This window comes from Rhodnius prolixus, unplaced genomic scaffold (genome assembly GCF_049639745.1).
Source record: "Rhodnius prolixus isolate KJV_2025 unplaced genomic scaffold, Rpr scaffold_3, whole genome shotgun sequence".
Classification (NCBI taxonomy): Eukaryota; Metazoa; Arthropoda; class Insecta; order Hemiptera; family Reduviidae; genus Rhodnius; species Rhodnius prolixus.
In genome coordinates, this window is record NW_027411603.1 from 45,604,781 (window position 1) to 46,649,456 (window position 1,044,676).

Consider the following 1,044,676-nt stretch of genomic DNA (forward strand, 5'->3'; position numbering starts at 1 on the left):
GGAAATTTCTCTAATCAGTTTACTGAAAATGTTTGCACATTCAGTAAATGTATGCAGAGGTTTAAATTGTATTTTTAACTTTTTCTCTGAACAAATCATCTCAGGACAATTTGTGGGAGTTAACGTTTCACATAATTACAGTTACATTACAGCGAATGTATGTGCATAATTCGGAATGAACTGATATTTAGTAAAATTTCCAAGTAAAAATTTTAGTAATAATCTTAAGAATGTCAATAGCAGGAAGACGTTCGAGTGTTACACACCAGATAACCCTTCTGAAAAGGAATTCGTACTTTAGACGATTGAAATTCGTTTTTAGATGACTAGTATTTAGAAAAATGGAGTAGCTAGATACGATTATATTATATTTTAATTTAAATCTCCAATTAAGAATTTAATACTCTAAAATTATATGGCTTGGTAAGCAGGGACGCGGAAAGGAATCGATTTCCTTCGTGGCCTTGGATTTCCTGAAGTCTAACAGTATTAATTTGAGTAATAATGTAATCATGTCTGCTATCTGTCTATGATTGGGCGAAGTTAGTATGGAAGCGAGAATAAATAGCTTCTATTTTACAGTAACAATGGTATACAGTGGAAACAGTAGAAAGATTTCATTGAATTTGTTTATTATTTAACTTATTATAAGCCTTACAGAGATAAAGCAGTTACTGTGTTGGATTTCTTAAATTCCAATTTAATTGAAATTTTAAGTACTCTTAAAAAATAAAAATATTTTTAGAGATTGGTGGTACTTCTTTCTCCCAAACTCTCTAACAATTAAAATTCCCCTTGTATGAAGAAAAAAATTCAGCAACTCGCTTTTTATTCTTGTTTTGGGAAATTAGAAAAAAAAAAAAACTTATTAATTGCTTCAGTTTTTTATTATTATAAATTATTTCTTGTATCCTGTACAAAACTATATACATATTACAAAGTGTTGATTGTTTACAGTATTATACGCAATTTGGCTCTTAACGTTACACCCGCTGGGAACGTGAAGTGCTGCTAGCCATTATTGGGACGCTCCAAGAATTGGGAACATTCACAAGAAAAGATCTCGGGAGCCATCGTCACTTCAAGAAATGGTGATTGTCGAGGTGTGAAGTGGAAGAAAGAACTTAAGCTACAGGATTAGAATAACTGGATAGACTTGTGTTGAAGGTAAGAAAGTGTAAGCGGATTAGTTCTTATATCAACAGTACATGTTTAAGAAAAACGTAGAAAGGTCCATTAAAGGGAATGGTGTGACTTCTGTATTGGAAGGAATATTTTTTCTGAATGTTAGAGGGTTTGACATCCTCACATTTCCACTCCGTACATCCTTGGCGTAAAAGTGATTTGTATGTTTGTTCACTGTAGAAGCTGGTCCAAGTAGTCGCCCCAGAAGTCTGTATCTCCTGTTCTTTGATTCAGTAAATAAACTCTTTGGTTGACGGATTTCTGGCCAAAATCTTCATCAATTTTGTCGGTAATAAGGTCCGAAATGATGGTTTATCATGTTTAATCTTTCTAAGATTTTTCTTTTTGATATTCTGTACAACTCATACACACAGGGAAGGGTACACATATGAACATGTGTGATGATTGAAAACGTCTGTTTTCAATGAAAACTGAACCCCAAATATTTGCCAAGATTGCAATACTTTCGAGATAAATAGAGATTACTAATTAGTTGTAAGCTGCTTTAAGAGAAAGCGTATAAGTGGGTGCCCCACCACAATATTATCTCACCGCGTAAAACAACACGCTGGATTTTTTAAAATGGGAAGAAAAGTTAAGCTTTATTGAATGTATTTTACTTTAAACAAAAATGTTATTTCAGAAATGTACCCAGCCTTTAAAAATAATTTTAAGCCAGTCGCCTAATCGACTCAGTTGTATTTCTGACAAATATTTATGGTGTTGTTCACCATCTATGTTACATTTACAGATATAGACTCGTTAAACAATTTATTAGTCTTAATACCAAGGAAATAAGGGAAACATTAAGCTATTTTACTAAATAAAACTAAAATAAACAATCTAACAGTCGTAGTTGGTAATATCAGGGTTATTTATTTCTTTTTGTTTGTGTAATACCATGTAAGAATAAAAAATCATTTAGTGTGACTAATGCCATTCCTGAGTAAAGTCCCTCAGAAAGAGTAAAGAAACGTCCTTCAATGTTTGGCCTACACTATACCACTCTTTGGGAAAGTCGACCTCGCCATTGACCACTATCCTTGTTCTAGCTTTTCCCTTTGAAGACAATGTAAACAAATAAGTGACCAAAACGAATATATCTACCACTTTCCACAAAAACAATTTTTTTTTTCTAAGTTTTTTTGATCAGTATAATCAAGAAACAAGTTATAACTTCTTTAATTTTTGGTCACTTCATTGAAAATTCAGATTTTTATTATCTAAATAGCAGTGAGAGAAGCATTAGCATATTCTCATTAAGACAATATTAAATAACTTATTAGATGATGAAGTTATTATAATCTGCAGTTTCACCTCATAAGATGGTACTACAGTTCAAGTTATACTCATGTTATGCAAAAGCTTATCGTGATTTCCTGCAGCAAAAAAAAAACTAGTGCAATCACTTACACGACATTCTTTTTTAAAAATTTACTTATTTACCATTTCTTTGAAACTTAGAATTTAAAGTAAAATGATAGTTGTCTTCAAGATACGTATGTTCAGCGCTATAAAATGAGTAAACGATGAAGGAATCGTGACGTTGTATCCCTAAAGCCCCTTAAAAATCAAGGCAATACCTTGTGAAATATAACGTCATTCAAGTTCAAATAAATCTTTTGGAGTTTGCCCAGAAAATTCGAAAATGCCATTCTGTATTTATTTTCTGTAATAATTTCCGGCGGATTTGTATCGTTCTTTCAAGTCGGAATTTTTATTATTTATTTCATTGTCAAAATATTACTTCAGTTGTTAATACCGAACAGTTTTTAGAACGGTACATTAAAGAAGAGTACAATTTCACACCTCTTAAAAAAGCGTCCCTCCAACAAAATTTTCTGTAAGTGTTCCAAATTAATGTAGTAGGATTGTGTACATAAAATCTAATTTAAAAAATCTGCTCGTTAAAATTAAAAATGTGTTTATTAAAGTTACATTTCTAGTCATTGAATAAAACTTAAACTTTAACGATAATGAAGCCATATATTAAACCCTACATATGCAACTGTCCTACCGAAGTTTTAATACTGAAATTGCACTTTAGAGAAAAATTTAATGTGTCATTCTAAAATAAGTCAATCATTTTGCTTCATTTTTTCAATAAATATCTTTTATTTTTTATGGAACCACACTTTTATTGCATTATTTTTTATTTAATGTCATATTTTCATTTCCTTCATTTAAAATTTATTGAAACTTTCTTAAAAGAAGTAAAAGAACTTAAAGTAATTATTCTTGTTTACATTTACTATTTGAAATTTTCTTTGCAACCAAAGGAAGGTTACAGTAGCGAAGTCCTCTGTGGGTCAAACAGGCTCGCCCTATTATGTGAAGAGTGAGTGGTGGGTTGTGTCAGTCAAATATTGCTAATCATTAATCTTCTACGTCAGAAGTTCATTGAAGTACAACTAAAAGGAGTTTCGGTAATTAATTGTTCTATACCTTTATCCTAAAGTGAAAGATTAATTGTTCTCTATCGTTATTCTAAAATAAGAGATTAATTGCTAGACGTATTTATTAATGTTTATTGCGATTGATAGGTTATCTAAAAGGAAAAAATCTGTTGAGGAACATGATAACGTATTTATACTTAACCCTATTTGATAAATTTGGATTAAAATTAACGTAGTAGTGTTAAACCGAATAAACATATTTCTACAGCTTCCGAAATCAATGGATGCAATTAATAGAGGTACATTAAGTTTAAAAAATGAATGAAAATAGACTGCCAAAATTATCATAGATGAACTAATTTCATTAGATGGTAAAATAGGTAATATAAGTGGTTTATCTCAGGTTTATCTTGATGGATGTAATTTATTACTTGGTGGAAGAAATCTCCTATCAATTAGAAAAAGAGAAAAAACACTCTATATGTCTATTGAGATTAAAACCTAATAACATTTCTTATTGTTGATTGAAGGTAAGATTTCATTGCTTAATAACTGTACTTGTAATATTAGCGCGCTAGATTCTACTTACTCTCCTCGTTAGTGTTATTACAATCAAGTACTTCTTTTTTCTATTTTGAGATTCTACCTGAACTGTTCTATTTGAGGTCCTGAGTATGCGAAAAAGTGTTTTACTAATTGATTGTGTGCGTTGTGTTCACCGAATTGACAAGTAATTAGCAGTTTCGTGTATAGATACAACTTAATATTTCGCTTAGGAGCCACTAAAAATCGTGTTAATTTAGGTTCGCTTAGCCGAAAGTATTTCTGAACTTAAGGGATTTTTCAGTTTCCTTTGATTTTTTAGAAGTGGCTCCTATGAGTACTTTAAACGTATCCGTCGTAGCACGCAGGTTTGTTTTAAATTCCTTTTTCCCACACTACTGGTTGGGTGTTTGTTTATTGCATTTTTTTATTAAATTGTTCCAGTGAACTCTGTTAGTAGTACAAAATTTAATTTTCAAGTAAATTTATTACACTGAAAAACGGTTTAACAGAAAGTCGTTTGATACTCACGAACTTACTTTTTTTTCAAACTTAAAAGCTTTTATAAATTCTACCGTCTTGTATGTTCCATTTTGGGCGGATACAAGTTTTAGAACAATAAGCCCTGGGTACAGATTTTTACTGTTTTTTCGAGCTGAAATTCGAAATTGATTTCTTTAATATTTGTGTTGAGATAGTAGGTTTTATTTGAGAAAGGAGTTTTGCGAATACATTTTTTTTTAAACAAATGGTCTTCATGTATGTCCAGGTTTTTGTTAACAAAATATCTCCAAACTAAAAATTATAGATTAACCAAACTTAATGTTAAACCACCTTTCGGTTAACTATTTATTCTTCAAATCTTGAATTCCAGTACTGCTATCATTGCTACTTGATATCATTGAGATAGTGTAAATAATACTAAAAGGTCATTTTTAGGAAGAAGTACTTGTATTTCAGGTAGTTGCGTGATTTCCTTCTAATAAATTATTGTTCCTGGAAATATTATAAATGAAAGTGGTATGATTATACGATTTTGTGATATGTATTTACAACATTTTCAATGAAAATAGGTCTTTATTTATTTTTTAAATAAAATAATTGAAGCCTTAAAAAATGGCAAAAAACCTGAAAAATTATATTATTAATACAGCCGCATTTTTGTTGGCGGCTTTCTACCAAGACCCTTAATACCAAAAGCGATTATAGTACCACAACGAAATCGCAAATTTAGTTTGATATTTCGAAAATTGAACACGATTGCAAAACTTTTTCCTTTTTAAGAGAAATGGAAAGTAAATAATTTATTAACATATAGTTCTGGTAGTGCATTTAATGCTTAAATGCTATTTATATTTCATGTCGACAGGCTCCCTCCTTACAAAAATAATAAGTAATACTATTTTATACCATTTCTAATGCGAATTGAAAACAAGTTGTCAGAGCCATGACAAGGTTTGGCCTATAGTGTTTCACACTAGATCTAGCGGTCAATGAATGCTCTTCGTGAGAGAGTTACTACCTGTAGACTACCTGTCGTTGAACTTATGCCTTTACAATGGTCTAAACTCTAAAGTGTTATTCCTTTTTTATTTTGCCACACAATCTTTCATATCCTGAGGCAGGATTCCTGTTCATTCCAAAAAAATTAAATAAAATAATCTAGCCACAATACTGGAATTGATTTTTCTATTGCTATGTATCATTATTGGAAGTTTTCAATTGCCCAGCGTGTAGCTTACATTTTGAATGGTACTTTTTTTTTGCAAAATTGGATGCTATTTACTACACAAAAAATAAAAATAAAAAATGTAAAAATTGTTTTCTATTACCAATTTTTGTGATAAGTGTAGAAAAAAGGGAGTAATGTTTTGGTCTTTTTCTGACAACAAAAACGAATTAGATTAGTCACATATACTTCATATCCTCATCCATACTTTAAAGAATTTAATACATTTATTTAAATTATTCGCTAGAATTGTTGCATTCATTGCAGTAATGTTAAATGATTGTGTTTGATTAGCTTTTATACAACTTGGTTAAGGATGAAACGATTGAGATAGACTTGGTTGAAGATTATTTGAACTTTTTTTTACTCTTAGTGACATTTTCTTGTGTCAGATTTTCGTAATTAGAATTGTCACTGAAAATGCATGTTTTGGGGTCCCTTGAATTTGAAAAATCTGGTTTTGGCACTTGGTACTTTATGTAATGTGTGTGTGAGATTTACCACAATATCTCAAGATCGAAAAGTTGTAGAAAGCGGAAATTGGAATACCGTTTTGGTCCTCTTACTGTTGCTTTTCAAAGTGACCCTATGCTTGAGCAGAAATCAGATTACTCTGATTACAGGCCTTTTCACAGGGCACGGCAGGTTCAGTAAGCACCTGCACAAGATAGGGCTTATTAGCTCGGAACCGTTGTACAGACTGTGCCAGGAAGAGGAGGAAACGGCCTCTCAGCTGCTATTCGATTGCGTTGTAAGCGAGAGTCTGCGCTACGATATCTTTGGAACTTTGAGGCCAAGGGAGATTGTAGCGCAGAAGGAACTGGAAGGGAAAGTCCTCAACCTTTTTAGAAGGGGAGGTTTCATCTACTAGACTTGAAAGGGCAGGCACAATAAGCCTCTTGTGGCTGCGGTGCCGTTGGGCATGGGTCCCGTCCCGTCTTTTCAAAATCTAATATCTAAATCTACTGTTGCTTTTGATAACAAGGTTATGACCAAAATACGCCAACCGCAAATGTGTATTCTTTGATGAGATTTGCTCGAAAATGGTTTCAACATTTTTCTATGACCCTATCAGTTTAATTTTTACAGAATTTATGTTTAACTATTGATGCACTAGACAGCAACTTGCTTAAGGCAGTGTAACATACTATCCATAAATAACTTGTCTTTAAAGGTTGCTTTAAAAAATAAAAAGCTCAAATAAAAAATGAGTTGAAATAACATCCGGTTACGAGTATTTATGGGTAGACTTTTTTGTTTTTAGAATTTTGTTTTTTTGTTTACGTGGAGTTTAAAGTCAAAAGTCATAATGGTGACTAATTTTTTAAGGAATTTTTTTTGTAGTATTATCAAAATTTGACAACCTTGATACCTACTGTTTACTGTGGAATTACGACTAAAAAAAACCTAAAGCGCATTTCACAGTTGTTATTTAGGAGATCTTTAAAATTAATTGGCTATCGGCCGGTTTTTATTAAGGGGAGGGGTAGTCACTAATATTTTTATATTTTTTCTGTTGTTTCCCTATTTTTAACTGTCATCTTAGAGGTAGACAGTTTATAAAAAAATGCTCTTGAGTAAAAAAAATGAAAAATCCTTGGGTAAAATGAAAATGGTATCCTGGAGTATATTTGATACCCCATTTTTATCTGTACTGCTTGGAGTAGTACATTCTTGGTCTTTAAAAACAGTTCCTGGGAGGTAAGAAGAGAGATCGCGAAATTTAATAATTGGACCCTGTCATAAACTTTAAACATTTTGTAATTACAATATCTACCTTCTTATGTCTTTATTTACGTTTAGTTATAGAACAATCAGTAAATTTGAATTGTATTAATAAGAAATAGTGGGGTGAGTTTTAAGAACGTGATTACTTTTCTCGCCCATATGTTCAGAAAACTTGATATCCTGTGATATATTCATAAATCTGGTAAGTTACTGAAACTAGCTCCTTAGTTACAAAATATTCAAACTGGTAGAGAACTTTCGCTGAACGAGACCTCGTATAATATATATACACCTATAAAGGACGAAGTATATTTAAACATTTATTGAAGGAAATTGTACTTTTTATGATGGGGATAGCGTTAAATATTATGAAGGTCGGAACCGGATGCATAGTTGATGTATGTAGAAGGTGAAATTACGCAAAAGCTGGCACTACACACAAGTATGCGAATGTGGCGACAGACAGGCAGTCTGTTTGGGATACAGTGTTGCGTCATATTTATGAAACCCCTTTAGCGCTAGAATTTTTTTATTCATCACTATTAATATTCAGTTTTTACGGAATTCGTGCATTTGGGGCAGAGGCAGATTTCTGACAAAAACCACTCTAAACTCAATATGTTTTAGCGTTTAATGCGTTGAATATATGCACACTTGATAAGTTTCCTCACGAAGCTTTCACCACTCGATCATACACCTGAAGGAAACGAGCAAGGATCGTAGATTGCACCTGTAGTTATAGAAGAGATTTGGATGCATGGTTGAGATGAGAATGAGGATCCAATATCCCTAGAACACTCCCAGTTTCTGAGATTTCTCCAATATCTTAATTTGAAAGAAGTGCTGTATAATGATGGCTTATCCTGGTATAAATAAGGGACCGATTGGTATTGCAAGGACTTTTTAGCAATACATCGATATTTGCTGAATTTGGGAAAATTTATAAACGCTGGTTTTAAATACAAAAAATTCATTTGTTATTAGAATATTACTTGTCTCGCTTTAAGGAATCGACAAGTTTATATGTTGAAGTCTGCTTCTTAAAAAGAACAGAACTTGAAGTGATTATTAAAACATTACCCTACATTTAAATTAAAATTGAAATTAACATTAAAAGTAATAGAAAATAATCTAATACCCCAGTGATAAAATATTTTAACAAACTCTTCAAATAATATAACTTTAATGTTAATTAAATAGAAGAAACTACCAAGAGGTAAAAGTTTCATCAGATTATGAAATGAATTAACCAGGAATTTAGAGTAAAGTACGCACATAACAGGTATCAGACTCATCCTTCGTCCGTGTACGATGCAAGGTTACTTTCACCAGTGCGCTGGCAAAGTCCTATCTTCACGGTTCTAGTTTAATTTACATAATCGTTTGAATTGTCAACAGTAGTTACAAACTGTATCTGCAATTTATTCTTTTTATCAAGAATCTACTTATGTTTACTCACCCTGGTAGAGAATTACCTGTTTAAAAAATTAGAACTGCAAAACAGTATGTTGAGGTGAGGGAAGGTCGACGATTTCGGTTAATGTGATTGGAATTTAACGAATTTCCAATATGCAATATTGTGTGCTAATATAAAAATACTGATAACTTGATCTAAAACTAACCGCAATTATTGCTTTTCAGGTCATGTTGCTGGAGTATTTAGAACGGACGTAGTTACCAGAAATTTCTTAGTATTCTTGGCAAATCTGATCAAAGAATTTGATATAAGGTAACGTTTTTAAAACATCATTTTTTTTTTTTTTGGTACAGATTTGAAACAGATTATGCTCGTCTCCAAAATAGGTCAGAAGAAATTATTACCCATTTCTCAAATTCATGCGCCATCTCAAATTGAGAAAAAAATCGATTTAAGTAGAACTGTGAAACTATGAGGGAAAAATTTATCAAGAATTCTTAATCAAGAATTACGTAAGAATGAATTCAGATCATTTCTGCCCACAGTTGAGATACAAGGTACTATAAATGGCCCAGCATTATCAACTTTGGTTAATCCAATCTAGTTTACACTCGGTCAAGAATCATCCGAATAGGCTAAAGGCAAATTGGAACACTTATTGGCATAGAACTTCTGCTAACTCACTCATATTCTGATTGTATTCTATTGCTTTTCCTTACTAAGGAAGAAAACTGTTGCTTTCATCTCAAATTTGAGATTTACGGCGTCTATAACTTCTATCTGAACAAATATTCCAAATCAATTCGTTTCGAGGCAGTGCAGACTTGCCTATAAAGTTCATTTTAATGTAATTTACGGTTCTACATCTGGTATGATGTTATAAATGTGGTTAGGCCCGCAGAACTTGATAACATCGCTGATTAAAACCATCGTAACGCATGATGTTTTAATATTCCTGACAGGTTTGGGTTTTCATCCATCTCGGATGATGAATGTGCTGCGACTGATAAAATCAGTGACGTGAATAAGTGATCGTAACAATTAAATATGTTTTCAAATCCAAAGCTAACAAAAAAATAATTAAAAAGAGGCATTTTTCCGGTACCCTCTTACTTATGATCTCAGTAAAGGAAGTCTGCATTCTGGAGCAACTTACTGCCTTTCAATCTACGAAATCGATTTAAAAGAGTAAGAGTATAATTTGATATTTGCATCAAGTACTGGAAAAAAATAAAAAATAAGTTTTGCAATTAAACTACTTTAAATTCAGTTGTGTAGATGAACGGAATAACTTCCAAGGAGATATAAGTCAGCTGCAGTTATTTATGAAATAAAATAACTAAAGAAATTAAATACATATGACCTTGATATGCTGACATAATAGCCTGTAAATAAAGAATGAAAGAAAGTTGAGAAGACGTTTATATTATGAGACAAGTGAAAGCGGAAGTTACTCCACTTACAGCAAAACGGAACACTAGGTTTATCTTTGTGTGGAATCTATCCAAGAATTACCACTCTACGTAACAAGTCCATAGACTTAGCTTAGTCAACGTATGATAGCTGTAAAAGAATGCATACCAAGTACATATAACGTCATAAGTTGGCCCAGAAGTATTATTTTCACTCGCGTGCTCTAAGTGTATCCGTGTCGCAGAAATTATTACATAATTATGAATTAGAGAAAGAGCAAGCGAACGAGATAACAAAAATATAGGTCAATGCGCGTGTAATGAAAGTTTGGTATCTGTCTTATGTTTACAAGGTCGTAGCCTATGAGTTAACGTGAATGAAAGGTATTTCGACTACTTTTTTATGAAAAGATAAAAATTTAGACTAGATATAAATTGTTATATTTGTAGATTCGACTTTTCTAAAATTTGATTTTGTAATCTTGGAATCCAGATTTGCTTTGACAATATTAAATATTTTTTTAACCTGTTAAATATTTGAAGAAATTAAAATTTTACTTAATAAATACCAATAAAGGTTTTGAATATGGTTTCGAAACGTTTTTAATTTTATATAATAGTTTAATTGATTAGCTATTCATTCAGTTTTGAATGTTCCAAGGTTGCTTTACATTCGGACTTCTTCCAGCCAGGGAAATTGACTGTTAGTACTGTTAACTTAAATTAACTGTTGTCTAACGTAAGACAAAGATATGCAATTTCGAATTAGCAGCTTACAGATCTCAATATTCTTTTCGTTCTCCTTAGCCTAAACCGCAGATTTCTTAGTAAGCTCCTAACTTGCTGAAAATTTTAGCCCAAGCTTTCGTCCTCTTAAGTATATCTCTGAATAGTTAACTTTCTTGTACTTACGTCAAGCCAGAGTATTCTCACTAGCTGGCATACTCGTATTTATGTATCATAAACATGTTTATAGTTGTTAATTTCAAATTGAAAAACCAAAATTTCTTTAGAAATACACGTTTTAAAAACAAAACACACAGTGCAAAATTAGGTTAAACCAAGAGACTCGGCAATGAACATTTTGACATCATGGTCAATTTTCCTATCCCCTGAAAATGGTCCTAACAATATTATATTGTATAAAAAAGAATGTACTCATTACAAACAAGTAATTCTGAAGATCTACTTCATTACAATGCCCGTATAGTAGAATTACAATTAATGGTTTTTACAGCAGGAAGAATACAATATGTTTACTGGAAAATCCTTCGGACATTGAGGCATTCGAGGAGAGATTGTAATGGCTCGGACAAACTGGACAATGGAGATCATGATCCTTCAAGAGCTATAGGGCCATGAAGACAATAAGGTCTAAAAAACTTACTTAAAATTTTCTCGAGCAGGGACGAATCACAAGATCTTAATTGACTGTAGCCCCGTGATTCCGTTCAATCAATAGGCTTCCTGAATATTCTGTAGCTTCAGGTAGGAAATGAAACTTTTATTCGAAACATTTTTTAAATATTTATTTAGTTATGTTGTTTGTTATAGCTTCTTAATTTGTGAGAATTAGCAAAGTGTTTCTTAAAGCTGTTTCAGTCGACTCGAACAAATGATGTTTCATTATTTCAAATTAAATAAGCATATTATACATTTGATTGAACAAATTAACGTAAAAAAAAGTAATTGAGGGATAAGATGTAGAACTTACTTAATGAAGTGTGAAAAATGGAGTATCTGATTCGCTAACAAGACGGAATGCAGGTAACAATGCCTCAATTGATTTTACCAACGTATTTAGTAGTTACGCGATAATAATTATAAATAAAAATAACTTTTTTAATTATCTAAGATGGTAAAGTCATTTAAATATTTTAATTTAACCGCGTGCTTTATTGTGAAGCACACTGAAAATTGTTAAAACTATGTAGTATGATTATTTACCATTAAAGCCTAGGCCGACTAAAGGATTATTGCCATTAAACAACTTTTAAATCCTTTCTTATCCGCGCTTTCTTTCTATGAAGATCTTAATTCCTCTTAAGTCTTCTGCCCTCCCAAGAAAAGCGGGTTTTTCAAGAGGCATCGTGAGTGGGCCAAATTTTCAACACTGCCTAAATGAAAAACATGAATAATTAGAATTTAACAAGATTTATAATTGATGTTAACAACAGGAGCAACTAAACCTGCCTTAAGTGATAATAGACAATTAAAATTATTATTGATATAACATTTAATTTTTTGTTCATTGCAGATTTTCATGGAAGAGCCAAGCCCACTATGATGTAAGCCTTTTTTCCGTAAGAAATTTTCATTTAATTTTTGTTTTGATCACCATAAGATTAACTTATTTGTGCATTTTTAGGTTACCTTTTTAAAGGTAACAGCCTAGCTCATACACTACATCAAACATTAATTAGTTTCCTAAACAAAAATCATAATAAATCAGCATGTATCAAAATGTACTTAAAGAACAATGAAACTTGAAAATTAATGTAGAAACTTTTTCAACCACAAAGATTTATTCCAAGTGTAATTCAAGGACATTCTTCAACTACCATTCACCTATTATAACTTTTTATTTATTTTTTCTTTCCTGAAGAAATATAAACTATTTTTCTTCCTTTCAAAATACTAAGAGAGTGAGTGAGTGAGAGAGAGAGAAATAGTAATATTCAGAAACACTTGGTTCTCACGTTTAATTCTTTAAAAACCGGATGTATTTGTGGTTTTGAAGTAAATTACGTGTATTGAAATGCTCTTAGTGATAAATGATAATGACTATAGTATTTCGAAATGACATCTACCTACCTTTCTCCTAACTGTAGTTTCGATTGCATACAATTAAAAATCTTTTCCTCAGGCGATGTGATTAAAAATTGATTTAATATATTTTGAGTGCGATTCGAGCTTTACCTGACTAGAGCTACCCTGTAATATGAAGAACATAAGATCTAGAAATCTTAGTTGAAACAATAACAGTGAATATTATAGATTAGATTTTGTAAAAGCTGCTTTAAATTGCAGTAATTTATGAAGATCCCTATCCCTATTAAACTATGTTCAGGGTGTCCCAAGTGTATATGGATAACGACTTTTCCTCGGAAACTAAGATAGCTAGAAAAAATACGTGTTCCCTTAGTATTTTGTTTGAAATCCATATTTAATTTGTAAATTTTTTTTCCGGTGCTTCCTGAAGCGAGATACAGGCACCAACTTCATCAGCTACAGCCCGCCTACTTCACATATCCCGTTCGCCAATGAGATTAGCGAATCGTTTTTGGTAATTATTTCTAGGAAAAATACTATTTAAATATTTTTTTACTAATTTTTCCCCCGCAGGTATTTGATAAATTATCGAATAATGCTATAAAAATTGATATTGTAAAAATATCCAAAATAAACATGTTTTGAACATTATATTTCCGGTTTCATACTTCTAATTTGTTGCAAAATCAAAAAAGTTAATGAAATATTTTCCAGAAGTAAAAGAAAGTAAAATATAGATGATTGAATGAAAGTGAGAGAGCACCATTTTATGTACTGGATAACTGTGCTTTTATTGGTGAGGGAGTGGCTTACGGTGTCATACGTCATCAGCTACAGCCCGCCTACTTCACACATCCCGTTCGCCAATGAGATTAGCGAATCGTTTTTGGTAATTATTTCCAGGAAAAATACTATTTAAATTTTTTTTACTAATTTTTCCCCCATAGGTATTTGATAAATTATCGAATAATGCAATAAAAATTGATATCGTAAAAATATCCAAAATAAACATGTTTTGAACATTATATTTCCGGTTTCATACTTCTAATGTATTGCAAAATCAAAAAAGTTAATGAAATATTTTCCAGAAGTAAAAGAAAGTAAAATATAGATGATTGAATGAAAGTGAGAGAGCACCATTTTATGAACTGGATAACTGTGCTTTTATTGGTGAGGGAGTGGCTTACGGTGTCATACGTCATCAGCTACAGCCCGCCTACTTCACATATCCCGTTCGCCAATGAGATTAGCGAATCGTTTTTGGTAATTATTTCCAGGAAAAATACTATTTAAATTTTTTTTACTAATTTTTCCCCCATAGGTATTTGATAAATTATCGAATAATGCTATAAAAATTGATATTGTAAAAATATCCAAAATAAACATGTTTTGAACATTATATTTCCGGTTTCATACTTCTAATTTGTTGCAAAATCAAAAAAGTTAATGAAATATTTTCCAGAAGTAAAAGAAAGTAAAATATAGATGATTGAATGAAAGTGAGAGAGCACCATTTTATGTACTGGATAACTGTGCTTTTATTGGTGAGGGAGTGGCTTACGGTGTCATACGTCATCAGCTACAGCCCGCCTACTTCACATATCCCGTTCGCCAATGAGATTAGCGAATCGTTTTTGGTAATTATTTCCAGGAAAAATACTATTTAAATTTTTTTTACTAATTTTTCCCCCATAGGTATTTGATAAATTATCGAATAATGCTATAAAAATTGATATTGTAAAAATATCCAAAATAAACATGTTTTGAACATTATATTTCCGGTTTCATACTTCTAATTTGTTACAAAATCAAAAAAGTTAATGAAATATTTTCCAGAAGTAAAAGAAAGTAAAATATAGATGATTGAATGAAAGTGAGAGAGCACCATTTTATGTACTGGATAACTGTGCTTTTATTGGTGAGGGAGTGGCTTACGGTGTCATACGTCATCAGCTACAGCCCGCCTACTTCACACATCCCGTTCGCCAATGAGATTAGCGAATCGTTTTTGGTAATTATTTCCAGGAAAAATACTATTTAAATTTTTTTTACTAATTTTTCCCCCATAGGTATTTGATAAATTATCGAATAATGCTATAAAAATTGATATTGTAAAAATATCCAAAATAAACATGTTTTGAACATTATATTTCCGGTTTCATACTTCTAATTTGTTGCAAAATCAAAAAAGTTAATGAAATATTTTCCAGAAGTAAAAGAAAGTAAAATATAGATGATTGAATGAAAGTGAGAGAGCACCATTTTATGAACTGGATAACTGTGGATTATATGGCATGTTTATTTATTTTATTTTAAACATTTTTTTCAGAAAAAATGATAGTATTGGTTCTCTGTTGCTGGAAAATCTACCGACTGATTTCAAGTTTAATAGGAGCGTTGCTGACACTGAAATGCAGTTTGTGTGCACTGTCTAGGCGAAGCAACTGTACCCACTTCCTCCAAATTTATTTAAAAGCAGTATTTATTTAAAGGTTGGTTTTTGAATTTGAAAAAATTTATTTACAATTTAAAATAGAAATACAAATACAAATTATAGTCTAATGGCTTAACTATTTGGTTTTATCCAATTTTTTCTCAAAACCAAACTCAGTGGGTATTGAACAACTATTTTACTGTTAAGGATGATTTTTATCGACAAGAAATTCCTGAGTGTATATTGTATAAGACGCGACGAGATCTTATACAATTAGCTCAACATCTTGCACACAACAATTTCCTGTTTACAGACAGAAGGAAAATATTTTAAGATCATTTGTTTTTTAATTTATTGTTAAGAAAATTAGTTCATTATTAACGGATATTATAATGTGCAATAGTTAGCCGTTGGAAAATCCATTATTTCTGTTTTCTTCTTTAAATTATATTATATATTGAGGCAATGTGTTGAAGTAAGAGGTTCAGCTTTTGAGAATTTTTCTTTGATTAATTTGTCTGTGAACGTATGTAAATTGTGCCACTTATTACTTTAACCTACTCTTCGTGTTGCATTCACGAAGTGTTCGATTTTGTGGTCCACTTAGAACGAAAATATAGTGATTTTCTTCGAAGATTGTCTTCTCTTTCTTTGTTTAACGGGGTGGTTCAATGCTTTAAACTTAAGTTTATTGCGCCCCATTCAGGTGCCAGATAAGACTATTCACCCTGCAGCGCCCTCTACGCTTTAAGATATTTGAGAAATCTCAGAATTTGGGAGTGTTTTAGTGAGAGCCAGGAGTTAACAGTCATGGTTATTCACTCTTAGGTGCCAATACACTCTCCTTCCCTATCATACCGTTGGCTCTCTTGGGCCACCATTCAGCCGGAAGATGAGATGAAAATTTGAGATTTATCTCAAACCTGGCTACTAAAAAAGTCAATTTTTTTTTCCTAAGCCGTATCCTACAAAAGGTCAACTTTTGCTTCTTGTGTGTACCTACCCTTAAAATCAGTCAACCGTAATGTTTCTGTTTAAGGTAATTCGTGTATAACAATTTGGTGACAGCAGCCAACTTAAAATGGCTTCCTATCGTAAACTCACTTTGATTTGTGGAAATTTCAAACCTGTTGCTTTATTTCTTAACTTAATATTTGTTAGTTTACAAAATGTTATTTACAATTAGTTTGCACATTGTTTATTTTTGTACACTTTAAAATTAACTCACATTTATTTACTCTTGCCATACCTGGACGTTGAATAGTGATGGGTTTGTCTGCTGCACCCATTCAATGGTGCATTAATCAATTTGTTTTTGTTTTAATAGTTGACTTAACTGAAATTTCTAGGAAATTGTGCGTTGTCATACGAATCTCGCTTCTTCCCTTCGAAGATATGAGAGTGTGTTAAATGGAGCAAAGTCTTCGTTTAGTCTTGGTTGGACGCTGTTGTAACATCGCTTGTCATCATATACTATGTTATATTGAGGCCTAGAACAGTATTATGCAAGTGTTGAGTTGGTTTTTTTTATGAAGTCTTGAACATAATAATTTTGTTTATTTATTTTTTTAAAGTAAATGTCTCAATCATCAATTTAAGCTAAGTCTTACCTAATATCTAAGTTCTACCCCGTAGAAGAACCATAACTTTGCCAAAATCTTGTACAGAATCTTTTTTTGCATTAGAAAGAACTCGAAGTAATAATTGAATGAAATTTCCTATTTCTAGTTGACTGTTGTACATAACAAAGCACTAAAATATTTCCTTATGCAAGTGTTGATAGTTTGATAACAGATAGGAATCGGTTAACGCATAATTTTCATTTTACTACAATAGCATAGGTGAATCGCATGATACATCATCTGCGGCTTTTGTTCTAACAGTAATATGAAAATGTTTTGGGAAGTAAATCAAAATGTACTAGAGCGGCACGCAGCTTCCTGCATGAGTAAAAGGTCTTCGTTTTTGGGGGAGATGGCTGGCAATCATTTTTTGTGATAGTACAATAGTTTTACTTTCTTTTTTCTTTCTTTTTTTTTAATATAATGCTTGGGTTTCAAATGTTTACCGTGTCAGATGTAGTTTTATGAACAGTAACAGGGGACTGACCAGTAGTGAACAGATAGATCGTCGAGATTAGCCTTCGTAACTGTCTTAGATTAATTTGATTCAGGAGTAAATTCCATTGCAAATTAACAATACTATTTTGACTATTTTCATAGAATGTAGGCATATGTGAAATGTGCAGTGTTCAAGTGTAATAATGGAGTCTCAAGATACGCTAAACCAAATTAGTTGCCCACATTAACTGCTACTGTCTGCAGACACCTGAGAGTCAATCTCTCAGTCTGTATGTGTGTGTGTGTGTGTGTGTGTGTGTGTGTGTGTTTTAGGCCACTTGTAGTTCCATAGTATCTACTTGAGAAAAAGTAGTTACGTAGGAGCTGTAAACTGAAGGTGAAGCTTTGAGTGCAGAAGTCAATTAGGAGAATTAATACTCTTGATTAAATAGATTTCAATTTTATTATCTACTTGTCACCATTTCAAAGCACATGCCTAAAAATCTTATTGACAGCTTAGCTTTCTTTACTATAAGTAACTTTATCTACTTTAGGCAGTATAACTCTCTATAATACTTAAACTGTATCTTCTATCCTTAGCAAATCTATCCCTTATTAAAACTGTCCGATAGGACTGTTGTATAAGGGTTGATCGTCAAAAACTGCACGAATATATCATAAGGAATAATGGTCCCTAATTTGAGGCCTAAAATTCTGAACCTCACCATTTAATGGTTCAATTATTCTGTCCAACCTTCAGAAATTCCTATCAATTTAATGGCAATTTTAAACTATTTTGTTTTATTATAATTTATACTTGTAAAATGAATGATTAATTTTAAATGAATTATTAAGTCCAAATAGTTCATATGTTCTCATTACATTTATTTGAAGCTTTAAGTTGAATTGGTTTTGTAATAGTGAATAGTACATTTTGGTTATAGATAATATTGTAATGATTGTTTCAGATGCATAAATAAGGAAGAACTTCTATTAAGTAGGCTGAACATATAGTACTTGATGGAGTTGTTAATGGACAGAGGCTTGCAGATAACAGATGTTTAGTATTGAAATTAAATCCCACACCCCGGGACACTCCTACTGAACAAGTTAGAGGTCCTTCCAGTGTGTCCATCGCCACCTCTTCATAAACAACTTAAAAGGTGAACATACTGCAGATCTTATTCTTTACATGTCCCTGAACTTTGGTTGGTTTCTAGAATAAACAACGTAAAGAATAGTAACTGCATTTAATAGTTCATTTAAAATATATTGTAGTCTTACTTTCTCTTTTTTTTAAGTAACATTACAAAACTTGAAGTTTGTGAATTACAGTTAACATAGCTATAAAGAACATTGTAACGTAGACATTTTATACAATTATTAAATCATAATTAGTTTTAAATTGGTTCGGTAAGGTCATTAACAGATTAAAAAGAAATCTGTAATTATCTCTTTAGCATGGTATATAATTTATGAAGGTCATATAGTAAATTTTGAGGTGAAAGACCAAGTACGTTAATTGAACTTTGTTCGAGTGTATAGTAACTATTTCATTCAAGGTATTAATCGTCCTAAAAGGTCAGTAAGTTTTTGGTAAATGAGTTAGTACCGAAAAATGTTTCGAAATTCTCTCAAAATACCCCCCTCCCCCCAAAAAATAAACTTGCATTGAGTAGGTGCATGTGACCAGTAATATTTAAAAAAAATAAATAAACCTCAAAGAAAGAATAAGTTTGTTGTTCCGTTTCCTCGATTTTCTTGAAAATTGCTTCTAATTATTTATTTTGAACTTTTATAACACACACTGTAACCTCCATCATTCGGTCAGCAAGTGTAGTGAAAGACGAAAACATAGGTTAAATCAAATTCTCTATACCAAACCAATTACTCAGTTTTTGATGAATAGTATCTTAGTCCAAAACATGTCTAGGATATACGAAGAAAAAAAAAACAGTGTGCTGAGACAAATAAAATAAAACATATTATCCAGCTATGCGGACCTAACCAAATTTTCAACGTGTAAATGATTGAGTTGTTAGCATTCCTGATCTCTAAATACGTGTTTCCGAGAGTATTAAATATCGAAAATTTGACGAGATTGCAATATTTCTATTATACCAGGTGTAAAAGGAAGTAAAAGTTTGTTACTCGTTTAAAAAAAAAAAAAAAAAATTGGTAATTATATGTTGGTTGAATAAGACTATTTGATTACAGGAGATAGATCTCTAGTGTATTAAACAATCTCCACCTGTCTTGTATTAGCAGGTATGTCAAGTTCATGGCATGACCTTTCTGGTAATCAACTTTTTAACTTGTTCATCTTATTTCTGTTATTTATTCGTGCGATAAATTACTACAATCAAAAAAACATTATAATGCTTTCAGTAATAATGCCAAATTAATTTCGTAATTATTAGAAATTAACGTTTATCTTACTTATAATTTAATTGAACTGTTAGGTCCCGATTATGGCAATTCTTGGCTATTGCATTTAACAAGGTATTTAAGTATGAATTTACGTTTTAACAAATGAAAGAATTAATGATGAGGAAAAGAATGAATGAAGGAGGAAAGATCCTACCTCTAAATCTTTCCTGTCTCAGGGCATTTTTTTCTCTCACTCGTGACTTAAGCTAAGCTTTTTTGATAATTTCAGTCTGGGGAACACATACTCGGTCGTTTGATGACCTGAAACCATGTATTTTGTTTTGTGATAATTGACGGTGAAACCCATTCTTCTAAAGGGTGTCGGCCAATGCCATAAATGCCTTCTCCAACGTTTAAAATGATTTTCCGAGGTTTGCAACCCAAATCATTCATCTAGCCTTATAGACATTGACCAAAAACGATTACAGAAGACATCGAGAATTCAGAAGTAACTTCAGAGGTTCTTAATAAGTAAGTGCATCTTTTTTAAATGTGCCTGGTTCTTGACGGTTGTTCTTGATCTGCTACTGATGGTACTTACATTGAGTTGAGTCATTAATAGGCAAATGAGGACCAAGGCACTTTCAGAAGCGACATTACGAATTTATATTTGGCTGCCGATAAGACCTATACTGCTAACCGACAATAAAGGGGGTTGTAAAAAAAAAAGAAAAAAGTTTTTGATTTCACCAAAAAGCGAAAGTAGATGTGGCACTTTTGGTTTCTGAGTGTCTGGAACACGCCTCCAATGAATTTCTTTTTCTTTAAACTGTTTATATTTATGGCAGTTTAGTGATTTTACACTTTATTTTTTTTTTTTTTAACCTTTCAAAATATGAGGAAACATTCTTGGAGATGCTGTGTCATAAGTTAACTCTCCACAGTGCCTTGAAGCCTAACTTGTCTTATGTCTTATATTAAGTTGCTACAAAAATTTACAGTTATAAACAAGGATTTGCCCGATATTTTAAAGAAAAGTTGGGAATTTTATCTTTTATAGAAAAAGAGAAAAGAATTCTCAAAGTTGGATGTTTTTTTAACGTTACTCTTTTTCGTGCAGTTTTTGATTATCAACTCCTACCGGACTGATAATATGTTTTAATATGATTTCTATATAATTTAATATTATTCCAAATTTAATAAATATAGTTGGTGTCATTTTTTAAAAAAATATTAAAATTCAAAAAGTTACTCCATACAAACTGTATTTGTTGTAGTATTTGTATGTGATAAAAACTTTTTATAGTATTCGTATGGCCTCGAAACATGTACTTCTGGTGAATCCTGGATTTCAAAAATTAGTCACGATCGCGATATTTCCTTTTATTGGGAGTATGAATTAAAAATAAAGTTGAAAATTTCAGTAAACCGATGAAATGATCATGCAGGATTGGCGCGAAAAGTTCTTATTTTAATAGTCAATACAATATTTTTTTTTTTTTAGAAATTGCAGTGGCAGCGATGACGACATATTTTGAAAGTTAATTCCTTTATCAGTCCTGCAATGAATCATATGCAAATTATTTGGATCACCAGCTACTACCTGAATTGCAATCATCTGAAAGTATTGAAACTGTTTTCGAAGAAGGTATTTCATAATATTTGCTAATTTAATTTCAACATGTTGTAGTATTTCCTTATACGTTATTTAGGTCTAAATATGGATTAGTCATAGACTATAAAATTATATGGACCAATTTAGTTTAGTAAAAGAATCATAAGGGGTACGTAACTGTGTAAAGTTTATTACAATTTTATGAGTTACTCGGATATATCGTCAATATTATTACTATAGTTTAAACTATTGGGCGTGGTATTTCCTATAGGAAAGGTCGATTGACGGCCTTGTTTTGGCTGGGAATTAGAGAGAGGTTATGATTCCTGTACGTCGGTTTTAAAGACAGTGCTTTATCCAAGGTCAATATTGCCAAATGCAGCGGTTCTTCTGCGTAATAACTGTTCACATAAAATGTAGAAGCTTAACATTTATTCAAGTAAAAATATTGTTACATTTGCCAACTGGTAGGACAATTGTATTAGGGTTTTTATTATTAATTGTTGTAGTATTTAAAAGAAGGAAACAGTAAGGAAAATATAGTCAGTTCATATTTCATTAGATTAGAAAATGGATTTCGTGTTTTCTTCATTTACTAATTTTAATGTTAGATCTATTCTGAAAGAAAATAAAATTGTAACGAAACTCTCACACGATTTCGATTTTTAACGGTTATTAAAGTGTGAAAACGATTGAAATAAGAGGCAGTGCTTTGAGATTACAAGAAATTTTGGCAAAATTTTTACATATTCCACAAAAAAAAAATGATGTAATTAAAGGGGTTGATGTGTGTCTACTTAACTTTCTCGTTAATGATATAAAAAGTATGTTAATTCTTATTAGTATTATTTATTTTCGTAGTATATTTTATTTAGTTACCTTTTGCTTTCAAAAGTCGTCTTCATTCTAGTAAATTTCGGTGTCGTCATTGTGGTTAAGGGGCTTACAAAAATCAGGTTATTGTCGGACAAAAAGTTTAATGGAAGTCAACGTCTCTACGGTCCTAGGTAGACCAGACTCAGTCAAAGAGGGAAAATTCCCCAGATCGGTGACAAATTAAGGAAAAGATTGGATATTATTTCAAACTTTTTAAGATTTATTTTCAATCTAGATGACTGGATAATTGATTCCTTCCTCTCCGCAAATGAAGGTTGGAGATAGTATTAATACTTACAGAAAATATTCAATGTCATACAAAATAAAAATAAAGGTATATCCCATTTTAATAAGGAAGTTCATATATTTTTGAATTTTTAGCTAGAACACCTTAGCGAATGTATTAACTGTAAAAACTGCTAGCAAATTATCAAATATAATTCGAGCATACAAGGTTAACGGGCAGAAATAATTACTCGTAAAAAGCTTTTAAATAAAAATTTATGTAACACATACACAATGAAATGTCCCCTAATTAAACGGTAATAAACGATTTCAAATTATTGTATAATTCATTTTTTAAAAAAAGGAATAAATGATGTAATTATTCTATATTTAGTTGCTCACAGAAAAAATTATTGCTCATTTTAAATTAATATAGTGAATTTACTAACAGAACTTCTTCGTTCTCACTTTTAAATCGTTTGAAATTATTTCGTTTATACTTCGTCGTATCCTCCATGCTAAAATAATTTTGATTTTTATCATCATAGTATGGTTGTTTTCTTTTTTTGGAGTTTCTTTAATAGAAATCCAGTTTTCAACAATCTTCGGTTAGTCATTAAGTGAAAGTAAATCTGTTTTTTTTTCGCCATTCGTGTCCTTGCAGTTCAATGGGAACTGCGTCATGATGACCAAGCGGTTAGAGGCGGTGACCGCAAAGCAAAAATGTATTTTGCTTCTGGGGTGGATTCACTGTCTTGACCTTGGATTTTATTTAATTTATTAAATGACAAATTTTAATATTTTAGCTAACCCGCTCCGAACACGTCACCTAAATAGATAGGAAATCCAAAATTCTTAAATAGTTTTTAATTGATAGAATACCTATTGGACCATATTAATCTTCAACTTCCCGTATCTCAACCATACAAATCATTAGGCAATATTTTAACATTTATTTTAAACTAAATTCTCTTTTAGATCCAATTCCTCATTCACTATTGATTTCAGGGATGAGTCCGGAGAATTCTTTACCATCGCTGTTAAAAACCAGGTACGTTATTTTTAAAGAATTCGTATAGATTCTAAAATAGTCTAATTTTGGTTTGTACGTCTCTGGAACTCTCAAAATCCCTCCCTCGCTGTTTGAAAATCGCTTGCTGAATAATAATCATAAATTTAATTACAATAAACTTAAAATCGTAATTTTAAAGTGGTGTTCTGATCCATAGGGGGGGCCCCATGCGGCGCTTACCATTGGGATAAATTATCAATGTTGGTTAAAGAAAAATACAGATGTTTATCAGGGTTGCATAAATAGATCGGAAAAGGCCAATGAACTGATACTATTGAACATGTTATTGCAATTGGAAGCCTAAATGGGCTCTGTTCCAAATTTGTTACATAAGGAGAAGCAACAAACTTAAAATGATTCAAAGAGTTCAATCTAAAAATTACTTTTACGTATTGTTAAATAGTATTTGGTCATTCAATCCATCCAAGATAGATGCACAATAGTGTCGGACAAAAATATATTCGATCGAAAAATTTTCTGTACTGATCCACTTCTTGATCTTATCTCCTCACAGTCCAGTCTTTTATCGTACAATAGATACTTACAGATTCGATTTTAAATGGCCACGCCAATATTTAGAAATCACTGACAATGTAAAGCAGTTTTTTTAGGAGGGTATCCTGCTTAGCTGGGTACTTATTCTACCAAGGGGTTATGTTGTTCTTGATATTTGTTTTTAATAATTGGGATCTGATAGAACTTATTATTTAGAATAGCTTTATTAAGTCATATTGCCTCTCAAGGAATCCAAATAGATGTGTGGATGAACAGTGGATAGTACAGCATAACTAATCAGAATTTTTAGTTGCTAACAAACCCACTGAAGCCATTCATAGGAATGTGAAAGCTGAGAATTTTTTTGTTAATTGGTACAAAAATTACTAACTACACTCGGTTCAAATAAAAAAATATATTTCTTGTTGACAGATCAGGAAATATTGAAACATATATATTACTGTTCGGCAATAGTTAAAAATTATCTGTTGAGAGGTTAGTGTTATAATTTTTAATTTCAAGGTTGTTTTTAAGAGCAGGGATTTCTTTTAGATTAATACATTTCTAATATTACTTGACTAATATTACTTTTTTTAGTAACTATATGGTGTATAGGTAAATAATGATTGTTCCAATTTAATATGACATAGTAATTGGGCTTGGCTACTTAATATAATGTAGTATGCTCTTAGCTGAATTCTTTAAGTATGGCTGAATATAAAAGAATCGTTTAAAAAGCAGAACGTTCACCAGAATATTAGTTTGAGCTTCTTGGACAATGAAAAATAATTGCTTTTAGAAAAATCATTTTTCCTTTGCATTGACGAATCGTGAATAGGATATCTTATCTTATCAAAAATTTTCATGATCTAAAAAAAAAAAGTTTAAAAATGCTTTATACCCATACGTAATTTTTATAATCTACTCGTTTAATGTTGACAAGTAGATTTAGATGGTATGTTTCACCCTGACTGGGTCTTACGGTATAAAGTATAACACTGGATAGAGAGGAAACAGAACTGCAAAAATTAAACGTGCTATATGTTAGTCAAAGGGGAAAGTAACCTTGATAAACGTGCGGCACGAGTTTTGGTGTTAAATTAGTTGGTGTTAAAACCGTTCATTGCACTGAACCGGCGTATTAGTTGGAGAATAGGGATTTCCCGAGAACCTTATTGAGACTTTACATTGAGACCTTACACTGAGAAACTAAAGGGTATCGCATAAGCGGCAGTTTCAGTATAATTTTTGATTTTGCTTACGCAATTATTGAAAATTCAACATTAAAATGGAACAAAAATTAAAAATAGTTAAGATTAACTATTTTTTATTAGTGAAACTCAAATTCTTTTCTTTTTTTTTTTTGCGTCTAACTTGCCAAGGTTGATATTGTGACAGCGTAATGTTGACATCGTGTCGATTATTCGAGAGAGCTGAACGGAAGTCATAATTAAACTGTGAAACATTAGATGAAATTTCTGTACAGTTTACTAATAAATAGTTTTGGGTTGCACATTGTTTGAAAGGGACTTTCAACGTTAACGTTATAATTAAATTTCTATTAAGGGAATGAATAGTTTTGTTTTAGATTTCAGCATATTGCAAACAAGCAAATATAATTTTTTTTGTTATTAAATGATTTTCTTTTCTTTTTTTTTTAATTTTTATTTTCTGTTAGTTTTAGAAAGAAACAGTAATTAGTTAATTCACCATTCCCAAATGTTGTAACGACATTGTTTGGTTCTTGGAAATAAAATTTCTTCACTTTAATCTACACTGTTTAAATAGATGTCAATCAGTTTTGGAGGATTACTGTCAACAATAGTGATTGAGGTTAGTTTGTAGATTCTGCACATCTTTTTTTGAGATGATTAATGTCTTTCATGTTTAAAGAGATGAACTTTTTTCTCTTTGTTTGATTTACATCTACATACGAGTACTTCGCATGTTAATGCTCTCTCTTTATTGCTCGTTAGTTGGGCATTTTTGTAAGCTCGTGTTGAATTTACAAAATTGAGAGTGGTCAATGGGAATTCACATTTTGAGTCTTGATACCTTTTTTTTAGCCAATAATCTCATAGATATATACGAGAGTCTGTGCATGTGTGTGAATGAGTTAGAGAAAGAGTACATAAAAACCTAAAATTTTCGAACCTAAACGTCCTGTGATCTATTGTGATGTTTTGCCATTAACATTGTTTGTATGTTTCCTGATGTTCACACCATCATTATAAACCATAGAAGGTTTTTTTTATTTTGCAGCTTTCACTGCAGTTATCTGACTGTGTATACTCTCCAGTATGTAATACTTGTTCAATAATAGTTTCTTCCGATTAGTTTAAAATAAGGAAAGTTATATCATTGGCATCTAACTTAAATAACTAGTTGTATACATATACTTACATGGTTTTTACTATGACCGTTCCGTACCGCTACTTATCTTTTACAAATAAAAGAGTTAATGATGTTCGTACGCAGTTTAAACTGAAGATAACTCTACAGAGTGATTTTTCGATAAGCTGCGGGAATTTAGAGGTTCGTTACCAGTTGTAGGCTAACTCGTACATTGTTCGGGGGGATGATTGCGATTGCGTTTAAAGCTCCTAGCCCAATCACTCCCTGAATATCTTACGAGAACTAATCCCTTGTAAAGAGGGACAAGCAGCTTAAGAATGTGTTGATTGAAAAATACTCCACTTTACATTGAATTTAATTTGTAACGAAATGGGTATTTTAGGACAAACCGCTTCATTAGATCAAAGTAGTTTTAGCTTATTTCATCATTTTAATGATGTAAACTCATGCTAGAATATTCTGTTTTAGATGTATGAAAGAACTACTACAATCTAGTCTAACTACCAAGAAACTAAAACGAAGAGAACTAGAATTAAGAAAGTGAGTACCTTGCCTAAATTAGATTCAATTTTATTACTCCCGCTCTTGCTTTCGTCATGTTTTGGATGGTATTTTATCATCCATATGGATGAGCTTAGTAGATTAAAGTTTGTCTGAATGATGGAGTGGTCAGGGATTGCTGGGTCTTTACAGACTTCAGTCACACTTTTCAGCTGGATCCTTTGTTGGGCCATGGTTTAAAGGAGACATTTCCTCTTTGTAGGGCTTATTCCAAACACCTTTTAGGGGAGATGAAGTTGGAAACACTCAAATGTCACGAATGATAGTTTGGACCTTCACTAAAAACAAGAAAATGTCTTAGTATTCCTTCTATTAAAATAACCTCAAGAGTTATTTACAGATTTGTTAAGACTGCTTATGAACTTTAGTTCGCAAGTCTAATTGGATTTTAATCCTTAATTCGGCCTATGATTATCTCTTTTATGATAGCTGTTGAATGCAGAGGGAGGATTTTCTTCGGAGTGCCTAAGGTTATGCCTAACTCAAGTCGAATAATAATAAATTATCCAAAAGAGCACAAAACAAAGATTTCCAATGAAAACTGAATCTCTATAGTTAGGTATGCTTATGATATGAGCCGTCTTATATACATAAGATAAATTCTTATCTTACATACGAAAATACTTACGGTTAGGTACGTTGAAATAATTGTGGCTGTCAGAATACTTGAAGGAAACGTTGCTTTTTTTTCTGATTGTAATATATTGTTAAGTTGTTTTTTTAAATATTTCTACTATTATTGTATGGTTTGAAGTCCGTATCAAAATAAGTGAGGATCCAAAGGAGAATAGGATGAGCATTTATTCGCTTTATATTATAAATTGATTTATAGATCGAACTTATTGAATCGATAACATTGACAATAATCAGATTTTCATAGGTAGTTTTTATCATACTGTTGTCCTATTACAATACTTCGAACTACTTTTTAGTTAGATTAGTTCAATAATATTGATGCTAGGGTCCACTGGACCCCTATCTTAGAGATTTCGTGCCCATCTCAACCGGAAGGCCCTCTGTTTAGAAGACGGCCTTCATATATTTCAGATGCTGATTGTTGGTTTTATTTCTTAGTTTAGATAGACACCTTTCTCCGCTTATAACGGCAAAGTTTTCGTATTGATAAGTGTTACCGTGCCACTGAGGATACCGATTTTGTATCTTTCCGTACAGCGGTTTATTTGCTCTAGCCGTTTGGGTGAACAAAGACCTTCCACGTTAGACGTTAGCTATATAGCAGTAATTTTATATTTCATAATTGTCTATAAATAAAGAGAAACATTCTGTTAACCTAATTTTCTGACCATATGGCAAATAGTTGTGGTTAAATAATATATTTTTAAAACGTAACAGTTTGCTTTTAAAATTGTTAGTTCCATACTCTGTTCGTAATCTGGTTGGTTAATAAAATAATATATCCTTGAATTAAATTTGGAGATAAAGATAACCATAGTTGTAGTCGGTCTATTACCAATGAAGCTTATTTCAATATTCCATCTCATAATGTTAAGATAACACTTTTCTTGAATACTCCTTGTTCCAGAAACTACTTGTATTTTAAGTTAGATTAGTTGTACTAAGTTGCATATGTTGGTCTTGTTTAGGGTTTACTATGGTCTGTTATTTCTGTTTAGCAGTTCCAAAATGTTTCCTTAATTTAAAGTCGCAAACATAATCATAACACCATTTTTATGAGGATTTATTAATTAAGATTCGATTAATTAATTTTTATTTTATTATTACTAATTATTTTATTTATTTTATTGAGAAAGCATGTATTTTATGAAAAATGTGCTTCTCAGTCAATAAATGAAAGGATTTTTAAATAAATAGACTACATAAAATTTAGTAAATAAATTAACTGTTGAAGTAATACTGCTTTAAAATAAAAAGTGAAAAATAAATAAAAAACATTATTCTTAAAGATTATGTTACTTAGATTTCTCAGATTTGTTTAGGGAAACAGTCAAGGACGTTCTAAAACAAGGTCCAACATTGCCGCCCTTCTAATCTATAGAGAACGGAATCGGACACAACTGAGCGTAACAAAATTAGACAGTTTTATGTATAAAGACACGTGTTAGGTCACAAACTGGTTTTTGAATTAGTAAACCTACTTTAAGTTGTGATTTATTATATTTATTTTATAATTTTAAACCAAAATATGGTTATAATTTCTTCTCTGGGCAGGTTAAGTACAAATCAAGAAGTAGTGATCTGTAAATGAAAGAAATCTACTACGATTAGAATATTATAATTCTGTTTCCAAAGCACTGTAGCCAACAGAGGCTTACTGACCGCTTGTACCCTTGGTGGGTTTTTTTGATTTTTTTGAAGAATATCATCTAGATTCCAATTCCAAAGGACTCATATTATAATCAGACGGAAATTTCCTATTCTCTTGAACGCAGTATTCACAGGCGTTCTGTGAGATCACCAAAATCCCGGCAGTAAAAAAGGAAATGAGATTGCTGAATATATCCATAGGGAAAATCGATTTTCGATTATATTAGCGACCCTTAAATGTATAACTCACTGATGCTCTTTTAGTTTTACATCACTTCATTATTGAAAGCTAGTTACTGTATTTGGTTGTTATTTGTATAACATATTATCGATGGAAATTGAGGGGATGAGAAGCTTGGCATTGTTTGTTTAAAATACAAATTATAATTACTTTTTTATGTAATCTCCATTCCTCTCTCAGCGTTTGTCCGTTGTAGCATTTAGGTCCACGTGACGTCACAGAACGGAAAGAACTATTTCAAATATTAATTTGTCAGAAAAAGCTTTAATATTATACACAAAATTAAGTTTTTAAAAAAGTTGTTTATTTATTTTAATTGTTTTGAACACAGAAACACAAAAAGTATTTCTTAAAAACTCATTGTTTGACTAAGATTATTTCCTCTTACAAAATTAAGAAAAATAAATCGTATTTCAGTCTGTTTGCTATTTTTTCTTAGCTTGAAACAAAGTTATAATGAAAGTAACCTTGTTTTTATCATAGTAACATGAAAAATAAAATTAAAAAAAAAAAATAGTGCTAAATTGTATTTGAAATTGAAGTGTTGTTAATTTTTTATTTTTTTTAGACTTTTTGCAACATTAAAGACAAGTATAGATCCTATAAGCACCATCGTTAAGCAACAGTGACATTGGGTTGTTATGTACACAAGGACTGTAGAAAATTACCAATTTTTTTTTCTTTCAAGTGTAAAATTGGTGAAAGGATTTTAGATACATCAACACTAGGTAAGTGAGTTGCTGAATACAGTAATAATGTATATGTAGTCTACTTATATTTAAAAGAAAAAATATAGTCCATTATTTATTGTTATAGTTAATTTAGACAAGCGTTTTTCTAAGAGTATTCGTACTATTTCCCTTACTTTTCAACGATCATTGGGTATTTTATAGCCTAATGAGGCAGCTACGTTATATTTTATCATTTTGTGTCTTGTTTGTACTTATTTCAGTGCCTCCCCTAAAGAGGCGCACCTACTGGTACAGTTTGAAAAGCATTGTCGAACGGTCATGCTTTAAAACTGACACTGTTTGGTAATCCCACCAGGATAAAGAATTACATTTATTTATACAAATTAATCTTAGTCGTAACATCAGCGGCCATTTTGATTCCTTCATTAAGTAGAGGAATTCCATGATTAAATGAGTGTTGCTGTATTTAACTGTTCAGCTTACATCGCCTGATGCTATAAGGAAATTATCTTCGGGGGCTGTTGGGATCCTCTAAAAGGAAAAAACAGTTGTAGTAGTGAAGAAATGGCCTTAATGGTTGGAAAGACCCGTTCAAAGGTGAAAAACCTAATGTTGTCCCTTTTTCTTATTCATACAACCTTCAGTTGAATACTTACGAGAATAGGAAATGTCAAATGTAAGAAATGCCTACAGATACGCACTGTCCCAAACATTGCCATGTTAGATAAAATGAATCAGTAATCTTAAGACTTTACATAATATACTTGTAACGTTTATCAAGTTACACATAAAATATTAGTTACGTGCAACGTGAATCATAAGTGAGAACTGACCGACCACACCTCTTTCATCTGCCTCTTTTACTTCAGTACACATGATTCCATAGTAGATATTCAAGGACAGTATTATAAAATTAAAGGTCATGCAGTAATATTAACTCATTTTTTTACTTCTGTTAATGGTATATGTTATTCAATACTAACATTATTAAACATTTACAGCAGATTAATGAGTAATATTATTTACTAATTGATCCTTTTTTGTTTACGATAACTGGAATATTCGTTGTCGATATTTTGAATTAAGTTTCCATGAAAATACATTTTACTCGAGAAAATTTTGAAAAATTCAGAAACTAATCTGTAAAGTTACCAATTTGTTCAACATATTTTCATCAGATTTATGTTACGCGCATATTTTATTTTAAAATTACACAGGGATGGTATCTGTTTATCCCATCAATGGGAATTTTTGTAGTAGAATATGTACCTACATCTGAAACTTTATTTTAAAACAATTTTGAAATATCACGTGACATTCCGTGAGGAACTATTTTTATTGTAGATACGTATTGTGGCCTCTACTTGGGCGGATTTTCTGATGTTCCTCATCACTGCATGTTGCTATTGATTTATGATCTATATGTCTGTAGTCCATCTCTAAATGAAAAACGAATTAATATTTTCATTTTTGTTTCAGTGCCATAAGTAAAAAGTAACAATAAATATAGGGCAATAATTAGTAAATAGAAAGGTTTTATTGTAGTCTCCAGTCTCCTGAGGTGTAGGACGAATAATGAGCCTGCATAGATTGGAAGTTCGGTATAAAAATGGTTGTTGTAATTTGATAATAATTGACTCGAGAGAAGCATTAGGACCCTTAACAGCTGTAGAAATGATGAATGTAAAAGGTAATTATTTTCTGAATATTTAATATTGATTGATTATATCTAGACTAAAGCATCTAAAAATTGTGATGTACGTAGTAATCGTAGATTACAGTTTATAGTTTACAACACGTATCCATAGTCAGGATACTTATAGTTTAATTTTCAAAAGTGAAAGAAACTCCCGAGAATCGAGTATATTTCAATACGATAGTTGTGTAATTATGCAGAAGAATATTATTATAGTTGAAATTTTAAGGAAATTATACTCTAATACTTATTAGAGCTCCGCAATTATATTGATGAATTAATTGCAGCTATAATGGTCAAGCGCTGTAATTTTTTTCACTTCCCACATCTAGTATAATAAAGGGGTATTAATGCATCTCACTTGACATGGAATAATTGCTATGAAGTAAATAAAAACAACTGCGTTTATTTATAGTTTATATTACGAGTATTATACCTTTTTTGAAATCCTGTACAACAATTATTTATTCTTAATGTTGTAAGTTTATTGTATTAGGAGTACGACTGGTTAGAAGATGTTCTACAACCGGATTTTGCCTTTTTCATTCTTGTTACATTTTTTTTATTTTATTTTAATTTTTTTTTAATCGATGTAACCGTCCCCAAGGTTATTAAGAAACATGTTAAGCGTGGTCCGTTAAGATACTAAGCAAAAACTTATATGGTAAGGACTTGATACACCACCCACACTTTTTAAGATTGTGGGGTGGTTGACCAGATATTCACGCGTGGGACTGCCCTCAGGCAAATAATAAGGTGGCCACACATTGTGACAATCTATCTGCTACATATAGCAAATCATTGCAATAGTCATATCTAGTTATTACTATTGTTACTATGAAGGTTCCTAGCACAGAGTTGGATGTGCATTAAATGTAATAGTTAATCATCTTCATCTTCATGTTGATCACATACGTACAAAAAGAATTAACTAAAAAGAAGTTGGCGCCTTCTTTCTATTCTTTTTCTTATATAGTTTTTTTTCTATTACTTTACAGGATTACCCCGTGCGGGCGGACTGACCTCCCACATGGAGGAGTCCATGTGCAATGCTGGAGTGGGCATTGCATTACTTCTCTCATGTCACGTTCTACATAGAATTACCGAATACAATATAGAACCAGTGCTTAGGGTAATTAATTTTCTTATTAAAAAGAAAAAATAAAAATACCTAAAATCTAAACACGCTTCTGAATGGATGAATCAATTACAATGTGAAGTTTCTTTACGAAAAAAAGAAGATTGGAGTTGCTCATTTTTATCTTTTAATTTGTCGTTCTTGTTAGTAAAGGCTTAATAGATCTACTTCTAATGCAGGTCAGCTAAAAATTTGATATTCACGACTAGTTTCGATCCTCTACCAAATCAGAGTTTTTTTTTTATTTTTTTATTCCATGGTGTGATGAATATGTCAGACAGAATCGCCGAGTAGTGACCTGCTTTGGTTCCTTCATTGTTTTATATTCATTTTTCTAGGCGCCGGACGGTTAATGGCGGACCCACAAAACTAAATGTTTGATGGGTCTTCTTATTTTTTTAGAATTTAAGTGCGAGTAATTAAATAATTCTTTTTCAAGACATTATAGAATTTAATAGCTCGACAGGATGGAACTGACCTCCCTACGATGTCTATGATGAAATAAAAGAGGCCAGTATGTCGGTGATACGGTACAATTCTTTTATGGATTCGTGTAGTTATGCACTTCTTGATGCTTACAAGCTGAGAAATCACCTTTTCCTAATAGAGCTAATGTAATAAATTTACGTTCTGTCATCAAACTAAAATGCCCAGAACTATCTATATAAGTTTATAACATTCACTACTGCTAAAAGGAAGCACTATCGTGTACAAACTTCGCAGTATTTCGAAAAGTGATTGAAACATCGTGAGAGATGCATGTACTCGTATTACGAAAAGGAAGATGTGTCTCAACACTTTAATCGTACATTCAATACCAAAAACGCTAGGATTATGAACGAAAGAAATAGCGAAATCCAGAGATGATGATGAACACGAATATCCCATTTTAATTATCTACAGAACAGACGGAAATAACTTGAAGTAAATTTATTTCCATAACCCATATAATCAAAACTCAATAAAGAAGGCAGCGCCATTAGGTCGGCCCGATGGTAACCAAAAAGAGGATAACCTCCACACTCTTAGTCACTGATGAGAGCTCACATCCGTGGCCAAACTTAGAAGAACAGAGAAGTATGAGTTTTAAGACCTAAACCCAAAAAAACCTCAGCATTAAAACATAAAAGAAGAAAAATATGAAGAAGTAAGTTCACTTTAAAATTTTTTTAAAGACTTCTCATCATTGATCAATGTTAATATCATATTTAATATTAGATTATGTTTATCCACAACTGCTGCCCAGTTGTGAAATACCTACTTCAAACTTTTCCTTCCGCAGCATGCGTCAGCTCAGCTATCACAAAATGATCTCTTTCTAATGTTGGATAATGTAATTAATTCTATTCATACATTTACCCTCTTTAGATTTTTAAGTTTAATGCCAAATACACCAATCGAATTTTAAAAGATGGTATTAAATATAAGAATACAAATTATTATTATTATTATTATTAAGTACAAATTATTCGAATTGAAAAAACTGAATACAGTAAATGTAGGGTAATCGCACACGAGTTTTTGTTTCATAACAGAATAAACGTAGGTGCCGTCGTTGCCAAGAAATCTTTTATTCAATTACTTCGGCTTCTTTATTTAATTTTATTTCTTTGTTTATTTAATGATCTGGCGATTCACTGTAGAGTTTTGTCAGAAACTAATTAAATATTAAGGCAAAGAGAAACGTAAGTTTATACGTATTTGTAATAGTAGTTCATCATGTTAATTTAACGCATGCTTTTTTAAGTGTACTTGAAAAAGTATAATTAAGAATTTCCTCCTTCATCATAACAAAACAAAGTAATATCATGGTATTGTCGAAATTTCCTTTTGTACTTATGAAAATTGCACTGTTGATTGATGTCCGACCAAACAACTTACGTTGGACTTTTTCTGTTTAGTACACATTCACTCTTGTTTCTGTTTCTAATTATAAAATAAATAGGCAGTCAAGTTTTTAATATATTTGAATGCATATTGATTATATCCATGATTCATTTTTCATCGCATTAATGCTTCTAACTAAGCAAGTTTATACATTGTCTCTGTCAAGTCTTGTCTGTGGGTTCCAAGTGAAATGTTTGTCTACTTTTCTTTTCTTTTTTTAAATCTGTGTCTAAGAAGTTTCATAAAGTTCATTCTAATTTATTTCTAGCTTATGAAATAGTAAAGTTCTGCACTGAACAATAAATGTTATGTTAGAAAATCCTAAAGAGTCGCAGAATCATGATTAGGTGAGAGAACAACGGTTTACCTGGAACTACTATTTATTAGATAATTAAACATTATATTCAATTCAAATATCAGAGCTTACAAAAAATTAAAAGTATAAGTCCCAGCGATGTAATTTATTATCATGTCAGCTTGTTTTAATGCAGATAAAAAGCGATAGGGATAAAGTTTAATTTAAAAATAACATTTATTGTATCTAATATGTGCCGGAGTCCACGAATCCGTTCATATCTCACCCCTATTTGATCTTCATTAAAAACATCTCTCACACCCTGCTCGGGTAAACGTTTAAACATTTATTGTAAAGTTGAAGTGATGCTTTCGGTGTACAGAGTGTATAAGTGTATATGAGAGAGCGTGTGTAGTTGGACGATGAGCTAGAGAGTTTGTCTAGTCTCAATTAATTGCAAACGTTAACTACTTCTGCAATTGGGTAAGTGTGTAGAGTATTAGTGCAAGTGTTGATTGTTTTGTTGAATTGGGATACTCATAGGAAGATTAAAAATTATTGGTTTGACGACATTTTACTAAGGTCAATGAATTTATATGCAATTTGATGATATCATTTTAGTTTTAAAAATATAATTTTTAACGGTGAATAATCCGGTTACTCTTTTTTTTTTAAAAAAAAAAGAATTTAAATAAAGTTTTGGCTAGTTTCCCAGTAGAATAAAATTACTGGTTGTCCAGCTAGGGTTTTTGCACTGCAGAAACTTTATCCTGGTTCAAAGTCCTGAGCAGTCCCACACATACATCGTTATTCATGGAACGTAAATGCTTAAAATTTTAACTGTAGTAAATGATTTTTGTATTAAAATATACAATTCAAAAAACTCTTCCTTATTAAATAATATGTTTTAAATTTAACTTAAATAAAAAAAATGATCTTATAATAACCCTTAAGGATTAACTTTTTATGCACTAAAGGTCAGTGCAAAGTAGATTAGTGAAAGGTTTCTCAGTGCAGTTAATTATAAAGAGTAGTTTATACGATATAATTTTAATTAAAAAAAATGAAATGACGTCAAATCAAATTTAAACTTTCCGCTTAACATTAGACTGTGATGAATGCGTTTTAATTGCATCATAGGAAATTGTATAAGCTATTCTATCTAATACGTCAAAATTTATAACGATTCTTTGCTAAACTTCCTCTTTGAGAGAAATGAATTAACTAATTCTTCAGGAATCTTGTTTTTCTTAGTAGCTTTTTCAGCCTAATTTCATTTAGAAGATAGTTTGTGTATGCAACTAAGGCAAATCGCCGATTCGACTTTTTCGGCTCAATATGGTTGAACTAAGGAAGGAGACGGGGCACTAATTGAAATAAAGTTGCAGTCCTTTAGAAAGAGAATGGAGCAGCTAGTTCAGAATCTGTTCTGGACATAACTGAGAGGCACGGTGCGAACGTTTTATAATCGTGGCTTTGCAGCAGACAAAGAAAGAACATGTGTGAAGGGTTTCTGGTTGTCTTAGAACTGTGTACAACCTTTACTGAGGAGTATCTTAAGCTAGTTGACTAGAAAAACAGCTAGCCTTTTTATTGATGAGGTTTCACTTCTAGACTTAGTAAGGATTCACCCAATAAGCCTTAACTGGCTGCAGTACCTAGGAACATGATTCATCTGGCTCCAGTGTAATCTATTCTAATGATAGACTATGGGGATCCATTGCTACAAAAGGCTATGTGGCTATTGGCTGCAAAGGATTTGTTTTGTAGCCACTCCCTCGAACAACTATTCCCTGCAGAATATCTTCGGTGACAGAATACAATACTTTTCGTTTCTTGAATGCTCTGTTTTGCTTCCAAGCAAGTTTTCCATTTAGTAATTAATTACAACACTTTAAGTGGTCCATAAAAGTAATTCAGTAGGTAAGCATATGATGTAAAAGTAATTTCGAATTTACTAGTACTATTAAGCTTAGAAATTTGACTAAATGTTAACTTGCATTAGTTAATTATTTATTTATATGAGAGAACCTGTTTAATAATAATGCATCATCATGAAGAAAGTATCCCCAATTATGCCTTCTTACTTGCAGAGAAGAGATAAATAAAATTCGGAAATAAAATAACAATTTTCTGATGACAGATTGGAAACATTCGCTGTGGCATAGAAATTACCCACTAGCCTTGTAGTAGGTCGCTGATCTTCACTTATAGATCTGGATTACTAATTTCCACTGGTAACCAGTCTAATAACCTGATGGTAGAAAAAATTCGATTTTTAAAATCTTGTATCTTCTTTCTTTTAATTCTTGTTTCGTTTTAAAGACATAGTTGTATAGGTCTCCTATCAGAAGTGAAGGTTACACGGCTAGTGACGAGGTAAATCATACATTGATTAATTGATAAGTTGCATGACAACAATCTAGATTATTTATTTATTAAAGTTAAAAACAAATATTTAAGAAAAATTTGTACTAATTGTAAAGCAAAATCTTTCTACAGCTTTATATGTCCTCACTTTTACAAGCTTTTCTCTTTATAAGTTGAGGCAAGACTAAAATTAAAGATCGCTTATATTGTCAGCAGCAGCGTAGTGTGGTCATATTATTTATGAATAGGGTAAGCGTGGTTACACTCCATTTGTCATACAATAAATAGCTTTTCCGAGGGGAAGCTGTGGACGGCAGGCATATCAAAGTAACATTTTTCATTGTCATGGCAATGGGAAACTGATTTTGAAAATGACTTGTAAATTTTCCCCGAAGCTACCTTAAAGAAATATCATCGCTATACCGTGTGGTTAGAATGTTCACCTTTTCCTCAAACTTATATGAAATAATGAAACACGGTGAGATTCCCTTAAGGTTTCATTTTGAATTATAGCTCTAATCTCTGTCCTATATAAATAATAAAATTCATTTAGAGTACATTTAATTTCATACTTGACTGTAACTTTTACATTACAACGCACAAGTGAAAAATTTACGTATTATACTACAGAATTATCTTAAAAAGGAAAATTAATAGAAAACTTGAAGGTATTATTCATTCAAAATAACCGTATAATATTTACAAGGAGCATCTTTTCAAAGACTTAAAAGAAAGCTATCTTCTGGTAATCAGAAAAAACTCTTATTTTGTGAGCTGAAAAAAATAATTGTAAAAACTGATAAAAGCTATGTTAAGAATATATTGGGTCGGCTAATACCTGAAGCCTAGGGTAAAGCCATGTATTAGTTTTAAGACGGAGCATTCCTGTCCATTCATTTGGAGCAGCAAGTTGCTTGTGTCACTTGGGTAGCTGGTAAAGCAAGTTGAACCCCAATCTTAGTAGATACAAGTTTATTTTAAGAGTACACTTTACCTGAAAATATATTCAAGTATGGGTCCTTGATATTATCAATAGCCGATGTAGCTTTCTTTTTACAAAATTTTAAATTTAATTGAAATTAACTGTTCTATTTTATTTTTCAGGTGGCAGCTGATAGTTCTACCCAGAGTAAGAGCATTCCAAGTTTAGACTATGCAGAAGAAACCTAGCACTCCAAATTATAGTTGCATGGAATTCCCATTAAGAAATAGATAAGACGAAAAAACTGAAAGATCAAACATGTAAGTTCAGAAAAATTTCATTCACAATAATGTAGCCGATGCGAAAAATTCGACGGAATTAACGGAACTCCTTGACTAGATGCAATATAAAGGATAAAGCTGTACAAGGCTGTCTGATTGCAAGTTAATGATGTTCTAAGTATAAAATGTGCACTTTTTAAAATAGTAACATTTACTTAAAAGAACATAATGTAAAATACAAACTATATCATAAGATCATAATCTTGGCGTTGTTATTTGACTGATTGGCCCTGGTACTAACTTCTGTGGAAGAAAAAAAAAGTAAAAGGTGAGACGACGACGCCCTTCACCTGACCCCTACGCCTTTTTTACCTTTCAATATTATTTGTTCGTATTACAACATCTGGTTTAATTCTAGCTTTTTCTAGTTTGTTTGTTATTTCATGGTTGTTTCAATTTTTATGTGTAATAATAAATATTTTAATAGTTTTAAGTTTTAAAAATGTTTTCATATTATTATTTTCATTCGACTATTGTTGAGGTTTAGGGCAATATTAGGTGGAGCTTTTAGTTTAAAATGTGGTTCTATTAATATTCTGCAAGACTGACTTATCAGTTGAAGAATAAAAGTCAACTCCACAAAGCAAAAATATCACCTTCCACCCTTCCTCCATGCGACTGTTTACAATGTAACTTATTACTTTATCTCGATAAAAGGACAAAGACAGATGACACACATAGTCTTCTTGATAGATGCTCGAAACACTTTCTGGAGAGACTTCTCTGCACCATTGCATTATATTTCGATTTGCTTTAAAACCTAGTATACAATTTTAACTTTTTATCAAATGTGTGTCGTTTTACCGTCTTGTCACTAAAGGTATTTCTACCACTACATTGCACACCACTGTCGACTGGCTGTTATTGTAAGCTTGTGAATACGTGGTAAAGCGGAATATTTATAGAGTTATGAGTTTAGTAAAAAAAAGTTCCACATCCCTACAGTGATAAATAATCCAAATAAAATCGATATCTCAAATGGACACTTCTCTTTTTTGCCCTAGAGTGTAGGAGAGAACTTTGTAAAAACACGCTATGGATCTCTATAAGAAAACAATGAAATTCCTACCAAACTGTTGAATACTACCCGCACTACACCACTGAATGACTGACTGAACTTTCGTTAGCCAGTAAGGGATTAATCGTTGGTCAGTATTTTTAGAAACTATCTTATTTTCAATTCAAATTTTTCTGAATTTCTTTAATCAATTCATAACTTAAATAAATGCAACAAGCAAATTGTGATGTCATTAAAAGGACATGAAAAATATGTGAATGAAATTTCAATCTGGGCTTTGTAATTATATTTCAAATTATCTTGAGCTGCCTAGTGGCAATTGTTCTGAGTGAATGAGGTGTCAGAGTAAGATCTGGCTAATAAGCTGATGAACCGAAAGAATTGTGGAATCTTCATTAGTTTAATTTTATCAGGCTGGGGTTCAATTGGAAAGGAATGGGAATGTAGTGGGTTTTGTAGGTATTTAATAGGAAGAAATAATAGATTTCCTAGATTCCTGAACTCATAAGTGTTATCCTTAGATTTTATTTAAGGTGATAATTGCTTCTTCTCCAAGACACTTGATAGGTTGTTGGATGTAAAACCCGTTTGCTAAACTAGGTGTTACAGAGGTTGTTTGACTAGAAATGTTTTCTGCATTTCTTGTTAAGGGAGTTTTGAACAACTAAAGATTCCTTTTTGAAAATGGTTTTTACAAAGTACACTGCTGCACACTATGGCAAAAAAAGATAAGTATTAATTTGAGATGTTGATATAATTTTGTTTATTATTTATGACTTTTGGTATGTGGAACTTTTACAAACTCTAAACTCAATAAATATTTCGCTGTAACTTATATTCAAGCTTACGATTTAACGTTCAAGCTGAGTAGAATAAAGTTTACTTGGAAGCGTTAGGTGTGAATCACTTTAAACAAATGAGGCTATCCTGTATCCACCATTAGCTCAGCAACACTTGTTCCTCCATCCATTTTATTCGATCTGATTTGACGTAAAAACAGGTTTTCCCATTTTATTAAATTCCAATTTAATTTAAAAATCTGATGTTTTCAAAAGAAAGCAGAAACCTCAGTAAGGGAGTGTTCCTTCAGTGAGAGTTATTTCACAGCATCATTTGAAACTTCCCCAGAATTATAAGTCTGATTTTTAATCCTGTACTCATAAAGAGATTCTGAAACTTTTTTGAGAGTTTTGCTTTCAATAAAATTGTTATCAATAATAAAACATATCTAGTCAAGTTTTTTAATATTGTATTAACTCTGCAAACCATAACAATGATTTAACCATCTATTTCGCCATTAAAAGTTATTAGCCGTCAAACGCTGTGGATATGGTTTGGTATACAAGACCAGCTCTCGCTACCTGGTTACTACCCAACGAGTAAAAGCTCATTGAAGTGGAGCCATTTTCTACAGTTAAATCACACGCACATACGTGACCGTGAACAAAGTTGCTCCCCTGGTATTTACCAAAGTAACCCTTTGATTTAGAGTAAGATTAACATTACAGGTTGTATTCTTATTATTAATTTTTTGATTATTTATTTGCATGAAATCAGTTTGAATTTATAATGTATTGATTAAATTACCTAACAAAATATCTCTATTAATAAATTTCCTTCGTTAGATAATTCATGCAACTACGAATTTAATACATTTATTGAATACTAAACATAGTTCTGGTTCTGTGCAAAATTGTTCGTTGTTCGTTAAATAAATTGGCTTACATCCTTGCAACAAAAGTTAACAGATACGAATTACTTATATATGTATAATTTATCCACCCAAATAATCTGTAATTAAAAGATAACCACATGTAGAAAAAGTTGAATAACCGTTGGGTTAAACACGTCAGGAATAACTTTAACTTTGAAATGTGAAAATACTTTCTTTCTTTTTTTTTATAAATATTTTTGCCAATTTCGACTTGAGGTGGTTCCTAAATTCTTCGTTTTATGTCCAGGTCCTCTTTTATGATTGCAGGAATAGCAGAAACGTTTTAAGAATTATTTTTAATTTAATTTTGTAGACGTAACTATTGGTAGAAATTCTTTTTTGTTCTTCTTCTTCTTCTTTGTTAAATACTTTTTCATCGAAAACCACAATAATGTTCATACAGATGTCTCATGAGTGGGTTATTTCTTTTTTCCCCCCTCTTTAAATGAAGACAACAATTCTGTGCCGTGTCATCTTTATTTAAAAATAAAAATAGTTTAAAAAGAACTTGGACAATAATTTTTCTAATATCTTATGACTCGTTTAATCTTTTGATACGCTTTAAAAGAAGATGATACAGGACAAAACACATTTTTGATGACGATGATAGGTGCCTAACGTTTTTAGTATAATAATAGAACGAAAGACTATTGTTAACATGAGCAACTATGATTGCTTACAGAAATGTTAGCGAGAGCACATGGGCATTACGGATTAGTCAGACATTTAGCCAGTACAACAATATTTTGCACAGACCATTGCTCCTGTTTCCCACAGAATCATTTGCTTTGTGTTGTGCACGGTCGTTCTACTGATTATATCGAGTGTGCAAAAAAAGTAAGAATCTACTGGTGTATGTGCACTAATACAGTTATAAAACCCTTGACGAATAAACTCTTAATGAAATCGAATATTGAATAATAATTACTTTTTTTAATCCTCGTATGAAGAAAGTGCTGAATTAATGCACATTGTCAAAGTTATCAGCGGCAATATCCGTTTTGAGACCTCCTGAATATGAAAAAGTGGTTTTTAAAAAATGGAGTGTACATATATACATTTTAATTTTTGAGACGAATAGTAGCAGAAAATTAAAATTTTATTTTTCTCTTCGGATTAATCGGAGGTCGCGACGAATTTCGATTAAGAACTGGGTAATTTTTGAAATTGACCCTCTTAAGTTTCTATCACTATTACTAGTTCCAAATTGCCATTAATTATTTAGTTAATGAAGTAAACTGCGGTAAAATGCAGTTTTTTGTAGCGTTCTGTCACAAACCTTTTGATCCATCTTGGTTAATAAGCATAGCTCTAGCCACTGTTACCACTTAGTAATATTTCTAATACGTTAATTATTACTTGAACTGACTGAAATTTGATAGTCCTAATGCGAAGCAGGCGTAAATTTTAATGTACATACTCCAAACATTTAAAATATTTAAACAGAGAAACATTTAATTTAGTTGAAGAGTTAGTATATCTCATTTTTCAAACGATTTCCGTTAAATTCAATAATATAATTTTTAAAATTAGTCAATTTTTGAAACTAAAGAAACTAAGTCAATTTTGTTTTGTTAATTTATTACAAAAGTGTAAAAATAACAATATATAACAATGTATGTAAAAAAAACTATAGAAAACTAGTTAAAAACAACAACAACAACACATTTTACATATATTTGGCATGCGAATGAGCAGTGGTGATGACCAATTCACAAAGACTATCGACATTGTTGGGACTAGATATTGAAGTGCTTCTGCAGAGTGCTTTATTCCTTCTTGTAGGGTTTATCTTATTTATATATAAGAGCAATTTATACTAATAGAAATCTAAGTATCATAGATCTGAACAATATATGGAATTGAGGTTCAGTGAATTTACAAGTATTTTTGTTTTACAACTAATAATTGCACAATATTTTAGTTAAATAGTAACTTGACGCTTGATCTTACACTTTACATTTTTATAACTAATACAATATAAGCAAACAATAATTTGCGAAATCAATTACTTTACACACATTTTCTACAAGTTTTCTTTGTTGAATTGAAATTTACAAATTTATTTATTTTATTTTTTTTATATTAATAAGTTCATTTTGTTTTTTCTAGGGTGAAATGGTGATTTAAAAGGAGAAAACAGTACTTCTATATTTTTATAGATAATCTATTGAGCCCAAATTTGCTAAACCATGATGAGTATGTACAACTGCGTTGAAACCATTTTTGCTATCGGCTGTATACTTGACTGTTCGGACGCTGCCGTCTGGTTCTACCAAACTGTATTCACCTGGATAAAATGAAATATAATTACTTGATTTCGAACACATGTAAACATATAATTAAGGTATTTAAGGTCTTTTTGAAACAAAAAGCAAAAAATGTTTTCCGTATAATAGATATTGATCACATTTAATACATCCAAACTTATAGAAATCATTTCTAATGATTGATAAAGTGGAATGTAATGCTTAGTTAGATTGCTTTCTGAGTGGCATTTACCGATGGTCTTAAATTTTCATTCGTCGACTAAGGCAGTTGATCCGTTAGGTGAGAACAGGTGGGACTACCGTAGGAGATTCTCTGGTACTTTAATCAGGGACTCTTTTCCTAGACCTTTTAGAGAGTAGAGTCCTTTTTTTTATTTGTTATTCGTGTTTTCTCGTCATACAATTTGTCTTCCTCAAGTTCATTATAACTAATACAATATAAGCAAACAATAATTTGCGAAATCAATTACTTAACACACATTTTCTACAAGTTTTCTTTGTTGAATTGAAATTTACAAATTCATTTATTTTATTTTTTTTATATTAATAAGTTCATTTTGTTTTTTCTAGGGTGAAATGGTGATTTTAAAGGAGAAAACAGTACTTCTATATTTTTATAGATAATCTATTGAGCCCAAATATACTTGGTACTTAGTATCGTAAGTTTCTAAGAATTATTTTGTACATCTTCTTTGTATTTAAAACTTCTTTTACGTTAATCTGATTTTAGCATTTGATAAATAAATGTTGTGATTCCTGAATTGTGTTTGCTTTTGTGTTTATGGGTGTCTGAGCAAGAGAGAGATTATTTCTCTGTCCTCCATGGTTTACCAGATCTATCTTTTACGCTTCATTTTCGTAATTTTAAATACATTATTCTAATTCATGTATTTCAATTTGAAGCAAGTCAATTAACACGTTACTCTTTTCCTATGAAGCTTTAAGTTGTTTCAAACTGTGACGACTTCCATAATATCCGAGAAAATTACACGTAGTACACCGGAAAATTAAGGAATTTTTTTTTTCCTATGTCATTTTATAGTGTTACTTTTATTGTAAGACATCCTCTACACGCTTCGCGCTTCAGCAGCTTCCTTCGTTTTTAAAAAAGTATATACAACTACCTCAAGAGAACTTGTAGTGTGCGTGTCCTCTTTTTGCGTAGGCCTAAAGTGAGTACCATGGAAGTATTTTATCTAGATGATATCTGATTTCTAAAAATAAACTTCTTTTTTTTTAACTTACCAACAACTCTATCACCATCTCTTTCTTCACGTGCCGACTTCACGTCACCAGTGTTAGGATCTTCTACGCCATATTTAAAAGAATATTTTGGATGAGCCTGTAAAGAAAAAAAAGAAGAATAATAACAAAAGAGTGACTTTTAAAATAACCTTCTTTGAAATTCTGTGGGAAAAAGCAAATCTATTCATTTGTCAGCAAGAATTAGCAAGAAATATCTCTGTCTTGTTAATAAGATTGATAATTGTGCGATCTCATCAACCACTATTTATTATAATTGTTTTTTCTTTAATTTCTGCTGAATGTATTTACATAACTATTTAGTTTATTTCTCAAAATATAAGACCGTCATTTTCTAAAATTTGAAACCATCTGTGAGCTAATTCAAGTATTTGATATGCTATCTTTAGAGGTAGAAATCGACGATGAATTCGTTCGCAACTTGTCTAAAAGTTTTTCACGGAAAAAGTGGAGCGGAAGAGTGATAATCAGAGAATATGAGCTCTGGGCTCTGATAAGTTTTTCACTAATAAGGGCTTTTATAAGTAAACTTAATCACTTTATTTGCTGAACTCGAAGTTATTCCACTCTAGTGGAACTTAAGTATTATACGGCTTTAAATCGTTTCCTAATATCGTAGTTTTACTGAAGAAGAACTGTACTCGTATTGTACTGCTGTACTGTAGGACTGAGTTCTATTATTATTATTATTATTATTATTATTATTATTATTATTATTATTATTATTATTATTATATATTTATTTATTTATTTATTTTGAAATGATTAATGTGACAACAGTTTACAATAGGCCCAAGAGTATTTATGAAGAGAATCATTTGTAAACAGATGTCAGTTTGAAAATGTAGTTGCATTAATCAATCTTTCGCTGATTGATTTTTCTACACAATTATTTCAAATGTATTTGTAAAAAGCCAGTTTGACCGACCCTTGTAATTTCATTAATTTAATTTAGAATTGAAATTGTTTAAAATCAAATTACTAACATGATAATCAATGTCATAATCATGATCATTTGGATATCTGATAACCTCCTCTAGTCCATGTTGATTAGTGCTCTCAATGTATGAGGTAATTTCATCAGGTTCTTTGTTTTCGAAGAAACTGTCTGGTAAATCAGGTAGGCCAGCCAGTTCGTGCGAAGATAGTGTTGCCAGTGCTTCTTTTTCTTCATCGGTCAGATCACTATCGTCTCCATAGTAATGGTGAGGTCCTCGTCGGTGTCGTTTTTGTTGGGGCTGTTTTGATGATGTTGAATGCGCCAGACTACATCCCATTGCTAATGCGAGAGTTAATGCGAAAATCTAAAAATACGAAATACCAAAGTTTTTATATGTAAATAACATGATAATTAACTATTTAAATCTGAAAATTAACCAAACATTAGTTAAATTTTGAGTATTTATTTAGTCTGATGTATACATTTGTTTCAGAAGGGTATCTTTTTCATACAAGGCAAAAGAATCCAAGACTGCATACTAAGAATATTAACATTAAAGTTGGAGGAACTTAGATACTAAAAAAAGTAAAAATTTCGCATTTTAAGAAAATTCCTCAATCAAAAGTAGGCCTTTTTTTATGTAGATTTTCACGACACTGGATTCGGGCGATTGTCCGTGAACTTCGTAAAACGTGAGTTCAATCCTTTTCAGTCAATGAGATTATAAAATAATTGTAATTTCAATACTTACGATCGGATATTGTAAATTGTTTTACAGCACTATGTTCATTCAATTCAATCGTAATGTTAGTGATGACGAAGTTCCGGTTATTTGCTTGCTATTTAAAATATTAATTTTTAAATTACAGAATTATGAGTTTCTTCAGTGACATCGTGTAGTTATTGATAAGAAAATTATATCAAGATCTCGAAAGTGCATTACTCTTGCTAAAAATAAAGAAGTCAGGAGAATAACTAATGGCCTAACTAGTTGGTCGTTGTAATCTTTAAACTGCAATACTTTTTTTTCATAGGAGAAAATAAAATGTTTTACTGAACGCTCACAATCCATTTTTTCCTTCTTTTTTTTTGTCTTCAATGGGAGCTGTGAAAGCAATTTGAAAACGTGTCAATCCGAAGTCTAAACACAAAATGCACAGAAGATGAGGCGAGGTACATTTTGGTATTTCTGTGTATTCCTTGTCACTAAGGAGTTTCTTTTTTGCCATTGAGAAGATTGATTTGATTATTTTGCCAAAAGAGGTACCGTGATGGAGTAAGAAGACTACTTCCGCCCGTGGATGCAGAAAAAAAAGAAAAGAATTCCAGGTAAATGGCACTCCAGTTCCTTCTCCTCTATTATTGAGCATTAACAAGTAAACTTCCAAATTTATTTAAATAAATATAAAAATTTATTTAATTATCCACGTTTTCTTCCTACAAAGTACATTTTGTATTGAAGTGTAAAGAATTACTGTTGTTTTGAACAGGAAGTGAATTACGTAAGCCTTATAAGAGCAGTTACGGTTGATTCTAGAACATTGATATCTTGTTCCTGGCCTATTTTCTTCTTCTTTATTCCTCAAAGATTATCTACTGCCAGTGTGTGGCCAATGTTTAATTTGTGTTACTTCTTTCCTTGCCCTGAAACGGCTTTCCTGAAAATAGTATAGGATATTGAATGAATTCCATTCGAAATCTACTTTTTCAGTATTCTTTTTAACTGAAGAAGCTCTTAACATAAATGAAAATCTGTACTTCCAATAGGTTTTTTTTTTAGATTAAATGCAATTTTCTTAGAATTTATAGTCTGAAGGTCATAAATTAGATGCAAGACCAAACAATCTTAAGCTGAACTGATTTTACAGAACTTTTAAAAGTAATTATTTAAACGTTTAGGGTTTTGGAACTTTTCAGTTATCAATTAACCGAAATTGGTAAAGAAAAAAGCAATCGCAGTTATAATGTAAGTTTCGCTCCTCTTGTAATAGAAAAGATCTAATGAAATGCTATTTTGGAATTTTACGGTAATAATTAATTAATACAATTAAGTAAAAATAACAGTGCACCAATTATACGCTGCTTACTGTGGGCTACTGGAAACATAATGAACCAAGCAGGACAATACTATACTGTGACTAATAGTTAAACTAATAGATGATTCTGCAAAAGAAAATCTGGCGTGAATTTACTCAAGCAGTAATCATTCAATTGTAATTGCCTAATCTCCTTAATATTGGCAATTTTACTCCTGTTTAGTTGCTAATTTAGCGTGGTAGAAGGTGGTAGCAGATTTTACTAAAATGGAACTTACGAGAATGAAAATTTATTTTAATACAAGTGACAGGACTTTTCCTGTATGATCAATTTTCGAATAGGTTTTTATACTTGGTTCTTCGTCTAAAGCACAGTTACTGATAACATAGATTATTATACCGGTATATCATACTAGGTATTGGTAATTCCGATTCAGAAAGTAACAAAAAGCTAAGTGACATTAAGGTTATATATTTATATTACAAGGTCTCAATGTACAACAAAAAGCCTTCAAATAACAATAGTTTGATCAAGTAAAGAACAACGTAACAGAAGCATTACTTACAGAAAATTAAAGAAATGGTAAAAGATTACGTAGTTCCCCAGAAACTAACAATACCAGAGGTCTAATTTCCATTTTAAAAATGATGGTTAAATAAATGAGCATGATTCAAACAAGTAGCACTTCATAGCAGGAGCTCCATCTTAAATATCTCCATTCCAAGCCGAACATAACAGTCTAGTATCTACGATGTGCATAAAAATTCTCTTTGAACCAGTTAAAAAATCGTTTAGAAACAGCAACATTACATTCGCGGCCAATAGTGCATAAAGAAGGACGATAGACACGAGAATTAAAGCCACAAATTGCAGTCTAACTTATATAAAATTATCTAGATTACATAAACATGTATACTGGACCGAATTCGCACTAAACCCCAATGTGCTGAACCATATAATGAACAGAATCCAGAATTATGAATGGAAAAAGTAACAAAACCATGAGAGATTTATTAGAGATTAAAAAAATGGATTAGGTAAGTGGTTTGCGCCCTGGATTCCCACGCCAGGTTCGAATCCAGCTGCCGGCTTTAAGATTTTCTTTGCCTAGGAGCCTTTTTCAACTCACTGTATTGTGATAAACAGTGGGGATCCCTAAGGAGAGAACTCTGTCCGGAAGCCGGCCGTAGTTGAGCACTTTAAATAAACAAAATAATAATAATTAAGATTTTATACATAGTCAAAGATAGTATCTCAATTATTTGAAGTATAGACACATATGACTTGCACCACCTATTCAAATTCAATCAAGAAGAGAGCGGGAAAATACCGCTCACCTGATAGATTATAGTCACCTGATTGAGATAACAGTGTATCACCTCCCCTCGATCGCAATCACAATTCACGAGGAACGTTGGTGGCGTATATCGGCGCCCTGGATCTTATTGCCCAAACAAACGAGATTTTATGATATTTATAGAAAGTGGTACATTGCACTAAAGCATATTTTTGAGAAAAGCATAACGTTTGTTGTTCTCACATTAATTTTGTTTCTGGAAAAATAGTCGAAATTTTTAAGCATTTGAACGTAATTGTTATTCAATTTGAAGAATCAAAAAATTAAGAAACGCCATTCTGCTTGTAAGTGTAATTTTATCGAAGCTTAGTACTAGGTGTGCTGTGAGATACTAGTGTAAGAAAATAAACTAGAGCTTCCTATTTATCTTAGAGATAAATCCACCCAAAGTGATTCAAAAACCTTTGGTCTAATGTCAAGAATAGCGCCCGGAGATATGGCCTGTTTATTGTTAGTGCATGCGCAGCACAGCACAGTTACCGTTGACTTATTAAACTGCTTCCCGCCAATGTTCAGTATATTCTTTTTAAATTTCTCAATTTCCCGCTAATGTGCCGTATATCCTTTTTTGAATGTTTTACCTATTAATGTTTAGCGCGCATGCGCATTACACTTACTGCACAGTGTTTCCTTTTCAATGTATTATCTGTTCCCGCCAGTGTCCAGTGTGTTACTTTAGGTGCCTTTTTTTTGAAACTTCATAAAAGATGAGCGTTTTGAATTTACAATTTTTCTACTATTTAAAGCATGAATGTAGTCTAAGTGAGGATAGAGAAATGAAAGTTTTACAGTTTTGTATGGATGTTGGCTTAATTAATAGTAGATATGTATGTCCGAAGTGTGGATGTGATATGAAATTAATAAAACAAAATCGTGCTATTGATAAGTATGAATGGAGGTGCCGAGTGTATTCGACCCCTTCTCATGATCTGAGAAGAAGTGTGCGTAAGGGTTCCTGGTTTGAAAGAAGCAAAATTGGTTTGATTGATATTTTACTTATGACTGAGTTTTTTGTACAAAAGAGGACGCAGAATGATGTGTGTTTTGAATTGGGATTGAGTAGAGTGTCTGTGTGTGACTGGCGAAGTTTTTATAGAGAGGTATGTATGGATATTGTGATTAATGAAAGTAGTATGCTTGGTGGCGTCGGAAAGATTGTTGACATTGATGAATGCAAGTTTGGAAAACGAAAGTATAACAGAGGAAAGCATGTGAATGGTAGATGGGTATTTGGTGGTGTGGAGAGGGGGTCCAATAAATGCTTTTTTAGGGTCGTTGAAACTAGGGATAAAGATACCTTACTGGATATCATTAAGACTTTCATACTGCCGGGATCTACAATTTACTCGGACTGTTGGAAGTCATATGACTGTCTAGAAGACGAAGGCTTCAAACGTATGAAAGTAAATCACTCCCTACATTTTAAAGACCCCAAAAGTGGAGTGCACGCGAATGCTATTGAGGGAACGTGGGGTTCCATGAAAAGACACCTTCCAAGAAGGACCGTCACTGGCCAGTTTGACTCCTACTTAGCGGAGTATATGTGGCATAGGAGTCATTCTTCCAGTGGCGACCTAATGAGAGATTTTCTGGAGGGAGTTGGCAAAATTTACAAGCCTCGTGAAAGGGATTCCCCACAGTAAGGTAAACTTTTTTGTTTCTATTAATTATTGTAATTTTTGTGAATCGTGTATCTGAACTGCTTTAGAAATAAGGGATCTTATCTAAATAATGAGAAGGGGGTGTGGAAATTTTTTTTTAAATAAAATTATCAATCTTTAACATATAAAAACTTGGACATATAATAAGTTGATCATGGAGAGTTCAAAGGAAATGTGTAAGAAAGCAAAAAACGAACTCTGAACCGTACGATGTTAATAAGTAAATAAATGTTCTCTGCAATTACGGTAAGGTGATGCCAGATAAAGAATAATGAAGTTGAGATTGTGAGAAGAGGTTGCTTTTGTGTTGACGGAAACAAGAGATAACACTTTTCACTGACCTAACAAAACGCTTAAATTCTTATTTATGATGTTTACTGTACCATTACTTTAAATGTACTGTTAACTTTCTCAAATTGCTGGAATGTCCAAAGATTTTGCCATATCATTCTTTTCTGAAATGAAATGAAATTGGATAATCATCTCCATTAATGATTATCCTTTTTTAAATTTTTATTTTAGATTTTTTTTTCTTTAAAATTAGCTAAGACGGGATTAAATATCTATGACGAACAACACTCGCTTGTTTTCTCCACAAACTTTCTATTTTAAATGCAATTTCATAATTTCAATCAGTGTAAAATCAATTAAATCATGCCTTTCGGCTTGAATACATCACTTCCATTTTTATATACAAATATTGCAAACTTATTTTATTGTATTTCTCTGTATTTTTAAAAATTATGCTTCAAAAGACAAATTAAATCAAATAATTTAGTTCAGACTTCTTTTCTAGGTTTCGTTTAAGGAAGAAAAAGGAATTCCCGAAATTTTTTCTCTGCTACAGATTCTTACGTACTTTCCTAATTACAATTCAAGATCTCGAAAGTGGCGTTAACATGTTAATAGTTCATTTTAACTGTACCATAATTACGAAAAGTAAGTTATAAGTTTTGATCTGCTTTTATTTTCTTTGTCAAGTTAATAAATTAAAAGATAAAATGAGCGTGGAATTTGTGTGATATTCTGCAGTTGCATTGTAGTTTATTTTAATATGCGAAACAATAGTTCTACCTTACTTGCGACTAGGTAGTAAAAAGATATGTGTTCTTATAATGCACCGCAGTGGCCAAATTAGTTTTACTCGTTCACCTCAACACTTGCTGACTCTAAATTTGTTTATTGCTGTGGCCAAACAAATAGGTTTAGCTGTAAATATTAGCAGAATAATATCTATAACCACGAGACAAACACATTTTCAATAATTGAGAGTATTTTAGATCTTGAATCATTTCTCACATTGTTTGGAACAAACTTAACTCTAATCATTTGATGTCAATAATGCATTTCAACAGAAGAAAGAATTAGAGAATTAACCTTTTTTTTTTGGCTGAAAGATAATATGTGCGGATATATGAAAAGTATTGTGACATCTATTTACAAAAGCGATTTCTGATACATGTATACAATTATTTATGACAGCCAAAAAATTTCGTTTATTTCTTTGTAAATATGTGACGAAGCAATATTTCTTTTAAATGTGCATGTTAGTGTATTTTTTTTTCTCGATCACTTTTCTACTTTAACATTTTTTGGTATGTTCTTACTCGTGAAAGGTTTATAAATTGACCTATATCATAATATGACAAATACTTTCAAAGATAAAGCAATTTTGCCTCAATATTGCGACCCATGTTTAGGTGTAGTAAAGTTTAAACTAAATTTAAAAACAAAATCTGATATTTTCAACAAATAACATAAAATCACTGAGTGCATAAAGTGGATGTTTGATTTGATAAAGCTAAGTCGATTTGATTTTTCGGTTTTACGCGATATTTTTCAAATGGTTCTCAAACTGATCAATAACCCACGTTTTAATCATTTGCCTATGAATTTTTTCCTTAAATAAATTTCAGAATATTCAAGAAAATGGGCTACTTACAAATGTGGAAACTGTGAGTAGAGAAAGTCGTATTTGTTTAAATTATGTCAGTTTTTATTTTTGTAATTCTAATTGTTAAATTTTCTTCAAATATACTTCTTCTAATCGTGAATAAACTAATTTCTATTCTTATTAGCATGCTTGTTTTTAGTATTTTTGTCCAGTTTTAGATTTTCAAAAACCATCAGAGTATTTTCAGAGTAGAGTATTTGACTCATTCAGCAAGTGTTGTTTGACAGAAACATTAGTGAAAGACAAATTCTCAGAAATATAAAATACAAGCGTGTTCCATCGGATTAAACCAATGACATTATCCAGTATTGCTGTTGATCCAACGTAATATTATCCGTCATACATACGTTGTTCTTTAATTCCTTATTGTGAGTCAGCGTCAGTGTGTCAGAAAATATTTAGTAGAAATCAAACGCCTAAAACTGTTGAAATAATCTCTGGAAATGGATGTAAATCGCGATGTTATTGCCAGAGGGCGAGCAGGGAAACTTGGTAACTTAGACGTTTACTTTTTAATAATTATCTGCAGGCCACATTGGAGCATGTTCCTTACAAAGGTACTCGTCTATTTCCATAAAAAAGAAAATGGACGATATAAAAAAAACCAATCATAATCTTTCTGTTGCAATCGTTTAATTTAATGGCCAAACTTTCTCGAATTATTGAAAGCTACTGATTGATTAGGTGATCTACGTAACTGATGGTGCATTAGGTCTGCTATAGTTTACACTTCAGATAGAATTTGACCAGTGTGGTTTTCTGTATTTCCACGGCAAGTATCATTAGCTTTATTACGGTTTATTTATTCTGGAAGCTATCTAGGTTTTTAAATTTCTGATCTATAACTCGCATCGTGCGCTAAACATTATTTTATTCATGAGTTCTCAAAACAAGTGTTACCAGGCAGAATTCGAAAACTTTATACAAATGTAATTTTTAATCTTCTTTAGAGGTAGAAGAAATTAATTAGGAAAGTGATTATTTGTTGGTTAGTTTTGAATTTTTAAAATTTTAATTTACATGAACTTCGGATTTACTTGGACTATGAGAGGTTCAAACATTTCCTTAGTTTTATTTATTTATTTTTTTCCATTTCGCCGTACTAAGCCCTGCTTTGGAAATTTCATCAAAAACGATTGTTTAATTTATTTCGTTTCGTAGCATATAATTTTGAAATGATAAGAATACACAATTGATTAATAGAATCGTTGGACTTCAATTTTTTAGTGAAGTATTTTCTTATTGCTTAAGTTAAAAGTTCCCATTTTCACTTGTATTCTTCAATTGTTTGCTGTGTAAATAATGGAAACTCAAACCATCATTGTAACGTCGTATATGTTTAGAATAAAATATGAGAACAGGAATAAACAATAGATTTTTGTTCTTTACGCTACAGTTTAATCACTAGATTTCTTTTGATTATAAGCTCAGTTTAAAAAAAGACTAAAAAGGAACATACAAGCGCATGAATCCTCAGATAAAACCTTTTCAACGATCGAGTAGTTGCCCTTAATACAATTTAGAAGGGGATTAAATTACCCTAACTTTAAAAAGAGTTATGTTACCTCAAAATTTCAAGTTTGAGTCATTTTGTAATTAGTACTGACTCTAAGAACATTTGCTAATGTTAATTTTGCTTTATTTAAAGCTTTTGCTCGTATTTTAGTTGAACAAAAAAATGTACGTTGCCTACATTCTAGCAATATGGCTGAGTATCATTATTCTTTTATAAGTTCTGAAGTTTTCTTTTAGTATGAATACTCTCGTTTTGGAATAAAAAGATTAACAGTAGCGAACCAAAAGTTGCTCCCATACTTTGATTACGGTCTCTTAAAGAAAAGTTAAAAAAAAAAAATTAATTATATTTTACATTTCTAAATATTCTTTAACAAATACAGAGATCAATGTTTACCTCTAGGCTTGTCTAAGACAACATTTCCTGAAAGTGTCATACGTCTTTTAAAGGAAGGGAGAAAAAAAAAAATAGTGTGTTCTTTAAAAATAGCAGATATGTTTTTGACAGTACGTTTGACATAATCTAAGTGATCGTTGAAAAAAAACTTCCGTTTGACATTTTTACATAAGAACATATTTCACACATTATGTGAACACATTCATTTTCTTTTATTTTGTAGTGTTTATTGTGTATTTTTTTTCCTATAATGATTTACTGTTAAATCATAAACCTCAGTTAATGTAAGGAACTATAGTAGTACAATTTTTTTTTTTTTTTTTTTTTAATTTGTTAACCACAAAAAAATTAATAGTGCGAAACCACAAAAATAAAGTGTCTCCGGCCAGCGTTCCTTTTTGATTTCAAAAAGTGTGTATATTTAACTGGATTTATAATTTTTATTTGTATTTTAGAAATTAATAGAATTAATGATCTGCCATTCTGCCTATCGGAAATTTTTTGTATATAAGGTACTCAACTACCTATTAGAGTCGGATTTGGTGTAGTTGATTACGAAGAGCATGGAATTGTGATTGAAAGGTCCCTAGTTCCACATGGATGCATTGCCGAATTAAATTAAACATTCGAAATTTCGTCTCACACCAGTAGCATATACTTCCGCCTCAGGCATTGGCCCTCCCACCCAGGTTAGGACCACTGGAACTAAATGGAAAAAAATCCTGAACTTGTCCTCCTTAATTGTACGAATTCCACAATTTTTCTACTTACATTCTCAGCCATTCTTCTTCTTGGCATCTTTCTTCAGTAGTGATCAACACAAAAACTGTTCTGTAGCTAAACGATCTACAATGTGTGACGCATAAATACTAACATCTCCAAAATCTCACCTGAGCATAGATTCTGCTGTTAGATGAGAAAAGTCCGAGACTTGGGATTGGCTTAGAATAAATGCTACCATATTAGCAACTTTTCTACCATGACCTTAGCCGAATAAATTGAATAAATCTTATTGTGGATATGTTCACAAAAAAAATTTAAAAACAGTGCTTCTACTTTATACACGCAAGGTTAGTGTTGCTTTGATACTTCAATATAATCTCATTCGTAGTCTGCCTCTGAGTGAAGATGCCTGACGTATAAAGCATTAATGTTTTTGTTTACTTTAATATTAAACGATTAATTTTACAATTTCTAAGATAATTATTAATATCTTTTACTCTTTTTATTGTTTCTTTAAAACAAAAACAGAATCCTTGTTAAGTTCTTCTGGAAGTATCAGCCAATAGAATAAAAACTTGTCTATCCATTGAGATGCACTTAAAGAGTCTACATTTTTCCCCCCGTCACTTTTAAAAGAAAGTTATCTTTGCTATATCAGTGTAAGTGACGATTTGATTAAAAAAATGTAGTTCTACTTTGAGGAGTCAGATTTTAATAAATTTTCATCCCCACTTTAGGAGGTCATGCAAGATCATTTATTGCTAATTACAGAGATTTTATGTTTCTGCTAATGCAGTACTGTAATAATATTTAATTTCATTATCTATTTTAGTGTCAGTAAAACCATGATTATTTGATTACCTCGATTATAGTATTTCTTTGATTACTTGCCAGCTTATAAATCAGTTAAGCACGAGAGGATAGTTATCCAGTTAAACTGAAGTAAGTATCCCCTTCTGATAGTAGGTCACGTCAACTTCTTTTGTTTTTTTTTCTGTTCTTCTGTTTACCATATTATACTTTAGGTGATGGAGATAGATAAGCCATATTAATGTTTTTTTTATAGCTATTGGCAAATCGTATCATTTAAAATGGAGCATTGATTGAAAAGTTAAGAGCGTCAATTGAATTTTTGTTTATATTTGTATAGTTTCTGACCTTTTTTTTTTGAAATACCATTAAACCTAAGGAAAATTATTGACCTGTGGTCCTATACATAACAGAAATAGAGTAGCTGGTGTGCTGATTACCTTGCCAACCGAAACCCCATTTGGACCCCCTCTGAGAGAAGACTTCTTCAGATTTATCAGGCCTCTGGTGGAATTATATGCGTATATATATTTAAATTCTGAGCACCCCCACACAAGGATTCAGTATCGAACAAGTTTTTCACTAAAACTGTTGTTTGGTTTTTTCTTTTGCCTGGTGATAGAGCCACTAAAACTTTAACATTCATAAAACACAATTAGATTTATGACCTTGAAGAAGTATTGTATTTAAATTTGTTCGGAATGTCATTTTTTTTTTTTTCTGCCTTTCAGCTAAGTTTCTGTCGTTCAGAGCAGTTCGATTTTCCAACCATCTTCTGAGGAGATTATGCAGCTGATTTATATGGAGAATTCTTTGATTAGAAGACTTCCACTTCAAAGTTTATGCCGTTAACAGTACTTCTGAATATTCTTATAGTGGTGAGTCACTTTTTGTTTTAGCATACCGACATCTTTATTATATACATAGTTTAAGTAGAACTTATGAAACTCGAATAAAATGGCTTTAGAATTATTGTACAAGAGTACAGATCACTTAGCAAAATCAATAAAAGCTCTCCTACGTTTTAGTTATACAAAAAGAAAATAATTAATTTGAAGATTATATTAAATTAGTAATTATTACCTTGTAATACATGTTCGATATGTGCAGAAAATTTATAATTTATTACGTAAGATCACTCTCGTTAGATGGACAAACTACCACTGCAGAGGTTAAGGGTGCAGCCATGCCTATATAGTCTTGTAACGATAGTGAGTTGGGGTGAAAGCGGACAGTTTAACACTCACCTTGTAGAGGGGAGTTCTCGTGCCTTTATCTTCTCTATTCCATATTATCAACTAGAAGTGCTATTTGATTTAATAGAGATAAATATCTTACTTTTATAATCATTGACCTAATCGAAATAATTCCTCTTAATGAGTGTTGAAAATAAAAACTATAATATTTCATGCAGAAGAGGTAATTTTTTGGTAGGAGCAACGTCGCTACGATCTTTCATATCTTAGTGCACTCAGAATTTTTCTCACTATTGTGGTCTCAAGAAAAACCGATCTTTGAGCCCCTCTTAAGATGTAACTTCTAAGCTCTCTATAAATCTACTGTGATATTAGTCCATTGAATGATACCACCGTAGAAAACCACAAACTCAAGCTGCAGATCGTCGAAATTAGAGGTATAGTTATCTGTAAAGATTAAGTAAAATGAAGTGTTGGATTGATAAACTGAAGCCAAAAACTCAACAGTTGCCTTTAATTAGTTCTGCTGTCTTAGGTTTTTGTTTGAATTTTTAGGATTGCACGTAAATATTTGTTTAAGTTGTCGTGAAAGGGAAATTATTTAGGATTTAAATAATTACAAAGACATCTGCCATGGTCAATGACCGTCGGCGGAGTGGTTAATACAATTTTTTTTTTTTCTTCTTCTTCTTTTTATTATTATTAATTATTATTATTATTATTAAAGAAACCAGAGAGTTAAAAAAAAAATTTGGTATATAAAAGTTTTCAAAAAATCCTTTGCGAATAATTAATAATAACCTTTTCCAGAAAGTAATGGATTACCCTATAAATCTAACATTTATTTCTATTATGTAATTTAACCAATACTAGAACCGTATATACTTATTGCTTTACAATATTGTGCTAACCGAGGCCAATCAGAACCATTTAATATTTCTAATATTTCTACATTTGTTATAGAAATATTCCTAAAATATTTTAGTCTGACCTCACTCAGTCTAGAACAAACTACCAATATATGGTACATTCGATCAAGCATTAGGTCATTACATAAGAGACAAACTTCTTCGGTATTATCATGGTGGTATGGCGGCGAACTACCTAAATACAATAAACCAGCACGAGCCTTAATTATCCACCTGACTTGCTCCAATGATAAACTACAATTGAAGTAATGTTTGTTACCTAAGCTAAAATTAAGCTCTTTATAAATGTTATAGGAATCGAGTTCCAAAACTTTCTGCATAAATTCCTCTTTAAATTGTAGTTGGACACATTTTACTAATTTATTAAAAATATTGTTCCATGAGGCTATATTGTTAGTATTACATTCAAAGTTTATATGATATTTTTTTAAATGGTTGATGATTTCTAGAAACCAAAAAAGCTTCTTAGAGACAATTTGGGTCGCAACTACTTTTGGTAACCTGTTGTCACTCATAGCAAGAACTTTAACAATGTATTTTAATTGTAATTTGAGGGTGTGAATATAAATTGGAAGGTAACCAGTTTCACAATAGATAAAGGCAGATGGGACAAATAATGGCAGTTTAAACACTTTTTTAATAAAGAAACGGTATAGCTTTTCTAGATCTTCATATTGGTCTCCTCCCCAAACCTGGGCCCCATAACAAGCCATAGAGCGACTTACACTGTTAAATAATTTTAGTTTCGAATAATACTTTATGCTATTATTTTCTATAAGTCGACTCCATAACGTGTTCAGCCCTTGTTTGGCTTTAGACACATTACTTTTAATATGCTTTACAAATGACAATCTAGAAGTCAATGTCACGCCCAAGTACTTGTACTCATTTACCGTTTCTACAACTTCATTATGGCAGAACCATTTCTCTCGTTTTGCAGGCCTTCCTCCATTCCTAAAAACAATAATCTTAGATAATCATTGACCTAATCATTGACCTAATCGAAATAATTCCTCTTAATGAGTGTTGAAAATAAAAACTATAATATTTCATGCAGAAGAGGTAATTTTTTGGTAGGAGCAACGTCGCTACGATCTTTCATATCTTAGTGCACTCAGAATTTTTCTCACTATTGTGGTCTCAAGAAAAACCGATCTTTGAGCCCCTCTTAAGATGTAACTTCTAAGCTCTCTATAAATCTACTGTGATATTAGTCCATTGAATGATACCACCGTAGAAAACCACAAACTCAAGCTGCAGATCGTCGAAATTAGAGGTATAGTTATCTGTAAAGATTAAGTAAAATGAAGTGTTGGATTGATAAACTGAAGCCAAAAACTCAACAGTTGCCTTTAATTAGTTCTGCTGTCTTAGGTTTTTGTTTGAATTTTTAGGATTGCACGTAAATATTTGTTTAAGTTGTCGTGAAAGGGAAATTATTTAGGATAGAATCATAAAACAAATGCTTGTCCCTTTCCTCCAATGAAAAAAAAATGGCTGTGGCTTCAAAATAAAATCCAATTATTTCTTTAGCGCTGATTGCTGTTAGCATAAGATGAGGTTATCTATGAGGCTATCAGCATGTTTTCTCATATCCAAACAAAACAGACTTTCATCAGCAGGATAGAGGGTGTTTTATTGAATCTGAAACTTATCCTTCCTGACGAGATATCAATAACTAAAAAAAAAATACTCCATTTACTCTGGCAATTATTTTCCTTTAGGTTCCCTTGGGTTATAGTAGTTGGCAACTTCTTTTTATACTGCACTCTTTCTTGGTGTCTTTTTTTCTTGATTGCTCTTCGATTTTCTAAGCTAATGTTGAACCTACAAGAACATTCTTCTTTACGTAGTAAAACTCTCTGTTCTTTTCTCTTAGAATGTGTACTTTGGTTCTCCTTTCCTTTTGTCTTAACCACGGCCAAATTACTCACATGATTGCTATAGCATTGATCATTTAGTGACCTCTATTTGAACTTTGGTGCTTTTGTAAACTGTTGGTAAAAATAAAATTTTAAATTTTACTTCGAAAGTAATTTTCCGGTTAACAAAAAAAAAACGAGGAAAACTCAAGGTCTTTATTGCGCATAACAATCTATTACTTTTACTTCATATAAATCCAGATTGTTCTTTGGAATTTCCATAACCAAACCAATCTGACGGCCGTGCATAATTGAGGTCGCTGAGTTCTCTTAAGCAACTAAACTAAAGGGTTGAATCTGTCGTCCTTCAAATTTTGTGTTTAGAAATAATGATAATATTCTATAAAAATATTGTTTCTATTTTTCCCTTTTAGTATTGTTAACAAAATAAAAAGATTTTTGTTGGCATCTAAGCAAAATATCCAATTTCAAGTGTCTGAAGAATTGGGTTTTTAGTTACAATGGTAAACTTTAAAAACTACTTTTTCGCACTCAGGTGTCTTCAAATCGGATATTTACGATAAAAACTGAAATCGGTAGATTACTATACTTTCTAGTATAGTAAGAGAAGACATAATTATCGTGGTTTAATTCGCACAGTTTTTTTCTATGTTTTACGTTTATAAACTTCATTTAACCAAAGAATTATAAAAATTGTAACTTTCGCTTAAAAAGCTCTATAAAAAATTCTATTAAATCTTTTGTAATCTTTTGTAAATACCTAATAATGTGCTGCCAAATCATTTCTTTTATTGTAGTTGTATTATATCATACAATAGTAAACTGTTCAGTCTAATTACAGTCAGCTTCTACCACTATGTTACAAGTATTCTCTGCACTGATCACGTTTTTTAGATTTCTTCAAAGCCATCGCAATACTCATTCAAATACTCTACTCTAGTAGTCACATACCACATTACCCTCATTTTCCACACACAGATATAGGTTTAAGACATACATCGATGGTTAAATAGGCGTAAATAAATTGTATCTATATTTTTTTTAACGCGTTAGGCACTGGATATTGCTTAGTTTAGAATAAATTTTTAAATTTGGCCGCTTAAGAGAAGAATTTAATTTTAGGTATTGTTGATTACATTTGGGAAAACTGACGACTATCTGATGTGTGATTAATAATGATGGTATATATAATTTCTCATTTAAAACTGGATTTGTCTTAATAGAATTTTGTGTAACTGCTCTTTTAGTGACAAAAAAAAATACATTTCCGTTAAAATTGATTTTATTGTGGACTGAATCTGTTAGAGTACAGGTTACAGCCATTTTATTAATATCAAATGAAACAAAAGTATCACCAATTAGAGGCCAATAGCCAATTTGTTTCACAATGAGAACTACATGAAGAGCAAGAGATATTTCACATTGTTGTTAGTCATTCATTGCATATAAACATTGCCCACAGAGCCAGATGAATGAATGGGTTTGCTCTCGTCAGTCTATTATTGGCTAAATAATTTGTTCACATATTGGTATCAAGACCATGAATATATTCATCAATGTCAGTGACAAGTCTTAAGATAAATAATAAACAAAATGTAAACTATAGTGAACTATATATTATAGGTTTTTATTTTTCAAGTTAGGGCTACAGCTTTATTGAAGAATTTCTTTTTGGATGAAGTAGTTTGCGGTGAGCTGTTTATTATTTTTGGTTTTAAAGTGATAAATTCTTCCAGTTATTAATGATAACCTAATGTAATGTTCTAAGTTGATGGAATAACCATTTAACATCTAATCCATATAAGGTTTTAAATTGTTCCCAATATTCTGAGTTTAATTTCCGAAGAATTTTGTTGGATTATTAGTACCATAATTTGTATTGTCTTTTATCTAGTTTTTGTACAAAGACTTATTTAGTTTGTCTTAAATTTTTCATTGGTTCTATTCAATAAGCAGTTGGTAATTAGTTTCCAGTGAGTTTAGACTTAGCACCTTCAGATTCATGCGCGATTCCTGCTAAATTTCTAACGTCTTAATTAAATAATGCTTACCCATGTTTCAAGAATGGTTCTGTGAAGAAACTGTTGATTTTGTTGTGCCCTAATTTGTGTTTCGAAGATGGTGTTAACCTGGTTAGGAGATCTATTATTATTTTCAATTTCTGGATAATAAAAGGATGGGAGGAGGGGATTAGCTGAATGGTTAGCGTACTGGATTCTAACGCGGAGATCGTGGGTTCAAATCCAGCTTTTCTGGCCTTTAGATTGTCTCTTCCTAGGAACTTCTTACAACTCACTGTCAGGTGATGGACTTGTTGGCTATCACGTGAGAACACTCCCGAGACTGGCAATACAATAATAATAATAAATAAAATTAAAAAAAACTCGGACGCCAATAACTTCAGATATTGCGTCTTAAATTTAAAAAATAAAACAAAAATAAGATCATTTCGAACCCCCTAAGTTAATCAGCTGAAAATTTTCAAATAATGAAGTTTAATATTAAATTTGGGAAAATATGTTATGTATAGTAATATTTGTTCTTGATGAAATTAAAATTACCCTAAAAAGTTTTATGTTAGATTTCATTTGTTGCAGGCAGGAAAGGATTTTAATAATTAAGGTAGTCTCCAAAGAGGACTATTTATTTACTTTTAAGAATATTGCAGCACAATATTGAACTATCCTGCTACAGAAAGAAACGGCAAATTATTGTTTTGGCCAATGTAAACATCTAAAGAGTTGATAACTACTAATTTCTATGAAATGACTGGTTAGTAATAATAGAAATAATTTTTATTACTTTGAAAGTCTATTTTTATAACAGTGAAAAAAAAGAGATAGTAACATCACTTTCTGATCTACGATTAAATGAATTATTTTCTGCTTGTTAAATAAAATAATACCAAAATAACAGAAGTAGTGTTAGATACGGTATATTCTCTTGCTTTTAGAGGGCTTTATTTATAGCAAGCGATCTTCACAGATTGTTGTTCGTTTTTTTACTCCAATCGTACAGATATGGCTTTTAGTGATATAGCATGATTTTTCACAATGTTTTCCTTTTTTATGTAGGATAACAGATGGATACAAAATAGGAGTTAACCTCTTTAGTGTGACGGAAGGAAATTTGATGACTGTTTTGTAGCGGTTGACTACTGTTCCGAAAATGTATAAAATAATTATTATTAGAAAGGTAATCTTATAATCTTTTATTAACTCATGAACTTTTTTTTTTGTTGGTATCATCAAATAATTTGTACTCCTAAGTAAAGAAATCCTCGTGAGAAGTGAATTGTTCACGATTCTTCACTAAATTCAGTCGATATGTAAATTCAGTAGTCATCAGTGTTCTTTGCACCAAGTGACTTAGTAGCTAATGGTTTCTGTACATCGCGGTGGCATGGCTTTAGATACTTACGCTATCCAGGTATCTCGAGATCTTCGTCTTAACTTCTCCCTTTCTTGAAACTCGTTGCTGCATTTATTCGCAGGACATTAAACCGCATAATTAAACCGGATTGGAAATAAGCGTGAGGAAGGTAATACAAAATCTAGTTAGGTTGCAAACAATGTTATCAAAGTAGACGATTGGTTATTTGTGTTTGGGTTTTGTCTGTAGAGTATTTAAGGGGTACCCAATTCAGATTTGGGCCAGCTCGACAATCACTTGGAGCTCCGCAGTTTCTAAGAGTTTGTGTTTGTTAATGGTTATTAATTGCAAAAATATTATTAACTATTTAGACCTATTTTCTGCCTATAATTTAAAAGTATAAAACTAAAAGATGAATTGTAAAACGTAGTATGGATTTAGATCTTCCACTGATTTAGGCAACAAAGAACTTGAACGGATTTAAAGTGTTGAAGCGATGAAAAACATTATGTACTGTATGTATCCAGATTCGCTAAGGCTACTCCATCAAATACTCTCTTATTCTTGCTATACAATGTCTCAATATAATTGCGAACTACACTATATTTTGAAAATTCTCAGCGGGAATATACTATTGCAACTCTAATTGCTTTTTTGAATTAACCTACTAAAGATCAACGAGGTCTTTACCAAAAAGAGTAATTTAAAATGATTACTGATTGTTAACAAAACTTAACAAAATACTTAATTATTTAGCTCAGAAACTAATGATAAATGTAATGTTTTTTTAACATAAGAATCTTGACCCAATATAATTCTTTTCTTTTGTTCAAGCTCAGGTCATTATTTATTGTTTTATTCGATTTAATTTTAAACTTATTTTAGCAAACTAAAATTTAAAGTAATTTAAATTAGCATAATTTTGTAGATTGTAGCTTAGTAGCTTAATAAACAAACGCTAAATTTTCTAAGGCCTAAAAGAAATCTTAGTAGTTACTAAACGTTTCTTTGGCCATTATTTTTCTAAATGGAAACAAGTGTTGCGTTTAATCAGGCTTCTTTAGCTCCAACGTCAGTCTTTAGAATCTGTTCTCTGTACGTGATCGAAATATTCGTGTATTTTCCTAGAGTAGCATTTCATTCACCAACTTAGGTACATAATTTTTTGTATATATAACGTAACTCTGAACTTTTGTCCCAGACCAAATTGAATAAAAATTGTAGTTCGATACGTAGTTGAAGAATTAAAAATAGCATCCGTAAGATGCTATTACGAAACAGGGAGAATTTGCTGGAAATAAAATAGTATATAATCAAAAAGGATCTTTTTTTTTTTGTTTACGAAAAGAATTCGACTGTCCATTTGTATCAGTATGTGAAGTGTTTCATTCAGTTCATGTTAGAATTCAATAACCGCGTCTGATCCGTAAAAATGAATTCCCTATTGTTCTCAGTATAGATGAAGCCAATATGTAGCAATATGGGCCGCCAGACAATAATATCAAGTTGCGTTAACTTCTTGATCCATCCGTGCAGCTGTGTTTTCTACATTTTTCTCCTTTTTATGAAGAAATAAGCTGCAAGCCTTTAGTATTCTTATAATTGAGTAGACTGCTGTTATTCAGTAAAATATATGGGAGGCCTTTGTTGTTAAATGTTATTACGATTTAGCAATTTTTTTTTGTTACAATTGCGTTCTTAAATATGTGAACTAATTTGGTAATTTGAGCGAAGATCATTAATGTCTGCAAACCTAACTTTGAACGAAAGAAGTCTAAAGTACTTTTTTATATTCAACTTATTTAAGAATGGTAAAATTTTTAAGTAATATAATCGTAAAATGCTGCTTTATTAATTTCATATTTTAATTTAAAAATCAAAAATTATAATTTAGTGCCAAAATGAAAAATTTAAATGAAATAGTTTGGTAGAGCAAGACACTTAGAAGTTAAATTTACGTGATGTTTTCGTACATCAAACTTTCTGAGAATCTATCGTTTTTGAATTATCAGCATAGTACCGCAGAAGTGCAACAGGTTTATTTTTTCTCATCTTTATTTTATTTTATTTTTTTCTTATTGCTTTAAAAAAGATAAATGTTTAAAATCGAGTAAATTGGTTTTGCAATTTAAAAAGGAGTGTTCATAATTAAAATCTAAATTTTAGAAAAAAGTAAATATAAATTAAAAAAATGAAAGTAAAATCTTAATGTGTTGTGGTGCCAAGAAGTGCCAGGCGTTGAATCATTGTGCCCTTCTCAATGTATTGACTTCAGTAGGTGCTAGGGCGCTAGAACTTCAACGTATGCCCTAAATGTTGATTTTTTAAACAGTCAAAATTTATTTACAATAATATTTCTAGGAGATTAGTTATAATTTAATTATAGTGATGTTGTGACATTAGTAGAAAAGCACTCATCTCTTCGCTTTGATTGACTAACTCTTTTAAGTAAATGACAAGCCGAGATGGGTAATGCAGAGAGTAATGTAACCAGTGGTGTTAAAAAACAGGCGGACACTTCTTCAATTAAGATCTACAAACTGGTAGATCTTAAAGGTTGGCCAAACTATAAATTATTCGTAACTTGTAGTTAATTAACGTTAATTTTTCTGAAGTTCCATTTATTGTAAACATCAGTATTTCATCATTGTAGTGTTTTTGCCAGCGCAATTTTATTGAAATGAACATACGTCGTTATTTATTTACATTGGGAAGTACTGATTTCAGTTTTAATGTTAAATTATTCCTTTATCAACGCATGAAATAGATTATCCCCGAAAATTTCTAAAACCTATTATTTTTTATCAGTATTTTTAGTGTCTCCTTCATCTTATAAATTTGAAAGAAATGTAGGTGTTGTAATGAATGGCTTGGCACTTTAGACCGGTGGTTTCTTGCATTTATTCAAAAAAAGAAACCCTCTCTCTCTCAAAATCTAGTTTTCTTTGAACCAAAATTTCATATAAAACTAAAAAAACCTATATGTCTGTACGTACTACAGCAAACTGAAGAACGAAACTACAAGAAACTGTTTTCGATAAAAAAACAGAATGTACTGAAATGTATCTGAAAGAAAGAACGTAGTATTAGTTGCCGAAGATCGTGAACGTAATGTTAAGTTTAGAGTTTTGAAATAACGTGTAAATTAAATAATTCCAGTAAAAATTGAGTTTCAAAAATATAAAGTGAACTCAAAAATTAATCTCACTAGTGGTGAATTGAAAAGAAAAATTTACAAACACTAATATTGTAAAAAAAAATTTAAAAAATGTTGAATTCATTCGTTTAAGCGTTAAAAATTTACTGTAAACTTTAACATGATGCTGCATTTTATTTTGTGAAAAAAATAAGAGTTTGTGGTAAACATAATATTGATAAAGTGAATGTTTAAACAGACGCATTCAATACAACTAGTGTCCTTGTTAGAGAGCAGGTCGTGAACTTGGTGCCCTAGTTTTAATATTGTTTTTCACCTTCCTCCAAATCCAAAGTTGTAACCAAAGTTACGAATCTAAACAAATCGTCCTAAGTATGTTTTAATTTTTAAATTTAATTTAACTTTATTAAACAGTTTTTGTAATTTTTTTTCTTGTAAAGAGATAAAAAAAAAGCAACAACAATGTTATTTGCATATTTGCTCAGTTCACCTTAGAGATTCAATTCACAGAACCTAACTAACGACCCAAGAACAAAAAAGGAGGACTGATACACTTCAGAATGAGATGGCTAGTTTATTACTTAGATAAAGTGATAACACTAATGAGTAGGAAGTGTAGTTCTTTTAATTTGGTATAATCAGTGCTCTAACATCTTTTCGGTTATGGACATTTAATCAAGAAAGTTGCTTTTACTTCCTCTTAGCAACCGGAAATATTAAGACCACATCAAATTTGTGAAATTTCATTTTTAGAAAACAATCTACTTTTAGGTTTCCTGAAAAAAAAGGCTTAAAGAATGGTAAGAATGTGTTACTTTATTCGAATGAATTATATTTTTATTTCTCACTCCTTTGTTCTAGTATTGAAATCAGTAAGTCTGTGTTTAACCGAAGGTTCAGCATAAAATAATGTTTGTTCATATTAGGCAGATACAATTCAATTTAGATATAAATTCGCCTATCAGTGAATCAGAATTAATGTGAAACTGATTAACTCATTGAAGACTTATTTATTTATAATAGAAATTCTGAAAACAGGCGAACACACAACTGATCAATGACCAAATAAGGACTATGATCTCCATTTTAAATATTTGGGATCAAGAATGTCTACTGCCAATACTGGAACTAGAAATGTCCGTTAGTGTGGGGCGAAACTGCTGAGATTGCGGGCTATCTGGGATACTGTAAACAGTCGATATAATTGCGATATCCTTTGATTATGACAATTTTTTTTTTTTAAATAAAGTATTGATGGTTCGACGAGTAATGAGAGGGAACCTAATTATTATCATTGTTATTTAAGCAATTGTACCAACAACTAGATTGATATAATTTATGATATAAAATGCTTTGTATTCTTGTTTTACTCTTATAAAATTTAAAAAAAAATCTCAGGGGAAAGCAGGCTGCAACCCTAAAACTCTGTTCCAATCTTGCTTTTCTTTGGTTGTTAGTTGACTTTTTTTTTGTTTGTAGGTGGAGGACTGCTAGTGGAAATGATGAAACGAGCCGCTCAAAGTAAACAATACGCGGAACTGGATCATGCAATCAAAACAAAAGTTGAACCCTTTTTATACAATAAAGGACAAGGAAAATTGATGCCAATCAGTCAGTTAGTACTTATGAGAAATAAAGAAAGGCCACGACATAAAATGGTATTTAATTTTATTTTTTTATTAAAGCATGTAAACATCTAATTACTGTTACATTAAAAATGCCAATTAAACAATAAAATATTATCTACGAATATATTTGTAATGCTTTTTTTTTTTACTTAGATGACAAGAAATATATTAATCACTTTTTTTCAGCTTCCGCCATTGAAAAATTTGGAAAATCCTGATGATTACGACATTGAATCCTATCCAGCTCCAGAAAGCAAAATAGGCGATAAACTAGGTAAGTAAATACATAAAATAAATAAAGTATAATCAAATTAAGCAAGAGAGAAATTTCATTCATTATTGTGGAATTCAATGTCAGACCACAACTATGACTTAATTTGCTACGAAGCCTTTTTTTTGGTTATTAAAAAGAACGTTTCGAGTTTTTGTAATTTTAATAAGGACTTAATGTTTTAATACATGTTCTTCAATAATTTTTTCAGATAAGAGTAGATGCCGCCATGTTTGTTGGGATCTTAAAGAAAGAGGTGCCGTTGGTGAAACCATATTACATCTTTGTCTATTGAATGCAACCTCCATCCATGCCGATTTGGCCAAACGTTTGCTCAGGTTCTACCCTATGCTTATCAACGACATATACATGTCTGATGAATATTATGGTATGTTTTGAAAGGAATTTTTCAAGTTTCTTAAAAAAATATTACTTTTAAACAAATTGATACATTTTATTTCATTATAATGTTTTTATTTATTATTATTCACTTATATTTCCGGATTATGTCATGAAAGCCTTATTTTTATTTATAATGTAGGTGAAAACGTTTTACACATTGCTATTGTTAATGAAGATCCTGCTATGGTTAAGTTCCTTTTGGACAGTGGTGCAAACTTCCACGAAAGGTGCGTAGGAAACTTTATGTGCCCTGAGGATCAGAAAGCTTCTAGAACGGATTCATTAGAACATGAATGGGTCAATTTGTGCCCATTTACAACATATGAAGGGTGAGCCCTATGCTTTTCTTTATCTTGACCATTAATATTAACATTATGTGTAATGTTTTTTTCTTTTCTTAAAAATAGTTACGTCTACTGGGGAGAATATCCATTATCTTTTGCTGCATGTCTTGGACAAGAGGAATGCTATCGGTTAATGTTAGCACGGGGTGCGAATCCAAATAATCAAGATACAAATGGAAATACCGTTCTGCATATGTTGGTCATTTATTCAAAATTGGTAAAGTTATTAATTTTGTTTAATGCATTGGAAAAATTGTATTTCTATTTCTATTTCTTTTAAATTAATTTATCAATTAATCTATTAAGATCACAGTTTAATTAATCCTAAACGTAAGTAACCTTAAAGGTAGGTTTATTTAGATTTCTCCAGCTCTTGAAGATAAGTATTATTATAAATTAAGCGCTAGTTACAAATGTTATTATGAAAATAGGCTACTCGTTGGCTTATCTCGTGAAACAAATTCTCTTGCTACTGATTAGTACCTCTAGTCGTGAAAAATCTTAGGATGCCCCAGTTATGAACAAATTAAGTAAGTAAAAGCCTTTTTAATCAACGTAAAGTTGGTTCATTTTTCTAGAATCTAGACATTTCCTGAGTTCCATAAAGTGGTTTTCCTAATAAGTCGGACTGCGGTCAGTTTTAATCCAAAAGCCGTAAATCGTCGCCTCTGAGTTGAGTGAAAGGTTATAGCCTGCAGCTGCTATTGAAGTAAATTGAATTGCACAGAACAGAGTATCCTATGTATAAGTCTCCACTATGTACTATGTATTATACTATGTATAAGAAAACCACTCTGGTCTCTCTCTTACCTGCCTTGTCAAAGGAGTATCATTGTCATGCCTTCACTATGCCATGTCAACCATTGGGAGGGATATTTCTTGAGAGAAGTCACTTTTTTTTGACTGGTTAAATGAGCGATGATGTCAGTAAGAAGGTTCCAGTATGAAAGACAATTAGTGGCAATTTTGTGGTTAATGTTCGATGTCATTCTGGAATTATTAAAATTTAGCTATGGTGATAATAAAAATCCTCTTTTTTGCAGACGACTTTTGATATGGCGTACGAAGTAGGTGGTGATTTATCGATAAGAAATGTACAAAATTTAACGCCTCTTACACTGGCTGCTAAATTGGCTAGAATAGACTTGTTTTTTCATATACTGAATATAGAACGAGAAATCTACTGGCAAATTGGTAAAATTTTAAATATTTCAATTTATTCTCTTTCATGTTTTTTTAAAATTCTATTTATTTGAAATAAATAAAAATGCCGTAAAAGTATATTGTATATTTTAAAAATACATATTATAGAACGAGGGAAAGACATTGTTTAACGATAGGAAGTGACGCAATATTAGCGAAAATATTTTTTACTATAGAGGCAAATCTGACTCGTTTGGCCAGAATAATTGCAGTTAGTGTTAGAGTTAAATATAATATTGTCCGCTTGTACAAGACATCCAATTCTTTGAACTTTTCAATTGGTTTTGATTTCATTGAAGATGGTGTTTTTACATACAGCATAACATAACGAACACGTATAAATTTGTGTGATGGTAAAAAGTAAAAGATTCCGTTATTCACTGCTTCTTCCAAAGAATTTTGTTCCTTGCAGAGTGCTTTATTTTCCTCATACGTTATTACACAGGAATGATTAATGAATTCAACTAATAATATTAACTGAGTTTCAATACCCAGTATACTCTTACCCCAGACCCATTGTGCCGCACTGCACTCCAGGCAACAGTTGATGTCCGTCGTAAGATAAATTCCTAGACCATGTTTACCTTCGGTGTAAATTTGTGGATGTACACCTAAATGTACAATTGAATGTGCGTATTCTATACTTAATGGAAGAAAAGCAAATTTTGAGCCCACATTACTTTTCTCTGTTAGCCATAAACCTTCGCTTATTCTTTTATATTTGAGCACAAATATATGATTTGGCAGTTTCATGTTGGTTAAGTGTTCTACTTTAGACAGTATTTTTTGAAAGTTTTGATTGTCAGTTTTGGTAAAACTTGGTTCTGAGAATGTAATGAGTAGCCAGTGTAAAACATTGATAACGTGTTCATTTGGAGTGAATTTGTTTGTGCCCTTCAGATAGTGCTTTAATAAGCCCACAGGTGGTATAAAATCGTTGATCAAAACTAGACTTTCCATGCCTATTGCACTTTCCTCAATTATATAAGATGGATATGGACTGAGACAATGTTTATTACAAGCTGTTACGTACAAGTTAATTTTCAAATCTGCTGCTTCTAAATTTTTTCCAATAAATTTATTGAGTTCTTTTATTTTATTTTCATAATCTTGACATGGTTTAATTCTCTTTAACAACTCTTCATCACTCAATGTCACTCGGCTAGCATGTTTATTTAATATTTCGATATCTCCACAACTGAAATACTGCCGCACGTTAGGCCTATTTGGTGCAATCATTCTCACTTGATCATCACCCACTATGAACCAGCTATCACTTTTTGAACTTATCTTTTTGCAACATTCATTAGTTGTATTTATTTTGCCTGTGTTAAAACTCTTCGATAAGCCAATCTCTTCTTGCTTGGGCCTAGAGAAATCAGAGTAATATTTTAAATAAAAGAGCTTCTTAGAAAAATTTTAATCTTATAATATAGAAATTTCTCTTTTCTAAAACTTAAAACTTCTCATAAAAAGATCATTAAGTATATAATAAATAATATATAAGGGAATCAAATATAAATAAATTTCTGAGATTATTTTTAGTGAAGAAGAAAATTCTTTATAACCAAAATACTATACAATATTCTCATTATAAAAAAAAGAAAACAAAACATAATCTTTTTTTCTTTCTATCTTTCGAAATTTATAAATTCATTGAAATTTACATGTATTGTATATCCACGAAAAGACCAGTATAACTTAATATGTACGAAATAAAGACAGTAACACTTGGTCCAAGTCCGTCAGTCTGGAGTCTGAGTAAGATTCTAATTAATATTTAAAAAATAAAAATAATAAAATAAAAAGTATACACATCTAGATTAGATTATTTCTTACAATACATAGAATTTATACAATTTATAACGATTGAAAAATTAAAACAATTATTGATATCCATGTTTGAATTAAGTGTGCATTAAGAGATTGGTGAAAGTTCTTATCATTATTATTACTATTATCAAGAAAGGGAAGAGAGGATAGAAGGAATGGCATACCGGGCCTTAGGATGAGCCTAAGAGCTCATCAGTTTTAATCTGAGGGTAAAGGCTGAGTTAATGAAGTTCGCCAAGACTAGCCAATTTTTACCGTTCAGGAACTCTAAAGCAACTATACCAGAAAGAGAAGGACTGCGAGTCACTTAGTATGTAAACTACTGAATACCGGACAGACCACTAAGAAATGGTACAAGTCCTCCAACTTCCTCTCGGTTACACAACATACATTTTGTATCGGTAGTCTTTTATTGATTACAGTGCATCGTTTTTTAGTCACTATCTCAGGAGAACAATGGTAATGGTAGAAGTGCGTGAAAGAAAATTAGAGTTCCAACCCAAATTTTATTATCAGGATGATTGGAGCGTAAACACCAGACTAAATTGGATAAAAATCTGGTGCAAACGCCCCTATTTCTCTTGCTACAATTCTCAAGGTTATAGATATTTTATTCAAACAACGAATTTCATATATAAATAATACTTATAAACATTAGCATTACACCGAGCGCTAACTTTTAAAAGAAGTCTTTCATCGTTGAATTGCTTAAGAAAAAGAGTTTTCTTAAAGAAATATTGAAATAATAATGGCTGTACATTCTCAAATTTAAACAGTATACTTACTGAATGGATGGTTTCTTACAGAAAGCTCATTTCTGTACTTTACATTAAATTTTGAACAATTATAGAAAGGATTTTTTTCCCCGTCACCAATCAAATAATATACCAAACATTTGTGAGTATGAAGTACAAAAAAAAAAAATAATAATAACAATAATAAAATACGCCAACCTTTTAGTAGGATCTTCTTCCTTCTTGGAAATGCCTTCGCCGTTCGTCAAGTGTATGTTTTCTTTCACATTTTTCTTCTTGATAACTTCCATAACCAACCCCAATCCTAAAAATTTTACTTCATAACGAATTCTAAATGTTATTAATTTGTTTACCGCATATTTATTTCACCAAAAAAAATGAACTTAAAGCTACTACAGTAATACACAATAGTAAAATGTTACTCTTTTTTTTTCTTTTTGTAGTGTTAAATTTATTGCGGTGGATCATTTAATTTTACTGAAAATTTTGTTCGGGTTTCCATTACTTTAATTAATATAACATGTGCTTACTTTTTATTTTATGGTAATCATATGATTACCATAATTTATTTTCTATTTTACATGAAAAAAAATTTCGCTTAACTCACTCATAGGGCTAGTCTTTCCTCTGAAGTACTTTCTTATTTAAAAAAAAACTTATTTACAACTTTTATTTTATTTAATTAATGTTAATCATGTACGATGTTCGGAGTTTAAAGAACATTTGGAATAGTTGTAAGAAAAAGTCATGTGAGTTTCACAACAGATTTTTTTTATTTTGGGATGTATTTTTCACGTATTTATTGATTAACTATAATTAAGTACTTGCATTATAGTATATTACTACTTTGAAGATTTATTGTGCTCACTATGGTTACCTAAATAATTGCCTAATCCCAAGGCTTCTGGTTCTTGTTCCTACAGCTATTAATTACTTTCCAAGACCTGCGAAGCTAATATGTATTGTGGTACTGGGTTCGATTCCCGGTCTTTAGGCCTTGGATTTTATTTAATGGCAAATAAAAAGTTTATAGTAAAGTATGTTTGCTAGTCGCCTCCGTCCACGACACCTAATTGGTAGTTGGACGTTAAGCCCCGCCTGAAAAAATAGGCGATTACTTTACTTTAATTACTTTCTGAAATTTCGATAACTAGATGTGTTTTCTAGTTCCCACATAATCGTCCAGTCACAATAGATTCCAGGTCCAGCTTCTTCAAATGCCCTTCTATTAGCCATTACATTCTCTACGTTTTTTTTGTACATTACTCACCTTCTAAGCACATTTTACTTTCCCTTTCTTAAAGTATTAAGATTGTGTTAATTGTTCACTCTGGAAATGCATGTTTGATGGTGTGAATGTGTTGAAAAATGAATGGTCGCAGAAATACAAACTTGGTTTTTCTGCTTCCGACATTCGACAGAGCTACTTATACTTCTTACTCATCTGAATACCTATTAGTTTTGTTTAAAACGTTTTACAGGTTACAATTCTAATGTTAGGAATAACAGGAATTTTGAGGGGTTGGCATAGTGGTTACGAAACGTGGATTTGTGTTATTAGGAGATCCACAGTTCGAATTCCGCGTTTTAGCCACTTTTAGAAAAAATGTTAATAGTAAAATAGGTGCTTCCACCTCCGTCTACTTGATTTAGCAGTTGGATGTTAAGCCCAACTGAAAAAAATAGTCGATAACTTTAGTTTTTACTTTTATATATCTTTTATTTTTTAATTAATTCAAGCCCTTTAGACATTAAAGTTCTTAAATTTGACTTGTTTCTTACTATCCATCATTCATTGCAGCTAATAAGAATTCGGAACATGAATCTCTGATTTTCTTTTATAGGAAGCATAACTTGTGCAGCTTACCCTTTATCTCAGATCGATACAATAGACATCGATACTGGAAATATCAGCAAAAATTCAGCCTTAAATTTAGTGGTTTTTGGAGTAAGTGTACCATTATGATTGTCTCTTTAAATTAGAATTAAAAATCAAGTGTTATCCAGATCATATCAGCACTTTTTGTCAAAGAGAAACTGATAAAAAGTAATAATATTTAATAATAATATTTATTTATTTACAAAACTTTACACAAAGTACACAAATTTGAAATGAAATAGAGGTTTCAAGCTTATCGCCTATATACACCCATCAAATTATATTTAATACAGTTTAAAGGAACATATTTACTTATTAAGGAAAAATTTAAAAAAAACCTTAGCTTGATATACAGGTGGGTGTTACAAAAGATGCTTTAAACGTTTATATTTATATTTTTTATAACTGAGAGAGTTTATATTGTAATTTACAATGGCTACTATGTGAGGGTACGGACTATTGTAACAAGTGGAGACGAATTTTTCTAAAAGACAGTAAACAGTAGTGGAGATGCTAGGAACGTCAATTACTGCGTGCATGTAGTCTATGGGCGTCCATCTGGGAAACGAACCAATCAATCTCAGGCATTTATTTTGCACTCTCTGTATTTTATTATGATTGGTTATGCAAGTTTGAGACCAGACTGGGGCTGCATACAGGAGTATAGGTCGAATGTAGAGATAGTATATTAATTTTTTATTTTGGAAGTCCAAGGATGAGTGTCTATTAAGCAAGGAGAACAGACTGCACATAACGCCTAGCGCCTTATTACATACATTATTTACATGCTTTGTGTACGTTAGTTTTGAGTCTAAAGTTAATCCTAAGTATTTAACTTCTTTTTGCCATGGTAGAGAGACTCCATTTACTGTAACAGTATGGTTGATTGTGGGTCTTCTTCGAGAGAATAGCATCAGCTCCGTTTTAGTGTGGTTAGGTTTGATTCTCCACTTTTTAAAGTACTTGAAACTTTTAGCAAGAGCTATTGACAAATGATTGGCTATAGTGTCAATTCTGAAGGAGGATATGAAAAAGGAAGTGTCATCGGCAAACAACGCACTACTGGCTTTAAGTTTAATTTTGGTTAAATCGTTAATAAAAATGTTAAAGAGAGTTGGTCCAAGGACCGAACCTTGCGGCACACCGGCTAAAATTGGCCTGAGGTTAGAAGTAGCATCATCAACTGCTACGCAAAATTTCCTGCTAGTCAAATAGCTTTTGACAAAGTAAATTAAGTATTTAGGGAAGCCATTCTGGATCATTTTATAGATTAGACCATCATGCCAAACACAATCGAAAGCCTTCTCAACATCGATCAATGCCATTCCTGTGTGCTTGTTCACATTAAATCCGTCCGCAATGATGTCCGTGACTCTTGCTAGCTGCGCAGTAGTGGAGTGAAAAGATCTAAATCCGTATTGCACTTGAGATAGTAAATTATTACTTTCAATAAATGCATTTAGTCTCTTTAGTACAACACGTTCAACGACTTTACTAAGGCAGGGTAATAAAGAGATTGGTCGATAACTACTGGGTAGAGAGTGATCTTTTCCAGGCTTGGGGAGGACAATCACTTTTGCAGTTTTCCAAATTTCTGGAAAATATCCAAACATTAAAATATAGTTAATTAGCTTAGTCAAGTGAATTAAACACTTGCGAGATATATTTTTAATCATTCGTGACTGAATACCGTCTACACCAGGAGCCTTGTTATTTTTTAATTTGGAAATAATATTTCTGATTTCTTTCGGAGAAGTTAATTTGCAGGTGTCGTGCTTTACATTTGGAATAAGAAACTGTTTGTTCGTAGATATTACACTACGGGTGAACGAAGGAACGCCTAGATCTGCGTTCCTGATGTGAACATTCTGAAAGAAGTCGGCCAACGTCGAAGCTTTATGGTGAGAACTAAAGGCATAGCTGTTTAGAGAGGTGGTCTGAGGATTGTTATTTAAAGAGAGTGGCGGTATGTTAGGCGTTCCTTTGCGGACTCCTTTAACAATTCTGTAAAGTTTGTTATCATGGGTAGATAGCTGCGAAAGAAAGTTGTTCCAGCTAGCGTTTCTGTGCAGTTGCAAAAGTCTTGATATCAAGGATATAAGTTTATTTAGCGTTCTCTTAATCCAGGAGTGACGGTACTTAGAAAACGCCTTTTTGATAATATTTTTAATTTTTATACAAAGCAGGATTAGAGGCGGCAATTCTTCAGATTTACTCCTTGATTTTTTAAGCGGAATTGAATCCAATGCAGCCGTTAATAGTATGGTTTGGAGGTTGGTCGCTAATGTGTCAATGTCGTGATAGTTAGTTATGATTGGATTAATATCTAATTTTTCGTCCACCAAGGACCTAAAATTTTTCCAATCAGCAGCTTTGAAGTTGAAAGCTTTCTTCGATTGAAATTCATTTACTTTGTTCGTTAAATTAAAAATGACAGGGTTATGGTCAGAAGAGAGAGCACTATGAGAGGTTGTTGTAATACTAAAATTACAGTTTTTTATTAGAGCGAAGTCAAGCACACTAGGACGGGCATTTGATCGATCAGGAAAGTAGGTAGGCTTGTCAGGTGCTAAAATTCCAATACCGAATTTAAAGGAGAATTCAAGCAGAGATTTACCACTTCTGTTATTAGTGAAGCAATTCCAAGCAGCATGTTTACAATTTAAATCACCCACCAATATTACATGCTTGTGCAAATCAAAAAGCGCGCGCAAATCTCTACAGTCAAGTCTGAGAGATGGTGACAGATATGCCGACAGTATTAGGAGCTCTATATTTTCAAACTCTACCATGACACCTACAGCTATTAATGATTTCAATGGAGGAAGTAATATAGGAAAATGTTTAATATTTTTTTTAATTAATAAAGCCACTCCCCTACCTGTGTCATTTCTATAAGTTGAGTAGCCATTAGATTTCAGTTTATGTTTACCTTTTAATAGGGTTTCACAAAGTGCAATAATGTCGATATTGTACTTTTGAATATAATGAGATAATTCTAGGAACTTGTTAATAACGGATCTAGCGTTCCAGCTCATTATTTTAACTAAGGGCATCATATTTTTTTTTTTTTTTTTTTTTTTTTTTTTTGGCGCATCAACAGCTGAGGTCATTAGCGCCCGGAGCTTTTTCCAGTGCACTGCCGGCCTCCGGACAGTGTTCTCTCGTTACAGACAACACTGTCCATCACCGGACAGTGAGCTGTAAGAAGCTCCTAGGAAGAGAAAATCTAAGGGTCAGCTGCTGGATTCGAACCCGGGACCTCCGCGTGGGAGTCCAGTATGCTAACCTCATAGCTAATCCCTTCCCTTAGCATCATATTAAATTAAATATAAAATCTGCTAGAATGCTGACTTTACTTAAGGTATCGGGTGCTTGTTTTAGCCTTTCTAAACAATTTTTAAGACCTGAGAGGATATTTAGAAGATTGAAAGAAGAGAAGAAAGATTTAATTTCATGCAATAATTGTATGATTGAAAAATCAGAAGCATTGTTATCTGAGGCTAGGCTTTTCCAAGCAGTAGCAGAAGTATGGGAGAGATTGTTGGACCTCCCAGAAGGACCCCATGCTGAGTTAGTTGGTGCAGTAATATTAGAGAAACTTGATTTTGGTAGAGAAGGAAAGTCAGAAGCATTTAAAAGAAATGGAGGCTTAGAAGGTAACTTCCTTTCAGCAGTCATTGAAGGGCGAGCTTTAAGATGTTTCTGTAGTACAGGGCAACCCTGGTGATTAGCAGCGTGGCCGCCGTTACAGTTCACACAAACTGGAGGACTATCAGGAGTTGGACAATTTACCGTAAGATGAGTTCCGGCACATGTCAAACACTTGGGATTGCGATAGCAATTTTTGGCAATGTGATTAAAAGACTGACACTTGTAACACTGAGTAATTCCAGAAAAGTTTTTATATCGTTCCCAGTTGATGATACAACCGCATACCTTTTTGTAATTAATTATTTCATTAATATTCACTGAATTATCAAAGGTGACAATGAACAGTGGATACTTTGATAAAAAGTAAATCTATTGGGAAAAGAACGTTTGTGAAGGATTAAAATTTGATCTTGTAATTTGTGCTCTAGCTATGGTACAGCCCTGAGAGATAAAGAAGCCAAAGTATTAATAAGCATCATATTTTAATGATATTTGAGAAATATATCGTTATTTGGTTTTTATATTAAAAATCAATGAATAAGCATGAAAGCAAATTTGCCCAAATTAAAGATGTAGATTTCTTTGTTTTGTTTAAAGGAACGTTCGTTCTTTTGAAGTTTTTCATCAGCAATACACATCTTTAATCTTATCAACAATAGTTAAATATGCTGACTTCTTTAGAAGATCAGTGAGAAACAATTTAGTATCAATTTTGTTGAAATAATTGTAGAATTCTGCTTCAAATAAATAATTAATTTAATGTATTTATTATGCAGGAAAAAGATGAACATCTGGAACTAATGGATGGTGTATTGATAGATTTGTTGAACGCAAAATGGAATGCATTTGTTAAAAACAGGTATGTAGTTCTTATTTACGACAATTTCAAAATTAAACTATGACTATTCTTTTTAGAAGAAAACTAACGGGATATTAACGATTATGCTAGTTGCGGCCTTCGTAAAGAAATGTGTGAAATCTTTCCAGTGAACCAGAACGATATTGCAAATCTATTTACTTTTTCTAAGCATCACTTTGTTACTTACCTTTAAAGTTATGTAGACGCCATCAGCTTCATTTTTTATTTAATCGCTCTTTTATATCTTCTTAAAACTGCTATTATACAAACGTAATGAATTTTTTTTCAATAGTTATCTAATTAAACTTTTAGAGGGATATTCAAATATGGTGTAATAGATTTCTTTTTATTTTTATTATAAAATGAGAATAAAACAATTTGCTCTCATTTTTCTCTTTCTACTGCAACAAGCAATCAAAAGTGGGATTTAACCACATTAATTAGGTCAATAATTGATCAAGAATTGTAAAGCTTAATCTCATTCATTTCACACACTCTCTTTGGAAAAATTTGGAAGTACTGATAGCCATTGTAAGAGGCAAAAACCTTTACAAGAAACAGAATCTTAGGATTACCTAAAGGATTTTAGAAATCGGAATCACAACGTTACTGACTGCTTTTCTTGCTTTCTCTGAATCGTAAAACATTTTATTTTTAGAAGAAAATACAAAGAATAATTACACTCGTTCAAAAACGACAAAACATGTTCTACTTAGCGCAAATAACGCTTTTACCATTAGTTAAAATATTATGTACGCATTTGTTAAAAGATTAGCATCACATATTTGTCAATTTAATGTTTAGCAATAATTATTTTCGAGTACAAATGAATTAAAATATAATTCTGTGTTTTGTACTTAAATTAGGTGCGCCCCCCCATGTAAAATACAATTCTAATTTTCAAATATAAAATATTACTCATATAATAAATGTACAGAACTCTTAAATAAGTACTAGATTTCATTAATTCTATTTCATTATTTTTACAAAATGTTTTACGATTACATTTTTTGTAACATCCATACACACAGTAACCTCCCTTCTCATTCAGTCAGCACGTTTAGTACTAGCCGAAAGTTGTTGGCCAAACTGATAAATCTATTTCTGATATTGGATGAAAGTCTGAAATCAGTCAGAGATACAATTAAATGAAATTGCACGTTTTAAGAAAAGAGATTTATTGAAAGTACGAATTATATGATTGTTTCGACTCTCCGTGATTGTTTTATAACTTACAATAGCTGATCTCTTAAAATTTGCTTTAATTAGCCTTCAAAAGTTTATGAAGCCTGTAAATTTCATTTTGAATTGTTTCTATAAAAATTTATTTTTGAAATTATTCGAAAGTAGTTAATTTTTTTCAACAGTGTCATTTCTTTGGATTATATGTTTTTACCACCAATGAGTACCATATTTAATATTGATTAAAATTAAATGATTTGCCAAAATTCGAGGATGGAAGGAAATTAACTGACCGGCAATTAGTTCGAATGAAACTAATACCAAACCTGTCCCCAAACACCAATTTTAGTTCATTTTGACTGTAAGGATAAATAAAGTAGCTCATAAAAACAGTAGATATAGTAATTAACTAGCATTTCTCCTAATACTGTAAATCAGTGTCAGAAAGTTAATTCATTCTAAGACACACAAAGATATGACACAAGATTATCTGTGGTTTATCCTTTATTTATTCATAATTATTATAATCATAGTTTCTTTTCAGTAACTGATTACAATATCTTTCATGGTCTAGATTCTATCGCCAGTTCTTCCTCTTTTCATTCTACTTTTTGATTTCGCTGGTTTGTTTCACCATAAGACCTGGACCACCTCCTCCCAAACCGCCGACCACCACTGCTCCTCGTGCTACTAATGTCACAGATCAAGCTGGACTAAATACAACAGATACTACATCATTCTATCCGTACAACGTAAGCACCGTGCCACCATTGACATCAACGGACGCTAATAGCACAGAGATAAATGAAAGCAGGAAGACATATCTGCTTAAAAAAAAAGTAAATCTTTTAATTACAAACCATAAGTTATTTTGGAATAAAATGTATAATTTGTTTTGCGTTAAAATGAACAATAACTTTCAGGAAGTTAATTCATTAGTTGATAGAAAAGAAAATGAACAGATTCCGATTTTATGCCTTGAAGGATTAGTTACGCAAAAATGTGAAGAAAATTCAGGCGTAGTTAAGGGTAAAGGAGCCAAAGCTGGAACATTCAATTCGTCTTTCTTCAAGAAAGGTCACGTATGTACTCAAACCGTAGTAATTGTGTTTTCATTTCTAAAAAAAAAAAATCATCATCTTAACAAAAACTAACGTTTAAAAAGTAAAAGTAAGTATAAGAGTTGATTAAAGGGCATTAGTTACACAAATCAGCAAGTACCCAATTATTCATTCCAGACGTCAGCTCGTCATTTCAGAAAGAAACGTTCAAAAAAGCTGTGTTTTATTCAAATTTGTTTCTAATTTTTTCCTCACTATTCTGAACTTATACTGATACTGTTTTATTTGTTTTTAATATCTTGTGTAGGACTCATGCTAACATTGTTTAAAAGTGAAGTTTATGTACTTAGAAAGTCACAATATTATTAGTATCAGTGCAGAACAACAGGGAAAAATTAGTTACATATTTAAATAAAACAAGATTTTTCGAATATTTCTTGGCTGAAATTGGCTTAATTTCCTTCAGAAGCTTTAGGGAATTTGGAGCAGACAATAACCCCTTTTCTCTTCGATAACAGAAAGAAATAGATGCAATATTTAAAATAATTTTACTAATAAACAAAAATAAAACTTAGTTGTATTCCAGAAAACACTAACTTGGAGTTAGATACAAGTTTCTAAAACAAAATATCATTGTGCAGGGTAGGGTAGAACAGTGGTTTGAAGATTGGCAAAAATGTAGATTACTTCAGGTATCAGATATTGAGGATGTTATTAGACTAACTACGGAAGTAATGTTGGAAATCGGCGCTATACTCTATATTGTAGCAGCCCTCCGAGAAGCGAGATTTCTTGGATGGAGTATGTTTGTCGAGAATCTCGTTAGTATCACTATTTTTTATTGTATAAGATTTGAAACAGTTTAATTTCTTTATTATTTAGTCAGAAATATTGTTTGAAGAATTTTCAATTTACAATTGAAGTAAAAATAACTTGTACGTAAATTTCATTTTTACCAAACATTTCAGATGACTGCTCCATCGAGGGTTATGTTTCTCTTCTCCTGTTTGCTGATGATGTTCATGCCGTTCTTAAGATTTTCTTGCAATGAACGAATAGAAGACATAATGGCTGTTGTTATAATGCTCACTACTGCTCCATATTTTCTTTTCTTTTGCCGGTATTTTGCAATCGTTTACTAAGATGAATGAATTTAGGGTTTAAGTCCTGCTATTTTTATCTGATTGGTTTCTTCATATGTTTTTAGAGGTTTTAAGACTGTGGGACCATTTGTTGTGATGATTTACAGAATGATAATGGGAGATTTACTTCGTTTCGCTACAATTTATTTGGTTTTTGTAATGGGCTTTGCTCAAGGTAAGTTGTTTAGATAGAAAAATAATTTAGCTGCGGTATAGAAAACATATTGGTCTATCCAACTACTTTACCATAAAAAAGATAAATTTGTAAAAAGGGATCATCAGTATGGATCCCTTCAAAAAAATCCCCTCAGATCCCATCTATTTGCCATTGTTGGTTGCTACCTTGGAAGTCCTCTCACAATGAAGTCTACAGAAAAGATGAAGTTACTTTTTAAATTTTATATCACGTTTCCCAAATACGTCCGTTCAAGTACACTGCTATTAATTCCTATACGAGTATAGTTTTCATATACGAGTATATGAATTCGTATTCATACCACTAATATTGAATTTAATTGAAATCTGTTTTCAGCATACTATATAATATTCTTATCATTTGACAATCCGAATACGCCTGAAGGTGTAGATGATTCTGTGAGTAATCCAATACCTAATCCAGTTGAAGCAGTTATGGCAATGTTTTTCATGTCTATGACCAGTTTTGGAGATTATTATCCAGCAATGGAGAAAACAGATCATGAATTTGGAGCCAAGGTGAATTGGGCATATTTTATTGCAAGAAATGCTAAAATTTATAAAGAAACAAACATATATATACAATTTAATATTTTTGTTTCCAGTTGTGCTTTGTAATCTATATGGCTATAGTTGCTATTCTACTAGTTAACATGTTGATCGCCATGATGGGCAACACTTACCAAAAGATTGCTGAAACAAGAAACGAATGGCAAAGGCAGGTAAATAAAATGTTCTGAAATGGCGAGAAATAGAAAAGGTAAATATTTAACGAAATCTCAACGCCTCAACGAAATGCACTTAGGGTTGAAGAAGTGTAACTACTTCACACACCGATTGAGGAAGGATTTTAGTGCACACCGCCAGCAAATTCTTCCTTACACCATTTTTCAATATGTCCTTTACAGAAGCTTACATTCTATGACTAAACTCTAACCCAAGGAAGGCTTTGTGAATTTGGCTTTTGTTAACCTACTCACTAATCAATCTTTATTTACTTCTACTCATAATTCAAAGCTTAAAATTAAATATGTACTCTAAAATATTTTCAGAACTTACTAAAAGCTCTCTAAAGCTTCTCTAAAGAAAAGCTTTTTAATGATTTATAAATTTAAATGAAATAAATTCCTTAATTACATCTATATTTCAGTGGGCCAGAATAGTGTTGGTGGTTGAACGAGGAGTAAGTCCTTCGGAACGTTTAACCAAGCTGATGTGGTATTCTCAGCCCATGTCAGATGGACGTCGGGCGCTTGTCCTTAGACTCAATCAGTCGGTAAGATAGTTTTTTTTTTTTTATAAATTTATCTTAGCTTTATAACAAGATGTTAAATTGAACAAAAAATGTAGGGCAATTTGTGATATATTGTGTATAAGCTATCAAAATATAGTTAATAATTTTTTTTTTTAACGTTTTTAGGAAGAGGATAAAGAAGAAATGAAAGAGATCCTGGAGATGAAGAGGATCCATAACAGAATGGTGGCCAAAAGGAAGCAGAGAGAAGAAGAACTACGAGCTAGGGAAGCAAACGGACCTGAACATCCACAGTTTAGTACTAACTCAAATATGGACAAACTAATTGATATGAAAAGTCCTCTTGGACGAAAAAGTAATCTTTCAACCACCGCCCAATTCAATGATATGGAAAAGAGAAAAAATCTTATCAACTTATCTTGAATTGGTTATTGTATTTAATTTATTTTATTTTGTACAGAAAGTTACGATTTCCGTCAACTAATTGAATAATTTTATTACGAGTTGTTAATGAATTTCGATGCAGCATTACTCCTAATTGAGGCATTTATTTCAATGTCACGGAAATATTACTATTCGAAAACTACTATTGTTTATATTGAGATATTAAGGTTAAAAGAGTTTAGGGAGCTTTGCATAAATAATAACTGATAAGGCTGCGGCGGGTGCCAGACTTCACATTTTGATGCGTCTTTAAAAAAAAACTACTTCAGTAAGAAAAGAAAAAACAAATTCGTTGTGATGCTAAATATTCTTTAGAGGCTTTTCTCTCTCTCTCTCTTTCTTTACTCTTGTAATTAATCCTTCGAATGAATTGGTCGAGTGATGCGTGTTTGTACAAGATTAGTTCGACTGCTACTGATTAATTTGTAATGGAACTTTACAAAGTTGAAGTAGCCGCCGAAAAGAGACCAGGTAGACTGTGAAGTTTATTATAAAAATTTTACTAGTATAGATTATATTATACATTGACATTTCGTTTTTGTATGATTCTTCTTGCTATTCACCATTCAGGATAGACATTAATGTCTAAATTAAAAAGGGAATTGGTGATAAAAAGCCTTTTATAAAAACAGAAACGATTTTATTTTTATATGAAACGCTCTTCGCCCTAATTAGATGTGAGATGCACTTGGAACATGTGTATTAAACAAGAGATATAATTGCAGAGATTATTATGCGACTTCTTTAAAGTATTCTGTTAATTTAATTAATTTTATACATTATTTACAAAATACGGATCATTTATCCTGTTACAAAAATACAAAATCCATCTTTACAATGATGTGAAGGCCAGTTTGAGATTATTGATAAGCCAAGAATAAAAATGGGAGCGTATATTATAATTCCTGCGATTAGATGAACAGAAAACACAAAAATTTATTTTTTACCGGCTTTTCCATACTGTTCAAATCAATTCTTTTAATTTCTGGTGTAATCGTCCAGAAAGGTTCAATTTAGAAAAATTGGTAGCGATGATTCCTGGGTGATAAGTGATAACATTCCACTATTGTCAGATTTATTGTGAAACTGCCAGTTTTTATTAAAAAAAAAAACTCGTAAGATTTCTTATATATTCACTATACGTGAAGTTTGGCAACAATTATTCAGATAGATTAGAATAAGGATTAACTAGTGAAAGTTTGTACTAATTACAACTAATAAATTACAAATTTTGTGATAAATTTGCGATTGTATAATTTTGTAAATATTTTCTTCACTTGTTCTTTTAATTAGCACTTATATGAAATTAAAATAAAAAATAAACATTATCAAGCTTTTTTTTTATACTACAAACAAATTAGTAGATCACGGGATACAATTTCAATTAGCTGCATATGCCTATCATTTTTTGACTCTTCGGTGCAGGCTGTTTTTATACTATGTTCTTTGGAGAAGAGCTCCAATCTGCGTTATAACTTAATGGGCAAAATAGAATTTCGAATTATTTGATAACAGTAGGAATAATTAATATAAAAATATTAATGTTCAACATGTTAAAATAGGATTATTTTAAGAACATAATTTTTTTAATTCCCCTTCTTCCTTAAAATTCTAGAATTATAGTTTTTAAACTTAGTATTCTTTCTACACCTTCAGCCACAATCAAATAATTTCCTCAGTTACAACAAAAGCCTCAAACAGGAAGAAACTGCAAAAAATAAATGAAATAAAATAATACAAACAAGGTTTGGTTACACAAAATAAAGGTTATTCTTAAACCTTAAAATTATTCTTAAATTTCAAGTTGAAATCAATTTAAGAGCATTCTAAATGCAAAATCCGTAAAACCTTTCGGCCGCAAAGTGCAACCTAAAACTGAAACCAACGACGCCCGCTGTTTTGCAGTTCGCACGGCATTGCATGTCAGATGTCAGGGATTTGAAGGTACTCTAAGGTTTGCTTATCGTCAAGGATATAGGTAAAAACAGGACTTTTTATTCAAATGGTCACCGAGTTTAGGTATAAGTTAAAATATGCATTCAAATAAAATACAAAATTAGTTGAAAGTCAATTTTAACATCAAAGTTAAATTCATCCCATTTATCGATTTATATATGAATCGAATAGTCGCATATGCACGACATTGAGGTCATTTCATTTCCGTGAACTGCTCTTGTGTGAGAGGTGGGAAGGTTACATATTTAATTTAGAATCTAGTGTTGCCACAGAAAATTGGTGGTGGAGCATTCTGTGTTTCTTAAAATTTAGAGTGCATTAATGTATTTATATGTTTACGGATGAATTCATAGATATTTATATTAGTGAAAATGGCTCAATCACGTCCAGAATTAAAAGTAGAAATGAAAACTCTTACCATTTCCGATAAATCTAAGGATCTGATCTTAGAAACTCTTAATTACTTACATGGAGAGGTAATATATTAATGATATTAAAAAACATTTTTTGCATTGTTATTAAATAGTTTGGCCTAGAATAGGGGAACTTATGTTGACGCATATGTGTCGGTTACTATTGTTTGATAAAGATTTTAAGCATTGGTTAAAGATTGTTTTCGTTATTATTCGGTTTCTGCTTTCTGTTAATAACAATCGTCCTTGCGTGAACCTTCTGCCTCTTACATCAATCTGCATTTTCCGATTTTTGTCAAAATATCTGTTGACATTTATTTAATCTATGTCTCTTAGGCAGCTCTTATAGAGAAGTAAATAGTTTTCCTATATCCTATTCAAATTTCTATCCATCGGGTCACTCTATTCTGTAGAGTTACGGGCATATTAAGGTTGTGGAAAAAAGATATTTGGCGAAGTTTTTAATTTTTAAGCAAGGTAATTCTTTTCTAGAATAGGATTGGACCCCACGCATGGATTATGTAGACAAGTTCATCTATTAATTAAGATTTGCTCTTGTTTTTCGTCGACTTGAGAAACATCTGGAGACATACTCCTTTTTTCAAGGCGTTTTCCACGCTACATACTATGCTCAGTTAGAGTTGAAGTGGGAGATATGTACTTGCAAGCAGAAATCTGTAAAAACCCACGATCCATGTATAAAAAAAATATTTAAAGCCGATAGCCTGCAGTATTATAAAAAACATGCCTGAGCTAAGGTGGCTAAAGTCTCTTCTGATTATACTTATTTCCTTAAAGTCACTTCGCCGAAATAAGGACAAACTTTCATAACTTTCTCATTGAAATTTGTCTTCCAGTACTCTTAGAGCATAAATTCGAGGAATTATTCTTCGCTTCGATCTTTTTACATAACAATTTTATTTTTTTTCAGAAATTTATGCATAAAGAAAAATCATCATATAAAGACAAACGTATGAGACTGGATCGTCAGTATTGGGTTGACCGAGGTAACTTAGTTATCCAAGGAGGGATAAATTTCTCCAAGAAAGATGGTAATGATGATACATCAAATTATGGGAACAAATTTGCCCTCTTAAAACTTAAAAGGTGAGTAATCTATTTATTTTTTTTACTTATTTTGTGTTGTTAATTTGTTCCAAGTCAAAGAAAAATTGTAAATTGATGCACAGCTATTAATAAAGTGCCCCAAATTTATCAACGCTTCATTAGCATTTTAAGATGTAGCTTTTTAAAATCAAAGAAACATGCTGTGCACTTCCTTCATTTACCATCATTGAAATTTATTTCAAAATCTTAAAATATTGATTAACTTTCAGATACGGATTCCACATTAATCATTGTGAAGATGCATTAAAAATAGTTAAAGGAGACGTAGGAGCTGCGTATGAGCTTTTAATGTGTCGTTATTTTAACTGTGATTTTCCAAAGAAAGGAGACACACCTGCAAATTTAATTGAAGAAAGGTGATATTCAAATTATCTTTTTATTTACTCTATGCATAACCACGCTTTATTGATGATTGTCTTTAAGGGACTACATTAAGAATCTGAATACAGTACTAATGACATCAGAATTAGTTATGACTCCATGAGATTCCTTTATCCTAAGTATCTTCGATTATAAATTTAAATTTAATTAAGCACACCTACCGTTAAATTTTTCGGGCCTGATATTATCAAACAAATTAAGGAAATCATTATTCAACTAAGAGGTACTGTAAAATATAATTCCTTTATTTCTATATTCATTGAACGATCAAGAATTCTTGTATTTCTTAGTTCCTGGAATGTATATTTTTTCCTTCACACATAAAAACGCATTGCGCATATAAAATCTGCACTAATCATTAAGTTCTTTAAATTGTATGGTTGTCTAACCTATGATTGATAATAAATTGCCGTGTTTTCCAATAGCATCTTACCCTTGCTGCTCCTGTTGATGAGGTTGGATTTTTTGCTGGGCGTTGTGGTTTCACACATCTCTACGTAATGTAGTGGCTTTTTTTTGTAAAGCTTCTGTGGAGGAAAAGGCTTCTCCAATAGATCTATGACTGATTGGAATGTGAGAAGATTAGATTCTAGTCTCAGATCAGTTAGTTGTGTTGAAGTATTTAGGATGTTTCCCCATATGGTTACTTTTCGGATCGCTTATTATTGCTTGGATTGAATATTAACTTGCATCAAACAACAAATACCCTCTTCAGTTATGTGTTTATTCAATAGTATACATGGCATAACAATTTCACCAGACCCACTTTTAAGCCGCTGCTGCTCATTCTCTCTCCTCCCTAAATCATACAAATGTACCTAATTTTCTTTTTCTTTTGTTTCTTTGAGCATAAATTAAAGCGATAAATATAATTAGATTTGAATATATGTATACATATATTCTTATAGAATTTTTATTGCATTATCTAAAACTTGTATCAAATATTTACGGAGGAAATTAGTAAAAGAAAATTAGAACTATATTTTTCAGTAGAATAATTATTTTTTTAAAAAAATTATTTATAACGCAGTGGTAGAGTGGTTAAATATGGTAATCAATCAGGTGTCTAAACTTTGATGGCAATGGCGATCCAACCTCTATAAAGGATTGCAATGGCTAGTGGCAGAGAAGTTTTGTAGCTGATAACTTAGAACTGTAAAAACTCCTATGCATATTTTAAAAGTATTTTAAATATTTTTTTTTTTTTGAATGTAATTATTTCCAAGTTTACACTTAGAACTATGGAGACATAACAGAATCCACCAGAATCCAGTTACTTCATTTTTTAAGGAGATAAATTGATAACGTTTTGCTGCAAGCCAGCTCTCTTCAGAGCTTTTTAAATTTTACGATACAATCTTTATTTTTGTATATTTTTTCCAATGTATGTACTTTCCATTATTAGAAAATGGTTTCGTCTTAAAAGTGGTAAAGTTATTTATTCTATCCACGTCTGTAAAAGAAGTGTTGATTTTTATCTATGGTAGTGACAAGCTTGATTTTGAACATGGAGGTGGATGGTAAAAGAGTCACAGTAAGTACATTTTTACTGAAAATCTGATAACCAGCGTTGATAAATTAATACAGAATCTTGATAGCCTACTGAACATTTTAAGTTAATATTCGATCTGGTTTTGAGGTTCGGTCAAGTTAAAAATGAAACGAATTCGCTAACGTTTCGAAGTATTATAATCTTTATCAATACTCAAACAAATGAGTCTATTGTGTACTATGTAAATGTGTTTGGTATAGCTGTGTTTTGTCGACTGGTGACACTTTGTTTATCGTTGATTTCAGACACCAAGCAATTACGTTACAAAATTCTCATATTTCGACTTTTTTTTTCATGATACTTCATGAAGGTAATGTACATTGTTAACTTGAAAAAGTCTAAGGGTTATATATAGAATTGGTACTTTCACACCGGTTTCATTAATTCGCCGAAACTCACAGAACCTGTTAAATATTAATTTCGGTCGGCACAATCACTTTCATATTTCTTGCAAGATAATTTGTGTAACAGGTAGTAGGCAAAAAGCGAAGGGTTAGTATAATGTTTAGCTTCCAACTTGTCAAATTAAGTCACAGAATCCTAAATTCGATTATCCTTAAATCGGAAAATCAATTTTGTTTTTAGAAAATCGAGAAAAGATTCAACTTCTAAGTTTATTCATAATTAGAAAATATATTTTATCTTAAATAAACATTGTAAAAACATTCAACATTGGTTCTGAACTTTTTTTTTGCTCATCCAAACAGATCTCAAGAACTTGATTCATTAAAAGAAATATATGGAGACTGTTGCGAGGAAAAGATTGTTAATCAATTATGGGTTTTCCATTTAGACTTGAAATATCTGGCTGACTTTGGAAGTAGAGATATACCAAAATTTTCCAGGGGAATGCCAAATTGGAAAAAAACTAAAATAAATAAGGATGTTTGTAGGTAAATACGTAAATGTTGTTTCTTAATCTAACGAAATAAAAGTAATTCAAAAGTAAGAAATTTTCGAACTGCCCTCAGGTTTTATTTAAAAGGTTACTGTAGATTTGGAAGTAGATGTAAATTTTCACACATGCCCGCTTCAAGCTCAAAGCCAGAAATGACGCAACTTGAAGATCCCACTAGAAATAAATTTGATCTTGAAGTCAGATTTCCTATAGGTAAATTTTAAATGTGTTTACTTATAGACGTCTATTTGTAAAACTTCTTTGTTAATGAATCTTTCCCCTTATTTTCTGAATTCTTCAGGAAGTACATATCCTTTAGAGCCTCCCCTAGTGTCATTGGTTGCACAATCGTCAAATTATCCGTCCGAGATCTGTCTGCGAGTGACCGATCACCTTCAAAGTGAGGTAAAACAAGGAGCTGCTATGCAACAACCCACCATCTACACTATTATAGATCTACTTTGTAATCGTCAAGAAGAGGTTAGTAATATTTCGAACGGAATCCGTCCCTCATTCAAAACATTTAAAAAGTATGGTATTAAATGGCAAATTTATTTATTTTTTATTACAGATATTAAGAGTATTGGAAGGCCCTTCGCCAACTTTTTATGATCCATCAATGTCGCTTCTACCAGATGAATTAGGGACGAAACTTCAAAATGGTTTAGATGATGATGAGGATGCAGATCATTTATGGGCTAGTGGTGGTAGTAAATCTTCAAAATTAGATTGTCTCACTGATGAGATTTGCAGGTGCATAAAAATATGATATGTTCAAAATAATTATAGGATCATTTTTGTGATTTCCTTTGCAGTCACTAGTTTGGCTTGCCTAGAGAAGGCACTTTAAAGTTTTCATTTTACGGATTCAACTTCTTCGTGAGATTAGGTGGGGGTCTATACTATCATTGTTCACTTTGACTGCGCTTTCTTAGTTTTTTGTCTATAAGATTTTAGGGATTGAAAGGAGACTCATAAGCTTTAAGTGATTATTTATCCTCTAGAATTGATTCCAGGTAGAACAATGTTTTATGTAAAATGCCATTTTCTCCTGTCAAACATAACTAACATATCTTCTCTAGGTATTGTCTTGTCCTAGAAGAATTTTGGACTTATTGTACCCAGTAGTTTTACAGTGGTTAACTGTTCTAATAATAATTTAATATCTATTATCAAAAGAGTTCAACTCGCCTGCAGAGCTCTCTTTAAAAATCCTTAGGACAACGCTTTCCATCATCTGTTTCATTTATGCCTAAATATTTTATTGTGCTCCCTCACTTCAACAATCTGTAAGAGATTTGGTCGGACTGTGCTGATATTTAAACATCCTCTGAATTAATAAGATATCGAGCTAATGATAAATTAATGTCTAAATTTATTTTTCAAAATTTCGAGTAGGAATAGTACATCACATGTGCGACAGGGCAAAACAACTTTTATTTAGGGTAATTAAAAGAGTTTCATTTGGCATAATAATACATAATACTTTGAAACCTTTCATTTTAGGATATGGTTATTAGGACAGCTTTTACTTCAAAATTACTATTTTATTGCAGAGATGAAGTGAGCTTGTATAATAGTGAAGTTATCTATTTTTTTGTATTAAGAAATCGTAAGTTTAAAAAACATTCTGCGATTTCGGATAGCTTTAAAGCGATGCTTGCAGGAATTTATTTTAGATAAATTTAAGTTTAGATAAGTGCAGATAGAGTTGAAGTTAATTTAATGTATTATTTTGGTAAAGAAATGAAAAATCCAATAATTATTACTTCAGCTGGTTCTTGGTTATTCTTTCCCACACAAATTGTTCAATAAAAATTTAATGTGCGTGATGTACAAAAAGAAACAGAGAAGTAAATTTCAAATCGCTTTGAATTTACTAGCTATCATCTCCCAAAATTTTTAGCTGGCTCCTTGGTTGTTGCAAATTTGAGATATTCATATATACGAGTAAATATAACTTTTTTAATTGTAATAACTATATTGAGGCATTTTAGTAACTTTGACATGATTGATCATTTTTTTTAATTATTTAAATTAAATTTCTTTACCATTGATTTACCTTAGAATAGATGATGACCTGTGCAAAAAATTTGCAACAAAGTTGAGGGACCAGAGATACAAAACGATGTTAGAAAAAAGAACTGAACTGCCCGCTTGGACGAAAAAAGAAGAAATAGTGGACATCGTGAAAAGATATCAAGTTGTAATTTTGAGTGGGGAAACTGGCTGTGGGAAGTCCACGCAGGTTAGAGAATTTAAAAATAAATTTTCCCTTTTCTTCCTCTGTCTCTCCTTCTAAATGAAGGTACCCCACCATATTTAGTTTATCAAAGTTCCCTTTCTTTAGTACACACCCCTCTCCAGGGATCATCTTGGTCGTATTCTCCTTCTTCTGTAATAAATATATTATATTTTGCCTACAAACATCATAAATAGCTGGTTCCAAACTGTCACATCACTCATATTTCCTATAAATTACAATTTTACATTATCCGTAGTTGTAAACTTTGAAACATTTTCATCTTTAACGTCCAAATCATTTGTCACTTTTTATTGCAGATTCCTCAGTTTCTGTTGGATGACTGGATGTTAAATAGAAAAGGCAGTGAACATGTAGAAATAATATGTACCCAACCAAGGAGGATTTCAGCGATTGGAGTTGCAGAAAGAGTTGCTGCTGAGCGAATTGAAAGGATCGCTGAGAGTGTTGGATATCAAGTAAATTTGCTTGTTTTTTATTAATTATGATTAAAAATAATAATAAGGGTCGGTCATATTTACAGGTGACTGGAAATTTATTTTCTTCATTGAATTAGAATAGAACAATAATTTGCTCTTAAAAGCGGGTAATGGAGGTAATTCAAAACGTGTTATGCTTTCGTTTTGCACTTCAGAAAACAGGTCCATAATGGAAATTTCCTGAATCGATATAAAGCTCTTGCGATACATTTAGTTCCATTTCTTCCGTGGGGAACACAAGTCGCTTTCCTTTCATAGTTGACTTAAGTTTGCTAAGTAGGAAGAACTCTGTAAGATTCTGTGTACGAGATTATGGTGGAAGGATAATTTTTTCCCCAAAACTCATGAAGTTTATTTTATTATTATTATTATTATTATTTGTTGAAACTCAAACGGACGCAAAACCAGTTAGCCAATGAATGAAAAGCCAATGTTAGAATAGATTTTATAATTTTCTTGTCTTGATTTTATTAAACATAACTTCAAGCCAATCTTATTTGTAAATTAGATACGTTTAGAAACAAAGACTAGCGTGCTTACAAGATTGCTGTTTTGTACAACTGGCATATTGCTTAGGAGATTAGAAAAAGATCCATTTCTGAGTAATGTTTCACATGTCATTGTAGACGAAGTACATGAAAGAAGTGAAGAAAGGTATTGTAATTTTTTTTTTAATTATTTTAATTTATAATGTACTTGAAATTTGATTTATTTTTTGTTTTACTTAAAGCGATTTCTTACTTTTAATTTTGAGAGATTTATTGAAAAAACGTTCTGACTTAAAAATATTACTTATGAGTGCAACGCTAAATTCTGAACAATTCTCGGCATATTTCTCACAGGCACCTGTAATTAATATACCAGGTTAGTGTCTCTTACATTTTATCGTATTATTTAAAAAAAGAACTTCAAGATTTGTTATACATTTTTTTAAAAGAAAATTTCGAATACCCTAAACATATATATACGTTTATTAGATATAGTTTTTGTTTTCATCATGTTTAAGGTCGCACATTTCCAGTCGAACAATTTTTCTTGGAGGATGTAGTTACAAGTATTGGATATGTACTCGAAGAATATTCCCAATACTCCAGAAAAGTTGGTAAACAACAAAGCAGGGATATTGAAAATTTGGAAGTAGCTGTGGAGATAGATACCGTAAATAGAGGATTACTTATACCTCATCCAAAATCACCAGATGAATATCTTACGCCAAAACAGTTTTTCTATAGGTATAAAGGTAAGAATTAAACGGGTAATTTCATGATAACTATTTGAGTGCATGGTGATGTTTATCTCAAATGCATGACTTTCTTCAAAATCTGTTGTTTTATTACCAAAAAAACATTGAAGCCATTATTCTTCTAGTACATAGACATCAATTCTTTTATAAGTGTTTACTTTATAATGGTTCAATACAACTGCTATTTTCTGCCAGAACTTTACCTTTAGTTTCCAATACCCTGTAAGAAACAAAGAATTGATTAAATTACTGAACATAGTTGCAAAAAGTAATTAAACTTTTAAACTATGAACTGTTTAAAAAAATTGTTAACTATTGTTTCCTTTCCTTTGTTTAGAATATTCAAGAGAAACTTGTAAAACACTGTATTTAATGGACACTGAAAGAATTAACTACGAATTAGTTGAAGATCTTCTGACATGGATAGTTGAGGGAACCCATTCTTATCCAAGAGAAGGCTCTATTTTGGTAATACAATTGTTGATTTTTTTTTCTTTGAGATTTGTTTTTTCTAAGCGTAGTAGTAGATTTCTCTGAACCGCTATCTCATACACTGCCTTTGGGATTCTGTCTCCACCCATCCTTAACAAATGCCCCATTCTGTAGGTCTGTCCTAAGATGTGGTTCCTTCGTCTCCTTCTCCACCGTACTGTTCTTCATATATCCCACGAGGACCAAGGGCTTTATTGTTTTTACAAATCCTTAACTCTGCTTTTATTTGTTCCGCGGTTATTCTCCACTCTGTATCAGTCTCTTCCCACTCACTGTCCCTAAATCCCTCCGTTTGGTCTGTCAATAGATTCTCAAAGAACACCTTCCAATCAGTCAACTTTATCATGTTCAACTGCGCGTTATTTGAGTTCTTCCTTAGTTTCCTCAACACTCCCCAGGCCTCTTGCGATCTAGTAAACTCTATCCTACTATTAATATTGGCACAGATTCTCTCCCATGATTCGTTTTTTGATTTCCTAATTTCATACATTACCTCCTTCTTTATTTTTACATAATTGTCCTTACTTTCTGTATCCTGTTTACTGAGCCATATGTTGTATACCTTTTTCTCATATTCTATCTTGTCCAAAATATCCTCGTTCAACTAACCATTCTTTCCTTCTTCCAGTTTGGCATTTCCTTCAGTTTCTAATACTTCGTGGGCCACTTTTTAATTTTATTCGTTTTATGTTCAAATATTTGCTCTGTTATGTCCTCTTAATTTACATCCTATTCTCATTCAAGTCATTGATGATAGTGCCAACGTATTCTTACTTCTTGAATGTTAAATCTTTCATTCTCTATCACTTTTCCAGGTCCTGACTCTGAAATTCTATTCATTTTCCGCGTCTTAGGGTTATTGATCCATGGCCATACAATTTTAGCTTTGACGAGGAAGTGGTCAGAACCAAACTCGGCCCTTCTATAAACTAGAACATCTGACAACTTCATAGTAATCCTCTATCTTAGAACAATATAATCAATGATTGACCGTAGATTTCTCTTATTTTGTGTCCAAGTATAACTATGTATATTTTTATGTTGGAACCAGGGGTTACTTATCTTCAATACTATCTCTTCACATATGTCAATAAGTCTTTCTCCATTATCATTTCTACAGTCTTCACCGAAAGCATCGATCACTATCACTGTCACTGCCCAATCTCACATTGAAATCGCCCATTACAAATCCTTCCCTTCTTCTGGTCACCTTCTCTAGTATTTCGTCACAAATTTTTGTCAACATGGTCACAATCATCTGTAGGTGCTCCAAAAATCATTATGTCTCGACCGTATATTACTATTTCAACTCATATAATCCTGTCGTTAATAATACCATTGTTTCGGAATTGAATGTTAAATTCTCTTATTTAAAAAGATAAAAAAGTAAATCGTAACTGCATTCTGATACCCATATTTTACTTAGGTATTTCTACCTGGTTTTGCTGAAATAATGACAATGCATGATCAACTGAAGGCGAATTCCATTTTTAATTCAAGAAATTATGATTGCCATTTTACGTTAATTCCACTTCATTCATCACTAACAAATGAAGAACAAGCATTAGTATTTAGGTAAAAAATTGTTATTTCAGTTTCAAGTTCCTTTTTTAAGTAAAAGAAAAAAAAAATCGATTTTGAATCGACTGTTGTCTTTCTTCATTGTAGGAAGCCAAAACCTGGTGAAAGACGTATAGTACTTTCAACTAATATCGCTGAAACATCTATCACCATTGATGATTGCGTTTTCGTTATTGATTGTGGTAAAATGAAAGAAAAAGGGTAAATATAATTCAGTAATATTTTTAAAGAGAATTAATGCGTTAACTGTGGCATTGAGTACTCTCGTCATTCCCTGAGTTAGTCAAGTTAATAATAAATACAGCCAGGGAAGAGATGCTTACTAATTGGTTACCAGCTTCGGAACCTAAGATTTCCTCTTCCTTTGAGCTTTTATTGCTAATAGTCCATCACCAGACAGTGTTGTCTGCGACTAGAGATTAGTGTCCAGTGCACTGAAAAAAAGCTCCAAGCGCCAATGACCTCAGGTGTTCCCTCGCTTAATATATTTAGAACAATAATACATTGTATTTTTTATTTTAATTTATATAGTTTTGATTCAAACAAGAACATGGAATCATTGGAAACTGTGTGGGTATCCAAAGCAAACGCTCTTCAAAGAAAAGGAAGAGCTGGTCGTGTTATGCCAGGAGTATGTTTTCATCTATTTACAAGTCACAGATACCAAACAGTATTAGAACCGCAGCCAATACCAGAAATTTGTCGTGTACCTTTAGAACAATTGATACTCAGAATTAAGATGTTACCTAATCTGTCTGACAAGGATCTACTAGATGTTATTCGTAAGTTTTTAGAGCTATTTGTCTTGTCTTTATTTTTTGCTAATTGTTTTATACTTAGCAGTTTTGATGCCTTTTTTTTTTTATTAATTTTTGAATATTTATTTTAACTATTTCTAGAGGGACTGATAGAACCACCGAAAGAAGAAAACCTGACCGGTGCTATAGTACGGCTACAAAATATCGGAGCACTGGACGAGTTGAAATGTCTGACACCATTAGGAAAACACCTTGCTTCACTCCCCGTTGACGTTAGAATTGGCAAGCTTATATTGTCGGGGGCAATGTTTTGCGCCTTGGATTCCACTTTAACCATGGCAGCATGTTTATCGTACAAAAGTCCTTTTGTTGCTCCATTAAACAAGAAAGATGAAGCGGCCTCGAGAAAGAAGGAGTTCGTGACGGGAAATAGTGATCATCTCACAACACTTAATGCTTATAAGGTTAGTAATTTGTTTCTCTTACTCAGTTAAATGTACCTTCAATTCTCAAGCTTCAAGCTTTTCTTCAAAGTTTGAATTTTTAATTGACGTTAGTTAATTTAATTTAAATTTACGTTTTTGTTTGTTTGTTCTTTCTTTCTTTCTTTAATTTTAAGAGTAAATTGTGGCGCAGACGGCATTCGCCATTACCTACAGTATTTCACATTTTAAATTTTTATCTTAACTCTCAAATAAAATATCACTTTCATTAACTAATAATTCTTCATTAAATTATTTTACAGTGTTGGAAAAGAGCTACACAAAAAGGCCGACAAGCTGGTTACAATTTTGCAAATGAAAATTTTCTTTCCAGTAAGACATTAGCCACTCTAGCGGATATAAAAGTGCAATTTTTAGAATTACTTATGGATATTGGCTTTGTTCCTGGTGATATTCAAGTCAATAGAAGGAGAACCAATGGTGTTGATAGAATATATGAAATTACTGGTAGAGAGGTAAATTTTTTTTATTTAAATCAGTTATTTATTTATATTATTGTTTTATAACTAGCGTTATTTTATTATTAATATTGTTTTTAGCTAAACATTAATGGAGATAATCAAAAACTATTAGCCGCACTACTTTGTTCGGCTCTTTATCCAAACATTGTGAAGGTAATGACTCCAGACAAGCATTACGTTCTAAGTCTGGCTGGTGCTTTGCCTACTCCTTTAAAACCTGTGGACATACAGTTCAAAACAAAAAATGATGGTTTTGTAAGTAGTCTCACTTTTGCGATCAATATGTAATTTATAATAATTTAACTGGATAGACATTTTTATTTGAGACGAGAATTTCATTGAAAGGATTTCAACGAAAATTTCAAACAACGTCATCAGAGATACCAATAGTCTTACAATTTCCATTTCCTTCTTCGATTTCCTCTCCTTTTTTTGACAATCCAAGATATTTGTCCATCATGCGTGTTTAGTCATTCCACTTTTTTTATGCTTTTGTTACCATTTCCATTTTGCCACCGAATTCCACCTCCTTTAGAAATAATTTTGCTACTTTTCTGACTATAAATCCAAATTGTATGTATGTTCCAGGTTCATCTACATCCGTCGAGCGTGAACGCTGATCGTACTTACTTCCCAAGTCCATATTTAGTTTATCAGGAAAAAATAAAAACAACTAAAGTTTTCGTTAGAGACTGTACAATGGTACCTTGCTTATCGTTGGTTCTATTCTCTGCTGGGAAATTAAAAGTTGAATTGAATTATGGAGAATTTATCATTTCCTTAGACGATGGATGGATTCTATTTTCAGTCCCATCAAATGAGGTAAATTGAATAAGTTATTTTACATACCGAAATACTGTACTGAATTAGGAAAAAAAGGTACTTGACTTCTAGAGTGGTAGTCTTAAATTCTATTTCAGTGAACAAACTGATTTGATGATTTGACATTACATTCAAAATGTAATATCCCTGACTTAACTTTTTAACTTATAAACTCTCCGATTTGGGCACATTCAAAGTTTAGCGTTTCAAAGTTAATGAATGTGCCCATTTCATTTTTAATAAAAGATCAGTATTATTTAAAGAAAATGACAAATAGTCAATTAGTCGTTGCTGCTCAGTTCACCTCTGCATGCAGACCGAACTAAAGAGAGTCGTATTCGTTATTTAGAACTCTTAATTTGACTATAATCGACCTTTCTACATGATTGACTGACTATATGTATGAAACGGCAAAAGGCGAACATTGTTAATTCAAACATTATGGTGGTCCTACGATAAGACCAATGCTGATTTCAAAATGATTTCAAGTATGATTCAATCAATCAAATAAAGCAGGAAACTTTAGAAAATCCTAACATATATGTATGTATATGTAATGTAATGGTAACATTTCAATTAACTTAAAATTAAGAATCGGAAATATAAATTAAAATTTATGTAATTACAAGCACATATTTTATTATGAAAACGATTAAATTTAAATAATTTCCAAACATTTTAAATTTTATATTATATACAACAAAATTCATGGTTGTAAAATAATTATATTGTTGAAATATATAAAAAAAATTGTAGTTTATTTTAAGAAAATTATTTTACTAAAAATCGTTATATATTTGTAAATTTTTACGTATTATAACTCTTTAACTAATAATGGCAAAATAAGGTATCCAGAATCCTCACATGTTTTTAATTTGGGTTCAGCTGGAACATCTGCAATAAAATTGAGTGAAGGTTACATAGCCAGCGAGAGCTATCCCTTTCAGCTCTTCTCTCTATTCCTGGGGTTTCCTTGTAGAGTAGGGTTAATTACTAGAAGTTCAAAGGAAATTCTTTCTTGTAGAGTAGGGTTAGTTACTAGAGGTTCAAAGGGAATTCTTTCTTCGTAGGGAATAACCTTCCTAGTTTCTTTTAATTTGGGTGATGCTTTTTCAGAATGTCTGTGGAAGAATGGGATAGTTCAGATCTCCTAGAATATTCCTTGAGAACATGGGTAATTGTTTCATGTACTTTTTTTTTAGATTGCAGAACTTTTAGAATCCATAAAGAGTGAATTGCAAAAACTATTGGAGGAAAAAATTCGAGAACCACGTCTCAATCTACAAACATATCCTAGAGGCAAGAAGATTATTTCTACAATTGTACATCTAGTTACGAATGGATAACTATTCGTGTAATTACAGTAATTCCTTATGTTGTAAATTCTTAAATATTTTTAATTTTTACTAATAAAAATTAAAAAAAGAATCTGAAGCGAAGTGCCTTGTTAATATATAATCGTATTCAAAGGACAATTGTAACTAAAGTGTTTTACTAATGTTACTTTACCACAATAGTAATGGAATAAACTCTGCAGAGATAGATTTATCTTTTTGTGTATTATACTTCTATATTTATTTGAACCAAGAGATTAAATGTATATATTGAATGGTACTCTTTTGTGTAAACTTAAAATTAGAGAAACAAAAACGAACTCCAATTTTATGTTATAAGCTTAAATTTAGGTATAATGTAGAGAAATGATTTTTCCGAAGTTAAATGTTTCAATTATTATTCTAAAACATTTCTTGAATGTGATGTGATCGATTGTGATTAATTTCTATTTTTCCTTTTCTTATATATACACATATACTTTTATTTACGTATTTATTCATAGTATACATAAATACAATATATACTATGTAAAATATTGGTATATCTTCTCATTTTTTTTTTCTTCTGGTATAAATATATGTTTGTATTTTATTTTTTCATAATGCGAATGTAAATTCTATTTTATTATTATGAGAGGTTGTTCAAACAGTTCGTATAATGTTTTCATTGCTCCAATCCTGGGATCGTTTTCATTTTTCTCTGCGATTGTTTTTTTTTAAAGGCATTTCATTACAACAGAAACATATTTAAAAAAAAAAGTTTCATTAATTGTAATAATTGCACTGCATTATTTATTACAATCTATTTCATAGCGTGGGTTGGATAATATGTCGGTAAGATAAAAAAAAAGGAAAAATCATCCTTAGATTTATTAGAAATTCCTTATTTTCTATTTCCACAATTCGACTCTTATGCGAGAGGTTGATTTCACACATTAGGTTGGTTTGTTATGGAAGTAGTTCAGAAATAGAGGGGGAAAAATGGAAAATCTCTGCTAGTTTTTATTGACACAAAACTAAGAGCAAATTAAGTATCTGTAAGAAGTAGTTGTACAATATAATGGGGTCCGCGGATTTAATATTGTTGATTATTTTTCCTTAAAGACAGCATCTTTGTTTTTGTGTAGTTTTCATCATCCATCTTTAGGGATTGGGCGGACTGTCAACATTTTTTTACTTTCTTTTTACTTACACTATTAAGAAAGAGTTGTTTTTTTTTTAGATTTCAACGGAAATATTCGTTTTAAGCCCTTTGGAAAAGGTTTTTACAAATTGGTATACATACATATAAATTGGTACATCAAAGTACGATATGTATCCACCGTAATTCTAATTATAAAAATTTTAAAAGTTTAAATTTAATATTTAGCTTAGGCGTCAGCATACAATAGCAGAATACGTTTTGGTCAGCTGGAAGTACAGAATTTTCAAGTTAGAACATTGTGTTTAATAGAAGAAGTCATTTGAGTGATTTTTTTTTTTTGTGGTGTTTGTGTTAAAAAATATTCAAATTAATATTTTTTTTCCAGTAAAAGAGAATTTGGCAATTCGTTTCTGTTTAAATTTACGCGCTCCTTGTTAAAATTAAACTCCCAACTTTACAATTTTAAAACATTAACTTTGCGCAAAACTTTTAGAACCCTTAAATATATAATAATTACATTAATTTTATTTTACTATTTTTACAAAAAATAATTCATTTTTGATTAACATTTTGAATAACACACATGTTCTTCATCCCATCTTTGTAACACATGTGATCTTCACTTAGCAAGGTAGGGCTTAAAGAAGCGTGGTTAGATATTTAAAATACTCCTTAGGTATATAAAATACGAATCTATTATTAATATAGTGTCCTATTTACGGTTGTTTATTTGACGCATTAATAGACTTAACAGTGAATAGATGTTTAGTGTTCTAAAATCATCGTATCTTTCAGTTGAATTATTGAAATAAATGTGTTTATAAAGATAAATGGTTTCATTGTAGGTGTGCCTGTTGTGGCATAGTGTACTGTGGTATCCAATGTCTGTACCTAGTAGAATAGATGGCTGTACAGGGTAAGTGATTAAAATACGAATCTATTATTAATATAGTGTCCTATTTACGGTTGTTTATTTGACGCATTAATAGACTTATCAGTGAATAGATGTTTAGTGTTCTAAAATCATCGTATCATTCAGTTGAATTATTGAAATAAATGTGTTTATAAAGATAAATGGTTTCATTGTAGGTGTGCCTGTTGTGGCATAGTGTACTGTGGTATCCAATGTCTGTACCTAGTAGAATAGATGGCTGTACAGGGTAAGTGATTAAAAAAAATCACCAGATTATTATTATGGAATTATAACATCATTTATTTAAGCTGGTTACATAAGCAGACAATTCCATTTCTGTTTCATTTTTATGCTATAGCACTGGTACAAATTAAATTATTAAACCCTTCTGAGGTTTTAATGTAGTGCTACCTCCATTTTCCAGTGTTTGTTTTCAAACATGGGTCCTTTCATCTCACCGTAAAGTTGGTCCAGCAGTTATATAGCGTGGATTTGTACGTGAAAGATTCTTAGTTCAAATCCCGCGTACACATACTTTGTTAAAAAAAAAAAAAATGACAATAGCAAAGTATGCCCCCTTCCAAAACACCTAATTGGTAGCCCCGCTTGAAAAAATGGGCACTACTTACTACTACTATATCATTATATTCATATTTATAATATATATCCATTATACTCCCAAATAAACTTGGGAAACCAATAAAAGTAGAAAGGGCATTAATACTCGTAGTATCCTAAATTTAGAGTAGTAAACAGCTCAGGTAATATCTTTGATTTTGTCCGTTGTAGCTCCCATGTATATTGTATTTCTGACCGGAACAACACCGATGTCATATGGCATCATCGAGCTGGGAAGGGTTAAAAATGGAATTTTTTTTAGAGGTAAACTTATTTTTTAAATACTGACGATATAAAATGTTTATCAACGTGGGTGAAGAACATTTAATAAATAAAACAAATTATTACTGTTGCTACATGATAAACAGTATAATTTGTGCAAAACTGAATGACCGTTTTACCCCACTCCCTTCCAGACAGTTGTTTTGCAAGGAGGTTATTCAATGTTTATTTTAATAGTGTCAAAGTGCATGTTCATGCTACCTAGCGGTAATCACTGGAACTAGTTCCTATGCAATTACATATTTCTAGTTCAAGCTACTGCCGCTAGATAGCATTGGCATGACAATACGTCTATTTTTTTTCATTCCTAATTTTAAATTAAGAACAGAATGTATAAAATTTCTAATAAGGTTGCCCATTTTCTTTAATTCAAATATAAGGACTTCAATTTCTGATTTATTCTTTGATTTAAACAGAGCAAATACCTAAATAATATATTTATAAATTTCACTCTCTTCACCAGCTATGTATAATAGAACCAACCAATCTTATGAAACTTTTTGAATAATTATGAGACAATAATATTGGTATAACAAGCGAGGAAAATTCTTAATCAATCTCCATAAGATTTATTGTGGTTTCACTATTTACGAACTAAAATTTCTATAAGTAAATCAATAAAAACTAACGATTCTTATAAGAAGTTGAAGATTTAGACTAAAAGGTTGACAACAAATCAAACGTTGTTCCTCAGCCTTTGATTCGGACTTTCATCCATTATAAATAAAACAAATTATTACTATTGCAACATGATAAACAGTATATGTCTGCAAAACTGAATGACCTTTTTACCCCACTCCCTTCGGAGTTTAGATTAGTTTGGTGCAGAGATTTCGACTTACAACCTGGTGCACCGACCAATTGTAAGCGAATACTCAACAATATTATCATTTTGATGGGAGCCGAGCTACGTATGTGCACGTTTTTTAAGGGCCTTATCCTTGTCCAGTCCTAAGTTTAACAACTTAAAATACAGAGCGTAACGATCAACCCGATCAAATGTAGCAGCCAAGTTAACGAAGAAAGCTAAGACCTTCTGCTTTTTCAAACTTAAATTAATCTTAATGATGCTCAGTAGGTTATATTGTTCACCATTGAGTTGGATTTACGGAAACACGCCTGAAATTCTATAAGGTTTTGTTCGTTAACACATAATGAAATCCTTTCTGAAAGAAGACCAGTAAACAATTGCCTATAGTATTAGACAAAAATCCTTTTTTTAAAGCCATTCTGTACTAAACTAAACAGACCGCTAAATAAATTTACAGAAGCACAATAATAAAATTTAAAACAATATTTTAGTATGTTGCTTGTTCTTTATTAAAGGTTTTCCACATTTTAATATTGAAGTATTATATATTAATTAATAACATACATATGTTTTGTAAATAGTTATACAAATCTCTTTTAATTTTACAATATTCGCTAATACAAGTGGACTTGGTATACTTCAGTGTTTACTGCTTACATAAAGTGCGCCCCCTCCTAGAAAATACAATTCTAAAAAATTATCTATGTGTCAAAAAAAAAAACAAGACTAAAATTTATACCACGTCTTATTAATTATTAATTATTTTATTTATTTTATTTCACTATTTTTCAAAAAAAAATTTACAGCTGATTAACATTTTTCATTATCACACACCATATGTTTTGTAACAATGTTTGTAACCTCCCTCAGTTGGCAAGTGTTAGTGAGACGTAAGGATGGACGCAGTAGAGTTCACCAACCAATATTTATTTAAACTGATAAATCATCGTCTGGAAATGGATGAAAGCCTAAAACAACTAATCTGCAGAGTAGATACCCGAGGCATGGCCTAATTTTGAAGGGATTATTTATTTGTTACCTTGTAAACAGTTGAGGAGTCTTTGAATCATTCGTCCTGTGGTGGCCTTATGGAGGAAGTTACGAAAGTGTGCGAATCGTGGATCCCTATGGATAAGGTAAGTTAATTTTCTTTTGCTTTGGTGTGAAAGATGTGTTTTAACTAAAATTTCGCGTTATACGTAGCGGAATGCAATAGAATTTAGGATCGTTAGTTTATCTAAGGTGTGTGGGGGCGGAGTCCCTCAATTGTAATAAAATTATAACCTTTATTGTGAATTTTTGTAGCTGTTCTAATGAACCGCGAGTTTGACATATGAATGTTAAACAGTGCCTGTAAAAATGTTTTACATTTGTAAAATTGCGTGTTGCGTTAGAGATGGTAACAGCGAAATAAAATCACTTCAAAAATAGTCCACGCCCCGGGTATCTATTCTGCAGATTTACCTACAAAATCTGTTAGGGATTTAACAGTGTTCTATGATGGACGAAATCAATGATTAATTTCACATTCAGGTGATAACAAATATTAATGCTTGGTGTTATTTTAAAATTAGCGTGTTTTGAGATATTATTTTTAAAACCATATTTTCTTTTATTACAAACATCTCAAAACGAAAGTGGAGTTTTAGTGAAGTTCTTTGAACCATTTATTCTTATTAGCTATATTAATAGCAACAATTGCTAAATTTCACGCTGAATAAATTCAGGACGAACAGTATAGATCAAATAGTTTCGTTTTAATTTGTTGTATCATTGAATAGAATGCTTTTTATTCCAAGATTAACTCTATTTTTATTTCATTGTATAATGATTTTCAGATTGAAAACAGCCAATAAGTGAAAAACTGTCCAACAACCAAAGTGGAAATGAAAAGACGTTGAGTAAACATCGATCAAATGAGTAAGTACAAACAACTTTCGTTATTAATCAATTACTTTAAAAAAGGATTATTTAGGTATAGGTATTATTTGCATGTTTGTATCACCATCTTATTTATTATTAAATGATTTACTGATTATTAAAAAAAAATCTGAATCTTCGGTTCGCATTGATCTTATCATTCGTAATGACCTCAAAATCTTTTATCTTCCATCTAGTGAAATCCTTTTTTGCCCAATTTTATTTTATTGTTTTGTGGAAGCTCTTACACTTCTTCTCTTACATCTCATTGTACTTAACATGTATAATATTGAATAATTACTACATTATTATGTTTAAGGAAAAGTTTTATATTTAAAGAAAATTTCAATACATAAGTTGTGACGAGAGAAATTCGTGAATGCTCTCAACAGAATTCGGTAGTGTAGCTCATTAGTGCATCGACTAAACTAAGTTATGAATGTTATTTTTAAGTTTTTAGATTTTGTAGGCTTTTAATGGATCTTGTAGGTTACACTGAGTAAATGGTTTTTAGTTTTTCGCTTTAAGTTCATTAAACATTTTTTAAATAATGTGTGTTATTATATTTTTCCAATCAAATTAATTTTATTCCTAAGAAATAAGTGTGTTTTTTAGAAATATATTTCATTAACACTGAATAAAAAGGTTAAGGTTAAAAAAAAATCTATAAATTTAATAGATAAGTCTCTTTATTTAATTTTTATAATAAACAAAAATCATTTGGTTGAAACATAAAGTAAAAAAGTTTAAGTTTTTTTAAACATATGTACATATGTAGGATCTAAGATCTCTAATATGTTATGGTATTGCTTAAATCCTTGGACTCTTATAGCCCTTAGCCAACTTACAAATGCCCTCTAGGGTCGTCCATTTGTGCTTTCTACGGACTTTACCTTTAGGATGAGTGTAAACTTATCTCGCTTTTTCCATCTACTTTTTTTCATGTCATTCCACTTCATATTTTCAAATAATGATGTAAATATCTTGATTAGTTATAGATTTAACGTTTTTAGAACTTAGGTGTTTAAGTAACGTCTTCAGTTGATCTAACATACTCTCTTCTTTTTTCAACATTACCATGTTCTTGGTAAAAATTTTCACTTACATAACAGTAGTTTTGGTTACTTTAATATAATAGTTGAACAAATGATTGCACATTCAGATTCAATTAACTTCATTATAACATTAATTACCACATTGTAATCTACAATCTATTACTTCAGCTTTTTTTTTCCTTCTATTTCATTCGAAAGAAGAAAAATATATCTTTAAATTTTCCTGAAGCTTCTTTGCTCTCTCTGATTAAGTTCTTTTTTGATAGTTCACTTATGCACTCTCACTTCTATCGTGTATGCTTAATATAATTTTATAAAGTTATTATTTTTACGTTAATCATAAAAACAAAAGAATGTAATATTTTAAATTTAATATTATTTTAGATTCAGTATTATAAATATACTGAATATAAATATAAATTAACAATAATTTGTAAATATTATTTAGGCAACAGTGAAATGAAACCCAAGTATAACCTTCTTACATTTACGTACTGGTCTGCTAGGATGACCAATTATGACATGCTCCTAAAAGTAAATAATTTGCAGAAAACTTTGATAACTGACTAGAATAACATTAGCAACTAATCAAAATCAAGATTATCTACCACTTTCTGTTATGGAAATAACTGTAAGTACTAAACAGGTTAATTAATATTAATTAATGAATTTTAAAGAAAGAAACATAAAGCTCAAGTTAAACCAAATTTCTAAATTTAGTAAAGTAGTGGGTAGCCTTTTCGTTTAATTTTAGAGTTTATCTTCTGAATTATTGATAAATTGCCCATAAAAAAAATTCGCAATCGAGGAAAGTTTTTTGATTCCCTCGTCCAGTTACTGTCACGTTTCGCTGGTGTGAAAGCTCATCTTCCTAAACTAGTGCAGTAAATAATTATACTTTACTCCCTTTTTTAGCGTACGTCCTCTTATTCCATTAGTATTATTTTTGTCTGATCGTCAATTTTGGTTTTGTGTAATCTTTTTTGTAGGTATTCCTTAATTTCTTGCATCACCAATCTCATTCCGTTGAGCTAGCTTACGTGTTTAGATTTCTTGAAGTTTGCCTAAAGGCATGACCCTGATTTATTCGTAAGCATGTGATGATAATAAGTAGTACATCTCCTTCTTAAGCTGGTTTTGTTAGTTTTTTTCGATTTACTTGTACGTATGATTTTATGGTATTATATGCAATAATGGTTCTTTTTTTGTTCGTAATTCCCTTCCAAGTTTTAATTTCTTCCTTTTTAAATAACATCGTTTTTATAATTCTGTTAGAGAACCATTTCACTTTTCTTCAATATTTTTCTCTTAGACATGTTTAGGATTATGACGTCTGTCATTTTGCATTGTTCCAATGATGTTAGAATCGTGTAGGTGAACCAATTTGAAGTTTTTTCTGCATTATTTATTGAATTCTTCAAATAAAAGTTTAAATGGCGAAAAGCTATTCATTTTTGTTGCTCCCTATAGTAGAGCTAGTTTAAACCAGAGTTTAAGGCAATATCTATTTGGAAGGTCGCGAGAAAGTTGTGTGAATTTCAACTAAAAGTTTTTAAACCACGTCTAATTTACATTAAATTCAATTTGAGAAATATTATTATAGATGTTTTTATCGTGGTTTTTTAATGCTAGGTGAAACTCGTACAATATTACAATTATTTTAATTACAACAAGTAATGATTCTTTGAGGACAACTCAGTAAACATTTTAATTATTTAAATAACAATAATGTTGATTTTCAGAATTAATATTGTTGATACCACAGTACTGCCTGCAAAACTGTTCATCAATGGAAGCGTAAGTGCCAAACTTGCAGGCCTTATCTTAGCAGCTTATCTATTACCTGAGATGAATTTTTAAGTGTCCTTCTGTACTTACCGCAGCACGACCATCAATATGAAGTGATTCTCATCCAGGTAAGTCCTATTATTTATTATGTTCAGCGTGTTATAACATGAACTAAAACTTTTTTTCATATAAATTATTCGTTTTTTTTTGTATCTGAAAGAAGTTTTAATTTTTGTAATTTAATTGAAAACTTCAATTAAATAAATAAACTTTAATTAATTTCCAAAAAAATAATTTAATAATAAAAATGCTAGTAAATTATTTTCTAATATATTATATTATATTTTTCCAATCAAATTAATTTTATTCCTAAGAAATAAGTGTGTTTTTTAGAAATATATTTCATTAACATTGAATAAAAAGGTTAAGGTTAAAAAAAAATCTATAAATTTAATAGATAAGTCTCTTTATTTAATATTTATAATAAACATAAATTGTTACATAAGTTTTTCTTAAAACTAGGTGAAACACAGTAAACATTTTAATTATTTAAATTACAAGAAATAATGATTTTCAGTATCAATACTGGTGATATCCATAGTACTTGCCTGCAATGCTGTTCATCAACGGATGCCCAAGTGAAAAGATGTCAAAGATCAACCCGATGGGAATATAACAGCAAACATTGGTTAGGAATCTATAAAAAAAGTAAGTAGTTATTATACGTATTATGCATGTGTTAATCAAAAATAAAAATTGCATGTTTAAAAAAACAAATAAAAAAGTAATTAGGTAGGTTACATTGAGTAAATTGTTTTTAGTTTTATTTCCGCTTAAAGTTCATTAAACATTTTTTAAATATGTGATATATAATGAGTTAATGGGGCAACTTATTCGGTGTAGCGTATCCTTAGTGTCAAATTCCTACGTATTTTCACCATTTCATTTTTATACTCATTCATCCTATCTATTTTCAGACAGCTTTTTAATATTTTCAGCTGTTATTTGCAAATTTTATTCCTATAATAACTTTTTGTCAGTATTATAGTCAAGTTCAGAGTTTGGTAAAACGTAGTCGCGATTTACACGTAGATAAACGTCTAAAGGAAAGATTTAGGTTTTTAAAAAACGATCAAATCTTTAGCTTAATCATAGTCTTCTTTATTTAATTTTTATAATACATAAATTGTTATAGATGATTTTCTCGGACTTCTTATAATCTTATAAGTAGGTGAAACTCTCCTTACAACATTTAAATTATTTTAATAACGATAAATAATGTTGATTTTCAGAATTAATATTGTTGATACCAAAGTACTGCCTGCAAAACTGTTCTTTAATGGAAGCCCAAGTGAAAAAGACGTGAAACATCAATCCAATGTGAATATATCAGCAAACATTGGTTAGGATCTATAAAAAAAAAAGGTACGTAATTATTATACGTAATATGTATGATTTCACCAAAATTAAAAATTGCATGTTAAAAAAAATATAATTTTTTTGCTGAATAAAAGTCTTAAAAAAAGTTATTTTATTTATTTTTCCTTTTTATGTGTTAATTAATATGAAAAAGTTAAAATAAAACGAAAAAAATTAATAATATTTTATTAATATTCTAAAGTGCTGATGAAAAAGCGAAAAAATAAAAAAGATAACCTAAAAGGAAGGTTACAAAGTCTAGAGAGTGGTAGAAGTAAAAAAGGAAACCTAGAGGGAAGGTTAAACATGGTCGACAGTGTCGTGAGAGTGTGCAAGAGCAACAGTCAGCTGGGCGATCTAGGAGCCAGTGGATCAGGTGAGTTAAATGCCGCCATCTTGCTCCAGGAGGCTATATAACTAAGTTCGCTGGAAGGGCGGGGCAGGGTGGGGAGAACCGTCGAAGCGACAACATCTCCCCACTACGTCACTATCACTCAACATCATGATTCTTTGAAGAGAGAGGTGATGAATAGTTAGACTAGACTAGATAAGATATGTTTGGAGCGACGAGCGATATACCCCCCTTCATCACTCAAGTCGTACTGAATGAAAATGGCTCTTGCACCTGTATTTATAGTGTTACCTGGCGGCCATTTTTAAAACAGCTGTTCTATAGAAAGTCCAGTAAGTGCTGCTACCTGGTGGCTACTTCTGGAACTATTTTCTCACCTGTCTGATAAGTGGCGCCCTCTGACGGATTTTTTTAGAACTAATTTTTTACCTTTATTATTTTAGGTTTCTCTGTTAGTTTTAAACGTTTTTTAGGAATTATTTTTGTATTTTATTGACTTGTATGTAGATTTTTCTTATAATAGAATGTAAAGTATGAAGTATATGCAAATAAATATTTATTTATTTTATATTAAAGGTTATTATTTATTCTCCTAATAATAATACTAAAATACAATATTACTTTTTTATTTTTTTAAAGAAAGTTTTTTAAAATAAATTTTTATAAACTTTACAAATTATTTTTAATATCAAAACTTAGTTTAAAATTATAATTTTACACAGAAGACATGCATATTTAAATGATCACAGCAACTCACTTGACCTAGATAGGACCACCTTACGTTTAGATCTTTTACGTCTTTTTCAACTGGGCTTCTATTGATAAATAGTGCATCAGGCAGCACTCCCAGTATCAGCAGTTAATCTGAAAATCAACATGATTTAATATAATTAAAATAAAATGTTTGAGTTATGTCTTCAATTAAGAATCTAGAGAAAAAAATCTATTATAGATAAATAAAATAGATATTATATGTATTTCAGGAAAGTTTTTGAATGCAAAAACTTTAAAGGTGAAACAATTTTTGGTTGATAATTTAGACAATTTGATAACAAGAGAATTTAATTTCAATTTAATTTGTACATAATGTGTTGTTCACTTCTGTAAGCAGTTTATTATTATAATAATATTTCTCAAATTGAATTTACCTGATAAACCATTTAATATAACTCCAAAAGAATTTAATGTAAATTAGACGTGGTTTAAAAACTTTTAGTTGAAATTCACACGACTTTCTCTCGACCTTCCAAATAGATATTGCCTTAAACTCTGGTTTAAACTAGCTCTACTATAGGGAGCAACAAAAATGAATAGCTTTTCGCCATTTAAACTTTTATTTGAAGAATTCAATAAATAATGCAGAAAAAACTTCAAATTGGTTCACCTACACGATTCTAACATCATTGGAACAATGCAAAATGACAGACGTCATAATCCTAAACATGTCTAAGAGAAAAATATTGAAGAAAAGTGAAATGGTTCTCTAACAGAATTATAAAAACGTTTAAAAAGGAAGAAATTAAAACTTGGAAGGGAATTACGAAAAAACAGAACCATTATTACATATGATACCATAAAATCATACGTAGATGTAAATCGCACATAACCGCAAACTAACAAAACCAGCTTTAGAAGCAAGATGTACTACTTATTATCATCACATGCTCACCAATAAATCAGGGTCATGCCTGTAGGCAAACTTCAAGAAATCTAAACACGTAAGCTCACTCAACGGAATGAGATTGTTGATGAAAGAAATTAAGGAATACCTACAAAAAAGATTCCACATAACACCAAAATTGACGATCAGAGAAAAAAAATAATACCAATGGAATAAGAAGACGTACGCTAAAAAAGTGAACGTAGTTATCATGAAAGGAGCGAAACGTATAAAGTATAATTATTTACTGCACTAGTTTAAGAAGATGAGCTTTCACGCCAGCGAAACGTGACAGTAACTGGACGAGGGAACCAAAAAACTTTCCTCGATTGCGAATTTCTTTTATAGGCAATTTATCAATAATTCAGAAGATAAACTCTAAAATTATAAGAAAAGGCTACCCACTACTTTATTGAATGTAGAAATTCGGGTAAATCTGCAGAATAGCCCACGGAGGTGTGGCCTAATATCGAAGTGATTTTGATTCGCTGTTACCATGTAACCCGCCTATTTCAAATATAAATATATTTATTTATTTTATATTTACATTTAAATCTGGCGGGTTACATTTTAACAGCGAATCAAAATCACTTCGAATTACTACTTCAAGATTGATAATTTTATTTAAATTTTATTCGTGGGGGCTGTGCCCCCACACCCCTGATCTATTTTTTATTTTTATGGAGGACTTCGCCCTCACACCCCCTCCTAAACTACCAAACCACCCTTAATTTTACAGTTGAGTCACATCATTCATTACAATAAATACAAAGAACAACATAAAAAGAAACTTACCTTATTCAGTGGAATCTCTATCCTGGCGGTGTGTAAACGTTCCTCACTCCTTCCAAAAATGCTCTCATCCGATCGTCCTAGGAAGAATTACTCCTTTGCCACATATACTCTGCTAAATAGGAGTCAAACTGGCCAGTGGCAATTCTTCGTGGAAGGTGCCTTTTTATTGAGCTCCATGTGCCCACAATAGCATTAGTGTGCACTCCAGTTTCAGGGTCTTTGAAATTTAGGGAATGGTTCACTTTCAAATGTTGAAACCCTTCGTCTTCCAGACAGTCATATGACTTCCAACAGTCCGAGTAAATTGTGGATCCTGGCAGTATGAAAGTCTTAATGACATATAGCAACGTATCTTTATCCCTAGTGTCAGCAATACTGAATTTAATCATTTAAATTCTAATCCTCTCTACACCACCCAACACCCATCTACCATTCACATGCTTTCCTCTGTTATACTTTCTTTCGCCAAACTTGCTTTCGTCAATTTCAACAATCTTTCCTAATCCACCAAGCATACAGCTCTCATTTAAAACAATATCCATACACACTTCTCTGTAAAAACTTCGCCAATCACACACAGTATGTTCAGTCGATCAGTACGTAAATGTAAGAAGGTTATACTTGGGTTACATTTCACGGCTGTCTAAATGATATTTACAAATTATTGTTAATTTATAACTTCATTTAAAAATACTGAATCTAAAATAATATTAAATTTAAAACATTACATTTTGTTTTTATGATTAACGTAAAAATAATAACTTTATAAAATTAAATTAAGCACACACGATAGTAGTGAGAGGGCATAAGTGAATTATCAAAAAAGAACTTAACCAGAGTTCTGGTAAATTTACTGGAGCGAGCAAAGAAGCTTCAGGAAAATTTAAAGATATATCCTTTCAAAGTTCGAAGGAAATAGAAGGAAAAAAAAGAGCTGAAGTAATAGATTGTAGTTTACTATGAGGTAATTAATGTTATAATAAAGTTAATTGAATCTGAGAGTTTCATCATTTGTTTAACTATTATATTAAAGTAATCAAATCTAAATATTGTCATGTAAGTAAAAATGTATACTAAGAACATGGTAATGTCGACAAAAACAAGAGAGTGTAAGTTAGATCAACTGAAGAAGTTACTTAAACAGCTAAGTTCTAAAAACGTTAAATCTATAACAACTAATCAAGACATTTACATCATTATTTGAAAATATGAAGTGAAATGACCTGAAAAAAAGTTGATGGAAAAAGCGAGATCAGTACGCTCATCTTAGTGTAACTACCCAGAGTTATGTTTTCCAAAATATAAACAGTGCGTGGTCTTTTATGACAAATTAAGATAAAGAAAGTATGAAAAATGGAGTGTAGAATCTTGATTTTTAATAATAATAGAGTCAGCACTCAGCGGAAACATCGAAATCGTCACATTATACGATTTTCGCTTGGCGCTTTTATTTTCTTGAAAAGTTCTGTTAACGGCTCATTTTCTAAAGAACAATAATTTTTTTTTACAGAACAAGAACCTTTTCATTCAATGAAAATAAAATATATTTCCAAAAAACATACTTATTTTATCCACTTATTGAAAAATACAACACACATAATTTACTTATTACCAAAAACAAAAAAACTCAGGACACTAAATTAATTTAAAACAAAAACACGGAAAAAAATATGAGAACTTTTACCATGTTAAAAATAACTAACTTTTATGAATAATGTTTTTTAAATGTAGTAAGAATAATAATTTTGAAAAAGAAACTATTTACTAACCTTCAGTTCCTCAAATGCATAGTGGTGATCCACATAGGGTGATAACACACAGAAACAAATAACTATTTATAAATAACAGTTCCCAGACAGTTTTATTATTTTAAACGATAAATTATCGCCTAGCATCGGCAACGACGCACCACATCGCCTACATCAACCCAGAACCAGAAAAACCTCTTCACTTCTACTGCATCCCAGTGTTGCCTTGTCTAATTCCAATCAATTCACTGCTTACAATATTGACTTCGAAGAGCAAAAAAATCCAGACAAATTAATCTTTGTACTATTTTTTTATGGTCTACGACTAAGATGGTTGTCTTAAGCTCCTGTTTATAATTAGTTAAAAATAACGTCACGTATTTTATGTAAATTATTTTAAATGAATGTATGTTTGTACATTGAAAAAGAATTTAATAAAGACTTTACTATTATTATTATTTATCTTTTTATTAGACCAATTCTGTGTGACATCCATTTCGAATAATTTAATATTTTTAATTACCCATTTAATAAATTAGCTTTAATTAACTCAAGTTTTTTGTTATAAGGAATATCAATTTTTCCTTAATCACTTTTGAGCAATTACTTTTAATTTGAAACAAATCTCTCGTATAATTTTCTTCTACAAATCTTAGATTTCCCATTTAAGTACCTCGTTATTAGAATGGTTAATTGCAATTACTCGTAGGATATTGAATTTATAAGCCTGTTCTTAAAAATTACTCTTCTTATACTTTGGGGCACAAACATCAATTGAAAAGTGCCATATCTTTACAGAAAAGAAGAACTATAGTATGAAAGATTGAGTGCTCCGAAAATTCTATTCGAACTGTAAAATTTTCTGGATGTTGATATCTGTACCCAAACAGAACCAAAAGCAATGAAGGATTTGGTTTAATAAATAGAAGTAGGATAGACAAAAATACTTTGTATTAACAACTGAATAGTAAAGAAATGATTGCACTTTGTTTAAAAATGTGCACACATGTTTAAACCATAGCAGGCTTGTAAAAGAAAATATTATATGTGAAACTTAATTTAAAAAAAAACAAAAAACGGGAACAAATCAACTTCTGTTAATAAGTAATTTTGCAATAGCAATGGGGGACATAATTTATAAGGATAAAATTTTGTTCTGATGCAACTTACGAGAATAGACAGAGAATATAACACTGCCAGAAGTAACTGAGACATAAGAGTGATTTAACGTCATAATGTAAATAAGTTTCTCTCCAGCTTAACTGTCTAAATAGTCCAGTTACTTTTTGTTTTTCTTGTTTTTTAATATCCAAATGTTGAGCTTCGCATACGTCAAGAGCATCAGTATTAAATGTTTCTGCCTTATTAGTTGACGGTGTAATACAGCGTTCGCCATACCTACGTCATGCTTCAAGATTTTATTGTTATCATGGAAGCAATCATTCAAATTCACTACATTTTTTTTTACATAAAATCCTAATGAGTATACAATTTTATACGAATAGCGCATAACTGCAAGAGAGAACTACATATTTGCTCGGTTGAAATTGAGTGAGACGAAATTATGACAGTGTTCAATTTTCAACCAACCATTGACACGGTACATTATCCATAAACTCTACTTACTCCTCCAACTCTCTCCAATTTTGAAACATGAAATTGGAAAAAAAAAAACAGCAATTGAAAAGCCAAATTAATTTTCTAGAGTTATAAATGAAAAGTGGAAAGATAAGCTGCCCGACGATTGTTGTAATAGAGGTTTTTTACAAAACATATATTGTGAGCATTCTCCAATCCTGGGAATAGTGTTGCAATCTCAGGCAGAAATATGCATACATTTAAATATATAAAATTATTAAAAAAAAAAAAAATTTAATTACGAAACTAATAATCAGCTTCCAAACTCTTTGAACGAATGTTCGTTTACTGATTGAATTTTATATATTTTTTTTTTTTATAATTATTATCTTTTACTAGCGCTAAGGATTCAGGTCATATTTTCAATTGTTATTTTTGCTCTTCGAGAAACTGAACTTGGTTTCATCACAACTAACTTGACTGAACGCACTATACAAACTACAATGATACCATCTCCTCAGAAGTGGCAGAAAACAGTCAAGATGTTGACTAATACATCGCTCACATGTAAAATGGCCTCAACAATGAGAATGTAATTTTTGAAAATGCCAACGTCTGATTTGGCCACTTGTACAATAACGAGAAAACAATTTACTGTTTCTCTTATCCACACTTAACTAATTTTGAACGAAATTAAATTCTACTTAACCACTTATTCACTGGGATGATAGAATAATAATAGTTTTATACTTTCGACGGAATACTTTATTCTATTGAAAAGATTTAAAAACATTGGTAAACTACAAACTAGTCACAAAGCTGTTAAAATATTCTCCTGGAAACAGAATATTGGAATAAATAAATTAATACCATTTTTAGAAGGCCATAAATAGAAGATCATTTAATTTATAGCAATGCAACGATTTGGAATTCTATTCTTTATTATTTTTTAACGATCTTCTTTTTTTCTTGCTTTTATTTTGCTCTTTGATAACGTCCATCGCCACCATTTGGATTATCTTCTGAGAAATGTACGATTCCTTGTCACTACGGTCGACGCTAATTCTACTGATGCTGCTCGGATGATTCATGAGATAATTTTTTGCTTGAACGATAGCTCTATCACATTGTTCCTTCAAATTGAAGCATTTCTTATTTAGTACCTAAAAACAAAAAATAGAACAATATACCCTGATGCATTAAAGTTTATATTTACAATAAAATGTCATGTAATTTACAGAAGTTATTTCACTAAGATTTACACTGATTGAGAAAAGAAAAATGGTAAACATTTGCAATGGTAAAACATTAATTCTATTGTGAAATACCTTCGACTTATTATTCTTTGCTTGTACTTGGTTTATTTCTTCCGATTTTTTAGGTATTGAGCTCATTTTATTTCCTTTTTTTGAAATATCTAATTAATTAGTTATTTTAAAATAATAATTTATCAATATTAAGCGAAATATTTTTGCAACTATTGATTTTTTTAAATTTTAATGGGCCATATATATCTAAAAAATAATTATATGTATTCATAAAAGTTCATTTCATAATTGCAGATGTTTGTTTTTTGTTGCTGTTTTAAACAGACAGCGAAATTCAAATTAGGAAAATATCTTGGATAAAGGGATACGACTTTTCTTACTAAACTTTAACATAATGAAAATTTGTCGACGAAAAATAGCTAAAAACCAAAAACTATGATTTTAAAAAAATGGCACTTCTGTTCTAAAAATTCTTCTACAAATTTGGATTTTTACATGCGACATATTGAATTTTGTTAATATGATTATAAATTAATGAGGCCATTTATTATACTTAAATGGGACTTTAAAAAAAGTTCAACCAATCTATCCTAAAGAGACCACTTTCCTGTTATGGTTTCGTTTGTATGTTGCATCATGAGCTTTTATAAAAATTATTTATTGGAAAATTTACAACTGCATAAACTTGGATCTAGTAAACATGATACTTATCACTAATTATATGATACTTACTTGCACTTGCAAGAGTGCACCAGTTTCCACTGACAACCCTCCGAGACAATTACGAGTACATATTATGTAAAATATGCAGGCGATAGATAGTGAATCAGATGAAAGTATTTACAAGGGACTGAGAAATGCAGACTGAGAGATGCGAATGAGATGAAGGTCTTCATAAGTAAAGTTGAGGGAGATGAGAGTAATTAGTAGAACAGTAGCGTTTAGAATTTAAAGAGAAGTCGGATATTTTACATATCTACAACGAACTATAGATCACTTGATTAGAGTGTTCGTGGTCGCTGGTAGGCGCTTGGTAAAGCCCCACCCAAGCCCATAAGGGGCAGTATATTGCAGTTAAGGACTGTATAATCATTTATACAAAAATCAGTCCGATCAGCCAGGTGAGTTTCTGAAATTTAGGCAATGTAAATTTATCGGTCAAGCAACAGCAATGAGAGTTCGTCGTAGTGTACCCCAGGCAATTGGCGTTCCATGGGAGAATTTAAAGAGAACTGCGAGAAGGAGGGTTCATGGTGATCTTTATTTTTTTTGGTTAGCAGATCTAGCGTGTCCAGGATCAAAGGTTTTAACAAAGTTAATTGACATGTTCACAAGTTTTATTTACCTTACTGCTAGAAATATGTTCGACATCCTTATTTTACTGATTCAACATTTAAATAAATAAAAAACAGAAAAAGAGTTTTCGCAGTTAAATCTAAAAATAATGTTCAGCTATTTACAAAAGAAAATGTTTTCTATCTTACATAATAATGACGTACATTTATTCTAGATTAGCGCCCCATGTCCTTGTTGAAATGTTAACCAGCAGAGGAAAGCAGTCGTCTAGTTTTGACTAATCGTTGTCTGATGAAAACTATATATATTTCTGCAGCTCATCTTCCCAGCCGTATCGCCACTGTTGATGATAATATCATCTGTAAAATTACTAAACTGTGCCATACCATCATACATCATCTTTTAGTCATCTGCAAGGTCACACAGTCTATTCATACACCACGCCATAATGTTTTTCATCAACAGTAAAAACTGGGGGTGGAAAATAAATAGAAGAAAAAGTGTGTGTGTGAGAGAGAGAGAGAGAATGATGAGCTTTTCTTTTTATATTCTATTCTATTTTAACGCAATAAAGAATTACTTAGCTTTGTTTCCTTTTCTAACAAATTAGGTACTAAATCATTCCAAAAAAACTTTTTCTAATCATTTGTTTTAAAGTTATTGTGCACTAATTAATGCGCAAGATATTACCAGAAGTAATTAACTGTTACAATAATAATGAAGGTTGGTTTCTGAAAGGTCTAGTTACTGGCCCTACTCTTTTACCCAACCTGGAGGGCCAAGATTTTCAAAGAGCTCCCTTAGCTTTTACAACTTTTTTTCTTAAGCACGTCAACATCTGAAGTCACTGGCGTTCCGGAACAATGCACTGCCGGCTTCCTTTGGGTGTTTTCTAGTTACCTCTATTCACTACCGGACAGAAAGTTGTAAGAACTTCTTAGGAATAGAAAATCTAGTAGGAACCCGGGATCTCCGCTTGAGAATCCAGAGCAGATCCACTCCCGCACTCGTTTCGGCGGTACTTATCACTAAAAATGTAACTTTACAACTATCTAAGCCAAAACGCAAAGAGGAGTGTTAAAAAACTTCTTAACTTAACAATTATTATCTATAAAAAGAAGACCATATTTAGGGAACAGCATGTTCTTTTTTTTTATACTCGATAGGAAATAGATTCCATAAATCTGTAGAAATCATCCATTTTTCTCCAGAATAAGATAAGTGTAGCTCAGTACTGGAATAAATGCCAAATTACTCGTACTTTCAGAAAAATTACCTTGAACACAAATTCAAAATATTTGTCACAGAGCGAGATTGCAGAGGACTTTTTTGGATTCACCAGTGATACGTCCGACCAACCATTCGAAAAAAATTTACGTACAAGTGACTGTTCCGGTTAAAAAAAACTTGCAGAGGCTTGTATTAAACAAACTATAAACTATTTTAACTTTAAATAAATGATTTTATCAAAAAGAAAGAAGAAAAAATTGATTAATATCACAGATTTCCGACTAAGTAAAAAGATATGAGCAATGTTGAAAATGTGATTAAGACTGAATGGAGCATGGTCATTCCGTGGTAATTTACCTTGTAGGCCAAGATTCTGGACAGCAGCCATAGTATCCTTTGTCCACCATATCCAATTACCTATGATTACCCTAGGGAACCGACGTAATTCCCAACATTCTATCATAAGTTAGAATAGTCTGGCACAATCCTTGCAGTTGTTGTATTCAGAACAATGGCTTAACAAATCCTTAGACAGCTCATTATTTTTATTTCTCCTCTATTTCTAGGATGATATTATTGGAAAATTTCTTGAATATAATACGGCGAATTTCATGAAAGATTGGAAATGGAATATCCGTATAGCAAAGAATGAAAAGCCATTACATTGATCAGATTGCAGTTGGTTGGAGGTTACCTTTAGAACTTCAAAGCTTATTACTAACAGATCGGCATAACCTGTAATAATTATGTAACTTGATTGTTAAGAAAAAGTAGTCCAAGCTTGGTTTGTCATTTTGCCAATGCGCAGAACTTCTGTTTAATTGAATTACCCTTAAATTTACTGGAAAATGGAAAATAAAGACAATTCTTCAAAAAATGCCAGAACATTACTTTCACGCTTAGGCCTGCTATTTGCAGTTTAGATAAATCTCACATTATCCTTCCTTGAGCTGACAAATTCAAATTCCTACGGACCCTACAAAAGCAAAGTTTAACTTACGCAACGAATGGAGCCTCCATAGTAGAAACTAACTCACAACCACTTAAGAATTTAAACTTGCAGTTTGGTATCACTTTAAGTTGAAGTATCATTTGTGGCGGGTGTAGTAATGAGGTTAACGATTTTACGGTTTGGACACATAATCTATATAGAGGTTCCACAGCTGGTCCTAACCATGAGAGGTGCAATGCTACTGTGATCAGGGCTGTAATGTTGCTCAGTTCGACTCTCGTTTTGCCAAGGTGATTAGTTGATTAAGTCATTATCAGCACGATCTTGGAGTGACTCTTCTTCGCAATATTTCTCGCACTTTTGAATGACCCCGTAAATATTGACAAAAAGTATCGGAAATAGAGTATCAGTGAATACCCTCCATTGAAAGTCATTGGACTCTTCGTTAGGTGAAAGATGATTGGAGGAAACGATTTCTTTAACTTCTGAAATCGTGTTAAAATTGCTACTCTGCGATATGAGGCCTAAGGCACCTTCTATATTTTTGTGCTCCAGTGTCCGGCTTAGTCTTAAGCTATTTAAGCTTGGCCAATTCTTTAGCTTTCGTCACTGATTCCACAGATTTGAACTTGCAGGTATGGAGTCGAGCATTCTAACATCTACCCTTCTCTAATCTTTTCAATCTAAAATTCTTGGAGGAATAATCAAAACTCTATAATATGTTTTCAAAACAGCAAAGAATGACAATCTATAATCCATCATTAAAAAAAAAAAATTCTTCTGCTTATCCGTTAGTTTATCAGCACTTATTTCTTACAATTCCCAAAATCTGAGGCGTCGCAGGTAGTGCGCGATTTCTCCGCAAGGTAACTTTTTTCTATGCCACTTTAATCGGCGTAATTACTTTTGGAAGATCTTTATTGTTCTGCTTTTGTGAATTTCAAATAAAATGAAGAGAATGTAAAGTAAAAAATGAGGAAGCGAGGTAGTATAGTAATAATTGCCATGTGTGGAAGTCTTGCGAAGTTCAATCAGGTTTTTATTTTACAAGAGAAGTAATGCAGCCTCGGTATTAACACTGGAAATGCGAACAGACAGTATCGGGTATGGCTTTTCTAGTGGCGAAACAACAATAACATGGGGCCTGTTGATGACAGTGAGAGCGCAAGGTAGACAAGGGTCCAACTTCTATTCGGAACCTTTTTCTGTGGAACGACCTCTGCTTGAAGAAGGAAGGTTAAATAAAGAGTTTTTACTTGCACTCTTTCAATTTATCCCAGGGTCTTGTTTTTACTCTTTTTATTTTTATTTTTTTAGGACGGTATTGTTGTCCTTGGCGACCTCTTCTCTGTCTAGTATTTTTTTCCTCTCTAGATGGAGATGGATACATGGCCAGCTGGGGAATGAGTGTTCAGTGGTAATTGTGTTTGCTGAGACTAACAGATCCCAGGCTTTAGAGTGGCCTAGCCAAGGGATGTACAAACTGTTTGACACAAGCTTGCCCACTCCTAATACCAAGTGGGTTTCTAAATCCCTCCTCTGGTACGTAGAATAGAGTTAAGCATCTAATACTCTGTCTGCCCGCAAGGGCAAAGTCTGTTACAAGAAACCTTTTATTATATTTCTTTGCTCTCTTCAAAAAACAGATAATTTGTTTATAAATTATTAGTTTCGTTTAAAAAAAACACACATATTTCTAACCTCAAAACACGTAAAACTAAAATAAAATTCTTTGTTACCTCGACAGGGGGAATTCCCATTAGAAAAGGGCAATAGAAAGTAAACAATATTTATCAGCAATTAAAAGTCACTGCCTTGAGGTTAATCTAACAGTAAGTGTTGTGTAATAGGATGGAAACTTCCTTTAAATTAAAGTTAAGACCCGTTTGCACAATGTGCTGTCCAATGTACCATATCCTGTTTGCTTTTAGTTAAGATAAACTTGGAGAACAGCAATAGGCTCAGATCTAGTACTCAACTAAGGAAATATTTATCTCTAACAATACTTTATGTCGTTTAAATTTTCTAATAAAAACTAATCCAACATTAAAGATGGACAAAACTCTCCTATTAAATCAAGTACACGTATATTTCTATAAGGTTATAAACAGATTTTTTTTTTTTAATTTACGTACAAGGACAAATTATTTTAATTTAAATCTGAAAGATTACTTAATGTTACGGTTTCCTTCACTCCAATTAACGAAAGAAGAGTCAAGTAAAGTTTCTAAAGGGCAGCCTGCATGATCAAACTGACTTACAGATTGTTGAATTATTAATATTGAACAGTGATGAATGACACTGATGCCATTCAAGATATTTTGAAACAGTAATGGATCCAATACTGGACGATACTCAAAGAAGACTGTCTACAACGGTGTAGTGACCTTACATCAGTCTTGGTCATCAGCGAAATAACCGTGGCAGGCATTGAAACGTTTTGTTTAAGTAGACGAGTCACATACGGATTGTTGCAATCTAATTTTGTGATACTGTAATAAATTTAATAAAACAGATGCTATGGCGCAACTAGCGGTTCACATCCGTTTTTCAATACGCGAAGAGAAATAATTATAACTTTTTGAACTGAACTTGATTTTGAATCTAAAAAAACAGATTTCAAATAGAGTATGTGTTAAAGTTTCTTATTTGTGATCTTTCTTTAATTTAATTTTGAAAGTGACAAAACGAGAATTTTTTTTATACTACAAAAACCGTACGAATCGGATGGCACTCCGCTGCAACATCTCCTAAGCAACTACAACTTAGGGAAATATAACCCACCTAATGGTTCGGAAATATTGGAAAAGTAATGCTGAAGAAGAAGAAGTGGGCGTAAAGGACCAGTCTGAGTGCGAGAGTTAAAAATAAGTGGGAGAAAGGAAAGGAAATTGCAGGCTAATATAACCAAGATTATTGGGAGACGGAAGTGTTCACTCAATCGTGTAAAAATATTACTTCTATGGAAACTTAACTAGGTCATGGAGGGGGAGGGAGCGGGCCAACTAATTCTCGATTCAATTCTTCTTAATCCAGGCAATCCACTTTAATTAAACTGCAAGATTAGGAAAATCACTATACCTGAAGCGTAAAACCCTTGTTCAATTTCTTTCAATCAAAAGAAATCGTACCGACCCCCTGTATTCAATGTTATTCTTTTAAACAAGAATTTTTGATAACACTACTACAACTTCAATACTTGATCTTTCCTTCCAAATTCGAATTTTAGCTCAGAGAGTTTTAGCTGACTCTAAACCCTAAGTTCACAGTAATAAAAAAAAAAAAAAAAAAAAAAAAAAAAAAAAATGACAACATCTCCAATTTAAAAAGGGATAATCGAAGCTTAGATACGGAAAGATCTAACCGCCAGAGACACAACTGTGATACACTTGCCTACAGCTGCCTAAGCATGATTCTCGGTCTGTGACTGTAGTTACCACCACAAACTCTTTATTTGTTCTAAATGCCATTATTGTAACAGGAAAGAAAAAGAACGGGTACGACTCTAACTCACAAGACATCTGGAGGCGATTACAGGCATATTCCTACAGCAAACCATTTAAGTACAGGGGGGGTACTTAAAACCTAAAATATAAAGCCTGCGCTTTAACGAGGAGAATTTCTAAAATATTAAAACCTAATTTTATTTTCCTATTCTTTAAAATAAGATTTAAGAAAAAAAAAAAAAAATCAACTTTTAATACATAGTCTTTTCTCAAACAGTAAACTGAATGAAGAGAATTTTCTTGACAGTGAAAAGTCGGCTGGAAAACTTGGAAATTATGCATAACAAAGGGATTAATGAGGGAGTTAGCGCGCCATGCTGCTAGAACTTTAAATTTGAAATATTTGTAAAGAATAATCCGGACGTGGCTTAGCTTATATTTGATATATTAATACCACTTCTTTTAATTTAATAAAGAAATGTATATAATTTTTAATTCTAGTTTCATTCATCTATTTTAATTACTGATCCTTTATCATTCATCTTTGGTTAGTAGAAAAGTTTTGGCGGTTTCATAAGGTATATTTTAATAACGCATAATTCAACTTAATTCTCGCCCAATTAATTCGAAATAAACAAAATTAGTAAAAGTAAATTAAACAGCATAAATGAAAGAATGAAAGAATTGCCAATTTCAGTATCAATTTTGATTATTTTTTGTCAAGCTTACAACCTAGAGACTAGGTAACCTCAAAGACTGTGGAACATATTTTACAGAAAATAGATTAAATGTATCTTGGTTATAAATATTTTTACCTCATGCTTATAACTTGTTTTCCATTGTTAACATCAAAGTTTGGTGTGCCTACTGTCCTGGCTGTTGAGGTACTGAGTGTAGAATCTTGATTTATAAATGAACATTCTTTTTTCACTCCACTTCCTTCTACTGTCTCCCTGATTCCTGAATAACAGAGGTTAAAAAAACTTACAGTTGTATATTTTGATTAAATAAAATGAATAAAAATTGGCTAACGATTGCAGATTAGAGATTCAAGTGAGTAAACATTACAGGTTTTTTGTTTAGAAATTTAAAAAATTGTTATTCTCTGTATACAAAACAAACAAGAATAACACCATTAAAACGTACGTATTTTATTATTAGTAAAATAAACAACGTTTTAACAAAACACATGAAAAAAAAACAATGAATTTTTCCCTTCTCGAAGTGTGTTTTTTCCCCACTTTGAATACCAAAATAAGTAGAAGACATGTACGTAATTATTTAATAACATTCTGGTTTTTTGAGGTGGAAGCGAGAGACAGAGGAGATAAAGACAAAGTGGAGAGGTCACTAGACCATATGTACGTAAAAAACACAATTCTGTTTCTACCGTCATTATTAAATAAAAATGCACAAAAATTTTTGTAAATAGCTACAAATTTTTTCAGATTAAGGGGCAAAAACAACAACAAAAGTACAAATATTAGAAGAAAAGAAATGTTTTAAATTTTTCTGTTCGCAAATGTTTCCACTTTAGCAAATAAAAAGATGGAAAATATAGCTTCTTTATTTTGCGAGAAAGTATTAGAATGTAAAAGAAGCTATGAGAAAAAGGGCATTCTCAGAAAGAGATTAAGGAGAGAAAGAGAGAGAAGTTTGCAACAAACACTTTGTGAAAATTGTAGAGGACAGGTGTAAATCAAATTGTTACTTACCTAGCTAAATCTCTTTACACTTTACAACCTTACGAGCAAAATACTAAGCAGTGGCGAACCTTATCTATAACATACTTGGGAAGTCTACTGAAAATTAAACATTCTAGAGCAGCGTTTCTCAACCTGTGGTACGCGAGTTGCTGGTTGGTGGTACGCGAAAAATAATCAATAATGGCGGACATAAAAAAATTAAATCATAAAAATATTATAGATACGTTTTTACCTATTTCATAAAAAATATTTCAATTAAATATTATACAGTAAAGTTGTTAATATGTACAGGAATAAAGTAAATCTGTCTTAAGATATACGAGAAAATATAATAGCACGTTTAACAGGATTAAAATTGTCTTTCATGGAGTACTATTTTCCCAAAACCCGAAAACACAAATGATAATTAGATTTCAAACCTCCTTCTATAAAGAAAATTTAGGAAAAACTACATCATTATCGATAAAAGATAAAGAAAATTTACTAGAATTATCATGTGACAGAACTTAAATGATAACTCTATAAAGATCTTCTAAAAGAGACTGATTGTAATGAGTAAGCTCTATCCAAGCAACATTACATTTAACAGGTAGTTGAATGCTTAAAAGAATTTAGAAGATTTGGGCACAAATATAATAATCTTTAAAGAAGTACTTTGTAAATTAATTAATAATTTTGAAGAGAAAAACATGTACGCAATTTTTAATTGTTTAAAAACTTTACAAGGTTTATGAAGTGAACATGTTACTCCTTTGTAACAAGATACATTGTATCTCTACACAAATAAAGGTAATAATAGTAAAATAACCCCCTCGGAATAACAAATTTCACGAAATGCAACCTTTTTTAGGAAGTGGTACAATTCAGCATGATTTATCGTACTATCAAGTGGTCTGCGAGCCAAAAAAAGGTTGGGAAACGCTGTTCTAGAGCATCAAAACACAATCAAATATAAGCTAGAAATAATAGAGAATAGTAGTAATTTAGAACAAATCATGCCAATGATCAAAACTGATTAGTTAATATGGTCAATAGTTCCATAAGAATAAACTGGCTTGGACGTGTAGAAAGACTACCAGATGAGATGATAGATTACTAACCTTTATTATAAATATGTAAGTAAATTCATGAAGTACCAATGAACAATAGACAATACAATAACAATAGATGGGGAAAGCTTAATATGTGAAGAATACAGAATGCAGGGAAAAATGGAGGAAAAACCTACAGCTAACCAGGTGAGATGATCAAGAGAAAAAACAGTAGAGGTATTCCTCCAGAAAGAGAAAAATATACGCCCGAGGAAATGCTGCAGTAAAGACTTATGATCTGTTTAAAATAGGAGTGGCGAATGGAGACGAATAGCTCAAGACAGAGATACTTGGAGAGGAACTGTCAGGGAGGCCAAAGCCTAACCTTGGATTATAGTCCTAGGTCGACAGTTTGGCCTATAAAGAAACCCTTATACAATAATAACAATAATGACCGAAATTGGCAATAATCTTTCTCTCGGTTAGTTTAATGAATTAGAATTCAATAATTTGGGATTGAAGTTACGAATTAAATTCCAATCAATGTTGTACAAGTAATTGGCTGGATATTACACTTAAATGAGCATTAGAGGGATACAATTTCAAATAAAAGTTGTGGAGCTTTCTTAAGCTTTAGTACATCAAGTTCAAAGGAAATCATAGTAGCCGTTTTTATGAAAATGTTTATATACTCACAAATACTGCACGTATTCTGTTAAATGGTACTTCTAGATAACAGAAATTGTTCAAAACTTTAGACTTGGTGTCTCACACACAACACGAACACAATTCTACTCAAATTTATAACATATTGTATTCCTAATATAATATACAGGTCACGGACATCGTAAAACACACTGCAATGCCACAAAAATTGCATTTATTGAAGTTAAAAAAATACTCTATCTCACAAACCTACTTTCTCATTTAATACCACTTTGTAAGTATCACTTTTACTAACTTAGGTAATCTTAAGACGGTTATTTTCAATCTACAATGCTGTAATTTAAACTTTGTTCAAATTTACTTTAGGAAAAACTATTGAATTTTCCCGGTGTACAGAATATTATTTTCCAGTTAAGAGATTTTAAATTTTCTTGTATTCATTAAGTTTAATGAAAGGTTGGCGGATGAAACTGAGACGGCAGAGAAAATGGGAGAGGATACTACCTTACTAGTCGGCAGATAATTGAGCTATACAGATGAGTTATTCCACATCTTTCATCTACTATTAAATTTAGTTGCAACATTTGTTTTAAATCGAGTTTATCATTAACTAATAACTTTCTACAATCTACGGCAACTAGCAAACAATCAACTACCTAATTATTATATTTGCATGATGTAATGTAATAAGAGAAGGCCGAAGAACTATTCACAGATAAGAAGAAATGGCGGCCGAATAACTCTAGAAAATCAATCCAGAAATCCCCAAATTTTGACTTAATAGAAAAACAAAAATCGATTTAAAAGGCACTATCTGTTGACCAAGGTAACAAAGCTTATAACTTATGGTGGTTGAAATAGAAATAGAACGTGCAAACAAAAGTTTTACTAACCTTTCGCAAGTTAATGATCATATTTTTGAGAGAAAGTGCAGTTATTGCAGTACTAAGTGCAGTTAACGTATAACGAGATTACACTATGCATCCCCAATTTACCTATTGTCCTCAATGAAGAAATTCGATTATGGGTTGGGCGCCAGGAACCAGCCAGATTCTAATTGCTGAAGTTCAGGAATTTCTCTCAGCCAACACAAGAGTTGGGCCGGGCCCATTAGATATATATTCAGATATGATTCACAGTTTATTCGTAAATAAGGTAAATATAAAGAAAAGATTACGGAACACTCCTAACTAAGTAAAGCACGACATGTGACCTCACGGCCAAGCTAGAAGTAACCTAACCTATATACTGCAACCTTACTTCACAGAACTCAGTGTTGCCAAACTTACAACTGCATTAAATCCAGCATGCACTGAAAATTCAGATAAATCATGGGCACTGATTAAAAAAACAATTAAATAATAAATTTAATTAATTAAATTTTTCATTGATTTAATTTTAATCAGCATTAATCGATTGAAATTTATCGTACTTTTAATCGTGACAATTAATTAGTGAACTAAATTTCAAATTTAATCGTTAATCAAACTAAAAAATTTATGATAAAAATCTGAGAATTTAATCGAACTTTAAAACCTCTAAATTCTACAATCTCCACTATCCCAGTTCAATCAAATTCTATGATTCATAAAAAAATGTTAATTATACCCAAAATATTTAACATTTAAATTTGAAGAAGGAAAGTTGTTTAATAAGGCAAACAAGAAATTTCTGTCTTCTTCTTGATTAAATTCCAAATGAGTTCCATCAAACGAAACATTGGAGACAAAATATCAGAGAATAGAAACTAATTCAATCTTCCCACGTTCGCCCTCTTTCTTACTTTGTCTTCACTTAGTGTCTTTAATTTCATCAACTTCTTGATCAAACATTATCCAACTCAACTCCGCCAATTTACCTTCATTTCGCACAAAAAAAAAAAATTCTCATAACATTCATTTGTTCCAAAACTATTCGAACTAGGTTGTCCGTGTAGGAAACAATATTCGCCCATTAAATGTACACCTCTCAGGACTTCGTATTTAGGGAGATCCTGAGATGAGAAGTAGAGTAGCGTGGTTAGGCTGTGATTCTAGGGCAGCTTTTTCTCCATTTTATATTAGAAAAACTTCTCGTAAAGAACTCCCTCAATATCTGAATTATCTATACCATCATCACGAAATACGAATTATGAGGCATGGAGGGGCTCCCAGTAAAATTGTAATTTAGCCGAAATTTATTATTTATGAATAATATTTTTCAATTTCCTGACAGAAATGGCATTTAAATTTCCCATCAAGGCCTCTTAAAGAGAGATAAGGCTTATATTGACTTTATCCGTCATAACACGAATGTTTATTGTATCTCTGAAAGGTTTCAGACCTTCATCCAGCATCAGAGGTGGAGTCATTAGTTTGGTGTAAAGATTTTGACTTCACTTACGCCTTCGTACACATATATCGTACATACGTGCTAAGAGAGGATCAAATCTGGCACACCGTACATAAAAACCACCCTAGAACCACATTTTCCAAATTAATTTGTTTTACAAAACGGAATTTTTAGTTTACTGAAAGCAATTTGGGATAAGCTCAGCGTTGCCATAGAAATGTCCATTTTTTCAGGCGGCAGGCTTTACATTCAACTAACAAATTAGGTATCGTGGACAGAGGCGATGAACTAACCAACAAACTTTACTATAAATTTCTCATAATAACCATTAAATAAAAATCCAAGGCCTAGATCAGGGGAATCGAACCTACTAAACCAACAATACATCTTAGCTTTGCGGGCTTCGTCTTTAACCACTCGGCTATGGTGGCACCGTCGAGAAGGATCATTCATACCAAGTCACTAGTACTGTATTATTGCACTCCAATTTTATAACAATATAATGCAAAATGCATATTACAATATTTTGTTTTTTGTTTACACTAGGTTAAAGCAGATTTATGTCATGTTTATTTGATAAGGTAAAATTCATATCGATGAAATTACAGTTTGAAGGTAGATTGAAGAAGTAACTGTGGTAGACAAGCTGAAAGAATATAAAGGTACGAACTTTAAATTAGGTTAGGGAAAGAAAAAACCTAAGTTTTCGTACGACTTAGTTTAAGTTTAATTTCACAAGAGCAAATTTCCTTCTTTTTTATTTTTTTTAGTTTCAAATTTTCCTCAAGAGTTTTTCTTTATTTTGTTTAAATATCTGTCCCAAGACTTCAACTTTTTCTTTCTTTTTCTTTTACGGGGGCAAAAAAGACGCTGATTTTAGTTTATGTAAATTAAATTCCTTATTGAACTGTTTACGCTAAAACTTTTACAATAACAAAACAATAACATTTTAATCCCGTTTTATAACTAGGTTTACAATTTAATGGGATCCCAGATTAAAATTAAAAATCTGGAGCGCAAACTCGCATGACTTCCTGCTACAACTATTTTTAAAGTTCTAACTCATTCTAACACCCATAACATCTGTCCCATAATGTACCCTTAATTCCATAGAAGTACCAATAAATAATTTCGATTATGAAACTAAAATTGTTTAATCTAAAAAAAATTACGTAAAATTACGTTCAGTAAGAACAGCTGGGGAGAAAAAATTAATGGAATGTTTTATCCTGCAGTGACTAAAAGTAATAGTTGAACTTGCATAAAATAGACTTTAAATCTGTAAGTAAAACACAAAAAGAAAGTAAGTAGACTCAGGCGGAACTTTGTTAAAATAAATCTTAACTAAAGAAGATTAATAAAGATAATGGTATTTACAATTTTAGAGAAGGAAGATGTAAATTATAACAGAAGGAAGAAGAGATGTAGAAGATGGAAGTTATGTAAATCTAGTGCTGATTAGGGAAGGGCAATGAAATTTGTGCCTCGCCGTCTCTTGGAGGCAGCAGTAGCGATGGGCAGGAATTAAACGAGAGAGAACACACCTGGGAACAGTTCTCAGCTGCTTGTGTTTGGATATTAAGAGCAGGGTTAATTGTACGAGTTGTTTCCAGCATTCTGTCAGCGAGTTTGTGGCCCGTATTTAGTAATATACGCCCAGAGGATTATCCATTTCGTAGGGTTTTGGGCAAAGGTTTTATTTTAGGTCAAGAAACAGCCATAGAAATGGACGGGAAAAGAAGCCGCACAAAAGTCAGTGGCCCAAGTTAGAATTCAGCTGGCTCTATGGAAAACTATTGAAAGAAAACCAAGTAGTAGTCTATGAAGCAGTAGGATCTACAAAGACGGAATGACACACCACCAAAGATCGAAGATGAAGAAGGAAGAATCGGCTGCAGGAGTCTGGGAAATAAATATTAAGCCAATTCTTTGCTGATGAGTAGTCTGTGTTCTGACCATGAGCTTAAAGGATCATCGTATGATGATGGTAACATCTGGTGGGGATACAGGAAACAAGAAGTTTTAAGAAGCTATTGGCGAGTCAATTTGGCGTTCTTAACTGTGACTGGAGCTCCGAACGCTGTTTAATTTATTTAATGTAAGTCATAATTAAAATAAAAGATGGTTTAAGCAGGAATCATTGCGAACTATTTAATTTAATCCAAAAATTATTAAAAATAAATTTTAAACTGTAAAAGAAGATTAAGAGCCTTTAAATAAAGGATTATTCTGTTAGTATTTAGCTCAGAAGTTTTACTTTAGAGAAGAATTTTACTTTCAAGCAACAAGAAGCATACAATAGAAACAGTCAAAGGGTGAAACTCCCTTAAGATCAGAACTCTATCTACCACTTTGAGAGATATTTTAAAAGACTCCTTGCAGTTGTGGTCTCCAAAGAACCTCCCCCTTAAAAAAACCAAATATTCTTGGAAAAACCACGTCTCATTCATGAAAATTAGTTCACGGTTTTAGGTACAACGTTGTTTCCAAAGAAAATTGTAACAAGAAGAAGAAGAAAATTAAGAACAATTTTTGAAACTACCATCTTTGCTCAACGTTTTCTCGAAACCTATTAGATCTGAGTTATTGCTAAAAAATTACAGTTATAAAGGAGGATTAGCCCTATATTATAAAGAAAATTTGGGAATTTTATCTTTTATAGAAAAAGAGAAAAAAATTGTCAAAGTTGGGTGTTTTTCAATGTTATGCTTTTTCGTGCACTTTTTGATGATCAACCCTTATACAACTGTTTCAATATAGAAACAAAATTTTTCCTAATGTTGCTTTTCTCCCCTCTTTTTTTAATTTCCCTAATGAAAAGCTGTAATTACTGGAGAAATCCATGTGTCCTGATTACAGATTAGGTTATTAGGTTTTTAATGCTTTTTTTCTTTGTTTAATCAATTTAAAAAATTATAATCTAATTTTGTTTAATTTTATACATATCTTATATACATAAATATATATGTGTATATGTATTATAATGCATAAGTATATAAGAATAATTAATAATTGAAAAATGTGGTTAGTTTAATTATTATTATAATTATCCAGCGATATTTCGTTGATTTTATCTGTTGCATGTGGTTATTGTTACAGACACTGAGTGCCAATGAGGTCTGGCCTAGTTATGCCAGAAAATTGTAGAACCAATAAAAATATGCGTGCTGCGATTGATAAAAATCATCGATAAGTAATAATTGTTTGATTGATAATTGTAGTTTGTTGAAACTACAAAAAAAAAAAAAAAAAAAAAAAAAAACACAATAAATAAACCCACCACAAGCACGATCTGTTTGGAATTGAGCTGGGAATAGACTATAAAGATGGCCCCACTTAAGGGGTCAATAAGGAATTATGTTAATTTGGTTATTATGTGAATATCTTGAGGAGGGAGTATATGATTCTTAAGTAATAAGAAATGGAAGTTTGAAGGAGGAGAAAGAAGTCATAGGAGATGAGAATATGTTTAGGTTGGCAGCACCGGATAATATCTTTGATAATATCCGTCTTAGAGCTCATGTTTTTTGTATCTCTGACTGGTTTCAGACTTACATAAATGAAGGCGAATTCTCTACGGAAAAAACCTCATTAATATACGTACATCTAATGAGCGCGTGCTACCGAGGTTAAGATCAAGGAATTCATGGAGCTGAGTTCACCACTCTTATTTTTTAAAAGGATATCTTGGTAAAGCCTGAACGGCAGCAGTGCCTGAGGAAAACCACCCGCCCCATGCCCCAATAACAATAATACCCAAGGTGGGACAATTTCTAATTATTAGACCCATGTAATTCCTTTCACAAATTAGGGTATTCCAAATATTAGGAAAAGGTATTTAATTACTAGACGTATGTTAATTAGCCAATTCCACGGATAGTTAAATCCTATTTCTTTGGCTGTGGATTCCCAGAGTCCAGAGTTACTGTGAGAGAGAGGAATTTCTCTCTCTCTGATGTGGTTAGTTATGCCAGGAAATTATAGGAGATGATTTTGACCACATTTCAACAGTGATTCTACCCTGTTCTGGTGGTTTACCAAACTATTGGTTATGGAAAGTAGCTCTTTCATTGACGGCCTCAAACCATTTTGCGGTTTTTTCTTGATTAAATATGGCCAAACTTTCACAAAACGTTGTAAACAGACTATATTGTTAAACGTTATTTTTTTTTATTAAAGAAATATAAAATATTAGAATCTTTTTGTTTTTAATAAATAATAATACTCCTCTTCCTACAACAGATTGTGTGAACAGACATAGGACTCTTCATGGACAAACGCCTAACCTGGAATCCACATACTAGGCTCTAACAGAAAGAACTAAACAAACGATTCAAACTCTTATCTTTAATTCTCAGCAAAAGATCTAAACTCTCACTACAGAATAAATGACTTATCTTATACACTATGATACTGAAACCTGCCTGAACTTGCGGAATGGAACTTTGGGGCTCAGCCAAAGCTTCCAATATCTACAAGAATCTAATCCTTTCAGTCAAAAACACTCCGTCGAATTGCTAATGCTACCCTTACTTTGTTTCTAATCATACCTTGCACCGAGATTTCCTTGTTCCTCATGTTACAGAAGCTATAAGATCCCATTACGGTAAATTCCACAAATCAATCACCTCACACCCTAATCCACTAGTATCCCAAACTTACTACTCTACCAGGAAATCCTCCCAGGCGGTTGAAGCGCAGCTGGCCATGCGCGATCTTCTAAATGAAGTGAATAGCCAGTGTGCAATAGTGAACTCCTCTTTGGGAGTTTTCTTTGGGAATGGGTGAATTCTCCCCTCATGCTATTCTATTATCATGTATCAGCTTCACTTATTGCACAAATATATTGCAGTTGTGAAAATAAATAAAGTAAAAAATATAAATAAAAGGAAAGTAAATTAATAATAAAAAAAATGTTGCAAGTTTTTTAGCAATCAATTCCAAGGAAGTAAATTTTATCAGATTCCAAATATTGTTAGATTTGAGGTGCTCAATGTACATATTTGTGAAAATTCAGTTGAAAGAGTAGAATTTCCTCAATTTCTTTAAGGTAAACCACTAGATCATCATTTTGGTCCAATCAGATGATCAGTCAATCAGACAATTACAAGTGAGGAATGAGAAGTAAGCAGGCGATAGATAGTGAATGAGATGAAGGTATTTACTAGCACAGTTGAGGAGAGATGAGTGTAATTAGTGGAGGTAGAGCTCTTAGCCACCAGCGTAGCAGGTCTTCTACAGGGATTTCCAGGATTGATGTGGAAAAAGAGAAAAGAGAAAGGCTTTTCTCTGCCCTAAATTTTTTTCCCTTCGTTTACTCCCAAACTGCTGGAACTCTTAAAAAGAAAAACTATTGCATTACGGTTATAAGGGAGGATTTGCCAAAGAAAATTTGGGCATTTTATCTTTTATAGAAAAAGAGAAAAAAATTATCAAAGTTGGGTGTTTTTCAACGTTACAGCTTTTTCTGTGCACTTTTTTTGACGATCAACCCAGTCAAATCAATTTTGTCTGTCATTACGCAAATATACTGCCGAACTTTTAAATTTAAATTGTCCTTTTTTTCTTGCATATCCCGGTTGTTATTTTAATGACATCCTCCAGATAGCAGTTAGCCCAATCAGGGATAGAGAGCAAGGATTATTTTTCGATTCTACGACTATAACAAGTTCTCTTGGTTGGGATATATCTCTTGTAGCCATCCAATGATGCTAATGAAAGTCTGGGAGAGAGCATATGGCCATGCCAGAGGGATAACCCATCCGCATCGATGAGAAGGACAAATAAAGGAGTCAATAAAACATTTCCCTACAAGATTCTTCCAGAATAAAAAAATCATGCATCAAGAATAATGAAATTTTATTCTAATTAAAACTGCACAAGGTAGTCGAAATCGTTGATATACCCAGAATTGGCATTTTAGAACGAGAAAAACCAAAGAAAAAAGATCAATCAATTTACACGTAAAAAAAAAAAAAAAAAATAGCTAAACTTCAGTTCAGTGGATTTGAACCTCTAGTCATTTCGTTTTTCTTTAATTTTTGGAATTGTAGTCAAACGTTGATTACGCGTTAACATTATACAGACAGCTGATTGGGACACTTTACTAAACTGGTTCTTTAGAGTGAATCTTAATCCCACTCTTCTCCTAGAAGACCTAGGAATTTTTGTAGAAAAAAATGTTTAAAATGAACATGTACACTTAAGGAATACGTAAAGAATGGAGAAAATTTTACTGTTTTGACCAAAATTGTAGAAAATGTAACTTTTTGCAAGTATTGTTCCATTGATTTTGGTGACTGATTCCAATGAATTTGGCATTCATGACTGAAATTGGCATTGTTCTTTACTTTTTTACTTTTTCCAGTGACCCTCACTAAACCTCACTAACCGGAGAATGTAAACTAATGGCTATTGGTTCATAATCTTTTTCAACTGATGGCACTCCTTAAGTTTGGAAATTGGTTCCCACATTTCCCATGGTTATATTTGGGATTCAGTGAATTATCTAGGATGCTACAGAGACAAACGCTTCGCCTGGAACCCACACTAAAACATTGACATTAAACGAAATGAAAAAGCGTTATTATCCAGTCAAACGCTCGAAACTAAGAGTAAATATCAAAGTCCCGCAGTAAAATAATACCTTAAAACGAATTTGAGCCTAAGGATTTCAGTTTTGGGAGCCCATATAAGCGTTTCAACAGCCATCACTTCAAATCCATTCAAAGCTAAACCACTCCCTTATAATAACCTGTTCCTGCTCCAGATACCATCAGCAATGATCTAATTTTCCTCATCATCCATCAGAGATAATCCCTCTCGACGACTGTAGGCTTACTCTAAGTGTCTACAGTTAATTGGAACAGTGTTCGGCGATTGTTCTCTGAAATAGTGTAGAGTGGACGATTTCACCTTCGCCGAACATTAAAATAATTGTTAAAAAAAGCAGTAAGAATAATTATTATATAATGGAATAAGCCTATATAATAATAAGCCTTGTTTAATGTTCATAATATAGCTAGCTATAATTAAATTTAATTTCTTCAACACTATTACCCTGCTATTCCCCTAATGAAATTATATGTAAGTCTGTTCAATGTTCAAGACACGTAGCAGTTTAATTTTTAAACTGGGTCTTCTAGTTTAATAAGACATGGCATTTTTACTATTTGTAATAATATAATTATAAATGTTAGAATTATACAAAGAAAATAATGGCTGCCATTAAAATGGTTAATAAAAAATTATATACATAGTAATGTTTTACTTGAATTTGGCATTTCAATTGCTTCGTCAGTTGTTTCATTTTAAAGGGCAGACAGCTGAGTAAAGTTTATGCCCTTAATGAAAGGGTTGGTTAGATAATGACCAACTGGGTTCCCCCAATAGAACGCACTAGGGCGTTTAATGACTCCTTCCACAGGCTCTTTGCCGAATAAATGTGACGTTCGCTAATAAAATTCTTGTCATGAATCTTGGGATTTATGGGACGCTTGGTTATTTCCCCCCCACCTTCTTTTATATCTTTGAGGAGCCGTCAAGTCCAGCATCCTCTAAGGTATGGCGAAGAACGTGCGCTTGATTCCTACCGCGAGTGAAATGGGCTGCTTTATGATTTCATTAGATCTGCATGAAGTAGCAGATCAGCGCTATTTCAGCGATTAACTACTATTTGAAACATTTAACATTTGAGAATTCTTCTTACACCAGAATATGGTAGTGGTTGAGTTTTGCTTATCTCTAATGTGTCATTTAAGGGTAATGTACAGCCATAATAAGGCGCCACGGTAGCCGAACATAGTATAGGCTAGACCCGCAAAGCTAAGATGTATTGCTGGTTTAGAAGGTTCGATTCCCCCAGTCTAGGTCTTGTATTTTATTTAATGGTTAATATGAGAAATTTATAGTAAAGTATGTTAGGCGGTTATAGGCTATACCCGCAATGCTAAGATGTATTGTTGGTTTAGTGGGTTCGATTCCCCCGGTCTAGGTCTTGGATTTTATTTAATGGTTAATATGAGAAATTTATAGTAAAGTATGTTAGGTGGGTTATAGGCTAGACCCGCAAAGCTAAGATGTATTGCTGGTTTAGAAGGTTCGATTCCCCCAGTCTAGGTCTTGTATTTTATTTAATGGTTAATATGAGAAATTTATAGTAAAGTATGTTAGGCGGTTATAGGCTATACCCGCAATGCTAAGATGTATTGTTGGTTTAGTGGGTTCGATTCCCCCGGTCTAGGTCTTGGATTTTATTTAATGGTTAATATGAGAAAATAGTAAAGTATGTTTACTAATAGCCTCCCCGTCCTCGACACCTAATTTGGTAGTTGGACGTAAAGCCTACCCAATAGAACAGTAACACGTTTACTTTACTCCTTTTTTTAACCATTACAAGAAACAAATTACAAAATATATCTTTTAACGCTGAAATCCCAAACACAGTCAATGATTTTATTACTTCCTCTATGCCAAACAAAATCTCGCAAACTGATTCAGTGGACTGGCACAGATGAAAGTATTCACACAGCTAACGGGCAAAGCAAATTTAACTTGCTTTTAAAAGGCTTCAAATGAGAATGACTTTTACATAGCTCTAAATAACCGGTCGGCGCCAATTTTTCAGCTGCCTCCATTATCAAGTCCTTCTGCGCTACGTTTAGTATCGTCTTTCGCTTTGATCTTCATTCTCTGTGTATTTCATTTCCTATCTTATATTGATTTTTACACTTCCGTCCAGTATTGTTAGTTTCTCACTTTTGATGAAATACTGTGAAAAGTTACAATTTTTCATTTGTTCAAAATTTCTTGTTAAACAAAAAAAAAACCCTCAATTTTAAACGCGAAATTTGTTAAACGTTTCCGGTTCACGATATTATATAAATTAAAACAGGATTAAAAATGTCTGATATCGTGAAATAATGAACTCATTATTACATTAAGTTAGCAAAGGAAGTTTAAATTTTCGACGAAGAAGTAATTTAAATTCAAAATATGAATTGAATACATAACCAAAATACAAAATACATTAATTTTTTTTTTTTGCGTTTATAGCGCTACAATCAGCGCGTTAGCGCTATAAGTAACAATGATAACAGTGAACAGTAGAAGTAAATTAGTGGAGAAGTAACCTCAGTGGTAACACTCCAAAACATTAGACTATTAGTCCACTATCTTCACTGGAGAGGAGATCACTAGGCCACTGTCTCTTTTAAGACGACTTGTCTGTGTTATCAGGAAGAGTTCTAGAAGAAAGATTTTGAGCTAGAGGATTTATATGAGATTGCAGGCTGAAGTGGAGTTTTCTGTATCGTGTTTTAGCAAACTTGGGTGACAAAAGGAATGTTAAGGTCCAGTGTGTTTAGTCCAGGTTGGGAGACATAAAATGAAGGGTTTACGATAGATTGCAGCGATTGAATCCTTTGGAGATTGGAGCGTTTTGGTTGAACCCCACAGCTCTATTTCCATACGCCCAGATGGGTTTTAAAATAGAAGTATAAATTAGTCTTTTGTTGTCCAGACAACAGTTGTTGTAAATTTAAAGTTAAAATTAGACGCTGTTCTCAAAACTATTACGAAGCGTCCAATGAAAATTGTAATATTTCTAATTTTTAAATAAACTTCCGAAATCTGAATATTAACTTGAATTAACCTGCTTCTAATAAAACGTAATAATTAAGGAGTGTTGCAGCACGACCGTAAGTATAAAATGAAGCAATACCCTTTTTAGCATATCTTCACGTATAAGAGGCTCCCAAACTTTAGCCCCTTGTTGCATAGAGACTACAGCAGATTTAAAAAAATAAATTTATTGTAGTGTGGGCCTCAATTCGAGAACAATTTTTTTTTTTTATTTAAATTGAATTAATCATGCTCTTGATTTCTTTGTCAAGATCCAGTTGGTTAACTGTGTTTGGCTCTCGGCGGGCTGGGTGAGAGCGCTTTGTTCTTCAGTGGACTGGGAAAAGCTTCTTTGGATTGATGATTTCTCTTTTGTGGGCAAGGAAAGTGATTAATTTTCGTTTTTTGTTCCAGATGAGAAGAGGATCATCACTCTCCTTCGGGATGTGTTCCTATTATCCTTTGGGTTCGATTGTTTAAAAAAAAACTTGCATGGACACTTTTACAACCATTCTTCGGCAAAACTCTTTGGTTTTAAAAAACTTATTGAATTCTGGCTAACATTATCCTGAAACTGGAAATTACATGTAAATGACGCGCTTGAGAGTAGCCTAGTTTCAACCCCTTTTATTGGATCTCAGTAGTAGCCACCATCCTCTAAGAAGCGGCAGGTGTTCTAGGGTAGGCTATCATAGAAGATATAGTCAGACACCCGCCGACGCTATCCTCACCCCCTAGGTCAGACTAGGATTATCGTTTGACCACCCTCATCTAGGTGAAACAAGAACCAAAGATTAGTGTTAGTCCTCTGAAGCCCGCCGATCATCTTTAGCTTCAGCGTCCAGGATACCGCTTTAGAGCCGACACGGCGAACTTGCGAGAAAGACAGCTTGCCTCCCCTCTCTTGAGGTCCCTAGCATGGAGTCTGAAATGTGTGCAGATAAAAGTGGGCCCTGCGGGGGCAACAATCTCCTAAGAAGCAGCCTATCTACTTCCCCTTGCGGAGGCAGTGCATAAGAAACTGTACCGTACATCAAACTGACCTGGTTCTAAAGAGGAAACACTAACCACATACTATTCCCCTCCAGAAGCTCCCTAAATTCTGGGGAAAGAACTGGAAAAACAAATTCGGTGCAATGGATCCTCCGATTGTGAGATTTTGCACGTTAAGTTGCAGTTGGGTCCACTTAGGGATGGATTCAAAAAACTTGTAAAGTTTTAACTTCCAGCAATTTTTCATCTTTGAGACTTTTTGTAAACGGAAACCCAATTTATAAAAACCCTTTTTTTCCGCCTCACGGAACCTCGAACGAATATTTCAGGGTAAACTTCCAAAATAGAAGATTTCGCATTTTCAATAGAATTTCTTTATCTCTAAAAACAAAGAAGGAAGAATGGAAAAATTTGCTTGCTTTATATCAAAAACAGCTACAATACTTAGGTATTCATATGAACTTGTGTTTTTTTATATGTGCGTGATAAGCTGGCTCAACTGATAAGAATACTGCCTCGGGTCTAAGCAACCTCCCTAAAGTTTACCTTTAACTTGTGAAAACTTGAATTGAGATAAAACTTCTGAACATATACCAAAGTTTAATAGCAGCCCAAGCAATATAAACTAAACCATTTCTAAAATGGAAGCTCTATGTTGTTTGTAAAATATGTCCAAGAATTTTTATAAATCTACAGCCAAAGTATTGAGATTGGTATCACTGGTGAGAAATGATAACAATACTTCCCTTCAAAACATTGACAACATTAACCCAACTTAAAAAACTCCGAGCTAGACTAATAATTCAGTGTAGATTAATAGCGTAGATGGTAACGAGATTAGATGGAGATTTCAACGTTACATACTGCAATTGTCTACTTCTAGTTCTTTACACAACATTTTTGGAAGTTTACATTACGGATTCTGTTGCCCAGCGTTCTTTTAAATTCTAGATTATTTGACTGCATTAAACAAATTACTGTCCTCTAAGCCAAAGCTATATTAAAAAATTGTACACCATATTTAATGTAGATGATATCGGTGCGTCATTATGTATGTGATAATAACTAACTCCCAAAACGTAATAAGACCTTACTATCATCATGGGACCGAGAGGGGAAATGTTATCTGTGAACTACAAATGCCAGTAGTATCTGAAACGGGATATGTTAGTGAGCATTGCAACAAAGAAGAACGTTGAAGATGTGGCCCATTTTGTGGGAAGTTGTCCTGTCTTGAGAGAGAGTACCGTATCAGCTGGCTAGGTCTTTGGGTAGGCTAGACGGAGGCAGGTTTTTAATTGCCTGAATGATCATAAACATGCTATCTCGATTAAATGAGGACTTGAAATATTTTAGAATTTAGCTCTCAAAAGAATGGGGTATCACAAATAATGATATGGATGAAAATTAATGAAAATGATGAAATATGATTCGGAATGTTAAATTCCCAACAATAGAACAAAGAAGTTGGTCTCCAAATTAAAGAAAAGATGAAAATTTTGGATCAAAAAAAGCCACCAAAATTGGTAGCGATGAAGAATGGATTTCTGGAAGAAAAATAGCAGATGCTGTCAGCAGCAGACTGCAAAAAGTAGAAAATTCAAAATTTACTGTCGACTTCAGATGACCTCTTGAAAATGGATTTTTTTTGGATGCCCCCCAAAAAAAAGTTCAAGGAATTGAGGAAGATTCAAAACAGTGTTGGGAATTTTTGGAGCAGGAACAGAGATTTTAGGAAATGGCACATAATTTTTTGTATTGTTCGAGATATTATTGACTGATTGACTAATTGTTGTTCATTCTTTTTGGTGACTGATTCATAGTTTCAATAGAATGAAAAAATAATTGCCATTTCAGTCGTGATACATTTATTTTGCCGAGCTTTCGACCTGTCTTCAGTCCATGAACAGACAAAGACAGAAGACACACCAACCCTGTAAGATAAAAATATCACTTTGTAAACTAGCCCTGAAGATGACCTAGTCCCTAGGTCGAAAGCTCGGCAGAATACTGTCCATAAACAGACAAGACAGAAGACACACCAACCCTGTAATGTAAAAATATTACTTTGTAAACTAGCCCTGAAGATGACCTAGTCCCTAGGTCGAAAACTCGGCAGAATAAATGTATCACGACTGAAATGGCTATTTTCATCCTACTGATTGACTAATATACTTTATCTGTTTACCATACCAGTAAATGTATGAAATATATTTTAGATTTGAACACCAAATAATAATCTATATGATCCGAAACATTCCAAATACATGAATATAGAGAAATAAAAAAAGGTTGTAACTGAAAAGACAGTTTTAGTACAACCTATTATGCACCACAAACTTTATGGCTGCCATAAATTTTCAGTTAATAGCACATAACCAATAAGGCTATAACTTTTGTTTTTTAACTTTTAACCAAGGTTATTCATTTTAGAACTGTTCTAAGGCAGTGTTGTGAGTAGGATTTACTCTGAAAAGCCTTGGTGATTAGTAAATTTCGTTAAATAACCTACATAATAATAATTATACATTTAAATATTCATTATTTGAAAAACTGAAAATAACAAAACATTTCTATGCTTATTTATAATCTAGTTTGTCAAATTTATTATTTAAATTGAGAATATTCGTCAGCACTAGCGCGAGTACAATGTCCAAGTTTGTTCAGTTTAATTTAGTAGATAGTCTACGCTGAACTGTCTAACTACTTTTTATTACTACAGTTACTAACTACTCAAAAAGAAGTAAGTAATATTGTATTTCTTTTGTTATTGTGTACCCTTAAATTGATCTTATAGTTGGTATAGTTTGAACATTAACCAAGTGTCTACTCCCTTAACTGGTTACTTAAAGTAGTTCTTTAGTTTTGATTACTCCAGCTCCGAATTACAATACTTATTCTTGGGAATCGTTTTTGGGGGGTAGTCGTAGTTGTGGGGCGATTGAATGAAACCTATAAAAGTAATAATATTATCTGATTTGTTCCTTGATTTATTATTTTGATACAAAAACAAAAAATTAAATACATGTCATTTAAAAACCGGCTGGTTTTGCAGCTTTCCCCCCCCCCAGTGTATGGCCGGCCTCAGGACAGTGTTCTGTCGTTACAGACAGCGCCACCGAGACCTTCAGCCGGGATATCCGCGTTCAGAATCACTCAGCTAATTCCCTTCCCTTTTACTTCATAATTAAAACTAACAGTATAAAATAACCAACCACATGCTATCTTTATGACGTAATCAGGATATTCTGTGTGTATAGGATTTCCCATATATGAAAATAAAACTGATATATTTATTCATGGCGTCACGCAAGCCTTCCCACAAACAAATATAATTTCAATCAGATTACTGTAACTCTTGTAAATGATCATTGAATGATTTATTATTAATTAAGCAAATATTAACATAATTGCATTAAAGAGAAAGATAATGATAATATTGTACGTAATATGTAAATGAGATTAAGCAAAAAAATAATAATTATAAACTTGGACACAAAAAAACATTGATGACGATCCAAATGTTTACATTCTGAAGTAATTAGTTCGCAAGGTAAATGTTTATTGAGAGTACTTTCCAAACAAATAATTACTGATTACAAATTTTTTTGTTCTACTACGATCGATTTAACACCGGAAATAACCATGTTCACGTGGACTGATTGGTTTTAAGAAAATGGACGGTATGAATGTACGATATGTTTGCTTGTGAACACTGTTTCAAATAAAAAAAAGAGCAAAAAACTGTGACTGTGTCATGGACACGGCCGTGTGTTGTACGTGAATACGTTTACGTAACGGGTTACATTTTTTATATAAAATATTTTTATTTATGTATTTAGGATGAAATCAAGGAAACAAATCGACGATCGAACACAATCTATGCCTATACAGTCCGTTGTCGATGTAGAAGCGATTTCATCATCCACTTGCATAATTTCAACCGGCCCCAGCTGCAGTTGTTCTGACACCGTCGTTGATCCGCTCGGCCGCATTTATTCTTTTACGTTCCCGGCACAGCTTGACTCGGTCATATGGTGTTTTATTATTACCATTCGATTGTTCTTGAGAAGCCCTTTCCAACCGTATATGATCTCTGTATTTGGTTTTGGCTTTTCGACGCGTATAGGCCGACATTATATATTTTTTTATTCTAACACCTTATTATATTCACTGTCACTATTTTACACTAATGTTTTTTATGTAATCGATAGATTGTGACGACAGCTGACGATTAAAACTTATACGAACATCGTAGCTTCTCCGAGTCAAAAGTTATAATAATTGCAAATCTCGATACGCAGCAAAATGATCTCAAAATGGCGGCGCTTCCCTCTTCACCGCGTGCGATGCGTCATAGTCCTCGCTAATCGTAATGAATTCTTTGATTCTTTGATCAGTGGTCCAATTTACTTTTGGATGTAGACGATAGATTCGAAACTATAATGCCAAACTGTATCCTCCGATTTTGTTATCATTAGGTTTTTTGGATTGCCTCCATAGGATAGCAAATTTAAAGACGTATTCACGTCAAAAAAAGTAAGAAGTCAGTTTGAAATGTTGGCTATTGATAACATCATTGCATTTCAATTTCCAGAATCAGATACTTAAACATCGCTGGGAAGAAAGCGAAAAGAAACTAAGAACGAATCAAGCACAAAGAATCGAATCTAAAATAAAATGTTCTCCACATTGTTATGTCTAGTGTCAGCGGTGACCTTAATCCATGGATTTGCGGTTGTCTTCCAGGAATGTGTTCGCAGGAATAAAGAGCCATTGATTATTGGCTCCAGAGTTCCAGGTGACAGGTATAGTGTGGGGTTTCTATCAGTCAGTATTATGAGAGAGAGAGAGAGAGAGAGAGAATGAGTGAGTCGCAGAACCCTAAATCTCTTCCTTCTTGTCCTTTCTTCCTCAAGATCATTAAGTAAAATTTGGACTGTGAGGTCTCCTCCACCATTCACTGTGATTTGTGTATGACTCAGTTCTGGAGTCTACAAGTTCAATGTATTTAAAAAAACTATAGAGAAGAGAACTTTTTTAAAGCGAAAAAGTTTTGCAGGAAAAACCCAGTCCTTGCCAAAAATAAAGAAAATTGGGAAAATTCCCTCCATTCCTTTCACCAAGTTATCTTTAAGCTGGGCAGGAAAATGTTTCTTAAAGTTGATTTAGAATGAAATTCTGAATCGAATGACATCTCGTTCACTATCTACAACGTAGATCTATGAAGTCTACGTTGTTGCAAAAAATTACACTTATAAAAGAGGATATGCCCTACATTAAAAAAAAAAAAAAAATTAGAATTAATATCTTTTATAAGATAAAAAATCAAAAAAACAATTGTTAATGTTGGATATTTTTTAACATTACGCTTTTTCGTGCAGTTTTTTGGGCGATCAACTCTTATACAACTGTCCTTCAGTGGGGTTTAGCACGTTCTTTAATGTTTAAGCGAAAAATATGGCCACATTAGCTGTTTAATGCTATTGGAAAAATTCGTACGTGAAATTATACATTTTAAGGAGAAATCGGTTCGGGCGGTTTACCACTTTGATAAACAAAAATTCAAATTTACCACTTTGATAAATTTTTGAAAAATAATAATGGGCTTTAAAATTACAGTATGGTGATGAACAGCGTAATTGGATTAACAACCAATAATGGTATCAATGAACGTGAAGTGAAATGGTCCAACGCACCTTACAAAATTACACGTATTCAGGTACCAATTTTATCTTCACCAGCTAATTATTATCTTATTGTATTTATCAATAATAATTGGACAACTTTGTTTTTTTATTTGATTTGTGTTTTTTTTTAGATAACCGACACAAAAACAGATGAAAAAGGCGGATGTGCGCATATTACATCCGGCGGTTATGGCATGAATTTTGTTTCCATTCATCTGCAATCACCCATCAATGGATCGTCTCTGTTTGAAATCAATGTCTATGGCATAAAGGATCAAATCTATCTCAGCAGTGCATCATCATCATCATCGTTTGCTAACTACCAATGGCCGATCCTAAGCTCCGTTTTTATTCAATCATTCCTCACTTTGGTTTTTATTCATGATGGAGAATAATTTTGTCTTCAATGAATTTTGATTTCGCTAATTTGTATTATATATTTTATGGAATAAATTAATGCAAAAAATTAAAACGGTGTTTTTTTTTTTTTAAATTTATGAATACCGGAAACAGTGTTTCATTCACCCAGTTAGGTGTTCTTACCTAACCTTTTACCTGAATATATTGACCTAAAACGTACTTTTCTCGAAAAAAAAAATAATTTAAACAAAAAGTTATAAATATGTAAAGTATACCGGAAGTTTACAGAACTCCATGAAACCATTTTCAAAATCTCAAAAACGGTAAACTCATTGAGTAGCACTGTACTTCCGGCAAGATATTCCCTTCCTAATCGATCTTAACAACACTTTTAACCCCGTTTGAAACATTTATCCAAGTAGTATTGTTCAGTTGAGGTCCACCTTTACAGCCTTTACAGCTTGAGCCTTCAAAACTCGAGCCTTATAGCCATCGAAGCTGGAACCGTGAAACTCAAGTTGGAGGCTCATAAACCTGGAGGTTTAGAGGGTTATAAAGTGCAAGCTTTTTAAAATTCTTAAGGAATGACGAGTAATCAATTTCAATGAGCAACGAAATTATTGTATTCATTTATACAAAAATGTGTTTGAAAAATTCATTAGCTGCTATAAGTTGATTTTATTTTAAGAAATGAATTTATCAATTAGTATAAATAAAATGCTTCATATAAAAAAAAAGCTCGAGCCTTTTTGAGCTGAGCCTTGGAGGCTCACCGAGCTCTCTGTGAGGCTTCAGCTCGAGCTCTAACTCGAACCACCCACTGAACCCTGAAAGCTCGAGCGCTTAAGGCTCGAACCTTATAACCTTATAGCTCAGCTGTTGAACAACACTATATCCAAGTGATAGCACCATACATTATACAAAAAAAAGTGGCAATTTAAAGCCATTCCACCACCTCCACCTCAAATAATTTGTAAAAAAGTACTTTTTAAATTTACAAGATTAAAATGTATAAAAACTATTCAACCGTCTTAACAAAGTGAAGTAAGAGAAAAGTTAGGTGAGGAGGATTGGAATGCAAAGAAAAAGGAGGAAAACCTGCAGCTAGTGTAGAAAGTTAGAGTAGGATATGTTTTAGTCTTCTGTGTCTGTAACATATGTTGTAGAAGGATCTGTAGGAGGCTACGTCGCGGCATAGTGGATTGGGATGGCAGCCTAGGATGGAAAGGAGTTTGAGCAGACGATTTTGGATAAAGGAGTGTACGGGGAGTAATGGATGCAGTCTCGTGGAGTGATTCAATTCTAGTACTCAATTCGTAGGGAGTCTGAGAAATTTTTTCTGGGTTATCTGAAGTTTCTTGATGTTGCTACAAGTCCAGGCTCCAGGCAGAGCAGGCGTAGAGCAACATAGGCCTAATGATATCGCTTCGGCGGTACATATATCGTACTAAAAAATTGGAAACTGCACTTTTTTTGAGAACAACTAAGTCCTAAAAACTGATTTAAGAAATCTCACCAGAAGATTATGAAGCACGTCGCCTTGGATGAAAGTAAACTTTTAATATTATAACATGTGTTTAGCTACAGTTATTCACGATTTAGATAGCATTTGTAGAAAATTGTATGCAATAAATAAATCAAGTTGGTAGTACCGTCAATCCGAATGATTTATATAACAGCGCGAAAAGGTTAAAGTAACAACTTTCATTGCAAGTTGTGTTATAAATTTTACCTTCCCCAGTTTTATCTGTACAGCTGTTAGTTTTTTATTTTATGTCTGGATTATTAACATCTAGGCAGCAGTGAGGCAAGAACTGACTGCTGTATTTAATTTTTGGGAGGAGGGAGGGGCTCTATAAACTTGCATATTGGATTTTTATCAAATTTAACAAAATTGTTATTTAATGAATGGAATGCGATTTAATCGCTTTTCGATTTTGTTTTCTCTGCCGGAAATACTCTCTTTTTTTTTAAGTCCCTTGAATTCAATACTAGGACTTATACCAGTCAGCTTTTGCATCATGTAATTGTAATTTACTCTCTATCTACATTTTGCCTGATATATGTATGTATTACACAGGGTGAACCAGTAAGTAATGTTCATAGGCCCACTGTGTGAAGTACATCTAAAGTGGAGTTCAATGACGTATTGGCCAACTTCATATTTTCCACTGTTCTCGAGTGACATCACTTTAATTTTCTTTTCTAAAATCATTACTTTTTTTCCAATAAAAAGGTTATTATTCAGAAAGTTTTAGTCCGAATTCGATTCTGATGACACGGTTAGAAAGACAGATAAATTTTCTAAAAATTGATACCATTTCGAAGCATAAATTATTCTCCAAACAGCCTCAATCTTCCCTCCGAATACTGGAAAAATAAAAGTAATCGAAATTTTTAAGTAAAAACTCATTAGGCCCTTACGTGATCATTATCAAACCTAGATGCTGGCACTTTTTAGTAAAAGTTTCCTTGTTTAATGGGCTTTCTAACGGTATATCATTTTCCAGGATTCCTTTTATCTTTCGTATGAGAAATTTCATTTGTTTTACAAGAAAACATGTTCACGAGCACTCAACAGTGTTAGTTTATCAAGTTGTTTAATTCATTGAAAACTCTTTTAGATGGACCAGTAGTCAATTTTTAAAGTAGACTGTCTTAAAATAAGGAAGTCAAAGGTTACAAATTGCACTTGAATTCTGATCTCTCTGAAATATTTGAGAAAATGTTAGGCAACCTTTTAAACAAGTACTATTTTTATAAACAAAAATTCATATGTACTTACTCCAAATTACAATTTCACACACAACTACCTGTTGAAAAAGAAAAGAATGTGAATAAACCTTAAACTTTTTTTTAAGTGCTATTTGTGACCTTGGACTTCCTTATTTTAAGACAATCTACTTTAAAAATTGACTACTGGTTCATCTAGAAGAGTTTTCAATGAATTAAACAACTTGATAAACTAACCCTCTTGAGAGCTCGTGAACACGTTTTCTTGCTAAAACAAACGTAATATCTCATACGAAGATGAAAGAAATCCTGGAAAATGATATACCATTAGAAAGCCCATTGGAAAAGGAAACTTTTACTAAAAAGTGCCAGCACGTAAGTCTCATAATGATCACGTAAGGGCCTAATGAGTTTTTACTTAAAAATTTCGATTACTTTTATTTTTCCAGCATTCGGAGGGAAGATTGAGGCTGTTTGGAGAAAAAATTATGCTTCAAAATGGTGTCAATTTTTAGAAAATTTATCTGTCTTTCTAACCGTGTCATCAGAATCGAATTCGAACTAAAACGTTTTGAGTAATAACATTTTTATTGGAAAAAGTAATGATTTAAAAAAAAAAAATTAAAGTGATGTCACTCAATAACAATGGAAAATATGAAGTTGGCCAATACGTCATTGAACTCCACTTTAGATGTACTACACACAGTAGGCCTATGGACATTACTTACTGGTTCACCCTGTACAGGAGCAATAAGAAAACTAGGTAGTTTTCTTTGCAGTAGGGCGCTTAATCAAGTTATTTCTAAAATAAGGTTTCCAATAATAATTTTGATCTTTATGAGTGTATAAAGTTTAATAAAATCGCTATTTTCAAGCTGAAAAGTGCTCCTTCCGGTAAGAGGATTTCGTACGCTAACATCCTGACTGTCAGGACCATTGCATCCGCCGAAACGAAATGTACCACTAGTAATTTCTGTGATTTTTTGTTCACTTTTAAATTATAAATTTTCACACAAAAAACATAAGCACACAGCATTTCGTGAAAAATCATTTGGGTTCAGCGAATTTTCAAACCCAAAAAGTACTTCCGTTCAAAATTTAATACAAGAGAAAAAAAGACGTTAAAAGTGTAGACACTTTCTTTTTCTTGGAGAAAAACTAAATTTCTTGGAAAATGAAAATAAATTGTATTTACAAATATCCCCAGTTATTGTTCAGATAAATTCTATGTTAGACAATATTACACTAGATAAAGTTTGGCTGGTCGTCTTATTTACAAGGCTGTCTAAGTTGCCCTAAAGGGTAACTACACCCTTACCATATTAGTTGGTCATCCTATCTTTACACCAGGATTTATTGGCCTAAACGGCTACCTAATATACACTTCATCGTCTTTACATTTTATCTAACAAATATAATGAAACTTTTAACAAAAATCTTCTTTTGTTTTTTGTAATAAAACAAATATTTATTCTTTTGTTCAGATTTGAAAGTTTTTTGATGGTTTTTAAATGCTTTTTACTTTCGCTTCCCCAATTTGAGGTCTCTTGATCAGAAAATAAAGGTTTTTTGCAAAAAGTTGGCTTAGATTTGGAAAGAGAATGACTCAAAGGGTGGGCGGAAATACGCAGAAAGCTTAAATTTGGTAAATTTGGATTATAAATCTCTATCGCATCAAATAACTAAGTTCTTGTCAAAAGTCTAGTTGAACGTGACTTTAATGCAAGCTCAAGTATTCTTCATCAACCACCCCACTTTGAAATACTTTTCACATTTTTAGATTCTAGAGTTGGGAGTTCACAGGGAACAGCTTTGTGAGCTCTCCTCGCAGGTATGTTCTCAAGAACAACAACAACAACAACAACAAAACTACAACCAAATCAAAACAGCGGGCTGCCCAGTGCAGAACTCCATGCATCAAACCTGCAGCTATCAACAGAGTCCCCCCGATTAACTCTAGGTCGCGCATGCTCAGTTTAGATGTTTACAGGGAAACTAACTTTCTATTTTATTTTTAGCCTAGTCCGGCCAGAAAAGGTAAACAGCAAAAAAAAAAAAAAAAAAAAAAAAAATGGCCCGTCTTAAGAAATGGAAGTTATGAAGCCTTATCTGATAACTCCTCAAGTATAGAAGGAAAATGCAATGCAGCAGCGATGGAAATTCTACCAATCAAGTCATAGAACTCACAATTTAAAAAAAAATAATGACCCAAAGTTTTCAATCTTAACCAGTTAAGCGGTGGAATTTAGTTTTTTTAAAAAATAAACCCCTCCACAGTGTGTAAAATTAAAATCAGACAATGACTACGGTGACCATTATTTTTGTATCAAAAAACAGGACAAGGAGCAAAAAAACATATAAAAAATATTAATACGTTTATTAACATGAGATCGGTTATTACAAAACAATAGCGATATAATATGGCCCATATTCAGCCGAAACTGAGCGACTACTTGAACTATACACTTGTTAGTTAGTAACAAAATGTAAATAGTAACTCTTGTAAATAGAAAAAATATTCAGCCTTTTAAAATTACAACAAATTTGGTTTTAATGACACTTTCTTTAAAACTATACTAACGACAAGTAAAATACAAATATATCTAATTTTCACAATATGAAGGTCAGATCTTAACAAAATCGTATATAAATCTTCGCAAAAATATTCATATTTTCATTAATTTCATTGAGTATAATTTAAATTTCATTGAAAAACAGTACAAAACAGTACAAATAAATAAAAAACAGGACATTTATGCTTAAAAAAAAAAAAAGAAGGACAGCGTCTTAAAAAACAGTACTGTCCTGCCAAAAACAGTACGAATGGTCACCGTAACAATGACGTGTATACACGTCGAACGCAGGGCAAAAACAACCAAAAGTTTTTACAACGTCTTAATAGTCACTGCAAGTGACTTTTTCTGCAATCTCTGGGGGCTTGAGATTACAGAGCATTCTCTGTGCTCATTCAAAAATCTTGCACCGCTTCAAGTATGCATTGCTCTACTTAACTAGAGACGCAAGAGCTTTTACAAGGAATAGAAAAGAGCTTTGAATTCTGTGCAAAATGAAATCATGCTCGAACTGAGGTCCTGAATCTCAGAGGTAAAAAGGGCATTACACAAGGGTTGAGAGCTTCTATTTGTGTGCCTAATTCCCCAATCTCTAATGCGGAGACCAAACATGTACCAACCACTTATCATTTGGCTGACTCCGTCCACCCCACTTCCTTGGCAGTTCTATTGGGTAAGATAAAGGAAACATCCCACCATTGTATTTTATTAAAATTTCGAGTTTTTATAGTTAATGGCAATTTTATATTTTTCACAACCAGTATACACGTCGAACGGTTTGACGTGTATACCGGTTAAGACGAAGTGAAAATAAAAAGAAACCCTACATTAAATTGGTGCAGATATATTATTTTCTTGAAAACATAGAAGTTAATTTTATGGAAGCAAAGCTAAGAGAAAAACAATATGAAAATAATGAGCTCCTTAATTTTATCTTTGGTTAACTCTAGATGGTGCATTGCAATAATAACCAGAATGAAGGGCACGGGATTCCCTAGAAGCTGCTAGAAACTGAATATTTAATGGCCAGCATTTGGATTCGAACCTAGAATCAACCAATATACGCTAGCCACTAAGCTAATCCCATCTCTGGACACCCACTCACTATCATTTCAACGTTTAAACTTAAGCATTTTCTTTAAACAAAGAATTGTAGATGCAAAACAATTTAATACAAACGTGTACAGTTTGTTGAAACTGTACCAAATAATGAAATAATGAAACAACAACAACAAGAAGATGATTATCATTGTTGCGTGATTTGATTGAATGAAACCAACAATCAGTTATAAAAAAAAGAATTCTATTCAATGGCGAGTATAAATAGTTACTCACGCAACATTTATTGAAATGAAAATGAAGAAAAGCTAGTGGCCCCAAACTTTAGTTATTATAAGACTTAAATACAACCACCAGTTGCTTTCTTCAACTTGGTTTCACTGTTGCAGAGGAAAGCGATCATTTAAAGTGAGATGCAGAATCCCCTTTCTTCTAACTCAAGAACATTTACAGTCAATGGTTTGCAACGTTCTTTAGGTTTATTTGGTAAAGGCGTGCCTAGAAATTATGGTTTTGGGTGGTGAAGATCATGAATGTGCAGACAATGAGGATGTCCCACCTCATGCTCTGTGATTTGTGCATGATTTGATGCTGTGAATCTACGTGTTCAATGTATTGTAAAGTTTTTCCCAAAAAAACTTTACTTACACAACTAATGCCTGCCACTAGTTATTAAATAATATGGGTTTGATTAAATAATAAAACTCGCTAAAGTTGTAAGTAATAACCTGATTTATTCACACATTAACATTAACTAACATTAACATTTACTAGCAACTAACGCTATTCATTACAGTCACCATTTACAGCAGTCACAACAGTTTACTGTTACTTATTCACTACGTAACGCCACAAAACTGTTCCACGACTGACCCCTGGTCCACAGTGCACCGAATTGCGCTAGACTCAACCGCACTAGCAAAGCTCTACTCACGAACTGACTACCTGCCCAACTGGCTAACACTGAAGCACTCCGTAACACTGACTCTCTCAAAACTATCACTTCCAAAGTGTCTCCCAAAACTGTCTCTCGAAGACTCACTCAAAACTAACTGATTAAAACTGATTAACACTCGTTAAGAACTCCTTAAAAACTGCTTAAAAAACTCTTCAAACTGACTTCTCCAGCTGTGTCGGCCTCCTTTTAACTCGTGCCTCCCTCCAACTGGGACTGCCCTCCTCCAACTCTCTGAGCATAAGTTTCCACGCCCTCCTGACGTTCATTGGTTGGAAAACACATACCGCCACCACCTCAGCTGGGAGCCGCCTCCTCCCATTCTCCGTCTCTCTCCAACTCCGTCCGTCTCTCTCTCACCTGTCAATCACTGGCTGGGAAACACATATGCCACCACCCCAACTGAGGCCTTTCTCTTAGCTGGCTTTTACACAGGTCACTAACTCCTTGAACAATCTAGCCCTTTCCTTTCTAGTTCAGGTATAGACCGGCCCTTTTGTCTACACAGTGGTGGCCTGTTACCGGCTTTAGTCGCTTAACCCCTAGAACAATCTAGGCCTTTCTTTTCTGCCACAAGTAGATACCGCCCCTTTTGTTTATGCAGTGGCGGCCTGTTACTGACTTTGGTCGTTCAACCTCTAGAATAATCTAGGCCTTTCTTCTCCGCCCAGGTCAACTTCGTTACAGTATTTTAAAACTATATTGCATGCTTTGTGTGAAAATTCAGAAAAACGCCAGTCCAAGCCAAAAATAAAGAAAATTGGGAAAATTAACTCAGTTCACTAGATCAAAGCTCATTTTAAACTGGACGGGAGTTCTATAAAAAGCAGAAAATTTTAAATATAAATCGCAGAAATAGAGAAAGGAATATTAATATAAAACAAATTACAATTTATTATCTCTTTAAAAGTGTATTTCAATTTAAAATAAATTTAAATTTTAAGGATACAAAGGATAATTAATTTTGAAACAATTAGATAACCAGCAATAAATGCATTTAAAGAAGACATAAATAATAAAAGGACACATTTAAATGTATCCTTTTGTTATGTAGCATGTAATAAACACTAAACACGGTTTAGATAAGGGGAGGGAGAGAGACAGAGGAAATTTAAATAAATAATTAAATGTGGACATGCGAGCCACATCTGATAATGCCTAGAGTCTAGAAGGGAAATGCGATGCAGCAGCGATGGAAATTCTACCAACAAACTTATAGAATTCCCAATTTAAATATATTAGATTTTTATAAAAAAGAAAACCTGGTTTTCCAGGTTAAGGTGGGCACTCATGCCCAAACTTGAATATGAAAATTGCAGTTCAATTTTAGGGCATTGTTAACTAGGGCTGAACCATTTTTCCTTTAATACGAGGTGTGGCTATTAAATAACGAGACTATTGCTGCAAAAACATATTATTTTAAATTTATACATATTTAGTTATTATCACCTTCAATATACACCCCTCCCCTATCCCTACAACGCTCTATGCGAATTTACCATTGTTCCAAACAGTGCTGGAAGTCTTTTTCTGTGAGCTCCTGAATGACGCACAGCTTTCACAGCTTCAACGGGCTGAAATCGTGTTCCTTTTAATGCAGATTTGACTTTGGGGAACAGACAAAAGTCACGTGGGGCCAGGTCAGGCGAATAAGGTGGATGGCCTAAAACTGGGATGCTGTACTTAGCTAGAAACGTCTTGACAGACAATGCAGTGTGAGACGGCGGGCTGTCTTGATGGAGAACCCGTGACTTGTTCTTCCACAAATCGGGTCGCTTTTACCATACTCTTTCACAGAGTTGAGCAAGTACCTCACGGTAGTGATGTTGATTATTTATAATCGATATTTTCATCCGTTTTGGACGTGGAAGGGCGATCCCGGGCGGTCATCATCTCCGACGTCTTCTCGGCCATCTTGGAAACGCATGAACCACTCAAAAACTTGCGCACGTGATTCAACATTCATCACCATAAATTTCTTTTAATTAAAAGATAAGTTTCATTAACGGTTTCACCAAGTTTCCTGAGAAATTTCACGACAATTCGTGGCTGAACTACATGCGTAGTATCATGTTTTCGGCAAAACGAAACTAACAGATCTTACCACAAACGACGGTTCCGGTCAGACAGATTTCTCTACAAACACGTGAAGCGCTGCGCAATCGAAAGAGAAGGCTTTACGCTGCACAGCTGTATAGGTCGTTACGGATTTGGCGCATGCATAGTTCTTCTGCAGCAGCATCAGTCTCGCTATTTAATGGCCACACCTCCTATGTAATCTTAGTGTAATTTACGAATTCATATTATTTTGGTATTATTAACAAAGAAGAAACTAAAAAATTGACTAAAAATTTCGATTGCATTGAAAAATATGGATTTTTAGATGGATAAAATCTAAGACCTCCAAATTGAAATAAAATTCACTTAAATATATATGCATGAACTCATCAAAAAAACATCAAACGATGTCTTTACACCAGATGGGACCAAAATGGAGGCAGTTAGAGAATTTAGCAAACACTGGATAAAAAATTAAACGCCAAAAATCAATAACAATAGCAAAGGTTCATTTAGGAAATTACGAGAGTAATTCGTACTTAACCAATAATTATTGAGAGCTTTACCAAGTGAGATCCAGGTACCTAATTATAGATTAAACGACAAAAATTGCAAGCAATAATATGCACTTATTTTTCCCGCCATTGTTAAATCTTCCTATCATTGTTAAATCTTGTGCAAACAGTTATTTTGAGAAGATAGCTTCTTTTTTCGAGCAAATAGCATTTTGCTGAAGCTAGTAGCATTTTAATGCTCATTTATATTTAAAGGCTACTTCACAGGCAAACAGTATTTGAAGGAAATGTTGTTTGGCCGGAAATAGTTATATTGTCTGCTTTTGAATTCTATCTTGTGAGATTAAATGTGTGTTTAGATGTTTTTTCTTTGAGATGAGAATATAATTTCCAGATTTTGCATAAATTGTTAATAATAATAGATATTTTTAGTTTTTATCGTTACTAATTGTATTATTTTTGTTTTTTATTTTGTTTAATTTAAGGCAAGTAAACATCTAAGATCGTGGACGCCCGAAGGTTGTTTTCAATGGACTGCCGGCTTCCTGTTGTTTAGTTACAGACCAGAGTGTCCATCACCGGACAGCGAGCTGTAAGAAGCTCCTAGGAAGAGACCTTCTTAGAGCTAGCAGCTGGATACGAACCCAGGATCCCCTCGTAGAAATCCACTTCTCTAACCACAGAGTTAATTCGTTCCCTCTAAATATACGTATTGTTAGTAAGATTAAGAAAGATATTTTACGATTAGAGCAACATAAGACCGTTTTACTGAACATGTAAATGATAACTGAAGTAGGGGCTTGACCATTCCTCCCCTTAAATGCAGTATATTACCACAGAAGTGGCTTTTTCCTGTCTATCGCCACCAGTATTTTTTGGCTTCTTTCCTTTTTCAAGTCATCCAGTCTCAAAGGCCTTCCTATATTTTTCAACTCCTTAAGTTTAAATCCTCCATCCATTCCCGTAATACCAGATCTCGCTCATCTGATCTCTATATTCCCTCTCACCGTACTTCATCCTTTGACAAATCCTTCCTAATAGAGCTACCTCTCTCTGGAACTCCCCGCCATCATCTGTCCGCCATGCTCCTACCCTATCCATCTTTAAATCCCTCCTATTCAGTTATCTCCTTTCTATTCAGCTTCCTCCGAAATTCTAATTGTTTTAATTTATTTCCTTAATTTCTGCTGTTATTTTGATTTTCACTTTTTGTAAATACTTATTTATTTATTTAATTTCTGTGTAATCACAGGCCAAACTGTTAAGGCCTCTATTTGTACCTGTGTTTATTCTTAGGGGACAATTCTCCCAGAATAATAAATTTCTTTTCTATTCTATTCTATATTGAATATAAACGCATAGCTTGCGAAGCTTAAAGCGTTTCTGCTTAAAGTAACAGTATTGACCCAAAGTTTTACGCTTCGTACTCTTCATCCCAGTTCCAGCGATCTTAAGTAAGAACAACTCCAAAACTAAAAAAAGCTCCCTACGGTTGGTGTAATGATTCCGAACTGCGCAGTCACGTATGTGATTAAATATAGATAGAAGTATAGTGACTGGAAGGTTTGGTTCAAAATTTTGGTTATTTATAATTTGTAACCAGAAACTTCTGGGGGCGTCCCCCAAATGCTACGTCATTGTTTAAATAAAAATTATAAACACAATAGAACAATTATTATAGAAAATCTTGCCGAATTTCGCACACAGTTAGGAAAATTAAACTTAATTAAAAATAGATTTTAAGTTTTCATTTTTACAAAACTCTGTTACTATCAACTACATTTTGAAAGTTAGGCACGATCTCAATTAGTCCTATAAATAGGGGTCAGGGAAAGTGAAAACAACCGGATGTGGCTAGTTTTTCTCATTTCTGATATAAAATTTCTGTTTTAAAGTTGAAATTTTGAGTCCGAGATCCACGGCTTACTAGATTTTTAGTTTTAAATGGTACGATCGTAATTTGGAACTTATCACTTCAGATGTAAATTTACATTTTTTATTTTTACGATTTAAATATCTTTTTAAGTATTTTAATACATTTACAATTTTAATGTTAGATAAAAGCTTAACTTTAGAAAAAAAAAAGAGAGGGTAGAAGTGGATGGGAGAAGATGAGTGGAGACGGTCGTCAGAATTTCCCACATCAGTAGGTTGGTAAATTCAAAGTATACGAGGATGATGGAGAAGTGAGTGTGTATGCGTTCTTTGAGGGAGTAAGAGTGACAGAGAGAACGCGTACAGGATATCTCTCTGTTGGAGCGGCGGCTGATGCTGGAGTATGAGGAACAAGCGAGAGATGGAAAGAGATGGAGGAAGATGAAGAAGATTGGAGGGGAAGATCCATGGTAGGACGAGAGGCGTGGGGATGGTGAAGCATGCGCGGCCATCAAGGAGGCATACCACCCCCGGAGCCAGCAAGGGAAGTTGGCAGTAGTGGTATACCAAGCCAGTAGGTATTCGAGCCGCATCCGGGTTAATTCCGTGCGCGAAAGAAATCCATTTTTTTGGTTTTTTGGTTTTGAAAATAAAGAAAAGCGGCTCTTCTTATTTATTTTTATTTTTTTTTGGTAATTTTCATTTTATTTTTTTGTATGGGGGGAATTTTCTTATTTTCAAATTTAAAAAATAATACACAAAAATAATATAAATAAATATATACGAGTAAATCATAAAATAGATGGTAAAATACATATAGAAGTAAGTAAACCAACCAAAAAGGAGAGCTTTTTAAAGCTGTCCTAAGTAAGGAGGGAAGTAAAGACCGGAAACAAGAATAAAAAAATAAAAAATAAAAAAGACAGAGTAAAAATAATATGGTGCGGAAATGACGATTGGAGCGGTTAAGTGAAGAGATGAACCTTAGCAGCGGAGATCTAATAGAACCGCTAGAGAACTGGTCCATAGCGGTCAACTGGACAACCAGCAATATAACCGGCTGGCTAGACGAGCCAAACCCACCAGAGAAGAACTATTGGGCATTGGTGCTAGTATTGTTTCCATTTCTCACCTTATTCGGCAATGTGTTGGTCATATTGGCCGTATACAGGGAGCGAAGTCTACAGTCAGCCACTAACTACTTTATTGTCAGTCTTGCTTTGGCAGATCTCCTGGTCGCTGTGTTGGTCATGCCGTTCGCTGTATATGTCCTGGTCAGTACAGTTAATATATTCATAGTTTTAAAAATCTAACTAAAAAATTTATTCACAGTGCCACTGAGATCAACTAAATATCGGATGCCATTAAATTCTATTTAAATTCAAATTTTACACTTAAAAATTTATTAATTTATTTAAAACTAGAGGATGTCTTCAGACTATTTAAATGGTACCTCATCTCACTCAGAATCTGTCAAAGAGTATCTAGAAAGCTGAAAGAAGCTTTCTAAGTGGAGCTCAAATTTCTCTGCACAAATCTGATAATTTCATCTCTAATGATCAGCATTACTAAAAACAAACATGCTGCGCGTTACAAAATCACTTATTATCCCCGTGATTATAATAATATTATATTATTACTTAATATTAATTATTATTACAGTGATAATAGTAACCTGGTACTGTACCTGCATTCAGGATTCAACTATATATTCAACATTTCATATTTTTTTCTTTATTTTGAGATTACTTTCAGGATTCAGGATTCAACATGATCGAAAAAACGAGTTTTTACGCTAATAATTTTTACTACTTTTAGTACAATTACAACTTCCTCTTTCTCCTCTTAAAAGGAAGTTTGGGAAATCGTGAAAATATTAGATTTTCGGTTTTCTCCGTAAATGCATATTTTGAAGGTGTTCTGGACTTTAAACGATAAAAATTCTTTTTATAAAATTGGTCTGTCAGTCTGATTGAATTTTTTGAGTTGTATATAGTACATATATATTTTTTATTTTGGGGAAAATTGGTTGAAATACAATTTATGATCTAATTCATCCATAGGGAGTCTGCAAAGAAGATTAACGAAAATCTCGATACAGCCGTTTTTGGAAAAATTGTAAAAACTAAAAGATTTAACGGAGTGATGCTACAAAATAAAAGTAAATCATTTGCAAAGTCCAAAGTTACATACAACTTTTCTTTTTCTCGATTATTTGTGGTAAAATCAGCGCAGTGACGAGATAAGTAATAATGTTAACAATGAAGATGCAAACTAGTGGAGAGGTTACCCAGTTTTGGATACTCCAAAACGCTGAACTATTAGTCCATTAGCGAGGAGATTACGAGGCCTCTGTCTTTTAAGACGTCTCGTTCGGTTGTCAGGAATAGTTCTAGCGGAAAAGATTTTTGAGCTACAGGAGTTGCGTAAGATTGCAGCTTGAAGTGGAAGTTTCCTGTATCGTGTTTTATCGTGATTTGGGCGATAAAAGGAATGTTAAGAAATGTATAGTCCGGTTAGAGACATTTAGGAGCGTTAACTATGGATCGAGGTATTTCTGATTATAGAGATTGAATTCTTTGGCGATTGGTGCGTTCGGTTCAACCCTACAGCTCTATTCTGTACACCCAAATCGGTTCTAAAATAGAAGTATTAAAATAGAAGTCTTTTGTTCTGGAGACAGTTTAGTTCCGTCCTTTAAGTTGTAGTTGGGACTGTTCAGTTCTTCTAAGACTTGTTTGGTGGCAACCAATTTATTATTTTTTAATTTGAGGCACGTCCACATTTGAGGTATTTGGCACCCGTAGATTTTTTCCAGTGCACTGTCGGCCTCCGGAATCATGAGCTATAAGAAGCTCCTAGGAAAAGAAAATCTAAGAGCTAGCAGCTAGGATTCGAATCTAGGATCTTCACTTGGGAATCTAGTACGCTAATCACAGAGCTATCCCCTTACCGGCATCCAAATTAAATTTAGAATTTGAACGTTTTGCATTTTCCATCTTTAATTGAAGCTGAATACGGAGAGAGACACAAAACAGGATATACTATAAAATAAACGTAAAAACCACATTGTACAAGTTCAGGAAATTGGAGGTACTTACAAAAAGACTCGAGACAGAATAAACAAATACAGTATTCAACTGAAAAACAAATCTGGAATAATCTGACCACACGGCCTTCTCTAATTGCAATTTAGAAAGTTATATTGGAAAAACTTTTTTAAAACCTAGTATGTTTACTAAATACTAGTCTTCAACAAACCTTCAATAGTTGGGGAAACCTAAAAACTTCAATAAAACAACTCTATTGGTGGAGACTGGGAGTTGCTTTACCCGAGTAGCTCTCACTAAATTAAATTCCACGTGAATAGTTTTCAAAACAAGAGTGATAAGTTCTGTATCAGTTAAGTGGGTTGCACGCAAGTTCAAAGAAACTTATTTGCTCCTTAATCAAGCGAAATCACAACAGGAAATGGATTGTTGATTTCCTTTCAAAATAGGTACTGCGGTTATGGATTTAATTATTGATGCTTTGCAGGAGGTTTTAGAATCAATGATATCAAGAGGAAAAGGTTAAAACATCAAGCTAACTCCAATAAAAGGAATTTTCCACGAAGAAAATGCATTATTTGTTAGTGGGAAATGGAATCTGTAAGTGGTAGAAGCCCACAAAGTATGGTGCTTCTGCTCCTGCTGTCCACGACATATGATTTGGTAAGTTGGAACGTTAAATCAAAGCCAGAAAATAGATAACTGAAAAAAAAAATCTGGTTCTGTCAAAGAGACTTCAATGAATGATCTCTTGACGAATTGCGGAGACATTATCCAAACAAGTTATCAGCTGTTGGAATAGAATATAATCGACCAGATTTTGAGATCACGATCTGGTGCCTTAATTTGGAAGGAGTACTGTAAGATGAGTGGATCATTGATCTGCATAGAACTCAATCAATAACTAAACAAAAGATCGTGTAAATGTTTTGGCCTCCCACAAAAAAAAAAACAAAAAACAATCATTTCAAAGTTTAATGAACTTTTGCAGCTGTAAAGAAACATTTTGTTTTGAAATCATTCTAGGACAATAAAATCCTAACAATCACTTCTAACTGACCCAGTTTCATTTTGTTCTGCCTTCTATCTTTACCAACGCATTTATCACACACTTTCCCGTACGAGTTTTATCGTGTTTAAAACTCTGAATACATGGACATTCAGTAGAACTGATTGGAAAAAGAAAGTATGACATTTGGGTGGCGCGGGGAAATAAGGAAGGAAAGCGTTTGATTTAATACATCTATCTTTCTCTAAAATTCTAAAGAAAGGGGAGAAATATAATAGCTTACAGTGAATGGCTAAGCCTCTGGTGAAAGGTATTGGAAATGGAAGTTATATTAAGTGGCTGGCATTGAGTAAGGATAAAATGTCCCTTATGGAAAGAGGGACTTAGCATTAGAAGAACTTAGTCTGGGTTTAAGGCAAAACCATGTTGCCCTCTCTTTCTCCAGCTTGAAAAGAAAAGATAAAAATCTTGAGCGAACCGCTTTCAAGATTTATCTAACAGAAATTATTACCAATATTGTGATAAAACTTGCAGCTTCCCGTAGATAAATTTGACTGGCTTCCAGAAGTCAGTCCCGAAGAAGTACGATCATATACCAGAATCCAGAAACCACTTAAATTCTCCTTTTTTTTACTACTTCCAGAATACAAAAAAATCTCATCCAATTTCCCTAAAAATTAGAATAACAGTAATGTCTTCCTTAATACTTTGCAATAATACAGGATTGCGGCAGGAAATTGGTGCCCTTTGCTCAGTTAAAAATAAAAATAAAACACTCTGTGCTACTCACGGAAGTGTCCAGAATAAGTAATTAGTGGTCTATAGAACTGTAATCAGACTCTACTGTCTGATTCTTGCCAAGAAAACTGGGAGCTAACTAAGTAGATTAGTTGCACTAGGATATACCGTCGCACACCTTCCAGGTCCTCGTACAACTGGGATAGAACTTTTTAATACTTAAAAGTAGATATTTATCTGTTATTAAGTGAGTGTGATTTTTGGTCTTGTATTTTTCTGTTAGATGAATCTAAGACGGAAATTTCGTTTGAAGTACGTGATTTAATTTACTGCCTCATTTATAGAGTAATACTAATTTTTCTATTTTTCTACTTTATAGTACGAGTGAGTGTGATGATTATTCAGAATAAAGATTATCAGAAGAATAATTTGGAATCGAGTTAAAATAGAAAGCCCTATTTATGAAGTATTAATGCACATTATAGCATTATTATTATTATTATTTAATGATTTAAGGCGCGTCAACATCTAAGGTTATTGGCGCCCGGAGCTTTTTTTCAGTGCACCGTCGGCCTCTGGACAGTGTTCTCTCGTTACAGACAACACTGTCCATCACCGGACAGTGAGCTGTAAGCAGCTCCTAGGAAGAGAAAGTCTAAGCAGCTGGTTTCAAACCCGGGACCTCCGCGTGGGAGTCCAGTACACTAACCGCATAGCTAATCCCTTCCCTATTATAGCATTATTATTTCCATTTGCGCCAATTGGGCCGTTAGGATTGGCCTAAAATGGCCTACAAACAACTAAACTATACCCATGTATTTTGCATTGAAACCCTTAATTTTAATTTGTGTCTATTGATTTCCCACTTCCCATAAAATCAGACCTTTCATTGGCTAGAATGATCCCTAGTCATAGCTATAAAATGGAAGTTCTACCTGTGACTGCACATTATTATGCAATTGCATTCTAAGATTCAAAATAGTATAACGAAATCTTGAGCGACGTGGCATAAAACTTTAACAATAGTTTATTATTATTAGAATTACTTATTATTCTTCTTCTTTCTTAGCAGTACAGCCCATGAAGGGCGCTAGCCTCCTCAATTTTCTGATTTGAGGTTTCGAGACGTATTGAGGTTTTGCTGGATAGGGTTGTGGGCCCTACGTTCCATCCCTGGCACAATGGAGGACCTTGGATTTAAAAGGTTTACACCCTTTGCCCAATGTATCTCCAAGGGAAGGTAGCCCTTGGGTGTATACTGTATTTGCCTTGGTGTGCTTGTTTGACGTGAATGTAGTGTATTGTGTGTCCCTATTGTACAAGTGAAAGTGCATGGAGTACAGTGCTGGGAACCCGTGGGATTGCAACACCCAGAAAGGTGCGACCCCCTGCGAGAACTTATTATTCTTAGTCATTAAAAATTAAAATTGTCTGATTGTATTTTGTAAAATATGTCTGTTTATAAAATCTGACTGATAGACATATTTTATAAATTGGATACCACGCACAGTTTCTGTTGATTGACGTCTTATAAATTATGATTTAAATTTCCAATCATTTTATCTTTTTCATATTTCATTTGCATGTATGTTAATTTGGATTCGTGTGTTCAAATAAAACAAAATTTAGCAGCCAAAATTTAAATCCGAGATTGTTGATAATAGCTGCAAGTAAAAAGGAAACTAGTATGCAAACAACCTAATTGCAAATCTTGTAAAAAATATGTGTATACTGATAAAATAGATTGCATAAAAAAGTTTTCTCTGATAAAAAAGAAATTCTTGCATAATGCACTGAATGCATTTTCACCCATCTATAACAGAAATGTGGCGAACTTTCAACGAAACTAATTTAAAAAAAGAAAAAAAAGATAAAGTCGTTGAATATACAATACAAAGATTTTTATAACTTTGTGCCAAAGTAAACAATATTCTAGAGCTTTGCAGTATATCCATGTTAGGAGAAGCTAAATAAAGCTAAGGCCCATTATAAGCATGGGAAAGGTAGACGACAAAGGCGCTGAGTTAGACCCAACTAACCAGAAGACTGGGGACTTTCAGTTCTGTTTTTCCTCATTCTTTTCCTCATTTGATTTTCTTCGGCTCGCTTTCCTTCACTTAATGTTTCTAATGTCTCCTAACTATCATCGTCCACAGATTTGCACAGGTTAAGCGCACTGGCAGAAGTTAGTTTTGTGAGATAAAATAAGATACTTCATTATTTTTAGGAGGTATTTTTCTGCTTTGGTGAGAGGCCCTAAATCTCCTTACCAAAACATCAATCAAGATCCTGTAATAGCTCACAAGAAATCTACAATCACTCCTAACCTCCTTAGAACAGCGTTTCTAAGCTATGGGGTATTAGGCTTACTGAAACTAAGTCTCAAAACTTCGCCTTCACAGTTCGTCGAATTACTCTTGCGGAGGCCAGCACTCCGCCGTTGCCAAGACAGCAGTTTCCATGCTACAAGAAAAAAAAAAAGCGTATCCAAGAAAATTATACCCACATCACCAAAAATAAAGAAAAAAAAAGAAAACTTTGTATTTGTGACCAGCACGTAAATATGCAAATACCTGTATAATACTTTCTTCAGACTTATGTTAACTATAACCAAACTTCTGTACCTCAACGTCGCCGGCACTTAAGGGCTTTTATTAGACTTCTTTAGGAATCCCCACGCTAGGCTTAAAAGGACAGAGCTAAACAGACATTTTCGGAGAACTTAAAATACTCTTAGATAGATCTAAGCTGTCTCTAGAGAACAAAACACTAATTTAATACTTCTATTTTAGAACCCATTTTAGTGTACAGAATAGAGCTCTAGGGTTCAACCAAACGCACCAATCGCCAAACAATTTAATCTCTAAAATATAAAATACTTCTATTCACAGTGAAGGCTCCTTTTCACAACTCTAACCAGACAATACAAACAGATTTTAATAAATTCCGTCACAGGAAACTCTATTTCAACCTGCAATCATATGCAAATCCTCTAGGTCAAAATCTTTTCTTCTAGTACTCTGCCTGGCAACCCAACAAGACGCCTTAAAAGACAGTGGCCTTCTTGATCACCTCTCTTAGTGAAGAGAGTGGACTAATAGTTCTGGCGTTTTGGAGTGTTACCACTGGTTTAACTTCTCCATTTGTTTGTATCTACTGCGGTCTGAAAGTTACTTACAGCGCACCCCTTTGATTTTGTAGCACAAATAAACGCGAAAAGAAATAAGAAGTTTTACAGGCCTTGAATAAGACGTCATAATTTTCGAAACGTCGTTAATTACAAAGTAGTTTTTTTTATTGTTATTATTAATGAAAGTTGATATTTTGAAAAATCCTCATTAAGCTGAATCATTAATAAATTTGTTCCAAGTTTGCTACAATATTAACGTAAAATTTGCTTCCAAGAACCGCGGCAAACAAATTAATTTATATTAAATTTCCATTAATTAAGTTTCCTACTGAACTTAATATGTATAAATTAAAGAAAATGAGATTTTCAAATTTAATGAAAATTGTTGGTGGCTCAAATTTAACATCATTACTTAATATTGTTTCAATTTCATCTTAATTTATATTTATTAGATAATTAACTTCTATAAAATTATCCAATATTAATTATTTTGAAATTAGATAGTTATTATGCGATAATATTATAGTAATATAACTCGCTACCATTAAAAGAACCGCATACTGAATTTTATTAATTATAAAAAGATAGTGCTTCATGAAACTTTGATGTTTATTAGTTAGGATGCTGCGTTGCCTGAAAGTGAGAGATCTGGAGGAGGATTTTTAGATTAATGTTTTTTTTTTTACGAAGGAATTCTGATATTAGCGGCCGCGGAAATCGAGCGGTTCTGCGGTTCAGCTGGGGTCCAACGAATCAATTGTTTACAGGAGTGACCTAAGGATCTTTATAGTTCTAAGCTGGACCCACAGGAATTTTTTTTTTTGGTTTGACAACTCTTTCTTTTTTCCAAGATTCTAAGAGAAAATTTTGATGATAAATTTTTCTTCTCTTTCTCATTAGAATGTACAATTTTCTAGATCTTTCAGTATATCCAGAATATATGCAAGCCGTCTAGATACTTTGTGACAAATTAATCAATCTTGAATAGACGACAACTTTGCGATATAAAAAATGCTTCTTTTGTTTTAGATATTAGGATCCCAATAATCTTTTTAAATTATTTTCATAAAGAAAAAAATGGCCTAAGAAATGTAGAAAGATAAAAAAAAAAAGAAACTGTCAGGTTATTTTAAAGAAAAACCTTCCTTAATTAGGTTTGAGTGACGTCACTAATCCAGTTAGTTCAAAACAAGTTCAAAAGCTCTTTTATTTGAAGTTTGCAGTTTCTATGGATCTATTACTTGGATTTTTATATCCTATTTCTTTTTTTTTTTTTACAAAAAAAATGTCAAAGTAAAGCAGAGCCACCTAAAACTTGGTTATTTTAAAAATGAATTTTAAATAAATGATAATACTTTTGATATTTGGCACAGTTTAAGGGACAGAAACGAAGGATTCACGTTTATATTTTGGAAAAAACTGAATACCCACACTACTTACTATAACTGCTCTCCTAACTCTCAAATTATCTTTAAACTCCGAGAGTTTTGAGTAATATTCAATTCTTAATATCAAAAAATTTGGGTGAACTCCAACATTAAGCTTTTTAGTGCAATTTTCTTGACGATCAAAGCTTATATAACTGTCTTACAACTTTAAATTACGCAGTTTTTAATCGTACTTTACCCCTAAATGTAAATAATAACAAGTAGGGAAGTCTAGCCCTTTGGGGTATACCGAGGAATCGCCTTAAAACTAATTTGTTTTTACAAAAATGATTAAAAATAAAGGCGCCACGGTAGCCGAGCGGGTTAAGAGGCGAGACCTGCAAAGCTAATATACATTGTGGTACTGGGTTCGATTCCTGGTCTTGGCCTTGCATTTAATGGTTAAATGACAAATAGTAAAGTACGTTTGCTAGTCGCCTCCGTCCAAGACACCTAGTAAATGGTAGTTGGACGTTAAGCCCCGCCTGAAAAAATAGGCGATTACTTTACTTTAAAAATAAAGTTATCAATTAATTAATGAAAGTAATCAATTAACTGCAGTTTTTCAGGAAACCCTAGGAGATATTTTCAAGAAACTAAACAATCTTTTACGTAAGTAGAGCTATTTCCGGCAGAGGAATATTTCTCAGAGAACTAGTCGATTGTCTCATTAAAGCCTTTCTTAGGCTGCATTGCCTGGGGTACAAGTCTCATGCTGTAACACTAATCTTACACAATCTAGGACCAACATTAATATCACACAGTCCAAAGACAATATGTGGCTAATGAATCACTTCACGATATTGACAGATCCAAAACCATATCGTAGACCAAAGTCTTCTACACAACAACTCAAGTTCCACATCGTACCCGTAATAAGACGAAGCCCTTCTAACTAGACAGCTGTAAAGAGTTTCTTAAATAAAGTGTAAATAAAGAATAATTTCCTTGCAAACAGAAAGTAATCATTTATTCAGTGTTAAAATTACTCTAAACACTAATTAGAAGTTGTAATTTCTTTAATGAATGTCACAAACAACTAATTTCAAGTTTGTCAAACCAACTTTGAAATGTTCTTTTTTAACATCAACAACAGACGGTGCTTTTACCTAATTATGCATTTTTTGTTTATTCAATTTGCTAAAAGTTAATTCACTATTTGGTTTTTTGTTTCTGTAAAGCACAAACTTCATTTCAACAGACAGCATCAACGATTTAATTCAATCTTCTTCTCATCGCGTTTCGGTGGTAACCTGCGCTCATACTCCTTGAAACAAGTCTTAGCTACACTTAAAGCTCTTTCATATTGTTTATCAACAAGGGCGGACATCAGCCTCTTTGAAACCCTGAACCCACTCTCAAATCATTTATTGCCCGTGTCTCCAGTCAGTAGGCTAGGTGAAGCTTTCTTCGCTCAATCATCCTTATTAATTTATAGACATGTCAATAAGTATTGCAACACAATACGGCCATCTTATTCAATGTTAACTAATGAAGAGAGCCCGAATAGTTTGAAGAACAATAGTTTAGAAACGACAAACCAAAGTACCATGTACTTTAAATGAATAGAATAGTGAAAACAAGAGGTGAAATACATTATATATATTTGAGCTTCAGTTTTGCTTAGAGATGAAGACCGTCTCACTATCCTTTTTATGATATATCAGTGCCAGAGGATACAGATATACAAGAAATTGGAACGATACAGAGAAGATTATCGTGCAATGCAAAAGGAAATGGAAAAGTTAGCGAAGGTCAATTATTTGATTGGAAAATAAAGAAAAGAAAACTAGGCATATTGTTCACTTACCAAGTTCGCCATTGGCTATGTTCATTTGCAAATGGATGTCACTTAATAAAGTAGAAATAGGCGCCATGGTAGCCGAGCGGTTAGAGGCGAGATCCGTTCAGCCAAATTGTATTGAGATACTAGGTTCGAATCTTGGTTTGGATCTTATTTGATATTTGATAAGTAAATTTAAGAGGTTTGCGACCTGTCTCCGTCCGCATCTCCCATCGGCAGTTGGACAGAAAACTCTTCTAAATAAATAATAATTAATTACTATCCTTAAGGAGCAGAGTGTTTTCTTGGTAGACCTATCAACTTTGATACCAACTTCACGCACTTGAAACGCACTTCAGGGATAGAATTTATTATTCGCAAAAGTTAGGCAAAGTGCTTTGAAGTACAAAAAAAGGAGTAGGTAGAAAAATATATGTATTTTTCAAGAAGGAATAAAGTAGTTTTTACTGCCAGGGCCTTCTACTTTGCCCTTCTATAAAGTCCAAATGGAAGTAGTCCTGTAGAAGAGGACTAGAAGAGAAAACAGCCACCCCTAAGAATGACCCATATCCTGCAGTCGAGTGTCCTCAAACTGAACCACCCATAGGATCGTAAAAAAAAAAACGGACTGGATAGTCCTTTTGCAACAGGGCTAATATAATTATGAATCTAATCCACAAGGGCTGTTAAGCAGGCAGAAAGAAAAGACTTATTTAGGCTTAGCTGAAGGCAGACTTTGATAGCGTGACTGTTCCCACGATAACTATCTCCACAAATTGTGTCCACGCTGGACTAAGTCCATTTCACGTCTACAAGCAGCAATGTAAAATGATTTGTGGCAAGTAATAGCCCCTTAAACCGGATGAATATCCAGGTATCGGTCAAACGACGTGGGTTTCTTCAGTGTAGCACTGTGCTTAGAATAGAAAAAAGAGAAGATATTTAACATTAAATGGCAATTTAAATGAATTATTGCTTTTAGCGGAAACCAGAAGCATGAAGCTTAGCTAAACCCAATTGTGAGAGTTGTCAGTTTAAACTCACAGATATAAATGGCAAGAATCGAGTGACTAAGTTAGTCTGTTTTTAAAGAAAGATACGTAGATTAAATGCAGACTGCTTTTTAAACTTATCGCTTTTTTTTTTTTTTGAACACTTTAATATGGCCGCCAATTGAGACTCTGAAGATACATGAAGACAAGAGTAGGTAATAACTTCGGGAGAAAAGAAAAGTAGAATTACTACCACCGTTCCATATTCTGCAGGTGGTGAAATTGCGCTACTAACTTCGAATAGCTTTTCTTTGTTTTAGAAGGGTGGAAAATTGTAGCCTTATCATTACGAACTCACTACCATATAGTAAAGGAAACGGGAAAGTACGAGTGCATTGCAGTTGATTTATATGATGACATAATATGATGATGAAATTGAATTCTATCTAGGAATATGCACCCAATTTTTAAGTTTGACTAATTTACACATTTTTATAATTTATATTAGTAAATAGAAACGAGGGAACGGATTAGCTGAGTGGTAAGCGAATGCTGTATTCTAAAGCGGAGATCACGGGTTCGAATCCAGCGCGCTGGTCCTTTGATTTTTCTCTTCCCAGCAGCTTCTTAAAGGCTCACTGTCCGGTGATGCTCGATTTTTCTGCTCCATTGCCAGGGGCAATCCAATATTAAAACTGTCCGGTAGGACAGTTGTATAAGGGTTGATCGTCAAAAACTGCACGAAAAAGCGTAATGTTGAAAAACACCCAACTTTGACATTTTTTTCCTCTTTTTCTATAAAAGATAAAATTCCCAAATTTTCTTTAAAATAAAGGGCAAACCCTCCTTTATAACTGTAATTTTTTGCAACAACCCAGATTAAGTAGATTTTGAGAAAAAAGTTGCCGAAAATGACCAAAAACGGCATTTTCAGAAAATGTTCTTGTTCTTGTTCTTCTTGTTCTTCTTCTTGTTGTTGTTACCTTTTTTGTAAACAACGTAGCGCCTAAACGCGCGAACCGATTTTCATGAATGAGGTGTCATTCGATTCGGAATTTTATGTAGATGTGCCTTTTGGGGGTCTCCACGCTGTACATCGAATGGGGGAGGAGTTAGCCCCATATATGTGAGGCCCCTTCTCAAAATTATTATTACTAATAACTCTGTAAATGTTAACCCGATTTTAATAAAATTTGGCAGGATGAAAGGTTTAGGGCACTCCTACGTAACATTTAAACGACGTACTGCTCTTACCCTTATTAGGGGGAAGTATGGTAATCGTTTCAAATTATCGAAACGTGAACCGATTTTCATGAATGAAGTGTCATTCGAATCGAAATTTTGTACAGATTTGCACTTTAAAAGTCTCGTCGCTATGTCCTCATAAGGAGGGGAGTTTGCCCCACCCAAATAAGGCCTTTTCTAATACTATTATTACCAATATTTCTATTACGCTTAGTTCGATTTGGATAAAATTTACCACGAAGAAGTGGTTAAAGCTCCTCTACGTGGCTGTGAAGTGCCATCATGCTCTTACACCTACTAAGAGGAAGTACTGCAATCGTTAAAATTATCAATGAGTGAACCTATTTACATCAATGAATTCGATTCAAAATATTTGTCTTTTAGGGAGAAGTACTGTAATCGCAGTTTATTTTTCTTACTCCTCTTAAAAGGAAGTACTGAAATCGCTTTTTAATTTTGCTATTTACGTACAAATACCTTCCTATTTTATTCAAAACGCTTTCTCTAAAAAATTGTTATTGAGGATGGTTTGGGGGACCGCAACTATAATCATTCTTTAAAAAGATCTCTCCAGTGGTAGTTACGGTTCCGACTTAACACCTTTTTAGGTTATAATGACAGAATTTATTATTCCAAATTTTAATAAAATCTGTAAAGCAGATATGTAACTTTGCAAAACAGATAAAAAGGAAAATCTATCCAAAAAGTACAAAAATCTCCTTAACAAAAACTTACAGTTTAAAAAGTTAAGTATAAGGGTTGATTAAACGCCAAAAGGTACACAAATCAGCAAGTACCCAACATTTCATTAATACTTCATTAATATTTAAGTAATTTTACTGCATTAAATTTCATTAATATTTTTTTGAATTTATTAGAGGTCACAGACCCTTATGCTGGCCAGTTCATTCATAATTTTTTTTTTTATTGATTTAAATCGCGTCAACATCTGAGGTTATTGGCGCCCGGAGCTTTTTTCAGTGCACTGCCGGCCTCTGGACAGTGTTCTCTCGTTACAGACAACACTGTCCATCACCGGCCAGTGAGCTGTAAGAAGCTCTTAGGAAGAGAAAATCTAAGGGTCAGCAGCTGGATTCGAACCCGGAACCTCCACGTGGGAATCCAATACGCTAACCGCATAGCTAATCCCTTCCCTTAGATCATTCATAATATTTTATTTTTTGTTATAATTATGATAAAATGTATATTATATCTTCGTAATTAAATAGGTACTTTATTATAGCTTTATTCCAAATTATTCTTCTGATTTATCTTTATTAGGCCCTTTATTCTGAATAGTCACATATACATGCATGTTAAAATAGAAAAAGACAAAGTTAGAGTCGGCTACTGTTTAAATTTGAATCACGGATTTAAAACAATATTTCAGTCTAGAATTCTTCTTACCGAAGTATTTGTGAGTACAAATAACGCATAGGTAATATCCAGTAAATTATTCAACAATAATTATTCATTTCTCAATTGTAATTTAATGTAGTCCCTCTAATTTTACTTATAGTAGGTAAAATACTGGAATAATTAGCTGTCCTAAAAATATGCATATCTTATATTCCAAATATATAACACTGTGGTAAGAATACCTAGATTGAGAATTGAAGAAAACTATTATTTACTATAAAGCCAGATTAATTATTACCTATTATTAAAAACGCTTGACTACTAAATAAAGTAACAATTACTTTAATCGAAGAATGAACTTAAACCGAAGATTTTTATTTAAAAATAAAAATAAATAAATAAAATAAACAAAATCATTGATGAATGTTGGTGTAAGCATTTTTGAAAAAAGTTTTTGAATTTTTTAGCCTCATTTTTTTTTTTTATAAAGTTTTTTTTTTTTAACCTGTGATTAATAGTTTGTTGATTAGATATTACAGTCAATCTAAGTTAAATGGTGTTCTATTTGAACAAATATTTTGTAGATTAAAATGGCCAGCATAAGGGTCTGTGACCTCTAATAAATTCAAAAAAATATTAATGAAATTTAATGCAGTAAAATTACTTAAATATTAATGAAGTATTAATGAAATGTTGGGTACTTGCTGATTTGTGTACCTTTTGGCGTTTAATCAACCCTTATACTTAACTTTTTAAACTGTAAGTTTTTGTTAAGGAGATAATATTATATAATTACACGGTCAAAAAGTGGGGTAAAAACAGTTAAAAAAAAAAAAAAGTTATATAATTAATACAGTGAAATTTGGGCAGGAGATAAAAGGGCCCAGATGCCCTATTTTAAAAATATATGACCCTTCAATGGCAGTTCTGAGGAATATAAGTTTGCAGAGTGATTAGTTTTATTCTCGTATTGACATCAAATTTCGTTCGTTTTTTTTTTGCCCAAAGGGCGAGATAGAATAGAAAGAACTTAGCCCTTCATTTGAACAAATGTGTAGGGACTTTGAACACCTCAGGCTATTCATTACTTCTTTTTTCCAACAACAACTCTATTTTTAAAACCATTATAGACTGACTGGTGGATTCATTTGGCAAAAATACAAAGAATTTGAAAGTAAGTCCATAGAAACAGAATTCTACTGGAGGGTTTTCAAGTATTTTAACTAACTTTCCGAGTACTTTCAAGTTCAATCGATTTAATACAATAAGAAAAATAATCGATTTATTGTATTTAAGGACAATCATAAAATCTCTAATTATGGAAACCAGCTTTGAAGTCACTAATTGTTTATTGTGTGACGCAATATTCGGAAGATTCTAACGCAAAGAAATGAAACTTGCAGTTAGTCTAAATTCGATAACACCTGAGGCTACTAATTTTTTATTGAGGCAGGCTTTACGTCCAACTACCAAATTAGGTGTCGTGGATGGAAGCGACTAACAAACGTACTTCACTATAAACTCATATCAACCATTAAATAAAATCCAAGACCTAGACCAGGGGCATCGAACCCACTAAACCAACAGTACATCTTAGTTTTGCGGGTCTAGCCTACAACCGCCTAACTTACTTTACTATAAATTTCTCATATCAACTATTAAATAAAATCCAAGCCCTAGACCAGGGGCATCGAACCACTCTAAACCAGCAATACATCTTAGCTTTGCGGGTCTAGCCTACAACCGCCTAACTTACTTTACTATAATTTTTTTCATATCAACCATTAAATAAAATCCAAGCCCTAGACCAGGGGCATCGAACCCACTAAACCAACAATACATCTTAGCTTTGCGGGTCTATCCTACAACCGCCTAACTTACTTTACTATAAATTTCTCATATTAACCATTAAATAAAATCCAAGCCCTAGACCAGGGGAATCGAACCCACTAAACCAACAATACATCTTAGCATTGCGGGTCTAGCCTATACTACGTTCGGCTACCGTGGCGCCTAACTATAATAAAGTAATGGCTACTTTATTAAATAGATTTTTATTCATTTTTTTGCGAACACGTTTCGAATTTAGTTTAAAAAATAGCTTTAAAAAATATTTAAGTTAGAACATCGACAATTCTACAATGTACAAGTTCACTTCAGTTAGTTTTGCTAAATGAATCTTCAAATTTATTACAATATTTTTAATGTGTCATAAATAAATTATTCCTTCTATTTATTTAATTGCTCCATTAATTTTTTTTTAATTAATTTTTCTTTTTAATTACTTTATTTATCTTACAATTTTTTTTTCTCCCTAAAAGATTAAAATTTAATAACATTGACCTTTTACTCATTCCTGCCAACAAACTTTTACTTCATAACTTGGAATAAATATTTTTAATGAGTATTTACTTAATTAAATTATCTTTATTCCTTTTATTTGTATAATTTTTTTTATTAATAATAAATCTTCATAATTACTTTAAATATCTCTTCTCTCCTTGCGCATCAATCAAACGTAAAAGCGCTGAATTCAATTATAGCGATATTTCTACTAATTAAAAAAAAAGTATTTTACACTTTTATAGAATAACTTTTTAATGTGTCTTAATTTATTAAAGTAATTCTTTGCCACTTTATAAATATAATATTGTGGTCCAGCCAATTAGAATTAAAAAAGAAAATTACTGTAAAATATTTTTTAAATTGCTTTTTAGCAACATTTTAAACCCCTATCTTACAGTAATATGAGATTCTGTTCCGTTCAAAATACTAAAATAGCACTTTAGAGATGAAATTTGACTTAAACGCAATATCTTCTTTATCATTAGTGCTTTTATTCTATGAATCTTTACAGCATCACGGAAAATAACTTAATGAACAGGACCAAAAGAATAAATAACGTATCGCAAAGTTCAGGTACTTTAAAATCATGATACTTCTTCTTTAATCACATCATTAATAAGCAAAAAGAAAAGAAGAATTTCCCAGTTAATCATTAATCATTTCCTAAAAAATTTCCCAGAGAAACTGTCAGCCCTAATTTATATGAAAATGCAAGAAAAAAAAAAAAAAAAAATAACTTATAATAAATGAAGGTATTACAGATGTTTTCCTATCACAGTGTCGTGCACAAGTTGAGCTTTTCCCAAAGTCTTAATATTAACAAGACAGCTTTACATTAATATTAATAATGTTTTAACTTGTATTAAATTAGGCACTTATATCAAGCTTATTTGAATTTCATTTTCTTTGAAAAGCTCATTAGCCGATTAAAGTATCTGTTTCGCTGTAATTCAGGTACTTTTTTTTCCAGAATTTTCTTGTTTTCTGTCCTTTGACAGTGGCTGTAAACTTAATGAACTCAATGATTCAATAAAAGAGAAAAATATGGATGAGCTAATAGGGTGAAAAAAATAATTGCCATTTCAGTGGTGATACATTTATTCTGCCGAGCTTTCGACCTAGGGACTAGGTCATCTTCAGGACTGTGGAACATGTTTACAGATTGTTAACAATGATTCTATTAAAATGAATATGTATAATGTAACGAAATTTACCAAAATTATTTACCTAGTTTACAATATACTGTTTTTACATTACAGGGTTGGTGTGTCTTCTGTCTTGTCAGTTCATGGACTGAGTGTGATTGGTCTGTGTGTGATTGTGTTAGGTTGTGTGGAAGTCAGTGTTGCCAATGGTCACAAGTATTTTGTAGTAAGTTTGCGTATATGTTGTTTAAATTGTTTGTGTCTGTTTTGAAATTTAAACTGTTTTCTGTCTTAGATATGTATATCATTTCTAGCAGTTTTCCTTTTTATACATTAATTATTGTTTACAATCTGTAAATATGTTCCACAGCCCTGAAGATGACCTAGTCCCTAGGTTGAAAGCTCGGCATAATAAAGTTTATAATGACTGAGACTGGCCTTAATTTTTCATCCTATTGAAACTATGATTCAGTCACCAAAAATAATGAACAGCTGGATGAGCTTAAGTCAGAAGAGAGCTTCTTCTAAGCTCCATATTAAGAAAGAAAACAAATCCATCCAAACTAATAGAAAGCTTTATGTAAAGGACGGAAGCTAATTTTACTCGTATATAAATGCAAATGGATTTTTTTTTTTCCTTACGAGCTTAAGTTTTTGTGCATCCGCCATTACACGTGCGAATTGCTTCAGCGCGCAAACTCAGCAATTGAGGCTGGACTAACATGGTTATTATATCATTATTATGTGAAAGAAAACTTGGGTCGAATAGTGGGGGGCGAACGATTTAAGAAAGACAAGGGTGAAACGTTCTTAATGGGAGCAGTAATCCACATTGCAGTAAGCTTCTATCTCTTCAAGATGGGCTAAGAAAGAAGAAGGAAGCGGCAGGCGAGGATCTTGAGACACAAAATGGTGAGAAAATGTGAGATAAATGAGAAAGAATGTAAGAAAAAGCACCTTTTTCCTGATTAATTCTATAATGTGTAGTAAAATTGAAATATTTGATATTTGGCAACCCTGTAGAGGGTGTAAGAGAAGGGCTGACCGTTAGGGGTAGCTAGAGGGTAGCAGGTAGTTGGAGACATTCCTTAGTTGAGTTGAGTTGAGTTTTGTCACTTTTTATGGAAGTTATGCTTCATGCTTCATGTGTGTTATGCCTTATGAATTAAGAAAATAAACTATACTTAGGTTAATTTGTGTTTATTCAAACCCTTAAGAATTAAGTAAATTATTATTATTGTTTTATGTGTTTTAGTTTTTTGTGTTTTCTCCCATTTTTATTACATCAATTTTATATTTTACAAATGAAATATTGTTCCATTATCCACAAGATTGAACATTCTTAATTATTTTTGGTCAATCAAAATGTAAATATAGATTGGTAGTGGTGTCGTCTACTTAATATTGTAAGTTAGTAGATATGGTAAGCATTTTTTTTACGCAAGACAGTGACTCGAGAGTGTATTTGTAGACGAAGCAGAATTGTGAGCTGAAGGCGACTTGCTGGGGTAACTCCGTTGAGTTACAAGTAAACAGAGATGCTAGCAACTCCTCTATTATTGTGAAGAGACTGGAGTGAAAGAATTGCATTTTTTTTTTGTTTGCACTATTGCAATCTTCTTAAGTTTCAATGCACTTTTATAGATTAACATAATGCAGCTTAAAGAGCATTGTTGAACCTTACTGGAGAGAAGTTGAGAGTTAAATCGTATCTTCACAGGGCTCATGAGACATTTGGAGCCGTTTATAACGTGATGGAGCCAATAGATTCGTTGCAGGAAACTCCAATTATAGTAAAATAGTAAAGTATAGTAATTGCCTATTTTTTAAGGCAGGCTTTACGTCCAACTACCAAATTAGGTGACGTGGATGGAGGCGACTAGCAAACATACTTTACTATAAATTCCTCATTTTAAACATTAAATAAAAACCAAGGCCTAGACCGGGAATCGAACCCAGTACCCACAATACATATTAGCTTCGCAGGACTCTTCGCAAGTTCTTGATGGTTTGTGAACAATTGAAAAGCCCCTGGTACATACCAGTTAAGTAATGGTTCATCCAAAACTTCCAAAGAAAAGAAAAATAGAGAAAGAGTCCTTAACAGAGTACCGTTAGCTGAGAAACAGACGTCTGTCCTTTACGAGACAGAAATATTTGTTAAGATCCACCAAAAAAATGGATAACTAGACCATCAAATCCAATCAAGCTGATGGAGATCCAAAATCCAAGATTATATTAATTGGCACATTACCCTGTTTTTTTTCGCTTCAGGTGCACATTAGTCTCAAGACTCAAAAATCGATTTAGGGTGACTCACCTGAAAAAAAAAAGATGGACAAAAATTAAAAATTAATGAAAATTGAATTTTAATTCACACAAATTTAAATACATAGAATTGTTAATAACATAAATTACAGTCTCGAAAAGTTTAATCAGTAGCTAATACTGGATATTGTTATTAAACGATGTGCAGTAGCGGTTAATAAAATTATAAAGGCTGTTAACTGTATGTCTGTTATCAGACGGAACTAAATCGACTAAAATACAACTCTGAATTCAAAACTAAACATCCCAAAAATTTGGTTGTGTCCAATTTTCCACACCAAATTTTTTATTTAATTTGATAGGCTTAAACAGCTGGAAGCTGTCAGATATCCCTGAAACGCATTATAATCCCAGAAGTAGCGAGAAGCTAAAAGCATAATCTTCACTTCAATCCTACAAATTTTATTGTTGATAAGACCAAACAAGCATTTAAAACTCTTGTCAATGAATAGAAGATTTTCTATAATCGGACAGAGTAGCAATATAAACCCATGGATATAATCAAAGATAAATAAATAATAAGTTATACTTTAGAGTAAGCGATATGAATTACCCAGTTAAGAGTTAAGCCGAGAGCCATATGTGGGCTAAAAGAGGCTGAGCAAAAGTTAAGATTTAAGAGGATTTATGGAAAAGCGTGGGGTATGGAAAGGGGAAACAGATAATCGGCTCTTTTCACATCCTAATTCCAGCTGGAACTTTCTTTTCCATTCAATTCTAATTTTTAGTGAAACTGAATTAAACTGGAGCTGAAAAACTCCATTCTTTTAGCCAGCAGTTTCCAATTAGAGATATCAATGAACTTTGTAATTTTTGAATTAGCTAATCTATTTTATTTCTCTACTTAAAGCTACCCAATTAGTTGTAGTTTTCAATGCTCTAGCTAAAGAAGGAGTCGTTGTTGTTACTTAGGACGTTATATAGGTCACGGAAGTGCACTCTGAAAGGGCTCTTTTAAACGGAAGCTTAAATCTATATTTCTGGCAAAGCGTTACAAATATAAAAGTGATAGACCTTTTTATTAATATATCTGTAGTACAGGAAACGTTATGGTTACTTAGCAAGTGAAGGGATTTAGACGCGGAAGGTTAGGGTTCAAAACCCAGCAGCTAGCCCTTAGAGAGTTTCTCTTTCAGCTTCTTACAACTTACAGTGATGAACAGTGTTGGCTGAGATGAGAGAATACTGTCCAAGGAAGTAATTTTTATCAGATTCCAAATATTGTTAAGATTTGTGGTGTTCAATGTACATATTTGTGAAAATTCAGCAGAAAAAGAGCAGAATTTCCTCAACTTTTCTTTTAGTGGGAAACTATTAGATCATCATTTTGGACCAATCAGATAATCAGTGAACGGAGAAACCAATCATATTTTCTACCAAATTAAATCAAGTCATTACCGGAAATTGAATCACAAAAAATTGCAGTACGGTAGAAAAGTTACCCCTTACTATTTCCTTTCACCATGTTTTTAGTTCCCTTGAGTTAAAACAAGAAAAAATGTTTTTTTGAAATGGAAACTGGTCTGTCGGTCTGTCTGTTGGAACGCAAATCTTAGAAAATCTTAGATAATTCAGATTTGTTTATCTAATTTAGATTCTACAAGCCAAATTGGTAATAAGACTTTAATCTAAATAGATCAACCGGATGTACAATTTACTAATTCAGTTTGGACTTCCTTTTAAATTTGAATTTATTAGTTTTTCTCATTTATGCTTTCGTACAGCGAAGATTTCTTTTTAAAATCAGTCTGTTGACTTCTGAATTACGAACCCATCTCATTTATTTGGAATTATTCACTGCAAATTGAATTAAAGTAAGCGCTCTTAGACGTCACCGCTTTGCCTCACAAGTATTGTAATTTGTACTTGGGAACTGTAAACTTTATAGTATAAAATTTATAGTATTTACTCTCAGAAGGAAAATCCTACCTCCTATCATCTTGAACTGAACTCCTATACCAACTGTGGACAAAGTACGCTACCTTGGACTGCACCTAGACAAACGGTGACATGGAATCCCCTTTACTGGACTGAAAAGACAAGAAACTAACCAACGCTACAAAACTTCTCGCCAGACTACTTGAAAAACGTTCAAAACTTAACCTACATAACAAAAGACTCTTATATCTACTGTAACTGCGACCTATTTGGTCATACGGCATCGAAGTATGGGGATCGACTAAACCGTTCCAACTCACTACGCCTCCAGACATTACAGTCCAAAAATACTTCGAAAATTTCTTAACGCTCCCGTTCTATGTATCTAACCTCACACTATCCATAATGATCTCAAAATCCCTTTCATTATATATCTTGCTAACACTCGTTTTCTCAAATTCATCATTCCACTCTACAGCAGCTCATCCAAACCCTCTCATAGAACACCTATCTTCTTCCACATTACGCCAGGTAATCCTCTAAGGAGATTGAAGAGAAGATGGCCTCGTGATCTCCTCTTATCGTGAGAGCAAAGCTCGTTACTGGAGTGACACCACTGGGTGCCTTCTCCACTCATGATTTTCTTTTATTTCTTTTTTTTTCTTTACCATATTTGCTTGTTGCAACAACTGTTGCAGTGGTAAATTACAATAAAAGATTTTAAAAAAAAAATACTTGGGAACTCGTTCGAAGTAATCATTTCATTAAAAGAGTTATTTTAGCTTTTGAATTATTATATAAGAAAATATTTTAGTCAAATACTGTTATTTCCGAAGGTTGAGAAGAATGATAATGGTAAGCTGGTCCTCAAATTCTTTGCCTCCTTTAGGAGTTCCATTGTTCTGGAGAAAATATAAGGACAAGACTTTTTAAAGTCTAGGGAAATCAAAAAGTTAAAATTTGCAGAGGTGTAATGTTAGTCGAGCAAAGTCAAAGGCTAATTATGATATCGGGAGCTGCCATATTTTAGTACCGTGAAATGGTGATGCTTCTAAGTGAGCTGTTAGTGCTTTGTGGACTGTTTTACTCTTCAGACTGACCAAAAGCCCAACTTTCAGATTCAAGTTAATGCCAACGTTAGATGAAATAAATCCACCAGATAATTATAATTAAAATTACTGTTTGGCAAAAATTGATTAGATTGTGCATTAATTATTATTCTAAGCTTATTCGTTATTAAATATGCTTTTTTAATCATTTCAACCACTCTCCAATGAAGTGTAACGCAAAACTTACGAGACCGCTTTTGGAGAAGTATCCAGTAATACGAATAACTAATTATAGAAAATTAATTATTTTAATGTTGTAAGGAACTATCTCCCAAAATATTACATCACAGAATCCCCAGGAAAAGATGATCCTGGGTTGTTTACGTCAGAATACTATTATTAGGAAGATTGATTTTTTAAGATAAAATATAAGAACTGTAAGTTTGACCTATAACCCTAAAGTAAAATTTAAATATAAACTATGGTACACACATTTTCAGCCTTTTACGGCTGTTTTTAAAATTACATTTAAAAAAACTACATAATATTTTAAAATTTAAATCAGGAGCAGACATGTTTTTTCCTGATCTAATATTCACATAAAAAGTTCACACACAAAAAAACCCACATTTTATTGTGTCACGAGAACACATTATTTTAATATTAAAAAAAAGCAGAATCATGTGCTTAGATGATTTTGACGGCAGTGAACAAGAAAACTTTTTTACTCTTCCACAAAGGAGCTCAAAAGAATTTAACCAAAAAAGAAAAAATGGGTTACTTATACTCGGAGGCAAAATTATGGGACATTTCTGTTTGAAAACCCTGGTCCCAAAAATACTCGACGACTTGTTGTTATGGCAATTCTCAAATTAATTTCTCAAGATTGTACATATAATTAGGTGTTATGATGAAAATCTTTGGCATGCTAGACCCCTAGATCGCGGAGCCTTGGACTTTCCTTGGTGAATATTAGGACCCCATATCACAAGGCATTGTTAAAGAGCAAAGTCACCAAATCCCCTTGCTCTGCCATAAAAACTGCCAAAAAAAAACAAAAAAAAAACCCAAGTTTTTAGATCAATGTGCGAGTAAATTAGAGTCAAAAAACTACTACGACAGAGAGTTGGTACTCCGTTCTACGTGACAAACCTTATTTTTTCATAACTACCTCAATATTGCCTTTCGTAAATTAACTTGCAAATAAGACAAAATATCACAAGTTCCTCAAAATCCTCTCTACCTACAGTCTCTCGCCTCTACCATTCATGACCATTCACAACGCCGACTGAATCGCCTTCCTTGTGAACTAAAGATCATCGTCATCATCGATTTCCACTATAGAGAGAGTTACCACTGGGTAGTTCCTCTCCATCCTGCTCTTCACTATTTACACCATCATATTTAATAGGATGAAAAAATAATTGCCATTTCAGTCGTGATACATTTATTCTGCCGAGCTTTCGATCTAGGGACTAGGTCATCTTCAGGGCTAGTTTACAAAGTAATATTTTACATTACAGGGTTGGTGTGTCTTCTGTCTTGTCTGTTCATGGACACACCAACCCTGTAATGTAAAAATATTACTTTGTAAACTAGCCCTGAAGATGACCTAGTCCCTAGATCGAAAGCTCGGCAGAATAAATGTATCACGACTGAAATGGCAATTATTTTCTCATCCTATTGAAACTATGAATCAGTCACCAAAAATAATGAACAACAATTATTTACTTATTACACATATTTACATACAGATTGTAAATTACTAAATAAAATTTTTAAAAAAATCTTAGAGTCTGGCGGATATTAAAATTATAGCTTCGCTCCACACCAAGAAATATTATATTAATAGGGATCAGTTATTGTACAAAACACGGAGAAATAAATTTAATTATACAAGTAACATTATGTAAGCCAAACAGACCGTGATGGGAGCAGAAAACTTGGTTGTTTTTAATGTCAGAATGACGTACCAACTGTCAGAATACTGAAATTTAATTACTATCATTTAAATGACAAAGTAGATTATATCTGTTTTTTATGGGCTTCATGTTACTCTCACAACTTCTTGCTACAAACAATTATACTTAATCATTGTCAAGTTTTCAAGAATATACAAACATTTTATTGTATTATAATTTTACTAAAGTTAAAAATAAGTTACTAAGTCTTATGATGATGCTACTATGCCTTTGTTTTTACACTAATATTTATAAACTTACATACAAAATATTGCAAATAAAAGTGCTTTATGCTTTCTTTTGTGATAACACATGCAATCGCATGGGCCTGGCAGATGATAGCCTTTGTAGGTTCTGTCAGCAAGAGGAGGAAACGCACTGCACGTGTTGTGTCACTGTGAGGGACTTGTATGGCTTGTAAGGATGTTACTTCTCGGGGAGGAAAAAACCAAGGCCTGTGAGCTTTTCCCAAGAGTCGTTCTCCAGAATTCAGAGTCTGATTAAAAGGACGGGTCTGGAGGGCGATCTCTAGAGAAGGGGAGCCACAATAGATCCAAAAGGGTCGCAGTGGCGTAGGCCTTAAAGGCCGCCCTATTAGAATCTTAATCTTAATCTTTCTTTTGCGATCAAGTCAATGTCGAGTTCTCTATCGAGTTTTAATCAGGAAATATTCGACTTGAGGTCCTCTGAATTTGAAAAATACTGTAACGAAGTCGAACTGAGCCAGAGAAGAAAGGCCTAGATTGTTCTGGGAGTTGGGTGACCGAAGTCTATAACGGTCCACCACTGTGTAAAAGCCAAGGGAGCGGCCCCAGTTGGGGTGGGGACAGTGCGTATTTTCCCAGTCAGTGAGTCGCAGATGGGAGTGAGACAGTTGGAATTGGAGTGAGGCAGTCACAGTTAGGGATAGACAGTTTGAGAGAGTCAGAGTTGCGAGTGCTTCAGAGTTAGCCAGTTGGGCAGTCAGCCAGTGAGTGGAGTTAGTCAGTTAGTGAGTAGAGTTTTGTTAGTGCAGCTGAGACTAGTGCAATTCAGTGCAGTGCGGACCAGTAGTCAGTCGTGAAACAGTTTTTGGTAGTGTATTTACTTAGTAAGTTAAGTAGCAGTAAACTGTTGTGACTGTTGTAAATGGTGATTGTAATGAATAGCGATAGTTGCTAGTAAATGTTAATGTTAGTAATGTTAATGCGTTAATAAATCAGACTACTTATAAGTTTAGCGAGTTTTATTATTTATCGAGCCCACATATTTAATAACTAGTGGCAGCCACTAGTTGTAGTTAAAGTTTTTAGATAAAGGAAAAACTTTACAATACTTTTACGAAAATTATTCAAAAATCTAAAAATTTTGCCTTGAATGCGCAAAATTTGTATAAATATGGTATACAAACATTTATCAAAGTTAGGGCCATTAAGGCAAGTCCAAACCAAACTAGCCTATGCTGGGATGCTCCATTATTAGGGAGCCTCATCTTTTTATTTGGCTTAATAGACACTAAAAATCATTTCCGCAATCCAGGGATTGAGCAGCCTGAAACTGGGTGGCATGGAGAAGGTTGTTTGTAATTCTGTTTGTTTCCGGTACTGGACCTCTGGCACTTAAGAGAACGGAAGAGACAAACGCAAAAACCAGTGGAGCGGAAACCTTGAACCCATGAAGAAAAGGGAAGCTTCCATGCGAAGAATAAAAAGAGGAACTACTAGGAGTCGGTACAAGAAGCCACTGTTGACAGTAGAGCCAGGAAACGCTTTATAATCTAATCTAAATCTATACGATTATACGTACAAACAATTTATATTACTCTTATTTAGAGTGATTTAGTGTCGCAATACCATTTTCAGTAATAAATAATAAATAAAAGATAACAGTATTTTTATATTATCCAGAAGCCTGTTGACATGTTGAACTAACGCTGTGTTTGGCCGAGATAAAAAGTTACTATAGCAGAACTCTCTTGCAAAAATATGTGTGATTTAATACCACATCCATGTTGGATGTATAGGGGACTTTTATATCCGGAATACGGTAAGGGCTATTTAATATATATTTTGTAAGTGTAAGTTTATTTCCTGTAGTATCCCGGTTTACTGTTTGGTGGAGGGGGAGGATCAACAAATGTTTCTGGAGAATGATGGAGATGTTTTTCTTCTGTTAATTCTATGACGTTGACGTGAATCACCGGATATAGAAATTATGATGGAGCAACTTTATGTTTTTCGTAGTGATCAAAGTTGTAATGGTGGGCGGGAGTATAATGGTATTGAAGTAACTACATCAATATATAAGAAGGGCAGTAAATAAATATCAGGAGAGGAGAGGGGCGATTTTACCACGTCAAGAGTTATGACGTGGCCTGCTTAGCCCGGTATTGACGGCCTTCTTAGTCCTTCGCTGACACCTGTGAGATCATCATGTAGCTACAGAATTTCCAATTCAATTACTTAAAACAAAAAATCATTAAATCAATTATTTCAGGGCAAGAGCTCCAAACAGAAATATAAGTTTGTACCATTGTTGGTTAGTAAGCCAAGAATTAGAGGAATGCGATGCTGCTGTTGAAAATTAAGTTGACAGGAATTCAACAATTTGCTATGCAGTGCAGTTCCAATTGAGTGTTCCTGTTGGAAAGTTAGCAACAAATTTTGATGCAGAACTGCACGCCATCGCCATAGCGTTTGAATAGGTAGCTAAAAGGGACTTTTGTAAAGACTGCTTTACTTGTGGATTCCCAAGCAGCTATTTCAGCAGTAACCGGCTATGATGATAAAGACGACATCATTATAAAGAAATGCTGGGCTCTCATAGATAGGTTACTTTCGCAAGGGAAGCAAGTTGTACTGCACTGGATCCCGAGTCATGTTGGACTCCAGGGCAACGAAGAAGCTGACAGATTGGCAAAAGAGGGGGCAAATCAAGTTCAGTTCAAGGCCCCGCTATCGCTTAGAATTGCTAAGAGAGAGAGAGAGATCCGGCTCCGATTTCGATCGGAGATGGCCGAAGAACAAAGGGGAAAAGCACAAGGGAAGCAGTGGGAGGTGCTTGGAAATAACAAAGGAAGACTCCCCACCGATCTGCCTAGATCAACAGCTGTGGCATGCTTTAGATTATTGACGGGGCATGATTACCTTCAGAAGCATCTCCACCGAATTGGCATTAAGGACAGTAGTATCTGTGTGCTTTGTAGAGGAGATGTTATGAATGGACCGCACCTGCTAGCATGCTCCCAACTGCAGACCCACACAAAAAAAATAATATTTTATATTGGGCTGCCAGAAGTCGCATGGCCGAAGTAGCCATTGACCGTGAAGGCGTAGGGTAAAAAAAAATTGCTATGAAGATTTTTTTGGTACCATTTTATTATTTTTTAAAAAAGGGTTGAATTATTAATATGGCTTGCAATCATGGAAATGAATATGTTGGTCTAGTGGTTATGAATGAATGAATAGATGAAACTAAATCTATTATCCTGGGACTTATTGTCCCCTAAGAATAGAAACATGTACAATTGGAGGCCATATTGGTTTGGCCTAACTTCTAAATATTTATAAACCAAAAATAGGCAAGAATTTACAAAAAGTAAGTATAAAAATTGAAAGAAAAAAATGCATTCAATTATTATTTCGAAGGAAGCTGGGTAGAAAGGAGATAATTGAACAAAAATTGGATTTAAAGATGGAAAGGGTAGGAGCATGGTGGGCAGCTGATGTTAAGGAGTTCCAGAGAGAAATGCCGCAAATTAAGGAAGATTTGTCAAAGGATGAAGAAACGTCGCTTCAATAAGTGGGAGATCCTGACTGATAATAGTCTGAAGATAACTTTCTGTCATTTTCTTGTTCATCGGCGACTCAAATTGACGTATTGGACAGTCTGGAAAGGAGATGAAGACGAAGAACCAGGAGGGTTTGTGCAGACAAGAAGAGGATCGGAGAATTTCAATGTTTCACTTACAAAATGAAAGATTTTAAGAAATGTTTCGAATGGTTGAGAAACCAAATTTAAACTAAGAACAAACATTCAAATCCTGAAAACACCTCCTAAACCTACTTCTTGCTCCAGAAACTCCTTTTCGGTAAACTCCCAAGTGTTGCCCACCTTTCCCATATTTCAAATTAAAAGATGAAAACAGCGTATAAAACCACTCTGCTATTCCTTATCTCTTTAACAAAAACTTACAGTTTAAAATGTTAAGTATAAGGGTTGATTAAACGCCAAAAGGTACACAAATCAGCTAGTACCCAACATTTCATTCATGCTTAGCTGATATAATTTAAGTAATTTTGCTGCATTAACTTTTTCTTCACATTTTTTTTAGAAATTATTAGATGTCACAGACCCTTATGCTGGCCATTTTCATCTACAAAATATTTGTTCAAGTAGCACTGTAGATTGACTGTAATATCTAGTTATTTATAATAATCAAACTATTAATTACAGGTGAAAAAGAAAAACGTTATAAAAAATAAAAAAAAATTATGAGGCTAAAAAATTCAAAACCTTTTTTTAAAAAATGCTTATATCAACATACATCAATGATTTTGTTTATTTTATTTATTTTTATTTTTAAATAAAAATTGTTGGTTTAAGTTCATTCTTCGATTAAAGTAATTGTTATTTTATGTAGTAGTCAAACGTTTATAATAATAGGTAATAATTACCTGGCTTTATCGCAAATAATATAGTTTTCTTCAATTACACTCTCAATGTAGCTGTTCTTCTCACAATGTTATATATATGTTATGTAATATAAAATAAATAAGATATGCATATTTTTAGGGCAGCTAATTATTCCAGTATTTTACTATAAGTAAAATTAGGGAGACTAAATTAAATTACAATTTATTGAGAAATGAATAATTGTTGAATAATCTACTTGTTATTAACTGTGTGTTATTTGTCCTCACGAATATTTCGGTAAGACGAATTCAAGACTGAAATATTCTGTTAAATCCGTGATTCAAATTTAAACAGTAGCCGACTCTAACTTTGTTTTTCTCTACTTTAACATGAATGTATATGTGACTACTAAAAATAAAGGGCATATTAAAGATAAATCCAAAGAATAATTTGAAATGGAGTTAAAATAAAGTACCTATTTAAAAACGAAGATATAATATACATTTTATCATAATTATAACAAAATAATATTATGAATGATCTAGCCAGCATAAGGGTCTGTGACATCTAATAATTTCTAAAAAAAATGTGAAGAAAAAGTTAATGCAGCAAAATTACTTAAATTATATCAGCTAAGCATGAATGAAATGTTGGGTACTAGCTGATTTGTGTACCTTTTGGCGTTTAATCAACCCTTATACTTAACATTTTAAACTGTAAGTTTTTGTTAAAGAGATTTTTGTACCTTTTGGATAGATTTTCATTTTTGTCTATTTTACAAAGTTACTTATCTGTTTCACAGATTTTTTTTAAAATTTAGAATAAGCAATTCTATCATTATAACCTGATAAGGTGTTAAGTCGGAACTGTAACTACCATTGGAGAGATCTTTTTAAAGAATGATTATAGTTGCCATCCTCAATAACAATTTTTTTGAGAAAGCGTTTTGAATAAAATAGGAAGGTATTTGTACGTAAAAAGCAAAATTAAACTGCGATTTCAGTACTTCCTCTTAAGAGGAGTAAGAAAAATAAACTGCGATTACAGTACTTCTCCCTAAAAGGCAAAGATTTATAATTCATTAATGTAAATAGGTTCACCCATTGATAATTTTAACGATTGCAGTACTTCCTCTTAGTAGGTGCAAGAGCTTGATGGCCCTTCACAGCCAAGTAGAGAAGCTTTAACAACTTATTCGAGCTGAATTTTATCAAAATCGGACTAAGCGTTATAGAAATATTGGTAATAATAGTTTTAGAAAGGGCCTTACTTGGGTGGGGCAAACTCCCCTCCTTATGAGGCACAGCGTTCAGACTTTTAAAGTGCAAATCTGTACAAAATTTCGATTTGAATGACACTTCATTCATGACAATCGGTTCACGTGTCGATAATTTGAATCGATTGCTATACTTTCCCTTAACAAGTGTAAGAGCTGATCGCCGCTTTAATGTTACGTAGAGGAGCCCTAACTCTATCATCCTACCAAATTATTTCAAAATCGGGCTAAGATTTACAGAGTAATTAGTAATAATAATTTTGGAGGGGGCCTTACATAAAGGGGGCTAACTCCTCTCCTATTCGATGTACAGCGTCGAGACCCCCAAAAGGCACATCTACATAAAATTGTGAATCGAATGACACCTCATTCATGAAAATCGGTTCACGCGTTTAGGCGCTACGCTGTTTACAAAAAAGGTAACAACAACAACAACAACAACAACAACAACAACAACAAGAAGAAGAAGAAGAAGAACAACAACAATTTCTGAAATTGCAGTTTTTGCTCATTTTCGGCAACTTTTTTCTCAAAACCTATTAGATCTGGGTTGTTGCAAAAAAATTACAGCTATAAAGGAGGGTTTGCCCTATATTTTAAAGAAAATTTGGGAATTTTATCTTTTATAGAAAAAGAGAAAAAAATTGTCAAAGTTGGGTGTTTTTCAACGTTACGCTTTTTCCTGCAGTTTTTGACGATCAACCCTTATACAACTGTCCTACCGGACAGTTTTAATTAAGGTTTTTAATTCAATATAACAATGATATATTTATTAGGATGTATGTATTTATTAGGATGAATGAATTTATTAGGATGAACGTATTTATGTAAAAAATTTTATGTAAGTAAGAGATTTTGAAATTTAGGTTAGATCTCTATGGGGTGCGAGGGATATCGAGTACTCCACCCCAACATTAGTTAGTTAGGTTAAAAGGAAAGAGTTAGGGCAACCAATAGGTTAGTTTCGACTAGATTAGATGTTAAAGTAAATCAAGTAATTCGAGGGTCGTTTGAAAAGTCCGTGCAAAGTCAGAGAGATAGCACTACTGGCGCGTATCGAGGTTATGTTTAGTTAGTAGCATCTCTTGGAAGAACACACACCAAGTTTCAGCCAGATCGGTCTATTTCTTTGTGTTTGGCATTCGTTTGAATCGAGGAAGTCGAGTGATTTTCAAAAAATGGACGAAAAAGAATTTCGTGTGTTGATTAAACACTACTTTATGAAAGGCAAAACGCCTCAGGAGACTAAAGAGAAGCTTGATAAACATTATGGTGACTCTGCACCTTCGATTAGAACAGTTTATAAGTGGTTTCAAAATTTTCGGAGTGGCCATATGGGCCCAAGTGACGCTGAACGTTCTGGACGCCCTGTTGAGGTTACTACTCCAGAAATCATTGATAAAATCCATGATATGGTGATGGATGACAGAAGGTGCGTGAGATTGCTAGTGCTGTGGGCATCTCGAATGAACGGGTACATAATATTTTGCATCAACATTTGGACATGACAAAGCTATCCGCAAGATGGGTGCCGCGATTGCTCACGCTTGACCAAAAACGAAATCGTGTGAAGTGTTGCAAGGACGGTTTGCAGCTGTTCCAGAAGAATCCGCAGGACTTTAAGCGTCGTTTCGTCACTGTGGATGAAACATGGATAAATGACTGCACTCCTGAGACCAACGAACAATCTAAACAATGGGTTACCAAGGGGGAATCTGCGCCAAAAAAGGCGAAGACCGTTCCTTCGGCCGGAAAGATTATGGCGACTGTCTTTTGGGATTCGCAAGGAATAATCCTCATCGACTATCTGGAAAAGGGTAAAACTATTACAGGTGCATATTATTCATCGTTATTAGACCGTTTGAAAACCGAGCTGCAAGAAAAACGCCCACGATTGGCCCACAAAAAAGTCCTTTTCCATCAGACCACGCACCAGCTCACACCTCAGCAGTTGTGGTCGCAAAATTAATGGAAATAGGGTTCTAACTCGTTTCACATCCCCCCTATTCTCCAGACTTGGCTCCCTCGGACTACTATTTGTTCCCCAATATGAAGAAATGGCTGGCGGGAAAAAGATTTTATTCAAACGAGGAGGTGATTGCAGAAACGAATGGCTATTTTTCAGACTTGGACAAATCCTATTATTCGGAAGGGATCAACAAACTAGAGCAGCGTTGGACGAAGTGTATAAGCCTAAAAGGAGACTATGTTGAAAAATAAAAAAGGTTTACCCCAAAAAATTAAGAAGTTTTTATTTTTGCACGGACTTTTCAAACGACCCTCGTATAGTAAAGTGTCTATTTTCCGGTATAGTTCAGGTGCAAAGGACCTTCAACGTTGTGCACCTTTCAAAATAAAAAAATTAAAAGACTAAAACTGGACGACCCAATTCATAATTTTCCATTGAGATCACAAAAATAATTGTAATGCATTTAGCTGTATGATAGTATAATTATGCAGCGAATAGTGCACATTAGCACTAAGGATGATGGGGCCACATTAAAGAAGAGAGGAGAATTACAAAATGCAAATTGTGTTTATGGGCGCCCAGTAATGACATTATCGGGCCGCGTTGGCAAGCATATTATGTATTAAGAGGATAAGCATAGCACTGTATAAACCTAGCAGAAGACAAGCAATAACAAAAATGTGTATGCAAACTATATACAAGAAAGTGTGTATGCAAGTGTATACAAGAAAGTGTGTATGCAAGTGTATACAAGAAAGTGTGTATGCAAGTGTATACAAGAAAATTACTGTTCCTTTTTTTTTAGGTTAGACTAACGATTCGTTTCTTTTAAATATGCTGTTTGCTTTTTTAGAACATTAAGCTGAAAATATTATAGTCTCTTCATTCATAAATACTATAATTAGCCAATTGCATTCATACTGCGACATTTTCTTCTCACTCATTTTTTTGGTTTTTTAAATTTAAGGCGCGCCAAAATCTGAGGTCATTGGTGCCCAGAGTTTTTTTTGGGGAGCGGGGGAACTTCCATCCCGCGCAAAAATAACCTATGAAGGATACACGTCATTCAACAGCCATTACGGTAAACAACGATAGACTAACATTAACCACAGTCTAACATCAGTCTACTGTAGGTAACAAAATCTGGTTAACCATAATGTAGTCCAAATTGTGGTTCTTGCTTTTGTAACAAATTACTCATTTCCGGGGAAAGCAAAACTGAAATTTCTAAAATTCATACCATAACTAGTTTTCCTTTCTCGTTTTTGTTTGACTTTACCTTGTAAAACAGCCGATATCGCCATTTGGAAGAGAGTATGTGGGTAATATTTAATCAATGGTGATCATATTTCATGGTATTGCACAATTATAGAGAGCTAACAAAAGGCACGAAGTGAAACTCATCAAATAAAGGGAGCAAATAACGAAGCTGGGTTGGATGTTTTACTGAACACAACAATTATGTTAAAATATTATTCAAATTTTAAATTATTTATTAAAAAATTTAAATGCGAAATGGTGGGAAATTCTCTTAACACAGCTTACTAAATAAAATTATTTCGCGCGAAAAAAAAGCATTGATAATAACCACAAAAGTTATTCCTGTAAAGTGGTATTTCCGCTAAATTTGGTATTTCACTTAAATATTTTATTATATAATATATATTGGGACATTGAAGCCGTTCATTACACCTAATTGGCCATTTAGGGGAAGCCTGATGCAGATTTCACAGGTGTTAGTACCTGTACAAAATACAGGAGATGTATTTTAGGCAAAGCCTTAAATTCAACCCTTCTCTAAGAATCTCGACAAAATATTTCATAAGTGAACCGTTCTCCTACACAAATCAATTAATAATTCCCACTTTTTGTTTTAATTTGTTTATTTATTTTGCAACTGTAATAGATTACAACAAGCAAAAGAGACGAGGGTAAGGAAATGGTGCAAATACACGTGTACGCATATATTATGCACTTACATACACGTGCGCGCACATGCATGTTCGCCAAGAGGCGTGAGTGGAGTGAATGAAGACCCATCCAGTGATGGAAGCCGTTAGTTCGCCCAGGTTGGCAAGCTTACACAGCAACCATCCTAGGAGATCAGCATTATGTGTTGAGATGGTCGCGTGGCTACCGCCTCTTTAGTCTACGCTGTGGATGCTTGTAGACATGTTGTGGGATCAGAAGGTTGTATTGATTGTGTAGAATTGAGTGGAGTTTTGTGTAGCGAGATTGGGGCTATTTCAGAGACGAGAGGAATATTTAGATCAGAGTGTATAGTATGATTGGAGACGTCGAAGGGAGCGTTAACTATTGTTCTTAGAATTTTAGGACTGTAAGGTTTGAAGTCGGTTGATGTTCGATTTTTTTGGCGCTTCCGTAGAGCTGTATTCCTTACGTCCATATTGGGGCAAGTAGAGTGGTATATATTTTTCTTTTGTTCGTCAGGATCAGTTTTAAAACGTTTGTCGAGTGGTACTTTTCAACATTTTATACCTTAGATTGAGGTCAATTCGTTTGAGTCTCGTGTGGGGCTTCCAAGTTAGTCGTTTGTCAAGATGTAGTCAAGATATCGTACTTAACTCAAAATTTATTTGCCAAAATACCAAGTTCAGCCATAACTTTTTATATTTATAATAAATTTCCCAAATTATAAAGATTAACAACATTAAACAACAAAATGTTTTTTGGCTATTGAATAATTAAATAATTTATTTCAGAAGCCATTTTGATTAACTCCGTGCAAAGTAAATCGTAGCAACAATTCAACTCAAATTCAGTAGCAGCCGCTAAATGTTGACGGTTTTATTTGAATTTATTTTGGAGGGTCCGAAAGTGACCGTGTGTTATGTTTTAGTGAATGGTCACCTAAACATTCTGAATACCCGCCCCAAAAAAAATTGTCAATGAGTTTTAAAATAATAATGATATTATAAACGGGCTTATAAAAAAACCAATGTACATTATTTCATCGCATTTCTTTGGTTTCTCCAGAGTTGTGCAGTAAACGGCTTATATGAGGGTCGTTTGAAAAGTCCGTGCAAAGTCAGAGAGATAGCACCACTGGCGCGTATCGAGGTTATGTTTAGTTAGTAGCATCTCTTGGAAGAACACACCCCAAGTTTCAGCCAGATCGGTCTATTTCTTTGTGTTTGGCATTCGTTTGAATCGAGGAAGTCGAGTGATTTTCAAAAAATGGACGAAAAAGAATTTCATGTGTTGATTAAACACTACTTTATGAAAGGCAAAACGCCTCAGGAGACTAAAGACAAGCTTGATAAACATTATGGTGACTCTGCACCTTCGATTAGAACAGTTTATAAGTGGTTTCAAAATTTTCGGAGTGGCCATATGGGCACAAGTGTGACGCTGAACGTTCTGGACGCCCTGTTGAGGTTACTACTCCAGAAATCATTGATAAAATACATGATAAGGTGATGGATGACAGAAGAGTGAAGGTGCGTGAGATTGCTAGTGCTGTGGGCATCTCGAATGAACGGGTACATAATATTTTGCATCAACATTTGGACATGACAAAGCTATCCGCAAGATGGGTGCCGCGATTGCTCACGCTTGGCCAAAAACGAAATCGTGTGAAGTGTTGCAAGGACGGTTTGCAGCTGTTCCAGAAGAATCCGCAGGACTTTAAGCGTCGTTTCGTCACTGTGGATGAAACATGGATACATCACTACACTCCTGAGACCAAAAAACAATCTAAACAATGGGTTACCAAGGGGGAATCTGCGCCAAAAAAAGGCGAAGACCGTTCCTTCGGCCGGAAAGATTATGGCGACTGTCTTTTGGGTTTCGCAAGGAATAATCCTCATCGACTATCTGGAAAAGGGTAAAACTATTACAAGTGCATATTATTCATCGTTATTGGACCATTTGAAAACCGAGCTGCAAGAAAAACGCCCACGATTGGCCCACAAAAAAGTCCTTTTCCATCACGACAACGCACCAGCTCACACCTCAGCAGTTGTGGTCGCAAAATTAATGGAAATAGGGTTCCAACTCGTTTCACATCCCCCCTATTCTCCAGACTTGGCTCCCTCGGACTACTATTTGTTCCCCAATATGAAGAAATGGCTGGCGGGAAAAAGATTTTATTCAAACGAGGAGGTGATTGCAGAAACGAATGGCTATTTTTCAGACTTGGACAAATCCTATTATTCGGAAGGGATCAACAAACTAGAGCAGCGTTGGACGAAGTGTATAAGCCTAAAAGGAGACTATGTTGAAAAATAAAAAAGGTTTACCCCAAAAAATTAAGAAGTTTTTATTTTTGCACGGACTTTTCAAACGACCCTCGTATAATTAATAGTAAAGTAATCGCCAAAATCAGTGTGGTTTACAGCTGGAGGGCGGAAGCTTATACTTAGAACATTTTACCAATAAAATAAAAATTTAGTGAAGTTAGAATCGAATTGGGGTTCTCCTTATTATTCACCAGTTCGAAATCGAAACCAATTCACGAAACCTGCCCCTAATAATAATAATAGGCTTATTAAAACTGTGAATATATGAAGTGTTAACAAAATCTAGAAACATTTAGTAAAAAGGCAATTTTTTATTAATTTATTAGTTAAGTTACACCAGCGCCTGGATTGGCCATAAGTAACAATGACAATAACTGACCACTAGAAACTCACTAATTGAGGGGAGAAGTTACCCAGCGGTAACACTCCCCTAAGTCGTCTCCCAGGATTAGCTTCTCTCTTCAGAAGAGAGAAAATCGCGAGGCCACTGGCTGATTTTAATCGTCTGGGAGGATGATCTGGATGGTGATGAGATGATAAATGGCGGACAAGAGGATTGGAATGAGAGGGCAAGTTCTGATGAACGTTTTTATAACGAGTTCGTGCAACCTGGGCCTACAAACGGAATTTCCAGGTCTGTGTGGATAGTTTAGATTTAAAACGTAAAATGGGGCCGTTTAACGATAGTGCGGAGAATTTTAAACTGAAGAGATTGAATTCTTTGAAGATTGGAGCGTTTCGTTGAACCCCATAGTTCAATTCCCAACAATCCAGGTGGGTTTTAGTATAGAATTGTTAATCAGTTGTTTGTTGTTAAGTGAAAGTTTTGAACGTTGGTCTAGTAGTCTTTTAAGCAGTCGATAACGTCTGTTATCTTCAGTTTAAGTCGTGTATGAGGGTAAAAAGGCAAATTAGGTAATTATAAAGATAATTATTTATTTATTTTATACAACATATCGGTGTCTGAATGTTTCGCAACTCTAGAAACAATTTCTAGAAGATTTCAACCCGAAACACAGTACTAAGTTTAATCTTTGTAAATATGGTTAGTGTTAGATCATTAGATCATCAGTATGTCTTGTGATGCTGGATGAAAGTCTAAAACCGGTCAGAATAAAAAAAGAAAAATCGTTTTATCGACGATAAAATCAGCGACAATTTATGTAATTTTTAAATCTATCTTAACCCTCAAGAAAAATGAAGAACGATTTGAAATGAGTGAATAAGGAAGAAAAGTATACCTATAGAATACATAAAGAGATAGAAAGAGAGACTGAGAGCAACCATTTCCATGTCAGACAAATGGCCTACAATAACAAAACTAACCTCCACAAACACTGTATATAAATCTAGAAATACATTACAGCCAGTCACATTCACTCCAACCGCTGGCGCAAAATGACAATAGAATAATTTGGTAATGTACACTGTTTTAGGCATATGAAGTCTTTCTTGACATGCTGAATAATTACTAAATGATTCATTGTCACCACAGACTGATGTAATCAGTCTGTCACATACGTATGAGAGTATAAAACATAACAATGCTAACTACAGTCACATTTTCTACTTGTAAATCTATCTTTAGTCATAAGGTTATTTTGTCTTCTTTACTAAGAGGTAATAGATATTGTTATCTTATACTAGTTTCTGGAATTACGTTTTCTACCCTGGAATAGGAAGTTTTAAAGTCTCCTGAATCCGGAAATAAGATTTTTAACTTCAGGATGACTATATCTGAATAGAATATCACAAAAAAATCAAAAGTCTAAAAGTTGACATTTCTTTTATTAACTATTATTGTATAGCCTTATTGGAGCGTTTGAAGGCCGAAATTGCAAAGAAACGACCGCATATGGCAAAGAAAAAATTTTTGTCTCATCTAGACAACGCAACGTGTCACAGATCAAACAAAACAATGGCAAAACTACATGAATTGAACTTCGAATTGCTCCCACATCCACCGTATTCGCCAGATTTGGCTCCCAGCGACTAGTAGCTGTACGCAGACCTAAAAAAAATGCTCGCCGGTAAGAAATTTCGCTCGAATGAAGAGGTTATCGCTGAAACTGAGGCCTATTTTGAGGCAAAAGATAAATCGTTCTACAAAAGTGGTATGGAAATGTTAGTGCGGCGCTGGAATGATTGCGTTGTTCTTGATGGAAATTACGTTGATGAATAAAGCTAATTTTGAACAAAAAAAAAAGTGTTTTCTTTGTTAGGCCCGGGACTTTTCAGCCCGGTTTTTTGGCTTTTTGTTATTTCCGCTTTCGGGTACTCAAAGTTTCAGCACGGATTTTCTTGTTTAAATCAGCTGAAAATCCATAAATCCAGTTTGACCAACTTTCCTTTGTTCCATAAAATAGTTTTCAGTAATTAAAAAATATATATATTTGTTTTTCTTGTTAAACTGTTCAGTGAATGTTTGATATAGATCGCAAATAGATGGACAACTGACGAAGTATACGCGAATTGGGCTACCTTCCTAACTAACAGTTTGCATTAATGCAAGAGATGGGTCTCTAGACGCTTCAACCCGTCGCCTAGGGTTCTTAGGAAAAGTGGTAGAGGATGACGAGTAGAAGATAAGCGTGGGAGAGAAGTATGGAAAAGACTTTTTCTTTTCTAGATATAATCAAATCGGAAACGAATGGAGGTATTGAATTCATTATGGATATGGTAAAGTTGAAGATATTAAAAATGGAGCGCCTGTGATTTAGCGGAGGATTTTCAGTTGGGATGCGACGGGAATTGGAAGGTTCGGTTGAACCCCCATACAGTTCAGCTCTGAAACTCCAGACAGATTGAATAATTGTCGCGTAAAGTTCCGTCTTCTCATGCCTTGTCTTTCAAGTCTTGTGTGGGGATTCCACGTGAGTCGGCGGTCTAAATAGATCGTATTTTGTTCGCCTAAGGGATTGGGATTCGGTTGAAGTAGTTGGGGCTAACTATACCTGATCTAAAAAATTATTCAAAGAAATAAGTAGTAATGTTACTGAATGATTGTAGGTATTTTGTCTCCCTCTACGTAAAAAGTTGTCAAAATTGTTGGCGGAGGTTTAAACTAGTGTTATAAGTGATTAGGTTACGAGTTCTTTTTGTTTTTTCTCATTTTAAGAAATAGAAATAAGGAAATGGGATGGATGCCCTTGATAGTTTTAATGCAGAAGTTAACCAAAGTAGGACCTGGAATTGAGGCATGTCGAGGAGGAAGAGCGATAAAGTTGAATCTATTGAAAATTCCCTAACTGAGAGCTGTGTTCTCAGGAAACCCACGGCTTTCCATTTGAGGCGAAAAGAGCCCTCAACGGTTCGACTGTCCGCCTCCGCCTGCCCATCAGACACTTGTACCAGGGACTGTTTGCCTTGCCTTCCCCCTCCCCCAGACAACTGCTACAACTTTCTCTGTGACTGGGTTCGATCTGTGCTCTCTCCTCACTTGCTCTCTCTTCCTTAGAGCAGAGAGAAAGAGGAGCTTTAAGAGAGAGAGAGGCGGCAGCAGCCTGGAGTCTGGAGGCGGCACTGCCTCCAGAGAGGAGAGAGAGAGAGGGAGATACTGGGTCTAAAGTGTCCTTACAGTGGAAAGTGATTGATCTGCCAGAGTGCGGTCCATGTAGTTACCAGACCCCACTACAGCTGCCGCAGTTGTGCACTTGACGTATTGTTCTTCTACTTCTTTTTTAAGTCCTTCCCAATACTTATACAATGTGCCCTCACAACTTACAAATAAAAATTTATTTTCTTTTTTTTAAAAAAATTAACACTTTACACATAAGCACGTAACGAGAATAGGATCCGAGATATTAAGTCCTTGTCTAGAAGGAGTGTTGCTCATATCTACTTCCTCTAGCAATAATAACAGGAAATACTGCGCTCGTGACAAATTTTCTAAATCAATATTTTTGAATTCTTCTCAACAGTTTTCACAAGAATTACATTTTTCAGGTCCCCTTAATCGGAAAATGTAAATTTCCGAAAATGTACTGAAAATGGTGAACACTTTAGCTAGAAATCAAATAGGTTACGAGCCGACAATAACTTGTCTAAGAAAAACACTGAAACGGAAGTAACACTTTGCAGAAGTTATGAGTTTCTTGCGATTTCCTGAAAAAAGGTACTATTGATTTTCATAAGCGCAAGTAAATCTACAACTTTATTTGAAATATTGCCCCACAAAATGCAGTTTAGTGCACTTTTAAAAAAAGAGCTAGTTCAAGATACTATTTCCCGGATGTTCTTAGTATTAATAACAATTATTACGATCAAGTGATGTACATGGGTGGCAGTGACTTAATTAAAACGCGCCATATTGATTTTTGTAATTGTTTAAATTTATTGAGTATATATTTAAAACAAATAAAATAGGAAAAATAAGAAAATTCAAAGATTTAGGCCATGAATTAGAAATTAGCAATTAATCCACACTATATCCAGGTGTGTGCGTCATTTCCGTTGAACTGTGTTGCTCATAAGAGCGTTAATAGTAGATCTGTTTGATTAATTAAGTGAGCTGATTTACGTACAGCTGAATTGCAGAAGACTTGATCATTACGATGGAATGAATTTAGCCAGGGCTAATCCAACAGAATCTGGAGGATATTCCGTGATTTACTGTGATTAGGAAACCTGTGATGAAGTTTTATTAAATAAAATGAGATTCTGTTGCACTTTAAAAGTAAGTTGTTGTGAATAATCTGAGGATCCTAAAGTTTCGGATGAAAGCAAAAGCATGTAATGTGTAATGGAGACTATTTTCTTTTCAGCAACTTTAAAAAGAAAGATCATATTTACAAGATTTATTGTAAGAAATGTGATTGGATCCCCAATGTAAGGAATTAACCCACTCTTTTTTTTTTGTCTAGCCGAACTCAGCGACAATCAGTACCAAAACCTCCTAAGCAATTGGTACTCCAAGTCTTGAGGAAAACCTTGCCAATAAAAAAGTGGATTTGTGCTTTTATAAGATTTGAAAAAGTTATTTTATTAATTTTGAATTCCACACTGCTTTCTCTATTTGCTCAAATCCTCTTATACAGTCTCTCGCCTCCTTTGACATTCCTGACAATGGCCCGAAACCTCCTTGAGGTCTGAAGAAGACACGATCATAGTCGGTTTCCGGTCGAGAATGCTACCACTGGGTAGTTTCTCTCCTCCTGCTCATCACACACCCATATATCTCATCCTCCTAATTTACTTATTGTATATGTATATACAGATTGTAAATAATTAAATAAATAAAAATAAAAAAGTTGAAAGTGACTAAGTCCATTTATAGAAATGCAAAATATATTATTTTTTAAATAATGTTAACTAAGCTAACGTGAGCTTAATTAACTAAGCTTAATTTAACATAATTAGGTTGATAAATTGCACACCGTTAGAAACCCAAAAGCACTGTTATAACACTGTTAACAGTCGCCAATACTTTCAAATTTATTAAAACGCAAATCTCTTAAATATCTCGATTTTATCAAAAATCTATTTGGGTCACTCTCAAGATAGATATAAATCATATATAAAAATTGACTCATATATAAATCGAAATTTAACTTTATTAGTATTTTTTACTATACTTAAGCCTCTCGTGCCAGGGTTACCAATCTAGTGAAGTTTGCATTTTGAGTTTCCTTCTGGTTTTGTGGTCCCATGAGTTTGAAAAAAAGGGGTTTGTCTGTGTGGGGGGTAGCCGATAAATGGAAAAATCGTAAACAGTTAGTATTTAAAAATTAGACCAGGCTCTACCAGAATAGGCGACAATAACATTTTTTGGTCGAAATTGGGTTTACTAAAGGGCTGTTTTACTGAAAGAATTTTTCTAGTTATTTTCCTTTACTATGAAAATTTATGAGGTACATACAGGTATCTATAGAAATTTATTATTAAACATTCCCTGGAGCAAATGACGTGTCATTTTGTGGCATGTCTAGGTAGGTTTAAAGCTGAACTGATCAGCTGCTCCAAGAAGCATTTCTAGGAACTCAGAGGAAGTCAAACAGATATTTCCGTCAGAATAAATTCTCCAACTAGTGGAGTAAAGTAATAAATAAATGAAGACTTTCATAAGATGTAATTTGATTTAGATTTTGATTAACTTAAGTGCTTTCCTCTTAGATAATACATCAGATTGATCAATCAATATTTAGATTATTAACTATGGCCTCATTTGGTAAACCTAATGGGGGCCCTAATTTTTTTCATAAAATGGACATTACGTTAGAAACAAAAAATTATTGATAAACCAAAACCCGCAAAACCGAAGTAGCGGTATTAACCGCGCATTTTTTGTTTAAATTGTTTAACTGCACAAATTTGCATCTGGTAAATGTGAACAGGGGAATACGTAGATTAGTGCAAGAGTGGAACAACTGTCCACTGACTACCCTTCGAGATATTATTACAAGTAGTGAGGTATGAGAAATATGCAGTGAATGAGATGAAGGTATTTTACAAGTACAGTTGAGAGTAAAATTAGTAGGGGTAGCGTCCTCAGGTTTTCTACTGGGATTTCCAGGAGTGATGAGGGAAGAGAAAGTTCTTGGACCGAAGGATTGTAGAGAGAGATAATAGACAGGGTGTGATAAAAGTCGCGTACAAAAAGAATATTGAGTTCGTTGTGGGCTGGTATGGTTGGAAACGTAAAATGGTTCATTGGTGGTACTGCAAAGTATTTTGGATTGAATCGGAGTGCTTGGTGGAACCCAAGACTTCTACTCCGTAAATCCAAAAAAAAAATTAGAGACACAGTATTGTAGATAAGAACTTTATCGTCTAGAGTAAGATTGAAACGTTCGTCGAGTAAGCATGAGTGGAGCAGTTTATATCGTCGGTTTAGTTCCTGCTACTTGTGTGGATTCCAGGTGCGCCTTTTGTCCAGATATAGAGTCCCAGGAGCCCAAATAGCGAACTTTACCTACCGCAAGCAAGGAATCTACAATTTAGAAGCTCCGGAGGACACAAGTGGCTTTCTGAACCAAGCTGAACTCCAAATTTAGTATACTATCTATAAATCTATAGCAGACTTTAATTATAATAATCATCCTCAGCCTTATTTATAGTAACGTCCTTAACATGAATAAGTTGAGGGTTGTTGGATAGTCGAGGCTGACCGGCAATAACGTATTAAACTCTTTTTTTAACTGTTCCGTCATCACTTCAATGTCAGACCCGCAAGATTCTCAGCTTAGTCAAAACCTAATTGTTAATCCCCATATATCCATTTGCTTTTAGATTGCTCTAAACTTTTAGAAATGATAATAGTATTGCATTGATTAAAGCCCAACCATTATTGCCTTAGTTTACACTGCATTTGATTGCTATGCTATATCCGAGCATACTGAAATATGGGAATAAGCTATCGATTTGAATACAAATAGATTTACATAAAATTAACTGTTCATTTTGATTGATTATTTATCTAACAAAGTTATGCAGCATCATACTTTTGTATTGTCGGCTTAGAAGTAAAGTGTTTCACTTAAATTGTAAAGTTATAAATTTTGAAATATACGAGGTGTGGCTATTAAATAACGAGACTATTGCTGTAAAACATTTTATTTTAAATTTAAATATATTTAGTTATTATCACCTTCAATATACACCCCTCCCCTATCCCTACAACGCTCCATGCGAATTTACCATTGTTCGAAACAGTGCTGGAAGTCTTTTTCTGTGAGCCCCTGCATGACGCGTGCCGCTTTTCCTTTCACACAGCTTCAACGGACTGAAATCGTGTTCCTTTTAATGCAGATTTGACTTTGGGGAACAGATAAGTCACATGGGGCCAGGTCAGGCGAATAATGCGGTTTGGCTAAAACTGGGATGTTATACTTGGCTAGAAACGTCTTGACAGACAATGTAGTGTGAGCCGGCGCGTTGTCTTGATGGAGAACCCCGTGACTTGTTCTTTCAGAAAGCGGGCCGTTTTTCCTTACTATTTCACGAAGTTGAGCAAGCACCTCACGGTAGTAATGTTAATTAATTATAATCGATATTTTCATCCGTTTTGGACGTGGATGGGCGACCCGGGCGGTCATCATCTCCGACGACTTTTCGGCCATCTTGGAAACGCTTGAACCACTCAATAACTTGTGCACGTGATTAACATTCATCGCCATAAACTTCTTTTAATAAAAGATAAGTTTCAGTAGCGGTTTTACCAAGTATCATGTGAAATTTCACGACAATTCGTTGCTCTACTACATGTGTAGTATCTTGTTTTCGGCAAAACGAAACTAACACCTCTTACACAAACGACGGTTCCGGTCCGACAGATTTCTCCACAAACACATGAGACGCTGCAATCGAAAAGCTTTACGCTGCACAGCTGTCGGTCGTTAGGATTTGGCGCGTGCATAGTTTTTCTGTAGCAGCGTCAGACTCGTTATTTAATAGCCACACCTCGTATATCCGTTTCCGTCAATTCCAAACTGAATCCGTGATTCCAAACTATTCTCCCAATCAAATCCACTTATCCAAGACCTCTCAACCCCTAATTCTTCCCAAAAACTCTCCCATTTCATTTATATATACACTTTTCAAAAGCTACAGAATCCATTTGTTTCCCCCCAATCAAAACCGTTCCCCTTGAATCGTAATGCTCCTTAAATTCTACCTTGCACCAAGATCTTCATGTTTCTAAAAAGCTACAAATTCTACGCCTCAATTTCGCTCACATCGTGTCTAGTTTCCCCATTTACTTACTGCATTGCCAGTAAATCCTCTAAGACGGTTCAGGCGCCGATCTCCTTAAATAAAATAAATAACAGGGCAAAATAGTGTAATGCTCTTATTTGGGAGTTACACCATTGAAATCGCATACTACTCATGTACATTATATGCTTTAATTGTTACAAAAATTTACTGCAGTTGCGAAAATTAATAAAGTTTAACAAAAATAAGAATGAAATAAAGGGAAAACACTTTTTGAAATGAGTACATAATTATTAAATACATAATTTAGATATACACAGAGCTCGACCCAGCTAGCAAGTTAAATTCACCATAACCTAAAATATGCAGGCTCCCTCAGGTGACAGACAGTATCCTGTTAATAGAATGAAGGCGTCTCTAAAGGGGTGAGCCGCTTTAGTTTGTCTGTAGGCATGTTACACTACCCTAATTCACTGACAGCTAAGCTGACAACCTAATTAGGCTGAGATATCTATAGGGTTGCCAAAAAGTACAGGGGAGAACCGTTTCCCTTTTTAACAGGATATAAATATTCAGTAGATTAAATTATTACAAATTGTATTTTATATACTAAACACTTCAGCTTGACTTATACTAAACCCGCATAACATGGCTGTATAGAAATCTAGTCTATGCGAATATAAATGCATCCCAAAATTTAGTTACTTTAAGGTTGATCTGTATCAATTTGGAGAACATTTAGGTGAAGGAAGATAGACGATATATTTCAAAATCTAATTCTAAAAACTCTTACAACTGTAACCAATACTGGCAATATGGAGTCCTAAATAAAGTTTTAATCCCTTTTTGTATTCAACTAATAACCTATCCATTACAACAAGAGCTCTATATAGTATTAGGTTAACATAACAATTATTATCAAAACATTTGAGATAAGGAGCTAGATAATCTTGATTTTTTTTTTTGTAAATATATAAATGGGTGAGTTTTTTCCTTTTTGAAAGATTTAACAACGTGAAATGGGTTTAGAGATTGTTTTTTATAGCAGCAAAAAATACTGAACTACAGACAATTTTAAGCATCTGTTTCACATAGCCAAGGATTTAGGAGCTTAGTATGAGACTTACCAACCGGACTTAGTAAACTTTATATATAAAAAAAAATTCCCTTCTTAGTTTTATTTTATTATAAAGAATTTTATTTTTTTAAATAAAATTTACTGCTAGTCCGGCGGAAGTATTGACTTCGTACTTCTAAAATTAAAAAAAAAAGTAGTTGATTTCCGGTTATTGATAATATCTTTACTTTTATCCGTCAGCAGGCATGTTTATTGTATCTCTGACAGGTTTCAGATCTTCATCCAGCATCAGAGGTGGAGTAATTAGTTTGGTGTGAAGATTTTTACTTTACTTATGTTTTCGGCTCCCTTGGAAACATAAGGGAGCAAGCATAGTGCGAGTCGGAAGTCCAAATCTCCACACCAATCTGATTAATCTACTTTCTAATGATGGATTAAAATCCGAAATAGGTTTGGGAAGCAATAAACATTTACTTTAGTTGGTAGATGTTTACATATCGGGAGTTTTATCCAAGATATCGTAAAGATACCCATGAAGGGGGAGCATAAGTTAGGAATGGTAAGAAGCTCCTGCAGTAGAAGTTGCTCTTTCTACAGCATCTCCAGGTGGTATCACCAACTGGAGATGCTGTAGTAAGAGTGGTTTATGGAGTATAGGGGTCAACATATCATTTTTTTTTTTAGCCTTAGCGCTTGTATTCCTCGTTCATAAAGAATGAAGCAAAAGTCGCTGATGGTGGTAACTCTGACGTAAGGATACAGCCAAAGCTCTGCTTTAATAAAAGATAGTATAGCAGTATGCAGGGCATCCAAAAATTACGCATTAGTGAGTATGTCGCTAAATTTTTGAAAATATGTATAATAAAATGAAAACCTCTTGGCATGTCAGACAAAATGAAATATGGAAATACAGAATTCGGTGTGCTGCAGGTAGAAAAAAGTTACGGTATACTGCCTGCCGAGGAAAACTAGAAGAGTGAGACAGAGCTCTGGGTGATAGAAGGGCGGAAAAGAGAAAGAGAAATGCAATTTTAAACTGCAGAGAAGAGAGACGCTAGGTTCATTATATTGTCAGTATGCGCCTATCGGCTCCAAAATAAACTATGTATTCGCAAACAGCATTCTCTAGATCTCCTCTTGCAACAAACATAACTTCCGGCCTGCACTGAGCGCCCCATCCGCGTATTTTCCTATCTACTTCCTTTGAAAGGGAACAACCAAACAAGTTTCAACAAAACAGGAAAATGGAAAAAAAAAATCCTGAAATGAAAAGAATTTCTTTCTGATCACTGTCCTTAATTAAATATTATTTAAACATAGAAATTTCCACAACTCGTGGGAAAACTGATACTTCTCCAAACTGCACGTTTTCCTCCACATTTCATTCAACAAATAAATATTGAAAATCTGCACCATAGATAGAACTATTGATATGAAATATGTTATGATTTACTATCTCAACATATTTAAACAAATCACAGTTAGTCCAATTAAAGAGATCGTAGTTTGAGTATCGTCAAATTAAAATTATTTCAATTTCGCGAAACATAGCAATATTTTACTTGGTTTAATTCATACTGGAGAATAATTTTCCGCAACTGGACAATAGTTATTTATTTAACAAGTGTGGAAAGTAGAACTTTTCCTCACGCGAGGCAGGGTTTGCACGCACGAGCGAGCGAAGCGATGCGAGTGCAAGTGCAAATTGCCGAGTGTGAGGAAAATACTTTACACTAGAGTTAAATATTATATTTTTTCTGCAACCATTTATTAACTAATAAAATTGAAAATTTCATTTTTACAGTCTACAAAAAGTAATTTATTTATTATAAACATTTATTGTTATATTACAATTATTTACATTACTTACGTATTTACATTACTTATTACATTTTCTGCTGTTTCTTTTATTGATGGAGGAGTGTTTTCTAAACAGGCATCACTAGAATCCATTTTAAATTTCTATAAGGTAACACTATAACCTTTTTAACTGTTATAATTAAAAATATCTAATTATTTATTAAAGTATTATTTTTATTTCTATATTCCTTTCAATTTTTATTTTATTTTTTAATATTCGTTTTTTAATTATTTAAATAAAATAAATTTAAATAAGCTTATTAGAGTTTTACAGAAAATATTTATGTTAATAACAAAACTTCTTATATCAAGGAAGCACAATAAAGTTTTTCCACTCACTTGTGCGGAAAGTGACACTAATGGGAATTTCCCCCCACTAGTGTGGGAAGTTGGGCATTACACAGCTGATTTTAATTGAGTAATGAGAACTTCCCTACATGGTTGCAGAAAAAGGAGTATTTATGTAATTTAGTTTGCATTAATTCGTACGCTGCAGATATGGGCCATCCTATCCCATACTTTTGGCCCCCGTAATTGCCACCCAATCAATCCAGTTATCTTTATATCCTCGTATGCTGTTTTCGCAAATGGATGCTAAAGATCAACCCAACCTAAATCACACTACATTAACCTTCGCCCTCAATCGTTAAATATTCTCTCCAATCTATCTGAACGAACCATAATTCTATCTCTCCGGCAGATAGAGTACAATATCTTGGACGCCTCACGTGGAACCTCCAAACTCGACTCAAGCGATAGGCTATTAAGTCAGCGATTGATGAGAAGATTATTCGACTAATAATCCAAATTGAGAAAATCCTTCCATCTTTAACGCTCCTTTCTACGTTAGCAATCAAACTATTCACAGTGACCTAAACATCTTTCTATTTTTTGCTCTGGGCCTAGCCAAATTCTGTTAAACCAAATTTCATTTCAAACTCTCCCAACACTTCAATCCGCACATATACTATCTCGTATCTCAAAACCACTCTTCTTTCGAATCCTCCTTCTGATCGCTTGATAGAAAAGGGCTTCCTTGGAATTCACTTCATCGGTATACCCACGAATATGTTAGCCGACACAAGATGGTCATCGTTGGATGGCCTTCATTCAATTCTTTCAATTTATTTTGTTTATATATTTACGAAATCATATTTTCTTGTTGCCAATAAGGGATCGTAAATTAATTAGATAAAACAAAACGTTTAGAGTTATCATTTTTCTTTCTTAAAAAAAAATGATGCTCTTTCCAAGACTGTTTAGCATTATAGTTTTCTGTTCACCCCTCCCCCCTCTATTAACCATTAATATAGAAAAAGCTTCGTAAAAAGTATATTATATAGTGAAACAACTATATCGTTCCAACTGTATTATATAACAAAATACAAAGAGAAAGCTATCAAAAAAAGAGAACAATTTCAGTTCAGGTGTTACATGATACTGATTGTAGTTATGGCTGCTGGTATGTATAGCAAAATGCTTTATTGGTGCCATCTGATATGTGTGCTTAATGGGGTTTGTCACGTGTTTGGTACTGCGGCTACAGCTGATAAGTAACAAGGCCAGTTTTTGTAGTAATTTATTATATTTACAATAATTGGAATACTCTGGCGAGGGGGGGAAGATGGTTTTCACACATTAGAGTGAATGTAAGTTTGTCTGTCAGTTAGTGTAATTAAAAAAAAAACACCGAATAGTGAGATTTGATATTACGTTATATTCACAAGATGATCTTTTACCGCTATTTACACGCAAAAATTTATCTTCTAACCTAAAATGTGTACGAAATGAAATACAGAATTTAATCAGATAACTGTGTCACAGACACTCCAAAATCAAAATCTTCTCCGACAGATAGTTGATACTCCTTTCTACGTGACTAACCATAATCTTTACAACGGCCTCAACCATACCCATTCGTACAATATCTTACCAAGACAAAAGTATCACAAGTTCCCATATTGCTCTCTATATTTGCTCTAATTCATTTGTTCAGTCCTTAGCTTTCACTGTGATTCCTGTGACATTCCCAGCGATTGTCCTCCAGTAGTTCTACTCATTGTTTTAGCTCATCAATATTTTTTTAACACTAGTTAATTGACTGTCCTCCAGTTGTGGGCGACTCAATGTGGTACACGGACGGCTCCAGAACAGAAGAAGGGGTAGGGGCGGGAGGGTACAGGGTGAAGCCGAAATGTAGATTTCGGTTAGGAAAACTAGCTACGGTTTTTCAGGCTGAGCTAGTTGCAATTAGGTTCTGTGCTGCCTCAGAGATTGTTGGACGAGGAATTATTAATTCTAAGGTCGTGATTTTCTCGGACAGCCAGGCGGCTCTGCGAGCTATTAGTTCCTACCAGGTCAATTCAAGGCTGGTTGGGGACTGTCTGGGTGCCCTGAAGGAAATTAGTGACCAAAATGAGGTCTTTCTGGATTGGGTACCTGGTCAATCAGGACATAAAGGAAACGAAGTGGCAGATTTATTGGCCCGGGAAGGCTCTACGGGACACTTCGTTGGCCCGGAGCTATATTTTGGGGTCTCCAAGTGTCTTAAGACTGCGGCCAATTAACTATGGGTGCAGAGACAGGTCTCAGGAGTGGTGGTTTGCCAACACAGGGCAGAGACAGGCAAAGGAGTTCATTAAGGGCTATTCGCCAAAGATGACTGCAGATTTAATCCGTCAAGGCCGTGGGGCTATAAGGATAATTGTAGGCCTATTAACCGGCCACTGCAGGCTCAGAAAACACATGCATCGCACGGGCCTGGCAGATGATAGCCTTCGTACGTTCTGTCAGGAGGAGGAGGAAACGGCACTGTGTTGTGTCAGTGTGAGGGGCTAGTATAGCTAAGGATGTTACTTCTCGGGGAAGAAAAACCAAGGCCTGAGAGCTTTACCCAGGAGTCGCTCTCCAGCATCAAGAGTCTGATTAAACGGACGGGACTGGAGGGCGAGCTCTAAAGTCAGGGAGCCACAATAGATCCATAGGGCTCGCAGTGGCGTAGGCCTTAAGGCCGCCCTAATTTAATGTTATCTTAATTGACAGTAAATGTCCATAATCGCTTTTTTTTCTCTCTCATAGCCAAAGGTTTCAGCACCGAGTATGCTGCTGTGATATGGAAGTTTAATGCACGATCCCCGTAGAGTTTCATACTCTGCTGTGATGGTGGTTTTATACCTCAACATCCTTATAAGGACATAGGGGATAGAATAGTACCAAGGAATGCTCTGCCCTATACCACTATACTGGAGGATTGTTTTTAAGGAAAACTAATCTTCAGAGTGATACTACAAGATTGTGAATTGCCTAGGAGAGATTCTGCTTCTCAGGTTCATGATGAGAGGAAATATTTCTTGTTGAGTGCAATGATGAGAGTATTTACTTCCATTCTGATTTCAGATCGAGATGACCCTGGGTCGAATGTTTGGCAATAAAATAATGAAATTGATGACTAAAACTGGCCAATAAACTTTCTTACATTTGAATACATTTCACGTTATTTCAAATTCTATGAAATGAGTAGCTGAAATTCTAAATTTAATCCGAAGAAAAATTTGGTCACTTATGTGTCTATGAGAATTGTCAAGAGTCTAGGAGTGTTTAACGCTAGAATTGTTATTTACTTTATTTGTTTCTAAATAGATAAAGGACGATCTTGGAGGGTGTACCTTTCTTCGACGATATCGGCGATTTTTTAAAGTAAAAATTTGTATATATTTATGTATTCCTGTAGTACATAACAGAAGAAACTGATAGGTAACGCTAAAAAAAAGAATGTATGTATTGTTTATGTTTGTGAAGAGAACGCAGAATGGGTAACGTAGTAAGAGGAACGTAATAGCTGAAGAGAGAGAAAGCAAGGTACATCACTTGGAGTCTCTGCACATGGGAGGAGAGTAGCAGTCCGAAGCACACAGGGTGACAAAGTATTGGGTTGAAAATTCTCAAAGGGTGTCCGTCCGGTCCTGGCTTTGGGTAGGGTGTCGTTGAAGGCCTTGGACATGGCGACTGAGGGTGTAGAAGCCATATATTCCAGAATCACTTTGAAGTTCTTCATCCTCTCGGATGGCCGTGACTCACACACACACACATACACCCACCCTGACTTACACTACCACCTTTGGAGTCCGTCCTGTCCACCAACTTGCCACCTTAACGGTCCGTCGGACTTTTCCCCAAGCAGACATACACCTCTTCACCGCCACCGGAAGTTCACCCTATAACAACTCTGACCTCCCTTTCGACCCCCAATCCAGAACGTGCACTCTATACAAACTCTACTGAACACACACTTGTTGTAAAAAAAAAGAAGCCCAAAATAGTTCCTTCATCTCTTCAGGCCAAACATGCTGAACAATTTTACCACACATATATCATTAGGAAGAATTAGCATCTTAATTATGTTCAGCTCATTTTCTGGTGGTGTCTTCGTTAAGCTGAACTGAGCAAAACTGAACTGAGAAGAATCTACTATCAGTCATATTTCTACTTAAGGTATTCACTGTCTAGTTAACTTAAGCAAGAAGATTACTTACTGAAGGTTAGACTAGATCAAACGCTCCAACCGGAGAGCCACAAGCCCGCTCCAAAGAATCCCTCCAGCAAAATGAGGAGTAGAAACCACTCCAAGGGACCATGAACTATTTAGTTATAAACAAAATGGAAATTCCTGAATGGTCCAAACAGTGTTCTCACTCTCTCGGCTGTCCATCATCCAGTAAAAAGCTCTTAGAAAGAAACAAATCTAAAGATTCGAAGCAGGATTCAAGCCCGAGATCTCCACGTGGTAATCCAGTGCGCCAACCACTTAGTTAATCTTTTCCCTCTTAGCTTATTACTGATATTGTTGCGCTGAACATGATTGAATATACGATCAAAATGTCGGCAAAACAAAAAAGCAATAAATTTTTTATTCTCTATTAACTAATCGCCGATAATTTAAGAAAATAAGATCTATTACTTTTCAAAGTTATGGAATTAAGCTGCATTCGAATTACAGATGGATGAATGTACTCGTATTCATCAGGATGAATATATTTATTAGGATGAACGTATTTATTAGGGCGAATGTACGAGTGGGTATATCAATTTCATGTAAGTAGGTGATTTTAAAATTTAAGCTCTATGGGGTGCGAGGAATATCGAGTACTCCACCCCCAACATTAGTTAGTTAGGTTAAAAGGGCAGACGAGTTAGGGCAACTACGAGTAATAGGTTAGTTTCGACAAGATTAGATGTTAAAGTAAATCAAGTAAAATAGTAAAGTGTCTATTTTCCGGTACAGTTCAGGTGCGAAGAATCCTTCGATGTTGTGCACCTTTCAAAACAAAAACCAGAAAAATTACAGCTGCATATTTATTTCACTTAAGACTCAATTTTTCGTCCTCTAGGATTACGGCGAAAATAAATTTTGACAATTTGAGTTTATAAAACATCAGGAGACCAAAGGCATTTCATCCAGAATTACTTTATTAAGACCCTCCAATAAGAACGACATTAGAACAGTATTCTACTGGCCAGATCGGTGTCTTCTAGCTCTGCTATTCCGATCAAGATATCTTAAAGTCAATTTACAGGGAAGAAGACAAAAGCCCAATAGAAATCGCTTTTCTTAACCTTTACTATAAAGACAATAATGTTGCATTCATTCTCTTAATAAACCAGCCAATAGTAACAATGGATAAATTAATTTTCAAATAACTATTGTGTTCTAGTTTCTACATTGTTTCTGACTGGCTAGATCTCTTTAATGAAGTGTAATTAACCAATCACAGTTATTGGTACACTGTATAGAATAATAATTCAATGAAGTTTGACTATTAAATCGAATTATTGAACTAAGTAAATAGTGAAGCTGCTTCCGCCATTCTGGTATTAATTATTAGTCAGAAAATTCATTGGGAATTCTTTTCTTCTTTTTGTATGATCCGAATTCCCACTTCGCGATGAAGACAGAGGTAAACTTAACGTTCACTATAACTTTCAGCTTCTAGGAGTCGACGTCTCTAATTGATTCGATTGTCATTCATAGTAACCCTCGTACGTTCTAGTCATTGTAAATCTAAATATTATTTCAGTATGTTCCTTCCTTTTATTGTATCAGTAGGTTGATAAAGAGTTGTAATTAAATTCACCACCCTAAGATTACCCACAGATACATTCACACTTCACATACACTGAACGCAAATTGCTCACCGATTTGTCTGGAAAATAAAATTTAGTTTTAAAAATGAAATTATATGGTTATTTACCTGATTTTGTTGGGTGACAGCTCGCTCGATTACCGCTACTGGACACTGGAACAAAGAATAGTAAACGTAAGTTAAATAAAGTAATGCCTCTTTTATTTTCAGGCGGTCTTTATGTCCAACTACCAAATCAGGAGTCGTGGACGGTAAATATATATATATATATATGTATATAATGTAATGGCAATGAATAATCATCATTGGAAGTTAAGATGGAATTATTTTGAAGTGGTATGGGTATCTGAAGAGTTTTAATAGATGTGGTAGAACGTGGCAGATGGAAAGGCACAGTCGTCGCTAAGCGGGCGTGCAAAGAAAAGAGAAATTCCTTACTTCCCTAATTGGAGTTGTGGATCTTCAGCGCCCAAGCAAAGGGGCTTTAATTAAATTGGATCCTCTTTTGTCTTCTTAATAGAAACTGACTATGACGTAATAATTATTACATCACTCTTTTTTTTTCTTTTTTTTAAAAAAAATTATTAATAATAATCATTTTATTTAAACTCTGTAATAATGATTACAAATATATAAATCTGTAGATCTAAAAATGTATTTTAATAATAAAAAAAAAATACTTCTAAGAGAAGAGTTGGTTAGATTCCTACTAAAGTGGTATGCTCAAATGATCAAAGTTGAAGAAGGAGAACTTGAAAAAGTCGTGTGAGTGTCCACAACAGATTTTTGTACATTTCCTTTAAAAGTGGCTTCTGTCAGTGGTAATGAATATTTTTGTAGGCAGGCTTTACGTTTTTATGTTTGCGAATAGCCAACATACTGAATATTTCTAAATTTCTTATCGTATTAACCATTAAATAAAATCCAAGACCTAGACCAGGGGAATCGAACCCACTAACCAACAATACATCTTAGCATTGCGGGTCTAGTCTATAACCGCCTAACATACTTTACCATAAATTTCTCATATTAACCATTAAATAAAATCCAAGGCCTAGACCGGGGGAATCGAATCCACTAACCAACAATACATCTTAGCATTGCGGGTCTAGTCTATAACCGCCTAACATACTTTACCATAAATTTCTCATATTAACCATTAAATAAAATCCAAGGCCTAGACCGGGGGAATCGAATCCACTAACCAACAATACATCTCAGCATTGCGGGTCTAGCCTACAACCGCCTAACATACTTTACTATAAAGTTCTCATATTAACCATTAAATAAAATCCAAGACCTAGACCAGGGGAATCGAACCCACTAACCAACAATACATCTTAGCATTGTGGGTCTAGTCTATAACCGCCTAACATACTTTACCATAAATTTCTCATATTAACCATTAAATAAAATCCAAGACCTAGACCGGGGGAATCGAATCCACTAACCAACAATACATCTTAGCATTGCGGGTCTAGTCTATAACCGCCTAACATACTTTACCATAAATTTCTCATATTAACCATTAAATAAAATCCAAGGCCTAGACACTGGGAATCGGATCTACTAAACCAACAATACACCTTAGCTTTGCGGGTCTAGCCTACAACCGCCTAACATACTTTACTATAAAGTTCTCATATTAACCATTAAATAAAATCCAAGGCCCTAGACACCGGGAATCGAACCCACTAAACCAACAATACATCTTAGCTTTGCGGGTCTAGCCTACAACCGCCTAACATACTTTACTATAAAGTTCTCATATTAACCATTAAATAAAATCCAAGGCCCTAGACACCGGGAATCGAACCCACTAAACCAACAATACATCTTAGCTTTGCGGGTCTAGTATCATAACCACCTAACATACTTTACTATAAATTTTTCATATTAACCATTAAATAAAATCCAAGACCTAGACCGGGGGAATCGAACCCACTAAACCAACAATACATCTTAGCTTTGCGGGTCTAGCCTATAACCGCTCGGCTATCGTGGTGTCTTTTGGCTAAAAATGGATATAACTGTGTTCTCTAAACTTACGATTTAGATAGTATTTAGATTTCATGATGTAAATCTACTTTTATTTTAATTATTTATTTATATATATTTTTTTTTTAATAAATAAAATTTAATACAGGTATGGAAGTTAACTGCTAGCATTACATTGGACCACAAAGTAGAGGTCAGGAATATGGTAGTTACAGACAACATCGTCATCATGTTGACGTATTCATGTCAGTGGTTAAATTTTAAAATACTTTTTTTTTGGTTAAAAAAAATATAAAGTTGGGGCACATAAAAAATGTCCGCTTGGGGGCACATTCTGGAAATATTTTATTCCTTACGCTGCTATTTCTCTAAATACTTGCTTTGTAAAAGGAATTTATGAAGCGACAGTTCATTTTAAAAACGTAAAGGCACTTTGAAAGTGTGGAATGGAGTAGCAAAAAAGTGCTTTTAATGTAACTAGTAACACAGGGCGTTACAGAGGGGGGGGGTGCCACTTAACTCCCCCTAACTTTATTTTAAACTTCTATTTTTATTTTATTTTTTGGTTCTTTTGTCAATTACAAGTGATTTTAATGTTGAGAATATTTTTTAATAAACAAAAGGGTACATCTTGAGTATCAAACTAAGTTTTTAAAATAAAAGTGCAAAATATTGGGAAACTTTCGGGTTGGGGGGAAAATAGTTGTCTGTATTCTTTACAAAGTAGGACTAGCGAGTGGGAGATCCCTGGTTCGAATCCAGAAGATCGTTCTTCTAATTCTTTTATTTATTTTTTTTAATTGCTTAACAGCAAATAGTAAAGTGTGAGCTTCTGCACCTCCCCATCCCGTGTACAGAATTTTGAGCATAAATCCTAATTTTAAAGAGTTGTTAACATTAGAGTTTACTATTTAAATTTTCAATTTTCTGTGGCTGTACAGAATAAACTGACTCTATACAAGACACTACTAAGACCCATCTGGACCTGCGGAGCTGAGCTGTGGGGCTCTGAGAAACCATTCAACATCCAAAGAATCCAATCCTTTCAATCTAAAGTCCTTCGGCAAATCGTCAAACGCTCCTTATTATGTATCCAATTTAACCCTCCATACAAGACCTCAGTATTCCCTTTTGTCAATAACCTAATAACCTTTTTCCACCCATGTGCAGCTTCAGGGAGGTAAAGAGATAGTAATTGAAGGTGTTAGGTCAGGGGAATGCGCGGAATGGTTCAGGACATCCCATTTAAACGAGGCGAGCAGTTCCTTCGTGGCATTGGCCGTGTGTGGTCTGGCATTGTCGTGCAGCAAAGCAGACTCCCTTTGTCAGCATGCCACTTCTCTTGTTCTGAATCGCCCGCCGCAATTTTTTCAGGGTCTCACCAGTATCTTGCAGAGTTAATGGTCTCCCCTTGAGGCATATACTCAATTAAAATTATGCCTTTCTTAAAAACCCGGATGCCATGATTTTCTTGGCTGGAAAATGTGGTTTTGAACTTTTTGGCGGAGGGTGAAGAGGTGTGACGCCACTGTTCGAGACTTCCTTTTGGTTTCAGGTGTGTAGTGTGCAACCCAAATTTTATCTCCAGTAACAATGGAGCGGAGAAATTCATCTCCATGGAGTTTGTAGCGTCTCAAAAACTCTTGCTCTTCGCACATGGCGGGAGACTGGATTGACATTTTTCACGAAACCTATTGTCGCGTCGACAGTTCTCAACGTACTGACCTCGAACCGGTCTCGTTGCGGAGGGGAGGAATCAGGCTACACGGCAGTCTAGCCAACATGTCGACAAAAAAAATCCCTCCGGCCGTGAGAGCCTCAGTACACTTACTTTCTGGACATGCCTCGTACATTCTCTGCTTCCTTAATTGCCATAATAGCCTAACCTAACATCCTAATCCCACAGCACAAGCCTTATCCACAACAGCCCATTCTGATAGTCCTCCACGATGTTGGCCCCGCGACCTTTTATCAATTTTCTAAACTTCCTTACAACTTTTAGAGAGTTCCAGCATTGGCCAACAAGGTCCTCTCAACATGTCTTCCCGATTGTAGCGCTGAATCCACCAGGATTCAGCAACCAATCTGTGCTCAACTTGATATTGACCACATTTACATAATGTACATATGTACAGGTTATAAATAAATAAATAAATTTAAGAAAGTACATACAGATATAATAAAATTTGCATTATTTTATAGCCTGTTATAAAACTTAACAAATATAAAATTTATTTGGTTATAGAAGGAGAATAAAAAGGAATCGCCTATTTTCCACAGTATGGTTAGCAGGATAAGGTAGGCATTATCCTGTATTTACTCTTGATAAGGGCAATGGGCGACTATGGTCCTTTACAAAAGGCAGAATCCTGAACACTGTTTAGTACCAACTCGACTGTGATAAGGCCTAATAAAATGATTCTTAGGGGAAGAATATAAATTCTTTTACGAGATCAAAACGCTAGTAAAAGAAAAAAGAAAGCCCTTCTATTATTTTTTCCCCTTTGGATTCGAATAAAGATAAGATACAGAAATTTTATTCCAAATTCAAGAGATATATTCCATATCTTGTAGATATTTGAAGTACTAGCAAGAGCTTTTTAGAAAACAAATGTTATTCATGGACTTTATATATTTTTATTTGGTTAATATAAAAAAAATATATTGATATCATTCCATTCTTGTACGGAAACATCTCTTATCATTTTGACCTAATATTTCTTAGAGAAAGTAACTAGCGGTTCAAATTTCTGATGATGAGCTTTCCACTAAAATACACGTCTTGAGATGCCCTAAATTTCAAAAATAGTTTTCAGAAAACGGGCTTAGTAGGCGTTAAACAATGGACTTTCCGGCGATTTGGCAGAATAATGGAACTGTTAGGTAAAGGAGATCAAAATCTTTGCCTCTCTGTTTGGTAGAGTTCCATTGTCCAGGAGGATATATGAGGACAAGATATTTCTAATGGAGAGAACAGAAATTAAGGTGTCCGAAGATGGCCTGAAGTTTATAGATATGGTAGAGTGTTAGGCTGTCCGAGGGTAGCCATAGTTAGCTGCCATAGAAATGGTGACGCCTCTAAGTGAGCTTTAGTGTGCTTTGGGAAATGTTTTACTCTTCAGATTGACCAAAAGACCAACTTTCAGATTCAAATTTATGCCAACGTTAGTTGAAATAAATCCACCAATAACTATAATTAAAATTACTGATTGGCAAAAATGATTAGATTGTGTATTAATTATTATTTTAAATTTCTTTTGTTAATTATTTCAACCTCTCTCCAGTGATGAGGAACCGCAGACTTCACGAGACCGCTTTGGAAAAGTATCCAGTAATGTGAATAATTAATTATTCAAAATTAATTATTTTAATATTTTATGCAATTAATTATGGACCAAAAATATTAAATTACATTCTTATGGTTTGTATTTATTGATATATAATAGTCATTAATAATTATACAAAAATGGTAAACGGGAATCTGTTGTCATTGTGATAAAACAGCTCTTGAAATCATGTTGAACATTCTCGTAAAATTTTAGATTAATGGACAAATCTAAGTAACATTATTCAGCTCCTTAACGTAAATACATAGAAAAATTGTATTGGGAAATAAGATGTAAATTTGCATTTAGAAAGATTTCTGAAATAAAGATTTTGGTTTTAATGTACAATTACTCTTTCCAATTTAAATGAGTGATGAAAGACAGAAGTTTTATCGAAGTATATGTTAAGTTTCCAATTTCAATTTAAGCAAGAAAGCAACGCTTGTCCGGGAATTGAAAAAAAACTTGAAAAAAAGCATAGTTTTCGAAAAACCAAAGATTATCTCATTATGGTGGCGTCTTGCGCGTGGTCAGGAGGCTGAGAAAGTCGGCAGCCTTTTGGTGTAATTGGTAAACGTGTGCTTATATCATGCTGGCAGTGTTCTATCACTATCGAACTTCCGCCCTTCCAGCTTTTTCACACTTTAACTTAGTCCACTTCCAATTGTTTTTCACTAACAATAACTATTTGTTTGCATACTTGAAGTGGCAAGTTAGTCACAATTAATTAATATTTAAATTTTCTCACAGAGAAATAACCCACAGAAACCTATAAATCGAAAATAGACATTATTACATGTCTAACAATATTGCCTGTTAACAATTCTTGAATTACTGTGAAACCTTCAAATAAAGTTTGAACATCAGCTGTTGAAAGCTTTAATAATAATAATTTCCTACATAAAATATCGTTTGAACTTACAAGTTACTGAAGCCATATTGAAACATAATGTTCGTCGCGAACTTTCTATAGTAATGTTATTCAATTGGTAAACACGAACTCAAACCGGAACTAAAACAAATTTCAGACAATACAGTTGGATACAGGAAGTTTTGATACAATTTTATTAAAATGTGGGAATAAATGCTTTTAGATTAGAATTTTGTTCGTACTGGTTGTTTAGAATGTTATATTCAAGTATTTTGGAATTTAATGTCTTCATTTAATTTAATTTCCCAACTGTCGAGAGGAAATACCACTTTCTAAATTTTCTTGGAATTTAATTAACCTGCTTGGTTGCAAAAAAAAGGGAGATATCGAGAATTTTTTGTTGTATAGAAACGAAGAAATAAGGAAGAAAAAGATTGTTTAAAAAACAAAACTGAGGCTGTGCCATGGACCCGGCCGTGTGCTGTACGTGAATACGTTTACCTAACGGGTTATATTTTTTATTTATGTATTTAGGATGAAATCAGCGGTAAGTGTTTTTCTTTTGTTAGCTTCAATGAGCGCAGAAACCATAGACGATCACACACATCACACTTATGTCCGAATGGATTGTTGACAAACGTCGTAGTGAAACGTGCACTAGCTGCTGCCCAATGTGTCTTCATAATCGACGATCGAACACAATCTATGCCTATACAGTCCGTTGTCGATGTAGAAGCGATTTCATCATCCACTTGCATAATTTCAACAGCCCCAGCTGCAGATGTACTGACACCGTCGTTGATCCGCTCGGCCGCATTTATTCTTTTACGTTCCCGGCACAGCTTGACTCGGTCATATGGTGTTTTATTATTACCATTCGATGGTTCTTGAGAAGCCTTTTCCAACCGTATACGATCTCTGTATTTGGTTTTGGCTTTTCGACGCGCATAGGCCGACAATTATATATTTTTGATAATATTTTTTTTATTCTAGCACCTTATTATATTCACTGTCACTATTTTACACTAATGTTTTATATACAATCGATAGATTGTGACGACAGCTGACGATTAAAACTTAAACGAACATCGTAGTTTTTCCGAGTCAAAAGTTATACTAATTGTAAATCTCGCAGCAAAATGATCTCAAAATGGCGGCGCTTCCCCCTCCACCGCGCGCGATGCGTCACAGTCCTCGCTTATCGTAATGAATTCTTTGATCCTTTAGCTATCCAGTGGTCTAATTTAATTGTGGATGTAGACGATAGATTCGAAACTATAATGCCAAACTGTATCCCCCAATTTTGTTATCATTAGGTTTTTTGGATTGCCTCCATAGGATAGCAAATTTAAAGACGTATTCACGTCAAAAATGTGCTTCAGGAAGTGGAGGAAAAGAAATTTAGATAGAACGGCCATGTAAAAAGAATGGAAGATGGAAGAATGGCTGAAGAGATCCTAGACTGGGAAGCCGAAGGAAGAAGAAGAAGGAGCAAACCCCACGAAAAGTGGAGAGATGGCGCGTCCGAGAAAGCCTCCACGGTTACGGACAGAGAGAATAGGATATCCAGGATAGATCCTGTTGAAAGCAGAAATAAAAAGAATAACACATAATTGAGGTAAACCTCAATATTGAGGAACTCCTAAAGTTTTTGACGATCAACCCTCATCTAACTGCCTCATCCGAAAATTTTTCATATTAAGGGTGCGCTACCTTGGGCTCTACATAAACAAACGACTCACGTGGAATCCACATACTAGACTTAAAAGACAAGCAATGATAATAACGTGCTAAACTGCTTTACAGACTTCTTGGAAGAAGCTCCAAATTACCCATTGATCTCAAATGCTTAATATACCTACAGTACTATCCACAAACCTATGGTGGACTTACGGACTAGAGCTGTGGGGTTCAGCCAAACCTACAAACATACGGACAATACAAACATTTCAGTCAAAACTCCTCCGACAGATAGCTGACGCACCTTTCTACAGTGACTAACCTTACTCTTCACAACGACCTCAACATTCCCTTTATTGACCAACTCTCGCCAAGACTAAATATCAAAAATTCCATACTGCTCTCTCTACTTGCTCAAATCCTCTTGTACTGTCCCTCGCCGACTGAATCGCCAGTGGCCCCGCGATTCCTTGAGGTCTGAAGACCAAAAGATCATTACATCCCGTAGAGAGTGCTACCACTGGGTAGTTTCTCTCCTCCTGCTCTTCACGTACCAATTAATCTTAGTACTTCCAGATTTACTTATTGTATATATGTAATACAGATTGTAGATAACTTAATAAATTGGAAAAAAAATAAATAAATTAAATTTTGTATATTTGCTATTTTGAAGTTTTCAACTTACGGTTGGTACATCTGTAATCACAGACTGATCTCACGCTAACAGACGCACAAAACCCAGAATAATTTGGTGAAAACCATTGATTCTGAGTCTAGGGGACCACAAAATGGAAATTGCCAAGGCTAAATAGTGTTCACATCTTAGTAGAGTAAGAGAAAGTATTTGGAAAAATAATTAGAAAGGAACAAAAAATAAAATAAAATAAAATAAATGCCGGAAGTAGAGCTTCAAATATTAATGGCGGAGTCTAATTAATAATTGATTAAAGTCTGTAAAATGTGGCTTAGTCAGGAAATATTAATCAGCAAAATGATTGAGTAAATGATTAATCAAACACTTTCGGCTAAAGATGAAGAGGCCATCCTCCACAGATTTCTTCAGGGAGAATCTCTCGACGGCAAAGATACGAGCCACTTCTTTGCGCCATCATTATTCATTCATTACGTACCAGCTCCTCCTACATAAGAAGCTTGGGTCAAAACAGATTTCTCATTAACCTAGCCCGGCATTGACTTTGATCTAATTAGTTCCTCTACTGGAGATAACATTTATTAATAAGCATATCTAAGTGTGATCACTCTCTTCTTGTAGGCTCAATTCTTTCCAGCTTTTAACTAATAGATTTTCTTTTAACTGAGAAATTTAAGATACATTATTTTTTTAGTATTTTATTTTTTCCGGTTCTACGAGTATTTTCGGTCAGACTTGTGATAATTTAGCCTCAGCAGGGGATCGGCCTGTGTAGCACAGTTTGGTTAGGGGTTTGCCCCCTTTCAGGGTGGCCGAAAAAACCCCTAACTAAAGCGGGGAAAAAGGTGGATCAGTTCACGAAGTTTAAGTACCTAGGAGCGCATCTAAGCGAGCATTGATGTGCAACTGAGGAGTTGTTTAAGGAAAGAAAGGGTGCCACTGGTAGGATGTTTAGTGCCTCTCAGGAAGGGCCTTCTTAGTAAGTGGGAAGCTTGCGTCAAAGAGTTCGAAGCAGTGGATATTTCTCCCCGTTCTCTCATATTCCTATGAGTCCTGGACATTGACCAAGAAATAGGAAAGTAAAATACAGGTTACTGAGATAAGGTTTCTGAGGGAGACAGAGGGGAAGACTAGAACAGACAGAATTCGTAATGCCACATCAAAAACGAGTTTGAATGTAGAGTCAGCAGAAGTAATAGAAGAGAGTAGGCTCCGCTGAGTTTCGACAGAATGACGTATGAAGCACCATTGGAGAGAATGGTGACGAAGAGGTAGACCGCGATGCAGGTGGGAAGAGGCGGAAATGGAATTGTGCGGAACTGCAGAAGAACTTTGGCAGAGGACTGAGAGGGACGCAGGAAGAAGTACAAGAAGATGGGAGCCTTAAAACGCTGAGGCGGTAGAAGAGACGGACGAATATGATCATGATTATTTTATTCATTAATTTTAGGCGCGTCAACATCTAAAGTTATTGGCGCCCGGAGTTATTTTCCGGTCTAATGTTGTTTCCGGTTTTTAAGCTAGACCATTCACACGCGAACACTTTTTTTTTTTTTTTTTTTTAAAAACATCAAAACCAATATTTCCGATAATATAATCGATGCAAAAACAAAAATCTCACTTGATCATTATAATTTCCGCTTACAGTAAGAGAATGAAACAGAACTCTGCTGAGAAAACTCACAAAGATTTCTCTTCTGCAAACTTACAATTTAATTGGCCAACTTTCAATGCCAAAAAAAAAAAATGTTTGAGTTAAACCTTTTATTGGTGCCAGTAGAGTTGCCACAAATTGCAGCAGTTATGAAATACTTATTTGACTTTTGTGGAAACTATGGATTATGTCGCTACTTGGCACCGTTACCAAACGCTGGTGGAGTTTTCAATTTTAGAGTTAAATCCAAGTCAAAGTGGTGAACAGGCAGCCCAGCAAGTTGAATGCAAATATTTTTATAAGAAGTAAAAATGAGGTGAAAATTATGCAACTCATTGCAAGAAACTAGTTTGCATTAGTTACTAGCTGATAGCAACATGCATTCATTAGCTATGCATGACCAACAGTAAAGGATAGTCTAAATATTCAAATTAATATCGCTTCCAAGTTACGTTATTCTTAATTAGAAACTTTATTACAGGATGTTCCGGAGAAAATAAATTAATTATGGCTATTAAGCTAGGGGAAAAAAAGGCCCTAATTGTTGAATATTTTACATTATTCATGGAGGCATAAGAAGTTAAAATGATTAACAACTGCAGTTTATTTAAATTTATCTAAATTGCATGTTACAACCACGGTAATCAAAGCAATCAAAGTGAATGTAAACTAGCGTGATCTCGTACAAAGAGAGGAAAATCAAAGTAGGTGGGGGCAAAGAAAAGCGTATTTTCAAATCATTTTTACAAGTTATGTGTGCAAGGTAAAGGGAAAAATCATTATAGCTGATTTCCATCTGGTCTTATTTATAGTTTTTATTGTCTCCGATTTTCCGGCCCTTCCTCAGTAGTTTTTCCAAGGAAATTAGTATGAATGTATAGTCTTATGGATAGATTATTTTCCTATGCATTATTTCATGTTCTTGGATAGTCTTTTTATTATAAATAATTATTTATTGTTAGAATAGTTTTTGTTTACAGTTACATATTGTTTAACCTCATTCGCACAATTTATTAATTTCCGTTTCGTGGCCATATTGAGCAAGTCACGATCTAATTAGGAGGAAAAGTGCTTCAACATTGTGCCCCAATTCGCAAATTGATGATAGGACGATAATAGTATGGAGAATCAATGTGATGGCATAGATTGCTCCCTTCCGGAAGCAGGAGGATACTCTAAACTTAGTAAAATTTTTCAAGCTACCACATTGACTGAGGAAATCTTGTTAAACCCAGAAGAAGTTACCCAAATTGGAACTTTAGATCTACTTACTATATACTTCATGACACTGCAAACGAAGAAAATTTTTGCCCAAATCACAAAAACAAAAAATTATAACGTTACGTAATTAAAAACGGGACACTTCGTTGGCCAGGAGCCCTGTTTTGGGGTACCGAAGTGTGTTAAGACTGCGACCATTTACTTATGGGTGCAGAGTAGGTCTCAGGAGTGGTGGTTTGCCAACACTGGGCAGAGAGACAGGCGAAGGAGTTAATTAAAGGCTATTCGCCGAGGCTGACTGCAGAATTAATCCGTCAAGGCCGTGGGGCTGTAAGGATGATTGTAGGCCAATTAACCCGGCCACTGCAGGCTCAGGAAACACATGCATTGCATGGGCTCCTGGCAGATGATAGCCTTTGTAGGTTCTGTCAGGAGGAGGAGGAGTAATACGGTACTGCACGTGTTGTGTCAGTGTGAGGGGCTTGTAAGGATGTTACTTCTCGGGGAGGAAAAACCAAGGCCTGAGGAGCTTTACCCAAGAGTCGCTCTCCAGCATTAAGAGTCTGATTAAAAGGACAGGTCTGGAGGGTGAGCTTTAGAGTGAGGGGAGCCACAATAGATCCAAAGAGGTCGTAGTGGCGTAGGCCTTGAGGCCGCCCTAGTCTAATCTACCTATCTACGTATTTAAAAAAGAAAAAAAAAAACAACCTAATATAATAGTTATTTATTTTTGTTATAAACACAAAAATATAAAATATTGTTGAATAAATAAAAAAAAAAAAAAACAAAGAAGATGCTGTACAGATGGCACGTCAATAAAATTGTGTGCAAAAATTTGCTGAGTCTATCCCGAATAAGAAAATAGCAAAAAGCTCTCTGGGGGATGTGCAAACATAAACAATACGAAGCCAGTGCAAACGGATATTATTGACACAGTTAGTATAGAATGGTGTGTGTGTGTGTGTGTGTGTGTGTGTATGTGTGCTTTGTGGATGATTTCCGCAGAGCTCAGAGAGAGAGAGAGAGGGAAGATGGAGAGAGGGATGATCAATGTAATAAAATAATAGCCCAACAAATAACAATATGATGGAAAAAAAGTGACTTGTTTTATTTGATCAAGATTGACTGTACTATATTTTGTTTTTCCTCTCTCATTACTGCATGATTTTTCTAGATTATTGTGCAAAGAAAATTATAATGTAACTTGTCAATCGGTATGAAATATCGCAATGACATATTTATTCCCCATCAAGTATGAAAAATAATCTATCCGTAAACTCGCAAACGATTTGTTATTATATTACTGACAAAGATTGTCGACTTTATTATCCTATACGATCGGTATCAGAAAAATTATACTGTAGAAGGAAGCGTAACGCTGAACAACCCCCAGAACTACATCAATATTAAGGTAGCTGTTCTGAAGGCCCTCACTTCCTTCAGAACTACCTCTTTCTTGGTTTGGGAGTGTACAAATGGCCCTGGAACAACTGGCTTAGACATACAATAAAGTTCGACAGGAATGGGTGCTGGGTCATGTGGGGGATCAAGGGGGGGATGAAACAGCCAATCAACTGGCCCAGGAACGGAGCTAACACTCCTTTCATTGGCCCGGAACCTGTCCTGGGGATCACCAAGGTTGCAGTTCAGCGATTGGATCAGGAGAGAGAGCACGAAAAGAACTGGGTGATGTGTCCTAGGGAGGTCAAACACAGCAAGAGTTGGCTGGGTGAGTTACACATAAAGCCTTTTTCTGCACAGGAAGTAAATATTAAATTAGAGCAACGACAAGCGAACCGGAAGTTGTTCCTCCATCTCCCCCTTCTTATAATTCTTGATTTGACCTTATCTACCATTTCCCTTCTTCTCTTTTTTTGGCTTTAGAGCTTTAGAGCTAAGTTCCTCCAGTCTCGAGCCACCTCTGTCTCTAGCTCTGCTTCTTGCTTCACCCGATTGAAGAACCTCTTCAGTATCCTTTATTGCTCCATTCTTACCAGGAGACCCTGCCACCTGAACTACCAACCTATCAGAGATATGCTGTTCACCAGATAATTTCTTTTAATTCTTAATTTGACCATACCCATCATTTCCCTTCTATCCTATCTTATTATGAAGTCGCTCATTCAACGTCCAGGCTTCGCTATCTTTAGATCTCAACCATTCTTAATATTGTTTTAAACAACAATAACTGGTCCTCCTTGGATATCTGATTAAAGCGTAGAGCTTTCTGTTACGACCATTCGACCTTTTATTGACTACACTGTCTTTATTCCTATCTGTGATAACAGCCCTAAGGTTACTCATGGGTTTAACAAATACTGAAACATAGTAATTGAAGCTAGCTATCTTTTTAACAGATTCTTCTTTTCAGATTTTAAGTTAATAATGTAAATTACATGTTCAGAATCATCATTCCTGTCTGTGACATCACCTAAATCTATGAAAATTACATTTTCTAATTATTATTTTTATGCTGTACCAGGTTTACATTACGCTTCATTAATACCTGTACAATTACTACATAAATTTTAACCATTTCCCATCATAGTTATGTAAATAATTTCTAGTAGTTTACTTTTTTGTGTGTTTATCTCTGATTTTAGTATCTCTGTGTTTAGGAAGTCGAACTTGTGATGATTTGCTATGACGTGCTATGTAAAAAAAAATGCTGGGCTTTTCTGTTTCAGTTTTTTTTGTCGCAAAGAGTGATGGTAGAATCAAAATTAAAATGATTTTAATTACCAGGATGTAGGACTAATAACGTTTTAAATTTCAAAACAGGTACGAACAATCTAAACAGCTGTACACATGTAAAAAATAACTTTTTAAAAATAACTTAGACACCTGTACACAAATCATGAACATTTTAAAATCGACCATTACCTGAACCACACCGGTAGACACCCCTAACCTTTAAGGTAAAACACACATGTTGTATAAAACACATTAAAACTGATGATTGATGAACATAATAAGCTATTTGAATTTTTGTTGACATCACAATGTTCATCGTGATTCTGTAAAATATGTTTTCAAAGCCCTGAAGATGAGCTAAGATAAGATGAGTCTCAATGTTGGTAGGAGGGAGCGAAGGCGGAAATAGTGAAATGGGCAGAATGAACTTAATTAGAAATGTCACTAACATTGTTTAATTTCATGATGAATTATTCGTGATTGTGACAACAAAACATTTTGGGAATACGATTTGGAATAGGGGAATTGTTCGACAGTTTCTACCAAAAGAGAGGGTGCCACAGACAAAGAGTGGGATTTCGGTAAAAACTACTGTTGGACTAGTGGTCAAGAATGTGGCTTTGTAAGTGGGAGATCCCCAGATCGAATCTTGAGTATGACTACTTTTTAGTTGTTAGGAACAATTGTTTATAGAGCTTCCGCCGCCTCCGTCCACGGCATCTAATTGGTAGCTGGACGTTAAGCTCCGCCAAAGAAAGTAGGCAATTACTTTACTTTAACAGGAATCTTTAAAAAGCGAGCTTCCAGTGAACAAAATATATATATATATATATATAATCTACAGCATTGCCATATCTAAATCCTCTTACAAAGTCAGTAAAAGTTTTGTTTTTTGTTTTTATATCAGAAAGAAACCAAAACCTTAAGATGAAAAACAAACCATAAAGAAATTGGAACCATATTAAAGAGAGCCAAAAAAGAAAATACTGGTACTCTGGATATACAATAAAAGAGAAACGCTACATTTAAGAGGGGCGAGGAAAAACTCAAGCAGAACTGTCAACAGCAGGCGTTGATATAAACAATAGCGTCAAGATACTACCTTGACGTCATAATTTACGGTTGCTTGTTATTTTTATGTTTTTGTTCTTCTACCTTTGAGGAGGTAGAGCCATATGCGTACATATTATATATGTACATTATATTGTATATATCCTGCAGGGCAAAGTTTGGTTTTATCTTAACTTGTTACTCGCTAAATCTAGAATATTTCTCTTCTTGTTTTTTTTTTTTTTGCTTAATTCAGCAAAAATGGTATAATGTGCTTGCTTGTGCTTACTTCTGTGAGTTGCAAAAATTTTTAATATTGTCACAGTCAAGAATGCTGATTTTGAACATGTAATTTACATTATTAACTTAAAATCTGAAACTAAGAATCTGTTAAAAAGATTGCTAGCTTCAATTAATATGTTTCAGTATTTGTTAAACCGTTGAGTAACCTTAGGGCTATCATGGGTAGGAATAAAGACAGTGTAGTCAATAAAAGGTCGAATGGTCGTAACAGAAAGCTCGACGCTTTAATCAGATATCCAAGGAGGAAAAGTTATTGTTGTTTAAAACCATATTAAGAATGGTTGAGATCTAGGTTACCTGGACGTTGAATGAGCGACTTCATAGTAAGATAGAAGAGAAGGGAAATGATGGTTATGGTCAAATCAAGAATTAAAAGAAATTATATGGTGAACAGTATCTCTGGTAGGTTGGAAGTTCAGGTGGTTAGGTCTCCTGGAAAGATTGGAGCAATAAAGGATAATCTGAAGAGGTTCTTCTCTGTTCTTCTCGGGTGGAGCAAGAAGCAGAGCTAGAGGCAGAGGTGGCTCGAGACTGCAGGAACATAGCTCTTAAGCTCTAAAGCCAAAAAGAAAGAAGCGAATAAAACTTACTGTTGAAGGTCACTATTCATCTTTTTTTGACGAAAGATAAATTTCTTCCAAGATGGAAGTGAAATTATTGCAATTTTCATGTCTTCTTTATTTCTATGGCCACGATTTCCGCTCTGGGACTAGATCATCTTCAAAGCCCTAAGTTCACCCATTTTTTTTTTTTTTAATTTATTTTGTAATTTACAATCTGTATACATTTTATACAATCAGTAAATATGGAGAGAATGATGATCTGGTGCGGGAGGAGAGAAACTACCCAGCGGTAGCACGCTCTATAGAAGATAGGAGAATAATGATGTTTAGGCATTCAGACTGCAAGGAAGTCGCGGGGCTATTGGCGATTCAGTCGGCGAGGTGTATTAGGGATGTCAGAGGAAGCGAGAGACAGTACAAGAGGATTAGAGCTAGTCGAGAGAGTAGTATGGAATTTCACCCAATTAATGCAGCAGGTTTTGATTATGCATTACTTTTACTGCATGTTGAACCGGAAAGGCTAAGCTTGATTGAAGACTGTTGAACTAACCAAGATGTAACACCTTCCTCCAGAATAGAATAAAAACAAATCCAATGACTATACAATGAGTATAAAATTTTTCTATCCTCTACAATATGATCTAATCGAATTATAAAGTACTCTGTGATTTCTCGACATTATTGTTCAGACACTCGTCAGACCATTTCCAAACCAAGAGGACCTGAAAAAATGGAAAATTCAGATGGGAACTCGATACTGAAAACTAAAGACGATCGCAACACACCCCTTACCAATAGAAAGAGCAATTAATTGACGTATAATGAAGAGCGTAATGTAAGCGAATCACCCACCACTAATTTTTTAACTTCACGAAGTTCTACGAACCCTAGCTCCATCTTTAAAGTTTTCCTCCAGAAGTAATTACATAAATGAGGACGCCCCCTAAAAAAAAAAAAAAAAAAAAAAAAAAAAAAAAAAAAAAAAAAAAAAAAAAAAAAAAAAAAAAAAAAAAAAAAAAAAATGGTTTACTAGGAAAAATCGGGAAAGCTTTTTTTAAAGATGTTCGGAAAGGGGAAGGGTGGAAAAATCTCTTAATAAAATAAACAGAACTTTCCCTGAAAATAAATATATTTCTCTTAATAAAATTCTGCTTTTCCCTTATAATTTAATGATTCCTGCCATACTTTTCTTAATTTTACTTTTTAGTTCGAAGTTGATTTTTCTTATTTTTCATTGCTTACCCACTTTAAATTGTTTAAAAATGTTAATACACTGATAAATATCGTTTTATCTGTCATAACACTTATGTTTATTGTATCCGTGACCGGCTTCAAACATTCATTCATCATTAGAGGTAGAATAATCAATTTGGTGAAGAGATTTCAACTTCACTACACTCGCTGACATGGAAGGAAGTTACGTGGTTCACATGTATGAGTCATTGCTAAGCCAGCAAATGTAGTATGAGACAAAAACGTAAGTGAAGTCGAAATCTCTGCCCCAAACTGTTTAATGTATCTCTCATGATGGATGGAAGTCCAAAGCCGATCAGGGATACAGTAAACGCGTGCTGCGATCCGACGGATAAAATCAAGGATGCCACTAAGTCGACTACCATAAATATCAACAACATATCAAAAGAAGAAATTGATGAAGACACAGTATTTTTTTGCCAGTTATAAACAAGAAAAGATATTTTTCCGGAAAACAAGCAGAGTCATACAGAATAATTTATCAAAGCAAGAGAGGAGGAAGTAACGTCAAATCTGGTGCTCCGGAAGTGAAGTGATGTTCTGGGTAAAATAAAAAATAAATAAAAAGAAACCAAAAGTGAAGTGGGGCCAGGTAGTAAATCTACTCTGCAAAAGATTTTATACGATTTGCTCATCGCATATTCATTGAGGCAAACTAGAGCTAGGAGTTCGTGTGAATACATTCACTAGCTCAGTTAACCTCTCCAAGGGCAGGAAGAAAAAGCGGGAGGCAAAGTAAGGCACAGATGGTACGCAAGACGTGCGGCGGTACCTTGGTCTTGCTAAGGGTCTGTCTGACCTTTACATTTCGTGCGGCTAGTTTATTTCTTTAATATTTTCTGACAGTTCGACTGTTCCTCTCCTGAGAGCCTTCCCAACTACTTCGGCTACCAAAAGTTTCCACCAACTTTAGTTACCGGTATGCTCCTTCTAGAATATATTATTCACACTATTTTAACACTTTCCTTCATTACGCTGAAATTTATTTCTTAACCTATTTCTAGGTTAACGCCAAAATTTACTTCTATTTTTTATAAATACTGCAATCATTTTAGCAGATTATTTTGTAAAAATTCACCCAAAAATTCCTAGGTCATCTATTTCCTTCAAGTTGGAAATTCAAGGGGACTTTTAAACTTCATTAACATGATCTAGCTGCACAAATGCACTTTAATTATTTGTTTAAATGGAACTCTTTTAGGAAGAGTTTTTATACAGTCAAGTATTTCAAGTAATCAAGTGCAAATCCCTGTTCCTGCTCTTAGGATTTTTATCCGGAGACATTGTCAAGTCCTGTGGTAGACGAGAGAATAAGGGAATCCCTATGATAACTTTTCCGGTGCCACGATGTTTTGTGCCCAAGATGGTACTCAAGGAAACGATTTTTCCGATTAAAACTAGCAAGAAATAGAGTATTCTTAATCATTCATTGGTCTAAAACCTGGGAATCTTGTTATTCCATTGAATTGCTAAGAAGGAAGTACGACAAATACAGGAAGACCGTTCCAGTAAACTAAAACAGTAAGAGGATTATGTCCCATGTATTAAATACTTAGAATGGGCAGTTACAGGGAGCTGTATGCACTATTAGAAGAGCTCCCGATAGTAAATTGGATCAAGTTGAGCAGATTGAGATGGGCTGGCCATATAGCGAGAATGGATGCTGACTAAATTCTCTCCAAACTTCTACGCGAGACACCAGTCAGGAAACGAAGAATTGGAAGGCCCAGGTTACGATGGCAGGACGGTGTGGCTCAAGATGCTAAGAGCATCCTTCGAGTTCTTAACTGGATGGCGGTTGCTAAAGATAGGGACGACTGGCGGAAGCGCCAGGTTGTAGCGCCATGAAAGAAGAAGAAGAAGAATGGGCAGTTAGAAATACGGCGAAGGATGTGAAAGGATTAGAATTTACCGCCCCCACTGATTGCAGTAAAGTGCTTTAAAGGCTGCATTCCTTGGCTGGTACAAAAAAGAGTTTAGAGCATGTAGAGGATGTAGAAAAGTCTGGAATTCGCTTTTTGAGATTATGTCAGTTAAAGTTAGAGGGTCCATAAACAAAGGATGTAAGTTGAGTTTCAAGTACAACTTAGTAAAAATATTATTTAGAGTCGTCTTTTTATCTGAAATACCGGAAACAGTTTGAAAAAAAAAAACATCTGCCCAGTAGAGAACCTGCAGCAGATTCAATATCTTCAATTAAGACAGCCAATCAGTTTGGGATATTTAGATTAGTTTCCTGTACGTTTGATTAATCAGGACACTCCTGAAAATTGAAGAAGTCGCATTAGGATTTCAAGCAGGATCGTTCAGGAAGTGGCCCTTGTATGGTCGTGGCGCCAAGGGATAAATTGGGCAGGATATAACTTTTTCTTTTTGTTTAATTATTTAAGGCGCATCAACATATTGGCGCCAGGAGCATTTTTCAGTGCACTGGCGTTCTCCGGATAGTTTTCACTCGTTACAGACCACTCTGTGTACATCACCGAAGAGGAAATCTAAGAGTCAGCAGCTAGATTCGAATCTGGGTTCTCCGCATAGGAATCCAGGACAAAACAAACAAATAGTATTAGGGATAAACATCTGTAATGGGGAGATGAAAACCCCTGAGAATTCGCGGCCAACTATAAAGCCTTAAAATGAGCTTTTGAAAGCAGCACAGTCTGGAATTACAGCTTTTTAAGTGATTTCTGTGATAGTTTAATGTAAAATATTTTATAATAAATTTAATATGATTAAGAAATGGCAATTTATGGACTCAAAATTGTCACTGAAATCTGTCACTTATCCTAATCATGGCTTCCTATCTCTCACAGACAGTAACTATATTGTGTGCCACGATGATATCTCCAGGCTATTGACTGCGCCTAGTCGGACACCTGTATTAAGCCCATGCTGGTGATGAATCGTCGCCAAAAGCAAGGTAATTGATGAGTGACGGGTATCGATTAGTTAAGCTGTCAGGGGATTTATGTCCCGGGATTGTGTCCCTACGCCTGATGCTGTTCTCCCCATCACACATACACCCCATTTTATCGTCATTTCACAATGGCGGAACAACTTGACTAACTGAAAGGAGCTTTTTTAGGCTAAATGGAAAGCTCTTTATATTGCTTATAGAATTGTATCCTATTAAAAAGATAAAATTAACTCATCTAGGCTGTGTTACTGTCTCTGGTTATATAAAAAGAAAGTGTATTTGTGATTGGCTAAATCTGTGAAGTAATACCAAAAAGTGTACCCAATAAAAGTCGGGTCCTTTCCCAGATGGACATCGATTGACAATTTGCACTTTGTGCTAGATGTTGCCAGTATATCTACCACTGTTTATAACCCAACAGAAAGGTTTATTTAGTCTTGTTCGACCAGTCATATTGCCAAAATCGAGAAATATAATAAAGACAAAATGCTGTTCAAAAGACATAAAACATAAAAGACGGACATATATCTTGCTATAAAGTAAAATTCACGCTAAGGTATTTTTTCTTTAAATTACTTTTTTTCCTTGGTTCAATTCCAACACTTTGATATAAAGTTTTATTGAACGGAAATAAAATTTTTGAAGCATCCGGTATTTGAAAAATAACAAGGACAGAACAACAATCTTAACGGAATGGGAATCTAATTGAGAATTGAGGCAGGAAACCGAAAAAGCTGACGTCAAAGATCAGATCAGAGGCGTGCTTACTATTTTTTTCAATTTTTAAATTTTAATTGAAATTTACCCGGGCAGTAATTCGCCAAAAATAAAATACAATATCAGTAAGAGTTGTAAAAATGTCAGCAGTAATAAAAATAAATAACGTTGAGAAATTAACCCAGTAGTAGCACTAATAATTATATAGTCACTTAGTTACATTGTCAGTAGCACTGGAGAGGTAGTCACGAGGCCGATGGTGTTTGAGCTTTCTGAAAGGGTTTCCAGGAACCGTACGGGATTAGAGACTGTGGACAGGAGGCTTTGGTTGAAAGGTGAAATTTCTGGTATCTGAGAGTAATGGGACTATCAGGTCATCATGAATGGAGTGTTGATGATTTTATTGTTGATACATTTTTTTTGGAATTGATTGTTGATATGATGGAAGATGACCCCTTTGAGGAGAACCTCACAGTTCAAGGACCTAAGTTCTAAATCGGTTTGAGAACTGGGTATACGAGACGTTACTAATTTAGTTACAATTCGTATTTTCCGTCCGATAGTCTTTTTATTTATGAAGTCAAGTAAAGCCTACTTTTCAAGCCAGCTTCACGTCCAACTACCAAATTAGGTGTCGCAACTAGTAAACATACTTTACTGTTAAATTTCTCATATTAACTATTAAATAAAATCCAAGGCCTAAACCGGGGGAATCGAACCCACTAAACCAACAGTATTAGCTTTGCGGGTATAGCCTACAACCGCTCGGCTATCGTGGCGCCTCTTTTTATTTCTAAGTAGCGTACGTTCATTTCTTGTCTTGCCTAAAATTTCTAATTCAGAAAATACACCAAAGGAAATCTGATAAGTAACCACACATCACTTACTTTTACTATTCCCAGGGTGATCTAACTTAAATATTTTGCAAAAATACATAAATACGAGTATGTACCATGGAAATGGAATAAATGATATGTGAAGCCACATTTATTTTAATATAATTTTTAATAAGGGATGTAAACATATCAAATGGGTTATAAGAATTTGTCAATTGATTGAAAAACCACTTAGACATAGGTCGGTTTAAGAACATTACTATTATTTATTGTAACCGAAATATCCGCTAGATGGCATAGGCTGTACTAGTTGGTTATATTTTTATTAAAACTTTAAACTAGTCGAGTCTCTATAGACTGCATTACTCCACAGAAATGTTTACCGTCAATATAGTCAAATCTCTAACTGACCGATGGACTGCATTATTCCACTGAAATGTTTTAGCGTCAATAATAAAGCCTTCAGGCAGGTCAATGCAGCTTGTAACAGTCCTTGTTAGTGACGAAATTTACCTTGCACAGTTGCTTGTCAAATATTACTTAAGCGGGATAATACATCAAGTAGTTGTAACTCATCTAAGTACTTCAGAGTTAAGACTTATTTCCATTTTCTTTTCAAAATAGTATTGTTTTCATTTCCAATTTTATTTTCTGGTAAATAAAAGTTGTTTCTAAGAGGGAGATATTAGTTTAGCTTCACTTGGTTCTTCGTTTTCCCTTTACAGGACCCCACCGTTTGCATCGTACACTGATCCCATCTGGTAGCTTAAGGCTAGCTTAAGAGGAGTTGGCTAGGACTACAGGGTACCCGGAGATACAGGTTTCGTTCCTTGAGAACGGAGCAAAAATGTTTCCGTATATCCTAGCTGGTGATATTATTACAAAAAATAAAGTCAATAAATAAACTATAAAATCCAGGATCAAATTTTCATAATACCTAATATTCTAAAACCTTGAAAAGTTTAATTTTGCAATCTGTAAACATTTAAAAGCCAGCTATATAAAAAAGAAAACACCACTATTAACATCCTAGATTTAACCTAAATTTTATTACTACGTATTTCCACTATCACCGTTATTATTTTTTAGATTTCACTTGTAATAACCCTTCGATTAAATCACTTTTTTTATTATTAAATTTTCTTAGATAATAAGAAATATTTTCTGAAGTAATAAAGTTCTAAGTTTTAAGTTAAGTTTAATTTAGTTTCAATCTTCTTTTTAAACAAAATCAATCATTATTGTGAAATTTTTATGGATCTTGGAATAACTAAAATTTATTTAAAAGTGTTTTTAAAGATACATTTCACAGATTAGATGGGGTAGAAAACTGTGCTCAAACTTTCTTTAATATTTTTTAAAAGAAAAATCAATTTAATTATTTGTATTAAAAGTAAAGTAAAGTAATCGCATATTTTTTCAGGCGGGGCTTAACGTCCAACTACCAATTGGGTGTGGTGGACGGAGCCGACTAGCAAACATACTTTACTATAAATTTCTTTTATTAACCATTAAATAAAATCCGAGGCTTAGACCAGAGGGAATCGAACCCACTAAACCAACAATACATCTTAGCTTTGCGGGTCTAGCCTATAACCGCCTAACTTACTTCACAATAAATTTCTCATATTAACCATTAAATAAAATACAATGCCTAGACCGGGGGAATCGAACCCACTAAACCAACAATACATCTTAGCTTTGCGGGTCTAGCCTATAACCGCCTAACTTACTTTACAATAAATTTCTCATATTAACCATTAAATAAAATACAATGCCTAGACCGGGGGAATCGAACCCACTAAACCAACAATACATCTTAGCTTTGCGGGTCTAGCCTATAACCGCCTAACTTACTTTACAATAAATTTCTCATATTAACCATTAAATAAAATACAATGCCTAGACCGAGGGAATCGAACCCACTAAACCAACAATACATCTTAGCTTTGCGAGTCTAGCCTATAACCGCCTAACTTACTTTACAATAAATTTCTCATATTAACCATTAAATAAAATACAATGCCTAGACCGGGGGAATCGAACCCACTAAACCAACAATACATCTTAGCTTTGCGAGTCTAGCCTATAACCGCCTAACTTACTTTACAATAAATTTCTCATATTAACCATTAAATAAAATACAATGCCTAGACCGGGGGAATCGAACCCACTAAACCAACAATACATCTTAGCTTTGCGGGTCTAGCCTATAACCGCCTAACTTACTTTACAATAAATTTCTCATATTAAACATTAAATAAAATACAATGCCTAGACCGAGGGAATCGAACCCACTAAACCAACAATACATCTTAGCTTTGCGAGTCTAGCCTATAACCGCCTAACTTACTTTACAATAAATTTCTCATATTAAACATTAAATAAAATACAATGCCTAGACCGGGGGAATCGAACCCACTAAACCAACAATACATCTTAGCTTTGCGGGTCTAGCCTATAACCGCCTAACTTACTTTACTGTAAATTTCTCATATTAACCATTAAATAAAATACAATGCCTAGACCGAGGGAATCGAACCCACTAAACCAACAATACATCTTAGCTTTGCGGGTCTAGCCTCTAACCGCTCGGCTACCGTGGCGCCTAATTATTTGTATTATTATTATTTAATATGAGGAAAAATCAAGATAAACTTCAGATATTGAGCTTTCGTTGGTATTACAGGACTTATTTGGTCCTTTAAAGGAAGCAATAATAATTTTAGGGATAACAAAGAAGACAAATCATGATGGTAAAATAAATATCGAAAGCTCAAAAAGCAAAAAAATTACATAAAGTTAAAAATCCACCATTTCTTTATTGTGTGTGGAGATCTAAAAGAAAAAATGAAACAAAATCTCTAAATTGTAACACCATTGTACTGTGAGGGGCAGAGGGTTCCTCAAAAATGGTTGTAACGATTTTTGTTCTAAATTTTGTACCCTCATCTTTTTTTATGAATAACCCAAACTGGGCACAAAATTTGGGGTTGCAGTTAAGAATAAATGATGCTTTAAAATATTTCCTTATTTTTGAGTTTATTTCTCGAGTTGGACGGAAATGAATTATTGTCATAAAAGGAAAAGCATTTATTTTATTTTTTTTTTTAATTTTCCATTATTTCTACTGTCATAATAATAATTATTTTTGACTTTTAAATAGAACTTCTTTGTTCGGGGAGAACCTCCCGCCAAAAATAAAGTTTGTTCTGATTCTTATATTAGAAGTAGATGTCATTTAAGTGTAGAACATGACTTTGTTAAGCTTAAACTTGTTTTCGGAAAAGCTATTTTGGGACAAAAAGATGCCAGTTAAGAAAAAGAAAATGAAGGAGGTGGTACTTCTGGAAAGAGTAAAGTACTTGGGTGGATGGGGAGGAATTCTTTTTACGTCGTCAAGTATTTATTCATTCATAAACTGTCAGCATCTTTACCAAACAGTGTGACGACTGGAGCACATATGAAACTTTCATTTTTGTGGTACTCTGACGTCTATATATATATATATATATATGTATATATATAGAGGCTTAGTGTACAGGAGCATGTGTTAAGGGGCAGCAATTTCCGTCTTTTAGCGCGGAAGAAGAGAGAACATGGTTTTACACGTAGTCGTTGCAAGATAACGCCTTGCTACAACAGGCGAAACGCTCTCTTTCTGTCCCAGCTTGTTCAGCGCGCCCCTTGTCAGAAGAACACCATTTCCCGTACTACAATACATACAAATTGCACGAAAAAGGCTGTTCACTCTTTTTATTCATCCCGTTCGCTCGCTCTTCTTTTAATATTAGTGTCTGCCCAGTGTTTGCCTTGTTTTGGATCAAGTTCCTGTTCCTACTTCTTTTTTTTTTTAATTTTAGGCAACATATTAAAATAATAGGGCGAAGTAAAGTAAAAGTAATCGCCCTGTTTTTTTTTTTAAGGCGGGGCTTAACGTTCAACTACCAAACAGCAGTTGTGTAGTGGACGGGGGCGGAAGCACTTACTTTTAAGATTAGGATTAGAAAGCAGGACGGGACCCACGCCTCACAACACCGCAACCACAAGAGGCTTTTTGTGCCTTCCCCTTTTGAGTGTAATAGCTGAAACCTGCCCTACTAAAAAGGCTGAAAACTTTCCCTACCAGTTGACCAACTGGCCAGGAACGGAGAGCTAGTACTCCTTTCATTGGTCCGGAACCTGTCCTGGGGATCACCAAGGGTGCAGTTCGTGAGGCTCTCAGAGATTGGATCTGGAGAGAAGATGAAAAGAACAGGGGTGATGCTTACTGGGGTCAAAAACGGCAAGAGGGTTATGCCCTCGCTGTGTAAACGAACCAGAGACTCTGGGCAGAAATCAGATTACTCTGGTTAAAGGCCTATTCACAGGGCACGGTAGGTTCAGGAAGCATCTGTACACAAGGCGGGGCTTATCAGCTCGGACCGTTGGGCAGATTGTGTCAGAAAGAAAGAGGAAACGGCCTCTCACCAATCGAGCGGCTGCGCTACGATATCTTTGGCACTTTGAGGCCAAAGGTGATTGTAGCACAGAAAGAACTTGTAGGGAAAGTGTTCAACCTTTTTAGAAGGGGAGGTTTCTTCTAATAGACTTAAAGGGGAAGGCCAATGGGTGTCGTGGACGGATGCGGAAGCTATACCTTACAGTGAACAATTTTTTCTAACAAATAAAAAGTAGCCATACGCGGGATTCGAACTTACAAAGCCTTGCAAAACTTATGAACCACTTGGGACTGTGGTGGTGTAGGGCATAGGTCCCGTCCCGCTTCTAATCTTATCTTCCCTACCAGTTCCTTCTGCGCTACAATCACCTTTGGCCTCAAAGTGCCAAAGATATCATACTGCAACCGCTCGATTGCGACGCAATCGAATAACAGGTGAGAGGCCGTTTCCTCCTCTTCCTCACTTTTAATTTTAATATTTTTTAACAAATAAAAAGTAGCTACTCGCCGGATTCGATCCGATGATCTCTCACTTACAAATCCACGCTTCGTAAACACTACACCAACATCCGCCATACCTCAGTATAAAGTATAATCTTTTATTTATTTGTAGCCAAGCTATCGACCTAGGGACTAGGACATCTACGCTAAATAAAAATTATATCATTTTTTTACATTGGTAACACTAAAGATTAGTTTGTCTTCTGTGCTGACTGTTCAGGTACCAACCTTTGACATTAACAGTGTACAAAAATATTATAATTGTTATTAAGGCTAAGCTATGTAGATGTTCTAGTCCCTAGGTCGAAAGCTTGGCAAAATAGAAATACAAAAATTAAGACTGAAACTGGCAATAATAAATCAGTCCCCAAAAAAAGATGAACATTATTCTAAAACAAAAACAACCACTTACAACAAACAACAACTTAAATCATCACAACCTATCTCTTCTCTTTATTTCTAGCGTAACAATCAACTTTGCCAACAGACTACCGGAGACTTCCGGTAAATTTTTCAAAAAATTGACAAAATGTTGCAAGATTTCAGTAGTTTATTTCTAACAGGAGAATACAAAGGGGGGGGGGGAAGTAATACGCCAACTTTAATTTATCGAACAATTTTTCAATAATTTAAAATCTAAAACAAGGCTTTCTCTATTATTTAATTTTGTACTTAGTATTTTGTAACTAAGGTTTCGCTAATTTTCCTCAATTTTCTAATTAAGCCCTTTTGCATACGTATATGTAAATCTAATTAAGTGTAGAGTAGGAGAAGTACCTTTATCAGAGAACCCAGATCAATAGGGGGCGTGTTTTTACGCACTCGCATATATCCCTAATAATAGCGTGTTACGAATATAATTATTCAACTCACGTATTGATTGTGGATAGAATAAATTTATCTTAATTTAAAGTAAATTTACACTGATGTGATTTACATTTGAATTATCTTCAAAATTTGTTTGTGAAATATTATATTCTCAGAATATAACTGAAATTCTCGAAAGTTTTCTTAAAAAAAAAATGGGATCTTTACTGAATATTAGCTTAGCAATGGACCATATAAAAGAACAATGGGACAAGTGATGAGTGTAGTGGTCAAAAGCTTGGCTTTGTAAGTTCGAATCCCGAGTATGGCTACTTTTTATTTGTTAGAAAAAAATTGTTCACAGTAAAGCATGAGCTTCACGACACCTGATTGGTAGTTGGACGTTAAGCCCCGCCTCAACAAATAGGCGAACCGAGAACCTCTAATTGGGTATACCCAGTGAAAACGCGATATCAAAATTGTGAAATATTTTGAAAATTTCTGAAAAAAAAAAACAATAAATGAATATAGGGCAAACATCTTCATAGATTTATTGACTTAAACGCCCAAAATACGATGCTCCTCGGATGCGGTTTTTACAAAGATTGCAAAACAAGAACTAGCATCAAGAGAAATATAATAAAAGTCAATTGATTCGTAAATTGGATTTTTCCTCTAACTAGCTTTTCCAATTTCCCCAAACTATGCCACATAGTTTTTCTCCAACTAAATAAATAACTCGTTTGTTATTTATGTGCTCTACATTAATAATGGCCACTTTTAACCAATAGATAAATCCTAGAAACATTTTGTAAATCCAGAAATGTCACTGCAATCCCGAGGTAATAATATCAATCCGACCAGGTCTTGGGCCCATCATAATTAAACTAAACTAAACCCAGCGTCCACAGGTATTTAATATTCCTGGGTCTGAGAGACCAATTTTAAGCCGCTACTAATTCATTCATACCTCAAAAACAATTAATTATTGATGAAATACTAATCTTATAATTGTTCTACTTATTGGAAAGAATGTTTTGGGTCTTGATTAATTTGAGTATATGAATTTTTATTGATTTAAGAACAATAATCTTTCTATATTCTACGACATGGACCATCTTGTTTTTGTAATAATAATGATTCCAAAAAAAAACCCCTCTGATTGACGACTTATACAGGTATTTAGATGCACCATTTCGCTACGAAGACATAATATTCTCCACCACATATATGTGCTTAAGTCAATAGCAGAGCTAGCAATGAAATATGAATGTATTTAAAAGTTATAGAATGAATGGAAGAAAATGATTACAGAAGGATTACGTGATTTTAATTTCGGTTAGGCTATAAGGTTGGCAGGAATATAGAGTACTGATTCATACATTAGTTGTAAGTTTGTATGTAAATAGTTGTATATAATAGAGGGATGAATGTGTGAAGCGAATGTATTTATAAGTAAGAATGGAGAGTGAGTGATGTCCTAGTGAGAAGCACCAAGACGATGATGGCTGTATGGCGGAAGCCAATGCCAAAAAAAAAAAAAAAAAAAAAAAAAAAAAAAAAAAAAAAAAAAAAAAAAAAAAAAAAAAAAAAAAAAAACACTAATTAGAAGAAAAGAAATTTTTCTTATCGAAGGTCAACGTGAAAAGCGAACGTAAGATGGCACTTAAAAGAAGATGTTGCGAAAAAGCTCGAAGATACATGGCTGCCTTAACAGTTTAACTTTATATAACAAGAACAAGATAGATAGTTCGAATGCAATTGCTTCCCTTACTTTTCACTACCCAGAAACTACTGACGTCTGCAACGAGAGAATACTGTCTGGAGGCTGACAACAATTCGGACAGGTTCTAGGTCTTAAACAACTCAGATGTTGCACGCATTAAAAAGATAAAGTAGAAGTAAAAAGTAAAGTAATCGCCTATTTTTTCAGGCGGGGCTTATCGTCCAACTATCAATTAGGTGTCGTGGACGGAGGCGACTAGCAAACATACTGTACTGTAAAGTTCTTTTATTAAACATTAAATAAAATCCAAGGCCTAAGACAGAGAGTCAAACCCAGTACCACAATATATATTAGCTTCGCAGGTCTCGCCTCTAACCGCTCGGCTATCGTGGCGCCTAAAAGATGAAGTAAATAAGTGAGCCAATTTTGGCGACTCCAATATGACAAAATGATGTTGAAGGTAGCCCAGGCAAGAAACAGACGTTCCAGATACTTGGAACTCTCGAGAAGAAGATAGTAAAGTAACTTCCGGGCGTTTAAACCACGACAGAAAATATCGGAAGCAGAATATTGGCTATTCTTTTTCCGCTGATCAGACATTCCTTTAAAGTGCTGAGCTTCCAAAAAAATCAGCTGGAAACAGATTTGGGGCAGATCTAGCCAAATCTGTATTTGTACAGAGAAAATATGGTACTTTATTCTGGATGCTGGAACATGTTGGCAAGGAAGAAAACATGAGATGGGCCAAACCCTAGCAAGGCAAGGTTTTCTCTCTCTCTCTCTCTAAAAAACAAGAAGAAAACGATCCTCTTAACATAGCTTTTGTGGAAACCAAAGAAGCAAGAAGAAAGAGCAACCCGGTCCTCTAAGGACAGGATTCCAGGCAGGCGATTACAGTATCAATTTATCGCACATAGTAAGAGACAATATAAGAGACGTAGTTAAATAAATATTGAATAGAGATACAACTAAACACAGCAGGCCCAGGAAGTTAGACAAGGGGCGAATTCTACTTCCGTAAGCACACGAGGACAAGACCAGCACTGAACTGAATAAATGTTTCGCCCCTGTTTGTTGATTTGAAATTTAAATTTTGTTTCTTGTACCCCCCTCCACCTAGTTTTACATGCAATAACCAGTGGGAGAGGCGTTTGTTGGCTCTACAGGGATCGTCTGTTCGTATCCCAGTATTAACTTATTTGCAGAGTGTTAAATAAAGTGTTTTTCCTCTTCTCTCAGCAACTTCCGTCCGTTCGCCCATCTTACAGGAAATAAATAAATAATATTGTAATCAATTTGAAATGTATTCCAAATTCATTTTAAATTGATAGCAAAATTTATTTCCTTATGGATTACAAAATTTAATATTTAGTTACATTTATGTGATTGATTTATTTTATTCAATATTATTGAAGGTGGTACAGCCCAGGTAAGGAAGATACGATCCAGAAACCTTTGAACACTGAGGAAGAAGATAAAGTATAACCCGGGCGTTTAAGCACGATAGAAAATATCGGAATCAGGGTATTTCCCCCTCGTCTGAGCGTAATATTACGTTGTGCAGAACTTCTATTTCATATTTTCATAACACTTTCACTTAATAACAAACGACTGATTTACAATTCCATACTAAAACCCGCCTGGACGTACGGTATTGAACTGTGGGGTTCAACAAAACGTTCCAATCTTCACAGTATTCAATCTCTTCAGTCTAAAATTCTCCGCACTATTGTTAACGGCTCCATTTTACGTTTCAAAACTTAACTATCCACACAGACTTGGAAATTCCGTTTGTAGGTCCAGGTTGCAACGAACTCGCTACAAAAGGTTTTCATCAGAACTTGCCCTCTCATTCCAATCCTCTTGTCTGCCATTTATCATCTCATCACCATCCAGATCATCCTCCCAGACGATTAAAATCAGCCAGTGGCCTCGCGATTTTCTCCTCTTGTGAAGAGAGTAGCTAATCCTGGAGACGACTTAGGGAGTGTTATCGCTGGGTAGCATCTCCCCTCAATTAGTTAGTTCGATGTCAGTTATTGTCATTGTTACTTATGGCGTGTCTAGCGCTGGTGTAACTTTACAAATAAATTTAAAAATACTTTCATAACAAAGAAAGAAAACCCATTTCAAAAGTGGAAAAATCACAAGTTTCAAATTTCGACCTGTTGCCACAAAATGGCCCCAACTTTGTTTTTTTTTGATACCAGATAGATTTGACTAGTTATTCATCAAGTAAGCGTGTTTTCAGTAATGATAGTCTAGATTTGTAGCCCATTATAGTTGTCTTGAAGTTCTTTAGATCTATAAGCTTTTCTTTGTATAATTTTTTTTAGTTTAGATAATATTTTAGACTAGTTCCCAGATGAGGAGAGATGAAATGCATAATTCTAAGGTGTCATTTCAGAATAATTTACCATTTTACCAATATTGGCAAAAATTAAATATGATCCCAAAATTTGGAAAAAGAAAATTTTGAAGCTCTCTGAGGAATATCTTGGGATAGTGCAAAACTTAATTTAATTAAATTTTTATTTTTTGGTTCTTAAATGAATTATTTGGAAGTAGAATGAAATGGAAAATACATACTCATTGAAAATGAAATGGAAAATACATACTCATTGAAAATGAAATGGAAAATACATACTCATTGAAAATGAAATGGAAAATACATACTCATTGAAAATGAAATGGAAAATACATACTCATTGAAAATGAAATGGAAAATACATACTCATTGAAAATGAAATGGAAAATACATACTCATTGAAAATGAAATGGAAAATACATACTCATTGAAAATGAAATGGAAAATACATACTCATTGAAAATGAAATGGAAAATACATACTCATTGAAAATGAAATGGAAAATACATACTCATTGAAAATGAAATGGAAAATACATACTCATTGAAAATGAAATGGAAAATACATACTCATTGAAAATGAAATGGAAAATACATACTCATTGAAAATGAAATGGAAAATACATACTAATTAATAAATGGAAATTGAATTTGGTAAACTTCTTTGAACTAGCTTTCAAATTTTGCTTTTTTTTGAAGTGGCATTGGTATCAATTTTGGCACCATTGCATAGTTTCTTTCCAGGAAATCAACAACTGCATCAAGGGCACATAACACTTTACCCACCCCCCTTGACCACTCATTGTTTGTCTGTCTGTCTCCTCCAAGGAATCCATCATTATCTCTTTCCTTCAAAACCAAGTGGCCGGCTCAGGATGATATTCTGGAAATGCCCTAAATTATTTGGGATGGATATTCAATAATGTTAGGCAACGAATTGAATGAATCCTAATGAATCTATTAATTCCAATCGCCTTCCTCCCTCTATCTAATTTGCACTTCCTGTTTATTGCACAAGCATTGTATGTTTGTAGGTATTGTCCATTCGTTAGTATGCCCCGAGTATTGTCAATAATCCTTCCAAAGGCACATACCCCCTCTACAGCTTCAATATTTCAGGAGCAAATAAAAACGAGAGAATGGCATAGTTACAAAAAAAAAAAAAAATTATTTTTACTGAAATACGTTCCGTCCAAGCCCATCCCCAGACTCTATACGCCATATCCGGTTCACATCCGCAACATCTGGCCACTTCTGTATACATAAAGTTCCCCTCCCACCCATCAAATGGGTCCAAGAAGTCTGTTATGCACAGCCTGGTTGATGCAAAAAAGAAAAATATCGCGCCCCGCCAAAAAAAAGAGTTTGTATTGATGATTTTCCATAAATAAGGGCATAATAGGGCGGGGAAAGAAAAGCGGATTGGAAAAGTGAGAAAGAAGGAAAAAATTACAGATTTCCATCTGATAGTGGAGACAGAGAGAGAGAGAGAGCAATGCAACAGTGCCGTGAGAAATGAGCCCTTAGTACAGACAAGGGGCGGAAGTTAGTGTTAGAGTCAACATTGTGAGGCCCTTTTTCTGGGTACATAGAACTGGCCACCCTATCTATCTCCTCCAGTTGTCCCTTCATTCCCTTCTCTACGGCTATATTCTTTATTCATGACTGTTCCTAGTATATCCCTTCTTGTCAGCTGGAAAAATTATTATTGCCGATTCATTTTTCAACGAATCTTACCTCTGGGCTTATTCTTTTTACTTAGTTCACTTCAAGGATTTAAGTTAAGTTGCCTTACTTAAATTATCTTGATTAATTACTTTTACTTATAAGGTAAGGGAAGCGTATGACAATCGCCTTAGATTTCTTAGCCTACAAGATCTATTTGCATGGGAAAACCTTTATTTTCTGTGAACCCCCAGTGTGGAAAATGTTCTATATTGGATTACCATGAAATTCACAGGTCTCTAGAGGCGAAAAAGAATTTTCGTGGATGGCCTGAATTTGGATGCATTAGAGGGTGCATAAGATAAGAAAATCTTTTAAAAAATCCTACGTTATGGTTATTAATAGTTGTTCTAATTCGTCTAAATTGCAACAGAAGAAATAAAGCTACCAACAACAGCAATGTGGATATTTCTACAAATAATTGTTACTTCTAGGGCCACTCAAAACGCTAGAGACATTAAGCGTCCTAAGACTTTTTGCTTGGAAGTCAATTTATTGTTGCTAAATATTGTTGGGCTCACCATATTCATATTTATTGCATCTAGTAAATATGATAAATGCAAAAGATGAGTGCAAGAGTGGAGCAGTTTTCCAGTGACAATCCTCCGAGACAATTACAAGCAGTGAGAAAGAAGAAATATGCAGGCGATATGCAGTGAATGATATGAAGGTATTTACTAGCAGAGTTGAGGGGAGGCAGTGGCGTAGCTACAGGGAAGCAACTGGAAGCAACGCTTTCGGGCCCCGGCTTTGGGGGACCCTTTAAAAATTTATTTATTTACTATTTACGAGATTGGGTTCGATTCCCGGTCTTGGCCTTTGGATTTTATTTAATGGTTAAATGAGAAATAGTATAAAGCACGTTTGCTAGTCGCCTCCGTCCACGACACCTAGTAAATGGTAGTTGGACGTTAAGCCCCGCCTGAAAAAATAGGCGAATGTTAAGTCGAAAACAGTAAAATTGGTTTTGTAAGATATTGACGTAAGAGAAAGTCCTGTGAGTCGTTCACAGCTGATTTCTACTTCCTCTTTAATACTTTAGCTGATATTCGGCGACTCTAGGAACGTAAAATTTATTTTTTAAAGCATTAAAAAATGTTTAAAATTATTAATCCAGCACCAGAAGCTAACCTCCTGGTGTTAAAAAGAAAAAACCAGCACCATTTTAATGAATTTTCCTAATAGATCGTTTATGTAATCGTGCTAGAGCATGATATCGCTTTCAATAAAGTTACAGAGGCGATGAAACGCTAACTCAAGTGTTGATTTCACCCTTTTTTTTATGTATAAAACCATCCAATCTATCCCTTGTTACTAAAAAGGGAATCCGATTATAAAGCAAACATTGTCATGCTACCGCTTCTATACCATAGATGTGCCCTTAGTAGCCTGTAAGTAAAGCTAATCGAGCAGTTAAAGTCAGTAAGACTACAAGCCAGTAATAAGTCATTAAGTTTCAGTAAGACATCTGTTTAGTCTTTACTAAATTCTTTATCTACACACATGCATCCATTAAAATAATTTTCATAAAATACTTGGACAGCAAAACTTCTCTAAAATAATTATAAACAGGAGCTTAAGGAAACCATCTTGTGCGTCAGAGCATTTGGTTCTTATTTAAAGTTTTACCTAGCATAGAATGATTATCTAAAATTAACAGAAAGCGATTAAGTATAATTTTTGTGTAATTATTTTGTCTAATAAACAGGAATATTTTTTTAATAGTGATATTAGAGGAGCTGTGCTTGTCTTAAACTTTAAATTCCTAATAATGAGCTTAAACTGTAGTTATCTGCTTAGCGCTGTCAGTTAGCAAGGTCAGAACTAGTCATTACGTCACAATAGTAATTGCAACCCGTTTTTACTATCTCATTCTTGTAAGAGATAGTGTGTTGTTGAGGGGGACAGTCTATTTTGAACTTACACCAAAATTATACGTTGTGCTATCCGTTGAATTCAAAAGAAAATAAAGATGGTATTGTTTATTCATAAATTGGTGTGTGTGTGTGTTCGTTAAGCGTAACCGTACAAAAATGAAAAAGCCAGAAGTTCTCATATCTGTTACTAAGAAGGTATAACAAATAAGAAGATTTTGTTAAAAAGTATGGGTTCGTGCTTTCAAGATTATGTTTGTACTCAACGTACACTTTAGAGAACTTTGAGATCTACGAAAGAGCACTTCTTGACTAACCTGGGATGGATGTTCTTGCTGTTAAGAACGTTCTCGAGTAATGTACTCCGTTATTAGCTAAAAATATTAATAATAATTTTGTCACCAAAATTTTTAAAGGAATGAAAATCGGGCAATGGCAAGTGCTACTTAACGCAACAGATTTGCAATGTAAAGTATACTTGAGTACTTGGCCGGCTTTATAATTTATTTAAAGCTCCTAATTGTTTAATTTTAAAAATTAAAATATAAAAAAAGATGAATTAGTTTAAATTACGTGTACAGTAAAAGCTCCTTATTCGCGCTTCCTTCATTCGCGTTTTCGGATTAAAAAAATGCGACCCAATTCCTATATTCGCGGATATTCGCGGAAGTACACTATGATAATAAAAGGATTCCAATAGGTATCCAACCCAATATCCTTTGTAAATGCCGTCAAATGGACTAATAAAAAAAGTAAAATAGATCTTATTACAACTTTGCCTAAAGTATGTTGTTAAATGATATCGCCGAGGACTTTGACATAAGCCGTCCTTCGCCGCGATCGGTGTTTTTGAGAATGTAAATGCACAGAATGAAAGCAATTGTTCGTGATCCAGCAATAGAAAAAATGGAAGTGGCGTTGTCATTATGGATCGAAGACCGCATCCAAAAAAAGGGTGCCCCTGAGTGGTCCAATGGTCCGGGAGAAGGCAAAGTATCTTTACGCTCATTTTAAAGAACCTGATGGTAGTTGTAGTGGCAAGTTCAAACTTTGACTGCAAACAAAAGATTTTAAAAACTGCCAAGCAAGAGAAAATTACAAAATTCTTCAAACCATTGCCTAAGCCTTAAGATAATTAATCAAAATGTTCAAAAACTTCAATTGATTGATTTTTTTATATATATATTTTTTTTTTTTATTTTGTCAGCTAGGAACGTATCCCCTATAATCCCATATAAATAACCATTCCGTATTCACGGTTTCTGTTATTTATGGAACATGTACCTCGCGAATAAAGAGCTTTTACTGTATAAGATATATGGTTACGAAAAATGATCGGAATTTCTTGTAAGTCGTGGCAGAATAATGAAACCGTCACAGAGAGTAACCAAATTCTCTGGCCTTCCGTTAAGGAGAAACCAATAGTTTAACAATACACAAAAGTAAGTCGTAACATTTTTATTTCGAACATTCCTTTCTTGAAAGTAGTTTTTTAATCATGGGAAAGGATGAATTTAAGTTTACCTCTAAAAATTCTGGACCAGTATATTCCTCAGTCCAGTCATATCTTTTTTTTTTGCCGAAATTCTGAACTGGAAGAATATTAGTTCACTTAAAGTGTAGTAACAAAATAACTTAATTTTTCTTCTCAAAGAATACTTATTTTAGTGGTCAGATCTGGAGGAGTGCTGAAGGCATTTTCTTTGAACAGTATCTTTTAAGTATAGTGATTCTGTTCTCTACTGAAATTGACTAAATTTTTGGTATGAATTCCTAGTTTAATGAATTTAATGACTTAAATTGAGTAAGGAAAAGTCGAGTTAAGTGTTTCGAATTCTCACATTGAGCGCCTTTCAAGCTCGTACAAAGGTCTGCTTGGCAGTCTAATATTGATAGATTTCCTTACTCGATATTTTGTATAGAATAATTGACAAATAATAAAAGTTTTAATCCGGGAGGAAAAAATATAAAATAAAATGAAATGTGAAACTTCATCTTGCAAACAAAAGAAAATGCATTAATTCAGGTTTGGCTTCAGGAGGCGAGGAAGTAAAGCCCACAAGCAGGAGAGAGCCTGGAGTCTGAGAGAAGAGCGAGTAAAAGGCACACTCTTGGGTGATGGGTGCTGGCAGGAACACCATCATAATCCCCTTTTCTCACTCTCTTCTACTTTAAATAAAAAAGGTTAAGAAGAAGTGGATGGTGTAGGATATTCGCCAGGAACACCCTGACTGATGTTATTCAAGAGGGTAGGTCAAGACGAGCCAGTAAGAAAGGATTGAGTTTCAAAAAAATTTGTTAGGAAAGAGCAGCCCTTTATTGTTGAACACACTCTCCTTGTAACTTACTCTCTCATCCTTCTCCCGTCAATTCAAAAGGAAAGATTAATTAAATAATTAATTGCCATTTTCTTCTTAAAGGAACATTAATTAATATTAAATTAATAACAAAAAACAGTTCGTACAGATTGCCTACTGTTGCTTGTATATTGTAAACCCTTTTATTAACAAAGATGGTGAATAAAATGGCCTATAAAAGATTTATTCCAATTTCTTGCCTTTAAATAAAGTTTAAACCTTTGCAAACTTCCAATATATGACATTAATAAACAAAGTTTTGCCTCGATTAATATTAATGAGTAAAAAGTAAAGTAATCAAGTACTAATACATAATGAGTCAAGTAATTGCTCATTGATTCCTGTTACCACCACTACACATGGACTTTGAAGGTGTATAAAAGTAAGTAATTTGAGTTAAGCTTTTGCTGATGGAAGCTTTAACAAAATACTTATTACACATAGGCATTCGACTAACTACAAATCACACAAAAGCATCCCCAAATAAATTACTTACTGAGCTAACTCATTCAAGAGATTTCGAAAGAACTTGATTTAAGTTATAATTACTTTATGCTGCTGCTGCTTTTTCAAAAAGGTTTTGAATTGAATTGCTACTTCTTTAAGTGAACTGTATTTTGTGTTTTTTTTCAAAGACTAATTTTTAGAAGCATGTTACAACGGTTACTGTTTACGTATTACAACGGTTACTGTTTACGTATTGTTATTAAATAATTCTACTTAATTAAAAATGTTCGCAGATCAATGTAGTAACGAATCCAAACCTAATTTAAAAAAAGAAAGTTTTCAAAAACACCCTATTTTTCATAAAATAGGGTGTTTTTGACAGAAGCGACTAGCAAACGAACTTAACACTGAACATTTCCTGAATTAACCATAGATCGAAGACCTAGACCAGGAATCGAACCCAGGACCATTATACATCTTATAGCAACAACTGTTACAGCTCATCTACCAAATCTGATGTTCTAGCAATGGTAACAACCGCCAAAAGAGAAGAAGATATTTTACATTTTCTTGGAAAAAGAAAAGGAACCATCAAAAAGAATTTGAAGATGATCTTACCAGAAAGGTGAAATAAAGATAAACTTTAGCTAATCAGTAAGATGATGGAAGAGGATACGACAGATTTGGACATTGAAGAAATGTTGAAGAGGAAGGAAGAGAAACGTTCCAGTAAATACATCATAGAATGTATGTTTCGTATAAATTGGGGCAAAAATAAAAATAATGCACATACCTTTTTCTTGCGATTGAAAATTCTCCCCAGTTCCTCCAAAAATTATTAATTATTCTATTACTGAATATACAGACCAAAGGAAATAAAATGGTTATTATTAAAACGATCAGAAACAGAGATGAAAAGAGATTTAATCCTTAATATTGTCAGATGTAAAATAAAAGAGGCCGACAATATGAATAGATAGAGATATAAATAGGCTAGAAATTGAGCAAATTATCGATCTCCCTGTTAGGTAAACAGGTTGATGATAGGCATGAGCTACAATAAAGATCTATAGAAGTTATAGCGTCAACCAAAATAGAATATTGAAGTAGAGGCTCTCATCTGTTTCTATTTATTTTATTTAATTCACATGCAGCCAATGCAAGTGGGTAATGTGAATACTATTAGTGATATAACTTGTGTAATAATTTAACACATAAACGCACTAAACCAAGTAGAAAAGTAGGCTAAGTAGGATAAAATATTTAAATAGAAAAGTAATAATTAAGAAACTTAATTAAAATACTAATCATCTTAATAAAATACAATCATTGTGTCTGTAGGTTTGGCAGATTACAAACAGAACTCAACAAAGTAAACATCACGCTGTAGCTGTGGTATTTCAATAATATCAGTGGATCTCATTTTTATAAAACAATCTTAACTGGCAGATAATTTCAAATTAGAAATGTATATTAAAGAAGAATAAAAGAAGGAGCGAATCTTGAAATAAGTTTTTAGTCTGAAGCAGAAGAAGAAAATAAAAAAAGTGAAGAAGCTGACCTATAATTTGGTGGAAATTGCGAAGAAGTAATGGTAAGTTTTCTAAGCATGGGAAAGGAATGTGGGTAGAAGATGCCCTGAAGTGGGACAGTTGGAAAAGGGCTAAAACTGATTTCTCTACAGCTACTACTCAGAAATGAGAAATAACTTAAGTAAAAAAAAAGAAATTCTCAGAAGGGTTTAATTATTTTAAGATAAGATTAATGCCAAAACCACACAAAGTTTTCTTGTAATTGAAATCTATTGGTCATTCAGTTAACGGTTATGTTCACAAATCAATCATCAACAGTCACAATCAATAGTTTATTGACAAGTTCATTAAAAGAGTTAAGAATTTTAAAACTAGCTCCCCAGAAATTACCTACGATTTATGTAATCCATATACATGGAAATAACGTTTAGAGTGGTGTGTCTTGAGAATTAGGTAAAATAAGGAGAATAAAGTATATCCTTGAGCTTAAACAGCCGGTTTGGGTGACAAGCTAGAGAAATGTCCAAAAATATTCCAGGACAGTAATGAGAATAAGTAAAAAAATGGAAAATTAAGTTCTATATCAAGCGTACTAAACTTTGCTACTCCCACTTGGAAACTTAAAAAGGGAACACAAAGTACTTTAAGTGCTAAATATTGCCACTTAATGGATAATTTAAGTACAAATATATGTTTCAGGGCTTTTGGAAGAGCTTAAGTTTCGGAATATTAACTTGTTTTCATTATCTCACTGGAGAGAGCTAATTGTAACTTCACAAAAAAAGAAACTTAAACTCAGAAAGGATGCAGATTTTAAGAGGATGATTAATTTTGTATTAAATTAAAAAAACAATTTTTTAACCTCTTTTTTTAATTGTAATTATATTTGTCTTATGATGAGAATAGCTTAGTTTATGAATTTAATAATTTAGAATAACTACTTCAGTTTTAAAAAAGTTTTACTTAAGTGAGTTGTCACTAGAGGACTCGCTAACATTAGTAGATTTTGATTATTAATTGTTTTCTTATCGATTGTGAAGAAGTTGTAATAATTTCGATCAACTTCTTGTAAAGGTTAAGGTTACAAAGAAATTCTAAATTAAGGCTTGCTTATTTACGGAACAAATTGGACGAGTTCAAACGTCTTTAGGTAATTTTCTGTTTTCAATTGAAATTCAAGATACGAGTACATAATAAACTTCACTTAGATCAAGAAATGAGGTGAAATGAATTTGTACGAACAAAAGAACATCCACAATCCCAGCCAAGGTACTGAAAGTCTTCCTAATTATATCTCGTGAGTAGTTTTATGCTTTAATTGCATCTTGTCAATATAAAAAATAAGTACCTGTTTGGCTTAATTAATAAAAAGAAATCAACTGCTTTTTATCACAACTTTACATTTACATCGAAGTAAATACTTTCACACTTATCCAACTTTGAGGTTAAGAGACAGAGATCAGCATGCTTTACAAAATGTATTATTAAAATTTTCTTACCTTACTGTTCCTTGAAAGGTTGCCGGCACATACAGCATGTTTCGATGATATTCTGGCACAACAACACTCCCGGATAGGCACATTCAACTGTAAAACGTAAGAAGCAACATTATTATTCGAAGATCTATTCAATAATTTAGTGACTATAAATAGAAAAAGCTTGTAAAGTTCCAAGTATGTGTAAAGCAGTGTTCAGTTTTTATTCTTTTAGGCCCTATTTTAAGATTTAAATGAGTCTTCCTTTTAAAATCATGATCTTTGAGAAGCATAATTTATTGCATCTTAAATTAGGGCGAATTTTTAACCTGGTGCAAAGTTGTTAACCGATTTTCCCTTAGAAGTTATTTCCTTTAAATATAAGTACAAATTAGATAGGACGATATGTACAACAAATTGAAAGGCCCTTAACTTAATACATTTAAGTTTAAAAAATTATGTATTCTTTTTAAATTGTATGCCCTTTTTTTTTTAGATATGCTGAATTTATTAATATCTCTCCTCTTAAAAAGGCTTTTATTAGAATAGTTTAATACGCTGAGTGAACCATCTTTTCAGCTTTAAAATGAGGTAAGTCTTTTAGATAATATTCTTAATTGTTACTTACTGTGTTTTGTTTGATTAAAAATGTACATATCTATATTCAGAAACAAGCTAAAGTCCAGTTTTAAATAAGCTCAGATCTCTATTGTAATCGAATAGTATTTGATTCAAAATTCATGAATATCAAAATATCATTTTGATATAGCAGCGAAAAGAAATTTGTTTTACATTTTTAGTTAATAATGACGATATAAATAACATTTAAAGTAATCTAGGTACTTGATTATTATATTTAAAGTAAAATTTCAAACGCCATATTGGGTTACAAGTTGTGGGTCCCAAGTTTTATATCTTTTATTTAGTAGTAAGTCCATTATAAAAGATTCTATAGACTTCTAAAAAATGTAATCCACTTTCTAATGTAAATTTAGTTAAGTTAACTTTGATTTTTTACTTAAAATAATTATCTAAATGAACTTACATAACGGAATTTTCTGTAGGCTGGAATCACGTCACGGCGACTGACTGCCCAGGAAGCAACTCTCAAGAAGTCCCAAATTTCATTAATCAGTAGATTTAATTAATTTAATGAAAACAGTTTGTTTAAAATTATATATTATTTTTTTTCAACAATAACAATTATTCTTTCTAAAATATAAAAAAAATTTAATGATTTTGGCAAAAAGTATGTTATCGTTGTCAATAATTATAATTTAAAATTGAAGAATAATTATGTTTTTTAAATTATTTGTAGATTATGAACATTTTTTTTTTAACAAACAAACAAAAAATATATGTATATATATAATTAAATATCTGTACCAGGCAGTAACTTTGTTAAAAAAGAGACGCCATCTTTAACTTCCATTAAGTGGCCCAATTAAGTTGTGTGTAATTTTCGGTAATTAAATAATGTTTAGTGGAAATTGTAAGAATTTGTTTAAAATTTCTTTAATAAAATAGTTACAAAAACATAATTAGTGAAACTTATTAATTTTGTGCAATCGTTTAATGTAAAACTGAACGAAACGCCTAAGGTATGTACCTAGTTTTCTGTTAATCAGAAAGAAAATCTTTTTTGATGTAATATGGCAAAAAATGATTTAAATTAATACATTAAACAAAAAAAAAATGTATAAGTATAAGTTGTTTCTAAAAGTTAATTATGTTTTAATGCAATAACTTTAGTATTTTTAGTTAATCATATAGTACCTACTAAAAAATGATACTGAAATTATCAATATCTGACCTTAATTTAACAGATAACTAAAACTATCATGATTTGATAGCGAAAAATGATTAGTTGATTAAAATATATTACTTTGAATGATTAAAACTTTGTCTAGTATAATATCTTATTCCCGAGCCTTCGATTTCAAAGGGGGCATATTTAAGAGTGTATCTTTTCCAAATTTTACTCTTTTTAATCTTAAGGATTTTCAAATTTATTTCAATATGGTTCTTTTTTATGTTATTTTAGTACTTTTATGTTACACCTGAGGGCAATTATCAGGATTTGAATTTGATGAAGATGTAATTGAAGAATAAATTTTGTATAAGGTAACTTTCTATGACTTTATATAATATATTAATTTGGTTGAATATCAGCATCCATAAATTAAGAAATTATTAGAATGGTTAGGTATAGCTGATTACTTACGTATGTAATATAGTTGATTAATGATAACTACAAGGACATTTACTTCTCTATTAGAGAGCCTATTTTTCTAGAGAAATGTATGCCATATTCTTTTATGAAATTAGAAGATGTTTTAAGCTTTTTTTTCATGCTACAATGTTCGCTTAAAAATTTATATTTTTGTAGAAGTTCTAAGATAGAACTTAGATAGTAGTTCAATTAAACCCTTTTCTTTCTCCAGACTAAAATTATCTTTACACAAGTTTTGATTGATTAACACAACTATTTTCTGATAATTTTATTTTACATTGTGCACTCTTTTTTCGCTTATCATTCTGGACATTAGCCATTCGTTAGGTATCCTGCCCAGCGCGTCTTCGGAGTTGCATTATTTTATTTATTGGATTTTTGGTCTTTTTTGCATAGTAACCACGTATTGTTTTCGAGGGTTGCAAAAAAAGTCCAACATATTTGGTATTCACAGCTACTGTCACAGCTAATCTCCCAAATTACCAATATATTGGTGAAAAAATCAGCTTTAACTTTTCTTACGTTCATTTATTTCAAAACATTAGTTGCTCTGTTATCTCTTTATTTCTCTGCAACTTCTTTCTTATCCATGACTTCAACAAGATAAGAATGGCTCTGTTATACTCTTCTTAGTGGTTTCAGATATATTGAGCATTGCGTGCATGTTTATTTCTTTGAAGAAATAATGTATTGGTAACTGAATATGTATTGGCAATGTAATGTTTAGCTTTAGGAAGAAATGTATAACCTCAACATTACCCCCGGCTTCCATATTACGAACTCCCTTACCTGGACTGTGTACATGCTTGAGACTCTTCCATTCGGAGCATTGTATAGCCTTTACATCTCCTTTAGAGCCGTACAGGTTTTATCAGCTTTTCATAAAAAAAGAATTCCTGGTGTTCCATGATACAAGTTGGTTTTTATGAACTTTTTGATCAATAAGTATCATTCAGTTTTTTATTTCTGCGAATACTTAATTATCTCTGGCTATAATATTGCCCCAGCTAAGGCTACACTGTATCCCTCTACGAACATGATTCCACGTGCTCTAAGTTCTTTCTGCATGCCAGATACTTAGTATTGCTCTTATTCATTTCCAGATACATCCACTTCTCTGGCGGCAAGGCTAATGAAATGCACTCTCCGTGCAGGAAATGATTTTAATCAACGATATCTACTCGTCTGCGTTGACCTAAAATCTGCACAGATATGTTTTAATACAGTTTCCTTCTGCTGGTTATTGTTCAAATATATCCATTCTCGCTAAACCACTGCTAATGGTGAAATTTGCTTAAAACCGAGGACATTGGAGAAACTGTGTGGGCATATTTCAGTAGAGTTATCTCCCTGTCTAATTTCTCATTATTTTGTGTAAAAGGACTAGCCCTGGCAAACTGTTCTTCTATCCAAACAGATTTGACAATGTTGCAGATAGTTGTGTGTAGTTCATTGCTTCCATTCTTAAGTAGTTTCTTGTCAAAATTAAGAAATATAAACTCTTACTTACCTACATTGTAAATATAAAATGAAATAATTTCTGAATACTAGTGACCAGATTTACCACCAAACTGGTTAGTTGTAGTGGACAAATTTACTGCTAGTGACACTATTCCATAGATTGTTGTAACTGATTTCAAAGTACAGGTAGTTTCGCTACAAATCAGCGGCAACAATTTGGCAAAAAAACTTTTCTTTCTGTAAGTTTTTGTGCAAACAAGAAAGATAGAATTGATTTACATGTACTTACGTATATATAAAGAAATTGCTGTGAAGTTGAAAGATTTGACTGTGGAAAAACTTACCCGTTTGTTGTGATGTAGTGACTTACAGGAATGAACTAACACACACATATATGCCCTTCATATATTATGCAAGCCGTTCACTCGTGACAGGAATCTTATCTAAGATTGATATTCTCTTCCATCAATCCTGGATTTTTCTTCACGATTTTTTTGTTATATTTATTTTTTTCTATTCCCAATTTGTATGCAAGTTTTCAGGGTTGTTTATTTATTGTTATTACTACTATTTGTATAATACATCCATCCATTTGTGAGCAAATTAAAAAGCGCTTATAGAATTGGTTACAGATTCCTCTAAAATATTTGAATTGATTTTTAAAACCAATTTGATTTCTAGTGTAGTATATAAAAACATAGGGAAAATACAAATTTGATAGCGGTCTCTTTTATGATTGTTTGAATCTTTATTCTGAGTTAAATGAATCCATTTCTAAAGTAAATAAACAGAGAAATATGGGTTTTTAAAAAATAAAATTTAATAAAAAAAAGAAATATTGAATAAATAAATCTTTTACTGACATGTTTTAATCATATATTTTTTCAGTATTTATTTAGATAAAAGGGTAATGATATTTTTATGAATGATTTTTCCCCATTTTATTTCGTTTTTTCTTAATCATGTAGGAAAAATTAATAAACAGTCATATTTGTTTTTCTGTTTGTCTGTAGTCAGCTTAACTTAGAAACTTAGTATAAATTTGAAATTTTGTTCAAGAGCCATCAACAGCCTTAATTATGTTTTGGGAATGTATCTTTGTTTTTGATGTAAATGGCTTCAACGATTTTTATCACTTTATGTATTACTGCATAATTAAGTAGACCTATTAATAGTACTAGGACATTTTGCAGTTCAGGCCTTCCTCTTTAGTATTATTTGAGAGTGACGAATGTCCCTGTTACTTAATACACAATCAACGACAATTACATGAGTTGTGTTCCCATTCAGAGGTTGTAAAAAATGCTACGAATCGCATGATTCATGTGTATTTCATTCAGCTGATTTCTGAACATTTAGTATATCTAAATTAGGCCTGAAGCAGCAGCAGCGCCTTTCGTGAGACATCCCGAATGTTCGGGCCCCCCACTTTTTGAAAAGACTCTTATTTTAGCCACAAAATGCTTGTAAACTTAAGCCAACTTCTAGGGTATGGTAGCTTCTAAGTACGCCTTGAAATGCCTCTGGAATTAATTGCTCCCAACTCTCCCGACTTAACAGAAATTGCGAGCCTAGTTCCGCCCAGAAAAGATGTGGGCTAGAGCCTGCCTAGTCTTACCGAAATGTTGAAACCTTCCATTCATCTTCTACTCTTCTTTCCTTTCATCTGTCTTGGAGCCGTTAGTGAGATACTAATCACACTAATACAGCCTGGCAATGGCTTGCCGATGCTTCTAAACCTCTATGTCCTTGTACAGGAAGTTTTTGAAGGTCTTGCTGAAGCTGTATTTAGGTAGCTAACCTTTAGGAGAGAAGACCCCTTCAAGGGAATACTTTATTAGTTTCTATTTATAAAGGAAATTCCTTTTTCTTAACACAAACAAAAAAAAAAAGTCTTTAAAATTAGTTTAACTTCATTTTACTTATTTTTTACTTCTAAAGACAATATGGCGTTTTGTGTGCTTTACTTTCTATTTAATAAAGTTTGCTGGCCTTGTGTTTTGAGTTGAACTTAAAGTGAAATAATTGCTTGGCCTTGTTTAAGCTTGAAAAGATGAAATTAAACTTATAAAATTATATTTTTTAATAAACTTCTTTTTCTTGAAAATAGGTCATAGGATTTAAGGTTGTAAATTTTATAATTTCTTTTTCTTAGCCTAAAAACCTTCGTTACGTCAGCTGGTTAAGAGTTGCGAATGGTTTGTGATTAATTATACGGTTGGATACTTCTTCGAGTCATCCAGATGCAGACTCTTCCGACATTAAATACATATACTCTTCTGTTGCCCTAGAGCTAGCCGATACAATTCACAAGTCAACCGGTATAGGTGTTCCTCGAGCCCATTATCATTTTTTTTTTCTGGGGTTGATCCTGAATATCGAGACAATGCATGCTGAGAAAAGGAGATTTATCGTTTGTACGTTGATTAACAGCTGAATGCCGCTGCATAATTCTGGAAGATATCTGCTGGTTTTATTCTGGATTGAGACGTGAAATAATAGCTAGTGAAGTTGGACTTGTGGCCTCCCTTAGTCCAGCTCATTTGCAATGTCTTCCTCTTGCAGAGCCTTGTGTCTATTTTTACAATCTTCGCTTAAAATATGACAAGATCAATTAGGGAAGAAGTTCCCAATTTATTCAATAAAGAGAACCATCATGGTATCCTCGATGGTTCTGAGGTTGTGTGGATTCCTTGTCAACCTTTGGCCAAACATTTCTAGTTAGTTATTGAACCTCTTTGGCTAAAGAGATAGTGTCGCCACCAATGGCTGTGTTCCTAGACCACCTAGATCTCTCGTTAAAGGTCATGTTCCTTAGTTTTGTTTCGCCGGCCTTCCCCGAAAGCCATTTACTGCCTTAGTATGAGATATTTCATTTCTGCATTAGACGTACAATTATTTTATACCGTATTTTAGGCTGCTACTGATTTTTGGCACCAGCCACCTCTGGAGGGTAAATCTTAACCTAATTTAGGAAAAATACTTTCCTTACCTATAATAGCAGGAAGTAGTAGAATTAAAATATTATTCAGGACTTCCTTTGGAGGTGATTGGCCGTCCGTTGTTTACAGATTTATGAGATTTAGTGAACTATTGTCGTTCTAGAGTCGAGAGCCGAGTGAACACTGATCCTACCTCGGGAGAGCTTAGTCATTTATTCATACACCGGTGATTTCAATACATACAGGAAATACAGCCCACACACATCCAATCATTTCTACTTCCTACAGTACTGTCCTTTGGATGATTTATTTTCCAGACAATAAACAAACCCAACGATTTTGATATCTTGGTTATATAAAACGTATATAGCGCGTAGAAGAGGATTATGTTACCCATATTATACATTTAAATCTCCTTTTATCAGGTGGTCTGAGTGGATATTATGTTTGTAAATTAGATAATACAATGTTTAATCGTGCGTGAACCGGATTGGTGCTGTACTATAAACAAAGCATTCATTCTGCAATGCAGTGCAAATACACATATATAGGGATACAAATAAACTTCATACAGTATTGTTGCTATTTGGAACAATAATACTTGAAAGTATTGTTTTATAATTGCCAAATTCCTGATTACTACCGCAACATACGTAATCACATTTTCAATCCCTTTAAGTTAAAATTATTACTGATTGTTTAGTTGCTTTCATTAAGTTGAATTAGTTTAGGTCAGGAACTACCTTCTGAATTCTGAGTGCCAGGATTTTGGGTACAAGTCTTTGTTTAGAATCGCATTACTCTAATGTCCTACATGAACCTTATTCTCATTATACCATTTATTATTTTAATAAAATTATTGATGCGATTATGGCTTGATAAAGGCAACATATTGAACCGATTAATAAACTCCTTTGTGATCGATTAACTCTCATGGATGAAAAGGCACTAATAGAATTTATTGAACTTTATAAACCAGCTGTTATCTGAATTGAAATTGTTGCTGTTTTTGTTTGTTTGTTTGTTTATTTTCAAAAAGCAATGTTTTTATTTTTTTTGGATTGGAGAATCAGGAAAAGCCGGTTTTTTTTAAAAAAAAAATAAAGATTCTTTAATGCTAACTTTCCTTAAGATCTTATTTAGTTGGAAATGGTTAATAATTGAAAGAATAGAGATTTTTTGAAACCCTCAGTCTGTCGAGCAAAGTAGCTTCTATCTCCATGTCCAAGAGCCCTCTTCATTAACATGATTTGGAGAAGCTTGAGCAGCTTGAGACTAAAACAAAGGGACTAGTTATGAGCATGAGGTTTCTAGTCTGGAATATCTTCTACTAAAATTTGGGCCCCTTCGGGTGACAGGGTCTCTTGGGATATTTTTTTTTTTTTGGCAGCAAGCAGTGTGCAATCTGATTCAATTTAACCCAGAGGCGAAGACGTGGGTAATGTTTCGAAGAACATACTTCGTGTACACAATTCTTAGAGTCAGCATTCGACATAAATGCACATCCTACTGCAGTAGTGTCCAAATCAATTGGCGATTCAATCTTATGCCACTGAATCAAGCTCATTTTATACTTCCATTACGTGACCTAACATATTTCAATTTGAGTTAGACTAATAATTATTAAAGTATAGTAAGGGTGACAGTAAAATGTAGTATTTTACTTTTAGTGTCTGAGTAAGTCCATCTAAAAGGCTTGAACCATTTTAATTACTGCATTATATAGGTATCTATCTGTGTAGACATGTCTAAACATGTTTAGAAAACTGGGTAGTCCCATATGGCATTTCGTACTAGGAAATAATATGAAAGTAATGAAACTTTAGGACATATATGTGTGGACATGTGCAACTTAGCGCTATTGTTACCCTTTTAGTATAGCGCGGTAGTAACATCATATACCATTACAGAGCTCTCTTCATATTAACTTACTTTCAACATAATGGTATCTGAGTGTGCGCGCATGTGTATAAGGGAGGAGCAGTGAAGGAGCGATTCCCTACAGCCCTTTTGTTAGTTACAATGAACAAGGGCTGCTCCTACTCGTCTAATACTAGGTTACAAACCTGGTACTTTTGTCACCCTTTCATAAGTGATACATTAAATGTTTATCTTTAATGAGAAAATGGCTAATAATACGTCCTATATAACAAAGCATTGACCTAAATTATTAAAGTGTTTTGTAAATAAATCTCTGATTACAGTGAGTTTACCATCCATTAAACTAACAGTTAATATTGTTTGTTGCTAAAGATTTCTGTAACAATAATGATATTGTAGCCGGTGAAACTGACATAATCAATATGGGAGATATTGTTACTTAATATAATATTCGGCTTGTGGTTGGCGACTCAGATCTTGGTGAGATTTTTTTAAAAAATATTTCTGGGAAAGAAAATTATTGGGATTGTGAATAAATTTTTCCCCGAATTTTTTTAACCTCAGAGGGGGTCCCGCTGAGTTCAGAAAAAAGGGTATGAAACCTGAGATTTAGCTTCTGGATAAAATCAACCAACTGAAAGTGCCACTTGAATTGATTTTTCACTTATTTTTGTATTTGTTTTTACCGGAAACGGCTCCTAAGGGTCTCTATTTACTTAGATTAGTAATTGTAGATCTATATGTGTATTTAAAACAATTTCTACTTTCCAAAATCATTTAATGACAGTTTAGGGTGAGTGGTAAGAATGATTCTCTATAAATTGCCAGTTCCATGTATTTTACGGTTCTAAACACCTGTATAATATTTGATTATGGAATGCTTAACCATAATTTCGTCTAGATAGAATTTAACTGCACCGATTCTTTAAAAACATGCATTTGCAGTAGTTCTCTATGTAATTTCCAAAGAAATTCACTGGAATTTAGACTAATATTGTGTTTAGGCCTAGCAGTTTGCTGTGACTTTTTTGGTACAGAATATATAGTGGTGTGGTTCTGGAGGAATATTGAGGTCACCCTTCCTTCACTAGTAATAATATGTTACAGCAGATGTACGAGGGTCGTTTGAAAAGTCCGTGCAAAAATAAAAACTACTTAATTTTTTGGGGTAAACCTTTTTTATTTTTCAACATAGTCTCCTTTTAGGCTTATACACTTCGTCCAACGCTGCTCTAGTTTGTTGATCCCTTCCGAATAATAGGTTTTGTCCAAGTCTGAAAAATAGCCATTCGTTTCTGCAATCACCTCCTCGTTTGAATAAAATCTTTTTCCCGCCAGCCATTTCTTCATATTGGGGAACAAATAGTAGTCCGAGGGAGCCAATCTGGAGAATAGGGGGGATGTGAAACGAGTTGGAACCCTATTTCCATTAATTTTGCGACCACAACTGCTGAGGTGTGAGCTGGTGCGTTGTCGTGATGGAAAAGGACTTTTTTGTGGGCCAATCGTGGGCGTTTTTCTTGCAGCTCGGTTTTCAAACGGTCCAATAACGATGAATAATATGCACCTGTAATAGTTTTACCCTTTTCCAGATAGTCGATGAGGATTATTCCTTGCGAATCCCAAAAGACAGTCGCCATAATCTTTCCGGCCGAAGGAACGGTCTTCGCCTTTTTTGGCGCAGATTCCCCCTTGGTAACCCATTGTTTAGATTGTTCTTTGGTCTCAGGAGTGTAGTGATGTATCCATGTTTCATCCACAGTGACGAAACGACGCTTAAAGTCCTGCGGATTCTTCTGGAACAGCTGCAAACCGTCCTTGCAACACTTCACACGATTTCGTTTTTGGTCAAGCGTGAGCAATCGCGGCACCCATCTTGCGGATAGCTTTGTCATGTCCAAATGTTGATGCAAAATATTATGTACCCGTTCATTCGAGATGCCCACAGCACTAGCAATCTCACGCACCTTCACTCTTCTGTCATCCATCACCATATCATGGATTTTATCAATGATTTCTGGAGTAGTAACCTCAACAGGGCGTCCAGAACGTTCAGCGTCACTTGTGCCCATATGGCCTCTCCGAAAATTTTGAAACCACTTATAAACTGTTCTAATCGAAGGTGCAGAGTCACCATAATGTTTATCAAGCTTCTCTTTAGTCTCCTGAGACGTTTTGCCTTTCATAAAGAAGTGTTTAATCAACACACGAAATTCTTTTTCGTCCATTTTTTGAAAATCACTCGACTTCCTCGATTCAAACGAATGCCAAACACAAAGAAATAGACCGATCTGGCTGAAACTTGGTGTGTGTTCTTCCAAGAGATGCTACTAACTAAACATAACCTCGATACGCGCCAGTAGTGCTATCTCTCTGACTTTGCACGGACTTTTCAAACGACCCTCGTATGTGCTCCATTTGACAATCAGCATTTGAAAAAAAAAATTAATTAATTGTATTAGTTTTATTTTTGCTGAAATTAATTTCACTCCTAAACAATGTTTTTTGGTATCATCTCTTAAGATATATTAGAGAGGCTGGTGTGCTGAGAATTATAAATCGTCTAAACGACCTTTATTTACTCTAGCCAATGGATTTCTCCATTAATCCACTTGTTTTCTCTAATCACGATGAAAATGCTTAATTTGTAATTCGATTCACGCTACCACAAAATTACACTTTCAGATCATTTAATGGGAATTCAGGGTTAGAAAACTGATGGCTTTTATTTCTCCAGGCAATGCTCTAATGAAATTGATTGCACCCAACACATTTATATCCATACACATCGTTCTATACTAAATTACATTTATTGAAAGGGAAGTTACGATTTAATGATCTCCAGTTAACAGAATATTTAGTGCAATGGTTGATTTAGGCGTAGACATTGAGAATGAAATGTGCAACTTGCATTTGTAGCTTGATTGTATTCCTTGAATGCCATTTTGTGCCTTTATTGCATTCATCAGTGCTGCTGCAAAAGCACCATCATGACTTTAAATAGCCTACTTTAAAATATTTATCAAGTTAAAGATCAATAAGTTAAGTAAATAAATATTTACTAATATTTTATGATGTTAAACTATACTTTTTCTCTTCGTTCTTTTGTTAATTTTGAAACGAACTAGAGTCTAAATAAATAGCATTACTGTATTATTCGCTCGTTTGGTGAAACTGCATTCCTTTAGTTGTTATTAGAACAGACTGAAGTGCATGATTTTTTTTAAGAACCTCATGCCCGTTTTTACTCCAATAGAACATTTCTCTGTTCAGCCTAGTCTCCTCATTCTCTCCATAACATAACTTCGTTAACTGTTCGCTTAGTTAAATTTAAAAAAGACAGCCATGTTGCGAAAAGCATGCTCTTAAACAGTACGTAACCAGACCGGACAGAAGAAACAGCAAACACCAATATGTTGTAATTGTCAATTGTATAAGTCCTGAAAATGACCAAGGTCGAAAGCTTGGCATAAAATAAATTAAAAATTACAACTGAAATCGGAAATAATCTTTCTACCTTTTGAATCAGTCACCAAAAAAGAATTTTTAAGGATTATGTGAATATTACTTCAAGGGTGTCTGGGGACCATTCCGAGACTAAATTCTAATGAATGACCTGGAAACCCTCCGACACGTTATTCCTGAATGATGTGGCTACCATTTTAGGTGAAGATAGTTCGAGAACTCTTATTTGGAACCTTTTCTCCATAAAAAAGATCGATTAAAGGTAATTTTGGGGAGTGAAAGGAGTTCTTGGGCTCTAGTTTAAAGTGAGGAATACCCTTTATCACTAATTAATGTGACCAAAATTCTAAATTTTAAGAAAGTCGGCTGTCTGGAAAGGCCAAGTCATTAAAAAGTTTAAGTTTATTGTTTGCAATCTTATTGAGAAGGTTTTGTTTTAAAGTGAATATTATTAATATTGAAGTTCTTAGTACTAGTAATTGTTAAAATTATTTTTAAGATACTTCATGTTTAATCCAGACTTTTTCATTTATTTATGTAATACTATTTATTATTGTTATTTATAAAAACGCATCTCATAAGAAATGCAAAATTTCAATAAATATTTAAAGCATTATTATTTTAACTAGAGGCATGTAATTGTAAATACCCACCACTCCAGAAGATTATAAAAAAGTACTTTGAAGAGTTGTGCTTGTATTAGTCATATAAAAGTATGTACATTCTCACATTATAATTCATTAGATAATAAAAGTTAAGTTGGCCCCACTGCCTAGATATAGTTTCCTTAGGCAGCTGATCTGGGGCCAGTTACAGGTATCGTGGCAGCCATCTTTTGTTCTTACTATTAATCACTTTTTATATAATATAATGTTTAGTGAAGTTTAATCAGTTTTAAAGTGAAATTTTGTCATATAAGTTGAACTTGTATTGTTTTTTGTGTGAGTGACATTCAGTTTTGGTGGAAATAATGTTTAAATATTGTTAAATTAGTGTAAGAAATTTAGTACTCCCAACTTGGTCTGGATATCTGAACTTTTATATTCTTTTAACAAGGTAAGACTCCATTAAAAAAACAATTTAATTGTAAATTTCAACTTTATTACTCTTGAAAAAAGATGCTCATTTATCATTTAAATGAAACTAACTTAAATTTTAACTAACAAATTAATGTTGATACTACATTCTTGGTTCAGTCGTTTGGAATAGTTTAATTGAATTAATTTTCCAACTTTTAAATATAACTTTAATTGATTTATGAACTTTCCATTTTTGTTTTTGGCTGTTGATTATAATTTCTTTCATTAGTATTCTTTTGGTTCTTAAATTGTTTAAATTCTAATTAATTTAAAAGTTTCATTTAAGTTTCTTATGACTACCGATAGGAGCGCTTCATATCTTTTTTTACTGTAATGGCTGCCTTTGTACTTACTGTTTTATGATGGAGGATAACCTGACAAATTATGAAGCAAATAATTGACTTATTTTGTTTGATTAAATAGTTCTTTAAAGAAATTATTCGTTATATATTTATTTATTTTTATTGTAAGAGCTGTAATTCGTGTTTCATGACTTTAAGATAAAAAGCCTGATTTTGAAGTTCTGCTTTCCACTATTCTACTTGCCAAAGAAATGGTTAAATTATTGGAATTTTAAATGCATTTTCTGACATGCGTTATCTCTTATGGCATTATTTGGAACAAGGCTGAATCCCTAATTACTCTTAGCCATGTTTAGTTAAAAAGAGTGAAGTTAGCGATTAAGAGGTTAAGGCAAAAATTAATTTTTTTTAAAGGACATGACATGAATGGAGTAGCTGGGATTGCCAGGTTCATTCCGGCGTCTTTATCCCTATTATTCCTTCATCTATGATCTGCAATGGACTATCAAATTAGGACCTGTCTAATCTCAAAATTATTTTTCTTATTGTCCGCAGAGTTTTCAGCCTTCTCTTTGTGGTTTTTCTTTTGTAACAAAGTTTTCTGAAACTGTTTTCTGTATTTTCACATTCTGGAGTTAGAAATAGGAAATTAAACATGGATCTCATTCAATTCTTCAATTTATTTTGTTTATAAATTACACGAAATCATATTAACTTGTAGCCAATAGGCTTTAATTTTTTCTAAAATATGTTCATCAATTTTTTTTTTTTTAACTTGACTAATTAAGCGATTTTAAACGAATCATCTTTTCTTGTATGAATATTCTTTTTTTATCTTTCCTAAAGTTAGAGCTTCCTACAGATCTTGTACGCCGATGTAAAGTAGATGTCTATATAGATCTGTGCTGTCCATGTAAAAGGGATAAATGATATTTCGATTAATTCGCCTAAGGGAAATTTTAGGTAAACGATGTCCAAGCAAGGCCAAAAGGGTCATCCATCACTTTACCATTCTTGTTGGGTGTGGTGCCCCTATATATATTCCAGGTCCTGATATATGCGTTGGGGGTGTTACAAGGTAATGTCAAAACCGATTAAAAAAAGAAAAAAGACATGAGCTCGCCTAATGATGTCCACGTATAGGCCCCAAGCCACACCCTCACGCTATACAAAGCATGATTCTTGGGTATGGGGCTCCCTTCCTCCATACCACCCTACCCTATCCTGACTGACCACCCGAGCTGTTCCTGCCGGGTTCTTTGCCTATTACCTTATCATCGAGAATTCTTTTCTGGTTCTATCTTTTCTTCCAGCTGACTGCACTTCCAGTTCTGGCCCTTATTGTTTGTAGCATTCCACAGTCTGTTTCATCTAGTTTTCCCTTGAGCTATCTCTAATATCTTATCTCAGTTGCCTTTAATTGATTTTTTTTTTAATGTTTCTTCTTTAGTGTCCAGGGTTGTGTTAAGTAAGTGAGAGAGAGTAGAAAGGTAGATTCTCACAGAGAATTTCGTTTTTCTTGGACACTATTCTATTCATGAAATAGTTGGTTTTCACCCCCCATTGAACATCTTACCTGCAGCACATTTCTTTTGCCCTAACCTCCAGCCTGAGAACATACCTCAGGGGATAGTCCAAGTATTTAAAATTCAGGACCTGTTCCACTTCTTCCCTTTAAACATAGCCACTCTCATAGTAATCCTTGTTGGCATTTTACCAATCCTCGTTTATTTCGTTTAATCCCTGTTGATTACCATATTGATATTATTCTGTTCCTTGTCTAGAATGTTTAAATTTTAAATAAGATTTCCGTTGTTACTCGCCAGATATCGACAAATCGTCAGCGTTAGTTGGGAAAACTTGATTTGGTCCAGATTCTATGTAATCCATGTGCGTATCTAACTGCGTCATCAATTTATATTTTCCAACTCCTTAAGTTTAAATCCTCCATCCATTCCCGTAACACTAGATCTCGCTCATCTGATCTCTATATTCCCTCTCACCGTAACTCATCCTTAGACAAATCCTTCCTTATATGTGCTACCTCTCTCTGGAACTCCTTGCCATCATCTGTCCGCCATGCTCCTACCCTATCTATCTTTAAATCCCGTCTATTCAGTTATCTCCTTTCTATTCAGCTTCCTCCGAAATGCTAATTGTTTTAACTTATTTCCTTAATTTCTGCTGTTATTTTTATTTTCACTTTTTTGTAAATACTTATTTATTTATTTATTTTCTTTTAATCATAGGCCAAACTATTAAGGCCTCTATTTGTACCTGTGTTTATTCCTAGGGGACAATTGCCCCAGAATAATAAATTTCTTTTCTGTTTCTTTCTTTGGTTTAGCATCTTCCTCTTTCTGTATTACAAGTAGAAGTGGGGCTTAGACTACCGTTATTTGTTTTTTTTTAAGTCATTCGACACATGTTGTGTGCCACATGTTAACTGCTTCATCAATTAAGTAATGACTATTTATTGCTGTTTAGTCATTGTTTATCCAAATAAGTGGTAGAGGAGTGGGTTTTTGGAAAAGGAGGAGGAGAGGTTTGACTGGTTGAATAGAGCTAAATGGAATAGAGGTCTGCTTTAAAAGTTTCAATGGTGTTAAGTCGTGTGTAATTATCTTGAGATGGCTGTCGGCGATATCAGAGTGCCTAAGAATCGTTCTTCAACTTCTCCAGGTACTTCCCCTTGGTATTGTGCGACCAACTAGGGGTAATATACATGATAGCACAAAGTTACTGTAACTGTTAGTTGTTATTCAAAATAACTTAGTAAAGCAAACATTACTAGGATCTACTATCTTCACACATCTACTAGAATCTGTATTCATTACGCTATTATCACCACTACAAGGGAACAATCCCACCCATTTCTACCCCCCCCCCCCCCCTAGACTGATGCGATCACTCACCGATCTCAAGGACCAAACTTCCGGCAAAGGAATTTCTGTGATGCGAAATTTGATTAGGTAATGTGGCACTTCGTTCAGTCAAGTATTCTCCAAATTTAGAAATATAATCCCAAATTTTATTCTTATTAATATAATACCAAGTGGTAAAACAGTAAAATGTAAAGAATTGTCACGTTAGAGAGGGAAGCGTTACCACTTTGTGATTCAGAATTTTTTTTGAAAAGAGTTTTTTTTTTAATCGAAGAAGTGATTTTTAAGAAATCCTACCACTGATGAATGAAATTCTAAAACCAGTCGAAGTTCCAATGAATGCACATGCTTCGAAGGATAAAATCAGCTGTGTATATATATTCCCCCCGTCATAATCTTTGTGTACATGTTACTAGTAGGACTTGTGAAAGTAGTAGGGTCGATTTAAAGGCAGTAGAACCTAAAAGGACGTGCCGGCCATTACAAGGCCGTGAAAAAAGAACTTCCTTTTTTTCAATACGATCTTCGTTGTTATTTTAGCCATGTTTCTAATGGGTTTCTCGCGATCCATTCCTGTGATAAGCAACAAAGCATTATCAAGTAAAATAATTTCGATTCAGCGAATTCTCTTTTATTTCCTGTTTTACTCTACAAACGAGAGAATACCATATATGGTAATCATGTAGATTTTCCGTTTGTAGCGGAAGTACAGTCGAACCTCCTAATAACGGACACTGGCGGAGGAAGTAAAGTGGCCGCTATTTGAAGGTGGTCGTTAGAAGGAGTTAGGCAAGTTTCATAATGAAAAAATATGGGTTTTTTTTTCCAAACATCTATTTAAAAATTGTTTATTATTAATAGATTTAAATACGTACATAATTGCATAATTATTTAGCTATATGATATGCATCAAATTTTTCTTAATTATCCAAAAAATTTATCAAAACACTACATATTATTGACTTAATTAATAATTTCTATAACAATTTTTATAATAATCATCACATTTATTCATAACAATAATAATTTATGGTAAAATTATCATCATACTATCATCTATTGTTAGAAAAATGGAACAAACCTTTCGGCAAGTTGACGATGGCTCGATTTGGTTTTTGCAAAATATTCCAACACATTTATTTTCTCTTCTAGAGTTAACCACTTTCGTTTGAGAGACATATCGGAAAAAGTAGTATTGTTCGTCCAAAGTTATATTGAAAAATGATTAAAATGGTACAAGATGTATGGAGCTTATATAGGAAACTTTAGGAAAAACCAGAAAAAAAAGCAAAAACTTGAGAGGGGATAATTATTTTGATCACCGCGTCAAACGAACTTTTAAGAATAAGGTGGTCGTTGGTGGGAGGTGAAACATTTAATCCGTTCCCCAAAATCAATGTCCGCGGTCGCTATGTAGAGTGTCCGTTAGACGGCAGAGGTCTTTTATATAGAAAGTGTATAGGGGTAAAACGGGGAAATCCAAAAACTGTTCGTAAATGGAGGTGGCCGCTAGTGAGAGTGTCCTTTATGGGAGACTCGACTGTACACTTGCTAAAAAAAAAAATGTACGAGGGTCGTTTAAAAAGTCCGTGCAAAGTCAGAGAGATAGCACCACTGGCGCGTATCGAGGTTATGTTTAGTTAGTAGCATCTCTTGGAAGAACACACACCAAGTTTCAGCCAGATCGGTCTATTTCTTTGTGTTTGGCATTCGTTTGAATCGAGGAAGTCGAGTGATTTTCAAACAATGGACGAAAAAGAATTACGTGTGTTGATTAAACACTACTTTATGAAAGGCAAAACGCCTCAGGAGACTAAAGAGAAGCTTGATCAACATTATGGTGACTCTGCACCTTCGATTAGAACAGTTTATAAGTGGTTTCAAAATTTTCGGAATGGCCATATGGGCACAAGTGACGCTGAACGTTCTGGACGCCCTGGAGGTTACTACTCCAGAAATCGTCGATAAAATCCATGATATGGTGATGGATGACAGAAGAGTGAAGGTGCGTGAGATTGCTAGTGGTGTGGGCATCTCGAATGAACGGGCACATAATATTTTGCATCAACATTTGGACATGACAAAGCTATCCGCAAGTTGGGTGCTGCGATTGCTCACGCTTGACCAAAAACGAAATCGTGTGAAGTGTTGCAAGGACGGTTTGCAGCTGTTCCAGAAGAATCCGCAGGACTTTAAGCGTCGTTTCGTCACTGTGGATGAAACATGGATAAATGACTACACTCCTGAGACCAAAGAACAATCTAAACAATGGGTTACCAAGGGGGAATCTGCGCCAAAAAAGGCGAAGACCGTTCCTTCGGCCGGAAAGATTATGGCGACTGTCTTTTGGGATTCGCAAGGAATAATCCTCATCGACTATCTGGAAAAGTGTAAAACTATTACAGGTGCATATTATTCATCGTTATTGGACCGTTTGAAAACCGAGCTGCAAGAAAAACGCCCACGATTGGCCCACAAAAAAGTCCTTTTCCATCACGACCACGCACCAGCTCACACCTCAGCAGTTGTGGTCGTAAAATTAATGGAAATAGGGTTCCAACTCGTTTCACCTTCCCCCTTTTCTCCAGACTTGGCTCCCTCGGACTACTATTTGTTCCCCAATATGAAGAAATGGCTGGCGGGAAAAAGATTTTATTCAAACGAGGAGGTGATTGCAGAAACGAATGGCTATTTTTCAGACTTGGACAAATCCTATTATTCGGAAGGGATCAACAAACTAGAGCAGCGTTGGACGAAGTGTATAAGCCTAAAAGGAGACTATGTTGAAAAATAAAAAAGGTTTACCCCAAAAAATTAAGTAGTTTTTATTTTTGCACGGACTTTTCAAACGTTTAGATTGTTCTTTGGTCTCAGGAGTGTAGTGATGTATCCATGTTTCATCCACAGTGACGAAACGACGCTTAAAGTCCTGCGGATTCTTCTGGAATAGCTGCAAACCGTCCTTGCAACACTTCACACGATTTCGTTTTTGGCCAAGCGTGAGCAATCGCGGCACCCATCTTGCGGATAGCTTTGTCATGTCCAAATGTTGATGCAAAATATTATGTACCCGTTCATTCGAGATGCCCACAGCACTAGCAATCTCACGCACCTTCACTCTTCTGTCATCCATCACCATATCATGGATTTCTGGAGTAGTAACCTCAACAGGGCGTCCAGAACGTTCAGCGTCACTTGTGCCCATATGGCCACTCCGAAAATTTTGAAACCACTTATAAACTGTTCTAATCGAAGGTGCAGAGTCACCATAATGTTTATCAAGCTTCTCTTTAGTCTCCTGAGGCGTTTTGCCTTTCATAAAGTAGTGTTTAATCAACACACGAAATTCTTTTTCGTCCATTTTTTTGAAAATCACTCGACTTCCTCGATTCAAACGAATGTCAAACACAAAGAAATAGACCGATCTGGCTGAAACTTGGTGTGTGTTCTTCCAAGAGATGCTACTAACTAAACATAACCTCGATACTAGTGGTGCTATCTCTCTGTCTTTGCACGGACTTTTTAAACGACCCTCGTATTTTCGGCTCTTGAACGAGGAAAAAAAAAACGGAAAAGACCCTGATTCTCGACTTGTTCAGATTTTATATTTTTACGAAAATACTTAAAAAAAGTTAGTATTTTTGGGCCGAAATTGTATTTACAAAAAACTCCCACGATTTCCGGTCATTAATATTCTCCAAGTTCTAAATGATTTTTTTGTGTTTTTTAATTTATGTATTTAGCGATATGATATGCCTACTTTATCCCTAATCACAGAGTTAGGAATACACTGCCGTCTAGATAAACTACAACTTCTCCTCCAGAAGTCCATCTCGAGCGCTAGTAGTCGTATTTTTCAAACTTTTGGTTATTGATTGTCGAGGATTGCGATGCTGATGGCATTGCATTTCCTATAAAAGCGCGGTAGATACTTTCTTCTTGGTCGGCATTCGTATTTCTTTACTCTTGTGGGTAGATTTCAAGATATCTATTTTTTTTTTCCAATATTAACTTTATGCAAAATGTCTGCCAACATATTTTTTTGAAATAAAATGCTTACGTTAAAGTAATGCTTGACTGCCACATCTCCGCCTAAAACTGCTCCCCCCTGCCTAAAACGAATTTTCTTCAGATAAATGATTAAAATAACTGTGTTTTTAGATCTATTTAAAACAGTTGCAAACTTTACACCTGAAATGTGGCGCATTTATGCGAATAAAATTAAATATAGATTCAGAGAGAGGGGGCTCGACGGAAAAACGGAAAACTGAATAAGGAAACATTGAAAATATAATCAGCTAAGTGAAGGGAAAATTAAATCACACCTTTGAAGTCTCTCTCTTTCTCTTTGTTACTTTGGATGGAGATAAGAAAAGGAACAGCAATTAGAGAAAGAAGAGGCTGTGTCAAATTGGTTGGTGGCGGGGCGTACGTCACGGAATGTGTCAAAGAGATGAAAGATGCTGGGCAATTATAAGTACAGTCCTGGGTTAATTGAAGTCTTTCTGCGGGAATGGTCTTCTTCCGTCACTCCTCTGGAATCGTTTTCCTCTTCTCCTTACACCGCCCGATCCAGGCCCATCTTACCTGAGTGTCTCCCATATAAGGTATGATTTCAATCCTGGTGGATCTCCTTCGTTTAGTTCAACGCTCATCATGAAAAGTTTTGGAAATACACGGTTTGATTACGGGAAAATGACTTTTTAAGGCTGAGATCTGAAAATTTCGTTCGAGTAAAGGACCTCTAAGAGTAACTTGGTGAAGAAAATCCCCCTCCAACAATCAGCATCAGTTTTCTGAATGAGTTTTTTTTTTTGGGGGGGGGGTGCTTGAGTCCCATTTTTTAGAGCAAAAACTTCGACTCAGAAGTGAGGGAAAGATCATTTTGAGAAGCGGTTGCCCAAAGAAATGTAACATTCTACGTTCGATCTAAAAGAAAATGTAAACAGCTCCCCATTATATTTACCTTTTCTAAGATTTTTTGTTTTTGTTCACACAAACACAATTAATCCTCTAAAAAGTTTTTCCCCCCCCAGTACTACGTGAAAAATCAAAAATTGAATTTCCCAGTCTTTCATGAATTTTAAAAAATAACGATATATTCTCAACATAAGAAGTAAGAAAAATAACAATAATTTTACCACACCTTAAAAAAAAAAAGGTTATGTTCTTTCCTTCTTTAAAATCATCCAATAATGATGTGGAACAATCATTGCAGATAATGATGGCCTCCGGAGTAGAAAAATCCCTGAAATATAAAATATTTCCAGAAGGCCCTGAACTAATTTATAAATGTCACAAGTAAGAAAAAGCATCTTATGACAGATGATTATATCAGACTAACAGAGAAACGGAAAAACAGTACTCCTGTCAATAAAATTGGAAAAATCTTTTCCTTTTGACCAGTAAGTTTTTCACAAGGAGTGAAAAACTCCTTCGCTCCCTCTCTCAGCCATACATTCCAACTATTACCCATCTTCTCCTCAGATAATCATCTTTTAAATTTTGAAACAATTTGACGTGAAAAATGATTGCTTCCATATAAAGATGAGAAAAACCATTTCAATTTTTAAAAAAATAACATAAAAATCGTTACGCCACCAAAAATTAAAAACTTATCTCAGTAATGTGACTTCCGGTTAGGTTACTTGTCGAAAAGTTCATTGTTGTATCCCGTAATGGTGGTACACCTGAACTAAAACCCAAATTCGAACTTGCGTAATTATTTTTTTGTTTTTGTTTTGAATTATGTCGGTGACTGACAGGAACCTGTAGCATTTTCTTTAAAAAACGTGTTTTCCAACTCAGGGATTCGCAAATCCTATATCTTTGGAGATAACTGAATTTCGAAAATTTATCACCTTCGTAATTCTTGTTTTGGCGGGGAGTTATTAGTTGTAAGAGGAGGTCAAAATGATGGTGTGAAAAACAAATTTAAGGAAATAAATATTCTCTGACCATCACAGCCCGTGAAGGGCCCGAGCTTCAGCCTTTACAGTCTTTCAGCCTTCACTTGCCGACGTTCACAATCCATGTAGGCCGATATCCAAAGACGTCCTGCGCCTCTCTCAGCCTTGGAGGCCTTCTCCCACCAAGTTGTGTCCATATAAAACTTTCTTTGGACCTTTTATATGCTCCATCCGGTGAATGTGCCTCCAACCATCGCACTCCAGACTTACTCGTATATATCAATACAGTTTAGCCATTTCTTGGTTCGACCATGATCCCCTCTCAGTTCTGCCTCACAGGTCCATATATTCTCCTTAAGATTTTTTTTTTTTTTCTTTCCCACCTGTGTAACCTTTTGCTCGTCAAAACCCACGTTTCTTGAGCTATAAAGGTGACTACCGGCCTCAGCGCATACTATCTTAAAAAAAAACCTTCATTTTCGCTCCCCTCGACCTACTTTTACTTCTAATCACCCACAAGAAGTGTGATCCATAAAGCATCTTATTTCTAGGCAGCCATTCTTTCACAAAATATCTGCAGTTGCAGATATCTTATATTGCTTTTGGGGGAGTTAACACTTTTTTTTTTCCTTTATTTTTTATTAGAATTTTACAACTGCACAAATATATATGCAACAAGTAAATGTGCCAAATAAGTATAGACATGGCGTGATTGTCGTGAATGACAGTCACCCAGTGGTGACCATCGTTAGCTCCTCAGGTGATCTCGGGGCCAGCGACGCCTGAGCCGTCGTACGGGGTTTCCGGGAAGTGATTGGGATGAAAGGAGTTGTGCGAGTGGGTTGGGATGGGATCTGAGGAGTTTATGGAATTTAGTGTAGCGGGATTTAGCGAGGTTGGTTACAAATGGAATATTGAGGTCGGTATGAAGGGTGAGGTTTGACACATAGAAAGGAGCGTTCGTAATACGGCGGAGGATTTTAGACTGAAGGATTTGTATGCGGTTAAGGTTGGATTTTTTGGCAGCGCCATAGAGTTCCAGTCCGTAAGTCCATATTGGCATGAGGAGAGAGATGTATAGTCTTCTTTTGTTTCGTAAAGTAATTTTCGATCGTTTGTCAAGTAGTCTGGCGAGAAGTCGATATCTGGTGTTGAGGTCTTTTCTTTTTAGTCGAGTATGAGGATTCCAAGTAAGTCTTTTGTCGAGGAATAGTCCGAGGTATCTCACGTGATCTGCAGGTGGTATAGGGGTGTTATACATATAAACAGGAGGAGGGATTTTGCGGTTAAGTGTGAAGACTATGTTTTTGGATTTAGAGGGATTTATTTTAATTCTCCAGTCGGTTAACCATGTTTCTATGGAATTGAGATGGGTTTGAAGTGTACGGGTAGTGAAGACAGGATCAGTACCAGAGGATAGAATTGCCGTATCATCGGCAAAGGTGTACAAGGAAGTAGAAGGATGAGTTGGTAGGTCAGCCGTGTAAATGGTGTAGAGGAATGGGGCGAGGATGCTTCCTTGTGGAACACCAGCAAGGATAGGATAAATAGAGGAATTGTGGGTTCCATAGGATACTTGGAAGTGTCTATCAGTTAGGTAGGATTTAAGGACTAGGAAGTATGTTGAAGGTAGGATGTTCTTTAGTTTCCAGAGGACGCCCTCGTGCCAGACTCTATCGAATGCCTGAGCTATGTCTAAGAAGACACCCACACAATATTCTTTCTTTTCGAGGGAAACAGCGATGGCGTCTACAACGCGATGAGCTTGTTGTATAGTGGAATGGAACTGTCGGAATCCAAATTGATGATCAGGAATATGTTGAAGGGGTATAACTATAGCTTGAAGGCGGGGTAAGAGGAGTTTTTCGAGGATTTTACCCAGGATAGGAAGGAGGCTTATTGGCCGATAGGAAGAAGGACATTGAGGATTCTTATTAGGCTTGGGGATCATTTTAATGGTGGAAAACTTCCATAGGAAGGGGAAATACGTTGTGCGGAGGACGGCGTTATAGATTGTCGTGAGGAGGATAACTGCTTTTTTGGGGAGTTGCAGAAGGATATTGGAGGTAATAAGGTCGTAACCAGGACTCTTCTTTCTCGGGAGTTAACACTAAGACCAAATATTTGAAATCTTATTTACTGAAAATAAAGAGAATTATAAAATTGTATTTTAAGAATGCTTTAATAAAAAGGGACGTAACGTTCTCCAGGCAATAAACTGACAGACAAATCTTCTACTGGAGAGTATGACTGTCTTCTACTTCTTATTCACTATTCTTTTATTTAACCCTTTTACTTCTTCAAACGACCTACTTAGAAATACACCTGCAGAACTTATACTTCTCTTATTAACCCAGCATCTTTCTGCATTTAATTTATTGATACTTTTATTAAAGTAATAACCTTTGGGTTTTCCTCTCATGGAACCCACCTATAGAGTATCTCAAGTGAAGTCAAGTGAAATTAGTTTATCAGAAAATTTACAACATAGCTACAAACCCATCTGGTTATTATACTTTCAATGGGTAATAGGCTAGTTAACTTTTAGTAGGAGGTCTCTGGGTATTTATGTTGGTGTAAACAAAAAAATAACCTACCCTATTCATGCTTTATAACCTTACAGTAGATTTTACTATTGTAAACCATTAAATTACCTTCTTGCAGTCGTTGCACGCTCTAGTGAATAACCATAAAAGATGTTTTCAAGTCTCTGGTGTATACCTGACCGTATGATTGCAACAGTTCTACCTCTTGTAACCATTCAACCTTACCTGTTTAAAGAAATACCATTGCTTTTGACTAGTTGTACTATCATCATCATTACTAGCACAGGGAGCTAGTGTCCCTCCTTTTTTGTAAGGATCCCGAGGGATGTGGGGCAATTGGCTGCCTGTGGACAACGTATCTTCCATCCTTTACTCCTGCTGAATGTACGCAAAGATATTTTTATGATTGTCGATCCGTGAACAGTATATTCCATATGGTGAAGAATATATTGTGAATCTTTAGAATGAGAAGGCATATTGTAGGCTTGTTGGTTATTATTCCTGAATTGGACTTTTTTATAACCCGAGCGGTGAATATAAGGAAATGACTTAAGAACTTCCGAAAAACCTGTCTCTGCTTCTAGTACCAGTGACTTACGGTTAGAACAATTGGGTTACAGTAAGCATAACTTTCTTTCATTCACTATTATACCACTAAGGCGCCACGGTGGCCGAGCGGTTAGAGGCGAGACCTGTAAAGCTAATATGTATTGTGGTACTGGGTTCGATTCTCCGGTCTTAGGCCTTGGATTTTATTTAATGGTTAAATAAAAGAAATTTATAGTAAAGTGCGTTTGCTAGTCGCCTCCGTCCACGACACCTAATTTGGTAGGCACGCCTAAAAAAATAGGCAATTACTTTACTTTTATTATACCACTAGCGGAAGTTACCCCATACGTTAGTACTAGTTGCTTCAGTTTAAAATAAGGCGGAAGTAATTAAATTTTCAGTTATTATTCATGTCGTCTCGTTCATTAATATTGAGATTTTTTTTTTATTTCTCATTTCTTTTGTTTTCATGCTGTTCTATTTTTCTCCAAAAATATTGAAATTTATTTGGTTATTAAAATGGTTTATTAAAAAAAAGAACCCATCCACCCTCACACCGAAATTGGCTTCAAAAACAATACACTGGAACTGGTTTCAAAGAAAGCTATAATTTATAAAATAAAAGAAAAATTTAAAGGCCATACGTGCGTGGGTTTTCATTTAATCATGCAGGGAGAAAATTTTACACCTTTTATTAAGAAAAACTCCGTCTTTAAAGTGACTTACATTCATATTAAACCTGTTGCAATTTTATTAAGGAAAAGAGTTTCCCAACTCGTTCATTATTAGCCACACCCTTCTCCCCCAGAACTGCCCTTAATGGAATTTGGAAAAATGATCCAAATAAACGTGAAAATATCCATGGGATAGAGGTATTTCCGGTTTAGGAATTCGCATTGTTAAGTTACAGTCAGATGTTCTGGTGGACATACATGGACGTTCACATCTGCCATGATAAATAGTCTCAATGTTTTTGAACGAAAGATCTTAAGATCTTATGGACCTGTTTTCGACACTACTTTTCGCACATGGAGATCCAGAAAGAACTGTGAGCTTTATACTCTGTATGGGGGATGAGAATGTGGTCCTCCGTTTCGTCAAGACTCGACGATTGGAATGGTTAGGGGCCACATTGCATGAATGCCAGAAGACAGGATGCCGTGCAGACTGCTGCGTGGTACCGTCATAGACATGAAGAAGAGAAGTTGGCCGACCGCGAAGACGTTGGCTTGATGAAGTTGAGGAGGAATTGAGAGTCTTTGGTGTGTCGGGATTGAAAACAAAAACATCATTAGATTTTTTGGATTGCCACCATATGATTCAAATTTAAAGACGTATTCACGTCAAAAAAAAAAAACTACTTTGATTTAACGAACCATTTTTGATGTCCAGCTACAAGTATTTGTCTGTGTAATTATTGAATGACCCTCGTAAAATATGATTACTTTTTTCCCCCAACTGAAGCAAAAAATAAAGCACCAACTTGTAAAGCACATTTCTCGCTTAAAGTAATTCCAACTTTTTGATATTATTAAAAGTGATTCGTTTTGCTTTCCTTTTAACGAAGTGCCCTCTTACCATCCCACCCAAATTCACATTGCAAAACAATTTAATTCCCGAAAACTTAACTGAATTAACTGCTAATCAAGGGGTTTTTAAGTCCTACAGAAGAATTCTAACAGAATTAGAAGTCGAACATATCCCTGTTCCATCAGTGTGTTTCAAAGTGGTAGCAGTATGTATTTCAATGAAAGTGTACAGTATCTCTCTTCAGTTCAGTAATCTACTGAAGCTAGAGAGTAAAGCCTGTGTTTTATGCATTCAAAAGAATTCATTGGCCAATCTTCCCTACCAATTACACCTTCGATATACAAAAAAAATATCTCAAAAGATTAATTAAAATGAATTTCATAAAGCAGTCCACCCCCTTGGGCTTAACTTTAGCAGTCCAGAAATTTCATCTTCTTTTTCAATTTTTTTTTTTGATACCTTATTTATAAAGTCCTTTACAATCTCAGGGATAATTTTGTAAAAGCAGTTTTTTATCTCTTTCTCTCATCAAAAAGAAACTGTAAACTTTATCTTTGTTTGTAATACTGACAATTACGTCTTTCTTTTAATATATATAAGCCTATGCAAGTAATTTTGCTAAGGTTAATTCAATTATTATTTAATTGAATTTTTTCGTTTCGTTTTTTGTAGCGAAATGTTGACTGGCCTTCTGTTTTTCTCATGTTTCAATTTAATAATCTAATTAATTTAATTAGATTAATTTATGAATGGAACGTTTCGGCTACACTGGCCATCTAAAAAATTAAAAAAGTTAATATTAAATTAATGCTATCTATGATGTACGAGGGTCGTTTGAAAAGTCCGTGCAAAAATAAAAACTACTTAATTTTTTGGGGTAAACCTTTTTTATTTTTCAACATAGTCTCCTTTTAGGCTTATACACTTCGTCCAACGCTGCTCTAGTTTGTTGATCCCTTCCGAATAATAGGATTTGTCCAAGTCTGAAAAATAGCCATTCGTTTCTGCAATCACCTCCTCGTTTGAATAAAATCTTTATCCCGCCAGCCATTTCTTCATATTGGGGAACAAATATTAGTCCGAGGGAGCCAAGTCTGGAGAAAAGGGGGGATGTGAAACGAGTTGAAACCCTATTTCCATTAATTTTGCGACCACAACTGCTGAGGTGCGAGCTGGTGCGTTGTCGTGATGGAAAAGGACTTTTTTTGTGGGCCAATCGTGGGCGTTTTTCTTGCAGCTCGGTTTTCAAACGGTCCAATAACGATGAATAATATGCACCTGTAATAGTTTTACCCTTTTCCAGATAGTCGATGAGGATTATTCCTTGCGAATCCCAAGAGACAGTCGCCATAATCTTTCCGGCCGAAGGAACGGTCTTCGCCTTTTTTGGTGCAGATTCTCCCTTGGTAACCCATTGTTTAGATTGTTCTTTGGTCTCAGGAGTGTAGTGATGTATCCATCTTTCATCCACAGTGACGAAACGACGCTTAAAGTCCTGCGGATTCTTTTGGAACATCTGCAAACCGTCCTTGCAACACTTCACACGATTTCGTTTTTGGTCAAGCGTGAGCAATCGCGGCACCCATCTTGCGGATAGCTTTGTAATGTCCAAATGTTGATGCAAAATATTATGTATCCGTTCATTCGAGATGCCCACAGCACTAGCAATCTTACGCACCTTCACTCTTCTGTCATCCATCACCATATCATGGATTTTATCAATGATTTCTGGAGTAGTAACCTCAACAGGGCGTCCAGAACGTTCAGCGTCACTTGTGCCCCCCATATGGCCACTCCGAAAATTTTGAAACCACTTATAAACTGTTCTAATCGAAGGTGCAGAGTCACCATAATGTTTATCAAGCTTCTCTTTAGTCTCCTGAGGCGTTTTGCCTTTCATAAAGTCGTGTTTAATCAACACATGAAATTCTTTTTCGTCCATTTTTTGAAAATCACTCGACTTCCTCGATTCAAACGATTGCTAAACACAAAGAATTAGACCGATCTGGCTGAAACTTGGTGTGTGTTCTTCCAAGAGATGCTACTAACTAAACATAACCTCGATACGCGCCAGTAGTGCTATCTCTCTGACTTTGCACGGACTTTTCAAACGACCCTCGTAGATCTATTTACATTCTGCAACTCGACATTCTCCCTAAATTCGTCATTTCTGTTCTCGCAACTTACGCAGATATCACTTTTCTTCTTTGGTTTTATTTGGTTTTCTTGTTTCACAATTATTTATTGATTTATCTTATGCCTTGCCCCGGACTTCGCCCACAATATACTATCGATTTAGCTTGTTATTAATCATCCTCCAACATATTTCAAGGAACTCTTGAAATTTGAAGTGATGGCAGTTGCTACATCGGTCACATGTCGGGGATGCATTTGTCTCTGATATAATGGCGAAGCTTTTGAATTTGTCTGGACCAGTAAAAGTAACCTGCTAGAAGCCACTGCCTTGGGTATGCGATTGCCTTGGTCCTTAAAAAAAAAAATCTTTTATCGCTTCCCATCAACAAGCACTAACTTACTTAGTGTGCCAACAGTACATTTATTGGTTTGGAAAATAGCAAAAAGAGTTTGAATCCCAAACTGAGTCGTTATTAGCATAACGACGAAGATATATTAAGATCTTCATATAAATTGGATTTTGAATCCCCCTTTAGATTCAAGGCGTTCTGTGCGTGAAAATCATGTGTTCACATGGCATTTCCAATTGTCCAACTCTGCTGCTTCTAATTCAGCTTCTTGGGCCATTTCATAGCACACTTTTTAACTTCTGCAGATTTATCGAAAGAGAATTTCTCGCGGCTGCTAATTATTTCTGAGGTAACTGATCGTTTTTGTCTCCAATAAGGTTTCATGAATGGGATAGTGGGTCTAAATTGAGTCCTGAAAGGCACTAGAAGCTCAATTCACTAAAACCTAAAGTACCTCAGGGTGCTTCCAGCATAGGGCAGGGCTGGAATGGCATCAAAAAAATAATTGTCTTAATTTGAGACACCCTGTGGAGGAGTTATCTCTTGAGTCAGTAGAGAGCCTTTTTTAGAAAGTCGTAAGGTCAAATTAACTTCTCCAGGAACTACTTTCGACCAGCAGAAAGCTTGTAGGATGGTCTTATATTTCACTTTCCAAAAGCTCCAAATTGAAAGTGTAACATCCTTTGGGAATCTGAGTTAGAAGGTCCCTAAACTACCTCCCAAGAGACCCCCATCAGTAACAACACTGCCCAGACTTGGAAACTAGTAACGTAATTCAAAACTAGCCCCTTCTACTTCTTCATGAGGCTTCCAGAAAATAAAAGTAAAGGAAGAAATTTGAGTTTGGTTAAGGAAGTTACTGTGGACGCCCTTCTTCATTCACTACGATGCGAACCCTCTTTCGGATCTTAAAATGTGGATTGGGTGGGGAGTTATACAAATATTCGAAGCCCTTGCTATTAATTAAAGAGAAATAAGCTCCTCCTCGAATTTCCATTATCCTGGAAACTGCCCTTTCCCTTCCCCCCTACCATTAAAATAGACCATTTTAATTGCAATATTTTCCGGATTAATTGGTTTAAGAAAGATTGTGAAAGAGGAGAGATTCAGGTCTAAAATTGAAGCCGTAATTCTTCAGATAATGGGAGAATATCGATTTATTTTTGATGATTTATGAAAACCAATAGGGTTCACTTGCCCTGGACGTATTTAATAGAAAACGGTGCTTAATTTAAAGGCGGTAAAGTTCACTAAACTTAAGTTAAAATTCCACGTTAGTGTAGAAAATGTAACAATTAAAATTTCGCCCCGTTCAGTTGGCATCTACGTATGGTACCGAGTGAAAATCAAATATATTTTCACATAGCTTTAAGCTACCAATAAAATGATGGCTTTCTTTACGGTCACACCGATAAGGAACCTTAATATATTAGCCATTGGGAAACGTTTCAACCAATAACGAGATCTCTCTTTATCATTTGTAGTTATGGGAGATTTAACCAAATTTTAGTACCTTCGTCTATTCTCGGTTTTTTTAACCTTCGTCTAATTTTAAATTCAAATTTATTTTGATAGTCTCTTTCGATTGGCCCAAATCTATTTTATTGCATTTATTCTATTATTCTTTCTATTTTTTTTATTTATTTTGTAGCGAAATAATTCTAAATTCGCATCAGAGGGGTTTCTACAAAAAAAATAGTCGCGTCTATTCAACCATCGCATTAAATTTTTATTTCTTTAAGAAAGAGAGAGCAGTTAACATCTACTTCACTTTTTGGGGGACCATTTTAAACTGGAGAATTATTTAATTTTTATGAAGTAAGGTTTGGTTTAGTGTTTATGAGGCGGAATAGTCAGTGGATATTCTCCGTCCAAATACCGCGTATATTTAAATTGATTGGGGAAGATAAGAAAAGATAATAGATGGGACGGGACCTAGCCCCACGGCACCGCAGCCACAAAAGACTTATTGTGCCAGCCCCTTCTTAATTCTAGTAAGCGAACCCTCCCCTCCTAAAGAGGTTGTGGACTTTCCCTGCTAGTTCTTTTTGCGCTACAATCTCCTTCGGCCTAAACGTTCCAAAGGTTTCATAGCGCAAACGCTCGATTGCAAAACAATCGAACAGCAGGTGAGAGGCCGTTTCCTCCTCTTCCTGGCATAATCTGCACAATGGTTCCGAGCTAATAAGCCCCACCTTGCGCAGATGCTTCTTGAACCTACCGTGCCCCGTGAATAGGCCTGTAATCAGAGTAATCTGATTTCTACCCAAACACAGGGTGGGTCTCTTTGGTTCTTTGCTTACACAGCCAAGGCATCATGGTCTTGCTGTGTTTAAGCCCAGGACACATCACCCAGTTCTTTTCGTGCTCCCTCCAGATCCAATCTCTGAGAGCCGCACGAACCGAACCCCTGGTGATCCCCAGGACAGGCTCCGGGCCGATGTAAGAGTGATTGGGGAAACATTAATAGTAAAGCTTCTATTCCCCATTTGAGATGTCTATTTTGTGGGACGTTAAAAACCCCCCTGGAAAAGTAGTTATTACTTTTTACCATTTTGTTTTTTATTATTAACTATTCAGACTAGAACAATGACCTAGTCTTAATAAGATACGTCTGATATACAATTGTGCATTAAAACCCACCTGGACTTGCGGAATTAAACTATGGGGTTCAACGAAACGCTTCAATCTTTAAAGAATTCAGTCTCTTCAGTCGAACATTCTTCTCAGTATCGTTTACGTTTCATTTTATGTGCTTCAAATCTAACTATATACACAGACTTGGAAATTCCGCTTTTAAATTCAAGTTGCTCGAACTCCTCATAAAAAGTTTCATCAGAACTTACACACTCATTGCAATCCTCAAAAACCTCATCACATTCCAGATCATCCGCCTAGGCCAGAGGTTGGCAACCTATTTTCAGTAGAGAGCCATTTCTTCTTAAATAATTTTAATAAATCTTATCAAGAGCCACAAGGATGATAGTGTAAACAACTCTGTAGATCATTTGTATTCACAAATTATTATCTTATGATATACAATAACATTTAAATGTTTTATATATTTATTTTCACATATTGCAAAGTAAATAAACAAATAAATAATAACGAATGAAAAGGCGGCAGTCTTACAATATAAATCAAGTACTTTATTTTGACATTGTATAATTCCATTCAATTTCAAAAGTATCACATTTAAAATTATTTTTGAAAAAATACCTTTAATAAATGGAATTTTCATTTGTTTCAATAAAATTAAAATATACAATTTATTTTGGACAGGCTGAAGAGCCACAAAATTGGGATAAAGAGCCGCGGGTTGCCGATTCCTGTAGGCGATTAAAACCCCAGAAGGCTCGCGATTTTCTCTCTTCTTCTGAAGAGAGTAAGTAGTTAATCTCAGAGATGACGTAGGGAAGAGTTAGGACTGGGTAACTTCATCACTAGGTTAATGAGTTTGTAGTAGGGACAATATTATTGTCATTGTGCTCTAATAGTGCAGCTAGAGCTAAAAGTACATGAAAACATTTCGTGCTAGAGTTAGATAAAATAGTTGAAATACTCTAGGGTAGTTCTAGACAGAGTCTTGTGCTAACCATAAACCGTTGGGCCTGCCTTCGGATTCTATGACTCCCAAATATAACTTCGACAAGCCGTTCAAAGTCTGTATTGGAGACCGGGAGGCTTGGAGACGTGGACCCCCAGTGGTGGGAGATTCAATGTGGTACACTGATGGCTCCAAGATGGAGGAGGGAGTGGGAGCGGGAGTGTACGGGGTGAAGCCGAAATGTAGCTTTTCGGTTAGCCTAGGGAAGCTAGCTACAGTTTTTCAGGCTGAGCTGGCTGCAATTAGGTTCTGTGCTACCGAGATTGAAGGGCGAGGAATTATTAATTCTAAAGTCGTAATTTTCTCGGATAGTCAGGCTGCTCTACGGGCAATTAGTTCCTATCAGGTTAACTCAAAACTGGTTTGGGACTGTCTGGGTGCCCTGAAGGAAATTAGTGACCAAAATAAGGTCTTTCTGGTCTGGGTACCTGGTCATTCAGGACATAAGGGTAACGAAGCGGCAGATTTATTGGCCCGGGAAGGCTCTGCGAGATACTTCGTTGGCCCGGAGCCCTGTTTTGGGGTTCCGAAGTGTATTAAGACTGCGACCATTAACTTATGGGTGCAGAGTAGGTCTCAGGAGTGGTGGTCTGCCACCACTGGACAGAGACAGGCGAAGGAATTTATTAAAGGCTATTCGCCGAGGCTGACTGCAGAATTAATCCGCCAAGGCCGTGGGGCTATCAGGATGATTGTAGGTCTATTAACTGGCCACTGCAGACTCAGAAAACACATGCATCGCATGGGCCTGGCAGATGATAGCCTTTGTAGGTTCTGTCAGGAAGAGGAGGAAACAGCACTGCACGTGTTGTGCCAGTGTGAGGGGCTTGTTTGGCTAAGGATGTTACTTCTCGGGGAGGAAAAACCAAGGCCTGTGAGCTTTACCCAAGAGTCGCTCTCCAGCATTAAGAGTCTAATTAAAAGGACAGGTCTGGAGGGTGAGCTTTAAAGTTAGGGGAGCCACAATAGACCCAAAGGGGTCGCAGTGGCGTAGGCCCTGAGGCCACCCAAATTTAATCTAATCTAATCTAATCTAACCATAAACCGTTACCTGGCTATCCTAAAGAATAGTTGGGATTTCGATAATTAGAGATAACCATCCTGCCTGCTAACGATCCTCAGTGAGGATAACATTGTGTGACTTCTTCTACAGATTCTATAGGGAAGTTATCGCCACCTAAATAGATAGTTCTAATGATTTACTCCGTTTGACCCAACCTTTAAAGAAGGGCGCGAGAACGAGGTGTAAGATGACGAATTGCCGCCCTCAGAGAACAGTTGCCCTTTAGGAGGGGCCTAAGAGGGAGGTAGAGATCATATTTTGCTGCCAGCCTTTGCCCTTACGTATTTTCGAAGAATTACGTTCACCATTGAACAAGAGATTCTCTCAAGACTTGATGTTGCTCCTTATAATTAAATCAATTAAAATAAATCTCCCCTTCAAATTAGATTTTTGTCAAAAAATAAATCGTTGAATAAAGTAACTAGGAAGTTGAGATGTTTTTGTTAAAATAAAAAAAATAAAAAATCAAAACCAACATGGTGGGAGTAAAATAAAATAAAAAAATACAAAATACTCGTACATGATTGGCGTTCTAGTTTAATTAGGTTACTCTGGAAATGTATTTAAATTAATTAAAACAGTAGAGCATTCTCCGAAAATTGACAGAGCATTGTTTTTAGTCGAGAATACTATTGTAAATGTTGCAGACATGGAGAGAGAGAGAGAGAAAAAAACTAGTTGAAAAATAATTATTGCTTTAAAAACAAGCAGAATCTAATTAAAGGGTTAATGCTTTATTTCACTAGTTGAAAAAACAAACATTATTTAATTAATTAAAATTTCTCTAACCAATCAAATATTTCATGAATTTTAATTGGTTTGTTGTTTATTGTATAGACCAATTGTTGTCCTGGAAAAACCAACAAACAAAAAAAAAAGCAAGCACTTTTAACAGCAATAATTGTTTGTTGCCTTTCTATTTGTCGTTGAAAGGTTAAGAAAGGAGCTACGTCTGTTGTAATCATTTAAGCCGTGCAGAGTATTTAGAAATTCTTCTCATTTAAGTTAGGTGCCATTAAATGCTATTTACTTATCTTTTGATATTATAAACTTCTATTTACGTTTGTAGTCTGATAACGATCCTCAGAGTGGGATAATGTGGTGACTTCTTCTACAGATTCTATTGGGACGTTATAGCCACCAAAATAGATACGAGGTTTGTAAATTAAGTAATGAGACTGATTTTTTTATTCAAAAATAATTACAATTCTATATTGTCATCTTCAAAATAACTTCCTTCTGAAGCCACACAGTGCTGGAGACGTTTCTTCCACTCCTCATAGCAGTGCTCGTACTCCGATACTGGAATAGCCGGTTACAGCCGTTTGAATTTTTTTCGACTGTCCCAAAATGAGTTCCCTTCAGGTGATTTTTCAACTTCGGGAAGAGAAAAAAAAGTCACAAGGACTCAAAATTCAGGCGAATAATGAGGCTGAGGAGCCTCAGGAATGTTTTTACTGGCCAAAAAAACTCGTTTATTGAAATTGCTGTGTGACAAGGAGCATTAAACGTGATGCAAAACACCCACTTGTTCTTGATGTTTGGTCTCGGTAAAAGTGTTGATTCACCGTTTGACCTTGAGGTAGAAACTGTTTGTGGACGATTCCGTGGATATCGAAAAAACAAATCAGCAAGTGCAAGAGTATTTCTAATGATGGCTCCGTTTGGCCCAACCTTTAAAGAAGGGCAAGAACGAGGTGTAAGATGACAAATTACCATAGTAGGGCAAGCCCTCAGTGAACAGTTGCCCTTTAGGTGAGACCTGCGAGGGAATAGAGATCATATTTTGCTCTCAGACTTTGCCCTTACATCGTATTTTCGAAGACTTTCGTTCACCATTAAACAAGACATTTTCTCAAGACTTAATGTTGCTCCTTATACTTATTAAATCAATTAAAATAAAGTTAAAGTTTCAAAAAGCTTCAAAAATGTACGGACTTAAGTGAGATGTCCCGGAAACAATGCCAAAGGTGTGCACAGAACCAAACGATATATTATTTTCATCTAAAATTTCTTCACCTGGGAGATTTGGGGATACTACCCTATAATGTCCTCTTTTTTCTAGACCAATAGGAGTGGTCCTCCCCAGGGGAATGCTCTACCAAGGATAGTAAAAATAGGCACGCAGTCAGGATGAAAGGATAATCTTAAACAACCAATCTGCAATCTTGAATCAATGTTCCAAAAAATGAATCAATCTATCAATCTTGTTCTTGTTCTTTGCGAGTTATTTCAGTATACTTGAATAAGTTTTCACATCTGCCATGTCAGTAAAATTAATTTAGCCGTTTAGTATAATTAATTGTCTCTAATTAATTCAGAATTCATTAACTTTCTCCCCTTATCCTGGTCTCTCTTTACCATTGTAACACACACAGAGAAAATACATTTACGTACACATATTTACCAACTCTCTAAAAGTGACTTCCTAGTTAATATAGCTAAAAATAACTTAACTACATCACTTATATGTATATTATTAATACATAATGAATACAAAAACATCTTTGCTATTAAAGAGAAAGCTGGAAAATATTCGCGTGACAGCGGAAGTTGACTGAGGCCACTTATCAGAACACAAAGATTTAACAAGGGCGCCCACCTCTTTAAGTTACCTTCTTCTCCTGCATCTTTTAACTTTCTTTCACCTTAACGGTTGAGCGATTTTTCAAAGGGCTTTTCTTGAATACAGATGGAGAGAGACAGAGATGGGAGTTAAGTCACTCGTACTATCAGAGCCAGTTTAGCTGATGCCTACTTTACGGTTTTGCTTGAAGTAGGTAAGGGGGCTAAGGGAGGCGCAGGAAGTTGGAGTAAAGCGCAGAAATATTTCTTCATTGGAATTCGCGAGTCCTATAGCATACTTCCGTTTTTCGAATAATTAATTCACTGAAACCTCCTTAGTCCTTCCGTCCGCACCCCTCGCTTGCTCGTAAATTATACCTACTTTAAGCTACGATAAATTTATTAACCAGTAACTGTTTCGACCTTGTTGGAAAAATCTGTCACCTACGTGCGTCGTACAAAAATAAGCGATGACGAATATATTCGTCAAACCCAGAGTATGTTTGATATGAAATTGGGTTGCTGCAATTATCCCGAGTAGGTCGCGACATTACAGACTGGTATTTATGCAAATGAATCCCTCTGACCAGATGATAAAATACAACAATTATGCAGGGAAATATCTTGGCAGGTTAGTAGCCCACGATGTTGATTTGGATGATCGCTAAATCTTGAACCCCGCTGTTGAATACAGGTAAATAGGGAACAAAAGGATCCTCATCCCGTTTTTTTAATACCAGACGCGCGACTTACTGCATAGTCTAGCCTAACACAATCTATGAATTCGTTATTTGATTCCGTGATGACTAATAAAAGGCAAGGATACACATTTACAAAGACTAATTCATACTATATCTATTCTATTAGTTCTCTTTATTTCGACATGGCCTCAAAATATTCCAAACTTCTTGCAGTTTACGAATATATTTTAGTTTTAACTAAAAATTGCAAAATTAACTGCCGATGGGCACTACTGAAAAAACGCATCGACGAATATACTCGTCATAACACAAAATTTTACACTTTTTTCATGACGAATATCTTCGTCATAGACGCACATAGGGTTAACTTAAATTTAAAGTGAAGAAATAGAATGTTAATGTCGTCGTTTTGGTTTCCTTCTGTCAAAGATATCGAATTATCGGGTGGAAAAAAAATCCTCCAACGTAGCCGCTACGATGGCCGAGTGGTTTAGGAGGCGAGACTCGCAACACTCAGATAAATTGTTGGTTTGGTGGGTTCGATCCCCGTATGTTTGCTAGTTTGCCTCCGACCAGGGCACCTAATTGGGTAGTTGGACGTAAAATTCGCCTGAAACAAAATACTTGTAACCTTTTTTTTAGTCTCGGAGAATGTTTTTTTAGTTTCTAAGTTTCGGGCGGGGAGAGGAAATTACGTTTTTTAGGGGTTCCGGAAACTTTACTTTTAGCTATAAGAAATTGTGTGTTGGTGCAACTGCTGCAACGGTGGGGAGATAAGTGAGTGTGCTACCTGCAGGCAATGTGAATCCAGCAAAATATCTTAGCAGAAATGAGTAACCCAAAATCCCTAAACGCCTGAGTTACTTGTTTATTTCAGATTATTATAAAATCCGTAGAATATTACAATAATTGCAATGAGAGGAAAGAGATATTGTGGACGTTCAACGCCAACTAGATATTTAAAGTTATTAACAAAAAAAAAAAAAAAAATGGTTGAAATTTGAAAGATATTCCTCGATTTTGTAGGGAAATTGGAATGTTGGGACTGTGAGTGGCCACTGGTTGAGGGTATCTGAGAAGGGATGACCGCTAGGGGTGGCAATAAAGTTGCAGGTAGCAAGGGACATTCCTTTTTTTCATTCCATTACTGTGTGTGATGGTGTTGGGCCTTGTGTTGGCGTTAGAATCTTATGTCTTATGTGAATAAATTATACTTATGATAGATTGGTGCTTATTTCAACCCTTAGATATTTAAAGTATTAATTTGTGTTTTGTTTTCTTTAGTTTTCCTTTAATTCATTTTATATTCTACAATTTGAATATTGCTATACTATTGGTTACTATAATATTTAGTTATTGCTAAGAGCAAACTGAACTCTACAGCTAGTACATATATTCATTTACGAAATATGTTAGGATTTCCACGGAGATAAATGTACGTAGCATCATGGATGGTTTACATCAGCTAATCAATACTCTGTTTACTAATGTCGAGTGCAAAATCAACAATGACGTTTAAACATTATTATTATTCTGACGATATCTCGCAAAATGTAATCGATAATCGCTAGCAATGACAGCCACACAATTCCCTCTCCTCCCAAATTGCAATATGTCATTTTGTAACCATCATTTCTGTTTAATATTTATTACTATTTATAGATTTAATTTGTTTAAATAACGACCTGAATTCCTACCTTTTTTTCCCAAATAAGAAAGTTTGAATCGTAAGAACTTTGAATTGAAAATTTAGTTCTTTCATTTAGTTGTAAGACGAATATCATATTTTGTTTTTTTCCTTTGTTTTAAAAGTTACTAAAATTAAGCTGGAGCAAAAGATTTTAAGTTGTGGTTAGACTTACTTAAGACAGTACTTAAAATTGTTTTTAATCTTCTTTAAGTGGTTTGGAGCTTTAAAAAAAAACATGGCGTTGTTATTTGATTAACACAGTCTAGTTAAACTTTAATGCTTTATTTAGTACGATTAACTTTTCTCTGAACTACTTACTTTATTATTAATCTTGGTAACAGTTTTGGTCTGATGGTATTTTTTAAAGTTTTTATTTGCCAGATGTTTCGTGAATTTTATTACGTAATTAAGAATCGGAAATGCAAAAGACAAAAAAAAAAGCGGAATTCTACGAGGAACACGATTCGTCCAATTCTTTTTTACACTTTCACTCGGAGAAATCACTTTTCTATTGTTATGGGAGAAGACCAAGCTTTTAGAAAATGAGAAACATGAAAGAGTATTATAAAAGAGAAAATAGGGAGGACTTTTCTCTTTCTCTGCCGCGACAATTTAAGGAGGAGCATATCCTGGAAATAGTCAGAATGAAATATCTCTCTCTATCAGACGTCATTAGTCTTCTTTTGTATCCTACTTCCGTAACTGAGTGATTGCCATTTCATGGTAAAAATTGTGCATTTCTGATTGGTGCTACTTTTTAGAAAATTAACCCCAGTACCTGTTTGTACATAAAATTGTATCCCAAAATGTAGAAACAATAACAATAATCATGTAAGTGAGTGAATGTCTTAGCTGAATGGTTAGCGAATGTTGGGATTCCCAGACAGGAGATCTCGGTTTCGTATCCAGTTTTTTCCTTTTCCTCCAAGGAGCTTCTTAAAGGTCACTGTCCGAACAGTGCCATCTATATCGAGAAAACACCAGTTCGGTGGCCACTGAACAAAAAAAACCTTCCGGCGCCAATGACCTTAGATGTTGTTGACACACCATAAATTTAAAATAACATAATAATTGGTCTAATAACAAAAAGAGGCTGTGCCCCAAATCCTCTCAGCTGTTTTCCAAACATAATTTAATAATATTGAATTTTTGTTCACAGGTAAGTGGCTAAACTGTTATACTAATTCCGCTACTTCTATTGGTGGTAAGTCACTAATTTTTCTCTTAATTTATTGCAGCTCATTCCAATAGTAATGTTTTTATACCTAAAAACTCGCATTTGATTGGCGTTCCATTTTATTCTAAACGGCTTCCATTTTTATATTTTGATGCTGCCATGTTTAATTTTTTTAAACTCATACAATTAGAACTGGTAATAGGCGTATTTTGTGTTTCAAATTTTTGATTTCTTTGTTCTTAAAATTGGTTCGGTTAATAACGTTTTAGTTAAAAAAAAGAAAAAGGCTTCTATCTTGTTTTGATGGCATAAAACTGCATTTACTAACTGAATAGCGAACATTGTGCACCAAGCTACATTTCAGACGGATCTGATGGGTAATCTTATTTAAAAATAACGAACAGTTCTTGCAAAAAAAAAGATCCAATTTGTATGAAGTAAGCGAGGAAATCACGTAAATACAACCTCTTGAGGGCGCCACGGTAGCCGAGCGGTTATAGGCTAGACCCGTAAAGCTAATATGTATTGTCGTACTGGGTTCGATTCCCCAGTCTTAGGCCTTGGATATTATTTAATGGTTAATAAAAGAAATTTACAGTAAAGTATGTTGGCTAGTCGCCTCCATCCACGACACCTAATTGGGTAGTTGGACGTTAAGCCCCGCCTGAAAAAATAGGCGATTACTTTACTTCTTTTTTTTTTTACAGCCTCTTGAGATAGTAATTAGAAATCTATACCTGATTAAAAAACTGAAGTTTCAAATTTAGACGTGAAGGAGTCTGGCTAGTAAACGAAATATATATTCGGAATTCCAAGATTAAGTGAACCGTTGATTGGGATTTATGTAAGCTAGGTTTCCGATTAGATGGGGGTCATTTTTGACGATTTTGATGCTATGGTGATACTCTTTGATGGTGCAACATCGCAACAACTGTTCTCTGTGGTACTTACTTCTTTTTTAAGCGATTTTTTCTGTTTACGCACTGTCCAAAATTCTCTCATGACCTGTCACCGCATACTATTTGCTGTGGTTGTAAACCAGACACATTCAAACTCAAAACCTAGATACACCCTCATATGTAAGCCTATTTGAACAGACAGTTCGTGCAAAATACCAACTGAATTCCATGATAGGGTGGTGGTATTTAATTAAATTAATTTACTAAATTTCCATTGGTTAACAATTTTTCATTTTCTATTTATTATTCGGACATGATTTATAGCTTGCTCAAAAAAAAATGACTTAAAAATAAAGGTTTCAGAAAAACATTTGAATAAAAATGCTCCATTCTATATTCAGTTTGGTAAACAAGTCGTTTATTCAATCATTAACGGTTTTCAGTGAATAAACCATATTTTTGTTTTAACTCATCCTCAAAGGGTTACGTTTAATGTATTCATTCAATTATCTTTATCTTCGTCCGATCGCTTTTCTTGAAAATCTATTACCTATTTCGGCTTCAACATGTAACACATATAAGTGTGTTACATGTTAAGTGAGTACTCCGTAATTTACATAAATTAATGAGTTGGAAATGAGAGGGGAAAGATTTGATTAGAGAGATACAAAATTATTTTGATTTTGTGAGGCCTAAGTAAAAAAAAGAGCCTACATATACAACATTAGCGGATTAACGGTCTAAATTTGAGATAAAATGTTATTCAATGAGTGGTAATAGTCTCTCTGAACAACTTCTACCTCCCCTAGGACAACAGAGTTCTAGATGGGAGACATTTTCATTAAATTTTAGGGACTACAACTGCTGAGATCATTGTGTCTCCTCTGTGATAGGCTCCGGATAGTTCCCCCCCCCCCCACATGGGAATAACGATATTTTGTGATCATTACGGTGCATTGGGCCTCCCGAAATAGTTAGCTGTACAGATCTCCTGGTAAATTTAAAAAAAAAAAAATGAATAGAATGAATGAGTTGCCAGTTAGTTTATTTGAATTTAAATCGATTCTAGTAATAATGATGGTGGGGAAGAATGCAGGAGCTGAATCGAGAAACGATTATATTCAAGACTAAATTTTGGAAGTCCCTAAATTCAGTGGAGAGTACAAGTAGATTCGATCTTTACAAGTGGGGCTCTAACTGTGACGTCTCGCTTCCACCATCTTGAATCATTTTATTATTGTTTATTTCTATAATATTTAGGCGTATACATTTTCAGCTCAAATTAATAAATTTAATTAAGGTAGCAGTGGTAACAATAAGTCGGTGGGTTTACATCAGTTTAATTAGGGCGTTTCCTGCCATCGCTGTTTACTTCCTGCCAAAAAAAGCGAAATAGAAGTTAATATTAACTTTAGTATAAAATAAAAGAAACATTTTTATCTTTTGAAGGTATTTAAAAGCTCAAAACGTTGAAAAAGGAAACTTATGAATGCCTCAAAACTCGTAACTTATTTCTTACAATTTCTTTTAGTTACACCAACTTCTTGCAGCATCTGCCCTGCGTGATCTAAAACAAATTACTTTTTCCTTTTTCATTTTAAATAAATGGTTTCCATCTAGTCTTCAGAAATCTAATTAGAATCACCTAAATCTTGACCTAAGATTGAGGCTAGAATCACTGTTAATCTCTAATTATGTCAGTATTCCCACTCCAAAGTCAACTTTGAGCTTAGAAGATTAAAAGATGTTTAATCCCTCTGCTGTAACCCATGCAATTGGTAAAGCGACATAAAAATATCCTTAAAATTATCTGAACATAAGTTATCGTGTTCGGTCTAGTTATAGGACAGTTCGCGTGAAGTACTATGAGAGTCGTAAGACAAGGCAGTCCGTAAATATGTTTAACGGAGAGCAGGACACAGCAAGATTTGAGCAAGTTGATTGGGTGAGTTCTCGTGCGAATAAATGTCGGTGTGTCAGTCTTGTATGTCCCCAATTCGGAGGCGGCTCAGTATCACTTCTTCACGATATTTAGATCGGAAAGAGCAGCTCTATCTATTGACATCGCCTTTGATTTCCATTAACTTATTATCAGCGATGACATGCCATCTCTTGGCTGCAACTCTCCTTCACTTATCTTTTAATAAGAGCGAGATAATCCGATACTGGAACCTCCCGATACCTCCAGTAACAACTGTTCAGGAAAGTTCCCCTGCTAGTCGTTGTGAGAGAAAGACAAAATTTACAAAATACCTCTAATTGTAATGGGTTAAAAACAACTACATTCCTGACATATTTATATCAATAAAACTTTGAATCGATACTTGATCTTTCAGACTGCTGGTAAGAACCATTCAATTGAATAAAGTAGAAACGTCTGCCACACATTGTAGCAAAGAACTTATTTATCTATTTGGTAAAAAATATGACTTAGAATTCGGTATCTTTAGGTTGAAACCTGTTGATACACGTATCAAAAGTGTGTTCACTATCTACTTCCGATCGGAATTCTAAAGCCGGATTAATGTCATTTCATTGCCTTTAGTGCTAGACATGATATCTATATATTTATATATGTTTTCCCATAAAATGGAGGTATACAGTTCGATTAAATCTTTAAAAAACACTGAGAATACTCTCATGACTGTTTTGTACCCCTATTTACTTAATGAAATTGGGTAATAAAACTGTACATTACACCTAAGTGACACGTAAGAGTTACGCTTAACCTTCCTTTAGTTCTAGAATGAATCCTATAAGTACGTATCCTAGAATGAATGTTACAATAAACTTGGTGTTTCTCATATGTACAATATGCAAGCGAAGTTTTTGAACAAAAATATCTTTATAACCGTTTTCGATTAAATAAAAATCGATTCAGTAAAAGGGCACTTTTGGTCGTTTGATTTTATCAAAATGGTTGTTTGGGCCCCGCAACTGTTCAATTTATGAGTTATGCGTAGCGAAAAATTTCGAATTTGATGTAAGAACATTAATCCTACGGAAGTGCCATTGTCGACTGTTTTCTATAATTTTCGAAGGTGGTAAACATGCTTTAATTTCATTTCACATCCTGTATCACTTTTGATATTTTTTTCCTCAGTAACCTTGATTTCATGTTTTTTTTTGTTTTTTTTTTAAATTAAACGAATGCTGCAACAATACAAATCTAAATGCCACATTTAATAACTAATTGCGATAATATACCTAAAAATTTAAATACATAATAAAGAATTTGTAATATATTTATATATAATTAAATGAGGAAGTTTAGAAACAATTTATCGAGAAAAAAATTGGAGAATTAAAAAATCTGTTTCGAACAACTTTCTCCAAATTCTTAAGCTTCAAACTTGCACCACAATGTACGGTATACAGCGCGGAACTGTACGCTATAAAAGAGGCATTGAGGTATATCAACACACTTAACCGCAAAAAAACCGTAATTTACACAGACAGCAATAGTTCATTACAGAAATTGCAAAATTTTAAATTTTCTATAAATAATTCTCATTTACTGGTGGAAATTCTAGAGTTGAACAGAGAAATAGTAGCCGCAGATAGGATGGTGAAGTTCGTCTGGATCAGAAGTCATGTTGGAATAGTGCTTAATGAGAAGGTGGACGATCTGGCTAGGGAAGCCACAGTGGATGGACAGACTACAGACTACAGACTTACTAACGAGGACGTTAACACATTGAGCCGACAAAGAGCGGTGGCGAGTTGGAGTCAATTATACGCAAACGAAAAAGGTGCTTTTTACAAAAAATATAATCCGGTCGCAGGCCAGAGAAAACTCTGGTTTAGAAATTTAGAGAACTCTAATAAAAGATTTATAAGCAGTATGTGCCGGTTGCGTTCGAACCACGCTATTTGCGGTGAATATTTATATAAAATTGGGAAGGTGAATAATGACTTGTGCGATAGATGCCATGAGGTGGATAGCGCTGAGCACATCATCATGGAGTGTGCGAAGCATGACATACAAAGAAAAGAGCTTTTCAACCGCCTTGAAAAGGAGCTAACTTCCCCTTATAATATATGTGCATTTTGAGCAGTAATAATGTAAAGATATATGAAATATTATATGGTATTATGGTAGAGGCAGGCATTAAAGTTTAACAGATTTTAGGCACTAATGAATTATAAAAACATAAAGGTTTAAAACTAAATTTCTGTTATTTATGTACAAATAAATGATATGCTGGCTGTATGGTGCTACCGATGCCAAGAAAGAAAGGAAAAAAAAAAAAAAAAAAAAAAAGATCTTCAAAATATTTTCAACTTCCCCAACAATAAATTTTTCTAAAAATAAATAAATTCAAATACATAATTTAATGGTTAATATGAGAACTTTATAGTAAAGTATGTTAGGCGGTAATAGGCTAGACCCGCAAAGCTAAGATGTATTGTTGGTTTAGTGGGTTCGATTCCCTTGGTCTAGGGCGTAGATATTATTTAATGGTTAATATGAGAAATTTATAGTAAAGTATGTTAGGCGGCTATAGGCTAGACCCGCAAAGCTGAGATGTATTGTTGGTTTAGTGGGTTCGATTCCGGGTGTCTAGGCCTTGGATTTAATTTAATGATTAATATGAGAAATTTATAGTAAAGTATGTTTGGCGGCTATAGGCTAGACCCGCAATGCTAAGATGTATTGTTGGTTTAGTGGGTTCGATTCCCAGTGTCTAGGCCTTGGATTTTATTTAATGGTTAATATGAGAAATTTATAGTAAAGTATGTTTGGCGGCTATAGGCTAGACCCGCAAAGCTAAGATGTATTGTTGGTTTAGTGGGTTCGATTCCCAGTGTCTAGGCCTTGGATTTAATTTAATGATTAATATGAGAAATTTATAGTAAAGTATTGTTTGCTAGTCGCCTCCTTCAGATAATTAGGCAGTTGGACCTAAAATCCGACTGAAAAAGCAGACTGATCTCTTGTAATTATTGAGGGAATAGCCCTCATTTCCATTCGAGCTAATTTGTTCTACATTCTTTTAAAAATATGCATACTGTTGCATTAGTTGATTATCTGTTTGCCCATCATTTTCAACTCCTTCTGCAGTGGGGTCTAGCAGGAGAATAGCCCGCGACTATCCTACGGAAACGCACCTGCATACTCTTTGATTCTTTGTCAATCAGCTCCACCGTATATTTCTGGCTCTTACCAGAATACTCTTTAAAGCCCATAAACTTTGAAAATGAACACACCACTCACCAAGGTACTGAATAGTAATCAATCTTTCTCTGAAACTAGACCCCCCCTCTAACCGGGGGGATAGGTTTTTTCCTCCAAAACGCCATACTTTCATTTTGGACGGAAAATTTTGTTTAGAATGGATCCTCAAAATGTACATCTCATATTTCATTGTACGAAACGAAATGTAGTTATAAAACGTTGTTCTCTCTCTCTCTCTTGGGTTCATATCAGAGAGTTGAAAAAAGGATCATTGGCGATAGATCAGTATTATGAGGCACATGTTTCAAAAGCAACAGTAGTCCATAACAGATGTGTTTCTATTGACTCAATTTATTGTTCGGCAACATCCGCTTGACATAAATGCTCCATTTTGAAAAGAAAACAGATGACACATTATGCTATTGTTATTGTCATTGTTATTCTATTTTAGTACTTGTTAAACAAAAAACCTATAATGTACACTTCGTTATTGTCGGGGAACAACTCGCAATTAATTCGGTAAATGCATTTTGACAAACAATAGTTTTTTTAAAAAAAATCTCTAATTAACTTGACGTTTAATCATCCATAATTTGCTAAAAAACTTGGATTAAATTTAAATACTTCATTGCTTACCATTATTCTGTGTTTAAATGCAGGAATTGCCTGAATCGTTAATTGTACTATTATTTCCTTTACCGCCCTTTCAGTAGATTACCTTAACAGTATTGAAAGTGCAAACTGTTACTGTAAGCTGAGCTTTAATTAATGCTCGTTTGAATTTCGTTTAAGCTCTAACCAAGTTGTGAAATTGCTTTTTAATTGGTTTTAATCTTTTTATTAAATTTAACTGAAGTGGGCCTAAATTATTGGTTTGTACTTACGGTTATAAGTTATGACGTCACGTTATCATTCAATATTTTTGTTCTTTATGTTTGTTTCAATAATCTCCATTCGATTCTGTTCAAAAGTTCGCTCTTCGGGCAGTTCATTTCCAAAGCCAAACCTTCTTGTACTCCCATATCCCTTTAATGTCTTCTCAGCCTCCTGTTTTACTCCCCATTCCAAAATCTTCTTTTTTTTCCGCAATCATCTATTCTCCTGACTCTGCAAATTCTATTGCGGCGAAAAGATATCTGAACTGCTTTATAAGATTTATTTTCAGCATTTCCAGAGACTCTCGCATTTCGCACTGCTACGATGAGTTGAAGTGACTTTTTCCTGTCTATCGCCGCCAATATTTTTTGGCTTCTTTTCTTTTTCAAGTTATCCAGTCTGAAAGGATAACTCCTTAAGTTTAAATCCTCGATACATTCCCGTAATACCAGATCTTTATATTCCCTCTCACCGTACCTCATCCTTTGACAAATCCTTCCTAATACGTGCTACCACTCTCTGGAACTCCTTACCATCATCTGTCCGCCATGCTCCTACCCTGTCCATCTTTAAATCCCGTTATCACCTTTCTATTCAGCTTCCTCCGAAATTCTAATTGTTTTAATTTATTTCCTTAATTTCTGCTGTTATTTTGATTTTCACTTTTTGCAAATACTTATTTATTTATTTATTTTCTTTCAATCACAGGCCAAACTATTAAGGCCTCTATTTGTACCTGTGTTTATTCTTAGGGGACAATTGTCCCAGAATAATAGATTTCTTTTCTATTCTATTCTATCTAAAACAACACTCGAACTCTGTCCATTTCTCGAAGACGGCAGTAGACAACATTGGGCTCGTGTCCATCATCGCGTTTAATGATGATCTCACCACTGGAATGTTGGGTTAACATTCCACGCTTTTCACGTCAATCCGGGACCAAAAAAATCAAATTCTAAGAGAGTAAAATTAAAAGACTGAACATCCTATGATTTCTCATTGCAATCACAAACTCATGGTTTTCTAAAAACTAGTTTAAAATAATTTATAAATATTATCATAAATAGTTTTTTAGGTTTTGTTTGGAAGTTATTTTCTTATCAGTTTACTGTTATATTATAATATAGGGGATGGAATTATTATTTCTTGGTATAATAATAGAGGAGTTACCCCATGGGGTCATTGATTACAAATAATTTTATCAGAGAGTCCAAAAATTAAATGTATTCTGAGCACGAAACTCATTTGATGTTCACTAATTTACATTGAAAACTCTATTCCAACTTTTCCTAGCTTCTTATCTTTTATTTCCTTCTATTTTCTTTATTCACTTTCGTGGCATCTTATTATAGAATTTTCAAGAGACCTAACCTCTCTTATCGGTTACAAGGGAAACTGTAGCGTTAGTATTGAAAATTTCCTTTTGGGGTAATTTTCTTTTCCTTGAAAAACTGTTAGGGGGAAAAAAAGGTGCTTGCATGACGCAAAAGTTTCGAAACTGAATGAGGAGGAAGTTTATGGGCTAAATAGAATAGGGCAGTGTATTTCACTGACGTCACAAGCATATATGATAAATGTACAAGTGCAGCGTAAAAATCAAAATAATTAAGAAATAAATAATCCAACGATGACTAACATAAGTCGGTTATTGCAAATGATCGAATGAATTGAATTCGAAGGATGCTCAGTTTATTGGTTCGTCCAATTGGTCGCAAGACCAGCGGTCGCCTCCAGACTATGAGGAGTAGGATTTAACGGGAGTGTATCCTCGGCTTTCTTTAAAAAAAAAGTGGAAATGGTTTTAAGAGGTGCCAAAATTAGGCCAATTTTGTGGGCTCAACTAAACGCTGAGTTAAGGCGTTTAAATGCCATTCTCAGAGCTAGTTGCTTCAGGCGGGTATACATCACTAACGGTTCACTACCTTACGGAACATACTTTTATTTGAAACTGATATTGTAAATTTCGAAACATTATTGAACGTTTTAATTAAATCGTTATTTATAACTGAAATTTATTGAAACAATTATGGCTGCTAATTAGATCAAAATCATTCCTTTTTTTTAAGTTTCAGCAAAATTTGAGTCAACAAAATTTAAGTTTCATAAATTTTAAGTCATGAGAGTGTGTACTAGAGAGAGATCTTTTATGATACATAATACTCTTAAATTTTCATATTATTGCCCTTGTTAAATAAAAGATAAAAATTTTTGATAATTTATATCATCATAAAAAAGGGGAAATAATAATATTTCACATTTCCGTTGTTATAATATATCTTTGGTAGTGTTGCAAAAAAATACGCGGAGGTATGCATCATATCTTAACTCCATATTTATGGGCCTAAAACAGATTATCATATTTTTCATGTTACGTTCTTCGTCCCAAATATTTAGAATTAGGAAATATTTATTGTGTGTATAACAACATTCTAGTCCCCAAAAAAACAAAAATGCCCTCCTGGGACTTGCGATTTAATAATGTAATGGAAATAAAATGAATTAAATACAAAAAATACGGTGCGGAATACACTCTTACTGCAGTATCTTGAAATTATTTAGAATCTGCAATGAGCGCCAAGGAAAGGATTGATGTTGTAGTTGATAAATGGATGGATGCTGTGATACATGAAATGTGAACGCTGGAATATATAATCGCTTATATGCTAACGACACTCCAACTAACATACCTAAACCCAGCTACAGATGTATGATTACCCATGGAATTAGTGAAGAGTAAAGCCAGAGGCTGGCGTGGCGTGATGGAGATTATTCGTGCAGAAGATGAATCCAAGAAGCGATGGTTGAGTTAGTGAGCTCGGGGCTCTAGCTCCAGTAATGGTGATTAGTAATGAATTGTTCTGGCTTCTTTCTCAGTCCATTCTTCTTGACGGTTGCGATGACAAAGATGGGTCGTCTCCTTTCTGTTTCTCCCATCCTGATTTGGTGTACCATATTCTTGAAACAGCAACTATATCTAACAGCTGTTTTTTTTAACTTTCTAAACTCCATTTCCTTGAAAATCGGGGAAGAGGGAAATAGTGTCCTATCTCTAGGTTCTTCCATTGCAGACTATTCACATGTTCCTTACAGCGGTAAAAACTGCTTTACCTTCCAATTTAATGTGGTTGTAGGCTAGATCCGCAAAGCTAAGATGTATTGTTGGTTTAGTAGGTTCGATTCCCTGATCTAGGCCTTTAGATTTTATTTAATGGTTAATAAAAGAAATTTATAGTAAAGTATGTTTGCTAGTCGCCTCCGTCCATGACACCTAATTTGGCAGTTGGACATAAAGCCTGCCTGAAAAAATAGGCAATTACTTTACTAATACTACTTTTTCTTACAAAAAAAAAGTTTTCTGTAAATTTTACAAATTACGAGTTACAAGTGGTTAATTTGATTGGCTAAACTTTCTTTACTGGGTAAAACTTACTTTCATCAAAAAAAAAAAAAGTCGCAAGCTACTATCGATATCTATCGCTTTAGGAAAAATTTCCTCAAACAATATTTCAATTAAAAGCCACTTCCTTCTAGTTTGGTGATGAAATGAGGAAGTGGCCTGGTGGTTGTAAGGGTTGTTTGTACAAAGTTAAACCGGAAGTATTGGCCATCTTCTTTTAATTTAATTTACGCTTTTAATAATTACATCAATGCCAACCTCTGAGAGTTTTCTTTATTTTTCTTTTCTTGCTGGAAAAACTTTTCTATTTCATTTGTTTGCTTGTTGAAAATTTAAAATGGTTTAATAATTTTCGTGACGTAGATTTATTAATTATTAGTCGCAAAATTCATCAATTTGAAAATTTCTTTTATTTTCAACTTGAAAATACTAGCCCTCATTATAAATTAAATGAAGTCAACTTAATTAAAGTGGTTAACATTAGTTTTATTGTCTAAAGTTTTCTGAATTAGAATTGGTCTATCTGCTACGTAAAAGGAAGTTGTCTACTTCGTCTGACATAAAACAATTTTAATAGTTTCTTACTACTACTAATTAGTTAACTCCCCTCAAAAATCAATTTTTGGTAGCCAGAGAGAGGGGAATAGTTCTAAAGTAGGTACTTCTAAACTCTCACAGGACTTGAACAATCAGAGAAGACTCACTAACCTTTGATGTTGAAAATATATTTGTTAATAAGGATAAGCCTTGAAGACGACCTTAGTAACAAGGTCGAAAGCTTGGCCAAAAGATAATTATTACGGAAAATTACCATAGCCACTTGAAATTTCGTTCAACAATAATGCTAAAGTCGTTTTCACGACAAAATAAGGTGTTATCTAATCCATAACTATCCAATCAAATTCGCCTAATGAACAATTTATATTTAATTAAAGTCTAAAACAATATAATTATGAATAAATTCGTTTCCGGTTCCGTTCGATACGAGAGAGAGAGACAATTAATGTAACAGCGCTGGGATCTAATTCTGCTGAAGCCGTTTGTAATTAATTGGAGTTGCTAACTTGATAAAGGCCATTCAATTATTAGCACTTCAAAATTGGCAGTGATTAGAATTACTTTATATTTTATACTCTCTAGCGAGATTTAGATGTGATCCGGTTCTCCTTTGTCCCTTCTCGTTTCCTGTTTTTACTCTTGGTTTTTGGGTGACTCTAGCTCCATAATTGCAGGAAGCTCTTAGATTTTGACTTCAACACCTTGAAGCCCGTTTTTTCAGGCCACTTCCTGCGATCTAACAAGCACAAAGGGCTTCCTTCTTTGTTCCATTTTTTCCAGTAGAAGAGTAATTACAGTTTTTTACAATTTTACAGGATTAGTTGTTTAATGCACCGGACTTCCATGCGGAGATCCCAGTTTATAGTACTGTCTGTCCTAGCAATTTTATTCTTCCTTGTAGCCTCTTACAACTGTCCACCACCAGATAGTTGTTGTCTGCAATAAGGGAACACTGTCCCAGAGGTAATTAGTTTACTGAAAAAAGGTCCCAGGCAGTGACCTCAGATATAGGCGCGCCTTGCAAATCGCATAGTTACAATTCTGTCCTTCTTTTGATCCCGAAAAAGAAGGGATTAACCCACAGTTTACACAGTGGACTCGTGCACAGATCTAAGATCCTGATTTCCAGTTCAACTGGCTGGACCTAGGATTTTTCCCTTTCTTAGAGCGTACGGCAGAAGTGGGTCTTGTTCAGGAGTCCTTTTTATTTGTCATTATTTGCATATTTTGGCTTAGAATGGTCCTTAGCAATCCATTAGTGACTTCTGTTTGCAATTAGTATTCGTCGTCCTATTTAAAGAAATGTCTTCCACTAATTCAACTTGTTTCCTTAAGAATACTTATTCAGCTATAACTGAACATCTGTTTTGTAAAGTTGCACACTGTGGCAGTTAACATTATTAATAAATATAACTTTACTGAGTGTATAAAACGGTTTAGTTTGGGTGGAATTGCAATATTATGGTTGCATCATTTTATTACTACTTTAATAGCTGTTGCAGTTTCATGCCCGAGATTATGCACGATTTATTGTTACGTTAGTTTAACACTGGGCATAAAATATGCCATTTCTGACTGAGGCATAAATGGGACCTAGAATTTATAGCTTAAAATAATTATTATATCAACTCTTCTAGAAAGGTCATTCACTAATTAATCAGACAGCTGTTCTTAAGAAAACTGTTAGTTAAAGCATTATTATTTCCGCTATCTTCTTAAGAGACATCTTATACCCTCTCGAAGAATTCTTTAACTTGATCTCGAAGCCAGTTTTGTCCTTTTTCTTTAATCATGATGCCCAGGCAAAGCTTCTTTTTTTGGTCTGTACAGATAAAAATCTGTAAGGGCAAGATCATGGGTTGTAAATAGAATGTGTTAGGAACTTCCAAACCATTTTGTCAATAAGTTCCCTGGTGTAAGTTGTCCCATTTAAAGTCGGAACGATTGGGGCATCTTGGTGGGGTTTTTTATGTGTCATCAAATGTCCGTGTGTCTAATCTTCTATGTCCTAAATCGGAGACAGTTTAGTGTTACCTCTCCTTGAAATTTAAAGCCAGCAAGAGGAACTCCCAACTGTTGAGACATCGCCTTTAATTTCTTTTATTTTCTTCGGAGATGACATGCCAATACCACACCAGTCACAAGCTCTTCTAGGGGCGCTTTCAGCCTCTTTATAGCCGGATGATTCTTTTTAACTGTCTGTAGCTAAACATCAGGATACATTCCTTAACATCTCGGACAGGAACACAATATTAGCCCTCCACCATGTAGATAAACTTAAGGGGAAGAAAAAATTCAATAATTTACTGGATATCCAACCTAGAAGGTTAGAAAAACGTGAAGTTAATTCAATTTAAATGAACCTAAAAAATAAAAGGAAGTTAAGAAGGTACTACCAACTTACAAATATACCTACTCAAGAAAAAAGTAATTACACAAACACCGACGTGAAAAGAAATAAAGTAAAAATAAACTTAAGCAGAATAAAATACGTCATGAGATATGAATAAAGTTGAACAATTGAATTCTTAATTAAATTCCGCCTTAATTTAGTAGCAGTTTTTATGGTAATTTACTAGTGAGCTCCATTCATTATCTCCATTTAAATATTTTTTATTAAATTATAAGTTTGAGCTTCTTGATTAAAATATTTTTTTCATTTAAATATATTCAAACTTAAAGCAGATTTGTTAAGTTCTAAGTAATGAAAAACAATTTCCATTTCTAGCCAGCTTTAGTTTAGGGGCAAAAAAAAAAAACCAGAATTTTCATTTTCAGTTATTATTCATGTACCTGTGAAGGTAACTTGATGACGTCATAGCTCCCTAGTAAAAACGGTTAATCCATTTTGGAAAGTTTAAATTTCCAAAATTTAATTCAATTATTTAAAATATTAAAAGTATGGTTAAAAAAATTGGTAAAATATTTTAACAGGATGAAAGTTAAGTCTTCTAAAGTAAACATTAGTTAACTCCAGTATATGTATAATAATTATTAAACTCTTTGCTAACATAAATATAATTTTGTTAAATATTAACCTAACCTCTTCTATTTAACCTTAGAGAGTTTGTAAAGTTTGGTCTTTCTTGTACGTAAAAGAAAAGAAAAAAAGATTTTGCGAGATTTCTCTCCTTTAAGTTCGGCTTCTTCTTTGGGTTTTTCAGGCGTTTATCTTTACAACTTTTACAGAATCCACCTAACATTCATATCTTTGTTCTAAAATTTAATCTTTTTTTTTTATAATTGAAACTTGTAAGAAACTTAATATCTTAGGATTTAAAGGAAATAGTTGAAGGTGTTTAACATGGAACGGTTTTACTTGAAAATTAAAAAAAACAGTTAAAATTCTTATTTCTATTTGGATTTAGTTAATTTTCCGATAAGGAAAAACGATCTACTAAACTGATAAATAATGCGTGAAAGTTCGAAACAGGGTTACATCATAAACATGCTTGCTACGACGGACCAAAGATATGTATTGCCTAACCACGTTTTCTCATCTCTGTAACCTGTAACACTCTGTAACCCTCAAAAAAAAAAAAAACATTCAGACGTGGATGTGATGCCGTACAATTGAGTGAAATAGCACTTTAGAGGAGTCTCCTTCACATTCTTTCCCATTGTTGGCCAAAAATGAATGTTCCCTTGCAAAATGGCAATGAATTCGAGAGTAACTTTTACGCATCGTAGCAAATCTGCCTGCATCGTCTAGGTGCTTATCACTAGAATATCACTCACTCTCCATTCTTACTTATAAATACATTCACTTCACACATTCATCGCTCTACTATATACAACTATTTACATAAACTACAACTTATGGATGGATCAGTACTCTATATTCCTGCCAACCTTATAGCCTAACCGAAATTAAAATCACCGTAATCCTTCTCTAATCATTTTCTTCCATTCATTCTATAACTTTTAAATACATTCATATTTCATTGCTAGCTCTGCTACAGATTTAAGCACATACAGTTGGTGGAGAATATTATATCTTCGTAGCGAAATGGTGCATCTAAATACCTGTATATGTCGTCAAACATTCGTTTCCTTTCTACTCGTAGTACATAAGCGATCTACTTATTTATGGATCTTGACAAGTAACTGCCTAAACATACGACCGTAATTTTCATATTATTATTACTTTATTTTTTCAAGTTTTTGCAAAAATTCATTAGAGCTATGCATTTCCGGTTGCACTACCTCTCTCGTTTCAACAATACTGGCCATCACCGGAAATTGAACTGTAAAAAAAAGTTCCTAGATCTAAATAATTTTCCTGCAAGGCTCGCTGAAATAGAAGTATTTACTTAAACTCTATAAATTTGTTACAATATTCTAAATAAAATTAAATCATAAAATTTGCGTCAAAAGAACGTGTTTTATTAACAGAACGTTTGGTAGAAGAAAAATGAAAATTGCTTTAGGAAAAGTCTTTATATACTCGTATATATATGAACAGTTTTCTTGTATAAGTAGTTACTCGCGCTGGAGGCTTTTTTATTACTTTGATTTCTTTTTTTTTGAAAAAAAACTTATTTAGCTTTGCTCAAGGGAACTATAATGTTAGATTTCCCTAAGTGCTGTTTCACATATTTTACATTTCCACCACGTGTGGAAAACGTTAAGAACTATTAAAATTTTACTAAAAATTCCTAGTTTCAACATAGTTTACCAATTAGAGCGTGACAAATACTGTTAGTGATTTTTTTTTTAACTAGAATTTTTCTTTGAATTTTTTATTTTTCCATATAATTTTTAATATTAAACTTAAAAGAGAAAATAGAAAATCTGTCAATATAGATCGCTCCGCTCTCAGGAAAATTGCAACACCCCAAATAAAGCTCGTGCGAATACTCTTTAACTATTGGCTGCAACAATCCCAATTTTGATTTAATCAAATTTCATCAATCATTGATGCTTTTGAAAATATGGTTTGATCTGATATCTTTGATTTTATCGCCATTTTTTTTTTTTGGATCCACATCCGGTTATGGAGTCTTTCATCCATCTTCAGAGGTTGTTGATTAATCAGTTTGGAGTTCTGTCTTGTTTCCGTCTCGCTCTACACTTGCTGACTTGATGGTGTTTAATTTATTGTTCATCAATAATCATTCATCAATAATCTCATATTTCATTAAAAACGCTTGTGACCTTAAATTTGCTCCTCTGCCACCCAAAAATTGGGAAAGACCATGTGTAAAAAGTTTAATCGGCTACAATAATAGTCCTAAGATAAGACCGCTGTGCCCCTCCCCTCACTTTTACCGGATGGGAGACCATTTATCTAAGAACTAGCTCCTTAGAGGTTATTCGCGGCCAATACCTGGGGTTATATATAGCTTTATAGATTGGACAGGGGGTTGTGGCTAAAAGCCCAATCTATTGTGACCTAAAAGAAACTAATGTGCCTCTCCATTTTAAGTGGTACCATAGTTTTTCGGTAAGTTGTTGGTGGCTAGTTTGTCTGTTGGTTCGTTAAACCACAAATAGTTGCACGCCTCTAAACTGTAGATACGAATTGTTGGTCGATTAATTACCTAGTTTTTCTAGGGATGTTTTTATTAAGCAGAACGGGAGACAGCTGTGGCAGTCAGGGATAACAATATAACTTTTCCCCTTCCAAGCTATTCTCAGTTGTTGAGAGGATGGCTTTTCCAAATTTAAAGGATGTGTCCAAAATTCTATAGCGATAGTACAAAAAGTAAAGTAGTAAAGTAAATTGCCTATTTTTTCAGGCGAGCTTTACACCAATTAGGTGTCGTGGACGGAGGCGATTAGCAAACATACTTTACTATCAAATTCTCATATTAACCATTAAATACGTAATATCTGACTGGGAATCGAAACCACTAAACCAACAATACATCTTAGCTTTGCGGGTCTAGCGTATAACCGCTCAGCTAATGGAGCGCCTTACAAGAATAAAACCATTAAATAAAATCCAAGGCCCTAAGACCAGGAATCGAACCTAGTACCACAATACATATTAGCTTCGCAGGTCTCGCTTCTTAACCGCTCGGCTACCGTGGCGCCCTTTCTATGAGGATAGTAAAATTTCCTTTTCCCAAGACTGGAGGAATTTAGCAGGCTTTCTGTGGAAATTTTATGGGAAAGCGAGAAGCTGAACTTTAAAATTAGTGAGCTTTGGGTAGCGGACATAACAAGAGTCAATTTCAATTACTCCTTTTATTTATCTGAGTAACAAATTTTTGAAAGGAATTTGTGGAAAAACAAAAGAAAAACAACGAAAAAAACTTGAAATAACGTTTTGCAACCTAACAAAGAGAGGTTTCCATATTTCTGGTAGGAAGATTAACCCTAACCAAACATGTCATCTCGCCGCGATTGATGAAGGTAGTTGGGGCTCTAACTGTTATTATTGTTTGGAAATAGAGGGATGGAGAAATAAATAAAAGAAAAAAATTACCTGCAGGAGAATTCGTCCATATTAAAAGAGAATTCAATTTAATATTGGGTCTATATGTAAAGGTTTGTGTTAGTGTTGATGTGTGTAAATAGTGAGGTGGTTGAATGCGTCCAGGAGAGAGAGAGAGAGACTGGATGTAGTGGTCAGTCCATTTTATATGTGAACTTGTTTTACCATTCAGCACTGTCTGGCGGTGAGTTACCTCGCTTCTTCGTCATCATACTAAACTGGACAATGCACTCTCTGTCTCTCTCCTATATTTCATTCATTCTCTCTTCTCCATTCTTTCACCATCTCCTTCTCTTTCTCTACAAACTTTCATGACGTGAGTTCTACCAGTCCTGAAAACAACTAAATATTACTGTATAACAGAATATTACTTATTTAGAAGGCAATTAAATATACTTTTTATTAAAGAATAGTAATTTAAATAAATATGAATACAGAACTCGCAAGTTATGCTTTGCAATTCTACTGTAACTTTAATTGATAATTTTATATTTAAAATTTGAATTATTTTACTTTATTTTAAAATAAATTCTCTTCAACTAGAAATTATTACGATCAGCTGTAAACAACATTGCTCCTCAATTAAGGGAAGTCTCAGAGCATTCAAATCGATTCCATCATCGATAGCTGGAGGTTTTATAGAATAGAATAGAATGGATTAAATTAGGGCGGCCTCAATGCCTACACCACCGCGACCCAATCAGTCTCTTAATTCTGGAGAGTAGCTCCTGTAGGGTAAAGCTCTCACCAGGCCTTGGTTTTTTCCTCCCCCGAGAAGTAACATCCTTAAAAGCCATACAAGCCCTTTCACACTGACACAACACGTGCAGACTGCCGTTTCCTCCTCTTCTTTCTGACAGAACCTACAAAGGCTATCATCTGCCAGGCCCACATGCGATGCATGTCATTTTCTGAGCCTGCAGTGGCCAGGTTAATAGGCCTACAATTATCCTTGTAGATAGCTCCACGGCATTGACGGATTGGAGGTTTTATAGTTTTAAATAGATTTTTTTTTTTTTAATTTTTCCTGAAACAGCATCCAGGATTTTCATCGGAAAATGCTTATTAAGGCAGTTCTGGGTGGGGAGCGGGGTGTTAATTTTCCTTTTAAAGCGTCATTAATAAATATGCGTCTTTATATGCGTACGATATTATTAGTAGGATTTAGGAATATGGAGAAATTCGGTTCAGCAGGAAATCAGGGTCACTTTATTGTTGAAATTCTGTATTTTTTGGCATTTCCTTTCTCAAAAAATTTTATTACGTAGTGTCCAGTGGGAGAAAGTTATGTGAGTTGTTCTCACCATGACATCTAATTTTTTTGATCTGTTGATTGTTGATAGTTGTCAAATAGCTCATCTATTCCTAGTTTAATGAGGATCTTTCTCATACTTAGATTAGTTTTGAGTCAGGATGGATTTTTTTTGTATTTCAGACTCAAGAAATCAAGAGAGACTCATTGTACTGACCCCTTATTGCCTAAACCTAAGACAGCTAGGCATCCTAGTCTGGAAACCTATAACCTCTGTAAATTGATTTTGTAGAGAAAAAAGTACTTTTTGGTACACCCTTAGGGAATGTGTTTGACTTCAATTGAACAAATGCTGTAAGGAAGACCTAAGCTAAAGAGTTCGATGATTGGTTAGAAGTAGCTTACTAAGATGATAATAGAGTCTCTATTTTATTCCGAGCTGCCGAGCTTCAAACATTGGGTCTCGAGGATCACCATGTCTAAAACGGCCTAAAGTTAAGACACCTAGGCATCCTAGTCTGGAAACCTATAATCTGCAACCTTAGTTCTGTGTTCATTCTTTTTGGTGACTGTTCTTAGTTCTAATAGGATGAAAAAAATCATTGCCATTTCAGTCGTGATACATTTATTCTGCCGAGCTTTCGACTTAGGGACTAGGTCTTGGAGTCCATGAACAGACAAGACAGAAGACACACCGACCCTGTAATGTAAAAATATTACTTTCTAAACTAGCCCTGAAGATGACCTAGTCCGTAGGTTGAAAGCTCGGGCAGAATAAATGTATCACGACTGAAATGGCAATTATTTTTTCATCCTACTTAGATCTGTGGTTGAGCTCTCCTTTTGAACTATAGAAGGGAGCTACTGAGATCGGTTCCTGAGGGCTAAAACATTTGTAACGGCAGAATTTCAATTGGCGGATGTGTGTTGCTCATCTTAGCAATACATGCGATTTCAAACGTCGTTTCCTGTGTGCTAGCGGTTCAGAGCTATCGTATTACCACAATTTTGGTTAATTTATTCTTAAATTGTTAATATTATTATTTATTCTTATTGAACATCCAATACTGAGTTTTAAAGGCAGTATGACCTCCTGACAGAATCTTTACAACAAGATTTAAGTACCTATAAAAGTAACCAATAAATACTATACTAACTGGAGATGTTCTTCCTTCCGACTGTCTCTAACTCTCTTTTCCAGTTGACAAGTTTTAATGATCAAGAAAACGGCTGACTATCCCCACGTAAAGTTAGTGGAACAGTCATGATTCAGTTTACGACGACATTATTTCGATGACCTTAGGAGATATTTAGTTCTATGATTATACTGCTGACTCGCTAGGTCTGTTTACAATAATCTATTGGAAGATCTGACTCTGGAGTACAAGATGTGCAGTCACCTTGAGTCCAGTAGATGTACCACTGATTATTATTTCAAATTTTATTTTAGGATAGATTAATATTTAATTTTTAAACGAAGTCATTTATTATTTTAGTCTAAGTTAACATTCTTTTGCCGGAAGGAAATGCCCATTAGAGTCCGGGTATTTTTTTTTGGAACCTTAAGTTAAGAGAAGCTTGCCTTCAGCTGCTAAACCACATCTCTGGTCGCACTTTTTCTCCATTCTCATTATGTCTTCTGTACACTTCAATCTAGTCGCCTCAACTCTTGAAACATCTGATCCAAACAGCTTCTCATCTGAAGAAATACCTCATTGCCTGATAGCAGGGACACTGCAGGGTCCATAACGAAAGAACTCTTCACTCCCCCTCAAACTTTCTTAGACCAAATCTTCTTCGAGGCCCCAGATTAGGGCATAGATTATGGTTTTTGTACAGAGAAAAGTTTGGCCCTCTCCTGGAGTTAAAAGCGGGGTTATAATTCAAGGAATAGTAAGATCTGCTTGTGGACTGTAGTCTCGTTCTCTCATTTTCTGCTCAAATTTGATTCTTCTCGGTTGTTACTACTTCTATGATTATTTTTTAAAGGAAATCTCGTCTCTTAAGATTTCCAGGCTAAGATATCACTGGAAATTAGTTTTCCACTCATTTATTTGAAGCTTAATTTGATTTTTGTTGCGTATTTAAACACTCTCACGGCTTCTTCCTGTTGCTTAGTTACATGAGGAACTATTAGAAGAACTTCCCCCGTAAAGGGCAAGATCTGGTAAAGCTGCATATCTTGTGCTCACTAAATCTCCGATCACTAGATTGAACAAAGTAGGCAACAGCGAGGTTCTCAAAGTCCATCAGTTACTTGCAAATCTTTGGCACTGAAGTCCACGACTAACAAATTTTGAATTTTCTTAGGTTTTCCTAGATAAGATTAATTATTTTTCGTGGAGATTCCTAATTTTTTTTTCTCCTTGTACTCTGTCATAATCTTGGTTTACTTGTTAATGATGAGATTATTCAGATGGCAGACTTGCGTAACTTTTCTAAATTCAGTAAAAGGGTAAATATCATGGCAGAGGTGGACTTACCAATTCTTTAACTTAATTAAAAATGATGTTTTTTTAGAATGATAATTTTGTTGTTGACTTAGCTCAACATAATAATAATAATAATAATAATAGCCTTTATTGTTCCCAGAAAAAATACAAATAATATATACAAGAAGTACAAAGAAAAGGTTTGATTGAAAATTACGTAATAAAATAAAATAAAATGTGACTTCTATACAAATATATACCTTTCTATACTCATACACTTTTCTATACACATATACTTTTCTATACAAATTGAAATCTGGTAACTAGGCCCATCTGAGGGCAAAGGCCTCTCCTAGATTTTGCCATCCCTTCTTGTTTTGGGCACTTCTTTGCCACAATGTTCCACAGAGTCCCGTTACAGCATCCTTCCATCTCGAGAGCGGTCTACCTTTTCTCCGAATGCTATCCAAAGGAATCCATTCAGTTACTCTCTTCGCCCATCTATCTTCCTTCATCCTTGCCACATGCCCAGCCCATTTCCACTTTATCTTCAACGCCGCTTCCACCACATCAGACACTCGAGTTTTTTCCCTTATAAGTTCATTTTTAATTCTGTCTTTTCTCGTAATATTAAGCATACTTCTTTCCATTGAGCGCTGAGTCACCTTAAGCCTGTTTTGAATTTTTCCCGACGTGGCCCACACCTGTGCACCATACAACAAGCATGGAAGAATACAGGAATCAAAAACTCGGGACTTCAATTCTGTTCTCATAGCACTTTTAAAAACAAATTTGAGAGACCAGTATTTCTTCCAAGCTATACTAATGCGACGGTTTACTTCTTTTAAGGTGCCATTGTGAAATGAGAGGAGCTGCCCAAGATACACAGTCTTTCGACCCACCTCAGTCTCTTGCCTTCCAGGAGAATGGTACCAGCGTTATTACTATTTGTCATTAGCACAGTTTTTCCTTCATTGATCGTAAGACCAGCCTCTTTACCTGCCTCATTCAATGATGTTATCATCTCTGAAAGTTCCTGCACCGATTCTGAAAAGAGGACAACGTCATCTGCAAAACATAGATTTGACAAAAATACCCCATTTATTTTCACTCCTATATTACCCCAGTCCAAAGTACGAAAAACCACTTCCAGCGCGCAGTTAAACAATATGGGCGATAAAGGATCGCCTTGTTTGACTCCTCTCCTAACAGCGAAATCTGGTCCAATTTTGTCCATTACAATTCTCGCCTGGCTTCCCTCGTACCAATCTTTTATAAGTTCAACAATATTATTATCAATGCCCTGGTTAATCAAACTTCGAAAAAGAAACTCATGCTTTACCAGGTCAAAAGCTTTTTTATAATCAATGAAGGCCATGTAAATGATCTTCTCATACTCTTTTGCTTTTTCGAGGATTTGATTTATTGTATGAAGATGATCAATCGTGGAATAGCCACTTCTGAAACCGGCTTGTTCTGCTGGTTGCTGTCCTTCTAGACTTCCTTTAGCTCAACATACAACAAAATAACTCTACGTTTCTCTTATTAAAATTTTGCAATTGATAAAACTAACAAATAATATCACTTTTGGGTGGGGGAATACATTTTTTTATTAGATTCTAATTTATTTTTAATAATATTTGATAAACAAATTGAAACATTTTTAGATTTGTAAATAATAATTTTAGAACTCGTATTTATTTAAGAAATGATGCCAAAAACAGAGATAGGAAAATTACTACGCATTATGATGCTGTCAGAGCCATGATGGATAACTTAGCGGCATGCTACTATTTGTGCCAATTTTAGAATTTATCATAAAATTATGTAAATTACATCAAATATTGATATGGATTTGGGATGGAGGAGAGAGGAACCACCGTTCCATTACATGTGTTATGTTTTTGTAAACGAAAAATTGAATTTGTTCCTTCGAATTCGGAGTCTAGTGAGCGACAAAGGGAGGAGCTTTAATTTCGCAATGGCGTCGAAAACAAGCGCTTTTTTTGTTTTAGTGCAATGTTGAAAGCGGCCTTTCAGATGGTGTACCCAAAAGTTGTTGCTTGTGAGTTTCACAGGTTATCTGTGTAGCTTTTACTTCAATCTTTCTGCCTAAAATGGTCTAATCAATCAATTTGCGTGTGTTCTTGAGGAGGTTATAAGAATCCTAGGCTATCTCTTTTTGTTTTTTGTTGTTTTTTTTGGCGTTTATTTTTGATACAATTGGCGCGTTAGCGCTATAAGTAACAGTGATAACAGAGTAACAAATGATAAGGTAACGAGCGGAGAAGTTACCCAGTGGTAACACTTCCAAATATTAGATAGTTAGTTACTCTCTTCACTGCAGAGGAGATCACGTGGCCACTGCCTTTTGAGACGTCTTGTCCGGGTTGTCAGGAAGAGTTCTGGAAGAAAGATTTTGAGCAAGAGGATTTTGTATGAGATGGCAGGCTGAAGTGGAGTTTTCTATATCGTGTTTCAGTGATAAAAGGAATGTTAAGGGCAGAGTGTATAGTCAGTTTGGAGACGTAAAATGGAGGGTGTGCAATAGTTCGAAGTATTTTAGATTGAAGATAATGAATCCTTTGGAGATTGGGGCGTTTGGTTGAACCCCACAGCTCTACTCCACACGTCCAAATGGGTTTCAAAATAGTAGTATAAATCAGTCTTTTGTTGGCCACAGAGAGTTTTGATCTATCGTCTAAGAGTCTTTTAAGTAGTCGATAGCGTCTGTTTAATTCTGTTCTTTTAAGTCTCCAAGAAAGTTCTCGGTCTAATAAAGCCCAAGGTAGCGGGCAACGTTCACTACTGGTAGAGGTGTTAGGTTATAGAATACTGGAGGAAGAGAGTAATGCGCCGAAGAGTGAAGGTGATGTTTTGATACTTAAATTCATTACGCTCAAATAGCCCATCTCTTGAACCATTGTCTTCTAATGAGGAAAGATGTGACAGCAGATTTCTGTGTGCTAGAACAGGATCATGATTAGAGGACAGTAAGGCGATGTCATCTGCGTATGTGAGAAGTGTAGTGTTAGGATCAGTTGGGATGTCTGAAGTGTAAATGGAGTAGAGAATAGGACCCAGAATGCTGCCTTGTGGAACTCCAGCGTCGATAGGTTTAAGTGGGGAGAAAGAAGATCCTATTTGCATTCGGAAGTATCTGTCGGTCAAGTAAGATTTTACGATTAAATAAAACGTGGCAGGTAAAATATTTTTAAGCTTCCTGCGGGCTAACTCAAAAAAAAAAGAAGAAGATTTCCTTCTGCAGCCACCTAGATTCATAAAAATCTATTTTCTGGTGATGAAGCTCAACTTGAAGCTACCTGTGCTCATCTTCCCTCAATATTAGATTTTTGGAACTAATCTCATACCGTAAGAGATGAACGGGTGTTTTTTTATTTCTCCCATCAATGTCTGCAAAGAGGGTCTTGGAAGTAGCTTCTTCCATCTGTGGAAGCATATCTTCTAAACCACAATAAGAGATCCCATCGAGGAATCTGGTGAAAGACCCAGAATTGTTTGGCTATCCATAGTTGTGTATCAGTTGTCCTCATTCAATTATTGCTTTTATTCAACATTTTTGCTAAGCACAATTCCTCAATTAAAACGCGTAATGCCACATTTGTCGCCTAAAAGCTCTTATAGCTTAGAAACCCCAAATATAAAAGCGAACAGACGCTATTTAATGAGGCCAATGGTATGTTAATGTTACGCATTCTAAATCCCAATGTTAACAAAATAACCCATTTATACATTTGAGTTTCCTAACTCTTAGAAATCTCTATAATTAAAGTAATTAAGTTAGTTCTTGGCGTCGTTTAATTACAGCGCCTGTTATGTATTCTCTTCCTATTGGTGAGAGCAGGGGGATGAGCTGCCTAATCTAGCCAAACACTAAACAGATTGGATAGGGTTACTTTACAATCCCACTTACAAATTGGGATTTTGTCTGCTAATTAATGATTTTCTTTTGCTTTTTTTAATTACTACTGTTTGTCACTTTGTTCTGTTTGTATTGTACGCTTCCGGTAATTACGTAGTGCAAAGAGTGATTTGTCATTTTACAGTCACTTACATCCGGTCTAATTTATATTTTCATCATTAAAGGGCATTTTTCCATTACAAAAAAAAAAGTTATCCCTAACTTGCCTTATCCACTAACAACTTACTGATCTCTAATACCTTACTACTTATAAGGAAAAGCGTGGAAAAACTCCTCCTTAAACGAATCTATTTCCTATTATTTACTCGTACAGCACCACATCCTGCATTAAAAGCGTCAGAAGTTAGCGTTTCATTAACTTTGCAGTTCCTATAGCATTTTTTCTGTGTTTTGGGACCAAGCAGGCCTCATTTTCTCGCTGTGAAAATCTTAAGGAGGTACTTGTTTTACGTATTCAGAAACAAATATCCCTCTCTGGAGACTATCCTGTTCTGGCCAGTTATTCCTTGGTAAACCTGTACTCGTCGTATTATGTTAAGGATGTCCGCTGCCATACTGGGCAACAGCTAGATTCGAACCCGGCATCTCAGCGTGGGAGCTAATCCTTTTTCTTTACAGTAACTTCATGGGTCCAGAGGAGTAATAATATTTCCTTTAAACAAGCAATATCACTTAAACTAATGATATTTTCATCGAAGTTTAACTTAAACTCTGTTAAAGTTGCTCTCCATTGGCTGATGAGTAGATTCTTCCGAGGGTTAACCAAGAAAGCCTTCGCCGCCGGCTACCCAGCTGGACCAGAGTCCAGCACTACTCGCCAGCAACTTACTTTTAAATCATCTTAAGACTTTTCTTGACTTGGTGTACTACTTATCTGGGTTAACCTTGATAATTTGGTCAACTAAATCCTTGCCAACAAAACTTTGGAGTAGGTCTAAGGCGAGTCGTGAGTCTTAGGGGTGGTGGACATTCTCTCCCTTATTGGAGTTGTGGTTGTGGTTTGTTATCCTCCCAGTAATTACTTGGATATCTCCATGCATTGGTGAAATTAGTTATGCATTTAGTGGGGATGACGAAAGTGCCCAGCATGGACCCATATGCTCGTGACATTTGATGTGTTACCACCGCAATATCCATTAGCGGCTAGATACATCAAACCGGTCCATATAATACCGGGCATATTAATGTACTAATACAAGATTATAAATTCAATCTTGACGCCTTTCTTTTGACGACTCGAAAGAAAAATTAATAAATCCAAAAATAGAAATATTTGGATGCAGCATCTCCGAAATATAAGCTCTTTTACAAATTTTTCACTGAATGATGGGTATAGTTTTCGATAGTTGTTAATAGATTATCCTTGAGAATCTCGAGGTGCGTTCAATAAAATTTTGTAGACGAATTTCTTTATTTTTTGGTTGCTGATGTTTTGACTAAAGTCAAGGAAGTGTGGTTTCTAAATTTTATCTTGTAATACGTATTATTCCAGTCATAGCATCTTTTCAAATTTATTACACTTTTATAACAATTTACTAACTTTAATTAATGATATGGGTTTCAATGTTCTAAAATTTTACTAGGTACTTCATACTTTAATTTTGTGACTATGGTGGTAAATTGAACTTTTAGGTAATTTTGAAAGTTTCCCTTGTGGTACTTAACGCATATTGTGTTGTTGAAGATGAATAGGCATGCAGAATATGGTACTGCATCAGCTGCTTTTAGTCTCTTGTTAACAATAGAAGTCAAAAATACTTTAGTCCTTCCAGAGTAGCTTGTTCAAAATTAAGTTTTGTTTGCTACGTTCAAACTTTTATGAACTGTTTACAGACTTAGCAGGTGATATTGTAGGCGATGTATCTTAAATACTTTATACATTGTTGGCTTCTCTTAACTCCAGCGAGAAGAATTGCTTCAGAGTTGGTTGTTGACTCCATAGAGTTAGTAACTTCTTACTGTAAGCTGTGAATGCTTCTTTGACAGATGGAAGCTTCTTTACGCTTTCACGTTTTGGATTCTTATTCAGGCAATAATTTCTATTCAAGATTTGGGACGGTTGCTTCGGGTAACAGTCTGCTTCTTTGTCTCTCTCTATCTCTCTATTCAAATACAGGTTGTTCATTTTATGACGGCTCAAATGCATTTCATGCTTAAACGGTTAATCTGAGCAAAAAATGGTAGCGGAAAAATTTGTTACCCGTCACCTCTAGTTTCAGAATATGTGACTTGATTTTAGATTCCTGCCTGCATACGCGGCTGACGCGCGACCAAAAGTGAGGGTTCGCTGTTGACCCCCATTTTCATATACACCGTTTTAAAGAGTATAAAAAGTTATGAAATAAACCGGAAACCGCAATTCGATATCTTCAAAATTAAAGGTGCTAGGCCATTTCAAAATCTGGTATTTATTAATCATATTTCAATTTTTATAACTTGGTATCAAAGAGAAAGAAGAGCACGCGATAGGTCATTTATACGTATTTTTTCATCCACTTTCTACTAAAAATATTGCCAAGGCAGTAAAGCTAGTATTTTTTTTAATATCGGGAAATTTTGTCGTTTTCCGAGTGATTTTATCAAGAAAAATCATAACTTAAGAGCTTTAGATGTTCTCAAGCATACACAAAATGACTAAAAATTAATTTTACATCTGTTACAAACAAAAAAAGGTTTAATAATTATTTGGTAATTTTGGGAGAGTTGCGTTTAATTACAAAAAAAATTGGAAACCTCCTGTCACATATTTAAGTGTTCAAGATCTTTCATGTAAAGGATCAAACTTAATTCCTTAATATATCAAATAATGCACTTTACTCAACTTCTGAAACATGTACTGTGCCTTCAAAGGTGCCTCCCCTGGCTCGCAAGCCCAGGTTAGCCAGGAGGTTATCAACTGCTCTCTGCATCTAAGGATACACCTTTAGATTATCTCGTACTGCCCCACTCAAAAGGACGCGAACCTTTACATCTCTTTAAACAATGTTTCTGTCAAAAATGTCCCTATGACGGAAACTCGACTTTGTTTGCAAACGTTTCCGTTTATCTAATAACAGAAAGAAAAAACTGAGAACTTATTAAAATTTATGAACTTCCGGTCTCTTATCGTTCACTACGACTTCCTGTTCTGCCCAATAATTTTGAATTCGTCCAATTGAATAGTGTTCAATTAGACTGTAAATTAAGTTATCAATTTGTGGAGTTGCGATCGACCCTAGGAATAATGCTAGTCTGCCATATTGACCACAATTCGTTTTCAACGATGTATTGTTGTATTTCATATAGTCTTTTTTGACTCTCTAAAGGTTTCAATATCTCTCGGCAAACAGACAGTAAGTACGATGGACATTGCTGGAAAACTTTATGTAGTCGTTGATATAGGATGTGTCTATCAGTGTCTGTGTGAGGAGAGAGAGAGGGCGTTCTTTATCTTCTCAAATCTTCTCTCTTCAACAATATCACCTCGGAAAATATCACTTCCTTTTCTTATTCTTATATTTGTCTTTATATTCCGATCGTACGATATTTTATTGCATTTCACTTTTGTTTTACTTTTATGTAAATAACTTTTATTTCAACTAGCTTGCTGTTAAAAATAACAGAAATAAAAGTCTGATTGAAAACTTTATAAATAAGAAACGTTTTTATTTGGAATAAAATAGAATAACTAATAATATTATATTTTGGACGATTTATCAGCTTTTTCATTCAGTTACAATGATGGAAACAATTTAAAAGGAAAGCTCCCTTCGAACTTAATCAATCGCCGAGAAAAAAAGCTTTGATATCGTAGCTTACATTTACATATTAAAAATAAATAAAATAGAAAAACAATATGAATAATAAATGTCTTTATTTTATTACAATTTATAAGATTCTAAATTTAAACATTTTTTATTTAATCCATAATTAAAATGAAATTTTAATTGAAAATCGGCTACCCACTTTTCTTAATACAAATTTTCTAGAAAAATATTTTTGAAATCAAATGGAGGATTTCCCGGGAATGAATAATTAGAAAAATAACTTGATATTAATATAATAATGGGTAAAACTTTAATTCCTACAGATGGCCTAATTAATATTATAGCAACAGATGCAATATGAAATTTAGATTTACTGGATGGGAAACTAGAGTACAATTAAGCCCCAAAATTAAAGAGTATTTAATTAGTAATGGAGGTATTACGCTATTGGTCATTTATATTACCTTTATGCAAATAAGGTACCGTTTCGCTTAATTAATCAACTATGGATTAAATTAGAAATTAATTTGATCATAAAATCTTTTGGTTAAAGTGTAATATTTTTATCAAATAAGGTGGTAGAAGAGGTGTAATGTAAGCTATTTCCCAACTAAGTCCAATTCCCCTAAGTAATCCCAGGCTTTGGCAAAGTCCTGGACAAGAATATTCTCCTCTTGTATAACTCAAGATTTTAAATGATCTCAGGAAACTGGATAGTGTATTTTAGAATCACCCAAATTATGGCCGTTCTATATCTCCCACTGTGAACCACGTATTGATATGGAATTTTTTTTCTCTTATACACTTTGTTTTTCTCAATTATAAACTATAGTTATTTTGTGCACAGATCTAAAAAGGTAGAAGATATAAAGGGTTGAAAATTTTTTGGGTCATGAAATTCTGTAAAATTATGGCCGTTCTATATCTCCCACTGTGAACCACGTATTGATATGGAATTTTGCTCTGTTGTACACTTTGTTTTTCTCAATTATAAACTATAGTTATTTTGTGCACAGATCTAAAAAGGTAGAAGATATAAAGGGTTGAAAATTTTTTGGGTCATGAAATTCTGTAAAATTATGGCCGTTCTATATCTCCCACTGTGAACCACGTATTGATATGGAATTTTGCTCTGTTGTACACTTTGTTTTTCTCAATTATAAAGTATAGTTATTTTGTGCACAGATCTATAATTTTAGAAGATATAAAGCAGTGGTTCTTAACCGGTGTTCCGCGAATATGGTCCAAGTGTTCCGCGAAATTTCAATTTTAAAAGTATTGAAATTTAGAAACTTAGGAAAGATACGAAAACAAAAAATTGTTCCTTTTTTTTTAATTTGAATTTAATTTTAAGTTCTTGCTAAATACCGAATTTCAAATTATTTAATGTTAGTGTTCCGCGAGAAAAATATATACATATAATTGTGTTCCGCGGCTATGAAAAGGTTAAGAACCACTGCTCTATAGTATCATAGAAGCTTGCACGTTCTAGGCCACTTCTTTAGTTATGTCGATTTTGATGATGAACTGGAGGAACTAACTTACTAACTAAACAGTTCTACAGCCCAAAGTGGGCCTTGGCTTCCCTTAACAATGCTCCAACCAGTCCTCTCTACACATGGCCCTTCTCTTCCAGGTCTCCAAATTCAGCACTTTAAGGTCCCTTTCAACATCCTGGAGCCAACGTCTTCTCGGTCACTTTCTTCTTCTCGCACCCAACACGTCTGCAAATAACATTTACCGAGGCATTCTGTCCTCCGCCATGATCTGGAGGAAACCATTTAAATCTTCTCTAGGTGATCGAGAAATAAGTTTACGGCTATTTCAGTTCATCCTGTAGGAATAGGCAATGTCTTCTGTCTGGCCTTTTTAAAGTTTTATTACCTCTTACTCGGGTTAAAATTAAGTTCTGCCGTTGAGGTAAGAATTCTATTTTTTCCCCACCAAAACACTGATTCCCAGAACTTCCCGAGTTCTAAAGAAGGTTTAAGAAAATGGTGTTGCTCATGTAGGACAATAATTCAATTGTCTAACCCAAAAAAAGAGTTAGATAATTTTTTTCTTTTTCAATCCCTCAGCGTTGAATTCATTCCCAACATTCTCAGTCTCCTCCTACTCAAAGCGAAGGCATTTCCCTCAAAATAGTCTACCTCAGGCACTCTGTACACTACTTTAATCTTACACTGACGGCTGTGGCTACTGTGAATTACCTTCTTGATGAACAACGGCGAGCCACTGGACTGGAGAATGTCTAGTAATTAGCTCCACCAGGTTCCTTAATTAAGGCTTAACTTTCTCTATAAATCTTTTCAATTGGGCATAAGAATTATGTTTTGCGCTATCTCATGCTCATTTCTTCTAATTTAAATCATTTTTTTTTTTTTTTTTAATCTAAGTTTTATAAAGCTGCCTACGTCAGATTTCGAACATCACTGATACGAGAAGGGCAGATTTAAACGTAACCAAAGTTAACTTGCATCAGAGATGGGCAAAAATTTGATCAATTAAATTCCTGATGGAATTAAACCAAAACTTAATTCTAATCATGATTAATATTAAAAAATGCATTCGGCCGAAATTAGTTGATTGGATTAAATTCACTTATATTCAATTCTCACTCTCAAATTAACTAAGCAATATAGTCTTACGTGGGTTCTTCTAGTCCAGGAACATCCTATAAAACGAGGTTCCACCCGAGGAGTAGTTAAGGTGAAAAAGAAGTAGCTCAAATTACTTACTCTCATATAAGTCTAGTGAATTACCTACAAGATTAAATATGAGTATAAGATACTCCTATATAAGTCTAGTGAATTACCTACATGATTAAATATGAGTGTTAGATAGTCCTGTATATGTCTAGTGAATTACCTACATGATTAAATATGAGTGTTAGATAGTCCTGTATATGTCTAGTGAATTACCTACATGATTAAATATGAATGTAAAGTGGTCCTATATAAGTCTAGTGAATTACCTACATGATTAAATATGAATGTAAACTGGTCCTATATAAGTCTAGTGGAATACCTACAAGATTAAATATGAGTATAAGATACTCCTATATAAGTCTAGTGAATTACCTACATGATTAAATATGAGTGTAAGATACTCCTATATAAGTCTAGTGAATTACCTACATGATTAAATATGAGTGTTAGATAGTCCTGTATAAGTCTAGTGAATTACCTACATGATAAAATATGAGTGTTAGATAGTCCTGTATAAGTCTAGTGAATTACCTACATGGTTAAATATGAGTGAAAGATACTGCTATATAAGTCTAGTGAGCTACATGGTTAAATGTGAGTGTAAGATGGTCCTATATAAGTCTAGTGAGTTACCTACATGGTTAAATGTGAGTGTAAGATGGTTCTATATAAGTCTAGTGAGTTACCTACATGGTTAAATATGAGAGTAAGATACTCCTACCTAAGTCTAGTGAGTTACCTACATGGTTAAATATGAGGGTAAGATACTCCTACCTAAGTCTAGTGAGTTACCTACATGGTTAAATGTGAGTGTAAGATGGTTCTATATAAGTCTAGTGAGTTACCTACATGGTTAAATATGAGAGTAAGATACTCCTACCTGTCTAGTGAGTTACCTACATGGTTAAATATGAGTGTAAGATTCTCCTACCTAAGTCTAGTGAGTTACCTACATGGTTAAATATGAGTGAAAGATACTGCTATATAAGTCTAGTGAGTTACCTACATGGTTAAATGTGAGTGTAAGATGGTCCTATATAAGTCTAGTGAGTTACCTACATGGTTAAATGTGAGTGTAAGATGGTCCTATATAAGTCTAGTGAGTCACCTACATGTTTAAATATGAGTGTAAGATACTCCTACCTAAGTTTAGTAAGTTACCTATATGGTTAAATATGAGTGTAAAATAGTTCCACATAAGTCTAGTGAGTCGACCACGTGGTTAATTGTGAGTGTAAGGTGGACCTATATAAGTCCTGCGAGTTTCCAACTTGGTTAAATGTGAGTGTAAGATTGTCCCATATAAGTCAAGTGAATCGACAACGTGGTTAAGTTGGAATTGCATTCAAGTTTACAGAAATTGCCGCTAGAGTTCTCCACCGGATGGAGCGTTAAAGTAAGCTTACAGCCTATTTAATGGCGGCTAACTAGCCTATTTCTCTTTTATCTATTTCACGATTAAACAAAACAAATTCTCAACTTTTTTGTGTCTGTTAACGATAATTGAGTAAAACATGAGGTATTATTCTAAAAGAAATATTATTTATCGTATTATTGAGGAGAAATTTTTTTATTGTTTTATTCGAAAGTTTATCAAATACCTATGGGAGAAATGTTGGAAAAAAATTTTTAAATTAATTATTCATTGAAATTATCGAGTTGAAAGTATTGGCCAATCACAGAGGAGTAGGTTGCAGACTGTGGGCGGGTCACGCCTACCTCTAGTGTAATCACGCCCACTTCTAGTATAGTCACGCCCCGTCCATTGAAAGCTGGTATGCTACAATACATTTACCTTATTTTTCTAATTCTTTCATTATTATACCATTTTTTATTAACTTTATGTTGTTATTTTAGAAATAATATTAATCTTATGTAGTTATTGAGAAATAGTGCTGACAAGTTATTCGAAAAAAAAATCATTCTCAATTTTCTAGAAATTTTGTATTAAGTTAAGGTAGTTTTCGAATGGTTTTTGCCAATATTCGACAGTCTCACTTTACTTTATCATGAAAATAATCTCCTGTGAACACTCACATGACTTTTTGTTACCGCTATTTATGGATATAATTGAATTTTCTTGTATCTTAGAATTGCATGAAAAATAGAAAAAAAGATCAAATTAATAATAATGTTACATTCCCTCTGAACCAAATTAAGAAAAAATTATAAACCAAACTGGCATTTAAGCTTAAGTAAGCCATTAGATCAGCTTCAAATGAATCTATTAGGAAAATTCATAGTAAATTACAGAAAAATTAAAGCCTTTCTTTAAACTTGCACTTTCGGTGTATTGATTTTCTTTCTTCTTGGAGATTTGGTTAGAAATTTAATTATCAAATACTTGGAGGTAGTGAAACCTTAAAATACCTAAAATGGAAGTTTAGAAAACCTTATCTAACCCCCTCCTAAATAAATAAAGTTGCTTGGGAAAAACGATTGCTGTAATTGTAACATTCCTACATGTGTGCAGTGTGCAAGCAAAGTTTACGGATTTTCGAAATAATGGCTAGCTTTCTGTAAGCTGATTCCATAATGTGAAAGGCTGATTCTCCTCAAATTTTAAACATCACTTAACTTTTAAATATTTTATAGATGGTATAGCCGTACATTTGACTGGAATGGCACTTAGACGGAAGTCCCTCTCACTCTAAAGAGTCCTTTTATAAACTAAATTTTATATATCTACTTGTTTGCGATTAGTAGACTAATGTTCAGGGAAGGTGAAAGAGTTGTTTCCGGGAAAAATTCCATAAAATGGAAAAATCGATTAGTGAAATTTTAAATTAGATAATGCATTATTCGTTTTGGGTTATTTTTACCATGAGGTCACCTCACAAATTCAACCCCATTTGTACCTCACAAATTTAACCCCATTTGTATTTGTTTGTGAAAACCACTTCTTGTTGAAGATACTGAGAAAGGTGGCCTCGCCAAAACGTGCTCCGAACCATTAATTGAAAAGTCATTATGGGGAGTGGTTAAATCGATTTGATTAACGATTGAAAGTAAATTAATTCGGTTAATTCGGTAAATGAATAAAATTCTCAGGTTTAATCATAATTTTTACTTTCCGCGCGGGGCTCCTGTCCACCTGTCCTCTTCAACAGCAATCCTCTTCCTTGTACAGATCTACATAGACGAAAGATTCACGTGGAACCCACACACAAGACTTAAAAGTCAAGCAATGACGAAACGTGCGAAACTGCTTTACAGACTACTTGGACGACGCTCTAAATTGCCCATTGAACACAAACGTTTAATATACAGTACTATTCTCAAACCTGACTAGAGCTGTGGGGTTCAGCCAAACCTACAAACATACGGACAGTACAGGACATTTCAGTCAAAACTCTTCCGACAGATAGCTGACGCACCTTTCTACGGTGACTAACCTCACTCTTCAAAACGACCTCAACATTCCCTTCATAGACCAACTCGCCAAGATTAAATACCAAAAATTCCATACTACTGTCTCTACTTGCTCAAATCCTCTTGTACTGTCTCTCGCTTCCTCTGACATCCCTGATACTCCTCGCCTACTGAATCGCCAATGGCCCCGCGACTTCCTTACAGACTGAAGAACTAAATCTCTCCTCTCTCCTGCTCATATTCTCCTTTTCACATTCCCCTATCTCATATAGAGAGTGCTACCGCTGGGTAGCTTCTCTCCTCCCGCACCAGTTCATCTCTTTCACCTCCTAATTACAATCTGTATTTGTTTGTACAGATTGTAAATTAAAAAATAAATAAATCATAATTTTTTTTAGTTCGATTAACGATTACATTTGAAATTTAGTTTACTAATAAATTGTCATATGAGTAAAAACACGATTAATTTTGCCGACTAAATTCTGATTAAAATCAGAGCAAAATTAATCAATTAAATTTATGATAAAATTGCATTTTTAATCAGTGCCAATCTCTGGCCTGCTTTGGTTATTTATTGTTTCACAATTAGATTAATTTAATTTTATAAAATCTGTGACAAAGTAGCAAAATATAAACTGGGATAAAAAAAAAAATATGTCTGCTTATAAAGTTCAGAATCAAGTACTGCTGTTAGAGTGAAGTCCAAAACTTAATACTTTATGCAAATTGCGATTTGGTTGGTCTGGTGGCATTTTGTCGTATAATGAGGGAAATTTAATAACTTTTTTCCCCAAAAAAACAAAGAGGGAAAACTACTTTAAGAAAAATAAAAGTACTTCCGTATTATAGAACTATTTTTAAAGTCTTTTTTAAGCATTAGTTGGTGAACTTTTAAGGCAATCTCTTTCCAACGGGGTAGAAATCTTAGAGTGGAGTTAGAAGGTAATTTTGGAAGAGTTGTCTAGCTGGAAAAGAAAGAAAAAGAAAAGATTGGTCTAAATTGCTTCGCATTTCTCTTCTGAAAATTAATTTTTCTTGAAAATCAGTTGGAAAGTGTGGGAGCTTCAATGTATTTAGAATAAAGAAAAGCCAGTTTTCGGGTGAGGCTCAAGGCAAAGTACCAAATTAGGGTCTTGAAAGGTGGCGGGTAAAAAATATAATACTTTAATATTTTTTCTAAAAAAAAAAGTGTTAAGCGGGATTCGAACTAGGGATCTCCCCGTTTCAAATCTATGCTTTATAAGCACTGAACTTAAAGCTTTAAACTAAGCTTCTCTAAACTCCATTCAGTATACTTTGAGAAAGTGCTGCGAACCACAGAATTATGCACTATAAGTGCGTATCTGTTAGCTGTATCTGTGCGCTAATCATGGCAGGATACCATGATAAATACAGGGTTGGAACAGGAAACTATGGATATGTAGGAGGTGGATTCAGGTTCAAATTGGACCCATTATACTGCCGAGTATTGGGATTATTGAATGAATGAATGAATAAATGCTTTTATTTACAAATTATATAAACACAATTGAATTTATACAAAAAAAGCGTACAAGACAATGGCTTTTGCCGTCTGTCGAGTTGCCTACTTTAAGTTATTTAATTTAATTCATACTTAGCTTCACAAATACAGTATTTATTATATTTATTCATAAAGCAATTAATTTAATTGTTATGTTGGAATTGCTCAACCAGGAACTTGCGATATTTTATTACTGGGTTTAGGTATTTAGCGAGTATTGTCCAGTTGATACCATTTAATAAGTTGACCACCTCCTCTTGATTTAATTTTATTTTCCCAAAATATGCCTTTCTAAATTCCCCTAGAATTGGGCATATTCCTAGGAAGTGAACAGTATCTTCAGGGACATTTAAGATTTAAGATTGCACAAGGAGCAGGTAAACACTCTATTCTTACTCCATGGTTGGTAGTTCAAGTCTAACAGTTCGCCTCTAGCTTTTAATATGAGAGATTTACTATATAAATTTATTGCATTATTGTGGATATAAAATTCTGCTTGGTGTGGATTTAATTTTGAATATAATTTGTGAAACTCACTTTTATCAACTCTGTTTAGCATTTCCATTTTATTAATTAATTCCAGTTTATTTACTAGGTTTTCAGGATGGAATGTTTTGAGAATTTCTTTGTTAATTTCTATTTGAAACTGATCACCTAAATCTTTAATGTGCAAGGTACCAGGATATTTCCTTTTCTATTATTACATTGGCTAAAAAATTAGTGAGTCTATTTGAGGGTTGATTTAGTACTTTACGGATATAGTCTATGTGCATTTTAAGAGTGTAGCCATACAATGGTGGGATGGAAGTTTCCAGGTGTAGGATATAATCGGGTGTGTTTGGAGGCAGATAAAATAACCTCTATGCTATTGGGATTATTATTATCTATTATTATTTGTGATTTTTAAGGCACGTTAACAGCTGAGGTTATTGGCACCCGGAGCTTTATTCAGTGCACTGCTGGCCTCCAGGCAGTGTTCTCTCGTTATAGACAACACTGTCTTATTACCGGACAGTGAGCTGTATGAATCTAAGTGGCTAATAGAACCCGGGATCTTCACATGGGAATCCAATAAGCTAACCGCTAATCACTTCCCATCATTGGGATTATATCTTGGGTTCTGCACAAGGGTATCGAGTTAGCAATTTTTAAATACATCTAGTATTTATAAAATGTGCCTTAATCCTCAGAGCTGAATAATTTTATCCTATTGTAGCATGCATGTTTATTGTACGTATTCCTAACTGTTCTCGGTCTTTCACACATCATCAGAGGTATATTAATTACTCGTAGTTAAGTGTACAGAATACTACACATCACTTACGTTCCCGTCTCTTACAACGCTAGCAAAAAAACATCAGAATGATGGATTTTTAGGCGACTAAATAAAAAATATTTGAGGTAATAAGTCAGAGCTTCAGTTCCAAGTTTTTGTCCAGTCATACATTATTTATTGTCAACTTAACTAACTTGATTAGGGATTTGTATACCCAAGTCCAATTATTCTTCTCCTGTATAAAAACTTTAAAACAAATTACTGTGGTTTTAAACAAAACATATTTAAGTGACAATAATTTAAAGTTTGTGATTACTACAACAGTTTTTTTTACTAATGCAATTTGTTCTTATGTTAGTTTTATGTGGACAATGATGAATCTAGTTGGGTGCAGTTGGATAATTTATTCAAGACCCTAATATTTAAAGTTATATGATGTATTTCGTGTAATATATTATATAATAATGAAATAATGAGTTCTAATTAAGTCCCTAAGGTCTTTAACCATATAAATTTTACAGAAAGGTGTTTTTCTAAAGGTACTTGATTGTAATGTAGCTAATTTTTAACAAGTTTATGTTCATTAATAAAAATTGGTCAAAAAATTTTAAGAACGCAGTTAATTAAGAAGGTTAATTTTTTGTTGTTGTAGGTGTGGGGGGGAGGGACTTTATTACGTTGTGAAAAAAGCAAAGGGTAAAGATGACGTTATTGTTTCCTTGGAGATTTTTTTCCTTTCTCTCAACTTAGATGAGAAAAATAAACATAATTTTCAAAATTAAATATTTTGAACATCGATATACTTGGGGAAAAAAAATGTGAAGAATTAAATAAGAGGTTAGGAATTGAGGAGGAGGTGGCACAAAAGTCTGCATCCACTACATTTCTTGAAAAGATGGAACGGTGTTTTGCTTGTAACAATCTGTCCTAACTAAAATGAAACCTTTTATCCTGACATGAGCGAGAATAAGGAGCTCGATGGAGAATGCCAGTGCAAGACAGTGGTAATGGGTCCAATTTAAACCTGAATCCACCTCCTACATATCCTTAGTTTCCTGTTCCAACCCTGTATTTATCATGGTATCCTGCAGACTGTTGGACAGATATATCTTACAGATAGATACGCTCTTATAGTGTATAATTCTGGTTCGCACCACTTTCTCAAAGTATACTGAATGGAGTTTAGAGAAGCTTAGTTTAAAGTTCAAAAAAGTTTTAATACAGTAAATATGTATAAATATTAGGGCTAGAATGTTGTGGTGGTTTCTAAGCGTAAGTAGGAGATCCCAGGTTCGAATCCCGCCTCTAGATCCAAGAAAAAATATTAGCAGCAAATTACTTGCTTCCGCCTCCGACCGCTAAGACCTGATTGGCAGATGGGAACGCTAAGCCATGCCCAGCAATATAAACCGAAATTATATATATACTTTTTGCGATTAAAACTGTAGGCTATATTATTTATTTGGTTTTAATTATTTATTCTCAAGAATATAAGCATCCTCCGATGAATACGAGATTTTCCTGTATTTGTGTTGGTAGACTGTTTATGCTTTCCTGAAAAATTGGTTTATTAAGAATTCAGGGGGAAAAATGGAAAAGATTATAATAATGAGGTTATTAATTTTTAAGTATTAATTTCATATCTTGGGGAAAGCCGAACGTTTGGATGGTGGGGAGGAAACGGCACCAAACTAAGAACTTGATAATTATTCTACAAAGAAGAAGAGGCGATGATCAAACAGTTATATTCATTCTCTTTAATACAAAGGAAATGTTTTGGAAATAAAAATAATTAAGCAGAATAAAAAGAATAAGCTCCTTTTCCTTGGGGATCAGCAGGGAAGATTAGCGAACTAGTGGCTGCTATGTGAATGCATTAATTTGTGCATAGAGGGAGGAAATGAAACATAAAAAGGAAGTTACAATGAACGTGCTTCTACTGGCGTATTAAGGATTTTGTTTGTGCGTTTAACTACATGCTCTTCCGTTAATCTAAAGATATGTTCGTCCAAAAAAAAGAACTTTGTCTTCCCGGTGTCTGAAAAAGAAAAAGAAAAATATTGTGAGCATTGAAAGGTTTCAGACAAGACGAATCACAGTCTTCACAGAAAGTTAGCCATCGAAATAACCCCAAAAAACGGAAGTATTCCTTTTATAATATACAGGGTGAACCAGTAAGTATTGTCCATAGGCCTACTGCGTGTAGTACATCTAAAGTGGAGTTCAATGACGTATTGGCCAACTTCATATTTTCCATTGTTATTGAGTGGCGTCACTTTAAATTTTTTCTCTAAAATCATTACTTTTTTCCAATAAAAATGTTATTACTCAGAAAGTTTTAGTCCGAATTCGATTCTTGTTGACACGGTTAGAAAGACAGATAAATTTTCTAAAAATTGATACCATTTCGAAGCATAAATTATTCTCCAAACAGCCTCAATCTTCTCTCCGAATACTGGTAAAATAAAAGTAAACGAAATTTTTAAGAAAAAACTCATTAGGCCCTTACGTGATCATTATCAGACCTAGGTGCTGGCACTTTTTTAGTAGAAGTTTCCTTTTCTAATGGGCTTTCTAACGGTATATCATTTTCCAGGATTCCTTTGATCTTCGTACGAGAAATTACGTTTGTTTTACAAGAAAACGTGTTCATGAGCACACAAGAGTGTTGGTTTATCAAATTGTTTAATTCATTGAAAACTCTTTTCTCCAGTAGTCTGCCTTTAAAATAAGGAAGTCAAAGGTTACAAATTGTACTTTAAACATTTACTTCTGATGCTTAAGTAATTAGTTAATAAAATACATTTCGTTTTGAAATTGATGCTTTTTATTTTGTAAGATAAATCTAAAAATTTACAGGATTTATAAGTTCTCTATACATTATATTGTATAATCCTATTTACCACAATTAGGAAATTTTCTTTAATAACAGAAAACTTATTTCATTGGCTTACAAGGTAATATGTGTACGGTGTACGTACGATTTGTAGTTAAGGTATATTGCTAGGTTGGTACGTTAGTGTGTATAAGTAGAAAAGCTACTTGAATTACGCGTGTAACGTGTTCCTAGTAACGTGATCATAAGAGCACATTAGAGCCCCCGCTGCACCTTAGCCCCTCTACGCCCTTCAAATAGCCCATATTTTGGGGGAGATTTTCATTTAGTAATGCCCTTATTACCTCTTACCAGCTTCCTTATTCCTTATTCTGGGTCTTCGCCCAGCTTTCTGGGTTCATTAATTTATTCTCTTTCATTACCCTTAGCGCCGGAAGTTTAAGGCTTTTCCTAATTTTCTTCTCTTTCTCTCGTACAATTTTCTACTTGCAGTTAGTTTTCACCGCACACCAGCTAATGTTATTTCTCACATTTAGAGTCCTATTTTCCAAAATACTGCTTGAAGTTTTCTTTAGTTAATGTGTTTATATTCATTAAGGGAGCTGTTCATAAAAATTTACTTCCGTTTTTTTTTGGGGGGGGGGTCTAGTTACAGGAAATCTGTAGGTCTTTAAACTATTCAGTCACTAATGGTCTGTGATTATGATGATAAGGTGAACTCTACAGAAAGAAGATTTTTAACTTGAATACCGGAAATCTTATTTGTGGTTTAATTATTAGATCTGAAGTAAAATATTCCCAAAGTCCTCTAGATTAAACTCAATAGTTTTCATTGGTTCATTCGTATTACCCGGGACGCCAGTTTTCCTTGTAAATTTCCATCTTGAATTGGACTTCGGGCTACTGCCACTTTTGCTCGCTCTCCTAGTGTGAACTTTCTTGTTAAAAAGCAATTTCTTCTTTCGGAACTAGAGAACAATCAATAATTAAGAACCTGCGTTTTTTTTGCAGTTTTGAATTATTTCCCGTATCAACTTAAATGTGGCTACATTCTGCGAACAAATACACTTTAAGGAACTACAAAGGTTATTTAAATTGTCGCTGCCATTTAAGTCTACAAAGTTTTGTGTCGTTCTAAATGATTTCTTTGATTGTAGAACACTAGCTGATTTTCATATCGTTCTTACGTACAGTATGTTTTTCAGAACATTTTTTTGTTTTTTTGCAAAGAAGTTACTTTCGATTGAGGAATTGTCTTTAAATCCAGGAATATGTACACCAGGAGTGTCAAACTCAATTGAAGCACGGGCCAATTGTTGCTACAGGCAGCATTCACGCGGGCCACAACACATTTACAAATCTTGTTAAATTTATATTCTAAATTTAGGATTCAAAGAATATGGAAGGGATAATTAAAAAAACTATATAATTGTATTTATAAAACGATTTTCTTTTTTGGCACCCGAAACTTGGCCGACGATTTCCTCGTACAAGTTTTGCTATATCTGGATTCAAAGACTGAGAACGTAAGAATATATTTTGGGAATTCCTACTTCTTTTTTGTCTTTTAAAACCGAATAATTCTGGGATTCCACTTAGAGTGGCAGACATATCGCTTCGAAACGTCGCCGGAATTGAGTCACCGCGTTTATACATGCCCACAGGCCTTAAGGTAAGGCACTGGGCCACGTGTATACTCGTCTTCAGTAGCTAAAGGGTTAACTATGGAGGGAATTGTGTACGGTATTGCTTTGATGTCCCCTAAGCGACATTTTCTTCATAACAATTTTTTTTCTATTTTCATTATATTTAAAACATATTGGGTCACAAAAAAAAATCCTCGGAGGTCGCATGCGGCCAGTTTGACACCCCTGAAGTACGAGTACTGGCGGAGAAGACCCAAAATCGCGAGCCTGCAAGGTGTTCGAACAGATTAGAAGGGTCCAGTGAAAATAAAAATAGCTTATTAAATACTGAAAATAGAAAAAAAGAGATAAGTTGAGCCATATTTGGATGGGAAAAGGCAGGAAAAGTTATGTTAGGATGGACAGGAAAAAGTAAACGAGAAAATTTTGAGTCCAAGTAGGTGAATGAACGCGGTGGGTTTCATTGAAGTGAAGCAGGGCGGTGAGGAAAAGCGGGTAGAATGAAGTGAGTAAGAGAGATCGAAAGAGGGACGACTGGGCGGTGTAAGATCGAGGAGGCCAGGACTAACTGGGTTGTAGTGCCATTAAGAGAGAGAGTGAATGTTGTAGGCAGTTGGAGAGAGAAGAGCTGGAGTAGTTTTGGGGGTGGATGTTAGAGATGGAGGCGGCATAGAGATATTGGCTAGGTGAACATAAGGGTGTTACGGGTTACCTCTATCGCACGTCGTCAGGCCTGGCCATAAGATCTACCACTTCCATTACCATCCAGACTCCTTTCTATTGTCGAGAGCTCTCGGCTAGTACACACCCCCGCACACAAACTAACTGCCTGGCTCTGCCATATCTTTTTGCCCAACCAGTCCACCAACTATTCTTCTCCTTGTGTACCCTTTTACACAAAGGTGTACTGGCCATCTTCTGTCCATTCTGAGAACGCTTCTCGTTTATCTATCTATCTATATAAAAGAGTTAAGAGAAGGAGCCAACAACATCAAATGAAATCAACTACATCAATTTTTGTCTATTGTCACGTTGGCTCACATAGAAATCTGGGTCTCATTCTACCAATTTCTCTTTTATTGTACGATGATCTTCAAAGGATAATTATCAGCTTGAGTAGGGTATCAAAAGAAACCTCTAAGAGTGCCTTGAAGGTTTTGTTTGATTGTTCAAAATAATTCGCAACTGCCCATTATTTGAATATTTTATTATTCTTTAGTAAAAAGTACACAGTGATTCAAAACAGTTACTAGGCTAGACCCGCAAAACTAAGATGTACGAGGTGTGTTCAAAAAGTAACGGGAATTTTCGTTTTTTGAAAAAAATATTTATTTATTCATCTACATTAATATTGTCGCCTTCAAAGTAGTCCCCTTCGCATACAATACACTTGTGCCAGCGCTTTTTCCAATCCTCGAAACACTTCTGAAACTCGATTTTTGTGATAGCTTTCAGCTCTTTCAGCGATTCGCTTTTAATGTCATCTATGCTTGTAAAACAACGGCCTTTTAATGTTCTCTTTATGTTTGGAAATAGAAAAAAGTCACATGGAGCCATGTCTGGCGAATATGGAGGCTGGGGCATCGTTAAAGTTTTGTTTTTGGCCAAAAATTCAAGAACAAGCAATGAAGTGTGAGCAGGTGCATTATCGTGGTGCAAAATCCATGAATTGTTTTGCCACAAATCCGGGCGTTTTTTTCGGATTGCTTCACGCAAACGGCGTTGAACTTGTAGGTAGTACTCCTTATTGATTGTTTGACCTTGTGGCAAGAATTCATGATGCACTATGCCATTAAAATCGAAGAACACAGTGAGCATAACCTTCACATTCGACCGCACTTGTCGAGCCTTTTTCGGTCTTGGCGATCCAGAATGCCTCCACTGGGACGATTGAGCTTTAGTTTCGACATCATATCCGTAAACCCATGTTTCGTCACCTGTTATAACATGTTTCAGTAGATCCGCATCGTTGTCGACTTCATTGAGTGACTCTTGAGCAACTTCCATTCTCCGCTGTTTTTGTTCGAAATTCAACAATTTTGGAACAAATTTTGCTGCCACACGTTTCATACCCAAAACATCCGAAAAAATTTCATGGCATGAGCCAATTGATATGGCAACATCATCAGCGACTTCTCTGATTGTGATTTGGCGATCGTTCATAACCATTTCTTTCACTTTTTTCACGTTATCATCGGTTGTTGATGTGCTTGGACGTCCAGGTCGTTCGTCATCTTCAACGTTTTCGCGGCCATCTTGGAAACGCTTATACCACTCGTAAATCATTGTTTTACTCATAGCAGACTCACCATATGCCTTTATTAACATTTCACACACTTTATTACACTTTATTTCATTTTTTACGCAAAATTTAATACAAATTCTTTGATCCATTTTTTTTAACAAACAAAAATCGCCAAGCTCGAAAAACACGTCTAACCTTAACGGCTGCCACTTAAGAAGTAAACAATGAATATTACTGAAAATTTTATCGTACTTCAGGGGCATGTGTACCAACATAATAAAAAAAAAAATTTACAATCAGACTCTCCAAACCCGCGAAATTTAAAAATTCCCGTTACTTTTTGAACACACCTCGTATTGTTGGTTTAGTGGATTCGATCCCTTTTCTAGGCCTTGGATTTTATTTAATAGTTAATGTACCAAAAATTCCGTACTGCTCTCCTCTACTAGCTCTAAACCTCTTGTACTGTCTCTTGCTTCCTCTGACATTCTTAACAATCCACCTCGTCGACTGTGTCGCCAATGGCCCCGCGACTTCCTTGCATTCTGAAGACCTAAACGTCATTCTTCTCCTATAGAGAGTGCTAGCGCTGGGTAGTTTCTCTCCTCCTGCACCAGTTCATCATATCATATTTACTCAATCTGTACACAAGTATACAGATTGTAAATCGCTAAATAAATTAAAAATTAATATGAGAATTTAATAGTAAAGTAAGTTAGGAGGTTATAGTCTAGACCCGCAAAGCTAAGATGTATTGTTGGTTTAGTTACTCCCCCGGTCTAGGCCTTGGATTTTATTTAATTGTTAATATGAGAAATTTGTAGTTAAGTATGTTAGGCGGTTATAGGCTAGACCCGCAAAGCTAAGATGTATTGTTGGTTTAGTGGGTTCGATTCCCCTGGTCTAGGGCCTTGGATTTTATTTAATGGTTAATATGAGAACTTTATAGTAAAGTATGTTAGGCGGTTATAGGCTAGACCCGCAAAGCTAAGATGTATTGTTGGTTTAGTGGGTCCTGTTGGATTTTATTTAATGGTTAATATGAGAACTTTAAAGTCATGTATGTTTGTTAGTAGCCTCCGTCCATGACTTCTAATTAGGTAACTGGATGTGAAGAACGCCTGCAAAGAAATAGGAATTACTTTATTAATTGCGATTTCCCCCTTTAGTTTTTATGTAGGTGGAGGGTTTATTATACCAACACCAATACCACTAAAAACCAATTTTCCCGAAACTTCGTATGCAGATATTTGATCTTTGACTGCCCTGTATCGAAAAATTTAACAAGACGCCATTGCTGCTTACTTGTTCCCTATACTAGTTAAAGGGAGCAATAATAAATTTATTAACTTCCGATATAATTTATTCCTTTAACCCACTTCACGTGGAGAACTTCCGTTACAACAACAATAATATAAGCTGAGGTTTATATAGTGTGGCTTTAATTTTGTTCGGAGAGTGGAAGGGGATGGTGAGTACCACCTGACATACATCCCTCCTCTTAGCCTGCATGAAACTTTAACTAAGTACTGTTGAAAAGTTAATTAGTGGAATTCACAAAGTTAGCTGGCTGTAGTCACTCACGCGACTAAATTTTACTGACAAGCCGCGCTGCTTTCCAACTTGACTCCTTTAATTATCATATTAATAACCAGCTGCAAAAAAATAAGGTTTATTTACGAAAAATATTTTATAAGCTATGCACACATATTTTTATTTTTTTAAATTAATTCGTCAAAGTTTTAAAGATTGGAATTTTTTATAACATATTACGTTTTATGGATCATTTTTTGTTCATGTTGCTTACGCAATCAATCTTTTTCATGCCAGCCAACCAATCAAGCCCTCTGAAGTATGGCACAATTATTTATACTTAATTAATAAAGGACAATTAAATTATACTGTTGCTCACACATTTAATTTAAATATTCATCAATATGCAGTACTTTAAATATAGCATTGAATCAATACTATATGATTGAATTTACTCGTATATATGTTGGATAAATATGCAAAGAATAATTAGGAGCAGCTGCCGGTCTAGTGGTCAAGAGTGTTGCTTTGTGAGTCGGAGATCCTCAGTTCGAATCCCGTTTATGACTACCTTTTATTTGTTAGAAAAAAATTGTTTGTAATAATAATAATAATAATAATAATAATATTTATTGCTTTTTAAGTTTACACTTTACAAGCAAGGAGTTGTATGTATTTGTGATTACAATAATGCTGAACTCAAAGTATTGAAAATGGATAATGGAATGCAAACAGCGCATCTACAATATAATAATAAAACTTACAAAATTAAAGTAACTGCTTAAAAAATACAGAAAATACAAACAAAAGTAGAACACTTGATATCTAATAAAATCGAAATTAAGTAGATTTGATTAATTTGGAAATAAACAAACTAACAAAATAATAATAATAAAAAAAAAGAAATTGCACAAAAATTAAAACATAATAATATTCATGAACTTAGAAAATAGATATGAAACGGAGAGGAAAAGATGAAGAATCAAAGCCACAAAAAAAATACATAAACCGCCTAAAAAAGGAAAAAGTAAATTTATGCATATACACAAGTATATGTTAAATGACATTATATACAGGCACAAAAAACATATTAACACTTAAGTTTGAGAGCATTCACTGTAAACAAGAAGAGGTTATTCATTTTACTTAAGGCCAAAGTGTTCAATAAATTTTCAATTTTTTCAGTTGCAGTCATAGAATCATTTATGAAACAGGAAATGTATTTAGTTCTGAGGTGATTAAGTTCTGGGCAATCTAAAAAGAAATGAGACAATGTATCGAACTGTTGTGAATCACAAAGCAGACAGTAACTCTCTGGAGAAAATTTGTAGCGCATATCACCACATGATACCTTAGAGCACTTTTTACAAGCCAGTCTTATCTGAGCCATCAACCTTAATTTGTTGATATGGCACTTCAAATTGAGATAACTTTCTCCAGATCCAAAGGAGCTAATATTTCTATAATATAAATTATATCGACTATTTAAAACAAGGTCAAAATCAATTGAAGATAAGTGGTTTTTCAGCTTGGCAAGTACATCACATCTGCTTTTTCGCAGAAAAGAAACATCCTGCTTAAGCCACACATCCTCAGCTCCAATGAGATAAAAAAACGATTTAAATTCCGATACCCAATTGAAAGGTATTGAAGAGAAATTAGCTAGTTGATGCAATCTCAGATAGCAAATTCTAGGAATGCAGCTATCCGGCATGAGTAGCAATTTTTCCCACCATTTCAACATTCTCTTGAAAACATTGTATTTTACATGCACCCTTCCTGTTTCAAGTCTTATGTACGAGTTTGGAGTACTGGGGGAAAGCTGTAGAAGGGATTTAAAGAACAAGATTTGGCTCCTTTCGAGGATATCCAAACACTGAGAGCCCCAAATTTCGGCACTATATAGCAAAACACTCTCAGAGAGAGATTTATACAGATAGCATTTGGTGCTCCAAACATCTGATTTACTAGTACTTAATAATCTGTAGACCACAGAGTTGGCTGCAATACTTTTCTGTAAAAACCACCTACCAGCCTGAGAGAATTTGCCAGAAGCATAGAGTGGGACACCCAAGTATACAAAAGAGCTCTCTACAGATATACTCTCCCGACCATAATAAAACTTGGGAAATTTCGGAAGTCTTCCACCTTTATGGAAGGGAACCAGCACAGTTTTCTTGGTATTTACAGAAAGAGAATTCTCATTACAGTAACTTTCTAAGATTCTGAGATTAGTCTGCATTTCTAGCCAAGAAGAAGACAATATACACAGGTCATCTGCATAAAGAACCATTATAAGATCTCTGTGTGAGCTGATATTTACACCTCGAGCACCATGATCAACGAAATAATCTACAATGTCGGCTGAAAAGAGCGAAAACAGTAGTGGACTCAATATCTCGCCCTGTAGCACCCCCTGAGTAACACCCATCTCATTAGAGAGAGAGGCACCATCCGAAATTACAAAAGAGGCTCTATCATACATACTCCTAAGAAATCCAACCAGCTTAGCGCTAACACCAATTTGAGATAATTTAAACCACAATTTGGCGTGGTTCACAGAGTCAAACGCTCTTTTGAAGTCCACAAAAAGGCCGAATACTCTCCTTCTTTTGAGCCTAAGTTGAATGTTAATAGCAGTATTAACAGAAAACACCGCATCCGCGCAACCCCTTCCGCTGCGAAAGCCCATCTGTTCTTCAGGTAGAATATTGTAGTTATCGCACCACTTGCTCAACCTATTGTATAGAATAGATGTAAATAATTTAGTAACGGAATTAAAAATGGCTATGCCACGGTAATTATTCGGATCAGAATGGTCACCCTTTTTGTATATAAGTCTCAATTTTATTTTACACCACGAGGCCGGAATATCGTCCGAGTTCCATATTTTATTAAACAAATTTAACAGATAATGAATCCAATTGGAAGGTAACGCTTTATAGCACTCATTAGGAATTAAATCCAGCCCTGAAGCCTTCTTCAACTTACTATTATCAATAGAGTGTAACAATTCTTCCAATGTTATATCACCATCAATATCCGGATTAAAAGTGCTTAAATATGTAAACTCAATGTGCAATCTTGGCGGTAGAGTCAGGTTATAGAACTTTTCCCAGTCTGAAAGAGAAAGAGGAGATTTAGCTGCCCTTTTGCTCTGGAGCCGGCGAATACATTCCCAAAATTCTGCTGGACATTTTAAGGAGGCTATTGTATCTTTTATATTATTGTAATAAGTCTGTTTATTAGATTTGATAAGTGTTTTATATTCTCTTCTCAAATTAATGTATTCATTTAAAAAATTTTCCTCGAAGTTATTCCTTTTACATGATTTAAAGCATCTACGGATTAATTTCTTGGCGGAAATACATTCTTTGGAGAACCAGGGTTTATTTTTATGTTTATGGAAGGAAGGCATAAGTTTAAGTGCGCCGGAAGAAGAAAGTGAATTTTGAACAGTCCATACAAAGTTCTGATAGAGGTCTTCCGTGGAGGTACCAGATACATAAATATTTGCAGAGGAATCCATGGATGAAGTAAATTGAGACAAATTAAAAGTATTCTTATCAAAACGCCAGATCAAATTCTCGCCTTGATAATTAGCTTTGAGAGCAGGAAGTTGGATATTGATTAAGGAAACACTAATAACACACGCCTGATGGCTAGATAAATCAGAGATATTGACAATTTGAAAGCCAAGAAAATCAAATGTAAAACTAAATGGAAGCCAAACCAGATCAATTGTACTACAACCTCTCTCTCCAATGAACGTATAATTACCGGGAAAGTCAAGACTGGACCTACCATTACAAACATACATACCCAGCGATTCCATTAAGTCCACCAACCGTTGACCTCTCTTATTTATTACTGAATCTAAAGAAGATCTGACATTATAGAAATAATCATCAAGAGGTATGACTTCATCTAATTGATTCAGGTTGCCAATTCTTGCATTAAAATCACCCCCCAAAATGATATTAACATCGCTATAATTACTTATAATATCACAAAGATCATTAAAAAGCCAATCACAGATCACATCATTCTCACTTCCCGGTTTACAATACACTACACCAATAATCACGAAAAAATCTTGAATCCTCAACTGTAGACATAAAAACCAGCTGTTGGAGATCAGAACATCCACTTGAGAGACAAGGCCCCTCCTGATGAAAACAAGAATACCACCACTAGCTCTTCCCTGTCGGAAAATTTTTGTTGCCTTCTTAAAGTAAAATCATAAAATCATAAGAAAAAAATTGTTTGTAGTAAAGTCTGAGGTTCCCCGTCCAAGACACCTAATTGAAGAGCTTGGTGCAAATAGGAGTTATCTACAGTTTTTTTAAAAAATTTTAGTAGGGACAAAAAACTAAAAATATGCTTTAAGATGTATTCCTTATGTTGTGTTTGCAGTAAGGATTAGTTAATATTGTGATGGGGTCATTTGGGGCTTAATTTGAACTTTCTAGGGCATTTTTTAAGCTTGCTGTAAGCAAAAGTTATTTTGCAGCTAACTCTTTTTTTGCACCAAAATCATAATTTTTCAGTAAAACTTGAGTACAAATTAAATACTTCTTAGTCAACAAGATTTCTTGTTTTTGAGCTTTTAAGTGGCATTTTGTGTCTTGTCGAAGCGAATGTTAGATATATGTATGATTATGCCTGACAAAAAGAAAATTAATAATATCTACCTGATATAAACATTAAATAAACCTAATAAAAAAAATTTTTTTCCCAAGGAATGTAAAAGAAAGTTGTCTGCAGAAGCAAACTCATTTTTGCCCCAAATCTAACCTAGGTTAGAGAATAAGTAATAATAAACGAGTCTGCATAAAGATGTAGAATTGAACATACGAGGGTCGTTTGAAAATTCCGTGCAAAGTCAGAGAGATAGCACTACTGGCGCGTATCGAAGTTATGTTTAGTTAGTAGCATCTATTGGAAGAACACACACCAAGTTTCAGCCAGATCGGTCTATTTCTTTGTGTTTGGCATTTGTTTGAATCGAGGAAGTCGAGTGATTTTCAAAAAATGGACGAAAAAGAATTTCGTGTGTTGATTAAACACTACTTTATGAAAGGCAAAACGCCTGAGGAGACTAAAGAGAAGCTTTATAAACATTATGGTGACTCTGCACCTTCGATTAGAACAGTTTATAAGTGGTTTCAAAATTTTCGGAGTGGCCATATGGGCACAAGTGACGCTGAACGTTCTGGACGCCCTGATGAGGTTACTACTCCAGAAATCATTGATAAAATCCATGATATGGTGATGGATGACAGAAGAGTGAAGGTGCGTGAGATTGCTAGTGCTGTGGGCATCTCGAATGAACGGGTACATAATATTTTGCATCAACATTTGGACATGACAAAGCTATTCGCAAGATGGGTGCCGCGATTGCTCACGCTTGACCAAAAACGAAATCGTGTGAAGTGTTGCAAGGACGGTTTGCAGCTGTTCCAGAAGAATCCGCAGGACTCTAAGCGTCGTTTCATCACTGTGGATGAAACATGGATACATCACTACACTCCTGAGACCAAAGAACAATCTAAACAATGGGTTACCAAGGGGGAATCTGCGCCAAAAAAGGCGAAGACCGTTCCTTCGGCCGGAAAGATTATGGCGACTGTCTTTTGGGATTTGCAAGGAATAATCCTCATCGACTATCTAGAAAAGGGTAAAACTATTACAGCTGCATATTATTCATCGTTATTGGACCGTTTGAAAACCGAGCTGCAAGAAAAACGCCCACGATTGGCCCACAAAAAAGTCCTTTTCCATCACGACAACGCACCAACTCACACCTCAGCAGTTGTAGTCGCAAAATTAATGGAAATAGGGTTCCAACTCGTTTCACATCCCCCCTATTCTCCAGACTTGGCTCCCTCGGACTACTATTTGTTCCCCAATATGAAGAAATGGCTGGCGGGAAAAAGATTTTATTCAAACGAGGAGGTGATTGCAGAAACGAATGGCTATTTTTCAGACTTGGACAAATCCTATTATTCGGAAGGGATCAACAAACTAGAGCAGCGTTGGACGAAGTGTATAAGCCTAAAAGGAGACTATGTTGAAAAATAAAAAAGGTTTACCCCAAAAAATTAAGTAGTTTTTATTTTTGCACGGACTTTTCAAACGACCCTCGTACAATAGGGGGCGCCACTAAACACATTTTCTGCAAAAAAAATTAGGTAATTCCTGTTTGCACCAAGCTCTTCAATTGATAGTTGGATATTAAGCCCCGTCTGAAGAAATAGGCGATTACTTTATAAAGAATAATTAATAAATTAATAATTTAACGACAATAAGCTTGAATACTAATTTATATTTATAAAAACTAAACTTAAGATTTTTTCCATTTTATTTGTCTTTATTTTTATTTTTTAAACCAAACCAAATCAACAGGAATCCCACAATCCGTGGGCCATAAAAAATTTAAAAAAAAGTAGGATATTGGGAATGGAGTTAACGTTGTCCGTTCAACGTCCAATGACAATGAATAAAGTGAAATCGATTGCTTCACACGGGTCACCAGTCGCCATATCCCCCCCACTCGTCACTCTCTCAGCTGCCATTTCAAAAAAAAAAAAAAATACAGGAAGTTCTCCTTTGGGGAAACTAACGGAAATAAATTTACTGTTTTTTTTTTTTTTTTTTTAATTTTATTATTTAATATCCATTTCAGGGAAAACTTTACAATTTTAATTATGTGTAATGGAGTGAAATTGTACATAAAAATGACTGGGAATGAAGCTGTACATAATACAATAGATGGAACTCATGAATTTAAAGCTAAAAACTTAGCTGCCATGTAAATACGGTGGAAGTAGTAGTTAGGGGCTATTTCGCAGGTGGTCTGTTACCTGGCTCAGGTGTAATTGGCCAGCAAAGTTTTACTGAACGGAAATTGCCACAAACTGTTCAGTTATCTAGATCGTTTGGATTTCGTTTAGTTTTTATTTTTCAATCTTTATTTTCGATTTGTTTAAAGACGAGGTGTGGCTATTCAATAACGAAACTGATGCTGCTACAGATAGAACTATGCATGCGCCAAATTTTAACGACCGACAGCTGTACAGCGTAAAGCCTTCTCTGTCTGACCGGAACCGTCGTTTGTGTGAGAAGTGTTAGTTTCGTTTTGCCGAAAACATGATACTACACATGTAGTAGAGCAACAAATTGTCGTGAAATTTCACATCAAAACTTGATAAAACCGCTACTGATCAACTTTATCTTTTATTAAAAGAAGTTTATGGCGATGAATGTTGAATCACGTGCGCGAGTTTTTGAGTGTTTCAAGCGTTTACAAGATGGCCGAGAAGATGTCGGAGTTGATGACCGCACCGGGTTGCCTTTCCACGTCCAAAACGGATGAAAATATCGATTATAATTAATCAACATTACTACCATGAGGTGCTTGCTCAACTCTGTGAAAGAGTAAGGAAAAAAACGACCCGATTTGTGGAAGAACAAGTCACGGAGTTCTCCATCAAGACAACGCGCCGGCTCGCACTGCATTGTCTGGTCAAGACGACGTTTCTAGCCAAGTACAACATCCCAGTTTTAGGCCTTATCCGCCTTATTCGCCTGACCTAGCCCCATGTAACTTTTATCTGTTTCCCCAAGTCAAATCTGCATTAAAAGGAACACGATTTCAGTCCGTTGAAGCTGTGAAAGAAAAAGCGGGTACGCGTCATGCAGGAGCTCACAGAGAAAGACTTACAGCACTGTTTCGAACGATGGTAAATTCGCATGGAGCGTTGTAGGGATAGGGGAGGGGTGTATATTGAAGGTGATAATAACTAAATATGTATAAATTTAAAATAAAATGTTTTACAGCATCAGTCTCGTTATCTAATAGCCACACCTCGTACATCATTTTTAGCATTCATCAGCAATTCGCTTTAGTCACCTCGGAAGGTGAACTTTATAATTTTAGCAGGTAGATTGTTAATTGAATTGAAAGTATGGATGTAAAAACTACGAAACTAGCTGCAATTTGTCCTCCACTGCTCCTGGATGATCTGACCATTCAGTCAGATTTTCAGAGTAGTTCTAGATAGACTGAAAGAACCAGAAATCAGTAATAAACTAGCCTTCAACATTAGGCAATCCCTAGTAAGAGCGGTAGTTTGGCTGGAAAAGGGATTATCATGCCTTAGTTGTCAATACAACTCCCTTGCTTCCCTGGGTTTCAGAGAATGGCTTCACCCAAATTAAGAGAATACTCTGGGAGTTCAAGGGAGGATATAGTTCCCACCAATAGCTAACTTGGCTGTTTAGAGGTGCTCCTTTTTAGGGAGCCGACTAAGTTAGAGGTAACCGCTTCTTTGCGCCGATTCATCTCTCCTCAGGATTTTATGATATTGACTCATCTCAACTAGTTTTAGATAGTTTCTGCGGGGGTTGGCCAGAAAGCATGTGCTTTCTAGATCTAGCTTTGAATGAAAAGGGCTTTCAGTTTGGTTTCTGTTTCTAGTTTTTGTGTTAACTTTATTGAAATCAGTTTTGACGCTTTCTAGTTTTTGTTAAATAAAAACCAATATGAATGATGTTACTAAACTACAAAGAAAATTTCAGAAAACTCCCATCTTTATCATAGACCATATCATTTAATCTTCACAATGAAAATTGTTCTACATAAATTTCCCTAAGCAAGACTTTTTTTATTGTAAAAGATATTAAAATAAATAATAGAAAAGCTTATTTCCCAAGTAGAAGTTCGCTTAACAGTAGAATCTGCAGACGGCCCAAAGTACACAGTCACTACAATGGACGGTTCATCTAATTTCCTGACTCTTAACATCTCTGCAGGGGACTTCCTCCGTCTGTCTCGCTCTAGCTTTTTCCTTTTTCCTTTTTTTTTCTGTAAAAGGACATTCCCACTTTATTCTCCCCTCTCTTTTCTTGTCTGTGGCTGACATGACGACAATATTTGATTTTCAATTTACTGAAGGAAATTCATTTCAAGATGTCAAACCTATTATTATCTATGCCCCATTCTATCTTTATTAACTTAATAAAATTATCTTCTTCTTTTTATAGTTTTGTCATATTTAGTTGCTTGTCATATTTTATTGTTTAATAATAATTCACATTGATCTAATATAATTAATAAATGAAGACTACTTGGCAGACTACTTAAAAGATTCCTTTGGTTTATAGCCAGAGAGGCTTGTGCAAAAGAAAACCAGTCTGCGCTGGAACTTTCTGTATAGAACTCGGGAGCTAGGTGTTCTAAAAACCGTGAAGGATTGTCGGGATTGTTTGATAGGGCTTGTGCAACGGGATAGGAATGAACTCCACGATTATTGTAGAAATTCAAGAAGTGAGAATGGATTAGTTTGGGTAATGATTCTGAGATCTTTGTAAAAGAGTTGAATGTAGGGAACGTTGACAATATGTTATATAGCGCAGGATTAGATTGGGCTAGATTAGATTAGCATTGGATTAGATTGGGTTCTGTAATATATTGGATGGTTTAGTGGAGCACTACAGTTCGGCTACGTAAAGTCCCCAGTATGGTAGTCACAAAAATTTAAGTTTCTTCTTTAAATTGCTATTTATCAAAAAAAAGAGGAAGTTCACTGCTGTGATTTGGTACAGTTAAAATCGCTGTTGCATGGGCTGACAAAAAACGTGATTTTAAAATAAGCTAGATCAGTGATTCTTGGTGAGTGTTGAGTGCAAAGATTGTTCTGAACTGTGTTAAAATTTCAGAAAAAGTTATCGAGAGGTTCGTTAAATATCAATAAATTAAGTATTTATTCGTCTATTTAAAGTGTATGCAGTAGTGGGTGTATTGAGTTAGCGATATTCCAAGTAAGACCCCCACTTATCTCAGATAGTTGGTTTTCTATTTCTATTGAGACAGAACTTTGACTGTTTACACCTAGCCCTTTATATAAAATTGTGTCTTAGATCTCGATGAAATGAAAAGGAAATCAAGTTATTTACTGTTTATTTTATTGAATATTTTGTATCTTTTAATATATATTTAAGCAGTGCTCTCAAGCAGACGGGTTTGCCATTGCTTTATTTATTTTGTACACTTATTTTGGCTATGTTTATATAATATTTCTAAATAAAATAATAATATTAATAATCTTAGGATGGAAGGTTGGCGAGGAATCGGTCAAATAAAAAAACAACTCGTCTTTTTCCAACGTTTCGACAAATATATTGTCCTCTTCAGGGCGTGGCTATGCGGGTTGGTTGAGTTACAGAAACTAAGAGCTCTTACTAACTCAACCAACCCGCATAGCCACGCCCTGAAGAGACAATATATTTGTCGAAACGTTGGCAAGAAGTCGAGTTTGTTTTTTATTTGACCGATTTTTCGCCAATCTTGAATCCTAAGTTTAACAATTTACGGTCACGAAACCTATATATTTAATATTAATAATAAAGAAATTGTTATTCCTTGAAAAACACAATTTTAATCAGTATTTTATTTGATCAAACCTCTACGATACCAGAAAAGGAAAATTATAAAGACTTCGCCATAATTAGAGAATCGGGAAGCGTTTTATGGACGGATTCACTTTTACATCCTTAGCACATTATTAGGACTCGGAAGAGCTGGGAGTCGACTATCAGGGTTACCATTCCCTGGTGCCAAATCATCCTTCCTTCATAGCCTTTCCTCTCAGAGAGGGTATATCCTGCTTCCCTTGCTAACTGCCCAACTTCACTATTATTATTATTATTATTTTTTTTTTTTTGGCATTGGCTTTCGCCATACAGCCAGCATCGTCTAGGTGCTTATCACTAGAATATCACTCACTCTCCATTCTTACTTATAAATACATTCGCTTCACACATTCAACCCTCTACTAGGTAAAACTATTTACATACAAACTTACAACTAATGGATGGATCAGTACTCTATATTCCTGCCATCCTTATAGCTTAACCGAAATTAAAATCACGTAATCCTTCTGTAATCATTTTCTTCCATTCATTCTAATCGGCTATAACTTTTAAATACATTCATATTTCATTGCTAGCTCTGCTATAGATTTAAGCACATAGATGTTAGTGGAGAATATTATATCTTCGTAGCGAAATGGTGCATCTAAATACCTGTATATATCGTCAAACATTCGTTTCCTTTCTACCACATAACGTGGACATATCATTATTATATGTTTGAAATCCTCCTCCTCATTGCAATCTATGCAAAGAGGAGAGGACCTTTTGAAGATCATGTTATTATTATTATTATTATTATTATTATTATTATTATTATTATTTTATTATTATTGAGGTAGATTAATGAGGGAGTGGCTTAACAAAAATAAATCCAGGGTGACCTGGCTTATTAGAAAGTAGGGTCTAATAGTGAATGTGATTGGGAGTACTTGGTGATAGAGCCTAGAGCTTGCCTGTGGGTTCGGTGAAACCCAAACAGAAGCACTCATCAACTCTCTCTTCAATGGAGTTGATTCTTCTGCCCAAGTAGTCAAAGGTAAAAATTCAGTAGATTAGTAATAGCCTTTCTTTTATGATAATTTGCTAAATTTATATTGGATAAACCTTATTATAATTATCATGTTCTAATTTAAAATAATACCAAAGGGAAAGGACTTTTTTTTTACCTTCTTCATTCAGTTAATGAGAGATGAATGCCCTTAAAAGGGCGGCTACTATTATTTCATAATAATAAATGCCCTAATGGCTGAATAAACATGAGCCAACGATTTCATATCTTTAGCGATGTCACTTTGCCAACCACTTGTTGCCAAAAGCTTGCGACACATTGTTCGCTAGTTATGATTTATCTTTACCTAACTTAAATTCCACACAGTAGAGTCAGCTTTGTGGTTTTTGTCCAGGGTTCAAATGTCGCGCAAATCATTGCTACTCTAATCTTCCCGGTAGACTAAATTCAATTTTTGTGAATTTTGATTGTTGCTCATTTTATTGGTAATATAGATGTCTATTTGTGTGTAGCAAAGAATTATTAATCGTATTTTGTTCCACTAACCCTTTTTGACAGTTAGGTAGACTTTTGGACTCCTCTAAAATTAATTTTAGTGAATCTATTTTATCGAGATTATTTTTTGATCAGAATACTACTCGATCTTTAGATGCATTTTGACTATTGGCAGGCTTTTTCAGTTTTGTAAACATTCATTATTACATTCCCCCAAGAGGGTGCCACGGTAGCCGAGCAGTTAGAGGCTAGACCTGCGAAGCTAATATGTATTGTGGTACTGGGTTCGATTCCCGGTGTCTTAGGTCTTTGTATTTTATTTAATGGTTAATAAAAGAAATTTACAGTAAAGTATGTTTGGCTAGTCGCCTCCGTCCACGACACCTAATTGGTAGTTGGACGTTAAGCCCCGCCTGAAAAAATAGGCGATTACTTTACTTTACTACATTCCCCCAAGAACTTTACTTTGCACTTTGTGATTAAAGCATTGCATCTCGTTAATTAATGCAAGTGAAATGCTCAAATTCAAAGAGAAGTTGCTATTGAAATGAAGGTTGCTTAATACTTTAGAGGCAGCGGTTGTCTCTTTCAATATTGAAGTAGATATTTAATTTCTAGCGTTACCGGATGCTGTTCCAAAAGGGTCTAGAAAAGGCCTGTTTCACCCTTATAATTGGAGAGAGGTGAAATAATTAAAAGGAGAATATTTATAAAATAAATAAGATTAATATAATTTAAAATAATAATTGTTACAAAATATTTTTGCCAATGAATAGATTTCATAGAGCCCGCGCACAACTTGTGCAGAGTAATGATGAACACTTAAAATGTAGTTTAGTAAATAGATAATGTCACCCTAAACTTGGGGGGGTCTAATGTGAGCTAAACATCTGACGGAGATTTTCAACTTATATTATGTGGTTGCCAAGTAGAGGACACTGTCTCCATAGCCTCCAGTCCTTCTAGTTTCCTGACGATATCCATTTTTATTGTTTTCATTCGTTTTTCTTTTATATGACTTTCTTTTATAAGGGTCTAAACTTAGCTTGTTCAACAAGTCGTAATATTGAATCCTTAGAAAACCGAAAATGTTCTAAATTGGGTAAAACATATTTATTTATATGCGGGAAATCTAGAAATTTCAGGGAAACAGAAATTTGAAAATTTATTGAGGAGATTTTAAAAAAAGAAAATAATTTAATTTCCTTTGAATATTTTCCTTCCGTTTTCTTTAAATGCTATTTATGACATCATAAAAATTTATCACTATCTTTTTTGTTCTGTAAAAATTATTTGTTCTGTGATTTGTTCACATTATTTGGCATATTTCTTTAATTAACTAAAGAATAACACACAGATCTAAACTCGTTAATCGAAAATCCTTTCTTTCGAAATTGGTACCTAACACTCATTTAACATCATATTCATTTTTCTTCTTTTTATTTTATTTTATTATTTATAATGTAAATTTTATATTTTTGAATATAGTTCTTAAATAAATTAATTATTAAATTACACGTTTGCAAAAAATCATACTGGATTTGATGATTCTGATCAGTTATATTCTTATGGTAGGTGAATTCCTTTCATAATGCCGACGTTGTTTTGAGGCCTACTTTTTTGCAATTAATCACAGATTTCTGCATCAATTTTTAACATAACCCCAATTATTGTATACCGTTCGAAAGGTGATCGTATGTAGATGTTTTTCCTGAATAGTGCACGGTTTTTTCATATGAAATGTTTTTGGGAAAAATGAAGTCAAAGTTTTTGGAAAAAATTAGAAACTTGCTATTTCTTATGTTTGGGCTACAAAGTAAAATACTTAGTATTATTATTTTGGAATGCAAATTAGCTTATTTAAAAGGAAATTTAACCTTCTTTCTAATGAGCTGAATGAACTTGCTTTAGCTATAATAATTTGAGAAATATAGACAACTTTTTGCTAAAAAGTAGTAACACCTTGAAAAAACATAAAATTAAAAATATCTACAAAACGGAGCCGAATCGAGCCATACTGTATATGGAATTTTTTGTTGCAAATGATGCCCAGAATCGCCTCCCGAAGTTACCGTAGTCTTATGCTGAACACCCTGTATAGAAACAAAATACAGATTGATTCTGTTATCTAAATTACGAGTAGATTTAATGTAACTTCCGTTGAGTTTGTGTTAAATTATTACGCACAAAATTTAATTTTTTTTTATAATTTAATCAATTCAGCAAAAAAAGTATTTCTATAATTTCAAATTTTCTTAAATATATCTCCGAATATTTCCCATAATTTTCGCTAACTTGAGCCTCTACGTAACAATATATCCTACAGTTATATTAAATAACTCACAAAGATTGCCTAGTTTTATCGGCCGTAAAGCTCCCCCTTAAAAATCTTCCACTCTAATGCTCTCACGTTCATCTTTACTGTCGGTGAAGGGAGGGGGCGAACAAGTTCCTTTGTTGAAGACCTTTTATTAACGCTATATTAACATATTTTGGTGTTTGGGACGTTTCTTTGCTTTGATTTTATAAGCGTACACACGGAAAATTCTGGTAGCCGATGATGGCAGGCAGTTACGACTTTCGTTTGGGATGTCCATGGTCGTCAGATATATTGGAGTGTTAGAGGCATTTTATAAAATAAAAACTCGTGAATGTCACGCAAATCATTGGTTCTAAATCTTCTCGGAAGAATAATAATTCAATTTTGTGAATTTTTGATTGTTGCTCAATTTTATTGGTGATATGAGAGTATTTTGTTCCACTGACGCTTTTTGACAGTTAGGTAGGGTTTTTGGACCACCTCTCAAAAATCACGGAATCGTTGGCTTATGTTTATTCAGCCATTAGGGCATTTATTATAATGAAATAATAGTAGCCGCCCTTTTAAGGGCATTCGTCTCTCATTAACTGAATGAAGAAGGAAAAAAAGCCCTTTCCCTTTGGTATTGAATATTTTAAATTAGAACATGATAATTATATACGTATGTCTGAAATATAGATCCTAAACGAGCAACATCCTCCAACAGGTCTCTGTGCTTTCTTTTAGTTAAGAGCTGATTTTTCTATTTCTAAGAGTTTACAGCTCACTATCTGGTGATCTGGTTGTCTGTAAGATAAGATAAAATAGTAGATGGGACGAGACCTACGCCCCATGGCACCACAACCACAAGAGGCTTATTGTGCCAGCCTCTTCTTAGATCTAGTAAGCGAACCCTCACCTCCTAAAGAGGTTGAGGACTTTCCCTACTAGTTCATTTTTGCGCTACTATCTCCTTCGGCCTCAGCGTTCCAAAGGTTTCATAGCGCAAACGTTTCCTCCTCTTCTGGTTGTGTGTAACGAGAGTGCACTGTCCGGAAACAGGCATTGCCTTTGTGTAATAAATACAACAAGTCCTGCATTTTGGTTAACTATCCGTATTAAGTTACAAATCATCTATTAATCTTTCTTAATATCATTTTTGTATTGTAATTATAGGCCAAGGCATTACACTCAAATTGCAGAGGAAAGTGTAACTATTTTATTCACCCGGATGTGCCCTAAAAATTACTTTATTCGAGAAAATTTCAATTCAAAATCGAATAGAGTTCTAAAATAAAATGGTTGAAGCGATTTTCACGAAAAAATGAAAAGCTCTAACATCTACTTTTTCTTGTAAAAAGTTTTACTTCAGGTTGACTTTCTTTGATTAATTTTTTTTTTTATCGCATCTCTTGGTTTCCTCTGAACGGAAATCCCAAATTTGAATTCTCATCAATGCTTAAGCTCTTGATTTACGGTGGACCCACACATTGACGTAAACATTATTTAATAATGAACAAAATCTCCAAAAATTAAGGGGATGCGATTTCAGGGGACCTAGAACTATAACCTATATAAACGGTGAAAACTATAAATAAAAAAAATCTGCCGAAAGGTAATCTCATTTCCGTTGCAAGGGGTTTGAGAAGGTAAACTAGTTTAAAAAAAGAAAAGCAAACACAATAAATTTTTTTCAAACTATAATCCTCCACCTTCGTTCGGTAAACATTAAATGTTCGTTCGTTCTTTAAAGAGAACACTTTAATGTTCTTAAATGTTTACTTTAGAAAAATATCATTGTTTACACTTTTCTTTTCTTTTTTCTTTTTTAAAAAATACATAAAATAATTTCTGATACATTTTCTTTCTTCACAAGAGATTATCATCGCCATGTTCCTAAAACTGATGTAAATTTTTGGAGTGTTTAAATAGTAACTTCTTATCTGTTATACGAGGGTCGTTTGAAAAGTCCGTGCAAAGTCAGAGAGATAGCACCACTGGCGCGTATCGAGGTTATGTTTAGTTAGTAGCATCTCTTGGAAGAACACACACCAAGTTTCAGCCAGATCGGTCTATTTCTTTGTGTTTGGCATTCGTTTGAATCGAGGAAGTCGAGTGTTTTTAAAAAAATGGACGAAAAAGAATTTCGTGTGTTGATTAAACACTACTTTATGAAAGGCAAAACGCCTCAGGAGACTAAAGAGAAGCTTGATAAACATTATGGTGACTCTGCACCTTCGATTAGAACAGTTTATAAGTGGTTTCAAAATTTTCGGAGTGGCCATATGGGCACAAGTGTCGCTGAACGTTCTGGACGCCCTGTTGAAGTTACTACTCCAAAAATCATTGATAAAATCCATGATATGGTGATGGATGACAGAAGAGTGAAGGTGCGTGAGATTGCTAGTGCTGTGGGCATCTCGAATGAACGGGTACATAATATTTTGCATAAACATTTGGACATGACAAAGCTATCCGCAAGATGGGTGCCGCGATTGCTCACGCTTGACCAAAAAACGAAATCGTGTGAAGTGTTGCAAGGACGGTTTGCAGCTGTTCCAGAAGAATCCGCAGGACTTTAAGCGTCGTTTCGTCACTGTGGATGAATCATGGATACATCACTACACTCCTGAGACCAAAGAACAATCTAAACAATGGGTTACCAAGGGGGAATCTGCGCCAAAAAAAGGCGAAGATTGTTCCTTCGGCCGGAAAGATTATGGCGACTGTCTTTTGGGATTCGCAAGGAATAATCCTCATCGACTATCTGGAAAAGGGTAAAACTATTACAGGTGCATATTATTCATCGTTATTGGACCGTTTGAAAACCGAGCTGCAAGAAAAACGCCCACGATTGGCCTACAAAAAAGTCCTTTTCCATCACGACAACGCACCAGCTCACACTCTCAGCAGTTGTGGTCGCAAAATTAATGGAAATAGGGTTCCAACTCGTTTCACATCCCCCCTATTCTCCAGACTTGGCTCCCTCGGACTACTATTTGTTCCCCAATATGAAGAAATGGCTGGCGGGAAAAAGATTTTATTCAAACGAGGAGGTGATTGCAGAAACGAATGGCTATTTTTCAGACTTGGACAAATCCTATTATTCGGAAGGGATCAACAAACTAGAGCAGCGTTGGACAAAGTGTATAAGCCTAAAAGGAGACTATGTTGAAAAATAAAAAAGGTTTACCCCAAAAAATTAAGTAGTTTTTATTTTTGCACGGACTTTTCAAACGACCCTCGTACCTATGAACACCACATAATTTCAAAGTTACTACAGAACTAATAGAAAAAGGGGGGTTTACTTAACAAAAAAAATTAAGTACTGCAATAAAAAAAGCAAAACTTCGTCCTAATAGTGTTTACTTGAAAGAAATAAAACTTGAAAATAATAATAAATTTTTAATCTAAGTCATAAATTTGTCAAGCCTTAACCCTCAAACCACAAGATGAATTTTCGTGACACAAACACTAAGATAGGGTCGGATCCGACCCGATACTATATTTTCTTGCTTACAATGAAAAAATCAAATATAATTCAAAATAACACATTTATTTATATATAAAATGTATAATTTTTTTAATAAATTGTTTAATTTTATGGCACAGTTTTCTTAGAATAGACTAAGACATGAAGAAGTGGACTCGAAAAAGGAACTTTGTCTCAATAAAAATAAAACAGTTTACAAAATGCTAGAATGAAAATTACAGTAAAGTAGTGGTGTGGTAACAAAATTATTTGATTGTTCGTCATTATCAGTGGGAACAAGTAGGACATACTATAACAATTTTATGTTCTCCACATAACATGCGTTTACACATTGAGGCATAAAGCATTCCCTTTCTCGTGAGGAGTCACAAAAATCACACCTCCACCTTTCTTATAGTGCCTCCCTCTTAGGATCCTCTGAGGTTGTACCTTTTTCCAAATCTTCTTCTTTTCCCAACATCTTTCCAATCGTAAGGAGTAATTCCTTTGGAAAACGCTCGTTTTTCAGTCTTTTTTCTACAAGAAGATGCGTCAAGGCAAACGCAAGGTTCTTGAGAAACGTCTAACGTGCATTTCCTGAGTAACTTTCTTCATTTTTATTCCACTTGTACAGGCGAAACGTATAACGTTAATACCAAGGTCGGGTCGGATCCGACCTAGAATCTGACTTACTGAAACAAATACAAACCTAGAGCGCGGAGTGTCACTTACCGAATCGGCGGAAACAGTGTGGTCTCTGAAAACAGAAAGGGTATACCGAGTCTAATCGCTAAAAGTTAATTGTGAGGGAAACAATGGAAATATGTTTTCGCCTCGGGTCGGATCCGACCCGCTTCTTGTGGTTTGAGGGTTAAAAATACTAAGCGGAAGGGATTTCCGGCAGTGTGGCCATAGAATTTCATTAGCAAAACTTCTTTTTATTGGTACTCCGCGTTTGGAGTGCCAATGGGAGTTTAAAAGTTCTGTACTTGGTTTATTTTTTTATTTATGGCGCGTCAACTTCTGAGGTTATTAGCTCCTGAAGCTTTTTTTGGCAATGCATGGTCGGCCAAGGTTCTCTCGTTACAGACAATACAGAAAATCTAATGGTCTGCTGTTGAATTCGAACCCACTTAACTAATCCTTTCTCCTGACTTGTTATATGTTAAAGGAAAATCAACGCTTAAGTTGGAAAATGATTTAGAACTTGGTAATGATAAAAAAAGAAAGCCTTTTGTTGAGGAAAAAAAATTATAAATAGAAAAAGGAAGGAAATCATTCAATTTTCACCCGAAGAGAAAGTTTTTCGTTTTTCCTCAATTTCTGTCCCCCAAGCATATGTGTGAACGGTGAACGTAGTCTCTTTCTGGAACGTCTAGAAGATCCCCAGGCTAGCCACACCACCTTTATAAGGGGCTGTAAACGTGATGGCATTTTCTCCTAGTACAGGAAGGGAGGGAGCGAGCCTTGTTAGCTCCGGAGGCTGGGCCCTAGCCACCGGGACACACAGACCTGGTCAATCCTCCAGCTAAGTGGCCACCACCTCTCTCTCCTATCATCTTGTAACGCAATTTCGTATACCAGGCTAGGAAACCATACGCACGCGCACATATATGCGGGGTGCGCGTGTGCACGTTGAACGCAATGTATTGAGAAGTTTACAGCATCTCCTGTCGCCCCTCTTCCCCTTTGCACACTGCAATATTGGTCACTCTACGGCCAACTAACTGGAGGTGATGTCACTCGCTTCATCATTCCCTTATTGGCTGCAAGTTGGATTCTCTCTGCTTTTCTGCCAAATTAAACAAACTTTTCATCCCAAAAAAGATACAACTAACTTTATTAGTGTTGTTCGAAAATATATATGCATTTTATTAAATGAATTTTTACGCTTAATTTTATTTAAATATCCCATTTATGTTTTCATATATTAATTAGAATCAAAGTGAATGAATTGCAATCTAAATACATAGTATTCACTCTAAATTAGAAAACTCTCCCTCCTCTCTCCTTTCACAGCATTTCTATACCAATTTCTAACCAAGTACGATATCTCGGACTACATCTTGACAAACGACTAACTTGGAACCCCCACACGAGACTCAAACGAATTGACCTCAATCTAAGGTACAAAATGTAGAAAAGACTACTCGACAAACGTTCAAAACTGACCCTGTCGAACAAACGAACCTATATACCGCTCTACTTGCCCCAATATGGACGTACGGAATACAGATCTATGGAAGTGCCAAAAAATCGAACATCAACCGACTTCAAACCTTGCAGTCTAAAACTCTGAGAACAATAGTTAACGCTCCCTTCTACGTCTCCAATCACACAATACCCTCTGTTCTAAATATTCCTCTCGTCTCTGGAAATAGCCATATCTCGGTACATAGAGCTCCACTCAAATCTACACAGTCATTACAACCCTCTGATCCACAACATGTCCAGAACAATACTTCCTTCAAATCCACAGCGCAGACTAAAGCGACGGTGGCCACGCGACACATAACGCGGATCTCCTAAGATGGTTGCTGTGTAAGGTTGCCAACCTAGGCGAACTAACGGCTTCCATCACTGGATGGTCGTCGTTCACTCCACTCACGCCTTTTGGCGCACGTGTATGTAAGTGCATATACATGCGTGCACGTGTATTTGCGCCATTTCCTTACCCTCATCTCTTTTCCTTGTTGCAAAATAAACCATTAATATATATATATATATATATATATATAAATTAAAAACAACAGTGATTAGGCCGTTGCATACACGAATTAAGAAAATGATGTTAGAACTGTTCACAGGGTAACCCGCTAATTTCGTCAGTCTCGCAAGCAATAATCCGACGAATCCCCATAGGTATTTATCTATCTCCTGTAGAGGGCATACTTCGCGTATGCGGACGACCAACAAAATTTCCGGTGATGCAGCTTCCCTTAAAGAGTTCTACAATCAATAAAAAAAAGAGTATGATATCCACTTTTTCAGTTAGACGTTTACGCATAAACTAGCTTTATTAGGTGTCATGGTCGGAGGCGACTGACAAACCTACTTTATTATGAAATTCTCATTTAAGAATTCTATAGTTAGGTGAAGCATGATTCGGTGATTTATTGTCCGGCAGATGGTAAAGAAAATATAAAGTACGCGGTACAACCTCGAGCAGAAGAAGGAGGAAGATTCGAGAATTTAAATGTTGAAGGCGATTACTTTGATAGTGTTTCCGGAGTTCAAACATTTAAGTACCTCTCACCTGTTCAAACTAGCTAAAATCTTATTTAACAAATCTATGATTAGACCAGTATTAATGTAGTACGGTGCCGGTATCTGGCCTCAGAAGTTCATATCATTTATATCGGGCATGATTTCAGATTATTATTTATTTGTAAACATGGTAAATAATTACAAAATTTTGATTACACTTCAGTGAATTAATCTATTTTTCTTGTTTATTGTTACAGGTAAGTGAACAGTCTTGTGTTGAAACCTCTCATCAGCTGTTTGGTGAGTCAATTTTTGTTGTTGCAAATTTATTGTCAAACTCAGGGTCACAGAAGTGTCCTGCGAATCACTGGTCCACATATTTGATGGATCATTGATTTCTATCCTGCAGGACATCTCCGCCTCCATTCTAATCAGATCTCCTTCTCAGACAGCACTCTTTTATCATTCCGGCTAAAATTTCTGCTTCGAGTTGTAGCCCACAACTATTTTTTTTTTGTCCATTGGAGGTTACCTAAGACCAATTATCCTACCAAAATATACAACCCAACTCGTGACATCACATATATCTACTGCAATCATAGTTATGAAAATAGAGAGTCCACATTCGTCCTCCAGTGCAGTCTAACCAGTGTGTCTTGCTCTAACATCCAAATCTGTTCCTAGGTCCTGCCTCTTCCACGTGTAACTGGCGGCGTCCACTGCATTACACTCTAAAGTGTTCTTTTTTCTTTTCTATTTCTTCCCAGCTCTGTGCTCTGTTCCTCCACGATGCTTCTTACTATATCCCCGCATTCCTGTTACTCTCTCTGCGAATCTATTCTTGCGGAACTTCTCCAGAAAATCCATTTCATTTCCTATCCAATTATATCATAACATTTCTTCAATATACCCTCTCACTGGCTGGCTACTAGTCTAAACTTAGAGCGTTGACTCTCCATATACTATCTTGTAACACGTACTGACCTGAACAGTGATTTTGGAGTGGTATTTTGCAGCGAAAACCCCCCACCTCACATTGAAAAGATCAAGAGAATTTATTGATCTCTCTTTTAAATCTTGAATGTTTCTTTTCTTTTAAGTTCTACATATCTCTTTCAACTTCGCTTTCTTCTGCCATTTAGATTATTTAAGCACACTGAACATCGCCAAGTTACACTGAAACCCGGTCGATCGTAAAGTTCTCTGGACGGTTGGTAGAACTGGGACCACAAACAAAATGTAGTCGTTATAATTTCATTAGTAATAATAATCTTTAAATTTGTTTTTAATGGAACTCGTTAACTGTATTCAGTTTTTTAATTGAAATACATAACTGAAGGGTTCATCGTTTTTGGAGACATTCAGATCTGAATCTGGCCTTCATCTTCATTGTTTTATTAATTAATTCTTATTTTTATGTATAGTTACGAACTATATATACTATGTTTTTTTGCAAGTTATATTTACTTATCCTAGTTGACATGCGTGCCATTGGCTAGCATGTGAAACATTTGCTGTCTTTTTCTAGTTTGGGGAGTTTCAGTGATGGGCCCCTAAGCCCCAGTGGTCATTTTTATGCTCGCTCTACATGTAAAACGAGTTGTAAAGCTGCTATACTGTTGTCTAGTTGATGAGTTTTTAATGTTTGTCCCATTGTTACTCGCATGCAACAATGTGGTTCTTCTAGTCCACTTTGTTTTTTATGTTTTGATAGAATACATTTTTGTTAACAACGCTTACAATTGGTAGTTCAAATGATTGTACGAGAACATGTACATTACAAGTCTAATATAATGGTAATTGTAATTGCGCTTTGACACAGCTTATTACTCTATTTTAGTTTTTTAATTGTGCATAGTTTCTGGTTTTCGCAGAGCATGTTTAGTTTAGCAACGTTTGCAAAATTCTAAATTCATTATTCTATAAATAGAATATCCATTTATTTCATGTATTCGATGGAATCATGTTAGAACATGCCCCATATACGAGTATACCCAGTTTCATTCAGATTGTAACATTGTTTTACATAAATGAACAATACTGGAAATGGCCGGTCATCGTTTGTTTAATGATGTAATAACATGCGAGTTAATTAGGTTTGTTAATGGAATATTGCCCGGAAACCAGTATTATCTAGTGTGCGTGAATGATGTTGTATGTGTTTTAAGGAGAGGAATTGTAAGGGAATAATTTATTATTGATGAAAATGTAGAAATTTGATTTTTCTGATTGAATAACTGCACAAGATATTGAAATACCTTCGTTCATTCAGTTAGAAACTCGCCTGAATAACAGCTTGCATCATTAGCTCTCAGCTTTCTAACTTTACATCTTCTCGAACACCAAATTTTTGATACATCTCCGAATGATCATTAAAAGAAATGATTAATTGTTAAGGAGAGAGGAAAAACAAAAAAAAAAAACAGAACAAGCGGAAATGAAGAGATTAAAAAAAAATAGAACCTTTACAAAGAAGATGAAGCTTTTAGAATAAAAGGAAAGAGGATAAAGGAAGAGATAATCCACTAAAGAAGACAAAGATAATGCTGCGAAATTTAATCAGCATAAAGAATCAGCTGACAGCATAAACACACTGAAGATGGTGTTTTGTAGTAAAAGAAGAAGAAGAAGAAAAGAGAAACTGAGTTCAACGTCAGTGTTTTCTAAATTTAGGAAAACAAATTTTCTACAAAGAATTACGGCCATCATGGATGATTTTAAAGGAAAATTAATCCATATACTGGAAGAACACAGTTCTGGAGCAGCTGGATAAAAATTTAAATACAAAGGATCACTTGTAAAAAAAATAATATATATTTCAATTTTCTGAATTCACATATAAGCCAAATATTTTATAGTCTAAATTAGGGACAAAATCGAAGATTGGAACAGAATAGTGGAACCGTTTTGTGGGGGTCAAATTCTTTTGCCACCTTTTTTGGGGGGGGGGGGAGAGAATTCTTCACGTGTTCTAGAGGAGCAAGGCTTTTTAATAACGAAGAGAGCAAAATTACGCTGTCCGGCAATAGCCATAGTTAGCTTAGCCGCCATATAAATGGTGAAGCTTCTAAGTGAGCTTTAGTGTGCGTTGGGAAATGATTTACTCTTCAGACTGACCAAAAGTTCAACTTTCAGATTCAAATTTATGTCCATTTTAGATTAAATAAATCCACCAATAGTAGTTATTAAAATTATTGATTGGCAAAATGATGATATTCGGTATTAATTGTTATTCTAAGTAATATGCTAAGGAGATTGAAGAGAAGATGGCCTCGTGATCTTCTCTTATCGTGAGAGCAGTATAGCAAGACCACGTTACTGGAGTGCCACCACTGGGTGCCTTCTGCACTCGTGATTTTCACGTATTTTTTGTTATCAGGTACCATATTTGCTTGTTGCAACAGTCGTTGCAGCTGTAAATTCCAATAAAAGATTTAAAAAAAAAATAATAATAATGAATATATAGGTTTCGTGACCGTAAATTGTTAAACTTAGGATTCAAGATTGGCGAGGAATCGGTCAAATAAAAAACAACTCGTCTTTTTGCCAACTTTTCGACAAAAGGAACTGTTTCTGTAACTCAACCAACCCGCATAGCCAAGCCCTGAAGAGGACAATATATTTGTCGAAACGTTGGCAAGAAGACGAGTTTGTCTTTTTATTTGACCGATTCCTCGCCAATCTTGAATCTTAAGTTTAATAATAATAATAACATACTTATTTTTAGACCTATCGATTTCCAAACAAGTTCCTTATCTAGGCAGCCGTCTAACCTGGAATCCCCCATACAAGATTTAAAAGACAAGAACTGAACAGACTTTACGGCCTACCAAGGAGACTCCTTAGACCCAAAATTCTCCATGAACGAACAAAACAAACTTACCCCTTTACAGAACACTATTTTACGGACCAATACGGACAATGGAGCAAAATTGTGGGGGCTCCGCCAAACCAGCCCAACCAGTCCAACCTGTCCAATCTTTTCAGTCCAAAGTTACTCCGCCGAATCCCATTCTGTGTCCACCAACCACACCCTCCATCACGATCTCAATATTCCCTACGTAATTGAATTCATCCACATCAGATTCCTGAATTTCCACAGCAAAACTCTCCGATCACCTAAAGCTCTGTGAAGCACGATTCAAATGTTCATTTGTAAATACATTTGCTAAATGTATTTTTAAGTACAGTCGCAAATAAAATATGCTTTTTTTAATCATTTCAACCTCTGTCCAACGAAGTGTAACACAGACCTCACCGAGAGACCGCTTTAATACTGTAAGGAAACTACACGCCCTAAACAGTCTATATTATAGAAGGATGTGAAGTTAGTGTGGATTTCCTGCGGATATTGTAGTTGGAGAAGTTTGTTGGCGTGGTATCCAAGCTTTGACCACAAAGTGTTGTGTGCATTTCTAATGAGTTACTAATTAGAAAGTTGAATTGTGTACCGGAAGTGGGTTTATGTATTAATTATTAATTTTTTTTTTTTTTTAATCTTTTATTGGAATTTACAACTGCAACGGTTGTTACAACAAGCAAATATGGTACCTGATAACAAAAAATACGTGAAAATCACGAGTGGAGAAGGCACCCAGTGGTGGTGTCACTCCAGTAACGTGCTCTTGCTGTACTACTCTCACGATAAGAGAAGATTACCTGGTAATGTGGAGAAAGATAGGTGCTCTTTGAGAGGGTTAGGATGAGCTGCTGTAGAGTGGAATGAAATTTTAAGAAAACGAGTGTTAGCAAGATCTGAAGTGAAAGGGATTTTGAGATCATTATGGATATGAAGTTAGATACATAGAACGGAGCGTTAAGAAGTTTTCGAAGTATTTTTGACTGTAAAGTCTGGATGCTTAAAGAATTGGAACGCTTAGTCGATCCCCATACTTCAATGGCCGTATGACCAAATAGGTCGCAGTAACAGTAGATATAAGAGTCTTTTGTTATGTATGTTTGTCAAGTAGTCTGGCGAGAAGTTTTGTAGCAATGGGTTAGTTTCTTGTGTTTTCAGTCCAGTATGGGGATTCCATGTCAACCGTTTGGTCTAGGTTCAGTCCAAGATAGCGTACTTTGTCCACAATTGGTATAGGAGTTTGGTTCAAGATGATAGAAGGTAGGATTTTCTGTCTTGAGAGTAAATACTATAAACTTTGACTTCGTAACGTTGGTTTTGATTCTCCATTTGAAAAGCCAGTCCTGTAAGTGGTTGATGTGTGTTTGTAGAGTTCGTGTAGCGATAAGAGGATCGGAATGAGGAGATAAGATTGCAATATCGTCAGCAAAGGTGGAGAGGATGTATTAATTTTTAAAATAAAAGTTAAGTGAACATGGTGGATATTGTATTTATTGGTTATAGGTAGTGGAGGGAGGCCACGTAAGCGTAAATCACTTACGTAGCAAGTGTGGGTACTGTGGGTCTACTTTTAATTGGATTTACTTATTTTTGGAAACAGACCGATGGAAAACTATTCTGAGTTTGTTAAAAAAACCGATGGAACCAAAACACAACCTGTGAGTGTTTTTCGTGTGTTACATAAAAGTGTGTATTTGTCAGCAAAACGTTTAGATCGATTCTCCACCTCTCCACCGCTCTCCTTTCAGTTGTTCAGTTTCAAACTCTGGTAACTTTTTTTTCCTTTTCATTGGATATAAATTTATTTGTTTTTCCGGTTTGCACGTGTGTGTGTTCATTGTTATTGAGGTTTTCCCCATTCTCCTCCCACCAAAAAAAGGTTTCATTGGTATTCTCTGTCTCTCTCTTTCCTTGTAAAAGGGGGGAAATTATTTGTTGGCAATTAACCAGGGTTTGGATTTGGAACTGTCACAGGAAATGCTGGTTTTCAGATTACGTCGTGAGTAGATTTCAAAGATTTATAAAGCTTTGACTGTTGGTAAAACTGTCACTGGGTATGGTCAGGAAAAATCGCTGAAACTTTAAAGTGGAGCTTTCGATTAGTGGCTCCTGGAGGTTTTCGTTTAATAAGGTTTTGGTCCTAGGAAAAAAGTACCTGGAAGTAAAACTTTATTATTTATTTATTTTTGTTCTCCTTCCTTTATTTTTTTGTCATTTTCGCGAAACTAATTTATTTTTTCTAATTTAGTCATTTCTTCAGTGTCTTTTATTATTCCGGAAAAACTTCTTTTGGGTGATTATGGGGGTGAACTAGTGACATTATTTCAGATATATCCTTATCAAAATGGGATGTTTTAATTTATTAATGCCTATTTCTTCAGGCGGGCTTTACGTTCAACTACCAAATTAGGTGTCGTGGACGGAGGCGACTAGCAAACATACTTTACTATAAATTTCTCATACTAACCATTAATTAAAATCCAAGGCCTGAGACCGGGAATCGAACCCAGTACCACAATACATATTTTCTTTACAGGTCTCGCCTCTAACCGCTCGGCTACCTTAGCGCCTCATACTCTTGAAACAGCAACTGTTCCTTACAGATGTAAGAACTGTTTTTTAACTCCATTTCCTTGAAGCTCGGGGAAAAGGGAAATGGTGTCGTATTTCTAGGTTCTGCCACTATAGACTATTGACATGTTCCTTACAGCGGTAAGAACTGCTTTTCCTTCCAATTCATGGTTGTTGAAGGTGAAGGTAACTGCAAACGTGCTTTCTCTACTTCTCCCGTTTCTATATTGTGTACATGTCTCTTATTTCCTTAATTATTTCTTACCATGGTAAAATCTCTCTCTAGTTAGTGCTCCTAGATCAAGAGTGAATTTCTTCTTGCATTACTGTTTGATCTTTCAGCTACCAAACAATATATGCAGTATATTAACGTTGGAGAACCCTCAAACGACTGAAGGAAAGAACAATTTCGATTACCCAATCAGTACCTGAGGCCAAACCACACACTTTCGGAGGTGTCTTCCTGCGAAATGCAAAGTTCCACAAGGAAAATTTAAAAAAACGAAGTTTTCTTCTCCTTCACGCGCTTTTCAAAAAAGGGAATCCACGAGAACAGATTTAATTTTGAAACTTATGTAACTCTTGCGATAGTTTGGTCAGATGTCTTGTTCATTTCTTAGGAATGCTGCGTCCATTGGATACAAAACTTCACCCATCTTTTGTCCTAAGCTTGCAACAGAAAGATTCTTCACATTTAAAGTATAGATGGGAGCTAAGTATGCCCGATTGTGGTCTCTAATTCTTCGCCAATATGTTAGCTTTCAAAACTGTTCACTACCCTTGGTTAACCTGTTGCTATATTAAAAACCAAGCTACTAAACCATCAACACATGTTAGCTTTACAGGTCTTGCCTCTAACCGCTCGACTATCGTGGCGCCTATGATTTAATTTTTAATGAAGTGGTAAAATTACCAAGATTAGCGGATTTCCATACTATTTCCTCTTCTAGAAATTATAAAACAATTTAAAATTCTTTTACCTCTGGAAGTCGCCCTTAGTTCCTTTCTAGGATTCGAAAAAATATACGTACCCACTCAGACAGCATTAAAGTACTGCAGCAAATTTGTTGACATTGTCGCATTGTCGGGGTTGCTAATTAGGTTAGAATGTCATGCATTTTTAAAATGGTACCTCTAACAAAAGCCTGACTTCAAAAAGAATCTTTGTCCCATTAACGAATTAATTATTTAAAACTAGACTGTGGCAGTCCCTTTAGGGCTTCTATATTCATTTAATTTGTATATAACATCTCATCCTGATGTAGTTGGTGATTTAACCTTTCTGAACAGAATATGTTATTATTTCTATTTTATTATGGTACATATATTATGTGTATTATAAATAGTATTGATGAAATTTAAACTATCTTCAATCAGCTAAAACATTCTAGAACGTTCTTCCTGGACTTTAGGTACGTAAGCAGACCATACAATGATAGCTTCCTACTGCAAAGTCCAATTAAGCAATGTATTACTGACTTACAAACAGCTGCAGCCGTAGTAGTATTGGCACTGGTTCCAAAGATAGATGCTGCAACTAAATCCTTCTAAAAAACAGAACTAAAAGTTTTCTCCCTCCTCAACAACCAGGCATTTCCCTGGAAACAAAAGGATCAGGGAGTTTGCTAACTTGGCCGTAATCCTTGATAACAACAACTCAGCTGGAGCATTGTACATTGAACCCAAAACTTCAAAAAGAATACTCTCGATTAAAACAGTTATTCCCAGTAAGTAATAGGAACAAACACTGTTGGCACTGTACTGCTCTAGAAGACACTCCTTAGACCTATTTTTAGAAAATGGCCTGCACAGACTGGAGTACAGCTAGCAACACTCTGACGAAAAGACTACAGACTATGGCATTGAACGTCCTGAATGGTTTACTAAGAACTTGACAATTCAAGGCCATTCACACTCACATGACCAAACTAACAGACATACTTCTTCCTCACCTTCATCACCATCTTGGCGTTTCTACAGCCCCAAGAAGACTGAAACCTTAGACTATATTAAGACCTTTGAAGAGCTGCATTTGAAATGCATAAAAATTCTCAGAGCATTTCGTACTACTACGATGAGTTGGAGTGGCTTTTTCCTGTTTAAAGCCGCCAGCATTTTTTTGACTTCAATCCTTTTCCAAGTTATCCAATCTCAAAAAGACCATCTTATATTTTCCTACTCTTCAAGTTCAAATCCTCGATCCATTCTCGTTCCTCTGATCTCTATATTCCCTCACACCGTACTTCATCCTTTGACAAATCCTTCCTAATAGGCGCTACCTCTCTCTGGAACTCCTTACCATCATCTGTCCGCCATGCTCCTACCCTTTACATCTTTAAATCCCTTCTGTTCAATTATCTCATTTCTACACAGCTTCCACTGAAATAATAATTGAATGCATTGATTTCCTTAATTTTAATTCTTATTTTTGTAAATACTTGCTTATTTTTTGAGTATAAATGACTAAAATACAGGCCAAACCAATAGAGCCTCCAATTGTACATGATTTTATTCTTAGGGGACAATAAGTCCCAGGATAATAGATTTATTTTCTTATTCTTTCTTTCCACAATAATGTGTAAAGCTCCTAGTGAGCTGGCCCATAATTAGTCTGTAAATTAGGTAAATTTGTTTGTTACTTTTTAATGGTTCAAAATATTCAAGTTAGAAATCTCTAAATATCCCAAAAACGGAAAATCGTGGAAACATTAGAAAAGTAGAACAAAAGTTTTTCTCTCTTATTTTTGGACATTTTCTTTTATTTATTATTTTTGGCTGGTTACTACTCACACGGGAACTTATTTCATTTACTTTTTGTACTTTTTTACAAAAATTTTCCCTTACAAAATTAAGTTTAGAGATCCAGTTAAGCCATCCATGGTCGCTTTCATTTAAAACATATTTACGAAGAAAAGTTAACTTTTAGTGGAAGAAGGAGGGGAGCTACTACGTCACTTTTTATTACACTTTTATTTCAGCGTAACTTTATTAAATTTTTGTGCTAAGTTCTCAATTTTCCGACTTTGAAGGCCATTTTTCTTTTTGTAAATTATAACTTTGAGAATTGTAATAAGAAAATTTTGGGTATTATTTGGGTATTTTTAGTTTATTTTTCACGTAAATCCTTAGATGAAAATTTGAGAAAATCTAATTGCAATTTCTTTAAGTAAGCAACCATTTTAATTTTCCTAGCGGCAACATAAAGGGTTCCTTTCTTCATCCTCTTGTACAAAGATAAAAATTGAATTACGACCTTAAAGTGGATTTGAGAGGTATAGTTAGTTCTTCGTCCCATTACTAAATGGCAGAATGTTCTCGAATTTACAATGACTTTAAGTTATTATGTTTACAGTAGTCTCTGCAAAATTGTCCCTTTATTCTTTGTACTCATGTTTGATAAAAGGCGGTGAATGAAATAGCAAGATTTTTTTTCTCCAGCATTAATTATTGCAATTGCTATTTATCTACCCATCGAATGACAATTCATTCATGTAAATTGGTTCACTCGTCAATAATTTGAACGATTGTAGTACTTCCATTAGTAGGTGTAAGAGCACAGTTCCACTTTTATACAACATAGGGGAGCCTTAATCCCTTCATCCTGCCAAATTTACTCAAATTTGGGACAAAATTTTACAGAATTATTAGCAATAATATTTTAAGTGGGAGGCCTTAAGTGAATGGGTCTAACTCCTCTTCCATTTAATGTACAGCGTCGAGACCCCCAAAAGGCACATCTATATGAAATTCTGAATCGAATGACACCTCATTCATGTAAATCGGTTCGCGCGTTTAGGCGCTACGTTGTTTACAAAAAAGGTAACAAGAAGAAGAAGAACAACAATATTTGAAAATGTCGTTTTTGCCTATTTAGTTTTTCTCGAAAACTAATCAATCAATGTTATTGCACAAAAAATTACAGTTATAAAGGAGGATTTGCCCTGCATTATAAAGAAAATTTGGGAATTTTCTCTTTTATAGGAAAAGAGAAAAAAATTGTCAATGTTGGGTGTTTTTCAACGTTACGCTTTTTCGTGCAGTTTTTGACGTTTACAACTGCCCTACCGGACAGTTTTAATTATCTAAAGTTTTTCATTGGAATAAAGAAAATAATTTTTCCTGGCGAAAAACTTAAATTAAAAGAAAGATTTATTTATATAAAAATAATAAGTTACTATTTATCAAACTTCCACGATCTTAAAACCCAGTTTTGGAGGCATTCGATTCACATACATTGAAAATGCGTACAGGAAATTAATAATTATATTTAGAAGAGCTTGAGACATGTAGGTATTTCCTGTAAAATAATAATAAAAAAAATCAATTTCGCAAATCTGATACAATCAATCATTGGATCGCGAAATCGATTTTACATGTTCGTTCATAAAAAAAAAAAATTATGGTACTTATGATCTAAAGCTTTTTAGTGAACGGTACTTAGATGAAGTATTTACAGAAAATATGGAGCTTTTATTAAAGCTCTGTCAGCGGTGAAAGATGAGAGATATATTCTTCCATTTTTAAAATATATGAGTTACTTTCAAACGATCCTGTGCAATGTTTTTTTATATAGTATATATATCCTGAGCCATAATTCCATTTTCATATTCTACTAAAACGGCTCAATCTGGATTAAAGACGTCTCCCATCATCTAGCTATCATGAAGTAGAATGGCTTTATTTGTCACAGAGCGAAAAGAAAGAAAAATGTGGTACTTTAAAAGCTGTGATTCTGAAGAATCGATTTTGGATATCTTTATTCTGGACTCAGATTTACTTTAAAATAATTCTTCCATAAATTATTATCTTCTTTTTTCTATCATACTTTCATCTCGTAAAGTCTTATATGAGAATGGCGAATCGGTGAAGTGATTGACGAAGCGCAAGAAAAAAGGCGTGCATTAAAGTTTATGGGTCCTTTTTAGACGCTCATTTCTGGTGGAAATTTAGTTCAGAGTTTGAAACTCTAAAACGGAAGTACTTTTTCTGGTCGCAGCAATCTACTTTGTAAAGTATTATTTTTTTTCTTTCTTTCTTTGGGCGGAGAAGTTACCCAGTAGCCATAATCCAAAACCCTGAATTATTAGTCCACTCAATTCATGAGAGAGGAGATCAAGAAGGCCACTCACTGTCTTTTAAGAAGTCTTGTTGGGTTTTCAGGAAGAGCTCTAGAACAAGGATTTAGGGCTAGAGGATTTGCGTGTGATTGCAGGTTGGAGTGGAAGTTTCCTGTTTCGTATTTTGGACGACTTGGGTGATAAAAGGAATGTTAAGATCTGTATGTATAGTCCGGACCGTTTTTTTTTGCCTTTTTTCTTTTGCCATTAACTTTCGCCATACAGCCAGCATCGTCTAGGTGCTTATCACTAGAATATCACTCACTCTCCATTCTTACTTATAACTACATTCGCTTCACACATTCATCCCTCTACTATATACAACTATTTACCTAAACTACAGCTAATGGATGGAGCAGTACTCTGTGCTCCTGCCATCCTTATAGGCCAGAGTGTTGAGTATGGATCGAATTATTTCTGATTATAGAGATTGAGTTCTTTAGAGATTGGAGCGTTTGGGCAAATTCCAAACGCCTAGGCGATTTTAAAATAGAAGTATACTTAAGTCTTCTGTTTTTCAAGATTAGATCTATTTTTTTTTCTTTTTATTCTTTTAAGTTGTCGATAGCGTCTGGTTTTGTTCTGTTCTTTTAAGTCAAATGTGGATATTTCAATAAAGTCTTCGGTCTTAGATTATAGAACACTGGAGTAATGCGACGAAGAGTGAAGGTGATGTTTTGCGTCTTAGTTTCATTACGCTCAAATAGCCCATCTCTTGAACCACTGTCTTCTAATGAAGAGAGTTTGTGATTGCATATTTCTTGTGAGCTAGCCCTAGGATTAGTAGATATAGTAAGGCGATGTCATCTGCTTAAGTAAAAGAGTGGTATTAGGATCAGTTGGTATGTCTGGAAGTGTAAATGGAATAAAGAATTGGACACAGAATGCTGTCCTGTGGAATTCCAGCTTCGATATAACGAACGAAATAACCTTACATATCATAAACATATCGTAATAATCAGCAAATACCACAATGGTGGATCCACACCAGCGTCGATATGTTAAAGTGGGGAGAAAGAAGATCCTCGGAAGATCACAGCAAAAGATCATGTAAATTGCGTCTTTTAAAGAAGAGTCTTTAGAATAATTGTCATGCTTAATTTTTTTTTCTTTATTTTAATATTAAAATAATGGTGAAAACTTAAGAGGAATTTAAGATTTTTTCTAAAAAAAATTTAGCGGCAATAAAAAAGCCGTTGAGATTCTAGAATTTTTTTATCCGATCGATTGAACCAACTGAATTTAGGCGAGAGTAAGGTACATGGAAATCCCATATTCTGGTTAGTTAACAAATTCAGCCATATTTCATACCACCACCACCGCCGCCAGTGATTGGCTAATTATTCTGCATTAATTATGGACCATGGTTTTTCCGGTTAGTTTTTCACTTTTTTTGCTCGCATAGTGTTTTCCTGTAAATAAAATCTTGATTTTAAAATACTCGTTAAACTGTAATATAGTGTAATGTACGCGGTCCTATCTCTCATATAATATTAGAATGTGATTGTGACGTAACGAAGGAATCCCTCAGCGGAAGTGGCACTTTCGTAAATGGATTTTTGTTTGAACTTTTTTGGAGTTTTTCTCAAATTTTTTTACTGAAAAATTTAATTAAGGAGCCAAAACGGAAGGGTTACGCTTCGTATTCAAATATTATTTTATTATAATACGAGGGTCGTTTGAAAAGTCCGTGCAAAAATAAAAACTACTTTTTTTGGGGGGTAAACCTTTTTTATTTTTCAACATAGTCTCCTTTTAGGCTTATACACTTCGTCCAACGCTGCTCTAGTTTGTTGATCCCTTCCGAATAATAGGATTTGTCCAAGTCTGAAAAATAGCCATTCGTTTCTGCAATCACCTCCTCGTTTGAATAAAATCTTTATCCCGCCAGCCATTTCTTCATATTGGGGAACAAATAGTAGTCCGAGGGCGCCAAGTCTGGAGAATAGGGGGGGATGTGAAACGAGTTGGAACCCTATTTCCATTAATTTTGCGACCACAACTGCTGAGGTGTGAGCTGGTGCGTTGTCGTGATGGAAAAGGACTTTTTTGTGGGCCAATTGTGGGCGTTTTTCTTGCAGCTCGGTATTCAAACGGTCCACCTGTAATAGTTTTACCCTTTTCCAGATAGTCGATGAGGATTATTCCTTGCGAATCCCAAAAGACAGTCGCCATAATCTTTCCGGCCGAAGGAACGGTCTTCGCCTTTTTTAGCGCAGATTCCCCCTTGGTAACCCATTGTTTAGATTGTTCTTTGGTCTCAGGAGTGTAGTGATGTATCCATGTTTCATCCACAGTGACGAAACGACGCTTAAAGTCCTGCGGATTCGTCTGGAACAGCTGCAAACCGTCCTTGCAACACTTCACACGATTTCGTTTTTGGTCAAGCGTGAGCAATCGCGGCACCCATCTTGCGGATAGCTTTGTCATGTCCAAATGTTGATGCAAAATATTATGTACCCGTTCATTCGAGATGCCCACAGCACTAGCAATCTCACGCACCTTCACTCTTCTGTCATCCATCACCATATCATGGATTTCCGGAGTAGTAACCTCAACAGGGCGTCCAGAACGTTCAGCGTCACACTTGTGCCCATATGGCCACTCCGAAAATTTTGAAACCACTTATAAACTGTTCTAATCGAAGGTGCAGAGTCACCATAATGTTTATCAAGCTTCTCTTTAGTCTCCTCAGGCGTTTTGCCTTTCATAAAGTAGTGTTTAATCAACACACGAAATTCTTTTTCGTCCATTTTTTGAAAATCACTCGACTTCCTCGATTCAAACGAATGCCATACACAAAGAAATAGACCGATCTGGCTGAAACTTGGTGTTTGTTCTTCCAAGAGATGCTACTAACTAAACATAACCTCGATACGCGCCAGTGGTGCTATCTCTCTGACTTTGCACGGACTTTTCAAACGACCCTCGTATAGGTTATTGTATCTTTCGTACTATAAAGAAGTGCTTGATATGACGCTAAACATTTCACCACCGGAAATGCTACTGGGAATGCACATTTTATCGATTCAATTTCCTCATATTATCGAAAAGAGACCACAATAGTCTAATTTTTGTTGTTTTTTTTAGCCCGGAAATGATAAAATTTTACAATTCTACTCACAAAAAATAAGACACAAAGCTGTGATGTTAAAGATTAAACCAGCTGTAAAATTTCCTTTAAATCTGCAGAAACCAACAGGTGCGCCACAACCTAAATTACAATATAATTATCATCTTAATTTGCTTTCATTCTTTGCTTTGAAGAGAATGAGAGAGGAGTGAGCGACGCAATATAAGGACACAAAGTAGTTTAAATGTGCTGCTAATTAAATTCGTTCAGTTTAATTTTCTGAGAGAAAATTTAATTGCGAGTGCTAATTGTTAATAGAGTGATACAATTTTTGATATCTTTACAAAGGATTTATTTAATTTATTTTTTTTAATACTTTTATTAAATATTTATCTTTCTTTTCGATGGTAGAAGCTTTCAAAAGGTTTGTTATCCCATTTCTTTAAACATTTATTTTAAAATTAAAGGTTTTTTTTGTTTAATCTGCATCTCATCTGAGGTCATTACCGCTCGGAGCTTTTTCCAGTGCACTTCCGGCCTCCGGAAGTGGACAATTAACTGTAAAGAAGTAAAGAAAAGCTATTTTCAAATTTTATTTGAACACAAGATATTTCATCAGTTGCGGTCCCTTGTACAAATCACCAGTCGCATCCCACTGGTAGGACTTCAAGCCGCGAGATGAGGTGCTCTGTTTCCTCTTTCGTCCACTGCCGGATGGAAATTGATGCAGGTGGTGTCATTTTTGTTTGAATAATTTCAAACTAGTCTAGGGAAAAGTTTCATCTGAGTGAAACTACGAGACACTAATCTCAAGACACTTACTGGTCACTGTCTACACGTGTGTACTCTAGAGAAAAGCCTGCACTGGTGGTGGGGATGCAACTCCTAGAGGAGGTTGCTCTAGGAACCGTCCACATTGCGATACCTGCTCTAGCTCTCTAAGGGTCTCCGTGTAGACCTACCTTTAGTTTCCATCATCTTTAGTTACAACTAATTGCTACAGAAAAGACTTAATTTTCGAATAAATCGACTAGATTTTTCAACTTATTTATAGTATGTACGAGAGTTATTCAATAAACTAACTGACAAACATATTTAGTGAAGACGAGGCTTAATGCAGGGATTTTAAACTTTTATAAGTGTTAGTTGGCACCCATGCGAAGAGGAGTATCAGTCAGCTGATTGATTAATCTTTTCGTAAACATAAGTCTTAGTTACGATGGCGTATCCACTCCGAAGGTAGTACTTTTAGTGAACAGCGTTCTGTGATTCGGAAAGTGTAGAAAACTGTCAGAAATATTCTCTCGGTTAAACAAACAATACGGTCACTGGATAAGTATAAAAGTGTAGGCCCGGTTAATGCTCATGGTCCCCATTTTCTGTGGATTTTTTTTTTTTGGCGGAGCAGCGCACCATCAACAGCCTATAATAGTACTCAAGAGACATGATTGAGTAGAAAGTCTAAAGCCTTGGCTGATGAGGAAATATCCGGTATGGCAGAGGAAATGCCGTGCTTCTTCTTCAAGAAAACACACGACCTCATACTTCGAATTTTTAATCTGTTTGGTGCGATGTAAGAAGCTTTGCGTGGCATTAAGCTCACTGAAGAAGGGCAAGGACTTGGATCCAGGTGAAGAATTCTTCCCAGGGAAGATAAGAAGATGGGACAAGTGCATAGAAATTACTTAGGATTATGTGAGAGGAGAGTTTTATTTATTTAAAAACCCATTTTTTTTTTTTATGTACAGCCATTTTGTCTGCTTAATTTTTGAATGACTTTTCTTAGTAAGAACAAATTTTATCGCTTGTAATCGCCGCTCGGTAGCGTTAATACCAATTCTTTTCTCAGAATATACCTACTTTACTCACGCAAAGCTACTACGGGTAATCCTAAACTAACAGAGAACTAGGTACTTGGTCTGCCGCTTCATTGAGTTTTCCGTTTGCCCTAACTATTGCAGCAAAACCCGAAGATCGAAGAGGGTTTAGTTTTGGTGGCCTAGTTCACCTTTTTCTTCTCTTCAATCTTTTTTACAGTACTCCCCCCCCCCCTACTTTAGGATAAGAATTGAAAACATCTTCTTGTTTCCTGTTTTCTAGTTGACAAAAATACATTTAATCGAATTGAAGCTTGATGTTTCTATGAATGATATTAATTTCAAAATCAAATAATGTTATTGTTTCAATTTTAAAACAAGCGAGCGATCTAAAATCACAGGATTGTACCCTTAAGATTAGTTATGTACCCATCTCTGTAGATATTTCATTTTATAGCTTCATGTTTTGTCCTGCTCTGCCCTTTATTTCAATTTCCTTTCTTCCTTTGATTATTTATAGAAATTGGATTTTAATCTCAAAACTCCAGGAGAAATCATCTCTTATCTCTCTCTCTCTCTCTCTCTCTCTCTCTCTCTCTCTCACTCTCTTATCTCTTATCTCTTTTTTTTTTGTTTTAATAAATAAAGTTTAGAACAGAATACATTTATTTATTTGCTTTTTCAATCTTCGAACTTGTTCCCAGTTTATTTTATTTGTTTGATTCATATTTATTCATTACGATGAGAAAATAACTGCCAGTTTCAGTCATGATATATTTTTTATTATGCCGAGCTTTCGACCTAGGGACTAGATCATCTTCAGGGCTAATTGACAATGTAATGTCTATTCATGGACAAGACAGAAGACACGCTAACCCTTTTTAATGATGTAAAATATTAGCCCTGAAGATGACCTAGTCCCTAGGTCGAAAGCTCGAAAAAATATATCATGACTGAAACTGGCAGTTATTTTCTCATCCTATTGAACCAGTCATCGAAAATAATGAACAGTCATTTATTCATTACTTTCTGATAGTTGAAAAAACAATGAAATGGTATGATTTCAATTCTGATTTGATTGAAAATTTTATGTACATAATTACAATGATGCTTTAGACTTCTCCATTTTAATGTTAACATGATAATTGTTTAAAATATCTGGTGGAATAGACACCACAATTTTAATTTTTTACAAATTTAATTTTCAAAAATATTTTCACCTCCACTTCCGACCGATTTTACCTTGTTCTCTGCTCTTTTACAATTACAACGTAATGAATCCTATTTTCATATCTTCCAGTCCTAACTTCAATCTTGCTTCAATCCAGTCCTTATGAACTCAACTACGCAACTCAAGAAACCTCGTAGGACAAAACTGATTCTATAAACTGCATCTCTTCTATTGCTCCAGCTGTATAGGAGAATACAGAATAATACCTACGAAAGTAACTTACACAGCTAAGCTTAACATTGTAAACCAATGCCACGCCATCCTTTTTTGACAATTCCTTAAACCTCCGGAACTTCTGCGTTCTATCAGATTATTCTAACCACTTGGAACGTTTTCCAGCTGAGTCTGTCTCACGTCCATCTCTACAGTAACATCTTCCATCAAAAAAAAAAAGGTGATGACAACGATATTCTTCAAACTTTGTTGACACACTTTGTTCTTGTAGGAATGTGGTTACGTATTAAAACATTATCTTGCGAATCTGGGAAATGAAACTAGATATTTCTAACCAATTAAACAGAATGGCCTTTTCCAGATCATCCGTAACTCTGTATTGATTTGGGTTTGATTTTCAACTTGACCATTGCGTTATGTTTGGTCTATCTCTTCCGCTTTCTCAGAGAACATTGACGTAAGTTTGGGTTCTGGAGCAGTTACGTCGTCACGTTTCCTGTAACCTTCCTGTATTGTAGGTTTTAATTAAGTCGCTTCTTATTACCAAAAGAGCTTTAGAGCAAACGAATTTTGCGTCCAAATAAATTTTGAATAGAGCTTAAACGCTTTTCCCTACTGACGTATACACTCTTGTACAGCCAGAACAGAAGCTTTCGCAAACTTGAGCGGAAGTTTAAATTAAGATCGACACATTCCGCCACACACACACACACACACATAGACGCGCACGCTCACTAACGTAGAATGGATAAAGTGAGTGAGCGAGCCAAAGATAACCAAAGTAATATGCGAACACGAACACAAGGGTGATGTTTTGTTGTGTTCCGTGCTTGCGGTAATAAAATTGATTTGATTACCAGTAAACAGTAAAGTTTGAGACATTAGTCAAGTTTAGCGCGGTTTCCATAACGGATTTCAACTAAATTTGACATGTTTGTCTCGCCTATTTGTGTAGCACACATGTAACTACACACGGTAATATTAAAACAAGCTCCCGTCACTGAACTTCAAGTTACCAAGTTTTCAAATTAATTTGTCGCCTGATGGTTAAAGCAGAGTTATCATCATTTAAATTGAAATTTTATTATATTTTTTTTCTTTTAGACCACCATTTTACATAATTAATTTACTATTAAAAGATGATACGTAATCTGGGTTTTCACCTAAAATATCTATTTAGATGGCTCTGGAGTTTAAAAAAAGGGGTTTCCACCAATTTTCACTTTCCTTGTTTACGTATTTATTCGCCATTACTCGAAAATGAAAAATGAGAAAGTTCTTTTAAAAAAATTTATTTGCTATTCACAATCTACAAAAAGAATAAAATGTTATCAGTGAATATGATAAATGAAGCCTTCTTGACTGGGTCAACTTGAGGAGAGAATTGTTTGTTCTTCATTGTTTTTGGTGACTGATTTACGAGGGTCGTTTGAAAAGTCCGTGCAAAGTCAGAGAGGTAGCACCACTGGCGCGTATCGAGGTTATGTTTAGTTAGTAGCATCTCTTGGAAGAACACACACCAAGTTTCAGCCAGATCGGTCTATTTCTTTGTGTTTGGCATTCGTTTGAATCGAGGAAGTCGAGTGATTTTCAAAAAATGGACGAAAAAGAATTTCTTGTGTTGATTAAACACTACTTTATGAAAGGCAAAACGCCTGAGGAGACTAAAGAGAAGCTTGATAAACATTATGGTGACTCTGCACCTTCAATTAGAACAGTTTATAAGTGGTTTCAAAATTTTCGGAGTGGCCATATGGGCACAAGTGTGACGCTGAACGTTCTGGACGCCCTGTTGAGGTTACTACTCCAGAAATCATTGATAAAATCCATGATATGGTGATGGATGACAGAAGAGTGAAGGTGCGTGAGATTGCTAGTGCTGTGGGCATCTCGAATGAACGGGTACATAATATTTTGCATCAACATTTGGACATGACAAAGCTATCCGCAAGATGGGTGCCGCGATTGCTCACGCTTGACCAAAAACGAAATCGTGTGAAGTGTTGCAAGGACGGTTTGCAGCTGTTCCAGACGAATCCGCAGGACTTTAAGCGTCGTTTCGTCACTGTGGATGAAACATGGATACATCACTACACTCCTGAGACCAAAGAACAATCTAAACAATGGGTTACCAAGGGGGAATCTGCGCTAAAAAAGGCGAAGACCGTTCCTTCGGCCGGAAAGATTATGGCGACTGTCTTTTGGGATTCGCAAGGAATAATCCTCATCGACTATCTGGAAAAGGGTAAAACTATTACAGGTGGACCGTTTGAATACCGAGCTGCAAGAAAAACGCCCACAATTGGCCCACAAAAAAGTCCTTTTCCATCACGACAACGCACCAGCTCACACCTCAGCAGTTGTGGTCGCAAAATTAATGGAAATAGGGTTCCAACTCGTTTCACATCCCCCCCTATTCTCCAGACTTGGCGCCCTCGGACTACTATTTGTTCCCCAATATGAAGAAATGGCTGGCGGGATAAAGATTTTATTCAAACGAGGAGGTGATTGCAGAAACGAATGGCTATTTTTCAGACTTGGACAAATCCTATTATTCGGAAGGGATCAACAAACTAGAGCAGCGTTGGACGAAGTGTATAAGCCTAAAAGGAGACTATGTTGAAAAATAAAAAAGGTTTACCCCAAAAAATTAAGTAGTTTTTATTTTTGCACGGACTTTTCAAACGACCCTCGTATAGTTTGAATAGGATGAAAAAATAAATGCCATTTCAGTCAGTAAAATTTATTTTGCCGAGCTTTCGACCTAGGGACTAGGTCATCTTCAGGGCTGTGGAACATATTTTAACAATATTATTATTAATATACAATATGTATTATTATACATATTCATTTCAATAGAAACCATTGTTAACAAACTGTAAATATGTTCCACAGCCCTGAAGATGACCTAGTCCCTAGGTCGAAAGCTCGGCAAAATAAATTTTACTCGACTGAAATGGCATTTGTTTTTTCATCCTATTGAAGAGAGAAGCTTCCCACCGGCAACACTCTCGCTGGAGTTTCTTACATTACTGGAGATGGTCACGAGGCCAACAGCGTTTCAATCGTCGTGGAAGTCGATCTGGAAGAGAGTCAAAGAATTTTCTATATTTAGATTTAGATTTTCGTCAGTTACTTATGAGATTTTGAGATCGTTATGTGGAGGGTGTAGTTAGAGACATAAAATGGAGAATTCGTTGTCTGACGGAGTATTTTGGATTGGAAGGACCTGGATCTTTTGTGAATTAGAAAGTTTGGCTGAACCCCACAGTTCGAGTTCGTAAGTCTAGATCGGTTTAAGTACGCTTGTTATATATTAGTCGTTTATGTTCCAGTGGTAGCTTAGATTGTCTTACAGTAATTTGTTTTAAAATGATAAAGTTCAAATTTAAATATTGTTAACAATTTCTCTCTCTTACATATTTGATGAATCATCAGAATAAGCAATTTAAAAATACACCAAAAATCGAAATGAAAAATATTTTCTTACGTCTAATTTCCAATCATGTTACTAATGTAGGCGAAAATGAAAGAAAACTTAAAAAATATTCAGTATTTTATAAAACTGTGCATATTGTTTCCAAATAAGCCCACCATTGTCTTAGTTTACTTACTTATGGCTGCCATTTAGCAAAACAGAACTAGTTGAGACTCACTACTTGATACACACTTCTTAAAACTATACATTCCACTAGAAATATAACCTTAGTTGGGGAAACCTCCCCTAATTCTTTCCCCTGAAATTCGGTCTAGTTTTTTTCTTTCTTTTTTTTCTCTCAAGTATAAGTTATATTCGCAAGATAGATGACTTCCATCAAGTTCTGTAGGTAATGGCAGGTGACAGAGGAGGGTAGAGCGCCGGAAATGATGATGATGACGAGAGGTGAGAAGTTGGCGGTGACACACACTCTCTGGTAGGTAGGACTTGCGCGCGGCCTTCCACATCAAATAAAGAGAAAGGAAAGTACTCCTGGGCGTCTGAAGAACCATGTGGTATTGGTAGGGGGTCGTCCTTCCTAGAGCAAAATGGCTATTATTCTCTCTCTCCAATTTACTCAGTTAGCTCCCAACTTAGAGCGGAGAGTTCTATTTTTTTTATCTTACATGGAAGTATCCTTCCAGAGCAACAATGTAAATATATATATATATACAGATGTCATCGCCTCATCATCACAACAGAGTATGCATGTTGATGACGTGAATGTGAACACGCAGAAGCGATTCACTCAGAGTAATGTACAAGAATGCAAGTATACCAAACATGGAGAGTATAGCGTGATCTACAGAATACATATTTCCCAAAAACTTCACGCATACGCACATGCTTCTAGCGGGCGGCAATGTGGGGGCCGCTTAAACGCATACAAAGTGAACGACTAACTCTGCCGCCTTCACATATCATCCAATATGTACTTCTACCCTTCCGCTGGCAGTAGCCCACTTCCGTTCCAAAAATAAATAAAAAAAAACGGTTTTGTGCTGTACATACATACATACATACGGTTCATACCTTGTTCACAATTGTCACGTCTCATACTCCTGGCTGCATATTATTGTCGGCCTACAAACACCGTTCACTAGAATCTCCTCTCCTTGCACTGAAAGCTCTGACACTCAACCCAGACTTACACACATTATATGGCTTTCCGTTGAATAAAACACCTTCAGACAGACGACGTACACACCGAACGGCTCTGTCGACGCTCAATACCCTTACAGACGAAATGATACTAAATATATTGTGGTTCACTTGTATTCCGCCTCCAGTTACAACTTTGGGTTCTTATATATCATCACAACTATTTTTTATAATATTTTTTTTTGCTTTAACAGCATTGCAAATGCATTCTGCACACATCGTGCCTAAAGCTTTCTCATATTTGACTGATGAAAATGGAGTATGTTCCCTTCTTAGAATGCACTCTTCATGAACTTCCCTTTTCCTCGAATATACCGTCAGGACGTCAGAGAGAAAATTTCCACTTCTGTTGATCGGTTTTGGTCAGAATCTTGGCTTCAAGCAATCGTCAGACAGGATTCGAACTGGGGATCTCCCACTTGCAAAGCCAGGCTTCATAGCCACTAAACCAACACCCGCCCCCCTAGATTAAGAAAGTGCTTTGTGCTTTGAAACCTCTTTCTGTGCTCAATTTTGAATTGATACAATTTAGGCTGCTTTGTCCGAACAAACTCAAGTATAATAAACGATTAAAAATAAGTGTGCTCCCATAATTTCCCTCTACAATTTTCTGGTTTGCTATTGGACTTCCTGTTGAAACTTTCAAAGCGGAAAGTAGCTATATGGGAAATGGGGAGTTGAGAATGTTAAAGCGGAAGTAAAACGAAGGCTGTTAGTTGATAAGGATTACATATTAGTTAAATATTATAATAGGCTAGTGTGGGATAGTTAAATTTACCACCAGATAATGCGCCACCGTCTCTCGTCCGGGCGAACTTCTCGCTTGGAAATCTACTTACTTTGGCCGAACTGGGGATTATTGTAACTAACTGGCTGCTTTTACTACTTAATTCCCATGTAAAGTATAAAACCAGCTTTGTCGAACATTTCAGCGTTAGTTGTTTTTAATTCTGGATATGAATATTTTTGGAGAAAATTTTAAATGAAATCATAAAGGAGAAGGAAGAGAAGCTGGTTAGAGCGTAGTCGTAGATTCCCAGTTGGTTCGAATCCAGCTGCTGGTCTTTAGATAATCTTTGCCTAGGAGCTTCTTACAGACAATACTGTCCATTACCGGACGGAACTGAGTTCGTAGGCCAGCATTGCACTGCAAAAAAAGGCTAATGCCGCCCATGACTTGAGATGTTGAGGTAGTGTTGTTCAGTTAAGGTTATAGCCCTTCGAAGCTCGAGCCGTGAAGCTCAAGTTGAAGGCTCACAAAGTTCAAGCCTTTTTAAATTCTTAAGGAATGACGAGTAATCAATGAGCAACGAACATTTTAGAAATTATTGTATTCATTTATACAAAAATATGTTTGAAAAATTCATTAACTGCTATAAGTTCATTTTATTTTAAGAAATGAATTTATTAATAGTACAAATAAAATGCTTCATATAAAAAACCAAAAAAAAAGCTCGAGCTTTTTGAGCCGAGCCTTGGAGGCTGACCGAGCTCTCTGAGAGGCTTCAGCTCTAGCCACCCGTTGAGCCCTGAGAACTCAAGCGCTCAAGGCTCGAACCTTATAGCTCAGCTCTTGAACAACACTATGTTGAGGTGCTTTTAATTTGAACAAAAAATGAATGGCCCAACCAGCTCTAACCAATATCTTAGTTGCAAATGCTCAAGCCCAATATCCAAACAGGCTATAAAGTTGCCTGAAAGGCTTTCTGTGTATCTCGTCACTGTTTATAAGCCTAATTAAGTTTGTGTAAGTCTCACACTGTTATACGAGTACTTATAGATAACAGGGTGCCAATTATTTACATAATAATAAGCCCACTTCGTCCTAATTAAATGTGGCTCCCGAAAAATTTACTAATTTTAGAAGAAGATAAGCGCTACATCCAGAAGCCGTGCTACTCCTGGACAGTACCATTATATCTTAAACTCCTTCTTTGATTGTCATCAATCCTCCAATTAGAATGATTTACTTCTCTGGGCAATAAACTGTAGAATAGTCCATGTAATCTTAATTCTTCTAGGCAGTTTTTTGGAGGCAGTACTTTGTTAATGATGAAGGTCTTAGTGGTTTTGAATGGAGTTAGCTGGAGTTTGTTTGCAGTCAAATTTTATATGGTAAATTTTGGTAGCCTAAGTAATTCTGTTCGGAATGATAAACTATAAGATATGAATTCAGTAAAATTGTTCATATCCGTAATTTGAAGAACGAAAACAGATTTAGCGTAGAAGTTGTATTTGATATAATTATCAAATAGGTGGAAAATATTGAGAAGTTTAAATCTAACCCCAGAGGAAATACCAGCAAGGTTTGGAGAGCGGAAGTGTGATCAGACATCGGAGGAGAACGGAAAAGAGATACCACGTTCTTCTTCATCTTCTTCTTTTCTAAAGAGAGTTCATGATTTACACCCATACTTAACCTCGTTCCGCTGTTCGAGATTGATCTATTAGGGCGCTTCTTCTTAACCAGCCGCAGCCAGGAAGTGGAGGATGAGGAACAGTACATTGAATCGAGTACGCCCGGGGGGCGGGGGCAGTGGATCTCAGCCCGCCTTGAGCTGAGATTGGGCAAAAAAAAAAAAAAAAAAAAAAAAAAAGAGTAAAGGAGAACCTGCAGGGAAGGCAAGGATACACAGGACCTCCGGTGGCTGATTTCTCCTGTCTTCTCTCCAGGTTTAGGGAATCACGTTTTTTCTTTGGTTACTCTCCTTACAGACATCCTGGATTCTCCAAATTACAAGTCAAGCTCTAACACTATCATCTTCTTCTCTGTATTATGAAAAAAAAAAAAAAAATACAGGATCACAATTTCAATATTGAATAATGGGGAGGAAAATAAAGAAGAAGATGAAAAATATGGGTTTTTCCTTTATTTTCCATATTGCCATTTTTCTTGATGAGCCTATATTATTCTACAGATGATAGTTTTGATGTCCTTTGCACCAAAGAAGAGACCATAAAGAATATTTACTGTAGCTAAAGTGAATAAGTAAAGTGGGTCTTCGTTCATCCGTCTCAGAATCCGAAAAGCCAATCTTAAGCTTCTATAAAACTTCTCAATGTCATATCCTTAATTTTGATAAATCATTTATCAGATACTGGACCAAAAATGGTTTGGGACGAAGTAGGAAGAGCTCTATGAGTAAACGTGTTGTTGGATAAAGGAAAGCTAGTAAGTTAAGAACTCGTTGAAATAGCTAATTATCTAGGACTAGGGTCGGCAACCCGTGGCTCGCGAGCCGCACGCGGCTCTTTCATCCAAATTGAGTGGCTCTTCAGCCTGCCCAAAATATATTGTATATTTTAATTTTATTGAATCGAATGAAAATTCCATTTATTAAAGATATTTTATCAAAAAGAATGTTAAATGTGATACTTTTGAAATTGAATAGAATTCATTATAATACATGTAATAGAATACATTATAATAAAATAAAGTACGTAATTATATAATACTTTCATCCAAATACATGTTTAGTTATTATTTATTTGTTTATTTACTTTGTAATATGTAAAAATAAATGTATTAAAACTGCCCGGTTGGACAGTTTCGTCAAAAACTGCAAGAAAAAGTGTTAACTTTGAAAAACACCCAACTTTAAACATTTTTTTTTCTCTATTTCTATAAAAGATAAAATTCCCAAATTTTCTTTATATAGTAGGGCAAATCCTTCTTTATAACTGTATAAAATATTTAAATGTTATTGAATATCGTAAAATAATAATTTGCGAATACAAATGATCTACAGAATTTTGTACATTATCATCCTTGCGGCTTTTGGTAAGATTAATTTAAATTATTTAAGAAGAAATGGCTCTCTCCTTAAAATAGGTTGCCGACCCCTGGCTCTAGGATAATGCGAAGGATTTTCCAAAAAATGAAATATAGAAAACTAGATTTTGACTTCATCCATCTCGCAATACAATTAGCTGACTCTCAGTAATCTTCTCACCAAAACTGTGGAGGGTGTAACTGAGATGATGGGGCTGTAAATCCATAACCGGTCAGGTGTTACTGGCGGATAAAGTCAAGAATATTATCCAGTACTTTGGTAACTTAATCACATTTTTTGTGCGTTCTCCTTCGTAAACAATTCTTTCATCTATCTTAAAACATTTATAAACAAAGACCAGACATCTTAATGTGATCGTGATTCTAATATAGTGATAAAAGAGAAACACGAAGGATAGCGAAGAATCGTAACAAAGGAACCTGGTGGTAAATGCTAGAGCAGTTTACGATTTATGTACATTCTGTATTATTTGTTTACTAAGTTGAGGAAAGGCACATTTATTACCTCAATTTGTCCGTAAGATTTGTAACAATGTGTGCTGTTCTATTACTGTTTAGATAACTTTCTACGGCACAAAACACCAACACACACTCGGCCAAACGCCATTTAATGTTCGTAATAAATTGGCAATGTACACCCGAAGTCCTAAATGTCCTTTATTTAACCTAACTCTATTATATAAGAATTTATGTCTAGAATTTTATCACATGTCTTTTTAAAACAACTTTATTACGCTACTTTCCTGAACATTGATTTTTCTCTCTTAATCTAGAAAGTCTTTTAATTAATTTTTATTACCATCTAAAGCAAATTAATTCAATTTCTTAGTTGTAACAATTGTGAAATGGTTTTCAAGAGTTTAACAGTGAATTAACTTTCTTTTACTGTTTTAATAAAAAGTAGATATTGCGATCGAGTGGCTACTCAAAAAATTGGCCTCTCTCTGCCTGTCCGCATCACTCAAAAAAAAATAGAAAATCGTGGAAAACTTAAATTTGGAATCACCAATGTTTTGGGTTAGATTTATTTTTATTTTTCCGGGAAAGAAACCACTGCCTTAGACGAGGGAATAGTTTTTAGTTGATTAACAGAAAAGAAAAGGCATTACATTGAGCCATATTACATAAACTATATACCATTGGTAATAAATCGTCTGCCGGAAGTTGACTGTTATCAAATAAAACGTCTTCTATAAGTTACACAACTAAATTAAAAGAAAAGTGATCATCATAATGGAAGAAAATATATAGTTACAATATTAAAAATAAATGAACACGCAGATATTATAAGCACTTATGTAAAATAGTCACCTACAATGTAATTAGTAATAAAAAAATCTATTTACTAACTATAATCCTTTCATTAACGACCTTACTAAAACTCGTTTCTTAAAATTTCATTCCTTTACAAGCAGCTCATCCTAATCCTTTAATTGAACACCTATCTTCTTCCACATTACCAGGCAATCCTCCAAGAAGATTGAAGAGAAGATGGCCCAGCGATCTACTCTCCTCATGAGAGCAGTATAGTGCATCTATTCACGTTAATGGAGTGCCGCCATTGGGTGCCTTCTCCAATCTTCAATCAAGACCACTATATTACATCGCATTTGCTTGTCGCAACAACCGTTGCAGTCGCAAATTTCAATAAAAGATTAAAGAAAAAAAAGTAACTATGATAATTATTGTGGGGGCCCTTAGCAGTACCCCCTACTGCCTGGGAATCACCAAGAGTGCAGTTCGTGTGGCTCTCAGAGATTGGATCTGAAGAGAGAGCATGAAAAGAACTGGGTGATGTGTCCTAGGGGGGGTCAAATGCAGTAAGACTATTGCTTGACTTGGCTGTGTAAACAAAGAACCGAAGAGGCTCTGTGCTTGGGGGCAGAAATCAGATTATTCTAAACACAGGTCTGTTCACGGGGTATCTTCAGGAAGCATCTGTACTAGGTGGGTCTTATTAGCTTGGAACCGTTCTGCAGACTGTGTCAGAAAGTGGAGGAAACGGCCTCTCACTGGCTGTCAATCGAGTGGTTGCGCTATGAAACCTTTGGCTCTTTGAGACCAAAGAAGATAGTAGCCTAATAAAAACTAGTAGGGAAAGTTCTCAACCTCTTTAGTTGGGGAGGTTTTGTCTACTAGATCCTCTACAATAAGCCTCTAAATCAAGAATTCACATGATTACCTAGTACTTCCATTTGGGAGAAGTTAGAAGAAATAATAAATCTGATAAAATCTCTGCATGATTTGAGAGCTTATAATAAAGTTACCATTAAAACTTTAAAGTTACCCTAATGGTAACTCTAAAAGGTTTCCCCCACAGGGTACTATATATAGTTGTCCCTAGAACTTTTTTGACGTGCACAATTGTCAAAAGTTTTGCTAATAATTATAGGTATTACTTTTGAAGTTAGCGAAGCTCCTAATTAAGGATCAGTGTGACTGATAAATTAAAAGATAAATATTTATGAACAAATATCTCTGTTAGAGATTTCTCTACTAATTAGTTACTAACTACATAGTTTGAAGTTTACTGTGTAACTACCGCTAACTCCAGTATAAATCTAAAACTAGAGAGAGCTGAACATTTGTGATAATACTTAGTGAGTTTTTAGAGTTCCATCGATTTGTACCCAGTATATTATAATGTTCTGTTCATTCTAAAACAAAACAAAATTGAGTATAAAACGTTGTAATACTTCCCGTGTCAGATTTTACCCCTGTGAAAGACAGCTTGTACCGGAAGGTACTGTAAAAACGGAAAGCCAGGTTTAAGCTTGCGGTAACTTTGAGATATGCCCTAAATCTTGTAAGAGTTAAGTAATGCGATTGTGCGTGTTTGTGCGTGAAAAAGTGGTTTTTTGACAACTTTTTCATCTCTCTCTGTTTCTTTATACCTCTCTCTCTTCTCTTTCTTTGTGAGTGAGGTCCATTTCCGTTTTGCTTTTTGCTTTCAAGATAGAAATAACGCCCGAGAGTTTTGTTAATAAATTTTCAATACTTTATATTATTACATGTACACCTTAAACTCTATTCCAATTTATAATCAATCTAATTACAACTATTTTTGTTCTAATTGGAAATTAAAACTAACGCTAATAAAACATAAACCACTATAACTAAATTTAACAAATAACATCGGAACAAAACATTAAATTAGCTTAAGGCATAACATTAACTGAACATAATATAACAAAACTTTGAAATCTTAAAACAACTTGGTTAGCGATGGAGAACTTGAATGTCAGAAAGTTGTGCGCATACTAATTGGCTGAAACTTCTTAACATGTCCAAACCTGAATGTTAGTGCAATTCTGATTGGCTGGAAAGTTCGGACGTTGTTACAACCATTGTAAAATGTACCATGAAGACTTCATTATATTATAACTTAAAGAGTGTTGTGTTTTTTAGCATCATTAAAACTTTCAAACAAAATCTAAATTAAATACTAAAATTAACGAACCAAAAACTATGAAATTTGATAAATTGAAATGAATTTAGAGCTAGGGAAAAGAATATTAAAATTATTTTAATTTAATTTCCTCAAGAATTTTATTAACTTTTCTCAAAAAGGTTTCTCGCAGCCTGACAGAAACTCTACACAGATCGCAGAACTGTATCAGTTGATCTTACTGGTGCTTAAATATATAAAAGAAGGATATCAGGCTAAGTTAGAGCCGATTGTTGGGCATAGTGCCACATGTCCGTATTGTTCTTGCATTCTTCCGTATTGACCACTTAGCGCCTAAGTTACGAGTATGTGGTCAAGTTCCAGCCTAGATAGTCCGCTCTACTCTCTGGACTAACCTGTACTGAGGAAAACTCCGTTTGCAGTGCCTTTTACATTTCCAACCTCACTTGTATCTATAAGTCTTTAATTTCCACATTCTTTCTAACGATTGTAAATCGCTGCGTATATCCAGACAAGCCATCCCCACATTGACCTGAATATTCCCTTCTTAACTGAAGTAAACAAACAGGGATCTCTAATTTTTTCTGCCATTTTCCATTTCTCCACGCCTTCGCCGCTTAACCTGAACTCTTCTTGACCATCTATTCGAGGCCATTTAAATGTTGGAGTTCACTTGAGGCATCACCTCTAGTGAAAAGAGTGAATTCTATATTAGGAATAGCCTATCACAGGGTACTTTCTCATTTGATCATTTGATTTGTGTGTATTTCTGTGCATATTTAGTTGTGAAATCCGTAGTACGTGATACTCTTGTCACTCCAGAAAAATGCTGAAAAGTATTATTACGGAGTAAAAAACAAAATCTAGTTTTTCTTGGAAAATCTTTTAAAGAAAAGTCAATATTTGTCTTTTGTATGTACACAGTGTAACAAGTAGGAAGAACATCGTGGGAGAAAATTGGGAAAATTGTGTATAGTTGAGGGAAAGTAATGTTAGTTAAGAAAAGGAAAATGAAAATGAAAACTTATTGGAAAAACTATTGTAATATTTATTTTCTATTTTCTTTTGTTTCACTGGAAGTAATAAAACGGATGAAGTAGATGTGAAATAAAATGGCGTACAGTTATTTTCTTGTTGTTTTTAAAAGCTTTTGATGATCTACCTCTCCATGGCCTCTTTTTTCTCAGGTGAAATTTTCCACTTTTTCCGTTTTCCATTTTCACCAATGGGATGAGCGTTTTATTTATTTTTTTTTTTTACAGAACTCCAGAGACTCATCCTGTTGATACCGATGCCCATCATGGTCTGGATTCAATTCCCAATGGATCAATATGTTCTTTTTTTCATCTCACTTTTGTTTTTCTGTTCTTTTTTGTTCTTTTTATTTTTTTTTTAAGCATTCAGTGTTTTGGGATTCTATTTGATCATTCAGGGCAGGCATTAATTATCGTAAGGGATATCCTGTGTGAATAGATGCTAATTGTTAATGACCTGGAATAAGTAACGCCTTAAACTAGAAGAGCTTTGTTTTGGCAGTTAGCCACGTTTTGGTGTTGATTTGTTTAGTTACTCGTATTATGGTTTTGGCCACCACATTCTTTGTGCAGCTGTTGAATGAAATCTCCTTCACAGATTCGAGTATACCTGCTGGATTTATATTCAATAATAGAAAGAGAGGGTTATGGGTTACCTTCGTTTAGTTAATTAGTTACCTCGAGGTTAATATCTGATGATTAGCCACAGTGTTAACATTGTTAGCCAATTTAATACCAATTTGAATGTTTTTTTTGGAAGTTTACCTCGAAAAATATTAACTCGTTCTAGGGCGCCACGGTAGCCGAGCGGTTAGAGGCGAGACCTGCGAAGCTAATATGTATTGTGGTACTGGGTTCGATTCCCCCGTCTAGGCCTTGGATTTTATTTAATGGTTAATATGAAAAATTTACAGTAAAGTATGTTTGCTAGTCGCCTCCGACCACGACACCTAGTAAATGGTAGTTGGACGTTAAGCCCCGCCTGAAAAAATAGGCGATTACTTTACTTTATTAACTCGCTCTCATAAGGCAGATAAATTGAAGTTTAAAGCAGAAGTACCTTAAGGTGCATAGATAGTCTTTTTTTTCAAATTCATTAATTCCAAAATTCTAAAATATAATTCAAATATAATATCTAAGTTCAAAGTATTAGATTATTAATAGTGAAATTTATGAAATTGAATAAATGAATGATATGAATAGTGAAATTTAGTGAATTTATGTAAAAATTAGGTAATTCGAAGGGGGCGCTACGGTAGCCGAGCGGTGCGAGACCTGCGAAGCTAATATGTATTGTGGAACTGGGTTCGATTCCCGGTCTTAGGCCTTGGATTTTATTTAATGGTTAATATGAGAAATTTACAGTAAAGTATGTTTGCTAGTCGCCTCCGTCCGCGACACCTAATTGGTAGTTGGACGTAAAGCCCCGCCTGAAAAAATAGGCGATTACTTTACTTTGCTTACTTTACTTATGTAATTCAAGTCAAATAGATGTAGTAATATTGAACATATATAATAAAATCGTATCTTTTAATAATTAATTCAATATCCGTAATTATTATTTATTAATAAAGAACACAATTTTATAATTTTGTAGCTAAAAATTAATATTTGAAAAACCGAGACGAGACCGAGATTTCTCGACGAGATATATATCATGTCTCGATCTCGGTTGCTCAAGTCTCGTCTCGGTCTCGGTCTCGGAACCGAGACCGAGACAGAGATTTGTCTCGCTTCTCGTGCAGCACTACATAAGTAAAGTAAAGTAATTGCCTATTTTTTCAGGCGGGCTTTACGTCCAACTACCAATTAGGTGTCGCGGACGGAGGCGACTAGCAAACATACTTTACTGAATCGAACCCAGTACCACAATACATATTAGCTTCGCAGGTCTCGCCTCTAACCGATCTTCTATTGGTCATTATCAACGCAGCTTGCGAAAATAATCTTTAAGATGGCACTGAAGTTGCACAGATAATAAAAATATCTCACGCCATTTTAGACAAATTTTTGAAGAAATTCTCAAGTGTTTTCCGCCATTCTAAAATGTCAACGTCTACTGGTGCTTGGTCTAATTTGGTATAGTATTAATTATTTCTGTCTTCCATGCTTCGGTGATAGTTGCTGATTTTTGAGCAAATGGTGCAAAAATATTGATGCAGCCATAACTAATGGAGCGGGAAGTTTGTTGGGAGGTGCGTTTTTTATTTCACGAATCGACTTGATATAGGAGGCAGATATGTTATTTGGGTGTTTCATTTGGCGCGTTTTTAACATCTTTTTGCAATTATATAAAGATATATTACAAAAAATAGTAATATTTGATGCATTGAAGTGTAAGTAGTCGTCTTCTAGTACACACATTTTCATTACCAATATATAAATTAAAATAATTATTAGAAAATAATAACATTTTTTGAAAAGATTATTAATAGCAAACCATTTATAATACTTAAACAAAAATTCATAAAACCGAGACCGAGATATCTCGACGAGACCGAGACGAGACTTGTGCAACTGAGACCGAGACCGAGATCGAGACTGCATAAAGTCTCGTCTCGTCTCGGTCTCGTGCAGCACTAAGAAATTTTACTAAGTTTTCTTATCTTGCTTACTCGATAGAGGAAAATATTATAATCAGGGGCAGATCTTAAGTTTTCATTGGAAATAAGTTCAATGGCTTTTCTCTTTCTAGATCCAAATTTGATTCCCACCGATCTTTAGACAAAATATAAATATTTAATGTAACTTCCAGAGTTTTAATGAAATTCCTGGCTATATTAGGGAATTTGAATCGTGGAAAAAGTAATTTTCCCTTTAGTGAGATCTTTAATTTAAATTTTGTATTAATTGTACTCAAAAAATTTGACCAGAATTTAGGCTCAATAATCTTTTGAGTTTCGTTGTAAACAAAGCTGACAAGTTAGGGTTTAAATTAATGAGTTTTTGTTCATTAAATAGAACAAAAGTTTTCTAGAATTACTGGAAGTTAATTACTTTGCTTTTAAATTACTTTTCCTGTGCAATACATAGTTCAACTGTGTTTCAGTAGTTTAGTTGTGTTTCATCCACTAGAAAACTAATATCGTGTGTAAACCTCAAGTTAGGACCAAATTGAGAATTTTTTTTTTTTAAATTTCTCAAAATAATTTTTATGGACTGTAAAGTGTGCCAAGGTGTTGTAATTGTAGTATGAGTTTGGAATATGTTGAACTTAGGCCCAAATACAGTCGTTGCACTCATCAGCTGCACATGCAAGTCTCATGTGTGTTATGCTAGCTTTTTTTTTGGAGGGTTTCATTGTGGAGTGTTTTTAAGGTTGGGATACGTAGAAGATCTGTGAAAATGTTAATATAAGTCAGAAGAATACAAAGCTCTACATTGGAAAATTCAAGGTGAGACGATTATGTTCATTCAATTGATGATTCCCCCAGAAGCACTTGAAGAAAAAAAGGGGACCTACTCACCCTAAAGACACTACTAAAACACTTTTAATGAAGTGATCACATTACGCCATAATTATTAAGCATTAAGGTAGAAAATCTGACATACCTAAGAATAAAGCGTTCGATAGGCGAAAATAAAATAGTTGATTTTATGGTAGATCAACATACAATAATCACAAGTTTAAAATGGAACCTGTAAAAGTAAAGAGAAGTCCTTCGTGTAGAGTTGTCCAATTAACATATCCAAGAATGGCCATCAGCGCTAAAGCTATGACTGGGCAAAGAGGCTTCTGTTCTTTCATTGCGAAAAACGAAGAAAAATTAAGAACTGTGAGCTAGTTTAACCAGAAAACTGGTTTTAGCAATAAGGAAAACGGCTTATAGGTATAGGACAGCACTTGTTGGAAAAACTGGGATAGGTACTAGAACCCCCTAAGTTTGACGCTAATTTCCGAACGAATGAGCCCCCAATTCTTCCACCCAGCTGTTCCAAAATATGTATACTTTCAATGTGAAATTAATTGAATCCCCCCCTAATAATGGAAGGTGCACTGTTGTTTTCATTGGCTAGTATTTACAGGTCCTTTCTGGGAGTATTCCTTTAAAGGATATTACTTGGCATAATTTTTCCTGGAGATCCAGGATCTGTGTGTACAACAAAAGGATCTTCTACTTGTGGCAAACATACTGCAAGCAGGTCTTCCATCTACTAACTTCCAAACGAAACCATCTTATTAATTCTGTCGTCATTACATATTTAGTGATAGCTTTGGCGCTGATGGCCATTCTTGGATATCGTCATCAATATGTTAATTGGACAACCCTACACGAAGGACTTCTGTTTACTTTTACAGATTCCATTTTAGACTTATCATTACTGTATCAGTAATCTACCATAAAATCAACTACTTTATTTTTGCCTTGATTACCATGCTACTACAGAACGCATTATTCTTAGATATGACCGATTTTCTACCTTATGGCTTAGTTATGGCGTAATCAACTTCATATGCACCACAAACGTTTGAAAAGCACAGTGATAGACAAAATTACCATTTTTATGAATTTAAGCTGGATATTATTTATTATTCCGATAGTAACCATGACAACAATCAATATTGGATTTTTTACACAAAAATTATATAGTTTTTCTCTTGAAAGAAAACTCCTTCTACTCTCCATAAAATGTTGATGTTATAAATTTATATAGAAGTGTAATAAATGTGGTGGAATGTATAAAAACATACCGTAAATATAACACTGGCCTCATTTAGTGCTTTGCGTATAATCACATGACGTCATAACATGTGAATTCTGTATAACTCGTTAATGTACGAAAAAAATAAGATAATTACTCGGTTACTATGTTCACATTCCAGAAGAGATAATGTCCTAAACTTTAGACATGAAGAATAACTAAAGAAGAATGGTCTGTTTTACAGGTTTTCTTTTTAGAAACTTTTCGTGCGATTAATAAAATTCTGAGTCCAGAATTATGCAAACACTTAGGCGCCACGGTAGCCGAGCGGTTAGAGGCGAGACCTGCGAAGCTAATATATATTGTGGTACTGGGTTCGATTCCCGGTCTTAAGCCTTGGATTTTATTTAATGGTTAATAAAAGAAATATATACTAAAGTATGTTTGCTAGTCGCCTCCATCCACGACACCTAATTTGGTAGTTGGACGTTAAGCCCCGCCTGAAAAAATAGGCGATTACTTTACAAACGATTACTTACTTATACAAACACTCTGTGCCCTCCTAGCGAAGTGTAGGTTACATAAAATGATTTCGAGGCTTCGCTTTAGGCAAGGCCATAGGTTTTCAGCGAAAGAATGAGGATATCAGGCAATTAGCATGGGTGTAAAGGCTGGATTGAAATTTCCCATTACGAAGGGGGAATCAAAAGGTAATTGTGGGTGAAGCCCCGACGATTTGCCGGAGAATTTATGGATTGGATACGATGGAAATTAGAAGGCTTCATTGAATCCAAGCCAGTCCAAGCCTAGGTAGATATCAACGATTGCTATAAATCTGTCTTTTGTTTTGTATTCACAGTTTTTTTGGAGAATTGCCCTAAAAAAACGTGAGTAGTTTGTAGGTTTTGTCAGGACTCATCATTGAGTGTTGTGAGGATTCTGCGTCAGTCTCAAGTATAATCCTAGATATCGTACTTAATCCGCAAACTGGTTGGAGATGTGTTGATGTAGAATGGAGCCATCTAAATCTCTTCTTCATGTAGAGCAGATAAAAGTTCCGTTTGGGTTTCATTCGCTTCAATATTCCAATTATTAAATTGTTTTTCAAGAACAGGTAGATGTCATTTAGCTTGAGCACTCGGTTACAGAATTTGAAAAAAAAAATCGTAAGTTAATATTTGCCTAAATACAAAGACTATTGCGTGAAACTATAAGAACTCCTTTTTTAAATATAATTTAATATCTGTTCCGGATACTTACATTTCATATTTAAACTCATCGAAAGCTCTCCCCTCATGAAGGGAGATGAAAATTTTTTTGAAAATCTTGTAGAACATCCTCATTCTACCCTCTCCCCCTCCCAAAAAAAGAGAGAATATTAAATCCTGCCTACCATGTCAGCCAATCAATAAAAATCAATCCAGGAAGATAACGTATTTGATGGGAAACTTGTCAGAGTACTCTTTACCATCATTTCTAGTAAATAATTTTCCACAAATGTACATTTTCCTTTTTTTTGCACATATGCGTTCCAATTCAATCTTCTGACATGCGTCAATCTTCTCTCTTCTCGCTCTCTCCCTGTCTGGGAAATCAAATATGAATATGCGATGTCTCCATAGATTATTCATTTGAATACGGTTTTATGTATTCCACATGATATGATGTGTATGTTAAATTCATATGATTTGCATTATGCAAAATTTATTTAGTTCAAATACGTATATGGTTAAAGCGATCTACAATAAGTAAATTATGTTTAGGATATTTGTCAATTAGATGGAATTATTTTAAGTTTGGCATTCGATATTTGCATAAAGATTTTAATATGCATTTGATCTTGAGATCGGTGAGCCTGAATGGTGATCATCTTGAGAGCCAATAAGCAAGAAGAATGAAAAGTAATTTGGATAGATTAGACATGGATTTATTTTAGAAGTACAGAAACACATCATTGAACAAAGTACAATAAATGGGGCTACTTTATTGCATAGAGATAACTTAAGCACAGCTTTTTCAATGATCTCACTCCTCCAAAACACGTAGGGTAAAGTAGGGTGAAACGGCCACCATTTTTGGTAAGGGCTAGGCTTACTTTATTATTATTTTTGGAAACCTCATACGCTCGCAAACATAAGATAAGGAAAAAATTTCAGAAAAAATGCTAAGGGAAACATTTTTTTATTCTTACAAAGAAAAAATAGCAGTTGGCCATCTATCCCCACTGGGTTGGGTGAGTTGGCCAATGTAACTTGGGAGAGATGGCCACATATTGTAAATGAAATTGCGCTAGTAAAACGTAAAAATAACAGAAAAAAATGAATGGTTACTTAATATTTACTTATTCTTCTTCTTTTTAAATGCGCTTTTACTGCAATTTTGGCAAGCGTATGCACAAGAAGAGCAATTTTCGTGGAACCACTTCCGGCATATTATGCATTCCAACCAATCTTTTTTTTCTGGTCTTGTTGTAGCTTTCCCCATATCCTGTACATTCAGTTTCATCGATTTCTAAAATGGCATCACTTTCCTCTTCAAATTCGATTCCTGTTTCGTCCTCTTCATCGGAACTTGGGGAAGGTGAGCGTTTTCTTTTTCGGACAACCCTTTCTTTCAGAATTGTCTCTTTGGGGATGGTATTTCTTGTTGGTTTGAATTCCTTTGCAACTCTGTGTTTCACAACAGCAATGTGCTCGAGAGAAGTTAATAAAGTGACAACAGACTTGGCTCGTTTTCTTGCAGAGACGACAGTTTTTGGGTGTGGGGTTAATACGATCTCAAATTTTCTTCAGTATAATTTCCGCGGTTAGTGTTCTTGCCTTTTATGCTGAGTTGGCATTTTTCTGCAGTGAATTGGAAACTGAGCCAAACTATAACAGAAAAAAAGTAAAAATAATTGGCCATCTATCCCTACTGTTTGATGGCCACCTGTCCCGAATGCTAGAGAGAGATGGCCAACATGATAAACATATCTCAACGCGTACTTTTTGACAGTTTTGGAAGTTAGGATTCATTAATGTATACTGTACTTTCCTAATATGTAAAAAACAACACTAAAATTTCGACAAATGCATTCGCTGCAGCACGCAATATGCAACTATCATAAAAATTTTTGTTGAGGCGATAATGTTTTTATTCTCTGAGTTAATTAATAACGCTTTGACGCAGACCAAAATAAGCTCACTGTAGTCAGATATGAACGTTCATCACTTGAGAGGTCACGCAGCGCCGTCGGACGACATTTCGGTTAAATTTCGGCTGTTGGCCATCTCTCCCGACTTTACCCTATTACGAGCAATTACTCGTATTACTCAACCTCAATGTCTTATCAGAACCACAGATGAAGAAGGCCCACATTTTGTATAGAAAAGTTTAGCAGATAAACGATACACGGATTTTTTGAAGACTTATTTAAAAAAAATAACCACAGTTCAAAAGACAGACCAATAAGTAAGCATTTAGTAAAACAATATCTGATATTGATACACTACTTTCTCTGGCTGTAATAATTAAAGTTTTTTACCTTTAAGTTACATTAAAACTTGGTATTTCAAAACATTTCCATCCTTTACTCCCATTACTTAGTTGGTAAAACGGTACATAACACAAAAGTGGCACTTTAGAGAGAATCGTATTGTAAAAGCTGCAGATGAGATTGATGAATTGATGACTACAGCTACGATAAGAAGATTTCATCTATAGGAATAAATCAATTTTCTTAGTAATTAAAAGATCCAGTAATGGTTTTCTTACCTTTAAAAGAAAACCAACAGTTACAATGTAAGTTGTTTTAAAAGAAAATTTAGCGTAATGTTGTTAGAAACATTTTTAAGAAAAAAGAAAAACCAAAGACAGTAAATGATTTTATTCTTAGTCAAGATTGCTACAAAATCTTGCTTGTCATCGTAAAAAGGGAATATTATTGCTTATTTTATATAAATATAGGGAAAAGTAAATTGAAGTTTAGAAAATGTTAAAAGAAATACTGATGATGTCCAAGTAAATTCACCCAGACAATACATGACTGGGAAGGATTGGCTCCAGCTAGCTAGATTGGAAATTCCAGAAGTAATCACGGAGAAAGAGAGGTGAAATTTAATTCCAGACGTGACGTCACCAAATCCCTGATACCGTATATATATCCTGCAGTGGGGGGAACTCTCTTAGATATAGGTTTGCGCTGACTGGTTTATTTAAATTTTCAATTATTATAACTAGGGAAATATTTAAAAGTTTTTAACCATTATTATTGCAGAGATGCTGGAATGGCGCGTGGTCTGGGCCCAATATTTTCTCCTCTAGCCCACTTCCTGTTCCTCTAAAAATAAATAAATAAACCCATAATGGTAACCTTATTCTCTGCTTACAATATTTCGGCTACAAGCTTACATTTGGTGTCCATATTGATTCCATATGTTTTAAATTAAGCTAAAATACTAATGTTTTTTCTTTTTCTTTTGTTACAGGTAAGTGAGAAACAAACTTTGATATTTGGTGAGTCATTTTCTAACTTATGATTTCTTGTTTTTATCAATAATGTTGTGTTTTACGTTTATTATTCAACGTACAATAATTAGTCGTAAATATTGTTTTTATGATGATGCGTATACTCTTCTCCATCATTGCTTTGATTTCGATCAAATTTAGCATTTATATTCTTTAGGGTGGTGGGAAATTAATAAATAAAAATGAAAACACAGTAGGGTTGGCAACACTGAGTCTTTCCTCTCCTATAAAAGGATCAGAATGGTAAAATTATTATGTTTAAGATATACTAATCACGCATTACATGAATGTAATGAAGGTAACTCTATTCATTTTCCTTTTTGAACGCTTTCACGGTTCCTGTCGCTTCAATTCGAGCCGTTCTAGACAATAAATTTTCGTTTTGAAATTGGAAATTTAAATACAAAAATACGAGTATTAATTAACCCTTAACGGTCCGGAAGTATTTCAAGTTTACTTCCCACCAGGTCCAAGCTATTTTCTATACGAAGAGAAACTGCGGGCTTAACATTTTTAAATCATGTATGGAAAAAAAAATATTTATATTTTAGTGAAAATTTCGTTTACTTGCAAAATCAAAACAAGACTGAATTTAAATGCAAAAAGACAAAAGTGCATGTACAAAAAAACAACAAAAGATAACGGAACATCGATAACAAGTGGAAGTAAATTCATAGAAGGGAAATTAGAAGCTAATTGTAAATATGACGACAATAGCAGAAATAAAAATAATAAAGAGATTTTTAGGGGAGGGATTAGCTATGTGGGTAGCGTACTCGATTCCCACGCGGAGGTCCTGGGTTCGAATCCAGCTGCTAACCCTTAGATTTTCTCTTTCTAGGAGCTTCTTACAGCTCACTGTCCAGTGATGGACAGTGTTGTCTGTAACGATAGAACACTGTCCGGAGGCCGGCAGTGCACTGAAAAAAGCTCCAAGCGCTAATAAGGGGACGTCCATAGATGACGTAACGCTAAAAATCTCCTTTTTTGACCCCCTGCCACCCTTTGTCACACTGAGTCACAATTTTTTCCTCCCCCCTCTAAAAATTATGTCACATCTTGGTTTCCCCCCCAAAAAAAGAATTCTAGTTTCTTCTTACTTCCTGCTGCAATTGCAGACAATTTTTGAATCTCTTTTTCCGTAATTTCCTTCAAATCTACAGAATTTTCTGACTTCTTTTTTAATTCATACCATTTTTCATTTACTTTGTTCGGCAGATATTTTCCTTGTATTGAAGGATATGCTACTCTTACAGCTTTGTAAAAACATTGATAAAGATTTTCTGACATTTTATAATATAAATTTCCGATCTTATTGTCAACAAACGGGTAGAATCAATCGCGATAATTTTAGTTCAACGAATTCACTACGGGCAGCCATAAAAAACAATGCAAAACAACAGTCTTTGAGTAGCGCTCTTGTAAATACCGACATATCGATAACCCAGTCGATGAAAACGAAAATCATATGGTACACAAAACGCGCGCTATTCAAAAAAAGGAAATGAAAAAGTGATTTAAAAAAGCGTGACATCTATCCCCCTAACCCCCTCTTGACACAAGGTGTCACAATTTTTCTATCCTCCCGGCCACGTAATTTATGGATGCCCCCTAACCTCAGCTGTTGATGCGCTAAAAAAAAAAAAAAAAAAAAAAAAAAAAAAAAAAAAAAAAAAAAAAAAAAAAAAAGAGGTTTTTGCCGCCATATACGCGGCATTGGTCCCAGTAAGTAAAACTGCTATGCCGCTTATATGACGGCATTGGACCGTTAAGGGTTAAATTATAAGAATATACATTACGCCGTAATGACTCGATTATATATCCTCAAAATTATTGGTTTTGTATTAGTAGACTTGTATCTAGGAGATATTCTATTTCGATTCGGCTTAATTACTTCCGTAAAAAAATAGTAATATTACTTCTAAAGATTTTTATAAACAAATTTTAAGCTCCACTTAAAAAGAAAGCCAAAAAAAAATTGAATTTTATGAAAGAAGAAGAAAACTTATTGGAAAGTGATTAGGTATTGCCAAGTTTTACAGCCATTAAAAAAGAAAAACTTTCCGTTAATACCGTAAAAACTTGTAATCCACGTGACATCTCCCAGAAAGTTGGCCTGACTTACCCATGTATCTCACATTTCTTTACTCTTCATCAAGGAAATTGTTTTTCAAGTGTAAGTATTGAACATTTTAAATAGAAAATTTTGGTTAGATGTACCACTCATGATGGATGAAAACCCTAAACCGGAAAGAGGCCCCTGAAAACTTGCGTGCCTTCACGGTCGTCCAACATCATCCGTGGGGGAAAAAAAAGACACCCGTCGTCTTAACGTAAAATACTAAAAGCCACGTTTGAGAATCTTTTCAATAATGGATGAAGAAGCGTAGAAAATAAGAGAAACTCGGTAAACACTGGAAGAACAGGACCTCCCAGATGTCATGTGTTACCATCTTGATGGGCTACACCAGCCTTCCGAAGGGAAGCTCCTGTAGAACGTGAACTCTTGCTAAGAGCTAGGAGCTTGTCACGTGGAATTGAGCACTAACTATCTATGTCGGAGTAGTTTTGAATTGAAATGTCTGAACAGTCCCACCTTATGTTTTGTACGTTGTGGCAGAATCCAACACAGCTCTGGCCCGTATTGCCAAAAACTCTTGCCGTAAAATTTGATTACATCTCAGTGATTCCATGGACATGAGGAAGAAACTTTAATCTCGATTTATTGAATCAGAAGCCATAGCTTCTTTTTGGAATCCAGAAAGTCAGAGCCCACACCAAATGGTTTACGTAAAAAATAAATATGGATATTTTTTAGCACTAAATGATGCACTCTTCAGAATACGATATATACCTAAACATACCTGAATAAATAGCAGCCCGAAAAATGCCATTTCAATTTTAATTAGAAATAATTAGAATATCTATGAATTGTATATTATAAATTATGCCATCTAAATTTTGTGATCATATCATGCCAGTAATTATATAATTGAGGTTTTTGGAAATCATGATCAGTGAGATTGTGATTATGCTCTCAGCCTTGAATTGTTCATCAACTTATCAATAAACCTGTCGTGAATAATAATTGAATCATTAAATTGCAATAAGTAAACTGCATTATGTATGACAATTGACCGGGTTTGTCTGGCAAGTGTGTGGTGCGCACGTGCAGGTATCTTAGTTGCTGAACCCTCAGAATTATTGTTACAACATCAGCTGGTCAGGTTTTCCTCAAAATCTAACCTAACTGCTATTTCTTTAAATTTTATAAAAAAAAATTATAAATATATATTATTAAAATTTAGGTTTTCTATTCAATAAATGTTTAACGCGCTACCTATAAATCTATCAAATACACTCTATAGAGACTAAGCAGAGAGATGACAGAAAATGTAAATTGGTCATTCTTAAGGAGCTATAATAAGTTGAAGAAAGAAGACGGAGATTCAAGTGACAGAATGAGCTGAAATTAGAAAGATGGGAAATAAGAATAATGGTTAAGGGTTAAAGGTTTGGGGGGCCAGATCCAGCAGGACCCTTGAGAGCTAAGGAAGTACAAGGACTATTAGTTTGGTAATATGAGGAAAAAATATAACCTTATCCCCTTAATGCTTTCTACCAGGAGGTACTCCATTATAATTTTAAGGAAAGCGGAGAAGTCCAAGTTGCCTCTGGAAACTAGGAAACAGGTCTGGATTGTTGAGGAAGCTATTTGTTTGAAACGCCAGATGGATTTGATAGCTAACTTCCTTCTAAATAGCACAAACTGTAGCCGTTATTTACTTTTACAAATAACTCAAACTGACGCCATTACAACTCATACGTGATTTACTCAGGACAATTCTTATATTTTATAGAATAAAAGGAAACTGCACCGAAAAAGAAATGCACCCAACTTTGATAATTTTTTTCTGTTTTTTTTTTCCTACAAAAAGATAAAATTTCCAACTTTTCTTTAAAATAAAAACATATCCTGTTTAACGAGTGTAATTTTTGGGCAATATCACAGATCAAATAGATTTTGAGAAAACCATCGTCAAAAAACGGAAATAATGTAACCTCTAAACGCTGTAATCGATTTTAATGAATGGACATATCATGTGATTCAGAATTTCATGCAAATATACTTTTTGAGGGTCTCGTTGATGTACATTTTATGGGAGAAGAGTTAGCCCTGTGTGTGTATACGTGAGGCCAACCTAAGAACCCAATGGTTTCAAAGAAAATTGAACATCCTGGGTCCATGGAAAGGAATCAATATTTGTAAGGAAATAAACATCTCGTAATGAATGGTGTAAGATGCGTACATTTACTCGTTACTAAAGAGAATTTCTTCCGTTACCTATTGTACGAAGTTTGGACAGTATAATCAGCATGTGACGTAAAAAGGCAATAAGTTTTTTTAAGCTCCTAAATAATAATAGAAGCTCCTGGTATTTTTTTTTTTAATTATATTCAGCGGGATTTTAATAAAATGACTATTCTGACATCCCAGTATTTAATAAGGTTTAATATTTTGTTTGAAATACAGAATGGGATTCAGAATATTTATGATTGAATCAGTTTTTTGTCTCTTTTCTTCCTTTTTTTTTTTTTTTAAATATGGCCGTCATTATTTCCAAAATGGCTTAAAAGGCTATCTCTCTAAAGCAACCAATGGTGCCATGGAGATTATTAAAGTGGAAAAGGACAATAATATGTCAATTAGCCTCGTGCAGATGTGGATTTAACGAATTGGCAGCTTTACGATAATAAATAAATTAAAAAAAGAAAAGTACTGTAAATAAAAGAGGTACAAAAAAAACGGGAACAATTGTTATTCAAAGGATTAAAAAACCTCAATGCTGGCGTTCATTTTAAAATATTCAAAATTCTAATCCTTAAAATCCATTCTTGATTAAATTTTAATGGCCATTTGACCGAGAATTCGAAGACTTCCAGTTTCGGTCACTAAGTTTTCTTCTTCTGTTTTTACCAAATCCCGTACTTCTCATTGGCATTTCACTATTAGACGCGCTCTCACAGCCCAAAATAGATTTCTGGGCTCGTAGCGGCTCCCATTAGTAAATGTCGTAGCTACTGAAATGGCAGAGGACCAAAAAGAGTTGATCCCCGTAAAATCCGAATAAGAAAATACACGATTTGATACGATCAACCCAAATTCTAAAAAGAATAAACGAGCTTGAACGTAATTATGTCCGGTAATCAAATTGAAAAACCGGCCATTACCATGGAAGAGAGTATTTGACTGAAAATTTCTCAGTTATCGCCACCTGATGAAGGCACACACTATTCAGCAAGCAATCTTCTTTCAGCTGCCAAATTTTCTTAACTGTCCTTAAATCCTCTAAGTGACATGATTATTGATGAACTTTATAGCAATAATAAAATTTATTACTGTATTGGTCTAAGAATGTTCTAAGCTAGTCCAGTATTAATATTGGATGTTCTATTGATGATAAAATATTGGAAAATTGATAATGTATTGCACTAATTAATTTTTGTTACTTATAACTTAGTGTTAGCAACTGATAACGGATGTAGCTGCGAGGTTCTCTAGCCTCTAGTAATTTATTGGGGTGATTTGTTGTCGAACAATAAAACTAATCACTTTCACTACTTCCTTCCGCTTATAGCCAATATCCCATAATTCCCATGTACTTCTAGTTCTTCTTAATTCCATTCTCCCAGCGGAGGTATTTAAGAGAAGTCCAAGACATTGCTCTTCCTCCAGTCAGGAATTCAATACAGTCTGAATAAGCATAATCTTGAGAATTATTAAATTTAGAATTTAAAATTGCATAGTTCTAAAACGGATTGATCTACTTGTTGGTAAATAATAAGATTTTCAGGTGTGCAACGACATTTTAACGGCCCAGTATATACTCGTATGATCTGGACCTTCAGTGAAGCAAGGAGACTGTTGTTAGATGCGCTATAAAAGATAGAGTCCGTTTTGCTTTTGAGAGAATTATGGCGATGTTATCATAAAGGCAATGGCTTCCACTCCGGCTCGAGCACGCACGGTCAATCAATATGGTGTCTCAAGTTCTCCTTCACACTTCCTGCCAATCGGATAGTAATGTTCTCACACACATGATTCGTTCCTTCCTATCTCTTTTCTTCATTCCATTTTTCTACAGTACATAAATTGTAATAAATACTTTTCGGTTCATATAATTCTAAAAATAAGATTATAGATTTCAAATAAATTTTTCACTATTGACGCTAATTGAACAAAATGTTGCGGAGGAGGGCCCAAAATATCAACCCAAATGGGTTGGCTAGCAACTCGACCGTTTTCCAAATTCTAAAACCCACAGATTATAAAGCCCCTGTTGAGAGAGAGTTGATGCGTGCAACTATTTGGGTCTAGCAAACCCAGACGCAAACTCTAAGTTCATTATCACACAATCACTCGCATTCACCACTTTACTTTGGGGGACAGTCAACATTTACTTAAAGCTTCTGATAGTTCAGAGAGTCACAATAGATCTTTCAAGTTTTAGTAGATTTGGTTGATTACCATTTTCTCTGTAATCTACAATTTCTATCCATTGCGTGAGAGAAAATTAAAAGAAGCAGTCGTAAAAAGTTTTAAGCTAAATGTACTGGAAGGGACTTAAAAGTTTGTTAATTGTTTGAAAAAAAACAAATGGTTAATTGTGAAGTATGTGCTTTTGCCTCCGTTAAGCCCCGCCTAGCGGGAGGCAAAAAATGGCGATTACTTCTAAAAGGGAATATTCTTTTTGCTTGAAAGTTCATTTCACAATTTGAAAATATCCTCCATATTCTTATATTAAAGCAATTATTTGATCTCCTTCAGTAAATAGCCGTACAATCGTTCAGCGCCATTTAAGGGCATCAAGGGTTACGTCAATTGGTCACAAATTCTGTCAAATGAACGAAAGATAAGGAGGCGATAGACTAGGATTAATGCATCCAATTTGGAAACAATGCTGTAGGCTACAACTTCCCTGTAAACTAAACAGTTAAGGTCAATTTGAGACACATCCGTCCGCCCTTAATCCGTTAATCCCTTAATTTTGCGGTATCTCCAATCAATGAGCAATTTAAAATTGAAGAGTCTTGATGCAAACATATTTGGGAAGGAAGTTTCACTTCATGTGGGTATTATTTGCTAGAATTTATTCTCAAAATTTACTTATATTTGACCCATATTTGATCGAAATATATGCTTAAAATTAGAAGAATAAGATTGCTCTTCGAGCAATACTTAACCCATTAAGTACTGAGACCCAGGCCGTACCATAGTTTAAAGAACGCCGGCACTTTACAGGTTTAATTTAAGTCACTAGAAGACTAGGGTTTTCAAATGAATCGATGCTTCTTCATATTAGAAGCATTAAAAAACTAGAAGGCAATACATCTTCGGTAAAATGTTTTGTAAAGTAAAATAAAAAATAAGGATAATGATCTTATATGAGAAGAAGCCGGAAGCGATGTCGCATTGCAGTGTCATCACAACTCGAGTAGGGCACGGGAGGGACGTGTGGAGGGATAACTGCAGGACTCTACACGGCGATGAAATTCCCTTCCAGTAGCTGGCTGCGGCATGGTAATTGCACCAGCATCAGGGGCAGTCCACCTAAGTCTCCCATAATTACAGCTCATGGGGGGTAATCGTAATTTGACTTGCAGTCAATATAGAATCTTGAGTAATGAAAGATAAAATAATAGTAATTCTTCTTCTTCTTGTGCAGTAATTCTTCAGGGATTCGGCAGCATGTCTGTTCCGTCTACAGTATCTTTTTTTTCATCTCCATCTTTACAATGGTCGTCCTAGGTTGTCCTCCAGGACTGTACTTATTGACCATTACAAATATTCTTGTGGTTGGCCTACGTTTAAGGTACTCCTTGCATCTCTCTCTTCCTTCATCTATACAGGAAGGAAGTCATTACTCTATACAGGAAGTACACGGAGGAGTGGTCGAAACTTCGGGAGGTGATTCTGGGCATCATTTGCAACAAAAAATACTATATAAACTATAGCTCGATTCTGCTCCGTTTTATAGATATTTTTAATTTTATGTTTTTTCAAGGTATTACTACTTTTTAGCAAATAGTTGTCTATATTTCTCAAACTACTAAAGCTACAGCAATTTTAATATGCTCGTTAGAAAGAAGGTTATATTTTCTTTTAAATAAGCTAATTTATATTTCAAAATTTTGTCACCTCCCGAAGTTTCGACCACTTTTCCGTGTACTACACCCTGTATATTCAATTCCTCTCGTATGTCAACATTCCTTTTTGTGCAACCCTTAGCTCTTCTTAGAAATCGCATCTCTGCACTTTGTACATTGCTTTTTATCTTTAGCTCTGGTAACCCAAGATTCGCTGTAAAATTTTAATTTTGTTTCCGGTCTAACAGGAATTATGGACGTTGAATACTGAAGACGGAAGTCTATCTGTTTTGCACAAAAAAAAACCAGCTATTGCTTGGGATGGCCATTTCCACGGGGCAATCATACCTTTTATGTTTTTTTGGAGTTTAATGAGGTGTTGTTGTCAAACTTAGCTGCTTAGTAAATCTCGCGAATAACACGGCTACTCGTACCTAAGGAAAAGTATCAAATTTCAAAACTAGCCAATAATTGGTTTTAATAATAGAGAGAATCGTGCGATTGCTTCATATCAGATTCTTAGTACAGATCAATAAAGCCTTAACCACCACGGCTGGTCTGTGCTCCTACTGGGTTATATTGTGTTAGTACTTTTATTGGAAAGAAGAAATAAAAGGGGTGTCGAACGAAGTTGGGGAGGAAGTGCGCTGAGGGAGGAAACAGGTGGAAATAAAGGAAATACGTGAGGAAAATGGGACAAGAATGGCCAGAATCCTTTCTTTTTGTTGTGAAAATTCTTTCAAATGATCAAGTTGCATGTAGTTAGGCTCACTACTTCCGCCATATCTTGAAGCCAATAGGAGAAAACTGTCAAGACGCTATTTCCTTTCAATTACTACAATTTAATAAAATGAATATATCAAACGGAACAAAAAAAGAGTGGTTATTGACTTCTAACTTGAAACTATATCCTTCCTTCTTTTAACTGCCACCCCCAATGGGGGCAGAGTTCTTTCTGCTTGGAAACGGCGGCCGGCCAATCATTGATAAAATTGGAGAAAATTAAGAAAGTGAAAAGATTCAAGTTGATATCTGAGAGTTGGAAAAGTCATTTTGAGAATTGATTGAAGTAGGATCCACAGTGTTCATTGGCTCAAACTCTTCTTTTCCTTTATCTCCTACTTCCGCCATCCATCTTCTCCTGAACTTTCTTCCTTATTTCCACCCTCTCACTGCCCTCCTACCGTCATCCCGCTTCTTCTTCTTTTTGGTTCAACGTGATTGAAAGTTCAATTTATTTGTATTTTTAGTTCTAATTCTAGAAGTTAATGCAATCGATTATTTTATATCATTTCTTTTCCTTTTACGCCAGCAAAAGGTGAAGAAATAATAATTTAGTTGAAAAACATCTTGTAAATGATCTCCTGACTAAATCAAATGAACATTTTTGCCGGGCACCATTACCGATAATTGCTTTTAGCTCCTAATGATTCCCGATATTTAGGGACTGTATCAGGGGGTTGTATCAGGTGTTCCTCCATCTTATACTAACAGCGTCTGATTTAATTAATTATCTTTAAACAAAAAAAATTCATATTGTTGAGGGGGTTACCGTGGAGTCAGTTTTGTGCGAGTTATTGTTATCGTTAATTGACGGAAGAAACTTAATCTCATTGATTCCCAAATATGGCGTCACTTGACACCGGGACTGTGCTAAGTCGCAAAAAGAAAATACTACAGGGGAGACGTTTTTTTGTTAATTTCAATTTCTATTAGAAGTATTTCTACATGGAATAAACATTTAACCTCCTTTTCACTATCTTCTTCTTCTTCTTAAACGGCGCTACAACTCATGAAGAGTCTTGGCCTCCTCAAGACGTGCCCTCCAGTTACGGAATCCTAGCATTGTCCAAGAATCTCTTGCCACACAGTCCTGCCATCGCGTTCTTGGTCTGCCTACCCTCCTGGGACCTTGTTCGCTACCATCCATAATTTTTTTGGGTATTTCTTCATCCCCCATCCTTAACACGTCCATCCTGCCCATCGCAGTCTTCCGAGTTTTATAATTTTGGCGATATCCGGTTCCTTGAACAAAGCATATATCATACCTCCCGGTTTTTCCTGATTCTCCAACTCTGTCCATCACGTACAAGGCCATAAATTCTACGGAGAACCTTCCGCTCGAATACCACCAAGGGCCGCTCATCAACTTTTGACATCGTCCATGCTTCGTAGCCGTATATAAGCACTGGCCGGATCAACGTCTTGTACATTTGAATTTTGAGGCCAGAATAGCACCTATTTGCGGCCATAATTCTTCTTTTAATTTCCAGGCTCTCTTGATTTTCACTACTAACTAGGGACCCTAGATAGCCAAACTGGTTAACCGTCTCGAATTTGTAGTGCGCAATCGTCAGCTGCTGTTCCTGGATGGTAGAGATACGTATATCCCGTGCGCATATATTTTGTCTTTGCTTCATTAACAACCAAGCCTAATCTTCTGCCATTTCCAGCGCCAGGAAGGCTTCCTTCATGGCATTCATCGATCTTGCGATAATATCGATATCGTCAGCGTATGCAAGCAGCTGAACAGTCTTATTTAGCAGCGTACCACTAGCTTGAATACCAGAGCCCTCCTCAGCCTTCTCCAACGCCAGATTTAATAAAAGGCAGGCTAGGGCATCCCCTTGTTTCAGTCCCTTATTTGGCAACAAGTTTTCCGACAGATCTGCCTGCACGCGCACAAAACACTCTGCACCCGACATTTGTCATCCTTTGATATTTACTAATTGACCATTGATATTTACATAGCATACAAAAAATAGTAATGAATTTTTCGGACAAAGAATAGTTCTGCTCTCAAGGGACGATGTAATTAATATATTCTTTTCTTGTAGCTTAAGATTAGAACGAGTCCGAAAATGCTCATTTTAAGCAAAAAAAAAAGCGTGAATTGTCATTGTATTGTTACGCCCGATTACAATACTTCCTGTTCAGATGGGAAGAAGATAAAGTAAGATATTTATTCTTCTTTGTGTTTGTGGTTTTTTTCTTCTTTTTTTTCTATTTTACGGCAGAAATTCAACAGACCGAACGATGTGCTGCTATTGTAAACTAACAATAGTGTGGGAGACGGCGGTAATCCCAGATCTCAAACCTGCCGGATGTTTTCACTATCCAGGGATATTTTACTTCCTATTTTATTCTTGTTAGCTTTTTCAATCCTCTAGATCGCCACGCCCAAACAGCTCAATGTCGGGTCTGTATAAATAATTCTTGAGTCAATATTAGCTATACATTTTTAATATATATATATATATATATATATATATTTCGTTCCATCCACAGTAGATGTTAGACCATCGGCTTTGCTGTTAAACTTTTCTTCATTTCCTTGATTTTTCTTTTGTTTTTAATTTTTTTTTTTTGCGTCTGATTGGTTAATTTGTTTAAACTAGACTTTTCTTTATATTTATTGGAATAATATTGTAAGTACTAAATCAATATTTATTTAAACATTTTTTTGGTACACAAAATATGGTTATTGCTTAAAATATTTGGTATTTTATTGTTGTAAAGCTCGCTTACCAAAGACTTGATAAAATTCTTGAGTAGACGCTTGTTATCAGTAGTACTTAGGTGGACATTTGGCGGTTTTCCTCGTTTTTTAATTAATATTAATTATTTTATTATTGCTATTTATTTGCTTGAGACCGTGGTCTATACAAAGAGGTTTGTACACTATTATTTTTAAAAACTTAAATCAGACAGAGTTACAAAAAAGAACACATAAAAATTAAGTACAAAATAAATAAAGCACTTACCTAATAGCAAATAATTAAGAAAGAAATTATAATGAGCCTAGTAATTAGAACTGGAAAAAGATTCTTAACGGAAATAGATATTCTAGTTTCTAAATATAACTAAACAAACATTATTATTTTTCTTTTATACATACTTATATTAATAAATGTGTGTGAATATTAATAGATGTGCTCCTTGTTAATCTAAAACTAAATTTCTCACTTTAAATGCCCCCATCCACGAAAAAATAAATATCGTTTAATTGCTTTAAACTTGATACTTGTGGCAAATCCACAAGAGGTTCGCTACAATTTTGGATATAATCCCGCAGAAATCTTTCTCCCAGGTTTGCCAACAAGGGACAACCTATAAAGGAAGTGATTTAAGTCATCACTTTCACCGGAATTACATATCGGACAACTTTTAGAGCTGTCCAGCACATACACAACTATTCCCGTTGTTAAATAATCTTATTAATTTAATACAAGAAATTCGCAACTGACTAGTAATTCTTGTTTTGATAATGCGAGCATTTAAAGTTGCTATAGGGCTTAACAAAAGTCCAGAGAAGATATTTTCCTGTAAAAAGGGTTATAGTTGGAATTCAATATTCGGACAACATCCTGTGGTTAATTTAGAAATCAAATCAGTTTTCAGTTTTCTTGAATTCATAGTTATTTTGGTTTTCCCATATGTTCTGTTCTCCTATCACTATAAAAAACTGTTTTACCTGAGAGGCCCAATTGAGTTGTAAGGAATTATGAGTTGAACAATCTAATTTCAGCAATTTTTCATAGCAAATTTTGGGAAGACGATCTGGAGTCATTTTCTGTATCTTGTCTAACCAATTAATTATTCTGGAAAATATTATAATTTTTTTTAATTAATAAAACAGTAAAATAATGAAGAGGCTTTAATAACTCCTTTTTTTTTAGCGTTTTTGAACAGGTCCATTATTTTCTTTTTCTGTCTAAAGTAGAGTAATCTACATACTAGTACCTACCTACCCTCAAAAGACGGAATTATCTGTTGAAGGAGTCTCTGGGTTGTATTGACGCCAAAAAGAGGGCGTCTGCTCGGCTGGCCCAAGAATGGAGAGACTGCTGGGCGAATGACGATCGTGGGCGATGGACTGCAAGGTTGATTGTTGATCGGGTGACCTGGGCAGATAGGAAACATGGAGAGGTGGATTATTACCTACACAACTCCTTACTGGCCACGGATATTTCGCAGGTTTACTTTATAAAATCGGGAAAAGGCCATCTGGGGCGTGCATTTACGGAGCCTCGGACTCAGATGACGCCCTGCACACTTTTTTTTTGAATGTACACATTGGGTATAGGGAAGAAGAAGATTGCAGGAGGTTACCGGTCCGATAACTCCGGACAGCATCGTCGGACGGATGCTGGAAGATGAGGAAGCCTGGGCGAGGGTTTCTTCCATGGTAAGGAGGATCCTAATAAGAAAAAAGAAAGGATTGAAGATAAATAAAGCAATAAAAATGAATAAATAAATAAATGAAGCAATAAAAAGAAGGAAAGCCAAGTTTACGAGGCGCCATCCCGAAGTAATGCTGTTCGGCGGTTTCGGGATGGACATTTTACGCCTGAAGGGGAGGGGTTTTTTTAGTGGGTCGAGCCCCCACACTCCCGACAGATCATCGGAAGGTGCCTTTGGCATTTTTCCCCCTAGTAGCAGTTTTCGTGGAGTACCTAGTCATTATCAATGAAATCATTATCCAATAAAAGATAAAGAAAATTTAATAGTATTATCATGTGACAGAACTTAAATGATAACTATGTAAAGATCTGCTTAAAGAGACTGGATTGTAATGAGTAAGCTCTATCCCAAGCAACATTAATTGGTGCTTAACAGGTTATTCTTATTGGTTATTGTGGTTAAGTGACGTGCAAGGAACATTCAGTGTTATGAGGGATTCTGCGATCTTAGAAAGTGAAGTTTCAGATCTGCCACGTCATGTAGAACAGCAGACTTCTCATCCCAAGGGAGAGTCCTTATATTTTCTTATTCTTTATTTTTCACGATTAGACAGAGTAATATCAAATAAATCGTTTGTTTAACTCTTAACACTGCAGACACCAGTTTTTTTGGGGGGAAAAAACAATTATATAAATAAGTTGAGGCTGATAGTGACAAACCAATCATAAAGGGTTAAAGCTAGTTTTAGGTATTGTTGGCAGAGCCATTGTCCACGTGGAACAATGACCAAGTTTTTCCATCCACCCCGCCACCGCACTTTTCTCTTTTGTTAACAAAAAAAGAAAAAACTGGGACCAATTTCTATAGCAGGAAGTAAGAAGACGGGACTTGGCTCCTTCTTGAATTATAGCACTCGAATAGCTTTGGCTCTCCCCATAGATAGCTCTGCTATAAATGTATACAGTTAGAGGAAGAATATAAAAGAAAGAATTGCTGCCATTGTTCGGGAGCGAAAAAACTTTTCCCTAACGTATTCCCAAAGTAAACATATTATTAGTTGTAGAAACTTCTATTGTCTAACTTAATTTTATTGATTCTGTTCAATTATATTGTTCTATTCAACTGTAGGGCACCTTTTTACCATCTTCTGCATTAGGGTTTATTTCCAAACCCTTATTTTACATCAACATATTGTTGTTGTTTCTTCTCTTTAAATTACTGTAATACTCCTGTTATAAAGATGTAAGGTTATAGAAATGACCCAGTCACCATATTGAAAAACTTATAATTAATTAATTAAAACAAACGAATTATGACTGAATTTGGCGACATAATCTTTCTTATCTTTGGAGAAATGAGTCAGCCACAAAGAAAAGAAGATGTATACTCTAAACCAGCGTTCCCCAACCTTTTTTAGCTCGCTTACCATCATGCTAAATTGTACCACTTCGTAAAAATGATTGTATTTCGTGAAATTTGTTATTCCGAGTGTGTTATATTATTATCTTTATTTGTATAGAGATACAATGTTTCTCTTTTGCACAGGAGTTCAATTCATGTTCACTTTATAAACTTAGTAAAGTGCATGATCTTAGTTTTAAAACTTTTTTTAAATAATTAAAAATTGCGTACATATTTTTCTCTTCAAAATTATTAATTAATTTACAAAATTCTTCTTTAGGATTATTATATTTGTGCCCCCAAATCTTCTAAATTAATTTCAATAGGATGAAAAAATTAATGACAGTTTCAGTCATTATAAACTTTATTCTGTCGAGCTTAGAAATGATATACATATCTAAGACAGAAAACGCTCAAAATTTCAAAACTGACACCAACAATTTAAACAACATGTACGCCAACTTACTGCAAAATACTTGGACTATTGGCAACACTGACTTCCTTACAAACCAAACACAATCACACACAGACCGACCACACTCAGTCCATGAACAGGCAAGACAGAAGACAACTCTCTAATGATGTAAAACAGTATATTATAAATTAGGTAAATATTTTTGTAAATTTTCGTTACATTATACATATTCATTGTAATATAATTATTGTTAACACACTGTAATATGTTCCACAGCCCTGAAGATGACCTAGTCCCTAGGTCGAAAGCTCGGCATAATAAAGTTTATAATGACTGAGACTGGCCTTAATTTTTCATCCTATTGAAACTATGATTCAGTCACCAAAAATAACGAACAGTAAATTAATTTCTTATAAGCATTCAACTACCTGTAAGTACCAATTAAATTTAATGTTGCTTGGATAGAGCTTACTCATTGCAATCAGTCTCTTTAAGAAGATCTTTACATACGAGGGTCGTTTGAAAAGTCCGTGCAAAGTCAGAGAGATAGCACTACTGGCGCGTATCGTGGTTATGTTTAGTTAGTAGCATCTCTTGGAAGAACACACACCAAGTTTCAGCCAGATCGGTCTATTTCTTTGTGTTTGGCATTCGTTTGAATCGAGGAAGTCGAGTGATTTTCAAAAAATGGACGAAAAAGAATTTCGTGTGTTGATTAAACACTACTTTATGAAAGGCAAAACGCCTGAGGAGACTAAAGAGAAGCTTGATAAACATTATGGTGACTCTGCACCTTCGATTAGAACAGTTTATAAGTGGTTTCAAAATTTTCGGAGTGGCCATATGGGCACAAGTGACGCTGAACGTTCTGGACGCCCTGTTGAGGTTACTACTTCAGAAATCATTGATAAAATCCATGATATGGTGATGGATGACAGAAGAGTGAAGGTGCGTGAGACTGCTAGTGCTGTGGGCATCTCGAATGAACGGGTACATAATATTTTGCATCAACATTTGGACATGACAAAGCTATCCGCAAGATGGGTGCCGCGATTGCTCACGCTTGACCAAAAACGAAATCGTGTGAAGTGTTGCAAGGACGGTTTGCAGATGTTCCAGAAGAATCCGCAGGACTTTAAGCGTGGTTTCGTCACTGTGGATGAAACATGGATACATCACTACACTTCTGAGACCAAAGAACAATCTAAACAATGGGTTACCAAGGGGGAATCTGCGCCAAAAAAGGCGAAGACCGTTCCTTCGGCCGGAAAGATTATGGCGACTGTCTTTTGGGATTCGCAAGGAATAATCCTCATCGACTATCTGGAAAAGGGTAAAACTATTACAGGTGCATATTATTCATCGTTATTGGACCGTTTGAAAACCGAGCTGCAAGAAAAACGCCCACAAAAAAGTCCTTTTCCATCACGACAACGCACCAGCTCACACTCTCAGCAGTTGTGGTCGCAAAATTAATGGAAATAGGGTTCCAACTCGTTTCACATCCCCCCTATTCTCCAGAGTTGGCTCCCTCGGACTACTATCTGTTCCCCAATATGAAGAAATGGCTGGCGGGAAAAAGATTTTATTCAAACGAGGAGGTGATTGCAGAATCGAATGGCTATTTTTCTGACTTGGACAAATCCTATTATTCGGAAGGGATCAACAAACTAGAGCTGCGTTGGACGAAGTGTATAAGCCTAAAAGGAGACTATGTTGAAAAATAAAAAAGGTTTACCCCAAAAAATTAAGTAGTTTTTATTTTTGCACGGACTTTTCAAACGACCCTCGTAGTCCCTAGGTCGAAAGCTCGGCATAATAAAGTTTATAATGACTGAAACTGGCATTAATTTTTCATCCAATTGAAACTATGATTCAGTCAACAAAAATAACGAACAGTAAATTAATTTCTTATAAGCATTCAACTACCTGTAAGTACCAATTAAATTTAATGTTGCTTGGATAGAGCCTACTCATTGCAATCAGTCTCTAAGAAGATCTTTACATAGTTATCATTTAAGTTCTGTCACGTGATAATTCTATTAAATTTTCTTTACCTTTTATGATGTAGCTTTTCCTAAATTTTCTTTATAGAAGGGGTTTTGAAATCCAATTATCATTTGCGTTTTCGGGTTTTGGGAAAATACTCCATGAAAGACAATTTTCATCCTGTTAAATGTGCTATTATATTTTCTGCTATATCTTTAGACAGACCAACCTTATTATTACTGTACATATTAACAACTTTACTGTATAATATTATTAATTAAAATATAGTAATTTTTATGAATTATAGTAAAAAACGTTTCTATGCTATTTTTAAGCTATAATTTTTTATATTCGCCATTATTGATTATTTTTCGCGTACCACAGGTTGGGAAACGCTTCTTCTCTACAATGTAAATTTTTAATTAAATTACTGCTTTATTGCATTGGAAATTCCTTAAAAGTTGATGTTCACCGTTACTGGATATATTTTTGATTTTCTGATTACTTCATACAGGAAGCCATGAAGCAATGTCGGAAGCTAATTTAATCGGCCATAGCTTATTTTTTAATTTTGAGATCTCACCGGAAATAACTGTTTTCAGGTCCTTTTAGTCCCGTAAAATGTTTCTTTTTTTTACGAATTGGTCTGTGAGTGTGTTAATATAAGAATTTCAAATTTGAGAGTCCAACTGATGAAGCCACCTGTAAGATTTTGGTGAAAAACCTGTCAGCCCAGCAAAAAAAAACGGTTTTATCGAATCATATTTTTAGTTTTCATTTTAAATAAAGATTTTCCCCATAAAACGGTTCCTACGATTAAATGAAGTACGAGACTCTGGTTTGGCAAAACCTGAGATTCACTGCTCCAGAAAACTGTGAGGGGGTTTCTGAAGCTTTTCTATAGATTGCTTTGTCTGCGAAGAAATGCCACCACCCACTCTCCATCACCAGGTTCATTTAATTAATGAGTCTTTAATTAATAGGAGAATTAGGGGGGTAAATTAAAAATGTTACACAATGTGGATTTTTATAGTTGGTCCGTTACCAATGTGAGTTAGCGTTGTGTGGATTTTAATAATCAAAAAAAAAAAAAGACCGCATGTAAAAGATTGTGGTAACTGCGGGCTAGCGTTCAACACCCTACATCCACTTCCGCTCCAGGCGCAGCCATAATGCTGTGCTCACTTCACTTATCCCCTCCCTCTCTCTAACTAATCTACCACAGGGAGAGGCTCTCATGTTTTTAGCTCGCTGTCTAACATGATAACAAGTCGACAGTGGAAGAAGATACGGAGGCCCGTTCTGTGCTAAAAGCTTACCTCTTGCCCATTTGAATAAATGATACAGTACTGTGTATTACTAAACCGAGATACTCGCATATGGAATAGAGCCTACCAAATAGCCTACCGCCAGTTTAAGGGAAGAAGGATATGGGGAGAAGTATAAAACATGGGTTTTATACTTGTCAATTATGAATAATAACAAAAGAACGCTCTACAACCAGCGGTCTCACACAGTTGGACTTACGAGATAAACCGCAATAATATAATCATAACAGTGAATATACCAGCTTGCTGGAAAATTACAGCTGCCTTAATTTACCCGCCTGTTTGTAACATTACGTAGGGAAATTTTATATGAACAAGAATAGAATACGTAGGCCGTAAATAGAACATGTTCGTTACTTGTTACAACTTTTGTAATAAAATTAACGCTAAAAAACATGCATTCTCATGAGTTGTCTGGCCAACAAAGTTGCAGTGAATTGCTAGTGCTGCATAGAGTCCTGCAATGACCATATGCAGGAGCTAATGTTATGCTCAAAAGGATATGGTCAGAAAAATTGAGAGAAGGATACTTTCGGCGCCAGTAGGAGGAAATTTGGCCAAAGGTAAAAGGGCGAGCGCGTTCATTACGGGCTAATTCGCTAAGGCTGACTGTAGAATTAATCCCTCCGTATGGGACCGGGCGAGAATAGTCCCACGGTATCCCCTGCCTGTCGTAAGAGGCAACTAATAGGGGACGTGTACGGAAGACCGTCTCACCTGGAATGGTGTAGTAAGCCCAAGCTGACACCAGGAGGGTGTAGAGAAACTGTAAGTCATGAGCTGGGCATGGCTGGGCCAGTGACCATTTTTGGCCTTAAAAAGTAGGAGACATAGTCTCCATGAAATGGTACCACGGGATCCGTGAATCAGCCCGTTGGAGTTCTGTCTCCAGGTGGGCACGAGTTTCTGGAAAGGTTTCGTGGTGGTCGCGGTAATGCAGGGACGATGTTAGAGTGCCCTTGGTCTATTGTGTGTGGGAGGAGGATGGTCGTTTAGCGTTCGGGAATAGTTGCGCCACCTTTGCCATTCGCCGCGAGAACATGTAGAATTAATCCGTCAAGGCCGTGAGGTTATAAGGATAATTATAGGCCAATTAACCTGGCCACTGCAAGCTCAGAAGCAGATGGTAGCCTTTGTACGGTCTGTCAGGAATAGGAGGAAACGGCACTGCCGGTTGTGTCAGTTGTACGAAGTTCTTGTTTGGCTATGGATATGGCTACTTCTCGGGGCCTGCGAGCTTTACCCAGTAGCCACTCTCCAGAATTCAGAGTCTAATCAAACGGACGGGTCTGCAGGGCCAGCTCTAGAGTGAGGGGAGCCACAATAGATCCAAAGGGGTCGCAATGGCGTAGGCCTTGGGCCGCCCTACTAGAATCTTATCTTATCTGAAAGGGCAAAACGAAGACCTGGCGGGCATTATCAAAATGCCAAATTTTTCTAAATCCAATTTTTCAACGGAAATTGATTATGACTAAGCAATCAAAATCTTTCAACAGGCAGTAGCACTGTAATCAATGCATTTTTCACTTTTTCTTATTTTTGGATTTTTCCCGGAAATGGCTGCAATAATTAAGTGCAAATAGTGGAGTATATGGTGGCAGACCCACTCGTGCGAATGACTGAAAACTCATTTAAAAAAAAAAAAAACAATAAGAAAATAAAATTTAGAATTGAGAAAGTTTTTTGAAATTAAAAAAAAAAAAAATTTTTTACCAATTAGATTTGTCTAAAGTACGCATGCACGTACCTGCAAACAAATATATATATATATACGATATATCTACACATGCCTCTCATCACAGTTAAGTAAAATCGATCGTAAACTTGTTTAATTATTGATACAGCACCATTAATTGTCCCTAGAATCTCCTCACCCACCTCCGGGTCAATAATGTGCAGCAAGTCCTGCAAGCAATATACGTTCATTTGCGTCTAACTGCAACTGCAATAGATAGAATTGCGAAAACAAAAAGTTGCAAATTTTAATTAATTTTTAGTCGGTGTAGACGCGCGTGTAAATAATTAGTTTTTAAAAAATTACTTTGTTGCTTTTTTTTTTTTAGAGAGAGAGTTGCCGAGAGTTCATTTATTTTGGAACGTTTTGCTTCCGGTTTGTAGAGTTATGGGGGCGGATGGGGGGTAAAATAACCGCCTGTAATAAATGAAGTTAACGATTGAGTTTGAAAATTTTACTGTGAAATTGAAAAAAAAAACTGGGTTAACGTCACTTGTGGAGGTGTAGGTATTAGACTACTTCCGGTTTATATGCAAGGCCGATTCATCAATGCCGACTAGATCTTAAGTCAAGTACACAAGGGTGACCCAGTGAAAATGACCACATTTCTTTTTTGAATAACTGTGGTGGTAAGTAACCACTGCTACAGGGACGAACGCGCGCTCTATGGTTAGTAGAGACCTGGGAGATTCCTGTTATCAACATTTTAGTAATCATGGAACGTTACACTGCAAAAGAACGAGCATTTTGTGTAGAAGCATATTTTCGAGATAAATCGGTTGTGAAAGTTCATAGAGCGTTTCGTAAACAGTTCAAAGTTAAAAGTAATGAATCTGTTCCTACGCGAAAATCGATCCTCAGGTGGGTTGAAAACTTCCGTGAAAGTGGCAAGACGACTGATAAGATTCATCCAGGTGCCAAAAGAACAGTTCGTACACCGGAAAACATCGGAAAAGTTTGCCAAGCAATAAAAATTAGTCCAACTCGTTCCGCTCGCCGTCACGCAGCTTCTTTAAAGTTATCAAGGGAATCTGTGCGTCGAATTCTAACCTCAGACTTGAACCACCATCCATATAAGTTGATGATCACTCAAGAGTTGAAAGAAACTGATTACCGACAGAGATTCGCCGAAAACATGTTAAAGAAATCGGACGATGGTGAGATTGATTTATATAATCTTTTAATGAACGATGAAGCTCATTTCGAACTCTCTGGATCGGTAAATAAACAAAACTTTCGGTACTGGGCAAGTGGTAATCCCCAATTCATTCCAGAAAAACCGTTACATAGCCAACGAGTTACAGTATGGGCCGGTGTAGCGTCGTGGGGAATTATCAGACCGTATTTTTTCGACGGAACCGTCAATGGAGAGAGGTACAGGGAGATGTTAAACTTGTTCCTCATCCCCCAACTCCGCCGCAAACGTCGTTTGAATCGAACCTGGTTCCAGCAAGACGGGGCTACTTGTCACACCGCCGCTCTTACACCTGCGTTGTTGAAAGAAACGTTTGGAATTCGTTTATTGTCACGTTCTTCAGATTTCGCTTGGCCGCCTCGCTCGCCAGATTTGACGGTTCCAGATTTTTTTCTGTGGGGGTATTTGAAAAGTCGTGTTTATGAAACCAAGCCCCGTGATCTAGAGGATTTAAAATCGAGGATTAGAGCCGAATTCGCAAAAATTTCGGCTTCCATGCTGAAGAAAGTATTCAAAAACTTCGTTAAACGATTGGAAGAATGTAAAGCCCAGAACGGTCACCATTTGAAGGATGTAATATCCCACAAATAATCTCCCATGTTTCTACTTTTCAAAGATTTTTTTGTTACTTTTATATCTGTAATACTTTTGCTGTTATTAAAGAAATAAATGTGGTCATTTTCACTGGGTCACCCTTTATAATTCCTTATTCATGTGATTAGTGTAAGGGAAGTTCTAGACTTTCGAGTATGTTGTAGGTTCCGCAAAATAATTTATTAAAAATAAAATGAAAAAGAATGATAGTCGAGCGAAGAGATGGTAGCAAGCATCGTGATATCAAGGTTAGATTTACTTAGCCTTTGGAAATACTAAAAAGATGGAGGAATAGCTCGCAAACCACATGAAGGGGAATAAACTAGGAGATAGTATTACCGTCTCCTGTGTAAATACTTGGCAAAAGTTACAAGAATTTGTCTCATTTAATAACAGTTAGTAGTTTAATGAAGGACGAGAAATAGGTATATATATTTTCCAGAGTTGGAAAACTATGAAGTTTAATGAGAGGGATTGAGAGGGAGGGGAGCCCCTTGGTAAAGTCTGCAAGGATGAGATAGTTGCTAACAAGTGCAAAACTAGGAGAACTCTTCACGAAGAGAGTAGGAGCTCATGTTATCCTGTAACATATATATATATATACACGTGGAACCCCAGCGAGCTCCTGTATGCTCTTCTTAACACGGCAAGTTTTCCACAGTAAACGAACTCTTACCAAGAGGTTGCCCTTACTTTGCCTCTCTTCAAATTCTCTTACTGAAAAGTAAGTAATGAATGCTTTTCTCCGTAAAAGTCGTACCAATCCCCTCCACACTATCTCCCTACTACCATATATCCTGGGTGGGCTATGTATTAAACATACATATTAACTGGAACACTTCAAATATTAATCATGATTGCCATGCTGTATTTAACTTTTAGTTTCAAGATGGCGGTAGTGTGTTGGTATCTAGTGCTATGTGTGAGTAAAGAGAAGGTGGATAGGGTACAGACCTGAGTTACCCTTTAAGACAGTCATATAAATACACAGTAGAGTAACTTTAGGCTCACTGTCTTCGAAACTATAAGTTCCCCTTCCTCCTTGTCCTCGCTGTACAATACACACAGAATGTATATTTGCTTCCAGCTCACCTAATAATTCCCCTTAACTTAATAAAACAGTGCGAGCTCTTGTTTACTTTGTGTTAAAAACAAATATTTTACTAACGTCTCTTATTAACGCTTTTGTTATTAACCAATTCTGGAACTGTTCGGTTTTTTGTTTGTTTCGTTCGTATGAAGTAGCTAATTGAACTTCGACGATGTGACGAAACAGTTTAGAGCACAAAGATCGGTCTGGGAAACAGCATTCCACTTCCCAAAGGGTATCATCAAGTGATCTCCAGTGTCAAAAAAGCAGAGCTCCGTCTCAGTCCATTCTGAGATCATCTCAAATGATTTCCTCTACAAACTGACTTATTGTTAGCACTGTAAGACCAAGAATATAAGTTTCATCTTTCTGTCAAAGAGGGATGACCACACATTGCCCAGCTAGCCAAAGATACCTGGATAATGAAATCCTTTTTACCAGGCTTTCATAGCCATTTAGTGGCAAGACAATCAGTTTAATTAAGAAGGACCACTGCACTGAGGAGGGGATTTTCTTGAAAATGGTAGCATCTATCTTGTTTAAACTTCGCTTGATCATGATTTGGATCCCGCACTCTTAACTTGAAGCGAACCGAAATTAACTAGTACCATCGACTTCTTAAAAAGACTATATTACACCATAGATCTAATCTTTTACAATTCTGTACTTTAAAAAATGACCTGAACGTTACTGGTATTAAACTGTGCGGTTCAACAAAACCGTTCTTCATCGGATTCAGAATTTATTTCTTGCTTTTATTAAACGAAATTTTTCAAAACTATCTAATTTGATCCAAAATTTTTCAGAATTCTAATATAAATAGTTTTAATTATATCCATTTCTCTTATCTCGAAAGTTTCGCAATAGAAATTACTTTATGTACTTTACTTTATTAGTAGATAGTTCTGTTAATGATCTATTTCCTGTGGCTTTTCTTTCTCTGATTACTTTGAAAAGTAGGAAAATTTAATAAAGCATTATTAATAAAGTGCTTTATTTAAATAAATCCAACCAAATAAAGATGTTCTGCTCGACAGTGCTATTGCGAATTTATTAATTAAGTTCTTATAATTAATTAGAATGCTTTATTAGATTTGCTGCTATCTCAACAAACTTAATTTTAAGCTACTTCTAATAAATAAATTAGTACTGATATTATAGGAGTATAACTGGAAATTGAGTATACCAAATTTTTTAACTTTGGCTTTAATAATAATACATCTGTTGTATTGTTAATAACTTAGGAGAATTTTAAGAGATCATAAAATTACGTTTATGTAATTTTAAATTACACTTATTATTTTTCATCTTCTATTGCCGTTCTATCTATGAGTCTTTACTGGGCTCCTGCCTAGTTCATGTAGGAGGGTGTTCCTTTACTGTTATACTCTCCATCTTGTTCTTGGCCGAAATTCAGTTGTCTTCAACTGACAACAATTTTATCGTGATTGACCTTAAATTAGCAGGTCCTTAAATCCTTTTAATCTCGCCTTCACATTACCTATTCTGGGATTTTTAGTACCATCCAACCGATCCCATAACTTCCTGTTTTATGAATTTAGTAAAAGCTCTTCAGGGAAGTAATTCGAAAAGAGAATGGGCGGAAAAATCTCATTGATTTTCTTATAACACTAACGGCAATGCCCTCTCCAAATATTCCCAAGAGGTTACCCTTAAAATTGGGATGTTAGGAGGGTGTACAAGTGGAATCCCAAGAATGGGGGGAGTCTTGCTCATAACAATTCGGTTACTATGCATTAAAAAATATATCTTTAGTGATAAAATGTAATATTTTCCGTATTTCGGTAAATTAAAGTCTGGGTTATTGTTGTTGTCGCCAGGTAAAATGTTAAATTTAAGTCACAACGATCTCCAGATAGTTTTACTGGTCTATATAGGTAAACACCATCTTGGCCGTGTTCCAGACAGGTTATCCTCTTAGATTGAACGCACTTCTTATTGCCTACTATGTTATAGTAAACTACCAAACCTCCAGTATCGAGACTGTAATCCAGAATCTCGCATTTGGGCAGGAATTTATTGATATCAAAAAGATAATTTCACAGTCTCCAATCTTATAAGAGTCCTCTAAGGGCTAAAACGAACCAAGATTTATTAAGGGCATGTGGAAATTAAAATCTCTGTTCTCTCTTTCGCTGTATTTTGGCATTTACAAATTGAAGGCCGTTACTACACCATTTCTCGATTTAGGCAGCCGGACAATTGGCTAACGGTCATACAAGAGGCTTGTAAGTTAATTAATTGAGGGAATTAACGCTAACTCACTTAGTTTACCCAGAACGGAGATTCAACTCCAGCTTAGTAATAAAAACCAGGACAATCTAATATTCCCTTTTAAAGTCAAGCTGCCCATTTTATTTAAGTTATTAATTAATAATGGTCCAAAATTATGGTAACTATCACATTCGAAATGATATTTTTTTGGATGAAAAAATAATTGCCATTTCAGTCGTGATACATTTATTCTGCAGAGCTTTCGACCTAGGGACTAGGTCATCTTTAGGGCTAGTTTACAAAGTAATATTTTTACAATACAGGGTGGTGTGTCTTCAGTCTTGGCTGTTCATGGACTGAGTGTGTCCATGATAACCCTGTAATGTAAAATATTACTTTGTAAACTAGCCCTAAAGATGACCTAGTCCCTAGGTCGAAAGCTCTGCAAAATAAATGTATCACGACTGGAATGGCAATTATTTTTTCATCCTATTGAAACTATGAATCAGTCACCAAAAATAATGAACCACCATATTTTTTTAGCTTAAAAAGATTGTATTACTGTCTTATAAGACCAACTTTATTGTACTAAACGTTGAATCATAGTTGGACAGACATAAGCGAATCAGAGCTATGGATTCCAGGATACTGTGGGGTGTATTGGGTAATGAGAAAGGCTGGCCAAAGAAGGTTTGGGGTATGGGGAAAATAACCATAATAAATATTCGGCAATAAACATAGCCGGATATCCTGTTCTTCTGATGAGTTTACAAACTATGCTTGAAATTAAACTACCAGTGCTACCATAATAATCACGAACTAATACCTTTTTTTTTCGGTACCAACTTCTGAATCTAAAATACCAGACGGTAGGACTTGGCAGATTATTCTATTCCTCTTGGCACTCTTGTTCACTTCTTTTTTTTTGATGAATGATGGAAAAACACTCTGTCCCAGATTTGACTGATGGATGTTTCCCCTCACAAGCTTTCCCAAGCAGCCAAAGCTTTTAAAATATCTTGAAGTTATTCCATGACGGAGCACCCATTGTTGGTGGATTATATTTCCAATATATTTATCTTTCTTCTACTCCAAACTTTAAGTCCCATTTAGGATTTAGCAAACTAAATTTCCTCAAGCAGAAATTTCCCACTTTTACTGAATGGATTTTTCCACTTGTTTTAGATTTTCTCTTAAATAGCGCAATCATTTTTCTTTTAACCATCTACTCATCATGATGGCTACAATATTACATTAAAACCTTTTCGCTTGGACAAAATTCTGTCATGTTTTTCTGTTCAAGTTGGATTTAAGGAAAAATAAGAAACTAAATCTATAATCTACAAAAAGTGTTTCTGATCTATACATTAGAATCTGGTTAGGTGTAGTACTGTCGTATGAGTCATGATATAGTTCATATGCACGACAAAAAGGTGGACAAGTAACCCGGAGTGCACCTCATTTTATTATAAAGCAAAATCAAAGACCGGCAAATTAGGCCGAAGATAATAACATCTATTTGGGAAGTTATGAATAAGTGATGTTCTGCACAAAAACTTTCATGTTATGAGATCATTAACATGTAAATGTTATTGTTTAACCTGATTTAGCTAGCTAGCTATCTAGCTGGCGAGCGATGTTATTCTTCTTAACATGTATGCTATTCAATTAGCCAACAATATTTACTTAAAAATTTCCCCCAGCAGGATGAAAAACTTTCATTTTCCTCAGTTAATTTTCATTTATAACATGATTTCTTTAACATGTTTGTCGGATAGAGAGGATGTGTTTTATTCCTCATTTATCAGGTGTTTTCCGTGAGCTGGGTAACACTTTGCAAGTTATAAGTATTACTTGTAACTCCTCCAATAAACTATCTAATATGGCTATCTGTTTTACAGATTCCAATAACAAAAATCCTATTGATCACAGTTCTCCAGCAAACAATAGCTCTAGCTACACGTCAATAGAGACGTCGTCAGAACGTATTCCAAAGACTGAATCGCGTTAATCTCCAACCACTCTTCTCTTCAAGAGTAGACGAAGGTAGTCAACCACTCCTCTCGTTTTTGATAACACGGTCCATCTCCGACATAGGATTCGTGTAAAGTAAAAAAATCCTCAACCACCTTTCAGGCTTATCCTTCTAGGAGATACAATCACCAATTGCCTTCCTGCCTCCTGTGGTCAGGAAATAAAATTGATTTTTCTTCTATCAGTTTTGTTTTTCTTTTATATTAGCCGATTTATGATAATCGCTGTTCAGTTTTCCTAATTCAAGCCCTACAATTTTTTGTCCTTAAACATTTCTTTCGATAGACCTTTTTCAAACGTCTGCCTAGGACATCTTTCACCCGTAATGCATTCACGTAAGGATTCTCCATGACTCCAGATCATAACTCTATTCTATTCCTGTCTCTTTGTCTTTTTCATTCCAGTTTCCTGTTAAAAATCTTCCTAGATCAGTTTTCAAGGGTCCATAACTTTCTAGTTTATTATTTTTTTATTTTTTCAGTAATATTTGGAAAAACTTTATTAGCATTTGTTCTACGACTTCCAGATTTTTTTTCTTTAGATGTCGGTCAGCTTTCCTCCATTACTGAATGTCTGTGGACTTAGTTTCCTTTTCAGATCTTGATTTAACACTGTACGGAGCACTATGTTTTAGAAAACAGACTTTTCAATCAGTTACTTTTGTTTACAATCCTTCCGAATGCTGCAGCTTAGGACTGTTAGGTAATTGAATTCTTCAAGCTAGGATGCGGGCCCTTATTTTTGTAAATTATCCTCTGTATATAATTGCTTTTTTGCTTTACACAGTTAAGTAAATTAAGTTTAATTACGTTAAGTTAAATAAATTATGTCGTCCACAACCTTAAACTTCCAGAAAGTTGGAATCAAAAATTGAGAAAAAAAGATCTTTTATTGATAAATCAAGATCAGCAGCCATATTTAATCTTTGCATCCAGGTGTCCTTCTCAAGGATTACCCTCGCTTCGTGAACAAAAAAAGCCGGTATTGTATCTGTGCAAAGGAATTGTGGTTGGTGTCGTCCAATCAGGTACACCTCCTCTTCAGCACCACTGCAGGCCGAATTTGTTTGCTGCTTCCAACAAAGGGATAGAAAAGACGTTGTGATTTGTGTCGGCTCTTATCGGTTCCTGTATTCCTATTGGAATTGCCTTACACCTCCTGCTCCTGCTAACCAATGGCTAGAGAACCATTCATTACGACCTGTATCCGCCTTCCAAACAATAATTTCCCGCAACCAAAAACTATCCACCAATCTTAATGCTAACAATAGCTTCGAGTTTTTTTTTCTCTCTACCCCCTTGTTGTATTCTAGCTGGCTTCCTGTACTGTGGTATGCCATAATTTGCGCCATTGTCTGTAAAAAGTTTTTTTTAGACGTCTCTATTTATACCAAGCTGATAATAAACATTGGCATTACATAATACTAAACTGGCTTTTATCTTGTTTAGCTACGTTAGCTTAAAGCCTTTGCTAAACTTCTTACCCTCATCGAAATGGAAACAGCATCTTTGATTCCCACAAAAACGTTTTAGAATATCGCGTATAGCTACTTCTTTTTTAATTAGAAAAAGTTAGAAATAGTCTTAGGTCCCACTTAGGTGCTTCCATCGCAGTCCACGACGACACCTAATCTGTAATTAGGCGTTAAGACCCGCCTGTAAATAGGCGTTAAGACCCGCCTGTAATTAGACGTTAAGACCCGCCTGTAAATAGGCGTTAAGACCCGCCTGTAATTAGACGTTAAGACCCGCCTGTAAATAGGCGTTAAGACCCGCCTGTAATTAGACGTTAAGACCCGCCTGTAAATAGGCGTTAAGACCCGCCTGTAATTAGACGTTAAGACCCGCCTGTAAATAGGCGTTAAGACCCGCCTGTAATTAGACGTTAAGACCCGCCTGTAAATAGGCGTTAAGACCCGCCTGTAATTAGACGTTAAGACCCGCCTGTAAATAGGCGTTAAGACCCGCCTGTAATTAGACGTTAAGACCCGCCTGTAAATAGGCGTTAAGACCCGCCTGTAAATAGGCGTTAAGACCCGCCTGTAATTAGACGTTAAGACCCGCCTGTAAATAGGCGTTAAGACCCGCCTGTAAATAGGCGTTAAGACCCGCCTGTAATTAGACGTTAAGACCCGCCTGTAAATAGGCGTTAAGACCCGCCTGTAATTAGACGTTAAGACCCGCCTGTAAATAGGCGTTAAGACCCGCCTGTAATTAGACGTTAAGACCCGCCTGTAAATAGGCGTTAAGACCCGCCTGTAATTAGACGTTAAGACCCGCCTGTAAATAGGCGAAACTTTACTTTTTTTAAATCAATTACTAATAATATCTTGTTTTTGTTTACAGGTGAGTGATATCCGTTCATTTGAGATCTAAATGTAAGTGAATTTTTTAATGTCAATAATTGATTCCAATCGATTGTAAGAAAACAATCCAGTTATTTTTTAGCAATATTGAAAATTGATCCTGTGAAAGAATTTAATTTGATCAGTGATACCACTACCTCCAAGGGTTTTGCGTCTTTCAGTATTATCGGGCAACATTTTGGAAATTTCCTAATAAGATGATATCTTCTTCTTCCGTTAAAACTTTTCGTTGGTACTCCATCCGAGATTGTTTGCTGTATCAAACACAGCAAAACTTTTACTCTATATAATATCTAATAGTTCAGCCAGAAACTGGTTTTGTTCAGAGAAATTACATTAATCTTTTAATCACACTTGTTGCTTTTTCCACAACTTGGGGGTATTCCCTGTGTTCTGACAATTATTTTCTTCTTGATTGTACATTTTATTGGGATTTCTATCAAATTTGTTTCAATTTTAATGCAGCTCAGGAACACACTTTCGACTTTCAGTAAATCCTCCTTTTTTTTAGGGAGGTTATTAATTGTAGGATAACTTTTAACTTAGTTGGAATTATCGGTCCCTTCTTTGGGACATTCATGATCTCTAATCGTAAGTTTCTGGTCCCCCAAATACTCCTTTACAGGAGACCATTATTAATAGTATTCTAAATTTGAAAGAGAATTTAATATAATTCACTCCTTTAATATGTAGTTTTTGCTAAAAATTTTTAATTGTTTCCTTTAAATTCATCATTTTAGGGAACAAAAATTGCTGGACCTCAGAACTTGTATTTTTAACTTTTGTGTAAAGGTAATCCCAAAATTTATACCCGCTAGTAAAGAAAAGTAAAAACAAAATCCTGGTTTAATGAAATTCAAAAGCACTTCCTGCTCCTGGGAGATCTGAACTATGTTAGGAAACCCTGGGATATCATTAACCGTTTTCCACGGGGATGTAGAGATTACCAGCCGGCACTAGTGGACTACCTTGCGTAATTATCACCCGGACGGAAGGCTGATGTGAAACCAGCTGGAAAATTATTCACCTTCCTGCACAATCAGCAGAACATGCTGCGGTCGTACGCGCGCACAACGTCGCACATACGCACATACATGTGTACTGCCCTCTTTTACGAAGAAAACCAGCTCCTAAGGGTCATGTTTGTTGAGTAAATTTTTTTTTCTCTCTCTCTCTTTGCTGTGACCTCTTCTCAGTGTTTGTTTTCCTGCTCCTAAAAAGGGGGGCCATTCAAAACAATTAGCAGCATCCCTTCCTTCTCTTTACTTGTGATAAAGGGGGTTGTTGCGGGCAATTGAACCAATGTAGGGGTTTGTTCTATTTAAAGTTGCGGAAGTTCGTAAACTGAAGGAAAGACGTTCACGCTATATTGGCTCCTGGATATGACCAATTCATCCTGGTTCTGCTTTAAAATCGTATCAAATTCCTTTTAGGACTATAACTTTCACCCTTGACTCTAATCATTTTGAACTTCACTAAATTCCTTCGCACCAACCAATTTAAATTTACTAGACTTCTTCAAAGCTAATGATACATTGGCCAGTAGTTGATTGCTACTATTCAAACATTGTCGGATTTAGATATTTACCAAATATTAAAGCCCTTCCGGACGTTTCTTTCTTGTCCTTGTCCCTTAATATTGATTTCTTTCCCATTCACTGTCCTTCAGTTCGGTTAATAAGATCAGAGACATTAATTTCCTTGGACAGGTATGACTTTGACTTTTAGAGTATCCAGTCAGAATCAGGTGATAGGTGAAATAGATAACGCTTTTGGAATACTAAGTAATTATTTTGTCTCTTAGGATTAGATCTGATAGTCGTGCTTTCAAAATTCTAAATTGAGGATTACTAATCTTTTTTTTCGTTTCAGTTGTCTTTCCTTCCTTATTTTATAGGATTCGTACTGTTCCTAAACTGCCGCGAGTCATTTGAGGTTCCATTTGAAGTAGCGTCTATAATTTGAAGTTTTGGTCCACCAGTTCAATTCTGTTCACTGGTAAATTCTGGTTACATCTCTCCAGGTCACATATTCTACATTCCTTTAACAAATCCATTGTAATAGGATTCTTGGATACGGGAAAATGGTGCTAGTGGTTTCATTTTCAGTACAGTATCCGTTACTATAGATACACTGATTACATAAACTTACCAATCCATACCTTGTGGATTCTTTTCTGATTGGATATTTGTTAATCTTGTTACGTTTTCTACGGTAACTTATCCCCCTAGCAAACGATGTAGTTTCTGTTGTTTCTCTTTTTTTTTTTTTTGTAATCGTGATAATTTGGTTCAGATATTTACTGAAACTTGGCCGCCATACTGTTTGTTTCAGTTTCCGGTTTATCATGTGTTGTTAACACTCAGTTTTGTTGTTGTTTGAGTAATTGTGCGATTTTTACAATAGTACTTCTTTTTCCTCGTTCATTCTCGTACTTGTATTTTGTAGTTTTCTACTCTTGTTTCTCGTCTGCAATATCTTCGTATGCATATTGTTGCACTGTCTTCTAATTTCATATCTCTTTCGATGTTAATACTGTTTTGGCCGATCATACGGTAGTATTTGATGTTCTTCTTTGGTCCTCCATTTCTTTTGTTGTTGGTTTATTCCGTTCCTGCTGTGATGTGATAACAGAAGAAAAATATATAATTTTTAATTATAAAAATTATAACTAGTGGTGCCAGTCAGACGCTAGTATTTAGACCAAGTGCCGCGGTCAGTGCACGGGCAAAAAGGGACCGCCCGCCAAAGACACACCGCTTTCAAAAGGGCCATTATACGGTCAGTATACAGTGACCACCTGGCTACAAACACTCAAAAGACCGAATACCTGGCTACAGCCCTTTGATAACTTCCAACGCCTGTCACCCGGCCTATTCAAGACTAGGGTCAACACACGGCAAGAGATGTTTGAGTGTGACCCGTAATTACAAGACTTGTCAATGTGTGGTGATGGCTATATATGGTCTCTCTACAGGAAGTGGGGCATCAGTCAATGGTTATTCTTCAGTATTTTACCAGCGTAACATCAAGATTCTACCAGCGAGTTACACCGCGAGCGCGTCCCTATCTAAGTATTTAAACATATATCTATTTAACGTCATTATAGTTGTGCATTCTAGTTACAATTTAAATCATTTTAAATTATTGTAGTATATCTTTACAAACGTCTAAATTATTGTTAAAATATACATATTTATTTATTTTCGTAAACTCGTAATTCATGTTCCGAATATCAACTCATTAAAATCTCTAACTAATTCCCGCATCATAAAATTCCTCTTCAAGTCATCTGAACCCATTACACTGCTCTTATGCATTAATGTCTAAAACTTCCTTGCTATTCCTTCATGGTTTTGTCCTGTACGAGTATTATAACATACTATATTATTTTATACTCTAGCTGTGTGCGTAATCATTTATTTGATAATGGCTAAGTACTTTTTATCTTCTTATTGTGGCAGATCTAATAAATAAAATAGAAATATAAAAAATTAAATATGAAATTTGTGTTGGTCCTGTATTCCTTTATGACGTCATAAGGCAAGTTTTAATCCTGTTAATAGAAGGCCATAATTACCCCTATTTAAAATTTAGATTTCTAGTCTACTGCTTAATTTTCCAGAATACACAGTCTGCTGTTGTTTTCCTCAGGCTTCAGATTATGTAGGAAGACGGCATTAGTGTGGAGGCTCCTCTACCCGCCTACTAGGGAGAGAGAAAGATATATATATATATAATGCTGGAGACACAGCCCGGGTTATGTCACAGATATAAATCATCTCCGCTAAGAAATATGACGTAAACGTATTACTCTCAATCCAACCAGAAAAATGTTTTATTCTCCTTTCTCATGCTGCCTCAAAAATTGGCCAAATAAAGGGAATGTTTCCCCTTTTCGTTAGGCTACTTAAGATCTTATTTTTAACGATTCCCTTTCTTTATTTATCAGGTACTTTTTCCAGTTATTATTATTTAGTACCTTTGCCTCTACAACATAGGCCATCTTTTTCTATTTCTCGGAATTTTCTTTGATACCTTTTCGGTATCAAAATAAAATTTCAATGGAAAAGATGACGTGATAAGAGCGCGTCATAGGTGCGTCTGTAAAGTAGATGAGCGAAAAACTGGAAATTCCAAATTCAAAAAGGAAATTTCTCCCTTTGGAAGAGGCTGGCTATAGTGGCATTCGATTGCAAGCGAAACTCCTTCCGGTAACAGGTCAAAATAATTCAGCCCTTAAATTTCCTACCTTCTTCCGCAAAAGTACCAGTTTTACCACGAATTTTTCGGTTCTTTTGTTGGATTGGCAGATATTTTTTGACTTTACTTAATCTTTTCGAATCTAATTAAATAGAATTGTCGTACTAATTAATAAATCTTTTAAGACATTCAGAAAAGTTAACCATCTTTTTAGAACGTGTATTGATATTGTTTGATTTTTGATCTGGAGAAATTTGTTTTAAAGAATTCTGAACTCTGAATGTTGGTTTCAATTTTATAAACAGGAGTTTAAAGAGAATCGTTCAATTAAATCGCAAAAATCTTTTTAAAAAATCGATTCAGTAGAGGGGTTCTTCACATACTCAACTTTTAGAACTCGATTTCTCTATAATCACGTGACAAAAAAACGAATGAGCTGACCATTCATTATCGTAAATCAGCACGATTACTGCACTAGACTAAGGGAAGGTAAAAAAAATTAAAAGATAAGATGGCAGGATCTCAGCTGTTTAGTAATGTATCGATAATTTCCGATTCGATTTTTCGATTTATTTTTATTAGGACTTTTTTTTTTTAATTTAAGGCGCGACAACATTTGAGGTCACTGGCGCCCATAGCTTTTTTTCAGCGCACTAACAGCTTCTCTTTAGTAAGAAGCACCTAGAAATATTGAGACATTATTAACACTGTTGCAAGTCTAATTATGGAGTGCCTAAATCTGAGGTCGTTGGCTGCCCTTCTTCAGCGTCCTGACTTCCTCTGGCCAGTTTACTGCCGTAACTCATATCTTGAATATAACCTGTACCACACACAGACTATAACCATTTTTTCCGTTTAGGAAAACTGAAAACGGTGAAAATTCAATTTTACAAGATTTTAATACTCCCTCCTACCAAGAGTAAGAATATAAATTATTCAGTATTAACTCTGGTCTTTAATGAAGATAAATATTCTATGTGATAAGATCAGAGTGCGCGGAGAAAACAGATTAATAACACTAAATGATGCTAAAAGTCTTAAATAACTGTAAATTAGTATAAATGGGAGGTATTTACAAGATTAGCAGCCGAGCCCAGCTTGGCGGCGAGGTAGTTAAGGAGCCGTCGGAGGCGGTGCACTCTGCCTCCCTAGACACTCGTAAGATATCCTCAAGACCATTCCGCTGACTTAGTCTACCCCCAAGAGGTAGACTGACTCTCCTCTCTGTTCTGCTTATTCACCACAACCCCCAAGCAACTCCCTCAATAATCTAGCATAGCTTTACTGCGAGCCTTGAAATTAACGTTAACTGATCTCACATTATTTTTTCTATTGTTCACATCTTCTGGAATATGACCAGTTTAGAATCATGGAGCTATTGTGGAGTTAGCGACACCACACCACGGCTAGTAAAAATATGGCGTTTAAAGCGCTATAACGACCGCCTCTCACGATCTACAGATTTATCATCAGCACCCCTATTCTCCTAAATTGCCCACGTCTTGATGGGGGGAGGAACTCTTCTTGTTGATGGGACTTTTAGGGCTAAAGCATTGTCCTCAGCTTTTGTTTAAGGAACAGCCGCTTCTCCTCCAGAGAACTGCCGATAAACAACGTTCATAGATGCCGGAAGGATTATATATTTTAATCCTTAAAGAGAATAAGATGCCCATTTTTTGTGCTTAGTGGCGCACAAGGCATAGGAAAATTTTAACGCCTAGTAGAAGGAATCGTCCAGAATTTGAGAGGATCTATTTCTCGACCAAGCAGAGTTGGTTTGCTCTAATTTATACCTTCTTACCCACTAGTGTATTCAATCGGACAGTTCCTTTATTAGTCTCCGAGCATCTTTCTAAGCTGGTAATGTCCTAACTTTTGATTTCGGGAAACGGTAGATGTCCAATTCCCGTTTGGCTTCAAGGAATTAGCCGCTACATATGCATTCATCACTGTGGATTACCTTAAAGCTGCATTGTAGTATGATTCTGGTCTTTCACGCATGATCTTTTTGGCTAAACTTTGGTTCTATCGTTAAGGTAACATCCTAAATTATTTACGGCTAAGAGAAGATTAGTTGGTCGGAACAGGTTGTCGAAGAAAAAGCTGAGATGGTTTCTCTTTAAGTTTTGTTGCTTTATTTGTTCTGGCAGCTTTAGGGGGCTCAAATCTAGGACGGATTTCAATCCTAGAATCGCTGAGGTTATTCTGGGGGGAGGGATACCTGTATTGGATTGACCAGGAAGGCTGTAGATGCCAGAAGACTTGGTCCTTCTACAAGCACTAACTAGTCACTTTTGTGCTCGCTCCAAAAATCACAATTTATTGTTTTCTTCATTAGTATACAATTTAATGGACAGAAAGGAAAATGGAGAAAAACAGCGTAAGAAAAAGTGAATTATAGCAAAGAAAAAAGGCAGAGAAATTTCTTAATCATCGCTTTTCTTTTTTAAAATGAAATTCTAGTCATTAACAAAACAAAATTTGTTTTCTTCCCTCCTTTTCCTTAGGTGAATGTTTCAAGACTTCTGTTAATTAAACTATATTAAAGGATGAAAGTGTTTAGTTCTGGGCGCGCAGTTTTTTCATTTTATTTTAAAAATAATAATTAAAAGGAATTGGATGAATGGAGGCAAAAAAGGAGTGAAAGAAAGTTGGAATTAATACAATGAAGTTCATTAAAATGTTCAAAATATGTTCATTATTTATTAGTGTGCACTTTCAAACAAAATTCGATTTTGTTTGCGACCATGCAGAGCTCTTGTTGTCTTAAGCATCAACCGCTTTTAGGGGGAGGGGCATTGATCAAGTTCAGGAACTTTGATCCAAGAAATGTCCTGCTCCTTTGGAAAGACTTGTCGTCATCATTATAGGAAAATAATATACCTCTGTTCTAGACTATCATTTACTGTTCTGTCATTCGAGTAATCAGGTACTTATCAGGTTGAGTCCAACAAACCCATTGTTAGCCAATCTACCTGCCAGAATGAACATAGCGTACAGCTGTAATGGACCTGGAAATCATCTCGCGATAAATGCTGAAAGAGTGTCCATATAACTGTACTTGCCGGAAACCTGCTTACTAGATTCTTTTAATTTATCCGAATTTCGCACCTCCACATGGTGTGATGGAATGCCAAGGATCCTGCCTGATACCAAGCGTTTTGAATATAATCAGGCAGCTGTCTCTAGCTACCAACCAAATATTAGCATCATACAACATTGTGGGTTTTTTTGTAGGTATTTCTTAAAATCACTTTTGGGGAAATTCATCAAGTTTTACCTCCATCTTTGAACAACATGGCGGTTAAAAGACAATGATTGATCGATTACCTTTCTAATGTGCTGTCTTAACATGTTCTGACAGTTTAATGTACAATCATGTACTATTACAACATGTCCTGTATAACTATTACTATTCCAATTAAATGACGAAGGCACCTCGATAGCCGAGCGGTTCGAGGCAAGGCCTACAAAGCTAAGAATTACTGTGTGGTACTCAGTTCGATTCCCTGTCTAGTTCTTGGATTTTATTTGTTGGCTTATATGGGGAATTTAACAGTAAAGTTTGCTAGTCGCCATGATACTTAATTAGGTAGTTGGATGTAAATCTCCATGAAACTTTACTTTACGTTTCTTTTTTACTTTATCTAGAAGTTTTTAAAGTTGCTCCTTTTCGTCAGATGTTTAAATAAAACTTTGTCTTGCTAATAGAAAGTCTCTATTTAGACTGCTTTCCCTCACGATCCCCTGGTCATCCTACTGGAGAACTTGCAGTCGCTCATACGATTCTCTGGCTGTAAAGTGTTCTATATTGCATTCAAAGTTCGTGAAAAACCGAAAAACATAAAAGTGTTCCTGTTGTGATAACACCTCATTTGAATAGCTGAGGGTAGCATTGTTTTGGGCAGAAATTTTACTCCAGATTTATATCCGGTCTCAATGGACGTTCAAAAATCTTAGGCCATTTTAGGGCGAACGATACACTATTAGTTTCCAGATCAGAAAGCAGACTCAGTTACATTAATAATGAAGAAATTATTAGGAAGGAGGTCCATCATTCCTCATATCTGTAGCTAGTCCTGGAAGAGGAACTCTTCTTTCTATAAATACTCGTACATTGTATTCAATTAAATTTGGATTTTCCTTTTATTCGCAATAAATCATTTTATTTTACAAAATTAAAGTAGGTGAACACCATTCTTAGGGGGACATACTTCGAGTTTGGATATAGACCATCTGTTTGGAGATAGATGGTCTCTGGTTCAATGAAGAGGCCAAGACACTATCTTTAAGGCGAGAAGGGGGAGGATCCTTCTTGATGTAACAAAACCCATCCGGCCAAGATTAATGTATTTCTTGCGGTAGTGTTACCCTCTTACTTGCAGAGTAGAAGATACTAGACTAAGTTCACACTGTATTTATTATATAACTAACCTCATCCTTACCTTCTTCTTATAAAGGAAGAAAAGGAAGGATTCGATCCTGTTAAATACAACAAACTGAATTTTACCTAGATACTCAATATTTTGAGTGGTCCCATGAAAACTGAAAAAATGTTATTGTGTTAACAAAATATACTTTAAAAACTTGAAAAAATGCAGATTGCTGAAACTAAACATTGCGTTTTGATTCCAACTTTTTTGTGCTTCCGATACACCGGAAGTGTATCATTACTTGTATGATACTATCCGACTTTCTAGAAAGCAGCTTCATTGATCTCCTTTGAAATTGGTATGTTCAAGAACTTTCATATTAATCGGCCTATTATATTGCCTTTTCCGGAACGTGCGTGCTACCACGGTGGACTTGCAAGTGCTTAGCGAACACTCATTTCCTTTTAATAGAGATCTGTTCCAGCTAGGAGAATGCAGAAATGTAGTTACGTGTTTTTAGATGTTCATCGTTGGCTACAGCTTCTGCGCACCAACTTCTGTTAGTCCGAGAGTATGATGACGTAATGTAATCACAGGTAGTAGTAGAGGGTATGAGAAGTGCGAACTCAAAGTAATATACGGGGAACTTTGACCATTAGCCTCTCCACGACTAGACCGGGGAGCGTTGGGCCCATTATGTTCCCTAATTTACGGCACGCTGAGCTCTGGGTAGTTAGGAGGTGCTTTGCGTTGAGAGAGTGCTGCTGTCAGGTTTGTGTACATCGTGCTTACCTTCCCGGCGAACTTATACTTCATCCTATTATCTATATATCTATAACTTTCAGCGCCTGACCGCTAGACTATCATTCCAGTGCTTGTTTTACACAGAAATAGCAACATTTTCGCCCAAAGATATGTACTCTTGCCACAACACAAATCTTTATCAGTAAGACTGTTGCACAATTATTTTTTTTTACAAATAAAAAGAAACAAACATAAACTAATAGATTTTTAAATTAGATCAGCCTTCAACCTAAAGACACTCTTACAGCTCCACTATCTGTACTGTTGTCGGTCTGTACACTCTGGGCGCCAATGACCTTAGTTGTTTAACTAAAAATTTCTTTTTAATATATAGTTCTATGTCTTTAAACGTGTGATTTCAATTTCGTATTTTATGAAAACTAGAAATGCTAATTTACTAAATTGATTTGCGATTAGAGTCGTGGCCCGTGAAAAGTTATTGTTTATTGTGGGTTCGATTCCAGGTCTAGGCCTTGAATTTTATTCAATGCTTAATATGAGAAATTTATAGTAAAGTATGTTCGGCGGTTATAGGCTAGACCCGCAAAGCTAAGATGTATTGTTGGTTTAGTGGGTTCGATTCCCCGGTGTCTAGGCCTTGGATTTTATTTAATGGTTAATATGAGAAATTGATAGTAAAGTATGTTAGGAGGTTATAGGCTAGACCCGCAAAGCTAAGATGTATTGTTGGTTTAGTGGGTTCGATTCCCCTGGTCTAGGCCTTGGAATTTAATGGTTAATATGAGAAATTTAGGAGGTTATAGGCTAGACCCGCAAAGCTGAGATGTATTGTTGGTTTAGTAGGTTCGATTCCCCCGGTCTAGATCTTGGATTTTATTTAATGGTTAATATGAGAAATTGATAGTAAAGTATGTTAGGAGGTTATAGGCTAGACCCGCAAAGCTAAGATGTATTGTTGGTTTAGTGGGTTCGATTCCCCTAATCTAGGCCTTGGAATTTAATGGTTAATATGAGAAATTTAGGAGGTTATAGGCTAGACCCGCAAAGCTGAGATGTATTGTTGGTTTAGTAGGTTCGATTCCCCCGGTCTAGATCTTGGATTTTATTTAATGGTTAATATGAGAAATTGATAGTAAAGTATGTTAGGAGGTTATAGGCTAGACCCGCAAAGCTAAGATGTATTGTTGGTTTAGCGGGTTCGATTCCCCTAATCTAGGCCTTGGAATGTAATGGTTAATATGAGTAATTTAGGAGGTTATAGGCTAGACCCGCAAAGCTGAGATGTATTGTTGGTTTAGTAGGTTCGATTCCCCCGGTCTAGATCTTGGATTTTATTTAATGGTTAATATGAGAAATTGATAGTAAAGTATGTTAGGCGGTTATATCTAGACCTGCAAAGCTAAGATGTATTGTTGGTTTAGTGGGTTCGATTCCCCTGGTCTAGGCTTTGGATTTTATTTAATGATTAATATGAGAAATTTACAGTAAATTAAGTTGGGCGGTTGTAGGCTAGACCCGTAAAGCTAACATAAGATGTATTGTTGATTTAGTAGGTTCGATTCCCCTGGTCTAGGCTTTGAATTTTATTTAATGGGTAATATGAGAAATTTATAGTAAAGTATGTCTGCTAATCGCCTCAGTCCACGTAAAGCCCGCCTGTAACTATAGGTTGTACTTTACTTACTTTACTTGAAATCAAAAGCTTTTATTTTGGACAATTCTTTATAAAGACAATTTTAAGGTTTAACTTAGCATCGTAAGGGCAAAAAGAGAGAGTCGTAGGCACTTTTTTTTTTTACAATTGTAAAGCAAACTTAAATCTATTAATGTAAGTTCAGATATTAGACTTCACGTCCAACTTTAAAATATTAAAATTATTGCAAAAAACGTGTTGAACAATTGGGGAAGTTTTCATTTCATTCCTCTTATAAGATCTTCTATTTACATTCTTCTTCACATTTACTGTAAATAACTGTTCTTCAACTCCAGGAATTCGAATCGAACAAAAAACTTAAGTACTCAGTGGAAATACTGTGTAGATGATAATTTTATATCTGCATTCCTCGCATTATGCTCAATAGCATCACACAATATCAATAATAATAAAAAAAAATACTTTGATTTTTGAAAGTTCATTGAAAACAATTTTTATTTTAACAAGAATTATCCTGCTATAAACTTAATGGAATCAATTTCGATACAATTCCCAGCGTTCAGCTGAGAACAAACTTGAATAGAACCAATCAAGCAGATCATTGGTAATTCTGCCAATCCGGATCGCAGATCCGTGCTCACGCTTTTGCGTAAACTTCATTTTTTCCCTCCCTCTCTTTATTAAAATTTCAATTGTTAATAAAAGTGATCTTTTTTTCTTTAAAGAAGAAGAAAAATATTAGCCGCTTTGAGTAGGGAATGAAAATTGAATTTTGTTCTTTTATTAGGAAAAACGATGGGGATGAACGATTAGGTAGGTTTTTCTCGCTATGAAATGATCTGACTGTATTTTAAGATTTGTTATTAAAAAGTAAATTATGTATCAGGGAGGGCTGTACGCGAGGGCAACGATTGGGATATCGTGGTCAGGGGGCGGATCACTTTTTTTCCTGTTATAGAATGGATCCTTCAATTGAAATTGCGGTCCTAAATTAAAAGCTTTCCGGTAGGACGGTTGTATTAAAGGTTGATCGTCAAAAAAAATGCACGAATAAGTGTTAAGTTGAAAAACACCCAACTGATTTGACAATTACCAACTTAGGGTACGTTTACAACGGAGCTGTGAGTATAGATGATAGCAGAGATGATAACTGATAGAGTAAAATATAAACCGCTGATTAGTGTGCACAACGGAGCTGTGATACATGCAACATGTCGAGTAGTGAAGAAGAGTTTTTATGTTCACCAGCAACGAAATGGTATATTTAAAAAAAAAAAGATGTAGAAAATATCATGTACATCCCATAAATAAAAAAACGAAGTACTTTGGGCGAATTTCACTATTTATATAAGGAACTTAGAAATTATCCGGATCGTTTTTTTGAATATGTGAGGATGGGTCCACCCACATTCGACTAAATTTTAGAAAAAATAAGGTCAAAATTAAGAAAACGTAGGAAAAATTGTCATGGAAATCCTATAACTATAGAAGAAAAACTAGTGATAACTCTGAGGTAAGGTTATATTGAGGAAAAACAAATAAATACACATAAAAATAAATGTAAGCACGATTTAAAAAACAAAATATTGTTTAAAAGTAAATAATAAAATAATAACCAAAAATAATGAGTAAAGACAGCACTAATTAATTTTTCTACCTCCATTTTGAAGCTCCGATACTGGAGTTCAGCTAGCAGAAAAATGAAAAATTCAATTCTATCATCTATGCTCGTTTATAGCAGCGCGTATGTGTCACTAGTCGAAGCTTCGTTGTGCACGCTCACATAAGAATGTACTAGGTTATTCTATAAGCGCTGATGCATCACTGCTATCATCTCCGCTATCATCTATGCTCACAGCTCCGTTGTGAACGTACCCTTAGATAAAGCCTTGAAACCCCATCTTTGACGACAATTCTTTTTGTTTTCTCTTTTCCAATAAAGTATCGCAATTCCCAAATTTTGTCTTTTATGTTGTTAACACTCCTGGAATATGGAATTCAAAATTCTACTGCTCCTGTTACTATAAACATTTCAATTAAAAGTTTCCCACCAACCAGGAAAAGATGAAAACAGAACAAAGTTGAATTTCCTTTTGGGTATGCGCCGGAAGGCGGACAAACAGGTGTACTCTATTGAAGGTAATACAAGCGTACCAATGTTTGAAACCTACCACCTGTGTTACGAAATCCAATTAATTAACCATTAAGCAGGGAGAACATCTGTGAAGGCTCTCGTAATCGCTTTTAGTTTGTTAGAGGCAAGAAAATATAATTGGGGAGTTTTAAGTAGCCCTTAGGATAATTTCCGTCATCTGTTAATAATATTCTCTCGGTCGTGCATTTAAGTTCTTGGTACTCCTTGCAGTATCCGTCATCTTGTATCTGGAGTATACTGTTCGCTACGATAATACAACGAACCGCAGTACGTGATTAAGGTACTTACGGTTGTAAAGCCTACCTTTCCACCAAGTACCTAACTAGTGCTAATCTATGTTCCGAAGTATTATATCTAGCTGGTGAAAACAAGAAGTTGAAGCTTTTAATTATTGAAGTTGTTAATTACTTCTTTACGTAAAATGGAATGTTCATTAAAGCTTCTATTAAACAGGGTAATAGAAAATGGCTACTTTGATAGGGTCCATTTAACCAATATACGTTTAGCAAGTCTCCACGGTAGCCGAGCGGTTAGAGGAGTGGCCTACAAAGCTAAGATGTTCCCGGTCTAGGTCTTGGATTTTATTTAATGGTTAATACGAGCAATTTTTAGTAAAGTACGGGCCAGCGGTTCCGTTCTATTCCAGGATCTTTGAAAGAATCCAGTACGTTAATCATTGGAGAAAGCAGATCTAAAGGCTGCTTCTAAAAAAAACTCTCCTTCGAAGGATATTCTGACAGAGTTTTGGCTGAAGGATCTGACTTTGAGTATAAAGGCCTCCCTAATTATTTAAGATGTAATTCGGTCAGCACTAGTAGATATAAACGCCCCAAATAATTTCAATTAGAGTTCCATTTTCACAAAATAAATAGTACGGGTGCCCGTAGAAAAGTGCTCATTAGGTTCGCCCAGAAATTACAAATAAACACGCCGAATATCAGGAAGGTAATGCGTATGTTCGTAGTTTATCTAGCACCGAGCAAGGCATAACGATCGTTCTCAGATTGTGCAATTAGGCACGTAGCTAACAGGTAGTGTCAGTAATTCTGGATTTTAGTCGACACAGCATCCCGTTCCTCTGCAACAATCTCCTCTTCCATCCTTGAACTAATTTACCCTCCTTATATTATAACATTAACTTGGTTTTGAAGCTAGCTAAAATTTCTATCCACTTTACGTGCTAATAATCATTAGTAAAACTGTTGACTTGGAATTTTCCGGACGAGAAAAGATTACACTTCTTTAAATCTATTTTCTTTGTGAATGTTGGTTGTTGAAGTGATAACTCTAGACAGTCTTTAACTTCTTTCGGTATTCGTATTCACTATAAGTTAGTGACATTAATCAGGGTCATGCGCAAGGTAGTTGAGTTTTGTTATTTTACTGGTAATGATTGGGAAATCATGTTTTTCAAGTGTCCACGTAGATTTTTCTCTTTCTACTGCTCAATTTCCCGGGGTCTCCTCATTTTGAGAGCACTGAAGAACCAAACAAACAAAAATTGAAAATGTGGATAGGTCCCTGATGCTGGACAAAGTCCTTGATTTTACCCGAGATAAAATTTAGATTTAAGCATAAATTGGATGCCACTGCTGTTAACCCTAAGATTCTTACAACGGCTCAGTTTGTAAGTGCGTATTTGCATGTGCGTGATGTTTCTGTGTTTGAGGACAGCTTCCGGGGGACACACTGGATGGAATAGATATTTCCTTATTTCAGTTGGATTCCCCAGCTCCTTTCTCACTTCCCCGTCTGCCCACTGACGACAGGATGCTGGGTAAAACGCTCACTCGATACATTATTATCACAAATCTGTTTCAGTCTATCTGCTCCGATGATTAAACTGCCCTCCAGCAACTGCTTGCAGCTTCTTATTCCTCTATCTTTACTGGCACAAAATGAAATTTCTTATTACTTTACTTTCCCCCCCACTCTTTGCCCGCTATTTCCGACCATTTTTTATTTTTTATTTCTCTTTTTTATCAACAGTTTTAAATTATATTTCTCTTTTCAAAATGATTTTATTATAAAACAAATCTTTTTCAATAAATTAATTTTTTTATGTGTTCCAATTTTAAAAGATATCATTTGAAATAAACTTCGTTAATTTTTTAAATAAAGATTTCGTGGTTGCATCGCTGAGCATTTAACTATAGTTCAGAGACTGCCTTATAGACCTGAGGTGATCTAAGCCGACCATTGTGCTACTAGGAGGCAATTTCAATTGAAAAATCAAATTAATAAAATTCTATTTCTGATTAAGGACGAATTATCTTTGAACTAGGAAATTCAGCAACACTTTCTACCATCCTCAGTGATATTATCGTACATAACACTACAGTGGCACTTTAGAGACAAGTCTATCTCCCTCAGAAATGCCCTAAATACGAGGGTCGTTTGAAAAGTCCGTGCAAAAATAAAAACTACTTAATTTTTGGGGATAAACCTTTTTTATTTTTCAACATAGTCTCCTTTTAGGCTAAGACACTTCGTCCAACGCTGCTCTAGTTTGTTGATCCCTTCCGAATAATAGGATTTGTCCAAGTCAGAAAAATAGCCATTCGTTTCTGCAATCACCTCCTCGTTTGAATAAAATCTTTTTCCCGCCAACCATTTCTTCATATTGGGGAACAAATAGTAGTCCGAGGGAGCCAAGTCTGGAGAATAGGGGGGGATGTGAAACGAGTTGGAACCCTATTTCCATTAATTTTGCGACCACAACTGCTGAGGTGTGAGCTGGTGCGTTGTCGTGATGGAAAAGGACTTTTTTGTGGGCCAATCGTGGGCGTTTTTCTTGCAGCTCGGTTTTCAAACGGTCCAATAACGAAGAATAATATGCAACTGTAATAGTTTTAACCTTTTCCAGATAGTCGATGTGGATTATTCCTTGCGAATCCCAAAAGACAGTCGCCATAATCTTTCCGGCCGAAGGAACGGTCTTCGCCTTTTTTGGCGCAGATTCCCCCTTGGTAACCCATTGTTTAGATTGTTCTTTGGTCTCAGGAGTGTAGTGATGTATCCATGTTTCATCCACAGTGACGAAAAGACGCTTAAAGTCATGCGGATTCTTCTGGAACACCTGCAAACCGTCCTTGCAACACTTTCGAAAAAACGATTCAAAAACGATTTCGTTTTTGGTCAAGCGTGAGCAATCGCGGCACCCATCTTGCGGATAGCTTTGTCATGTCCAAATGTTGATGCAAAATATTATGTACCCGTTCATTCGAGATGCCCACAGCACTAGCAATCTCACGCACCTTCACTCTTCTGTCATCCATCACCATATCATGGATTTTATCAATGATTTCTGGAGTAGTAACCTCAACAGGGCGTCCAGAACGTTCAGCGTCACTTGTGCCCATATGGCCACTCCGAAAATTTTGAAACCACTTATAAACTGTTCTAATCGAAGGTGCAGAGTCACCATAATGTTTATCAAGCTTCTCTTTAGTCTCCTGAGGCGTTTTGCCTTTCATAAAGTAGTGTTTAATCAACACACGAAATTCTTTTTCGTCCATTTTTTGAAAATCACTCGACTTCCTCGATTCAAACGAATGCCAAACACAAAGAAATAGACCAATCTGGCTGAAACTTGGTGTGTGTTCTTCCAAGAGATTCTACTAACTAAACATAACCTCGATACGCGCCAGTAGTGCTATCTCTCTGACTTTGCACGGACTTTTCAAACGGCCCTCGTAGATTTCATTTGTCTGGGTTCCCTATATAAACATAATTTATAAATGGTTCCAATATATGTAGATCTACTATGTGTTTTTGAAAGTGTACAAATTTTTTGAGAAAATCTTTAACAATACAAAAAAAAGTGAACCTTTACTTCCGATTAGGTTCAGGAAGCATTAGCTCGGAACCGTTGTGCATACTGTGTCAGAAAGAGGAGGAAACAGCCTCTCACTTGCTGTTCGGTTGCGCTATGAAACCTTTAGATCTCTGAGGTAGTAGCGCAAAAAGAACTAGAATGGAAAGTCCTCCAACCTCTTTAGTAGGGGAGGTTTCCTCTACTAGATCCAAAGAGAGCTGGCACAATAAACCTCTTTTAGCTGCGGTGCCGTGGCGGGATTTCGATTGCTAACTTCCTGTCTGATTAGATTTTTCGTTCATTTTTTGCGGTTTTAAGAAACCTTAAATTTTTGACAAGACCACAATACTGCTGATTGGACTTTAGCTGAACAATGAACATTTTTTTGTGTTTAATAGAAGAAAGAAACAAAATATTTCTAAATCAGCTGTAAAACATTGACTGAAGTACAAGTTCTCTCAGCTACGGTTACCTAGTGTTTTTCCGTCAGCCATTACGAAAGGTCTTGGTGGGGAATAGAAAGGATTATGGCAAGACCAGAAATGGATACTTTTCTAAGCGACTAGAAGTAGAAAAGATAAAAATAACAGTAGCAGTAGTGCTCAGTTTGTATCAGGTAAACAGCGAGGTTAATTCAATGTAGCGTTCCTATAAGGACTATTCATGCAGCCTAGGAGCTCCTGCTAGAATACTTTTTTATTCCATTTGGTGCATAAATAGAGGTCGTGGTAGTTATAATGGTTTTTTTGTATGCACACAAACATAGACCTCCTTCATGAACATATATATACTTATACATACTTTAGTTTTAGTATGGATATTTGGGTCTCCACAAGGACAAAACTATAGTCACAATAAATGGTACAATCTTGAGCTACATTTACATACAAAAGTTTTATCCTGGAAAAAACATAAATCTGGAAAGCACCATTACCTTCTATCATGATTTTCAAGGTACTGCTGACTCATAAAATTTGGTTATTTATCCCAATTCCAAATTTCAAAATTATATATATAATTCTTTGAGGACCGTCCTAGTAGTTGACAGGCCAATTTGAGGCGTTGCATCAGTTTGTTAAGTTTTACGTCAATGTTAAATTGTCGTAGAGTCAATAGATTTCAAGTCAAGTTATTCCAATTTAGGTTTCACCATCGATAGACACTGCTACTGCTATTGAATTAATTTAAGTCTTAGAATAAGTATTCCAGACTTTATCCAGAGCAGTTAAGGTAGAGATTGTTACTAAAAAAAATTTATTATCCCATTGATATTTATAAAGTAATTGTCTTTATCTTTGCAATAAATGATCAGTAGATAATTAATGGATTTATTGAGTAAAGTTGCTATTGCTACTTCTTTAGAGGACTTCAGAGCTTTAGAAGATGTCCATAAAAATAGAAAATAGTTATGGTAGCTGAGTAATTCTCTCTTAGAATTGAAATACTAGAAGACTTGTTAACGAGATGGTTTCAATGCTACCATCCAATTCTCTTTTCTGTGTGTGTTTTGTGTGCGTATTCTATGCTTATACGTCTCTGTATGTAGGTATACGAGAAACAAAATGTCTATGTCTTTGTTGAATGTAAGTGAAATGCCCCATTTTATGTAGCGCAACTTTATTGCTCTTCTGCGCCTTCATTTCTATGCCCTATTCTCTTGCTGGTTATTTTAGCATGTTCCCCTTCACAGCCACTTCTTCTTCTTCCTCCAGGGCAATACATTATTTAAGGGAATTCCAAGTGTAAACAAAGCTACTTATAAACTTCATTTTAAAGGTTAGAGTGTTACACATTATGCTAAACAAATCCTTTATGATTTTGTAGGGTGTACTTTTGCGAACTGGCTGCTTTAAAGAAAATGAGAGCGCCTTCTGTTGTTTTATTACTGTTCTACTGTAGTCAAGGGAATATCATTTCAGTCAAACTGATCTATTTCGGGCTGCTGATCTGCTTTCGGACATTTTTGTATCAGCAGAGGAATCAATCAGTTGATGTAGGGAATTCCTTTCTTTCTACCATTTCTAGTCAGAGGAGATGGATTGTCCTTTCTGCCAAATTCCAGCGATAATACATTTTTCGAGGACTCCTAATATCTCCATATTGATTGCTCTTGGCACCCGTCGTGAAAACACAAAATAGCTTCACACAATGAAGAACATAGAGCTTGCTTCTGAGCATCTTCTGATGGTTGATGTTATGCATGTATTTGGGTTTATGAACCTGTAGATTAACTCTATTGCCTATTCTAAGTAGTGTAGTTCAAGCTGAGCTATTTGGCTATAAGGTTCGAGCCTTGAGTGCTCGAGCTCTCAGGGCTCAGTGGGTGGCTCGAGTCAGAGAGCTCAAGCTTTTTTTATATATATGAAGCATTTTATTTGTACTAATTAATAAATTCATTTCTTAAAGTAAAATCAAGTTACAGCAGCTAATGAATTTTTCAAACATATTTTTGTATAAATGAATACGATAATTTTTAAAACGTTCGTTGCTCATTGGTTACTAGTCATTCCTTAAGAATTTAAAAAGGCTTGCACTTTGTGAGCCTTCAACTTGACCTTCACGGCTCGAGCTTCGAGGGCTGTAAGGCTCGAGCTCTGAAGGCTCGAGTCGAGGCTCTACTCGGTTGAGACTTCAGCTCGAACCTCAACTGAACAACACTAATTCTAAGGGGGGTGTTCGTGCGACTCGTGTTGAAGATTGAAGCATCACCAAGCGCTCCCTCGGGATAGTAGCCTACTTTGGTCCACTCAGTGGCTTTCCGATAAAACCTCCGCAATCACCACCCTCTTGCTTCCCCCTCTCTTGAGGGACGAAAGGGTGTTTACTGGCATTAAGGAAAGAGTTATCCCAATAACGTCACCTTCTCTCACTAGTACTCTTACAACTTTTTATAATTTGTGGTCCTACCAATGGAATATCCAGGAAGAGCGTTGCAGGTTATCACTGACTACAATCTTCCTTCTCTTGCGAGCCTATTGCCCTTAATTTGGGGAAAGCCATTCTCTGAACATCTGCGGAGCGTTGGGAGATTTGCGGCCAACAAGAAGTAATAGTCCCTAATCTCCTGATTATCCGCTCTACTAAGAGCTTCCTTTATCCTAGGTAGAGTTTCCTGTCGTTAGCCTTCCCCATGGTCGATTAATAATAATAATTGAGACACCTGCTGCCTCATAAAGGCAAATCAAAATAAGTAAAAGCATCTCAACTTAGCAATGTTTAATCCCAGACTTCTTAAATTCATTTTAATTCCTGTTTCAATATTTTGTCCAAGCGGAATACTTCTAGCGATATCGCGTCTTCATTTATTTTATTTCATCGCCTACAGTAATTTAATAGTTTACAAAAATGATTAAATTTAACGTATTATTTTGATAAAACACGTTCGTAATTAAGGCATTGAAATTTCTTAGTAGAACAAATATACACCAGTAAAATTGATGATAATAATATCTTGAACACTGGAAATCAAATTACTTGATTTACAGTTTAGCCCGGATGTTACAATTTTGCTAGTTGGTTACACAGATTGCAGTTAGATACAGGAATGCTGTTGTCATGCCATAGTAACCATGAATAATTGTGAACTCGCTAACTTACATCCCGCGTGCGGTTTAACTAACAAGAAGATGTTACAAATTAAACTCTCAGCTGGGCCGTTGTTCTGCTAGAACTTACACTGAATTGGCATCCCACAACGTTTGGTATGCAATAATAATTTTGAAGTAAAATGCACTTTATTAAAGGAGAAATTCTATTATATTGAATAAAACTAAATATACATTGGACCATGCTTAAAACTGTCCGGTAGGACAGTTGTATAAGGGTTGATCGTCAAAAACTGCGTAACGTGAAAAACATCCAACTTTGACAATTTTTTTCTCTTTTTCTATAAAAGATAAAATTCTCAAATTTTCTTTATAATATAGGGCAAATCCTCCTTTATAACTGTAATTTTTTTGCAACCCAGATCTAATAGATTTCGAGATAAAAGTTTCGGAAAATGAGCAAAAACGGCTTTTTCAAAAATTGTTCTTGTTCTTCTTCTTCTTGTTCTTCTTCTTGTTACCTTTTTTGTAAACAGCGTAGCGCCTAAACGCGTGAACCGATTTTAATGAATGAGGTGTCATTCGATTCAGAATTTCATATAGATGTGCCTTTTGGGGGTCTCGACGCTGTACATCGAATGGGAGAGGAGTTAGCCCTTTTTATGTAAGGCCCCCTCCAAAATTATTATTATTACTAATTACTCTGTAAATCTTGGCCCGATTTTAATAAAATCTTTTGCGGAAAATACGCTGCGAATTATTTATCAATTTTGAAAACACACGAGTCGTGATTTGCAGTCGTGCATGGTTTATTGGCTCCTAAAATGCCGCTTTTAACGACTACAAACCTAAGAACCTGATCTTCAGCTCTTCTACGCTCAATTTTATTCCCGTTTCAAAACTAAAATGCACCCCCAAAATCAGTTTTGTAGAAAATCGATTTGTAAAGAAAACCGGATTTGATCGATTCCATGGGATAACGGTACCTAAAACTAAAATATTCTTGTTTTTCTCGTCTCTCAAGGAGTTTTCCTTACCAGGGTACTTAGCGTCAAGTATCCTTGATCAAGTTCACTTCAACTAAGATGTTCATCATTCCTGATATGCATTTAATTCCTGTAAAATCTAGTTATCTCTAGATTATCCACTTCTTAAAGAACTATAGATTTCCCTCTAAAGTACTGTATCAGTTAAATGTACGAGTTTTTTGTTTATATATATTATAATGGAGGTTTAAATGGTTTTCTGAAATTCGGAGTTTAAATAACAGTTCTTAGCTCAATTAAAATCACAAATAATTTTAAAAATAGGAAATACTAATAGAAAAAAGTATTTACTTTTGCTTAAATATGTAAAGAAATTAGCGTACTACAGTCCCTAATCGTAGTTTTAGTTGAACCATTTTGTGCAAATAAAGGCCTTCGAGTTTCTTGAATCTAAGCCAGGCTCGTTAGCTGATTTCTCTGGAGGGTGAACGTTTGATTAGCAAAACTCTTGAGTACAGGGAAGACTTTTCTTGCTTTGGTTTAATCCTCTACTAAGTATAGAACACAGGAAGGTAGATATCCACTCTGTTCTTGGCAAATCTACCCCCCAAATACCTAGCTAAATTATTCACCTCTACCTGCAAAAACAAAGATGGTTGAGCTTTTAGAAGTATTACAAGAGAAAGCTTGAATGTTTAAATTTTGTTAAAACTAAGCTTTTTCAATCAATACATTATACTTTAACATTAGATTAAATATTTGATAAGCTTACCGCAAAAGAAAGAAGATAATTTTTATCTTAAAATTAGCACGACGGCACATGTGGTAGAGGACAAATTGCATTTATAGTTTAAATTTTCCCTTAAAATTAGGCGCCACGGTATAGCCGAGCGGTTAGAGACGAGTTCTGCAAAGCTAAGATGTATTGTGGGTACCAGGTTCGATTTCCGGTCTCTAAAATTTGGATAATATCCGGTGATAGAAGGGCCCACAAATATTTAAATAAATTATAAATATAATTATAATAATAATTATAACGTTAATTATAATTAGGTATATAGTTTATAAAAATAATTTCAACCAACTATTATAAAATCATTTCGCCAAAACGCTGTCAAAAAAGCAGTGGCTTTCTTGCAATCACCTGATTATAACCACTACTGAGTATAACCTTCTAATCATATGACGTACATTCGAATCATATCTCAGCCATTGGTTAGGTTACACTTCTCAACTGCGAAGGCTGCTGGCAATGAGAAAACTACTACTTTTCTAGTTTCCACACCCTACAAAACATGAAAAAAACCTAGAAATGGTTTATCTATCTATCTATATAAAACAAGTAAGCCACATATTTTATCAGGTAAATTGTTATTTACCTATTTTTGCATGTCTAGACTTGTTTTAAATTAAATAGAATTCAATCAGCAATTTGTTATTTGTTTAATCAATAACTTACCGACTAACCTTAAATTGAAGTGCAATTAACTCGTATAATCCTTGGATTTAAGTATTATAAAGGTAAACTTTAATTTAATAAATTCTTTTAACCAACTTTCTTGTATTAAATGAACCCCATTTTGTTTGTTAAAAAGGGTATTTTTAGCTTTAAATAAATATAATTTAAAGTAAATTTAAACTAAAAATCGTTTTGAAAGTATGGGAATAACCAAAGCGTTCAATTTGGTTCTTCTTTTTCTGCTTAATTTTGTGAATAAGTTAAATATTAAGTATTTCCTTCTCTTAATCGCGAAAATTACGCTCATCCTTATAAATACATTCACACTAATAAATACGTACATTTTAGCAAATTCTTTCACACCATCTTGTTTAAAATATATAATATATTCACACATTTAATGCATATCTATATACGTACAGACTTATTGGCGAAATACTCTACATTCTTCGTATACCACTACTCTTAAACCTAAATATCAACGTTGATACTATTAGAACAACTTAATTGTGTGGTCTGTTTTATATTAATCATCACTGCCTCAAACAATTTTGACATCAAATCTAGTTAAAATGAAATCAATAAATGTTTAAAGTCCCAAATATCTGCAATTGATGACTACCTTTACTTTCTTGGTGAGAAGGGTTTTAAGATTTTACTTTAGAAATATGGTTTGGGTCCGTAGTGCGCATGTTCTGATGGAATTTTGGACTTAAATCTGTCATCAGAAGTAGATCAGTCGATTTGGTTGTAGAAAGCTAGACTTCAATTTATCAGCAAATGTAGTGTTAGACGGAAATCTACACCAAACTTGATTGGGGCTCAAAGAGAAATGCGTGCTGGGGCAACAAAATTCAGCCATTTTGTTTAATTTTATTCTGTACTATTTGATTGAACAGCGGGGGGTCACTTTAATGCAAAGTTGCTGAGAAAAAAAAGTTATGTCACTTTAAGTTCGTGTTATATAACTATAAAAAATACGAAGTTAGATTTATAAAAGCCTAAATAAAAAAAAAGGGTTACAAATACAAAATATTATATAAAAATAAATCTCTTCTTGAGATCTTGGAAATATGAGAAGTGAAGCTAAAAAGAACCCGGGCGAAGGAAAGAATTTACGTAAGATTGAAGAGGGGTCCACCTATCAGTTCGTGAAAATTGATTTTATCAGATCCAAATGGAATACCAGAGAGTCCCAGAGTCTTTGTCATGTAAATCCACAGGGCTCTGCCTGAGGCCTGCCTATGCTTTGATCTCAAGCTATCCAAGGGAAAGGTTACTGACCACGAAGTAGGCTACAATTTTTAAACCATTCATATCATGGACATCAGCGGTGATACCTCTCTCTCTTTCCTTAAATTGGTTGGACACCAAATCTCCTAAAAATTTACGTACAAAACATCTGAAAGCAAAATATCTCTAGAAATAAAAATAACATTTCTAGCGAAACTCCTCTTGTGAACTAACATTCTTTCTTTTCTTGTCTAAAGATTTGCGCGTAACTTGGAATTGTTACTAAAAGTTTGGAAGCGTCAAGGATTGGTTCAAATCTTGAAACCTTCCTGTATCTTTCAGATAATTGTATTTTTATTGAAAAATACTCGAAATGTAGAATGATTATTGTATCTTTGACCGGTATTGGATTTTCTTTCATCTTTAGAGATAATAAGCTTGGTGTAAAGGTTTCGAAATCACTTACATTTCCGTCTCCACTAGCACAACACTTACTGGCTGTATAATTGAACCTGGAAACCACAACACTAAACTGATAAATAATGCGTAAAAGTTCGAAACAGGGTTACATCATAAACATGCTTGCAACGACGGACCAAAGATATGTATTAATTACCTAACCACGTTTTCTCATCTCTGTAACCTGTAACACTCTGTAACCCTCATAAAAACATTCTGACGTGGATGTGATGCCGTACAATTGATTGAAATAGCACTTTAGAGGAGTCTCCTTCACCTTCTTTCCCATTGCTGGCCAAAACTGAATGTTCCCTTGCAAAATGGTAATGAATTCGAGAGAAACTTTTACGCATAGTAGCAAATTTGCTTTTTTTTGGCATTGGCTTTCGCCATACATCCAGCATCGTCTAGGTGCTTATCACTAGAATATCACTCACTCTCCATTCTTACTTATAAATACCTTTGCTTCACACATTCATCCCTCTACTATGTACAACTATTTATATACAAACTTACAACTAATGGATGGATTAGTACTCTGATCCTGCCATCCTAAATTAAAATCACGTAATCCTTCTCTAATCATTTTCTTCCATTCATTCTAATCAGCTATAACTTTTAAATACATTCATATTTCATTGCTAGCTCTGCTACAGATTTAAGCCCATAAATGTTGGTGGAGAATATTATGTCTTCGTAGCGAAATGGTGCATCTAAATACCTGTATATATCGTCAAACATTCGTTTCCTTTCTACCACATAACGTGGACATATCATTATTATATGTTTGAAATCCTCCTCCTCATCGCAATCTACGCAAAGAGGAGAGGACCTTTATCTAAATCTTCAGAGTATGTATCGTCAGATTTATGTCGAGAAATTTAAATTCCTAATCAATTTTATTTTCTATTCGATTTATCGATAATAATTTTAGAATTGTGTAAAAGAGAAATTTCCAAATCCAGATAATTACTAACCTCTTTCAACGGAGAATTTAAATTTCGTAGCCAAAAGCTCAGCTTTTACCGATTATCAATAGCAGACATTCATGTGCGGCTCATTAAAGCTCAACAACATGAGTGGCCCGCTAAATTTCAAGTGGTTGTAATTAGAGCTTGTAAATCAGAGATTTTTTTTTCCATTCATTATTTAGATTATTTAATCAATAGACAGTGAATTGAATATCGTTCATGCCTAATAACACTGATAAGAGCTGATGTTTTTGCATGATTTTTAATTATAACCACCTGAATTGTTTTATATGATGAAATGTCTGTAGCAGATAAATATAAATAAATGGTAAAAATAGATAAATAAAGGGAGAATCATTTTAACAGAATAACGTTTAAATTAAACGCCTTTTGTCAGGGTTGTTATAACAATAAGTTCATTTATTTTCTCTCTTTTCCAAAAGGAAGTTTAACAATAAAAGAAAAAGTTACGATAATCCAACCATTAACAGTAATTTATTCAAAAGACTTCTTTTAAAAGCAAACATTTAGACAAAGAAAAATAAAGAACAAAATTAACTGGATAGCCAATAAAAAAAAGTTCTATAAAATACAAATAAAACTATTTATTGATTTCTTGAATTGAATAAAAAGAAATTGTGATCATAAAATATTTTACATTGGAAACAATTTACATAAGATAAAGGAAAGAGAATTAAAATACAGCAACGGGATCGAATTAAGGCGATGAACAAAGTAGAACAAACAGACAGACAGACAAAAAAAAAGGAAATTTAGTGGATTTAGGAGAGAGAGAGAAGGAGAGAACGCAAAAATGAGAGAAGAGATTAACCGGAAGTAAATAGTGCGGCGCGAACAATCCACAATTTGAGGCCGAGCGATTTTTAATTAAGAAAATGGCGGGCGGAGGAATTATTAATTAAAAGCCCGGGAGCTTTATCTATTTGTGCTATGGGAATGGGTCTGTTTGTGCGGGATTAAAAATGAATTTAGCCCCCAAAAAGTGCCCCCATTCTCCCATTGGGTGGGGGCCAAATTATTTTGACGTTTTTATAACTTCCAATATTAAGCTCTAATTTGGTTATAGCTCGCAGTTTGGGTTTCAACGCTTTCATTTTGCCCAGTTTCTCCCATTTTTATCTTACTACTTATATAATTGATCGTAATACTGAAGGCACCGGTGGAATTCTATAGTCTGCCGGGGGTACACTGGGCAGAGGAAGTGACGTTTCTTTCTAAATTTGTGGTTTTCTTTGGGGGAATAAATGGTATTGTGAAAAATGTTGGATTTGGTCTGATCAATAAAGGGTCTTTCAGCAGTTACGGTCTTTCAGCAGTTTGAATCTTTCATCAGTTAGGGTCTTTCAGCTGTTAGGGTTTTTAATCAGTTAGGATCTTTCAGCAGTTAGGTCTTTCAGCAGTTAGGGTCTTTCATTAGTTAGGGTTTTTAATCAGTTAGGATCTTTCATCAGTTAGGGGCTTTCAGCAGTTAGGTCTTTCAGCAGTTAGAGACTTTCAGCAGTTAGGGTCTTTCAGCTGATGGGATCTTTCAGTAGTTAGAGTCTTTTAGCAATTAGGGTCTTTCAGTAGTTACCCGTAGGTAGAAGGTTGACCTTCGGTGATGGAATGGTAGATGCTTGTTAGGTCGGTGATGTATGAGGTAGCCGAACTCATCAGCTGATCTTTCTTCGTCAGCATCATAAGAACCAGAGCCTTAAACTTGTCTCGTTCTTTGTTTCCGATCAATTAAAGACTTTAGACCGAAATCTGTGGATACTACTTTACATCATGCTTAATTTATAGAATGATTATAATGAAGTTCAAGGTTATAAAAAAAGGATACTACTCTTATCGGGATTATGAAACGTTCACAAGCTTCAAAATTTCCTCATTAGTCTACTTCGCTTCAAAATTCAGGAAGTGATGACTAAATATAATTAGTCCTACTGCAACTGGTGCGTTTCAGGTGGTAGGTGTAACTCCAGCTGACAAGTCTGCTTAGTAAGCAAGGCGACTCCATTCTGCTGCATTGACGTCGTCAGCTAATATCCTTTATTCACCAATCTCCTTCTCTCATCTTAAGACTTGACTTCAACTTTATTTGTGGATTCCACTTCCTTACCATCTTCCTTGGATATCAATTCTAGGGTCTCCATTCCTCTTTGCTGTCTTCTCCTCTCCTTAGCCGACTCCCCGCTGGAGGTCTGTACAGCCCCCTAATGTTTATTTAAATGTGTCGACAATATGTCGCACTTATCTCTCTCTCTCTCAATATAATCTAGAAGAGTCCCTCATCTTTAATTTCACAGCATCTCAGCGTAATTACACAATCTGAAGAGTCACAATGATGGAGGTGTTTGTCATTCTCCACTTTATTCTTAGGTGTTCAACAAAACATTCTGATGAAACAAATAATGTTGCAGGATTCAACTTTTACAAAATTTTCTAAACGATCATTGGGTATCTTTTTAAAAAAAAGTATATAGAAATAGAAATCAATTTTGAGGACATATATTCTAAGTAGTGAATAAAATGATATATGTATTTCATTTAACAGTTTAGAAGCAGTTGGTTGGGTAATAGTGTGTGGTTTTGGCGCGGTTGTGTTTAGGCGGCTAGAGTTTCATGCGTGTTGCCGTCTGTTGCTTGCACGTATAACAGTCGAATGTGTTTCCACACAAGTTAATAGATTCAACCCGTCAGATGGGTTTCTCGTGTCAACCCCCTTCCTCATCCTCCTCAGCTAACTCTATCCAGGTGCAACTCTCAACACCCATTTCCTCCACTCTAACTTCAGCTATGCACAAACAAACTAACTTATATAGGAAATTATTTGTATAACTAAAGCCCCTTTCACTTCTACGTATATCTATATATTAAATTATGCTAATTATTTAATTGTTCATCGCAGGTTTTATTTTCCATTTGATCTTTTTTGTGTTTTTTAATGGGTATCACAGTTGGCTTTAATTTTCTCGTCAAGTGTAGGCAAAGAGTTTTGTGAAATGGCAATTTTTTCATGGACATTGAGGTTACAAACTGGTAGTAAAAATATATCGCCGGAAGTTGGGTTCTATCGGAAAAATTGTTAGATTGGAATAAGCCATCGGAAATTACGTATTTAATATTTTACGCTGCTGAACTCTCAGCTCGTCTTCGACCGATGAAATTAAATATTACGCAGTTATAACTGAAATCTAATTTTTATTATTATTATTATTAATTCATTCATGTATTACCATCATACAGTCAAAATTACTCCTGTGACGTCAGACTGATAGAACTGACCGGCTCAGACATAACCAAATTTATTATTTAATATTATGTATTGTTCTAGAAACTATAATTTTTGGTAGTAAATATATTTTTTAAAATTCAGTTTGAATGAATCCAGAATAAATGAATGAATAAAAGCCAGAACCATTTTAAATACATAATAACGTTGATCGTCCTAGGTTGGTAGACATGTATCCAGTAACAACAGCTGAGCTTAATGGCTGCCGCCAACGCTGGGTGGTTGCTGTTGTAACGTTAATGCTTGTGTTATATTCTCACTTATTGAGCATTTCTTGTCAGTTGCATCATTGTATGCAGTTGCGAAAATCTTAAATAAATTTTTAAAAAACCAATTGAAGAATAATTGTGAACTTTTCGTATAAATTGTTATAAAATCACAATCAATAAGTCAGTAAACGTAATGGCGGGGCGATAACAATGGAGTTGTACAAGATTGTACGATTGAATATAAAGTTCTATTATTTTTTGTATGTTTGTGGAAACTTGAGTCTAAAATTAGAAAAGTATAAATAAGTCTAATTCTCTCGGATGAATTCCAGACATAAATAAATGAAAATAATAAGTAGACAATAAAAGTGCATGTTGACTTGTGACAGTTACCATATAAAATTGTTTTTAGAGGAGCCCTCTCTCCCCTCCAACTTGTTGATTCGGCCAGCATTGCGTCATTGTAACTCTTTTATCTTCATAAATAAAAATAAAGTCCAACCTACGCGATTTTTTTTTTATAATCCAGCGTTGATATATTGTTTGCCTGTGTCTATAACAAGTTTTATTTTGTATTTTATACTCCTAACAAGGTTAAAAGTGTTATTCACTTCGTGTTTAACAACTAACTGCAACATAATTGAACGTGGCCCGATGTATTTTGTCAATATTTTTTGCGACAAGGTCCTAACCTGACACAGTATCTTCGTGTGATTTTTTTTTTTTTTTTTTGTAACTCTTTTTCAACAATTTAAAACGATTAGAATATGGTAGATTTGTTTATTTTATTTCCTATAAAGGAAGTTTTACAGTAATAGATTAGCACTTGTTATAGATAATTCTGGGCATCACACTGGATTTCAAACTTGCCTGGAAAAATTTTATACACCCTTTACTAAGCAGTTGTGGCACTAGATTTACTTGTTGTAAAAGCTGCGTGCTTGTTGATCCAGCTAAAATAAGACTCCATATTATTATTTCAAAGTTCCATGTGGTATATGATGTTGATTTAAGGAAGATTCCTCCAATGTTTCAGAACTCCAAATAGAGCTATTAGAATTTTAATGAAGATTAAAGTCTCGAGGGTAGCTGTCACTGATTACCTGCAGGGTGCAATTGCAAGCTTTGATAGTACTGAGCTACATGCAGGGATGCCATGATCCCTCTATTACCTACTTCTTCATTTTAACTCTAAAAAAGATGTAACCAAGTTAATTCAAACAATTAAGCCCCATATATGTCTAGTGAGTCGCCAACATGGTTAAATGTAAGTGTAAGGTAGTCCTATATAGATCTAGAGAGTCACCAACGTGGTTAAAAGTGAGTGTAAGGTGGTGCTATATAGGTCTAGGGAGTCACCAACATGGTTAAAAGTGAGTGTAAGGTGGTCCCATATAGGTCTAGGGAGTCACCAACATGGTTAAAAGTGATTGTAAGGTGGTCCCATATAGGTCTAGAGAGTCACCAACTTGGTTAAAAGTGAGTGTAAGGTAATCCTATATAGGTTTAGAGAGTCACCAACAGGGTTAAATGTGAGCCTAAGCTAAGTCTGGTGAGTCGCTATGGTGATTAAAAGTTGCATTTTTTTTCTTTGTAAAATTATAATTTTAAATTAAATTATCAAAATAATTTGTTAAAAATGTTTGTGAAGATTTTATAAAAATTTATAAAAAAGTGTATAAATAATTTATTAAAAATAAAAATTAAGTTTATTATTAATGTATGTATTATTCGTGGCGAATATTTGAACTAATTGATTAAATTTGTGTCTGTTTTTATTGAATCGCTTTTGTAGGATGACTGACTTGACTATAATATAATAAGATTTTGGAGAAATGCTAGTATAAACAGTGATTGTACCGCTTTCTGGGAGTGAGAGTATGAACTAAAGTTCATTAGTTATTAGTATTCTTTGTTTCCTTTAATTACTAACACACTGGAGCTTTTTTCAATTATGTGTTTTGGTAATTAGATGGCATTAGGTTAATGTTAATTAATGATACCGGAAGTGAGCTAAAATAATTAGTTTTATCTTGAGAAAAATGGAAAAAATGAATCTTCCTTGTCGAGTGTACAAAAGTACATACTGGCTATATAGGTAAGTTAATTTCGCAGGGCGGGCGGGCGGGACGAATATTTTTTATAGAATATTTTTTTTTCTATGCGGAATTTTGACTATTATTTATTAGACAAGTCGTACTGAAGAAAATATTATTTTATGTGTGGTATTTTCTATGATTTATTAACAACCATACATTTAATGAGTTCTTGAAGGGAGAAAGGTGATTGTTAGACTTGTTAAGAGTGACGAGCAACAGAGCGATATATCCCCCTGCATCACTCACGTCGTACTGAAGAAAATTTGTTTATGTTCATGTATATATATATAAAGGTGGTTACAACAGTGCTCTCTGGTGGCGAATTTTGGAACTAATTTTTTTACTTGCCTGATAAGTGGCACCCTCTGACGGATTTATTTGAAACTAATTTTTAAAACAATGTTTTTATCGCTCTCTGACAGATTTTTTTTGAAACTAATTGTATTTTTTAGTGTTTTTACCTCTCTCTGACGGATTTTTTTGGAACTGATTTTATTTTATTTGTTTTTTTTGCTATTTTACTTAATTTTTTTAATTTATATGTCCAGAAGGTGCTGTTCTCTAGTATTAATTTTTGGAACTAATTATTTTATTTTATTTTTGTTTACATAGAGATCCAGTAGATGCTGCTATCTTATGGCAATTTTTGGAATGATTTTAAAAAAGGAAGACAGAGGTAGAGGTGCTGCTTTTCGTTTATAATATTTTTGAGTATTCATTGTACATCTGTATAAAAAAAAGAAGAAATAAATGGATACGTTTTTAAAATTATAAATTGTATTTTATTCTGTTTCCAACTATACATTTTTTTTTTTTTGAAATATTCAACTTTTAAGTAAAAATTCTTACAATTTAATTAACTGCTATAGATGATAAAAAATTACAAAATATTTCTTAACTCTAAAATACAGCGTAGATATTGATTAACTATTGATTCACAATATAAGTTGTTGCTTATTTGCATTGGATGGATGTTTTCAACGTTTTCATTAGGCTGATTTTGCGGGACAGTTTGGCGGGCCCATTTTCCTGTTTCGGCTGGTTTTAATCTGAAAATCAAGAATAATTAATTTTAATAAAGTGTTAAATGAGTATAAATAAACTTACTCTAGGACTGCTGTCAATAACACTACTACTAGAGTAAATTGTAAGAGAATTAAATGTATATATTTTTAAAAGAAGCTGTATAAATAATTAAATGAAATAGATTTAAATAATTGAACAAGGAAATATATAGTCAAACTTTATGTTGCTAAAAATAAATATATAGGAGAAAGAGCGCGGAATTGACCTTGTTGCTGGTGAAGGACTTCTCTGCGGAACTTGATGGGTGAATAACGTCATACTCAGGTGTGAATCCGACTCATTCATATCTAGTGATGGTCCACAAACATTCTGTCAATGGGCAATTTACCATATCAACTCAGCCGCCATTCTGCAGCCAATCAACACATTGATCTTGTTTCCTCCCCACTCTTGCACACACCAGTTAGGTACATATTCACTTACGGTGGCTAAATTTAGCCAGTTACAAATGTTTTTCCCATCACTTATTAAAGCTAGATAGGATTAGAATTGATTTGATTTTCACATTCATGCCTTAGATTAGTGGATTCATATGGGAATCAGGAAAACAAAACAAAATATCTTGGTAGGTATACCACTTTTTCGTAATTTGAATAGTAAATTTTCGTAATAGAAACTATGCGAAAAATAATTAAAATTAATTGAAATCAATTAAATCTCAAGTGAAATGCTACTTTTGTGCGTTTAATATTCAATTTAGCCACAAAGATCAATACATGCATCAGAAGTAAATTTCCTTTACCGATAACCCACCCATTTTGCTGTCTAGCATCAATGGGAATAGTTACAATATCTCCTAAATTAGTGGGTGACAAAAGATTTCAAAGAAAATGTTACTAAACATGCAACTATTTACTTACTTTTAATCTCTGATCCATCAAAGCCCATGAAGAGCCTGAAGCCTCAGCGTTTACAGTTTACCCATTCTTCAAGGTTCCTTGGCGCCGTGGTTCTCCAAACCACGCAGACCGGTGGCCACCAAGTCGCCCTCAGCTATCATCTCTGCCTCTGAGGATTCCCCTAAACAGTTCAGCCACTTCTAGGTTTCTCCTGATCCTGAATGCCCTGCTGCTGCTCCTGCTGAATGCTGCAACTGTTGAGGACAATAAAATTAATTTTTCAAATTAGGTATAAGTTAAATAAAGATCTGTTATGAAGTGAAAACCCTCCATAAAATATAGTCATATAGTAATAAAGTAGTGGCAGAATATGCTTTTGTAATCATGATCTCAAAAAATATTTTAGAAGATGTACAGCATCACTACGAAATTTACAATTTATTGCCTTCAACATTTCTAAGAGAAAGATAAAGGAGTTCTACTTGCAGAATAAACAAAAACAAAATAAAATAAATGTATATACATAAACATCGTCACAATAAATAAATAATAGACAAAATATAAATGTAAACAGATGTCAAGAACAAATATAAAACCAAAGAATAATACTGAATAATCAGAAAGCATACACACAACAGACAAACAACGATTTACATGGCGATGTGCAAAGTCCAGGAAGCTAAAAGGTAAAGAAGAAAATTAAATAAATGAAACCTTAAATTAGTTTAAAACAAAGAAAATATGAGGTAGAATAATGGTGGTTTATGTTTATTAAAATTGAAAAAAAATAAATAAATAAATAAAATTGAATTGAAGAGAAAATTGAAAAACAAAGTGAGAAACAGCTGGGAGCTTAAATTTGATAATTTTTTTTCTAAAAGCATTGTCTTTTCTGAAAACGATGTAACCGGAAAAGAGGTTATACTATACTTTGTTTTTGTTCATTTCTAAGCGATTTCCCAAATATGGAGCTTACGATCCTCTTTTAGTTACTACTAATTTCCGCCTAATCAATGTTTTACAAGAAAATAATACACAGATTGTGATGATTGCAGTAGAGTGAATAGAATTGTAAGTTGATTAACTTCGATCAATTGTTTTAGTAGTTTGCGTTAAAACAAAACAATAAACAAAAATTAGATGAATAAGGACTGGTTATTGTAAAAAGAAGAAAAGGTAATAGAAGTAGATAACCGGAAATAGTATTGCTGGTAAGTTTTCCGGCTTAGAAAATGAAATTTCCTGTGGTAACATTTCTTTTTTTATAAATAGCATTTACTAGAATTTTTCTTCTTCTCTAATTCATTACTAAATTATATTCTATTGAAGTCAAATTGTACGTACAAATTGACGTCAAGAAAAATTAAATAACGGAAATAGCAAAAAGATAAAACTAATGAGTGTTACCACCAGCTGTATTCTCTTATTTAGAGCTATAATTTGTTTTCCTTCCCTTTTTACACCCAAAACTATTTATAGCTGTGAAGGTTTTCGACTGTGGTAGAACAGTCAGCAACAATCTTGGGGACAAGGAAAACGCTTAGGTCGGCTGGACTGTCCCAGGGAGTGGAATCAAGCCGAGGGACACTCCTAGCCCATTAGAGCAATGACCGTAAAAGTAGAGATAGTAACCAACAGATAGGCGGTAGAAAACAAATTGCCCATTCTTTCCCTTCTACAGGGGCTATTCTTCACCATTAGTGGCTACAAAGCAAATTGTAATTGTTAGATTTTGTAGACTTAGAAAAACTATTTATCTTTAAAGAGGAATTGATCTGAAAAGCAACATGGAGAACATCTTTTCAAATCATTTTCATTAATAAATAGATAAATTTGATTTACTAAATTGAATCTGTAGTCTGTTCGTGAAATCTCCAAGCAAACTTATTATTACTGGTTGTCCTTTTTAGGAAGATTTCAGACTCTTAGAAAGATGTTTGGGATTGGCAGTGAGGAGAGTCTGTAAGTGAGCAGGTTAGGATGGTTGAAATTGGAGTAATGGAATTTCTTTTAAAATGTTTTCAATAAAAAAAATTATACAAAAAGTAATTTTGAGATCAGTTTGAAGGGTTTAAGATTGATAGATAGAAAGGTAATAATTTGTCTGAATACTATTACTTGACAAGAAAGATTTCATAGGAGTTGAAACCCAAACCACGGACTTTATAACCTCTTAAAAGTTTGAGAAGTTGTTTTTAAAGAGATATGTTTCGAGCATCAAAAAGTATAGAAAGAATTCTGAACCGCCTGTTTAAATTACATTCAATTTAACCTTCTGTCTTTTGTCAAGGTAAAGCCCTTAATAGTTTACTTGACAGTCCATTGAGCTCATTTGAAAATTAGACATAAGATGTGTCCATTCATTTGAACTTAGATGTCACAATGATAATGACGCATTTCCAAACAGAAGAGTAATGAATGATTCCAAAGGAATTTAAACTTAAAATGAAAACCTGAAGTGAATACTTACCAATATTTGTACTAAACAGTAGAAACTTCAATATTACACTATTCATTGAACTAAAATGGTATACTATTGATGGAAACACGATGTCACAGGTAACTTTGAACTCTGGTAAAAACAGTATTACCCTAAGGACAAATTTCAGACCAATATCATAACAAAAGATATGTCCAATTGCAAAAGAAATCACTTTAGATACTGTCTAAATTCTAAAAATCTATTTCAGTAGACCAATATTCACTCAAACATTTATAATTAAACCAATCGTAGAAAAATAATAAGCAACCTACTTAAAACTTATTAACACTAGCAACAAGTGAATAGCAAGATAACCTACAACTGCCTAGTTATAGGAACAGCTGTTAAAGAGTTTACCTTCTAAATTATTTGAAACAATTGTAAAAAAAAAAAACGTAATTTTCGTTAGAATTACAATTATTGTGGAAAACACTTCCTTCGAACACAGTTTCAAAACACTCGAAAAGGCAAAAGCTAAACTCAGTTATGAAAACTTAACTCTGACAACACTTTTACTAAAAATTACTTTTGTGATGATGCAGAACGAAGAAAGAATATTGTCAATTTCAGTCATTAGTTTCTATTTTTTTTATGAAGCTTTCGACAAAAGGGACTAGATCATCTTCTGTACTTGGAACTTATTTTACAGTTCAACGAATCACCATCCACATTAATTTGATACAAAAAATACAATAGATGACAAAAATTATTTACCTTATAACCTATTAACAATTCAAATCCTTTTTACATATTGTTGACAACAAAGTTTGGTGCGTCTTCTTCCCTGACTGTTTAAACAATGAGTGTGGTAGGTTATAAAATGTTCATGGGTCTGTGAACAAGGTCAGTGTTGCCAATTGTCAACACACAAAAAAATTAAAATGTTTTCTATGTATTTTGAATTAAGTTAGCGTCCATGTTGTTTAGATTGTTCGTATCTGCTTTTAAATTTAAACTATTTTCTGACTTTGATGTGTAAATCATCTTTAAGTAAGTTGGATGTATTTTTGTATGACTTTTTTGTGACCAGTTTTTGCATTCTATATCGTAAATTAGATTTGATTGTTTTGTCTTTTGCAGTTCGCTCCTTCAGATTCGAGAAAAATTATCTCTTTGTGTTGTTGTTTTTATTTGTAGCACAATCTTTGTGTTTTTTCAGTTTTGTAGCAATACTTTTTAAACTTTTTGTGGCTGGTTGTACATGTAGTAAAAATGTATAGTTTTTTTTGGTTCTTTTGAGAGTTTATTATCATTGTGCAATTGTTTCTGATGGTTTGATGTTCTTGTAGAGTTCATTGGATTGACTTTTTCTGAGTGTAATTTGATGAAACAGTGTTTAAGAGGGTAGCTGTTGGGTTGATGCATTGTTTTGAAAGTTTCTATTGTGACCTGATTGTATTGGGTGGATGTAAGTTTTAGATTACGTGAGAGGAAATTGTTGGTACAGTTGGTTTTCTGTATTAGAGGTTGGTTATTGACCAGAGTATGTAGGTTTTTGTGTTAATTTGTCCAGTGTCTGTTCTTATGAGAAGGAGTTCAAGCTAGGGGTATTTTGTTGTTTGTTTGTTGTTCTATTGTGAATTGTTTGGAGGGATTATGGTGGCTGAAAAGTATTATCATTTCTTTGGCATTGTTGCATAATATTGTGCCATCTACATAGTTTGTGGCGAAGGAAATGTGTGATCATCTAAGACAATGTCGGCAATGGCCCAACGCTAGTTCTTTTTTTCTATTCATAACATTGGTTACTAGTAAGAACTGTATGATATGTTAAAGGAAAATTTTAGGATGCCCCATTAAAATGGGTTAGTCCAATTCTGTGGTTTCTTTGTTGTGAAAGAGTCCCCCATTTATTGAGGATAAATATTGCTTTAAAAGTTGGTATGTTCGGAAACAAAGGAGATCAGTTTCTAGTTTGTTCTATGAAATCCTGTAAAGTCAAATGAGTTTCTGATGTTATATTGATGGTTACGTATTGGTGTTGTTCAGTTTTTGTGCAAGGAATTTATGGATAGATTTGTGGTGGGAAAATTTATGGAGGATAAGATGAGGGCCCGTAGTGGGAAATCAATTCCTTTATGAATTTTCATGTTATTCATAGATTTTAAGAGACTGTTTTGTTTGTAATTGTATGCTGCAGTCAGTGTTATTGTTAAATCAAATTGTAAGCCATGTAGTTGTGTTTTTGTTAAGTGTCCATGTTGTTTAAGTAGTTGTCCATTTTTTTGTTCGTAGTCTGTTTTTGTCTTTACTACAGTTTTTTGTGGTAATTATAATATTAGGGCTGTCCGTAAGGAATTGTTTTTATCAAAACAAACTATGAACAATAATTTACTGTATGATTTATAAAAGTTTTTTGTTACCCAGTGGTAACACTCCAAAACATTATATGGTTAGTCACTCTCTTCACTTGAGAGGAGATCACGAGGCCACACTGTCTTTTAAGACGTCTTGTGCGGGTTGTCAGGAAGTGTTCTAGAAGAAAGATTTTGACCTAGAGGATTTATATGAGATTGCAGGCTGAAGTGGAGTTTTCTGTATCGTGTTTTAGCAACTTGGGTGACAAAAGGAATGTTAAGGTCAGTGTGTATTGTCCCAGGTTGGAGACATAAAATGGAGCGTTTACTATAGTTCGAAGTATTTTAGATTGTAGCGATTGAATCCTTTGGAGATTGGAGCGTTTGGTTGAACTCCACAGTTCTATTCCATACGCCCAGATGGGTTTCAAAATAGAAGTATAAATCAGTCTTTTGTTGTCCAGAGAGAGTTTTGATCTATCGTCTAAGAGTCTTTTAAGTAGTCGATAGCGTCTGTTTAGTTCTGTTCTTTTAAGTCTAGTGTGGGGGTTTCCAAGAAAGCCCAAGGTAGCGGGCACCGTTTACTACTGGTAGAGGAGTTAGGTTATAGATGACTGGAGAAAGAGTAATGCGACGAAGAGTGAAGGTGATGTTTTGAGACTTAGTTTCATTGAGTTTAATAGCCCAACTCTTGAACCACTGTTGTTTTATAAAAGTAAATCAATTTTGCAATACAATTAGGCTAGGTACTGATTTGAGTTTATTAAATGGAGTTAAGGTTTTAGATTTAGGTCCTGGATGATTTGTCTTCTAAACCGATAACATGCTCTTAAATTAGATCCTACGAGGTTTGACCAGAAAAAGTATCCAACCGCGTTCCAGAGGGTCTGTCTTGGAGCCTGCTAACAACTTTATCCATTTACAAAGGCTTTAAGCTTAGAAAAAGAATCAATCTTTTGTTGCAGTCGATTAATAAAGAAATTAAGTTAGTTGTAATGAATTAAACAATCTGGGAATGTATTATTCTATAGAATATGGTCTACTCTCGCCCCTTTGGTTATTATTTCATTTTTGAAGCCAAAGAACTGAGTATATATCTGAGAGAAATAATGTAAGTCACGTACTTTGGTGTGGAGCTACATGTCCAGCACAACTCAGCGCGTGTTCGGGTGTCCAGAAATATAGAACTCACGCCACGCTCTCAAGACATTCGTCATATTTAATAAATGACTTCACCATCTGAGCTGACGTCATAAAGCTGGCCTAATCGCACGGTTGCTGGTTTGTTTGCTTTACCTTCATTGTGCCTCTACATTGCGTTCCGATTTCCAAGAATATCTTTCATCATCATCCTCTCCCCAAACTTTTTTCTGTTAAGAGAAATCTCCTACAGAAAATAAATCTGGCAATGCGGGATTTGCGGGACATAAATTATTTCTTCCATTATGGTCTTTAATGGTGGCCGTTTCATCTATATGGCCATCATCGGTTTTTTTTGGGTATTTAGAATCCTTGTTGCACAATGAGTATTGGCAATTTCCGGAGTTGTACTTATTTACTTAAGGCACGTCCACTTCTATGACAGGGGTCCCCGAACTTTTTACACAGGGGGCCAGTACACTGCCCCTCAGACCGTTGGAGGGCCTTACTATAAAAAAAACTATGAACTATTCCCTATGCACTCTGCACATATCTCATCTTAAAGTAAAATAACAAAACGGGAACAAATACAATATTTAAAATTAAAAACCAGCAAAAAGTCAACAAATTGCCCAGTATTTCAATGGAAACTATGGGCCTGCTTTTGGCTAATGAGATGGTCCAATGTCCGGGTTTAGTTATAGTGCTTTGCCTTTCTTCCTGCTTCTGCTTCCGGGGCCGTGACGCGTGCGTACCGTGTCACCGGAAGTAGTACTGTACGTGAGCGACGCCGCCATATACCACCAATGAAAGAGGTACCCTTCCGGAAGTGTGGCGGGGCCCGGATAAGTGGCCTCAAGGGGCCGCATGTGGCCCGCGGGCCATAGTTTGGGGACCCCCCCCTGTTCTAAGGTCATTGGAGCGCATGGAGCATTTGGTGGCTTCACTGTTTAAAAAGCCGGAAACTGAATTATTAGAAACTCCCAGGAAGAGAAAAGAAACTAAGATCAGGCAGCTAGATTTCGAGCCCGAGATCTCTAAAATTAACCAATGCCTTACTTATGAAACTATTATACGTATCCCTAGGGAACTATCTTGTTCTTGACATGTCACTTGTAATATTGCATTCAACAATCTAAAAAAGATTATAATTGTTTATAGCATAAGCCCTGAAGGTGACCAAGTCTCCAGGTCGAAGGTTTGGCTAAAAATAAATAATAAAATGAACTGAAAACGATGTAACATATCCACTATTTCTTTTATAATCAAATACTAGTCTTAAATGTAGCAAACCAATTATGTGCGACTGGATTTGGCATCCCAATTAACATTCTAAATCGTTAATTATTTTGTTAATTAATAAATTTGTTACAAAACTCCCAAAAATTCGTAGCCAGCAAGAATTTACTGAAGTCGCTTTATCGTAACAGTATTTATTGTTAATCAGTTAACCCGCCGATTTAACAATGTTGGAGTATTGTTAGGGAGGTAAAAGAATCCAATTAAAAGTTTCAGGCCCCAGGTAGAGAAAATAACTTTAAATTAATGTCTAAATAAGTAGTCAAATCTAATGGCTTTCGATTAGAAAAATAAATAGATAAAAAGTGGAATGAGTTGATGAGAAATTTGGTATTTTTGTTAAAAAAAGAAGAAAAAAGTCGTTGGGTGAAGTTTTGATGTGGTCAGATGTAAAGTTTTGGACAAGTTTAATTGGAAATAGCTGGTTGTTGGCAATGGTTGGCATTATGTAGTAATGAACAAAGTTGGTGACGTCACTCTGGGGGCGGCTGAAGACCTCCACACGCACTTCCCAATCAAATTTGCGCCCAGATATTCATCACATTTCGCTCTACTTGACTTCTTTTCGCATTCGCGTTTCTTCTACTATTCACGTTATGTTTTTACTCAGTATTCTCCCATCTTTTAAATTGTCCAATTTCTATTGACTCTCTTCATCAGAGAGGAGATCGCAAGACCACACTGTCTTTTATGACGTCTTGAAAAGTGTTGTCTGGAAATGAAAGAAATGTTCCAAGTCTTGTGTGAATAGTTTGATTTGGTGACATAGAAAAGGAGGCGTCCAACTATGGAGCGAATAATTTGAGTACTGCAATGCCCCGGGATCTTCACCTTTGCTGGTTGCAGCGTTTTGGTTGGAGCTCCAGATGATGGAAGCATTCTTTCCCCCAGGTTCTTGAGGAAGTAGTAGCAAGAGTGGCGAATATTCAGTAATCCCCCACCAGTTATGCCAACAAATCCTTTCTTATAAGATATTCTGAAGCAGAGACTCTTCAAATTGAAAGGATACATTCCTTACTGCACTTCCTTTTCTCTTGCCAGGTTTTTTAAGCCTTTCCGGTCACATAAATTAAACAACTATATTGTAACAGCTTTGCCTGACTCAGGTGAATCTATTTACTATTAACTCTGTACATCAAATCAATGCTATAAAGACTTTTTCTCGGAAACTAAGATAGCTAGAAAAAAACTAAAAAATACGTGTTCCCTTAGTTTTTTGTTAGGAATCCAAATTTAATTTGTAAATTTTTTTCAGTGCTTCCAGAAGCGAGATACAGGCACCAACTTCATTTTTCCAAATGGGGAGGTGTGGTTTTTATTTCAGCAATAGATTCCTCTATTTTTTTTAAGCAAAATTTACTCGAACGGTTTTTTTCTGTGAGCGATATTTTAGAAGTTATGAATGAAAACATGATTCTTATAAGAAATTTCAAAATGATAATATTGTAACGGTTTTTTAATTGAATAAGAAGAAAAGCACTATTTTATTTTAAATTTTACTCCTCATTAACATTACAGATCATGCTCGAAATGGCCTCCACCATTAGAAATGCATAGACATGCTCTTTCCAGCCAATTGTCCCTTACTGCCAAAGAAATAGATTCGGCTTTAACCGAGTTACAGGCATCTATTATTCTCTGCTTTAGTTCATCTACAGATGCAATTCCGGCTTGATTCTGATACACCTAGATTTAGAAATGCTTTTAGGTAAGCAGAAATCAGAAAAGAAAGAAAAAAGTTATGAATAATCACCTTGTTTTTCAGGCATCCCCAAAGGAAATAGTCCATAGGTGTCAAATCCGGTAAACGAGGTGGCCACTGAATCGCCCCCCATATCCATATAACACGCCCATCAAATTTCCTATCGAGATATTGATGACTCAATGAGTGGTAATTTTTTTTTAAAAAAAAGCTAAGAAAGCTAATGAAAGCTAAGATATGACGTAAGACAGATATGAAAAAGAAAAGCTCTTAGGAAGTGGATATAATTTGGTTTTCTTGAATTTAAATTTATTACTTCGCCTATCTTTATATCTGGCATTTATGTATTATATTCTATGTCAAACTCCATGCTAAGGGTATAAACCCCAAAAGCATTATGTAGTAAATATATAAAAACTAAATAAATTGAAAGGTTGCTCTTCAGTACTCCTTAACCTTGATAATAAACCCATGCTCTGAAATTGTCAGATAGTTTGAACTGCTCAGGAAAACACCGAAAAATGTATATTAAGTTGATAATAAAAATGGATTAGATCCATGAGGCGGAAGATGTTGTTTACTTCTTATTTATTCCGCTAAGAATCAAGCTGCATGAATCAACATCCGGCAAATTTTTATTCTAATTTTCGTCTAAAATATGCAACTTCACCAAAAGTCGGAAGGAAATCTCACCACTACTTCCTCCCAGTCAAAATCTTACTTCCTCTTGAAGTAGAACAAAAAAACAAAAATATACAGAAGCAGTTTTTATTTCCGCTCGAAGATTATATTACTTTAGCATTAAATTATTTCCCTTCTTATGTGTTACTCATTTCAAATTTATGGATACCGCTTGGGCATGGCTGAGGAATAAGTAAAATAGAAAAGAAGAAGAAGAAAGGTTGAAACTGTTCCATAAATTATTCAGAATGAGGTCGGAGGAGTGAGAGAATAGGCTGGCTGCCTCCAGTCTAACATATTTTACCTTTTGACGACCGGCCCGGGGGCGGCAGGTATTATGCGGTTATCCAAACAAACTGGGCTTTTCTCACAGACCGCCGACCAACGTAGCAGCTTTATTCTTCTTTCAGAGTAATGTGGTTATTTTAGTTTTTTTTAAAAAAAAATATGTAAAGTACTGAAATGGCAGGGCAGAGACCAGTTTTAGGAAGTGGATATTTCTTAAAATAAAATATGGCTGGCAAATAAAAGCTGAAATAGAATAATAATTATAATAATAAAAATACGACTGTATTTGTGTTATTAAATCATGGCACTTCTTGTACCTAATAATTTGTATTTCTATTTCTTTCTTTTCTGAATTCAGAAATTCAGAAAACTGCCAGATGCTTTCTCTATTGCAGCTACACTAGAGCAGGGGTCCCCAAACTACGGCCCGCGCCGCACTTCCGGAAGGGGCATCTCTTTCCATTGGTGGTCAGTGAGAGGAGCCACTATATGTGGCGGTGCAGCAAAGCGCTGCGTCGCTCATGTACAGTACTACTTCCGGTGACGCGGGATGCACGCGTCACGGCTCCGAAAACAGTGTAACATAACAGCCAGAAGTAGGAAGAAAGGCTAAGCACTATAACTAAACCGGACATTGGACCATCTCATTAGCCAAAAGCAGGCCCACAGTTCCCACAGAAATACTGGGCAGTTTGGTGATTTAAATTTACTTGTTCTTTATTTGAAATATTCTATTTGTTCCCGTTTTTTTTTGTTTTTACTTTAAAATAGTTTGTTTTATAGTCCGGCCCTCCAACGGTCTGAGGGAGCCAGTGAACTGGCCCCCCTGTGTAAAAAGTTTGGGGAGACCCCTCCACCTAGAGTGTATCGAACGGTGAGGTAGAGTTCACTATATCCAAGTACTTGCACCAATCAACTATCTTTGCGGGCTCTAAGAGTGCGTCTGTCAGTTTGGGGTGGGTAGTCCAATGTAAGCGATGTTTGTTGGGTGGGAGTACACTCAGGGATGCTATGATACCTGAAGACGAGACTAAAGCACTTCTTAGAGATTTGCTTATTGTTAATAAGCTTCCTCTGCTGAATTAATCGGAATTGGCTCTTACGACGTAGTTTTGATAGTTTCGAAAAATTTGGATAATAACATTGATTTGATCCATAGTATACACATTTATCCTATCTTCGACCAGTTTCGAACTTTCCTCCACCAGTTTGATGTAGAGATTTCGATCTCATTTATATTTCCTGTCTCGCACAACATTTGCTAACTCTAAGCGAGACGGGAAATATAAGTGAAGAATCGTCGAAATCTCTCTAATTGTTCTTGATAATTTCATTTGTGGCTAAAATTTTGAATTTGAAGGGAAAATGAACAACAGGAAGTGTACGTGTTTCAGAATAAGTGACTTCCTTTTTAGAATTTGAAGGAAACTTTCGATAATTGTTGGTGAAATATTGTTTTGATTGTTTAACTTCAGAAGTGAACATTTCTTGATACTCCATTTATATTTCCAGAATGGGTAAGCAATCATTTTGGAATTACAGCATCAACTCTACGATGAATATTAACATAGTTTGGGCGATCAATACAAAAAGGAGAGAACACAATGGGAATAAGGCCATATCAGCATAAAAATGGTGCATAATACAGGATATACACCGGGGGGGGGGGCAAGTTGTCAGGTGTTCTGTTGTAGTATGTTCTACCGACAGAGATAGTAGATGAATTATAAAAGGGGAACATCTCCAGTAGAATGAATACTAGTATACTAGGTTTGAGTTGGTAGGGTTTAGTACTAGTACCATGTTAATATATTCAATGCACGTATTCATGTAAGCAAGGCAATGCGAACGCACTTATGGGAGAAGGAATGCATTGTAGTTTCTATTTTGTAAAATACCATTCAAACCGCATCATTGGACCGCAATGCGGGAAATTCTATCATGGGATTCCAGTCAAATTACACTAGACGTGTGAAAAAAAAAGAAAACAACTAAAGAATGCGGAAAAACATTTCCACCTAGCCTTAATAGTGTACCGGAAATGATAACTGCAATTTCCTAGCGGCCTTTTTCCTCCCCTCCCACTCCTTCCTTGCACTTTTTTTTCCCCGCATGAAAAAAAAAGTTAAAAGCATTATATTATAACGAACTTGGAACAACTTGACCAATCCCGAGTGGATTTCCAGTCGAGTGCAATCAAAATGGTATATACGTATATTCCCTGGTCCCAGTGCACTAGAACAATGCAAACAATCGGCTAGTCTTCTAGCTGGTTCTGTGCGCTCAAACAATCCCACTTCTCTCCAGGGAAACTAATTTTTAGAAAAAAAAATAAATAAATAACCATTCATTAATTTTTATTATTTAAAAATAAATAAAGTAAAAAAGACTTGTAACTCCATTCTACCCGCACACCCGACTTAAACGAACTGAAGTTAACAGGCGTTATCGACTACTTAAAAGACTAATAGACCAAAGTTCAGATCTTTCACTTAATAATAAACGACTACGTATAGTAAAACCCGCCTGGACGTACTGGTATTGAACTGTGGGGTTCAACGAAACGTTCCAATCTTCAACGAATTCAATCTCTTCAGTTTAAAATTCTCCACACTATCGTTAAACGGCTCCATTTTACGATTCAAATCTAACCATCTACACAGACCTGGAAATTCCGTTTGTAAGTCAGGTTGCACGAACTCGCTATAAATGTTTTCATCCAGAACTTACACTCTCATTCCAATCCACTGGTCCATCACTTATCATCTCATCACCATCCTGATCATCTTCCCAGACGATTTAAAACGACCAGAGGCCTCGCGATTTTCTCTCTCTTCTAAAGAGATTAGCTAATCCTGGAGACGACTTAGGGTACGTTTACAACGGAACTGTGAGTATAGATGATAACTGATAGAGTAAAATATAAACCGCTGATTAGTGTGCACAACAGAGCTGTGATACATGCAACATGTCCGAATAGTGAAGAAGAGTTTTTATGTTCAGCAGCCACGAAATGGTATATTTTAAAGAAAAAAACGCTTTAGAAAATATCATGTACATCCCATAAATAAAAAACGAAGTACTTTGGGTGAATTTCACTATTTATATAAGGAACTTAGAAATTATCCGGATCGTTTTTTTGAATATGTGAGGATGGGTCCACCCACATTCGACTATATTTTAGAAAAAATAAGGTCAAAATTAAGAAAACATTGGAAAAATTGTCATGGAAATCCTATAACCATAGAAGAAAAACTAGTGATTACTCTGGTAAGTAATGGTTTTATTGAGAAAAAACAAATAAATACACATGAAAATAAATGTAAGCACGATTTAAAAAACAAAATATTGTTTAAAAGTAAATAATAAAGTAATAACCAAAAATAATGAGTAAAGAGAGCACTAAATAATTTTTCTACGTCCATTTTGAAGCTCCGATCCTGGAGTTCAGCTAGCAGAAAAATGAAAAATTTAATTCTATCATCTATGCTCGTTTATAGCAGCGCGTATGAGTCACTAGTCGCAGCTTCGTTGTGCAAGCTCACATTCGAATGTACTATGTTTTTCTTTAAGCGCTGATGCATCACTCCTATCATCTCCGCTATCATCTATGCTCACAGCTCCGTTGTAAACGTACCCTTAGGGAGTGTTACCGCTGGGTAACTTCTCCCCTCAATTAGTGAGTTTGTAGTGGTGTAAGTTATTGTCATTGTTACTAATGGCGTATCTAGGCGCTGGCGTAACTTATCAAATAAATTAAAAAAAAAACTTCATTCTAATTTATAAAGAATTTAATATATTCTGAAAGTATGACTATTAAATCGTACTCGTTTCATGCTACCACTCGTAGTAATCCCAATTTGTATCAATTATTTTATGATATTTGGGATGAAATTTAATGGTTGTTTCTGGGGTTAAAATTTTAATTTCGCTCATTAAATTTTGATTGAATAATTGCCTCTTTTCTTTACAGTTTGATGCGAAATAAAAAGTAAAGTAAAGTAAGGTCTCTTTTTTCAGGCAGAACTACCGAAAAAGCAGTAAAGTTTTAGATGGAGGCAACTACCAAGCATGCTTTACTAGATTATAAAATTCTCACATTAATGCCCGATTATAAGACATAAAAGAGGATAAAAGTAAGTAAAAAAAAAAAAAATCTTCAAAGCAAAGAGAGATGCTGTTTTGCAAGATTAACGAGGTAGACGAAGGAGGTTACTTTGTCAAGCCAGCCGCAGATATGTTTAAAAAATTTAAAGCTACGGGATGAACCTCTGTGGAAAGCAAACCTCTTCCCCCCGTGGAGCGTACTGGAATTATGATCAAGGCTACAGTAAAGGTTTACTTGTACTATAGGAGCTCATAAAACTTTCAAGTGAAGGTGGTAAACCCCTGTAAGTACTGTGTGTAACGCCCCCATATGGGGCGGCGATAGGCGGCCATGATTACCTTTAAAATAAAAATGATAAAACCCCAGACGTTTATTTTACTTTTCTTTTTCATCCACCATCTTTCTACAAGAATTTGGTCCATTTTTTTTCCGTTTTTGTTATTAAGATCAATAATACCCGGTGCTTTATTTAGCCCAGTCCTAGTCTTTGGACAGTGTCATCTCGTTGCAGACTGAGTGTTATTCTTTTCATTATTTGATAACAAAATTTATCAATTAGTTGCTATTTATTGCGAAAGAATGGGAAGTTAGTATTTACTCACCGAGTCTAGATTTCGTCTACACGAGCTTGGCGAGGGGGGCTATCGTACGAGGAAGCGGAAACACCATCTCAAAAGTGCAGTTTTAAATTTTTTCTGCAATCGTTTCAATAATTTATAGTACAGCGTTTCCCAACCTGTGGTACACGAGTTGCTGGTTGTTGGTACACGAAAAATAATCAATAATGGCGGACATAAAAGATTAAAGCATAAAATTTCATAGAAACGTTTTTCCCTATAATACATAAAAATTATTTTAATTATTAATAATATACAGTAAAATAAAGTTATTAATATGTACAGTAATAAGGTTAGTCTGTCTCAAGATATACGAGAAAATTGAGAAAATAAATGCACATTTAACAAGGATTTTTTTTTGCGTTTATTTATGCTGCAATAAGTAACAGTAATAAACGAGTAACAAAAATGATAAGTAACGAGTGGAGCAGTTACCCAGTGGTAACACTCCCAAGTATTAGATGGTTAGTCACTCTCTTCACTTGAGAGGAGATCACGTGGCCACACTGTCTTTTAAGACGTCTTGTGCGGGTTGTCAGGAAGTGTTCTAGAAGAAAGATTTTGAGCTAGAGGATTTATATAGATTGCAGGCTGAAGTGAAGTTTTCTGTATCGTGTTTTAGCAACTTGGGTGACAAAAGGAATGTTAAGGTCAGTGTAGTCAGGTTGGAGACATAAAATGGAGCAATAGTTCGAAGTATTTTAAGATTGTAGCGATTGAATCCTTTGGAGATTGGAGCGTTTGGTTGAACCCCACAGTTCTATTCCATACGCCCAGATGGGTTTCAAAATAGAAGTATAAATCAGTCTTTTGTTGTCCAGAGAGAGTTTTGATCTATCGTCTAAGAGTCTTTTAAGTAGTCGATAACGTCTGTTTAGTCCTGTTCTTTTTAGTCTTGGGGGTTCCAAGAAAGTCTTCGGTCTAAATAAAGCCTAAGGTAGCGGGCAACGTTCACCAAAGTCATCGACCATCGGGGGGAGTCGGTCATAATTGTACCTTTATACAAATAAAGATAATAATAATAAAATAACACACTCGGAGTAACAAATTTCACGAAATACAATCAATTTTACGAAGTGGTACGCGAGCCAAAAAAGGTTGGAAAACGCTGATCTAGTAGATGAGGTTCTTAATAAAAAAGGCAACAGCTGAAGGCTAGGTAGGTTATTGACTTTAGATAATAAAATTTTTGTTTTCTAATTTTCTCTTCTGGTGAAGCAGTAGGTGATGAACTTCGTCAGTCTAAGTTGTGAGGTAATTTAAAGCAAGTTTTACGCCCGAGAAGAACTACAATTTAGTCAACTGAAAACAACTTACAAAACAAAATGAAAAAACACGAAGTTTTATTGTTGTTTAGGTGGTTTTATCGTTGCAAGAAGTTGAACATGGGAAATTTATAACTGCTGTACCTGACAAGACACTTGGGCTGATAGTTCATTAGTTTCACAAAGCGCTAGGAAGTAGCACACTAGAGCGGCTTTCTGCGGTTATCTACCGCCGGTGGTCTCGCCCAAACCCTTGGGAACACACGTGTGGTAGATTAACCACTTCACAGTCTAGGCTCAGAGCTCTGGGTTTCCCGGACAGTTTTCCTGCCCGTTCAGAGAAGGTGGTCCTATGCAGGAAGAATGTGTTGTTGGTCAATTTTCTGTTTGGTTCTCTGCTGTAGATTTAAAAAAAGAATTATCTATCTCTATAAGATAGATAGTCTACATCGTAGATTTTTGGTCGCCAGAGACCGCTAGCCAACCAGGAGTAGCTATCTTGGATCTAGAACATAGCAGCAGATTGTGTGGGTCCTGGAAGGTGTTCCTGAAAACTTCCTTTGATCCTTAGATCAAATTTTTGATGTTCCTGTTTCTCCTCTTCTTCTTCCCTTTAAGTCTTCCTGCCTGCATCCTGTTCACTCATCCTGCACTGTCCATGTTTCTTTCAGCCTTCACCCACCTTCAGCAGGTTCTACTAACCTGGTTATCCTCTTGATCTTAAGTCTATCTGGATGATCTTTCATATACCTCTATCCTTCATTCTAAGTAGGTGACTTAACCATCGGTTTTTTTAATATTTGCTTCCATTCCTTCCAGTCATGGGTTAATTTCTTCGTCCTCATCAAATTCAGGACCTCCACTTTTTCTCTGAGTCTCCCAAAGTCTTCATTTTTCGCCCATTCTGTGATTATTTGGCCTTCCCATTACCACGGATAGTGATAAAAGCATAGAAGCCGAATGTTACCTCATAGTTTTCATACCTGAGTGACCTTTAAATAAGTATTTCCGGTGTAGCACAATAATGATATTTCACCACGATCCGAATACTTCATTTTCCGAATGGAATGAAGTGAAAATAAAATAAAAAGTCCCTACATCCCAACCACTGTTCTAAGCAAGAGAATTTTATAATATTCCAGTGAATGGGTGTTATTAAAAGATATAGGATACGCAACCCTGTTTAAGGTACATCAGGCCTTGGAGGGGAATGAATATGTCGTGAGTTGGCGGTAATAGCAGGAGAGGCGGCAACAAGATTAAAACTTGTTACTATAATTTACAACTGAACAACACCGCCTCCATAGCGTACTCGGGGCTTCAGTCTTGACAAATCGAATTTTCACCTTGCCATACACCATGTCTACCTCCATTATATGACACTCAGTCGCCCTCAGCCTCTCCATCTGTTTCATACTGATCACGCTGTGTACGAAAATACATTGTTGTATAAACAATATATTATCAAGTTTCCAATAGATCTTGACTTGGGCTTATCTAGTCACAAAAATATACTTCGAACGCTTGTCTACTTTTTCTTGAAACCACAGCATTATTTTACCTAAATATTATTTTTTTTATTATTTAATTAGAATATTTTATACTTAATAGCAATTTAATTAAAATGCAGTCGTGAAATCTTCGTGCAAATACGCAGCATTGTCTCAGCTTATACTATAGGCGCAAATGATTTGGGCATCTTCAGTTTAATATTGGTACTTCGACATCCGTTTTGATAGCTCTCCTAATTTCAGCTTACTCTAGGCGTATCCAGGGATCATTCCTTGCCTGCTTTCTATTACCGCTTGGAAGTGCTTTCAAACCTTGTCTTTCACAAAATAGAAAAATCGAGCAGTTACTATTCCAGTAAAGAAGTTAAAAGTTAACGAAAAGATAATCGAGCTATCTCCTCCAGTCGACTAAGTCCAGAAGTGCCAACCTCTGGTCTTTACAAAACAGCAACAAGTAGGCAGTAAGTCAAGATTCAACAGTCCTACCAAGATAATTATCATCAAGATATCGCTAACTATATCTCCAGCCCAATTTGTGTTTCCTTTTCCGTCGTACTGCGGAAGGAAATCAGTCATATCCTTCTCATTCCTTTTTTTTTTTTTTTTTTTTTGTTAAATTCATTTTATCTGGGAATTTTTCTAACCTAAATTTATGTTTGAATTGTTGTGTTAACACAACATCCACATTTTTACGGACTCAGATATTTGAAAATAATATTTTATATTTAAAAAATTTAGCATTATCGCAATAATTAGCTTATCTAGTAAAAATAAATTCAAAAATATTTACATATTAATGGAATAAAATTTAAATATTACACGAATATTTGTTATTCTATTTTGTTAAAGATAGAATATGCATAATGTATTTTATGTTTAATATAAAAGTTTAATATAAATATTAATAATCCAGGTGTTTGTACAGTAAATATTAAATATATATTATAAATGTTAATCTAACATACTCTTCCGTATATTCGAGACGAAGGGATTAGGGTGGCTCAAATTTACATTATATTTACGTTACATTGAGGAAAAAATGTACCTGTCGGATTTAAAATATTATTTATTTATTGCGACCAATACAAATACGGCAAATACATAACAGCCAGTTGTAATATTTGATTTTAATTTCAAAATTTAAGCGCTAGTATTCGACTCGAAACTTTAAAAAAATTACAGAAATGCAACTACAGAAAACTCGAAACTACAGAAATCCTACAATCGGAAATGCACTTAATTGTGAGGAGATGATATTGCAGAGGTTGCATTGAAATTTGATGTAAGAATCTCTTTTTCCGTTTTACTAATATTATTTTGCTTACAAAACACTGTAGCTAGGCTTGCTTACGACAATTACAATCCTATTATTTGGATAATTACATAGGATTAGCTCTGTGGATAGCGGACTGGATTCCTAACGTGGGGTTCCTGGGTTCAAAACCATCTGCCGGCCCCTAGATTTTTACCTTAAGCTCCTTACTTCCGTAATTGGGTCTATTCAATAAGCAATTTTCAGTAAAGATGGGAAATAGTAGGAATTATGGTTAAAAATTCTCAACTGTAAAATAATTTTTTGCTAACACTCTTTGGCAAGACGTTTTCTTTATCATCAAAAGAAGACTCAAGGATTCCATTTTTCTCAGCAATTTCCTCAAAAGAGTAGCAAAGATTACCTTCAAGATTAGCTCCTAGGAGTTTCTTACAGCGCTCACGTCCGATTATGGTAACGAGAGAACACTGTTCGAAGGCCAGCAGTGCACTGAGGAAAGCTTGTACCAATCTTTAGTAAATAGGAGCCAATCTTTCGACTCCTCGTCTGCTGGAATAAACTAAGTTCTTGTCACTACCAATCTAATTGAAGGTGTGGGAAATTATAAGAAAAATCTTTGCTACTCTTTTGAGGAAATAGCTGAGAAAAATGGAATCCTTAAGTCTTCTTTTGATGATAAAGAAAACCTCTTGCCAAAGATTGTTAGCAATTGAGAATTTTTAACCATAATTCCTACTATTTCCCAACTTTATTGAAAATTGCTTATTGAGTATATCCTATTCCGGAAGTAATAAGATATACGATGATTGGAAGATAAATAGTTGTTGTTCAGCCAACCAAAATATTGTGTATTACCTATAAGAATGGGATGCTGGCGTAATAGGAAAATAAAAATAGTCGATTATATTGAAAATAGGTTAGATCTCTTTTGAATAACAACAGGGGTAAATAGTTGCCTCCAGGGCCTTACTGCAATATTATGCACTCAATCTCAGGTAAACTATGAATCTGTTATTCAACTTTATTTATCTATTCACATGGAAATTTAAAGTAGATTGTCTATTTTGCTTTTTTCATTACATTTAAATATTCTGTAAGTTAAGGGGGTGGGTGTTATAGGTGCTGCAGTTATGAAGCGTGGCTTTGTAAGTGGGAGGTCCTTAGTTCGAATCCCGTGTGTACCTATTTTTTTATTTGTTAGGAAAAATTGTTAATTGTAAAATATGTGCTTCCGCCCCACGATACCTAATCGTATTCATGAATAAACTTCATGAATAAGTATTCATTATGAGCATAATATTCTGTAAGTGGAGTTAATTACAATAATTTCTGCCCTAGATGTTCTGTGATTGAGAAATTTAAAATAGGAAAATTACCGCTGCCTGTATGATTCGGTATTTTATTGCGAGATAAACTGCTTTACGTCCATTTTGTAAGCAAATTTCAGAAACTTGCTGAAAGATCATACCTGGCTTTTCCTTCCGATTTTCTCGAAATATGCACTCACAATGATCAATAAACTCGATTGCAAATTTAAGGACTTTCAATCACATACTGCAGAACTTCTGGATATTTCTTTGGCACACGTTGAATTGTTAATACAAGTTTCGGTTATACGTAGATGCAAATTGAATATAAAGTGACTGAACGAAACCAAATCTACCTATAAAAGACGAAAGTGACTTAAAATACAAATTAAGGCTTCCTTAAATTTTTTTAATCTTTGACAGGCGTGGGTAAAGTGTGAATGTGTTAGTTAAAGTGTGTGGGTGATGAGCTCGAGTTTACCTGTGGGTTCGCTGAACCCAAATAGTTGCACACATCAACTACCTCTGCAGGTGAGTGTTGGAATTGTTTGTGGTTTTGTGAAGTTAGGGCTGGATTACCTCAGGGATTGGAAAACTATGCTCAAGAACAATGTAATTGGTACCATATTTCTGGTGAAAATTCCAAATTTGATATGAATCAGTTGACTAGAAGTGCGACTTAGTAATGGACAATGTTTTAAGAGGAAGGTTTATTTTCCTTAATTTTCTCAGGAATCACGATACACTCGTTGAGGTGATTTATGGATTATGTGGGGTAGGGCACATTGATAAAATTGCGGCCAAGCTTTCTTTCATTGGGTACAGCGCATGTCCAAGATTATATCAAGGATTACTGCTCGGTTAAGAAAGGCTCAAAACACCCTGCAGGACCAGGACATCCTTCGAAACCAGCTGAAGGAGAAAGTCCCTAAGAGACCACCAGACTTGGGTGTAGGTAGCCTAGCATGATCACCCTTGAAGAAAAAATCGGTGACATGTTTCAAAACGTCTAAAGGCTATGAACTCCTGCAAGCTCCTACATCAAGCCCAATCTATCCTCTCGTGGGTTCTTGCTCCTCGAATATTTGGTACCTTAATGAGTGAGGACAATGAGACAACTTCTCGGGGCCAATCTAGTTCTTATTCTTTAATCTTAACATTTTATTGTCTACTCGCGTTTACTGGCTGAAAACACAGAAGTTGACTAAAAATAAGATATATATTAACAATTCTTTGACACCCAATATAGGCCTATCATTCAGCAAAATTAATTATTACGGATTCTTGAGAACTTATCTTGATTCTATCAATTCTATCTTGAATCGATACAATATTGATTCCAACCCAGAAAGAAAGCTGTGTTTATTGTAGTATAGACTGCTGGGATATGCGAAGTATTATTTAATAAAATTAGGATTGTCTGGTTGAATAAAGGTACTGTTTCTATTCAGTTTGATCAGTACTGAGACTACCCTGCTCTTACCCCAGAGCGGCGTGCTATACATACTTAATAGGGTGGCATAATAAAGATGGATGATATTAATTTGTGAACGGGTTTAGAATGCCCTACATCTTTGTGTCCCACATTCCATAATTAAATACTTCTGTATTAATTTAATAATTGAACAGGAATCAAGTTGAATGCAGTAATATATCTTACTTAAGGCGAACAACTAAAATCTCTTACTTGATTTAGACATTACAGATTAATTTCGGCTTCTAGTGCACCTAATTAGACATCATTACAGATTTCTTTAATTACCCAGAGTTTTGGAGGAAGAAGATCTCTCTCCAAGGCAATTTAATGGTTTTCTTTATTATGTAAAGATATTCTTCCAACTTTACTGGCCAAAGAAAGAGGAAGAAATGTGTAACATCTCGAAATATCTGAATACAGGACCCACAAATTGTATGAAACGAAATTTGCTTCAAACAGTTTTCTGCATTTTCACCTTCTTATTCTTAGAATAAATAGAGTGCTAAGTTTTTCGTCTGTTCTAATCAGTTTCCAATGAATAAATCATAAGCTGACTGGTAAGAATTTATTCCCACGTATTTTTTATTTATTATTTATTTATTTATTTTATATCCTTGTAGAAACTGATTTATTGGAGTACATACATCACCTGGACCCCAAGTGTGCGTCAGGGAATAAAATTAATATTGATTGTCCCTTGTAAGATTTATACGCCGAGATATATATTAGCTTTAGGATTACACCTTACACCTTATAACTTTTATTTATCTAAATTTCTTGTAACAACTATTTCAATTATTTAATAACGATTTCATTTATCTTTCTGTCTAAACAAATCGATATCGATAATTCTCAGTATTTCTGAATCTAAAGCGTTTTATCCAAGACTAGGCTTACGGGAATGTTGCGAAAAGATTCTTGGACTTTTATGATACAGTTCTGGATGATAAGATTTCTGGATAATGTTTTAATTTTGCTCCTAATGGGCATACTGCAAATTAAAACTGTCCGGTAGGGTTGATATACTCGTATATAGTACAATGAGCTGCATTTTGACCAGTTTATGCACCATGAGTGCATTAAGACAATTTTTTGTTCACGCTAAATGGGAAAAGAAAAATGCTTACAGAATTTTTGGTTCTATCGCCAGAATATCGTCTAATTATTTTATTGTTATAGAATTAATTCCAGACTCTGAAATTTTTCTGCACCAAAGACCACAATCCTTTCCAGTTACAATCATCTCCAAATCCTCTTTCCCAAACCTCCTCATGTCAAACTTGCCTTGTACGCTGATGACGTGGCCTTTTACACGGCCACGGTGGAGACTGGGCACCATCACCAACAGACTTACTCTTGCAATAGACAGACTAACAAAATTCTGCAATAAGTGGAAAATTAAAATAAAACACGATAAGACTAACGCTATACTCTTTACCAAACGTAGACCTTCTTTTAATCGACAAATCAGACATAATAACACTCTCATTCCGTGGTCTACCCACTTAGTACCTAGGCCTAACTGTGGACAACAAACTGACTTTCACTACGCACGTTCAGGACGAAGTAAACGCAGGCCAAACTGGACTACAAGACTATTATTTCCTCTACCCTCACGTGACTCCAAAATGACTGTGGACCAACAAACTCCTCCTCTACAAAGTACTCATTAGGCCCCCGATGCTGCTCTACGCCTGCTCCGCCTGGAGCCTGGACTTGTAGTAGACAACATCAAGAAACTCCAGGACAACACAGAACAAATTTCTGAGACTCGCAACAGACTCTCCACAACGCACTAGAATTGACTTACTCCACGAGACTGCATCCATTATCCCCCGGTACACTCCTATATCCAAAATCGTCTGCTCAAACTCTTTTCCATCCTAGACTGTCATCCCAATTCACTCTGCTGTACATAGCCTTCTACAGACTCAAAAGAATAAAACAGATACTCCTCTAATTCTCTACACCAGCTGCAGGTTTTTCCTCTCCTTTTTTCCCTGCATTCCAATCCTACTTACTTAACCTTTCTCGTTTCTCACTTGTTATGATAGTTAAAATGTATAATACATATACTTCTGTATTTATTTTATGTATATATTTATAGTAATAAATATTTATTCATTCATTCCACAATCATCTCCATAAATCTCTTATCATCCTACAAAAATCTGCTTATCCTACACAGCTAAAATCTCCGTTCATATCCCAGGAAATCCTAGACGTCCGACATAAACGCCAGTAGTTCTGAGAACTTTTCGATTGATAGTTGTCAAATAATATTTTATGTGGAGAGGTCATCATTGGATGATCACCCTCTTTGCACCTGATAATGATTCAATATCATCGTATTTACTAAACTGTACATAACTTACAGGTGAAAATTTTAAAAAATAAAAAAAAGAAAATTAATAGGAACAACCAATCAAATTACTCAGGCAAAGAGGGCAGAACAAACTAGAAACAAAACAGAATACTTAGTAAGCACAGAAGGAGAAGCACTTAGTAAGATTAGAGAAAGTAAGCTAAGTAATGGTTGAAACAATTTATGTATGCTTACAAATTTTAACAATTTCCTGGTGTTGGTAATCTTTAACGATATTGGCAAGCTAAGTGCTAAAGTAGGGCTGGGTTTTCAGCTAACTGCTGCTGAATTATTACCACCACAGACTAAAACTGTTATCCACTATTAGCCTAATACATATGCTTTAATAAATAACTAAGCACAAACTCAGTAACAATGGTAATGAGCGAACAACTACTCAATCATAATTTATTAGAGATGCTGCGCCATGTAGCAGCTTCTTGTAAGCGTTTTCTTGAATAGTTAATTTACACTCTGTGAGTTATCTCTCGGAGCGGACTTGTTAGCTTCATAATGAAGACCAAATAGTCGGTAAGTGTGTGCATAGCCAGCTCGCTTAGCTTAACTGCCTTGATGTTCTATCTACAAGAGATGGCAGTGTTCCCATCTTATAACAGGATTTCCCAAAATTCCTGGTTTATCTCTCATGATTTCCATCGAGCGTTTGTTAAGTAAAGTAGTAAAGTAATTGCCTATTTTTTCAGGCGGGCTTTACTTCCAACTACCAATTAGGTGTAGTGGACGGAGGCGACTAGCAAACATACTTTACTGTAAATTTCCTTTAATAATCATTAAATAAAATCCAAGGCCTAAGACTGGGAATCGAACCCAGTACCACAATACATATTATTGTAGCTTTACAGGTCTCGCCTCTAACCGCTCGGCTACCGTGGTGCCACGATCGCTTGTATACCCTTATTTTTTCTTGAGAGGAAATGGACAGGTCTACTCAGAACCATATGATCGCATCAAACATATTCACTTATTATTATTTATTTTTTCTGATTCTAAATATAAAAATTAAAAAGCATTTTTTAGATTTAGAGCGCCTCTTAAACAGTCTTGAAAGACGTTAGCAGCCGGAGCCCTCTCGGTCACAAAAAAAAAGGAGTCAAAAAACAAATCTAAGTAGGTGTAGTAACTGAAACTGTATCTCTATGTGTACCTTACGAGACAAGTTCGAGTCATCGGGCTCAAGCCTTGCAAGAAGTTCTGTATCAACAATCGCCTAAGTTTATTAGAAAACATCTTTTCAGATTGCATTGGATTGGTTTTACTCGCTAACAAATCTAACTCTAAGCGAAGCGTAACAAATATTTCTGGTCGCAGTGAAGTCGACTTTACAACTCAGTTCGCAGCTCTTTTTATGGTTATTCTTTAGCATGAAATTCGTAAATTATCTAAAGAACACTGAAACTACAGAAAAAATATATTTCAAAAATAAGTAGCTGATATTTCTTGCATAAACTACATACATCGAGGATTGATAGATTTTTTTTTTCTTTTTCCTGTGGAAATGGAAAGCCTCTAGTTCAAAGAAAACCTTTACCATTTTCCTCAAAAAGAGATTTCCCTGAACATCCTTCAGGCGACCGCATAACAATCTTTCATTTCCTTTTCCGCAGGACACTCAAAGAAAGTCTCTAGCCGTGCCTATCATGTCGAAGATATCAGTATAGATAGAGACACTAGCGTTCGTATGAGTACCCTCTTGGCCCTTATACACTTTTCTCCCATCTCGATGGTCTTCTTTTATGTGACGAACTATGTGTGAAAAAAGGGATTCTTATTCAGATATAATAAAAAAAAAATAACCCTAACAGGCAGCGAGAGCATTTCCCTCTGACCCTTGTGACCTAAGGGTTCTGTTCATCGGCCACACTTCCGGGAAGTTTCTCTTTGTAAAAAGGATATATTCAAGGGATATATATATATATATTTTAGGAGTCGGTAAGTGTCGCGTTGTAAGGCTACAAATTTCTCCAAATAACGTAATATTTTTTGCACGTTCAAATAAATTTTCTCGTAACCAATTGGTAAGAAATCAGTAATTTTCCACTATCCGAAAGGGCTGACTAAATGGCCATGACTAAAGAATTGGAAGCTCACTCAAGAGCCATCCGCTATTTACCAAAGAGTCTCTTGAGTCCTGTGACTAAACTTCCGGCAACCAAACTGAAAATCTGGTAAGAAGCATTTCACGTCCGGTGATTATTGTGGTAGTGTCATGAAATGAATTAGCAAATAAAACAATTGAAAGACATAAGTCCTAATGACAGGGACTCAAAAAGATCTAGTATTATCAAAGCTCTGACTCACGATTCTCTCAGAATCTGAATCTTATTCAATTCTTATCACTTTAAAGGAGTCTAACCAAAGCCCTCTTCCAGGAAGAATACTCAAATTTTTAGGTAGAAATATTTCAAGAAAAATGTTGTAGATTCATGTATTTTGTAATCAAAATACAAATTTTAGAAAAAAATAAAATAAAATCTCAAAATACGATGAAAATCTATTCGGTAAAGTAGCAACTTCGGGGAATCTAAATTTTTTAAAAAGAATTCAGTCCCACATTTGACCCCAAATTAAAAAAAAAAAAACCTAATTATTTCCATGAGTCTTTCCCGGACTACGTGAATCCTCTTATCGTACTGCTAAACTCCCATCATATCCCAGGCAATCTTGGACGTCAGCTGAAGCGCCAAGAGCCTCCAGAACATCAGTCAAATTATAGAGTAAAGCCATTACCGGATGGGTACACCTTTACTTTCTTGTAGCAATGTGATGAAGTTTTATCAAATACACTAATTACCTACCGAACAGCTGTGAATAAAATGAAATTGAACAGCTGGTAAGAGAAACAATTCGTTGCAAGAACAACAAACGGTGCTGCCTAACTCCGTGAGGTTGCTAAAACACAGCTTACATATCAATCCACCAGATAATCTTGCATCTCGTTTTGCGGGTAACTTTTATTATTATGCAATAATGTTTTATCAGCGCTGCTATTTTTTCATTTATTTAAATTAAATAATAAAAGCTGTCTATATAATGAAGTGATAATTAAAAGACTCTTTCCAATTAATTAAAGATGGAAACGTTAACTAGGAGTTTATCTCGGTGGCAGTGGCAGTGTTTGTATTTCCTGGTTAAATTAAACATTTCCACAACACTGGAGCGGAGTGAGCTTAGCTTGTTTTGTAACAACCGCAATCCATTCACTGGATTCAGTTTAAATTTGTTCAAACTGTCCGGTTGGACAGTTGTACTTGGGGGTTGATCGTCGAAAAAATTTGTTCGGAAAAAAGGTTGATTTTTCTTTAAAATAAAGAGCATATTTTCATTAAAAATGATATTATATCCGTGTATAATAAGAGGGTCGTTTGAAAAGTCCGTGCAAAGACAGAGAGATAGCACCACTCGCGCGTATCGAGGTTATGTTTAGTTAGTAGCATCTCTTGGAAGAACACACACCAAGTTTCAGCCAGATCGGTCTATTTCTTTGTGTTTGGCATTCGTTTGAATCGAGGAAGTCGAGTGATTTTCAAAAAATGGACGAAAAAGAATTTCGTGTGTTGATTAAACACTAGTTTATGAAAGGCAAAACGCCTCAGGAGACTAAAGAGAAGCTTGATAAACATTATGGTGACTCTGCACCTTCGATTAGAACAGTTTATAAGTGGTTTCAGAATTTTCGGAGTGGCCATATGGGCACAAGTGACGCTGAACGTCCTGGTCGCCCTGTTGAGGTTACTACTCCAGAAATCATTGATAAAATCCATGATATGGTGATGGATGACAGAAGAGTGAAGGTGCGTGAGATTGCTAGTGCTGTGGGCATCTCGAATGAACGGGTACATAATATTTTGCATCAACATTTGGACATGACAAAGCTATCCGCAAGATGGGTGCCGCGATTGCTCACGCTTGACCAAAAACGAAATCGTGTGAAGTGTTGCAAGGACGGTTTGCAGTTGTTCCAGAAGAATCCGCATGACTTTAAGCGTCGTTTCGTCACTGTGGATGAAACATGGATACATCACTACACTCCTGAGACCAAAGAACAATCTAAACAATGGGTTACCAAGGGGGAATCTGCGCCAAAAAAGGCGAAGACCGTTCCTTCGGCCGGAAAGATTATGGCGACGTCTTTTGGGATTCGCAAGGAATAATCCACATCGACTATCTGGAAAAGGGTAAAACTATTACAGGTGCATATTATTCATCGTTATTGGACCGTTTGAAAACCGAGCTGCAAGAAAAACGCCCACGATTGGCCCACAAAAAAGTCCTTTTCCATCACGACAACGCACCAGCTCACACCTCAGCAGTTGTGGTCGCAAAATTAATGGAAATAGGGTTCCAACTCGTTTCACATCCCCCCTATTCTCCAGAGTTGGCTCCCTCGGACTACTATTTGTTCCCCAATATGAGGAAATGGCTGGCGGGAAAAAGATTTTATTCAAACGAGGAGGTGATTGCAGAAACGAATGGCTATTTTTCAGACTTGGACAAATCCTATTATTCGGAAGGGATCAACAAACTAGAGCAGCGTTGGACGAAGTGTATAAGCCTAAAAGGAGACTATGTTGAAAAATAAAAAAGGTTTACCCCAAAAAATTAAGTAGTTTTTATTTTTGCACGGACTTTTCAAACGACCCTCGTATAGTGTAGAAGTGGTTAAGATTTAGTAACGATCTGATGAATATGGAGCGAGAAATTGAGACTTCAATTTGGGGCGTGTTTTATAGCATGAAAAGTTTAGGTGCTATTATCTCCTAAACTAACGCATCATTAGAATTTATATTACACCCGTGTATAGAGAGTAATATAATGTAGAAGTGAATAAAATTTCATAATAATCGGTAGCATGTGGAGCCGAGATATTGAGTCTTAAATTTAGGGCGTTCCACCGCAGATAAGACTGAATAAGTTATGAGAGTTTAAATAATTCTAGAATTTTATAGAAATCTAATGTTTGTCATAGTTTTCTGCAACATCCAAATACCATCCTCTCCACCTTTGCTGACGATATTGCAATCTTATCTCCTCATTCCGATCCTCTTATCGCTACACGAACTCTACAAACACACATCAACCACTTACAGGACTGGCTTTTCAAATGGTGAATCAAAACTAACGTTATGAAATCAAAATATATAGTATTTACTCTCAGACGGAAAATCCTACCTCCTATAATCTTGAACCCTTGGACTGCACCTAGACAAACGGTTGACATGGAATCCCCCTTACTACACTAAAAAGACAAGAATCTAACCAATGCTACAAAACTTCTCGCCAGACTACTTGAGAAACGATCTAAACTTAACCTACATAACAAAAGACTCTTATATCTACTGTTACTGCGACCTATTTGGTCATACGGCATCGAAGTATGGGGATCGACTAAGCGTTTCAACTCACTACGCTTCCAGGCATTACAGTCAAAAATACTTCTGGCAGACGGCGTTAGCCATGCCTTTTGTACATTGTTAAAAAATATTATGTACTATATCTTCTAAAATAAATGTATATTATTATTATTATTATTATTATTATTAAAATACTTAGAAAACTTCTTAACGCTCCGTTCTATGTATCTAACCTCACACTATCCATAATGACCTCAAAATACCTTTCATTACAGGTTCTTGCTAAAACTAGTTTTCTTAAAATTTCATTCCATTCTACAGCAGCTCATCCTAACCCTCTCATAGAACACCTATCTTCCCCCCACATTACCAGGTAATCCTCTAAGGAGATTGAAGAGAAGATGGCCTCGTGATCTTCTCTTATCGTGAGAGCAAAGCACGTTACTGGAGTGACACCACTGGGTGCCTTCTCCACTCATGATCTTCTTTTATTTCTTTTTTCTTTTACCATATTTGCTTGTTGCAACAACTGTTGCAGTGGTTAATTCCTATAAAAGATTTAAAAAAATATAAAAAAAGTTTTCTGCACTGATTATGAAATAGTTTTTTGGTGTAAACTACGTAAGGAAATAAAAGAGTTCTCTTGAATGAACTTTTCTTTAGTGAAAAATGCTGACAGAATGTAACCATTTTGGCGAACTAATGAACGAACGATTTAGCAAAAAACTTTACTAAGTTCTCATTTTCTAAACGTAAACTTCTTGTATCTAGTAAAATTCAACAAACAAACGTCTCCGGACTTGAAAAAGACAAACTTTTACTGTTTGAAAAATAAACTTAGCGATAGAAAACCAAAATCTAAGTTAGATCAAGCTTTTACACTGCTCACAAATATTTAAATTGAGCCAGAAGAAAATATACAGAACAATGGAACAGCCACAGATGTTTCTGTCAGTTAGATTCTTGATAGATGGCCAGGTTTCTCACTTGGGCGCCATCAATGGCTTCATGGAGGATCATCATTTCAAAAGCATCATAGTCTCTTCACAGCATACAAAACGACGATCATTTCATAGACAAACCTCTTCACCACACAAAACCCAGCAAACAGATAGATGGGCAGACCGCGACTAGGACCGGGGGTTTCAGGATGATGAGATAGAGTGGGCAATAGCAGTGATGTATACTATACTGCCTAGAAAATTTCCTATTTGGGCCAGAGAAATACCTCCGAGATTTAGCCTAATATTCCAGCTCTGATGTAGAGTGGTCCCAGTAAGCTGGTGCTGTCAGCAGTAATGTACACCGTTCCAGATTTGTAGGTGTAATTAACAGTTCCTGAATTGTTCTTATACACAGTCTTCCACACTGTTGGAAGTAAATAATATAAAGCTTAGGCCATTTTATGATTAAGTCCACTTTGTGGAGGAATTATTAATTTACTTTTACTACCCTAACCATATGGTTCGAACTTTTTTCCCCCTAAGCGCAATCTATAGAAAATATAATCAAGGAATCTGATGTAAGTAGTTTTCTGGTCTGAATCAACTGGAGAAGAAAATTCTAATCACTGGCAACATTCCGCTGAAGTTTTCTCTTTACTGTTGGACACGAGGCCAACGGGCAACTCAATCGACGTTTTGGATTATCTGGAAAGAAGATGGAGGTCAGATTTTTGAATCAGAAGTTTTTTGAAGAAAAGAAGTGGATCCAGGAATCTGTGCTATTTGGATTTTGATGCTTCAGTTATAAATGCGATTTTAAGATCTTTGTGAAGTGTAGGGTTAGAGGCGTAAAATGGAGCATCCATCTGGTTTTTTTATTATTATTTTATTTAAGGTGCGTCAACAATTGAGGTTATTGGCGCTTGGACCTTTTTTTCAAGGCCATTGCGGCTTCCGGTATGTTTATACGGTCAGGTTATTGTTGCCAAGATGTAAGTGCGTACGTCTTTTTTAATGTTATTTAGCGGATTCGTTCGTACTTTGTTATTACTTCCTTTCAGTTTTTTTTGTAACTCCGATAGAAATCAAGAATATCCTGTTACAATGGTGTTCTATCGGATCTGCGCACATCAAACATGCTGACATAAGGTGCAGGTTATTAAGGAATCTGTAATTATAGAAATGAGCAGCGAGGGGTGTGTTAATCAGAAGTCATTAAGAGAATAGATGGTTCGCTTAATTGCACCAAGTCAGCCAATAAGAAGAAGCCCTCTATCTCTCCCACCTAACAAGTTTATCATGTAGTGGGAGGAGCCTAAAACTAGGCCATCTTAAGTTCAAAACTGAAAACCGAATTAAGGAACCTTTTTTCTGCCCGCTTTGTGACTAGAAAATGAATTTATATTTATTGCTAGCTTAACATCATGATGAACTTCTTTTCAAAAATTTTGATGAACTCAACTTGTTCTATAGTTTCAACATGGTTAATTAGAAAAGAATTTCCACCTAATAAGGAAATTAAATTACTCATGTTCCTATTGGGCAGCTTAATTAATAATTTTACCAATGATTCTTCTTTCACACAAACTGGAAGATTGGAAAGAATAATCTAACGTTCTTAAGATAGTAGCCGTACTTGGCCAAACGTTCGTAAGATATTATTTTTAAGGAATCTTCGAGTTTTGGTAATTTTAATCTTTACGCCAACATTCCGAACTACAATTCAGGGCAACTGAACAACAAAAAAAGTGGAAGATTTTTAACTGAAATTGGGAAAAATGTGTTATTAATTTCCCTAAAATATTGTGGTAAATACCCAGAGAAAATCTTAAAATACGGAAAATGCTATTCGATGAAGGGACACTCCCAGTTTGCCGATTTCTTATCACATTTGGAAATTCACTTTCACATTCGGTTGTTTATAATGTTGAACTGGTGGTAAGGCAGTACCAAAAAACAGTAATGACACTTTAGAGGAAAGCCTAACCACCCTTCTTCTCTTCGAGGAAAACCCCCTAATTGAATTTTTGCTCGGCGAGGAAAGAGGCCGTTCGTGAGAAAAACCGGAAAAACTATTTCCTGTAAAGAGGTATTTCTGGTTGTCAACCTAATTGTAGCTTCCTCTGTGGTTTACTGTTTGGTTCCTAACAATTTTTTTTTTTTTAAACACTACTAATTCTTGATACTTTGGGGGTACTTAGGGCTTTTAGAAAGGTTTTGTCCTCTAGCCAAAGTAAGGTCAAAGAAACATAGGGACGGAAACCCTAAGGTGTGATGCCTTTAAATTGATAGCACCGTAAATGTAGTGTTTTTATGTGTTGCACCCAATGTGATTGCGTGCGACAATCACGCCTTGCGGGAAATCCGCTGTTATATCTAGGCTAAACTTAAAATTTGAACTTTCCACCATTTTTTTGTTTTCACAGTCTCCACACACACAGACAAATATGTAAAAATCACTTCTTCGAACTCGAGAGCACCTCAAAATTAATAGAAACTCAATAATCTGCTCGATTGATTACAAAACCTTCTCTCGTTCTTATAGAGTAAGAAATAAAAAACGTTCAGTTACAAAATCGCTAATAATTGATTAATTTTGCTTACTAGTCTCGAATTTCTATCGGGAAGTGCCTCTCTAGAGGTTTTTGAAATATATATTTAGCCATCTATCCGGTCTGTCTAGGAGGGTACACTGATCTACGTTGTGGCTGAGCCGTGTATCCAATTTAATCTAGCATCAGAACTAGGTAACGGCTCCTTGGGGAATCACCTCTAAGTGTATTCACAAGTGTTCTTGTAGAGGATGCTGGAAACCACTTCCCATCTATTACCATTTCTGCTTATTAGTCATATCCGGCTCCAAATTTTACCATTTTTTTTTTTTTATAAACATTTAGAAATAAATGATTTTTGGGGGAATATTGGGGTGCGGCCAATATAAATTCACAAAAAAGAATTTTCTTTCTTCATTACCAACGTTTCGGTAAATATATTACCTTCTTCAGGGTATTGTAAAATTTTGTAGAATTTAAATGTTGAAGCTACATCGTCATAACTATTTATAATTCCCTGAAGAAGGTAATAAATTTACCGAAAGTTGGTAATGAAGAAATGTTGAATGTTGTTTGCGAATTTATTGACCTTACCTCAATATTCCCCAAAAATCTTCAATTTTTTGGGGCATTGGCTTTCGCCATACAGCCAGACGATCTTTAGGATAATTTAAAACGTTTGCTATTTATGAAATATTCGATAGTTAAAAAGTCCAGTGAGAAGTGAAAGACAATTTCTGCCAGTGTTCTATAGATCAATGCTGGTCTATCTCTTGTACAGTATCCCACATCAACAGGATCGTAACAGGTCCCGCTCTCGATACACAGGCCGAGCTAGAGAGACATCCTGATTGCCTACATACACTCTGAACTTATAATTAGTTTAAGATAAAGCAAACGTTGGGATCGTAACACGGTATCTTGTTACTAAGTTAGAAGACAATGCTTCTAACAGACCATCCTTAAGTTAGACTATTTCAAGCAAGAGACAGATTATTGTTTATTTCAGCCATAATTTTTGTTATTTACTTTTGATGCCAAGCTTTTGATCTCGCGCGTAGGTCTTCATCAAAGACTTCAATATAAGGTTGAAGAGAATCTTACTCCAAAACCCAGAACCAGTAAACAACTTAAAGTCTAGAATTAAAAAGCTAAAATTATTTATAAAACTCTAAAGCTCCACATTGAATAATGGAAATAATGGAAACGTACTTTGTGGAAAGAAAAGTGGAAAGCTACAATAAATTAATTTGAAATAAAGAAAAGAATAATTTTCCGAACAAAGAAGTTTATTGTTTTTGCAAATTTGAAAATACAATTGTTTAGTAAACAATGCAACTATTGTTCCGGTTTAGTGTTTGTGAGCAAACTTGGCGCTCTTAACCCTCCAAATGAAAATGGGAGAATGTTGTAGAACAATAAGTTCATTCATTTTAAGAAATCAAATTGTTTTGTTATTCAAGAAATTGAAGCCCATTGGATGATCTATCTCAAGATGAGTACACTTAAAGGTTAATTCAATTCAAAATGAATTACCAAAAAGGAGTAGAATTGCGAAGAGTTTGAGAATGAAGAAAAGAATTCAAGTGAAGGATTTAGGAACAGAAATAGAAAGTATACAAACCCTGCAGTGTTAAGAAGAAAGAAAGAATAATGCCAATTTCAGTCATTGTTTCTTTATTTTTGCTAAGCTTTCGACCTTAGGTCATCTTCAGGGCTTATGCATGCTCAGGGTTCATAAACAGACAGGACAGAAGACACTCCAATCTTAGAAATGTAAGGAATTTTGCAATTGTTAATAAGCATAAGCCCTGAGGATGACCTAGTCCCAAGATCGAAAGCTCGCCAAAAATATAAAAAAAATAATGGGTGAAATAGTCATTATTCTTTCTTTCTTCCAGATTCTTGAATCAGTCGCCAAAAACATTGAATGTACCTACTCTACACAGCATCATGCTCTTAAAATAAGAACTAAGAGCGGTAGAAGTTGTTGAAGAATAGAATTGCTGTCTTCCTTGAAGTAACTTTTGGAAAAAATAGAAACGGAAAATGGGTGGGATTTTCTGATAGGCGCAAGAAGACACGGTTTCAGAGTATGGTGGGTTAGACACGATTTGGATACAGCCAGGGTATTCGACTCAAATTCAATAGGTGAAGTTTTAGAATGCGCATCCATTTCTGCAGCAGTGGCTTCTGCAGTTCAAGTACTTTAAAAAAACAAAAAAAAAAACATTGAACCGTTCTCCCATTAAATGTATTTTTTTATGGGATTCAGTTTTGAATATCCCAGTTTTTTCTTTCTGGTATATCTTGTTAAGAATCCATAGATATGTATATATACCTAAACTAATTATAACTAAGAAATGGAACATAAAATTGAAGACATGTTAGAATATAAAGTACTTAGGTCATGTTCTTTGTTCCCTTTGTGTCTAACATGATATAATGAAAAGGGAAGAAGAGGTCTATGACCCAAAATACTGGATGCCCTTGCTGATTTCATGGCCGCTCTAAAGTGTTGCTTTAATTGACTTGTCACTTACAGAAATGTTCATTACAAAACCAGTGAACTTAGGTCGGCCCATCACCAACCAAACTTAACTTCTGCATCTACACAACCTTTGCACTCTACAAAACTAACTGCGTAAAAGAATTAAAGGAAGTCTCAGGGTTTAAGACGAAAACATAAGTGAATTCAATATGTCACGACGAGATATGATCCAGCGACATGAATTCCTCGAGTTCCAAAGATCTCATACCGCAACCTTGCGACTCAACTAGGGCTACAACAGGACGGATCTGTCACCGACTGCACTAGGGCTATAAGTGAACCAACCTCCCATTCTGTAGAAAACAAAGGCCCTATTTGACCGATCCCTTTTACAGTTCCAGTGGGATAAAACTCGTCTTTTTTTTATAAACCCTAAGGTATTCCTACCAGACTTCATTGCGCATGATCTTCTCAGTGTTCTATTAGCAACGCAAACGATAAGTTTTAATAGACGTTTTGTCTACCATGAACCTACGACTTCGTCCTAGGGAAGCTAGGATGCGAGATACATTCTACGTGGGTAGAGATGTGTAGGTGGAGGCAGAGCAGCCTCCAGGTAGATAGGAAAATTTCCATGAATGGAATTAAGTCTTAATTAGAGTTAAATTATCGTAAGCATACAAAGCATGAATCACAATGAAGAACATAACGATCATCAGACTACAATACAGAGTCAATATAATGAGGAAATTCAATCTCACCAGGAAAGCTGGAACATTAGGAGAGGATTCCTTGTTCAAAGCATCTTTCCAGTTCATGGAATTTCCGCAAGGAAAGCGTACCTTAGATGTGTCACCCTATCATGTTTAGAACCTCCCCTGTACAACGGTGTTTGTCAGGAAAGGATAGTACTAAGAGTGTGAATGCAGTCTGCGATTGGAGGAAAGTAGAATATATCAATTTTATTCCAGCCTAAGAATCGATAACAAAATTCGATTATTGCATTATTCTTATCCAAACAATCCTAAATTTATTGCAATAAACCAAGTGTCGTCACAAAATTGCAGAAGTTTCTTTTACTTTGTTGTCAAACATTGTTTTTAATAGCTGACAGTTTTTATATGTAGATGATTTGTCTGACGAGATAAGCAGATTTAGACTGGCAAGATGAAATAGAAGAGGTCCAGCTGGGCGGAAAATTGTTATCACTAACTTGGAAGAAAAGTAATTCTCTCCCTCCGTCCCCAAAGAAAATAAGAGAAAAGTCATGGATAAAAGGAAAAAGGAAAATCTGACAAGAGGAAAAACTTGTTTGTTTGTTTGTTTTTTATGAAGATTGTTGTCAGTTTTTTCCAGTGGACCAAAATCTAAATTACAGATTGTTTCTAAATTTTCTCTCGACTCAGATAAGAGTGGAAGTGAAGCGATGTGAAGAGCGTAGGATGCTTACAGGGCAATCCTTATTTTTCCGAGGGGAAAAAGAAACTTAACAGACACTAGGAAGTGTCAAAAGTCAGTAATATAATTTTCAACTTAAGTTCAAAAATTAAAAGCCAAAACTAGTTTGATACCATGGTCTTTTTTAACCTGTTGCTACACCGACAGTACGGTGCCGTTTCTTTAGGGCAGCGGTTCCCAACCTGGGGTTGAAAAGTTATTATGGCGGAAGATATAAAAATTATACAGAATATTATTAATGAGAAAAAAATTATATAATATGTAAATGATTCCTACAACTTAATTACAAAATTATTATAATAAACCTGAAAAACATATAAATTGACAAGAATTAAGTACTCATTCGATACTGCAGTATTTTTTTTTAAAGTAAATATATTTGTATATTAAAACTGCCCGGTAGAAAGTTGTATAAGGGTTGACCATCAAAAACTGCACGAAAAAGCGTAACGTTGAAAAACACCCAACTTTGACAATTTTTTTCTATTTTTCTATAAAAGATAAAATTCCCAAATTTTCTTTAAATCTTACTCCAAATCCTCCTTTATAACTGTAATTTTTTGCAACCACCCAGATCTAATAGGTTTCGAGAAAAAAGTTGCCGAAAATGAGCAAAAACGGCTTTTTCAAAAAATGTTCTTGTTCTTGTTCTTCTTCTTCTTCTTGTTGTTCTTGTTGTTACCTTTTTTGTAAACAACGTAGCGCCTAAACGCGTGAACCGATTTTCATGAATGAGGTGTCATTCGATTCGGAACTTTATGTAGATGTGCCTTTTGGGGGTCTCGGCCCTGTACATCGAATGGGAGAGGAGTTAGCCCCCTTTATGTAAGGCCCCCTCCAAAATTATTATTACTAATTACTCTGTAAATCTTGGCCCTATTTTGATAAAATTTGGTAGGATGATAGGGTTAGGGCTCCCCTACCTAACAATAAAGCAACGATCTGCTCTTACACTTGTTAAGGGGAAGTATAGCAATCGTTTCAAATTATCAACACGTGAACCGATTTTCATGAATGGAGTGTCAATCGAATCGAAATTTTGTACAGATTTGTACTTTAAAAGTCTCGACGCTATGCCTCACAAGGAGGGGAGTTTGCCCCACCCAACTAAGGCCCTTTCTAAAACTATTATTACCAATATTTCTACAAAGCTTAACCCGATTTTGATAAAATTTAGCACGAAGAAGTGATTAAAGCTCCTCTACGTGGCTGTGAAGTGCCATCATGCTCTTACACCTACTAAGAGGAAGTACTGCAATCGTTAAAATTATCAATGAGTGAACCGATTTACATCAATGAATTGTCGTTCGATTCAAAATCTTTGCCTTTTAGAAAGAAGTACTGTAATCGCAGTTTATTTTTCTTGCTCCTCTTAAAAGGAAGTACTGAAATCGCAGTTTAATTTTGCTATTTACGTACAAATACCTTCCTATTTTATATAAAAAGGCTTTCTCAAAAAAATGGTTATTGAGGATGGTTTGGGGACCGCAACTATAACCATTCTTTAAAAAGATCTCTCCAGTGGTAGTTACGGTTCCGATTTAACACCTTATCAGGTTATAATGATAGAATAGCTTATTCCAAATTTTAAAAAAATCCAATCTGTAAAGCAGATATGTAACTTTGCTAATAGACAAAAAGGAAAATCTGTCCAAAAGGTACAAAAATCTCCTTAACAAAAACTTACAGTTTAAAAAGTTAAGTATAAGGGTTGATTAAACGCCAAAAGGTACACAAATCAGCAAGTACCCAACATTTCATTAATACTTCATTGATATTATTTAAGTAATTTTACCGCATTAATTTTCATTAATATTTTTTAAGAATTTATTAGATGTCACATACCCTTATGCTGGCCAGTTCATTCATAATAGTTATAATTGTGATAAAATGTATATTATATCTTCGTATAAATAGGTACTTTATTTTAACTCTATTCCAAATTATTCTTCTGATTCTGAAGTTGTCACATATACATGCATGTTAAATTAGAAAAAGACAAATTTAGAGTCGGCTACTGTTTAAATTTGAATCACGGAGGATTTAAAGCAATATTTCAGTCTTGAATTCGTCTTACCGAAATATTCGTGAGGACAAATAACACACAGTTAATAACAAGTAGATTATTCAACATTATTTATTCATTTCTCAATTGTAATTTAATTTAGTTCCCCTAATTTTACTTATAGTAAAATACTGGAATAATTAGCTGTCCTAAAAATATGCATATCTTATTTATTTTATATTACATATACACAACATTGTGGGAAGAACACCTAGATGGAGAATGTAATTGAAGAAAACTATATTATTTACGATAAAGCCAGATTGACTACTACATAAAATAACAATTACTTTATCGAAGAATGAACTTAAACCGACGATTTTTATTTAAAAATAAAAATAAATAAAATCATTGATGTATGTTGGTGTGAGCAATTTTTAAAAAAGTTTATGAATTTTTTAGCCTCATATTTTTTTATTTTTTATAACGTTTTCTTTTTCACCTGTGATTAATAGTTTGATTATTATAGATAAATAGATATTACAGTCAATCTAAGTTAAATGGTGTGCTACTTGAACAAATATTTTGTAGATGAAAATGGCCAGCATAAGGGTATGTGACATCTAATAAATTCTTAAAAAATATTAATGAAAATTAATGCGGTAAAATTACTTAAATAATATCAATGAAGTATTAATGAAATGTTGGGTACTTGCTGATTTGTGTACCTTTTGGCGTTTAATCAACCCTTATACTTAACATTTTAAACTGTAAGTTTTTGTTAAGGAGTCAAAAATTATTAAATGATTTCTTGAAAATGTAAAAATTCGAAAAAAATGTCGCTTTAGTTTTGACTAATATTACACACGGCCAGCATATAATTTACTTCTCCTTTATTAACGCTTTGCTGTTTCAATTTACCACCCCCGCAATAGTTATTGGTTTGAAATGTTCACCTATTCATAGATGATTTTTTTAATAGGAACATATCATATGTATATGTTCTTTACAAGACACATTATATTCAGATTGTTTTGGTGTTAATTTGAAGTTACAATACGTAAAATCAAAAATACGATTATTATATATACGAGGGTCGTTTGAAAAGTCGGTGCAAAGTCAGAGAGATAGCACTACTGGCGCGTATCGAGGTTATATTTAGTTAGTAGCATCTCTTGGAAGAACACACATCAAGTTTCAGCCAGATCGGTCTATTTCTTTGTGTTTGGCATTCGTTTGAATCGAGGAAGTCGAGTGATTTTCTCACGCTTGACCAAAAACGAAATCGTGTGAAGTGTTGCAAGGACGGTTTGCAGCTGTTACAGAAGAATCCGCATGACTTTAAGCGTCATTTCGTCACTGTGGATGAAACATGGATACATCACTACACTCCTGAGACCAAAGAACAATCTAAACAATGGGTTACCAAGGGGGAATCTGCGCCAAAAAAGGCGGAGACCGTTCCTTCGGCCGGAAAGATTATGGCGACTGTATTTTGGGATTCGCGATGAATAATCCTCATCAACTATCTGTAAAAGGGTAAAACTATTACAGGTGCATATTATTCATCGTTATTGGACCGTTTGAAAACCGAGCTGCAAGAAAAACGCCCACGATTGGCCCACAAAAAAGTCCTTTTCAATCACGACAACACCAGCTCACACCTCAGCAGTTGTGGTCGCAAAATTAATGGAAATAGGGTTCCAACTCGTTTCACATCCCCCCTATTCTCCAGACTTGGCTCCGTCGGACTACTATTTGTTCCCCAATATGAAGAAATGGCTGGCGGGAAAAAGATTTTATTCAAACGAGGAGGTGATTGCAGAAACGAATGGCTATTTTTCAGACTTGGACAAATCCTATTATTCGGAAGGGATCAACAAACTAGAGCAGCGTTGGACGAAGTGTATAAGCCTAAAAGGAGACTATGTTGAAAAATAAAAAAGATTTACCCCAAAAAATTAAGTAGTTTTTATTTTTGCACGGACTTTTCAAACGACCCTCGTATATGTTAGGGGTACACACTAAGGAAACAATCAGGTAAAGGGGTACACTTATGAAAAAAGATTGGGAACCGCTGCTTTAGGGTATAAAAACCGGAAATCAAAACTACTTTTGGAGGACAAACTACGACAAAATCTCGACTGAACTTCTTTTTTCCTTTAAGGATGAAAAAATAAATGCCAATTTCAGTCTTATTAAGCCGAGCTTTTGACTGAAAGGTTCCTTTTAGGGAACTAGGTCATCTTCAGGGCTAATTGACAGTGTAATATTTTACATCATTAAAGGGTTGGTGAGACCTTCTGTCTTCTCTGCTAATGAACAGTTCAAGATCACCTACTCCCTAGGTCGAAAGCTCGGCACAATACAAAAAATCATAATATGACTGAAATTGGCATTTATTTTTTTCATCCTATTTTTTGGTACCTCAAAAGCGGAACCATTGCAATCGTTCAAATTTTCGTTTTGGTTTGATAGAAAATTGGCTTGCAAAAATCCAACTCAACCAGTTCGATTTATTGTCTTTCTGGCGGGAGGTTTGTTCAGTTGTTCCCTCTAAAATGCTGTTTTAATTAAACGAATGATTGTAAGAAGGTAACATGATCATGAATGATTGAATTAAATAAATTGCTTATTATAATTCCGAGCTTATAAAAATCGTTTGACTTTTTTTCGAAAGCTGTCAGTTCAAAAGAATTAAGCCATCCAATAATATTGCTTAAGTACAAAGAGCCAATAAAGTAACATCACGTTTGCTACAAACAACTGTTGGTAACGTGATTCAAAATGCACCCGCTCTAGGCGAAAGATTTTAAGTTGGATTAAAAGGGTTTGTAGATTAGATTCCAGTAGGGAGGCCTTCAAAGCCTAGGCCATCGCGACCCATAGGAACTATTGTGGCTCCCATTACTCTAGAGCTCCTCCCTTCCCAGGCCCATCAGTTTAATCAGACTCCTTACTCCTGGGTGTAGCTAGCTCACCACAGGCTTTGGTGGTAAAAGTGTGCCAAAAGTAGATGCTTTCTGTGCACGCCAAAGGCAGGGTGGTTTTGCTTTAGGTAGGTGGTATGAAAAGCTTACAGCGTAAATGTAGAAGTTAACCGCTTCAAAGTATGTTCACTTTTTCATGTGTTCATGAAGACAAATAGTTACCAATTGTTCATTCATGAAAAAGTTATCTTCAGTAAAACACTCTTTGCTACTTGGTTATCAAGTTTAGTAATAGCCTAGTGCTTTTAGTATAAAGTAATAATGTGATACAAAGTGTCGTTCAGTTGTTTAATTTAGAGAGCAACTCAACTGTTAAAAACACTGTTAAAAAGAAGTACGTACCTAAAGGAACAACCTTCTGTTAGTACAGTTGTTAAAACAGTAAAAAGTGCGCTTAAAGATTACAAAAGAGAAAAAAAACAAAACAAAACAAACGCAGACTTTTGTTACTGTGGTAACTTTGTTCTAGATAAGAGAGCTAGTTTGTGGAAATGGTGTCCTGATATGCTTGCAACAACTCTGGAGGAACAAAAAAAAATCTACATTTCTACATAACTCCTATCCCAGTAACTATAAACTTCAGTTAGCCGAGGACTAACTGGGAAAAAAATACGACTTGCCTGCTCTCGTGTAATATAAGAGGTTAGGGAGAGAAAGAAGGGTAACCTACAATCCTTGGGTCTTATACCAACTAATCCCATGTATGGGGGGGGGGAAGTCCCTAGGGACAAATAAAGAGTAAATACCCCGAGCTAGATAACCAGTCGCATGTGAAATTACTCTTAGAAACAATCACCGGTCCTGGAGTTTCGTCTATTATCACTCTAGTTCCGTCTGGTGTAAGTTCAGTGCCTCAGTTCAGTCATTAAACATTAATCCAAATGCCATTAGTATAATTAAAACTATAATCCACAATATAAAAGGCCTTTTCTGCCTCTTGTTTTTTGACTCAACTAAGTATTAAATGGCCCATTTTTTTGTCAACCATTGTCGTGAATTTCTCAACTTTGAATCCTTTTTTTGTTTATTCGCTTTGTCCCATTGATGGTAAACCCTCTTAATCATTATTAATTACTTCGCTTTCATATTTGCTGAAAAAAACAAGTTATATATGGATCATTTTATTAGAACAGAGTAATAAAACTGGATTGAAAATAATAATAACTGGACAGTTATTTTTTTCACTTTTATTTATTTATTATTATTCTTTTTTGAGGTACTTTAATTACTTTAGCTCATCCTTTACGGACCGGAAACCTGGGCTTAGTTATTCGCAGAAGAAATGATGCTGAACTGTTCGGAGTGAAAAATTTTTAATAACCATTTTCAGATCAGGACAAAAATCAGGTTTATTTGGAGTACTGGATCTTGTGTCCTCCATAAAATTGGGGAGATTTTGCTGGCTGGGCCCCTTTAGTGAAAGGTGGCTACGAGGAAGACCCTAGGAAGCGGTAGAAGATGTCTTGCAGCTGATTGGGAAGTCTGTCTATCACTGATTAAATTAAAGATCCAATAAGGTGTCGTAGACGAAGGCGACTAGCAAACTTACTTTAAATTATACATGTTAACCATCGAAGTGGGAGTATCGAACCTACTGAACCAACAATATATTTTAGCTTTGCGGGTCTAGCCAATGACCCGCCTAACATACTTTACTATAAATTTCTCATATTAACCATTAAATAAAATACAAGGGCTGGACCGGGAATCGAACCCACTAAACCAACAATATATCTTAGCTTTGCGGGTCTAGCCAATGACCCGCCTAACATACTTTACTATAAATTTCTCATATTAACCATTAAATAAAATCCAAGGCCTAGACCGGAGGAATCGAACCCACTAAACCAACAATACATCTTAGCTTTGCGGGTCTAGCCTATAACTACCTAACATACTTTACTATAAATTTCTCATATTAACCATTAAATAAGATCCAAGGCCTAGACCAGGGGAATCGAACCTACTAAACCAACAATACATCTCAGCTTTGCGGGTCTAGCCTATAACTACCTAACATACTTTACTATAAATTTCTCATATTAACCATTAAATAAAATCCAAGGCCTAGACCGGAGGAATCGAACCCACTAAACCAACAATACATCTTAGCTTTGCGGGTCTAGCCTATAACTACCTAACATACTTTACTATAAATTTCTCATATTAACCATTAAATAAGATCCAAGGCCTAGACCAGGGGAATCGAACCTACTAAACCAACAATACATCTCAGCTTTGCGGGTCTAGCCTACACTATGTTCGGCTCCCGTAGCGCCACAGACACTGATTAAAAACTTCATTGCGAACAAAGGAAACACTCAAAATTTCCGCAGAAAATCTCAAATTGATCGATAAGTTGCATAACCGCTCTGCAGTCCCTTACGCAGTTCAATATAAATTAGAAGCTAAGTTAAAATTGAATAAAATTTATTAAACCGCACGAATTTAATTATAATTTTGAATGTGCTTTAATAAAGGATGTGCTTGGGATTCCAGAGGGTTAGTAGGGCGGTTCCAAGCAATAAGAGGGAGAGTATATTAAAGCAAGGTCTCTGAAGAAACCATTTGTAGTATTCAAATATCTATGTAATTGGTACATAAATATTTATTTGGTAATGTAATAATTTCTTTACTCTATGTTCTATTCACAACACTTCTGAGCGTTTTCATCTGTTCTTTTGCGACTCCATCAATCTTGAATACTTCAATTCATCAATCAATCTTCTCCCTTCACTCGCACTGCCTAGGAACTGATAACGAATGAGGTTTATTGCTTTTATTTCGGCTTTAGCCTCGCATAGGATCACACTCCCGTTGGAAAACGGGTTTTAAGAGGGGGGAAGTTTGGCTACTGAACTGGAGCACCTGGGATGATCATTTGGGAAAAAGCTCCTCACCATTAGCATCAGTTGGACATGGAACTGTCTTAGCTACTACTGTGCTGCCTAGAACCAGATCTAGAATCAACTATCCGCTCGTAAGATCTGTACGCATCTGTATAATGTGAACTTTGTACACACTCTACAGTTCCAATACTTTTATTTTTCTTTGTATTTAAGAAGGGCAATGGAGAAAGTGGATGATTTCGCTCCAGAAATTGGTTATCCCTCAAACTATAAACTCTCATTTCTTATCCTAGAACTACTTAAAGTATTTGGTTAAGTAGTTTCATTACCTAGGATTCTTGCCTGACCGTGGATATAGTAAATATAACCTTTGATTTCCTTATTTTAAGACAATCTACTTTAAAAATTGACTATTGGTCCATCTAAAAGAGTTTTTAATGAATTAAACAACTTGATAACTAACACTCTTGAGTGCTCGTGAACACGTTTTCTTGCAAAACAAACGTAATTTCTCATACGAAGATAAAAGGAATCCTGGAAAATGATATACCGTTTGAAAGCCCATTAAACAAGGAAACTTTTATAAAAAGTGCCAACACCTAGGTCGGATAATGATCACGTAAGGGCCTAATGAGTTTTCTTAAAAATTTCGATAACTTTTATTTTTCCAGCATCCAGGAGCAAGATTGAGGCTGTTTAAAGAATGACTTATACATCGAAATGGTATCAATTTTTAGAAAATTTATCTGTCTTTCTAACCGTGTCATCAGAATCGAATTCGGACTAAAACTTTCTGAGTAATAACATTTTTATTGGAAAAAAGTAATGATTTTAGAGAAAAAATTTAAAGTGACGTCACTCAAGATCAGTGGAAAATATGAAGTTGGCCAATACGTCATTGAACTCCACTTTAGATGTTCTACCCACAGTAGGCCTATGGACAATACTTACTGGTTCACCCTGTACAACTATTCTTATATGCAAAAATAAATAAATAAATAGATAGGTATGTAGTTATTTTGATAATACTGAAACAGTCCATAAATGTCAAATTTGTTCTGAGATTTATAAGGACGTGGCGGTCGGGGCGTCGTTCCTTCCGTTGGGCGCCAACTAGACCCCCATTTATCAAATTACTCTCCAACAGCTTTGACAGATTCCGGTAACGTCACCATTATACTAATCCCTTTTTTATGTCGGCGGATAGATTTCCTATCTCACTCGTTCTGATTATTTTTTGTGTAACTTCAGCCGTGAATTGTTTTTTACTAAAGCTGTAATGTTTACATTATTACATAACTATAGAGGTTACATAATAAAGGGCGGTAAAAATAATTCAATAATTATGATGATCCTAATTGAAGAACTAAATTAGAAATAATTCAAAAAAAATTGATTGTAGTGATGGACTTTAATGAAGAATTGCAATTCAATCAACAAAGTGATGCTGTAGAGAGCTATATCGAGTTAATTAAATGATATTTCAACTATTGGTCGATAGAGTAAAACAAAAAATAATCCACTGTCTGTTCTGATGAGAGCCTCAATGGGAAATAGCAATTTGGGTTTTTCCAACATTGATCGTAAATATACCCAGTAAGGCTAACAAATATTTATTTTGTTTTTCAAACCTTAAGAAAATTTATTTTCAGCAAAATTAACTGTTTGCGCACAGAAAAGTGGAACCAAGTCAATCTACTTGAGACACCTACTGCATCTTTCAATATCTGTTTCTAAATCTGGAGTGAGCCCACGCAACTTTCTATTACATCCTCTCTCTAAAAGTTTAAACTTACAAATTGCTTTCGAACTTTAAAACGTTTGAATCTCACATTTAATTCTTATGAACTTTTTTTAAAAAAAGGGAATCTACCCACACCTCCTCTTAGAGAAGAATCATTAATCGATTTTTGGGGGGAAATGTTTTCAGTATAAGTTGTAGATCGATGGTTTTTTGTCTTAGATAAAATTGTAGGTTCCGTTGGCGAGAAAATTGCATAAAACGGAAACCTCTTGCGACCAAGTTTGGAAATTCAATCACCCATTTGATCTATTTTTGATATTATTAAGGCGGAAATACAGTACAATAAATAGTAATGGTATTTGAGAGAAAAGACAATATCAATTCCTTTTCGAGAGGTGCCCTTAATCGAATTATGCTGGACGAAATGTTGAATGAAAAAAATTAAAGATCTACATATAAAGCAACTAATGATTAGGGCGAGTGTTGGCCTGGAGGTTATGAAACGTCGTTTAGTAAAATTCGAAGATCACCAGTTCAAAACCTACGTGTAGCTACTTTTTTTTTCTTTTTTTTTAAATATTAAAGTGTGACGTTAAAAAAAGGTGATCTAAGTATTTTTTTGTTGAGAAAATTCTAAAAAAAACTGGGAAATTAATTCAGTAAAATTGTATTTCCCGCTTAAACTATTTTGATCAAAACTTAATTGAAACATCCTCTGATTTTGAACTCAGGAGACCACCAAATTAATGGTTATTTCCGTCAAAATTGGAAAATAGAAAAACTGAACGATTACTCAATACCTTTCTTAGTAGAGTAAGAGAACAATAGTGTCCAACAATCCTCTTAAGAAGCGCCCAGGAACTCAGTAGTTTAAGCGTACTCAGGAGTTTAGTATATAGAAATCTTTGAAGTATTCTAATTTATCGTTGATTTTATACGTCGAAACTCGCATGTTTTAGTGTCTCCCTGACCGGTTCTCGACTTACATCCATTATCAGAGCTAGATAAATCGGTTTTGTGGTAGAGATATCGACTTCACATATGTTTCCATCTCACAACTACACTTGCTGACTACTCAATTTATTTTGGGCTGATTTAGGCAACAATTTTATTGAATCCAAAAGCGTAGGTTTCAAGTCAATAAAAACAGAATGGTAGAGATTTGGCGTCCATTTTTTTTGTTTTTACCGATTACATTTTATATTACAGGATATTACAGATTAAAGATACTATCAGTGAATATCTCTCCTCTTTCCTGGGCCGCCTAAATACCTAGCTAGCTACATACTGCACATATCCTACACAGGAATAATAAAATATTCGGCCAGAATCAAAATGAATATAGTCAGTCAGTATGCGGCAGAGTTCAACCTTATAGGCCTATAATAAATTCTTGGTCACGTTTTACGTTCCCGTCCCGTGTAAAACAAAATTATAGTAGCTTTATCCCAGAATGTAGTAACAACCATGTCCCAGAAACGTGCAGTAACCATTAAACATGTAATGGGATGCCATTGCAGGTTGTTAAAAATTTATTCACTCCATTTTGGTTACATACTAATATCTTTTTTTTTGTGTGTGTGTTTTTTTTCAGTTTTAACTTTAGTAATGGAAGTAGACGAAAAGGCTATCCGATGAAGGTTAAGCAGATTAATTAATTTAAAATATTGGGATTAATTTGCGATTTAGAAGTGTAAAAATATAAGGAAACAAAATCGATATGTAATATTTTAATTTCACTTTTAATAAATAACCCAAAAGAAAATGTTCTGCCGTTGGATTGGAGGGCTTATCTGCGCACTCAAGCCTTATTGCTATGGAAACGGGAATGGGAAACACTTCCATTAATGAATTAGCTGAGAAATATTAAATCCACACCATTGAAATGGATGACTTCAAGTAGACAGTCCCGCCACGAAGAAGTCATACTTGCAAGACTAAGAATAGGCCATACGATGTTAATCCATGGCTATATCTTTAGAGGTGAGCAACAACCCATATGTTGAACCTGCAATATAGTACTATCCGTCCATCATATTTTAGTAGAATGTACCCAGATATACTAGGGCTAGGCGGAGGTTAAACATGGGTAATTGCATGAAAGAGATACTGGACGATAATGAAGACAATGCAAGGAAAGCCTTGCAATACCTTAAAGCTATAGATTTATATAGTCTCATATGACACTATGCTAGTCTCTAATTATGTTTTTACGAGGGTCGTTTGAAAAGTCCGTGCAAAGTCAGAAAGATAGCACTACTGGCGCGTATCGAGGTTATGTTTAGTTTAGTAGCATCTCTTGGAAGAACACACACACCAAGTTTCAGCCAGATCGGTCTATTTCTTTGTGTTTGGCATTCGTTTGAATCGAGGAAGTCGAGTGATTTTCAAAAAATGGACGAAAAAGAATTTCGTGTGTTGATTAAACACTACTTTATGAAAGGTAAAACGCCTCAGGAGACTAAAGAGAAGCTTGATAAACATTATGGTGACTCTGCACCTTCGATTAGAACAGTTTATAAGTGGTTTCAAAATTTTCGGAGTGGCCATATGGGGGGCACAAGTGACGCTGAACGTTCTGGACGCCTTGTTGAGGTTACTACTCCAGAAATCATTGATAAAATCCATGATATGGTGATGGATGACAGAAGAGTGAAGGTGCGTGAGATTGCTAGTGCTGTGGGCATCTCGAATGAACGGGTACATAATATTTTGCATCAACATTTGGACATGACAAAACTATCCGCAAGATGGGTGCCGCGATTGCTCACGCTTGACCAAAAACGAAATCGTGTGAAGTGTTGCTAGGACGGTTTGCAGCTGTTCCAGAAGAATCCGCAGGACTTTAAGCGTCGTTTCGTCACTGTGGATGAAACATGGATACATCACTACACTCCTGAAGACCAAAGAACAATCTAAACAATGGGTTACCAAGGGGGAATCTGCGCCAAAAAAGGCGAAGACCGTTCCTTCGGCCGGAAAGATTATGGCGACTGTCTTTTGGGATTCGCAAGGAATAATCCTCATCGACTATCTGGAAAAGGGTAAAACTATTACAGGTGCATATTATTCATCGTTATTGGACCGTTTGAAAACCGAGCTGCAAGAAAAACGCCTATTTTTAAGGCTATTTTTCAGACTTGGACAAGTCCTATTATTCGGAAGGGATCAACAAACTAGAGCAGCGTTGGACGAAGTGTATAAGCCTAAAAGGAGACTATGTTGAAAAATAAAAAATGTTTACCACTAAAAATTAAGTAGTTTTTATTTTTGCACGAACTTTTCAAACGACCCTCGTATCTTAGATTAGGTTATTAATGTGATGCGAGGAATATCAAGTACTCCATCACAAATCGCGATTAGATTTAGTGTGTGTGATTGTATTTATTTGGATGAATGTATTTATATGCACGAGTGTTTTTTTAGTAGAATGATTGTTTTAGTTTAGAATGAACTAGTATAGAGTCATTCAGCAACATTATCAGGTACGAAGGACCTTAGATGTTGAGCACCTTTAAAAAGAACGCAATAGTAAATAATAATTTCACTTCTTATTGGTAAATGATTATTTTTTATTGATATTAATCGTACTTTATTGTTAGTCGCTACTATTCAATTAATAGTTAACTGTCGATTAGTTTTCAGTAAATGATTTAATTTTAGAAGCTGTATTTTCAAAAAAAAATATCATATTGAGAAGATCTTAAAATTAAAATTTCAGGTCAAAATCTGCATTTTGCGAGTTATGTTAATTGTTTATTTGCCTTTATCAGTTTTAATCTGCAGATAAACTTTATAGAACTCTCAGTTAAGTTTTCAAATATCAGTTAATAAATAGAATGAATTTTATGACGTCAGAAAAAATGGAATAGGGTGACTCTATAAGAATAGTATTACACTGAAGATGGCTATAGACCAGAAAGAAGTGCACTAGAACTGCAAATAAAATGTGTAGCTATATTCTACAGAAGAACATTTACTCCATTCAACTACCGCCTTCTATTGTACATCACAATGACAATAAATGGCTTCTGTCGAATATCCAAAGAAGTCGTTCAAGAAGCCGATCACGTCTGTATTATTGGATCTTAAGGGGGTCGTTGGAGGCGGTGGGGAGGTATTATCTGCACTTATTGAAATCTCCGTTGTTTCACACTTATAAAATAATAGTCTGTAAGACCCGCCTACTTCCTCCATGTTCTTCCCAATGGCTTCTTTGAACTAGATAAAAGAGAGCACTGAGAATTCTGTATTAAATGGTCCATTGACTTTTGCCAATAATTCTTCCAAGACTTTTCAAACTTTTTTAAGAGATGTTTGCTCTGAAATATGCACTTTTCGGCTTACTGTTCGACTCTTATTTTATAACGTTTTACCGAAATCATGCAATTTATCGAAATACATCAACATTTTTAAATTTCAAGGTTAGTTTTGGTTGAAATCCGTAATTTTGGCCAGTAATAATAACTATGTCAAAGAAAATCAAATTTTCTACACCAACCTGTCAGATCAATCTCTGAAGGAAAAGAGCACCCCAAATTGGAAAAATTCAAAAGAACAAGAAGCTTTGTATATGATGGATAACTTCAGCAATATTAAGATAATTTTTGCTAGCTGTTTTTATCTTTGATGGATTATCTTGATGGATTGTTTGGTCACTATTTATCCCCTTTTTCCTGATTTACTACTCCATTCTTCTTAATATCTCTCTTCGCCATGATAGTTTTCATTTTTCATAATTTAGTACCCGCCTACGTATCGCTTTCCTCCATTGACCTAAGAACATGGACGTCTGGCGAGGTTTAATGTTATGCTGATGGAACCATAGATTGTATTAATGTTAACTATATAATATGTGTTAATACATTAATATAATTAAATGAATATTAATATTATTTGTAGATGGGCATTTAATAATAGAGGTGTTTTTTATTAGTAACTTCACAAATCACTGCTTTATTTAACTTTAAAAAATACGGCTCAATGAAACTGATAAATACGATACAAAAAGCATCTTATTTTAAAAACAACCAAAATCACACTGAACTAACAAACAGTAATGTTCTCTTATAACCTCTGTTCAATTAGTAAAACCAAAAACAAACATCCGTAACCTAGCAACCTTAAAAAAACAAACACCCGTAACCTAGCAACCTTAAAAAAACAAACACCCGTAACCTAGCAACCTTAAAAAAACAAACACCCGTAACCTAGCAACTTTAAAAAAACAAACATTTAACCTAGCAACCATAGTAAAATGAACACCTGAAAACAACTGTGTACTACTTAAAACAATAGAACGTCTTCAACTGGTGTAACTTGATAACAACTGCCTAACTCAAACGGATTTGTAACTTGTGTTTTCTGTCTTTGTTGTGTAAATCATTTCTAGTATCTTCCTTTTTTGGGTGTTTGTCTCTGATTTTAGAACCTTTGTGTTTGGGAAATCGAAAATGAGACTGTACTATGCAAGAAAAGTACTGTGGAGTTCTTCAGTTTTGTGTGATACGAGTGTTGTTTCAGTTAATAAAATTTTCTATAATTATTAGGTCAGGAGTAGTCAATCTCAGTTTATTGAATGGAGGCCAATCTGATGATGAAAGTAAAATTTATTTTCCATCAGCTAGATGTCATTTAATTAGGAAGAAATACAGCTTTTACAATCAAGTCTATCCATTTGTCTATAGTCCAATGCAAACTTTTCTAAGATGTACTTGTACTGGCCGGGACGACGGTAGTCGGACTGAATCCAAGTTTATCCTTGGAATTAGATTGACATACTCTACAAGTAATCTTGCCTTTCACCATCCGACGGAGGAGTCTAGTTAGGTTATTGTTTTCTAATCTCCCCCAGATTTTCGTATCTGCTTTTAGTAACTTTTGGTTTTAGTCTTTATTTTTAATTTCGTAAAGAGCGCATATTAAATGAATCAGAAAACAGAATGCTGTTAATCAAATCAGTGCTCTTTGGAGCAACGAAACTTTAATTAAGTAATTTGTTACTTGAACTTTTCGTTTATTTATTGATGTTATCCTGTTGCAAAGTAAATTTTTGTTGTAAATGTAATTTCCCAGTTTTCTAATAGCTGCCAAAATTTAGAAAAATCTATCCTCTATGTTTGTAGATTTACTCTTGTAATCCTGCGTTTACAATTTGTCACTATGAAACCGGGAAGTTAGAAATTATGATTTTAATTATTTATACAATATAGTATTGTAGCGCTTCCTAAAATTGTGAATACTAAACATTCATTTTAAGTAATAATTGTAAAGTACTGTTAATCTTTTGACTGATTCATTAATTTTGTATTCAGGGGGCCTTCAACAACGGTATTCAATATTGCTGGTGAGATCACGATTACAATCACTTCTCTTACTTGGATAAGAGAAATTGAAAATAATTTCTATTAGTTTAAGCTTTATCTATTGGCTCTCTCTATGTAGTGAAGAGAAATTAAAAATATTGGTCTAGAGAGAGAAGAGAGATAAGTTGATTCAACTGGAATTGATTCTATTTACAATGAGATCAGTTATTCAGTTATAGCTGTGGGGGGGGGGGGGAATCTGAAAGTGACATTTCAAGTGGCAGCACTGTGCACTGCCACCGACAGGCTGGCCAACATGTTGAGGTCACCTAATTTTAACTACATTCACCTAATACGGTGAATTAAATTTAGAATTCCCATTCATTTATATATATGAATTTAACTTAAATTTTATTTATTTATTTAAAGCTCAGAACTTCTGGTGAGGTAGCTAAGGCACCATTACTACACGAAATAAGATGTAAAACAATTATAATTTATTTTTGGGCGCTTGTTATCGCAAAAAAAACAAGGGAAAATCGTTAACCCTCAAACTCAGATAGTGCCCTTTCTAGCTTCTAGCAGATTGACTAGGGTGACTTCACGCACACAACCTGCTGTAGAAGTGTAGACTTGGCTGTAGCGCCTCTACGTAGTATTCCCAGTACAACATACTAAATTGTTTCACACAATATTGGGTAAAAGGTTTCCTGCTAAAATCTATCTTCGGTCCCTTTTCAACACACACCTTGCCATCATGTCCTTTATCTATCTCTTTCTTTTTCCTTCTTCTTGACAAAATAAGTTACACTTGTTCTCTCTTCATCGGGGACTCAATTTTCGTGCTAGAATTTGAGAGCCAACTACCTAGGCTAGATTATTTGTTTGTTTACCATCTTGTTTTTAGGAAAAACAAAAAAAAATCACTTTAATGAAGCTGAAAGAACATATGTGACTTTTCTATTACTAGTTTTTCACGCTGAAAATAGAGATCCGACCTGAAAAATAGTTACATTGAAGGCCACCAGGCAACGTCACCATCAATCATCGACAAAAAAGTGTGACAAAGTTAAATCTAACATTATAGAATAGCAAAGCCAAAAAACAAGTCCCGGGTGACACAAGAATGTGAGAATGTGCTGAGGATTTGGGAGCGAAAAGTGTTGCGAAAAATCTACGGCTCGGTGTACATTGACGGTGAATGGAGGCTTCGAAAGAACGAAGAACTCAAGAAACTGCTACGGAGAACCCGGACATAGTTTCTTGTATCACAAAAAAGGCAGACTGAGGTGGCTCGGCCATGTTGAACGGATGCCTCATCACCGAGTTCCTAAATAAGTACTATATGGTCACCCGGGGGAGCCGCAAGACGTAGAGGTCGTCCCAGGATAAGATGGTTAGATGACGTAGAAAGAGATCTGCGAAAGGTGGGTGTTAGAAGATGGCGCCTAAAAGCCGAGGATAGGGAAGAGAGGCACTCTCTCTTAAATGAGGTCCAGGTCCTATTATAGGACTGTAGCACCAAGGGAAGAAGAAGAAAGCCAAAAACAGAAGTTACTAGCTGAATGGTTATAGCCAACTGGATTTTCAAGAAGAGATTCCTGGTTCGAATCCAGCTGCTGGTCTTAAAATTTTTTCTCATCAATAAGGAACGGTGAAATGTGACGTACGCCTTTCATGGAGGAGAGTCACTCATGTAGAAATTGCCCTTCAGAAATGAAACTACTTCGGGCTCTTCTCGAAGCAAGAACATCTTTCCCACATCATCCAGCACAAACTTGTCAATCAGCCTCTGCTACCGAGGATTACTTGTCCAAGAATTCTTCTTCACATTCCATTGTTAGCCTACTTGCAGACAAGAACATAAACACACCAATCTCTTCATCTCCCCTTATTCGAACATAAGTTTGGGCGGCCAATAATCGGTAATCAACCGGTGCTTTAATCAATGAGGATTTTGGGAAGCCCTATGCTATTCAGTGCCCCTAACAGAATCATGTAGCTTCCGCTAGTGGTGAAGATTTGTTGTAGGGTCCAGTAATTGCAACATTACAGCTATCTGTAGTGTTGTAACTGTCAGTTGTGTTTGTTGTTATAGACTGGTTACGCCAAGAAGAATTGGCTAATCCACATCTCCCTCCACTGTAAAATGGAAACAGTAGATCTTTTAGGGCTGCAATAGATTTGCATTCATAGTCACTCTCTCTCTTTTTAGGTCTTCTAACACTTCTACTCTATGATTGATGTCGCTTTAAAGCTGGCCCTTTTATTACGGCTCTGTAAAAAATTGTATTCGATGAATTAGTAAGGTTTCCCTTCGACCATTACCTGGCCCACGCATTCAATTAATCACTCGACCACTAATCAACTCGCCACAAGTATAAATAGCGTTCTTTTCACTCTGGACTTTAACTCCTCTTTAATTGGAACTAATCAATCTTCAGCTTTAGATTTCGCATCCTCTTTGCAGCATCTCTAGCTTAAATTTGCTACTTTTTCTATTTACTCTTTATTCTATTATCTTCTTTTATTGATATCTTTTTGTTAATTATTATTTTTCATTAACTTCTTCTTCTTCATCCCTCAATATTACGTGATTACAGTACTTTCCAGAGCAGGACTCAAAAATTACACTTTAGAGGATATTTAAAAGCTATATCCCTCGTTTCCCTGAAGTATACCGTTAATCGGGAAAAACCAATTCCAATCTAACTTATAAATCTAAATATGCAGATCAAATTTAAAGAAAATCGGCACTTTCAGTCTACTGATTTTGTTCAGATCAGCTGATTTAGTTTCACAAGACAGTACAATATAGGCGCCACGATAGGCTAGACCCGCAAAGCTTAGATGTGTTGTTGGTTTAGTGGATTCGATCCCCTGGTCTAGGTCTTGGATTTTATTTTATGGCTAATAAAAGAAATTTACAGTAAAGTATGTTAGGCGGATAGGCTAGACCCGCAATGCTAAGATATATTGTTGGTTTAGTGGGTTCGATTGCCCTGGTCTAGGCTTTGGATTTTATTTAATGGTTAATATGAGAAATTTATAGTAAAGTATGTTAGGCGGGTCATAGGCTAGACCCGCAAAGCTAAGATGTATTGTTGGTTTAGTGGATTCGATCCCCTGGTCTAGGTCTTGGATTTTATTTGATGGTTAATAAAAGAAATTTACAGTAAAGTATGTTTGCTAGTCGCCTCCGTCCACGAAACCTAATTCGGTTTGTCTAAAAGCCGCCACGAGCGCCTTGTCTATATTTTTCCCTGAAGTTAATCGGATTTCCTTGGAAAGATGTTTCAAATAAGTTACTGGTCTACATCTACTCAATTGGTAGTACATATTTCAAAAGAATCATTAAAATGGTATTCGAGAAAATCTTAAAAAACTGAAATAACGATACAGCATTATTAATTATGGTGAATCTATGTATGTTAAAGGTCCAAAAACCTTTGTGTCGCGTCCTCTGATATAAGCGAAATATCCAATTTGTGTTTGAGTTGAGGTGGATACGTACACGACAGCCATTTCGTGAAAACTACTTTTCCGGGACCTAGAAAACCTCAAAAAGATATTTCTAGTGAAAAACCAACAAAATAATTCTTAAACTATTTCTCCCAGATCTAAGTGAAAAAAGATAAAGATTACAGAACAATATGAATGTATTAAAAAACAATGAATTAGTCTGCGATATTGAAAAGTAACGTTAACTACAAAGATATAATGGTTTACAGGCGATATTATTCAATGTGTGCACATGTCTGTGAAAATACCTAACGATGATTGCCGTAACTCTGATTATGGTATAATCATCATCGCCGCTTTAGATCTCTATTGGGAATAACCCAATCACACAATATCTTGCAGTTTAAACAACACTCCTATCTACACACATAGACACACACACATAAACCAAAAATAGTAGTTGAAATTGGCGTGTGAGATAATCGCTTTTGCCCACAATAGACCCTATTGAAAAGCTCTCTCTTTCTCTGTCTACAACGAGGAGACATTATCGTTATATTGGTTATAGGAGAATTTCTCTATTGAAACTTGAGTAGTTCCATGTTAGTGCGCTAGGCAGTGCACCGATCGACCGCTTGCTCAGACTCCTCTCGTAATCTTTCTTTTCTTTACACAATTCCCTCACCCTCACCACAATTCTTAAATAAATAGTCGTCATTATTGGAAAAAAAGAAATTCTTAAGCTCTTTCTATTTGCTGTTATCCCCCCTTTTAGAACTTCTAGCGATTTTAAGAGCTATATTAATCGCACGAGTACGCCCACGAATACGTACAAAAATCCACGATATCCCCGTATTCAACGAGTACTTCCGTCAGGAAGTCTAAATAGAAAATTCTCTCCACCTCCTCTTGTGAAGATAAGAAACAAACAAACAAACAAAATCTTGGATAAGATAGCACCTGATAATTAAGAAGTAATCCACCACAAATTAGAATGGAGTTAATTGAAGATTGTTAATTAAGTTAGCCACAAGGCGGGAAAAAGTATTCCCGCTTTATTACACTTAAATTTGCGGTATTCTATCATAAAAAGTTTTGCCCATAAATTTTAAAATTAAGCTAAGACCAAATATTACAGAATTACCGCTGTACTTTTTTTTTTTTAATATTCCCTCATTTAATGCAATAACTTTAAAGGTTTTGCTGAAGCTTGCAATAAAATTAGAATTAACTACATCAAACGGGCTCATTTTTTTATTATTATTTTTGTTTTAATAAAGTATTATTTATTTTTATTTCAGCTAGCTTTATTTCCTTTATTGTCCTCTCAGTTCAGATTTAAATTACATCATAATGTGAATTTTAATAGCCATAAATTTCTTACTTTATTACTAAGTGCTAAATTTTATGGTAGGTAATTAGAAGAAATATACAAGAACTTGTTGTTTGAGGTTTTCCATCTTGTTTATTGTATTCCCGACCAGTTTCGGACTTAAAGCCATCATTAAAACTGTCCGGTAGGACAGTTGTATAAGGGTTGACCATCAAAAACTGCACGAAAAAGTGTAACGTTGAAAAACACCCAACTTTGACAATTTTTTTCTATTTTTCTATAAAAGATAAAATTCCCAAATTTTCTTTATAACTCCTTAACAAAAACTTTCAGTTTAAAATGTTAAGTATAAGGGTTGATTAAACGCCAAAAGGTACACAAATCAGCGAGTACCCAACATTTCATTAATACTTCATTGATATTATTTAAGTAATTCTACTGCATTAATTTTCATTAATAAGTTATTTTTTAGAATTTATTAGATATCACAGACCCTTGTGCTGGCCATTTTCGTCTACAAAATATATGTTCAAGTAGCACTGTAGATTGACTGTAATATCTAGTTATTTATAATAATCAAACTATTAATTACAGGTTAAAAAGAAAAACGTTATAAAAAATGAAATAAAAATATGAGGCTAAAAAATTCAAAACCTTGTTTAAAAAAATGCTTACACCAACTTACATCAATGATTTTGTTTATTTTATTTATTTATTTTTATTTTTTAAATAAAAATCGTCGGTTTAAGTTCATTCTTCGATTAAAGTAATTGTTATTTTATGTAGTAGTCAAACGTTTATAATAATAGGTAATAATTATCTGGCTTTATCGCAAATAATATAGTTTTCTTCAAATACATTCTCAATCTAGGTATTCATCCCACAATGTTGTATATGTGTAATATAAAGTAAATAGGATATGCATATATTTAGGACAGCTAATTATTCCAGTATTTTACTATAAGTAAAATTAGGGGGACTAAATTAAATTACAATAGAGAAATGAATAATTATTGTTTAATAATCTACTTGTTATTAACTGTGTGTTAATTGTGCTCACGAATATTTCGGTAAGACGAATTCAAGACAGTAGCCTACTCTAACTTTATCTTTACTTTAACATGCATGTACGTATATGTGATTTATCATAATTATAACAAAAAAATAATATAAATGAAGTGGCCAGCATAAGGGTCTGTGACATCTAATAAATTCTAAAAAATAACTTATTAATGAAAATTAATGCAGTAGAATTACTTAAATAATATCAATGAAGTATTAATGAAATGTTGGGTACTCGCTGATTTGTGTACCTTTTGGCGTTTAATCAACCCTTATACTTAACATTTTAAACTGAAAGTTTTTGTTAAGGAGATTTTTGTACCTTTTGGATAGATTTTCTTTTTTGTCTATTTTACAAAGTTACATATCTGCTTTACAGATTTTTTTAAAATTTGGAATAAGCTATTCTATCATTATAACCTGATAAGGTGTTAAGTCGGAACCGTAACTATCACTGGAGAGATCTTTTTAAAAAATAATTGTAGTTGCGGCTCCCAAACCATCCTCAATAACAATTTTTTTGAAAAAGCGTTTTGAATAACATAGGAAGGTATTTGTACGTAAATAGCAAAATTAAACTGCGATTTCAGTACTTCCTTTTAAGAGGAGTAAGAAAAATAAACTAGGATTGCAGTACTTCTCCCTAAAAGGCAAAGAGGCAAAGATTTTTTAATCGAACAATTCATTGATTTAATTCGGTTCACTCATTGATAATTTAAACGATTGCAGTACTTCCTCTTAGTAGGAGCAAGAGAATCAGCAACGTAGAGGAGCTTTAACCACTTATTCGAGCTGAATTTTATCAAAATCGGACTAAGCGTTATAGAAATATTGGTAATAATAGTTTTAGAAAGGGCCTTATTTGGGTGGGGCAAACTCCCCTCCTTATGAGGCACGGTGCCGAGACTTTTAAAGTGCAAATCTGTATAAAATTTCGATTCGAATGACACTTCATTCATAAAAATCGGTTCACGTGTCGATAATTTGAAACGATTGCTATACTTCCCCTTAACAAGTGTAAGAGCAGATCGTCGCTTTATTGTTAGGTAGGGGAGCCCTAACCCTATCATCTTACCAAATTTTATCAAAATCGGGCCAAGATTTACAGAGTAATTAGTAATAATAATTTTGGAGGGGGCCTTACATAAAGGGGGCTAACTCCTCTCCCATTCGATGTACAGCGTCGGGGCCCCCAAAAGGCACATCTACATAAAATATTGAATCGAATGACACCTCATTCATGAAAATCGGTTCGCGCGTTTAGGCGCTACGTTGTTTACAAAAAAGGTAACAACAAGAACAACAAGAACAACAAGAACAACAACAACAAGAAGAACAAGAACAAGAACATTTTTTGAAAAAGCCGTTTTTGCTCATTTTCGGCAACTTTTTTCTCGAAACCTATTAGATCTGGGTGGTTGCAAAAAAATTACAGTTATAAAGGAGGGTTTGGAGTAAGATTTAAAGAAAATTTGGGAATTTTATCTTTTATAGAAAAAGAGAAAAAAATTGTCAAAGTTGGGTGTTTTTCAACGTTACGCTTTTTCGTGCAGTTTTTGATGGTCAACCCTTATACAACTGTCCTACCGGACAGTTTTAATATAGGGCAAATCCTCCTTTATAACTGTAATTTTTTTGCAACCACCCAGATCTAATAGGTTTCGAGAAAAAAGTTGCCGAAAATGAGCAAAAACGGCTTTTTCAAAAAATGTTCTTGTTCTTGTTCTTCTTGTTGTTGTTGTTCTTGTTACCTTTTTTGTAAACAACGTAGCGCCTAAACGCGCGAACCGATTTTCATGAATGAGGTGTCATTCGATTCGGAATTTTATGTAGATGTGCCTTTTGGGGGTCTCGGCCCTGTACATCGAATGGGAGAGGAGTTAGCCTCCTTTATGTAAGGCCCCCTCTAAAATTATTATTACTAATTACTCTGTAAATCTTGGCCCGATTTTGATAAAATTTGGTAGGATGATAGGGTTAGGGCTCCCCTACCTAACAATAAAGCGATGATCTGCTCTTACACTTGTTAAGGGGAAGTATAGCAATCGTTTCAAATTATCGACACGTGAACCGATTTTCATGAATGAAGTGTCATTCGAATCGAAATTTTGTACAGATTTGTACTTTAAAAGTCTCGACGCTATGCCTCATAAGGAGGGGAGTTCGCCCCACCCAAATAAGGCCCTTTCTAAAACTATTATTACCAATATTTCTACAAAGCTTAGTCCGATTTTGATAAAATTTAGCTCAAATAAGTGGTTAAAGCTCCTCTACGTGGCTGTGAAGTGCCATCATGCTCTTACACCTACTAAGAGGAAGTACTGCAATCGTTAAAATTATCAATGAGTGAACCGATTTACATCAATGAATTGTCGTTCGATTCAAAATCTTTGCCTTTTAGGGAGAAGTACTGTAATCGCAGTTTATTTTTCTTGCTCCTCTTAAAAGGAAGTACTGAAATCGCAGTTTAATTTTGCTATTTACGTACAAATACCTTCCTATTTTATTCAAAACTCTTTCTCAAAAAAATTGTTATTGAGTATGGTTTGGAGACCGCAACTATAATCATTCTTTAAAAAGATCTCTCCAGTGGTAGTAACTCCGACTTAACACTTTTTCAGGTTATAATGATAGAATTGCTTATTCCAAATTTTAAACAAATCTGTAAAGCAGATATGTAACTTTGCAAATAGACAAAAATGAAAATCTATCCAAAAGGTACAAAAATCTCCTTAACAAAAACTTACAGTTTTAAAAGTTAAGTATAAGGGTTGATTAAACGCCAAAAGGTACACAAATCAGCAGTACCCAACATTTCATTAATACTTCATTGATATAATTTAAGTAATTTTACTGCATTAACTTTTCCTTCACATTTTTTAGAATTTATTAGATGTCACAGACCCTTATGCTGGCCATTTTCATCTACAAAATATTTACTCAAGTAGCACCCCATTTAACTTAGATTGACTGTAATATCTATTTATCTATAATAATCAAACTATTAATCACAGGTTAAAAAGAAAACGTTATAAAAAATATAAAGATATAATATACATTTTATCATAATTGTAACAAAATAATATTATGAATGAACTGGCCAGCATAGGGGTCTGTGACATCTAATAAATTCTAAAAATGTGAAGGAAAAGTTAATGCAGTAAAATTACTTAAATTATATCAATGAAGTATTAATGAAATGTTGGGTACTGCTGATTTGTGTACCTTTTGGCGTTTAATCAACCCTTATACTTAACTTTTAAAACTGTAAGTTTTTGTTAAGGTTTTATGGTAGGTAATTAGAAGAAATATACAAGAACTTGTTGTTTGAGGTTTTCCATCTTGTTTATTGTATTCCCGACCAGTTTCGGACTTAAAGCCATCATTAGAGAGATACGATTGATTAGTTTCGGTATAGAGAATTCGACTTCACTTACAAGAAGGTTATTCAATAATCATTGCCTTCACTAAAAATGTTTGTCTGTTTATTCATGACCCTAGTACAGGGATTGCCAAACGTTTTTTTGATCATGGACCCCCCTATATAATTTTTCGAAATCTCCATCCACCCCCCCATAAAAGTAATTTTCAGTTAATTAAAATAAAACTATCTATTAGGTACAGTGTTTGTATATTTATTTTATGATTTTAAACATTTATTAATGTAATTTTACATTATGTAACAATAGTTTTATGAAAAATATCTTAATGTTGAAATTTAAATACCTTAATATTACGATATTTCGGACTACATCTTGACAAACGACTAACATGGAACCCTCACACGAGACTCAAACGAATTGGCCTCAATCTGAGGAATAAAATGTTGAAAAGACTACTCGACAAACGTTCTAAATTGACCCTGACAAAGAAACGAACACTATAAACCGCTATACTTGCCCAAATATGGACATACGGAATACAACTTTACGGAAGTGCCAAAAAATCGAACATCAACCGACTTCAGACCTTACAATCAAAAATTCTAAGAACAATAGGCTCCCTTATACGTCTCCAATAATAAATACACTCTGATCTAAATATTCCTCTCGTCTCTGAAATAGCCCAATCTCGGTACACAAAACTCCATTCATATCTACACAGTCACTACAACCCTCTGATCCATAACATGTCTACTATAACACTTCCTTCAAATCCACAGCGCAGGCTAAAGCGGCGGTGGCCACGCGATCATCACAACACAACGCTGATCTCCTAGGATGGTTGCTGTGTAAGCTTGCCAATCTGGCGAACTAACGGCTTCCATCACTGGATGGTCGTCGTTCATTCCACTCACTTTGGCGACCTCTGCCCTAGTATTTCGGTCATACGCTACACTTGCTGAATACAGCTCTATAAGATCATGGAGGCAGCTTTTCAGTTCATTTTTCCGCTAAATATATAATTTCTTTAAAATTTTGTAAAGCTTGAAAATTAATTTTAGTAAATACCAAACAGGATAGGATCTTAAGCCTCTCCATTTTCCCCTTAAAAGCTGTTCCATCATGTTTCTAAGTTTCCACCATTTTCCGGCTATTTCATGGAATTTAAAAATATTTTATGAAACAAAAAAAAACATGTTAGTAGAAAATTCCATAATTGGAACTGAAGGAAAACACGGTTGTAACTGGGGGGAAAAATATAGTAAGGAGAAAATTTTGTCTGTCGTATTTTTCCATATCTGAATTTTTTCTGACATAATATCATTTGTCCAAACTGACATAGCAAGCGTATAACTGCCAAAATAAGGGTGACAGTTCTGGTAAAATATTTCATCATTTAATGTGACAATTAAACCGGCCAGCAATCTGTTTCTCCAATCTCTATTCCATCCTCAGCTTCCTTATATTCTTTTATCTTTGTTTCGGCCCATGGAGGTCCACAATATTTACTCTTTATTCCTACATTAGTGTAATTAAACTTTTGTCCAAGAGATAAATGGCGGAAACAAAATATTGTTATCATTCTACATTAAATTAGTATTTCTGTTCTACAATTGTAGGGCACTTTCTCTTTGACTGTTTTCTTCTTTGTAATTATAGTTTCTCTTTCAGTTCTACAGGAGAGTGGTGTAATAAGTAAACTTTTCTTGTGCCAGTGGATTGTGATGAATTTGTAAGATAAAATGGCATTTCCTGTAATGGGTTCAAGCAACTTGTGTGACGTAAAGAAGTATGAATGGATTGATTGGATGACGTAGCACTGTAGAGCGAAGAATTTTATAATGCAAGGATATAATGGAGGTTTGAGGATTCCCGTAGTTGAAGCCCGTAGTTCAATGACCATAGGTCCAGAGGGGCTTTAATACACTTACACAAAAATAGGTGGTCCAGAGTAAGTTTTGATTTGATGTTTAGTAATCTTTTTTATCTAGTTGTCGAAAGCATCTGTTGAGTTACTGCTGGCGTGCCACCACAGGGGCAGAGACAGACGAAGGAGTTCATCACGGGCTATAAGGATAATTGTAGACCTATTAACTGGCCACTGCAGGCTCAGGAAACACATGCATCGCACGGACCTGGCAGATGATAGCCTCTGTAGGTTCTGTCAGGAAGAGGAGGAGGAGGAAACGGCACTGCACGTGTTGTGTCCAGTGTGAGGGGCTTGTCCTAGCTAAGGATGTTACTTCTCGGAGCCTGTGATCATTACCCAGGAGCCGCTCTCCAGAATTAAGAGTCCGATTAAACGGACGGGATTGGAGAACGAGCTCTAGAAAAGTGGGAGCTACAATAGATCCAAAGGGGTCGCAGTAGCGTAGGCCTTGGGCCGCCCTATTAGAATCCTATCTTATCTTGTCTGTTGAGCTGTGTTCTCTTAAAAAAATGAGACCTGCTAGGGATTAGTGGATAGAATTCAGTACGTACTTCTCTTAAAACCAAACTTTTCACTCAAATCGACCTTTCCCAAACTCCACAGCAAGTTGTCGTACACTACTTTCAATACTTCTGGTCACAACTTTACTTTTCACTTAAGAAGAAGTAAAGTTAAATTGTCATACTTCCAGAACTAGATATTCAGCCTGACACCTGAGGAGCAGATAACTCTAAATGTTCTCTTGCTGAGGGAAGAAGTGTTTTTTTTTTTGGATCGTGTCCGGTGTACGAAAGAAGTTAGTACAGGAAATAACCCTGCAGAGGTTCCTTGTCTGAATGCTGTCTGTAGTTTTATAAAGGGATAATACTCGTGTTACGCGCCAGCCCTTTTGTTTCTCAATACCCACCTTATTGGACTCCATATTGGAAAATGTCAAAAGAAACTAAAGATGCAGTAAAACAATCTTGCTATTGAAGCAGAAATATGAAAGATAAAACGAGAACATAATTCTGTGCGATAAAAGCTGGCTAATAATCCGTTCGGTTCACAAAATCCGCATTAGAGCTTATTAGCTCCCGCTTTTATAAGCCCCGCCTTATTTTTTCCCCCCGAGCTTTAATTTATAAAGAGCTTATAAAAATGGAAAGAACATATTTATTTATACAGGGATACATTAATCCCAAAATCTTTATTTTTAATTTCACCCATGTTATTGCCGCCTAATTTTTTTTTTTTTTTTTGGCGCATCAACAGCTGAGGTCATTAGCGCCCGGAGCTTTTTCCAGTGCACTGCCGGCCTCCGGACAGTGTTCTCTCGTTACAGACAACACTGTCCATCACCGGACAGTGAGCTGTAAGAAGCTCCTAGGAAGAGAAAATCTAAGGGTCAGCTGCTGGATTCGAACCCGGGACCTCCGCGTGGGAGTCCAGTATGCTAACCTCATAGCTAATCCCTTCCCTTTATTGTCGCCTAATATTCCTAAAATAATATGCAAAACCTAAAAGGAGAAAAGTTCTTCATAAATACACCATTAATATCAGCCCAAAGAAAATAATCATCTCTCTGGTAATCCCGGAAAATCCGTTTTCTTAGCAGATTGGTTTTATTTTGGGGGAAAAAAATCATTTTTCTTAAATGGAATAAATCTATTCTAAAAATCCCATACTTGCCAATTAATCCTTTACCTCATAAAGGTGCCGATAATAGCTGGCTCATAATCCGGATTTTTAGGTTACCAGCATCCACTTTACGGAGCACCTTAATCGGGTAGATTGTTTTTAGGATAACAGCTTTAAGTGATAAAAAGGTTCGTTTACTCTAAGCGAGCGAACACATGTTCTAAATTCTCTACAAGTCGAAGCCCCTAATTTTACTCCTACTTCGAGCCTTATTGAAAAATCTATTAGAATGCTCGCCTGTTTGTGGTGTAAATAGATGTGACAATAATAATCAATAAAGCTGCTGACCCTTAGATTTTCTCTTCCTAGGAGCTTCTTACAGACTCCGGTGATGGACAGTGTTGTCTGTAACGAGAGAACACTGTCCGGAGGCCGGCAGTGCACTGGAAAAAGCTACGGGCGCCAATAACCTTAGATGTTGACGCGCCTTAAATATTTAAAACAAAAAAAAAATCAATAAAAATAAAATTCATCTTAGAATTGAAATGAAAGATATCTTAAGTAATTACGGCTCAAACTAGGGATTTGGGAATGGAAATTCCAATTTATTGAACAGCAAAGATAGATGGAATCAGAGAGAAAACTTAGAATACAAAGAATTGAATTACATCGGACCAACCCCCCCCCCCCCACCGTAGAAGAACTTCAAATCGACCTGGATAACATTTCAAATAACAAAGTTTATCCGTCCTTCTTTCAATGGCAACCTCTTCAAGTGAAAAACTATAGTTTTCATCACCTTTCAGTATTCCATCAAAGTAAAGAATCCCTAACTTTTTTTTTAAAAGAAGAATGAGAGAAATCCTGGAAGAATCGTTTTTACGATCAGCGATAACTGGGTAATTGCTGATTAGACAAAGAAAAGTGTCTTCCAGCTATATATTAGCTATTTAATGTTAAATGCTGTCGCCGATAGTACGGTACGTCTGATTGCTAGAAAGCTCTGTAGCACCATCCTCATAATATTAAGTTGTACCCAAAAGTTGTAGGTTTAAAGGAAACATATTGGAAATTAAGTGATACTCGTAAAAACCATAGTTAATTCTGAGTTAATTTAAGTCCACCAGTTCGAAACCCTGTAATCTGCCCTGGTTTTTTTTTGTCGGAAAAATAACGGTAGCGAAGTGCTGGCTGACCAGTCTTCCCCACCGCCATGTTTAGGAGTTGGGACCGTTAAGCCGTTCCTGATAAATGGACATTTACTTTAGATTAGTTAAGTAGGGGGATTAGTGGTAGTTTATTAGATTAGAGAGGTTAGGCTTTGCGGTATAAAGATAGGAGTGAGACGGACTAGCGCAGAGAGGAGTTGTCGGGAAGGTTGCCCAGTAGAAGGTAGTAGGAAGAGAGGGATACTGAGGCCGAAGAATTAAGTGGTTTGGCTAACCTGGCACTTCGGCCAGGAAAAGGTGCAAAGTTATCTCCTACCTCCTGCAAACAAAGAGTCAGAGAGGGGAGGAAAACGGAGCCAGAAGCGTAAAACTGAAAGCTGCTGATGGAGGTGTTAGTGTGACCTCTGACTTCCTCTGTTCTGGTCTCTAGGGGGCACCCTCAATTATTTAATTATTATTTTAATAGAATTTATTATTATTATTGTTCTTATTATTAAGAACTGTATTTCTGGTATTGTTTGCTTTTTAGCTATAAATATTAATCTGAGCACTTAGGTTATTGTTTTGTTTGTCTGTTAGCAGTTTCTTAGTTATAACAAGGAAAATTGAATTTTCTTTAATATTTAGCTCTTTATTATATTAAGCATTTTTCCCTTTGTTCTTGATCGGTAATAAGATTTCCTTTTATTTATTCTTTCTGAAAAGAAAAAATGGAAAACAACCATTCATCTCGTGACGGATTGTTTGGGCTAAGAGGAGATTACGTTCAAGATCTTTGGCCAGAATTTTGAATTTTGTTGTGAAAAGTTCAAAAGTTAAGATTTTCAACAATTTCCATTTTCTACAAGAACATTTCTACTAGAGCTCAGGTTATTCTTTCACAAAATATTGGGAACACCGAAAATTAAATGTAGATACCAAAATAATCTGTAAACACGGATGAACATCCTCAAGTTCTGAGCCAGAATTCATTACTACGTATTCCACCATTAATCCGCAATGTTGCGCATCTAACCATCTGTTGCGGAAGATTGCGAAATTATTTACCGTAATACTGTTAACATCCTCAAAGAAATACTATCATCCTTCCACCAAGTTCTAAGGAAGTATTCGTTTAGTTATTTTTGCTCCTTTTCCTGCTACGATCCCAGTGGTAACCGACTAGTGGTTTGGGTTTTTGTATGGAATTAATTGTGCATAGTCCTGTCTCATGAGTTGGCTAGTCCTCTAGTGGCTACTATCGATTAAACATAATTCATTACCAAAGCCAAAGGAGTTGAACCGACCACAGGAATTTACTTATAAGAACATTTATATTAAACAGTAGTTGCGAGTTATTGATCTTATTTAAGAAATTATAGTTTAGAGTTATTAATAATAATAGTATAATTATTAATATGGTTAAGTTTATCTCTTATTTGTTGTATTTTCTTTAATAGTTTGTAACAATCTGCACTGTACCCATTTGTAGGGCCTAAAGGTTTCACAAATTATTAAATAAATAATTATTAATATGGGATGACAAAGTGAATACAAAGAAACAAGGCTAGTGCTCATCATTTGGAGTAACTGGGCAACTTGGAAGTCGCTATAATTCGATAGGACGATCATAGATATGTTAAAATGGATTTACAAATGAAAATGGTGGACACAGTTGTAGCAAATAGTTATCTGAGCATTAACCTAAACGACCTGCTAACTCGCTGATATTGTTTCCTGGTTTTTTTTTATTGGAAGGGGAGAATAGTGTTTATTGTGTCCCACTTGTGCCAGAATAGACTATGCCCTCCCAAATTTGTGAAAGAATCTGGAAGAGACAAATTCCAGAACCTTGGTAAGTTTATAGGATATGAAATCTTTCTTTGAATGATGGGCCAGTACTTTTTTTATGAGGTGTATCTCCCGAGAGAATTGGCAAATGCCATTAAGATGTGTGCCTTCTGTTAGGATTTCCGAGTTCTGAGCCTCTTTCTATTTCAACTGGTGCTACCTCTCTTCTGGTTATGATTGCCTTCGTTCTGTGAGCGAAATATGTGTGACGCTTGCCCAAGGTATTCCTAAACTCTTGTTAAGCTGATAATTTGTGAACTAGCGCGTGAATGGTATCCAGGATATCGGACCGGATTGCAATCTTCCTCATTGTGTGTAAGTTAAAGTGGACCCCAGTTGCATAAACTTAACGCCGGATGAAGGTGGAACCTCTACGCCTTCACAGGCTTCTTACAGCTTGATCCTTTGTTCAAACATTTCCCAGTCTCTTACTTTAATAGCATTCTTCTTTCTCCTTCAATACCTTGGAGGAGGTATCCATTTCACTTTCAAAGTTTGAAAACAGGTGATATTCTCTTTAAAGAGGTTATTTATTTTTTTTTTCTTTTTAAATAAAAACATAGCCCAAGTTTTTGCTTTATGCCTTAACTTTTGTCTAGAAATGTGTGCTTTTTGCTATATAGCTATATAGCTTTTCACTTTTATATTCAGAGAGCGCCGCCGAATGGAATGCGAGGAATAAAAACACCGGCAAGATGCGCACCCAGTTCGCCTGCTGATCTGAAATTCTAAATAAAAAGTATATCTGTTTTTGATGAAACTTGTCTCTTGTGAAGAAAAACAAGAAGAAGAACTCTGAATATAAAAAGACCAGGTGAAGGTTGTTATTTGGAAAGCAGTGGCGCTCCCCCTTCCCCCGCAATGGCGTTGTAGCTACATTAAATACGCTTTCAGCTTTATTTGCTTATTTAAATACATTTTTTTTTTTTATTTACCATTTACATTCCAAACATACAATAATATATTACTGTTTGATGGGATAATGTATCTTTCTCGACATGTTGTTTGCATGAGGAAGTGGTAGATTCTTGTCGCTTTACGTACGTATAATCTTAGATAGTGAACAAGTAAGTAAGGTGAAGCGAAATGAATGTAGTACCGCATTTTTCACGTGAAATTGCCTAGTTGGTTGCTTTTAACAGGAGAAATATGTAAAAGCGAGCAAATCGGGTATATTATAAGAGGGTACTATCGTTTGAGTTTGGTGGAACTTCGCGTTTTCAGCGATGCAGGAAAACAGTAGGCGATAGGGCGAAAGGATAGTGAGGAAGTTGAAAGAGGTGGTTGAGAGGAAGATCAGAAGATTCTGATCCGCTTTGGAAAAAGGCTAACTGAACGAAAAAAATTGAAGAAGTCGGGAAATGTGCTCTGAGAGTTGTGTCTAAGTGACTCGGCCATGGAAGAATTTAGCAATGCCTGAAGCAGGGGTCCTCAAACTACAGCAGCCCCCTGAGGATATTTAACCGGCCCTCGCTGCACTTCCGGAAGGGGCATCTCTTTCATTGGTGGTCAGTGAGAGGAGCACTGTATATACCGTACTACTTCCGGTGACGCGGTACTCACGCATCACGGCTCCGAAAATAAAAGCAGAAGTAGGAAGAAAGGCAAAGCACTATAACTAAACCTGGCATTGACCATCTCATTAGCCAAAAACAGGCCCATAGTTCCCACAGAAATACTGGGCAGTTTAATTAACTTGTTCTTTATTTGAAATATTCTATTTGTTCCCGTTTTGTTTTTGTTTTTTTTACATTAAAATAGTTTTTTTTTTTTAAATATTTTGGCCCTCCAACGGTCTGAGGGACAGTGAACTAGCCCCTCTGTGTAAAAAGTTTGGGGGTCCTCCTGGCCTAAGGGATGAGGGTTGTAGTTTGTAAGTTGATCATAAGTTTAATTTTAGTTATGGAAAGTGAGTTAGAAAAATCCAAATTTTGTACTTTTAGCTAAACCTAGAAATTCTGTCTTAAGAGTTCTGTAGAACGGTTTAAAAAAAAGATGCATTATTATGGCGAGCAATTAGTGACTGCATAGTGACATAGCAGCCCTGTTTAACAAGGGCTCTCTTAGCTCACAGAACAGGAGTGACTAATTATTCACTTCCTGAAGTACTCCACTATTCTGACACCATCTAAAGTCAAACATTTCTGAGCCCAGATGTTTCGGCAATAATTCTGTGATTTAATTAAATAAGATCCGTATGAACTTTTACCAATCTCAGCCGTAAATCTGTTTTCTCTTTTATATGGTCTAAGGAGGTTTGGAAGTTTTTGATAAGAGAAATGACAGAGGTGGTGGTAATGTTGAAATCAAGAGAGTGAGGCGGCTTAGCGAGCTACCCGAATGATGTCCCAGTATATCCCTTGGGATTCTTAGTAATAATATCGTCATGTTTTAACTGGATGAGCTCTACTGGGATTTATAAAAGAGAGATTTTACGTTTTTACTCTTCCTTTTCTAATTTTACCATTTCGGAGTAGAATATTTTTTGCTTTGTTCATATATTTGCACTAGACTTTCAAGTTGAACAATTGAAAATTCATATAGTTCGCTTTTTTTAAAACTTTTCCAGCTTCCTTTACCGTCATTTTTACTGAATTTCATTCTCCCTTTTTCATATCTCCGAATTAGTTTGACTCTCTTTGGGTTGTAACTAGTTGATTGTGACTGTTGTGTTTTTATACTGTGGAATACGATATGAAATTTGCTGCAAAAGAAAGACTGATAAATAGATGCTCTCCTAGAGATCAAAGAAAGCTACAGAAAATTAATTTTAATTACTCTGAAATTGGCGAATAGCTTAAGAGTTAATACTAACAGTGCGGAGAAACTCCAAAAGAATTTGAACATCAGGACGGACAAGTAGTCAAAAAGGAAAAGATCCAGATGTAATGGGTAATGTCTAGATCAGGTTTAACTACGTGGACAATGTGGTCCATAAATAGGATCGCTTTATCAAGATCTTGGAAATGGTTTTGGCGGAAAAGTGAGCGATGAATTGCGACAAAATTGATATGCTGAAAACGTTTATACATATGACTGACTGAAAACTGACTTATAGAAGAGAATCTTGTGCTCTTTTAGAGAAGAAGCAACGTTGCGTCCTGGAAATGGATGAAAGATGCCTAGACGCTGCCTGTGTTGGGAAATGCTACTTTGAGAGGGCAACAAATGAATGAACCCAATACAAATCATTAAAAAACGTGCAGAGCTTAGGCAGTTTAGGCTCGTGCAGCAAATGGATAAAAGTTTCCTGTTCAGATTTGAAGCAAGAACCTCAGGAAGACCAAAATAAAGAGGATATCCTGGGAGGCAACCCTTAAGGCCAAGAATTGAGACAAATGGGCAGGCTCTCTCTTAATCGCCCAGGTGAAAGGGAATGAGAAAAACAAAAGTTTCAACCAAAAGTAGTGGTAATCATCTACAGTTTAAACCCAGCTCGAGAGTGGACTAGTATAAGCTGTATGCAGTTCAGATAACCGCTTTAGTATTTAACACCAAATAGGCTTTCTAGTTGTGAGCTGATAAAACGAGCCCCCATATTATCTCAGTCGTTTTTATAAGAGCCCAGCAATTTAATAAAGTGCCGGTTGTTAGTACCGCCATTACACGTGTGTTCCACGTGTAACCATCTGTGCTTCCAATTAATATAATGGTTATTTTTTTTAACCCTTTCAACATTATTTTAATCTTGTACGTCCAGTTTATTCCTGAATTCGCGCAATTTTTAATGGTTGGGGCGCATTTTTTAAATTATCCGAAAATACAGTTTTGTGAATTAAATAATTTGCTGATAACACTCGCACGACTATTACAACTGTAATGGTTCTGAATTTATACATTTTTTTCAAACTCAGTATTTTTACATTGTACAGTTTGTATAATTGTAAATTATTCTAGAAAGGCACTTTAAACGAAGGCCTAAAGGACTGTAAGAGGTATTATAAAGAATATAGACTTATGGAAGATTGCCACTTAGCGTATGCGGACTAGAATAGATCACCTGTGCAAGCTTTAATGGTGACGTACTTCCTTTGTTGCTGGAAGCTCCCAGAATTTTTGCAAACGACCACGTTAGATAGATTCTACCGGGGGAATTGGCTATTCAGCCTACGCCACCGCGACACCCCAAGGATCTATTGTGGCACCCCCCTAGTTGGAGACCCTCCCCCTATCCTGTCCTTAACCGAACTGTGGAATTGGGGGGGGGGCTCCCAGGTGGTCAATCAGAGCACCTGCCATCAGAGCACCCTCTCGAGTCCTGCTTGCCTTAAAAGCCTTAATAGGTCCGAGAGAGGGCCCTGGCTGAGGCTTGTTGGCACCAGCTTCTCTTTGCCAAAGAGGCGGTACCTTAGCCAGACCAGCCCCTCGCACTGACATATCACATGCAGTGCCGTCTCCTCTTCTTCCTGACAAAACCTACACAGGCTATCCGTTGCCAGGCCCATGCGATGCATGTGCTTATTTAATCTACAATGGCCAGTGAGAATGCCAACTGCTATCCTTATGGCCACCCGGCCTAGTTGGAGTAATTCTGCAGTTAGCTTGGGCGAGTAGCTATGGATAAACTTTTTCGCCTGTCTCTGGCCTGGAGTTTTGACCCACCATTCCCTTGATCGGTCCTGCATCCATAGCTTAATGGATGTACTCCTGAGGCATCTTGAGACACCGCAGAACGGCTCCGGCCCGATAAGCGCTCTCATTGAACCCTCCCGGGCCAGGCAGTCCGCCGCCTCATTGCCTCTGTAACCCGAGTGCCCAGGTACCCAAACCAGGAAGACCTTATTATGGCTACTAATTTCCTTCAGTGTACCTAGGCAGTCCCACACCAGCCTTGAGCTAATCTCCCACGAGTCAATTGCCCGCAGAGCAGCCTGGCTATCCGAATAAATGACGACTCTGGAGTTATGCACTCCCCGTCTTCTTATTTCGGTGGCGCAGATAATAATCGCGACTAGCTCCGCCTGAAAGACCGTAGCTAGCCTTCCCAGGCTCACCGAGATATTACATCTCGGATGAGCCCCGTACACGCCGGCTCCCACTCCGTCATCCATCTTGGACCCGTCCGTGTACCAACGACCACGTTAAAAAGAAGATAAGGGAATAGCTGAGAGAAATACGAATAAGAGAATGATTTGGCGCTGAGACTGAATATCGCCATTCAGAACTATTGCTAGCCTTCAATCACAACATTGTTACCAACGGTTATAAATTATCGTATAGCTGTAGAGGAAAAAAAAAAAATTATTGTTAAAAGCTTTATCATAAAATAAATGTTTGATTTTCCTACAAATTTACATATTTTAATGACCATTTGAAAAAGTTCATAGATTGGGTAAGAGGTCACAGAGTGGGAGGGGGGATTGGGCAGATGGAAATCTATCTGCATGAAAATTGAATATAAAACAGGCATGAAGATTATTAACTTGTATTTAATCGTAACAAAATTTCCCTCTCATGTTTATAAAGGGAAATTTTCATTTTATCTGTTGAATTAGTCAGCCAACTGGCAAATAAAATTGGAAGTTTTCCGGTCCCAGTATTACGTAGTGATTAATCTAAAAGCGTTTTGTTTTACTTTTCATTAATAGCCAATAAAATTAAACTGTATATTCGGGAGCAGTAATAATTCTGGTGAATGATTTTTTGAGAATAATGAATATTATTTAGTTGCTCTCTCGATTTGCTTTCCCTTCGGCGATTATCATCGTCCTGCTGGAATAAACAATTTTAAATGAGTCAAGATTTTAATTAATACAGCAAGCGCTTGATTCTCCTCCTCATAGTCCACCCATTCTCTTGTAGGCGGCTGGCCAACTTCTGTCATTTCTTGATTAATGTTGACTTTCGATATTTTTAACTTCATCTATCCGACGTCAGATGTCGCACCAGAATAAAGACTACACCAGAATTAGTAATAATAGATTCCCTCCTTTGGTTAACCAGATTATTTATTCTGTTTTATTAGCCCTTTTTGCTGGTCTTTGTTCAGCCTCCTCTAGCCACTCGTTTTGGACTAAAGGAGGAGGTTATTCTCTTCTTGTGTACTTCTATATTCTTCTTACATCTTTTATTTTTCTGTTCTGCCGTAAGTGCCCTAAATCTGATAATCTTTCTCTTCGTCTCTTCCATTAGATTAGAGATTTTAGATTTACACGGCGGTACGGGACTCATGCCCCACGTCACCGCAGCCACCATTAGGCTTATTGTGCCTTCCCTTAAGTCTAGTAGGTGTAACCTCCTCTTCTAAGAAGGTTGAAGGAGGTTGAGGGCTTTCCCTACCAGTTCCTTCTGCACTATAATCTCCTCTGGTCTCAAGGTACCAAAGATTTCGAAGCGCAGTCTTTCGATTGCAAAGCAATCGAATAGCAGGTGAGAGGCCGTTTCATTCTCTTTCTGGCAAAAACTGCACATCGGTCCCGACCTGATAAGCCCCACCTTGTGTAGGTGCTTCCTGGACCTCCGTGCCCTGTGAATAGGCCTGTAATCAGAGTGATCTGATTCCTGCTCAAACCTAGTCCCACTTTGGTTCTTTGTTTGCACAACAAGGGCGTAACCCTTTTGCTGTGTTTGATCCCAGGAAGCATCACCCAGTACTTTTCATGTCCTCTCTAGATCCAATCTCTGAGAGCCTCACGAACTTTTAGAAAAGGTTTAACATATATTCATTTCTGAGTAATCATTGTTCATCTTTTTTTGCTGTCTTTATGAGATCCAGATTCACGCTGTGTCATGTACAATTACAGAAATAGACCTTCCCACTTTTTTCTGATTAAGGAAAATAAATAATTTTCCACTTGGCCAGAAACGAGATCTACTTTCTCTGATGGATCTCTCTAGCTGTTGAATTTTCAGATGGAAATGAATGAAGCAAGATGGTAGGGAAAAAAAAAGTGTTTTTCTTTTTAAGTAAGAGAATGTTTGAACTTGTAAATAGGAGTAACACGAAATCCCATTTGGATTGTAACTCTGAAGATGGATGAAGGTATAAGAGAGAGAGAGAGATTTTAAATTAGTCGGGCTTTTTATACAAGCAAGTCACATTCTTAGCCGGTCAACACTGGAGCAGAAGATAAGATTTGGCTGTAGCCATTCTGATTGATGTCTGGGAGGTATATTTATCAAGCCACCTTCTTGCTCGTGCTATTAACATTTTGTTTATTTACTTTGTCAGACCATTTCCCATTAGCCATTTTATTTACCAGCAAGTAATTTCCTCCTGATTCTTTTTTGCTTGAAGTTTCTTTGAATGCAACCACATCAATAAATTTTTAATAAAAAATTAATCCATCAATACTTTTTTGGTTTTTCTTTACTTTTATCTTGGAAGTACAGCCAACCAATCGGTTGTTCCAGATTTCTTGAACTAGAATCTCATTCGCCGAAAGAGAACTCTGATGTAGAAAACTCAAATAGACTACTTTATTCCATTATCTTTAAATTAAGAATTTTTACTAAATATTTGTTGAAGACGTCCTGCAAGTTGCTGGGGGCCTAAGATCTTGACAAATAGACTGAATCAACGATTCTATTATCGCTTACATCGCAAAATCTCAGAAACTCTATTCTAATTTCTCAACTAACATCATTGTGACATCTAACTAATGAAAATCATTAATTTACAGGTGAACGGTTCATGGTCACTACCGCCATTTGTGTGCGATTTCTATATAGCAATGGATGTCACCTGTAGTACGTCATCAATCTTCAATTTAGTTGCCATTAGTATAGACAGGTGAGTGTTATGTTTGCTTTATAAAATAATTTAATTTTAATTAATGTTAAGCAATGATATTATTTCACTAGCAGGTTTGTTTGATCTGAATTGCGCTCACTGGATTGCGGTAACTAGAGAACACTGCTAGGAGCCCGGCACTACGCTGGAAAAAACCTCTGGGCACCATTAACCTCGATATTTGTAATTATTTCAGTTCTCGTAGAAGCTGAAGATAATCAATTGGGTCTACATTGCTGAAATAGTCAATAATTGCTGTTAAGTAGAAGCTTGTTTTAGTCAATCAACAACCTCTCAACAGCAGTGGTATCTAATTCCAAAAAAGTGTTTGGGTTTAGGAATGTAGACAAATTCTTCTGTAAGTGGTAAGATAAGCATTCTACAGTTCCCCGTAAGACATTAGAGTTCTACAAAGATGATATTTGGAACGATATTGTATTCTTCCGGTTTAATGGACATTTCAACTTCAACTGGCCACTCAGGATGAGTAAAGTTTTCTGTCTGAGAAGTAGTTCCTGATGGATGAGCTGATGGACACTAGGCGCCGCTTTGTTGAGTAATGTTGCACTATAAGAACCAAAATTTCTTGAATCTTCAGAGATGTAATGGTATCTTTTTTTTTTTTGAGATTATCACATCTGTTAAGTTAAACGAACTCTTCAGTTTCCGCTGAATTCTTTATCTCAAAAAACGGGGAGGAAAAACCAAGGCTGGTGAGCTTTACCCAAGAGCCGCTCTCCAGAATCAAGAGTCTGATTAAAAGGACAGGTCTGGAGGGTGAGCTTTAGAGTGAGGGGAACCATAATAGATCCAGAGGGGTCGCAGTGGCGTAGGCCTTAAGGGCCGCCCTAGTTTCATCTATCTATGCACTTACTCGAACTGCAGCGATTAAAATAATAATGTTTTAGGTTTTACTTATATTTCGGGATTGAATTAGGGATTTACCGTCATGTTTGACAATGTAGGGCCTAGAAAACATGTCCGCGAGCGATAGGGACCATACAGGTTGGCCGCACGTGGCCCGCGGACCGCACAGGTGATCTACGGCATTCTAGATCGTAGATAGAAAAAAAAAGTAATTCACAACAACAAAATGGGACTAGGAAGATTTCTATTCGAATTCAAACGACAGCCAGAAATAATAAATCTAATGAAGTAGATGCTAAAGTAAAAATTTCAAGTCAAATTTCATTTCTTTTAAGGCGCCACAGTGGACGAGCGGTTATAGGCTAGACCCGCAAAGCTTATATGTATTGTTGGTTAGTGGGTTCGATTCCCGGTCTTAGGTCTTGGATTTTATTTAATGATTAATAAAAGAACTTTACAGTAAAGTATGTTTGCTAGTCGCCTTCGTCCACGACACCTAATTGGTAGTTGGACGTAAAGCCCGCCTGAAAAAATACGCAATTACTTTACTTCATTTCTTTTACTGCTTTAGAGTTTTTATTCAGTGTTAATTTTCCTTTGGATAGAACCTTTTATTATTTAAGCAACTAGCGCTCATGTAAAATAGACCATGTTGTGTTCGCATCAGCTGCATTCTGTTTCCCGTATTTATCATTCATAAAAATGTAAAACATGAGCTCCTTTAAGCTTCTACTTCGTTACTTAACTTCTTTTTTTTAAGTTGTAATTTACTGACTCTCAGCTGGGTTCTTCCAATATAAATTTCATGGTTTAAGGAATATAAATGATAACATGAATTTATTTCTTTTTTTAGAGCGAGGTTTTTTGAATACACTCTCATGCTTCCTTTAAAGTGGGATATATGTCTTGTTGCCAGCCAGATATTAATGCAATTTCTTATCTTCTCTATAATTAGAAATACTGCACAAAGGGAGGTGAAGATCATGCCTTACAGCCGACCGTATTCTCTCCCTTCTGACAGAAGATACACAAGCTATCTGATCCACTTGTTGGTAAATCTGCAGCGGCCCATTACGATCTTCTGAATGGTCACCCGATGTCGTTACAATAATAACCGTAGTACTTGTAGTGAGGACAAGTAGCTAGTGTTGTAACTTTTACTTCTGGTGTTCTTTGATGTATTCTAAGCAATGCAACGAAAGTTTTCTGGTTTTCTTTTGAAAGAAACTCTGCAGTAACCTACACGGCTCAAGCGCACCGCCGCCTCTAAATCCTGGAATGAACTGACCCCAGATTAAACACTTCCACTCTTGAAGCCTTGAACAGAACTTGATAGCTCTCAAGGCTGCCTCGCTGTCCTTGAGGATAATGATTCTAGAATAAATTGAATTCTTGCTTCAAGTTCTCAGCAGCAAAAGAAAGTATAGTGCAACTAATTCTCTCTGAATGACCATACACAGCGTACCCTGGCATCCCGACAGGTCAAACTTCGGTTTAGCCCTGTTCACAGGGCACCTACTCCTTCCTCGTTCTTGTAGCCATTAGATTACCACAAAGAGTCGCCTGGCCACGCTTCCAAGTCTCACTGGCCGCTATGAGTACACTTAGAAACTGAGGGGTATTTTAGATAATATACTCAGGAAAGTTGTTACATAATTCATCCGCCCCCATTACATAGATACGCTCTTACTGCCGCTCGCCTGGACACAGACGGTCCAGAATGTAGGAGTTGTCACCTGCCAACTTCTCCCTCTTCGTTAACTTCCAAATCTAATTCTGAGTCAGTTGGGCGGCGGGGCGGCGGATGGCAGGTCTAACTTTAGTTAACATCACATCTCTTCCATGACCATCTCTAGTTCTGTGACATTTGACTTGCCAATTTTGTGAAAAGGATGTATTTGTTATTAATAATACAGTTATTATCCCACTTCGTGCTAGTAATATAATACATGTGCATACATAAAGTTGGGAATATCAACTGGCATAGTAGTTTGCTGAATACTAGGTCCAACAGGATTCCTGATATGCCTAAAACTGTAATCCTTTTACCCTGACATAGAAAGGGCAGGACTAACTAATCCTCTGGATGGATCCCCCCTTCTACAAGGGCTACAATTCCCTTAGATATCAACATCCACACAACCTTCTCTTTTTATCTTCCTTGAAGCTCTCTTTGCTTCATACACATTTTGGTATTTGGATATAGGCTTAATTTAAATAAAGGCGGAAATCTCCGCTTCGGATGGCATTGGCAAGAAAGGAAGCACACACACATACAGAACTACCGAACTCTCCCTCTTCACGATGAACACCAAATAAAATCGACCACCAAAACCATAACCCTCTTTTTCTTTGGCTCTCTTTGTATCTGGCTCTCCTAGTCTTTAGAACTCCATTTACTTGATTTCCTGTTATATCAGCCTAGTTGATTCGTGTTTGGTGCTACATTTGCCATGGTAAAGATTACGAAATTTCATTAGAGTTCAGTATAAAGACCAAAAAGGGTGAATTTTTGAAAGGATCTTCTTGTTCGCCTTTGACTAACTACAGCTTTTCGAGTGGACTTTTTTTAAAAGAGAAATACTCCGTTCGGCTGGAGGAATCTATGAACTTTGCCATATCATTTGTTATTTTATGAAGAACTTTATCTATTGGTTTTCTGCCCTGCTTTTTTATCACAAGTGACCCTCCAGACTTTTATATTATCAGAACTGCTCTGGCTCCTCACTATAATTAAAAGAAAGCCATCCTTGAACTTGCAATAAAGGATGTTGTCCATTAATCGAATGAATACCCTACTTAACAGAGTTTCGAGAAAATTAAACTGAAAATATATAACCCTTAAAGTATGCTGAAAATTGAATTGTTACGGCAAGCGGAGTTATCTTAATCTATTTTAATGTGAAATTAAATCGAGTTTATATATATATAAAACTGATTTAAAATCAGCCTTCCGGAAGTGCTTGCGGATACATAGAATCTATTTTTTTCAGTATGGAAGGATTATTTTAAAAACGGCTTCAAAGAATGCTCATTGCATTCATGTAGATCGATTATTATAAAGGCTGTTTTGGAGAATAGACTAGTCTTCCCTGTAAAGTATGATTTAAGTATAAAATCGATTGATAATACTACTAATCGATCAAGAAATAAAATCTCAGAATTCTAGAAAATCGATTGAGTGGTAGATCAATTTTACTGAGTAAATATATTAGACTTTTTAAATTACGCAAATTCAATTATTTAAATTGTAGTGAGCAAAAAAATGATAGCTATAGATTTTTTAAGTTTAATAAAGACACCTTATCATTTTCTTACAAAATTAAACTTGGAAAAACAAAAGCACTAAATAAATAACGCAGTTTTTACAATTAATACAACACCCAAAATGGCCGTCTAGATGCACGTTGCAAATACATTACGCACAATAATTGAAATTCATATTACATGTTACAGTTTGGTAATGTTATGGATATGTAAATGTACAACATGTGACCGTTTGTTTGTTCAGCTGAAATTGTGTACTACATAGTGACTGTTATGGTAAGTCTAGCTAAATGGTTAATACAGCTAGCGCTTGGTCTATATGGTGTAATAAATTTTTTTGGGGGGGGTGAATATGGAATTCTACGAGGCTCAAAAATACAAACAACTATTGCTCTACTAAAGTATTTTTTTTATAAGAATTGGCTATTGGCTACTTTTAAACGACATGGGATTGGTTTAAAATTTAAAATTGAAAACAGCTGTGTCCCCCAATATATTTATGAAATAGGCCCAATTGAGGAGGGCTCAATTCTCAACTTGAATCTCGCGATGTGACAAGTTAACTAAAAGAATAAGTGTCATAGATGGACTAATAGAAGTAAAGCAAAGCCTGAGAATTTTCTAATAATTTTCATCAAATTTGGAATGTTATTTTTAAAACAGGAAGTTGGCCAAAGTGAGAATTGGGCAGTGTTACCAATAAACGTGAAAACAACCAAAGGACTTCACAGGGAAAGGAACTGCAGAAGATCTAGGATCCGAAGATCAGATTGGATTTGGATAAGAATCGTGTTCCCCCAGGTTTATTGCGCTTCTTGGCTCCTTGCAGTGGAAGAGACATCTCCTTCCTTCAAGACCCTTAAGTAGAATAACCCGCAGACGTTGTTGCGCATGATTGCAATCAGGGCTGGATATAAGAGCCTTTTTCTCCCTTTTAGTCCAGTCATCCAGAAGGATAGGATTGGGATTAGAGTGGTGATTAGGTTAGAACTACTGTATGATACCTAATGTTATTCTTATGCCTTTATAAAAAGGTGCAAGTACAGATTAAGGGCTAGGGCACTCATCCTGACCTCAAGACTTTCTTTTAAACGTTCCGTTCCCCAATAACTAACTTTACCCTTAAAAAATTTATTCCAAACATTTATATTTGGTGATAAGTGAATTTTCACGAGCGCAGTTAAAAAGGAAATAGCAGTAACACCAATTTTCTTTATCAGATTTCCCACTAATTTGGAAATATTACTGGAATTGTTTTCAAAGATTGACTTACTAACTAGAAATCTTTATCAAGTTATCCGAAATTCTAGAGAATTACCAATTAAGAAGTATTAGATTCAAGCGTAGAGAGAGCCTCTAATCACGGGCGACAGACGGACAATTAGAAAGGACGATATTAGAAAGTTTACGAACTTGATTTTGAACTTAGTGAATGAATTTTGGCAAAGTTGGTATTTTCTCTGTGTAGCGCTGGGAAATATAACTGTTCATGTTTGGTAATGATATCTGTGTTCTTCTACTGTGACAGTTTTATAAGAAATTAATCTAATTCTACCTTTATGAAAAGTGCATCAATTTAAATTAAGTTAGATTATTCTCCAGAAGTTATTTAGTTATACTTTTAAATTTAATGAATTTTAACATGTTTTCCTTCCCTGTATTGAAGTACAATGAATTACTTTACTTTAAAATTAAATATATATTAATTAACGCCGAGATTAAGAGAAATTGAATAAACCTCCAGCACCTTGGTGCCCAAAGTGTGACCCTTTATCCATTTGATGTAATAGCGAAAGATTAACTCTCTCTCTCTTACCATTGTAAGAGAAACTCCCCGGCTATAAGAAGGGCTATGGGATGAAACTAGAGAAGGGTTAAACGTTAAACAAGAGACGAGGAAGAAGTGAAAGTAAAGGGTAAACTACCGCTAACACCCCTTTGTTTAGGGCAAATAGGAGAAGAGCCTTACCCTGTCTACTGGAAGACACATTCCAGCCACTATCAATCGAGAATCAACATTCACCGTCGTCCGGGTCAGACCAGTACCTTGAACTTCCAGTATTCTACATTCAGGTCATTCCCACGCTATAACTCAGTTCTTGGTTGAACTTTTTTTTAAGACTTTTGTTAAGTTTGGTGCTGGGACTTCTCTCTAGACTGTAAATGGATATATTTTACCACCAATAGTTGCTAGAAGTTAAAAAAAAAAAAATATCGAGTTTTCGGAAGATCGCCTAACCGGAAATGAGAATTTATTGAATGATGTTTCTAAAGTTACCGTGCTTTTTCTCGTTTTTTCAAATTAAGTTCATTCATTTTCACGATACCGACTAAGACTTCTTCTTTCTTGCGACCTCTTGCATGAAAACTGATTACGAACAGGAGTTGTGAGGGGGAGGTTATCTGTTTGCTAAAGATAAAGTAAATAAAGCATCTCATCCATGTCACTATGGACCAAGATCTTTTACTAGCAACAAAAAAAATTAAATAAATAAAACCAGAATCGCATCTCTATTTGCTTCCACATTAAACCACCCGGGGTTTTTGTATATTTATATAAACGTCACGTGTTTTAGCAGATGTTACACGTGTGTTAATCAGCTTTCCCATTTCAAACGGTCTCTTTCTCACAGCATCACAGCTTTCACCATTCTTTACAGTTTCCAATACAAACATCAGACACTCCCACATTTACATACATTTAATCTTCAAAGTATTTGGAAATTTAAATTAGTTGTTTTCTCCCATAGAGTATTACCAAGTTGGAGAAAATAATTTGCTAGTATTTGATCACTTCTTTCTGTTCTGTTTTCACCTCTTTCATCTCTTTGATCCTATACATATAGTTATGTATTTGCATAATTATTTAGTTTACAAAATAATGTAATTTACCATTAATGAAAGTAACCAATGTTTAAAATTAATTACTAAACTAATTCTAAAATCAAAGACAAATACCCCACCACAAAAACGTTCTAGAAATGGTTTACAGGAAATCAAAAGACAGGAAATAGTCTAAATTGCAAAACAAATACAATCAAAACGCCAACTTACTTAAAAAAAAAACACGTTAAAAAAATCTTTCTGACCATTGGCAACACTGAATTGGTCGTAAACAGAACCTTCCACTTAATATCTTAACAATCAGGACAGAAGACACACCAATCTTTGGTCTTAACAATGTAAATAAGTAAAAGCCCTGAAGATTTACCATAGTCCCCAGATCGAGGCGCCACGGTAGCCGATCGGTTAGAGGCGAGACCTGCGAAGCTAATATGCATTGTGGTACTGGGTTGGATTCCCGGTCTTAGGCCTTGGATTTTATTTAATGGTTAATAAAAGAACTTTACAGTAAAGTATGTTTGCTAGTCGCCTCCGTCCACCACACCTAGTAAATGGTAGTTGGACGTAAAGCCCCGCCTGAAAAAATAGGTGATTACTTTACTTTACTTTTTAGATCGTAAAGCTTGGCAATAAAACAATTATTAAAAGTCATGACTGAATTTGGCAATAATCTTTCCAAATTTTTTTAATTTTTATGTTTTCATTGTGACGTTAATGGAGAGTACATTTTCCTTTTTTCTAAAACAGTTTTTCTTTTCCCCGCTGTGAAACTCAATGAACCGCAACGTTAAACATGTTGCCCGGCGTACTACAAGATGTCCTTTACTTCGTCTTCAAGATTATAAACTATCTGCTGAGGTGCAAAATTCCTTCAATGAATCAACAAAGTTAAGAAGTAGCTCTGAAGAAATCACCATCGGTAAAAGAGTGTCTGATGATAGAGCTCTAGTTTTGTTCAAGGTTTCATTATGTGGTAACGACAACAAGCCAAAATGCTACCCCTTCAAATGAGAATACAGTAAGTATCCTTTTTTGACAGGATGTGCCCTTTTGTCCCAAAAAATATAACACTGTAATTCTTTCACATTCACAAAGAGATGTGCCCTCAAATGAAAATGAGATAACTTTTGAAATCTAATAATTGGAAAAGTTTTATAACGAATCCTCAGGAAACGCAGTCCCAGGAATGAATTTGGCTAAGACAAGCCGAGTGGGAGCCATTTCCTTCGCAGAATATCAAAATCTAATTTCAACTTTAGAAAATCATTATAATTTTATGATTTCCTTGATTGTTGCATATTTATAAGTAGATATATATACATAAATAAGCAAATATATATGTGAGTGTGCCTATTGTTGTCGTAAGAACTTACAAGTTTTACGGTGTAATATACGATATTTTTGTGTCCTGGAAAAGCTCACATACTATGGGCGACGTGCTGAGAATGTTAAACAAATTTTTGTTCTAAAACAAAAACAAAAAATACGAATAAAGTTACGTTTGTCTCTTTGCATTTCAGAACAGAATTCCTTCCTTCCTGAGGATGGTAAAGAGATGGTTGTGTTTTGAGAGAGAGCGGGAAAGATAAAGAGAATGAGGAGAGATCATTATTATTCTCGTTACGTCGTTTTGTTTTACTTTACGTTAATTTAGTTATTAAATTAATATATTATTTGCTATAACAAAAAGACATCATTAATAAGCAGTAATAATCTTTGCATACAGAATTGGTTTATTGATAAAACAAGAAATACCAGCAGAATATTAATAATAATCAAATATAATTAATAAAATTATCTTTATTATTATTTTCTTTATTAATTTTATATTAACTTCGCGAATTAAACAAGCTCGTAACTGCTGGCCAGTTTTAATAATATAACGAAAAAGTATACCATCTAAAGTTAGCTAAAAAACGAAATGAAATTAGAGAAGGAATAGGCCCAGTGGTCCTGAATTCCCACGCGTAGATCCTGGGTTCAAATCCAGCTACTAGTCCTTTCAAAGGAGGTTCTTAAAGCCCATCACTGGACAGGGTTTTCTGTAAAGGAAGAACACTGTCCATGAGAGACCAGCAGAGCTCTGAGAAAAGTTACGGGCGCCACCCCCCAAAAAAAATGAAACTAGATACTGATAAAAATCCATTTAAACAAAACTCAGATTAATTATTCATAATTGTCAATATTTTTAAGAAGACCAAGATTTACAAGAGTAGTTAGTAATAATAATTTTGGAGGGGGCCTTATATATAAGGGGCTAACTCCTCTCCCATTCGATACACAGCGTCACGACTCCCAAAAGGCACATCCATATAAAATTCCGAATCGAATGACACCTAATTCATGAAAATCGGTTCTCACGTTTAGGCGCTACGCAGTTTACAAAAAAGGTAACAAGAAGAAGAAGAACAAGAACAATTTTTGAAAATGCCATTTTTGCTCATTTTCAGCAACTTTTTTCTCGAAATCTGTTTGATCTGAGTTGTTGCAAAAAAAAAAAAATACAGTTATAAAGGAGGATTTACCCTATATTATAAAGAAAATTTGGGCCTAATATCTTTTATAGGAAAAGAGAAAAAAATTTGTCAAAGTTGGGTGTTTTTTAAGGTTACGTTTTCTCGTGCAGTTTTTGACGATCAACCCTTATACAACTGTCCTGCCGGACAGTTTTAATTACATCAAGTCCTCGGTCTTAATATCCAGAGAATCACTTTCTGGTGAACAAATAAGGGCAATGAAAGAAAATATGTTGCCATGTTTTAAGGTTTAAGTGACCTTAAGGATCAGCTACAGTGTTGAAACCTTGTTTTGGAGAGTTTGGGAAAGAACCCTCCGCGAAGGAGATAAGGGCAGCCCCCAGGATATGGCGGCCATTTGGAGTTATCAATGCTAAGAAAGTCTTTTTGATAATAGCTGCGTCTTGGATATGTGCGTGTGAATCAATTCGTGTCTGTCAATCTATCTGTCTGGTTGATTGATTTAAGTCTTTGACCAAAAATTGTTCAGAAAGTTCAAATCTGATTTATGTAGCCCCTGCAATTAGCCTTTTTTGTTGCAAAACAAGCCGGCTGGAAACGCCACTTTACTGGGTAGATTTCGCTAGTTTCCTTTCACCGAGTTTCCTTTTTAATCTGTGTCTTAATACTACTCATAACCGTTTCTCTCTTCTAACATCCGTGTAATATGAGAATAGAACTTATTGCCAAAGTTGCAAGCAGCCTGGAAGTATTATCACTTTCACAGCTTTATCCGAAGTATTCTGTAATTGTCTGGAGTAACGCCAAAATGGTTGCGCTTCTGAAATTGGGACATAACTTATGTATGGGGCCTATCTGCCAGTGATCCCAGACAGGGTTCTAAGTTTGAAAAAATAAATTATTTTTTGGTAAAAACTACATTAAGAAAGAAAAAAAAAAATCGTCTCAGTGTTCTTAAAATTTAGATGCCTAATCAATTTGATAAATCATTCTAAATCTACGTATAAAAGTATAGAAAATAGATTTATCTCTATTTAAACCAATCGTGGCCCATTTTCAAGCTGCCAAATTAAATATTGTAATTCTAAATATATACTCTTACATCATGACGGGGTTATTAATATTGTAATAATTGATATATTGTAGTAATTAATTAAATTACTGTTGCAATAAATCATCGTAACTTTACAATTCAAACACAGCCTGTAACTACTATAACATATCGTAACGATCAATTACAAACCTAACTCTGGAATGATTGAGTTAGTAAATGCTATTACTAAATTGTTGGGACAGTATGTGCCCGTGTAATTATCTCTTTATTTTAAATACAGCGTTGTAAATTCTTATTAAGTAATGAAACACATGTGTAATTTTTAATCCAGCAATCTCCCGCCTGGATTAGTTCAGCGAGAAGGGGTCTGTGTTTAGAAATTTAATATTTAATTAGGTTGTATATCCGTTAATTTAGATCATTAATTGCAATTTAACGCGTTAATAGCATCATATTAAAGTTAATTTCTGCCTTATAATTACATTAAGCTGCCGGAACCTGAAACTTAATACTTCGATTGACCTTCACCAGAGCGAGCACCCGAGCGGAACATGGAGTTCCAAAATCTTTCAACCAGAAGTACTACTTCCGTTAATAGATTTGCTAATTTTTTCCCCCCTCTATACAGATTACGAACAAAATGGTCCCCAAAAAAAAGAGATTTGAGTTATTAAACTCCAGTTTAAATTCAATGAATTCCTGTTCGGTCAACCAAGTTTTTTGGTTTTATGGAAAATTCTATTTAATTGGCGTTTAAGCGAAATTTGGTTTCGTCTTCGCTCCCAAAGTACCATTACAGTATTAATGTACAATCCTTTGGATTGAATTTGGAAAAGGGTAGGTTAAATGTTTTGTTTTTTTGAAATCTTAAGTTTCAAGAAACAAATTCCAGAATAAGTACCACTTTTCTCAAGATATTATTGAAAAGCCCTCCTTTATTCAGAGGACCTTTATTAATGAGACCCTGTCATTATTTAAGAGTATATTTAGAATTTCAATATTTAATTTGGTAGCTTGAAAATGGGCCACGATTGGTTTAAAAAGAGATAGATCTATTTTCGATACTGAGATACGAGGGTCGTTTGAAAAGTCCGAGCAAAGTCAGAGAGATAGCACTACTGGCGCGTATCGAGGTTATGTTTAGTTAGTAGCATCTCTTGGAAGAACACACACCAAGTTTCAGCCAGATCGGTCTATTTCTTTGTGTTTGGCATTCGTTTGAATCGAGGAAGTTGAGTGATTTTCAAAAAATGGACGAAAAAGAATTTCGTGTGTTGATTAAACACTACTTTATGAAAGGCAAAACGCCTGAGGAGACTAAAGAGAAGCTTGATAAACATTATGGTGACTCTGCACCTTCGATTAGAACAGTTTATAAGTGGTTTCAAAATTTTCGGAGTGGCCATATGGGCACAAGTGACGCTGAACGTTCTGGACGCCCTGTTGAGGTTACTACTCCAGAAATCATTGATAAAATCCATGATATGGTGATGGATGACAGAAGAGTGAAGGTGCGTGAGATTGCTAGTGCTGTGGGCATCTCGAATGAACGGGTACATAATATTTTGCATCAACATTTGGACATGACAAAGCTATCCGCAAGATGGGTGCCGCGATTGCTAACGCTTGACCAAAAACGAAATCGTGTGAAGTGTTGCAAGGACGGTTTGCAGCTGTTCCAGAAGAATCCGCAGGACTTTAAGCGTCGTTTCGTCACTGTGGATGAAACATGGATAAATGACTACACTCCTGAGACCAAAGAACAATTTAAACAATGGGTTACCAAGGGGGAATCTGCGCCAAAAAAGGCAAAGACCGTTCCTTCGGCCGGAAAGATTATGGCGACTGTCTTTTGGGATTCGCAAGGAATAATCCTCATCGACTATCTGGAAAAGGGTAAAACTATTACAGGTGCATATTATTCATCGTTATTGGACCGTTTGAAAACCGAGCTGCAAGAAAAACGCCCACGATTGGCCCACAAAAAAGTCCTTTTCCATCACGACAACGCACCAGCTCACACCTCAGCAGTTGTGGTCGCAAAATTAATGGAAATAGGGTTCCAACTCGTTTCACATCCCCCCCTATTCTCCAGACTTGGCTCCCTCGGACTACTATTTGTTCCCCAATATGAAGAAATGGCTGGCGGGAAAAAGATTTTATTCAAACGAGGAGGTGATTGCAGAAACGAATGGCTATTTTTCAGACTTGGACAAATCCTATTATTCGGAAGGAATCAACAAACTAGAGCCGCGTTGGACGAAGTGTATAAGCCTAAAAGGAGACTATGTTGAAAAATAAAAAAGGTTTACCCCAAAAAATTAAGTAGTTTTTATTTTTGCACGGACTTTTCAAACGACCCTCGTATTTTATTTCAGAGTTCCTGTAAATATGGATCAAGAATTTTTATCTGCATATTTGAGCGCTGGATAACGTTTTTTAGGGTTCTGTGACGTAGCTTAATATATGGGAAAGGATTCTTTATTTTTTTTTTACCAATATTTCTCTTACTGTTGTAAGAGATTGTGCTAATTTAAGGTTTCATTACTTTTTCTTTAAAATGTCTCAAAAATTGAACTTTTTACAGTCTAATTGGCTAAATTCGAATTTTGAAGAAAACAAGTCGGTATGGGTGCTCATGTTGGTTTGGAGTGGGGGGTTCTCTGTAGGACTAATACGAGTAGTATGGCGCTCGCTGTCCCTTAGAAACCAGTTCACCAGATCAGCAGAAGTTTCAAGTATCGTAGGATCTCAAAATAAGATATGAAAATCTGCGTTTGAAATGCTATGAGCTAATAAAACTTGTTATGTAAATACAAATATATAGATATCACTAAAATTCTATTAGTATAATACTAGTATTTGCATGTAATCCCAACATATAGGGTACCAAAATCTAATGAAGTTTATAACATAGTATATATTTATGCATATAGTGAGCGAGAAGACTGTCAGCTGTATGTGATTTGTGCATTTATGTTAATGCCTATGTGGTTAATTGTTCTATATATTTAATATTCGCTACCCTCATCCATGTATAGTACATAATATAATAGTTATATATCGGCCGATCAGTCATATCATGCTAATAGCCGATAGTAATCACACTAAATGCGCTTATAATTGGTATAACTAGCAATTGCAACTAATAGTGCATATTTGCTTATATGCCTAGCATTATTACAATGAATCGAGAGCCATAATTTTAGGAGACCTCATACTAGAATCTGAAACTACTAACACATAAATGTTCAGCAATCTTCAAATTTCAAAACACTTTATTGTGAGATCTTTTGTTCACATGTTCATACATATTAAACCGTTAATTATCAATAATTATTAATTATAATTACTAATTATTAATAATTAGCAATTATAATTGGTTTGCAGTTAATAGTATGGTACATGGAGAACAAACTGATAGTCTAAGATGTTGTGCAACAGTTAGGATAAGACAATAGAATACATTGGACATATCTTGGCCAATCGTAGAAGAAATTAGACAAGCAACCACGAACAATTTCAGACCAATTTGAAAAGCAATGGAGGTCAATCTAGGTCGGGACTCCAGGTAACAAACGATTGGTGTACATGTTTAGAAATCAACAATTCAGCAGTGACAGCAAGTTCAACTTCTACCAAGCACCTGCCACTTACTTAAAAAGTAGACTGAAAACAGGAAGAATGAAGATATGAGAAAAAGACTGGACTAAAACAGTCTAAAGTGTTGAGACTGACAACACGAACTGGCTAACTCACAGGCTAAGAAAGCAATTACACTGCAAGAGCTGAAGTCCTACTGCTGCCAAGCATTTAAGACTTTCCTGAATTGTGGACTGAAAACGAGAATTGAGGAAATATGAGAATAAGATTGGATTAATTGTCTAAAAGGCCGATATTTCCTGAACCACTTATGAGGCCCTTTCACTTCCCATCTTTTAAGTTTGTAAATTACATGAGAGATAATAAAATACATCATTACTTTGATATATATATCAATATGTTAAATGAAACATTTGTTATTGGTACTGTTTTTAGAATAGTGTAATTTTAAGTTTGCTAACAATTTGAATGTAGGCCCCTCTTGATCTTGAGGCCCTAGGCTGAAGCCTATTTAGCCTATAGGAAAATCCGGCCCTGGCCTGAACTGATTGACCGGCTGGCTAAAATAGCAGGGACTGAAGAGTAGACTGAAATCGAGAAGTAAGGAGTGACAGGAAAGAAGTCAGTCGGCTAACACTCTAAAGGGCCGGGAACTCACAAGTGCATCCCGTCTGTGCATAGACAGATAGGGACTACGAACTGATGTAGGTATTGTTGACAGGACGTGGAAAAACTAGACTAGCAACAGTACGTTGCATACAAGGGACCACTCAATCTTCGATGGTCTGCTACTTGACAAATAGAAAACATCTTCGGTACAACACTTCATAGCGTCAGAATCCGGCCGAATTCAAGATCGTTGCTTATGCTGGAAGATGTTTTACTAAGATTTAATAAGTTTACAAATTCTATTGGGCCGGACATTGGGTTTGTAGGGGATCAACTCACACCTAGAAACAAATACCAGCTCAGTTTTTTAACATTTGACCGGAAGTACTTTCATTTACTTTGAGGGAGAATACCTAATAGGATAGTGAAGTAAATGTTGTAACTGGAAAATGTTGCTAAAAAGATATGTGGGTTTAATGATGCCAGAAAGAAGATGCGCCAGGTCTTGGCGCAGGACGTTAATGTTCCATAAAGCTTTTAAAGTAGCGTATATTTTGTATAAAAAAGCCATAATAAAAAAAGATAACTATTCTACCGCAGTCTCTGGGGTAGTGGAATATTTTACAGCTTAATATCCAAGTTATTTGTATTTTTTTCCTTACTTCAGTTGGAAGTTGTAATAACATTATGGGATGGCAATATTTTTGTTTTAATGAATGGTAAAGTTATTCTACATTTGTTTAATATCAAAGAAAACATGAATGGATGCAAATTTTAATATTCCATTACGTTCTGAGAGAGTTTTGTGATGTCATACCCCTAATTTCGAGATCTCCTGGTTGTGATAGATAAAAACAAGAATCTCCTTAACTTGGGATGTTGAAAACGAAACGTCATCCCGATATTCTGTGGCGACCCGGAAATATAATAAGATGCTGCTATCTCATCTTCTAAGTATAGATATTTATGATACCTAGAGCGCAATACTGGGAGTATCATGCGGGTAAACTGCTCAAAGTGGGCTTTCTCCTCACAATACACGGATTTTAATTGAATTTGGCGGCTCCTTCTTTGCTGGAGATTCTACAGAAAGCCTAGCAGGTCACTAGGGGGGGATTTATGCCTTCTCTGGAGGTATTGGAGCAGGGATCTGCCTGCCTGAGAATGGTTTATCCCAATGTAACTGACCAGGCTACCCGGGGGATCCCTGGGGGAATTTCCCTATAGAACCTGAGAGGTTACTAGGTTTTTTTTCCTTTTTTGCCTTTTTTTTTGGCATTGGCTTTCGCCATACAGCCCGCATCGTCTAGGTGCTTATCACTAGAATTCTTACCATTCTTACTTATAAATACATTCGCTTCACACATTCAATCCCTCTACTATATACAACAATTTACATAAACTACAACTAATGGATGGATCATTACTCTATATTCCTGCCATCCTTATAGCTTACTTACTTACTTAAATGCGCAACAACCCACTAATGAGTCTGGGCCTCCTCAATAAGCCTCCGCCAGGCATGCCTATTTTGTGCGGCAGCCATCCAGTTTGTGACGCCAAGCTTATAGCTTAACCGAAATTAAAATCATGTAATCCTTCTCTAATAATTTTCTTCTATTCATTCTAATCAGCTATAACTTTTAAATACATTCATAAACTGCTCCACAAAAAAAGTGGCGCACTTTGCAAAAAGCGTTTATTTTTTGTTTTATCACATTTTGGGCAAAGATTATTAGTTTTAATTATTTTCATAAACTGTCAGGGAACAATTAATCGAATCAAGGTCCTAAGTTTCACGTAAATAGAGAAGCAATTCCTCGATTAATCCCCTTCGGTCTTTTTGTGTAAACAACAACGTGAACTTTACCTCAACAGTAAATAAATTTATTGACCTCTACAGTCGCGTTTCGACTTTTTTCAAGCTGAAAGCCTTGCAAACTCTGAATTACAGCAGAGCAAGTGGCCCGTATTATTGCATTAGTTGAGGATGGACGGAGTCAGCGGTACGCAGCTCGAACGTTAGGGTTGCCTGAGACCACTGTCCGTAGAGCCATCCATTGTTACCAGGAGACAGGCCTCTGCACTCGCAGACAAGGTTCGGGTCGACCAAGAGCCACAGAAGCACTTGATGACCGATTTATTAGAATTCACACTCTAAGAAATCGTACATCAACTGCTTCTGAAACAGCTCAAACACTGCTTACTGTTCGTGGAGTTTCACTCAGTGCCGAAACCGTATGAAGAAGGTTTGCTGAAATAAATTTACGCTCTAGGAAGCAAGCCACGGGACCATTGCTCACCGTAGACCATCGGAGAGCCCATCTAGAGTTCGCTAGAGAACACCGCAACAGGTCTGAGAACGATTGGAGAAACGTTCTCACTTCAGACGAGTCCCGTTTTGCTCTCTATGCACCTGATGGGTTTACCCAGTTTACCGAAGGCCTGGGGAGCGCTACGCTCCGTGCAATATTTCTGGTAGACTACCATTCGGAGGTGGTTCAGTGCTGGTGATGGCTGGGATTTCTATGGAGGCTAAGACTGAGCTCCACGTGTTCAACAGGGCAATCTTGAATGCAGATTTGTGTGTGAGGGAAATTTTGCAGCAATATGTGATACCCAATGCACCATTTATTAGGGAGAATTTTATTTTTATGCGAGATAATGCCCGACCACACACTGCCGCCTGTGTTGTTCAATATCTACAGGACACTAGCATTCGTGTTTTGAGGTGGCCAGCACGCAGCCCGGATTTAAATCCAATTGAACATCTTTGGGATGAGCTGGGTAGGCGATTAAGATGGAGAAATAATCCTCCCAGGAGCTTAGAAGAGTTGCGAGGTGCTCTGGTGGAGATATGGGAGGAATTAACACAAGATTTCGTGAGAAATTTAATAAGGAGTATGCCGAGGAGATTGGATGCAGTAATGCGAGCAATACACGTCACTAAAATTCTTTTTCTCCTTTTTTAATCGGAAGAAATACATTTTTTTTTCAAACTCATTTTTTGCTGAGTAGTACTTTTTTGTTAAATTAAAGGTTTTCATTTCTTTTAGATCATTTTTTATTTTACTTTAGCCTTCCCGTAACTTTATACTTCTTATATTTGCTAACTAAAATAAAATGTAGAACAAAAAAGTTCAGAGAAAAAAAATAACGCATTTTTAAAGTGCGCCACTTTTTTTGTGGAGCAGTGTATTTCATTGCTAGCTCTGCTATAGATTTAAGCACATAGATGTTGGTGGAGAATATTATGTCTTCGTAGCATCTAAATATCTGTATAAGTCGCCAAACATTCATTTCCTTTCTACCACATAACGTGGACATATCATTATTGTATGTTCGGAATCCTCCTCCTCATCGCAATCTACGCAAAAAGGAGAGGACCTTTTGTTTATCCTGTGAAGATATACCACCGCGTGGTTCGCTCTCAGCCTGCTTAAAAGCCGTAACAACCCATTTATTAGTGACAGTTCCCTTAAACCATGGTTGTCTAGGTTACCAAAGTAGCATACCCACCATTGAACACTCAAAAACTATTTAATTTTGGTACAGTCTTGGAATATCTAGAGTAAGGAGGCACAATTTGGATATTTTGGTAGATTATATCTGACTACCGATTCCCACTCTTTTTCCACGGAGTTCCCTGGAGAGATTGGTTCCCTAGGGAGCAATCTAGGGGCATGATCTGGTAAGTAAAACCCACCCCCATGTTAAAGGGTGGGTACAACCTTGAGGTCATGACGTAAATTTTCGTTAAAATATTAAGATCAAAATACTGTACGATTGCAATATACTTTTTTTAAGAGGGGAGAAGATTAAATAAAAGTAATTTCTTGATTAAAAAAAATTAAATCAAAAAGTGGAAGGATGAATTCAATTTTAAAATTAACACCCTTAAATATAGCACAAAGCACAAGGGTATCTGGGCTTTGATTAATTTCTCGACGCCCTTCCTAATTTAATTTCTTCAAAGTTTTACAAAGACTGCCAAAGCTTTGAATGCTTTAATCAAGAAACTAATCTGCAGTTTTTTATAGACGAGATCGCCTGCACCAAATAGAATATTTAATATTCTCATATCGAGGAAGTGGAATAAAAAAAAAAAATTCAACTTTAGAAGCTAATATTACAGACTTTAATTCTGCGAATATTATAAAAGTAAAAGCCGCCTTCTTTAGATCAGATATTTCACACTTTGACGGTGGAAATGAAGAGTCCCAGAGACATGAAGATGAAGTTCTTCTATTTGGAGGTCAAAGAAGTTTCTATCCCTTCTAATACCAACTATTTCCAACTCTGCTGCAACCAGTATCTTCTGGTTAGTTCATCTTTTCTACCAATTTCCCTTTTTTACTTGATCCTTTAGAATGTCCCGGAAGTGGTGAATACTGGTGGTGTAAAGAAGGACTCTAATCACAAAGTAATATATAAGCTTCTTTCAGTTCACTACCATTACTTCCGCCAGAAGTCCTAGTTATTAGTTTATATCTTAGGCCTTACTGCTAGATTTAGTTTTGATTAGATTCTACCTTTCAGAGTGCTGCAAGTATAGTCATTTTCCGAGTGTAAAGTTGCTACTAAATTAAAGAAAAGTAATCAAGCATTGAAATAAATAACTAGTGTAAGTTCCTTTTTCTATCCATAATTTGGGAAGTCTTGTAATCGTGATGATATTCTATTTTTAATTTTTACCGGAAAAAATACATGTTTTTAAGGTTTTTGTACCATCAAGAGATAGTTTGATTTTGGTTAGATTGGACACTGGAGTCCAGAGCCATCTTCTCAGATAATACGAGTGAATCCCAGAATTGGAGTGAGTTCTATGGAGGGTAGGTCCTCTTCCAGCACTTGTCCAGGAGTCTAAATCTTCTTTGAATAATAGCATCGCAGCCAGCTAGAAGGTGCATATTAAGTGTCCTCCATTTCTCCACAGGATCTACCATCACAATCTAGACTAGACCCAGCTTTTTTTCAGATATACTCTTAAAGAGTCCAACTAAGCCTCATGTCAGAGAACCAGTCACCTTGCGGAATTTTATCTTCATTCATTTCGAGGCATGCCTTAAATCTGTTACAGTTGGAAATTCCCCATAGTTAGGGCTTTCCCAAACCGGGAAGCCTGGTCCATAGTTTGCCTCTGCTGGTCACTTCCTTCTTCTACTACTTCAACTCCTCGCGAAAAGTTCTTCAGTTCTTCATAAGTGGGGTTTTTGGCCGTCTCATTTATTTCCAAGCCAACATGTCCCGGACGGCACTACAATCCGGTTTATTGCAAACATTATTCATTATTCACTTTTTATGATATAGACTAATAAATTTTATCCCTTTGTGTAAAAATAATTACATATTGTAAATTACATGTTCCAAGTAAACATATATTGTTACATTTTCGGGCATGATAAATTTTCAGTAATATTTAACTATAGTTTTTATTACATGAATACATTGTATTCTGGTGGAATATTAATCTCCATAACAATGGAAGATTTTAATAAGCTTCCTGGGCTAAGAGAGGGACTCGGAGGGACGCCCCTTTATCTCTCTTCCTCGCCACGCACCCTTCAAGCCAAACTTGATTGAGCTCATGTTCCACACCCATTGGTAGTTGCTTTTATTACAACAATTCGACCGGAATTTCAGCTTCACTTCCAAGCTATTTTCAATACCTGCTAATAAATCGTTTTTAACTGAAACGGTTTTATTTCAGTTAATTTTTATTTTATCTACGCTAAAATCTTTGTCTTTCCCGCCGTACTGTATTGTTTACTGTTGTTCTATTGTTGTTCCATCGTTCTCGTTGTAACAAATATTGTGCAGAATATGTTAGGAAAACAAAAAATTGCCTGCGGCACAAATTGTAACATTGTTTGCAAGATTAAACTTTATTATTAGTCAGTTATACTTTTATTTTTTTTATCTGATGCTTTTACTGGAATAAAAGAGTTTTTATTCTGTTTCTGTACGAAATAAATTATTCATATTCGGGTAAGAATGGCGCTTGATATCATTGCGTTATCATTCGCATGGTGACTGCGGCTAACGTTTCTATTCATTCATTCCAGCCTGGTAAGAATTTGTTAAAAAATGAAATAGCTGTAAAAATTACTAGATATAAATAAGCTTTGTGGTTTTTATTTATTCTGTAAATAATTAAAAAGGTAGCCGAACGGAGCATAAACTAAACCCACAAAGCTAAGATGTATTGTTGGTTTAGTAGGTTTGTTTCCCTGGTCTAGGCCTTGGTTAATGGTTAATATGATAAAATAGTAAAGTATGTTTGGCGGTTATAGGCTAGACCCGCACAGCTAAGATGTATTGTTGGTTTAGTAGGTTCGATTACCGGTGTCTAGGTCTTAGATTTTATTTAATGGTTAATATCAGAAATTTATAGTAAAGTATGTTAGGCGGTTGTAGACTAGACCCGCAAAGCTAAGATGTATTGCTGGTTTAGTAGGTTTGTTTCCCTGGTCTAGGCCTTGGATTTTATTTAATGGTTAATATGAGAAATTTATAGTAAAGTATGTTAGGCGGTTGTAGGCTAGACCCGCAAAGCTAAGATGTATTGTTGGTTTAGTAGGTTTGTTTCCCTGGTCTAGGCCTTGGATTTTATTTAATGGTTAATATCAGAAATTTATAGTAAAGTATGTTAGGCGGTTGTAGACTAGACCCGCAAAGCTAAGATGTATTGCTGGTTTAGTAGGTTTGTTTCCCTGGTCTAGGCCTTGGATTTTATTTAATGGTTAATATGAGAAATTTATAGTAAAGTATGTTAGGCGGTTGTAGGCTAGACCCGCAAAGCTAAGATGTATTGTTGGTTTAGTAGGTTTGTTTCCCTGGTCTAGGCCTTGGATTTTATTTAATGGTTAATATGTGAAATTTATAGTAAAGTATGTTAGGCGGTTGTAGGCTAGACCCGCAAAGCTAAGATGTATTGTTGGTTTAGTGGGTTCGATTCCTGGTCTAGGCGTAGGATACTATTTAATGGTTAATATGAGTTTGTAGTAAAGTTAGTCGCCTCTGTCCACGACACCTAATTTGGTAGTAGAACGTATAGCCTACTTTGCCGGAGGCGACTAGCAAACATACTTTACTATAAATTCCTTTTATTAACCATTAAATAAAATCCAAGGCCTAGACCAGGGAAATCGAACCCACTAAACCAACAATACACCTACTTTGCGGGTGTACCCTACAATCGTTCAGCTTCTGTGACGCCTAAACATTTAGTTATTATTTATTTATTTAAACGTTTATTGTACAACAGAACAAAAATACTTTAAAAAATCTAAAAAACGTAAATGCCTTGGTCAAAGACCGTCAGGCGAGCTCCGTACAATAACAGTACAATAGACAAAATATTTTAACCAAAGTTCTTTTTACAAATTGAACAATAATATTTTTTACACTAAATTTAAAATATATGATTAATGGATTTTAAGTTATTGTATTGTAAATATATTATATTGTGATTGGAGAGAGAGTTGCAATTAAATTATTCATTTCTCAAAATATAGTTTTATTTATTTATTTATTTTTCTTATTTTATTTTTATTTTTTATTTTTTTATTTTATTTTATTTTTTAAATTTCTATAGCCATAAGCGTGATGCACAAATTTACTAAGTGCAACCCAGTTGCAACCGTTTAACAGTTCTAAACATTTAACGGAAGTTAAATATGCGGAACCAAAAAAACGCATTCTGAACTCCGCCAAAGTAGGGCACTCCGCCATGAAATGATGAAGGTCCTCAGCTATAAGCAGATTACAAAGCGGACAGAAGAGCGTGCTATCGTTTAACCACGGTTTATGTGTCAAGTTGAGCATATCTGATCTTACTTTTATAATTAATTTGCAATCTTGAAATGTTTGTGTACACAGATAATGGTTAGCCAGTGAAAAGTTTAAAAAGGGGTAAACTGAATGAGTGGAACTATTTTTTGCTGCTTCTAGCAATTTACACTTTTCATGATCAACAATAGCTTTCAGTAATGTACTAGATAGCTTGCTCCACTGTTCTGCCAAAGGCCTATTAGCTTCCATACATAGATTATGCTTATTTAACAATGAGTGCCACTGCTCAACCCAACACACCCGCCTATTAATTGCCATCATAGCCAGCTTTTTCGGCAACCTATCATCACTCATTACGCGCAACACTTTATTCACATAGCTCAGATGGAGTCGGTAAGTATAGGAGAACATACTGTTCAAATTGCATTCTAACAGCAAAAAATAATTAGCAGTGTTTTGAGGGAGACCAAAGATTTTTTTAAGGAAAAATCTCTGGAGCTTTTCCACATCACCGTATTCCCTCCATCCCCACACTTGTGCTCCATAACACATCACCATTCGCGATGTAGTGTGAAACAACCTTAACTTTGTAGCAAAAGCGATATCCCTTTTAGAGAACAACATATTCCCAAAACTGTTAATTGCCAATTTAGATTTGCTAAGTTTTTCTTTTATATGAGTTTTAAAATTCAAGGTGGAGGAAAACTTAATTCCCAGATAAACATATTCACTGACATTCTGAATTAGCTGTCCGCGAAAATACCATTTTTCTTTGTTTGACGGCTTGCCAGAATTGGGTTTGAAAATTACAATCTTAGATTTTTCTAGATTGACAAACAGATTCCACATCTCGCAGTATTTGTCCAGATTCCGTATCATACGCCTCAAAGTAATAATATTGTCTGCCAAGATGACCACGTCATCGGCGTACGCCAACAGTTTGATTCTCAGGCCGCCTAAATTTACTCCACCATCCAGTTCATCAAAAAGGTCATTTAAAAACAAACTAAACAGTAACGGACTTATTAAACATCCCTGTTTAACACCCATTTCTATTTGAAAAGTTTCAGTTAACCGCTGATTAATCCATACTGCTGCAGCCGAACCCCTAAACAGGCCTTTTATACAATTCAACATTTTCGTTGAAACTCCCATATTAGACAGCTTATAAAAAAGAGCACGTCTATCAATGCAATCAAATGCCGATTTAAAATCAACAAAGAAGGCATATAACTTTTTATTAGACCCAGACTGAGTCCACCGTAAATGGATTATATTATACAAAGAAAATATCTGATCCGTTGTGGAATATCCCGGACGAAAACCTGCCTGAAATTCGTGAAGAATACCCTCAGTGTCTATCCAGTGCTCCAGTCTGTTTTTCAAAATACCAGAAAATAATTTTGCAACTGTATCGATAAACGATAACCCTCTATAATTTGAGATTAAACTTGGGTCGCCTTTTTTGTAAAGAGGGAAAATAATAGCTCTAGTAAAGCTATTTGGAATGGATCCATTGTTAAAAATCGAATTGAAAACATTTAACAATGACTGCAAAAACTCGATTGGTGCATTCATATAAAATTCGTAGGGCACTCTGTCACTACCGGGAGCTTTGTTTTCTTTAACTTTCGACAACACGTTATTTAGCTCATCCATCGTAATAATATTATCTAAATGGGTATTTTGTATAAGGGGTTCTGCGTAGCTAACCAATAAACTTTTTAAGGGCGGGTTTAGTAACGATTTAAAATAGTCCACTAATTCATTTGGCGTACAAGTAGGTGACAAAATTCTATTTCTTTTTTTAAATAAGTTAGTAATTGACCAGAAATCTTTAGAGTTACTTGTATGCTTTAACTTGCAAAATAAATTCTCATAGTATTCTCTGTATTTATTATGGCATAACTCTTTATAACTTTTATTTGTCTGTATGTACAATTGTTTTACTAGAGCAGAGTCCGTCTTTCTAAATAATTTTAATAATTTAGAAACTTTTTTTCTTAACTTGAAACAATCATAATCATACCAAACCTCTTTAAAAACTATCATCTTCTTGTTTTCGTGAAGTTTATTACCTAATTCTGCCGTTTTTTTAATTCTCTCAACTAAACAGTTAACCGCATTCTGACTCTCCAATGGCAAATCAGAATGTTTTTCCATTTCTAGTTTTAATTTATTTTTATAGCAGTTACGATCTTTTTCAGTGAAAATTAACTTTGGTAATATATTACTAACAGTATTACTTCCGGTAAAAACCTTACCTATTTTTAGACCCAGTTCGATAGGCATATGGTCAGAATACAACTCGGACAACACTTTGAAACTATTAACATACATAAGACAATGAGAGGGAACACAACATAAATCTATTACCGAATTCCCCATCGGACCGACAAACGTATACTCACCCTCCTTATCGTTTTCAGTGCTACCGTTCATTATAAACAGACCATAATCCTCACAAAACTCTATAAACTGTTTACCTTCAACATTTAGTATTTTGTCTTTAGATTTTCTTTCATTAAGTGTACTTTCTAGATTTACCTCATCAGACAGAATTTGAAAATTTGAAACCCTGGCATTACAATCCCCTATTAGAACGCAGTTATTTAAATTAAATTCAACCTAATTTTTACATAAATTATTAAAGTCCCTCCCCCAAGAAGTACAATTCAAATATATTGGCAAGATAGAAACTGTTTGATTATCCTTACGTATTTTAATTACAATTAAATTGTTGATCTGTTCGTACATTATATAATCAGATAGCTCATTACTAAATCCTAACAACATACCTCCTTTTGCTCTACCATGTTTAGTTTCATCTTTTTCAGCTCCTAACCATTTTAAATTAAAACCGGTAAACAAATATTCAAACTTACAAAAATCTCTCTCCAATACGAACGTTTCACTAAGACAAAATATTTTATAGCTTCTAACTAAGTTCAAAAAATTTCGGTCATACTTTTTATTTAGTAAGCCTCTGATATTATAGTACAAAAAAGTAAACAAGGTTGAATTATCAATTGAATAAGTAACATTATTTTTTACTCTACTCTATTATCCATTTTCCTGGCCGTAGTCGTCTCCGTGTTGTAGTGTGGAGCTTCACCTGAAAGATGCCATCAAGAATGGCGATGATGATGTTGCGAAGAAACTCGATGTGCCTTAGCGTTAATTTCCATCCCTTCTTTGAAAAAGTTGGAGAAATCAGAACCAGTGAGTTCCGCCAGCGCTTTCATTCCATCTTTGCCTTCAGTCGTCCTCAAACCATGTTCATCACCCCACTTGAGTTTAATTACATGCCCATTATTACCAGTGACCAACAGCATGTCTGTACGTAGTCTAATCCGCAAATTGGGTGAAGTGCGCTTTACTTCTCTTCTGAGTGCCAATAATTTAGCTCTTCTTAACCTAGTTTCGGGTTCGAAATCCTGATGAATATTTAAGCCAGTGTCCTTAATATTCCTAAGTTTAGCATTAATCTTTAGAACATCCTTGTAGGCTAAGAACTCTGCTAAAACCACTTTATTCTCAGATGTAGCGCTAGATTTACTAATTGGAAAGGCCTGGACTATGCTTACTTCCTCTTGCAAACCCAATACATTGCGGCATATATCCTTTACTGCCTGTTCATAGTCCGCACTATCCGGAACACCCCTAAAAATCAGGTTGTTTCTTCTCACTCTATTCTCCAGCGCCCCCACTCTATCTCTTAGCTGCTTATTTTCTTCTTTTAAGCCAGCCAATTCAACTGTCATCTTCTCATTATCAGTCAGAACTCTCTCAATTTTCTCCTCCAACTTTCCTATGTCCTCTTTAGTTGCTAGTTTTGAAATCTGCTCATTCATAGATTTCATCATAACTTTAATTTCATTTAAAAAGGATGGTTGAAAGCTACCACCTTCTATTTCCGCACTATCTTTATCCATTCGTAATAGCTTCTTGTCAGATAGATCAGGAGAACTTGACGAACGTCTTCTTTTCGAATCCTTTGCAGTTATAGGACTAAAGAATTTATCTAAAGTCTCCTGACTCATTAAGGTGTCCAAAACGTAGGTATATATCAAATAAATTAAATGAATGATTTTTTTTTTTTTTTTTAACTTTTATTGTAATATTGTGTTAAATTAACTATAAAATTTCAAAATTATAACCAAATTCCTATTAGACTTTAACACAAAAGTTTGCTTACAGTTGCGAGATAAGTTGTGCAGCTATCCCCACCACTCTAGGCACTACTAGTTCAGTTGGCTAGTACATTTAATTTTAATAAAATTCGTATAATCTTTCTCTAAAATTTAACTGTTCTACCGTAAGAAATTCCACCAAATTTCGCACAATGAACCAGAAACTAATACACTTACTAAATGTACAAAAACAAATTAGAAAAACTTTAACAAAACACCGATAAAAAACACTTTTTTATAGAGACAGCAACAACACGTCTTTACTCGTCAATGACCAGCACGGAACTCATCCATGTCTTGGGGAGCAAAATGTCCAATAATCGTTAAGTGAGGGCATTGATGCTGATGCTGACACCATTTAAAATCTAAACATTTAGTTAAAAGCGTTTTAACCAGAATATTGAAGTGTCCAATCCCATAATTTACAAACCCAGGAGTAAAAATACCCATATATTGAGGTTAATTAATGTTACTTCTACTTGGATAACTATTGTATTAAAAGAAATAACAATAAAACCAACTGAAAAACATATTTTCAATGAGAAGTTGTAATTTATTTCACTGAGAATTCATATTCAGCAAAAATTCTGTACGGACAACGTCGTTACCATATGTTGCATATGTATATGTAACCAAGAATTTAATATAACTTTTTATAAAGTTAAAGTGGAGAATTTTAAAATTTAGGAAATCAAATAAAAAAATCTTTTTCACTTATAACCAAACTTTCTGATTCATAACTTGGGTTTCCAAAATAGATTGAAACAGCTGTTAGTTGCAGCTGTCAATGTTCCAGCGACGTAACCTCGATTACTCATTATCGATTACACATTTTGGTATAGAAAGTCAAAATTTGTTTTGCATTTTATTCTCTTTTTCGGTTATATAAAATATGAAAATGAATAAAAAAACGTTTGAGTTCGTTTTCTATTGATTTTGAGATAAATGTTGAAAATGCCATGTGATTTCATGTTTTCTTAGAGAGATGAACGATATTCTTTTCTGCAGCACATTCATCGATTAAAACAGCAGAAAGATCGCAAGAATCGGCAGAATTTTTGGAATTCATTTTGAGGTATTTTCGAGGTCTTATTGATACCAAAGCGATGCTCGCTGTTTTTTATTTTTTGGTACCAAAAATACCTTTCACAAAAAATTCTCCTCAACAATAACTTAACAGTTTAAAAAGTTAAGTATAAGAAGTAGATTAAACGTGGCAAAAGGTACACAAATCTACAAGTACCCAACATTTCATTCATACTTCAGCTCGTAATTTCAGTCATATTCAGAAATATTCGATAATCGTTGCAAGCCCAGTTTCGAGTTAAGTAGTGTGGAATTCAGTCAGGAATGTGGTACTTCGGCTAAGTTAATTTTGTGATATTTAGTTTTTAAAATATTTTATTGACACACACACTAGGTTAGAAAAAGGAATAGGCTTTCGAAGATCACTCCTTCTTCAATACGGAAACTTGATGGTAAAAGTTCGACATGATGGCCAACTTTGCCGTACCTGTGTATGGGAAAGTAAGTTAGTAACTTTACTTTGCTGAACTTGACTTAAAAAAAAAAACTAAATGCAGAAATAGAACAAAAATGATATTAAAGTTAATATTAGAGAGGCGCTAGATAAAATAAAACTGACGATGACAGCGATTATTAAGTTTAAATATTCTGTTAATAGCATCTCAAAATTGAATAAAGTCCCAATAATTTTTAGAATTTAATTATAAGCTTGCCAATTACTTTATTAATTTTATCAAAACTGTATTAAACTTAAGCTAAAAAGGATCAGCGTTAATAGAACTTATAATAAGTCTTAAAAATATAATAAATAAACCAAAAACTTAGGCTGAAAAATTAAGTTTAACAATATTTTCAAAAAATAAAGTTTAGAAAAAGAAAAGTTCTCCATTGTATGAGTGCGGGAAGTCGAGTTTCCACGACTTGAGCTAAGCGAGTGGGAAATTGGACGAGCAAGTAATTAACAGTTTCCGCTATATGTGCGAATTTTCATTTAGTAAAAGTAATCAAAGGGCTGACCGAAAATGAAAGCAAAACTAAGTATATGAATCTCAGTCCGAATGGTAATGCAGTAATAAGTGAACATTTGGAAATGAAAGGATATCGTTATGAAAAGGTGAAGTCGTTTACTTACTTGGGGGCTGAGCTCAATTGTAAGGATAAGATTATCTCTGAGGATTATGGCCGGTAACCGGTACTTACTTTGCTAATATTAAGTTCTTCCGTTCCTATTGTCACGAAAAACAAAAGTAAATTTGTACAAAAACATTAATAAGACCAGTCGTGACTTATACCTCCGAAACATGGACCCTATGTACGGTTACCGGTGAAAATGTTGAAAATCTTCGAAAGAAAAATGCTGAGGAAGATATGTGGACCCGTATGCGAGGGAGATGAATGGAGGATAAGAAACAATATTGAGCTATACAAGCTGTATGGAGAGTGGGATATTGTTAAGTTTATTAAAGCTGAAAGAATAGAATGGTTAGGCCATATAGTAACAATGCCGCACGATAGAATACCGAAGAAAATCTTGTTATCCGCTATGCAACGCAAAAGAGGAAAAGGACGTCCAAGAAGAAGCTCAGTATGTCGAAAACGACCTGAATATATTGGGCGTCACAAACTGGAAAAGGACAGCCGAATGTAGAGAGCATTGGCAAGGCCCAGCCCGGGCTGTAGTGTAGGTCTTTTTACAGGCGACACTTAACGTTCAACTACTGAATTAGGGTCGAAAACGAAGGGACGAAAACACATACTTTACCATGTATAATCAGATAAACAAGTAGTAGGTACAAGCTGGACTAGAACTGGAGTATCTCCCATTTATTAGTCAGAACTTACAACCACTACACCAAGCCCACCACTGAATATTAAATTTTTTTTTCTCTACAATTTCTTCAATAATTTAGAAGATAAATTCTCTAAACTTGGACATAAAGGCCACCAGCTGAAGATTAGGGAAGTCTAATTAAATTTTAGAATATTTGACTAACTTTAGCTTTAGAATTTAAAATTAAGACCATTTTTGGGCAATTTGTGTTTGTTTGTGTGTAAGTGAAGATGTTAGCTCAAAAATCTAAATAAATACCGGAAGCCTAAATATCTCACCAGCTGTAACTTATCGGACTTAATTTTTTCTACCGGAAATAGCACTATATTGAACATGTCAGTACCTCGGACACTAAGTCCACTTTTTCAAAATTAATTTTTTTAATCTTTCTAATACAATATTTCTCTTTTTATTACCCAACCATCACTTATCTATGCATCTGTGTTACTTATTATCGACCAAAGATTCAAGCTAAATAACTCCTATGGGCTTATAAGTAAGAAAATCCGCGAGAAAACTCTTTCATTTGCTCTCTTGTAAAAAATTTAAAATTGGACGTAGTGTTGTGTACCTTACATTACGAAAATACCTTAAACTTTTTCTTTTTCAATAATTTATCTTCGAAAATTTGTTTTATAGCGACTCTGGGGGAGATGATTTCCTGCTAAAGTATCATTTAAAACGCCAAAATGTATGTAAGAATTGAATACGTCTCTAAAATTACGCGGTTGTGCATAAATGGAACTGAGAAAGCCGAACTTAGAGACAATGCTTTTTCTCCAGAGTTTGAATTTTTGAAAACAGCTAACTTCTTCATCTGCTTGGATACTATTCAAAGAGAACTAGCTGGGTTCACTCAAATGCAAACTCTTAATCTTCGCTAAGTGCAAAACAACATTCTTGCTGAATGGTTGCACTATAACTATGCACCACCACTCAGCTTTCCCACTGCAAGATTAATTCATTGTCGGAAACATTTGCGGCCGAGAATTATACACGATACTAGCGGGGTTTGGTGGCAGGAAGTAGTGTGTTGGGTGGTCGTCCAAGACTAGAGCACATTGCACAGAGCTATCAATCAGTCTAAGAGGAACACAACAACAAGGCGATGGGTACTTCCGGGCCTACGCCTGCACAATGTCACTGCTATCACTCATGTGATACTCCTTTCCCTCTGCTAACCATCTTCACTGTACTACAGTGTGCACCATCCTTTTGCCGGAAGGAAAAGAATTTGCTGGAGGACACTCTTCACGACTAGTAGAGTAAGAAAATCGTTGGAAGTAATACCAATCTTTTTTTTGATTGATGTTGCGTAGTCAAATATTCCATGTAAAAGTTTTGCCCAAATATTCTTTGATAAGAACAAAGAAAGAGGGGGGAAGACATTGTTTTGAATTGTATAATATGATAATGGTCTTATAAAGCAGAAATAAAAAGCGGTAGAATGAAACGAAATGAAAGTTAAATATTAGTATAAACTGCTTTGCCGGGAAAGGAAGGGAAGATCTCCCATCTCTCCCTCGAGTGGGAGAAGTTGGTAATAAATTGTAAAACACGAAGAACATCCTCATTGTTGTGGGCGGGGGTGGTCCATTGCTCCCTCTCTCTCAGTCCGTATTGTGCTCTTCAAGTTTACAGTTTTATATTACTTTGTAAGTATCTTTTATATCCGGAAACTGTTTCTTTTCCAAGTTCCTGTAGTAAATCATAATTAAATAGGAAACAAAAAAACTAGATATTTCCCCCCAAAAAAATATTCAGGAGAAGGAAAACTCGCTCATGCTCCATTAGGGTAGCCAAATGTCGCAGCATCCCTCAGGAGTTTCTGCTTATTTCCACTTAGCCCTTCCTTTATTCAAAAAAAAAAATACTTCCGCTGTTTGTTTAATCTAGCAACTACTGCGGGCGATTGTTTCTTGCACAACTTAACAACAGAATCCTTCATCTAATCTCATCACCACATTGAACAGCGTCAACTTCCGAAACTCTTGGTGCCAACTGCTACTTTTGAGTAACTCTAAAGTAACTTTGGACTTTTAAGCATTTTCTCAAAATTAGAACTTGGTTCTATGAAGTGTCTGATTGTGGAACAAATAAAAGGGGACTTTGCCAAACAATGACTTTCATAAATGTAAAATAGTAGTAAAAGTAAAGTAATCGCCTATTTTTTCAGGCGCGGCTTAACGCCCAACTACCAATTGGGTGTGGTGGACGGAGCCGACTAGCAAACATACTTTACTATAAATTTCTCATATTAACCATTAAATAAAATGCAAAACCTAGACCGGGGGAATCGAACCCACTAAACCAACAATACTTTTTAGCTTTGCGGGTCTAGCCTATAACCGCCTAACATACTTTACTATAAAGTTCTCATATTAAACATTAAATAAAATTCCAAAGCCTAGACCAGGGAATCGAATCTACTAACCAACAATACATCTTAGCTTTGCGGGTCTAGTATCTAACCGCCTAACATACTTTACTATAAAGTTCTCATATTAAACATTAAATAAAATTCCAAAGCCTAGACCAGGGAATCGAATCTACTAACCAACAATACATCTTAGCTTTGCGGGACTCGCGTCTAAACGCTCGGCTACCGTGGCTACCTTTCTGTAATGAATTATTACTACGTTCTTTCGACTTTCATAAATGTTAACTAACAGATCTCGCTCATCCGATCTCTATATTCCATCTCACTGTACCTCATCCTTTAACAAATCCTTCCTAATACGTGCTGCCTCTCTCTGGAACTCCTTGCCTTCATCTGTCCGCCATGCTCCTACCCTATCCATCTTTAAATCCCTTCTGTTCAATTAACTCATTTCTACTCAGCTTCCTCCGAAATTCTCGTTGTTTTAATTTATTTCCCTAATTTCTGCTGTTATTTTTATTTTCACTTTTTGTAAATACTTATTTATTTATTTATTTTCTGTTTAATCACAGGCCAAACTGTTAAATCCTCTATTTGTACCTGTGTTTATTCTTAGGGGACAATTGTCCCAGAATAATAAATTTCTTTTCTATTCTATTCTATATTGTAAAACCAACATTTGCAAAAATTAAATAACCAATTAGAGTAGAGGTCGGCAAACTTATTAGTGCCAATAGCGTCGAATATCAGCAGTACAGCGATTAAAACGTTTTTTTTTGGGGGGGGGGAGCCAAATTTTCCAATCTTTAACTGTGTAGATAGGTACATCGTGATTAACTCAATTAGGGTACTGTTAAGATGCCCTTTGCTATAATCTGAGGTTTGTTCTGTTTCCAACTGAACCCTTGTTAGTTCATTATTAATATAATTATCTTCTTCTTCTTTGGCCCTGATCGCACTTCTTTTTTCCATACTTCTCAGGGAAACTGTACCACACCCTTCAGCGGAATAGATATTCTTTCCGCTGCTTCATTATCCAGCACATTAAAAATTATCTCAAGCGCCTTACTTCGAAGTATTATCGCTGTTCTTCTGCGCATGGGCCACGAAGTTTCAATCGCACTGTACGCACGTGCACGTGGTATTTTGAGGAAAAGCTACACTCAAGGTGGCCAAAGAATTGCACGAGGGTTGCGATGCGAGCCGTGGTTTGCCGAGCACTAGGCTATCGAAAGGCTACTTTTATGGTCCTACACAATAAACTATTGTTGAAGTATATTTTGTAACTTTCTTTTTACGGTCCATTCTGGCGAATTATCCATCCCGTGGCGGATAGAATTTTTCCTCCCACAAAAATCCTAAAATATGAAATAATATTGTTTAAAATGATTTTTTTCTATTTTATATTGCAGATATATAGCAGTGACTCAGCCAATTAAATACGCTAAACACAAGAACAATCGTCGAATCTGGCTGACGATTGTACTAGTTTGGGCGATATCTTGCGCCATCGGCAGTCCCATCGTCATGGGTTTGAACAACACACCGGACAGATTGCCGGATCTTTGCCTTTTCTACAATTCAGATTTCATCATCTATTCATCCCTTTCTTCGTTCTATATTCCCTGCATCATCATGGTCTTCCTTTATTACAACATATTTAAGGTAAGCAGCTTCCATTGGATTAAAGTAAATTAATGCTATTTTTTTCTCTTTCTCAGGCGAGGTACATAAGTGAGTGGATGTGGTCGGAGTAATAATTTAAATTAATTGGGTTCTACAGGACTCGAACTGGGATTCTCCTTCTTACAAGTCCGCACTCATATCCATTGCACCAAACCAGCCCCTTTAAATCTAGGATATGCTTTATTATTATTATTTTTTAATTAAAAGCCAATTTTAAACTAACTACTGTGGAGACATCTGGTGGCAACTTAGAAATAATAAAATTTGAACATTCAGCGATTTCTGTGCCTTTTTGAGTTATGTACTTGCTGTATCAATTAAATATTGTTAAAAACACTTGTGAACTAAAATTTGGCTTAACGGATAATGAATGGAATAACTATTGTTCATTATTTTTGGTGACTGGATCATAGTTTCAATAGGATGAAAAACTTAATGCCAGTTTCAGTCATTATAAACTTTATTATGCCGAGCTTTCGACCTAGGGACTAAGTCCATCTTCAGGGCTGTGGAAAATATTTACAGGGTGTTAACCAATCAATTATATTACAATGAATATGTGTAATGTAACGAAAATTTACAAAAATATTTACCTAATTTACAATATACTGTTTTACATCATTGGAGGGTAAAAAAAAGTCCTTTACATAGCACAGAAAATCATCACACTTTCGATTTCCCAAACACAAAGATACTTAAATCAGAAACCAACGCACAAAAAAGGAAAACTGCTAGAAATGATATACATATCTAAGATAGAAAACGGTCTAAATTTCAAAGCTGAAACCAACAATTTAAACAACATATACGCCAACTTACTGCAAAATACTTGACAATTGGCAACACTGACTTCCACACAACCTAACACATATCACTCACAGACCGATCACATTCAGTCCATGAACAGACAAGACAGAAGAACTCTCTAATGTTACGTATATTGTAAATTAGGTAAATATTTTTGTAAATTTTCGTTACATTATACATGTTCATTGTAATATAATTGATTGGTTAACACGCTATAAATATGTTCCCCAGCCCTGAAGATGGACCTAGTCCCTAGGTCGGAAAGCTCGGCATAATAAATTTTATAATGACTGAAACTGGCATTAATTTGTTCATCCTATTGAATGGAGTAACATCGTAAATACTACGAGAAGAGTGAATGAGGCACAAACCAGAAGGTAAGAAGAATGGAATTTGATAACTTGTAAAACAGAATCAATATAAATTTAAGAGTGGCTGTAGTAAAATTTTGAAGATGGTGGTGGTAGCCATTGTTAATTAAATAGTAAAGTAATTGTTTACAGTGAGTAACAAAGATTTGAATAGTTGAGTAAATGTGCAGTGTTTGTAACAATACTCACAGGGAGCCACTGTCTCGGCTAGAGGGGGAGCCACTGTGTGTTTGTAGGAGAAGGCACTTTAGTTCGCCATTCAACTGAAGTCGACCGTCGTTAAGTTTGCTTGGGCATCTGGCACAAGTTGAATGTTTCATCAACTCTTTATGTGTTCCAGTAGCTGTTCTGTATATCCTTGTTGCTTTAGCCCATGAATAAGCTGGACGATAGAGAGAACTATGGGCATAGTATTGGGAACGCAAGAGAGGAAGATGGATGCCTGGGATGGTAGTTGAAGTCCAAATGATGAAAAGCATGCTCCGGCTCTCCATATCCCCTTATAACATGTATGTGGAGTACATGGAGAAGGGAATTGAGACCGCCGGGTTGGAGCGGCGTATCCCTAGAGTGGACCCTCTAATGTGTTTCCATTGTCAAACAGGACGTACCGGCTCTCCTAACAATTCATTAGGATAAATGCATTATTACTGTCCAGGTCCCCTCCGTGAACCCTATCTCATTACATCTTGACTCTTACTTACTTACTGGGCAACTTATTATTCAATTGTGTTCATTTCAAACGTGTTAAATATTTGATTGAGTTCTGGAATCGTGATGTTTATCTTTAGGGAATATGTTTGCAATACTTCGTTAATAGATGGCCAGTAATACCAGCGTTCACATTCAGCATCTCTTATCATCAACATTTCTAATCTAATCCAACCTCCTTCTTATCCAAGATTTATCTCTTATCCATGGTTTCCTTAAAGGCAACTTTACATCCAGACCGGAAACTTCAGCAGAACGCTTCAGCCATTAAATAATCAACCATACTTGAACGAAAACAATACTTAACAACGAAATTCAGCCATGGTCTTCCAGACTGAGATTACTGGATTCAATTGAAAACTACCGTTTACTGGAAAATTGGCAGAGAGGTGCAAATCTTGTATTGTCAAAGGATTAGGATATTAAAAAGTGGCTGTAAAAGGTTTGAAGCCTGGGTAGGCCTAGCAACACTAAGTACTTGAACTGCGAATTTAACTAGTCCGAACTTATAACCAGTACACCTATTCTGCTCCCCCGCACACATGCTGGAATAGAAGGCAGTGAAATATAGAAGGAGCTAGTCAGGATTAGTTCTTCAGTTAACATCACGAAGCAATTTTTGTTACAGGGAGATTTGGGGATTGAAGAATAGTGAGTTCTTCAGATTAAGGGTTTAGCTAGAAGGGACGACACTTAGTTTCTGTAAAGGATGCAATTAAGAGTTCTAGGTGTGCTGTGCGGGCATGCTTCCGGTGGTTAAGGTATCTAGTCCTAGATAAGCTATTGCCCGCATCTGAGCCGAGTGGGGTAACGGGTTTCCCTGGATGAGTAGTAAACAATGTTTTAACTGCTTAGCCCGATTTGCAGTATACAAAGGGAATGCGTAGAATTTAAAGCTTGGCAAGTTTCTTGCGATATTGTAGTAGATCTGAAGAAGGATCTGAAGGTTTTTGGAGTGGGCTCTTACGTTCTTTGTGGATTAGAACCCTTTAGAATCTCTCTCCAATTACCCAGGACTCAATAAAGGTAACAGTATTGTTTTTAGAAGTTAACAGAGAACTTACTTCAGTCAGAGCAACCCAAAAATAGAACTTACGTAAGTAACAACTGTCAGTCATTGTAGTCAAATAAGTCTAGAGCCTTTCACAGCCTATAGTCAATTCAGTGCTCACAGTGTAACAATTTATTTTCCTGTCAGGTCCTCACATCGTGAAAAGACCAAGTTATTTCAAGTACACATCCAAGAAGAAGTCAAAAAGTAACCCTTTGATACATTAATCTAATTATAATTAATGCAATCAGAATATAAGGAAGTGTTTGCTAGCGGAAATATAGACTTTGCTCAATATTTAGTTAATCTGTGGAAGTAAAAGCAATTATTAATTTAAAAAAAGGTATTCACTAACCGATTCTGCTCGACTTGGACTGGAAGTTCCGATGGAGGATATATAGTGGTCATATAAATGTATTAATTTAAATAATTATAATTCCAATTATTTACAAAAATAAATAAATAAATATATTATTATTATGCAAAAGAAACATGCAAACAAAATTAAGCATCCTGAAAAAAAAAGTATAGAAATTAAACCTGAAAAATATTAAGGAACCTGTTTCCGAGAGTTTGCTTTGGGGAAGAATCAGAAATTTGGGAAAATGGAACGAAGCTATAGAAATACTCCACGCAATTATTTGTTCGCTTTCTAAGAAAAGGGATAGAAAATGGCGCGAAAATTACGCTGGAAGATGTTAACCCATAGTACAACCCCTGGCTAAACTAGTAGCGAAGTGAATAACGTTAAATGCTGATAAAATGTTGGATGATTAGCAAAGAAATTCGATTTTCTGAGTAACCAATATCGATAAGAGATTGCAGGAAAAAATGGCTGCGATTATATTGAAGATTTTCATTATCTAATGAGGAAAAACTATTATTATAGCTTTTATAGTTATCAAATTTAAGCCCCTTGACTTAAATTAGCCTTAGTTAAAGTTGCCTTCAAAACACGATTGCTGCAGTAAAAATCTTAAGAAGATTACTTTGATGTTTCCAATGTAAATAGAGGCCTCAGAGCAGGTGATTTTGAAGAAATTGCTCGTAAATTGTAGCTTTGAAATAAACTGATGTGATACGATATTCAATCTATCCACAGAAACTATCCACTTTATGCTATCGATATAGTTCTGATTTGAAGGACATCAAGTATTAAGTTCCAACAGTATCAACAGTACTTACTGTTAAAGAATTTTTTCACTAGCTAAAATGAAAAGCGGAAAAGCAGCCAAACTACTCCAAAAAATAAGAAGAAGCTAAATCAGTTGCTTGTAGTCCCTAAACTTTAATAACTGAATATGTCTGGCTCATCGTGTTCAGCTTTTGTAAATTCAGTCTTAAGTATCAAGGAGTTGTATTAAAGGAAAGATTAACGACTGAAATCTGAATGTTGTTTCGCTTTAAACTACATTTTTTGAACTTCTGGTCGATGTTTAAGGAAATGAAGAATCGAGAATTTATAAAACTTTTATCCAAGTACATCTGTAAAAACACGCAGAATAAAATAAGCATCCCAAGAGTTTTTGGAGGTGAAAATTCTTTAAATAATAAATACAAAGGTCACTCGGTTCTAATTGCGAGAATGGGGCTTATAGAGAAATCAGGGGAGATCATCTGGACGATATGATGGAAGTAAATGTTAAAAGATTAGATTTGCTAAGTCTTGCAAAGAGAACGGACTCGGAAGCAGTGTTTTAAAGTAGAAGGCGATGGTTGATCAATCAGTAGAAGGCAGGAACGGATGTGGAGGCTGGAAGAAGATGCAGATTAAGAAGCGGTTGGAATTATAATTATCACTATTGTTGGACAATGATAGAAACATAACTGTAATACTGTACAGAACATAATATATGGACCACCATATTCCTCATCCTACCTTACATTGCTGTAGGATGGGATATATAACCATTTTTTTGCAGTTACATATCCTTTGGATGATCCAGTCGTCAGACGATATCGATGAGCTGCTGCCAGACGTTGAGGGATTCCCTTCACTGGACACTTGACACAATTTTAAAAAAAGTTTAACGTCAAAATACTGTAACGCAATTAGATTTTATAAAATTTGGAAAAACCGAAATTATTAATTTATTTCTTAAACGCACTGGTTAAAGTTATTAAACACTTGTTTAATTAATAAAGGTAATTAACTAAAAAAAACACCATTAAATAAATAATCGCGAGAATTACACTTCCGCACCATCTGGAACAAAAAAAAATATTTTACTGTATTATTTTCTTTAATTAAAGACACATCAACATCTGAGGTCATTAACATCTAGAGCTTTTTTTAAGAGCACTGCCGGTTTCCAGACAGTGTTCTCTCGGTACAGACAACATTGTCCATCACCAGACAGAATGCTGTAAAAAGCTTCTAGAAAGAGAAAAATTTAAGAGCTAGCAGCTATAGTTAAAATTTTATTGGCTACAAACCAAATATACAATATTGATTCATCTCCAATCAACACTAGCAATTGGTAATAAATAAAAATAAAATAAATAACTGTAGCACAATAGATAAAACTAGCGTAAAATGGCTACCGAACTAGATTACAACCGGATAATCCTGTAGAGATTTATTTTGTGAACAGAGGAACAATCGATTCAATAATACCATGCGGTATATTTGATTAAAACCATTACACGACTAGCAGAGATCTATTGGATTTATGGAGGACAAAATATCAACTTGAACCAACTATCACTTCGATCGTAAATTAAAACAATTAAACAAAAACAATTATGTGAAACACTCTCATGACTTCCTCTTACCACAACCCCCCCCCCAATCACAAAATTTAATTAGCTAAGAGGCACTTCCGCTCAATCGATTTATTTTTTCAAATTTATCATTTTAATTACATAATATACGCCAGTTTGTAAGGTATTATTATAAGTAATGAGGCCGCCTATTACACTGAAATGGCACGTTAGGGTTCGTTTACAACGGAGCTGTGAGTATAGATGATAGCAGAGATGATAGCTGATAGAGTAAAATATAAACCGCTGATTAGTGTGCACAACGGAGCTGTGATACATGCAACATGCCCGAGTAGTGAAGAAGCAACAAAATGGAATATTTTAAAGAAAAAACGCTTTAGAAAATATCATGTACATCCCGTAAATAAAAAACGAAGTACTTTGGGCGAATTTCACCATTTATATAAGGAACTTAGAAATTATCCGGATCGTTTTTTCCGACTATATTTTAGAAAAAGTAAGGTCAAAATTAAGAAAACGTTGGAAAAATTGCCATGGAAATCCTATAACCATAGAAGAAAAACTGATTACTCTTAGGTAAGTAATGGTTTTATTGAGAAAAAACAAATAAATACACATAAAAATAAATGTAAGCACGATTTAAAAAACAAAATATTTTTAAAAAGTTAATAATAAAATAATAACCAAAAATAATGCCGGTTTTCACTAAATGTCTTGAAAAACAGAGGTATTTTGAACAGCAGTCAAATTTGAAGCTCATTTTAAAGTCCCGATACTGGAGTTCAGCTAGCAGAAAAATGAAAAATTCAATTCTATCATCTATGCTCGTTTATACCAGCGCGTATGAGTCACTAGTCGCAGCTTCGTTGTGCAAGCTCACATTCGAATGTACTATGTTTTTCTTTAAGCGCTGATGCATCACTTCTATCATCTCTGCTATGATCTATGCTCACAGCTCCGTTGTGAACGTACCCTTATAGTAATGCTTAATCCTTATTTTTCCTCAAAACTGGCTAAAGAAGCACTTTTCCTTGGAATATGTTTCAAATTAAACAGTTATAGAACTGTACATGCACAATAAGCATACGATGTCTAATGTTAAACGTTGGAGTCGATTTAGTGAAAATCACAAATAAATATAGATTTATTAAAGCGCACTAAGTGTAGTCGCCTGTTTTGCCTGTCTGGACCTTCGTTGGGATCTAAACTATCGTAATGTGTATAGGAGCATGATTTTTTTTCCCCAGTAATTATTTTATAAATTATAGTTTAAGACTGAACTATCCGAAAGTTGGGCAGAATAGTGGAACCTATTTGTAGGGGGTCAAATTCTTTTGCCTCCATTTTGGTGAGAATTTTCCAGAGGAGCAAGGCTGTCTAATGAAGGGAGCAGGATTACGCTGTCCGGGAATAGCCATAGCTGGCCGCCATAGAAATGGTGATGCCTCTAAAGCTGTTAGGGCTTTGGGAAACGTTTTTTACTCTTCAGACTGACCAAAAGCACAACTTTCAGATTCAAATTTATCTCCACGTTAGATGAAATAAATCAACAAATAATAATTATTAAAATTATTGATTGGCAAAAGTGATTAGAATGTGTATTAATTGTTATATTACATTATATACTTGATTATTTCATCTCTCCATATTTTGACTACAAAATGATTTTATCCGATTGCTGGTGATTGGCGAGACAAGTGTTAGGCTCCATTTTTAATTAGAAATATAAATTTTAATTAAAAGAATTTCATATCAGTGCGCGTCTTTTGTTTAGCATTTATCGTGATTGATTGGTTCTCTCATAATGATAAGAACACGGTTCATTGTGTAGTTTTGGTGCCTTTACGTCTTGGACAAGTTTAAGGTCTGTGAATAAATAAAAATGAAAAGACCAAAGGGCAAAAAAACAAGTGAAAGAGAAACATTTTCTGAGAAACAAGCTTCCCTTTTTTGTTTTGATTTGTTTCGTTATTATTTGAAATTGGGCGAAAGTGCAACGAAGCGTGGAATTCTTGTATTCTTGAAGATGAATACATCTTTTTGGGTTGTGGTGGGGGGATGGATATTTTGTATAGTTTCTTGGTAAAACCTACTACAACCAACAATAGCCTTTGAAGAGGCCTACGATCAACCAAAGGCTGTTTGAAGGTCAAGCCTCTTGTACAGTGAAGAAACATGCATAGAATGGGACTGGCAGAGAATAGCCTGTGCAGGTTCTGTCGAGAAGATATGGCGAAGGGCTGATTGTGGTAACAGATTTCAGCCCTTTCGGAGAAGAAACAAAAATTAACCCCCTTCGTACCTGTTGCGACAACACGTGGAGTGGCTATTAAATAACGGAGACTATTGCTGTAAAACATTTTATTTTAAATTTATACATATTTAGTTATTATCACCTTCAATATACACCCCTCCCCTATTCCTACAACGCTCCTTGCGAATTTACCATTGTTCGAAACAGTGCTGGAAGTCTTTTTCTGTGAGCTGACCTGCATGACGCGTGCCGCTTTTTCTTTCACACAGCTTCAACGGACCAAAATCGTGTTCCTTTTAATGCAGATTTCACTTTGGGGAACAGATAAAAGTCACAAGGGGGGGCCAGGACAAGGCGAATAAGGCGGATGGCCTAAAACTGGGATGTTGTACTTGGCTAGAAACGTCTTGACAGACAATGCAGTGTGATGGAGAGGGTTCTCCGACTTGTTCTTCCACAAATCGGGTCGTTTTTTTCCTTACTCTTTCCCGGAGTTGAGCAAGCACCTCACGGTAGTAATGTTGATTAATTTGTAATCGATATTTTCATCCGTTTTGAACGTGGAAGGGCGACCCGGGCGGTCATCATCTCCGACGTCTTCTCGGCCATCTTGGAAACGCTTGAACCACTCAAAAACTTGCGCACGTGATAAACATTCATTGCCATAAACTTCTTTTTAATAAAAGATAAGTTGATCAGTAGCGGTTTCATGTGAAATTTCACGACAATTCGTTGCTCTACTACATGTGTAATATCATGTTTTCGGCAAAACGAAACTAACACCTCTATTACACATATGACGGTTCCGGTCAGACAGATTTCTGTACAAACACGTGAGAGGCTGCAATCGAAAGAGAAGGCTTTATACGCTGCACAGCTGTCGTTCGTTAGGATTTGGCGCATGCCAAATAGTTCTTCTGTAGCAGCATCAGTCTTGTTATTTAATAGCCACACCTCGTAGTCCCCTTCTGGATCGCGGTAGAGTACGCTTTTACTGGCCAATCCACGTAGAAACTAATCCAGAATATAATCATCACCACCTCTTCAGGCATGTTACTGTACAGAGCATTTTCTAATCAATCGTGAGACGATTTTATTTCAAGTTATTTTCGAAGAACGTCATTGGGTTTCCGTGAAGTTACCTTTCTTTTTAGCTTCGAGAAAAGTTTGCTACGTTATATTGTAGAATGTTGAGTGTTTTCACATCTTTTTTATTTATCTTTTTCTTTTTTTACTTCTTTTGAAATTAAAATGTTTATTTATTTCACATGTTGCAATTTACACGTTTATTTATTTCAAGTTGAATAAATTCTTTATTTATCTAGAATACTGCATTTATCAAAAGACTAACATTTTCTGGGCTGTTTAATTATTTTTTTTTTTGCAGCTCCATTAATAAAAATAGTGCAGTACATTTGCAACAGAGTGCACTTTATTTAACTAGCTAGCTAACTACTATAATGGCAAAAAACTCTTTTCAACTGTTGTAAATATGAATTAACTTGAGAGCATAAATTTTTATAAATACGACCTATTTAAGTTGAAAACCGCAAGAAATAAATAAAAGAAGCTTAATTTTTTAAATATAAATTAGACGACTGAATCTAACCACTAAGCTTAGAGAATAAAACACAAATTAAATATTCATTTTCTGAAAAAAATGAATGAGTATGAGATTGAGCAATACGAGAAATCCGAGTGAGTAAAAAGTTTGTACTATTTTGTATAGAGAGCAGAATTTGGAATAAAAATGCCTAAGTTGTACCAAAATTAGAATTATATAAGCTGCAAACGCCAGGTGGTTATAAAATAGTTTGATACAAAGGACTTTTTTGTGGTTCGAGTAATGGAAAAAGAAAAACATCTAAATGCCCGCCCCCTCCCAAAACTGGACTTACCAAAGGGAGCTTGAATGGGATTTATTAAGCTACAAATATGGTAGTTATAAAATAGGGATATAAAGCCGAGGATTGGGACAGAATTCCCAAACTGTTGTGATTAGAGATTTACTTCTACCACTGCTTGGACTAACATCTGCTACTATGTGTGTAGTTAAGAGTTGTCTTTTTGTTTTTTTGTTTTTTTAGTTCTCCATCATGGAGAAGCCGGAAGTGGATGATGTGCGACAAGTGTGTGTGTGTTAATAATAATAATAATAATAATAAGCCTTTATTGGTTTCCTTCATATTTACATACATATTAACTGATTAATACAATTTAACACAATTAATCTTTTCTTTCCTTTTGTTCAATTAAGTATTGAAACTAAATATTTAATAAAAAAACAGAAAATACTTTTTACATAAAATAAAATAAAACATAATTCTTTCGATTATTTTGAAACCAGGCCCAATCATTGAGCATAGGCCTCTCCCATCTCGGTCCATTCGTCTCTATTGTGAACTCTTTTGTACCACTTGTGTCCGGCTACCTTTACTATGTCATCCTGCCATCTCATTTTTTGTCTTCCTTTCTTCCGGCTGCCATAAAAGGGCGTCCATAATGTTGCATGTCTTGACCATCTTCCATCATTACATCGCACAACATGGCCAGCCCACTTCCATTTCAGTGTCTTCACAGTCTGCTCTATATCTTTAACTTCCGTTTCTTGCCTAATTATTGAGCTTCTGATTCTATCTTTTCTTTTCACACCTTTCATACTTCTTTCCATTGCTCTTTGCGTCACTTTTAACTTATTAATTAACTTCTTTGTTAACGTCCATGTTTGACACCCATATGTTAAGCAAGGCATTACACAGCAATCTAATATTTTTCCTTTTTTCTTTATTGGCACTTTGCGGTTCTTCATTAGATGTTTCAGCGACCAATATTTTCTCCACGCTAATGCAATTCTTCTTTCTACTTCTCTTTCATTCCTATTTTCAAATCCTATTAACTGTCCCAGATATACAGTGCTAACTACATAGTTCAATGTTTTGCCCGACAACTTTATATCTTCGTTTAACCCGTTTGTTATAATCATGGTCTTCTTTTCATTAATTTTTAGTCCGGCTATTCGGCCTTCAATATCCAATTCATTTAACATTTTTTCCATGATTTTTGCACTTTGGGCGAACACTACCAGGTCGTCGGCAAACCTAAGATGAGTCAACTTTCTCATATTGACATCAATTCCATATTTGTTGACATCATTCCATTTTAACTTCTTAAACACCTCTTCGAGCACGCAGTTGAACAGTATAGGCGACAATGGATCCCCTGTTAGTGTGTGTGTTAGTGTAGTTTATTGCACACATACAAATAGAATTCTAATATAAAAGGATAAGTCTACAGTTACTGGAACCAAGGTAATAGAACATGTATGGCCTCCAGGAGCAATATCCACGTCTAGTACAATAATGTAGGATGTTTAAATTGGAGTTGACAGTTTTAGGATGGAGGCGGTCCCAGGTGGGCCGCTATTTTTGCTGTAAAATAAGATACTCCTCATCGGCCATACACTTTTAGTTTCTACCAACCTCCTCCTGGTCTTTTAGAACAAGGGCGAGAAAGGATTTTAGCTACCGCTTGCCACCCCCCACCCCCTGTTAGGTAACAAATATTTTTTGCGGCCCCTCAAGAGTAAAAGAAAGAGAAGGAAAGCTGGAAAAGCGGAGGAGAGGGGTGGGTATATCTGTTTCAAGTGAATTGAAATATTTTGTCCTACTTTCCTGAAGAACCTGCAATTAAGAACCAACAGCTCCAACACCAAAGTGCTTAGTACTTTTGGGGGGCTGGACTTATCTTGCAACTGCCAATCAGATGTGATGGACGGGTACGGAATTACATTACTATTAACATTTTTTTTCTAACAAATGAAAAGTGGGGAGATCTTCCGCTTACGCCAACACCTACCCCGTGATCACATTTTTTTTTTGCGTTTATTGCGCTACAATTGGCGCGTTAGCGCTATAAGTAACAATGATACAATAGAGTAATAAATGATAAGGTAACGAGTAGAGAAGTTACCCAGTGGTAACACTCCCAAAACATTAGACTGCTAGACCCACTCTCTTCACTTGAGAGGAGATCCCGAGGCCACTGTCTCTTAAGGAGTCTTGTCCAGGTTATCAGGAAGAGTTCTTGAAGTAAGATTTTGAGCTAGAGGAGAGAGATTGCAGGTTGAAGTGGAGTTTTCTGTATCTTGTTTTCAGCGACTTGTGTGACAAAAGGAATGTTAAGGTGTCAGGTTGGAGACATAAAATGGAGCTTTTACGATAGTTCGAAGTATTTTAGATTGTAGCGATTGAATCCTTTGGAGATTGGAGCGTTTGGTTGAACCCCTATTCCATGCGCCCAGATGGGTTTCAAAATAGAAGTATAAATCAGTCCTTTGTTATCCAGAGAGAGTTTTGATCTTATCGCCTAAGAGTCTTTTAAGTAGTCGTTAGCGTCTGTTTAGTTCTGTTCTTTTAAGTCTAGTGTGTGGGCTCCAGTGATCACATTTTGTAATGTAATATTGACCAAGGCGATTGATGAGACAAAGGCCAAGTGTATGGTGGTATCAACATCCGAGAGAAGGAGAAGACCGCATAATCAGGTCCCAAATAATGCTTACGGAGCCGTCGAATGTTTCACATAAAGAGACTGCAGATCAACTATTCCTTAAACTGATTGAATATTGGAAAAGATTGGGCTGGTTTTTCTTCCACCAATATATAGGTAAATTAAGGCATTAGAAGCCAACCGTGCATACCAATATGTTGGTTTTAACCAGCCCTCATAAAAATATAATGGTTAATGTGCAAACAAGACCACAAAAACAGTAAATAAATAAATGGTACACATGCCCTGGAGTAGAAATACCGAAAAATAAATTTAGTGATGAAATTAAGATTAGTATAAACGGCTGATAACAAGGCTAAAGTAGTTCAAATCGACTCTTTTTTACAAAATGAAGCTGTACAAATCTCGCTGTTTAGGACCCGTAATTTCCTAGGTTGCGGACACGTGGACTTTCTTAAATTGTAGCAGTTTCTGAGAAACTTCGAGAGGAGAATAATAACACGTATATTTGGACCATTATGTACGCTAGGTCCTTGGCGACTTAGATCCGAGAATTGGACGACCTCTTAGGTCATGAAGACCTACAAAAGAGTAAGCTATATGTTTAAAGACTACCTGATGAGAGGGAGGTGGTCAAGAGGATAGCAGAGGGAGGTCCTTCCCCGGAAAGAGAAAAAAAGGACGCCCGACGAAATGCTGGAGTAAAGACTTAGAAGATGATCTGTCTAAAATTGGAGTCACCGACTGGAGTCGTTGAGCGCAAAACAGAGATACTTGAAGTGGAATTATCAGGGAGGCTAAAGTCCACCTTGGATTGTTGGGCCACTTAAGTAAGTAGCGCAATATTTTGGAGGACATTTCTTACTTAATTAAAATTGTTGAAATAATCTTCTAACATTTCTCCACCTTACAGTATTTACACACATTATAAGGCTCAGGCATCATGGCAAGAAATTAAAAAAATTATATATGTTATATAAAATATTTTTAGATACACAAAGATTGTGTGATCAAACAAAGTCACTGGCCACTATGCCTTTTAAGACGGAGTGCTTGAACATGTAGCCTCCCTGGAACACACAGCTGGAGGCTTTAAATAGCCACCCGAACAGGTTACGACATGAAAACACTTTTTCTCGTTTAATGTGAATTTTTTATGACTGCCCACGATATCTCAAACACCTTGATGGAAGTGCAAACGTAGGCTGTCTAGCCTTAATAGGTCACGAAAGGCAGATTGATTTATGAAGCATGAAGTCATAGTCAAAAGCCAACTATCTTTATAGTGTATTTAAAGAACTCAGCTACAGTTTTTTATCTTAAATAAATCAAGTGTATAAAAAAATAAATTAGCTAATATTTGTATAGAGAAAGAGAATTTATTATTTATTATTAACAAAGGTTATAGGTCATTGATTTTGGGCGACTGTTTCATTAATCCAGAATCCAGAAAGAAGATAGAATGTCATTTCAGTCATTATTTTAGTTTGTATTTTTGCGGAGCTTTCGCCCTAGGGACCAGGTCATCTTCAGGACTTATTGACTTTTACAATATTTTTTTTTTACATTGTTATATGTAAGATTGGTGTGTCTTCTGTCCTGTCTGCTTTTGAACAGTACAAGCCCTGAAGATAACCTGGTCCCTAGGGCGAAAGCTCCGCAAAAAAAAAAGCTCCTTCTGGATTAACGAAGTTTAAAGAAAGAACCCGCCACAATAGGGTGGCAATTTTGGTGCACTTACTTTGGCCACTAACTTATTGACGCCCGAACGGTGGGTACACATCATTTCGTACACACGGCATCTCAGAAATTAAAAATCTCTCTCCGTCCTAAAAGCTAAAAGATGAAAATTCCACGATAGCAGTATTTCCTCTTTACCGTGGTAAGAGAGGAAGTGGGAAAAACAAAAATGAAACTTTGCGAGTTGAAATAAATTAAAACTACAAAGTTTTATTTTATTTTAGTGATAAAAAATCAATACAATTTTTATAACAAGAGTAACCCCAGCGTAGTCAGCGTGAGAAAGAAGTGTGATGCTGTGAGTTCAGAGCTTGTTGTGCCAGGGCTGATCCCTGTTTCCGTTCACTTTAATCTATCATACAAATACCAGACCCTGGCTCTATCCGCTTCAATGCACCATTCTTCACAGATATGTATGTATATGTATATAGAGCAATGTATTTGGTAGCATGTTGAAAATATTAAAAACATGGATCGAATATCATCTGTATTTATTCACATAGGGCCCCCCCCCCCGCACGAATAAGTCCAAAAGTTCTCTGAAAAAGGAGTATTGGCCGACAAGGGCGCAATAAACTTTAATGGTTTCTTATGCCGGTAATAAAAAAAAAGAAAATAATAAATCGATTGTTGTATTTTGTACTACTGCAAGTCAATTTTTATATTTTAACTTCCTGTTGGTTTTCACAGGAAATACGCGATTTGTGGTCTTTTTCGTACGGAAAAGTTGTTTTTCAAAAATTGGACTCTCTGAGAAGTGAAGCGAAACCCAAAAATGAAACTCGCAGAGAGTTCAAACTTGATTTTTGGTATACCAGGTGCAAAAACGGTTGCAATTAATATTAATTGCTTGGTTATTCCTTTCCCTTCCTAAAGTGATTATTAACATTAAGAAAATGGTAACTTGTTGTTCTTTTGTTGATGTTTTTTTTGCAGGCTCTGCGAACGAGAGCAAAGAAAGCGAGGGCGGCTAGAAAGCCTGACTCAGAGCTGAAACCTGGCATTGTGATAGAGAATGTAGCGCAGACCCGCCGGCTAGCCGAGACGACGTTAGTCGCTTCAGCGTTACTTCCTGCTGGTTCCAGTGTGGACGACGAGAGACCAACCAATACAGGCTCTGGGAGTCAGGTTAGTCAACTAGAGCAATATTCGGCTTTCTTATGTCTTAGCGTAAACAGTGGCTTTTATAGGGTAGTGGCTGGCAATTTAAAAAAAAAATGGAAAATAACGCAGGAAATGGAAACTTTCGTAAGTATAGGTTGGTTAACCTTGCGAAGAGTGTCAGTCTTTTGTTTGATTAATATTTACGTAAGACATAATCTTTCTAGGTCTTCGTTACGATGGCGTGTTTACTCGATTGAAGAACAGCTGAATGTGATTTTTATTTCCCCTATTTTTACAACAAATATTCTCCCAGATGAATAAAAGTTGCATAAACTGCGTTAGTTTTTTTACTCGAGAAAAGTTTTAAAAGTGGACTGCAAAAGCGTAAACGAAGAGTACCGCTCCGGTAGTGCCTATGGTCCGATTTCCTGTGGTTTTTATTTCGTTGGAGGAACAACGCATTATCTGTAACCTATACTACATAGATACGATTGAGAACAAAGTCAGGCCGTCGCTGTTGAGGAATTGTCCAGGGATGGCAGTGGAAGGGCGTCCGACTTTTTTGAAGACAACGCTTGACGCTGGAAACTGATTGACAAAATTGTTTGGGAGCTTCTATCTCATCCTCCTTACTCCTCCTGATCTTGCCCCTACAGATTTTTATCTGTATAGACCAAAGAAAGAAGCTTTGCCTGGCATCATCTTCAAGGAAAAAGGACAAAACTGGCTTCGAGATCAAGGTAAAGAATTCTTCGCAGAGGGAATAAGAAGTCTTCTAAGAAGATGGGACAAGTGCGTAGAAGTTGGTGGAAATAATGCCGCAAAATAGACAAAAAATTGTATCGCTTTGATAAACCCGTTCTTGATGCACGGGTTATTTGTCTTTTAAATTATTAAATGACATTTATCAATTTTTGAAATCTACTTCCTATTTTTCTTGGTTCCGCAAAACTTGTAATTCCAGTTGAAAATCCAAAATCGATCAGAGCAACTTCGCTTACGAGCGGTAAGTGGAACTAAAAATTATGGCATATTTGGAGAGGGTGACCAGAGAACCCCACCTATGGGATTTAATGATAAATAACCTGCCTAACTACATCGTTTATCACCCTACTAAAACTGGAAAAGGCTACTGCGGGGGGCCTCACAAAGAGAAATTCAGGCAAACTGTAACTTTTAAAAGTTGGAGATTATCCAAAAAAAAAAAGCGTTACTCTCTAAGGTGATCACGATGAGAGGAGGGTGGAAGCGGCCGAGATACCTCTTTTAGAGTTACACAGGAGTGAAGTAAAGTACGGGGTGAAGCAAGTTTTACGTCGTTACAACGGCAAACTTCTTTGCCAAGAAGAACGGCTAGGAGAAAAACTACCAAATGTTACCCTGGAACGTATGCATTTCAAACAGTGCCGACAAAATGGATGTGCCAATGAATACTTTACTTGTGATAAAGGAAAAGTTTTTCTTAAAAATAATTCCTTATTTATTTAAATGGTTAGTTTATTGGATGCTCATATTTATTATCTGATTTATTATTCCAAATGGATTCATTTTTATATTCATATCATAGAAATTATTGTAAGACACGTTGCAGTACACTTCGATTGTATAAAGTGATATTACTTCCTGTAAAGGGTAATATTGGAATAATTCAGATTTTCTATTTTTAGACTCCATAGGAAATAACCATTATTTAAGAATTATTTACTTAAAAAATTCAGAATCGAATGACTTTCTTGGAACAACCCACACTAGACTAAAAAGAACAGAACTAAACAGACGCTATCGACTACTTAAAAGACTCTTAGACGATAGATCAAAACTCTCTCTGGACAACAAAAGACTGATTTATACTTCTATTTTGAAACCTATCTGGGCGTATGGAATAGAGCTGTGGGTTTCAATCAAACTCACAAATCTCCAAAGGATTCAATCTCTTTAATATAAAATACTTCGAACTATTGTACACACTACATTTTATGTCTCCATCCTGGACTATACACATTGACCTTAACATACCTTTTATTGCCACACAAGTCGCTAAAACACGATACAGAAAACTCCACTTCAACCTGCAATCTCATATAAATCCTCTAGCTAAAAATCTTTCTTCAAGAACCCTTCCTGATAACCCGAACAAGACGCCTTAAAAGACAGTGGCCTCTTGATTTCCTCTTCAGGGAAGAGAATGACTAATATTTTGGAGTGTTACCACTGGGTAACTTCTCCAATCGTATACTACTGTTATTTATTGTCACTGTTATCCCTGTTACTTATAGCGCCAACGCGCTGATTGTAGCAAAAAATAAAAGCCCCCCCCAAAATAGAATCGATTGACTCCTCATTCATTAAAATCGATTTACGCGTTTAGGCGCTACGGTGCTTACAAAAAAAAAAAAAAAGTGAAAACAACAGGAAGAACAAGAACAATTACTGCAAAGTTGATTTTTTTCAGATTCTGGGATTCTTCTCTAAGAGTGAATCAAAAATTAGACGTAATAGCCGTACTTCCCATATCCAGAAAATTATCTCTTACTGTAAATGAAAATTGTAATTATCAGAGAAAATTTGCCCGATTAGTTTTTCTTACAATTGATTTAATGCAAAAGATTCATTAAAGCTGGGCTGTGGTAGATGATCTGTAGATACTGTTCTCTCTCTATATTATTAAATTGTTGTGCGCCTAGGATAATAATTATTATTATTATTAAATTTATCCCTTTTATTTGTTCATTAAATAATTTATTAGTCTAATAGAGGAAGATTGTATTCAGCTATCCTTATCGATTGCTTCTCTTCAATGAACTTTCCACTACGCTGTTCACGATATTATTTCCATTATTGAAAACCGTCCATTCTACTAATTTCAAACAAAGGACGCGTCCTTCCGCTCTTTTGATGGGTGGGTAGGGGGAGCGAATTCTCCAGTCAGATATTTATTGCTTCAACAATAGTTATGAAAATATTTGATAAATCTGTATAATTATACGCTTAGTTGGAGTATCGGATAAGAGAGAATAAATCTAATATGAATATCCACGAGTTTTCTTCAGACTTCATATATTTAAATAATCTAAGCTACATTATTCTCCATTCTAGACTAACGGACCAGAAACAGACGATATAAACATCTCTTAAAACTGGACGGACGATCCAAACTAACAATATATAAAAAAAAAATACTAATATACAAGACCATGAATACGATCTATCTGGGATTAAGGAATTGAGCTGTGAAGCTCAACAAATCCAAAAAGAAGTCGCCCAAATACTATGGTTTATAATATAAAATTTAAGCCTCCACCCTGACCTGAATAATTAGGCCTACAAAGCCCTATTACTTTCCCTGTTACATCGCTATCACCCGTATCTGCACATCGTAGGAAATCCTAGATGACCTAGATAAAGTATCAGTACCCTCAAGAAACTCTCTCAATTTGATAGTTGACAAATTATTGGGAAGAGTCGTCCAATAAAGACCTACATTATAAAGTTTGTAACCGTTCATCATACTGAAATATAACCTTACAGAGAAGCCTTTCTTTCTGCTTCCAGAGAAAAAAATCGCCCCCCCCCCCCCACCGTCTTATAAAATACAACAACTATATTTCATTAATTTTTATTTCTTTATTATTATAAATACGTTTTTACGATTCATTAAACTTTTGAAATAACCATGTCGCTCAGTCAACAATTGTCAAAACATAAGTGAAGTCGAAATCTCTAGACCTACAATTAATTTAACATCTCTCTCATCATCGATGTAAAACCGAAAACAGTCTAAGATACGATAAACATGCGAACTAAGCTGGATAAAATCAACGACAAAAGCATAACAAATTGAAGTAAGAGAAATTCGAGTAATTTAATAGATAAATTTTCATTAACTTGGAATTTCTACGGAAAACTAAGTCCTGGTGGGCGGAAAAACACCTAAAAAGAGAAAAAATAATCGATCACCACTTGTCATACATGGTAAAGATAAAAGCCGTGTCCCATTTCCCTCTATATCTCTCAATGACTACCGATTTCTGTCTGTTTACCTGAGTAAAGGTGCTTGATCTGTCTGATGGTAAAGTACCAGTATCGTTTGGCCAACTAAGATATTCTCCCAGTAGAGTACTTGTTTCCAGCCGGTTAGCCTTCAGGTACTAAGTGGTTCCTAGCACTCTAGTACTCTGGTTATTGAGTGGAATAATATCGATTTAGCCATCCATGAGTCTACTTGGAGAGTATGAACATTCTGGGCGAGGCCTTTGGAATTGTTTTAGACATACTGGATAATTGTAACTAACTAATCGTAGATCTTTCTAAATAATTGAAGTTTAGATAATTTGTTTAGTATTAAGTTCCGTCTAATTTGATTGGACCCTGGAAAGAATTTTGTTTTTGAAAGAAGAACTAGGTGCGAAACGACCTTTTATTCCTTTAATACTCTCCAGTAGTATAAGGGTTGATGATCGTTAAAAATACTGCAAGAAAAAGCAGCATTGATCATCCAATTAAGGTATTTATTAAGGAATTTTTTTGCCTCTTAGTACCCCGCGCCAAAGAAAAGAGATTTGATAATGCGGTTGTTTTAAACAGAGATGCTTTTTCCAGATAATGGTATTGGTTTATGAAGGTACAAACTCGAGAAAAATAACCCAGATTTGTCCAGACTTTGTGGAACAAATATTTTGAAATAATTAACAGATTGACTTTATTAAAAAAATATATTATAAATTACATTTATACACGAGTTGGTACGTTGTTTACAAAAAAAAAGTACCTAACAATTAGAAAAATTTTTGAAATTGCCTCATTTTCGGCAACTTTTTTCTGGAAATCTATTAATCTGCGTTGTTGCAAAAAAAAATGACAGTTACAAAAGAAGGATTTTCCGTGTATTTTAAAGAAAATGTGGGAATTTTCTCTTTTACAATAAAATAGAAAAAAATTAATTGTGGTACTGGGTTTGATTCCCCTGGTCTAGGCCTTGGATTTTATTTAGTGGTTAATATGAGGAATTTATAGTAAAGTTTGTTAGGCGGTTATAGGCTAGACCCGCAAAGCTAAGATGTATTGTTGGTTTAGTGGGTTCGATTCCCCTGGTCTAGGCCTTGAATTTTATTTAATGGTTAATATGAGAACTTTATAGTCAAGTATGTTTGGCGGTTGGTTATAGGCTAGACCCGCAAAGCTAAGATGTATTGTTGGTTTAGTGGGTTCGATTCTCCTGGTCTTAGGCCTTGGATTTTATTTAATGGTTAATACGAGAAATTTATAGTAAAGTATGTTAGGCGATTATAGGCTAGACCCGCAAAGCTAAGATGTATTGTTGGTTTAGTGGGTTCGATTCCCCTGGTCTAGGCCTTGGATTTTATTTAATGGTTAATATGAGAACTTTATAGTAAAGTATGTTAGGCGATTATAGGCTAGACCCGAAAAGCTAAGATGTATTGTTGGTTTAGTGGGTTCGATTCCCCTGGTCTAGGCCTTGAATTTTATTTAATGGTTAATATGAGAACTTTATAGTCAAGTATGTTTGGCGGTTGGTTATAGGCTAGACCCGCAAAGCTAAGATGTATTGTTGGTTTAGTGGGTTCGATTCTCCTGGTCTTAGGCCTTGGATTTTATTTAATGGTTAATACGAGAAATTTATAGTAAAGTATGTTAGGCGATTATAGGCTAGACCCGCAAAGCTAAGATGTATTGTTGGTTTAGTGGGTTCGATTCCCCTGGTCTAGGCCTTGGATTTTATTTAATGGTTAATATGAGAACTTTATAGTAAAGTATGTTAGGCGATTATAGGCTAGACCCGAAAAGCTAAGATGTATTGTTGGTTTAGTGGGTTCGATTCCCCCGGTCTTAGGCCTTGGATTTTATTTAATGGTTAATATGAGAAATTTAAAGTAAAGTATGTTTGCTAGTAGCCTCCGTCCACGACATCTAATTGGTAGTTGGACGTTAAGCCCCGCCTAAAAAAATAGGCGATTACTTTTTAGAAAAAAATTATCAAAGTATGTTACAACTTTACGCTTTTTCTTGCACTTTTTTGACGATCCAAGGGACAGTTTTAATTACAAATAAAGCACAAAATTGTTGTTTACTAATTTCTAATAAACAATTTGAAATGAATCAAGTTGTTAAGGTGACTTCGTTTTTTTTACTTTTTTCTTTTTAGGGGTTGTTACTTTTTCCATTTTTTGTGTTTTTAAGCCCTTCGCTAATTAGTAGACGGCCCAGGAAAAAGGAAAAACCCTAGTTTACTATCAAGTTAGCTGTAATTATTTTTTAAAAAAAACGGGTTTCACTATTTACACAAGCATTAACTTTAAAAAAAAAAAAAAAAAAAAAAAAAAAAATTCTAAAGGAAGCATAGAACATGGGTCCCCCACCCAACTAAATAAATGAATGTCGTTACACAAGTTCGCATAAAACTTTTTCAAAATTATTCAGATTTCCGTAAGGTTGGTAACATTGACGTTTGCGTTATGATGATTTTTGCATTGCAAATTTTATTCAAAACCTCTTCTTTGAGTGGGAGAGAGAGGGGGGAGAGAGGTCAGTTTGAATGCATGTTAAACAGGAATGCGGCCATCGTGATGGATATTTTTTGGCCGGATGTTAGGGACTACTCTCTTCATCTCTGGGCTCGCAGAGAACTCACACATACACAGACAGACAAACATATATTCACATTATATATCTAACTGTATGTAATTTCAACTTGAACGTTTACTAACACAAAGAGAGTAAGGACTAACTAGATACGAGATTCTGTGTGCTTGCATTTAAATTAGCAAACTTCTGGCCCAATAATACTAGCCCAGTTAGGGTCGATTGGAATTTGATCGAATTCCTAAAATAATTCTCTGGTCGAGATATTAATTATTTACTCACAAAATTGTTCTTAACAATTACTAAAAAACAAAAAAAATTGTCAGATCTTTCGAAATTGATTGATTTTTGGCTCTACCCTGTCAGGAAAATGCAAACTTTTTTTTAGGTATCACCAATTAGCCAATGAGATCTTGGATTGAAATCAATCAACCGTAAATACCATATTACTAAGAGGTTTTTTGTAGGGCCTTTAAGGTTTTCCTATAGGGCTCACTTACAGACAGACCCGGCAAAGCCGCTTTTTTGAAACTTTTTAACCGTTCTAGACGGCCATTTAGAATAATATTCGCTCCAGTTCATAATATTTATTTATTTATTTAATTTTTTTGTTTCGGCGCATCGACTTCTACGGTCATTAGCGCCCACTATCAAGGTTCTTCTGATTTCCATATACTACACGAGCTGGGATGGCTCTTGCAGACCCATAGCTTCCAATCACTACACCTTGCTTAACAAGGTTGAGTGGAGCCTGGGTCTGCAAGAATGTGTCCACACATCCTCATAATATTTATTAAAATTAAGTTTGTTACTAAAATACCAAATTTGAAGAAAATGAATTAACCTTAAGGGTCATTTTATAAAAATAGATTTTCCTCTAATAATGCGTTTTCATGTACAGTACAACCTCGATTAACCGGGTTGACCTCCGGCTATACCCACCCCGGAAAACTGAAATTCCGGTTAAACCGAATACACAGTATTACTTAGTAATACATAACTGTTTCGTCCCATTGATCAACTCCTATCTTTTTTAGATTTAGATTTAGACGGGCGGGCCGGGACCTATACCCCACGGCACCGCAGCCACAAGAGGCTTATTGTGCCTTCCCTCTAAATCTAGTAGGTGAAACCTCCCCTTCTAAGAAGGTTGAGGGCTTTCCCTACCAGTTCCTTACTTCTGTGCTACAATCTCCTTTGGTCTCAAAGTCCCAAAGATGTCGTAGCGTAGTCTCTCGATTGCAACGCAATCGAATAACAGGTGGGAGGCCGTTTCCTCCTCTTCCTGGCACAATCTGCACAACGGTTCCGAGCTACTAATAAGCCCTAATTTGTGCAGGTGCTTTCTGAACCTAACTTTCTGAAACTCCTATCTTAGACGGCAATCCTTTTTTTATTTTTAACATCCTTTTTTTTTATGTATTTATTTTATTTTTTTGTCATCCCATGGTCTTTTTTAAGACCGTGGTAAATCCCAAGAAATTCAGTACTAATTGCACCACATTTAGGTTTTTACATAGGTATTCTACATACATACATAATGAACCTTCAAGAAAATCAGGTATAAAAGAGTTGCTGCCACGCCTACGATTATGTCACATCGGAAAAAATTTTCCTGTCGCCACCGAAAATTAACTTTTGTTTCGTCACCGATCCAGGTGTTCTTATGATGACTCCAACATGATCCCGGTTAATCCGAATTCCCGGTTAACCGAGGGCCGGTTAATCGAGGTTGTACTGTATTTAATGTAATTTTTTTAAATTATTTCAATGATTTTTCTCAAAATTATGCGTGATTTGTGCATATGGTAAAAGGTGCATATCTACTTAAGGCGCGTCAATCTCGGAAGTTATTGGCGTTCAGGGCTTTTTTCAGTGTACTGCTGGCCTCCGGACAGTGGTCTCTCGTTACAAAAACTGTCCAACACCAGACAGTGGGCTGTAAGAAGCTCTGAGGAAGAGAAAATCTAAAGGCCAGCAGCTAAATTCCAACCCGAAATCTGTCTTTACTTTTTATTTGAACTTGAACTTATAGAACTTGATTTCCTAAATATATGTTCCCAGGACGAGGAAGATGAAGGTGAGAGATCGCCCGGGTCAGAAGACTGCCACGTCATTTCAAACGACAAGAGTACCGAGTTCATCCTGGCCACGGTGGCAGAAGAAGCCCAAGGGTAATGTATAATAGAGGGAAATTGGTATTTTTTTTTTTTGGAAATGTATTTTGTTATTTAGCATTACAGAGATGCGGCATGTTGCTCACTTTATTTAAAATATATTTTAAGGAGGCAATAAATGATTGGGACAATAAGTGCCATTTAGAAGTGGAAAGGACCAAGTGTAGGGTGGCTCAGGATGTGAAGGAGTCAAGTTAGTTAAAGAGTCAAGCGCTGGGGATCAACTTTAAGCTTCAATAAAATGCAACACCGGACCGTGAGCTGTAAGCAGCTCCTAGGAAGAGAAAATCTAAGAGCCAGCCGCTGGATTCCGTCTTTCTTTGAAGTACTATGTAAGAAAATAATGGGGAACAAAAATTTTTAAACAATGAACTTTGCTGGCAGAGCATCTTGAACCTAAAGATCTGTATCTAAATTTATTTTAAATTAGCTCCCTAAAAGGGTGAAGAAATCATTATTATATAAAATCCCTAAAAAATAGAATTTTATTGTTGCAGATACTTTTAAGTATTTTCTTCTTTGAGATTACGTAGAAAGAAAATTTAGCCGATATTTTCATGGAATCGCCCATCTTCCTGCACTCGAACGTCTGGAAAATAAGTGAACTTTAAAATCCAATAAATCTACGCACACCCAGTTTTTTTTTTCTTTCTTTCTAAATAGAAAAAGCTTGATGAGAAATTTTCACGTCATTTCCAAGTTTTCCCTCGTCCTCTATTCTTTCTGCCAGGAAATTGGAAAAATTTTACTTTGATCCACACGCTCATTCTGTAGAGTTTGCTCTTGGATGTAACTGCTTTATCGTGAGATTGTTTTTATATTTCCAAATAAAATATCTACGCTATTATAGGCTATTACTGGTGTTAAGATGTACCCTAAGATCAAAGAGAATGCGTGGCACCCAAAAAATGTGAGAAGCTTAAGGATTTTAGGATAATATAGAAGATGAATTGAGAAGAAATGGTGAAATTAATTAGAATTATTGAATCGAGATGAATTTGAATATGGGTTTAGGCAATAATTGAATTTGGATAAATAAAGCCCAAAAGTTTAAAGAACTAGAGATAAAATGCTAATCCGAACTACTTGGTAATTAAACCTGAAGCAATTAGTTTAAATGGTTCTTTGGCTTGTTTAAACTTTTAATTTACTAAAATCATGATTATTATTTAGGTAATTAATATTTTATTGATTTTTTAAATTCCCTTAAATTTGTTAATGAAATATTTTTCTTTTAAAAGAAATTAGAATCTCATTTGCTTAATTAAAAAAGAAACTTTAGAGCAAATTGATCCCAAAGGTCAATTCCTTAATTGAAATTAATTTACACACTAAAATTTAAAACGAGGTAATCCCTTATAAAGACCTAATTAATTATGTGGTACTCCGACCCCATTATCCGACATGCCAATAAAGTGTAATTTTCTCTAGGGAGAGGGGTGTAAAGATTGGGCCGGACTTGTGGTCCATGAAGCTGTGGCTCCCCCACAGTTCGTCAGCTCTGGTTAATGGAGTAGTTATTTAAAACATTTGTAATCCTCCTACAACATTACGGACCGCACTCTGGTGGTTTTTAGACTTGCAAACATGTTCATAATATTATCCCCACAACTCTGATATCTCTTCTACGAGTTAATATCGCCGGAAGAAGTTTAAAATGGCGGTGGGGGGAGAACTAGTTGGTTCTTCACTTTTGAAAGCCACCTAGGAATGGATTAGCCACTTTCTTTTTTTCTAAAGACTTTGGCGTCTCTGCGGGTATTCCAGCTCAATAGCACTACATAGATTCGACTACGTCCCCTTTAACTCTTACCAACAATCTTAGACCGTGCAAGAACTCGTGAGTGTTATATATATATATATATATATATATATGTACAGAATTCGACGAAGAAACAGTCTTGAATAATACAATAAGGGGAGCCGAATATGTAGTTCTCAATTCCTTCATCCAACTTTACGAATAAGTGGCCGGATGTATAGCCTGGTAAATAAATGGTGACGTAAAATGTGTGAAGTAGGTACGTTAGTAAGTGCGGTAAAGCGCTGGACCAATAATAATGCCAATATTTATGGCTTTTTGGTAGGCTGTAGAGTGGTTAGAACACAGGCTAATGGGCAAGGTATATATACATATATAGCCTCCACCACTGTCGATACACTGTCCACAACCAATGTCCACGTTGGAGTTCTTCTCCCTGCCTTCATAGGCGGTTATATCTGCTATAGCCTGTATCTAGAGAGGAGCATCTATATTTCATATTTGATTAGTAGTTGGTTTCGCTTTTATATTTAATGAACACTTTCATCCGGTACCTTTCCCAGCTGTGAAAATTTAAGCTAAAATTTTCAAACTCCAGTTGAGGGAAACTAACTTTTATCGATTTACCTCATTCTGCATTTAAGTAAAAAATGCAATCTAAATTATAAACTGCCAATAATGTTATTATATAGGCCGCTCTCAATATTCATCTAAATGCTCATTGGATATTATTTTCAAAAATTTTAATAACTGTTACATATTTTGGAATTGATTTTCGAAAAGCATAATCAAAATACTTCCTGTCTGCCATTTTGGATTTCGCGACAATTCACTTTTCCGCCCAGCGGTGACATCACATTTTGGATACCATTTAAAAAACGGCCATTGAACAGAAACAGTATTTTTTCCACGTGCGTTTCTCAAGAAATCGCTCAAGTTTTTTGTTTTGGCTGTTACGTCCTACATTAAACCTCCAGTTTTCTTAAACAGAGATGCCAACTAGATTAAGGCAAACAAATCAGACGCTAACTGATTAACCAATGGACTGTACTCATCATTAATTTCCTAGATAATAACTGAGCGGATATTAATATTATTATGGTATTAGTGATATGAAATGATATGTCGAATGATCGAATGGATGAATTAACAGTTGAAGGGCGATTAAAAGAGCTGATCGTTGATTAAGTCTCAAGTTAAGTTCTCGAATAACGATTTTCGGCTCAAATTGAAGGTTAAAGATTATCTGATCTTATTTATTGCAATTCTTCAGCCTCCTTTCACTCAGCTGTGATGAAGAGGTGCCTTAGAAAACGGGATGGGGCTAAGATGGTGTTTCCCCTTCTCAACTTCCTCTTCGATTTCTCCATTATTTGGTGAGTCAACTGTTACGCCCACATTAACCTCCACTGTATTTTTAGATGAACTTTTTTTTAGATCAAGTTAAAAGAAAAATTCGACGCAAAGAATTTTCTTTCTTCGGTTTTTTTCTTGCCCTTAGCCCTTCAAATCTATTTATCAAAAATCCAAATTCCAAATTCTATTAAGGGAGTGTTTTCAAAATGTGTACTTATTTACTCACATATTTGAAAGTGGGAAACGAATGCGATAAAAGGTTTTCCTCTTTCTACTTTTGCTCACAAAGTAAATCAAGTTAGTTGGAAACGAATTAAACTTCTTTGTGTATCTACATACGTATTTCCATATCTACCATATTTGTGTACATAACGGATTTCCTGCCAAATCCTATCACATGTATACACGTATACAGAGCTTTATCTAAGAGGAATACTAAACATATTTCTATGGGAAAATCGTCTTTGAACAAAAAAGAAAAAAGAAGAAAATCTACTCTCCCCAATATACGTACACTATGTCTTACATAGGAATTTTCTTTGAAAGTTTGAACAAAAGAAAACTATGCGGTATAAACCAATCGCATTACATTTCCGGCGTTGTAATAGTTCGTAAAGTTGTAATTGCAGATTCATTTTCTGTATTTATTACGCCAAGTGAGCTAATCATGAATCGTGAAAAGCCTATTTAACGATATCACTCCTCAAACCAGGACTGAACTAGTTTTTGATGAAAAGTATCTTCAATTTGCATACACGAGGAAATATAAATACGTTAAAAGGAAAAAAGAATGAGATAATACAAACATGTGGGAGAAGATTAGCTCAGCGGTTAGCGTCCTGGATCCCCATGCGGAGCTCCCGGATTCGAATCCTTTAGAGTTAAGAGTTTTCTTCTTCTTAGGAGCTTCTTATAAGTCTTAATACCTTGGCTCCGCAGCAAATAGTGGCATCACCGTTGTAGTAAAAGATATGTACGGTAGCGTGATTTGAGCAATTACGCAAGAATGGCGAAAATCTGTTTAGAATTTTGGAGAGAAAAGGGTTGCACGGAAGATCTACGGCCCGGGTGAATGGAGGATCCGGAAAAAAAAACAACAAAAAACGAAGAACTCAACAGACTATAGTTGGGGAAATTGACATAGTTTCTTGTGTCAAGAAAGTGCATATCTAGATGGCTCGGCCAATGTTGACCGGATCACCAAGTACCAAGAAAAGTTCTATAAGGACACCCGGGGAGGAGGTGCTAGATGCAGAGGATGTCCAGAATAAGGTGCTTGGCTGGCGTAGAAAGCCGAACAAAAGGAATAGATACCCTATCTTAAATGAGATCCAGGGTCTTTGCTATAATAGGATTTGTAGCAGCATCATAATAAAAAAATAGGAGGTTCTAACAGCTCACTGTCCGGTGTTTATAACGAGAGAACACTGCTCTGAGGTCGACTATGCACTCAAAAAAACAGGCTCCGCCAAATGTTAACGATCTTTAAATCAAATTAATATCGATTTTTACCATTAGTCTATTTTTTTGCAAGTTTAATCGTACGTACGAGTGACGTAAGAAGCGTCTACTTAGATTATCCCCGGCATTGGACAGAATATAGGCTTAATATGCATTATTATTATTATTTTTATCTGAGGCAGTCATTGGTGCCCAAAGCCAAAAAAATGGTTCCCAAAAAGTGAATAACTTGATTGTAAAGAAGTCTTTTCTGGTATTCACAGCAGATAATTATTTTCTTACAATAAGCCCCCCCGGGTTACCAAAATATCTTATTTAAATATTTCAAATAAATTTACTGAAAGGCAGGTGGTAGAGAGAGCACTTATTTACTGGTGTATGTTACGTGTATGTACACGTCAGTACCGGATGATTGATGGAGTCAATTTCCTGATGTGTATAGTCAACACAACGTTTCGTAATCAAACGTTATTTTCTATTGTGCGTATACAGTAACAATAGATTAGTTTTAGCCATAGTTTTTCTAGTAGGTGATTTAATTTATAAAAATCATTTTTCATAAATTTAGTAGAACATTTTTTTAAACTAAATAGTTTTAAGATGTGGAAATGTTCACTTTATTCTATGAAATTAAAAGAAAATTTTAGAGCCATTAAATAAGGTGAAAACATTTTCAATTTGCTTACAAAAGGAAAATCCTTTATATGAAGTGTTTGCCTTTTATTTAGATACCCAATTTTTTTAGGTAAAAGAAATATTGGTAATCAACGAATATTAGCCCGTCCTTCATTTCGCACGTTTATCGTTTCTGATATTAAATATTTAGGACCAAATTCTGTCACTTGGAAGTACGACTTTGCTATAGTTTTTTCCCATTATCTAATTCGACATTGAATTGAATTCGACTTTGAAATCAATTAAATATAAATCATTATTTTTAATGACTTTGTTTTAGGGACTAGGTCAACTTCAGTACTGTGGGACATATTTTACAATGTATTTTGCTTACAATAATTGTATTAAAATGAATTTGTATAATGTAATGTAGTTCAAAAAATGATTTAACTTATTGACAATACAAACATTTTACTGACCGCTTAAAAACCGAACACAGAAAACCGATCATATCCCAGTTCATAGGCAGACAAGTCAGCGGATCCAGTAACTTTAATGATGTAAAATATTATATTGTCAATAAACCCTGAAGTCGAAATGACCCCTAAGTCGAAAGCTCGGCTTTCATCCTTTTAAATATAAGTTATTGATTTATTTTTTGAAATGCTGTATTAGATTAATATAAAATGCATTGTAGTCTTAATTTATTATTTTAATCGCAATTTAGTATAAGTATAGTCTTATATTTTATTGCATATACTGCTTCGAATATAATAAGACAGTAAAGGGAAGGGATTAGCTATAAGGTTAGCATACTGGACTCGCACGCGGAGGTCCCGGGTTCGAATCCAGCAGCTGACCCTTAGATTTTCTCTTCCTAGGAGCTTCTTACAGCTCACTGTCCGGTGATGGACAGTGTTGTCTGTAACGAGAGAACACTGTCCGGAGGCCGGCAGTGCACTGAAAAAAGCTCCGGGCGCTAATAACCTCAGCTGTTGATGCGCAAAAAAAAAAAAAAAAAATAAGACAGTAAAGATAAAAGGGTTGTTATATAAAAGTGATGGAGATAAAAAAGATTTAGTAGAGTTTCGTTTTCTATCTCTGTATATACTATATTGTATTATATATGAAGAGGTATATTATTATATCAAGATGTGGGTTAAAACAATGACTAGAAGATTGAATCATCGAAAGAACAAAAAACTCGAGACTAAATCACTCGAGAACCCTTCTTCTAGATGGAGTCACACGTTTATCTAAACACACATTCATCCCAAGAAGTAGAAGTCGTCAAGGCACTACCATCTCTCTCTAAACACCAAGAATATTACAACTCACGCCAGAAATGTTGCCCCCCCCCCTAGAATATGTAGACCAATAGTTGAACCAGATTTCAACCTTTTGGCCAATAGCACGAAAAGGAAATAAATTGGAAAAAATTGATTTAATCTGTAATTCATTTAAATTGTCAACTATCAAAATGTTGTCTTTAAATAATTGTAAATCTACTTCGACCAAGCCTTTCTCCTACAAATATTTCTCAAACTTCGTATTTTTAAACATATTTAAATTTTTATTCACATTATCCCATTTTGAGAACCATAAATTGTACCAAAATCAGATTTTAGTGGAAAATCAACCCCCCCAAAATAGAACTGCCCAAAAAGTTATGTAAAACTTATTTTTAAAAAAATTATAATAACACAGGATCAATGCTTTTGTTCTAGGACTATTGGTACGAAAACTGGGTTGAAAGAAAGAGGCGGAGATCCAAATGGAAACAACGATAGCGGATATGCTGCCTCCGGGGGTGGTGATCTATTACCTCATGATACAAAGGTAAACTTAAATTATTTTCCTTTTTTTTTTCTTTTTTTTTTTTTGAGCTCATCAGCTGGCAATAAAAGATCTTAAAAATATTCTGTGGAATTCTGTGGTTTCTCTAGTGCCTCTAATGTAGTGATAAGTTGGAAAACTTCCTGTGCATAGACCGGAAATATGCATTTATTTCAACTTTTGATAAAAATGCGTGTTAGCTTATCGTCGCTTTTTTTCCCCCCACCCAACAGTACCATTTTATTTTCGTCAACTTGTTTTGTGTTAAAAAAAAACAAGAAGTATCTTTTCAGTAAAAATTCTTTGTTTTTTGGAAAATTTAATTACTTAAACCGCATCAATTGGTGGGGATGCTGGCAGCAGATTTCTTTTTCTGTATACAGGGTGTACCAGTAAGTGATGTCCATAGGCCTACTGTTTGTAGTACATCTAAAGTGGACTTCAATGACGAATTGGCCAACTTCATATTTTCCACTGTTCTTGAGTGAAGTAACTTTAATTTTTTTTTTTCTAAAATCATTACTTTTTTCCAATAAAAACGTTATTACTCAGAAAGTTTTAGTCCGAAATCGATTCTGATGACGCGATTAGAAAGACACGATAAATTTTCTAAAAATTGACACCATTTTGAAGCATAAATTGTTCTCCAAACAGCCTCAATCTTCCTTAAGTGTTTTCAATGATAACACTCTTGAGTGCTCGTTAACACGTTTTCTTGCAAAACAAATGTAATTTCTCATACGAAGATAGAAAAGGAATCCTGGAAAATGATATACCGTTAGAAAGCCCACAAGGAAACTTTTATCAAAAGTGGCCAGCACCTTGGTCTGATAATGATCTCGTAAGGGCCTAATGAGTTTTTCTTAAATATTTCGATTACTTTTATTTTACCAGTTTCCGGAGGAAGACTGAGGCTGTTTGGAGAATAACTTATGCTTCAAAATGGTATCAATTTCCAGAAAATTTATCGTGTCTTTCTAACCGTGTCATCAGAATCGAATTCGGACTAAAACTTTCTGAGTAATAACATTTTTATTGGAAAAAAAGTAATGATTTTGGAAAAAATAAAAATAAAGTGACGTCACTCAAGAACAGAGGAAAATATGATGTTGGCCAATATGTCTTTGAAGTCCACTTCAGATATACTTTACACAGTAGGCCTATGGGCATTACTTACTGGTTCACCCTGTATAGTGTATATAAACATGCATTTACAGGAGATAAAGGGCAAGATCATTTAAAAAGTACCGACTTGTGCCAATCTTCATATAAATTACTTTTTTATCATATTTCTCAAACCCTATGTAAAAATAATTACTTGTCGCCCTCACCATCCACTTCCGCTTTGTGCAAAAAAAAAGAAGAAGATCTGTTGCGAAACCCACAGGACGCACTCTCTGTTTAATCCATCGCCGAAGTAATCAGACTAATTTAACTATAGATAAGTTTTATCTCGGCAAGTTCCGCTAGGAAAGATAAAGACAGGCTTAGAAACAATTTTATTCTACTGGGTTGCACACATGTGACGCCATCAATTCCATCAGCCTGGAAGAACCCAATCAGTGAAGTGATGACACAGCTGGCGGAAGAGGGTTCGGTTAAAGGGTCCCTGGAGAACTAATAATCTACACGGCCTCTCTCTCTGAGATCTTGTTTTGTTTTTTTTTATCTTAAAGAAGTAGGTAGTAGCTGGTTTGAAATTAAACTACGATCGCATTAATAGTGGGGCTCTGGTGACAGATATCTTAAATAAAAATTCATTGTCTTAGATTTCTCTTAAAACTCGCAAATGGAAGTAAAACGATCGTTTTCAATTTTAGAATTCACTCCGGAAATGATGGATACGTTTCTGGTCTATAAGTGTGAGTAATAAGTGTGATTTGCGGGTGTTCGTGCGTATGTCAGGCGCTTGAGCACGAAAAAGCGCTGGAAGTTCAAAACTACAGATTTTTCAAGTCCATTATATTCAAAAAAGTTTTTTTTTAATTTGTCTGTGTGTATTAAAACTGTTTCCGGTAGGACAGCTGTATAAGGGTTGATCGTCAAAAACTGCATGAAAAAGCGTAACGTTGAAAAACACCTAACTTTGACAATTTTTTTCTCTTTTTCTATAAAAGATAAAATTCCCAAATTTCCTGTAAAAAAATATAGGGCAAATCCTCCATTACAGGCGCCACGGTAGCCGAAAGGTAAGAGACGAGGCCTGTAAAGCTAACATGTATTGTGGTACTGGGTTCGATTCCCGGTCTTAGGCCTTGGATTTTATTTAATACTTAATAAAAGAAATTTACAGTAAAGTATATTTGCTAGTCGACTCCCCGTCTACGACACTTGGTAGTTGGACGTAAAGCCTGCCTCAAAAAATAGGCAGTTACTACTACTTTACTCCTCCATTACATTATTTTTATCTGTATTTAGTTGGTGTATTTAGTTAGAACTTACACGTATTTATAAAATATAACAGCTAGTCAAACGGAAGTAATAGCTGAGTGGGTTAGCGAACTCTAAACAAAGTGGAGATCCCGGTTTCGATTTCCGGCAGTTTGGCCCTTAGATTTTTCTCTTTATAACAGCTTCCTACGCTCTGATATACAGCGTTGTTTTTTTTAACGAGAGAACACTGTGCCTAGGCTGACAATGCTGTTAAAAAAGGCACCAATGAGCTCAAATGCGCAATTTAAAGTACCATTTTGAAATTCGGCCGCCGCTGCAGTACTACGGTCAGCATTTGGTGCATGCATACTGTGTACCTAGATCTGACAGGAAGGAATCAGACGCGTTATTACGCAAACATTCTTTCCGTGTTTACGTTTTGTTTGTGCGTAATTAAAATGCTTCCCGCCGACTGTGAAATATACGCGCTGTGATTCCGTTTTCTTATCGTGACTTCAGTGAATTTTATGGAAAAAACATTATAAACAGGGTAATGGTACCTAATTGGGTTATAAAGCTTTTAAAGATGGCCGCACGAATGTGAAACAAAATGGGCGACCTTCGGGTGATTACAGTAAGTTGAGGAAAAAGTGGAAGAGAACTATATGATTTCATTGTTTTAAAATGAGTTGGAGAATTAACTATTTCCGGAAATTCAAATAGAAAAGTCCATGGCGGTTTATGTAGTTTTCCACCTATCAACTTGTCAATTGGAAATGTAGATTAAATACTAAAATATAGTCTGTTTTACATGGTAACATGAAATTAACATTTAAATTGAAAATTGTATGTATATGTATGTACAATACAATTTAGTTTGTTAAGAAGGATTTTAGAAGTTATTTTGGGATTATGGACTAAAGTTTTAGGTTAACGTAACAGTAATTACCTAACTGACGTTAAGTTATACATATATATGTATATAACTTACAATCATGCGCAGAGTAATGGTCGATGATGGAATTGAGCAAGTGTGTGTACAAGGGAAGGCTTTAATTAAGTAGGTACTTCCGTCAATGGGAGAGTAATCCGGGCCGGGGCTACATCCGGTCACCAGGATTATAATAGTTAGTGGATAAAGCCGGACCCGGGCTATATGGGCTAGTAAGAACTCAGGAGTAGTTCTCTGAAGTAGGGCTAGTGTTGAGAGAGAGACAGAGAGAGCGAGTTGGCGGGGCCTCAGGTTATATCCAAGTTTAATTGAACCTTAGCCGCCCCCAAAGGTTGTAGTTAAATATTCACTGTTTAAACTGTTCTAGCCATCTCATGCGCCAACATTCACTACCTAGAATTCTGTTTTCTCTATGCGCGTCCTCATCCACCTCTCAGCAATACCCATCTTAACTCTAACTATACACGGATAATAGTAACCTCCTTGCCAACTCCCCTTCACAATCCGAGTTATATCACCTGGGCGCTTAACCTACAGAAACACATAGCCACAGACACAGATACAAACAGAAACACACACTCATGCACAAAACAATATGTTTGCTGATTTAACTTTACGTCTCTAATCCTAGCCCTAGTATTTCAGTAATAGTTACCGGGTTACCGGTCTAAGAGTAACCCAATTTCTGTAGCCATTCCCCCCCTTCCGGTTACCGCACATTCTCTCTCATCCATCCCCTCTACCGCTAACCCGCATTAAATCAATTCAATGGAATTAAACAGCAAAGGAAATTGTTAAGAAATTTGAGAAAGGGGATTATCCCAGTGATTGGCGAGTTGAATTCCCACGCGTAGTTCCCAGGTTAGAGATCCCAGCTGCTAGCTCTTCCCAAGACTTTTTTGCAGCTTGTTAGTCCTTGGCGAAGGACAGTGTTATAGGAAATACTTTTTTTGAAACATTAATATGGCCATCTTAATACTATTGTTACGATAAATTGTCCTTATATAAAGATAGTTTTGGTTTTTTGACCGTTGTTAATTGATGATTTTTGGGGAATATTGAGGTGCTTTCAATAAATGATGATGATGTTAACTGATGATCAACAGTTATAGATGATATAGTTTAACAATTAACCTCCACAAATTTTAAAATACCCTGAAGAAGGTAATATATTTACCGAAACGTTGGTAACGAAGAAAGAAATTTTGGTTGCGAACATATATTGACCTCGCCTTAATATTCCCCAAAATCACTTATTTAAAGGTTTCTGTTATTAATACACAACTTATTGTAGCCCGGAATTCAGTAATATCAGAATATTAAATAAAGTAAGTTTTGATTGATTATCTCCCAATCGTATCAAATCATATTTACGTATAGTTCATCATATTTAATAGTTCGACAGTATGATTTATTCATGTTAATTAAGCTTGCCAACAAACACTAGGGTTCATTCATATCTTTTCATTCACAGCTTTTTCCAGTGCACTTCCGCCTCACTGCAGATAACACAGACTATCTCCGAACATTCGCCGTTAGAGGCTTACAAAGAGAAAAAAAAGTAGAGAACCGGAAACGATCCGCAATATTTACTCTCTCTACAAAATCCCTTCGACCTCTTTGTCGACCACTCTTGCTAGTAAGGCGTTTTTCCCTTTCCTCTAAGCAGGCACACCTTTATTAACCCCTAAATTTTAGTAACCCATAGGAGACCCTCCAAAAAGAAAACCTAATTATTACGCCAACTTCCTGTGGAGGTAATTAAAATTATAACGTTCACTTGGGGGGGGGGGGAACCCTCGTTTACACTATGAAGTGATAATATGTTTACTATAATTAGATAATTAGTGTAAAAATAAACGTAAATTCAAAATTGAGCAAATAAAATCAAATTCACTTACCAAAATAATGGTTGTGAACAACGTCTTAATATAACAGCAATGTAAACTCACCTGAAAAAGGAAGAAATATAAATTAGTGTTGTCATAATGTCTGAGTTGAAGATTGGCATTGATTGGTTTTGGTAGAAACGTTCAGGGCAGCTTCTCGGATAGGTGATATTTTCAGATATTTACTTTGATAGATCAATTTTAAGAAATTAAAGTTATGCCTATTTGTTTAGGCCGGCTTTACCAACTACTAGTAACCAACTACCGTTCAGAAGTCTGCAAGGAGGCGGCTAGCAAACGTACCTTACTGTAAATTTCTTGTATTGACTACTTAGATAAAATCCAAGGCCTAGACCGGGTTATCGAATCCAATACCACAATACTACCGGTGACAGTACAGGAATTAATCGTCGTCTAAACTGTTTACAGGTCAAGTTGGTGAAGTTATCCAGTTTTTGTTGTTTTGTAGATTCTTTTTAGATTAATGTGTTGTTTGTCTTCTTCTTAGAGTACTTCAGTTCCACCCAAGAAATACTTGCAGCTTGTAAATTAAAGTTTTATAAGACCGTTGGAGGGCCGGACTATAAAAAAAAACTATGAACTATTCCCTACGCACTCTGCACATATCTTATTTTAAAGTAAAATAACAAAACGGGATCAAATAGAATATTTAAAATGAAGAACAAGTAAATTTAAATCACCAAACTGCCCAGTATTTCAGTGGGAACTATGGGCCTGCTTTTGGCTAATGAGATGGTCAATGTCCGGTCTAGTTATAGAGCTTTGCCTTTCTTCCTACTTCTGCTACCGAAGCCTTGACGCGTGCATACCGTGTCACCGGAAGTAGTACTGTACATGAGCGACGCCGCCACATACCACCAATGAAAGATGTACCCTTCCGGAAGTGTGGCGGGGGCGCCAGATAAACGGGGCCCGCGGGCCGTAGTTTGGAGACCCCTGAACTAGAGGTTAGAGCTGTCTGATTTATTTGGTAGTCTGAGGAGACTTTTGTCGAGTTTGTAGCCAAGACAGTCTGGGTCCTTCTCCATTGTACGTCACAGTTAATACAATTACAATTATCTGCTTTAACTTTAAAATATCGCCCAAGTTATAATAAAGATCATAACTTTATAAACTTATTAGTTTATAATTAGATTTATTCCTAGTGTTCAATGTCAGAATAAAGAATAAAAATATTTTTAATAATAAGAAATTTAACATTTTAATTAAAACTAAAAAGTTATGGAGTAAGTATCAAATTAAGGGAACCTGGCAACCATATTAAATTTAGACAGAGCTTGCGGGTAGGCGGTCCTGTGCCCTTAATTACATTTGACACAAGACGATGCGCTCTATTAATAGAGAGCTTCTAAGAGCTCTCTAGACTGTTTTAGAATCATTTAAATTGTAAATTTAATAGCAAGAATTTCAATACAAGAGAATATCATTAAGCTAACTATGCATAGGAAAAGTAAAGAAAATGGGAAATCAAAGTAGAAAAGTTTTCAAGAGTAGTTAGAAAATTGGCGAGAATTTATCCTTTCAAAATATTCTTTGGAATAAGTACCCAATTTTAGCAGCACCATTATTCGGTAAGAAACCTTAAAGTATTTGTTTCATAATTGCAACCAGTCACATTTATACGTATCAGGATGATGGTATTAAAAACAATTCGGTAAGCCGCAAATCAACCAAGCATTGAAGGAATTTTGTCGGCGAGATGGATATGGAAGATTGAGATAAGGTGAAGACCATTGAAAATGGTAGTTACATGATAACCTCATGAAAGAACTGTGCTCCTCAAGAAACCGGAAGGGACAAGAATAGCAAGCAGAAGGCCTACGACGTACAAGATGATGGTACACGGTTTAGCCAAAACCTGAACACAGATGGGAAATTAATTTGAAGACATGCAGATCTCCTGTTTTTTTCCCAAAAAATTTCCTTAATAATTAGTAACCATCTTCGAAAAAGAACCAAGAAAACAAAAAAACTTTACGAATAACGACCCACAACTTTCTGTCCTAGAGACTTACTAGAGACTTAAAATTGGTCTTGAAGACATAGGCGATAATCACTAATAGAAATTTTATAATAAAATGGATCTGCTGAAGATAGAGGAAGTCTTAGCTTCCGTAGAACCCACTTGAATCCCCAGTCTAATTGGTCTAAAGCTTTTGAGGAGAAGTTTCAAACCAAAATGATGGGCCTAATTTACTTAAAATAAATTTTTTTTTTTGGAGATCACCTAGTCCAGTGATAGCGAACCTATGATCCGCGGATCAGACACTGACCCGCGCAAGCTTTTTCACTGACCCACAATTGCTAGGCAACCATTTGTTTGTTTACGCGGGTAGATCTAGATTTTCTAATTGTGTGGATAATTTATATTCTATCTGAATTTTTTTTTCAATCACGCATTGACACAAAAGCAATTTAAATACTATCTATAACCTTTAGTTTGATCATTACAGTTCTAAAACGCAAATGACGACAAATACTTTTGTATTATTTGAAATAAAAAAGTGTTTACAAAATATCAAATAAAAGGTATAATTTTACTCATATTTTGTTTGTTAAAAAAATCGACAACCCAAAGCAAATAACCGTATTTAGATTTTGCTTCAGATAAAACACACTTTGTAAGGTTGCAGTTCAGTTGTTTGTAAAAAGAGACTTCCATAGCACTTGTTTCGTCCCGTTTTACCCAGTTAAGCCAACTGAATTTTAAAGATGTTTAGTTTTGAAAATATTCAGTTTAAAATTTGTAAACTTAACTCTTGTGCAAATGGGCATTAGTGACCCAAGAGCTAGTACTAAAAAAAATGATCAAAATTTGACCCACGTCTCAAAAAGGTTCGCCATCCCTGATCTAGAATATTACACAAAACCGGAAATAGAAATTATTATAATAGCATTTCAGTCGATCTACATTCTTCTACTTCTCAGTTTTGGTTAGACATCTTAGAATTAGTTTAGAAATTAGTTTAAATAGTTTACAAAATTTAGAACAGAGGAAAAAAGACTTAGCACTTCTTGTTTGGGATGTACCGGAAATTTTAAAATAGTGACGGAACTGTTTTTCGTGAAAATAGAATTTAAAAGTTTCAGCTTCTGGAATTTATTCGATTTTTTTGAGTTATTCTGTTCTCTAACACATAGACAGACACTTTAAAATGAACTCTTTCAAAACTCAATTTTCAACTCAATTTAACGTAATCATAATAATGATTTATACCAATAACACGATACAATTACATACAATTTAAGATTGTAATGTATTTATATAGTTGTGAAATAAATGTAGTAACAGAGTATGTCTCAAGTTAAATACATTATTTATTTTCTTTTTCTTCTTGGTCAAACTACTGTTTTCTTGTTTAAAAAGTTCACCTAATTTATGGATAGTAAGATGCTAGAGTAAATAACTTCGGACAGGTTTTACTTTAGCCAAAAAGGTTTCTCCGTAAGTTGGTTAATTTGTGTGAAGGGATGGTAGCCACTTTAATGAGCTAGCTTTTTAATATTCCTGAACACTGTACAGTTCTTTTCTCTTCTTCCTACAACACTGTCAGCTTCCGACAGGAAGGAACCCCCGCGTGAAACGGAGCAACCCTCTTAACATGAACACAAAATGTAATTTTAAGGTTTTTTTTTTGTTTTTTGTTTTGTAAGCCTTAATTAAAAATAGAAAAAAAAATGCTCGTTCTAAAGTAATGAATACAAAACTATTTTGAACACGTTTCAAATTGAGCTTTTGATAGGAAATCATAATTTAAGTTTTAAAATATTCAGTTGTGATCATAATTATTCTCGCGGCCAATTAACGAGGTACCAAATTGGGTAAACTGTAAAAGAATCCAGTGATGGCCGCCATCAGTCACCCAGTTGGTCACGGGGCCAACGGCGCCTCAGCCTGTCTTCGAGGATTGGAGGGTAGCGTAGGTGAAGATAAGTTTGCAGCTAGAGGGTTGGGATGAAATGAGAGTTTTTGGTGAAAATTTTTATATCGGATTTTGGCAAGTTCGGAGATGAGTGGAATTTGGAGATCTGTATGTAACATAGAATGGGAGCGTCTACTATGCGGCGGTGGTATTTTGGATTGGAGTGTTTGCAGTCTATTGATGTTGGATTTTTTAGCTATGTTCCTCAAAGCTTGATTCCGTAAGTCCATATTGGTGTGAGAAGAGCTGTATAGAGTCGTGGTTGAATTATTTAAAGATCATTTAAAAATTTCATATAGTTTTCGCCAGAAATAAAAATCATCTCTTGTTTTTCCACCCCCTTTTTTTTTCGCAGGGTGTGAAAAGGAATGGTTCAGCGGCGAGTGAAGGTGCCCCACGGCCACGACCGCCGGCTGTCCGGACCATCTCAGAAGAAGAGCCAACAGGAGGCAGTAAAAAAGAGCGTAAAGCGTCAGCAGCTTCCAGATTTACCATTTACAAAGTAAACAAGGCCTCAAGGAAGAAACGGGAGAAAAGTTCCGCCAAGAAGGAACGCAAAGCTACGAAAACGCTTGCCATAGTTTTAGGTAAGGGTTTTTCCCTGAAAAGGGATTTTTGCAATTTTAATAGCTGGCAATTTTGTACCCTTTAAGTTTTTCAGTTCTAAAGAATAACTTTGAACTAAATAGGTTTGTATATATACTTTACAAAGTCAAAGCGCAAAGTACTTCGTGAAATTTGTACTTCATATTAAATATCATAATATCATTGTATTTGCTGTAATTTAGGTGCCCCGGACACTTTATATCATTTTCCGTTGATATGCGCATCATTTAGATCTGCCAGGAGCGAATATTTAGCAGAATTTATTAAAGTTGAGCCAAGATAACGAGGAAAATTTACTTAATTTATTAATTTACTAACAGTCTCACTAAATTTAGTAATTTGTATTACTTTGTGGTATCCGCTTTAAAAATTAGAGAATTCATAATAAATATTGAAAATTAAAGAGCAGTTTATTTTTCTTTATAAATTTTAGTTCTATTAGTTGTCTTTTATTTTGTCATTAGTTTTGACGTGAATACGTCTTTAAATTTGCTATCATATGGAGGCAATCCAAAAAAACCTAATGATAACAAAATCGGGGGATACAGTTTGGCATTATAGTTTCGAATCTATCGTCTACATCCAAAATTAAATTAGACCTCTGGATAGCTAAAGGATCAAAGAATTCATTACGATAAGCGAGGACTGTGACGCATCGCGCGCGGTGGAGGGGGAAGCGCCACCATTTTGAGATCATTTTGCTGCGTATCGTGATTTGCAATGAGTATAACTTTTGACTCGGAGAGAAGCTACGATGTTCGTTTAAGTTTTAATCGTCAGCTGTCACCACAATCTATCGATTGTATATAAAAAATTATTGTAAAATAGTGACAGTGAATAAAATAAAGGTGTTAGAATAAAAAAAAATATTATCAAAAATATATAATGTCGGCCTATACGCGTCGAAAAGCCAAAACCAAATACAGAGATCATATACGGTTGGAAAGGGCTTCTCAAGAACAATCGAATGGTAGCAGTAAAACACCATATGACCGAGTCAAGCTGTGCCGGGAACGTAAAAGAATAAATGCAGCACGGGGCGGTTGAAATTATGCAAGTGGACGATGAAATCGCTTCTACATCGACAACGGACTGTATAGGCATAGATTGTGTTCGATCGTCGATTTGTTTCCTTGATTTCATCCTAAATTCATAAATAAAAATATTTTATATAAAAAATATAACCCGTTACGTAAACGTATTCACGTACAACACACGGCCGTGTCCATGTCACAGCCACAATTTTTTTTTTAATCTTTTATATAAGAAATAATAAATTTTTAATTTTTAGTTATTTTATGTTATGTAATTACTTAATTTTGTACCAATACGCTATTTGTATAGATGGGGTAGTACCCTGAGAACAAATAAAATTATACTTATACGTATTAATATTGTAAGAGAGCGGAGTGGGGACGGCCGGCTCGGGTAGAGGAGTGGGGTATGCGGAGGAGGAAGAGAACAGGCAGTCGGGCCTGTGCCATTGTGTGAGAGGGAAGTTTCGTCGTGTGTGATTCCATACCCCACTCTACCGAGTTAAACGGAAATAGATCGTCAGAGGAAATCATTTGAGTTCAGCCTAGAAGAAGTACTATTTTATGTTTTGGTTTATGTAAAAGAATTATTTTTATGTATAATTATCATTTTTTGGTCTGCTTTATTTTATTTGTATGTGTCGTATTTTATGTAAATAAACAGAATTAGTTTTCCTACAAATTAACATTTTGTGTTCACCTATTTTATTCCTCCTGTCCCGCTCCCTTACAAATGGTGTCAGGTGGTGGGGTAATCACCAAGCAGAGGCCTTTCGCAATTCTTCATTTTCCATTTTTTTTTTTTTTTTTTTTTTTTTGCTTTTCCGACACAGATACAGTGGTGTAAGCGCATAATATAAATACATATATATTTAAGAAATAAATAAATAAATAAATTGTTATTTATCACAACTCGTGAACTAATAATATTAAGTGGGTCGTGTGACGGCTCATTCTCTCCAGTTCTTCGGCCTCTTTCGTCTGGGCTTCATTTTGAAACCTGTTGACAATGGCGGATTTAGAGAAATTAAAAGGGGAGGTGGCAAAATTAAAAATGGAAAATGAAGAATTGCGAAAGGCCTCTGCTTTGGGTTTGGGTGGCCAGGGAACATCAGGGGATGGTAAGGTGAAGCGAGATATGGGATTGCAAGGGTTAATACGTCCATGGGGTGGGCGCGAAGAGGAGGAGTCTGTTGAGAACATTTTGCAGAATTTAAAATTTGGTGATTACCCCTGACACCATTTGTAAGGGAGCGGGACAGGAGGAATAAAATAGGTGAACACAAAATGTTAATTTGTAGGAAAACTAATTCTGTTTATTTACATAAAATACGACACATACAAATAAAATAAAGCAGACCAGAAAATGATAATTAAACATAAAAATAATTCTTTTACATAAACCAAAACATAAAATAGTACTTCTCCTTCTAGGCTGAACTCAAATGATTTCCTCTGACGATCTATTTCCGTTTAACTCGGTAGAGTGGGGTATGGAATCACACACGACGAAACTTCCCTCTCACACAATGGCACAGGCCCGACTGCCTGTTCTCTTCCTCCTCCGCATACCCCACTCCTCTACCCGAGCCGGCCGTCCCCACTCCGCTCTCTTACAATATCATAATTAAACTCCAAGAGCATTATTAGCAATCCCATTTATGAGCTAAAAAGAAGACCACCTCTAAAATTGGTTATTTTATAATTTTCTCTCCCACTTTTTAAATTTTCTTTTTTGTTAAATAATAATTAATATGTTTTCAGGTGTATTTCTAGTGTGTTGGGTACCTTTTTTCACCTGTAATATAATGGACGCCCTTTGTTCTAAACTAGGAGCCGACTGCCAGCCAGGTGTAGCTGCCTTTATCCTAACAACATGGCTAGGCTATATGAATAGCTTTGTAAATCCAGTAATTTATACAATCTTTAATCCAGAATTTAGGAAAGCATTCAATAAATTGTTATCATTAAGATCGTGATCCGGGCCGAATTTGGACCAAGAATTGTCATTGGTATCCAGACGAAATAGGCCTACAGCATCTGGTGATACACAGCATGTACCCAGTGCGGCCAGTTTTCGTCTACAATCTTTTAGAGCTGCTGGCAATGACAGCTAGGTCCAAAATGTTAATGTGAATTTTTTATGAAAAGAGTTTTGAAAAATTTGAGAATACAAAAAAAAAAAAATGAGATACTTTAATATGAAAAACAATACAGTCATTTAGTTTCTAAGATAATGTTATCAAAGTAAATCAAATCATATAAAGAGAGAAATCAAGAAACCAACTAAAGCTAAATTTGTACGAATTCTGATATGAATGCATTTATTATTGAAATTTAAAAAAAATGGTTAATTCTTTAATTGAAAATGCATCAAAATTTGAAAGAAATAATTTTTCTTACACATAAAATGTTTATAAAATAGATAAATTACTTAAATTTTGTAAAAAAGTGTTTACTATATTCTATTTTAAATATTTATTTTAAAAAAATAAATAAAAAAATAAGTTCATTTATTTTTAAGGGTATTTTGTTACAACTAGCGCATTCTATTGATTGTTTATGGAACTAAAAATCTCAACATCATATTTTCTTAATAATGTTCACAATTTTATAGCAATTATTATGAATAGTATATTTATTTTGTAAAAAGGTCTTTCATGTGTGGCTTGAAATGTCTTTAAAAAAAAAAACTGCATTTGTTGGTAGTTACAATTCAAGATTAAGAAAGTTAGTAAGAAATTCAAGTGAGTTAGAAAACGTTTTTGTTCATTAAAAAAAAAAAAAATTATTTAATACTTATAAGTTTATTTTTGTAACTTAATATCGGAAAATTGCTGAGTTTTTTTGCTCTCTGCAGCAAAGAGACTGGTCTCAGGTACTGAGTCTGCCCCCCATGAACACAGTGTCTCTGTTGAGTAAATGATTTATTCAAAACTGTTGGAAAGCAAAGTTAGAAAACACACGGAAACGGCAGATATGGCGATTCAAATGAAGGTACTCGTTTAATGTTTTAGGGTCCTTACTGTCACTGTCAGTAAATACTTAAAAATGGTGCTTATACTGGAGTGAGTTGCCATCAAAATGGTGTCCGATTTTGTGAGTTACAAATGTTTTTTTTTTTCTTCTTCTTTAATATTTAATATTCCCAAGCCCCTTGTGCTTATAATTGTTTAAATTTTTGTTTTTCTCTGGAAGTCCTAAGTTAACCACATCTTCGATGGGTAAGGCGCCACGGTAGCCGAGCGGTTATAGGCTAGACCCGCAAAGCTAAGATGTATTGTTGGTTTAGTGGGTTCGATTCCCCGGTGTCTAGGCCTAGGATTTTATTTAATGGTTAATATGAGAAATTTATAGTAAAGTATGTTAGGTGGGTTTCAGGCTAGACCCGCAAAGCTAAGATGTATTGTTGGTTTAGTGGGTTCGATTCCCCGGTGTCTAGGCCTTGGATTTTATTTAATGGTTAATATGAGAAATTTATAGTAAAGTATGTTAGGCAGATATAGGCTAGACCCGCAAAGCTAAGATGTATTGTTGGTTAGGGGGTTCGATTCCCGGTCTAGGCCTTGGATTTTATTTAATGGTTAATATGAGAAATTTATAGTAAAGTATGTTAGGTGGGTTTCAGGCTAGACCCGCAAAGCTAAGATGTATTGTTGGTTTAGTGGGTTCGATTCCCCGGTGTCTAGGCCTTGGATTTTATTTAATGGTTAATATGAGAAATTTATAGTAAAGTACGTTAGGCAGATATAGGCTAGACCCGCAAAGCTAAGATGTATTGTTGGTTTAGTGGGTTCGATTCCCCGGTGTCTAGGTCTTGGATTATATTTAATGGTTAATATGAGAAATTTATAGTAAAGTATGTTAGGTGGGTTTCAGGCTAGACCCGCAAAGCTAAGATGTATTGTTGGTTTAGTGGGTTCGATTACCGGTGTCTAGGTATTGCATTTTATTTAATGGTTAATAAAAGAAATCTACAGTAAAGTATGTTTGCTAGTCGCCTCCGTCTACGACACCTAATTGGTAGTTGGACTTTAAGCCCCGCCTGAAAAAAATAGGCTATTACTTTACCTACTTTTTTTACTTGTTCGATGGGTATAAAACAACACTTGCCGAATTTTGGGCAGACTGAATTTCGAATAAATAGGAAATCATTGTAATTTCCATAAAAACGGAAATTGGTTGTTCCTTCCTCCAATCAGAAACAATAAGAAAAAGCCTCTATTACAGTAAACCCAATCATACAGCTCTCCTGGGAATGCTTTAAGACCAAGAAATCAACAATAATTTTATGGATATTACAATTTTATTTTATTTTTAATTTTATGCGCGCCAACATCTGAGATTATTGGTGCCCCCAGAGCTTGTCCAAGTGTACTACCGATCTTCGGACTGTGTTCTCTCGTTACAGGCAGACAACAGTATCGTATCACCGAACAGTGAGCAGTAAGAAGCTCGTAAAAAAGAGCCAACCAACTGTTGTATTTGAACTAGCTGGAATCTGCGCATTGGAATCCGGTATTCGCTAATCACTATATTTATAACTATTTATCCAATAATAGATAACATTTTAACCCAACATCAATCGATAAAGTACTTCTTTGCATCGAAAATTCCAGAGTATTATAACTGACATTATGACAGGCCCTATTTCATAAAAAGCAATTGGTTAGCTGAATTTATATTTTTGTCAAGAAATGAAAAAAAGAAAAAGAAAAAGACAAAAAGAAAATCTGAAAGTTTAAAGGTATGGAAATTTACATATCTACTTGTTATTTTACAAATAATTATTTTTACAAAATAATAATAATAATAATAATACTAATTTCAAGGTCCATGAAAAGACTTGATGCTGCAGGGGATGGTTTCCCCCACCCTAAATATAAGTACAACTGGATTTTTATTTTTTCAATTTTTGTATTTTGTATTTTTGTTAATACGAGTAATCGAAAGTAATCGAGTAATCGAGAGTAATCGAGTAATCGAGAGTAATCGAGTAATCGAGATAAAGTTAAATTGTTTGTTTTTTAAATTGATGAGTTGAATATAAAAAATTAAAAACTGGACTACATATCAAGCCAATTTACTTAAAAGATATATATATATATATATATATATCCTTAATTTAATAAGTAGACAAATAATTTTAGTGGAGTATTTGTAATTAAGATAATTAATAAAGATAATACAAAAATATGAATATTGTAAAGTGTAGAGTAGATTAAAATATATTCATGAAAACAGTTACAAAGCAAGGAATAACAATAACCGCATTCGCACGCCAGAGAATTTAATTTATTAATATAAAAAAGTGGGTTGAAATTAAAAAAAAAAATTAATAAAACGCCACGTAAAGCTTGTCTTCTACAAATAAAATAAAATATATGCCCCCACTCTCGCCTTCCACCAACAATGTAAAGAAATCATGAATCCACTTTATTAAAAAATAAATAAATAAATAATAAAGACCTAAATCCTAAAATTAAGCAATGTGTGGCCACATTTACTCCAGGAATAGGGATTTTTTTTAGGAGGCCTTGCATTACTGCGTTCTACTTTATTTTTTAATTAGTATTAATTACCCATTTTTTTAAGGTTATTTTAATGCATTACAGCACAAGTAATAACCCTACATTTTACTCAGGGTTCTTCTAACTTCTACATTTTTCTTGCAATATGAATGGTGTAACCTATGAATGAAGTTAAGAGGAAATGGTTGTGGCCAGTTTCGAGTGAATCTTTTTTTTTTTTTTTGAAAATGGTCAAAGAAAAGTGCATCTCATTAAGGAATTTTCTTTAACATTGCAGTTAATTTTAGCCACCAATTTTCAATAAAAGCAAAGTATGTAGCTACTTTTTGTGGCTAGTTTTACGTCCAACTACCGATTTGGTGGCTTCTTGAACGGTGGCGAGTAGAAGCGCCCGATTATTGTGTGGCTAAATTGTAGGGTAACCAAACCACTTTCCAGGTTCCATCAAAGAAATGAGAGTCGGGAAAGGCCATGACGGTACCTGTAAGCGCTTTTTGTATGTGCGGCTATTCTGTACATCCTAGTTGGGATTGTCTAATCTTTGGTATTTGACGCTCCAGTACCCGTCTTCAATGGTGGATAGGAGGAACTGTGGGCAGTTTTTTGACTCCCCTTCATCCCTTTTCTTAGGTGGAGCCTACCAAGCTTCCTGATATCTCGTTTTTTGAGATATTTTTCTTTCGAACACTCATTCAAAATGGATATTCTGGGTTAAAACACGAAATCAAAACTTTACACGGCCCACGTGAAACCCAGTATCGTTGGAGAAAGAAATCTGTATCATTATTTTGAAATAAAGTGCAATCGCTTCGAAAATCACTCTGTGGTGAAACCTCCCCTTACATTTAACTTAAAAAAATTTTTTTTTTGCAAGAAACCGCCCTAGCATAACTTTTCTATCGTCAATCCTTCCTTCAAAACTTAAGTGTTTTTTTTTGTAAGTAGTTAAATACTTGTGTAAATATATACATGACATCATATACATAACGATAAGGAGCTAATAATAAACTTCTGTACAATATAAAATAAATATTTGTAAATTTTTATATAAATAATACTTGCATTGCTTCTTTTTATTTAAAAAAAACGCCAAAAAAAAGTATCTATTTATAATTTTAAATGTAAATTTTTGTAAATAATGTCAATTCAAAAAAATAACCTGCGTGTTGTGTATAAATTTTTGATTATTATTATTTTTGTATACTTTTATTGTAAAACTTGTTGAATGTAAAAAAATAAAATTATTAAATTGGATATCTGGCACCTTATATTGAGCCAATAGGGTGACAGAATATCCAAATGGACAAAAATATTTATAAAGTTGAAAAATTGATTGTAGTTGCCATTATGTGTGCTAGTAGAAAATTAAATGTATTTCTGTAAGATTTAATTAAGAATAAGATTTTTTTTTTTTTAATTATTTTGTTTTATAATTAGTAATTATAATGGGAAAATTTAAAAAAAAATAAAAATATAAACATGTTTGTTCGGATTTAACGCGGTAGAAACACTTATCTCCAAAAAAAAAAAAAATTAAAAATAAAGGAAAAAAAAATCTCTAAAAAATATGAGGAGAGATAAAGTGTTTATATTTTATATAATTACACTTTATAAGAAGTCGAAAAAAAAAATATATAATACTATGTATAAAAAAAAAACAAATTATTGTATGTATAGTTGAACCAATTTAATGATATATAAATTTGTAGATATTACAAAAACCCATATTTCTTATTCAAAAAAATAAAAAATTATAATACAGTTAAAAAAAATGGCGTAATGTTTGAAAAAGAAAGAAACCAAAACTGTAAATAAATATAAATAATTTAATTTAAAAAAAATCCAAATTAGATTGTGTTAGTTAATAAAATTGAAATTAATTTTAAGAAATGAAATGACACTTTCTTTTATTTCTAATTATAATTACACAAATTTTACACCAAAAAAGCTTAAACAAAAATAAAATATAAATTTGTTACTAAAAAAACAGAAGGTTCATTGATTTGTAGTGTTCATTTGTAGATGAATATCAATTAGGAAATATATTTCACGTAAAATAAATATTTTATAAAGTAAATAAAATTTAAAAAAGAACTAAAGAATAATAATAAACAGGGTGTTAAGAAAAAGTAAATGAATTCATAAAGATTAAAAATAAAGGAGAATCCTGGTATATATAATAATATATCACTTGTAATCAAGCAAAACCAAATATTAATATTAAGGTAGGATAAAAAAAACTCGTTTCTCTTTCAGTATGAGTAATGTTCTGTATATTTATAAAGGAAATTTTCAATGTAAAGAAAGTAATAATAACTGAAACAAAAGATATTCTTTCTTAGAAAAAGAAAAAAAAAAAGATTCTAATCTGTGCAAATTTACTTTATTTAATTCTACCTAGTCCTTCGACGACCCTATGGACCAGGAGGTTCAACTTTCATCAGAGGTGGAGCTAAGTCAACTTAAGCCATGACTTTGGTAGACTACAATCAGGGAGAAACCCATCCTCCTTTTAGATGTGGATCTTCTGTTTAAGATCATTGATGCTCGGAGCAATCACAATGCCGGATTGCCGGCTTTTAGACAATGTATTTCACTAAAGACAACATTGTCTTTTACCTCAAAATCAGCTATAAGAGGCCTCTCAAGAAGAGAAAATCAATGAGAGAACAATATCTCGTATGAAAGTAAGTATTCTCGAAAGAGATTCGATAAGGGGAAACATCTTAAAATGATTCATTAACAGTTACGGCATTAAAAGTTCCAACATTGAACATTTTCAAAGTTAAATGTAGAATTACTAAAAGAAATGCCCTCCATTGTTGTAAAATGTAATAAACACCGCAATTAAAAGCTAGATGATCTCATTTATCACGTTTTCAAAGACATTGTAGATGCATTTAGCCTTCCCTTGACAAGATATGTCAAAGATTGAACCGTATAACTTTAATATCTAGCAATATATCTAAACACAGTCGGTGTTAATGAGGTTTACATTCAATGATATGCCTGAGCCTTAATTTCAGACATAATTTAGGAACAATAGTATTACAGAATATAATAATAACATCAGAACCTTGCAGATGAACAGAACATTGAAACTGCAAAATCAATCTCATAATGTTCATTCTATTATGGAATGTGCTACTACAAAGTATCCGCAAAATACTTTGAATTCGATGTAAGTGAGAGGTTCATACTAGCAGGGAAGTCTCCAGAGTGTTTGGGTTGAGTATCAGTCTGGACTGATTATGCCACCTGAACCCTAATCAGGACATATTCAATCATCCCTATTCTTTTCACAGGAATTTTAGCAGAAACGTATCTTTTGTATAACTAATATTTAAGCAACGAGAGAACAAATAATAATCTATCCACGATATTAACAGACGATAAAACAAGAATATCTAAAGGATGTAGACCTCCAGTCTATTGATGAACTCTTCTAGACTTGTGTATCATACAATAAAACGGAAGGAAAGTAAAGATGTTTTACTAAACAAAATATAGTTTCTCTAATCGATGGTCACTTGGCCTTTGTTTCTAAATATTCTCTGATAAATTAAGAGTTATTGCTTCTTATGAAAAGAAATAAAAGATGATTTTTTTATCATTAAACAGCATTCGGTTCATTGCTATATTATTTAAGATGGTTTAGTTAGAAAAAATGCAGTTAACCCTTTCTGGACCGAATTATTATACAGAAAAAATGCAGGCAAAAATGTAAAAATCACGACTTGTGCTGCCTCAACAGGCATGAAATAAAACTAAAATGGTGCCAATTGTATCACTTGGCCAAAATTAAGCCTGAAATAATACATTTTAAACTATTGAAAAGGTTAAGAATTAAAATGTTGGCAAATCATCGGTTAAAACGTTAAGTGATTGTTGTCTTATTCTTAAATAAGTTTTATATATTTTTCTTTGTCCAAGCGTTAGAGATTAAAAACTGAAATGATTTAGAAAAGTTTCTGTACACACTGAGGACGGTCATTCTACCAAAAGAAAAAGATACAAATTTTGAATCAGCTTGCACTTGTGAATGAAATACTTATTTCTTCAGTTCAGTAAATCAGCCAATCATATTAGTCATTTATTAATTTAAGTTTAGTTTTTATTTTAATTTAAATTAGTATTTTACTTGTTTTCGGTTATATTCAGTTCAATTTCTGAAGTTGTCTAAATTAAAGTTTATTTAAATGTCCTAAATTCAAAATTAATACTGTTCGTTATTAGATTTTGAATATTTTATTGTAATATTAGAATATAGTTAATTTTAATTTCACTTACTCAGATATAGGAACTAGCAGATTGCTTTTAAGAAATGAATTAAAAAAGTTATATTTGTAAATGAAGACATTATTTTTATTAATAGTGTTTCAGAATGAAAAGTGTAGGAGCCCAATCAACGTTTAACAAAAAATACTTCTGATTTAAATGAAATACTGTTCACAAAACCACTAACAAATAGAATAACGTTCAGTTTACCCAAGTTGAACGTATAATTAACTGCAAACTACGAAAATTTTCCAGAAATGAAAGTCAATAAGAATTAACAAATAAATTCTGAAGATTGACCAAAACTCAACAATCCTAGAGTAAAAGTATTTATAATCAGCTTCCCAACAATGCTACCATCATGAACAAAAAATAGTTACTAATGCCATTAAGTATTGAAGTTTCTTTTTCTAATACGAGAAATCCTACAATTATCAATAACTATTGTGGCAGAACAGTAAATAGCAGCATTATGATTCTAAAAGCAACAATCATGATATAGCAAATATAGTTGGAACAATATATTGATTATGTTTTTGATTTATTAATGTCTTCGAATACATTTTAGATTGCAAATATATTGAATGAAAGATTGTAATTAGTTATTTTACAAAATATTACCTTACTTTTTTTTCATTGCTTCTTTATACTTAGAAACAACCACTAAATTGAAGAGATACCCGAAGTTTAAGTAATAAGATACAGTTTTTTACACTTAGTTAATTGTATAAATTAAAAAACTTTCAATATTATACTAAAAACTTTCGTTTAGAATCGTTAAGTATTGAATTAAAACTTTAAAAAACTCTTACACATCTTAAACACAGGAAGACATCTTTGAATTTAAAAGTTAACTCTAGAAAATAAATATGGCGTCTCTGTAGTTGCTGCTGCAACCTTGCGGATTTTATTTTAACTACACACGATACTGCTGTTCTTACTGCATATAAATTAATATACTAAAGTTAAATAATTGTATAAATTAAAAAACTTTCAATATTATACTAAAAACTTTCGTTTAGAATCGTTAAGTATTGAATTAAAACTTTAAAAAACTCTTACACATCTTAAACACAGGAAGACATCTTTGAATTTAAAAGTTAACTCTAGAAAATAAATATGGCGTCTCTGTAGTTGCTGCTGCAACCTTGCGGATTTTATTTTAACTACACACGATACTGCTGTTCTTACTGCATATAAATTAATATACTAAAGTTAAATAATTGAATAAATTAAGTGAAAAATATTTTGAATTTTCTATTTGTATTATTTAAATAAACGTTTTTATTAATTTTTTTAATTTAAATGGAATTTTAACACTCATTTTAGCTGTAGTTATAACTTTAAAAACAGATCTTTTGGTATGATTTCATTCGAATACGAAAAATGTATATTATAAATCCACCAGAACATATAAAATAGTTTTTCAATGAATCAAACCAAAATACAACTGTACTAAGTATATTATAATTCAGCTTAATGCAAATTTTTTTTAAAATATTGGGCGAATTGCACTTATTTCATTCTTAAAGATGTTTAGAACTAATCAGACACATTTTTTTTTAATCAGAATTTCAGATGAACTTAACATTTTACAATATCAATTTTAAAATTGTCATTTGTGAAGTGTAATATTATAGAGAAATCATAAAAATCTTTGAGTTAGATTAATTAACAGGAGGTCTGTACTAGCAGAGCCGGATTTACCGTCTTGCTTAGTTGTACTTAAGCAAAGAGTTTTTCATTAGCCGTGTTGCCGATATCCCTTCGAAAAATAGATAACTAGATATTTTCATTGTCCCTAGTTTTCGGGTTAAGTACCTAACTGCATGTAGTACCGGCTGAACCGGTACCGGTTGAGTAAGTTTCAACATACTTATAACCCTATATTTGAAGTTTTTCACTCAATTTTACCGTTAATAGAAGAACTTTAAGAACAACACTCTCTTTAGTACTATCAGAATTGAACAAGAATATCGAAAGGTTGAAGCATATGATAGAAAATAAATGAATAAAACATTTATTAGCAGTATTAATTAGAAGTGTAGTTACAATTAAGACCGCAAGGTTGCAGCAGTTACTATACGTACGCCATGTTTAGAAGAACAAGAATTTGGAATTAAAATGAATACATATTTATTTTTATGGTTTTTATTTTGTCACACTATTTTGTAAACTAAATGTATTTTTGAATGAAATGGACGGCATATGTATGTCTTTTGCAACTTTACTGCAAATTTAATGCAGTAAAAGTTATTTAAATGCTATCAACTATTATAAATTTACAAAACTAAATTTTGTATGATTTTAATATCTCCTGTTGGATTTATGAAAACATTTATCAAAGCCGTAGATAAAGTACTTAGAAAGCCTAATTAGTAGCACTTTACTTACTTAATTTTGTTGGGAGATTATTCCACAAGAAATAATCACGACAATAGCAAGTATAGTAAGATAACTAAAATTTATCTTGTTCTTAGTTGCTATTTATGTCTTAGGATATATTTCAAAATTAAACTATATTTAATGAAAGGTCGTAAAATGATGTTTGAATGAATCTTACCTTTCAGTTTTTTCATTGCTTCTTTACAGTTTAGAACAACTACCGAATAAAAAAGATATAAAATAGAACTTTCTCGCAAATTGAATAGTACAAGTAAACAAAAAAAATCTTTCAAAATTAAATTACAAACGAAATTCCTTAGTATTAAATTTAAAAAACACACATCTTTACTTAACACAAAGGCAGACTTATTTAAATTTAAACGTTCACAATAAAAAATAAACATGGCGTGCGTATAGTAACTGCTGCAACCTTGCGGTCATAATTGTAACTACACTTCTAATTAATACTACTGATAAATGTCTTATTCACTTATTTTCATTTTGTTTCATTTAAATAAACGTTGCTAATTAACTTAAATGAAATTTTGACAATCGTTTTAGCTTGGAAGTATCAACCTCACAAAATATATTCCTTTTAATTTGATTTCTTTCAAATCTTAAAATATGTTATTAATTATTTATCTGCAGGGTGCTTATTAAAATGTGAAAAAATAATTTTTAAATAAATCAAACCGAAATACAGTTCTAAACGTAATTTAATCCTGTATCAAGCTAAGGTTTTTTGTTATTTTTTCCTTAAATGTAAATATGTTCCCTTTTGATCTGTACTAATATTATCTGATGAGTGTATATAGGTGTTAAGCTTGAAACCTCAATTTCTGTATTATTTCATTTTTTGTGTACAAATGTAAAGTTTTGTAAATAAATAAATTATTATTATTATTATAAGTCCAGCTGAATCCAAATGTTTTTCAAATTATTGTGCTAATTGTGCTCTTAATCGATTATTAAGAGCTATACAGAGAAGGATGCTTTAAATTCATTTCTTCACCGTTCCTTTGTAATATGAAGGTTTTACCGGTATACAGTTAAACAATTTTTACTATTGCTCTAGTTTTGGAGCCCTAGGAGAGCACATCAGAGAGAAATTTAGGGTTGACACGAAGTAAGGGAACTTTATTCGTGAAGGACTAGAAATTTTTAAGTAAAAAAAAATACCTAAATTACAATTACTGTTTTGTAAATGGGATTTCCTAGTCACCATCTAATTCAAAATGATCTTTTCAAGTTACATCTACGAGCAAAATCATTATTTCCGAGAAATCCTTTTTTTACATAAAGCTGGTAGTTTAAAAAGCAAGCAAGTTTTAAGCAGGCTACATCGGTCACGTCAATCCTCACTGTATTTAATCAATTTAAGATATCCAAGAAAACTTAGGATCCGAAAGGATGGTATGCTCTAGCTCCTGACCACCTTTAAATGCTTTAAAATAACCCTAGCAAAAGAGAAGTAGTTCTCAAGGTGTTTTACGCAAGTTTTTTACTTATGTTACAGCGTTCGATAAAAATAAATACAATTAGACAATAGTTCTGTCTTCTTCAGCCCAAAAGTAGGGTAACAAAATGAAATGGCACATTAAAACTGAGGCAATCTGAATGTGCCCTGGAGAGTTAGTTCGTATCGAAGAACAACGTTATTTGTGGGAGAAGGAATAAATGCTGCAGAGTTCAATTCATTTCCTATGCGCTATACGCTATAAATCACTTAAATATCAAACATAGCTGCTTTCTTCATTGAACGTATCGTAGATATTTCTAAAAATTAAACGTTTTTTAGAATTTTTCAGTTAAACATAATGGTGTGAGGAGGTTTGCTAAATATCAAGTGATATAAAATATCTATTGGGGCCTTTTAGACCAACGTTATTGATAATAGTATGCAATCGTCTGGAGAGTGAGTGCAAAAGTGAACGAGTATGTGATGGTAAGGTAAAATTTGCCCTGGGAGGTTGCTAAACTCAATGTGTGCAACCAACTAATTGCAACTAATTCTGCGGTTTTGCATGTATGTACTTTGTAAGTGAGGAAGGAATTACTGTAGAATGTAAAGTGTTATTAGGACGGAATGTAATAGGAATGCCGCCAGGGTCATGAAGCAGTTACCTCATTTCCCTTCTACGAATGAAATTGGATAACAAATTGAACTTTGTGGAGTTCATAAATTATTTGGAGTGGTTTCTAACTTGTCAGACCTTAAAATTAGTAGAAGCTTGCGTTTTCGGCAATGAATAGAGAAAATCTATTAAAAAAAAAAAAAAACATTTTGTTCAGCCAGTAGAGTGTAAAGTATTTATTCTAACACAAAAAAGTTCTGGACTCTGGACTGAAGCAACTACAATTGGAATATAAGAGGAGTGTCTCAGCCTGAGTAAAAATAAATTCTGCAGCTGAAGTGTTTCCTCATCGGGCACTGTTGATCAGATGGCACTTGAAGAAGTGGGTCTAGAAAGCGATAGCAGCTGCAGATTCAATGGGGAGATGGAGAAAACTACAATAAAGTTGCTGACTGATGCAACAATCCAAGGATATACCAAAGAAATTTGTTGTAGAAGCTGTTGTATACCATCGAAGTATTCTTGGATATCTTAAAATTGAAAGAGATGCGGTAGGAATATTCTTAAACCAGTAAGGGGGGACAGAATAGACCTTAAAAGGTCGCAGTGCACTGTAATAAACCGGACAACAAACACAAAGGTGCCCAATACGTAGAACAAGTTTTACAAAACTGTAGCCATTTTCGACAAACTTTCTCTTAAACAAATATTTTTTTGAAACTTATGATTGGCCCTTATGATTGGTATGATTGAAAATGATGATTAGAAACGTACGATTCTTTATAAAGTTGTAGGCATATTTTACTTACTGCTTACTGTAGGAAGGGTCTACAATAAGCATGCTATAACTGAATTGTATCAAAGATTTTATCTTTAAAATTCTTCAGGCATGAAATCATCAAGTAGGTAATTCGATGTAAAGTATCTCATCACAAATTAACGTCGTTTACTTTACCCATTATAATTCTTAAGTTCCTCACATTCTTCGTCTATTTCTGAGTTTCATCCGTCAACAGAAGATGATTTATTTACCCGTTGTATGATAAAAAAAAAATCCAACATCGTTAGAATTATGGACAGAATACAAGGTGTGGAGAAAATCAACGATATTATGCAGTGGTCGAGTTCAAAATAATTTAAGAGTTCTTTGATTTACAGTTAGTACCTTTTACTTTATTTTATTTTTCTTGTTTTTGTAATCTAAGATATTGAAGCAAAAACGTTTAGCTTTAATTTAGTTTCTCAAATATCATTTCGATCTTAATTTATAAGAGGATGCTTTAAATGAAGAAATAGTACCGGTTTCCACAATTTTTTTTTAAGACCAAAATTTCAATAAACTTAACATCAATCAACGAATATTGTCCAATGATCTCTAGAAGATCATAATAATAATGAATAATAATTAAAGATGCTTTTTGAAATAGTGTGAAAGCTAAAATTTGTAGAAATATCTTTTCATTTTATGTGCAAGTACTATTTTTCAGAGAGATTATAAAGAAACTCCCTAGAGGGCTCATTTCTATATGTTCATAATTAAATTCTCTGTCAATTCTGTTTTACAACAATAGAGTGAGAAGTTGTCGTATTATTGTGAAGGTTTTGTTATTGGTTATGATTTGAGATTTGATATTTGCCAATCCAGAAATGAAACTCTAAGTTATTCACATTTAAAGATAACCATCTCTTATATAATATAGTTCAACTATAACTCAAGTAATTTTTAAAGAAGGTGACGCAAATACCAGGTATGTTTTCTGTTTCTAGCATTTGTGAAAATATTCGTAGCCATCCACCTTCTTATTCCATTAATATTACTAGTTTATATAAATGTTATTATAGTTTTCTAATACTTTTTAATGCAATAATTGCACTTTTACTGTTAAATATTACTTTTAAAAAGCTATTTCTGAATCTAGTGATTAATTGAGCTTAACAAAATTTACAACAAAGCAAGATGAAATGATTTACCTTAAAAATTTTTAGATTTCCACAGCTTCTGGGCAAATTGATGGACCTCAACACTTGACACTGCACTCCGAACTAATATTTCTTGTCCTGTAATTATACAAATTAGAAATTAATTAAGAATAAAAAATATAGATGCATGTCCAAGTGATACATTAAAGAAGATAGTTTTAGAAAACAAGGTATGTAATAAACAAATTTTATTATTTTAGCATCAACTCGGAACTTATTCATATGCTTTATAAAGTTATAGGCATGTTTTACTTACTGCTTGCTGTAAAAAGTGTACACAGTAAGTACGCAATAACCGAAGAAAGAGAGATGTTTTTTAGCATGCCGAAAGAAGTGATACATTAAAGAAGATAGTTTTAGTAAACAAGGTACGTGAAAAAACTGAAATTTTAATGTATTTTTACCAGCTTTAAACTTATTCCTATTTTTTATGAAGTTGTAGGCATATTTCATTTACTGCTTACTGTAGGCAACAGTAAGCAATAAATAATCGTTGCTAGAGAGGCCTTTTTAGCACTTATTTACGTGGCAGAACCGTTAAAATTGGACTTCTAAAATGAAAGAATCGAATGATCTATAGAAAAGAAAAATCTGTAAATTCTGGTATTCTTTGGTTATGATTACATATTTATAAGGAATAAAACTCACTTTTAATCACATAACAAGACGAAACTGAGAATTTGCACAAAACATTCTTCTGAAAAAAACTAGGTACGTTAAATGATTATTAAAAGAGCTCTTTACAATTTAATCCGCACTTTCTAATATTTTTTTATTACTTTAAAGCATTTTCTGTTAAGATATAAATACTTTTTTGTTTGAAAGCGAGATAGTATAAGAAGTAATACTATCGCCCTATAAAAATGTACATTAACATAATTGATATCACTTTATTTTAATTGAGATATTCCTATTTATTTTTGTCACTATTCTAAAAAGGACAATTAAAGTTGATTTTTTTCATTTTTAACTTTAGATTAAATTATACGATTATTAATAATGATAAAAAGTAAAGTGTTTGAATTGTGAATTTTGACTTCACCATGTACAAAAATTCAAATATTTTACCAGTTCATGTTTTAAGATATACATACAGTATTCTCCATTAAAAGTTTTTAGTAATTAAAGTGAATGATATTAAATGAATAATTTTTGATTTAAATATCTTAAATTAATACAAATTAAATCTACTTACATGCCGAATCGTAAGTTGAGGTCATGGACTCCATGTTGAACTGGTAGAATTGAGTTAATATATTGAAAACTTATCAATTATAAAAAATTATATTTAAGTTAATAACTGTATTAGTTTTATTGTAAATAATTAATTGTGTTTTTTCTAATTATTTTCTATTAAATTATTAATTATGGACTTGGTGTTCAATATTAATAAAAAAGTCAATTATGTTGAATTTAAAACTTAAAATTATGTTCATTTATTTAAAATATCTTTTTAAATAATTAGATGTTTATTTAATTAAGAAAAGTTATTTAATTTGATATTATTCTTAAAAATATTTCAAGAAAGTTTTATAATTATTCCTGAAAATGATATTGAATTTAAAACTGAATTGTGTTCATTAATTTAAAATTTATTTTTCCGTAATTCTATTATTTATTTAATACAAAAAAACTTTTTGAATTTAATAATAATCTTGAAAATATATGTATCTTCCGTTATGATCAAAGTGTCGTCGTCCGCCATTACAGAGTAATCTTGTACGGTAATGGGAATTCGGTTCGGTTCAGATTATTTTTTGGTAATGTACTATTTAATTCTTATTGTTAGTTAATAAAACTATTTGTAAAAACCTATTAGATTTATTATGAAATCATCATTATAAATGGTTTATGGTGAAGTGAAGTTAAAAATTAGTGAATCTTTAAGTTCTACAGAAACTCAGGTCTTGTTCAGTGTAATTTTGATATTAAAAAAAGTGAATTTTAAGTTTAAATATTGAGAAAGAAGTTTTGTTTTTTTAAAAAAATTTGTGATTATTAATGTTGAATGTTATAGTTTTTAGCTCTTAAGTGTTCAAAAAATTGAAATTTTAGTCAAATTCAATTAGAGAGTCATTAGCCCCATTACAGCTGGAGGAAGTTTGTAGTACGATTTCTCTAGATTTTTGTTTGTTCTTAGATGTGCTGGTGTTCAGTTTTCAAATTTATTAAAATAATAAATTCTATTAAATGTTAAGTTGTGTAGTGCAATTTGAAAATGTTGGAAACCTGATTGACGCTGTTCAGTTGCATGGTATATTTTAATTTTACTTTAAAATCTTAGAATTTTTTAATCAAATGCATAATTTTTTTACTTATATTATTTTTTTTTTAATTTTCAGGCCTTTTATGTCTTTTGATCAATCTTAAGGTATGTACAATATCTTTGTTGAACTTTTAATTTTTTAATTATCTTTTTTTTATCATTTAATGCTTTGCTTAGTTTCTCAAGGTTAAGTTCGATCAGATTTCATCTTGATGGAACTTTTTATGCTCTGGTTCTAGAAGAATATTACTAAAATATGTGTTTTATTAAATCATTATCTACAATTTTTATGATTATAAAAAGATTTGGTTTGATGCAATGAATCAATCAGAAATGAAATTGCAAAAATGTTAGTGTTTCATCCAGATCAATTTAATGATCAAATCACTTAAGTTGCAAATAATAGATTGATAATTATAGAATGGATTACAATGATTTTATTTAATTACTTTGCTGCAAATTAAGTTAAACTTTATTAGACTTATTTACCATTAATGTGAAACATTAATAAAGGCGTTGATTACTATATCCTTCTAATTGCTTTGAACTATCCGAATTTAAAAAAAATAAATCACCTTACTACTCGATAGTTTCTACATTTACTTTTGCTGAAGTTACCATGAATTTTGATGTTATTTTCAATGAACCATGTTGTGAACTGGAAGAAGCAACCTATTGAATTTTCTTTCTATTGGCCTAAGCTGTTGTTATATTGGTGAAAGGCAAAAATGAGTCCCAACTTTTCAGATATTTCAAGCATTTTCTTTTTGTTTTCTTGCAAATAACGGTTGTTCATCCTTTTCCACTTCCTTTTTCTTTTTTAGAGATACGTACCATGATTTTGACAGAATGCTAGGTACAATGTGTGATATGAAAAAGGCTGCAATAAGTCGTATCTCGTATCTTGGACACCATCCGTATCTTTACAGATTATTTCTCTGAACTGTGGGCACTCCCTTTTACTCTGAGTTTGCTTCAAGGTCTTTCACTTTTTATTGACTTTGGATGTCAAGGAGCATATTTTGTGAGCATTTTTCAGACGCATTTTCCATTCTAGGACCTATCTGAGGCAAAAACAAATTCTCTTCTCTAATACTAATTTCAAACATGTACATCAGTGACTTTTGTTTGAATTTCTGGTTAGTGTTTAACATAGACTCTCCACCAAAATACCCTTCTAATAAATTATTGGTTCAAAGACCTTTATGATGTGAATGAATAATGTTAGCAGGTGGAATAGCAGTTTGAACTTGAACTTTGCTTAAGGTAACCTAAGCTAAATACTTTGGAATTTTGTTTTTTTTTTGAGAACAATGATTCTAGTTAGGTTGTGAGGAAACTATAAAGTCAAATTTCTTTCAGTAGAATCACTTTATTATTTGTATAATGCTGAAACTTGAAAGCCGACTGCGTTTAAAGTGATCTATGATAACAGGAAGTCGCCTAGGTGGTCACAACCTGGATTATTTTTAGATTTTATTTTTAATTATCTTTATATTTATCATGACATCTCTTGAAAATATATAGTTTTTATAACAATCAAAAATAGTAGAAGACAAACGCGCTAGAAAACATCAATTATTTGCTGACACAGAAAGACATTATTCTTTGTCCATCTTGTTGCCAACTTTGTCATCGTCATGCTCTTTCACGCTGTTAGGAAGAAGAAGATTGTTAGGAAATTTTCCTTGTAGGGAAACTTCTTAAAAGCAAGAAGAACGGATGACACACGAGGGATTAATAGATTACCAAGTATGCTTTCCTTTCCAAGACATTGCTCTGTGAGGACGCGCATTAAATATGAACATATATTTTGCATTTAATATATATGATGTATGTGCCATATAAATCAATGTATTCTGCAATTTTTTTATATAAGGAATATAAAATGTAACAATAGTTAGAGCAATGCTTGTAATTAGGAGTTTCAAATACAGTTTTGGGTCAGCAAATTTCAGACTGCTGAAGATTTTAAATTGAAGCCGTCGAAATGAGAAGTAACATTTTAGATAGAATAGATTAAATTAGGGCGGCCTCAAGGCCTACGCCACTGCGACCCCTTTGGATCTATTGTGGCTCTCCGACTTTAGAGCTCGCCCTCCAGACCTGTCCGTTTAATCAGACTCTTAATTCTGGAGAGGTGACTGCTGGGTAAAGCTCTCGAGCCTTGATTTTTTCCTCTCCCCGAGAAGTAACATCCTTAGCCATACAAGCCCCTCACACTGACACAAACCCGTGCAGTGCCGTTTCCTCTTCTTTCTGACAGAACCTACAACAGGCTATCATCTGCCATGCCAACATTTTAGATAGTTTTGGCAGAAAAAAAATCTTCTTCTCCAATGCCCACTCCAGATATTCTGTAGAAGACCCTTCAAATTAAAAGCAACTTTACAGATTTTTAGACAGGACCTTTTGGCCACTAGCACCCTCTTAAAAAAAACATTTTCTTTCCACGATAAGAATGCCACTCTAGCTGTGACCTAAGACGTCCATACATTATCTTGCAAGGCAGGAAAAGCCAGCCCTAGGTATTATCCAGACTTCCGCTTCTAGTAAGCCACTTTAGCCAATCTACTTAGCCAAAATTTTAAGCCCTTAAACATTAATTTAATTCTGTTTTCCAAAAATCATACGAAAATATTTCTTTTCCCTGAGAAACCGGGCATTTTAGCAAAATCTTTTTTTTTTTAAGACTGCCTGCACTTCTAAGAGACATAAGAATGAATTTTATTAAGAATAAACTTTAATTACGGAGATAATGCGGTTAATTAACTTTCAAATTATGCTTTTTTTCTCACACATCTCATTTCTATTTCGAATAATAACGTCAAAAATAAGAGAACAAAAAAATGAATCATCTGTATGAATGAACTTATTCTTTGAATAAAGGTTTATGAATATTCATATCATGGAATATATGAATCACCATTGCCGGAAATTTTGATTCTACTTTGTTTATAATGTAAGCCAAGAATGTGTCTATTATAGGTAATTATGTAAAATAGTGTACTGTTGGTAATAGTAATGTGCTATGTCTATTGAGAATCGTTTTCCCAAATTGAACATTCAACTGAATACCCTATCTGATTGTTGCTTTAGAATTGAAATCGTTTTACTTATAGTTACTTCTAATGACCACTTTTTGTCCAGAGAGGATAGTAGCTAATGAATCGTTATTTTGTAATTCTGTTTTGAAACATGTCTAAGGAAGCTACCCAAAGTGATAGTCCATTTTTTTTACTTTGTCTTACGCCTTGTCAGAGGATGTTGCATTTATGCAATTTTTTTTGTCGGTCCACCACCAAAACTGTCCGTTTGGAGTTTCTATGAAGACGAAGAAGTGGTTTTCACAAATTCTGGCTATTAATCTGTCTACTCCGCATTAACTGGATATTTGGTTTAAGATGGCTTTCTTTGGAAACTGATAAGTAGGCTTTTCGTCACAATAAGCCTTTCAGAAATTCAATAGTTTTTTTTTTTTTTTTAATACTTTTTCAACTATTTTTATTATAGTTTTACTAATTAAACACAAGTAGATCTGGAAACTTAATTTGGAACATTTTCTCAGAAAAATCTATTTAAGAACACTTTTGGAGGGAATATGGTAATAGGCTTCTCTCTAATGTACCATTTACGTGTAATGTACGGTCTCAGTATCTTTATAATAATTGAATGTGTCAAGAAAAATCCAAATTTAAAGAAAATCCACTTTACTCAATAAAATTTTAGGGAAAATGATTTTTACCATTAACTTTAAACTAGATGCAATCATTTTAAAGATGCATTTTTGATGAAACTGTACTTCTTATTCTGCTCACCTCTATGGAAGTTCCAGAGTAGGCTGTTCAGGTGCCAATGTATTCCAGTTTCTGAGAGTGGCTACCTTCGTTTTAATGAACTCTTAAGTGAAGATACGTGAGATAGACGGATTACCTACATCCCGTTGTGATTTGATTGAAGTTGTGATTTCTAATTCACATAAATATTTCTAAAAAAAAACTACTTCATCCATCAATCTGGTTCATCATTCTTCAATATTGAATTAATATATAGTCAATTTCTTAATCTGAATGTCTCTAACCAAATGACCGTGTAAGATTGAGTTAAAACAACCGGTGGGCTTCGACACTCTGGTATGCCCATTTTCTGGTGAAAGGGGGTGTACTGTTTTTTTTTAAAAATCAAATAATTTATTTAACAGAAAAAAGTATTCTGAAGTCCAAGGTATAGAACTCCAGACTTCGTCGTGGCTTTCACATTCCTTGCCTCTTTTCTGGTGGTCTAACTTACCTCCTTTATAACCTTATTGGATATATCCTCTCTGGAGGTATTATGAGTGAGGTGTTGGGCCTTCCTCAACTGCCGTTCTTCCTGGGATTACCTTGGAAAATGAAACTGGATTTGAATCAGCATCCATCCATTTTCTTTTAATTTGTAGTAGTCTTCTTCAGCATATCTTGTTGGGGTATTGCAGGGAAAGAATTCGTTGGCCCAGCGAGTAATGATCCCCTTACTCCTGCCGCTCTTCCTAAAATAACCTGCAGGTGTTGACTCATGAATGGGGGGACATATTTAGATTCATTTTGGCTGAATTGCAGTTCACCTCGTAATAAAAATAAATCAATCAAAGCCCTGTAAAGAAGGGAATTCCGAAGCAGGTTTAGAAGGCAGGTTCTAGGTTGGTTATTATGTAAAGACAATGAAGCATCGAACTTTAGAGAAATTAGCCTAATTAAAACAATTTAAATTGTATAGAAAGAGGAACTTAAATTCTCTAAATCAAATTACCGTCATTGCTATATTCTTATAACAAATCATGCAATATTTCTAATTTAGTAATCTGAGCTCTTACTTTAATTAAATGTAATAAATTCAAATTAATTAAGAATTACCCATATTTTAAGCGTTATAATTACACATATTTTGTGTAGTATTTTAACGTCTTCAGTAAAAAATGTATTAATTAATTTGTTAACGTAATGTCATTTACTTAATGGGCTCTAATGTGAAGACGAGCCAACAACTTTTAGGGCTGCTAACTAAATACGTAATGAAGTTGGTTAGAGAGAATTCTAGTGCCAGGATTGATTAGGCTCTATTTCTGGACATAGTAGAGAGTGTATAGTATATTTATATATATTTATATAATTATCTGTGTCATTCTTTTTAGGTCGACTGCCAAAATTCATAAAGCCAACAAACTTGTCTGTTGGTGTCCTACACCTAAATTACTTTTTATCCATTCCTATCTAGCAGATAGTCGAGAATTTTTAATTACATTTTATGTGTTGTACATTGTTCTTGAAATATTTGACAATTGAATTTACTTTCGTAGCAATGTTGCTGCTTTATTTTTCTTTCTCTTGGTTTTATGCCGCTTCTGGTATTCTCGCATCATTTCTTTTGCATTTGGTAGCATCATTTCTATCATCAATTTTCTTTTTACGGTACTAGTGCAACTGAAATCTTCAGCTAATCTTTAAGCTGCTGTGTGAGAATTACGTATTGCTTCTAGGATTTTTTTTTGGGTGGGAACTAATTTATTAAGCTCAAGCGTCTCATGAACTGCTTCATAAGATTTGTTTTCAACCTTCTCAGAGACTCTCGCATTTCGTACTACTACGATGAGTTGATGTGGCTTTTCCTCTCTATCTACCGCTGCCAGTATTTTTTGGCTTCATTCCTTTTCCAAGTTATCCTACCTCAAAGGCCTTCTTATATTTTCACAACTCTTCAAGTTCAAATCCTCGAACCATTCTCGTAATACTAGATCTTGTTCCTCCGATCTCTATATTCCCGTCACACCGTCCTTCATCCTTCTACAAATCCTTCCTAACACGTGCTACCTCTTTCTGGAACTCCTTGCCTTCATCTGTCCATCATGCTCCTACCCTTTTCCATCTTTAAGTCCCAAAATGTTCAACTATCCCCTTTCTAACCAGCTTTCTCCTAAACTATAATTGTATTCTTTTATTTTTCATTTTTGTAAGTACTTATTTTTATTTATAAATATTTAAAAGTTTGGCCAAACTAATAGGTCCTCCAAGTGTACGTGTATTTATTCTTAGGGGACAATAGTCCCAGGATAATCCATTTATTTTCTTCTTCTTCTTCTTCTTCTTCTTAATTTAAGGGCCCTAAATCTGAGATGATTTGCAAGCCATTTTTCACTGTTGGCCACCGAATTAGTGCCTTCTCGTTTTTAGTAAACACTTTACGATTGCTGGCTTTGTGCTATAAGATTGTTTTTCTAAGAAGAGAAACATCTAAGGGCAGCAGGATTCAATCCAATGCCCTAAATCACTCGGCTATTTCTGAATTTCTGCTCGTTTATGTTTTTCACATTTTTTTTTATTGTTTAAGACGCATCAACGTCTGAGGTCACTGACGTCCAATAATAATAATAGTTTGGTTTTTTCAATTTAAAGCTCAGTTACGCCTGACGTCACGGCTGGCATCACCTCGTGGGCACCCAGTCCACTAACCACACCTATCTAATTCCTTCCCTTATTAGAATTATGATTTATTTCATTATTTTTTATTGTAATTCTGAAATTTTCGATTTGGTTGCCATAACTTTTACTCATCAAATAATAATCAATATCTTAATTGTATTTTTTGTCCTCCTTACTAAGGTATTAAAACCGTGATGATACTTAATTTTAGGTCTTAACTAGAATTAACTGCTTTAAGGTCCCCTGAATCAGAAAAAGTGATTTTTTACTGTAACCACCATGACTTTTTTTTTATAAAGAAAAGAAAAAGAAGAACAATTACCTACAGGAAGGTCTAATTTAATATTTCGTAATGGTGTCCACAAGAGATTTGATAATGTAATTTTGGTCGATTTTTTTTTTTTTTAGACTCTCGATTATTATCAATACTCTCGAGTATTTATCGATCGTAGAAACACTTATTTTAAACATTATCTTCCTGGATAATTCGATTAAGGGCGCTTATAAGGAAAAAAAAAGAGATAGATAGATTCCAATCTATTTGCTGACTATCTCTTCTATCTCTTAATGCTAAAGGTCTAATAATACAAACTGTTCGGTATCTCCTAATCCTCTCGTAAGGTCTCCTATTTTCTGTAAAGTACACTCCCCATCTCTGGTGTACTGTTAAGCAGATTAATTGTGTTTCTTAAATCGAGTTTTTGAAATTATTTAAAAGAGAAGTGCCGTATTATTTGATGGATTGTTCTCTTTCTTCAGAATGGTTTCTTGACTTTTTCTTTTGCAAACTCCTGTACTTACTTGGAATTTGGGAGTTAAAACCTTAAGGAGTAATACAAGGTTGTGTGAATTTTCACTTTCTATTTATTCCAATGTGCTTTTTATTCTTTATTTTGTAGCTCAGTTTGTTTCGATTACATGTAAACCCTATAACTACATGAAATCAATGTCATGTTTCCGCTGAACGTTGAAAGGAAAATTAATCACTTTTCACCACACTTTTCCCAGCTTTTCTTTATTAAAGCGATTATTATGTTTTTTTGTTTTGTTTAAGATTCATCGCTAGTAATGATTACAAATTGTGTTAAAGCACATGTTGTAGTACATTCAAATTTACACAGATGGGTGAGATGACCCTTGGCAAACTTTCTCTTTGAATATTAAATAGATTGGAGACTGGGGCGGGTCTTGTATCCCAGTTGAACTAGAAGAGGCTTACTTTGTCTAGGCCTTGTAGGTTTAGTGGAAGGGTTCTGCTCCCTTTTCTTTAAGATCATGATTCCTCCCCCTCTATCGGTCGTTTTTTTTCGTACTTCCCTCGTCTGATCTCTTAGATTTTATAAACACAAACTGAGGTAATCCAGTATTACAAGCTTGCCAGAAGGATACAAGTGACCTGGTCCAGATAAAAGAGGGTGGGACTCCTCTCTTTGCGAAGATACTTTCCAAGATTATTGTGGCGTGCAAAAAGGAATAAGACTAGATCTCCTACCATTTATTTACAAGATCTCTGGGTGGTGTACCGTGTTTGACTGGATTAGAAGAGGCTAATGGGTTGGACTTTTAGGACACCTAATTAATTACCTTTCTGGTTCAAGAGCTCCAAGAACTGTAGTGACGTTGTTTCCTTTAGAAGATCCGCGCATGTAACTGCATGACCTTGACTAGACTAATTTTGGTACCTATATCGGCCCAATTTTGGGTTTCAAGCAACCCATACTAAAAGCTCTAGAGGCTAGACCCGCAAAGCTAAGATGTAAGATGTTGGTTTAGTGGGTTCGATTCCCCCGGTCTAGGCCTTGGATTTTATTTAATGGTTAATATGAAAAATTTATAGTAAAGTATGTTAGGCGGTTATAGACTAGACCCGCAAAGCTAAGATGTATTGTTGGTTTAGTGGATTCGATTCCCCTCGTCTAGGCCTTGGATTTTATTTAATGGTTAATATGAAAATTTTATAGTAAAGTATGTTAGGCGGTCATAGGCTAGACCCGCAAAGCTAAGATGTATTGTTGGTTTAGTGGGTTCGATTCCCCTCGTCTAGGCCTTGGATTTTATTTAATGGTTAATATGAAAATTTTATAGTAAAGTATGTTAGGCGGTCATAGGCTAGACCCGTAAAGCTAAGATGTATTGTTGGTTTAGTGGGTTCGATTCCCCTCGTCTAGGCCTTGGATTTTATTTAATAGTTAATATGTGAAATTTATAGTTAAGTATGTTAGGAGGATAGTCTAGACCCGCAAAGCTAAGATGTATTGTTGGTTTAGTGGGTTCGATTCCCCCGGTCTAGGTCTTGGATTTTATTTAATAGTTAATATGTGAAATTTATAGTTAAGTATGTTAGGAGGATAGTCTAGACCCGCAAAGCTAAGATGTATTGTTGGTTTAGTGGGTTCGATTCCCCCGGCCTAGGCCTCGCATTTTATTTAATGGTTAATATGAGAACTTTATAGTAAAGTAAGTTAGGCGGTTATAGGCTAGACCCGCAAAGCTAAGATGTATTGTTAGTTTAGTGGGTTCGATTCCCCCGGTCTAGGTCTTGGATTTTATTTAATAGTTAATATGTGAAATTTATAGTTAAGTATGTTTGCTAGTCGCCTCCGTTCTCGACATCTATTGATTGGTAGTTGGGCGTAAAGCCTGCCTGAAACAATAGACATTACTTTACTAGATATACTATAAACTAGTAATCACACAATTTCTTCCTGACTTCATTATCAAAGTCCCGGAAATGAGGGGTGAAACTTAATATTTGGGAGAATATTTACTTGTACCTCAAAATTAAAACAGTTTTTGTACTTGACCTCTCCAGAATTTGCCCTTCTAAACAACTCTTGGTCGACAAGGGTATTCCTCTTGCTCAGATTTGTCTATTGAGTTTAGGATGTTATTTTGAAGTCTACAATACTCTGAAATCTTGAGACATTTTTTGTCTCTCTGCTGTTGCTTTTTGTCGAGGGCCTAAACCAAATTTCAGAATTGAACATAGTATTTTTTTTTTTTAGTTGTTGTGAGATACCATATTTTATTTTTTAAAAACAGATATTTCCAATGAAACAATGAATTTCATTGTGGAATTAATTGGGAACAGGTTCATGACTTTTCAGACGTCTTCTATATTTGAAGTTAGTCTAATCGTTCATTCTCAATGGTCTCTCAGTTAGTCGAAGAGCATCCTAAGAGCAACATTTTTTTCCAACTAGTCTTCTTGGGAATTAAGAATAGTCATTTAAAAAAAGATTTCGTTTAGTCTGAAACGTATAAATCTCTAACCAACTGGCTCTACGTATAGCCACCCGATAATTGAACTCATTCTCAATTCTGCGTGCCTAGAAAGGGCACTAATTAATCAGCGAGTATTTTATGGTAGAGCTTAACTTTGCGCTGTTATTTCCTAGAGTTTATCCTCAGTTCTGTATTTAGCCGGTTAGCCGTTCCCGAGTAAACAGTCCCTAAAGTTAAAAAGCAGGCTACTCCACTTAATTACATGGGGGCCTGTTTAAAGCGGATTAACGTGTTTAAGGGATAAATTTATGAAAGGGCCTCCTCTGTTTGCTACACCCTGCTGCCGCTGACTTCTCAAACACTCCCTAGGGCTTGTTGTACCCCCAGATTATTGAGGGAAAATCATTTTCACATTTCTCAGTACTTTTGAAATTAGATTTTAAATTTAGTTTATTTTCAAATATTATTTCAGAGAGAACAGATAGATGATTAAACAATACGATTCTGATTACCATATATTTCCTTTAAATCTAACTTATAACAGGATCTATCCTGGATATCCTCTTCTCTCTGTCCGTAACCGTAGAGGCTTTCTCGGACGCCATCTATCCACTTTTCGTGGAGTTTGCCCCTTCTTTTTCCAAGCTTCAGCTTCCCAGTCTAGGATCTCTTCAGCCATTCTTCCAACTTCCCTTCTTTTTACATGACCGTTCTATCTAAATTTCTTTCCCTCCATCTTTTGCAGCACATTTATTATTTCTTATTTCTTCGGTTGTTACTCTTTCAAGCAATACCTTCTCTCAGTAATCGTTCTCGGTGGGTAGGAGCTTTTTTTCTTAAAGCCTTATTTAAGGTCCAGTAATCTGCTATGGTAGCCTTATTTAAGGTACCAAGTTGCTATGGTTTTTTTGGTACTATTTAGAATATTGGCGCTCCATAATATTTTATTTAAATTTGTAAATACAAGATCAAAATAATAATGAAAAAATTGTTGTTAGGTCCGTAATGCTGGATAATATTGTTAATTTTATCCGTGCAGCGTGCTGTTGTATCTCTGACCTGTGGCAATCAGTTAGGTGAAAATATTTCACTTATATCTAAGACTTGAACACAGAGTAAGAGTGAAACGTAACTAAAATCGAATCCTCTACACCAAACCGATGATTGAATATCAGCGATGCAATAAACATGCTTGCTAAAATCAAAGATTTATCCAGCATCTCGGATCTGACCACATTTTACATCAGGCTAAATTACTTTTGAAATTATCACCGAATAAACATTCAAAACTCATGTTAATAAGTGGGTGAAATATTTTCCAAGTCCAAAATGGGTTATTTCCGGCCGCACTGGAGAGTAATTACTGACGTTGTCGGTCACTCCACAGAGAGGCATGAATGTCCTCCAATTAATGACGGCCAAATCGATCGATTTTCACAAAACTGCTGTCCAGGACAGGTATCGTCAATAAGCTATTACTAATTTTCATTGAAAATTTATAAGAGCAATTGTTGACTAGAGCTAACACAGCAACATCGGACTTCCTGTTTTATAGTTCATTGTATTCCAGTATTGTTCTTGTTTTATCAAGGTATCTTTGGACCTACTGTTTTGTCTCTTGGTCATTAGCATTGCCTTGTCATGCTGAGATGGCACCTCCTATTTTCTCGCTACGTCCTTTACGACTTAAGTAGAATGAAGCCGAGGGATATTGGAGCGAATCGCCTGACGAATAGTCTAGATTATCACCAATTCCCCATTTTGTTGGCCTAATTAGAAACAACATAAAGAATCCGCAGAAGCGGTTAATTTGATTTGAAGTTATTAGGGATTAAAAGTGGGATTAAAAATTGTTTTCACAATTAAGTATGAAGTTTTAATTACTTAAGCCTTAATGTAAACTTAGCCTACCAACAATAAAAGTTGAGGTTTTTGGTGGAAAGTAATTAGATTCTACAGGAACTGATGTTTGATCAGCTTTATCTTCTTTCTTAATTGAACCAATCATTTGCTAAAGGCAGTTTCATCAGTCTAATTGGTAGAAATCTCCCACAGAGATTGGGTCTTGCTGCTTGTTTATTGGGTCCTCAACATGTTCAGACAAGTTTTGCTTTTTCCTGTTTTCATCTTTTTTTTCCCCCTCGCACTTATGCATGAAGAACGTTCTTATTTGGGACTGTTGTTTGTTGTACTTTTCTTTTTCTAATAGATGATCGACGCGCAATCTCTCCTTAATTAATTCTTAAAGATAAAAATATTTTTTAAATTAGTAGATTTTAGAAAATTTGTACGTAAGTTTGTGTTCTAAAAATTGTTCTAAGAAAACATCAGATTTATTTTTTTTTAATTTGAAATTCTTTTAAAGAAGTCGACTTTGGGTTTACTTGGAGTACTGTAGTTTTAATCATCCCTCTAATGTTCCAATTCAGTACAAAGTATATATGGTGAAGGGGAACATCCAAAACATGATGGGAACAATCTCTAATATCTTTTTTCTCAAAAAATCATTCTTTAAATGTATAAAATTACAACATTGTTGGCGCTTTAAGTTACCCCAACAATGCAGCACCCATTTTACCCATGCGCACAATTCACCCAGGGGAAGCTACCCAGCGGCAGATAATCTCCTCTGGCAATGCCTACCCTATGGCAGATAATCGTTCTCATCACTTAAAGAAAGGAAATTGCCCTGGCCAGTGGAATTTTAATTGCCTTAGTGTATTTTATTGACGGTTTATTTTTTTTTATTTTATTGCGAGGGTTATCTTGGAATGTTGTGGGATGATAAATGGCGGTTGAAGAGATTGGGATGCTGGTATTGATAGATTTTGTTTTTTATAGTAGGAGATCGTGTGACAACTAAGTTGAGGAAAAGAATTCCCTTGTGGTTAACTTGATAAAAAGAGCAAAGCGAGTACGGTGAACATGGTATTGATCGATTTTTAATCTTGGAACTTTGGAACGTTTTCCTGTAAACTCCCCAAAAAAAATATCTTCTCAAGATTTAAGTGATTAATACAAATTTCATCCCTGGAATCGTAGGGTTTTTTTTTTTGGAAGACCCAGACATTTCAAATTTAGTTCTGCAGTTGCAAAATCGAACAATGTAATTGCAAAATATAGTAGAAAATATGCATTTTTGAAATATTTCTAACGAGAGATAAACTTTGAATTTGGAAAAATTTGGATTGAAAAAACGGGAAAATTTAAATTCAATTGTATAAAATAATACTATGATTACTATAATAAAAAAGAATTCTTTCTGCAGCCTGAAAACTTTTCGTACAAACTTTTACTGAACCAATTCTTACTTTTTACAAGCTTTTAAAAGAGCTTTTTGCGGTCCAGTCTTTCATCTAAATCAGTGTTTTAGTATTATTGAAAGTTTAAAGCTTTTTAAGTTAATAAAATTATTTTAATTCATATTATAGATATTCTATTCTGTTCAGAATATAATATTTAGGGAATAATAATAATAATAATAATAATAATAATAATAATAATTAAGTGTTTTATTTTGAATTAATATATACACAATCTTATAAACAGCAAAACATATTTACACAAAAGCATGGACAGCAGTCCATCTGCTGTACCAAATACTATTTAAAAATTTACAATATAAAATAGCAGCCAGAACTTATCGCACAATTTCAGTTACATTCTAATATACGAGGGTCGTTTGAAAAGTCCGTGCAAAGTCAGAGAGATAGTACTAGTAGCGCATATCGAGGTTATGTTTAGTTAGTAGCATCTCTTGGAAGAACACACACCAAGTTTCAGCCAGATCGGTCTATTTCTTTGTGTTTGGCATTCGTTTGAATCGAGGAAGTCGAGTGATTTTCAAAAAATGGACGAAAAAGAATTTCGTGTGTTGATTAAACACTACTTTATGAAAGGCAAAACGCCTGAGGAGACTAAAGAGAAGCTTGATAAACATTATGGTGACTCTGCACCTTCGATTAGAACAGTTTATAAGTGGTTTCAAAATTTTCGGAGTGGCCATATGGGCACAAATGACGCTGAACGTTCTGGACGCCCTGTTGAGGTTACTACTCCAGAAATCATTGATAAAATCCATGATATGGTGATGGATGACAGAAGAGTGAAGGTGCATGAGATTGCTAGTGCTGTGGGCATCTCGAATGAACGGGTACATAATATTTTGCATCAACATTTGGACATGACAAAGCTATCCGCAAGATGGGTGCCGCGATTGCTCACGCTTGACCAAAAACGAAATCGTGTGAAGTGTTGCAAGGACGGTTTGCAGCTGTTCCAGAAGAATCCGCATGACTTTAAGCGTCGTTTCGTCACTGTGGATGAAACATGGATACATCACTACACTCCTGAGACCAAAGAACAATCTAAACAATAGGTTACCAAGGGAGAATCTGCACCAAAAAAGGCGAAGACCGTTCCTTCGGCCGGAAAGATTATGGCGACTGTCTTTTGGGATTCGCAAGGAATAATCCTCATCGACTATCTGGAGAAGGGTAAAACTATTACAGGTGCATATTATTCATCGTTATTGGATCGTTTGAAAACCGAGCTGCAAGAAAAACGCCCACGATTGGCCCACAAAAAAGTCCTTTTCCATCACGACAACGCACCAGCTCACACCTCAGCAGTTGTGGTCGCAAAATTAATGGAAATAGGGTTCCAACTCGTTTCACATCCCCCCCCTATTCTCCAGACTTGGCTCCCTCGGACTACTATTTGTTCCCCAATATGAAGAAATGGTTGGCGGGAAAAAGATTTTATTCAAACGAGGAGGTGATTGCAGAAACGATCGGCTATTTTTCAGACTTAAACAAATCCTATTATTCGGAAGGGATCAACAAACTAGAGCAGCGTTGGACGAAGTGTATAAGCCTAAAAGGAGACTATGTTGAAAAATAAAAAAGGTTTACCCCAAAAAATTAAGTAGTTTTTATTTTTGCACGGACTTTTCAAACGACCCTCTTACACTAAGTGTAAAATTCCTGTATGAGGAAACTTCTGTATTCCATGCTCTTATGTGATAATTATATAGCTTATCCCAGTCGCTTCCATTTAAAAATTCTATACACTCTGATTCAGATAGCGCTTTCTTTCCTAACCATCTTACTCTGAATTCTGATAGTACAGGACAGACACTTATATAATGAAAGGTATCTTCAATCTTAGACTGGTTACACATGGAACATAAATGTACAGTTTCATCTCGGGCAACATTGAAATTCAGATTTAACAACTGCCCTCTCAATTTGAAAATAATTTTAATAAAATGTATTTTAAATTGATCCGAAAATATTTAGGAAAATACATTATTAACGCTGAAACAAATTGGATCTTGTGCAACAGTAATTATTTTATATATTATTTTAGAATTTAAATTTCAATTCAATGCTTCTCAAAAATATACATTAATATATACAGGGTGTTCATTTTAAGTCGGCTCAGATGCAGAGAGCAATTGATAACCTTCAGGCTAACCTGGCTTGCGAGCCAGAGGAGGCACCTTTGAAGGCACTTTGCTTCACAAGTTGAGTAAAGTGCATTATTTGATAAATTAAGGAATAAGTTTGATCCTATAAATGAAAGATATTGATCACTTAAAATATGTGGCAGGAGGTTTCCAATTTTTTTTAGTAATTAAACGCAACTCTCCCAAAATTACCAAATAATTTTTTTTTTTTTTTTTTTTTTTTTTTTTTTTTTTTTTTTTTTTGGCGCATCAACAGCTGAGGTCATTAGCGCCCGGAGCTTTTTCCAGTGCACTGCCGGCCTCCGGACAGTGTTCTCTCGTTACAGACAACACTGTCCATCACCGGACAGTGAGCTGTAAGAAGCTCCTAGGAAGAGAAAATCTAAGGGTCAGCTGCTGGATTCGAACCCGGGACCTCCGCGTGGGAGTCCAGTATGCTAACCTCATAGCTAATCCCTTCCCTATGAAATAATTAATAAGCCTTCTTGTTTGTAACAGATGTAAAATTAATTTCTAGCCAATTTGTGTTTGCTTGAGAACAACTAAAGCTCTTAACATTTGATTTTTCTTGGAAAAATCACTCGGAAAACGACTTATTTCCCGATATTAAGAATAATATTGGCTTTACTGCCTTGGCAATATTTTCAGTAGAAAGGGGATGAAAAAATACATAAAAATGACCTATCGCGTGCTCTTCTTTCTCTTTGATAACAAGTTAAAAAATTGAAATATGATTAATAAACACCAGATTTTGAAGTAGCCTAGCACCTTTAATTTTGAAGATATCGAATTGCGGTTTCCGGTTTCTTGCATAACTTTTTATACTCAACTGTGTATATGAAAATTGGTGTCAACAGCGTACCCTCACTTTTGGTCGCGCGTCAGCCGCGTATGCCGGCAGGAATCTAAAATTAAGTCACATATTCTGAAACTAGAGTTGACGGGCAACAAATTTTTCCTCTACCATTTTTTTGCTCAGATCAACCGTTTAAGCATGAAATGCATTTGAGCCGTCTTAAAATGAACACCCTGTATATAAAAATTAACAATTTTATATTTTCCAATAATATTCTTCGTTTAATAGAAAAACAAAATTGGGCTTTTCTCAATTTTCTTTTTTATATATATTTTTTTTTAACAAGCGTTGCTCAGCAAAAGTTATATCACATGTCATGAGACAGGATGTCGGGTCTCGTGTCTTACACACGTGACAAGGTGTCGACTGTGTTTAATTTCCTTGTCCTGCAGGATACTGCTGCACCTTCACATGTCCTTTATTCCCTTTTAGAACCGTTCCTTTTATTTATTTATTCTTTTTTATTCTGGCACTTTGCTAATTTCTTTGTTCCGAAGAATTTTTCTTTTTTGTCACTTTAAATTCTCTTTAAAGATCTAGAATATATTTTTCTTATTAAATATTTGCGATTTCTCTTACACCTTGTTTGGAGGAAATATGGAATTATTCATATTTTTGAACTTAAAGGACCAATACGAATGAGAAGTTTTTAAATTTTTTTTGTTAATTTGTAGACCTATCGATCTTTTTATGGGTAGCTTAAACTCAAAAATGGATCTTTGTTGAAAGTTCAGATTTGGGGGGGGGGGGGGTTGGCCACAGAAGGATCTCATAATAAATAAGGTTTTAGTCAAAATAAATCTTCCGGATGTATCACTAGTGTATAGATATTTCAGTTTCCTTTTTTCTTTTGCTATCTTTCTTCAATTGTTTCATAAAGTATTTTTTTTTTGCCTTTTTTTGTGGCATTGGCTTCCGCCATACAGCCAGCATCGTCTAGGTGCTTATCACTAGAATATCACTCACTCTCCATTCTTACTTATAAATACATTCGCTCAACTATTTACATACAAACTTACAACTAATGGATGGATCAGTACTCTATATTCCTGCCATCCTTATAGCTTAACCGAAATTAAAATCACCGTAATCCTTCTCTAATCATTTTCTTCCATTCATTCTAATCGGCTATAACTTTTAAATACACTCATATTTCTTTGCTAGCTCTGCTACAGATTTAAGCTCAAAGATGTTAGTGGAGAATATTATGTCTTCGTAGCGAAATGGTGCATCTAAATACCTGTATAAGTTCGTCAAACATTCGTTTCCTTTCTACTACATAAAGTGGGACATATCATTATTGAAATCTTCCTCCTCATCGCAATCTACGCAAAGAGGAGAGAGGACCTTTTGTTGATCCTGTGTAGATACGATCCGCACACCGCGTGGTTCGCTCTCAGCCTGCTTATTGTCCGTAACAATCCATTTATTGGTGACAGTTCCCCTTAAACCATGGTTGTCTAGGTAACTGATCAGCTATAGTTTTATAGAATCTCCTTTTTGTTTTCTATATTCTATATAAATTTTATTCTTATGAGCAAATTCTTTGATATCGGAAGGGCAAGTAATTTAGCACAGGGCCGTAAACCTCGCGTCAGCTCTCCTGGGAGGATTCATTTACTTGATCATGCTCTTGTGCGTGTTTTACAGGTTTCTGATGTTGTGTTTCTGTTTGTTCGGACGTTTATCCTGTGGACAGTACTGCCTCTCTCAATCCAATCTTAACATACTATCAGCGTAGTTTGCTGGACATGTTGAAACGCTCTTCCCTTTTTTTTCATCTCGCTCCTTCGGCCCTTTCAAGTTACAACCTCCTTAATAAAGGCCTTCAAGCCAGATGTGCGTGTCCATCAAACTCGCTAGCTCCTTAGCAGTCGCAACCCAGGCATGCTAGAGCACACAGAAGTGCTTTATCGATGGAAATGCATCGAAAAAAACTTTGAAACTTTTCATTAGTTAATTAACTTCCAATTTTAGGCTTTAAAAAGCTCTCATCATAAATATTCGAACAATGTATGCTTCAAAGCTTAAAGAAAACTTTGGCCTCTCTCTCATAGCTTAAGTTCTCTTTAAGCTTTGAGAGAAGTTCGCTTGAAAGTGGGCGGGGCCCACAGTTACTTCGTTTATTTTTCTCAATGAATCATTTCCTCTTTAATTCGTCTTTAGAATTAATCTATTGCTGTAATATTTGTGCCCACACATTGGATTGGATGAAATACGAGGTAGGAGGGGGATAACGTTAATAAAGCTCCATCACTCATCCCCTAATGGCCCCTTTTACATTAAAAGCCTGTCATAGCTGTCTGAGGGGTGCTGAAAGTACCCGCTTTAATCTATATTGGCAATGTAGCTCCATTTTAACCAATATTTTGGGTTTAACTTTGTTTCCATGGAGACTCAAAATAAATAACTTGTTTTTTTTTTTTGTACGTTCGTTTGTGGATTTCCGCCCGGAAATACTTACGCTAATTTTTCTTAATATAATTAAGGCAGATTTTTTTTTAAATTTTGACTGAATAAAGTACAATGGCTGATTTGGTGGAGCTTAGGGGCTTTTTCCTTTTCTTTTAATTTAGGGAGCGGCCAAACATCGTGAGATTTTGGGCGCCCGGAGCTTTTTTTTATCAGTTCACTGTCGGTCTCCAGGCAGAGAAAGGGCCTCCTTAGAAAATCTAAGGGCTAGCAGCTGCTGTTAAAAACTTGGCCTCTCTGCCCCTCCAAGGAAGCCCCAGTCACCAGACGTAATCCACATATTCCTTATTCTTTCTTGATCTAATCGATTAGAGGGAGTTTAGAATATTTTAAATATTTTTTATTTATTTGTTTGGTTTTTCATGTGCTCCCGCCCTAATGACTTGTTTAAAACAGCAGTATGCATGAAATTATACACTTACATATTTAAAAATATACTTTTGCTGACACAGTTGACCTCAAAAAGTGAATTTTCAGTAAAAACATACTGGAAATAATGCTAACCAATCAAAATAATTTCTCTTAAAATTTAGAGAAAGGAAAAAATATAAAAAATACTGAGCTTATTCGGGCTAAGAGTTCGGCAAGAGTCGGCCATGATCGTCGTGTTACGTACGGAGAGAGCCCTAATTGTGTGTGGGGTTGCGGGGGTAAGATAGAGAGCCGGGATAGCGTACAGCTGGGCCCCGTCAGTAGTGAGGCGGGAGTCTTTTTGACGCTCTAGTCGAGTGGGGCCATATACTTCTTTAGTTTTAACTATTTAGTCGGCACCTGTATTCAGTTTATTTGTTTGGCGCAAATTAGTTATTTAATAAAAATCGAATTGTTGCATTATTTCCTCGGCTACGAAGTTTTTATTTATTTATTTCCGATTGCTGTGATTAATAAACTTTTAAGTAAACCTCCAGTTTTTTAATTTATTCTGATTAAAAAGTATTGTGTGTGCTTCCGGTATTGTTTGAATTCGTATTTATTTTTAATTTTTTCCGGAGACATTTCTTTTCTTTTTAATCGTGAGATTTTTCAAGTTTTTCTTCTTGGAGGGTGGCCAAGTTTTAATCAGTTTTGAGTGCTATTTTACTTAAAAAAAATTTAAAAAAAAATAATGTGCAATGGGTTGTGAACTAGGCAAACTAACTAAAGGGGGCGGTAACAGCCGTGATGCTGGAGATGCAAGGGAGCCGCCTCCGCAACCACCTGCCCCCACAGATCCTAGGCTACCTTTAACAGCTAAACAGAAATATAGTATGATGGCATCATGGAAAGGTATTTCCAGAGCTATGCAACCAACTGGAGTCTACATGTTTATCAAGTCAGTTTATTAGTATTAACGAATCTCTCCAAAAGTTATTTTCAATATTTATTAGTAATTTTAAATCTTCTTAATTCACGTTATTACTTATCGGGCTAATTTCCGATTTATAGTTTCCACCGGATGTAATCAGATTTGAGGAACTCCTAAGTACGTAAATTGGTGTAAGCGCGCGCTTGCCCCCACCCAAAACTTAAAATACGAAAAATTGAGGCCAAACTAAGATCTTACCTCTAAGGTACTTAGACTACAGTAAGCCAAGTATACTTATAGTATTGTGCACAAGTTTCATACATTTTTTCAGGCTAAATTTTATTATAGTTAGGTTTACCTCTAAGGTGCGATTTGAGTATAATGTATGTTATTACCATATATTGATAAGGATTAAATATTTAACAAAAATTTTGTATTTGTGACCTAATAGAAAAGTCCCTATGATTGTTCCCTCTAGATTATTTATGGTTTCTTTTTACGTTTTCCGATTTTTAGACGTCCTTCGGCAAATTTGGGGGAAATAAGTAGACACTAAAAATAATTGCTTAACCTGGCTCATTTAACATAGCAATTTTAGAATTCTAGTTTAGGAAGAGCGAATTCTAGTAATTGTCAGTCATTCTTTCCGTTGTGAAGAGGCAATCAAATAGTAGACCAGTTAAAATTGTGTGCAAAGCAAACTAAAAAAGAAATACCGTTAAAAGAAAAGTGGGTGGAATAAACTGCCAACTAGAATTCACTGTGAGAAAATTAATAATTACAATTAGATAATTAAATAAATAATTATAAGGAAAAACTGCTTAACAACAGACTGACAGACAAAGAATGTATTCAACTAATTAAAATAAAAACTTCCGTTTCTATCTGTGTGAATCACCTGGTGTGAAAACTCACTTGAATTTCACTTTTCATCGTTTTTCAAAAAAGATTATCTTTAAAATTTTAATTTTTAAACTCTAAAATTTAGTTTAAAATCTAGTTTCATTTTAATAAGATGCACGTTTCCTTCTCGTACGTGAAGGCTGGTCAACAAGTCAAGCAAGAGTATTCGTGTTATTTCGGATAAAATCGAAGATATCCAACACTGTGCTCCTAACAACAGTTTCAGTATTAACATTTATTTAAAGGCGGGGGGGGGAGCCAAATTTTGAGGGTTGAATTACAAGAGAAAATCTTGTGGTTAAATTCTAGAATTCTTCAGTTATTGCCACTTTCTAAGAAAGTTTATTGGCACCGAAATTTAAATAAATTTCAACCCACATTTATATCCAGGTATAAAATTTTGGGAAAGGGATAAAGATTTTAGCCCCCGAAAAACGGCCTCTGCTGTTACCGTACTGGAATCTGGAGATCTCTGGTCTGAATCCCTCTTACCGGATCTTAGATTTTCACTTCCCTAGGCTTCTTATAAATGTCCTTGGGTGGACAGTGTTGTCCTTGGAAGCGAGAGAGAACACTGTCCTAGGAGCCGGCAGGGCGCCAAATACCTCAGGTGTTGAAGCGCCTTAAATTTAAAAAATAAAATCGTAAAGTCAAAAATTTTGAAGTTTTAATTATTAAATGATAACGAAACGAAGAAATTTAATTTAAATCAAAGTATGCTAGTTGTGCCAAATAAACTGTAATTTCAAATTAAAATCTACTTTATTATGCATTATATATAATTAATTAACAGCCTAATTATAAATTATAAAGTGTGAAAAAGACCTTTTTTAAAAAATTAAAAAATCCTTGAATATTTTATTTATGATATAAAATTCTGTAAATTAAGTAGAATTTTTACAAAATATAAAAAATATTATGTCACAGAAATTCATCTTTACCCTACCTCCCTCCAAATAGCATAACCTGTTCAGTTATAGCGATATATTTCAGAATCGATTAATTAATATTTACAAAGTTTGGGTGGGTTGAAGTCCTCTGCACTTTCAAGGCAAGTTAAAAAGTGCAAACCGTGCGCAAAGTAAAGTTTAGTGACGTCATGCTATGGGATTTCGCTTTGTTGTTCTTAGGATTGCAAATATTTTTTAATTAAATTATTATCTTATTAGTTAATGATAGTAGCCAATAAGGTCGTCTCAAATTTTGGAAATAACTTATCATTTATCATTTCTGGTTTCTATGAAATACTCTTAACCAAAAAACTGTCTGGAGTCAGATAGTACGCTGAAATGTCAACTATCTAGTTAGCAGTGTGGAACCACTTGATGAAAAACACTTCCTGTGCTTTCAAATCACTTTTATGGGCATTCAAATGTTTAGTAAAAAATATCAAATAATAATTGTTCCGTTCTTATGTTTTTTTTCCCAAAACGCCCTGAGAGCCTGCCATGAAATAATAGTCAACACCTCACAGACTGCAACACCACGGCCGCCAATTATCGTTCGGCGATCAATCTTCTTTGCCGCTTTGATCATCCAGGAAGCTTCTTAGAAGTAGTGTCCAGTTAAGGAAAGGAACATATCTTACGTCCAGTATAATACACATTCTGCTGGTGTATGTTACATTGCTAGCGCTGACGATATGAAATCAAATAGTTACTTCCTTTTCTAAGCTAGTATTCATGCACGTATATTATTGGCGGACGGCACCCATATTTGTCAGCGCAGTATGTGTCCATTGTGTTTGTGGTACGATTACGCCTATAGTAGTGTTTTCTTGTTCTTGTACGTGACAGTTTGGTCTCTACTTCCTTAAATGTCTTGCCTACTTGGGTGGTTGTTTCATAAAAATACTTTTATTCAATACAACGTCAAGGTAAAAAACCTAGTGGCGTAGCTACTTCTATAGTGTCGGTCTTGAGATAGTGGGCAGACAACACTGGCCCATCACTGGACAGTGAGTTGTAAGAAACCAAAGGGAAAGAAAATCTAAGGGCCATCAGCTGGATTTGAACCCGGAATCATCTCCATCTAACCAGTGAACTTAAGGGGAAGGGACTAGCTACCCATATTCCAGGATACTGCAGCTTAGAAATATAAACACATATTTTTTTTTATTTATAACGTGCTTTATGAATGAACTATGTAGCTTCATCGTACGCTTTACACAGCTTCCTGGCCATTCATAGTTCTTTAATTGCTTCACTGACTCCAGTTATGATTATTGGCAGTTCGCAGGCTAGCCTTTCGGCTATCTCCGGGTAGTGACAGAGAGAGAGATTAGGCACGTTAAAGTTAGATAAAAAAAATTTAGATTCGTTCTTGAAAATTAGATCTTGGCTTAATCAAAAATATAACAGATACTTTAATAAAATGGCCGTCCATTTTTTTACTCACTAAAAATAAATAAATACTAAAAGATCTATTCAGTATCCCTTAGGTGATTGATAGGAAATTTAACACCATTCCCAAAAGCAGTTACGTAGGCAAAAAAAAATATCATTTTTTCTTTTATTTCTGACAAAGATTTAAAAATTTTAATTATATTATTCTGCTAAATTAAAAGTTTACTGGTAGTTCCTCCACAGTGAGGCATCTGCCGAATATGTTCTCATGATCTGTATTTTTATGATCGTGATAAGTCTAGATATGAGGTGTGTACGATTAAATAACGAGACTGATGCTGCTACAGAAGTACTATGCTTGCGCCAAATCCTAACGACCGAACAGCTGTACAGCGTTAAAGCCTTCTCTTTCGATTGTGCAGCGTCTCACGTGTTTGTAGAGAAATCTGTCTGACCGGAACCGTCTTTTGTATACTAGAGGTGTTAGTTTCGTTTTACCGAATACATGATACTACACATATAGTAGAGCAACTAATTGTCGTGAAATTTCACATGAAACTGGGTAAAACCGCTACTGAAAACTTATCTTTTATTAAAAGAAGTTTTGGGCGATGAATGTTTACTCGGAGGAGTTAGAAGTTTTAGTGATGCTAAAATTAAAGATTAAGACTACCTAGAATAAATATTCACGGATGCTATTGGGTAAAACTATTGAGAGGGAATATACTACATTGCATCAGGTATCATTGGATTGGTCAGGCGGACTGGACCAAGGGATTCACCAGTCTGAACTTAGTCTTGGTCTTGGGATTGAAAGGGAAATGGCTTAGTATAATCCAATTGTAAAGGTGAAGCCCCCTTTATTCCCGTAAGTGTTGGTCGTAGAAGGTGGACGTCTATAAAAAGTGTGTAATGTTTGCATTTTTGTGCCTAATGAGCTTGAGTTGGTTTTAGTTGTTAGGCAGGGATACCCTCATGACCGCTTAGAGCTCTCAAGTGATTAGTCCTCTTCCGCTTTTATTAAAATTAAATTATTGCTAGCTATGAACGAGATTGAGTAGAATTTTAGAGGAATATATTTTTTTTTAATCGGAGCTTCAAGTTGTGCATTAATTGCATATCTTAGTGCATTACTTTTATAAAAATTTAAAAAAATCTCGTGAAGATTCATACAAATTTTCGAACTCAGAAGACTACAACAAAACTTGCATTTCCGGTAAAGGTTCTTACAAAGAAAAATCTGTTCGCACGCGTCATTTCCTGTAAAAAGCGTTAAAAATCAAAAAATAAAATGTAAAAACTATGCAATAATTATAAATGCATTCTTTATAAGTGTTGCTTGTTCTATGTTAATGAACAGCATACATGATATTGTGACGTATAATGTTCTCGTGGCCGTTATGATTCAATAAAGTATAGAAGGGAGAGGGCATAAATGCTACATGTGATGCTAATTTCAGCTTTTATTTGTTAAAAATGTTTATACTCTTTCGAATTTATGTAAATCTATGCTAATCAGTCTCATCACTGATATTTTTTTTATGAACTTTTATGATTTCTAGTTTCCCTTCATCTTTCTTGGCATTTCCTGTTTATCTTGGTACCAGGATTCTCTTAACCAAGCATTCCTATTCTGGTCGCACTTCTCACATAGTACTTAGCCATGGACTTTGCCGCTTATTCCAGCAATTCTGTGGTTTTCATCCCTTCCGGCAGGTTGTTTCCTTTTTCGGTGTTGTAATGCGCGCAGCGTGTAGCATGCTCCTACTCTACTTTCCTCATTAATCTTTAATGTTTCGTCGGCTATTTCCTTTATGACAAAATCTGGGACTCTGTTATGCCCAGGGATCCGTACAAAATAACCTTTTTCTATTTTTTTCACTCAGGTAAATATTTTATATTAAAACTGTCCGGTAGGACAGTTGTATAAGGGTTGATCGTCAAAAAGTGCACGAAAAAGCGTAACGTTAAAAAACACCCAACTTTGACAATTTTTTTCTCTTTTTCTATAAAAGATAAAATTCCCAAATTTTCTTTAAAATATAGAGCAAACCCTCCTTTATAACTGAAATTTTTTTGCAACCACCCAGACCTAATAGATTTCGAGAAAAAAGTTGCCGAAAATGAGCAAAAACGGCATTTTCAGAAATTGTTGTTGTTCTTGTTCTTCTTCTTCTTCTTCTTCTTCTTCTTCTTCTTCTTCTTCTTCTTCTTGTTGTTACCTTTTTTGTAAACTACGTAGCGCCTAAACGCGTGAACCGATTTTCATGAATGAGGTGTCATTCGATTCGGAATTTTATGTAGATGTGCCTTTTGGGGGTCTCGACCCTGTACATCGAATGGGAGAGGAGTTAGCCCCCTTTATGTAAGGCCCCCTTCAAAATTATTATTACTAATTACTCTGTAAATCTTAGCCCGATTTTGATAAAATTTAGTAGGATGATGGGGTTAGGGCTCCCCTATGTAACATTAAAGCGACGATCTGCTCTTACGCTAGTTAAGGGGAAGTATAGCAATCGTTTCAAATTATCGACACGTGAACTGATTTTCATGAATGAAGTGTCATTCGAATCGAAATTTTGTACAGATTTGCACTTTAAAAGTCTCGTCGCTATGCCTCATATGGAGGGGAGTTTGCCCCACCCAAGTAAGGCCGTTTCTAAAACTATTATTACCAATATTTCTATAACGCTTTGTCCGCTTTTGATAAAATTTAGCACGAAGAAGTGATTAAAGCTCCTCTACATGGCTGTGAAGTGCCATCATGCTCTTACACCTACTAAGAGGAAGTACTGCAATCGTTAAAATTATCAATGGGTGAACCTATTTACATTAATGAATTGTCGTTCGATTCAAAATCTTTGCCTCTTTGCCTTTTAGGGAGAAGTACTGTAATCGCCCGTTGATTTTTCTTACTCCTCTTAAAAGGAAGGTCTGAAATCGCAGTTTAAATTTGCTTTTTACGTACAAATACCTTCCTATTTTATGTAAAAAGGCTTTCTCAAAAAAATTGTTGTTGAGGATGGTTTGGGGACCGCAACTATAATCATTCTTTAAAAAGATCTCTCCAGTGGTAGTTACGGTTCCTACTTAACACCTTATCAGGTTATAATGATAGAATTGCTTATTCCAAATTTAAAAAAAACAGTAAAGCAGATATGTAACTTAGCAAAATAGACAAAAATGAAAATCTATCCAAAAGGTACAAAAATCAGCATGTACCCAACATTTCATTCAAGCTTAGTTGATATAATTTAAGTAATTTTGCTGCATTAACTTTTCCTTCACATTTTTTAGAATTTATTAGATGTCACAGACCCTTATGCTGGCCATTTTCATCTACAAAATATTTGTTCAAGTAGCACTGTAGATTGACTTTAATATCTATTAATCTATAATAATCAAACTATTAATTACAGGTTAAAAAGAAAACGTTATAAAAAATAAAAAAAATTACGAGGCTACAAAATTTAAAAACTTTTTTAAAAAAATGCTTACACCAACATACATCAATGATTTCGATTATTTTATTTTTAATAAAAATCGTCGGTTTAAGTTCATTCTTCGATTAAAGTAATTGTTATTTTATGTAGTAGTCAAACGTTTATAATAATAGGTAATAATTATCTGGCTCTATCGCAAATAATATAGTTTTCTTCAATCACACTCTCAATGTAGCTGTTCTTCTCACAATGTTATATATATGTTATGTAATATAAAATAAATAAGTATTGCATACTTTTAGGACAGCTAATTATTCCAGTATTTTACTATAAGTAAAATTAAATTACAATTGAGAAATGAATAATTGTTGTTGAATAATCTACTTGTTATTAACTGTGTGTTATTTGTGCTCACGAATATTTCGGTAAGACGAATTCAAGTCTGAAATATTGTTTTAAATCCTCCGTGATTCAAATTTAAACAGTAGCCGACTCTAACTTTGTCTTTTTCTACTTTAACATGCATGTATAAGATGTGACAACTTCAGAATAAAGGGCATATTAAAGATAAATCAGAAGAATAATTTGGAATAGAGTTAAAATAAAGTACCTATTTAAAAACGAAGATATAATAGGGTGAAGGGACCAGTAATTGACTGCTTAAGAAAAAATTCGAGTTTAAGGTAGAATAACTTCCGTTATTTTGGCTCCAGGTGTAGGTTGTAAAATTGTACCGCTCCAGTAGGATGTATTTTATTTTATTAATATTTTAAAAGCAGTAAATTCGATCTTTATGTCAACCAAAAATGATTTTTTTCTGAAGTATGTCAATGAACCAGTAATTGACATACCGAATTTTCGGTGGAACCAGTGTTTGACATGGGGTGGGACCAGTAATTGACATACAAATATATTCATGAAATGACATAAGGTATGCATTCAAAATCACTTTTAAATCTAAATAAATCACCTAAATCACTTTTTCAATTGGATTTATAACAAAAATCGGTCTTCTTCATAATTCATTACAATCAGTTTTTAAATAGGCAAACCTAAATAATCTAATATTTTTCAACATTACGCTTTTTTATGCAGTTTTTGACGATCAACCCTTACACAACTGTCCTACTGGACAGTTTTAATTAAGTTCCCCAAGCCAAGACAGGTAATTTGAATAACAGCCCTTACTTTCAATAGTGCCAAGGAGATATTAGCTAACATACATGTTAGATCGTACAAAATGTCTGTCGGCTCGCTTTTATCTCTTTCTCTCAACTCTTCCGCTCTCTTATCCTTTAGTTTCCGCTAAATATTTTGTTACTTAAACCTCTTTTTGGGAATTTTTTTTTGGTTCTCACTTTACCAAACTCTCTACTTCCGATTAGACTATGTGGTCACATCCTTGTTTTATCCATTCCGCCTATAACGTTGCTACTGATGGCATCTACGCGTCCTTGGGTTCGCTTTCTAGTGAACAAAATTTCTCCTACGCTTCCCTTCTTTTGGAGCGCTTCGCTAATATTTTCCACAATCTGTGCTGCCAGTGTCATTTGCTTCGAAACCAAACTATCTGAATGTAATTCATTCTTATTTTCTGCATCTAAACAGTATTTGATTGTTTATTATTACTGAGTTACCTCTTGGGCTCATTTATATATACACTGTGTGCACGTTAATCGCGTCCCGCCTCAGGTTGTAAGCATTCGCACTTACAACAGTAATAAATAAATGAAACATCAATGAAAAAAAAAAAAGATTAAAAAGTAAGTAATGTGTAACATCACTAAGTCACCAACTTCTCCACTTATGTTTAATTTCGCACCTGGTACTTCTCTTGAGGGAGCTTCATTTTTCCCCTGGCCGTTTTATTTGATGGAATTCTATGGTTCAGCCATTTCCTCCCTTTCTTCTTTGGAATGTGGCAAGGACCCAAAACTGAGGGAGAATGAGAGATTTTCAAACTCCGATAAGTGGGCGTCGTTTTTATCATTCACGTTGGCCGCGTGAAACTGTTCGGCGATCTCGACTATTCCAGTTTGTTGTTCATACATTGTTGTTCTGTACAGAATAATCATTCTGCATGCCCTCTTGAAATAAGGCGTACATTTGCTAATTCATTAATTTAAACATATTTTGTTGGAAGTTTTACTATTTATTTTATGTTGCCGATTTTTATCAATGATTTTATTTTACAATGTATTGAATTTTTAATTATAATAAAATTTATCGACCTATCTTATCATTTTCCCTGGAAGTCAATCACTGGTTTCAAAAAAAAAGCTGTAGGACTAGTAATTGACATACATGTCAATTACTGGGCAGATTGCCGTTTCAAGGACCAGTGATTGACAGCCCCATTTTAATCCTCAATGCTTCTTATAATTAAAAAAAAAACTACATAAATGAAATCTACAAGTGATACTAATTATAACAGAACATTGATAACCACACGAATATATGAACAAATAAACGAAAAATAAGAAAAAAGAAAAATTATTTTCTTATCAATCCTCCTTAGCAACGGCTTGTTTTTCCCTTGATTTTGAACTTTTAACACAAATAACCTTCCACTGATACCAAGGAACCTTCCAATAATTAATATTTTTCTGGAACTGCTGCCTAAAGGCTTCTCAATAACGAAATTGAAAGAATCACCACTAAAAACGGCTCATATCCCTTATAATACCAGTTTATATCTGGTATGTCAATTACTGGTGCCCAGTCAATTACTGGTCCCTTCACCCTATACATTTTATCATAATTATAACCAAATAATATTATGAACGAACTGGCCAGCATAAGGGTCTGTGACATCTAATAAATTCTAAAAAATGTGAAGGAAAAGTTAATGCAGCAAAATTACTTAAATTATATCAACTAAGCTTGAATGAAATGTTGGGTACATGCTGATTTGTGTACCTTTTGGCGTTTAATCAACCCTTATACTTAACTTTTTAAACTGTAAGTTTTTGTTAAGGAGATATATATATATATTTATTATATATATTGGGCCTGGCAGATGATAGCCTTTGTAGGTTCTGTCAGGAAGAGGAGGAAACGGCACTGCACGTGTTGTGTCAGTGTGAGGGGCTCGTGTGGCTAAGGATGTTACTTCTCGGAGAGGAAAAAACCAAGGCCTGTGAACTTCACCCAAGAGTCGCTCTCCAGAATTAAGAGTCTGATTAAAAGGACAGGTCTGGAGTGTGAGCTTTAGAGTGAGGGGAGCTACAATAGATCCAAAGGGGTCGCAGTGGCGTAGGCCTTGAGGCCGCCCTAGTCTAATCTATCTATCTATTATTTATATATAAATTTAAACTTGGACTTTATCAAATACTAGCCTCTGCGTTATCCTTATTTACGACTCAAAGAGAAAAAAATACAATGTATAGTTTGGGAAATTTTGTTTTCTTTAAAGATTTTAAATCAGAATGGCCAGAACAAGTAGTAAAAGAAAAAATGAATAAAAAGCAAATATATATATAAATAAAGCGAGCAGTGGGTTGAGCAAGTGTTAGTGAGTGGACAATGACCAAGTGTCTGATGCTGCGCTCTCTGGACCCTCCATACTCCAGAAACCACTTGTTTGCTGGCCAATTACCTACCGTCCCGTCGGATCGGACCGAGGGCTTTGTTAAAAATCAATTGCTCATACCCAACTTTTTGTCAATAGATTGGTGTTTTGTTCTGGATCTGATTTGTTAACATGAGCACAGCTTCTTTTATTCCATGTTATCAAAACCGGGCTTATTAGTTTTTAATCAGCTGTACGATATCGACAATTTTTTTACTGAATAGAAAACTGAGATGAGCGTGATTGACTACATCATGCTTCTAGAAACTGTTAATTTACACGGAGTCTGTTTCGAGCCTGTTAAACTGGCCGATATGGAATTAGAAACAATTCTGATAACTCTAGGCTGTTCTCCAAAGTAAAGAACCCCAGTGCTCGAATCTGGCCTAAAAAAAAACTAAACACTTTAACAAATATCTTGGATTTAATCCAGACCTTTTTTAAACCCATCTGGACTTATGGAACGCAGCTGTTGAGTTCAACTATCCCGCATCCAATCCTTTCGAATTCATGTCTTCCGCTTTATTGTTAATGCCCCTATTAAGTTTCGAACCTCATATCTTCACAAAGATCTCCATTTGCTCCATTTGTCACCGAATCTATCCATTCACGATTCCCTCAATTTCCCACAGAAGCATATCCTGCCAATTCCAATTCTACAGCTAGAACTCTTTCCCCTTTAACCCATCCTGATAACCCTGCCACGACGTCTAAAAAAACGACGTTGGCCTTGTGCCCTTCTAAGCTAGACCAAGTCCTGTCATTTAAGTTCCTGATTGATTTCTGTCGTCCTGTGTTCCTACCTTTGCATTGTGTACCGGGCAGCTTTTGCATCATGTAATTGTAGTTTACTCTCTGTACAAACTTTGGCTGTTGTATGTGTGTAAACAGATGGTGTCCGTTGTTGCAGGCATGTTTTGTCTTGTTTGTATCTCTGACCGGTTTCAAATTCCCAACCATCAACACAAGTAGATTACTCAGTTTGCTGTAGAGATTTCAGCTTCACTTAACTTTTAATTTAAGCAGGGCAAGATGGAAATCTCTACATCAAAATGATATCTCTACCTCTGGTGATGGATGAAAGACCGAAAAACCTCTCGGGGATACAATAAACCAGGGATATTATCCAACTCTTCGGATTCTACCCAAATTTTCAACTAGTCTTTTTTTATTTGATTATTACAACGGCAAAAATTTAGTTATACAGCTGTTCTGTAGAATATTATCAAAATTAATGCGGGGTGAAACTATCCAGTGGCAGTGCTCCTTATATTGTGGACCTTTTGGAAATTTGGGGAATAATCCCCAATAGAGTGACCCTTTCTAAGCACTGCCATATTCAGTTTCTTTGGGTATCGAAGCTCCAGTATTTTTCCTCTACTTCTATTCCACTCTAGACCCACTGAGATCACGAAACCACTGTCGCCTCCTCAATCTTAAGGAAGGATTATCAGCAATGGATGCTGAGTACATTTAGAGGATTAAAGAATAATGATGATGCGCAAAAGAGGAGTGGAATTTGCGATTAGCGTTCAGATCATGGGGATCTGGAGATTGTAATGTATTATTTCTGAATTAAGTGATGATTGGAGTTAGGATGAATCCCATAACTCGAGAGCTTAAGTCCAAATAGGTTTTTAAGAGTTGATTTCACTGTAGAACTTGGCCATTTAGTGCTACTGTCCAGCGAGAGCGTTTGTCCAGTAGTCTCTGGAATAGGTTTCGCTTCAGTTTCGGCTCTCGTTTCCAGGGCAAGCGTTTCTCTTCTGAGCACTCACACCAGATTAACTAGATAAAAAAGTGGAATTTAGAATCATTTTAGAGAACTCTTCAGAGATGATTGCCTCTTTTTTTTTTTTTTTTTTTTTTTTTTTTTTTTGGCATTAGCTGTTAAGCCATAGCCACTTATTATTCCTACACGACCAAAAGTTGCCACCCCTGGCCGGTATTGGTCCCCCCTCGCACTCAATCGTACCAATTATGCAGACGACTAAGGATTCTAATTCTAAATCTACACTATTACTATACAGCCACTGCAATAAATACTTTCATTCAAATAAATACAGTCATACCGGTAATAAATAATATATGTACATGCAAATTATATAATACACTCATACAAAACCGTATATGCTTTATAACACTCACACACACATACATACGCACACATAAGAATACTTTATAAGGGTGGAGTACTCGATATTCCTCCAACCCATTAGACTTAAACCTACAAGGAAACTTTGACTAGATATAAACGGACATCAACAATAAATTAATCATTCTTATATTTATAAACACCTAAAAAAGTTATTAGTTCTTGTAGAACTACTAAATTATCTGAAAATATAATACTTTCATAATTGAAAGGACACTCTAAATATTTTAATATTTTATTGAAAAAGATATTTCTATCACGTGAATACTTATTACATGTCATGGTAATGTGCCTAAAATCTTCATTCTGTTGACATTGTTCACATAGAGGGGAAGGACACAGCCCCAATCTATTCATGTAGGCCTTACAGACTGCATGATTGGCTCTTAGACGACTTACCATCGTGACCACCTTTTTATCCACACTTAAACCCTTAAACCACACTGTTTTCTTAAGAAATGGGCGCATAGATTTATAAAAATTGCCTTTAATACCGCTACTATACTTCTCTTGCCATTTTTGTACTACCAACTTCCCTAAAATTCTTTTTAAATCTTCTATTGGCAAGGAAATGTAGTCTATTCTCTCACCGTTAACTGTTGCATCTTTTGCAATTGAGTCCACAATTTCATTGTTCTTCAAACCACAGTGTCCCTTTACCCAACCAAAATTTACTATAATCCCATTTTCCTGTAACAAACTCACCGCGTCTAAAATGTCATTAATTATAAAATTATTTTCAAAATAGTTTCTCACGTTAGTTATTTTTATAAGTGCACTTTGGCTATCACTGATTATAGCAAAACAGTGTTTCTCCTTCAAGCTTATAATATGTTTAAGGGCTAAAAGAATCGCAGTCAATTCAGCAGTATAGACCGATGCATATCCATGCAGGTTGGCCATTTGAAACAAATTTTTCTGTGGATCATAAAAGGCACATCCCACTTTCCCATTCAGTTTAGACCCATCTGTGAAAATGGCATAAACACCGGGCCATAAATTTTCAAGAGTTTCTTGAAATACTATTTCTATAATGTTAGATGGATATTTGGCGAAGTCCCCTATTAACTTTAAATCAATATCTAACACTGCCAGTTTATAGCTCATTATGAAGGGCGGCTCTCTTTCATTTAATTTAACTAAATGTTTTAGTTGGGAAATTTCTATAAAACTATCACAGAAGACAGGTGAAATCTTATTTCTCCAATAATTATTGGTTAGGACTTTAGAATTCAACTGACAAATTTTATTATAAATTTTATAATCAAAAACTGAAGTTTTTAACAAATATCTATGAGATAATAACTGGAATCTGTATTCTAAAGGAAGTTCACACGCTTCTGCATACATAATATCTATTGGAGTGCTGCGCAGAAAACCTAAGCATACTCTTAAACATTTATTTTGGATTATTTGTAATGGCCTAAAAATTGTTTTCTTCGCCATGCCATAGAATGTAGATCCAAAATCCATTACCGATCTTATAGTGGCTCTATAGTAGAGTAACGAGATCTCAGGGTCAGCCCCCCATTTATGGTGAGAGACTGCTCTTAAAATGTTAAAATATTTTTCTGTTTTCTTTTCAACCAATTTAATATGTTCTTTCCAACTTAATGTCTTATCAAGGATGACGCCAAGAAATTTAGCGGAATTTTTGCATGGGTAAGCACGTCCTGCCAATGTCACTGAATCCGAAACAGGCAACCTTCTTTTCTTTGTAAAGGGGCAAATGACCGACTTTTGTTCTGAGATTTCTATACCATTTTCGAATATCCATGATTCAAGTTTCACTAAGGCAGTTTCCAACAAATCTGTACATTCTTGAAAGGAGGGTTTTATAACATAGATACAAACATCATCTGCATATTGCAGTATTTTAATTTCATTAGAAAAAAGGGTTTCTAAATCCGCACTATAAAGGGAATAAAGAATTGGGGAGAGAATTCCGCCTTGCGGGAGACCTAGATTTGTAGATCTGGGGCCTACTAATGAATTGTTTATTCTTAAATATATATTTCTATTAGAAATTAATTTAATAATATTGAAAATAAATTTTCCTGGCAATCCCGCTATTTTCATTTTTTCTGTTAAGATTGGCAATTGAACAGAATCATATGCTGAGGTAAAATCCAAAAAAAGGGCTAAAAGTATCTTATTTGAAGTATAGGCTTGTAAAATGTCTGTTATTAACTGAATTTGACAATCATTTACTGACTTCCGCTTTCTAAACCCATACTGTGTTTTAGGAAGTTTGTCGTTAATTTCCAACCACCATACAATTCTATTTTTTACCAATCTTTCTAATGTTTTTAATAAACATGAAGCTAAAGAGATTGGCCTGTAAGATGAACAATTCTCTTTTGGTTTGTTAGATTTTAAAATCGGGCAAACAACATAATTTTTCCATTGTGAAGGGAATTCCCCCTTCATCCACATTTCATTATAAATACTTAATAAAGTTAATTTACAGGGAAGAGGAAGATTATAAATAAGACTATATTGAATCTGGTCAATACCAGGCGCACTGTTATTTTGTGATTTCATAACTGACGAAAGTTCATTAAGTTCAAATGGCTCCAGCAAAAAATGTTTATTATCCGAATTATTAATATTAAAATCAATTTTATTTTCAACATAATCAGGAGCTAGTTTATACAGAAAATCATAAATCCAATCACCCTTTTCTAAAATATTATTATAAACTATTTGGTTTCCTAATGATTTTATTTTATTCCATATAGTTTTTATAGGAACATTTTTATTTAGATTTTTGCAAAATTGCTGCCACGATTGCTTTTTACTTTCTCTAATAACTTTTTTTGTTAAGGCAGTTTGTCTTTTATACATTAGAAAATTATTCATATTTGGGTGTTGTTTGTATCTCTTAAGTGCCTCTTTTCTCTTTGTAATGCTAGTGGCGCATTCTTTCGTCCACCAACATTTAGCATGTTGATATCTTACTTCTTTTTTTAGAGGTATTGCTTTTTGTGACGCGTCATTTATTTCATTGATAAATTCTTCATAAGTTAAAGAATTCACATGGTCTACATTAAAACTATTTCTATAAACATTCCAATCCGCTTTTTTTGTATCCCACTTACAATACGGACGTCTTTTCATATTTTCAATTAAATATAAATTTGATTCTATAATTATAGGATAGTGATCTGAGCCCATATCATCTTCCAGAATGGTCCATTTAAATTTAGAAGCTAAGTTTGGGGAACAGAAAGTAAGGTCAACAGCTGACTTATTTTTATGTCTGATATTTCCAATAATAGTGGGGGACCCATCATTCAAGTACACGAGGTTGTTATCTTGTATTGCATCTAGTAACTGGCGACCTTTAGAATCTGTATAGCTAGAGCCAAATGCTTGATTGTGTACATTAAAGTCCCCTGCGAATATTATTTGACCGTTAATACTGTTTATCAACTTATCCCAATCTCTGTAACTTATATTATTCGTAGGTGAATTATACAAAGAAATAATTGAACATTTAAAACCATTATGCAAATTCACCTCAATTCCCACTAACATCAAATCTTTTATTTTATGTAACTTTTTAATTTCGCTGTAAGGAATTTCAGTTTTTATTAAAATTGCTGTACCTGACTTTCCGTCTTTTCGGTCCATTCTTACGACATTATATCCCTTAAATTTAACATCAATGTTTGGTTTGAACCATGTTTCACTTAATATAGCGATATCTATTTCTTCATTCATTAAACAAACTTCTAAATTTTGTTTGTTAGCGATAGCGGATCTAGCATTCCATTGTAAAATTTTTAGTGGTCGTAATTTCATAGTTTTTTTTTTTTTTTTTTTTTTTTTTTTTTTTTTTTCCTAATTAAATAAACTATAAGAAATAAATAAATAAATTAAATAAATAATTATATATACACTGTACAATAGACAAAAATAAAGAACATAGTTACCCACTATGTACCTTCTTCCGAATTCATTCACAGACAAATCTATATACATATATAATAAAATGAAAATTATACACTCATTCACACTATTCCTATACTTAAATGTACATTTAATTAAATAAACTATCCCTATATACACTGTACAAACGTTTAAAAAATAATTACACTCTATATACATTCTTATACATTCGCGCACAGTCAAACCTAGATACATACCTAATAAAACGAAATTTATACATTCGTTCATACAACTCATTCATATATGTACAGTTACCTATATATATTTTTATAAAATAATTATAGCTACACATTTAAATTATTTACAAAATTCTTATATCTGTCCAGATACAAGCTTTGTATTGAGCCTGTATCTATATAGCCTCATTTAAATTAATCACTCTTTCTTTTATCATATTTTTCAAACCTTCATCAGTAATTTTATTCAATTCATTTGGGTTAACACTCTTTATGATAGAGTACACCGCTTCAAAAACTATGTCTAAATTATCGTTATTTTGAAAAGTTTCCTTCAATTTATTTACTTCATTTGGGCGATAAGGATTTTGAGGAACAAGGCCGCCAGGGACATTTTTCTTCACCTCTTCTTCAATTAATAAATTTTGTAATTCTTGTTTGTCAAAGTTAGGTGGCAGTAACCTATGTCTTTTTGTTGCCCTTCTATATGAAACAGTCGTAGCAAAAGGTCTATTATACCCGCCCGTATTTTTGTTAAAAATAGGAAACTCTTTCAAATTATCTATATTTGGGGCATCTTTCCCTGCAATAGCAGAAAATGAATTCCCATTATCAAAAAAATTTTTAGCTTCTAAATAAGAAATATTACTTTCCGCCATTATTTGTTTTATAAGTTTTTCTTTTTTATAACGTGGACATAGTTTTTGATCAGAGGCCATGTGATTGGTACCACCACAATTTATGCATTTTATCTCTGTATTTTTGCACTCTTTAAGGTCATGATTATTTCCACATATTTCACACCTCACAGAACCCTTACACTGATCCTGGAAGTGACCAAATCTCAAACACTTTTTGCATTGAATTACATTCTGTATATAGCAGTGTACTTCACATCTAACATAGTGTATATATACATTCTGAGGCAACTGTTGGCCTCTAACAGTAACCAAAACAGACTGAGTGGGTATTAATTTAACCTCGTTTGTATCTTTGTCCACTATTTTCCGTTTTAATCTTCGTAAATCAGTTATTTCAAAATTTACCCCAGGTGGACCCCTTATAACATCCTTAATTTCATCTTCAGTTAGCTCAGTATCTACGCCCCTTATCACTCCTCTCCTTTGTAATAAATATCTAGGAATATAAGCATCTAGATTTTTTTCTTTTAATAGTACACTTTCCATTAGTTTATTCGCAGATACGCCATTATTAAATTCAATTCTCAGCCTGTTAATACCCAGTTTTTTAATTGAAATGATATTATCTGCTATTTCTGGGTGATTAATGTGTAACAATTTTTCGATAGACATAGGGTGAATCCTAGCAATACCTTTCTTATCTTTGTCTCTACTTTCAATTAAAATATAAAATGGACCCAGATCACTTGTTCTATATTCCATACAGATATTCTGTCTGGAATTATTTTTATTTAAAACACCACTACTCCCTGGACTTATTGTGATTATATTTTTATTAACTTCTGGTTCATTACTTACGAGTACATCACAGCTCATTTCTTCTATATCTGGTGGAATACCTACTTGTCCTCTACTATTGTCAGTCATTTTGCTAACTCACTAAATTATATACACCAAAGGAAATCTATTTACACTTTGCACAAGTTAAAAAGCAATAAATTGAAATAAAACAAAAAACAAAAAAACAGAAACTTTTCCTTTTTAATAAAGAAGAGAATAAAAAAGAAATAAAATTAAATATTCACTTTAAAAAAAAAAATTTAAAAAAGAAAGAAAAAAGAATTTCTAAAAGTAAATGGAGAGTAAGCCTGTTTGTTACTTGCGAGTGAGATCGAACTTTGATCCGCACACTACTAAAGCTCAACACAGACTGGATTGCCTCTTTGATGAGATCAGAAAGTCTATTAAAGCCTTCAGATACATTATTGAAGGCTTAATTTTATCTTGCTTAATTATTTATTTTTTTATTTATGAATAAATAAATCCCGTCTATTTTAAAAAATTTTTTGCGTTACATAAATATTTGCCTCTTCCCCTGATTAATTTACCTTATTCATGGAGTAAGTAACTTTAAATTTAAAATTTGATCCTTTAATAATTGTACGAAATTGAAGATCAAAAGAAGGAATTACTACTAATCTAATTATTCCTCAAGGATTTACTTTGCTCATAATTAATAAACAACTTTCCCCCACTCTTTATCTGGTTTCAAAGGTATCTCTAAGAAACCGGATGTTACTGCATGCTATTAACGTGACCAATTCACACCTGCTTCCTTTTCTCATTAAAACCTATTCGAGGACGTTTCTACCAAAACCAATCAATGCCAAACTTCAACTTTGGACACTACAACAACACTAATTTATATTTCTTCCATTTCCAGGTGAGTTAAACGTTGCTGTTATATTAAGACATTGTTCACAACCATTATTTTGGTAAGTGAATTTGATTTTTATTCGTTCAATTTTTGAATTTACGTTTACCTTTTTTTTTTTTTTTTACCCGAATTTACTTAGTTACATTCGAGTTTCCCTTGACAACAAGTGGGATTTTTGGGAACATGCTATCACCACTGGTCACGCACGAACATTATGAACTCACAATTGAAAACCTAAGTTATTATTGGGTAAAAATAAAAAGATAATAGCTGGGTTAACACGTGATTATACCATTCATTTTGGGTTTTTCTTCTTGTATATGAAAAGAAAATTTCTCTTTGGGAATGGAGATATCCAGTTAATAATAATAAAAATAATAATAATGCTTTATTTACAAATTTAAAGAAAAGTAAAAAAAAAGATATATAATAAATAAGTATTTTACGGCATGGATTGAAGGTCTTCTGCCGGAAGTAGATATGCACATCATACAATAAAAATTTTATAACAGCTATAAAAAGCGTAGAAAGAAAAATTGAAAAGTACAGACAATAAAAACTGGTGTGAAAAATAAAATACATTCCTTTGAAAAGATTTTAAATAAAAGGAAAATTTTAAGAAGCTTATGAGCGAAAAGAAAAAAAAGGGAGATATCCAGCGTTGGATAGGGATTGGGGTAGGAATTTAATATTTTCAAATGTTCGGAGGCTGAAAAAAATTTGGGTGTCAGAATCTTGGGAGTCGAAGTAAGTGAAAGTCGTCCAAATTAGATGTCTTCTTCTTCTTCTTCTTTTAAAGCACAAAATACTGAAAAGTAATTTTTTTTTTTTTCAATAAGCATAAAGAATGGCGGAAGTCTAGAACAGAGTAGACTGGGGGTATCTTGAATGTAGTCTTATTAAAAACGTAACAAAAAACAAGAAACCGGAACAAAGAGATGAGGGGGATGAAAGGAAATGAAATTAGGCTAAAGGGACAGACGTACAGAGGGAGAGGTAAAAATTATAGCAAATAATCATTCCAGATGTACAGACAAACATCACTAGCCCCGGAATTATGTTGAAGTTTTAAGGGTATTTGTTTTGTTTGTTCGTGATGATATTAGTGCTTTCATTCGACTTCGGAAGCTTCTGAAGTTTCTGAAATTAAATCCAAAAAAACTTCGTTTTATATGAACTTTCAAACGATGTAAATAATTCAGGGTAAAACTTAATTTTGTTTTTTGCTTTGCTTATTGCTTTTTTCCCCCAACTAAAAACTGGCAAGTGAACTGTGTGCGCAAGCAAGTAAATGAGATGATGTGCACAGTAAGTAAACATATTTATTGCTGAAGGAGCAAGATTGATGGCCATCCAGTTTGGCGGAAGTCAACGGCGCCTCAGCCTTCCTTGGAGGATTGGTTGGATGTGCAGCCGTGAAAATGGTATCAGCAACAGTTTGGAATTTGGAAACTTCCAGAACAAAAAAAAAGGGAATGTTAAAAGTCTTCAAGAAGATCGTTGATTTTGTCTGCCTGTGGCCTGTTTATGGTATCCCTGGATCCATCGTCAGATGTAGATTAATGCACATGCTGACTGAGTGATAGAGATTATCCAGCAGTGCAACTCTAACCATGAATAGTTTAGCTTACTAACAATAGTAAAGAGCTTACAAGTTTAGGCTGCAGAGTTTGTAGTTCGTTCATGTTCGATTGTTTTGCTTCAACGTAGTGTTTCGAGTCCATATCGGTATGTGAAGGACGAAAATGTAATTGTTCCTTATTCTGTTATGTTAGTTTTGGGTGTTTGTCAAATTCTAGTACGACTTGTTAGCAGTTTACATCAGTTGCTTGAGTTCAATGAGTTTAAGAGGGTTGTACAGAGGTTCCAGGTAAAGTCGAAGTCAAATGGTGGATTAGATCGATTGTCCCTGAAGATAGATTGAGTGTAACTTTGATTTATCCGCATTAATTTTGATGGGCTAGTCGAATAAGTTTCAAAACTAATAAGTTTCTCAATCGTTCATTCAATTTCCTATCCCCTAGACTGCCGATGTCTTGCCGGTTTTTAAAACTCTCTTGTCGCATATTTTCCTGCTGATTGAGTCACTGATAGGTTGACAGAATCTGGGAAATGTGGGGACATCCGTTTTCACGTGCTTTGATTTGACTAACTAGCAAGATATGAACGGAAATTCAAGTGAAAGATTATAAAAGTTTTCTCCTCGATCTGGAGGCTGTAAGGAAGCAAGGAAATAGAATAGAGCAAAAGCAGAAAAGAGGAAAACGCGCTCCCTCTTGTACCTCCTTTTTCCGAATTAATAGAAAGGTCCTTCTTGCTCCACCGGAAGGACTCGGCTCGGGGGATTTGAGGCGATTAGTTACGAGAGATTATATACTCGTATGTCATACCTTCATAGAAACAAAATGTCTTCAGTATTGCCTCCTTTAACAATCAACGAATCAAAATTGATCAACTTTATTTTTGTCTTCGACTTAATCCACTTCACAATATAGAATGTATCAGTCGTCATTCTAAAACCGATCTTCAAGCTCTTTCTACTAACATTTCTTCCTCCAACGCAATTCGCCATCTTTATTCACAGTTAGCTCGGTTAGAGAATATGGTCTAGTATTAGTAATAAGATCTAGTAATAAGTATGTCACTCGTTACCTTAGTATACTCTCAAGCCAATCAAAATTTGCATATCTCCATCTCTTATTTTACTTTCAACTCCAACAAAATTACATTCATGCCTCCAGTACGCTATCCAACTTTGAGTATCCAATCATCCGCCCACAAATAGAACATTAAAAGACTAGATAAACTTGTTACCAGAAGTTGTAATTAGTAGAAATCTAGTTTTGAAGCAGACGGACAGCCTGTCTGGAAATCTAAGCATGTTATGTACGTACCAAAAGTAGACTCTGATAAATAACTTTCAGTTACGTAATGGGAATGTATCCAACTATAACTTTCAGATGCATGATAAAGATAAATGCATTAGAATCAATACTTGAGCGTACACAAAGTAGTTGCATTTTATGATCTAGATTATTACCCAGCTGTTTGGTTCATTTAGCAATCTGCTTTCATTCATATCTTTTGATTCAGGGTTGGGGATATTTTTAACTTAAATTTGTTCAAACATTAAATTCCTCCAGAATATTTATAGACTAGAGATATTTTTTTTTTTTTGTTTAACATCTCTTTAGTGCACAGGGCTTAATCGGGCTTAAATTGAAGCACGTTCAAGCTTAAAGTTTAAAAGAACCTTTTCATAATAATTTTTTTTTAAAAAAAGAGTAACATTCTGACAGAATGATTCTGTTACCGCAGTTTATTGAATCAAATTTTGTTAATCGTAACGCAGAATTTAGTGTTCTTGTAGCTCTACAGCTCGTTGTGGGCCTTGGCTTCTCTAATAATGGCACACCAGATATTCCTATATCTTGCTTTACCTCTCCAGCAATCTACTCCAGCGGTCTTCAGATCTTTCTCAACCTCCTGGAGCCAATGCCTGCGTGGTCTTCCAACTCTTTTTTTGGCCAAACAAAGTACCAAACAGTAATCTTCGCGGCATTCTGTTTTTTAGCCATTCTCTCCACTTGACCTAAAGTGCGTTACGCAGACGTTCTTTGTACCAACTCCTTGAGCTCGCAGTTCTTTCGAATTCTCTCCAACTATCAATTTCATTGTCATAAACCGGACAGAATATTTTCCTTAATATCTTCCGTTCGTTTATCTTGAGACTGTTTATCCAACGCAGTAGTAAGGGTCCAAGTTTTGGGCGCCTTACGTCAGGACTAGAATTTAGTAATAAGCGGCGAAATTCTTTTGATGTGAGTCTATCTTGGGCTGCCCATAGTTGTCCTGCCATAAATTCTTTCAGGTTTTAAATATTTATAAACGATATTATAAACGATATCCCAGACCGACAATATCAGATTATGATTTTGCTTTGCTATTGGATGTTCCTACTCAGAATAGTGAACAGATCATTCTCCTCAGGATGATCACATTGATCTTGGGTGTTGTCCTTTTATTTATGTATTTATTTATTTATATTCTGAAAATAAAGACAAGTATCTATCTATCTATCTATCTACACAGAATTGTGGAAATAAAATAAGAGATGTATTTATTTTTTGTTCAGAGATTTTTAGACAAAATGATATATTAAATAATATTTAACCATTTATTTATTGTAGAGACATTTAAATTCTTTGTCACATTAATTAACGTAATTGCTTTACAGTGGAATGTAATGCCTTTCGATATCGTGGCGATGATATATCAGAATTTATTAATATTTCTTTTTAAATAAATGTTACAGATCCAGTTTTATAAAATTGGTAAATTGTTGAAGCCGTTTTCCGGATAATCTCTTAAAACGGAAAAACAATTCAGTAAAGCGCTACTTCCGGTGACTGATTTTGAGCGGATTTGTACCCACTGACGTATTCTTAATAACAACTTTTTTTATTCTTAAATAAATAAATAATTGAAATTAGCTCGAATTAAAATTAAATTATCAAAAATCAAGATGAACACAAGAGAAAACCTTCATTTTTTGGGGAGAATTAGGCCCATTTCTGGGCAAAGACTTCTCCCAAATTCTCTCCACTTCGTTTTATCTCCAGCCTTAGAACTCCAGTTAGATCCAACGACATTTCATGAGAATCTTGTCCCACCATCTTAGATACTGCCGTCCTCTAATTCCTTTTGCAATCCATTGGACACCATTCAGGATCATAGACACCTGTTCCATTCACCTCCAATTGAGCTTTTTTCTTATCGTTTACATTAATCGCAGAAAAAGTTAACCTTTTTCTGAATCTTTATGTCCCTTATCTTTTCTTTTAAGATTCAGAATGCTTGTTTCCATTTGGTTCTTTTCATCTGCTACTCATTTTTTGTTTCCCCCCAATCATGAACCAAATCTGCGCACCCCCATACAGAAGGCAGGGAATAATGCAGACATTGAACACATTCCTCTTGATAACTAAATTCTAATTTAGACAAAAGACTGACTTGGAACCCATACACACGATAAACGAACTGAAGTTAACAGGCGTTATCGACTACTCCAAAGACCATCTAATCTTTCATTTAATAATAAACGACTGATTTACAATTCTATACTAAAACCCGCCTGGACGTACGGTATTGAACTGTGGGGTTCAACGAAACGCTCTAATCTTCAACGAATTCAATCTCTTCAGTCTAAAATTCTACGCACTATCGTTAAACGGCTCCATTTTACGTTTCAAATCTAACTATCCACACAGACCTGGAAATTCCGTTTGTAGATTCAGGTTGCACGAACTCGCTATAAATACGTTCATCAGAACTTGCACTCTTTCATTCCAATCCTCTTGTGCGCTATTTATCATCTCATCACCTTCCAGATCATCCTCCCAGACGATTAAAACGCCAGTGGCCTCGCGATTTTCTCTCCTGAAGAGAGTAGCTATTCCTGGGAGACGACTAAGGGCAATGATGGCGAACCTATGACCCGCGCAAGCTTTTTTTTACTGACCCACAATTGCTAGGCAACCATTTATTTGTTTACGCGGGTTGATTTAGATTTTCTAATTGTGTGAATAATTTATATTCTATCTGCATTTTTTTCAATCACGCATTGACACAAAAGCAATTTAAATGCTACCTATAACCTTTAGTTAGATCATTACAGTTCTAAAACGCAAATGACAACAAATGCTTTTGAAATAAAGCAAAAGTGTCAAAATATCAAATAAAATGTATAATTTTACTCATTTTGTTTGTTAAAAAAATCGACAACCCAAAGCAAATAACCAAATTTAGATTTTTCTTCAGATGAAACACACTCTTTTGTAAGGTTTTGTTCAGTTATGTTTGTAAAAAGAGACTTCCATAGCACTTGTTTCGTCCCGTTTTACCCGTTAAGCCAACTGAATTTTAAAGATGTTTAGTTTTGACAATATTCAGTTTAAAATTTTTAAACTTAACTCTTGTGCAAATGGGCATTAGTGACCCAAGAGCTAGTACTAAATAAAAAATGATCAAAATTTGACCCACGTCTCAAAAACGTTCGCCATCCCTGACTTAGGGAGTGTTATCACTGGTTAACTTATCCCCTCAATTAGTGCGTTTCGTTGTAGTGATGTCAGTTATTGTCATTGTTACTAATGGCGTATCTAGCGCTGGTGTAACTTAACAAATACATTTTTTTTAAAAAATTCAAATTAGTTATTAGATTTATCGTATTTCCGTGCCCTCAAAAAGAAGGGATATTTCCATGAAAACATAAAATCGAAAATCTGGAAGCTCACAAAAGAAAACTTTCTCTTACAAGTAGCGTAAGGGAAAAGTGATCAAGAAAGGGAAAAAAAGAAAAACTATTTTAAAAAAAATCGCTAAGTTGTACTGTGCGGGATCTTTATTTCCGTTGTAAACCCAATTTTTAACTTTAGCACGAATATAATACTTCCTCTTTTGCCAGGTGAAAAAGGAAGTTAGTTTATTGTATTCGAGATTGTCAGCTTGGTATTTCTCAATCCATTGGGTTCATTCCATTCGACTACGATGTCGATCTTTAAACTTTTCCACTCTCTGCTTATCTAGATTCCATCTTTTCAGTTATGTGAAAGGTGAAAAGCGCCAGAGGAATGTATACTATGTAATAATGAAAATAGGAAAATTTTGTTACATTTATATTTGCATACTGTGTTGACAATATGGGTTCCTCCTCCTTCACTTTTCTTCGATATTATGAAATATCGATAAGTGGAAGTGTTACATTCATGTCTGACTCTTTTTTTTTCCTTTTGTGGAAAGGGGAAATTGAGTTTTCCCTATAAATATGTATGAAAACAGACACTTACACAAACACACACACTGAATAAAGTTTAACATTCCAGCTGAAGAATATGTTTAACACTCAAAGTGGAATATCTTTGGATATACAACGTGCAAACAAAATATTGGCGAATAATCTAACTTCATTTTTTACGTCTTACTGATTTCCAATGGCCGAAAATACCACTGTGCATGGTCTAGTTTTGGGCAGATTGTTTTTCTTAATAGACTTTTTCTTCTAGTTTCTCTTACTAAAGAAAGAGAAAGGGCTACGATTGTATCAAATTTTCCAAACTGAATTTACACCGGAAGTATCCAAATTGAGGTCTCCTGAATCCAAAAAGAAGGTTTTTCCTTTTAGATATGGTCTTAGTGTGTAACAAAGCGCGCTCTCTTGTTCTCTTTCAAATCAAGTCGCACGAAGCTGAAACCTCAATTTGTGTTTGGACTCAATTATTAATTTTTTTTTGTTATTTTCTCCTACAGTCCGAAAATCGCCACAAATTGCTGTCCTGATAAAGTTAAAGGAATGTCTTAGATTTTATCTATTATTTATTATTTTATATATTTATTTTTTTAATTATATTATTAATTTGAAGGTGAATCTTTTATATAAGTGCTTATAGTATCTGTGTGTTCATTTATTTTTAATATCCCCGTGGATTAGCCACTTCTTCAGGGTACTTGGCGTCCCTGCGGGTATCCCAGTCTAACAACCTGAACATGAGCAACATATACTGTTACATCCCCAATACATTTACACAGTACACATAGGGCATAGTCATCCGTACAAGGAGGGGCTTATTAGCTCTCGGATCCGTTGAGCAGATTGTGTCAGGATGAGGAGGAAACGGCCTCTAACTGGCTGTTCGAGACCAAAGGAGATAGTAGCGCAATAAGAACATTTAGGGAAAGTCCTCCACCTCCTTAGTAGTGGAGGTTTCGCCTACTAGATCCTAAGGGGGCTGGCACAATAACAATAAGCCTCTTTTGGGTGCGGTGCCGTGGGGGCACAGGTCCCACCCCGATAATCTAATTTAATCTATTTTTAATATCGTAATTATGTATTTTCTTCCATTATGATGATCACTTTTCTTTTAATTTAGTTGTGTAACTTTTTAGAAGACGTTTTATTTCTTTCCGATAACAGTCAACTCCCGGCAGACGGTTTATTACCAATGCTGTATGTAGTTTATGTTATAATGGCTCAATGTAATGTCTTTTCTTTTCTGTCATTCTTAGATTTTCATCTGTTCTGATCGGTTTCTTACTTTTATCCATTTTTATAGATAGATTAAATCACTTTGGTGTAGTAGAGATTTTAACTTCACTTATCTTTACGTCCCACACTACACTGGCTGACTAAGTGCAGAAGTTTACATGCCTGTTATCTAATCAAAACAATAACTTTCATAAATTGAATGACAAAGACAAAGTTATTTAAAAGGGAGGTGATTAGCACAGGGCATACTGGATACTGAATCCGAATTCAGCTTCCGCCTTTTTCTTGATTTAGCCCTCCTTAGAGCTAAAACTCACTGTCCGAAGGCCAGCAGCACACTGGAAAAACAGGTTCCTTGCACCAAAGACCTCTCAGATGTTAAAGCATTTATATAATAAATAATTACCAAAAAAAAAAAAAATGTATCACCGGAAACCTGCCTTCTCTTCCCGCAAATCCATGTTTTTATTTATTCCATTTTTTACATTCCGGAAGTTCGTCTGTGGGAGTTTAAATTAAGTAATTTCATATCATTTGATCTTGTTAAATAAATAAATTTTTATACCCAAAATTGCTTTTGCTATAAATTTGAGAAATGTGGGTAAATTAGAATGTTTTTCTTAATTAAAGTTCATTTACCTTAACTTATTATTTAGGTACCGTGGGATTTCTCAGATGAGAGAGAGAGACAGAGAGTAATTACATTTTGTGTAAATTAAAGGAATTCCCAAGGATAAACTCTACTATTTAATATTTTAAAAAATAAAAACTGATTAAAAATCACAAATTGTTATTACTGTTAATTAGTGCCAGGGAAAGTACAAAATATAAACATGATTTTAATTCAATTAATAGTGACAGACAGATAGAGGATGAGAGAGAAAATGGCGGCGGTTAATTGTCTGCCCGTGATTATATTTATTATTTGAAGCCAATTTGCTAATGGCGTTATCTGAACGGCAAATCTTAGAGACCTTAAATAAAACAATTAGATTTTATTTTGACTTTCTGTTAATAATACTAGGAGCGTTCGAGTCAAATTTTCGACTTCCTGTTCACACCGGAAAGATTCACTTAGAGAGTTCCCTGATTCCAGAAAAGAGTATTTTTTTTACAAAATGTCTAAGGGTTGATAGTCAAAAACTGCAAGAAAAAGACTAACGTTCAAAAACACCCAACTTTGACTTTTTTTTTCTCTTTTTCTATAAAAATTCCCAAATTTTCTTTGTAATGTAGGGAAAATCTTCCTTTATAACTGGTTTTTACAAAATGGTCTGTTTATTGTACTACTGTCTGGTTTCAAACACTTTAATTCAACTACAGAGATTGATTAATTAGTTTGGTGTAGAGAATTGTAAGTCAGTAAATGAGACGTACGTAGACTTAGTTAAATTCAAATTCCTTACACCAGGGGTCCCCAAACTTTTTACACAAGGAACCAGTTCACTGTCCCTCAGACCGTTGGAGGGCCGGACTATACGAGGGTCGTTTGAAAAGTCCGTGCAAAAATAAAAACTACTTAATTTTTGGGGGTAAACCTTTTTTATTTTTCAACATAGTCTCCTTTTAGGCTTATACACTTCGTCCAACGCTGCTCTAGTTTGTTGATCCCTTCCGAATAATAGGATTTGTCCAAGTCTGAAAAATAGCCATTCGTTTCTGCAATCACCTCCTTGTTTGAATAAAATCTTTTTCCCGCCAGCCATTTCTTCATATTGGGGAACAAATAGTAGTCCGAGGGAGCCAAGTCTGGAGAATAGGGGGGATGTGAAACGAGTTGGAACCCTATTTCCATTAATTTTGCGACCACAACTGCTGAGGTGTGAGCTGGTGCGTTGTCGTGATTGAAAAGGACTTTTTTGTGGGCCAATCGTAGGCGTTTTTCTTGCAGCTCGGTTTTCAAACGGTCCAATAACGATGAATAATATGCACCTGTAATAGTTTTACTCTTTTCCAGATAGTCGATGAGAATTATTCCTTGCGAATCCCAAAAGACAGTCGCCATAATCTTTCCGGCCAAAGGAACGGTCTTCGCCTTTTTTGGCGCAGATTCCCCCTTGGTAACCCATTGTTTAGATTGTTCTTTGGTCTCAGGAGTGTAGTGATGTATCCATGTTTCATCCACAGTGACGAAACGACGCTTAAATGCCAAACACAAAGAAATAGACCGATCTGGCTGAAACTTGGTGTGTGTTCTTCCAAGAGATGCTACTAACTAAACATAACCTCGATACGCGCCAGTAGTGCTATCTCTCTGTCTTTGCACGGACTTTTCAAACGACCCTCGTAAAATAAAACTAAGAACTATTCCCTATGCGCACTGCACATATCCAATTTTAAAGTAAAATAACAAAACGGGAACAAATACAATATTTAAAATGAAGAACAAGTAAATTTAAATCAACAAACTGTCCAGTATTTCAGTGGGAACTATGGGCCTGCTTTTGGCTAATGAGATGGTCAATGTCCGGTTTAGTTATAGAGCTTTTCCTATCTTCCTACTTCTGCTGTTATTTTACACTGTTTTCGAAGCCGTGTCGCGTGCGTACCGTGTCACCGGAAGTAGTACTGTACGTGAGCGACGCCGCCACATACCACCAATGAAAGAGGTACCCTCAAAGGACCGCATGTGGCTCGTGGGCCGTACTATGGGGACCCCTGCCTTACACCAAGATTTCTCAATGAGGAAGATAACGCCTCCTTGTGGGGCGCTATTGGCCTACAGGGTGCGCGGTAAAGGGCCCATAGAAAATTGGGGAGGTGTTTTAAAACGTCATAGGGGGAGCCATGGCTGTTTTGTGTTTATTCCAATATTTTAAACTAAAATCAAAATCTACCTACTAGTACACTACATCGATTATTTTTGTTGTTTCGATAATTTTGGGCTAAAAAAAAGCCAATCCCGCAATTTGGTACCCCTGTGATTGTGGCCATCGATTTCTGATAGCATTTCTATCGTCGTATTTTGTGTGAACGTGAATTTAGTGCTGTGGCAACGCTACTAACTAGACAGAGAAATCGTTTGCATGTTACCGAATGCGGTGACTTAACAGCTGTTTTTTCAGTAAATTCGAGCCTAATATTAACCAAACTTGTTACAAATCATCAGATTCATCCTTCACATTAGATTAGTTTTAAAAATTTAAATTGAAATAATTGTTTAAAATTTGAATAAAAGTTTTTGTAAATATTAAATTGCGTTTTATTGCTCTCATTAGATCAGTCTCATTAAAAATGTACGTAAGTTTGAACTCAGAAACACGATAAGACTCCAATGGCACGCTATAATTAAATTAAAGTAATGATTGCGATTGTGATTTCTAAGAAGTGGTAAAGTTAAAAATTTTAGGGGGCGCTAGAAAATAATTGATTCTCAAATTGGGGGGCGGTAGAGGAAATATATTTGAGAACCTCTGCTCTACACTAAACTAAATAATCTTTTAATGGGATAAAAGCGCGAAACCAAATGTACATGCGCACTACAACGGATAAAATCTACGATATCAATCCAGCACTGGGTAGACCTGATCACATTTTGAACTGTCCAGCTGGTTCTTTATTTGTATTTATCTGTGGAGTGAGAAAAAGGAAACGGAAATCAAATTTGTTATCTAGTTTCGGTACCGCCATTAGGCCATACCTTAAACTTTTGGGTGCCAAAAAAAAACCGGGTTTACTTCCAGAACTGCCAGAGGCGTCCACATTTAGAGTTGTACAATATGGCGGCCTGGTACAACAGAAAATCCATTTATATAATGAATTCTAGTTTATGCAAACAAGTGCTGAGGAGGGGGGACATTGTGTGGTCTAGATTCCAGCCCTGTACGAGAGGCCAACCAGCGAGACCGCAAAAACTTATTCTTCTTTGACATTCCCTCTTTGCTGTTTAAAGCCCTTTTACTAGTTTAATGGTTTTTTTCACTTATACGCTGTTATAGTGGAAAGTAAGGCAAAAAGCCTTAGAATTAGTTAGAACTATTACTTAGACGTTAAGCCCCGCTTCAAAAATAGGCCGATTACTTTTGGTAAATCCTATTGAAGTATTATTTTAAAGAGTTTTTGCTATTAACATAAAAATTTACTACACACGGGATTCGAACTGGCGATCTCCAACTTACAAAGCCATGTTTCGAACCACCTAGACCTAACCAACACCAACACTCCTAGAGCTTCTTGCTTTGTTTTACTCTGCAGAACTATTACTCTAAGAACTCTCTCTGTTATTCTGCAAGACTCCAAGAAATATTCTCAGACAATAGTAATACGTACAGATAGAAACTGATTTGATATTGTGGACATTTAAATCTATTCTAATTGCTTTTTTCTTTTTTTTTTTATGGGCCTACAGAAAATTTAAGGGCATTCGTTTGCTATTATTAAGGGTCTGTGAACTTGCACTGATACTTCTTCTTCTTGCTTGGCACTGCAGTCCATGAAGGACCTTGGCCGCCTCAATAATATCGTGCCATTCACCTCGCTCTTGGGCCGCTCTTCTCCATCTTCTTACGCCCAATTCTTTTACATCTTGCTCCACCCGGGGCCTCCCTCTCCTTCTAGGCCCCTCCTGGATGTCTAAGAAATAGTTTTTTGGCTATCCTTTCCTTCCTCATTTGTTCTAAAGTGTCTCAACCATTTAATTCGTCCTTGTTTGATAAGGCCAACTAGGTCCTGATCAGCATAAAGGTCACTGACTTCCTTGTTGGTCCTTATCCTCCATATGTCCCCTTCCAGAATGGGGCCATTTATTCTTCTTAAAATCTTCCGCTCCCACACATTAACAAGGCGCTCATCCTCCTTGGTAAGAGCCCACGTTTTGCTCCCCGTACATCACAATAGGTCACAAAATCGTTTTACGTATAAGCACGCAATTTGACTTCTCTCAATAGAGTTCTAAAGCCCAGCATCTTCTGCAAGGACCAGAAGCTCCTGCCGTAATTCGCGCTTGTATTTCCTTGCTATTATCATTATTAGCCGTAACAAGCGTCCCTAAGTATTTGAAACTGTCCACATGTTCGTATTCATGTGAGACGAGGCTATGCTGTCTCCAGTACTGTGTCTCGAACACAACAAATACTTAGTTTTTTCTTTAATTACTTCGAGTCCCAGCCCATCTACCGCTTTCTCAAACTCCTCGAAAGTTTCCGCCCAGTACAGTTTTACTTCGTACCGTGACCACAATGTCATCAGCGTATGCCAAGTGTTGGCTCAACCTATTGTAAATTGGTGTACCATTTGGCCTTGTGCGTATAGCACTTATCGCCTTCTCTAAAATTAAGTTAAAAAGAATAGGGGACAGTGGGTCGCCTTGTCTTAGGCCCTTGGAGATGTCAAAGAAATCGGAAATCGAGATCTTGCACTGATACGCTGATTCCATTTCTTGTAGATACTTCCTCTCTGCAGGAGTTGCTACAGCCACTGTTGCAACATCTACTCTAAGAAATACCATACAATTCATAATTATACCATGCATGTCCCTTCATTAATAAATATTTATATTGGGGGAATATTTCATTGATAACCATCATACAGCATTCATATTAATTAGTTTCATTGATAAAAACCATTTCAAGCTTCAACTAAATGAATTTCTTGAATGGTAATGGGAAGTAATTCAATCTATCCATGCTATTTATACTTGCTTGTCTAAGTTCACTTTGTGATGATTGGGTTTGATAGATTGGCAGCCTTGCTATCAGTTTTACTCCCCTAAGATATCCCCCTACTGTTTGCCATCCCGTACCCATCCTCCATACCCCCACCCGCCAGATAAACAAGCAAACAGCCGAACTACCAAAGAGCGTTTTTATGCTCTTATTTGTTTTGGGCGTAGAGTAAACAGTAATACTTTATTTACCCCCTAATATGAGCACCAAAATTTCTTTGTTCTCTCATCAAAATACATTTAGTAATTTCTACTCAAAAATGAGTAAAAATTGAACTCATACGACTTTACCCAATTCTAATTATTATGACACAAAAAAAAATTTATTCAGAAGTTTTACTAGAATAAATTAGATTGGTTGAAACGGTACCTTTTGGGCCCATCTAAGGGCGCCTAATGAAATACTAGATATCAAAGTCACAGTTTTTCCATAAAACCTCATTTTTTTGGGGACAAAATTTAGTTTTGAACTGCTGATTAATAACGCAACTTCCGTTTTATAACAAAAAATAAAAAATATTACAAATCAATAGAAAAAAAAGAAAAGCATTTCGTAAAAGGAAAAGCCGCCTAATTTTCAACTACTTTTTAAGTGAAAAGTTCATCAAGTGAACAGTTGTTTTTCCCCCCACTTTTATTACAACTCTTTCGTACTTCGGGAAAACTGAATCATTTATAAAAAGGCCTTTCTATTCCTTTTTCCCAGCCGAGTTTTTTTTATCTCTGCTGGGTTTACAGATGGAAAAGAGATAGTGCACCCTCTGAATATCTTTAGATTTAAGTAGATGACTAAAAGATGATTTAGTATTCTACTCTAGCTTACAAAAGAAGGGAATATTTACAGAATGATTTAAAGAGTCATTTTTAGTAATATTTAGTTTCATTTTTTTAAGAATAATGTGAATTCAGAAAAAAATTGTTTAAAATGTGAGAATTAAAGCGAGCAACTTTGGAAAGCCCTTAGAATTGAACTTAAGTTTGAACTTTAACTTAGTGTGATGCTTCCTGTATCAGTCGCCTGTCTAAGTCCGAGATGGTGTGCATAACCTACAGTTAGAACGAGCTTTTTCACTAATAAATATGGCAAAATAATTACATAAGTATATCAGATTGATGTTCGACCATTTTGGGCCAGTCTGTAAATGAAGATGGTGATTGGTGGGTAGTTTTAAGAGTAAAGGAGCCTTTTAGGATAAAAATACTGCTACGTAATTGGCGTAAATACAAATAATCAATTTTAAAAGTGTACAATTCTCTGGTAATAGACGTTTATTGGCTCTCTTATCGGGTACTTGCCCCAAAATTGTTTCGTGAGATTGGTTCGAGACGATAAAATGGTTTTAATGATCCTAACCTTCTTCCTCATTGCTTTATCCCGTATACAGCTTCAGCTCGGCTTTCGAGAGCCGTTGTCTATCCGATAAGATTCTCACATCTTTATACCATCCCAGTCACTCTTCCACCAGAATTCGAGCGTTCACTAATTCAAGGATCACAGCCTTTGAAGACGGCAGAAGTCCCATTACTCAAAACTTCTAACCAAGCTCTAGACAGGATCGTTGCGCTCTTATCCCAGGATAACTAAAAACTTGGAGCTTTTCTTCCTGGCCTCCCTAGACTAACTAAGTCTTCCCCTTAGACACGTCTTAGAATCCTTTAAATTTAAAATTTTAGTCCTAGTTGGCGTTCCACTTCGTTGCAAGAGGTTTTCTGAAGCTTAATCAAATTGGAACAAAAAATAATTGTAAATTATTTTGGTTACCCTTTGAAGGTTGCCTCAACTGACTGGAACACAAATATGTTCCTACGTCCTAAAAATAACCTTCACCACGAAACGTGACCGGAATTTCATCATTGTTTATAATTACCTCCCCCTCCCAAAAAGAGGAAAACATAATTCAAGAAAATTTTTATAGAACAAATCAATATTTACATTAATAATAATGCAAACAAACAGATCTTTATTTTTAAAATAATTTTGGCAATCCTTCAATGAAATCAAACTTACTGGATGATTTAAACAGATTTGTGGTCCACCGTAACTATGTTTACGTTGAATTAGTTTTGTTCTAAAATAGTGTTTTTAACCAGAACCGTTGAACATTGTTTGGTTTGTTCCTTTTTTAATGTTCCCGTTTTATTGGTTGTTCAAGTGTGGTTGATGGCCCATTTATCTTTTATAGTTTGCTTAGCTAATATTTAGTCACATTTTTTTACTTTCACTCACTTATCGTACCGGAAGTAATTAAATGTTTCAAATTTTCTAATTCGAGTTTCCAAAAAAAAAAAAAAAATATATAAAATTTTGAGGTTCCCTTTGGAAGAGAAGTTTACAAAAAGATTTTTATAAATTATTCAGTTTGTAGATCTGACTTTCCTGGTATTTTGAAAGGAAGAATCTCTGGGAAGACTACCTAACCTTTTACTTCTAAACTGGAACCTCTTTGAGGTTACATAGATGATAGATAATAGTGTCCGTTCTTGAATGGGAGCTTCCCTCTTTTGTGAACCAGCTAGGAAATCGATTAAACTGAGTGCACTTGATAAATAAGAAAAAAAAGGAAAAAGGAAAATGCTTTTATGCTTCTCATGAAAAAACTTTTCCATCTCAACTAAAAATGATCTTTCTATGAAAACTTTAAAAAAGCAATAAAATACTAACAATTTTTTTTTAAAAAAGCGTCCCATTTTATTTTAATGCATACATCCTCCAACGACTTAGATAAATCTGTGGTTAAGTTTATTTCAGTATTAACAATTTCGAGTAAGTTCTCTCGTTTTGTACAGAAAGTTTTCAAGTTGTTAATGCTTCATAAGGAAAAACCCTTTTGGTAATAATTACCAACAAGAACTTTTGAAATGATTTAACTTTAAAATTGCTTTGTAAAATAATTTTTTTCCGCCTCAAAGTTCAACTTGATTTTTAATAAAGACGCTTCGACTTAACTCGCTAGAAATATTAAAAACATCTAGGGAGATTAGCGTAGTTTACTTTTCAAAATGTTTTTCTTATTTCCGTTCTTTTAAAAGATGTTGCAAAATTGCGTAAAGTAACAAAGGAATTACAGAATTTCATTTAATTCCAAAAAAAAAGAAGAGAAATTTGGTTGAACATTTTTAAGATTCCATCAGTCATTTCCTGTAAAGATGGAGTTTAAAAACTGAAGCCATGTTAAGTAACGAGATTTATAAATAATTTTAACCAAAAAATTTGGTTTATAATCCGTAACTTCTAAAAGTATTAATGATAAAAAGAGGAACTGTTAATGATTGGGAAAATCGTTGCGTGATCTGCCCCCATCACGGAGAGAGTAGTCTCTATTTTTAGCTTGAAAAGCGAGTAAGTCACTAAATTAAGTGAATCAGGAAAATTGGTCTTATAGAATCCCTTAGATCACCTAAACTCCAATAACTTCCCCCTAAATGATGTCCCGTCTAAGACTGGACCCAAGGACAGTCTACAGATAAAGAATAACTTCGTCCTTTTCTCTTCCTTTTTTATACTTCTTCCCACTCACTCTTGGCCTGTCTCGGCCATTATCCTTGTTATATTTTCTGTCCGAATTGTTATTGGTTATTAAATTTGTAAAACTTATAACAGTAGAAAAGGTTATAACTTTTTTTTTATTTCTGGGAGTTGTAATTCTTTTTCTATCCACGTTTATTTATAAATTTTTATGGATATCTGCATTATTGTCTGTGTACTTTTAACTATACATCTGTCTTTTGATTAGAATAGGAATATAGTTTATTAGTTATACATTTTCCATCTTTTATTCATTGGAACACAAACAAAATGCATGTGGACATAGTCCAACTGCTCTTTATAATAGTCATAATATTAATAATAAGTCTTTATTTAAATATTAACATTATTACAAATATTTTTATTTTTATAATAGTTGACGGACAAATACTCATGATTCTGAAGGGGTTGCCTCTATCAAACGTCATTCTTTATTCAAAACTGTCATGTGTAGTGTCCCAAGAATTAGGTTAGGCAGAAGTTGGGAAAAAGTGGCTGTGAAAGGGTTTAAAGGGTTAAAGCCAAGTAGACTTAGAATACGAGAAGCTGCCCTAGAATCAGAGTTATATTACACCACCGTTCGGGGACATTCAGTTGCGTTCAGAGCGTTGCATTCACTCACTGAAGATTCATTCTTACTTACACTCTCTTCACGACGTCACTCTACTCGTCATTCAGTTTAGGCCAAATCTTTTAGAAAGGTTAAAGACTAGATAGGCTCTCAGAACAATAGAAGCTGCCAAAGAGTATATAAGAGCACCCAATCGCGTTCAGGGCATTGCATTCACTCGCTGAGGATTCATTCTTACACTCTCTTCACGACGTCACTCTACTCGTCATTCAGTTTAGGCCAATTCTTTTAGAAGGGTTAAAGACTAGATAGGCTCAGAACAATAGAAGCTGCCCAAGAGAATATAAGGACACTCAATCGCATTCAGGGCATTGCATTCACTCGCTGAGGATTCATTCTTACACTCTCTTCACGATGTCACTCTATTCGTCATTCAGTTTAGCCAGTTCTTTTAGAAGGTTAAAGACTAGATAGGCTCAGAACAATAGAAGCTGCCCAAGAGAATATAAGGATATTCAATCGCATTCAGGGCATTGCATTTTACTCCCTGAGGATTCATTCACGACGTCACTCTAGTCGTCATTCAGTTTAGCCTAGTTAGTTATTGTAGTTTACGCTCGTTCCTTAGTTACTGCCAGCCATTAGACCCTTTGTCAGTAATATTATCTTTTTTTCTATTCAGCCCTTTTGCCTCCCTAATCAAATCACAATATTACGCTCTTGACTATAAATTAATAGCTACTTAAATCTTCTTTTCGAGGCTGTGGCAACTGTGGGATGGCGACCTTATTATGTACTTATGCTCTGGGCATCTTCTATTGGTAAGATGTATTGTTGGTTTAGTGGGTTCGATTCCCCCGGTCTAGGTCTTACATTTTATTTAACGGTTAATGTGAGAATATAACAGTTAAGTATGCTTGCTAGTCGCCTCCGTCCATGACACCTAATTTGATAACTGAACCTAAAGTCCGCCTACGCTATATTTACCGGCTGAGCGAATTAATTTATTTAATAACAGCCAATCCTTTCCAGCATTCAGTTCTGCCATACTTGATTCTACTTTGCCAAAACACCTGACTGCCTCTAAACTACCTCAGTATTAGGTGAACCAATAGAAATAGAAAATGTCTAATCACATGATTTTACATATATTGCTCACTTATTACACACATGGAACAGTAACGCTCCATTTCTGAACTAATGACATTTAATTTAATTGTAAAAAGCTGACGTCTCGTTTTAATTCATGAGATAAGCGTTACTGTCATCAGACATGTAACTTAATCTCAGTTTTGAGATATTAGATTGCGGATTAAAAGCTTTCTTAAGTTAGCACTCAGAATTCAAGGCAGAATGTTGTAATTTCATTTGCGATCTAATTATTGAATCGAATATTTTCATATGTCATAAATGTATTTAAGGCTTCTTAATCGTCATCTGGTATCGATCGATAACGTGAAATATGTTTCGAACCATATTTATATTTAAAACTGGGTAAATGATTGCGAATATTTATACGTGTATACCAACACTTGATAAATGCCACATATATCTGATGGCCCAAAGCGGTAGTCCATGACTAACTAAATAGATCCCCAGGGAACTCTACAGTTTGTCTCCTAGATATTATCCTGAACAGTTAGTTCGCTTAATAAATGGCAACCATTCTATATATTGGCTAATATCGCTACACAAATAGACCTGCTACGCACTATATCAAGTAGATTTTACGTGGTCAACATCGAGCTTTTTATAGAAAATGCAATCTATTTGACAAAAAAAAAAACCTACAGTTTAAAAAATTAACTCTTAAGGGTTGGTTAAACGACAAAAAGGTACCTAACATTTCATTCATAATTCATTTCGTAATTTCAGCCAGTTAGAAACGTTGGGAAGAACATATTATTAACCTGTTTAATGGCAGTATGGATGCAAAGTTAGGAGGGGGAATCTAATTTACTTTTAAATAAGTAAGTAGGTAATAATTGGACATTTGTGCTGCTGAGGGTGTAGGAGAAAAGATAATCAATTTCGGAGACGTAGTTTCCTCAGTAATCCTAGAGGATTGCTACTGGCTATCAAGAGCTATGAAGTAATTCAAGACAGGGGAAGCTGCCTGGACACTCTGATGAGCATTATTACGTAAGAGTGTGGGTTCCCTGAGCGTTCTAGACAAAAAAGGGTAGTCAGTCAGGGGATCTGGGAGGGTTTCCAAGGTAAATTGACCTGAGCCATTCACGGCTTATCAAAATACTACAACAGTTGGACATCCAAACAACCACGAAGGGCCGCCCAATTTAGTTGCTGCAATGTTGGGTGAGAAAACCTTTTAAACTAAATTTGGTTTCGGGTATTTCTTCTACAAGTCCGGGGAGGTTATTCACCCTATTGAAGGCATCTTGTCCAGCTTCTGAAGACTGAGCAAACAGACGAGCCTATCCATAGTTTGACTCTTTGTCAAAAAAGAGGAAGCCACGGCCCTATACATATTGATTATCTAATTCCTGTCATTGTAAAGGGTGTGTGGCTGAGATTTCTGCTCTTTGAAGAGCCAAATCCACACGGAATGCATTCCCATTCTAATCCAATCTTCCATTTGCAATTTTGCTGCAAAATAAAATAAGAAAATAATAAAAATTCCTTTAAAGTAAGACTTAATTTTTAAGATAGTTAACTGCGCTATAATTTAACTCTGTCAAGGTTGTAGATTCTTCTAGAAGAACGACCTTCAAGAGCGGACGTTACCGGGAATTATCTACTGCCACCATAATGGCTACAATTTTCAATTAGTTTAATTCCTGGACGGAAAGGAAAAACAAGATAAACGTGGTGTAGATTGTAGAACAGACTTCCTGATTTAAGTTACGTAAATTATGAATTTCTAAATAAGTTCGCAACAGTTATTTCTAGGGGAAACCACAATTACGGTGACCCAACCCTGCAGTGCAGGACATAAACGTGTACATCAGGGTCACTACTTAGGAGCCCTTTGGGCCTGTTTACGAGCCCTTTACAAAGCACTGGATAACTGGATTTAGGGATAAATACATTATCCTATCCTACATATTGTATTTTGTGTTGTTGCTTTGAAGTCGTTTCAAGTACCTAAACTTGTTATGACGAATAAGTATTCATTACAAATGGAACTTACATTACCAACAATCCCTTTGGGCGTTGATATTAAATTAGAAATAATAAAATGAGACTTGTTTTAATTCCAATAATTTTTTTGTTGTATCTCTGACAAAATACTAAGTATTCACTTGATGAACTTAGCTTTGTTACAAACTTTATTGTGTAAATAGATGGTACTTCATTAATTTAATTAATTAGCTAAATAAAGTTAATTCTCTAAGCAGTAAAGCACAAAGTACCGTTGCCAGTAAAAAAAACAAAAGAAGCAGTCGTCCATCGACCATATTAATATCCTTAAAAGAAAGGATTAGTAGAATGCTAAGTACGAGTATATTGGACTTTTATGATGAAATCCTTCAAGCGACCTCTTTAGCTTTAAAAAAAAAAAAAAAAAGCTCTAGTCTGTACAATCCAGAATTCTGGACTAAAATTGAGTTGCCAAAAACTCAGTGATCCATTCAGTAATTCAATAACTTCCAGACAGCCGTTTTATGTCCAAGTTTGGAATTTGTGGTTTACATACGTAAATCTCGGGTAATATTAAATTGGTGATAAGTCCCCTTATATATATATATAGTTTATCCACGACCCCATTCTCTGACTTTAATCGAATTTCCGCAAATGTTTCAAAGTATTAAATTCCGGTTGACCTATTTTGAACTAAAACTTTGTTGTCGTGTCTCTAGATGGCAGTGAACTATTTCTCTTATTATAGAGAATTTTTTTAATTATATATTTCATTATAATTATATAATAAACTATTTCCTTGTCAACTTCTTGTACATGCTCTTCAGGAATCAACATCCACTTATTTGCAAAAATTGGTCCTCCTGATTTATTCTTCTTTATCGCATTCTGCAACTCTTTACCTCCATCTTTAATCAATAAAACTACAATTACGATATTTAAACCAATAAATTTATATTATATTTTATCATATTTATTATTGTTATTTGAATTTAATTTTATAGTTAATCTACCCACAAATCAATAACCCATATATTTGGAAAGGTTCATCAGTTTTGGAAGAGAGGGCATATTGATTAATTTCTTTAATGTTAATGTTTCCCGGTGTCCTTAAGGAATAGGATGAAAAAATAACTGCCAGTTTCAGTCAAATTTGGTATTTTTTATGGCCGAGCTTTCGACTTTGGGACTAGGTCATCTTCAGCGCTAATTTACAATGTAATATTTTACATCATTAAAGGGTTGGTGTGTCTTCTGTCTTATCTATTCAAAGACTGGTCCATCACAGTCCAACAGTAGACAGTAGACACACCCTTTAATGATGTAAAATATTACATTGTCAATTAGCCCAGAAGATTACCTAGTCCCTAGATCGAAAGTTCGGCACAATAAATAAATATAAGGACTGAAACTGGCAGTTATATTTTTCATCCTATTGAAAACTATGAATCAGTCACCAAAAATAATGAACAGCCCTTAAGGAATATTGATCCCTACATACAAACACACATCCACATTTACAAACGCACATACATACCAATACACATAAATCACTTTTCCGTTTTCAAATCAGATATTTCCTGTAAAGAGGGAAACTAGAAAGTTGAAAAAGGAGGATTTTATAATGATGTGTTCCTTACGAAGAACAAGAGGAGGTCATGAGAATGTTCACACCTCAATTTTGGTTTTAATTTTCCGGAAAATCAACCTGTTTTTCTTTAAACTTACGATACCTGTACAGTACGGATCCAAACATATCGATTCTATTTTATTATTTCATTTTTTCCCTTTAAATAGATTTTGCTTGAATTTTTCTGAAAGCAGGAGTGTTCAGGTTAACTGTGATGGACCAGAAATATAGATTTTTCCGCTACCTGCCAATTTGTGGTCTTGATAAATCTTAGCTACTAACTGTGAACATCCCTTCGCAAAATTTCTGTGCTGTCCATCTTTACGTTTTAATTAGAACTGAGAAAAAAAAAAAGAACTACATATATTTGGATAAGAGAAAACTTGGTATAAGCGAGATTCCCTAATTGCAGATGATAATATGTGCATGTATTGCGGGCTATAATCAGCTATAACAGGTAGTTGAACCGCAGCCAATGTGTCAGCTTCTCTCTCCACCACTCCCCCGGGTATGTACCTTCAACATCTGCCGATTGGGCGGTTGGAATCATTCTCTCTATTCCTGAACACCTGTCCATCGTCGTCCTACATGTGTGCCCTCTACACTACACCTGTTTAATTTGTGTTTAAAAAAATGTTCATTTCACCTGGTAATTCACCTAACTTTGTATAATATTGTTGCTATTTTTAACTTCATCAAATGGTTATATTTTGACTGGGTCCCAAAGTGGGGGATCTGAATTTAGTTAAAGATTCAAATTCCACAACAGGAAGTGAATAAAACTAAATTTCACTAAATAAAATTCTCACTTATTTAAGTTTTTCCGGAATGCAATCCCAAAGATTATATTTAAACTTGGTATTCTCTTTGAATTCATATACGTATTTCACATATTTTCTTTGAAAAATCTATTTTCTTGGGCATCCTTCTAATATTTATTTATTTCCCTAAAAGTTCCAAATTTTAAGTAAAACTTTATTAATTTTTTAATTAATCCATGGCTCGAGTCTTATCTAGTCTTAGTGGGTAGTCTTATTATAGTTCACTTTCCGGTGATGGTCTGTGGACTGTTTAAATCGATAGATCACTGCCCTGTGACCGGAATTCCTCTAAAATAAAGCCAATTTCCAATGATGTCGCCTTGTTGATGCGCCATGTCGAACATAAATCCATTTAACTCCTTCCACGCTATGAAAACGGGAACCTTTTTAAAGATTTTAAAAAAATGTCAATTTGAGTAATTTTTAAATGGACTATTCACATTTTAGATACTGTTGAGTCAAAGTTTATCAAAATTTAAACAAAAAAAGAAGCAATAGTTCTGTTATCGCCAACGATTGAAGATAAATTAACGGATAGATAATTAACCTTTTGACCCCCTAAATCACTGCCTTATTGAGCTCGACAATTTTTTTAACTCATTAATGATTCTTACTTTTTTCTTTATGAAGAAATTATCTTTAAAAAAAAAAAAAATCTTAACTAACAAAAAAGGAGCTAACAATAAAATAAGATTTATTCAATTAATTATCTTATCGAATATAATAGATAATTAATGTGCTTCAATTGTTTTAGAGTTATCAATGGGAGGTATTTTTTGTCGGACCTGAAATCTCGGTCATTTGTCTGGAATATTCAGGGAAATTGTTAATTAGGGAGAGGGATTCTGATAAGATCAATAGCACACAGACTTTTCTTCAATTATTTAAATTTTAAGAACAATGCATTTATTTCTATGGCAGACATTACTTATGTTACCTTCTCGTTCAATTCGTGCTGTCGAGCCGGAACCTGTCCCGGGGATCACCAAGAGTGCAGTTTGGGTGGCTTTTAGAGATTGGATCTGGAGAGAAAGCATGAAAAGAACTGGGTGATCTGTCCTGGGGTCAAACGCAGTAAGAGTATGATGCGTTGGCTGTGTAAACAAAGAATCGAAGAGACTCTGTGCTTGGGGGCAGAAATCAGATTACTCTGAACACAGGCCTATTCATGGGTCATGGTAGGTTCGGGAAGCATCTGTACAAGGTGGGCGCTTATTAGCTGGGAACAGTTGTGCAGATTGTGTCAGGAAGAGGAGGAAACGGTCTTGTTCGATTGCGTTACAATCGAGCGGTTGCGCTATGAAACCTTTGGCTCTTTGAGACCAAAGAAGATAGTAGCGCCAAAAGAACTAGTGAGGAAAGTCCTCAACCTCCTTAGTAAGGGAGGTTTCGTCTGCTAGATCCAAAAAGGAAGCTGGGACAATAAGCAAAGGTCTCGTCCTGTTTCTAATTCTGCTCAAAATATTGATAAATCATAAAAACATTTTTGTAAAAATCAAATTAAATAAACTTAATGAGCAACTAGCACTTGTTTTAAGGGTTCTGAACATTTAGTGCGTTACCGAAATATAATTTAAGTCGAAATCTCTCCACTAAGCGGATTAGAATAAATCTAGTGTTGGATAAAAACCCGAAACCGGTCAGGGATACTATAAATTTATTCGTACGAGGACAGATGAAAATCAAAGATAGTATTTACTTAAGAAAATTTGTGAGTAAAATTGAGTAAAAGAATTTCTGTGAGTATTTTGGAAAAAATTGAGGCGATCATTTTACTCATATCCTTTTTTTGAGTATTGGACCAACTGTTATTAAATTACAGGAGAGATTTGAATTGCATTTACAGCGTTGATACTTTACACGTTAGCGACACCCAGTGATATTGATTTACAGCATAAAAGCACTCTGATATTTAGCAGGTCACCCTTGGCTAAATGACATTTCTCACGTATGTACTATATGTACCAATTCCGATTCAAACTAACTCTTTGTAAATCCGTTTCATTGCTCTGAGAAATAGGTGTTCAAAATTAATTGATGTGAATTAAGTTTAACGAATTAAAATTATTTTTATCTTTTCTCTGATTTCATTTCCTTTTACTTCTAAATAAATGTTCTCTCTGTGCCTGATATAGACTGACAGATGTATGGTGAATAGGCCGACAACTTCAGCTCCCAGTACTGCGGAGACGGTGGCTTTTATGTTCTCTATCTTTTGCTAAACTTTAATTTAAAAATCTCAATTGGCAACAAGGAAATATGATTTCATATAATACCTAAGTACAATAACAATAAATTGAAAGAATTAAAGGGCCATCCAACGATGACCATCATGAGTCGTCTAAACTCATTTCTACCGATGAAGTGAATGCCCTTTTTGTATAGCGTGATCATCAGGTGATCGCGAAGCCATCGGTGCTTCAGGCTTTGGAAGTGGTTTCGAGAAAAGAGTAGTTTGGGACAGATTTGACAGACAATTGATGGGAAAAATTTGGAGTAAAACTAGGATTTGGCTAGGCCAGGAAGAAAAGGAATTTTTGTTTTGGGTCTGATTGCTTAATGGTTGGTAGAATTTTCTGTTTGCCGTTATGATTGGAGCACAAGTCTGTATGTCCAGACTGGAGCTGTGTAGATTGTTCGCCTTTTTGATGGGAACTAAGAACATCACAGTGGATTCAAAAACCAGAGCACTCCCATTGAGTCTCGAGTAATAATCCAGTATTATAATTATAATCTATTAAAAAATAGTTCCACTATTACTCAACTGCATCTCCATAATCCAGTAATTCCTATTACGATCTGGAAAATTTCAATTTTATCTTCCGGTTTTTGGGTTTTGTCTGAAAACTGATGAAAATTTATTTCCTGGATGAGTTCTTGATGGGACTCATCAAGGAAATATTGCTTAAGGCGTATGACATTTTTTTATTTTCTCTCTGCGCGAACGTTCAGCCATTCCTATTGACAACAGGTGTTATTTATTAATTCAGGTTTTTAGATTCATTCGCTAGTTATTAATAATATTTTAAATACAACTAGTTAAAACTAGCCTCATTTTATTTTCCTTGTTGAAAATATGGCAAAACTATTTAAATATTCCTGCTATAGAATTCACATTGTGTTTTGTATTAGCCTTTATAATGTAGAAGATATATTATACAAGTGGAATACAATATCTCTGCTATTGTTTCCAATATTGTGCTGTACTGTACACGCCAGTATTATATATTCCAACTATGAACAGCTCCTCCAACTGTTTTTAGCACACAAAACAAGCCTACAATCGTTCGTACGCGACGTCACGTGCTAATAACATCTTTTACTGACGTCATTCATTTTACAGCCGACACTATTTCCTGGTAGTTTTGTATGGTTATCTTTTACAGGTAAGATACCATATTGAAACAACAGCGTCAGATTATGATTGTCTACGTATTCAATTAGTTTTTTTTTTTCTAAAAAAGGATTTAGCCTGTTCTGAAGGCTAACTAGGCAATCACGAATCCCTAATTTCGTTGCTTTATGAAGCTCAAAATCAAAGAGATGCTAAAGTTAAATAAATACGATTCTTCGATTGATGTTTAATTAAATTTTTCTTTCGAGCAAAGTTAGGAGCCAAGATCTGCACAACAGTTCTCCGTCATATGTTTTTCGTTTGAATTTTTCTTATATCCCAAGATGAGTGCCCGAATATTTACAAAAAAAAAAATAAATAAATATTCGAACTCTTAAGCAAATTCATTGGGAATCGTAATAAGAGGGAATTGTGTGAGTAGTTCACACCAAATAAGGTTTATTTCCTGATCAAATTATTGGGTTCTCGAAGCTAGAAATGTTTTCTCGACGTCGATATTCTCCAATTTCTGGTTCTAACTTGGATATTTTTTTTCCAAATTCGGAATTATTAATGTACATTGTTATTAACATTATAGAATTTAACTATCACCACATTTTGGTATATTATAACAATTCTGGAGCTCAATAATAACAATTATTGTGGTCTAAATATGGGGTAAATTGCTCTCCGTGGCTTTGCGATAAATAAATTGGTGACGTTTCGGTGCTTGAACCACCATCTGGTGTCAAGTTTACATATAAGTTGCGATATTTACAATTACAATACAATAGCGGTACGGGACCTATTCCCCACGGCTCCGCAGGCAAAAAAGGCTTTTATTGTGCCTTCCCCTTTTTGTATCAAGTAGACGAAACTTCTCCTACTAAGGAGGTGGAGGACTTTGCCTACTAGTTCTTTTTGCGTTACTATCTCCTTTGGTCTTAAAGAACCAAAGGTTTCATAGCACAACCAGTTGAGAGGCCGTTTCCTCTTCTTCCTGACACAATCTGTACAACGGTTCCGAGCTAATAAGCCCCACTTTGTACGGTTGCTTCCTGAAGATACCATGTGAATAGGCCCGCAGTCAGAGTAATCTGATCTTTACCCAAGCGCAGAGTCTCGTCGGCAGCTAAGGCATCATAGTCTTGTTGTTTTTAATCCCCAGGACACATCACCCAGTTCTTTTCATGTTCTCTGCACACTTGGGTCATCCCCAGAACAGGTTCCGGGCCAATGAAAGGAATGTTAGCTCCATTGCTAGCCAGTTGATCGGCTGTTTTATTCCCCCTTAATCTCCACATGACCTGGCACTTATTCCAGCCGAACTTTATTATTCCGAGCCAAGTTGTTCCTGGGACTTTTTACATTCCCAAACCAGGAAAGAAATAGCTCTGAGGGAAGTAAGGGCCTTCAGTGTAGCTTAGATGTCCCATAAGATGCAAAAGATGCAATTGTATTGTTGTACACGCCACGATAGCAGAACATAGTATAGACTAGACCCGCACAGCTAAGATGTATTGTTGGTTTAGTGGGCTCCATTCTCCTGCTCTGGGCACTTGATTTTTTCTAATAGTTAATATGAGAGATTGGTAGTAAAGTATGTTTGCTAGTCGTCCCCTTTTAGTCCAAAAAGCTTATTACCGGGTCCTTAAGTGGCCACTAGTTTAAACATGAAATTTAAACTCTTAAATAAAATTTATTTACCCATAAAGATGCGCATAAACTAGCGTACCAAAATGTAACTCCACAATTTTGTATCCTTTTTACAATTGGCGTAACTTCAAAGTGATTGCTCTTTTATTGGGAGGAAAAAAATCAGAGGAATACCTTGTGTGTGTATACGTGCGCGTACGTGTAAGAGCGTGAAACTTGCCAAACCACAGGAACCACTTCCGCTTGCGCCCTAATCGCACCCTTAGTGAGTTTTTTAGCCAACTTTTCAATAGCAAAAAAGCGTACCTAAAATACTTTCCACATCATTCCTACTTTAATATTCATTAGTAAGGGCTTACTGAACTTACATAACAAACACTACCCCTTTCATTGCCCTTAACGTGAAGGAAAAATACTCGCGTAGTGAGAGAGAAATAATTTGGTAGAAATATTCTCAAAATTTTTCTCTTTCTACAATTTTTGGTCGCTTCGAGTATAACTTTCTCTTACTCCTCTTAAGAGGAAGTTAGGTTTTTTATTTTAAAATTGTTTTAAATTACCCGTAGATTTACTTTCCGTGTTATATGCGAACTTCAAGATGTACTAAGTTACACGTCAGCAAAACCACAATAAAACTTCATCCAGTCCAAGATATCTATGAAAATCTTAGAATCTGGGAGGGTCCTACAAAGAGAATAAATCCTTCTCTCCCTGTATCTAATAACTCCGCGGGATCCCACCTCTCCTTGCAAAGCATTCCTCCCAGATATTCCCAATATTGGTTTAAAATGAAGAAACTTCCAGAGCGTCACAACATATTAAGATGATTAGTGCCTGGAGCTTTATTCAATGCTCGGCCGGCTTTCGGAGCTCAATCGCTACTCAGACATCGAACAGTGAGCTGTAAGAAGCTCCTAGAAAGAGAGAAATCTAGGGGGCAATCAGCTGGATTCAAACCCGGGATCTGTACGTGGGAATCTAGTACGTTAATTACTTAGCTATTCTCCTCCCTAATGAAGCAGTTGTAAGGACAATGTACGGTTATATTTCTTACATGTAACTGGGTTCTAAAGTTCTGAGTTGGCTGAAAGCTCCTTAGCTGAAAGCCCCCGTTCATTGACACTTTCTCTTTTTGTTCCTACGAATTTCGTATTCACGTTACGCACAAATAGATCTCAAACATTTATTTAAATTTTAAGATGTGCGTTTTTTTTTCTCTACAAATTTCATTTCTTCAGTTCTTTATTTCATGTTCAGTTTATGGTCGATTTGAGTGAAAGAAGTATGAGAACAGCTGGTAGAATTGTGAAGGTCGTTGGGGTGTATGATTCACCATAACAGCTGTTCCAGGCAGGTACACACTAGCCCTAAAACGGGACACTTCATGGAGAGAAGTTTCCATCTTGAAAGCACTTCCAACTGACGCACACAAAATATATGTTTTATTTTCTTATATGAGTATTCTTTATTTTACGAGGGTCGTTTGAAAAGTCCGTGCAAAAATAAAAACTACTTAATTTTTTGGGGTAAACCTTTTTTATTTTTCAACATAGTCTCCTTTTAGGCTTATACACTTCGTCCAACGCTGCTCTAGTTTGTTGATCCCTTCCGAATAATAGGATTTGTCCAAGTCTGAAAAATAGCCATTCGTTTCTGCAGTCACCTCCTCGTTTGAATAAAATCTTTTAAGAGCCAAGTCTGGAGAATAGGGGGGATGTGAAACGAGTTGGAACACTATTTCCATTAATTTTGCGACCACAACTGCTGAGGTGTGAGTTGATGCGTTGTCGTGATGGAAAAGGACTTTTTTGTGGGCCAATCGTGGGCGTTTTTCTTGCAGCTCGGTTTTCAAACGGTCCAATAACGATGAATAATATGCACCTGTAATAGTTTTACCTTTTTCCATATAGTCGATGAGGATTATTCCTTGCGAATCCCAAAAGACAGTCGCCATAATCTTTCCGGCCGAAGGAACGGTCTTCGCCTTTTTTGGCGCAGATTCCCCCTTGGTCTCAGGAGTGTAGTGATGTATCCATGTTTCATCCACAGTGACGAAACGACGCTTAAAGTCCTGCGGATTCTTCTGGAACAGCTGCAAACCGTCCTTGCAACACTTCACACGATTTCGTTTTTGGTCAAGCGTGAGCAATCGCGGCACCCATCTTGCGGATAGCTTTGTCATGTCCAAATGTTGATGCAAAATATTATGTACCCGTTCATTCGAGATGCCCACAGCACTAGCAATCTCACGCACCTTCACTCTTCTGTCATCCATCACCATATCATGGATTTTATCAATGATTTCTGGAGTAGTAACCTCAACAGGGCGTCCAGAACGTTCAGCGTCACACTTGTTCCCATATGGCCACTCCGAAAATTTTGAAACCACTTATAAACTGTTCTAATCGAAGGTGCAGAGTCACCATAATGTTTAACAAGCTTCTCTTTAGTCTCCTGAGGCGTTTTGCCTTTCAGAAAGTAGTGTTTAATCAACACACGAAATTCTTTTTCGTCCATTTTTTGAAAATCACTCGACTTCCTCGATTCAAACGAATGCCAAACACAAAGAAATAGACCGATCTGGCTGAAACTTGGTGTGTGTTCTTCCAAGAGATGCTACTAACTAAACATAACCTCGATACGCGCCAGTGGTGCTATCTCTCTGACTTTTCACGGACTTTTCAAACGACCCTCGTACTTTTCTCAGGAGGGAACTGATCGAATGCTTCTTTTTTGCGGTTGCGCTTTATGTCCAACTACCATCGCTTTTAGTGACGTATTTATTGGTCCAAAAGGAAGAAAGATTATTGCAAATTTCTGTCATAATTTTTTAATTGATTTTATTGCCGAGTTCTTGATCTGGAGACTAGTACATCATCAGAGCTGTGGAACAACATATAGATTATAATGTACATTGATATACATTTTTTTTATAAAAACAATTTATTTGTTAAGTTACAACCAGCTCTAGATACACTATTAGTAACAATAACAATAACTGACACCACTACAAACTCACTAATTGAGGGGAAAAGTTGAGGGGAGCTAAGTCGACTCCAGGATTAGCTACTCTCCTCAGAAGAGAGAAAATCGCGAGGCCTCTGGCGATTTTTTAATCGCCTAGGATGATGATCTGGAAGGTGATCAGATAATAAATAGCGCCCAAGAGGATTGGAATGAAAGAGTGCAAATTCTGATGAACGTTTTTATAGCGAGCTCGTGCAACCTGAATCTACAAACGGAATTTCCAGGTCTGTGTGTATAGTTAGTATTTGAAACGTAAAATAGAGCCGTTTAACGATAGTGTGGAGAATTTTAGACTGAAGAGATTGAATTCTTTGAAGATTGGAACGTTTCGTTGAACCCCACAGTTCAATACCTTACTTTCAGGTGGGTTTTTTAGTGTAGAATTGTAAATCAGTCGTTTGTTATTAAGTGAAAGATTAGATCGTTCGTCTCGTAGTCTATAACGCCTGTTAACTTCAATTCGTTTAAATCGTGTGTGAGGGTTCCAATCAAAATATATAAATATATAAATGTAAAAATAAAAGATATAAAAATTAATTGACAAAAATGATTTACCTTATACCTACTTATTAAATATTAAAATATTTTTTACACGTTAACATCCTAGGTTGATGTGTCTTCTTCTGTCCTGACTGTTTGGAGGTACTCAGTAGTTGGTTTTTGATTGTACTTGTTTTTGAACAGGGTCAGTGTTGTTAACTGTCAAAAGAATGTAATTTTTTAGGTGTTTTTTAGTAAGTTGGTTCAGATTGTTCGTGGACTAAATTTCTCCATTTAGGTATACCATAAACGTACAAGCGTCGGTAGATAAATTAAACGATACTACCCAGTACTTCGGGATCCAAACCTCATTTTCAACAGAATCCCTTTTTTTTTATCAATTTTTTTAAAGCTGAAAACTTGGATGTCCTGTTTTACTTAGGGTTAATTATTACGGTGAATCTGTAGAATAATAAAGTACAGGTTAATATTCATCAAGAATATAAGAATCCTGTAAACGATCATAAAGTCAACCAAAGCACAGGTTCACTTCGGACCTGGGTTAAGAGGGGAGACCTGCAAAGCTAATATACATTGTGGTACTGGGTTCGATTCCCGGTCTTGGGCCTTGGATTTTATTTAATGGTTAAATGAGAAATAGTAAAGTATGTTTGCTATTCGCCTCCGTTCACGACACCTAGTAAATGGTAGTTGGACGTTAAGCCCCGCCTGAAAAAATAGACGATTACTGTACTTTACTTTACTTTTACAATTCAACAAGAATACCAAGTCTAAAGAAAAATTTCCACTGCTACAAGAATCACAAAAAAAGCTCTGATTTGTTTTACACCAGAATTTCGATTGAAACATGTTGAATAACTATAATTATATAACTAAACTATTATTTCCATGACCTTAATTAATATTGAATTAAGTATGAATGAAAACTATTCGCAGCTTTTAGTTAGATGTATGAGAATATTAATAGACTGGTTGCATAATTATTCTGAAGTTGGCCATAATTCAAGCAAAATGTTACTTTGTAAGACTATTGTCTCATATTCCATTTAAATGTTCTTACAAAGAGTAAATTATTAGTCGCTACTACATTTCTTACAAAGTGGAAGGGTCTTTAAAAAAAAGAAGTTAAAGACAAGACGTTAGAATTAAATGGTAAAAACATTTTTATTCTTATTCCAAGCTTTGGCTTGTTTAAGGACCCTGTAAGCAGATACTCCTGTAAGCAGTGGTTGGCGGCAGTCAGTAATGGGCTCCTTCTAACATGGGTGAATTGAAACAGCAAACGAAGTGGTCTTGAATGTTCTTATAACAAACCGCTTGCCGACTCAGAATCTTTTATACGATTTGGATGATTTATTTATAGTTAGCTGCTGAATAGGAGGGAGAGTGGTCTCATTTCCTGTTCTGATCGATTTCCTGCAAATATTACGCGGAGATTTCTCAAAAATTTTATTTTTAATATTTTTTTATAAAATAAAAATTTTAAAAATTCATTTTTGTGAAGTTCAGGGATTAAATTTCATAAAAAAAGACCCTTTTTAATAAAATTTACGTTCAAAGAATGCAAAACTCGATTTCATTAATTGCAAGACAACTCTTCCCTCTCTCCTTCCACGTTTTTACTATTTATTTTTAGTGTCATGTTTTAAATAACTGACCTTAAGTTTATACCCCTAGTTAATTCACTTTATCTCTGGTTACTTAGCGACAGGAAAGAGGTACTTACATTAAGTAGACTCTTAAAGTATACTACTTAGTTTTAACAACTTAGTTGTTTAATTTAAATTCTGTAGTTAATAAAGTTTGTACAGTTTATGTTGTCAGTATTGTTTGTCAAGTCTGTTTCTTTAGAAAAACGCCAAGAATATAATCTGAGAAACTGAAGTTACACTTAAAATCGTCTCTGTCGCAAAATATCTTTCGGAAGTCTGGAAATTCTAAATTAAATTAACGGAATTCTTAATTGATTGTTCTTCCCATTATCATGGCCTCTCTTTTTTACAAAATCAACAAATTTCTGATTGATTTAATTATTTAAATTTAATTATCTGTAATTGTGTTCCAGGTGAGTGAACTGATGCATTTTGGGAACTCTCTGTAAGTAAACTGTTCAAGTTTCTTTTCTTGCTGCAGACAAAAAGAGTCGATTAATTATTTCAACTTAATCTTTTTTATTTCGAGTTAAAAAAAAAAATGGTGTACCATTTTTCAGTCAATTCTAAAACATTTTTAAAATCTATTTCATAAAATTTCACTTCCGGTTTGACGCTATTTTTGTTTTCAGATTGAATATTCTATTAATTAGTTCAATTGCTCCAATATCTTATGACTGGAAGATTGGATATTGGATTTACGTAGTATTCAAGCGGGATTCTTATTGGTTTGAACCTCCCAAAAATTAGTTTTATTGGAAAAATATTTAGGATTAAATACTTGTGTATACACGTGAAACCAAATCTCTGTTACGGCGCGTTCGACGTGTATACTCATTGTGAAAAATATAAAATTGCCATTAACTATAAATAAACTCGAAATTTTAATAAAATACAATAAGAATATTATTTGGTGGGGATGTTTCCTTCATCTTACCAATAGAACTGCGGTGGGAGTCAGCCAAATGATAAGTGGTTAGTACATGTTTGGTCTCCGCATTAGAGATTGGGGAATTAGGCACACAAATAGAAGCTTTCAACCCTTGTGCAATGCCCGTTTTTACCTCTTAGATAGAGGTTTAGCCCTCTCAGTACGAGCATGATTTCATTTTGCACAGAATTCAAAGCTCTTTTCTTCCTTAAAAAAAGCTCTTGTGCTTCTCTAGTTAACTAGGGGCAATGCATACGTAAAGATGGTGCAAAGAATGCTCTGTAATCTCAAGCCCCACCAGAGATTGCAGAAAAAGTCGCTTGCAGTGACTATTATGACGTTGTAAACTTTTGGTAGTTTTGCCCCCTGCGTTCGACGTGTATACACGTCATTGTCTGATTTTAATTCCGCACACTGTGGAGGGTTTTTTTTTTTTTAAAAAAAAAAAAACAACTAAATTCCACGCTTAACTGGTTAAATAAAATTCCGGATATGAATTAAATCGGTTAAGATTTTTTTTGAAAATGATATTTTCCGTTCAAACAGGAAGTTAGAAAAATAGATATATTTGCATGAGCTCCATTAAAAGTGTTTTGTAATTTTTTGGAGATTTTTTTCCAGAGATCTTTTCGGTTTCCGGCGGAAATTTATTTTAAGGAAAGATCTCTCTCTTTCTCTTCCTTTTGTCCACTTTTCCTTTCAAGTTTTTATTTAAAAGATCGTACATTTAGATTAGAAAATGTATATTTATTACATTTATCTAGTAAAACATCAATCTAGTTGGCATTATCGTGATTTATAGTGAATAAAAGAGGTGACTAGTTTCATTAATAATAAAAAAAAAAAAAAACGAGAACTTTTAAATTAGTTTACTAAGTTTCATTAATCAATACCCTCGTCTAATTAATGAATGGCAGTAGACGTCAAATTCATTCTTGTCTTTTAATAATTAGTTTTACGTCTTTATTTATAACCCTTGTGAATAAACTGCGCCCCTTCAATCTCATTCTCTCTCTATCCAAAAAACCTTGCTCTTCAAAAGAGCTTATTTATAATTTGATAAGAGAAATAATTGGCGATATCAATGGGAGAAGAGAAGCATAATAAGCTTTGTATTTCAATTAAAATCATATTATTAACATTTATGTTATTAAAATCATAATTAAAAGTGTTAATTAAGGAAAGTTTTGTTTGTTTAGTTTTGAGAGTTTTGTTTTTTGAAATGATTTCATTAAATTGTTTGTGTGTGGGGAGGGGATGAAAAACAATAAATTAGGGGGTAGGGGTTAAATAGAGGAAAACTGTTTTTCAAAATTAACAGTATCCTGTTAATTATCTATTGAGTGGCGGTGAAAAGTTATTACACAATCCGTGTGCTTTCATAATTGCAGTTTAATGAAACTTATTATTTCCTTTGAACATAATTTGAGATCAGCCGAGAGTAGGAAATAGTACTTTTTTTTTTACCTGTGTGACTCGATCAGATCCGGTTATAGGCTTTCAACCGGAAATGCCTCTTTGTTCAATCGATTTTTTTTTTTAAATTTTAATTCATTTATAAAGATCGTCCAGTAATGACGCCCTATCGATTGCTATGGAGTCCTTTCCGGATTTTGACTGAAATTTACTGCCGGAAAGAATGCATGTTTATCTGAAAGACATTTTTCGACTGTAACAAGAGAACACTGTCCAATGATCAGCAGGCAGTTCACTGAAAAATATAAAAGCTTTTGGATATACATTCATTGTCTTAAAAAAATAAGCTATTTAATGAATGGATTGAATTTTCGGACGTTCATCCATTGTCAGAGTAAGATAAATTCGTTTAGTTTAGAGATTACTATTTCATTTAACTTTTACGCTGCCTCAGCAAGTGTAGCGCTTTGAAGAAAACATAAATGAAGTTGAAATCTCTACACCAAACTAATGTATATGACTCTGACAATGGTTGAAGGTCTGAAACTGGTCAGGATAAACTGTGACGTATTATCCAGCACCTTGGACTAAACCCACCATTTTGAATAGAATACTGGTTTTGTTCACCCAAGTTTACCTCTACATTAATTATTTTATTGCAAAATAAATGCAGCTTAATGCAATCTTAATTGCCTTACTAAGCTTGTTTTAGCTATTTCATAATGAATCTATATAATACAAGATGATATATTGGCCAAAACGTTTTGATTAAATGGATGGAAGTCAATTGCTGTTGGCTAACTGTATCTCTATCACGCTAACTTAACGATATATTTCACTTAGAATTATATGTCCTATCGAATGAACATGAATTTACAAACAATACGCTCAACAACATTGTCAACGTTTCACGTACAATACAAGTATAATATACGTGTAGTTAACATAAGCTAGTACTAGAATGTTGCCTTAAGATACTAAGTAATGTATTTTAGTTTATATAGTCCATAATGTTTGTGAACATTAGTGTACAGTTGTTTTTGGATTAGTTTTAGGATTGATTGTCTTAATAACAAGCCTTTTGAGGAAGGAGATGCTCGCTTAAACGTTGAATTAATTGATTTGTTTGCACTAATGTAAACTTTATAAACGATCGCGAAATTAGTTTGGAAACGTTATTGGTAGTGGGGTGGGGGGCGGACTTTAATGGCTTCATTTAGCCAACTTCCTGTATCTTCTCCCAAATTAATCTAATTTATTAAAAAGTTAATAAATTAAATAATAATTGGCGGTGGAAAGGTAGAGAGGCGGTTTATCTATCGTGCGTTTCACACCATTTTCACTTCCTCTTACGGTGAATAAAAGGAAGTATTACGATCTAGTGATCAATTTTCGAAATGTGTAAAACGGAAATTAATTTTATAGGTGTTGCCTGAGAAAGAAACAGACATGATCTGTTTGTGAGTCTCTTGTAGCTTCCTGTTTCAAAAACTAGGACCCAATTTCCTTCTCTTTTTCTGAAAAAATAATAACCATTTTCCAGCCCATAAATTCTATTTAAAGAAAAGTATTTAGAGGGAAGCGTAACCAATAATTGTGGCCAAAAATATGCTCTTAGATTTCCTTGTCTTGTGAGCTTCTTAAAGTTCATTGTTAGGACAGTGTTGTCCTGAAACGAGGGTTAGATAAGATAAGATTCTAGTAGAGCGGCCCAAGGCCTACGCCTCTGCGAACCCTTAGGATCTATTGTGGCTCTCCCCACTTTCCAGACACGTCCATTTAATCAGACTCTTAAATTCTGGAGAGCGACTCTTGGGTAAAGCTCACAGGCCCCGAGAAGTAACATCCTTAGCCATTACGAGCCCCTAGCACTGACACAAAATGTACAGTGCCGTTTCCTCCACTTCCTGACAGAACCTACAAAGGCTATCATCTGCCAGGCCCAAGCGATGCATGTGTTTTCTGAGCGTGCAGTGGCCCAGTTAATAGGCCTACAATTATCCTTATAGTCCCACGCGGCTTTGACGGATTAATTCTGCAGCCAGCCTCGGCGAATAGTCTTTAATAAACTCCTTCGCCTGTCTCTGCCCAGTGGTGGCAAGCCACCACTCCTGAGACCTACACTGCACCCATAAGTTAATGGTCGCAGTCTTAACACACTTCGGAACCCCAAAACAGGGCTCCGGGCCAACGAAGTGTCCCGCTGAGCCTTCCCGGGCCAATAAATCTGCCGCTTCTTTTCCCTTATGTCCTGGAATGACCATGTACCCAAACCAGAAAGACCTTATTTTGGTCAATAATTTTCTTCAGGGCAAGGCTGTACGGTAACTCTGATCTGGGTGGCTTTTCCTCGTGATAAACTTTTCTTTCATGGGAAAGGAAGTGCTCAGGTGGGAAATCAGAATGCATGCGCATGCAGTAATGGTGGGAAATAGTCAACTTGGTTTAAAAGTCAAAGAAACCTAATTTCCGCTTTTTTTTTTAAATTCTCTTTATTTAATTTTACGACTGCCTATTGGCAACAAGTGAATTTGATTGCATACTAAGTATAATCAAAAGAATTAAAGGGCCATCAAACGATGACCATCATGAGTCCGGGTAATTCAGTAAGACTGGTGAAGATGCCCTTTTCTCCCATGTGATAAAATGATCTTTAGGGTCATCAACGCCTTTATCCTGCGAGAGAAGAGTGTTTTTGCTAAAACTTTAATTTTGTTTCTCTCGGTTACTCTTTCGGTTAGCTTTTAAATGGGAATTCTGAGATGGTAAATATTTTAGACATGTTAAAAATTTATTTCACGCGGATAGAGTGCTCCAAAGTGCACACCATGCAGTCGATGGTACAGATAGATGCACAGACACGTGAAGATAAATGAGAAAAATTAAGAACAGAAAAAAAGTAACTAACCCAGTGGTTGGTACCAGTTGGTTATAATAATTCTTCAGTGGTTTGGCCAGAATTGGTGGTGTGTGTGTGTGTGTGTGTGTGTGTGTGTGTGTGTGTGTGTAAAGGAAAAGCGAATAAAGAAGAGATTTTCCGTTTTGCCCAGCTGACACCAAGGATGCTGCCCACACCAAGTTCCACTTTACATCTTTATCCATTCTTCTTTGCAATCATTTTTTTTTTTTTGTAACCTTTTTCTTTCCCTTATTTTCACTCCTGTTGGTTGCCAACATTTCAAGGAGGCTCCGTTATACATTTTTCTTTTTAAAAAAAACTGGCGTTCGTTCAAAAAAAGTAAATAGAAAAAAGTTTTCACACATCTGTCCGAAATATAGAGATACAAAACAGGGTACATTTAATTTTAAGTGTAATCATATAACTTATCGGTTTTATAAATTGATTTATTTCATTATTTTTGGCGCATCGACGAGTTCATTGGCGTCCAGAGCATTTTCCAGTGCACTGCCATACACTGGACGTTGTTCTCTCATTACAGAGGACAACGTCCGTAAGAAGCTCCTAGAAAGCGAAAATTCTTATGGGCTAGCTGCTGAATTCGAACCCGCAATTTCTCTTTGGGAATTCATCATGCTAACCATAATCATTTCCCTTAGCGCCTATTTTATTATTATTCCAGAACTATTCCCGAACCCCTCGCGTCCATTTTGCAATGATTCTATTTTCCTATTTTATCTAGATTTCCTATTTTTCAAATCACTATAATGAACTATTTCTAAATATCTATGAATATAGGGTGCGTTCCACTAAGCGACCACAATGACCAAAACATACTTTCAGGCGTTCCACTTGGCGACCGCGGTCGTTGTGGTCGTGGCGAAAATGTCACTTATGACGTCACTATTTTCGCTCACACAACGACCACAACGCCCCACCTTAAGAGCTGGGTCGATGTGGGCGTTCAGAGTTGGCGCAATTTTTAAAACAAAATATGGCGACCGAAAAAATTGTCTCATGTAAATGAAAGTATTATTTCATGTAAATAATAGAATGTGTTTCTCGAAAGTCTACAAAAAATAAATATATAAATAATTACTTATCCCTTTTCATACTAAATCACTGAATAACACAAAATCATTTACCTGAAATAACTTTTAAATTCTTCATCTGATTAAAGATCAATTACCCTGATAGCTAATAATACGTGGCCTAAGTTTTCGCTTTTCATCATTGCGATTTTGTAAAATTACATTCCACTCTTCGTCGGAACTAGATAAAGAACTTTCTAATGCATATTAATAAATATCCAACTGTTGCCACAAAAGACGCTTTAATTTTATTTAAACGTAAATTTTATAAATGCTACAAAATGTAATATAAAAAATTGAATTATATATATACTTTTAATATAAGTCAACTTTACCAATAATTAATAAAGATTATTATAACTGCTTATAAACGGGGTTAAAATTAAAAAATAACCTCTTCAAGCTTCTAACTTATTTTCGAGGCCGCCATATGTAATGTTTATGTAAGGGTAGTGAAACCCCACCACTCATCCACTCTAGCGTAGGGGTAGTGAAACCCCACCACTCATCCACTCTAGCCAGAGAGAAAGAGACAGCCCCCTCGGACGCAGAGAAGGGAGGCTCGGCTCGACGAATGTATATAAGAACGAGAGGAAAGTCAAAAAGGGATTCTGTAATTCAGTTCGAGGATTCTGTGATTCTGTTCAAAGTCTTACACTTGAGTTGTACACATCGTTTTAGCCACGTCAGTCAGTCTGTTCTGTTCTTGTAGTGTAAAGTATACAATCCTTGGCAGTCAGTCATATAAATATACAAAGTCTTATACCGATACTAAAAGTGTTATTTATCCATCAACGTCTACAACCAACATCTCTCTCATCTGAACCCATCACATTTACATGAACGGTTAAAACGCCCACAGTCCGTTCCACTTGGGTTTTCGATCGCAACGCTCGCAAGCAAGTGGAACGGGCAAAATCGCGGTCGTGAGCGTGGCCGTTTAGTGGAACGCACCCATAGTCGTCAACGATTTTTATTTGAACTGTATGTTAAGGCAGTCCGTAAACGGGACCAATATTTGAGAACAATACCGCTTGTTTTTCACTTCTCTAGCAAGGTGTACAACCGCCAAAGGTGAAACTTGCTAGCTATCTATCTTAATATCCAATGACAGCCCACTTAACATACCTGCATATCGCTTCCACTCTTGTACAACTCGCTTTGTCTTCATTTAGGCATTGATATTCTCGTTTTTTGAAGGTTCAACTAAAGCGTAAAAGCAGGTTTTGATAATTTTTATTATCTGTTTACAAGGACAAAAAGTTTTATATTCAAAATTATTAGGTTAGAAGGAATGTTTAGCGGTGTTGTTAGGTAATAGGCGCCCAGAGCTTTTTCCAGTTCCCTCGAAGGGTGATTGTAGTAAGTAGACAGTACTGGATTCGAACACGGAATTTCTTATGTCGGAAGCAAGCTCGGTATTTTATAATTGAATAGATTCAAGCCTTAAAATGCATCAGCAAATCTTGACCCAAAAAGAATTTAAATCGATTTCTGGTCCTTGTTGTTGAAGGTCCTACCAGCAAGGGATTATCCTTGAATACTTGGAAGGGTTGATGTCCTGTAGGCGAGAGATCTGGTGGGCGAGAGGAACTTAACAAGTGGGCAGACTTTGTTGCCCAATAGGATTTGGACGCTTTCTGATAATTAACAATGGCGTGTTCTGTTAGCGATATATTGCGTCAATTTCTTTAAATAGAAGTTAATTTATTTTACGACTTCCTGTACGAGTATCTCAGTTACTGTTTTGTAAAATTTTCATTTCTTCTTTATTTCTTGTATTTCTAGATTAAGCAATTAAATAAGAAATAAATGGAATACTGGACAACATTCTTTACTAGTGAAGTCCAAAAGAAGAACTTAACAACAAGAGATAAGGGTTACTGATGTGTGTATGGTTTAGGAGGAAGAACTTTGGCCGGCTGGCTAGCATACCAAAATGGCCACTGAGACTGTCAGAATCTCTGGCAAGCCGGGAAACATCCTGGTTACTTACCCGCTGAAGATCTTTACTATTCCATTCGTTCTCCCAAGTTGCAAATCCAATTACGAGAAAGTTCTAGCAACAACAACAACTTTGCAATGCTCGCTAATCTGACAGCTTAGCGCTAACTTTCTACTTCTCTTCCACACTGACGCAGACGTTGGTGACCTCCATGATAATTAAAACTTGAATGGTGGTAACCAAGCACTCGCTCATCTTGTTGGGCTTTTTCGCTAATCAGTGCTTTAGAATCTGTTAATTTTTTTGACAGATTTTGTTACGTAACTTTTTTTGTCATTCTAATGTATATTTAAAGTGTAAATACATTATTTTTTTAAAAAAAATCTGCACTGACACTCTCACGACTTCCTGTGATTACGATTCCCCAAGTTCTACTCACATCTTTTCTCCTAACTCCGACTGTTTCTAATTCTTTTCTCTTTAGAAAGAATCCACCCACCTTTTAACATAGAATCTACCCCCTGATCGAGTTCCAAAGGTGTTTGTAATCACTTAAGTTTAAATAAACGAGCGAGAAAATTTTAAAATATGGAAAGCCGTTTTTATTCGGTAAAATTTCACTTCCGGCCAGCAGGTGTAGTGCGAGAAAAGATCTGAAACCGGTCAGGAATACAGTAAATATGCACTCGACTGCAGATAGAATTGATAATAAATAATAAATATAATAATACAATTAATAATAAATAATAATATAATAAATATAAATAATTAATTATCAATTTTTTTTGTTTATTTATTTTTCAACTGTATCTAGTACAATAAGCAAAAGTGATGAGAGATAAGGGATGGCGCAAATACACATGTATGCTTCTATATGTATATACGTACATACATACACGCGCACATGCATGTGCGCCAAGGACGTGAGTGGAGTGAACGACGACCATCCAGCGATGGAAGCCGTTAGTTCGCCAGAGATTGGCAAGCTTACACAGCAAACCATCCTAAGAGGTCGGTGTTATATGTTGAGATGGTAGCGTGGCCACCGTCGCTTTAGTCTGGGCTGTGGATTTGTAGGAAGTGGTTGTAGTAGACATGTTATGGATCAGAGGATTGTAATGATTGTGTCTAGATTTGAGTGGAGTTTTGTGTGTCCAGATTGGGGCTATTTCAGAGACGAGAGGAATATTTAGATCAGAGTGTATAGTATGATTGGAGACGTATAAGGGAGCCTGTTGTTCTTAGAATTTTTGATTGTAAGGTCTGAAGTCGGTTGATGTTCGATTTTTTGGCACTTCCGTAGAGTTGTATTCCATACGTCCATGTTGGGGCAAGTAGAGCGGTATATAGTGTTCGTTTGTTTGTCAGGATCAGTTTTGATCGTTTGTCGAGTAGTCTTTTCAACATTTTATACCTCAAATTGAGGTCAATTCGTCAATTATAAATTAATAATTAAATGTATTATATTTACCAGCCCTGCGGACCTAATTACATTTGCAAAAAAACTATAACTTTTATAACCTCCTAGATTTACTAGTAATTATAATTATAACTTAACAATACAATAAATACATAAATGTTATACATTGGGCTCTTCACCAAGTTATATACAGGAGTTATTATTAAAGTAGTTTTAATTTAAGACAATATATAATTATAACCATTGTACAGAGTATATGGGTCTATATAGTACATAATTAAGGTTATTTTATATTGCGTTTCTGTAGGTAAAGTTTCCCTTAAATACTTCATGCATTTTGTAGGAAGAACAACTATGGTAACATATTTGCTGTAGCACTTCTAAAGTGTCAACGGAGTACTGTACAACATTTGTTACGTACCGACCTCTCCGTTACTTTGTTCCAAAACTTAACTTGGTTATTACTAAGTCTAACTTTATATATATACATATACATAAATCAATAATATAACCTTTCTACTTTTACCATCAGCAATTATAACAATTACTATTTGTCCAAAAACTTTTGTCTATGCTTGGCATTTTTACTAAAATATTTTAATTAAATCACTTAAGATTTATTATATTAAAGATGGTGGGGAAAAACGTTGATTCTTTTTTACGATCTTTCTGTTAACATCCCGAGGTTGTAAGCACAGAAAGTAAACTTAAGTCTGTACAACTTTTCTGTTTTCAATTTCTTAATCAATTTTTCTATTTTCTCTAGCTCCTTTTAGTAAACAGAAAGTGACGTAAATCCAGTTGATTTTTTATAATCATTTATCATCTGTAATCATCGCCTTATCAGTGCTCCTCACTTGTAGCCAAAACTTGACAATTGCTTAAAAAAAAAAAAAAAAAAAATTATAATTATTTCTCAACACGTATCTACTTTACCATGAATTCTCTACGCCATTATTATTTATTCGCAGTTAATTTATTATTATTTATTGTTTTCTCTTTATGTCGCATATTCTTAAAAGAGATGTGTTTTGTTTTTACTGTATTCTTTGACGTCATCATATTTAGGGGTAAAAAATGTGTTTAGTTAATGATATTCTATGAATGAAATTAATTATAATATTTTTAACACGTCATTAAAACTCATTTTTTATTCATCAGCAAAATATGTTTTTCAATTTTTATTTTAACAGTCTTATCAGAGGAGTACTGACGCAATTAAATACTTAACGAAGTACGTAGTTGTTTCGTAATATTAATTATTTTAATACGTCTTTAAATTTGCTATCATATGGAGGCAATCCAAAAAAAACTAATGATAACAAAATCGGGGGATACAGTTTGGCATTATAGTTTCGAATCTATCGTCTACTGGATAGCTACCACTGGATAGCTAAAGGATCAAAGAATTCATTATGATAAGCGAGGACTGTGACGCATCGCGCGCGGTGAAGGGGGAAGCGCCGCCATTTTGAGATCATTTTGCTGCGTATCGAGAATTGCAATTAGTATAACTATTAACTCGGAGAAGCTACGATGTTCGTTTAAGTTTTAATCGTCAGCTGTCGTCACAATCTATCGATTGTATATAAAACATTAGTGTAAAATAGTGACAGTAAATATAATAAGGTGTTAGAATAAAAAAATATTATCAAAAATATATAATGTACGCGTCGAAAAGCCAAAACCAAATACAGAGATCGTATACGGTTGTAAAGGGCTTCCCAAGAACAATCGAATGGTCATAATAAAACACCGAGTCAAGCTGTGCCGGGATCGTAAAAGAATGAAAGCGGCCGAGCGGATCAACGACGGTATCTCAGTACATCTGCAGCTGGGGCCGGTTGAAATTATGCAAGTGGATGATGAAATCGCTTCTACATCGACCACGTGACTGTATCGCACCACTGTTGGGTTCTAAATCGCGACTCAATGAGTTTAATTTCATCAACGTCGATAAATAATGACAAATTTGATCCTAAATACATAAATAAAAATATTTTATATAAAAATTATAACCTGTTACGTAAACGTATTCACGTACAACACACGGCCGTGTCCATGACACAGCCACAATTTTTTTTGTTCGACTCATATTTATGGGTGTCATTGTTATGAGCTGGAAAAAAGATCAAAATTTTTGTTTTGTAATTTTTAGAAGCAAACGGCTTAGTCGGTTTTTTTCTTAACCACTCTTTAAATTAAAGTTGCTTAATCTTGTCACGTATTAATACTTGACGCTGGAATATATTATTTATTAATGAAAAAATAATAGCTTTATGTATCAAAATGTTTCTGAAGAGGGTGGTATTGTCAGTGAAATCTTTAAAAAAAAATCCTTATTAGAGAAAATCATGAAAAACTGCAATAGCGTTTCAATACAATTATACTTCCGGTTTTAGAATTTAGGCCAAAACGTTTTTATTAGAAGCAACAATATAGTATTAGAAGCGGCAAGTCAAAAACAAAATACTAAGTTTTATTGCGCAATTTCAAAATTCACGCAAACAAGAAAAACCTTTTACTTTTTTTTGAGTTCAACAGGTTTCAAAACTTAAATTATTAGTAAAAACTCAATTTGGAAATTTTGGCACGCTTACTAGAAGTGAACTTTAAGAAGGCAAATGTGTAAACTAGTTGTTTATTAAACTATCTCTATTCCGAGGATGTGTCAGAAGTTATACTAAACCAGCTTGACTTGGGTGTATTGCATTCTTGACACTGTTATTGTAGCTGTAATGCGGGATAGTGGGCATTATATACGTTAACTAATTTTTCTCTTTTAACCTGTTTTGCAAATAATAGAAAGCTGAAAGTGAATTGCATTCAAAGATGGCCGTCGCTGACCATAAATTAGGAGAAATTAAAAGCGATTTCAACAGATAGAGCTCCTCTTTCTGATCTAAAAGACATCGAGTAGAGGAAATACTGGAGCCGCTTCCGGCCTATGTCCGAATTGGACATACAAGACTGACTTACAGACATTTATTGACACGAAACCCCACACCCTCAAGCTAGCCCTAATCGTGCTGTGCCACGCTCTCCGTTAAATACATTTAAATAATATTAGATTTCCTCAAAACCACTAACTTCTTCAACATGATTTCAACAAACCAACTGACGTACATGGTACAGACCACACAGATCTAAGGCCATATGATCGTGATGATTGTCGCCTTAAAAGAAAACCAACAAACGAACCATCAAACGGATATTTCTTTATTTGCATTTAAACATATTTACTTTCGGTACATGAAAATTTTCTCTATATACGAGGGTCGTTTGAAAAGTCCGTGCAAAAATAAAAACTACTTAATTTTTTGGGGTAAACCTTTTTTATTTTTCAACATAGTCTCTTTTTAGGCTTATACACTTCGTCCAACGCTGCTCTAGTTTGTTGATCCCTTCCGAATAATAGGATTTGTCCAAGTCTGAAAAATAGCCATTCGTTTCTGCAATCACCTCCTCGTTTGAATAAAATCTTTTTCCCGCCAGCCATTTCTTCATATTGGGGAACAAATAGTAGTCCGAGGGAGCCAAGTCTGGAGAATAGGGGGGATGTGAAACGAGTTGGAACCCTATTTCCATTAATTTTGCGACCACAACTGCTGAGGTGTGAGCTGGTGCGTTGTCGGACTTTTTTGTGGGCCAATCGTGGGCGTTTTTCTTGCAGCTCGGTTTTCAAACGGTCCAATAACGATGAATAATATGCACCTGTAATAGTTTTACCCTTTTCCAGATAGTCGATGAGGATTATTCCTTGCGAATCCCAAAAGACAGTCGCCATAATCTTTCCGGCCGAAGGGACGGTCTTCGCCTTTTTTGGCGCAGATTCCCCCTTGGTAACCCATTGTTTAGATTGTTCTTTGGTCTCAGGAGTGTAGTGATGTATCCATGTTTCACCCACAGTGACGAAACGACGCTTAAAGTCCTGCGGATTCTTCTGGAACAGCTGCAAACCGTCCTTGCAACACTTCACACGATTTCGTTTTTGGTCAAGCGTGAGCAATCGCGGCACCCATCTTGCGGATAGCTTTGCCATGTCCAAATGTTGATGCAAAATATTATGTACCCGTTCATTCGAGATGCCCACAGCACTAGCAATCTCACGCACTTTCACTCTTCTGTCATCCATCACCATATCATGGATTTTATCAATGTGATTTCTGGAGTAGTAACCTCAACAGGGCGTCCAGAACGTTCAGCGTCACTTGTGCCCATATGGCCACTCCGAAAATTTTGAAACCACTTATAAACTGTTCTAATCGAAGGTGCAGAGTCACCATAATGTTTATCAAGCTTCTCTTTAGTCTCCTGAGGCGTTTTGCCTTTCATAAAGTAGTGTTTAATCAACACACGAAATTCTTTTTCATCCATTTTTTGAAAATCACTCGACTTCCTCGATTCAAACGAATGCCAAACACAAAGAAATAGACCGATCTGGCTGAAACTTGGTGTGTGTTCTTCCAAGAGATGCTACTAACTAAACATAACCTCGATACGCGCCAGTAGTGCTATCTCTCTGACTTTGCACGGACTTTTCAAACGACCCTCGTATCTGTACATCCGAAAATTCTTAAAATATCATGTACCATAAATTTTTTACTTATAGGAGCCAGATAAGCACATATTTGGCGAAGCATTATTCATGATTACTTAAATATGCACGAACCATTAATCATGCTAGGCATTAATCCTTGATAAGAGTAAGCCAATGATGGACGTATGTATGAGATTGTAATATATGGGTATATAATCCCGGGTAATCTTCGATAAATAGCCTGTGATATCTAGTTTCTTCGATTATAGGATTTTAACTTTATTATTTTTTAAGTTTAATTCTGTTATATTATCATTATTTTAATTATTATCTTCTTTAACTATTATCACCATAACATTGCTATTTATACCAGTTGTAGAGCTAACTATTCTCTATAAATGGGTGAAGGATTCATTAAAATCGGAACAGTAAGAAGAGAGAAATAGAGGTTTGAAATTTGAAGGAGTTGCAAAACCACCAAAATTTAACCTTCTACATCTCGATAACTATTATCATTAAAACATTGCTACTTATACCAGTTATAGAGTAGACTTTTCTCAACAATTAGGTGTAGAATTCATTCATAATTTGATATGATTGCAAAATTTCCCTCAAGTTGTTGTAAGAGCAGAACGTCGCTTTAATGCTACCTAGAGAAGCCCTAACTCTTTTTTTATCCAGCCAAATTTCATCAAAATCGAGCTAAGATTTACAGAGTTATTAGTAATAATAATTTTGAAGGAGGCCTCACATATATGGGGCTAACTCCTCTCCCATTCGATGTACAGCGCCGTGACCCCCGAAAGACACATCTACATGAAATTGTGAATCGAATGATACCTCATTCATGAAAATCTGTTCGCGCGTTTAGGCGCTACGTTGTTTACAATAAAAAAGGTAACAACAAGAAGAACAAGAACAATTTTTTAAAATGCCGTTTTTGCTCACTTTCAGCAACTTTTTTCACGAAATCTATTTGATCTGGGTTGTTGTAAAAAAAAAATACAGTTATAAAGGAGGATTTGCCCTACATTTTAAAGAAAATTTGGGAATTTTATCTTTTGTAGAAAAAGAGAAAAAAAAGGTCAAAGTTAGGTGTTTTTGAACGTTACGCTTTTTCGTGCAGTTTTTGACGATCAACCCTTACTCGTATACAACTGTCCTACCGGACAGTTTTAATTTACTTGTCTCCAAGGTTTCATCTTGGCGGGAGAGAAAAGTCTAATATTTGAATATGCAAATATAAAGGCTAACTATATTAAAAGTTATTTGTATTCATGTATTATAAACAAACAAAAAATCTTCTCCACATTACTGGCTAAATAAATTTATAAAGATGAAATATTCTAGATTAATTTCTAATATTGGAGATGCCATAAAATGGTATTCTGAAATAGAAAGTGTCCACAAAGTTGGTTGGGAACTGTTCGATTAATATTATTATATTGTTATATTCATGCAATATTATGATCATTATTCTAGAATAAATTATGCTAAATTTAGTTTAAAGTATTCGCTTACAAGATTCCTAGTCTTAACGTGAATAAGTACCGCCATTATGTCACTTAAGACAACTTGAGAATCTGTTCTCATAATGTAGATATCTATTGATAATCTCTTTGCTCATTGATCTTTATTTTTAACCATTAAAATAGATGGGGTATTTACCAAACTTGACGTCATACGACCTCTATCCTAAACTATGTGGTACAATCTCATCCCTTGATAGCTCATCAAGTGTTGGTCCTTCTATTCGTAATAGCTTCTCATTTATCACTGTCTCGCCACAACGACAAAACAATACAAATAGAAATCCAAATTATTACAGAAAATTAAAAATGACAGTCTTGCGCTGTAAATTACATATTTGTTTTCGGTCATTAGATTCTTTTAAATGTATAGAATGTTATCATTTAATTAAAAGATTATTACCATTAGCTCAAAATTTTACTTTTCTTATTCTTTGTAATTGGCTGTCTGTATTAACACATCTGTATTAACATTGCTCTCTTATTATGTGTTTAATTTTCTGAGTTACAAGTGTTCTTTTTTTTTATTCAAATTGTGCACATTGTTGGATTAAGCATCAACAAACTTTTTCATTTGGATTTCATTAAATTTCATTTGGATTATTTAAATTTATGTACAATTTGTAATATGAAGAAAGAAGAAGATTTAAATAATTTCTATTTCTGTTGTCCAATTTATAGATCACTCAGATAACATTGTATTGATAAATATTCTAGAGGGTACCAATTATGGTCTTGCTGAGCTTTTTACTACAGTGATGAGAGTTAATAATCTGTATTATTATACATTGGAGCTTTTAAGTTGCATTCATTCATTATTAATGAATAGCTCATGCTATTACTAAATAAACAGATAGCTTTTAACTGTATTTAATACATAAATGTGCTGAATTTGATTGGTAATACAGCAATATCTCTTAGTTCTCTTGGCCAGTAGTAATTAATCAGCTATTTTATATTTGGTAAAGTCTATATTTCAGTTATATTTATAACTTTATTTCAATTTATTACTAGATTTGGTATCTCCCAATAATTTGGCTCTATATTTTCGGATTTTATAATTTTTTAATGGTACTAGTAGTTATTTCTGTTTATTGAAATATTCTCAAACGCAAACTCCTTGCAAAAAGGTCTTGTAACTTTACGTATATACAATAAATATATTATTATTAATAATAATTCTTCATTGAAAGGAAGCATAAATCATAATATTTCTTGGGGAAATACTTACCAAATTGATAATGTATGTCCCTCACTAACCATGTGAAAATATGTTGCTGTCTGAACGCATAAAATAGTTCTTGACTGTTTTATTGTTAGCTGTAGATGAGAGGTTGATGTTGATAAGTACAGTTACGATGTGATTTGATTAGGAAAACTGAATGGCTAAAATAGGACATTACTGGCAAGAGTTTAATGGTTTAATAGAAAGTGTAACAATGAATCCTCTGTGAATGAATGCAATCCCAGAATGCAATTGAGTGTCCTTATATGATCTGATGGTTAGACTGCATGAATAGTCCTGAGCCCTACCTGACTTCAACCCTTTTAGACCCTTAATAACCACTTTTTCCAAATTTTGAATCCTCTAATTCAGTAAAACTGTAACAGCTTGAAATTTATTGGCTGAAATAGACTCGGAAGTAGTTCTATAACTTTTGTTTGACTACAATATCCTAGGAATAGAAGTGATCACATCCTGTAATAGATTTTCAAATCAGATTCTCACTTTCTTTTAATTCTAGTACAAAAAAAAAGTATTTTTCGAAACGATCTTTCTGGCCAGAAATATATGTATTTGAATTGGTTTTGAATCATTAAACTATCCATCTCAAGAGATCTTGTTTTGTGCCTGTGTTTATAACAGCTAATAATTTATTTACGTATAAATAATTGGAAATTTACCTTTAATAGATTGTTCTTGGCACCAATCAATTTATTAACTGTTGGAATTAAACTGGTTAATTTTTAATTAATATGGTAAAGGTCACAAGGTTATAACCTTTTATGGGTCAACCTTTTGACCCAATTTTTCACTGAAATATGCAGCTCTGTCCCTTTTTACATTGATCACCTTTTGCCGACGAAGTATTATTGTTGTTTGCTTCCATGCAGTAGCTAATTAAACCTATTCAGTTTACTTACATCTATTTAGAACGAAGAACTAGAAACATTTCCTTCATTATGTCTTCAGTTGCCTTTGCACGTCAAAAGTTCATTCCTTCCGTTTCGTTTGTGTTCGTTCTATACATGAATTTAGACACTTTTCTCATTTACATCTCTTGCACACCATTAGACTCTCATTTAACCGTGTTGGTGACTCGCTAGACCTACATAGGACCACTATTATGCTCTCATTTTAGGAGAGGTTAAATAAATTATTCTAAACTTCCATTTTAGATATTTTAAGGTTTCGCTACCTCTAAGTATTTTAATTATTAATTTTCTAACCAAACTTCCAAGAAGAAAGAATATCAATACACCGGAAGGGCAATTTTAAAGAAAGGCTTTTTCTGTAATTTACTATGAATTTGCCAAACGGATTCATTTGAAGCTGATCTAATGGCGTACTTAAGCTTAAATCTCAGTTTAGCTTATATTTTTTTCTTAATTAATAGTTTGTTACAGAGGGAAGGTGTCGCATTCTATCAACATTATTATTAACTTGATCTCTTTTTTTCTATATTTTATGCAATTCTAAGCTACAATAACATTCAATTATATTCGTAAATAACGGTAAGAAAAAGTCATGTGAGTGTTCATAGGAGATTCTTTTCATGAGGAAGTAAAGTGAAACTGTCGAATATTGGCGAAAACTGGACGAAAACGAACTTAACTTATGAAACATTTCTTAAAAATTGAGAATGATTTTTTTTGTTTAAATAATTTGTTAGCATTTTTTCTCAATAACTACGTAAGATTAATATTATAACTAAATTAACAAAAGAAAGTTAATAAAAAATGAGAAAATAATGAAAGATTTAGTAAAATAAGAGAAAGGTATTGAAGCACCATTGTTAATACGCTTTTGACCCAGCCCATAACTGGTTTCCATTGGAAGGGGCGTGACTAACCTAGACGTAGGTGGGACCCGCCCACAGTCAGCAACCGTACTACACTGTGATTGGCCAATACTTTAAACTCGATAATTTCAATGAAATAATTAATTTAAAATTTTTTTTCCAACATTTCTCCCATAGGTATTTGATAAACTTTCGAATAAAACAATAAAAAAAATTCTCCTCAATAATACGATAAATAATATTTCTTTTGGGATAATACCTCATGTTTTACACAATTATCGTTCACAGACACAAAAAAGTTGAAAAATTGTATTGTTTAATCGTGAAATAGATAAAAGAGAAATAGGCTTGTGAGCCGCCATTAAATAGGCTGTAAGCTTACTTTAACGCTCCATCCGGTGGAGAACTCTAGCGGCAATTTCTGAAAACATAAGTGCAATTCCTACTTAACCATGTTGTCGATTCACTAGACTTATATAGGACCATCTTACGCTCACATTTAACCAAGTTGGAGGCTCACAGGACTTATATAGGCCCACCTTACACTCACAATTAACCACGTGGTCGACTCACTAGACTTATGTGGAACTATCTTACACTCACATTTAACCATGTAGGTAACTCACTAGTCTTAGATAGGAGTAGCTTACGCTCATATTTAATCATGTAGGTAATTCACTAGACTTATACAGGACTATCTTACACTCATATTTAACCATGTAGGTAACTCACTAGACTTAGGTAGGAGTATCTTACACTCATATTTAACCATGTAGGTAACTCACTAGACTTAGATAGGAGTAACTTACACTCACATTTAATCATGTAGGTAATTCACTAGACTTATATAGGTCCTACTTACACTCATATTTAACCATGTAGGTAACTCACTACTCTTAGATAGGAGTATCTTACACTCACATTTAATCATGTAGGTAACTCACTAGACTTAGGTAGGAGTATCTTACACTCATATTTAACCATGTAGGTAACTCACTAGACTTAGATAGGAGTAACTTACACTCACATTTAATCATGTAGGTAATTCACTAGACTTATATAGGTCCTACTTACACTCATATTTAACCATGTAGGTAACTCACTAGACTTAGATAGGAGTAACTTACACTCACATTTAATCATGTAGGTAATTCACTAGACTTATATAGGTCCTACTTACACTCATATTTAACCATGTAGGTAACTCACTAGACTTATATAGGCCCAGCTCACACTCATGTTTAACCCATTCGCTGCCAAGCTTAAATTGTATGAAGTTATTCGCTTTGCCATTTCTATTTTGATTGTTATTGTTTATCTAAGTTTTATTATTTCAAGTTAAATACTCATATTTTGTCATAAATCATAAATAATCATTTACATGTATAAAAATCAAACACGAGTATACTCGTAGTTGGCAATGGGAATGCAACAGGACTCTATATCCTTTTTCTTATTTGCGCACGTTTAAGCGAAAAAACAAATGAATCACACAAATTGTTATGCTATTATACCAAATAATATAATTATTCCAAATAATAATACTAAACAAATCTGTATAATATAATATAAAGAATATATTGAAAGTATCACGAGTATATTCGTGCTGGCAATGCGTAACACCCTGTCAACCACGAGTATATTCGTGGTTGGCAGCGAATGGGTTAACTTATTTTTTTACCGCATCGCATGTAACCTATTTATATATTTGTCTATTATTTTTGTTTGTCAATCCTTATACTACACATCTCCATGTTAGTTAAGTAAGTAGTTTGAGCTACTACTTTTTCACTTTTGCTAGTTCATTCTGATGGAACCACGTTTTTTCGGACGTCCCTGGACTAGAAAGATCCCTCATAAGGCAACATGTCTCAGTAAATTTGTGAGTAATTTTTGAGATTTATGCATACATTAAATGAAATCTCAGTTTATGTAACATTTAGCCAACCTTGGATTGAGTTGCCACATTATAAAAGTAGGCGAATACTACATTAATGTTCTTTTCTTTTTTTTCATCTTTCTGAACTAACTTGGAGACTTAATGCGGATAGAGAGGATGTGTTTTATTCCTCATCTATCCGGTGATTTCCATGAGCTGGGTAACACTTTGCAAGTCAAAAGTATTACTTGTTAGTCCTCCAATAAAGTATCTAATATGGCTATTGGTTTTACATATTTCAATTACGGAAACCCTATTGATCACGGTGCCCCCACCAAACGATTGCTCCAGCGATACGTCATCAGAACTTATTCTAAAGACTAAATCGAGATAATCTCCAAACACTCTCCTCAACAATACTCGTATATTAAGATGTGGACAAAGAAAGTCAATCTTTGGAATAATTTCCCAATTCTCCAAGCACTTTCTACAAATAATGGGACTCGTATTGGTAGAATGAAGGTGCCGAGTTACGGAATAGTGATAATATTTATGGAGATGAACTTGATCCTGGTTCAACCACTGGCAAAGTTGTGGTTTTAAAAATCTGATCATTTAAATATTGAATAAACTAAAAAATTTAATCGTCCAAAGTGACTAAAACTGTATTTGTAATTTAATTCAATTAATTAAAATTATGAGTAAAAATGTTAATTGATGAAATTTCAATTAAATTGAAAGTGAATTTAATTCAATAAACTAATTTTAGCCGTTTAAATTTTTTAAATTTTAATCATGATTTTTTTAAATTTTGGTTTAATTCAATTTAGAATTTAATTGATTATATTTTTTGCCAATCTCTGGTTATATTGAAAAGTGATAATTGGCAATTAGGGATAATGAGAAAATTAGGGATAGCTACTACATGGAACCACCTCTCACCTTTACCTATCATTGCCCTCCCTAAATATTTCGAATGCTTCCACCCCTCACCTTAACAAGGTTGTTCTATATGAAGTTTATTCCCCTGCAACATATAACTACCCAATAATTGATTAATGCGTATTTGAAAATCAATTAATTAAATAAATATTAATTTTATTTATTTATTTATTTATTTAAATAAATCAAATCTAGTAAATCTCTAATAAACTAAAGTCAATTTTTTAAATTAAATGCAAATTCAATTTGCAAAGCTAAGAAAAACACTAAAATTTAAATTGAATTTTATTTATTCAGAATTACTTTACACATTGTGCGCGTACGTATGTGTGTGGGTGTGTATGTGGGTGTGATTTTAACAGATGAATGACTCTGGCATTTGGAGTTCTGCTAACATTTATATTATTTGGCATTTAGAGATAAAGAGAGAGAGAGAGACCTGTTGCATCTTCTTAGTCGAATACTTTATTATTTTCATTCTTATCCTTATTTTCAACAAGTTCTCCTAACTTTATTATAACTTTGGAATATTATTTTGTTATAGATCCTTCTCCTCAGCTTGTCCAATCAAATGCTACGGTGGAAATGTATTAATTGGGCCAATCATTCTGCTAATCTCTCTAAAGTACTAATTTATATTGATTAGGTAACGCAATACTCGATTATATCTTTGATTTTATCCCTTAGAGTGCGCAGGTTTGTATCCCAAACAGGTATCATACCTTCATCCATTACCTGAGTTAGATTTATCAGTTTCGTGTAGGGATTTCGTCTTCACTTATCTTTCATCACTTGCTGACTCAGTCTGAAACCGGTCCAGGGATGCGTACTATACGCGAATATAATCAAAGATACTAATTTATATCATCTCTTGAATTTTCTCAATGATATCATCCATGAAAATGGCACTAACGATTTTCTTTAAACTTGTACTCTAATTTTCCTCAAGTTGTTATATACAGGGTGTTCAGCATAAGATTACGGTAACTTCGGGAGGCGATTCTGGGCATCATTTGCAACAAAAAATTCCATATAAACTATGGCTCGATTCGGCTCCGTTTGGTAGATATTTTTAATTTTATGTTTTTTCAATGTGTTACTACTTTTTAGCAAAAAGTGATCTATATTTCTCAAAGTATTAAAGCTACAGCAATTTCAATAAGCTCATTAGAAAGAAGTTTAAATTTCCTTTTAAATAAGCTATTTTGTATTCCAAAAAAATAATATTAAGTATTTTACTTTGTAGCCCAAACATAGGAAATAGCAAGTTTCTAATTTTTTCCAAAAACTTTGACTTCATTTTTCTCAAAAACTTTTTATATGAAAAAACCGTGCACTATTCAGGAAGTACATCTACATACGATCACCTTTCGAACGGTATACAATAATTGGGGTTATGTTAAAAATTGATGCAGAAATCTGTGATTAATTGCAAAAAAGTAGGCCTCAAAACAGCGTCGGCATAATGAAAGGAATTCACCTACCATAAGAATATAACTGATCAGAATCATCAAATCCAGTACGATTTTTTGCAAACGTGTAATTTAATAATTAATTTATTTAAGAACTATATTCAAAAATATAGTTACATTTATAAATAAATACAACAAGAAGAAAAGATAGTTTATAAAGTCTACATTTTCATTAGATATTTAGTTGTCATTTTGCTATCATTATGCCAACGAATTCGAATATTGAATATCGCGATATGTTATACATCTACGGTTTCGTAGATGGGAATAGTGGAGAAGCTAGGCGGGGGAATCTAGATGTTTTCCAGATAGCGTGTTCCGAACGCTAAGACGATCGTGGAGGTGTACTGGCGGTCCCGTGAAGTATTCCATCCACTATTATTTAATTTGGGGATCAGAGCGAGTAATAAGTTCTTGGCTTATTCATTAGCTCTCCACAATCTCCTGTGTTCGGCTTATTCATTAGCTCTTCACAACCTGTTAATTCCAAATGTTTGTTGAGTAGTTCAAGAAAATCTGTGATTTATTCACATTATTTGGCATATTTCTTTAATTAACTAAAGAATAATACACAGATCTAAACTCGTCAAACGAAAACCCTTTCTTTCGAAATTGGTACCTAACACTCATTTAACATCATATTCATTTTTCTTCTTTTTATTTTATTTTATTATTTTTAATGTAAGTTTTATATTTTTGAGTATAGTTCTTAAATAAATTAATTATTAAATTACACGTTTGCAAAAAATCGTACGGGATTTGATGATTCTGATCAGTTATATTCTTATGGTAGGTGAATTCCTTTCATTATGCCGACGCTGTTTTGAGGCCTACTTTTTTGCAATTAATCACAGATTTCTGCATCAATTTTTAACATAACCCCAATTATTGTGTACCGTTCGAAAGATGATCGTATGTAGATGTATTTCCTGAATAGTTCACGGTTTTTTCATATAAAAGGTTTTGAGAAAAATGAAGTCAAAGTTTTTGGAAAAAATTAGAAACTTGCTATTTCCTATGTTTGGGCTACAAAGTAAAATACTTAATATTATTTTTTTGGAATACAAAATAGCTTATTTAAAAGGAAATTTAAACTTCTTTCTAATGAGCTTATTGAAATTGCTGTAGCTTTAATAGTTTGAGAAATATAGACCACTTTTTGCTAAAAAGTAGTGACACCTTGAAAAAACATAAAATTAAAAATATCTATAAAACGGAGCCGAATCGAGCCATAGTTTATATGGAATTTTTTGTTGCAAATGATGCCCAGAATCGCCTCCCGAAGTTACCGTAGTCTTATGCTGAACACCCTGTATAGGGGTATCGTTTTATTTGAAAATAGTATAATAAGCTTATTATCGCATATTTCATAATAAGCTTAATGAGGTTATGGAGCCCAAAATAATGATCAAAATTTATTTTTCTACGAATGTTTATGAGTTGTGCTGGGTATCTCATCTTCTGCACTCATTTTTAGATTTTACAAATAACCTCTTCCTTTCAACTCAGCATATTTCTGAACGGGTATTTCCTGTTAAAAACATGATATGGAAAATTTTTTGACACTACCGCAACAACATTTATTCCTACAATTGAGAATGTAAATATATGTCACTTCTTTTTATCGTGACAAAAGAGAGAAGCACTTGAAAGTGTTAGAGAGTTTGGTTAAAGGGGACATGAATTGTGAGTTCATCATATATAACGTGTGTCAGAGAATTGAATTGTGAGTTTTTCCAAGTGTGAAAAAAAACTCCCAGCCAGTAAAAATCTCTCTCTATCTCTCTATAAAACTCACAATACTCATCAGTCTTGATACAGTTCTTTGTTGCTTGTAAGATTTTCATATTGTTCTTTGAAATTTATTTATACGTATATATATGTATATATTTCAATATTGAGACATTGTAGCGTATTTTTCTTTGACTATTGTGAAAACTATTTTCCTCTATATAGTGTATTCTAGTTTATTCTTTTCCTACAGTAGAAAGAAACAATTATGGTGGTCTTGTATTCCTTTTTCTTTAAAATAAAATAACAATTTACGATAACTTCAGAATAATGCCCGTATAAAACAACGTAAATTTGGGGTTGTGTGCAAAAATTGAATTTTTATTGAGATCCTATTGGTTATGTTGTAATCCCTAAGGTTTCTTCTTCTTCTTCGTCTTCCATTGGAGCTCAAATCCTGAAAAGGCCACCTGAACGATTCATCGCCACATAATCCCAATCTCCCGTTCTTGCTTTTTATCTTCTTCCACCAATCCCACCTCAGGCGGGGTCTTCCCAGTTTTCTAGCTTCACCTGAAAATTAATATTAATAACTTACTAATTATTTTTTTACTCTGTTTCAGGTGAGTAATCCATTTTTTTGGTTCAAGTTGGTTGAAATCTTGTTTGTAAGTAAACTAAATAATAGTTCAATTCTTTTTTTCTTTTTAATTTAAGGCGCGTTAACATTTGAAATCATTGGTGCCCAGAGCTTTTTTTTTCCAACTCCAGACAGTGTTCTCCGCTCAGAATCCTGACATTAGTGAAATTTCTCTTCGATCTAAACACATAAATGTCTGATGAGAGGAATAATGTTCGAATAACTAATGAATGTCCTTATACTCGTATTTTGTTCCTACAAACTTACAAGCAACTATTTCGAACTTAGAGATTTTCAAAACACACAATTTTAGGTAGAATTTTTGAAATGTTGATCATGAGAGTATTAATCCTGATAACTACTGTCCTGAATCCTGATTAAAATCTATAAAAATTACTCACGGTTTAAATATAGAACTGTTTCAACATTAAAAATGGGTCGTTAACTCATTTATCATTTTAATTCTTGAACCAAGCCGGAAATCGAATAAAAAGGAATATTGGAGTAAATCCAAACGAAATAATTTTTTTTTTAAACTAAGTTATAATAACATTATAAATTATAAACCTTTATATATTCTGAGTATTTATTTTTGGAGTGTTCGAGATATTTCTATTCTGCATTAAAGTACATTTATAGAAAAGTATGAGTTATGATGTCAGACATGAGAGAATAATTTAAGAATCTTGAATAAAGCAGTACGTTGTAGGAAATTCCAGAAGGTGATCGCGTTTAAAATCCTCTGGGATCTTTGAATTATCCTCGCAGGCTTGGTGAATCCTGCAACAGGATAGAGTTTAATAAAACAACATCTGTTTGCAAGTCCCTGTTTAAACCTGACAGGTTCCCTAACGGAGCATTGTCGACTCGAGAGGGCATGGTGAAAAAGTTAAGATTCTGTGGAAAGATGGATGTAGCTCCAGGGCTCTTCCTAACTGACTGCGATGTTGTTAAACGAAGAAGAAGAAGACCAAGCGGCGCTGGAGGAGGCCTTAACCTCCTTAGAACCGTTTCAGATTATGGGATTTATTCTTCATTTGAGACTGGAGTGCTGCTGTAGGGATTTGCCCTGTCACTAGAAAGGGAGACAAATAGATCTTTAGGATTGCAGTGCCCATTCCTCCTTCCTTCCCTCCCCAAATAAAAGTCCCTGCCTCCAAAATAGTCTTCCATAAACTCTAATGTATTGTTGCTGTAGTTTGGTGTCGAACATTCGCTCAAGTAAGCATAGGCATTGTAAAAAAAAACAAAAACAAATCATTAAGAATCAGTTTTTCTCACCTCCAAATTTTATAAAGCCACCCTCAAATTCACCTGTTTTTCCCTATTTTGGAAATTTCTCACAATTCTTTCCCAATCTCCTACCCAAATAATCCTCACCCCTCTCTGGATATTGCATCATAGTTAATTGCCCATGCCAGGAAAGATCCTTGGAAAATTTCTTCTCCTTAAACGTATCCTTCAAATTTTTTGGAAGTTTCAAAATGTTGGATATTCCATTTTTATTCTTGTTGCTAATGGAGCGTTGATGCGAAGATAGATATTTAAACAAAAAATTATAATAATTTGAAGAAAAATCGCTTTGCCTGAATCATAAACTCGGTAACTTGGCCTTTTTTTTTTTTCGGAAATCCGTTTTCAAGAGAATTGAGCTGAAAGAGGAATTCCAGGACGACTCACTTTGCTCCAAAACTCAGCAGAGATCCCCCCCATAGCGAAACCAACAAATCTTGCCTACTCCGCATAATCCGGCCATGCACTTTCGTTTCCTCAATATATCTTGTCTGTTTTTTCAGGATGTCAGTGTAATGATTAGTGTCTTTAAGACCGCTTAGGCTGGAAACATAGTGGAGCGGCGAGCAAAGCGGCGATGATAGCGAAGAGCAAAGCGGCGAAATCAAATGCAAGTTAACATTGGGATCGCAAAGTGAAGATAGAGCAACGCTATCTATAGAGAGTGTTTGTTGTCGCCGCAACCCTTAGGAATGCTAGAATCCCTGAAGAACTGGTTACACCTCATTATCACCTACCTAGGTTTTCACTGACTCATACCCAATTCAGGCTTCTACAACTCTGTAATACTTCATTCTCAAGAACTGACATTTTTCCTTTGAGGTAGTTGAAAAGACTCTTGGTTGATCATCGAAAAATCTTTCTGGTAGCTCTCTATACGAAGATACTAAAATATGTTGTTTATTTCATTTGCGGAGAGTGCTTTCAAATCGTCTGTTTTGTTGATAACAATATCGGGTATTATTTTCTGATAAATAAATCTGTTTTTAGCTAACACAATTCTACTTTGTTTATTTTTATATCAAAACCAAAACATAAATTTATTCATCTTGAATAATTCATATTTCATTGAACGCAATCCAAATTATGTAACTCTACGTTTCTATCTAGATTATTTATTTTTTTACAACCACTAAGAACGGAAATGGAAAGGTTGTTATTGTTCATGATGGTCCAATTGTTGCGTAATTTAATTAGATAAATTAAAGTAACCCTTTAGAGGAAATGGACTGGCCAGTTCTTCAAGTATCTTGACGATCCTGCGGATACCCTCAGCCTAACAACACAAAGAACCGTTGAACAATTTCAACAATCACACAATATGAGTGCAACTCTTAGTTTGACGTAAGCAAACTTTAAGTAACTCATCACACATGGAGTCAATAGCTCAGCACATCAAGGCAGATCGTAATTATAGCAATGGTTTTGGTTTAATCTTAAGAAGGAGCATTGTAAGTCGTCCAGGAATCAGTTCTTTCTACTTCTTTGCTGGCAATTGCTTGTTGGGCCTTAGCCTCCTCAACTACAGTCCTGTCTCCTTCCTCTATCCTGATCTATCCATCACCAGCATACAATTCCTTGGTCTCACTCAATTTCCTGCCCGTTTCATGCGGCACCCTGTAAGAAGGACCAATGAACAGCTTCTTGGGAATTCCGTACCTTATTTATGCTCTTTTGAGTAGTCCATCAGTTCACACTGTACCCATTTATCAGCTCCTGTTTTGACTTTTATTCATTTTGATCTTATAAGTGAGAAGAAAATCTTGTTGAGGACTCTGTGCAGCGCGCCAGGTTTCAATACAATACCTTTTGCCGTCTTCAGGCGGTCTTATACATTTTAAGGCCCTAAAAATAGAAAACTTCTCTTCATATATCGTGGATAGTGTACCCAGGCGCGGAGTATCCGTTCAATTCTTTATTTCCACATGTCTATTCAACCATTTCTCTACAAAGACCAAGTCGTAGTCTCACAAAATGGCGTGTTGTAGCCTGTCGGTGCAAGAGAAATCTCTCCCCTCTCTCCCGTCACATCTCTCCAAGAACTTAATGAACAAGTCACTGAAGAGGGATGAAAATCCAAAACCTTCTCCAAAATAAAAATAAAAAAAACACAAGTGTCTGTCTTGTGACGTGATAAGATCAAAGAGATTTAATTCGGTTTAAGTTCAATCCTGTATCGATTGGTAAATTAGCAGTACCATAGTTTATTCGTGTACCAGTCGATTGTAATTAGTTTCTAATTTTAGACGTCAACTAATTAACTATTCTTGTCAAGTTTAAGTCGAAAAATAACTTAATTGAAGTTATTTTCTTCTTTTTTTTAGGTAAAATAATGACCAAAAATTATTATTAAAATCATATTTAAATAAATATTTGTTGATAATAATCATATTACAATCCAATTTAGAAATAAAATCCACAAACATGTTAAAATCATCCTCCTCTCGGATTTGTAGGAACTGAAGGTTCCTAAATTAATTGGGGCTAAAAATAATTATTGAAGTCCCTAAAGGTCATTCATGTCCCATTCTCTGACGAGCTAAACAATACCCATTCAGTTACATTGACAAAGGTCTTGTTAATTCTCCATTAATAAATTTCATTTTTTTTTAATATTAATTTTGTAGTATTTTAATCATACAGTAAAAAATTTGTAGATCATTTGATTTCATTTATAGCAATTTTAAAATCTATATTCTATCTTATTTTAATTTTAATTTTTAGTTGCTCTTGTAGATTCTGGATTAGGACCCTTCTCCCGCATTATTCGTTCTAACGTTCCCTGAATAAAAAAAAAAGAGTTTTTTTACGAACTGGGCTGTCCCTCCGGAAATATGTGTCTACCATAACGGAATGGGAAAAAAAATCAGATATAGTTTAATTAGCTATTTGGTGTAAAATTAATTTTTTTGATTAAATTTAGGCAACCGGAAGTTTTTTAGGTTTTAGATTCTTTTCAAAAACGGCTTCGACGATTTTCTTTTTAACGTGTAGAACATTAATTTTTCCAGGCGGAAAATTGTATTAAATGCGAATGACGAAGGGTCTGGTTGGTCTTCCCTTAATAGTGCACATTCAGTTTAATAAAGGACTAATTATTACCTATTAAATGAATTAAAAATATTCAGGAAATCAGCTGGCCAGGAACTGACTTCATTTGTTTATTTCGTGCTTCAAATTTAAATTGGAAAATCTCTCCTGTTCGTAAGGAGCTGTGAGAGAAATTAACAAAGCTATCTGCTGATCAGGAGATGTTATAATAAGTGTAAAGAATAAAATGAGTTATTGGTTAATCAGGAGAACATAATTATTGTTGTTACAAACAATAATTTCACGAGTCCAGAACCTACTTTATAAATAAATGGGTTACTCCCTTCTTGGCTCCTGGTAGAACAAGCTCGGCTATGTTCCCCCTTAGAACTGGGTTGCACTAAGTGTTACCACTCTGGCTTACAATACAAATTGTGATGAATGGACAGCACGCTACAACAAGCGGGGGGGGGGGGAACGGTAGTGCCCATGTTATTGTACTGGTTTCGTTGTCATGGTGAGCGTGTGTTGTTATAGCGTGAGTACACTAGTGACTTCCTCCGCCGCTTGGAGGCGGTGTTGTAGCTTTCTCTATAATAATAAAGTAACTTTTGTTGTTCAAGCCTCTACACCTTAAGATACATCTCTCTCCTCCCTCGAACGGTCTTAGTGCTACGTAGCACATCCAACACTAAACCCTGGCAAAAGGTGGTCTACTCATCACTGTTTGTTGTACATGCTTTCTGTGTCCGGAATAGTAATTGAAGTTTCTGAGTTAAGATTTCTTTCTAGAAAAATCTTTCAACATGTTGGAGTATTGTAAATGCTAATCTTAGAGAACTTCTATCGTAGATACACCCAAAACTCTTTACACCGATCATGACTCAGAGTTCATTTTACCACCTTACAGTAATTCTACAGATCTTTATCTCTTAAGTTTCTTTCAAAATCATTATTTATCTTTTAAAACTAACGTTTATCAGTTTGTCATTATCATTATAACGATCTAAGCCAGAGCAAGCTGATGCTCAAACTTTGTCCTCGCCACTACGTCACAAGGGTTTCTAAGATTACAATATTGTTCCTCTCTTACGAGATAAAGAAAAATGAAAATGGTCAAAATTGATTGAACTTCTTAAAAGTGTAAACAAAAGGGCATTTTGTGTAAAGAAGGGCTAACCTTATAAACTGCTCAAATGTTTAAACCAGTCCTAAAAAAAAACCTTTCCAGTTCAGACTCATTTTTCATTAAGCTGGGAAAAACCCCATGAACACAGTTGACAGCACTCTGGGCACTTTTCCAGAATTACACTTACTAAAAAAATGGTTTTCTATTTTATTTTAGAATTAACTTTTTTAGTCGATAATCGATTTTCTTTCTTTTTTTTTAATCGATATGATAAATGTTAATATTTATATAAGGGCTTTTGATAATAAAATCAATTTTGTAAACGTAAAGGATGGTTCTGAGAATCAGTCCTCTAAAGTGCTACTTCAATATAAGGCTTAATGAATACGTATATAGGTTTCGTGACCGTAAATTGTTAAAATAAGGATTCAGGATTGGCGAGGAATCGGTCAAATAAATAACAAACTCGTCTTTTTGCCAACGTTTCGACAAATAAGACTTATATTGTCTTCTTCAGGGCCTGGATATTACAAATACAAAACAATTTACAGAGTCAGTAACTTAGAAAATCAGTAAAAATCAGAAATATAAAAATAAACAGTAAAATACAATAAATTCTTTATAATTATTGAAACTTACGTGGCTATGCGGGTTGGTTGAGTTACAGAAACTAAGAGCTCTTAGTATTTATTGTATTTTAATGTTTATTTGTATATTACTGATTTTTGCTGGTTTTTCTATGTTACTGACTCTGTAAATTGTTTTGTATTTGTAATATCCAGGCCCTGAAGAAGACAATATATTTGTCGAAACGTTGGCAAAAAGACGAGTTTGTTATTTATTTGACCGATTCCTCGCCAATCTTGAATCGTTTTTTTTTATAAGGCTTAATAAAATTTTTTTTAATATTAATAAAAGTAATTTGTGGCCGAATTCTAAATTTTAAAGAAAGCCAGTTTCCCGGAAAAGGGCCTTTTTCCGGCGCTAAGGCCCAGGCCATAATTACTCTCCTCACTGATGGAACATTTTACATAAACAAAATGTTCACAACTGTTACAACATTGTTATTATTAGCATAGTTTCTATTGCGGAAGTATAACTACGGAGACGAGGAACGAGAGAACATTTCCAATAATATACGAGATACTTACCAGCTTGCTAAACTAAGTTTCTAGTTAAGTAATTACTTGTAAGTACGCGATTTGGAGATTATACGTTTTCTGGCAATAAACATACAACCATGTTTACACCAAAGGTTGTATAACAACTTCCGCTGTTATCGGGTATGTAATGAAATTTAACTATTATAGTTTGATCGGTAACAAAACTTAAGTCAGAATGGAAATTTGGCAAAGTACTTCCCTCCATTCCACCCTACAATTGTTGTAAAACTTACTTTTTATAGGACATAGTTGTCTAAAATAGGTTTACGAGGTGTGGCTATTAAATAACGAAACTATTGATGTAAAACATTTTATTTTAAATTTATACATATTTAGTTATTATCACCTTCAATATACACCCCTCCCCTACCCCTACAACGCTCTATGCTAATTTACCATTGTTCGAAACAGTGCTGGAAGTCTTTTTCTGTCAGCTCCTACATGACGCGTGCCACTTTTTCTTTCACAGCTTCAACGGTCTGAAATCGTGTTCCTTTTAATGCAGATTTTACTTTGGGGAACAGATAAAAGTCACATGGGGCCAGGTCAGGCGAATAAGACGGATGGCCTAAAACTGGGATGTTGTACTTGGCTAGAAACGTCGTCTTAACAGACAATGCAGCGTGAGCCGGCGCGTTGTCTTGATGGAGAACTCCGTGACTTGTTCTTTCACAAATCGGGGCGTTTTTTTCTTACTCTTTCATGGAGTTGAGCAAGCACCTCACGGTAGTAATGTTGATTAATTATAATTGATATTTTCATCCGTTTTTTACGTGGAAGGGCAACCCGGGCGGTCATCATCTCCGACGTCTTCTCGGCAATCTTGGAATCGCTTGAGCCATTCAAAAACTCGCGCAAGTGATTAGCATTCATCGCCATAAACTTTTTTTAATAAAAGATAAGTTTCAGTAGCGGTTTTACCCAGTTTCATGTGAAATTTCATGACAATTCGTGGCTCTATTATATGTGTAGTATCATGTTTTCGGCAAATCGAAACTAACACCTCCTACACAAATGACGGTTCCGGTCAGACAGATTTCTCTACAAACACGTGAGGTGCTGCAATCGAAAGAGAAGGTTTTACGCTGCACAGCTTTGTCGGTCGTTAGGATTTGGCGCATGCGTAGTTCTTCTGTAGCAGCATCAGTCTCGTTATTTAATAGCCACACCTCGTAGTTACTTCTAGTGTATTTTATAAAGAATATTAGGAATACATTTTAAGCTAAATTTTCTTGTAAAATTAGGACAATTTTATATTCTGTTGAAGCACTCATTTTGTTCATAAACATGATTTTTTTATGAAATGATGGGAGCATTTAAAAAAAATAAAATCTCTGGAAAAGGTAGCATATTTATGGAACTTGGTAATATTCCAGTTCAAATTTAAAGTCCCAACAGAGTGAAGCTGATTAGAGATGGCATATTAGAAATCCTGAGTTCGAATCCAGCTGCTGACCCTTAGATTTTCTCGTCCTAGTAAGTCCGGTGATAGATAGTATGTTCTACAACTCTGAAGACACTATCCGGAGGCTGACAGTGCATCGGAAGAAAGCCGCTGGTGCCAATGATTTTGGAGGGAAAGTAAATCTATATATATAAAAATGAATGTGTGTCTGTTTGTTTGTTTGTACTCGATAGATTCAAAAACCATACATCCAATCGCCGTGAAAATTTGGGAAATTATTAGGTATATCCCCGGGAAGGTTTTTGCAATTTTTTTTAAAAATCAGAGTTGGGGTTCTAGGTGCTCCCGAACAAATATCCCAAAAATATCAAAATAACATTTAATTAGTAATATTTGTTGAAAGTGTAACCATGAAAACCATGAAAAACAGTTTTTTGCAATTATTAATACGAGAATAAATTATACCGTAGATGGTGGAAAATCGATTAAACTAAAAGAACTCAACAATACTATTGACGTTGATAATCGTTGGGTAGTACCATATTCTCCATTACTACTAAAAACGTATAACGCACACATAAATGCTGGGTACTGCAATTCAGTGAAAGCGATAAAATATATTTGCAAATATGTGAACAAAGGAAGCGATATGGCAGTGTTTGGAGTGGAAAATACAACTGCATCTAACGATGAAGTCACCCAATATCGACTGGGACGCTTCATAAGTAGTAATGAGGCTGTATGGCGTATTACCTGTATATCATTTTCCATTCATGAACGATATTCAACGGTTGTTCATTTAGCAGAAAATGGACAGCGTGTGTATTTTACATCAGAAAATGTACGTGCAAGAGCAATGTCACCACCGCCAACAACATTAACTGAATTTTTCACATTATGTAGAAATGCTACCTTTGCAAGGATACTACTGTACTCTGAAGTACGGGTAATTTTATTGTTAATTTTCATTTCGATGTATTGTATACATTTGTTCATTAATAAACTATGTTTGAGGTATCAAAACTGCCTTTTTGTTCAAACACAGCAACGTGTGAACGGGTACAGCTAGTATCTTAATAATAATAACAAATATTAAAATAGCACCGCAGTAAACTCACGTAATTAAGAGACTAACTTAAAGCGTTAAGTATACATTATATTATATTATATTATAACCTAACTGACTTGAGATTTTATCTTTCCCTGCGCATGCGAATCACGTGGTTGATTTTGTTTTTGGTCCGCGCTATAGATACACCTGTTTTGTGTATCTTCTTTTTATACTGGTCGATATATTTATCGAAAGTATTGACAGGCAAACAAATCAATGTCAGCTGGTTTATAATTTAGCCACAGCTCGTTTTGTTTACAAATAAACATTATGCTCTTTACTTTTACTTTATAGTTTCTGTTTATATTTTGCTTCTACTTAAGCGTACTTATGTTCACTTTACGTCAGTAAAACCTCTACGTTATTCTTTCGTTTCTTAAATTAGAAAATTTATTTAATTAAACAACTTGGAATCAAAACAAACTATCCAATAAAAAAACATCCTTGAGGAAAATCATGAGATTGTTTTCCTGTACCTCCATTAATATCAATAATTTTGATTTAAAAAATTGTTCTCCAATTATTGTTGAATATATGAAAAGCATATTTTAATGAGAAATTTCCAGGGGTAATATTCCAGTCCAAAGTTAAATTCCAAACAAAGTGAATTTGATCAGAATTTAATTGGATTCAGACGAGGAAATCTCGATATACAATATACTGCAGTCATTCTTTCTGTACGTCTCAGTCATCGAAGTCGATTCCTTTTTAATGAGGTCATTTAGTCGAAGTGCGGCTCGAAGCACTTGGATCTCTGTTGAGTATTCTGCCTATCTTCTTTGTCTCTTCTTTTAAATATGTACGTAACTTATGGTGTTCTTATTAATTAAAGCTTTCGCGGAAACTGAACGAGATCAACTCTTTCTTAAGCTAGGACCTGCAAACTCGGTGTTAATTATTTGTTATTTTTAGATTAATGATCGGTTTTCTCTTCGATTTAAAATTCAGCACATTCCCAAAGCGGGTTTTCCTGAAGGTGTTCAAATAGCTTATTATTATCATTAACCCAAGATCTGTAGAATTAGCAGCATCCTCGAAGATCTGAAGAATATCTGCTAAGATGTGTTTCTCTCTTGGCCACAAAGTAGACACTGAACGAGGAAAAGCTTCATACATTGCTTAAGCTTAGAATAATTGGTTTTTCTATTGCTTTTCTATTAACAGCTCTTACAGACCTGTGTTATAATTGAAGAGTTCTGCTGGCACTGTGATCCCTTCAAAGGATTTTAACCTTTAATTACACTGAACTCTTCAAATAAATGGTCCGTGGAAAGGCAACCAGGGTTATCCTCGTTAGTTAACCTTCTTTTGTGTGTTCACCTCATTCGTCCCCCTCTAGCCGTAGGATCCTTTAATCGAGGAAAACTATTGAAATTTTAAAGTTTATTATTTGTATCCTAAATAGTAGTATTAGAAATCGAAATATCTTGCTAAATGTGACCAAAAAATTTATAATGTGTTCATCAGGCCATAAGTCATCACCATTTCCATGACGTGCGATATCGCCTAGTCTCTTAAGAAAGATATAAACTTTCAAGATAATAGTGATTGGAGCGCTCTAAACTTGTACAAGAACAAAACCACTTGACCCTCTGTCAACTTCTCAAGTATTCTTCTAATACTTAACCAACAAGACTAGCGTACACTTCACCTTCTCATTCAATCCGAGCGGATGTGGCAAGCTTTGAAGAGTGTATGGACCAATATTCTTGAGTAAACTCGCTCTGTTTTATGTTTCCTCAATCTATTCTATGCAGTTCAATAGATTACATCCAGCTATCTGTAACTGGGGCTCTATTATTTACTATAAAATATTTAGTGTTATAAAAATAAAAGTTATTATTCATGTGCAATCAATTATCAGGGCATTCCATTGGGAGAGAATCCCGAACATGTGACTGAATATAATCTTATAATAATAATAATATTTTTTTTTTTTTTTATCCGAGGGAGAAAAATGCCTCAGGCACCTTCCAGATTAAGACTGGGTGTGTGGGGCTCTACACACTAAAAAAAAACCTTCTTTTTAGGCATTACGTCCACCTCTGGAACCGCCACAAGCATTACTTCACGGTGGTGCCTCGTATTGAATTCAACTATCCAAATTTACATCTTGTCTGGGCCGTAGATCTTATCAACGGTCTAGCTCCTTTTTAGTTCTTAGCACAGACCTAGACAAAATACGAAACTTCCTCCCATAGGTCTAGGCTAACCAGCATAGTTTCCACTATGTTGTGCGGTGAAAATGGACCAGTCCTTTCCTGCAGTCTCGGCTCTTTCTTCCGCCCATCTTTCACATTTTTTTGAAGAACGTATGATTCGCATCATCGTGAGCTGAATCCCCGAAAATCTGGTTTGGCTACCTTACCCATTTTGACTAGTTACGAGCAAAAGTATCCATGGCCGGTTAGGAACTGGGTTAGATAGTAATCTACTTCGCCGTGTCTCCTATCCGCCCAAGCTGCAGGATCTCCGATGAGACTAGCTGTCCATCGACCCCCCCCCCCGGGTATCAGCCAACCATCGTTCGCGCCAAGCCCGTGTAACGAACTCTCTTGCTTGCGCCTTAGCTATGCATTTCCCCAGGACATCCTTCTGCGAGTAAGATTAACCTTCTAGCCTGAGCGAGCCAATCTACAGGTTTAACTCCAGCCACCACTAAAACCGCCGGTTCAGACAAAACCGTTCTATATGCACTAGCGATTCTAAGTGCACCCCTTTTTTGTACCATAGCCAACCGCTTACGGTGCTTTTCTTTGCTGAGCCCAGATTTCGCTACCGTACAGCAAGATGGCATTGACAGTAGACATCAATAAGCGTCGTCTGCTAGCAATAGGCCCTTCAGTGTCCGCTCAATGCGGAAGTGACTTTAGCGGCTTTCATTGCTGCATATTTAAGCTGGGCACCAAACGTGAGCTTTGTGTCTAAACGTACACCAAGATACTTGACTTCGCTCTTCGTTTCCACGGCCAAGGCCCCAAACTGTACACGAACATTTGTGGGGATATCCCTTCTGGTTATCATTAAAACTTCAGTTTTAATAATAATAATATATAATCAAATGATAATATAATAATTAAAGTACGCTGTACATTTATGTCTAAAAAGTGCAATATGTGGGTTCCAGAAAGCCAAGCAGTTACACATATCAGCTAGCTCTGTTTACAGAGATATACAGTGTTTTTCCTTAAAGTTTTGATTATTTCCTTTTGTAAATATACTGAGCGATAAATACAGTAAAATGTATGTTTATTTGCACAAACATCTGTATTTACAGTTCTGTTGGAACTCCTAGTTATCAGGAGCTAATGTAATATTTATGAAAGTAGAGTTTGTAAAGAGATATAGTTAAACTAGACATTGTCTTCGTTACACAAACTGACAACACCATTATTACAGTAGTCAAACTATAATAGTGTGTCGGAACAAGTTTTAGATGTTTGCCAACTAACAGTTATCTGGTGAACATTCAGCCAAGTCGAAAACTGCTTTGCTTGCCTCGAACATATTGCGCTCTCAGTTTACCTAACCATTCATTGGCTGCTGGCACAATTCCCATGTGTATTTACACCATTTATATGTCACTATAATTTACTACTAAAATTTTAATTCACTTTAATCTTTCATGTCCTTTAATTATTAAAAATGCATAAAAAATAACACCGATTTTCACAAAAAATGTTGAAATATTTTTTAAGAATCATGGAAAAAATGAACAAATACTTGAATACTACTTTTATAGATTTCATTCATCCGCCCCCACACAGTTCATTCAATGAATGGGCCTCTGGTAAAAACTTTGTTTTTTATTCCCATCCCAGTGGGATGTTACGTCACCAAATCGCCTTCCCATAAATCATTTTCAGTGTTAAAGAGGAAAGCATTGAAATCATTTTAAAGTAAAGTAATTGCCTATTTTTTCAGACGGGGCTTTACGTCCAACTATCTCAAATTAGGTTTCGTGGACGGAGGCGACTAGCGAACATACTTTACTATTAATTTCTTATATTAACCATTTAGATCAGAGATTCTCAAATTTATTTCATCTACCGCCCCCACTTTGAGAATCAATTATTTTCTAGCGCTCCCTAAAATTTTTAACTTTACCACATCTTAGAAATCACAATCATTATTTTAATTTAATTATAGCGTGCCATTGGAGTCTTATCCTGTTTCTGAGTTCGAACTTACATTTTAAATGAGACTGATCTAATGAGAGCAATAAAACGCAATTTAATATTTACAAAAACTTTTATTCAAAATTAAAGCAAGCATTTCAATTTAAATTTTAAAACTAATCCAATATGAAGGATGAAACTGATGATTTTTAATAAGTTTGGTTAATATCAGACTCCAAATTTACTCCAAAAACAGCCGGTAAGTCACCGCATTCGGTAACATACAAACTATTTCTTTTCTCTTTCTAGTTAGCAGCGTTATCATAGCACCAAATCCAGGTTCGCATAAAATACAACGATGAGAATGCTATCTAAAAATTCGTTGAACAATCGATTATTCAGTGGTACAATTATTATGGGATTGGTTTTTGTAGCCCAAAATTAACGGAACAACAAAATAATCGATGTAGTGTAGGATTTTAGTTTAAAATATTAGGAAAAACACGAATCAGCCATCGTGCCCCCCCCGTAAACCGCTTCAACACCCCCTCAATTTTCTGTGGGCCCTTTACCGCCCCCTCCTGTAGGCCTCCAGCACGCACAAGGGGGCCGTTATCGTACTCATTGAGAAAGACTGATTTACATACAATCTAAGGCCAGGGAACCCACTAAACCAACAATACATCTTAGCTTTGCGGGTCTAGTATCTAACCGCCTAACATACTTTACTGTAAATTTCTCATATCAACCATTAAATAAAATTCAAGACCTAGTCCAGGGGAATCGAACCCACTAAACCAACAATACATCTTAGCTTTGCGGGTCTAGTCTATAACCGCCTAACATACTTTACTGTAAATTTCTCATATTAACCATTAAATAAAATCCAGGGCCTAGACCAGGGGAATCGAACCCACTAAACCAACAATAACTCTTAGCTTTGCGGGTCTAGCCTATAACCGCCTAACATACTTTACTATAAATTACTCAATTAACCATTAAATAAAATACAAGACCAGGGAATCGAACCCACTAAACCAACAATACATCTTAGCTTTGCGGGTCTAGCCTATAACCGCTCGCCTTCTTTCTATAAATATTACGAACCATAAACTTCTAAAATCTTGGTCTGCATACATTTTTTCTAGCTTAATTCCCTTTTGGTTCTGTTAAGAGTAAAGGTTTTCAACACTTACCACCATTCCTTTTATGTCTGAAGCTTGTCAACATTAGAGTTCTTGATGACATTTTTAAGTGAACAGATTTGAAAAATCAAACAAGACATCAAAGGTGGCAAAACTAAATAATCGGACTTTGATAAATATTTGATATTTATTTATTAACAATTCAGAGTATTAAAGGAAAAACATTAAATGATTTCTGTGGAAGGAAATCTAAAATCTTTTATTTATTTTACATTTATTAGGATTGATCAAAGTTTTTTTTTCTGGAAAAAGAGGAAAAACTTGGAATATATATATATATAAAAAAAAAAATGGATACCAGCCGTACGTAGCGCCGAATCTGCCTCGCATTGTTTGGCAAACCTACAAATGAGAAATTTCCGCCCAGATGAACATTGAACTAGTACGGTTGGAGTCATTTCCTGCCAACTGCACCAATTCAACATTGATTTTCTGTTAGTTTTTGTTTTTTTTTTAAATTTTGTTTTTTTTAAATTAATTTTAACTGGCAAGATATTTTTACTGATTTAATGAAGTTAGAATTTATGTTCATTCTGAAAAAAACGATGGGCACCGTTCAAATTAGCATACGATCTTTTCACTGTATTAAGTCGAAATAACATCAGCGATCCTATATGGACGCTTGCTGTTAATATATGTTAATCGTATTTAAAAGAACGTTTTTTTTTTACACCTAAGATTTAAAACATTAACCAGGCAAGGGCAGATTCACATTTCTGCAAGAGAAATATTTGGACAAATTGTTAATTTGTTCGTTTTTCCGGGTCCGTTTAACTTAACTTAATGGTTTCCCGCTTAACCTAGGCTATGAACCCGTTGCTCTAGCAGTTGCCTAAGAGGTTTTGCTAGAACTTGAGCTTAAGGTATTACGTCTTATCATTTTGGTTTCAAACTTTCTCTCATTTCTCTTTCTCTAGTAAGGTACTTTTGTCAAGCAAAAAAAAAATAAAACTGCGGCTGTGTCATGTACGTGAATACGTTTGCGTAACGGGTTATATTTTTTATATAAAATATTTTTATTTATGAATTTAGGATGAAATCAAGGAAACAAATCGACGATCGAACACAATCTATGCCTATACAGTCCTGTGTCGATGTAGAAGCGATTTCATCATCCACTTGCATAATTTCAATCGCCCCAGCTGCAGATGTACTGACACCGTCGTTGATCCGCTCGGCCGCATTCATTTTTTTACGTTCCCGGCACAGCTTGACTCGGTCATATGGTGTTTTCTTATTACCATTCGATTGTTCTTGAGAAACCCTTTCCAACCGTATACGATCTCTTGGTATTTGGTTTTGGCTTTTCGACGCGTATAGGCTGACATTATATATTTTTGATATTTTTTTATTCTAACACCTTATTTTATTCACTGTCACTATTTTACACTAATGTTTTATATACAATCGATAGATTGTGACGACAGCTGACGATTAAAACTTAAACGAACATCGTAGCTACTCCGAGTCAAAAGTTATACAAAGTTGCAAATCTCGATACGCAGCAAAATGATCTCAAAATGGTGGCGCTTCCCCCTCCACCGCGCGCGATGCGTCACAGTCCTCGCTTATCGTAATGAATTCTTTGATCCTTTAGCTATCCAATGGTCTAATCTAATTTTGGATGTAGACGATAGATTCGAAACTATAATGCCAAACTCTATCCCACGATTTTGTTATCATTAGGTTTTTTGGGTTACCTCCATATGATAGCAAATTTAAAGACGTATTCACGTCAAAAAAAACCTTAATATTATAGGGATTACATTTAGAATATTGAAGGCAACCTACCTCCCTCATACTTTCTCTTACGTAAGTATTAGAGTAACTACTGTAATCGTGCAGATTTTGGTTTTTTTTTACGTAAATTTCCCCGGAAATATCCCCCTTTTTTTCTTCAAAAAATTTCCCCCCAAATTAGTCTGTAGATATGTGTCCCCCCCACCCCGTTGCTCAAGAATAAAAAAAGGTTCGCAGAAAGTTGAAATGTGGTATTTTCCGTTTAGGCACCATCTGAGAGGATCTCACAATAAAATTTGGGTCAAATTACGAGTATACGCACTCGTACCAACAGAAATTCCGCTTTCCTAAACATTTAATAGTTTTTTTCAAAGTTGGCTTCACTGATTTTTATTACAACTTGTTATACCAATATATACAGATCGATAGCATTTATTTGAAACATTTTTATAAGTAAATCCCAATGAGGATACTTGTGGAAGACAGTGGTAGGCATCCCTCTAACGTGCCATTTTCAGGTACTGTACTGCCTTGAATCAAATGTGTAATTTAAGTATATATCCAAATTTAAATAAATTCATCTATCACCGAAAGTGTGACTTATAAATCTCAGCATGGGAATCCAGTGCAGCTAACCACCAAGTAATCGATTCTCCCTGATTATTCATATTGTTGTCTTATTGAAATAGATGATTGAATAAAAGATGGATGATTTCCTTTTTACTTACTTTATCTTTTCTTTTTTTTTTAATAAAAATACTGTATTGCTGCAAACAATATGGAAATCTGATTTATTGATGAACTGTCAACCCCTTACTCCGCTAACTAAATATTACTCATTCAATTGAAGCATGATGTCAGTCAATAACTGATTTTATTTTCCTTTTATGAAAAACAATTTTCTTTTTTTTTAAAAAAAAGAATAAAAGATAATTTTTAAAAAAAACTTATATTCTTTTAAGAAAACAGAAAACTTAACTTTGAACTTTGTTCAAAGAAAAGTGATCGCCATTATTATTTATGGGATAAATTATATCACATGTTTAGAGATTACTCCCGAGACTTCCTCTTTCTTTAAAACTTGGCATTCTTACTCAGTAAATTTCTACTTCTCTTTAATAATTACAAAAAAAAAAATTTACCAAGAAAAAGTCGTATTTTTTATTAATATTAGAATTAAAATGTAAATAGAGTCCAGCTAGCTTGCTGGGTCTAAACTAGAGTGCACCTAAAATACGAGTTACCAAGGGGGAATCTGCGCCAAAAAAGGCGAAGACCTTTCCTTCGGCCGGAAAGATTATGGCGACTGTCTTTTGGGATTCGCAAGGAATAATCCTCATCGACTATCTGGAAAAGGGTAAAACTATTACAGGTGCATATTATTCATCGTTATTGGACCGTTTGAAAACCGAGCTGCAAGAAAAACGCCCACGATTAGCCCACAAAAAAGTCCTTTTCCATCACGACAACGCACCAGCTCACACCTCAGCAGTTGTGGTCGCAAAATTAATGGAAATAGGGTTCCAACTCGTTTCACATCCTCCCTATTCTCCAGACTTGGCTACTATTTGTTCCCCAATATGAAGAAATGGCTGGCGGGAAAAAGATTTTATTCAAACGAGGAGGTGATTGCAGAAACGAATGGCTATTTTTCAGACTTGGACAAATTTTATTATTCGGAAGGGATCAACAAACTAGAGCAGCGTTGGACGAAGTGTATAAGCCTAAAAGGAGACTATGCTGAAAAATAAAAAAGGTTTACCCCAAAAAATTAAGTAGTTTTTATTTTTGCACGGACTTTTCAAACGACCCTTGTAGGGGTAGAATGAAGAATTTAAGATAAAAATGATCAGTTGAACATGAATTACACTTTATTTAATGTGAGAACGAATTTAAGTGGTAATTTGAAATTGTTCTTTAGAAGATTTAGCATCAAAAGAGACCGCTATCATGTCAGCAAAGATAGTAAAAGTAAAGTAAAGTTATCGCCTATTTTTTTAGGCGGGGCTTCACGTCCAACTACCAAATTAGGTGTCGTGGACGGAGGCGACTAGCAAACTATACTTTACTGTAAATTTCTTTTATTAACCATTAAATAAAATCCAAGACCTAAGACCGGGTGATCGAACCCATTACCACAATACATATTAGCTTCGCAGGTCTTGCCTCTAACCGCTCGGCTACAGTGGCGCCTGACAGCAAAGATAGTAAGGAACACACCAGTTCATACAAGTCGTGTGGCTAAAGAACACGTAAAGCGTATCTGGAAGCGCGAGTGGACATCCATAACGGACAACAAACTCAGAACTGTGCACGCCTCAGTTACCTCAGCATACAGGTCCATCAGAAGAGAGAAGATGGTAGTACTAGCTGGGCTTAGAATTGGCTATAACCCTTGGCTATCGCACGAATACCTGATGTGTGGCGTGCCTGCCCCGTTGGGCAATGCGTGTGCACAGCTTCTTTGTCCTTGTAGCATATTATTGCTGAATCTCCATCTTATGAACAGGTTCAACTGAGAAACAGTGTTTATAACAACATTGTGGAAGCCCAACGGAAATAGTACAGCCCAAAATAAACTGGTTTTTTCAGTTTTTGCAGGAAATTAATGTATTTGATCACATTTAAGACTAAAAGTGGAATTGACATCCTGACAGTTGAGTGAAGTGATGGAGAAGGATTGAAGATGAAGTGCATAAATAAGCGAAAGGTTCCTTGCTGGTTCTTAGAGGTCAAGAGCGTGGCTTTGTAAGTGGGAGATCCCCAGTTCGAATCCCGAGTATGACTACTTTTTATTTGTTAGAAAAAAATTGTTTATAGTAAAGTATGAGCTTCCCCGTCCACGACAACTACTTGGTTCCTTGCTTAAAAATAAAAATAAAGAACTCGTTCCATCAAACTGTACTAGTACAACAAAAAATACAATAACAGAGAGTAATATTCAAAATTTAGAATACCTAGCACATCATTTTAAAAAGAAAAAAACTTAATTATCTTTGTACGATTAGAAAAACAAAAATAAAATGATTTGTGGGAAAACGATGGGCTACAGGACAGCTTCTCTAAATTCCTATCCCATCTCCAGGATTACCTAAACGAAGCCCCTCTACTTTCAACACCCAGCAAGCAACCCACTTCCTTCTGCTCATCCCAGTGGGTTAGGGGAGTTCGACCAGCTAGGTATTTCGCACAGCTTCTTAATTCTTTGTTCTTTCAATTATTTCACTTGATTATTCTCTTCTCTCTATCCACACCTTCGTCTCTAGCTGCAGTAACTACAGATTTTACAAATATTGTAAACCATTAATAATAAATAAAATGGATGTCAGCCATATTTATTTAGCCTGCCAATTAAAACTAGGCTAAAAGCCTGTGCTGACACTTCTACTCTTGCCTGTGCCAAACTTCTACTCATTAATTCTTGACATTCTTTTCACTTCATTAATTCTAAATTTAATATAATACATTTTGATATTATAAAGTATCGATTTACTGTCTAACTTAAAACACATAACTTACAATATTAACTGAAGAGTGTGGTGAGATGTCTACAATATTAACTGCGTAAACTGGTTAGTTGGTGATGTTATTACAATGGGTGTTTTAAGGGCCATTGAGTCCCCCTGGTCGCTGCTTTGTCCACTCTTAAGAAATATTTTTAAGTAACTATATAACTTCATCTTTTGTGTATTTCATTGCTGTCAACCATCAATCCAGATGGTTCTATTTAGGCCGTTACGGTTTCGAACGTTAGTCATTCATTTATATGTGGAGTTGTTATCTGGCAGTTGAACTGTACGCACGCTTGATTTGTGCTCCGTATTTAAATGCTTTTTTCACTGGTTTAATGTGGAAGGTTTTTTTCAATAATTGGCCAACAATATTAATAAGAGGTGTACTTTTAGAAAATTCAGTTGTTTCGACTGGTTAGATTGATTTAATTAAAGTATTTGCGAATATTATATTTAATTTATTAAGAATTAGAGAAATATTCAAGAGGAAGTTTGTGGAGTGGGGATAGAATATTTACTAGTGGTGTATAATCTTTCTACAGAGGTGGGGAACGATATTTATGTTATGGACAAAAATATGTAAGTATGGAACAAAATATTCTATAGCAATTGTTTTGAAGATATCTTTCACTTTTGCTGTTTGAACTTTATTGAGAACTTTCAGTTTATTATTAATATTATTATTATTAAACGAATAATTTATATCAGCGCCCTATTTGTTTTGCATGATGTATAATTCATATACTTCAGTTTAATTTATTTCAAGTTTAATGATTCCAAAATTTTTGTATTCCGCGTGTTATTTTTGAATATCTCTGGATGAGAAAGTTTTTTATTGTTTTTGATGAGCAAAAAAGGCAGTAAGTTAGAGGACTATTTCTCGCCAAACTCAAGTACAACACCCAAAAGAAGACGATCCAAAAGTTCGCCAGAATTACATCTTGAAAAGGTAAAAAATAGAAAATTTACAAAAAAGGGAAATATGGAACTTAATGTTGAAACTATGAGTGCTTTATTAGACTCTAAATTTGAATTATTTAGGTCGTCATTGCCTTCCAAAGAAGATTTCAAGACGCTAGAAAGTAAATTAGATGTACTAGTTTTGGAAAATCAAGTATTAAAAAAGGAAATTCAAGAAATGAAGGAGAGAGAAAATAAAATGAACGATACTATTGAATATCTGATCAACAAAAGTAAAATAAGAAATTTAGTATTCAGAGGTGTGGTGACAACCAGGCATGGGAACGCAGTGGATACAGTTGGTGAAATTTGTCATGAAATACTTGGAGTTGAAAATGCGCAAATAAATAAAGCTTTTGAAATAAAGAAGAAAAATGTAAACAATATTATAGTAGCTGAATTTACTAGAGAAGAAACAACTTACGATATTTTGAAGAATGCGAGTAAATTGAAGGGTAGTGGTATTATTATACATAGAGATGTATCGGATAGAACTAAAAGGAAGAAGAGATGCCTGCTACAACTTAGAAGGAAAATAATAGAAGTGGAAAGTCAAGCTAAAATAAAAATGAGCGATAGCTTTTTCATATATAATGATAGAAGATTTGTTTGGGATCTGGAAGAGGGTCTAAAATGTGCGGGAGTCAATGGTGCAGTGGTACTTAAACAAATTATGGGAAATGGGTTTAAAAAAGAATTAGAAGATAGTATTAAAGAAATTCAGGAAGCAGAAAGACAATACGAACAAAAAGCGGGTGAAGGGCCTTTAAATAAGCCAAGATGAGAAAAAACTGTCTGCCGAGGTGAAAAGGAGAACAACAACAAGCATCCGCGGAAACGACGTGAGGAAAATAAAAAATTATGTAGTGAAAATGATAATTTTAAGTTTAATGTTTTATCGTATAATATAGCAGGTTTGAAAAATAAAAAAGATATGTTTATGTTTTTTGAGTTTATAAATAAGTTTGATATTATTTTGTTACTAGAAACGCATTTGGAAAGAAGTGAAATTGGTTCATTTGAGCATTACTTCAAAGAATTTAAAATTCATTGTATACCGGCATTACGTCAATCTAAATTTGGTAGAGCTGTGGGAGGCTCAATTTTTGGTTTTAAAAAATCGTGTTTTGTATCTAATATCTGTAATTTTATTTATGTAAACAATAATGTTGTAATGGAAATTAATCAAAACAATTTTAAAATACTTTTAATACCTGTTTATATTAATGTAAACCACTGGAATAACGACTTTGACCAATTAAATAGTTTATTAAATGATGTTAACAGTAGAAAGCTCATAGTAATAGGGGACTGTAATGTGAGAATTTCAGACGAACAAATTATTTCGTCGAACCTCGTATATCACAATAGCAACATTAGGGAAGTACGTATATCTAAAGACAATTGTTTAAATGCAAGAGGGAAACAATGGTTAGAGCTTTGTGACGATTATGATATGGTGGTCTTAAATGGTAGATCAAAGGGAGACCGACAAGGAGAATTTACATTCATAGGAGCATCTGGTTCCTCGGTAATAGATTTATGCAATGTAAGTTTTTCAATTTTGCCAATAATAAATGATTTTGTTGTTCTTCCTGAAACATACTCTGACCATTGCCCTATCGTCTTAACACTAAATCTAATACATTCTGATTTAAACAATATCGCCACTCTCCCACTTTTGCCGAAGTTAATATGGCGCGATGATCCAAAATATGGCGAAAAATTAGACATCGAGTTAAATAAATATAAAAATTTAGGAAATGAAGCTCAGGATATTATTAATTCTCTGATAAATATTGTTAACATTGTAGCGTCACGGCAAAAATTTCGGAAACCTTTAACTAAAAAACAAGAATGGTATGACTGGCAATGTGATAAAGAGAGAAAAAGGTCGTTTCGTCTATTAAATTTTTATAGAAAAACTAATTCTAATGTAATCAAAAACATCTATTTAAAATGCAATCTAAACTATAAGCTGTTGTGTAAAAATAAAAAGGAAAACTTTAATAAATTATCTATAGAAAAAATAAAAGAAGCGAAAAATCCGAAACAATTTTGGAATTCAATCAAATTACTTAAAAAACAAAAATTTCTTTACAACACCAGTATAGATGTTAATCAGTTTAAAGCTTACTTTGAAGAATTATATAATCCTGTACTTGAGGTACCTACTATTATGTACGCAGAACCTTTTGTTTATGACGCAATTTTAGATGATAAGTTCAATTTTGCTGAATTGTTAGCGGTTATAGGTAAAGCAAAAAATGGCAAAGCTCCTGGATTAAACCGAGTACCATACGAGTTCCTCAAGAATGCATCTGACAACTTTTTGGGGAAAATGCTCGACGCATTTAATAGAATTTATGATACCAGTCGAGTACCGCAAAATTTTAAAGAAGCACTAATATATCCTCTCCATAAAAAGGGTGATACGAAACAAATATTCAATTACAGGGGTATCTCATTTATCGATATTGAAGCTAAATTGTTCTCAGGAATTTTGTTGAACAGATTATGGCTTTGGTTGGATAGTTATAATGTGTTAAATGAATTTCAAGCGGGATTCAGACCAGGGTATGGAACAATTGACAATATTTTTAGTGTTATAAACTTAATACAATTGCAATTCGTCGAAAATAAAGTAAAGAAGATTTACTTATTTTTCGTCGACTTCAAAGCTGCATTTGATTCCGTACCGAGAAAGCTATTGTTTTATAAATTATCTAGACTGGGCCTGTCAAGTAAATTTATTAAAGTTATTGAACATATGTATGAGGATAGTAAAGCTGCAGTCTGGGGCGAACAGGGAATATCAGAATTCTTTAAAACTTTATCAGGGGTGAAACAGGGTTGTTTATTGTCCCCAATTTTATTCTCGATCTACCTTAATGATCTTCACGATGACATTGGGGGTGGTATTTATCTTGGGGAGTTAAATATTCGAGTACTTTTGTACGCCGATGATATTGTTTTGATAGCAGATAAGCCTGTAACAATGCAACGTATGATAGACGCATTAAGCAGCTATTGCCAAAGTTGGGGTCTAAGAGTGAATCTTGAAAAGTCTAAGATGATGGTCTGTAGAAATAAAGGAGGAAGATATTCTAATGAAGAAAAGTGGAATTTCGAGGGAAATAATATTGAAATAGTAAATAAATATAATTATTTAGGAGTTACTATTACCCCTGCACTCTCATTTGAACCTCATCTGAAAGAAAAACTTCAGGCATCTAAATTTGCCATGAACTGTACTTGGTCCAAATTAATTGATAACTATAATGTCCCAATGAATTCTAAGATAAAAGTTTTTCATTCAACCTCGCGTTCGATAATGTGTTATGCGGCGCAGGTTTGGGGTTATAAAAAGTATCAAACAGTTGAAAGGTTGCAACGGTTTTTTGTTAAAAAGCTTTTCAAGTTACCAAAGAATACGGCTAATTATATAATCAGTTTAGAAACGAATTTGACGAGTATGTTTTGGTATACATTGAAGTTGCACATAAGTTATATTTTCAAAATACTTCAACTTCCAGACGGTAGGCTCCCCAAACTAATAGCCAAGAAAATTATCGCTAAAAAAATCTTGTGGTTCAAGGATTGGGATAACGTGTGTCGTCAACTGGGAATATCCCCGTTCAATCTAGAAAATTATGATAACTGGAGAAGTAATTTAAATAGTTTTCTGGATATATTAAAGATGAACGAGAGAGAGAATGATATAGCTAGGGCGAGAGAAGGACAACATCATGTTATCTATCCGAGGTTGGATTACGATAAATGGGAATACCTCTGTAATTATAGTGTCGAAGATGCCCGCCTAATAATAAAAGCCAGATCAGAGTCATTCAATTTAAATTTTAGACCCTTTGATCCAGAAGCTGACCAAAACTGCACTTTGTGTAACCTAAATGAAATAGAAACCGTTATTCATTTTATAGGAGTTTGTCCCATACTGGCGCCATATAGGCTTCATTATTTAAATAAAACAGTTCTCTCGATTGAGGAGGTATGTAGTTTTTTGAATGGTACAGAAAACTGGAGTGACTTATGCAAATATTTAAAATCAGCTATCTCTTATAGAAGATTGATTATTAATGAATTTTATCTCTGATGATAAGTCGTTTTCATTTCTATTTTTGTTCTGTTTTAATATTATTTTTATTTTTTACTTTATCCGATGTTTATTTGTTCCTCATTTAGTTGCAGTTTTAAACCATAATAATTTGTAATCGCAACTCGGCAGACGGATGTAATCCATTGCCTTCAAAGAGTTATTATTTATTTTTCTATTGAATTTAGAATTATTATTTGTTCATAAATATTATTGTATTGTAAGATGGAAACATTTCTTTAAATAAACTCTATTATTATTATTATTATTATTTATATGTGCGATAATGGCCAGTTTGATTTCCAGCAACTTATCTCTGAGAGCCCCATTCTATTGCTTGATTTTGTGACTGTTAATGGGTTGTAACCTGATGACCTCTTTGAACAAGATTGCCTAAGTATATCCTATGTTTAATTTAATTTCCGGAAATATTTAATTATCCCTTGGAAATGCTGTAGTATACGTTCACCATGATGACAAATACAAGAAGGATGACATAATTTTATCCTTTACGGGCTAATCGTTAATGAAGTTAATAGAAGGTATCTGACCAAGAACTTAGCCCTGGACACTCCGGCCAACAGAATTCTTGAGATTGTGAACATTACCTTCGCGTAGCTGTGAAGATCTGATAGAAGGGCTGAAAACATAGTGGAGCGGCGAGCAAAGCGGCGAAAACAAACACTCTATAGATAGCGTTGCTCTATCTTCGCTTTGCTATCTATGTTTCCAGCCTAAGACGCCCATGATCTCCTTGCTTTAGCTGAAAAAAAAAGCATTATTTTATATTTCACAGCTCGACTATACTGGGAGGATAACTACCTGGTAAAACAGAGAGAGAAATTAGCGGGTCTTACAGTCAGAAAATGGATGTTAGGTGATTTAAATTAGATTAATATTTGTAATTTCAACTTTTTTTTACACATAAATAGCCAGCTTAAATGCAAAGTCACGCTTTGAAAGTTCAAGAGATTGCTTGTTAACGTGACCACGTTCCATTAACTTAAGTATAGTTGTACTTTGTTTTCTCCTTTTCCGGCTTACAGTATAAGTTTTCCAGGTCAGCTGAAGTCCGCTACTACGTAGTAGCCCAGCCGAAAGTACCAACAACTGAACAACAGCAATTACTTTTTTGTATTCATCAAAGAAAACTTATGTTATTGCTATTTCAAGTTAAAGAGGGGACCGGAAACAAAATGTATGGACAGTGACGATGTACCGCTTCCTATGATGCTCAAGTTTCTATCTAGTTCATACATATTGCTTCTAACTGAGAATTTTAAAATATATTTAAATTCTTAGGTTCAAGAGAAATTTGTTAAATTGAATTTTTTTTTTTTTTTTTTTTTTTTAGATCTTTTATTGCAATTTACCACTGCAACAGTTGTTGCAACAAGCAAATACGGTGAAAGGGAAAAGAAATAACGGGAAATCATGATTGGAGAAGGCACCCAGTGGTGCCACTCCAGTAACGTGCTTAAGATAAGAGAAGATCACGAGGCCATCTTCTCTTCAATCTCCTTAGAGGATTACCTGGTAATGTGGAGGAAGATAGGTGATCTATGAGAGGGTTAGGATGAGCTGCTGTAGAGGAATGAAATTTGAAGAAACGAGTGTTAGCAAGATCTGTAATGAAAGGAATTTTGAGGTCATTATGGATAGTGAGGTTAGATACATAGAACGGAGCGTTAAGAAGTTTTCGAAGTATTTTTGACTGTAATGTCTGGAGGCGTAGTGAGTTGGAACGCTTAGTCGATCCCCATACTTCGATGCCGTATGACCAAATGGGTCGCAGTAACATTAGATATAAGAGTCTTTTGTTATGTAGGTTAAGTTTCGAACGTTTGTCAAGTAGTCTGGCGAGAAGTTTGTAGCGTTGGTTAGTTTCTTGTCTTTTCAGTCTAGTATGGGGATTCCATGTCAACCGTTTGTCTAGGTGCAGTCCAAGGTAACGTACTTTGTCCACAGCTGGTATAGGAGTTTGGTTCAAGATGACAGGAGGTAGGATTTTCCGTCTGAGAGTAAATACTATAAACTTAGACTTCGTAACGTTGGTTTTGATTCTCCATTTGAAAAGCCAGTCCTGTAAGTGGTTGATGTGTGTTTGTAGAGTTCGTGTAGCGATAAGGGGATCGGAATGTGGAGATAAGATAGCAGTATCGTCAGCAAAGGTGGAGAGGATAGTATTTGGATGTTGAGGTATGTCTGCTGTATACAAGGAGTAAAGAATAGGACCTAGGACACTGCCCTGAGGAACACCAGCTCGAGCTAGACGGATATCAGAGTCTGCTGCTCCACAGTTGACTCTGAAATATCGATCTTTTAGGTAAGATTTGAGGATGAGGTAGTAAGTATGAGGAAGAATCTCCCTCAGCTTAAACAGTAGTCCCTCGTGCCACACCCTGTCGAACGCCTGAGCGACGTCAAGGAAAACACTCGGGCAATACTGCTTTCGCTCGAGGGAGGTAGCAATAGTGTCTACAACGCGAAGCACCTGGTGAGAAGTTGAGTGATGTCTCCGAAATCCGAATTGATGATCCGGAATCATATTTTGTTCTGACACTAGAGGATAAAGTCTTTTAAGAAGTAGCTTTTCGAGGATTTTGGAAAGAAGTGGTAGTAAGCAGATTGGTCGGTAGGAAGTAATACTAGTGATGGGTTTCGTCGGTTTTGGTATCATTTTGATGATTGAGAATTTCCACAGAGTAGGAAAGTGCGTCGTTCTGAGGACAGAGTTGTAAAGCAGTGTGAGGAATAGTATGGCTTTTTTTGGAAGTTCGTTTAAGATGGTTGAGGTTATGAGATCGTAGCCAGGTGATTTTTTAGGTAGTCGGCGAATTTCGTTCATTACGTCTGCAGGTGTAAAAGGTTTTGGTGGTAGGCTGAGTTGGAGGGGGATGTCCAGTCTGTTGTTAACGTCTGCGGCATGTCGCTGGTCTAGTATGTCGATATGTGGCAAGAATATATTTGTAAGGTGGGTTGCAAATAAGTTGGTTTTCTCTTCATCGGACTTGGTCCAAGAGCCATTATCCTGGCGAAGTGGAGATGATATCTGCTTATACTTCAATATTCTTCTAGTAACAGTCCATAGAGATTTATTTTCAGTTGTTAGTTGCTCAGTGAAGTCTGCGTTGAATTAAAATTAAATGCTTTAAACCGTCAATTTGTCAAAACAGCCTCCAATTAGCATTTCTCTGTTATGGTTTGAAAACAAAACTTAGAATTAACGTTTAGTAAGTAACCAGAGTGAAGCAGTAGTACAAGGTTTCGGTGCGACAAAATGGGTGCGGCCATTTGCATAATTAAACTGAGTGTTGGACATGCCAGGAGGCTTAAGGAGAAACTGAGTTGAGAGAATTAAGTTCCACATAGGAGATGATGCTAGGTCATTCGTGAAGTCTCCGAGTATGGTTCTTAAATTTAGAATATGTTTGAAAGAGAGGGAGAGTCCTTTTTTTGGAAACTGAGTAATCAGTGTTACCGCTTAAGTCTGCGCACGACTTTTTCATTAATATTAATTTTTCAAATTGGTTTCAAGTTATTGTTTTTTAGGTTCAACCCAACTTCATAATATTGCACTTTCTGAGGTGCCACTGTTCCTATTTCATTTTAAACCACATTTATCAATAAATTTTTCATAACATTTATCAATTTTTGTTATCATCAAGCTATATTACATCAAATTGAGACGTAAAAAATATAAAAAAAACCTGGGATTCAGATTATTTACTTGTTCGTGGTCTTTACATATATATTATATATTACATGCTCCTTATTTCCTGTGTAATTAATTGTTTTCTGTTGCAGGTATGTGTGAATAAGTTCGAATACATCCTGTTGCGTAAGTTACCCAACTTTTTATTCAATAAAATAAATAAATTAATTAAAACAAAAAATAGGGGGGGGGCGCTCAATTTTGTTTTCCGAGGCAATCACAATAAAACAGTAATATTAGATTGGCCAAATCAATTTAACAAATTGTGCCTACCTTTTTGGTTATGGTCAATAGCATAAATAATAACTTTGGCATTAACCGACCATATTTGTGGTTATGTGCAATGAAAAGTAAATCAATGAAGATAAGATCGGGTATCACCGGGTCAATATTGACCACGTCAAAGAAACCCACGTAGTTACCTTTGATAACGGCCCCTCTCGATCTAAAGCCATGGACTGGCAGTAAATAGGAAATTGGCTTTCCCTATATTGCTTTCCATATTCTTTACTTATGAAATGGAATAGATTGCCAGTTTGCGATCATTGGTTTGATAGCGTGGATAGTGGATCAAAGGTGAAACCTCACTCTGTGCAAAGGCAACTATATCGGCATATCTAAAAGGGGCCAATCTTAGTCTACGCCGTTGCCAGCATAGCCTTTTAGCTTTTTCAGCAAACCATTCCCTTTCATCAGGACCATTTTCGAAACACTTTTCCGGGACTCCGAGAACCTTAAACCGGATATTTCTGGTAAAAAACACGAAACCTGTTTCGTGATAAACAAGATTCGTAATATACTTTCCCCTTTTACCCAATAAGTGAAACTAAGTAAAGTGTTACCACAAGTTTGGATGCTGTGAATTCCCCCCTCCCTCTAGATAAATTCACCAACAATAATATATCCAGTAAATGGACCAGCGCTAAACACAACTAGGTATGAAGGCATCCTCCCATGGGTATGCATAAACTATTTCTAATGAACGGGGTGTTGGAGGATATTGTCAACACCGACTCGCTATCTAACGTTATCGTCATTGCTTTAACCGACCTGGCTGGCAGGTGTTGACTTTGTGGACAGCAATTCCTCTTGGCAATTTGATTCAGTCAACACATTAAGATAATTGGGCTGATTGCTGGTCGTTGTGCTTGGGTGCGGGGGCTGGAAATCATATATTTCATGTTTAATACGAAATTCAATTCTTTTATCTTTTGTTGCAAGTATTTATTATAGTTGAATATCGAGTGGTTTGCTTAAAATACTTTATTTAAATAGACTATAAGTTTGCGCGAAAAGAAGGAGCTCAAATTACGAAGCACCACTTCAAAAATCTTCAACCAAAAATGTGAATTCACTAACGAAGTAACAGTATATAGTGTTGGAGTTGCGATTTCAAGCCAAATTATTTGATGTTGATTCTACGTTGAAGACCCCCCTTGTTCGGCATTCTGTCCAATGGACATCCTGGACTCACCCATGAAATCTTTTCATTGTCCAATGAGCTGAATTTTACTTAATTTTCGTTTAATGTTTAGAACATTATTGTATCATGAAATGAAATTAAGGAAGTTTTTAATTGGAAAAAAGTAATACGTTTACTTTTCAAAGTCTCTTCTCCTGAAACCAAAGCTGGGTACTCTGCTGGTTAGGCCTATCACTTTTGGTGCAGGAGCTGTGACGCCCTTTAAAGTACTGGAACCAGTTAACTTTCCACCACATCCTAAAGTTCCAGGAAAATCGAATTCAGGTTGTGTATAGGCTTTAAATAGATTTTTGAATTCAAAGAATCTGGAAAAGAGTCTTTAGACACAGTTGATTTAGTTTTGGATTTTATTTAATGGTTAATATGAGAAATTTATAGTAAAGTATGTTAGGCGGTTATAGGCTAGACCCGCAAAGCTAAGTTGTATTGTTGGTTTAGTGGGTTCGATTCCCCTGGTCTGGGCCTTGGATTTTATTTAATGGTTAATATGAGAAATTTATAGTAAAGTATGTTAGGCGGTTATTGGCTAGACCCGCAAAGCTAAGATGTATTGTTGGTTTAGTGGGTTCGATTCCCCTGGTCTGGGCCTTGGATTTTATTTAATGGTTAGTATGAGAAATTTATAGTAAAGTATGTTAGGCGGTTATAGACTAGACCCGCAAAGCTAAGATGTATTGTTGGTTTAGTGGGTTCGATTCCCCTGTTCTGGGCCTTGGATTTTATTTAATGGTTAATATGAGAAATTTATAGTAAAGTATGTTAGGCGGTTATAGGCTAGATCCGCAAAGCTAAGATGTATTGTTGGTTTAGTGGGTTCGATTCCCGGTGTCCTAGGTCTTGTATTTTATTTAATGGTTAATATGAGAACTTTATAGTAAAGTATGTTAGGCGGTTGTAGGCTAGACCCGCAAAGCTAAGATGTATTGTTGGTTTAGTGGGTTCGATTCCCCTGGTCTAGGCCTTGGATTTTATTTAATGGTTAATATGAGAAATTTATAGTAAAGTATGTTAGGCGGTTATAGGCTAGACCCGCAAAGCTAAGATGTATTGTTGGTTTAGTGGGTTCGATTCCCCTGGTCTGGGCCTTGGATTTTTTTTAATGGTTAATATGAGAAATTTATAGTAAAGTATGTTAGGCGGTTATAGGCTAGACCCGCAAAGCTAAGTTGTATTGTTGGTTTAGTGGGTTCGATTCCCCTGGTCTGGGCCTTGGATTTTATTTAATGGTTAATATGAGAAATTTATAGTAAAGTATGTTAGGCGGTTATTGGCTAGACCCGCAAAGCTAAGATGTATTGTTGGTTTAGTGGGTTCGATTCCCCTGGTCTGGGCCTTGGATTTTATTTAATGGTTAATATGAGAAATTTATAGTAAAGTATGTTAGGCGGTTATAGACTAGACCCGCAAAGCTAAGATGTATTGTTGGTTTAGTGGGTTCGATTCCCCTGTTCTGGGCCTTGGATTTTATTTAATGGTTAATATGAGAAATTTATAGTAAAGTATGTTAGGCGGTTATAGGCTAGACCCGCAAAGCTAAGATGTATTGTTGGTTTAGTAGGTTCGATTCCCCTGGTCTAGGCCTTGGATTTTATTTAATGGTTAATATGAGTTTACAGTAAAGTATGTTTGCTAGTTGCCTCCGTCCGCGATACCTAATTCGGTAGTTAGACGTAAAAATAAAAAGACTGAAAAAAGTTAGACTGAAAAAATAGGCATTACTTTTCTTCATTACTTTACTTAAAACTTAAGTTTTGCTACTCTAACCCTGCTCTAAGTAGGAGACATGATACTTACTTCAAGTAACTGAAAGCAAAAAAAAGTAAAGAGAAATAAATGAACTGTAAGAATTATTTAGGTAATCTTCTTAAAAGTTAATCTCTTTATTTACTGACGTAACTTGAACACTAACGCTGCTCTCTTAATCAACTTTAATCAATCTTGGCAAAGATCCGAACTTATTTTATTTCTTTTAATGGCTACAGTCTAAGGAAAGAATTTACTCAGTTTTTCTCTGATGGAAAGCTCACTGGCCGGAAGCTTAAAAAAAAAGGAGAGTCTTTCTCTCGCTTATGGAGAACTATTAGGAGTTCATTATTTCCGTCTTACGCAGGTTATAGCTGAAGTTATTTTACCCCTAACTCACTACGGAGGCACCATTAAGTTGTGTAAACAAAGTATCAACATGAACTTCCACTTTTTGTTATGATGTCATGCTTCTCTAACGTCCCATTTGTCCTAAATATACACACAACACCGGAACCAGTTTAAGTGAAGTTGAGTTCTTTCTTTGCTGACAGTGTAGCCTGCAAGTTGTGTACAAGTTAAGTCCTCTAATCAATAATCCATTACCAACAGACTTAGGGTACTTCTCTTCATTTACCTCTCCTCTTTTGTTTATCTTCACCTTGAAATGAATGGAGATTTTAATTAATTTTTCTATCTGTTTCTCTTATTACTAGAAAGTTCTCTTACAGATCTAATTGAAAACTTCTCTCAGAAATTTTGACATTTTCTACGGACGTTTAGCGTTTTGAGGTTTGTTTGATTGGATCAACGCTCCTAAACATGTTCCTTCTATTCCATAACTTCTTAATCCTAATCCCAAAAAACTTAAATAATCCTCGCTCAGAGAGAGAAATAACTGTTCTATTTGATAAAAATAACCCGGAATTGAACACTTACAAGAATTTTTTCTTACTACAATTGCTTTGTTACTTGTTGACTGGTTATTACGAGTACTATTATATTAATCAGACAAAAATTATTCATCAATTTGCGAGAAAATTAGTTACCGAATCGTGTAATTTTGTAAAAAGGTTTCTTTTAATCGAACAGAGGAATTGTAATTTTAAGTTGTATTCTAACTCTCCCATAGAGCACCTATCTTCCTCCACATTACCGGGTACCAGGTAATCCTCTAAGGAGATTGAAGAGAAGATGGCCTCGTGATCTACTCTTATCGTGAGAGCATTATAGCAAGAGCACGTTACTGGAGTGCCAACACTGGGTGCCTTCTGCACTCGTGATTTTTACGTATTTTTTATTATCAGGTACCATATTTGCTTGTTGCAACAACCGTGGCAGTTGTAAATTCCAATAAAAGATTTAAAAAAAAAAATTGTATTTAATAATATGGAATTAATAGTATAATATATAATTTTTTTTTGTATGTTAATGTGAAAATTAATAAGGTAATATTAATAATTAATTTTTAATTAATAGGATATTTTAAAGATTAAATTAAAGAAAAATGGACCTAATTGGGTTTATTGTAAGAATACGATGTAGCTCCTTGGTTTTCTTTACGTACAAAATCGTGTGCTTTGTCGTCATTTTATTTTTTAACAGACACAAACAAACAATGAAACTTACTAATTTCGAGTGCCTAAAAATTTGTGGATAAAAGGGATGCCCTGAAGGTTCGAATCCAGCTGCTGGTCCCCTTTTTAGATTTTTCACTTCCACCATGAGCTCTTACCAGCTAACGATCTGGTGAAGGTCAATGTAGTCTGTGAAACGACTACATGAATGTAGTCTGAGGACACTCTAGAGGCCGGAAGTGCCCCACCCCTCAAAAAAAGCTCCGTGTGCAAATGACCTAAGATGTTGTTGCGACTCAAAAGTAAAAAAACTTCTTCTATCACTAGTTAATGAAAGCTGGACTTCCTTCACTAAATTGAGTGCAGTAATGGGTCCATTATTTTAGTGATTGCTAATAAAAGGTTATAAATTTGGTGAAGAGAGAGAAACTAATAAAGAGAAAATAGAAAACATTTTCTCATCCCAGAATCTCTTTCAAAATTAATTGTCACTAATTCAATTCCAGGGTGGGTTAGTTATTTATATTACTAATCGATTACCACTATTTATTACAGTTTATTTATTGCTCTCATAAACCATTACGTTTCTTTTATACTGTAATTAAACTTTATAGTTTTTTTTTGTTTTTATCTTTTATTGGAATTTACCACTGCAACGGTTGTTGCAACAAGCAAATATGGTATCTGATCACGAGTGGAGAAGGCACCCAGTGGTGTCACTCCCCGTGCTTTGCTATACTGCTTTGCTTTGCAAATAGGACGCAGTAACAGTAGATATAAGAGTCTTCTGTTATGTAGGTTAAGTTTCGAACGTTTGTCAGATAGTCTGGCGAGAAGTTTTTGTAGCGTTGGTTAGTTTCTTGTCTTTTCCGTCTAGTCTAGGGGGATTCTATGTCAACCGTTTGTCTAGGTGCAGTCCAAGGTAGCGTACTTTGTCCACAGTTGGTACAGGAGTTTGGTTCATGAAGATGGGAGGTAGGATTTTCCGTCTGAGAGTAAATACTATAAACTTAGACTTCGTAACGTTAGTTTTGATTCGCCATTTGAAAAGCCAGTCCTGTAAGTGGTTGATGTGTGTTTGTAGAGCTCGTGTAGCGATAAGAGGATCGGAATGAGGAGATAAACGTTTATAGTTAAAATATACGATCGTATTTTTCGTACGTAAAATTTGGTTTTAATTAGATTTTTTTTTCCCTGAGGCGCGCCAATTCCTGAAGTTTTCTCTTAGACCGGCTGTAAGAAGCTCCTAGCAAGAGAAAATCTAAGAAGCTAGCAGCTGGATTCGAACCCGTGGTCTCTTGAGTCTGAATCCAGTACATTGAGCCCCTTCCCTTAAATTAAATTATTAGTTCTTGTTCATTTAACGCTTATGTTCACATTCTAACTCGTATTTAACAGGGCTCGTTTGTGAAAGGATTTTTTTCACAGAATCTCGTTCTATTTTGGAAGTTGTTAACAGTGATTACTGTTAATGGAATAGGATAGGAAGATGGGACAGTTTGAAGGTATTGGAGCTTAAAAACAAGGGCGCTGAATAGCTTCGATAGTGCTTTCATTGATAGGGAGATCGTCCCTAGGCAGGTAGCAAGACGTGGGATGGCAGAAAAGATAGCAAGAAGATCGCAGAGATGGTGATTAGTTGGACAGACAAGTAATGGGAGAGATATACACGTTTCGGGCAGTAATCTAGTGAGAAGTTACATCAAGTTAGCTGTGATTTTTGTGAAAATTTTCCCGTAACAACCACATCTTTCCGGTTTTTGTGGTATTCCAACTGAGTACTTCCGCTAAAAAGAATCAATTTCAAAAAAAAATTGAAGCCTTCATAATGCTTCCTCTTGTCATTTATTTCCTGTAGTAATTATTAAATTAGCTAAGACGCTTTGTAAAACCCGTGTGATAAGGTTCAATATTATAGAATTCAATAATAATCCAGCAATCAATTTCTCCAGCTTATGGCGGCTCCAGCTTCTATAACCACAAAAAAAAAAAGAAGAGAGTATTAAAAGTAAAATTGAAAAATAAAAAAAATTGTGTGTGTAGCGTTCGGGGTGAGTACAGAAAGGATAAGTAATCTAAAGGGACTTCACAACACCAAATCTGGTTTTTTAACTGTGGCTTAAAATGGAATTCACCCTTTGAACTTTCTGTGTCCAATCTGCGCCCTTAAATGCCAGTGGTCATCAGTTAGCCTCAGGGTGTAATCTGAAAGAAAAAAAAGAGGTTTAAAATTGAAATTATTTTTTTAAATTTTCTCTTTGAGAAAGGTTACAATACTGAAAGTACTGAGTTGAAATAATTCTAATAAATATTGAACCTAAAAGCTCCTATCTTTTAAGCACTGAGGATGAACGACTTTATTTTTTACTTTCCCTTATTTATAACCACAAATAGGAAGTGCAAGGCAGTTTTTTGGCTGGAAGATTGAAGGAAGAAGGAAAAGGAGGAAGGCAAGGAATAAAAAAGGAGTTAGAGAGTGAGACCATGGCTGCGGTACGGTCTCACACAATCGGACCCTCAAGATAGGAACAGATGAAGCTAACAGCTAGAGATGAGAGGACCTACGTAACGTAGAATACCAGCCCCCGCCCCAACAAAGGAAGACTTGGCGATGACAGATTTTTTTGGAATTCCCTCCGGAAATACATGATTTGAGGTCCACAGCAAGAGAAAAAGATACTTTAGTGTGAATAGAATCTTTTAAAAAGTCAAACTTAAAGGTGCATTTCGGTACTTACTGTCTCGCTTTTAATCTCGAAAACGTAAAATGGAAGTGCAAGATTATTGCAGCGGTTTTTCTGGTTTTCCCCGTAGTTGCATCGTTAATACCGTTCTGTTTAATATTAGAAAATAACTGCTGTTCATTATTTTTGGTGACTGATTCATAGTTTCAATAGGATGAAAAAATAATTGTTATTTCACAGTCGTGATACATTTATTCTGCCGAGCTTTCTGGACTAGGGACTAGATCATCTTCAGGGCTAGTTTACAAAGTAATATTTTTACATTACAGGGTTGGTGAGTCGTTCAGTCCATGAACAGACAAGACAGAAGACACACCAACCCTGTAATGTAAAAATATTACTTTGTAAACTAGCCCTGAAGTTGACCTAGTCCCTAGGTCGAAAGCTCGGTAGAATAAATGTATTACAACTGAAATGGTAATTATTTTTTCATCCTTAGGAAATAAGGTGTAAGCAAAAAAAACGAGTAAAAGCTTCGTGATTCACTAATTAAGACGTCATGAAGTGATACCACTGGTTATGTTCTTCTAACTAGTATCACAATTGTATTGTCGTTCAGATGCAGATAAATAGGCAATTTAAAAAAAGATATACCTCGAAAAATTCATTTTAAGACATTTTCATTGAATTGTTTTCTGGTTAACAGCCAACTAAAATTAGTACGAGGGTCGTTTGAAACGTCCGTGCAAAAATAAAGACTACTTAATTTTTTGGGGTAAACCTTTTTTATTTTTCAACATAGTCTCCTTTTAGGCTTATACACTTCGTCCAACGCTGCTCTAGTTTGTTGATCCCTTCCGAATAATGGGATTTGTCCAAGTCTGAAAAATAGCCATTCGTTTCTGCAATCACCTCCTCGTTTGAATAAAATCTTCATCCCGCCAGCCATTTCTTCATATTGGGGAACAAATAGTAGTCTGAGGGAGCCAAGTCTGGAGAATAGGGGGGATGTGAAACGAGTTGGAACCCTATTTCCATTAATTTTGCGACCACAACTGCTGAGGTGTGAGCTGGTGCGTTGTCGTGATGGAAAAGGACTTTTTTGTGGGCCAATCGTGGGCGTTTTTCTTGCAGCTCGGTTTTCAAACGGTCCAATAACGATGAATAATATGCACCTGTAATAGTTTTACCCTTTTCCAGATAGTCTATGTAGATTATTCCTTGCGAATCCCAAAAGACAGTCGCAATAATTTTTCCGGCCGAAGGAACGGTCTTCGCCAAGTTTTTTGGCGCAGATTCCCCCTTGGTAACCCATTGTTTAGATTGTTCTTTGGTCTCAGGAGTGTAGTGATGTATCCATGTTTCATCCACAGTGACGAAACGACGCTTAAAGTCCTGCGGATTCTTCTGGAACAGCTGCAAACCGTCCTTGCAACACTTCACACGATTTCGTTTTTGGTCAAGCGTGAGCAATCGCTGCACCCATCTTGCGGATAGCTTTGTCATGTCCAAATGTTGATGCAAAATATTATGTACCCATTCATTCGAGATGCCCACAGCACTAGCAATCTCACGCACCTTCACTCTTCTGTCATCCATCACCATATCATGGATTTTATCAATGATTTCTGGAGTAGTAACCTCAACAGGGCGTCCAGAACGTTAAGCGTCACTTGTGCCCATATGGCCACTCCGAAAATTTTGAAACCACTTATAAACTGTTCTAATCGAAGGTGCAGAGTCACCATAATGTTTATCAAGCTTCTCTTTAGTCTCCTGAGGCGTTTTGCCTTTCACAAAGTAGTGTTTAATATTTATAATAATACATTCAATGAAGTACGATTTTTTTTATAAAGTCAACAATCGAATTTTGACTATAAAATGTTATCAGAAAAATATTTTTTTTTGGAAGTGGAATAAGTCCATTTCTAATAATTATAATTAAAACAACTTATTGCTTATTTCTTAAAAGGTGTATAGTGTTAATAACATCACTTGAATAGATTAAGGTTTACGAATATTTTTAAATTAATTCAAATGCAAAACCTTAAATATCTCGATACATGTAAAAATGGACTTATACCACTTACAAAAATAACAGCTCATATATCGAAATTATAAATTTGAAAACAAGAAAAAACCCAATAATTTGTTATAAAAGAATGTGGTTAGTCACACCATTTTGTTTTTTGGCGCTAGAAAGAGAGAGAGAGTGACAGAGAGATGATTCGTTAGAATTATCACCCAAAGGTGTTGTTATTCAGTTGAGGTAGAAGTTGGGATTCCTACAGCTGCCAGTGTTACCGCCGCTGAGAAGGGGAGTATTGGGTCAATATTCCTACCATACTATCGCAACCCCTCCTTCTCGTTTTTGGGAGTTAGTCAGCGGTAGAGAGCAATGCCTGGGCAGAAGGGCGAACGGGCCTCAGTAGGAACTGGAAGAAGAACAGTTTATTGGCAAAGGGGTTCATACCCTGTCCCGTCTAGGGATTTCCAATGATCTTGTCCCTTTAATAGAAAAGAAAAACTTATTTTTTAAGGGCCAATTGTCCTTAATGTTTAGGTAATATCATCTATGCTCCATTTTTCAATATACATATTTAAATTTAGGTAAATCCGGAGTATTTGGTTTAACAAAACCTAGATTTGCGAAGCTAATATGTATTGTGGTACTGGGTTCGATTCCCGGTCTTAGGCCTTTAATTTTATTTAATGGTTAATAAAAGAAATCTACAGTAAAGTATGTTTGCTAGTCGGCTCCGTCCACGACACCTAATTGGTAGTTGGACGTTAAGCCCCGCCTGAAAAAATAGGCGAAACTCTTTTTCATTTGACATTTCTCATACAGAACATAAAGAGAATGTTATTACTCATATCTACATATATATTGTTCAAATATCATGTGAAATTTTCGTACAGTTTAAATAGAACAGAATTTCCACTTGTCAGGAACACTTTTCATTAGAGTTCCTGTAAGCCCAACTCACAGATTTATTGTTGTAAGACCAACCAATTAAACCTTCTTAAATAATTGTCACAATTATAGTACTATAATTACAGTTGGGGATAATTGGGAAGCTTTACAAGAAAAAAGTCAGAAATGTGATACTACCTGTTGAACAGTTTGCGAAAAGGTATCTACTATGCTCCAAGGCCCCAAATTAGATTCCACACTTAGCCAGAACCTAATTGAGACCACATCGTTAATATCACTGTTTAGTAAATGAGCCGTTATGTTACCTACCAAATTTCATTAATTAGGCAGACACCTCTCCTTAACACTCTTTAATTGTTGAGAATAACTGAAGAAATTCAATTAAGCCTATTTATTAACTAAATCAGATTTAATTAACAAATATTTTACAGAATTTGAGTATCAAATTAATAAGCATTGTTCTATTTAAGTGATGAATTCCAATAATGGTTTTTAGAGAATATGTTTCATTTGCGTTAAGCTGACGTCAGAACATAACCTTCCCTTTTAGACTTAATCCTCCAGTTTGCTACCTTCCGAACCGCACTTCCTTGTACTGATACTATAAGATACCTTGGACTTTACCGGATAATCCATAAACCTTATCTTAAACGGCAAGAACTCGATAAAGTGTTACAACCTACTGGTAAAAGACGATCACTATTGGACTAATTACTTAAGAACTAATTTGGACTTACGGGCTTGAACTGAGGGGTTCTCAGCTAAGCATTACAGCATCTACGGACACTGTAAACTACGTAGTTAACCAATACACCATACTATGGCCTCCTAAACCATTCACTCTAATCTAAAAGTACCTTTTAGTCAAGACCTAATTACAAGAAGTTGCGCCTTTGTCTTTCCGCACATCCTAACCCACACGCTGGCCAGCTTTAATCTTCCACTCTTCCTGGTAATTCCAACCCTCGATTTGAATCGCAAAGTCCAGAAAATTTCGTACTTACGGAACTCTAACTTGGCATCACCCACATATAAATCCACGTTCATAACCATATTTATTGATGTTAAGACGTTTTTAACATTGTTTTGTTACGTCGGAATCATTTTGTATTTTGTAAAAACATCTTTCTATAGAGGAAAATGCCTTGCCAAGTAACTCTAATTTACTTTATCATAAGAAAGTTTGGAAGAAATATTTTCAATTGAATATTATATTAGTTACATTAATTGAGAGGTGATTGAAAAAGTTGGGTAAAAGTTTGGTCTTGCAAAGTGGGTAGAAACTTAGCTCCAAGGTGTGCTCGAAGTATTCATCCCAGACTCTTGTAATAAAGGAACTTCTTTTGCAAGGTAAAACTCAATTGTTAACAATAAATCTTTCATTCAGAAATTTTGTGAGCCCCCTTGATCAAGTTTCTGAGCATTTCCTGTTCTAGCTATGTCCCGTTTTGGGAACCGGGCGTTGGTTATTGGCGTGACTATTCGGAGGTATGCCGCCGGCTTTCTAACCTGGCCCATATAAGTAACCACCTCTTTAGCTCGAAATGCCGTAAGATGGAGGTGCATTCTTCACCGGAACGATCACCGTTATGAGTTAAAGGTTCCTGTCTGCCCAAAGTTTAGAGGCCATCCACTATATCGGTACTAAGTTTGGTACCTTATTAGACTAGAAGCTGCTCTCTCTTCGATTACCATTCTAGACCCGGAAGTGAAGGGAGAAACTTAAGCATATGTTTAGTGGTAACAACTTCCCTTCAAAGTTCAGAAAAAACTTATTCTATAAAATATCAGCTGTAAGTGCCTACATCTATAACTGCGGAAGTGTGCTGCCAAAAACGCAATGGAGTGTGCGTCAGACCTTTATATGTGCTTATTCCCATTAAAATGACCAAAAAGCATAGGTAATTGGAATTAAATAAAACTAAATTAGATAATATTCTAGATTTGTTAGTAATAGAACGGATAGAGGAGGAAATAATTAAAACAGACGCGATATAAGCACAGTTTATAAGCGGAAGAGATTTAGGAAAATCCGACGAAAGCGGTTCTGCTAGTGATGAAGTGCCGAAGCTTAGTCCTGCTGACAGTTATAATCTCCCTCTTTGTTTTTCTCTCGCTCACTCTCTTCTCACTCACGCTATCTCTGTCTCGTTTTAATCTCTGGGTAACAAATCTTATAACTTTTTGCGCCATTTCGCAGGAAAATGCAATAAACAAGGAAATAATGAATGAATGAAGAAAGTTTCATTTGTATTCTTTCCTTTGAACTTTCTCTCTCAGTTGGGCGAAGTTAAGCTCATTTAAGTTGCGCTAAGTACGAAAAACAAGCGTTTTTTTAATAGATGATCTGCATGTAGTGCTTTTTTTAAAAAAAAAAATTAAAATGAAGAAATGGATGCACAAATGATGTTCATCTTTGATAGCTTCCGCTTCTATTGGGTCGAACAAATTACGCATACTTGATTTCAGAATAGTTTTTTTCAGAACAGTTTCCCTAAGTACTTTTAAACGAAGCTTATTGACTCGTACAGCTCGCGGTCGCTATGCGCGAGGTGGTGGTAATTCGATGATAGTAATATGATTATAATAACAAACAAATGAAATCCAATCCGTTTCCTTTTTATAGCTTGTAATGTTCCAGAGATCCTGTTTAGGTTACAAAATCACAGGATAACAAAGAACAGCCTGTCTCAAATACCTCTTCCCTACTCAATTACAGTTCCTTTACCTCCCTCCACAATCATCCTGGAGAAAACGTGTTGTGCCTTTGCATCATCCACCTGCACCACCTACGTGAGTGAAATAAAATTAGAGATATCCCTTTTAGAAAATCCAAGAAAATGGAACATCTTTTGCTTTCACAACCTTTTTTTTTAAATTGTAACAAAAATATTTTCTTATATTCATTAAAACTGTTTCCGGTAGGACAGTTGTATAAGGGTGGATCATCAAAAAGTGCACGAAAAAGAGTAACCTTTAAAATCATCCAACTTTAACAATTATTTTTTCTCTTTTTCTATAAAAGATAAAATTCCCCAATTTTCTTTATAATGTAGGGCGAATCCTCCTTTATAACTGTAATTTTTTGCAACAACCCAGATCTAATAGATTTCGGGAAAAAAGTTCCAAGAAAATGAGCAAAAACGGCTTTTTCAAAAATAGTTCTAATTGTTACTTTTTTTTTTTTTTGTAAACAATGTACCACCTAAACGCGTGAATCGATTTTCATGAATGAGATATCATTCGATTCACAATTTCATGTATCTAATTGTAGGTAAAATTTGAATTACCTAAAAATAAATAAATAATTGCGGGCTTACGTCTTTTTAGTAAGCTGTATAAGAGCATTATTAAAGGCTGACAGTGTCGCACGTGTTGGAAGGGTGTCAGGCACTGCGTAGCCAAAGAGAAAGAGCAGACCTGCCACATGACCAGCGCGCAATTCTCCAAGAGGGTTCTCCTTATGTAAGGAGGCTATTTGATTTCTTAAAAAATATAAATTATTATGATAAAATTTAGGTATAGATTAGGTTAGTTTGTAGTTTAGTTCTTTTAAAGGGGAAAGGAATATCGAGTACTTTCCCCTTGTGTGAATGAGTAGTATATTGTTTTTAATAGCGTGAGTGTATTTATTGGCGTGAAAGTATTTATTTGCGAGATTGCTATTGATGTAAATGTATTTATAGGCGTGAATGTATTTATTAGCGTGAACGTATTTATTAGCATGAATGATTTTATCAGTGTACGTGTATTTATTGCGAGAATGTTGGTATGACTGTTAGATTTAGGCTTTTAATCCGGGGTTGAAAGAAATTTATAAAAGTATTTCAAACCCCCCTTAGGTTTAAATTCATTTAGGATTAGGTCACTTTTAGAGTGTGCAGGAACATTTGTTAAAAGTACTGCACACTTGAGTTAGATTCTACGGAATAGCCTCCTTAGGATAGACTATATACATGAACTAGATTAAGTCGTTGTTACATATGTCATATACTACTATATAAGTCTTACACACATGTTTATAATTGTTAAAGCAAAACCCAAAGTACTTTTAATTGCATGAATTTTAGAAAATGTCAACTTGTGAACATAAGGGATGGTACCATCGGCGAAACCGTATTCCCCCTCGTCGGCTAGACCGATGATGTAAGAGGGGAGCGCGGTCTGCTTCCGTTCGCCTAGGCTCCACCCTGCCTTGCTGAGCAAGATATGTGTGTGGCAGCCTGATAGGACAATAGGGTACCTTCCCAGCTCTAGTGGCCTTTGAATAAGAAAAGAAAATGTGTAGCAGGCGCTAATGGCCACAGACGTCGATGCGCCAGGGAAAAAAAAAAGAGCATTATTAAAATTTGAAAGCGTGTTTAATATCAAGTGAAAACTCTAGTTTTTCTTGCAGTTATGTGCATATTAGTTATTTAATTTATTCCAGGATGCAAATAAATAAACTAGCATTTTCGTAAAATGTACGGTCAATTATCAAAAATTCAACCATTTGCGAGAAGCGTTAAAAGTTTTGGTTAAAATATTAATGCTCGAGGTTTTTTAAAAAACATAAGAATGACGGAACTTCATAAAGTTTTTATATACTGCACGACAGACAAACAAAACAATCAACATCGATTTCATGTTCGAGCGACTCATGCGCGTGCTTTCTTCGAATTTGGCGAAATAGCCGTTCTTCCTCTTCAGATATGGCTCCGGCAGACTTGTTCCTGTTTGCTAAAACTAAAAGCTACCTTGAAAGGATAAAAGATTTCAAAGGGTGAAAAAAATTCAAGAGAAATCGCTGGCACAGTTAAAAAAGCGATCACAACAAACGAGTTCCAGGATAGCACACGAAAAATGGATAAAATGATCTATGCATAGCAAGCAAGAGTGAGCACATTGAACGAGATAAACATATGACAAGTTTTAAGAATTGTGTTAAAGATTTTATGAAGCAAGTTCGATCATTTTCTAGCACAAACCTCGTATATTAATAAAATATTAATAAGTAAAGGAACATCTTGGAAAGAAGTGGGGATAGGCTTCGCTTTAGGTGTAAATTGTATACTAAAACACTTAAATAAATTGAGGAAAATAAAATGAGTTGCTAAAATTTTCAGAAAATGTCAAATTTTCCTTATCAAGTTTCAACTTAAAGTTAATTACAAGTTAATTATAAGTTTTCTCGTAGCATGCTATGGTTTAATCGAAGTTGTAGAGATCGTTTACTTAAGTTACTGTTCCACTTATATGACCTAGATGGCCACAATCATTTTTAAATTTCGTATAAATAGGTTTTTGAATTGATGATGCCACTTTTTTAGGTTCTTTTAGAGATTCTTATGAAACCTTACCATTCATAGGATCTTGTTTTGGAATACCTGAATTCTTCTTCTGTATTAGACGTTGCTTCCCCCCTTAAACTTCATTTCTATAACAGTCTGAAAATAGTCTTACCCTACAGGAAATTGGGGAAAGAAGAAGTAGTCTTACCGCACGGGCTTCTGCCATTTTGTTGTTGATGGGGTAGCGTAAGAAAGATTTTTTTGAGCTTTATCTGTGCCCAAGATATCGAACTGATTATTAGGAAAAGCTGATATCTTCGGGAATTTGTAAAGAAAATCCACTGATGGACAAAATTAATGCACCACCCTTATTTTTTTTATTATTTCCAATTTGTGCAAATTTTGGACTTTCAAAATATTGTTGGCTGAAAAAATAAGCCATTTGTAACTACGGCCATCTGAAGAATTTAGGCCTACTCTCACCTCATCAGTAAAGAGAACTCTCTTCCAGTTGTCTAAAGTCCAATTCACATGTTCACGTGCCAACTGAAGCCTGGTCATTTTGTGAACTGTGGTAAGGAGAGGGCCACGAGCAGGATGTCTGGCTCTAAGGTTACTTTCATTAAGTCTTCTTCTAACAGTCCTACTGGAGATGGAAACATTTCGGACTTGCCTTATGAGACTTTTTATCTCATTTCCCGTTATTCTCCTGTTTCGCAAAGCCAGGTGCCGGATGTACCTATCGTCTCCCTCTCTGCTATACATCTCTTCTTCATCGCTTTAGACAAGTGATGTACGTCTAAAACAAAAGCGGAAAATAATTTATTTAATTTTAACTAAACAAAAACTGAGTGGTGCGCTAATTTTGTCCATCAGTGTATTTTGATTCACATTGATTAAGATTTAGAATTATTCACCATCTTAAAAAATTGTCCAGTAATATTTTAGAAATCTCTAGTAGGGGACACATCCAAATATATCGTTGTGCTGCGTGAAAACTACAGGATCATCGTCAACAAAAAAATAATGCTAGGGAATCAGGAATGGAAAACTGCCCGACAGGATAAACAAGGAGTAAAATAATAATAATGCCCTTATTCCAATTAGTAAAAACAATGCTAATTAAAGTAGCGAATTGAAAAACAGACCTGGTTGTTCCTCATTACCTACTAAATGAGCGCAGAGTTGAAAATTTTAATAAAATGTATTTTCAAATACAAAACTCTCCAAAATGCGCAAAAGCATTAACTTTTAATGAGCTCGCTGGATACTGAGCGGTTTTTTTGAACGTACTCTTGTTTTTATTTTACGTTTTATTCCAAGATAACAAATACATTGCAAATGGTTATTTACTCGCTCGCTATATTTGTACCATTTTCTGAATATTAACTGAAAAAGAGATGGGAATGAGGAGATGTGATAAATTAAATGCTATCTCTACATGTTTTTGGGTTTTATGTTTATATAAAAGGTTTTATATTTATTTTTTTTTGTTTTTATTACTGGTTATTTTACAATTGTTGGGTTGGCGATTTTAATGCTTCGCTGTGCATGATGAATTACTGTTAATAATTAAGGAGCATTGAGAGTTGGGTGATTATTTACTTTCAATATCGCTGCAGGATTTATTAAATAGACTAGTTACTATTCAGGAGTATAGTTATTTAATACACATTAAGATTACAAGTTAAGGTAGGGGTAAAAAGTTGAAGTAGTGCCTATTTGTTTTAGGTGGGCTTTACGTCCAAATTGGTGTCGTGGTCAGAGGTGACTTGGAAACGTCCTTAACTATTAAAATTCTCATTAAATAATAATCAGGCTTTGCGGGCCTCGCTTCTAACTGTTCGACTACCTTGGCGCTTTAAAGCTAGTGATAGATGGATATCTTTTTTTATTTTCAACACTTCAAAAATGGTCCAAAATACTGTTCGACCTGCTTCAATCTCTTTTCGAGGTCCCCATGTACGGAGCATTTTCTTAAATATTATTTTCTGTTAATAATACCAACAGAAACAGAGGTTCATAGAAACGAACTTAGATATTTTTACGCTTTTGCAAAAAAAAAATGGAGCTTATTCCAAAATTAGGCTTTACGAAGTGCGCATAGAATGGCAATCGTAGACGGTAATAAAACGTTGATTGATGCCCTTTTTTGGATCAAGCTAGCAAGCTGAAGAGCAACAGGATCAATACGCGGGTCAAACAAGATTGGCCAGTTTACTGGTAACCATTCCATGAACGGCGGCCATTCAAAGACACAGCATCCACAACACATCAGAAATAATCTCACTATCTTGTTAAGTTGATTGGTTTTTTGTTGATTTTGTTAACGTACCGCTACAAAGGAGATTGATGTAAATCTTATTAAATTCTTTTTTATTTGTTTTAAATTCTACTTGTTTCCCTAGTTTGGAAGTTCCAGAGGCAGTTGGTGCCACCTATTTTGGACACGGAGGTACACACACTACTCACAAGCTTTGTAGTGGCGCCCTACAGGGTAGTCTAGAAAGGAAATGTCTCTACTTCCAGTCCAATATATCCGACAGGAAATAGATTCTTCTCTTTTCACTTTATCCTTTCTTCCGCTCGCAATGGGATACTTACTCACTATCTTTGATTCAAGGTGGACCATTGAAAGATGCATTGGAAAATATCAGAAGTTGTTCATTTGTAGTTTGTACAGCATCACTGGGCAATTAAAAATAGCTATCAGAGAAAATATCAGCAACATTTTAATGACAGTGTTAAAAAGTAGTCGCCTATTTTTGAAGTCGAGGCTTAACGTCCTACTACCAAATTAGGTGTCGTAGACGAGGGATGAAGCTCATACTTTACTATAAACAATTTTTTTTAACAAATAAAAAGTAGTCATACGCGGAATTCGAACTGGGGATCTACCACCTACAAAGCCACTTTCTGAACCACTAGGCCAACACTCGTCCCTAATTACTGAGTGTCTCCTAAAGGATAATATTATTCAGCACCGAATTGCACTTTAAAGAATTGGATCAGTCTGCGATCTTCCGGGGAAGATGTCCCCGGACATCTGGATAAAGGCAGATAATGTCTTTGTGGCTCCATCTGCCGACGGTTTTTTTGATTGATTAGTCGATCACTAAAACATCGCTTCACAAGAGTGTGAAACTTGAAAATAATAAATAACTTGGTTTCTTAATATCGATATTTCTTAAACTAGATCGATATTTTTGTATATATTTAATAATCATGACTTGCTGGAACAATTCATTATTTGGTATTTCGGGAACGATTTATGTGGACTCCTTAATTTACAATTATTGACTGCGGTAATTCTCTCTGCCCCCAATTACTCACTAATCATCCAAAACCAACACTTGATCCATTTCCAGTTAGTTAAGTGTCCAAAAAAAAATCGTGGGTTATTAATCGCCTCTTAATTTGTGGCCCCTCCAAATTTGGCCCCCTTAAAAAAAGCTCAGTCAGTTACGCCCTGTATCCATAAATATATTTTTTTTTTCTAATACAACAATGTTGAAGTTGTTGTAGGGAATATGCTATTTTAACGGCGGTCTACATTGTAATTATAAAGGTCATTAGTGCACAGGTCGCCCCTTGTTATTTTAAGGGTACTTGACCCCTAAAGGTCATTAGCACCAGCCCTATTCTTGTATACATGCGATGATGTTATAAAATCCATACGTTACGGTACATAAATCATATAAGCCAGGGCTTCAAGTATTCCCACTCTAAAACTTACGAGATTAATGCCTTAATGAACTAAGAGCAAACTCGGGGCCCTTAAACAATATGCTAATATGATGGCCTGTCCAAACTTTTTAAAATAAGGTGAAAGTATGATTAAAAATTCATGTCAGCGTGCTGGGTCCTATCACGCATAACGCGCCGAAAAAAAACCATGTAATCAATGAAACAAGAACAAATCCACTCACTTCACTTCAAAAATTCTTATGATCCGCAATATTCTCGAAGAAATATCAAATTTGAGTTTGGAAACTTCTAAAAACCTTCATTTTAGATCATTCTCACAAAATAACCCTTTACTTCACAATTCTCTTTGACTGATTATCTGTAAACTAGGAATTTTTAGCTACATATTAAATTTGCTCTAACGTTGTTCAGGTACAAAATTTGTGGAGTAAATAGAAATAACACTTTAGAGGCATGGCAAATACATCGGAAACTGTTCTAAAATCAAAACTTATAGATACCTAATTTGGTACTAAGCATTTACATTTAAACGCCACGGTAGCGGTGCGGTAGTTAGCTAGACCCGCAAAGCTAAGATGTATTGCTGGTTAAGTGGATTCGGTTGGATTTTATTTAATGGTTAATATGAAAAATTTATAGTAAAGTATGTTTGGCGGTTATAGGCTAGACCTGCAAAGCCAAGATGTATTGTTGGTTTAGTGGATTCGATTCCCCCGGTCTAGGCCTTGGATTTTATTTAATGGTTAATATGAAAATTTTATAGTAAAGTATGTTAGGCGGTTATAGGCTAGACCTGCAAAGCTAAGATCTATTGTTGGTTAGGGGGTTCGATTCCCCCTGGTTTAGGCCTTGAATTTTATTTAATGGTTAATATGAGAAATTTATAGTAAAGTATGTTTGGCGGTTATAGGCTAGACCTGCAAAGCTAAGATATATTGTTGGTTAGGGGGTTCGATTCCTGGTCTAGGCCTTGGTTATTATTTAATGGTTAATATGAGAAATTTATAGTAAAGTATGTTAGGCGGTTGTAGACTAGACTCGCAAAGCTAAGATGTATTGTTGGTTAGGGAGTTCGATTCCCGGTCTAGGCCTTGGTTATTATTTAATGGTTAATATGAGAAATTTATAGTAAAGTATGTTAGGCGGTTGTAGACTAGACTCGCAAAGCTAAGATGTATTGTTGGTTAGGGGGTTCGATTCCCGGTCTAGGCCTTGGTTATTATTTAATGGTTAATATGAGAAAATTTATAGTAAAGTATGTTAGGCGGTTGTAGTGTTGACTCGCAAAGCTAAGATGTATTGTTGGTTTAGTGGGTTCGATTCCCGGTCTAGGCCTTGGTTATTATTTAATGGTTAATATGAGAAATTTATAGTAAAGTATGTTAGGCGGTTGTAGACTAGACTCGCAAAGCTAAGATGTATTGTTGGTTAGGGGGTTCGATTCCCGGTCTAGGCCTTGGTTATTATTTAATGGTTAATATGAGAAAATTTATAGTAAAGTATGTTAGGAGGTTATAGGCTAGACCCGCAAAGCTAAGATGTATTGTTGGTTTAGGGAGTTCGATTCCCGGTCTAGGCCTTGGTTATTATTTAATGGTTAATATGAGAAAATTTATAGTAAAGTATGTTAGGAGCTTATAGGCTAGACCCGCAAAGCTAAGATGTATTGTTGGTTTAGTGGGTTCGATTCCCGGTCTAGGCCTTGGTTATTATTTAATGGTTAATATGAGAAAATTTATAGTAAAGTATGTTAGGAGGTTATAGGCTAGACCCGCAAAGCTAAGATGTATTGTTGGTTTAGGGAGTTCGATTCCCGGTCTAGGCCTTGGTTATTATTTAATGGTTAATATGAGAAAATTTATAGTAAAGTATGTTAGGCGGTTGTAGTGTTGACTCGCAAAGCTAAGATGTATTGTTGGTTTAGTGGGTTCGATTCCCGGTCTAGGCCTTGGTTATTATTTAATGGTTAATATGAGAAAATTTATAGTAAAGTATGTTAGGAGGTTATAGGCTAGACCCGCAAAGCTAAGATGTATTGTTGGTTTAGTGGATTCGATTCCCGGTCTAGGCCTTGGTTATTATTTAATGGTTAATATGAGAAAATTTATAGTAAAGCATGTTAGGCGGTTGTAGTCTAGACTCGCAAAGCTAAGATGTATTGTTGGTTAGGGGGTTCGATTCCCGGTCTAGGCCTTAGATTTTATTTAATGGTTAACATGAGAAATTCACAGTAAAGTATGTTTGTTAGTCGCCTCCATCCACGGTGCCTAATTTGGAAGTTTAATAAATTATTTTAACACATTCTTGGCACCTCTTCCACCAAAAAAAATGACCAATCAGAATGCTGTGGATGGCGGAAGTCTGCCGTAAAGAGGTACATCCGACTGACCGATTTTGATTAAAAACGCATTCCAAGTACCAAATTTGAAATTTCCATTGTGTTTTCCATTTTCGCGCGATCTGCTAAACCACCTCCAGATGCATACTAATTTCTAAAGTACAGTCTACTTCGTAATCAGAAGCATTAAAATCTCGTTTCCGGTTGATTAATCATTTTTTTATGGTTACCAGTCCTAAGTAGATTACCACTTAGGCACGAAAACTGTACTGTTCCATCCCTAAGAGTAATAAAACTTGATCATTTTAATTTGGACAATTTTTTAGTTTAATTTTAAGTGTTAAGTCTTTAATAGCAGAACAGAACGGCTTTATGTTTGTAAAAGTGTGAATAATTAACTTTTTTTTTATTACTTTAATAACTGATTAAGTTAAATGATAATTACATAGAAAGTAATATATTTTTTGTCTGGAACTTTTCCTCTCTCCTTCAAAGTTTAGCCTCATTAACATTACAGAACTGGAGGGTGGGTTTGGGAGGGGAGTTTTGGAGAGAGGAGGTAGGTTAGAGTGCAGGTTATAAATGAATTTCACTCCATCAACTGTACTACCCAAATTACCTTGCTTATCTTGTGCCTAAGCCAAACCAAGCCTTCGCCAAGTAAATGGTTCAAGCAGTTATCAGACCAGTCTAATCATAGGCTACACCTGAATGATGGACGCCCTGCTATGAATATTTTAGGAAAAACTTTATTTTTTACTTTTGCTTTATTTTCACATTATTTTCTGTGTTCTTTTTTTTTTTTAACTTTCCATTCTTGAATGGAAGTTAGGTCTTGTAGCCTTCTTTTTCCACACTGTCTTGACTCTGAAAAGAAAAGTATTGTGAACTTGCTTAAATTTTTATATTGAATTTTCTCCTTAAATAGCTAGATATATATTTCGGATGTTGGTTCTGTGAGGATGGTATGCAGGTTGGCAGGAAGTGGACATTTCGCTTTTATCACAGCATTCAACAGTTTGTTCCTATCATCCTGGTGACTAGTGCATTGTAGGATCAGGTTGGTTGGCGTCGATAATAGTATCAGAAGGGCAAGAGCAAATTGGATGGACTGAAATTCCTATACGGCTGAGATGGGGCCAGAAGTTATGGTTGAAGCGCAGTCGGATCAGAGTAGTAAAGAACTTTCTACCGTCTGCGAAGTCAGTGGACCACGGTTTCTTTGGGTATTGTCGACTGCAGTGAGGTGTAAAATTTACCTTTGGCATATTTTGATTTTTCGTACTCTCTAGACTATTCCCTGTAATAGGTACGTTTAGAGAAGTTCTTTACATCTGCAATTAACCTTTTCTCAAGCATTCGATTCTCCAGGTGTATTGCCTCCTTAGCCTTGGAGTTTGCAATTTCATTGCCAGGAATCCCTGAGTTGGCCCCTAATCCATATCAATCAAACCGTCTTTCCACTAAGACCAGCTCTTTTCAGGAGGTGGACAGTTTCGAGGACAGTGAATTCGGCGTTATGCCCGGCACATCTTAACTTGTTTAACGCACTCTTGCTGTCAGAAAGTATGACTATTGTTTGTGCCTCTATCGAGGCCCCTTAATAATACTTAAAATGGGTTATCTAATAATTTCGAATTCAAAAAAGAAAAATCGAAATAAGGGAGTTCGAATTTTATATTAGAATTAACACTTTTCTAAGTAGTCGCTTCAACAGTTTCTTCTTCGCAAACTTTAACCCTTAACTTTGACAAAAATCTGACGATTTTTCTTTTTTATCAATTCTTGACTTGAAAACTAATTTAAAGGCGGATACTTCAGGGATATCATACTTTGTTCCAAAGTCCAAACAAAAAATTATAGTAATTATACTGAAACAAAGTTATATTTAGCTTCCTCAGTAAGCACGCGAAGTTGGAAGTAAAACTTTTTTTTATAATTCTAGTAAATATGACTTACCATTTTATCTAATTTATACTTGAAAGCGGCTCTATACTTACAATTTTCATGACGCTAAATAATTAAGTTTTAATAATTAAGTTCGGCTTTCTAGTTTGTTGTAGCTTTTAATTCAAAGCTTAAAAGAAATTATCCCAGATTTAATTCTTAAAAGAACTAGCCAGAAATGTTTAATTATAATTAGTTATATAATTTTAGTGGGTGTTGAATTTATTAATGCAGCGTTATTGCGGAAGTATACGAACGGATGTGCGTTATTATTAACACGCATGTACATGGAACAAGAATGTAAGAGGGCACAGAAGAGCATTGTATTAGCCTAACTAGACATTATCAGATTACATTTAAGGGTGTAATGTGTATACCCCCTGCCCTTCAGCGCTTCGCAGGACTAATCTAATACTACTAATTAGGACTATCTGAACTACTTTAATCAAATCACTTTCATTTATATTGCAGCCATTTTGTTTAAAAATTAGTGAAAAAAGGCAAAGCAAGACAAAATAAAGAGCAACTCTATTGGCGAGTATATCTGTAAACCAAATAGAACACGTATGTTCTGCTTACATCTCTGCAATCTGTAGTATTGGAGTATTTGGTTTTGTACGGTGTAAGAAAGAAATCTATTTACTTGGGGGGACCAGCTATCCTGCTTCAGTGCTTCAAAGTTGTCTCTCCTCTTCCGGTGATTTCCGGTGAAGTGTAGTTCATTGATTTTTTTTTGTTCCCTCCTTTTCACGCATTCTACGAAGTATAGGAGAAGATATTGTAATCGAGCAGTTTTTAGATTTTAATTTTCACTAAAAATATCCGTTTTGAGGTCACTTAAAATCCCAGAAAAAGTTGTTTCCGTTTCGTTTGTCTTTTTTGTTTGTCATCCTGTCTTTTTTAGTGTGTGTAAATAAAATTTTTTGAAAAAATTATTGATGGTTTAAAAATAGATCTGGTTGAAATCACTTGCCTTTCTTTTACTGGAATCTATCCTTATATCATCCTAAGCCTTCCCTAAACTGTAGTCAAGGGTGAATTGTAAATACATTTGGTACATCACCTTTTTTGTAAAAAATTGTACATATTTAATATTGAAGTGGATTATCCACTTCTTCAGGGTACTTGGCGTCCTTACGGGTATTCCAGCCAAACAAACTGTGCATGAGCAACATATACTGTAACACCCCAATAAATTTACACAGTGCATAGTCATCTGTAAATGGAGGAGGGGATTTTTAGCTCGGAACCGTTGTGCAGATTGTGTCAGGATGAGGAGAAAAACGGCCTCTCTCTGGCTGTTCGATTGCGCTGTGAAACCTTGGGATCTTTGAGACCAAAGGAGATAGTAGCGCAAAAAGAACTAGTAGGGAAAGTCCTCAACCTCCTTAGTAGGGGAGGTTTCGTCTACTAGATCCAAAAGGGAGCTGGCACAATTAGCCTTTTTTGACTGCGGTGCCGTGGGGTACAGGTCTCACCCTGATAATCTAATCTAATCTAATATTGAAGTTTATCTAATAAATCTATCTCCAACTGGAATTCTTACAGTTATTTCTTTATTCTGAAAAAATTTTACTCTATAGGGAGTAAATACGTACATTACACTGTGTAGAGGGAAACCCAAATGCCACTACCACCGGTGAAAAGCTCCTGAAATTGATTTTTTTTTTCAAAATCCAACTTAAAAACAGAACCGTCCAAGTGCTTAGTTTAATAAAGTCTAGGAATTTTTGTAGTGAAAATAAGCTAGAAATTGAAGAACCATGGCAAAATAGACTAGCTAGCCGAGCAGTCTCAGTTTGACGTTTTACTATAATGTGGGCCACCAATAAATTGTTGGCCTAGAAATATCCATTATTGGTAGCAGAGGAATACAGTCAAGAATTGGATCGTAGCGTTACATTTGAATATTCTCAGTGGTTCTCCTGTTTCCTGTTCGCTGTCTTGGAGTATAAAATGCTTTTATAAAAAGAAAAAATGTTAGAGGCAATAATTTAGAATAATTTATGTCCTTTATTACGTATCCTTTTTCTTTTTTGGTTTTATTCCCGAGGAAGATATTGTGTAAAACATGCAGTGCTGAGGAACAGAAAGAAGATGTCTGACTGCTTCATCCCTTTATTTATCCTTGGCACCCTCTAAATGAACTATTCTCTCCAGAGCAAATACTGGCAGTGATTTATTCCGTTCGTTTCTTTTACGTTAGATTCTTCCGCCAACTTTTATTTGTTACAATTTAGTAGTAGCTTCCGTTAGTTCATTGTTCTTATTTTTATATCTTTTTTTTTTTAGAGAAAGTTATTTCTTTTGATTTTGTCCATCCTAGTAAGCATGTTTATTGTTTATTTCATCTTTAGCCAGAGAAGTAGATTAATCGCTTAAGTGTAGAGATTTGTCTGTAAGTACACATTTTTTGAAAGAGTTTTTTTTGTTAGTTTTCCGTAATTTTCACTCCTGTTTTTTTGAAATCTTTGTGCCCCAGTTCTCTTATTTTTTAAAACTTTTTTCCCTTGAAAATTAATACTAGTATGGTTTTTCATTTTCCTGTAAGAAGCCATTTTTATGGGCATAATACTGTTTTCCCGGCTGCAAAAAAAAATTAGTTGCTAAAATGTAGAAATTTCAAAGAAAAGTCATGAAATTGAGCAATTCAGATATTTTCCTTTTAATATTCGTTTAGTTTTTCTTCAAAACTAACTAAGAAAAGTAAAGAACGGTGTTATAAATGGTGTCACGCTATTCATTTCATAGGGCTGCAGTAGGATAGTAATAATGAATTAGGACGGCCACCTTGAAGGAATGAAAGAGAAACATTGGTAAAAAGGATGAAGAAAAGTCTATTAATAAAGATGGAAATGGTGAGAGAGAAAGGGATTCAGGTCCAGAGCGCTCCCCAGGGTACGCACTGTGCCTTGCTAATGAAGGCGCAGAATCCATTAAAGGTTCTAAAAGGCTCCAAAAAAGGGAACAACTACAAACTTGGCCAATCTAAATTAACTACTCTTGGCTAAAGTAAATAAATAAATAGAAGGAAACACAAAAGAAAAGCGTCCGTTTGTCTGTAAGCACTCTCAGCCAGAACTATTCAGTCATCTGTGGATAGTTATTTCTTAGCCATTCTTGTGTAACTGGTCTTTAACTAATATTATTGTTATAAAAAAGGTAATAATGTGAGTTTAACCAACTGGATATATCTGCATTATCCATGAAGCCGTGGTATAGAGTTATGTTAATAGTTTTTTGGTGGCTGATTTATTTATCTAAAAGGAAGGAAGATTCTTGCCAATTCGTCATAAATTTTTTAATTTATTTTATTGCCAAGCATTCGATCTTTTGACTAGGTCATCTTCAGGGCTGTGGAACTAGTGGAACATACTTCACAGAAAACAGATTACAATATATAATAGATAGTTTGATAATATAGTGTTTGATAGTATAGTGATAATATAGTGTTAGGTAATATAGTATATAGTTAGTTCTACATCCCTGAAGATGACCCAATCCCTAGGACGAAAGCTTGGCTTTTAAATAAACAAAAAATTATGACTGATATTAGCAAGCTTTCTTGATCCCCTTGTACATAATAATATAATAATTAATAATTAATATTGATTACATGCTTCTGAACGCTTTGTATTTATTATTGTTTTGAATAAACTTCGGGCGCCAATGACTTTTCAAGTATTTAAACGCCTTAATATTGTTATGTTAGATTAGATTTAATTAGGGCGGCCTCAAGGCCTACGCCACCACGACCCCTATGGATCTATTGTGGCTCCCCGACTTTAGAGCTCCCCCTCCAGACCCGTCCGCTTAATCAGACTCTTAATTCTGGAGAGTGGCTCCTGAATGGTAAAGCTCACCAGGCCTTGGTTTTCCCTCCCCGAGAAGTAACATCCTTAGCCAGGACAATCCCCTCACACTGACACAACACGTGCAGTGCAATTTCCTCTTCTTCCTGGCAAAACCTATAAAGGCTATCATCTGCCAAGCCCACATGCGATGCATGTCATTTTCTGAGCCTGCAGTGGCCGGGTTAATAGGCCTACAATTATCCTTATAGCCCCACGGCCTTGACGGATTAATTCTACGGTCAGCCTCGGCGAATAGCCTCTGATGAACTCCTTCGCCTGTCTCTGCCCAGTGGTGGCAAGCCACCACTCTTGAGACCTACTCAGCACCCATAAGTTAATGGCCGCAGACTTAACACATATTGAAACCCCAAAGCAGGGCTACGGGCCAACGAAGTGTCCCGCAGAGCCTTTTCGGGCCAATAAATCTGCCACTTCGTTTCCCTTGTGTCCTGAATGACTAGGTACCCAAACTAGAAAGACCTTATTCTGGTCACTAATTTCCTTCAGGGCACCCAGACAGTCCCAAAACCAGCCTTGAGTTGACCTGGTAGGAACTAATTGCCTGACTATCCGAGAAAATTATGACCTTAGAATTAATAATTCCTCGCCCCTTAATCTCGGTAGCGCAGAACCTAATTGCAGCTAGCTCAGCCTGAAAAACTGTAGCTAGTTTTCCTAGGCTACCCGAAAAGCTGAATTTCGGTTTTGCCCCGTATATTGTTATGTTACTTTTTGTTTAAATGTACAGCTCAGCTGGCGTTACCCTAGAGTGGCAAAAGCACAACAGGAAGTCTTTTGATTTCGTATCAAATTTTTGGAATTGAGTTAGAGTCACCGAAAATACATTTTCCACGGGCTGTTGAAAACGGGAAATATTGTAACAATATACGTGTTACATTAAGAAAAAAATACTAATAAATCAGAAAAAGTCTAAGCTAGATATTACATTTTTTTTTTGTAGTTTTACTGCTTTTCTGGTTCCACGTTTTCTTCTGTTTTTAGTCTTCTAGAGCAATTTTAAACTGTTCTTCACTTTTTCCTTATCAATTTTAATTGAAGGCGATTTCCCCTCAGGAAAATTTATTTCTTTTCGGGTGGGGATACATCTGATGTGCTACGTAATAATTAGGGTGAGTTGTCTTGATTTTCACGCCAGTTTCCTTCACAAGCCCTTTACAATACTAACTAAGGGAAAGTTTTGCATAAGAATTTTTTGAAAATAACCGGAACTATCGAAGTATATGCCCCCAATAGTGTATAATTAGTGCTACACGAGACCGAGACGAGGCGAGGCTTTATGCAGTCTCGATCTCGGTCTCGGTCTCGGTTTTTTGAATTTTTGTTTAAGTATTAAAAGAGGTTTGCTATTAATAATCTTTTCAAAAAATGTTATTATTTTCTAATAATTATTTTAATATATATATTGGTAATGAAAATGTGTGTAAAAGAAGACAACTACTTACACTTCAATGCATCATATATTACTATTACTGTTATATATCTTTATATAATTTCAAAAAGATGTTAAAAACGCGCCAAATGAAACACCCAAATAACATATCTGCCTCCTATATCAAGTCGATTCGTGAAATAAAAAATACACATCCCAATAAATTTCCCGCTCCATTAGTTATGGCTGGCTGTTGGTGAAGATAAAGAATCTGATGATTCACCTTTTGACGACGACGACGACTGCATCAATATTTTTGCACCATTTGCTCAAAAATCAGCAAATATCACCGAAGCATGGAAGACAGAAATAATTAATTACACCAAATTAGACCAAGCACCAGTAGACGTTGACATTTTAGAATGGTGGAAAACACTTGAGAATTCCTTCAAAAATTTGTCTAGAATGGCAAACGATATTTTTAGTATCTGTGCAACTTCAGTGCCATCGGAAAGATTATTTTCGCAACCTGCGATGATAATGACCAATAGAAGATCTTCTCTAACTTCTGACTCAGTAAAAGCTCTTTTATGTATCAATGCTTGGGCAAGGTGTATCTTAAAAACGAAAATTTGTGGCAATATTTTTTAGATGCATAGATAGTCTTTTTTTTCAAATTCACTAATTCCAAAATTCTAAAATATAATTCAAATAATATCAAAGTTCAAAGTATTAGATTATTAATAGTGAAATTTATGAAATTGAATGAATGAATGATATGACTAGTGAAATTTAGTGAATTTATGTAAAAATTATGTAATTCGAAGGGGGCCGCCACGGTAGCCGAGCGGTGCGAGACCTGCGAAGCTAATGTGTATTGTGGTACTGGGTTCGATTCCCGGTCTTAGGCCTTGGATTTTATTTAATGGTTAATATGAGAAATTTACAGTAAAGTATGTTTGCTAGTCGCCTCCGTCCGCGACACCTAATTGGTAGTTGGACGTAAAGCCTCGCCTGAAAAAATAGTCGATTACTTTACTTTGCTTACTTTACTTATGTAATTCGAAGATGTAGTAATATTGAACATACGAGGTGTGTTCAAAAAGTAACGGGAATTTTCGTTTTTTGAAAAAAATATTTATTTATTCATCTACATTAATATTGTCGCCTTCAAAGTAGTCCCCTTCGCATACAATACACTTGTGCCAGCGCTTTTTCCAATCCTCGAAACACTTCTGAAACTCGATCTTTGTGATAGCTTTCAGTTCTTTCAGCGATTCGCTTTTAATGTCATCTATGCTTGTAAAACGACGGCCTTTTAATGTTCTCTTTATGTTTGGAAATAGAAAAAAGTCACATGGAGCCATGTCTGGCGAATATGGAGGCTGGGGCATCGTTAAAGTTTTGTTTTTGGCCAAAAATTCACGAACAAGCAATGAAGTGTGAGCAGGTGCATTATCGTGGTGCAAAATCCATGAATTGTTTTGCCACAAATCCGGGCGTTTTTTTCGGATTGTTTCACGCAAACGGCGTTGAACTTGTAGGTAGTACTCCTTATTGATTGTTTGACCTAATGACAAGAATTCATGATGCACTATGCCATTAAAATCGAAGAACACAGTGAGCATAACCTTCACATTCGACCGCACTTGTCGAGCCTTTTTCGGTCTTGGCGATCCAGAATGCCTCCACTGGGACGATTGAGCCTTAGTTTCGACATCATATCCGTAAACCCATGTTTCGTCACCTGTTATAACACGTTTCAGTAGATCCGCATCGTTGTCGACTTCATTGAGTGACTCTTGAGCAACTTCCATTCTCCGCTGTTTTTGTTCGAAATTCAACAATTTTGGAACAAATTTTGCTGCCACACGTTTCATACCCAAAACATCCGAAAAAATTTCATGGCATGAGCCAATTGATATGGCAACATCATCAGCGACTTCTCTGATTGTGATTCGGCGATCGTTCATAACCATTTCTTTCACTTTTTTCACGTTTTCATCGGTTGTTGATGTGCTTGGACGTCCAGGTCGTTCGTCATCTTCAACGTTTTCGCGGCCATCTTGGAAACGCTTATACCACTCGTAAATCCTTGTTTTACTCATAGCAGACTCACCATATGCCTTTATTAACATTTCACACACTTTATTACACTTTATTTCATTTTTTACGCAAAATTTAATACAAATTCTTTGATCCATTTTTTTAAACAAACAAAAATCGCCAAGCTCGAAAAACACGTCTAACCTTAACGGCTGCCACTTAAGAAGTAAACAATGAATATTACTGAAAATTTTATCGTACTTCAGGGGCATGTGTACCAACATAATAAAAAAAAAATTTTTACAATCAGACTCTCCAAACCCGCGAAATTTAAAAATTCCCGTTACTTTTTGAACACACCTCGTATATAATAAAATCGTATCTTTTAATAATTAATTCAATACCCGTAATGATTATTTATTAATAAAGAACACAATTTTATAATTTTGTAGCTAAAAATTAATATTTGAAAAACCGAGACCGAGATTTGTCTCGTTTCTCGTGCAGCACTAAGTATAATGTGTTCATGAAGTTCTAAATTTGGGGGGAGAAGAAATTACTTAGAACTTCAAAAATTATAGTTAGAAAAATTAGTTTGTGTAGTTCACATGATATTATGTATGCAATTCAAATTTATTTATGAACATAAAAATGTAATAAGGGATTATCTATTTTGTCAAAACCTTTTTTTGGAATTAGTTATTATCTTTATTTAAGAACTGAAACACTATAATCAAAGTAAACTTGAAATTAAGTATTTAATTTATTCATGAATACTTTTAGAATATATTTTATCGAACTATTAATAATTTTTTTTTTTTTTTGGTCAAATATTGAGGGGATAGAAGCCCTTTATAAAAGGTTAATCAGATACCCCTATTTCCAAGCTCATCTCTGGAACTCCAAAGCAGTTTTTTTTCCCCCGCCAGAGACCCCGTTTTTGGTACCAATAAGATCAAGTAAAGTTGATAAAACTTTAATACGATTCGCTAAGACAAGTTTAAATGTTTTATTTATCAGTTACGGGCGAGCCCGGAAGAGAAAAATAACTTCCTGTTTCTAAAAAAAAAAGAAGTAAGTGAGAAACTTCTTAAAAGTAAATCTGTAGGCAGTAAATTTTTCGGCGAATCATCGCATAAGAAATCATCAGATGACCAATCCTTAAGCTTGATAATTCAGTTGAGTATGTTAAAGTTTGTATTGAATGTTAGACGAGAATTATCTTCCAGAAGACCTCTTTCGAGGCCGCCAAACTCTCTTAGTCTTGGAACTTAAGATTATTTTTTGCATTGATTTCTGTCTTCATAGTTCAAGCATTGTTTGTCTTTGTTTTAGATGATACTAGCAGTTATTTGGTGACCTCCTAGTAAGTCCACCTAAGTAAGTCTCTTTTGCACCATCACGTAACAAAACATTCCATAGTCTAATCTAAGTAGGATGAAAAAATAATTGCCATTTCAGTCGAGTAAAATTTATTCTGCCGAGCTTTCGACCTAGGGACTAGGTCATCTTCAGGGCTGTGGAACATACGAGTATTTACAGATTGTTAACAATGATTCTATTAAAATGAATATGTATAATATAATGAAATTTACAAAAATTATTTACCTAGTTTATAAAGTAATAGTTTTACATTACAAGGTTGGCGTGTCTTCTGTCTTGTCTGTTCATGGACTGAGTGTGATCGGTCTGTGTGTGATATGTGTTAGGTTGTGTGGAAGTCAGTGTTGCCAATTGTCAAGTATTTTGTAGTAAGTTTGCGTATATGTTGTTTAAATTGTTCGTGTCTGTTTTGAAATTTTAACTGTTTTCTGTCTTAGATATCTGTCTTAGATTAAGTATATCATTTCTATATCTAAGTATTGTATATCTAATCTAAGTATGCATTGTCTTATTGATATTACGACGCACCTCTGATAAGACTGTAGTGAAAAGTAGAAATAAGATCTTAAAACAAAAAAAGAGTATTTTTATTCAATTTTACTTTTTATTCCTTCGAAGTCCCCAGTTTGGAGTATCTTGCGGTGTAGATCCTTTCTCTTTTTCTTACTTGGTACGAACTGGTTGTTTGCAAGAAAAAGTTATTACGTCATTTTTATTGTTGCTACCTGCTTTTCTTCTCTTCTTCGTTTTGTAGGCTAAGAGATAAATGTTTGAAATGAAAAAGAGAATGTCTCTCTCTTTTTGTTGGAGCTGGCCGGCCCCCGCAGAGCGGGTGGATAATGAAGGCGACCGTTCTTGCCGCCTGGAAACACACATATCGATCTAGGCTTCCCCTACTCGGCCTACCCATTCGTCCCGGTCACAGGAACGACAGGAGAGAGAGAAGGAAATGCGCTAGGCATTGCATGCACAAGAAACAGCCTTCTTTTTTCCCTTAAAAATAAAAAAAAAAACAAATCCTTTACAAACAGAATAACCGACCAGGTTTTTCTCAAGTTTTTCTTTGCGTTATCTTCTTTTTCTTTTTTAATAAATGAAAAACTCCTGACTACTGTATTTGACCGTGATGGTGGCTCTTCAAACAAGAATTTGATGGAGAAGTCTTTCTCTTCCATAAAATAACAGTGTGACATTCGTACTGAGTACAAAAAAAGGACGAAAGATCGTCGCAAAAACGTTAAAAGATTTCTATTTACAAATAAATAAAACAAAATATTTCGATTAAGTAGAGCAAAAGTAATGTAACGTTTATACCTATCTACCAAATGAGGTGTCATGGGCGGATGCGACTAGCAAACACTATAAATTTCTCATAATAACTATTAAATAAAATCTAAGCCCTAGACCAGGAAATCTAACCTACTAAACCAACAATACATCTTAGCTTTGCGGGTCTAATCTATAACCGCCTAACATACTTTACTATTAATTTCTCACATTAACCATTAAATAAAATCCAAGGCCTAGACCGAGGTAATCGAACCTACTAAACCAACAATACATCTTAGCTTTGCGGGTCTAGCCTATTACCGCCTAACATACTTTACTGTAAATTTCTCATATTAACCATTAAATTAAATCCAAGACCTAGACCGGGGGAATCGAACCCACTAAACCAACAATACATCTTAGCATGGCGGGTCTAGCCTATTACCGCCTAACATACTTTACTGTAAATTTCTCATATTAACCATTAAATAAAATCCAAGGCCTAGACCGAGGTAATCGAACCTACTAAACCAACAATACATCTTAGCTTTGCGGGTCTAGCCTATTACCGCCTAACATACTTTACTGTAAATTTCTCATATTAACCATTAAATTAAATCCAAGACCTAGACCGGGGGAATCGAACCCACTAAACCAACAATACATCTTAGCTTTGCGGGTCTAGCCTATACTAACCGCTCGGCTATTGTGGCGTCTATATTTCAATTTTTAAAAATATAGGTATTACTCGTACCTATATATTTTTCTTACTACAGTGCTTCTTAAACCTTTTGCGATCGTCACCCCTTTTTAAAGTAAAAATTTCTTACCGACCTCTTTATATCCTAACACCTAATGATTAGGCAATACGAGTCGTAAGTCGATTTAAGCTCATATTTGGATGTGATTGTATATAAGCTTATGCTTATATAAGAAAACATCCGGGCCGTAACACCGCTAAATTTATCCTTGATTTTTTTTTAAAAACAGGAAAAAATTGAAGTTTGTAAAAATAAACCTCCGCTCAGATTAGATCAGAACATGGTTCGGGTTCAGCTCCTGAGGCAGTGCAGTCAAAGCAAAAAGGCTTATCTTACAGGCCCATTTAAAGGTTTCTTAGGAAAAATCGAGCCCAATTTATAGGACCTTTGGTTTTCCTACCTACAGCCATTTTTTTTGTGTATTGTCTTCTCTGGTTATGCCAGGTTACCAACTGGCAAATCGGACGTGTTCGTAAGTTACCGCCTCCTTTCGCAATCTGTAAAGTCGCAAGAAACGGAAAACAAAAAGAAAGCAGTTCGTCCTCTAAAAGTATAGTGTGTCTCACACTTGCTTGCTGAGCTCCGGCATTCAGACATATCTTGCTATTTTCCACAGTACAAAGCTATGTAGAGATTATTGGTTTTTCTCAACATAATAAGTGCTCTTATATTCGATTGCATCTTCATTCAAGTCTTGCCAAGCTACAAAACAACAAGTGGATACTTGAATCTCCTAAGATGGTTACAGTGTTCAGTTTTCTATTTAACATCCAGCGTGCTCTTTTAACCAAAACAGCTTCTTCCTTTTACCTACATTATCCAAACGAATTACCATGTTCTAGAGTAATAGTGCGTTCAAATTTAATCCTTTGATGGTTTCATTGAAGAGCAAATTTCGAATAAAACAAAATTTCAGTCACTAACGGCAAATACAAGAATAAATAAACACTCTGTTGGAAGAATTAAGTTCAGGTGAAATGAAATATATTAGTTAATGTATTGGTTTTTAAATATATGTTAACTCCCCTGAACACACTCCACGTTAAACAGAAGTAATAATCATTTTTCAAAGGTCCAGAGCACACCATACAGGAATGAACATGCATACCAATGGAACGTGTATGCTAAAAAAGTAATGTACTTCACCCAGATGAATTAGTGAATGTTGTATTCTAATATATGTATATAAAAACATATATATATATATATAGTTACGCATGGGTGTGGGAAAGTAAGGTGAAGCCTTGAGTAAATATTTACCCAGCCAGAGACTGTGCTGGATCTCCCATACCTGGGCTAATCAGTTTGCAGAATCCATCCTTTTAGCGCAGCAAAACGACAAAAAAAAAAAATAATCCAGCGCGAACAAACATACTGACCGATTTGTGAAACCCAATTTTTCGAACTCAGGGGACTACAGGATTGATATTTCGAGTGAAATACTTGAAATAGAAAATCTGCTCATTTACAATATCTTCTCTTACTATTGTAAGTGTAAGTTAAAAAAAAAATAATCTAAGGGCTAACAGCTGGATTTGAAACAGGGATCACCGTATTGGGAAACCTTTACACCAATTACTGAGATAACCCCTTCTCTTCATTTCGCAGCATCATTTTGTTGTTAATTTAATTAAGGCCAACCATTGTTATTTTTTAAAAAATTAAAAGCATCCTTAGTAATGTATCTGTTGGGAAAACAAAACCCCTAAATGGAAACTAACTTTCCCTGAGACAGATCTTTGATAAGAAAAGGAACAAACAAAGAACTAAAGTATATCATTAAGGTTTTTTTTTTTTGTATGTGTGAGTAAATCCCTAAAGGTTCCTTCAAAGACCAAGGCTTCTTACTTTCAGGACTTAGTTAAACAAAAGAAAGCGTTTAAGGAATTTAAAAAGTTCTTTAACCGTTCATTCATCATTAAGGTTTCAGAGTTATTATTAGGTATTGTGAACGGGCTTTATACTTAGCGTAATCAGACTGAAAGGCTGCAATAAATTAAGCTAAATGAAATTCAGTTCTGTGCTTAAACTTAACTTAAGACAGAGAATGGAAAATGGAACTCCAAGTTTACTTTCTAGAACTGGGACCTTATAGGAGGGGATTACAATTTATGCAGATGTTCGGCTGGAATGAAAGATGTACTTTTTCAGCATACATTTAGAAAGATTGGCCGACAACAGGAACTCAAGCTTGGGTGTTTTCCTGTCGTTTAGATTGGCATGATGTATTTTTTCTTTTTTCTATTTACTGACCAAAATAGTTCCTTCAATATTTACCGTTCGGTCATCGAACTAGAACAGGATCTCGAATTCGTTTTTTTATGCTTTGTAGCTCTTTGAATTTTGGTTTTGCTCTCCGTTTATTTGCAATTTTACATTATAATAAATTGGCATATGTGTGTATACACTATACAGGATGTATAATACATGACACTTAGTTTGTTCAGCGCCACAACCGGGAGGTTTGCAAGAAAACCAGCTAACGCTGGCACTTTCTAGGCTGTAGGAAGAGGTTAGGAAGTGAAGAGTTGTTAGGGGCACGCGTGAAGGATTATAAGTAGTGTCTGGATAAAGATTGGATTCGAGAGAATTTTGGTATTGGGTGCCGCATTGAGATAGGGACTTTAAGGTCATGATGGAAGTTACGATTGGAGACATAGTAAGATGAGTCTGTGGTAGAGCCCCACAATTTTGCTCCAATAAGTCCATTTCGATCTGAGCAATGTACTGTATCGTAAGAGTTAGTGATCAAAGGTAGCAAAACTTACACTTCCTTGGCAATAAGTGAAAAGAAAAACAGAACTCGAACTTAGGGACTACTTACGAGGTGTGGCTATTAAATAACATTTAATTATTTAATTTTAAATTTATACATAATTAGTTATTATCACCTTCAGTATACACCCCTCCCCTATCCCTATAACGCTCCATGCTAATTTACCATTATTCGAAACCGTGCTGGAAGTCTTTTACTGTGAGCTCCTGCTTGACGCGTGCCGCTTTTTCTTTCACAGCTTCAACGGACTGAAATCGTGTTCCTTTTAATGCAAATTTGACTTTGGGGGAACAGATAAAAGTCACATGGGGCCAGGTCAGGCGAATAAAGCAGATGGCCTAAAACTGGGATGTAGTACTTGGCTAGAAACGCCTTGACAGACAATGTAGTGTGAGCCGGCGCGTTGTCTTGATGGAGAACCTATGACTTGTTCTTCCACAAATCGGGTCGTTTTTCCCTTACTCTTTCGCGGAGTTGAGCGAACACCTCACGGTAGTAATGTTGATTAATTATAATCGATATTTTCATTCGTTTTGGACGTGGAAGGGCGACCCGGGCGGTCATCATCTCCGACGTCTTCTCAGTCATCTTGGGAACGCTTGAACCACTCAAAAACTTGCGCTCGTGATAAACATTCATCGCCATAAACTTCTTTTAATAAAAGATAAGTTTCAGTAGCGGTTTTACCCAGTTTCATGTGAAATTTCACCATAATTCGTTGCTCTACTACATGTGTAGTATCATGTTTTCGGCAAAACGAAACTAACACCTCTTACTCAAATGACGGTTCCGGTCAGACAGATTTCTCTACAAACACGTGAGACGCTGCAATCGAAGAAGAAAGCTTTACGCTGCACAGCTGTCGGTCGTTGCTTATGAAGATATATAAATTAAAATCTTATTTAATTTCTAATAAGAGGAAAAAGGGCCAATCTCCAGACAACATCCAGAAGAGTCCCTGCGGTGTACTTTAGCGGGAATGTGGGCCAATTCTGTCAGAACTCATTCTTCTTCCCAGTTTGCCCACGCACTTCCTGCTGGTGTTGTCAACTCGACGTTAACAGGCGCTCATCTCTTACTTCCGGCTTTTGTTTTAATCAATCAAAACCAAGTCACACACAAAAATGTACAACTCTCCAAAATCTTAGGTGAAATAAATACTCCCACCTGATCTTCACGTCTTCTGCATCAATCATAGTTACAATGAACTTTTAGCCATCAGTGTTGACCAAAACTTTGTGCAGAAAGAAATGGCACGTCAATTGGTTCAATTTTTAATAAGTTTTAGATAAGTACAGAACCTTTACGCCATTATAGGAATTTGCCCTTAACTAAAATTAGTGTTAACTATAGATAAGGTTGATGCCTCGAAAAGAAGATTTAAGTAGCTATTAATTTATTGGCACTAGCGGAATATAGGGATTAGATTAGGAAGGATGAAGGGCTAAATATGATAAAAGATAATATTACTGACTAAGAGTTTAATGGCTAGCATTAACACTAACTTAGGAACGAGCGAAACAATAACTAACTTAGGGTAAACTAAATGACGAGTAGAATCCAGATGCTGGCTCTTAGATTTTTTCAATTTTTTTTAAGAGCATCTTGCAACCCAGACGCCCAGAGTTAGACAGTGTTGTCTATAAGGAGAAAACATTATCTGGAGGCTGGGCACCGAAATGAAGCTCCGGACGTCAAAATATTTAGTGTGTTTTACGTTGAGAGGCAACCCCAATGGTAGGTGCTCAAATAGATTTAGTGAACAGTGGTACCCTTAAAATATGTTTACATTTCCTGTACTTCCACTTTGTCCGAAAGAATATGTGTACCAAATTTAGTAAAAAGTTTTGCTTAAATCTTGGCCCAATACGATCCACCATGTTCCTCTTAGAAGACCAGAACCTCCGTAAACCACATTTATCAGTAACACTGGCATAAGCCAGCATAAAGCAACCATTACAAACAGGGCATCTATCCCATTAACACAGCATGTCCGTCGACTACATTTAGCGACAAAGTGATGAACGTGGCGTTACATTAAAGAGAATTGAACTGTTCAGCGTTACGTTTATTTGGTTAGCAAAGAGAATGATTTAGAACGCTGCCAAAGAGCTTACAGCAAGAGATTATTGGCACAAGTCGACCATTATCTCTGTAAACATTCCATCTACTTCTGTCAGTGAACAGATCTATTTGTCTTCTCCATCTGACAAACTAACTCCTTGCCTTGAATTTTCACCTATTTACTATCTTCATTACTACAGTAATTATATATGCTATTTTCGACAAAGTTTACTGGAGCGTTTATATGTGTGCGCTATCAATTTAAACTTTATAAATTAAACTTAATCTTAACTTGTAAAATTTAGCTTTCCCTTTAAAATATATTTTCTCACAAAAATTGCTTCTAATTTTCTCTTCGAACTGTGGGGTTCAACCAAACGCTCAAATCTGCAAAGGATCCAGTCCTTGTAATCTAAAATTCTTCGCTCTATAGTAAACGCTCCTTTCTACGTCACCAATCAAACTATTCACACAGACTTGAACATTCCTTTCGTCACACAAGTTGCAAAAACACGTTACAGAAAATTCCATCTTAACATTCAATCACATCACAATCCACTTGTGCAACATCTATCTTCAAGAACATTTCCAGACACTTCTAGAACAGTCTTAAAAGACAGGTGGCCTCGCGATCTCCTCCCTGATGAAGAGAGTCAGTAGAATGTAGAATGTTTGTGGAGTGTTACCGCTGGGTAACTTCTCCACTCTGATATGTGAATGATATTTATTGTTATCATTGTTGCTTATAACGCAAAATGCGGTGATTGTTACTAAATAAATAATTAAAAAAAAAAAAAAAAAAAATTCTCTAAAATCGTATTTAAATTTCATACACTAAACTTGAAGTTGAATAAATTCCCTGGAGGATTCGTTCTGGAGAGAGGGGAGTGCTCGGCCCTCCAGCTGTGTTTGGTGAGTGGGTTTCGAAATGAGGATAGAACTTCATTGTATTGTAAGGTTTTACAATCGCGGCATTTGATGGAAATGTATAATTAGTTAACCTTGAGATCTCTATTAAAAGAATGTCTTGTGAGTAACCAGATAAAATCGCGTAATTTTATTATTGTGTCATGGAGAAGGGGAACCCTTTTTCTATAACTTATTAAACTGAACCCTTTTATAAAACTAAAATTATCAAAATTTAAAAAAAAAGAATAATAAAGCAATTAAAAGAAAATTAGAAAAACAATGGCATAAAGTGATTGGCATGAGAGTGACGTAGAAGAAAATTGCCAACAGAAGTGAAAAAGAATCTGGGAAGAAGAAAGGCCAGGACAGGCGATAAGGGCCGAGCAGGGACTATTAAGTTATTGATGCCATTCCCTTGAAGGCAGATTGCCCTTTAGTTCAGGGTATAAAAATGGGTTTGCTTGCTGTAAGCTTGATTGAAAGGTTGTTTACAATCAAATGCTATTCAACGGGCCCTCATCACATCTTTGGGGGTCCCTTTTTTTCCTCTCCAGTCTTTAGTCAACCATTTGGAAGTCACTCATCCCTAGCATTTTTCTTTCCAGTCTAAAAAAAAAATCATCATAATGAAATTAAAAATTAATGTAGCAAAAAACAGGGCTTTGTATTTTTTTTTACATTCTCAGTTCTATGTAATATCGTTAAGTGCTGAGTCAGTAGTCGAATATTAGGAAAACATTTTAGCTTTGTGTTTGTAAACAGATGTTTCTTGAAGCATCAGTTTGAAGTCATGTACGAGCCGAGGGGTGAACGTATTCTCTACAGAGAGCAACAAGAGAGATTTTGTAATTTCTCATTGTTTTTATTACCCTATATCTAGTCTTCAGCAAACGGAAGTCTAAGGGCAATTCTTATTGAATAGTTTGACGATGGAAATGGTTGGGTAGTTGCATCAATTCCTATAGGTAAGTGTCTTTTCTGTCACCACAGAAAATAACAAGTACGAATTTACTTCGATTGTCCTGTTGTTCGATTGTTTTGCGCTATGAAACCTTTAAAACTCTGAGACCTAAGGAGATAGTAGCGCAAAAAGAACTAGTAGGGAAAGTCCTCAACCTCTTTAGGAGCGGAAGGTTTGCTTACTAGAACTAAGAAGGGGCTGGCACAATAAGCCTCTTGTGGTTGCGGTACCGTGGGGCGTTGATCTCGTCACATCTACTATTCTAATTCTGATCTAATTCCACTTCCAAGGTTTACGGTGAGGGCTAACAAAATTTTGGGAAATCTAGATTTTTTTTCCTTTCCTTCAAAAGGAACTTGCAGGAGTTTTGCTGGAAACTAAATCATCAAGGACGTTCTTGAGCGTAAAAGATAAAAAAAAAAAAACGGAAGGGGAACTAGGCCAGTTCAAATAGGCGGCAAATTTTTTTAAGAATATCTCAAAAAAGTTAAAAATGCACTCAGCAAGGCTCCCGTCTGTCTTTGTCTCCATTCAAACTCTATATTTAGGATTTTTTAATTTTTTTTAAAAAGTTCCTACTGAATGTTTCAGTGATTACTAACAGACAAATCTTCGAAACTGACTCATGATTAGCCCATAAATGGACGTTAGCAATACAACTACGCTGCATAGCCTAATCCACTCGAACCTTTATCGCATCCAATCCAAAATCTTAGGTACCCTAGACAACGCTCCTTAAATACTTAACAATAGCCTTAAAATTCCTTTCGTCTCTGTTATCACCAAATCCCTTCACCTTAAATTCCATTCCTACCTATCCTCTTACATGAATCCTTTAGTCCAAGCCTCTTTTCAATCTTCACTTTCCCTGGATAATCCTCCACAACGTTTGCAGCATCAGTGGCCTCGCGTTCAGCTGCAAATGTAGCGTTGAACCTCCTGCTACATAATGACTGCCATCGCTTGATGACCGTCGTTCAGGCCATCACAGTGTTGTTGGCTTCCAGCCAATCAGCGAACTGCCTTATGGACTATTACAAGTCATCTGCTTTTTCTTGTTGCATTTATTTCTTGTGGCAGCAGTAAAAATCCGAATAAAGTTAAGTGCAATAAAATATATATTAATGTTGTTACTTCAGAGATGAATATTGTAATCCAGGGTATTATTGTGTAGGGATGGGTTATATTGTAGTTAGAATAGGTTGCTATCAGCCCTTTCAAAGGGCCAACAGTTAAAGGGCCTGAATGAGTTATCACTTCGGTGTAAGTAATAATTCACGCAGGATTCATTGCAAGTGCAGTGCACTGTGACGCCTCTAACAATACTGCTTTATAGTTTAATGCGTGCTAATTAATTTCTAGAGACACTATGAATGCTTTGTGATTTTGTACGAAACGTTGGCCCAGGGTATCTTGTTATTTATTGAGGTTTATCGTGTTTAGTGTTTATAGTAACAGAGGATTGTTTCCGTACTTTATACTGTTATTATTATTATTATTATTGCCCATCACCGGACAGTGAGCTGTAAGAATCTTCTAGAAAGAGAAAATTTAAGGGACCAGCAGCTGGATTCGAACCCATGATCTCCGCGTTGGTATATACAGTACACGCTTACCACTGAGTTAATCCCTTGCCTTATTAGCCCTTATATTTAGTTAATGATTGTAATAAAGAACTAATTTAATAAAAAAACAAATTATTAGATAAAAAATATTTCATGTACATTTATAATGCAACCACGCATTTCATTGTATATTATTTAAAACTAAAAAATTTTTTTTTTGTTTCAGGTAAGTGACCGATCGTAATGGCAGTGCTTACAATATACTATAGTGCTTCTACAGAAAGTAAGATATTTATTTTAAAGATTAATCTAAGTATTTCCTCCAAAAGCCCTTCAAAAAGTATAACGCTACTTTGTCTTACTAGAATTCTCAAGTTCTATCCCCTTTTCACCTATCTAAACTATCTTACTCATATCTTTCTTATTTGGCTTTTATGGGTTATTTGGATATTATGGGTTTTATGGGTTAGGTACCCCCAAGTTAGGGGAAGGTAGATGTAGAAAGTTAAAACTATTAAGTTAATGGGAAAAGGATGAAAACTAAAAGAAAACTTTTGAGGGCGGTAGTTGGTAATTACCCAAATAACCCAAATAGTAACCAATAACACCCATAAAACCACCATTTCACTAAATAAATTTTGTTGGGTTTAACCAATCCTTATAGGTACTTAACTTTTAAAAACTGTTAAGTTTTTATTAAGGAGATTTTTACTTAAAAGTAGTTGAGTTCAATACTATACGTCTTTTAATAGTGTCTTTTTGGGGGGGGGGGGGAAATCACGATAGACTAGACACTTCCTGACACAGCCAATAAATTTAAAATTTGGAATTTCGTTTACGTATTTTGTTTTTTTTTGGGGGGGGGGGGTTTGTAAGGTGCGCAACAACAAGGGTCCTTTGCACCTAAACTATACTGTAGAATAGACACTTTACTACACCTAGTCAATCTGATCGAAACAAACCTAACGGTTGGCCTAACTCCTATTTCCTTCTAACCTAACTAACTAATGTTGGGGTGGAGTACTCGATATTCCTCGCACCCCATAGAGATCTAACCTAAATTTTAAAAAACCTAATTACACAAAATTTGTATATACACTCATCCTAATAATTACATTCATCCTAATAAATACAATCATCCTAATAAATACAATCATCCTAATAAATACAATCATCCTAATAAATACATTCATCCTAATAGTTTTTGTTTTAGTTATAATTAATGTTAAGTCCAAAAAATCCTCCAAATTTCGTTGAAATATCCATCCAAAGAAAAGTCCAACCGCTCTTGTCACCAAGATGTACCCTTTATTCCACTTTTCTCTGGAAAATTCTTCAAATTAAAGTTTTAGAACAGATTATGTTTTAGTGAGAATTCCAAGTTTAAAGAAACTCCTAGAGGTTACTGTTGAGAAAATCTCGAAAAACTGAAAGATTTTCTTCTTTTTTTTTTTTAATGAAATGGCATTTCTGGTTATCTGATTTTATCCGATAGTGGCATCTAAAACTGGTAACAGATCAGGTTATGCTGACTATACTCCACAGATAGGACAGACCGGCAGACCTATACCGTCCACCACCTTTAAATAACCTATTTTTAGGACCTCAGGAGACGTAAAATCAAATGTTTCCTGTGAAAACCTGCAATCGGAAGTTGGAAATGGTCGTCATATTTCCCTGTTACCATGGTGCAGTAAGGGAAAGCAACAGAAAAAAGAAATTAATTATTGGAAAAACTCAATTAACCATATATTTTTCTTCAATTACTTAAAATAATACTTAAAAAAATTTGAAGTTGAACTGTAGAGAGAGAAAGATGGGCGGAGAACGTTAAAGTGATGAACTCCTTCACAAAAGGAGGAAGATAAAACTTCTAGATTGGAAGTAAAATGAAGATTTATATAGATCTGCACAAAGTACAAAGGGAATGAATGAGAATTGAGTTAGAACTTGGAAATGATGATGTTCTCTCTTTGAGTAAGCACGAGCAGAATATTCCCCTCTTTTTTTCTCTCCTGTTAATGCTTCCAAAGGATATTTTAACAACAGGATAGAAAGTAATTTGGTAGGATCCTATAAAATATAACCTTAGGCTGGAACTTTTTTTTTTAAACCAAAATTGGGACTTCCAATTCTTTCCTCAATTTCTTAGAAAAATTTCCTTGGGCGGGGGTTGTCCAAGACCTTTTTGAAGACTGATGAAGGTTAATTCAATTAGTTATATTTTTTCCCAACGCCCAGTGCATCCCATTACAACTTAACGCGTGCTGAAAGTCGATAATCGAGCTAGTGAAAGCCTTATATTCCAAAAAGTGATTGTAGTTTGATCGGCTTCCAGGTATATATCGATTTTATTCTAAATGCGATGACATTATCAATTGAAATTTGATGCCTTGCATGATTAAGATGGCTGTGCAATATGAAACCTCCCTGGTAATTTACGTTAATTTTGAATTAGGAAAGTGGGAATCAGGTTTAGCTATAAATTTTTAATTTAGTGCTAGAAATGACTTCTATAAAATTTAAGATAAATCCTGGGGATAGAATTAACAACTTGGGTGACGCTACTAGCTCCTTCAAAAAAGGGGATTTTCCAATTTGGACTTCAGATAAACACGGAAAAAACCAAGTACATGCTAATAAAATTTACGTATAAAGTTAGAACGATTTCCAAAACTATAAAAACACAACTAAGAACAATTAAAAATTTGTTGTTTTCAAACTAAAATTATAATTACTAAAACTTGTTAGAACATGTTGAAATAGTTATTTAGGATGACCTGGATAGTGTTAAATTATAAGAGAGAGTTTCTATTGTCTGTAATTTCATTGTAAAGTAAAAAAAAAAAAAATTCGACATTCTCGGGCAGATTGTATTTACCGGGACAAAGCGGTTGTAAAGAGGGGACAGAGGATAGCAGACTGTGAGGCGATACCGCCCTAATGGAATGCTTGCGGGAATCGAAAACGAAGAAGCATATATTCTGTATAGCCCACACTTGTTTCATATATATATATATATATATATATTACAAAGTGCTATTACCTCACGCTTCTTGCACAAGCGCCGAGATAAATAACATGGCAGTATGAAATACATACAATTCTGGACCAACTCTAATACTTCGCTATCCCGCCGCTCTTGACTAAACTCTAATATGTACTGCACTCCAAATAATATAATATGGAGCGGTATAGTTGCTGGAATATTTGTTAAGTATTAAATAACGTATTTAATTAAATACCTTCTGTGTAACTTAATTTCAATTCTCTGAGAGCTTTGACCATTGAATTTCCAATCTATCTGAACCACATAAAGATTAGCTGCCTCGACGAACGCCATTATGTGGGCCCCCTTACCCGACTCCAAAGGGTTAAGGAGTGGTGGCTCACCACCACTGGGCTGAGACAGGCGAAGGAGTTCATCAGAGGCTATTCGCCGAGGCTGACCGCAGAATTAATCCGTCAAGGCCGTGGGGCTATAAGGATAATTGTAGGCCTGTTAACTGGCCACTGCAGGCTCAGAAAACACATGCATCACATGGGCCTGACAGATGATAGCCTTTGTAGGTTCCGTCAGGAAGAAGAGGAAACGGCACTGCACGTGTTGTGTCAGTGTGTGGAGATTGTATGGCTAAGGATGTTACTTCTCGGGGAGGAAAAACCAAGGCTGGTGAGCTATACCTACAGGAGCCACTCTCCAGAATTAAGAGTCTGATTAAGTGGACGGGCCTGGAGGGTGAGCTCTAAAGACGGGGAGCCACAATAGATCCATGGGGGTCGCGGTGGCGTAGGCCTTGAGGCCGCCCTAATTTAATCTAATCTAATCCAATCTATCCGACTCCAAGCTACTTGGACAAACGATCCAAATTGATTCTAACGAACAGAAAGAAACTCTACACAGCCCTGTTAGCCCCAATCTGGACATTCGAACTTGAACTCGTACAGCTAAGCGTTCCAGGCGCTTAACCGTATCCAATCCCTACAATCGAAAATCGTACGGATTATCGTTAATGCTTCTTTCAACGCCAGCAGTCAAACTATTCACAGTGTCCTGAAAAATCCCTTTTGTTCTTGATCTAGCTAAAATCCTGTTATGCTTGAAATTTCATTCCAAACTCGACCCGCCCATATACTGTTTCAAACTAATCTTCCCTCGACTCCTTCCCCGAAGGACTGAAGCATCAATGGCCTCGCGATTGACTGATCGAACGCATGAAAGAAAAGGACCACCTTCGAATTCACTGCATCGGCATCAAATTATTTCAGTTTATTTTGTTTATATATTATTACACGCAATTATATTTACTGGTTGCCAACATGTAGTTGTAAATTAAATGAAGTGAGTTTAGGAAAAAAAATGACGTGTGACCATCAATAATAATAATAATACTTGAAATCAGTAATAAGTAGCAGTAATTGCCTATTTTTCAGGCGAGCTTTACCTCCAACTACCAAATTAGGTGAAAGTGGACGGAAGCGACTAGCAAACATACTCGTACTTTACTGTGAATTTCTTTTTATTTACCACGAAATAAAATCCAAGGCCTAAGACCGGGGAATCGAACCCAGTACCACAATACATACTAGCTTTACAGGTCTCGCCTCTAACCTCTCGGCTACCGTGGCGCCTAAATCAGTAATAATGGTAGGATATCGGTCGAGTTCAGGACAGAAGAAGTGTGTCTCAGGGTGTAAGTGCTAATCGGACATTTTTGGTAAACCTAGTAGAACTGGTTACAGATTATTTGCAGTAACATTCGTGCTGCTGGCGAGTGTAGTGTGAGAAGAAAACATAAGTGAAGTCGAATTCCCTACATTAAACTGATTTATCTACCTCTGAAGGTGATTGAATATCTGAAAATTGGTGAAGAAATACTATTCACATGCTGGCTACTAAGAATAGTATTCTCAAGTAGAGCTCACTGTACCAAGAAAATGAAAATTGAATTTCTTTTTTAAAAAGAAGAAACCCTAATTAATATCACTAGACAATTGTAACTAAAGAAAAGTGAGAAAAACAATGAAAAACTAAGGAAAACAAAAGAGCCTGAGGGAGAAAGAGTATACTGCGGGAAGAAGCTACGAGATAACATCCATTTCCATTGTGGAGATAAATTGAATCAGAGAAATTGAGATCACTAACATTATTTCTGGATATTATTTTACCCTTGCGAGCTTTCATGATACAAGATTTTGTGGTTACATTCTTAGAGAATAGAATTAGGTTGCGGTTGAAAAGCCTGACAAAGCAAACTATATTGTAACGAAGTTGACCTGGGCGGAGAAGAAAGGCCTAGATTGTTCTAGAGGTTGAACGACCAAAGTCAGTAACAGGCCGCCACTGCATAAACAAAAGGGGCGGTATCTACTTGTGGCAGAAAAGAAAGGCCTAGATTGTTCTAGAGGTTGAACGACCAAAGTCAGTAACAGGCCGCCACTGCATAAACAAAAGGGGCGGTATCTACTTGTGGCAGAAAAGAAAGGCCTAGATTGTTCTAGGGGTTAAGCGACTAAAGCCGGTAACAGGCCACCACTGTGTAGACAAAAGGGCCGGTCTTTATTGAACTAGAAAGGAAAGGGCTAGATTGTTCAAGGAGTTAGTGACCTGTGTAAAAGCCAGCTAAGAGAAAGGCCTCAGTTGGGGTGGTGGCATATGTGTTTCCCAGCCTGTGATTGACAGGTGAGAGGGAGACAGACGGAGTTGGAGAGAGACGGAGAATGGGAGGAGGCGGCTCACAGCTGAGGTGGTGGCAGTATGTTTTCTCCAGCCAATGAACATCAGGAGGGCGTGGAAACTTATGCTCAGAGAGTTGGAGGAGGGCAGTCCCAGTTGGAGGGAGGCACGCAGTTAAAAGGAGGCAGACACAGCTGGAGAAGTCAGTTTTCAATTAAGTTTTCAATCAAGTTTTAATCGAGTTTTAAGGAGTTCTAAGAGTTTTACAGTCTTGTAGTTTGGAGTTAGTCTTGGAGAGTCAGTGTTGCGGAGTGCTTCAGTGGTAGCTAGTTGGGCAATTAGTCAGTTGATGAGTAGAGTTGTGTTAGTGTAGCTGAGACTAGTGCAATTCGGTGCAGTGCGGACCAGTGGTCAGTCGGGGAACAGTTTTGTGGCGTTACGAAGTGAGTAAGTAACAGTAAACTGTTGTGACTGTTGTAAATGGTGACTGTAATGAATAGCGTTAGTTGCTTGTAAATGTTAATGTGAGTAATGTTAACGTGTTAATAAATCAGGTTATTACTTACAACTTTAGCGAGTTTTATTAGTTAATCAAACCCATATTATTTAATAACTAGTGGCAGGCATTAGTTGTGTAAGTAAAGTTTTTATTTTGGGAAAAACTTTACAATATAATGAAAATATAATATTTTCGGGGATATATTTGTTTCTTAGTGGTATAGGTTTGTTTCTTCATTTTTTTGGTCGTCAGCTGGTTTCAGGGCGTTCACTCTTCGCTGGTTGGTAGTCTGGCTAAAAATGGCCGACTAAGGTCCGGTACATTGAGGTAGCTTAGTGATTAGCTGATTCCTACGCGGAGATCATGGGTTCGAATCCAGTTGCTGATCCTTAGACTCACTGCCCATCTAAAAGGCCTATTGCTACTTAAGAGTTAATGTTTGTTCATAAAATTTAGGCGCCTAAGAAATTTGTAAGCAGAATAGTTTGTGGATTTGCTCAAAAACAACTAGTTACTCACATTAACAATAGCTGCAGATCAAATTAATAAAATTTGTTAACAAAGTTTTCTGTAACAAACACTTTGACATTAATTGTACTAATTGTCATAGTGCAAGTTTCCAAATCAAAGGTACATTTCAAGGTTCTAAAAAGCAAAACGCAGCTGATAATTTATCACCTGTTAATAACGCCGAACATAATTAAACTGGTCTAATTATAGAATTCTCTTTTCTCTTAATATGCACTAATTGATTGCATCTTCAGTGGACTGTAAATATTCGTATTGCTTCCAAATGATAATTAGAAGAAAATTTATTAAACTGGTCTATGTTTCCGTCAAACAGTTCGAGGTCAAAAGTTGAAAAGGCCAAAGCAATATCTGTTTATGGATGACAAGCAAACAATGAGTTTTAGTGATCGATAATTTTGTAATGATTTTGTGCGGGATGCGCACCTTTGAAGGGATGCAATTAGCTTTGTTAATTGGCTAATTAAGAAAACCTGGTGTGAAAATTTACACGATTTTCTATTAACTTGGATTTTTTTTTTTTTTTGTTTTATATATATTATTGTATGTTCGCGGAAGTAAAGTGGTATTTTGAAGGAAGTAGGACGTTAGACGGATGTTATGTTCAAGTTCGAACGAAACTCTTTGACGGTTCGCTACAAAATTGCACAATATGTTAAAACAACTCGAAAAAGCGATTCTGTATAGAGATGCACTTCTAGTAAGCTGTTCTTCACCCACCTTAGAATTTCGGCAACACATTCGTATTCATAAATAATATACAGCTGTTTGATTAATTCAAAATCACTACGCATGCGTGTTACGATAGATAAAAGTCAAAGTCCGGAACAACTTATTTTATTTTAAGCTTTTTATTTCAGCGGATGTGAAATTTTTTTAAATTAGCGATCTGGCCTTTTTTAGTGTAACTCATTAACCTAGCCCTAGTAAATCTAAGAGACCCACAGCCCAAACAATAATTTACAGTTTTCTTTCATTACATTTTACTGTTTATGAACGTCGATTATGGATCGTTCTAAATATCTATTTTTTAGACACTTCTCAGCTATAAAATCTGCCAATAATCATTAATAGCAACCCTAAATAATGTAGACTTAATGTATAAAAGAGTAAAATTGTAGGTGACAAAATAATAAATTGTCTTTAAATCGGACAATAATTAAAGAGGAAGGAAGTATTTCTTTAGTTTAACCTCTGAAAGCCTCCTAAAGAGCGCATTATTTAGTCATCTAAAATTGGAAAATTTTATCTAATTACACTCTTTAAAATGTCAACTCTTAAAAGACATCGCGTCAAAATTTCTTCTCAAAAAATTAGGTTAGTAAGTAAAACGTTCAAATAAAGAATTTTTGGATAGAAGTAGGTTTAGTTAAAAATAGATAAATTTAAATTTATTAATAATTATTAGCAAACGCCTTTCAATAAACAAAAACTACGTAAAAATCTGTTGAAATTATTTTCTATAATCTGTAGTCAGACGTTAAGCCACACGTCCTCAAATAATAGGGGATTACTTTAAATTCTCTTTCCCGTAATTTTAAATAATGAAATTTAGAATTTGTGCCCAAAAAGAAAATGTTAAAAAGAACGAATTTAATAAGAAAAAGAAGCTACTTTTGTGTGCAAGCCAGATCGTACACTTATTAAAGCAAAGTTTTCTGTTAAAAAAGAAAGCTTGAAACTTAAATTTATTGTTTGCTGGCGATGTCTTCCTCTGAAGGGGAGGAAATTTCAATGTTTCAGGGTCTAACCTAGTGGACTAAGTCCATGGATATTTATAAGTTATGCAAGTATTGTATTTCCATATTGGGAGTGGAAATAAGTTGATAATTTTAGATGAAGAAGTTGTTGGCTGAAGCAAAGTGTAAAGCAGAAGTCTGTTAAAGGATGACAGATAAAGTATAAAGTAAACTACTTTATAAATTGCATTAGCAAAGAAATGATATTTCTTTACAAAGAGGGGGAAAAAAAGCATTTCAAACTCGAGAATACTTGATTTGACAACTTAAGCGAAAAGTATAGTACGAGTATACAAGATGTAGTAGGAATCAGTACGTGTGCCAACCCTCTTAACATGCGTACAGAATTTAGTCATAAACCGTGAGTGACAGACAGACAGTTCCGCTCTGCCCCTCATTTCCGTCTCTTAACACAACTCTCATTGCGTACTAACGCACACGCACAAAATAGACCATAATGGCTGGATCAATTTTAGGTAAGAGCTGATTAGCGCGCTTTGCATAAAACCATAATTTTTTTTTTTTAATTTTTAGAGACATGTCGTGGTTACGAAGAGTGGCTTTGTAAGTGGCAGATTCTCAGTTCGTATTCCGTGCGTTAGCTACTTTTTATTTGATAGAAAAAGTACTTGATTGAGCTCGATTTAGCCCTTTACCCTTGATCTACTACATCAAGCTACGATCACTATTTCCAAACTTTACTAGTAAAAATAATTATGAATTTAAAAACTTAATTTTAATGTAATTAATTGTAACTTAATTGTAATTGAACATGAGTAACATATACATGAATTTATGTAACATAATAATTACGGTGGAAAGAGATAGCAGAGAAAATGTGAAGATAGAATTAGAGGTAGATGAACGTCAGCGTCTGTCTGACGGCCCGTGAACAATATGTACAAAGCGTTTTGTGCATCAACTTTAGGGAGCACACCGCCAGCCTCGTTGTCATCCTGCCTTTGTCCTGGCTTAGCCCTAACTGAAAGATCCTTAATTTATCCTAACAATATTGGAATTCACCAGCTGACTGGTTCAAAACTTTCTGGAATGAATTCTCTCCCAAGACCGAAATTTTTCAAGACATATTTTTGGTTTTTTGCCTCTTTTTGCCATTGGCTTCCGCCATACAGCCAGCATCGTCTAGGTGCTTATCACTAGAATATCACTCACTCTCCATTCTTACCTACAAATACATTCGATTCATCCATTCATCCCTCTACTATATACAACTATTTACATATACTACTACTAATGGATGGCTCAGTACTCTATATTCCTGCCATCCTTATAGCTTAACCTAAATTAAAATCACCGTAATCCTTCTCTAATCATTTTCTTCCATTCATTTTAATCGGCTATAATTTTTAAATACATTCATATTTCATTGCTAGCTCTGCTACAGATTTAAGCCCATAGATGTTGCTGGAGAATATTATGTCTTCTTAGCGAAATGGTGCATCTAAATACTTGTATATGACGTCAAACATTCGTTTCCTTTCTACTACATAAAGTGGGACATATCATTATTATATGTTTGAAATCCTCCTCCTCATCGCAATCTACGCAAAGAGGAGAGAGGACCTTTTGTTGATCCTGTGAAGATACGATCCGCACACCGCGTGGTTCGCTCTCAGCCTGCTTATTGTCGTAACAATCCATTTATTAGTGACAGTTCCCTTAAACCATGGTTGTCTATATACGTATAAGTCGTACATTGTTGTCTTTAAATCTTGAAATTTCAAAATCTGTTTTTAATTAATACTAACATATAGCTTGCAAAATGAGGAATCAAGAAATGTTTGGGTTATGAGAAGTAAGTAATATAGAAAAGAAGTAGGAAATCTATTTTAAAAAACAGCTGTAAACATGTTTTTGTGGAGCCAATCAAGTTGGACTGATTTTTTTAATAAAATAAAGTAATAATAAAAGCCACAGAAATCACCAAAAGAATTTATTAATAATATTGTAACAAATTCAATTAAAATTTTATTGTAATTTCCACGTACACCATTACTTGTTTACAATAAGAAAATTCCATATGGTTAAAAACTTAATAAAAATGGCATCGTTAGAAAATTATCTGACAACAATTCGGAAATATCTGTTTTAATTTAACAAAAGTCCAACATTTTGCAAATATTGTTTAATAATTATCAATGTAATACACAATGTTTTATTATTATTACCCGTTTTTGGTTGGCCATTGATGTGATCGTATTCTGCGCAGATATAGTTAAAAGGAACTAGATGTGGTTAACAGATTGACCAATAGGAAGACTGATTCGAGGAGGAAAGACAAAGGTGTCTGATAATTGGCTGAAAAAAAAACTTACTAACTTACTGAATAGGTCTCACTGAACCGCCAATCAGCATTTTAGATTGCCTACAGCCCACCAAGCTCATCCATGCGGACTTATGCAGAGAAGCTGTCCATTTCTGAAAGCTACATTGTCATGGGTGACAATGACAAAGCCAACAGCGGGTTTGGGTCCACTCAAAAGAGGGACGAGGCGCCTAATTTGGCCTAACTTCACTTCCAAATTCCCCCAAAACGCTCATCTGTCCTGGCACCCATTACATCATTGCTCGACTTCCTCCCTAGACACCTAGAACATTCCAGCTGAATATCACGGTGAAGACAGGAGAATCTTGAAGGTCCTCTCTCCTCTTTGCGTACTAGCTGAGTCACTCAACACCCGCTCATCTGATATACATCAAAGATCTGTCCATTTCAATCGAAGAGACCTATTCGCTCCAGACCTTCCATCTATCCTGAAACCATCCGTCTAAGACCTGAATTAATTACCAGGGATCAGACCTGTTTCCCCATTTGGCCAGACCTCCCTTGAACGCTAACGCTATAAGAATGACCAGCGACAAAACCTCCAAAACTAATTGAATCATCTTCGTACAATTTACCCCATACTTATTTCACAGTTGAATTTCCTCGAAGTAAAGTTACTCGAGTCCTGGAAAAGCTGTTTCCCGGCCCCCCCCCAACTACTTCGCAGCCTGTTACTTACTTGGAGACTTTCCTTCTAACTTGAAAACTTGAAAATTATCATCGCTTTCTACTTTTTCTTATTTAAATAAAATTTTCTCATTTCCTTTTTCTGTTTTCCTTCAAAAAGTGGAAGTTGTGCTGTCGTTTTTCTTTTTTTTTCCTTGCTTCCTCTCTACCGAGAGAGTGACAAATTTTGTGTGAGTCTGTCTGTTCTGTTCTGTGGTTAGCACAGTCAGAAAACAGAGAATCGCAAATGGTTGAATTTTTGATAATTCACCGTACATTTTACGAAAATGCTACTTTATTAATTTGCATCTAGGAATAATTAAATAAGTAATGTGCACATAACTGCGAGTAAAAGTAGTGTTTTTACTTGATATAAAATATGCTTTCAAATTTTAATTTAAAAAAATAAAATAGCTTACTAAAATGACGTAAGCCCGCAATTATTTATTTATTTTTAAATAATTCAAACTTTACCTAAAATTAGATACATGAAATTATGAATTGAATGATCCCATTACAAAGAAAGTACCAATTAGAACAGTTTTTGAAAATGCCTTTCTTGCTCATTTGTTGCTAATGTTTTCTGGAAACTATTAGATCTGGGTTGTTGCAAAAAAATTACAGTTTTAAAGGAGGATTTGTCCTATATTATAAAGAAAATTTGGGAATTTTATCTTTTGTAGAAAAAGAGAAAAAAATTGTTAAAGTTGGGTGTTTTTCAACGTTACGCTTTTTCGTGCAGTTTTTTTTTGACGATCAACCCTTACACAAATGCCCTGGGGCAGTTTTAATTCGATTATTATAATCTTGCACTTTATTGTTTATTATTAAAGAGACTGCGTTTACGTATAATTAGTATTGAGTTTTATACCTCACTTTTTTATGGCAAGAGTTACCTCAACTATTTTTTATAAACGAATTAATCAAAGATTTTTAACATGATACTCATATATTTTTGTAACTTTGAACTGTCAACAAATTTCCGTTTGCCTTAATAAATTATTGTGCTTATTGTCATTTTTCTTTCTCGAAACAAAATATAAAGATTGAGCTTTTTGTCATTTTTGGTTTTTCTCTAAAAACTACTTTTCCAGAACTCACGTATTTTCCATACCGCTATCTGTGAAAACTTGATAAAGAAAATTGAGACCAGGACCATCGTTGTTGTAATAAGGGAAAGGTAATAAATGTTTATACTTTCAAATAACGATAATACTGTGTTTCATTAGCACTAATTTTATTTAAATCGTTATTGCATTGTTCTAACTACAATAAACTCTTGCTCAGAAGATTAATATAACGACTGTTTCTAGTAGGCAGTGGCTCCCCAAAGGGAGGGTGTCAGAGGCACTTAGGCTTCATGGGGATATTTCGCCCTGGTTTTCCCCTACTATCAGCCCTATCCCTTTTAACGAATTAAGTAGCACAGCCCTATTCACTTCGCCTTAACAATGGTTGGTGAATACGTGAATTATTGTCAGTGTTAAATTAGTAACATCAGCACATAATTAACTATACTTTTTATTATTATTATCATGATTTTCGTATCTGCAAAAAATAATGTAATAAGGTAAAGTGATAATACAATAAACTGTTCACAATAATATACTTAGATTCTTGAGTTTTGGTAATTCGGACCGTATTTGGTAGTCATGGCAATAAAAATCATCCCAATTTGAGAACAAATTTGCGCCTGCAGAGCCTGGTACGTTATCAGCAAAGAATTTTGGGTTCAAATGATTAGAAACGGTAGATATTGGAATGAGTGGCTGATCATAGCCAATTTATTTCGGGTCCTTTCCAAATCGGTTTCAAAAGTGAGTTCTACTTATATACTTTATAGGTTGTTGTTGAACAAACAACTTTTAAAAAATAAGAAATTTTGAATCTTCTATTCATCTTAGCATTAATAAATCTAAATTCTTTTATATCTAACAGAATACAGGACAAAGTATTCGAACAGGAAACGAGTACTTCTCACGTACAAAAGTAGTCATATCCTCAGTTTATTCACTTAACCATTCAGTAATTGTCTGAACGATTGTCTTAAAAGAGGGGACGACATTTCTTTCACGATTTAGTTTTTATTGTCGCCAAATTATGCATTCATAAAGACTTCGTACAATTAGGACATTAATAAAGGAATAAAAGAATTTTATTTTTTATTTCTCTCCAGTTATTCAACAAACTAGAAATGATTAGGGACATAGAATATGACTAGAGAGTGGATTAGTAATCTAATGGAGAGGTGTAAGCACGGACTATATCTTAATAACTATTATCACTAAAACATTGTGGCTTATGTCAGAGATAGAGCTAACTTTTCTCTGCGATTCTCTAAAGGATTCATTTAAATCGAAACTGTACGAATAGAAATATAGAGGTTTGAAATTTGAACCATTTGCAAAACCTCCAAAATGTAACCTTCCATATCTTAATAACTATTATCACCAGAACATTGCGGTTTAAGTCAGTAATAGAGCTAACTTTTCTCTATAATTCTGTAAAGGATTCATTTAAATCGGAACAGTACGAAGAGAGATATAGAGGTTTGAAATTTGAACGATTTGAACCAAATTTTTATTCTTTTATATCTTCTTTTTATTATTATTAATTTATTTATTGCTTTGAGGTACTTTAGGTCTTACAAGCAAGGAGTTGTGATTTAAGGAAAAATTAAAATATATATATATACAATACTCAAATTATCTCATAAAAAGAAAAACTAAAGAAATATTAAACTTCTAATTAAATAAAAAATAAAAACAGAAGAAGAAACATACAAGCAATATATAACGATATCAGCTGTTCACCTTGTTGAGATAACCTTTTGGAAGATAACCATATAGGAGCTTCCTTGCAGTAGTGATACGTTAACTTAAACATGATTTTCTTTTATTAAAACAGTTGATAGTATATAAGAATATATTGTTCAGTTGGGATTCATTTTCAATATTTATTAAGTCTACCACCTGCACGGCCCTTGCTATGAACATGAACATTGCAGCAGTTTGGTAGTGGCTGAATTCTCTCAAAAACTATGGGCAGTGAAAACTATCTCTATGAAACCAGCTTTTCGAGAAGCATAAGACGTCCTTCTGTAATAAACTTGCCTCTTCTCGAGTTGATAGATGATATAAGTAAGTTACTTAATTTATATTTTGATAGCCTTCTACCTAGCATCTTTCCTTCATATTATTTACAATACTTATAATAAGGGCAGCCCTTTCCAAAAATTCCCTTTCCACAGTTTACACAATTTAACTACTTATTCTTCGATATTTTGTGAAAAGGAAATGTTGTGAGCTGGTGTAATTTCTAAATTGAGGTATCCGCTTTGAAGTATTCTCAAAATTTTAATGAATGACGATGATTTTAACTGTGGTAGTACATAAGTTTTTCTTATTTGTGACTGGTTTTGGATATTTCCCTTAAATAACCGGCAAGAATTTATGGATTTCATTACTGGCAACTTGACCAAAGAATTTGTGTTATATTTTCAAATAACTAATTTCGCGAAATCATGCATACATATTCAGGTATAATCTTCATGGAAATGCGAATAGAAAATAAAGATTTATTTGCTTAGTATTCATGGAGAATAGAGCCTGGGGTGAGATGTTTTTCTTATTGACCTTTGCAAACAAAGTTTGGGATACACGATTGGATTTTTTTGTTCCAACTTTCATTCCTAGGGCAGACGTTTTCTTTCAATTTCACGCTAAGGGACTTACAAATACTATTTCTTCCTTTTGCAGTATCCCTCTCTGAGCTGCCGACTATTTCATTTTACTTTTTCTTTTTTTTTTCAAAATGTCCTTTGATCAATTCTAATCGTATTTTATATTTTGTTTTTTTGGCAAAAAGTGAGCGAACTGTTGATAATGGGATTTTCTTTTATCCCGTTGGTAGTGTGTTTTTCCAATCAGAATATAGATTACAAATCATTTCTTTCTCTTATTTAAGGAGTATTGGGTTTTCCACTTCTAATAAGTAATTTTTTTTTTAAGTAAGGAAAACTGGGTAGATGGGGGAAAAAATTGCTCTTATCTATGTCCATTGCTGCTGATCTTTACAGTAGTTAGTAAAATCACTCGCTAGATAGCAATACTAACTAGCGGGCAATAATTATTATGAACATCATAAGCATTGAAGTAATGAGGCTGTCTGTAAACTATAGCCTACTATTAGGCGAAATTTAGGCTTGAGTAGATCATCAAATTAATCTAAAGACTAGCTCACATGTATTGCTGCTGTTAACTCATCTTAGATATCAGTTATCTCCATTTTTTTGCTCTCAGCGCTATCTGTTATATTTTCTAGTCTTTGGAGAATTTATTTGATTGTTTATTGTTCGTTTAAAATTTTTGAATTCTTTAATCTCCACAAAAATTCAGTTCTAATTCTCTTTCATAGAATAAAGTATCACTTCTAGTACACTACTCACAGCGGATATTTTTCGGTGGTTTTAACTATAAATTATTATTTAAATTAGACTAATTGAACTTTTGCAGTTCGTTAAAAGAAAAAAAGGCGCCAACATTTTATTGCTCAAATTCTAATTTATAGATCAATTTAAGGCAATGCCATTATTCAACTTTGAACAGAATATAGCTGGATAGTAACTTTAGATTTCCTTCGTTATGGCACGCTTTACCCGTTTTTGGCTTTTCATAAATCATCGGCGATTTAGAAGTTAGAATTTCATTTACAAAATAACCGCTCACTCTTAGTCGGTAAGTGTAATTAGTGACAGTCAATCTATAAAGCTACTGAAATCAACTATCTGATAGTGGAGAAGAAAATTCAAAACCTGTCCAGAAATTAGGGGGAAAAAATGCATGCTGGGTACAAGTAATACAATCAATTATAGATTGATTGATTGAAAATATGCATAGCTTGGCGATTGGTTATTTATTCAGATTGGATGATTTCCAAAATTAGAACACCAAAATTTTACCAATGATTTAAAGAGATATAGTTTCTCTAACTTACCGAAAGTAGCTAATTATATTTACAGTTTAACCTAAATCACAAGAGGTTGGCATTTCAATTTTGGGATCCATTGCACGGAGTATTCATTTACAAGTAAATGAAGTCGTTGACCGTAGCATAATGAGGCCCCTAGTGATTAACTTACGTTGCGTGTGAACAATACATTTCAGCCTTTATGTAGGCCAAATGGCGGCAGTAGAATTTCCTTTTTCGTGAACTTACTTTATTTACCATGTTTTTGGGTTGAACACAATTTTTTTGTTTGTTGCTTGAATTGGTTTTTTATTTAAATTCAAAACTTTTGTTACAGATCTGTGGGGAAAGAACAGGTCCTGCACTATTTAAAGTTCTTAAAAGTAAATTTCGGATGAATGAATATCATCGTTTTATTTTATTCCTCACTTTTGTAAAGCTGATAATGCAATTGACACTTAGAAACAACTAAACTCATATGGGCTCGCCGTTAATCAATCCTTCCTCTAAAGGTAAACGTATTTGTCACTCTGCCAGGTGGAAAAACCTGTGATTAGGACCATTAAAATCATTTAGCATGATTAGGTAACATGATCGAATCCATTTTAAAGACCAATAGCCTAAAATCCTGTTCAATTTCTGCACAAAGAGAGGCGGAATTTTCACAAACTACGTCACACTACTTTGGGGGGACAGTTTTTGAATAAAGCTGGTAAAAGAGAAACGACGTTGAAGGTCTTTAAACCCTTAATGGGTTGTAATCTACCATTTTGGGAAACATGTACAAGAAACCATAGAAGAATCGTCACAACTATTTCCATTTTTCTTATGACATATTTTCTAAGATTGCCTCTTTATAAAACGAAAATTCTCTCTTTATTTTGTATTTTTTTTGGTTGCGTTAAATGATATCTCTTTTTAGAAAAGTCGTTTTCCTTTTATTACTGATACTAAGTTTTTCCTCGCGTAATTATTATGAGAATATATTTCCTGGACTTTCATTGACTAACTTGGTTGGCAACTGGCCATTTCCTTTGAAACTTCTTTGAGAAGAGAGAAACTTTTGGCTCTGTTCGGCACTATTCTCTGAGGCCCTTCCTGTTCTTAATGAGTATTTAGTATTTGTAGTTTTATTGGAGCTAGTTGAGAGATTGTCTTTATACAGAAGTTTTCTCTTTTGTACATTTACCATCGTTTCTTCCTTTTCTTTATTCAGGAAGATAATTAGCAAACAAAGAAATGTCTGATAATATGTTTTTCTTTAAAGTCATTCTTTAAAGTTGATGATTTTGGTTTTTTTCGACCGTTGTTGATGGATTATTTTTGGGGAATATCAATAAATACAACTTTTTTGCTTTATACCAACGTTTCGGTTATTTTTACTATCTTCTTCAGGGTATTATAAAAAAGTTTGTGAAGTTTAATGTAGAGCTATACCATCATAACTGTTGTTATGTGTTACTACCTGAAGAAGGTAGTAAAAATTACAGAAACGTTGGTATAAAGCAAAAAAGTTGTATTTATTGATGACCGCACCTCGATATTCCCCAAAAATCATTCTCTAAATTGTTATATTAAATTGTATATTTGAGTGGTTCACTTCAAACTTAATGAAAACGGGCGTTTCTAAGAAGTGATTCCAGTGTTATTTGACTTTCCAGTATCCAGGTATCTCCCAAACCTACTGGTTGAATAGAAAATAAGAAAAAAAATGACATGACTAGTAAAGAAAAAGCTTTATAGAAAAGATTTTTATTTTTTATTTTTAGATAGAGCAAGAAATGGTAGATTACAAAACGAGTCGGGAAATCAAAGAGGACAGTTCAATAAGGCAAGTTATAAAGGAGATCTTAAGATGTTACGGTCACGTGCATAGGAGTATACGATCTAAGAATGTTGTGGTGGAGTGGGTATTTCTGGAGTGATGAAGGACGAGAGTTAGGGTGAAGGGCAGGTTTAGAGGAGGAAATGGCTGGTGGAGATCTGAAGGATCTGAAAAAGGAAGGACGATAGAAGAGAATGAGACCCTTGACCAAAAAGATGAAAATTCTTTATAGTTGGATGGAAACTGGGAAAAAAAATCAGCTGGGACAATATTTCCATTACATCGAATGGTTAGCAGAACTTAATCTTCTGCTGATCACTAAGATTATCAAAGCCTATGGACTAAAACTGTTTAGGAAAATCGTAGCTGCAAATGAAATTGTGACAGTGAAGAACTAATAAACATTGCCTTAAAGGAAACTGATCCTTTCATTGTGCTGCGAAAAAGGATCTTCTGTTCATCTATCCATCATCCCGGTAGAATAGAGCGCTTTTTAAACAGTGCAAAAAGAATCAAAAAAATACAAAACACTATAGACTGGTTGAATATATAGTATATACTTTTAGCTGGAGTAGGCCATGGATTTTATTTAATGATTAATATGAGATTTTAATAGTAAGGTAAGTTATCGCCCACTTGCTAGCAATTTTGTAGTCGAACGTAAAGCCCACCTGAAAAAATATACTACTTCATTTAATGGCAGTTATGTGAAAACGAAAAAGTTCTGTTTGACTACTACTTTATTCAAACTTGTCCATTAACCTAAAAACTTCTTTTTTAAGAAAAATAATTATATCAGTTATTCCCTTACCAATATAAATGTTAGTACTTTTATTCTGTCTGTTTTCTTCTGGTTAATGTTTAGTGGCTCCCCCCAGCTTGGTGGTTGGCCTTTACATAAATTTTCTTTTAAAGTAAATACGTGAAAATGAAATTATTACTTTCTGACCTGTTAGTCTTAGTTTTGACCATAGAACAACATTGTTTAAAACGCTTACTAACAAGTACAAAGTAGTGTACCACCACCAGGTATTTAGTCTGCGTGAAGATCAGAGACTCAGGGGGAATGTATCTCTCACTTCTGCCACCTAGCTAATTTGGCGGTAAACCAACCTCGCTCTAAAACTTCAACTTTAACCATTTTACAATATTACATTCCCTTATTACAATATATAAATTATAAAAGCCGTGTATTTTTAATAACGATTACTTTAACCCATAAAAATGCTAGATATTGCATGAACTTAATGTTAATGATATTAATTATTTATGCCTGTAGTTACTCTAAGTTTAGTAAAAGTTCTGCTATTAAAAGTAAATTAAAAGATAAAACTTCAGAAATAAATTATTTTTATTTTTCAATCTTAAGTTTTCTACTTTTTTCTTTGAGCGGATTCTGATGAAAGCTGAACGGTACCCAGCTAATTCTCAGACTTCTGAATCTTGGTCGTTTTAACGGTACTATGGTCTGAAAAGACATCTGTACATAATAAGGCTCACTTTCACTCTTAAGTTTGAGAGTGTAGGGAAGAAATAACAATTTACCTTGTAAATAGATTGTTTGAAATATAAAGAGATTAAGTATAATTGGGATTTAGGTCAGGGCAGTACGATGGTGAAAAAAAATTGCTAATGGTTTCTTCTAAAATATATTGGTCCAATTGGTTTGGATGTTTGGAATCTTAGATAGTCCAAAACTGTGACTGTCCTTTTGTCCATTCTCTATTATTATTTAACAAGATAATGTAGGGATTCCCCTCTCCTTAGCTTAAAATTATTAATAACGAAAGGGATTTGCTCTCTAGGCTCTGGTCGAGACAGTCCTCGGTTTGTACAAGCTGCCCTTACATTTTCCCTTCCTAAGAGCTATGTTGTTCAGGTTCTATAATAGATATAGTTGGCTGCACTAAGTGTACTTAGTTTCAGATGTCAACTATCGGAGATGCGCTTTTATTTAAAAAAAAATACTAAAAATATTGAGGAAGAAATATGAGAATGTTACTGCTCCTCTCCAGAAATGGTCAGTGAATTCTATGGGAGAACACCACCTTTCAAAATAGTTTTTAAATTTATATTATTGGCGTCTACTGAATTTTCTTCTAAAAATCTTCTTAAACTACTTAAAATGTTAAAGAAATATATATTAGAAAATAATATGAAAAAATAAAGGAAATAAAATCATCATACTCAATATTTCTCAAAATATAAAATTATAAAATAATTAAACTTTTGCAGCAAATAGTAACGTAAAATTGCCACTAGAGTGAACCTTGGTACATCAGAAGCCACATTATAACCTCCTCATAAGTACAAGAACTAACTCGCATGGTTTGTTGTACTCACACGTACATAGTAAGTATAGAAATCAAAGATAAAAGGAGTAGTCTTCATGAACACACTGTCAATATAGTCAAAGAAAAGTGATAAAGATATGTAGACTAATAACAATAGAATAAGTCACGACAAAAAATGTAAGTAATTACTTTAACATCAAACAAATTTATTATAAAGAATCATTAGTATAGTAATAAGATATATTGTTGTGCATAGGTTGATAAAACTACTTATTAGCAACGAAATTTGCAAAAAATAAAACGTTTGAAAACAAGATGAAGTTTTGTTTACAAATCTACACCCTAAGGAATTATTTTTACGGCATTGCTAAACTGACTGAGTTGAGCTTTTATCCATCATTCGACCAAAGCTAGAATTGGTCGAAATCACAAGGTTGATTCGAGGATAGATGAGATTCAACATTGCTCTATAAGAGAGGACATTTTCATGGAAGATACATGTTTGGTTGACACCTTAGTTTGAAAAATCGTCTTTCTCTTGCTGTGGTGAGTACTTTTAAAATTTATGAGGAGATAAGTAGTGAAGCAGGCAGTAGTTTTGATCTGTTCGTTTCATTAGTTTATCACTGCTGTACAACTGAAATTTTCATCTAATACTAAATCATTATCCCCCCAAAAAATACGTATAAAAGTACTGCTTTCTACGAAAAGGATGTTATATTAGTTCAAGTGATAGATTTCGCAAACTCAACTAGCTTTTGGTCCAAATTAGGAGTCAGTAATCTGCATTTTTTTTTCATTGAGTTGAACTATCTGTTTTAAGGTTTCTTATAGATCTCTCCTTTAAAAAGTGGTTTTTACAAACAGGTCTGTTCGTGTGTGTGTATAAGAGCCTATCGATCTGTCTGACTATGGGATGTGTGATCAGCGTAACTAAAAAGTCACTGTATCAGATTTGAAATTTGGTTTAGGTGTTGAAATGGACCTGCCATTAAGCTTTTAATAATAGCAATGAACAGAGAGTGCGTCATTACTAAATAGATTTTGATTTATTTTGTTTTGAAAACGGCAGCAATTAGTTATTTAAACTTCGGACATTGTTATGTATAGGCCCGTTACATTTATTTTATTGATTTTTCAATACATTTTATTATTAAATCGGGCTTCTTAGGCACTCATATTGTACGGTTCTAAAACCTGTTAAATATTTAGTAGTATAAAATAACTAACCAAAATTGAAGTTGGAAGAACGTCTTACTATATTGCGGCTGTTATTTTTAAGTTTTCTATAATTTTCTTTGGTAATTGAAAGTTTTCATTTGATTTTGGACATAATATTGTCACTGTGATTTCCATGCCACTTTTCCTCAGGCAATAATGATTTTAGTAGAGTTTTGGGGAAGTTTTTTGTCATGCTTTCTTTTGGAATTTTTCTAGTACTGTGTAGTTAGTTAACTAATTTCAGCTTCTCTTTTGTCAAATACTAAATATCAAGAAAACTTAATTAAATATAATAAATTCGTGTGACTTTTCAAACTAATATTTTTTTCTTTTATTACACAAACCATCAGAATTGGGGCCAAATATTGGTGACCTCAGTATCAACAGTGTTCGTTCTTTAGTGATTTAGATCATGCAAAGAATTCTCGCAAAAATTTTATTGATCATGAAGTGAATACAAAGATATAATAAATCTGTACTCCATACAACTGTTTGTATTTTTAATACGTTTATCATTTCATAAAATCGTTTGTTTCACCGTGGATTACGTTCACTATTGTTAGTAAATATTCATGAATCTCTCTCTCTCTCTGTATACATTCGTATCTTTGTTTCATGGAGTTTAAACTAATTTATTCTCAATCAAAACATCAGTTTAACCGATAGATGGATATCATCTGATTGCAGTTGCGGACAAAAAGAGTCTGTAAAGGTAAAAAAAAAAAAAAACTACGACCTATTGCTTCCTTAGACCTAGTGCAGGTTTGTAGAAACTACAAGGTTTCCAAGATTTTTGTACTTCCCTTTTAAAGCCTTTTTCTAATTTAGGTTTAAAAATTTTTTTTCCTTATGTTAGGACTCGTACTATATTTGCGTTAGGTTCCTGTCGCAATGGAAGAGCCTTAAGGCTCATTAATGGGCATATTAAGACCCACTACTACAACCATGAATCTGCCATGATTAGAGAACGTAAGCCTAGAATGTTTCGGTGAGCAACAAACGCTGCACTTCTACAATAGTTTCAAATTGATCCACTGGTAAAATTTATAACACTATAGTCATAGTTCCTAACTATAAAGCTATATAACTTTACGTTGAAGTGTATTCACCGTGTTTTAGTATTTCACCATGGATTACGTTCAATATTGTTAGTATATATTCTACCCTTCTAATGAATAGAAATTTTGCTTTGATCATTCGTTTACAAGGTATTTTAGAAAACTAATGGTAATTACGTTGACTCTGCTGTACTAAACATCGGGTTTGAAAGCATGATTTTTTTTTATTTCTGCTGATCTCCCATTTTATCTTATCTTATTCAAACTTCTTTGAATTCATCAATTTAAAATAAAACCTGTGCTGTTTTGTTTGATAACGTCATAAAGGAGGAAGTGGATAACCCATTTCTTTAGGGATTTTCGCATGCTTTTGGGTATCCCAGGGTTAAAACGCTTACACAGACACCTCAAACACCTAAAAGTGAGGGAATTAAAAAAAAAATAAAATTGAAAACCTCTGCCTTAATTTTAGAGTAAAAGACAACTGTTAAAGCTCACTGACTAAGCTAGAGACCCACCAGGGTTGTAGGGTTGAACAGCATCTAAGAAGGGAAGATAATTTAATTGGGCTTACAGGTATTTGTACTGTAGGGATGTACTTGTTGGTTTGTAATACGATAGATGTTACTTGGACTTAAATTCGGATTAAAAGTGATTAAGAAAGACCATAATCCTCAATGGCAACAACGCAACGCATGCTGAAGGAAGCAATTTTCCCCATATAAGAAAAAGCTTCTTCACTGACTCATTTTCGGTAAACCAACTCTACTTACCTCCTTATCTATCAGTATGAGAACATTGAATTTTTTCTAAAATTTTAGGTAATTATAAACTTAAGTGAAAAGCAATTTATCACCTTTTGTCTTCTGTATTTTTATTTCCCGAGTTTTCCATTTATTTAGAGAAGGGTGTTTGTTAGTTAAAGTTGTTTTTCTGACGCATACACAAAAGGGCGTTTTAACCTTCTTTCTTTTCTTTTTTTTTACTTTTCCTTATTTTTCCTTGTGGCTGGTTTGGAGCCGGTTAGAGCTGAGAAAAGCTGAACTTGCCTTTCCTCACTCAACCCACACTTTCATTCTCCTACATTCACTGAAAAACATTTTCTGAAAGCGAGTTTCTTCATTGCTCTCAAATTTACTTTTTCATTGGTTTTCTAGTTGTGTTCTATAGAGACTTTTTTGAGTTGGTTATAAATACGGGATACTTGGAGAATATCAAGAATTAAACTCTTCAAAGAGAGAGAAAAAAGATATAATTTAAGAAATTTTAGAATTTATACACACACATTCATTTCTTGAAGGTCTACATCTAAACAAACATCTTAGCTTTGGACTCCAGTTATTGCCAGTGTTCTGCTACCAGTCTTACGGATTCCTCTTCTAGCACACCACTAGATCGTATAAACTTTCAAGAATACAGCGTTTACTTCTCAGGATTTTTCTTTCTTTACCGCTCCTTCATTAGCGTCCAAGTGACCTAACTATTGAAGACCATAGTAGGTCCAAGAATAGTTCTCTGCCTAGTAATTTTTTGCTTGTAGGAGGGATATTTCCTATACAAAAAAAAAAATTACTTTTCTTGTAGTTGTTCCATGTACTTAGTTGTACCTCTTTGATTTTTTTACCAGGATTCACAAGGGTTAATGCACCTTGTAGTAACTACGCATAAACTATTTTTAAGTTGTTGATGATTTTGTTATTACAGCAACATCATCATAAATGGAGAATTTACCGCCAAAGAACAGACTAATGTGGGAGTCCTACTGACTAGCCCAGGACCCACTAGGCTTGAAGAGTCTTAAAAAAAAAAAGGAAGGTAGTTTATTGGGTATATAGGTATTTTTATATTAGGGATGGTTACACTTGTTGGTTTGAAGAGCGATAGATATGATTTGGATTTAAATTTGGAGAACAATTGAATGAGAATGGACCATAATCCTATTCTGTTATTTCTTCGTGACTCCACGTCATTTACGGAAAGCGTTGAGAGTAATCTGGGCATAAAAAGAGTAACTATTTCCTGCCAGAAAATGTAGTAAAATTTGCAGCTCAATTATTTTTGAAATCATTTCGCAATTATTATTGGCCTATAGGTCAGAAAGCCCTACATTATATTTGTTAATATAATTATAATTGGCTTCTATTTACTAAACTGTTGCAGATCCAAGAATTTTCGTATTCTTCTCACTTTTTTTATCAAACACCAAGAGCGAAATAATGTTTAATAAATACATTTTGGAGAGAACATCCTTTTTATTTACAAAGATTATAAAGCTTTGAACTTGCACGTTATAATAAAATGGAGAAAGAGAGAGCGAACCTAGCGGGAAAGATAGAAATATTTCATCCGTAAACGTTGTGCAGAGCAGGTGGCAGATATGTTACAGATACATGGAGCCATGAGTGGAGGTGAACTCTTCTTTTAAAGGAAAAAGCAGAATAGCTTTAGCTATATTAAACTGGCGCTTATCGATTTTTGGCACCGCTACCTTCACAATCACACACGGCAATAATTCATTCATCTAGATTTAAATGGCTACCGACACTGCCAGAGTTTGCTAACTGAATCTGGAACAGTTATCATTTACATTACTGGGCGAGGTATGTCTCTCCCATTGAACAAAAAACAAGGCCACAATGGACAATTTATTCACACGTTCAAAGAAAACAAATAAGTTTTATTCATAGAAATTTTCAATACGAATTTATTAAAGAAAGTTTATGGAATGTAACTACAATGATAAAAGTTACTACGTATTAAATCATAGTTCCAGTCAAAGAACTATTTGTGTGAATAGCAGCGCTTTGGAAGAGAATGTCTCAGGAATGTGGCTTATGTAAGTTTAAATTTAAACGTATTTCTTTCACTGCAATTATTGTTACAGTTATAAAAGAATTTGAAAACCAATTTATATTAAGTTGGCCTTATTTTCTTAATAAAATTATAATTAGTGGGGAGTTTTTTTGTGGGCTTAGCGCGCCATATCTGCTTTCGTTCACAACATATTTCTACAATTTAAATCTCCATTCATTAACTCATCCACACTTTAAAGAAGGGGACTTCGCGGCACTGAACCGTTTCGAGGTAACTTAATGATTTTCATCCCACTTTAGAAACTGAGACTTAGATATAAGGTGATTGGTCCAAGTGGAAGCCATATTTTCACATCACTAGGAGTTACGAAAAAATAGTGGCCACCAAATAATCTATCCATTCATTTTCAAACGCTTTATAAATATGGCAAATTTGTTATCTTCTTTTTTCCAGTTCTATTCCTAAGAAATTTTTGTTGGAAAAGAAGTGGATGGCTTTCACACTTCTCACGGAAGAGTTTACAACAGTAATTGTGCCTGGACACTGAAATCTCGGATTCCATTTCCTTTTTTCTAGTAGCTTCTAAAAATTCACCGTCCATTGATAACATAGATAGTAGCTGAAAGTCGAGCTTATTGCACTGGGTAGGCTAATTTTCAGGCGTTGGCAAGGCATACATTCATTAACAATAACCAAAAATTACGCTTCAGACTTATGCGTTGTACATTGCGAATGCTACTTCTTCACTAATAAATTTTGAGACAGGATTTTAATTAAACCTGTAGAATGCCGAGCAAAGAATGACATTACCTCCAATTGTAAGAGAGTTTTCTGCTTAATAGAAATGGAGTTCTCCCATCCGAAAAGGTGTAAGCTTTTAAGTTAATGGTTTATTATTTTTGAGGTCGATATAATGTTTATTAAATTATAATTTCCGTTTCAATGATAATGAAAATGTTATTTTAAAAAAAGTGCTAGTAACCGATAATTTTACTTTTAAAAAAAATCATTGATTCAATCCAAAATTTGAAGCTTGCCTAATTAGAGATATGTCAACACTGAGATTACTTTTATCCTCTAGAGATTAAAAAAAAAAAAATTATTGACTACAGATTAAATGTACAACTTTATTTACACAGTTTAGGAAAAAATAATTGCCCCCTTTTGAAAGCAGAAGATAACTTTTATTTTAGATTTATTTAACGCTTTTTTCTTGCCCTTAGTGCTAGTAAAAGGGCCTCAAGTTTATATTTAAAAGTAAATATTGCTAAAATGATGAAATTTAGAAACTTTTATTGTTCTTTGTTCGCTTTTAGGAGCTTAGCTGTGAAATAGTTTAAGAAAAACAACACCTACTTTTGATTTGAAGACTGATGATTTTTAAATATAACATTTAGCTAGGATGAAGTAAGATAACTAGGTGATAAGATCAATAGAAAGCTTGCATGGAAGCTGAAGTAAATAAATGATTCTCTTCCTGTTACTGTAACCAAAAAAAAAAAAAAATGTAGATAATGATTTCTTGGGTAGGAAAATAATGTAGAAACTGTTGTAGGTCATTACTTGGAAACATCAAAGGGCACTTTGTTGGTACTATTCTGCTACCACTCAAACAGTTGCCTACTTGTCAAAGACAATGAATCTATATATATACAAGAAGAAGAAAAAAACCGGTAACAATCTAACTTGAAATGAATTGAATAAAATATCTAACTGAAGGTTGTCATTTATTTTAAAAAAAACTTTTTTATTCTACTTTGTGTGAGTAAATCTCTTTTTGTATTCTTTCTCTTAACTTAGCAGAGATCTAGCAGTTAAAGTATCTACAGATAGATTTATGCATTAAATAGATTCATTTTGTTTAACAGTTAGACGTACGATTGATTTTATAATAATTCTAGTTCAATTATAATGCCGAAACTTAAAACTCATTAAAAAAATACCACCTTATTACCCCAGAGCATTCCTTAATCATGTAACTTCAACAAGATAATCACAACCCCGTTTAAGAAGCATAAATTAATTATCTTTTTGTAGATTTCTTCTTACTAAGAGTAAGTGATAGTAAAGATCGATCTGTTTATTCATTTGTTAATTATAATTGATGGAAGAGAAAGTCGATTTTTTCATATTTCAAGGAGTTTAAAAAGAAATTGATTTTTATTTGTCTTTCAGAATCCGCCAAACTTGAAGATTGAAGAAATAATGAGTTACAAAATGTAAAGTAATCCCTATTTTTTCAGGCGGGCCTTATGTCCAACTACCACATTAGGTATCGTGAAAGCAAACCTTTTATTTACCATTAAATTAAAACCAAGGCTTAGTCCGGGAATCCGGAACCCACTACCAATATACATCTTAGCCTCTAACTGCTCAGCTAATGTGGTGCCAGCGAGGATGAGTTGTTGGAGAGTTATATCAAAAGTGACGGTATAACGCGGAATAGTGAACTTACAAATTTGAATCTCTTTATATCCAATGAACTTTTCGATTTTTTACAGTGCTGACAGAATATTCTTAGCTACTAAGAACATAAATTTCTTTTTAAGTTTTATATAAAAATATTTTGGTGACAATCTGTTGCGAGTAACTGCGGTTACTCAATTTAAGTAAACTATAATAAATGTGTCCCATTGTCTCCTACTCATTTTAATCTTTAAAGCATTTTTTTTTTTTCTGTCTGCCCAATTAGATTGTTCGAGGAACATGAAGAACTGCTGGGCCTGTTCGCGAAACTAAAAGAACTGAGAACGAAAGAAGAACAAGCCGAATCTGTAGAACTTCAAGAGCACGCTACCAAAGTGATGTCCACGCTGGACGAGGGCATCAAAGAACTGGACGATTTAGATACATTTTTCTCCTTTCTAACACAAATAGGTCAATCGCACAGAAAGATACCTGGTTTTAAGCCGGATTATTTCTGGGTAAGTTCATTCTTTTTTAATTTTTATTTTAATTTTTTGACTGTTTCAATTGAATTTGAATCGGAAATATCTTTTACTCTGTATTATGGGGATATGGTTTTTATTGGTTAGATTTTATTTACTTTTTTGTTTGCTAAGTATTTGATTTTAAATAATTTTTTCCACTTCGATTAATTGAGTTTAGATCCTTCAATTTCTGTATTACAGTATAGTTTTATTATTCTCTTTGTCAATTATTATTGATAATTCAATATTATATTCAATATAATATTAATAATTCAATTATTGTTGATGTTGAAAATTTGGTTGTAGCACACAGTTCTAAGATCGTGTTCTATTTACAAATATATTTATTTTTTATCAGTTATTTACTCAATTGTAATGGCATTGACAACAGCCGTCATCAACTCCTCTTTTATAATAGCGTCGTAGCTAGTACTCCTCTAGAGTTTGTATCAAAACAGCGACAGAGGGAAGCACCCATCCAACATAGAATTTTAGAATTGAAAAGCTGAAAATAACAAAGCTAAGAAAAAATCGTGACTAGAGTCTGATGTCCAAGTAACTCGAATATAAAAAATTTTCTTAAACTACAAACTCCTTTTGGATACTTAGTCGCTTCTGATATTAAAGTTTCGGCCAAACTGGTTTAAGCAGAAGTAATACTTTACGAAAAATGTAGTTTTTTGATTGATTCTCTAAAAACTCCCAGACCTATGCAGCTAATGATGAAATTCTTTTACTCCTTATTCACTAAATAAAATAAAATTAGGCCTATTTTCTATCAAGTTATTTGTCATGGACAGAGGCGGCTAGCAAACGTACTTTACAATAAATTTCTCATGTTGTTCATAAAATAACATCCAAAGGCTTAGATCAGGATCGAACCGTGAATCAAAATGTATTTTAGTTTTGCTGGTCTCGCCTTCAACTGCTTGAATACTCTCGTAAACATATTTGCTAGCTCCTTTCCATTTGGAGCAGTTTAAATTTTATAAAAATATAGAAACTCTAAATCTGTTGTCTGGATATCTACCTGTACAGTCATTAAGTAATCAACTAAAACTCAAGAATCGATTAATGATAACAAAGCAGTTCATTAAGGTTAGAATTGATCATTACATCATCGTTTTATCAGTCAGTCATTTTGAGATCTAAATGGTGTGATCTAGCCCTTGGACTCGGATTTTTTGAAAGCTTTGTGGCAATTGATTATTAATATTCTTGAAAATAGCGTACTCTATCAAAAATTCAAACAAATTTTAGATATCGAAATATATTTTGCAACTTTTCCTCCCTGGCAACATGGTTTTGCGGCCACAAGTGATTTAACCTTGGAGTCAAAGAAGAAGAAGAAGAAGAAGAAGAATGACAACTTTAGAAAATTGTCAGTTATTGGAGCATCTGCTGAAGTATAAGAGAAGGTTCGGGTGATTGTTTCACATTGGAGATTTTCTTGGCAGAACATCTGCAATAAATCAAGTGTTCTAATTGGTGTCCTTCATCAATAAATCAACCCAAGCCCCTTGATTGGATAAAACTGGGTTTCATTTCCTGTGAAAGTTAACCCTTTTTTTTCTTCTTCTTCTTCTTCTTAATTAACACATTACTCTGAAGTTTTTCCCCAACTTTTCTTCTTCGATGTAATCAAATTTTCCTTTCTTCTACGTTCATATTTTTACCTTGTTTTCTTTCCATTTTTTTCCTTCGGGGAAAAAATGAAGTAAAGCAGTACCTCCATGGAGTAGAATAATTACCTTGGAAAAAATTATTTTTTTTTTAAACATCAGCTACTCACTTCGTGATGGTTCTGTACCATCTTTCACGATCTCAATTCATTCTTTTGAACCGTCCAACAAAGGTATAAATGATATTATAATAACATTATAGCCCTTACTTAGTAGTTCAAAAAGCATACTGTTACTTTGAACTTTCATTTAATGAAGTTAATCTTTTCCATTCAATAAAAGAGCTTTACTGTTAAATATATTATCAAAGAACTTATTAATTGGAAATCTATTTGAATTCCTGCAGCGAGAAACTTAGTCAGCGACTCCTTTTAGGGAAATTTATTTTTTTTATTGTTGATAGGATGTAAAATTTTGTCTTTAATTCATTTTCTTGCTAACTAAGCAGAATATTGCGAACTGTCAGATCGTCAATATTAAGATGTGGCTGGATTTGGACCCATCATAGGTACCGCAACTTGGCTGTCAAAATTCTTCTACGTTGCTAGCATATTACTTTTTTTAATCTCTGATACATTAGTTCTGTCTTAAAATTTTACTTTTCTGTACTTGTAAATCAAAATATTTCTTAAAAGTTACTTTTCAAATTTTATTATTTCTAGTAATTTCCACATATTTTGATTTGATCGGCAAGGACAGGATCGTGACATACGCGCAACGTTTGATACAGCGTTTAAATTCACAGCTCTGTCAACATTTGGCTGACTACAGCATACCAGCAATCTTTAGTTTCATTTGAGATTGATAAATACCCAATAAAGGCACGATCATCGAGTAATGATGTGTTTTAAAACTAAGAAAGGATTTCAAAACATTTTTGAAGTACATTAATCTCAAGGCTTTGGTATAAAAATATTGGATACACCACTGCCTGAAGCCATCTTATAGACATCTTTGGATTTAATTGCTAGGTAATTAACATTAAGTTTTATCGAAACTAAATCCCAAATTAGATTCAAATTAATAAATCAGCATTTTTATTTCTGGCCCTTAACACAATTTTTTAGATATCCTTCACTTTCTTTTGTATACTCACTGAAATATTGATTCCATATTTATCATAGCTAGAAAAGAAATTAGCAACTCTCCTTAATAAAACATCTGTTAGTGAGATATATATATATACATATATTTTCTTGTAAACTTTAAAAAACAACAACCAAAATTAAAGAAGTTTTTAAGTGCGTTTTATGATTGTTTTTAACTTCTTCATTTTAGAACAGTTCAGGTTCTAAGCTAGTGGTTTTTTCTGTAAAGTTTCTTTGCTTTATCTCCTATATTTCTATATAATTATACATTTCTTTTATGTATTGCGATAAGTTTAAACTAAACTTTCCTCTTCTACCGAAACATTATTAAAATAAAATACATCATCTTACTCACTAACTTTCAGTTTGATGAAATTAGTGATCTTAAAATATATTTTTTTGCTTAAAAGAAAATACTAAGCTGTAAAAAGAAGTTTAGTGTATGCTGTATCTATTGATGTATGTTGTAATGTTATGTAATTCATGTAATGTTGCTATAACTCTTGAGGCAGACTCTTTAAAAAGTAATGCTAATTTTTTTAGGCGATTTTATGTCCAAGAACTTGGCTTTGATGAAGTTGATTAGCAACCTTACTTTACTATAAATTTCTTATAGTTAATACATTAAATAGAAACTTAAGGTTAAGACTGACAATAGAAATCATTACGAAAACACTATTTATTTGTTTCAAACAATGGAATCCAACAGTTTATTTAAAAAAAAAAAAATAGAAAAATCCATTTTATTTTATGTTTCCATTCTTCGAGATTAATTCCCCACACAGTAAACTTATTTATAAACTATTGTATGAATTTATCAATTTTATTTTTGTTTCAGAAAATTGTTCTATTATAACTCTGATTCTTTTTAAATTAAATACTAATTTCTGTGGATCCGATCTCAAAATTCGAATTCTTAATGTATGCCATGTTGTAATACCTTGAACGCTGTTCACGTTAAGGTCTTGTTTATCATGTCGTCAATCACAAAGACAGAAAGTATTCTAAGATTTTATTTAGCTGAAGAAATATTAAGTTGGCATTAAAAACAAAGTTTATTAGTGCATATCATACAAATAGTCCAATATGAATCACATTCAGTAAAATAGTCGTCCATAAAAACAAGCACATAGATTAGAGAAAATCATGGAATTTATTTTGATAAATGTATTGTGTTCGTAATACAATCATACATTATGCATTGTATTTTTGAAATAGATATTCCAGACTTTTGTATTCGTTGCTGAGAGAGTAGCAATTCAGTGAATTCATTATATTTTCATAAAAAGGTATTAATAATTTCAACAAAATGCCTACTTATCTTAAGTAAATTGGAAAACGTTTTATTAAAAATATATCGTACAAAACATTTGCTGTTATAAATCTTAATTTTATAATTTCCTTATACATCAGGTTGTGAAATTAGAAAATTAGGGATTGGTGCACCATTGTTGTCCATTAAATCTGTAAGATCTCATCATCATTTTGAATTACCAGAGTAAGCGGCGCCGTTTTGGAAACAGGTTTCTACACTGTTCATATGTCGTATTGTGTTTCATCAGCAAATATTTCATTTTCCCTGACACGTTAGTTGTATTCTAACTGTCTGAAGGAGTGACTTTACGTATACTTTTTCGACCCCCAATGTTTTTGCACCGTCTTGTACAAAAAACTAAATAAAGAACCATTGAAAAATGCTTCACCTTGAAACATTCGCTTTGTTGGATAGAAAGGATGAAGCAATCTTAGTTCTCTCTAGATTTCTTTGAAAAAACTCTCATAATCTGTGTCTCGTTCTAGCCAAGAATGGTGGAAGAAGATGGAATAAGGAAAGTGGATAATTTTCATTGCCTGAAGGGCTGTTGTAGAATGAACTGGCACATCCACGAAGAAATGAAGTGAAGAATCACCATGGCTCAGAGTGTGGTCATTGCTATGCTTAACTGGGAATTGTGCAATCTTAGAATATAGTGTAAAAACCTATCAAAAACCCCAGGTCGTTTATATTTTTTTAAATAAAGAGCATTCAATACCTGATCAAAGTTAGGTATAGTAGTACGTAAATGAAATGAAAAGTACCTGTACTCTCTTTCATTAGATCCCCGAAATCAAATTTTCAAATGGAACTGGGAATCGGGAACAACTATTTAGAGTTTACGGTGGATAGTGGAAGGTATAATAAATGGGAGGTTGTGAGAGATTGCTGTATTGTCTCCAAGACATCTGGTTCGACAGAATAATCGTGAGAGCAAACGAACATAGCGGCCTAGTTACTTCTAAAAATAAAAACTCCTTCTACCAGTGGCAGTACATCACTTCGTCAAGTCTTCCGGAAGAAAGTGTCCTCTTCCGAGCTCATTATCTCTATTTGAATCTAGAGGTGTTTTGTGCTTCCCTTCGATCAATCTCTGTGTTCTGGCTCTAGTGGGAACACTAATTAATTTCTTATTTTGAACTAAGTTGTTCTAATAGTTAAACAAATCAATAATTATTATATAACTAAAAGAAATACCACCATTTATGCACTAATATATACTTAATCTATTTTGTATTTGTTTCAGAAAATTGAAAAACCCTTTTTGGAAGCAGTCAAGATGACACTGGGCGATCGTTATACAGAGAATGTGGAAAATATCTATAAAGTAACAATAAAATTAATTATAGAAACTTTAGAAAAAGGTTATAATACATGAGATGATATTGCTATACAAAATGGGCCACTTCCACATTACAACATCGATCTGTGAAAAAAAAGAAATCACTAAGGTAATTAAGTAAAAATTTGAAACGACCAAAAGTAAATAACGTAATAAGAATTGGAATTTTAAACAAATCAACAGATCCAGCTTTTTCATTTGTAAGATTAAAAAAAGAAAAAAGAAATTAATAAATAATATGTAATCTTAAATTATGTGAAATTTGCTCATTTCTATTGTTGATTGAAGAAGTGCTCTTCGAACCTTTAGTAAATTATTTTCACTAAATAAAAAAGTAAAAGGGAATACTCTAAAGTGAAAAATGTTTCTTAATTACGTCCTCGATGCCTTGTCAGCTTCACTTCGCATTCAAAAAAATAAAATAATGGTCACTAAAACCTATTACAAAATGAATGAATAAGATTTTACTGTCTTTTTTTTTTTTTTAAAAAAGAAAAAAGAAAATATTGCGTATTGAACTTTGGGGTTCTAATTTGTGTATAGTGTTTATAATATAAAGTATACATATATATATTTAGTGTAATTACAAAAAGGAAGTCATCCTTTTTTTTAAACTGTCGATCTATAGCTGATTAAGAGAATAGTCGACCTAAAAAAATTGTTAAAAAAAATGTGGGTTAAAACAAACAATTTTGAAAAAAGTGGGGGAAAATATAATTTTTTTACTAGGAGAATTTAAATCATACACTAAATTGTATGTAGATTTGAATGAATGGTGGTTACTATATGTGATCAATGTGTCTGTATGAATGAGGATGAGTTACCTAATAAATATTATGTAACAAAAAAATATACATAAATATAATACATGTTTATATATCCATATGTGTACTGTTCACGATGAGCTTTAACTCTAAACAAAACAAACCAAAAAGAAATAAATAAAAAGTTATTAAAAAAAAAACATTCTGAATAGTGTAACGAATAATATTTGTAAAGTAGAAGAATGGTAAAAAAAGTAGAGAAGAATTTTGCAGGTATAAAGAAGTAAGAGGAGGCTATTATCATCGTAGTTTAGAATAATTGTGGAAAAATAAAAAATAATATTCTTGAAAAAAGTTGTTAAATGTTTAAGTAATGGATATGTTGGCATCTTCTCGTTTTTGCACTGTTTGCATTGAAACTTTGCTTTAAACATTGAGTCACTACTTAGTTATAAACTCAATTTCATATGTTGATCGTGTCTTAAGTAGTCTTTAAATAAAAATAAATTAAATTAAAATAGGTTTGTATGAGGATAGAGATTAGCTAAGTGGTTAGCAAATACTGGATTCCAATACGGAGATCACTGGATTCGAATCCAGCTGCTATCCTTTAGATTTTTTTTTTTTTTCTTAGAAGCTTCTTACAGCTCACTGTCCGGTAATGGAAGTGTCTGTAACGAATGAACCTGTCAAAAGGCCGACAGTGCACTGAAAGAAGCTTCGGGCGTTAATAACATAAGGTGTTGACGCTCTTTAAATACAAAAAAAAAAAAAAAAGGAAGGTTCATATGAACATTTTACTAATATTTCCCATGATAAACCCAGTGGTGGTCGTTGTAAGAGAGAAATTGACAAATTTTATTTTATAACATTGATGTCAATAAGATTATGGTGATCATCTATACGAATTTTGGGATAGTCATTTCAATTGAAATGAAATATTATTCCCAGAATATTCGCATTAGTTCATAGAATATTAATATTAAGAATATTTGAATTTAAAATAGAAAATCATGTGCATGGTCCCATATGTTTATGTAAATATGGCGGCAAGCGGGGAGAGGTAATCAGGTATTCATAGTTTAAACAGGTCTATTAATTATGTAGTGTGTACATGTGAAGGAAAGTTCAAGATTTTATCCAATTTTACTAAAAGTTAAAAGCCATTTTCTTCAAAAACATTTATTTTTCCAAAAAGCAGAGTTGGTCTTTTGAAAACAATAGTGCTACTCATTATTTAAGGAGAATCAACTGATGCTTCTTATTAGAATCCTTTTTTTAAAAATAAGTTATGTTGGATAAAGTTAACGTCTATGAAGCAGAAATATTTGCGACCTAAAAAGATGATTTTGGCTTCCATTCATGTCATTTTTTGTTCATTTACTGTGTAAAAGTGTTTCTTTATTACCTAAAGTGTGAGTGTTTGTGATGAAATACAAGTTTCCCTGTGTTCACGCTGAATGCAAATTGTAACATATACATCATGTAACTCTCCCGGTCCTGTGTTAGTATGGGACACTTGCACAGTCCTCTGAAGTGACTCGTCCACAGCCTCATTCAAGATAGGATAGTTAAATTTGAGACAAGAGAAGTGTTGTAAGTCGAAAAATGGGAGAGCAGTTTGGTTTGTTTGTTAATATCTTATTCTAGTTCACATCTACCTTCATGAAGGTTGCAAGCATAGTTTGTTATAAGAAGAGTGGTTCAGTCATGTCTTTGAATTTAGAGATATATTTAGTGTGTATTTTAGGGAGAGAAATTTGAGCAATACTTTGGAGATAAAGGTTTTAAGGATTTTGTGGATAATATTTGGAGTAGAAATTTTTGTTAGTAATCGCTTTTTTTCATGGGAACAAGTGAATGCTATATTTCGCAGGTAAACTAAATCGATATGTGTAAATCTTGAAGGTTTTCTTAATGGTTGAGTATTTAGTGTGAAGGATGTTCGAAACGTAATTTTATAGTCTTCCCGTCTCTGATGATTATGTACAAGTAATAAGGATGTCAAAATACTTCGGTGCAATTATCATGTGAAATGAAAAGCTATTTTATTGTATTCATCGTACATCAGTTAATTATGCCTAGGTGAATGTTATGGAAGATGTTGGATATGCCAATCCAGCCGGTAATCAAAATTGTGGGCAATAATGAAGACAACCACGTTCCCAGGACACGGTAGAATTTGTATATGAACTTAAAGCGACTGGATTTGCAAGGCCACATTCCTAAAGCATTTTGGTATCATAAATATCAAAAAACCACAATCAATTGTTCTTGAAAGACTACTATTGCTGGAAACAACTGTGAACTTGTAAGTTTCTTTCCTAAAATTGTTCTTTAGTTCTTTATTGAGTAATCTTAGATCATTAATGTTTCTACTTTTTTTAAAAAAAAAATTTGTATTGTTTTATATTACATCTGTGCGACCACCTCTGGTTGAAATATACCAAAACCATGCAGTAATGGATAAGGCAATGTTTTTTTTTGTTGTAAATACACTCCAAAAGATCTTTACTCTAAGAAAACCAACATCTCTATGCACTCAACAAAAATTGTGTATGTATATTCTCTCTTTTGTATTTCTAAATTATGGAAAATGGTAAACTGACATTGTTATCTTATGTGTTTGAAAAACAAGATTTGTTCTTTAGAAATGAAGAAAAAGATAAAAAGGCATTGACGTCTTTGATGAACATTGTCAAATTTAATAATTTTGACATTTAAATCTAAAATGTAACTATTATACATAGATTTTTGCAACAATGCCATGTTCATTTGACGCATAAGTTAAATTTTATGCAGGTTAAGTAATAAAACTTGATAGAATCTTGGCTTTACTATCTGTACAGAATTTTGATTTTTGATAAATTTGAAGATGTCTCCTTTTTTTTAGTAAAATTAATATTTTAACGTAGCATTTTTCGTTTAATTCTTCGATTTTTAGAACTGTTTACCTTCATTATATGATTTCTTGAGGGCTTATGAAGAATAAATTAAAATTAATTTTGAATATTTTAAAATTAATGTTTTTTTTAGCTATTACATTTTTCTTAATAAATTTGGGTGCTGTTTTATTAAGGATTTTTTTTGAAGCTTTGTTCTTACGAAAGACTCTGAGTGCATTGTGGTCGGATTGTGAATGCCCCTAGCTGTATTCGCAAAAAGGTTTCAACAAGTTTCTGACCAATTTATTAAGAAAGTCATGTAAGGAGATAAATAGGTAGGCAAGATCTCTCTTTCTTCATAATTGGTTCCGATACTGTGTTAGCGTGACCCAGGACACAATTCTAACCAGGAAAGTATGACTTCATAATATTTAAAGTCACCTTTGTGAGTGAAGCTACACTTTTGTGGACACAAATTAGAGTTGCTCTCCGTCATTAAGCATCACAAATAAGGCTTCTTGACAGAGAAAGTTGATAGCAAATTTTAGACATTTTGATAAACTTCAGTTTCACAAAAGGCTTAAATTCATATTATGCGCAAAACAGTCCGACCACGCTCAGAAATGTAGTCAAAACTAGTCGAAAATTGTAGCTTGGAACAAATATTTAAACCAACAATGTTTACAAAGTTCACAGAAGTGGTAGGATTACGTAAAAAAAAAGCGCTACTTTTTTGTTGTTTAAATTGAACAAGACATACAATTTTCTATATACTTTTCAAAAATTAAATCCGAAAATGTAAAATCTGATGAGCTAATGAATTCCTTAAAGTCTGTTCATTGAGTGTAAATGCAAAAAGATAGTCTAGATGTCAGAAAATTGAAAAAGTGCCAAAGATATAACATCTAATGTGATGATTTTAAAAATATAAATAAAAGAAAGTAAAAGAGGAAAAGCAAAAATAAATCGTTAGTGTCTAAAAAAACAAATGTTCCCTAGTCAATTGTTTAAAAAATAAAAATAAAGATAGATATCTTAAAAAGAAAAAAGAAATCAATGTTGTGAGAGTTGTTTACTTGTAACTGACGTAATCAAATAAACCAAATAAAAAGAAAATTGTAACTTTAACATAAGGGAAATTTAATTTAAAAAAACATTAAAATGCTGCAAATTATGTTTATAATTTCATTTTAGTTGTGTAGATCTTGCTAACACTCGTTTACTCAAATTTCATTCCTCTACAGCAGCTCATTCTAACCCTCTCATAGAACACCTATCTTCCTACACATTACCAGGTAATCCTCTTAGGAGATTGAAGAAGAGAAGATGGCCTCGTGATCTACTCTTATCGTGAGCAGTTTAGCAAGAGCAAGTTACTGGAGTGCCACCACTGGGTGCCTTCTCCACTCGTGATTTTTCGCTTATTTTCTTTTATTTTTTTATCAGGTACCATATTTGCTTGATGCAACAACCGTTGCAGTAGTAAATTCCAATAAAAGATAACAAAAAAAAAAAAAAGCTGTGTAGTATGTGATAGAATTAACCAAAATGATTGAATCCAAGTGGACGGATGGATTAGAGGAAGTTGAAATAGCAAGTATTTATTTTTTAGTATTTTTTTTTATGTAGGCGTTGAAGACCATTAAATAAAACTTTAGCTTCCCCGAACACCAAAGTTCATAACAATTCTGTAGCATTATGAGAAGTCGCTTCCTAAAAGAAAATCATTGTTTCTTTTCTTCTAAGTTGCCCTCTCTATTTATTGGGTCATATATTGGGACGCCTTGCTTACTTCCAAAAGATTGAAGCATTTTTAATGTCTCACCTCAGGATTCTAAAAACATAGGTGAGTACATGTGATGTGTTTTTATAGGAAACCCTTTCACTTGCTCACTTCACCGGAGATATCAGTTTAATTTTCTGGGAGAGAAAAGATTAGCTCAGTTGATAGCGAGATAGTTTTGTGTGGTAACAAGAAATCCTGGGTGCTGTTAGTGCCCTGAAAAGGCGCTTAGTGTCTCAACCTTGTTAGTTGACGCACTTTAAATCAGAAACAACAGTTAAGAAAACTTAACGGCTTTCTCTCATTTCAATTTTTTACCTGCTTCACAAATTTTCCACAAACTCAGAAGCTAATGACTGCAGAAGTTAACTACCCACCCCTTTCTCACAAGTACCTTAATCGAAAGTAAAAGTTGTAAATTTGAGGGTTTTTTTTACCTAATTTGCACATACTAAATTAAATCATGGATTCCGTTGGCGAAGAAACTTTAAATATTTAAAAAATCTATCAGGTAAGTTCGTAATTTCAGTTAGCAAATTTTTAGATATAGAAATTCAGGCCCACACTCGATTCTTATTTATTCTAGGCAGGAAGGAAGACAGTAAGATGAACTATTATAATGTAAGTAACAATTTTTAGAATGCTTCATTGCTAGGGTTTAGAGTTCAAAGAAAAATGAGCGTGTACCACCGTTATCTATGACAAGCTTCAAATAATATCATTGTGATCTGATGCTGACTAATCAGCAATTGTACTGCAAGACTGTACGTCTGTGAAGTAGAAATCTCTAAACTTGATTGATTATACTACTCTCTGATGAAGAGATGAATGCCCGAAATTGGTCAGGGATAAAATAAACAACAAAGATATTATCTAGCCACATTTTCAATACATGTCGCGAGAAATGCTTCCTTGTTACATGTAAATAATAAGCCATAATTTCTATATCTCTAATTTTTGGAATAGGTAGATTAAAATAAATCTAATAAATTTTTACGCAACAACTTTATTTACAAAATTTATACATTTCAATACATTTACAACTTATTACAAACTAACCCTATTTTTATAACATTACTTCTTAACAATTAGTTTTAAAAACGTATGGTAACCGTATAATTTTTTTTTTTATAACAAAAAGCATATTTGTAATTTAGAAGCAATATCTGTTATGATTAGAAAAATGAAATTTATGTTAAAAACGCTGGGCGTACTGTGGGTTTGTTTAAATATGGCTTCAAAATTTTGAATCATATCTAAGTCTATCTATAATCTACATAAATCTATAAGAACTATTTTAAGTTATATCTAGATTACGTGATAGGACATTTAAGTACTATTAGTTTTTCTCTTTCAACATTCTTTATCCAAATCATTTATGTACACTTTTATTTTCTTCTCCTTTTTGAGGTAATTTGGTCATTTTGTACCGGCAAAAATGCATCAGTTGTATCTAGCACACACGTGAAAAATTAACATACTTCAATTCGGCCAATCTTCAACATTTAAATTTTCATTATTTCAAATACGTTGTCTTTTTACTGTTATTTACTTTTGTATTAAAAATACTAATTTAATTTTATACAATTTTTTTTGTTTTAGAGATCGTCTTCCAAAATAAAATGATTGGCGTTTAGTTTTAAAATTTATCATACAAAGATTACACGACAAAGAGAATGTTTACCCTTAAAAATACCAGAGCGCTTAATAATACAAGTTTTTTTTCTTCTCATTTATTTTCTAAAATTTAAATATTTATTTTCTTTTAAAACATTTACAAAAAAAAGAGATTCTAAGAATATTTTACACTTTAATTTCCAATTGTTACACTTTGAATGATGATGCGGGCAACAGTTTCGCTTCATCATGCGATCTCCAAATCCATTCTGGAGTGACTCCAATAACTTGGGGATAATCTTCTCGTACCTAAAGCAGTAAGTATGTTTAGTATAAAAATTATAAAAGAGTCAAATGCTACCGTGGGCACTCATGATCTTAACACTCAAAAGAATATTTTCGTGTTTTATCAAGTTAAAATTGGTTCTATTTCTGTAACCAACTTACATAATAACAAAGTGTTTTCTTTAGTAAGTTGTTTCGTTGATTGAGATGAACCGGGTTGCAGTTTTAAATTTAAAAAGAGATTATCTTTTTATGTTTATGGAGAAAAGAGAAGAAAAAAATTTGGTTTTTATTAAGAAAGAAAAAAGCAAATTATTTTTTTTAATTGATAAATCAAGTTAGGGAAATATAAATTTTTAGCAATACATATTGAAAACCTTTTTGCGATTTAAATTTTAGGTTCTCAATTATCTCTTTGGGTGAGTGATGCTTTTTGGGGAATAAGGCAAAATTAAAGCAAAAAGTGCTCTAATTGAACATACCCTTTCTATTGAAGCGCTATCTTCTGTAACTGCATATAGAATCGTTTTTAAATCGGTTCCATCATTTGCTATATTCCTGAAATTCAAATATATAGTTATATATTAATTTTAATCCTTTTATTTTCTTTTTTTAATCTCGTTTAGCATTAAATTTACCAACCCTTGATGTGCTTTTATGTATCTGGTGAGTAATTTTCTATCAGTCTCTGAAAGATCGTCCAATAATGCCATTGTGGCTCCCTGAAAGAATGCAGGAAGTGGTGGTAATGTACTTTCTTCCGGTTTATTCTTTATCCAATAGTTATCATCTTCACTTTCTGTATCCATTTCATAAACACTTGCATCTTCTTTTTTGCAGTTTTCTTTTTCCACTTCTGCACTGAGGCTATTTTTGGAAAAATTATCCGTCTCTTGTTTACCTTTTGAAGACCTTTTTTGGGCAATTATGTTTTTGACTTCTTCTGCATCATTATTCTCATTTTGTGGCGAACCGCTAATACCATTGTCGCTGATTTGAGAAGACCAATTACTAGTAATACCAGTGGTGTTATTGTTTCCTGAGGTTGACGGAAGACAACCATTTTGTTTTCTCTGTTTCTGCCGCACTCTGTTTTTATAATAATAAATTAATTAGCATTAATTACATATATTGTGATGTAGACATCATTTATGGAAGATAAATTATTACTTTTCAATTTCATCATCTGTATCAGCGCCATCAGAAGAATCTCTACATGCGCTTCTTTTAACTGGAGCTGATATTGACCTCTCGACTAGTTCATGTATTTCTTCATCACTTTCTGGTAGTAAAACATCATTTGGATCTAAAGCAAATCTAAAAGCCAATATATATAAATATCATTTAAAAAATGACACTAGAACAGTAGGATCTCAGGAGTACTAGTTAAATATTTTCAATCGACAATTGATGTCGATTTTTGTTGGCAAAGTATTCTCGTTTTTGCACATTTTGACTGATTTCAGATTTTCATACATCTTCAGAGACTGGACATCTTTTTAGTGTCAAAAAATAAAGCTTATTGTTTAGATAGGAACTTTAACTTCACTATCAGATATTTGAAATTTATTTAACACTAAAAAATATTTGAAATTTACATCAACCTTTTGATGTCGAAGTCAGCACATTATTTAATAAAAATGTTTTACTTTTTTTTATGTATTTATTTATTTTTTGTTTTTATAGATGTAATACGATGTAATAGAGATAGGTATCAACAGTCGTCCATTAGGTGCCTTCTATCTAAGAGATTACAATTCTTTACACAAAACAAATGGATCAATCTCTGATAATGAATGAAAATCCGAAGCGGTCAGAGATTAAAAAAAGAAATAAAGGGTAATGTGACAGATTATTATCAATCATATTTTCATGGGAACATGGGAACCTTTAATGGCAAACAAATGAAAACTTTTGAATTAAATCTCAACTCAACTACAGGTAAATGATGGACGTATTGGAATGGTGGAATGATACATTATTGTTCTGGGATGTTATGAAAATGTAAACTTGTTCATTTCTTAGCTATATATCTAAAACAAGGTAGATAATATCTGTTGCGTACATAATTTAAATTTTATTTCAAATAACAATGATATGTGCATGAATGAATCTATGTTTTTTATTGTATGTATCATGAATGAATTCTAATTTGATTTAATATATATTTAAGCAATCTGGAAGACAAATAATCCTTTGAATTGATTGTTTCCAGCTTTCATTTTATGTAGAATCTCTATAGTAATTATTTCATTAAAGCTTTTACCTTAAATTTAGATGATGAAAAATACATAGATAACACTGGAGAACAGAAATTCGTTGTCTTAAATCTGGGACCTGTTTTCAACTAAATTTTGGCCTCTGAATTAAAAAATAACCGCAGTTTTCAACTATCACGTTTTCTACAACTTTTTAAGCTACAGGATACCCTCAAAAGTCATAAAATTGTGCATATAAAGGAAAATACAGTGAAAACTTACTAAATATGCTCTTTACAAAAAATAATTTTATTCATATAAAAGCTATAATAGTTTAACTACCAGTTAAATTGTGATCATACAAATAGTAATTTCTTTATCGAACATTATTAAGTAAAAATTTTCGCTTATAGCTTTTTCTGGAGTGTTTAATCTGTGAACATTCTCGCTTGAAGCTCCAACAATAGTCAGCCATCATATGTACATCCCATCTACCTTGATACCTTGCCTCCATGACCTTAAAATCTTGATGGAATCGCTCACCCTGCTCATCACTGATTGCACCAAGATTTTTCCTGCTAGATGGACTATGTAAAAAATGCAATTTGATGCTCATGTTGCAACCTAGCAATTTGAAGCTTTCCAAGAGTTGCTGAACAATTTCGGCGTAATTCTGTGCTCGTGTGTTTCCAAGAAAGTCTAACAATGTTTTTGAATGCCAACCAAGCATTCTTTTGAATTTCTGACATTGTTCCGATGAAATTATCATCTTTAACAAGCTGCCGAATCTGTGGACCATCAAAAACACCGGCCTTTATCTTTTCAAATGACAGGCTAGGAAATGCCGAAATGAGATACTTAAAACAGTCTCCTTCAATTGGCAAAGCTTTAACAAATTGCTTCATGAGACCCAATTTTATATGCAGAGGTGGAAATATAATGTTCTTTCTGTCGTCAAGTGGCTGATGTAGAATGTTTGGATCACCAGGTTTCAGGTCAGATCTTGGCGGCTAATTCGACTGCACCCAATTCTTCTCACGAGCTCTATGTCACACATACACAAAAAGCAGGGATACTTGGTATATCCGCGTTGCTGGCCAAGGAGGAGTAGACCATTTTAAGGTCAAACGAAAGATCCATTGGTGCATGTGTTATTGCAACAAGTCAATGACTCTCTTTCTGTCTTCATATTCTTCACTCAAACGAACTAAATGGCCTATCGGGACAGAACCAAATAATTTTCCATTGTGTAGGAGAACACACTTCAAGCTCCGCTTATAGATTGTATAAATAGGAAAGCAATAGTGCTTCCTACGTTACATGCTCGAGTCCGCGGAGAATGGTCACATTCTCATAAGGTGTACAGAAAAAGCTTGACGTGGTAGAAGAAAGCAAACTACAGTTTTGAAATCAGCATGCCTAATTAACTATAAAACAGCTCAAAAATCAAACACACCAGAAATTGTATTATAGATTGTTCACCGGTGTAATAAGTGTATATATATGTGTAATAATATATTACATGTGTTGTATGTAAATACTTATATAGCATACATGAATTTGTATATTATATATATACATATATAAATTATTATAATTAAATATATACATACAAAATATGCATATATAAATATAAACACACACACACACACACACATATACATATGTATATACACTACCTAAATCTAACATATTGGTGAACCAAATAGTTACCTTCTCCAAGGCAGCTTGGCACGTCTAGAGTAACACTCTTCAATCCAATCTCTCTTTACTATTTTTCCTCTTCCTCTCACTTGATTAAACTTAGGTGTGTTTCTGAATGCACATCTATTACAATTATTACAAAAAAAGTTATTTACGTCATTTTAAATATATTTTTTTTAAACAATTTAATCATTATTTTGCAGATGTTAACTAACATAAGATGGGTACAATTGTGATTCCAATTCGCTTCATAACGAGCGCCCATAGCTAACGCTTTGTTTCGTAATTCTGATCTCAGGGGATTCTCGTAACCACTAATTACAAACACAACACCAGCCATTAGATTACCAAATGGGCGTTCTTCTCGTTTCTTAAATGCTTGTACACTAGCACGAACCACCTATGATGTAAAATATTCAAAATAGTTTCCAAGCTAAATCAATACTTTTTTTTTTTCATTAAAGAAAAAGGCTCCGGGTACCAACTGACCTCAAATGATAACGAGCCTTAAATTATTAAAAAAAAAACAGTCCACATAAAATTTGAAAGAACAGTCCACAACTAATTTTAAATTTTGCCTACGAATTTGACTCACAAAAAACATAATTAAAAGCATATTATGCTTCTGCGGATAAGGGGCTACTCTTCACTAATGCACCAGAAGTACGCACTAAAATGAATTTGCCCCTTAAATAACAATAAAATAAAATAAATGCTTCTAATATAAATGATAGACTGCAAAAAAGGATAATCAACTAAGTACAACTATGACACTTCCATTAGAAATTTCTGTTATTTTCAGCTTTCTAGTACGATAGTTCCTAACCAATTACTAAAAACTTATTTTCCGCTCTGAGGGAAAATTAATCGTAAATTTCTGTGATAACTTAACAAAACCTTCTCGAAAAAAATAAGAAGTGGGTAGGAGATGGTCTTCATATGATGCAAAAAGGTATCAACTACTGAGATCTTCAATCTAACCTTCTTAACTGTGTTAGGTGTCGCTGCCACAGTATTGGTTAAAGTTGGTGTAATAGTTACATTTGCTTTTTTTTCCTTCACTTTGTCATTTTTAGGCGTTACTGTTTTTTTTTTAGGTTTTTCTAAAACAACACAAACATTAACGAATAATTACTTTAAGCTATCAGCTACAGAATCAATCTCGGGACATAATATTAGCCAAAAATATGACAATATAACGCACATATTTAGCCTACAGAAAAAATTATTGTAGGAAAAAACTTGGAACTTGGAAAGAGAAAAAATCAAAAGTACCCTTAGAATTATCTTCATCCGACAAAATATCGCTGTCTCTTTCATCACTATCAGGATAAAATTCACTTCCACTATCTTCTAGATATTCTAAAATTGCATTAGTACTTTCTTCGGATGACATTACCAAAAAAAAAACAACTACAATTTTTAAACTAAAGCATTAATTTAACCTTCTTTGCATTTAGGCAGGTTACAATTTCTCGCGCCCGCGGGTAATTTAAACCTTCCAGAGAGCATGCTGGAACAGTAATCTTTCGAATATACATAATCCATAAGTTAATTTCTTACTTGCATTATAGATCTACTTACAGGTGATTTAATCGAAGTAATAATGATTTTTAAAAACGCGGGCAATTAGCATTATCAGATCCTTTAATTTATTTGAAATTTATTATCTATAAAACAAAATGCATTTGTAAATGCGCATAAGAGTTGCCTTGGCTTGGTTTTCGTGAGGAGGAGGTTGACACAAACAGCACAGTTGTAACTCTAACTATTGAAGCAATTACACAAAAACATTTGTGAGAATTTACATGCTTCGCGATATCACAGATGTAGTAGAAGGTGGATAAAACAACTGTTCAAGTATCTGAAAAACAACAACATACATTACCTACTTCTTTCAGACAGGGCTAAAACTTGAAATACCTTCGTTTACGGAAGATGTTTTTGGAGATTTTGCAGAGTCATTATTTCTATGAGGAAGTTTTCCTTTAAAATCCACTTTTAACGTACCGGATGTTGAGGCTTCCCGTATCGCAGCTGCACCTAATGTTGGATAAAAATTAATAATGAAGATTGTAATTAAGGTAAAAACACTTAAATAAAATATTTTTAAAGCACCTGTTGCAATAGGCGAATTATTTGAAAATCTATTTCTGTTAGCGAAAAGTCCACCGGCTCTAAGTAACGGCTCTACACTATTAGTAGCCTTCAACTGAAAACCCAACTGAGGAGTATTTTTGTCCACAGAAGTTTCACTATGAAATACAATGAATGAAAGTCCATATTGTGCGTGTTTGTTAAATGGTTGTGTACAGACTATTTTAATTCTGTCCCATTTTTCATCGCATAAAGGTTTGCAAAAATTCTCTCTTTTGAAAAAACTAACACTATTTATATTGGTTCCATTTTTGGCTTCTTGAAGTGACATCAATGAAGAGGTTACCAAAAGCACCTTAAAACAATTGAAACATAAATTTCATAGAAGTTAGAAGAAAATGACGACAAGGCAAAATCTAATGGTGCTTCCATAAGTGCCTGATTGCAAACAGAATGTTTGGAGACAGTAAAGTATATATAAGTGAATACACTTGTTAAGAGAATCAAATCTCTTTCGAAAATCTATACCTTATAATCAACATCAGGCGTACATGATTTTCCAACCAATATTTCAACAAAAGCTGAGTGTTCATTGCCGATATCAATCTTTGAGATTTTACAGCATTCAGCCAACTGAAACACAGCACTAATCTGCTTTTCCCCAGGAGTTTTGCACTTCCATTTCTTATTACTATACTCATTTTTCATCAAATTTGTGGCCGGATGTGCCTAAAATTTATTTTTATGTAAATAAATATTTACTAGTGAATCTGTGCCATAAAATTACAACTTATAATTACCTCATCTTCACTGCTCACACTCACAATCCTTTCAATTTTAATTGGTGCCATCGAGTCAATTCTAAGGATTCCTGTTCTTATTGGTAAAGTTATTTTATAACAAATTACATTATTGTTTTAAAACACAACTTATTTGGATCATTGAAATAACTTATTACCTCAGATTTTTAAACTCGGGTTATAACAATGTCAAAGATGTCCATAAATAATAAAAGAACGAAATGTAAAATCTTATAATGAATTATTTTGAGATTTGCAATTACTTCCGAAACGTTCCATCAGAATAAATTCAAATGACGCACATTAACCTTATTTTTACTGTGTCGAGCAGGTAAATTGAGGGTTATAATTCTCTATTGAAGACGGGCGAGTGCAAGGTTTATTTTTTCTACTATATCAATCAGTCGAAGGTATATCTAGCAACAGCTAAAGAATTAACTGGATTATCATCTATCTTGCCTAGTTATCATTGCATCTGCGTTCACTTATGAGGACAACTCTTGTACTATGTAAGTACCTCTTCACCTTTTCAATTTTTATTTTGAAGTCCCTAAAAGGCTGCTTAATCAAATTTATTGTTGGTAAACACAGTTCTATAAAATATATGTGCACTTCCTACTCAGATGACTTATTCAACAGAGGAAAACTTCTGACAGATTAAAAACTAAACCTGATGCACCGGCCAAATTAAATTACGTTAAAAAAAACGACAAATTAATCTTTATGATGCTCATCAGGTTATATTGTTCACCATTGAGTTGGATTTACGGAGACCGACCTGAAATTCGCTTATAAGGTTTTGTTCGTTAACACAATGTAATCCCGTCCAAAAGAAGACCAGTAAACACTTTGCCTACAGTATTAAAAAAAAAAATCCTTCCCTAAATTGACACCTCATCAGTTGGCCTTCTTTTATGAAATGTGAATAAAATAGAATTTTTAAATTCGGACACGCTATTTAAAGTCATACTGTACTAAACTAAACAGACAGCTAAGTAAATTAACGTAAGCACTATAATAAAAGTTAAAAAATTGAATATTTTAGTAGGTATGTTGCTTGTTCTTTATTAAAGATTTTCCACATTTTAATATTAAAGTATTATTTATTAATTAATAACATACATATGTTTTGTAAATAGTTACAATAATTCATTTTAATTTTACAATATTCACTAGTACAAGTGAACTTAGTATAATTCAGTGTTTTCTGCTTACATAAAGTGCGCCCCCTCGTAGAAAATACAATTCTAAAAAATTATCTATGTATAAAAAAAAAAAAATCAAGTCTGAAATTCATAATACGTTTTATTAATTTTATTTCACTATTTTTCAAAAAAAAATTTACAGCTGATTAACATTTTTAATTATCACACACCATATGTCTTGTAACAATGTTTGTAACCTCCCTCAGTTGGCAAGTGTTAGTGTGACTCAAGTATGGATGCAGTAGAATACACCATACAATATTTATTTAAACTGATTAATAATCGTCAGGTAATGGATGAAAGCCCGAAACAACTAATCTGCACAGTACATACTCGAGGCATGGCCTAATTTTGAAGGATTATTTATGTTACCTTGTAGACAGCTGGAGAGTCTTTGTATAATATGTGTAACTACTGTCATTGTAATTGTATTAATGAGATGTGTGGCCTTCCGCCAGTTTTTTATGGTTTTGCTGTCCTCATTTTGTAACTGTATTCATGATGATTGGCATAGTAGTCATTCGTCCTGTGGTGACTTTATGGAGGAAGTTACGAAAGTGTACGAATCGTCTGATAGGGATCGCTGTGAATAAGGTAAGTTAATTTTCTTTTGCTTTGGTGTGAGAGATGTGTCACAACTAAAATTTCACGTTATACGTAGTTAGCGGGATGCAATAGAAAGATGTGTGGGGGCGAAGCGCCCATGTTAAAAAGAAGGGTAGGCGGAGTCCCTCAATTGAAAAAAAATTATAAGTTTTGAAGTGATTTTTTGTAGCTGTTGTAATGTAAAAATGTTTTACATTTGTAAAATTGCATTTGAGATGGTAACAGTGAAATAAAATCACTTCAAAAATAGTCCTCGCCCCGGGTATCTATTCTGCACATTTACCTCCAAAACCTGTTAGGGATTTAATAGTGTTCTACCATGGACGAAATCAGTGATAAATTTTACATTCAGGCAATAACAAATCTTAATGCTTGTGTTATTTCAAAATAAGCGTGTTTTGAGATATTATATAAAAAAAATACTTTCTTTTATTACAAACATCTCAAAATGAAAGAGGACTTGTAGTCAAGTTCTTTGAACCATTTATTTTTATTAGGTATATTAATAGCAACAATTGCTAAATTACACGCTGAAAAAATTTAGGACGAACAGTTTAGATCAAATAATTTCGTTTTAATTTGTAGTATCATTGAATAGAATGTTTTTTAATTCAAGATTAACTCTGTAAACTGATTATTTCATTGAATAATGATTTTCAGATTGTAAACAGCCAATACTGTGAGCCAGTAACTGCAAAACTGTCCAACAACTGAAGTGCAAATGAAAAAGACGTTGAGAAAACATCCATCAAATGAGTAAGTACAAACAACATTCGTTATTAATCAATTACTTTAAAAAAGGATTATTTAGGTATAGGTATTATTTGCATGTTTGTATCACTATCTTATTTATTATTTTATTTTTTGACTTTTGTGAAAAAAATGTATTTAGTAGGAGTATAAGTAAAAACGTTTAATTTGAAACAAAATCTATTTATTTGCATACCTATTTTGTTTTTACATAGACTTGGTATTTTGTATTCTATTACACGTCTAAATTATCAACCAAAAATTGTTTTACCTTTAAAGTTTTTTTGCATTCAAAAATTTTTCTGAAAGACATTTATCTATAATAGATTTTTTCTCAGCTTCTTAATTGAAGACATAACTCAAACATTTTATTTTAATTATATTAAATGATGTTGATTTTCAGATTAACTGCTGATACTGGAGTGCTGCCTGATGCACTATTTATCAATAGAAGCCCAGTTGAAAAAGACGTAAAAGATCTAAACGTAAGGTGATCCTATATAGGTCAAGTGAGTTGCTTTTATCATTTAAATATGCATGTTTTCTTTGTAAAATTATAATTTTAAACTAAGTTTTGATAATTTTAGAGTTGATCTTCTGAATTTTTGATAAATTGCCTATAATAAAATTCGCAATCGAGGAAAGTTTTTTGATTCCCTCGTCCAGTTACTGTCACGTTTCGCTAGTGTGAAAGCTCATCTTCCTAAACTAGAGTGCAGTAAATAATTATACTTTACTCCCTTTTTTAGCGTACGTCCTCTTATTCCATTAGTATTACTTTTGTCTGATCGTCTATTTTGGTTTTATGTGTAATCTTTTTTGTAGGTATTCCTTCAGTTTCTTTCATCAACATTCTCATTCCGTTGAGTGAGCTTACGTGTTTAGATTTCTTGAAGATTGCCTACAGACATGACCCTGATTTATTGGTAATCATGTGATGATAATAAGTAGTACATCTCCTTCTTAAGCTGGTTTTGTTAGTTTTTTTTCGATTTACTTGTACGTATGATTTTATGGTATTATATGCAATAATGGTTCTGTTTTTTCGTAATTCCCTTCCAAGTTTTAATTTCTTCCTTTTTAAATAACATCGTTTTTATAATTTTGTTAGAGAACCATTTCACTTTTCTTCAATATTTTTCTCTTAGGCATGTTTATGATTATGTCGTCTGTTATTTTGCATTGCTCCAATGATGTTAGAATCATGTAAGTGACAAAGTAACCAATTTGAAGTTTTTTTCTGCATTATTTATTGAATTCTTCAATTAAAAGTTTAAATGGCGAAAAGCTATTCATTTTTGTTGCTCCCTGTAGTAGAGCTAGTTTAAACCAGAGTTTAAGGCAATATCTATTTGGATGGAAGGTCGAGAGAAAGTCGTGTGAATTTCAACTAAAAGTTTTTAATCCACGTCTAATTTACATTAAATTCTTTTTCAGTTATATTAAATGGTTTATCAGGTAAATTCGATTTGATAAATATTATTATAATAATAAACTGCTTACAGAAGTGAACAACACATTATGTACAAATTAAATTCTCTAAGTTATCAAATTGTCTAAATTATCAACCAAAAATTGTTTCACCTTTAAAGTTTTTGCATTCAAACATTTTCCTGAAAGACATTTATACCTATGTTATTTATCTACAATAGATTTTTTTCTCAGCTTCTTAATTGAAGACATAACTCCAACATTTTATTTTAATTATATTAAATCATGTTGATTTTTAGATTAACTGCTGATACTGGAGTACTGCCTGATATACTATTTATCAATAGAAGCAAGCCCAGTTGAAAAAGACGTAAACGTAAGGTGGTCCATACAGGTCAAGTGAGTTGCTTTTATCATTTAAATATGCATGTTTTCTTTGTAAAATTATAATTTTAAACTAAGTTTTGATAATTTATCGACAAAATAATTTGTAGAGTTTATAAAAATTTATTATAAAAAGTTTAAAAATAATTTTAAAAAATAAAAAACAATATTGTATTTTAGTATTATTATTAGTAGGAGAATAAATAATAACATTTAATTTGAAAAAAAAATACATTTATTTGCATATCTATTTTTACATAGACTTCATATTTTACATTCTATTATACGAAAAATATACATACAAGTCAATAAAATGTAAAAAATTATTTGCTATCTATTTTGTTTTTACATATACTTCATATTTGACATTCTATTATACGGAAAATATACATATAGACAATAAAATACAAAAATAATTCCTAAAAAACGTTTAAAACTAGCAGAAAAACTTGAAATAATAAATTAAATCAAAGATTAGTTCTAAAAAAATCCGTCAGAGGGCGCCACTTATCAGACAGGTGAGAAAATAGTTCCAGAAGTAGCCACCAGGTAGCAGCACTTACTGGACTTTCTATAGAACAGCTGTTTTAAAAATGGCCGCCAGGTAACACTATAAATACAGGTGCAAGAACCATTTTCATTCAGTACGACTTGAGTGATCAAGGGGGGTATATCGCTCGTCGCTCCAAACATATCTCTATCTAGTCTAGTCTAACATTCATCACCTCTCTCTTCAAAGTAATCATGATGTTGAGTGATAGTGACGTAGTGGGGAGATGTTGTCGCTTCGACGGTTCTCCCCACCCTGCCCCGCCCTTCCAGCGAACTTAGTTATATAGCCTCCTGGAGCAAGATGGCGGCATTTAACTCACCTGATCCACTGGCTCCTAGATCGCCCAGCTGACTGTTGCTCTTGCACACTCTCACGACACTGTCGACCATGTTTAACCTTCCCTCTAGGTTTCCTTTTTTACTTCTACCACTCTCTAGATTTGTAACCTTCCTTTTAGGTTATCTTTTTTATTTTTTCGCTTTTTCATCAGCACTTTAGAATATTAATAAAATATTATTAATTTTTTTCGTTTTATTTTAACTTTTTCATATTAATTAACACATAAAAAGGAAAAATAAATAAAATAACTTTTTTTAAGACTTTTATTCAGCAAAAAAATTATATTTTTTTAACATGCAATTTTTAATTTTGGTGAAATCACGCATATTACGTATAATAATTACGTACCTTTTTTTTTATAAATCCTAACCAATGTTTGCTGATATATTCACATTGGATTGATGTTTCACGTCTTTTTCACTTGGGCTTCCATTAAAGAACAGTTTTGCAGGCAGTACTTTGGTATCAACAATATTAATTCTGAAAATCAACATTATTTATCGTTATTAAAATAATTTAAATGTTGTAAGGAGTTTCACCTACTTATAAGATTATAAGAAGTCCGAGAAAATCATCTATAACAATTTATGTATTATAAAAATTAAATAAAGAAGACTACGATTAAGCTAAAGATTTGATCGTTTTTTAAAAACCTAAATCTTTTCTTTAGACGTTTATCTACGTGTAAATCGCGACTACGTTTTACCAAACTCTGAACTTGACTATAATACTGACAAAAAGTTATTATAGAAATAAAATTTGCAAATAGCAGCTGAAAATATTAAAAAGCTGTCTAAAAATAGATAGGATGAATGAGTATAAAAATGAAATGGTGAAAATACGTAGGAATTTGACACTAAGGGTACGCTACACCGAATAAGTTGCCCCATTAACTCATTATGTATCACATATTTAAAAAATGTTTAATGAACTTTAAGCGGAAATAAAATTAAAAACAATTTACTCAATGCAACCTACCTAATTACTTTTTTATTTGTTTTTTTAAACATGCAATTTCTATTTTTGATTAAAACATGCATAATACGTATAATAACTACTTACTTTTTTTATAGATTCCTAACCAATGTTTGCTGTTATATTCCCATCGGGTTGATCTTTGACGTCTTTTCACTTGGGCATCCGTTGATGAACAGCTTTGCAGGCAAGTACTATGGATATCACCAGTATTGATACTGAAAATCATTATTTCTTGTAATTTAAATAATTAAAATGTTTACTGTGTTTCACCTAGTTTTAAGAAAAACTTATGTAACAATTTATGTTTATTATAAAAATTAAATAAAGAGACTTATCTATTAAATTTATAGATTTTTTTTTAACCTTAACCTTTTTATTCGATGTTAATGAAATATATTTCTAAAAAACACACTTATTTCTTAGGAATAAAATTAATTTGATTGGAAAAATATAATAATATAATAAAAATATAATATAATATATTAGAAAATAATTTACTAGCATTTTTATTATTCAATTATTTTTTTGGAAATTAATTAAAGTTTATTTATTTAATTGAAGTTTTCAATTAAATTACAAAAATTAAAACTCCTTTCAGATACAAAAGAATAATTTATATGAAAAAAAGTTTTAGTTCATGTTATAACACGCTGAACATAATAAATAATAGGACTTACCTGGATGCGAATCACTTCATATTGATGGTCGTGCTGCTGCAAGTACAGAAGGACCCTTAAAAATTCATCTCAGGTAATAGATAAGCTGCTAAGATAAGGCCTGCAAGTTTGGCACTTACGCTTCCATTGATGAACAGTTTTGCAGGCAGTACTGTGGTATCAACAATATTAATTCTGAAAATCAACATTATTGTTATTTAAATAATTAAAATGTTTACTGAGTTGTCCTCAAAGAATCATTACTTATTGTAATTAAAATAATTGTAATATTGTACGAGTTTCACCTAGCATTAAAAAACCCCGATAAAAACATCTATAATAATATTTCTCAAATTGAATTTACCTGATAAACCATTTAATATAACTGAAAAAGAATTTAATGTAAATTAGACGTGGATTAAAAACTTTTAGTTGAAATTCACACGACTTTCTCTCGACCTTCCATCCAAATAGATATTGCCTTAAACTCTGGTTTAAACTAGCTCTACTACAGGGAGCAACAAAAATGAATAGCTTTTCGCCATTTAAACTTTTAATTAATCCTAAACATGCCTAAGAGAAAAATATTGAAGAAAAGTGAAATGGTTCTCTAACAAAATTATAAAAACGATGTTATTTAAAAAGGAAGAAATTAAAACTTGGAAGGGAATTACGAAAAAACAGAACTATTATTGCATATAATACTATAAAATCATACGTACAAGTAAATCGAAAAAAAACTAACAAAACCAGCTTAAGAAGATGTACTACTTATTATCATCACATGCTTACGAATAAATCAGGGTCATGCCTTTAGGCAAACTTCAAGAAATCTAAACACGTAAGCTAGCTCAACGGAATGAGATTGGTGATGCAAGAAATTAAGGAATACCTACAAAAAAGATTACACACCAAAATTGACGATCAGACAAAAATAATACTAATGGAATAAAAGGACGTACGCTAAAAAGTGAACGTTGTTATCATGGAAGGGAGCGAAACGAGTAAAGTATAATTATTTACTGCACTAGTTAGGAAGATGAGCTTTCACACCAGCGAAACGTGACAGTAACTGGACGAGGGAATCAAAAAACTTTCCTCGATTGCGAATATTTTTTATGGGCAATTTATCAATAATTCAGAAGATAAACTCTAAAATTAAACGAAAAGGCTACCCACTACTTTACTAAATTTAGAAATTTGGTTTAACTTGAGCTTTATGTTTCTTTCTTTAAAATTCATTAATTAACCTGTTTAGTACTTACAGTTATTTCCATAACAGAAAGTGGTAGATAATCTTGATTTTGATTAGTTGCTAATGTTATTCTAGACAGTTATCAAAGTTTTCTGCAAATGATTTACTTTTAGGAGCATGTCATAATTGGTCATCCTAGCAGACCAGTACGTAAATGTAAGAAGGTTATACTTGGGTTTCATTTCACTGTTGCCTAAATAATATTTACAAATTATTAATTTATATTTATATTCAGTATATTTATAATACTGAATCTAAAATAATATTAAATTTAAAATATTACATTCTTTTGTTTTTATGATTAACGTAAAAATAATAACTTTATAAAATTATATTAAGCATACACGATAGAAGTGAGAGTGCATAAGTGAACTATCAAAAAAGAACTTAATCAGTGAGAGCAAAGAAGCTTCAGGAAAATTTAAAGATATATTTTTCTTCTTTCGAATGAAATAGAAGGAAAAAAAAAGCTGAAGTAATAGATTGTAGATTACAATGTGGTAATTAATGTTATAATGAAGTTAATTGAATCTGAATGTGCAATCATTTGTTCAACTATTATATTAAAGTAACCAAAACTACTGTTATGTAAGTGAAAATTTTTACCAAGAACATGGTAATGTTGAAAAAAGAAGAGAGTATGTTAGATCAACTGAAGACGTTACTTAAACACCTAAGTTCTAAAAACGTTTAATCTATAACTAATCAAGATATTTACATCATTATTTGAAAATATGAAGTGGAATGACATGAAAAAAAAGTAGATGGAAAAAGCGAGATAAGTTTACACTCATCCTAAAGGTAAAGTCCGTAGAAAGCACAAATGGACGACCCTAGAGGGCATTTGTAAGTTGGCTAAGGGCTATAAGAGTCCAAGGATTTAAGCAATACCATAACATATTAGAGATCTTAGATCCTACATATGTACATATGTTTAAAAAAACTTAAACTTTTTTACTTTATGTTTCAACCAAGTGAAATCATTTTTTGCTAAAATTTACGAAAACCTAGGAAATAACTGTACCTGTACAATCAATATATTTTTCACGATTAACTTTTTACTTAACCCAACTTTGTTGGTAATTTAGCAAATGATTACTTTAGTTCTAACAAATGACGTTCACGTGATGAGTACACCAGTAAAGGTTACAAACATTGCAAACAAGAGTATAACTTGGTAATTTAGCCAATGCTATTTAATTGCAGTACTAGGAGATCGTGATACGTGTCTTGATTCAGTTTTCTGAAAATTCATTATATAATTCTAACGTAATATTGGTTCGTGAAACTAAGTGATAATATTTAGCTGTGAATGTTTTATTTTTCATAAGTAAATTACTCATCTCGAAAACATTTAGACCAGTGTCGAACTTTTTCTTTAAAAAATGGCTCAGTTTCAAACGCCCATGGTCGATCAACAATTTCTATGGGATGTTTTCCAAAAGTAAGTAAGAATATATGAATCCATTAGGTCAGTAAATTTCTAGACAACCAAAGGGAAAACTAGAGTTTTCATTATAAATCTCGTAATATCACATTTTTCCTACATATTATTCCTATTTATACCAAAGATGTGAAAGATCTCTTATTAAAACTTTAATTTAAAATTATTGATTATACCTAATCAACTTTTTTAAATTTACCTTTTAGACTTTGCCAAAAAGAATTGTTAAATGAAGTTGGTGTTTTTTTTTAACTTTTCTAATTTTAAATCATTTTACACATTTCATGTCGCCCTCCAAAAACAAACCATAGAATTAGGAACACAAAATTTTCGTTTTTAGTGACAAATCCTAAAAGTGTAGTTAAACTGTAAAATGTGATTAAGTCTGAATAAAATACTTGCATGTTTTTTTTCACGAAATTATTTTACGAAAGGATTTTGTATTCCAGTTTGGGGGGGACGTATTATCGTAGTAATGTAAAAGAAGGAACACTTTCATCACAGAAATAAGTAAAATCTCATCTTTTATGGAAAGAAAAAAAAAGTCAAAAGCATTTCAGGTAAAAAAGCAAAGCTATTAGTCAAAATAGGTTAACGTAAAAACGCGGTAGAAATAGTTTTAAGAAAGCAAAAAAATCAAGCAATATTTTAAAAAGAATTATCTGTTACCAGTTTTTGAAAAAAGTATATTTTTTTAGTTATTTTGAAAATAACTTAATAAGTTGATTTAAATTTATCTGTTACAATAAATATCTTGTATATATTCTTGACAATGGTTTGAAATGAACGTTGATTTTTCAGAGTTGATAAAGATAAAAGTGGGCAGATTTCTGCTACAGAGCTTCAGCACGCATTATCGAATGGCACCTGGGCCCCATTTAACGCAGAAACAGTTAGGCTTATGATTGGTAAGTGTGGGCTTTACATGAATGAAAATTGGTGTAATCTTAGTGTAGACAGTGAGTTACATTCAGGATGCTGAATTTTTAATTAATTTTATTAGAATTTAAAGTTACTAAACAGTCTAGTTGATTTCTTTCCCGTCATGGCACGCCTTTTCCCATATTTCTGACCATTATTACAATAATAATACTCTATTGAATACATGTATTGGGTTTTCCGGAAAATAGTGCAGAATTTTATGTTTTCTTTAAAATCTAAATTGTAAACTGTTTATGTTTGTTGGACTTGTAAGTTTTTATAAATGTAAACATTTATTAATTCTCTTTCAAACAAAAATGTTTGTTCACCTCTGTAACATTTTGCTACTTGGAAATAATTCAGTCTACTAAGATGTCAAAGCGTGATTTTCGCATAATTTTTTTTTACGAGATCAAACTCAGCCGGAACGAGGCTCTAACGGCCAGAAATATCAACGATGTCTGGGGCGAAGGCAGTATAAGTGAGTGCACTGATCAACGGTGGTTCCAGAGATTTCGAAAGGGAGACTTTAGCCTTGTAGACAAAGAAGGTCGTGGAAGTTCTCCGAGCTTTCGTGAAAAAGGTTGAAAGTTGGGTTTCTCACACATTAAACGTCCGACAAAAAGATCAGCGGTATGAAATTTGTGCTGCACTTCTTTGCCGAAACAACAGCGATTCTTTTCTGTCCAGAATTGTGACGCGATGAAAAGTGGATCCTCTACGACAACAGCAGACACTCTGTACAGTGGCTTGACAAAGGAGAAACAGCACGACATTTTCCAAAGCCCCCAAATCATCAAAAAAAGATGATGGTTACTGTTTGGTGGGCTTCATTTGGTGATTCATTACAGCTTCTTGAATCCTGGCGAGACCATCAATGCCGAATCGTATTTTAACCAAATTAAAGTAATGCATCAAAAATTGGCAATAATGAAACCATCTTTAGTCAATCGAAAGGGGTCCATTCTGTTGCATGTCAACGCTAGGCCACATATCTCACGTTTGACTTCCCGAAAATTGTTGGAGCTTGGCTATGAGACTCTGCCACACCCGCCCTACTCACCGGACCACTCGCCTACCGATTACCATTTTTTTTTTAGACACCTGGACCGCTATTTACAAAATAAAGAACATAGAAAATGCGTTTTCTGAATTTATAAATTCTAAGGATTCCAAATTCTATACAGAGGGTATGGAAAAGTTATCCACACGTTGGCAGAAATGTATGGAAAGTAATGGGAACTATTTTGATCAACAAAAACAGTTATCAATCATTATTTTAATTTTTTATCTTTTAAAACCATAATCCTGCATTATTTTCCAGACAAAGTATTCTACGGCTTTGGTATTCCGTCAGCCGTAGAATAGATTATTTAACAGTTACAGTAACAAAAAAAGTCGTTTGGGCTACGAAACTTAAATTTCATACCTCTTGTAGAAATAGTTGCGTATGAAAATACAAATAATTTTACTTATAGATAACTGTACAGTTACAAAGTTTTGTATTCAATTGTATATGGTTCTTCAAGAATGGTAAATGAATCATTTCAGGCAAACATGGACAATTTCATGTTTACTTTTAAACAAAAATTATAATAATTAAAAAATCTAATTTCAGAATATCCAAATTGAAATATTTCGCCTGGAAACTTACACCATTTTTCATAATAAACTGTTCTATTATATAAAAAATGCTAAATATCTGCTTTGTCAGAGTGTTTTATTGCTTGCTTAGGAATGTTTGATAAGGAACATAAAGGAACTATATCATTCCAAGATTTTGGTGCCTTATGGAGATATGTAACAGATTGGCAAAATTGTTTCCGTTCTTTTGATCGTGACAACTCTGGTAATATTGACAAAGGTGAACTAACCACGGCTTTAACAACTTTTGGATATCGTCTTTCTGTACAGACTATAGACACAATAGTGGCTAAGTTCGATCGTTTTGGACGTGGAACTATTCTCTTTGACGATTTCATTCAGTGCTGTGTACTATTACATGTGAGTAGCTTCGTTTTACAAGATTCTTTTACTTCACTTACCAATTAATAAAGAATGCACACTGATCGAACCATCATAAGTTTTCAGATTTTCTATTTTCTGTTATAGACATTGACTGATGCTTTCCGAAAACATGATTCAGATCAAGATGGAGTTGTAACACTACAATATGAACAGTTCGTGGAAATGGTGTTTAGTATAAAAATGTAATAAAATTATGCATTCAAATAATGTCTTTTATTCTATTTTTAAGACGCACTGTTTAAGCCTCAAGTATTTTGTGATAACTTTATAAATTGTTTCTATTTGTTATGTATTCAGTATATATATATATATTTGTGGAACAATATGAAATATAATTCCAGCACATATTTTTTTCATTTTTTACAACAATCATTTGAATTCTGTTAGAAATATCTTTAAAAAGACTGAGAACTTCAATTGATGTCCAGTAGTTTGATAAAAAGGGAGACCTAATGTACCAGCAACTAGATATCACTCTGAATTTACCTTCCAAGAAGGTTACAGTTGGGTTTTCAGTGCTTGATTCAGAGTTTCTTGATAGCAGAGATGGGCACTGGTTAAAAATTTAGTATTATTAATTTAGTTGGATAAATTTTTTGAATTGATTGATTTTTCAAAATTTTAATCAGAATAAAATCGGCCAAATTAATCGTACTTTTAATCATATGACAAAAAATGTCAAATTTATTCGTTTATCAAACTAATGTAATCCTACTAAAAAAAATTATGATAAACCATGAGAATTTCATTGAATTTCAATTTAAATCAGCAAATTTATTCAATTTCATGGTTAATTAATGAAATTGCTCTAAACATCCACTAAATAACTTTTCCACATACAGATTGAACCACGTTTTGGCGAGACCATCCTCAATAAACTTTGATTTTCTCCAATAAATACCAATTATTTCTTCTGACTTGGGATTTCACAAGCATTCAGCATAACATCAACTTTAAAACTTAGTGCCCCCCCCCCGAAACGACCATGGCTTGTATTTTAATTTAAGGTGGTTAGAACCATACTTTTTAATATATTACTTCAACCCTAACATTTGAATTACTTTTCCTACTATATTTTAAACTTGGTACTTCGTTTCAAACGCAAGGGCCACTTTCTTTTTTTTACTTTAGAGTTACTTTGAAAAACTTGGTACCACTTGGAGTAATGTGGGCCTTCTTCTTAAATATTTCTTTTGAACTAAGTTTGCTACCCATCAGCGCTTGTCCTCTCAGTAACTCTGACATCTTTAACTATTCCCCAACTCGCTCTCTGAGAGGAGTGTATGCCCGTAGTAATACCTCCTAAGTAAAGTTTAGAACAAATTCTGTCATCATCAAAAGAGAGAAATGTCGCTACGCTAGTCGTACTTAAAACGTCGCAGAGGAGGACCTGGAATGTTGATGGTTGATAAAGGAGGAATTTTTTCAAAGTTTTGACTTAAGTTCAGAAACGTAAAATGGAGCGGTTGATGATGGTGCGCAGAAGTTAAGGCTTAATTTATTGAATCCATTTAAAATAAGATGGTTTCGTTGAATCTTCACAGTTGTCTTCAAAATGTATCAGTCAGTCTTCGTGAAGTCTTTATCTATGCTCAAGTAAACGGACCACATTGGCAGGAAGAAAAGCATCAAATCATAGTGGACAGGGAAATTTGTCGTAAAGTGAAAGTAATGTGCTGAGATAAGATTCAGATTAACTTGTTTTTCCATTTTTGAACCATATCTCTAAGCAAAAGTGATGACTATTAGGTACAATTACCAGAACATAGTGATAGTAGTAAAAACTAAAGTAAATTTTTTTTAGGTGGAGCTTAAAGCCACATTAAGTATCAGCACTAGAAACGAAGCTCATACTAATCATTTTACCACAAATAAACAAAAGTAGCTAGACGCAGAACTCGAACTGATGAGCTACCCACTTACTAGTCAGAACTTATAACCACTAAGCTATCCCCGCTCTAAGAGGACGCAAAAAAAAAAAAAAATCTTGTAGTTAAAATGTAGACCAGTTATTCTACATATATGAAACATGTATCCGTTCTAAGCAAATCAAAAAACGGACGCGAAACAATCTGAATATCTTACCAAGTTTTTCAAAATAAATTTAAAGAGAAGTTTAATAATTGGGATAAGAATGTACCTATTGGTAAGGTAATACTAATAAATTGTTAAGGCTTAGTGTCGTCTAAATATTTCCTCTTATTAGTACAATGAACAAAAAGCAGTGAAATCGTTACTTAAAAACAAATCACTAAAGAAATGAATCTTTATTAAAATAGAGTGTCTTCCTTGAGCAATGGATACCCTTGTTCAACATCTTTATTTATAAAATTTTTTGATTGCGATTCGTAAGATATTTTTGTCTTGATTAATGTTAGACAAGTTAACCAAATCAAAGTTATTAATAGCAAAACAACAACAACACTTAATACAGTATCATATGGTTTCCATAGTGTACTTTCCAACACAAGACGATCACTATAATTACCAAAAAAATCCACAAAACTAGAATCTGTAGTGCTGCTAATCAAATAATTAAATAGAATATCATTACTTAATGATTTATTCAAATCTTTACCCAATTCTTCGAATACAGTTTTAGTTAACCAATTTGATAGATCTCTTCTATTGATTTGTCTTAACCTATGTGCTAATATAGCATGTGTTTTATCGAATCCTTCGTTTGGTTGGGAATTCCAATGTAATAACTGTTCTAAACAATTTACATCTGCTAACACTGGTTGTTGATTTTTGTCCAATTCATTCGTAAGTTCAAAGGATGTACTATGTAGAATAATAGTCAGCTTCCAACATTCATCTGGTTCTAAATGGTTTGCTATATATTCAAGTTCTGGTAAGCTGATATCTGTTGTACACCAGATGACTTTAATGAAATTTAAAATTATAACATAAAGAGAGAACATTCTAATCCTCTTTTTTTCCCCCCGTGAACAGCGAAATGAAATATTAAATAAGTTTCACATTTAAAACACATATGATACTAGATAATTTATTGTATTTATAATCGTACTACATCAGCTGGAAGGAACAATTACTTAATTTTTAACATAGAATACTTTTTTTAAAAGGAAGTAAAATAAAAAATTTCCAATTTTAAAAGGTTTTACAAATGACTCCACTACTACGGAAAACTAAGACAATAATCAAACTCATGCCACACTCACACTTTTCTCTTTATATTTTCTAAAAAGTTGCATTCTCCAATAAATATTATTTTGCGTAATTGATGCACTTAAACTAACACTTACCTGGGACTTAACTCTCGATACCAGTTTTGAAGCCTGACTTAATACTCACTGGCGCTACCTATAAGAGTTTGAGTGAACTACAGAGCTAGTTAGTTACTAATGTTGCCGCTAGATCGTGCGGGCTTGTAATCATGAGCCGGCAATTCCTCATTTTAAATATAATACTGATCTGTATGTTTTGAATTCATTTGTCATTACAATATCCGTTTTAGTTTGGCTTCTAAAAACAAGATTATTTAACAAATATAATCACTGGATACAAAATTATACCTTAATATCCCTTTTGAAGTCCCATGTGCAGTGAGTGGCGAAGCTTTCCTTTAGTCTCCAAGGCTGAATATACTCTAAATAATAGTTAAAAACACATGTGGTTATTTTTCAGATATCGCTGAGCAAGACAGAAACTAATTCTCTCATGATGGTATCAGAATCAGGCGTAATTTTTTTTTCAATGTCTTCTAACTCAATTTTCCATCTATACAGCGGAGCTAATTGCTATTTTAACGGCTTTAAAATATATTTATTCTTTGTCGGAGAAAAAATATACCATTATTAGTGACAGTCCTTGACAGACAATCAAGACCGCCCATTTTTGCGACTGAACTAGTTGACTTTGAATTGGTTTACAAGTTTGAGTTGTATTAACGAAGATGGTAACTATCAGGAAACAAAGTTTCTTTTCCTTTTGTATGTCTTATATACAAAGAAAGAGATTACCTGAAAAGATATCTTACGTAGCTTTCCTGCAACGTAAAAATGAGACGAATCCCCTTAAGATGAACGTGCTGCAGGCGTTAAGCGTAGCTACCAGCTGGCGAAAGTTTTAAAGGCCCCAGGGACGAAAACACTGGACATAATAAAATAAAATACATTAAAACTCAGTACATTACTCGAACTTAATTCAGTTCCATTTTAATGAGGGATGAAAGAACTAGTAACTGCATTTTTTGTTCTTAAACTAAACTTTTTGTTATGCAAACCAAGTTGCAATTAAATTAAAACATTTATTCCCTTGAAAAAGTTTAGTGGAAAAGACTAGATTATTACATTAGCAACATATGATTAAGTATTTTTGTTAAATTTAACTAAATAAACTCAAAAATAGCTGAAGTATTGATATATACATCAAATTAAATGAATATATCTTTACTTTAAATCAATAAAGAAAAAAATACCAAATTATTTTTATATACTTAGTGATATACTTAATTTGTTAGTCAGTTCGTTATCCTGAGTTAACACTTATTGCTGAGTGGCAAAAAGCATAAGTAAAAAATAGTCATAAATGAGTACCAATACGTTTTATTTCCTTGGATCAGGCATTTTTTAGTCTATTCTTTGAGTACCAAATCGGACTTACCAATTCGCCCATAAATCCTTCTTTTCCAGAGCATATTCATATCAGACAATGAACATGCACATTACGCATTAAATTTCTTGATAAACTTAGCTAGTCTTCACTCTCCAGCTCAATATTATGCACAAATTTCCTAGAATAAAGAAGTATAGTTAAAAATACAAGTCAACCAATGAATCTATATATATTATTGGTTTTGTTAGTGCACGCTAGCCAAGTGGTTAGAAGCGTTGTGGTTCCCGTTAGATTCATTGGGTACGATTATAAATTTAAACGTCGCTGTGATAAACTCAAATGCACGTAAAAAGGTAATATATTAACTTACAAAATGAGCCACTGGATTGAGAATAATCTCTCAGCTTGATTTCTTTCTAGGCTTGTCAAGAAGATAATGAATGCAATGTTAATATAAACACTTCATATAATTCAATGTTATTCTTACGGATGAAATTTGAACTGAAATACCCCTTAGGCTTACTGTTTTTTGAAATATACTTTTTGTCGTTAACATAATTTATTTTTAAATCAAATTGTAATCATGACAAGTTTTGCTAATTAAATGTTTATTTAAAAATGTATAATTTTAGATATTTATATGTAATTAAGACTACCCGAAGTTTGGCCATTGTAAGATGAATTTGACGATAAAATGCAAAATATTAGTAATTTAACTTATATTTCATACAGATACACACCTCTAACATTCACGCTACTGTTTGGTGAAGTTCTTTCTGAAACCTAAAAGAAGGTTATCGATAAAAAAGTATGGCTTAGTGCTCACTAGCGCTACCTATGAGAGTTTGATCGAACTACAGAGCTAGTTAGTTACTAATGTTGCCGCTAGATCGTGCGGGCTTGTCAATCAGGAGCCGGCCAATTCCTCATTTTAAGTATAATACTGATCTGTATGTTTTGAATTCATTTGTCATTACAATATCCGTTTTAGTTTGGCTTCTTTTCAAGTAAAACAAGATTATTTAATAAACTTAATCACTGGATACAAAATTATACCTTAATATCCCTTTTGAAGTCCCATGTTCAGTGAGTGGCAAAGCTTTCCTTTAGGCTGGAAACATAGTGGAGCGGCGAGCAAAGCGGCGATGATAGCGAAGAGCGAAGCGGCGAAATCAAACACAAGTAAACATATGGGACCGCGCATAGTGGCGAGCAAAGCGAAGATAGAGCAACTCTATCTATTTCTAGTTTTTGTTTTTGCCGCTTCGCTCTTCGCTATCATCGCCGCTTTGCTCGCCGCTCCACTATGTTTCCAGCCTTAGGGTACGTTTACAACGGAGCTGTGAGTATAGATGATAGCAGAGATGATAACTGATAGAGTAAAATATAATCGCTGATTAGTGTGCACAACAGAGCTGCGATACATGCAACATGTCCGAGAAGTGAAGAAGAGTTTTTATGTTCAGCAGCAACAAAAAGGTATATTTTAAAGAAAAAACGCTTTAGAAAATATCATGTACATACCATAAATAAAAAACGAAGTACTTTGGGCGAATTTCACTATTTATATAAGGAACTTAGAAATTATCCGGATCGTTTTTTTGGAATATGTGAGGATGGGTCCACCCACATTCGACTATATTTTAGAAAAAAATAAGGTCAAAATTAAGAAAACTTTGGAAAAATTGTCATGGAAATCCTATAACCATAGAAGAAAAACTAGTGATTACTCTTAGGTAAGTAATGATTTTATTGAAAAAAAACAACAAATAAATACACATGAAAATAAATGTAAGCACGATTTAAAAAACAAAATATTGTTTAAAAGTAAATAATAAAAAATAATGAGTAAAGACAGCACTGAATAATTTTTCGACGTCCATTTTGAAGCTCCGATACTGGAGTTCAGCTAGCAGAAAAATGAAAAATTCAATTCTATCATCTATGCTCGTTTATAGCAGCGAGTATGAGTCACTAGTCGAAGCTTCGTTGTGCACGCTCACATAAGAATGTACTAGGTTATTCTATAAGCGCTGATGCATCACTGCTATCATCTCCGCTATCATCTATGCTCACAGCTCCGTTGTGAACGTACCCTTAGTGTCCAAGGCTGAGATTACTCTAAGTAATAGTTAAAAACACATGTGGTTATTTTTCATACATCGCTGAGCATGACAGAAACTAATGATCTCATGATGGTATCAGAATCAGGCGTACTTTTTTTTTCATTGTCATCTAACTCAATTTTCCATCTATACAGCGGAGCTAATTGCTATTTTAACGGCTTTAAAATATATTTATTCTTTGTCGGAGATAAAATATACCATTATTAGTGACAGCCAGAGTGCGTTGTGTAAATTATCACATATACACAACCAGGCTGCAGGAATGAATCACATTATCCCAGAGATTGTAGAAACTATTGCCAGTTTTAAAGAGAAGGGAGTCTGCATTAATTTTTTGTGGGTAAGGGGTCATTGTGGTATAAAAGAGAATGAAATTGTTGATACACTTGCAAAGGAAGCCACCAATAGTGGGGAAATGGCTAATTATAAATTACCACACACCGATATCAAGGGTATAATTGCACAAGCAGCACTACAAAAATGGCAGACAGATTACAATAATGGTGTTAAAGGTAGATTCTATAAAACTATGGCAGATCAGTTACCTAGACAACCATGGTTTAAGGGAACTGTCACTAATAAATGGGTTGTTACGACAATAAGCAGGCTGAGAGCGAACCACGCAGTGTGCGGATCGTATCTACACAGGATCAACAAAAGGTCCTCTCCTCTTTGCGTAGATTGCAATGAGGAGGAGGATTTCAAACATGTAATAATGATATGTCCACGTTATGTAGTAGAAAGGAAACGAATGTTTGACGATATATACAGGTATTTAGATGCACCATTTCGCTACGAAGACATTATATTCTCCACCAACATTTATGTGCTTAAGTCGATAGCAGAGCTAGCAATGAAATATGAATGTATTTAAAAGCTATAGCCGAATTAGAATGAATGGAAGAAAATGCTTAGAGAAGGATTACGTGATTTTAATTTTGGTTAAGCTATAAGGATGGCAGGAGCACAGAGTGCTGCTCCATCCATTAGCAGTAGTTTATGTAAATAGCGGTATATAGTAGAATGATGAATGTGTGAAGCGAATGTTTTTGTAGGTAAGAATGGAGAGAGTGATATTCTAGTGATAAGCACCTAGACGATGCTGGCTGTATGGCGGAAGCCAATGCCAAAAAAAAAAAGAAAAAAAAACAACTCAATTTTCATCTCTTTAAATCAAGACCACCCATTTTTGCGACTGAACTAGTTGACTTTGAATTGGTTTACAAGTTTGAATCGATTTACAAGCTTTAATGACATTGAATTAGATTTCCAAAACTTACCATATAATTTTAATAATTTAGACTGAGTTAATTTGAAATATAATTACAATATATATTTAAAACATAGGAACTTGATTATAAAGAAAGAATAAGAGCTTTAAAAAAAGAATTAAAAACATACACGGAAAAAATAACAAGAAAATTAATTTTCTAAAAAAACTTTGAATTACAGAATCCACATTGTACAGAGAGAGAGTAAGTAAGTGACTCAAAACCGAATCCTCAGCAAAAAATTTAAAATAAAAGATTTAATGTGACTCCCTAAGTGTCAAAGTAGCAGGAAATTTGAAAACTAGGATCAAAACATAATAAAAGTGAAAATTAAAAAAAAAAAAAGGCATTAAAAACGTTTTAAAGTGTAAGTGGGATAAAAAGACTACAAAATATTAAACAGTGCCAACAATAAAAAATATCAAATCCGGTAATTTACATAACTCTGAAGTAGTTAACAAAAAACTAATTCTTCTGACTTTAAAATCATTCAATTTGAAACTCAAATCTATTTCAGAAAAATACATTTTATATACTTCTAATATTTTTTATTTAATTTTTTTTTAAATATATAATTGTACTCACTTTTTCATTAAATTAAATGTAAAAGTTTAATACAATTATGGGGATATAGTTACTATTCAAAATGCTAAAGAATTCAAATGAACGACTTACATTGTATTAACAAAGATGCTAACCATCAGGAAACATTTTTTTTTTTTCCTTTTGTATGTCTTATATACTAAGAAAGAGATTACCTGAAAAGATATCGTAGGTAGCTTTCCTGCAACGTAAAAATGAGACGAATCCCCTTAAGATGAACGTGCTGCAGGCGTTAAGCGTAGCTACTAGCTGGCGAAAGGTTAAAAGGCCCCAGAGACGAAAACACTGGACATAATAAAATAAAATACATTAAAACTCAGTACATTACTCCAACTTAATTCAGTTCCATTTTAATGAGGGATGAAAGAACTAGTAACTGCATTTTTTGTTCTTAAACTAAACTTTTTGTTATGTAAACCAAGTTCCAATTAAATTAAAACATTTTTTCCCTGAAAAAGTTTAGTGGAAAAGACTAGATTATTACATTAGCAACATATGATTAAGTATTTTTGTTAAATTTAACTAAATAAACTCAAATACAGCTGCAGTATTGATATATACATCAGATTAAATGAATATAATATCTTAACTAACTTTAAGTCAGTAGAGAAAAAAAAATTCATAATCATTTTTATATACTTTTAATACTGCAATTTTTAATTAAATCGTTCCCTTTTTTTTCTTTAAATTAAAAAGTTTAGCCTAAACAGAAAATATTTTAATTTGATTGAAAATATTTCAGAATTCACACGAATGATACCATTGTATTTTTTAATCAAATTCAGATCTTGCAATGAATTGAAAAATCTTTCAGATATAAAGGAAAATATTACACACATCAGAAAATAGGTACTTCTTTACCAGTTAGTTGCAGGAGTTACATAGTAAGAGATATTACGATCTGAAGGTTCAACGCATACGTAATGAACTTTATATCTAAAAATAGTAATTTCTCTCTTAATTTTGTAGTAATATTTATCTCATTTATTTATTGATAATCATTTTGTCTAGATATAAGTTATATATATGGTATGTATTACCTAAAATAATAAATGTACTGTAAATGTCATATTTGAAATTATAGACTTGAATCTACATACCCATGCGATCTAATGGATAAACTATTTAAGTGTGTACAAGAATAAGCTCTGAACTAGAGTTTGTCTGTGTGATAAATCAAAGTGTGAACTTTTGAGCAGTTAACATATAGAAAAGGTCTAAGATATAATGGATCATAATATATAATCCATCACATTGAAAGTATAACAATAAAATATTAAAAATAATTAACAGAATATTAAAAATGTACGGGCGTTCTTATTTCAATTCTGTTATTAGTCTGGATTTAATTTAAAATACTAACTGTAAAAACTTTCATATTGAAGTATTATAAAATATTTAAAAGGAAACATTGGGACCACAAAGAAACAGTAAAATCGAACATTATTAGATAAAATAATAGTAACTATCAATTGATTACGAAAATAGAAGAAGGGAATTTACTAAAAAGAAAGCAAGAAAAATACTTAACGTGAGAAAATCTGTTGCATTTTCCACATTAATATTAAAATTGTTTTGTTTACTTACATACAAAGCTGTCCGGGAAATGCTCCAAGTTCAAATTTTACGACGACATAAACACAGTCATTTTCTGTCTGGTTAAAGGTGGCCCTTTTCCATTTAATTTTCAAAAAGGATATCTTGCAACCTAATAAGGATGTATGCCTTCTGGCTTATGCAGAGTAGAATTACCTAGAATGCAATACCACACAATTAGTAATCACATCAACATATATTATAACCTACTAATTCTACCATATCTCGGCATAATTTTTATCCAGAGTATTTTTCTTCAGATACGATTACAGCAGACTGGTCCCTCTATTCCATTGTTTTTGTGTACTCGGATAATCAAAATAAAATAACTTTGTAAAAAATAATTCTTTTCTGAAGGAGTCTGTCCACCCTTTTTGACATTTCATATAGCAGAGACGAAAGAAATACGTAAACTACACTATCATTAGTGTTAACAAGACAAAATTCCAAGTAATGATGTCCTGGACTGATAAGAGTGTACAGTCGAAGTGAAAGAGGGGCAAAGTTGTCAGAAAAGAAGAGCTGTTAATTCGCTCAAAAAGAGATGGAGTGAAAAATTGTCCTCAACAGCAACTGAAATACGAAAGAGGAGATAGGGTACTCTAGATCAATTCTCAAAGAAGAGGGTCACGACGTTTGGCCATCAGGCCTCTAAAATAGGAGGAGATAGTCTGATATTTATATAAATATTGTTTTATTTCAAGTAACTATTGAAATTATCAACCGTCAACTTAAAAAACATGTAGATTAAAGGTTGTAGATTCATTCTATTAACTACCCAACAAAATTCTATTTCAGGAGTGTCCCGGGCTCCAATCATTGACATTATGGCAATAATACTTATTATATAAAACAACGATATTTCTAAACAAAATCTTACGTAGGTTTCTTTAAGGGGAGATTTGAAGCCTCTCCCAATTTTCTCTTTTCTTGTTTAATGCTTAGAGGGAAGTTGTGCTCAAGGATATTACTTTAAACTTCAACATAAATTATCCACGAAACTCTACACAGAGCTACGGTCTTACTATTATACACCTAGCAAGGATCGTTACATATCTTGATCATTTTTAACAAGTAGTGTTATAAATTCACTAAATTTGAAAAATCTATTAAGATTTTTCTTGTCATATTTCATAAAAGAAGACCCTAGCTTAATTATAAGGATTTTAAATTCAGTAAAATTATAGTTGAAGTTGTTAAAACATATAAATACCTGGGGTACAATTTTATTGTTTTACCAATTTCAATTCAGCCGCGAAATAGTTTCAATCACCATTTAGATCAGCCAAAAGTGCTGTTTTCCTGGCGTAAGGCCTGAACTATGGAAAACGAAATGCGTTATATGATTCCAAGGTGAATAGTATGCTTTCTTATATATCCGATGATTCCTAACCAAGTGTATATCTCTCTAAAATACACTAATCTTTTAATTGTGTTTGTTTCTTAATCGCTTGGGCCAATTTTGTATAATAGATATAACCAAACTCTCTTTACCTTCTAACTGCTTTTGAGATAAGAGTAGATAAGTTTGAATGAAGAAGAAAAATAACATTTTCAGTAATTAATAATTTACAGCACAAAAACCAAGTTATTAAATATAACAACAGGCGTGTAGACAATCTTGAAATTTTTGAAAAATTGTGAAAAGTTATAAAGCAACTCTTCTATTTTTGCACTACCTCTTAAACCCTCTAATAAAAGGAAATAATGAAAAAAATAACTAATTAAAGAAATTAATATTAATTTCTTAGTCAGTTCGTTATCCTGAGTTAACACTTATTGCTGAGTGGCAAAAAGCATAAGTAAAAAATAGTCATAAATGAGTACCAATACGTTTTATTTCCTTGGATCATGCATTTTTTAGTCTATTCTTTGAGTACCAAATCGGACTTACCAATTCGCCCATAAATCCTTCTTTTCCAGAGCATATTCATATCAGACAATGAACATGCACATTACGCATTCAATTTCTTGATAAACTTAGCTAGTCTTCACTCTCCTTTTTTCTGAAACCTAAAAGAAGGTTATCGATAAAAAAGTATGGCATAGTGCTCACTAGCGCTACCTATGAGAGTTTGATCGAACTACAGAGCTAGTTAGTTACTAATGTTGCCGCTAGATCGTGCGGGCTTGTCAATTATGAACCGGTGGAATTCCTTACTTTTAAGTACATTGTTGATTTGTATGTTTTGAATTCACTTATCATTACAATATCCGTTTTAGTTTGGCTTCTTTTCAAGTAAAACAAGAATAGTTAATAAAAATAATCACTGGCTGTTAAATTATACATGTTAAAGTACAGAAGAATTAATGGATATTTGTAAGTTGTGGGTGCTAACAGAGAAGTAAGAGAAAGAAATTACCTTAGAACACCATTTGATGACTGCAGGGCATCTAGCTGTCAAGGAAGTGATATTTGTTTTTGAAGCAGTCAAGGAAAACCAGATATTTTGCAATTAAGAAAATAGCTCATATATTTAGCATACATTATTCGATAGCTTTCTGGTTAAATAAAATCGACGAAGAAGAAGATGATAAACTCTGTAAACAGTACAAGGCGAATTATAATTATTTTAGAACGCTCCTTCAAGTGTGCAGAATGCAATTGGCACTTTTTATAATTTTCACAGGATAATTTACAAAATATTTAGTTGTGAATATAAGATTTCGTATTAACTTGCTCACCATTCTCTTCTCCTAAAACCTGCCTATTTAATTTAAAATGCAAAGTAATGTACATTATTATAACAATGTTAATTATAAGTGCTAATTTAAAATAGTTGGTAATACGGAGAGAATAAAAATATGACGAAGAAGCAGAACATTCTAAAGTGAATTAATTCGTACTATTACATCTTTTACTTTGTAAAAAGAAATGGTCCAAAGAGAACGAAAGGGCAGCTTTAAATGGTATTAAAGATGAAAACTAATACAAATAATATTTTAGTAAAACTATTTTTCCAGACGGGGCTTAACGTCGCAACAACCAAAAAACTAACGAATTACAATTCTTGCTTTTGGCCGACCAAGTTTAAATCCAGAATTTCCAAACTTCTACAAACCTAATTCTCTAAACAAAAAGTATAGTAATTAATATGGACACAATATAGTGCAATTACATCTATCTACATCTTTTATCCACACTTTTTCTAATGGAGTTAAATAAACGAGTTTTTAGTTAATTATATACTAACGTTGAGGATGTCTCATCGAGTTAGGGGGGAAATGATAGAGGTACTAGAAAGTGGACAGAAGGCCGTTCGAGTAAAGAAGGGTGTAAATTTACGGTCCGTCCGCAGAAAATAAGAGGCATGGTTGCCCACAAAAATTTTAGATTGATTACCTGCAGGAAGGATAAAAGAGGCAGGCAAAATATTACTGAATAACTACCATCGACGAGGAATCGTCTGGGGACTAGATGAGGAGGAAAAGCCGTGATAGAGACCACTAGGGGAACCAATGTAATAAAGATCTCTTTGCATTTTCCGATACAAATCTAGGAGATAATCAAATGAATCTGTAGAGAGGCCTTTATTTGATTGAAAGGGTCACTGGAGATTGATAAAAGAAACAATGTTTTAATGTACATTACAGCCTTCTACAGACTGACTGGTTGTAACATAAATCATCTATCTTATTTTTATTTATTTTTTTACAAAATAATAACTTCAGAAAAAATAAAATATAAAATAAAAATAAACTAAAGAAAACATGATGCAAGGCAACATGACTAGAAAGGTAATGTTAAAATTTCTAAGAATAACTGAACAAACTAAAACAAAGATCGTAACAATTGTTTACAAAAACTATAACATGGATCACTAATTACACAAGTTGTAGTAGTAAATAAGGAAGCAATAAATGGCAGCTTATCACAAATACTGGAAAGTCATTCTCACTTATGTCCTATCTTTCTTCTACCTTCCTGATGGACAATGAACAGGTCCATTCAATAAATATGCTTCCTTCACTTGTGCCTCCTGTACAACTACCCCAACCTTTGCATCTTTGTTCTATTACATTATCATGTTTATACTTCTCTCTAAAAAAATATACAATATTTTGCAAGTTATAAAATGTTAAATGACAGTTCTTGGATAAATGTTCACTAATTAACACTATCCAGTAGAATCCGGAATCTCGCAAGGAAAACTTTTACCACTCACCAAATCTCTTCTCAAACTATCTTCTTCATTACATTCCCTTTTTCTGTGAAAACAACCGAAATCATGTTTTTGTCATATGTTATGTGCTTTATGAACTATTTGAGTAGATTAGCTACAGCAAAGAACTAGCATGAAATAATAGGGATGCTATTTTGAATTCTAGTTCAATGAATTCTTAAAATTAGGCGTGCATTTAGTTAAACTTTAAATTGGTCTTAATAAAACAATTGGAAAAAATATTCTATTGAGCAACATCGGAATCTTATTAATAGTAACAAAAGTCTACTCACTTTCTGAATTACCCACTCAGAGTTTTTCCCTGACGGGTGTGTTATATCTATATAACTTAAGCAGTACGGAAAATGCAAGATCTTCCTCGAAAATTAATAAGTTGAAGTTTGAAAACTTGGCACACTGCTTGTAGCCCCAGCTTTCGGACTACCATAACTCATTTTTTTCTCCGGAATGTCTTTTACTACGGTTTGTACTCCAAACAATTTGTTTTACCTCCAAACAACCTCCATAATACCAATAAGAAATTGAATTAAAGGCACAAAATTGTGCTGAATGGATTGTAATTCTAAAATAAACTGCTAAATCTTTTGTTCAGTGCTCAAATGATCAGAAACGCTAAGCATTTTTTGTACATCCACTTTTATGTTTTTTAAAAATATTTTCTAACATAATCGTTATTCCTCTGTGGCTAAGAATAAAGTCTGCATGATCCAAAGCTCCTCTGGGACCGTTTCGCTACCCTACAGAAACCAAAATAACTACTCAAACCAATTCTAGGACAAAAATACAAACTCCACTTAAGATTTGAGCTACCAAAGTTTCAAGCAGGCCGAAAAAATGGTATAATAACTTTACAGACGAAATAGCCTAAGCTCTCCCACTGACCAAGTAACCAGAAGTTAGTCCCCTCACGCCCCCCCAAAAAAAATCCGTCATGAGATTATATAAGAGTTAATGCTTCTCTACCTCGTAAACTCTACAAAATGTATCCAGTATGAGAAGCCATGATATTTAAAAGAAGATTCTTCTTAAATCCATAGAGTAAGAGAGATGTCCGTGAAAAATATAGTATCTTACTATCAGTCTAAACTGCCGATCGCATCCAAAAAGTGGAAAGTTGAGAGAACGTCTTCATTGAAGCTGGACAGAAATATCCTGCCAACAATAACTTCATGGAATCCTACTTTTAGAAAGTATAGAAATGTTAACAATTAATTCACTGGTCTACATTAGGCCAAAACAATGTTTCCCATCAGATCAGTTTTTTCATTTTAATACATTATTTAAAATTAATCAATCTTTTTGCTGTGATATTGTTTGGGCTAACTCTTCCAAAATTAATTTGCGAAAATCTAAAAATGTTACTGATTACAGTGATTGAACTCTTGATTAGATCGTTTCGTACTTACTTCAATCTTTTCCTTTGCATTCGCAAAAAAAAAAAGACAAAAAAAAGAAGTTTTTGAGAAAAAAACCATAAATATTCTGAGTTCATTATACTTGATTTTTTATTAAAAATTATAGCACTAATTTAGTTTATATTAATAATCTCTCCCTCTCAATTGCGCGTGATGTATAACATTAAATCTATCACATCAATCTCACACTTAAAATTTAATAAAATTTCGTGTTATACTTTTGATTCAAATAAAATTAATTTTAAGAAAAGTATCTTCATAAAACACTTCATTAAAAATAAGGTAATTTGGCTTGAGATCGATACACTTAAAATAACATGCACTCTAAAAATATTTGTTCGTTAAATTTATAAGAAAATTTTAGAATGGGAAAAGAAAGAAGTAGTAATTACCCATTAAGGTAAATGTGCACTGTAACAGTGCTGCGTAATTACCTAATTTATAGATACACAGACAATCAAGGAATTTTTTATTGGTAATTTCTTCTTGACTTGTTGAAGTTGTGAGGAATGAGGAAGTTCCTCTTTAATGACTGGTTGCAGGCGATATTGATTCAAGCCCAAGCTATCCATTGCGAAGATAGTACTCAGAAATTTTGTTCATTTCTTCTTTCATTACAAAATGTCCTTAAAAACGCATGATTTTTTTCCCAGCTTGATGCTACACAACTGTTCAAATATACATCTCAATCAATTTTCACTTTTTCCACTCATTCTTTCTAATAATTTGTTTATCTTGTCCATTTTCGTCAAAGGTGAATATTTTAAACAATTCAAAGTTGAATCTTCTTGTACTTCTAATGGAAGAACAACTTCAATTTTACTTTCATGCGACTCTTGAAGGTCGCTAACAGAGACAGATTCCGACTGGTCCTCTTGATGCAATATTTCGTCAGGGATTAGCAACTCATCCTCTTCTTTGATAACAACCTCTTTTTTTATTTCAACTATCGCAGGTTTTTCCGTCACTTGACTAGTCATAGTGTCGGTACTTTTCCAAAAACTATTCACAGTATCGATCTCACTATGTAATCTAGCCATTATGTCCAAATGTTTAACAGTATATGGTTGCTGTTCGGATGAGAGCTCAGTGCTCAAAGATGAAACACGAGAACTAGTAGTCAATGTTTCATAGCTGACAGCTTCAGACGATTTTTCATCACTGTTTACTTTACTTCTTGAACGAACGCGCTTTTTATTTGTTTTTATTGCAGCCGTATTCGATAAAGTTGTAGGCGTTGAATTTGAATCTGTCAGCATATGCATGGACACCGTACAGAATCTCATCAGATCATCCTCATTTTCTATACAATTCTGTGGGTATGTACACAGATTATTCAATTGCTGATATGGATTTTCACATGTTGCAAGTGAAGAGGCTAATAATTCTGCCGAATGTACAAAATCATTGCTAATCGACACATTTGTCTTTTGTCGAGCATATCTTTTACGTAAACGTTCCACTTCTTTTATACGTTCCTTTTTGTCTGTGGTCATTGTAGCTCGTCGTTCTCTAGCTCTTAGGCGTTCTCGCTCTTTCCTGCGCTCCCGTTGTTCTTCAGTTTCCAGTGACCTTCTAACTTTGGCTCGATTTCTCTGCATAGTTCTCCTGTATTCCAACTGTTGAGGAGTTTCAGTAGCCCTTTTCTCTCGAGCATGCTGCGCCTGCTTCCGCCTCCTTTCCGCTTTAACTTCTTCTGGCTCCATGGCACGTTTCATTCTCATTCTAGCCGCGTCCTTAATTCGCCTTCTGGACAATGCTTCTGGGCTTAATGCAGCTCTGTACTTCCTCGCCTGAAGCATTCTTTTCAGTCTTTGTTCATCTGACGCCACATTCTTAGGCTGGAACATTTGATAAATTGTACGATTTAATGTATGTAGATTAGGTTTAAGAGAGATATCATGTTGGCTTAAGCAAGCTTCATTTATCCTTGCTTAAACGGATTAATAAAGAATGTTATTGTTAAGTATTTGCTTGTTTCCTTAAGGATTAATATTAGAATTTATTTTAAGTGAAATTTTGTTTCCTAAAGTGGGGCCTAAGATATTCGTATGACTGTGAAAGTGTGCTGAGTACAACCATTCATGATCAACGAAGAGAATCTTATTTTTGTGGGAAAAGAAAGTGTGCAAGAATGTAATTAATTTACATTCATCTAGTAAAGCTGAGACAAAAATAGGAAAAAGGATCCTGAAGAAGCGGATGGACCACTTCTCTCTGAAAGATACTTTCGGACGGGGTTCCCCAAAAACTAGATGAAACACTGGAGTGGAGAAAGAGAAATATATAGTGGTAAGAGAAAATTAGAAGGTAATTTAAAACACTGAAGATGAGAAAAATAAATAGTAGTTTGAGAAAATGTGGCTAGCAAAAAAATTTAACTAAGTATTTTAAAAAAATACCTAAAGCTACTCACCTTAGGTATGAGGCCATTTTCTTCTAATTCTCTGATTAACCTTCTCTGCTCTCGTTGTTTTGACAATTTAGTTTGCCACGACTGTTTCCTTTTCTTTTTCTTTGTATTCCTTTGCAAATTATATGCACGATTCTCTTTTCTACTATTACTATCATCAGGTTCCGGAAACTTACTGGAAAAATATAAATAATTTTCTACAAACAAGAAAGTAATCATTTTAAAAATTAAGTACAAAAAGGGGGAAGTCGCTGTTCTAGTAGTAGCTGCAGGGAATTGCTTTCAAAGTTAGGTTTCTACTTTGGTTTGCTAGCTACCTAAAACCATGTTTCTCAAGTAACAAGTGTGATTACTGTATAACCAAATCCCATCATTCCATGATATAAAATCTGCTCAGCTTAACGGTCTTGATAGTACTTTGCATGATACAATAGGTGACACAGGTGTACAAGATCCTGTATGTTACTAAGTATCATTTAAAAACGATAACAGTTTTTTGTTGTTAGACTAGTACCATTTTTATCTGCCATTAAATCATCAGCCACGTACATACCTCAGCAATTACCTACAACTACTTATTGTGTTCTTTAAATTAATTATTATGCCTCACTAAATAAACATAATTCACTTTGTTGACGGACATCAATTTCTATTTGACAAGAGAACAATAAAATGTGCAAGCTTGGTAACAATCCGTTAGTGAACATAAAAACTTCACAAGGATGCATCCGAATGAAAGAAAGAAAAATCATTTGAATACTAATTTTTACCATTTGCCACGCAATTTTACCACAACACAACATTTCAGTAGCTAATTCCTAGTCCTGGTCAAGACAGGTCGCACTAATCTACTCCCAAGCATCTTATTTGACATTTTATTAGAATAGTCAGTATGTTTTTGACGTCATAGTTTTCATGTAGTTTGACAACTTCAATTAATTCTGTTATCTAATCATTCCTAAACTCTATCTTATAAAGTAATACAATAGTAACCAATAAAACTATAATTTAATAAACATGAAATTGCACATTATTTAGGGCAATATTAGCTCAATGGTTGGCACGCAGAAATCCTGGGTTCGAATCTAGCTGCCAGCTACATCTTATTTTTATTTATTATTCGTGATACAATTCACACTTTTGCCAGAAAGCGATACACTCTTTTAAATTGGGCGAGTTCTATACGAATCTAATCCAAAACCAAAAAGAACTGTTAATCACAAATTTTATTAACAAATCTGTCCGATTTAAAATTTTCATTAATTCTTCCAATTATGAAACCAAAATATGCAATTTTTTTTTTAATAACAGAATTTTCGTTTCAATTAGCAAGGTTTTTCATACACAACAACAAAAGTGTACACATTTTCACCTAATTGCTCGTACAAAACTACTCACTTTTCATTCATTCGTAACATTTCTGTCAATCAGCTTTTCTTAAATTTTATTAGACCATTTTTTAAGATCATATTACTAATACATTACTTGAGATTAAACGTATTAGAAATGAGTTTATTACAAAGAGCTTTTAAAACAAATTTAATAATTTTTAATAGATTTACAGGCGAAGAATGTAGCGTGAGCGAGCGATGAGGAACTACCTTCCGAGTAAATCGAGTTTTATATATATGTACACTATTAACTAATTATACGATACAAAAAGTATTTGCAAACCTGTGACTACTTTCAAAATGACTTCTAATATTTGCAGGATCTATAGACGTATATTCGCACGATGGACACTTGTATGATTTGTAAATTCTCCTTCCTTGAAAAAATCTGCTATGTTTTTCAAAGTCATGTTCAATTAATTCCAAAGATTCAGTTGTAGTATAACTGCACCAATGACATTTTTGTATTTCTACAAAATGACAATTAATCTTAATAATAATACTTATCGAAATTTTTTGTTTTCATTTCGTTTTTAATTTTTCGAAATTCAGTGAATATAATAGACAAAACAAAAGCAAACAATTCACTACAACTGCCAAATTACCTGCATCAGTGATCACTAATTATTTAGTGTTAACAATTATATCATGTGATGGACAATATCAGCGTATATTTTTACTAGGTAATGTTAGTTATTGATCTGATGGAATAAAAAGCCATTAACTGCTATATAAAACTTTAAAAATTAAAAAAAAAAAAAAAATGAAATCAGTCCAAAAAAGTTAAATAAACAAACTTACCATCTTCAGATAAATAATCTTCCACATTGTCTGCAAGAACAACGTTTTCTGAAATCAGTCACTTCCTTCATTAAAATTTTACTTTTATTTCACACTTAAATGTACATTAACACTACTTATTAAAAGTTCATTAAGCAAAAATAAGGAGTTATATGTCAAAATAAAAAATTGTTTTTTTGCCTGAAGAATTTCTTCTCAATCATTCTTTTCGATCAAGGCTTTGGCCAAGTCGTTCAACGGCAACGAACATAACTAGTTGTATTATTATTACTATTTCTATTATTATTATTATTATTTTTTTAATTTAAGGCGCAACATCATCTTAGGTCATTGGGACCCGGAGCTTTTTCCAGAGCACTGTTGATCTGCGGACAATGTTCTCTCGTTACAGACAACTCTTACAATCTCCGAACGGTAAAAACTGTGTGAGCTGTAAGAAGCTCCTAAGAACCTATGGGTTATTATGCCCTGGTAAAAATTATTTATAAAAATGTATTTTTAAAAGCTAAATTTAATTTAAGAAATACAAATTAAATTTCTCAGGATTTTATGGGTTTCACCTATTATTTCTCCCGATTTATGACCTTAAGTAAAACATTACGCATTGAACTTTTTTGAAAGAATATTATAAATTTTGAAGTGTTCGAAAATTTCTCTTATAACAATGTTCACTAATTTTATACCACCGTTTCTCAACGAATTATTAAAGAAAATATTGGGTCGAGTTAAATTACCATACCAGTTTATGATACTAGATTTTCGATTCATGCAATTTTTTTTTTTTTTTTTAAATGACTATGAATAAAAGGTTTGCACAAGTAGATTAGTGGTTAACTTACATGAATAAGCAGTACACATAATACTCACCGTTATTAATATTAGCTATTTCAGGTTTCAACTCGTTAACCGCATCTATAAAAGTAATAATCAATTTTAAATAAATCCAAAATATCTGCAAAAAATAAATGTAATGAATCTACTCTTGATATAACACAACTTGAGAAAGCTATAGCCGAACGGTTGGAGGCGAAGCAAGCAAAGCTAATATGTATTGTGGTTGTACTAGGTTCGATTCCCGGTCTAGGCCTTGGATTTTAATTAATGTTTAATATGAGAACATAAAAGTAAAGTATATTTGCTAGTCACTTCCTTCCACGATACCTAATTGGCAGTTGGAGGTAAAGCCCGCTTGAAAAAATAGGCGTTACTTTAATCTTTTTACTCATGGAAGAATCGATGACTAACTAAACTTCGGTTAAAATAAAATAACTTTTTCTATGAGCGCATGGTTTGAAAGATGTTTTTGTTTGGAAACAATTTTTTATTGTGCTACTATTAGTTAAGCGGATTTAAGTTAATTACCAGCTATTAAAATTGTACTGTTTTACAGTAAGTCACAAGTTAAAAGAGAAGTGAAAGAGCGTCAATGAAAAACTAAGGCCAATGAAAAAAAGATGAAAACGATCCCAAACGAAAATGGCTCCATTCCCAAGTTGACGAACCTAAATCGGACAGTTCTGCCTATTTCAGACTTTAACACGGCTTCTTGCCCATGTGAAAGCATTTTCACATGGCATTGACGTTACAGATTCACCGAATTACTGGTTGAGATGACAAGAGAGCATTTTATTCTATATTATGCTTTCACTATTGTGCTTCATTTCTTTTAAACCGGATAATTGGAGGAGGATGCCGAAAGGCCACCATTACCGATGTAAAATTTTTATTTTATCTTCCAAAAATTAAAATAAACAATGCAGCTTGAGACGGTCTTTGATTTGAGCACACTTCAACTGAACTCTAAATTTGCTCAACAACTTTTAATATTTCCTAGCAATCGATTACACCAGAATATTGTGCGAAGAAATTAGATTACAAATATTTAATGAGCTTACAAATTTTTAATTTTAAATTGGCTATGAAAATTAACAATCATTATTTTAATTTAAATGAAGAGCAACAAAACTATCTTCTTATGAACTGAGTGACAGAACAGGACAGAAGTTACACCCTCTTTATAAAAACGTAAATAATTTTGTAAAGTACATAACTTTAAAAAAAATTCAATATAACACAATTATTAACTCTATTGTAAAATATGTTTCACAACCCTGAAGATGACCTAGTCCATAGTTCTACAGCTCAGCAAAATAATAAAAAGATAATGACTGAAATTGGAATTATTCTTTCTCCCTAATGGATTCGGTCACTAAAAACAAAGAACAATACGCCTTCCCTTCATTTATGTTAGACAGATCAACATCTATGCTTTTTATGGAGATGGCTATTTTAAGTTAACTAAAAATTTTCTAGCATGCATTTACTCCCTTCCATTTAGGGAAAAATCTACCAATAGTAAGAGTAATTTATCCTCTCCAAGAGAAGTGCTACAATCTCCACATCATCCGCTGTTATTGTTGAATGGAACTGACTACTTTACGCGATTGCAAGAGATTATTTAAGAGACAGAGAATTTTTAAATTTAATAAAAGGGACTTCATAGTTAAAAAATAAAATATTCTTAATGTCAAGCGTAAACTATTTCAAAATGACGGATGGTTTTAATTTTTCCAATTTTGTGAGAAAATTCAAAGATTTACTTTCTACTAATCTACACAAATTAATGTAATACTTTACCATTAAATAAAAAAGCCCATTGCTCTTTATCGTCATATACGATATGCGGTTCTTCGTCTGCTTCTTGTTTTACTTGAACTAAGTTTAGAAACTCTAGAAAACAAAGGCCAAATTAAGCTTCAATTAACAAATTTAAGTAACAAGTTTATTATAAAAGAGGTATCCAAGCCTTTTATTTTATGTTCGCAAAAAATTCCTAGAATAAATAATTTTTGGCATGCACTTACTCCCTTTCGTTTAAGGAAAAATTTATCAATGGTAAGAGTAATTTATCTTCTCCAAACTGGATTTTATTCAAATACTTGATTCAAACCTGATTCTTTATGTCACATCTCACTCCTGTCTTTGGACTTAACAGCATTGTCTTTGAGTAGATAGTTGTTTCCTTTGACAGGTCTTTATATACATATAAATTAAAGATCTACTGTATCTCCCTGTAGTCTTTGCGTTGTACATTGACTTTAAGAGGTCTAAAAACTGTACAATGAGCTAGTGGTTACATTTTGGCAAAAGCCAAGCAATTGCACTTACCAACTACCTCTAAGGTCTTATATTTACTGTTCGAATGTTAGGGTGTAGTTTTGGGTATTCGCTTGAAGTATCTGTAGGTATGTAATTGCTTGAAATACTAGAAGGGACGACAAGATTCCTATTGTCTTAACGCTACTTGCTCATCTAATTCAATCAAAAGGACCTAGTATTCTTCAACGACTTCATCTGCCGAAAATAGATGAAAATAGGTCAGAATGAAATCGTTGATATTACCCAGCATTCCGGATCTAATAATGTATGCAACTAAGCACTTTGTTTCGTGGGCTGCCTAGAGAATACAGAAAGTATAGACTGTACACGGAGAGGCTACAAACCCTAATTCTTTGCGAACAAAATATTGACGGGTCAGTGACTCTCATTGTCAAAAGTCTAAGAATGAAACAGAGGTAAGTAATGCGATTATCCTAGAACACCCAGCATCTAATGAGTTACAGATTAAAGGTTAATTATCTTCTACATCTCACGGCCTATATGGGTTGTAGATTTAATTTAAGGGTAGTTAGTTAAATTTCTATAGGGAGGAAAATCCATAAAGAAGTGGCTAGTCCACTTCCTAGTCCACAACATGATAATCATGTTCATCGTACAAAATAATTTAATAAAGATAGGAGCGATTCATTTTAAAGTTATATTGAACAAAATTTTAACTTTTAAATCGTCAAATTTCTACTTATGATCACGAGGCGGCTAAGGATCCCTTTCACTTTCTGAAACACTGAAAGAATCATACGAACAAAAACAACACTATAAGTTTATTTACCTTGATTGGCTTGATCATCTGTCGCTTGCAATGAAGTTTCCATTTTTGTTCAATGACACTAGTCAATCACTTTCAAAGAAGCTGAAACATTTTACTTTAACAGTGAAATTATAAAATATAATAACAAAAAAAAAAAAAAATTAAAAATGTATATCATTATATTCGTACTTGGCGAGACATGGATTCATTCCATTCTTTCCAATCCATCTTCTATTATTATATGTAAGTAATTAATCTTACATAAGCAAGTGAACAATAATTAACTAAACAATTAAGGCATATTCATTTCAGAGAGACAGAGAGAAATCTCGACATTTATTCAAAATAATGCGGGTTAGAGATAGCTCGGTTCAAACATACAAACAATTGATGTAAGGACGTACCCATTAGTGTAGGTGGTATGCACAAGTGTGCGACGTGCGTATGTATTCTTTAATGAATGCATAGCGTACATATTTAATGATACATAAGGGAGAAATTTCGATTTTTAACTTTTACACAGCATTAATAAACCCAGAAAATTGAGCAATCTAAAAAAATATATAGATTAAATACTAATTTCAACTATTCAAGCAATTTATTATAGAACGGTTTTGCGTTAAAATAACTATTGGATGCAAAGATTATTTGATATTTTATATTTTACAACTAATGTCATGATGTAGTAAGCAATAAAGTTGCTACTGGACGGCAACTGTAATTGTAATTGATTGTGATTGTGGTGTAGTAGTTGCTCATAGGAAGGTTATGCAGAGGTTTTCAAGTGGAAATTTTGAGAATTATTGAATGTCTGATAGTGATTTAGAGTCAATTAATGAGTGTACCGCATTGATGGATGCGTTGGTAAATGAAGTAAGGACTGACGTTCGCTCAGTCAGAAAAAGAGATTCTGATCTAGCTAAAAATACGTCCTACCAAAATGCTCCTGTAAGTGACATTGATACTTTATGCTTTTTTGTATAAGAAGTGTCTCTGAATGTGCAAAAGTACTATTACCTATATTTTTCTGACTAGATGGACGGATCTGCATGTGGTGAACCGGGAGGCGAAGGCCTAGGGGGTGCTATGGGCCCTGTTCCTGGTGAAGCTCCCCATGAATGGGATGAAGAAGAAGAATTAAAATATGGAGCTGCTCACGTTATTAAATTATTTGTTCCAGTTTCTCTTTGTCTTCTTGTAGTAGTTGCTACTATGAACAATATTACTTTTTACTCTACCAGAGACATATACTTGTGAGTCATAACTTATTTCACTAAATTAATACAATAATATTTTACAATTTTTAAGATAGTTGGTGTAGTAAATGCTAATTAACACGTTTATCTTGGTTTACTCTTCTCAAGTTTTTCTTTTTCAACCTCACGATCTGATAAATATTTAACAAAAAAATATGGTCATCAAATCGAATATGCAACTTGTAAGTGCGTGCAAAATGAGAAGTTGGGAGGTGCATTTAATTTAAAAAAATTTACTGTGAAATATTTTAATATAGGACGTCTGAGTTCGGAGTTTATGCTACCTGCAAAGCCTAGATAGGATGGTGATGGTTGCGAATTCCATGAGACTCGCTTAGCTCGATCCACTCCTTTTAAGGCTGTCCGTTTGGTGACGAGAAGTTATGTTTTGGATAGCTAAAACGCTTAGTTTAATAGACTCCCTAAAATTCATTCAAAGAAAGTAAATTAGATTTTTTAGTGGAGGAATTAGATCATTTTATTGGTTGCTTATTTGATGTAAAATGTTTGGAGTTTTTCGAAGGGCGCAATTAAATCAGTTCGAATCACAGGAAACTATTTACGATTAGATCCTGAGTCTCTTTGGTCGAATATTTTGCTTTCATTTTATTATTTTTATTTTTAGGCTGTACACCCCATTTCATGAAAGATCCTCAGATCCAGGGACTAAAATGTGGAATGCTTTAGCTAATGCTACTATTCTTTTAAGCGTAATAGTGTTAATGACAGTATTATTAATTTTACTATACAAATATCGCTGTTATAAGGTAATCAGAAAAGTTCTGCTTTATAATATGTATGGAAATATATAATTTCTTCATAATTTTTGTTTTTTTTATAGATAATTCATGGCTGGTTAATCATGTCTTCACTCATTTTGCTATCAATATTTTCTTACATATATCTTTTGTAAGTACTGAAATCTATCAAGATGGGAAAATTTTCATTAAAAACTTTTTTTAATTTTTTACTTTTTTACATTTCAGAGAGGTATTAAGGGCCTACAACATACCTTTTGATTTCATTACTCTTTGTTTGTTCATGTGGAATTTTGGGACAATGGGTATGATTTGTATACATTGGAAAGGTCCGTTGCACATGCAACAAGCATATTTAATATTCCTAGCAGCTCTGATGGCGCTTATATTTATCAAATATCTACCAGAATGGACCACATGGGTTGTATTGGCTGTGATTTCTGTTTGGGGTAATCTTAAATTCAGTTTTTTCCGAATTAAACTACATTGAATTGATTTTATAAAATATTTAAATATCTTCCATTTGTTTGAAGATTTATTCGCTGTATTGACTCCAAAAGGGCCTTTAAGAATTTTAGTTGAGACAGCACAAGAAAGAAATGAACAAATATTTCCAGCCCTGATATATTCCTGTCAGTATTGAGAATTGCTGGTTTTTATTTCATGTCTTGTTTTTTTTTTTTAATGATTGTTTAATTTATATCTTTACTTACAGCTACCGTTATCTATAGCTTGATTAATAAGATTAGTGATGAAGACAACGCTCAGAGAGGAAAAACATCTTCATCTGTTTCGACCCCACAAGTTAAGTATTTATTATAAAAAGTCTTGATATGAAGCGTATAGCTTAAGATTAAGAAACTGCTCACCGTGTAGCGCTGCAAAAAAGAGACTTACTGTGTCATTTTATTGTAGGAGGAAAGAACTTTTTATGATAGATTTTAGTAAAGAAACTTCGTGCTATTTCAGCTTTATATATGTATAGGTCATGCTTTGATCCTGGCTAGTTTCAGAGGTTAAGCTATCAATGGTAAGAACTTCGAAGTTACTCAGCATTGAGGATGATCCAACTATCTGTAGAACTTCGTTTCATTTATAATTAGTAATAAATAATAAGCATCAAAATCATGTTTAATTCCTTAAAACAGCTTCAGGAGGAGAAGATGGCTTCAGTGCTGATTGGGCAGATGGCTTGGAAGCAAGAGTGGAAGGACGGCAGAGAGCTGTGGCTGCTCATGAAGCATCTTCAGGTTTTCAACCTCGTCAGCCTACCCGCATTTCTACACAAAACCCTCAAGGAGCACCACATGCTCAAGATGAAGAAGAGGAACGTAAGTAGATGCTGTATTTTTGTTTTTTAAAGACAGAAAATGTTACTGGAAGAAGACTTCCAATTTTCCAAAAGTAAAAAACGCTGGAACAGTGCACACTCGCGAAAGAGGGCAGCCGTGTAACGTAAAAGTGAGTTGTCGGATTTGAATCGGCAGTCCGGTAAAGTTTAGATCGCACTTTTTTAAACCAGCTATTTGGTAAATCATTTCGTACTTACTACAACAAATTTGGAACAAAAATTTTAATTTCTTTTTTATTTTAAGGTGGCGTAAAACTTGGCCTAGGAGATTTTATCTTTTACAGCGTACTGGTGGGTAAAGCTTCTTCTAATGGTGATTGGAATACTACCCTTGCTTGCTTTGTTGCCATTTTAATAGTAAGTATGTTATTTATTGTATATGTTCAAAATAAGTTGATATTTTAAGTGTATATTGAGTATACCCTTTTATACTTCGTTGCCGTCAAATGCAAATTTTACAAAACGATATTTGGGCTTTAGGTTTCGTGGTGGCCCAACATGTAATCAGTCGGCAAGTTAGTAATAAAGTTCCCTGTATCACATGGGTTACATTTGTCAAAATTTTAGTTGTCAATGTATCTGCTAGTGCCATACACGGAAGTATAGTCAGATTTAAATAAACTATAGGACAAGTAGTACGTCTAAGGTGAAACAAACCAAACAGTTTTAAGTTTCCTCAAATTGTCAAGAGAATAATTTGAGTAATGGCAATTTTTTTTTTAAGCGGGGCTTGACGCCAAACTACAAATTAGGTGTCATGATCCGGAAGCTCGTACCATACTGGTGATTCTTTTTTTTAAAAAATTGTAACTATTTCAACTAATGCATAATTATTTGTAAATATTTGTATTAATTTGATTTAACAATTAACATTTTTTCTAACCAATAAAAAGTAGTTGCACACTGGATTCATACTGGAGAACCTCCACTTCACGCTCCACAACCGATATCCTCACCCATGTAACCAACATTCCCTAATTGTTAATACTATTTCGAGTATTGACAAAACATTTTCATGATACAATCAATCAATAGAAAATACCTGCTTACCTTGTCTGGGTAACAGTTAAAAATATTTTATTACTTTTTCTTTCTTCTCAGCTAATCAAGCAAATGAATCGTATTCTGAGAACCATTGATCTTTTGTTTTAAAAGTTTCATTTTATTAATTTTTACCTGTTTTCAGGGTCTTTCTTTGACTTTACTACTGTTGGCTATATTTAAGAAAGCGCTGCCAGCTTTACCAATTTCAATAACATTTGGCCTAATTTTCTATTTCACTACTACAGAGATCGTCCAACCATTTTCTGATGCACTAACTACCAAACAAATATTCGTCTGAACAGTAAGAAAGATTTAAATGAAAACAATTCTTTTTTTTTTTTCAATATGTACGCCTTGAAGGCTTAAAAAAAAAGTTATTTAATTGAACTTAAGTGCAAGATTGCACCCCAATGAATTATAAAGTGAAAGAAAGTGTATTAGTAAACTTTCGAACTGTTTAACTATTTTTAGAGATTATTTCTAAGTTTTGTAACAATTTTGGTCTAAAGGAGGTCTATAACACTGCAACATGTAACAAGGGACCAAAAAATGTTTAATTAATGAAGTTGTATTAATAAATGGTTGTACAACCTAATACTATTAACAATTGTTATAAATGGATATTCCCTAGAAATTTTATATTTACTGATCACTCATACTTTTGCTTTATAACTATGTAAAAGTTCATTCCTACATTTTCTTAATTATATATTGCCAGGTGATTCTTTTTTTAAAAAATTGTAACTATTTCAACTAATGCATAATTATTTGTAAATATTTGTATTAATTTGATTTAATAAACATTATAAACCTGATTTAATTGTTTGAATATTTTGAACTTATGATAATTCTGTTAGGTTTCTGGTTTGGAACGGTTTTTAAATGAGAAGACAAGTTCACACACACGAAAAAAATTGTATTCTATTTATAAATTGCGCTGTATAAACTGAACCTACTGAAAATTTTTGTGCACAATATATTTTTAGTCTGATAAGCTTAGTCTTATTTCTTTTCTTTTTTTTGTGTGTGAAACCAACATCGAAACAAAAAAAAATTTACTAATTGATACAAACAACAACCGCATTTACATTTATATAACAGTATTTTTAGTCTAAAATGAAAATAAACTTTTAGAAAGGATACTCTGGATGAACTGTCATTTCTGAAAATATTCCTTTAGCAAACAATCTTCCTTCTTCGCCTTTATCTAAATTAAGCAATTGATCATAATCATCAGCGTTCAGTTCAAAGTCAAAGATCTAGGAATAAGAGGCGAACATTAAAATACATATATGTGTATATTATAGTTCACAAAAATCAAATGCGAATAATTAGACTAATATGCTTACGTCAAAATTAAGTCTAATTCTATCTGGATTTGTGCTTTTGGGAATTGCAGTTACTCCATATTGTATTAGAAATCTCAACAGAATCTGAGATGGAGTTTTGTTATATCTCTTTGCTATTTCTCCAACAACTGGATCAGTTAAAGGTGTCAACTGGGGTACTCTGTTAAAAATGACAGAACTATTAGCTTTGTTAAACATTAAATTTGGGAAACACTATTTTTCTAACTTTTCTTAATATCATTCTTAATTCAAGATGGCTTGAAATTTACCATTCATATCAAATTTTCTAAATAGAATTTTTATCGAAAGTATCAGCATTGAGGTCCACGAATCCAACAAAATGATATAAGAAAGTTGACTACATATGTTTCAGAACGCTAGCAAAAACGTAAAATCATAGAAAGCTCAAACTTACAGTTCATTTTGGTTACCCCATATTAATAAATCTTATAAATTTAAATATAAATTAATAAATCTTATACTAAAAGTTAACCATTTCACTAAATAAAATTTTCATTTTTGAACATTTACATATTTTTTATAATTATATAATAAAATATATAAAACGTAATTTTTACACTCATTATACTTTCAGCACAACTTCTATTTGAAGCATTTACCCAGGGAAATTTCATTAAGATTAAGAGATGATGGTTCTCTTTAAGGCGGCACTTTTGGCGAAATACTATGTGCAGTTCTATCACATAGTTATTACGTATATTTGCGTACCGATTATTACTGAGAAAATTATTTTTTAAGTAGTTCTGGAGGGGGAGTGTGGTGATACTCTACTTATTGGTGTCAATTTAGTTCAACTTAGGTTCTACAAAGTGTATTATCCAAGTCCAATATCACATATATAAACAGTTCACTAAGTGAATTTCAATAAATCTTATACTTCGCGATGGATTTGGTTTATAACTTTACGTTCATAATTTAGATGTTCGTGTTTAACGAATTGAAGGGAAGCCAAAAAAAAAGTCTAATCCATAAATTCTATTTCCTATCTTTATCTTAAAATATCATAGTAAATATATTATCGTGGAAGGAAGATTTTCATTTATTCGGACATTTATACGTCTTGTTCGCTAAGTAGTAGCAAAAAGATGCTTATTGTAAACCTTGAAGAGAACTCTCCACTATTCGTGCGGCCAAGGTTTTTATACACCAGTTAGACTTGGCTAACTCCTTTTCTGATCTCAAGTGCTAATAGTTATAATAACTGATAGTTGCATCTCACAAAGATTCAAGAGTGCGTTTTTCTTCTCCAGGCAACACAGTGCACTGAGTAAAAATCGAACCATTTGGAGAGGTTTGTTGGGCCTCATAACAAAATGCGTAAGACTAGAATAATGTCAACAGGAGTACCCAACCTGGTGTGGGTCTAGATCTTTCTCAGTTGACTATCAGTTCCTTTTTCACAGAAATTAAATACACTTTGTTTGGTGCTAATCAGATACCAAATGAGGATCGAGATAAGCTGAGGTTTAATGACATGCATTTTAAGACCTGAATACTAGGAAAGTTGAGATTATGACATCATTGACTATCAATTATTTTGAGGAAGAGGGAGATAGTATAAGAAATGTTCTGAACCCATTTCAAATCATTCTCTTCAAAAGATTACTCTTACCCCTCAGTTGAAATCCCAGCATTCTTAGTAAAATTTAACAAAGAAGGCGAACCTAAAGGCCCATATGCACAAACTCCAACATCTGCGAATTTTTTTGTACAATTAATTTTTAACAATATATTAAATTAGCAAAATTTGGAATAATGAAATATCTAACTAACCATTTTCTTTGCAATAGTCGACTAAATCTCTTTGTTGTAAGTAAATATGCATTTCAACTTGGTTGTTAACGGGCTTAATTTGACTGTTTTCAACTATTCTTTTTAACTGTTTTAGATTAAAATTCGAAACGCCAATTGAACGAGTTCGACCTTCGTTTACCTGTTTTTCCATTTCCTGTGGTTAAAAATAAATTCAATGAATGAAAGAAATTCTTTTATGTGATTCATTTAATAATTGTTTAGTAAAAAGTGAATACCCATAAAATTTTCCATCATCAATAAATAGGTTGATTCATAAGTTTAGTGTAGAGAATTTGACTTCACTATATGTTTGTCATACGAACGATGTTTCTAGTTAGTTTCTGGAAGTGTCGTGTATAATATAAAAATAGTGGAAGTCAATTTTTCTATTCCCAAACTGATGGACCAGACTTTCTTGCCAACTCTCAAGAGCAATCTATGTGAGCAATTTTTCAAATCATAATAATCGTCTAACATTAATACAAGAAATAAATATACCTTCCATACAGCAAGATGATCTGTATCCATATCAAGTAATAGACGGCCACTTTCATCTCTAGGAAATGGTTCTTCATTTTTTAATTGTAGTCCAACTGGATTGTGTATTAGATAAAGATCCACATAAGAAAGTTGCAAATTTTCAAGTGATTTCTTCAAAAAATATTCTACATGTTCTGCCCGACATCCAAATAATGGTAGCTAGAAACAATAAATATTTATATTAATTTTATTACCTCTTTAATTATATGAATCCATAATTTCTGCAAGAAAATAAATAAAATTATATATTACTTTTGTGACTATAAATAGATCTTCACGGCGAATTTTACCAGATTCCAACCACTTGTTCAATGCTTTCCCAATTGATTTTTCGTTATAATATACATAAGCAGTGTCAATAAGTCGATAACCGCATTCTAGGGCTGCATCAATTGCTTTCTCAATTTCGTCTTCACTTGACTGTGAAAATTAAACGTTTGCCAAAATTAATCAAGAGAAATAAAAGTTTCTTCTTGTTAATGTAAACAAAACTAAAATAATATACTAAATCACAGTGTAATCACCAATTGCCCTCTATAATTTTGAAACCTTTTAGTTTGAAAAGAATAACATATCGATTTACTACCCATCGCTTCTTTCTTTCCTTTCAAAGATCAAATAATTACAAACAAAACGGTACCGTAAACAACTAATCTTCGAGATCATTGTAAGACTCCTTTGTTTACTGACGTTTAATTAACTAATGTTATTGTTTTCAAACTGATTAATACCTATCCCAGAGAGAGCTCTATGATATTTCCCGCCTACCTTTTGTTGTCTATCATAATTATACTAGGGAACAACTGTTAGATGTAACTGATTTAAAAAAAGTTTCAACAGGTAACATTTATTACTCTCGAACTACGAAGGTTTTGTACCTTGTCTGGAAAAATGTTAAGGTTCAATTGACACAAGCATGGCAAACATTTTTCGAACTACAATGAAATGTAACTATGATAGGGAGATGTAAAACCAGATGTATAAAAAATAATTATAAAATTATCGAAAGCAATGTATTATTACTTAAGCTTGCCACATAACTTTTTATAAAGGCTAGAAGAGACTCAATTCTTCTTAAATTTTTACATTAAGATAAGGGTAACATCCTCCAAGTGTATTCATATATTTTTCTAATATGTATGTGTATTTCTTTTAATTAAGTGCGTCAATACGCTTTGGTCGTGTAATCCCCTAGCCTTATCAGAGCATAGTCATCAGTACCTATCCAAGTATCCAAGGTACTTCCTCTCGCCAGTTGCCGTAAACCCAATTTGTAAACAGCTGGAACAAAATCTCATATTGTGGAAGGTTTCACCAACTGAAAACTCGAAACCGATGAACTGGAGTGACTTGCTAGTTAAGCTAACCAGTTCCTCATTACACGAAATCCCCTAACGACCTAATTTTAGCAGAAGAATATAGCCCATAATCTCCTGAAGCAATCCAACATTATTTCGGGAGTGCAGACAGAAATTCAGTGCTTTCATCGCCGCATGACGATGTAAGCAGATTCATAACTCATTATGAAGCTAAGTTACAGACCGCTCTTGTGAAATATACTATTAAAAGAGCATAAATCTGATATTATTTAAAAACGAAGCTTTCCAAAAAATCAATAATTTGTAGATTATTATTAAAACTGTCCGGTAGGACAGTTGTATAAGGGTTGATCGTCAAAAACTGCACGAAAAAGCGTAACGTTAAAAAACACCCAACTTTGACAATTTTTTTCTCTTTTTCTATAAAAGATAAAATTCCCAAATTTTCTTTAAAATATAGGGCAAACCCTCCTTTATGACTGTAATTTTTTTGCAACAACCCAGATCTAATAGGTTTTGAGAAAAAAGTTGCTGAAAATGATCAAAAACGGCTTTTTCAAAAATTGTTGTTCTTGTTCTTCTTCTTCTTCTTGTTGTTACCTTTTTTGTAAACTGCGTACCGCCTAAACACCTGAACCGATTTTCATGAATGAGTTGTCATTCGATTCGGAATTTTATGTAGATGTGCCTTTTGGGGGTCTCGACGCTGTATATCGAATGGAGGAGGAGTTAGCCCCATATATGTGAAGCCCCCTCCAAAATTATTGTTACTAATAACTTTGTAAATCCTAGCCCAATTTTGATAAAATTTGGCAGGATGATAGGGTTAGGGCTCCCCTTCGTAACATTAAAGCGACGATCTGCCCTTACACTAGTTAAGGGGAAGTATAGCAATCGTTTCAAATTATCAACAAGTGAACCGATTTTCATGAATGAAGTGTCATTCGAATCGAAATTTTGAACAGATTTACACTTTAAAAGTCTCGACGCTAGGCCTCATATTGGGGGGGGAGTTTGCCCCACCCAAGTAAGGCCCTTTCTAAAACTATTATTACCAATATTTCTATAACGCTTAGTCCGATTTTGATAAAATTTAGCATGAAGAAGTGATTAAAGTTCCTCTACTTGGCTGTGAAGTGCCATCATGCTCTTACACCTACTAAGAGGAAGTACTGCAATCGTTAAAATTATCAATGGGTGAACCTATTTACATTAATGAATTGTCGTTCGATTCAAAAGCTTTGCCTCTTTATCTTTTAGGGAGAAGTACTGTAATCGCAGTTTATTTTTCTTACTCCTCTTAAAAGGAAGTACTGAAATCGCAGTTTAATTTTGCTTTTTACGTACAAATACCTTCCTATTTTATTCAAAACGCTTTCTCAAAAAAATTGTTAAAAGATCTCTCCAGTGGTAGTTACGGTTCCGACTTAACACCTTATCAGGTTATAATGATAGAATTGCTTATTCCAAATTTTAAAAAAATCAGTAAAGCAGATATGTAACTTCGCAAAATAGACAAAAAGAAAAATCTATCCAAAAGGTACAAAAATCTCCTTAACAAAAACTTACAGTTTAAAATGTTAAGTATAAGGGTTGATTAAATGCCAAAAGGTACACAAATCAGCAAGTATCCATCATTTCATTCATGCTTAGTTGATATAATTTAAGTAATTTTGCTGCATTAACTTTTCCTTCACATTTTTTAGAATTTATTAGATGTCACAGACCCTTATGCTGGCCATTTTCATCTACAAAATATTTGTTCAAGTAGCTCTGTAGATTGACTTTAATATCTATTAATCTATAATAATCAAACTATTAATTACAGGTTAAAAAGAAAACGTTATAAAAAATTAAAAAAATTATGAGGCTAGAAAATTCAAAAACTTTTTTAAAAAAAATGCTTACTTTAACATATATCAATGATTTTGTTTTAATTCTAAATTAAATTACAATTGAGAAATGAATAATTGTTGTTGAATAATCTACTGTGTGTTATTTGTGCTCACGAATATTTCGGTAAGACGAATTTAAGACTGAAATCCGTGATTCAAATTTAAACAGTAGCCGACTCTAACTTTGTCTTTTTCTACTTTAACAAGCATGCATACGTGACTACTCAGAATAAAGGGCATATTAAAGATAAATCCGAAGAATAATTTGGAATAGAGTTAAAATAAAGTACCTATTTAAAAACGAAGATATAATATACATTTTATCATAATTATAACAAAATAATATTATGAATGAACTGGCCAGCATAAGGGTCTGTGACATCTAATAAATTCTAAAAAATGTGAAGGAAAAGTTAATGCAGCAAAATTACTTAAATTATATCAACTAAGCATGAATGAAATGATATGATGGACACTTGCTGATTTGTGTACCTTTTGGCATTTAATCAACCCTTATACTTAACATTTTAAACTGTAAGTTTTTGTTAAGGAGATTTTTATTAGGAAGTACTTGTCTATTAGAATATAATATACGTACATCTACTAAAAGAAAAGTTAAAATAAAAGTTTTTATGTAATCATGGCTAAACCGTTATTTCACGGCTAATAACATTTGAAAGGCAAATATTTGTAGGCTTTGCCCATATAATTACTGTGAATCGTTCAAGACTAATCTAAAGAAATTTATGGAATTTTCTGCTTGAAGAAAGTAAATGTAAACTAATCATCAACAGTTGTGTTTAAAGATTGAATTTATAAAATAAAATTGACCGTTTATTATAATATATAAATATTTTTAACGTTACGATAAATAAGTTTTGGGTTTTCGATTTGAATAAAATATTTTCCTTAAAAATAAGTCCTTAGAAATAAAGTTGAATAATTTAATTATATTAAATAATTTCTTTACAGGCTTTATACTCTTTATGTTACTATACTAATAATAAACATTGCAATTTAAAAAGAGATACCTAAATAATGAAAAACGGACAATTCTAATTTTACAATACGATAAAGATCATTCATTATGCGAGAGCATGTACCAATTTGGAGAAATGGTTTTATATTTCATTACACCCATCGTTTATTATTGTCTTCACATAATTATCGATTTCTACAGTTGTTTAATATTTTACTATTAATAATGAATTCAAATGGTAATATCTTTTCCCATATGAATTCTAACAATGCAAATACGATGTATTGATAATATTTTTATTACTAATTCAATCAGCGTACAAAGAAAGTAATAATCCAAGGAATTAATTAATTCTCACAAATGAAGGTTGGTTTACAGTTATTTTTAGATTTTGAATAAAAACTCCATGTAAGTCACGACAATTAAATAATAAACTCAAAATCAGACTTCATTCAACGCTTTTTTCTAAACACCAGTGTATTTTTAGTTAGTACCGGAATTTGGTAAAAATTTGGTGGGGAAAAAAATTAAAATAAAATAGAATTTGGCGCTATGCGTAACAGCGCACTTTAGATAGATAAATTATAGGAACAATGAATGACTAAAAACCAAATCCATTGTGCGACAACAAATCTGTTGTTGTTATGGATTAACATGTTTGATGTTGGTTTACAGTCTCATCAATGGACGCTAATTTTTGCTGAAAGGCAATAATAGATACTCTCAGAGACGACAACATCTCAGCAGAAAGGGCTCGTCTACCTCCCCCGTAAAGATAGCATTCTTCTTAGAATAGAGTGCAAAAATTAAACTCAAAGTGCTTGTGTTTCTAAGTTTTTTAGAAGCAGTTACCAAGTAAGGCATTATATATGTATATATTTCAAATCAAATGTTCTTCAGAAGTGAATTAAATATTGGAATAAAGCACAGTTACTAGGTACTGTGATTATTTGCTTCAGAATCTTCTTGCTAGAACTTCTAGTTGTAGCATGGTAAGGAAATTCAGCTTCTACGAACTTGAGCACTTCAAGAGAGTAGAGCAAAGGATATATTTCTTTTGGAACGAAAGAACATACTCTGATAACACTAGTAGGGCTTCCAGTAGGAGGGTACCTGAAGAAGACAAGATGGCCCTATCTCTATAGAGATGAATAATTCTCCTACTAATAATCATTAATCACTTCATTTAAAAACGTGAGTTCTTAGCGGAAGATGAATAAGAAAATGTCCTTCCCGAACAGGAATTTCGAGGAAAATTGTCCTCCGAGTGAAAACTATATGAAAAACAAACTCATCTTGGCCCAAACCCATCTAAAAGAAAACACAATAGCCAACCTGCCAAATTAGAACACTTACTATAGTTTACTCTATGTCGGTCAGTCTAACTGAATCTTTAAAATAAAAAGGACTTCATTTAAACCACACTCTTATTTTCTAATGGACATAATAAAAATGAAAAAGTTCGGGCTTACAACAAATAGAAGCTCCAAATTAACAAATCAAACCCGTTTGAAACCCCTTGGAAAATGAATTTTGTAGGGAAAAAAATGTTACCTCAATTATTATCAATACGTTTTACCATTTTAATAAACTTCAACTCATGAAATGTACATTTAAAAATTATCTCTTTCGTTATAATAACATATTTCGATGGAAACACTATCTTAGACAAGCTTTTATACTGTCCACATTAGCAGCATAATAATATGCAATTTATCGAACCTTCTATAAAAATATAATAACTGTCATTTTATAAGGAATATTACACTCCAAAGTGATAGGTTTATAGGTGGTTTATTTTTCCACCTAATTTCAAGGTTTAACTTAAACCTACTTTTTTTTTACAAAATTGGTGGCGTTAGGCCATCATTAAATTTCGATGACGTAAAATCAATAATGGTGTAATCAATCTTTGGAATAATGTTACGAAAACAATAATAGTTAATCAATATAAATGTTTAATTAAGAAAAACAATGTAATTCTTTCGTCTCGAACCAACTTTCATTTATATTTAGTGAATTATGAGAAAGTTGAAAGATATGATACGATAAATATCTTCTTTCTTTTTATAATATTTTAAAGAAAAAAGTTCTCACGTTAATTAAAAATCGGTAATTAATTCTTATTATTCCTTGAATCTTGCAATTACTTAAATGGTCTTTTTTATCGTTGTGCTTTAACTTCATCAGTGTATCTTTTACGATCTCGAAAGGCGTTTAAAAAAAGCCTTTGAATTTTAATTTAACCAGCGAATTCAAATTTAGAAAATTTGAAACTTTCAGATTATTAAAATTAAGTGAATTTGAAAAAATATTTTAATTTTTTCTTACCCCTTGTAAGGAGTATTACTATTGTATTCGAGTATACATACATTTGAAACTTCGTCACTTAAATGTAGATTTATGAATTTATTGGAAATATTTTTCTATTTTATCCTCTTTCTAGAGAACACGAATTTCAGAGAAGTTTCACATTCCTTTAGAAGCAAACTTTAAAACTATTCTAAAGCCAATCTTAACAACAAATTTCATGTTTAGTAAATAAATAGGCTGATAATTATTCTGAAAGAGAACATTACTAATCTTTTTTAACACTTACCATCCAAGTTCCGAGTCCAATTACCGGAATATTTACGTCTCCTGCAGTTATCACGCTATCTTTGTTTAATGTCATTTTTGAATCAGGAGATTTCGGTGTTTGAAATTACTTTAACAAAACAGAAAAGAATTATGGAAATTAAAATAATAATAATATAAATGTTATATCAAGAAATTATCCATACAGTCTCGGTATGTATAGTTAGTTATTCGACCGTGGATAAGAAACCGTTATAAAGAATAAACAATGTTTTATTTTTTTTAAATATAATAATAAGATTGATGTACTAACATCTCAGAGTTCTGTCAATGTATGATTGTTTGTAACTTGTCTTAGCAAGCTCTAAGTATCGACTGAAGTTTGCCTTTCACGAAGCAAGTACCAAACCACCAACAACTTGGATCTGAATGCGGCTGGTTTGCACTATTGAAGGCGTTATAGAGAAGGGATGACCTTCACTGTTACATCATTATTTCTCAATGTTGTTTTATTCATATTGTTTATATCTCTTATTATTGGTGATTATACATAAAATAAAGGAAGTAACGGTGAAGGCTGAAGGATCTAGATTACTTGGCTTTCTCTTACGTCTAGGATTTGAATTATATTTCCGATTATAACTGAATAAAAGAAAGAAATGAATTCATTCAATTAATCTTCTAGTAATTTGAGTTTTCTCCAAAAATAAATATTTTCGTGAGGGAAAAATATGTTTTTCATTTTTTTTTTGAGAAGTTAGACTTTGTATGAGTATTATTTCCTGTCTGTAAGAAAGCACATTTCATTAACTAAAAGTCCAAATGTGACATTTTGTGTTTACAGAACCTGACAACAGGTTTGGTTTTAATCAGCGTTTAATAACGATTTTCCATAAAATCTATATTTTGTTAAACACTTTGCCTTCAGATGACCTATGATACCTAAAATATCTTTTACGAAAAAATTACTTTTAGAAGCGATTTCGGAGGAGAGATCGTTTCAGTAAATCGTAAAATTCTACTTAATTAAAAAAGTACCAATAATTTTCAAAAGTTAGGACTTTAAAGCAGATTGCTTGACCAGATGTGCATTTTTCCAGAATATTTTTATTTTAGGGATTCTCCATTTTCTAGGATATGAATTATACATATTTCCGATAACTGAATAAAAGAACGAAATGAATTCATTAAATTAACCTTCTGTAAACTCGCATTTCTGAATTTCTTTCTCGAAGCTTACTTTTTTACTCATGCACCGGCAGACGGTTTTCCATTGCCGTAGAATACTTTTCTTTTCATTTTTTATGTTTGTATTAGAATTTCTTTTCAAATAAAGTATTATTATTATTATTATTATTATATACTCATGCTAGTATTTCATGCACATTTCTTCCAGTTATAGATTTACCTAGCCAAACAATCGTCCCGGCTGATTCCCTCCCCTCAAAACATAAATTATATTTAAAGATAATGTTTCAAATAAAAGTAATAGACAAGAAGGTATAGTTTTATCTCTTGGCATTATATTCGATTTCCGGTTTTGACCTTGGAATTTATTTTTTGAATGAATATGAGCAATTTTCGTCTGTTGTCTTCCCTAATGGCAATTTGAAGAAACACCTAGTTCATAGATTCTCCTAAATTTCAGTAAAACGTTTTGTATATAAAAATGAAGTTTTTTAATCTTACAGTTTGCAAGCCTAGATATAAAAATCTGTTCAATCGTATTCGTGAAGATTACAATAATTTCATTTTTCATTAAGATTCTAAATTTAAACTAATAATTTCTCACCATCAAGTATGTTTACACTGGCTTGCATTGAAAGTATCACTTTGATATTTTATCAGGTCGATATTGATTTTGGCTGTCACAGTCAATAATCGCTGGTTTATATATTATTTCCAGGGGGAATTATTTATAATAATGCTCATGTGCACCAACACTATTGATTATTTGTAATTGCCTTAGTTTTCCTAATGTTAAAACCACCCTGCTGTTTTACTTAGCCTGTTATGAACATTTTTGCCTTATAAAATCAATAAGTATTAAATATTTACAAAGAAATAGTCCAATTTTTGTAAAAACTTCTACATTGAATTCGTTATTAACGCATACCAGTCAAGGCCACAACCTTATGTTAGAAACAATATGCTTTTATTATCTTATATACCTATTCGATTGAACAAAGAATTCATAACGGTTCCGGCAACATATTAGATAATGTTGCTATAAATATATTTAATAATATGGATATTCGGGAATTAATCAATGTTTGGAAAATTTTAATGCATTATTTCGACTTGTTCGTATAAAATATTGTCATTTTGATAACAATTCTGTCAGATTGTTATTCAACTTTTTTATTCCGTAATTTTATTTATTCGAGTAAAATTGACAAGGTATTAATTTTGTGTGTAGACGGATAAATTGGAAGACTTTCATATTATAGCAAAAATCATAATCATAAAAATAAATTAAAAAAAAAAAAATGCCTCAGCAAGAAATTTTTTTGATTTGCCTAAATAAATCTCGCGTAAATTTTATGGAAATCTTTTTCAAACTATCAATACCAGTAAAGATAAGGGTTTTTATAGAAAGAAAGAGGTTCCCAAAAGTTTGCAAAATAAATATTCTTCAATCTTACTGCTTACATTCACTATTAATGTCACAAAAACCGTATTTTCCAAACTCCTTTTTCACACAAACCCTTATCAGAGCGATCAGGTTTTTTTTTATAATCATCCTTTCGGACTTAAAAATCATGAAAACCTTTAATTACCTTGTCCAGTACAGAGATCAGGCTTATTCAAACATACGGCAGACTCCCAAGCGTCAAAAAAGCTTCAGAACATTTTGCGCTTTCAATGTTGTTAGTAACACTTCAAGTAACTCCTGTTAAACGAAAAAAACTTCAACATGTCTATTTTTTTAAATACTGTTATGTCCTCAGACATCTGTTGGCTACCATATGACAAAATATACTGACAGACGTAAGCCCCACTAATTGTATAAATTTGTTCTAACCAAATAGGCCCCGTTCCTGGCTAAATTACCTAAAAGTCAGTACTATACACAATATTAGGAGTTTCACAATTAAGAAATGATCAATATATTTTCCTTATCTAACCACAATATTATTTCAGAAATGATAAATGTTTTGAAAAGACAATTTTTTGTCTTAAATGTAGAAATCATATAAAATTACAACTTCTAATTGACAAGGATGAATCGAAAAAACATTCTTCTAAAATAAAACAAAATAAAAAAAGAAAAGTGAAATGTTAAAAATGGTATGTGAATCATGAAACAGTAGAATGATTTCTACAAGGACTTCATATTCACTATTAATTCATTCATCCCCGGTTCCGGGGAGCTGTTGCTACTACACTTGGACTATCAAAATGAAAATATTGCTCCCAGCAACATATCTTCGAAACAGAAGGAACTTAGACTTCTGATTAGAAGTTCATTTTCCTCTTTCAGAAAAAAATGTATTCCTAAACTCCAGAAATAAAATAAAACCAGTTTTCAGATTTACTTTATCAGTTGTCTTTAATCAGGTAAATCTATTAAAATGAAAACATGAGCTACGGTTTAATTATTCTATTCTCCTCTTACCTTTAATTAAATGAATCATTATGTCAGCTGCTTAATGATTTATACATTGCCAACCAATATATAGATTTTTAAAACTCGCCATCCACTGGTTGGCATTTAAGTTTTGAAAAGTGCCCTCATCGATGGGCGATATTTCAGTGGGGCTTTTTCCTCGAGTTGCATTGTGAGTTGTGACGTTGTGACCCTTGAGGAGGTTATATTCTGTTGATGTTACAGTAGCCAATGTCTTCTTGATTAAATTTTAATCATAAGGTAATACATTTTGTAGTTGAGTTAATTGCATCTGTCCTGCACTATGTGTATGATCATCACTAATATATAATGCAATATGTATTTTTTTTTTTTGCTCAGACCAAAAAGACCATTAATTTGCCTGTCAGCGTAAGAATATGTTTTTTTTAAATCATAAAAATTTGTTTAAAACATTCATTATTTAGTAGTTTACTCTGTATCTTGAATTTAGTAACGACTTTATCAATATTATTTCTTTAATTTAAAGCGCGTCAAGCTCTGAGGTTGTTGGTGCCCAGAGCTTTTTTGAGTGCACTCCCGGCCTCCGGATAGTGTCCTCTCGTTCAGACAACACTGTCCGGAAAGAGTTGTAAGAAGCTCCTAGAAAAAAAAAAATCTAAGGGCCTGTAGCTAGATTCGAACCCAGGATCTCCGGTTGGAATCTAGTATACGCTATCCACCGAGCTGATCTCTTCCCTCCTTTATTTTAATTATGAGTTTTTTACTCACAGGCTATTGAAAATCTAGTTTAATGTTTGATGTGATCAGCTAGGGCAGTATTTTTTTTTTGCGTATCCACTGATCATAAGTGGCCTGGGCTTTTTTCAGTGCGCTGTCAGTCTCCGGTCAGCGTTCTCTCGTAACATATGAAGCTTTTTGGAAGACAAAATCTTCGCGTTGGAATCCAATATCCGCTAACCACTGAGCTAATCCGTTCTCTTATTAGCGCTAGTATTTTTCTTCCTTTTAATCACAGGTTTTCTCGCGTTTTCATTCTTTTCTGAACAAGCTGGGAAAACTGATTCATTTCAATCGTTGATCAAGCACCACTCATGCTGAAACGTTTGAAAAATTACGAAAAATTGGTCACAATATAATAAATAAATATAAAAATCATGCAGAAAGCAATATATATGAAAAATAGAATGCAATTTCAATTATTTGTATCCCTTATTTCTTACTCCTTTGTCAGAATTCAATGATGTAGGTATACTTTTTGTTTTTAATGCGGAAATAAGAACTTTTCGAAGTAAGCAACATCCCTGACGAGTACTATATTATGACAGTACAAAGAAAAGTGGAGCTAAAGTAATTTAAATCTTTTTTAATGTAAATCCTCAAAACGTCTCATATGTAACCATTTCCATTTGTTTCAAAATGAGAATAATTTGAGTACTCGACAAATAAGAAGGTATTCTTTGAAAGAGTTATTGCTGGCGGGCATTGCATACTTGCTTATTTCGCGAAGAGTGAGTCTAGCTGACGCATAGTTACCGCAACGTTCACTACTATCGTGACAGCTGGCACTAACAGTCACTAAACTCAAGAGTTTACACTTATCTCCAGTAACTTCTGCCACAAAAGTACTTTACGGTAAATCACTTTAAATGCCATGTATGTGCTACGCGACAGATCTAACTATCCACCAAGAGAAGCCCAATTCTTTGCGCAGGTCCTCCAGCTTCTCCGACGCGGAGGCTGTGCACTAATTTTTGAATGTCGCACTCCGTGTTGTTTGCGGTCTCTTTGTGATTAGGATCATTTTGATCGGCACAGTTATTAAAAATGTAACATCTGTCAATAAAAAATTATTAACTATTAAAATTAATTTAAATTAAAAAAAGGAAAAAGCAATTGTAACAATAAAATTATTTTTTTATTTATTTTCGAGTCATATTATCTAACAACTATCATTGTTTAAAATGTAATTATGTTACTTCTTAAAATTTAATAAATATATATTTTTTTTAAAGTAAAATACTTTTCCATAAAATTTTTTTTCAGTTTTTATTTTTAGGAAAAGATATTTTCGTAAATTCCACAGAATACAGTTGCTCAATAATTTTCACCTTTTTCTTTTCTTGTTGTTACTTTTCACTATTGGGAGAGGAGGCGTTATTTACACATTTTTTTCAGAGTTCTTTTTTTTGCAACACTTTTTTCAATAAAAAAAAAAGTCCAACTTATTTTTAATATTATCAATAGTGAGAAAAAAGAAGTATTGTACAAGTATTATTGTGTCAATTTATTTTTTATTCTAATAGAGAAAAAATATAAAGGAGAACAAAAAATAAAAATAAATAGTTCAATCATTTTAAATAATTAGTACTATTAAAAATTGGAAAAAACGGAGTATCTTTATGTACACTTATAATTTTTATTTTATTTTTTCTGAATTGATAAATTTTTATTTATATATATATTAACCACTTATATTAATTTTTCATCTCAAAGTTTTAACGTTTTCCAAAATAAAAGAGTGAAAAGAAAAACAATACAATTTTTTTTTCCATTTCATTGTACACACGATTTACTAAAGCTGCACAAAAAGAAACTAAAATGGGCAAAATATAAAAAATAAAACAAACAAAGCATTTTTACCGTATATAGTTTAGATACTGCCATTTATAATCTTTAAATATATTATATATATTTATATGTATTTATAAATTATGTACAACAGATACTGTTGATACAACTACTACTCATTAAATAATCATATACATAATATTTATATTTTAATTTTTAGTTATCTTTTTTCTTGGTCGTCTTCTCTGGCAATTTTGACAATTTTAAGTTTTTTTCCCCTTATCTACTTGAATTTTTTTTTTTTTTATAGTCATACACACACACTCACACGCACAAAATCTTATTCTTTCAATATTAATATTGTTATATTTAATGTCATTTGTGAAAAAAACTACACACTTATTAGAAGATATTGTTTGTTTGTTTTTAAGAGCTACAGAAAATGTTTATTCTTTATATTTATGTATAAAATATTCAAAGAAATATATATATATTTCTTCTATATTTGTTGTAGCAAATTAGCGGTCTTGTACCCATAAAATCCACCTATATAATTTATTCAATATTCACATTGTGAAATTGGTACTTTTTTATTTTCTTAGCAATAAGTTAACTGCATCAGGATTATTTTCTTCGTGAGCTGTTTTCATATTTTCGATTTTCCCCCATTATTATTATTTTTAACAAAAAACTGAATTTTATTTAATTTACAATAGATATTTTAAATAGGCCTACATGTGCATCTTTTTCCAGTTTTATTATTTTTTTTTCGATCCTTTTTTAGTGCTTAAAATAAAATATAAGCTACATTGAATGAATTCGTCTGCTTTAAAATTTAAGAAATAAGAATTTATTTTATATACTAAAAAACAAATTTAAAAATGTCTAAACTTCTGATGTACTTTCTATTAAATCTGAAATTCTAATCAAAACAGACAATTCTATACATATATTGTATAGTTTTTAATTTAATTTTATTTCATTCAAAAAAATTTACTCAAGTTTTCAATTTTTAAAATATACTAATTTGTGTCAGCTAAATGATTGGCCTCAGTGATTTTTTTAAAGTTTTGTTATTGTATTTAAGTAAATTTGTATTTATTTCAGAGAGAAAGATAAAACGCAGAAAAAATTATAATTTTTTTTTTCACTTACCATTTATTTATTTTTTTGGAAATCGACAAAATGAGAAAATAATTGCATCTTGCATAGCTTGGATAAAAGATTTGCCAGTACTGTACAGAAAAAGCTGAATTAATCCAAATAAATTTGGATCTTTACAGAAAAATTTAAATCTAAATCCTCCGAGGTTTGACAGGATATGAAAAATAAGCTTAAATGCCAAGAAACAAGGACATGAGCTTTCCTAAATTTTCCTGGAGAACCCAGCAATGGTATTAATCACATTTTCTTTCCTCGGCCGGGAAAAAAATCAAGTTAAGCACTGATTGTGTAACAGGGAGAGTCCTTGCTTCTTAGGAAGCAAACAAAGAAAGGGTTTCGAGTAAAATATCTTTATGGTAATTGCAGTGAAAAAGGACGAATTCTGATTTGAATTCCCATACGTATATTTTCATTTCGCTGGCGGAGTTCTTAGAATTTAGGGCGGGCAATTTGAAACCCCGTCAAGGATGAAATTGCCTCTTGCTTGATTTATTAAGTGTATACAACAATATTACATGTAAGATAAAACAGGGATGGATAATGGATCTACGTTTAATGAAAAGGCTAACCTTAGTGTATAAAATACATAATAAATCAAATGCGAAAACCCATGATTTTATCGAGTAAGTTAAGAATCCCCTTTTTTAAATCGCGCACTATTTAAAGAAATAAATTCTAAACATTCGAATTACCTAATAAGCTAAAGTCTTGTAGGGTCGGCCCTTTCTGTGAAGGTTACTCTACTTCTGGCAGCTGGCGTACTTTTAAATCACACCTACAATATTTTTATTAATACGAAACTTTTTTATTTAAAATATAGATCATGCGAATCTACTATGAAAAAAGTTGATCCTAGGACAGTAATTTTCAGTCTAGCCGCAAACATCTGAGGTCATTTGCGCCGGGAGCCTTTTTTTAGTATACTCCTGGGAGCCTCAGGACGTTTACAAACAACACTGTCCATCAACGGTTAATGGATTAAGTAAAAGTGGCTCCTAAGAAAGAAAGACAATAAAAAAACTGAATTAGAAATTCATGCGGACTCTGCACCTTCATTGAAAACTAATTTATTTCACGATAAATGAGTTTAATCGTGGCCGCAGATTCACATAAAAAAGAGGGCGTTCCGGAAGGACGGCAAGTTGAGGTCACCATTCATTGGAAACCATTGATTTTAAGTTCATGATGTGGTAATGGAAGACTGCGTGTGAAAAGTGCACGAGTTTTGTCGCCTGGAAATTTGATAACCATAATTTTTGGAAATTCTCACGGGGTAAAGACAAAACCACAACTGGGCTATTAAGTGTGTTTATTGCACTGTTTAAAACAGGAGTTGAAGGAAAAACGACCAAGAAAAACAATCAAAACAGAAAAAAGGGCTTCTTCCAGGACAGCTATACTTCTGAAAAACAGTCAATGCTCTAGTGTACTGAGAGGCCAACCGTATTAGATTTATACCAACTAAAGAGAATACACGATTTTTTTTAAATATTTTTTTAATTTTTTTAACGATTTCATGAGATTTCATAAGAGCATCAAAAAAATTAAACGTTATATAAAATAATTTAATTAATTTATTTTTATTAACTTACTTCAATAAGTTTTTCCAATTTTGAGGTAAATGATAAAACTAAAGAGATAGTTATTAAGGGTTGATTATTAGTGGAACTGAGCTTTCCTTATTAAGTGAATCTCTAGGACCTGCATTACAAGGTAAATATTTTTCTCTCCTAATTTAGAATCGTGAAACCATTGCAACTTTCGATTTTGTGTATGAACTAAAAAAAAAACTTAATTAGATTTCATAAAGCAGAGCATTGAGTAAGTAATATTAATAATTTTTTATTTATTTTCATTAGTTTTTTTTTTTTACAGGTAATAAATATTCGTTAAATTCGTGTATATCATTGTGTATATCATTTTTTTCTTTTAGGTTTTAAAATTACACTATTTTGTACATTATTATAAAAACTAGTAGTTTGTTTTTTGCACACAATCCCCAAAAAAAATTTCAAATTATATTTTAAAAAGTTATATCAAAAGCAAAACATTACCTCAAAATAGGTGTATGTAGGAATCTGCTTAAGGTGGTAAAATATTTTAAAACACTGCGAGAAATAACAGAAAATTAAAAGAAAACTATGTTGCGCGGACGGGGGAGATATGTTTAATTTACTTCATTTTTAATGACAATGCAAAATGCAAATATTGAAAATTGATCATTTTCACCTTTATAATAGAGCACTTTTATAATAACATAGTATGTATCTGCGTGTACACAAATTCAACCTCATAATTATTAAAATGTTACATTACTTTTTTGTCAATCTTTTTTTGTTTGAATGTTAAAAATAATAATAAACACACAACATAGATAATAATAATTATATACAAAAAAAAAAAATATATGTACACTCATATACATAGCATTAATAAAACCTCTAAGCATATTTTGTTTTTGCCTGGATTCTCGTTTTTTTTCTAATATTATTCTGTGCTAAAAGTAATAACTTAAGAAACACTGCCAACTTGATTACTTTTTTCTTCTTTCTCTCTTCTGTTATGAAATTTATTTTAATTATATATATCATTCAATATTTTTTATCATTAAGCCGTTAATTCATATCACACTGAGAAAGTTAGACTTTTAACAATCTAAAAGCGAACTTTATTATTACCTTTTTTTAAAAAAAAATTACACATCAAAGTTACATTTTAAGCTTATAGTTATACTTTATTAAACAAAATAAAAGACTACAATTTAATTATTCCTCAGTATTCAAAATGTGTGTGTGAAGTTTAAGTAATTGCAATTAAATTTATTGCAATTACATATTTACTTTTAATCTAAGTTTTATTTCTTTACATACACTCTCTAGAGAAGAAAGAAAGAGGAACATTTAGTTCTTTGATATCTGTTCACGCACTCTCTCTAAATATCTTGCTTTTTTGGGAGATCGGACAAAAAGAAATTGAAAAAATCGTAAAAAGTTCAAATACATCCTTTTTAAAAAAACTTATTTATTAATTAGGTTTTAATTTGTCTGAATCCTCAAAACTACGTGTCGGTGTTAGCAGAATAGTGTGACTTCAGAAAATAAATCACTATAAATTAATCGCAAGTGATTTGAAGGGAAATTTAACTTCTTATCAGTTTCAGTGTAATTAATACAATGGTTGATTAAGGTCCTGGAAAACATAAAAACTTGCTGATATGTCTTAAAACAGGATTAGAAATTAATAAACTCTAATCCCGAAATGGGAATAAATAATTGCCGTCCTAAGTAAAATCGCTATCTCCTCCATCCAAACACATATTATGGAATAAATCTGTAGCTTTCGAAAAGTTTTATAAAATATATGGGATTCGCATTGTAACTTTAATTCCTTTTGGAAACTAATAGCAAAACGCTTGATGGAACAGATCTATTAGATTGCTTTATATGATATGATCTTCATTACTCATTTATTTGTAATATTGCTAATGATTTTGTTGCAGAAAAAGGTTTGATTCAAAGAGGTGGACACGATAGATGAAGGCAGATGTAGTTGCCGATGACCTATCGCGTATTTTATCATCACACTCTAACGCAAATACGATTCAAGGATGCGAAGTGCAAGGCTGCAGTAATTCACAGAGAGAAAATGAAGATCGGATGGGAAGGAATGTAAAAGACGGTCAAGATAATTGTTCGTATCACTTTAGATCGTTGCTTCTGTTAACTAACTGTTGAATAAGGTTGAGTTAGAGGTTCTGAACTTCCCATTTCAGGACTGAACACAGGGCGATTTTTTTGCGCATTTGGTTGAAGATAGTTTTTTCCTATATAGGTCTAAATCCTACCTTCGGTTACCAGCGGGGAAAAAAGCTCGGAAATCGTAAGAGAAATTTGCCCCTATACTTTTTTCTCCAGCTATTTCAAAACATAATAAAAATAGTGAAAGGAGTATTTTTTTTGTTTTTTTACCTGAGAATTTTTTTTGCATTCATTTTGTTATAAGCCTAAATGCCTTCTTCCTTTTAATTGTGATTTATTTTGCAAGCTTCTATCACGAATGGGCCAAAGAGGACGGAAGAGAAATTAAATCTGTTATAGATCCTACTTTTCTTTTTTTAAAGATAGTTTCTCTCTTTCTTTCTTTTTCTGTGTGTGAGTGTGTAAATTAAACTAGCTCTCTGAAAACTATAATATACAATAAATGAAAATAAAATATTGATTTATTATTTATATTTATAAAGTATAACCAAAATTCTCCATACAACCGTGGACCAAGTATATTGAGCCGTGGTTATTTATTCAATTCAAAATTATTCATTTTTGTTTCACTTTATTTTATCGAATATGTAATTCTAAAAGAAAACAAAATAAGTTTAATTTCATAAATATTATAGTTCTTATAATAAAAAGAAGGAAAAAAATGGTTACATCACAAGATGTATGGTACAAATACAATTAAAACTTAGTAAAACATAAAAATGAATTAATGATAAATTTCTGATGTTTTTCTTCATATCTCCATTACCCCCATAACAATTCTATTTGATAAATTGATTTTTTTTTTTACACTGTTAATCAAATTTAAGATTAAAATTTATTATTTTGTATGTATACTTTTTCTCCCTTTAAAATGAGTTTTTATAATTTTTTTTTTCTCTCTCTCTCTTTTAAGAAGATAAGCAAAGGAAATGAGTTTTGGGTTGTACAATAATGGCGCTGCATTTTACAGAAATGCAATTTTTGTTTTTATCATTTTTTTTTTTGGTTTTATTTTAGTTTTTATGGATTTGCTTCGCTTCATCAAACATTTTTGCTGTTCTCGTTGAAAGCACTTACTATGTTCATTCAACTACCTGCACATATACATAAAACAAGAGTAAATTTTGATTAAATAATTAAAAAAAAAATAATACACGTACTAAAACAAGGACGTGGATATTTTAACGGCCGTATTTTGAAACATATTCTTAAAATCAAAAGGTATAAAGAGAACCAAAAGGATCACAGTTCCTCTGAAAGGGAATTTTAGGGATCGCGCATCAGATCTACTATTCAAATAAACAGTTCTTATAATTACATCCCCTAAAGCACTCTTCCCTATTCTTTTTACACCTGTGAAAAAGACGAGGTTTATGGTCGCGTCAAAATTTCTGTATCTTATTTATAAACACTTTTATTGGAACATAGTGAAAAGTAGTTTAACTGTGCATACAATAAGTTACTTTGTACGACGTAACATTGAAATGGTTAGATTCATCTGGAAAATGTTGTATCAAACTTACATAATATTTTGCGTTTAAGACAAAAATAAATAAGTTTATGTACTATTCTACAATAAAGAAAAGCTATTTACTTTGAACCGAACAGTCGCTCTCAACCAGAAGATTGATACAATTTACTTGTCGCACCGTAGGTTTTATTTATTTATAAAACCTTTTTTAACGTATTTGTTCGCTTAATGGGATGAACATTTATTCGTTTAGTTTATCAAATCGAACCTTTATACGATAGATTGTTGATAAATGGAAATAAAATATTGATTTATTATTTATATTTATAAAGTATAACCAAAATTCTCCATTTGTATGGACCAAGTACCCCTGATGAAATAGGTGTAAAATCAAAATACTTCTGACTTCAATAATATTAAACATAACAAAGAATAATGGCAGAGTCCGCTAACTTTCTACTGAATATTCTTGTTATCTATATATTATACATACAGCATAATTCGCTTCCTCTCCAGAATGGACTGTATAATAAAAAGTTTGAACTTCAAATTTAGCTTGGGTATTGCAATAAATTTCGATGAAAAGTTTGCATTTAAAAACCCTAAATCGGAAGGAAAGAACCGAAACTTTTTTACTTTCAAATTTTTGAGATTTTATCGAAAACGATATCAACAATTCTCTTTGAAAGTGTTTACACTTATAGCAAGTAGCCATAAATATTTTATTCGTAACATTTTCCATGAATATGTGATCAGGGGCATTTAATTTTGACGGGACGTGGTTAGGCTTAAATGTAGTTCTAACGGTACACTATTAATTCCCAATATTTACATAGTAATAACGAGGTATAAATCGATGTCTTACTAAAAATTTCTAATTTAAGGAGAAAGAGAGTAAACGGAAAGAAGGAATAACAGTTCTTTCAGTTTTTCAAGATTTTCTCAAAGGTGAATTAATAGTTATATAACTACTTAGAGGCTTACTTTCATTATATTAGTCTAAGAAGTACAATATAGGTAAACGTGGGAAACACCTTGCAGAATTAAAACACATTCTTTATCAACATGTGTCCAGCAATGCTTAAGTGCTGGTGGTTCAACTAGTTTCGCGAAGGCATCAAGGGGTTTGAAGATGAAGGAAAAGATCTAACTTTATAAGTGTGACTATAATTAATTTAAAAAGAGCATTGATTCTATTAAAAATAACGGAGAAACTGCCGAAAAAACTAAAGCAGCACACCGAACAGGAATGTTAAGAACCTATTGTAAGTAGAGATGCCTATTGAGATCTACTTCACGTCTATTTGAACCTGAAGAACAATTAAAGAAATCAATCAGTTAACTTCTTAAAATAGTAATAGTAATTATATTTACTTTGGCTCTTTAAAGACCCCATTATGAGAAATGCAATCATAAATCATTAAACAAATTATAAAATATGCAATTTCTCGAATAAAAGTTGAAGTTTACAACTTCCTTAAGTTTGGCCATTTCAAAATCTAAAAAGATGTATCATTTGCCGTAAAATTCTAGTATATAGAAGAAATCAACTAGTCTAAAAAACTGAAGAGAACTTTTGTAATTTGAGGAAACTTTAACACGAGCGACATGTAATGGAATTAGCTATTTAATTTATATTATTAAATCTTATTTGAATTAAAAAAAAAATCAACGACAACTCCTAATTTAAAAAAAATGAAAAAAGAAAAGTAATAAAAAAACATGATCATTATTTTAAAACGAAAAAATATAACTAAGAATGCATCAAAATTTAATTCGATTTTTTTTTTACTTTTTTTATTTACAAAAATGTCTTATTTAACACAATTTTTTCATAACAACGCTTTAAAACATGTTTAAAGTCGGTTTTTTGTTTGTTTGTTATATACGATAATACAATACGATTGGTCGACCCTAAAAACTTCGAAAAATTAGATAAGCTGATTATAATTTAGTATAATCAGAATTTTTTTTCTTTTAATAATACTTAGAATAACTATTTCTAATTGGAGGATTTTTTCGAACTTAGGGGAAAAAAAATTCTTATCTCTTGTTTACACTCTTTACTCCACCGAAATCCAAAGGGGGTTCATCTTTGGAATTTGGCCAAAGGATATTCAAAAAAGGTAATCTGCAAATAAAAAAAATTAAAAGTAAAAAGCAAAATGTTAAAACAAATTATTTTTTGTTGTTTAAAAAACAAACTATAATTGAATAATTCTAATATTTAAAATTAACATATTCAAACAGATGAATCCGACACAAATGTTTGTATTTTTTTTACTTATGTACAATTCTAGATTTTCAATCATCTTCAAGGATTAGTTCATCCCGGTAGAGTGAATTTGATTTCCAATTTGTTTCTGTTCATTGATTTCCAAAACGTCTGTCACAACTATTCACTTGTGAGGGACGAACTTATTCGACTGTATTTGAAGCCTGCAAGGAAAGTGGGTAAAATTCCATCTTACATTTTGGATAAAGGAAACAAAAACTTAACGAAAACTTTTTAGAATTAAAAAAGAAAACGTTTTGGCCAGGAAAGTTAAGGTAACTATACTGTATTCAAAGAAGCTTTAAATAAAGCTATTATTAAATAATTGGGTTTAAAACAAAATGATAAAAAGTTGACACGACTTAAATAAAATAAAATAATATTAATAATTTTTTTAAAAAAAAAAGAAAAACAGTGGTCAGTCCTGGTTAAGTCTGTAGAGCTTCCTGAAATGTACTATTTGAGGGAGAGAGAGAAAGAGGTAATGAGAGTTCACGGTAGGCTCACAATTTTTTACGAGCTTCAGTGGTAGTTACCAGTCTAAAACGATAACTGCATCAAACTGGGGGATGACAGTAACTAATTCCTGTCTTTCAGGAGTATTTCTACATAAAGAGCGTGTATCAGTCTTCTTTCGTACCAGAGACAGAGGAGGAAACTAAGGTGAATCTAATACATGTTATGAGGTTGCCTCTGAATTGTTTTAAACCAAGGTGAAATCGATTGATGTTTACTTTCCCTGTGCATAGGTGCATGCGCTGGTTACTTTCCCAACTCATTTTAGCGTATGGAGCACAGTATAGCTACAGATAAAAAAATATAGCAGCCAAAATTAGGCTTTATCCTTAAAAACAAGTTTTTAGTATATCACACTGTTTCTCCTTAACGTTGTTGTTCATTTTATTAAATCCACTGCGAATCTTAGATGGTACAAGTTCTCATATAGATTTTTTAGACTTGTTTTGTAATCCACCCAAAGTTGTTAATGTTTTTCATTGCGCTCACGCTTACAAAAATGGTTACCTAATTAAACTAAATTCTCTCTTGTGGTCAGGGATTGAAGTGGAAACAAATCTCTAATAATCCTGATGAACTAACACTGACGATGGGTGAAAATTTGAACATAGAGTTCAAGAATATGAAGCATCTATTGCAAAATATTCGATTTTACCCCACCCCATGCTGCGATTCCAAGTAAAAAGTTAAAATAAAATAAAATGTATTAACACATAAAAGTTAAAAGAAAGAAAAAATGTCACTTACTTCTGAAACAATCCTTTTTATGAAATAAAATGTTACTTTATCTCCTTCCTTTTTTCACCCTTTTAACATATATAACAAAAAAGTAGTATCCAATTTTCGTAGGACCATTTATCTATATTCTTTCAAATTATCATGATAAAGGAAAATGTAACAAATAAATTCATAAATATAATATGAAGAAAAGATTGTTTCAGAAACGCGTGTTCTTGAAGCTGATGGCTGAAATAACTAACTTGTTACTACTTCTACTACTACTATTACTATTAGTAGTGTCCGCTGAGCCACGAGCACAAAACTGCCAAAAATAAATATTAAAAAAAAACTTAAATAAAAATTTTAATTAAATCATAAACAAGAGTACAAAAATAGAAAAAGAGATACCTATTATCTCTACCAGATCCAGACGAGTCTCTTAATTTGAGTTTGTTTAAAATCAATATTAAAAAAATTTGTAAATCATTTCAGTTGATTGTATTAGCGAACACTGTGAATATCACAACTGTTGCTCCTTCGGCAACTTTAAGACTTCAATTGAAAATCATTAATTTCTTTCCAACATTTTTGGAAATATTTATTTCGATCGTCAGCCTGAAATAGGAATAAATATTTCCAAAACAACCAAAAAAATTACTGTTTTTTTAACTGAAGAGCAACAATCAACAAAGCAACACTAATTCATTTTAAATAACCTTTCTAAACATACATATACGAGTATATTCTGTACTGAACTTATCAAAAGTTAATTAATAATTTGTTGGTTAATTTAAACAAACTATAGAGAGATGTCAATTTTAAATGTAATTCTTACAGTATTCTATTATTATTACTACGTACATCAAAATGATTTGTTGAGAACTTTCCTGAAGATTGCAAGAGACGTCACTGTAACCTTCAAAATGATTATTAATGCTGTTTAATTTATTTATTTTTACTTCAAATCAGATAAATTGTATTTAAACTGATTGATTTGACCAAACACGAATTACAAAACTTTTGTTAAACATTTGTTTGCATTTAAGATTTACGGTGATGTATGTGAGATTGGAGATACGATCTCCACACAACACCGTACATGTAAGAACGGAAAGAAAGAATATCATTGACGAAAAGTTTAGCAATATAAAAGATTTTTCAAGCACTATAACTAGCATAATTGTTCAAAACGAAAAATAAAATACAGAAATGTTATTAGTAAACTTTATCAAAGAATGCAACTAATTCGAAATTAGTAACATAATAAACTATCAAAAAACACGACTTAAATAGTAGTTAAGGTGATCCTTTATTCTGATTTCTTCTCCTATCATATTTTAGAACTAAAGTGAAACTAACGAGTTTCAAGTATTTTCACGTTTGATGTATCGTAGTTTCTCAGTACCCTACCCATCAAAGTAAGTAATTTAACACTTTTGAAGTTGTTAGAAAATAATAACAGATTTAACTTGAAAACACGAATGAATGATTCCCATTTTTCCCACAATGCACTCACTGAATTTTGTAACCAACTGAAACTTGTAAAAAATAAATTCATTCTTGCCCCTAGGAGTGTAGACAGTTATAAAATATAATTTTTTACTTGAATTCAACACTAGAAAAATAACAAATATTTTCGTCTCACTCTTGTGCAGATCAGGTGGATAATTAGAGAAGAAGCTGAAACAAATTCAGAAATCCTAGAAGTATGAACACAAATTTGTGTTACCTCGATTTAATCCACCATAAGTACTATTCTAAAATCATATTTTCAACAGATTTTGTTACTCAAATTTATTTCCGAAAAGGCAAAAAATATAAGAAAAAAAATTATCAATAAATAGTTGTAATAAAAGTATTATTTTAAGCCTATGCGAATACATTTATGATAAATTAATCATTTAGCATAATAAAAATTTTAAAAGTATTAGCAAAAGAAAAAGTAGAATTATTTGATTAGAAAACATTAACCTCTCATTTGAATATCAATAATGTATAAAATTTGTTCATGCTTTAAAATATTTTATTTGAAAAAAAATCATGCTAATAAACAAAATGGACTCTTAAGACATTTAGAAAAAAAGATTTCCGTAAAAATGATTTTTAGAAATATGAATATCAGTTACTAGAGTTCATCACGCAACTATTGATATAATTTTTAATGATAGAATGGTATCAACTACAAACAAAATCACATGCAGAGACAGAGACAGCCAAACACAAAAATATTCTAGTAAGGCGGATTAAGTGAACAATAGATCAGTCCAAAAAGGTAAAATAAATTTAATATATAAGAAAAAAGGGGGGGGAAACACTCATTTTTTCCATTTCAAAAATGTAGATAATTTTATAAAAGTATTTTTTTTATAAAAAGAATTTTTATAAAAAAAATCTTAAGTAATTAATTTGATTACGTTAATTTCAGCGAGGTAAACTATGTAAGATATATAAACTATATAAGAATAAAAGAATATATCTTTTACTGCACGAGCTCCAGCAATATTTAGAAAATTATGCTGAAAACAATCAAAACGCACACGAGTTAGAATTTTTTGAGGTGTTATAGTGTCTCGGAGAAACTTGTAACCGATTGCTGCCTTGGTGATCATTGAAATTTAGACATACCGTACTACTAAAGGCTGATGAAAGATTTCATTAACGGACGAAAGAGGAAGATCAACAACTTCAATAACCATTGCTTCTTGAGAATTTAGGTTGAAAAATAAAGATAATAACTCCTAAAAATCCCTAACACACCCTAACGAAAGCTGTTAACATTTGATCAAGATGCAAATTTCGTATCCTTTTGAGTTCATCTTAAGTACGCACAGAACGAGTATCTGAAGACAAAGGTCATTTCTCCACTGTGGTGTATCAGAGTACCTCACTTCGACCAAGTGAGCTAAACTCAGTTGAATGAAAAGTTTTGGATAATCAACGAGGTCCTCTCGGCATTGTACAACTAACTTCTTATGAATCACGAACCTACGTTTCTGTGCGAAGTATTTGTGCTGATCTCACAATAATTTAAAAGTGATTTCGTCTCCACATACTAGAAAAAAGATAGTTATAAAAAGACAAATCCGAACTAGTCTGCTGTGGATGGATACTTGATATCTCTGTACAGAGATGCACCACTAGCACCAAACTTGAAATTCAGTATCATAAAAGCGTTATGCATCAGAACGCAGCCCAGTTCCAATAGTACCATAACTTAAGACATTCTCTTTTAGCGGTCAAATGTTTTAATAGTTTAGAAAAGATTCGACATTTTTCAAACCAGGGACTCTCAATAATGAAGTTAAGAACGACCAATTAAACTTATTTTTAAATCTAATGTAAAGAGCTAAGGGTAATGGGTTAAACTATAAATGGCCTTTATCTTAATCCTCTACGTAAGCTGCTTTGAAAAAAAGATCTAGTTTGTCGAATAAAAAAATGGGACCACCTCGTAAAGGATAAATGAAAAATAAAAAATTTAAAGAGAACTATTTAATCGATATATCTCAAATAATCTAAGAATCTTTTTTTAAACCTCAGCCTTTTTTCTTGTTTATTTTTTAATATTGTATTATATTTAAAAGTAAAGTTTTTATTTAATAATGTTAACGAAATACAGGAAAACATGCAAATTAATACATTATTTTCATTTTTCCAAATGAAAGGAAACTTCTTTTTTTAGTAAATCTTGCTTAGCTATCAAAATATCGAAACTACATGAATGAAAAATGATTATTTAAAAAAGAAAAATCTAGGATAATGGATCTGGTAGAGATGAGAATAAGAGATTACTTGGCTGGTAAGTGTTGTGCTGTGCCTCGGCGGCCATGTTCTCCTGAGGAGTGTTGTGCGAGGTGGTAGCCTCACCGCTGGTGAGGTGCACCTGAGCCTCACCGGTAGCTGTGTTGCCCACTGGTTCTGTTTGAACCCCTCCCGTGCCGCTTCCGCCACTCACGCTTCCACTACTTCCGCCTGCATTACAAGACCTCGGCAACAGTATGCTGTTCAATGAAGGCTGTATATTCAACTCTGTGAACAAGAAAAAAAAAAATACATATATTAAACAATCATTCCACTTCACTTACCGAAATGTAACAATTATTAATTATTTTACAAAAATATAAATTGTAAACAATGCAATTGTAATTACAAAACATTCTAGCATGGACACTCACAGGACTTCCTCTTACCGCAATTTACGTAATTAAATTTCCGGAATCAAATGAAACCCTTCGACTTCTGTCTAGAAAAATACGGAAATCTTAGGGCTGCTGGGCACTCACACTTCCATGAAATAAAATTCTTCCAAATCGATCACTAAAATAAGCTCTTCTGTACAGCCACATTTTTGAGGAGTATATTCTTCCAACTAGGAATTTTGACAACACATTTTTGATCCCCATAAATGTACAACTTACTTACTATAGGTGATAGAATCCCATACACTAAATCGGCGTTTTAGAGGAGAAAACAATAAATAAAGTTTATCGACTTTGAGCTAAATCTAATTGCCGTGACCTCTAGTGGCACCTATAAAAATAAATGCCAAAGTTATATTTTTTGCAATTTTCGGTTTTTTGTGTTACGTTAAATAAATATGCACCCTCCGCAATGGACTTGTAGAGGTTACCTTTTTCATACTCAAGAGATCTTGAAATGGATTTCAGGCGACAACTCAAAAATCGAAAATCTTCACGAATATAAAAAACTTTTTTTCTTTAAGAAATTATATTCGAATGATACGAATTTCATGCATCTTGAAGAATACTGTCTGCTGAGAGTTCACTTTAATGACTAAGAATTAAAACAAAAACTTGTCTTTAAAATAAAAAGAGCTAATTACTTAAATTAAAAGATAAATTCTTGGAAAAAAAAAGGCTCTAAATTTGGAAGTTTTCCATACGAAAAATTGGTTGCCGTTTTTTCACATTTATTAAACACTAATATGAAGAAACAGACTTCTCCACCTACCTTGTAATGCACAAGACGTGTTTTTATTTTTCTCCTGCGCGGCTAACATTTTAATCAAATTTACGTAATTTATATATATTATAAATTTTATTTATTTCCAATGCTTTTACTGCCAACAGTAAGAGAAAATAACAATGGATTACTGCCAATATTCAGATTATTTCCTTCTTCATAAACACTCCTCGCATGGAATACGCGGCATGGTGGTAAAAAAACAGCCACACATTCTTTGGGATTAGAGATGGTTCCTAACTGCTTGGAAGAAACCTTAATCGGATTGCGGCAATTTTGTCCCATGTTCATCAACGAATAACATATGTTTTTAGAATATAGTTATCATTATCTGCATTCCGAACAACTGGTAAAATTTCTTCCAGTCAGTAAACCTCTCCATAAAACAGTCAGGTCACAATGACAAACAAAGCAAAAATTAATAATACAATTTTAAAGTACCTTGCTCGGTGAAGTTGAATAGCGGAGGTAGACTTCTTCCATTTGGAAGTCGTGTATTTGGCTCTCTAAGTTCATCGAAAAATGGATGAGCACACGCTTGCAATGGAGAGATCCTCGAAGAAGGCGTATACTCCAGTAGACGAGATACTAATTCAATGGCCTCAGCAGGAGTTCTCGCTCGGAATACCTGCGCATAGTTTAAATAATTAGTGAAAATGCAATGAATTTGACTATGTGCACTTCAGAAGAGTTACCATACAGTCGGCAATAATATTTCTAAAACTTTTTTTTGTTAAACCTAAAATCATTGTTCTACTTTTTAACAAAATTAGGTACTTCTTTTGTGAGCGTTTAATTACCTGACACAAGGTCTATCAATATAACACTTTTAAACTACTTTCGACGTTTTCAAACGTGTCTTACTTATAATTTATAAATGGATTTCCTCTCCACAGTGTTTGTTAATCAATACCTTCAAAATAAATTCCTTTCCACAGTGTTTGTTAATCAATACCTTCAAAATAAACTAAAACTTCTGAGTAGGGTAGACAGATGATTATTTTTAACAATCGTTTCTTTATAGTAACCGAACAAATCTTCTTAAAATTAGAAAACACAAAGACAACAGAATGCTATTGTATTATTTGGATTTACACTTCTCTTTTAAATTTTTTTTAATGAATGCAGTAATTTATTTCTGCATAATAAAAACGTAATTTTTTCACAAAATTCTACGGAATACGCAAATTTAGCAAGGAATATTGTTCCACTGAAAGTTTGTTTCGTTTGCCATTGGAAATAGATCGATGCGAGGAATAATATGAAGAAGACAATATTTGATGAAAATTAGAAGTAACTGAACAGCAAAAATATAAAAGGAATTTTCCTTTACCACACTTAAATTTGTAATTGGATTTTATTGTGATTGAATTTATAAAAAAATTGTACTCAATAATCATAGCCATTTTATAAAATTGGAGCTACCTTAATCATGTAGTTCTCGAAGAATTGAAAATATCAACAAAACTAATTCAGCATTAAAAAAGAAGAAGAATTTAGAAAACTTTAAACTTTTTTAGAAAAGTCGTCAAGAACATTCTTAACCAGCACTTTCAAACATTCTTTGAGTGGTTCGTAGATCTCACTCATTCTTTGAATGGAGGTATTCTTAAAAAGATAAGGATTTAGCAGAGATTTTCTTTCCTTCCTTTTATTATAAAAAGCAACGGTATTATTGAGAATCAAACTTTTTTATGCTGATCCTCTATAAGTTCGTAGTTGAGGCGCCTAACTCACCTTGCAATCCTAAACATGTTGCTTTCCATAACTAGTTTGTATTTGCTTCAAATAACTCGCAACTAATACTTCAAAAATGGCCTTTTTTTAAATCTTAAAACAATATCAAACAGAAAAAAGAGCATTAGAAACATGGGAGCTCATTCACAGTGAAACTGAAAATCCTGCACTGAATGTTTTTTTAAGCTTGGGACTTTAATCCAAAAGACCTCCTCTATACTTTATTTGGCACATGAACTTAAATTCATTAATTACATTCATACATTCCTTCATCCATATTAAAATTTGATCTACCTTTTTTATTAATACCACTTAAATTAGTTCAGAACTTGACTTCCTCTTTGTAAAGCTTCTGTTGCCTGTCCTGTGTGAGAGAGGATTATGTTCATATTGCACACTTAAATTGGAACAAGTTGACTTACACCGTGTAAAGCTAAGAAGCCACCATGAGCAAGCTACTTTAGGACCAAAATATAAACAGCCGACGTTCGACTTACAGCCCTAAAGGCATTGGGCTATCCAGGACAAAATTAAAATCATCCTGGATGAATAAAAATGACGTGCAGGCGATGGATTAAAATAACAATAATAATAATGGATTATATTTTAGGGAAATGTGAGATGTTAATTTTAATATTAGTTTCTAAAACGCCCCTCAATTTAGAAAACGGTTTTGTAGAAAGGGGCAAATTATGAGAATCGCAGTTTGTCGTGTACTTTAATCTACAATTTTAACTTCCCTACTGTTATCAATGCTTTAAAGTACTGTTATTCAATTTACATCAATTACTATAACTTATTTTAAACTAGCTAAAACTTATTTAAATCAACTAACTTAAAGGACATAGAATTAAAGGTATCCGAAGTAAAACAGCAAACCGATTTCTTGTCTTATGCAGCCTTTAGACTAATTTGCAAATTTTTATCAAGGCATGCATGTTAATTTATTGAAATAAGTAAATTAACTGCCTTTGTTAATAAATGTTAATACAAAAAAATTAATTCATCCGTTAAACACCTACAAAATTATTAAACAATGGGCAACAGCAAACTATGTTATACCAATTTTAATAATTAATAATATAAGGAAATATAACTTTAAACTAAGCGAAAATTATTTCGAGTTATGTACAAAATTTTGGAGATTAAAAAAAAATTCTTAATTTTAGGGTAAAATTATAATTTTCCAATTAATTCTGCTAATATAATTTCATGAATTTTAACTTTTAAAAAGTCATTGAGATGAATCCAAAGTATTGCCAGAGATAAAATTTGTTTGATGGATTTTACACATTCAGCCATAAATATTAATCAAAAAAACGTATAGATTTCCTTTATAATAACGTTATTATGTGTTCAGGAATACCTTAAACCTTTAAGAAATTAAACACAAGCCTTGCATAAGATGCGACATCTTCTCAGTGAGATCTATAAAATGAGACCGATTAACAGAGCTAATCACATGTTGTTCTGCAACGTCCATTTTAAAACAAACTAGATAGGAGAAGGGTTCAAAAAAATTAAAGTTTATTTGCAGTGTTGCATCCGCTGTTTTCAAATACAAAATGGGGTTACTGGAAAAAAAAAGCAATCAAGCTGTAAAAATGATTTGTACAGAAGAAGCATCCTTATCAATTGATGGAATAGAGAGACACCAATCAAGGAAAAAAAATAATCCATTTTTGAGCCAAATGTATAAAAAAATGCGCCACTTGTAGAGGTTCCAGTAATTTCCAGTATTTCCAATAAAATGACCAGGAATAAATATCACAAATTTGATTAATCAAAGTACAGATCAATCTAAAAAGCCTAAAAAAGAGCCTTCAAGGCACCTATGAACTCTTTTTCGATTAATGTTTGTAATATAAAAAACTTTTCATGGTGTTCTTAAAAAACGTTTTACGACATCTTTTCAGCAACCGAAAGTAGATCAAAGTTCCAGCAATGATTTTATTTACTGAAAACTTTATTTACTCGCAGTTTTTTTCTTTTTATTTATTAATATTTGACATGTCTGTAACTAGATACTGGATGTCATGTGAAATTTGAGTTCTGAAAAAATTTCACCGTATGTTTAATCACCTAGAGGCAAAAAGAAGTGCCAAATCCGCTTCCCCCATATCTTCAATAGGGGATTACTAGATGATGGAGGCAGTGGATAACAGCGATTGCTACTGGCGGAGAAAACAAAAAGTTCTTTAAAAAAAAAATCACGGCAAATTCACAAATAAATACGTTAGTTAAAAAGATTAACAAAAAAAAAATGGTCGTAGAAAAAATATTTATATTAAAGAAATGATTTAATCTAAAAAAAAATCTTCAATACGCAGTTAAAACAACAAAATTTCTGTTGTATGTAAAAATTTTCAACCATGTACCAAACAAAAATTTGGTAAGGCAAACATGTAAACTTACTCTAATTTTATGGTGATCAGTGGCGTTGCTGTGTACAGACATTTGCTGCAACATGAACTGCAAGGAAAACACAAACACTTCTAAAAGCTTGGAAGTCAAATTAAAAGAAAAAATTATACATTTTTTAATGTCTTATTTTTGATTAACCAAAAGTGCCACTAAAAATAAAGGCAAAACAATATAACCACACCACAGCGACTTACCTTTCATGTGTTTTTTTTATACTAAGTAAATACAATTTTTAAGTTTTAGGTTGTCCTTGCTTATTCATATTGCAGCTTTCACTTTAAAAAGAAATACTTCATTTTAGAGTGGTTTTTGGAATAAATAAGTTTTGAGATGAATGTAATAGTTTTGGATAATATTCGCTTAGTTTGCCGAAACGAGAAAAATTGAATCTATGCTGAAAATCAACCTTTAATCTTGGAAAATTTGTTCTATACCTCTTTCCTTCACATTTCTCCACACCTCTGCCAATGTACTTAGATACCCGTCGAATAAAACTATCTTTACGAATGTAGGATGGTTAAAAACACAAACCACATGCTTTATAGAATAATTCTTAGTTTCACCTCTTTCATTGCAGCACCATACAGTATCAATTTTTCTCCCACACTTGCGGAAAATATTCCAGTTATTTTTGTTGCCTATTATTCCCCCTACCCTTGGCTCCAATGTTATTATAAAAACTTACAACAATGACAAAAGATTATAACGTGTTCAGTTTCAAGTCAGAGTGAGCTCTCACTTAATCAACCAGCGTAGGGTACGACAGAAATTTAAGTGGAAGTCAAATTCTCAACAATAAACTGAGGAATCAACCTCTCATGATGGATGAAAATCCGAAACTGATCAGAAATAATTAATAAAATCCTATCTAAGACGGATAAAATCCACTATACTCGTATTATCAACACAGAAACAATTACTAAACTTACCGTAATTCTGGCTAAAGTTTATATCGTTGAAGACTTTCTTTTACATGTTACTTTGCTAACTTATCAAATAAAACTTACAAAAAAAAATATAGCTGAAAACTTAAGAAAATTGTTATGAATATTTTCACGATTATTGCTTGTCTCAAAAGATAACGGACATTTTTTCTTGAAAAAAAAGAAGACACATCAAATAAAAAATTTGCAACTTAAAATCTGAGAACACCTATGATTACTATTATTAACTTGGAATTATTGACGAACATTATCAAGAAAATTAAAACAAACCTGAAGCTTAGGAGATCAACATAAAGCTCTGTAGTTAAAATTTTGGATGTTAAAGCTTTTAACAATTTATATAATTATTACCATTACCTTCTGCCATGGGTGTGATTTAATTTGTGGGAATTTGAACTCAGTATAGTTTGGGTTCATTTCCCGTATTTGTTCTCTGGTCGGTGTTCCCAATACCTTGATGATTTCCACAAGTTGATCAACACCAGAATCACCAGGAAATATTGGTTGGCCCAATAAAAGTTCTGCTAACACACAGCCAGCGCTCCACACATCTGCAATGTTTTTCATTATTATTATTATTATTTAATTTTTCATATTACTGCTACAGAATAATAAATAAGTATCGGACTTTATACAGTCAAAAGTATAAAAAAAATAAGTGAAAAGTTCTTTTAGTAAAGATTATATTGATGTATGTATTATATGTATAAATTGATAAAATAAAACCCTTATTATTATAGGTACGTCCAATGATGCTGCAATCTTCTACCTTCCTTTAATCCTAGAAGACGGCACAGAAAACTCCAATGATCCACATCCACAACTTTAACACGGGAAGAACATGTTCCCCAATGATGATAAGAATTATTATTTTTAATTAAAGTCACGTCAACATCAGAGGTTGTCACACAAAAGCTTTTTCTAGTGCACTGACGGATTCTGAACAACTGAATTCTTTCTTTATAGACAGAACTTGACCACCACCAGACAGTGAGCGTAAAAGAACACCAGCTGGACTCGGAACATCATTTCGCGAACCACTAAGGGTAATTCCTTCTCTTCTCAATGTTTATTATTTGTTTACAGGGAAGAAAAAACAAACCCTAAGGCTTCACATTAAGCTATCACAGAGAAAAACATCAGAATAAAGTCTGGAAAAAATTTCAGACCTGAACTTGTACCATTAAAGTTACGCCTACATTTTTTAAATTTTAAGTGATTAATTTGTAGCATTAAAAGTAAGTAAAGTAAAGTAATTGCCTATTTTTTCAGGCGCGCTTTACGTCCAACTACAATTAGGTGTCGTGGACAAAGGCGACTAGCAAACATACTTAACACTAAATTTTTTTTATTAACCATTAAATAAAATCCAATGCCTAAAACCGGGAATCGAACCCAGTACCACAAATACATATTAGCTTTACATGTCTTGCCTCTAACCGTTCGGCTATCGTGGCGCCTAAGCATTTATTAGTATTTTACAAAGCTCTTTCTTTTTTTTCTTCTAAATTTTCTATAAGGTAAAATTAAAAATAGTTTACTACAAGATTCGAATTTAAATTTTTAAAAAAACCTAAGTTTGCCTCATTAAGACATTTTCCTTGATAACTGCACCTGTCTGGTTTTTATATTATTATTTTCTATATTATATTACTGGTTATCATTATCGTTCACGGAACTGTTACAATATACAGTATACGAGAGTACTAATTTTTCCTACTCTTGTTTTTACCAGACTCAATCTAGAAGGTGAAAGTCAATAGTGGAATGAAAAGTAAGACACTGGAAAAGCGGGTCAACCAGCAAATATAAATATATACACCGTTATTCCCCACCCTCGCACACCTTGAATACAAAAACAAGGGTTCTGACTCGAAATGTTCTTTTTTTTAAAATCATTATTTTCAACCAACTCACAAAACATAATATGATCCTCCAAAAATTTTACGATTTAATATTTAACGATAAAATAATAATAATAATAATAAAAATAAAAAGGATTACAAAATATTGTACTTACCAATATTGGTGGTATAATCAATTGCTCCAAAAATTAACTCCGGTGCTCTATAATACCTAGAGCAAATATAGGATACGTTGGGCTCGCCTTTAACTAGATGTTTGGCTGAACCAAAGTCGCACAATTTTAGTACACCAGTCTCTGGATGTAAAAGTAAATTCTGTGGTTTGATATCTCTATGACATATTCCCAGTGAGTGGATGTATGCTAGACTTCTCATTAACTGGTACATATATAACTGTAAGGAAAAATACAAAAAAGATTATAGTCAAAGGCAATAATAAAGTGGGGACAATTAATTAAACTCTTAATCATTTAATAGAAAATAAAAATTGTATTTTACAAACAAATTCGGATCCAATCTAAAACAAAACCATATGAATAATTCAAGAGTTTATCTCCAGTTTCCTCCAGGAATTTACAAACTGGATACAGACGAGCAGTAGGGTAGAAAAAAAAGCTTTTACTGGCGACTTCTGAATCATCTTCCTTTCCCTCTCTTATCATTTATAACGAAAGATATTTGTTTTTCAAATTTACTAATTTAACTGAGCATGTTTAACCTCAATATTTTTTTAAATTATAAAAATGATACAATAAAAGTTAAATTATCTGTTCAATTTTACCAAGATTAAAGAAAATCTGATGGCTGAAGGTTTCATGATAAAACATAAATAAATAAAACTGATTAAGAATAGATACTAATCTTATATTCTTTTATATTCAGGATTGGATTCGAAAAACATTTTCGAAAAAGAGACTACGCTTGACCAAAACAATACTTGTGAGCACCAAAACGACCACAATATAAGATGATTATGATGAACAGACTTCTAAACACTTAATTATTTACAGCATTTTGAAAAAAAATCTGTATTTGTTCTCTCTACTTTTCAGGTATCACATTACAATATTGAATTGATCTAAGTGCAATAATTTTAGAATAAACTCTTTAAGCTTACCTTAATAAAACTAATAGGTATGGTCTGTTTGGACTTGCTATAATGCCTGGCCACTTTGTACACGGTTTCTGGTATATACTCAAGCACTAAGTTCAAATAAACTTCATCTTTCTGAAATGAATAGTGTTTATTATTTTGTGTATTTTAATTTTTATAAAATTATGAAAATAATAGGAGGAAAAAAGAAAGGTTATTCAAATAAATTTTCAACTGAAAATAAAATAAAAACTAGCACTTAAAACCGTCAAGTTTTAAGTAGAAAACCTCAAAATATGGATGGTGTAATTAACTTTCTTTCTCTAGATAGAATGCTCAAAATCTGTCATCGAATATATAGAGGTAAGAATTAAAGTAAGTACGATCAAACGATCTTTGCAAAGTACAAAGTTATTTACGCTGTAGAGAACTGGTGAACAAATCTGTAGGTTAAAAGCGATGTAGGTTATGCACTTACATCATCCTATACCGAAAACCGCTCATTTTAAGATCCCCTTTATACGCTAAATCACGAACAATACACTAGCTCGTACAGAATTGATACAAAAGCTAACGAATAACTGAAAAAAAACTCGCGAGATATTTTCAAATTAATACCTCGAGTGAGAAATAAATGAAGTTTATTAATACCTCGAGTTTAAACAATGAATAAATTGAAGCCATCAATTTTCTTTTAATCGTATTACTAGTTATGTTATGAAAATTGGAACCTTGGTTTCTTGAATTAATTTATTAATTAAACCAAACTTAACCTTAAAGCACACAATAAATGATACGAGTAAGCACTAGTACGAAAGCAATGAATCTCATTTTTCAAATTCTTTCCCAAAATTCTGTATGCCATCTAAAAATAAATGAATCCTGCATAAATCAGTTAATTTATGCCAGACTAGCCTGAAGTTACACCAATAAAACTAATCTTTCTATACTCCAAATTTTAACAAAATAAATTCCACAGCTTTTTAACCAATTTTCCAGACTGTAATCGAATTTTTAACTGTATGACATAACAGACACCACAACTACTGCTCACTACATTAAACTTACGTAGATGAAATTTCTTACTAGGATCAGCTGTCACAAGAGAACTAACATATGTCTGGGGCCCAGGCAGACAGCTGTAATAAGGCCCAGTCAATGTCCTCAGATATTCACACGCCTTAATTATTTATTATTTAAAATAATAATATTAAATTAATTATTAAATGAAATTAATTAAATATTATAATAATTTAATAATTAAAATTTATAAACATTGTAATCAAATTGAATAAAAACTTACCTTGTCACCGCTAGAATAGAAGAAATACTTCAGCTTCACTATATTACAATGTTCTAATCGCCTCATTATTTGAAGTTCTCGATTCTGGAAACAAATAATATTTCAGAATTATATAGACTCACAAATAAAAAACACATCGTAATGATTCATATTATTTTATTAAATTTTAAAAGGAAAATTAGTCATACTTTTTAATGAAATATAAAAATATGTTAACGCTCAGGAAAAGAACAGCTAATAATTTTTTAGTTTCTAATTACAGTCGAATCATTGATTTCAAACTATTCTGACACTTTACGGTAAGAGGAAGACACGAAATACATTTTCGTTGGTATGTAGGATTAATCGTGTGTCTTTTTCTCTTGGTTTCATGTCTACTTTTTTTATACTCAGACAATCTATATGGCAAAATATTGCATGAGTCGACCTATCTAAGTAAAACTGCAGAAGTTCTATCAACCACATAACTTTTCTACTTCTAAACAGAAAGCCTAATGGTATTTATTTTGGGAAGTATTAAGCCATATTTTTCATTTTCTACTTCAGGAGTTTTATTCAGAACTTTAGGAGTGTAGCAATTTACTATTAAAAAAATTCATCATTCGTCGGGTTTTATTTCTTTTCCCTTCATTTTGTTTTTTCTTTATTCCTCACTCCTATTATATTCAAAATGTTATGACTTCAAAGTCATTGACGTTACGGAATCTGACCAAGAAAATGAAATTAGATGTGGCCACGCCATAATGTCTATGTATAATTGAAATTCTTTGTATCGCGATAAATTTGTATTGAACACTATATTGTTTTTAAAAAAAGTGTTTGATATAAAAAAAAAAAGAAAAGAAGATTTACCACCCTTCTAGGTCTGCCAAAAATAATTCCTAGATACTTAAACCAAGAAAGCATGGTCGACATTTAATTTCAGCAATAAATTTTCTTAAAAGAAAAAAAAATGCTGAATTTTATTGTTTTTTAAAACTGAGAACTAAATTTTCGAGTACCAGAAATATTCATATCTACCTCTCTTTTAAAAAGAACAGATCGTGGAAATTAAAACTTACCACATAACTACATAGTATTGTCTTTATTTCTTCTTTCTTTGCCTATAATGATTATTGCAAAGCAATTTTTCTGCAAGCAATTGGATTTCTCGTGAATCCTTGGGTTTGGAATAAAAACTTAAATCCTCAGTTTCGGTGAAGTTGTTTAATTTTCAATTTCACATAGAACAAAGTTTCAAGGAGCTTCAAGGCTTTCCTGGTAGTGTCCGTGAAATTTTGGACGTAATGTAAAATAAAAGGACTACAAGCGTTCTACTCTCTTCTTGTAGCAGGTCAAAACATGTAGATGAACACTGAATTTTTAATAATTCAAATAAATCAATAAAACATCAGATTTGCAATTGTATGAGATGGATTTAAAAATTTAAAAAACCCAATGGAACTTCTTTAAACACAATCCCAGTAGCTGAACACTCAAATTGAAAACTAAAACCTTTTTATTCGTATCACCAATGAGTGCCTGATCGAAATTTAAGATTTATTTTCTTTTAGCAAACTATAGTTTAGAATATTACCTTGAACCTCTTGTCTTGCAATACTTTCTTGATGGCCACCATCTCATTGTTGTCACACAATTTAGCTTGATAAACTACTCCAAAGCTTCCATTTCCTATTACCTTAGTATCTGTATAAGATACTTCTAATGGCCTATCCGGGCCTTGTCCCGGTGTAGCTACAACAGTCGTCACCTTGTTACCATCTTTACCTGCACATAATCATTAAAGACAGGCTTATAGCTTATAATCATATTTATTAAGCCAGAGTTTTCCCCTCATTTCATACTTCTCTTTAACAACATGCTTCTAGGTAGCAATATAACAATCACATATATTGGAACGAGATGATGAATTAGCGCAAGAGAGAAAAAAAAAAAAAGTTGCTGCAAATGAAGTTAGCAAAAAACTGAGGTCAGGCTAGTTAAGTGCTCAGCAAAAGAAAAGAAAAAAACAAAATGGATACAATGCTTTCTAAATTTTCCTTGACAGAAATGTTGGCAGCTTGTTCTGTTCCAATGACTCAGCAATTAATTCGAGCAAAGTTAAACGTATTCATTCTACTGGCTACAGTAGAAAATTTAAAACTTTCAAATCAAAAAAGTACAAGTAATTCGGCATTTTGTTGGTTTATCAGATTCAGATGAAAACCTAAAACCATTCTAAATGGAGAACAATTATGGGCAACTCCTCTTTATAAGTAATTATTGTTGATACTTTTATCTAGGAATCATTTTTGTAAAGACGGAGACGTTTTTAACCGTGGGACCATTAACAATCTTATGAAGTGTATCTGAAAATATCTGTTTCCGATTACGTATTTTGTTACTGAGGTTTGTCGGACGAATTACAATAATGTTGATTTAAGACTGAAGATCTTCTTATTCCCCATGCTGATGAAACGGGCTTATTTTGTCGCTCTCTGCCAACTATTCCGACCCGAGAGTACAAAAGGGAATTGGATAAGTTAAGTGCTCTGTTCAGCGAAATTTGCACCAACTTAGGATAGTAATTGTTGGAAAAGTTGGGCACTATGCTAACCAAGGCGTTTAACGATTATAAGCACATGTATGCTTCAGCCAGTTTGTTATTACCACCCCAAGAAAACTTGAGTTTAACGTTCCCATATGTTCTGAATGGTTTCACGAGGTTTTCTTTAATACCAAGAGGAACTGTTGAAATTACATGAGGATGATGGATTAAATTGTATATTTATAATGGTCAAAATATTTTCAATGTCAGATTAGATATTGCTGAATCACTCCTACTGGTATTACAATTGTTAATAATAAAAACTACTACAGATTTGCAGAGTATGACAATCTGCAACATTGACACCTAAAGTACCTTTCCTTTAATCCATTACAATAAGAGATTATATGAAAAAACGAATCTTCCAATGTTCAGAGTTATACTTTGAAAACAAACAAAATAAAACCTACTATAAAACTGGTTCTTTTTCACTCCGAAACAAAAAACATTAACCAAAACATAATCCAAAAATTGAACTTGAAATAAAAAAAACTCTGGTTCAAAATAAATACATACGCACATAAAAAGAAAAAGAAAAAAACCCTTTCAAATTATAAACTAAGTACTGCATTTAATAAAAATACACCACTGAAAATAAAAATTCAGAGCATAATATACATAAAATAAATAACCCCAATTCCTTAATATATATTTTTTTTAAAAATAATATACATGATAAATCTTTATATAATAAAGATTTTTTTGTTTTTTTGACAATAAGCAGTAAGTACAGAAATCACCAGTAAAAAAGCATAGGCACTAAATTACAATATTTTTTGGGGGGCAAAAAAAAGGAAAATGCTTATTTAAATGTCTTTTTTATAGGGAACAATTGCCACGTCAGTGTAAGGCAGTTCTCATAGTATTCTGAAAAGAGTTTAAATAAAAGAAACAAAAAAGCTAAAACAATAGTTAGTAAAACAAATTTTGATTTTATAAATAATAAGAAAAAAAGATGAAAAAAGTTAATTTTTTTTTTTCAAAGACAAACTAACGGAAAAGTGAGTAGAAAATGTAGGTGAAGTAAAAAAGAGATGAGGGCAAGTTAGTAGAGCTTTTTTTTTTTTTTTTTTTTTTTTTTTTAAAAAAAAAACAAGAATAAAGATATAACTTTCTTTAAAATAAAAAAATAATAATAATAAAAGAAAATAAAAGGAAAACACAGAGCTAAAAACAGATAGAGGACCTATGGTTGGAAATGTTGTAGAAAAAGAGTTACGCTTATAATGCTCTGGAAAGAAATGAAATATAGAATAAAATGAACAAAAGGCAAGACAAAAAGAACGATAAGAGAAAGTAAAAGCCTAAAAAAAAAATCTTCTAAAAACTAGAAAAAAGAGAATCAAGAAAGAATGCACTACGATAGAACAATACATGCATGCATTCATGCACTCTAGAAGAGATGCCTTTTTCTTTTTGCTCAATACGTTAAAAAAAAAAAAAAAATTAATACAAAAAAACAAAACATATATACCTAATAAAGTCCACTTAAATACTTTTCGTCCAATTTTAAAATAAAAAAAATTTAACATTTACACACAATTTTTGGAAAAAAAAAGAGGAAAAAATCTAAATAAGGAATTAAGGGGAGTAAAAAAAATAATTTTTTAAAGAACTGAAAATTAATGCTACTACATATTGTCGCACAATTTTAAAAAACACAAAATAAGCCGACACTCTTGCAGTTATTTCAAAAACTTCTTGAGAGAGGGGAGAGGAAGTTCTAAAAACAACTTATTTAAAAATAGAATCCATTCTATAAATGAATTAAAAAGGGGGCAAGTTTACTTGCAAAAAAAAAAAAAAAAAAAAATTAATGTTTATCAGATATTAGCTTAATTAGAAGCATTTTTAAAAAGAAATTTTATCTTGCAATTTAAGAAAGAGAAATATTTTTGAAGAGATATTATAATTAAAAATTAATTTCGCTAAGATCATTAATTAAATTTAAATTGACAATTTTTTTTTTAGGTTTTTAATTGTCTTCTAATATTTAATATTAATGAAAATCTTAAGATGCTAGATAGAAATTTAATCCGAGCCTAACAAAACTAACAACTTCCCCAGTACAATCCAATTGTTGCTTAACTCAACCCTTCCTCCTATCACAACCTTATAAGGGTAGGGAATCAATGCTTCTAAGTGTCTTTAATCAAGCTAGTCAAGAAGAGATCAGATCCGTATGACCAATAGAAGAGACGTAAGATGGATGCTGCTTTTGATAGAAAAAGTTTCGAGGTGGTCCAAGCGCGTTACAGAAGCTGGCTGAAATTGGCCGTTTCGTTCAGGAGTGGACAAACCAAAAAACCAAAAACAATCTACCTATCCAGTTGTGCTCCCTCTAAAGTTTTATTTCAGTACACTGCAACACCCAAAAATATTTATTAATTTTTGTCTATATCTAACAAAAAAAATTACGAACTGAAAGAATAACAAAAAATCATAGGAAATGCTGCACTGCAGGGTTCTCTGTAATTTTGACGGCAGGATTAAATTTTAGTCTTGGACCCCACCATTTCATGATAAGACAATCTTTTTGAGGTGCGTTTTTTTTTTTTTCGAGAATATTGAAGGGTGTTCTGAAGTAGCTTTACGTCATGCTTTCAGTAACACTTACAGGAATATTATACAGGAAAAAGAGACGAAACAGATGTATAACCTAAAAATATATATTTTATAGATATATAAAATTTTCGGCAAAGAAAGGGTTCATTTTGAAAAGCGTAAAAAATCCTGAAATGATCACCCTTCTTCCAGCCTTCAAGTTCCAAGAGGAAAACTGGCTGGCTAGTGCATTTTTAACGAATATTGACATCTCTGCGGATACTGCGGCCCAGCAGCATTTTAGGAGTAAGGAAATAAATTTTGGAATTAAACTTACACTAAGACAAAACTCAGAACATGCTCATTATTATTATTATTAATTGTTAGTGGCGAGGGATACCCTAGAATATATCGGAGTAGCTAACCGAAGCTCCTCTAGGCCAAGGCCCCATACTGCAAGACAATCTGCTAAGTATTTTATATGTGGAAATAAATTACGTTTTAGCACTTTTAAACTTAGTTGTTCATAATCCACTTCTCACATACTAATAAACTATTGCTCACACATACTGCTCACGAGTAGCACATTATTAACATCTAAAGCTATTCTGTCAATTGTAGATATTACAATAAAATCTAACACAATACAATGATCATTCAACACCAATAAAAAGAAAAAAATATATCCTAAATTAGGTAAATCTAACGAACAAGTAACCTTCACCAATAAAACAAGCTTGACAGTAATACCACAACTAACTAAATCCGAATTTGGAAAACAAAAAACACCGATAAAAAGGAAATTATAAAATTATTTAATTGAATCAATGTTCATATTTTATTTTACTTTTTTTCTAAGAAATCTTTTTTGATCTTAGAAATTTATTAATTATTTACAAAAAAAAAAAATCATCTCATCAATCATCATTGGAACGATGCTAAAACAATTATTGTTTTTGGCGTATAATTAGAAGCAGGAAAAAAAGGAGAACAACGTTCAGTATCAGAAATCCTTATTCTAAAAATGAAAATTTGCGCATTCATGATTTTGGCATCAAAATAACAACGTATATTTTTGAAGCGTAAAAAGGTTATAGACTTGAAAGATTTATAACTTATTTTTTTTTCTTCCGCTTTTTTCACTTCTAAACAATAATAAATTATTTGAAGATAACCAAAATTTTTAAGGAACTAACTAAAGTTTCTAGAAGGAATTTGATAAATAAATTTAATATCACAAAGGGCACTATAACTTTTCTAGTACATATGTACAATAATTAGAAATAGTGTTCAAGATTTCAAAAATGTTTTTGTCCACTCAAGTAGCGAGCTTCATCTTTTGTATAGCAACTATTAGGAAATATTACTGGATTCGCTGTTGGGATACTTCAATCCAGTATGAAGCAAAGCTGGGCTACAAAATCCCGCAGGAAGAGAGAAGTGGATTATTTCTTGGCAAACCGATATAAAACTGGGAGTTCATAATAGTAACTTACAGTTACGTAACAGAACGTGGGTTTAGCATGCCCATAGGTAAGGATGTCGCCCCTGCCCTGGAATATCAAACAAGTGTTACACCCAATCTTATATTTGGGCAGCTATAAAAAGGCCCATAGAGCCCTTGGATAACGAAGAAAGTATTGAATTCTTTCCCCCGTACTAGATTTAGAATAATAATAATAAATAATGCAAAGACAAAATGATAAAAAAATTTCAAAATATTTCTCCTTTTTCTCATCCTCTAGTATTGATGGATTAGTTGAATAGTTGCGACATATAAATATAGTTATCACCATTCTCTATCGAAATTGGGATTTAGGCGAAACTTTTTGAAAATTTACAGTTCCTGGAATACGCAATGTCAAGTAGACCTCTTATTCTCTTATACATGTTTAATAAATAATACTGTATTCTTAGCGTCAGACGTTACTGAACAAATTCATGCTGAGTCCTTTACAGGATGAATTTGCTTAAGAGGGCAATCTGAAAGCGGCTTACCTTCTGTCATGCTAATTTTGGCATCTATGTCTCCTCTTAAACTGGTCCAATCTCAATTTCATGAGGATCGCTTGAACAAATGTGTCCATATGGTTCTTTGTCAAACGTTGCAGAGGAATCAGAGCATTAACAACGAGTGATTTGAAGAGAGTAATCATATGGATTAAGTTGTTCTAACATGTCTTAGACGACCAAAGGTAGAGAGGAGTCATTGATGTCAAAATTGTTCTTAAAGAATAGTTCAAACCACTTTCTGGTTTTCCACGAAGAAATAGCATACAACAAAAATTTGTCAAGTAGCCTCCGCAGCTGAGAAACCCAGTTATGTCCGCAGCAGATGTTGGAAGTGAAAATTTAAGGTCACCTTGAAATTAGACCTGCATACAAAAAAAACAAAAAAACTTTTAGCTATTATCACAGAAATAGAGGAATCAAAAACAAGAAAAACGAGACTTTGGTCTCGTTAACTACCTGGGCAATTATACAAGGTGCATATAACAGGTATGGGCAGAATATCTCTAGAGCATGGTTGGACCATCGGGTTTTTAAAGTAATAAAGAATTTCCGTGATTAGGAAATGAACAGAAATTAGGCAATATGTAGATAGACTCAGAGCAACTATCAACTTTCAGATTATTAGACAAAGAAATTGCAGATTTCAACTATTTTAGTTTCCTTTACATTTTTTTTAAAGAGTTCGTTAACAACTGAAAAAAAATAATAATATTGGCCTTGCTTTAAATCTAAGGCAATAGATTTTATCAATGATGCTACACTAACATTCGATTTTAGTAAAAAATAATAAGTCAACACTTTCTTCTATCAAAGTATCCAATTTTACCTACTATGCTGACATAAGTTTTTTTTAGTAATATCTAATTAAAGGAATTTGCTGTTACTATGCACATATAATTAATTGCATAAATTGTAGTTACGTAATGAAAACAATGCACGAAATAATCTACTTCAAATTCCGATAAATTTTATCCTCGACTGTTATTTAATTAGATATTGTTCAACGAGATTTAAACTGATTTGAGTAGATAACAGTGTAACAAGGAATTTCATTATATAATGAAATATAGATTTTAAATATGTATAATTCATTGTTATTTTCTTTTACAGTGGAGAAAAAAAATCAAGTATTGTGATTAGTGTCAAATTTCCAAATTAAAAATTTTGGGGGCCCTCAGAATTTGTAAAAAGTGTTTCATGTGATGTGAGTGAACGCGTTGCTTAAAATGAATACATGGAAGGAAATTCAAACCTTACACTTTTCGGATAAAATTCCATCATCAGCCAATAGAAAGTCTGAGGAATAATCATTCTACTGAATATAATTTATCTCTTTTCTGAGTTTTCTTTTAACATTTTCAGAACATCGCCTGGCAAGTTTCTTTCAAGCTTGATGACCTAACTACCCATCTAAGGTAGGGAATCTCCAGGATTAAAAGTTACAACAGAAATTTTGCAGAAAGGCAAGACAAAACATACCGAGTTTTGGAGATATGCTGACGAAAGGCAATCAATATTTCGAGAAATTCAATCTAAAAAAAAACAAAAAAACAAATGCACTAACAATTTTTGAAAGAGAAAGTCACTTTGTGTTTCAGTCCCAATTTTCTTACGTGAATTTTAAAAACAGAAAATTAAATATTCAATAATTTTAAATCATATAAGTTGAAAGAATCTAACCCAGATGATGACGTTTTTGGCAAGAACTATGTGACAGCACGTTTTCATTTACGTCACTCTTAAATTTTAACCAATCAAGATTAGAATTATAAGCGATTTTCCTTAACATTTGTGCCAATATATACGCAACTTTTTTGGATGAATATTTTTGAAATTATATTATTGAATCGGGTTATTTTTGGGTCATCAAAATATATTAACGCAAGCAGGGGTTGAAACCTCTGAAAATACATTGAAACAAAAAAGAAGTTTCATAAATACTACGTTATAGAAAATCATAATTGTGTACTAAATACCCTTCATGGGAAAATCTACTTCAACAAGATAACAGCACTTATCCTAAACCTGAATAGAAACATTAGTCCATCCGATTTCTGCCTTTTACACATTATTCTCTAATCGGGAAAATTGGTCCTTATTTTAGATAAAATTCTGGGAGAATTAGCCAGTCAGCATATGCCAACGTGATACGGGGAATATGCTAGGTACTCTCTAGTTGGAGTAGCTCTTCGTTTTGTCAGATAGTTAGTCATGAGGACCTGGAAAGGAACTGAAGGAGAAAGTTTTTCTTCTCATAAGTGCTGACAGGAAATACACCAATGTAAAGACGTTTCATTTCTCCGGTTATGGTAACGCGTATGTAGCTCAATACTGATTAGAACTAACCAACTTGGAAACACAACATTTCTAAATGCCTTTTACAATTTATTTTCACTTTCAAATGAACTCCTATTCTTCAGAAAATTGTGGGTGCGCCCCTGGTTACAAGCAACAACCAACATATAAACCTATTATAAGAATAAAACAAGAAAATAAAATAGTATAAATAGGAGAATCAAAAGTAGTGAGAGACAGTATATGTTGCAAAAGTCGAATAACAACTTTTTGAGAACATCTTACAAAAAAAAATCAAAAATCTTATTTTTTAAGGTCACAATTTCTATTAACCTATCTTTCCCGAAATTGGAATTCTAGCAACACTTCTTAAATGGTAACTTTAAAATAGATAACTAACAGTAGATGGCACTGAACAGGTTTTAACATTTTATGGATCCACCCCACTCTTTCCTCCTCCTTCACACTATGGCTGATATATGCACATTTTACTAGCACTTCCTCCTTGTACAAGGAAGTATTGGAATCGTCACAGTTTTCGGATGTGTGATTCTAGAGAAGCGGTCCATTCAATAGCATCATTTTTACAGAGTGCCCAAATACTAAAACGAACTAGAATGTCTTCTTTGAACTGAGTTTCAAGCAAATTTAATTATAAGTAAATTATGTGAAAGTCCAGTAGGTGTAGACAGACACCAAATTTTTATTGTTGTTGTTATTATTATTTCTGTAATTGAATGTTGCATAATTATAGTATCTAATGTGAATATTGCACTTCTTATCAGCTGGGAGATTCAAGGCCAGTCATGGATATGTATTTTTATTTGATACGTATAGTTTGACAACCGCATCTAACGCCTGGATCCCAGTACCTTTCAGCCTGATTGCCTCTTTAACCATTTCCTAATCATGGAAAATTTTAAAGCACACGTTCCTTGGAGAGCGCTTAATCGCCAGTAAATCCACTTTTTTCCTTTTGCGCCACGATTTGTTTCTAACGAGTCACAAAAGTATGAGCTGTCAGTCTATAGAACCCTCTAATTGACGACACGAAGTAGTTGGTACAGAACTGCTCTTCCTTCTCCCACGAAAAAATCGCCTACTCATTCAAAGAAGACCCTACAAACTACGGTCCATTCAGATCAAAACAAGCCACAGTGGGAACTGGACGGTCTTTGTAGCTAAATAAGATTTTGTTTTTACTCCTGTAATTCTGTTGAAGCCGTGTTTTATCGCTTGAAATTCCAAGTACCAACAAAACTAATTTTCTCTTTAGCGCCCTTGATGAAAGCACCAAAGATATCCAAAATGGAGATGAATAATACAAAAATTGGTACAAAAATAAACACTAACCCAGATAAAAGAAGTGCTTTGCATTTTTATCCCACAACAAAAACTAACTTCCTCCTCAAAAAACAGTATGTACAATGATGCACCCCAGAAGGTGCACAAAAATTCATCAAAATCGTCTTTTCCCAATTTACACAATGAACAGCTCAGATAATCAAGTTCAACCTTCTAAGTAGAGCCACTAATCTATTGTACAAGGATGTTTATTTTTTGGATTAATCTCAACTGGGCGGCATCCCTGACCACATCTATTTTAGATCGTTTAAATCGTTCTCGTTAAAGAGAGCCGATGTTTCTAAAAATTATGATGAATATGCATTTTGGAGCTTATAAAGATTTAGACATCCTTCCAGCAAATTACTTATTCAAATGTCTTTAGTCGCTTTGAATTTAGATTTTAGTAAATTAAAACTTGAACATCTACAAATTCATGTTATTTTCTTGCCTAGTCATTTATTTATTTTTTAATTATCTGTGTGCAATTTAGAAATGACAAGCAGGTGGTGATCTACTTTAAAGAGTAGAAAGAAATTTTAAGCAGAAAATTAATAAAAGCTCACAAATTTTGTGAATATAAGAAAATAGCGTGTTTCAATTCATATAATAAGAAGTCTGGAAATGTTCCATAGAATTTTAAAAGGATTTAGAAGAATTTGAAATGCACTCTCAACATTTCAAGTGCCCAAGAGTTCAAAAGAGCACAAAAGCGAAGAGGAGATAAGGTTATTTAAGTGTTTTCGGAAGTTTACAGATGCTTTTAGCCGAACCTCATCTTAAATTGTGAAGGTCAATTTGACCAGTAAGAGTTGATTTTTTTATTTGGTGATTAGCCAAAGTGATTGCCCTCAAAAACTGATTAAATTTAATAATTATATATTAAATGAAAAAAAGGTGCCTTAAGAAACAAGAGAAAGAAAAGAGAGTTAAAAAAAATCGAATTTACACGTTCAAACAGGTTAAAGTAATATATACAATATTTAGTTGCCTCACCTAGTGGAAACACAGTAAACCGAGGTTTCTTACGACATAATCGAATACAACCTTTACAACGAAAAAGAGATCGCACAAAAGACATCATTTATTTCACATATCACCACACATCACTACACGAGCTGTAAGATATTTTTACTGAAAACAGAAAAAAATAAAATAAAAAATAAAAGAATAAAAAAAAAATGAGGTCTTTTCAAGAATTTATCATAAGTATAATAAAACATTTTTACGACTTAATTAAAGGAGTTTAGGTGAAACAAGACATAAGAGATAAAGAAAAGAAATATATATATAAAAAACAAAATGCTGTTTGTTTAAGGAATGTTGAACTGCGCGACGTGAAAAATAAATTTTTAATTAAACTAATACAAGGCTATTAGTTTTAAAAATGCAGGAAATTCAATTCTTCTTTTTTGTTTTCAATTAAATTAGTAATTTAAATTAAAAATATAAACTACTTCTTGTATAATAAAAATAAATCTTGAACAAAACAATTCCAAGCCTTATTATTAGTTTTATTTTACTTTTTTTTTCTTAAACTTCTAATTTTTTTACTAAATGTTAGGTTGAACAGAGATTCAGTACACTTAGAGGACTTTTGAAAGAAATATACTTCCCAGAACATGCGCCAAAAAAATCGATTTTCATTAAAGATTTTATATTAAACAAAGATAGTCTTTATTTGAGGCTGGTTTACTCGTGATAATTAGGAAATTTACTACGAAAAATTGTCCAAAACAATTAAAATAATAGTTTCTGCTTTAAAAAATGGTATTATTTTAATTTTTGCACTTACAGAAACCAATTAAATCACTAAAACTATGAATGTTTTTCGTCAATACAGGGTAATTATTTACAAAAAGAAAAACCCTCCTCAATAGCAAAAAAAATCATTAAACCGAAGAGTGACACTTAGTTATTGTAACGGGGCAAAACTTTCGCCAATATTCCTATAAGGTGGAGGGGACGTAGAAGAAATAATACGGAAACGCGGCGATTTTACAGCCATGGTTAGCATTCATTTACCACACAGTTAATTATGTATAAAAAGTTATTGGAAACCTGGCGTGACAAGTAGTTGTACTCATAATGTCCAGATTTCTCGCTGCTAACAACATGAAGAGGGACTAACTAGTTTTTAGTTACGTTTCAAGGCTGGAATGCCTGATACCAAATTTTGGGCTGATGTGGAAAAAAACTTGTTAGAAGCGGTGGTTGGAAAAATCAGGTAATTTTGAGCTGAAGAATTAATTACTTATTGCCACAACATGCGACATGCAAGTCCATTCAACTAGCCAATCTGTTGGTCAAGGCGAATGACATAGCTCCGCCGGTAACTCTTATAGACAGTCAACGTTATAATACCAGTTGGAATATGAGATCTCTAGCATTTCGAGAACACAGGATAATAATAATACCTCATACTATAATCATTTTTCCATGTCCTAACTCAAATATATTTTTTTCTGAGGAATATGAGTTTCAGTCACTTCAGAAATGAAAAAAAAAACCTTTACATTTCGAACTATATTTAATTTTATCTTCAGCGCTACAAAAACAAAAAACGAGATATCACAAAGGTAAATCAAAATGATAAATAAATATTATTACAACTAGTTTTAAGTTTAGAGTCTTCATAATAAAATAGTAACCAACCAGATCTCTCGTTGTAGCCCTGAAGAGAAACTAATAGTAGATCGAAACGATGGCGTAAATATTTATTACTTCTAAACTGACCACAACTCAAGATTCCTCAGAAATACTATCTTATAAACGACTGATCAAGAACTGTTACCATCTAATAATTTTCTTAAGACTGTGAATTTTTAAAACAAACATATTTTATTCTTACTAATGGTGTAAAATGTTTAAATTAAGTTTAGAAAGTTTAGGGTAAATCTTTGAGAAAAGAGCATTGATTGACAGGTACAGTTGAGGAGGATTTAATTTTTGTAATTAACTAACCCCTAATAACAGTGTTCTCTTAAATGATGATTTGGGTTTTCCTATGTATTTTAGCGTTAAACAAAATTATTTTCTAACATTAAAATAATTCTTCACAACTGCTACAAAAATGAAATAAACGAAACAATAATTAAAAAGTTGATACTATCATGGTCTTGCACAATGCAGACCCCCCCAATTATTATACAATTGCAAAAATAATAAAAGCTATGTACGAATGAATATATGTATGCACACATGTGGATAGTTGACAGTTAACGTCTAATTAAAATGGCGAGAGGAAGTTACGTTACAAGTAAATACAAAACGAGAGCACAAATAATTACATTGTTATCGAAATCACATTTATTAATGCTAAGAAACATTGTTTTACTTTCTCTAAGACGTTAATTTAATAAAAACTTATTGTAACAAGTCAATTTTTTTTAAATGTTTCGCGATTTTCCCTATTTATATGGGTAAACGTAAATTCAGCGTCTAGATCAGAGGTCACTGGCGCTCGGAATGTTTTCCAGTATACTGCCGGCTTTCCAACAGTGCACTAGTTATTTTGTTTCGATTTTTTTTCTATTTATTGAGTTTTTAAACGTTAGTTAATAAATTAGGTTTACCTGACCGAACCTCATTTTGTTGAAACTAATTAGGAAATTCCCCCAGAAACAAAAAGACTAAAGGATGATGCTAACTAACTCTTTTCTGTAACAAGACTTCTAACATCACAGCTCACACTCTATTCCCAAGAAGAATCCTTTTGAAAAGTTCACTGAAATCCCAACATCACCTTGGAATATAAGCACTTATAAGGTTCTAGACAGGTAAATGGGCAAAACCCGGGTTTTCATTCAGGGCTACAAGACCTGATTAATTCTGAATAATGATACGATACGATCCCATTTGGCAAAATGTGCCTGAACTCGGTCCTTTCAGGGATTTCGCTGCAACGGCATGGAAAGATGTGGAAACCGCTGTCTAATGTTGAATAAAATTACATGTATAATACCTGAATGGGGTGTGAACTAATGTAAATAACCTTTCATAGTCTTGGTATTAGTAATGAAGCTACTCCTAGAAATATCGAATAGTGGCGAGGTCAGATAGTAAAGGTGATGCTAGATAGGATGGTGTACGCCTGGAATCAAAGTAATATATTGTTTGAGTGATGAATGAAAGACGTTTAGAATGACATCTAGATTTTTTTTTTTAATCTAGATGATATCTGTTCTAGATATCAGTGCAATCTCAATAAAAAAAAAACATGAATACTTCATAAATATAACTGCATAAATCATTGACAAAATTTTGGCCCGAGAATGCAGTATGACTTGTTAACGAAAAGAAAAGCAATTATTGCAGAACAATGTATGTCTGGGCAATATTCTGAAGAAACATTGTGATTCTGATTAATTATTGCAACATTATGTACGTTTAACTTAAATTTAATTGATTGTTCTTACGATTGTTGTTACCCCATTTTAAAACCAAAATCATCAAATATATTTTAAATTATATTATCTAATTTACTTCCACTGAATTTTTTTAATAACGAAAATAACAAAACTAATAATTTAGCGCGAATACATAAAACCCGCATTGCGACAAATATTATTCTAAAAATTAGCATTATGTATAAATTTCACTAAACTTACTAAAATTTGGTATAGTATATTTGAATAATTAATAAATCCATAAAATTTAATGTGACTTCAAATGTTAAGATCATTAGGAAATTCGGATTGAATCATACATCTAATTTTATGTCGATGATGTATGTCGACAAGGGATATTACTATATTAAACTCTAGACAGCTTTCTACTTTAGATCTTAATTATTACTAAAATATTAGAAAAGAGGTGGACAGAGAATTGTTGAAGATTAATGAAACATTCAAACAACGAAAATTACTTAAAAACCTAGTTAAAAAGATTGAAATAAAAAAAAGGAAGTTACGATCAACATTAATGGATAAATGATCAAATGCACGCTGCAGACGAATTTCGTTAACTACTTGACACCTTAGTTTAATTCATTTTGCCTGCGCTAAGAAATAAGAGGTATACAGCCCTCAAACCATACTGATCACCCACGCTGTCTAGGGAATTGCTAGGGTAGGTTCCAGCTTAATAATTTAATTAATATATTCGAAAATCAATTACACTATTTGGGTGGTTTTCTACTAAGCGAGTGCATGATTAGATGAGGATCATTCTATGTCACTAATTAGGTACAGATTCCAATAAGGCCATACAGTTTGAGGAAAATGAGACTCCCTATTGGGACAAAAAGCATCTACCTCTGTTGGCAGATAAACAGGAATGAAAACATATCCCATTCCCTAAGCTACTATTTTATCTGAGCACCTCAATTGATAGTTTTAATTTGGTGTTCTCTAAGACCAAATTATTGGGCTCGTTGTTACTGAATAGAACTGACGGCAAAAATATGGGCCCACCTTTTTTCCCGTACTATAAAGACGGAATCCACTGGAAAAACATTTGAAATGGTCACAATCTGGACGGCTTTGTTCTATAAATGCGAATGAGTGGACTATCGAGAGATATGCCGAGTATTAAGACTACTCCCGTGGTATGGAGAAATTCGTTTTAATAAAAACGTTATGATTCATAAAAACAAGATTTACGTTGAAATGATGATGCAATCTAGTTTTTTTTATATATTTTACAGTCCAAGTCTTCAGATTTATACTACCTTCATCTTCAGGGACGTTCTAAAATTAAATATAAATTGAACTGCATCACCATTTCTAATCTTTGTTTAGAAGACATGTCCAACCGTGTTCTACAACAGAAAATTATTATTCATACTACATTTGGACACATCATTTAATTTTTAAAAAGTACATTTATAAAAAAAAAAAAAATCATAAAAGTGGGTTCTTTAATTAAAGATCTAAAAATACAATAATTTCGTTTTAATTTAAGCATCTATTAATAAAATATCTACGTGTCAACAATAGACCCCAAAATTAATTTTCCAGTGGATGAAGAGTAGTAAAAGGCGAACTTTAACTGCTTTTCTTTTTTTTCAAAATTATAACACTACCATAGGATTACCAATTCGTCAGAAAGAATATCCCCAATATGATAAATACTAGTGTACACAAAAATAAATTTAAAAAACGAAATTGGACTTCATTTTGTGCAACAAAGAACAGTATTAAATGCAACAGAACTATCAAATAAAATTAGTTGTAATTGCTTCAGAAAATTATTTTAAAAAAGTAAAAGCAATGAATCTTACAAAATCCATTAAGCTTAATATCATTAAATGATAAATTTGAAACAATTTATTCACAAAAATTAAATAATTATCATCTCAAATACAATACTGACTGTACAATAACACAAATAACAAGCTATTATTGTCAATTAAAGTGCTTCTATTACATAAATTGATTTGTGCTAAAAGTGATAACCACAAATAGATATGTATTTAAAGGATCAGGAAATACAAAAAATAAAAAAAATAAATTCAATCCAACATTTAGAACATTATCAAATTTGAAGTAAGTTGGTTGTACTATTAAACGTCGAAAAACATCTAATCTTACCCCCAAGTATGATATTAGCGGGGAGACTTGGTCACAATAACCCTAAGATGGCTAGAATTGTCACTGCTTCTAAGTCAACGAATGTTTCATCCAAGAATAATCAGACGAACTTTAGAACAAAATATTTTTCTCATCAAAAAACCAGCAAAAGAACAGAATAACGTTGGAATAAGGCTTTGTCTTAAACATAGTACGCATTAGAAGGTTGCAGGCAGTTTTTAACTGAGGAGATCTAATGTTGCTGAAAATTAAAGATAAACGAAAAAAATTGAAACAGATACTTGGCCCAGATACCCGACTTTTGATCTCAGTTCAAGAAATTTTACTTGTTTGTTGGTGATTACCTAAGTCGTACAAATAGGAGATATTTTTATGCCAATATAAATAGCGAATTATATCAATTTTAGATCAAGTTGAATTTTAATATCAGATATTAATTAAAGTGTCCTATTTTTAACAATCAGAGATGTCCTCCTTTCAACTCATACACCAAAATAAGCCAATGCGCATATTAGTAGCAAAAAAAATTAAAAAGGAAGAGATTAAATCAAACCCAGATAAAGATCAAACTCTACGAGACATACCAAAAAATAATATTTAGGGTTGCTTTATAAGTTTATAAAAAAGTATTTTTTTAAAAAAAGGTTATATATGAATTAATTCTGCGACATACGAAAATGATTAATTCTTCGCGGTTTTTTTCTTAATCTTCAACAGAATTTTGAATGATTTACTTTAAGCTAAGTACAAGTTCTTTGTGCTAGGCAAGTGACTTAAGTCAAGGCTTTTCTTGTTCAATCGGAATGTCTATGTGGAGTTCACTTGGTATTCCACACTTAGAGAGTAGGATAAGGCTCAGAACACATCTACAATGTGACAATTAATTGTTGTTATTGATTAACAATTACTTGTTAATAATTACCTTTCCAGATCACAACAAGAGATTATAAGCAAAAACTAATTGGATTTTGTATAAAGAAAGCGTTTCTCCAACTATGTCTCAACCGGAGGCATTTCTGCATTAAGTTTACCTTGATTAGTTTATTAAAAAAGAATTGACTTGAAGTGAGCTTTCTCCAAAAGAATCCTTAAGTTCACACTCCCGACTGCAGCTGTAGAGGAAACTTCACACAATTACCAAAAAACTTGCAGCACATGAATTAGGTAACCATCCAATCGACCCAAATCATAAACCATTCGACAGGATTTTCAATAAGCTCGACGTTAACTTAGGTCTCCAGAAACCACACTCCTGAAGTAAAACCATTTATCAAATATCATGAGATTCAATTCATCATAATAAAAATTTACTTCAATAATCTGAGAAACAATGGACCAATACAGTCAGGCCAATCCTACCTCGGGGAGAAAGATAAGAGAAGTGAGGTTACACGTGTGGTAAAACTAATGGGTCTTCATTTACTTAGTACTGTTTACTCCGAATTTATCCTAACTTCAATCTACTCAAGAAGGACGCGATGACATCTTTTTAAAATTGAATAGAGTTCTTACGCAATAACACAAGGTGTCGGTCCTTAGTAAGCGAAGATTTGAATCAGGAAACTTCTCTCTAATCCAACTTAAAGCTCAGACCTAGCATCGCACCATTACTACCTTTGCCACACCACGATTCGCTTTTTTTTTTTTTAAAGAAAAACAAATTTACTATCACGAGAGAAATTAAAACTGGGCTTATTGCAGTTGTAAGATCAATTTTAGTATGAGAAGAGTATGAAATTGGTGGCTCATAGATAGGTATTTGTATTAACCAAAATCATTTTAGCGTTGTAGTTTAGGAAGGTTGATGGTCTATAATTTGGGAGCAATCTTGGTAGGTGAATAATCAAATTTTTAAAGATAAAAAAAAACAAAAACTAATAGTACTTGTTTAATAAACCCAGGAAAAATTTGCTTCTTAATAAGTAAAAATTATTTAAATTTATAAATTAAATTTATGTTATATTTTTCATACACATAAAAGACAAATTAAGAGGTGTAAGAAAAATAATCGATCGAAATTAATAAAAGTAAAAAAAAAATTAAATACTAAGAAGTAGAAATAAATGAGTTTTTTTTTTAAAGAGTTCTTGAACTGTTGTAAAGATGGGTGGAGCTCAGGGTGTTAGGTCCAAAATGCTGTTCAGTCCTGGGAGGGCTAATTTAACTAGGATAAAATGTAATACATTTATTACTGGATTAAATTTAGTGTCATATTGGTGCATTTAAAAAATATTTAATAAATGAAGAAAAGAATTTTGTTTTTAACTTTCGATTAGTGTTTTCATTGTACAATACTTAAATAAAATGCATTCCCTAAAATTTCTAAATGTAAGAGAAAGCAAACCAACAACTGAAAGACTAAATTACTCTATTACCCCAAATTAAATTAAATTATTGAGAGCGGGAGCATGTCCAATAAAATGAGGCTGTGAAAACTTATCCAACCATTACTCTCTTTTTGAGTTAAAAAAAAAGAGGTCAAATTTGTAGAAAAAAAAAAAAATTAAGTGAGCACTCACAACCGATAGGACCATACACCGTTCTGAAATGTTGCTTTCAAGGGAGCCTAACATCCCCCCCTCTGGAAATGTCCAAAATTAAAATTTTCAAGTAAAAATTATTAAAATAAAAGTTATAGACAAGATAAATAAAAGTTTTGTACAAAATAGTTGTACGTATGCAATCTGAATATTAAAAAATATAAGTGGCCCTAAGAAAAAATGAGTCATTTTCTAAAAAAATCTAAAAAAAAATGGAAAAGTCATTCACCTAATTGGTGCGTTCTGTTGAGGGACCTGATCACTAAATTACGGCTTCTCTTGAAGGATAATGAGTTTTAGCCATTCTGCAATTAGGTGTTCTGAGGTATATTAATCGTACTAACTCTCAAACCAATTCCTAAAAAAAAACTTTTCATAGCTAAGAGAAGACCACTAACTTTTATATCCTGAGAAAATTCAATAAAAGTATAAAGATAAAATACTAATAAGTATAAAAAAATAGTTTGAGTGCACGAGTTCTCCCACCCTGCAGGGATAGTCGACAATTGAAATTTCGATGAGCCCGCAGGCAATTTCTCTAGCTAACTCATTACACAAATGGTTCACTTAAGAGACTACATTTTACGAACAACCACTATCACTTGTAGGAACCATAATAGATCTAGTCCGGATAGATTTGGCTTTAAAGCCACTCCTTATCTCATCTAATCCATTCAGAAGAGAATAATAGAAAGTAAAAACAGAAAAACATCAGAAAAGTACCAAATGTTTCCGATGAATTAACCATACTTTTAAAGCAACAGTTAGTCAAAATTATTAAACATGATTTTACAGCAAATTTCAATTGAAATCAACAAAATTTCATTTCATTAACTAAAATAGGAAAAAATAATTAATTACTTATATTATTAATAATTATTATCCAGTACAATCACTACCAGAGTCGTTTTAATCTGTCTCAAATTAAACGCAATAGAAGAGTAAGGTTATTTTATATGTATAAAGAACATCGATTAAATCCAAATAAAATCTCATCGATTAAAATTAGAAAGCAAATTATGCGCGATATACAGATGAAAACATAAAAGAGAAACAATAATTATACTAAGCATTAACATTGAAATTAATAATAATTAAAGTTATATCATTTAATGTTTTAATTCGTCAAATTTAATTAAAAGAACGGAACAAAAAAGTATTAATTTCGGAATTTCCATAAAATTAAATGATATTCATAGGCAGATGTCAAAAAAAAAATTAAAAAAAATGTCGAGATGTTCCTATCCGTCCGGGCAGTTAGGAGAATTGGCGGGTGGGAATCAATAAACTGCATTATCGACCTATGAGGAGAGTTAGTCTTCAAACTACCTAGTAGGGAGCACCACCTACCCACGCCATCTTTCATAGCCTGAAAAAGATTTTTTTTTTTTTTACCACATGAGCCTTTCAATTAAACATTCTACAACAATAGGTTCTATTACTGACACAAAAATAAATATTATAAACACAAGTGGTGAAGAAAAATAATTAGAAAGTAGCCAACAGCAATCTACAATTAAAACTTAACCTACCAAAAAGGTTAAAACATACATAGAACTTGTGTAGAACTAGCTGCTTAATTCTAGTCATAAAACATTGATAGTATTTTTTATTTATTCTTTTTTAAAAAGTGGAAAAAATCGGTCTGAAAAAATAAAAACTGGTATTAAAAATAGGAACCTTTTTGGGATACATCAGCGTGTAAAGCAAAACGCTAAAGCAAAAGCGAGTTAATTCGGCCATCTCATTAGAACGTATCTTCGCAGATTTATAATGAAAAAAGATTTAGCTCCTTAGTAAATTTTAGTCTAAAAGTTTTCAATAATTTGATTAATATTAGCATGAAATTAAGGTCCATTTTTTTTTTAGGTTAGTCTTAGGAATTACGATTAAAAAAAAAATCAAGTATTAAAATAATTGATAACGAACGAAAATGTGTAAAAATGTCCCAAAAAGTAAAACGCAATTACCTTAAATGAAGAATAATAAAATTAAGGCACACAACTAAGTTATTGAAAAGAAGGGTGTTAATTGCGAAGAATAAAAGAGAAAACCCCGACCATGCAATTTCATACAATAAAAGATAGAAATAATAATACAGTAATTATAGGAACATACTAAAAGGCACAAAAGAGAAATGCAAGCTTTTAAAAAAAATTTCAAAGAATATTTTCTTGAAATTAAATGAAAAATGAAAACATAAGTAAAGAACTAGGACGCGCAAAAAATTAAGTAATATTTACAATAAAATAAGACATTTTTGTAAAAATTAAAACCTGTTTTTTTAAAAAAAGTATCAAACAAAATTAAACCCATGAGAAAGTTCGGTTCAATAACTGCACTTACTACTTATTTTCATGCCCCCCAATGGAGGATTAGGAGGTTGCTTGTTACCCTCAGCGAAGGACGTAGTCCTGGGACGTCCACTCATTTCTATCTTCGTAGATAATTGTTAAATATATTTGTCCACGTCATAGGATTTATCACATTTCTTTTTTACCACTAAAAGCACACGAAAAATCTGAAAGGGAGCTGAACTGGTTCCACAGTCCCCCTTTAATATTCTTCTTTTAAAACGTGCCTAAGAAGAACCCTACACTTCCTGCACATAAACTCCATTTAACGTCTATTATTACACCACAGGCGCTCGAGTTGGCAATTTAAAAGCGAAATTAACCAGGACCATCTCGAAAAAACCACCCATTATACCACTTCTAGAACTAACAAAATTTTAGATATTCAGACATTGACCTGTTCGGCTAAGGTCGTAACCAATCAGCTTCCTTCTCCTAGAACCGAGCATCCACGATTCTGACGTCACATTGCTACCTTTACGTAGAGCAGTGCTATATGAATATAGCTTAATTATTAATATTATTGAATTTACAAATTAAATGTAATAATAATTTCAAAAGTATTATTTTTTATTAAAATAATTTCCACAGAAACATTGAATAACCGGCTTTTTAACTAATACCAAATATCAAATTGAAGCATTCCAAATGGGAGGATAGGTTTCTGTTATATTTTAGGTTTTACCAAGAAGTAAGGTTAATACTTAATGAAGTTGGATATTTATGTGTACAGGACTCACGAGAATCTCCCGTAATTTTTGAGCAATGGTTAAAATTTTCTAGTTATAATTCAGAATAAGGTAGGTAATGCTTCTATAGATATTATAAGAGGTTTTGGGTGAGCCAGAAGTGTTGTACGAGACAGATATGGATAGTTGAGACATAATTTAAGTCAAATTCCTAACACCTGATTAATCAATCTCTGATGGTGGATTAATAAAATAAGTGAAAATCGTAATATGGGTGCCCTGTGGATGGGATTTTGAAGCTGATTGCTCAGTTTTTTTTCTATCTTGGCTTTGTCGTGGGCCCTTTTTCACAAGACAAGATGTATTGAATAATTTTAAATTTTTAGTTTATGAGCAAGTAATAAAGTAAGCATTCACATGAATAGGATTTCTGGGATGAATAGAATATAGTGGTCGCCCATACTAGGCCTAAAAAATGTACACTACTTACCAAAAGAATAAATAGAATTGGAAGAAATTGTTTGGCTCTCTTGATTTGGCTTGTCCTTTCTCTCTATTCTTACCATTACTGAAAGAGGATCTTTATCATCAGAAACACTTGTCAGAGATAAATGTCGGTCTTCTTTACTGTTAATATTACCTCGAGGAAAATGTGAATCATAATTTTTCATAGCTCTTCAGTTCAAAACAAAATGATTAACCTTTCATGTGTTTTGTCTAAATGAAAAATTATTTATTATTTAATAAATGCTTTAAAAAGATTTTTGTTTCTTAGAATAGATTAATAAATTCATATTTACTTATCAATCAAAGGAATTTAGTACTGATAACTTGATAATTTGATCGTCACCTTGTAAGAGGAATAGTGCAATCCATTTTAGTAAAAATCGATCTAAGAGTTGTCTAAGTGAACATCCACTTTTATAAAATCTTTTACTTCAATAATTTTGAAAGTGTAGTTTGTTTTAGTTACTTGTTGCCTAGGAATTATCCCGTCATGTGAAGTATTTAAAATATTTACAATCTGGAAAAAAACGAACATTTTTATTTTTTAGGAGATGTTTTACTGTTTTAGAAGTTGATTATTGTAGATTCAATAAGTAGCCAATTTTTTATTTTTATTTTAAATTTGAATGTTAAGTTCAAGTTTTGTTTTTATCTTCAATTTCTCGTGATTCATTACACATTCCTATGCCCTAGAGAGACCACTGTGCCCTCTTGTCAGAATCCAACGTTCCATGGAATACGTCAGTTTGGACAAAATAGTGTTTTTGTTAAAAAAACTGTGTTCTTTTCACTATTTGAGGCCTCTCTTTTAAGGCGTCCTTAAGGGATTCTCATGGTCTAGCTGCTCTTTGTTTTGTTCCTTAATTTTCAGGTGTTCATTCTGATCTCTGTACGAACCTAACAACTTGGACTTTTTAAAACTTTTGTCCATCCAAATTCACCTTTCCCTGTGGGGAATGTGGATAGTAACTTTTTCACGGATCTTGGCGCCCCTCGAGGGACCAGTCTAACAACGAATTCTAATTTGACTCCTCAACCCTAACCCATAAAAAAAGTTTTGGATGGAACTATCAGGATTGAGCGAACTCACAGCCAAACTTTATTTCGGTCAAACCTAAGGTTTTAAGCGCCCCAAATGGATAGATGGTTGGTATGAGATGACAGCATCGAGAACGGAGACTCCAAGGCACCGTGAGCCCTTTAAAATAAGTATCCTTTCCTGACTAACGCGTGGTTGGAGGGCATAGTGATTTACCCAATTGCCTTATGAAGTGGTTTTTCATCCGTAAAAATGCTGTTGGTCGTTAGAACTGTAGCAAGAGGAAGTCTGTGGGTGAATTGACCAGTATTTTTATTGACTTCTTAGTAAAGCTTAACAATACTGCAGATCAAAAAATTAATCAATCTCAAATTAAGTTTGATATTAATTTGTAAACTTTAAAGTAATGTGAACTGAATAGAATTTAAAATTAAGAAATTAATGTAACTTAAAATAAAATTATTCTTTTATTTAAAAATATCATAAAAATAATTCAATGTTAGTTTCGAGACTATTAATTAAACAATAGTGTTCCAATGGTTGTACGAGATATTCGATTATGCTGTCATGAATCCAACTTAAATGTACTGGGTATATTCCTAGATTAACGCACTGCACTGTAAAATATATAAGAATATTATTTTCAGAAAATACTTTATTACTTAAAAAGGAGTTAGAATAATTCAGTTCAGTGTCAGCATTGATTACATCAGAAATGTCTAGGGAAATAATAGAAATCAAATAAGAAAAATGAGTTACAGCGAAATAATATAAAGAATCATTCACAAAAATACAAGGATGAAAGTCAAACAAAAGTCTTGTGTTTTTCACCGACAATTAAAACTCAAAAATGGTGTGAAGGCACCTATTATGCTTACTTTTGGAAATGTATCTTGTTCTGAATCTTGAACTAATAATGCGTGCTTTTCCTTTAACTAGATAGTATCATTAGAATCATAAAACCAACTCCAAACATCCCGTATTTGTTAGTTCTTTTATCAAGTAAAAAGAAAAACTTAGAACAGAAGAGCCAGATAGAGGGAAAATCTTAAAATTCAAATCTTGGTTGGCGTAGACTTCTTTGGGTCCATCACTAAAAAACATAGTACTCGTAGTTGCTCTCATGAGGCAGTTTAAAGAACAAGCCCAGAACGAAATTTTCGTGAATAAAGAAGCAGCACACTTACATAAATCATTAATAAAACTGAAATGTTTCAGAAATCTTAAGAAGAAAAAGTGGAACTTACACAATAAATCTGAATTTGGAGATCTTCCCGAAACGAGAATTGTTTTCTTGTTCTTAGATCTGCTCCTGTACAGATCTAGGATGTCTGAAACGACTGTTGCGCCACAAGCCTCAGCTAAATGCTATAATGTAGTTTTTTCATAAAATAATTTCAGAGCAATGGCAATTAAAATACATAGAAATCGAAAACTGCCTTTAGTTAAGATTCATCTTGCCTGGTTGACTAATTATTATTTAATAAAACCAATACCTGACTTTGTTCTTTTATTTGCAGTTCTTCAGGGCAATGTATATACAAGAAGTACTCTTCAAACAACGGCTTCCTGTCTTTATTGAGGCAAGAAAGAGCTCCTGGTAGATTTGGTATGTATGGTGTCTGTAAATTATTGACTCAAATAAAAATAGTTCGCATTGAAAAAGGTTTGTTTTATTTTTTACCGTCTGTTAAGAGTAATCGAGAATATAATATTTGGACTCTAGTGATTCTGCAGAAGGGCTTTCATCTTTAAAGTAAAGCGGTTACCTTTAAACTTTTGATTCAAAATTTAAAGATTAAAGAAAAGCAATAAAGAGATGTATATGGATAAGAAAATTAGCTATTCTTTACTGAAATGCCTTTTACAACTCACTGCCTAAATGCCGGCAATTTCATGAGAAAATTCCGCGCACTTATAATCTCAGGAATTGTCGGGATTTACTTTAAAAATATTAATTAAAGAGTACTAACAGTTGGAAATATCCTGTCCGCTTCAAGGCAATCCTCAACCCACTTAAAGGTCACAATAAGAGATTGATGAGCAATTGCAGCGAGATACTGGTAAGGAAATATTTTGGGTTGCCATTCTTCAGGAATAATTAGATGTGTGGTTGTCGCTTCAATATATTCTTTAGAAATACCAAATTTCATTCGCAAAGCTAGTTTATATAGTAGTTCAATATTGGGTTTTTTTAAATCTGAATAAGTTATAAAAAAGCATGTCTGAAAAAAAAATTCTGGAATTTAGTGATTGAAATGAATTTTGAAATTTAGTAGTTTTTATAATGGTATTACAGAAGTTATCCTTATTACGCTAATAATCATAATTATTATACTAGTACATTTATTTGTCAAATTAAGAAGCATGTAGACCTGATTGAGATATTGAAGAAACAAGGTGTTCCACAAGTCTTCCCAACATTTTCTATTTTCTTGTCGATAATTATGTTAAAGCGATAAATAATTATATTAAAACGTTAGAATCATAATTATTTTTATTTATTTTTAATATAATAATATATGAGAAGCACCACCTATTTTGCGTCGCTACATGATCCATATGCATCCAATATATAAGAGGATATAATAAAGAGTTCCCTGCACTACAGGACATCTTGCCGTGACGGAGATAGTGAATAATAATTATTATTAATAATAATTATAATTATTATTTGAGAATTTTAATTTAATAATGGTGATTGAAAGCCTAGAAGCAGGGTTACCCAACTTTCGCGCCCCAGATTGATGTCTTTATGTGCTAAGTCACAATTCGACCGGAATACAAATGTTTTCATCTAATTTTACTTTACTAATTTTTTTGTTCCATGCATCTAGCAAATCATTAAAATCATTTAATCAAAAGTAGATTTGGCTGCTTGACCGCAAAACATCTTAAGGCTTGCTAAAATACTATATCAATACTCTCTTAGTTATGGAGCACTGATGAATGCAACGCAACGAAACATCATTATTGACTTTGAAATGATTTTTAATATTTGTATTTATATATTTTTTTATATTGTATCTTTTGCAAGTATGATGTGATATGTTTATTCTAATAAAAACAATTTTATTTACTCATTTTGTTATTATTACATTCTGCTCTAAATTTTTCCTAAAAAAAAGAAAGAAAAAATGGATGATTTTTGATTAGATGATACCCCAATGTTCTAAAATGGTGGAAGGCCATGTAGACTAAAGCACAATGTATGAAATATGAGCTGAGCAGGGTTTTACTACAATACAATAGTGAACACTCATTTTGTTATCTAGTATTTTGTTGTTCTCGCCTCTCTTAAGAAAGTTTTAAACCCTCATTGATGAATTATTAATTCTTCGATATTATCAATTCCTCTCGTTATTTAGAACGTTATTTGCTTTACAATAACTGCTTAAGCTCAATAGTGTGACTATTAGATTTCAGGTGAAACAACAAATTTATGTTATAAAACAGAGAAAAATTATAACAAAAAATATTTACTCAATTACCATTTGAGGTAATCTAATAGGTTCTTCTTCGCAATCGAAGATGATATCAGCATTAGATTCTTCGCTATAATTACTAAAAGAATCGTAATTGACAGTGAAATCTTCTAGTATACCATCATCTACTGATGTGACATTTAAGTCGCTACCACTCAAGTTTTCACCTTTTCCCATGAAAGCAATCGTTTTAACTGATTCTACTGCTTGGCAATGGCTACAAAACAATTAACATGATTAATATTTGTACAAGCAGTAAAATAAAAATAAATCAACAAAAACCCAAACATCTTTTAAATTTAAATAAAGATTTATCAAAAAAAGTAAATTAAAAAGAATGGCATTTAAACACTGAAGCAAAGGTGCAAGAAGAATTAGATGTGGATTCATATATCATGTTTTTCTTGGCTATTTGTAAAGTTTAATGCAAAGCCTAATTGCATCAGTCATAGATGTTCAGAAAATAAATATTATGTTAGTCGCAGCAGACTCATGGAACGAAGAATTCTTGAATTACATTTTAAGTCTTAATTATATTTAAAGTTTGAAGAAATGAAACCACTTTTACTACAGTAAAATAAAAATATATTTTTGTTCCTACTCAAAGTTATCAAATAAAACAAAAATTCTGTCATTACTTACCCGAAAGCCTCATCGAGATAGTAATCCTCATTCTTAATACTTTTTGGATTATGAGGTGAAGAATGTATTTGTCCATAGAGTACTGTCAAAACAGATAAATCTGGAACTTCAGATGGTTTAGGGTAATTTGTTTTTATATTTTCAGCAAACTGCTTAACAAATAATAAAAATTCTAATATCATAGACTGTTCCATTGTGTCAATTTTTTCCAAAATATTAATTAATAATCCTGTTTTGTTGTGAGAGTAATCCTGCAGATATGTCACCAGAAAAGTTAATAATTCATAATCTAATTCCATAATATCATTTAAAGTACTTTCAGAAGATGGTTTTCTATCAACATCCATTTCTTCTTCTTTTACATATTCTCTTGCATCTTTTATATTTTTAACAATACTGTGGAGTTTGGCCAAATACTTTAAATAACCATTGCATCTTCCCATTTTTAAGCAAGCTAACTCTGAAACAGTCTCTGGAATGGTTGAAAATTTTATGGAAGTAGCAGGAATTCCGTTACAGGACAAATTTTTTTCTTCAATACCTTTTTCAAATAGGAATTTATCTTTGTGTGTTGTTACCCTAAGCTCAGTTACTTTTGAAATCTTAAGGTTAACGATAGCGGCAGCATTTTCATCTCCATTATGTGCTAAACCATTCAAATTATTAAATAAAGTGAAAGTGTTACTGTAATCTTCTGAAAGTTTTAAATAACAATTGGAACAAACATTACACTGAAGAAACTTGTGCTTACAGATGTTCTTCACCTTACATTCATCGTCCATTAACTGAATAGTTTTATTATAAGTAGTAATAACATCATTAATTGAAACCTGGTCACTTTTTCCTGAAGATTCTGTTTCAGTTAAGTTATTTAAGTACTTAAGTCTACGAAAGACGGAACTGGTATTTAGTTTTTTATTTTTTGAATTACTTTTCTGGCGCTTAAAACTATCTTCAACTAAGAAATTTAACCGGCATTCATGGGGTAGTTGTTTGATGTTTCCTCCGAATAACTGAAAATTGACATCCAAATCTTGCATTTCTAAATCTTCTTTATTTCTTTTTTGTTATATCCAATTAATCCGTTTTATCAAATTTTGTGCTTTATTCTAGAAGAGTATTATTGTTATTATTATTAATCATGTTAATATTAATTAGTCATATTAATTATTATTATCGCATGATTAAGTATTTAATATTACACATTTAATATTACACTGTTCTATACTACTATTACTATTCTAATTTCATCTTAAAATTCCTTCTGCAGTTATCTGGTCATCTATTGGTACAAAAATAAAAGTATGTATTAAAAAATTCTAATTATATTGATATGTTTTCAATGTTATTGTTTTTGGTATAATTAATGTATAATTCAGGGATTTTTTTTTTTTTTTTAAAGTAGAAGAAGGTTACTAGTATCAAGTGTCGTGAATAAAGTAATGTCTACCATAAATTATTAAATATTATACTTTAAAATGAAGGAAACGACCGGGAAACGAACCAGAATCACCACAAGCAACTTGTTGGGCAGATCGCGCCTTTAACCACTCAGCTTATGAGTCTATATATTACAAAATTAATTTTTTGTTAGATGACTTATCATTGACTAGGGCATGGGTGAAGTCCTTCGTCCTTCAAAGCCCTTCTGAAATAACTTTCTACAATAGCCTTTACTTAGCTCTTCCTTATAAAAAGCATCTTATTTCAAAAACTGTTCCATCTGTTTAATCGAAACTATGTTCAAGTAAAACGCGAGAAGAGCGAGAAGGATTCAAACCCAATGTTCTGTTTCTAGGAGCCTCTGGAATGCACTAAAAAATTCAAAGAAATCACTTGAAATGGGTTTTGTGTGAATCACGGAGAAATCTGAAATTAATCTTTAGGAAATTCGAACTTCTGTTCAGGTCACGCCTTTTATTAATCTCCAGATTACAGCAGATTGATGATTTAACCCCAGGTTAATAATTTACGGATGATAGACCCATTCTAAAATACTAACACTAAAATAGCACTTAAGAATGAACGTAACCATGTACGAAATGTCCTAAAATGAAACGCCTAAAAAACAAATATGCGGCGATTTCATGACACCTAATAAATAAGAGGAACGCATTTTAGAAAAATGTTCCTAGTTTGAATTACTTTTAATTACGACAGATGGACAAAATCAATTGCATACCAGAGTTTTATTTAATGCCAAAGTATTTGCTTTTCTTAGTTTCTCAAGCGTTATTAAGAAACTGCCCTTATTTACTATTTATTTGTTGTAGTTTAATATTCTTCATTTTGTGAGAACGTTCTGGCTAATTTATTTTGTTGCTGTGTTAAACAGAATTCGGTCTTATCATCGTATTGATGATATATTGAGAATTCGTATCATTAACTGGGATGATTATCTAATTATAAATATAAGCTAGAAAGAATTTTAATATAAATAGTTTCTATAACAAACCCTTGATGCACTAAATTTCATTTGCTCCAAATTTGCTAGTTTGCAAGTACTTAATGGTAAAAGACACGATTATTTTTTAGTTTTTTGTACAGTAACTGGCACATTAAAATTGTTTAACCTTCTATTGGTGAAGGTTAAAACAAATGTACAATTGAAAACCCTTGTTTTTATTATTTGTCACCTGGCTTTCTTGCACCTTACAAAAAAACAAAACAAAAACAAAAATTAAAAAATAACTACTTTCACAATTCATGAAATGAAATTTTCTTGTATCTCAGAATTTTTTTACTAAAAAGCAACATAAGTAACATTATTATAAGCAATCACTTTAATGAAAGGATTCTTTTGAATGAAGTATAATCTAACAGCTTCTCCACCTTTATTAAAATCTTTAATCCCTGAGGATAAGTTTTAACACCTGTACGTTAGTAGAACATATTAGTTATATCCAAAATCTATGAAACCTTTTAACTGTTGCCTAAAAATTTAGGAAAAATAACTAATTTTTGAATTCATAAAAATTGACGTTCTTACAGTGCAGTTGCAATAAACTAACATTCTACCAACTCGTAATTTTGTTAGCATAATTGGTCCTATCAAAAATCAAATAAATCAAGCAATTAAAAAAAAATCATTTTTCAGTATGGTCATTCACTTACATAATTGTGCACTACAAGATCTATCGGCTAGATACATCTACGACATTCCAATTACTTTATAGAAATAAATAAAATTACTATAGCATTTTTGGGGAATGGATAGGGGTAGGCTTATCTTTAAATATTTCAGTTTTTCAATTTGTATAGTGTTAGTACGTAATAATTAATCTGATTTATTTGTAAAAATGTTTGAAAATACTCTTTGAATAGGAAGGGCTACGTTTTGTATGAAAATTGCACTTTGTATGAATTTTTCATGCAGACCCTCTTTGTGTTTTCACGGTTAATTTTTACAGAAATAGTAACTCTGAAAAAAATCATATTTTTTTATTTTGTGTCTATATTTTACAATTAAAATAGAATTTTTATTTACAAAAATGTTGAAGTAAAAACAGACATACATATATGTAAAAATAATTAAAAAGGAATGAACACAATGTATATATTTACAAAATGATCTTTTTCCTTTGTTCTCTTTTGGTTTAAAAAATTTGGCTTATAAAAAATCATTGGTGAACTTCTTTACAAATGTAAATTTCACTATGTACAAGTATAATAATATATGAAAACAGTATTTACATCTTAATAAAGAATTATTTTCTTTATCTTTTAATAGAAAAATGCACAGACTATCAATCAATTTTGGTTAATTATAAAAAAAAAATCTTTAAATAATTTATTACTTGAATATACATTTGTAAAATAAAGAAATATCTATCTTTAGGTTTAAAAAGAGATCTGAGGAAGATGGTGCATTTTTGTTTATTCTGATTCTTCTTTTTTTACAGAACACAGAGTGTATTTGGGGCGGCAAGATGTGCTTGTTGCATTATTCTTAATCTTGGCCCTAGTGGAATACCCAATTTATGTAACCTTTCCTCTGTCATAAATGGTAATTCCAGTAATCCTATCCTTTCCTTTTCAAACAAACTTGCGTATTTCTAAAACATAATATAGAAACATTTGCATTATGTTAAAAGCAGGAATTAGACAATTAAATAATCAAGTTCAAGTAAGAAAAGAGATGAAAGAGGAAAAGATTAAGTCGTTCGTTTTATTTGATTTTTGGTAGTTTCAAATGCCGATGAACCCTTAAAGTGCGTGAGTTTTTATAGCTACTGACTCTTGAAACTTGTCAGAATTTTAATTGTGGCCGCTAAGAGTTAGTATTCTGTAGATCTGGAATCTGAAACTACAACAGACCGTTTCCTTCTCTGAAATGTCCTTCTGAACGAGTTTTTAACTAAAGTAATTCTCTGCAGTAGAGATAACTCGACAAATTTATGTGGAAGCCGCGCTTAATTCATTTAAGCATTATTTGAATGATCGCTAAATCTCCAGCGTCAACCCAGTATAGTGTTAATTGGTCGGCTACCTCTGAAGTATATTTCCTAATGAATGATGCGCCTTTCATGTCCTCAACATGACTTTCTGAGGTTGAAGGATGTACGTTGGTTAACCATTTCTTCCCATGGCAGAACTGCACAAAGTGGGAACACATTTTTTCTCCTATAACCAGTCTAGTGAAAAGAATATGTATCGAGAGAGTCCCTATTTATAATTTAATTGCAATGAACCACATATGTAGCTAGCTATCATAAGATATTATAATCACGCCAACATAACAAATCGATAATACTTGAAGTAAAAGGCCTAAATAAGACCTACTTTTAATAAAGAAAATTATTTAAATTTAAAAATTTCGACCAACATGTAATCCGATTAACTAGAACTTCGTCTATTTTCCACCTGTGGTAATTTAAACAAGTATTACCTTGTTAGTAATTAAGTATTTAAGTAATTAAGTGTCAGTTAAGTTCATTTCAAGTCAACTTTAAAAATATAGACAATCTCAATCCCAGGTTTAAATAATAATAAAGTACATAATACGATCTGAAAAGTTTCAGCTTTCACTTTAATGAAGATCAATACTGCTGATTTTTCGTACTCATTTCAAAACTATCCGTTACTAGTTTAATTCTTAATAGTACAATACAAGTGCTGAGAATGCAGATAATGCTGAAGTGAAACTTACAAGTAAAGGATGCCTTACCCTTCCCAGAAGTGTCCTTATCTAAATATTCCTGAGAAAATGTTACAAATCAAAAATACAGATCTACATTAAATTAATTAAATGAAGTTAGACTTTTCAGGCTCAAAATATAACAGTACTACACTGATAACGAGTTGCAATAATATTAAAAGGTAATCAAATTCTTAAATAACTTTTTTTAAAAAGAAAACTTTGAAAAACGAATAGTTTTTCAGACAAATTAATCACATCCCATTTTAAGAATTTATGATTTATTGGATGAACTGAATTAAAATGATTATAATCCTAACCTCGTACCCTAGCCTTCTAAGAAAAAGACGCAACAGAGGAGGTTCATCGCCAAAGAATTTGGTCAATCTTTTGACTTTCTCCGGTGTAGAGTTAGGCTGCTTAGTGGTGTTGAGTTGTGCGGGCGCAAAACACTGTTGTTGTTGCTGCTGTTGCTGTTGCAGGTTGGTCTGAACTCGGAGTGCAGCCAATTCGCCACGCATCATCTCCATTTCCTAATTTAGAAATGTAACATTTTAGTTTAAAAATGAGTTCATTTATTAAATACTTGAACTTTATTAAATCTCGAACAACTATTGTTGTTTTAAGTTTCAGGTACGACTGGCGCTCTTCGTCAGGAACTTCTTTAGGATGGCAGTGCTTATACACTGTAACCTTAATTACTGAAGGTTGTTTTTTATAGGATACACTGCGAACAAGACGGCTTTATTGTGCCCCTCCAATTTGTGCCAGAAGAGATCATGTATTTTGCAACAACCCTTTCAAGAAAAATCTCAAGATCTAGGAAAATTCTATAGAGAGATGAATATTCTCTTTCAACATCCTTCAGGCTTCCAAAAGCTTCCTAGGATGATAGCGTTCAGTCTTCAGAGTATGCGCAAAATACCATAAATATAAAATGCTTTATTCTTATGAAGAAAATAATTAAAATATAATCGCTTCTAAATACAAATTGTTATTTATTAATGCCTCTGTATAGTAAGGGAATAACATCGAAGGGGCTGGAAAAAGGAAGAGAATTTATCAAAATATTACAGAAAAGTGAACATTAAAATATTGATAGCGGCAATGAAAAATAAGCTACATAGGAAAAGCAATAAATTTTCTTCTGCTTTGCCATTCTAGGAAGCTTTTCGAACTAATATGTAAGTACTCTTGTAGGCTTGCCCAACGTGATATGATTGGGTAGTCTTACAAAGCAGGTGCAATCAGGTCTTTTTATTACTGAATGAATGAAACTTTTAATTACAATGAAAAACGTTACCTGCATCATAATGTGTTGAGTTCTCATTTCTGAAGACAAATGTGCCACACTTCTTGCTAACGTGACGACATGTGATTCTAATCTTTGGAATCGTTTATTTATACCCTACAAAAAAATAAATAAATAAGGAAATAAATACAAGCTACAATCTTATCGTGATCACCAAATGAAATTAACAGTAGATCTATTTCAATAATAATAATAATTAATGTACTTCTCCTTAAGACTTACCTTTATATCTCTAACTTTCCCTCGATGTTGGCTTCTTTTATCCCTAATTGGGCGACTACTAACAGAACTTGGTACTGAAGATACACTTCCACAAATACGACGTTTAGCAACGCGTGGGTCACTTGCTTCGTAACGACTTGATCCCAAAAGGCCGTGGGCTGACTTTTTTACTCCTAATAACTTGAGCACCTACATTAAAATATTAACTTGTAAATAAATTGAGAAAACAACACATTTTGCAAGGAAGTTTTGCAATGATATTAAATTTTAATTTCAAGGAAATATCAGTTTTATGATAGAAAACGAGATTTTTTAAGAATTCTTTAAAATTCTTTGCTTCTTTAAAAAAAAGTCTCTATTGTTCTTTGAACTTGATGTAATTATTTCAAGAATAAGTTGATCTAAAACGTTTATTAGAAACAATTATCCAGAAAAATTCAAATAAGGGTACTTTTGGGCCAAGAGAGAGGACAGGCTTCCTTTAAAGTACTATTTCTGTGAATGTACAGTCTCATCGCCTGTACAGGAATTTAATATGTTTGTAAAATTATAAAATTGAAAAAATTCGGTCGATCAGAAATGCTGAATTAACTAACAGATTGAATTGAAAATATTTACTTATTGGTTCTAACATACATTAGATTTTTTTTTTACTTGATATATATTTACCTGAGCGTACATAGCCTCGAGGCCTTCCAGTTGTTTTCTAATAGCTCTTGTGTCTGTATACTCCAAATCTTCTTCGCTAGAATTATTTTCTTCTAGCATTGAATCTATCTCCAAAGCGTTCGATAGAAGATCTAATTGAAAAGATAATAAAAAGTAAATATTTTTTATGAGTTCTTATATAAAGTTTGAATGCTCAGGGTGATCCACACTCCATAGTTTTTAGGATGTATAGAGTGTGGAGTGTCACACTCTACAGTTTAATCAAAAGTTACTTTGGGTCAAAAATATCACAAGTTAGCTATAAAAGTACTTGTGTTAGAAACTTTGGCTGCTGAAAGAAGCTTTTTCAAAATCTGTTCAAATTATTTTCAATAAATAAGTACAAAATCTACGTTATAACGATTTAGCAGCTCGCTCAAGGCTGCTAGAATTTCTTTAATTCATATTATTCATGTCCCACAAACACATGAGTTTACCATTACAATTGCGATTCACAAAAACAAAAAATCCTTTGAATGTCCATTTTAAATAAGTTCAGCAGGACTGCGTCCCAGTTTATTTTTTAGATGATTACGGTTTTTTATGCTCATCGTACAGTAATTTTGAATAGGATTCCTTAGCCTTGCTAAAAATCAAGAGATGTTGGACTCTAGAGTGCTTTTGTTTTTAGAGTCCTCGAGATCTTGAGTATTTCTTTAATGCTGATGAGATCATCTATTTCTTAAGAGTTCGATATAAATTTCTTTTTCGAATTCCAGCTTTTTTGAGAGGTGTATTATTAGTTTTCGAAATTCCCTTACTAAATGATGAGAATGAAGTTGTTTATATGCTACAAAGTTAAGGAGGATTTTCTATTTTGGGAAATATTTTTTACTAAAAAGCATCCTTAAAAATTAGACCTTCAGTTGTCATGGGCCTTGAGTCATGAAGCCCTTTACTCAGTTTCAGTTCGTATTTCAACATTTATACAACTAATGTTATACAATATGTATAAGTTAAAGCAAATAAATGCTCGAAAACTGAGTAATTACTATTTAGTTGTACTGAATAATAAATTACGTACTGGAGGTCAGTTTGCTGTGTTTATGGTTGTTCCTGGAAGATTTCTCTTTATTTCTGGGAGTCCACAATGAGCTAGTTGCGTTACTTTTGTTTCCATAAACTCCACCAGCCGCTCTATAAAATATTTAAACAAAAATTTGCCTAAGTAATTACATTTTATTGAAAAGTACAAAATGGAAAGCTAGCGCACTAGTCTCGAACTATATTAATCCATTCTAGTAGTATTACGCTACCAGGTTTTGTTTTATAAGCGGTATTAATAATGAAAATATTAGCATATTTTTTTAATACTCTAAGATAAAATATTCCTTTGGAATTTAAAAATTTTGACTAAGAGTTAACACCGATAGTTCGTATTCTTAAGCTGATAAGAACAGTTCACTATTGTAGCCCGCAAAGCTAGATGATTTCGATAACCGGTCTTGGCCTTGGAGGATTTTATTTAATGCTATATTATGAGAAATTTATAATAAAATATGTAAGCTATTGGCTTCCGTCCACATCGTTCTATCTGATCGTAAGACGAAATTCCCGTTTGAAAAAATACGCATTAATTTAACTTCTTTTTTAAAACACAAAATGGATAGTGAGTAACAATAAGTTTAAATTTGATTCATCTTTGATTCAAGGCTTTAATTATTAATTAAAACCAATAAATTACCTATGTCTATTGCTACGACGGTGATAATTGTCGGTATCAGTTGATGGCTGTGGTGACAGCGGAGGTAATGGTGGAGACATTGACGAGAAACTCTCACTTGAACCTCCCGCTGCTCCATTTCCGTGACCACCATCTCCAACCGCGCCACCTTCTGCATTTGGAACTGACAGTATGTTACGCAGTTCTGTCTCAACCCTGTCTACCCACTCGGGATCACCTGTGGACAAATTTTATTAATTTTACTCGCTGAAGACTTAAAATAACAATAATAACCCACAAAGAGTAACAGATGAACGCAGCTAATGAAGTATTGCGAAACTTGACACTTTAATTTCATACATTCTCACATTTACTTGTTCAATATTCCATTTTGGGAGGGAGTAGCTTTCTATTTAGAGCCTCAATTAAAGTCTTAATTTTATTTATTTTCTTCAAGCGCAAGATCCATTCAGGTCAAATACTTATCTTTTTGAAAATTAGCTTAAAAGCATCTTCTACAATATCTTCATTTTCTTTTAAGACAGTTTTTAGCAAAAAATTAATGAATAAATAAATTGATTGCGCAACCATATTTTGCTATTTTTCCAATTTCAATTTTTTAGTCACTTCAAGTAAATATATAGATGATGATGGAGGAAACATCCTATTTGCTAGCTCTCATGATTCTATTCGTCTAGCTACTCTCATGGAATTCAAGTATATTTTAAACAACAAAATTAAATAACATAATAATACCATATAATATTAAGGTATTTTTAAATTAAGGATATAGTAAGTAAAGTAACTTACCAACATTTGGAGGTGTCGTATCCTCACTGGTCTTAGCGCTTGAATATACTGTGCTTCCCCTACCAGAATCACTCTGTGCACCCCTTTTAACAAATCCTCCTAAAAGTTTTGGAATTGGAAATATTATACACAATTTTCATTCTAAGATTAAAAAAAAAAATATATTAAAAGAACTAACCTTCATCATCGTCCTCAATATGAGGTTTTGGAGCTAAAGGAGGTGGCGCGGAAGACAGTTGGTCTTTATTTACTGAAGACGTAGCTGTTGTGACAGGCGGTTGTTGATTTTGCTGATTGCTGCTACAACCGTTGGTTGCAGGAGGAGGTAGTAGGGTTGGTGGCTTAACCTCAACCTGATCTGGTGGAACTGGATGAACAGTCACCTGTTTGGTTGTATACTGGTGACCACTAGAGGAAGCTGTGCCTAATTCTGCACAGTTCATTGCAGCAGACTGACTAAGCGCTAGACCGCTTGCTCTTGCAATTTGCTGATGACTCCGGCCACCTTGCCTAAACAAACGTAATCAGAATGGAATTAGAAATGGAATGGATAGCAAACTACTAATAATGATTATGATTATTGTTATTTATCAGTTATCAATTAATGCTGAATAACACCAACCTATTCTCTTAATATCTTTAAAAGCTTCTCCTTAATACTAGATTTAACTTCCAAAGCATACCTACCAACCTAATCAAAATTTCTCAAATCTATTTCCAAGAATACAAGGCAAAAGAATACTAATAATAAATAAACTTAATCTACTTATCTAATCACAGATACTGGGTTCCCCACCTTGGACTTGGATTTTATTTAATGAGATGATAAAAGAGAAAAGTTTGGACCTAATTTTAGTTTTAATGAAGCCTTAATTGCTGGGAAAGATAGAGTTGCAACACAGTATATAATTACTTAAGAAATGATACACACCTAAATGGTTGATGCGAAGCAGCCGCGTTACTTGGTCCAGCTAAATGAAACTTGTTCATGCTGTAGAGCTGTCCTGCTGGAATGCTTTCTTGACTAAAACTTTTGACAACCGAGGCTGCAAGTTCAGACTGTTGTTTACCTTGGTAAGCATTTTCAATGCCACTACAACCGGCTCCTAACATATTCTCAGTACTCTGTAAATCCAACGAAAAACCAGATTTGTTATAATATATCCAAATAAAAGGTAAAGAAAATATTTCTTGAAAGAAAAATGTAAATTACTTGGCATTTCATGATAGGTCCATCATTTGGTGGAGGTAAATGTTGTTCGACTGTATTTCCATATGATTTCCAAACTGGTGTTTCCATAATCCCAGATGAATAACCTTGTTGTTGTTGTTGATGATGATTAGGAGTTCCTTGATATGATCCTTGCATTGGATGATATTTATATTGTGGTGTTTGCGGTTGGTAAGGTCCACAAAGCATTTGTTGATTTTGCTGTTGCTGAGTTAATGAAGTTGGATGTGGATGTCTCAAATTATGCATTTCCTAGAACAATATTTACTTTTCTAAGAATATTTGTTTATTTTTTTAATCTATTTCTTAATTTTGAATCTCCATTTGATGTAGTTCAGACATATGGTCTACATAGGTATGTTTCTCTGATTTATACAATATTAAACTGATATTTCTAAAAGAAGTCGTGTCCTGAGAACGTCTAGTCTTTATTTGTAATAAATGATACTGCACATTATAATATAATAAAACTATTTTAACGACACCTTAACAGTTTACCGTAGTTTAAATAGTACAGAACTAAAAAAAAAACTATTTTGGGCAAATTTCGAATCATTGGACTAACGCCAATAGTGGTGACTGTATCTTGAACTCTACGTACAACGTGATGTTAATAAATCATTCTGGTATGCATCAAAATTATGCACTATATAACCTTCAATTGACAAAATCTAAATAGCTGCACAAATACAACTTTGTGGCAAACATTTAAAGAAGTATGCGTTAACACCTGGAGGCCATAAACACTCGAGAGCGCCTTTTCAGTGCTTAATTAATTTAATAATAATTTAATCCTTAACATTTAGATATATAATACCTTTAACAGAACTCACATGCGGCTGTTGAGGAACTGAATTTGCTAAATAAACTCCATGCTGCCTCAGTTGGCTTTGAGGACTCATCGAAGTATCCGCACAGTTGGATTTACTGGGTGCTGGATTATTGCTATTATTAAATCTACTAGATATTATATCTTTTAAACTTTGATAAGTTCTTTGTGGAAAACCGCTACCACGGTTTCCGGTTTCCTCAGGAGTTGAAGTAGTAGGTCCAGATGCTTCCCTATGTATAAAGCAAAATAAAATAGATATAAGATTTAGACTTTTTTAAAGAATTTTTAAGGATAATTATCTACTTATTAACATTTTCTTTCGGTAAAATCTCTTTTAAAGTTAAAGTCAATTCATACATTTTAAATTTAACTGTTGGTTTTTTTTAACAAAAATAAATAAAAATAGCTGTATATACAATAAAATTCTTCTTACCCAGCAATATGATTCGATTGCGGCCTAATAGGAGATGGTTCAGACTCTTTACTGGAATCCATCAGCGACATTGGCGTCTCTGTCTGTAAAATTAACATATACTTAATATATTTTGTAGTCAAATTAAAATGCAAAGTGACATTTGGGTGTGGTAGGTCATAAATGTTGCTAACTTATTTTTGTGTTTATATATTTAAGACATATAACAGAAAAGAGATGTTTAAATTTATTACTTCATTGTTATATGAATAAAAAATAAAATATTTTAGATAAAACATGAAAACATAATTATCATAGAACAAGTGTCTCTCTGTAAAAGAAAGAGGGACTTTAATAGCGTTATACACCAAGTTCTTTATAAGATTTCAGTAAGAAAGGAGGCATTTTATTAGATTACTAATTTATTTATTTATTTATTACTATAATTTATCATTATTAATAGTATTTAGTATACATACAGGGATACAGTACTGCCTCAAGATTGAGTTACAATAATGTTTATGATCAGCTATTACTATGCGTATTTAATTCAATAAATAATACTTAATCTGAAATATCTATAATGTACAACAGCACTTTGAACTCTTTGAAAACTACAGTTACTAATTTTAGAGGGAAAACAAACCACTTTTCTTCAATGATTTTTTTCGAATAACCAATACAAATTTATGGTTACAAATAATATTGTTTTTACCTTATGAACCCAAGCGACTTGCTTTGGAGGTGCGTCTGGTGCCACAGAAGGTTTGGCACGGCGCATATACTCCGACAAATTGGGGATTTTGCATTGTTTATCACTACCTCTTTTAACTATAACCTCTCTTTCAATCTAAATAAACACAAAACACAAATAAAAGATGTCATTTATGTTTTAAAAAAATAATATATAAAAACAAATCATTTAAATAAAAATGTATAACATTACTTTTGTCAATAAATAGCCCAACAGCACTAAATTATTAATTCTTAAATCTACTTTACATCATCCTTCCATCAAGCCAAATGTAAAACCTGACATTCAGCAAGCTTGAACGTGGGTGTGGTTTGATTACGACAAGTTGCTCGCACTTTCCTGGTTAGACGAGTCACTAAGGGGGAGACGAGGTCTGTATGGTCTAGAAATTATCCAGTCATTACTTTGCACAAAAACTTCTTAATATTTTGGTTCCAATTTTTAATTAGTCTTTATAAATGTTTTTTTTACTATCTTTTCTGATGGCTGACTAGCTCTTTCTCTGAATATTTAGAACTTCCGTTTGAAAAATTTAGAGAGCTGTTGTTATACAGCTGATTCTCTACTCAAGATTAATTAGACCGTATTTGATATCATCGAACGCAAGTATTAGAAACTGCAGGAGCGATTAGTTTGGAGATAAGAGCTTAGCATTGACGCCTGAACCAAAAAGAGATTTTGAGACTTTAGAGGTGACTGACAAGGTCTTATTCAGGGGATGAGATTATTGCGAGAATGATGGCTGCACGTGTTAGAGAAATGACAAGGAAATATTTGTTAAATAAATTTGCAGGCAAATTTGTAGGCCAAAAAAAAAGGTGGAAATACTTCAAACAAAATTGCTCAGAGGGAGGACCACTTTTGAAGCTTTTCCAGGTGTCTGAACGTGCCAGATGGAATATAACGAGAAAGGGATCAGGTAACCTTGAGATAAGAGAAAATGGTGTTATTAGATTCAGAAGAAAAAGATTAAGGATTGAAGATGCTCACGTCGGACAGGGAAAACTGTAGACCTGAAATAAGCAGGATTTCGATGTACTCCCATTATTTTGTATTAGTAAATATGCTGTATGGCCATGCTTAGTTGCGTTGCCAATCATCAAACAAAGTAGACCTGGGTGCCAGAACTGTGATGAGTAAGTTATCTCCCACAAGAGGGGCCTCCAATCGCTTTCTGCACTTGTACAAGAGAGGGCAATGTGCTACTTTTGTTTGGTAAATTACAATATAGTCATTGTTGTTATTAAGGTAGAAATTAGTGGCTTTAGTGTTTTCTGTCATTTTAAAACACTACAATCACAAGTTATGGATGGAGCCTAGCTTACAAATTAGTTTTCTCTAAATCAGTGTTAATTTAAGATAGCTTGAAAAATGACTAAAAGTAAAAACCATACCTGCCGTTTTATAAATATCCATTGCCAACCTTAAAACATTAGAAATAATTAATCTTAAAATATGGATCACGCGACTTTTGTAACAAGACTTAGTTTTCTTTCAGAATATTTACTTTAAAACACTTTAATTTTCTTGAAATTACTGATTTAAAAAAAAAGTAAAAATTATAATTTTAAAAGAAATGTTCATTGTTCTTTACTTTGTAGCTGACTAAAAACATAACCCTGCTTGCCTTGTTCACTATGTGGGAAATTTCTCACAATAATGCCAAAGGTGGAAAAAGAAAAAGAGAGACTACTTTTAATAATTTCTTTATGCTTTACTTCTTTTTCATTTATTCCACACTTATTCTTCCTCTGGAAAGAATATACATATATGCATAATAAATAATTGTTTTATGAACGTTAATATTTCAAATAATAATAATAATTATTATTCAAAAATAAAATGAATAATAATTACAACATTTTTCTAACTTTTGAGTTTTCATTATTCAAGTGGTTTTTCAAACTAGAATATAATGTGATAAAATCCAGTTTGGTGATACCATTAAGACAGAATAATGAGAAAAATAAAAACATTGTTTAAAATTTAAAACAGTTTTTGTGTAGAGGGCCATGAACCGGAATGTTACCTTACAATAAGAATAAATGACCCTTACCGGGAACTTTGATGAATGAGTGTGAAGAGAGGGGGCTCCTGGGAGCGAAACATCCCCAGGCCCTGTAACACAATAAATGGAATTGTTAAATTCATATTCTAACAATAATAAAGGAATTTTTACATAAATATGTTTAAATTTAGCTTAAATTTAATATTTTTAGATAATTTATATAAAACAGTTTCAAGTGAAAGTTTAGTCGTTGATTAGGTGGGTGGATCTGCAAAGTTGAGTAACATATCGTGGGATTTTACTCGTATCATCAAACGAGTACTTTATTCAAAAGTATGACCTGTTCCGAACTTTTATCCATCATTAGTTACATTAAAAGATTTCATTACAGGTTAAACTCTTTTTCAGACTAAACTGATTGTGAAAATAGTAATACATGAATTAATGAATTTATAATCTTAGAATACAGGTTAAATGTAAAATATATTTACTTATTCACCCAATAAAAGAAATAATTCCCTTATCCGCAGGGAGTTTATTATACATTGTAATTCGAATTACATCGATAAATAAGTTATTTTATGAGATATCCATTGAGTTGCTAAAAGGTGGCTTCATTATTTCTTATTATTTTTTTTCCGCTCCAAAATACTCCAAACAACAGCAAAAATGGTAGGGGAAAAAGCACAAGACTTCTCATACAGCTTATCAAGTAAGACCTGTTGATCTTAATAAATAATCTAGTCCATGCCATTTAATGTGAAAGTTGATTAAATTTGGCTGAACTAAAATTAAAGTTTGTTTCTCAAAAGAAAGGAACTTTTATCGCCAAGGCTGCTACTATATTGTATGCACAAATTGTAAAAGTGACTGGATGATTAAACTGGACATTTTCTTGCAGTAATCCCATAATCCCCATAGCATAAATGATTAAACTACAATTTAGCAACAAAGTAAGCGTTAAAGAATTTATGAAAAGTTGTAAAAAATGAATTTGCGTGCTAGTGATATCCAGTTACATAAAACATTTAATTTGAATTATAATATATATATGCATAAAATTTGAATTATTGAATTATTTAATGGTAAAATTTTATGTTTCCAGGTGGTAATCAATTAAAATAAATGTAAAAATAAATATAGATATGACAAACTAAAAATCCTTTATAATAACCCTCTAGTTATTAGGAAAATTAATATTATAGTTTAGACTTATATATAAATATTAGCAATACATATTAAAAATTATATTATATAATCTTATAACAGGATAGTAAAAGTAGTCCAGTATGCATATGATATTTCACTTTTTTAAGTATATATTTTCTGTAAAATATTTATATTGCGTAAGATGAGAAGATATTTGGAGACAGAGAGTGTTGTGGCCTATTATCGCTGGAGGAGGAATGATTCCTGATTGCTGTCTTGTTATATATTAATTTTGTTGAAAATGAATATATTGCAAGAAATTATAATAAGATTCTATTTTATTTACATTACTGCGAAAAAAGGAATGTTCTCAACCTTAAGAGTGGACACATTAGCTTGGGAAGGAAGGCAAAGTGAACACCCGTCAACTACCACCTTAATAAGAGGACTGCTGTCACAAACTTCTGTAAGCTGGACGACTTCACCAACTTGGAGAAGAGAAAATGAGCGAAGTAGACTAGTTCTTCACTTATGCTGAGAGTCGTTTAGTAATTAGCCACCGATAGTGACTTGAAAGTCCACTGGGTGACTTATCACCAAGAAACGGTAAAGTGTACTGTAAAAGTGGATGTACTAACTACAGTAGTTAAATCAGTATGATTGAAAACACTGTAACTTAGAGTACTTGTACTCCAAGGTGTTCACTTCAATGTTATGACTCCGAGATACCCCGCTTTAATGTATTTACTCACGAAGTATGCTTCCATTAGGATGCTGCATGCCTCGAAATTGCTCACCACAATTTCACTGCTCTTTAGAACTGGACAGAATTGAACAGTACTCTGATCAAGCAAAACCCTCTATATGATACTGTCAGAATATAATTTATTCTCATCAATGTTCAATTTCTTTGAGGCCTCCGATTAATTGGCTTTTTGAAGATTTAGAGGAAATATGGTAGGGTCCATATTACTGAATAATATCGTAGATTTTATCCGTCAACAGCTCGTCATTTTTGACTAATTTCAAACGTTCAGCCAAGCATCAAAGGCTGATTTTTCAATACTGCTACTAGGAGAAAACATGCGTGCTGAGACGGATAAAGAAAATGATAAATGAATTTACTGCAAGTCACAGTTGCACTTATAGAAAACTCGGCTCCTTATCCAAAGAAATAGTATTCGCATGGAACCTTAACAGATCCTGGAAAGGTGGATAACTAACATACCACCAAACATAATGGCTATTTTTGGACTTATAACATCAACTTGTTAATATATATATTATGAATTAATAAAATTACAATTAAAAACTGATTTTTGTTAAAATATCTTTTATGCACATACTTCAAAATGTTTTAAGGATTGTCTATAATAGTTTAAATAAATCAACCGACCTTTAAATTTTAATAATTATTGCAGACAAAAAAATATAATTCAAGAAAGATTTTCTTGACAGCGACAGGTCTCTCTTATCTCAAATAAATAATATTATTATTAGGTCAGAAGTAATATTATGTCAAGCGTAAGATAACTTATAGACAAAACTGCTCATAACTTTATTGAAACAGAAAAATAACTCCTTTTTTAGTAGTGTCATAACTTTACGACTATTACTAACAAGAGTTATATTAATAATATGATCGTAAGATATTTAATTTACATGTATTAATAAAATGTCGAAATTTTTAGTACTTGTAGTGCAGCAGAAATAATTTGCAAGTTCTTTCTATTAAAGGAAAAGTTTCATATTAAGTTAAAAGCTGTCAAAAGTCCTAAAACTAATAAAGCATATTTCTGGTTACCACCAAAAGAACTTTCATTTTGGTTGCAAAAGTTTAGTGGGATGAACACTCACTAAGTGCTTGGCTAAGTTTTGAAATGTACTTCGTGATCAAGCTTCAATTATTTATTTGGTAATTTTTTTTTTCTCCACAACAGCTCACTTCTGAAAATCTTTCAAAATTACAGGTCGTCTGATGATGACCTTAAGAAGGTGAAAAAAAGGCAGAGCACAGGTGAAAAAAAAGGTCAAACAAAATGGAAATCCCTGAATAGATAGATGGCCATAGAACATCTTACAGATTTAACAAATAGATTCCTCTTTGTAATTACCGTATTAATGGCTAACTTTTATAGCTTCTAGAAGAAAGCAAGTCCTTTTCTACATTGGTTTTCCAGGTTTTCTGGCGATATTAGACTTAATTATTTACTATTAAAAAGATATAAATTACTGGAGGGACACTGTAAGTCCATACGTTTCTTTCAATCACTGCGGTGTAGGTTTTAAAGAAATAGGTCTGCTTCCAAGTTGGTTACTGTATACGTGCTATTAGATCTGACGTTTCATCCAGTTGGGTATCTAAAGTACTAGCACTTTTGTCAACAACAACAACAAAATGCAGTATAATGCTCGAATTTACTGCGTTCCAAATAAATAACGCAAAACTTAAAAACACATGTTGGCCATAGAGTTTAGCGATTTAGTTAAAGGGAGAATAAAATTTAGGAAACACAGCTCTGGAGTGATTCTACGTAACATACGTAATTTCAACTGCAGAACTGATTCTTTCTTTGCAGATTCTATTAGCTTCTTTGATCTTCTCTTACCAGAGAACACGGTCCATCAACGTTCGACAGTGATCTGTAAGAAGCTTCTAAGAAAAGAAACTCTACAGACCAGCAGTTCGATTTCCACGTGGAATTCCAAACACTAACCCACTAAGCCTCGATTTGTAGATAATTAATTTATCCCCTCCTTCTGTACAAACATTCTTGCCATCACTGTTGATAATAGGTTACAACTGGTAAACATTTACAAACTATTTTATAATAATAATTTAAAAAAATAACCTAAAAGAGGAGCCTGATTTAAAAAGCTGTTCCTGATGGATTTCTGCTGTTGTTGTCGCTTTACTTGACGTACCCGGCTCGCCATTCCAGAGAATACAACAACCATAGCTCACAATTTAACAGAAAATTTAACTCACTACTTATGCAATTTTTATTTATTTTCTTCGTTCCAAAGTCTATAAGGCCCAGGTAACATCTAACCACTCCAAATTTTTGAAAGAGGTAACCTCTAAATTATTTAAATTATTTTGTCCATCTATTTAAGAAAATAAAACAAACATACTATTGATTAAAATGAATTTCAACATTATATGAAGCATAACCTAAACTGCCTTGATATAAACATATATAAATATATTGATTGATTGCATCTTAGTCGTCATTTAAAACGTTCAAAAGTATAATTATGTTTCATTAGCTTTTGAAGGCGAACGTGTTTCTTTCTTTTTTTGCCTGTCATCAGGATCGACAAAAGAATTTAATGATGAAATCTCAAAGCTAATATCTAATTCTTTCTTAATTGTATTAAAACCAATTTTAACCAAATTACCATCAATTAAAAAAATAAAAGCATTACCAGTAAAGGGTCAATAACGTTAACATATATATAAAAGAGGAGCCCTGAAATAGTGTTCACCGATCGACCCCCCCTTCAATTTAAATTTTCAAGAAGAAATTTAGAAAAAAAAGTAAATACGTAATAATTTAAAAAACATCTTATAGAAGTTTTTTCGAGAAGGTTGAAGGCACATTTTCCAACACACTATTTCAATAATATATTTCAACAATAAATGCACGAAGCTTTCTTAAATTCATTGCCTGCCTTCAGGCAATGTTCTCTCGCTACAGACATCAACGACCGGACAGTTAGCTGTAAGAACGCTTTTAGGAAATCCAGCAGCTGGATTCGAACTCCTCGTGGGAAAAATTTATTATAATTTTTGTTTTGTTTGAGAGACATAATTCTTTTTAACAGTCAAACACCATGGCCATCCGCAAGGTGCTTTATTTAAATTGTGGACACGAAGCAGCGGGATTTGGAATACGGCCAGAGTACGCAGTTAGTTTTTTTCTCTTCATTTTTTTTTTCAAACAACAGAAATGTCAAGTTATAAAAAAGAAGGTACGATACTAGGACATTATTGCCATTAAAAAAAACTTAACTGTGACTAAATATGTAAGCCAATGATACAGGTGAATCATTAAAAAAAAAAAAACAGATACAACTTCTCCCCTCCCTCGATGAATACTAAATTCTATATGGACCGGAACTAGTGGAATAATTATTTCCGGTCAGGGGGATAAATACACCACTTGACCTATCTCCTATAGCCTACAAACAAGCTAATTAGGTTTTCTCCCTTGTGAATTAATAAACGGTATTATAGCAAGGGCAGAAGTTAGCAGGTGAGCTAAAGTGACAGGTGTACTTTTTTTTTTTTAAGTCCGTAAAAAATGTTTATTTTAAGATACTAATACGACTAACGGCAATTTTTTTTTTTTTTTGCAACTGTATAACATTTATAGTATTAAGTGAATTTCAGCCATAATAATTTAAAATAAATACAATTTCAGCACCTTCGATCAGAACCACGTAGAATGGAATTGAATAGCAGCAGAAACGGAATTGTAAAATTATTCATAACCAAATATTAATTTTGCCCTTGGAAAAAGGGGAAAAGTCGGGCAGTAAAATAATAATAATAAAACTGGCCCACTAAGTAACAAACCTAGATTAGAAATTTTTACAGAGATCCATTCCTTTGTAGTTAAGTGAAATATGAAACCTTACAAAACCGGCTGGAGAGAAGAGTGAGAATCAATTCCTTGTAACACTTGCAGCACTTTATTACCTTCCCTCTTTACTGTAAATGAAAACTTAAGATTTCCATCTATTTCAAGATAACCTAGAGCAAAAACAAATGCAAACAACAGCACAATAGAACAAAGAAATGCCTAGAAGTTGTAGATAGAAGATAAGCGCGTCTTCAGAAGCATGAACAGGAAAGAGTGGGTCAAAAACCTTTCAATTATTTTATCACAGGTTATAAAGATGGCATTATTTATGAATTTTTTATGAAATATGTATGTATGAGCGTTATTTTTTTTTTTTTTTATGATAAGCAGACCACTTTTGAGGACCCCTGAATCTCAAAAAGTATTTTTTGGAAAACGCTTTCTCTTTCTCTCGGATCATTCAGTAGGTGGGCACACTGAAGAAAACACCAGAAGCACCTTATCTTAACATGCGCTTTTGACTAGTATACTGATAGAAAACAATGGATATTCTTACCGCTGTAAGAAGAGGAGGTCAAGACTAGAAAGTGGAGAACAGTCGCGGCCTTCTTTAGACAAAAACACGATAACAGCCAGCCGTATGAGTGTTCCTACCTAACTTGAAATAAGGCTAAAGTTAACAAGATGATGATAGATAATGCATATTTTTTTTTTTATGATTTAAGGCGCCTCAACATCTAAGGTTATTGGCGCCCGGAGCTTTTTTCAGTGCCCTGCCGGCCTCCGGACAGTGTTCTCTCGTTACAGACAACACTGTCCACCACCGGACAGTGAGCTGTAAGAAGCTCCTAGGAAGAGAAAATCTAAGGGTCAGCAGCTGGATTCGAACCCGGGACCTACGCGTGGGAGTCCAGTACGCTAAACGCATAGCTAATCCCTTCCCTTAGCATATATATATATATTTTTTTTTTCCTATCTCCAGCTTAACACGTCCAACTACAGATCAGATATTTTTGGACAGAGTCAAATACTCGTAGTTCAACTTACAATTTCTCTCGGAATCTATAGCTAGCCTAGTACATCACAGCTTTGCGTGGCCACAATACCAACTCTGCTCGACTATGCGCTGTAAACTATCTGCCTAATTTGTGCTTACTAAAACGTTACATTTTGTGACAAGTTAACAATGGCCCATTTAACGTTAAAAATAAACATGATTTATCAAGGAAGTGAGACATTACATCTGTTGCTTTTAGTATATAACTTATTCTTCTTTTGTTTTTAATTGCTAACTAGTTATTGTTTCAATATTTTATTAGTAATCATTACGATTACATTTAGAGGGAGGGGGCATTTTCCATCTCTAGCAGGCAGTTGTTAATATACCGTAGATTATTCAGACGAGTTCAAAGATTGTAGGCTGCCAGAGAAATCATTATTATTAGCACAGAATAACCACGAACGTCTGTCTGTCTGCATATATTAACATATGGATGTTGTTAGCCAATTGTTATGTGCGTAGATTGGTTTAACCCCGTCTCTTTCTTAACAACAACGCAGCAAAAGCAAACCTTTATCTCCTGTTTAAAGATGCCATGGTAAAATATCAAGATAATATTTATTTTTTTATGTTTATCTTCATTCTATATTTAAACGATTAGTTTTGTAATTGATTTTTAAGTCTAAAATAACTTTTGAGTCTATTTTTTCTCATAGACTTTTTCAAAGTAGCTACTTTGCAGGATTCGAACTGGGTATCTCTCACTTACAGAGCGTCGCTTTATACCACTATATAAACCACAACCCAGCTAAACGTTCTGGAATATTAACGCTCCATAGTATTTACTTGACTAACCGTTATTTCAAACACGAAATTTAGAAACATATTTATATCATAAATTTAAGATTTACCATTTTGTAAAACAGTGTAATTCACGAAGAGATGACGCTTTAATTGGAAGGTTATACATTTTTCCGTTTATTTCGCAATAAAATTCTTTATTTGGTGGGATACAAAATTTATATTTGACGTGATTCTAAAAACTGTAAGTTCAGTCTTTGTAAAATGCTGTTGTTGCAAACAATACAATAGTTTTGAAATAATTTCAGAAACTATATTTCACTTTCTTAAAAAGAAATTAACAAGACAGAAGGGGATTTATAGCGGAAATTATAGTACGATGATGTAGATTTAATGTTATACTTTTGATTACTACTATTATCTGGTAATATCTGGGAAATGTTTACATAAAAAAAAATACAGTAACTATTTACCGTGTGAGGTGGAAAAAACAATCATAAAGTTGACTAAAATATTTTACTTCCGGATTTCACTCTACAAGACTCGTCCAAGTTTCGGTAACTATAATGTTTTTTTCCCAAGATATTGTGTAAATCCAACATCCTCCCAACTAAATATATTTACACACGCGCAGATATACAACATATACGTAAACTAAGATTGCTATCTTCCAACTTGTAGGCAATTAGAGCGGAATATGTAGTGGTGAGCGCAGTGGATGAAGTAAATTATTATTTAAAAGGAAGTATATAAATTTTGAGTTGCGCTCTACCGGTCATAAGGAACATCAACAGACTGTGACTTACTCGCCAGCAATCAGTAATTTTTCGCCCACCGTTTTTTTCCTTTTTTTCTACTTCCTTTTAAACCCTCTAATTTAGAACTGAATTGTAATAAGAGGTTATACTTTGATAATTTAAAGTTATAAAAACAAAATCTGAAGTCTGAAACTAACGATTATCTCATTGCAAATCAAAGACTTCGGAAAAATTAAAGAATTCCTTCTTTTATTTTTTTAAATAAAGTTAGCTTCAACATTAGAGGGTTTATCATTTAAAAAGAAACCTTTTTGAGGAGAGTATGTCGTCAAACTAATCACGGGGACCCATTATTCACCGATCTTGGCCATCCTCTACTAAATAATATATATGCCAGCAACCAAACTTTCATTCTCAATTCTCTTAAAACTAGGATCTACCCAGGAAGTGGATTTGGGTAAATATTATGGTTTTGTGCAACCACAGGAAATTGCAGCTCACTGTAGGTTACATACACTATCACGGGAGGGAAATAATCTCTTAACGCTTAAGTTTCTGTCTCAACTTAAGCGAATATGGGGTGGTGTGATGAAGAGGTAGCAGAGACAGGCTTTTTAGAGTTTGGGACCAAATATCAAACAGATAAATACCACAGAACCTGGACCAATTCATTATTGGATCTCTTGAGCATTCGTTGGCCATCCACTAGAGGATGACTAGAGGCGACATGCTGGCAGCCATTCCTAAGAGTTTACCTCCTTGCTTGGCTCTTACGGAGTTTTGAGTTGGAAAGATAATTCACTTTAGAGCCAGTATAACCCAACTAACTTGCTACTTATCCTCAAAGATACCGCCCGATAACAAGCCACAAATTCTAGACAACACAGACATATTGACATTCCGGGTAGATCACAAAGCCCTTTGCAGATTGAAAAAAGGTGGGAAGAAAATGGTCGCTTATTATCCTGATTGCGGTGCAATTGCTAGTTTGCGATATAGCAACCTCTCGGCACTTAGAAACTGGAGGAGATAAACGAATGGTGCATAAAGATTGGATTAGGATCAGTACACACAGTATGCTGTATACTGGACCGCACCTAGGATGATCGTCTTCAAGTCGCTAGTCCTGAACTGGTTGAAAACTTGAGGTACAGAAACCAACCAACCCTTAAAAAAATGACCTACGAACTGATTGGATTTGATCCCGTAACATTCTTGAACTTTTTAGGACATCCCAAGCAAGTCACATTCTGGAAAAGACAGACAGAGTTACACTTCTACGTCTAACACTCATATTCATGAGAACCCCCAATCATTCCACTAAAAACCCAAATTAGGAAGCTAGCGGGAAAACGATACTCCCTCTATATTTTTAAAAAAAAGAATTAGTTGCCATAGAAACAAACAATTCAAAAGGTACGTCCATTATTTTATTAGCGTGGGTGTACGATGACATATATTTATGTTTGGGCGTAACTAGAAGAACACACTATGTTGTGTTTAGGTAAAACCATTTTTTTCCCCTTTTAATTTAATGATCAGACCCACAGTTTACACTAAAATATTTTTTATTTATTTATGTATTAGGGCATACACAGACATAAACAATGTAATATCTTGGATTTTTTTGTTTTTTAAAGAGTGGGAGTCGGTTCAAAATTCAGCATTAGTTAAATTTATTCAACAAGTGGTAAAATATTAAGAGATCCTGGTTCTTCTTTTTTATCCAAGTTTTAACGGTTCATGTTTGTGCACAAGAAATATCTGAAAAACATAAATATAGTACAGCACCCTGCAGCGAATCAGTAGATAATTTTAATAAATAAAATATAATCGAATTTCCATGGAGACTGAAAAATGTTTATTTTTTAACTTAACAAGATTTCAATTATTAGTCCTCTTGTCTATGAAAGAGAGACTTACCATCTTTTTGGGCATTTTTTTATTCTGAGGAATTTGAGTAAAGAATTATTTTGGGAAGTAGATGAAGTCATAGAAGACTTTTCTAAGCGATTTAACGCTGAAATGGTTAATCACGGCAGCGAGCATTATGTTAAAGAGAGCCCCCTCGGCCCTCAATGGTATGGCTTGTTTCACGCCAGATTCTAACTAGAAAATTGATTTCAAGGCATTTTCTTGAAGAGGAAAACCATGACTTAATTAATTGGAAAAACTGTGTAGCCTACCGAGGATGGACTATTCTTAGATTTATTTAAAATGTAACTGTCAGTTTAGGAAAATTATGATATCTTTTATAAGCAGAAATTTTCTTTCATGTTACCGCTCGTTAGTGGAAGTATTGCTTTCGTTCAGTTTGTCTCAAGTTTTCACGTTTTTTAGTTCCTCTGTAAAAGTATTAGATTTTTCAGATTTTTCTTCACCTACAATTTTCTGGAAAACTGTTTCTACGATTCTCTTTAATCCTTGATACACAGCAGATGTGTAGATCTTTTTTTACTGGACCCCGGAAAATTCAATTAAAAGGGCACTTCTGGGAGAATGTAGTAGTTAGTTAGTAGTAGTGATACTTTTCTCTGGAGAGGAATTTTCCGAATCTATCACCTTTTTATAGAATATATCCGTAGGAGGAATTTGATTTGCTCCTCATCTTCAGCGATTTTTACGTCCGTCCGTAGTTGCGGGTATCCCAGTCTAATCACACAAACTTGTGACATTCCTAACTTACTTATAGAACCTGTAAAGAGGAGTAGTTGAGGTTGGATCCAATTTAGCCATTGGTTAATCCCTGGATTGATTACTACACAAACTCACACGTACAATTAACAAGGATACCTAAAATCTACGAAGGAACACTAACAATATAGAAAGCAGCCTTTAGATCTTTTTTTGGGACGTATGCATCTGGCTTTACAAATCACTCTCTACCAAATCTAATCATTTGTAGATCATTAACGAGGATTTGAAGAATCTCTTGTGATTAAGAAATGCGAATTATGTGTTTTTCCGTTTTCCCTGATTTTTCTTTTTTGTACAGTTAATTTAGATAATCGCAGATTTACTATATACTGCACGTATAATCACTATGTACCTTTTAATTGAACCAATTTAAAGGAAAATTTTTTGACGGGACTGTTTTGAAGAGAGGACTATTTAGGCGACATTTACTAAAAAACGCGATATTTGTAGACAATTTTAAATTGAGAATTTCAGTAAGAGAAAGTCATGGGAGTGTCCAGACTATATTTTCTCCTGAGAGAAACAATAAATCTATATCTATATTTTCTCCTGAGAGAAACAATAAATCTATATCTATATTTTCTCCTGAGAGAAACAATAAATCTATATCTATATTTTCTCCTGAGAGAAACAATAAATCTATATCTATATTTTCTCCTGAGAGAAACAATAAATCTATATCTATATTTTCTCCTGAGAGAAACAATAAATCTATATCTATATTTTCTCCTGAGAGAAACAATAAATCTATATCTATATTTTCTCCTGAGAGAAACAATAAATCTATATCTATATTTTAAAATAATAATTAATATATCTGTGAAATATGACATTAAAAAATTCAAGGCAGTCTAGGCTATAGTTACCCAAATAGAATTTGAAAGTTGGTTAAAAATTTAAATTAGGCCTAAAAAGAAGGACATTAAAATTAAAACCTTTTTGTTTCAAAATGATAACCTTTTATGGAAAACTTTAGGTAATTAAACACATAACTTTCACTTTGATCATTAACATGAATTCGGTAATTAACACACACATATCAGTAATCAGGCATTCATTGACATTAATTAATCTGCGATTTCAAAATACTTGTTTTTTTTTAAATCACTCCACTAAATTTTAGAATAAAAACTTAAAATCAAAATGATGCACTGAGCAAAATAAAAAAAAAAAGAAAAGTAGAATCACGAACAACATAAAACAAACATAGATGACCACCTGACACAACACTGAGATTGACAAAAACAAAAAACTTACTACAGACACTAGTTAGGAGCGAACTGGGGCGAGGACAGACTCTTCAATGAAATGGAGAGAAGTTGTAAAGGTAGGGGGGAGCGAAACCGAATCGCGAACGACGAAGACAGAGAGTGTGACGGAGGCTGACTTCTTTTTCAATGGTGGGGTGTCTTACTGGTCTATGTCCGCTGGTATTATCTTGTCGATATTGTTTTCGAAATATCTAATATCGATCATTATCCTTTGGTAATGTGTTGCTTGACGGCTATTTAAATATAATTTATTTAAAATAATACATTTATTTTTTATAAATTACAAATATTTTAGATTAGATGCTTTTCAAATTTAAGTTTGTTACAAACGATACAAACTTCTAGACCAGACTACTCGACAAACGCTCAAAACTCTCACTACAGAACAAACGACGACTCTATACAGCCCTTCTCACACCAATATGGACTTACGGACTCGAACTTTACGGTACAGCCAAAAAATCCAACCTCAATAGACTACAAACACTGCAATCCAAAATTCTCCGCCGCATACTAGACGCTCCATTCTACGTAAGCAACCACACTATACATACAGATCTCCAAATTCCACTTATCTCCGAACTTGCCAAAATTCGATACAAAAATTTTCACCAAAAACTCTCACTGCATCCCAACCCTTTAGCTGCAAACCTGTCTACAACTACGCTACCCTCCAATCCTCGAAGACGGCTGAGGCGCCGTTGGCCCCGTGACCAACTGGGTGACTAACGGCGGCCATCAATGGATGACCGTCATTCACGTCTGCCACGCTATTCACATACATTCATCGCATTTACCTATTGTACCTGTAGGTACAGGTGTAAATTTCATTAAAAGGATAATAATAAAAAAAAAAAAAAGTTTGTTAAATAAATGGAATTTCTGAGGTTTAAGCAGAATAAATGGTACCATTATGCGGCGAAAACCTACCTGTTTTGAAAGAATGTATAAAGGTGACAAATATACTTGACTATACAGTTCTCATATTAAACAACAAATAAAATTTAAGACCTAAGACCGGGAATCGAACCTACTAAACCAACAATATATCTCAGCTTTGCAGGTCTAGTCGCTTAACCGCTCGGCTATCGTGGCGCCTACCTTTAGGTTGATATTTTGTAGGATTGTATTTTTTTTTTTTTTGAAAGAGAGTAGATAGCTAGTCAAAGTAAAGCAAATAAGGAAGAAGGAACAGAATTTAAAAAATACTTGAATAGATTTTATTTTTTTCCAAAATGTTAACCATGGAATTAGTAACTTAATGAATTATTCTAGCAGTAGCCCGTATTTATAGCCAATATGTGGGTGGCGTCACTGAAGGTCGACATAAAAATGTTAAGGTATAATTATAAGAGAACATTACTGCTGAGTAATTAATATCTTTGAAAATTTATAGCAAATTAAAAAGAAAAGGAGAAAAACTAAATACAGAACTAATTGTGGTGATTAGTCGAAACTATAAAATCAATATCTAAAGCTTATTTCATGCACTCGTTATGATCTATATTAATTTAGTAATTAAATAAGTTACGCTTTCTAGATAAGAAATTACTGTCATAAAAATCAGTAACACAATTTACTGTAACAAACTCAGTGCTGTAAAATATTGTAGGGTGATTTCAAGAGATATTACCCAGCAAAACGGGAAGAAAAATGGCAAGGTATTCGTAACAACTTCCAGTTTCAAGCAAAAAAAGGGATCTCCTCTGTTCTGTTCACCATCCAGCTAGCCCGCACCATGCAAAACAGCAATCAGAGCCATCATGGGGTAAGCCCATGGACGGATTACCGCTTCATGCAGGAATTCATTAGAGGACTACAGATTTATGAGGTGAATTGTGTTAGCAAACATTTCGTTATAAAAAAAAAATAAAGAAATCCGTTTGGTTTTATTCATTTATTCTGATAGAAATATTTGATGAATTTAAATATAGACCGGAAACGCCCCTGAAAAAGGTTAATTTTTGAAGTCATGTGGAAAGTATAAACTATTATTCTGAGAAAGGAAGTATACCGCAGGACAACAGATGTACCGGAAATTGTGCTGCTCGCTCAATTACTTCGCCCACAATCTTGTACTTTTTTTTTCCTTCCCTACTCGCGCACCTGATCTCCTAAGTAACGTATTTTGTCAGATATGAGAGAAGTGAAAGTTTACTGTTACATTCAGAGTTTGACCTTTTGATGTATGCACAATAAATTTACAACGATTTATTTATTTTTTTTTTTCTTGTTTATTCATTAATAACAGAAATTACAAAAAAAAAATATAGTAAAGAGATTTAGAAATGTTTATTTTTAAAAATCCGTCACGATTTTAAAAACGAAAAGCTAATGAAATATTATAGCTGATGAAGCTTGCATAACACAAGGTGAGAACGCAGCCGATAGCTAACCCACCCCAGGTAACAACATTCCAACGTGATCATCATTTAAAAAAGTGTAGATAAAGAAAAGAAAAAAGAAATGTTCGTTTAAAGAATTCCAGAAATCTGCTGATGATGCATGATGATTTTTTTTTTACTATTCTCTTATTCTCAGTAAGAGAAAGTACTGCGATCATGCAAATTTTTTTACTTTGAGTACTCAGCGGAAATATCCAAAAACCAAAGTGGTTTACAAGATAAATAGCCAAAAGTTAAAATGTGACACTTTCGGTTGTTTACTTCAACGATTTCCTTCAAATCTGAAATTCCAGCAAAAAAATTTCAATTTTATATAAGAACTTAAATTAACGAAGGTTATGGCAACACTTTATGATTATGTGAGTACGACTTCTAAATATAGATATGCTTGGATACTTGTAGTACAAGAAACCGTACAAAAAGATCCATTTCAATATCAAAATCTTTTAATCTTTAAAACTGTCCGGTAGGACAGCTGTATAAGGGTTGATCGTCAAAAACTGCACGAAAAAGCGTAACGTTGAAAAACACCCAACTTTGACAATTTTTTTCTCTTTTTCTATAAAAGATAAAATTTCCAAATTTTCTTTAAAATAAAGGGCAAACCCTCCTTTATAACTCTAATTTTTTTGCACCACACAGATACAATAGATTTCCAGAAAAAAGTTTTTATATTTTAATAAGTAAATATTTAAGTTTAATATTTTGCTTTTTATCGTTTTCATTTTTAATCAACAAGTAATAATACCTATTTTATCTGGATGGCTATATTACGACCAAATTAGGTAAGTGTTTTGCTCGGAGACGACTAGCAAACATACTTTACTATAAATTTCTATATTAAAGATTAAATAAAATGCAAGACCTAGACACCGGTTATCGAACTCACTAAACCAACATCTTAGTTTTGCGGGTCTAGCCTATAACCGCTCGGCTACCGAGGTACCAATAGTTTTTTATGTAATCACTATACCTACAGTTTGTTACAGACTAATCTGTAAAAAACTGAACCCTTTAACCAACAATAACGGGAACTAGATCTATAAATGGCTACTAACTGATTCTGTATTTGATTAATTAATTTTATCTACTTATTAATAATTGAAAATAATAAAATACTCACTGTATTTTCTGTAGAGTATTCCCATATTTTTTTTTGTTTTTGCAATTAGTAAACTCAATAAAAAATAATTAATAAGAACGATTAATCAGTAAATTGAGTAACCACGTTTACAAATAAGAACACATTAGCTAGAAAGGCACTCTGATATTTGTAAAACAAAAGTATAAAACTTACTTCACTCAAATGAAAAATACTACGTTTGTCAGTACGAGGCAAACTGAGTGCGAACGATCAGTTTTCTAGCGCAGGGTTTGATTGCAACGGTGGGTGGGTGCAGGTGTTTACACCTGTTGGAAAACCGCTCGGCACCTGTTGTGTCTTTTTAACTCTAAAAAGTTCGTTACGTCTGGCTCTTTCCTCCCCATGCTACTACTAATTATTTAATAATGTAAAAAGAAAGTCAACGGTCATTTCTGACTCATAAATAACCGCACATTAAATAGGAATGTGTTTTATTGCATTTACTTCCGGTGTTTATGACCGATGAAAATTCGTTTCACACGAAATTTTATTTATCTGAATAAAAGTAATCGACTACATTACTTCTATGTGATTTCTGCCTAATTTACTTCTACTTGTTTACTTTTCCTTAAAATTTTGAGTAATCGATAACCATAATTATTCCAGTTTCCTGAGGAGCAACTGTTAGCCGAAAGGTTAGAGACGAGACCTGCAAAGGTAAGAAGTATTTTGGTATTGAACTCAATTCTCAGTCTAAGCCTTGGATTTTATTTGGTATTTTCTCATATGGTTCATATGAGAACTTTAAAGTATGTTTGCTAGTCTTCTGCGTTCACAAAACCTAATTAAGTAGTTGGACGTAAAGCCCGCATGAAGACCTTGTTTCAGCAAGTGTCCGAAACCGATCAGGGATACAATAAACATGCATGCTCTAAAAGATAAAAACTTTTGTTTACTGCCTGCATTAAAGGACTCGAAATCCTTACAAGAATGGAAAATAACAGAAGATTTCGAATGCTTTCAACAAATTCTCAAAAAATATAAATTTTAACAAAATAAAACTTAGCTGCGGCCTACAAATGCCCTACGGACGAGAGAGAAAGCTGTGTGGTTCCGCAAGCATTGCAATCTTCGTCGAATCAAATTCTTACAGTCCCAAATCACATACAATGCTCTGGGTCTATCAGCTTTCAATCTTTTGAAGACTCATGAGTGTATTCAAGAGGATGCTGTAGAACCAGATGTTCCCACGCTGGTGTACAAATTTCTGGAAAGTGATTAAGCATGTAAGCACTGTAGCGTGGGGCGGGTTACCAATGCTCCCTGGACCACGGTTCTAAGACAATCATAGAAATCACTGTAATGTTACAATTACATTGACAATAACAAAAATAAATCAAGTATATACACTGAAACGACTCTATTTAACAGCGAGTCAAAAAAATCTTAATACTTTAACCAATCGCACCGATCTATGAATAAAGATTTTAATATTCCTTTTACCAAAACCAAGTTTCCAAAAGCGCGATGCTGCATACTCCACTTCAACCTGCAATCGCGCGCAAATATTTTCCTTCTAGAACCATTGCTTTCAACCCAACATCTTAAAAGACAGTGGTCTCGTGATCTCGACTATAGTGAATACTGTGGACTATTTTGGAGTGTTATTTGACAAGTGCTTAACTTGAGTCTTCCCAAAAAAACAGCCTAAAGTTGAACAAAAAAAACAAAAAAAAAAAAACAAGCAGCTACTATATCTGACAAGGAGAGACTAACCTGGATCATTCAGTAGACTGAGGAAGTAATCAAATGAGTGGGATCTCTCCTCAAAAAAGTGATAGGCGAACACAATAGCAAAAATAGTACATACGGAAACCAAGAGGAACGTGTCTTCTTTAACCCTGTAATAGCAGAGTGCGCATTCCTGCTGGTCTTGGGTATTGTGGGGTTTATGGTTGAGGTTCCTATAGCTGAGGAATATCCATATCATGCACAATCTCAAGATTTCCTCCTACCGGTACTACCTAAACGAAATATCAAATTTTTGAGATGTGCTGACTTCAAATAGTCAGGCCTCTTTATAAAAAAAAAATCTTTTTCAAACTATAGGAACTTGGAAAAGTTTATTTCTGGTAAAAAATTAATATCGATCATTTTTAGACGACTGCAATACTAAAATTTACAACTGAGGAAGAAAAAAGTAAAAATTATTTTAATAGTTTTGGTCGAAAAAGACAAACAAATGATATTTTTATCTTTTATAAAAAAAAACTGAACATACTCTCAGTTCACTTCCATTCAATAACGGACCAATCTGCCTCAAGCTTTGTTCTCTCTATCCACTCCCCCCATATCTGCTTCTTTCCTTTTCTTTTACTACAGAATTTCGTGATTATTACTGAACAGGAATATACCGGCCGAATAGCAAAGATAAAATTCTTCAAACCAACCAACTGGAAATGCTCCATTTCTTCAACACCCAGTTTCACCTTTAGGGGAGAATATGTTTATATTTCAGAGATTAATCTAATGTACCAAAATGGCAATAATAATAATAATAATAATTGCACCAATTTATCTCCTATTGTCTGTTTTTTTTGATTTATGCAACTAGTTTAGAAATTATTGCATTCTCTTTTAGGTTCTGAATTCATAAGGTTTTACTTTTCCTCACCATAAAGAGAGGCGGTTGCAGAGTGAGGATGGAGACAGTCAGCCGTTAATATTATACATGTGTTTTTTCAACATAACGCTTTTTCGTACAGTTTTTCGACGATCAATGTCCTAATAGGAACAGTTTTAAATGAGATATTTAGATTGTTCCTGATTGTGTAGAAGGTTGAAGAAACAACCCTTAATGTAGTTCTACTATATAATATAGAGTCATTGTTTCAATTAATTTTATTATAAATAAGTAAAAGTTTTCAACGGTAGAAATCAAAGCTATTAAAAAGATACAACATGTTTGTAAAATAAGGTGACATTAACACAAGTCTATTCATCAATATTACTTAACGCAAAAAAAAAAAAAATTCAAACTTAGCAGTCGCATTTTTATAAAATAATATACCGCTGCATTTAATGATTTCAACCTTATGAAACTGAATCAAAGAATACCGTAAAAATACCTCTTTAATAAATCAATTAATTTATTTAATTAAAGGTGTACAGACTTGAATGTTTTACAGAACCTTCGAACTAGAATTGGAATTCATGTCACTGCTACTAGAAATGTCTCTAAAGCAGGTTTTATTTTATTTTATTTTTTTAAAATTATTATTTAATTATTTATTTAGTTTCTTTGTACTTTCAGAACAAAGCCATGACCCTCTAGCCTGATTCTATGATGATTTAAAATTCAATAAGATACATCATTAAGATATACACTATCCCCTCCAACCTAATGACTATGAAATGGCTGTTGATCATGCAATAATGGAATGTCTCTTTGTGCGTAAGTGTGTTTTGTTACAGCGAATTGCACAATTTTTCTAACTAATTTAAAGTGAACTAGTTTTAAATTTCTACTTAATGTTTTAATTAGCTCAGTTAAATTGTAATAATTTGCATAAATTTTGAAATTTCTGCAACATATATATAACTCTCAGATTTCAATTTATTCTTAAAAAATGAATATATTATATTCAGAAAACCTTTTCTCGTAAAGAGTTATCTTGAAAGAAAAATTACCATTATCCCACCCTAGTGTTGTCAGTTATAGATGAGGAGGACGTATACAGCCACGAAAAGAAGATTTAGGTAGCTTATTAAATTTATAGGCACGAGCGGATAATTAGTCTTGATAAGGAATGATGATAAGAGTTTAATCAATTACACTAACTTAGGAACTAGGGTAAATTACAACTAACTAGGCTAGACTGAATGATGAGTAGAATGACGTCGTGAAGAGAGTGTAAGAATGAATCCTCAGTGAGTGACTGCAGTGCCCTGAATGCGACTGAGTGTCCTTATATTCTCTTGGGCAGTTCCTATTGTTCTGAGCCCAACTAGTCTTTAACCTTCTAAAAGAATTGGCTAAACTGAATGACGAGTAAAGTAACATGGTGAAAAGAGTATAAGAATGAATCCTCAGCGAGTGAATGCAATGCCCTGAACGCGATTGAATGTTTTTATATACTCTTGGGCAGCTTCTATTGTTCTGAGCTATCTAGTCTTTAACCTTCTAAAAGAATTAGCCTAAACTGAATGACTAGTAAAGTAACATCATGAAAAGAGTGTAAGAATGAATCCTCAGTGAGCAAAATACAATCTGAGAATGCACTTTTTTAATGTCTTTCGATACTCAGATCTGCAGCCTCTTGCCGCAGCTGCAGCTGCTTGTGCAGCTTCTTCTTTTCTGAGCCCTACCTGGCTTTAACTCTTTAAAATCTTTCACTTCTGCCTCTCCTAATTCTTGTGTCACTACATAACCACTTCAAAAAGAACCGCCCTCACATTTCGGCACTTTAAATGGCAGAAAATGTTTTCACTTAAGAAATTGACACGACAGGATTCTAACTAATATTTACGGCTCAAACAGAAAAGTTTGTTTTCTTTTACTTGTTTTTCTGCCTTAAAACGAAATCAGAAGTTTCTCTTTTTAATGGAGTATTATAGTACTGGCGGGCAACCTTTCTTTTAGTTTAGTAAATTGAATGTTTGAACCTAACTTTCGTTCACTGTGTTCTAGACTAGCCACTGTAACCATTTACTGTTACTTTACAGTAATAAAAAATAAATTACTGTAATTCTAAAGTTAATATTGAAATTTATGCACTGAAATAAAACAATTAAACTCAGCCTGTAATAAGTTCAATGATCTCCATCTTAGGAGGAACACGCAGTTATTTATACAATCAAATGCTCATTAACAACTACATTGGTATCAGTTTTACACCATCCGATATTTACAATCAATTATTGGTTTGATAATAACAGCGATCCTAAAGGAAGGAAGAATATTGCTAATTTCAGTTACAATTTTTTTAAATTTTTGTCACGCTTACGACCTGGGGACTAGTTCTAAACAGAGGACTAGATTCTAGCGACTCTTTAACCTAATCTGAGTACCCTAAACAGCAAGAAGAATAATAAGGTATTCTACGGTGATACCCTTTTCTAGATCTACTGTCCACCGCCCTCAGTGAAGGTACGTCCTTTCAGATAATGAAACAATACAACTAAGAACTCTAGAAAGAGTAAAAGGAGCCAGTAGATGGGAATAACCACTCCCCGTATCACTCCTTCGCTCAATATTCTGAAAAAAAGCTCCCCTAAAATAATTCTAGGCAGGAGGTGTGCTCCCCAACAAATTCCTATTAACTCATCCAAGAACTGCTGGAATCCGCCATGACAGGACCTGATTTATGAATAGGGATCATGTCCAATTCATACCAACCTAAAACCAACGATGCCCAACGCTTTATAAATTAAAATTATAATGCTTTTACATAGAACAAAACTTTAGTATTAATACTATAATTTTGTTTTTGTTTCAAACCAAAATGGTGCCATATTAACTTCTCATGAAATGTATTTTAGAGACTGCTGAGCAATATATATACTACAAGACGGTAGCAACACCGTGCGGAGACCGGAAGTTCTGTTCAGTATTTATTAGAAGAGGGGGTTTAATAAAGCTAAGTGAGAAAAAAAAAAAAACAAGAAGAGTAATAAAGGAATACAGATATTATAGTTCACAGGAAAGAGAACCGTCCTCTGTGGGGAGGAAGGGGCAAACCGAGAGAGAGTGAGACTGCCAGGCAATGGAAGAACTGAAATTGAAGTGGAATAATGATGGAGGAGATTAGTGAAACACTCTAACTAGCGACTGTAATGGCCGACCGTTCGTCTACTAATATTGCTAGTAGTACGTCCCATGTAAATTACTATTGGCGGCCTCGAAAACCTTCCGTGAAATTGTTCACGACCGAGAGGCCGCATCAAGCTGCTCCATCCATTATAAGAAACAGCTGTATTGCTCGCTAACACCGATCTAGCTAACCTAGCTCATCCAGATCTGCAAAGATTTTTAAAAATAATATTAAACTATTTTTAAGAATTATAATAACAATGAAGGATGATTCATTTGTGAAATTAAATACATTATATATTATAATTGATTCCTTAATTCTTTTAAAAGACAACTTGGAACAATCAGAAGGATGTGGCCTTTTATTCCCACGCATTGTTTTAGTAGGCCTTGTGTGAATCATCTCTTAACAAATAGAATAACTGAATGAAGAATTTCAAGAAAACGGATATGTAATATGCTCACTAGGGCGAGCGATAAAGATTCGTTCAGTGGTTAACGAATTCTGGATTCCAACGCGTAGATCATGGGTTCGCGAAGAGTTTTCTCTTCCTAAGAGCTTCATACAGCACACTGTCCGGTGTTGGTCAGTACTACGAGGGTCGTTTGAAAAGTCCGTGCAAAAATAAAAACTACTTAATTTTTTGGGGTAAACCTTTTTTATTTTTCAACATAGTCTCCTTTTAGGCTTATACACTTCGTCCCTTCCGAATAATAGGATTTGTCCAAGTCTGAAAAATAGCCATTCGTTTCTGCAATCACCTCCTCGTTTGAATAAAATCTTTTGCCATTTCTTCATATTGGGACAACAAATAGTAGTCCGAGGGAGCCAAGTCTGGAGAATAGGGGGGATGTGAAACGAGTTGGAACCCTATTTCCATTAATTTTGCGACCACAACTGCTGGTGCGTTGTCGTGATGGAAAAGGACTTTTTTGTGGGCCAATCGTGGGCGTTTTTCTTGCAGCTCGGTTTTCAAACGGTCCAATAACGATGAATAATATGCACCTGTAATAGTTTTACCCTTTTCCAGATAGTCGATGAGGATTATTCCTTGCGAATCCCAAAAGACAGTCGCCATAATCTTTCCGGCCGAAGGAACGGTCTTCGCCTTTTTTGGCGCAGATTCCCCCTTGGTTTCTTTGTTCTTTGGTCTCAGGAGTGTAGTGATGTATCCATGTTTCATCCACAGTGACGAAACGACGCTTCAAGTCCTGCGGATTCTTCTGGAACAGCTGCAAACCGTCCTTGCAACACTTCACACGATTTCGTTTTTGGTCAAGCGTGAGCAATCGCGGCACCCATCTTGCGGATAGCTTTGTCATGTCCAAATGTTGATGCGAAATATTATGTACCCGTTCATTCGAGATGCCCACAGCACTAGCAATCTCACGCACCTTCACTCTTCTGTCATCCATCACCATATCATGGATTTTATCAATGATTTCTGGAGTAGTAACCTCAACAGGGCGTCCAGAACGTTAAGCGTCACGTGTGCCCATATGGCTACTCCGAAAATTTTGAAACCACTTATAAACTGTTCTAATCGAAGTTTCAGAGTCACCATAATGTTTATCAAGCTTCTCTTTAGTCTCCTGAGGCGTTTTGCCTTTCATAAAGTAGTGTTTAATCAACACACGAAATTCTTTTTTGTCCATTTTTTGAAAATCACTCGACTTCCTCGATTCATACGAATGCCAAACACAAAGAAATAGACCGATCTGGCTGAAACTTGGTGTGTGTTCTTCCAAGAGATGCTACTAACTAAACATAACCTCGATACGCGCCAGTAGAGCTATCTCTCTGACTTTGCACGGACTTTTCAAACGACCCTCGTATCTATAAGACAAGAATACTGCCCAGAGGCTGTTTGTATTTTAAGACTTCAATTAACCAAATGGAGAAGAAGCACCAATCCAGTCACATGTTTATGCCAAAACACTATAATTTCGAGTACAATAGTATAACCTGCCACAAATGCAAATTGTGACATTTCACAAAGCATACAAGATATTTATAAAACCCGACTCCCTTTTTTCCCCCTCAATTAAATAAAATAGTTCATCTAACTACTAAAAACTAACTTGGTTATCTCAAACTATCTTAAATGTACCACGCCGTATAAGGTTTAATATCTAACAGTTGTGAACCATTTTATTTTTTTTTTGCAAAATATTTTTTATCCAAGAAATGTAATAAGATATTAAAGTTCTTTTTTTGTAGAACTTGCAACATTTTTAATTGTCAAAATGGATAGCAGAGCAAAAAAATAAATAATCGTGATTATTATATTATTAAAGAGGCATTAATAAAAGAGGAAGATTTAGCTGCACACAGAAAAAAAAAAGACGGGACAAAAATAATGATGAATTTTGATGAAGAGTAATGAAAAAGAAATAGAACAGGACCAAGAAGATGGAGAACTCACGTACAGAGGAGCCAACTAGTGGTGGGTCCCGTTTCTAGATACCATCTCTCCCATTGGGAGGAGAGAAAGAGAGAGAGGATTGAGTCCGTGAGGTCAGTATGAGATCACTAAGACCGCACTACAACTAGTCTAAGAGTATCCTTGAGCGTCCATTTCCGTTTCTACAACCACCACACTAACATATTCACAAAGAAAGGAAACTCCAAACTTCACTCACTGGGCATCGTAAACCCAAAGTATTGCGAGAGGAAGATAGAACCAGTGTGTAGCTACTTTATAGTCATTTTCCAGTATTACTCCCGTCATTATCTATTATAAAAAGATAATTTATTAGCTTTAATTCCATTTAATGACTCACCTTAGTCTTTACAGTGTAGAGTTTTTCAACTTAAATTGCACACTTAAATAAAAACATATGTTTATCAAACAATCTCTAAAATATAAAATTAAAAATAAAAAAAGAATTAGAAATAAGCGCACTGTACTGTTACTATTTATGGTTAAATAAGAGTATATTGCTCTACTCGACGCAAGTAGGTACCACTTTGTCCTACAATTTACATGACTTGCTAAAGTAGTTGAATGCACAATGTCCACTAAAGATATGACTTCAACCCTGTCCAAGTAAACAAGAAAAGAACAACACCTATACGTAATGACTACAGCTGCTACATCCTCTTCTAGGATACATCACATTATAACTGTGCAGTAAAACCAGCTCTGAATTCTTATAGTTCATTAGGCTGCCATATTTGGACCAATAAACCAGCTTAATTGATTTAAAGTTTAATTTTTACCAATAATTTATGCTTAAAAAGTAAAGTTGAATAAACTGACGATAAAAAGTTTTATTTTTTTTAAAAAAGAAGATAAAACACGTAGATAAGTTTAATATTAAATAAATATTAATTAAGAGATTCATATCTCTCATCAAGTCCACAAACTGGAAAGGTCGGCGTATCATTCAACTATATTACGTTCAGCAAACTTCCAGCACAAGGTAATCGTCTACCTTGACATTCAACCATCAAGTACCCCACTGGTTAAAAAATGTTAATTTATTTTTTTCCTATCCCCGTTCTCCACTAATGAAATGAAAATATATTCTCTCTAATTAAATATTGAGTAAAAGTTTTGAACAAATAGAATTTTCCACGGAAATAGGAACGTTTTTTTGAGGGGAAAAAGGTTTTTTGTTTTCACGTGTCTTTGTGTATGAGAACAGAACATCTAAATAATTAAAAAACAAATAACAAAGAAAACTCATGCTATCTGTAATAATATTCATAATGTGAACGTTATATAAATGACAGACAAGAAATTGTAGATTTCATCATCATCAGTAATTCACATCAGGGCAGGAAGTGATTGTGAAATTTGTACACGATTGAACAGACAGACAAGGTAATTATTATTATTATTATTTATATTAACGAGGAACTATTTCAATAAGTTTACGTTCTCTCATTAGTACTAGAAACTCCATTACGTGCGTATCAAATTTTTGAAAATTAAGTTTTCACAGTTATATCCGTTCTTTATGTCTGAAAAAAGTAATTCTTAGAAGAACATGGCCGGTTAGCTTAATTGCATCGGTGATTTGTGCACAAAATTACTTTACTTGCGAGTGAATATAATTTAATATTGATAACCCACGCGGAGGTCCCGAGTTCGAATCCAGCTGCTGACCCTTGGATTTTTCTCTTCCTAGAAGCTTCTTACAGCTCACTGTCCGGTGATGGACAGTGTTGTCTGTAACGAGAGAACACCGGAGGCCAGAAGTGAAGAGAAAAAAAGATCCGGACTCCAATAACCTTAGATGTTGAAGCGCCTTAAATCATAAAAACAATATTGATAATAAAATAAACTAGTATTATCAGGTGTCGTGCTTAATATTTCTCAATGACACCATTAGAAGTCCTAAGAATAACTTGAAAGGCAACCGAACAAAAGCCTAGCCTCTCCTTTCCCTGGAACCATCTACCTCTATGTAATACATCCAACTTAGTTCCGATTCCGTAAAAACCAAACTAAAAATAATGTATAACTATTTATTTTCCTTGATTTATGGCTAAAAATTGTGCGCAGATAATTTCGCTTAGTTAAAATTCAAATTTTACAAGAAATGTGTCAAAAGCAAAATTGCAAAATGACAAGAGATTTCGTGTAGGTGTATATTTCATACCAAATTTAATAACTATCTTTTGCCTCTTTAAAGAACATGTTAAAGGTTTAAATAACAAGAAACTTCATAAATAAATTTGTCATTAACAAGAACATATTTAAATTTATTCTTTAAAAAAAAAAAAAAAAAAAAATGGTCTAGATCATAAAAAAATATTTTTTAAATGTATATTTGAATGTAAAAAAAAAAAACAGGTTGAGAATTTTAGAATATTAAAGTAGAACTTTAATAAGGATAGCATTAACTTTTTGCCCATCTAAAAATGTCCTTCTAAGGTGAAAGTACTGACGATTGGAGATCGATTGCATTACTTCTTTTTGGTGGTGGTGTGCAATCAGGATACTCTTCGTTTTTTATTATAATATGCATGCATAGACTATCAAGTTACCAAACTGTAACATTCTATTATTTACAACCCTAAAAGGTAAAAGTTCCCTTTTTATTATTTAAATAAATCTTCTGCCATAAATAGAAATAGAAACGAAAAAAAAAAAGACGTAGAAGAAAAAACTCTTAACCTTGTCATTAAAACATTAGCCAATCATTGATCATATAATAACCGGTTTGCCTGTTTAATATAAGGTATACGTCTATTCAATAAAAAATAAATATTAATTAAAGATTGAAAAGTCGGTCATTAAGTCATAAATCATGCTAAAAATAAATAAAACAATTATTACAAATTACATGTAATAAACGACTAGCTAGGCTCTTATGGAATGTAACTGAATTTCTATATTTACTCTCTGGTAAGAGAGAGCATTTCGATCAATCAGAATTTCGATTTCATGTTTCCACTGGTAATAAGACGATTTGAGAGGGCTTTTGAAAAATATTTTAGTAAGAGTGATCATCTAGACGATTTTACGATTTTGAGGTACGCTATTCGCACGAATACAAACACAAACACAAACGAGAAAGAGAGAGAAAACACCTCAAAATCACTCCTCATATGAGCTCAGAGTAAAAGAAATTAGTAGACCGTTCATTAGCTAATAGATAAATATTTACTTTTGTCTCGGAGGCCACCGCTATTTGTTGACAGTTCTGAAGTTTCTATTTCTGCTACTATCTTTGTAGAATTTATCCAGTTTTATTATGCAGGTGGTTTGTAAATAAAATGAATAAGGAAACGTACTCTAAGAGCAATAAAGACTAACCTTTTAACTCCATGTAGAACATGAGTTCAAAGAAGAAAAGTAGAAAAAAATAATGACATTGCTTGTAGCGAAGAACAAGTTGAAAAAAAAAAAATTAACCGTAATAGGTGAATGGCGAGGGTCTTGGAATTGCAACCCCATTCACTTTACAAGGAAGCAGCACGGGTACTGGACAATGGCTGAAGTCAGTCCCTAGTTCTTGTTTCTTAAAATGGCAACTAATCTTTCTATGGACGGAACTAAAGCGTTACTCTACTCTAATAATTATAGTAATAATTATCCACTAAAGATTATCTATCTGAATAGTGATGGCGTAAGAGTTTCCAAATTTAATTAATATTGCACAAGATAAATGGACACATACGAGGTGTGTTCAAAAAGTAACGGGAATTTTTAAATTTCGCGGGTTTGGAGAGTCTGATTGTAAAAATTTTTTTTTTATTATGTTGGTACACATGCCCCTGAAGTACGATAAAATTTTCAGTAATATTCATTGTTTACTTCTTAAGTGGCAGCCGTTAAGGTTAGACGTGTTTTTCGAGCTTGGCGATTTTTGTTTGTTAAAAAAAATGGATCAAAGAATTTGTATTAAATTTTGCGTAAAAAATGAAATAAAGTGTGTGAAATGTTAATAAAGGCATATGGTGAGTCTGCTATGAGTAAAACAAGGATTTACGAGTGGTATAAGCGTTTCCAAGATGGCCGCGAAAACGTTGAAGATGACGAACGACCTGGACGTCCAAGCACATCAACAACCGATGAAAACGTGAAAAAAGTGAAAGAAATGGTTATGAACGATCGCCGAATCACAATCAGAGAAGTCGCTGATGATGTTGCCATATCAATTGGCTCATGCCATGAAATTTTTTCGGATGTTTTGGGTATGAAACGTGTGGCAGCAAAATTTGTTCCAAAATTGTTGAATTTCGAACAAAAACAGCGGAGAATGGAGGAAGTTGCTCAAGAGTCACTCAATGAAGTCGACAACGATGCGGATCTACTGAAACGTGTTATAACAGGTGACGAAACATGGGTTTACGGATATGATGTCGAAACTAAGGCTCAATCGTCCCAGTGGAGGCATTCTGGATCGCCAAGACCGAAAAAGGCTCGACAAGTGCGGTCGAATGTGAAGGTTATGCTCACTGTGTTCTTCGATTTTAATGGCATAGTGCATCATGAATTCTTGCCACAAGGTCAAACAATCAATAAGGAGTACTACCTACAAGTTCAACGCCGTTTGCGTGAAGCAATCCGAAAAAAACGCCCGGATTTGTGGCAAAACAATTCATGGATTTTGCACCACGATAATGCACCTGCTCACACTTCATTGCTTGTTCGTGAATTTTTGGCCAAAAACAAAACTTTAACGATGCCCCAGCCTCCATATTCGCCAGACATGGCTCCATGTGACTTTTTTCTATTTCCAAACATAAAGAGAACATTAAAAGGCCGTCGTTTTACAAGCATAGATGACATTAAAAGCGAATCGCTGAAAGAGCTGAAAGCTATCACAAAGATCGAGTTTCAGAAGTGTTTCGAGGATTGGAAAAAGCGCTGGCACAAGTGTATTGTATGCGAAGGGGACTACTTTGAAGGCGACAATATTAATGTAGATGAATAAATAAATATTTTTTTTCAAAAAACGAAAATTCCCGTTACTTTTTGAACACACCTCGTACAAAGCTAGGCCTTGAAAGAGAAAGAGACAGAATACTTTTCATTCTCTAAAAGAAAGGAGAGTTCCAAGCAACAAACACACATCGGTGTAACCTCCCTCAACCTCAGCTGAGATGGTAACGTAAGTGAAGTCAAACCTGGTGATGGAAGAAAGTCCGAAACAGGTGAGGGATACAAGGAACATGCATGGCTACGACGTATAAACTCAAAGATATCATCCAGCACTGAGGACCTAACCACACTCAGGAAACCTCATAACGGATATTGTTATTGTTATTGTAAACCCAAAATCAAAAATCAACGCCATCACAATATCTTTTCTTTTACTAATAGAGTAAGTGAAAGTTGAAAGCTTATTGTTTATTATTATCCTATAGATTGTTTATTATTTGTTTGTAATTCTCAGTACATTGAAGTTAAATAAAAAATGATAACACCTTTACCAAAGTAAAAGTGGTGGTCAGTGGCAAAAGAAAACAGAAATATTTCCCAGCTGAGCGACAGCCTGGGCGATTGTAAGTATGAAATTATGTCCAGATTCTCCCAGATAATTTTATTGTTCCATTTCCCACAATATATTCACAGATATCTTGTTTGATTAGCTATGTTGCTTTCTTTTATTGTTCTGTAATTTTTTTTTTTTTATTCGTAATTTGTTTTTGTTTTGATTTTTTTTTATAAGGTGTGAAATGTAATAATAATTGAAAGAGTTCACAACAAGAAAATAGTATGCAAAGAAGAAATTTCCTAATCTTTTTCTATTACCAAATTCCAACAATAATAAAAGAACGACTCAAATACGTAAGATAAATGTACATCCATGTAGATAAATAACCTACATAAAAATTTATAGTAACAATCATCAAAGTAATTTTGCAATAAATAAATAATTCATTTTATTATTTTTAAGTTAGCACATTTGAAATGTACGTCTCAATTTTTTTTTTCTAACTCTGTTGTTAGTTACTCATAATTTTAAAACAATGCAGTTAGGTACTTAAATTTAAAAAACAACACAAAAAATAAAATAATTAAGTTTAATTCACGTTAGCGGAACTAACGAACAACGTTGTGCTTGAGTTGTTTGTTAGGCTGTGCTCAGAATACTATACCCTGCAACGAACTCTTCTAACTTATATTAAAAAGTATTCATTAATACCACATTCATTAATAAATTATTATATACTTTTTTCCAAACTTAACGAGACTACAAAATTTAAAAAAAGAAATAAAAGACGTGAACCTAAGACGGACTTTCTCTTACAAATTCTCGAGTTTGTGACTTTGTTCGGACATTTCCGGTGAAAACAGAATAACTATAAAAGTTTAAAACGCAAATTCAAGTTTATTCATGCTCCAAGATGTACCTAAAGATTGTTTTTTTTTTTAACAATAATGAAACTGGAAATAAATTACAATGTCCTACAAAAACAATATCTTTGTAGAATGAGAGAAGATTGTAGCCTTTCAGCTGGTTAGACGCTAAATAATGTTGTAGAGTTGTGAGCGAAAACAATGTTGAGTATTTACAGGCAGACATAAATGGTCGTGTTGTCTATTAAATCCTACACACCTATCTCTGCTTCGTTTTTCTTCTTTAATGTTCATTGCCTAGTTTTATGTCGTCTATTATTATAACTATTTTTTTTTTTTTACAATTTTATTTTGTGGAGAATCAGTTAACATGAGAAATTAACCCTTCATAACGTAACGTAGCCGACTAGGTAGTTTTTCTATGAATAATTTCTGTTTTTGCATTCAACCTGAAAGCCTCCATAAAAAGATCCCACTTCCTGGACACAAGTCGGGCAAATAATTTCACTGATTGCCCTTATTTTGGATGGCCTTTCCGTTTATAACAATGGCGATGAGAAAAATAAATTATGGCACCTCAAAAGAATAGAAAGAGTAAAGATAAAATACCTAAAACATTTATGGATATATCAGGTTGGGATTACGCCTGAATTTAGCGTGATTAAGGGTGGTAGATCTATGCAGAACGATTTGATCAATACCTCATCGCCAATAACATTTCGAAAAATAAATAGTTACCTGTATTTTTTTTTTACATTGTTCGGGAGGCCGCCTACAAGTATCTTAGGAACGTACATATGTTTCATGGAAGAAATAAAAAAAAAAGGCCCTCAAACAATCCTCGTAAATCAATGTTCTAAGGAAAAAAAATGGTACATTCCGGAAGAACAATTTCGAGCTATGATTGCCTCAGATTTCCCTTGATAGTGCGCAAACACAAACATACACACAGAAAGAGGGACTAAAAAGCAAAAAATAGAAGAAAATGGAGTGCGGCGATGAAGTGTCAAGGTCATATTTTTTGTTTCAGATGGGAATTCACCTTTTAATATCCCACTTATCATGTAGACTTACAAGCACTTATTATAATGGGCATTAGGTCAAAGTTTAGTGGACGGAATCACACAACTTGGAACAATTTTACACCTTTATCACCTTAGGAATGAAATGAAGGAGATGGATACAATTTCTTTTTTTCCAAAATAGAGTTCTCGACAACAAACCACAAAAATAAACATGAAAAGTTAATTTTAAAAAAAGCAACAAAAAAGAAAAAGTCATAGAAATGTTTATAAAATTAAAAGAAATGAAGAAATAATAAAAGAGGTTTTATAATTGCCTCAAAAAATGTCTAAAAAAAAACAAACAAAAACTCTTTTAAAAGCTTCATAATAATAGACTTTTTACATAAAAAAAAAAAAGTAAGGACTCTATAGTCAAACAGTGAAGGTCATTCTAACCGAAATCACTCCCACACAAGCCGGTTAAGACATGTTCAAATTAAATTCTACTTTAGGTACGAAACATTAAATAGATCTATTAATAAATTTACTTCAGTAAAATTTGTCGATGGTAGTTCAGATTGGATGCTGAAGAATAATTAAAACTTATACTTAGCATAAAAAAAAGAGAATTCAAGGATATAAGTTTGTCTTTTTGCCCAGCTTCACATACGTATCACTGAAACCTGCTCTGCACCATCAACCAACTTTAGTTCAAACTAGTGTAAAATGGTTAGTACATACGAGTATGGACAAAAACATTACAAGAGATGAAGAAGTTGATTCTTAACAGAAACTGGTTTCAAATGAATGACAACTTGTTTATAGTGTTTTTAAAAAAGGTATTTGTATGGCTGTATGGAGAATAACAATTAATCTTTCGATCCTATACTTAGCAACAGGTAAATATAGTTTACTCGGATTTTTTTTTCTTAATTTTTAAATTAAGCGCAGTCAAGAGCGTTCGTTACCTTTCATAATAATTTGTAGACCTTCACTAAAACCCAACTCGATTAAAAATAAAATAACAACGGTACATGATTATCAATTAAGAAAAACTCACCTCTACACAAATGGTTCTCCACTTTTCTTACAAATTCAAAATAACAAGAATTGATAACAACAGCTACTTTGTTTTTAAGAATTAAAAGCACGTCAAAGCACGACTAAGTCCATAAAATTACTATCACTTTTATCATTTATAAGCACATCATAAACACTCACTGATTTTTAAACCAAATGAAAACCGTAACTTCCCAAAATTAAGAAAATATTACCTTCAATGTTTTAAACTTCAAGCAAAGAGTGATAAATGTTGTATTAAATAATCAAACCAAAAATAAACTAAAATAATAAGAAAACAAATCACAGTCAGAGTTATAAAGAAAGGTACGTTTACATCTTACCACTGCTGGAGAGATCTTGAACTAAAGACTGTGATTGTAGTACGATCCGGGGAGGTAAAGGTGGCGCTAGTGGACCATCCTACAACAAAAGAAGATAAGTTAAAAAGTACATACTAGCGCTTTCTGTTGGCGTATTGTTGATTTATTTAGAAAATGCTTATTTTATTAACTACCATAGATAACATTGCTTTTCTCTCTCTCTCTCTCTCTCTCCAAAAAATGTATTTAAGCTTACTAAAAGAAACATTTTTGTAAACAAAAAACACACACACAACATAATAATTACAGATTTTTATCAAATAAATATACTACCTTTTAAACCTGTCCTGTAAAAGAAAGTTCTTCAGAATACCAAGTAAATCGAATTAATTTTGCTTGGAAAACTGTGTCAAAAATTCTATTTACTTCAATGTAAAATTAATAAAAAACAAACAAATAAGTTTATTAATGAAATGATAATATTTTTTTGTGTTTCATTAAATTAAAAAGATGAATTAATGAGACAATGAAGAAGCGGATTGTTGGCTAGCCAAAGAAGGTGAACACAAAAATTTTTAAAGACATTTCAATTGGCACTTTGCGAAGCTAAAAGTACACTTGAGAAGTTGTATTTCTAAAGCGATAAGAAAAAAATGGGTTCGCCTAAAGAAGTAATACTCAACGGAGGCTCCTTGAACTCTGGGGTTTTTAATTTATTTTTTATCTAGTTTCATATTGGTAAGATTGCTGTAAACGCGTAGCTTATTCTGCGGATAATTTTGGAAATAAAGTGCACCTTTATTACAATAAAGACATCTGCTAATAAGCTATGCTTTTTAAAAACTGATAAAACTTTTACTTTTCTTATTTTTATAAAATCCACTACTCTGTAGCTGACAATCTCTAACATATGTTAGAGCAAGCTTTAACAAAATTTTAAGAGCTAAGACTGAAATAGTCTCCTGTCACGAAAATTGAATTCCTTGTGTTTTTATCTAAATCTTCGACCACGAATATAATCGTTCACAAACCAAAAGACATTCCGCTGGAAAAAAACAAAACATAAAATTACGTTAAAAATTGCTTCCAGGCCTAATCAGTTTAAGGTACTAATGTAATGTCACAAAATTAGGGTCATTCAAAAATTGGAAATAGTGGTTGTGAATGGTTTAAAGGGTTAATGCCAGGGAGGGCTCAGAACAATAGAAGCTGCACAAACATTCACTGACTAGGGATTCATTCTTATACTCTCTTCACGACGTTGCTCTACTCGTCATTCAGTTTAGCCAATTATTTTAGAAATAGTTCATATTTGGTTTACTCCAGTTAGTTACTGTAATTTACGTTCGTTTCTAAGTTAGTTAACCATTTAACACTTCCTTCATTTATCTATACCTATTTAAATAAACCTTTCGTGCCTGTACTCATCGACTCAACCTCATCTACAGCTAACTACAGACTAACTTGCCGTGTATTGACCTGCTACTTTTAATTGGAACATTTAATTTGAAGAGGATAGGAATATTGCAAAATCATTAAAGACAAGCTTCCACTCCTTCAAGCAACATTGATTTCACAGATCAAAACCCCTTAAAAGTCCAAGTTAAAAATAGTATGAGATTGTAAGATCTGCAAGTAAAAAAAGAAAGTCTTATGAGAATATTCCATATCTTTTTTTTCTTTCGTCTTCCCAGGTCTCTCCCACAACGTTACAAAGATTGAATAATGGAATTTGTTAGGGTAATGGAATCAGCCATGGATGGTGACAAACACTAACGGCTTCTTTAACGCCTGATTTTCTTAGCGCCAAGAGTTATCTTCTACTTTATTTTTTTCCAGCCACATTCTTCTAGTAGATTGAACCAATGAGATTTAACAATGTACTGATGAATCTCTTTAATATTTCCAAAAGTCATCTCATTTGATGGAAGAATTAGTTAAAAATAAAATAAAAAATAATTATTAGTTACAAAAACAAACTATTTTCGCATTTTATTACTTTATTTTTTTTAAATATTGACCTACTAAATATAAAATGAAAATCATCCAAATCATGGTGACATGAATATTTTTAACACAAAAAACTTAATTAAAAATTCAATAACTCATTAACATTTCCAAACCGAATTACCCCCCAAAAATGATTGAAAAAAGAAAAAAAACTTTTGTCTATTTCTTGTACGTAAAATATACAAGAAGTTCAAAAACGACCAAAACGATATTTTCCAAAACGATTTAAGAAAAGTGAAAAATCAATTCAGTAAAGAAGAATTTTAAATCTTACTCGTTTTTGTTTCAGCAACATATTTAACACTTCTTTTATATTGTGAAACACATAGATTCATAAAACTTAGTGCTGGATAATTATTATTTACCTGAATTATTTGTGGGTTTGGCAAAGATGTGTTGAAATTTTGTAGTTGAAGTTGTTGTTGTTGTTGCTGCTGCTGCTGCTGTTGTTGATGTTGTTGTTGTTGCTGCTGTTGCTGTAGATCCTGCTGTTGTTCTTGCTGTATTGCATTTGATATTGCCGGCACTGTGTTGTTCAGCACTTCCGTGTTTAGGGTTTTTGTCTGGATTTTTTTCTGTGAACAACAAATACAAATGATTAAATTGTTTTATTGATTTTTTTTGTTAAAGGCAAAATAAATCACTGATAGTTGTTCAAAGGGATCTCTGCTGGGAATCGCTCAGACCCAGTATTCTTACGATTTCCTCATACAGCCGATCCAGCGTCCGAGCTCATATTGTCGAGGTTTCTCATTCTTGGCTAAATCTTTGTGAACACGTGAACCATTCACACGCTTGTTCCACTAGAGGTCTTCTAATTATACATCTAAACATAAAAAAAAAGTTATTTCATTGTTATTTCTTTTGTGATTCTCCACTGGATATGAGTTGAACATGACTCTTTTCTCTGTCATTTACTTCCCATTTTTCTGGCAGGCAGACCAATTTGTAAAAAAGCACTTCTTTCTTGTACAGAGTACCACATCACATGGTTTTACGCGAATGTAGAAAAATCATAGGCAATATTTCCACTTACCAACATAAATAAAAATTTAAAAATATAATCTAAAATTATAGATAATAACCTTCTAATGCCCTCCCTGAATCTAAATCATACAATTTTATCCCTTACCATATAAGGTTTCACGGACGACAGAACTGCACCCACAAAAGTATTTCCGGAGCTCAAACCTTATGATCAGTATCAAATTAACGAGTTAAAACCCAATTTAAAAAAAGATTTTTTTGTCTCCAATTAAGAATGTACAAAACTGATGACTGATTTTTCATTATAAGTATATTCATTCTACCTAGATATGATTTCGCTCTTTAAAATTTTCTGTTATTTCATTTTTTTAAAAAAAAAACAGAAGTACAAACAGAACTGTCAATAAATCAAACCAGATATTTATTAAGTAAAGTAAAGTAAAGTAATCGCCTATTTTTTCAGGCGGGGCCTTACGTCTAACTACCCGAATTAGGTGTCGTGGACGGAGGCGACTAAGCAAAAATACTTTACTGTAAATTTCTCATATTAACCATTAAATAAAATCCAAGGCCTAAGACCGGGAATCGAACCCAGTACCATAATACATATTAGTTTTACCTGATATTTATTATAAAGGACAGATATTTAAGGGTAAAGCAGTCCTCCTTGGATTATTTATGTGTAGCACGTAACACATCTTAGATATCTGAAGATATCCAACTTTAGTACCCTCTGCATTGTTATTACGTTCTATGAATACACATATCCACATATTTCTTAAAACATGAACGTTACTATTAAGACTGACAATTTACACAGGTAAGACACATTTTTTTTGTTGATAATAACAATAATAATAATAATAATAATTAAAACAACAAGGTGTGAATGTAACTTGATTTTCTCGTATTTTTTCAAGTACTTCTATTAACTTTTACTTTTTTGACTAACTGTTAATTAGCTGCACTTTAATAAAAGACACTATAGAAGCTAATTTCACTATTGAATTACTATAACACTGTAATTAATAAAATGGTTTTAGAGGAAAGTTTGGCCTCTTCAAAATCAATTTTCATTATAAATAAATAAAAAAGTCATTACGTCTAACAACCAAATTAGGTACCGTGGACGGAGGCGCATTAGCAAATATACTTTACTAATTTCTTTTATTAGCCATTAAATCAAATCCAAGGGAATAGTTTGAATGTTCGCACCAAACTTTTGAATACCAACATGTAATGACATCATCCCATGGCAAACTTTGCAATTTAATTGTGACTTTTTATGTAGACAAAATTGAGATTTTTCACTGCCCCTCATATGGGATTTAACAAAAATAAAACTAACATCTTTCATAGTCGTAATTTGTTTGAGAAGTGATGTACAGATTTTGGCCAAGCCAAAGATGGGAAGAATACTATTAATTTAACGAGCTAGTAAAAAATTGTAGTCATTAATTTAACTGAAAAACTACATGACAATCTTGATAATAGAAAATTAATAAGTGTTTACAAAATGGCTAAATTAGTAAATTGAGATTAATTCTATTTTAAGAAATGTAAACCAAACACGTTGCTTAGTTAAGATTAAAAGAAAAAAAACGGATACTTACATCGTGTATAGTTATATGAACTGGTTTCAATAAAATCATTTTTATTAATTGCTGTAATTAGTATGTAAATCTTTTTAGATGGTAGAAAAAAAAAAGATCATCTACTGTGTTTATCTCAAATTACTTATAATATTACAAATATAACAAGGAAATAGCTCCCTTCCGTTGGGTTGGAAACATCCGGTGCATTCACACAGACCGGTTTTGTGTTTGCATCATAAAAAATGTTTTAGGAGGACACGGACTATCTTTTTAGTTAAAGAGACAAAGTCACCCACCACACCCATATATTTTATTATTCTATTTACTTTATATAATTTTAGAATTTGCTATTTTTCAAAAGCAAAAGTTGTTTTGAAAGAAAGAACGGTCATGCTACTCATTGTTTGTAGGTGTTTGGGGAGGGGATGGAGGGAGGTTCAAGATTCAAGAATTACATCTGATAGGAAAGGAAACTTTGTTATTGAATTGAGGCGCCACGGTAGCTGAGTGGTTACAGTCGAGGCCTGCAAAGCTGAAATGTGTTGTTGTAACTGGGTTCGACTTCTAGTGAAGGCCTTGGATATTATTTAATGGTAAATATGAGACTTTAATAGTAAAGTATGTTTGGTAGTCAGCTCCGTCCACTACACGTAATTCAATCGATGAACATTACTTCGTTAGCTAGAAACACAAATTTCAGAGAAAACAGGCTCATTGAAGATAAATTAGGACTATTCACCTAATAATGAATTATGCATTTAAAAAGTTTACAGAGGCGATAATAAAAGTAGAACACTCTGAGAAAAGAAGTTATGTATGTTATTTATGATTGCACAATGTGGGAAATGGTAATGTGGGAAAGAAATTAGTATTACTGTAAAAGACATTGATGTGGTGAAGATTCCTTTTTACGTCTTAAGTATTATTTTGTAATGAATACACTAAAGTAATTGAATAGCCCACCCATCTTTGATCTTATCCGTTGTAGCACGCATGCGTATTGAATATTTGACCGATTTAGAACTTTCATTCACCATCAGATGTACATGAATCGTTTGGTATAGGGATTTCAACTGCAGGTTATGTCTCGCCGAACACTTGCTCACGTGTGACCTCAAGAAGGATATTGGGTCGACAAGAATGGCCGCTCGAGACTAATCAGATAGAGAAAATAGAAAAAAAAAAAGGATTATATTAAAATCGATCTTTCATTACTAAAAACAAAAATTTAGTGATACACTGCTCACAGCGTAATCTCAGCAAAATGGGTCAACGAGGAAAATTAAGGAGGTTAGGATTTCCATGAAGTTGGCCTCCAAGATTGAAAATTAGTTAACTGGAAACCTAGAAAGAGTCACAATTTGGCGGATGATAGGACGGGCATATAAAAAATACTGACGTCCCTATTATCTATCCCTGACCATTAGGAAGATGAGAAAGTAAAATTAAGGTAGACTGGAGTGTTTATAAGGAAATTCACTGCGACCGAAAAGTTCTATTGTGGCTCCCTGAAGTGTAGAATTTGTTCGAAGAAGGTGTCTATAGCAAAAAAAACCAGTATCAAAACCGAATAAGGACATTTTGCAATTTTTGGTGGAAACAATTACAGCCCATGGACAAGATCGTAAACTTCCTAGACATGAAACATGAAATAATAAACATGCAGAAACAGACTGACAGCTGAAATCACAATATACAAAACTGTAAATGTAGAATAACCACCAAGTTAGGTAATCAGGAAGGTTATTTTATTTTTTATAATAACTAATCAAACTAAGATTAATCTAAAATTTTAATCTATTATAGGTGTGAATATGTTTTATCTTTTTACTCACTTTTACATAAAGATTCACCACAGTGTTGTACATATGTGAATTGAATTCCATGACTGACGCAAACTATTGTCACCAACTAGAACAACAAACCACAAAAATACACACAATACAGAATTGTATGCCATAAGTTCCACTCTAAATAACTCACTAAATAGGGATAATTTGAATATAGTAAACTGTAAGAAACACGATTTTGCTTTATTGCAAATAAGCAAGTAGTAATTTGAAATCAAATAGCACACACGACTTACGCACAATTTCAACGTGAAAAAGGTAAGAGAAACAAATTTTCGAGCAGTCTCAAAACCTTTAGTTACAATACTCTAAGCTAGATAGCAATACTAGTAGTAGCAGTAGTGACAGCCCGCAATCTTATGATACAATGAAGCGGGAACCGTTTACTGTCCAGGATATTGAATTTCATTGTGTTAGTCTATGTGTATGTTATATACCGAGCATGTGCGTGTACCGTAAAGTTAATATATATTTTTTTCTTTGGAACAATCCCCACCACTCCTTCTCATACATATATATGTAGATTGATGTATATTTTTATTTTACTTCTCATAATTCGAAACAAAAGCAGAGAATTAGGAAATGAGTGATTTGCAAAAATTAGGAGAGATAAATGAAGAAATGTTTGTAAAATAGGAAACATATTTCTAACGGAGTTTACATTAAACTAGGCAGTTTCAATGCAAATCTTTGCAATTTAATGTTTGTTTTTTTTTATTTAGGCGCATCCACATCCAAGATCATTCCAGGGCCCTGTTAGCCTCCGAACAGTGTTCTCTCGTTACAGACAACTCTGACCATCACCGGACAGCAAGGTGTAAGAAGCACCTTAGAAGAGCCAGCAGCTGCATTCGAAGCCACAGGATTTTCTCTTTGGATTCCAGAATACGTTAACCACTCAGCATCCTAGCAATGATGACTTAACTGCAACCGTTAGATACATAAATTCGTACAGCTATTTGCACCCCACACAATAATTTACGATGTTCGTCAGAATTAATCAATTACATATTCTACACTACTCTAAAATAGTAACCAAAGACTTAGCTTGCTCAGAATATCTTCAAAAATAAATCTTTGCAAACAAAAACAGTTTGTTCAGCAATAGCCCCGGAAAAGTTTTTACATTATTTATTATTATTATTATGGCTGATCTTATGTTTCGGGTTCAATTGATGCCGTTCACCATCAGCTTCTGTTATCATTTGGGTTATAATAAATTATTCAGTCTACAAATAAACGAAATCCTAATGTTCATGAACAGCGTGTTGTCTCAAATCAATCTCTTACGAACATGTAAACTAGCAAGAAGTGAACAATGCTATTTCAGGTGGAAAATTTAGAAAATCTAGAAAATTTAAGCCGATCAATACCCTATACCTCTTGCTAGACTAGAAGAAAAATAAAAACAAACATAAGATGATAACTTCTAGTAAAATCTTAATTTCGTGTTTAATGTAATTAAAATAACTTTTTAATGAGAATATTGCCAGGCTTTTTTGTTTTTTTTTAATACGAAAAAATGAACAGTTAGCTATTGTACGGAAAACTAATTTGATTTACATACATTTAGAGAAAGGTGTTGGTCTAAATAAAACGGAGTTGCGCGTGTACTGGAGGGGGCGGAGAGGAAAGAAACTCCATTCAGTGAACTTAGAAGTCAATGAATTAATTTCTCTAAATAACTAAAAAAAAAAAAAAAAATAATTAATAATCATTAAGAGCTTTTACTAACAATTAAGAGCTTCAATTAACAATTCATTTATATGTACGTATCTTAAGATTTGGTTTTTTGAATCATCACACGGAACATACAATTTACTTTAATATTATAATAACTACGTACTGCTCATGTTTGCTCTAATTTATTTTATTAAATTACTTTATTATTTTTTAATTGTTTTTGTTTTTATTAATCATTTTTGAAAGAATTATTGAAAAAATGAGGTAGTTACCAAGTGCTGGGTAATATTGCCGATTTTAATCTTCGCAGCGTGTATGTTCATTGTATCTCTTACCGGTTTTGGGCTTACGTCACCCGTTTAGATAATTGACTTGATTGCCAGACAGAAACATAAGTAAAGTCGAAATCACTCCACCAAACTGTTTAATCTATCTGTGATGGTTGATGACAGTTCGAAACCTGTTAAGAATACAATAAACGTTAAGTGCTACTACGAATAAAAGCAACTATACAATTTATGGTATAAAAAAATAAGTTTCAACAGACTGTTACAGTAACTGCCTCAGGACTTTGGAGGCTTGAGAACGAATTATTGGAAGAAAAATTAAAAATCTTTTTCTTCCCTGCAATTAGTATTTGAATTTTCCTCCCAAAATGAGTTAGAATGAGTTATAGGAATAATAATAAATAACGAGGGCTATAACTGAGCTTAGAATTGAGATCTAAATTCCCCCAAAGCCCCATTAAAATTTAAAAAATATATATCATTTGAAGAAAATCCTCTCCTTTAAATTTCCATCTCCTGAAAATAAATTAAGATGGGAAAACATTCCATGTAAAAGTGATAAGCCTCTTTATAAGAGTATATAGCACAAGTGGTTTAAATAACCGTCAAAGGAGTTGTTGTTGAGAAAATTGCCAAAAAAAAAAAAACTAATACAAAAATGAATAAATGAATAAACAACTTCCAGCATAGAGAATAACAGGAATGCGGGGGTATAGTAAGAAGCACCGTGGAGAAGCTTAGCACAGAGCTGGGAAGAAATAGAAAAGAAAAAAATTGATACGGAATGCCAAACAGTAGATTACCTAAGAGTGTGATGCAGTGGAGTCCGCCAGGTACATGTAAAAGAAGCAGAACTAGGAACACTTGGCAAAATAAGAGATCTAAGAGATCATGGCTGGACGAGGATTGTACGAGCAAGACGTACTGGGTAGGCTGCACTGGAGAAGTTTGGGAATTTTGTAAAGTCACACCTCCCAGGCCACTTTCTAAATTCTGTTTCGCAACTCTGAAAAATTGATTGCAATCCTTTTTTCTTAATCGTAATAAGAAAAAAGTTCAAACTCTATTATCTGCTTTCTTGAAAGATTTGCAAGATTTATAAAAGACTAGATACATTATCTAATAGATATACTTATATTTCCATCCTATAATAAATAAAAATGAGTTTTTGAACGTACACATACTAGAGAGAAGAAGTGGCAGGTGCTGCAGCTAATCTTCAAACACGACCTTGTTTTGTTCTCCAGTGCGGTAAGCCGGAACATACTAACTAAAACCCTTCTCACAGACCTCCCGACGGGATATCCTGTATTGTTCTTCAAGTGTGTATCAGTGCTTGCGTGTCTAAATCTACTTGAACATGTAGCTCGTGTGAAGTGGAGTAATAGTGCACCTATAGTTAAAAATAAATTAAAAAAATTGCACTAGTACAGTTAAATATATTATTTTTAAAAACAATAAATTATAGTTTTATTGTGGTATAAGGTATTTACAATTAAAAAAATTATACACGTCTATTTCTTACAGCAATTTAATGTAATCAAATTTCCCTGAATCCTAAGATTTGTACAATGAGTTAACTGAAAGCAATATTTTATGTATGACCACTACAAAAAATATCTGATTTGAAGACTGTGTATCGTTATAGTCTTGTTTTGTCTCTAGAACCAAACAGGCATAATGACAACCCACAAGAACATTAAGTTTAAATGTATTAAAAAGTGAAAGAGAAAAAGAAAAAGTCGCCCTTTCAGTCAATTTATTTAAGTCATTTCATGCTCACACACATATTACCCAGTTTACAGAACCGTACAATATTCTGATAACGCACTCTAGTAGAGTTTAAATGTACTTGAACAATAATCGAAAACAAACACTAAAACTAGTAAAAAATCAGTGAAGTGGGGGCTTCCGGTTTCCCCAAGCTTATTATCAAATTTGAACTTTTCCTTAGAGAGCCAAAGAAAAGGTTCGGGCTTCAATAAAAAGGACAAAAGAGCCTAATTAGTTTAACCTATTTCCTCATTTTCCTTAATACCAATAAGACCAGGAACTCGAGACTAGAAAATTGTTGACTGAAGAACTCAAGAGATTGCTAATAATTTATTTCAGGCGGAAATGAAATAAGCGAATAAAGTACTTCCTCATAAAACAAATATTGCCCTTTATAAAAAAATAAAATAAAATTTGTTTTGGTAACTTATGAAATGAAATGGGTAAAACTTGAATAAATTCAATGCTCACAACAATCAGCGTGATTCTGACATGAACTTGTCTAAGAATAAACTCTTATTAAGTGAGGCAATTAAAAAAGATACCATCTTCTTCCAGACAAAGTGTGCGTAATAGCGCTTTTCCTTCACTTATACAAGTAAAATCTTTTTTTTCTCCCCATTTAAACAAGAGGATACAAAAATTTTAAAGAGGAAAAACATTAAAGAGAAAAATAGATAAGTTAAAAAGGAAGAAGTTGATGTATGAAACAAAAAACATGGATGAGGTTGGACAACCCCAAAGACCTTGTCAGAGTTTATAAATAAGAGCTTTTATATCGGCCGACGGCCTCGCACAATGCACTACTTAAAAGACAGCAGCGGTTTTCAAAAAATAAAGGATAACAGCTGTTCTGTAGAAACGATTAAGATTTCTTTTTTGAGAATACTCCATCTCAATGATTTTCTCGTAACACCTGATAACTTCCCAGGAATCTATAACTTCCTTGAATTATGATATCGCCAGTCAGTTAACTGGCATATTGGGATGTCCTTCTTTTTTTTCCCCCACAGAATCTGCTTATTCAGGTACAATCCTGAATGCCTTGATAGATTTCCAGGTATTTGAGTGAATTAGACTTAGTGCAGAAGGTGTTATTACTTTACTTATTAATTTATTTCATTTCAAAATGATCAATATTTAAAAAATCAAAGTTGCCAAAACTGCCACAACATAGACAGCAGACTCAGGGCGGTAATCTCAGTGCTTCAGCGAGAATATAATATGTATATGTTCAACTAATAATTTACTTCATACATATTAAACATGAAGACAAACGAGAATTCAAAAAAGTGAAGGATTAGTTTCTTTAAGTTCTTGTAATAATTAAATTGAATTCATTCATACTGAGGCGAACATTTCTACTTGTGTAGATTAGTGTGCACAGGCACTATTTAGTTCTTACTCGTAGTTTAGTAAATGGCATTAAAATTAGTGACAACCTCACTAACTGCTAAAATATCGTTACCCTATAAATTAATATACGATAGGATCAAAATTAGGATACACTTCTGGGCATACGTACATAATACAGATCTACCACTCGGGGCAGCAAAATATAGGCCAGAATCTATCATAGGCCAATAATCATGCCTTTAAAGTCAGTATGCAATTGAAATTGCCTTTATAGAATCTGCCACTAATGTTATATGGCTACAATATAAAAATATAGCTAGCAATAATTATTAAAATAGAAATAAATCAATATTTAAATTACAAAAAATAAAATAAGTTGTTACTGAATAAATAGAAGTACGATTTGTACAGAAAAAATAAAAATAAATAAACGTTTCAGGTTAAAACCAAACTGGCCAATCTAGTTGTAAGTGTTACGAGCATGCTTCAATTTTAGGTCTAACTTCTTTAGAACAGGTTTTTTTTTCGATTTAATGGCACTTCAGCTTCTTAATAACAAATTATAGGTTATATATATATATATATATATATATATATATATATATATATACTTTCTCACGGCTCAGGAGATTCACTTTTCTCAAAAAAAAACAGTGACACCGATCTCGATATCATTTGTTTGCAACCAACCATTTGTTTGAGCGAACTCTTTCCGGTCTTTTTCATAATGTAATGCCTAGTAGCAGGACCATTTAACATCTCCAGAACTGTTATTATTAGATAATAATAAAATATTTCCTTTTGCTGATTATATTATAAAAGCAATGATATGCCAAACCGGAATACAGTTATTTATTAGTGAACCAGTGAGTCACCTTTGTTTCCTGTCTTCAAGAATTCTTTAAGCTGTTTCTTCCTGTAAACTTACATCCTGTTTGTTTTTTTGTTTTTGTTTTTAACATTGTTAATAAATAACAACCTTAGCATTACAGAACCAGGAAAGAAACCGCCAAGAATTCTAAATAAATAGGGCAAACTTCTTCCCATAAAATTCACTCTAAATCTTGAACTGGTTCAGACATTCAATTTTATGGGTAATAATTCTGAGTGATTCATTCACATGAGACCTTTCCCTCATTCGTTTCAATTAACTAAAATTATCTTGATCTATTAACAAATTTAGCTGAAGAATATGTAAATTAATTTGCGTTTTTTTTGTAAGTGTGAAACGAAACTGACAAAATGTGAATTCAGTTGAAACTTTGTTTTAAGTTTAACGTTTTAACAAAGAGTATTGTCATTTCTATAACACACAGGAACATACATATAAACCCAGAGCAGGCGGAGAAGGAAGATGGTCAGGCAACAACTATGTGATGGGAATATTGTCCAACAAACTCTGTTCGTCGGTATTGTTGATTTGTATTCAACTCAGTCCGAACAGGGACACTTACCCATGAGAGTCTTCACCAGCCAGCCATCTTATGCTGCTTGTCTACTACTAAACACAAGATGATTTTATTGTCGTCCGAGTAATCGCAATGTCCCTAACAGAGGAAACATCCACTGATGTCATTATTCACATTTTTGTCAAGGAACTGCCTTAGAGTAGATATGTCATTCCATTCAAGCTATCTAGATTTACCTTTTTCTGAAATTGGTTACACGGATAAAATATGAATCAGATAATCGTAAACAAGTTTGCTACAAATTTTCTTAAATTGAGACTGAAAAGAAAGTATTATTTTTAGAGTAAAACTTTGAAAAACCAGAACTGAATTGAAGGCTCATGTCACAGGACTGTTATGCTACGCATTATAGGGTCCGAAACCACCAACTACGTCTTGGATTTTATTTGGCATATTATTTTAAGTGTTCCCAAGCACGAAATTTGAAAATCACTCGACAACATTTTATTTTGCAAAGATAAAATGAATTTTTTACTAACTAGCAGCGCCCAGGTGGCGTCGTTGAAAGAAAACAGAAATAAATAGACAAAACTAAGCAGAAAAGCTGGAAAACATCCGAGAGAAAATTCAGTCACAAGAATTTTCATTAAACTGTGTTATTTGATTTAAATTGTTTTGCAATTTACAATTTGATTCATTAGCACCTTAGTCTTGCCAATAGCTCAACACAATTCACCACATTGACGTAATTTAAATCTAGATTAACTGAGAATAAACGAACAAAAAGAAAATCTAACAAGAAAAACGCAATAAAAATAGTTAAATAGATATTACCAAAAAGGGGCGCAACTTGTAGAAGAATGAAAACAAAAAATGAAGTCAGCGACATTGTGTCCCATGGGACACAATGAGAATGTTAATGAATGTCCAGCTAATGTCACAAACTGAGTCTTCTCTCACCACAGACAAATCCTTTTCTTTCTTTCTCTCTGTCTTTACCTTCAAATTATTCCCTAACATTTATTCAAAGAATTTCACTTGTAACCTCATGCAACTATTTGTACAGTTAATTTGATACCAAAATTTTTTTTACTTTCTTTTACACTACTAAATTATAAAACGTATTGAATTTTCACTGGAATTATAAGTTTTCCGAAAAATTGTTCTGAACAAAGTCCGAAAGTAGGAATGCACTTTAAAGCCTGCGGAAACCAATGACCTTAGATGTTTGACGCGTCTTAATTATAAATTGTAAGCTCTAATTTCTTAGATAATTTGAAGTTCACAGAAAGAGGCAGGTAAAGCCTCGCTATTAAAGAACTGAACAAGTTCTCCCAATGGCTATTAAATTCTTCAGTAGTCACGATAGAAATTAATCGTAGGAAGCTTATAGTTCTCAGAAAAATGTTTAATAACGTTAATTTCTAGACATCAAGTGATAATAATTATAATAATAATCTGAAGCTCTTGATCAAAAAAAGATGTATGCAATTAAATTAATTACTATTAAGTGATGTCAGTTAAATAAAGTATATGTTAATGTTATATATATGAATTATTTAACGAATATTAATAAATCATCTTTTCTACCATTTTAAAACGATTTCCTCTAGACGGGAACCATTTGTTCACACGAGTATGAAACTCAATGAAAAATTTGAGTTATTTGTTTCTGTAGGGAAAAACGCGAATTCAACGCAAGATCTCTAGGTTTGTCTCTCTCTCGCTTGAAGAAGTAAGGGAGTATCACCAATCAGTGGTAAGGAGATGTAAGAGATATGAACACCTGCAAGTAACATCTGAGGTGCCTTGAGAAACTATATCAATGTTAGGAGCTACTAAATTTGACAATTACAACAAATTTTCCTCAAGAAAGAATGCAGAATAAGACAGGCCAGCTTCTGATCCAATAAGCAGAAGAGCAGCAGTGATACATATAATTAGAAGAACAACTGGACGAACAGCAAGGAATGGGGAAAGAATAAAGGCCAAAAGTTGGCCTGCCCGAAGTGAAGTCGCCAATGGGGAAGAAATATTAATGTCCAATAAAATTGTTGATAAATAATTCTGTTGGCCCTTATTTACTCGAACAACAAGGCCCCTAACGAACAAGAGCAAAAGTAAAAGAGTAATTTATGGATAAGGAGAAGAAGAGGCGGAGGGATAAGATCGATAAATACATTATAGTAAAGTAATCGCCTATTATTTCAGGCGGGGCTTAACGTCCAACTACCAATTAGGTGTCGCGGACGGAGGCGAATATCAAACGTACTTTACTATTTCTCATTTAACCATTAAATAAAATCCAAGGCCAAGACCGGGAATCGAACCCAGTACCACAATTACACATTATTAAAAACTAACACCCAAGACCAGCCCGAGAGTTGAATGGGAAAACCTAATGAGATAGTTATTTCTCTATTCTGTAAGACGTCATGATAGCACAAGCTCCATTTGTATGTAGGAAGTCTCCGTGGCAGAATCCTCTCATTGCTCAGTGTATTCACTTAAAAGAAAAATACTCTCTGTGATACTTAAATTTATGTTTTGGAAACTGATCTTTTCCGGATGCTCGCCATTTCAGTAAATCTTAATAAACATGTTATTGAGATTATGTGAGCGAATACTCATAAATACAATAAAAAAAAAATTGACGATATACGATTACTCTCAAGGTAATGTTATCCTGCAGGTGGAGGATTACAAGAAAGAAGTCACTAACGACCTCCAAATAAACCTATTACTGAAGTGTGCTCTCCGAAGTGTTCTCATAATTTCAAATCCAACAAAAAATATCTAGGTACATCAAGAAAAAAAAATTAGATTCTTCCCCATTACCTACTTTTTCTTGAAAGCAAGGGGACCGAAGTGTACCAAGGTTAGGTTTCTTTACTTGGTAATAGCTTCTTTTTTTAAACATATCTCATTAAATTACTAATATAAAACGGTTACCGGCTTCCAATAGATATTTTGATACTAAAATTCTTGTTTTCTGAAATATCGGAATATTCTACGAGATATTCAATAGCTTGTAGCACTTCTTCAAGAACAAAGGCGATATTGAAGGGCTTCACAGTTTATTTATATCCCATATCCATTTCAACGATAAAAGAGTAGCACTGAAAATTCCTGCAAGCTATTCAGTTACAAAAACTGTAATAATACAATTGTTGTCCTAAAGTGTTCTGTAAATTCATCAAAATTCAAACAGAATGGGTTTTTCTAATATCAGGTTATCTAGCTGTATAGCAAATGATAATATAGTAACACCAATAACATTTGTTTGCAGAGTCGAAAGGTTTTACAACAGCTCTCCAGGACTAAGTATCACTAAACGAATTATGAGAGATACAATTATGTAGGGATTAACCTCTACATACACAGTACTTGTAGATAATAATAGTACTACCTGGCTTAAGATTAAGCCTCTAAAAGCCAGACAATAATCAGCACATAAAAAGCTCGTGCAAATGGTTGGCAAAATATGTTCCTTTTATAGACACAACCGTGTAGCCAAAATTATCCATCAGAAGTCCGCAACAAAAATTGGGTTAATTTATAGAAATGTGTATTACTACCAATATGAGAGTTATTCTTTTAACTACGACCGGACGAAATATAATTCACATAAACGAAAGTGTTAAAAAAAAAAGAATGTACTCACATCTGATAGCATCGGAAGAATTGTTAATAAAATAGGTTTTCGATCATCAGCAATATACAATGGGTATTGTTGATAACAGCATAGTGATGTTTCTAAACAGCGATTAATTTCTTCTTTTTATCCACCTAATAGTTCTCTCTTATCGTCCACAAATTTTTATCCATCATTCGACTACCAATAACTGCGTCTGACCAATTAATGAGTCTAATTATTACTATCAATAAGAGAGTTAATCTGTGCTTCTGACAGACTGAAACTACGACCGCCATAAGTACATAATACATCTAAAGAGATTAGTTCACACGTATCGTCCATCGATATTTATTTTTTGGAAGCTGGTAGATAAGTAAGTAGTATCAATCAGCTGGCACCTCGTCACACTGATATCACATAAAACAGAAATAATCCAAGAAGGTTATTAGAAGGTTGCAGAGCAATTTATTTTTTCTTTTTAAATCGAAACATTATAAGCCAAAAAGAATCTACTGAATAAATTTAAAATTTCCACATTCTAATTAAAAATGAATTTCAATAAATAATCAAGATTAAATACTATCAGCAATAAGTGAAACAAGATTATACCTGAGATTTATATCCAATTCTTGAAAGAAGTGTAGGTGACATTACACAACGCTGTAAAAACACAAATCACTAAATAAATAAAAAATGAATACACTGCTAGGATCTAATACAAACTCCGAATGAATGAGAATCAGAGTACACACTGACAGTTGTGGTTTCAGTAGAGCAACCACAAGACTACCCCACTCTTTTAACTCAACGTACAGCCTAGAAGCAACTTACTCATTCATCCTTTGTTCAATTAGTATGGTCAATTCAAAATAAATTCCCTTATTTCCTATTAATGAAACGTCACTTTGCTCTACATTCCATTCCATTTCACGCAATTACAGTACTCAATTAAGTAAATAAATTATGTGCTGTTTTTGCAGGTAAAGAGTTCACTAAAGATGGGTAATTAAAAAAACTTTAATTTCTACAATACTCACTCTGGTCTCCCCTCAGCTGATGAAACATTTCGCTTAGGCTCTCCAAAGCTTAAGATGGAGCGGAGTGCTGGAAGTTGGATGTCTCTGGTTTACCTTGTACCATCTCTCTTCGTCCTCGTATGTTCTGAAGATAGCTCCCTAGATTATTAACACTTATAAAGTTCCTTATCCTTTATCACCACTATTACCTCATCACAAAAATAGGCAAGCCATGCTGTTGAAATCAATATCATCTAACAATGCAAATTGGGATCTAGTCGTATTTGTTTGCTTATAAAACCAAAAGAGTTTAAAGCACAAAGTAGCAAATTTAAATCATAAATATTAAGTTAATTAATAGGAAAAACGCGGAGATTTTATGTATTTTATAAAAAAAAATCTATCCTCTAAAAAGGATAAAAGCAGGGCTGCTGAAATTAAGGTCTATTTAAGCCATAGGTTATATTAAGGACAATGATACGAAAGAAAAGCCACAAATAGGTAATCAAAATCTCGATCGATTTCGACTAGCACCTTTTTGGGCGAATCTATAAAATGTGCTTTTTAACCTAGCATTTGATTGTTATTGAATCTTTAGCGATTTCCGTGTGTAATTACAAAACTAATTGTTGAATTACAGAAATAAGATGTAATTTTGGGTAACTAACATTTTCGCTAAAAATAAAGCCTTTATATATCAATATACTAGTAATTTAAACACTAAAATTGAAGAAATAATAATTACACTGATGAATTTTTTTTTAAGACCTGCGAAGCTAATATGTATTGTGGTACATGGTTCGATTCCCGGTCTTTAGGCCTTGGATTTTATTTAATGGTTAATAAAAGAAATTTATAGTAAAGTATGTTTGCTAGTCGCCTCCGTCCACGACACCTAATTGGTAGTTGGACGTTAAGCCCCGCCTGAAAAAATAGGCGATTACTTTACTTACTCTACTCACTGATGAATTTTCACATATGTATGTAAGTGCGAAATAGACAAAATGGAAAACTAGAGAATCCTGTCCGTGGTTTCAGACGGACTATGAGCTGGAGAAGCTTCTAGGAATCTAAGTTACTTATGTAATTCACATTTCTAAATAATGAAAAATAATGTAATTTCTTTATTTAAAATAAAGAAAAAAAGAACCAATTAGGTGGCTTTCTCCGTTCAAGTTCAGCGACTTCGATACGATAGCACTTATTGTTTTACTGTTTTAAAAGCAGTAACGCAAAAAAAAAAGAAGCAAATCATATACGATATAACAAACACAAACACAACGCGCCCATCTCCGGCTGACGGGTTTCCCAAGCCGTATATACTTGTGATTTCAGTTTTGCTGTAGAAATGTTTATTTTGCGTTTTTTAATAAAGTATATTATTATTATTATTAACGCGCCCATCATTGTAAAGCACCAAATTGTAACTATCATAGTTAGCACCATAGGAATCTGAAATTAAAAATGTACATATTTAAAAAAAACTTGTGGGCTATCGTGCAAATTGGGCTGATGCAGAGTGTTACAAACTTTTCAATTACTTTTTTCACTGATTAATAAGAATTTCTAATTTGAAGAATAAAAATTATAATAACTTACCTTCATAAAAAACATAAGCAGGCCACGCGCACTCACGTTTAGCGCCATTTATAGTTTTTATTGCTGATAAATGCTTTATACTAAAACGATACACCCCAATGTCACCAACCTTTTGCCTTCAAACCAATAAATTTACCATCGTAAACCTTTTTCCAAATTGAAAAAATAAATAACTATTCGCTTTTTGAAAGGTACTACAAAACAGATTTAATATAAAAAATAGTTTGTCAAGCCCTTTATAAGAAAAAACTTTCTTCAACTTCTACCCGAGTTAACTTTTTTTGCACATACTTCCATATGAATGCTTCATGGAAAAAACAAGTTCATTTAAATTAAGCAATAAAAGTCCAATAGTTTCGTAAGAGTAATTATAATCTAATTTTCCCTCTCCACTAAAATTAAAGCAAATTTATGCTACAAACAAATCATCAGAAGCCGGTTACAGAATTGAAAAAAATTCATAGAAATAGAGAGTTGTCGCCAATAAGCCCAAAAAAAATGCGAAAGATTTATGGGTTTTGAACAGAGAAAACGCCAAATAAACCCCGTAGGTTAGAAGTGGAGGATACTTGGCATTGCAGGGGTATACAAGAATAACAACATGAACATGAGCAACATAAATTATTACAACACAATACCTTTGCCCACTACACATAGGGCAAAGTGGTGGTATAGCCCCCTCTTTAAATAATAATCCTTAAAAACTAATCCTTAATACTATTTCTCCTCTAAATAAGGAAATGGGAGATATTTAGGCCAGTTAAATGGTGTTTCCGTCAATGATACCTAGAATACAGAGCCGTCCTGGATGTTACATTTAAAGTGGATCTCTATCTGTTAATTCACGGCCAAAATCGTGGAAAAAAAAACGAAATATGAGTTTTTCTAGTGAACGGATATTTTCCATTAATGAGTAAAACAATAATGAGGAGTGAAAATAGAAACCAATCAACCGAAGTAGCAATATCTAAGACTGCTAAAATTACCTGAAAAGATCAACCATAGTTATAAAATTCATTGCTGCTATCCATTTTGGTTATCACTAACGGAAAACACCATTTCTAAGCGCCAAAAGCCCAATTTTCCTTGTATTTCCATTCATTTTAACCATGACCTAACTGAAAGAGATCGACCCAAAGTGTAACAAACAGCGCCACGCGCTTTTCTGGTTATCATTGAGGAAAAAAACAATTTCTAAAGCAAAATAGCTCAGCATTCCATAGATTTTCATTGATTTTTACCTGAACTAATAGAAAACGATCGTCTCAATTTTGGAAGTATATAAGATGAAAAAAGCATTCAGAATAAGAAATACTCTTTACTTTGAAGACGAAAATTGAATTTTCCAACCTCTCCATTCTATTTCCTGGCCAAAGGTTGTTCGTACAACTGTGGTACACCTTTTTTGGAAGTATATAAGATCAAAAAAGCATTCAAAATAAGAAATACTCTTTACTTTGAAGACGAAAAGTGAATTTTCCTACTTCTCCATTCTGTTTCCTTGCCAAAGGTTGTTCGTACAACTGTGGTAGACCTTTTTTGGAAGTATATAAGATGAAAAAAGCATTCAAAATAAGAAATACTCTTTACTTTGAAGACGAAAAGTGAATTTTCCAACCTCTCCATTCTATTTCCTGGCCAAAGGTTGTTCGTACAACTGTGGTAGACCTTTTTTGGAAGTATATAAGATGAAAAAAGCATTCAAAATAAGAAATACTCTTTACTTTGAAGACGAAAAGTGAATTTTCCAAACTCTCCATTCTATTTCCTGGACAAAGGTTGTTCGTACAACTGTGGTAGACCTTTTTTGGAAGTATATAAGATGAAAAAAGCATTCAAAATAAGAAATACTCTTTACTTTGAAGACGAAAAGTGAATTTTCCAACCTCTCCATTCTATTTCCTGGCCAAAGGTTGTTCGTACAACTGTGGTAGACCTTTTTGGAAGTATATAAGATGAAAAAAGCATTCAAAATAACAAATTCTCTTTACTTTGAAGACGAAAAGTGAATTTTCCAACCTCTCCATTCTATTTCCTGGCCAAAGGTTGTTCGTACAACTGTGGTAGACCTTTTTGGAAGTATATAAGATGAAAAAAGCATTCAAAATAAGAAATACTCTTTACTTTGAAGACGAAAAGTGAATTTTCCAACCTCTCCATTCTATTTCCTGGCCAAAGGTTGTTCGTACAACTGTGGTACACCTTTTTTGGAAGTATATAAGATCAAAAAAGCATTCAAAATAAGAAATACTCATTACTTTGAAGACGAAAAGTGAATTTTCCTACTTCTCCATTCTGTTTCCTTGCCAAAGGTTGTTCGTACAACTGTGGTAGACCTTTTTTGGAAGTATATAAGATCAAAAAAGCATTCAAAATAAGAAATACTCTTTACTTTGAAGACGAAAAGTGAATTTTCCTACTTCTCCATTCTGTTTCCTTGCCAAAGGTTGTTCGTACAACTGTGGTAGAACTTTTTTGGAAGTATATAAGATGAAAAAAGCATTCAAAATAAGAAATACTCTTTACTTTGAAGACGAAAAGTGAATTTTCCAACCTCTCCATTCTATTTCCTGGCCAAAGGTTGTTCGTACAACTGTGGTAGACCTTTTTGGAAGTATATAAGATGAAAAAAGCATTCAAAATAAGAAATACTCTTTACTTTGAAGACGAAAAGTGAATTTTCCAACCTCTCCATTCTATTTCCTGGCCAAAGGTTGTTCGTACAACTGTGGTAGACCTTTTAGGAAGTATATAAGATGAAAAAAAGCATTCAAAATAACAAATTCTCTTTACTTTGAAGACGAAAAGTGAATTTTCCAACCTCTCCATTCTATTTCCTGGCCAAAGGTTGTTCGTACAACTGTGGTAGACCTTTTTGGAAGTATATAAGATGAAAAAAGCATTCAAAATAAGAAATACTCTTTACTTTGAAGACGAAAAGTGAATTTTCCAACCTCTCCATTCTATTTCCTGGCCAAAGGTTGTTCGTACAACTGTGGTAGACCTTTTTGGAAGTATATAAGATGAAAAAAGCATTCAAAATAAGAAATACTCTTTACTTTGAAGACGAAAAGTGAATTTTCCAACCTCTCCATTCTATTTCCTGGCCAAAGGTTGTTCGTACAACTGTGGTAGACCTTTTTGGAAGTATATAAGATGAAAAAAGCATTCAAAATAAGAAATACTCTTTACTTTGAAGACGAAAAGTGAATTTTCCAACCTCTCCATTCTATTTCCTGGCCAAAGGTTGTTCGTACAACTGTGGTAGACCTTTTTTGGAAGTATATGAGATGAAAAAAGCATTCAAAATAAGAAATTCTCTTTACTTTGAGGCCGAAAAGTGAATTTTCCATCCTCTCCATTCTATTTCCTGGCCAAAGGTTGTTCGTACAACTGTGGTAGACCTTTTTTGGAAGTATATAAGATGAAAAAAGCATTCAAAATAACAAATTCTCTTTACTTTGAGGCCGAAAAGTGAATTTTCCAACCTCTCCATTCTATTTCCTGGCCAAAGGTTGTTCGTACAACTGTGGTAGACCTTTTTTGGAAGTATATAAGATGAAAAAAGCATTCAAAATAAGAAATTCTCTTTACTTTGAGGCCGAAAAGTGAATTTTCCATCCTCTCCATTCTATTTCCTGGCCAAAGGTTGTTCGTACAACTGTGGTAGACCTTTTTTGGAAGTATATAAGATGAAAAAAGCATTCAAAATAAGAAATTCTCTTTACTTTGAGGCCGAAAAGTAAATTTTCCAACCTCTCCATTCTATTTCCTGGCCAAAGGTTGTTCGTACAACTGTGGTAGACCTTTTTTGGAAGTATATAAGATGAAAAAAGCATTCAAAATAACAAATTCTCTTTACTTTGAGGCCGAAAAGTGAATTTTCCAACCTCTCCATTCTATTTCCTGGCCAAAGGTTGTTCGTACAACTGTGGTAGACCTTTTTTGGAAGTATATAAGATGAAAAAAGCATTCAAAATAAGAAATTCTCTTTACTTTGAGGCCGAAAAGTGAATTTTCCATCCTCTCCATTCTATTTCCTGGCCAAAGGTTGTTCGTACAACTGTGGTAGACCTTTTTTGGAAGTATATAAGATGAAAAAAGCATTTAAAATAACAAATTCTCTTTACTTTGAGGCCGAAAAGTGAATTTTCCAACCTCTCCATTCTATTTCCTGGCCAAAGGTTGTTCGTACAACTGTGGTAGACCTTTTTTGGAAGTATATAAGATGAAAAAAGCATTCAAAATAACAAATTCTCTTTACTTTGAGGCCGAAAAGTGAATTTTCCAACCTCTCCATTCTATTTCCTGGCCAAAGGTTGTTCGTACAACTGTGGTAGACCTTTCTTGGAAGTATATAAGATGAAAAAAGCATTCGAAATAACAAATTCTCTTTACTTTGAGGCCGAAAAGTGAATTTTCCATCCTCTCCATTCTATTTCCTGGCCAAAGGTTGTTCGTACAACTGTGGTAGACCTTTTTTGGAAGTATATAAGATGAAAAAAGCATTCAAAATAACAAATTCTCTTTACTTTGAGGCCGAAAAGTGAATTTTCCATCCTCTCCATTCTATTTCCTGGCCAAAGGTTGATCGTACAACTGTGGTAGACCTTTTTTGGAAGTATATAAGATGAAAAAAGCATTCAAAATAAGAAATTCTCTTTACTTTGAGGCCGAAAAGTGAATTTTCCATCCTCTCCATTCTATTTCCTGGCCAAAGGTTGTTCGTACAACTGTGGTAGACCTTTTTTGGAAGTATATAAGATGAAAAAAGCATTCAAAATAACAAATTCTCTTTACTTTGAGGCCGAAAAGTGAATTTTCCAACCTCTCCATTCTATTTCCTGGCCAAAGGTTGTTCGTACAACTGTGGTAGACCTTTTTGGAAGTATATAAGATGAAAAAAGCATTCAAAATAAGAAATACTCTTTACTTTGAAGACGAAAAGTGAATTTTCCAACCTCTCCATTCTATTTCCTGGCCAAAGGTTGTTCGTACAACTGTGGTAGACCTTTTTTGGAAGTATATGAGATGAAAAAAGCATTCAAAATAAGAAATTCTCTTTACTTTGAGGCCGAAAAGTGAATTTTCCATCCTCTCCATTCTATTTCCTGGCCAAAGGTTGTTCGTACAACTGTGGTAGACCTTTTTTGGAAGTATATAAGATGAAAAAAGCATTCAAAATAACAAATTCTCTTTACTTTGAGGCCGAAAAGTGAATTTTCCAACCTCTCCATTCTATTTCCTGGCCAAAGGTTGTTCGTACAACTGTGGTAGACCTTTTTTGGAAGTATATAAGATGAAAAAAGCATTCAAAATAAGAAATTCTCTTTACTTTGAGGCCGAAAAGTGAATTTTCCATCATCTCCATTCTATTTCCTGGCCAAAGGTTGTTCGTACTACTGTGGTAGACCTTTTTTGGAAGTATATAAGATGAAAAAAGCATTCAAAATAAGAAATTCTCTTTACTTTGAGGCCGAAAAGTAAATTTTCCAACCTCTCCATTCTATTTCCTGGCCAAAGGTTGTTCGTACAACTGTGGTAGACCTTTTTTGGAAGTATATAAGATGAAAAAAGCATTCAAAATAACAAATTCTCTTTACTTTGAGGCCGAAAAGTGAATTTTCCAACCTCTCCATTCTATTTCCTGGCCAAAGGTTGTTCGTACAACTGTGGTAGACCTTTTTTGGAAGTATATAAGATGAAAAAAGCATTCAAAATAAGAAATTCTCTTTACTTTGAGGCCGAAAAGTGAATTTTCCATCCTCTCCATTCTATTTCCTGGCCAAAGGTTGTTCGTACAACTGTGGTAGACCTTTTTTGGAAGTATATAAGATGAAAAAAGCATTCAAAATAACAAATTCTCTTTACTTTGAGGCCGAAAAGTGAATTTTCCAACCTCTCCATTCTATTTCCTGGCCAAAGGTTGTTCGTACAACTGTGGTAGACCTTTTTTGGAAGTATATAAGATGAAAAAAGCATTCAAAATAACAAATTCTCTTTACTTTGAGGCCGAAAAGTGAATTTTCCAACCTCTCCATTCTATTTCCTGGCCAAAGGTTGTTCGTACAACTGTGGTAGACCTTTTTTGGAAGTATATAAGATGAAAAAAGCATTCGAAATAACAAATTCTCTTTACTTTGAGGCCGAAAAGTGAATTTTCCATCCTCTCCATTCTATTTCCTGGCCAAAGGTTGTTCGTACAACTGTGGTAGACCTTTTTTGGAAGTATATAAGATGAAAAAAGCATTCAAAATAACAAATTCTCTTTACTTTGAGGCCGAAAAGTGAATTTTCCATCCTCTCCATTCTATTTCCTGGCCAAAGTTTGATCGTACAACTGTGGTAGACCTTTTTTGGAAGTATATAAGATGAAAAAAGCATTCAAAATAACAAATTCTCTTTACTTTGAGGCCGAAAAGTGAATTTTCCAACCTCTCCATTCTATTTCCTGGCCAAAGGTTGTTCGTCCAACTGTGGTACACCTTTTTTGGAAGTATATAAGATCAAAAAAGCATTCAAAATAAGAAATACTCATTACTTTGAAGACGAAAAGTGAATTTTCCTACTTCTCCATTCTGTTTCCTTGCCAAAGGTTGTTCGTACAACTGTGGTAGACCTTTTTTGGAAGTATATAAGATCAAAAAAGCATTCAAAATAACAAATTCTCTTTACTTTGAGGCCGAAAAGTGAATTTTCCATCCTCTCCATTCTATTTCCTGGCCAAAGATTGTTCGTACAACTGTGGTAGACCTTTTTTGGAAGTATATAAGATGAAAAAAGCATTCAAAATAACAAATTCTCTTTACTTTGAGGCCGAAAAGTGAATTTTCCAACCTCTCCATTCTATTTCCTGGCCAAAGGTTGTTCGTACAACTGTGGTAGACCTTTTTTGGAAGTATATAAGATGAAAAAAGCATTCAAAATAAGAAATTCTCTTTACTTTGAGGCCGAAAAGTGAATTTTCCATCCTCTCCATTCTATTTCCTGGCCAAAGGTTGTTCGTACAACTGTGGTAGACCTTTTTTGGAAGTATATAAGATGAAAAAAGCATTCAAAATAAGAAATTCTCTTTACTTTGAGGCCGAAAAGTGAATTTTCCAACCTCCCCATTCTATTTCCTGGCCAAAGGTTGTTCGTACAACTGTGGTAGACCTTTTTTGGAAGTATATAAGATGAAAAAAGCATTCAAAATAAGTAATTCTCTTTACTTTGAGGCCGAAAAGTGAATTTTCCATCCTCTCCATTCTATTTCCTGGCCAAAGGTTGTTCGTACAACTGTGGTAGACCTTTTTTGGAAGTATATAAGATGAAAAAAGCATTCAAAATAACAAATTCTCTTCACTTTGAGGCCGAAAAGTGAATTTTCCATCCTCTCCATTCTATTTCCTGGCCAAAGGTTGTTCGTACAACTGTGGTAGACCTTTTTTGGAAGTATATAAGATGAAAAAAGCATTCAAAATAAGAAATTCTCTTTACTTTGAGGCCGAAAAGTGAATTTTCCAACCTCCCCATTCTATTTCCTGGCCAAAGGTTGTTCGTACAACTGTGGTAGACCTTTTTTGGAAGTATATAAGATGAAAAAAGCATTCAAAATAAGAAATTCTCTTTACTTTGAGGCCGAAAAGTGAATTTTCCATCCTCTCCATTCTATTTCCTGGCCAAAGGTTGTTCGTACAACTGTGGTAGACCTTTTTTGGAAGTATATAAGATGAAAAAAGCATTCAAAATAACAAATTCTCTTTACTTTGAGGCCGAAAAGTGAATTTTCCATCCTCTCCATTCTATTTCCTGGCCAAAGGTTGTTCGTACAACTGTGGTAGACCTTTTTTGGAAGTATATAAGATGAAAAAAGCATTCAAAATAACAAATTCTCTTTACTTTGAGGCCGAAAAGTGAATTTTCCATCCTCTCCATTCTATTTCCTGGCCAAAGGTTGATCGTACAACTGTGGTAGACCTTTTTTGGAAGTATATAAGATGAAAAAAGCATTCAAAATAAGAAATTCTCTTTACTTTGAGGCCGAAAAGTGAATTTTCCATCCTCTCCATTCTATTTCCTGGCCAAAGGTTGTTCGTACAACTGTGGTAGACCTTTTTTGGAAGTATATAAGATGAAAAAAGCATTCAAAATAACAAATTCTCTTTACTTTGAGGCCGAAAAGTGAATTTTCCAACCTCTCCATTCTATTTCCTGGCCAAAGGTTGTTCGTACAACTGTGGTAGACCTTTTTTGGAAGTATATAAGATGAAAAAAGCATTCAAAATAAGAAATTCTCTTTACTTTGAGGCCGAAAAGTGAATTTTCCATCCTCTCCATTCTATTTCCTGGCCAAAGGTTGTTCGTACAACTGTGGTAGACCTTTTTGGAAGTATATAAGATGAAAAAAGCATTCAAAATAACAAATTCTCTTTACTTTGAGGCCGAAAAGTGAATTTTCCATCCTCTCCATTCTATTTCCTGGCCAAAGGTTGTTCGTACAACTGTGGTAGACCTTTTTTGGAAGTATATAAGATGAAAAAAGCATTCAAAATAAGAAATTCTCTTTACTTTGAGGCCGAAAAGTGAATTTTCCAACCTCCCCATTCTATTTCCTGGCCAAAGGTTGTTCGTACAACTGTGGTAGACCTTTTTTGGAAGTATATAAGATGAAAAAAGCATTCAAAATAAGTAATTCTCTTTACTTTGAGGCCGAAAAGTGAATTTTCCATCCTCTCCATTCTATTTCCTGGCCAAAGGTTGTTCGTACAACTGTGGTAGACCTTTTTTGGAAGTATATAAGATGAAAAAAGCATTCAAAATAACAAATTCTCTTTACTTTGAGGCCGAAAAGTGAATTTTCCATCCTCTCCATTCTATTTCCTGGCCAGAGGTTGTTCGTACAACTGTGGTAGACCTTTTTTGGAAGTATATAAGATGAAAAAAGCATTCAAAATAAGAAATTCTCTTTACTTTGAGGCCGAAAAGTGAATTTTCCAACCTCCCCATTCTATTTCCTGGCCAAAGGTTGTTCGTACAACTGTGGTAGACCTTTTTTGGAAGTATATAAGATGAAAAAAGCATTCAAAATAACAAATTCTCTTTACTTTGAGGCCGAAAAGTGAATTTTCCATCCTCTCCATTCTATTTCCTGGCCAAAGGTTGTTCGTACAACTGTGGTAGACCTTTTTTGGAAGTATATAAGATGAAAAAAGCATTCAAAATAAGAAATTCTCTTTACTTTGAGGCCGAAAAGTGAATTTTCCATCCTCTCCATTCTATTTCCTGGCCAAAGGTTGTTCGTACAACTGTGGTAGACCTTTTTTGGAAGTATATAAGATGAAGAAAGCATTCAAAATAAGAAATTCTCTTTACTTTGAGGCCGAAAAGTGAATTTTCCAACCTCCCCATTCTATTTCCTGGCCAAAGGTTGTTCGTACAACTGTGGTAGACCTTTTTTGGAAGTATATAAGATGAAAAAAGCATTCAAAATAAGAAATTCTCTTTACTTTGAGGCCGAAAAGTGAATTTTCCATCCTCTCCATTCTATTTCCTGGCCAAAGGTTGTTCGTACAACTGTGGTAGACCTTTTTTGGAAGTATATAAGATGAAAGAAGCATTCAAAATAACAAATTCTCTTTACTTTGAGGCCGAAAAGTGAATTTTCCATCCTCTCCATTCTATTTCCTGGCCAAAGGTTGTTCGTACAACTGTGGTAGACCTTTTTTGGAAGTATATAAGATGAAAAAAGCATTCAAAATAACAAATTCTTTTTACTTTGAGGCCGAAAAGTGAATTTTCCATCCTCTCCATTCTATTTCCTGGCCAAAGGTTGTTCGTACAACTGTGGTAGACCTTTTTTGGAAGTATATAAGATGAAAAAAGCATTCAAAATAAGAAGTTCTCTTTACTTTGAGGCCGAAAAGTGAATTTTCCATCCTCTCCATTCTATTTCCTGGCCAAAGGTTGTTCGTACAACTGTGGTAGACCTTTTTTGGAAGTATATAAGATGAAAAAAGCATTCAAAATAAGAAATTCTCTTTACTTTGAGGCCGAAAAGTGAATTTTCCAACCTCTCCATTCTATTTCCTGGCCAAAGGTTGTTCGTACAACTGTGGTAGACCTTTTTTGGAAGTATATAAGATGAAAAAAGCATTCAAAATAAGAAATTCTCTTTACTTTGAGGCCGAAAAGTGAATTTTTCCAACCTCTCCATTCTATTTCCTGGCCAAAGGTTGTTCGTACAACTGTGGTAGACCTTTTTTGGAAGTATATAAGATGAAAAAAGCATTCAAAATAAGAAATTCTCTTTACTTTGAGGCCGAAAAGTGAATTTTCCATCCTCTCCATTCTATTTCCTGGCCAAAGGTTGTTCGTACAACTGTGGTAGACCTTTTTTGGAAGTATATAAGATGAAAAAAGCATTCAAAATAAGAAATTCTCTTTACTTTGAGGCCGGAAAGTGAATTTTCCATCCTCTCCATTCTATTTCCTGGCCAAAGGTTGTTCGTACAACTGTGGTAGACCTTTTTTTGGAAGTATATAAGATGAAAAAAGCATTCAAAATAAGAAATTCTCTTTACTTTGAGGCCGAAAAGTGAATTTTCCAACCTCTCCATTCTATTTCCTGGCCAAAGGTTGTTCGTACAACTGTGGTAGACCTTTTTTGGAAGTATATAAGATGAAAAAAGCATTCAAAATAAGAAATTCTCTTTACTTTGAGGCCGAAAAGTGAATTTTCCATCCTCTCCATTCTATTTCCTGGCCAAAGGTTGTTCGTACAACTGTGGTAGACCTTTTTTGGAAGTATATAAGATGAAAAAAGCATTCAAAATAAGAAATTCTCTTTACTTTGAGGCCGAAAAGTGAATTTTCCAACCTCTCCATTCTATTTCCTGGCCAAAGGTTGTTCGTACAACTGTGGTAGACCTTTTTTGGAAGTATATAAGATGAAAAAAGCATTCAAAATAAGAAATTCTCTTTACTTTGAGGCCGAAAAGTGAATTTTCCAACCTCTCCATTCTATTTCCTGGCCAAAGGTTGTTCGTACAACTGTGGTAGACCTTTTTTGGAAGTATATAAGATGAAAAAAGCATTCAAAATAAGAAATTCTCTTTACTTTGAGGCCGAAAAGTGAATTTTCCAACCTCTCCATTCTATTTCCTGGCCAAAGGTTGTTCGTACAACTGTGGTAGACCTTTTTTGAAGTATATAAGATGAAAAAAGCATTCAAAATAAGAAATTCTCTTTACTTTGTGGCCGAAAAGTGAATTTTCCAACCTCTCCATTCTATTTCCTGGCCAAAGGTTGTCGTACAACTGTGGTAGACCTTTTTTGGAAGTATATAAGATGAAAAAGCATTCAAAATAAGAAATTCTCTTTACTTTGAGGCCGAAAAGTGAATTTTCCATCCTCTCCATTCTATTTCCTGGCCAAAGGTTGTTCGTACAACTGTGGTAGACCTTTTTTGGAAGTATATAAGATGAAAAAAAGCATTCAAAATAACAAATTCTCTTTACTTTGAGGCCGAAAAGTGAATTTTCCAACCTCTCCATTCTATTTCCTGGCCAAAGGTTGTTCGTACAACTGTGGTAGACCTTTTTTTGGAAGTATATAAGATGAAAAAAGCATTCAAAATAAGAAATTCTCTTTACTTTGAGGCCGAAAAGTGAATTTTCCAACCTCTCCATTCTATTTCCTGGCCAAAGGTTGTTCGTACAACTGTGGTAGACCTTTTTTGGAAGTATATAAGATGAAAAAAGCATTCAAAATAAGAAATTCTCTTTACTTTGAGGCCGAAAAGTGAATTTTCCAACCTCTCCATTCTATTTCCTGGCCAAAGGTTGTTCGTACAACTGTGGTAGACCTTTTTTGGAAGTATATAAGATGAAAAAAGCATTCAAAATAAGAAATTCTCTTTACTTTGAGGCCGAAAAGTGAATTTTCCCAACCTCTCCATTCTATTTCCTGGCCAAAGATTGTTCGTACAACTGTGGTAGACCTTTTTTGGAAGTATATAAGATGAAAAAAGCATTCAAAATAACCAATTCTCTTTACTTTGAGGCCGAAAAGTGAATTTTCCAACCTCTCCATTCTATTTCCTGGCCAAAGGTTGTTCGTACAACTGTGGTAGACCCTTTTTTGGAAGTATATAAGATGAAAAAAGCATTCAAAATAAGTAATTCTCTTTACTTTGAGGCCGAAAAGTGAATTTTCCATCCTCTCCATTCTATTTCCTGGCCAAAGGTTGTTCGTACAACTGTGGTAGACCTTTTTTGGAAGTATATAAGATGAAAAAAGCATTCAAAATAACAAATTCTCTTTACTTTGAGGCCGAAAAGTGAATTTTCCATCCTCTCCATTCTATTTCCTGGCCAAAGGTTGTTCGTACAACTGTGGTAGACCTTTTTTGGAAGTATATAAGATGAAAAAAGCATTCAAAATAGAAATTCTCTTTACTTTGAGGCCGAAAAGTGAATTTTCCATCCTCCCCATTCTATTTCCTGGCCAAAGGTTGTTCGTACAACTGTGGTAGACCTTTTTTGGAAGTATATAAGATGAAAAAAGCATTCAAAATAACAAATTCTCTTTACTTTGAGGCCGAAAAGTGAATTTTCCATCCTCTCCAATTCTATTTCCTGGCCAAAGGTTGTTCGTACAACTGTGGTAGACCTTTTTTGGAAGTATATAAGATGAAAAAAGCATTCAAAATAAGAAATTCTCTTTACTTTGAGGCCGAAAAGTGAATTTTCCATCCTCTCCATTCTATTTCCTGGCCAAAGGTTGTTCGTACAACTGTGGTAGACCTTTTTTTGGAAGTATATAAGATGAAGAAAGCATTCAAAATAAGAAATTCTCTTTACTTTGAGGCCGAAAAGTGAATTTTCCAACCTCCTCCATTCTATTTCCTGGCCAAAGGTTGTTCGTACAACTGTGGTAGACCTTTTTTGGAAGTATATAAGATGAAAAAAGCATTCAAAATAAGAAATTCTCTTTACTTTGAGGCCGAAAAGTGAATTTTCCATCCTCTCCTATTCTATTTCCTGGCCAAAGGTTGTTCGTACAACTGTGGTAGACCTTTTTTGGAAGTATATAAGATGAAAAAAGCATTCAAAATAAGAAATTCTCTTTACTTTGAGGCCGAAAAGTGAATTTTCCATCCTCTCCATTCTATTTCCTGGCCAAAGTTGTTCGTACAACTGTGGTAGACCTTTTTTGGAAGTATAATAAGATGAAAAAAGCATTCAAAATAAAAATTCTTTTACTTTGAGGCCGAAAAGTGAATTTTCCATCTCTCCATTCTATTTCCTGGCCAAAGGTTGTTCGTACAACTGTGGTAGACCTTTTTTGGAAGTATATAAGATGAAAAAAGCATTCAAAATAAGAAATTCTCTTTACTTTGAGGCCGAAAGTGAATTTTCCATCTCTCCATTCTATTTCCTGGCCAAAGGTTGTTCGTACAACTGTGGTAGACCTTTTTTGGAAGTATATAAGATGAAAAAAGCATTCAAAATAAGAAATTTCTCTTACTTTGAGGCCGAAAAGTGAATTTTCCACCTCTCCATTCTATTTCCTGGCCAAAGGTTGTTCGTACAACTGTGTAGACCTTTTTTTGGAAGTATATAAGATGAAAAAAGCATTCAAAATAAGAAATTCTCTTTACTTTGAGGGCGAAAAGTGAATTTTCCATCCTCTCCATTCTATTTCCGGCCAAAGGTTGTTCGTACAACTGTGGTAGACCTTTTTTGGAAGTATATAAGATGAAAAAAGCATTCAAAATAAGAAATTCTCTTTACTTTGAGGCGAAAAGTGAATTTTCCAACCTCTCCATTCTATTTCCTGGCCAAAGGTTGTTCGTACAACTGTGGTAGACCTTTTTTGGAAGTATATAAGATGAAAAAAGCATTCAAAATAAGAAATTTCTCTTTACTTTGAGGCCGAAAAGTGAATTTTCCAAACCTCTCCATTCTATTTCCTGCCAAAGGTT

The 1,044,676-nt window shown here is 34.0% G+C and overlaps 15 protein-coding genes, 8 long non-coding RNA genes and 1 other non-coding gene across 87 annotated transcripts; 12 read left to right on the forward strand and 12 right to left on the reverse strand.

Annotated features, from left to right (window-relative positions):
- Window positions 1–43,632: 43,632 nt before the first annotated feature.
- LOC141453111 (uncharacterized) lies at window positions 43,633–57,973 on the reverse strand. 3 transcript variants are annotated; one of them, XM_074125874.1, is made up of 4 exons: window positions 57,856–57,973; window positions 46,365–46,682; window positions 45,361–45,457; window positions 43,633–44,135 (listed from the first exon to the last, which is right to left on the reverse strand). In XM_074125874.1, exons 1-4 carry the CDS (start codon window positions 57,865–57,867, stop codon window positions 44,002–44,004), a joined length of 561 nt encoding a protein of 186 aa, XP_073981975.1. In that variant the 5' UTR covers window positions 57,868–57,973; the 3' UTR covers window positions 43,633–44,001. The 3 variants fall into 3 exon arrangements, with proteins under 3 accessions (XP_073981975.1, XP_073981977.1, XP_073981976.1); XM_074125876.1 differs by lacking the exon at window positions 57,856–57,973 and adding an exon at window positions 49,485–49,671; XM_074125875.1 differs by lacking the exon at window positions 57,856–57,973 and adding an exon at window positions 48,921–49,671.
- On the forward strand, window positions 47,514–86,557 carry nan (transient receptor potential cation channel subfamily V member nanchung). 7 transcript variants are annotated; one of them, XM_074125858.1, is made up of 22 exons: window positions 47,514–47,647; window positions 52,170–52,312; window positions 57,504–57,650; window positions 63,362–63,552; window positions 63,855–63,975; window positions 68,789–68,967; window positions 69,124–69,211; window positions 69,420–69,596; window positions 69,750–69,939; window positions 70,018–70,171; window positions 70,998–71,148; window positions 75,590–75,693; window positions 80,055–80,137; window positions 81,894–82,158; window positions 82,243–82,401; window positions 83,022–83,201; window positions 83,349–83,500; window positions 83,588–83,697; window positions 84,055–84,236; window positions 84,323–84,439; window positions 84,868–84,993; window positions 85,138–86,557. In XM_074125858.1, exons 6-22 carry the CDS (start codon window positions 68,809–68,811, stop codon window positions 85,393–85,395), a joined length of 2,655 nt encoding a protein of 884 aa, XP_073981959.1. In that variant the 5' UTR covers window positions 47,514–47,647; window positions 52,170–52,312; window positions 57,504–57,650; window positions 63,362–63,552; window positions 63,855–63,975; window positions 68,789–68,808; the 3' UTR covers window positions 85,396–86,557. The 7 variants fall into 7 exon arrangements, with proteins under 7 accessions (XP_073981959.1, XP_073981958.1, XP_073981960.1 ...); XM_074125857.1 differs by having other exon boundaries at window positions 63,378–63,552; XM_074125860.1 differs by lacking the exon at window positions 47,514–47,647 and adding an exon at window positions 49,859–49,996 and having other exon boundaries at window positions 63,378–63,552.
- On the reverse strand, window positions 71,228–74,266 carry LOC141453105 (protein mono-ADP-ribosyltransferase PARP16-like). The gene is made up of 2 exons (XM_074125867.1): window positions 73,944–74,266; window positions 71,228–72,526 (listed from the first exon to the last, which is right to left on the reverse strand). The coding sequence occupies exons 1-2, from the start codon at window positions 74,033–74,035 to the stop codon at window positions 71,260–71,262; spliced, it is 1,359 nt and encodes a 452-aa protein (XP_073981968.1). The 5' UTR covers window positions 74,036–74,266; the 3' UTR covers window positions 71,228–71,259.
- Window positions 86,520–87,337, reverse strand: LOC141453118 (uncharacterized). The gene is made up of 2 exons (XR_012457790.1): window positions 87,196–87,337; window positions 86,520–87,124 (listed from the first exon to the last, which is right to left on the reverse strand). It is a non-coding gene; the product is annotated as an uncharacterized lncRNA (long non-coding RNA).
- A 232-nt stretch (window positions 87,338–87,569) lies between these two features.
- LOC141453098 (putative ATP-dependent RNA helicase DHX57) lies at window positions 87,570–102,332 on the forward strand. 2 transcript variants are annotated; one of them, XM_074125852.1, is made up of 21 exons: window positions 87,570–87,848; window positions 88,717–88,892; window positions 89,123–89,269; window positions 91,554–91,739; window positions 91,818–91,957; window positions 92,046–92,224; window positions 92,316–92,497; window positions 93,812–93,992; window positions 94,307–94,465; window positions 94,995–95,140; window positions 95,217–95,350; window positions 95,493–95,726; window positions 96,067–96,197; window positions 97,648–97,796; window positions 97,890–98,003; window positions 98,334–98,584; window positions 98,702–99,024; window positions 99,306–99,518; window positions 99,603–99,779; window positions 100,113–100,346; window positions 101,549–102,332. In XM_074125852.1, exons 1-21 carry the CDS (start codon window positions 87,744–87,746, stop codon window positions 101,690–101,692), a joined length of 3,705 nt encoding a protein of 1,234 aa, XP_073981953.1. In that variant the 5' UTR covers window positions 87,570–87,743; the 3' UTR covers window positions 101,693–102,332. The 2 variants fall into 2 exon arrangements, with proteins under 2 accessions (XP_073981953.1, XP_073981954.1); XM_074125853.1 differs by lacking the exons at window positions 87,570–87,848; window positions 88,717–88,892; window positions 89,123–89,269 and adding an exon at window positions 90,471–90,828.
- A 1,438-nt stretch (window positions 102,333–103,770) lies between these two features.
- Window positions 103,771–111,636, forward strand: LOC141453115 (uncharacterized). Its single transcript, XR_012457786.1, has 7 exons — window positions 103,771–103,984; window positions 106,319–106,584; window positions 107,287–107,368; window positions 108,872–109,054; window positions 110,166–110,339; window positions 110,789–110,919; window positions 111,504–111,636. It is a non-coding gene; the product is annotated as an uncharacterized lncRNA (long non-coding RNA).
- LOC141453117 (uncharacterized) lies at window positions 111,486–116,557 on the reverse strand. 2 transcript variants are annotated; one of them, XR_012457789.1, is made up of 4 exons: window positions 116,207–116,557; window positions 114,438–114,750; window positions 112,740–112,846; window positions 111,486–111,621 (listed from the first exon to the last, which is right to left on the reverse strand). It is a non-coding gene; the product is annotated as an uncharacterized lncRNA (long non-coding RNA). The 2 variants fall into 2 exon arrangements; XR_012457788.1 differs by lacking the exon at window positions 116,207–116,557 and having other exon boundaries at window positions 114,438–115,144.
- Window positions 116,558–144,724: 28,167 nt separating this feature from the next.
- Window positions 144,725–148,465, forward strand: LOC141453119 (probable salivary secreted peptide). The gene is made up of 4 exons (XM_074125880.1): window positions 144,725–145,046; window positions 146,901–147,111; window positions 147,926–148,025; window positions 148,125–148,465. Exons 2-4 carry the CDS (start codon window positions 146,984–146,986, stop codon window positions 148,386–148,388), a joined length of 492 nt encoding a protein of 163 aa, XP_073981981.1. The 5' UTR covers window positions 144,725–145,046; window positions 146,901–146,983; the 3' UTR covers window positions 148,389–148,465.
- A 12,203-nt stretch (window positions 148,466–160,668) lies between these two features.
- On the forward strand, window positions 160,669–625,331 carry Dop2R (dopamine D2-like receptor). The gene is made up of 8 exons (XM_074125938.1): window positions 160,669–161,395; window positions 541,911–542,020; window positions 575,378–575,630; window positions 590,752–590,943; window positions 599,584–599,693; window positions 606,618–606,729; window positions 616,240–616,471; window positions 619,289–625,331. The coding sequence occupies exons 1-8, from the start codon at window positions 161,099–161,101 to the stop codon at window positions 619,501–619,503; spliced, it is 1,521 nt and encodes a 506-aa protein (XP_073982039.1). The 5' UTR covers window positions 160,669–161,098; the 3' UTR covers window positions 619,504–625,331.
- LOC141453147 (uncharacterized) lies at window positions 464,812–469,317 on the reverse strand. The gene is made up of 3 exons (XR_012457800.1): window positions 469,174–469,317; window positions 465,999–466,231; window positions 464,812–465,101 (listed from the first exon to the last, which is right to left on the reverse strand). It is a non-coding gene; the product is annotated as an uncharacterized lncRNA (long non-coding RNA).
- Window positions 569,014–569,136, forward strand: LOC141453879 (U4atac minor spliceosomal RNA). The gene has a single exon (XR_012458275.1). It is a non-coding gene; the product is annotated as a U4atac minor spliceosomal RNA (small nuclear RNA).
- Window positions 625,332–633,385: 8,054 nt separating the features above from the next.
- Window positions 633,386–843,679, forward strand: LOC141453144 (neuroglobin-like). 9 transcript variants are annotated; one of them, XM_074125963.1, is made up of 14 exons: window positions 633,386–633,541; window positions 633,780–633,943; window positions 634,009–634,141; window positions 634,210–634,484; window positions 636,116–636,144; window positions 674,714–674,765; window positions 762,279–762,312; window positions 805,076–805,132; window positions 825,334–825,569; window positions 825,649–825,938; window positions 829,832–830,507; window positions 832,041–832,158; window positions 833,178–833,409; window positions 838,747–843,679. In XM_074125963.1, the coding sequence occupies exons 11-14, from the start codon at window positions 830,486–830,488 to the stop codon at window positions 838,876–838,878; spliced, it is 504 nt and encodes a 167-aa protein (XP_073982064.1). In that variant the 5' UTR covers window positions 633,386–633,541; window positions 633,780–633,943; window positions 634,009–634,141; window positions 634,210–634,484; window positions 636,116–636,144; window positions 674,714–674,765; window positions 762,279–762,312; window positions 805,076–805,132; window positions 825,334–825,569; window positions 825,649–825,938; window positions 829,832–830,485; the 3' UTR covers window positions 838,879–843,679. The 9 variants fall into 9 exon arrangements, 6 of the variants coding, with proteins under 6 accessions (XP_073982064.1, XP_073982063.1, XP_073982066.1 ...); XM_074125965.1 differs by lacking the exons at window positions 633,386–633,541; window positions 633,780–633,943; window positions 634,009–634,141; ... (3 more) ...; window positions 762,279–762,312; window positions 805,076–805,132 and adding exons at window positions 819,128–819,445; window positions 823,043–823,718; window positions 825,019–825,118; XM_074125964.1 differs by lacking the exons at window positions 633,386–633,541; window positions 633,780–633,943; window positions 634,009–634,141; ... (3 more) ...; window positions 762,279–762,312; window positions 805,076–805,132 and adding exons at window positions 819,128–819,445; window positions 821,611–821,785 and having other exon boundaries at window positions 823,043–825,569.
- A 1,581-nt stretch (window positions 843,680–845,260) lies between these two features.
- On the reverse strand, window positions 845,261–853,307 carry XRCC1 (DNA repair protein XRCC1). 2 transcript variants are annotated; one of them, XM_074125933.1, is made up of 12 exons: window positions 853,134–853,307; window positions 852,976–853,046; window positions 852,704–852,904; window positions 852,197–852,530; window positions 852,002–852,121; window positions 851,060–851,181; window positions 850,294–850,478; window positions 850,088–850,201; window positions 847,347–847,493; window positions 846,819–847,265; window positions 846,659–846,734; window positions 845,261–846,200 (listed from the first exon to the last, which is right to left on the reverse strand). In XM_074125933.1, exons 2-12 carry the CDS (start codon window positions 853,024–853,026, stop codon window positions 846,099–846,101), a joined length of 1,899 nt encoding a protein of 632 aa, XP_073982034.1. In that variant the 5' UTR covers window positions 853,027–853,046; window positions 853,134–853,307; the 3' UTR covers window positions 845,261–846,098. The 2 variants fall into 2 exon arrangements, with proteins under 2 accessions (XP_073982034.1, XP_073982035.1); XM_074125934.1 differs by having other exon boundaries at window positions 852,976–853,051.
- Window positions 853,308–853,321: 14 nt separating this feature from the next.
- LOC141453146 (uncharacterized) lies at window positions 853,322–859,564 on the forward strand. Of its 3 annotated transcripts, none has more exons than XR_012457798.1 (6): window positions 853,322–853,484; window positions 854,470–854,774; window positions 855,447–855,542; window positions 855,940–856,045; window positions 857,267–857,366; window positions 859,317–859,564. It is a non-coding gene; the product is annotated as an uncharacterized lncRNA (long non-coding RNA). The 3 variants fall into 3 exon arrangements; XR_012457799.1 differs by having other exon boundaries at window positions 853,324–853,484; window positions 854,639–854,774; XR_012457797.1 differs by lacking the exon at window positions 853,322–853,484 and having other exon boundaries at window positions 854,255–854,774.
- A 2,376-nt stretch (window positions 859,565–861,940) lies between these two features.
- On the forward strand, window positions 861,941–865,872 carry LOC141453145 (programmed cell death protein 6-like). 3 transcript variants are annotated; one of them, XM_074125970.1, is made up of 4 exons: window positions 861,941–861,978; window positions 863,378–863,484; window positions 865,233–865,501; window positions 865,610–865,872. In XM_074125970.1, the coding sequence occupies exons 1-4, from the start codon at window positions 861,956–861,958 to the stop codon at window positions 865,709–865,711; spliced, it is 501 nt and encodes a 166-aa protein (XP_073982071.1). In that variant the 5' UTR covers window positions 861,941–861,955; the 3' UTR covers window positions 865,712–865,872. The 3 variants fall into 3 exon arrangements, with proteins under 3 accessions (XP_073982071.1, XP_073982072.1, XP_073982069.1); XM_074125971.1 differs by lacking the exon at window positions 861,941–861,978 and adding an exon at window positions 862,256–862,576 and having other exon boundaries at window positions 865,589–865,872; XM_074125968.1 differs by lacking the exon at window positions 861,941–861,978 and adding an exon at window positions 862,265–862,576.
- Window positions 865,873–868,519: 2,647 nt separating this feature from the next.
- On the reverse strand, window positions 868,520–877,753 carry LOC141453148 (uncharacterized). Of its 3 annotated transcripts, XR_012457802.1 has the most exons (7): window positions 877,597–877,753; window positions 875,694–875,858; window positions 874,262–874,391; window positions 872,202–872,227; window positions 871,163–871,210; window positions 870,155–870,284; window positions 868,520–869,641 (listed from the first exon to the last, which is right to left on the reverse strand). It is a non-coding gene; the product is annotated as an uncharacterized lncRNA (long non-coding RNA). The 3 variants fall into 3 exon arrangements; XR_012457803.1 differs by lacking the exons at window positions 871,163–871,210; window positions 872,202–872,227 and having other exon boundaries at window positions 868,520–869,138; window positions 869,512–869,641; XR_012457801.1 differs by lacking the exons at window positions 871,163–871,210; window positions 872,202–872,227.
- Window positions 877,754–881,366: 3,613 nt separating this feature from the next.
- Window positions 881,367–890,379, reverse strand: LOC141453139 (uncharacterized). 3 transcript variants are annotated; one of them, XM_074125937.1, is made up of 8 exons: window positions 890,239–890,379; window positions 889,856–889,936; window positions 888,544–888,636; window positions 886,774–886,818; window positions 885,907–885,954; window positions 885,389–885,575; window positions 883,718–883,889; window positions 881,367–883,142 (listed from the first exon to the last, which is right to left on the reverse strand). In XM_074125937.1, exons 2-8 carry the CDS (start codon window positions 889,896–889,898, stop codon window positions 881,991–881,993), a joined length of 1,740 nt encoding a protein of 579 aa, XP_073982038.1. In that variant the 5' UTR covers window positions 889,899–889,936; window positions 890,239–890,379; the 3' UTR covers window positions 881,367–881,990. The 3 variants fall into 3 exon arrangements, with proteins under 3 accessions (XP_073982038.1, XP_073982036.1, XP_073982037.1); XM_074125935.1 differs by lacking the exon at window positions 890,239–890,379 and adding an exon at window positions 890,024–890,165; XM_074125936.1 differs by lacking the exon at window positions 890,239–890,379 and adding an exon at window positions 890,024–890,162 and having other exon boundaries at window positions 889,856–889,949.
- On the forward strand, window positions 889,939–895,058 carry Psn (presenilin). 2 transcript variants are annotated; one of them, XM_074125958.1, is made up of 10 exons: window positions 889,939–890,077; window positions 890,870–891,087; window positions 891,716–891,857; window positions 891,932–891,999; window positions 892,077–892,297; window positions 892,382–892,480; window positions 892,564–892,651; window positions 892,995–893,179; window positions 893,444–893,556; window positions 894,386–895,058. In XM_074125958.1, the coding sequence occupies exons 2-10, from the start codon at window positions 890,870–890,872 to the stop codon at window positions 894,539–894,541; spliced, it is 1,290 nt and encodes a 429-aa protein (XP_073982059.1). In that variant the 5' UTR covers window positions 889,939–890,077; the 3' UTR covers window positions 894,542–895,058. The 2 variants fall into 2 exon arrangements, with proteins under 2 accessions (XP_073982059.1, XP_073982058.1); XM_074125957.1 differs by lacking the exon at window positions 889,939–890,077 and adding an exon at window positions 890,642–890,782.
- On the reverse strand, window positions 892,077–908,501 carry LOC141453143 (1,5-anhydro-D-fructose reductase-like). 2 transcript variants are annotated; one of them, XM_074125960.1, is made up of 9 exons: window positions 908,337–908,501; window positions 907,498–907,610; window positions 904,740–904,847; window positions 898,200–898,367; window positions 897,906–898,106; window positions 897,387–897,561; window positions 897,226–897,307; window positions 895,593–895,752; window positions 892,077–895,502 (listed from the first exon to the last, which is right to left on the reverse strand). In XM_074125960.1, the coding sequence occupies exons 3-9, from the start codon at window positions 904,812–904,814 to the stop codon at window positions 895,374–895,376; spliced, it is 990 nt and encodes a 329-aa protein (XP_073982061.1). In that variant the 5' UTR covers window positions 904,815–904,847; window positions 907,498–907,610; window positions 908,337–908,501; the 3' UTR covers window positions 892,077–895,373. The 2 variants fall into 2 exon arrangements, with proteins under 2 accessions (XP_073982061.1, XP_073982060.1); XM_074125959.1 differs by lacking the exons at window positions 907,498–907,610; window positions 908,337–908,501 and adding an exon at window positions 905,031–905,186.
- Window positions 908,502–916,699: 8,198 nt separating this feature from the next.
- LOC141453141 (glycogen synthase kinase-3 beta-like) lies at window positions 916,700–959,019 on the reverse strand. Of its 15 annotated transcripts, XM_074125946.1 has the most exons (11): window positions 958,830–958,848; window positions 958,520–958,746; window positions 946,910–947,047; window positions 936,707–936,897; window positions 935,131–935,214; window positions 933,852–933,962; window positions 932,890–933,127; window positions 931,227–931,420; window positions 926,206–926,392; window positions 924,574–924,810; window positions 919,522–919,709 (listed from the first exon to the last, which is right to left on the reverse strand). In XM_074125946.1, exons 3-11 carry the CDS (start codon window positions 946,995–946,997, stop codon window positions 919,666–919,668), a joined length of 1,374 nt encoding a protein of 457 aa, XP_073982047.1. In that variant the 5' UTR covers window positions 946,998–947,047; window positions 958,520–958,746; window positions 958,830–958,848; the 3' UTR covers window positions 919,522–919,665. The 15 variants fall into 15 exon arrangements, with proteins under 15 accessions (XP_073982054.1, XP_073982050.1, XP_073982044.1 ...); XM_074125953.1 differs by lacking the exons at window positions 919,522–919,709; window positions 946,910–947,047; window positions 958,830–958,848 and adding exons at window positions 916,700–916,893; window positions 958,880–959,019 and having other exon boundaries at window positions 924,676–924,810; XM_074125949.1 differs by lacking the exons at window positions 919,522–919,709; window positions 946,910–947,047; window positions 958,830–958,848 and adding exons at window positions 916,700–916,893; window positions 958,880–959,019 and having other exon boundaries at window positions 924,649–924,810.
- Window positions 958,005–962,654, forward strand: LOC141453149 (uncharacterized). The gene is made up of 2 exons (XR_012457804.1): window positions 958,005–958,140; window positions 961,096–962,654. It is a non-coding gene; the product is annotated as an uncharacterized lncRNA (long non-coding RNA).
- Window positions 958,880–966,321, reverse strand: LOC141453136 (uncharacterized). Of its 3 annotated transcripts, none has more exons than XM_074125932.1 (7): window positions 966,158–966,321; window positions 963,703–964,811; window positions 963,067–963,277; window positions 961,549–961,800; window positions 961,072–961,197; window positions 960,823–960,943; window positions 958,880–959,053 (listed from the first exon to the last, which is right to left on the reverse strand). In XM_074125932.1, the coding sequence occupies exons 2-7, from the start codon at window positions 964,740–964,742 to the stop codon at window positions 959,025–959,027; spliced, it is 1,779 nt and encodes a 592-aa protein (XP_073982033.1). In that variant the 5' UTR covers window positions 964,743–964,811; window positions 966,158–966,321; the 3' UTR covers window positions 958,880–959,024. The 3 variants fall into 3 exon arrangements, with proteins under 3 accessions (XP_073982033.1, XP_073982032.1, XP_073982031.1); XM_074125931.1 differs by lacking the exon at window positions 958,880–959,053 and adding an exon at window positions 960,016–960,192; XM_074125930.1 differs by lacking the exon at window positions 958,880–959,053 and having other exon boundaries at window positions 960,247–960,943.
- An 803-nt stretch (window positions 966,322–967,124) lies between these two features.
- Window positions 967,125–1,030,751, reverse strand: LOC141453135 (uncharacterized). 19 transcript variants are annotated; one of them, XM_074125915.1, is made up of 24 exons: window positions 1,029,133–1,029,238; window positions 1,028,705–1,028,755; window positions 1,021,105–1,021,313; window positions 1,019,906–1,020,093; window positions 1,017,936–1,018,011; window positions 1,013,884–1,014,093; window positions 1,011,530–1,011,608; window positions 978,840–978,901; window positions 978,378–978,534; window positions 978,178–978,206; window positions 976,745–976,879; window positions 976,051–976,133; window positions 975,619–975,847; window positions 974,768–975,037; window positions 974,486–974,679; window positions 973,733–974,064; window positions 973,555–973,653; window positions 972,766–972,982; window positions 972,106–972,218; window positions 971,043–971,173; window positions 970,374–970,562; window positions 970,143–970,247; window positions 969,160–969,372; window positions 967,125–967,757 (listed from the first exon to the last, which is right to left on the reverse strand). In XM_074125915.1, the coding sequence occupies exons 5-24, from the start codon at window positions 1,017,984–1,017,986 to the stop codon at window positions 967,599–967,601; spliced, it is 3,057 nt and encodes a 1,018-aa protein (XP_073982016.1). In that variant the 5' UTR covers window positions 1,017,987–1,018,011; window positions 1,019,906–1,020,093; window positions 1,021,105–1,021,313; window positions 1,028,705–1,028,755; window positions 1,029,133–1,029,238; the 3' UTR covers window positions 967,125–967,598. The 19 variants fall into 19 exon arrangements, with proteins under 19 accessions (XP_073982016.1, XP_073982014.1, XP_073982018.1 ...); XM_074125913.1 differs by having other exon boundaries at window positions 1,021,099–1,021,313; XM_074125917.1 differs by lacking the exons at window positions 1,028,705–1,028,755; window positions 1,029,133–1,029,238 and adding an exon at window positions 1,028,123–1,028,473.
- Window positions 985,930–997,971, forward strand: LOC141453150 (uncharacterized). The gene is made up of 3 exons (XR_012457805.1): window positions 985,930–986,127; window positions 992,669–992,887; window positions 997,859–997,971. It is a non-coding gene; the product is annotated as an uncharacterized lncRNA (long non-coding RNA).
- Window positions 1,030,752–1,044,676: the final 13,925 nt, after the last annotated feature.

Coding starts and splice junctions, on each gene's coding strand:
- LOC141453135 (XM_074125909.1), bottom strand. CDS start 1,029,160: ATGTTTCATCAGCTGAGGGGAGACCAGA. Junction 1,014,094..1,021,098: donor ACTTCTTCTCTCTAGTATGT/GTACGTTCAAAA, acceptor TGTTGTTCACAG/AAAAAAATCCAGACAAAAAC. Junction 973,654..973,732: donor TATTGAGGACGATGATGAAG/GTTAGTTCTTTT, acceptor CAAAACTTTTAG/GAGGATTTGTTAAAAGGGGT.
- LOC141453139 (XM_074125937.1), bottom strand. CDS start 889,898: ATGGAAACTTCATTGCAAGCGACAGATGATCAAGCCAATCAAG. Junction 883,890..885,388: donor CATTTTGAAAGTAGTCACAG/GTTTGCAAATAC, acceptor ATATTTTTCCAG/TAAGTTTCCGGAACCTGATG. Junction 883,143..883,717: donor AAAATGGCCTCATACCTAAG/GTGAGTAGCTTT, acceptor CAAATGTTCCAG/CCTAAGAATGTGGCGTCAGA.
- LOC141453119 (XM_074125880.1), top strand. CDS start 146,984: ATGTTCTCCACATTGTTATGTCTAGTGTCAGCGGTGACCTTAATCCAT. Junction 147,112..147,925: donor TCCAGAGTTCCAGGTGACAG/GTATAGTGTGGG, acceptor TTAAAATTACAG/TATGGTGATGAACAGCGTAA. Junction 148,026..148,124: donor ACAAAATTACACGTATTCAG/GTACCAATTTTA, acceptor GTTTTTTTTTAG/ATAACCGACACAAAAACAGA.
- LOC141453105 (XM_074125867.1), bottom strand. CDS start 74,035: ATGGAAGTTATCAAGAAGAAAAATGTGAAAGAAAACATACACTTGACG. Junction 72,527..73,943: donor GAAGAAGATCCTACTAAAAG/GTTGGCGTATTT, acceptor TGATTTCTCTAG/GCCCAAGCAAGAAGAGATTG.
- LOC141453111 (XM_074125874.1), bottom strand. Junction 45,458..46,364: donor ATTATGACATTGATTATCAT/GTTAGTAATTTG, acceptor TTTTCTTTACAG/GCTCATCCAAAATATTCTTT. Junction 44,136..45,360: donor AGATGGTGATAGAGTTGTTG/GTAAGTTAAAAA, acceptor CATTTTATCCAG/GTGAATACAGTTTGGTAGAA.
- LOC141453141 (XM_074125940.1), bottom strand. CDS start 958,700: ATGAAAAATTATGATTCACATTTTCCTCGAGGTAATATTAACAGTAAA. Junction 935,215..936,706: donor TGCAAGACAAGAGGTTCAAG/GTAATATTCTAA, acceptor ATTTGTTTCCAG/AATCGAGAACTTCAAATAAT. Junction 924,811..926,205: donor ATTCAACTTCACCGAGCAAG/GTACTTTAAAAT, acceptor TCTTGTTCACAG/AGTTGAATATACAGCCTTCA.
- Psn (XM_074125957.1), top strand. CDS start 890,642: ATGTCTGATAGTGATTTAGAGTCAATTAATGAGTGTACCGCATTGATG. Junction 891,858..891,931: donor ACAAATATCGCTGTTATAAG/GTAATCAGAAAA, acceptor TTTTTTTTATAG/ATAATTCATGGCTGGTTAAT. Junction 893,180..893,443: donor TCAAGATGAAGAAGAGGAAC/GTAAGTAGATGC, acceptor TTTTATTTTAAG/GTGGCGTAAAACTTGGCCTA.
- LOC141453098 (XM_074125852.1), top strand. CDS start 87,744: ATGGCTCAATCACGTCCAGAATTAAAAGTAGAAATGAAAACTCTTACC. Junction 91,958..92,045: donor TGAAGTCAGATTTCCTATAG/GTAAATTTTAAA, acceptor TGAATTCTTCAG/GAAGTACATATCCTTTAGAG. Junction 95,351..95,492: donor ACCTGTAATTAATATACCAG/GTTAGTGTCTCT, acceptor ATCATGTTTAAG/GTCGCACATTTCCAGTCGAA.
- Dop2R (XM_074125938.1), top strand. CDS start 161,099: ATGAACCTTAGCAGCGGAGATCTAATAGAACCGCTAGAGAACTGGTCC. Junction 575,631..590,751: donor TTTATTACAACATATTTAAG/GTAAGCAGCTTC, acceptor TTTTTTTTGCAG/GCTCTGCGAACGAGAGCAAA. Junction 599,694..606,617: donor GTGGCAGAAGAAGCCCAAGG/GTAATGTATAAT, acceptor CTTTTGTTCTAG/GACTATTGGTACGAAAACTG.
- LOC141453143 (XM_074125960.1), bottom strand. CDS start 904,814: ATGACATTAAACAAAGATAGCGTGATAACTGCAGGAGACGTAAATATT. Junction 898,107..898,199: donor ATCTATTTATAGTCACAAAA/GTAATATATAAT, acceptor TATTGTTTCTAG/CTACCATTATTTGGATGTCG. Junction 897,562..897,905: donor ATCATCTTGCTGTATGGAAG/GTATATTTATTT, acceptor TTTTAACCACAG/GAAATGGAAAAACAGGTAAA.
- LOC141453144 (XM_074125962.1), top strand. CDS start 655,630: ATGGGTTGTGAACTAGGCAAACTAACTAAAGGGGGCGGTAACAGCCGT. Junction 655,830..833,177: donor GGAGTCTACATGTTTATCAA/GTCAGTTTATTA, acceptor CTGCCCAATTAG/ATTGTTCGAGGAACATGAAG. Junction 833,410..838,746: donor TTAAGCCGGATTATTTCTGG/GTAAGTTCATTC, acceptor TATTTGTTTCAG/AAAATTGAAAAACCCTTTTT.
- nan (XM_074125854.1), top strand. CDS start 66,618: ATGGGTAATGCAGAGAGTAATGTAACCAGTGGTGTTAAAAAACAGGCG. Junction 82,159..82,242: donor CATATCTGCTTAAAAAAAAA/GTAAATCTTTTA, acceptor AATAACTTTCAG/GAAGTTAATTCATTAGTTGA. Junction 83,698..84,054: donor TGTAATGGGCTTTGCTCAAG/GTAAGTTGTTTA, acceptor ATCTGTTTTCAG/CATACTATATAATATTCTTA.
- XRCC1 (XM_074125933.1), bottom strand. CDS start 853,026: ATGGCACCAATTAAAATTGAAAGGATTGTGAGTGTGAGCAGTGAAGAT. Junction 850,202..850,293: donor CACAATTGTACCCATCTTAT/GTTAGTTAACAT, acceptor TAATTGTAATAG/ATGTGCATTCAGAAACACAC. Junction 847,494..850,087: donor GCCAAGCTGCCTTGGAGAAG/GTAACTATTTGG, acceptor ATTGGCTTTTAG/ATTTGCTTTAGATCCAAATG.
- LOC141453145 (XM_074125968.1), top strand. CDS start 862,518: ATGGCTCAGTTTCAAACGCCCATGGTCGATCAACAATTTCTATGGGAT. Junction 863,485..865,232: donor AACAGTTAGGCTTATGATTG/GTAAGTGTGGGC, acceptor TTGCTTGCTTAG/GAATGTTTGATAAGGAACAT. Junction 865,502..865,609: donor AGTGCTGTGTACTATTACAT/GTGAGTAGCTTC, acceptor TTTCTGTTATAG/ACATTGACTGATGCTTTCCG.
- LOC141453136 (XM_074125930.1), bottom strand. CDS start 964,742: ATGCAAGATTTGGATGTCAATTTTCAGTTATTCGGAGGAAACATCAAA. Junction 961,801..963,066: donor CTATTAGATTACCTCAAATG/GTAATTGAGTAA, acceptor TTTTTTTTTCAG/ACATGCTTTTTTATAACTTA. Junction 961,198..961,548: donor CGGACAGGATATTTCCAACT/GTTAGTACTCTT, acceptor AATAATTTACAG/ACACCATACATACCAAATCT.